This window comes from Ambystoma mexicanum, chromosome 3q, assembly GCF_040938575.1.
Source record: "Ambystoma mexicanum isolate Mex_15411 chromosome 3q, UKY_AmexF1_1, whole genome shotgun sequence".
NCBI classification, from domain to species: Eukaryota; Metazoa; Chordata; class Amphibia; order Caudata; family Ambystomatidae; genus Ambystoma; species Ambystoma mexicanum.
In genome coordinates this window covers 189,072,566-190,225,998 of record NC_090926.1, presented here as the reverse complement: position 1 = coordinate 190,225,998, position 1,153,433 = coordinate 189,072,566, and the positions used below count along the sequence as shown (strand labels likewise).

At 47.7% G+C, this 1,153,433-nt stretch overlaps 1 protein-coding gene across 3 annotated transcripts; it reads right to left on the bottom strand.

The window, feature by feature from the left end:
- Nucleotides 1-182,912: 182,912 nt before the first annotated feature.
- Nucleotides 182,913-1,135,158, bottom strand: CERS5 (ceramide synthase 5). 3 transcript variants are annotated; one of them, XM_069653465.1, is made up of 11 exons: nucleotides 1,134,942-1,135,158; nucleotides 924,998-925,103; nucleotides 760,056-760,186; nucleotides 644,893-644,950; nucleotides 644,466-644,516; nucleotides 643,884-643,976; nucleotides 539,903-540,031; nucleotides 379,144-379,250; nucleotides 324,775-324,931; nucleotides 263,548-263,577; nucleotides 185,052-185,338 (listed from the first exon to the last, which is right to left on the bottom strand). In XM_069653465.1, the coding sequence occupies exons 1-11, from the start codon at nucleotides 1,135,112-1,135,114 to the stop codon at nucleotides 185,189-185,191; spliced, it is 1,185 nt and encodes a 394-aa protein (XP_069509566.1). In that variant the 5' UTR covers nucleotides 1,135,115-1,135,158; the 3' UTR covers nucleotides 185,052-185,188. The 3 variants fall into 3 exon arrangements, with proteins under 3 accessions (XP_069509564.1, XP_069509566.1, XP_069509565.1); XM_069653463.1 differs by lacking the exon at nucleotides 263,548-263,577 and having other exon boundaries at nucleotides 182,913-185,338; nucleotides 1,134,942-1,135,157; XM_069653464.1 differs by lacking the exon at nucleotides 185,052-185,338 and having other exon boundaries at nucleotides 263,559-263,650.
- Nucleotides 1,135,159-1,153,433: the final 18,275 nt, after the last annotated feature.

Below are 1,153,433 nucleotides of genomic sequence, written 5' to 3'. Positions count from 1 at the left end.
TAATCTTTTGGGATGCGGTGCGCACCATACATTTGCCGGTCTCCCCATTATAGTTTCAAAGGGGGATAGCCCAGTTTTAGCCTGCACAGACGTGCGCATGCAGAATAGCGCTAGGGGTAATGCATCAACCCAACTCAACTTTCTCCCAGCACAGATTTTAGCTATCTTTGACTTTAAGATACCGTTATGTCTCTCAACAAGCCCGGCAGAACTGGGATGCCTGGAACTGTGAAATCGCTTCTCTATCTGCAGACCTGCACAGATCTGTAGCACTACTGCGCCCACAAAGTGTGGGCCATTGTCTGACCACAGGACACGGGGCAACCCGAACCGGGAGAAATACTCCTTCAACATTACTTTTGCCGTTGACATGGCAGTACAGTCTTTTAAAGGATATGCCTCCACCCACTTGCTGAATGCACAAATCACCACTAACACATATTTGTAGTTCTGGCACCTTTCCATTTCTATGAAATCAAAATGGATCACCTCAAATGGCATAGAGGGTGGGCCAAAACTACCTACTGGAGTCATGGTTCCTTTCCCTACATTGTGTTGCAGGCACGTAATACAATTCTGCACTAGCCTTTCTGCATTCTTTTTTATGTGCTCATTTTTCCATACTGTGGATAAATGCTGTACCATTTTCTTCGCGCAAATGTGGGTAGGGCTATGCGCCATTGTAACCATTGTGGTTACGTAACAATTTGGCAACATCCAGTTCTTGGTCTGTTTGTCCACCCAACATCCTTCCAAATCTAACTCAGCAGAGCCCTCAGCCCACCCCTGAATCTCTTCGGTCATGACCTCAGCCTGCATTTCTTTGACTGTGGCAACTCCATTCTCTATCATACAAGGTACTTCCTCAGTCTGTACTGTCATCATTTTATTTCCCAAATCTGTGGCTGTTTGCTTCGCAATCCTGTCTGCAAATGCGTTTCCCTCTCCCACTTTACATGTTACTTTTTTATGCGCCTCGCATTTCACTATAGCTAGGCGCTTTGGAAACGTGAGTGCAGACAACAATCGCGCAATCAAAGGGCCATGCTGAATCCTGGCCCCATGTGATGTCAAGAAACCCCTCTCAGCCCAAAGTCGGCCAAAGTTATGAACCACGCCAAAGGCGTACTGGCTGTTAGTATAAATATTCACGTTCAAATTCTCCGAGAGTTCACAGGCTCGGGTCAGTGCTATTATTTCTGCGGCTTGTGCCGAATTGTAGGGTATTCTTCTGCTTTCTACAACACTCTCTAGGGTAGTAATTGCATATGTGGCCGTTGATGTGCCATCAGGTAATTTAAAACAAGAGCCGTCACAAAATAACTCCCCATCTGGCTCTTTCTGTGGGATGTCGCTCAAGTCAATTCTTCCCTTTGTTTCTTCTTCAGTGACCATTAAACAATCATGGGGTGGTGATTCGTTGTCAACAATTTCTGCTATGGGCAGTGGCATTATTTCTGCAGGATTCAATGCGCTACACCTCATAATTTGGATGTGGGGTGCAAACAAGATGAGCTCATATCTTGTCAGTCTAGCTGAGGTGAGGTGTTGCGTCTGTGTCCTATTTAATAGAACGTCTATAGCATGTGGCACCATCAGAATTAAAGTGTGCCCCAATACCATTCCTTCCGTTTGTTTCACTGGCGCAGCAGCCGCTGCGACGGATCGCAAACATAGTGGTAGTGCGCGCGCTACAGGGTCCAGCGCGGAAGAATAATAGCCGCACGGCCTATTTCTTCCACCTTGTTCCTGTGTCAAAACCACCAATGCACATCCTTCACTCTCACTCACAAATAGTCTAAAGATCTTTTTATAGTTAGGAGTGCCTAAAACTGGCGCAACACACAATGCAGCTTTCAATTGCTCAAACGCTTTCTGACATTCCTCATCCCACTGTAAAGGCATCACTGCATCCTTTTTAGTTAACTTTATCATCGGCTTCACAATCAACGCAAAATTACTGATCCACTGCCGACAATAAGAGGCCATGCCTATTACAGCTCTCACTCCTTTTTGAGTTTTTGGAATAGGCATACTAGAAATACTTTCTATGCGTTCTGGTGTTAATCTTCTCCCTTCTTTCGAAAGTAGGTAACCCAAATAAGACACCTGCTTCTGATTATACTGAAATTTCTTCAAACTTGCCTTGTGACCATGAGTCGCTAAGTGTGTCAATGGTAATATAGTACTTTCTTTGCAGATCTCTTTCGTGTCAGCAGCTAATAAGAAGTCATCTATGTACTGCAAGAGTACGCAACCTTCGGTTAATTCTAGCATGTCTAGCTGCTCTTTTAGCGCTCTGCTGTAAATGCTCGGGCTTTCTGTGTATCCTTGTGGAATGCGTGTGAATGTGAATGATGGACCTCCTAGAGTGAACGCGAACAGATATCTACTGCTTTTATCCACTGGAATGCTGAAGAACGCGTTCTTCAGATCAACTACACTAAAGTATTCTGCAGTGGCCGGTATCATTGTCAGTATTGTTGTGACATCTGGGACCAAAGGGAATTGTGTGTCTACCACTTTGTTTAATGCGCGCAGATCAATTATGAAACGATAGGGTACTTCATTGCCTCCTTTCTTGTAAACTGGAAGAATCGGGCTGTTACACGTGCTACCTGCAATTTCTTCAACCACCCCCAATCTCACCAGGTCAGTAACAATACTTTTTAATCCCTTCTCACCTTCAACAGAAATTTTATACTGGGGAATTCGTGGTAGTGTAACACCTTCTTTCAAAGTTATTTTTGCTGGCTCTATTTTCAAGTATCCTACATCGTTATCATGCATTGCCCACAGACAGGTTGGTACTCTACTTAGCTCTTCTGGTAACGCTTTTGACATAAATTCCGTCACCGGTGCATCGTGAGGCCACATCGTGAGGAACACCCCATCTGCCGTACAATGTATGACTGCCCCCAATTTTCTCAACAAATTTAATCCTAGCCAGTTCTCTCCACAATTTTCTGTCAAAAGAAATGGACACTGTTTCGTAAATGGTCCTATTGTAATTGGGACAGCTTCGGACATGGGGTTAATTACTGGTGTGCCTGCGAACCCTACAGAAACATTCTTTTGCCCCGACAGTGGGATCTCCGGAACCAAGTGGTGGTCTATCGAACACTTCTGTGCCCCTGTATCTACAAGGAAACGGTTCTCCTTATTCCCGACTCTCATTTCTACGTAAGGTCCTCTCTGATTCACAGGAATAGACACTGGTTCCAACCCCTGCCGTGGGCTGTCCTATCGCGAAAATAACACATTGTCCAATGTGTAGTCACCGCTGCTGCTATAATACATGTTTGGCTGTGTGTCAAAAATATTCCCATTTCCCCCTTGGTGTCCTCCACTCTGATCATTTCTCTGTTGGCCCTGCCCGCCCTGATTTTGGTTCGAAACACTTTGGTTCAATGCCTGGTTCTGTTGCACTTGGTTTTGACCATAGGATTGGTTTTGAGTACCTCCATTGGTATATCCCTGCTGCTGCTGCTGCTGCTGCTGCATGCTATTTCAGCTTGGGCCGTTTGGCCCCTGATGTCCTCTATGAGGCCTTTTCTGACCAAACCCACCTCTATTCTGTAGGTGCGGGCATTGCGCTTGCCAGTGTCCTTCCTCCTTACAGTACGCACATTGATTTACTCCCAATGACACCCCATGCATATTATTCAAATTTCCTCTGCCTTGTGCATTTCCTCTACCTCTATTGTATCCAATGACCTGCTGCAGTGACACCCTCGTTTTTAAATTTATTCTATCCTTCACCTCTCTTTCTTTCGCCACATTTCCCCTGTTCCCGTAATATTGGGCTATGTGTAATATCTCACTCACCGGTTTTGCTGCCCAGGAACTTTCCGACGTCATTAACATATCTTGAATTGGTGATATTAGTCCCCTCACATATTTATCAACAAATAGCCTTTTCCCCGACTCTGTGCTCACATCCTGCCCACTGAAGTCTGTGAATACTCCTTCAAATCTATAGAAATAATCCGTTACTGGCTCATCCTTGCCCTGTACACATGTAGTTAATTTGTCCCACTGAATCCTTTTTTCTGGAATTTTTTCCCTAAATCTCTGCATTATCCGTCCTGGTAGATCTGCCATGCGGGTTCCCGGATTTTCCCCTACTTTTCTATTTTTGTCCTCCAATAGTAACTCCGCCCATGTGGCGCCAAAAGCCCCCACGTCATCTACCGTCCTCATCTGTTTCCATATATCTGCTGGCAAAATGACTGGGAAAATCAAATCTATATCGCTCATAGTAAGCACTGCTGATCGCAGGGTTGACTCTACTTCCTTGTAGAAACCTGCTGGATTCTTTCTTATATCGGGAATCGTCTGTTTTATAGTATTCACCTCTTGCCTGGAAAAGGGGACATGCACATACTGGGCGGTGAAATGGGCTGGTGTTACCTGCGCTCCTACTGTACCCGTCGCAGCGATCTCTACTTTTGGTACAAACGTGGGCGGAACCTCTCTCATTGGAAATGCCCCACTCACGATCCCTCCCCCTTCTCTTAAGTTCAATAGTATTCCTAAGTCCAGTGACAGGCCTGTTTCTCCTGTACTTCGCTCGAATGCTCTCTTGTATACCGCTAGTATCTCAGGTGGGCTGGCCTTATTATTTTTTATATCCTTCTCCATCAAATGTTCAGCCATCGATTGCAGTGCCTTTCTTTTCATTGGCATGGAATATTCGTCAAATATGTCATGTATGACCATTGTTGGGATACTAGGATTCAACACCCACTTTATCGCTTCTCGTATACACACTTTCAACTTGTCGCCCCTCTGTACAGATGACATTGAATGTCTCCGCTGTATGTATGATTCTACCGTCCCTCTCCCATCTCTTCTAATATCCCAACCCCTGTATCCAGGTGCAGCAAACATTTCGGCATATCCATTATCCAACTCATTTTTAGATCAAAAAGTCCATTCACATGTTCCTTTATTTCTTCATCTTTTATTCTACAACATGCTAATTGGTTCAAATCTAACAATCGTTGTGGCGGTAATTTGTCAAGTAACTTTTTCCATTCTCCCACCAAAAATGTCCCCATGCATTCCAACACTACCTGTCTCTCGTCGCTTCTTCGGTACCCATACAATGAGGCCAATGCTGCCGTCCCATTGTTTCCTTCTATGTACATTTCTGCCTCTTGCCGTAATTCAATCTATCTTTATTTGCTGATCGCGCTTCGAGTTACCCGTCCCAATCCTGTTCCTTCAGCCCCGCCTCTCGCCTCCCCGGTCTCAATTTCGACTTCGGGAGGGGCGGATGGTGCTGGATCTGTCTCTGGAGCGGGAGGTGCGGATGGGACAAGTGACACAGGTGGCATCTGTGAAGGGCCTTCCTGGGTGCTGGGAAATTGCATTACCGCGGTCTGCGCTTGTGGGAGGGCTCGAGCTGTGGGTGGGGCTTGGGTTAATGCTTGCGTGAGGGGTGGTCCTTGGGCTATGGGAGGTGGTACGAGAGCTACTGGTCAAACCTGCGCAGTCACTACTGGCATGTTTGGTTTCGATTCTGGTTTTGGTCCTCGACCCGTATTAGTTAACAAATGTTCCATTAATTCGTCTGCTATGTGTAGTTCCAGCTGCGGGTATACTCCTTCTATGTTCATTTGCTCACGTCTCCCTTCCCGTCTTAGAGTTGCCGTCCACTTCTCCTCCTCCTTTTCTTCTGCTACCTCAAGCTTCGTTTTGTGCCTACGCGCATGCTTCTCTCTACTCCTAAGTTGGAGCATTGCTTCCCTCCTCCAATCTTTAACAGTCTCAAAAGCTGCGGGTCGCGCTTTTTTCCTAATCAGCACCCTTTCTAGGTTATCTATCCCCGCAATCTCAAAGCTACCATTAATCGGCCACTGATGGTCGGGTTGCTTTCTAGTTTGCCTATGCCAAATTTCACAAAATATTATCGCACCCACAACATATTTTGCATACATGTCATAAGCCGGCGTTCCCCCAGGCGGTGCACTTTGGCCATATTCCAAGGACTGTCTACCGCAGCTGAAAAGCCCCGCTAAAGTGGACAGTACTCCAGGCATGTTTCTTTAACCTTCCCCTTTGGTTAGCTAACCTTTACCTGGATGTTTGAATTTGCAAAATCAACACTCTACCAAAAATCAGGTTTTTATTTGAATCGGGGAATGACTCACCTGATAAAACAAGTCGCATGTCCTAACGCAACCTCTCCCAACGTCGTGTCTGCGCTTCTCTGGCTTCTGCCTCGTCTCGGGACCCTCGCCTCCTTTGCCCTCTGGCCCGGTACGTCGATCAGGGATCAGATGTGTGCAGATCTGTGGAAGGAATCTCTCCTCACTTCTACAGGGCGCCCCGTACGCCCCGGCTTGATCCCGGCTCGATCGTCCCGTCCTCGCCGTTCTTCCGCCTTTACTCCGTTACAACGTATACGATGGGGCAAGTGGGGGAGGGTCCCTATTCGGGCGCCATCTTGAAAGGGGCCCCTAGGGGTCCCTCGTGATATGGAAACAAGGCAATAACCATACACGAAAAGATGCGCCAGACACGAGGTTCAAATTCCCAATGCTAGGGTTTATTGCAAGCAAAAATAGTCCCAATTGGCCAATTCTGGTCTCACGCCCCGCAACGTGAGTTTCCTAGACCTCGAGGGACGCAAGAGAGCGAATTACGTACATCAGTTACATATATACAAAATGCATATCATACAATCAGCTATGTCATGTTTAACACCCTCCTTTATTAAGTTTCTTTGAACTCGGGATGACGATGGACATTTCCGACGGGTGAAAGGAAGCGCCCCCAATTCAGCACGATCCTCCCCGCAATGAGAGACAATAAGGGACTCTCCCGTAGTGGGAATAAGACCAAGACAGAGTGCGGGTGAGCGTAAGTGGGAGTTTATCCAAGGATAAGGCATGCAAAGAACTCTGCAACCTACGAGAGCGCTCTGCCTGACAATAGCAAAGACAGGCGTATTTCTAATACAAAAAACGTCATCAACACCTAAACACTATAGGGGGCACAAGTCAATTGGGATTGGGTGGTGTCGACTAACTATAAGTGTTGCTGGCGCGGGGTTGGTCTTGGCGGGACGACGTCACTGGTCAGCCTCGTGGGTTGGGTTGGGCCTGGCAGGCCGGCTTGAGGTCATCCATGCGGTGTTGATGTGCTGGGGCAGCCTGTGACAATAACGAATACCTTTCCTGTCTCATTTGCCCTAGGCCATGCACACTACAGTTATTCAGAAAATGACATTTACGTTCATTAATAAATCGCTTCACTAGCTTATCTTATAAAATAAACACAACACATGAGGAATGCACCTCGTGAGAGGTCTGGTGGTTGTTGGTTGGGGTGAGATTTACCTGAGTCTTATTGACCGGTATTTTAGGTCACGGGACGGGGCTCTGGGACCTGGGCCGAGTGATACATGTCTGTCTGCTGCGTTAGAAGTTATTATATAGATGGGTCTCTGTGTCTTGTCCCAATGATGGGGGTCGTCCTTACACGGGGTCAGGATTCTTGGGGGGGTTCGTGGGGATTTATGAGAGGGTGCTGGTAGATCAGTGGGTTCATCCGTGGGTTTATTACCGTGCTGTAAATAACACAGGTGGCGGGCTGTGGCCTTGGTTGCGGCGCCGGGGCCTCTGACTCTCTGAAGTAACGCCAGCTTGGTTGGGGGAGGTGAGGGAGCGCAGCACAAGTCTTAGCTTTTTTATCTGGCAGGCTTGGTGGGGTGGGAGAGGGAATGACCTTGCATATACTCACAAAGGTATTTTCCTCGTGCGTTGCTGATCAGTGAATGCAGAAGTTTTATACTGTTCTGCCTCATTTTAACGTTATTCAGACACACATATATATATATATATATTTCATTTTCGTTACACATTTCTTTAATACAGTCGGTTCCAGTACCTTTTCATTACCTAACATTATGTTCACTACATTGTGTGCGTATTGTATGTACATTAGACGTTATACGAGGGATATCTAGGTTATGGCCTACAGAGATTGATGCTCGCCGCTTTGGGTGATTCAAAACATATATGAGTTCAAGTTTCTACATACTATTGAAAAACACTTTTACAAATAGAGGTTACACGTTTGGTCAACATCTTTCTCCGTGGTTATAGCAGCATTAGTCCAGACCTGGAGGGATATCATATAACGTTACATTTTTATGGTTCGTTCACATTTTAAACAGAGGTAGTTCATTAACACCAATACTTGAACTATTTTCTACCTTCTTCAGATAGTGATGCTTCAGCTTTTTTCCCCGTTGCCCCGGCCTTGCGGTCTGGGTCATACGGGGTGCAATATCACATTGTTACTAATATAATGTTGCCGTGTTGGCATCTCGGGTTTAGCTCATCTCCGACTTTCTCATGGGAACGCGCTCGCAGCGGATCTGCCAGGGCTGCTGAGGCGGCAGAGATGCATGAAAGGCCCTCCAAAGGTGGGGGCCTCGTTACAGTGTGCTGAACTCACACCATGTTTGCTGTGCACGATGGCGTCTAGGCCTAACTTAAGTTTCGGTAAATGCAAAGACAGGGTGCGTGTGGGCAATGTCGTCGGCGGGTGAACCCCCCTCCACCTGGGCCCGGGTGGCATGAGGGTGCTCCCACCGAGCCATGGTCCTCACCTGGGGAGGGAGCTGTAGGTGAGGAGGGCCTCGTGGCCATTCCTCCCCTACATTTCCCCCCTTTCGTTACTTAAAGTAACGAATTTCTTTAGCTCTTCTAATCTTCTACATTCTTGTTCTTCTAACACTGCACCATCCCATGCAGGGGTTCCTTTTATAGGCATCCATGCTCTGCACACCCCCCTTAAGCTCTCACCTCTCCTAGCATACTCGTCTGGTGTACATGTCAAATATATACAGTCGCCGGTCTCTTCCAGATCTACCCAGACCTCCTCATACCATTCCAGTTCTACGTCTCGTGGTTCTTTAATCGTGGTGTGCCATAGCTTATCTACTATGTACTTGTCACGGCACATAGGCACTAACTGGTACCTGGGGGTGTTGTCTGTTCCTGTCTGCACATGTACTTCTTGTGTTGCTTTAATTGTACCACCGGAGTTGCCCATTGTCACCATCATCATTGCACCGTTAGGGACTGCATTAGCACAACATCGGAGGCCCACCTGGCACAGGCAGAACATCACAAGGATGATCACCACTATTGGTATCAGGAACTTCATTGTCACTCCAAGCCATGAGGGAACCCAGGAGAAGATATTGTCGAACCACGAGCTATCCTCAGCTCCACCTTCCATTTTCATCTTCTCGCCCAGGTTATGTACTGCTTCAATAACGTGGGACGGGGACCCATTTTCTGCGTCTTCAGAAGGTACGAACGTGCAGCATGCACTTCCTATTTTTCGGCAAACACCTCCATCGATTGCTGTTAACAGGTCTAGGACATACCTGTTTTGCATGGTCATTAATCGCAGAGCTCGTAGTTCCACCTTTATTATGTTGAACCCTTCTTCAGTGTCATTGGCCAACTGGATCAGTTCCCACCGTGTGATCTGGAGCCATTTTGCATTTGCTCTTGCTTGGACACTTGATACTAGTGAAGCAAAGAATGTTTCCACGGAGCTGAACAGGCGATACTTGTCTGGGATCTGTGCCAATAAATCAGATGATGCTTGTGATATGTAGTTCGAGGCTCGCTTGTTCCTTGAGAGCTCTTCTCCTTTCCCTCCGGAGGACAGGACATAAAGGTGCGCTTGTGTAGTTGGAGACGCTGCATTCTGGTTCAAGCCTTCGTTCATCGTGTTACTTCTGTCAATATGGCTTTCAGGAATCACCATTAGTGTTGAATGCAAAGTGGCCATTGAGCAGCTACCACTCCATGATTGGGGAAGGTGCAGGTACGCCTTGTTCCCGCATACCCAGTAGGTGTCCATTAGTGCTGCTGTTCCTTTTTTCATATCTGGGATGGTGAGAGTTTTGTTACAGTTCTTGTTCGTTCCTATTGCCATTTTTCCTTCTCCCTTGAAACATAGTTTGTTTTGTATTTCACTTTGTAGCTTAAAGGGTTTTTCCATCGCTGTTACCCATGTTAATTTAGGGATGTGTTCTTTCCATATTGGCAAGCACGTTCTTTCCATCCACCGCAACTTTTCCGGTTGAACACCCTTCAGTGCTTCTGCCTTGCACAGCACTTCTTCGTCTTTCCATTTGCTTTCGGAAAACAGTGTCCCTTGTATTGCAAAGAAAGGTTCTTTAAGGCAGATCACTCCAGACGCTTGCGAATAGCACGTTTTGTTGTTCTGTACCATTCTGAAAGAGACATCGTGTGCTTGGAAAGTGTTCTTTATTCTACACAGCGTGAGATGAAGGAGACATTGGGCATCCACAATGGGCAATTCTCGTGGCAACAATACTTTAGGTGTGCCTGATGCATGGGGGATAAGTGAGCAGACATAACAGCTCTCATTGGTTGTTTGTTTAGCTGTTGTGCTCATATCTGCATACCATTTATTTGCTTGGTGAGGGTGTCGTGGGTCTTCCATTTTGTCTAACCCTAGCCCATAATACTCATCATACCCTTTTCCACCAGTCTCTCTTCTCCGCCTACTTTTCTCCCTTCTTCTGTACCTTCTCGTTATAGGAGGTGAAGAACCAGGCCCCCCTTCCTCCCTCCCACCCCCCTTTTCTAATTCTTCATATAGGGACGTGTGTTCTGTCATCATAATCACTTTTCCATCCTCATTAATAAACAAGAGATCGTTGTTTGAAATTGGGGCGGGAGGGATCGTGTGGTTGTTGTATGTTCCAGGTTGGGACATTGTGTCATTATCTACATTTTTGGTTCTCCAGTGTGAGAGGACAGCAGTGGGTGGTGTAGTATAGTATCCCCACACAAAGTGTGATCCATCCCAGATCAAGAAATCACCTTCTTTGATACCTACAGTCGGAATTGTTTTCGTTCCAGGAGCAAGGGTGGTGTTGTTCCCCCCTCCCCCCTCGTTCATCTCGGTAGAGATGAACGCTATAATCCAGTGTAACACCAGACAAAACATTGAGATGAAGAACACGATAGCACACATTGATAAACCACATTCAAATGAATATGTTAATCTAGCCACTAACATTTCTCTAAATCTAACATATCTATTAGTTGCAGGCTGCCCATTCGATGCCATGATAAATCCTGTTTGAGACACAAAAGTTCATTAAATACAAACATGTAAGCATTTCCACATTGTAACGTTTCGGTGATAAAATATAGGGTTGGGTGAGGAAGGGGGTTTGTTGACAGACAAGGTAGCTTTCAGTCAATATTATTCGTAACTTACTATATATATATAAATAATAAAAAAAACATGACATTTTTAAAAACAACAATAATAAAAAACATCTTAAATAGTACAGGAAGGAAAAAAAAAGAACCCCACGCAAAACTTTCAAAAATTGTAAAAAGAAAATTTACATATACATGTGTACATGTTTTAGTCCAGGACATTTGTTGCGCGCTAATTGTGTTCACTGTTCATCTCATGAAGCACACAAAATTCAAATCATTCATTCCGCACAACTTCATCGTCCGCTGTTGCCTGTGCCTCATCCTGCACCTCACTCTCCGCAGCGCTGTAAGCTTTACGTACATCTGTCAAATGCACCCAATATCGCAGGCCCTTAACCTTTACTGCTGTAGGCGTGCAAAACACTACCTCATAGGGGCCATGGAAGCGTGGTGCGTTCCACCTCCGCACAAAACTTCTAACATATATAAGGTCCCCAGGCATTAGCTGTAGTGGTTTTTCAGGCAAACCGTTTGGTTCAGTCGCGTTCCCCTCCTCTCTTGTCGAGGGGGGGGCTAGTTGCTTTGAAATTACGCGCGCTGCCCGTGTCAATTTTCGCAGGTATTCTGTGAACTCCTCCCCCAATATGGCTGCGCTTCTGTGTGCATCAGAACGCTCACGGAGAGGCGAATGCGCTGTGTGCATTCTTCTTCCCGTGACGATCTCGTGCGGGGACAAATGGTGATCCTTACTTGGCTGGTTTCGTAGCTCAAACAAGGCCAAAGGCAGGCAGTACATCCAAGTCTTTTTAAGGGAAAAACAAAGTTTTGATAATCTGCTTTTTAACAGGCCGTTTATCTTTTCTACGACGCCATTACTTTGAGGATGATAAATCGAACATAATTTGTGCTTTATTCCCAATAATGTAGTCACTTCTTTAAAGAGTTCATTAACAAAATGCGTCCCGTTATCTGAGCGAATAACGTCGCAAATTCCCCAGCGCGGAAACACTTCCCGCACTAGGAACTTCGTGGCGCCCTTCGCGTCAGGGCGGGCACAAGGGCCTGCCTCCACCCACCTCGAAAATGGACATACAACCACAATCATGTATCGAGCCCCGTTACACCTTTCTCCCATGTCTACATAATCAATGTGGAGCTCTCTGAATGGGCCACTTGGTTTTGGTATCGTACCCCTTAGTGTACGCAATGTCATACCTGAGTTGTAAATTTGACATGTCGTGCATTCTAGAGCTAACCTTGTGACGTGTTCCTGGAGGCAAGGTGTAAACCAATCTTCTTGTATCTCTGCCATTATGTGTTTCTTTGTGTTGTGTGCAGGAAAGTGTAGTTGTTGAAATGCTATTTCTAACAGCGTGATTGGCATTACCACTTTTCCTGAACTCTCTTGTCGCCACAATAAATCAGTCGGTGATTTGCTGCATCCTCTCTTAGTCCACAGCAATTTTTCCTCTGCACTAGCTCCCTCTTGCAGCTCTATTATCTCCTGTGTGGACATCATGTTGTATCCTGTGGGGACTTCTTGGCTTGCTGTGTGGTGCAACATGTACTCTCCTATTTCACCTTTTTGTAGATATGAAGCTGCTTTGGCAGCGGCGTCTGCTGCCGCGTTCCCCAAAGATACAAAATCTGTATTGGTGGTATGAGCTTGACATTTTACGATGGCCACTGCCGTGGGGTCTTGCAGGGCCTCAATCAGTTCTTTCAATAATTCTGCATGCTGGACTGGCGTTCCGTCTGCTCGTCGGAACCCTCTCCGCCCCCACCGGGCCAACCCGCCGTGAACTGTTGTTGTCATGTAAGCTGAGTCTGTATATATGGTCACTGCGCACCCCTTGGCGGCATGCAATGCTTCTATTAGCGCTATTAGTTCTGCTGCTTGCGCTGAATAGTGTGATGGGAGGCGGTGTTGTACTAGTATCTCATATTCATCTTCCTCTAATCGTACCACTGCCATACCCACATGCTTTTCTCCTGTCTCCATGTCTATTGATGCTGACCCGTCCACAAAATACACCTCACCCTCGGTCAGGGCATTTTCAAAAATCACTTGATCCTTACTTTCGTCACCTGTGTACGTGGCGCAGTTGTGGTTTTGCATGTCCTCTATGGTGCATGCCTCTGTGATGAATGTGGCTGGGTTCACTGTTTTACATCTTACTATATGGATGTTAGCGCTGGACAGTATTATCTCATATGCTGTGGCGCGTTGTGTTGTCAATGTGCTCTTTGTTCGCTCTAATATTGCAAAAAGTCAGTGTTCCACGAACAGTGTCACCGGGCAGCCCATTACTATCGTGGCACTTTTTTCAATTGCGAACGCGGCTGCAGCTAGGGATTGCTCGCACGCGAAATGACCTTGCATTACTGCGTCTAGGGTGCCGCTGTAGTAAGCTAGTGGTTTGTGCCCTAAGGATGTTTTCTGTGTCAGTACTGCTGTCATCAATGTTCCTTTGCAGTGTGAAAATAAGAAGAACTCGCGCCCATAATCTGGGTTTGCTAGTACTGGAGCGCTTGATATCAGCTCTTTTAGTGAGTTAAATGCTGTGTTCGTCACCTCTGTCCATTCTATGTGTTTGTGTTCTTGTTGTGCTTCTTTCAGTGCCTGTAGCAGGGGCCTTGTGTACGCCGCATAGTCCAATATCCATGCTCGGCAATAGTTACACATACCCAGAAATTTCTGCATCTCTTTTACTGTTTTGGGCTCCCCAATTGTTCTAATCGCCTGTGCCCTGTCTGGTATAATTCGCTTGCCATCCTTTGATATCAACTGACCCAAGTATAGGACCTCCGTCAGACAGTATTGTAACTTCCCCTTGTCCACCTTGTACCCCTTATTTGCCAATAATGTCAAGAGTGTTATCGAGTCCTGTCTGCATTCTTCCTCAGCCTGTGCACAAACCAATAAATCATCAACGTACTGAATCACTGTGCTTTCTACAGACAAATTCCCCAGATCTTCATGTAGTACCCTGTTAAATATGCTTGGGCTCTCGCAATATCCTTGTGGTAGTCTGCAGTGTTCGAACCTCCTTCCTCCCAATGTAAATGCTGTCAAGTACCTGCTCTCTTCTGCCAAGGGAATCGAAAAGAATGCATTTTTTAAGTCAATTACTGTGAAGTGTGATGCTATTTTTGGAATGTTGCACAGTATTGTCGCCGGGTTCGGGACTAAAGGGAACTCCTTCATTACCACATCGTTCAATGGGCGTAAATCTTGTATCATCCTCCATGAACCCCCCTTCGCTTTTTTGATTGGGTAAATGCATGTGTTGCATGGGGAGTTTGAGGGCACTATTATACCCTGTGCTAGCAGTGCTTCTATTGTCTCTCTGATCCCTTCTTCTGCTTCTCGCGACAGTGGATATTGTTTCACCCGGGGTAGTATTGCTCCTTGTTTTACTTTTATCACCACAGGCTGAACTTCATGTAGCAACCCTACATCGTGGGGGCCATTAGTCCATAAGTTAGCGGGTACTGAACTCATGTCTTCATCAAAAAATGTATGCGGTGCTCCTACTACCGCCATTAGTTCAACTTTAGTTTGTCTGGCTGTAACTACGATGTCGCAGGGCATTGCCAGTTCCATCACTACTTCACCATCTCCCTCAGTGTCAGAAAATAGCTCCTCGTCCGAGAGCTCTCTCAGGGGGATATTTGCATTTGTACACAATACTGTCCGCCACTCACACCCTTCCATGTCAATACCAATCACGCATATTCTGTTTGCTGATACATGTATTGCATGCAAATCCAATGATAGTACTTCCCCAAGAGCAGTGTCAGGGCTTGCTATGGGACGAAAAAGGAATTCTGCTGGTATTCTCCACTCCACCCTTTTTAGTTCTGGTACTATGAGAGCCAATGTTCTCATGCCTTCAACAAACATCTCCTCATTTCTTGGTACCCCTCTGATCTCTTTTATTGTTGTGTGGCCGTGTATTACTGCTAATATACGGAGGGGGCATATGCCTGGCGTTGAACATACGATGCCGCTCCCTGTGAATGATATGGTCATGTTTAGTTTGCTCAAGAGATCTCTCCCCAGTAAGTTGATGGGAGAGTTTTCATAGTACAGTAAGGGTGCTTTCACTGTTTTACCCCCCACTGTCACATCCAATACCTCTGTGTAAGGAACTTCAATTACAGCCCCAGAGAACCCCTGCGTCTCTAACGTTCTATTAGATAACGGGAACCGGCCCTCTCTAATGCATGATTTCTCCGCTCCCTAATCCACCATGAATATGAATTGCTTGTCTCCTATCTGCGCTCCTATCAATGGTTCCTCTGATGCATTGTGGGTCGTAGACAGTACTGGACACGCAAGTGCTCTCTGTGGGCTGTCCTATGCGGGGTGTCTCATTGCCCCCCCTTGATCGAAAATATTCCCCGAAACTACTGACACTCCACTGTAAGGTGCGGGGGCTGGTGCCCCATTAGCTCCTGTGGCGAAAGTATTACCAGGCGTGTAGTGCACATTGTCATTATTCTGTGGGCTGGTTTGTGTTCGGTATTGATGTCCGTGTAGTTGTGCGTTACTCCTTTGTACTACATTGTCTGGTTGCTGGTATTGTCCCATGGGGAGGCCGTAGGGGCTTCCTGGATGGGGGTGTCCGTACTGTTCTATCTCTTGGAAACCGTTGTTTTGTCTGCTCCTACATTCCCTTGAGTAATGCCCCCATCTCCCACAATTCCAACAGCTCCCCTGTGGACCTCTGGGACCCTGCCACCCATTTCCTCCCATTCCTCCATACCCTTGTCCTCCTCTTCGCCCCCTGTACCCACCTCTTCCTCCTCTTGGGGCCCACTCTTGCCACGTTGGACCTCCGTTCTGCTCCTGCTCTGTCCACTGTCGTTGCCCTTGTCCTGCCCAATTCGCTGCTATTCTTCCTTGTATTGCTATTTGCCCCTCCTCTCCTTCCTCTCCCTCCCGTATGAGTGGGAGTCCCGCTACCGCTGCTGCGACCTTCACCAATTTTGATTGCACCAACTTCGCCTCGTCCGCCAACCTTTTCTGTGCTACTTCCCTCTCTCTTTCTTTGATCCTTTTACAATGGTGTACTATTATGCTTTGGATCTCCGGCCAGCCTTTTGCCTCAACACCTGCTATTTTATCTAGTGCCTTTTGCACTTCCTTTGGGAGCCCTCTTTTAATGATGAAGTAAAATAGAGACGTGGATTGGTGCCAGGGCGTACCCGTTTCCGCTCTCCACATCTCCTGCACCCGGAGAATGTAATCCATAGCGTCCTCCCCATCATTCATGGTACATTGCATTACTGACTGCAGATCAGGGGTATCTGGGAAAGTTTCCCGCAGTGCGTCCCACACCCTTGCTCGCACGGTGTTAAAAGAAGCCCCATCATGGCGATCACACTCCAAAGTTACAGCTGGAAAACCCGCTTTAGCCCACACTCTGTCTGCCTGATCCCCTACTGAGGACACTAGTAGGCTTTTCACATCGCCTACTGCCAGCGGTATACCCGCGGTATGTTTTTCAAATGCATATATCCACTTGCTTGCCCCTCCTGACAGCTGTGGTAGTAATTTCATTAAGTTAGCCTTGTCCATCTGAGCCCACGGTATATAGTTCGGCCTCCCACCTCCCCTGTGGAGTAATGGTAGTTGTAATTTCCCTTTTGCCGTTGCAGCTTCCTTTTCCTTAGTCACTGCTGACTCTAATGACGCCATCTTCCCCACCCTATTTCTTAGTCGTCCTATCCATTCATCCTCTATAGTCCCCAGTGAACATGCCCCATCTAGCTCCTCGCCTTCTCCTCCTACTGCCATGCTCAATCTATCACTCTCATCCCCCCCTCCTCTGACATCACATAACAAATCCTCTCTGATCCCTCTCTCTCTCGAGACATCACCAATGCTTCCTTCTGCTGTCCCTACTTCTATTATCCTGGTCGGTTCTTCCTCAATTCTGAACAGTATTTCCCCCTTTTTCCATCCTTCCTCAATTTGTCTACTTTCGCTCGACGCTCTAGACGTGCATCCAGATTGTGTGGGGGCGCACGCTGTGCGTCCACATATGTCTTTTATTCTTGAGAGCTCATCTCGTGCCACTATAAGCCTCGACTCTAAGTCACTCGTTAACTTCTCTATGTCCACTCTCTGTGTGCCTCCCTGGGTGTGCTCTCTAGTGTTTTCGTATGGTGGGGGTGCAGTTGGTCTTTGTGGCGTGCTGGTTGAAGGGGGAGGCACATAAATCGGGTCGCTATATCCTGTTGCAGGGGCTGGTTTAGGTAATATTGGGTACAACATAACCACTTCCGCAGGCTGTTCTGTACTTAACTGTTCCTTTTCCTCTCGCGGGATCATTAGTGGATTGTCTGTGGTGGAGGGTAAATCAATATTTGGAGCTGGAGCTTTGGGTGGGGGTACTTCCTCAAACAATCTCCAAAGATCTAATATCTCCTTCCTGTTCTGCCATTTTTTTCCCTTATACTTAAGGCGAATACATGTACATACCATATCAAGAACGCTTTTGTCAAAAGACCCTCCTTCTGGCCAAATCTGGGGCAACCCCTCCCCTTTCAATTCTGTTAACCATTGATCATGATATTTATTTATGCGTTCAGCATATCCCGGCAAGCTCTTGCAAATGTGTGACAAGGGAGTTTCAGCCCCCATCCTTTAAATCGCTAGCGCTACCTTGTTCGCTTTCGTTACCTTTTATTAGCTGTAAATATGCGTATGTATTCCTTTATGGCACAGACAAGAGCGGACCTCTTAAAATTATCACCCACCGTTATTCACTGCACAAATCTCTTCTCACTCACCATATCTCATCTCCTTCCCATTCCCAGGCACTCTTATGTGATCTCACTTGTAATTGATCAAGTACTGGTTATGGCCACACTCTCTGACACCACCTCGCGGCCACCCGTTCGTCTCTCACACTCGTACGGTGCGCGCACCCTTCACAATGCTTTCCACTCACACTCTTTGTCTTTCTCCTCCCTTTCCTCCCTAACCAGCTGTCCCTGTTTTCCTGCTAAGGTTACTGTGTTCACGTCTGTACGTGCCACTACTGAGTCCCCGCTTTTTAAGATGTTCTAACTTCTTTATACCCTTCTCATTTTCGCCCCCTACCCCGTGGAAATGGAAAAACAAGAAATAGAGAGAGAGAGCACAATCACTAAAAAATATTCCCGGTGTCTCCTTTTGCTAGACACCAATAACTTATTTCTCACTTCTTCATATATTCCCAGTACTAGTCTAGATAGCACTATGCGGCGCCGCCTTCCACCCCCTCTCGGAGCTAGGTTTCCGTCACTTCTACCACGTCACTTATTTCTTACTCCTAATGGCCATATGCAAAAGAAAGAATAAAGAAAATTTCAAGACCCGTCTGTAGTAGACCCCCGATATTCTTCTCCTCTACCTGTCCCCGTTCTGTTATTCCCAATTCCCTTTCTTTTCCCCTTGACGATCACTCGCACTCGGTACTCACGTGCCCGTCTTGAACCGATACTCTCCGAAACTGGGTCCGTCCAGGCGGCGTCACCGGTAACTCAACGGTCAGCCCCTGGCTCCGGCGAGCGGCACTCAAAGGGGATTTTTTTCCAATCGGGATCCCGTACCCTTTCTCATTGAGTGCGCACTTCTTATTGTGCCGGTCGCCGTTGGCGGGCGGCCTCCCGGAGACGGCTCACCGTGCGTATCCCTTCTCGACCGGAGATTCTCGTGCCACAAGGGGGTCGTTTAAGAAGGAGTTAGGAAAAATAGTTTGGAGATATCACGCTATCGGGGTCACCACTGAAAGGAAGCGCCCCCAATTCAGCACGATCCTCCCCGCAATGAGAGACAATAAGGGACTCTCCCGTAGTGGGAATAAGACCAAGACAGAGTGCGGGTGAGCGTAAGTGGGAGTTTATCCAAGGATAAGGCATGCAAAGAACTCTGCAACCTACGAGAGCGCTCTGCCTGACAATAGCAAAGACAGGCGTATTTCTAATACAAAAAACGTCATCAACACCTAAACACTATAGGGGGCACAAGTCAATTGGGATTGGGTGGTGTCGACTAACTATAAGTGTTGCTGGCGCGGGGTTGGTCTTGGCGGGACGACGTCACTGGTCAGCCTCGTGGGTTGGGTTGGGCCTGGCAGGCCGGCTTGAGGTCATCCATGCGGTGTTGATGTGCTGGGGCAGCCTGTGACAATAACGAATACCTTTCCTGTCTCATTTGCCCTAGGCCATGCACACTACAGTTATTCAGAAAATGACATTTACGTTCATTAATAAATCGCTTCACTAGCTTATCTTATAAAATAAACACAACACATGAGGAATGCACCTCGTGAGAGGTCTGGTGGTTGTTGGTTGGGGTGAGATTTACCTGAGTCTTATTGACCGGTATTTTAGGTCACGGGACGGGGCTCTGGGACCTGGGCCGAGTGATACATGTCTGTCTGCTGCGTTAGAAGTTATTATATAGATGGGTCTCTGTGTCTTGTCCCAATGATGGGGGTCGTCCTTACACGGGGTCAGGATTCTTGGGGGGGTTCGTGGGGATTTATGAGAGGGTGCTGGTAGATCAGTGGGTTCATCCGTGGGTTTATTACCGTGCTGTAAATAACACAGGTGGCGGGCTGTGGCCTTGGTTGCGGCGCCGGGGCCTCTGACTCTCTGAAGTAACGCCAGCTTGGTTGGGGGAGGTGAGGGAGCGCAGCACAAGTCTTAGCTTTTTTATCTGGCAGGCTTGGTGGGGTGGGAGAGGGAATGACCTTGCATATACTCACAAAGGTATTTTCCTCGTGCGTTGCTGATCAGTGAATGCAGAAGTTTTATACTGTTCTGCCTCATTTTAACGTTATTCAGACACACATATATATATATATATATTTCATTTTCGTTACACATTTCTTTAATACAGTCGGTTCCAGTACCTTTTCATTACCTAACATTATGTTCACTACATTGTGTGCGTATTGTATGTACATTAGACGTTATACGAGGGATATCTAGGTTATGGCCTACAGAGATTGATGCTCGCCGCTTTGGGTGATTCAAAACATATATGAGTTCAAGTTTCTACATACTATTGAAAAACACTTTTACAAATAGAGGTTACACGTTTGGTCAACATCTTTCTCCGTGGTTATAGCAGCATTAGTCCAGACCTGGAGGGATATCATATAACGTTACATTTTTATGGTTCGTTCACATTTTAAACAGAGGTAGTTCATTAACACCAATACTTGAACTATTTTCTACCTTCTTCAGATAGTGATGCTTCAGCTTTTTTCCCCGTTGCCCCGGCCTTGCGGTCTGGGTCATACGGGGTGCAATATCACATTGTTACTAATATAATGTTGCCGTGTTGGCATCTCGGGTTTAGCTCATCTCCGACTTTCTCATGGGAACGCGCTCGCAGCGGATCTGCCAGGGCTGCTGAGGCGGCAGAGATGCATGAAAGGCCCTCCAAAGGTGGGGGCCTCGTTACAGTGTGCTGAACTCACACCATGTTTGCTGTGCACGATGGCGTCTAGGCCTAACTTAAGTTTCGGTAAATGCAAAGACAGGGTGCGTGTGGGCAATGTCGTCGGCGGGTGAACCCCCCTCCACCTGGGCCCGGGTGGCATGAGGGTGCTCCCACCGAGCCATGGTCCTCACCTGGGGAGGGAGCTGTAGGTGAGGAGGGCCTCGTGGCCATTCCTCCCCTACACGGGTATGACAATTATGACACTTTCGATGTCTATTCTAGTAACAATGTGCAATTTAGAAAGTGCGGAGGCATCTTTTAGCTGTTAAACAGAACACAGTGGTTCTGTTCTTGGAAGCAAGCTGCACACGGGGGAAGAGCCACATTCCATGCTTTGCTATCTATGAGGTACTATTCGTGTCCTGGGAGCCGACACGCTCTAAAGGGTCTTGTGAAGGGGGGCTGTGGAAAGAACATAATTCAAGCCTTTAGCTGTTTTATTCCAACATATTCTACCATCGTACGAGACTGGCTGGCAGCTGTGAAGTAATTAAATGCCCTGCAGCTCTCCCTCAAGGCTACGGAGAGGGAGCGTGGGCATTCCTTTCTGGGCTACTCATGAGGAGTTTTCAACAAACTCCTCAGTCCCGCGACCTTGCCCTTTCATATTCAGACAACAATGTTAACAGTTGAGCAGAGTAAGCAGAATCCGTAAGAATTGCAAGCTGCAAAGCAGTTTTAGACAGAAAGCAATGAGCAATGGTTAACAAGCAAAATGGCGATTCTTGCTATGTTTAAAATGGCCGCTTGTTGGTCAAGCATATCAGTCTATATTTCTATAATTCGGTGCATAAGACGGTTGGCCTACGGCCATCAAGTTACGTCTGTCATTCAAATGAAGGGTATTCACTTTTCCAGATTGACACTTGGTGTTGGCATTGTTCAGCACAGTACACCAATATGTCATAAGGATACACGATAACAGTGATATACAACAAATCGCTGAAATTTCTGTCCACAAAACTCTGAAACACAGCAGGAGCGTTAGCCAGGACAAACAGCATCACTCAGTATTGATATAGACCTAAACGGTTCCTGTAGGCCACCTTCCGCTCGACTCTGGTTTTTATCCGGATGAGATGTTAGGCACCACAGAGATCGAGTTTAGTGAAGACCTTGGCCCCTCTAACTGCTTCCAAGATGTCCTTAATTAGGGTTAATGGATACTTACCCTTCCTGGTTATCTAATTCAGACCTCTAAAGTCCAAAGATGGTCTCAGTTCTGACATATCCCCCTTGGGAGTGAAGAATAATGATGCTCCTCCAGGAGCTCTGTAAGGTGTTATCAAGCCATTCTTGAGGTTCTTATCCAGGTATTCCCATAGGGCTCTTTTCTTGTTTTCCGACAGAACTAATATTCTGCCAAAGGGAAAGACAGAATCTGGTAATAAATTGATACAGCAGTCTTCATTCCTATGAGGTGGAGGCTGAACATCAGAATCCTCAATGAAGACTGATGCATAGTCCTGGTATTCTAAGGGCATGGCTTTCAAGTTTTGCAAGGCTACCGTTCCTGAGGTATCAGAAGCATTGTCCTCGAGTTCGCAGAGACAGTTCTGGACAGTTCTGGACACACTCCTCAGAGTCCAAAGAAACAGCCCCAGCCTTCCTGTTGATAAAACGGTTATGTCTCTTCAACCAAGGTATACCCAGTATAACCGCATAGTGCACAGTCTTGATCAGGTTGAAGGATAGCATCTCAAGATGGTTTCAGATGTGACATGGAATGTCCTTGTTCTGAAACAATACCGGTCTCGAGCTCAGTGGAACACTGTCCAGTACTTCAACATGAACTTTTCTTAGCAATGGGCAAGACATTTTCTTTAGCCCAGGAAAGGTCCATAAATATCCCACCTGCTCCACAGTCAAGCAAGGCAGAATGGTCAATACCTGTCTGTTTTCATTTGCCAAATGGATTCTAAGAGCGAGAAGCATTGTGTCCTTCGAAGGTATGTCGTTCTTGGACATCTTGTAGGGAACATCAAAGATTCCCGCCCCCATGTCCCATCTAGGGGCGGGAACTGGTGTTTCCCGAACATCTGACTGGAGCAACAGGGCAATCCTTCACCAAATGTCCCTTATTGCTGCAATATATGCAAAGTCCCAAGGTTCTTCTTCTTTGTCTTTCTGCTTCCGAGAGGGGACCCCTGGCCGTACCTATCTGCATCGCTTCCGGTTCAGTTGTAGACAGGAGAGGAGATGACGGAAGGTTTTCTAAAGAGCGTCAAGGTGGCTTGTATCTTCTCTTCTCTAACTTACGTTCTTGTAAGCGATAGTCTAACTGTAAGACCAAAGTCACCAGATCAGAGAAACTTCCTGGTCGGGGAACACGAGCCAACTTGTCATTCAACTCCTCATGCAATTCTCTACGAAACAAAGTGGTACTGATTTCTTCTGGCCACCCTGATTCTTCTGCCAACTGCTTGAACCTTGTTACGTGAAGTCATTACATCCAAGGATCCCTGTACGAACTCTAATACATTTTCATGGGCTGTGAAAGCAGTCTCAGGCCTTTCAAACATTATTTTCAAAATGGCCCAAAAATTGTAAAAATTATCCAAGGCTGGATTCCTTGTTGTTACCAGTGGAGTAATCCAGACCAAGGCGATTCCTACCAGGTTAGTAACAACATAACCCACCCTAGCTCGGTCTGCTGAAAGGACATGTTGAGGCCTGAAAGTAAACTGGATGAAATAATGGTCTAAGAATTCCTTTAGTTTCCGAGGGGAACCATCGTAGGCCCATGACTGCTAGATGGAATGTGCAAGGGAACACCATCTCGGGCCACAAGTGCCTGTCGGAGAGTCCGATTTTCCAGACAGAGGAATTGAACCACAGCAGTTAGCCCTTGATCCGCATCCATAGCTTCCTTTAGTTGGGCCATTCCTCTTTATAAAGGTGGGCATCGCAAACTGTCAGAATCGCTGTCAGAATCTGATGTTGTGACCCTTCTTACCTCTTGTTTTCTGCGACTCTTGGTGTCGTAGAGGAAGGGTCTATCTGTTGAGGTGGCCAGACCAACACCCTGACTAATTCCACCAGGTCCTCAGTCAGGCCCCCTCCAAGGTAGATCCAAAAAGCAAGAGGGGTACCCTGCAGGGTAGAAAACCCTCTCTGGGAAGAGAGTGATTCACGTTCTGCCTTTTTAAAATTAAGTGAGCAGTATAGTAGTGTAAAATTAGTTCAAAGTCCTCCAAATAGGTCATCCAAAAGAATGGTTTATTCTCATTGGGTTGGTTCTTGTGGAACGGGTGACGCAGCCTGCCAAGAGGCATCATTTTAGTAGTAGTCAAAGCACACTTCTAAGGATACGACCCCATACGCTTAATTTTATTAGCCTCTCTGGGAAGAAGTTTGAGTCCAAGTAGTCCGGATATCAGGATCTGGATGAGTAGTAAAAGAGCAGTTCCTTCCAGCTTCTGGCGAAGGTTTGATTGATCCAACGGATGTTTAACAAGAGAAGGGTAGTACGAGAGGAGGTATCAGGAGCAAGCTGCATAGGAGTCCAAGAGACAGGAGAGCATGGAACCAAGCTAAGGCACAGAACAAAGCAGAAATGGAAAGGAGGTAAGAGCGATGAAAAGAAAGTTTCAGGAGAAAAACACCGCCACTGCAACTCATAGAACGGTTGCGACGCGAGGGCTCCGGTAAAATGCAGACATATGAAGCTTCCGGGTCTGCATCAAACCACGCACTGATTGACCAGCTGGTTTCCAGCCACGCAAGCGTTACCTCCGTCTTCCCCATAGAGCGTGACGGTACCAGAAGGCGTGTCTAAAATGCTGCACTCGGCAATTCATGACATTTATTCCCATTGGCCCCACTGTCTCTCTTCCACAGTGATTTCTGATCCTGAGTGCCCCATTTCACTATTGTTGCTGGGCATCCCACTATGATTCTGTTCCCATAAATCCCACTGTTTCTATTCCACTGTGATGATTTTTGCTCCTGGGCATCCTACTATGATTTTGTTCCTATAGGTCCCTCTGTTTCTGCTCCACTGTGATTTTTACTATGGGTATCCCATTTCACTGACATCTCTGGTTACCCAACTATGATTGTGATTTTCCTTAGGCCCCAGTATTTCTGCTCCACTGTAATTAATGTCCCTAGATGCCCCATTTCACTATGGTAGCCAGACAACCCACTACCATGTTCTTCCCATAGGTCCCACTGTTTCGTCCCCACTGTGGTTTTTGTTTGTGTGCATCCCGTTTCACTGTTGTTACTGGCTATCCAGTTATGATTTTGTTCTCATAGGTCCCACTGTTTCTGCTCCACTGTAATTAATGTTCCTGGTTTCCCATTTGACTATTGTTGCTGGACAACCCATTATGAGTATGTTGTTATAGTTCCTACTCCACTGTGATATTTGCTCCTGGGTGCCCCATTTCGCTGCTGTCGCTAGACATCCACCTATAATTATGTTCCCATAGGTCCCATTGTTTCTGCTCCACTGTGATTTTTACTCCTGGGTGTCCCATTTAACTATTGTTGTTGGGCATCCCACTATGACTGTGTTCACATAGGTCTGACTGTTTCTGCTGCTCCACTGTGATTTTTGCTCCTGGGTGTCCCATTTTACTACTGTTGCTGGGCATCCCACTATCATGGTGTTCCGATTGGTCCAACAGTTTATTCTCCATCGTAACTTTTGTTACTGGGTGTTCCATTTCACTATTGTTGCTGGGTATCCCATTATTATTTTGTTGCCATAGATCCCACTGTTTCTTCTCCACTCTGAATTTTGCTCCTAGTGTCCCATTTCACTATTGTTGCTGGGCATCCCACTATCATGCTGTTCTCATTGGTCCCACTGTTTCTACTCCACTGCGGTTTCTGCTCCTGGGTTGCCCCCTTTCACTATTGTTGTTGGGCTTCCCACTATGATTGTGTTACCATTTGCCTCACTGTTTTCCCTGCTGTGATTTCTGCTCCTGCATGTCCCATTTCTTTATTGTTTCTGGGCATCCCACTATGATTGTGTTCCCATAGGTCTGACTGTTTCTGCTGCTCCACTGTGATTTTTCCTCCTGGGTGTCCCATTTCACTATTCCCATTGGTCATACTGTTTATTCTCCATCGTAACTTTTGTTCCTCCATGTTCCATTTCACTATTGTTGCTGGATATCACACTACGATTTTATTCAAATAGATCCCACTGTTTCTTCTCCACTGTGATTTTTGATTTCTGCTCCTGGGTGTCCTGTTGCACTATAGTTTTTTTTATTTTGTATTTTTTGTTTTTATTTTATAGTGCCGGGTGCCCGCAGGCATCAGGGCCCTGCAATATTCACACAAGCAGACAAACATCAAATAGACAAGACAAAAGGGGCAAGAGCATCAGAGGAGTCTAAACTGAGTTACTCAAACAAGTCCTGAAAACCATAAGATCTGGTTCCTTTCTTAATGCTATGGGAAGTAAGTTCCAAAACCTAGCTGCCATTACTGGAAAAGACCTTCCCAGTCCGTTTGCGCGCCTGTACACAGGGCATTCGGTCTGCATATTGTTCGCTGAGCGCAGTGTTCTGATTGGATGGTATAATGGAGTTAGGAGTTTAAGATATGCAGGGGCGTCTCCATAGATGCATCTATGAATAAGAGTTCCTGGCTTGAATCAGAAGCCAGTGCAGTTTTTGGCTGTGAATTAATATGTTATTGTATCCTGGAATCTTTTTGATGATGCGTACTGTGTTTTGCAACACGTGGCATTTTTTTATGTTCGTGTATGAGTCACCGATCAGTAAAGTATTGCAATAATTCAACCTGCATAATATTGGGGCTTGGGCAATGATTGAGCTATTGTTCTTGGAAATGTAAGGTTGAATGTTTCTGAGAAGGTGGAGATGATCGGTACAGTTTTTGATCAACTGTTTAACGTAGGCACCCAAGTTCAAAGAGGCCTCCAACTAAATGCCTAGCGTTTTCACCTTTTTCTGGGGATGATGACAAAAATGCACGGCTCAAATCAGCACGGGCCTGTTTTGAGTGAAAGATAAGAAGCTCTGTTTTCTCGCCATTAAGGCAGAGCCAATTTAGGGACATCCAGGAATTGATGAGCTGGTAAGATTTTGAGAGAGTTGTGGAGTCCGATGCATGGTCCCTGGTGATGTATTTGACTAACTGGATGTGTTAGCATAGTTTGTAAAGAGGACACCCATGTCATGCAGCAGTAAGCATAGAGGTCTAATATAAATGTTAAACAAGACCGGGGATAAGCTTGCGCCCTGGGGTACTCCACACCAAATAGGGGCTGTCCGGGAGCATGACAATCCCCATTGGATTTTAGATTCCCGGTCAGATAGAAAGGAGTTGGACCAATTTATCACCCCATCCGAGCAATGGCCAAGGTAGCCTAGGGAGTGGAGGAGGTGCTTGTGATCCACCAAATCAAAGACCGCAAACAGATCCAGTAGGGCTAGTAGGCCCGTTTCTGCCCTCCTGCATGAGTTTCAGCATTTGAGATTAGTGCTGCCTCAGTGCCTCAGTGAGGTAGAAAGCCAGGCTGCCTGTGGTGGAGGATATTATTAGATTCCACATAAGTTTGGAATTGCAGGGAGGACAATTTATCCCGAATTTTAAGAAGGAAGTGACAATTAGCGATGGGGGTAAAGCTGTCCGCTCCTCTTGGGTCTAAATTAGGATTCTTCAATAGGGGGGTAACTGAAACAGTTTTAAAGTTTTAATAGAGCAAGGAATCTTGCCATCCCTAAAAGATGCGTTTACAAATCTGGTGAGAAATGGCGCAAAATGTTCGTTGTGTTCAAGAATTAGTTGGGGAGGCAATGTATTTTCAGGACAGGATGTAGGTCACATATCGGAGAGTACTTTCCGCATGTCCAACAACGATATCGGAGAAAAGGAGAAGAGGAGATTTTCTCCGGCTTCAGAGGCCATAGACTGATTGGTGCTCGAGTTAACGTGGTTTATCGCAGATTTTCTTAGTTTCTCACATGCATTTACTATTTTGGCTTCAAAATCTTGTTGGACTGTCATAACGTCCTTGGTCAGAAGTAGTGATCTGATCAACTACAAGGACGGCTCTGAGCAATGTCAACATTTCTGGACATGCCACTATGATTGTGTTCCCATAGGCCCCACTGTTTTTGTTCCACTGTGATTGTTGCTCCTAATTGCCCATTGCCATTTTGTTCATATGTGGCCCACTCTGACATGTCATACATACTGTGAATTCCGCTTGTGTGTCCCTGCTGTGTTTTTAGTTTTTTAACCAGAGTGATTTCACTCAATTGTTGACTTGGTACACACTTCTGCCTGCTTGCTGGTGGCACCCGGGTGACAGTGTGGCATAGTGGGCGAGTAGTTCCCTAGCGCTCCTGTAGGATTGGCCGAGATCTCACAAGGAAAACTTGTGGAGTCGCTGCCGTGAATGTTCGGTGTCTAATAGGGGCTTGCACGGCTGTGGTGCACGAAGCACATATTCTGCGTAAATGAAGCGTTCAATCTGCTGCCATGGAAGGCTTGCGTTTTGCATGTCTGTAGACCTTGGTTTTCTGCTGTCCTACGATAGAGGATGTGGTGTGATAGAAGCGTGCACTGTTGATGAAGGGTGTTAATGCACGGACACGTGCTGGTGAAACGTGCTCTTATTTTAGCGGTGCTGTATCCCTTCAGTGTCTGAGGGAAGATTGTGCTGCTCGCTATGCCAGTGTTGTAAGTGCTTTCTGTGTGACTGGGTGAAGCTTGAACGGCAGAGGCCACTCTTTCATCACTTCTGTGGGCACCCGATGCTTCCACTGCTGTTCAGTTTGCTGCCTCTGTTCTGATAATGAGTGTTGGCAGTGTCCAAGCACTGCCGTCCGTGAGCCCCCCACCCCCCGTGACACAGAGACACGGAGACAGAGATGTTTCTCGTGTGGGCTCCCCGGTGGTTGTGACGCCACCGGACACGCCCTGTTTATTTAACAGGGCACGCGACGGAGTGAACGTCACCCCGTTGCGTGCGCGCCCTTAAAGGACCAGCGCCACACTCCTCCTTTTCCATAACAACAAATTGGATAAAAGAGGATCTAACTATCAAACGTCTACATATCACACCAAATACACACACAGTGAACCCCCGTTTATTAGCAGCCACCCTGGAACCCCCGAGGGTACTTGCCACGGCCTGACCATGTCCCCAGGTCAGCCTCCCAGCTCAGTCTGTCACATAGTCCGTGAGATGGGCAGGTTTCCCACGCCCTGTTATCCGGGGGTACCTCCTGCCAACGTCTCTGACCGGTATGTTTTGCTCTGGCCCGCCCCGAACAGGAGAGTCCACAGCGGGGCCTTCACCTCCGCCTTCATCCAGCGCCTCCTCACCTCCTCGGTTGTCCGGGCTATACACTCTCGGCTCGCCGATTTTCTTGAAGAAGCAGGCATTTCTCGTCACAGATGACGTTCCATCAGAGGCAGTCACCATAGAGCCCTTCACCGCCACGACGTCCAGAGGGGCCGGTTCGTACGTGAGGGACAGCTTGCCTTCTGGGTGGCGATTCTTCACCAGCACCTCATCACCCAGAGCAATGTGTGGGGGTCTCAGCCCTCTTCTGATGTTTTCCATCTGCGTCCTCGTTCGTCTGTCCTCCTCGACCTGTTCATTGTCAATCACGGCGGGCTCCCTGTCGCTCAGCTCTGGTATCACGTCCCTCGGGCATCGTTGGAAGAGAGCCTCTGCCGGTGCCACCCCGTTGACGAGTGGGGTGTGGTTCGATATCCCCGCAGGAACACATATAATGCCCTCTGCAAGCACTCGCCCTTTCCTTGGGCGATCCTGAAGACTTTGTTAAGTGTGCGCATCATGCGCTCTGCCTCACCGTTGGCCCGGGGCCAGAGTGGGGTAAGTCTTCGGTGCTGGATACCATAATCCTTTATGAGCTCAGCGAAGCTCTCATCCTGGAAAGGTGCCCCATTGTCGGAGCACAGCACGGAGGGCAGGCCATGGGTGGCGAAAATCTTCTCCAGCGCCACCACCACGTTCTCAAATGCGACTGACTCTATGAACTCGACCTCCGGATACCGAGACCACTTGTCCACCACAACCAGGAAGTGAGTGCCTCTCGACGTGGACCCTGAGTCCGCATGCACGACTTCCCATGGCCTAGTCCCTCTTGGCATCGTTTCAATGGACGGTTCTCGCTGGGCCGGTGCCACGGCCTGGCACCATACGCACGATGCCACGAATGCCTCCACCTTCCGCTCTAGCTCTGGGAACCACACCTTCTGGCGGAGGTGAGCCTTTGTCTTGGGGGCCCCTTGGTGGCCCTGGTGCGCCAGGGCGATGACCTGCGTGACTTTGGCCTGGGGCACCACGATCCTCTCACCCCTTAGTAACAGCCCCGACTCCGAGAACGTCAGTTCTTCTCTCACTCGCCATAACTGCTCCAAGGCCACCCTGGCTTCACATGTTCGGCGTTCCACCGCCTCCAACACCGTCTTCCAGGCACCTCGCTGCATGGTCTCCCTCAGGATGGCAAAACACTTGTCGCTTTTTGACGCCAGCTCGAGCTCTTCCACCTGCATGGAGTATGGGGTGGCCTCGAGCAGTCCGAGCATCCAGCGCTCTATCCTCACTGGTGGTCGGGATGATGAGCCAGCCATGATCGGCAACAGCGGTTTGTGGTCCATGACGACGGTCACGGGGCGCCCCAGGATGTAGAGGCGAAAATGTCTGCAGCCCCAAAACACCGCCAAGGTTTCCCTCTCAATCTGAGAGTATCTTTGCTCGGTGTCAGAGAGCGCCTTGCTGGCATATGCTATGGGCCAAATCTCTTGGTCGCTCCCCACCTGAGTCAGCACTGCCCCCAGGCCATAGGGGCTGGCATCCACTACGATCTCCGTCTGCAGGCTCGGATCGAAAAACGCCATGGTATCATCCGCCGCCAAGGCACTCTTGATATCGTCGAATGCCGCTTGCTCATGTGGGCCCCACTGCCAGACGGTGTCTTTTTTTGTCAGAGATCTCAGCGGCTCTGAGCGGGACGCCAGGTTCCGGATGAAGCAGCCACAATAAGTGACCATGCCCAAAAAGCTCCTCACCTCCGCCACATTTTCTGGCGGACGCGCCTCTTTTATGTCTCTCACTTTGCGGGGGTCAGGCGACACTCCATCCGCCTTAAATACGAACCCGAAGAATTCGATGGTGGCCTTCAGGAACTCACACTTGTCTTCGTGTAGGGTAAGTCCCAGCGAGCGAAGGCGCTCAAAGCTCTTGGCCAGTCGTGCTAGATGCTCTGTTTCTGACTTGGCGTACACCAGGATGTCATCGCTGATGTTAAGAACTCCATACAGATCAGCCAGTGCTCCTCTTATGATGTTCTGGAACACCTCCGCCGCGGAAGACACCACAAAACTCAACCTCTTGTATCGGTACAGACCTCGATGAGTGGTGAACGTTGTGATGTAGCGGGACTCAGGATGCAGGACCACCTGATGATAGCCTGCTCTGAGATCCAGTTTGGAAAAGAATCTCGCCCCTTGCAGCTCCGCTATAATGTCATCGATGATAGGGGTCAAGTGCCATTCTCTCTTTATGGCTTTGTTGGGGAGTCGCATGTCCACGCAGATCTTCACTGCGTCGGGCTGTTTGGGCTTGCGTGCGATGACAATGGGAGACACCCAGGGGGTGGGGCCTTCAACCTTTTCAATGATGTCCAACCCCACTAGGTTGTCCAGCTCTTGATCCACCAGATCCCTGAGATGAAAAGGTACTCGACGGTGCTTCAGCGCCACCGGTTGGATGGACTCATCGATGTGTAGCCGAACCGGCTCACCCACCAACTGTCCAATGCCTTCGAACAGGGAGCTGTGTTTGGCCAGGAGCACCTGGATGTCGTCCAGATATACCGAGTACGCGAATGTCACAATCCCCAGAGCTTCAGCCGCAGCACAGCAGTGTGTTGTTACTCACCGGCGTGACATAGAATCTGGCCCGTATGGATGAGTCGCCATACTGAACCTCCACCACAAACACGCCGTCCAAAGGAATGGGCTGGTCGCCTCCAAATGCGAAGATACGTGCCCTTGGCGTCGCCAGCGTGGGCGGGATCTGCATCGTGTCATAGTGTTGTCTGGCCATCACATTCATGGAAGAACCGGTGTCCACTAGCATTGGAATAGAGTCCCCATTGACCAGCACGTCGCATCTGGGCTGTCTCTTGGAGCGAGTTCTCAGCATGCTCACACTGGACACAAAGAAAATGTTCTCATCATCCTCTTCATCTTCCTCCCCCTCCTGAGGGGCCCCTTCATCACCCTGGTCAACCTGGGCAATGTTTGACGCCCTCTGGGGGCGGAATGCACGGGCTCGAACAGGCCCCCTGGGCACTACCTTCGGAGCTGCAGTCCTGCAGATCCTGGCAAAATGATCTGCGCCTCCACACCTGCCACACTTCACCCCTGTCACAGGGCATTCAGTGGGGTGCGGGAGGTCGTACCCACATTTCGGGCACGATGAGGTCGTTCCTGGCGGGCGCAGGCCCTGGGTGTTCATGGGGCACCTCGCTCCGCGGCCTCTACCGACCGCGCAGACTTCCTCCACCTTGCCTGGGCGCACACTCGCTTCCATTCTAGTTGCCCGCAACTCAGAAACCTCGTGGCATCTTCCAATTTCGAGGATGCAAGGAATGGTGATGCCCGGCTCGCGCAGTATTTGGCGCTGCAGTTTCCCAGAGGCGCACACCTGAATGAGCTGATTGCGAATCATGACTTCCGGGTCGCTCCATACACATGGCGCCTCCAGTCTGCGCAGCCGCCCGTAGAACACGTCAAGAGTCTCGTCATCCTTCTGTCGAGCAGTCCCCATGAGAAAGCGTTCATAATCAGCATTAGCCATCGGCAGAAAATGATTATGGAGTGCATCCTTCGCCGCCGCAAACGCCCCATCCGCTGGTTGTAGGGACAGAAAAATCTCATGCACAGCCGGGCCAGCCAAATACAAGAGAGTAGCCAGCTTACTGTCATCACTCGTCTCCATCGTGGCCCTGAAGTACATCTCGAGCCTGTCTATCTACATCTTCCACCTCTGTCCTAGGCTTGATGGTGTGCCCGAGATATCAAACTCAGGCATTGGCTGTAGGGACCCAGGAGGCTTAAGCAGAGGTCTTGGCAAGAGGGCGGGCGGAGGCTGAACCGCAGGAGTAGCGGCAGCAGCCCGCAGCGGCAGCTTGGCTCATGGTGGATAGCGCACAAGCACCCCAGAGTATTTGAGTAATGGGGCCGCAACTCACCACCAGATGCCACCAGCACCCTCCTCAGCAGGGAGTCTCCTGATGCGGTCTCAAATGCCACCAATCTTCAGATGTGCCCCTCGAAGATGCACCGCTCCGGCCAGCAGGCAGGAAAATGAAGAGTCCAAAAATTGAGCAGGGCAGGCCTCCACGTGGATTTGGCAGGCTTCCTATGGAGTCTCACCCATTCACTCGGTGACAAACAGTGAAAATGTCAATGGATCCTTTGAAAATTGACACGTGCTGTTTCCAGTGGCTATCTGCCACTGGATGGTCCAAAAATTGTGGCCAGATGGCTCACAGAGGCTTCGTTACGAAGCAGTGAGCATCCGAGGCCTATTCATCAAAATGGCCGCCGGCCGCGTGTGCCTCTCCCCTGTCCGCGGTCAGATTTCGCTGCAGCGCTCACGTGAGATCATCTGCGCTGCACGCGATAATCTCCGCCTATTCCAGGGATTGGTCCGGTCCTCGATCGCCACTGTTGGCAGTGTCCAAGCACTGCCGTCCGTGAGCCCCCCACCCCCCGTGACACAGAGACACGGAGACAGAGATGTTTCTCGTGTGGGCTCCCCGGTGGTTGTGACGCCACCGGACACGCCCTGTTTATTTAACAGGGCACGCGACGGAGTGAACGTCACCCCGTTGCGTGCGCGCCCTTAAAGGGCCAGCGCCACAATGAGCCTTGGCTGGGCGAGGCTTGCACCACCTGTGCCCACTGCTTCAGTGAAAGTGCCTGTCATTGCCCCTCTCTCCTCGTTCTGAGATTATGTGCTTCTCGCCAGTCCATTTTCAGGCCTTTGTTTCAGTTTCTTTTCTGTAGCATAGTTGTCCTTGTTCTGGGGTCTCAATGGATGGCTGTGTTGCTGCTTTTCGTTTGAGGGGATGTACGTGCAGCTGCTCCGGTCACCCCTGGCTATTAGCCCCCTCCACCCCCCCATACAGGAGATCTCTGAATGGCTGTCATGGGGAGAGCGGGTGAAAGGTGCTTAGTGTCCACCGTGTGTGGAGATCCTGCCTGCTCAGGGGGAGAAGTACACATTGGGAGTTCAAAGTCTTTGTGCCTTTCCGATGCTAGCGTGTTTGCTTTGGCATTTTAGATAGCAGTGGCATGCTGACTTCTGACAGCCTTAACACACGGTTCATAGTCATTTTTTCGAATTCAAAAATGTCGAAAGTCATTTTTTTGAAAAAGTAATGTCGAAAAAAAAGTCTAATTTTTTTTTAATACGTTTTTTATTCGAAATGAGAGGTTCCCCCCAACCCCCCTTTTTTAAAAATGTTTTAATAATTTGAAAAAAAGGAATGTGACTTTTTTTCGACATTATTTTTTCGAAAGAATTGTCTTTTGACATTTTTTGACAGTCATTTTTCTCGAAAAAATGACTGACCACCGCCCAGCACTGCTATCATATGCTGTTACCATCTTATAGCTCAGTAGAGTCATCATGGTGGCCCTTGGCCAATTCCGATCCGATGTACTACACTGAAGCCAAAATGGTTGACTAAGGCAATGCTTGTTCATTTTAGAATGACGGAAACGGCGGGCTGATCTAATAAAATGCCAATGAGTCTTGGCATTGCCTCTTCTCATTTCAGACTATATGAATATTGGCTGCGTGACTGGGTCCATGCCTCCAATGAAAACATTCACATTATCAGAAATATCAAATATACAGCACACTGAAACCAATCAAAGCGCTTAGGATGCAAGAGTAAGGTAGCCACAGGAAACACAGGGCGACATTTGGCTTCTCTGCAATCGGCTCACGCTAAACGTTTTCATCATCATAACAACTTTATTCCTCAAAACAATTCCATAAAAGTTCTACAATACATAGTGTAATAAATCAGCCACACTAAAAAAAAAAGTGTTAAAGGGTTCAAATCGTCAACAAAATGAATACACAATTCTTCTTAACAGTCAATGAATTGTTGAACGCTTCTCAGAAGAAAGCCTCTCCACTTCCAAGCACTTCATAGTTAGGTGGAAACATCCACGGAAGTGGCATTTTGACATAGATGGTCGACAGCAATCATCGTTGTCATGTCGATGGTCGGCAGCAATCATCGTGTCGATGGACGGCAGCAATCATCGTTGCCATGTAGATGGTCGGCAGCAATCATCGTTGCCATGTAGATGGTCGGCAGCAATCATCATTGTCATGTAGATGGTCGGCAGCAATCATCGTGTCGATGGACGGCAGCAATCATCGTTGCCATGTAGATGGTCGGCAGCAATCATCGTTGCCATGTAGATGGTCGGCAGCAATCATCATTGTCATGTAGATGGTCGGCAGCAATCATTGTGTCGATGGACGGCAGCAATCATCGTTGCCATGTAGATGGTCGGCAGCAATCATCATTGTCATGTAGATGGTTGGTCGGCAGCAATCATCGTTCTCATGCCCCTGTTGTGCACTGATAGTTTTACATTTCTTCTCCTAACTAAGAGCATCATATTGTGGGCAGGTGAAAGGAAAGTGCTGTGCACAGTCCCTCGCAGAGGGGCAGAAGGGACACACAGGAGACCAACTGCTGCCTCACTTCACTTTGACTAAGGAGAAAAGCGAGGGTTTCCAAGGCGCATCCTTATAAATAGGGTGGCTTCACCGGATTGTCTACTACTCCTCCCTCATGCACGCGTCTTTGCACAATAGCTGCTCAGTTCCCATAGACAGGTTCAAGCACTCGCCCCAAATACACAGGGTTTAGTTGTCTCCAACTATTGCTTTATGAATAGTCTCGAATGGGTTTTGGCACAGATGTCTGGCGGGTAGCACCACTTCCCCAGTAATAGGAATCCCCTGCTTCATTAGAGCATTGCATTTAGAAGCGTTTTAGGATGTGTAACGTCACTCATTTTAATGAAGTTTAATCTATCCATTTGATTTGCACTGAATGAGAAATGAAATATTATGTAACCTTGTTTGCATTTGCCCGTAATACTGGTTTTAACGATTGTTAAACTGGAAATGAAATATGTTTTATTTGCTATATCCGAATGCAATATATTTGAAAGTTTTATTAGAGGCTGTGTTCTCTCAACCATAAAATAAATGAATACCTTCAGGACTGGCCCGGAGCTCTTCCAAACCCAACTTGTAAGCGAGCTCCTTTATATGGCGAAACCACCAATGAGAATACAGGTTCTTATGGGGCAGCACATCTTCCGGGGGATCTCTTATGTTCACATGACCGACCAGATGCGCACCCATAGTAAAATCACTATAAGGGCGATTGAATCTAAAATACAAAGGCGGTCTAGTTCCATCCGTGTGTAGCGGTATATTAGAACCACCTGGAGAGCCGCAGTAGCCTTTCAAAAGATTGTTCTCTGTAACGCTCCTCTATTCTCTCTCTCGCTTTCCCCGACACCGATGCACAAACACACACATACAATGGGCCTCATTATGAGGTTGGAGGTAGCCTTGCCAGTAAAACCGGCAAGGCTACCTCCAAACTCGCATCCGGTCCGGCACCCACGAATGGGCACTTACCGGGCTGTTTCGGCCCAGCCGGACCCGGTAATAGCCCTTTCGTGGGTGTTGGGCCCGGTACATCGCCATTCCCATTTAAGCTCCGTAGGGCTCAATGGGAATGGGGACGTCGGATACACCGGCACCGCTTACAACGGTGCCGGTGCATCCGACATGCTGTGCTCGCGGGTGCCGCACTGCCCGCCAGGTTTTGACAGGCACTCACGATCACAGCTATGGCGTACGGTAGCAATGGTGCCGGTAGCGGCATGGCGGTACGATAGCAACGGTGCCGGTAGCGCTACCGGCACCGTTGTTGCCTTACCGCCATACCTATAATGAGGTCCGGTGACTTGCAACTTCTTTATCCTTATTAGGAACCCCGGGGCAGATTCTCCAAATACAGTGCAAATAAAAAGGTGCAGAAGGTGCCCCTTCATTTGCACTTGTTTGTGAGATGCGCGGGTCACCTTATTCTCAAAGGTGACCTGCACATTTCAGGAGGGACTGGAGAGTGGCACAAAGATGCCCCCTTGCAAGCATTACTGTTGTTAGCGCCCTCCTGACACTAATGTATGACAGACTCCCAGAAACCTGCTTGGAGCACATTTCACAGAGACAGGCCCCTTTTGGGGGATGGAAACGTGAGTGTGAGAACCGCGGTTGCCAAAATAAATAAAAAAATCATGACAGGGTCAGAAATGACCCCATCAATTTGTGCCACCCCCTACGCCCGTTCCCAATAGGCACAGGGGTGTGACCCTCATTTCTGTGCATTTAAAGGGGCATCACGTTTGTGAATTCGGGCATTTAAATGTGCAGAAACACTCCTTATTTGTGCAAGTGCAAATGCACACAGGGGGAAACGATGAGCTCATTCAGATGCTCTTTGAGAATCGGGCAATTCGGAATTTAGCAAATCTCCCCACTTGCACTAAAAGGGTTTTTAGAATCCAGGCCATGGTGTTTATCTTACATGCCAAGGGCATTTGTTGTTTGTGAATTATGACATTCATTTATTTATTTATTTATTTATTTACTTGCTTGCTTGTTTATTTATTTATTGGTTATTTGTAAAGTGCCTATACATCAAATGGTGTTTCGAGGCACCACAAGACAAATAAGTGGGGTGGACAGGGAAGAAAACAACAATAATGGTCCTACTAGGCCTTGTGTCATTCAGATCGTGCAAGTGCAGTAACAAAAAGTGCAGGGGGGCAGGGAGTTGAGGGGTGGGGAAGTGCTGATTGGGAAGGGAGTAGTTTCTTACCTGTAACTCCATTTCTCCAGCGATGGCATCTTTCATGGATTCACATGCTGTGAATATTTCCCGTCGTCAGGCTGGGAAACCTTGTTAACCTTAACATAGCGCTTTCCTATGGAAAACATTGACACCGAGTGTCGTAATGACGTCCTTTTTGGGTGCTTTAGGCTGCACCAATAGGACATCTAGTATAAATAGCTCCGCAGCATCCCTTCAAATTTAAACTTCCCAAAGTAGAGGAAAACCGACGCCAAGGGTTGCCTGCAGGGGCAGCCGGTGGGCACCTGCGAATCCATGAGAGATACGAACGCTGGAGAAATGGAGTTACCGGTATGAAATTACTCCCTTCTCCAGCATTGGTTCTTTCATGGATTCACATGCTGTGAATAGATTACATAGCAGTATGATAACTTGGTGGTGCATGACAGGCAACCAAACCCTCATGCCCCCAGGTCACAGTAAGCAATATAATGGCACAATCCCACCAGAAGCTGGCGGGCTCACCTTATTGGAACAAGCGTTGGAGGACTGCACGTCCCACCTGAACATCCTCCACATGTTGCTGCCCCAGACAGTAGTGTCTGGTGAAAGTATGTGGCACCGCCCAAGATGCTGCTTGGCAAATGTCACTGAGTGGTATGCCCGCCCACAGCGCCGCAGACGACGCTGTGGATCTTGTAGAATGGGCCTTAGGACTGGCCTGCAAAGGCTTGCCAGCCTTCCTGAGGCAAAAGGAAATCATAGAGGAGACCCAACGAGAAAGGCCTTGTTTAGAAATAGACTGCCCCCTGTTGGAGGGGCCAAACGCCACAAACAGCTGCCTTGATTTCCTGAAGACTTGAGTCCGGTCGAGATAAAACTTCCACGCCCTCTTAACGTCCAAGGAATGCAATGCTTTCACTGCAGGAGTGGTAGCCTTAGCGAAAAAAACGGAAAAGGCAATTGTAGTGTTTTTGTGAAACTCTGACAGCACTGTTCTAAAAGCATTATTTGGATCATGGATTGAGAGTTTGCATAACAACTGAATCTTATTTTGAATAAACCATCTTTTTAAAAAAAAAATAACAATTATGAAGATCATGTAATTATGCAAAAAAAGAGAACTTAATTATGTAATTGGACAAAGTTTGTCATCACTGTATTGATGTCTACTATAAAAGAAGGTTATTGATAGATGTTCTGTTATTTGTATTCAAATTACCCTACACAGCTGATATGTTAGCGATCGATGTATTTTACAATTGACATTTTAATACAAAACATACCGAAATAGTAATGCTTCAACTCCTTTCACTCATTACACATAAAATAGTATCATATTGTGAAAGTGTGTTTTGTGCAAAGTAACTAAACAAAATAAATGTCGGACTGTATTAATGAGCGAGTGTCTTTCACACTTTGCATGCAGAATTGTGATATTATGGATGTGTACAGAAGATCCATAAGATGCAGAAAAGTGAGGACACATGTTCCCTCAAATATGTGTTTCCCCTCTCTCTCCCAACAGCTCATTCCTATGATCACCACTCATCGCCAACCACACCTCTCACCAGCACATCATGGACACTGTATCTCAGCAATCTCCCCCAAGTCACCATATCCACCCTCAACACTCCATTATCCACCACTACACGAAAACTGATGATTGCCAATGTCAGCTCAGCAAACAACCACAGAACGGTCATCGTCTCCCTCATCGCCACACGTGAGGTGGACACCATCTTCATTACTGAGACCTAAATGATATCCACCTCCATCTACATCCTAGTTGTCCATATTCCCAATGACTAAAGCATTCTATGAGACAGTCCAAACAAGATCGTCAGAGGCCTTGCCATCATTCACCAGGCATCATGGCCAAACACCCAACTGGATGACGCCATCATTGGCTCTTTTGAAAACCATTCCTACCACTTTCCACTCTCCCCAAGGGACACAGTTATTTTCCACCTCATTTATAGACCACCCAAGCACAACGCCTTCTTCATCGAAGATTTCACAGACTTGGTCACCAACATGTGTCTCATGCATGCCAACATCATCTTTCTCTGGAACTTCAATATCCGTGGCAACCCAGCAACCATGTCAATGAAGTTAGATCTCCACTGCCTACTCGACACTCTGAACCTCACACAGAAGACACATCTCACAGCAGAGGTAATATCCTAAAAAAAAAACAATAATAAATCAAACACAACCCTGGCCACCCTCTATCACAACTCTCCAATCCCTCTGAACTGGCTGAGCTATCTGACAATCCCTTTGACATTAACCACACCACCCCGCACAACAACACCCAATGGAAACCTAGTAAACAAGCCTTCAGATCATTTAATGACTTGCCAGTACCGTACCTCATGGAAGACCTTGCCAAACTCCACTTCACATAGGCTGATGTACCTCTGAGAACCAGGAGGGCGACTTGCTTCCCCAAGAACTGAACATCACCCTCACAACCAACATCAACCACCATGTGCCAGTGAAATAATGCACCCAACAAGCCTAAACGTTCTGTACCCAGGTATACTCAAGAACTCAACTTCAACAAACAAACCATCAAAAATAAGAAAAGCCTTGGTGAAAATCCTGCAGCACATCTGACCTCACACGGCTCGAGGAACACTGCGCTGCACGTAGACGACTGATCACCAGTGCCAAGGCTAACTACTACCAAAACACCATAACCAACGTCAATAATGGATACAGAGTCCTCTTCAAATCATAAGCACTGCATCAACCCTCTGCCTGACCCACCCGTACCGCACTCCATTGAAACATCCACCATAATCAACTCTTTCTTCATCAAGAGGATGTACGTTATAACAACGTAAATGAAAAGATAGTATCACAAAATCAAGGACACAACTAGTCTGCATTTTGTAATTCAAACTTTTTTTCTTTTGGTCACCCGCAACACATGTATTGTATTCGGGGGACACCCCTGCAACCCACGCAGACCATAATACTGAACTAGGGTAGCAGGTGACATCCCCGCAATCCCTGCTCTCCTAGTTTAGTATTTTGGTAATATGTATTTTATAGTAGATCAAATGCACACTATTTGTGCATTCAGTGTTTTATATATGATATTTTTGTCCAATCCCTCAACAGGATAGGCATGATCCACCAACAAATAGACACTAACGTCACAACATGCAGTACACTACACATACCATCTCGCAAAAGCACAACTACCTTGATAACTTTCAAGACACTCACTTTGGACGCCCTCACTGCCACCCTACCATTTTTTATTTATTTTTATGTATTTAATATTGATATTGCGCCGGTAGCTCGCGAGCCTCGGGGCGCAGAAACAAGGACATGAGAACGGACGGAACAGATAGTGATTAGACAGAGCAGACGGGACAGTCACATAGAATTAAGCTAACTGAGGTATATGCCGTGATGGCCGTTTATTTGAAGATATGGGTTTTTACCTGTTTGCGAAAACGCGAGTAGTTGGTTTCCAGTCTAAGGTTGTCTGGTAGGTTGTTCCAAAGGTCCCACCAAGGCCACATTGTACACGGATGACATCCACCATGCCTCCATATTCAAGACCCTTCCGAATAAAGCACTGCTCCCTTAACTGGAAATGATCACCAGCTCCCTAACTCAAGGCACGTTTCCCTCAACACTCAAGATCAGACAAATCCTTCAGCTTCTAACGAAAACATCACTGGACCCTTATCATCTCTGCAGCTACTGCCTCATCACCCATCATCCCTCCCCGGGTAAGATCCTTGAGAATGCAATAGCCATGCAACACCTCCAACACATCAAAGCCTCCTTCTGTCCTACCAATTTGGCTTCAGACCCAGATTCAGCACAGAAACAGCTACCATCAAGATGATCAACAATGCCCCTAAAATCCTCGATGATAGCTATCCTTACCTCCTGTTTCTCCTTGATCTCTCAGCAGATTCGACATGGACCACCAGACACTACTCACCGACATATTCTACATTTCTGCATGGCGATCAGTGAGATAGACCTCAGCTGGTTCAAATCCTACATTAAAGCCTCCTTCTGTCCTACCAATTTGGCTTCATTCCCAAATGCAGCACAGAAACAGCTACCATCAAGAAGATTAACAATACCCCTAAAATCCTCGATGACAGCTATCCTTACCTCCTGTTTCTCCTTGATCTCTCAGCAGATTCGACATGGACCACCAGACACTCACCGACATATTCTACATTGCTGTATGGCGATCAGTGAGATAGACCTCAGCTGGTTCAAATCCTACATTAAAGCCTCCTTCTGTCCTACCAATTTGGCTTCATGCCCAGATGCAGCACAGAAACAGCTACCATCAAGAAGATTAACAATGCCCCTAAAATCCTCGATGATAGCTATCCTTACCTCCTGTTTCTCCTTGATCTCTCAGCAGATTCGACATGGACCACCAGACACTCATCGACATATTCTACATTGCTGTATGGCGATCAGTGAGATAGTCCTTAGCTAGTTCAAATCCTACCTTGCTAATTGCCACCAGTTTGTACAAATGATTCTTCCAGATCACTTACTCTGCTAATCACCTGTGCAGCCCTGCAAGGATCCATCCTCTCTCCCGTGATATTCAATCTTTACATGGAACCGCTCAGAACCCTCCTGGCTCCACACAACGTCCACATTTACCAATATGCAGTTGACATGCAGCTCTACTTCAAGATATCCTCCATCAAAGATATCCACAGGATCAAGGCCTGCCTCACATTGATCCAGTCCTGGATGTCCAGTGCTTACCTGAAGCTCAACCCTTCCAAGAGTGAATTCCTATTGTTGGCCCAAACCACCAAATACCCTGACATCCAAACTTGTCTCTGCTATGAACAATATTGGGGTGGTCAGTAGAGGTACCAATGAGTAAGAGGGGTTCACGTTGGCCGTGCCATATTGGTGACTGGGGGGATGGCAAAGTTGGCACAATGTCGCAATTTTACATGTATACAGTGTAGTTATTGGGTCTGGGATATGTGTTACTTTTAGTGTTACTTTGTGTTTAAATTGATACATTTTAGATTGCATGTGTGCAGCAAGATAAAAGTCAAAACTGCAGATGAAACATAAATGTGAAATAGGTATGGTGTGCCACAAAGCACCTGAAACGTATGGTAAGTCCACCTGTAGAAACCTTTCTGGAGTATACTCTTGACCCCCTTCACTTTATATTGACTGTGCGGACGGAGCTCTCAGATTGCTTTTCTTGGGTAGTCGAAGTAGTGAAGGGAATCTTCCTGTAGTCAGGGAAAGACGGTATTGTAGTAGAAAATACCATACTATTGATGACAAGAGTTCGAGCAGCAGTGTTGTAGTGGAAAATGTTGCACTCCTTCAATGCTCGAGTGAAGGATATATCTCTGAGATTTTTGCTGCCGTGTGTTTTTTGATAAAGATGCTGTCTTTGGAGTAAGAGTGAGAAGTGTAATTAAAGTGAATAGCTAAGCGATGTGATTGGGGTGAAAGCAAACAAGGTGAGTGAGTGTGGGGAAAGATTAAGAAACCGGGAAGGGGAAAAAATGGGTTTCTTGGATTGGAATTTTTTGCCACAAGTTTGGTGTCAGTGTTTTAAGTCATATATTTTGAAGTAATATTGTTGAAGGTTGCCCTGGGTTTGGCATGTAGAGACTCCATTGAATCATTTGTGTCAGGTACTTCCTGTTTATAAGGTAAAGATTTTAAAGTACCATCGATAATTGATGCAGGAAACTAAGGGGAAATTGCTAAATTCTTGGCCTGGTGATTGGACCTATCATAAGGGAATGTTGGAAAAACCTGTATACTTCCTTAGTCACCAGGCATAAGGGTTAAAAGTTTGAGAATTGTTTAAATAGAGGTATTGCAGGATGTATGAGAAAGGCAGGAATGACTATAATGTTAAAATCTTAGAGGAAAGGCTGAGAAAGGAGGGTGCTTGAATTCCTTTCACACCGCCCCATATGTGTGTAATCCTTTCTCGCCTGCACAAGGGTACACCAGTCCTTAGTTTGAGCCTCCATTTTCGCCAGCGGCCACTTCAGTGGTTTCGAGACAGACACAGGTAACACCTCTGTAAGCTACGACTCCTAAAAAATGGGATACTGATGAAAGTGCAAGGGTAACTCCTTCAATGTTTAGGGCTGCACAACGGTTGAGCATGGAGGACGGAAAGGGAATAACTTCCTCAACTTCCAGGTTAGCAGAGAGATTAAGGGTGGCGGAGCGAGAGAGAGTGAGACTGGCAACCGGAAGACTAGATGAAGGGCTGAGAATGGGCAACAAAAGGGAGACTGTCTTTTTCCGCTAGGATAGGGAATAGGTTGCAAATGGCAGTGGAAAAGCAGAAGCAGGAAAAATTGGAAGCAGCATTAAGGCTAGCGGAGGAAGAGATAGTGCTGTTACGACAGCATAAAAGTGAAGAACGAGAAGAAGTGAAAAGGCAGGTAAAGGACATAGGTGGAGGCATGGACAAGTTCTTGTTAGATTGGATAAGTCTGTTATAAAGGAGGTCAATGTGGACCTTGAGGATGGAAGCGTCACTATGGCCACAGGATTTGAGCAAGGAGAATGGGAACCGGCACACTACGGTAGTGCCGAGTATGTTTCTATGCCCATAGAAACGCCAGGGGATGTGATAACAAGGGCAAGAGATGAGGATGAATGGGAATCGGATGTTGAGCAGGGAGATCAGGCTGCAGCAGCCCCACCTCCCACTTCAGTAGCAGTGACAGAGATCACACCACAGGGTCTTAGGACACTCCAGGGTACTTGTATGGGAGTAGGGAGCAGCAGGGGAGAAACGGGGAAAGCCACAGTGAAGGTGGATGTGACGCAATTTCCGTTGCTCCAAAAAGGTCAGGATGGGCGTATTCTATACCGTGCTCACACATGGACCGGATTAATTTGATGAAGACACTTCCTTCACTCAGTGCAGGGGTGGGAAGTGGATTTATGCATTAGAGAAGCACACTGCCAATGTCATGTTGGCCATAGGGGGCATGAAAAGCGTATTCACGGCTCTAGTGGGGGAACGATCAGATGAGCTTTGGAGACCAGCACGATATCCAGGAGTTCCGTTGGATACAAACACCCATGATGTAGCAGGATTTAATAATTACAGGGAACAGGTATGGGGGACCATGTGGTTCATGTATCCCATCATAACTGATATAAATTCTATTTTGGCCAAAACAATGAAGTTAGATGATGATCCTGCCGCTCATAACCAGTTTTATTCAGGAGATGTGGAGGGCTGAGATGGGAGAAGCGTGGGATAAGAATGTACATATTTTTTACTATATGCAAAAAAAGGGACTTTCAAAAGAAGCATGATCTAGGCAAAGTAGTAGGGATGGAGGCCAAGGGTTGGCCGGAAATTCAGGCACATATTGTGAATTTTTGTAAAAGGAGGCAAGAGAAGGAAAAGGAGAGCAAAGAGCAGGCACAAAAGGCAGAGGCCAAGCTTGTTCAGAAAAAGCTAGCAAAAATCTGTTTGGAAGGAGCGGTGATTACTAGCTCCATGGAATGACAGCAGGGACAATTAGGACAACAGGGATATTGTGAATCGGGTATGACACAAGGTTGGATGGACGGGTATGCTCCCGGTTCAAGGCAAATGAGAGGTAGGAGAGGATTTTCACAAGGAAATGGGTCATTCGGCTAGTTCGGAGGAATGGGGCCCCGGTTTAATGGGCCAATGGAAATAAATATGGAGGGTTGTATGGGATACAAAATCTACGAGGTCCCACAAATCAGCTTCCTTTCCTTTCTGCTTAGAGCGAGTATTCATAGATACATATGCATTATGTCATGATCACCCCCTAACCAAAAATAGGGCGAACAACCATGTGATTATCAAAAATATACATATTTCAATTTCTATCAAAAAACATTACACTTAACAATATCTTTCTTAAAAAGACTCAACATAATAGACAAAACACCATTTGAAATTCATTCCTATGTGTGTGTGTATATTGTCTACCTGGAGTAAAGGTTAACACTTCAAACCCTTTCTGTACCACACTGTAGGGTATGTATCTTAACCATCAGAGATGTTATTGATGCCCCTCCTAATTCATATGGGCAAGGAGACTGTGCCAACACTACATACATGTGTTTCTAGGACCAGCATAAATCTCAATTGCAAAAAATATATATACATGAAATCATCAACAATATATATTCTGCTGGTGCTGTCTTCAGGGCACTGTAACCTTTGTTGTATTTTCTCAAGTTGTCACGTATATCATCACGTGCTAACAGCCATAGTTCCAATATTTCTAAAAAATATAAAATAAACAAACATTTGATCTAAAACACATGGTTATATAACTTAAAGCATAACAAATTATACATTGCATCGTGATCTCTTTGTTCACCACTAACATTTGATTTCTCAACATGCGATTTTTCAACACTTAGCATGTCCCAGTCTTTCTCTGGATAATTTCATATACATTTCTTAAACACGACCATTGTCCCTGCAATGTCTCTCTTATCCAATATTGTTATCACATAAACAGTTCACAATATTCACCCTCTTTCCTTTCCCACTGTGAATAGATGCTATATACAAGGGGGTGTGTCTCACTAAAGTGACTCATTGCATGCAAAAAATGCGGGCACTTAGTAAGTGCTTACCTATTGATAGCCAAACATATCTTGGTCTGCCAAAAAACAGGGCGGCGCGTGTGCTGTATAGGCTGTGGACAACCACGTTTCCCTTAGTACTGACGGCAAAACGGCCCCTTCTGCCAATATGTTATCTCCAGCTGTTTTATTCTGTATGGAAAAACAATATCTGTATGTTTTACAAGAATTTGTCAATGCTCCGCGGCAATGCTACAATGTTACGTCCTATCTTATTTCCGGCTTACCAGTTCGGGAGACCCCGAAGTCTGTCTTATTTGGAATGCCGTGCGTGGAGTACTTCACTTCCAGCCTTAGTTCTAAATATTAGATCTCTATGTCCCACGGTGATCGCGCTAGCCTACTGGGGCGAAAGAAATTGGAAGATTCAAGTTTCAGATCGCGAGGATCTAAAGACTTTCGGCCTTCCATATCGCTACTCTTACCTCGTCAAGGCTAGGCGTCCTCGCGGTCTGATATTCATACAGCAAGCTTTCGTCAGTCGTCTCGATGCAGCCGAACAACCATACTCCGGTGTGGGCTGCATCTAAATAACAATCGGCATCTGATACTCGCTCTAAGCTGAAAGGAAAGGAAGCTGATTTGTGGGACCTCGTAGATTTTGTGTTTCACTGTCCTCACCCACACAGCCCCTAAAAAGAGGACTTCTTGTAGCTCAAGATTACTTAGGGTATAGGACAACCCTTTGGTTGGTAGAGCTAATTACCTTGTCACTATGGAAAATATGAATATAGTATCCTTTACGGATGAACAATTCAAGAAATTCTTTGAACTGCCGTCGATTCTGGGACAGCCCACTCCGGCAACAGCCAATCCCACACCGCCTAATCCCAATGATTTGGACCTTTTGACTCAAAAAGTGAAAAAACGTATTCGTACAGAATCCCACGGCCAGTTAATGGTGGAATATTTGAAGGCAGGGGTGATCCCGGAGGGTCTTCAAGTGAAGAATATACCTAGGGTCTTTTTAGACAATCCTAAATTTATGGCAAATTATAGCAGTGTAGGGAATAAATGTTCCTGTGATTGGATTATCTTGGTTATATCCACGGCAGAGGAAGAAGCAAAAAAACAGAAATCAGACCTAGCGGATTTAGAGAAAGAAATCCAAGAAGAGTCTATAATACCCGATGTAAAAGTATTGCTAGAGAAAATTGAAGAGGACATGGGGAAATTTAAGACCTTTACGATGGACAAAAAATTGTGGAAATTCAGAAAAGATGTCCAAAACTACAAAGAAGAGGTCACATATCCGTACCTGGTTCTCGGTTTCTTTGCGCAAAGCAACACGAACCAAGGTCAGAACCAGGTCTTCAACAACAGACGCCCTTATAGGAAGTTTGTTACCTTTTCTAATTCTTCAAACAGCATTGTCGCAGGGTCAAGCACAGGCCCTGCCAATACAGGGAACCCGCATTGAGAGAGGCCCTTTTCAGAATCGGGCCAGACGAGGGAGGAACCGTCAACCAGGCAACCATGGGATGCAAACCCGCCAGTGGCAGCCGTGACCACCGATATGGTGATCCCGATCTTCAATTTGAGTAACCACAATCTTACACCGGCAGAGATCCGGGTCTTAAGTAAAGGTCTTTCATTTGTACCAGTGAATCAAGCAGATCTCTTTACTACCGAAGTTGAAATGCGTAACTTCCTTCGAACTATCCGTTTGAAGTATTTCTTCAAAGACCATGATGACCAAAGACCACGAGAAAGCAGTGCCACAGGATTAAAACCTCCGTCCACATTCACCCCTCTATCTTCCATGGTCTCCTCAGAGATCATTAGTTTTGAGAACAAGATCATTAGGGAAATGAAAACACTGGTTAAGACGAAAAAAATGCACAAAGATAATTTGTCGAGAGAAGAAAGATTAGCGATGAAAAATCTAGCTGACAATAGCATGTTTGTGATAAAACCAGCAGATAAGGGTGGAGGTGTGGTGTTGTGGGGTATAGACAAGCACCGCGCTGAAGTTAAGAAACAACTTAATAGAGTGTTTTTTTACAAACCACTACCCAGTGAGCCTACTCCCAGAATCCGGGAGGAAATCGAAAGTCTCATGATTCATGCAGAAGGCGAAGGGTGGATAGATGCTGATGAGAAAGCTTTCTTGACACAGAAACACCCTATAACACCCGCTTTTTATTGTCTCCCCAAGATTCATAAGCACCTTGAAGATCCCCCGGGTCGCCCCATCGTGGCAGCGATTGGTTCAATTCTAGAACCACTTTCAGTATACACTGATTTTTTCTTAAGACCATTTGTGAAAACGAAGCGCTCTTATATCCAGGACACAACACAAAGATCAAGGTGCTAGATACCATCAACGTGGGAACAGATGACATTTTAGTCACTCTTGATGTCGAAGCACTATATACGAGTATTCCCCAAATGAAATGTGTGAATATTATGGGAAAGTATTTAGAAAAAAGAGAGGACAAGACAGTTCCATCGGCATTCATTTTAGAATGCATTAGACTTGCCCTCACAAACAATTTTTTCCTTGAACAGAACACATTTTACTTGCAACAACATGGTACCAGTATGGATTCAAGCTTTGCACCAAAACTGGCGAACCTTTTCATGGATGATCTAGAGACACATTCAGTCTATGCAGAAAATAACCCATTTAGACATTTGATGAAACTGTGGGTTTGCTACATCGATGATGTGTTTATGCTATGGGGAGGCAACTCCCTATAGCTTGAATCTTTCCTCACCTGGGTTAACGAGCAAGACCAGTGCATTAAGTTCACTATGAGCTCAGACAAAAACAAGATCTCATTTTTAGATCTCGAGATCTATAAAGATGCAAACAATAAGTTTGGTACTACCCTGTTCAGAAAAACTACAGATAAGAACACATTGTTATCGTTCGAGAGTTTTCATCCTCAGTCCTTGCGACAGAATTTACCATTCGGACAGTTTTTTCGTATTCAAATTAACTGTACTCACAGGGAGGATTTCGATGCTAATAGCAAAGATCTATCAGCTAAACTTCATGCAAGAGGCTATCCACCATTTATTGTACGCAGGTCTATGAAAAGAGCTAAGAATACTCAAAGACAGGATTGTCTGGTCCAACGAGCACGAGTTGAAGAAAATAAGATAACATGTGTCTCCACATATTCTCCTATTAGCAATGATTTGCGTAGATGTATACTCAAACATTGGAGTATCATCAACACTGACGATTTCTCCATCAACAAACCACGGTTCGCGTTTCATAGAATGCCCAATTTGAGAGACAAATCGTTACACACCTACAGGACGTCAAAAGCGGCCGGTCCCACGACCCAGTCGACACTGTGGCATTTGCCGCCAGTAGTGGGCCATTATGTATGTGGTAAATGTTCAATGTGTAAGCTAACATCTAATATGAAACACGTAGACCTAAAAGGGAGGAAATGGGAGCTTAAACATTTCACAAACTGCAATTCAAAGTGGGTAGTTTATGGTATAAGGTGCCCGTGTGGCTTACTGTACATCAGCAAAACCAAGAGGCCCATCCGACAGAGGATCTGTGAACACAGATCCTGTGTAAAAAATCAGGTACCGGAAAAACCTCTGGTGGCACACTTTAAGGGTGCTCACCATAATGCAGATGACATTCATTGGTTCATCATTGAAATGATACTCCCTAAACCAAGAGGAGGCGACAGAGACCTTAAACTTAGACAAACTGAACAGAAATTGATTTATTCATTAGACACCGTGAAGAATGGTCTGAACATTTCCATCGAATGGGCTCTATTTATCCATCACAAAAAATAATAGACCATATCCAGATGTGGGACACGTGAGGCCACGAAAGGCCGTTGAGGGTGAGCACCACAAATAATCTGAACATGCGACCCACTGAGTCTAGTCGCATTAGTTATTATGGGTCTTTGTTTTAGGGTAATGATCCCTTTTAAAATTCACCTCCTCTGAGTCGAATGCCAAATTAGACACACGATTTGTCAACATGATTTTCACGTATGTTCACTGAGGGCCACTGTACATGGGCCTCTATGTTGGAATGGCCCATTGGTTAGAACACGGCGGGCCTCTTAAAAATAAAGACGGGACATGGCGTTCGTGTATAGATATGCACGCGACACAGGAGCACTTCCCGTTTCAGGATGGCGTACGTAAACACCAGAGAGATGGTCATCGATCACGTGATATCGGCACGCACGCGTTCACGTACGTCGCACGTAATCAGATGCCGATTGTTATTTAGATGCAGCCCACACCGGAGTCTGGTAGTTCGGCTGCATCAAGACGACTGACGAAAGCTTGCTGTATGAATATCAGACCGCGAGGACACCTAGCCTTGACGAGGTAAGAGTAGCGATATGGAAGGCTGAAAGTCTTTAGATCCTCGCGATCGGAAACTTGAATCTTCCAATTTCTTTCACCCCATTAGGCTAGCGCGATCACCGTGGGACATAGAGATCTAATATTTAGAACTAAGGCTGGAAGTGAAGTACTCCGCGCACAGCATTCCAAATAAGACAGACTTCGGGGTCTCCCGAACTGGTAAACCAGCAATAAGATAGGACGTAACATTGTAGCATTGCCGCGGAGTATTGACAAATTCTTGTAAAACATACGGATATTGTTTTTCCATACAGAATAAAACAGCTGGAGATAACATATTGGCAGAAGGGGCAGTTTTGCCGTCAGAACTAAGGGAAACGTGGTTGTCCACAGCCTATACAGCACACGCGCCGCCCTGTTTTTTGGCAGACCAAGATATGTTTGGCTATCAATAGGTAAGCACTTACTAAGTGCCCGCATTTTTTGAATGCAATGAGTCGCTTTAGTGAGACACACCCCCCTTGTATATAGCATCTATTCACAGTGGGAAAGGAAAGAGGGTGAATATTGTGAACTGTTTATGTGATAACAATATTGGATAAGAGAGACATTGCAGGGACAATGGTCGTGTTTAAGAAATTTATATGAAATTATCCAGAGAAAGACTGGGACATGCTAAGTGTTGAAAAATCGCATGTTGAGAAATCAAATGTTAGTGGTGAATAAAGAGATCACGATGCAATATATTCCTCTGCTGATACTGGGAATAGAGATGAAGTTGATATCGATGCAATGTATGATTTGTTATGCTTTAAGTTATATAACCATGTGTTTTAGATCAAATGTTTGTTTATTTTATATTTTTTAGAAATATTGGAACTATGGCTGTTAGCACGTGATGATATACGTGACAACTTGAGAAAATACAACAAAGGTTACAGTGCCCTGAAGACAGCACCAGCAGAATATATATTGTTGATGATTTCATGTATATATTTTTTGCAATTGAGATTTATGCTGGTCCTAGAAACACATGTATGTAGTGTTGGCACAGTCTCCTTGCCCATATGAATTAGGAGGGGCATCAATAACATCTCTGATGGTTAAGATACATACCCTACAGGGTGGTACAGAAAGGGTTTGAAGTGTTAACCTTTACTCCAGGTAGACAATACACACACACACATAGGAATGAATTTCAAATGGTGTTTTGTCTATTATGTTGAGTCTTTTTAAGAAAGATATTGTTAAGTGTAATGTTTTTTGATAGAAATTAAAATATGTATATTTTTGATAATCACATGGTTGTTCGCCCTATTTTTGGTTAGGGGGGTGATCATGACATAATGCATATGTATCTATGAATACTCGCTCTAAGCAGAAAGGAAGGGAAGCTGATTTGTGGGACCTCGTAGATTTTGGGGCCGATTCATGGAACAAACGTGCGCCGAAAATCTACGCGCAAGCAGGCGCAAGCAGGCGCAAGCAGGCGCAAGCAGGCGCAAGCGGAAAAAAAGAGGCGCACGCGCACGCGTGCGATTCATGGAAGTCCCTGCGCGTGTCTTCCTCGGGATGTGCGCCAAACCCGTGCATGGCGCACACGTCACTGCAACATCGCGAAAGGCGTGCGCGACGCGCACAGTGAAAGCGCACAACCGCAGCGCACACACCAGAAAGTGGGCGGGACATGGGGCGTAACGCGCGGAATGGGGAACAACACGCGAAAATAAGGGCGTAACTGGGGATGTACTGCAGGGAAGCAGACGGAACGCCCACACGCACTCGAACCACACGTATTCATGGAATCGAATAGGGCAAAGCCACGCACAGCCAAAGACACGCACAAGCTGAAACACGGCCGCCACACGAAGGCAGGCGGTAGAGTCCCAGCGCATCAAAAAAGTGGCGCGCGGGAAGTTAAATACGTGATTGAGCGGGGTACGTGGATTTCAGGGGTGCGCGAGAAATTCTACACGCGATTGGCCTGGGTACGTGTATTACAGGGGTGCGCGAGAAAATCTACACGCGATTGGCCTGGGTACGTGGATTTCAGGGGTGCGCGAGAAAATCTACACGCGATTGGCCTGGGTACGTGGATTTCAGGGGTGCGCGAGAAATGCTACACGCGATTGGCCTGGGTACGTGTATTACAGGGGTGCGCGAGAAAATCTACACGCGATTGGCCTGGGTACGTGGATTTCAGGGGTGCGCGAGAAATGCTACACGCGATTGGCCTGGGTACGTGTATTACAGGGGTGCGCGAGAAAATCTACACGCGATTGGCCTGGGTACGTGTATTACAGGGGTGCGCGAGAAATGCTACACGCGATTGGCCTGGGTACGTGGATTTCAGGGGTGCGCGAGAAAATCTACACGCGATTGGCCTGGGTACGTGTATTACAGGGGTGCGCGAGAAAATCTACACGCGATTGGCCTGGGTACGTGTATTACAGGGGTGCGCAAGAAAATCTACACACGATTGGCCTGGGTACGTGGATTTCAGTGGTGCGCGAGAAATGCTACACGCGATTGGCCTGGGTACGTGGATTTCAGGGGTGCGCGAGAAAATCTACACGCGATTGGCCTGGGTACGTGTATTACAGGGGTGCGCGAGAAATCCTACACGCGATTGGGCCTGTGCGAGTGGGGCAGTGTATTACGTGGGTGTGTGGGAAGTTGAAGAGGTGAATTGCCAGTGTGGGTCCTCCCAGGTCTCCCCTCTACCCCCTCCACGACCTCTGCAGGCAGCCCACACCACAGGGGACTACCCTGCACCCCTGGTCATGTCCCGCAGGCAGCCCATCCACCATGGGCATGCCCCCCAGCCAAGCCACATGTCCCCTTGCACCCCCACCCCCCAGCACCGTGGGGCACCTGCCAGCAGGCCCCCAACCATGTCCCACTCATGTCCCCTTGCACCCCCACCCCCCAGTCACCAGGGGCAGCCTCCACCAGGCCCCCACCCATGTCTCACACCACCCCCACCCCTCCAGTCACCAGGGGCAGCCTCCACCAGGCCCCCACCCATGTCTCCCACCACCCCCACCCCCCAGTCACCAGGGGCAGCCTCCAAAAGGCCCCCACCCATGTCTCACACCACCCCCACCACCCAGTCACCAGGGGCAGCCTCCACCAGGCCCCCACCCATGTCTCACACCACCCCCACCCCTCCAGTCACCAGGGGCAGCCTCCACCAGGCCCCCACCCATGTCTCCCACCACCCCCACCCCTCCAGTCACCAGGGGCAGCCTCCACAAGGCCCCCACCCATGTCTCACACCACCCCCACCACCCAGTCACCAGGGGCAGCCTCCACAAGGCCCCCACCCATGTCTCCCACCACCCCCACCCCTCCAGTCACCAGGGGCAGCCTCCACCAGGCCCCCACCCATGTCTCCCACCACCCCCACCCCTCCAGTCACCAGGGGCAGCCTCCACCAGGCCCCCACCCATGTCTCACACCACCCCCACCCCTCCAGTCACCAGGGGCAGCCTCCACCAGGCCCCCACCCATGTCTCCCACCGACCCCACCCCCCAGTCACCAGGGGCAGCCTCCACAAGGCCCCACCCATGTCTCACACCACCCCCACCACCCAGTCACCAGGGGCAGCCTCCACCAGGCCCCCACCCATGTCTCCCACCACCCCCACCCCTCCAGTCACCAGGGGCAGCCTCCACCAGGCCCCCACCCATGTCTCCCACCACCCCCACCCCTCCAGTCACCAGGGGCAGCCTCCACCAGGCCCCCACCCATGTCTCCCACCACCCCCACCCCTCCAGTCACCAGGGGCAGCCTCCACAAGGCCCCCACCCATGTCTCCCACCACCCCCACCCCTCCAGTCACCAGGGGCAGCCTCCACCAGGCCCCCACCCATGTCTTACACCACCCCCACCCCTCCAGTCACCAGGGGCAGCCTCCACCAGGCCCCCACCCATGTCTCCCATCACCCCCACCCCCCAGTCACCAGGGGCAGCCTCCACAAGGCCCCCACCCATGTCTCACACCACCCCCACCACCCAGTCACCAGGGGCAGCCTCCACCAGGCCCCCACCCATGTCTCCCATCACCCCCACCCCTCCAGTCACCAGGGGCAGCCTCCACCAGGCCCCCACCCATGTCTCCCACCACCCCCACCCCTCCAGTCACCAGGGGCAGCCTCCACCAGGCCCCCAACCATGTCTCACACCACCCCCACCCCTCCAGTCACCAGGGGCAGCCTCCACCAGGCCCCCAACCATGTCTCCCACCACCCCCACCCCCCAGCAGGCCCCCACTCATGTCCCCCTGCACCCCCACCCCCCAGCACTGTGGGGCACCTGCCAGCAGGCCCCCAACCATGTCCCACTCATGTCCCCTTGCACCCCCACCCCCCAGCACTGTGGGGCACCTGCCAGCAGGCCCCCAACCATGTCCCCTTGCACCCCCACCCCCCAGCAGGCCCCCACTCATGTCCCCCTGCACCCCCACCCCCCAGCACTGTGGGGCACCTGCCAGCAGGCCCCCAACCATGTCTCCCACCACCCCCACCCCTCCAGTCACCAGGGGCAGCCTCCACCAGGCCCCCACCCATGTCTCCCCCCACCCCCACCCCTCCAGTCACCAGGGGCAGCCTCCACCAGGCCCCCACCCATGTCTCCCACCACCCCCACCCCTCCAGTCACCAGGGGCAGCCTCCACAAGGCCCCCACCCATGTCTCCCACCACCCCCACCCCTCCAGTCACCAGGGGCAGCCTCCACCAGGCCCCCACCCATGTGTTACACCACCCCCACCCCTCCAGTCACCAGGGGCAGCCTCCACCAGGCCCCCACCCATGTCTCCCATCACCCCCACCCCCCAGTCACCAGGGGCAGCCTCCACCAGGCCCCCACCCATGTCTCACACCACCCCCACCACCCAGTCACCAGGGGCAGCCTCCACCAGGCCCCCACCCATGTCTCCCACCACCCCCACCCCTCCAGTCACCAGGGGCAGCCTCCACCAGGCCCCCACCCATGTCTCCCACCACCCCCACCCCTCCAGTCACCAGGGGCAGCCTCCACCAGGCCCCCAACCATGTCTCACACCACCCCCACCCCTCCAGTCACCAGGGGCAGCCTCCACCAGGCCCCCAACCATGTCTCCCACCACCCCCACCCCCCAGCAGGCCCCCACTCATGTCCCCCTGCACCCCCACCCCCCAGCACTGTGGGGCACCTGCCAGCAGGCCCCCAACCATGTCCCACTCATGTCCCCTCGCACCCCCACCCGCCAGCAGGCCCCCAACCATGTCCCCTTGCACCCCCACCCCCCAGCAGGCCCCCACTCATGTCCCCCTGCACCCCCACCCCCCAGCACTGTGGGGCACCTGCCAGCAGGCCCCCAACCATGTCTCCCACCACCCCCACCCCTCCAGTCACCAGGGGCAGCCTCCACCAGGCCCCCACCCATGTCTCCCCCCACCCCCACCCCTCTAGTCACCAGGGGCAGCCTCCACCAGGCCCCCACCCATGTCTCCCACCACCCCCACCCCTCCAGTCACCAGGGGCAGCCTCCACAAGGCCCCCACCCATGTCTCCCACCACCCCCACCCCTCCAGTCACCAGGGGCAGCCTCCACCAGGCCCCCACCCATGTGTTACACCACCCCCACCCCTCCAGTCACCAGGGGCAGCCTCCACCAGGCCCCCACCCATGTCTCCCACCAGCCCCACCCCCCAGTCACCAGGGGCAGCCTCCACAAGGCCCCCACCCATGTCTCACACCACCCCCACCACCCAGTCACCAGGGGCAGCCTCCACCAGGCCCCCACCCATGTCTCCCACCACCCCCACCCCTCCAGTCACCAGGGGCAGCCTCCACCAGGCCCCCACCCATGTCTCCCACCACCCCCACCCCTCCAGTCACAGGGGCAGCCTCCACCAGGCCCCCAACCATGTCTCACACCACCCCCACCCCTCCAGTCACCAGGGGCAGCCACCACCAGGCCCCCAACCATGTCTCCCACCACCCCCACCCCCCAGCAGGCCCCCACTCATGTCCCCCTGCACCCCCACCCCCCAGCACTGTGGGGCACCTGCCAGCAGGCCCCCAACCATGTCTCCCACCACCCCCACCCCTCCAGTCACCAGGGGCAGCCTCCACAAGGCCCCCACCCATGTCTCCCACCACCCCCACCCCTCCAGTATACACACTGGATGACTGGAATGAGTGGCAGGTGAGGGGAGGAGGAATGACACATGAAACTAGGGAATGCACGCAAATTTACAACCTGCATGAACACATACACAATCCAAACAAACTTGGACATCATTGTCATGGCCTTCTGTAGTCCAGGCTCAGGAGTGGTACGAACCAACCACCCCCTCTAGGGTTTTGGCACCTGCAAGTTCGGGGCTTACACAGGCATCCGCAACCCCAGTGGGGAAAGAGGGTCAGGGAACGTTGCTTGGATAGGCACGGGAAACAGGAACACCGGGTAGAGGGTACAGGTTTCATAATTGCATAGGATCACGGGTGAATAGGGAAAAAAACATACCAAATAGGACCACACATACATCCATGCATCAGTACACTCCCCAGCAAGCCTATGCAGGGCAGTTTGTAAGGAAAACAACAAGACACTTAGCTCTGGTTTTGAGTGCTGGCCTCCTGCCTGCGCACTCTCAGGGCCGGTTACAGGAGCACTCCAATGCTGCAAAGAGAGACACAGTCAACAACCTGTATGTGCCAATTACACGAAAACACAACACAAAACATGCCCCATAGCAACTAACTACTCTACAAACAGACAATCAGTGCTCGATGCTTCGTACCCATATATAACATCACCCCTGTGACGGGTCATACACAGTCAATGCAGTAAGTCAGGCGCTGGTGGGTGCGTGGCAAATGGAACACCAATGTGTCACAATTCACACAACATGCAATGTTCCCTGGGTAAGCAGACAGACCCATATGGCAAGCCATGACTACAGAGCAAGTTGCGTACCACCACGACCAAAACAAAGTTGGCAGTGCATTTATCATGAAGTACGTGGAATAGACATGCACTGCACCCAAGTATGTCCCTTGCTGTATGTCCCTGTGAGCTGCCCCTTTCCATGTCTCGGAAGGCTACATGGTTGATACAAGTGCCTCAATGAACCTTGGTGTACCGCAGGGTATGTGCCACTGCCCCTGCATGTGTCCCAGACAACCCTACTATCAACAGCCATCAGTCCACAAACACATCTGAGCTGCATTGTGTGCTTCAACACCAATATTCGTCTAAGCTCACCCTCAGTGCTGTGACTAAGCCTGCATGTGCAACTCGCCTGGTGCAAGCTTTGCTGTGTCGTGGCCCCCCTGTGATGCTCACCTTGCCAGGAGTTCCTTGGAACATGTCAGCAGTTCTAGGATGTGGGTCTGCAATCACTGTGGCTCTGCTCGTGCACACATGTGCATGTGGGCACCAAGAAACGGGTCAGGAATTCCGTCGTCCAATGGGCCATGTCTGCTGCCAAAGGTGCTCTGGTGCCTCATCCCCCTGCAGAAAGTGCATGAAACAAATGATTAATGCATCAAAGTGATCTGTGTGTGTCTCATCAGGCATCTCATTACTTGACCATGTCAGAGAGTCACATCACAAATCACACCATCAGCCCGTCTTTGACTTCCAAAGTGTGGAACACTATCTACAGCATGAATTGCAACAGGCACGTGTACAGGAAAGATATGAGACATAATACACAATGCATAGCAATCAATGTCCACATTAATCATGACACACCCCATCTAGCAAAAGCTGAACAGTGGACAATTACACCCAAATCATCCCCACTAGGGGTGTCAACACAAGTCACAAAGCACCAGACATGCCACAGATATGACAGTCCAAAGCCCTTGTGTAAAATTCTGTAACACCGAACCATCCTTGCGAGCCCATGGATAAGGGAGGCAGGAGTGGCATATGTGAGTCAAGGAACCCAAGCAGCAAACACATACACAAGACAACCATGAAGGGCCCAGCTGGAACAGACAGTGGATGCCTTCAAAAACCACAAGGCACCGCACTGTCACATGAAAGCACAATAGACTACAAATTTTAAACTAACTCAACTATTAACTAATTACACTGACTATGGAAAACCTACATTACCTATTTAAACTAACTATCAAACAGAAACTTAACTAACTAAACTAAAAGAAAAATCAAAAATGGCCACATACGACCCGGGGGGGAGGGGAGGCACCCAGGAGGGGGGAGGTACAGGGTGCTGCTCAACATCCACATGCGATGATGCTGAGCCAAAAAAAAATACCTCCATGGGCTCAACGCCTGCACAGCACGACCTATGTGGGAGATAGTTGGTCGTCCGAGTCTGGCTCATCCTGTAAAGGAGGACGTGGCACAGTAGCCTGGCCACGCCTAGCCGCAGCTTGCCCCTCGTCGGCAGCAAGTCTGCCGGACAGGTGAGCCTGGTTCTGTGTGGCGATGTTACATAGGTCTGCATGCAGAACCTCACGTGATACACGTGCTTCCTCTTGCAAGGTAGCATGTGTAACACGGAGTTCCTCCTGCAAGGCCTGGCTGGACAACCGCTGCACCTCCCGGCAAGCCTGTAGCTCAGCCGAGATGGTGCGCTCAAGCTGTGCAAACCTCTCCTCTGCCTGCTGCCTCTGGGACATCATAAGGACACCCAGAGTGGATCTGAGGGAGGCATACTCCTCCCTCAGGGCATCCATGTGCGCCTCTGCGTGAGCAGCAATTGCTTGACGCAGAGACGACATTTCAGCCTGGCGTGCCCTGTCTGAGGCCGCCATGCCCAGCCTGAGCGAGCGGGCCGTGGACCGTGCCGCCTGCTGCTGGAGAAGCACCTGCCTAGCAGGGGGGAGCACAGATCGGGCCACACGCTCCATGCTGTCAGCGATGTTCTCCATTGCTGCCCCCTGCCGTTCGGAATTGGCAGTCATGTCTTGCTCCCACTCAGTATACAGCGGTTGCGCGCGGCGACCGCGTTGCCGGGCTTGACCCCTGCGGGACCCAAGGACCGGGGGTCCTTGCTGTGTTGGCACCGCCTGCGGCTGCACGTCTACATGCCCCCGTCGACGTGATGTCCCAGGCACATCAGTGACTGGTGTGGAGGGTGACCCTGCGTCCCGATCCACCACGGGCGGAGGAACCAAGACTGTCTGATCCTTCAGTGCAGGTGTCGCAGACAGAGGAGTGTCCACATCAGAATCACTCACCCCTGACACATGGACTTGATGCTCATCCAACTCAACATGGACGTCAGAGTCGTCATCAAGGCTGGACTCATAGGCAGCCAGAGACAGGATGGACTGCAGCACTTGGGGGTTTTCGTGGCCTACCACCCCACGACCCCCACTAGTGCCGGGTTGATGTGGTCTTACCAACCCTGTGTCTGGCATGACAACACCATCCTCTGCATCCATTGCGTCATCACCTGAAAAATAGAGAGGAAAAGGTCACTACACATGTCAGTAGCACACAACACACACACACACACTGACAGCAAAGGCATCCGGCAGACATGTGACACACAACATATGACCTGGCATGCATGCTGGGTCTACTTTGATTAGCTACTGTGATCAGACCTGTTGAAAGGTGGCAGTTTGCATCGAAGTGGGTCTATGCAATGCTGAAAATGTGTACGCCACTCACTACCTACATGTACAAGCACTCCATGGTGTGTGCCAGGAAATGTGAAGGCAGTGCAATGTCAAAATCAGACATCACGTGCATTGTGTATTCAATGTGTACCATGTCTAGCAGCCAAGCACCCCTCCACCCCAGTACCAAAGCAGGGATGCCTAGCATGGTATCAAAAGGCTGCCCATACACCTGTGTATTGACAAGCAGTGTTGACTGGCATCAACAGCTTAATGTGATTCAAATTACAACACTGCAAATGATGCTGGGACAGTGGGCAGGACACATGATGGAAGATCCGGAGGCCGGCCACGTGTGAAGAAGACACGACAAGAGTTGGACTGAGTCATTGGCCATTGAACAGGCTGAGGCCTGTGAGCCACACAGATTGTCAGAGCCTAAACATGTGTGCAACGCAGGACTGAGCCACAGTTGACATGGGGAGGCCGATAATATGGCAGGCAATGTATGTAACCAAGGACTCATATTACAGTGATCATCCAGTCAAGGATACATAGGGACATGCGTGCAATGCACATGGAGCATGAATGGGCACTCATGTCCCTGCGGGACATCTGACCCATGCACAGTACAAGTGGGATACCCTGCATCGAGTACTAAGGCTGTACCACACGGCATATGTCTGGCAGTTTCTGAGCTGCAAGTTAGCATCTACACAGGACACATGAACAAGAAACTACACATTGGCAAGAATGTAGCAGACCAGTGCAAAGGTGGAACTGGGGTGCAGAGTGGCAGAGGAGGGGCAAGGGAGCATGCCCACATGGAGTCCCGCATGCAGGCAGAGGAGACATGCATGATGGTAGCATTGCATTACTTACACATCAGAACCATGTACACGTCACATGTAGCAGCAATCATGCACAACACATCCCACAAGTGAAACACACACGTCCTCAACAACTACGCATCAACACTCACTGGACTGGGCATCAAAGTCCAGCATCTCTCCCACACCTTCGACCAATTCTGGTGGTATGAACTCCGCAACGAGAGCCTTCCTCCTCTAGTGCAGGCCCACCGCCAGTCACCAGAGTCAAGTTGTAATTTGAGGCACGCTTAGCCTTAGTGCTGCGCTTGATGTCATTCCAGCGCTTTTTGCACTCCTGCGCCGTGCGCACCTCATGGCCGAATGAACTGACATGTTCCGCAACATGCTTCCAGTGGGTGTCACGTTGGGCAGCCGTAGTCTGACTATTGGCACCCACTAGCATGTCACGGCTGTGTCCCCGCACGTAGTCCACGAGGAAGTCCAGTTCCTGCTTACAAAAAGGCTTCTTCCTCGACGTGCAGGAGGTCGTGGCTGTGTGTGGGGTCCCAGCCTGTGCTGCAGGTGCAACCTTCCTCCTCTTGGACAGTGGCGCAGACCCTGGCTGGCTAATGCCGCCCTGACCAGTATGGCCAGTGGGTTCGGTGGATTGAGCCGAGGGAGTGGTAGGTGGAGGGATGACCAAAGGCCTGACTTGTGTCAGTGGCAGCTGGGTGCCCACTAATGGACCCTGCGCTGCAACATCAGCTGTGGCAGGGTCATTGACCGCAACGGTCCTGGTTGGCAGACTCACAACCGGGGTGCTGTTGGGTGCATCTGCCCCTGCACTTGCCAACACCCGGCTGTTCGGGGCAGCAGATGACATGACTGCCCCAGGGACACGTGTCTTGGTCTGAGCAGCCCGGCGTGCCCCTATGGTTTCCCCCCTGGCCTGTTGGAGATCGTGTGTTCCGGGGTGCCGTGAACTTTCACACGCGATTGGTTGAAATCCACGTGGGTTCTGTCATCACGTGCAATGAGGGATACACCCTCGCACGTCACGTCACAGACGCGCTCACGCGCTGAGGGCCTTTGGTCCAATGAAAATGCGTATGCGTGCAGACGCGCTTACGCGCTAAGGGCCTTTCCTCGAATTACACGCTGACGTGCAGATTTTTCACGTGCCAAATCACTCCGTATCAAGCTGGCCACGCGAATACACACGGAAGACCACGCTCCTGCCCAGAAGGCCGAATCACTGCCCCCCAGTGCCCCGAGCAGCCTCCCACGTGCCATCTGCTGCTGCCTGCCTGCCTGCCTGCCTGCCTGCTGCCACCGTGCCCTGCCATTTGGTGCCTGCACATCAGCCATCTGCAGGGGTCCAGTTGCTGTGTCCACCCCTGCTGGGACAGTAGACTCCCGACTGGGATACCATCGCTCCACAGCCCAGCCCCAGGACCCAGTTGCCCACCCACGCCTGCCTCGGGGGTCGCCATGTCGGGGCAAGCACCATCTGAGACCAGTGGCGACCCCCAGCCAGAGAGGCAGAGGGCCACCAGCTTCAGTGAGAAGGAAGTTGGTGTCCTGGTGGAGCATGTCCTGGGGCATTATGATGCCCTCTTCGGAAGACCACGCGCCAACAAGGAAGGACGGGAGAGGATCTGGGACGATGTAGTGGTTGCCATCAACGCGGAGGGGGTGGCAACCCGCGACATCAAGCACATCAAGAAGCGCTGGGAGGACTTGAGGTCCAGGACCCTCAATAAGGCCCGGCGCCTCGCGGAGGGGGGCCGGGCACGCCTGAGTGACATCCAGATGAGGGTCCTGGAACGCGTAGACCCAGCGCTCCACGCCCAGATCCTTCGGAGGCAGACCCATCTGGAGTTGGCCGGTAAGTGGCCAAGCATTACTGTGTGAGACAGGGCATGTTGCAGTGTGCTGGTTGTCTGATACCTGCCTGTATGTGTGACATAGGCCATGTACGTATGTGTGTGTGCAGGGACATCATGGTCAGGCATGTGAGTACAGTGATGTGTTCTATTGCAACATGGGGGGCTCTGTGCGGAATGGACACATGGAAGCATGGCAGTCTCTGTTCCTGGACATGGGTGTGGGTGAGGGATGGGTGCTGGTCCCATGTACACGTATGGTGTCCATGTGTGTGTGTCTGACCTGCGTGTCTGTGACTTGTAAATGCCATGGATGCATGACACATGTCTGTGACAATGTTCAGATTCACTGATGCAGCCTAGTCATCCTTGTATCCACTGCGTCTGTGGTGTACGAGGCCAGATGGATGGAACTACGGTGAGGTGTGTGCATGTGATGGCAAGACCCATGATGCATGTGAGTTTAAAACCAACATTGTATGAATCATGAGTCCCTTGGTCATGTATGCCAATGTCCATGGCATGCGCCATGCCTGTTACTGTATGTGTTTTGCCTGCACTGACCCATGTGTTGTGGAGGGACATGATGGAAGTGATGTATGACAGTGCCACTCATCTGCTGTTGCTTCCTGTCTAGGGGACCATTGTACAGTACCCTGATGCTTGTGTTCTATGTCTCCCTCTACACAGTGGCAAGTGAAGAAGAGGGCGGAGAAGGCGCTGTGGAGCAGAGCGGCGGGGATGCCGCCACGGCTGCAGCGGAAGGGGTGGGTGAGCCCCCACAGGGGTTTGCACCGGCGGAAGACGGCGTGGAGACATCCAGGTTGGTGGTTTCCACAGAGGGGGAGGAGGCCGCTACTGAGCCACACATGGGGCCTGGTGGGGGCATCCCCGCTGGTGCAAGTGGTGCAGTCCAGGGGCAGGAGGCAGCACAGGTCGCCGTGGAGGTGCCTGTGCATGTCACTGTCCCTGACACTGTGACTGCACCACCATGCACCAGCAGGGATGCCCCATCCCAGGCCCGTCCGCAGGTAGGGGAGATGTCCATGTCATCTGACACTCCTCTACCTGCGGACGAGGGGACCCCTGGCCATGTGGAGAGGGTCCTGATTGGTGTCGCGTTGCGCACGGCTGGCATTCGTGATGAGGTGCATGCTTCCCGGGAGGAGCATGCACATCATCACGAAGAGCACCGTGCGTACGTGAACCATTTGGGAGCCGCCATGGTCGGGGGTTTCCTACATGTGTGTGGCCTTCTGGCGACCCTCTCCTCCTCTGTGGGGACTATGCGCCAGTCGTGCTCCATGCCGTCTTCCGGCCCAGATGCCACCAGGGCCCCCTGTGGACCTGCCCCGACCAACGCAGCCAGCTCGGTGGGGACCCCATCCCTGCCACAGTCGGGAGTCGAAGGTCCAGCAGGGGTGGACACACCAGCAACTGTCCCCCTGCAGATGGAGGATGTGCCGGCATCATCTGGCAGGGCACGTGCACGACGGCATCGGTGGATTCCATCAGCCTGGATGCCGTCGTGCTGGCAGAGGCAGTGGCGTCGGAGGCAGCAGCAGGCTCGACGTGGGAGGCATCATGGCTCGGGGCCATCAAGATCAGAGGGGCAGGCATCGGCCGGAGGGCAGGAGAACCCTGGGATGGCAGTGTCTTCCGTGTGGGAGCAGTTGGTCCAGCGGATAGGTGCGGAGCGGCAGTGGGTGGAAGAGGAGCGGCTCACCATGGTCAGGGCGGAGTTCTCCATGCGTCGGGCGTTGAGGCGGGCTGAGTGCCTCGAGGAAGCTCGCAGGGAGTTTGAGGTGGACACGGGGTTGACCCTGCGAGACCTCGGGGCCAGGACAGAGTCCCGCCTCCGGGACATCGACATGGAGTTCGATGATGCCCTGGCCGGCAACATCACAGAGTGAGCCGCAGGACTTGCCCGGTGCCATTGTATATAGTTATATAGTTAGTGGTAGGTTTCCTTTGAAATTTTTTTTTTTATTTGGTTGCGATTGGACAATGCGCCACTTTTTTGTATATAGTTCAGTTTTTAGTTAGTTGACATAGTTAGGTTTCATTTGGTTGGGCTCATGGACCCGGGATTGTCTTGTAAATGGTTCTTCTATGGGTTTTTGGATTTTTTGGATTTTTTTCATGGACATTCATCTTCTTTTTGTTGTTTTTCTTTGTGGTTTTTCTCATTTCATTTCCATTCTAGTTGATTTTCAATACATTTTTACTTTCATCCTTCAATGTGTCGTATCATCTCATTGCTTTCATGCATGTCATGTTGGGTGTTTTAACATTCACTTGCAGCCATTGTGTGTGACAGACATGTGTTCATTTGCATTATTTACATTGGGTGTGTAACATGTAATTGCCTTTGATATGTGGGTGGATGTGATAGTTGGTTGGGCCTTTTGGCAGGGGAGGATGGCCATTACGGACATGATTGGGGATTGTTGGGACCCAGGTGCAGGGGGGCATGGATGGGACATGGGCGAGGGCCTGGAGGAGGGTGCCCCGCAATGCTGGGGGGTGGGGGTGGTGGGGGACATGAGTTGGACATGGGTGGGGGCCTGCTGGCAGGTGTCCCACAGTGCTGGGGGGTGGGGGGGGTGGGGGACATGAGTTGGACATGGGTGGGGGCCTGCTGGCAGGTGCCCCACAGTGCTGGGGGGTGGGGGTGGTGGGGGACATGAGTTGGACATGGGTGGGGGCCTGCTGGCAGGTGCCCCACAGTGCTGGGGGGTGGGGGTGGCGGGGGACATGAGTTGGACATGGGTGGGGGGCTGCTGGCAGGTGCCCCACAGTGCTGGGGGGTGGGGGGGTGGGGGACATGAGTTGGACATGGGTGGGGGCCTGCTGGCAGGTGCCCCACAGTGCTGGGGGGTGGGGGTGGTGGGGGACATGAGTTGGACATGGGTGGGGGCCTGCTGGCAGGTGCCCCACAGTGCTGGGGGGTGGGGGGGGGTGGGGGACATGAGTTGGACATGGGTGGGGGCCTGCTGGCAGGTGCCCCACAGTGCTGGGGGGTGGGGGGGTGGGGGACATGAGTTGGACATGAGTGGGGGCCTGCTGGCAGGTGCCCCACAGTGCTGGGGGGTGGGGGTGGTGGGGGACATGAGTTGGACATGAGTGGGGGCCTGCTGGCAGGTGCCCCACAGTGCTGGGGGGTGGGGGTGCAAGGGGACATGAGTGGGGGCCTGCTGGGGGGTGGGGGTGCAAGGGGACATGAGTGGGACATGGTTGGGGGCCTGCTGGCAGGTGCCCCACAGTGCTGGGGGGTGGGGGTGCAGGGGGACATGAGTGGGACATGGTTGGGGGCCTGCTGGCAGGTGCCCCACAGTGCTGGGGGGTGGGGGTGCAGGGGGACATGAGTGGGGGCCTGCTGGGGGGTGGGGGTGCAAGGGGACATGAGTGGGGGCCTGCTGGGGAGTGGGGGTGCAAGGGGACATGTGGCTTGGCTGGGGGGCATGCCCATGGTGGATGTGCTGCCTGCGGGACATGACCAGGGGTGCAGGGTAGTCCCCTGTGGTGTGGGCTGCCTGCAGAGGTCGTGGAGGGGGTAGAGGGGAGACCTGGGAGGACCCACACTGGCAATTCACCTCTTCAACTTCCCGCACACCCACGTAATACACTGCCCCACTCGCACAGGCCCAATCGCGTGTAGAATTTCTCGCGCACCCCTGAAATCCACGTACCCAGGCCAATCGCGTGTAGAATTTCTCGCGCAGCCCTGAAATACAAGTACCCTGCTGAAATCGCGTGTAGAATTTCTTGCGCACCCCTGAAATCCACGTACCCAGGCCAATCGCGTGTAGAATTTCTCGCGCACCCCTGAAATACACGTACCCTGCTGAAATCGCGTGTAGAATTTCTTGCGCACCCCTGAAATACACATACCCTGCTGAAATCGCGTGTAGAATTTCTCGCGCACCCCTGAAATACACGTACCCAGGCCAATCGCGTGTAGAATTTCTCGCGCACCCCTGAAATACACGTACCCTGCTGAAATCGCGTGTAGAATTTCTCGCGCACCCCTGAAATACACGTACCCTGCTGAAATCGCGTGTAGAATTTCTCGCGCACCCCTGAAATACACGCGCCCAGGCTATTCGCGTGTAGAATTTCTCGCGCACCCCTGAAATACACGTGCCCAGGCTATTCGCGTGTAGAATTTCTCGCGCACCCCTGAAATACACGCGCCCAGGCTATTCGCGTGTGGAACTTCACGCGAACCCCTGAAATACACGTAGCACGCTCCCCCAGGCCCGATCGCGTGAATCAGTTCACGCGAACCCCTGAAATACACGTAGCCCGCTCCCCCAGGCCCGATCGCGTGAATAAGTTCACGCGAACCCCTGAAATACACGTAGCCCGCTCCCCCAGGCCCGATCGCGTGAGTGACTTCACGTGAACCCCTGGAATACACGTAGCCCGCTTGCCGTGCTGGTACAGGGTTAGCGCAGCCCTTTGCGCTGGATTGGGGATTTTGATGGCTTTTCCCTGCGCGGAAGGTGTTCTTGGGTGGCGTAACTGTCGCTGCTGCAAGGTCGCTGCGCCACTATGCGCCACGGCTGGTTTTGGTGGCTGGAATCCATGAATACGCTGTGCGCGGAAATGGGTTTTGGCGCACGCGGCTGGCGCAGGGATTCGCACGCGCACACTGTGCGCCAGCCGCGTGCGCCACTTGTGCGCCGAATTCTATGAATTGGCCCCTTTGTGTTTTACTGTCCTCACCCACACAGCCCCTAAAAAGAGGACTTCTTGTAGCTCAAGATTACTTAGGGTTGTGTGGGACTCAATGTTGGTCGTGTGGAACTACGGGACACATGGCGTGAGATTGTCAGTGCAGACCACAGCATTTCAATGTAGGTGCCCAGCAAATGCAACCCCCGGACATGTCATATGCCCTAGGTACTGTGCAATCATAGCAGGTACGGGTTGAACAGAACCTGGTGCCTGGTGCTGCACAGACCTATGCATTTCAACCAACTGTGCCAACACAGGTACGGGTACAAGCAAGGGAAGAAAATCCTTTACCCCAAGGAATGGTCACTCACTACACTGGAGCAAGTGTTTTTGGAGGGAATACTTTCCCACTCCTTGGTGCGAATATGTACCCAGAACCCAGAAGAGCAACCCTGGCTAGATTTACAGGTAGGTGATAGACCATTTTCATTGATGGTTGATACAGGGGCTATACAATCCTGCATCAAGGAAGGGGAGTTACCCTTGTCAAGCAAAAATAATTGACACACAGGGATTCACTTAGTCTATCCTGTCAGTTCTGTACACTGAGCATCTACGTATCAAGGTAGGTACACAAAATGTACCTGCTCCCTTGCATTGCACAGATACCCTGACAAATCTCTTGGGCAAAGATCTTTTAGCCAGCTTCACATGTTGATTTCCTTCACAGAGGAAGGTATAGCATGTTGGACTCCAGATTTGTATCCGGTAAGAGAAACAGTGCGTTTGCATGCCCATTGTAGTGATAGCACTATAATGGGGGGTACCTTTAAACTCAGCTTTGTTTCTTTATGAAGTAATGGTTGCATTGAGTTGGTACTGAGAATCAGAGATCCGACATGGCGGGGACTGATTGAATTTGTGTTTCAGCCTGCTGAGCCGTAGGAGGTAATACCAGGCACCATTGTCATGATTCACCTAGAAGCAGTGGTCGTCAAGAAGGCCAGGGTGGTTCTCTCAGGCAATGATGAGGAAAGTGGAGAGTGGCGCACAGTTTTGTGCATCAATCCAGCTTTTTCGCTAAGGGATCTGTCCGATGAGCTATTGTTCGAGGACATCGAAGACACAGGAGAGATGGTTTTTGAGCAAAACAAAGTACAACACACCATGCTCATCGTTCGAAATACATCGCCATATTAGAATGAAGATTTGGATAAAGTGCCAGACTATTTATGGACCAGCAGTCCTTATGAAGGCATGCTGTTAAAGAGTGTTGGAGCAGTGCAGATAACATTAAAACCCGGTGCGATACTAACACGGGTTAAGCATTACCCCATATCTAGAGAGGCTGAAGAAGGGATTTATGAGACCATTAGGGGGTTGTTGAAGCAAGACATAAATACAATCTTCTGTGTCACACGGCCATCTACCCTGTGAAGAAAGCGTAGAGATCCAGTTGGAGGATGGTCCAGGATTTGCACCCTCCTCTCAATAACATGGCGGAGTTCACGGTTATACCAAATCCTGCTACCATTCTCTGTAATATTCCTACTGGTTTGACCCACTTCACAGTGATTGATTTAAAGAATGCATTTTTCTTGGTCCCCTTAAAACCAGATTCTCAGTACCTCACAGCGTTCACGCATCGTGGTCAGAGATTCGAGCACACGAGGTTGCCCCAGGGGTAATGTAAATCGAAGAGTGTTTTCAATAGGGTGGTTCAAATGGATTTGGGGAATGTACAGGTGTCCAGTACAGTAATTCAGTGGATGACTTATTAGCCTGTAGCACTTTAGAAGAGCAGTGTCAAGGATATTCAAAAACGTTCCTCACTCGCTTGCAGAGAAGGGGTACAAAGTGGGCAAAGAAAAATTGCAATACTGACAGAAAGGGGTAGTATATTTGGGGCAAATGATATCACCTGCAGTAAGGAAGGTAATGCCAGAGAGAGACGCTGCAGTTCAGTACACGCCCACCCAGTCATGGTGAAACAAATGCAGCAATTGTTGGGACTCTGTAACTATTGTAGATCAATTTAATGCATCAAGATGTGTTTAAATAAAACATTGTAAGGACACCTGCATTGCACCATGAGTGTGAACCCCTCTCTTTAACCACTGCACCCCACCCATTCCCTATCTAGGGCATTGCAAGTAAAACCATTGTACTTCTGGGAATAAAACTACAGTAGGTGCGGGAGAGTTTTCAGTGCATTTATTCTATCTTTTGCCCTGACTTCAGTCACAATTGATATCGTCACAGTTGGCCTTAAGAATACCCAGACTTAACGAAACAGTTGAATGGATTTTAGAGTGTTTAATGTTAATATAGGTAGATTGCTCAGTGTTATGTACCAGAGTTGGGGAGGGGGTTGGTGCACTATGGGGTGTCCTCTCATCCTACAATGGGCTTCCCACCTCCCGAGCCCAGTCTTACCTTTTCCGTAGGTTTGCAACCAGAGAAAGGGAACACCTACTATCTCATGCTAGCTGTCAGTGATGGCCTAAAGGCAACAGCCTTATCTGACCCCCTCTAGGATTCCCTAAAATGCCCTAACCTAAGACTCCCCTAGACTTGTCAATATGGCTTGATAGTAAAAGTGCCGTTAGCAACTCCTCTGGTTCAACATCTTCCTCAGTAGCTCTCTTTGACTACTCTACCTGATCTTACTACGCCCCCTATTCCACTCTCTCTACCTCTCCCATCCTCTCTCACTCCCTCTGGTTGTCTTCTACACTCTTTCTCTTCTATTCTTCTGATGTCCACACTCTCTCCCTACTCATCCTTCTATCCTCTCCTCTCTCCTTTTTGGTGTCCGGTCAAATGTTCAAATGCATTTGATCAAATGACAAAATGCTCGAGTCAATTTGACCGAAAACAAAAAGGACGCATTTTTTAAAAAAAAGTATATATATTTTTTTGCTCTAGTATAGGTAAAAAAAGGTGTTTGGGGGGGGTTCAAAAAACAAAAACAAAAAAAGAAATTCGACCCTTTTTTTCGGTCAAATTGACTCGAGCATATTGTCATTTGATCAAATGCATTCGAGCATTTGACCTATATTTGACCTATAACCCTCCTTTTTATTGTAAAATGACAGTTTTGAGTTTTCATGCAGGAAATGTTATTTAAAAACAGACTTATTTAACAGCCAATATGTAAAACAGGACCTTTGTGCAGCATGTGCAGCACCTATATCATCTTGGCACCATTGCATCAAAAAACTTAACAGCAGAAAACTAAACCAGGACAATATCTCTACCAACAATGCCAACATTGCAAGCTTTACTGAGTGTTCATCACTTTTTGAATCAGGATTTGGTTGCACAATGTACTATGGCCTACCTCTGTCTCACCACTTTAACAATGTATCCAGATTCTGCTACTTCCACCTTAGGCTTCTGAAACACATCTTCCCTTACCTCACTTACCCCAATAGCCTGGCAGCAATTATGTCCACTGTCATGTCCAAACTTGACTATGCAAACTCCCTTTACCTGGGTGCATCGGTCTATCAACTAAACAAACTCCAAAGAGTCCAAAACACGGCCGTCAGATTGCTCCTTGCGCCTGGACAAAGGAACCACATCTCACCTGCCCTTCACAAACCTACACTGGCTCCCAATTGGATGAAGGGGCTCCTTCAAAATCCTTTGCATCACTCACCGTGCAGTGCACAAAGCCGGACCCAAATACCTACAAGAATATATTACGCCTTACCACCCAATCCGCAATCTAAGGTCAAGCAGTGTCATCCACCTGGTGGTCACCATCTCAGATTCAGCCAGGATTGGAGGGTCTGCCTACTCAACTGGTGCCAACATTATGGTACTCAATGCTTCCCCTCATCCGACACATCCAAGATGACATGGCATTCCATAAAGCAGTAAAAACCTTGCCCTTCCCCTAAAATGGTGCAAAGGTCCGATTGGTCTTCGATCCCCTATGAAATCAGCCCCCCCGACCAACCACCCGCAACCAAGAAATGGCTCAGAATCCCTCATTACAGGGAGGTAAGAATGACCGAGACTCGGAACCTGGTTGCCAGTAACAATTGTGTTTAAAGCTTTGAGCCTGCTGGCCCCTTACATGTTCGGCAGCGAATACCTAGTTGCACTCATGCGCCAACACGTTGATTGTGTTTACCCTAAACGTGCCTGGAAACTAAAGCCCAAGACTCCAAACCGGGGGGGGCTAGTAGCACTTATGTTCTTACGCTATGGCTAGGCTTGATCTTTTGTCTTCCAGCAGGTATGCACTACACTACCAGACCAGGTGAAGTTTATCTTTATTTGCCTGGAAATTCATGCGCAGAACTCCAAACCTGTGGCAAAGTGGCACTTATGCTGAACTTGGGCTTGATCCTCTGTCTTCCACCAGGTATGCACTATACTATCTAATCAGGTGATGTTTACCGCTTATTTGTCTGGTAATTAATGACCAGTACCCCAATGCGTGGGGCCTAGCCACACTTATGTCCTGAAGCTATGATTGGGCCTGCTCTCTACCTCTACTGGGTATCTACTACCCTCTCCGATCAGGTGAGGTCTCTAACACATTCAGCTCTCGCAAGAGACAATGTTGCAGTGCAACTACAACTCAAACCATAAAGTAGTAAGGGAACACCAAACCACTTGCTGTAAACAAATACCCAGGACCTGGAAAAATGGGCCCATTAGCAAATATGCTCTAGCATTAGAAATGGACTTTGTTTAGTTTCACCATCAATGTGCAATGCTTTTGAATCAGGTGAGGAATCTGCCAAGACAAGCTCCTGCAAATGACAACGATGTGCTGTCGCATGTTATCAATGCTCAAACCATACACTAGACCTGGAGCACCAACGACCGCTGCACGTAATAATGCCAGTCAGGCACAAGACCAACAACATGGCCTTCTTTGATGCTGGGCCTTCAAGTTCACTGAATAGCAGTCCTCGTATCTAAGATAAAATCTTAATTCCGATTGAAAAAAACTGTATACAACCACACATCGAGAAGGTATTAACCAATAAGTGATTGCAGGCTCAATTAGACACATGGATGACCATAGACCTGCAATTACTTGGCCCAGTAAAGGTTTGGAATCGGCCAACTCAACACTGATGATACTGTTAAGGCGGGAAAGATACGGGCAAGCTTGGTAAACTGAACTAACTTCACACTAGACCGAGAATGTTTTCTGGGAGAACTAAATCTCTGAACCTCTACAATAGGCAGAAATAGTAACCTCGGCTGGCACTGGAAGTTAATTCAGGAACAGGGGACCTCCTCCAATTACACAGATACTCACACATACCAATATGCTGACTCTCTCTACTGCACCAACAAACAATAGAATGCAGCTATACCCCTCAAATAATTTGGCCTAGCTGCACACATATAATTTATACACCACCACGAACACCTCAACAATCTCTAGAACGCAGCTAGAGATTGTCGCACACATACACACATACAGAGTGCACCCAAGCACTACTTACAACCTATGCTCTCCACTGACCTGGACTGTGGTCCCCAAGGGCATTCAACCCACAGCACTTTCGATCATACCAATGGTAAAAAAAAGGGCGCTATACAAATGCCTAAATGCCCAATAACATAATATGTGTGCCTCGTTGGCTCTATTTGAAAGCTATAATACCATGGCATGCCCTTCTGAAAATGCCACATAAAACAATCAGAAATACCCACCTCATCTTTTTCTCAATCAAAACACACTGTACAGTGCAATATGCCTGCAACCCCTGGTAGTGGGGATGGGGAGCAAGGTATGATGGCCAATTGGGGGGTACATCACTATGAACAGAACCCATTCTAGTATGCAAAAACATAATACAAGTCACAGATAAGAAAAGCTTGGTTATAAAGCCTTTCACTTAATGGAAAGGCCTATTGCATGCCACACAAAAGCTAAGTTGTCCGCTGTGTGTTGCAGTGTTGCTGTGCTGCTGGGAGCACTACTGGTTTTGCAGGACTTCCGAGGCCGGGTTACAGTCTTTCTTTACTTTTCACTAACTGCAACAGGAGACTGCCTTTAAAAACCCACACTGGTGCGATGCGCGCAGTGTGCGCTTTGTGTTCCAGTGTTGCTGTGCTTTTCGGAGCCCTACAGGTTTTGCAGGACTTCTGTGCCTGGGTTACAGTCTTTCTACACTTTTTACTCACTGCGACAGGAGACTGCCTTTAAAAACCCAAATCGGCGCATAGAGTGCAGTGTGCGCTGTGTGTTCCAGCGGGCCAGTTGGGTTGTGCCTCGCCTACTTGGATCCTGGGCTCCTCCTTTGAGATTGATGGCGGCCAGCGGCAAGCACAGCGAGTAGGATAGTGATTATCTGTTTAAAAAAATAGAATTTTTAGTATCTCTGAATCTGCCACAACCCAACCGAAATGAAAAAACAGAAACTGTCCAAAAATGGCCTGCATAGTGCCATGGCAAAGGCAACGAAACAGCTGCACAGTTCGTGATTGGGTCTTTGCCAATAATCATCAACGGGCACCCAGGAAATAGGTTTGAGCTAATAATGCAGCTGAAACTGTACAAATCACTTCAGCAACTAATAAGGTTGCTTTGGTCAGCAACATAGGTGAAAGCGCAAACATTACAGACTTTTTTTAAAACGCCTACTTTTGGCAGCTTACCTGGCAACCATAAAAACAAAATAGTAACTGCTTTGGAATCTCCTGTGAAACTGTTATCTGCCATGGGAGGAGAATCTGACGAGAGTTTTTTGGGCTCCCCTCCTATTGACACAATCATTCCTTGCTGAACCTTTGCTTGGGACTACAGGAGTCAGCGGACGGGTCTAGGCAAATAACGAACTCTGAATTCAAGTACAGCAATGTGACTGGCACGCAACTTTCGACTATGCCGGACATGGAATGTCTGTTATCGAGTTAATTGTGTTCTTTTTCAAGTGCTAGTGAGTGTGATTCTGCTTATTCTGTGTAGCCTCCACCTTCCAGTTCTATTCCTAAGGGTGCTACCTGCTCGCTTTCCACCTTGAACGCTCTGGCTTCGTCCATTGATGCTCTATTTTCCTTCTGCTCTAAGATAGCAAATGAACAGCGTGACCTGAAACATATTTTTGTGAAGTGCGTTGACATGATTCTTGCAAACTCTTGTGTTCCGCTGACCCTTAATGCTGACGTACCTACTTCTGATCTGCTGGCCACATGAAAGCATTCCACAACGAGAAGAATCTATCGTCGAATGCGACTCAACGCCTAATGTGCTGGACTGGGTTCCAAGGCTGTGCCCCCGCAGGTGGAGGAGGGGGGGAAGAGGCACAGACTTGCACTTTCACTCCGCTTCTGGCTAAGCCATTACTGGCAGTAAAAAACAAGGGAGGAGTCGCAAACTAAACCACATTAAAACACGTTCAATGTCAGCTAGCGCTGGCGGTTTTGAACCATCGGCAGTTATAGCTGGGTCTTCTGGTACCCAACATGCCGAACCCGACCCTGTGTTAGTGTCAAGAACAACGTTAGACGGCATCACCAGGCAGGCACTTCTACAGGGTCCTATGGACAAGTGGGTACAACCAGTTCTACAGGCAACCTCGATCGAATCATCTCGGAATGCTGCAGAGTGTATCATTGATATTAATAAGACCTTGCCCACCTCCCCACCAAGGGGTCCTGGCATTACTGGCAAAACAACGCAGCAAAAGCTACTTCCAATGTCCTCAGATGGGGGGATTCCAGGCCTCTTGGAAAGCGGGCTAAATTAGAAGAGCTGTAGCCCGCCAACAGCGGCCCTTTTCTGAATCGTCGTGGACTTCTCCACAAAATCTAGGCTCTGAAGATCATTTGTTCAGACGACATCAAATATATCAAACTACCCAAGGTTTATAGCCCTACCAACTGGGCTGTGATGGAATTGCCATCAGCTGCTGTGGTGGCTTTATTCAGTGCTCGCTATTCTGCAATCAGCAACCTAGGCTTCTAACCAACTCTTTGCCAGACATTCTTGACACTGGTATCCAATAAGAATGACCGATGTATGGTCGAGGAGCCTCCTGCTTTAACTAAACAAATGCTTGCTGGCCAGCTTGAAAAGAACATTTTAATGGCATCTGTCGTACCCTATGCAACACACAAGGAGGGACACACAGAGGAAGTTGCCAGCTGGGTTCCCTTTACATTTCAGTGTGAGCAGCATTGAAGGTGTGTCAAACTGACTTAATGAAAATGGCTAACCTGGAATACCTGTGGACATCATTCTTTTTTAACAAATCCTTTTGGGTATTTCTATCTTGTCAACTGACATCTTTCTTCTACAAGAGACTTCGTTGACTGAATCTATCAATATCAACGGGTATAATGTACTCTGTCGTTCCGTTAGCAATAATGGCAGAGGTGGCTCTTCAGGCGGCCTAGCTGTTGGATCCAACACGCATTTCAATATCAAACTGTATACGTGTGATTCTCCCTCACGTGTTTGCAGTATACATGACAAGTGGCAACCTGTCTAATCAGTGGTTTGCTGATTGTCAACGTATACGATCTTCTGAACGCGTAGGCTACTAAACTCATCCAGGAAAATGTAGATGCATTGGTGGTGGCTTGGTTCGATCAGTTTCCAGGTGGCAACGTGGTCATCGCTGGCAACGTTTATGCACATCTTTCTTTTGAAACCCATAGGAGCAGTGACACTGGTGTTGTTGACACACTCGTGTCCTACATGGAAAATAATGTTGAGTATGGATTGGGGAAACTGTGTAATTCAATTCATTTCATATGCCTTAATATGAAGTCACTGAGGGGCCAAACACTGAAACGGACATTGTCCAACAGGAAATATTCTTCCGTTGTTGACTATGTCTTTCTGGATCAATCATTATGTGCACGATCCAGCCCTGTCACAGTTGCAGAACGTAGAATTAGAAATCATTCCCATCTCATGGACGCAAACTCTAAGTAGCACGCATGTTTTCCCATTAGCTGATCAACATTGTAGGGTTAATTTACAATGGAACCGCAACATATGGTCTAATGGTTACGTCCTAAAAAAATTCTCCATTAATAAACCTTGATTCCCTACACCCTGGAATCGTGGCTTGATGGAAATAACTAGGACCTGGGAGCGATCGTCCGTTCTAGGTGAAAAGATCTTTTTCTAAAGATTTTTTCAACAACAAAAAAAATAATTTTGAAAGTCTGCTCCATAACGACACAGGACGGGGAGAAGGTTTAAGTGTGTGGGTGCGTGTGTTGTTGTGTGTATGTATGTGTTTTGGATAAGGGGAGTCATGGGTGGGGTCGGAAAGGAGGAGCAAAGAGGGTTCGGGGTGAAACCTCCCGTGAATTAAAAAAAAGAAAAAAGGGTGTTCTGCGTGAAAAGACCTCATTATTAAGGACTCGGAATCTACGATCAAAAGAAAAACGGCCAATAAAAATCGGTATTTTTCTCATGAGACCTTAATAATGAGGTATTTTCACATACAACCCCGTTCATCACCTTCCTTGGACGCCGACTCAATTTAAACCCGCTAAGAGGAAACTCTCAGCGTCGTAGAGAGGGTGTATTTGACACAGCCATACAGCATTGTCAAAGGCTGTATAACAAAGAAAGAACAAAGATCAGGGAAGACGCTACCTTGGCCGAAAATGTGAAAGATAAATCCCTTATCGCCCTTGGTAAGAAGTACAAAAATTGGCTTAGAAGGCATAGGCACAACAAGCATAATGGCAATTGGACGTTCATGTTTGGCCTCTTAAAATCCAATCACAATAAGAAATGGGGGGCATACTATAGACAACAGCTATCTAATGTAAGCGCCTTGGAAATAAATGCAGTTTCAGATGAGGCAGGGATGTCATTTAGGGGTCGCTGACCTCTAAGGTCCCCCTTGCGACCTCTGGTCTCCCCTGCGACCTCTGGGGTCTCCCTTGCGAGCTCTAAAATAAGGGTGGGGGGGTTTGGTAACGCAAGCTCCTGGGCTCTGGCCAGCACCATGTGCCTCTTTACTTCTGGAGTGGTTGGCTTTCTTGTTCAGGCCGCTTAAAAAAAAGAAGAAAAATAAGAACAGGAGTGCCACAAGTCTAACACTTTCAGCACTGACCCTAAATAAGAAAGAATAGGAATACCAAATAATGTGTCTTTCTGGAATTCTATACAATAATTGCTAGATTCATTAAAGGTTTATTTCATGCACACTTCAGGGGGTGAGTCAATGATTTAGTATGTTCCTAAACATCTCAACTCAGCCTTTCATCCTTCTGAGGTCGATAAATGAGTACCAACAAAGGTTGGGTGATATTGGGTGTATATTTTTCTATATAAAGCACTTAAGTGTATGTACTAGATAATAACACATCATTATCATTTGGTCATGGATGTCTGCTTGCATTCACAGTAATTTGGTAATATGGGCCTATACACACTAATCTTAACGATACATATGGCGATCCATTGTTGTATGAAATCTACATCACATTATAGTGATATTGTAACCATATTTTTCGTAGTGTACAATGCTATGTGATGCCACTTCCTGTTTTGTCAACGGGTGAAAGGTTGTGTTCCATTGCTTCGCGCGATATCACTTCGGGGTGGGGTCAAATGATATCATTTCCTGTGATGCCGTCAAGGGTCATGTGATGTCACTTCCGCTAACCCTGGCATTTTGGTGAAATGACGTCCCTGAGATGAGGCATGGCTGGAACATCTATCCCCCTTATATTGGGATGACACTCTACAACAAATTGATTTACCATCTAATGACTTCTTTGTGGAGTCCATCCCAAGCTTGGACACAGATGACATTCTTGTATTGATACATAAACCGAAGTCATCCAGGGCCCCAGGTCCCGATACTATTGCAAATGTGGTTTTGAAGGCTAGTCCCAAATTCTCGTCCCGCCAATTAGGACTGTTATTCCAATGAATCATGGTAAATGGAATTATCTTCATATATAAAGCTGAATGTATGTATGTGTGAATGTTTGTCCGGCTATACAAATCCACACTGTTGAGCCCACGTGTACCACATTTTGCATGGATTCCTCTTTTGTTTTGTCTGGGGCAAGATCATAGTCTATGTTTGGATGCAAAAATCCTATATGCAAACCAAATTTAGGATGTGTGTGTGTATGTTTGTCCAGTTGTACAAATCCACACCCTTGAACCCACTGCTACCAAATTTTGCATGGATTCCTCAGTTGCCTGGGGTATGATCGTAGTCTGTGTTTGGATGAAAAGAATTCACTCCATAGACACCCTCATTTACTGATGCTTGCCCCGATTCACTACAGTAGGAACTAGAAGGAGGCAACCTTTGGAAAAGTGTCTGAAGCAAAATGTTCGATGCGTTGGTTATTCCTTTGAAATGTATTACTCCTGTATAAAGTTCGAAAGTGTTTATAAAAGCATTTTAAAGGGAATTATAAAATAAAATAAAAAATGGATCACAACACTCCAAATATGGGAAATGGCAAGGTTACAGTTTACTTAAGTTCATTCACGAGAAGAGAGCACAATGAGTCTTTCGTGGACGTGTTCTCAAATGTGCTGAAGCCATTGAGTGCCTGAAACATGCCGCACAAAAAACAAACATCACTGGGAAAAGCTCCATCTGATGCAAAGCGAAAATCAATATCAAGAGCTTCTGAAGCACAACAACAAACAGCAGCACGAATTGCCAACCAGAGGAAAAGAGAAGCTTTAGATGCCAGAGCAAACTGAAGCAAGACTTGCTGGCTTTAGGAAGGGTTACAGCAGGATTAACAATGAATGCATTTTTCATTAACCGTTTGATGAAATTTCAAAGCAATTCAACTGGAAATTGTACATATGCTTCATAGACTTTTCAAAAGAGTTCGATTTATTAAGGCACAAACATAGAACTTGGGCCCTGGACACTACGCTTTTGTACCTCATTCAGTCCTTATACAGTGACACAAAGGTGACTGTTCGACTAAACCAAGAAGGAGTCCTTTCTAAGCAGATAACTACAGATCGGGGATTGGCACCCCTGCTGTTCAATCTCTATATATCAGACATGGATAGTGCCCTTGGCTTTGCGCAGCTTTCCTCCACATATAGGAAATGAAGCAGTGCCGTGGATATTATATGCCAACAACACCGTTTTAGTCTATCTACCCCCATTAGTTTAAATCGATCTGTTACCGCACCCTCTTCTTATTCCTAGATGAATCATTTGTCCATAAATGAAGCTCAAACCAAAATACTGATAATGGGCAAGAAACGAATTGCGTGATGCAAATTCGTTTGGAAATTAGATCAGCATCCTTTGGAAGTGGTCGATAGGTACATATATTTAGGTTTCCCTATAAAATCTTTTCCAGCTAAACCTTTTTTTTTATTTATTTTTTTAGGAAGACCACATTTCCACCAGAATTTGGAAGAAGTGAGCAGTAATTAAAAGATTAATTGCATTAAAAGGTGGTAACAAGGTTGAGGGGATGTTGTCCATTTATTGTACCAGCATAGTGCCTGGCCTCCTTTACGGTCTGGAGCTACTGTCAGAGAGAAAAGAAGAACGCGTGGAAGGAAACATTTTGCGCCCCGTGCTAGGTGTTCCTCAATCGGTCTCAGTAGAGGCGGCAAGAAGTGAGTTGGGCTTTTTATCGATCAGATCTTGCTGGTTAATCCAGCGTTCTAAGCTGTATATAGAGAACTCATTGCTCGCTTGCCTGGAGATCAAACCCCAATGGGGCTTCTAGGCCCACGCATCAGGGTGCCCTGTGTGAATGGATTTCTCAGTGCCTTGAGGGAAACTGGCACGTGTCATTTTGCTAACATCGCTTTTTCCACTGACCAAATGCTGTCCCTCCCTAATGCCAGGCTTGTTATGAAAAAAAGGTCGCTGTTTTGGGACAGTCTTGAGAACGTAAGTAAATTGCAGGGGAAGAAACGTTACAGCGAACATATCCCCCAGAGTCATCAGCTCGGAGTCTGATGTTCTTATCTTACTAAACTGTGCGACGGGAAACTGGGAAGGTTCACAATTTACTTACGACCTAACATCCTCCCGACTCGGGAGCAGCACACTGGTAGCTGGTTAAATAGTCTTGTTGAAGGGAGACGCTGTAGGCTTTGTAACACTGCCGTGGAAACTCCTTGCCATATCTTAACTGTGTGTCCTGTGCTACAGCCTCTCTAGGTCAAAGGATACCGAGACTTGTCAATCAATATTGCCTTTGTCATGTCAGATCAGGTTTGGAGTTCTATATACTCTGCTTAATCCTTAGTTATCACTGTTGCTGCATTCTGTGTTTGGCCCACATTGTATCTTTAGCGCAATGTATTGTGTCCTTTTCTTTCAGGTTTAATGATGGCATTTATTGCTGTTAGACACTATGGAAAAATGTGAATGGCACTTGGATCTAATATCGTTATTTTTTAATTTAGATCTTTGCTTTGTTTTAAGTATGTTGAATAATTATGAAGAGGTTTGAATTGTGTTCTTGTGTACGTGCCTAAGGTTATGATTAGCCAAGAGCACTCAATAAAAATGAAAAAAGCCAAAAGTGCTGCAAGGCTTGTTTTTAACAGGAATTGAATTCAAGGAACTAATGCAAGCACAAACATAGTAATTATATATCAAGAGGATGAAGGCACACTTGGTGAAGGCAGTTTTAGTACATCAGGAGCTTGTTCAGCTGGTGCAATTAAGCCATTACCTTTCAAAGGTCTGCTCAGAATGTACAGAAATAAACTGGGAGATCGTAAGGGGATGTGTTTTGGGCAGGCAGGAGCAGGTGGGTGGGAATGGCCATAGCCATGGTCTCGGGGGGATAGCTCAGAGGCAACGTGCTCGCCTTGGAAGCAAGACAACACGGAGCAATAAACCTCTGAGTATTAAGTGCGCTATAAATAACCTATCATATCATAGAGACTAGCCTTGCCCGGGGCAGTCCATTGGTGGGTAAATAACTAAACAGCCCCCACAGTCTTTGTCCCCCTCATCACAGCTCATCTCTCTGCTAGCTTTGCTTGCCTTCACAATAGTGACAGCCTGTGGGAAGTGCTTTCAGCGCGCCGAAGAGCCAACACTATACAGGGCCAGGGTCAGAGAGCCGCAGTAAACAGAACAGACATTCCTGCTCCACTCCGTCTGTGCTGGGACCCCTGAGAGGGCCCTGTTGCAAGCTCGAACTGGCCTTATTTATTTATTTTATTTGTAACGTGCTGGAACTAGGCCCTTAGGCATGGAAGCACTATTGCCTGCCAGGCAATAGGGCAGTAGCCAAAGTGCTAGCCCAACATTCCAGAGTGGGGCAGGTTTGATTTGACGAGTTACTTTTTAACCATTAATAAACAAATCTGCTTTAAAATTCACTGTTTGCAAACAAATTTGACAAACAAATTGACAAAATGCACCACCTGGGGTAATGCCGAGTCTGTGCTAAAAATGAACGAATTGCAAGTTGCAATTGTGGGCCACCTTTTCACTGGTTGCTGTGCTGATTTTATGTCCCAGCCTGACACTGCCCGAATGCACCGTGAATGCCCCCGAAATGCACAATATAGTAGGGGGGCCATGAACACACCTCCATGCGAGAATGGCCTTCAATGTGTGAGTTGCCAACTGGGTGAAGTGCCCCATCGTCCAGCAGCCCCTGCCACCCTGCCGGTATCCTTGCGTGGTTCAGTGGGGTAGGGGCCCCTCTAAAGTCAGTGGCAGGCTCCTCAGGGAATCATCTGCGTCTGCTACAGCCCCCCAAATGTGCTCCCGACACTTCCTTTTATTAAAAGAAGGGACTATGGTGAGCCCTAAATGTGTACACACAGATCCCAAATAGACTTGCTTTCTGGGGCTTCCGTCCATCCCATGCGCTGCCATTGCAAGCATAGGAGCCCTGTTGCGAGATCTGACACTGAACCCTTAAATGCATTGGGGCCGTGCCTAGAAGGGTTGGTCATTTCTACAAGTACTTGCCCACCAGTGCACCAAATTGCCACACCTTTAGCACCACCACATCTGCACCCTGAGGTCACCCAAAGGCTCGTCCAGCAGACAAATGAGGTCCATGGTGCTGGCATTAGGTCTCTGGAGACACAGGGCCTCATTACACGGAAGGTGATAAGGGTTAACGGTCACCGTTAATGGTACCGGTGACCGTTAACCCTTACCGCCTTACTACGAGGTCCCTTTGCGGGTTGGAGAATTTAACGCCTGCTTTTTGCAGGCGTTAAAAACCAACCCGCAAAGGGACCAGGGAGCTAATTACGGTACCGCAATTTGCGGTGCCGTAATTAGCACCTTCCCCATTCCCATTATGCCCTATGGGGCAAAAATGGGAATGGGGAAGGGCAATGGGGGAAGGGTGAATCCCCTCCCCACCAACCTTGGAATAGGGCGGTAATTCCCCTTTCCACCAAGGCGGTGCCGGAATTTTACAGGCATGGACCAAGCACGTTGGTCCACCGCCGTCCGTGTAATGAGGCCCACAGTCATGCAATGCAAAGAAACATTGACCCAACACACTCTCGAAAGTGCTCCATTTTGTCTGCACCCACATTCATCTTTTCCAGACCCATCGCAGTTTAAGCAGGGCTCAAGTCGAGGGTACAGAGTCCACCCACTTTATTCAGAGGGTGGACTCAGTCCCCCCAGCTAAAATGGAAAACCTTGATTGGCCTCTTTGAATTTATGAATTCAAGATGACCTTGGGGATCAAACCGCAGTCCTCAGGTTTGTAGGCCGGACACTTCACCACTGCACTCTATAACCTGATGAAAAATAGCCAATAACTAAAGGTGAAATGTCGCATTTCGGTTCTGCAAGTCCCAGGGAAAACATTTGTATTGATTCTTGGAGTTTAGAACATGTACACCTTTTAATGTTTTCAAAAACACTATTGAAGGAAAATATCCTCTCTTGGTTTTGCGTGTGTGTTGATTTTATAAAAGGCAAATTCCATTCGTCCTGTGCAATTTGGGTGGTTATGCAAAGCCCATTTAATGAAATGTGCATATTTCACCTTGATGTGCTAATTTCTGGCGACGTCGCATCCGATTGCGTTTGTTGATGAGTCCCCCCACTTTAATTTTTAGGACTTGACCCCTGCGTTTAAGACACTGCAGCTGCAAATACCTGCAGCAGAGGAAGTACAACCTGCACTGACATTGTGTGAACATGACTTTTGGATCGTTTGTCTGAGCCGGCGATTCTGTCTGCCGTTTTTGAACTTGATCTTCTGGATTTCCAAATTTGATTCCCTGCTGCAGTGCAAAAAACCGTCTGGGGTTGTGTTAAGTCAGCTTGAAAGTCACACAGAAATTGCAGGTTTTAATACCTGTTATTGGACTAACTGGAAATAACATGCAGAGAGCAACAGTGCATTAGCTTTCGGAGTCCCATACTCTTCATGGCATGGTGCAGAGTGATATTATTCAATTGATGCCAGGCTCTGGAACGGTGTGGGAAGATCCGCAAACTCCTCCCAAATTGCCACATGCGGGAAGCAAGGGCTCGTCACACTGTCACCTTACATGCTCCTGCACATTTAAAGGAATTGAGAAGCAGAAATCCTGCAGAGCCAGCTGTGCCAACAGGTAGCCAGTGATTTTAACGGATACAAAATAGAGAATGACTTTAATAACGAAACAATAATAACGAAAAAATATAACATTTATTTATTTTATTTGGATAAGGGGTTAAAATGGATGGGGAGAGGGTTGGGGTGGGTTGCATAGGGAAACAACAGGTTTGGGGGGTCCCCCAAATTAAAAAAAGATTGTTTATTTTTAATCCATATTTTTTCACCATAAAAGTTTAGTTGTGAAATCATTCTCTGCATAATTCGGGAGAATCACAGAGTCGTGCCAAGATGCTCAACTCCCAGCATGTTGGTAGAGAAACCCGGTATAAACCGCAACCATGAGGCAGAAATAGAGCAATCCACCAGTCACCGCACAAGGGCTCCACACTCATACAGCTACGATTGGTTAAGCTAAGGGAGTCCACTCCAAGGGTAGGGCCAGGGGGTGGTAGGCATAGAGAAGACAGCCCAAAGGGAGGGGGCGAGCCAAGCCTGAAGTCCAACATCAGGAATGTAAGCCATCCCCAGAGGGGGAGGGCAGGCATCACTCAGATCCCCATCCCAGAAACTGAAGGGACACACCTGAGGTTTCCAAACACTAGAGAGAGGCTGGAAGGAGTGGCCGATGTCCTATAAAAGGCAAGGCCTCTGGGAAGAGTCTGTGGGAGTTAGGAGGAAGGGCTCATTCAGAACCGGGTTGAGAGGTGAACCAAGGCAGTTGAAAAAAGGAGTTGGCGCAAGAGCCGGCGAATGGAGACTGGGAGAGAGAAGAAGACAGGAGTCTGGGGAGAAGCCCAGAAGACTATTGTAAGAAGGAGACTGCAGGGTGCAATGGGAAAAAAACTCTGGAGCTGGAGAGTTAAGAGACCTTGTGGGAGGGGAAAAAAGACCCAGGGGGCTGGGAGTTGAAATACGCAGAAGGCTGGAGGGAGGAGGAACAAGAAGACTGTAAAAATAAAGGCACAGTGGCTGGAAGAAGAAAAACAGATCTGGGGAGGAGAAAGACCCAAGGTGATCAAAGGATAAGGATGCAGCAGGCAGGGAAGGGGTATCAGACCAAGAGTGAAAAGAGAAGGTGATAGAGGAAAGAGATCAGGAGTTTGTCGAAGAATTGTTGAAAGAGGTGGAGGAGTGGAGAGGCATCTGGAAGGAAGAGGTGGGAGGGAACAGTAGTGAGGAGCACAAGGTGATGGACACCAGGTGAATGATCCACCAGCTGATGACCATTGTGCCTAGATATGAACTGTCCGTGTGCAAACAGAAACTACAATACCCAGAAAACCTACAGCTGTAACTACTTTATCCAGAATCCGTACCTGCAGGGCACCTGGGCAAGCAGAGCCCACTTAAGGTCGCACCTCCAGATGCTCTGGGACTTGCCTGGTGTTTGTTCCCGCACTCCTGCCTTCTGCTCCTTAAGCCGCTGCCTCAGCATGCAGAGACCTCTTCATTCTGGGCAGGTGGGAGCCTCTCTGGGTAGTCTGGATCTAGCAGCAATCCACATTACTCCTGGGAAGGGATGTAGCTTGCTGGTTACTGCACTGTATTAATATGAACATGGGTAAAAACTTGGTTTGAACGCTCTCTACATCCTCGAGAGGTACTTTCTTTGTCCCAAAACAGTACCTACATCCTGGAGAACCACCATCCTGCCAATTCTGGTTTAGGTAAAGCCTGTCTGCCTATTATTTGGACCCCAATGTGTGCCAGCTGCCTAATGCACCTTTATTTGACTCACCACTTTGGTGTCCGCCTTTGTGGATGCCCGTCACCCATGTGGCAGACCTTACAGGGCATCTTGGCAAGAAAAGCTCCTCAGATGAAGATGCACCAAAACGCCCCGCGCAGGAGTTCTCTGAAGGGGCAATCCTCTCCTTTCCTCCCTATGCTGCACAATTGTCCCAATGACAGAGGGCTTCTCATTTGGATCATTCCATCCCCTTCCGGAAGAATCCACTTGTCCTGCAGGCATTTCCATCACCTGTGCCTACAGTTCGCCGTTTGGTCTCCCTCACAGACTTGAATCAAAGCCCCAGTATGGAGGAAAACAAACACAATGGCAAACATGACTTGTTCCATTTTGTTTTTCCCCCTGATCTGTCAACTAAAACATTTACACACCATGGGCCTGATTCACAGAGCATGTTTCAATGGGATTGCGCCATTATAAAAGGGGTTTGTGAAGCAGGCCCTTTGTATCTTTGTATATGATAAAGTTTTGACGAACCATTTCTTCTGGCACACAATCACTATAATGAACGCAGGATATGATATATGGTAGGCTATTTATAACGTGCTTAATACCCAGAGGTTTCTAAGCGCGGACCCGTGGATGGCACCTGTGTTGCTCCATGTCGTCTTGTTTCCAAGGCGAGCACGTTGCCGCTGAGCTATCCTCCCGAGACAAGGCAGGCATGGGTAACGCAGGGCCCAAGGTGTGTCCACTTGCATTCCTCTCTGTATGGGTCACGGCCATTTCATTCACATGCTTTTCATGGATGGTCGCACAGAGGCCCCCCCACTTTCGCATTGTTACTGTCGCCTTTCGCTAATACGTGTCTAGGCGACCATGTACAATATCCTGCATGGGGTGTCACTGTATCCTCTTTAGTATCATTATCCTGGATAGTAAACTGCGGTGCTTAGCGCTTTCAGCAAGCCTTGTTATCTCTATCCATGCCTCTGGCGGTATCTTTAGGGGTCCCGTGTGATGCCACGCCTACTTACTGCCGAATTGGAAACATGATGCTCTGTGTATGACTGTTCAGGGCACCTATGGGATCCCCATCCCTGCTAGATCAGGAGGTCAGGGAAATCCTGACTGAAGTCATGTGAGTGATCGTCCATAGCGCCCGTCTGCCACTACTGGTGGCCTCGCTCGCTGCGCTTGGCTCCGTAAGAAAGAAAGAAAGGGGACAGGTATAGAGAGAAAACAAAAGAGGGCCCAGCACCAACCCTTGAGGGACACCATGATTTAGTGGGCAAGGGGAAGAGAAGATGCGAGCCCAGGAAACAGAATAGAAAAGACCAGAAAGATAGGATTTAAACCAGTGGATAACAGAGCCAGAGAAGCAGAGAGAGGAAAGGGAGCTGAGTACAAGAGAGTGGTCAACAGTGTTGAAAGCAGCCGACAGGCTGAGGAGAATTAAGAGTGCAGAGTGCTTAGCATAACACAGGCTCGCTGGCAGTCCGATATCCCTTCCCAGTGGCGTGGTTACGTTCAGTTGTAGCCACAAAGAAATGTAGCTACTTGCTGACCCCATCATCTCCTCTCTTCTGGATGCTGGCTGTCCAGCATATCTGGAAGGGTTTGCTGAAATCTATCTGCCTGAGCAGCTCCATGTGAGCGATAAGGCGATGCCCTTTATTTTTTTATTCCCACAAGTCTTGGGATCAGTTTCACCAACTGCAACTCAAAGCTGGACCTGTGATCTGAATGTGTGTGGGTTGGCCATTAACAGTGCACAAAATATTTCTCCCAAAGCATCTTGGCAACTGTTGATCCTGTTTGATCTTTCCTGGAGAAGGCTAGTGCCTACCTGATAAAAATGGGCTGTTACAAGCGGTTAAAGTTGATACAGGCCACATCTTGTGAGCCAGTGCTTTTGAAATGATATAGGTAAGCACTTGGATTCACAGGAGGTTTGTGAGCAATTACGGTGCTGGCAATATTGTTCAACAGCCCTGGTTTGGTGCTGCCAATGGCGTCTCCTCCTGACCATGTCCTTGCTCTTCTGCACCGCTGGATGGTCACTCTAGTCATGTAGAGTAGAACTCACTTGTGTCCAGTATATATTTGGCATTCCCAGACAGGTGAGTATGCATTGGCCAAGACATCTACTCTCCTTATGCAGAATGCTGGCTTTTATGTCAAGGGTTTTCCATTCCATCCTGTGGTACATCTGTGGGAAGCACTTTCATGGCATTGGCCTTCAGCATACCTGCCATCAGTCAATTGTGCACAGCAAGTTTTTTTTGCCCAGGTTTGGCATAGGAGTCTTCCAAACTAGTATAATTGCAGTATAGTGCTGGGAGGGCTTCTGCGGTCAGTCCCAGAGTCTCGACAGCTCAGGGAGATGACATGATAGGTCATTTATAACGCGCTTAATACCCTAAGCGCGGACCCGTGGATCGAACCTGTGGTGCTCCGTGTTGTCTTGCTTCCAAGGCGTGCACGTTGCCCCTGAGCTATCCTCTCAAAACATATATACTCCTGGCTTAGGATGTTGTACCATAGTTTTGCATGTAAGTGAATATTGTGGAAAAGGTGGCCCAAGAAATTGTGTGGATGCGCAACCTTGAGATATTCACAAATCGCGCTAAAATAAGTCAAAATAGAAACAGCTGCAGCCGTGTGGTTAGGCTGGTGATTTTCCACTGTCACCTTGAAAAACATGTAACTTAAAAAGTTGCTAGCCTCACAGACTGCGCTTGATCTTGCATTTGTCACACTCTTGTGGCATTAAATAGGTGGGTTTGTTCAATTTGTGAAAAATATTCATTGATTAGAGACACACCTGGTAAGTGTTGATAAGTAGGGTTCCAAGTTTTAATATCAATAGAGAAACAAATCACTTAGAACACATTACATTACATCAATCTGGCAATATCAATTATTCATTGCTGAGTGCACCCTAGTATTCCAGAGCACTTTACGCATTAGAACATATTACACCAAAAACACATTGCGCCAACACGTGTTTCAACCTTCCTAGGTCGTCTTCAGGGCGTCTAAATTACTAACAATTAATCCAACGTATAACTTCAATAGATAAATCCTAATGTGAAAGTCTTTTCGGGTGCTGAGGCCGTGTATTTTCCACTGACATCATTAACAAAGACTTATTGGTGATGAAACGTTGCTATTTTAGCAACGGTCAGATTTCTTTTTACCTGAAAATGCGAGCAAAGTTTTGAAGCGAGATATTTGTCGCACAAATAGTTTACGTTCGCCTGCTTTACGTTTTCTTGCCGCGTTCGGCTTAGCTGCAATGTACTGACTGATGTCTGACGCCTTCAGGCAGTGATGCATATTTTGTACGACCTGGTGCAGCCAACTAGGTACCTTCTGTACCATTTTGGGTGTCTGCGGCCATCTGGTTAGGCAACACACATCAATGTTGGTTCTTCACGACAGTACTTTAACTGCAATCCGGACAGTGCCAGTGCAGCAAACCACCTGTAACCTGTGGTGTCCATTTCGGGTGGTTTTAGAACATATGTAAGTGGATTGCTGCCTGTCATTAAAGTGAATTTGCCTCCATACATGTAGTCATGGAATGTTTCTCTCACAGCCCACTTCAAAGCTTGAAGTGCAAGTTCTTGACCAAGGTATTATCTTTCGGAAGCAGGCAGGCCTCTGCTGGCAAAGGCTACAGATCGAGCTTAGCTTTCACCACCACCACCGGATAATACCCAGATCCTCATCCCGTTGACAGGAGATTACAACAAGGATTTGGCCTTGGTGAACAGGGTGTACCTCATCATCCAGGCATGGATGGCCTCCCACAGTCTATGCCTGAATGATGACAAGACTGAACTCATCATCCTCGGATCCACCCCAAACCTAAACAAACTGGATCACAACTACACTAGCTTCATCATAGATGGCAACTCTATCAAGGTAGCCAAGGAAGTGAAAACCGTAGGAATCTACCTAGACTCTTCACTCTCCTTCCACAAACAGGTCAGCTCCATGGCCTCTTCTACTTCCTACACATGTAAGCTAATAAGAGCAGCCAAACCTTTCCTATCCACCCAGAGCTGCATTACCCTACCCAGAGCCCTTGTACTATCAAAACTGGACTATTGTAACGCCCTTTACGTAGGAGCCAACAAATATGTTACAAATAAAATCCAGACCCTACAAAACAATGCTCTCAGAGCAGCGCTTAGCATCCCCAAGAGTGAACACATTTCCAACTTCAGGAGAGTCCATAATTGGCTCACCACTACCGACAAAATCCTGCTCAAAGTAGCCTCCTTAACACACAAATGCCTCAACAATACAGCCCCCCGGTACTTAGCCAACAGAATAAAAAGATACACCCCTAACAGACCCACCAGAACCGCTAATGGCAACCTGCTCACAGTTCCCAGGTTCAAACGAACCAAAACAGGCAGCAATAGCTTGAAGGTGAAAGCAGCACAACACTGGAACTCTCTGCCACCTTCCTTAAGGACACCTCAAACCTACCCCCACTTTAGACGCAACTACATTCAGAGGATAAAGAACAATGACCGATAACTTACTTTGCCTTTGTAAATTATGTAAATATGTATATTTGTAAACTGTTCATCACTGCATCTATCGCAACTGCTTTAACCTATGTACACACTGTAAACTACTGTACAGCACTGTAACCAAGCTGAGAATAACATTGCTGCACCTGCGGCCTTATACCCGAGGGTCTGGCACGCAATACAAATGAATAAACATAAACAAAGAAACATAAACAGCCCTGATAGCTTCTAGGCTTGCATCTAAATCTAAGGGTGTACGACAGGCTAGGATTGGTGATGCCCAGTACTACTGCATCAGTTAATTTACCATTTAGCTGGGCGTAAACCTGCTGGCATGATCCAGTCCATCTGATACCATCCAACTCCTCAATCAAGTTTATTGGGGAAATAAATCCATAACACGTCCCCAGATAGATGTAAAGAATCTGTGCATTGAGCATGATACAATGGGCTTGGGTTGGAGATGCAGGTAGGATTAAAATACAAGTCAATTGGAATATCATCAAATAGTAGAAAGACATTACTAGCAGCCTTAATAAATTAATAAAAATGATCTGCCATTAGAATGTTTGCAGTAACCGAATGCTTCCACATGGTCACTAGGTTATACAGACTTCATCATCTTCCTCATAGAAGGATAGCCTCTGGTGAGCTCCGCCAGTGCCATGATGATTTGCCAAAACCTGGTACACATTTCCAGCAACAGTTGCTCGGTCCTAGGAAGCATTGCAATTTACTTAGGTTCACCAGGAAGTGCTTTGATTTTGGAAGGTTTCGCTTCATTACTGTCATCAGAAACTATATGGCAGATAAACTTTCTTACAGAAATATCGCTGGTCTTTGTGCCTTCACCCGGTCAAATACCTTCATGAGCTTGTCAATGTGCTCTAAATATACCAACCCTTCCAAAAGATTAATATTTCCACCGGTCTGCTCCATTACGTGTTGAAAAGTGGCTGGCGCACCACCAGAAATATCTTGGGGAATTGAATTGAGCTTGTAAAACCCCACTGGCAGATAAAGGCAGTCGACTCTTTGTTGGTTCAGCACCTCAGCTCCTTGAGGGGTGTTTATTGGTCTGGGATGGCCCTACTACAGAGCATTCTGTAATCAATGCATATGTTTATGTCATTGTTCAGTTCCTTAGCAACACGATAGGTGAAGCGCGCGGATTATAAGAATAATTCCGCCACAAAGGAGATCTTCTAGGTGCTGTTGCACATCCCACCCATCAGTGGGATTGCGCTCTGAAGGATATGCTATTCCACACCATGTGTTTCCAGTATGACGCAGTCACAAGTAGAGCATACGTGCGATTTGGTCTCCAGTTTAACTCGGTTTCTTTTTTCCATTTTGGCAGGGACTGTCAGTTTCTGGGAATCAAACGATGGGATCTTTCGAAAAACAGAGGTGGTTTTCACCACAGGAATGATGAAATGGCACCATTGTGGTTGCTCTGCCAAGAGTGATCTCACTCTCTGGTGTGAGATGAATCAGGACACAGATGTAAAATCAATACGAGTTTTCGAAACTAGTAAAGCCTATTTTACAAGCAGTCCTCATGGCAAAGAATCAAGGACTGGCACGGCCATGCCCAGGTTCAGTATCCATTGCTTTCACTGAAGTGTAGTCATCCCTGCAACACCAGGTTTGACCCTGCAGGAATGGTGACTCGGTCAGGGTTGGAGATGACTGCATCCCTCCCCGGTCCCTCCGGTGCCAACGCCTCTTTTAAGGTAAGTTTGTTAACACAAAGAATGCTTTGTTAAAGCCTGGCATAGAGTAGTCCTGACACACCTCGAAAACTTTGTCTAGCACACTGAATATGACAACACAGACTTTGGTCGGGCAGATAAGGGCATGGGTAAATAATTATATAAGTGCTGCCATCATTTCCTTTGTAAGGTGAATTTATTTGTAGCCTTTATACTATCAGTTAGCACCTTCCACTCCTACCAGGTGCAATCAAGCCAAGGTTTCCAAAGGCATTTGATGTAGAGGAGCTTGATAGCGTTGTCTGTATATTATGGTGATTTGTGAGCAGTTATCTAAGAGGGCTTTGCTGAATCTCCCCTGGATAGTCACTGACACTTCTATGCAGTGGATATAACCAGACCGCTGTGGTGTTGCAAGGTTTGTAAAAGATCCAGGGCTACACTAATATCGAGACTGTCAGGACGCGGGACTAGCCAGCCTTTTGGTTGTAGCCCCTGAGCTTCTATCCGGGGGTAAGCGGTCAAAACACGTTGGATGGTGAGATCTATCTGCGAGGCATGAAAGGGCTGGATCGCCTTTGGGCAGATGCTAGCACACTTTCAGAAATGCACTCCTTTTTCTCATCATCTGTTCTCTGAGTAATTGAAAGGCTTGGTGAATTCATACCTGGTATGCACCTTCTCCTTTGGCAGCAGCAAAGCTCAACCGCATGGAAGTCTTGTTTTTATTAGGGTTGAAATCACTTCTTTCATTCCATGGCAAAGCACGCCAGCTGCAGCTAGGACTGAAAGGCCCATCTCTCAAGAAATAAGAGACCCTGTGTTGGCAATAAATTGTGCAGCTTTAAGCAGAGATGTCATTTGGGGTCGCATCTGTGACCCATGTGTTCTCCCATGCTACCCCTGCAATCTCCCTTGCTTCTGTAACGCTTACCTGGACTCCTCAGGAGTGTATCACCTTCCCAGCCTGTGGACCTCATACGTTGGAGCATTTGGAACTTTTTTCTGTTCGAATAAACAAATGACAAGAATAGAAAATGGTAAGCATCTACTACTAAGATAAAACTACATGAGATGTGTATTCCCTTAAATCACTCCCTTCTCACCTGTGTTTTATTATTGTGGAGCTCTCCATCCTGCTTTTCTACAGGGGCACGTTGCGAAACAGTGTTTACTTTGTTTGCTGTTGAACTCTATGGTCTCTTGCTTAGAAATGCCTATTCATGGAGAATGAGTTTCTTGGCTAAGATACAGATGTATATACTGTAATCCTTCACAGCTTGATCGATTCCTACGCTGGAGAGATCTCTCTTTTTAATTATATTATCTTCTTTCTCTTTTTTTGCAGGTTCTATGAATTCGGGGAAGAATTTGGGCTGCGGATGGCTCCGGAGTAACTCAGGATGAGCAAACGTCTTTAAAGAAATTAAGTTCACCAATACGGAGTAACTGCAGCCTTCTAGATGAAGAGCGGTAACAATTGTGAGGTGAAAACTTGAAAATCCTTCAGGTAGGTAAATGCTTATAAAAAAACGTCTTTTCCTTAAACTATTAAATTTGTTATTTAACTTAAATACCTCTTGTGTTGTCTTGTCATGATGCCCACCCCCGGTCATCCAGACCAAGTCCATCAACCCCAGAAGCAGGCATCATGTTACCTGGAGAAAACCCAGCAACCCCTGTTAGGGGCTACTTGGGTACAGTCCTGGCGCCATAGGCGCCAGGCTCATATGGGACATCAGTCCTGGCGCCATAGGCGCCAGGCTCATAAGTTAATATGCTTAACTGATTTTACCGCAGGAGGTATTATCCACCAGCACGCCAAATCTTCCTACGCTGCACCTGCAAGAAAAGAGAAAGCAGCGAGTTAAACCTTGGCATCATTTACCGGACAGTGTTACGAAACACAGACTCTTACCTGACCACTTTCAGCTGACACAAGACGATCATCTTTTGGGTCTAAGCTGCAAAAGAAACAAGGAATTGGACAAGAGTGATTAATCAGACATTTTGAACTCATTAGAACTATATACTTACGGCCTTTCGCCCGGAGGTTTGGAGCCAAGATTTGTCCACAACTCTTCCAATATCCTCAAGCCAGTGAAGTAACTGGCCATCAACGCGCCCCTGCATTCTTCGCAGGATGGAGAGCTCATCATACAAAACTATAAGGTGAGCTTTGTGAAAGGGAATGTCAGAAGTGATAAATGGGGACGCAGTGAGGTGTTAATACTCAAATCCACAGGTGGCTAATTCCCTTTCCCCGTCATTAGGAGACTACTTCTACGGGTCAAGCAGACGAAGCTAGGTGGGCCAGTCCAGTCAGTCATCTCTGCACTACGCATCACGTTGGTGGAGACCGTGGCTGTCCAGTTCCGCTCGACACCCATGTGGGAGCCAGGTGAGCGTAACATGTCTGCAGGTTTTCAGAAAGCTGAGGAAAAAAACCCTTTTGGAAGATATGGTGACTGCAGAATAAACTTCTGACCGAGATGCAGCGGATGCGTGCGAAGAAACTGCTGACTGAAGATGCTGCAGCTGTGAGTGAAACTTCTGACGGAAGATGCTGACTGAACAAAAATGTTATTACCGAAGATAACTGCGTCTGAGATAAATTCAGATAGATAAGTTTATTCTATGAACGAAGGTATTCTGTAACTATTCGTAAAACTAATGTCTCTAATATCTTCTTTCTTTGACACGTTCTGTGAGGAGAGACGCCGGTAGTGTTACCCGCTGTCAGCAGAGAAGACGCGAAGTGCGCGTTCCAGCGGAGGCGGGGCTTAAGTAGCTCGCTCTGCAAATATGAATGGAAGAGTGCTGCTACGTGTAAATGGGTCTTGCAGCGGCCATGTTAAGTGTAGGATATTACTGCTGAACCTCATGGGAGTCTATGGAAGTGGATACTGTGAATGGTGTAAATGCCATCTGTGCCAGGCTGACACCCACCTTTGACCTGCTGACTGACCCAATGTTCTCTGCCTAGCCTGAATGCCCAAAAGAGGACCATGCTCACTGACTGGGATCATGACACTACCCATGTGTTAAAAAAAAAACTTTTTTTAAACTGAAGCTCCTGGAGTAGCAGGGCGCCTGAAGCCCCTGCGGTGCAGGGGCCCCAGCACAGGTCTGGGGGTGCCCTGGCATAGTCTTCACCCATCAGTGTGAAAAATAAGTGATCAGTAGCGGTTGGAGCTGACCGTGACATGTGGCACATGCCACATGCCATGTTCAGTTCCAACCCCTTCTCCGACTTCCTCGCAGCTCATATACAGGAACCAGGAAGCTCTCCCAACTTCCTGGTTCCTGTTTGTGAGCAGCACGGAGGAGCCGAGGGTGCCCTGGAGTGACGGACCAAAGCTGGAAAAACAGACAAGGCTTTTTTTTTTTTAAATGTGATGTCTATTACGCATGTATGAAGGGCATGTCAGATGTCTGTGTGTGTTAGAGGTCAGTGAGTGGTGGGTGAATGAGTTGGAATGTGTGATGAAGGTTCTGGGTAGGGTATTTGGGTGAGTCCCTGTGAAGAGAATGCAGTGAGAGTGGAAGAGAAAGTGTATGAGTGAGTGACTGGTGGGTGAATGAGTATGAAGCTAGTGTGCTTCAATGTTCTGGATGGGTACATGTCTGTGGGGAGAATGCAGTGTGAGTGGACGTAAGAGAAGGTTTATGGGTCAGTGAGTGATGGGTGAATGAGTAGGAATGCGGTAATGTAAATGTTCTGAGTGGGTGCGTTCCTGTGTGGAGAATGCAGTGCAAGTGGACATGAGAGGTTTATGGGTGAGTGAATGTGTAGGAATGTAAAATTGTGTGAATGTCCTGGGTGGGTGTGTATGTGTTTGTGTTTTTTTTTTTTTAAGCGCCGGGAGACTGGGGATCACTAGAGCATTTTGGACACATCCTTTATTGACTTTGCTTGTTTAACTGGTGTTTTCTGGCTCATGTGTGTCCTTACCTAGGTAGTCTGGCATTTTGGTACACCCAGTCTTGCCATTGCTTACTGTGGTATGACAGTGGCATGACATGTATTACTCGTCATCTTTGGTAAAGCCAGCATAATAAGTAGTATTACCTCGCTAGACTGACGTTTTGGTGTAGCAGCCTGCATATTTAGTACTGTAGCATAACGTTCTATTAACTGAGCATCAATGATGAAGCAAGGCTTTTGAAAAACGACAAATTGGCGCAGCTCAGTAGGTGTGAGGACGATTTGGAAATAGGCACGTCAAATGAGCGGCGAGTTAGACCGCGCCAAAAAAAAGGGCGTACAAAACTGCATGCAAGCCCACCTTTATTACTATAGCTATGCTGCCATCTTGTGGTTGAACTAGATATGCCAGCCATAGCGGCTTTGTATTTAAAAAAGAAATGTGCTGCGATTTTCTGGTTGATGATAGCATTCAAATTAAGCGCAGATCATGTTCTGTACATTAGGAAGATTAGAATTGAAGACGGATCTGGTGGCAATGCCGACCCCAGGTCTGCCAGCACACCGACAAAACTGTTCTCCCTGTCCCTCAACGGGCACTGCCCTTAAAAACACCACAAGAACGCCAGGGGGCACAGCAAGGGAGCCCCTGCTGTTCTGGTATTGGGTGTTTAGCGGCCACATCAAGCGCAGGTGATTCTTTATTAGGCGCTGGCCCCTCACCAATTGAACCAACAGCACATAAAGAGGGCTTTGCCACGAGCTCACAGTCATGCAAACTTAAGTATCGGTCCAATACTTAAATTTGCATGACAGTGAGCTGGAGACAAAGCGCCCTTCATCTGCGTCGCCGAGGAGGGGTGGGGGAGGCGCCCTTGTGCGGCCACACCCTCTGAGCGCACCTTGAGCCGTGCTACCTGATATTTACTATAGAAACGCGCGAGGGAAGGAGAAGTTTCTTTGAAACGTCCTACGAATTGCACGTGAGCCCTGTAAATGAACATCGCAGGAGGAACAGGAAAAGGAAAGCCACTAGCATTATTAGACACAAACCGGATGCTCGTGCGTGTCATGACATTCTGGCAACATTCCAAAGTAGAATGTCATCACGCGCATGAATTGTAAGTTGAATATCTGTGCCTGAGCTTTCCATATGCCCTTCCTTATGCCGTTGGGGTTCTTTATGGAAATAAACCAGTGGAACCTTACTTGGCGTCATACCTTCTTTACAACTTAAGTGGCAACACGAGCGGGGGCAGATAAGTAGGACCCCAGCTGCATACCTGCCTAACCTACGGGTTTTTCCTGGAGACTCCGGGTTTTTAACAATTTCTCCGGGTGTCCGGGGAAAACCCTGGAATCTCAGGGTTTTTGTTGTTGTTGCCTCCCTGTCCCGTCAGATACTCCATCCGATTGGCTGCAACAGACTGCAGCCGGTAGCCAATGGGGTGGCGGTGTGGACGGGGCCCGGAAACGGCGCAAATGTTCCCGACCTGCACACTACAAGAGCCCGTTTCTGGCAGGCAGCTTGTAGGATTGCGCGACAGGCCGTGTGTCAGCACAGTACCCCTCGATCCTTTAGCCTGCTGGAGTCCTGCTACGGCTGGTGACACAATTCTCTCCCTGATTTTGATGGGCCTTGTCTCCCCACTCGGTCGTGTGTGGATGGCGCTGACAGCTCTTTTGTTCTTTCTCAAATGCTGCCGTGCCTGCCGCTCAGCTGCGGCTGAAACCACTGCTCCGAGGGAGTGGGGGGCTGTCCTCCCTTCGTTCTCTGAAATTCTTGACAGCAGGCCTGCCGTGCCGCTCACTGTTCCAGAGGGTTGGGGTAGAATCACCTCTTGGCTGTCTTGGGCTGGGCCGTTCAAGGAGGAGGGAGTTGGTCAGGGACGTCATTTCACCAAAATGCCAGGGGTAGCAGAAGTGACATCACATGACCCCTGACCCCCTGATGACCTCACAGGAAGTGATGTGATTTGACCTTGCAGGGAAGTGATGGAACACGACCTTTCACCCATTGACAAAACAGGAAGTGGCATCACATAGCATTGTACACTACGAAAAATATGGTTACGATATCACTGTAATGTGATGTACATTACATACAAGAATGGATCGCCATATGTATCATTAAGATAAGTGTGTATAGGCCCATATTACCAAATTACTGTAAATGCAAGCAGACGTCCATGACCAAATGATAATGATGTGATATTATATAGCACTTAAGCTTAAGCGCTTTATATAGAAAAAATATATACCCAATATCACCCAACATGTGTTGGTACTCATTTATCGACCTCAGAAGGATGAAAGGCTGAGTTGAGGCGTTTAAGAACAGACTAAATCAGTGACTCACCCCCTGAAGTGTGCCTGAAACAAACCTTTAATGAGTCTGTTGGTTGTCTCCATGACCATCAGTCTGGCTTCAGAGATGCCAGAAGAAGGGAAATTACTCTCCTGAACATCTGTGAAGACCTTCTCCCCAACCTTGATTCCAACACCACCTGTGTCCTCATTTTACTTGATCTCTCTTCTGCCTTTGACAAGGTCAACCATGACATCCTGCTCAACTGTCTCCGTGATAACCTGGGTATCACTGATCAGGGTCTGGCTTTGCTGACTTCATTCCTCTCTGATCGACCCTCCCAGGTCCAACTTGGTTCCTTCCTCTCCTCTATCTCTACCTGTCGTGTTCCCCAGGGGTCTAATCTCCCTGGCTGTTCAACCAATACCTGGCACTTCTTGCCCACTGCATTGCAGCGCTCTCCCCCAACTTTCAGTGCTATGCGGATGACACTCAGCTCATTTCCAGGCTCCCTTCAGTTACCTCATCTCCTTCTCTCATCTCTGACTGTCTGTCTGCTATCCAGGAGTGTGTGCCGCCAAGGATCTCTGCCTTAATGCCAGTAAGACTGAGATTCTCCTCATCAGCACACCCGCTCCCTCCTTTCCTGTCACTGTCTGGCTGGCCTCTCTTGGCCCTCTTCCTGCTCCCACCTGTGAGGCCAAAAACCTTGAGGTCATCTTCGACTCCACACTCTCCTTCTCTCCTCACATCTCTGATGTCTCTAAGAAGTCACACTACCAGCTGCACCTCCTCAGAGGTATTCTTCCTTTCCTCTCCTTCCCCCAGAAGCTCACTGTCTCTAGAGCTTTGGTTCTCTCCAGGCTGGACTACTGCAACAGCCTCTTTCTTAATCTGCCTGCCTCTACTCTTCACCCTCTGCAATTCATCCAAAACAGGACTGCGAGACCTGTCCTTGGCCTCATTCCCAGGGATCGTATCTCTCCAGGACTGAAATCTCTGCACTGGCTCCCAGTGGCTGTGAGGATTAAGTGCCAAACCCTCTGCATTGTCATCAATACCTTCAGCTCTCTCTTCCTAAATATCTTCCTTCTCGATCTCGTCACTCATTCGCCTTCAACTCCTTCAGGGTCAGTCACTTCTCGAAGCAACAAGTTGGTAATAGATCTTTCTCTTCGGCTGGGGCCTCCCTCAGGAACAGCCTCCCTGCCGCTCTAAAAATTGAGGAAAACCATCTCCGGTTCCGGAAGCACCTCAAGACCTTTCTCTTTGCGTCTGCTTTCTCTCCTCCTCTCCCCTACTGAACTCCTGGCGGAAACTTTAACTGCACTGGTCACCTGGCTACCCTCTGTTCTCGGGCCCAGGTCCCCTCCCCACCAGTTGAACACCTGCACTGCCCCCCTGGCAACCCTTGCACTCTGGGGCTGTTTCTGTATCCCTATAGCCCCCTACCAGCACTTGACACCTGATGTCTGCACTTACCCTTGCACTTGCCACCAGCTGGCCGCACTTCTTATTTTTTGTTCTTCTTTGTTGTTTTTTTATCTATTTTGTGTTTATCCTATGTACTGCACTTCCCCTCCCCTAATCCCCTCCCCTGCACGATCTCAATGTCACCTGGCCCAGTAAGATCGCTGTCTTGGTCTTCCCTCTGTTCCCCTCCCTTGCCTTGTCGCGCCTTGAAACACTTGAGTATAGACGTGTTATAAATGCCATATCACATCAATAGGTGGGTAGTGGCAAGTAGGGTTATGGAGCAAGACATGGGCACAGGAAAAGGGGATATGGTATAAGTGTCATACTTACATATTTATAAATACAATTACATTTAGGCTTTGCACCATTCATTACATAGAATGAAAAAAGATAAATAGATTACAGTTGTATAGTTAAGGTTGGGGTACATGATGGGTGGGGAGGTATTTAACAACCCTTTGCTGGCGAGCCTATGGAGCTTGAAACTGACCTTAAATACTTGCTCTGATCGAATAGCTTTAATGTCAGGGTGAACAGTAGTGACTAATGTCTAATACTAGCAACTATATTTTCTTGCCATATTCTTAAACTGAAGCAATCTACATTTAAACATTCTATCCTCCCCACATTAAACGGCATAATACTACTTGAACCATCCCTTAGTCCTTACACAAGGGAGTTGTTTAAGAGATTGGTTGGTACTTGCAAATCATTCTAGACACTCAACTCTAATGGCTCTTATTTGGAACATCATCAGTCCGATAATCAACTCACTTGGGTAGTCATTGACTAGGTGAAACCACATTTAAATGCTTCCCCAGCTAATTTGAAGCTACATAACCTAGAGCAGTATTGGACACACATGCTGAACAGCCATGTGTCTGGGCTTAATAACAAAACTGAATGGCCCATGTTATTGCAGAATATAAAAATGTTAAGTTGTGTAGCTGAATGGAGACATACTGCGATGATGCACTATGCTGTGAGAGTGCGACCTTTGGTTCACTTTAGTGACAACGTGAATATAAGGGCTTTCTGTGCACCCGACAGGGACTGGGTGCAGCGCATGCAAGTCCACTTACAGGTTGCCTTGTATTTGGGTAGTCACATCCTGGGTAAGTGTAATTCTATTTTTGATTATTTTATGGTCTTGACTTAAGGAAAGATGACAGCTTAATCCACAGGAACATTTGTAGTTGCCTGCCTGGCATCCTGTTATTTTTTGGATTTGTAAAGCGCACTACAGCCCAAGGGCATTGGGGCGCTGTTGCAGGAAGATGTCTTAGTTACAGGTGGGAGGCTTTGCTCATGGTTACAGAGAGCGAAGGCCTAACAGGGTGCAGTGACGCACGTACATATGCGATTGTGTTTTCATAAATAAAACATTAGCGTAGAGGGTTACAGAGCATGGGAAAGGGTAGCTTACATTGTTCATGACAGCAGAGCAAGTTGGGTACAGATTATACAAACAAAAGTGTTTTGACAGCTTTACTAAAGGCTGTGTGCGAGTCAATGCTTCTCAAGTGCGGAGGGAAGGAGTTCCAGTTGTTTGCGGCAATGACCGGGAAGCTAGATCCCCGGCGCGAGTCCTGATGGTCTTAGTAATAGTGATACGGTTAGTGTATGCGGTTCTTGTTGGTCTGTCAGTGGAAGGTTTGGCAATTCGTTGAGAAAGATAAAGGGGGGGCGGTGTTATGGAAACATTTGCGGGTGAGGGCGATGGTTTTGAAAACGATACGTTCCTTGATGGGGTGCTATGTACCAATTTCCTGGCTGCTGAGATGTGGTCCCTTTTGGAAATGCCAGTGGCCGCCCCAAGTGCATTGTTTTGGACAGTCTGGAGTTTTCTGATGTTTCTTGCAGAAGTGCATGCCAGGAGGCGCTGCAGTAATCAAGCCCAGACCCTATTATTGCTCTGGCTATGGCGAGGCAGTTCTGTTGTGTCAGCAATGGTCTAGCTACAGTAAGCAATTTAAAATGGTAGGCTGCAGCAGACGCAATGGCGTTAACCTGTCTGACCATTGAAAGGTTAGAGTATATGTACACTCGCAAGGTTTTTGCCAGCTGTGAGACTGGGATGGAGGTGTTATCGATTGAAAACGATCTGTACTTCACATCAAGTTTCTTGAGGGTTCCTGGCGAGCAAATAAGTAGAAGTTCGTTTTTTTCACCATTAAGGCACAACCAGTTTTCAGCGATCCACGTTTGGATTGCGACGTAGATGGAGTTCAGAGTTTCCCTGTCGGCCTCATAGTCACCAGTTAGGGGGATGAGGACCTGCGTGTCATTAGCATAATTCGTATATGTGATGCCTAGTGCATCCAGGAAGTTGAAAAGGGGCCTCATAAGCAGGCTGCAGAGGGTGGGTGAAATGCAAGATCCTTGTGGGACTCCACATTTGATCAGATTAGGGCTGGCGCAAGTTTGATCAGAGAAAATCTTCATAAATCTTTCTTGGAGAAAGGATGTGATCCAGGCTGTAGCGTTAGGTGAAAAATTGGCAGGTTTTACAGAATTTCAAAAAACTCAGACATGGCTGAAAATAACATTTTTGGTCCTTAAGAAGGCTTAGTAACGAATTGAGAAACCCACTACCCGAAATCTGAAACAATCTGACTGGAAATTAATTTGCATTATAAGTAGATTTTCTAAAATTATATTGACAATTGGAGCTCTTGTTTCAAAAACTGGCTTCAGGCTGTACACAAGATTTATTTTAGTATTCTACACTACAGAGTTTTCCTGTTGAGAGAAAAAGGATTGTAATTTTGTTATCTGTATATTTTATACATTAGGATTTTTTTTACTGAAAAATCTGTTTTTATCCATCTTTTATGGCCACAGTCGAGGGGACCAATTACTGAAGTAATTGATTTTGTGCAGATTGTTGGCATTTTATAGTATGGCTTGTGAATTCACAAGATGATCTTTATATTGTTCTACATATTGTATAAATAGTGTCTGGTCATAGGTTTTGCATTTGGGAAATAAGTGATGTATATAAAGGTCTGGAAGCAGGAGTCAGCGTGAGGAGACAGCTTGTTGATGGTTGGAGGACACAGCTTGAACAAGGGAGTAGAGACATGGATTTGGGCAGGTAGTGGGAAGCTTTCCCATGGATAGATTGAAAGCCAAGGAGAAGAAACTTAACAAGGGAGCAAGTCTGCAGTGATAGCCATCTGGCATGGTGATGGTACGTTGAGGTGGGAGAAGAGCCAAGTAAGCTGTAGATTGTGTGTGTGGGTAAGTTGAGTAATTTCAAGGGGAGAGGTAAAGAGTAAAAATGAAGGCCCACAAGTAAACTGGAGCAGTATCCAAATGTACTGAAGACCAGGATGAAGATGGGTATGTTGGGCAGAGTGATGGGAGATGTGTGGGCAGATTTTCCTGATATTTAAGCAGCTGATCCTTGCCACAGTGGTAGTGATGTATTTGAATTTGTGGCCATAAAACAAGGTTGTAAACTTTCGGTGATGCAGCGAGAAGATGAGGGAAGCCTACAGTGGATGGAATCAGTGTGCTATCATTGGATCCCGAGACAACTTCAGTATTAGAGGTATTTAGAATCTGGCAAAATAGAGGTAGGAGATGACTTCGTTCAGTAAGAAGGGTTATATATAACAAAAAGGAGTGGGCCCAGGAACAATCAATGTAGGACCCCTACTGGAAGGGATGGGAAAGAAGGAGCGGTCAGAGAAATATGATATCACCAAGTGAGTGCAGTGACCTAGCAACCCAGGGAGGAGGGACATTGGAAGGAGGGAGAGGATAATCTCTTTACTGTCTTAGACACTGTTGATAAAGTAGAAGGATGGAGGGGAGATGGGAGAAGTGGTAAGAAAGTTAGAGACATGAACAAGAGCAGTTTCTATGGTGTATCTGCTGCAGAACCAGGATTGAAAGAGTGCACACAGAGCATTTAACTCAAGGCAGTCCACAATGCAGTTGTAGACAACTCACTCAAGGGTTTCAGAATAGCGAGGCAGAAGAGAGACACGTCTCTAGAAGGGGGCATTATTAAGTAAGAAATCAGCTTTTCAAGACAGGTATGACTGTGGCCAGTTTGTAGCAGGCTGGGAAGATGGCAGTTGACAGATGTTGAAGATGGGGGAGTAAGAGCAGGTGACTGATGCAAGCTATTTGTTTGGGGTACAAAGGCAGACATAGGAGTGCAGGGTGGGTTATCTGAGCAAAGTACATGTCAGCTCACCAGGAGACATAGGAGAGACATGAGGTAGAGTGGAACGAGTGGTTTGGAGTTAGGTTGGAGGAGGGATGAAGAAGGAACTCAAATAAGCACATGGGGTCTTGCATTTTAGAGATATAATTAGCAAATTCATCAGTGGATAGGGCAAAAGATATGGAGTCAAGTTTGGAGTGAGGGCAGAGGGTAAGCATTGACTGGAGGGCAATGGACCGAGTGCAAGTGCAGAACGGATATGATATTAATGTAGTAGGGAAATCTCGGAGAGTGAAGTGCAGTGGTAAGAATAAGTGGTGAGAGCAAGTGGTGAGAGCAAGGAGAGACTTCCTGTAAGCAGTGGGGAGATTTGCCATCAGCTGTTGGGTGGCTTGGGAGATCTAACATTGAGGGTGCAAGTGAAAAAAAGCGGGTTAGATAGTGATTGTAAAAGTGGATAGTCAAACTGTTGAACTTCAAGGCAAATTCGATATAGTGGTGAAGAGAGAGCTTGGAGGAAAGCCCCGACACGTTCCAGATACGGGACCACAGTCAGGATTTAATTTTCTATTGGTGTTAGAGAAGGGCAAAGAAAGTAAGAGTGGAAGGAAATCAGAGGATGAAGTAGCCAACATAATAGAATCAGGAGATAAAATGCAACAGGTTGTGATTTGGAAGGTTGCATAAGATAGCCAAGGAGTGGTTGGAGAGAGTAGTGGGTGGCACTTGATCATGTCAGTGAGGTGGCGGTAACCCACGATCATGGCAGGAACATTAGCAGGGTGGGTTCCATCTAGAGGTTTGAGGTCGTGAGAAGAGATTGAGGATGGAAGGTGAGGTTAGGGGTGGCAGGGTAGTAGGATAGTGAGTGAGGTAGAGCAAGAAGTTTGATGGAGATGTGTTCAAAGGAGGCGGAGTAAATGTCAGTGAGGGTTACAACGGTGTGTACTTGAGGATAATCAGACCAACACCCCACATTTTTAGTTACACAGGGTTAGTGCAAGAAGGTAGAAAAAGTCAATGGACAGGATAGCCAGTGTGGCAGCATCATGAGGGCATTTCAGTGACTACCACAGCATTTGGGTTGATGAAAGTTGAAGTGGGCACAGCTAAATGAAATTTTATTGCAGACACTGTTCATTTCAAAGGCATAGTGTGTGGAGTCAGAATGCAAGAGGGTGATGGGTGGGTAAGATTAGGTTAGATTGAGATGGGTGGGTCAGATTAATGACCAGGATGACGTTTGAAAGATCTACAGAGGATGGGGATAAAGGGAAGGGGGAGAGGAGGAGTAGAAGGACAGTTTATTGATTAAGATCAAGGATAATGTCCAGCTTCACCTGCTTTCCCAAAGAGAGCTACCAACAGGACACCAGTTTCCACCTGCTCTGGGATGGGTGCAGGGAGGTCCACAAAAGTGCATGACTTCCATCATCTGCTCTTCGAAGGGCTTCGCAGAGTGCAAAGCTTCATCTACAGAAGTGTCTAGGTCATCATCATTCATGTCAGAATGCGGAGAGTGGTCATATTGAGGCACTGGGACAGGTAAAACCATTTTTGCCAAAGAGGACATAGCAGGCACTGACACTGGCAAGGGTGGTCCTACAGGTAAAGCATGGAGAGGACATGAAAAAACCAAGGGAAAGAGGCCATGTTCACCAAACCAGCAGGGGGCACTACTTCAGCTATGATCTGCTTGAAATGGGGTTGTCATAATCTATTTACAATTTACAATTTATAAGTACCAGTCTTGATGCCTGGAAGACGGAATGTGGCCTGAGTGGAGTATGAATGTGGGCTAGATAGGTCCGCCTGTCAGTACAAATTCAAATAAGGTGTTGATGGAAAACCCACGCCAGCTGGAGATGGTTATGACCAACACACACGTGTGGGAGTTTAGGTTCTGTGAGGGCAAAATGAGCTAATGATTCATAAAGTTCTTTATCACAGTCGTCTTGTATTTCAATGCTTTAATTTTCTACTCCACTGTGTTATGTTTAAAGTAAATAATCATACACGTTGCTGTAAACCAAATTTCTTTAAAAACACTTTAATCTGAGTGTTTCAAGCCAATATAGCAATCAGCTCTTTAATGGCAGAACAGTTTCCCAAATCCAAAATTGTAGTTCGGAGGGTCACTCCATCTTCAGGGCTATATTTACACAAGAGCCACATTTATATAATACACAAATCATATGTATCAGCATTACAATATTATTATACATACCAATTTCAGCCATGTTTTTTTTATATATCCGAGAAAAAAAAGGAAAGAAAAAAGGGAAAAGAAAAGAAATATCACAGTAATTGTCATTATTCCCTCATAACTGTCTCTGTTTGAGCTATTCATTTCTTCTACCTTACTCTAAGAGACTTCACGGTGTAAGTTAAGAAAATACACACGCGTGTGAATTAGTATCTATCACATCTGCTTCAGTTTCCCCCATCCCCTCGATGCATTACCTTAGTAAAACTGTTCAGTCTCCTCTGAATTGTTCTGTGGGCTATGGGATAAAGTTAGTGAAATATTCCTGTGTGTGCGGATAACCCATTCTACACAGTTCCACGGTGCTTACCAACAACGGCTCCTGCTTTGTTTTCAGGGACGTCATTTCACCAAAATGCCAGGGGTAGCGGAAGTGACATCACACGACCCTTGACCCCGGGTGACATCACAGGAAGTGATGTCATTTGATCCCACCCCGAAGTGATATCGCGGGATGCGATGGAACGCGACCTTTCACCCGTTGACAAAACAGGAAGTGCTATCGCATAGCATTGTACACTACAAAAAATATGGTTACGATATCACTATAATGTGATGTACATTTCATACAAGAATGGATCGCCATATGTATCGTTAAGATCAGTGTGTATAGGCCCATATTACCAAATTACTGTGAATGCAAGCACCATGACCAAATGATGATGTGTTGTTATATAGCACTTACGCTTAAGAACAGACTAAATCAGTGACTCACCCCCTGAAGTGTGCCTGAAATAAACCTTTAATGAGTATCAATTATTGTATAGAATTCCAGAAAGACTTTATTTGGTATTCCTAATCTTTCTTATTTAGGGTCAGTGCTGAAAGTGTTAGACTTGTGTCAATCCTTTTCTTCTTTTTCTTCTTTTTTTAAGGGGCTTTAACAAGAAAGCCAGCCACTCCAAAACTAAAGAGCCACATGGTGCTGGCCACAGCCCATGAGCTTGCATTACAAAAAAAAAAACATTTTTTTTTCTAGAGGTCGCAAGGGTGACCACAGAGGTCGCAAGGGAGACCTCAGAGGTCGCAGTTGCGACCTCTGGCGACCCCCAAATGACGTCCCTGTTTGTTTTCACCGCCGATCCTACCCGCGAGGCTGCGCACTGCGGCGGAATGCTTATGCTTGTTGCTAGGAGACCCTGCGATGCGTCGCGTCAGCAAACATGCTGTTGTGACGGCGCCTCGCATCCCACCCTCCCATGGAAACGGGAGCACGGGATCTGGTCTCCTACGATGCTAGTTGTGTCCGTCCCCATGGTATCCACCCAACTTCCTGGCTGTACTGTCTACTGCGAAACTGAATAGTTAACCTGTTACAAGCCTCGCATACACAAGACTAAATTTGCATTGTTTCCACTGCCAATGGGAATGTAATGTGTATAGACGCACATACGCAAACAAAGGGGGTGTTACTCTATATCCGTGTCGCCATGTACAAAATCATCCGCTTGTAAACAAACCTTACTGTGGGTAAAAATTGGATGGTCCCTGGTATACATTTTTCAGTGTTCGCAAATTGCATATCTATGCTGACCTAATACTCAAGGCTCATTGGCTGTTAACTGCTTGTCGACCCTTAGAAAACTATAGGCGGGAGTGTGAACTCCCTCTATTTACCATGCGCCTAGGTCCCAAACTAGAGTACTATTAATTTTGAAATCTAAGAGGGGTATAAAGTTATGTAGATGCCACGCGTCGTGACATACTCAGATAGATAATTGGCATTTTACTTTACTGTTGCAGCTTCTAACAATTGCACCCATTGGTAACTCTTCCAATCGTGACACGCTCCCATGAGCCTATATTTCATCACATGATGCAGTATGCCTAACTGCATCATTCCAGGTGTATAATTTACTATTCACACATTGCATATCCAAATCAAACACAGGCAATGCATATCTTAAGGTGAAAATATTTTGTAGCCCTCAGTCCCAATAATTCTTACACATCAAAACCACTTCACAGACAGCATAGAAAATGTAACTCTTCATTCAGTCCCACAGGGGTCAATGTTCCCAATCAATCACAATGTCCAGCTGTATAATTTGGTGTTCTCACATTGCATATCCAAATATTACACTGTCAATACATATCTTATGGTGAAGAAAATATCAATCCAACATTGTATAGTAGAATTGAACGCATACAATGCATATCCTTTGGTGAAGAAAACATCCATCAATCTGCTACATAATTGTAGCCCTCAGTCCCAATAGCTTTCATATATCAAAACCACTTCACAGAAAGCATTGAAAATGTAACTCTTCATTCAATCCCCTAGGGGTCAGTGTTCCTAATCGATCAATCCAAAATGATTTATGCTGGTTAAGCCTCTTTTGGATGTTTTCATGCGTATCAGTCCTCAAGACAACCCCCGGTATTTGAAAAGGTATCTGTGCCAGATTGTGTTGTTTCTCATGCCAATGTCTGCCCACCGCTGAATTTAATTCCGGTTCCTTATACACGATCTATGCTCATTCCATCTGAGTTTTGCCACCCTTTTCGATTGGCCAATATAAAACAAACCACATGGGCACTTGATGGAATATATGATACTTTGTGTGTCACGTGCTCTCTCCTTTTTGTGTATAGCCGCAGTTGCTACAATGTAAACACAGGAATGTTCCCACTCCGTAATGTACCTACTCCTTGCTTAATTGACCTTGTTTTAACCAATCTGTCCCTGAAGTTCTTACTCCTCTGATATGCAAATATGGGGAGTTCTCTGAAGAGATGTTCCACTCGTTGGTCACATGTCAATGTCCACCCGTTTTTTTGATTATCATTTTAATCCTACCACTTTGCATAGAGTACTTGGAGACAAATATTAACAGAGACTCCACTCTTTCTTTTTCCTTGACGATCACCAGGTCCTCCCTTCTCTGGCCTTCTGTAATGCTTACCTCTGGTGCCCTGCAGGAGTGCCTGGTCCGGACTGTCTTTGTGCATTGCCTGACTTTATGCTGCTGGCTCCAACCACTCTCCCCTCACTGTTACACTGAAAAGGTTATTCGCCCAGCAGACAGTGTAGTTGAGGGTGATTGGATACGATTCCCCGGATCCCGGGGTAATGTGGACCCTCTGAGTGACCCAAGGACGATAATGAAGCGGGTAAGTGACTGTGCACCTGCTCTTCTCCCACCTCCCGTGTTGTTCCACAGGGCAGGATGAGCTGACTGGCAATGCTGGACTCCCTTATGCGGATGCTGAACAGGCTCTGATCTCCAGTTACTTCACTGGGTTTGATGGCCCAGACCTGCTGCGGCGCACCTGATGCCTGAATGTGAGTGGCTTAATGTTCTCTATGCATTGAGAGAAAATCCTCTTCTGCGCGTTGCAGTCTTTAATATCTTTTGTGCTTGTGTCCTTGATGTGTTGCAATAAATCTGAAACACTTGTGTACGAGCGCGATAGAAATAAAATATCAATCAATTAATCAAAATCCTCTTCTGCACTTTGCAGCCTTTCTTGTCTTTTGTGCTTATAATCGCTCAACACATTGTGCACGCTGTTTTTGTGGAGCGCACGTGTGTCTTGAACATGTCTGTCTGTATTCCAGCTCTGGTAGATCTGCAGCGTTGAGTGCTGATTGTTATCCCCAGATGTCGTTCCCGATGCATTACGGGCCTGCGTGCTGACGGTTGATCAGAAATCAGGTAACTAACCTTTCAGATGCACCATGTGTCACGCTCTGTTTCCCGTTTCAAACTTGTATGTCCTTTTTTCCCTGCAGGAGCTGGATGGATGCGAACCTCCGACGTTCTGGTGATGAGTATCAGCTGTTCCAGAGTTTCAGGAGGAACGTGTCAATGGATCGCTGACTTCAGGTAAGCTGGGTTGCTGGGATGAACAGCAGGCCGGTGCACGTGGAAACACTGACTGGAAGGGAAGCATTATACTGCCTGTTACTTGCAGCCGGAGAAAACGATAAGCGCTGGGTGTGGCTGAGGGCGGGTCTTATATAGCCCTGGGCTGCACCCAACACCACTAGACCACCAAGGTTGCTGTAGAGCAGGATTGCTGGGGGCCATCTTGGTTTTCAGAGGCATCCTGCTTTGGGGGCCATCTTGGAAGTGGCAGTTTGCCATGTAAGCAGGCTGCAGCCTATTTCTGCGCCAACCAGCAACCGTCAGTGACCAGGCATGGCCTACACTGCACGATTGTATCTTGGGGACCCTGCCAGGGATCATGACACCTTCTATCCTAGTGGCAGCCATCATGACCTCCTCTGTTCTGTATCTACATTTGATTAATTTATTTCCCATCTCTGTCAGTTCCTGTACATAATCTTCGGGGTCGCTAACGATGCGTTTTACCCGCAACAGTTGGCTATACGGCACATTTTTGATCAGACTAGGCTGATGAAAACCAAGCCTATGTTGGAGATGGTTCCTATCAGTCTCTTTCCGATAGATATTAGTTTTGTATCCATTCTCTGTCACTGTGATTTTCACATCCAAGAAATGGATATTCTCCTTAGAATATTCAATAATAAATTGTATTCGCTAGTCCACTGTGTTGAGATACGTAAAGAAATCGATAAGTTCATTCTCTGTGCCAGTCCATATGCCAAAAATAACGTCAGTGTACGGATCCTAAATCCCATATATTGTTGCAATACTGGATGTGTTAGCGCGTGGTCTGTCTCAAATTTATGCATAAAGGTGTTTACATAGGCAGGTGCCATGGTGGCACCTATGAAAGTTCCAGCTACCTGTAAGAAAAATTGGTTGTTATACATAAAATAGGAGTTATCTGCTATAAACTCAAGCAATGCCAGAATTAATTCTTTATGTGCCGCAGTGTCTCCTCCTTTTAGTAGAAGCCATTCAACTGCTTTGGTGCCCAAACCGTGAGGTATCGAGGTATAAACGCTTCTCACATCTATTGTAAACAAAATATTTTCTGTATTGTGCTGTATCCTGTTAAGATATTGCAAGACGTGCATTGTGTCTTTGATATGGGTGCTGGTTTTTTGAAAAAGCGGCTGGAGAAAAGATTCAATATATTTTCCCAATGGTTGTAGAAGGCTATTGATGCCCACCACTATCAGTCTCCCTCGTGGTTTGTGTGGGTCTTTGTGCGCTTTAGGCAAGGGCATAAACATTTGGTATCCGTGGATGATCATTCATAAGGAATCTAGGCGTGTTATGGTTGATCCACCCCATTTCTTCAGCTCTGCTTAGTAGTTCCTCCAAATTTTGTTTGATGGAGACCATTGGATCCATGTCCAGTGTCACAAATGTATTAATATCTCTCAATTGCCTGTTGCATTCTTCATCATAGTGTATTGTATCAAGAATCACTAATGCCCCACTATTATCAGCAGGTCTGATTGTTATGCTCTCATCGCTGTATAGGTCTTTTATGAGCATAAATTCATGAGGTTTCACGTTCTTACGTCCTGAATGTTTAAAACTGACTGATTCCAGATACTTTATGGCCTGTTTATGGAATATTTCAACAGAAGGAATGCTGGTCGGAGGTATGAAGTTGCTCTTATTCCTACATTCTTTGAACTGTGTGTCATCTATCTGTGATTGTGCTTGTTCTCCGATTTCATCGAAGAAGACTCTGTTTTAGCTTTCTCACAAAACGATACAGTTCCACCTTATTATCAAATAATATGCTACTATATGTAGGGACAAAACTCAATCCCTTCTGCAGGGTTTCCTTTTCTTTTTCAGTCAGGCTCCTAGAAGACAAGTTAATCACTAGGTTTTCTTCTGCAGCGGTTGTCTCGTCAATCGACCTTCTCGTGGTCTTCCTCTTCCCCCTTCTTGTTGTTTTTGTCCGCTCTGTAAAAAAGATACTCCTGCTAATGATGTTGCTGCTGTTGCTCCTCTTGGAGCTTTAGTGGTTGTTTCTCTGCTTGAACATCAGTTGGACCAACTGTTGTGTCTGATCCAGAGCTCGAGTTGTTACTTGGGTAATTCTGTCCTGGTTTCTCTATGGGTGGACCATATTTCTCCATCCAGGTATACACTTCATCATTGAGGTAATCATGATTGTCCCTTCTAAATTTTCAAATTTTCTTGGTTTAAAGTTTGCTCTTGTAACTGTCCAATTTGGTATCGATGTCATCCAATATTGCATCCACTTTATTGAGTGTTGCCATGAGTTCTTTCTCTATGTCTTGAATCTCAGTTGTGAGTGATTTTTAGATTTGCCGCCAGTTCTTCAATTGTTAATAGGATAAGATTCAGTCAACATTTATTAAGTATTGCCTCACAAATTCCTTACTCTCTTTGCAGAGTGGGTCGTAGTTGTATCCTAAGGCCCCTTGGGATGTGTTGATTCTTGCAGTACCTTCCCAGGGTAATGGTGTGAAGTTTACGGTTTATCTCTTTCCTGATCAGATATTCTAATTGTTTAATCCTTTTAGCTGGCTCTTGATTGGATGCATTCTTTGTATTAAATGTAGTATCACTAATCAGACCAAGGATAGTGTCTGCCTTGGCCACGGAAAATCCTAGTGTTTCCGCTTTCTTTGCTGTTAATGCTTCAATCTCCTCAAACAACATCCCTTTGTTATTTCTCTTCACGGACTATAATAATTAATTGATTAGCATATCAGTAAATCGATTGTGTGCCTTCCACCTCAATTGTGTAGAGACTACAAATATAGAGAAAAAGAAGAAGTGGGCACCACGATCAAATAAACTATATTTCTTCTAAATTCAAAAACCAAGAGTGGTTTTATTTAATTCCGTTCAGAGGCGATATTGGGCTTTCTGATGATCCCATGACACAAGAATCCAAAACAACTTGAAAAACACAAAAACCAGATGAGACCACCCAGTAGTGAACAATGCTCTCACAATGCTAAAAAAAATGAGCTAATGGTTCATAAAGTTCTTTATCAGTCTTCTTGTTCTTGTATTTCAATGCATTCATTTTCTACTCCACTGTGTTATCTTTAAAGTAAATAATCATACACTTTGCTGTAAACCAAATGTCTTACAAAACACTTTAATCTGAGTGTTTCAAGTCAATATAGCAATCAGCAATCTTTAATGGCAGAAGAGTTTCCCAAATCCAAAATTGTGACTCTTAAGCCTATGCATTTCAAAGGGTCACGCCATCTTCAGGGCTATATTTACACAAGAGCCACATTTATACAATACACAAATCATATGTTGTCAGCATTACCGTTGTTGGTAAGCACCACGGAACTGTGTAGAATGGGTTATCCCCACACACCCTTACAATGTCTAACGTAGATATATTTCACTAACTTATGATTTGTTTATTGCATAAATGCGGCTCATGTGTAAATATAGCCCTGAAGATGGAATGACCCTCAGAGATTATAGCAGTCCATTGTGGAGGACAATACCCTAGCTAGCAAAAGAACTCTGCAATACCTTGGGTTCTCCATTTCGGGTAATGACTCAAAAGACTTCTTTCGTAGCTGCTTAAAGATCAAGTCTTCCATAGTGGTGAGACAGATGAAGATTATAGAAGAAATTTGGGAAATATATCATGATCCTGTGCAGGGAATTTTATTGTATGAAGGTTGTCCCAAGATTGTGTTATAGGTTAGAATTTTCCACTCTTTAGATCCTTTCTCACTTGAAAATTGTGGAAGGCTATGTATGGCGTGGGGTCCTTTTTTACATACCCAAGTGTGTACCCATACAGGCAATACTAGGATTGATTATTGTAGCAGTCTGCTTGTGGGTCTATCTAAGTTTGACTCCTGTCGGCTTCAGGTTATACAGAACAACGCAGTAAGAGTTATCATGGAACTCAAAAGAAGGGACGATGTGTCAGAGGCTAAGAGGAGCTTGCACTGGCTTCCAATGGGATTGATTTTCGTCTTCTCTTAATAACACATTAAGTGCCTGATGGGATCCTCCCCAGTGTACCTGAGTGTAGTACTAGAAACGAAATAGAGTATGTAATCTCCGATCTATTAACACTAATCAGCTGAGAGTTCTGGTCACAAGCTAACTCAGGTGAAGAAAAGTGTGTTCTTTGTAGCTGCCCCCACTGTCTGGAATGCTATTCTGCCAGACATTAGGGACGAAAGATCAACGCCCTATTCAGGAAAAGACTAAAGACCATGTTCAGATAGACATTTTATGAATGATGAATGCATCGCTCCATGACTGATTTGTCTACTGGAAGGGTATCTGTATCGCCTTTTTATGTGTTGCTTTGTTCTTTCCTTCTCGGTTTGTCGGTTTTGTTTGCTGCCCATAAGCCTCCAGGTCAGTGGTGCGTGGTACAAATGTAATAAAGTAAATCCAGGGAATCTAAAGCTAGTGCCGTTTTCATTCTTCTACCCTCCAAGAAAATTGACTTCTCCAACAAACAGATTTACTGTCAATTTGTTGTCCACTAGGCTTCCTATAGGGCATGATTTGGAAATGTTAATCTTAATGTAAAAAGTATATTTGTACCACACACTATCACCACCTGAGTGGTCCCCTGGCGCTCTGACAGATCTAAAAGGAAAAGGGGGTAGGGGTAAAGTTAGTGGGAAACGAGCGGGATAAGTGCAAGCAAGCAGTGATGTGCTGTTGGCAGCTTCAGTTCTGTTAACACCGTTCGCTGAGCATGGGGGTGCTTTACCGGTCGGTAGCCGTTGTGTGTTGTTGCGCGAAGCTTTGTGTGGTTTGTTTTCTTCTTGTGCTGAAGTGAGGTTTGTGCGGTTTGTTGTGCTTTAAGGTTGGGTTTGGTTAGAGTTTGAGCGGTGTATGCAGAGGGGTGAGATTGTTAGTGGGTTGGTTATTGACCTTGCTATCTAGAGGTGATAAGTGCTAAATTTCCACGTTCTTTCTAGGCGCGGCACGTGAATATCTCAGCATTTCTATCTAGATCCGGCATTGGCCAATATTCACAATCCTGTCTGTATATTGACGCATGCCAATATTCAGTATTGTATCCAGATGTGGCACTGACCTAAGATTCACAATTCTATCTAAGTGTGGTACTTACTAACCTTCAGAGTCCTATATAAATGTGACGCAGGCTGATGTTCACAGTTCTCACTAAATGTTGTACTTGCTATCTTTCACACTTCTGTTTGGCTCTGGTGAAGGCTAATGTTCACAATTCTAACTAACTTCTGGTACTTGCCATCAATCACAATTCTGTTTGGGTCCAGCACTGGGTAACATTCACAATTCTATCTAATTGTGGTACTTGCTATCATTCAAAATTCTATAGGATCGCATTTGCTAATGTTCATGGAGTCGGTAAGTTTGTTGTATAGAGTTGGGCATGTGTGCTAATTTCTGTCCTCATGGGGTTGTCGCATGTGTTCTATTCCACCTAGCGTCATCTCTCTTGTTGTTGTAGGAGTTTCCCTGAGTCGGTTCTGGGTGTTGTCTGTGCCATCATAAATTCTGTCAATCTGTTCTTTAGGAAAATGTACAACACTGAACAAGAAGGACATCGCCTTTGACCCATACGGATGACAACATTGTCTCTGGAAATCTAGCACAAGCCTTGTGGTAATTCAACAGAATCTTCTCCAAGCCTGACAAACTTGAACTGTTCCAACATTCTTCCACCCAAGGATGCATACCCCCAAGGAGTATCAGTGGGGATAATCATCACTGAAAATCGTTTTGAGATCCTGTCAACTATTGATGAATTAGATTGACGTCATGCTAACATAGAAATAGCTCCACCTTTATAGTCACTTCACACATCCAGACGACTAATGAGTCTCAATATGGAATAAGTCACGTACCTGTAACTCCTATTCTCCAGCATTGGTATCTTTCATAGATTCACATGCTGCATGAATATTACCTGTCATCAGGCTGGGAATCCTCTGTAACAGCAGTTTAATTTGAAAACAAACCTTCAGTCACTTTTGAACTCTAGTTCAATCATTTTGGGTCATACTACCCACAGCCAGCAGACAAGACTCCCTTAGTTCCACTCCTGGGGGCCATATGCAGATTTTGGCACAGCACAGAGTAAAGTGGCAGTATGAGCTGTGAGAAACCTGAACCTAGTCGCCGGGGATCTGTCATCCAGGTGGCCAGGACACAGCCATCACTATTGGATCCAGTTCCTGGGGGTGGACCAGTGTGGGAGGATCACCTGGATGGGGGGTCCTGTGGGAATGGAAGTAGTACACAGACGGGTGAGACGCGGTACCCCCTTTCCCTAGAACACCTTTTCCCCCATCCTACACCGTAGGATATTCAGACGTTCTACTCCCCCCACCCCCTTTCCAATACAACCACTTTTCTACACTGTGATAGACAACAGACTAACACCAGATCCGTTTACCTGACATGCCCCAACAGAAGAGTCAGGCAATTGACAATAACTATGCACACTGGACAGCCCTTTCTCTTCCCCACAGGGATAAAAGGCGGAGCATGAGAACACACTTTGAGCAAGGCCAAATGCACGAGAAAACAGCTAGACCGGCCTGGCAGCTCAAACGGAGGAGAAAGGCGGCTAGACCTGTAGGAACGACAAAGGGGGAACTGCCCTTGCCCTTTTCAACTCAAACCTGCAAAGCCTCTGAAAAGGAAATCGTAGACCAGGAAGTCGAGCTGGCATGTGGTGTGACAGTTTATCAATGGCACACGGGGAACCCCGGTGCTGAGAGCCAAAGCGGGAGGAAATGCTTGCCGCTGTGGTGCCGTCCTGGACTCAAAAGACAAGAAAACTCAGACAGTTCAGCACAGCCGGTGAGTCGAAGAAGACCAATAATAAAACCGAACTGGGCTGGGCCCAAAGTTCCAGGTGGCAACAAAGAACATGTATGTAATTTAACATTAAAAAATCTCTAGCACAAGGTTCAGAAGCAGAGTGTTCAGGCATCACGGGACACTCATTCGAAGGACTCTGATTGAAACCTTTGTGGGTTGTGTCATTTGTTGAAACTACGAGAACCAAGAGGCCTTAGGAGAGGCCAGTGTGAAATTTCAAAGTGGCCCTACGGTGGCGAGCAAAACGCCCCTTACACTCGAAAGTCTGACACATTGGAGAAAAGGCATTGACTGTGAATGCGTGAAGACTAACTGGGGGTTGGAAAACCAAGGGAAGTGAATTCTGCATAGTGTGAAAACACCCATGAACATTGTGGTGACAAACGTGAACCTAGGTGAGGGATGCCTGCAAATTGAGGGTAAACAGGGAAATACCCATGAACATTGTGACAACAAATGTGAACCTGACAGAGGGATGAACACAATGGATAGTTGTGGAAAAAAAGGATAATGAGATTGAATGCTAGGATGTTGAGTGAAAGGCCATAGTGAACCTGATTGAGGGAGGCTAACTTTAAAAGAAGGATCAGAGCCCAGCCGAGTGGGATCCAAGGGGCGAAAAGCAATCGCTCAACGTGAAGGACTACCAAAGGAACTGTTTTTGATTATTGTTGATGGTTCAGCAGGCCTTCTAAGGCAAGAGACTTTGCAAGAAAGAGACTTGGCTCCAGAAGGTCCTGGAATCGTTGAAAGGAACTGTAACCTCATGCTGGCGAGGACCATGAGTGTGCTGTGCTCAAAGATCCTGCCTTGCCCGTGCTAAAAACATGGGGAAGGGAGACACCAGCCCTACCTCATGAATTCTCATTTGGTGAAAACTTCTTGCTTTTCTTGTGAACATTATCCGACACTACTTTGTAACTTAGTTGTAACGATTGGCAATAGTTTTTTTTAGTATAGCCCTTTTTACTTGACAAGACGCCACTAGGACTGCCTTATTATTTGATGGTCATAGCTTTCTCCCATCTTAGATTTAGGTTTGGATTAGGCATTATTCTCACCCATTATACGGTTTAATAAACACCCTGGAACTGTGATCACTTGTGTCTGTCTTTACTGTTGCCACGATGAGTTTCTTACAGAGCCCAGAAGATCCAGAAGTGTAGGGGCGACAGTAGCATGTGAATCTATTAAAGATACCAATGCTGGAGAAGAACAAGTTACTTACCAACTGGTAACTTTCTTTCGACTGGATATTCCTCCAACGTTTTCCTCATCTATGACATGTAATGTCCACACCTGTGCTGCTTCGGACATTCTTTCCCGGGCAGAGGGCGCCCTGCTTCGATGGCATCAGGTCGATGTCCCTCGATGGCCTCCATCAAGGGAGACGTCATCAGATGTTAGAAGTAGCACGCACAGCGCCCGTAGCCTCAGTTCATGTTTTATCCCCCCCTCACAACGTGTGGGACACGTGCCTTTAATACAGCATTGCACTTAGCCTTGTTGGACTGAAAGCTGTAATGGCATGGGAAATTCAAGAGGGGTAGGCTGGGAGGGCGATGAGGATTACGTTGGAGGAGCATCCAGTCGAAAGAACATTACCAGTTGGTAAGTAACTTGTTCTTCGAATGGATTGTGTCCTCTAACGTATTCCTCATCTATGACAGACTCCCAAAGCAGTATCCATGAGTGGAGGTAGGAGAAGAATTTAGACATACCCAATTAAATGGAAGAGTAAAGCACTGCCTTACCAAAGGTGACATCCGGAGCATGGGAAGTATCCAGGGAATAATGCTTAACAAACGTGTGTATGGAAGACCATGTTGCAGCATCACAGATGTTCTTTACTGGTACACCCCTCTGCAGGGCTGTCGATGTAGCCATGCCCCTGGTGGAATGAGCCTGCAAGCCCTCGGGAGGGTCCTTGCCAGCCAACCAGTAGCATTCTGAAATAGTGAGGATGAGCCATCTATACAAGGTCTGCTTAGAAACAGCCTTGCCCAATCGGTGTCCAGTATACCCTACAAAGAGCTGGTTGTCCACTGACCCTGGACATTCTAGAAAGATAAAAGCTCAATGCTCTCCTAGGATCCAACCTATGGAGTCTCTCCTCTTTGTTACTAGGATGCATAGGGGATAGAAGGCGGGGAACACCACCTTCTGACTTAAATAAAATTCTGACACTACCTTAGGTAGTAAGGACAGACGTACTCTCAATACAACCTTGTACTTGTGGAACATAGTAAAGGGTGGCTTAGAAGAAAGTGCCTGCAACCTGCTCACTCTACGAGTTGAGGTAACTGCAACCAAGAAAACATCATAAATGTCAACAATCTCAATGGACAAGAGTGCAAAGGTTCAAACGGAGGACCCATCAGAAACCTTAAGACCAAATTAAGGTCCGAGTCCGGCACCGGAAAAGGCAGCAGCGGGAACACATTTGTGAGCCCTTTCAGAAACTGAGTGATCAGTGGAATCTTAAAATAGGAGCATTCCTTGGACGAGCACTTTAAGATAAAAAGCGCTGCCAGGTAACCTTTAATGGTTCCCACCTGAAGACCCCTGTGGGCCAAAGAAAGTAAGACGGTGAGAACCTCTGGAATTGAGCACTGAAAATGATCAACATTCTTTCCTCTGCACCAGTCGCAAAACTTACGCCAATGGCAAAGGGACTTTGTTGCTGGCCGCCTGGCCGAAAGCAACACCTTCATCACGTCATCTGGGAGGTCCCAATCCTTATATCTCAACCGTTCAGAAACCATGCATGAAGGTTGAGAGTCTTGTCCTCTGGATGGGGAACCCGACCTTCCTCTCGCGAGAGAAGATCCTCTCTTTGGGGAAGACGTATTGGAGGACAGATGGACATGCCCAGAAGGTCCGGGTACCACGCTGTCCTGGCCCAATCCAGAGCAATGAGGATCATGTGGGACCCCAACCGTCGTAACCTCCTGAGAACGTGAGGATTGACGGGGATCGGAGGAAACGCGGTACAGAAGTGGGAACAACCAATCCACGAGTAATGTGTCTCCTAGAGCTCCTCTCGGAGGCAATTTCCTCGAGCAGTACCTTTCGCACTACCGGTTGGCACCGGTCACGAATAGGTCCACCTGCGAAGATCTCCTGAAGGACTTCCTGAACTAGTTCCCACTTGTGGGAGACTGCGCTCTGCATGAATGAATGGCAGAGCGTCCGCCGCCATGTTCTCCTCTCCAGCCAGATGAACCGCAGCTAGGGAGATTCCTTCTTGAATTAGCCAGAACCAGAACTGCATTGCCTCCCTGCACTGAGGGAGTGACCCTACACCTCCTCACTTGTTGAGAGGAACGCATAGCCACCATGTTGTCAGTCATTATCAGGACATTCTTTCCTTGTATAGACTAGCCTGATTGCTCTCAGCTCCAAAAAAGATGTGCAGTTTGGACTCCGATGGAGACCAACGACCGCTGATGGTCAGATCATTGGGATGAGCTCCCCACCCCATGAGCCCCCCAACCCATGAGAGAAGCGTCCGTCACTGCCATTACCTCCGCCCACGGTTGTCAAAAAGGCTCCCCTTTCATGAGATTTTCCTCGCTGACCCACCACAGAAGATCCTGGGAGACCTTGACGGGAATATGAAAGCGATCCGACATCTTGCCTGGGAACTGGGACCATTGAGTCCGGAGAGCCCACTGAAGGGATCGCATTCTCAGCCGGGCCCCTGGCACCAGAAAAATGCAGGATGCTATGAGGCTGAGCAACCTTAAGAATTCGAAAGCCGGAAGACTCTAGGCTTGTTGAAACTTGGAGACCATCTGAAGAATGTGTTGAGCCCTCACCTTGGGTGGCGAGTACATTCCCAAGGACGTGTCCAACACAGCCCCGATGTACTGGAGCTGTTGGGAAGGTGTCATATGCGACTTATTGAAATTGAGGGAGAAGCCCAGTTTGTGAAGGGAGTGGCAGGTGACGCTGAGATGATCCAAGGCTTGTTTGGGAGAATGCACCCGACCAGCCAATCGTCCAGGTAGGGGTAGACGTGAATCCCCTTCTCCTGAGATATGCTGCCACCACCACCATGAGCGTGGTGAAGACCCTCAGGGTGGAGGTCAACCCGAATGGCAGGATCTGAAAATGATAGTGCGAGCCGCCAACTGCAGACTTCAGGTATTTTCTGTGCTTGAGATGGATCGGCACATGAAAATAAGCATCCTGCAGGTCCAATGACACCAACCAATCCTGAAGTTGGAGGGCCTGAAGGATCTGAGAGTGACCATCTTGAACTTGTCCTTCCTGAGAAACTTGTTCAAGTATCTTAAGTCCAAGATGGGTCCCAGTCATCTGTCCTTTTTGGGAATAAAAAAATACGGGGAATACAAACCCCTGTTACTCTCTGCCACAGGCACTGGTTCTATAGTGCCTTTCTCTTGCAGGGTCAAAAGCTCCTGCACAAGGAGTGGATCCGGAACTCTCAAAGAGTGCTTCCCCGGTAGATTGTCGTGAGGCCATCGTAGAAGAGGAAGGCAGTAACCGTGGCTATTGTTTCCAGAGCCCACGCATCCGAAGTAATGACTTGCCACTCTTCTAGATGATGAGACAGCCTGCCCCCTACCAGTTGTAAGTGATTTCAATCTGGCACTTCACCTAAGTCAATGCCTAGCATGTAATGCACAACTGAAATCCTTATTTATTTGTGTCTAAAAGTTATTTTGTTCTGAACGATGTACCACTCATATCACACCCCGCTCTTGGAACCCACCCCCACCCCCGTCCACACTGAACCAGGAATCAGGCCGGTTTGCAAAGTAAAAATATTTATTTATGTATTCACAATATAATCACACTATGTTTAATGGGTATACAATAATCACCAATGGGCTGATGTCACACTAAGCAATCTCTTTAATCACAAGGAGTAATAATGAGCAAAACAATTCAGCACAGAAATAATACTTTTGTGAGTGTTAAAATCAAGTAGCAATGTGGTTACTATTTCCCCCTGCACACCCCTCAACCTCCAACAAGCAATGTAACGAGATAGGAGGAGAGAGAACATGTTTCAGGAATGCAGAATTCAACAAAATGTCAATCCCAATTTCCCCCCAGCAACACGAGAAACAGAATTGATTGGCAAACTGTCAAATTAGTTTTTACAATTGTCATTGAATGGAATGGGTAAAACACCAAATACGGCCTAAAATCGCTGAAATTGTTTAAATTATAATAAGAGCCGATTTATATAGTTGCAGACAAACACCAGCAATGATTTGACACTAGGAAGCAATGTGCAAACTTAAAATTGAGGTCGGGTGCAATCAAAAACTGTTTTACACGTGTAATGTTTTGCCCAAAACGAAAATGTGCGGCAAACTTTTCCGCATGCAGTAATCGCGATCGCGGGAGAACTATATGGATTTGGAATGGGGTTATTGATTCTCTGGAAAGCTGTCAATGTTAGCTACAAGCCGAAGTTGAAATTCTGTTTCTAGCATAGAATGTGAGGAAGTTATGGAAGTGTTAGTGGAGGTCGTTTTTTCTGAGATAGGCGCAAGAATGAGAAAACAGGGATGCACTTTCAAAAGACAAACAGGATTTCTTTACACTAGGGGATGACTATGAAGAAGCAAATACCACATGGAAGCACAGCCACTGGACCAGGGCGCCACTGGATCCGAGCGACTGCCTGCCGAGGAGCTTGCCTTCTTCAGATGAAATATATGAGCGCAAAGATATTTAACAATACTAGCACTGAAGGAGATAGTAGGGATAATATAGTGTTCAGGCAATTCAAAAAGATTTCTAACAATGGAGGTTCTGAAGACAAGATTGGATGGATTTAGAAAGGGATAGACTTTGGATAGTACATATGCTAGTGACACAGTCCTATACTATGGATACTCACTATATATGTTTTGAACAGAACCATCAGGAATTCTGGTCCGTCAAGATTTCTGGACAGGAATTCTGCTGGGCACACGGGACTGGACAGCGAGGCGCTCTGGTCTGCACGGCACAGCACGACTGGACTGGGTCTGCAATGGCTCTCTGGTCACAGCACAGCACGGCACAACTGGATTGGGTCTTTTCATTCTGGTAATAATTCTTTTAGCAGGAAAGCAGTTACAGCACAGCCTGGCTGTTTGTTTTGATCCCCTTAGATTTTGTGGGATTCTTTCTGGTTTTTGAAATTCAAGGCCTAGTTGAAAATGGTTCAACTAATGGAATGGGCCTTTCTGCTTGCCAAGTTTCTGGAGTCTGGAGCAAGGAGTATGGATGGTTCTGTTTCAGGGTGCTTCGCCAGGATGAGGATAGTGGATGAATCTGTGTGTCTTTCTATGTCCTCAGCTTTCTCTATTTATGCATATGTTAAAGGGGTGTGTGTGCTGGATTATCCTAAGCGTGCCCCCTATGCAGGCTATAGGTTAGAATCCCTTCTCCCCCTTGATTGGAGAAGAAAACCCCTCCCCATGTCCCTTTGAACATAAAATCTACTTTTAGTACAACACATATTTACAAATGTGCCACCTTTCTAACAATAACAAACATAGATCACATATTTTGTGGAGCAGATACTCTTCCAAGCCCCGTCGCTGTAAGATCTTGGGTCTGCTTTTGACAGAATTCCGCCCTTTTTGGCCAGAACACATGGTTCAATTTCCGAACAAATTTCCACAACTGGGCACATTGTATAGGGGCATAAGCGTGTGAAGTTTCATGCTTTTGACATAATTACATTTGGTGTAAAACCATAATTTCCAACATTACTTCCCAGAACATAGCACAGAGTTCTGGTACCTCTTAAAATGTGCAGCCGAAAATTAGGTTCAAGTCCGGGGTGTACATATTTTTCACAATTTTACACAGTAAATGATCAGTCTTTTTAAAAATGTTTTTTTTGTCCTTGTGAATCAACAAATGGTTGTCTGTACCCGCCTCTTTCTGGCAGCTCAGAAGCAATCTTCGCCCCCTTCCTTCTGGGAGAGGCCGTTTATGACTTCACACACTGCATATCCTTTCAGGCAGAGGCAGTCCATTGTCCTTTTTCTGCTGCAGCCCAAGTTTTCCTCCCCTGATCTAATCATCACAGAAGTGTGATTTCCTGGTGGAGTAGAGCAGGGGGGAAATGCCTGGCCTTTGTGAGGGAAAGCTGTGGAACTGGATTGAGACTTAATTTAAATGTCATTCTGTTACATTGTTTTACTTGGTTTAAAACAAACTTGCAATTTTCAAAACAAGCAGATAGAACACTTATTCCAGCTTCTAAACCATGGGATTTGAATAGTTACAACCTAGGTTACTCTTAATAACAGGTCACTTAGTTTTCAGACATTTGACTTCAGTTGCACAAGTTTAAATCTTCTGATGCAAGCTACTGACAGCTGTCCACAGGCGGCCGCTGGTACTGCGCCCAGATTTTGAAAGATTTCATAGCCAGGCACATTTTTATTTTTTTGTGAATGTTGTGGTGACAGATTCCGCTTTTCATGACATTGTGGGCCTCATTACACGTTAGGCGGTGGACCAAGGTGCTATTAGCACCTTGATCCATGTCGGTAAATTACCAGCACTGCCTTTGAAGAAAGGCGAATTACCGCCTAATTCCGAGGTTGTGAAGGCGGTAATTCCGCCTTCTTTCATTGCCCTTCCCCATTCCCATTTTTGCCCCATAGGGCTCTATGGGAATGGGGAAGGCACTAATTACGGTACCGCAAATTGCGGTACCGTAATTAGCACCTTGGTCCCTTTGTGGGTTGGTTTTTAACGCCTGCAAAAAGCAGGCGTTAAAGTCTCCAACCCGCAAAGGGACCTCGTAGTAAGGCGGTAAGGGTTTACCAGTACCAGTAAAATACTGGTACCGGTAAACCCTTACCGCCTACCGTGTAATGAGGCCCTGTATGTTCATAATGATTTCTTGAACTACGTGACTTGTAACTCCCAGCAAGAATATTGGATGTTTATGGTGTTTTGGACCGGCATTCCATAGTTTCAGCAACCAACAAAAAGGAATTAAAGGCAAGATTCTGGATTTCATTCAGCAAAGCACTGGTTTTCATGCAGTCTCCATTTTTACTTGTTGGGCAGCCCTGTGACATGTTTCAGGAGTACGCGCTGTGTTCCACCACTGACAATATGCATGGTAGATTTGGCAGCCATCTTTTCGTGTTGCAAAGCGTGATCTCCATAGGTTTTGGCGTGCACAGGGGTTTTGCGGCCATTTTGATAATTCTTGCACCATCAGCACACAGTGGTGCAGCAGGGCAGAGCATAAGTGGGTTAATACATCCCACAAAGCATGTCCTCACGACAGGTTCTCCTTGTTGGTTCCAGATGGGAGTATGCAGCGGTACTCCGGACCCCTTGGGTCTTTCCTCCTGGTCCCCGAGTGGTCCTGCTTGGTTCTTAGAATCCTTGGTTCTAGTGCTATGATGACAAAACAGAGCATGGGTATAGACATTTCCCCACCACTATTCATGAAGTGGGGCAGATGCATACATTTGACATACAATTGACAATCTTTCCCGCCTGTAATTACTACTAATTTTAACAGGTGGAATGGTTTTTACTAGTTGTACTTTTCTAGGGATTCGGGATGTCCCCCTCTGGGTTTCCAGATGACTCCTCTAGTTGCTGCAGAGTGTGCCTAGGATGGCAACACTTCAGCTGGTTGATGTGGACCCGCTTATCTTCCCCCTCTGCCAAACTGCCTTTGGGGATACAGATTTTGTAGGCGACTGGTGAGATTCTGTCTACAATTTCAAAAGGACCCCGCCAGCTAGGAAGAAATTTTCGCCGTTTGGCCTGGTTCCTTTGGAAATTGTACAAGTAGACCTGGTCTCCTACTTGGTATTCTTTTCTAGTTGTCTTAAGGTCATAGCGGGTCATCATACTGTCTGCAGATCTTTCTAGATTTAGCTGAGCATAGGCAAAATCATGTTGAAGGTGTTTTCTCAGATTCTCAACATACTCATGAGTTGTGGAGGCATTTATCAATGCCTGCTCTTGGGTTCTGTAGAGCAGATGCCGGGGAAGCACTATCCTTCGTCCAGTCATCAGCTCAAACAGACATTTTTGTTGCAGAAGAAGGGGTAGATCTGATGGCCATCAGGACAAGGGGTAATCGAATGTTCCAACTTGGCCCAGAATCTCCCAAAAACCTTTTTAATATGCTCACAATTGTCTTGTTGTATCTCTCAACTCCACCACTAGAGGCTTGCTGGTAGGCAATGTGTAATTTCCTTTTGCCCCAAGTATCTCCCACATCTTTGCCATCACTTCGCTAGTGAAGTGGCTACCTCGGTCTGACTCAATCCTTTGGGGTAGTCCAAAACGCAAGAAGATGTGGTTGATCATCAGGGCAGCTGCTGTTTCTGACTTGCAATTTGGGGCCGGGAGACATTCCACCCATTTAGTGAACAAGCACGTCACGGTCAACATGTACTTGTTCCCCCTAGAGGAGCGAATCACGGGCCGGATAAAATAGACTTGTAAACAGTGTTCCCTCTAAGCTGTGCGCATGTGCGCTTGCCCAGCTTCCTTCTGGGTGCCGCTCAGAAGATTTTTTAGCAGCCCACACAGACAATTCTCACCTAGTCAAAAAGATGTAATAAGGCACTAGCCACAGCAATTACCTGAAATTGTCTTTCACTTAAAATAAGCAACTTGTCTTGATATTCTGCTTATTTGCATTACACTACTATGCAAGGGTGGCCGTAAACACCGAAATTCCCTAAAAGCAGCAAAATACACACATAAGAGGTTAAAAACTAACATGAAAAACTGGCTCCATGAACAGAAGAATCTAACCAAGATATGCCTGCACACATTAACCAAATAATGTTCCCTCCCCACCCATGACTCCTAAAATTGATTCTACCACACATTTACCTTCTGACGTGGCTTTGCAAAAGGTTAGCAGACGTGTACCTAGATCCACTTCTTTTATGTTAGTTGTAATATGAATAATATGAATAACATGAATAACGTTCACGTGCCAGAATTTCTGTTACTCATTGTGCCTTACCAAAAGCGTCACCCACACAATACACTCGAACTACCAGCTCAAATATTGGATACTGACTGTAAGTAAGCAGGCTACCTGGATATGTAATCTTATCCTATGCTTCCTCTTCTTTGTACATATGTCACACAAGTGCTTTGAAGTGGCCCCCTTGCAAGTAAACGCATTATAAAACCAATATTAGTTTGCCCTGTAAGGATTTTGAGAAGACCAATGTGATGCTCAGTGTCTCCTACTGTTGCTTTACAGTGGAGAGCAACATTGCAATATCATTTACTTTGTCAACAGGGGATAATGGGTATGGACTATGCCTGGGATTACTCGTCCATAGTATCAAGGCACTGGATATTCAGACAGGAGAATGCTTTTCACACAAACCGCCTCGTTTTTAAGTGTTCAGAGTTCCTTTGGGCATAGACCTCCACACATTATATGGTAACTCGCTGCTATACAAAAAGGGTTTCACTGAGCACTTTGTAATCCTACACAATGATATACTGACGGGGTATGTTGCAAACAATCTTGTATGCACTGCAAAAGAATTGCGTACATTCAGAGTCATGACATTCTTCAAATGCACATATGTTGAAGCATTAAATATGCCTTGCTTGCAAAGTATTGTGGATCTGCAAATATCCCAGTGAGTGTTTACTGCTACAATCCCTCACTTTTTACAGTGCTCTATCAACTAGTACTGGAGGCTAGCACAGGGGTCGGGGGAAGGGTATGGGTGGAAGAGCATAGGTCATCACTGCTTGTGGGAGATTAACAAAGCATCACATTTCAAAAATCAAGTCAGACATTTTGGCAGTACACTGAAGGAAATGTGTTGCTTGTTTGCTAAAGGATAGGAAATTCTAGTACCCATCTAGACAACAGCACCTTCTTTTTCTTTCTATGCTCAGCTGCTGAAGGCTTTTCAATATAACCATGTGTTCTGTATGTATCGTCTCTAGCATCCCTCTGCCTCTTATTTAACAGATAACAAAAATACAGAAGAGGGATCCATAGTTAAAGAAGAAGGCACTCAATCAGTTGCATCTCTGATGAATTGATGCTATTAACTTAAAAGGCATACATATGTGATTTTCTTCAGCACAGCTCCATAATAAACCTCACTAAGGCACTTATTTAATTTTATCTAGGCTGCGGTGTGGAAGGGTGGGCAAAACTTTAGACTTTATTATGTGACATGTCATTTAACTTCCTATGTCAGGGGTATAAGCAGCACTCTAATCAGATGTTGCTTCCTACTTTAAGTCAAATGCATTTTTAGGGAGTAAATAAGTAATTGGCTTTGCCAAAAGGGATACTTTCTGCTTACTAAAAGATGTTCTTCCCCTTAAAATTCCTGTTAAGATCAGGCATTAATATTATTAGAGATCTACTTGTCACTAACAACATTTTCATTGTTTCTCGTTTTAGTTGGGCACATTTTCATTTTTTTAGGGAGTAAAAATGGATGGTGTATATGTCTCTTAGCTGTAAGGCTGGTTTTATCACTACCTACAGGACAACGTACTGTGGATAGTAAGAAGAGGTACAGGAATTTTTGATGATCATATTCTGAGGCGCAGTTTTTCTGAGGCAATTATCCTTACACAAATTATTAGAAGTATGGTATCCTGGCACTTGAATTACTTCTGTAAGGTGGCACTTGAACGTCTATCAGCATGTTGTTGACACATTGCTTTTAATTGCCATTAATCCATTGGCAAATGTTGAATTCGGTCTGAATTTCTTGACAGCCACATCAGTGTATGACAAAAGATATTTGTGTTTTGTAGTACGTATTACCAGTGGCATAAAATGTTTGAAAGGTACTGTGGCAGATGTTGAAGTCTTGGACTGCTTGATGAGTTTTCTGTTTAATCACATATGACATTTTATTTTAGCTTATGTGTTTGGAAAAGGTGTTGTAGGATTTGTCAAGAACTGCAGTGGCTCGGAATAGGACATTCCTTGCCAAACTCTCTTCTGCAACGGTAGTGCACTAAATACGCATGCTCACAAAGTGGCTTAAGTCATTAGTCAGTTGCGGACATGGAAAATAACGTGCTCACAACAGCAAACCTGTTGCGCACATGGAGAAAAATATTTAGAGGGAACATTGCTTGTAAATCTGACCAGGGCAGTGTCAGCACGGTGTGTGAGTGATGTTAGCTGAAATTGTGCACACACACGACACCTCTTCAAGTATTGGTCATTGACCTGCCCCATGTGTGGCCAGTATGCAACCTCTCGTAAGATTTCTAGTGTCGTATGAAACCCCCGATGACTGGCTGTGGCCGCATCATGGGCGTGACTTAGCATCAGGCTTCAGAATGAGGTAGGGACCACCCACTGGTCATGGCCAGCTAGGGATCTCCTTACCAACAAACCGTCTTGGATTCGGAACATTTTTGGACATTTTATCAACACTCTGAGATCCTCTTTCCCCATGTAATCGGTATCCATCAGGGGAAATTTCTCAGGGTCCTCAATGTGTTGATAAAACTTAACAATTATTGGATCCCCTTTTTGAGCTGTAATCAAATCAGCATCTGGAGTCTCCCTACTCCATTGTGCAGTTGAGAGTTCATTGTGAGCATTTGTCTGGGACCTAGTGATAGCAGTGACCTGGATTTCCCCCAACAGGGACTCGATCTGAAGTAGATCCGCTTGGATGGCTCCGTTTTGGCCAGCTGATCAGCTAGGTCATTTCCGGTTTTGTCTGGTCCCTCTACTTTAGAATGACCCTTGATCTTTTTCCAGTAGATGGTCATCCCATTCGAGGTGACCAGATCATCAATATTTTGGATTACTTTCCCGATGTTTCAATGGTTTATTAGCACATAGCATACCTCTGGTTTTCCAGTTAACCAGGTGCTCCACAAACCCGTTCCGTACATAATCTGAGACAGTGATTATGACCAGTTCGTGGAGTTGGTGTTGGACAGCAGTGAGGATGGCTTGATGCGCACCCATCAACTCTGCCACTTGACTACTTCGGGGACCGATTTTGTACCCAGCGGCGTGTTCTGCGGCATCATTCACCCATGCATTCCCTACGCCGGCCACAAGTTCTTTTTCCCCGTTGTCAACATGGTAGGAACATCCATCCACATAGACAGTGGGCATTCCCTCACACTGGTCTTCTTCATAGACTTTGTGTGGGGAATTAAGGTATGCCTCCATGTTGTCCTTGGTTTTAAGACTTTCGTCCTCGAGACAGTTTTCTCTGGCACAATCATGCAAGTCAGCCAAACCTTGCGTGAGGGGACTCTTCTTGTTTTGGCCATATCTGACCTCCACAGGAAAGCCTTGCATTGACAGAATCCAGGAAGTAATTCGGGAATTACTCACATTTCCGGCCCGGATTCTGTCACTTTGAAGATATTGCAAAGGTTGGTGTGGAGTCTCCACTATGTTGTGTTCCCCCTGGATAAACGGGCAATAATTCTTCAATGCCCACACCGTTGCCAGGAGTGCCTTCTCACAATCGTTGAATTTTTCCTCCACAGAGGATAAAGTTTTACTCGCATAGGAGATTACTTTATTGACCTTGTCATGCTTTTGATATAATACTGCAGTCAAGCATGTATTTGAAAACCCGGTCTCCAAGAAGACCTTGTTTTTGACAGGGTAAGCTAGGCACGGCGCTTGTGAGAGGCTTCTTTTGAGTTGTCTTACTGCCTTGGCTTGTTCTGGACCCCACTCCCACTTGACCCCCCCCTTCAAAAGATGGATCAGGGGTCTTGTGATCTCTGCCTAGTCCTCAATGAACTTTCTGCTGTAATTAGTTAGTCCAAGGAGGCTCCTTAGTTCTCGCACAGTTTGTGGGGTCTTTTAATTTCTGAAGTGCTTCCACTTTCTTTTCCCGGGGACAGAGACCATGAGGAGTAATCTCATGCCCCAAGAAATTTACACGGGTTCTGCACCACTGTGCCTTTTGAAAGGAGAGTTTTGCTCCGGCAGCCCTCAACGGTGTCAGAACATAACGGATCTCCACTATGTGTTCCTCCAAAGTTGAGCTTTTGACAAAATCATCATCTACATAGGATAGATTACCCCTCTCACCCAGGTCGGGCATGGCCTTGTGTAGAAAGATATTAAATTAATTGCCGGAGTGGATGTATCTGAAGGGAGTCCGGGTCCACGTGTACTGCTGCCTCCCAAAGGTAAAGGCCAGCTTGTATTGGTCCTCCCTACTGACAGGTACAGTCCAGTACCCATTGGTCAGGTCAATGGCAGTGAATACCTGTGACCCCTGGATCTGGGCCGCCCTTGGTCAATGTAGGGAAGAGGCCATCGGGAAGTATGGACCCGTTTGTTGAGCTCCCTTAGGTCGGCACAGAGTCTCCACTGGCAGTTTGGTTTCAAAATCCCCAGCACCGGATTATTGAAGGTGCTGTGGACTGGACAAATTATCCCACGGGACTCAAGGTTCTTAATTATTTCAGTATGGGACTCCATTGATGCGAGAGGCAAGCGATATTGCTTCACAAACACTGGAGTCATGCCATGATCCGTGGCCTCCCCTCTCCCGGATTGGACTGTCTGGGCCCAGGAAAGTGGGGAAAGAAGGATGGATTGTTTTGGGGGTTGAAATTTGGCGGGTAACTGGGAAATACATTTTGTTCAGTATTTTAGGGATTATTGCCCTCCTGGGGGAAGTTAGGAGGGAAGTTCCCTGGGTTTCCTGCTGTCTGGTTGGACTCCCCCCACCCCCAACCCCGGGCTGGAGGAGTCATCACATAACCCAGGATGGGTCTATTCCCCTTGTAGCATGGGCTGATGTAGTTAGGGGAGTTAGGGGCCCCATTTGTAGGGTTGCCTCCCTGGCTCCCTGTTTGTGATTGGCCCGAGGGCCTTCTGGGTTTGGGGTTGTTTTGATTCTGTGTGGGCAGGTTTTTAGGCCCCCCCCATCTCCAAATCTAAATTGGGGGCAACATTCACCTCCGCCACTTTAGCAGCAGCAGGGGTGTTAGTTGTTTTGGGGCTTTTGGGATAATTTTCCACCGGCTTCTGCACCTCATAGATGCACGTTGCTTGTTCGATGACCCAGTCTAGTGATCTTTTCTGCTCAAAGTCCCTCACTAGCTGGGTCATAATATACTTAGGGAGAGCATGAAAGAAAGTGTTTACAAATTCTTTGCTGTCAGTGTGCACCCTTCTAGTGGTCTGCGCAAAGGCGCGTTTCAACTCCTGAACGAATTCTTGTGGAGCCTGGTCTTCCCCACATTGTAAGTTATAGGCTGCCTTGTGAGCCTCTTGAGGATTCCTGTGAATGGAAAAATGTTTCCGGATGGCCGCCCTATAGGTGGACCATCTGGAATGATTCTGATTCTCCAGCCCCGCAAAGAAGCTGGAGTACTCAGGAGAAAATGTCCACTTCACATACTGAGTACAGCTTTGGCTGTCCTTCAGATTGAAAGTTTCCATCATCTGTTCAAATAGCTCAAGGTGCTCCCAAACCGAATATTTTGCATTCTTGTGATAGGCCGTGATGACGCTCCTAATGGCTTTTATTTGTTTCAGGGGATCCTTGAGCAAGGCCCTTTTGACTTTATTGGCTTTCTTAATTCGGGTCACCCTGGTCCACTCATCCTCTGACTCAGAGGCACTGCTACCAGAGGTGGCTGTCTGATCTTCTAGGCTCTCCCGGATTCTGCGAGCTTGGGAATGGCTGGCAGAATGTGTGGGCTTAGTTTCTTGGGTCCTGTGGCACTCAGAAGAGTCGTCTGACTCTTCCTTGCTCCCAGGATTGGCTGAGTACCCCCTCCCCCACCGTCCTAGCTGGCAAGAGGTTTTTAATATAGTATTAGTGGGCCTACCCTCATGGAATTCCCCACTAAATTTTACCGCCTGATCTCTGGACAAGTGGTATTTCTGAGGATCCATTTCTCTGATTCTCCCCTCATTGGAGTCTCCCTGATCAGAGAATATGGCCCTAGCATTTGGGAACCCATACACAGATGCCCGCCCAGCCATTTCTGGGAGTCGCTGACCTATTGGTCCCATATTCCTCATTGGGCTGAAGTTGCCATCCCTGTGGCCCTTGGCTTATGTGAGCCAGTGGACATGGGGAAGCCAGAGTCCATGGAGTTGAAGAGATAAAAGTCTCTGGGGCCAGGGTTCCTGAGGTTATGCTCAGGTGTTTCCCTCTCCCAGCGGACCTCATCTCTCTCAGCCCCTACTCCTTGTTGCCATGCAAGAACCTGACCCTTTTGTTCTTCAATCAAGGTCTAACTAGTCTCTATTAGTTGTTCCTGCATAGCTACCTGTATGTGGAGCCTGTCATTTTTCTCACAGAGAGCCTCATTGTCTCTCTGTGCTTCCTGTGTAATCTTGGAGTATTGGGCCAATTTTTGCTGCAGGAGGGTTACCTCGGAAGCCCTGTCCTTACTGGCCTGGTCATTCTTTGCTAGAGCATCTTCCACCCTCCTGGTGTGCCCTAACAGGTTTTTGTAGCATTTCTGGAGCTCACCCAGTCCCTGAAGGGCCAGGTGATTTCCTTCCATCTTGGTTTTTAAGTAACTGACCTCCTGGTCTAAGGTGTCCCTTTCCTGAATTATAGTACCCCTCTGTGCAGCCAGGTCGTCCCTTTGTTTTTTGAGTGCACCAGCTTTCTGGCGCTCTTCATCAAATTCTGTCTCGGTGTCAAGGTCTTTGAGAATGAATTTATTATTTTCTTCTTTTATCTCATCAATCTGATTTTCCAGGGCGATTATCTGCCCTGCGCAGGCCCTATTATAGTTCAATTGCTGTTCCAGCTTTTGTTGGCTCCGTAGGAGGGAGTCCAAACTTTCTTGGCACTCTTTTTGCAGCGCCAGTACTTTGGTATCCTGCTCTACCTTCTCTTGCTGCAGGATATCCAGATCTCCTTTTACTTTTATCAGCTACTGTCTGGTTTCATTTTCTGATTATTGGCTCTTTTGTAGCCTTTGCTCTGCAGAGTCCAAATCAGTTTGGGTTGTTTCTAATGATTGTAGTTGCCTGTTTGCCAAATCTAGGTTTTCGGCATATGTTTCCTGTATTGCTCCAATGTGGAGGTACAGATATGCCGCTATTTTGGCAATTTTACTTTGCTCTTCGTTTACCTTAGGGGCCATGTACAATTCACTAAGTGCCATGTGTAATGGACCCTGATCCTGCCATGTATCTATTTCTATAGCAGTGGCTTGTTCTTTGATATCCTGCACCAAACATTCTGATCCTGCTCTGTCCATTCACCCCTGACAAATAATTTGTGCAGTAGGTGTTCTTTTGCCATATTCATTTCAACTGGGGTCGCCATTCTGGAAATATTAATTTCCTTTATGACTTACAGGAGTTATTTCATTTTTGCAAAACAGGCCAACTCCTAGAGTGTTTCTGTTGAAGGGCGTTTTCACAGTATAGCACAGTGTGGTAGCCCAACAGGGTTTATGTACCCCATCAGTTAGCACAATGTATTACACTGCCACAAGTGGTATGTCTAATTCAGGATCTCGTGACGAGCCCCCAATCTGTAAGTGATTTCAATCCGGCACTTCATCTAAAACAATGCCTAGCATGTAATGCACAACTGAAATCCTTATTTATTTGTGTCTAAAAGTTATTTTATTCTGAACGATGTACCACTCATATCACGCCCCTTTCTTGGAATCCCCCCCCCCCTGTCCACACTGAACCAGGAATCAGGCTGGTTTGCAAAGTAAAAATATTTATTTATGTATTCACAATACAATCACACTATGTTTAATGGGTATACAATAATCACCAATGGGGTGATGTCACACTAAGCAATCTCTTTAATCACAAGGAGTAATAATGAGCAAAACAATTCAGCACAGAAATAATACTTTTGTGAGTGTTCAAATCAAGTAGCAATGTGGTTACTATTTCCCCCTGCACACCCCTCAACCCCCAACAAGCAATGTAACGAGATAGGAGGAGAGAGAACAGGTTTCAGGAATGCAGAATTCAACAAAATGTCAATCCCAATTTCCCCCCAGCAACACGAGAAACAGAATTGATTGGCAAACTGGCAAATTGGTTTTACAGTGGTCTTTGAATGGAATGGGTAAAACACTAAATATGGGCTAAATCGCAGAAATTGTTTAAATTCTAATGGGATCCACTTTATCTAGTTGCAGACAAACACTAGCAATGATTTGACACTAAGAAGCAATGTGCAAACTTAAAATTGAGGTTGGGTGCAATCAAAAACTGTTTTACACGTGTAATGTTTTGCCCAAAATGAACATTTGCGGCAAACTTTTCCGTGCGCGGTAATCGCGATCGCAGGAGAACTATATGGATTTGGAATGAGGAATTCTGCTGGGCACACCAGACTGGACAGTGAGGCACTCTGGTCTGCACAGCACAGCACAACGGCACGGCACAACAGGATTGGATCTTTTGATTCTGGTAATAATTCTTTTAGCAGGAAAGCAGTTACAGCACAGCCCCGCGGTTTCTTTTGTTCCCATTAGATTTTGTGGGATTCTTTCTGATTTTTCAAATTCAAGGCCTAGCTGAAAATGGTTCAACTAATGGAATGGGCCTTTCTGCTTGCCAAGTTTCTGGAGTCTGGAGCAAGGAATATGGATGGTTCTGTTTCAGGGTGCTTCGCCAGGATCAGGATAGTGGGTGAATCTGTGTGTCTTTCTATGTCCTCAGCTTTCTCTATTTATGTATATGGTAAAGGGGGGTGTGTGCTGGATTATCCTAAGCGCACCCCCTATGCAGGCTATAGGTCAGAATCTCTTCTCCCCCTTGATTGGAGAAGAAAACCCCCCCCCTTGTCCCTTTGGAGATAAAATCTACTTTTAGTACAATACATATTTACAAATGTGCAACCTTTCTAACAATAACATACATAGAGCACATATTTTGTGGAGCAGATACTCTTTCAAGCCCCATCGCTGTAGGATCTTGGGTCTGCTTTTGACAGAATTCCGCCCTTTTTGGCCGGAACACATGGTCCAATTTCGGAGCAAATTTCCATAAATGTGCACATTGTATAGGGGCATAAGCGTGTGAAGTTTCATGCCTTTGACATAATTACATTTGGTGTAAAACCATAATTTACACTGTTACTTCCCAGAACATAGCACAGAGTTCTGGCGCCTCTTAAAATGTGCAGCCGAAAATTAGGTTCACAAGTCCGGGGTGTACATATTTTTCACAATTTTACACAGTAATTTATCAGTCTTTTTAAAAATGTGCTTTTTGTCCTTGTGAATCAACAAATGGTTGTCTTTCCTCGCCTCCTTCTCCTTCTGGCAGCTCAGAAGCAATCTCCGCCCCCTTCCTTCTGGGAGAGGCCGTTTAGGACTCTTCACACTCTGCATATCCTTTCAGCCAGAGGCAGTCCATTGTCCTCTTCTGCCGCAGCCCAAGTTCTCCTCCCCTGATCAATCATAACAGAAGTGTGATTTCCTGGTGGAGTGGAGCAGGAGGGAAATGCCTGGCCTTTGTGAGCGAAAGCTGTGGAACTGGGTTGAGCCTTAATTTAAATGTCATTCTGTTACATTTTTTTACTTGGTTTAAAACAAACTTGCAATTTTCAAAACAAGCAGCTAAAACACTTATTCCAGCTTCTAAACCATGGGATTTGAATAGTTACAACCTAGGTTACTCTTAATAACAGGTCACTTCGTTTTCAGACATTTGACTTCATTTGCACAAGTTTAAATCTTCTGATGCAAGCTACTGACAGCTGTCCACAGGTGGCCGCTGGTACTGCGCCCAGATTTTGACAGATTTCACAGGCAGGCACATTTTTTTTTTGTGTGAATGTTGTGGTGATAGATTCCGCTTTTCATGACATTGTATGTTCATAATGATTTCTTGAACTACATGACTTGTAACACCCAGCAAGAATATTGGATGTTTTATGGTGTTTTGGACCTGCATTCTATAGTTTCAGCAATCAAGAAAAAGGATTTAAAGGCAAGATTCTGGATTTCATTCAGCAAAGCACTGCTTTTCATGCAGTCTCCATTTTTACTTGTTGGGCAGCCCAGTGACATGTTTCAGGAGTGCGCCCTCTGTTCCACCACTGACAACATGCATGGTAGATTTGGCAGCCATCTTTTTGTGTTCGCGTGATCTCCATAGGTATTGGCGCGCCTAGGGGTTTTGCAGCCATTTTGATAATTCTTGCACCATCAGCACACAGTGCTGCCGCAGGGCAGAGCATAAGTGGGTTAATACATCCCACAAAGCGAACAATGAGACAAGGCCTCAGAGCGGTTTTGAAGCGGCTGCGGCATCACCTGATGGTAAAGAGGCTACTGGTTGAGCGCCTTGGCACCTCTACCTCGTCCACCAAGAGGAAACATACATTGGCCCCTCTGACTGGCTATTCCTCTCACCCTACCAAATGAGCAGTAGTAGTGAAAGGAACCCCTCCATAGCTGTCCCCTAGGACGAAAAGGCGCAGGTTGTCGAACAGATTTGGCAGCTGCTTTGGAAGTCTGCAACCTCTCAAGGCTCTCGTCAGCCTTGCTGCCAAACAGATGCGACCCGTTTCAGGACATGTTGAGAAGACGAGCCTGCACATCTGGTGCAAACCACGAATTCTGCAACCACACATCTGCGCATCACCGTGCTTGTGGCCATGGACCTGCTGACGCTATCCGCAGTGTCCAACCCAGACTGAAGGGATTCACACATGACATCCTTGCCATCCTTCACAATTGCTAGAATGCCATCCCTTTCTTCCCCTTTGGGAATATGCTCAGCTGCTAAAAAGACGCAATTCCACATAGTGTGCGAAAACACTGCTAAGGCACAAGTGGAGTTGGCTGACTTCAGCGCCATACTCCCCGCAGAAAATACCTTGCGTGCCCATCCATCCATGCGCTTATCATCCCTATCAGGAGGGATGGTAGGGTACGCTGCCTGCTTAGAGGTGGCTGTAGCCACCTGAACCACCGAACTCTCCGGAGTGTGTGGATAGGTAGCTTGGGTCACTACAGGATGGGTAGTATTTCTTTTCAATGACTTGTTCACCGCCGGAATACTCTATGGGGTGTTCCAAGTAGGAACCACCCTCTTTTGCAATGCCAAATGAAATGGCAAGACTGGGTCCGTGGACAGACCCTGATCCAGAATATCTTTAAGATCATCTTGATCAAACTGCACCGGAGACCTAGCCCAGCCCAGGTACTCCACAACTCTAACATCAATCTGAAATAAGAGGAGTCGGCATGATCTCCCGGATCCGGCCTACCAAATTCCATCTCCAGGGAAGTGTCAAGGGCACTGGTGGCATGCAAGAACTGACACAGATCCTCCATCCGAGACTCTTCAGAAATGAGACTTCGGAACACCAGGAGTCCCATAGGGAAGACCAAAAGGCCCAACATCCTCTTCAGATCTTTCTTCGTCCTCATAAATGTCCTTGGGAGAGGAGTACACCTCTTCTCTGTATCAGCCTTCACAGACTTAGAAGTAGCTTTCCTCGGAGGGTCCACAGTTACAGGAACCTCCACCAGAAAATCCAGCCCAGATGGCGTCAATGGCGCCGACGGCTTCAAGGGCCTGACCGGGGGCAAAGACCTGACAGGCGCACCAAACGGGCATGGGGCTGATGGTATAGACACCTTGAAGTGTGTTGAGGACTTTACAGGTTTCTACGGTTTTGCTGGAGACAAAGACAGCGACCTGGAACGTCTCTGGTGAACACCCGATGACTTGTCTTAACGGGGCCTCGAAGGCTCCCAGTGTTTATCACGCGACCACCCGGGCCCGAAGGTGCACGAGTATCTGGTCGAGACCGTTCCCTACCGGCTTCGTCAGAAGGCACGGACGGAACAGTGCCTTGGGATTGAAAGATCTTCAACATCTGCCCCCAAAAGCATGCCACTCCTCCGGGGTCGAGGATTTGGTGGGGCAGGTCACCTTCTTCAAGGATGTGTCGTCCGAAGAGGACGAGGAAGGCAAACTGTGATGTCGCTTCCTGGACCGCCGCGACGAAGAGGACGAGTGGTACGAACCACTGCGGTACTTGGAGCGCTTGCACTTCTTCCTTCGAGGAGAGCCCCTCTTGACTTGTCCGTCGAAATACCAGCCGACTTGGATTTACGGGGCTGGGACACCCTTCCTACCTTCAACTTCCACTTACGTTCCTGCAAGTCCTTGGCAGTCAATGACTGGCACTTCGAGCAGTCATCCGTCGTGTGGCCCTCCCCCAGGCACCACAGAAATTCTATGCGGATCCGTAATCGACATCTTGGAGCCATAGACCTGATATTTATTGAAGCCAGACCGCGGGGTCGTCGGGGTGGAAGAAGACGACATAATACAGTAACTTAACAGTAACCACAAGGCACGCCGAGTTTTACGAAGCAAACGCGTTTGCGGAAAAAATTGAACTGCAGCTACGGGTGCCGTGTGTGCTACTTATAATATATTATGATGTCACTCTCGACAGAGGCCTTTGAGGGACATCGACCCGATGCAATCGACGCAGGGTGCCCTCTGCCGGGGAAAACATTTCCGAAGCAGCACAGCTGTGGACATTACATGTCGGATGAGGAATACGTTGGAGGACACAATCCATTCAAACAGGTGTTGCAGGTAAGTAACTTATTCCTTCTCCAGCATAGGCTCTTTTTATAGATTCACATGCTGTATGAATAGATTACAAAGCAGTACCACATAACCATATGGGCGGAGGCAAGGTACTTCTAATACCACAGGAGGAATGACCTTACGTAAACACACTGCCATGGAATCCATGTTCATGAAGAAATACCTTGTAATGGTGTGCAACAATCTCCAGGCTGTGGCCATGCAGATGTCCAACAGGGGAACTCGAGAGAAATGCTGTCTTGGAGGCAACCGCCCTTGTAGAATAAACCCTGGATTTACCAGGGAGACGCCAGCCAGCCGGCTGATGACAGAAGGAAATGCAGGAGGAAATCTACTTGTCAATTGACGCCTCCGAGATTTCGTTACCCATACTAGAGAGACTAAAAGTCACAAAGAGCTCAGAGGTCTTCCTGAATGACAGTGCGGGAGACACAATATTTCAATGACCGTACCATGTCTAGAAAATGCAAAGAGCGTTTTGCAGGCGAAAACAGGAGCGCCAAAGAAGAAAGGTAGCACAACTAGTGTTGCTGAGGTGGAACGTCATAGGTATCTTGGGCACAAAGGATGGGTTAGTGCGTAACACTACCTTGGACTTGTGGAAACGGAGGTAGAGTGCCTTGCAGGAGAACGCCTGAATCTCGCCCACAAGTTGAGCTGATGTGATGGCAACCAGGAACGCAGTCTTTCAGGATAGGAACCTGAGCATAACATGATGCATAGGTTCAAAAAGAAGCTGCATGAGTCTTGAAAGGACAACATTGAGCTTCCACGCCGTTGCAGGCTGCTCAGTTGGCAGAAAAGAATGGAAAGGCCCTTGATAAACTCCTTGACCAAACAGCTGGACCATAGCGAAGGTGCATCTAGAAATCACTGCGAGGTGCACCTTCATAGAGGAGTATGCTAGGCCTGACCGGGCCCAAGATAGCAGATATGGCAAGGTGTCCTTTGGCTGAACGGCAAAAGGGTCTAGATTCTGTGCTGCACATCAACTGGAAACACATGTCCATTTGCTTCTGTAACTGGCCAGCGTGGAGAAAGCGCATGCTCGAGTGAAAACGTTTTTGTAGTCTTGAGGCAACAGGATGGCGCTGAACCATATGAACACAGGAGCCTGGCCGTTGGGTTGAGAGAAGCCGGTTCATGGCAGAGCACCGCCCGGTGCTCCTGGCAAGCAGGTCGTCCAGAAGAGGAAGCATTAACGCGGGAGCAGAAGACAGAGGTGAGGAGGTCAGAGTACTAGAAAAGTCTCGGCCAAGCAGGGGCCACTAAGATCAGTTTGCACTGATATTGTCTGATGTAAGGAAGGCATGGTATCTAAGACAGACCTGTGATCACAGTTCAAGGGTGTTTACTGAACTTCAATTGGGTTTGAAAAACGCCTATCTAATCCTAAATCTAAAGATGGGAGCAAGCTACAGCCATCAAATAACAATAACGCAGTCCTAGTCGAGTCTATCAAAATGAAATCGCCTTTACTAATAAACCTATTGCCAATCCTTACTTATAAATACAAATAGTGTGGGAAACAATGTTGTGCAAAAGAAAAAAGTGTTCATGAAATGAAGTCAGGATGTTTAAGCTGCTGGCTTCCCGTCCCGACGTTTTCAGCACGGGACAAGGCGGGACACTCTAGCTTAGCACACTCTCTGGCTTCTCTAGCATAAGGATGCAGTTCAAGACTTCAACATCATGGCCTTCTGTACCAAAGTCTCTTTGCCATTCAAAATCTCTTATTTCAGAGGGCCTGATGCAACACGACAAAACACTGAAGTTTCCTCTCAGGATTTTCACTTATACAACTTCTTTGGTGATTTACTGTTGACCCCGGCTCCCCCTCCGCCGGCCTCAGACCCACTTTAACACAAAACCTTCAACTGGTCTCCCTCTGCCGGGCTCGGACTACATTCATGCACTTTTTCAAACTTTCTCTACTTCATCAAAATCAAAGACTTTCGATTGTGCGCAGGATTTAGCTTGACCCGTTGCAGGACCACTTACATTCACATATATTCCTTTCAATTGTTTTCCCTCCGCCGGGCTCAGACCAAATGTATCTACATTTGTCACTTCGCAGCTGGATACCTTAGAGAGACCTTCGATTGAGCACCCACGTGGTGCCAGACCACTCTGTCAATGGTATTGTTGCTTGCTTTAATGTTCAATCATTCATCAGCAGTTCAACTCCACTTGCATCTCTTATCACACGCTTTTTAACAATGTTCGTTCCAGCGCTCGCCATACAATGTTGCTGCTTGCAACCTTGGCTTCAACACACACTGGCCTTGTATCGGTCTCCCCAACCCACGGGCTGTGTTGATTTCACTGAAGAGGCTTTGATCTTGGAGCCAAGGATGGTAGCACGTCGGCTGAAGGTTCTCCCTGCCTTGATTATTGACGTGGGAGGGCCCTGGTTATCTCTGACACACAATGCAGGTTTCTTCAGCCTAGTTTCCTGGTCTTACACTTTCTATTCTCGAGGTCTGTGGAAAGTAACGGTACCTTGTTGAAAAGGTCTAGGGAATTTCCCTCCTTGCGATCCCCTTCGGTTTTGCAGTCTTTCCCTCTGCCGCTCAGCTGCTGTCTAGAAACTGGCGTTTCTTTGTGTGCTTTGCCTCGCTCTGAGTGTTCTCTCGTGCTCTGCCTTTTATCTGTGTGGGGAAGTGTAATGGAAGTCAGGTGTGTGTGGGTTGGTCAGCAAATGTCTGACCATTGTATTGGGACACGTCAGGTATACTGCTCAGGAGTTGTCTGTTTTCTCTCATTTCTGGCTGTCCGTGAGAAAGTGTTCATGTTGTAAAGGCTGGGGGGTAGATCTTAACTATCCTACCTGGTAGGTTGGGGTAAAGGTCTCACAGGGAAGGGGATACCCCGTCTCACCATCAAGTGTCCCATTCCTAGTCACCGAAGACCCCTCACCCAGATGATAAGCCCACACTGGTCCACCCCTAGAAACTGAATCCAAAAGCGATGGCCGTGTCCTGGCCACCTGAATCACAGGAACGAGTGGGTGGGACACCTTCTGGTTTCTCACAGTGAAGACATTTACTACCCAACCCACCAAAGGAATAGGAGGGAAGGCATACAGGAACTTCCCCTCCCAGCGTAACAATGTCATCTGCCAGGCTGTCCGATGAGGGAATTCGCTGGAACAGGCCATGCACCACTTTGTCATGGCGACAATGTCAATTTTCGGGATGCCCCAGAGACGGAAAATCTGGCAGAGTTGAGACTCCTGAAGTTCCCATTTATGACAGGAGCTGAGTTCCCTGCTGAGGAAATCCGCCATTGTTTTCTCTACACCTGGCAGGTGGAATGGAATGAAGAACATGTGTCGCTCCAGCACCCAGTGCGACAGCGCTTGTGCCTCTGCATACAGGGAGAGAGACCTGGCGCCACCCTGCTTTCGTATATAAAACATTGTGGCAGTGTTGTCTGTGAAGATTACAGGACGCCAAGCTGAGGAAGGAAGGACTTGAGAGCCCAAAGGAATGCGCGCAGCTTCAGATTGATTGATATGGAGAAGTTTGTCCATACACCCCTGGCATGCAGATCACCTTTATGTGCCACCCAGGGAGGCGTCCGTCGTGACTGTGACTTGGTGATGGGAAGGGCAAAAGGGAGCTCCCTGCACAAGGCGAGGTCAGAAGGAACACCAACAAAGTGCCTCCCTGAACTGCTGAGTCAGCAATATCTACTGTGATGAATCTAGGGTGCTTGTCCCTTCTCCCCAGGGGGAAGCCACCCCATTTGAGGCTGGGGAGGTGAGTCCACTTAGCAAGACCCTCCCTAGGGGTCTGGGCAAGTGGGACCTCTATGAGGACAAGCGCTCCCATTTACAAGTGGATCTCCTTATGCCAGCCCGACCATCTGCTTAAATGGGACTGCGCCCGAACATCATTCATTTGGATTCATATCTACTGACTTCAGATAATGCTGGACAGAAGACAAACCATGAATGGAAACACGCCCCTTTTCCCATGGGACAATATGTAAAAAGAAGCAACCGGGTATAGAAGGGAAGAGAGTGATACGCCTGGGAAACCTTCGGACGTATCCATGGCCTGGAGAGGGGGTGCGGAGCAGAACGCAGCCGATGATTCCACAGAGTTTGAAACACTGAGCGAAGACAGAGCCTGGCGGAGAGAGCAGTGGGGAAGCCGCTGCATACCTGAAGGCGAGCTGACACTCGCAAATGGTGGCGTCGCCACAGGACAATGGGACCCAGCAAAGAATGCCGAAACCTTAGCAGAAGCGAGTAATGAAACATACATTCAGCAAACCTGTGCCAAGCGCCCAGCAAGCACGGGACGCAGAAGCAAGCACATAATGAAAGCGAGGAAACTGATGTGAGGAGAAGCCGTAGCGGATACATCCCAAAGCTGAGCACAGTGAGTCAACCCATGCTGAACCAAAGTATCAGGGTTATTCTAAGAAGGGAGAGGCTACAGGGATCAGTTTAACGCCTTCACATTAACTGCCACGTTAAATATGAAAAGTTGAAAGCAAGAACCTGTATGTTGGTGGAACCCAGGAGGGTTGGAAAGGACAACTATTGCTAAACATTGGCAGTCTATGAGAAAACACTATGAGAAAAAACTAAGACTATTGTCAAGATCAGAGACATTTGAGAGGAGAATATAGTGAAAGGTCCCAAGAGTGGCGGCCTCAGATATCTAAAGAGGAAACTAATATTAAGAGAGTGAAATACCCTGCACTACAAGTGTTGAAACATAAAAGGAAAAAGGTAAGAGAAAATCACAGCAAGTATCCAAGGTTTACAGAGATGAAAGCCTTGACCATAAATCAAGTGCTGCAGGGACTCATTTGTGAAAACAGTGACAAGAGGAGAAACATATATTGACTTTGTGCCTAACAGAACTTCATACTTTGAAAAACACTGAAACAAAGCCTGGAGAAATACTGCTAAAAGGGAAGACGCCAGAGTTAGTTATAATTTCAGTGGTAGGGCCAGACAGGAATAGGTAACTGGACTGAGGACAGATAGTTTTGTGTACTTTGATTATATACTAGCACATTAGTTCGTTTGGATAGGAGGTGAATAGCCCCATAATGTTGGGGCCAGATAGGTATTCTTAATCTTTAAAAAATAAAGATAACTAAAAGGTCCTTGTTGCGAGTCCTCCTTCTGGTTCGCCACACCTCCCAGGAACGTGGGATTAACGCCAGCGTGCATGAAGGAATTTCTGCATCGGTCGCATGCAAAGTCTGCAGTGCTGGAGAAGAGGAATGCACAGAGACATCATCCCTAGCAGGGACTTCAGGAGACGAAGCGAGGCCGTTGGCAGCCGGTAGAGCAGAAGAACCTTTGCAAGAAGGAATAGAACCCCTTCTTCTGAGGGAGACGCGATGCAAGATTGCATGGCCAGTTGTGCTCCAAATTGAGAGTCAGCTGAGACAGGGTCAGACAAGATTTTTGAAAGTTGACAGAGAATGCCAATAACTGTAGACATTGTATAGTCTGCACGGTATGCTGGTCAGCCATGGGGAACGACGCCACCCACACCAGCCAGTCGAGGTAAGAGTAGACGTGTGTGCCTGGGCGATGAAGGTGAGCCACCACTAGGGCCAGGCATTTGGTGAAGACCTGAGAGGCCAATTGGAGTCCGAATGGCAGGCCCTTCACATGGTAATGGCAACCTTCAACTGTGAAGCACAAGTAGCAGTGTTGTTTGTGATGAATAGGGATGTGAAAGTATTCATCCTCTAGATCCAGGGATGCCAGAAAATCCCCTTTCTGCAGTTCAGACAACACCTGATGAAGGATAGCCATCCTGAAAGTCTGAGTCTGGAGGAATTTGTTGAGGACCCGAAGATCTAGCATCGGCCTGACTTTTTCACTAGAAAGTACCTGGAGTACATGCCTTGTAGCCGATTTGCTGATACTCTTTCGATGGCTCCTTTTGAGAGGAGCAATTGAACCTCCTGCAGCAGCAGATGCTTGCGTTTCTCCACCTTTTGTAATGGAGGAATAGTGGTTGGTTGCCTGATGGCCCCGGATAAGGGATACATTATAGTTTACTCACAGTAGTGAATAACATACTCTTAGTCCATAGCCCAATTTCCTCCATACTGTATGGGCTTCCCACGCTAAGGGCGGGAGACAACCTTTTTCACCAGAAAAATCATCTTCCCCATTGAATAAAGATGTGTGCCGGGGCGCAGCCCTGGTAGCATGCACTCCCCCGACTCCGTCCTCTGCCGCCACTCCTCAGTCCCCATTGACGCATCAAAAATATTAACATTGCCCAATGACACCAGTTCTGTTAGGGGGACGGACGGTGAGAAGTATGGAGGAAAGGGGACTATGGACTAGGAGTATGTTAGTCATTACGATGAGTAACTTATAATTACTCCTACGTCCCCTTTCCTCCATACTGTATGGGAAATTACAACTGAATGTAGCCCCATAGTGGAGAGTTGCCCCTCTTTAAGAAAACAAGTTCCTTAAGACTGCCTGACCAACTGCTGTGTCCAACCTGGTGCTGGCATCCAAGCAGTAGTACTTGCAGAAGGCCGGGGGAGTAGCCCACGTGGTCGCCTGGCTGATAACCTGCCACGGAACGTGTCTTTGGAAGGCTAGCACTGTGGCCTTAGCTCTGATGGCGTGGGCATGCACGTTTGCTGGTAATGGCTTGTACTGCCCTTCATGCGCCTCCTTGATGGCCATAACCAGCCATCTTGCTATGGAAGCCTTCGCGGCCCGACAGCCTGGTTTTGAACCCCTAAAGGCGACGAATAGGGTGTCTGATTTGCGGAAGCTCTTGGTTCTGTCCAGGTAGAATTTTAGAGTACGAATGAAATCTAGACAGTGCAGTACTCTCCGAGCTCCATCCTTGGGGTCTGCGAAGAACGTTGGTAACACTATCTCCTAATTTAAGTGAAAGGAGACAACCTTAAAAATGTGGGGTGTGTTCGAAGCACCACCTTGTCCTGAAATGTAGTATATAGTTCTGAAACCACTAGCGCCTGGATTTCACTGATTCGGCGTGCAGAGGTGAGGTCAACTAGGAGGGCCGTCTTAATGGTTACTAGCCTGATGTCCGCGGACGCCATCGGCTCAAATGGTTTATGGGCAATGAGGTCCCACACCGGTCTTTTGATAGGTGGATATAGCCTAGTCAGGCCCACTAAGTGCCTCAACCAAGGATTCGAGAAGATTACCTCCTCCACTCCTCCTGAGAGATCTTGTAAGCTCTGATGGCCGCCAGATAAGTGCGGCATGTGTATACTTGTACGCCTGAGGATCCATTTCCCTGGACTCTGCCCAGTGACAGAACATGGTCCACTTGCTCCTGTTGGCGTCACTCCTAGTGCCCTGTATAATGGCCAGGTTAGCCTGTGACAGGGTCAGATGTTTCAGGGAGACCTGTTCAGGAAGCACCCTGCGAGGGCTAATTTATGCAGGGAGGGGTGGCTTACTGTGCCCCCTTGCTGAGAGAGTAGGTGTGCTGGGCCCAGCGGGAGGTGTACAGGGGCCTGGTCCGACATGCTGAGCAGCTCCGAGAACCAGGGTAGTGCTGGCCACCAAGGGGCTATCAGGATGATCCGAAGATCTCTTGACTCCCTGATCCTGCAGATGACCCTGTGCACCAGGGGGTGAGGGAGGGAAGCGTAAGCGGGAATGTTGCTCCACTGGATCTGCATTGGTCATGCAGCAAACCCCTGCCAGGAGGAAACCTGGGGGCACCTCCTGTTGGCACTGGTGGCAACGCGCTCCTCCTGCGGATGCCCCCACCTGTTGAAGATCCCCTGAAGGACCTGCTCGTTCAACTGCCATTCGAAGTTGTCCACACCCAGCCTACTGAACCTGTCTGCCTCTAAGTTGGACTACCCCGGGAGGTGGACTGCTGACAGGTGTACGTTGTTCACCAGAACCCACTCCAAAATGTCAACCGTCAGTCTGCAGAGGGGAGGGGACCGGTGCCACCCTGCTTGTTGATGTAATACATGCAGGTGGAGCTGTCTGTTTGAATGAGAATCACCTTGCAGGTGATAATAGGTAGAACGGCTTTGAGAGCAAGCCAGATAGCTATCATCTCGAGCCAGTAATGTGCGCCAGCTGCTCCTGCCGGGACCATACTCCATGGACACTGACTGCCCAGGGTAGCTCCCCATCCCTCCAGGGATGAGGCTGTGGTAATGGTGACCTGAGGTGTTCATTGCCGGAAGGGCCTGCCTGTCCGCAGGTTGTTGGCCGTACCCCACCAGATGAGATCCTGGTGGAGCAGTTGTGGTGTGCTGACCTGCTCTGCTTGTGAACCCTTCTCCTGGTTCCAGGAGGCTGAGAAATGTAGCTGCAGCTGCCGCATTTTGCGCCTCGTATGTGGCACTGCAAGAAGACAAGCGGCCATAACTCCCAACAGGTGTTCGTACCACCACGCCGAGGTCACTGCTCTGCTGAGAAAATGCCCAGTGGCCCTCTTGATGGCTGTTATCTTGTCCTCCGAGGGGAAGATCCTCTCAGAGCTTGTGTCCCAGATAAATCCCAGAAAGGTCAAGCTCTGCGTGAGAGTGACAGAAAATCCCAGGTCATATAGTGTATTCATGAGGGTGGATGCCGTATGTTGGACCGCCTCCGGAGATCTCGCCCTGACTAGCCAGTCATCTAGATATGGGTAAATATGATGGTCTTGCGACTTGAGTAAGGCTGCCACTGCGTTCATTATCCGTGTAAAGACCATGGGGGCCGAATTGAGTCCAAAAGGTAGAACCCTGTATTGAAATTGAAAACCCATGATCCTGAACCTCAGGAAGGACCAATGGGGTTCCCAAATCGAGACATGTAGGTAGGCATTCTTCAGATCCAGGGAGCATTTCCAGTCTCCCAAACACAATGTCTCAGTTCTGAAGGCTGGGGTAACCATCTTAAACTTTTGGAGAAGGGAAAGGTTCAAGGTAGAAATGTCTAACAACTCTCAGGCCTGTCTGGTTCTTCTTATGTATGGTGAAAATGTGTGAATAGAACCCCATACCCCACTGTGAGGCTGGTACTCCCTCCACGGCCTAGCTCGCTAGCAAGCATATTTCCAGCAACAGAGTTGACGTACCAATCTGCGGGAGCGAATGGGAGGAAGGAAAAGGAGGAGGAATTGGGAGCCGGAAGCCCATGGATACTACTGAGGATCCATAGGTCCTTGAACCTTGTCCACCAGCAGAGTGTGTGTGTGTGTGTGAAGGGCAGCCTGCCCCCCCACCGGAGACTCGTGGATCTGGATGGTCCTGTCACAATTTCTTCCCCTCCGAGGATTGGGACTGGAAAAACCCCTTGTTAGCTGCCTTGTGCTGCATGTGCCTGTGCTGGCTAGGGGATATGTCCGGTTGTCTGGACAGTCTCTCCTAAAAGCATCTGAATCCTCCGAAGGACCGATCCTTGTCCCAGCGCTGGTGCGTCTGGCTGTAGGTCTTAGGGGTGGACTTGGTGAGGATGGAAAAAGATTTTGCCGTCTACGAGCTATTTATTTTCTTATCGAGTTCCTCGTCAGTTATCGAATGGAACAGGTCCCTTCCTTTGAAGGGCAGTTCTAGTATGCGTTCCTGCACATCTGGATTAAATTTTGTCACCCTTAGCCAAGCCATCCTTCTCATGTCAGTGGCAACGCAAAGGGCCCAACCTCAAGTGTCAATGTGGGCCACCGTGGACTCCATTATGTCTTGTGCCACTACTTTGGCCTCAGCAAGCCCAGCCTTGAAGCGAGCCTGGCTGTGGGTAGGGAGCTCGGGGAGGAAATTGGCGATCTCCTGCCATAGCTTCTGGTTGACAGCCACCAACATGGCATCTGTGTTGGCTTGGCGGCGATGGAAAGTGGCGTAGGAATATTTTTTCTTGCCGAACGCCTCCAATATATTTTCTTCCTTGCCCAGGAGTGCTGAGGCTGAAGAGGATTGTGGCTTGGTGTAGACTGATGCTGCCGCTATTACCGAGGAATGTGGTTGGGGGTGCGCCGACAATAAGAGGGGGTTCCCTTCCGTTTGCCTGTATTTGGCATTGAAATGCCTATTGGTAGGTTGAGTATAGTGTGGCTTGAGCCACCCCTTTTTGGCAAGCGCTACTACACCTTTCTGAAGTGGGATTCCCGTTCTAGCAGTAGGGAGAAGCATGCAAACTTCAGCCAGTACCCTCACCCCCTGTTCCACCTGTGGCTGTGGGATTTCTAGGTACTCACCCAGACCCGCCAGCAGTTCTTGAAAAGCTTTCAATAACGATGGAGTGTCCGGGTCCTCCTACTCATCTGTATCCACTGTTGTGTCCTGCGGGTCCGGGGGAGCCGGAGGAGTGCTGGGCGCAGGCAGCTGTGGCGTGCTGATTATCAATGCCGGAGGCTGCTGAGGTGGCATAGCCGGGGCTGCTGTGACTGGTACAGACATGGGGGCTGGGGCTGTCGAGACTGGTGCAGGCAAGGGAGCCGGGGGCTGAGCTAGACCCAGGGACTGTGTGGCCATGGGTGCTTGCGGCTGAGCAGGATGGAGCATGTCCCTGATCACGTCTCTGAGGATGGTACCCATTTGTGGTGATCTCATGAGTGTGAGAAACTTCTCGAAGAACTTGTCTTCACAGGCTAGAGTGCCTGATGGAATAGGCATGGGGGTTGGGCCCCGAGGCTGAAGAGTCCTGGGCGTGCCCCGACCCGCTGCATAGGGCGAAGTATGCCTGGCCTCAGAAGTGGACAGATAGGATGTGGACCAAGTGACAGGGGTTGACCAATCCCACCCGGAAGCTCTTTCCCTTGCCTTGTCTCCAAAGGGAAAAGGTGTTGGGGGTGTCGCCATTTTGTCTGATCCGGTGGCCATTTCGTTTTGCTCCGTGCCTCGTGCCTGCGTTGTGGAGCTTGCTGAGCTGGGACCGGCTTCCACCAGTATGCTGATCAGTGGTGGTGGAGGCCTACCCTGCACCTCAGGACAGGGCCTGGTAGGCGGAGTGCCCTCAGCAGTGGGGCCAGCAGTGCTGCGTGCAGGCGATGGGTCGGTGTTAGGGCATAACCCCTCTGATTGGGACCCGGTAATAGAGCCTTGCAGCTCCTCAGCGGCAGCACTGATAGGATCTTGCGACCCCTCGGCCTGGTGGCCAGTAGCTGGAGCAGCATCAGTGTTGTTGCTGGTCTTATTACTTGTTAGGTCCCTCCCGCTTGGGTGCTTCTTTGGGAAGGAGTCACCCCTGTGGGGTGCGGAGAAACAGGGCACCTACCATGGGCCTGGTCTTCTGCTTCACTAACACTTTGAGGTCCTCTGGAGGCAATCTCCCGAAGAGCTCCCGCCACCTGGCTAGTCGGTTCTTGAGCGCGCACAGAGTCAAGGCATCGCATGTGGTACAGCAGTCCAAGCCGTGATCTGGGCCAAGGCAGCGGAGGCAGAGGGCGTGGGGGTCGGATGTTGGGAAGGGACCCTTGCAGGCTGGACACCTGCTGAAGGGCATTGTCAAACTGCACCGGGGAGGAGCGTGGCGCCAGAGGACAAAGCAGTACCTGATAACTGAAAAGAAATACTTCTCCGGTGAAGAGTGCATGGAATTACTAGGCCCGAGGCCTAACCCAGGAGCGCTGGTGAAAGCAGTCCTTTCCAATCGACGTGGAAAAGAGGACTGAGGTGCGGCACCGGTGGGCGGAGTCAGGGGAGCGCATGCTCCCAAAGCCGAACCCCGCACGCATCTAAATTTAAAGGAGATGACAATGTTTCTGGTGAAAAGGGTTCCGTCTCCTGTCCCTAGCTAGCGACGCCCATACAGTATGAAGGAAAGGGGACGAGACGTAGGAGTACACCCATCCGTCTGTAGTGATGGATTTCACCATATTGGTGAATTGAGACAGCTTTCCTCCCACCAGGGAGTGAAAGTGATGGTGCTGGACCAATGATGGATCAGGTCTGCTTGGGCTGCTGGCTCCTGTTGAGCGAGGAGCCGCAGCAGTGTTGGTTGCCTCTGTAAGCTTGGGTCTACTTGTTGTACGTTCCTGTCGCCAAGTAGGATGGGGACCTGTACAATGGTGATTGGTAGGAAGATAGTCCTTTGCTGTCCTGGAGGAATGGGAGTTCCCTAATCGAAAGGACAGGTGGCATTGCTGTAGCGTGCCTAGTGAACAAGCCGTTTCGAAGCAGTCAGAAACCAGTGTCCACGATGCCCCCCTAAAATGAAGATCGCATGATCTGAAGCCACCTCTCCTTCGCGAAGAAGGGTGAAAACCTCATCCTTTTTATCATCAGACAAACTCTAGAATGTGGCCCATTTTGAAAAAGTTCCCTGGCGTATCTGGAGAGAACTGCCATTGCATTAGCTGCCTTGATGGTAGTGGTGGCTGTTGTGATGGCCCATTTTCCACAGACATCTAGATTCTTGCCTTCCTGGTCCAGGGGAAGAGAGCAAGCTGAGAAATGGTTGGAGGAACGTTTGTAGGCTGCTGCAGACACCACAGAGTCAGGGCGAGGTCTTGTCCCAAGACATTTCATTGCAGAATCTGTTACCCTATATTTTATTATCAAACCTCTCCTTTTTCGGAGGTGCAGAGGACAGGTTGGCCGTGGTAAACAGACCTCCTTTCCTTATATATTCCAGTAAACTTACAGCCACAATAGATTTACGGGGCTGCTCCCGTCACTGGCAGAGCAGGCTTTTCTTCTTTTGCTCCTTGGGGCACTAATCTGCACATTTTTGTTGCCCTTGACGTTAGAGCATGGAAGGATCCAATCTCATATGGAGGTGAATCCCGGAGAGGCACATCATCTGGTTCTCCATCTCCTTGAATGAGGTCTTTGAATTCATTGATGCCTGTGGTGTGTACTGAGGCATTGTCGCCTGAAAGGTCACCTTCCGATTCTGTGTACGTAAGCGTTTGCACTCGGACCGTTGGGCAGAGGTCTCTGGGAGGCTGAGCAGCTGGAGCACTCTGGCTTGATTGTGGCATGGATGGCCAAGGCGTGGACAGGTCAGGAATCATGAGTTGAAGCTCAGACACCAGGGATTGTAAAGTGGGGAGAATGTCTAAGGAGCCGTCACTTAGAGCGAGGGCTGGAGGAATAGCCAGAGAAGCAAGGAACTGCCTTCGGCAGGGACCTAGCAAATTTGGGACAGGAAGGTTGCACCTCCTCATCAGAAAAGACTCCAACAGGGCCTTCCAGATCTGTGTCGGGCTGAAGGATGTCTTCTGGTGGAATAGCCAGAGTGACCCCCAGAGCCAAATGGAAGTAGACAACGGTCTTGGTAAGGCTGCCAGGGCAGATGGTTAATCATCAGAGGTGTCCCAGCTGCAATGTAAGGAGACTTGGACGGTATTGTGGACATTGTTGATGGTATCATGGTCAACAGTTTGTGGCCACTCATCGATGGGGTCGTGGTCATTGAAGTCTGACAGTGTTGTGGTGGACAGTTTGCAGCCCCTCCTAGACGGGTCAGTCGATGGGGGTTGTGGGTGAAGGCATATGCTTCTGCATCACCAGGGACATTAATGGGGCTTTTCCTGTTGATGAACAAGACTTGCTCTGATCCGCTGATGTAAATGATTGGGCCGACGATAAGCATAGAGTCGTTGAAGCAGCATATCTGCTCCGAGTAGTGGAAGACGTTGACTGCTTCTTAAGCAAAGACATTGAGGTTGCAGAGTCCCCCATGGGCTGGGTCTTCCCAGACTACTTACTCCTAGATGTCTCCTCATGAGGCCATGACATCTTGCCAGAGGGGGTGTGTTGGGCTGGTCTGCTCTGTCTGAGCGAGGCATGACGGTATCAAGGCTGAGTCAGAGCCACCACCCCACCCCATCCCCCTCACCCCCCTGGCTTCATCAAGCTATGCCACTAACCTGTGGTGGTGGTCTCAGAGCGTCTAGTTTCCAAAATGACTGGCAGATGGAACACTGGATGGTGTGCGTAGGGTACAGTGCGTAGGGTGCAAGCAACAGAGGCCATTGTCGTGGAGGTCCTCCAAACATTTTTTAGGCCGCACCGGGCACAAGCTTTTCCTCATGTTTTTTGCCAAGGTGGATGTAGGCCTCACAGCTGAAGATGAGAATCCGCTTCATGGGGCACAGGAGAGGATCAATCCCCAGATGTCGCTGGAGTTAAGGATTCTGAAAATGTGTCCGAATTAAAGAACTCGAAGTAGAATTTGCAGACATCAAAAAATATCAGAATTCCCAACACATAACGTGCAGTAAAAGATCTGAAAATGGCCTCCAGGAGTGGTGCTAAGGGAGACTTGACTATTGGCTGTGGGCAGTATGAGCCAAAAATGACTGCACTGGAGCACAAAAGTGACTGAATTTTCAGTTTTAAAATTAAACTGGTAAATGTTACAGAGAATTCCCAGCCGAATGACAGGGAATATTCATACAGCAGGTGCATCCATGAAAGATCATACGCTGGAGAAAGTATAGTAAAGCTAGATAATCTCCCCACATCTTCGAATCAGGGAGAAAACATCACCTTATCTGCTTCTTTAACTCTACCATCATGGAATATCGCTGGTTGTTTTAACAAACTGGGCTCCCACACAATGAGAGATCGGTTCATCGCATCTGATGAGTATTTACTCCAGGAAACCTGGACGGATCAAGTCTCATTGTCAGATGGATTTGTTACGCACTATATTCCTGCGACAAAAACTAAGCAATTTGGCAGATTTTCAGGTGGCATTGACACTCTTCTAAAAACAGCCATTGGCTTTGATAGTGTGTATTCCATATGACTCACCCAATTCCTTGATTCTACAATTACAGAATGCTTCTAATGATACCTTATACTTAATCAACTTCTATAATAATTGTACGGTTAGCAAACATAAATCCTTTTTAGGACAGCTTAAGGAAGTATTCTCATATAGCAACATTGAATATTTATTCTATTAATTATTGGCTCATTGTTGGTGGGGATTTCAATGCTAAAATTGGTCACGGCCCAGATGAGAATTTTTATGACACTACCGAAGACTCTATTCTTAACATTAATTCTTCTGTTATGATTGACCCCAAAACAAATTAAGGGTTTGAGTTTGAGCACATTTAATTGAACAGGGTCTTCACTCGGTCAACGGTCAATATCATTCTGCCTCCCGAGGTCATCCTGGCTCTTCGACCATTCATTATTTTTGTGCATCAGTGAATAGATAGCATGCATTGCCGATTGTTATGTTAACTCTGAATTGTTTAGCGATCACCATGTAATCGTTCTAACAATCAAATTGCCCCCATCTATATCTGACATAAATATTCCCCAGTTAGGTTAGTGAACATTACTGAATCTTCATTCTATTATCATTGCTTGTGCGCTTTACAAAAAAGTGATTGGAAAGAGCAAGTCCGACCTGGAAACTGAGGCATGGATGTCCTCCTAGAAACTGCTAAAATACCAATTCTCGTAGCTTCTGGCAAATGGACAGTTGGGGCCCTAAGCACTCACGTTGAAATACATGGTTGAAAACTGTAGTGCAGGACTGAGTGGATTCAGTATTTCTATGCCCTACATAATACAACTGCAAGTGTTCTTCTGAAAAACTCCGAAAATAATGGAAAATAACAATAACCAAACAGTCCCTCAGGGCATACCGTCGGGGTTTGTCTTACCTGTGGCGGTCTCTGCCGGCGTCGAACTCCCATGAAGGAGTGGCACCTTCCATGGCCCTTGGTGCGCCAGGCCCGGTGGCTTGTAGTGCCCCGTCCAATCTGGCATCTATGTAGTGTGGTGCGCCTCCTGCGGTGCTGGCGTCCCGCACCGGTATAGCACAAAATGGAAAAGGCACTACATTTCCCAGAAGTAGACGAGGTTTATCATGTGGGGCGGACACAAGCACGTCGCATCATGCAACCCAGTAGAAACGGTTTTGGCCCTTGTACTGCTTTTGGATTTGTTATGGAATTTTGCTCAACTATTTGGATCTACTGCTCTATTGGATTTTTTTACCTTTTTGGAATTAGTCTCTCTTAGTTTCGTCACCGTTCCAGTCGGGTCAGGCCCCTCTGTCTGCTTCCCTGGCCGTTTTAAATCTGCTAGCATATGCGTTGGGTGGGCACCTCCAACCTCTAGACTTTCTACAAGCAGGAATACAGAAGGTTGTTTCAGCCACTTTGTCTTTGGAAACATCTAGGAGAACTACAAGGGGGAGGCAGAGATTTTTTTTCTTGCATTCTGGAGTCACAACTATTGTATTTGATTGTGTTCCCCTGTTCCTTCCATGTTCTTCAGCTCTTCCCGTTTCCTGAGATTTCCTGCCTTTTTCGTTTAAACCCATAGCCTTGCAATAACTGATCTTGTATTTTGAAGGCTGTGTTTTCAGAGGGAAAGTCTCCCCTAATTGGGGATCCTTGTCTTTGCTTTACTAGCATAGACAGGGGTGCATGTAGAGGGTTCCTCGGATCACAACACATACACACAATTATCTTTTAGATACAGGAGATTTTAACTGCAATACTGAAGCAACTCCTTAAGCCCCCAGGCCCAGAATGTATTCCAGACTTTTTGCAGTCTTGATGAATATTGGGAACCCCTCTTGACCAACGGGTTTAATTCCATAATCACCTGGGTATTTATCCAGATTCATGGAGTAAGGTGATCATATGTCCCATCCATAAGAAAGGCCTAACAAAGTCACCTGCATCATATAGGCCGGGAGCATTGCTTGATTCTACCGTCAAAATGTTTGGCAAAGCAGTTTTAGATCAGGTGGGAATTTGGACAGATTAAAATAACTTTTTAGCCGCCACCCAATTGGAATTTAGATAAGGCCTGGGGACTTGTGAGCAAACTCTTAACTTAGATCTCCTAATAGCCAATGCCATCTTCCAAAAAAAGGAACATTTGTATGTAGTCTTTCTGGGCTTTCGTGCTGTCTTTGATAGAGTCAATAGGTCCAAGATGAGGCATTTACTCAAAAAGATGCAATGCCCTGAGGACCTGGTGGCCCTACTCTCTCAGTTACATGAAAGTTTTAGTTACTTACCTGTAACTGTATCTCTCCAGCATTGGTATATTTCATAGATTCAGATGCTTGAATATACAAGTATATTGAATAATCAAGTATTTTTATGTTTGGAATTCTTTGCGTGGCTTGAGGGGGGGCCAAGGACTCGCCCTCTTTGGCTAGTAAGGAATTGTAATGTTCCACTAGAGTTAAATATTGTGGCGAGTAGGTGCCTGGGTGTTGAGCAACAGAAGACTGTCGCTGGTTAGATTGCGGTTGCTGCGTGCTAGAGTGGGGGGTAAAAGAGTTGGGGTGCTGAGGTTTCACTTTGGCATGGGGATGGTGAAGGTTACGCAATTGGGGTCGGTCCAGGGGCATGATATATTGGAGAGCATGGATATATTAACTGTGGTCCAGTAGCCAATCTAGTGTATGGCTTTGTAAATGTGCGGGGTTGAGAATCTGTTGGGTGCAGCCAGGGGCTGAGGTGGCTTTGGCAAGGTCTGAAGCATCAATGAATAGGGGGTCATTAAAGTCTCCTACGACAATGAGCCGAGTTGTGGGTTTGAGGTTAGGGGTCATGACTTGGATAAGGTCATCTTTGAATGTGGTGGGGGTTCTAGGGTCCGGTAGAGGTGGAGGAGTGAGATGGAGCAGCTAGGTGAGCAACTGAGTTTAGTGGTGATAGATACGCAGTGTGGGATGGGTGAAGAAGCAAATCAGTCGAAGTGGGATAGAGTTCTTGTACTTGAAGGGGACACTGCCTCCCTTGCTGGAGGTCCTGTCTTCTCCAAATATAGTGTAGCCAGGGGGAATTGAAATGGACAAGGCCGGACCCACAGATGGGTTGAGCCATGTTTCAGTGATAGCAAGGATGTCTATATTATTGCCGGTTAAAAGGTTGTGGACAGAGTGTGTGGGCAATGATGGATCTCGCATTAATCAAAGTGCAGATCGGTGAAGCCGGTGGTGAGGACTGCTCAGCTCAGTGTTGTGTGTGGTTGTTGGAACAGTGCAAGGAAGTATGGCCTTTTTTGGTGAGCGGAGGGCTTTGGAACAGTGATATAGGATGGAGTTACGTGGGAGGATGCTAGGGGAGGGGGTCCTGTGGGGTTTCTGGTGCCAGAGTAGGGGTTCTGAGGTGGCAAAGGCAGTTTGGCGCTAGGCGCAGCACAGCAGAGGGTGCGTTGCAGGCAGGGTGACCGGTCAATGGTGGCGCCGGTAGGATGAGGTCTGCTTAAGGTCCAGTAGGCTGTTAGGACTCACCGCCAAGGTACACACCCGTTGGAGGGAGAGCTGAACCAATGAAGCCTGAACAGTAGCCAGAGAAATCTTCCTCCTATTGTAACCCTCTGCTGGCGACACAAAACGGACAGAGGTGGAAGAGGAGACACAAAACAGAGATAGGTGGAAGAGGAGACACGCCCACGACACACCGGCTGTAGAAACAAGACACAGAAGGATGATTAACACAATTGGGTGTTATTCAGATGATTTCTCTTCAAGCACAGAAAAGAACCAACCTCAAGATGTAGAGAGTAGGCAGGTGGGTATACGTAGGTGGGCGGGAGATGTTGCAAGGTCCCCAGTATTATCCCAGTAATATTCTGAGGTGATAAGGCCCCACCAAGTCAGGGAATAATAGCAGAAACTAAATAGATACAAGAAAGCCAGAAAATGAGGACGCTGCTTACCAGGATATCAGGAATTCAATTCAAGGTGGCAGATCTGTGTTCAATGAAGTTCTGGAGGAGTCAAGTAGTCTCAATAGTCCAGAATTCCAAGAAAGCCTACCCGGACAGCACTAGGATGCCTATTGGGGGTTGGCACACACAGCAAGCATCTCTAGTTCTTATGCATCAGGGTTCCTGATGGTAATGAAGTTTCCAGGACAAGTAGTGATGTTCCAAGTAAGAAAGTCCTGTTGACAAACCAAGTCGGCAAAGTCAGGGCAGTAAAAATGAGTGAGTCGTGAGGCAGGGGCAATCCGTTAGGTAATCAGAGTTGTTTAATCGTGCGGGCAGCAGACAAGGTATGAGATGTGAGGCGGAGGCAGTCCATGAGGCAGTCCGAGTTAGTTAACGTGCGGGAAACAGATAAGGCATAAAAAGTGAGGCAGAAACAGGACAGTAACAAACCGTATCCAGACAGCTGACCTTTAGCGAAGTACCAAGGGCGAAGCAAAGCAAACCAGGAAACAAGCCGTAGTCAAAAACATCAGGCGCGGAACGTAATAACAGAACGCGGAAGTCCAAAAAACACTTCAATCAGAAGCACTGAGTAACGCATATGGGCGGGCTTTATCCCGTTGTTGTACGCACAGAGACGCTTCCACCGTTGCCATTGCAGTAAATACTGCATAAGGAACGGCGCTCGCCTGTGTAGCGAGGAAGACTGGGACAAAACCGTACGATGGGGGTGGATTACAGAGGAAGTGTTCAAGGTCGGAGCTCGAGTAGTGAGACTCGTAGGTGCATTAGCCAGCCCCCGCAGGCGGCAATTCCTGACAGCTTCCTCCCCCAAAGATCCATCCACCCCACGTGACGCAAAGAAACAAGCAAGAAGACGCTGAGCATGGATGTTCTTGATAGGCTCCCAAGTTCGATCCTCCGGACCATAGCCCTTCCAATCTATCAGGTAGGTTCAAACACCATCCTGTACTCTAGTGTCCAATATTGATTTTACCTCGTACTCCTCGGACCCCTGCACCGGGAGAGCTGAGGGACGAGCAGAAAGGCGAGTACCAGGACAATATGGTTTCACAAGAGACTCGTGGAATACAGGATGGATTTTCCACTCTCTAGGCAATGGCAATTTCAAAACAAGAGGATTAATGACCTGGACCACCTCATAAGGGCCCACAAAATGAGGAAGCAGCAGCCTACACCCTGGTATCCGTAGATTCTTTGTTGATAGCCATACCTTCATCCCCAGCTGATACGCCGGTGCCGGAGAGTGATGTAGATCAGCAAAAAGCCTTTGAGAAGACCAAAAATTTACAACAAAAGGATACACTGACCCCAAGAAAGAGTGAGCAAGACCAACAGAGGAAACTTATGTTTGTGACTCAATATAACAAAGACCACCATCAGATTAGAAAAACGTTACAAAAGCATTGGTATCTGTTACAATTGGATGAGCATTTGAATAAATTCCTTGACAATACCCCAACCATGATATTCAAGAAAGCTAATACTCTCAAATCAATGATCTGTCCATCTTTGCTACCAGAGCCATCGACTAACCATCAAACTACATGGCTCACTAAAATGGAGCCTGTATTTAGGAAATGTGGATATTGTTCCATGTGTAAATTTGCTGGAGATAAAATCACTCATGTAGAGGGCAATAATGGACGAAATTTTGTGATCAAACAGTCAATCAATTGCAGATCTAAATATGTGGTCTATGTAATCAGATGCGCCTGTAAGAAATTGTACATAGGGAGCACTATAAGGGAATTGCGCATTAGAATCAGGGAACACCTGGCAAAAATTGGAAGTTAGGATACCACCCTGCCACTAGCGGCACATTGGCAAAAGAACCACCAACTAGATGATAAATCTGATATACAGTTTATCGGCATAAAGCAGGTTACTATGAATAAGATGGGTGGTGACAGAATGAGGGATTTGCGCCAGGCGGAAGCGAGAATCATTTGTTTTTTCAATGCGACTATATGGGGTCTGAATTTGGATGCTGAAATGGCATCTTTTCTGTGAAGGCATCTATCACTATATGTTATAACGAAGGTGAACCTAACTGTTTAAATATGTTGTTTCATTTTATCAATGTATCATGAGAATCAACAGAAAGAACTTCTTACTGCTTCAGACAGAATAGCCATGAATTTAGGGTACTTAACTTGGGATATCTGGATCCGGTACCAGCTTAAGTGTATACCCCTTTAAGACTTTTCTGAAACAAATGAGTATTGGTTATCATATATTACTTAGGCATTTAGGCATTTGAGTGAATTTATAACTTAGTGCTAATTATACACTGTATTTAGTTTTGCAGTCGACAGAGAGAGATATTGAGTCTATGCATAAGCGCACAAGGTATGGAAACGTTACGGACATGTTGCCAAGCAACAACTTGAGGCGCTTGGTTACGGCGTCTAGTTTCCATGGGGACACATAAAGTAGTCCCAAGATGGTGCCGGCTCAGATCGAGAGGAGCCATCGCGAGAGACTGCTTTGCTACCTGGCGAGTAAGTACTGCTTACAGCACACATTCCCCAATTTAGTTGAGGACTTTCCTCGCAACATGACTCATATTAGAGTCCAGACATATTAGAATGTTGTAATTGGGTAATACTGTATGCTCGTGTTAGAAAAATACATGGCGTATTATCACGCGCACACAATTGTAGTGCATTGGAGCATTTAACCAAAGTATACACTTTCTTTTATGGTTACACTTACCTGTTTTGTCCGGATTATACAGAATGTTGCATTTGGGGTAATACCGAATGCTTGGATAGCTATATGGCGCAATTTTATTTACCCATAATTGTAGTACACTACATCATTTAACCAATAGGACCTTTCCGAACTGCGCCATTCAATAGATTTGTTGAAACATAACAAAATGGAACTTAAAAGGTGTATGGTATATACTGTTCCTTCCTTTTTCTTTTCGTATGCAACAGATCACAACGGGATCTAACCCTTTATAATTGTGAAGAGTAAGGACTTATTGAACACCCTAGTGGGTAAGTCTGGACCTATAAACTCCGTGGCCTATGTCTTTTAGTATATAATATTAGGTATTGTACCTTACTTACATCACATTTGTCTCTTTTTCTCTCATCCTGTTTGTTTCTCCTGCCTCCCCACCACCACTTGGGTAATTATGTATTTTACATTTTTTGATTTCGAATATGTATGATGTAATACATTGCTATGTTAATGCTTTTCAGTTTAATTTGAGTACTAATTTGACAAGCTCTATTTTGAGAAAGGACTTTGGTGGCCGAAACACGTATAAACAAGGGCGAGTGAGATCCTACAAAGGAAATTAATGCAAATAAATTCACTTGAAACAAGGCTCAATTTCCTGGACTCCTTTCCATGCGCTTGCATGCTGTTTGTTCATATATTAGACGGTTTTACCTGTGGCTTACCGTCGGTCCTGTGATCTGCGACAACAATATTGATAAGCTTGGAGAAGCGAGAATTTGTTACACCCTTACTAAAGTAACAAGAGTCGCCCAACAGACCAGCTGTAACCCTAAGCCCAGTCCACTTGTCTTCATAGATCAGCAAAGGGCTTGGCGCTTTTTTGGGCCTTATGTAAACAGCGCTCAACATTCCTGTGTACCTCAGTAAGTTCTCTGACACAGTCAAGGGCTGCAGGATATTCTGAGGAAATGATGGCTCAGGGGTAAAGCTCTTGGGTGTTGTCCGTAGAGTGCATAAAATGGTCTAGAACCAGTGGAGATATGAAGAGTATTATTGTACGCAAATTCAGCTGCGATCAACACCGACAACCATGATTCCTGGTGTTGCAGCAGGAGAAAGCGGAAGTACTGTTCCAGTGTGGCATTGAGCCTCTCCGTCTGGCCACCTGTCTGTGGATGATACGCACTGGAGAACCAGTCTTCAATACCAAACAAAGCCGTAAGTAATATCCAGAAGTGGGAAGTTAACTGCGTCTCATGATCTGACACAATGACAGAATGGAGGCCAAAAAACGAAAAACATGCTTCAGGAAAAGCTCAGCAAGAACAGGGGCCATCGGCAACCCCCGACAGGGAATTAACAATGCCATTTTTGTGAAGACATCCACTACGACCCATATGGTGTTATATTCCTGTACCGAGGGAAGCTCCACAATAAAGGCCAAGGATAACATCGACCATGGACGCTGTGTTACAGGTAGGGGCTGTAGTAACCCCATGGGTTTGGCTGGGAATGACCTACACTGTGCACATATTGCACATGTGGAGATGTACTCTTGTACATCACTTCGCATGGAAGGCCACCAGAACCACCTCTGCAAGAGATCGAAGGTCTTTCTCCTGCCAGGGTGTGCAGAGAACATATCCGTGACACCATTTTAACACGGTCCGACGGGTCTTGGGATCCAGCATGAAAAGCCGCCCCTGGATGTAGGGAAGGGAATTCACCACATCAAGGCTGTACTCCGAGATCTCGGGAGGTTTTCTCGAAACCCATTCTTGGAGGGATACCCAAAGCGAAGGTTGTGGTGTACATCCACATACGACCTGATGGGGTAAGAGCATAGAATTCTCATCCTTGTTTGCCAGGGAAGAGCCGTGCATGCAGGAGAGCGCATCAGCCTTTCAATGCAGATGCACTGGACGATAAGAAACTGTGAAATCGAACACAAAGAAGAACTCATGCCATCTGGCGTGTCGTGAGGTGGAGCATTTTAACAAAGTTACTCACCATAGTGACTACCTTATTCCTAGTCCATAGTCCCCCCTTTCCTCCATACTTTTGGGACATTCCATCCTGTGGGACGGGACCAGAGCACTTTTTGCAAAAAAGCATCAAATTGAAAATGTGTCCTCTTTTACGCGGGGTACCGCACGCGGCCGTAACCCCGCCCTGCTTAGCTCCACACATCGCCCTTCAGTCCTTTTCTATCGCCAGGTCTGAGACCATTTAAGCAATAATAGAGGATACTTATTAGAGTGGATGGCGGGCGTATGGAGGAAAGGGGACTATGGACTATAGGTGTAAGTTAGTCACTACAGTGAGTAACTTTGTTTATACTCCTACTTTCCGTCCCCTTTCCTCCATATCAAGCACTTCTTACAGGATAACGGGTGGATGGAACTCCTTTACTGAAAGAGGTTTTTGAGAACAGCTTGCCCGAACTAAGCATCAGCCCTAGAGCTCAGGTCTAATCAGTAATGTTTCACAAAAGCTGATGGGGAAGCCCACATAGCTGCTTTGGCAATGGTTTTCCAGGGAACATAATTTTGGAAGGCAATGGCAGCTGCCTTGCACCGCACCAGAACGGCATGAATTCCCTTCGGAGGCTGAAGGCCCTGAATGGTATACGCCTCAGAGATACAGGAAGCAATCCATCGGGAGATAGTTGCTTTCGAGGCTGGCTTTCCTTTTGGGTCACCGAAGGTCACCAAGAGCTGGGAAGAGCTCTTAAAATTAGATGTTCTGTCCAAATAAAATTTAAGAGCTCGCCTTACATCCAAATTTCAAAGGGTTTATGGCATAAAGCAGTAAGACCCACATTCAGATCCCACTTAGGATGCGGGTTACGCACAGGTGGATACAGATGCAATAAACCTGCAAAGTGCCTTTTAATGACAGGGTTTGTCAAAGAAAAAGAGCAAGAGTCCGAACACAGGTAAGCAATAGCCGAGAAATAAATCTTGCAAGACAAAACATGCATGCCTGAAGCTGCAAGATGTGAAATGAAGGACAGCACCGTGTCGCTGGCAGCTTCTCTGGGGTTCAGCTTTTTTGCTAAACAGCAGTGACAGAAACTGAGCCATTTGCTCCTATACTGAGAACTGGTCAAAGGTTTTCTAGTCGCCTGGATGATATGCATATTATCCGCGGGCAAATTGAATCTTTCTAAAGATTTGAACTCAGGCACCAGGCCACCAAGCTGAATGATTGTGGGGAGGGGTGCCACATCTGCTGATCGCTCTGGTGAAGCAGGTTGGGAATCAGCAAAAGCCTGATCGGTGAGCAGACAGATGCTGAAGCTCCGAAAACCAGAACCTGGCTGGCCACCACGGGGCTATGAACAGGAGAGTGCAATTCAACGTATTCCTGAGCTTGCATAGCGTCCAGTGAATCAGAGGAAGAGGCGGGAAGGCGTAGGACCTCATTATGCCACAGAATCTCGAGAGCATCCCAGGGAAGGAACTCCGAGCACGTTCCTGGAAGCATAAAGAGGAAGTTTCCTGTTCAATGACGTTGCAAAGAGGTCCACTTCTGGAGTGTCCCAATGGCGAAAAAGGTCAGAGAGGATCTCGGTGTTCGGGTGAGAGAGTTAGAGGCAGTTACATTCAGCTGGCCCGGAATATGTACCACCAAACGCCAAACACCATGCTGAATGGCCCATTCCCAAATCTGAATGGCTAGATCTACAAGGAGAGGTGACCTGGTTCCGCCCTGCTTTTTGACATAAAACATTGATACCGCATTGTCCGTGCGGACACGGATCACCTTGTTCACAATCCTTGGCTTGAAAGCTTTGAGCACCAGGAAAATTGCCAGGAGCTCCAGATAATTTATGTGAAATTGTCTGTCCTGCGGCGACCATAGGTCGAAAACCTGAAGATGATCCATCATCGCGCCCCACCCAATAAGGAGGAGTCCGTCATAATTGTCACCTGAGGTGCACACCCACCAACAGATTGCTGGAAGAAGACCACCATAGGAGATCTGTCATCATGCAGGGTGGAACCGGAACCATTTTGGTGTCTGGGTCCACTGCCTAAAGCCAGGAGCTCCGAAGAGCAAACTGCGCAAGTCGCATCTTGAGACGCGCAAGGGGAAGAGCAAGCTCGCACGAGGCCATGAGGCCCAGAAGCCTCTGGAACCACCAGGCGGACATGCTTTCCGACTGAATGAAGACATGACACGTGGATAATAGATCCGCCATCCTGTCCACCGTCATCGAGTACACTCTGCAGTCGATCGTGTTCCAACAGAAAACCAAGAATATCAGGTCCTGAGAGATCGTCATGGAGGATTTCCGCCAGTTCACCGACAGCCCAAGACTGAACAGGAGCTGAAGGAGAGAATGAAGATTGCTCGAGGCTTTCACCGGACAAGGACTGCGCAGAAGCCAGTCGTCCAAATGTAGATACACATGAATACCCTGTAGCCTTAAAACAGCAGCGATGACTGACATCTTTGTGAAGACACGCGGCGCCGAGCTGAGACCAAAAGGGTGCACTCGAAACTGGTAGTGCTCCTCTCCCAGGGAGAATCGCAGGTATATTTCCGATGTGGGCTCCAAATCAGGACATGCATATAAGCATCCTGAAGGTCCACAACGCTGAGCCAGTCGTCCTTCTGAAGAGGACTTTATTTGACAGGGTGTAATCATCTTGATTTCTCTAGGGGAAGAGAAAGGTTGAACTAGGAAAGGTCAAGAATGGTGCGCAGGCCAGCCTGGTTGGGTTTTGGCACCGTAAACGGACGAGAGTAGAAGTGCTCCCCTCGTTCCACTAGGGGAACGGGTTCTACAGCATTGAGATCTAGAAGCTTCTGGACCTCGGCTCTGAGGGAAGGTGTCCCCGACTGCTGAAAGGGAGGATCGAAGAGTCAGAGGGGGGCAAGCCGAAGCCCGCCCGAGCGATGGACAAAACCCACCGGTCATCGGTGATGGTTTGCCATGCCTCCAGATGAGACAAGATTCGTCCTCCCACCGGAGTCTCGCGCGAGCGGCAAAAAATATAATTTTGCAGACTTTTCGGCAGAGAGACTACCTGTCCCTGAAGAGGAGGCGGACGACCGAGAGAAAAACCGGCCACGTTGCTGCCTCCGGCGGGAGTTACCGGGCGGAGGATTCGTCCTGCCGTTTTGGAACCCTCTGAAGCCTGAGGATGATCGAGATGGGGACCGAGATCTCTGAGCTTTGACTTGGGCCTTCACGAGCAGTGACAGAGACTTGGCAGTTTGCGTGTTCGCCTTGGTCTTGGTGAGCTTGTCATCCGTTGAAGAATGAAACAACTCTTTGCCGTCAAAAGGCAGGTCCAGAACTTTATCTTGGACCTCCTTCGAAAACTTTGTTGCATGAAGCTAGGCCTGCCGAGAGGTGTCCAGCCCCAGCATGAGGCCACGAGCGGAGGTTTCAACATGGTGCGCAGCAGCCTGCAGCATATCCAGCACCAACACCCTGGCGTCAGACAAGCCGCATCCAAAGTCTTCTAACCTGTCAACAGGAATGAACTCCTGGAAGTCAGCCAAATCTCTCCACAGTTTCATATTTGCTGCCGCCAGGATGAGCTCTGCATTAGCCTGACACAATTGCAGCGCCGAATTGGCAAAAATCTTCTTGCCCAAGGAATTGAGCAATTTGTCCTACTTGGACAGAACTTGAGTCACAGCTGTGGAAGTCGCAGAAGCTGGCTTGGATTGCAGAGTGGCGGCCGCTACCACCGTCGAGGACGGGAGCGGGCATGACGCCAAGGCTACTTCCTCGGAGGTGTGAAGCCTGTAACGAGCGTCAATCCTTTTATTTATGTGCAGCACACTGTGGGGTTTATCCCAGACCTTGTGGGCCACGGCCAGGATGTCCCTCTGAAGGAACAGGCCGGTGCGCTCCTGTGGAGACAAGGTTAGTACCCCTTCCTGCGGAGCGGGTGCCTCAGGCACTGGTATGTCAAGGAGTGACATGTCCAATACCCAGTCGTGAAATGCTCGGACAGAGCGGGGCTGGTCCGCAATGTCCGGATCTGCCAAAGGGTCTTGTAGAGCATCCGGATCCCCGGCTGCAACGAGACCAGCGTCAGATTGACATAACGCTCTTCTGGAGTCTTGTCCACCGAAGACAAGGGAGGCGAAAGAGCCAGAGGAGGGCCGGGAGGCAGAGGAGGTGTTTTGCCGCCGGGGCGACAGGTGCCGTGACAGGAACTGTCTGGGCAGGCAACAGAGTCTGAGGGCAGATTTACCTAAAGATGCCCTTAACGTACTCCCTCATGGGATCAGAGTTCATTAGACTATGACATTTCCCAAAAAAGGCCCTCTGCCGAGACCTTAGGCTCTTGAGTGGGCAGAGGCTTCTCAGGAGGAGCATAACCCCCAAACGCAGAGAGGAGGGCCTCCAAGAGGGCCCGCCACCAACTGGGTCTGCATAGACCAATGGGGCAGATGTAGGAGGAAGCAAGATCGAATGTGGTTGTGGCATCCGAGCATGCCAGTCATAGGAAGGGCGGAACGAGTCACACTGTCGCGTGGAAAAGGTAGTCCACCGAAAAGAAGGTTCCCAGCACCCACCATCGATAGCGTGGGTGTGAGGGAAGAATCCAAAATGGCCGCCGTAGACCACGCGGGAAGGTCCGCCATTTTGTGAACATATGAGGACTGCATCACATATGTAGATGAGGCAGTTGACTCCACAGATTGGTCAGGGGACTTGACAGAGATTTTAGCCTTCACACAAGGATCCTCGGCAGAGCCGGTACTATGGGGCCTTGGATGTTTACTGGTCATCCTGTCCCTTGAATTAGCCTCCAAAAGGAGGATCATCAGCAATGCTGGTAACAGAGGAGTTACGGTCGACGACCTCTCTCTGGGCCCCCTCAACAGAACCGGTGATGCCGCGAGCGCAGGAAAGTTGAGGAATTCACCTCACAGACAAGACCTTAACAGGCCTCTCAGTTCTGTTGGTACACACCTAAGCCTCATTAAGAGGAACCTCGGAACAGAGTCCGGCCTTAATAGATCCCCCAAGAGGGGCCTCGAACCATGGTTTGCTACAGAAAGCCTCGGAGGCCTCAGGGCACACCCTGGTGTTTGTGTGGAAAGCTCCTGACAAGGAGACCTCAGAGGGAACTCCGTTGCTGGCTATTAGCACCTGATCAGTGAACCTCGGATCGTGATCCGGTATAGGCAGGCCACTCACGGAAACCCTCAGAGAAAACCCTGGTACGCCTATTAGGCCTGCGAGGCACCTCAGGGAGAACCCTGGGAGCAGAGCTTTTGAAGGCCCTCCCGGAAATGGAGGAAGTAAGGAACTTACCAGGCGTCTCTTCTTCCCGTTGATGGAATGCGATGGAAGAACCTTTTGGAAGATCTCTTCCCACAGACGAAGACGACGTTGAAGTGACGGACTGAAAGGAAGTCGCAGAAGAAACACGAGTCCCAACAGTGATCCAGTCGCAGACACTCCAAGCAGAGAGAATGGGGACCCACCCTAACAAAGCGACGCTTGCAAGAGGAACAAGTGGCAAATCCCAGGCGCTCCGGCATAGACGAGGACTACGCAACTGCATAATCGGAGCAGACGAGAAGGACAACGGTAAGAAAAAAGGTCTTCCCAGTGATGCTAGTGCGTCCAGCCCCGACCACTCAAAGAAAAGGACTGAAGGGTGATGCGCGGGGTGGAGCCAAGGAGGGCGGGGTTACAGCCACGTGCGGTACCCCGCGTAAAAGAGAAGACAGACATTCTAAATTTGATGCTTTTTTACAAAAAGTGCTCCAGTCCCGTCCCAGAGGACGGAATGTCCCAAAAGTATGGAGGAAAGCGGACGGGACGCAGGAGCAAACAGATTTCATGGCCAAGAGGTTCCGATGATCCATATACACCTGGATGGGATGTATAACCCCCAACAAGTGGTGTCTCCAATCTTTATAGGCTTCACCGATAGCCACCAGCTCGCGTTCCGTTGTAGTGTAGTTTCTTTCATAAGACGTAAGTTTCCGGGAAAAGAAGGCAACCGGGTGGAGAACCCCAGCGTCTCTGCAATGTTGATCCAATATGGCACCAATGGCTATTCCCGAAGCGTCAGCTTCCACATGGAAGGGCAATGCCGGATTATGGTGTAACACCGGAGCCGTAGTGAAAGTGGCCTTAAGTGTTTCAAAGGCCTGTTGTGCTTCAGGAGACTATACAAACGGGTTCTTACTACTGGTGAGTGCAGTTAAACGAGCCACCACCCCCAAAAAAGAGTGTATAAACCTCCTATAAAAATTAGCAAAACCTAGAAAGAATTGCAAGGTTTTCACATTAACAGGGATAGGCCAGTCAAGTACGGCTCTAACTTTGCCGTTATTCATTCGTACTCCATGGTTGGTCAGATCATACCCGAGGAATTCCACCTCCGTTACGTGAAGGAAAAAGAAATTCTGCTTTGGCGTATAAGTGGTTGCTGGAGCACAGATGTTACATGTGGGAGGTATTGTTGATATGAGGTTGAAAAGACCAAGATGTCACCGAGATACACCACTACGTATCTGTCCATCATGTCATTCATGTAGTACTGGAAAGTGGCCGGGGCGTTGCATAGACGGAAAAGCATGACAATATTCAAAAAGACGAAACCGCGTCTTGAAAGCAGTTTTCCTTTCGTCACCCTCACGTATTCTCACCAGATTGTATGCCCCCCTCACATCCAGTTTGGTGAATAGGACCAAAGAACCCAACGGGTCCAATAAGGTGGAAATCAAGGGTAAGGGGTACTGGTTCTGAATGGTAATGGCATGGAGGGCCCTGTAATCTATGCAGAGCCTCATATCCCCCTCTTTCTTGGGAACAAAAATAAGGGAGAGGCTGCGGACGAACGGAACAGGTGGATAAATCCTGTGCTTAGTGATTTGTCAATGTATTCTTTGAGGATTGCTGTCTCTTTTTGGGTAAATGAATAGATCCGTCCATTAGGTATGGTTGCCCCGGGGACCAGATCGATTGGGCAATCGTATGGTCTATGTGGCGGTAGTTGGTCAGCCATCCCTTTGTAAAAAACATCCTTATATGCCAAATACTCCACATGTATGGGTATGTTGGTAACTGCACTGACCACCAAAGCTGACAAAGAGCGACTTGGTTTAGAGGATAGGTGCTTATCATTGTCTAGACACTGACTCATAATAATCAGAGAGGAAACACACCTTGTGCTTATGGCAATCAATACAGGGATTGTGCAATGAAAGCCACAGAAGCCCCAGGATGACCTTGAATTGCGTAGCAGCAATCAGATCGAACGAAAGTGTTTCAGTATGCCCACTTTTGGTAGCCATGAGTAGATCAACAGTGCATTCAGTGACTAATCCAGAAACCAGCGAGGTCCCATCCACTGCATTGACCACTTATGGCCTGTCTTTAGGAACAACAGGGATCCCAGTCTCGCAGGCGTATTAGATGTCGACATAATTGCTAGTGGCACCAGAATCCAATATTGCTAGCGTGGTCCAAGGCCTTCCTGTCGGGAACAAGATATCTTGATAGCGAACGGGGAATGCCCACCACATGTACCGGGAACCGAAGTAAGAGGACTCGGCAGATGGATACCGTCTACTGTCGAGTCTTGACGTTTCCAGACTTCTTGGTCGGTTTCTTGGGACATAACCGTATCTAATGCTCTGGTGAACTGCAATAAAAACAGAGGCTGTTCAACCTTCGGTTTTCCTTTTCCCTGAGGGTTAAGGGACCCTGTACCGCCCCTATCTGCATGGGTTCAGTCTCGCTACTCGTTGGTAGCTCAGGACAGGACGGAACTGGGGCTATTGGTCTCTTTTCGCCCTTTCTTTCGGCCCTCCTAGCATCAATCTGGAGGACCAGATCCAGCAGTTCAGGAAAAGCCATTGGCACCACCGGAACCGTGGCTATAGTGTCTTTCAATGAGTCTGACAACCCTTGTAGAAGACCGCAGCTTTTTTGTCTTCTGGCCAACTTGTTTCTGCCACCAACTGGCTGAATCTAGCCACATAGGTGAGAAGTAAGTTGAGTAATTCGAGGTCGGTTGCTTGGGTCTCATGGCGGGTATCAAACACGAGACCCATAGCAGTAATTAAGGTGTCGCAGTCATAAAGCGGTTATCCTCCAGCAACGGGTTTGCCCAAGTGGCCGCTGTTCCTCCAAGATATGACAAAACAAACACAGCCTTTGTGGTGGGATCGGGGAAAGATGCTGGTCAACATAGAAAATTTAACCAGCACTGGTTAATTAAGTCCGATACTGTTTAGGATCCCCATGAAACCGCTCAGGAGCGGCTAGGAGAAACTGGGTTGACATAAGAACCAGTACCGAGTCCTGACAGGGCATGGGGAATGCAGAACCGGATGCCACCTGAGGAGCAGATGCCTCTGCTGCAACAGGGCATGTTGACACTTGTAGATCATCAATGCAGCGATGGGTAGCTTGATGTGCTGCCGCCATGTCTGTGCGTAGCTCAGAATAGGCAGGCCAGATTGTTGAGAGCATAAGCGGTCTCCATTTTTAAGGGCTTCTGATTATGTTAGGACTCACCGCCAAGGTAACACACCCGGAGGAAGAGCTGAACCAACGAAGCCAGTAGCTGCAGAATTCTTCCTATTGTAACACTCGGCTGTGGACACAAATCAGATGGAAGAGGAGACACACACACCCACGACACCCCGGCTGTAGAAACAAGACAAAGAAGGATTAAGCTAATTTGGTGTTATTCAGACGATTTCTCTTCAAGCACAGAACAGAACCAACCTCAAGATGTAGACTAGGCAGGTCAGTATATGTAGGTGGGCGGTATTATCCCAGTAATATTCTGAGGTGATAAATAACAACCGAGTCAGGGAACAATAGCAGAAACTGAATAGATGCAAGAAAGCCAGAAAATGAGGACACTTCTTACCGGGATATCAGGAATTCAAGGTGGCAGATCCGTGTCTATATAGTTCTGGAAACCCTACCCCAAGGACACCTGGAGGAGTCAAGTAGTCTCAATAGTCCAGCATCCCCGAGAAAGCCTACCCCAACGGCACAAGGACGCCTGTTGGGAGTTGGCACACACAGCAAGCGTCTCCAGTTCTTGTGCATCCGGGTTCCTGATGGAAATGAAGTTTCCAGGACAAGTAGTGATGTTCCCTGTAAGAAAGTCCTGTTGACAAACCAAGTAGCCGACGTGCGGGCAGTAACAATGAGTAAGTCGTGAGGCAGGGTCAATCTGTTAGGCAGTCCGAGTTAGTTAACGTGCAGGTAACAGATAAGGAATAAAACGTGAGGCAGAAACAGGCACAGTAACAAACCGGGTCCAGACGGCTGACTGTTAGAGAAGTACCAAGGGCGAAGCAAGGCAAACCAGGAAACAAGCCGTAGTCAAAAACCTCAGGAGCGGAACGTAGAACACGGAAGTCCAAAAAACGCTTCAATCAGAAGCACTGACCAACTCGTATGGGCGGGTTTTTTCCTGTTGTACGCATCCTGGTCTTGCGTGACTTAGAACTCGCACGCTTTCTACCTGCCGGATGATGTGCAGAGAGACGCTTCCACCGTTGCCATGGCAGTAAATACTGCATAAGGAACGGCATTCGCATGTGTAGCGAGGAAGACGGGGACAAAACCGTACGATGCGGGAGGATTATAGTGGACATGTTCAGGGTTGGAGCTCGAGTAGTGAGACTCGAAGGTGCATTAGCCAGCCCCAGCAGGTGACGATTCCTGACATAGGCACAAGGTTACCTATGCCCAGATGCAGCTGCGAAAGGGCCGATTGATGGTTGGCAAGATGGGAACCTGGGAATAAGTCTGGAGAGGTAGGGCTGTCTTCAGCTAGACATGGAGGCGAGGTTAGCGTGGGACTAAAAGGGTAGTTAGAAGCTGACACTGGTGGGTGTGCAAGAGGGGGTCTGGCAGTGGCTACAGGGTGGCCTACAGGTATTGGAGCAGGTGGGAAGAGGCTATGTGTGATGCTGGAAATGTATTGGAGGGACAGGGCCTCCCTGTCCTTGTCCTGTAGTCCTTTTTCATGTGTGTTCAGTTTTGTTTTCTGCCCAGGGGTCCATGTGGGACTTCTGGCAGTGCAGCTCTTCCTGTTTTTGGTTTGGTGTACAGACCCTTGGGATACCCTTATGGTACCCATGGGTGGGGGTGCAACCCTGTGCCCCTAGTGTATGTATTTGGGCACCTATGTGTGGCCCACAGAGCAGGGTATGGGCTGGTGGCAGATCCATGCTGAATTTGACAGGTGCTCTGAGTATCCTCCATTTTGGGATACCCAGGCCCTGCCATTGGAATCAGTTGATTCCTGATAGGAAACAAGATGGCCCTTGCGGCCTCTTGCTTTCTATTGTCGGTTACCTTGTTTTCCCAAAGTCATGGGAAGTCCTGACTCTGTCCCTTCCACCTGACTGGCTGTTGGGTGGAAGTTCCATATATGGTGTTGTTGTGAAGTCCAGGCCAGACTGGCTGGAGCCTTCCCAGTGACTGTATGTTGTGGGTACACCCTGTGGGTGGTACCTGGGTGAATGGAGTGTGACCAATATGCACTTCTGGTTTCTGGTATGAGAGACAAAGACTCAGACAGCCGTTCCCAAAACTGGCATGAATGCAGGGTGTAGTGTGGAATGGCTGGGTACTTGTCCCAATCCACATTCCTTGTTGTGAGTGTCTGAGAGGGAGGAGTATGGCCTGAATGCACTGTATGGCTGATTGGCTGACTGAATGAATGCCCTTCTGTATGACTGGCTGCTGAGTGTGACCCAGCAGTGTGGATGAGAGACAGAATAGTCTATCTGGGGACCTCTCACCACTGGAAAAGGTTAAGAAGCTGAGTTGACACTTGAAGAGTAACTGGAACTGCTTATCGTCGACGCCCAGCTAGAAGAAGACGACCTGCTGCTGCATTTGCTTCGACCCGATCCGAAAGCTGTCGCGTTCGTCGAGGACTGATCCTAGAGAGGACCTGGTTAGGCAACCTCTTCCCATGCTGTGAGGGACCATCGAGCACCGCCAACCTTCACTGAAGCTCCCTGGAAGTCAGACCCTCGAAAGGCTGCCGACCGGAGACGGGGACCGCCGAGGAGAACAAAGTAAAGCACCCGGACATCGACGCTGTCGAAGTCCATTGCTGTTGACCAGGGTTCGGAGTATTGTTGTAACCGCTGGAGGCCCGTCAAAGCCATGTTGCCCAGAAGAGGGGACCGCTTGACACCGTGCCGCCGACGACCGGAGCCGCCCGCTCCTTTGCCTAAGACTGTTGAATCGAAGGACTCACTTGTCTGCACCATCGACCGCTTTATCCCGCTGGAGAAAGTCGAGGACGCCGACGTTCCGATGAGAATCCGCCGGTGGGTTTCCCGCCACCCAAAGACCACAAGGACTTTAATGACTCGATGCCCTTGTCGGGCCACAGTTCTTCAGAAACTCTTTGCAGTCCTGAACTATCAATCGCCGAGGTGCCCCGCACATCTCATCCTCGCAGGACGTCGCCGAGGAGCACCGCCTGGATCGCCGCCGTGGTCTCAGCACCCTCGAACTTTTCCTCGACGCCAAGTTCACCTTCTTCGACGCCTCTCGACAATCCGTGCTCCTGCTTTAAAGGGAGTCACTCAAGAAGGATCCATCGACACCTCTTCGAATAACTCTGCTCCACCAGATACACTGGGGCGTGGGGGGAGAAACATTATAGAAAGAAATAAGACTTATAGAACAATATATGGAATGGGCTTGTGTTATATCTTTATTTTACAGGTTGCCAAGGTGGGGGGGGGAGGGATCTCCACACAGAACTGTGTCTAGTGGTAGGGGCCAGTATTCTGCCAATTGTTCCAACCAACTGCTTTCCTCCTATGTCTATTGTTGGTTGCCTTTATTAACTGATCTGTGTGACATTTGACCAGAGTATAGTTGATGCACTTTAATGAGATCTGATAATTGTGGTACCACTTTAGAACTGTATATATTTATCATTGTTGATTTACTGAGCACAAAGTGAGTTATTGTGGTAGTGTACATAACCTTGAATATTAATTATATAAAGACTGTGTTTTAACTAATACAGTGTGTGGACATTCCTTTGTGGGGGCTTGGGGACTACACTGTATTTAAGAACCAGCCTGCATCACCTCCTGAGAAGCTAGGCCTTGATTGCTCGACTACGTTACCAATAATAGAGCATCTTGGCTGGGGTCCTCTGTGCCTCTCCTCTACCATATAGAGAGCAGAAGTACAGTCCCCCTCCCCAGTCTTTACACTATGCAATGGCACTGTGCACGTCCAGTTGGCTTTACACTTGTGGGGCTGTGCAGGTGATAGGCGTACACCCTCATGAGCTTAAGCTTGGTTGTGAGCGTGGGGAGGCGTAGTTGCTGGATTTTGGAGGGCAAGGCCCCTTGCTACTGCCAGCCATGGTAGCTGCAGCTCTTTGCGCAATAGGTGACCAGAGCGTGCTGCCTTTGCTAGGTGCGGCGGGGCTAGGGGCATATTGCATACTTGGAGGTATGGGGGGGGGAAGGGCTGTGCTGCGGGCAGGTAATCTAGGAGCAGGTATGGATGTAGTAGGCTGCGGCGTAGGGTTTTGGCAGAGCGCAGATATGAGAGGAAAAGGGTATGGTAGACGGGCGGCAGTCAGCGTTATATTATTTAGAACATAGAGAGAGGAAGGCAAGGGGCAGGTGGGTGACTGGAAAGGCTTACCTTAGTGTAGGTGGTGGTTGTCTCCTACCACGATAACTCTGCAGTAGGGCAAACCAGGGTAGCTCCGGTGTCTAAATGCATCTCCGGCGAGACTGCAGCCATCTTGGAAAGGGTAGAGGAGGCAGATCCACTGCTTCTGGTAAAGGGTCTTGTGGCAACACAGAGGATAGAGTCCACTTAAGTTTGTGTGAGGAAGTGGGGAAGCCATGGCATTGGTACAGGGAGGGGTATTGGGGTTTGCCTGGTTGCCAGGACAGGCACAGACAGGCATTGGCCTTTCTTCTGGGCCTTCATTCAGGCACTCTACTGGCACAGCCTGACTGCTGTGTGCGCCATGCTGGGCTTAGCTGCAGGCCAGCTAATCCAATGCAAAAAAAGTCCTCGGGTGACCCATTGTGCTTTGGGTGATGTTGGTGGATGGCAGAGGCGATCTTTTCAGAGATCTCGGCTCTATGAATCCGGATGTAGGACCCACTGAGGCAGCCCTCGCTCGCAGTGTAGAGCGGGCAGTCAGTAGGGTGGATGGAGGCCTCATGGTAGATGTTCTGTGCTCCTCCACGCTGTAGTGGGTCTCACATTTTGTGCATTGTTTGATGTGTGATCTCGTTTGCAAAAGTATCCCAAATACCCTTTTGTTTAAAAAAAAAATATATGACAATGCATTACTTACCGTAAAAGCATTTCTGATGGTTGCATCTGCTTAGATTCACATGCTGTGCTTAGGTCCGACATCCAGTGGTCACTGCGGAGTATTGCATTTTGTTTTTCGTAGTCGAAAAGGGGACGTCGACAAGGCGTGTCTGTAACACTATCCCTATAGTGACGTGCGTTGTACCCACAATCCCTCACGCGTCGAGGTCCCTCTGTTTGTATTTTTCTGCCCTGAGGGAGCCTTCTAAACGTGAGTGAGTACAGAAAAGAGAGAAATATAGGAAAGGATGTCTATGTTCCTTCCATCCGAGCGGGGAGGAAGGGCGGGCGCATGTGAATCTAAGCAGATACAACCATCAGAAATGCTTTTACGGTAAGTAATGCATTGTCTTCTGATGTTTGTTAATCTGCTTAGAATCACATGCTGTGCATAGACTAGAGAGCAGTACCCGGAGTTGGCGGTGGGTTATGAGAAGGAACAGTAGAGAAAAGATGTCTTAATACTGCCTATCCCACCTGGGAATCAGATCTAGAGTGTGCATCTAGACAGTAGTGTTTTGTAAAGGTGTGCACAGAACTCCAGGTAGCCGCTTTGCAGATGGACTCAAGGGGAACATTTGCAATGAATGCTATGGAAGCCCCAGTGCCTCGAGTGGAATGTGCTCTTGGCTTGAAGGGTAGTTCTCTCTTAGCAAGAGTGTAACAGAGAGTGATGCATTGTACAATCCATCTAGATATAGTGGACTTAGAAACTGCATCTCCTTCTCTTCCTGCTGCCACCGAGACAAAGAACTGATTAGTCTTTCTCAGTGTTCTGGTTCTTTCCATGTAGAACATGACAGCTCTGCGTACATCTAGTGTATGCAGACTTTTTTCTCCCAAGCTGTAAGGGTTTTGAAAGAACGTTGGTAGTTCTATAGACTGGTTTACATGAAATTTCGAGATTAATTTTGGTGCAAACCTTGGGTGTGTGCGTAGAACCACCTTATCCTTGTGAACTGTTACGAAGGGGTCTAGTACAAAAAGAGCCTGTAGTTCACTTACTCTTCTAATGGAGGTGATAGCTATTAGGAAAGCAGTCTTAAGAGTGAGGTATTTAAGAGTTGCCTTGTGCATGGGTTCGAAAGGAGAGCCCATGAGTCTAGAAAGTACCACGTTTAAGTCCCATCCGGGAGCTGGGTTAGCTATCGGAGGGTGTATTCTCTTTACCCCCTCCATGAAGGCCTTGATAACTGGTATCTTCCACCACGACACTTTAAGTTGGGAAGTGGTGTATGCAGAAAGTGCCGCTAGGTGGACTTTAATGGAATTAAACACTAGACCTGAATCCAGTAAATGGGTCAAGTACAGAATAATGTTAGTGGCAGAGCAGTCAACCGGGTTGATGTTCTTACCTCTACACCAGATGACAAATCTTTTCCACTTGCTGGAATAGCAGTGGCGAGTATTAGGTTTTCTGGCTTCCCTGAGGATGTCCATACATCTCTGTGGGAGGTGTAAATGTCCAAATTCTATGATCTCAGGAGCCAGGCTGCTAAGTTCATGGTCTGAGGGCATGGATGCAGAGTCCTGCCCTTGTCTTGTGACAGCATGTTGTACGGGCAGGGAAGTTTCATTGGGGGAGATAGGGACATCTCCATCAAGTGAGCGAACCATGGCTGCCGGGCCCACATTGGGGCCACTAGTATCATGGTAACCTGCTCCTGGTGCATCTTGTGCACCACTTTGTTGAGAAGGGGAGTCGGGGGAAAGGCGTAAACAAATTTCCCTGACCATTGAATCGACAGACCGTTCCCCTTGGACTGGTTCTGGGGGTACCTGGAGGCGTAACTTTGGCATTGTGAGTTCTCCAGAGTTGCGAACAGGTCTATTTCCGGGAACCCCCATTGCGTGAAGACGTCTAAGACGATGTCTTCATGCAATTGCCATTCGTACTCTTCGGGCAGGGGGAAGTCTCTGCTGAGTTTGTCTGCTAGCAGATTGAGTTCCCCTGGTACATGTTGTGATAGTAGGAACATGTTGTGTTTGAGAGCCCACTTCCATATATTCTGGGACAGCTTGGACAGTCCTGGAGAGTGAGTGCCCCCTTGCTTGTTGAGGTAGTACATGGCTGTGGTGCTGTCTGTGAGGACCATCACTGTCTTTCCTTGTAAGTGTTCCTGAAAGGCTTTCAGTGCTTTGAACACCGCTAGTAGTTCCAGCAGGTTTATATGCTTGGATGCTAAGCTCGGAGTCCACACTCCGTGAGCAGTCTGATGGGATAGGTGAGCCCCCCATCCTGTAAGGGATGCGTCTGTGGTTAGAGTGGCTTCCACTGCGGGTGTGGCAAAAGTTTTCCCCAATAACAGGTTTTCCTTTGTCCACCACCGTAGCGAGAGAACCAAGGCCTGCGAGACCACCACTAGATCGTCCCATTGTCCGCTGGCCTGACACCACTGGCTGTAAAGCCACTCTTGCATTGGGCGCATGCGCAGGCGCGCGTGAGGTACCAAATAAATACATGACGCCATCATCCCTAGCAAGCGCATTGCTTTGCGTACCGTCACCTCTCGACCTGCCACATAACTGGGGATCTGAAACAGCATGTTTTGGACCCTCTCGTTGGAGGGGAAGACGAGGCCGTCCTTTGTTCGAATTAGAGCCCCTAGGAATCGTTTGATTTGGCTGGGGTCTAAGCTGGACTTCTTTTCGTTGATGGAGAAGCCCAGTTGGGACAAAAGGTCTACGGTCTTTTGGGTATTGGAGAAGCATGTTTCGTAAGAATCCCCTGTTATGAGCCAGTCGTCGAGGTAAGGGTATACCGGGATGGATAACCTGCGCAGGTGGGCCGCTGCCACTGCCAGTACTTTCGTGAATACCCTTGGTGCAGATGCTATCCCGAAGGGTAGTACTCTGAACTGGTAGTGTTTGTCCTCTATCTTGAACCTGAGGTATTTTCTGTGCGCTGGCAACATTAAAATATGAAAGTATGCATCTTTCATGTCTAGTGATGTCATGTAATCCCCCTGTGATAACAGTGGGATTACTTCCTGCAAGGTTACCATACGAAACTTTTGGGGTTTGACAAACTTGTTCGCTGGGCGCAGATCTAATACAGGGCGCATGGTTAAATCCTTTTTGGGTACAAGGAAGTACACTGAATAAATACCTTCTGTTACATGAGATAGGGGGACAGCCTCTATAGCTTCTTTTTTCAGTAGCTCTTCTACTTCTTGAAGAAGAATAGTGAGGTGTTCCGGTGTCATGCGTCGGTTCCGTGGGGGTCTGTATTTCGGGGAACCGTTGAATTCGATGCAGTATCCGTGGGCTATGGTGGATAATACCCAGCGGTCTGACGTTATTCCCTCCCATGCTGAAAGGAACGATGTTAGCCGGCCCCCGACCGGTGATGCATGGGAGGGGACCCGAATCTTCGGGTCATTTGTTGGTATTGGGCGTGGGGCCTTTGGGACTGGAGCCGCGACCTCTTCCTTTGCCACGACGTTGGCCTCTTTGACTGAACTGGGTGCTTTGGTTAGAGGGCCAGTTGGTAGCAGAGTAAAATTGCTGTTGGCTTTGCTGCTGGCGTTGGCCACGAAAGGAGCGTCTATTGCCATAGCTACGTCTGTTAGGTGGCCTAGAAATTTGGTCAAGTGTCTTGATGGTATCAAACTCTTTCTTCGCATGTTCTAGGGCTTCATCAACTGCTTTCCCAAACAGATGTGTTTGTTCTATGGGCTTATTTATCAGGGAAGCCTGGGTTTCCGGCTTAAATACCGAATTGCGCAACCAGACATGGCGTTTGAGAAGTATTCCCTGAACCAGGGAACGGCCAGCCGTCTCTGCGGCATCTAAGGAGTTCTTTACGATGCCCTGGTTTACAAGAGTTCCCTCTGAGATTATAGCCAGCAGGCGCGAACGCAGGGGTTCTGGTGCGTCCTCTGCTTCGCTGCGCAGCTTGCTCCACTGTGCATCTGCGTAGCTAGCTAGTAGGGAATTGTTATTTGCAATCCTAGTTGAGAAGGCGGCAGAGGTCGTGATTCTCTTCCCAAGTGCATAGAGCTTCTTGCCCTCTTTGTCAGGTGGTGCCTCACTAGTGGATAGTGGTACCCCCGCTCTTTTTCTTGTATTAGTAACTACAAGGGAGTCCGGAATAGAATGTCCCCTGATGTACAAAGGGTCAGAGGACGAAGGGCTGAAGAGCTTTTCTATCCGAGGGTTTACCCCTCTGACTAAGGCCGGATTGGAAAGGGAAGGAGTAATTCTTCTCCTTATAGAAGCCAGGAGCGGAATAGATTGACTAACCGGGGCTTTTTCTTTAATAACTTTTTCTACAAAGTCTATGTCCGGAAGAGTCTCCCCTGTGTCTATTTCAAAATGCGCTGCTGCCTTGCGCAATAGTGCATTAAGTGAAGGTTGGTCATCTATGGGGGAGGTGTTTCCAATAGGTGAGTCATTGGGAGGAGAAGGGTGAAAGACATCAGGGTCTGAGTGCACTGATGGGGATTGCCAAGGCTGCACTGATGGGGATTGCCAGGGCTGTGAGGTAGCTGTATCTTCTTCAAAAGCTCCTGCACTAGTGTAAGGGTCTTCTTCAAACCCCTCTTCCTCATGTACTTCCTCTCCACCCAAAAACTCCTCATCTTCCTGGAGGTATTGCTCCTCTTCAGTGAGGTCATATGCGTTTGTAGAAGGGGGTAACAGCCTAGGAATCTTGACCCTAGGGTCATCCTGGGTCCATTCTCTTGGTCTTTTGGGTGTGGGTGGGTTTTGGCTACCCAAAAACCTTTCCATTTTTTCCATACAAGAATGGAGTCTTTCAAGGGTCTCATGGGGAACCCCTGAATAGTCTACAGGGGGGAAATCAGTGTTTTCACCTTCAAAACGCTTCGAACGCTCCCACAACGTCGACGAAAGGTTTCCGTCGCCCCCAGAAAAGCCCTCCGGTAGTTCAGAAGTGCCCTTAGATGAAGGGGGCAGTTCCTGGCTACTCTTGTGCCTTTTCGGCGTTTCTATATCTTTTGGTGCGGTATTCGACGTCTGTTTCGTCGTCCGCTTACGCTTGTCTTCGGAAACAATTCTCGCCAGGCTCTCGACAACGAGTTCGTCAGTAGAGGGTTCTGGAGTCGACATTGCCTGCGTTTCGCGTTGTTTCTCGACGGCCGCTCTATGGAGCGTTACGTCGGATGTTTTTTAGGTAGCGCCCGTGTTAGATGAAAGCCCAATCGCTGGTCGCGGCTGCGTTTGCGCTTGGAGCTTGAGACCCTTACGGTCTGAGGTAGACGCCGGAGTGCCCTGCGTCCCCTTCGGCGCTGATGGATCCTTCGTCCTCGACGAAGAAGAGCCGTGGGTTGTGTGCTTAGGCCTATGGGGTCTGTGTGCGTCCTTGTCGCCTTGTTCATCCCCATAAGCAGGGCGTGAGCCGAGCCCGTCGGGGCCGGGGACGGACGTCGAGGAGCGCAAGCGCTCCTTCTGGAGGTTAATGACTTCAGTAACGGACGTCGAGTTATCACCCTCCTCGTCACTTTCTGTAACAGCGGCGGCGGGTGAGGAAACTGACTTCGACATAGCATAGTCCGCCCACCTCTTAACTTTTCGTTCTTTAAGAGTTCTTGGTTTCAAGAGCTTACAGGCCGCGCAGCTGTCCTCTTTATGATCGAGGGGCAAGCAACGATTACAGAGCTTGTGTTTGTCCTTCCAAGTGTATTTGCCCCTACAGCGTGGGCAAAACTTAAAAGGTGTCCTCTCCATAGCTGAGGCAATAAAAACTGGTGATAACAACCCCAAGGGAAAGATAGGGGAGAAAGAAAGACATTCTCGACGAGAAGATAAAAGTTCGAACCCCCACTCTCCCTACTGTATGTTGGCCGGCGAGGCCTGGCCACGTGTTCGGCAGCGCCGAAGGATCTCCTCTGTCTCTTCCCCTCCGTCGAAAACTTGCTCGGCGGAGAAACAGCTTCACAGCTAACGTCGAGGGGAGGGATCTTTAACATAAGTATAAATTAAGGACCGAGGTCCGTAGTAAGTGTTTTGCAATGTCTCTCTAGGAGCTCCGCGTAAGGCGACCATAAGCTGGGCGGAAAAAAACAATCTGAGGGACCTCGACGCGTGAGGGATTGTGGGTACAACGCACGTCACTATAGGGATAGTGTTACAGACACGCCTTGTCGACGTCCCCTTTTCGACTACGAAAAACAAAATGCAATACTCCGCAGTGACCACTGGATGTCGGACCTATGCACAGCATGTGATTCTAAGCAGATTAACAAACATCAGAAATATATATTTGATTGTTATTGTTGTTGATGCTAATACATTTATGAATATGTTTCATCTGAAATAAAGTAAACTGACTGTTCTGTGACATCGATCTTTAGAAGTTGGAGTCTTGCCCCCGACTACTGCTGGTGCCTCGTCTTCAAAGTGCTAACTGTGAAGGGAAGCAAGCATAATAACTTCAGAGTGGTGCCTTAAGCTCTAGGTTTGCGACTGATGGGTCCAGGTCCAAGTGGAGACGAAGGTGGCATGATGCCAGTGAGTACATGGGTAGGTGGAACCAGTATACATGAGTCATGCCCACACACACTAATTTAGTCACCTATGCTTTGAAATAGTCTATTCTCTGTGTCATGGGTGCACACATACTAGATATGAGAGGAAGGGTTACAAGATGGAGCAACAATGTGACACCACATAAATGCCTAAACGTTTAGCAGAAAACAAGGTGAATGTCATTTATGAAGGATTTAAAAAGCTTTGAATAAAAAACAAGAATGACATTCAGGAAAGCTTCAATTTCCAAATCTGTTTTTAATCACAGAGACAAGAGTAAACAGTATAAAATGGTAAAACGCAGACAGGCTCTGATTCCCCAGCATGATTTGGACATAGCATGGACCACCTACCTGCCCCACAGTACCTCAAAGTGACAGTGCAAAACCAACTCTGGGGTATAAACAATACCGTCATCTCCCAATTGCCGATGCACCTTTGAAGTGCCAGACGCTTTTTTGCTACTAGTTTCAATGCTACTCATGGGCCAAGATGGAGTCAAGGCTCTGTCAGTGGGCAGGATAAAGGATATTCTATTATGGTAACCATTTCAAAGAATAGCACTGAGTAAAGTCAAGTGCTCTGGGATATCCTGCACTGATGCAATATCTAGAGACAAGAGGATCGTGTTCAAAGATCAGCCAATGAAACAATGGACAGCTGCACAAACTACCCGAGACACCAAGCAGCTGTCCACCAGAGTCCAACTAGAGAGAATGAATACCCACTCTCTGGCCAGCCAGAGGGGTAACTGGAACACAGCATTAGCCAGGAGATTAAACGGTGCCAGATATTCATTCATGAAGTAATTTAAAAAGACTTCCAGCATTCTAAAATTCTGAGCAACATTGTAAGATGCAAACATGGAGCGCCTGGTAGTGTACACTGCACAGATAACTGGAATTGCGGCACCAGCGCTGGGACAGGGATAACAGTACTTTTACTACAATTTCTGCATCGGAAAACCCTCAAAGACTGTTCCTGATACACTTTTAAGCATTGCATGAGTAAAATGACATGAGTACCAACAGACATCAACTCACTGTTTGCAGCTGGTGCCAGGCAGTGAAACGTCAACCAAGTATGAATTGCCAATGTTCACACCAAGTTTAATAAATACCTGCAGACAACATCAGGCCCTGTTGCAGTCCACACCAGGTATAGTCCGCATCCTGCAGACAGCACCAGGTATCGAGAGACAGAAACCGGTAGGGGGGGGTCGCAATCACCAGACTGTACCCGGTAAGGGATGCAATCCACGGACTGCACCCGGTAAGGGATGCAATCCACGGACTGCACCCGGTAAGGGATGCAATCCACGGACTGTGCCCGGTCCTTTTGAAGTTTTAAGGCAGAATAAGTCCCAGATCAATTTGTAGACAGCAACAGATCCATTAGAATTCTGAAGATTGTTTTGGATTCAATAGAAGTCAGCAGACATTACCAACTCTGCTAACAATTCAGTCAGTACTAGGTCAGTCTACAGCCTTAGCAGAAGGTTTTGCCACAACAACAATCAGTAACAGCCTGCTCTTTAACTGTGTCTGTTGCTTTAGTGGTCAGGCAAATAGCAAGCTTGGTGCCAAAACATACTGGACTAAGTAGGTAATTCTACGCTTATTGCTTTGACATGTGTCTGTCATCAACAGTACCAGGCTGAGATTCTCAGCTATTACCATATCTCCATGTCACAGTTTTCAACTGGCTAAATAGTGTCATAACCTGGTGCTATTTCATTGCATGTTGGTAGTATACGAGCAGCCTTCACAGTCTGTACAAAGCCGATGCATGGCAGCCAGCCCGAGGTTGACTACAGGCAGCCATCAATCACTAGTAGAGAGTCATTCAAATCTTCTATTGCCCACTAACCTGCTGCTAGCACAGACAGAAATATATTAAGACCAGGCCTTCATCTACCAGTAGTCCATCAATGTGAGCCTGCTTTCATAGTGTGCACTAGTTGGCTACTCACAGTCAGCAATAGAGCAAAAATCAGGCAGCCCATCAGGTTGTACCAGCCAGACACGAGGCAGCTGTTATTTTCCATACTACAATCAGCAACATAAACATTAAGCCCCATCAGAGACAGAAAGTGCCAGACTCGTATCTGCCTTTTTTCCTTCATCACACTTGAGGGTCTCCTAATAAATACCAGTTCATCAAACACACGAAAAATCCTCATGTGACTAATATTAAAAAATGGGCTGACCGTTGAGGACTAGAAGTGGTACAGCAACACATTCTATAAGCATGTCTCCTGAGGCTTTGAATACTATAAAACACAACTTGACAGAGTAAAAAGCAAAAACGCTTTTCATCTTCTTTTGCTTTATGCAAGCAACCTAGTCAAATTCTTCCATTTGGACAGTAGATGACGCCCAGTAGAAGTTTTGGATGCTCTGGGTACCAGGTGCTGAGGGCGGCACACTAAGTTTGTTTGCTTGCAACAGTTTATCAGTTTTTAAGTGTTTGATTGTTCATCTTCCCTGAAGGTCCCAACCGGATATGCCTTCCTTACTCTTCTGCCCATTGGCCACTGATCACATGTCCGTTAATCCGGTTGGCGCCATTACTGGAAGCACTGCGCAATACTTTGGTGCTACCAGAAGTTGCATCTTCCTCTTCAGAGGTGCTCTCAACATCACTGCGATCATCTTTCAATACCTGAATGACAATTAAAAAAGGCAGAAAGATATGTTACTACAATGGTCTATTACATTTCTCATTTCACATGCTGAGAGTATAAGGACTCCATAAATATTGCAGTGAACCATCTATATAACATCCTCTGCTAAGCAAAAGCAATCCCACAAAGCATTGCTCAATGTGAAATGTTCCCAGAATATTTTGCACCAAAGAGGCACATATTTACATCATGAAGAGTGCGTAGAAAAGCCTCTGCCTGACATAGTCACTAAAAATGTAAATGTAAGGCATTTCAGCGACTATTTCCAACTGAGACCCATACTGAATTAGGCGGAATGTGATACACAGACATGGGATTATTAAGTCAAGTGGTACCTCATTTCATCCCTTCTATGTTGATAGAGAAATGTGGTGCAGTACACAATGCATTTTTACTGCATCTCTCCCCCCAACCCAGCCCCCACTCAAAATGTGGCCCTTTGGGTTAAAATTGCCACAAACCAAGATTTGTCAGTTTAGATATTGCACATCTATTCAAAGTAATAGAGAAATGACCGGCTACCAGCCAGGACTTTGTTGTTGGCCATCTGTTCACATGTCTTGCAAGGTAAAGTTGGACATTTCACTTACATTTTCCATGATCTAATACTATTCTGGCACAATAAAATCTCACACCCATGTTCAACAGTAAACTACTGGATTAAATCCAACCCAAACAGCATACAAGTAGGAAACAGTCTCTAGCAAACACTCATGCATAGCACCAAACCCAGGTATCAGCACATGCACATCACCAATCACGTACCTTTCTTCCAAGTCAAATCATGCACATGCACAGCAACAACTCTCCCTGGCCAAATATGCCCACACGGGAACAAACATTTTCCCTGATTTGACAAGAGTTTCATAAGAAAATAAGTCAACAGAATAATACTACACAGACAAACATGCTTGACTAGACTCAGAGTATGGCTTAACTATTTACAAGTGTCCTTTCCACAGAGCATACAACATGCACGGCTCCAGATAAGATTTTCAAGTGGGAGCATTTCAATCCCTATTTTATTTTTATGTGGGAGTAAAATGACTTTAAGGATTAAAGAGTAACTCCCATACTCAAAGGGGTGGTGATTGTTTAGGCTAACAAAAATAGGTCAACTCTAAATAGACACAATTTTGTAATCCATGCTTATTTGTGCTTAATAATGCATGCCAATTAAAAAATGCATGTTTACCTTAAATTCACCCTTCAGATCAGGCAGTAATATTAGAGCTCCATCCTCTAGCAAAGCTATGCTGGTACCAATGATCTGAATATACAATTGAAGCAACCTAATTTTTGTTTTGGGTATTTGCCTACTTTTAGGGAGTAAAGGGTAGCTGGTATGCTGCACATCTGTAAATACTTCTAGCTATAGTGCTCCAGCATTCGTAACTTTCATAGATTCACATATTCACATGCTATTGAATATTCCCTGTAGACAGTCAGTACATTTACAAAGCAGTTTTATATGTACATAACGAAAAACTGCAGACTCTTCAGTGATCTATCCACCTTACTTTGGGCATTTTACCACCAGGCCAATGAGGTGGACAGCCCTAAGCTCTTTAGATTCTGTTAAAGCACCAGAGTGCCATAGGTAATGTACCTCAGACTCGGTAAAGCTCCCCGCCCTCCCAACTCCCTGACCGTCGCCGGGAGAGGGGATGGAGGCGGTAGGAGCAGGGCAGGGATGTGGAAATTGGGGGAAGGTGGGACAGAATGTACCCTCTTCCCGGTAGGGAAAATGAGTACTCCCACTGCTTGCTCAGGGAACTTGGATTTTACCTCGAACAAACACCTGCAGTCCATACTCCCCGATGGGCCAGAGGACGGCTGGTCCTCCACGATTACCGGAGACGCTGACTGCCCTCTACCCCACCACCGGGTGCTAAGATATTAATGGTGACCTGAGAGAACTAGTTAGAGTAAAATAACATGCATTTCTCCCGCATTGGATCGTTCCTAGATTCACATGTTGACTAGATTACAAAGCATTTAGAGCACATTTAGGCCATACATTTCAAGTTACTAGATGAATGAGGCTCACCACAATTAAACAAGCTCTGAAGCAGCTGGACCCACCTCTGTCCTTAGTGTACATAAAGTGGTGCCTGGTAAGTGCATGCTCCACCTTCCAAGTTGCTGCTCTGCAGTGGTCTTCCAGGGCAACCCTGGCAAGTAACTCTTTTGCTGCCACCCATGCTGCGGTATAACAAACTCCGACTTTTCCCAGAAGAGGCCTTAGAGTGCTTGGGGGCCAATTTGGAAGCATGATGAAAATCAACTTGTTATGCGCGCTTTCAAAACGATCTTGCCAATGGAATTGGGGCCAATGAGGCAAAGAGTTAAGACGATAGACACATCCCAGGGTGTCATCAGTATAGTTCATTAGAGCTCCTTTAATATCCAGTGAGTAGAAACCTTGTGGCCGAGGAATTAGACTAGCCAAAGAGGTCCCAACCGGGTAATTAAAACTTTGTCTTTATGAAATTTGATGAAAAGCTCATAAATGAAAAGGCCTAGGTCTCACCCACTCTCCTTGCAGAAGTGATGAAAACTGTTTTCCAAGAGACTAAATTAAGGTATGCCTATATATATGCTTGAATGGAAGGCACATCAACTTCAAAAGAACCAAATAGAGTTTATGACTTTGCAATTGATTTAAGTAGAGTTTTAGAAAAGTAATTTTTATAATTATCCTTTTGAATATACACAGATCCCCTACGCATCTAGTATAGTTTGAAATTGCTGATGAATGCACCTTCAGAAGGACAGAAACTTTTACATTCTGTATTGGTTGTGTTAGTTGTCCTAACCCTTGGCGAAGAAAGCGTCTTCACAATCCTTAGGTAAGCCCTGCAGCCAGAATTCTATGAACTCAGGAACATGCTAAGAGGGGGTTTATTTTTAAGCCGGGTGCACTCTATTGTCCTCTGGCCAGGAGTTGGTGATCCGGGCAATTTACAAGGAGATTGTCAAGGGCGGCAGCAGACGATTCACTACCTAGCGCTGCAAGGCCCAAGAGTGCAGAGATATTATCCAGCCTGGCAGTTGTTGCAGCATGCACAGCACACTTGAGAAGCAAAAGGGAAAAAGGAGGCGGCAAAGGTTGTTCCCTAGGGTTGTCAACGACTGCCCTAGAGTATACAAGTTACTGCGGGTAAACGGACGGCATTTAGAGTTTTTTAGCATGCCGAACAGATCGTTTGAATGCCCATTTCATGAGCATGTGTACCTCAAGGGACTCTACAGGGGATGCTGGGCTGCCTTACTTAAAAATATCAAATATGGAGGTGTTGACTGTAACCACTGCCATCAATTTTCTCTACAGATATTTTTTTATAGACTGGAAAGCATCTACAGCTGCCATCAGTTCCAGAACATTTATGCAAATGCTGTTCTCTTTGCAGAGGCAAAGGACTTTGTTAGGGCATATTTTATGCTTCAGAATGTGGGCTGCTAATTTGATGGCTCCCGTAAACATCCCCTTCTTTCCCAGGATCTTTTACTTCTTTTTGTGATCAGTGGGCATTCGACTGAAGTTCTCTGAAGAATCCTCAAAGTCGTCCCTTCTCCCCTAGGGGGAGCCCCTTCCCATGAGGCCAGGGAGGTGAGGCCGTTACTCGATAGTCTCCCTGGGGGTGGTACTCAGAGGGAGGATCTCACAGGGAGGGATCCCCGCCCTATAACGCAGTATTCCAACACTCCATAACACCCTCGCTCGCCCTCCTATCCTCTCCATGTCACCCCTACACCCCACACTTACATGCGTGTGTGTGTAGAGTAGATAGTCCAACACTTGAAAGAACCAATGAGACGAGGAAGAGTAGACACTGCTTGTTTGAAGTATGCTGGAAGCTGAACACACACTACTTGCAAGTGCGGCTCTATTCGCCAATTAGGGGGACGGCAAGCGTTTTAAGGTTCTCTTGCCATTGAGCCTACAAAGAAACAGAGATCGTTACCATTTCCTAGATTCTAGTCCAATTTCAATCCTACTCTGGAGGACCCAGGAGCGCGAACTACCTTGTAGAAAATATCTCAAGAAGATTTCTCATAGGAAACTTCAATTCATCCAGTACAAAAATATGCCTGCTGCTGCCCAGAGTAGGGCATGCTGCTTTGAGTACAAGTTTAAGGGTCTTCGAGTAGGTCCTGAGGAATGAGGCTTGACGACTATCGTTGTTGTGGAAACCTGAAACAACTGGGGATTCAGCTCTCGTACTAGAATTCCCCAGACATCCTCTTGATGCCACACACACACGTTGGCCATCCCTATAAAGTGTTCCACAATTTTTGGAGTAAACAGATGGGGCCTCTATGGTGATTCCAAGAAAAAGTGACCACACAAGTACTAATCATTAATCAAATGAGTGACTAATTTGATGTATTACCGTTCTTTAATGTAAAAACGGTGTGATGTAAGGGACGATTTACGAGGTAACAACCACCTTGTACTCCATCAATTTTTGGTTCTGTCTCAACTTTCTCTTTTCGTACCCATTCAGATTCCTTCAGTCTCTATGAACCTATTCCAATCTCACAGCAAAACACACCATTCGGGTCTTCCGTTTTCTTTAACTCTTCTTCCCCCTTAACTTGCAATTTTCCAAGGGTCTGTCCCTTGGGTGGATATTATTTATTTCTATTTTTTACTCAATTGTTTTATTTTGCATTATTTCTGGATGGACTGCTGCCATTAAAATAAACATTTCTCTTGAATGTCATACCAGGACGGTGACAAGCAGGATAATTGAACGAAATTCACGATAACAAATTAGATTGAAACACAGATTAGTAACATTGCCCGGAGAAGCGTTCAGCAAACCCAATAAGGAGCGATCATACTTGTACTGGGAAGAAGATGATGTGCAGAGACATGAAGAGCACCCCGCGAAACCACAGCAAGCATTCCATTCTATATGGACATTGTGCAATTATACAAACAAGGAGGGGCTCATAACAGAGTCAAGCCCTCCCCTGGAGGAACCGCGAGAGCCAACACAGCCCAGGAAAGAGGAAGAAGGCAGACGGGGACGCCGAGGCGGGAGCAAGAAGATCCGGAGCCCGTCCAGAGCAGAAGGACTGCTCGGCAAACCAGGAAATGGAAGCTACTGGCGTTCCTGGGAACCGAGGAGCACAGGAAAGAAGAGCCGCGCTACCCGAACCAAGCAAGACCTGGAACCATCGAGGACCACGAGATAAGGTACGCAGATTGCCAGGAAGCTGCTGGGGCCCCGAGGAGATGGTGGAAAGCCCATAGGGGAGAGAGAAGCTGGGACTATAGGGCCTGGGGCCCCCGACATAGGAAAAGGAACTCTTGTTACACTTCTGAGATGCACAATAGTACTTGGCAGGTGAGTGAACCAAATCTACCAGCAGAACCACGCAAGAAAGGCGAATCTGGGCCAGCACTCATAAGAGAAATTATTTAAGAGTTTGTTGAGAAATATTAAGAGGGTCTGGGACCCAGAGAGAGAAAATAAGGTTCAAGTTACTTACCTGGATCTGTTGTTCTCCAGCATGGGTCTGTCATGGATTCACATACTCATGAATATTCCCCGTCAGGCTGGGAATATAGTTGAACAGTTTCACTTTAAAACTGTATTTCTCCTCTAAACCAATCACTGTCCCCTGGGTCATGCTGCCCACATCCAATGACAGTCCTCTACATAAGCCCCACCTCTGGCAGCCATCTTCAAATTTGGTAAGCATGTAAAGTGTCAGTATGACCAAGAAGAACCGCAGAGGGGCCGGAGGGAGGGTTTGATGTGAATCCATGCCATACCTATGCTGGAGAACAAGAATAACTTAAGCCTTCTCCAGCATGGGGTCTGGCATGGATTCACATGACCATGAATAACGAATACACAGTAGTACACATTACACAACCACGCGAGGTGGCAAGGCTCAACAGAAGCAACTAACACTTACCCCTGGAACAGACTCACCTCAAGCAAACAGGTTGCGGTGCACTGCCTGGCCGACTCTTGACTGCTCCCTGGAATCCCCGTCAACGCAGTAGAACTTTGCGAAGGTATGCATGGACCTCCATGTTGCAGCCCTGTAGATGTCGAGCAGAGGCACACCAGAAAGGAACGCCATTGACGCAGCGATCGCTCTGGTGGAGTGGACTCTCGGACGGCCTGGCAGAGGCCGGTTAACCAGCAGATGACGGTGCACAATGCAGCCAGAGAGCCATCTTGAGATGGCAGTCTTGGATAAGGCTTTCCCATGGTTCACAGGTCCAAAGTTCACAAACAATTGAGAAGTCTTTTCCGAAAACTCTTTGTGCATGTGGGGAAAGCCAGATACAGCTGCTTGCAAGATGGGGCCTGGATTTTACCCACACATCTGGCTGAGGTGATGGCCACAAGGAATGCCGTCTTCCACAAGAGAAACTTGAATGGGGCTTGATGCATAGATTCGAAAAGTTGCTCCCATGACTTGTCAGGACCACGCTGAGTTACCACACCGGGGCAGGTACCTTCACTTCACCTGAGGGAAAGATTGAAAAAGCCCCTTGACAAACTCCTTAACTAGTCTGTGGGACAACAGCAAGGATTGTTTCCGGGGATCTGGTGTAACCTGAGATGGCCGCCAGGTGTACCTTGATGGATGTGTGAGCCAGCCCAGCTTATGCCAAGTGAAAGACCAATGGGTGGCCCCTATTTTATGTTATTGCGGGACAGCCTTTTGTTTGGGGAAGAGATATGGATAAAGAGAACATAAAAGGCAGCTACCCAATTCGTAAAAAAGACTATGTAAAAGTTAGTGCACCAACATAAGCTTGAAAAACACTGGATCCCAGTTACAAGAAGAACTGGTCGTTCAGAATGAATGGACCAACAACATAATATATAGAAAAACACACATTACAAATTATTCTCCACAAATTATTAAAAAACATCTTAGAATGACTAATGTGTACAGATGTTGTATGGTTAATAAGGAACCAATGTCAAGAAAAAAAGAAAAAAAAACAGTGGGGTTAGTACGTGAATGGAGAAATCTCCAGATTCAACAGCTATATTCCAAAGATTGTCAATCATCGAGAACTATACTTCTTGATTTTCCTTCATCACAGGTTGGGTGGAAGCAGAGATGAACAAGTTACTTTCTTACCTGGTAGCGTTCTTTCGATGGGATGGTCCGACGACGTATTCCATAAATGCCCACAGCTGTGCTGCTTCGGAAAATCTTCGGCGTCTGCGTCCTGCGTCGATGAGCCGTCCCAGAGGACCTCCTCCGACGGCCGACGTCACCCGATGTGATAAGTAGGACGCACGACGCCCATAGCCTCAGTTGTAGTTTTTTCCCCCAGAACGTGTACCACCAGTTTTCTGCTAGTCAGACACACAAGGCCTTGCGGAACGCAAGCTGCAATCGCAAATGAAATTCTGCAGCGGGGAAGGTAGGTAGGGAGGGAGCGATATGGAATACGTCGTTGGACCATCCCATCGAAAGAATGTTACCAGGTAAGAAAGTAACTTGTTCTTCGAGGGGATTGGGTCCTCCGCCGTATTCCATATCTATGACAGACTCCCAAAGCAGTACCAAGCAAGGAGGTGGGAAAAGAATTTAGAACACAAATTTAGCATGCCCAATCAAATTGCGGAATAAAGGACTGCCTTGCCAAAGGCCAGATCCTGCCCTCGGATGGAATCGAGGGAGTAGTGCCGTACAAAAGTATGTACTGAAGCCCATGTGGCTGCATCAGAGATGTGACGAATAGGAACACCCCTCTGCAGGGCAGTAGACGCAGCCACTCCCCTGGTAGAAGGGGCCCGCAAGCCAGCTGGAGGGTCCTTACCCGCCAAGCGGTAACACTCGGAGATAGCTAAAATAAAGTCTGTTTCGTCACAGCTTGTCCCAAACGCTTTCCAGCGTAACCAATGAAAAGTTGATCGTCCACTCTGACCCGGGACATGCGTGAAAAATAAAAGCTCAACTCTCTCCTAGGATCAAGCCTATGGAGCCTCTCCTCTTCCTTACCAGGATGTGGAGGAGGATAGAACGCCGGAAGAACAACCTTCTGGCTCAAATGAAATTCTGAAACCACCTTCGGAAGAAAAGAAGGACGGACTCTAAGGACAACCCTGTCCTTATGAAACACAGCGAAGGGTGGCTTAACTGAAAGTGCCTGTAACTCACTCACTCTGCGAGCGGAAGTAACCGCAACCAAAAACACAGTTTTCAGAGTTAACAGCCTCAAAGGGCAAGAATGCAAAGGCTCAAACGGAGCACCCATAAGAAACTTAACAAGGTTCAAATCCCAACCGGGCACCAGAAAAGGTGACAGAGGGAACACATTAGTGAGCCCTTTCAAAAACGGAGAAATTAAAGGAATCTTAAAATACGAACATTCTTCAGACGAGCGCTTAAATATGGACAGTGCCGCCAGGTAACCTTTAACGGTCCCCACTTGCAAGCCCCTGTGGGCCAAGGAAAGCAAAAAAGACAACCATGGGAATGTCACATTCAAAAGGATCCACATTCTTAACTCCACCAGTCGCAGAACTTTCTTCAACGGCAACGGTACAGAGACTTTGTTGCCGGCCGCCTGGCCGAGAGCAACACCTCCATCACGTCTTCAGGGAGGTCCCAATCCTTATACCTCAACCTTTCAGAAGCCAAGCGTGAAGGTTGAGGGATCTGACCTCTGGACAGAGGACCTGATCCCCCCCTCCCGTGAGAGCAGATCGTCTCGGTAGGGAAGACGACGTGGAGGGCAGATGGACAAGTCGAGAAGGTCCAGGTACCAAGTCCTCCGGGCCCACGCCAGAGCAATGAGGATCATCCGGGAACCGAACCTCCGTAACCTCCGCAGTACTTGCGGGATGACGGGGACTGGAGGAAACGCGTGCAGCAGTGGGAATGACCATTCCACCACGAACGTGTCTCCTAAGGCTCCTTTTGGAGGAAATTCCCCCGAGCAGTACCTTTCGCACTTCCGGTTGACACTGGAGGCGAAGAGATCCACTTAAGGGGTCCCCCAAAGGGCAAAGATCTCCAGGAGAATCTCCTGAGCCAGCTCCCACTCGTGAGAGATCGTGCTCTGCCTGTCAGAGCGTCCGCCGTCTTGTTGTCGTCTCCTGCCAGATGAACGGGCAAGATCGAAACTTCCTGCTGGATGGCCCAGAACTTGAGCTGCATCGCCTCCCTGCACAGAGGAAGTGACCCTGCCCCCCTCCTTTTTGTTGAGGTAGTGCATGGCCACCGTGTTGTCCGTTAGAATCAGGACACTCTTCCCTCGCACAGTCGGCAGAAAAGCCTTCAGGGCAAGCCTGACGGCCCTCAGCTCCAACAGATTGATATGGAGTCTGGACTCCGACGGAGACCAACGACCACTGACTGTCAACTCGTTGGCATGAGCTCCCCATCCCGTGAGGGATGCGTCCGTCACGATCGTCACCTCCGGCCAGAGCAGCCAAAGTGGGGACCACTTCATCAGATTGCCTTCGACGGCCCACCACAGAAGGTCCTGGGCGACAAGAGGGCGGCACCTGAACAGGGTCCGACAGCCTGCCGGAGGACTGAGACCACTGGAGCTTGAGTGCCCACTGCAAAGATCTCATCCGCAGACGAGCCTCTGGCACCAGAAGAATGCAGGACGCCATGAGGCCGAGCAGTCTCAAGAACTCGGACGCTGGGAGATTCTGGGCAAGTTGAAACTTGTGCACCATCTGCTGAATGTGAAGAGCCCTCACCTGGGGATGAAAACACTGCCCCAGGGATGTGTCAAGCACTGCTCCGATGTACTGGAGCCGCTGCGTTGGTGTCAAATGGGACTTCTTTAAATTGAGGGAGAAGCCCAGCTTGTGAAGGGAGTGGCAGGTGACGGACAGATGATCCAGGACTTGCTCGGGAGAGCTCCCCCTGATCAACCAATCGTCCAGGTAAGGGTAGATGTGAATTTCCCCCCTTTCCTGAGATGCGCTACCACCACCACGAGCTTGGTGAAAACCCTCGGGGGAGGGGGATAGGGGGGGGGGGGGTGGAGGTCAATCCGAACGGCAGGACCCAAAACTGAAAGTGCTAGTCGCCAACCGCGAACCTCAGGTACTTCTTGTGCTTGGGATGGATCGGCACATGGAAGTAAGCGTCCTTGAGATCGAGAGACACCAACCAGTCCTGAAGTTGAAAGGCCTGGAGGACTTGAGAGAGAGTAACCATCTTGAACTTGTCCTTCCTGAGGAGTTTGTTCAAACCGGGCAAGTCCATGATGGGTCTCAATCCCCCGTCTTTCTTTGAAATCAAAAAATAAGGGGAATACCATCCCTTGTCCCTCTCCGCCACAGGCACCAGTTCTATGGCGCCTTTTTCCAGCAGGGCTTGAATTTCCTGCGTAGGGAGTGGATCCGGACTCTTCAAAGAGAGGTTCCCAGGTGGATTGTCGTGAGGCCTCTGCCGAAAGGGAAGACAGTAGCCGTGGGTTATGATCTCCAGAACCCACACATCTGAAGTAATAGCTCGCCACTCTACAAGATGCTTTGCCAGCCTTCCCCCAACCGGCGAACCATGGGACGTGGCCTCATGACTGAGTGGTAGCGGCTGCGGCGTTGCCTGAGGGCAAAGAGGCAACTGCCCGAGCGGCCTTGGCACCTCGAGTACCCTCGTTTCCACCTCTGGCACTCTTATGGTGGTCTCTTTGACTGCTAGCTCCTCTCGCTTTACTGAAGGACGAGTAATAGCGAAAGGAACCTCCCCTCCATTGCTGTCCCCTAGGACGAAAAGGCGGAGGTTGTCGAACTGCAGCGCCCAACAACTTCGCTGCAGCTTTGGAGGTCTGCAACCTCTCAAGGCTCTCGTCAGCCTTGCTGCCAAAAAGAGGTTCACCGTAAAAGGGCATGTTGAGGAGCCAGGAATGAACATCAGGAGCGAACCCAGACTTCCATCCCGTTCGTCCCCTTCGGGAATATGTTCAGCCACTAATGCAACACAGTTCCACAGAGTGTGTGTGAAACGAGACAAGGCACATATGGAGATGGCCGCCTGAAGCGCCATACCCCCTGAAGAAAACACTTTCTTCGCCCAGCCATCAAAACGTTTGTCGTCCCTATCCGGAGGGATGGTAGGATACAACGCCTGATTTGCCAGGGCCGTAGCCGCCTGCACCACCAAACTCTCTGGTGTGGGGTGCCTGGACAAGTAGCAGGGGTCGCTACTGACTGGACGGTATTTTCACGAAAAAAACTTTCCCACTGCCGGGAGACTCTCCGGAGCAGTCCAAGCCGCCGCCACTCTTCTCTGCAGAGCCATATGAAACGGCAATACCGGGTCAGTGGGGAGACCAAGATCAAGGATGTCCGTGAGATCATCCTGAACGAACTCCCCTGAGGGAGCTGACCAACCCAAGTACTCGGTGACCCGAGACATAAGGCGCTGATATGAAGAATCGGCATGAGTGCCAGGCTCCGGCCTACAAAACTCCACCTCCGGAGAGGTGTCCAGTCCACTGGCATCATGCAGTGACTGCCTCATGTCATCAAACTGGCTATGGCCCGAGATAAGCTCATATGGTACCGTAACCGGAACCAAGCCTTCATCAGAGCCTTCATCAGAGCCTTCATCACCCTCTGAAATGTACTCCAAGCAGTGAGAGGAAGACATCTGGGGACCAAAGCTGTGCCTTAGCCAGAGCCTTTCTAGGGACAAACCCCTTGCCACGGGGCCCCATCCGACACCACTGCCTCGAAAGGCGTTGAGGGCGCCGAACGAGTCGGCATCGACAGAAACGGCGTCAACGTCAGCTGCAGCGCCGCCAGCATCGACGGCGTCGACACAGGCCTCGAAGCCGGAGCTCCGAGTGTGTCTCTCGACGACCTAGGTGCCGACGAACCACTCGGAGCCGGAGCCTCGAGAGAAATAGTCGACGACCTCGGCGCCACAGGCGTCGACGTCTTCTTCGAAGACGGCACAGGATCACACGGTCTCAAGCGCATCGAGGACCGGGACCTGGAACGGGCATGGCGAGAACGGCTACCCTTGTCTGAGCAGGACCTCTCCCGCGAGCCGTGCCGATCACCCGAGCCCAAAGGCATACGAGCGGTGTCTCTCGACCAGTGCCGACCGACCCCACTCGGAGGCGCGGACGGACCGGTGCCCTGCGATTCAAGAATCGCTAGCATCTGATTCCCGAAGGAAGCCCATTCCTCCGGTGTCGCTTGCATGGTGGGATAAGCGACCCGCCGACGGGCGGAGTCCTCGGAAGAGGACGGGGAAGGCGACTGATGCGGGCGCTTCTGGGAATGCCTCGAAGAGGCGGAGGAGTGGCGAGACCGACTCCTGGAAGGAGACCCACTGTACTTCCGACGATGACGCGGAGAGTCGCCTCTCGAGTCATCCGTCGAAAGCCCCGCAGACCTTGACTTCCGGGGCTTAGACACCCGACCTACCGACAGCTTCTTCTTGCGTTCCCGCAAGGCCTTGACTGTGAGCGACTGGCAGTCGACACAGTCGTCCGTATCGTGGGCCTCCCTGAGGCACGAGAGGCAGGCGTCGTGCGAGTACGTGACAGACATCTTGGACCCACAGTCCCCGCATTTCTTGAAGACCGGACGCGGGATTGAAGACGAAGTAGACATCGCCACGAACAGGTCTTCACAAAAAACCGAACACGTTCAAAGAACCGAGAAGAAAACAGCAAACTCCAAATAGTCGAGGCGTACCGAGATTCACAAGCGAACACGTTCGCGGAAAAAACGGAACTGAGGCTATGGGAGTCGTGCGTCCTACTTATCACATCGGGTGACGTCGGCCGTCGGAGGAGGTCCTCGGGGACGGCGCATCAACGTCATCGACGCAGATGCCGAAGATATTCCGAAGCAGCACAGCTGTGGACATTACCCGTCATAGATATGGAATACGTCGGAGGACCCAATCCCCTCGAAATGATGTTTGCAATCTCTGTGATATAAGCTACAATGTCTAACTTATCAGATAGTCGACATATGTTTCGGCGTATTGCTTTCGGTAAGGTGATTACGTTATATCCAACACGTTACAACACACTTTTCCAACTGATCCCATCTAACTAATGATGAGTCCAAAACTCGAAATAGGAACAGATTTTGAATATTTATTATCATTCCAGTAAAGACAGAATTGAGTAAGGATAACAATTAATTTGGCTATATTTTGCCAGTAACCACTCAATATTTTATGTAATTGACAGAGCTTTAACCATCTCTAATAAAAACATGTTCTTGACTTTGCAATATAATAGCAGTCGTAGTTCACTCATTCAACATGGCAATCGCTCGAACAGTCTCATGTGCCTACGTATACAAACATGCGACACGGACTGTTGAAACCAAGTAAATCGAACGAACGGAACCACGCGCGGCAAGTAACGCTGTTCGCATCTCTCTGAATTCACTTTGAGACCGAGTAAGTACCTTTCCACTGGTTCCAAATAACTAACAATCACAACTACAATGTGGTCTTAAAATATATTCGCACAACTTGATGTATTTATAGAGTCTGCCTCATGCGATGCTGCAAATTCGAAAAAAATAATAAGAAAAAACCCTGACAGCACAGAATGTGTGCTTGAAAACAATGCATTTATGCCTACTTCTCATGCGGAGAATCAACTAGACCACAAGTTTATTTTCGTTTAAGAGCAAAGCAGGTAATAAACATTTGTTTTTCTAAAAAATGAATTGAGAAAGGATCTAAAACCTTTACATATAGTACGCAAACAATGAATGATGGCGGTTTGTGCAATTCTGCCCTTATTTTGCAGGGAGACATCTGTTTAGAGGCTTTTTAGCATCTTGCCACACATATTGCCTTCAAAGTTAAAACTAGGAGAAAGAAACTATCTCAAACGACAGACAAGTCCGTTCACAAGCCTCAGAAATAAATATATATATACACACACACACACACACTGACCGGCTCAAATCTCATGTTGTAGGCAGTACTGAATCCCTTGAATTTACTTCAAGAAATTAAAACACCTTGAATTCTTCAAGGATAATCATTCCGATTCGACTTGGTTAGAATATTAAAGTTGGTGGCCACTTTTGTCATTGCATTCAAATGGCTGTTCAATAAATATTTTAAATAGTATAGATTGAGTTTTCTAAAAACTCATGCATTTCTTTCCTCTCTGCAGTGGGCTTGAATAACTACTACATATGAAAGAAAGGGTAGTGTTTTCTGATATAACACCATAAATCATCATCATTGTACTGAAGACGACTAGACCAGCATAGAAAGACACTAGAGATAGTGCCTTTTCGAAAGCAGTACGCCGAAACATATGTTGGCTATCTGATAAGTTAAAGACATTGTAGCTTATATCACAGATTGCAAACATCATATCTCTGCTTCTACCCAACCTGTGATGAAGGAACATCAAGATGTATAGTTCTGAACGATTGACAATCTTTTGAATATAGCTGTTGAATCTGGAGATTACTCCATTCACGTACTAACTCCACTTTTTTTTTTCTTGACATTGGTTCTTTATTAACCATACATCATCTGCACAATTTAGTAATTGTAAGATGTTTTTAAAAATTTGTGGTGAATAATTTGTAATAAAATGTGTATTTTTCTATATATTTTTATGTTGTTGGTACAGTCATTCTGAACCACCAGTAGTTCTTGTAACTGGGATCCAGTGTTTTGCAAGCTTTTGGTGGTGCACTAACTTTTACATAGTCGTTTGTGAGAATGGGGTAACAGCTTATGCCAAGGATAGCAAATATGGAAGAAACTGTGGGGTCATGACCCTCAGAGGGGTAATCTTCTGCGACCGACACGACATAGCAAAATGATTCCACTTATGGCTGTAGCACTTTAGAGTTGCCGACGCCCTGGCCTTGTCGAGGAACTCCCTGCATTCCGCTAGCAATTCATAGCCTCCAAACTCTAATGCTGCAGGAGCCATGCCTTCAGGTTCAGAGATCCTGGGTCATGATGAAGGATTGCGCTTCCCTCCCTGGAGAGCAGATCCAGAAGTACCAGCAGCTTGACTGGAGGCGACACCGACAGGTTGAGTAGGTCCGGATACCAAGACTGCCCCAGCCACCGCGGGGCGATGAGTATCATCTTGCACCGACAGTGCACACGTAGCAGGAGTGGAAACGGGGGAAAGGCATACAGAAACAGACCTTGGGAAGGAGAAAGCATCCCCCATGCTCCTGGGTTGGTGGAACCTGCTGGCCAACTTCTGGCATTTTGAGTTTGCCGCCGTGGCAAACAGATCAACTGGAGGTCTGCCTCATTTGAATAACAGACAGTCCACTTGATCCTGGTGAAGTTCCCATTCGTGGCAGGAGAGCAGCTCCCAGCTGAGGGAGTCAACAATGGTGTTCTTGATGCCTGCCAGGTGGAAAGGGACGAGGAACATCCCCTGTCCGATGGCCCAATGCCACATGTCCTGAGCTTCCTTGGAGAGCGCCAGGGATCAAGTGTCACCTTGTTTCCTGATGTGAAACATGGTCTTGGTGTTGTCGATGAAGATCGTTGCCACCTTGATTCTCAAAGACGGTAAGAAAAACTTGAGGGCCCAGAACACGGTCCATAACTCCAGGATGTTGATGTGCAGATCCTTCTACTCCAGAAGCCATAGACCTCTGGCGTGTAGAAGTCCGGTGTGAGCCCCCCAAACCTTCCAGAGATGCGTCCGTGGTGACCGTCTCCTGGTATGGCAGGGTGTGAAATCCCACCCCTTGGGCAATGTGGGAGCGTTCCCCCCACCACCACTCTATCGCCCGTCGTTGAGGGGGATCTTGTCTGCTAAATTCCTGGATACTTGTATACAACTTGCATCCAAGAATTCCTGTAGGGTCACATCTGCAACCTGCAGAGATGGAAGAGGTAGATGCAGGACGACATAATGCGCAGCAAAGACTTGATGGCCCGAACCACGGCCGGCTTCGCTAACAGCCACTGTACCTTCCCTTGTATGACTGCTAGCCTCTTCTCTCAGGGGGACGCCAGGCAAGCCACTCTGTTGAGTCTGGTGCTAAGGAACAGCGCGTTCTGCGATGGCGTTAAGCAGCACTTCGGATATTTCACGGAGAACCCGAGCTACATCAGCAGCCGGATGGTCTCCTTCGTGTGCTCGTCGGCCAGTTCCCACCAATCGTCCGGGTATACATGTACGCCCTGCAGCCGCAGTTGGGCCACCACCGGAGCCAGGCATTTTGTGAACACCCTTGGGGCCGACTTTAGTTTAAAAGGTAAGGCCTTGAACTGATAGTGTTGGCCTTGTACCAGGAACCGAACATGTAAGTACACATCCTCTAGGTCCAATGAAGCCTAGAAATCCCCTTCCTCCAGCTGGCCAAGCACGTGTTGCAACTTGACCATCCTGAATTCTTGGGATTTCAAGTACTTGTTTAGAAGGTGCATGTCTCCGAACCCTTGTCTTCTTTCTTAACAGAAAGTATCTGGAATAGAGCCCCGGAGTCATTGGGGAACGGGCTCTAGTGCCCCCTTCCGTAACATGGCTTGCACTTCTTCCAGGAGCTGAGGGACGTGGAGCTCCTGATGGGGAACCAGTGGAATACTTGGGCATCTGCATTGTAACTCCAAGGTGTGTCCCTGGGCAAGAGGGTCCTGATTGTGCCGAGGACCAACTCTTGGCAGCAGAACCTGGCGAGCCTTTACCCCTTGGGGATGAAGAAGAGGACAAATTTGATACCCCTCCTGAGGACAGCCCGGTTGGGTCCCTGAGCCCCTTGGCTTGGGAGTCGGTAGCCTTGACGGCCTCAGGTCTGCCCATGGATCACACAGAAGAGCCTCAGGGCCCGTTGGCTTGGGGGCCGGCAACCTTAGAGACTTCGGCCTGTCAGAGCCTGAATCCAAGGAACCCTTGCTTGTGGGGACCCCTGGAAAGGAGTTGCTGCGCTGAGGAGCCGTACTAAACAAAGGACCTACCTTGTCTTGACGAGAGGTCCTGAAGACAAAGTCCTTAAGATGCACTGGAGGAGAAGTGTGGAAGATCTCCCTCGAACACGACAACCAAATCTTCAATGACCAAGAGTGTGCAAGCCACACACGCATCCCAGCCGTGGTCAGGCACCAGGCACTCAAGAGAGTGAATGGGGGTCCAAGGTCGGGAATGAGTGCTTGCATGAGGCACCTCTCGTGAATCCTCCTGCAGCCGAAATGCACCGGGGGAGGAGAGGCACGGAAGGGAGGTGAATAAGATTGAAAAAAACAAAATAAAGTTTACGAAGTCTCAGCGCCTAGCCACCAGGTCCAATACCGCCCGTGCTGAAAAAGGGATTGGGGTGAGGTGCCGGAGGGGCGCTCCCATGCCCGTGGCCGTGTGCTATCGTAAATTTAAAGAGGATGCTCAATTTTTTGCTGCCAATGGTTCCAAAACCGTCCCCATGTTGGGGGATGCCCGAAACAACGGAGGAAAGGGGACGGACGGATGAGTATAGTCTCAATCTGAGGGTGGACTATCTGTAAAGGTGTGGTTTAATATCCTGCTCCACGAGTTTTGCCCATTTTACTCCTCTTCTTGCATGCCCTTCTATATTTATAGCCTGGTTAAAATCCATCGCTTTGCATGCCAGGATCCGATCACGTGACACCACAATGGAGATTGATAGTGGCCTATGATCACTTTCTTATCCATCATGAATCTCAAACTTGATTATCCTATTGCAACCCGTAAGAGATATACAAATCTAATCAATAATGGAGGAGCCGTTAGCTTAAGCGCATATATAATGTGAGCTGTTTTGGCGGCCAAGAGGTGAGGCTTCTTTTGGTTGGGCAGCTGATAGGGGACAAACGTCCCATACTTCATCCTGGTAATCCGAAATCCCTTTGAGGTCGACTAGGGGTTCAATTTGCAGATTGAAATCTCCAGCTATCACTACATAAGTATTAGTCGGGACAGATTCATCCCAAGATTGGACCAACTCAAACTCTATCAATTGTTTTTTGTTTGTTCATTTATTTGAGCAGTTAAGCGCTCTAAACCCAGAGGCATCAAGGCTCTGGTTACAGAATTGTATCAGAAAAGTGAGACATTGAGTACAATAGATGGGCATCATTAGTGGGCTCCGGCAAGGGTTGAGCTCTTATTTAAACAGCAAAGTCTTAAGCAGCTTTCATAAGGTCCAATAGAATTGTTCTCATCTCAGAGACGAGGGAAAAGTGTTCCAATTCTTGCAGGAGATGACCGGGAAGCTCAACCCCCCAGATCTCTTTAGTCAGAAACGTGGGGCGATAAGTCTGTGCATATAAAAGGAGCGGGTTGGTCTTAATGATTTAGCGTTTTGAGAGAGTTACCTTGGGGTGGTATTGGAGAGGCATTTGTGATGGCTTAAGTTTTATAGATAATACACGGATTGGAAGCCAATGCGCACTTCTTCTAGCGGCAGAGATGTACTCAAGTCTCGGGGTGCTAATTGTGGCCCTCAGTGCATTGTTCTGGAGTTTGTTAATGATGCGAGTGAATGTGCCTGCAAATAGAGCATTACAATAATCCAGTCTTGATCCTATGAACGTGCGGGCAATGGTGAGACAGCTGGGAGAAGACAGAAAGGGTCTGTTGGCATTAATTAGCTTGGTGGTGTGTGCAGCAGAGGATGCAATGATGCTGGCCTGCCTTGTAAGGGATAGGGTGGCCTCTCGTTAAATGCCTAGGGTCTTAACCTTGCTGCATACTGGGATGGTAATGCCATCAATGGTGAAGTATTTGTAGTCTTGGTACAGTTAGCTGAGTAGAGTCTGTGAGCCGACCAAAAGAATTTCGGTCTGGTCACCATTCAGACAGAGCAGGTGTGAAGCCATCCAAGCCTGGATGGCTTGGTAGACTGAGTGGAAAGGGTTGGAGTCAGATTAGTTTCCAGTGAGAGAAGAGAGGATCTGTGCGTCATAGGCATAGTTTGTGTATGATATGCCCATGTCATCTAACAGGTCAGACAGGCATTTGGTAAATATGTTGTAGAGGGTGGGGCAGAGGTACAAGCCTTGGGGGACTCCATAGGTTATAGGGGCAGGGAGCGAGTCATTGATTGAGAAGACTCTCAAATCTATCATGCAGAAAGGAGGAGATCCAGGAAATAGCTTTGTGAGAGACAAGAGCTGCTGAGTCAAGGTGTTGACACAGAATTTAATGGTCTACGATGTCAAAGGCTGCAGACAGGTCAAGCAGTAGGAGGAGGGCTGAGTTGTTGGCTGTTAAGAAATTCGATCTATTATACACATTAAACAAAAGAGGATGCCCATTAGGAGTTAGAGCTACCAGTTACTGAGGTGCAGGTATACCGGTTACCCTTATGTCAATTTAAATTATGATCTGCCCAAATTAGTAAACCGCCACTTGGGCTGCCCCTCAAGCCTTTTTGTGCCAGGATCTGGAATGACAGATAGCCCTGGAATTTAATCAACTCGGTAGCCCACATATCCTGGAAAAAGATGAGCTGGTACACTCAAACAAATTTTTTTCAACTCGGGATCGACACATGCTTTAATAAGCCAGCTGTATTCCATGAACGTAGGCTACAGTATTGGGCTGGGACTTACACTCTGCTGCCCGGAGTACGTCAATCAACATTCTCAAGGCCCCCCTCCCTAATATGGAGTTGGACTCTCTCTTGGTCCCCTGAAATTGTCTGGGCAGCTGTTTTTGCTGCATCAATCCCATTGGGTTGATGACATCCATTGGGACCGGTTCTACTTGGGCTCATCAAATGTTCCCATAAAGCTGGTGAATACATTTGTATACTTATTGATGTTCCCTCTGGTGGATAGGCGCGGTAATCAATGGGCAAGAGTCCTTCTACCAGCCAATTATTGGTAAGGAAGATCTGGATACAATCATATGAGCTATTGGGTACCGGTCGCCACACACACCTCAAGTACACTCCTTGACATACCTAATCCAATGAGTACACTTATTTACCAGGGAGTTTACCATATCCCTTGATAGCCTAGGGATGTTGCACAAACACTGATAGGAGCTCTACGCTAGATGACCCTCTTCCCTTAATGAAGGCATCCCGGCCCTCTCCACCCCCACCTCCCTCGTATTATGCCCATGCAAGTGGACTGTTTGTGTATTGCCCTCATTTTTGTCTAAATGCTGGTTAATAACATCATTGGTTGGGGCCAGGTTGATTTCCTCTGATTTGTTGGAGTAGGTTCTTATTACCCAGATTAGTCAGACAGCCAGGAGCAACTAGGAGCACAGTGATTTAGGCCTGCCTTCTCATGGGTCCCAACTCCTTCTCAGATATCTCTAGGAGGTCTTGTGACATTACAATCAGTAGGTGGAGTTTTTTTTCTCCTTGATCTTAAATTCCTGGTCTCCTTGATCTTAAATTCCTGGTCAATTTTAGCTGCAAGCATTTGATACCCCCCTTTATTGTCTATTGCCATAGTATGTTTTTTGAGCTGGGTTCCCTTTTTACCCGTGTTCTACTTTGTTGGATAATACAGGTTTTCCCACCCTTGCTAGTTCCCCCGCCTGAATTTGGTCTCTGTTCACCCCCTCCCACTTTACCATGATCATCCTCCACACCCAGCTCACTTAATAGGGAATATCTGTTCAATAGGGAGGTAGCTGGTTCAACCACAATCATACCCTCACCCTGTTGATCAGGGCATGCCTCCTTCCTCAAGTCCAATTGGTGCTGCTGTTTGAGAACTTCCTTTAACACATTCTATAACAGCACATACATTAGCAGGTGATTTAGTTGCAACTTCAACAGGTTCAATTGTAACTATTGTGGTTTCAGCTACAGGGGTGACCTCTATCGCCCTTTGGACATAAATGTCAATGATGTTCGAAGGGATAACTCCTGTAGTGCACCACACCACTTTGCCTACTGGCAGAACAAAATTCCTCCCACCTGTCTGACCAGCTCTCATTCCTACCTCAAAAACTTCAAGAGGGCCCTTAGGTTGTTTTGTTATACAAGCAGGGCAGGATTCTCTTGTACTTATGGATGACTCTGTCATTCCTATCCTGCTCCATAAATTCACATCCACCTACCAGGACTACACAATTTGAACCTATACTTGCAGGGGTAACACTAAGTTTCGTCTTCATCCATCAGCTTCCCTCTCCTTTTCCCCTGTGGAATCTAAGCAATCAATATCCTTGATTAGATTATTTCTGAGATTAAAACATTAACCTAATGTATCGGTTCAAAGATCTTTAGACTTTTTTGGGTGGTCCTTATGTAAAATTGAAGTGGCAGCTTTCCTTTTGGACATAATGTGAGCAGTAGCCAGTAATCAGCAACTAACAACGTAAAAAATGACAGAGCGGCCACGAGAATACTCAAAAATACTCTAAAACCGGTTTCCAGAATAAATTTGAGAAAATAAATACATTATATTAAAACCAACCAAACTTAGCACCACTCAGGTAAAAATGATATTTTACTCACCGTAGTGACTTAACGTACTCCTTGTCCATAGGCCCCTTTCCTCCGTACTGTATGGGCGTCCCTCGCTAGGGACGGAAAACAGATCATTTTTCACCAGAAAAATTGTCTCCACTTCAAATTTCGATGCATGCAAGGGTGCGCCCCTGGGAGCATGCGCTTCTCTGGCTCCGCCCACCAGCACCACACCTCAGTCCCCTTTGACGCGTTGGCTATATTACAGTTGCCTAATGACACCGGTTTATTACGGGGGAGGATGGTGGGACGTATGGAGGAAAGGGGACTATGGACTAGGAGTACGTTAGTCACTACGATGAGTAAAATAATTACTCCTACCTCCCGTCCCCTTTCCTCCATACTGTATGGGCGACTACAACTGATTGCAGCCCTTGGGAGGAGAGTTGCCCCTTTAAGAAAACAAGTTCTTCAAAACTGCCTGGCCAAATGCAGCCTCAGATCTGGCGCTAGCATCCAAGCAGTAGTGTTTGCAAAAGGCTGATGGGGAAGCCCAAGTAGGCGCCTTGCTGATAGTCTGCCATGGAACGTGTCTTTGATGGCATGGGCATGGGCATGCATGTTTGCTGGCCAAGACCTGTGCTGCCCCTCATACATCTCATTGATGGCCATCAACATTCACCTAGCTAGGAGGCTTGACAGCTTGGTTTTGACCCACCAAAAGTGATGAACAAGGCATCTGATGGGGGCGTGGCCTGGCAGCCATGTAACAGGCTGCTCTTTCTCGGAGCTCCCAGATCCGTCCATCGATCCGTGGATTCGCACGACTCCAAGCAACTAACTTCGAAATGAAAGCAATCGAGAATCTATAAGAAGAAAAGCGGCGCTGAATGCAGCACCTTACGCCAGGATCAGGCGTTGGGAACTGAAGTTTTGTCACATTGTAGCCCCGCCAAGAAAGAAAAGACTGGCTACGAATGGCGGCAGAGGAGGAACAAAGAAATCTCCGGGAGCCCATATCGCGGCAATCATAACAAGTGTCAAAGCGGTAATGATGCGCGGCTGTCTATGAGGGAAGGAGGGCTCGCGTGTGCGAGAGGCTAGCGTGGTGTGGAGGGGCCCAAGCTGCCCTAAACGCAGAGGACGACATTACGGGCGCCGGCGGACCCGCCTTTGATATAAACGAGTGCGCAAAGCGGTCTGTGGCTCCGTGCTGGGAGCACACGGAGCGCCCGGAAGGTTTGCCAATGTGATTAGCGTGGACGCAGCTGCACAGGAATAGAACTGATACGTGCCACGGCAAAACAAATAAGTGTGCTCGTGGGGACACGGAAGAGCACACGGACATCCAAACAAAGAAAGAGACGTCAGGCATGCTGGAGGGCTGGTCGTGACCTCACTGCCCCTGAAAGTGCGGGAGCCAAACGATACGAGGAACAGAACCACCTGGCCCTGTATGGTAAAAATGCTTGAGGCAGCGCACAACAATATTAGCTTTGGATGGGATATAGTGTGAGCATGTGAGGCTGAAGCCCGAAGCGCCTGTGGCTGGGATACGGAGGAGGAGCACCCCACCCGGGGCACAGGAAGCAGCCAGGGCTGCGCCACGGCCCCTGAACCCCCCCACCCCTGGACACGGGTGCTGGGGGCCCAGAGGAGAGGTTGGCGGTACAACACCTTTGGGAACACTTGTAATAAAGGCTGGCTGAGGCACAGGACGGCCATCCCATGAGCCACAGCACATCAAGGCCACAGGGCGTCAGAGCGCAAATCATCCTGAATTAACCCTCCGCAGCTTGGCTTGAGAACTGTGGCGAAAGGCGGGGATGCCGAAATTAATGCAGATCGTAAGAGTGCAGTGGGGGAGGGGCAGACAAGTGGAGGATCGGCCGTACTGAGGCTGAAATACCGGAGCGTGATAGAGGGCTGGTCAATGCGCTGGGAAATACAGCTCACACGGCGGGGCACGTCCCCCCAAACAATGGTATAAAGGATTTGACTGGCCCTGCGTGGCCTGCACCCCCTCCACTGTGCTTATAATACTTGCTGCAGATGAACACTTAGAGGAAACACAGGCGCGAGAAGCGCTGAAGCGCCTGTAATGAGGCAATCAGGAGGGAGCACCCTGCAGATGTTAGTAGGCCCTCTCCTGGCAAAAGCTAGGGTTTGAACTGGGACACTCATTCCGGAGCCCCCCTGGACACATGCACCCGGGGTCCGGAGGCAAAACGGAAGCGTGCTGCCATGCCACCTAGCAAAAGAAGCAGCCACAGTGAAGGCGCAAGTGGTGTGGACACGGGACTGTGAGTTGGAAGACCTGAAGGCAGGTGGGCAACAGTGCGGGAATACAGACTGGAACGTGGCCTGTGCGCCAGACTTGAAATAAAGAAGAGAACAGAAATGTCGGCGAAAGGGGGCAAGGCTAAATGCAAACAGCCCATAATGGACATTTTCGCTAAACCACAGCAGTCGCCCAAAGCCCCAGCGCAAGGCGGCACTATTGCATCCATTGGTGCGGCGATGCCAAGCGACAATCACACGGTACTGGCAGTCATAACGTAACTGAAAGCTTCGTGGGAAGAAGACGATGGCAGAATTAAGGACTGCATTGGAAACGAAAATAGATGCAATGGGAGTGGAGGACAACCTACTAAGACAAGATGTAAGGACGCTGGCGGAAAGGACCAGTGGCCTGGAGAGTGCTGTGAAAATCAACAAACACACCAGCAAAGACAATTCCAAGGCAGTCCACATATTGAACCACAGGTAGCCAACCTGGAGAATCGAGCAGATGTGGCGGAAGGAAGAGCCCAACGTAATAACATATGCATGGTTGGCCTGTCGGAAGGGGAAGAGGGCCACGACCCCACAAACTATGTGGAAAACATGACCCTGCAGGAGATCGGTGCAAACAAGCTCACCCAAGGATTTGCGGTCGAATGCGCGCACAGGGCACTGATGAGAAAACCGCAACCTGGAACCCCTCCGAGAGCAATCAATGCGAAGATCCTGAATTATAGAGACAGGGAAAAGATCTTAGAGTTCTTCAGGAAGGGAGGGACGATAAAAAGAGCAGCTGCGACCATCACTGCATATCCTGATTATACCATGCTAGTCCAAAGACAACGCTACAGCTACGTGGCTATTAAGAGGAGACTGTGTACGGCTGGATTGAACTATATGCTGCTGTACCCAAGATTTTTTATAAAGACAAAGCGCACTTTTTTGACACCCCAGAGGATACAGCGACATGGCTAGACGCACATGGCTGTCCGGAGCAGGGCGAGGAGCAAGGTCCCGGAAGTATTGATAAGTGATCTGACAGCCATGCATATTGAGAATAAGACAGGGGGCGGGGGGTTGCTGCATTATGAGACATTTGAACTTGTTGGACTGGAATATAGAATGTGTAGCGACAGGAGGAGAGTGGAAGGTGTGATGAGCATGATTTTTGAAGTGGGAGCAATGAGACAGAAACAGTCTAACCCCCAGAGTTAGATTAGGAGGACCGCCACTAGGGCGATATCTCCCTGCTGAGCCGCAAGCAAGGCAGCTGCCAGAAAGGGCTAGATGCAGGGGTGCCTGAGATCCAGGGATGGAGCTGGGCAACAGTTTGGGAAGTTGGGGCAACAGTTGGGGAGGGTATTGTTGGGGCAGGGGAGGGAGGTGGGTGGGAGGGGAACTGGGGTGTTTGATGTGTTTTTAGTTAAGAGGAGTTTGAGTTGTGAACCGAGCCTATACAGACAGGGAAGGAACTTAGATATGGACTGCACTGGTGGGGGGAGGGGCAGGATTTTAATAGGCCATGGGGGACATTAGAATAATTACGTGGAATGTCAGGGGGCTTAATAGCTATTTAAAAAGGAACAAGGTTATGCTATACCTGCATAGACAAACGATACACATAGCCCTGTTGCAGGAGACTCACCTGACGCGGGATAAGATGGAGATGATTGTGAAGAAATTGAAGGGAGTCGTGGTGGGTTCAGCATACTGGCCCTATGCCAGGGGAGTACTCATTTGGGTGGCGCCACATGTCCCGTTTCAGTTGTTACAGACGATGGTTGAGATGGATGGGAGGATGGTCATAATGAAGGGATTGGTGGAAAATAAGGAGATAAGCATTGTAAATACGCATGCCCCGAATCAAAACACAGCGGCATATTTTATAACACTATGTAACAACCTCAGCACGTGTGTGGGGAGTGCAGTGATTTGGGGAGGGGACTTTAACGGTGTACTAAACCCTAACGTCGATAGATCGGATGGGAAAATGGACAGACCTACCCCAGCCGCTAACGCGTTGCAGACACTGCTGAATGACTTTGGGCTCGGAGATGTGTGGAGGACACAACACCCCCAAGAGAGGCAATACTCGCATTATTCTGCCCAGCAGCAGTTACATACGAGGTTGGACTATGTCTTTGCCACACCAGAGGTAATAACGGAGATCGCGCAGGCAGAATATAAAGCAAGGGTCCTTTCAGACCACTCTCCTTTGATCCTCGGATGGCAATACCGACCCCCGAGAGCGAGGATTCCGACATGGCGCCTCAGAGCAGAGGCGCTGAGAGACCCCCTTTTTAGGGAGGATATGCGGGAGGAGATTGTAAACTACTTTGAAACGAATACTGGCAGTGTGGACTCGGCGGGTACGTTGTCGGAAGCCTTTAAGGTAGTGATGAGAGGGGTAGCCATAGCAAAATCTAAAGGATTGCCAGGAGGGATACTGGCTGCCCTACGGGAAACAGAGGGAGAACTGGGCATTGAAGGGAGAAAATAATACCAAGGAAGACACTGAACTGATATCCAGGCTGCAGCAGAAATGTTTTGGGCACTGGGAAAGACTGTGTAACCTCAACTATAAAACATATATAGAGAGACAGCACGCGGGAGGGCATAAACCAGGAAGGCTCTTGGCATGGCTATACAAGAGTGAAACTCCCAGACCCACGATTAGAACAATAACGAGGGAAGACGGTAGTGTAGCGGATACCCAAGAGGGAGTGAACCAGGAATTTGCAGACTACTATAGGCTACTATATGAAGATGATGGGGAGAGCAATCGCACAACGATAATAGAAACGCTAGAGGACATAGGATTGCCGAAGGTAAGTGCTGAGGAAAGAGAGGAGCTGGATGCACCGATTACTTTGGAGGAGTTGGACGAGGTGGTCAGACAGTTGCCCACTAGTAAGACTCCGGGGGCTGATGGACTCCCAGGTGAATTCTATAAAGTATTTAAAGGAGAGGTGCTCCCCCCCACTGTTAGAAATGCTGAATGAGGCGTATGAGCTGGGTAGAGTGCCAGAGTCACTTAGAGAAGCGATCATAATACCGCTCCCCAAACCTAACAAGCCTGGGCATAGCTGCGGTTCATATAGACCCCTGTCAATGTTAAATCAAGACAGTAAGATATTGACGGCCGTTTTGGCAAACAGACTGAGGAGGGTTATTAGCAAACTAATACATCCCGACCAGACGGGCTATGTCCCGAATAGGAACATATCCAATTATCAGACTACTCCATCGAGTTATTGAATATGGGAACGAAGGAGAATCGGCAATTGTGTCATTGGACGCAATAAAGGCCTTCGACTTGGTCAAATGGCCATGGCTGCTGGAAGCCCTGGCTGGCTATGGGATGGGGCCTGGATATCTACAGTGGGCGAAAATGTTATATAGTGAACCGCTGGCCAGAGTTAAAACCGGAGCAGTAATATCGGAAAGATGGCAACTCCGTAGGGGTACCAGACAAGGCTGTCCCTGGTCTCCTATGCTCTTTATATTGGCCCTGGAACCCCTAGCAGATATACTTAAGACAACAATATGACATTGCCGTAGGAGGGGAACGAAATCTGATCTCCCTATATGCGGATGACATGCTGCTGTATTTGCGACACCCGGAGGAAAACCTCCAATACATTTTGGAGGTGATGGAAAGATATGCAGGGCTGTCTGGTATAGCGGTGAACCCTCAGAAATCCAGTATGTTCCTGTTGGGAGGATATAGAGGGACTCCACTGAAACAACTACCAGTGCTACAGATACCATGGGAGGTCAGCACATTTCGTTACTTGGGGATAGATATCTACCACACAGTGGAAGAGGAGCATAGGTGCAACACAGAGGTAGCCATTAAGAAAATTGAAAATTGCATGAGGTTCTGGGTGAAGCGGTCTTTAGCAATGATGGGACGTGGGGCAATGCTGAAGATGGTGGTCCTACCTAGGCTCCTGCATTATTTTGGGAATATACCGCACTTGATACACAAGACGTTCTTCACTAAATTGAACAGTATGTGCAGGGATTTCCTGTGGCATGGCACGCGGAACAGAGTGGCCCTCTGGAAGCTACAGAATTTCTATGAGAAAGGGGGTATAGAACTGCCTAATTATGAAGTCTATTATGTAGCAAGCCAACTGCAATATGTTGCTAAATGGCTCTCAGAGGAGGTGACCTCTGAACTCAGGTTGCTTGGACAGGACTGTGCCCCATTCTATTTAAAAGAGGTGATGTGGCTGCCCAAGGCAGAAATGGAAGGGCACCCTAAGATGATGGTACTTCGATGGAAGATGTGGCGTAGGGCATGCCAGATGATGGAGAACCCGGCCCTGTGTTCCCAGCAAATACCACTAGTTGCACTGGGGGGAGGATTTCTCCTGAGGATGATAATCAGAAACCACTGGGAACTGGTTGGGATAGCAAAAATGGGCGATATTTGGCAAGAGGGGACTATCATAGATTTTGAGGTGTTGGGCGAAGAAACCGGGCTACATACAGGCCAGTATATTACGTATCACAGAATGGTGCAGAGAATTAAGAGAACATGGCCTGAGGCAGTACTGGAGGAAGAACCAGATGCTACCAGAGAAATAGCGGAGGGGGGACATGAGATATCCAGAATATACAAGATGATGTCTAAAGTTGGAAAGGAGCTAGTACAATTGAGACAAGACTGGGAAGTGGGAGCCCCAATGGATGATGGGATGTGGGAACGAGCCCAAGGGCATCACAAGAAGGTGTTGAGGAATGCAAGATTAAAGCAGATACAATTGTATATTACTCATAGGGTGTATATGACACCCCAGAGGATATCTAGGTTTAAAAAATGCAGGACGGCAAGCATGCCCTAAGTGTGATGAAGAGAATGCGGGTATGGTGCATATGTTTGGTCATGCCCGGTTATTGAGCGCATCTGGGGCGACGTGGCACAAAAACTAGCAGAAAAAGGGGTCAAGATTGTGGTGGATACAGTATGGGCCTGTTTGTTGGGGGCGTTCCCTAGACCACAGAAACTCAAGCATGTGAGCAAACTAAAGGTCCTGGCATATGCGCTCGCAAAGAGGAGAATTGCTATGGGGTGGAAGAAATGCCACAGACCACGATTAGAGGTGTGGTGGAAAGACTTGCAGAAATGGGCGGAGGTAGAAACCATGGTATGGCAAGAAGCGAGCAGTGCTGGGGGGGAGGAGGAGACAGAGACCCTGATGGCCTGGAAATTATTAATAGCAGAGTTGTTTGGGTCAATACAAGACCCAACGGAACCCATGGAAAGAGAGACCCTACCACAAGATGCAGGAACAGAAAGTGAGAAGTAACAGGCTCGGAACAGGGTGAGGGATAAGGGAAGCAGTGAACATAATTGAGCGATGTAGAATTGAAAAGTTATATGCACTGCGAGTTTGGTTTGTATTGTTTGTTTGAATAAACTAATAAAAAAATGTTACAAAAACAAAAAAAAACAAAAAAAAATAACAAGGCATCTGATTTTTTACGGAAGCTCTTTGTCCTGCCCAGGTAAAATCTTGGAGCATGTCTGCCATCCAGACAGTGCAATACTTTCTGTGCCTCATCCTTTGGATCTGCAAAGAATGTTGGAAGTACTATCTCCTTATTAAAGTGAAACGATGACAAGACCCTTAGGGAGAAATGAAGGGTGCATCCTAAGCATGTGGTATATGACTCTGAAGCCACCAGTGCCTGTATCAAACTGATCCTGTGCCATGATGTAAGGCCAACCAGTAGAGCAGTCTTTATAGTAAGCAGCCTGATACCCGCTGACGCCATTGACTCGAAAGGTTTGTGGGCCAGGGCTTCCAGCACCACATTGAGGTCCCAGACCGGATGCAGGCGCTTGTCCGGGGATACAATCTGGTCAGGCTTGCCAAGTGCTTTTTGACCACCAGATTGGAGAAGGAGATGTTATCTCCAGAGTTCTTGTCGGCCCCTATGGCAGCCAGATAAGTATGACAGGTCGTGCACACCAGTGTGAGCCTGATGCCCACAGAAGGATAACACGTCGTTCAGTGAGCATGTCAAGAGGATCCAATTTTGTTTGCCCTGGCCCAGTGACAGAACCCTGTCCATTTGTTTCTGTAATGACTCCTGATGTAGTCGCTTCTTGGCTCCTGAATGATAGTCCGGCTTCCTGTGACAGGTGCAGATGTTTCAAGGTGATCTGTTCAGGATCCACGCTGCCAGGGCTAACTTCTGCAGAGTGGGGTGAACCACTCTGCCCCCCTGGTGGGATAGTAGGGGGCTAGACCTAACCGAAGTGGGATCAGAGGCTGATCTGACAGTCTGAGGAGCTCGGAGAACCAAGGTCTGGTTGGCCACCACAGCACTATCAAGATGAGCCGAAGCCTCTGCAACTCCTTTAACTTGCAGATGACCCTGTGAATCAACAGAGTGGGGGGAAAAGCATATGCACTCATGTTGTTCCACTGAATCTGCAACGCATCCCCCAGAGAGCTCCTTCCTTGCACAATCCAGGATGCAAACTGGTGGCATCTCCTGTTGCTCTTGGTGGAGATTAGGTCCACCTGAGGGAGGCCCACATGATGAATATCTCCCTCGTTAAACTGCCACTCGTAGTTGTTGACCCCCAGCCTGCTGAGTTTGTCCGCCTCCAAGTTGGATTCCCCGGGAGGTGGACTGACGATAAGATGTTGTTCGCCAGTGCCCACTCCCATAGGTCGATCGGCAGCCTGCAGAGGAGACCTGGTACCCCCCTGCTTGTTGATGTAATACATGCATGTGGAGCTGTCTGTCTGAATGCAAACAGACTTGTTGCTGACCATGGGGAGGAACACTTCAAGAGCATGCCAGGCCATCATCGAGCCAGTTCATTTGTTCCAGTTGTTAATGCTATGACGAGACTCCATGGACACTGTGGTTGTCCAGGGTAGCCCCACATCCCTCTAGGGACTAGTCTGTGGTAATGGTGATCTCTGGGGGAGGCTGCCTGAATGGCCTGCCCCCGAACAGGTTGGCATCTGCCCTCCACCACAAAAGGTCCTGGTAAAGGTGTTGTGGTACGCTGACTGGTGCCGCTTGGGAGCCAGTCTCCTGATTCCAAGAGGCAGAGAAATGCAGCTGCAGCCTCATATTAAGCCTTGTGTTTGGCACCACCAAAAGGCAAGCCGCCATTATTCAGAGCAGGTGTTGGTACCACCATGACAAGGTTACTGGTCTGCTGAGAAAGTGCCCTGTGGCCCTCTTGATGGCCATGATCTTCTCATCCAAGGGGAAGATCTTTTCCACCCTTGTATCCCAAATTAGCCCCACGAATGTTAAGGACTGCGTGGGAAGTAACTGCGACTTCCTGAGGTTGATGGAGAACCCCAAATCGTATTTCATGTGCATAAGTGTGGCAACTGTGCGCTGGACTCCCTCAGGCGACTCTGCTCGGACGAAGCAGTGGTCGAGGTATGGATAAATGTGGTGGCCCTGAGCAGAGCTGGTACTGCATTCATTAACCTTGTAAAGACCCTTGGAGCTGAATGGAGGCCAAAAGGGAGGACCTTGTATTGGAAATGAAAGCCCATGATCCTGAACCGGAGGAACAAACGATGGGGCTCCCAAATCGGGATGTGCATGTATGCATCTTTCAGATCCTGGGAGCACATTCAGTCTCCTCCACATAGTGTCTACGCAAGGAGTGCTGGAGAAACCATCTTGAACTTTTGGAGGGATCGGGAAAGGTTCAAGCATGAAAGATCTAGTACAACTCTCAGGCCCACCTATCTCTTTTTCTGTATGGTGAAGATATGGGAATAGAAACTCATGCCTCGCTGTGAGGCTGGAACCTCCTCCATTACCTGACTCGCCATGAGCGAGCGTATCTCCGCCAGAAGAGTTGCCGTCCAAATCTCTGGGAGAGAGGGTGGAGGGAAAGGAAACTGGGGTATCGGCAGGCAGAAGCCTAAGGAAACCACTGAGAGAATCCATGGGTCCACGAACCATGCCCGCCAACAATGAATGTGAAGGGCAAGCCTGCTCTCCACTGGAGAACTGTGGATCTGGATGGCACTGTCACTATTTCCTTCTGAGGCTGGTGCCTTGGAGGAGGACGGAAGAACCCCTTGTTAGATTTGTGCTGCTTGTGCCAGTGCTGGCTGGGTGACCTGCCCGGCACCCTGGAACGGTGCTCCTGAAAGCCCCCAAAGCCACTGAAGGTACGACCTCTGTAGGAGCGTGGGTGACTGGCTATAGGTCTTGGTGGCAGACTTAGTTAGAATTGACACAGACTTAGCTGTTTGGGAGCGGTTTTTCTTTTTATGAAGCTCCTCGTCCATTGTTGAATGAAAAAAGCCCCCCCGCCCCTCAAAGGGCAGGTCGAGGATGCGCTCCTGATTGTCGATGCTAAACTTAGTAGCTTTAAGCCAAGCTGCTGTCATGTTGGTAGCCACACAAATAGTCCTGCCTGCAGTGTATATGTGTGCCACTGTCGACTGCATGATATCCTGGGCCACTATCTTCGCCTCTGCCAGACCCACTTAGAATCTTGTCCGACTGTATGCCAGAAGCTCAGGGAAGAAGTCCGCTATTTCTTTTTTTTTTCAACATGGATATTTTATTTTCAACGAAAAAGACAGCAATTAAACGATAGACATCAGTATTGGCAAAGGCTTAAGATGGCACAATTCATTGCAGTGGTGAGAAAAAATCATAAGTTATCACATAGTTCATTCTATGCGTTGCTAGGCCGCGGGATCGGGAGACCAGCAGGGAGGGGCCTGGCTCAGGGAAGGTGCGTCAGCTTATAGTTCAGTCTAGCCAGCGGGCGGTCGGAGGCTTTTGCGTGAGAGCTGGATAGCATTCTGCATAGGCCATGAATGGGGCCCAGGTGTTCCGGAAGGGATTGAGATTGTCCATACGAAGTGCTGTAATCCTTTCCGCTATGACGTTGTCCCAACACTTGGCCCACCATAGTGGAATAGAGGGGCCCTCGGGGTGCTTCCAAAGACGGGCAAGGGCCATCTTGGCTGCTTTTAGCAATTGTGTACACAGATGGGCCATGTTCCCCGAAAGCGGCAGCTCCCCATGTCCCCCAGCAGGATGATTCCGGGGTCCCACGGGATGTTAAGGCCCGTGATTGCTTGGACGTGGTTCAGCACCCCTTTCCAGTAGTGTGCTGCTTTGGGGCAGTCCCTTAGGAGATGGAATAGCGATCCCTCTTGTAGGCAGCCCCTCCAGCAGTTCGGTGATGAGCCAACACCCGATTTGAACAGCTGAACTCGCATGATATAATACCTGTAGCACACCTTATATCCACCTTCCCTGTTGGTAACACACTGGGTGCTTTTGTGCAGCCTTGCCCATATTCTGCTCCACATTTCTGGCTCTAGGGGGCGCCCCAGGTCCCTCTCCCAGTTCAGCATGTATCGGAAATCCACTATTTCAAGCCAAAGCTTTTTATTAACCGTGGCAAGCATGGCGTCGGCATTGGCCTGTCGCAGGTACAGCATAGCATTGGTATAGATCTTCTCATATGCCTCCAGGAGCTTTTCTTCCTTTCCTCGGAGGGCTGATAGGGGCATATGTGGACGCTTGAGGCTTAGAATACATAGAGTCCGCTGCAATAACTGAGGAATGCGGCTGCGGGTGCACCGACAGAACGAGAGCATGCCCCTCAGCCTGCCTATACTTTGCATCCAGGTGCTTATTGGTATGTTGTGTGCAATGTGGCTTCACCCAGCCTTTCTTGGCTAAAGATTCGACATCCTTCTGCAAAGGGATGCCGGATCTTGTGGTTGAGCGGATGGATAGAACCTCTGCCAATACCCCCCGCCAACCTGCGGCTGTGGGATCCCCGGATACTCTGCGATGCCTACCAGCCTCTCATGGAAGGCCCTAGCTGAGGAGGAAGTGTCCTGGTCCTCATCATCGTCCGTGTCCCCCGCTCTGTCCTCCATGTCTGGTGCAGCTGGTGGAGTGCTGAGGGGTGCTGTGGTGTAGCTGTGGGGCACTGCAGGCTGCTGACAGGCAGTGCTGGTGGTTGTGGCGGGAACTGAGCAGGGGGCTGAGCAGCCATGACGATTATGCACCTGCAGCCATGATAGGAGGTTGAGGTGGTACTGGAGGAAGCATGTCATCCCCCCCACAAGTATGGTGCCCATTTGTAGCAATCTCATGAGGATGAGGAACCTTTCGAAAAACCAGTGCTCGCACACTGGGGTGGAGCCTACTGGCGAGGGAGAGGGTCTTTGGACCTGTACCTGTTGCTGTGCTCTCGCCGCACCTTGCCTGTCGTATCTAGGATCTGTGAATCACCCCTGTGCGGATGCAGTTGGGTATGAGGTGGACCAGGTAACTGGTGTAGACCAATCCCATCTCGACATGCACTCTGATGCCTGCGTGTTGGAATTGGAAGGCCCTGGAAGCGCCGCCGTTTTGTCTGGCTGGGCGGCCATTTAATCCTGTACTGTGCCACGTGCCTGCTACGTGACGACTGATGTAATGGGACCAGTCTCCACCTGGATTGCGCCTCAGGTAGGTATCTGGGAGGCAGAGTGCCCTCGACCATGGCGCTGGTAATGCGTATAGGCGCCCCCTAGGGATCGGGCCCGGTGTCAGAGCAGAGCCCCTCTAGGAGGTCCCCGATATAAGAGCCTTGCGCCCCCTCAGTGGTGTAACCGGGAGGGTCTGTGGACCCCTCAGACGGTTGCGCCTCGAGCCTCTGTCCCCTTGCTGGTCTTAGGACCTGGAAGGCCCCTCCCACTTGGACATTTCCCAGGGAAGGAGTCGCCTTTGCTTGGTGCAGAGGAGACCAGTGCACCTAACTAGGTTCCCCGTTGGTGATCTCGAGAACAGCTCCCTCCAGCTGGCCAAGCAGTTGTTCAACGAACACTGGGTGAGCGCGTTGCATGCCGAGCAGCTGTAGTCTGTACGAAGGCACCGGAGGCAGAGTGCATTTGGATCCAACGTGAGGAAGGAACCCTCGCAGGCCGGACACCTGCTGAATCCCGCCGTCGTCGACATGCGCCGGGGAGGAGCGTAGCACAAGAGTACCTTGAACTCTGAAGAATTGCCTATGGAACAAAAAAGGGAAAAAAATATCCCGGGGAAGTGTGTGTGGAATTACAAGGCCTGAGGCCTAACTCAGGAGCGCTGGTAAAATTGGTCTGCTCCCGTCGACACGGAAAAGAGGACTGGGCAGTGGGAGTCAGGGGAGCGCATGCTCCCAGGACCGCACCCCAGCGCGCATCTAAATTTAAAGGAGAAGACAATTATTCTGGTGAAAAAAGTTCCGTTGACCGTCCCTAGCAACGGATGCCAATACAATATGGAGGAAAGGGGACGGAACATATGAGTATGCAAGGACAACAATGAGAGTGAGGACAGGAGCAGGACAGGCCGGACTGGCTCAAACAGCAACCAGAGCCTGTCTCCCCCCCCCTGCCCGAGTCAATTTGCCCTCTTTGCAAACGCCATATGTGGGTGCACCCGGAAAATAAAATACTCTGACAAACAAGAAAAGTGTCCTGCTGCTCAAATGAATTGGTTTTGAATGCAGGGCAACTGTCTAAAATGTTCAGTGTATAATTGTTTGGCAAGGCGCCCACAACTACAGTAACAAGCAAGGCCAATATAATCTAATTTGCAGTGCTTCTAACAGTGAAAGGGTCTTGGTAGCCAAGGGAGAAGGCGATCATAACAGCTCCCATATGCCTCTTTTTTTATTCCTTATTGAAATCAGACACCTGATCACCAAGAGCTGGTAACCATAGTATGTCCATGTAAAGCTGTACTAAGAGACTATAGCCGTTTCCAATAAAGGCTGATGTTCTAATACTGGTGCAAGTTACAGGCTCCAGAACTATAAATTAAAAGCATCATGGAAGCATTTGAAACATTTACATCACATTTCCGAACAGTTTCTTCTAAACTAACCCTCTCGGCATCTCACCCTGTTGAATCAGCGATATTTCCTTCTCCAGCTCCAGCTTTCCCCCATGTAGCAGCTGTATGTGCCTGGGCCCCCAACACTCCTTGCAATACACCCAGCGGCTGCAAACAGCCACAGTGCCTTTCTACTAGTGAGCTTCCTCCACTATGGGTCGGGGGCCTGAAACTTATATGCAGGCTGCCTCCAGATCAGCGGCTGCAAACACCCACAGCGCTGTTCCACCAGCAGGCTTTGCCCTTACTATAAAGTCCCTGCCTTGATTGCTGTAGATGTTTGGGACCTGCAGTATTGATCCTTTCCCCCACCAAAACATTTATTTATTTATTAGCATTTAGAAAGCACGCATCAACCCTTGGGCATCGTGGCACCGTTACAGAAATATTTGCTGGTTACATAGGAACAGACATATCACTGATCGTTAGCAAGGTATGCAAAAGTAAAACCCTTAGAAGCATGCAAATGTTGTTTCACAGTTATGTCTAGACCGGACTTGGTTACAGTGGGGGCAAGGTGGAGGGGGGAGGATAGAGATGGGAGTGGTGAAGAGGGGTGGAGAGGGGCTAAATGAATAGTGTGGTTTTAAGGGTTTTGCAGAAGGAGGACAGTGCGGGTTCAGCTCTTAGTACATTGGGTAGGGCATTCCATAACTTGGGTGCTATGTGAGGGAAGCTGATGCTACCTGCGTTGGCTCTTTTTATGGGAGGTACTCCGAGTTGATTGGCGTGATTACTTCTTTTGGTGCGTGTGGAAAGGCCTTTGGTGATGGTGTCCGATAAGTAGGATGGGACAGTGTGATTGATGCATTTATGCTTTAGTGTATGTATCTTGAAATTGATTCTTTCCTTAACTGGGAGCCAGTGGGCGGCTTGGCTAGCTTTGGTGATGTGTTCCCTTTTAGGGATGCCGAGGGCTGCGCGAAGCGTGTTGTTTTCGTACTACCTGCCGTCTGTGGAGAATCTAGTTAGAGGTGCCTGCAAGGAGGGCATTACAATAGTCTAATTTGGCTCCTATCGTTGCCCAGGCGATGGAGAGGCAGTTTTGAGTGCTCAGGAACGATTTTATGGCATTTATGAGTTTGGTGGTGTGAGCAGATGCCAATGCAATGGCACTGTGATGATGTTCCATAGAGAGGGTTGAGTCAAGGTAGACTCCAAGGGTTTTTACCGTAGTGGAGACAGGTATAATGGAGTTGTCAATGGTGAAATAATTATACTTTTAATCAAGTTTGGGTAGTATCCCTTTGGGGCCAAGGATGATGATGATCTCGGTTTTATCCCCATTTAGGCAGAGTCCATTGTTTGCCATCCAGGTTTGTATGGAGGTGTATAATTGGAGGAGGGCTGCTGCATCCTGGTCGTAGGACCCAGTAAGAGGGAGTAGTTCTTGCCTATCAGCATAGTTTGTATAGGCTATGCCGAGTGCATCCAGTTTATCGAAGAGAGGCTTTGTGAATAGGTTGTAAAGGGTGGGAGCGGTACATGACTCCTGGGGTACTCCGCAGTGGATGGTGGTAGGAGGTGCATTGGCTTGGTCGGAGTAGACCTTCATGGCTCTGCCCTTAAGAAAGGACGTTATTTATGAGGTGGCTTTTGAAGTGGGCTGCATTGGATAAATGCGAAGTCAATATGTTGTGGTCAACCAGGTTAAACGCAGCGGGGAGATCCAGGAGTAGCAGAAGTGCTGGTTTGCCTGTGTCCATTATTTTGGTGATTTGGTTTTTAAAATCTAGAAGGGCGTTTTCTGTGCCATGTTCTTTGCGAAAACCTGACTGTCTTCTTCCTAGGATGGCATTGGATTCAAGGTAGTGTTGGATTTGGGAGTGTGCAGCTTTGTCAAGGATTTTAAGAAGGAAGGGGACTGTGGTAATGGGTCGGTAGTTGTTGGGGTAGGTGGGATCCAAGGATGGCTTTTTTAAAAGGGGACGGACCCATGCTTTTTAGACTAGATGGTACAGAGCCTGTGGAGAAGGATGCATTAACAAATGCAGTGATGATGGGGGTTAGTGCTTCGGTGCATTGTTTGATGATGGCAGGGGGGCATATGTCTCCTTTACATGTGGAAGGTTTGATGTGTTGTAGGAGGTCTCTTACTTCTTTTTCAGAGACTTCGCTGAAGGAGAAGGCAGGAGCGTAAGGGTGAGGCGTGGAGGTGGTAGAGGAGTGCATGTTAGCATGTTTTGGAAGAGCTTTGCGCTGTGATTAAATTTTATCTTGGAGTAGTTTAATTTTGTTGAGAAGGGCTGCCTGGATGTTGGAACACCAAACTTTGTCTTTTTTGATTTCGTCTGGGCTGGTGGAATGGGTGATGAGTTCTTTAAAGATCGAGAACATTTCTTTAGACTTGGAGTTGGCAGAGGAGATTCTGAGGTTCAGGGATTCGGATTTGGTTTTGAAGATTACTTTTTGTAGATTAGTGCAGTATCTTAGAATTCTGACTGGGTGGAGGGTTGGGGGTAGATTGCCAGTTTGCTAGGGGCCTGCGTTTGTTGGCACGTAGGGTTGAGAGTTAATCAGTGAACCAGCCGTTGGTGTGCATGGATTTTTTCTCCTTCTTGTCTTCAAGAGGGGCAATGGATTTGATGGCTTTAGTGAGGGTGCGTGAGTAGATGTTGGCGAGCGTAGAGGGGTTGTTCACAAATGGGGGTTTGAGTTCTGAGATGTCGAGAAGAGGGAGGAGATTGGCTTTAGTACGTTTTTTGAGCTTAGTACTTTGGCTGCAGAGGCGCAGGGTGTTGTTTTGGGGGTGGAGGGGGTCTGGAGGGAATGGTGAATTGGATCCAATGGTGATCTATCCACGGGAGAGGTGCTATGTTCGTGATGGAAGATGAGCAGGTGTGGTCTGCAATCCAGTCAACAGTGCGTCCTTTGTTGTGTGTTGTCTCAGTCACTCTGTGTGTGAACCCGTGGTGTGTGCCAGGTGGTCTGTATGTGATCATAATATTTATTGTGTAGGAGGGGGAAGAGTGTGAGTTTGGCATTGAGGAGGTCAGCATTGCTTTCCCATTGTTGGTTGCACAGTCTGATGGCAAGTGTCTCTTTAGCGATAAGAGCTACCCCCCTGCCTTTAGATGATTTGCGATCCTGTCTGAGGATAGTGTAGCCTTCGGGGAGGGCTAGTGAGATGGCTGGCCCCGAGGCATCAGGGAGCCATGTTTCCGTGACGGCCAGGAGGTCGAGGTCATGGTAAGTGATGAGATCATTAACTTTGAGTGCATGGGCGGAGAGAGAACGATTGTGGATGAGGGCAACCTTGAGGGTCGGGCAGTGGGAGGGATTTTTGTGTGACTGAGCAGGATGTGGGATTTTGGTATGTGTGAGGGTGGGGCTGAGGTGGGTTTGAGTGGAAGGGTGGGAGCGATGCTGGTGGAGGTGAGCTGGGGTGTGAGCTGTGTGGTGAGATAAGGGGGGGATGTTGTGGGACTGGCATCTGTTGAGGGTGGGAGCGTGGGGTTAGGTCAGTATCTGTATTGCAATATGGTCATTTTGGCATGTACGCTTTGTTCTGGATCTGTGAGACTGGTGTAGCCCCCGTTTCCTGGCCATAACCCAAGCCAGGGAGCATCCAATCCTGGCTGAGGTCAGGGACAGCTCCCACCGCTGGGTAGGGAGGTGTGCTGCACCTGCTCAAATAAAATCGCTGTTAACAGGAGATGGGCTACACCTAGAGTTTTTTGATCACTAAGAGACAGGCACACAGGAGTGAATTTTATAGGGATCCCAATGTGGACCCCTCTTTATTTAATAAAACTACATGTACCTTTTTCCTAGGATTCCCCTGGCGGCTCCATTTGACAGGGGACCTGCTAAATCAGCTCACTCTTCCTTGGAGGGGTCTCAGGGATCCTTAGGGTGAGTCTGGGGCAACAGACACACCCCCACCCTAAACTCACGGTCCACCCACAAGGAGTGTGAGGCCAGATGATGGCCTCTGTGGGTGGTCCCATCTTGCTAGGCGGCTCAGGCAATCCGCCAAACTATCGCACTACCTCACGCCAGAGTACCTCCCCTCTACCCCCCATTTTAAATAATGGCCATCTTTATATATTGTCCTTTCTCTACTTAGCATTCCGCCTAACACCCCAAACACTAGGCTCCCCCTACATACCAATTACCCTACATAGCAGTACTGAAATGTATACATATAATTACACATACACATTGTCTTACAAGATATATACTACATGAAACAATGGGGCGACTGCTGCAGTCAGTCACTGACTTTCAGTACCATGACGTCTTGTTTCTGGTGGCGCTAGCTCTGGATGAGCTGGTGCAGGGCTGCTCCGGGTGGCAAAGCTGGATGGTGGGCTGGCAGAAACTGGGCCTTGCCCCTGATACCATTCTTTAGGGTGGCCCCATCCAACACATGGGGCAATTCGCTGTCACGCCGCAATCTTTATAGTCCTGGGCGGTGCCCTGCTCAAGTGGTGGTACGCCCACATGTCACCTCTGCGCCACATGGCCCTTTTTTTAACTTCAGGGTGGGGCCAACCCGCGCCTACCACTGCACCACTGTTCATATGTGCGGGATGTGCCACGTCAGCTGGGGGCCCAACCGACAGGACCGCTGCGCTCACCACAGAATTTTGGTTCTGGCGGCATCCCCATGACAACAAGGCCGCCGCCGATTTCACTGTCACGCTCAGTGGCATTGCTGAGATGCACTGCCCCCTCTGCAATGCGTCCCGAGAAGCTGCCTTCGCTTCTCCGCCGCTCTTCACCTCTTTGGCTGCGCTTGACATACGCAGCACGGGAGGACTTTCTAGAAAGGCAGTTCCCTTGCCCATGAGGCGGGCCACCAGGGGCAAGACCGTGTAGCCTGGCCAGCGTCCCACAAGCTGCCCAGGCCACGCTTTTATTAGTTGACTCAGGCAGCACCTGGCACACTGCCTGTGCCATGCATCCCACTGAGCCTGTCCGGACTGGCTCCCAGGCGGGCCGCCAGGACTGGGAATCCAAGAGGCCGGGCTGACCCTTGCATAAGCAGCGCGGCCCCTTGGATTCCTCTTCTGTGGGGACTCCATATACGCCGCCCAGCACCATGAGCTGTATTGTTAAGCCCCGAGGGGCTGCTCTAAGCTTCAGCAACTCCCTCCCCAGGTTAAGTCTTTCTCCTTCGCTACTTTTTCTCTCACTCTCCACCTGTCTTTTTCTGTCTCTCTTTTAAATCCTCTTCGGATTCTTTTCTCTTCTGCCCAGCCTATTCTTGGGAATGGGAGTTCTGTCCTATTGTTCTTTTCTTTTCTTTTCTTTTTAACATTCCATTCAGACACATGGTGGGCTGTATGGTTTCATCCAAAAACACACTGCACTTTTAATAAAAATGTTTATTACCCTAGTGTCTGCATCTTTATTTCTAGCTGTTCCCTCAGGGGACAAGCATGCAGCCACACTAGCTGGGCCCTGTGGGGCCACAGGCTACATTAATAAGGCTAAGAAGATGCTTGGCTGTCCACCGAAGAGCCACGGGAGACACTAAAGGGATTTTATCAATTTCCTTAGTTTAATTTGACACAGGAATGGGCTGGGGTCTCAGGCCATCCTTTGCATTAAATGACATATGCAGAGGAGGTAATCTCGTGGTCACTGCACAGTTCCTGGCCATAGATGTGATGCCCCATGTTAACCTCTCACAGACAAGGCTCCCTTATGTGAGGGGTTGACTCACAGACCAGATTTCTCAGTGACAGGGCCTTAGGTTAGACCTCTCACTGGCAGATTCTTGTTTGCAAGGCCTCCATGAGGAGACTTCTCATACACAAAGCTGTCAGATTAGGCTTCTCGTAAACCAGGCCTGCAGATGGGTCCTTTTCTAGAAAAGACTTCTCTTGATGAAGTATACGGTAGATGAAGCTGTTGTAGTCAAGGCAAGACAAGGGCCCTTGCAGAACAGGCTTTGTCAGACTAGATTTCTTATGGAAAAGGGGGCACGCACTCAAATAGACATTGGGGCGTTCAAATGGACAAGGCAGAGGCTCCATTATTGACTAGACTTCCCATGGATGAGGCCTCCTGTATATAAGACCTCTCACAGATCAGCTTTCTCGTAGATCAGCTTTGTTATAGGCAAAGGGTGTTGTAGAAAAGACCACCCAATGGACAAGACCCCTCAGACTAGGTTCCGTCATAAACTTACAGTTCTCAAGGACGTGGCCGGTCAGCCTAGGATTCTTGTAGATTCCTCTTGTGGATTTGACATACTAGTTATCTTTTAGACTATGCTTCCCCCAGCTAGTGGACAGAGTTGCAGCGCAGAAGGCTCTTTGATCAATTGTGAAGGCTCACAGGCGGTCCTTGACCTAGCGCTACAGATCAGACACATCCAGGGATGTCCTCTACCAAGAATCAAAACAGGTACTCTAACATAATCTCATAGATCAGAAGGTTTGTTAAACTCCCTGCACAGAATAATTACAAATTAATTAAATAATGTGAGCACACAGGCATAAAAGAGGTTTCTTCTGAGAAAAGTTAAATTCTGAAGGACATTTACCAGGTCAGCTGTACCAATCTGAAAGAAAAAGGATTGTGGAAATAAGCAGTACGACACCTAACAGGAACAGGTTACTTGGAAAGTATCCCAGACAGGGTTTTCACTTCCCTGGGAAAGCAACCCCAGGGAATTAAAATCTCATGAGAGGAATTTCAGTCTGCCCATCTCATTGCTCAAGGGGATAAAACCTCCAAATTAGGTGGCTATATCACTAAAAGGAATGCATTTGTATGTACATGTAAATTTGCTGTGTAGATACACCAAGGATTGCCAGCCTGTTGAGAAATATTCGGCATCATGTGAATCAATTAACGATTCAATTCAGTCGAACCCCTCTTCTTCTAAAAGCATGGCTTCTAAAATGTACCTCTGTAGAAGATCTAAACTTCCCTTCCTGAGAGCAAAGCTCAACTATTTTCAGGTCTTTTCCCTTCATATTTCAGAAATCTGAGCAATGTTCTAAAAATGTGTTTTGGTTCCTAAAATTACACAATGACAAAACATCAGACATGGATCAACTACACCATCAGCTTCCTTCAACACTGCTTTTCGCTATGAGGCAGTCAGAGTCCTTAAGAGCCAACCCACTACTACAGTAGACTACACTGCATGCTTTCACTAAAACAGAGCCTCTGTGAGGGATGTGGACACAAACGAGACCATTCATAACAACCTAGGCAACATGTACAGAGAAAAAGCATAGATGCTATGAGGACAATGGATTCCCCCAAAGGTAATACTGCATCTAATCTGACCAGCAAGCTATAGTGTGGCATTTAATGCCAAGGGAAGAAAAACAGTCCTCAAACAAAAATTATTTTATCCAAACTATAACCCTACATTAATGAAGTGCCAGCTTCAGTACACCTCGACAAATGGGGCAACTTCTGGTTCAGAGGAACAACAATAAACACATTTCTCTCAATATACGGTCATTTAAGTCCAAACCAATTCTGGCCTCACAAGTAGATTTAACATTCCTCCTCCGAAGAGATGCAGCAAGAGGCAGCGCACATAACATTGTTCAAAAAGTAGCATGATTTAACCATGACTCTGAAGACAAATTACTTACCTTTGGTAACGTCCTCGCTGATGGATACAGTTTTCCACCAAGAGAATCTTCTTCTTTGAAATAGCTCCAGCTACAGAATTGATCTAGAACATTTTAAGATTGCCAACCCGGGAATTTTATTACCATTTCATGACGTGATGGGTAAAGATAATACCAGATGTGATGTAGGTGTTACATATATGAATCCCAATATGTTTTCACCCAATTTCTAAAGCTTAAGACGCTAAAAGAAACAGTGACACTGCTACAAAAAGATACCGACAGTGAACGAAGAAATCATGAGAGAACTAAGAATAGAGGATTAGGCAGTAGGCCAATGAGAAAAATCAGCTGAAAACCCTATGCATCTAAAAAGACATCACCTAAGTTAAGAAATGTGATCATCTAATAGATACTTTTCTCTTACAGGTTGCTAATAATTGAAACTCCCAAACTGAAACTCCCAAACAGGCCCAAATAACAGGATAGTGGGTGGGCAATTTAGTTTTTAGAAAAAGACTCCTAGAATAGGAACTGTGCTGGGGTCTACATATCCGGAATGACCGAAACAGGTCTGAGTTTTCCCTTCTGTATGATGTGACCTGAACCCAACATGGTTGAGATTGTTCTTCCTCCCACAATCTCATCTCTCGGGGAACCAAGATGCAGGCAAAGAACCAGGGGAAGATTTGCCAGTATGTGGAGGGTTGTAACAGTGTCCACCAACATCCTTTCCCAAGCTCTTCATGCAGTTAAGTGCCTCAAACTAAAATGCAAAAAACAAAGCGACTGCCGCAGTACCTCGACCCATGTGAAACAGGACACTATGGGCCTCATTACGACCCTGCCGGTCCGGAAAGGACGGTGGCGGTAAAACCGCTGCCACCGTTCTTTCCAGACCGGCTGATTCGGAGTTTTGCAGGCAGGAGGTGTCACACCCACCAGGTCAGACCTGGCGGGATTAACACCACCTGCCTGCAGGCGGACATGGAAACACTGGCTCTGTCATAGACGGAACCAGTGTTTCCATGGTCCCCATCCCCATGGAGTCCTATGGGAATCCATGGGAATGGGGATTTACAGATTTCCACCTCCGGAATGACTGGGTCACCGGGGTTGTAATGCCCCGGTGATTCCGGCAATCACGGAGGCGGAATGGTATTACGGGTCCGGTGGCAGCCTGCCGGTTTTTCCGGCACGGCTAGCGCCGGACTCATAATGAGGCCCTATGTTTTTTAGGACAGTGTGTGGCTCTGGAATTTGTATACCAAGCTCATCCCATAGAGGGAGGAGCCCCTAATGTTAAAGTGCCCAAGAAAGTGTGTGACATGAGACAGAACCTTCTGGCACATAACACTGCAACTTAAGGGGGGCTGGTGTGCACTTGGACATACCAGTCAGAAAAGAGACCGCTTCCAGTCCAGGCGTGCATACACTGCAGGAGTTCCAGGCACTGCTGCTGGAAGAACATGTGAGTGCAGGACTGTTGAGGAGAGTGCATCAGTCAGTGCCAAAATAATAAAATGAGGACAAGTTGACAGAGTAACACTGGGTTTCACTAAGGAAACTTAACGTGCCACTACAAAGTTCTGACATCACAGCTTTCACAACACAGAAGCTGTAGCACAAAGGTAGGCCTTAACTCAGAAGCACTAGCATAATGGTGCCTGGGATACTGCTGTAATGCCAGAGAGCTGTTTGCGTCGGTTATTGTCACTTAATAAGCAGATACTGCAAAAAAGTGTTCCTTACATACATGCTGTTTGTTAAAACAATTCATAAATTGACTGATATGTGATTTCACAACCACTACATTCTTCTAGTACCCAGTTTCTTGTGATCACTGAGGTGGCCAATTGTTTTTAGGGTCTTGTGTGTAGCATTGAATTGAATACCAGATGTATCCATGAAGCCGTCATGCCCAACATTTTCATAGCCGGTATGGCTCTGACATCTGGTAATGGGGAATTGCGTCTGTGAAGGCTTGTATCCTCTCTTCAAGGAAAGGCTATGAACAGCCTAGAATCTATCAGGCACCCAGGAAATTATTGCAACGGCTTGGTATTTGGCGATATTTCCCAACATCCACCATGAGCCATAGATGAACCAATTACTTACCTGTCAGTAATGTTCTTTCTGATGGTTGTTTCTCCCATGGATTCCACATCATTGATACCTCTTCTCCCATGCAGCTGCTCTACCAAAACCTTTCTGCGCCAGGGGACGCATCGCAGCTCCACCCAATGGTTCTACATTCCTGCGCCGGACAGGACGTTTAGGACAGTACATATGCATAACGGTAAAATAGCTCAGTGGGTTGAACAAGCGCTGCTACGGTCTGTGTGCGAGCTGCAGGTCACAGGTTTGATTCCAAGCAAGGCCAACCAAGCCTTTCATCCTTTCAACGTCAATAAGTGAGTAGCAACTTCGGTTGGGTGATAGTGAATGTATATATGTTCTACATAAAGCACTTAAGCGTAAACGCTATATAAACACATCATTATCATCATACAGAGGCTGTGCAGCCCCCTTGACCTTAGTGCCAACCTTTTTCCCTAACACTCCGACGATCAGGGACCGCAAAACCAAGGTGTAATAGCTATCCACTAAGGGAGGTAGGTTGGGAGAGCAATGAGGAATCTGTGGGGGGGAATAGCTATCAGAAAGAACATTACTGAGATGGATTCCTTCCTCACCTTTGACAAACGGCCATAGCAGTACATCGTTCTGGATGAGGGAGGAGAGCAAATACACCACCTAGATGAGAAAACTCTGAAGGACCGCTATACCAAAACTAGCATCCTGTCCTGGCTGAGAATTCAAGCAGTAATGCTTTGAAAAGGTGTGCATAGATGCCCACAAAGCAGTCTGGAAAATATCCAGAACAGGGACTTCACGGTGCAGAGTAGAGGTGGCGACCAGTCCCGCTAGTGGAATGAGCCCTGAGACATTCAGGAACATCCTTACCAGCCACATTGTAGCATTCAGAGATGCAGGGGATGATGCATCTTGAAAGAGTCTGTTTGGTCACAGCCCTGCCAGTACGGGCACCAACATAACAACAATAAGCTGGTGATCTTTCCTGGACTCCTTCATCAGAGGGATGTAGTAGGTGAGGGCCTGCACCAGCTCCAGGCGATGGGATCATTCCTCTGCCTTAAAAGCATAACAAAACCGACACTTAGATGGATCTTTTGAGATAGAAATCAGAGTCCACCTTCAGAAGCAAGGCCTAACTCTCAACGTCACTTGTTTTTATTTTATAGAGAAAACCAAATAAGGAGGATTAACTGATGATGCCTGGAGCTGACTCGCCAGTCTAGCTTAAGCAATGGCAACCGGAAAAATCACTTTAAGAGTGAGTAATCTTAAAGAACAAGAACGGAGGGGGTCCAATGGAGCACCTATAAGAAATGTTAACACTGCCGGAAACAACAAACTGGCGTGGGGGAAACTTGTTGCACAATCCTTCAGCTCCTTGGTGTAAAGCACTTTATAAATAAATCAATCAATCAAAAATTACATGACTGTGGGGATTGTGAAAAAACGAGCCTTGCTCCAGGATTCTTTTGAAAACCGAAACGGCCACAAGATATCCCTTCACAGTGTCGATCTGCAAGCCAGTCCAAGATAAACAAAGCAGAAAATCGAGCACAGAGGATGTGGAACTGGTAAAAGAGTCCAGGTCCCCTCCCTACACCAATCGGAAAACATGCCCCATCTGCATACATAAATAGGCACAGTGTTTCTTTTGTCTAGCAGACAAGAGCACACCCAGGACATCCTTCAATAAATCCCACTCATACCTCAACCTTTCAGCAGCCAGTCATGAAAGTTCAGGCTGTTGCGGGTCAGTTGGAGGATTTGTCCTTCTGACTGGGAGAGAAGGTCAGTTTCTCTATGGAAAGTGCCTGAGAGGGCAGATGGACATGTCCTGCAAATCCTGGTACAATGCTATCCAGCCCCAATGGAGGGAAATCAAAATCATTGGTGACCAGACAAGTGTAGTCTCCTGAGAAACAGATGTATAAAAGGGAATGCCGGAACTGAATAGTTTAGTTCGAAATCCCACTCTACTGTCAAAGCGTCCCACAAAGCTCCCTGAAGTGGAAATTCCCTGGAAAAGAAACACTTGCACTTTCTGTTCACACTGGAAGTGAAGACGTGCACATGAGGAGTTCCTCATGTCTGGAGCTTCCCAACACCTCCCACTCACGGGAGGCCAAAGTCTATCTGCTCAAGGAATCCGCAAGGACTTACTCCCTGTCAGCCAGATGAGCTGCCTTCAGAGACATTCCCCAGAGCTCAGAACCACAGTCGCATTGCTTCCCTGCAGAGTGGCAATGAGCCCACACCTACCCGATTGTTGAGGTACCGCATGGCAACTGGGTTGTCTGTTAGGACCAGCACAGCTTGGGACTTGAGGGAGCCGACAACCTGTGGGTGTCTACCACCTTGGCTATCAGGCGTTAAGTCGAAGGCTTACCTGGATTGAGTTCTGGGAGCATATCAATTTCTTGAGAAGCATCTAGACCACTTGCAAATCGGCAGCAAGATCCAGCAAGTTTCCCTCCTATCCATAAAATTCCTCCTCCGGGAAGTCCCAACTTCTCTAGGGTATAAGGGTCCCAGCAGCTTCTACAGCAACAGAGTTCAGACCTCGGAACTTCTTTAAGATGGCCGCCATCTTTTTCCCTCTACAAGCTGCCTGTGGTGCCTGGAAGCACCCTGCTTCATCCTGCAGCCCGATTGGCTACTGCCTCCAGCAAATGCCGAGGCCCGGCCGATCCGTGAGGCGAAGCCGGGCCCGACATCAAAGACATGACATTCAAGGCTTCCTGTCTTTGCCCTGTCCTTGCCCGGGAGTTGCCAGCGATCCTTATGGCTGCCTGTGGCCCATCCGACCCTTTTGTCCTCGGGTCGCCAGATAAAATCAGGTAAGATGGGAGTCATTTTCCTCGATCTGCGTTCTCTATTCCCCACCCTTATTCACCGCTACCCGCTTTCTGCCCTTCTTCATGAGGAGCGTCCTCTGCTTACCCATACACTCCTCCGTCGCCGAATCCCTCACTCCGACCGATGCACACGCACCAAGCGACTTTCCATTACTGATCCCGCCTGCAACAAATTGGCCAACTCCCCGTAAAAATCTGAATGTACCCCCTCCCTCTGGTTTTATGTGTGGCAGTGTATGTACCCCCTCCCCTTGGCCGTATGCGAATCCACCTCCCTCCGGTCGCTTGTGTTGTAGCATGTGTATCCCCCTCCCCTTGGTCGCATGTGTGGCAGTGTGTTCTCCCCTCCCCCTGGTAGTATGTGTGGCAGTGAATGTTCCCCCTCCCTTTGGCCATATGTGTGGCAGTATATGTACCCCTCCCTTTGGCTGTATATGTGGCAATGTGTGTATCCTCCCTCCCCTTGGTCGTATGTGTGGCAGTGTGTGTACCCCCTCCCACTGGTCGCATGCCTTGCAGTGAATGTACCCCACCCCCTTGGTCGTATGTGTGGCAGTGTGTGTGGCCCCCCATCCCCCTGGTCGCATGCCTTGCAGTGAATGTACCCTCTTGGTCATATTTGTGGCAGTGTCTACGTCCCTCCCTTTGGTCGAATGTGTGTAGTGTGCTTACCCTATTCCTATGGTCGTGCACGTTAAAGTTTGTATGCCCGTTTCCGGTCCCCAGTATTGCCTGCTACCACCCCCTGATCAACTGTATTGTAGTGCTTGTGCCCCCACCCACCTCCCACCAGCGCTAACATTTGCATTTAGCTGCCGCCCTGCATCATGGGGCAGGCACCATGTATCTGCATGCCTACCTTGACGCTGCATTTGTTTGTAGCTGCCACCCTGCAACATGGGGCAAACCATGTATCTGCATGCCTACCTTGACTCTGCATTTGTATGTAGCTGCCGCCTTGCAACATGGGGCAGGCACCATGTAACTGCTCGCCTATTTTGACTCTACATTTATAAATGACCAAATATGTACTATGATGTAGCTCCCTGTAACTAGAGGCGAGCGTTCCGTAGTATGTTTTTCTTGCACCTCCAGGCACTGTGTTGGCCTGTTTTGTAACTCTGTACTTACACACACTTTTGTAACCATGTCCTTAAGTGAAAGCGCCTTGGTACCTCTGGGTTTTGGGTGCTATACAAGAACAATAAATAAAATAAAAAGCCACAAACACACCACTAGAGAGCGGGATATACTCTTGAGGAATCTTAGAGCCAGCACCAAGGAGTGAGGAGCTGACGCCAGAAGAATGAGCGGTGCGGCATAGAGACGGGTCGTCGCCCGTTGGAGCAGAGCCTGGAGGCATACAGTTGTGGGCTCTTGCAGGATCTCGGACAGCTTGTCCGAGTACCCCGATGGCGCTGGGGCCTTCACAAAGACATTAAGCATCTTGAGCCAAAACACCACTCCATCAGCGAATTTCCCACACTATACTCCAGCATGGAGTATAGTGTGGGAAAAGGTACCTGTGATGCCTGTTCCACAAACGAGTAAACGAGTCTCTGGAGCAGAGACTTCTTTTCGAGGAGGAAAACGAATGGTGTTTTGAGGAAAAAGAACAGTGTTTGGAGGAGCGCCTGGGTGAATGAGACAGCTTGTTGCATTTCTTCTTGTCTTATGACTGGGGACCTTTCTTTCGTTTGGTGCTCTGCATCTGGCAACCTCTAACTGGTCAGTCTGTCACCTTCATCCCTACTGAGAAAAGTGAAGAGTTTTGCTGTGTTTTCTCAAAGTGCCTCGGGGTGCATTGCCTGATATGACCCGCAGTGCTGTGTGTTGTGCTACTCAGCACAGGCAAATCCTGTGGGGGGTGGGGGTGGTAGGAGAATGACATTTGAGGCGTGCAGTCGACGCAGGGTTTAAAACGAGAGGCCTTGGACAGATTCAGCATGGTACGAAATTACAGTTGAATACTTGTAATGAAGCAGTGTTCCTGAAGCGAGCATAGTGCGCAGAAAAAAGGAACAGAGGTCAAGGTGCCTCTAGATATACATTGGCTCAACGTTGTGTGCAGCACCGGGCACGTAGAGGCAGAATATGCACGGAGCTGCAGTGCACCCCCTGGCGGCTGAAAAGATCCTGAAGAGGAGCAGCAATGGGAAATGGATAATAAAGATGAGGATTCGGTGGGAGGAAGGAATCCATTTGAAAATCAAGTAGGTGCACGTGGTTGTGTGTGTCCCTCAGGTGTGTGGTGGACTGGTCGCTCTATCACCCAGTCTTAAAAGCACTCATCTTTCACATTGGTAGTCTCATGCCTAGACTATGGTCCCTCGCTTCTCATGAGTCGGCTTGCCTAAGCTCAGGCTCTTGCTCCCCTTCTGTCCATCTTTAATTCTGCTATTTGGCTTGCTCTGCTTGCTTTCTCCCTGTTCCTGGATCACCCAGTCTCTTGCCGCACTCCACAGGCTTTTTTTTCCTGTCGTTCTCCACATTCGTTTCCTCTGCATCGTATTTAAGCGTATCCATGGTCTTGCTCCCCTGAACTTTTGTTCTTTGTTGTCTGTTTAATGAAGAACTGCGACACTTCGCTTTTCACTATTTCTTTACACTGTTTGTCATCAGTCTTTTTATCCATCATTCATCTGGTTTGCCCCAAAACTCTGGAATGGTCTTTTTTATGTTTTAAATTCTTTTTGCTGACTTCCTTCAGTTCTTCTCTTAAAGCTCATTTTCTCATTTCTTGCTGAATTAAATTGTTCATGTTTGTTCCATTTTGTAAATGTTTCTAATTTCTTTAACTGCTTACTTACATTTTGAAGAGTACTTTGTGGAAAGCACTATAAATTCAAATCAATGGGCATAACTTAAGCACTACAGACCTGCATAAATGCGCAGCCACCACAGACAACATATTTATAAAATCTTTGGGAAAACTTTAAACTGATGATCACTGGCACCCACCTAAAAACAGTGCTATTTTCTTTACTTGGTATGAGTTGAAATAGAAAATCGACATCCTGAAAAATCAATGGTCGTAACATTCTCATTCTCATGAAAGAATGAAATGATATCTGGAAGTGTCACCTATAATTGCTGGGATTTTACATATTTGTTTGGTGGTCTTAAGTCTAAAAGGGGGTATTGACTTCAGTCTTTTTTTGGGGAATAAGGAAAAACGAGGAATAGATGCCTTTATTTCTTTCCCCCTTAGAACTTACTCGATGTACCATTTTCCAAGGATGCTTTGATTTCTTCCAACAGAAGGGGTAACTACTCTGGTCTCGTTTGTGACTTCATGTGTTGGTTTTGTCGTCCTTGTAAATTGTAGGTATTACCCAAAAATACTGAATATAATTAACCGAATGGGAAGTTTGGTCGAATTTCGGGCGTACAAAAATGTCAAACCGCCGAAAAGGTCAACCATATGCCCCATTCGCTGGCATTAAGTGAACGAGGGGAGCAGGGGCTGCAGTGGTGTCCACCACACCCTTGTTCACTATGTCAGCAGAGGTCACAGGGGCAGTCCCCCGTAACCATTCGCATAAAATTAAATAAATAAATATCACAGAAGTTAATGGGAACAGGGGTTGCAGGGACACGGCAAGTCAGCAGCACACATCGAAGTGTGCCGCCGACGGATAAGTAAGGAGGTGGTGGAATTGGGTTATCCGAAACGTCTGCAGGAGGAAAAAACAAATCTCATTTTCGAACCAATAACATTTGGTTCTTTCTTCCTCAGTCATTTCGGATACGAACAAAGCACAGTAATCCTTAATTCTACGCAATAACCATTGCAAAATGTCAAACGCCCATTGATCTGAAGTGCTCTGATACTACTAACCATCTACTGGTGTGCTGTTAGAAGACCAGCATAAGTTAGTGTTTGTGTTAAAGTTTTCCCCCCTTAGAGATGCTGCCTTTCCCTCGAGTTATTTACAAGGGGGTTCTGTTAGGGATTTGTGGCTGTTGTTGCCATACTGGGGATTGACCCTGTTTTCTGTGTTTAAATGCCCTTCTAATTGACAGACTTCCTGTTCTAATGCGGAGTGTAACAGTTAAAAGGTCCTATGACCAGCGTTTTCGTTCTCCTTTACCTACCCTTTAACCTATCATCCACTTGTTTTCCAAAATATGTTTGACAAATCAATGAGTACATGCGTTTCTGATCATAGATGCGTAGCTGTGAGGGTCTTTAAACGACCAAACTTGTTGCAGCTGGTTTTTGTGCAGTTTCCGCTGCATCAAGGCTAGTTTTTATCCTTGTGGTTGAAGCTATTTGGCCTTCGTGCCTGATAGGAGGTGCCTTTGCAAAACCACTTCGGCAAGCATATTTATAAACAGTTCTATTTCACCCCATTTAACTAGTCATATACCAAAAGCATGGAATACATCATTCCGATTTTGTATGCCTCACAGGTGGCCACTGCTATTCCATTAGCATTACCTCTTTTAATGTGTCAGATTGAGGACCCGATGTTGAAGGTGTGTTCAATATTTTTTCTTGCGCAGGCGACACTTATGGAATCCAGAATTGGATGCCCTTCAACAATACTGTAGTGCTGCTTTATGTTTCCTCTCTATTCGTGAATTAAATGGATTTGAGAAAGCCGGGTGAATCATTGTTTGTGTGAGCTGTTTTACTACTTGTGCCAGAGAAGGCAGGATTTGTGTTTAATTTTGTGGAGCGTTTAAAGTTGCAACTACACATTCTATCAGCTTCCAATGACTGCATGGTAAGTGTTCTTGGCATCTTCGGGCAAGGTAGACAGGTGGATTCCTTCGTTCAGACAAATCCACTGCACAGTCATCTAAAACTATTCCTCATCAAGCATAGCTTTCTCACCATCCAAGAACATACTCAACATGACCTTTTACACTGCGTCCTCAGTCATATTTAGTTAAATTGAGGACAGTAACTTACAAATACAATAATCATTATCATGAGTGTACTCCGACTTGTCTTGTACACCACCAGGAGCAAAACCCCTGGAGAAATCTTCTTCCTTGTCTTTCAGTGTAGTCATTTAAAATCATCTCCAACCTCTGCAAGGATGATCTTGTACTTGCAATGATGAAGTTTCAGGCCGTTAACCTTTAACAATCCCATTTCGGTGGGTACAGTGTTTTTGGTGCTATGTTTCGTTCCACCTAAACTTATGGCAGTAAACTATTTCAACATCATGTTCTCATATGAAGTATTAGTGCCGAAATCATCCCCTTGAGTTACCACAGATGGCCAATGCGATTTTGTGGATATGGATTTCTGGCCACATAGCACTGAGACACGTTCTGGGACAGAGGACACTTTTTATTTAGCCCGTAGAGTGGATAATCAGCTTGCTCTTTTGTGCGGGTGCACTCTAGCACCTGCATATTTTTCTGTGGCAGTGTCTTCAGTATCTGTTGAAGTTTGTCATGCTCGATGCGTCTTAAGATCAGTGGGATTCTTTGTGAATCTGAGGTGACCTCAGTCAAATGAACTTTGTGGGACCTAGTGGGCACAGGACCAGTGTTCTGCACCAACAGGGCACTGGGTGTATTCTCGATGCCAGTTTCAAGTAAGACACAATATGAAATATTTCCCCTCCAGAGTATTCTTCTGTGAACGAAAAGAAGTGGGAAAACAACAATCTGGAGAACTCTGCGCAAAGGAGCATTGTGGGTAGTGCATACAGATCTTAAAGGGATCCTATCACTGCTATGCTCATGTTGATGTCTTAGTGTTTATGGTTGTTGAAATGAGGCACCCCACGAGCAGTAAGTGGTTTATTGCGAAAGTGCGCTCTCAAGTATTACTCATTGCGACCCTCAGCACCAGTCACTCTCTACCAACTGCCCTTTCAAACCCAAACATTCTGTCTCCATTATTCTACACTCCAAACCAGAACATAACATCTCCCTTCCTTCCACATCGTCCTCTTCACCAAAGCCACTCTACACATATTCCACACTTGTCCACCTCTAACCCTCGTTGCTCCCTCCACCTGAACGGGATCAGAGTACAACACATCCCCCTTCCTTCTCACAAAACCATGTTTGATTCTCACCTAATCTCCCTTCTGAATTTCAGAAGCTCTCTGCCACCTTTTCTCATTTTCACTCTTCACCCACCCACTCTTCCTTCCTCCGATCCATCCTTTGTCACAACCTCCACCACACAGTTTCTCCAACCAGGGCAGCGCCACTCTGATATTTCCCTTCCTGCCCCTCATTTCAAAAGGGTCTGGCCCTGTGGCGGCAGGAGGAGACATCCTGAGGGCATACAGTCTTTCCCTTACAGTGACCTTCTTATCCGTCCCACACACACCAGCCAACCTTATGGCTTCCATGATGCACCTATTAATTCTCTCCACCAGAAGATTACACTCCGGGTGATACAGTGCCGTCCTTTCTGCACCTCTTCAAATACTCTTCAAAACATCAACCTATGAACTGCCTTCCATTATCGGTGAGGTCACAACTTGGCAACCCCTCTCTCAAATACTTCCTGCAGAAACTCTACAACCAATTCACCCTTCACTTCCCTCACCAATTTATATTCAGTTAATCTCAACATCAAGTCGACCAGCACCAAAATAAACTTGCCATAACCACTTCCCATTTCCACAGGACCCAATAGGGTCCATAGCAAGATCCTCCCACACTTTCCTGGGCAGTTTCAGCGTAAATCATAGGTTGGGCACGAGCCAGCTCACCCTTTACAGTTCTCCTGCACTCCTCACATTCGCCCAACCTTTTTTCAATTTCCCAGTCAAATCCTGGCCACTAATATTCTCCCTTAAAAACCACTTTGATTCTCAATATGCCTATATGCCCCTTATGTGCTATCGTAATGAGCTTCTCTCGCAAAGATTGCACAACAACGATACGACCTCACACACAACTCAACTCTGACTTCCCAAACAGGTCATTCCTTACCGGTAATCCTCCTTTTATCCAGCCACTCTGACTACACATAGCGCATAACACTTATTGTCTCTTCAGCCCTCATGGCCGCCATCCATTCCACCTTCCTGGGGATACCTTCATGCGTAACGTAAACCATCTCCATCTTCCCCTCCGCACCTTCCTCTTCTTGACCACCTAATCTCGTCAAATTATTGGCTAGCACATTTTATGGACCAGGTACCACTTTCATCTTGAACTTCTGCCCTTGCATCCTAGTCACCCAACTTGCTACTCGCCTAGAAACTCTTCAGCCCCTTTGATTAAAAATAGGGGGCTTATGGTTGGTCTGTATTACAAACACTGCTCCCCACACAAAGTTCCAAAATGTTTCCACAGCCCAATGGTAGGCCAACACCTCCTTCTCGAAAACCAAGTAAGTTCTCTCAGGACCCAGCAGGACCCTAGAGGCATGTGCAATTATGTGCTCAGTACATCTTCCATCTACCTGTAATAACCCTGGCCCTAAATCTCTCAATTGAATCCACAATAATAGAATTCCTTTTTGTATTAAATTGACAAAGCTTTCACCAAGTCAATTTCCTCCTTTATTGACGAGAATTCCCTTTCACACTATTCATTCCATGCAAAATCCACCTTGGCGACGGGATTACGAACACATTTCTAGTAAAATTCTATTGTCCCCAGATATTACCATAACTCACTCTTAATCTTGGGAACCTCCACTTTCTGAATCGCATCCACTATATCGCTCTTGGGCTTAACCACCAGCGCCGAAACCTTGTGCGCCAAATATTCCACACACTCCCTTCTGAACACACACTTCTCTCTCAATATTACTTCTCTCTCCACCAAAATCTTGAGCATATGGTTCTACACCCTATCATGTTCCTCTAGCATCTCTCCACATACCAATACATCACCTTGAAAGCAATGTACTCCTTTCGTGCCCTTAAATAACTTGTTCATGACCTTCTGGAAGACAGAGAATGTCGATATCTACAACTTACCTATCACAGCTAGCATTTCTGTCATGTTTGGGAGGGGATGTCTTTCCACCATCACGCACTTTTTAAATTCCCAAAGGTCAACACACAGATGAAGCTCACCAGAAGGCTTCTTCACCACCCCCAACAGGAATATCCATTGCACACCCTTTCAATCACTCCCAAGCTACCAGCTTCTCAAGTTCCACCCTCACATTTTCTCTAAGCACTAAAGGCACAGAACGCAACTTTGCTGCCACCAGTACACTACTATTCTTAAGAATAATTTGATATTTCACTTCAATCCCACTTTATTTTTGGCATTGGTAAACACCTTTCCATACCACTCACAGACTTTCTCCCGCCCACAGACACTGGTCCTCCATATTGGGATCAAGTCTAATCCCCTACTTCTGCTTAAGCCATCCGAGGCACATCGTTCCTTTTTTGTGACATAAACCTTTCCCTATTGCTCACCTTCCATTGAACGCCAGATTGGCCTGGAAATATCCTAACAACTCTTTCTTGTCTACATTGTACCCACCTCGACTTATGTGAGGAAGTTACAAGTCGCTCACAACTCCACCAACATCACGTTAATACACTTGCCTAGACATCAAGGAAATCTTGGCCCCTGAATCAGCCAATATATCTATCACCCTGCCATTCACACATATCGGGGGCCATCAGACTTTCACAATCTTCCTCAACTTGTTCTCGATGCACTATGTTCACAGTTATCATGTCAACATGCACTTCATCTTCCTCCTCTGATTAGAACTGTCCATCCTCAAACATAAAACACCTTCTTGGGCCCCATCAAGAAATGTTTACAGCAGATTGGGGAATGACCCCACTTCAGAGAAAATTACCTTCCTCCCAGGACAAGAAGGGGATGCCGCAAAGAACAAGTTACTTTCTTACCTGGTAACGTTCTTTCGATGGGATGGTCCGACGACGTATTCCATATCTATGACATTTAATCACCACAGCTGTGCTGCTTCGGAAACTTTTTTCGGCGTCTGCGTCCTGCGTCGATGACGCCGATGCGCCGTCGTCGAGGGCCTCCTCCGACGTCCGACGTCATCCGATGTGATAAGTAGGATGCACGAAGCCCGTAGCCTCAGTTGTAGTTTTTTCCCCCAGAACGTGTGACACTAGTCAACTGCCAGTCAGACACAAAGCCTTGCGGAACGTAAGCTGCAATCGCAAAAGAAATTCTGCAGCGGGGAAGGCAGGGCGGGAGCGATATGGAATACGTCGTCGGACCATCCCATCGAAAGAACGTTACCAGGTAAGAAAGTAACTTGTTCTTCGAGGGGATTGGGTCCTCCGACGTATTCCATATCTATGACAGACTCCCAACGCAGTACCAGAGCAAGGAGGAGGGAAAGAATTTAGAATCAAAATTTAGAATAGCCAATCAAATAGCAGAGCAAAGGACCGCCTTGCCAAAGGCCAGATCCTGTGCTCGGATGGAATCGAGGGAATAGTGACGTACAAATGCATGTACTGAAGCCCAGGTGGCTGCATCACAGATGTTGCGAATAGGAACACCCCTCTGCAGGGCAGTAGACGCAGCCATACCCCTGGTAGAATGGGCCCGCAAGCCAGCCGGTGGGTCCTTACCCGCCAAGCGGTAGCACTCCGAGACGGCCAAAATAATCCAGCGAGACAAAGACTGTTTCGTTACAGCTTGCCCCAAACGCTTTCCAGCGTAACCAATAAAGAATTGATCGTCCACTCTGACCCGGGACATGCGTGAAACATAAAAGCTTAAAGCTCTCCTAGGATCAAGCCTATGGAGCCTCTCCTCTTCCTTACCAGGATGCGGAGGAGGATAGAATGCCGGAAGAACAACCTTCTGGGCCAAATGAAATTCCGTCACTACCTTCGGAAGAAAAGAAGGACGAACTCGAAGGACAACCCTGTCCTTGTGAAATACAGTGAAGGGTGGCTTAACTGAAAGTGCCTGTAACTCACTCACTCTGCGAGCGGAAGTAACCGCAACTAAAAACACAGTTTTCAGAGTTAACAGCCTCAAAGGGCAAGAATGTAAAGGCTCAAACGGAGCACCCATAAGAAACTTAAGAACAAGGTTTAAATCCCAACCGGGCACCAGGAAAGGTGACGGAGGGAACACATTAGTGAGCCCTTTCAGAAACTGTGAAATTAAAGGGATTTTAAAGTAAGAACACTCTTCAGACGAGCGCTTAAAGATGGACAGCGCCGCCAGGTTACCTTTAATGGTACCCACTTGCAAGCCCCTGTGGGCCAAAGAAAGTAAAAAGGACAGAACCATGGGGATGTCACATGCAAAAGGATCCACATTCCGAACTCTGCACCAGTCGCAGAATTTACGCCAACGGCAACGGTACAGAGACTTTGTTGCTGGCCTTCGGGCCGAAAGCAACACCTCCATCACGTCTTCAGGGAGGTCCCAATCCCTATACCTCAACCTTTCAGAAGCCAAGCGTGAAGGTTGAGGGATCTGACCTCTGGATGGAGAACCTGACCCCCCTCCCGTGAGAGCAGATCGTCTCGGTAGGGAAGACGACGCGGAGGGCAGATGGACAAGTCGAGAAGGTCCGGGTACCACGTCCTCCGAGCCCACGCCGGAGCAATGAGGATCATCCGGGAACCGAACTTCCGTAACCTCCGCAGCACTTGCGGGATGACGGGGACTGGAGAAAACACGTACAGCAGCGGGAATGACCACTCCACCACCTTCCCGCGAGCAACACCTTTCGCACTTCCGGTTGACACTGGAGGTGAAGAGATCCACTTGAGGGGTCCCCCAAAGGGCGAAGATCTCCAGGAGAATCTCCTGAGACAACTCCCACTCATGAGAGATCGTGCTCTGCCTGCTCAGAGCGTCCGCCGTCACTTTTTCGTCTCCGGCCAGATGAACTGCCGAGATCGAAACTTCCTGCTGGATGGCCCAGAACTCGAGCTGCATTGCCTCCCTGCACAGAGGAAGTGACCCTGCCCCCCCCTTTTTGTTGAGGTAGTGCATGGCCACTGTGTTGTCCGTCAGGATCAGGACACTCTTTCCTCGCACAGTCGGCAGAAAAGCCTTCGGGGCTAGCCTGACGGCCCTCAGCTCCAACAGATTGATATGGAGTCTGGACTCCGACGGAGACCAACGACCGCTGACTGTCAGCCCGTTGGCATGAGCTCCCCAACCCGTGAGGGATGCATCCGTCACGATCGTCACCTCCGGCCAGGGAAGCCAAAATGGAGCCCCCTTCATCAAGTTGCCTTCGACGGCCCACCACAGAAGGTCCCGGGCGACCGAGGGCGGCACCTGAACCGGGTCCGACATCCTGCCGGAGGACTGCGACCATTGCGTCTTGAGCGCCCACTGCAAAGATCTCATCCGCAGGCGAGCCTCTGGCACCAGAAGAATGCAGGATGCCATGAGGCCGAGCAACCTCAAGAACTCGAACGCTGGGAGCGTCTGGGCATGCTGAAACTTGTGCACCATCTGCTGAATGTGAAGAGCCCTCACCTGGGGAGGAAAACACTGCCCCAGGGAAGTGTCGAGCACTGCTCCGATGTACTGGAGCCGCTGTGTTGGCGTCAAATGGGACTTCTTTAAATTGAGGGAGAAGCCCAGCCTGTGAAGGGAGTGGCAGGTGACGGACAGATGATCCAGGACTTGCTCGGGAGAGCTCCCCTGATCAACCAATCGTCCAGGTAGTGGTAGACATGAATCCCCCCTTGCCTGAGATGCGCTGCCACCACCACCATGAGCTTGGTGAAAACCCTCGGGGCGGAGGTCAATCCGAACGGCAGGACCCGAAATTGAAAGTGCGAGTCGCCAACCGCGAACCTCAGGTACTTCTTGTGCTTGGGATGGATCGGCACATGGAAGTAAGCATCCTTGAGGTCGAGTGACACCAACCAGTCCTGAAGCTGAAGGGCCTAGAGGACTTGAGAGAGAGTAACCATCTTGAACTTGTCCTTCCTGAGGAGTTTGTTCAAACCGCGCAAGTCCATGATGGGTCTCAATCCCCCGTCTTTCTTCGAAACCAAAAAATAAGGGGAATACCATCCCTTGTTCCTCTCCGCTACAGGCACCAGTTCTATGGCGCCTTACTCCAGCAGGGCTTGAAGTTCCTGCGCAAGGAGCGGATCCGGACTCTGCAAAGAGAGGTTCCCCGGTGGATTGTCGCGAGGCTTGTGCCGAAAGGGAAGACAGTAGCTGTGGGTTATGATCTCCAGAACCCACACATCTGAAGTAATGGCTTGCCACTCTACAAGATGCTGCGCCAGCCTTCCCCCAACCGGCGAACCATGGGACATGGCCTCATGACTGAATGGGAGCGGCTGCGGCGTTACCTGAGGGCAAAGAGGCAACTGCCCGAGCGACCTTGGCACCACGGGTACCCTGTCGTCCACCTCTGGTACCCCTGCGTTGGCCTCTTTGACTGCCAGCTCCTCTCGCTTTACTGAAGGAGTAATAGCGAAAGGAAACAACCCTCCACTGCTGTCCCCTAGGACGAAAAGGCGGAGGTTGGCGAACTGCAGCGCCCAACGACTTTGCTGCAGCTTTTGAGGTCTGCAACCTCTCAAGGCTCTCGTCAGCCTTGCTGCCAAAAAGGTGTTCACCATCAAAGGGCATGTTGAGGAGCCGGGACTGCACATCAGGAGCAAACCCCGACTTCCGCAACCAGGCAAACCTGCGTATTACGGTGCTCGCCGCCATGGACCTACTGACGCATTCAGCTAAGTCCAAACCCGACTGAACGGACTCACACATGGCATCCTTAGCATCCTGGACCATAGCAAGGAAACCATCCCGTTCGTCCCCTTCGGGAATATGTTCAGCCGCTAATGCAACACAGTTCCACAGAGTGTGTGTGAAACGAGACAAGGCACAAATGGAGTTGGCCGCCTGAAGCGCCATACCACCAGAAGAAAACACTTTCTTCGCCCAGCCATCAAAACGTTTGTCGTCCCTATCAGGAGGGATGGTAGGGTACGACGCCTGCTTTGCCGGGGCCGTGGCCGCCTGCACCACCAAACTCTCCAGAGTGGGGTGCCTGGTCAAGTAGCAGGGGTCGCTACTGGCTGGACGGTATTTTCGCCACAAGGATCTGCCCACCGCCGGGAGACTCTCCGGAGCAGTCCAAGCCACCGCCACCCTTCTCTGTAAAGCCATATGGAACGGCAGTACTGGATCAGTTGGGGGACCAACATCAAGAATGTCCGTCAGATCATCCTGCACAAACTCCCCTGGGGGAGCAGACCATCCCAAGTACTCAGAAACCCTAGCCATAAGGCGCCGGTAAGAGGAATCGGCATGAGAGCCAGGCTCAGGCCTACAAAACTCCACCTCCGGAGAGGTGTCCAGTCCACTGGCATCATGCAGTGACTGTCTCAAATCGTCAAACTGACTATGGCCCGAGACAATTTCATCTGGAACCTGACTAGGAACCAGGCCATCAGAATCCTCATCCGCCTCTGAAATATAGTCCAGGTGGCGAAAAGAAGGCACCCGAGAGTGCTTGCTCATAACCAGAGCCTTCCTAGGGGGTTCTCCCGTGCCACGGGGTACCTCCGACACGAAAGGCGTCGATGGCATCGAACGAATCGGCATCGGCGCCGAGAGGATCGGCGTCGAGGAAATCAGCGTCAACGTCAGATGCAGCGCCTCCAGCATCGGCGGCGTCGACACAGCCCTCGAAGCCGGAGCCCCGAGCGTGTCCCTCAACGACCTGAGCGTCGACGGCTTCGACAACTTCCTCGGAGCCGGAGCCTCGAGAAAGCCTGTCGACGCCCTCGACGCCTCAGACGTCGATGCCTTCCTCGAAGACCTCACAGGTGCATGCGGTCTCGAACGCATCGAGGACCGGGACCTGGAACGGGTACGTCGAGAACGAGTCTCCTTGTCTGAACGGGACCTCTCCCGTGACTCGTGCCGACCACTCTTGCGAGCGGTGTCTCTCGACCTCTCACGACCGACCCCACTCGGGGGCGCGGACGGCTTAGTACCCTGCGACTCAAGAATCGCCAGCATTTTCTTCCCGAAGGAAGCCCATACCTCTGGCGTCGCACGGCTGGTGGGGTAAGCGACGTGCCGGGCAGAGTCCTCCGAAGAGGACCTGGAAGACGACCGGTGTCGGCGCTTCCGAGAATGCCTCGAAGAGGCTGAGTGGCGAGACCGACTCCTAGAAGGAGACCCACGAGACTTCCGACGATGACGCGGAGATTCACCCCTCGAATCATCCGTCGAAAGCCCCGCAGACTTCGACTTCCTGGGCTTGGACACCCCGACCTACCGACAACTTCTTACGTTCGCGTAAGGCTTTGGACGTGAGCGACTGGCAGTCGATACAGTCATCCGTGTCGTGGGCCTCCCCGAGGCACCAGAGGCAGGCGTCGTGCGAGTCCGTCACCGACATCTTGGACCCACACTCCCCGCACTTCTTGAAATCCGGACGCGGGGTCGAAGACGAAGTAGAAGACATCTTCACACGAAGGATTTTCACAAAACGAACAGGTTCGAAGAACCGAGAAGAACAGAACTCCAAAGAGTCAAGGCGTTAACCGAGATTCACGAAGCAACACGTTCGCAGAAAAAACGGAACTGAGGCTACGGGCGTCGTGCTTCCTACTTATCACATCGGATGACGTCGGAGGAGGCCCTCGACGACAGTGCATCGACGTCATCGACGCAGGACGCAGACGCCGAAAAAAGTTTCCGAAGCAGCACAGCTGTGGTGATTACATGTCATAGATATGGAATACGTCGGAGGACCCAATCCCCTCGAAGTGCATATTACTGGCACAACAGAAACACAATTGGTCCTCTCCCCTCTGACCCCCAGGGGAGCCGCCCCCCGCCCCATCACATAATTTCCCATTTTCGTACAGAGTTCTGCTTTGGTTTCCTTTTAGCCTTCCCCTCAGAGGAAACTTTAAGCACTTCTGGGTTCAAGTCAATGCTCTCTGACTTCACTCATTTAACCACACATGCCATGGAGTGCTCCATTCTCTTCGATATTTCAATCACCTCATCCAAACTCAGATCGTCCTTGAGCCAAAGTTCATCCCTGATCCCATTATTATTACAATGGATCATGAATTGATTTGGATATGCCCAACAAAGGCATTACCAAACGTACAATTAAGGGCTAAATTGCGCCCCGTACCCAAAGTTATATCGTTCCAATATTGTGCTAGTTTTGGGGTTGAAGAGAGCATCTAATTTGACCAAAGCTACATCCAGCTCATTGATCAAAACAGAATCTGCAGACCCATTCAAATCAGGTAAAGTCTGAAAAATGTGGTGCCCTTCATGTCCTAGAAAGTGCATTAATAAAGACACTATCCTGTCAGTGGCAAAGGTATTCCCGCAGGCTGGCCTCAGGCAATGCAGGAATCCCTTTTTACATTGGACCCATTTTATCTTTACAGGGTTGGGTGACGCCATAAAAACAGGAGGGCCAGGCACACCAGGCATAGCCATCATAACACAAGGTGTGATCACACGGTTTCAAAAGTTCCTTGAGCCTTCCTCAGTACTTTATTTGCAGCAGCTGCCGCAGTGGATATTACGTTTGTGCATCCCTTCACCACAGAAAACACACGGTCCAACCACCAAGCCATCCTAATGAAGCAGCAGGCTGTGGGTGTCCTGCCACAGCACAGTCCCGAGGAGAGATACAGCCACTGAAGCGTTTCCTTGACAACGCATGAGGGTGCACGTTACATCACATTGTAGACCCCTTTCCTTTAATGATGGGTGATACGGAGGTCTTCCTCCGACATTCGCCACTTCAATATCCTTGGTGGGGCACAGGCACAGGAAACGACAGCTGTCCATCGCTGTGTCCTACTGGAGTCCACGGATCACATGGCCCACGTCCACGCTAGAGGCGCCAACATAGAGATGTTGCTGGATGACAACACCGGGGGTCTATCAAGAAACTTGCCACGCCACACAACCAGTAGGAGTGGTAAGTGGTTTATTACTAAAGTTTGCTCTCAAGTATTACTCATTGCCAACCCCAGCACCAGCCTTTCCCAGCTCACACCGTCCCAGAGCCACTCTCTTCCAACTCCCCTTTCAAACCCAAACATTCTGTCCCCATTATTCTACACTCCAAACCAGACCATCACAACATTTATGACACTAACAAGTAAGAATGCAGTAAATACTTGCACTCTACTTGGCTAGTAACTCCAAGCAGGCAAACCAATTAGTGCTTGCAGAAAAAAAACATTAGCGATAGACATAGTAGAACGACGCCTCTGAATTGTAGTCTACAGAAGTATTGTCCCTATGTATGTTACTAAAGTGCCATGTCAGCACACACTGTTTTCAAATTTTAAGGTAAGATAAGGTGGAATGCAGGAGAGAGAGTTAAGGTGGGAGGTAGTAGGAAGGGGTGACCATGGTAGACATGGATGAGCAAGGATTAGTGAGAGTAGGCAGAAGTGAGCTAGGGAAGGTGGACTGTTGGAGAAAAGCAGGGGCAGGGAATTGCATTGGTAGAAGTAGGGAAAGAGGGGTAGTGTGGGGATGAGTTAGGATGAGTCCGGTGAGGCAGAACTGAGCAAGAGCGTTTGGGTTGACGGTGATATGCAGGGGTTGGGTAGTGTATGGTAGGGCACGGAAGGAAATAGTGGGGTGGGTGGGAATAGAGAAGGGCATGGTATAGAACAGTGAAGTACGGTGGAGTGATGAAGGGCGAGGAAGGTGGGTGATGCTAGAGATAGGTGAGGAAGGTGTGTCTTTCTAGAGAGGACTGAGGAACGGTGGGTGTTACTAGAGCAGGGTGGGGAAGGTGTTTCTTGGTGAGGAAGGTGGGTGTTGCTAGAGAGGGGTGAGGAATGGTGGGTGTTGCTAGAGAGTGGTGAGGAATAGTGGGTTTTTCTAGAGGGGGTGAGGAGTGGTGGACGTTGCTAGAGGGGTGAGGAAGGGTGTATAGAAGTAGTGTCAAGTGGGGCAGGGGTGGACACACCAGGTGTTAAGTGGGTAAAGGGTAGAGTCATGGGAGAAAAGGTTATGGTGGTGATTGGATGATGTGAAAAAGCTGACATGGAGACAACCAAAAAAAAGCATAGTAGGCCATATGCCTCTGCCAGCATTGGACTGCTCTGCAGCATGCCTAGAGTGAGGGTGGGGCTTGCGGTCTAGTGAGGACTCAGCCAACCCCCCCAACCCCACTTTCCCACTGCACAACAGGTATTAATACACTTATTGGCCCCTTTCTTAAATTGTGCAGCAATGAGGGGCAGAGTGGTCAGGCTAGGATGGAAAAATCGAGAGGGGACTCCAACAAGAGGATGTGGCTGGAATTTTGATGGCCATGACCTAAAGTGGTCGTCACCCAAACAATATACCATGCAACCCAGCAAACATTTACTTTGGGTCAGTCAGCATGGCCTCAGATGAGATGGTATAGTTCTTATCCAGTCTGTTTATTGAAAATGTATTTCTCTAGGGTTCACTCAGTATATAAACAATTCATATCAGTTAGTAAAATAAATTACCCGCATTCTGTCAATAAAATTATGTATGACAGAGGAGGGGGTCAATGTGATTTAGCAGCGATCTGCATAAAATCAAAGAACATTTTCGGAACATTAGATTGACCACAGAATTTTATATATGAAATAGGTCCGATAGAGATTCATGCATGAAACCATTCTGAGCATGTAATCCACACTGGGCTCTCTATTCATTTAATTTATAAGAAAACCATACCCTAACAGTAAAATGTCTGCAAACCACATGCCATGAGCTATTAGATGTGAGGGTTGGGCTGTTCTGCTTACCACAAGCCTTCTGATGCAAGCTTCTAGTACAGTAAAAATCATGTGGGTTGCTTATGGGTGAGATGGGAAGGTATTATGTTCTAAGATTGCACGCAGTGATGACAGCAGCCTCATCTTCATGTAGGGCCGTTTATTAAATACAGCATAGCTTGCATAGTCATCTCACAGTAAAGAAGAACATGTTACTTCTTACCTGGTAACGTTCTTTCGATGGGATGTTCCAACAACGTATTCCACATCTATGACAGGTAATCACCACAGCTGTACTGCTTTGGAAAATTTTCAGCGTCTGCGTCCTGCGTCGATGACGTCGATACGCTGTCCTCTAGGGCCTCCGTCGAGCCGACGTCACCGGATGTTATAATTAGGACGCACGACGCCCGTAGCCTCAGTTGCAGTTTTTTCCCAGAACATGTGGCACCAATCTTCTGCCAGTATGACTACAGAAAGCCTTGCGGAAACGGAAGCTGCAATCGCATAAGAAATTCTGTAGAGGGGCAGGCTGGGAGGGTACGCTGTGGAACACGTCGTCGGAACATCCCATCGAAAGAACGTTACCAGGTAAGAAAGTAACTTGTTCTTCGAAGGGATTGGTTCTTCCGACGTATTCCACATCTATGACAGACTCCCAAAGCAGTGCCAACGTAAGGAGGTGGGAAAAGAATTTAGAATTTTCTTCGAATGCCCAATTAAATTGCAGAATAGAGGACCGCCTTGCCAAAGGCCAAATCTTGCCCAGGGATAGAATCCAGGGAGTAGTGTTTTACAAAAGTATGGACAGAGGCCCATATGGCTGCTTCACAAATGTTACGAATGGGAACATCCCTCTGCAGGGCAGTAGTGGCGGCCACACCCATAGTAGAATGGGCCCGTAAGCCTACCGGAGGGTCCTTACCCGCCAAGCGGTAACATTCAGAAATTGTCAAGATAATCCATCTAGACAAAGTCTGTTTAGTAACAGCTTGTCCCAAACGCCTTCCAGCATATCCTACAAAGAGCCGATTGTCCACTCTGACTCGAGACATGCGTGAGATGTAGAAACTTAAAGCTCTCTTAGGATCCAACCTATAGAGCCTCTCCTCTTCCTTACCAGGATGCGGAGGAGGATAGAACGCCGGAAGAATGACCTTCTGGCTTAAATGAAATACCGACACAACTTTCGGAAGAAAAGAAGGACGAACCCTAATGACAACCCTGTCCTTATGGAACACTGAAGGGTGGCTTAACGGAAAGAGCCTGCAACTCACTCACTCGGCGAGCGGAAGTGACCGCAACTAAAAATACAGTTTTCAAGGTCAACATTCTCAAAGGACAAGACTGTAAAGGCTCAAACGGAGCTCCCATTAGGAATTTTAGAACCAGGTTCAAATCCCAACCGGGCACCTGGAAAGGAGATGGTGGGAACACATTAGTGAGCCCTTTCAGAAACTGAGAAATCAAAGGAATTTTAAAATAAGAATACTCCTCAGACGAGCGCTTAAATATGGACAGCGCCGCCAGGTAACCTTTAATGGTACACACTTGCAGGCCCTTGTGGGCTAACGAAAGCAAAAAAGACAGAACCACAGGAATGGCACATGAAAAAGGATCCGCATTCTTCCAGGTATAGATATAGCACATGTACTACATTTCTGCACAGATATGCTACTACAACTTTTGTTAGCACTCATGAAAGGCCATACTTTGAATTGATAATGTTTGCGTTTGCCATCCACCTCGAAAGTAGGATTGTTTTGTGCTTTGGATGTGCTGATAAAAGAAAACGGGCATCATTGATCCCAATGATGCTCAGATAGTTGTGTGCTTTCAAAGGAATTATTCCCTGAAGCCTAGTTTTCTTGGATGTATGGTTTCCCATCCTTCGGTATAAGGTGGGACTGATCGCCCATAGACAACTGGCCTCGAGGAAGTGTAGATGTAAGTAAGCATCAAAGGAAGTAGAGATGGTGCTCATAGCAGAAGTAGCTTGTCAAATGGGGTAATGGAGTAAAGACCTAGTCCCGTGAGGAGGATGGAGCAGAAGCCTAGCCTGCGGCATACAAGAGGTGAGATACAGGATCCAGTGGAGCGAAAGGTGGAATTTTTCAGATGTTGGCACAGATAAACCTAGTGGTAGAGTTTATGAATTGTTGAAATTTCAGATCGCTAACAGAACCCACATATTCTAAGCCATGGGTTAAGGATTAAAGGGGGAAGGATAAAGGAGATAACCAGAAAATCAACAATGTATTCCTACCAAACGGTCTACTGCTCACCTTTCATGTGTTCCTCTTCACACTTCCTACTGTGCAGGAGTGGTAGGCTGAGAGTATGGTTCCACTTTTAGTTTCCTAAACGATATACATTAGTGTTCTGAAAGTGGTTATTTCTAGCTAGAAAAAATGTGCTGTGGCATTTACACTAGAATCAGCTGATCACTGGCCAACTTATTTTAAGGAATGTAGATACTTGAGTCTGCTGCGGGTGTTCATGTAAGAATGAACCCTCTGCATTAAGAGTCCTAAGTAACAGTACATTACATGTAAGCACAACCACACTGCACAAACAAGCAAGATATCATCAAAAAGCCGCTTTTGGTCTACAGAAAGTACAGTGTTTAATATACTGAGCACAGCTGACATGTGTTTCGACCTCTCAGTCTTTATCTAGGTTCCAAGGGATACTATAAGTCTCAACCGTCTATCGGAGACTATACAAAAAGTTGCAGAACACTCTAGTTAGCCCGGCAATCCGGTAAGCAGGAATTTCGAAAGGCTGTAGTGGTAGTCGATTCAAGCCTAGATAAAGACTGAGGTCGAAAACACAGGTTGGCTGTGCAGAGCATATTGAAGACTGTACTTTCTATAGACCAAAACGTCCATTTGATTATATCTCTCTTGTTCTTCACAGTGTGGTTGTTATTTCTAGTCCCTTGATATTGTTCTAGCCTTCACATTTTTATTTAGATTTTAAGAGTCTTCAAAGGTCATCTTTTCCCAAAAGTATGGTTTGCAGCATGCACCCAAATACTTAAATCCTCCAATAATGTGTGAGGAGCAAGTGTCATGCCACAATTGTTGGTTTTTTGGCGTCATGTAATTCTGAGAAAGGTATTTCAGCACTATGCCAGCTGGATCAATTATGCCCTGCACCTTGTATTGTTGATATTGTAACAGCAGATATTGATGGATTTAAGGCGATTCCATAGATTTGCGTTATGGTATCAATTGTTTCTTTTTCAGTGGAAACACTTTCTTTAGCAGTGTTTTCCTTTTATTTAATTGGGGAATTTTCTATCTGAAGAGGCATTAGATTCTTTTGAGATGGGATGTGCAGCGCCACAGAATGGTTCCCTTTTGGTAATCTCAGTGGTATCCTTGGATGTTAAAGTTATCAGGGATTTTGAAGTCTCCTTGAGATTTTAGTTCTGGGTACTCTGTCAAAATGAATCGCCATTTTTGCTTCTGGTTCCTCAACCTAAGCAGTCTGCTACAGACTACAGTGTACATTGCGTAACCAGCAAAAAGCTTTCCTTTCTAGTTTTCAAAAGTTCAGGTTTGATCCTCCAGCAAGCATTGTGATCCAGTGATGGGCACGGATTAGCTTATCAATGGATCACAGCTGCAATGGTATCCATTGATAATAGAGAAAATAATTACAGAGAATGATTTTTAGCAGAAAAAAAAACAGAAAAACATTTAACATTTTGTTTAAATAGATATTGGGAGTGGGCTGCGGAGATACAATTGGTGGGATTGGGGTTAGGGTTAGTTTAAGCACATAGAAAAAAGGGGGGGTTGGTAGGGACACCCTATACATTTTTATTTATACAGAAATCAATATTTTGTCACAGTTATTGTTTTTGCTGAAAAAGCATTCTCTGTTATGTATTCTCTGCATTCACACAGAACCCAGCAGTTAGCCACTCAGGTTTAACAGGTTAAACCTGAGAAAGAACTAGCTGGTTTGCACATGTCAAACTATGGTAACACAATAACCATCTATTTTGCAAAAACATTTACATTTCTTTTACAATATACCCAAATGTCAGATCCTGAAAAATGTTTGCCACATTTGCTTTCAATGCCTGATGAACCTCTGAGTTACGTGAGCCATGAAGGTTACGGAGACCTATTGAAGTTCACTATCCTCCACTTGTTTGCGATCGGAAATGGAAGAAAGAGCACCCTGAAGAAGACATCTACTTGGAGTAGCTTTGAGGTACATCGCAGTCCTGGGAAATAACTGGTTACCTGGGATGCCTATTTTTTTAAATCCTCTAATAAATAAAATCATATATTTTTGGACAAACCACTACGTGCCGACAAATGCACAGCATGCGACTATAAAACAGATTGATGTTGCAGAAATAACAATACCACAGTGTTTTAGGGAGCACCATTTCAATTCATTATCATCATTCATGACGTATTGAAAAGTGCTGAGAAGGTAAAGCAATAAAACCTAACAGATGTAGGCGATCACTGCTGTAATTCCAACTTGAATGCCTCGTATGCTAGCTGTACATGCTGTTCTTAAAAAGCAACCAAGTATTCCTTTAGAGAGGACAACTTTTCTGGCTAACTCATTTGTTGAAAGCTTGAGAGAACACAGGTCCCCAGAGGGAAGGGAAAACCATATTTGTTTGACCAGCAATGCATTCTCCGTACTCTGCATGCTAGATGGACAGCCTTATTAGAAGTTAAACAAGACATTTCCCATTTGTATGTTTAATTTTAATTTCTTTTCACATTATTTTCCAGACTTTGCCCACTAATCTTTATTCTACACAAGTATGGCAGAAAAGCAGCCAGAAATAGATCAAAGAAAAAAGTGAAACGATAATACAGACTATACAGCCTAGAAGAGGCAGCAAGCGACTGTGGTTGGGCAGTATTTGGAGGAGACATTTTAAGAGGAAAAGGGAGACATATGCGAATGGGAGGAGAGGAATGTTCTGGTAACAGATACACAAAAAAGTGTCACAAAAACAAACAAAAAAGATAGACCAACATTGATTCATTATTCGATGTTCAATTGTGTTTTTAGTGAGAAGAAAAGATTTGGGAGAAATATATTACGTTTCTAGTTCGGAAATAAATAGGGATTAAGGACTGTGGATGGAAAAATTAGACTTGAGCACAAGGTTAAGTGGGCGCAGTTGCAGAGGACTCAGATGCAAATAGTAGAGCGTTAAAGTCAGGTTGGGAGAACTGCTAGGAGGGTGTTTACCAGGAGAATAACCCTGAAAAAAATGTTTACAAATCTACATGTGCGTACAATTATATGTAGAAAAATCCATTTGCGATGGCTATTATGTGGAGTTGTGGCATGTGTGATTTGGCTCAAATGGATTTTTCCACTTTCACATTTTCAGGTGAATATTTTTTCAAGTCGACCATATCGTTGTTGGGGTTTTATAAACATGCCCCAATCACAAGGGTTGTCAAGACTGTGCTGCACTGATGATCCCTAATAAGGAAGAAATCAGGTATGTATGTGTCTGGCAGCCCAGTCATGCCAAGTGTCGGCCTAGGGTTGATAAGCGTAGCATTGTCCTGTAAGATAAAGACAATTTCCTGGAGCAAAATGCTTGCTTTTGGGCTCATTTGCATAACCACAATGCCCTTGCTGGTGTAGCTCTGAACTAGAGGAATTTCCAGCGATGGCACTGTGGCATGTGCGACTTGTCTCAAATGGATTTTCTACTTTCACATTTTAGGTGAATGGGTTTTATACAGCCTTTTTAAACCCAACATAACTGTGTGTGTATATATATGTATATATATATATATATATATATATATATATATATATATATATATATATATATATATATATATATATATATATATATATATATATATATGGGATACATTACTCACCGTAATCGTATTTCTGATGCTTGTATCTGCTTAGATTCACATGCTGTGCATAGGCCGACATCTAGTGGAAGCTGCGGAGTATTACAGTTTGTTTTTCGAAAATCGAAAAAGGGCGTCGACACAGGGCGTGCCAGTAATACTATCCCTAGTGTGACGTCCACTGTACCCATGATCCCTCACGCGTCTAGGATCCCCAGATTGTGTTTTTCCTGACATGAGGTAGCATGAGGAGTAGCGTGAGTACAGATAGTCCAAGCAGATAGACAGAAAGGTAAGACTACAAGCAACCATGCGCCTTCTCTCGGAGGGGAGGAAGGGTGGGTCGCATGTGAATCTAAGCAGATACAAGCATCAGAAATACGATTACGGTGAGTAATGTATCCCTTCTGAGGCTTGTGGAATCTGCTTAGATCACATGCTGTGCATAGATTAGCGAGCAGTACCAGAAGCAGGAGGTGGGATGTGAGAAGGGTCATGAGCAAACAGGTGTCTTAGAACCGCTTGTCCCACTTGTGTATCTGTCTTGGAATGAGTGTCAATGCAGTAATGCTGAGTAAAAGTGTGAATAGAGCTCCAAATAGCTGCTTTGCAAATGGTGTCGAGGGGAACATTTGCAATGAAAGCCAGAGTGGCCCCAATGCCTCTAGTAGAGTGGGCCCTTGGTGTAAACGGCAGAGTCTTTTTAGAAAGAGAGTAACACAGCTGTATACAGTTGATAATCCACTTAGAGATAGCGCCCTTAGAGACGCGATCCCCCTCTCTGCCTGTAGCTACGGAGACAAACAGTTGATCTGTTTTCCTTAGCGGTCTGGTTTTATTTACATAGTATAAGACCGCCCTACGCACATCTAGGGTGTGTAGTTTCACCTCAGCCGAGCTTTGTGGGTTTTGGAAGAAAGCCGGAAGCTCGATGGACTGGTTTACATGGAACTTGGATATGAATTTTGGTGAGAACCTAGGGTGTGTGCGTAAAACCAGTTTGTCCTTGTGGATAGTAAAGAAAGGATCTTGCACTGACAGAGCCTGAATTTCACTGACCCTTCTTATGGAGGTAATGGCTACTAAGAAGGCCGTTTTATAAGTCAGGTGTTTGAGACTACTTTTATGCATGGGTTCGAAGGGGGGCCCCATGAGCTTAGCTAGCACCACGTTGAGGTCCCATCCTGGCGGTGGGTTCGAAATAGGAGGGTGAAGTCTCTTTACTCCTTCCATGAAGGCATTAACCACTGGTACTTTCCACCACGAGACCCTGTTATGGGATGTGGTGTAAGCCGAGAGGGCTGCCAGGTGTACTTTGAGAGAGTTAAAAACCAACCCTGCATCCAGCAGGTGGAGCATGTATGTTACAACGTTGGAAGGAGTGCAATCAACCGGGTTGATTTGTTTATTCTGGCACCAGATAACGAATCTTTTCCACTTGTCAAAGTAACAGTGTCTTGTATTTGGTTTCCTGGACTCTTTTAGAATGTCCATACACCTCTGTGGTAATTTGAGATGTCCAAACTCTATGACTTCAGGAGCCATGCTGCTAGGTTCATAGAGTTGGGTTCCTGATGCAGTGTTTGACCTTGTTGCTGGGACAGAAGGTTGTACCAGGCTGGGAGTCTGATGGGCTCGCACACCGCCATCCTGCGTAGGTGTGGAAACCATGGTTGTCTCGCCCACATGGGAGCAACTAGGATGAGCGTCATTGATTCCTTGTTCATCTTGTACACCACCTTCCTGATGAGAGGAGTTGGTGGAAAAGCGTACGCAAACATCCCTGACCAGTTCATCCACAGGGCATTCCCCTGGGAGTCCGTTTGGGGGAACCTGGATGCAAATCCTGGGCATTGTTTGTTTTCGCTTGTGGCGAATAGGTCTATAGTGGGGAAACCCCACTGAGAGAAGAGATCTTCTACTACGTCTCTGTGAAGGACCCATTCGTGTTCTTCTGGGAGGGGGTCTCTGCTTAGAGCATCCGTTAGGGAATTGAGCTCCCCTGGAACATGTTGCGATGACAGGAAGATGTTCCGTCTGAGTGCCCATATCCATATTTTCTGGGCAAGCTTGGACAGATTTGGCGAACGAGTCCCTCCTTGCTTGTTCAGATAGAACATGGCTGTCGTGCTGTCCGTCCTGATCTGCACCGACAAGTTCAGTAGATGGGGCTCGAACGCCTGCAGCGCACGGAATACTGCCAGAAGCTCTAGCAGATTGATGTGGTTCTTGGCTACTGAGTGAGACCAGAGACCCTGAGCTGTGTGGTGGAGATGGTGAGCTCCCCACCCAGTCAGGCATGCATCTGTAGTAACCACTGCCTGTACTTCGGGATCGTAAAAGGGTTTCCCCTTTGCGATATTCTCTCTTGTCCACCAGTGTAGGCTCTGTACGAGTGTTGGCGAAACGACCACTAGATCGCCCCACTGACCACTTGCCTGAGACCACTGTTTCGCCAACCATTCCTGCATGGGACGCATGCGCAGACGCGCGTGGGGGACCAGGTAAATGCATGACGCCATCATGCCCAGTAACCGCATAGCTTTGCGTACTGTTATCTGTTGACCTGACTGATAATGCGGAATTTGCAGAAGTATATTCCGAATTCTTTCTTCCGAAGGGAAGGTCAATTCTCTCTGAGTATCTAGGATAGCTCCTAGAAACTGTTTTGAGGTGCTTGGCACCAGACTTGACTTCTTCTCGTTGATAGAGAAGCCTAATTCGTGGAGGAGGACGATAGTCCTCTGAATGTTTGATCTGCAGATTCCTGGGGTTTCCCCCGTTATGAGCCAGTCGTCTAGATAAGGGTACACTGGGATTGCCTCCCTGCGTAGGTGTGCAGCTGCCACCGCCAGTACCTTGGTGAATACCCTTGGTGCTGAAGCTATCCCGAAGGGCAGTACCTTGAATTGGTAGTGGCGACTGTCCACCTTGAAGCGCAAGTATTTTCTGTGCGCCGGGAGCATAGAAATATGAAAATAGGCATCTTTCATATCCAAGGTTGCCATGTAATCCCCCTTTTTTAGGAGTGGGATTACCTCTTGTAGCGTGGTCATACGGAATTTTTGGGGCTTGACATACTTGTTGGCAGGCCGTAAGTCCAATACTGGGCGCATTGTTAAATCTTTCTTTGGCACAAGGAAGTAAGTTGAATAGATACCCTTGTTTACCTGGTGTCCTGGGACGAGTTCTATCGCGTCCTTTAGGAGCAGATTGTAGACTTCCTCGAGGAGGATCTTTTGATGTTCTAAAGAGTGGACTTTTTGTCTTGGAGGGTGGTTTCGGGGACGTTGCAGTAGTTCTATACAGTACCCCTTGGATACTGTCGACAGCACCCATCTGTCGGATGTTATCCCTTCCCATGCCTGGGTGAAGCTGGATATTCGTCCCCCTACTGGGGTTGCATGGGAAGGGACCCTGAAATGAGCGTCACTGCTTTGGTGGAGGCGTGCCGCCTCCTTTACTGGGGCTGCCTCTGCCTCTACCACGTCCTCTTCTACTAGCCCTACCATACCCCTGGGTAGACTGTTGTGAGTTGGTGTTCCACTGTGTACCCTGGGTGTGGGAATAGCTATTTCCTCTATTGGAATTTTGGCCGCGGGGGCGACGAAAATTGCCGTTCCCTCTTTGGTTAGGTGGTTTTGTAGTTAACTGGCCAAGGGCTTTGAGGGTGTCGAATTCCTCCTTAGCGTTTTTTAGTGCGTCCTCGACTGCCTTTCCAAACAGGAGATCACTTTCCACTGGTTTGTCTAAGAGTGCAGCTTGTGTTTCTGCTCTGAATCCCGACTGCCTCAACCAAGCATGTCTTTTGATGACAATCCCCTCTGCTATAATTCTACCCGCATTGTCTGCGGCGTCTAAAGTTGCTTTTAAAATGCAGCCTGAGACGTTTCTTCCCTCTGCACAAATGCAAGATAGCTGGCTCTTAAGGGGTTCGGGAGCGGAATCTATTAGTGCTGCCACTTCTTCCCACTGATGGCAGTTGTAGCTGGCCAACAGTGTGGTGGAATTCGCGATTCTGGTTTGGTAGGCTGCCGTGGAAGCTACTTTTCTACCAAAACCATAGAGTTTCTTACTTTCTTTGTCGGGGGGAGCCTCCGAGGAAGATAATGGGGTTCCAGCTCTCTTGCGGGTGTTAGTTACGACTAGAGAGTCTGGCTTAAGTTGGCCTCTAATATATAGAGGGTCCGACTGGGCTGCTTTAAACAGCTTCTCTACTCTCGGGTTTACAGGTCTTGTCAAGTTTGGGTTGACAAGGGATGGTGCTATTCTGCGTTGAATAGATTTCAGGATGGGAATGGTCTGGGCTACTGTCTTCCTTTCCCCTATTAGTTCCTCCGCGAAGTCCCTCTCTTCTTGGACACCTTGTGTGTCTATGTGGAAGTGGTTAGCTGCCCGAGAGAGCAGTTCATTTAGGAGGGGCTGATTATCTATTGGGGAATCAGACACTGGGGCTTCCCTTTCGACTGGTGAGTCCATTCTGAAAATATCTGGGCTATTTTCTGGCTCATCCTCGTCTCCGTCCTCCCCGTAATAATCTGACACTGCGAGATCTTCTGGTGTTTCAAAATCCTGGCCCTCTATAAGGGAAGAGTCTCCTTGGCCTGTAGGGAAAAGGCAAGAATAGGGTTGGACCTCGAAGGGTTCTGAAGCCTTTACTGGTGTCTCGACCCGGGGCCTTTTATTTGAAGGGATAGGGTCCCTTGAACCTGAGGGAGAAGATTCCTGAGGGTTTAAAGCTAGTAGTTGGTCAGGGTGTCTTTCGAAGAAATTTGCTAAGGAGGACATCCTTGACATTACTCTGTCAATGTCCTCGCATGACCAGAGTTTTGAGCTTGGGGTGACCCTGCTGGAACTCTCTATGGACTGTCCCTGAGAAGACTTGGACGGGGAAGTCAGTTCTATTGTTGTGGGGGATTGCAAGGGTTGTTTCTTTTGTTGCTTACCCCCTTCCCCGTGGGTGGAAGTGTGTTTACCCTTTCCCTTATCTTTCGACGCCTGGCGTCGAGGATCGGAGGTGGAATCCCTGTGTTTCGAACTAGGCTTCGAAACTGGGCCCTCCTCACTCCCAAGTGATGTACCCTTTCCCTGGGGTGCAGGCTGGGGATGGAAGCCGTGTTCGTCTCCGGACGAGTGATCTTCCGTGATGTTAATGGGCGAGGCACTATGTGCAAGTGTGGAGGCTTGCCTGACGTCGTGCGGCGACCTCGACCGGGACCGCCCAGAGGACGTCCTTTCGGACCGCTCCTTTTGTGCCTCTTTCCGAGGTTTCGACGACGTCGAATCTCGGGTGGGTTTTTTGTGTTTAGCGTGTGTATGTGTAACGCTCTTGTCGCCGGGGGACTTCCCCATAGTCGCCGGGACGGACGACCTTCCGAGGCCGGGGACGTGCGTTAGGCTGTCTTTCGACGCCTTGGTGCCCTCGCCGTCCGAAAGTCCGGCGTCGCTGCCGTCGCTGAAGGTACCCTCCGCCTCCATAGCTGCTAGCTTGGCGTGGTGGGCCCAACGCTTGGTGGAGCGGTCCTTAAGAGTTTTTGTCTTAAACCTGCTACAGGCCCTGCAACCCGCCTCGGGGTGGTCTCTGGGCAGGCAAAGGTTGCACGTAGCGTGCTTATCTACCCAAGGGTATTTTTTATTACACTTGGGGCAAAACTGAAAGGGCGTACCCTCCATACGCGCCTGTGGGCAGCGGGCAAGTGTGTGTAGGTAAGAAGGTGTTTCTAACCGAGTGTGGAAGTGTACCACCCCCCACTCTCCCTACTGTAGGGCCGAGGCCAGTGGCCCAGGCCCGAGCCGAGGCGGAAGCCTCAAGGCCCAATCCGTCGGGTTTCGACGTTGATCTCCTCCCCGGTTCGGCGTCGAGATGCTGGTCGACGTAGGGGTGAGAAAATGGGGCAAATTAGAATTATTTTTAAGTGTAAATATGGCAAAGCCAGGGAACTCCGATGAAGTGCTTCCGACCAGAATGGCGGAAAAAAACAATCTGGGGATCCTAGACGCGTGAGGGATCATGGGTACAGTGGACGTCACACTAGGGATAGTATTACTGGCACGCCCTGTGTCGATGCCCTTTTTCGATTTTCGAAAAACAAACTGTAATACTCCGCAGCTTCCACTAGATGTCGGCCTATGCACAGCATGTGATCTAAGCAGATTCCACAAGCCTCAGAAATATATATATATATATATATATATATATATAGAGAGAGAGAGAGATTAATATTTCATGACCCAAGTCTTCCTAAATCAGTGGTTTTATGGAAGGATACATAAGAGAAGAGTTACTTGTGATAGAAGTAGCCTGAAAATACATGAGGTTTTCAACTGAGAAAGAAAAGCAATCTGAAAATCAGGTAAAGGGCAGAAAATACAGAAGAGATGGTGAGACAAAAGGAAGAAATGAGGCGGTAGTCAGAAATAGAGAACATAAAATAGAGAGCCTAAGAAATGGAAGACCTTAAAAAAAAGATGTTCTGAATAAGAGCAACAAAGCTAGATATTGAAAGACAGACATACAAAATAAGCAGATATGAGTAAGAGAGATAAAGATGAACTGTCTAGAAAGAGTGCAGAAAGAAACACCAGGATATGAACATCTCTACAGGTACAAGCACACACAAAAAGACTTACATGCAAAGGGTGAAACTTTCCAGATCCAACCTGGTACAGAGAAGGGGAGCGAGAAAAGAGTGGAGAGGACAAAGGCATCTAGTCCTTCCCCTGGCTAGGTCACCTGGTCAGGAGAGAAAAAGGAAGGCAAGAGCAAGATATATTGCTAGAGCAGGTGAAGGATGAGTTAATGGCTACAGAATGTAGCAGACAGTGGTGAGTCATGGCAGGTCCAACCTCTCTGTAGACAGCATGCCCCTTCTCAAAATATAAAAGCATAACCCTCTGAATGGCTGTCTGACCAGCTCCCTCTTAACCACATAGAATCACATGCCCTTCTTACACAACATACAACCATAACTTCTGAAATCAATGTGAAACCCGTTTTGCATAGAAAGCTGTTCTACGTTGTTATTTAGACTATCATAGTCTACAATTTGGTCCACCACATTTCAACCTTTCTTTTTTGTTATTGGGGATTCCCCCACCCCATTTTACACCATGCACTCACCCCCAATCGGGGGAGTGGGTGTGCGCGTCGGATGAACCAAATTGTTGATAATCAATTTGCATGGCATACCATGGAAAACAAATCCCTTCTCATCACATACTATCAAAACACTATGTAGAGAGCATTATCCTTACCGGTGCCCTCTGTACAATATATACCCATATGTCCGCATAGCTACTCTCTAATGTTCTTTTCTCAGCATGACTCTTCCTTTACCATATTAACCCATAACACATTGAACCCATGCTAGAGTAGGTCACTTTTAAAAGCAAGTCCTTTCTCCCACTTCAGCATAGTGTTGCCCTCAGAATCCCTGACACAGAAGGGCTTCCTGTAGAATGCACACCCCCAAATGTCTCTGCCTACAGCCTCCAGAATTACTGCCACTGGAGCCTATACCCAAATTTCACACAGGCTGCAAGACCAGACTGTATCTGGTCACATACAGAAAGAAAGCAAATGCCTACCAGAGGTCCATTCAGAGCTATGCCTTCTCACAGGTAAAACAGACAAGGTTGCAATTGCTAGTGGCCAATTTCGAAACAAATGCAGAGTGAGGTCCACCTGTAGTAAAGACACCTACTGTGGCGGCTACCATGGTTGGTTAAAGTGCAACACTATTAGAGATACCATCTGTGTTCACATGCACACTTAGTATCCACAAATTAACAACCATTCATATTTAGATACAAACCAAATGCTTAAAGATGTTATGACACCCCATTAAGCGAGACACTCAGTGCCTACCCATCAGATGAACCTCTAATAGAGACGTCATGTCTCAACAGTACAAAAGGACCACCCCTTTAGATACGCAAGACCTACACTTGAAATGACCCACTACAGACATGCACCTGACCCACACATTAGATGGGGGCCCTCATAAAAATATATTGAAACATTAGAAGGTGGTCCAAAAAAAGACATGCTAAATGCCTACATATACCAAATGTCTCACTTTCAAGACACGCTGCAACCCTACATAGTATGGGATGCTCTACTATAGAGATATATCTTATGTCTTCATATTATAAAATAGCTACTTGGTATTCCCAAATACCTTCAAGGATCACCATGGCTCATTTTAGAGAGATGTGCACCATCTGCAAAGTCCCAATTACAAAATGGTCTACACATAGAGGCAGGTCCAAAGTGCTAGACATTTGATGACGTTCACTAAAGGGACATTACCAAAGGCCTATATTTCATACCATACCCCAGTTCAAAGCAACTTAAAAGATTTAGAATAAAAATATATCCAATGCCGACTAATTACAATAGGCTTACTTGAGAAATATGCACGATGTCCAAACATTACAATAAATGTTCTAGAGGTACAGCTAATGCCTTTGTTACAGGACGGTCAAGGTCCACGACAATGCCAATAGCTAAACATTACATCATAGCCAGTTTCTGAGACATGAAAACAGCATGCACATTACACAATATTCTAACAAATACACATCAATTCTTACACAATAGAAGATGTCCATTACACACATGTGCCAATGCCTACATTTTATAACTTGGCTAATTTGCAAGACTTGTCTAATTATTGGACAATAAAAGATTCGCGTATATACAATGTCAACTACAGAAATAGTCCTATTTCATGAAGAACACAACTCAGTCCACTTACAAGAGGTGCTTAGCCCACATGTTACAATAAAGTTTACTGAAGCGACACCGAAATGTATTCTCATTACAAAATGGCACAATTTACAAACACAACCAATGCCTGCAGATTACTGGCTGGCAAACGGATATGCAAAGCCTACATGCAACGAAATAGCTAAGTTTAAAGACACCCAGTTTTTGCACATCACAAAGTTGACTGTATAGAACACACCCAATAACAGTAAGATGATGTCCCATTGCATAGATACAATGTGAAAAGGTGACTTACCTGTAACAAGTGTTCTCCATTGAAAGAATGTTCTATAAATTCATCACCATGGAAACCGAGTCTGTTGTCAAGGGAGGCTGAAAACACTGCTATAGAAACTAAATGTCCTAGAGAATCAACATCTTGTCTCTGACGGCTGAGATTTAACTGTCTTCTTTCCTGAAGCCGGAATAACCAGCATTACACTCCAAAAATGGAGGTAGCGTGTTCGACACATCGGTGGAGGATAAATTAATAAAAGATACTGCACAGGAAAAGGCTACTTATCTACAACTACTGTTCTCTAGCAATGGACTATTTCATAGATACCCAACTAGTGACCCTACTGCTTCAATTGGTCTTTTTAAAAGTAAACACCCTCTCCATGTACCCATACTGGCTCTAGTCCACTTTGTTTAAATGCCTTAATTGGTGCTTTTATTTACTTGTAGGTTCAGGACATCATTAATAAAAAATTGTTGCAGTTTCTTAAAGTTAGATATTAAAGATCTGCTTTGCATTTTGTCTAGGCATGAACATGCAGCCTCCCCACTCTGTAGACTTCCCACAAAGCATCTCTTCACTCTGACATCTTGAGATGCAGGCAGGCCTAAAAAAAACATGATGGCACAAAGCACTGAAGGGAACGATCTATGGACATTTTCAGGACTTGTGCAGCCTCTTATGCATCCTTTTTTCATTGATATTCTATGGGCGCAATTCAATCACATTTTCAAATGGAAAGCAATATTCTTGAAAAAAAAACAATCAGATTCAATTATATGAGTAATGGTCATAACAATGACAGTCTATATGGTCAAAACATTTAAAGGGGGCTTGCTTGTCCCATTCACAAGCCTACTTCACTGAGCCAAAGACAGGCCCCTACAAAATAAAAGATTGATTAGTAAGAAAATAATCCCTCAATGACTGTTGAATGAATGCTCCATGGGATCAAAAGGATATCATGTCTTAATCGTATTTCAGATCGTAAGTTTGAATTTTTTTCCTTAAATGTGGCTTTAAGAGGATCGCTCTCATATCTCATCACAAGTGGTGCAAGATAGATACCCGGTTATACTTGCATCATACTTCCAATAGAGAAGAGTGGGCTTACCATTGTATCCAAAAGTGCAAAAGTCTTATTAAAATAGACTCAGGGATCTAGATCAGAATATGAGTTAAAGAGTATTTTACCAGAAAGCTTGGGGAGTTGTGAATAAAATATTTTTTTTTAATAGAAGGAGTGAAAACTTAGTCCTTAGTCCTGAACGGTGTATTTGTAAGGAAACATTTTTATTTAGACATTTTATTTCAATCCAAAAAGTTTTTGCACCCATCAACTTCCTTAACTGAAAATCATTATCCTATGAGCAGTCTTCATAAGAGGCAGCACTACAGTAGGGGTCCACTTTGTGATAGGTGCTGCTCATGCCACTTGTGTCAAAACATCACCTGATCAGTGAAGGTGGCATAAAGAATAAAACCACATGGGTACCAGGTACCCTTTTTCCTTGGTCGGGAGCATTGGAATGAGATTAGGGGGGTAAAATAGGTAGGTATAACACTTATGAAGAAAGCCGGTAGCTCAATAGACTGGTTTACGTGGAATTTGGAGATTAATTTAGGTGAGAACCTAAGGTGAGTGCGTAAAATCAGTTTGTCCTTATGTATAGTAAAGAAAGGATCCTGCACTGACAGAGCTTGGATTTCACTGACCCTTCTTATGGAAGTGATGGCTACTAAGAAGGCAGTTTTATAAGTCAGGTGTTTGAGACTAGACTTGTGCATAGGCTCGAATGGGGGGTCCCATGAGCTTAGAGAGTACCACATTCAGGTCCCAACCTGGCGGTGGGTTAGAGATTGGTGGGTGGAGTCTCTTTGCCCCTTCCATAAATGCTTTGATGACCGGTACCTTCCACCAAGAGACCTTATTATGGCAAGTGGTGTAGGCTGACAAAGCTGCCATGTGGAATTTTAGGGAGTTGAACACTAACCCTGCATCTAGTAAGTGGAGCATATAGGTTAGAATGTTAGATGGAGTACAATCAATCAATAGGGTTGATTTGCTTATTCTGGCGCCAAATTACGAATTGTTTCCATTTATCATAGTAACAGTGCCTAGTGTTTGGTTTTCTTGATTCTTTCAAGATATCCATGCATCTCTGTGGTAGATTGAGATGTCCGAACTCTATGAGTTCAGGAGCCATGCTGCCAAGTTCATTGAGTGTGGCTGTGGGTGCACTGTTAGTCCCCCGTGCTGGGTGAGCAGGTTGTAAAGGCACGGGAGTTTGATGGGATCGCACATCGCCAGTTTGCACAGATGTGGATACAATGGTTGTCTTGCCCAGAAAGGAGCAACTAGGATAAGCGTCACTGGTTCCTTGTGTAACTTGTTCACCACCTTCCTCATGAGAGGAGTTGGGGGAAAAGCGTAGGCAAATTTTCCTGACCAGTTCATCCATAGGGCGTTCCCCTTGGAGCCTGGCTGGGGGAACCTGGATGCGAAGTTTGGGCATTGACAATTTTCGCTTGTGGCGAATAAGTCTATAGTTGGGAAACCCCATTGAGAGAAGAGGTGTTCTACGACTTCTTCATGTAGACACCACTCGTGTTCCTCTGGTAGGGGATCTCTGATCAGTGAGTCTGCTAGAGCGTTGAGTTGTATGTTAGGATGTGCACCGACAGGTTTGTTAAATGGGGTTGGAATGCCTGAAGGGCTTTGAATACTGCCATAAATTCCAGCACATTGATGCGGTCATGAGCTGCATTGAGAGACCACAGACCCTGAGTTGTGTGGCGAAGGTAGTGAACTCCCCACCCTGACAGTGAGATGTCCATTGTGACCACTGCCTGTATCTGTGGGTCGTAGAAGGGTTTCCCTCTCGTTAGGTTTTCTCTTGTCCACCAGCGAAGATCGCTTGCCTGAGACCATTGTTTCACCAACCACTCCTGTATGGGACGCAGGCGCGCGTGAGGAACCAGGTATATGCAAGATGCCATCATGCCTATTAAACGCCATGCTTTGCGCACCCTTATCTGGCGGCCTGCCCGATTATGTGGTATTTGCAGTAACACATTCTTTACTCTTTCCTCTGAGGGAAAGGCCAATCCATCCTCTGTGTTTAGGACAGCTCCTAGGAACTATTTGGAAGTGCATGGCACTAGGCTTGATTTTTTTTCTCGTTGATTGAGAAGCCCAATTGAAAGAGGAGGTTGATTGTTTGCATGTTTTGTCTGCAAATCAGAGGGGTTTCCCCTGTTATGAACCAGTCGTCCAGGTATGGGTACACTGGGATTGCTCCCCTGCGCAGGTGCACTGCCACTACCGCCAGTACCTTTGTGAATACCTTTGGAGCCGAGGCTATTCCAAAGGGCAGCACCTTGAATTGGTAGTGCTTGTTCGCTATCTTGAAACGCAAGAATTTTCTGTGCGCTGTGAACATTGAAATATGAAAACAGGCATCTTTCATATCCAGTGTTGCCATGTAATCCCCCTGTAGCGTAGTCATGCAGAACTTTTGTGGCTTGACATACTTGTTTGCAGGGCGCAAATCTAATACAGGGTGCATTGTTAGATCTTTTTTTTTGGCACAAGGAAGTAAGTTGAATAAATACCCCTGTTTACCTGGTTGGTTGGGATTACTTCTATGGTGTCCTTTAATAGAAGCCCTGTTATTTCTTCTAAAAGGATCCGCTGATGTTCCTCCGAGTGGACTTTCTGTCGTGGGGGGTGATTGTGAGGACGTTGGAGTAGTTCTATGCAGTAGCCCCCTGCTACCGTGGACAGCACCCATCTGTCCGAGGTGATACCCTCCCATGCGTGGGTGAAGTTGGAAATGCATTCTCCTACTGGAGATGCATGGGAGGATACCTGGAGCGGAATGTCACTTGCTCTGAGGTGGGGTGCCACCTCGAGCTGGGCCTCTGCCCCGACCACTATGACCTCTGCATTGTCCTCGTGGATAGCCTGGGAAGGCTTGTCCTTGATTGTTGCCATAGGAACCTTGGCCTTGATTGTAGCCGGATCCTCTGTGAATTTTGGCCCTGAAAACGGCGAAAATTACTGTTACCCCTTTGACCAGTAGGCTTGTGTCATGATGCCTGCCTCCAAGGAGCCAAACCAGGCCCGGCACCCTCAGAGACAGACACCATGCATTCAAAGGAAGTCCCAGCAGCCCCAGATGGGGGCCGTTTGGACTCAGTCCTGGCGCCGTTGGCGTCAGGCTCATAGGGGACATCAGTCCTGGCGCCATCGGGGCCAGGCTCATACAGAAGTAGGTTGGGAGTAGTGCTTGGTATAAACTTACCTGTGCAGACCATGCTGCAACTTCCAAGACTGGAAGGAACTATTTTTCTAAGGACTACTTGATCGCTAGGGTGTGACCGGTGGAGGAATACATATTTCTGGGGGAAGAATACATACCTGGAACTACTTGAAAGGCTATTTAAGCCACACCCAAGCAGCAGTCCACGCTTCGCGTTGTTCTGCACTTAGCAGCTGGACACTCACCATGCCTGCTCCTGCCTTGGTCCTCCATCACGGCCGCCAGCATCCTGGAAACACCTAAAGAAGAAAAGGGAAGAGAACAGGTGAAAACAAGAACCTTACCTGATACATCTGCACTCCGGATTCTGCACGGCGACGATCCTGCAAAGAAGGCAAACATTTTAAACGCGCATCGCGTCGCGCGCAGCACGCTGCATTTCACTCACCTGCACGTGGCGTTTTCGAGTCCTGCGACGTCCATCCGGAGCTTCGACCGCCATCCAGCACCTATTGGAAGGAAGGAGAAAGAGAGGTGAGAAGGGAAACACAAATCTAAGTAGAACTTACCTGCGGTTCAATTCCCTCTGCGCCTTCGGGTTTGTGCCATACCTTCGGCATCTCAGCACCCCGGCCCCTAAGGGGAAAAGAAACAGACATTGTATTAGTGAGAGCATGTGAGAACATTAGCAATACGCTCACTCAAGTCTTACCCATTTGCAAGAGAGACACAGCAGCTCTTTTCGGGTCGGCGCCTTACCTCCGGCATTGCCGTACCCCAGCCCCTATGGGGAAAAAGACATTGGACATTAAAGGAGATACTTAAAACTGCAAAGGAATCTCTCATCGGAATTCTTACCAGAATTTGGCTTCATCCAAATCGCCTGCAGCCCGGAATCTTCTCCAGCACCTGCGAAAGAAAAGAACAGATGAGTGAATATAAACCCAAACTTGCCATAAACATTTGCGGTACAACGGGAATGGACAAACTAGTTTAAACTCATCAATCCAGTGAAGTAACTGGAATCACAACGCGCCCCTGCATCAGAAGCAGGATGGAGAGCTCGTCATTTTGGTCCCTAAGGTGAGTCTTCGCAGGGAATCCCAAAAGGGTTTCACGGAGGGAGAGAAGGGAAGTGGGAGGTCGGAACATCACCCGCAGACTATTAACCCTTTCTTTTCACACACAGTGGGATATTCCTCCGAGCCAGAAAAGCCAGGTTGGGGAATCCAGTCCAGTCCATCTTCCGGGTCTTACGCATCTCTGCAGAAGAGGTCACAGCAGTCCCAGCCACGCCCGCGCCTCCGTGGGAGCCAGGTGAGCGTTACAGCTTGTTTGTGAGCTGACCTAAAGATTTTAGAGCGTCATACTCATCCTTTGCTGTCTTGAGTGAGTCTTCTACAGCCTTGCCGAAGAGCACATTAGGTTGCACTGGCATAGTTATTAGAGTGGCTTGTGTTTCTGGCCTAAAGCCTGACTGGCGAAGCCATGCATGCCTCTTTATAATAGTCCCCTCTGCAATGACTCTCCCGGCATTGTCAGCTGCATCAAAATTTTACTTGAGTAGACAAGTAGATACGGCTCTTCCGTTTGCTGCCACCTGAGCTAGTTGTGATTTAAGTGGCTCTGGGGTGGACGAAAGTAACGCAGAAACCTCCTCTCGCTTATGGCAGTTATAACTTGCCAAAAGTGTAGCGTTGTTGGCTATTCTTGTCTGGTAAGCAGCTGAGGCAACCTTTCTGCCCATTTCATACATCTTCTTGCTTTCCTTATCCGGTGGTGCCTTGGAGGAAGCAAGGGGTGTGCCTGCTCTTTTTCTTGCCGTGGTGACAATCAATGAACCTGGTTTCGATTGGCCTCTTATGTATAAGGGGTCTGATGGTGCAGGCCTGAATAGTTTTTCCACACGCGGGTTAACAGCCCGTGTGAGATTGGGTGCTTCTAAGGAAGGTTGTGTTCTGCGTTGTACTGATTTTAGCAATGGGATACACTGACCTACTGTCTTTTTGTCCCCCAATATTTGTTCAGCGAAGTCTCTATCCTCCTGTACCTCCTGTGTGCCAATTCGGAAGAGTTCTGCCACTTTGGCTAAGACTTCATTGGAGGAGGGGTTGATTTTCGACAGGGGAATCTACCACGGGCGGTCCTCTGGATCTATTTCAGGGTCATATAGATCTATAACTTTGCTTTGTACGGTGACATTAGAGCGAGATCTCTTAGAAGGGGGTTGAAGGGGAAAGGCAGAGGCTTGAGAGACAGAAGGGGCAGAGGTGGGAGGAGTGGATTGGAAACTCTGCAAGTAATATGGGTTTTTGTCAAAGAAATTGGTCATAAAGGTCATTCTTCGCATAATCCTATCAATGCCTTGCGAAGACCATTCCTTTGAACTTGGAATCACAATAGGTTGAGGGGAAATACAGATATCCTCATTAGTGGGAGGTATAATCTTTGGCCTAGAGTCTTTAGGTTTCTCTATGGGCTTGGACATTATACCCTTTCATGAAACTTGTCCCTAGTAGGACTATTGTCCCTATGAGGGGTCTCAGATTACTTTTTATGATGTTTTTCCCCACCATGGGGCCCAGATGAGTGTTTTACAGACTTCTTGGGGCCTGCCGTTTTATCAGACGAACATCAAACTCCCGGTCTGGGAGCCAAGGCTTTGTCCGCTTGACTTTTTCATGCTACCCCTTTGCCGTCTTTCGACGGTTGAACCCTGTTGTGTGGCGATCTTGAACGAGATTGCCCAGAGGACCGGGACACTGTGGACCTTTCATGGGGTGTCGAACGTTGTTGAGTATTCGACTCATCTGCCGAATGTCGACTGGGGCTTATGTGCTTGATGGCGTGTGCTTTTGAAGCGCTGCTGCTGCCGGGTGTAGTCCCCACAACATGGCCGCCAGCCTGTCCTCCGCGGTGGGGGGTCTGCGCTTGAGTAGCTGAAGCTACTCCGATGCCCTCGCTGTCCGAAAGTGCGGCGTTGCTGTCATCGCTAAAGGCTCCCTCTACTTCCATGGCCTCGAGTTGCCTGGCGTAGTGGGCCCAGCGTTTGGTGGAGCGGTCCTTCAACATCTTAGGCTTGAAGAGCCTGCACGCTCGACAAAACGTTTCGACGTGGTCTCTCGGGAGACACAAATTGCAAACTAAGTGTTTGTCGACCCAGGGGAATTTGCGATTACACTTTGGGCAACATTTAAATGGTGTATTTTCCATAATTATGGGTTATGGAAATGGCAGCTGAGCGAACAAAGTGTAGGAAGGGGAGAATATGCATTCTAAAATGGCCTGCTCAAATGGCCTCCCCGCTCTCTCCCTACTGTCTGGGCCGAGGCCCGGGGCGGCCTTCCAAGGCCGTACGGTCCGTCGCGATGGTCTCCGGCAGGCAGTTTTCTTTCTCTTTCCTCTGCGTGGTGTTACCGCAGTCGATGAAAGGGTAGAAAGAAAAACTATTGTAATTGTGTAAAGTCAATGGCTTATCACCGAAAGGACCTCCGCTATACGTGTCCGTCTAGCATGGCGGAAAAAAACGATCTGAGGGACCTAGACGTGTGAGGGATCATAGGTACAGTGGACGTTACACTAGGGATAGTATTACTGACACGCTCTGTCGACATCCCTTTTCGAGTTTCGAAAACAACAACTGTAATACTCTGCAGCTTCCACTAAATGTCGGCCTATGCACAGCATGTGATCTAAGCAGATTCCACAAGCCTCAGAAATATATATGATACATTACTCACCGTAATCGTATTTCTGATGCTTGTACCTGCTTACATTGCCTCCCTGAGCAGGTGTTGCCACCACCACCGCCAGTACCTTGGTGAATACCCTTGGAGCTGAAGCTATTTCGAAAGGTAGCACCTTGAATTGGTAGTGCTGGTTCGCTACTTTGTGCCGCAAGAGTTTTCTGTGCGCTGGAAGCATTGAAATATGAAACTAGGCATCTTTCGTATCTAATGTTGCCATGTAATCCCCCCCGTTTTAGCAGGGGAATTACCTCTTGTACCATGATCATGCAGAACTTTTGTCGCTTTACATAAGTGTTTGCAGAGCATAAGTCTAATACTGGGTGCATCGTTAGATTTTTTTTGGCACAAGAAAGTATGTTGAATAAATACCCTGTTTACCTCGTTTGGCGGCACAATCTTGATGGCGTCCTTGAGGAGCTGCACGTTGACTTCTACCAGGATGAGTTATTCTCTTCTTGTAGTCTTCCTTTGGCGTGGGAGCTCCACACAATAACCTCCCGCTACTGTAGATAACACCCACTTGTCCGTGGTTATTCCCTCCCATGCGTGGGTGAAGTGTGAAATCCGTCCCCCTACTTGGGAGGCATGGGAGGGGACCTGTAGCGGGCTGTCGCTGCTTGGGAGGCGTTCCTCCATCTCTAGACGTGGAGAATCTCTCCTGGCCTCGCGATCTGCGCTGGCCTCTTGGATAACCCTGGGACGCTTGACCCTGGTAGTTGTTCCATGAAGTATTTTGATTTTGTCTGTAGCCGGACCCTCTTTGGGAACTTTGGCCACAAAAATGGCGAAAATTGTTCCCAACCCTTTGGCCAGGTTATTCGTTAGTCAGTTGCCCAAGGGATTTGAGGGTATCATATTCCCCTTTGGCTGATTTCAGAGCGTCCTCTACTGCTTTGCTGAATAGTACGGTTGGTTCCACTGGCATGTTGGGTAACGTTGCCTGGGTCTCAAGCTTGAAGCCAGATAGGCGAAGCCAAGCGTGGTGCTTGAGAATGGTTCCTTCCGCAATAATACGGCCTGCATTATCTGCAGCGTCGAGGTTGTTCTTCAGCAAGCTGCTTGAAGTGGCTTTGTCGATGAGGGCCGTAATCTCGTCTCATTTATGGCAGTCATAGCTCGCTAACAGTGTGGAATTGTTGGCGATCCTAGTTTGAAACGCTGCCGAAGTCGCAACTTTTCTCCCCATAGTACAGAGCTTCTTGCTCTCCTTGTCTGGGGAGCCTCAGAACAGGCTAGTGATGTACCTGCCGTCTTTTGAGTAGTTGTGACAACTAGCGAATCCGGCTGAAGCTGTCCTCTGATATATAAAAGATCAGAAGGCGCCAGGCAGAAACGTTTTTCCATCTGCGGGTTTACTGCCCTTGTTTGATTGGATGTTTCCAGTGAAGGTTGGATTCTTCTCTGGACAGACTAAGATGTGTATGAACTGGGTGGCAGCTATTTTGACTCCAAGGATGTCTTTGACAAAATCGCTGTCTTGCTGAGTCTCCTGTGTATGAATACCGAAGTGCTCAGCTGCTTTGATTAGTAAGTCATTGAATATGATATTTGAATGATATTTTAGGGCTGATTATCTACTGGAGAATCAGGCACTGGGGAATCCTGTTGGATGACATAGTAATCGATGACATAGAAATACGATGACATAGTATGCACCTCTGCCTCCTCATCATCACCATCATAGTGTTGATATTCGTCCTGATCCCCTTCAGTGTCTGTATGGATGCCATACAGGTCTACAGAAATGCAAGACCTTTTTGCTGGTGGCAGTGATGAAGACAGTAGGAGGTGTAATTTGAAAATGTTCTAGTGCATGAGGGTTTTTGGACATCACCCTGTCTATGTCCCCTGCTGTCCACAGGGCTGAGCTGGGGATGATCCCACGGTAAGGTATGGCAGGGACTTGGGGTGTAGGTGTGGGTAGGCCTTTATTCTGCAAGGCCTCACTTAAGGGACCCTCACCCTCTTCTTGCGGGACAGTTACAGTTTCTTTAGAAGGGGTAGATTTATCCGTATGAGATTTGTCTTTGTCTTTCTGAGACTTGTCTATGATTAGAACTCTTGGAGGAAGACTTCTTGGAATGAGTAGCCTTCAGAAGACTTTCTTGGACATGTTTTTTAACCAGGTGTGATAACCTTGTATTCTTGGGACTTCCCAGCCGGTTTTGCCAAACTGTGTCCAGTTTCGGCATTGGAAAAGACCTCTGTCTCGTCCGTCGACGTTCGGTCGAAGGAGTATCATGGGCGGCGTCCTTTGTCTTACGCGGCCTGTCATGGGGCGACCGGGATTTTGAGTGCCCAGAGGACAGTGAATCTACTGATCTCCCCCTTGATGCTGAATCAGAGCGTTTGTTCGGCGGTGCCAACACGTTGCCGCGGGGTGTGTGCTTAGTGACGGAAGAGGAAGCGCTCTTGTCGCCGGGTGTAGTCCCCACAAAAGAGCCACCGGCTTGTCTTCTAGAGTTGGGGGCTTGCGCTTCAGTTCCCCTTCGCCCTGGCTGTCCGAAAAGACTGCGACGCTGCAGTCACTGGAGGCTCCCTCCACATCCATGGTGGGCTCGACCTGCATGGCGTGTTGGGCCCAGCGTTTTGTTCTGCGATCTTTAAAGGTCTTAGGTTTAAAGAGCTTACAAGCTCAACAGTGCCCTTCGTCGTGGTTGCGGTTCAAACACAGATTGCACACTCTGTTTGTCGGTCCACGGAAATGTTTTATTACATGTGGGGCAGAATGTACAGAGTGTCTTATCCATGTCTGCGAAAAGCAGCCGGGCAATAAAGGGAAAGGGTGGGAAAATGCATTGTACAATGACCGCCCCCCCACTCTCCCTACGGTATGGGCCTAGGCTTGGTGGGCCTTACAAGGCCGAAAGGGTCCGTGGAAACTTGACTTTGTCCAACAGCGTTGTCTTGTCTTTTGTCTCGTCTTTTCCACTGCGGCGATGAATATGGCGTTGTCAGAAGGAAAAGGACAGAAAGCGTAACTATATTTAAACTTTTCATAAGCAAATGGCGTCAGCTGAAATTGAACTCCGCGAGAAGCGACCGCTCACGGTGGCAGAAAAAAACAACATGCCTAGCATGTGATCTAAGCAGATTCCACAAGCCTCAAATTATATATATATATATATATATATATATATATATATATATATATATATATATATATATATATATATATATATATATATATTACATGGCCTGCGGTAGAGGCGCCATGTAGTTATGGTTAAGTTACCAAACCCATAGGAAGAGCACTTTTTGGGCAGCTTATAACTTTGCTCCCCCTGGACGAATCCTCACTAAACTTTGCAAAACACAGTATATGGCCCACTCTGAATTATTTTGGAATTCCACCAAATTTGCGACAGGACCGGCGGATTGGTCCCGAAAGCGTGCTTTTGTAAATTTGGTGGAAATCCGTCCAGTAGTTTTTTTTAAAACGACTAAAAAGTAGGTCCCAAAAAATGTGCGATATCTAGGACCGCTCCGCTGACACACTTCCCTGTTCGGTCCGCGTACAGGACTCCAATTGGCTTAGAAGGCAACGTGGTGTCCGGGGACATCGGACGTGCCCACTGATTGGATGGTGAAAAGCGTGAAGTGCGTCAGATTTTTGGAAACGCCCACCACCTTGGAGTCGCGGACATAGGCCAGTGTCCGCGGACATCGCAGTAAAACCATATTAAAAAACACAACATTGCACTTGCCAAACTTACAAAATAATCTCTGGGGAGGTGAGGGGTGATGAGGATGGGATGGGATATGGCAGCAAGAAGCAAAAAAACAGGTGTTTTTTTTTGCTGCGAAAGTCCGAACAGTCCCGAGAGGTTTGGGGCACTTCAGATGTTTGGTGGCAGTTTTTGGATGCCATATAACTTGGCACCACTCAATGAAACTGCATTTCTATTCCTGACCCGATTCCGAATGAGTTTGCAAAGTTTGGTGGGATTCTGTCAAGAGGGGGCAAATTTAGAGGTAGGGAAATCCCAAAATAATGTAAAGGCTTATAAATGTGGTGCCATTTGACAAATCTACACAAAGGTTTGCAAAAAGATTATAGATCTAGATCTAAATGTTGTCGTAAAGTATGAATGGATTTTGTCAAGTGGGGGCTAGGTGAAGATTGTATGTGCATACATTTGACACTTTTGAAAAAATAAAACATGGTTTGATTTCCAGCAAACTTGTGTAAGGAGCATTGGCAAGGACCTGAAAGCATGGTTTTGCAAATGTGCCCGTGTTTTATTTTTTGACAAGTGTCATAATGTAGGTACAAAAAATTGTGATATATCTTTGGTGACTGAGGTGTAGCCTGTGGCCATGGGCAGTGGCCAGATTGTCCGGGTCATGGAATAAGGTAATGATTCGGACAATCTGGCTACTGGCCATGACCACGAGGGACAACACATGGGGTTAAAGTGGCCATGTCCATCTGGGACTGGCTTTGTGGTAAAGTTATTCAAAATTGGGATAGATTTGAAAGGGAAGAAAAATGTGCTCGTGGTAATAAGGTCATAGGGTTCCCTGTTCGCCTTCTACAGGCTTTTTTGCAAAGCGAAGAGGGGCCCTGTATGGAACCCCGCCTTCCCTTTCCATGGTGGCTATCTTGCAAAATAATTTTCCTTCCTACACCGGGACGCTGAAGGTGTTCGGAATGCTTTTCCGAACTGTCTGCGAAGCACGGATCTTATCGTGAAGTGCGGACAGGTTCTCAGACACGTCATCATTCCCCTTCAACAAAGTTTTTTCAATGAATTTCACAGGTTTTTATTAGTGCAACTTAACCATAACGTCTACTTTACCAAGTTTTTTCATTAAATGAGATATATATATATATATAGGATACATTACTCACCGGACACGCTCTGCAGTTCGCTTCGGGGTGATCCCTCGGCAAGCAGAGATTGCACGTGGCGTGCCTGTCGACCCAAGGGTATTTGCGATTGCACTTGGGGCAGAATTGAAAAGGGGTACCCTCCATACGCACCTTAAGGCAGCGGGCTGCTAAGTGTAGGAATATATATAAATGTAACTATATATCAAGAGTGAAGAGTATGTACCACCCCCCACTCTCCCTACTTGTAAGGGCCGAGGCCAGCGGCCTACTAGGCCCGGGCCGAGGCCAGCGGCCTACCGAGGCCCAGATCCGTCGTGCAGCAGTCGACGGTCGATGACTTCTCCAGCCGTCGTCGAGGTTGAGGGTCGACGTTGGGGTGGGGAAGGGAATGAATAAGAATTAAAATTATAATAACAGCAAAAGTATGGCTAAGGCCAGGGAACTCCGCAAGATGCTTCCGACCAGTATGGCGGAAAAAAACAATCTGAGGATCCTACACGCGTGAGGGATCTTGGGTACAGTGGACGTCACACTAGGGATAGTATTACTGGCACGCCTGTGTCGACGCCCATTTTCGACTTTCGAAAAACAAACTGTAATACTCCGCAGCTTCCACTAGATGTCGGCCTATGCACAGCATGTGATCTAAGCAGATTCCACAAGCCTCAGAAATATAGGATACATTACTCACCGTAATCGTATTTCTGATGCTTGTATCTGCTTAGATTCACATGCTGTGCATAGGCCGAAATCTAGTGGAAGCTGCAGAGTATTACAGTTTGTTTTTTTCGAAACTCGAAAATGGGCGTCGACACAGGGCGTGCCAGTAACACTATCCCTAGTGTGACGTCCACTGTACCCATGATCCCTCACGCGTGTAGGACCCTCAGATTGTATTTTTTCTGACATGAGGTAGCATGTGAGGAGTAGCGCGAGTACAGATTATCCAAGCAGATAGATAGGAAGATAAGACTACAAGCATCCATGCGCCTTCTCTCAGAGGGGCGGAAGGGCAGGTCGCATGTGAATCTAAGCAGATACAAGCATCAGAAATACGATTACGGTGAGTAATGTATCCCTTCTGAGCTTGTGGAATCTGCTTAGATCGCATGCTGTGCATAGATTAACGAGCAGTGCTAGAAGAAGGAGGTGGGATGTGAGAAGGGTCCTGAGCATACATATGTCTTAGAACCGCTTGTCCCACTTGAGTATCTGTCTTGGAATGAGTGTCAATGCAGTAATGCTGAGTAAAAGTGTGAATAGAGCTCCAAGTAGCTGCTTTGCAAATGGTGTCAAGGGGTACATTTGCAATGAAAGCCAGAGTGGCCCCAATGCCTCTTGTAGAGTGGGCTCTTGGCGTAAAAGGCAGTCTCTTTTCAGAAAGGGAGTAACATAGTTGGATACAATTGACAATGCATTTGTAGATGACACCTTTAGAGACGCGATCTCCTTCTCTGCCTGTAGCTACGGAGACAAACAGTTGGTCTGTTTTCCTTAGCGGTCTGGTCTTGTCTACATAGTAGAGGACCGCTCTTCGCACATCTAGAGTGTGTAGTTTCACCTCAGCAGAGCTTTTGGGTTCTTGGAAGGCCGGAAGCTCGATGGACTGGTTAACGTGGAATTTAGAAATAAACTTAGGTGAGAACCTAGGGTGTGTTCGTAGAACCAGTTTATCCTTATTAACAGTAAAGAAAGGATCCTGCACTGACAGAGCCTGAATTTCACTTACCCTTCTTATGGATGTAATGGCTACTAAGAAGGCAGTTTTATAGGTCAGGTGTTTGAGACTGGCTTTATGCATGGGTTCAAATGGTGGGCCCATGAGCTTAGCAAGCACCACATTAAGGTCCCAACCAGGTGGTGGGTTTGAAATTGGAGGGTGGAGTCTCTTTACCCCTTCCATAAAGGCTTTAACCACTGGTACTTTCCACCACGAAACCTTGTTGTGGGAAGTGGTGTTGGCTTAAAGCGCTGCCAGATGTACCTTTAGTGAGTTAAATACCAGGCCTGCATCCAGCAGGTGGAGCATGTAAGTGACAATATTGGAAGGAGTGCAATCAACTGGGTTGATTTGCTTATTCTGGCACCAGATAATGAATCTTTTCCATTTATCAAAGTAACAGTGCCTCGTGTTAGGTTTCCTAGATTCCTTTAGGATGTCCATACATCTCTGTGGTAAGTTGAGATGTCCAAACTCTATGACTTCAGAAGCCATGCTGCCAAGTTCAGTGAGCTGGGTTGAGGATGCACTGTTTGACCTTGGTGCTGGGACAGTAGGTTGTACCAGCACGGGAGTCTGATGGGTTCGCACACTGCTAGTCTGCGTAGATGTGGGAACCACGGTTGCCTCGCCCACATGGGAGCAACTAGGATAAGCGTCATCGATTCCCTGTGCATCTTGTTGACCACCTTCCTCATGAGAGGGGTTGGTGGAAAAGCGTAGGCAAACATCCCTGACCAGTTCATCCACAGGGCGTTCCCCTTGGAGTCTGGCTGGGGGAACCTGGATGCGAATCCTGGGCATTGCCTGTTTTCGCTTGTGGCGAATAGGTCTGTAGTGAGGAAACCCCACTGTGAGAAGATGTCTTCTACGACTTCTCTGATTAGACACCATTCGTGTTCTCTTGGGAGGGGATCTCTGCTCAAAGCGTCCGCTAGCGAATTGAGATCCCCTGGAACATGTTGAGATGACAGGTAAATGTTCCATCTGAGTGCCCATTTCCAGATTTTCTGGGCAAGCTTGGACAGATTTGGCGAACAAGTCCCTCCCTGTTTGTTTAGGTAAAACATCACTGTTGTGCTGTCTGTCAGGATCTGCACTGACAGGTTCAACAGGTGGGGCTCGAACGCTTGAAGCGCTCTGAATACTGCCAGAAGCTCTAGCAGATATGGATTTGTTTCTTGGCCACTGTGTGGGACCAAAGACCCTGAGCTGTGTGGTGAAGGAGGTGTGCTCCCCTCCCTGACAGGGATGCGTCCGTAGTGACTACAGCCTGTACCTCTGGATCGTAAAAGGGTTTCCCCTTTGACAGGTTCTCTTGTCCACCAGTGAAGACTTTGTACAAGTGTTGGCGAAACGACCACTAGATCGTCCCACTGACCACTTGCCTGAGACCACTGTTTCGCCAACCATTCTTGCATGGGTCGCATGCACAGGCGCACGTGGGGGACCAGGTAAATACATGACGCCATCATGCCTAGCAAACGCATCGCTTTGCGCACCCTTATCTGGCGACCAGGCTGATATAGAGGAATTTGCAGTAGTAGATTCCGAATTCTTTCCTCGGATGGAAAAGCCAACCCCTCTTGAGTGTTTAGGACAGCTCCTAGGAACTGTTTGGAGGTGCTTGGCACCAGGCTTGATTTTTTTCTCGTTTATGGAGAAACCCAATTCGAAGAGGAGGTCGATCGTTCTTTGAATGTTTGATCTGCAAATTACTGGGGTCTCCCATGTGATGAGCCAGTCGTCAAGGTAAGGGTACACTGGGATTGCCTCCCTGCATAGGTGGGCCGCGGCCACCGCCAGTACCTTGGTGAATACCCTTGGAGCTGAGGCTATACCGAAGGGCAGTACCTTGAACTGGTAGTGCTGACTGTCCACCTTGAAGCGCAAGAATCTTCTGTGCGCTGGGAACATGGAAATATGAGAATAGGCAACTTTCATGTCCAATGTTGCCATGTAATCCCCATTTTTTAGGAGGGGGATTACCTCTAGGAGAGTAGTCATGCAAAACTTTTGGGGCTTGACATACTTGTTTGCAGCGCGTAAGTCTAATACTGGGCGCATTGTCAGATCTTTTTTTGGCACAAGGAAGTAAGTTGAATAAATACCCTTTTTTACCTGGTTGCCCGGGACTAGTTCTATCGCGTCCTTTGCTAGAAGATTGACGATCTCCGAGGAGGATCTTCTGGTGGTCTGAGGAATGTATTTTTTGACGTGGAGGGTGGTTTCGGGGACGCTCGAGTAGTTCTATGCAGTATCCTGTGGCAGCACCCATCTGTCTGATGTGATCCCTTCCCAAGCTTGGGTGAAGTTGGTAATGCGTCCCCCTACTGGGGATGCGCGAGAAGGGATCCTGAAAGCGGCGTCACTGTTTTGCGGGAGGCGTGCCGCCTCTGCTGGGGCTGCCTCTACCCTTACCACGGCCCCTCTTGTTTCCTCTGCTGTAACTCTGGGTAGACTGTTGGTTGTTACCCCATGAAGTACCCTGCCCCTGTGAATAGTTGGGGCCTTTGTGAATTTTGGCTGCGTGGGCGGCGAAAATTACTATTGCCTCTTTGATTAGGGGGCTTGTTGGTCAACTGTCCCAGGGATTTCAGAGTCTCATACTCATCTTTGGCATTCTTTAATGCGTCCTCTACCGCTTTGCCAAACAGTAGATTAGGCTCCACCGGCATGTCTTTTAGGGATGCATGTGTCTCGGGTTTAAACCCTGACTGTCTTAACCAAGCATGCCTCTTAATGACAGTGCTCTCTGCTATTAGCCTGCCGGCGTTATCTGCGGCATCAAAGGTTGCCTTAAGGATGCAACCGGACACGGCTCTCCCCTCCGATGCAACCTGGGCCAACTGGTCCTTTAAGGGTCTCCAGTGCGGAGTCGATGAGGGCAGCTACTTGCTCCCACTGGTGGCAGTTGTAACTAGCCAGCAGAGTGGTGGAGTTGGCAATCCTTGCCTGGTAAGCGGAAGTGGAGGCTACCTTCCTTCCCAACCCGTAAATTTTCTTGCTCTTCAGATGATGATAGAGGTGTCCCCACCCTCTTCCGGGTGTTAGTAACTACTAGGGAGTCAGGCTTCAGTTGACCCCTTATGTAAAGCGGGTCCGATTGGGCTGCCCTGAAAATTACTCTATTCTGGGGTTTACTGCCCTGGTGAGGTTAGGAGTGAGAATGGAAGGGTCAATTCTCTGTTGGATGGACTTGAGAATTGGAATGGCTTGGGCAATGGGTTTCTTTTCTCCCCTCTCCTCCTGTGCTCCCCGATTGTCTATGCGGAAGTGCTCTGCCGCTCCAGTCAAGACCTCATTTAGGAGGGGCTGGTTGTCGACTGGAGAGTCGGTAACTTGAGGTTCTTTGCTTACAGGGGAGTCTATTCTGTAGACTTCTGGGTCATCTTCGTCCTCATCTTGGTCCTCATCGTCCCCATAATAGTCCTCCCAGTTGGGTCGTCCAACGTTACCAAGTCTGGATCGTCATCCTGTCATGGATCCTCACTATACTGGGTGTAAGGCTGGATGTAAAAAGGGCCTGAAGACAGACCTTGCGTTGGGAGTCTCAAACCGAGGTTTCTTACCAGGGGACTGCAGGTCCCTAGATCCTGAGGGAGTAGCACCGTCAGGGGTATAAGTGAGAAAGGTTTCTGGGTTCTTGGAGTGGGAGTCAGCCAGGGAAGACATTCTCGTCATTACCCCGTCTATATCTTCACTGCTCCATTTTCTGGAGCTGGGAATGACAATTCCATGAGAGGGTTGTCCTTCTATTCCCATATCGTGAGGAGTAGGAGGAACCAGTTTGGACTTAGGGACAGAGGTCTTGGACTTTTGCTTATCTGAAGACTTTTGGCTGTCCTTAAGTGTCTGTGGTGCAGAAGTAGTGAGAGATGGCTTCTTCTGCCGTTTACCCCCTCCCCCCTGAGTAGAAGAGTGTTATCCTGGTGTTTTCACCTTCTCTGGACTATCCGACGCCTGGAGTCGAGATTTGGGGGTACTGTCTATTACTTTAGAGTGTGCACGTCGGGACTCGGAGGCAGACGCTGAATGGGCTGCCTGAGCAGACTTCTGGTGTGCCGGCTGGGGGTGGAGGTCGGATTTGTCTTCTGACGAGCGTACCTCCATGACTTTGGTGAGTGAGCCACCTTTGACAACTGTGGACAGTTGCCTGGTGTCGTGCGGCGATCTTGACCGAGAACGCCCAGAGGACACCGAATCGGTGGACCACTCTCTGCGTGCCTCTGTCCGAGAACTCGACACACGCGTTCGAGTCTCGGTTGGACTTTGAGTGTTTAGGTGTAGAAGTGGTGTGGGTATCGCTCGTGTCGCCGGGTGTGCTCCCCATAACTGCCCTGCCGGACAATCTTCTGAGGTCGGGGACTTGCACTTGGGCGTCTTCCAACACCTCTTTGCCCTTGCCGTCCGAAAGTACGGCGTCGCTACCATCACTCAAGGCGCCCTCCGCTTCCAGGGCCTCGCGTTGCCTGGCGTGGTGGGCCCAACGTTTGCTTCGAGCGGTCCTTTAGTGTTTTAGCCTTGAAACGGCTACACGCTCTGCAGTTCGCCTCTGGGTGGTCCCTCGGCAAGCAGAGGTTACAGGTGGTGTGTTTGTCAACCCAAGGATACTTGCAGTTGCACTTGGGGCAGAATTTGAAAGGGGTACCCTCCATACGCACCCTGTGGCAGCTGGCTAGTGTGTGTAGGAATATATATGAGTGTAGAGTATGTTACCACCCTCCACTCTCCCTACTTGCAGGGCCGAGGCCAGAGGCCTTCCAAGGCTCGCGCCGAGGCCCAAAGTCCGTCGTGCAGCTCTCGACGGTTGTTTCTTCTCCGGGACGGCGTCGCACTTTGAACCGCGATGATTCGACGTGGGAGTGGAGAAACGGGGAATAATTATTGATTTTCTTTAGCAAAATATGGCTGAAAGCCAGGGAACTCTGCGGAATGCTTCTGTCAAGTATGGCGGAAAACAACAATCTCAAGGTCATACACGCGTGAGGGATCATGGGTACAGTGGACGTCACACTAGGGATAGTATTACTGGCACTCCCTGTGTCGACGCAAGTTTCCGAGTTTCAAAAAACAAACTGTAATACTCTGCAGCTTCCACTAGATGTCGGCCTATGCACAGCATGTGATCTAAGCACATTCCACAAGCCTCAGAAATATATATATATCCATCCACAACACAAAGAAAGTTATGGTGGGTTTAAAAAGGTTTGAAAAAAAAAAACCTTTCACCTGAAAGCATGCTGTCTTGGGTTGATTAAGCTATGTATAAAGTCGCACTGCGCTCTTAGACAAAGAATTTCCTGGAGAAAAAGGTTTTCATTTGAGCTAATTCGCATACCCACAATGCCTTGCTGTAACTGCAGGTGAATTGCCAGCAATGGCTACTAGTTAGCGCTGTGGAATGTATGACTTGGTGGAACTTGCATTTTTTGCAAAACGGTGGCATGCTGCTCCAAATGGACATTCCTTGAATCCTTCTTTCTATTCATGTGTTGCTACGTCTTATACTCGATTGCTGACTGTTTCTGTAGAATCCTGTTTCTCTTGGTTATTGCATTAACTACATTTACTGCCTCAACATTTTGCTCTTCTGCCACCTCTCCTCTCCGTGATACGACCTTGCACACACTCCCTTTCTGCTGCACAATGTGGCTCTTACATATAGTATGCAACAAATGTAACTTCTAAACGAGACATGAGACGTGACCATAACTGTGTTCAGTGCATACAACAATTCATGTGCTACCTTTATTCTTATGGAGTTCTTAACCTGTTCCACAAGTCATACCGCAGCTCGAGTCAACGGCCCGAGCGGAGCGAAGTCGGTTAAAGAGGGAATCAGGACATTAACCCCCTGATATTTTGCCGTAGAACTGTCTAAAAACGCCATTAGCACCTCGGGTTACCAAAGCAAAGTTGGTTAAAGAGGGCAGCAGGACATTAAACCCCACCCCACTCCCTCCCCCCCCATATGGCCCATAGAACTGTCTAAAAACAAACACCATTAGCACCTCGGGTTACCGAAGCGGTAACCTAGGGTATTACATAAAAATAAAAAAAATAGCAATTTCATTCATTGAACGTGACGCCAAGCACATCCAGTTCAATTAATGGAAATACTTTGCCAAGATGGGCGCAATGGTAGTAAGTAGAAGGCATGGCTCTGTACGGAGTCTATTTTCCATTACCAATGGTGGCCGGAAAAGGAAGAGGCAGGGGAACTGCTGCGCCAGGGTCGGCACTGCAGCCACAATCGGGTAAGTGCGATTGGCATTATAAAAACGGGAACAGAGGTTGGGGGAAGTTGGCGGGCTACCGAGCCAGCAATCAGGCAGCTTGGAACGGCGGCTAGATCAGGATCATCAGTCTGTGTTTCCAGCCTCCTGGCTGGGCGGCTCACACCTACAGGGTGCTAAAGAGGTTTATTATTGCATCTTTTATGCACATTTCCAGACTCATAGTTCATGTCAGAGAAGTATATTGGCATGGCACCAATTGGCTTTGGAAGCCATAAGTGGCTTCCCGTAGCAGTTGCTGTCAAGCTAACCAGGCTAACCAGGAGCAAAATAGTCCCCAGCAATTTCAAACCCTGATGCGCAGGAATTTATCATGTACTTGAGACCAATATAAATAGCCCCTTTCGTTAGGGTGCAGTTCCTTACAGATGTCACATTATTGAAAACCCCTTCTTGTTTATATAGGCATTTTAGCTGCTAGAGGTCGCCCAGTGTCCTTAAACTGTCTAGGCATGTATCTAATATAAGATTAACTTTGCTGCCCCAAATTATCATACACAAAATGTTTATGAATAAAGCAGGATGTTTACATTAGGTGAATATGTGTTTAGTAGAAAAAACATAAACACCATTACCGTACCTCTGTAGGCTATACATCTACCTGTTTCACCCCAAAAAAACTGTCTTTCTAGCACAAATTGGACTTCAGGAGCCACGCTGCATATGGCTGAATATCCTACCACTTATTATGAATATAAAGGATTTACAGGTTGCTAAAATAAAAAGGTTTTCTTAAGCTTTATAAACAGGTGGAGTCGGTGGGGCTTTGGCCATAGGTCTGCAGGTCCAACCTACACAGTTTAAAAAGAAGGCTATTGTACGTTTCCGAATAAAACAATGCCATAGTGGAACAAAACATTACTTGGTCTGCCTTTCAATACATTTTAAGGGCCTGTATAAAAAAAAAAAAAAAAAAAAAAAAAAAAAAAGATCGCTTTACCTCAAAGTTAATCCTTGGACTTGCTGGGGGCAACAGGACAAAGTTACTCCCCGGCAATAATTTCTTCACCCTGTTGTTGCATGATTGCCTTTGCTTCTGTGTTGCTACACTGTAATCGAAATATTGTGAAGGGCTAGACCGGGTGATTATAAAATAGCCACGTTATTTTGCTACGGTTTAGGAGGAAGACCTCAAGGAATTTTTCAGGTCCACCTTTTTCCACACCAGTCAGATCCAAAAGGCGTACGCTATTGTGTCTGGAGTGATCTTCCAAATCCGTGGTTTTATATTGCAATTCAGCAAGGTTGTTTTGTAGCGATGAGACAGCATTTGATGTTGTGAGAAGTGAGTCCTCCACTGCTGACACATGATGATTTACCTCTGTCGCTCTTTCTCTCGATTTATTTTTGTCTTTGGGATAAGGCATACGCTGTTTGTGGAAATAGGTTTACTGCCTTTAATTATCAATTTTTCAAGTTCACTATTTGAAGGGTTATCAGCAGAGGTGGGCACAGGTCCAGCTGCACCGCTTGCTGTGTCAAGAAATTATTCCATGTCAGTATGGAATGCAGAGCTTTTAGCCACAATAGTTCGATGAAATGGATAGAGATTGCCGACTGAGTTCGTTTTTTTTTTTCCAAGACATCTGGCATTTCAGTTTCTTGTTAATATAGAGTCCAGTCTGACGTATCCTGCTCTTAAATAACAGAATTGTATCAGCAGTTACACCTCCAGAGTAGATTGATTGACAAAGGGTCCGAAAGGAATCTGCGTGAAATCTTGCAGAGAGTATTCTTAATGCTTTCTCCTGTTGAGAGCAATACAGCTCTATCTTGTACAGAACACATCACAGTCCAAACTATGTACAAACATTGAACGGTACAATATCAGCTTGAGCATGGCCACCAAGTTAGGCATGCAGTCCCCTTTCTATTCGATATTGTTGATCACTCAAGGCAATGGAGAGCAGTGTCCATCCAGCTGCGCCACACAACATTAATGGTGCAGGGGGAAAGAGCACAAAACCTATCTACTACCACTCCAGCGATGGAGCAGCCGCTCAGACTATAGTTCGGGTCTCAGAACTGAAACACCGGACAGCAGTGAGTCTAGCGGCCCCCAGAAGCCACAGGTGGTCCACGGACCACCTGTGGTAGTCACCAGGTGGACTTCAGCCGCAGTGCTTCACGCCCTTGGCTGTCCCCTGGAGTCGGCATGCCAACCAAACCACATTGACAAACTGACACCGGCATTAGCAGCTCCCTCACCTGTTTATAAAAAGATCTGCCGTTAAGAGTTTGTTCAGGATTCAGATTTGTGGTGAAAGAGCAGGGATCCTCAGCGGCTACGCCCACTGCCATCTCAGCTATGCCCCCCGACAGGGCTTTCTCTTTCCAGGTACAACTGGAAATCTACAGAACATTACTGAACTTTGAAAAATGCATTATAGGGCAAATGCTAAACAGCTAATCTCCCTTGTTGTTTCTAGATCTGGCTACTCCACCCGTCTCCTCTATGGCCTTCCCAGCTATGCTTTTACACCTCTGGGCAAAGTCCTCAACTTTGCGGTACACACACTTTTCAACCTTTCTCGCTTTACCTCTATGTCCTCTGCCAGTCGCCATATTGACTGCGTATCTATGAAATAAAGGGCAAATACAAACTTCTCATCTACAAAACTATCCATGGACTCACCCCACCCTACCTATCTGCTCATCTCACTTCTCTGCTCGTTAAGATCGTCCTCTGATCAGCTCCTTGCCACCACTCGAGCTCCCTGTGCTCTCTCTAGTTTCCGCTCTCTCCCTCGCCTCACTCTCCAACCCTGGAATGCTGTTTCTCCCCCTCTCTGTACTACTCCAACTCTACCACTACTTAAATACAACCTCATCTCCTCCTTTAAGAACCTGTTTCCTAGCACTTTACGCTATCGCATCACCCTATTTTCCTCTATCCTACCCTTCACGAACAACCCTACAGCATTTTTCTGCCACCCCTCCATCCTTAATTCAGCACTTTCTCCACCATCCTGTTCCTATGTCATTCCGTTCTGTCCTCGTCCCTGGTTTATGTTTCCACCTTCCCCTGGAACATCTGGTCTTCAGGTCACATTCTCTCACCCCACTGCAAAGGACCCAAGTCCTCCGCTCTCTTATCAATGGTAAATTCTGGAAATGTTTTTGTGCCAAAAATGCATTGCTTTCCCTGTGATTTTTTATAAATAAAAAAAATGTGTTCACTCAAAGTCACAAAAAGCTTGGTGTGTTTAAAAAATGTAATTCTTTTTATGCAAAAAGCACAAGGTAAAAGACAGCCCAAGCAACAAGCCTCTCTTCTAAATTGTCCTGTTTGAAAATTGTTTTTCCAAAACTAATCCTCTCTTTGCTTTGCTTAACGAGCAACTGACTTACAAACCAACGTAAACGATTATTTAGGATAACCCGCTAACCAAAAATGATTTGTTATGAATAACATTGTCATTGTATACCATTTGGCATAGGGACATCTTGTTCAAACATGCCAGGTCATATATAAGCGACTGATAAGTTGGTGTTAGGCAGAAACCTGTGCAGTTCCCTCTGGGACCACTGCAAAAGATTTAAGACTACAGGTGTTTGGCAGTAAACCCACTTGGTAGCAGTCTGTACCACACAGATTCACTTGGTAGCTGTGGCTGAGCAGTCAGACTTCCCTCAAGAAGAGTTAGGCAGTATACAGAGTATTCACAATAGGTCAAGAGCACACAATAGAACTGGGCTGGCCGCCTTGACCCTCTAACTGGTCCCTTTCTTTGGCCCAACTCCTTTTTGAACCAATACAAGACTTTGTGCACTGCAACCGTGTGACCTTGGACACATTTCGTTTCGATCCTCTTAAAGCGGATCCAGCCTGACTCTGAATTCCCGGTTTTACCTTGCCTTCCTCTCTTGTTATATTCTTGTAAAAGTGTTGGGATCTGTTTCAACTTGTTCTCTGCTTTTCTCTCCCCTTTTAAAACGAACTATTAGAGTGCCATCTACGTTAAGCGCTCACCGCTGTCTGAAAATAAGTGGGGCTTTACTTAAAGACTTGTCTAATATTCTTTTGAGGGAGTGTATATCTTTTAGTGACCGTGTTTTTGAATTGCTTACTATTAGTGCCTGTGTGTTTTTATAGATGTGGTTTTAAATAAATAATTATATCTCTTTTACACCAAGCCCTGGTCAGTGTTTACTTGTTCTATTGTGTGCTCTTGACCTATTGTGAATACTCTGTATACTGCCTAACTCTTCTTGAGGGAAGTCTGACTGCTCAGCCACAGCTACCAAGTGAATCTGTGTGGTACAGACTGCTACCAAGTGGGTTTACTGCCAAACACCTGTAGTCTTAAATCTTTTGCAGTGGTCCCAGAGGGAACTGCACAGGTTTCTGCCTAACACTGGTGTACAGCGGTGGGATTTGTATTGAGTAAACACTTTAGAGTGCTTGTTGAACACTTTAGGACAACTAACCACAGAGCTTAGCACTAAAAAGCTGATTTTCTAACTATGTCTGCTATGGAGAGTTATACCCTAGAATCATTGTCTGCCAAAACTGCTGATTGCTTAAAAGTATTGTGTAGACATAAGAATCTCTCTGAGAAGGGCAAGAAAATGGAACTTATAGAAAGATTGTTAGAAAACCAAAGTCTGGGTGGTACAGAGGAATCTACCCCCCCAGCAAATGTAGAAAACAGTGATGGTATTGATCTGAATCAAAGTCTTGAGAATGAGTCAGAAGAGGAAAGTGAACCTAATGAAGTTAGCCACTCTGAGCCTCTGTCTGCCTTACCTACTGTACCTACTTGGCCTATACCAGGTCCTACATGTAACCCTGCTTATTTTGAACTTGAAAAAATGAAGCTTGAATTAGAGTACAAACGTTTTATTGCTCAATCTGAAAGAAACCAAGAGCTAGAGTTCAGAAGAATGAATGCCCAGGCTGAGCAGAAGCAAGCTGAGTTAAGACTCAGAGAAATAGAGCTTAATCATGAATTAGAAATGAAAAAGTTGTCTGTGGAAAATGCTTCTCTCTCCTCTGGTTCTTCTAGGAGTTCCAGTCCCAAAAGACCCTGGATGCCTAAAGAATTAGTGGGTATGTATGAACCTAGATTGGATGTGTTGGATTGGTTGAAAATGTTTGAGTATAATCATGGGCTCCAGGACATCACAGGGAATGAGTTACTCCCCTGGTTGTTCTCTAGGCTTCCCCCTGTTGCAAACTGATGTGGTAATGGAGTTGGGGGAGGTGGATAAGAAGGATTATGAATGTGTGAAACTAGCTTTGATAGCTAGATTTGGGAAGACCCCTTCCCAGTACCTTAAGAGGTTTAGGTACCCTGGACTGAGTTACCTTGGTAACTCAAGTCGCACTCTTGTGTGATTGGCCCAAGTGGTGAGCCGGCCGGCTCACCACTTAGCATATTTGATTGACAGCTAGGCTGAGTGAATGGGGGTATGCTGCATAAAAGCAGGGCTTTGGGGACTGGAACTTCAGAAGTCGCCACAGGACCTGAGAATCCGATGAGGGAGAAGCTGAGCCGACCTACCACGACGACACCACCGGTGGAGCCCTGCAGAACCAACTCACCACTTCCCGACGACAGAGAAGATCTCCCGACTGGAGAGGCTTCTTCCCCTGACTGGTGGGCACAAGCAGTTTACCTTCTTTTCTTCGCACCCCAGACCGGTTTGTGGCCGAACTGCCTGTGCCAAGCACCCCGGCGGCCGGATAACCACTCGCCACTGAACCGCGAATCAACGGAACGCTCCTTGTACCTCAGAAACTCTGTGGCTTGTTTCTTCCCTGGCAGTGCAACGGACTCCTGTCTTCCTCCACGACGAGATCCTCTCTTCCCCCGGACGAAGCACCGACTTGCATCCGCTGCCAGGAACAACTGCCCCCGCTGGAGTATTCTCACCACTTTAAGGTACCGTGTCCGCCAGGCCTCCCTTTCTAAAGATTGCTACAAGGTAATAATAACTCCTTAACCTTCTGGACTGGGCTGGCCGCCTTAACCCTCTAACTGGTCCCTTTCTTTGGTCCAACTTCTTTTTGAACCATTACAAGACTTTTTGTGCACTGCAACCGTGTGACCTTGGACACATTTCGTTTCGATCCTCTTAAAGCGGATCCAGCCTACTGACTCTGAATTCACCGTTTTACCTTGCCTTCCTCTCGTTATGTTCTTGTAAAAGTGTTGGGATCTGTTTCAACTTGTTCTCTGCTTTTCTGTCCCTTTTTAAAATGAACTATTAGAGTGCCATCTACATTAAGCGCTCACCGCTGTCTGAAAATAAGTGGGGCTTTACTTAAAGACTTGTCTAATATTCTTTTAAGGGAGTGTATATCTTTTAGTGACCGTGTTTTTGAATTGCTTACTATTAGTGCATGTGTGTTTTTATAGATGTGGTTTTAAATAAATAATTATATCTCTTTTACACCAAGCCCTGGTCAGTGTTTACTTGTTCTATTGTGTGCTCTTGACCTATTGTGAATACTCTGTATACTGCCTAACTCTTCTTGAGGGAAGTCCGACTGCTCAGCCACAGCTACCAAGTGAATCTGTGTGGTAAAGACTGCTACCAAGTGGGTTTACTGCCAAACACCTGTAGTCCTAAATCTTTTGCAGTGGTCCCAGAGGGAACTGCACAGGTTTCTGCCTAACAGTTGGCAAACAAGATGGCAAGTTCTACTGTTTCTACTAATTACATGAATGATATTATCTGTTAGAATTAGATTCGATTGGCCAACAGAGAAACAGGATTGTGAAGTTGCCTTTATAAACCAGCTGTTCAGACAGGTGCTATGAACCCCCCAGTGTATGTATAATGCCATGTATAAAGCAATGACATTGCTTATACAGTCTTAGAGGGCTACATTATGCGTCCTATCTACCTCATTTTGGTACTTTTGCTCCCCCTAGCCAATGAGGAGGTAGGGCTTTTGCTCCACCCCAGGCAGACATGTTCAGATTTGAGCCTCAAGTCAAGTGGCTGCCTGCCTAACTGGAGCAGCCTCATAAGGGAGGCGGCAGAGCACATGTGAATCTATGAAAGATACCAACGCTGGAGAATTACAATTACAGGTATGCAACTAATACTTCTCCAGCAATGTTTTTTTCATAGATTTCATAGATTCACATGCTTGAATAGAATACTAAAAAGTATTAGCATGCAGCTGCAACCCCACCCTAACAGGGAGTTGCTAGTCAAGCACATGTTTGCATTGTTCACAACACCCTTATAAGTACCCCGATGTGAAAGAGTACTGCAATGTTATATCCACGCTTGCTTAAGCAATGAAGGGAAAGGAGGGCAAGGCTGCTCCTACCTTATGAGAATAGATGTCGGAACACTGCCTGGCCCAGGTGACTTCTGGTATTGCCTTCCAGGCAGTAACGCTAAGCGAACTTATGGAGTGTGCTCCATATGGCTGCCCTAGAGATGTCCTTCATGGATGCAATCGCATGGAACGGTGCCATTCCACTGGTTGAATGGGCAGTTGCTGGGCATGCAAGTGTGTCGCCCCTTGTTTTATGGCAATGTGCGATGGAACCAGAAACCCATCGAGCTAGAACTTGTTTGGAAATGGCTTGATTATTGTATGGGCCTTAAGATGTGTTTCATGTCCACGGAGTGGAGGGTGTGCTCTCCTGACATAGTAGGATTTCCAAAGAAAGTGAGTAGTATGATGTGCTCCGTTAGTGTAATCTCTGAAACCACCATGGGTAAGACCTTCGGGTGCAGCTCAAGCGTGACCCTATCTTTGTGAAAGCCAGCCCTGTTGCAGCCAGATGGAGTATGTAAGGTAGCAGCTGATCTGCTGTTACTTGTAACGGGTCTAGGCGTGCCTATCAGACCACACAGTGAATTGCCCCCACCTCTTGACGTATGTTGTGTGTGTGGAGGGAGCTCTTGCTCCCCGGATGATGACCCATCATTCATCGGATAAATTCAGATGGGTGTGTCTACACTTTTCAGCGACAAGGCCCTGAAGGATAGGTCAGCAGGGTTCTGGTGGTGTACATGGCCATTCTGCTGCATCAGCAGAGCTTGGTATGCCCTGAGGAACATGGGTACGTTGCAGGTCTTCCTCTAGTGAATCCAGTACCAGATTTGCCTGGCCCAAGGTGGAGCAATGCGTATCAGCCTAAACCAGCTGTTCCTGAACACCAGTCTGATTATTCTGGATAGCAACGGGATCGGGGGAAAGGCGTACAAGAACTTGCCATTAAAAGGTAGGGAAAAAAGCGTCCCACTGGGATCATGGCTCCACCTCCTGGTATCTTGTTGCAAAGAGGGCATTTGGTGTTGGCACTTGTGACGAAGAGGTTGATCTGTGGAGACCCCCATTTCCTGAAGGCTTGTTGGAACTCTTGTCCTGCCCAGCTCCCATTCGTGGGATGTCTAGTACTCCCTGCTTAGCCGGTCCATTAGGATGTTTTATACCCTCAGGTGATGCTCTGCTCTGATTTGTATCCCTTCCCTGAAGGCCCACCCCACAGCTCCTGTGCCTCTGCGGAGAGCTGTGTCGATCTTGTGCACCCCTGCTTGTTGGTACAGTGCATCGAAGTTGTGTTGTCCGTTTGCACCATTATGACCGTTAAGACCTGGCCCTGAGCCAACACCACCCATGACCATGCACCCTGCACCTGCAGGTTGTCCAGATGTGCGCCGCACCTCATCAGGAAGGCATTGTTCCAGAGAATATGGGTCGATGTCAGCAAACTGAAAGGGCATGCCTTTTTGGAGGTTGCATTCGCTGGGCCACCAGTGTAGCGCCCAGTAGAAACCACCGGCGCTAGGTACTTAAAAAAAAAACTCTCAGAGCTGATTTTAGGCCGCAGCAAAGCACTTTGAATTAGTAGTGTTGGACGCCTACCATAAACCTCAGGTTATGTCACTAAGCAGGGTGCATTGATGGTATCTGGTTATTGCATCGAATGCAAAAGCATTGAATGCCATACCATCTAAAAAAAGCATTAAATTAATTTTTCTTAAGGTAAAGGGTTTATTTTAATTGTAACAGGTTTTAAAGGTTACAAAAGGGGGGTTGGGGAGGGACTACATTTAAAAAAAAAAAAATGCATTCAATGGTTTTTTTTCTATGCTTTTTTTCTATGGTATGGCATTCGATGCTTTTGCATTCGATGCAATGACTATAAACCATACGTAAGAAGGTGTCTTCCAAGTCTATGGTCACCAGGAAGTCGCCCTTTCAAACCCACACAATGACCTGTTGGAGGGTTGTCATTTTGAACTTGATGCGCTTCACAAGCTTTTTGAGGCGGCACAGGTCCAGGATCGGGCACCATTCTCAGCTCATTTTCTTCATGAGGAAATGACGGGAATAAAACCCCTTTCTATTGCTGGTTTAACAGCTTGCATGCCTCCAACTTGAGTTGGTATATACGGTCTTGTGAGGCGGTCTTGTTCTTTGTGGTGGTGATGTTCATGGTCTCTGTGCACGATGTCCATCACCCATCTGTCTGATGTGATTTTCCACCAGTGATGTACATGGCGGCAGACCCTTTCTCCCACAGGGGTGCAGTGCGGGGGTCTGTCAGGCCTCTTTAGACACCTGGGGTCCTGACTGCCCTGAACCCAGTCTGCCCCTTTGTGTGCTGTATTTTGTGGAGGACTGCTGGTATCTCGATGACGGCGAGTGCTGTATTTGGACTTGTGCAAGGTGTACGGTCTAGCAGATGATGTGCAGCACTTACATGCAGTTTCCCCAAAAGGAGCTAATTGGTTTGCACTCCCAGTCAAGAGAGCCGATTTCTCTTGCTGTGTCTGTGTCAGTTTGTATTCCCTCCAGATAGTCCATCTTCTTTACAAACCGGCCCTGACCGTCAAGCGGCATGTCCAATATCTGCGCCTGGACATCTATGCAGAAACTGGTTGTTTTCATCCAAGCCCGAGGATGGCTACCTGCTTAAACTGCATCAACCGCAGAATCTATTGCATGGTCTGACGTGGTTTCTCCTTGCTTAAAATTTGGCACAAGCTTCATCCTGCAGGTCTGCGGGTAGATCAATCGAAGAATTTGTTCATTTTATGCCAGGGCTCTCCATCATTGCGAGCGGTCATGGCAAGGGCATTTGCTGCTCCAATTGACAGTGAAGCTAAAGCTGAAACATTTGATGATTGCTTCCAATTTTGCTGCCTTGTCTGGGGTGCTGTGAGCAGGGATTCTGGGTTAGCTAGTTTTATCCCGGCTGCCACACTAATAACCAAATCAGACTTACGGTGACCTCTGAAGCAAAGTGGTGAGCTGTCCGGGCCTTTGGATTTCTTTTCCAGCCAGGCTGTAGTGGCTGGTGCTGACAAACGTTTTTAAGTATCGCCTCACCAGCTTCCCATATGGTGTCCAAGATGGGTATAGGCGTGGCTGTTCTCAGTTTTTGATCTCTGTGCTCATACAGCACAGATTTCTTCTCTTTGGTCGACACTTGATCAACATCTTTCCCACCTTGCTGTCATCCAGACCCACCAGGGGGTCATATTTATTTTGCTTAGTGAGGACAGTCATCCCATTTATCCACATCCTCCAGAATGCTGCAGAATTTCCCACTCTTCTGGTTCATCCGCTGGCACCCAGTCATCTGAGAACCCATGATAATGGTGGCACTGTCTTAGGGTTCCAGCCATCATCAGTGGCATGCAGCTTTGTGGTAGTCTCGGTAAAGCTAAGTCTACGCCTGCTCTGGAACTCTGTCAAAATATTTTCAAGTGATTGCAGGAGGGCAAGTTGAAACGGATCATTGATATTCCCAGGCGGTTCAGAGTGTGGTTGCCAGGGGCGGGGGTATGCTCCTTGGTTGCTGCCCTAGTTATTCCAGGATGTTCCTCCACATCCGAAAACATCTCATGCAGGATGTCTGTCAGCTCTGTCATCTTCTTTTGGGGAGAAGTTGACTATACTAAACGTCAATGATTGTGGGATTGACAGGGACTATAGCTTGCCCCTTGTCAGACTAGTGGTGATCCGTCAACCAGCTATGCTGCTCCATTGATGAATGGGACAGTGACAAGAGTTTACTCGTGGATGGGGCCTTTTCAGCAAACAGTTTTCCCCGTCAATGAGGACTTTACAGTCGACTGTAATTATCTTTGTGGATGGCCCAGCTGTTCAATACATTCCGTGCTTGTGATGCTTCTTGGATCCATCGATGAAAGCTCCATTGACAATTTGTGCACCTTTGTGACCTTTGTATTTGTATTTTTGTATTTTATTTATTTATAACGCGCAAACCAACAGGCCCGGAGGCATCAGGGCGCAATTTGTACAAGGTTACAGATATGCAGGTATCACAGAGAAACATTAAACATTTACACATGGGATCCGATATGCAGGTATAACACAGAATCCTTATATACATTTACAAGAGGATCTTATATACATATGTACAGTAGTTTCAGTGCCGATAGGTGATAGTAGCGGTCGGCAAGTCAGGGTAGGTCAGGAGGAAGCGCGAAGCCGGCCTTAAAGCTGGTTGAAAAGCCAAGATCTAGTATTGGCTTTGAAGGTATTGAAAGAGTCTTCCGTCTTTGCATGGGCGATGTACCCGTCGTGGATGATCTCTTGTTCATAGTTTTAGTCATAGTTTTGCTTGTTGGCAGATGTGATTAGTTGGTGAGGAGGGCCGCCCTCCTGTCTATTTCGGCTGCTTTCAGCACTAGAGGAGTCCGTCTGGTCTGTATCCACTCTGCTCTTGGTATTAGGGGGTGGTGCCATACTGCTCTCCATTGAGGAAGCTCTTTACTGGTGCATGCTCTCAGGGGTTCTGCTCAGAAAAGCTGGGGCTGTCCTGATGGATTCCTCATCTGAGGAATGGCACTTTTAAGTAAAGAAGAAGCCTCCTGTGCCTGTCCTATAAGGTCTTTTAAGTAAACGTTTCACATATCTCACATCTTTGTGTCGTGTGGGTGCAGGAAATACATACATTCCTGATGAGGGTCTCTGGAAAATGTTTTCTTGCCACATCGTGTGCAATCAATGAAGAGACATTTCTTCATCTTTGAAGAGTTCCCCGATAACCTCATCCATGACGAGGAGCAGAAGAAAGTTGGAACAGTCGACAATTCCATAATCCTGGAGCTCTGCCAGCAGTTGAAAAACACAATAGCTGGTAGAGGAGGTTTAGTCCAGAAAATTGTTGAGAATTGATTCCTAATCTGTAGTTTTTGAACAAAAAAGCGGAGAGCTCTAAAGGATTCCCTAGTATATTAGACTGCAGTGAAAATCTGAAGATGGCTGCCGGGAGTGGAGCTAAACCCCAGTACCTCATTGGCTGGGGAGCAAAAGAGACACAATGAAGTGCATAGCCTGCACAATGAAGCCTTGTAAGGATGTATAAGCAATGCCATTGGGTTATATATAGCATTATATATACCCAGGATGAGGGAATAATTCAAGCAGGTCAGTCTATGAAAAATCCAATGCTGGAGTACTGTTGAGCATATTTCTAAAATAGATGGGATTTCTGAATGGAACCTTTTTAGGAATTTAAGGAATTTGATAATCAATGTTTTGTTATGTGTATTGCATGCATAAATGGTCTTGAAATGCAAAATAATTGTCATTGAAACTGAACATTACTTTAGAATTGTGTCTTAACGTGTAAACGTTGTACAAATCTATTTTAGAGTTATATTTCAGACATATGGCAGATGTTTATGGAAGATTTACTGTTGTATTATACATTGATTGTATATGCATGATCCAGTGCTGGGGACTTTTACATCTTATCACCTTTGAATTTAGTTACACATATTGACATTTTTTTGGGAGGGTTTGGCCATATTAGAGCGCATCAAGGCTCTGTAACAGGGTCAGTAACTTGTCCCTGTCAGGAGGGGTTAGAAACGAATCTCAGCCTGGGGTGGGACGCCCACCAGGGTGGGAATCAGAGTCAGACCAAGCCGAGGGTGTGGCAGTTATGGGGAGGCGGGGGATGAGGGGCTAATGGGTTCAGGGATTGTGACAGTTGGGGGGGGGAGCTGGAAGGAGTCCCAATTCCTGTCCCCTCCCCAGGTGGGTGCTGTACCTGGGCACTACCCATCTGCATTACCCTATGCCTTTGGTTACAAATGCTTGTCAGATTCTCTCTTTCTGTTTTAGACCCGAAGTCAACACACTGTTGGAAAGAGCGATCAGCAGAGACGGCACAACCTTCAGTGCCCCACAACATTTGTCTTTGAGCGCCGGACAGGCAAAGCAAGAGAGAAAGTGAAAGACTCAGTAGAGAGCGCCAGCGCTGGCAGGAACAGCAGAGTAACTGCTGAAAATACCCTAGGACACCACAGACTAAAACCAGTATTTCAACACCCAACACCGACTGTACTTACCATGGGGAGGCCATGCAAAGGCTCCATAACAAACTTGGATACTGTGCAACGTGGATCGCCATTGCTACCCCCGCAGTGCCCCTGGGGGGAGAAAACGGCTGGCGCTTAACATGCTATTTAAAATATGTTTAGTATGTAACACCTTCAAGGCGGGAAAGGCCAGGCAAGATTGGCCAGGGCCAGACAACCAGAGGACCAGGGGATGAGGAGATAATGACCCCCTAGGATACAGAAAATTGTGGGGGTTCTGGTGAAATCTAAGAAGGTTACAGACCAATAGACAGCCAGAGGAAAGGTGGTGGCCAAGAGTGTGAAGTTGAATTATAGAAAAGGTGAGGTACTGGCTGGCGAGTGCAAGTAGTACTGCGTTATGAGTGTGAGACTAGTGAGTGAAATTATTATGAGTGTAAAGAGTGAAAGTGAAGTGGTTCCGAGAGTGAAAGTTGTGTATTTGGTGAGAAAGTGGGGAGTAGTGTTAGCAGTAGTTGCATCTAAGCATGAAGGTAATATCTTGTAAGGGACAAAGGAGGAATATACAGGGAATACAAAGAGTGAAGGTGGGTGGAGTTGGGAGTAGAAAATAGGGATATCGCAAGTCCACCTGAATCTCCTAAGGGTATGACATGATGTATGGTATTTATAACGCACCTATACAAAAGTGTTTCAAAGCGCGACGAGGTGGGGGGGGGGGACTGAAGGAAGACAGAGTGATCCTACTAGGGCAGGTGACATTCAGATTGCGCAAGTGCAGAGGAGGGGGAAGGGGAAAAGTGCAGTACATAGGATAACAGTAAAATAAATAAAGGCAATAAATAAAAGTGCAGCCAGCTGGTGGCAAGTGCAAGGGTTAGTGCAGACATTCGGTGTCAAGTGCTCGAAGGGGCTGTAAGGATACAAAAACAGTCCCCGGGTGCAAGGGTCACCAGTGCAGGTATGCAATTGGGGAGGTGCGGGGGGTACCAGGGCCCAAGATCAGAGGGTAGCCAGGTAACCAGTGCAGTTTCAGATTCAGACAGGAGATCAGGAGGGGGGGAGAGGGAGAGAAAGCAGAAGCAAAGAGGAAGGTCTTGAGGTGCTTCCGGAACCGGAGATGTTCTCCTCAAGTTTCAGAGAGGCAGGGAGGCTGTTCCAGAGGGAGGCCCCAGCAGAAGAAAGATCTACCACCAACTCGCTGCTTGGAGAAGCGACTAACCCTGAGGGAGGTGGAGGCGGATGAGCGAAGAGCTCAAGAAGGAAGATATATAGGAAAGAGTTGAAGGTATTGAGGTGCCATACCCCAGAAGGCCTTGTGGACAATGCAGAGGGTTTTGAACTTAAACCTCGCTGCCACTGGGAGCTAGTGCAGAGATTTCAGTCATGGAGAGATACGATCCCTGGGCTTGAAGCCAAGGACAAGTCTCGCAGTCCTGTTTTGGATGAGTTGCCGAGGGCGGAGAGTAGAGGCAGGCAGATTTAGAAAGAGGCTGTTGCAGTGGTCCAGCCTGGAGAGAACCAGAGCTCTGGAGACAGTGAGCTTCTGTTGGAAGGAGAGGAAAGGAATACCACCACTGAGGAGGTGCAGCTGGTAGTGTGACTTCTTAGAGACGTGGGAGATATGAGGAGAGATGGAAAGTGTGGAGGCGAAGGTGACTGAGGTTTTTGGCCTCACCGGTGGGAGCAGGAAGAGGGCCAAGAGAGGCCGGCCAGAGAGTGACAGGCAAGGAGGGAGTAGGTGTACCGATGAGGAGCATCTCGATCTTTCTGGCATTAAGGCAGAGATAAATGGCATCACACCACTCCTGGATGGTGGACAGACAATCAGAGATGAGTGAAGGAGAAGAGGTGGCTGAAGGGAGCCTGAAAATGAGCTGAGTGTCATCCGCATAGCACTGAAAGTTGGGGCAGAGAGCGGCACTTGCAGTAAAAGTGGTGGATCACCCACAGTTAAACCCTCAGGAGGGTTTCAAGGTGGTAAAAAGGTCCAGGGAACATGCTACACCATCCAATAAGAAAATGTCCACAGAATAAATTACTCAAAATAATGTTCATCTGGTATGCTGTGCAAGAGAAAAGGAAATGTAGAGTTACGGCTATAACTTTTATAATGTTTAGTCCAAGTTAAATGGAAACCTCAGAACCATAATGGACTTCAGTTTCATTGCTCTTTTTCACCAGGAACTATCCTTGACTGCACTCAGAGTATAGCACTTGTTCAAAGGTGCTCTTTGAAACAAGGTGGCTTACCTCAAGAATCAGCTACCAGAGAAGATGTGGGACGTGTGACACAATGGTATGGCTGGTGGTTTCTTTAGAAAATCCAGTGTCTCCCAATACCGAAGCATCGTGTGTCCCAATACCGAAGCATTGTGTGTCCCAATACCGAAGCATCAGAAAACCCAGTTGAAAAAATTGTGCTACTGTTCATCCTCACCCCACCAGGGGCAGGTCTAGACAGAGAGGGTACACAAGTCAGAATTATCTTGTGGGCCAGCACCTGAATTGGCTTAAGGGGGCCCCAATAACCCTAAGGGAATAAGGGGATTTAAGAGCTGTAAACCCAGGATTTTGTGTCACTGATTATGCTTAATCAGAGAACAACGGTGTAAACGCAGGCAAGGAAAATCGAAAATACTCAAGTCTCTCAAGCTAGAAGTGGAACTTTGTCTCAACGAAAATGCAGTAAGTTAAAATGAAATGAGTCCAGCAGTGATCACCACCCTTACCATTACTTTTAAAATGGACGTACAACTGCTGCCATTACTATTGCAACATGTTCTCTTATCAGAAATATGTAGATGAGAGTAGGAAGTTTAAAAAAAAAAAATGTAAACTGGATTGCGATACAAAGAACCATCCATTACTGCCTGTCAGACGTGCAAGCAAGGGATACATTACAATGGAGTGTTACGGAAAGTCAAAGGGGCAGAGTTAATCATGAGTTAACCTCAGGGCTATCACAGGAGGGTGTCAGAGGGGCAAACTGCCCCAGGCCTCGCTGGGAAGGGGGTAACGCATGGTGGGGCTGCAATCTTTGTGCGGATTCATGTTGGCAGTGAAGTACAAAAATGAAATGGCTGCTTCTCCATATATGCACGATTTGCAGCACATACATTACAGGAGCGTGTGGGGATCAACGCGGTCACCATTATGCTGGTGTCCATTAGCACATCGCTTGAGCAGTAGGGTGCTGGTTGACTGCTAAAGGAATGAGATTTCATGCAGCTTCCATCTCATGTCTCTCAGCTGCGCTCTGCTCTGCTACTAGACTGCAGTTTCTACTACTTTTCTGTGCGTTAGAGAGCACATTGTATGTTTATTTGTATGCATGGACAGAAATGTTCCTTCCTGGGAGAGACCCCACCTGGCTTTCACATAGAAAGTTGTTGACCCTTTTTATTTTTTTAACAAGACTTAAGTCATAAGGTATTTTGTGCCGATGAGGCTATGGCAACTAAGTTTAATGTAGTCAATTGACACTGTAATGCATTCCATGTCCACTGTATTAAAGGGATAGTCCAGCAAAAAATGTTATTTAAAAAATAGATAGGCAACATTAAAAAAAAAAATACTAGCACTTTTTTTTTTAAACTTCCTATGTAAAATTTTGAGCTATTCAAGCTCAAAATTCGCAAAAGCAAGCACATGGGCGCATCCATTTTGTGAAATGGATGCCCGCCTCTGCTGACTTTTGCGGCACTAATGATGGAAAAGCCAGCCATCTGTACTAAACAAAAGCTACCGCTGGGTGGCATTTCCTTGATTGGTGCTGTACGCGGAGGACGGGGATCGGAGACCAGAGCAGGAAAGCTGCAGCTGAATCTCGGTAAGTGCTATTTATTTTTAAAAAAAAATAAGCACTAGCTGCGGTTTTTTTTCTACGTTTTCCGGGCTGGAGGAGCCCGGAAAATTTAGAAATAAAACCGCAGCTTTAAAGACGTTGTATTTATGTTTGCGGTCGCTTTTGAAGCGACCACAAAGATAAATACAATGTTGTGTTTGAAAACGCTGCGGTTTTTCTTTCCAAGTTTCTCAGGCTCCTCCTGCTCGGAGGAGCCTGAGAAAATCGGAAAGAAAAACCGCAGCGTTTTCAAACACAACCGCGTTGTGTTTCTGCCTGCTGTGGCTAGGGCAGGGGAGCACCGGAGACCCAAAGTGAAAGCCAAGGCAGGCAGAAACACAACGCGGTTGTGTTTCCATGCCGCAGTGTTTCTGCCTAAATCTGCTTTCCCATTTGGGGCTCTCGGCCCCCGCGTGGGAGCCCGAGAGCCCCAAATGGAAAAGCAGATTTAGGCAGAAACACAACCGCGTTGTGTTTCCACCTGCCTTGGCTTTCACTTTGGGTCTCCGGTTCTCCCCTGTTGGTTTAGAAGGGTATTTGAGCACTTGAGTCAACGCCACATCCACAAAACATGTCATAATATTACTTCATGGTCTTTAAACCTTCACAAATAACAATCTTGCTTTATGTCAAGAACTGGGAAATCACAGTCAAGGGCTAAAATTATAGACAGCTCTCAAATCACGGAACACTAGTGGGCGTGACCTTGGCAAACACATTTAATCTCAATGGGCCTCATTCCGGGTTTGGAGCTAACCATGGAGTAATTAGCTCCATGGTTGCCTCCGAAACCGTCCCAAATCCGGCATGGTGAATGGAGTAATTACCGGTCCATTCCAGGGTTAGAGGGACCGGTAATTCCCCATTCACCTTTTCCCCTTCCCCATTCCCATTTCTGCCCCATAGGGTTCAATGGGAATGGGGAAGGAGGTAATTACGGCACCGTAATTACCTCCAAGGTACCTTTGCGGGTCCCGTACTTAACTCCTGCTAAAAGCAGGAGGTAAGGAAGGACCCGCAAAGGGAACTCGGAATACGGAGGTAGGTAAGGGATTACCGCATCGGCACCCTTACCGGTGCCGGTAATCCCTTACCTCTAACCTCGTAATGACCCCCAATGTCTAATTTGTCAAAATCTTGTACCTAAACATTTCATAATGGTCAGTCATTTAGAGAGATTTAATTTATTTTCAAGGTAATCTCTTCAAAGAAGCCTAACTCATGGGTTAATTGACTGTAATGTTGCTTCATATATTACTTTAATGATAATTCTTATATTGCACATCGCAAAGTCATTTGTTTCTCATCTCGATCATGGCAACAGCACTTGAAAACCATGGACCTCTTCAAATCTCAGTATATGTTTGGATACATGCACCTTCCGGGCAATTTATAGCATATATCCACTACTGAGGATATAATGGGTGCAGCACCTTTCTCATTGCTTCAAATCTGCCTCCTGTATCCATGCTTCAGCAAGTGTACAACCTGTGAGACTGCTAATCTGAGTTCTGTATCTATGCTGGGGTTTATGTGCCCTCTGATATTGCAACCCATCTGTACATCTTCCTTGTGGCGGCTATTATTGAAATCAGTCCTGTACCTATGTTAGAACACAACTTCCGGTAGACTATTCATTTTGAACTTGAAATGGCACTTGTTTAAAAGGGATTTGAGGGACTTTAAAGGAGATCCCAGGCTTTTTTTGATGGCTAAGAAAACAAAAACACCAAGGTGCGCACTAGTAATAAATGGTCAAAGTACAGAGGTTAGAAGAATATTCAAGAATAAGTCGCAGTGTGCAGAGAAGATAGGTACAGTCCTGGCACATGGACTGAGAATACGATTTAAGAAAAATGTTCCCATTGACTGATTGGTAGATACTCTGTTGAATATATCAAGGTATTGTTCTGAACATCTTTGTATTTTTCTTTTTATCAAGTTACTTGTTGCAGTATGTCACTATATAGTGAGCTTTAACTATTGAGTTTTTTTAGAAATATGATTATAGTTTCATTGCTCTAGGAGATGTTCATAACAGATTGAAATTATTCCTTCAGGACTCATGTTTTTGGTAACTCATGAAAGGTAGGTTTCACTTTTTTTTTATTTGTACTCAAATTTAGGCGACCAGTGCTCTCATCCTCCCTATATATATTTATTTCCAGATTTTTCCTGGTCAGAGTTCTTTAAGGTTGGGTAGCAGCTTTCTGAAATATTGGTGACCAACTGCACATTACTAGGTGACTCAAACTGATAACTCTCTTATTTTTGAGATTGTAAGCTAAATGTAATTTACCTCTCACTAAAGCATTTTTATGTTGGTATTAATATTTTCCAGATTCAATACTGTTTGCTCCTGAAGAAGGGCTTTGTGCCTGAAACGCGTAGAGCTGTTTTGGGGTACCAGTCCCCATTTTGTGAACTGGATTTTGTCACAGTCTTTATTTAAACTGCTACTGTTATGTGTATCTGAAATGTGCAGTTTTCTAAAAATGTTCAACTGTTCAAAAGAATACAACTTCAGAATGATACAATTTTTAATTTTTGCAAATAATTTTGGCTCGTTAACTCTTGATGGTTTATCATCATATTGGTGTGGGAAGGGCGCGAGTGTCCTTTATTTTGATGGCTGCCAGTGGAGGATATCAAGCTACGAATTGTAATTAGGTTGAAGTTGTAGCGAGCAGAGATTCTTGGATGCCTTCATTCTTTTTTAGTTTGTGAGGAGCCCCAAATGTGCCTGCACCAGCAACCTTAAGATGAGGGAATTTTTGTATGCATCTTTTTGTCTGCATAAAGGATATTTGATGTCTCTGTTGGAGTGACTTGTGTGGTTCAAGGCCAGCAGATGGGGAAAACATAGAACGTTGGTGTAGAGGCCCTACATCCTTCTCATCACAACTTATCCTGTGTTGAGTGGAACATGGAAACAGTGGATGAAGAAATGTGACAACTCTGGATAGACACTTCTGCCCAGAACAATCATTGCTGTAATTTTTCAAAGATTTGTCATGAACATGGTGTTTTAATGTAAAGTTACATAAATAAGTCCCTTTCACATTTAAAGTGTGGGTGTATGTATATGACATGCATTACTTACCGTAATAGCATTTCTGATGATTGTATCTGCTTATATTCACATGCTGTTCAAATAGTCTGACATTTAGTGGTAATCGCAGAGTATTGCATCTTTCTTTCGAGGATCGAAAGGGGACGTCAACATGGCGTGCTTTTAACACTATACCTAACGTGACGTGTAGTGTACCCAAAATCCCTCACACGTCGAGGTCCCTCAGATTGTGTTTAATCTGCCGTGAGGGAGCCTTATGTCTATCGTGAGTGAGTACAGAGAGAGAAAGGTGTAAGATATCCATGTTCCTTCTACTCCACAAGGGGAAGGAAGGGGGGCGCATGTGAATCTAAGCAGATTCCATCATCGGAAATGCTATTACAGTAAGTAATGCATGCCTTCTGATGCTTGTTAATCTGCTTAGAATCATATGCTGTGCATAGAATAGTGAGCAGTACCCAGAGATGGTGGTGGGATGTGTGAAGGAACAGTAGAAAAGAGATGTCTTAGCACCACTTGTCAGACCTAGAGGGGACATCTATGCAGTAGTGTTGTGTAAAGGTGTGTACAGAACTCCAGGTTGCTCTAGGCTTGAAGAGCAGATCTCTCTTGGCAAGAGTGTAGCACAGTGTGATGCAGTTTACAATCCACTTTGAGATGGCTGATTTAGAGACAAGGTCCCCTTCTCTACCAGCTACCACTGAAATGAAAACTGGTTCGTTTTTCTTAGTGGTTTAGCCTTTTCCAGATAAAGTATCACCTCTCTCCTCACATCAAGTGTGTGGAGGCTTCTTTTTGACACGTTAGTGGGGTTCTGGAAAAAGGTGGGTAGTTCTATTGATTGGTTCACATGGAACTTCAAAATGAATTTAGGCGCAAACCGTGGGCGAGTGCGCAGAACCACCTTATCCTTGTGAATCGTAACAAAGGGGTCTTGAACTGAAAGGGCATGCAGTTCACTAAGACAATGCATTACTTACCGTAAAAGCATTTCTGATGGTTGTATCTGCTTAGATTCACATGCTGTGCATAGTCCGACATCCAGTGGTCACTGCAGAGTATTGCATTTTGTTTTTCGTAGTCGAAAAGGGGACGTTGACAAGGCGTGTCTGTAACACTATCCCTATAGTGACGTGCAGTGTACCCACAACCCCTCACGCGTCGAGGTCCCTCTGTTTGTATTTTTTCTGCTCTGAGGGAGCCTTCTATACGTGAGTGAGTACAGAAAAGAGAGAGAGAGATGTAGAAAGATGCCTATGTTCCTTCCATCCGAGCGGGGAGGAAGGGTGGGCGCATGTGAATCTAAGCAGATACAACCATCAGAAATGCTTTTACAGTAAGTAATGCATTGTCTTCTGATGTTTGTTAATCTGCTTAGAATCACATGCTATGCATAGACTAGCGAGCAGTACCCAGAGATGGTGGTGGGATGTGTGAAGGAACAGTAGAAAAGAGATGTCTTAGCACCACTTGTCAGACCTAGAGGGGACATCTATGCAGTAGTGTTGTGTAAAGGTGTGTACAGAACTCCAGGTTGCTCTAGGCTTGAAGAGCAGATCTCTCTTGGCAAGAGTGTAGCACAGTGTGATGCAGTTTACAATCCACTTTGAGATGGCTGATTTAGAGACAAGGTCCCCTTCTCTACCAGCTACCACTGAAATGAAAACTGGTTCGTTTTTCTTAGTGGTTTAGCCTTTTCCAGATAAAGTATCACCTCTCTCCTCACATCAAGTGTGTGGAGGCTTCTTTTTGACACGTTAGTGGGGTTCTGGAAAAAGGTGGGTAGTTCTATTGATTGGTTCACATGGAACTTCAAAATGAATTTAGGCGCAAACCGTGGGCGAGTGCGCAGAACCACCTTATCCTTGTGAATCGTAACAAAGGGGTCTTGAACTGAAAGGGCATGCAGTTCACTAAGACAATGCATTACTTACCGTAAAAGCATTTCTGATGGTTGTATCTGCTTAGATTCACATGCTGTGCATAGTCCGACATCCAGTGGTCACTGCAGAGTATTGCATTTTGTTTTTCGAAGTCGAAAAGGGGACGTTGACAAGGCGTGTCTGTAACACTATCCCTATAGTGACGTGCAGTGTACCCACAACCCCTCACGCGTCAAGGTCCCTCTGTTTGTATTTTTTCTGCTCTGAGGGAGCCTTCTATACGTGAGTGAGTACAGAAAAGAGAGAGAGAGAGAGAGATGTAGAAAGATGCCTATGTTCCTTCCATCCGAGCGGGGAGGAAGGGTGGGCGCATGTGTATCTAAGCAGATACAACCATCAGAAATGCTTTTACAGTAAGTAATGCATTGTCTTCTGATGTTTGTTAATCTGCTTAGAATCACATGCTGTGCATAGACTAGCGAGCAGTACCCGGAGTTGGAGGTGGGTTGTGAGAAGGAACAGTAGAGAAAATATGTCTTAATACTGCTTGTCCCACCTGGGAATCAGATCTAGAGTGAGCATCTAGACAGTAGTGTTTTGTAAAGGTGTGTACAGAACTCCAGGTTGCCGCTTTGCAAATGGACTCAAGGGGAACGTTTTCAATGAATGCTATGGATGCCCCAGTGCCTCGAGTAGAGTGTGCGCTTGGCTTGAAGGGTAGTTCTCTCTTAGCAAGAGTGTAACAGAGAGTGATGCATTGAACAATCCATCTAGATATAGTGGACCTTGAGACTGCATCCCCTTCTCTTCCTGCTGCCACCGAGACAAAGAACTGATTAGTCTTTCTCAGTGGCCTAGTTCTTTCCATATAAAACATGACAGGTCTGCGCACATCTAGTGTATGCAGGCTCTTTTCTCCCAAATTGGAAGGGTTTTGAAAGAACGTTGGTAGTTCTATTGACTGGTTGACATGGAATTTCAATATGAATTTTGGTGCAAACCTTGGGTGTGTGCGTAGAACCACCTTATCTTTGTGAACTGTTACGAAGGGGTCTAGAATAGAAAGAGCCTGTAGTTCACTTACTCTCCTAATGGAGGTGATAGCTATTAGGAAAGCAGTCTTAAGGGTGAGGTCCTGAAGAGTTGCCTTCTGCATGGGTTCAAAGGGTGAGCCCATGAGCCTGGTAAGTACCACATTAAGGTCCCAGCCGGGAGCTGGGTTTGCTATCGGAGGGTGTATTCTCTTTACCCCCTCCATGAAGGCTTTGATAACTGGGACTTTCCACCATGACACCTTAAGTTGAGAGGTGGTGTATGCAGAAAGTGCCGCTAGATGGACTTTAATAGAATTGAACACTAGACCTGAGTCCAGTAAATGGGTCAGGTAAAGGACAATTTGTGTGGGAGAGCAGTGGACTGGGTTGATGCTCTTACCTCTACACCAGATGACAAATCTCTTCCACTTGCTAGAATAGCAGTGGCGAGTGTTGGGTTTTCTAGCTTCTTTGAGAATGTCCATGCATCTCTGAGGGAGTTGTAAATGGCCAAATTCTATGACCTCAGGAGCCAGGCTGCTAAGTTCATGTTCTGTGGGCATGGGTGTAGTGTATTGCCCTTGTCCTGTGACAGCAAGTTGTATGGGCAGGGCAGTTTCACTAGTGGGGACAGGGACATCTCCATCAGGTGCGCAAACCATGGTTGGCGGGCCCACATCGGGGCTATCAGTATCATGGTGACTGGTTCCTGGTGCATCTTGTGCACTATCTTGTTCAGCAGAGGAGTCGGGGGGGGGGGAGCGTAAACAAATTTCCCTGACCATGGTATCCAGAGACTGTTTCCCTTGGAGCGGTTCTGTGGGTATTTGGAGGCGTAATCTAGGCATTGTGAGTTCTCCAGAGTTGCGAACAGGTCTATTTCTGGGAAGCCCCATTGGTTGAAGACGTCGAAGACGATGTCTTCGTGTAACCGCCATTTGTACTCTGAGGGCAGAGGGAAGTCTCTGCTGAGTTCGTCTGCTAGCAGATTGAGTTCCCCTGGTACATGTTGTGACAATAGGAACATGTTGTGTCTGAGAGCCCACTTCCAGATGTTCTGGGACAGCTTGGACAGTCCTGGAGAGTGAGTGCCCCCTTGCTTGTTGAGGTAGTACATGGCTGTGGTGCTGTCCGTGAGGACCATCACTGTCTTCCCTTGTAGGTGTGTCTGGAAGGCTTTTAGTGCCTTGAACACTGCAAGTAGCTCCAATAAGTTTATGTGCTTGGAAGCTACGCTCGGAGTCCAGACTCCGCGAGCAGTCTGATGGGATAGGTGAGCCCCCCATCCTGTGAGGGATGCGTCTGTGGTTAGAGTGGCTTCCACTGCGGGGGTGGCGAATGGTTTCCCTATTACTAGGTTTTCCTTCGACCACCACCGTAGCGAGACAACCAAGGCCTGCAAGACCACCACTAGATCGTCCCATTGTCCGCTGGCCTGACACCACTGGCTGTTGAGCCACTCTTGCATTGGGCGCATGCGCAGGCACGCGTGAGGTACCAAATAAATACATGACGCCATCATTCCTAGCAAGCGTATTGCTTTGCGTACCGTCACCTCTCGACCGGCCACATATTGAGGGATCTGAAACAGCATATTTTGGAACCTCTCGTTGGAGGGGAAGACGAGGCTGTCTTTTGTTCGAATTAGAGCCCCTAGGAATTGTTTGATTTGGCTGGGATCTAAGCTGGACTTCTTCTCGTTGATGGAGAAGCCCAGTTGGAACAAAAGGTCTACTGTCTTCTGGATGTTTGAGAAGCATGTCTCGTAGGACTCCCCTGTTATGAGCCAATCGTCGAGGTAAGGGTATACCAGTATGAACAACCTGCGCAGGTGGGCCGCTGCCACTTCCAGTACCTTCGTGAATACCCTCGGTGCAGACGCTATGCCGAAGGGTAGCACTCTAAACTGGTAGTGTTTGCCCTCTATCATGAACCTGAGGCATTTTCTGTGCGCTGGCAACATCAAAATATGAAAGTATGCATCTCTCATGTCTAGTGTTGTCATGTAGTCCCCCTGAGATAGCAGGGGAATTACTTCCTGTAATGTTACTATACGAAATTTTTGTGGTTTTACAAATTTGTTCGCTGGGCGCAGATCTAGTACAGGGCGCATGGTTAGGTCCTTTTTGGGTACAAGTAAGTACACTGAATAAATACCTTCCATTACCTGAGATAGGGGCACGACCTCTATTGCTCCTTTCTGTAGCAGCTGTTCTACTTCTTGCAGGAGGATGACGAGGTGTTCTGGTGACAGGCGTCGTCCCCTTGGAGGTCTGTAGGTGGGGGACCGATTGAACTCTATACAGTACCCGTGGGCTACGGTTGACAATACCCACCGGTCTGATGTTATTCCCTCCCATGCTGAAAGGAACGATGTTATCCGGCCCCCAACCGGAGACGCATGGGAGGGGACCCGAACCTTCGGGTCATTTGGTGTTACTTGCCGGGATGCCTCTGGGGCTGGAGCCCCTGCCTCTGCCCTTGCCACGGCGTTGTCCTCTTTAGTTATACTAGTTACTGGTACCCTGATTAGAGGGCCAGTTGCCCACAGTGTAATGCTGTTGCTGCTGTTGGCGTTGGCCACGAAAAAAGCGCTTGTTCCCAATTCCCCGCCTGTTTGGAGGCTTTGAGATTTGGTCTAAGGTCTTTATGGTTTCGAATTCTTTCTTCGCATTTTCCAGTGCATCGTCCACTGCCCTTCCAAAGAGATTTGACTCTTCTATTGGCTTATTAATGAGTGACGCCTGCGTTTCTGCCTTGAAACCGGAATTGCAAAGCCAGACGTGACGCTTCAGCAGAATTCCCTGCACCAAAGAACGGCCAGCAGTTTCTGCCGCATCAAGAGTGTTCTTAATGATGCTCTGGTTGACCAGAGCGCCTTCTGTAACTGTAGCCAATAAGCGAGTTGTTAGAGGTTCAGGTGCTTCTTCGATGTCCTGCTTAAGCTTTCCCCCATTGAGCATCAGCATAGCTTGCCAACAATGTATTATTATTGGCAATCCTAATTGAAAACGCTGCTGAGGCGGAAATTCTTTTGCCCAAGGCATAAAACGTTTTCCCTTCTTTATCTGGGGGTGCCTCGCTGGTTGACAGTGGAACCCCAGCCCTCTTCTTTGTGTTAGTCACCACTAAGGAGTCCAGGACTGAGTGACCCCCTGATATATAATGGGTCTGACTGAGAGGGTGAGAACAATTTCTCGATTCTTGGATTGACCCCTCTTACCAGCGCGGGGGTGGACAGCGATGGGGTGAGTCGTCTCTTAACCAAGGCGAGGATAGGAATAGTTTGACTAGTGGGAGGTTCTTCTTTAATAATCCTTTCAACAAAATCAGTATCTGGGGTGACCTCCCCAGTTTCAACTTCAAAATGCGCTGCTGCCTTCCTCAGTAGCGCATTGAAGGTGGGCTGATCGTCTACTGGAGATGGGTTCCTGACCGGTGTGGTCCGAGGAGAAGAAATGTCTATAATGTCGGGGTCTGTAGACTCTGATGGCGACTGCCAGGGCTGTAAGCCACCTTCACCTGGGTCCTCCTCGTAGAACCTCCTCACCTATGTTGGTGTCATCATGAAAACCTTCTCCCTCTTGTTCGTCTTCATTATTCACAAACTCATCCTCTTCCTGGAAGTGAGAGTCCTCTTCAGTGAGGTCGTAAGAGTTCATGTCTTCCTGTAGGGGGTTAAAGAGCTTCGGGTATTTAGCCCAAGGCCCCTCCTGGAGTACCGCCCTTGGCCTCTTGGGTGTCCATTTTCTGGGATGGCCATGAACCTGTCTAGCTTGTCCATACATGACTGGAACCTCTCTGCAGTCCAGTAAGGTAGGCCAGAGCGGTCTGGGAGTGAAAAGGGAGTTCCCTCTCCCTGTAGTTGCTTAGTTCTGTCCCATAGCGTCGAAGATAGAGTCCCTTCGCTTTCTGAGAAACCCTCTCGCTGGCTAGGGTCTTCTGTCGACGGTGGGAGCTGTCCCAGCCTACCCTCCAGCGTCCTCGGCGTTTCTTTGGCCTTGTGAGCGGTTTTCGACGTGTCACCCGTCGTCCGTCTCTGGCCGTCTTTAGAAGCTATACGCGCTAGGCTATCGGCGATCAGCTTCTCTGTCGAGGGATCGCTCGCCGCCACGCTAGGCGGTGCCGAGTCGATACTGGCAACGTACGCACTCTTGCGAGGCGCGTCGCCTGAGGATTTGGGGTTAGCGCCCTTATTTAGAGAAAGCCCAGTCGCCGGTCGCAGAAGCGGTGGCGGTGAGGGCTTGCGACCCTTACGGTCGGCGGAAGACGCCGGTGGGCCCGACGCCTCCGTTGACGCTATGGCTGCCTTCGTCTTCAACGAATGCATGCCGTGGGGTATGTGCTTATGTGTTTTCCTGTGTTCGTCCTTGTCGCCGGGGTGTTCATCCCCATAAGCGGGGCGTGAGCCGGGCTTGTCGGGGCCGGGGACGGACGACGAGGAACGGGAGCGCTCCTTCGAGAGGTCTACAACCTCTGTTGCGGAGGCCGTGTAATCACTGTCCTCGTCACATTCGGAAGCTGGCGAGGAGTCAGACCTAGACATCGCATAGGCTGCCCACCTTTTGACCCTGCGGTCCTTTAAAGTTTTGGGTTTAAGTAATTTACAGGCCGCACAGCCGTCCTCTTTGTGATCGAGGGGCAAGCAACGGTTACACCGTTTGTGCTTGTCCTTCCAGGTAAACTTGCCCTTGCAACGCGGACAAAACCTAAAGGGCGTCCTCTCCATAGCTGAGGGCATGAAATGTGATTACGACCTCGAAAGAGAGGGAGGGGAAAGAGAAAGGCATTCTCAGGGTGTTAAAGAAATGACCAACAACCCCACTCTCCCTACTGTGTTAGGCCCGCGAGGCCCGGCCACGTGTTCGGCAACGCCGAAGGATCTCCTCCGCTCGTCCCTCCGTCGAAGATCTTGCTCGGCGGAGAACAGCTTGGCAGCTACGTTGAGGGAGGGATCTATGTGTTATAGTTAATAATAAAAAACGACCAAGGGTCGAGGAAATGATTTCGCAATGTTTCTCGAGGAGCTCCGCATAAAGGCGACAAATAACTGGGCGGAAAAAATCAATCTGAGGGACCTTGACGCGCGAGGGGTTGTGGGTACACTGCACGTCACTATAGGGATAGTGTTACAGACACGCCTTGTCGACGTCCCCTTTTCGACTATGAAAAACAAAATGCAATATTCCGCAGTGACCACTGGATGTCGGACTATGCACAGCATGTGATTCTAAGCAGATTAACAAACATCAGAACTCTCCTTATTGATGCGATTGCCACCAGGAAGACGGTCTTGTAAGTGAGTGCTTTAAGGCTAGCCTTATGCATAGGCTCAAACGGAGGCCCCATTAGTCTACTGAGTACAACATTCAGGTCCCATGCGGGAGCTGGGTTGGAAAACCCTTCCATAAAAGCCTTGATCACTGGAATTTTCCACCGCAAGACCTTTTTCTGGGATGTGATGTAAGCTGAAAGTGCAGCTTAGTGGACCTTTAGGGAACTGAAAACCAGACCTGAATCTAGTAGGTGGGTCAGGTAGAGGACAATATGTGCTGGGGAGCAGCCAAGGGATTGATGCTCTTGCAATTGCACCAGCAGACGAAGCGTTTCCATTTGCTGGAGTAGCAATGTCTGGTGTTAGGCTTTCGAGCTTCTCTAAGTATGTCCATGCATTTTTGAGGAAGTTGGAGGTGTCCGAACTCTATGACCCATGCTGCTAAATTGAGAGTTTGCAGGCACGGGTGGAGTGTTTCCGCCCCTGTCCTGTGACAGTATGTTGTACGGGCATGCCAGCTTCCTCGTAGGTGAGACCGACATTGCCATCAGATGAGAGAACCCGGGTTGGCGGGCCCACATCGGGGCCACCAGAATCATCTTGACTTGTTACTGGTGCATCTTGTGCACAATCTTGTTGAGTAGGGGAGTTGGAGTAAAAGCATAGACATTTCCCTGACCATGTCATCCAGAGACCGTTCCCCTTGGAGCGGTTCTGTGGGTACCTGGAGGCGTAATCTGGGAAGCCCCAGTCTGCGAAGATGTTGAGAACTATGTCTTTGTGCAATCGCCACTCGTACTCTACAGGCAGCGGTATGTCTCTGCTGAGCACATCCGCCAGAAGATTGAGTTGCCCTGGAACATGTTGCGACAGGAGGAACATCTTGTGTTTGAGAGCCCATTTCCAGACGTTCTGTGAGAGTTTGGATAGCCCTGGAGAGTGCGTGCCTTCTTGTTTGTTCAGGTAATACATGGCTGCGGTGCTGTCCGTGAGGTCTAGTGCTGTCCGCGAGGACTAGTACTGTCTTCCCCCCCGTAGGTGCGTTTGAAAAGCCTTCAGTGCCTTGAACACTGCTAGCAATTCCAACATGGTTATGTGGTTGGATGCTACCGCTAGGGACCAAACGCTGTGCGCCGTCTGATGAAGGAGGTGAGCCCTCCTCACACCCCCAACCCAGTCAGAGATGCGTTCCGTGGTGAAAGTGGCTTCTACTGCGGGGGTGGTGAAGGTCTTCCCCTGCAAGAGGTTTTCCGTTGACCACCACTGCAGAGAGATAACAAGGGCTGCCGAGACAACCACTAGATCGTCCCATTGTCCGCTGGCCTGACACCATTGGCTCGAGAGCCACTCTTGCATGGGGCGCATGCCCAAAAGGTGCAGATGCCATCATCCTAACAGTCACATGGCTTTGCGTACAGTCACTCGAGATTGGCTACACAATAAGGGATCTGGAACATCATGTTTTGAACCCTCTGGTTGGAGGGAAAGACGAGCCTGTCTTTGGTCCGAATTAGAGCCCCCAGAAATTGCTCGACTTGACTGGGGTCTAGGCTGGACTTTTCTCATTGATAGAGAACCCCAGACTGAAGAGAAGATCTACCAGCTTTTGGGTATTTGATAGGCATGTTCCGTACGAATCCCCTGTTATTAGCCAGCCATCGAGGTAAGGATAAACTGGAATGGACTGCCTGCGCAGATGAGCCGCTAGTACCACCAGTACCTTCGTAAACACCCTTCGGGCTGCGGCAATGCCGAAGGGGAGGACCTTGAACTGGTAGTGATTGTTCTCCATCATGAACCTTGGGTACTTTCTGTGCGCTGGCAATATTGAAATATTAAAGTATGCATCTTTCATCTCCAATGTTGCCATGTAATCCCCCTGTGTTAACAGTTTGTTTATTTTATTTATAAACAGTGGGATTACCTCCTTCAATGTTGTCATTCTGATACTTTCGTGGCTCGCCAAACTTGTTCGCTGGGCGGAAGTCTAACACAGGGTGCCTGGTGAGATCCTTTTTGGGTACAATCAAGTACATTGAATAAATAGCCTTGTTTACCTGATAAATGGGGACAACTTCTATGGCGCCCTTTTCTTGGAGGATCTGCACCTCTTCCAGCATAATCTGCAGGTGTGCTGGCAATAGGCGTCTGGATGTTGGTGGACGGAATCAAGGTGGCTGTTGGAACTCGATACAATAAGCGTGGGCTATGGTCTTGAGCACCCATTGGTCTGAAGTGCGCCCCTCCCATACGTGAAGAAAAGAGGTTAAATGCCCCCCGACCGGGGAGGCATGGGAGGGAACCAGAACTGGCAAGTCATTTCAGAGCCTCTTGGGGTGGAGTACCTATCCCTGCCTTTGCCTCTACGCAGACCCCTCTGCTGGTATTGACTGGTGCCAGCTGCACCCTGTCCGGAGGACCATGGTGTACCCCCTGTTCCATACTGGTTTTTTGGGGAACGGGAAAAAGATTGCCCCCGAAAAGAGCGGCAAGAGTTACCTCCCCGCTGCTTATCAGGGCGAGCATCGATTTAATTTAGAGACTTGAGAGTCTTGTGCTCTTTTATCACCATCTCTAGGGTATCATCCACAGCTTTCCCAAACAAATTTGTGCCTTCCACCGGTTTATTAGGGGGGCCTGGGTTTCCGGCTTAAACACTGAATTCTTGAGCCAGGCGTAGTACCACGAGCCAGGGTCCGCCCCGCCATCTCACCTGCATCCAATGTGTTTTTTAGGATGTTATGGGTCACCTGTTTCCCTTCTGTGACAACCGCCATCAGGCGTGATCGTACCGGTTCCGGGACTAACTTGAGACCCTCTCCAAGTAAATTCCACTGCCCATCACTATAACTTGCAAGAAGTGTAGTGTTATTAGCAATTCTTTTGGAATATGCCACTGAAGTGGTGTTTGCGGAGGGCGTACAACAGTCTTTGTCGGCGGGCTGTTCTGAAGTAGACAATGGCACCCGGCCCTCTTCCTGGTAGTAGTAACTACTAGGGAATCTGGAGTCGCATGCCCCCAGATGTACAGTGGGTCAGAAGGGGAGGTGCGAAACAGTTTTTCGACCTGAGGGTTGACAGCCCTTGTAAGTGAAGGGAACAGCAAAGAAGGTGCAATGTGCTTCTTGATGGAATTTAGCAGTGGGATTGCCTGACCTGCAGGTTTTATTTCCTTCAGGATGTCCTCCACAAAGTCAGTATCCTGTACAGCTTCCAGCATAGCAATTTGGAAATGTTCTGCAGCCCTTTTCAAGACTGCATTAAAGGCCATTTGATCATCAATAGGGGGAAGCTTGCTTCTGTAGAGGAGAGGAGGGAGGATCAAGACAAATGGCATCTGGGTCAGGTGTTGGAGTGGGGGAAAGCCAAAGTGCTTCCTCTTCAGGCTGATTTTGGCCCCAATCTGGGAATGGGTCAGTTGTGTCCTGCCCAAAAGGATCGTCTTGTTGGTCATAGGGATCCGCATAGACCTTCAGATTCGGAGAACTCAAAAATCTCTTCCTGTGGAATTTGGCTGGAGAGTTTTTGTACTTTTGGAAAACTAAGGCAGGAATCCTCCTACCTAGGTCTCTTATGGGTGAAATATTTGTCAGAGAAGTCTACAAACGGAGACAATTTGTCCATACAGCTCTCAAAACTCACTCTGGTCCATGGGGATGAACCAGAGGGGTCAGGAGGAATGAAAGGCTCTTGAGGAGAAAAGGGGTCCTTAGAAGGAGGGGCTTTGTCAGACAAAGTTTTAGAGAGGTGCTGAGACCGTTCTGAATACTCCTCTCGATGAGAGGAAGTGCTTTTCGGCTTATTCGCCACCGAAATAATGTTTGCGACTCTTGCGTAGCTCCGACGGTTTAAGGAGCGATTTCCACGCGCCTGTAGGCATCGTCAAGGTTTCCATTTAACTGGAGGGTCAGCTCATAAACAAGTGGGAGGACTTAAGAGCTAATGATACTTGAAACAAGAGGGATGGCGTCCCTCTTGTGGGCCACCGCCTGATCGCCATCTACAAGCATCCTTCAAAGGGATTTTCCCAACTGTGCACAGCCAAGAATCTTCAAGTGGCTGCAAGACTGTGCCCACAGGTACTTTTATGCCATTTTTTCTAGTCCAGCACACCACTATACATTAGTGATTTTTACCATTTCTGGTTATACTCATTTGCCTATACATATATGTTTTTTATAATATTCCCCATACCTTAGTGCATCCAGCACACCAGCTACCTATCTGCAGGAACCTCCTCCTACAGTTTGAAGAGGTCCGCTACACATCACTCCCAGTTCCCTGCCAACACCGACTGGAAGAAAACACTACCCTCACTACCCTCTGACTTTTGCCATATTATGCATGCTGAATAACATAGCCTTTACTAAAATATATATGTAAAAAGACTTAAAGTAAGTGGCAGGACGCCATCCCTCTTGTTTCAAAAATCATCAAGGTTTCCGGCACCACCGAAACCTTTGGGGCTGATGCACTCTTAGACGGCACGTCAACGCTCTTCAGAGATGCCCTTATGAGTGGAGTGCCCAGACGCATGCCGAGACAACGGATGTGGGAGGGCGGCCGGTCGCGAGGGTCGGTAGGCGCAGTCTAAAGTTTCGGCGGGCCCGTTGGCGTCTGTTCCTTCCTCGACGTATCCGTCGAGGGAGACCGTGGGGTTGTGCGTTTATCATTCTGTGGTGCGGGTGTGCCCCTGTCGCCGGGATGTAGTCTACCCATAGCAGTACCGGTGGCCTGCCTGTTGCGGCTGGGCGACTGAACCGGATGGTACCACAGAAAGGTCTATGGCCTCCACATTGGAGCCATGGCTGCTGCTTGAATCCTCGTCACTCGATGCAACTGCTCCAATGGGGGGACCACTATCGGCCTGCATGGCGTAGGCCGCCCACCGTTTCATCCGCCGATCTATTAGCGTCTTCGGGCAGAAAAGTTGGCAAGACTTGCAAGATCGCTCGTCGTAATCACTAGGCAAACGCTTGTTACACTTTCCGTGAGTGTCTTTCCATGGGTACTTTCCGTTACAAGGCAGACAGAACTTAAAAGGAGTCCTCTCCATAGTAAAGGTAAAGGGCGGCAGCCAGACAAGAAGGGAAAAGAGGGGAAAAGGAAATAAATTCTCATAGAATCAAACCCTGGGGCCTCACTCTCCGTGCTATATAGGCCTGGCCGCAGGGCTGAGGCCATGCAGTCGACAGCATCAACCGAAGCACCAGTCGCCGAAGGTCGTAGACGTCTTTGGCATAGGGGTCCAGAGCAGCCGTCGAAGACCAAACGACCATCGGTCATGGGACAAAGAAGTTATAACCTTTGCAATATATCTCTTTCGAGCTCTGCATATGGCGATCAGCTAGCTGGGTGGAAGAAAATTAATACTTGACAAAAATGTATCCTTTTAAACTACATATTTACATCGTATTAGGGCAATTAAATTGATATCAAAACCAGTTATCAACAACCCTGGTTTATGCACGGGATACAAAACCTCACAGATAAGGGACTTTAGTCTTCCAAGATAGCATTACACACTTTTGAGCTTTCCTGACAAAATAGTGTCTAAGCTACATGAAGTTTGTGACAAGGATAGCGTTTAATACAAGGCCTGGTTCTTGTCCTAAAGGTCGAGAAATAATTCAATTAAAAGGGATAAGGTTGGTTGCTCATATGTCCCTCCAGATATTTTGGACTCCACCAGCAACTGTGCTTGCTACGGACCATGGCAGTTGTAGCCCAAAGCATCTGGCGAGCCACACAATGCTTTCTTTTTTTTTTTTTAAGTTTTTATTGGTTTTCCAAACAAACAATACAAACCAAACCTGCAGTGCATTTGTCAACAATCCAATTATACTTTATATAATTCTAAACACTGCTTCCCTTATCCCACCCCCCGTTCCGAGCCTATTACTTCCCGCCTTCCACTCCTGCATCTCGAGGTAGGGTCTCCCCTTCCATGGGTTCTGCCGGGTCTTGTATTGACTCAAACAATTCCGCTATTAATAGTTTCCAAGCCATCAAAGACTCTGTCTTCCCCTTCTCGCCTGCGATGTTCGCTTCTTGCCATACCGTAGTTTCTGCCTCCGCCCATTTCTGCAAGTCTTTCCACCACACCTCCACTCTAGGTTTGTGGCATGTCTTCCACCCCATAGCAATTCTCCTCTTTGCAAGCACGTATACTAGGTCTTTTAGCTTGTTCACATGCTTGAGTTTCTGCGATCTAGGGAACCCCCCCAACAAACAAGCCCATACCGTATCCACCAACCCTAACCCCCTTCTCCGCTAGTTTTTGTGCCACTTCGCTCCAGAAGCACTCAATAACCGGGCATGACCAGAACATGTGCACCATATCAGCTTCTTCCTCATCGCATTTAGAGCATGCTTGCCGTTCTGCATTTGCAAATCTAGATATCCTCGGGGGTCTCATATAAGCACTGTGTGTTATATACAGTTGTATTTGTTTTAATCTGGCATTTCTCGACACCTTCTTATGGTACCCTTGAGCTCGCTCCCACATCCTATCTTCCATCGGGGCTCCTACTTCCGCTTCCCAGTCCGGTCTCAATTGTGTTACCTCTTTCCCAACCTTAGACATGATCATCTCATAAATTCTGGATATCTCATGTCCTCCCCTCTGTTACATCGTATATTGCATCTATGGTGGCATCTGGTTCTTCTTCCAGCACACTTTCAAGCCAGGTTTTCTTACTTTTCCGCACCAGTCTATGATATGTAATATATTGGCCTGTATGCAGCCCCGTTTCCTCTCCCAGTACTTCAAAATCTAAGATGGAGCCCTCTCTCCAGATGTCGCCCATCGTTGCCACCCCAACCGGTTCCCAGTGATTTCTGATGATCATCCTTAGCTGCCTATCTCCCCCGTTTAGTGCAACTAATGGTATCTGGGGGGAACATGGGGATGGGCTCCCCATCATCTGGCATGCCCTACGGCACATCTTCCACCCAAGCACCATCATCTCGGAGCGCCCTTCCATTTCTGTCTTTGGCAACCACATCATCTCTTTCAAATAGAATGGGACGCAATCTCGTCCAAACAGTCTGGATTCGGTTGTCACCTCGTCCGAGAGCCATTTGGCGACATATTGCAGTTGGCTGGCTACATAATAAAAACCTCATAATTAGGCAATTTTATTCCCCCTTTCTCATAAAAGTTCTTCAGTTTCCATAGTGCCACTCTGTTTCGGGGGCTGTGCCACAGGAAATCGCTGCACATGCTGTTCAGTTTAACAAAAAACTTCTTAGGTATCCAATGTGGTATATTCCCAAAAAAGTGCAGGAGCCTGGGTAGGACCACCATTTTCAGCATCGCTCCTCGCCCCATCATTGCCAGGGGCAATTTCTCCCAGAATCTCATGCATCTTTCAATTCTTTTAACAGCCACCTCTGTATTGTGCCTATGTTCCTCTTCCGTTGTGTGGTATACATCTATTCCTAAGTAACGGAATGTGTTAATCGCCCATGGTACTTGTAACACCGGTAACTGTTCCTTCGGGATCCCTCTATATCCTTCCAGTGGAAACATTCTGGACTTCTGGGGGTTCACCGCTATGCCAGACAACCCTGCATCTCTCTCCATTACTTCTAGAATGTACTGAAGATTTTCTTCCGGATGCCGTAAGTACAACAGTATATCATCCGCATATAAGGAGATCAGATGTCGTTCCCTTCCTATCTCGATGCCTATGATGTCATATTGTTGCCTCAAGTATATTGCTAAGGGTTCGAGAGCCAATATATAGAGCATTGGAGACCACGGACATCCCTGTCTAGTACCTCTTTGAAGCGGCCATCCGCGAGCCACACAATGCTTAACCATTATGAACAGAGCTTATTAAAAAAAAAACAGACCCACCTAACATAGGCCACAAAATGTAGATTGAAATTAAACTGAAGATCCACACTTCTACTGAGGCAAGTGCCACCAAAATGCAAAACTGAAAGGGCAGACAGCTGCACATTTACAGTGTGGATTCGGAAAAAAACTATCACTAAACCTGAGGTCTTCATTTAATGAAGAACTAAACAATTAAAATTATTGTATATAATATCAGGGGAGTAACAAACTTTTAGTAGTTTTAAATCAGTAAAAATAAGAAAGGCGAAATTAAGAAAGTATAATGGCTTTTGTATTTTTTTCCAAAAATGAGAAATATTACCTGCATACAATTTGTTAACAATGTTTTGTTTCTCTTAATGCATTAAACATCTGGAGCAGGGAATATCATAACCCTTCCTACAACCCCTGTTCCAAACTCTCCCAACTGAACTAAGCACGCCTTAACTTGCCCTTAATCATTTCCATCCATGAAGGTATATATTCAACAAACACCCATCATAACACTTAGCCTTCCATCACCCATTCCCCTGGTGCGCTTATCCACATTGCTCCTGAGAGTTTTCTATGTTTGTTTTGATCACCTTGTTTATTTAAAATTGAAGTTGGTTTATCTTTGCAGTCTTATTTTCACTTTATTTGGAGTAAAGTTTGCCTCTACTTTGTATTCTTCATTTTTACAATTTTGTTGTGGTTGTGTACGATGAAAATCCTGAAAACGCTGTGCCTGCAACTATGACAGCCACTGCTGGAGGTCTACAACATGATTTAAGATTAAACACTGCACAGATCTAAGGGAAATATTTGAATACATCAATGATCAGGACATAGAAGCAATAATGTATATAGTTCCCGAACTGAGAGACTGTACAATAAACCATAGAGCAAATAAATCCAACACTGGTGGCAGCTGGTGAGTAGGCCAAACCGACAGTGCTGAATGAGTCACTGTATGTAACAAATAGATACAGCTGAATAAACCAATGGTCAGGGCCAGTGGGCACTATGGATTGAACCACTCAACAGAGCGCATGGACAATGCTTTAAAATAAAATATTCTACAACTTATCTCCTTTTGAACAATGCACGGGCGCTACTACAACACATACATAGGAAAGGGACACCGCCGATTTGGCCTGCTGAATGGTTTATTCAGCAATCAACTAATTGGGTCAAGTAATCACTGGGCAGGACAATCAGACTCTCCTGAAAGTCTGGCCAATGGTTTGGACAAAGGGACCCTGATAAATGAATAAATAAGTAGAGCAAAAACATTTATGGTGAAACCATCCAGCAAGACAAATATTAACTTGTTGAAAAATACCTGCTTTTCCTCGGTAACCATTTTGTAAGTGAATCAAAACCATTAACTGCCATTGATGCTATAAAGGCTGCAGCAGAGCTTAATTCCCAATAACAATGGGGTTGTGGGGCTTACTGGAAGAATCAAATTGAAAAAATGGCCTACATCCTAGAAAGACAACAGTTTATATTTAAAAAAAAAAAGAAAAAAACGTAGACAGTGAATAGTTTAGTGACACTATACAGTGAAATCATCATTGGAAGATAATCAAGTGGCCAGGCTTCATGCCTAACACTGGAATGAACAAACTGACAAAATGGCCTAAATACTAGAAAGACAAAAGTTTATATTTTAAAAAAAAAAAGTTTTGTGACACTATGTGGAAAAACGTGAAATCATCATCGGAAGTTTAATCAAAGGAATGCTGTCAAACCTACCTTTCCCCTAACCAGTGCTTTGTAGGCAACACGAATAATGAGGTAAGACCAAAGGATATGAAGGGCTTGTAAAACTAATAGAAGACCGTTGAAAAGCCACCATGAAGGATACGGACCAATAAGCTCCCAACTCTCGAAGAAGGTTGTATTTAAGATCCTGAAACAAAAAATATGCACATCACTCTGAAGTTAAATCAGCAGTTTGCAGAGAATTATTTTCAGCTAAGACAATTACTCAGTACCAAGAAGGTCTTGTCAGCCATATGAGTACAATGATGCTCTGTTCTATCATAGAAGTCCCAGGGTGTAGGGTAAAAGCTTACTCAAACTCGGAAGCATTTAAGTATGTAGACCATTGAATATTGGACTATGATACCGCGACGGCATATATACAAACGCCTCTTCAAATGTATGGATCAATCAATTATGGAAACAATTGATTCAATTCTCGGGGGCACTCCGTGAGAATGCATGTTGTATGCTGATGCATGTTTCAACCAAAGGTCTGCCCATTTTCAATGCCTTAGCCGAAACATGAGAGACTGGCTGCTTAGCCTGTGTATTCAAACTCATTGGCAGCACGGTATGTATGGAAATTGAATATTTGTACTGCTCAGTCTGTGTAAAAGGTCCCCGACTCAAAAGCATCCATGTCCACATTCCAGGGGTCATGTCTTACAAAATTGCCATACATCATGTGCAAAAAATGACTTATGACAGTTAGCAAGGTCAATACATAACAGAACTATCCTATCCCAAAGCAAATTAAATCATGGGCCTGTTAATCTTGCAGGAAGATCATATGTACATTCACAGCATGTAGTATATGTTTTGATAAAAATAATTGAGTACAAAACTCTCTAATCATCAAATACTACAAGTTTCTCACCATAATGTACTTGGGTTTATCTGTTCATGCATGATCATGGTCACAGCATTTTGTACACACTCATTTTGTTCCAAAAAAGCGAAGCCTGGCTCATCTGTGGCCCTATATGCACCTCTCTCAGAATGTGCATGCAGATAGCTACGTTTCTAGAGTGGTGAGCAAAATGATTGTGTGGATAAAAGGAGATTATGGACTGGGAGTACAATAGTCCCTTTTGTGAGCATCTTGAACATAACTGCTAAATACAATCCTATTTCCTCAATACTTCGCTATTTTAAAGTTCAGTCATCCAAACTGGAGGTTTGAATTAAACACTTAACTAGCAAAAAATGTTTTGGAGGACAGTTTAACCAAATTGTGCCCTGGAGCTGGCGTCTAGGCAATGTAACATGGTCACCTGTTTGTTGGCCAAAGAGGAGGGCGGGTAAAATCAGGCCGTCAGGGAAAGCCCAAACGATATAGGATGTGACCAGTGGAGATGGTATAAGGTGGATCCCCAGAGCTTCCACAGTACTTCCTGTTGGAGTCAGGGTTGCAGGTGGGTGAAAGAAATTCAGGTCGGTTAGCACAATATACGAGAAATGCAGGGTGGTAAGCACAATGCAGGATTTTTGGAGTGGGAAAAAAGGCTGTTCCAAAAATCACAGAACCTTGGTACCACCTTCCTAATGAGAGAACTTAGAGAAAGTATGATTCAAACTCAGTCATTTACATATGCCACAACAGCGAGAGATCTTTTTGATTGTTTCCCGGTTGCATTGTGGGGAGCAAAAAGCGGAGACAGGGAGGATGAAGCTCCAGGTCTAGCATTTTTCACACCACCCAATTTATTTCATTACTAAATGGCAGAAATGGTATTTGTAACTTGAGCCACGTGGGATGTGCCACAGGCTGATCCTCATTAAAACGAAATACACAATATGCCAGAGACCAATAACACCAGCAACAGATATAGGGAAGAGGTTAACACATTAAGCGAGGCCCAATCGGATTCCATGAAGCGAACAGGAAAACAGATCCATGAATCAGAGCACAAAATATGTCAAAACACTATTGGCTCATGTATAGAAAGGAGCATTTGATTGGACGGCTTCGTGCTATAAGCTTGAACCCAAGTCATGAGGTTACAATGTGCGAGAAACCAACAGGCTTGGTAGACACGCAAACACCAGTGCAGTCTGACATAGCTGACTGATTCTACAAACCATCACCAGCCTGGAGATACTGCATGCCAATTAATATGATGGGCATCTCCTTGAGGCCACACACTTTACACTATTCATACCGAAGCTTGGCTGTGTGCATCAGTGTTGGAGCACCTAATTGACATCCATGAAAGAGCCAAAAAGTTATCTTAGGTAGAAGCCAAAATAAATGTGACCCTAGAAATTATAACAAGACAAACAGAACAAATCATACTGTTGCCACATTTTGAATTATTGCTTTATTGTGCATTATGGAAAGCTAGTAAACAACATGTATCTGTTTGATAGACTATGGTTGTTCTTTCTACAAACAGAATATATCAACACATATCATGTCTAGCTAGGTTGCATGACCTATTTTGGTATGCCCCTGTGCTCTTGATTTGTTGTTCTTCCTGTCTATTTTCACAATAATTTCTTCAGATTACCATAATCCTTTAGAAAAATGTTTTGTACAAAATGTATCCAGTGAACTGCGCCAAATGATTTCTTAATTTTTTCAGTTCATAGTTGTACAACCTGACATTGCATCTTACAAATTTAGTGTCCTAAAAAAACGAGTTAAAATTGTTTATGATGTAACAAGGTGTCCTGTGCTACATGTGGGGTCTTTTTGTATTTGTTTAGAAAGGGGCAGTAGCCTCCTGAGCTGGTGTGTGGCAGGACATATATCTTGAGACAGAGAGTGAGCTACAAAGAGCACAAGCAAGCACATTTTAGTTAGAGGAGGAGACACAGTAGACCAGAACCTGTGCTGGCAAAGAAAAGAATGCTAAATTGTGAATGACGCAACAAGGAGGATAACTAGGAGAGCTGAATCTGTGTTGGCCAAGCTAAGAGGGACACCATAGACAGAGTGAGAAGGGGAGGTTCACTAAGCCAGTGGAGCCAAAGCCTAGGAGGAGCCATGTTGAGAGATTAGGCTTAGTAGCTAGGCCTGCTGACCTGGGCCCAGAGACTGGGACACCACAGCGCAAGATTTGTGAAGCACTAAGAAACCGCTACCGCAAGAGAGGTCCCATACAGGGAATGCCCCAGGTGCCGTTATGAGGCCCTGATTTCCAGTACCAAGACCCATTTGAAGGGTCAGACCCAAAAGAAAAAGTACACTCAGGAGAAAGATGCGAGCCACAACAAGGGCAGCACTAAATTGAAGGAAATGGGCTGGGACATTAAAACACTGAGTGACTTGCTGAACACTGGCCAGGCTAGATGTCTGAATTCTTGGATGAAATTAGTCTAGGGAAAGGCCTTTGGACCTGCACTCCTTAGACCAGGCCATTTCACTGAACATTTGCTTATTCATCTTCCTCTTGACTGTTTAGCATATATGTATCTCCTTTAAAGTTTCATACTCATCCTGTAGGGCATCCTTCAATCCCAACTGAGGTAAACACTGTCCTACGAGGACACCTAGGGCCTATTAGGTTCAAACTAGACCAGGACTTCGGCCTCCGGTCTTGCAGCTTGAGCCCTTTTTCACTTAACATGCGTTACCCCACTTTTTCTGCACTGTCCTGCCGAGGTCTACACCCATCGAGTTACAATCCCCTCCTAGGTAGGAAAACTTTGGAAAAGACCAAAGTCATTAGCAAGTGGGCTGAACTTTACTTCTGTCCTTCCTACTGAAATCTCCAGAATAAAACGTCCAAAATTCCACTAGAACTTGTCTGAGTGTTTTGTTTGTCCCCATTTGTGACAGGAGATAAAGTGGGTGGCCTATTCAGCTATGTTGAAAGTGACATCCAAAACATGCCCCTGAAAAGTGAAGGCCTATTCCACATTGCATTAATGTTTGGGCGTGGGAATACCCTTAAGAACATCTGGTATTCGTACATTCCACAAGGCTTTCGGGGTTTTGGTATCTTGTCCGACTAGGTTTGCGTCACTATAATTAAAAAACAACCTATTAGACGAGCAAATGCATTTTGAACATTCATGTTAGGACTTCAGAGCCTGGCTGCCATCCAGATTGAGCAACATGCCTTCTCATTCCGAAGGATTAGCGAAGAATGAATTGAGATAAATGTCCCGGTTAAAATTGATGTCCAAAAGAACTTAAGGTAGACTGGGAGGATGCTTGCACAGGGTCACCATGATGCTGTGGAAAACAACATAAAGCAGGCTGACAAGTCCTGTATCTTGCAAACCTTTAGAGGCAAGGAGACTGTCCCCAAGGAAGCCGTCATCCAAGTAACCAACCATAAATCTGCTGTAGCCATGGGTTTCAAATGATGTGTTTATCAACACAGAGAACAATATACATTCCAGTATGAATCTGGTCCCCACACTAGAAGAAGCAAAAGACATTCAAGATGCCTTGAAGCAACAGGTTTAACTAATGTGAAAAAATCTAACATGCAGTATGCTGCTTGATCTGCCAAATGGGTTATGCACGATTCAAATTGGTTTTCCTAGAAGCATGAATAATATTGATAGTCTAAAGCAGCATATTAAGATAGTACAAGGTTTGCCACTCAAGAACGAAGCTGAAGGCATGAGGTGATCTAGTCAGCCATACCGGCTGAACAGGTCCACTTGCAAGGAAAAATGCAGAGGGGGAGCGACTGCCTGCTCATTTATAATTTAAGAACTATGCTGGGAAGAATGGGAGGAAACCATACAAGGCGTTTCTCATTTATTTGTTTGCCTGTTAGGCGCTTCTACAGCAAGTAAAATACAATTTCAAAGCGCCCACAGGGCGAGGGGAGGGAACAAAGGAGTGAAATACATTACAAAACAATGTTTAATATGAGAAGCCCGACGTGGAGAAAACGGCGGAGTATCTGGACTGTTTGAGAGATTGTGGAGCTGTGTCTCTATCCTGCCGTCCAGTGCTTTGACTCCTGTGCCCCCGTGCTGACTTTGGAGCTAATCACCTAGCTGATCAGTGTTCGCCTTACCTGTTTGGGCTTAGTCCCATTGAATTTTTCGAATCCTTTGTTCGGCTCGTAGCGCGTCACGTGACACATCACGTGACCAGGAAGTGCGCTATTTAAGGAGCCGTACTGACCCCTTGCGGTGAGAAGCCCGGCGCGGAGAAAACGGCGGAGTATCTGGACTGTTTGAGAGACTGTGGAGCTGTGTCTCTATCCTGCTGTCCATTGCTTTGAGCCCCTGTGCTGACTTTGGAGCAAATCACCTAGCTGATCAGCGTTCGCCTTACCTGTTTGGGCTTAGTCCCATTGAATTGCTCGAATCCTTCGTTCGGCTCGTAGCGCGTCACGTGACACATCACGTGACCAGGAAGTGCGCCATTTAAGGAGCCGTAGTGACCCCTTGCGGCGAGAAGCCCGGCGCGGAGAAAAGGGCGGAGAATCTGGACTGTTTGAGAGACTGTTTGGAGCTGTGAGGAGCGGAGGAGTTCCGTCAGTGGCTACAAATGGCTGAAAGATCTGATCCAAAGAATGGCCAGGAACGTGCTTCTGGCCCCCTCCTGAGGAGCTCTGCTCTACGCTGCCCGGCCTCCCGTCCTGATCCTATCCACTCAACAGCCACGATGAAAAGCGGCCTCCCACTGTCTTTTGGCCAACTGCCTGTCACCTCAGATAAGAGAGCCTGATCCATCTCATGTACCACCACGCCGCCATACAGCCTACCCCCTCTACTCCTAGATTCTTTACACAAAAGAGGGGGTAGGACTGGTGACAAACTGCTATTGACTCAGTCTAAGGGCGAGACAGGATTTGTTCATACATCTACAAACCAAGTGGCTGCCATAAAATTGGCGGACGTACAAATCACAGACCTATTACCAAGTGAACATGCTTTTGTTGCGAGTTCTCAGACCCATGAGGTTCTGAACGTGACCTTCACCAATACAACTTTACAAGATTTACCTGATTCCAACGGCGAGAATTGCCCCCTTCCGATACTTGGAATCGACCCACTCTTGACCCCAGACCCGCACCTTCCCCGCGAAGAACTGGGAATGAGTCTGGTACCTGTAAATAAACTAACACTACAGGCTGAGGTCTATGCCCCCCCCCCCAGACAGCTGCACCACCTGAGCTGACGATCAGTGATAATATGTTAGGGCATCCTTCAGCCCTTCCCGAAGCCCTCATTGAGATCTCACAAGAAGAGACAGAGAATTCCACGAAATCTCAAAATTCAAACTCAACGATCCATTGGATCCTAAGTAACATAATAGACAAACTCGCCTTGGACTCCTATGAAACCGCAACTTCAGACTCGTCCGACTCAGACTCTGAGCCCTCAAAGCAACGGAAAAAATTCCCAGAGAGGATACAAGCGACACAAGCTCCCCTGAGTAAAAAATCAAATGCAAATAAGATGGGGAAATCAACCATACTCAGAAAAAGGCGAGTCATAAGAAGAGATGGTCCACACCCGTCTCGAAAAGGCGAAAGAATATCTTGCAAATCGGTCTTAAATTACTTTGAAATTTCTCCTGCTGGTTGCTCTCTTTTTCTAGACGCTGAAATCCTAGTGGGGCTGACTGACCCAGCAGCCTTAGGGGAACCATCAATTGTAGTAGTGGAGTCTACAAAAAAACCTTCAAACTCCTCGATAACAATAACTAAAAACATTCCGCCTCAAACTCTAAGATGGCACTACGGCAGCCCAAGGCCCGCCTTTACAACGCAAACTCCTCAAACAAAAAAAACAACCCGATTTACCAACGGCGGCTCTGAGATCTTCCCCACAAGATGACAGGAGTCTGGAAGAATCATTTCCCCCGTCAGGCTTAAAATCTACCAACAACTTTGGTCCCTTAAAGCCTAATGCTGATTTATATAACAGCTCCCCTGGCTTGGTGGAAAAGACACTCTGAATCTACGCTCCCCTTAGGGACTAAAGGGGGCTTATTGGACATTCCCCAAATCTCACCAGACGAACTCCGAAGCGAAAGCAGTTTCCACTTACGAGATAAGAGGGAGAATGCAAAAGCTAACCTTCATGAATTAACCCCTCGAAAAGACCGCACTTCGCTCTCTCCTTTGAGGAGAAGACGGTCTGACTTTCAAACACCCAAATCTACAGCTTCCCCGGAAAAAAGACTGACTTATTGACAATCATGTCCGCAATAACAATCGCTATAGCCCCCTTCTGCAAACTATATGAGGGAATAGCAGAAACTATGAAGGATCACACAAATATCATGTCAGCAATGAACTCAAAACTTTGCCTATTGGAAGCTTTATATTGGCAAAGAATATAGAAGTTCCAACAATGATGAACCAGACAAGTGAAATCTTACCTATAGATTTCCAATGTCTTCCCCTCAAAGCTAGCCAAGAAAAAGATAACTATGCAGGGGGGCAACGATTCAACATCCAGGGAACGCAAACGAATGAGTGCCCAACGGATCGCTTCATTCTAATCCCAGACTCAGAAACTGGTCCTATTGACCTGACTGAGGGCGGTGAAACCCGAAAAGCATTAAGACCAGAGAAGACGACAGCCTCAGCTAATCCACCCCCTGCCGGGGTGGGAACAAACAAAACTACGCAATAAAGGCTCCTCTCAACGGAGGCACACTTACAAACGGATGCATATCTCAGATAAACATCTCTGAAATAAGCTCCGAACCAACTACAGATAAACCTCACCTGTATGAAAGAGAGGCAAAGAAACAGCTGGATGAAGTGGCGTCTTTCGGTATATTCTCAAAAAAGGCCTCAACAATTGCGGACCTTGTGTGGCCCTCTAATTCAAAGTCAAAACCCATCACAGATAAACAACGTTTGGAAAAGCCACTCAAAAAAAACAGCCGCCGAGTGGTTTTGCTGAACATTCAAAAACCAAGCACTCCATATACATCGAAGACACAGTCAAAAGACTAACAAAATCAAGAAGTACTCAAGAAGTACTCAGCTTCCAGCTCACAACAAAATTCAAGACGACTCAGCAGAATTATTAAACATGAGTGTACATCTTGAAGATCTCCCGGACCAGAGCGATCCATCGACAGAAGGAAGAAAGAGGAAAGCAGTGGCGAGTATAAATGAAGAGGGTGATTTACCATCACAAGAAAAGAAGAAAACAACGAAAGATCCTCTTGCACCTAAATTCGTCACGCTTGAAGAGAAAAGAAAAATCTTATTGGTTAAAAAAATCGAAAAGAAAATTGATCCAGTCACTCAATTCCTCAAGCCAGTGCCTACAGATCCAAAGAGAGGCACGAAAATGGAAATAAAACGGTATACTGGAAAGAGGACATTACTGATCCAACTGTCTCCTTAAAAAAAACAAATTACAGAAATGAGGCGCCTGATAATCATAGAGAAAGAAGACCATTGCAACAAACAAAAAGGACTCCAACAGTAAATAATACAAAAACACCGGACCAAAAGTCAGATTGTACAACTTATCAGGAGAAAAAAACAGGATTGAAAAAGTCTTTCAACATAGGAAGAATTGCCCACAAAAGGGATAACCTGATATTGAACCGGCGGACACTGATGGAATTATTCTCAAGAATACCGAGCTTAAAACAACTGAGATCGAGGGATTTGAAAATAGTGGAGCCAGGATTGAACTGACGTGATGATTCAGCTTGTCCGTTTATCGAATCCCTTATGGTAAAAGATTGGATAAGAAATGCAACTGAGGACTTACAGCACTGGGGATACAGACTCGAAGATCTTAGCCAGATCACACATGAATATTATTCTGCCTATAACAACTCTGGTAGACCAATGAACAAATCGCATCAATCGTTTTATGAATCAAGACCTGAAGGGAGAAGAGGCTCGCGCTCTGAGGGATCCAGTTACCACTCAAATGCCTGGCATATTTCAGAATTGGAAGCTGCGGATAGATTGGCAAGGAAAAGTGACCATCTAATGAAATCTCGATCAGACCACCCAACTAAATCCTGATTAGACAAAGAAAGATCACAGTACAAACACCCCTCAATGGAAAAATCTTTAGATCTTGATCACTCCATTTCTAACGATCGTGATTCACGAACTGAATCCAGAGATCCTGATCGCTTTCCAAAGGGCCCAATACCAACAATGAAAATCACCTTTGACCAAAAACTACCAGTGAACGAAAGGAACAAGTTACTTACCTGTAATTGTTGTTCTCCAGCATGGGTCTGGCATGGATTCACAAGGTCGTGAATATTCCCCGTCGTCAGGCTGGGAATCCTCGGTAAAGAAAAATCAGTATCAGTTTCGTTTCTGATGATCTGTCTTTCGTAGTAGTAACGAATCACTGATCTCTGCGTCATACTGACCACAGCCAATGACTGCCATCTCCCTATGCCCCGCCTCTGGCAGCCATCTTCAGATTTGGTAGCATGTGAAGTGGCAGTATGACCAAGTGAAGAGCCGCAGAGGGGTAGGCGGAAGGGTTCGCATGTGAATCCATGCCAGACCCATGCTGGAGAACAACAGTTACAGGTAAGTAACTTGTTCCTTCTCCAGCATGGGGTCTGGAATGGATTCACATGCTCATGAATAAAAGAATACATAGCAGTACACACATGCACAACCACGGGAGGTGGCAAAGGCTCAACATTAAGCATTACATCCAAACTCAACATTAAGCATTCTTACCTCCTCACCAGGCTCACCTTAGGCGAACAGGTTGTGCAGCACTGCTTGGCCGACCCTGGACTCCTCCCTGGAATCCCGATCGACGCAGTAGAATTTCGTGAAGGTGTGTGTCGACCTCCACGTAGCAGCCCTGCAGATGTCCAGCAAGGGCACACCAGATAGGAACGCTGTGGTAGCTGCGATCGCTCTGGTGGAATGGGCTCTCGGACGGCCAGGCAGCGGTCGGTTTGCCAACCGATGACAGTACATGATACAGCCGGAGAGCCATCTGGAAATGGAAGCCTTCGAGAGAGCCTTCCCCTGATTGACAGGTCCAAAGTTCACAAAAAGTTGTGACGTCTTCCGAAAACTCTTCGTGCGGTCAACGTAGAACTTCAGCGCTCTAGCCACATCCAGCGAGTGCAAAGTCCTTTCAGCCGGCGACGAAGGCGACGGGAAGAAAACAGGTAACACCAAGGGTTCGTTGAGGTGGAAGTCCGACGGCACCTTGGGCATGAAGGAGGGGTGCGTCCTGAGCACTACCCTCGTGCCGTGAAAATTCAAGTACGGGGGCTTGCAGGAAAGTGCCTGGATCTCTCCCACCCGTCGTGTGGAGGTGATGGCCACAAGAAACGCTGTTTTCCACGACAAGAACTTCAACGGAGCTGAGTGCAGAGGCTCGAACGGTGGTCCCATGAGCTTGGTCAGCACCACGTTGAGCTCCCACGCCGGGGCCTTCAACGGCGGGAACGATCTGAACAGTCCCTTCATGAATTCTTTCACCAGACGATGAGACCACAAAGACGTCCGTCCTGTGGTTCTGGTGTATCGGGAGATCGCAGCAAGATGAATCTTGATGGAAGCGTGCGCCAGCCCAGCCTTGGCCAGCGTCAGCAGGTACGGCAGTACTTGAGGAGCCGTAATCCGTAGAGGGTTAATCTTCCGTGCGTGGCACCAGACAGAGAACCTCTTCCATTTGTGTCCGTAGCATTTAAGAGTTGAGGACGCCCTGACCTTTGCAAGAACCTCTCTGCAGTCGGCCGGTGTGTCATAACCTCCAAACTCTAACGCTGCAGGAGCCAGGCCTGCAAGTTCAGCGACTTCGGGTCATGGTGGAGGATGGCGCCTCCTTCCCTGGAGAGAAGATCCGCGTCCACTGGCAGCTTGATTGGCGGGGACGCTGACAAGTCCAGAAGGTCCGGGAACCATATCTGCCTCGGCCACGCAGGTGTGACGAGGATCATCCTGCACCGTGACCTCTTGAGCTGGATCAGCAGCGGCAATGGAGGGAACACATATAGGAACAGGCCCTCCCAGGGGAACGAGAAAGCATCGCCCATGCTCCTCGGCTGGGGAAACCTGCTGGCGAACCTCCGGCACTTGGAGTTTGTCCCCGTCGTGAACAGATCGATCTGGGGTGTGCCCCACCGTCGGAAGAGGCGGTCCACTAGATCCTGTCGCAGTTCCCACTCGTGGCACGAGCGCAGCTCCCTGCTGAGCGAGTCGGCGATGGTGTTTTTATCCCTGCCAGATGAAACGGCACCAGAAACATCCCTTGGGCGACGGCCCAATGCCACAGATCCTGAGCCTCCTTGGACAGGGCTGGGGATCTGGTACCGCCCTGCTTCCTGATGTAGAACATGGTGGTGGTGTTGTCGGTGAAGATCCACACCACCTTGCCCTTGAGGGACGGAAGAAAGGACCTGAGGGCCCAAAACACTGCACGGAGTTCCAGGACGTTGATATGGAGGGACTTCTCCGTCGGCAGCCAACGGCCCCTCGCGTGCAGATTTTCGGTGTGCGCTCCCCACCCTTCCAGGGAGGCATCCGTGGTCACTGTCTTCTGGTGGTCCGGGGTCTGGAAGTCCATGCCCGCCGTCAGATGCGCGCGGGTGCCCCACCACCGGATCGCTCGTCGGAAGCTCTCGTCGAGTGTGATCCTGTCCTCATAGCTGCCCGTCGTCTGGATCCAGCGAGCATCCAGGAACTCCTGTAACGGGCGCATCCAAAGCCTGCACAGGCGGATGAGATAAATGCAAGAAGACATTCCGAGGAGGGACTTGATGGACCTCACCCTGGCCGCGTCCGCAACCAGCATCCGCTGCACCTTGCCCAAGATGGCCCTCGTCCTTTCCTCCGACGGAGAGGCCAGAAGCGCCACTGTGTCGAGCTTCGCTCCCAGAAACAGTGCGTCTTGAGCGGGCACAAGGTGGGACTTGGCGTAGTTTATGGAGAATCCCAGGTCCGTGAGTAGTTGGACGGTCCTCGCCGTGTGCTCTGCGGCGAGCTCCTTTGTCTTTGCTCGGATGAGCCAGTCGTCCAGGTAGGGGTAGACGTGGATCCCCTCCAGGCGCAGCCACGCCGCCACCGGTGCGAGGCACTTGGTGAACACCCTGGGTGCCAACCTCAATCCTAAGGGAAGGGCTCCGACGCCCTTGGACCACGAATCTGAGAAACTTTCAGTGTCCCTTTAAGATGGGGATATGGAAGTAGGCATCCTCCAAATCCAACGACGACAGAAAATCGCCCTCCTCCAGTTGACCCAGGACGTGCTGGAGGGTGACCATCGGAACTTCTGTGCCTTGATGAATTTGTTCAGTCGTCGTAGGTCCAGGATGGGACGCCATCGCCCCGTCTTCTTCTTCACGAGGAAGTATCTTGAGTAAACTCCGGAGCCCCGAAGCCTCTTTGGGACGAGCTCGATGGCGCCTTTCTTGAACATCGCCTTTACCTCCAAGAGAAGTTGAGGGACGTGATGTTCCTTCCTGGCCACGGGGGGACGCGCGGGCACTTCTTTAGAAACTCGAGCGCGTGACCCTGGGCCAGGGCGTCCAGCACCCAACTGTCGGTGGAGATGGACTCCCACACGCTGACGAAGCTCGCCAGCCGGCCTCCCACCGGGGTGCTTCGGTGGGGGCCCGACCCCACGGCCGGTTCAGTCCTGCTTCGACGAGGCTTTGCCGCCTTGTCCTCCTTGGCGACGATGGCGGGGTCCGCCCGACTTGCCTCGTCCCCTGTAGGCTTCCTGTGACGACGAACGGGCCGCTTGACGATAGGTGGAAAATCCGCGCCGGAACCTTTGGAGGCACCCTGCTTGCCTCCGCCGCTCCGAAAGGGCGGCCGTCGTAACTGGAGGACACCAAGAGCCCGGGCAGTCTCTGTGTCCGTCTTGATGGCTTGTAGGGAATCGTCCACTGTTTTCCCAAACAGGTTGCTCCCGTCGAACGGCATGTCCAAGACTCTGGTCTGCACGTCCTGACGAAAGTCAGTTGCCTTGAGCCATCCACGCCATCTAAGGCACATGCCGCTGCCCAACTGGCGAAATCCAGTGTCAGCGAAGTCCGTCGCTACCGTAATGGCGTGGTCCGATGCCACTTCTCCTTCCTGCAAGATCTCTAGGGCCTCCGCCCTCTTGGCGTCTGGTAGGAAATCCAGCAGGGGGGCGATTTTGTACCACAACTCCCTGTCGTAGCGAGCTACGATAACCAAGAGGTTAGCAGCCTTAATCGTCGTCGCTGCCGATGAGATGACTCTGCGTCCCATCGTGTCCAACTTCTTTCCCTCGCCGTCCGGCGGGGAGGTTGACGTAGAGGCCGAGGCCCCCCCCCGCTTTCTTCCTGGCCGCCGCGGGGACGACCGAGTCCGGGGTCGGCTGTGCCCGAAGGCACAAGGGGGCCGCGTCCGGGACCCGGTACTTCTTCTCGTACCGATCCCTTCTCGCAGGCGTTGTGGATGGGTTCTTGAGGAGGGCGAGACCCTCATCCCAGATATCGTACAGTAGAGGTACAGCGAGGACTGTCTTCCTCTTGGTCTCGCGCCGTTGATAAAGGAAACCTTCCTTCTTCTTCTCTTCCGGGCAGAGCTGGAAAAGCTCAGATGCCCTGGCGATCATCGCATGAAACGATCCAATCTCGTTGGGCGGGGAAGCCCGGGGAGGAGGTGACGACGGGAGATCCTCATCGTAAACCTCGTCGTCTGTGCCCGCCGCGGCCATGTCAGTCCCCGTATCATCCCCACGGGTCGTGGACGGGGAGGAGGGCTGAGCAGGGCGCGATGGTTGAAAAGGAGGTGGAGGATGAATCCTTCTCTTAGGAGGAGGGCTCCCAGAAGGGCCTGGTTCCGGGTCCCCCGTCGGGAGAGGTTCCTCCGTTGGTGGTAACGGCAATCTTGTCCTTATCTCCGAGCATAAGGACTGTATAGCCAACAAAATGGCCGCCGAGTTGTCTTGCGGCACTGGTTGAGGGGAGTCCGACGGGCGGTCAGGAGCCCCGTCGGCACCCTCGACGTTCTCGTCGTCTCCTACGTCGGGGTCCCTCCCGACGGGCTGGTCTTCTTCCACGTCAACGCCGTGGCTTAAGACTTCGATCAGCTCCTCCTCAGAGGTTGAGGCCGAATCCACGACGTCCTCCTGCCCCCCCTTTTTCTTCTCCGTCGGCGGTTTCACGGGGGTCCTGTCGATGGGCATGAAAGAGGACTCCCTCCGCGGTGGCAGGGAGACCCTGGGCCCCGAGGTCGCCACCACTGGTGTAGCCTCCACAGGCTGAGCCAGGGCCGCCGCGACTGTCTCGATAGATCTTGGCCGGATGGATTAAGGCTTTCACCACCTTAGGTGTGCTCACCGCCTTCTCCTTGGGGGGAGGGTCACCGCCTCGCTCCCCCTCTGACGGGGCCTTTGAGCTCGACCGGGGTCTCTCCAGGAGCTTCGCCGGGTGCTCGGCCTTCCTCTTACCCAAGCCAGAGCGTTGGCTCGTGGTTGATGGCGCCGGGGAGGATGCGCCCTGCCTGGCGCCTGTAGAGCCCGACCGTTTGGCGCTCCCGGTGCCAGCGGACTCGCGGTGCTTGGCCTTCTGTTGGACCCCCGTCGCCGGGGCGTCCTCAAAGGTCTTAGAAGACCGCTCGGACTTCTTCTTCTTCTCGCCTGACGGGCTCTTCCATTCCAGCCAGTTGGCGAGACGCAGATGGCGGTCCTTCATGGTCCGCTCCGACATATTGCCGCAAAACGCACAGTCCTTCTCCACGTGCGTCTTGTCCTCATGCAAGCAGTAGAGACAAAGGGAGTGTTCGTCCTCCTTAAATACATTCTGAAGCTGGCATCCAGGGCAGACCCTGAACAGCTTTCCGGGCGTCGAGCTTCCCTTCTCCTGGGCCATGATCGAGATGGGCCTGAGAAACTTCTGGAGTCCTCCAAAAGCGTGGCTCGACGAAGTCTTCACCCTTGAGTGGGGTAGAAGAATCCGACACGGGTCCCCGTTGATCGGATAAAGAAACGGTGGAGCTTGAGGCTCTTTTGACCGAAAAAAAAGAACATTTTCCTAGGAAAAAACGCGAAAAAAGCACTAAAGCTCGAGAGCAATAGCACAAGGATCCCAACACTTGAACGTGCGGTAAAAATCTGAAGATGGCTGCCAGAGGCGGGGCTTAGGGAGATGGCAGTCATTGGCTGTGGTCAGTATGACGCAGAGATCAGTGATTGGTTACTACTACGAAAGACAGATCATCAGAAACGAAACTGATACTGATTTTTCTTTACCGAGGATTCCCAGCCTGACGACGGGGGAATATTCATGAGCATGTGAATCCATGCCAGACCCCATGCTGGATAAATAATGATACAATTGAACGCAAATCGTATGAAGATAAGAGCGTGGAAAAATGGGCCTGGATCGCGTCCACCTTAGCAAGTAAAGAAGCTTAGCAACCAGCAAAATTCATCAGAATACAACAACCAAGTGAAATACCCGATAAAGATCTACCAGACAATTTATCTATTATTTCGTGGAACACTAGATGTTTCTCTCATTTGACTAGGGAAACCGATATAAATTTGGGACTACACGATGTAATAATGTTACAAGAAACCTGGATGCTAAACAAACCTTCACTGGACGGCTTTGAAATCCACTTCTCCCCGGCATATAGAGGCATCAAAGGTCGTCCGATGTCCGGCCTATTAACAGCTTTCCATTCCAGTAGTCGGTTCCATTTGATGGCACCATTGACATCAACAAAATTCTTACAAGCTTCCCTGGTTCTATGGAAATCACATACCATAAAATCGGAAGTGATAAAAAGGAAGCTGATGTTCATAAACACTTATTGGAATCCAAACGCAACTTTGGATGAAGATTTCCTGAATGCTATGGAAAACGCCATCGAAACAGCGTCTGAGAAATTTGACATCGATCACATCCTGATCGGAGGTGACTTGAATACAACCTGCGAAGGGACTGACAATCAAAAAATTGTCTATCCGCAAAACACAGATATGGTAAGAAGAGCGCATCTATGGGACTCACTCATGAAGATCAATGACCTGCATAACCTCCATGTAATATTTGAAGCAACAACTGAAAAGATATCTACTTGGGAGAGAGAAAATCAATCAGGAACCATAGATCACATCTACGTCTCAAGAAATCTGCTCACGGAAATCAAATCCTTCAATGTAGTAAGAATAACTCATAGCGATCGTAACATGCTGCAAATGAAATGGACATCCCCAAAACCATCGACTCAGAAAATCCATATTGACTTACAAGCAGATTGCAGTGCAGCCCGCCTTAGAATAACGGAAGCAGGGATTGTGCAGCTAACAAAACGGTATTCTAACACTGGTATGATTAACAAAACAATAGATTATCGTCCACTTCTTTTGACATTCAGGCAACCAAATGGAAACCCAAAGAACCATACAAAACCTGAAAATCATACATACGACCAAGAATTAGTTGCAAAGTGCAAATGGATGCGCAAACTAAAGAGACGAGCAAAAAGAAGACCCTCACCCGACATTATAGCAGACGCCTGCAAAGCAGAAAAGGAATACAAAGCTTGGGTAAGAAATCATATAAGTAAAATGTATCAGACTGATTCTGAGGAGATGTTGAAAACTCTTTCTGGGAGAAAAACGAATACTTTTTGGACCTTAGTAAAAACCAGTACAAGATCAGCAAATGAGGCATTACAGAATAGCGTGGGAGAAGCGAAGTGGATTGACCATTTTGAACAACTGTACCAAGCGAGAAATACCTGCGCGCAATTAATATCGAATGAAGTTTCTGAGGCATGAACCATTCCGCATAATCCAGACCAAAAATGATCAAAATAAGAAACTAAACCAATCCAGAGCCCCATGACCAGACGGGGTGACCAATTTCGATCTGAAAAAACAGGCAGATACATGGGCTGTATTCATCAGTAAAGTATTCACAGAATGCCAGAGAACTAGATCGATCCCTGTGTCATGGAAATGTGCAAACATAGTACCACTATTTAAGAAGGGAGCAAGGGATAATCCCAAACATTACCGCCCTATTGCACTACTTGACACAATAGGAAAGATCTTTGCCTCTTTTGTATTGGATCAATTTCAAATCTGGACCAATACCAATAAAAACAATGACCCTCTACAAACCAGATTTGTCAGGGCTACAGCAACAATAGCAAATATTCTCTTGCTAAGTATACTTAAGAACAAAGTGCTGGAAGGCAAGCCGAGAGTATTTAGGGGATTCATTGACCTTGTACAGGCCTTTGACCAAGTCAACCGGTCAAAACTGTGAAAAAACTTGTCTCTTGCAAATGCCCACCTCAATTACTGGCGCAAATCAGAGCGCTATACTATGTAACCACAATCCAAGTACGCCTCAGCAGAGCGGGCCAATTAACAAAACCTATTGAAACAGCCCGAGGAGTAAAACAAGTCTGCCCTTTAGCACCGGTGTTATATAATGCTTACATCGCAGATTATAAGATCAGTGAATCTAAAATTCCAGCTTTCCCTCCAACCTTTGGGGGTGAACCACTACCGCGACTAATTTACGCAGATGACATCATCATCATTGACCAAACACAAGTAGGCCTCCAAAGAAAATTGAACAACTTGGTCTGCGTCATCAAAGAAAATGATTTGGAAATCAATAATGCCAAAACTAAGATGTTGTCTTTTGAATCTGCAAAAAGGAAAAATGAAAATCCGGAGTGGTTCATCGAGGTGAAAAAACTAGACACAGTTACCAGCTTCAAATAATTAGGTGTGACCCTCAGTTCAAGTGGAAGGGATCTTCCAATGCAAGAGGCATTACAGGAAAAATTGAAACTCCTGATTGTTCAGACTAAAGCCGTAAACAAAAAATATGGAAGATTCTCCCTCCTACCGGTTCTGAACTTTTATAAAGCCAAAATCATACCAAGTCTGGTCTACGGTGTAGAAGCGATGCCTAATCTCCCAGAATCTCTGTGGGACAAGGTACAAGGGAAGTTTTGGAGAAAGGTTCCGTCACTCTCGCAATCAACACCCATAGCATCGATCCGGAGAGAGCTAAGTATCCAATCAATTTCATCAACTGTAGCTCGAAACAGAATCATGCTATACAGGAATATAATTGATCCTGCAAGCCCGCATATATTTGGCTTAATTAAAAAAGAACTTCGGGAAAACAGCACCAAGATCATGACAAGATGGGTGATTGATATACAATGGAAACTTGATCAAATTGGCTGCTCAGAGAAGGATCTTTTGGAAAATCCGGTAAAAATAAAAAAAAAAAGATACTTATCCAGGATTGGATATTAACTCAAGACCGCGCTAACAGAAATAAATTGACAAAAGAGATTCCTGTAATACTAAACAAAATCAACCAGCCACCAAATTACCTTCAAAAATTTCCCAACAAAACTGTAAGAGAAAACTTCATGAGAATAAGACTACATTTATTAAAGACCAAAGAGGTGAAAGCCATAAGGAGTAAACAAAGTGAAAAATCCTGTCGGTTTTGCCAAAACAAGGAGTTAACTGAAAATTTAAGACATCTATTACTAAACTGTAAAGCATTAGAACAGCAGCGTAAAACTTATTTTGGACACATCCTTTTTGACCTCCACTCTTACGATGAAAATGAATGGTGGCTACGCCTGCTGAGTGGGGAAAGAACTACATGGGTGATTGCCGTCACCAAATTCTTTGAGAACTTGAAGCTCGAGACCACTGGGATGGACTGAAAGCCAGGATAGACGACTGCTTGAGAGGCTGGGGAGAAGAAGTCCTCAATCGACTAAGCGGAACTCTCACCCGGAGAAAGAAACAGGATTGGCCGGGTTTTACACCAACAGAGCATCCGCTTTTGTAACTTGAGAAGTGTTCCCTCGAACTATCCGTCTTGCCCTACCGTTCGTTCTAGAATCCCGAACTGTCTTGCCCTAGAATCCCGATTTTCTTTTTTAACAAAAAAGAAAAAAAGAAAAAGAAAAAAAGAAAGAAAATAGAAAAAGAAAAAAAGAAAAACTTCAATTCTTGTAAACATTGATTTTCAATTAAAACAAGTAACCAAAAAGAAAAAAAAAAAAGAACAGTGGAGGGAAAAGGAAGGGCGGACCTACTATGCCTTGCGAGTATTCAGAACGTGCAAGTGCAGCAAGAAAGAGAGCAGAGGATGCAAGTACAGTGCTGAGGAGTCCAGGGGGTCATGGGTGAGGCAAAAATGAAAGTGCATGTTTATTGAGTGCTATACGGCCAGTGGCCACATTAGGAGTAAGTGCGAACCTCCAGGGTGGAGGGAGTGCCAAGGCAAGTGCTGAGGGTAGACAGGAGCTGAGCCAATTGGGTGTGGGAGGACAGGGACCCGAGGATGCATAAGGGGCACGGACACCAATCATAGCAACTGTGGGATTAGCAGAGAAGACGGGAAGGAGGAGGTAAAGAAGAGTCTTGACGAGCTTCCGGAATTTAAGAAAGTCCTGCTCACGGCAAAGAGTCAGGGGAAGGCTGTTCCATAGGAGGAAGTCAGTTGGGGAAAGCAATCGACCACCTACCCTCTGTTTAGCAAATCGCTTTACACACAAAGAATTGGTGCCAGAGGAACATAGTGGTCTAGAGGGAGAGTATTTAGTAAGATAGAGTTGAAAGTAGTGTGGTCCCCCGGGCCCAGACAGCCTTATGGATGATGCAGATGGATTTGAATTTAATCCGTGCAGCAAACAGGAGCCAATGAAGACTTTTTAGGGCAGGAGAGATGCAGTCCCTGTGCTTAAGGCCAAGGATAAGTCTTGCTGCCCTATTCTGGATTAGCTGGAGGGCTTGCTAAGTGGAAGAAGGTAGATTCAGGAGTAGGCTATTGCAATAGACAAGCCTAGAGAGAACCAGGGCTATGGTAACCTTCAGCCTCTAGGGGAAAGGGAGAATGCCTTTGAGAAGGAAGAGCTGAAAGTGGGACTTCTTGGCAATGCCTTGATTGTGAGGGAGGAAGGAGAGAGGAGTCGAAGATGACTCCAAGGTTTTTGGCTTCAGAAGAAGGAGCAGGGGGAGAGCCCAAGGAGTAAGGCCAGAGTCAAGGGAAGGAGGAGGGAGCAGGGGTCCCGATGGGAAGGATCTCAGTTTTACAGGCGTTGAGGCAGAGATCGTTGGAGGTGCACCAGGACTGCATGGCAGATAGGCGGTCAGGGATGATGGATGGAGCAAGAGGGTCAACAGGAAGTTTGAAAAAGAGCTGTGTTTCATCTGCTTAACAAGGAGGAGATCAGGCGTGCACGCAGAGCAAGGCAGATGTTAAAGAGCCAAGGGGAGAGGATAGAACCCTGGGGGACACCACAGGTGGAGGAGGTAGGAGAGGAGAAGGTGCCTAGGATGACTTGGGAAGAGCGGTCAGTAAGGGAGGATGTCAGCCAGTCTAGTACCCGTTCCAAGATACCAAGGGTGTCGTGGAGCCTTTGTATGAGAATGGAATGGTTGACTGTGTCAAAGGCAGAGGAGAGATCGAGAAGGATGGGGACAGCAGGTGAGTTGGAGTCCAGAGATGCGAACAGTTCTTCACTGATGTTCTTTGCTTCTGCTTTTTCTTCTTCTCCTCGTCCTCCTCCTCGTCCTCCTCCTCCTCCTGCTCCTCCTCCTCCTCTCCCCTGCTGACCGCCTGGCTGAAACTGAACTAGTTACCTGGCCACCCTCTGATCTCAGGCCCAGGTCCCTTCCCAGTCAGTCACACACACACACACACACACACACACACAAACACACCTGCACTGCCTGGCAACCCTCACAAATGGGACTGTTTCTGTATCCCTACAGTCCCACCACCAGCCCTTGACACCTGATTTCTGCACTTACCTCTGCCCTTGCCACCTGCTGGCTGTTAGTTACTTTTGTGATTACTTTTCCCTGGTACTGCACTTTCCCTTCCCCCATCCCATGCACTTGCGCGATCTGAATGACACCTGGCCAAGTAGGATCGTTGTCTGTCCTTCCTTTGTTCCCCTTCACTTGCCTCGTTGCGCCTCAAAACACTTGTGTATAGGTGCATTATAAATGCCATATCATATCAGAAGATTTGTTTCCGTTCCTCTGGATGCTCTGAATCCAAATTGATGGTCGTAGAGACCATTAACAAGTTCAGTGCGTGAGTTGAGTTGGGGCAATGCTAACTTCTCCAGCAACTTCCCCAGGAAGGGGGTGATGGAAATAGGCAATAGTTGGCAGGGCAGCATAGCGTCTGCTGAAGGTTTTTTCAGGAGTGGGCGCACAAGGGAGGAGGGTAAAGATCCAGTGTCAAAAGAGCGATTGCAGAAATCAGCGAGTGTAGGGGCAAGAGAGCCAATGTTATCCTTCATGGTCCTGGATGATCAAGGGGAAACCTGTTTAGAAGAGACCTTCATGGAGCAGACAACTCCGGTAACCTCTTCAGGTGTGGCAGGGTGGAAGGAGAAGGAGGGGGTTAAGGGGCAAGGTGGGCAAGGGTGTGTGGGATGGGTAGGTAGAAAGGGTTTTCAGGATGTCCCGAGCTTTGGTAGCAAAGTCTGTGGCTAGTGCATTGCAGAGGGACAGAGAAGTGGAGAAGGAGACTGCGGAAGGGTTGGCTAGTTCCGTGCAGATCTTGAAAAGTTCACCAGTGTTGTTGGATGCACCGGAAACCCATGCCTTTATGTGGGCTCTTTTGTTGGCACGGATGGAGAGTCTGTATTGCCTTTGGAACAGGCAGCAGGCCAGTTTGTCAGAGGGTGAGCCTGAAGTTGGCCATTTCCGTTCTGCTGTCCTGCACTTTCGTTTCAGGGCTGCAAGTTCAGAGCTGTACCAGGTGTTACGCTTAGAGGCAGGTTTCAGGCGGCTCCTCATGACTGGGGCAAGAATGTCAAAAGTATTGGTGATGGAAAGGTGGAGGTTGCTGAGACGAGTCAGAAGTAGAATCAGAGGTAAGGGGGTGAGGGCGGATTAAGGTGGAAGCGAAGGCAGCAGCTGATACTCCTTTCATCGGGCAGATGTTAGTGAACTAGGTTGGCAGAGATTTCTGGGGGGCGGTCAGAGGGCCAAAGGGACCCAGGTGGGAGGAGAGGAGAGGAGAGAATGGTCTGACCAGGAGAGAGGGGTAACTAGTGGGTCTGTGGGAGAGAGAGGTCAAAGTGTATGAGGGCATCCCTAGTGTGTACAGCTGAGTGGGTTGGCCCAGAAGGGAGAATTGAGAGGGAAAAAGGTGCAGAGGTCAGTGAAGAGAGTGGATGCAGAGCCAGGGGAGTCCAGTTGGATGTTGAAATCACCAAGGAGGAGGAGGATGTAGGTGGATGAAAGTAAGGAAGAGCAGAAATCCGCGCATTTAGAGGGGAACAGGGTGGTGGAGGCTGATAAATTGCAGCAATGGCCAGGGTGGAGATGGGAGAGATGACCAACGTGCAAACCAGGCTTTCAAAGGAAGAGTAGAGCTGGGTTGGCAAGATGGAAGCAGTAACCTGCTCAGGGAAGATTAGGGCAACCCCCCCGCCAATGCGGTGAGGACGAGGCTTAGAGATGATTTTGAAGCCGTCAAGGAGGAGGAGTCAAAAGCAGTGACTGAGCTGGCTTTGAACCATGTCTCGGTAAGAGCGAAAATGTTGAGGTCAATGTCTTCAAGGAGGCAGATGTCAGCAGAGTTTTTGTTGGCTGAGCGGGCACCAGATGGAGGTGGTCTCCACCTTTGAAGATTTCCCTCCTCCAGTCAGGAGGAGGGAAATAGAGAGTAGTAGAGGGAGATGCAGGAGAAGGAAGGAAGTTAATGAGGCAAGGCAGGATCCGGTCAAAGAGAAGGAGGTTGGGTTGTGGGCCCTGAACCAGGATAGTGCGATTGTGATAGACATTAACAAAGCAATGTGAGGACGAGAAGCCAGCCAAGAGGACTTCCCACTTGGTGCCACCATTGATGGAAGAGGATGTGGAAGGAGAGAGAAAGGAGATGAGATGGGGGGTCCATAGATCTGGAGAGGGGACAGAAAAGAGGATATCAGTGAAAACCTCTCTGGAGGAAGCGCTGACATAGGTGTCCATGATGGGAAGTCCAGGGTTTGCACTCAAGATGTCATTTTTTGAGCTTTCTTCTACCAGACTTCATAATAGAGGGGGGATAGGTGATAGTGTAGCAGTTAGAGAAAATAGAAGAGATGGAGAGATCCATAGGGGCGGCAGAGGTTAGTCGAGAATGAAAGAAGAGTGGGGGCACAGTACAGTTCTAGGTAAACTCACGAGGTGGCCTAGTGGAAGTAGTCACAAGCCATAAATGCAATCCAGAAAGGAATAGAATATCAAGAGATAAGAGGTGCACAGATGTAAAAGTACACAACCTAAAGTCTATTTATTATTATTTATTTTATTGGAGGCACATGTGCAGTGAGAGGAGATGTAGATTAGTAACTAACTTCTAGTGATACAGGAAGCGTAGATGTCCAAGAATCAAGTCTGGAAGCCGAGGCATGGATTGTGGAGGTCCTCCAGGGCCTTCTCAGCACGAACAGGCACAGAAAGGGGCCTTAGGAGTGTGCTTTGGGAAGGGACCACTGTTCGCCTGCAGGCTACCCCGCTTGGCTCAAATTTGCTGGGCCAGGCCAATCATGATGGCCCCTCAGGAGTCACCCCACCTAAGCACTCCGGTGCTCGTATTGCGGCTATTTAGGAGCAGGCAAGGACGAACTGAGGAAAACAGTCACAGATGCCCAAACAAGCAGTTGCAGGCACTTGTTTCACTATTGCTGCAATTTAGAGGTGTTTTCAATAAATATGGATTATTTTCCTGCCCAGATTGCACCGTGTGAGTCCACCCAGTGGCCAGTCCAAATGGCTTACCTGCAGGTGAGCGTTTGCCTGCACCAACAAAATGACGCCTTATGGTGCGAATTGAGGACCCAGGCGTGCCGCTTCCTCTGTGCTGCTTAGATGGGCCTTGTTGTGCCTGATGCCAGGAAGGAGTGAGGTGAACAGAGCATCCCTCAGAGTGAGGGACCAGGCCCATCTAGGCAGCATAGGTGGAGAAGCACATGTTGAAATAGGAGTCCACCAGATTTTGAGAACAGTTTAATGTCTGATGGGGGTTTCATGTAAACATTGAATGGGGATATGAAGGAGCCATGGGTATTCCAAACGAAGGTGAAAATTATTCAATTAAAGTTTCCGCATTTTAAACCCTAGGGTGCAGTTGCCAAGTTAGTTGGGTATACACTCTCAGGATGTTCTATCTATTTTTGTGTGCGATAGTTTACTGTATCGCAGGCAGACGATGGCTGGAGAAGCATTATGGTTGTTGGTGTATTATTGTCATTTGCTTTCAGAATTTCCTGTTCCATGAAAAGAAGACTAGTTTCCATACTCCGGTTTGAGCGAAAACCAGATTAGTTTTCATGAAGCTGGAGGTTCTCTTTATTATGGAGGACTAGTTTGGCGATAGTTCTCTTTTCAAGGACTGTAGTTTTCCGATATCTCTGGGTCAGCACTTAACATTTTTAGGAGGCATGTTAGATTGACTGTCTTTACTGATGTTGAGATACTGCTTGATGTTACGACACATTACAAAATTCACAAAGTGGTTTCACCAGGTTGGCTATGTTTTCCGTGATCAGTATGTCTGAGCATGGGTCATATTGTTCAGCGGAGGGGTTTGGTTTCATAGTGACATTAATGAAGCGTTCAGTTGTAATTGAGTTCAATTCCATAGAAATAGGCAGGGTGGCTGCTCTATGTGTTTCTGGTGAAAAATGTTGCCTTGGATGTTGGCAATTGTACCCTGAAAGGCCGGAGTAAGAGAGTGGACCAGTTCCTCTCAGGGTGTTTCGGTGGTGATTAGTTTGTTGTGGGTTGGTTAGTTCATTGTACATTTTTAAAATGTCTTTTGTTTTACATTGTGCAGAAGAGATCTGGTTCTGTTCGTTCGTTCATTTCTTTCTTTCTTACAATGGTCCTATGGTAGCCATTGCTATGAATTTGCATGCTAGTCTGTCATTAGGTGATTGAGTGTTCCAGACTGAGGCCCAACCTTTTAAGAGAGGCCAGTTTGTCATCTAACCATTTGATGCTGATATTTGGCTATGACTTTTATTCCTTTCAGTTTCTTTGGTGCAATAACGTTCAGTGTCTTGGTGATTTCCATATTCAGTTTGTCTCACCAGATATTGGGAGGCGTTTCTGGCACTGTATGATTGGCCTTCTTTAGTGTTGTGACATTTTTCTTCAAAATTGTGTTTATGTGATGATTGTGGATTGAGTTGTGATCCAATCATGACAGTTCCCCAAGTATGATCTGTTTGAGGTCTAGTTACAATGCGTAATGTCAAGGGCATGGCCATCTTTATGTGTAAACTTGTTGATTGAGGGTTAGAAACCCAGATTTTTCATGGTTTGGGTGAATAGTTTTCCATTTGCATTATAAGGTTGGTCAGGTGGGTTAATATCCCCAATTGAAAGGATTTAAATTGAGATGGCGAGTATATTAGCCAGTAGAGCTGACGATTGCTGGATGTCGGAACCATAACTGTCAAGGAGAGGTTATTATTGATGTAGTACTTGTACACATTTTTCAAAACTATGAGGTGTTCTCCCCTCCCCCAGGATATCTTTGGTCTCTCTGGGTAGACAGGTGCAGCTGCTGCTCCTCATTCATTCGTTATATTTGAGACAATTATTTTTGACAGATTGTCGAATTCAAGGAGAGCCTTGTTAAGTAAGTGTGCGTCTGAAAGGCGACAGAATCGGAAGACGAACGCTTAGAAATTGTCCTCTTCTTTTTTCTCCTCCCTAGGATGTTGCTTGCTGCTGAGGACGAGCTCCGGAGAAGACTATGAAGCGGTTGAGGAGCTGGTTGCTGAGCAGGTAAGGAGGAATAATGGTGGTGGTGTTGTTCTCCCCTTGTAGATGCAGACCAAGGATGCTACGAGCAGGTCTCGGTGAACATCCTTTTCGCGCCTTGAAACACTTGTGTATAGGCGCGTTACAAATACCATATCATATCATATCATATCATCACGGTGCGAGTGCAGGACAACGCGAAGCGCGTGCCTCAGCTCGGGCGTGGCTTAAATAGCCAGCAGGTATCCCAGGTGCCTCCAGGGCAGACCACGCCCTAGATGCTAGACTGAATGGTGCAGTCCACACCGAACCTTGTGGGGGCAGCCATGTTGGTCCATTCCCCAATGGAAACTCCACCTGCCATATGAGGACTGGCTCCAGGACAGCCGAGAGGGGCATGATTCGGCCCTTGGGGCCTTGCAGGAACACTGACGAGGGCCAGAGACCCCGAGTTCCAAGGCCAGGGCTATGGTCGGGACAGCACTCCCCCCCCCCCCCAAGGCCCCTCTTAAGGTGGTCCTTCTGTCCGGTCCCGGCTTGGTGGGATACTCCTGATGGAAGCGTCATATCAGACGTGGGGCATGAATGTAGTCACTGGGCTCTCATGTTCTGTCCTGCGGGCCATATCCTTTCCAGTCTACTAGATAGTAAAGTTTTGTTCTAACATACTTTGAATCTAGGATGCCCTTTACTTCAAATTCTGGCTCTCTGTGAATTATTACAGGTCCTGGTGGGGTAGTTACTCGAGTTCCAGGCTGAACTGGTTTCAGAAGGGATACATGAAACACCGGGTGTATCCGCATGTTGGTTGGCAAGGTCAGCTTTACAGCGGCTGGATTTATGATGGACCCTACAAACCGTGGGCGAAATGTCCGGGTTCCCTTTAGAGGCACATGCTTAGATGCTAGACACACCTTGTCCCCTATTTGGTACCCGGGGGCCTTTTTTGCGAAGCGGGTCCGTGTATTTCTTCTGGCGAACTTTGGCTTGGCACAGATGTTCCACGGGTCTCGTGAAAGCCTGCGAAATGGTCGCCTGTAGGTTCTTGATGGCTGGCATTTCCAGAGTCATAGAAATGTCCAGTTCTGACATGCGTGGGTGCCTGCCATACACAGTAAACAATGGAGTCTGCCCGGTACTGCTGTGTAGTTAATTGTTATAGGCATACTCAGCAATCCACAATAAATCTTTCCAATTCCCTTCCACTTGGTGAAGCATGCAACGCAAGTATTGCTCGAGCGTCTGGTTAGTTCTCTCAGTTTGACCATCCGTTTGGGGGTGATAGCTAGTGGATAATCGAATGTCTATTTGGGCCATCAAGCAACACTTCCTCCAGAGGTTAGACACAAATTGGGTAGCCCTATACGAGATCAAGACTGATGGGAACCCGTGCAGCCGTACCACATGTTCAAGGAAGGTTTTAGCTAGACCGGAAGCGTTTGGTAAACCTTTAAACGGAAAGAAATGGGCCATCTTCGAGAACAGGTCTACGATCACCAGGATGGTGTTGTAACCTTGACAGGAGGGTAGATCGTTGATGAAGTCAAGCGACAACGTGTGCCACAGAGCCGGCGGGATGTCCAGTGGTTGCAGGAGCCCAGCAGGTCTTCGCTTTGACGATTTATTTTGAGCACAGATACTGCAAGAGGTGATGAATTGAATAACGTCTTTGAGCCACGTTGGCCACCAGTAATTTCGTTTCACCTTGACCAGGGTTTTAGCAATTCCCAGGTGGCCTTCCATGAGGGAGTCATGATACTCTGAGATAACCTGTTCTTGAAGTTCGTTTACAGGCACGAATAGCTGATTCCTGTAGTAAGGTAATTGGTCCTTAACGCTATAGTGTTCTCCTCTCCAATCCCATTCTTTTAGTTGCTCGTGAGTCGATACTTGTCGGACTTCATACAACAACTCATCTTGAGTCATGGTGGTTGTAATGCCTAAGAGTCTGTCACCCGGAATGATGGCCACGGGGTCAGGAGGTGTATACACCAACTAGTCGGTGCCCATGTGTGAAAGGGCATCAGCTTTGCCATTTTTGACTCCTGGCCGGTACGTGATCACATAGTCGTACTCCGCAAAGAAAAGGGCCAGCGTAGTTGTCGAGAGGATTGAGCCTTCGCACTCCTCAGGTATTGTAGATTTCGGTGGTCCGTTATCACAGTGATGGTGTGTCTGGCTCCCAACAGTGTTGCCAGGCCTTGAAGGCGGCTTTTATGGTCAGCTGCTCCTTATTAGTGATGGCATAGTTGAGCTCAGGTGGTGAGAATTTACGTGACCAGACGGCCACAGGATGTAGCTGGCAGGTGTGAGGGTCCCTTTGTGATAGTACAGCACCCATCGCCATACTGGAAGCGTCTGTCTCCACCACATACAGAAGGTATGGGCACGGATGTCGTAAGATTGGAGCGGTTGTGAATGTCGCCATGAGTTCTTGAAACGCTTTTTCGGCCACTTCTGTCCATTGGAATGTTTTGTTGCACTTCCTTAACAGCGAATTGATCGGGTGTACTATTTGCAAGAATCCTGGGATGAATCGGCGGTAAAAGTTTGCAAAACCTAGCATGCTCTGGACTCCCTTGAATGAACTTTGGGCTGGCCAATTGAGGACAGCATCGACCTTGTGCATATCCATTCGTATTCCTTTTGGAGTGAGGATAAAACCCAGGAACTCTACTTCTGTAGTGTGGAATGAGCATTTCTCAAGCTTGGCGTACAGATGTTGTTGACGGAGCTTTGTAAGGACGACTGTACATGCTTAACATGATCTTGCTCTGAGGCCGAATATACCAGGATGTCGTCTATGTAGACTAAGGCACAGACATCACTCGGCTCTCTCAGAACATCGTTCATGAAATATTGGAAGGCGGCCGGGGCGTTGCACAGGCCGAACGGCATCACTTGATATTCATATAAGCCATATTTGGTACGGAACGCCGTTTTCCACTCATCCTCCTTTTTAATGCACACAAGGTGGTAGGCATTCTAAGGTCCAATTTCGTGTAGGTCTGGGCATCTTTGACTTGGTCTAGCAATTCTGGGATATGGGGTAGGGGTAGCGATTCTTGACAGTGACTTGGTTCAATGCGCGGTAGTCGATGCAGGTCTTCAATTCTCCTTCCTTCTTCGGCACGAAGAATAAGGGAGACACTGCTGATGACTTTGAGGGACGGATGAAACCGTTGGCCAGATATTGTTTCAGATGTGTCTTCAAATGTTGGTTCTCGGGTTCAGTGAGTGTGTAGATATGGCCACAAGGAATTCGGGCACCCGATATCGGATCGATCTGGCAATCATAGGGCCTGTGGGGCGGCAAAGTATTTGCTTGTTCTTTTTGGAACATCTTGAAAGTCCTGGTATTGAGTTGGTAAGGTAGCAACCACACCTAAGACACTTATTGCACCTTCCTTAACGGATGTGCTGGCATGTTTACCCTTCCTTCCTTTGGGATAGCAGGTATGTGTGCAGTCATGGAAGACCACCAACTCTCGGGCTCGCCAGTTGATCCGTGGGTTATGTGCAACCAGCCACGGCATCCTTAAGATTAATCGGAACTGCAGTGCTTTGATGAGGTCAAAAGTGATGGATTCTCGATGACCATCTTGACATAAGAGTGAGTTCAGTGGTAAATTCGGACACAGGACCGAAGGCGATTTCGGTGCCATCTACAGTGGTTACAGTCTCTGTGGTGGGCTTAGAGCAGAGCGGGAGCCCCATCTTTGCTGCAAGATCCTGGTCCATGTAATTCCCCACGGCTACGCTATCAATGTAAGCTTCTAACAAATGCATCTTTGATGGGTGATCAGGATCACGGGTAAAGCAAAATGGGAGGGCTGTAATTGGATTTCTTCACTCAACAATTGGACCCCTACAATTGTCGGGCTTGGTAGTTTTCCAACTCCTCACTTGGTGTCTTCCTTGTCTGTGGCTCCTACGGTTCTTGGTGGTTTTACTGGACACTCCTTGAGGAAATGGCCTGCCTTCCGCAGTACAGGCATAACTACTGTTCTCTCCTCTTGTCCCGTTCTGCTTTGGTTAAAGGGGGTCTAACTCCTCCTAGTTGCATTGGTTCTACGGAACTTTCTGTTCCCCGCTGAGCATGATCTTTGGAGCGCACGAACATGAGGCGTGTATCCGGTTTACTTCGATCTGTTCTCCGATCTTGCAACCGATGGTCCAGTTGTACTACCAGGTTAATGAACTCGGCACTGTCCTTGGGTGGGTCCACTACTTGGGCCAGTACATCCTTTAACTCCCCTCGCAAGCCCCGGTGGAACAAGTTGGTTCTTTTGTCGTCTGGCCATCCTGCTTCAACCACCAGCCTATTAAAGGTGGCTATGTAAGTCAACAGATCTTGGTTTCCTTGACGGAGGGACAAAAGTTTGTTGTCCAAGGCCTGTCCATGAAAGCAACGGAGAAGAGTTTTTCCAGCTCCTGCTGAAAGCCCCCAAAATCGTGTAGCAGCAGATCATCCCGGCTAATGAATGGCATCGACCAGTCTGCTGCACTACCACTCAAGTAGGACAAAACGAAGTACACTCGAGACTGGTCATTGGGAAACGCACCAGGTCTGCACAAAAAATAGAGGCGACACTGATTCATAAAGGTCGCATATCTTCGAGGATCCCCCGAGAAATGCTCCGGTGGAGCTAGTGGAACTGCCTCGGGTAGGTTGATCTGCACCGGATTACTCGTGGGGGTTGGCATTGATGGGCTAATTCCAGGCAACGGGGCTTGTCTGGCCTGTGATTGAAGGAGTTGTCTGCCGAGGTCATCAGTTTGTTCTTGGCCACAATTAGTTCTCTCCGCAAAGCGTTGGTTTCTTGTCGGGCTGAATGCACCTCTGCGCGTAACTGCCCCAACAACTGAGCCAACTGGTCTGTTTCCGAAGTTTCCATACTAGGCGTCCAGGTGGATTATAATGTTTGGGCTTCGCGTTCTGTAACGCTCACCTTGTATCCACAGGGACGCCACCCGACTCGGCTGGATCGCTTCTGAGTTAGATTCACCTCCCCCGGGGACTTGCGTTGCCGTGGGTATATTCTGGAAGACAGGAGTTCAGTTTTAGCTACAATCACCTTCTCTAAGGGCCCGCCTCCCAAGTTCCCCCCTAGCGATCCCCTTAGAGCCTTCCTCACCTTGTATTTCGATAAGGTGCGCTCTCTGTCCTGCTGTTCTGTGCAGGGGCGCGTCGTGGCTGGGCACCTTACGGCCAAGTTACTTCACTGGCGTGGGTCCGGGAGTCCAGTCCTGCTGCGACTCCGTTCTTGAGGTAAGTCTTTAGTTCTTAGAGTATGTGTCCGTATTAGTAGTTGCCCTGGTAACCTTCTCCTTCTCTCGTAGATGCAGAAGGGATGATGAAGACGTCGAGATGATAGAGAGGGCAGTGTTCGAGAAGGTAAGGAATGCGCGAAGCACGGCGCTATGAGCGTCTTTTGAATCGGACTAACCTGTGCTATTCTTCCTTGCAGGTCGCCGAGCAGTTCCTGGAAGAAATGCGGCCAGATGGAAACGGGACGTAGCGTGGAAGATGTCCGGACCATTGTCGAATTCCAGGAGAGCCTTGTTAAGTAAGCGTTAGTCTGAAAGGCGACGGAATCGGAAGACAAACGCTTACCAATTGTCCTCTTCTTTTTTCTCCTCCTTAGGATGTTGCTTGCGGCTGAGGACAAGCTCCTGAGAAGACTCCGGAGTGGTTGAGGAGCTGGTTGCTGAACAGGTAAGGAGGAATAATGGTGTTGTTCTTCTCCCCTTGTAGATGCAGGCCAAGGATGCTGCAAGCAGGTCTCGTGGGTGAACATCACGCTGCGAGTGCAGAAAAATGCGAAGCGCGTGCCTCAGCTCGGGCGTGGCTTAAATAGCCAGAAGGTATCCCAGGTGCCTCCAGGGCGGACCACGCCCTAGATGCTAGACTGCATGGTGCAGTTCCACGCCGAACCTTGTGGGGACAGCCATGTTGGTCCATTCCCCAATGGAAACTCCACCTGCCATTTGAGCCTGGCGCCAAAGGCGCCACGGCTGACTCCAGGACAGCCGAGAGGGGCATGATTGGGCCCTTGCAGGAACACTGTGGCGAGGGCCTGAGACCCCGAGTTCCAATGCCAGGGGCTATGGTCGTGTCATGCGCCTTCTCTCCGAGGGGAGGAAGGGTGGGTCACGTGAATCTAAGCAGAGTGAGTAATGTATCCCTTCTGAGGCTTGTGGAATCTGCTTAGATCACATGCTGTGCATAGATTCGTGAGCAGTGGTAGAAGGAGGTGGGATGTGAGAAGGTTCATGAGCAAATAAGTGTCTTGGAACCGCTTGTCCCACTTGTGTATCTGTCTTGGAATGAGTGTCAATGCAGAAGTACTGAGTGAAAGTGTGTATAGTGCTCCATGTAGCTGCTTTTCAAATACTGTCTAAGGGGACATTTGCAATGAAAGCCAGAGTGGCTCTAGTGCCTCTTGTGGAGTGGGCCATTGGCGTAAAAGGCAGATTCTTATTTGATAGGGAATAGCACAGTTGGATACATCCGACTATCCACCTAGAGATGGCATTTTTAGAGCTACAATCTCCTTCTCTGCCTGGCGCTATGGAGACAAACAGTTGATCTGTTTTTCTTAGCGGTCTGGTCTTGTCTACATAGTAGAGGATCGCCCCCCTCACATCTAGTGTGTGAAGCTTTACCTCAGCAGAGCTTTTGGGTTCCCGGAAGAAAGCCGGTAGCTCAATAGACTGGCTAACATGGAATTTGGAAATTAACTTAGGTGGGAACCTAGAGTGAGTCTGTAAAACCAGTTTGTCCTCATGTATGGTAAAGAAAGGATCCTGCACTGGCAGAGCTTGGATTTCACTGACCCTGGCTACTAAGAAGGCAGTTTTATAAGTCAGGTGTTTGAGACTAGACTTGTGCATGGGCTCAAAGGGTGGTCCCATGAGCTTACCGAGTACCACATTAAGGTCCCAACCTGGCGGTGGGTTAGAAATTGGAGGGTGGAGTCTCTTTACCCCTTCCATAAATGCTTTGACGACTGGTACCTTCCACCATGAGACCTTGTTATGGGAAGTGGTGTAGGCTGACAAAGCCGCCAGGTGTACCTTTAGGGATTTAAAGACTAACCCTGCATCCAGTGGAGCATATAGGTTAGAATATTAGAAGGAGTACAATCAACGGGGTTGATTTGCTTATTCTGGTACCAAATTACGAATGGTTTCCATTTATCATAGTAACAGTGCCTCGTGTTTGGTTTTCTTGACTCTCAAGATATCCATGCATCTCTGCGGTAGATTAAGATGTCCGAACTCTGACTTCAGGAGCCATGCTGCCAAGTTCATAGAGTGTGGTTGTGGGTGCACTGTTAGTGCTCCGTGCTGGGAGAGTAGGTTGTACTGGCACAGGAGTTTGATGGGTTCACACATCGCCTGTATGCGCATATGTGGATACCACGGCTGTCTTGCCCACATAGGAGCAACAAGGATCAGCGTCATTGGTTCCTTGTGTAACTTGTTCACCACCTTCCCCATGAGAGGAGTCGGATGAGCGTAAGCAGACTTCCCTGACCAGTTCATCCCTAGGGCGTTCCCCTTGGAGCCTGGCTGGGGGAACCTGGATGCGAAGTCTGGGCATGGACTATTTTCGCTTGTGGCGAATAGGTCTATAGTTGGAAAATCCCATAGAGAGCAGAGGTTCTACGACTTCTTTGTGTAGACGCCACTCGTGTTCCTCTGGTAGGGGATCTCTGCTCAATGAGTCTGCTAGCGCGATGAGTTCCCCTGGAACATGTTGTGATGACGGAAACATTTTCTGTCTGAGTGCCATTTCCAGATGTTCTGTGCAAGTCTGAATAGATTTGGAGAGCATGTACCCACCTGCTTGTTGATATAAAACATCGCTGTGGTGCTGTTTGTCAGGATCTACACCGACAGGTTTGTTAAATGGGGTTTGAACGCCTGGAGGGCTTTCAATACTGCCAGAAGTTCCAGTACATTGATATGGTTCTGAGCTGCAGTGAGACCACAGACCCTGGGCTGTGTGGTGAAGGTAGTGAGCCCCTCACCCTGCCAGTGAGGGGTCCGTTGTGACCACTGCTTGTATCTGTGGGTCATAGAAGGGTTTCCCCTTAGTCAGGTTTTCTCTTGTCCACCAGCGAAGGTTTTGTACCAGTGTTGGCGAAACGACCACTTGATCATCCCACTGACCGCTTGCCTGAGACCATTGTTTCACCAACCACTGCTGTATGGGCATCTCTTGTGTGACGTGTAGTTTACCATGGTCCTTCACGCGTCAAGGTCCCTCAGACTGTCTTATTACTGACATGAGGGAGCATGAAGTGTTTGGTGAGTACAGGAAAGTCAAGGTAGAAAAACTAAAAGGTGAAAGAGGTATGCATCTTCAACTCCAAGAGAGGAGGAAGGATGGATGCATGTGAATTTAAGCATATACAAACATCAGAAGACATGCATTTTACTCACCATAATAGCATTTCTGATTGTATCTGCTTAGATTCACATGCTGTGCATATAGTCCGACATCCAGTGGTAAGTGCAGAGTATTGCATCTTGTCTTTCGAGAATCGAAAGGGCACGTCGACATGGGCCTGCCTGCAACACTATCCCTAACGTGACGTTTATGGTACCCAAAATCCCTCACGCATCGAGATCCCTGCGATTGTATTTTTTCTGCCATGAGGGAGCCTAATGACTATCCTGAGTGAGTACATAAAAGAGAGAAAGTAGTAAGACGCCTATGTACCTTCCACCCAAGTGGGCAGGAGGGGTGAGCGCATGTGAATCTAAGCAGATATAATCCTTAGAAATGCTATTATGGTGAGTAATGTGTGTCTTCCATTGCTGTTAATCTGCTTAGAATCACATGCTGTGCACAGACTAGTGAGCAGAACCCGGAGTTGGAGGTGGGTTTTGAGAAGGAACAGTAGTGAAAAGGAAACAGTCTTTATTCTATTAAATCTGTATGTAAAAATATATCTGACATACATTACTCACCGTAATCTTATTTCTGATGCTTGTATCTGCTTAGATTCACATGCTGTGCATATAGTCCGACATCTAGTGGTAATCATGCAGTATTACATATTTTTTTCGAAGATCGAAAAGGGACGCTGACATGGGCGTGACTGTAACACTATCCCTAAGGTGACGTATAGTGTACCCAAGATCTTTCGCGCGTCGAGGATCCCCCCGGTTGTTTTTGTTCTGCCATGAGGGAGCCTGATAGAATGCGTGAGTGAGTACAGAAGAAAAGATGGTGTAAGAGGTCTACGTTCCTTCAACTCCAAGAGGGGAGTAAAAGTGGACGCATGTGAATCTAAGCAGAGACCAGCCCCAGAAATAAGATTGCAGTGAGTAATATATGTCTTCTGATGCTTGTGAATCTGCTTAGAATCACATGCTGTGCATAGACTAGCGAGCAGAACCAGGAGATGATGGTGGGATGAGTGAAGGAACGGGAGCAAAGAGATGTTTTCACACCGCCTGACCCACCTGAGAATCCATTTTAGAGTGTTTATCTAAGCAGTAATGTTGAGTGAAAGTGTGAACAGAACTCCAGTGTAGCCGCGTTGCAAATAGAATCAAGAGGAACATTTGCAATAAAAGCTATAGTAGCTCCTGTGCCTCAAGTAGAATGCCTTCTAGGCTTAAAGGGTAAATATATTTTAGCGAGAGAGTATCACATTCAAATGCATTCAACAATCCATCTAGAGATTGTCGACTTTAGAGACAGGGTCCCGTTCTCGACCAGTGGCAATAGAGACAAAGAATTGGTCTGTTTTTCTTAGTGGTTTTGTCTTATCACAAGGTAATAGACTACTGCTCTCCTAACATCTATTGTATGGAGGCTTCTTTCAGCAAAGTTAGTGAGATTCTGATAGAGTAGGAAGTTTGATGAATTGGTTTACATGGAACTTGAAGATGAATTTGTGGGCAAAGCGTGGGTATGTGCGCAGCACCACTTTGTCCTTATGAATGGTAACAAACGGGCCTGGAACTGAGAGAGTCCACAGTTCATTAACTCTCTTAATAGAGGTAATGGCAACCAAAAAAGTAGGCTTATAGGTGAGAGCTTTAAGACTAGCTTTGTGCATTGGCTCAAAAGGAGGTCCCATTACTCTTATAAGAACAACATTCAAGTCCCACCGGGGAGTTGGATTCGAAATAGGAGTGTGAAGTCTTTGAACCCCTTCCATAAATACTTTAAACACTGGGATTTTCCACCAGGAAATGTTGCTCTAAGATGTAAAGTAAGCAGACATTGCAGCTAGGTGGACCTTTGTGAGTTGAAAACAAGTCCCGAGTCTAAAAGGTGTGTTAGATAAAGTACTATGGGTGTGGGTGAACAGTTAATAGGGTTGATGTTCCTAGCACTGCACCAAATGACAAAATGTTTCCATATACTGGAATAAAAGTGTCAAGTGTTAGGTTTGCGTGCCTTTTTTCAGAATGTCCATACACCTTTGAGGAAGCTGGAGATGTACAAACTCGGACATCGAGAGCCATGCTGCTAAATTGAGGTTTTAAGGGCATAGGTGTAGTGGCCTCCCGTGGGACAGCATGTTGTACAGGCAAGGCAGTTTCATTGGAGGAGAAAGACATTTTCATGAGATGCGAGAACCACAGCTGACGAGCCCACATTGGTGCCATCAGGATTAGTGTAACTTGATCCTGGTGCAGCTTGTGCACTATCCTGTTGAGCAAGGGAACTGGGGCAAAAGCGTAAGAAAACCTTCCTGACCATGTTATCCAGAGACCATTACCCTTGGACTTTCTCTGGGGGTATCTGGACGTGTAATCTGGTCATTGCACGTTCTCCAGTGTTGTAAAAAGGTCGATGTCCGGATGAACCCATTCTGCAAAGACGTTGTGTAAAATGTGTTCTTGCAAGCGCTGCTCGTGTTCTATGGCCAGCTGCAAGTCTCTGCTGAGCACATCTGCCAGAAGATTGTGTTCTCCCCTGGAACATGTTGTGACAGGAGGAACGGGTCATGTTTGAGTGCCTGCCCATTTCCAAGTGTTCTGTGACAGTTTGGACAGCCCTGCAGAGCATGTGCCCTCCCCCTGCTTGTTCAGGTAATACATGGCAATAGTGCAGTCTGTAAGAACCAGAACTGTCTTCCCTTGTAGGTGTGTCCGAAAGGCTTTTGGGGCTTTGAACACAGGAAGAAGTTCAAACAGATGGATAGGTTTGTTGAGCTCCCCAATTCTGAAAGGGATGTGTCCGTCGTGAGAGTGGTTTCTACTGCAGGGGTGGTGAAGGATTTTCCTTTCAGAAGGTTCCTTCAATCACCACTCCAAAGACTGAACGGGGGCTGTTTAGACAACCACTAGATCGCTCCACTGACCGCTTGTCTGACACCATTGGCTCGAGAGCCACTCCAGCATAGGATGCATGCGCAGAGGGGTGTGCGGAGCCAAGAAGAAGCACAACGCCATTATCCCTAATAACCGTATGGCTTTCCGTACAGTTACCTGGCAACTGCCCACATATTGAGAGATCTGGAACAACATGTTTTGAACCCTCTCGTTGGAGGGGAAGACAAGCCAGTGTTCGGCCTGAATTATGGCCACCAGAAAGAGTTTGACCTGACTGGGGACCAGAGTTTACTTTCTCGTTGATGGAGAACTCCAGGCTGAAAAGAAGATGGATTGTCTTTTTGGGTGTTCTCTAGACACGCCTGGTGCGAGTCTCCAGTTATGAGCCAGTCGTTGAGATAAGGCTATACCGGAATGGACTGCCTGTGCAGGTATGCTGCCACCACTGCCAGCACCCTGGTAAACACCCTCGGGGCTGAGGCAATGCCAAAGGGGGGTACTTTGAACTGATAATGAGTGTTCTCCATCTTGAACCAGAGGTACTTTCTGTGCGCTGGAAACATTGAAATATGAAAGTATGCATCTTCCATATCCAATGACGCCAGGTAATCCCCTCACTTTAGCAACAGGATTACTTCCTGTAGAGTTGGCATCCTGAACTTTTGTAGTCTGACATACTTGTACGCAGGACACAGGTCTAATACAGGGCGCATCGTTAGATCCTTTTTGGGTACAAGGAATGATCTTGAATAAATCCCCTTGTTTACCTGAAGATCTGGGATTACCTCGATCAATCCCTACTGCAGGAGGGTCTGTACTTCATCTAAGAGGATGTGGAGATGTTCTGGAGACGGTCTTCTACTGTTCGGCGGATGGTATCGGAGAGGATGGAGGAACTAGATACAATAGCGGCTGCTTACGGTCTTCAGCATCCACTGGTCCGTGCGGATACCCTGCTATGCGTGGGTGAAGGATGTTAATCTTCCCCCTTCTGTGGAAACATGGGAGGGCACCTGAATCATCGAGTCACTTGCTGGCAGGGGAGCCTCTGGCTGCTGCATTTCTCCCCCTTCCTTTGCCATGCCGAAATCCCAGTTTTCTGAGGAGTCTGAAAGCTGCCAGGAGTTCCCTGGCCAGAATACCAGGGAGATCCTCCAGTTCCATAGGAACCTTGGGCTGAGCAGGGAAAAGATTGCCCGCGAAAGGACTGTTTGGTATCGACGACCCCATGTTGTACAAATGGCTTGGCTGAGATCTGATTTAGAGACTTTAAAGTCTTGCGCTCCTCCTTCGCAGTTTTGAGGGCGTCATCCACCACCTTGCCGAAGAGGGCCGAGTCTTCAGTGAGTACCCTGCCCACAGTCTCTGCTGAGTCAAGGAGGTTTTTCAATATGTTCTGAGTCACTTGATGCCCCTAGTGCACTACTGCCAGAAGCTGTGATCTAGTAGGCTCTGGTACATTCTGCAGTCCTTCTTGCACTAGTGCCCACTGGACATCGCCATAGCTAGAAAGGAGTGTTGTATTGTTAGCTATGTGAGTACAGTAGGCAGCCAACAAAGTGATGGGCTTGCCAAGGACGTAGAGCTTCTTTCAGGCCTCATCATGGAGAGATTCAGACAAAGACAGTGGAAACCTGCGCATTTGCCAGACGTTCTAGTGACTAGGGAGTCCAGGATGGAATGTCCTCTGATGAAGAGTGCACCAGACGGCGCAGGGCCAAACATTTTCTCAACTCGTGGATTGACCGCCCCGACTGATTGGCCCACCTGACCATATCAGAAGCCTATCCGAAGCCAGGAGGCATAGCCGGCCTTCGCACCAAGGCCTGCACAAAGGCCTACTACCTGTCCCAGCCTGTCCTTGCCTTTCCGGCCACCTGCCCCCAGCTTCGCTGTGGATCCATTTGCAAACTCACTCATCAGGTATGCCTTACACGATACAAGAACTCCCCACGCATTCGCTGTGCTAACTTTATATTTGATGTGCCCCCCTCTTGCGTGCCACCACTAAGGTTTCCCGGATCGTCTCACCCTGCATTGACCACGACATGTCTAAACCTATGCTAACCTGCTTTCCACTGAAAAGGCATTCATACAGCAGAGTACCAGCACCTAATACTCCTCACCTACAGTTCTGCACTCCCCCCTCCCCCCAGGCAAATGAATATGCAAATACATGCATGCTATCAAGCAGAGTCTGATTGTGGAAAAGAAATGAACCCTTAACCGTTGAAACACACACATGACTGTCCTCACTCTGTACATGTGTCGACATTGTATCTCCGGCTTCTTGAATCTAGGGCTACCTCTTACTAGCAAACATGCCTACTGTCTCTTCAGCATGAATATTGCCTACTAGAATCCAGGTACTCATTGACTGTTCTAGGTACTCATTGATACTGCTGCATCTATATTGCTCTTTTAGCCTGCCTTGCATAATTTGAATCTAGGTGATCCACTGCCTGCATATCTTGAATCTAGGTGGTCCATTACCTATGCACACTGCTGCATTTATATTGCTCTTTTAGCCTGCCCTGCATATCTTGAATCTAGGTGGTCCATTACCTATGCATACTGCTGCATTTATATTGCTCTTTTAGCCTGCCCTGCATATCTTGAATCTAGGTGGTCCATTACCTATGCATACTACTGCATTTATATTGCTCTTTTAGCCTGCCCTGCATATTTTGAATCTAGGTGGTCCATTGCCTATGCATACTGCTGCATTTATATTGTTTTTTTAGCCTGCCTTACATATTTTGAACATAGGTGCTCCATTACAGGCGCACACTGCAGTATTCACATTGCTCTACAGTCTGCTCTGTAAATCGTGTATCTAGGAACTTTATGGATTGTGCATTCTACTTATGCTGTACACACTCATACATACTTATACACCGATGTCCATGTACTGCCACTCAACACGGACCACAAACCTCGAACTTGGGTGCCCCATTGACTGCGCATACTGCCTACTGCCGCCTTTTACACTACTCTCTAGTCTGCACTGCCTATCCTGAGTTTAGATGCACCATTCTAGTGAATTGGCTCTAGGTGAACTCTCTGACACCAAAGTTATTACCAGCAACATGTCCCCATTAGCTACCATCCACACCCCCCCACACGATAATCCTTGTTCTGAGCACTTTGTTCTTCACCATGGCACCTATCACTTCTGCCAACAGGGCACTGCCATGCAAGCCATGCCCAACCATGGACAGAAATGTACACCTTAGAGCAAGACTAGCCAAAATATACGAGCCCCTCGCTAGGTCATTAAACATATCCCCAGAATCTAGGACAGAGAGCATGCCCTCAGCCCCCCACTGCGGTTCCGTGCCTACAAAAACTAGCTCAACCAAGCACAGCAAAACGAAACTCCCACTAGCCCCCTTGCCAACCACACACACTACTAAGAGTCCACAAATAAAAGGAGCCTTAATAAACTCCAGATCCCTGGTAGCACATGCTACAGAAGTAGCCGATCTGATCCTGAAAGAAGATTTAGACTTTCTTGCCATCACTGAAACATGGCTACACTCTGCTGCAGGCCCCATGATCATGCTAGCAGTCCCTGATGGGTTCTCCATCCTGAGACACGACAGACCTAATTCTAGAGGAGGAGGTATCGCCTTTATCTACAAATGCAGCCTCGCCATGAGACTGGTCACCCAGAACATTATCCAGTCGTGCGAACTACTCTCAGTCAAAGTTCCTCTAAATAACGCCCAAACCCTAAACATCCACCTCATATACCGCCCGCAAGGTCCACACGGAACCTTCATGGATGACATCAACTCTATACTTAAAAGTGCTTCGCAAGTACTACTTCTTGGGGATCTGAACATGGGCTTCAATGACCAATCAGACCAGCTTGCTACAACCACAGCTAACACCCTATCAGAACACGAATTCACCCAAAGATGTAACAGTGCCACACATGAGAAAGGCAGAATACTTGACTGGGTGGCTGACAACAACTGCCAGGCCAACATCTTAGACATCTCTCCTCTAGCCTGGACGGACCACCACCTCGTGTCCTTCATGCGCTCTACCAATAAACCTCCACTGACTACGGCCCCTAGGGCTCCACCCACACTAACCAGAATTAAAAAGAGTATTACCGCAGACAGGCTTATGCCTTTAATACTCCCCACTTTCAACTCTCTCCATGACAACACTGACCCGGAGAATTTGGTTGAAGAATTTAACAAAATCATAACTTTGTCATTGGACCAGATTGCCCCCGCGAAACTAAGACCTAGTAAGCAGAAAACCCATTTGAATAAATGGTTCATGCCCTTCTTAAAAAACTTAAGACAAAAAAAAAAGCTGCGAGGCTACATGGGTGAAACATCCAACTGAAGCCAATAAACTCAAACTTACCAAATTGTCCTCCCTCTACAAAATAAAATATGCCTAGCCAAACGAACTTCCTTTGACACACGCATATCTAACGCAAAATCTAACACAAAGGAACTGTTCACCATTCTCAAAGAAATAGAGTCTCCGATCGTCCCACCCGACACATGCTTGAAAGATAAAAAATGGTGTGAAGATATCCAACATGCCCTAGCCAACAAAATAGCCACCCTACAAAATAAAATTTCATGTAAAAGAACTAGCCTAGATGATCCCCCTGGTTCCAACACATCCGGGAAGGCTAGCAGAGATGAATCTACGCAATTTAACTTCATCAAGGTCTCCATCACTGAAGTGGAAAAAATAATTCTGTCCCTTAAACCCTCGAATTGTCAGGGTGACCTTTGCCCTGGGCAGCTTATTAAGGATGCTGCCCGCAACCTATCTCCATTTATCACTAAACTCATCAATGCGTCCTTCTCACTGGCATTATTCATACCTTAAACAATCATGGGTACTCCCTCTCTTAAAAAAAAACCACCCTTGACCCATCCTCACCCACCAACTATAGACCTATTACTACTGTGCCTTTCCTTCTAAAAATCTTGGATAAGGTAGCATATACTCCAGTTCAAAAACATTTGGAACAACAACTACTAGGTGCTAGACAATCAGGCTTCCGTCCCCAGCACGGTACGGAAACTGCCCTTATTGACTTGAAGACCCAAATTGACGAGCTCAAGGACAGTGGGAAATCAGCACTACTACTCCTCCTAGATCTCTCAGCTGCGTTCGATCTAGTCGACCACGCTATCCTCTGCAACGATCTAAATACAGCAGCACACTTCTCGAATGAAGCTGTTACCTGGATCAGATCCTTCTAAAATGGCAGAACTATGAGGGTCTTCTCGCCATTAGCTGCCGCCGACCCCATACCCATTAACTGCGGTGTGCCCCAGGGTTCCTGCGTTTCACCCACACTCTACAATATTTTCACCAAGCCCCTTTTCGATGATCTTGACCATCTCGGTATCACCTGCACTAACTATGCAGATGATAGCCAGATCCTCCTCCCGCTTTCAGGGGATTATGGAAAGGATTTGGCCTTGGTGAACAGGGTGTATATTATCATTCAGGCATGGATGGCCACACACGGTCTATGCCTGAATGATGATAAAACCGAACTCTTCATCCTGGGCACCCCACCCAACCTAACAAAAATTAGGTCCCAATTATGCATCTTTCACTATTGATGGCAACAACATAAATGTAGAGCACGAGGTGAAAACACTTGACGTCTACCTTGACACCAATCTCTCATTCACAAAACAGGTTAACTCCTTAGCATCCTCCACAGCCTACACGTGCAAACTGATACGTACAGGTAAACCTTTCCTCTCTGACAGTAGTTGCATTACTTTAGCCAGAGCCCTCATTCTTTCACGTCTGGACTACTGCAACGCCCTCTACCTAGGATCGCCCAAAGCTACCATTAAAAGAATCCAAATCCTACAAAGCAATGCTCTTAGAGCGGCATTAGGTACGTCTAGAAGAGACCATATTTCAGAGACTAGTCGACAGAATAATTGGCTCTCCACCTATGACAAAGTCCTCCTAAAAACTATCACTGACACACAAATCTCTTAACAATGCCGCACCCATCTACTTGGCTGAGAGATTTCACAAGCAGACATCCATTAGACCAGTAAGACTTGCGAACAAAGATCGCCTCATCATACCTAGCTTCAAAATATCCACTATTGGAGGTAACAGCTTCCCGGTGCAAGCGTCCAAATTATGGAACACATTGCCTCCTAGCTTAAGAACAGACCAAACTTATCACAAGTTTACAGCCAACGCCATTACATGGCTAAAATCCAACAACCAACACTACTAATCCCATGCTCACTGCCTCAACATCTGCTCGCTATTCTTTGTATATATACTTACACTACACTACAGTACTTACTGTACATAGGCCTGTAAATATGTTTTCCCTGTATATAATTCTCACGTGTTTGTATCTATATATCCTGTATATGTCTATGTAACCCATGCATATTTCTATGTAACGAAGCTTCGCAGATACTTGTAAATGCTGCGCCCTGTTACCCCCGGGTATGATGCGCATTATAAATAATAAACAAGTAATGGAGGACGTGAGCAAGGAGGGGGCAATGCGCTTTTTAACAGAGTTCAGAAGTGGGATGGCTTTAATGACGGGGCCATTTTCCTTGAGGATATCCTCAATGAAATGTGAAATCGGGCACAGTCTCCTGCGTGAACATTTTAAGATGGTCCACTGCCTTCTTAAGGAGAGCGTTGAACACCATCTGATCATCTATTACGGAAGCCTCTCGGGGTTGAGGGACGGGAGGAGCACCCAAAAATATATTATCTGGCTCAGCTTTATGAGCAGAGTTAGTGGGTCTATTCTCTAGGTCATCTAGAGAGGTCCAAGCAACTGGATCCTGAGAAACAGTGTCCTGGGAGTCATCCCCCAGATACGGGACTTAGTAGATATCATCGTCTGGATCATACTTTATCATCTTGAAAAATATTTTCGGGTAGGGAGCAGGTCATCTCTGCCTAGGAGAAGAACGAGCCTCAGCAGAGTGAAGCCTAGGAGAGTGAAGTCTAGGAGACTTCAAGGGCCTAGGACAGTCATCAATGGGAAGGGGACTCTTATTGTCAAACTTACCAGAAAAGTCAATACGTTCTGACATTTTTTTCATGCAGGCTTCAAATCTTTACCTAGCCCAGGCAGAGGAAGAGGAGTCATCTGGACAAGGAAAAGCAAGGACAGAAGGAACAGGGCCCTTTTGTAAGGCCTGTGACAAGGAAGGGGAGGCTGGGGAATACCCTAAAGGCAAAGGTGAAACCTTCTGGGGCCCAGACCCAGGAAGAGGGGGCTGGGAATGCTTCTCTTTGAGTTTGGGGTGAGTTTTCACGAGGGAAATGCGTTTCGGCATGTCTTTCAACGCCTCTGAAACATGCATCGAAACAATAGGAATGGTGCCGTCTGATACCGAAGCGTTGGGACCCTGCACCAGCCGCAATGGCGGGGGGCAGCATGCCCAGAACCTGCAGGTTCAGTTGATCCTGCCAAAACATTTGACGGGCCTACGGGCAGCAATGGCTTTTTTAACGAATCTGTTGAAGGAGGCCGAGGGGTTGTGTTTGGGCTTAGAAATAGAATGTGTGCCTTTGTCTCCAGGGAGCGATTTCCCCATTGCACTGCCAACTACATGCTTAGACAGGCTGCACAATAACGTCTTCAGACTCCGAAAGAGAACTGTGGCTGCTTGAGGAATGCTCATCCGAGTCACTCGCAGGAGGACTCTTGGCCTGCATGCTGGATGGCACCCACTGCTCGATGTGCCTGTCCTTAAGCATTTCAGGCCTAAAGAGTTTACAGGCCTTGCAACGCCGTTCAGTGTCACGAGGGAGACAATGGATACACTCCTTTGTGAGCGTCTTCCCACGGAAATTTGCCATTACATGAAGGGCAAAACTTAAAAGGAATTCTCTCCATGATAGCAAGGAAAAGCAGCCAGACAAGAAAAGGAAGAGGAGGGAAAGAAAAGGCATTCTCAGAAGAGAAGTCTCTAGAGAAAACAGGTCCCCACTCTCTCTACTGTAAGGCCGAAGTTTGAAGGCCAAGGCCGACAACAGCCGTTGAGTTGCCGGAGGCAGCAAAGGCTTGCAGACGCAAACGGGAAACAGCCGTCAAACAGGTTTGTCTAACAGTAAGTCAGTTGATGGTGCGTCAAAGATGCAGGAAACAGCAATATTATCACGAAACACAAGCTCAGCATAAAGCAGTGATTAGAAAGGCAGGACCTCGACGCGTGAATAATCTTGGGTACACTATACATCACATTAGGAATAGTGTTACAGTCGACCCATGACAATGTCCTTTTTCAATCTTCAAGAAAATAAATGAAATACTGTGCGATTACTAGATGTCGGACTATATGCACAGCATGCGATTCTTAGCCGATTCAAAAGCATCAGAAGAACTAGTTACTCTTACCTTGTAACGTTCTTTCGATGGGATGTTCCTCCGACGTATTCCTTATCTTAGATAGAAATCCTTCAGCTTTGCTGGCCTCGGAAAATTTTTTCGCCAGAGGGCGCTGCGCGTCGATGATCGCCGAGTCGATGACCCTCGACGGCCTCCGTGCCGACGTCGACGTCATCCTGCCTATAAAGGCCGCGCGCAGCGTCCGTTGCTCAGTTCCGTTTTGTAGTCCCCAGTAATGTTTTTTGGATTAGACTAATCACCTTGAAGGAGCATAGGCTGCAAACCCACAGGAAGTCATACTGCGGGGATGGATGGGAGGGTCGATAAGGAATACGTCGGAGGAACATCCCATCGAAAGAACGTTACAAGGTAAGAGTAACTAGTTCTTCGAAGGGATTGTGTCCTCCGACGTATTCCTTATCTTAGATAGACTCCCATAGCAGTGGTATTGTGACTGGAGGCGGGAGTAATAAAAGTTATGTTACCCTTCCAGAATGGACAGAGTGTAACACAGCCTTGCCGAATCTAGTTTCTTGACTAGAGGAGGAATCCAGGCTATAGAATTTGGTAAATGTATGTGCGGACGACCATGTGGCAGCCGCACATATATCTCGAATTGGCACCCCTCTTTGAAGGGCTGAGGATGTTGCGATACCCCTGGTAGAATGAGCCCTTAGATTTTGAGGAGGCTCCTTTCCTGCCAATTTGTAGCACTCCAGAATGGCTAAAATAATCCATCTGGAGATGGTTTGTTTTGTTATTGGAAGGCCCAACTTATGTCCTGCATAACCTACAAAGAGTTGGTCTGCTTGTCTGATCTTAGCCAATCTGCTGATATAGAAGCTCAAGGCTCGCTTAGGGTCCAGCCTGTGCAGTCTCTCTTCCTCCTTCCCCGGATGAGGAGGAGGGTAGAAAGAAGGTAATATAATCTTCTGAGTGATGTGAAACTCCGAGACTACCTTCGGGAGGAAGTTAGGCTTCACCTGAAGAACAACTTTGTCCTTGTAAAAGATTGTATGTGGAGGTTTACACGATAAGGCTTGCAACTCGCTAACCCTTCTAGCAGATGTCAATGCTATTAGCAAAACAGTTTTGAGGGTGAGAAGCTTCAATGAACAAGAGTGTAGTGGTTCAAAAGGGGCACCCTTTAGGAAGTTTAAAATTAGGTTTAAATCCCATAAGGGAACTTGAAAAGGTTTCGGGGGATAAACATTAGTTAATCCTTTTAGGTATTGTATTACCAATGGAATTTTGAAGTATGAAGGCTCCTCTGCAGTGCGCTTAAAGATTGATAGCGCTGCGAGATAGCCCTTAATTGTGCCAACCTGTAGGCCTGAATTAGCCAGGTAAAGTAAGAATGACAACACCATAGGTGTACCACAAGAAAAGGGTTCAATATTCTTTTCTCTGCACCAGCTGCAAAATTTGTTCCAACGGCAGCGGTATAGAGTTTTAGTTGCCGGCCTTCTGGCCGAAAGCAACACCTCCATAACATCATCCGGAAGGTCCCAATCCTTGTACCTCAACCTTTCAGACACCAAGCGTGAAGGTTGAGGGTCTTGATGGCTGGATGGAGAACCTGACCTTCCTTCTGCGAGAGAAGATCCTCTCTGTATGGCAGTCGAATTGGAGGGCAGATGGACATGTCTAGAAGGTCCGGGTACCACGTTCTCCTGGCCCAATCCGGGGCAATTAGGATCATGGTCTTCCGAAACCTTCTCAACCTCCTGATCATTTGAGGAATGACAGGGACCGGAGGGAACGCGTACAGAAGTGGGAACTCCCAGTCCACTACGAACGCATCTCCTAGAGCTCCTCTCGGGGGAAATTCCCTTGAGCAAAATCTGTCGCACTTCCTGTTGATACTGGTGGCGAACAGATCCACTTGAGGGGTTCCCCAAAGGGCGAAGATCTCTTGAAGGACTTCCTGAGCTATCTCCCACTCGTGAGAGACTGTGCTCTGCCTGCTCAGAGCGTCCGCTGTCAAGTTCTTCTCTCCGGCTAGGTGAATTGCCGATAGAGAGATTCCTTCCTGAATTGCCCAAAACCAGAGCTGCATCGCCTCTCTGCACAGTGGTAGTGAGCCTACGCCTCCTCTTTTGTTGAGGTAGTGCATGGCCACTGTATTGTCCGTCATTATTAGGACGTTTCTTCCCCGTACAGACGGCAGAAAAGCCTTCAGCGCTAGTCTGATGGCTCTCAGCTCCAACAGGTTGATATGTAGTCTGGACTCCGATGGAGACCAACGACCGCTGATGGTCAAGTCGTTGGCGTGAGCTCCCCACCCCGTGAGTGAGGCATCCGTGACTACTGTTATCTCCGGCCATGGTTGCCAAAACATTTCTCCTTTCAGGATGTTCTCCCGACAGGCCCACCACTGAAGGTCTCGGGCTACTTTGACCGGGATCCGAAGGAGATCTGTCATCCTTCCTGAGAACTGTGACCACTGAGTTCTCAGTGCCCACTGGAGGGATCTCATTCTCAGGCGAGCCTCCGGCACGAGGAATATGCAGGATGCCATGAGGCCTAGCAACCTCAGAAAGTCGTAGGCTGGGAGATATTGGGCATTCTGAAATCTGATGACCATCTGCAGAATATCTCGAGCCCTCACCTCTGGTGGCAAGGCTTTTCCCAGGGAAGTGTCCAGGACTGCTCCAATGAATTGGAGTCTCTGTGATGGTATCATCTGTGACTTCTTTAAATTGAGGGAGAAGCCCAGCTTGTGAAGGAAGTGGCAAACATAATCTAGTTGTCTCTGAGCCTGTTCCGAAGATACAGCTCTGATCAACCAATCGTCTAGGTAAGGGTAGACATGAATCCCTTCCCTCCTTAGACTTGCAGCCACAACCGACATTAGCTTGGTAAAGACCCTCGGGGCGGAGGTTAGCCCAAATGGCAGAACTCGAAATTGATAATGAGAGCTGCCAATTGCGAACCTCAGGTATCTCCTGTGCCTGGGATGGATCGGCACATGGAAATAAGCGTCCTGGAGGTCTAGAGATACCAACCAGTCCTGAAGCTGGAGGGCCTGAAGGATCTGAGAGAGAGTCACCATCTTGAACTTGTCCTTTCGGAGGAATTTGTTCAATTCCCGTAAGTCTAAGATGGGTCTCAGTCCTCCGTCCTTCTTCGGTATTATGAAGTAGGGGGAGTACCAACCCTTGTTCCTTTCCGCTACAGGTACCAGTTCTATGGCACCTTTCTCTAGCAGGTCTAAAACCTCCTGCAAGAGGAGCGGATCTGGAAGCTTCAAAGGGTTGTTCCCCGGTGGATGACTCTGAGGGATATGTAGGAAGGGCAGGCAGTAACCTTGGGCCACTGTCTCCAGAGCCCAAGCATCTGACGTAATAGCCTGCCATTCCGTCAGATGGTGAGTTAACCTGCCCCCTACTGGTGTTCTGTGAGGGGAGACCTCAGAGTGGTTTTGAAGCGGCTGATGCAGTTGCCGAAGGTAAAGTGGCTCCTGCGGGTGCGGCTTTCTTTCCCCTACCCCGTCCACCACGGGTAAATCTTCCTTGGCCTCTTTGAGCCGGTCGTCCCCTGCCCCTTCCATATGAGGAATAGTAACGAAAGGACCGTCCTCTCCACGATGATCCCGAAGGACGAAAGGTATTCTGACGGATAGCAGCTCCCAATGACTTGGCTGCTGCCTTGGACGTTTGCAGTTTCTCCAAACTGTCATCCGCCTTCTTTCCAAAGAGGGTAGAACCGTCAAAGGGCATATTCAAAAGCCTGGTCTGCACGTCAGAGGCAAAACCAGACTTCCTCAACCACGCATGCCTGCGGATTGTGGTACTTGCCGCCATGGCCCTGCTGATACTGTCAGCAGAATCTAGGCCAGTTTGTAGGGTCTCGCACATCGCATCTTTACCATCCCTGATGATGTTTAAAAATGCGTCCCTTTCCTCTCCTTCTTGGAGGCAGTCAGCCGCTGATGAAGCGCACTCCCAAAGGGTGTGGCTGAACCTAGCGAGCGTACAGGTCGCGTTAATAGACTTTAACGCCATGCTACAGGCAGAAAAAACCTTCTTAGCCATGGCATCATACTTTTTGTCATCCCTATCCTGCGGAGCAGTGGGGTATGCAGATGTGCTGCCTGATGAGGTTGCAGCCTGTACAACCAAGCTCTCAGGAGTAGGGTGTTTTGACAAATATTCAGGGTCAGAACTAGCCACCCTGTATTTTGTTGACAGTTTTTTATTTACTGCCGGGATAATTTCTGGCGTTTCCCAGTTTGTCAAAATCCTTCTCTGTAGAGCAGAGTGAAATGGAACCACAGGATCCTCCTGTGGGCCCTTGTCCAGTATGTCAGTGAGGTCATCCTGCTGAAAGGCAGGAGAAGGTGCAGACCAACCCATAAATTCTATGATTCTAGACATCAGAGCTCTATATGGAGTCTCCGCATGTTCTCCTGGGTCTGGTTTGATAAATTCTGCTTCAGGAGAAGTGTCCAAGCCACTAGCTTCCTGAAGTGCATCCTGAAGATTTTTTAATCTTCCTTCCTCAGAGGCGAAAGTCTCTGGCTCTGGTGATGTGGTCCTCTGTAAATCAATATCTTGGTCTGAATCCTCCCTTTCCTCAAAAATCGAGGTTAAAGGGGGATACATTGGTTTTTGGAATGGTATAAACCCCATTTCCAATGCAGAAGGAGCCATCATCACAGGCCTTGAAAACGTCGATGTCGTCGACACCGACGTGAAAGTACTCGAAGGCGCCGTGAAAAGCGTCGAGAAATGTGTACTAGGCCTCGAAGAACTCGAAAGGATCGGAGTCCTGCTCGAGAACGACGTCGACGTTCTCGGCGTCGAGTCGGAGGTCTTTTGTCTAACCGTTGGCTGTGGAGTAGCCGTGGTTCTTTCCTTCACCGGCGTCGATATCGGCGTCGACGTCGGCGTCGACTCGATCGACTGATGCGCCGATGAATCCTTCGACAACGGCGTCGATGGCGCCGACCTCTGTTTCGAAGGAGTTTTCGACGATGGCGTCGATGATGCTTTATCTCCCGATGGCTCGAGGCGCTTTCGGGTTGACTTTTCCGCCGGGTACTGCGACTCGCGGCGTTTAGATTTTTTGGGTTTTTTACCCGGGGTATCACCCTCAGCTGTCTTCGAGGGGGACGAGGCCGCTTTCTCGAAGACGCTTAGCATCTTTTTCCTGAATTCCTCCCACTCAGCTTGCGAGCTGCGTTTTGTGGGGCAATGAACTCTCTCAGGAGAACTCGACGAAGATGACGAAGGGGATCTCCTACGTCTCTTCTTCGAGTGTCTCGATGTCGACGAGTGGTGGGAGCCACTTCGTGATCTAGATCGAGAGTGTTTTTTATGGTGAGGAGACGAACGTCTCGACTCTACCGAAGAAGCTTTCGAGGAAGTTAAAGTTGACCTACCTCTCTCGAGCTTCCCCCTACGCTCCTTCAAGGCTTTCGCCGTCATGGAAAGGCATTCCTCACACTCCGAACTCTGGTGCGTGATTCCCAGACACCACAAACAGACCCTGTGAGGGTCCGTCAACGACATTTTCTTCCCGCAGTCTCGGCACTTTTTGAAACCGGACCGAGGGGTCGTCGGGTCGGAGGAGGATGCCATCGATATCGAGGTAAATAGTAGTTATTATATACGTTATCTTGACGAGAACTGAGCAACGGTGTTCCGAGGCACAACGAAGCGCGGAAAAACGGAACTGAGCAACGGACGCTGCGCGCGGCCTTTATAGGCAGGATGACGTCGACGTCGGCACGGAGGCCGTCGAGGGTCATCGACTCGGCGATCATCGACGCGCAGCGCCCTCTGGCGAAAAAATTTTCCGAGGCCAGCAAAGCTGAAGGATTTCTATCTAAGATAAGGAATACGTCGGAGGACACAATCCCTTCGAAATACATATATATGTATCTATAAACTAATTTTACAAAACACATGTTCATTTCATTCACTGCATAACACTATCTAGCAAAAGGACACATTTTCTCCCTACACAAAATGAATTTAACACGTCAGTAGAATTTATATTTAAAGCACTGCATTAATATGAACCACTGTCGCAAATTTAAACAGGAAAATTCCTGTTAGTAGCCTTATTAATTAAGCTGCTTTTTATGTATTCATAATTACTGATTGTGTTTTTTTCTGTATGTTCAATTGTCTTTATACTAAGTTTGTGAACATTTGTTATTTGTATGTGAAGTATCAACAGATTTATCCATCTATTGGTTTTTTCATCTGTAGTTTTAACGGTCAGCAGCATAAGGACTGCATTTAATTAAACGTTTTGTATTAATGGACAAACAAGGGCAAATTGAATTCCCCCCCCCCCCCTCATGTGGTCTCCTGTAAGTAGTGAACTATAGCACCCGGTCTGTATTTTGTACTCTTTGATGACCACTCTGGACTGCTGTGGTGTCATTCGGATCTATAATGGTGAGATCCAGGTCCTCCTGGTCCTGTAGGTAGGTATCGCCGGGATCCTGATCAGGATCATCCTGATCGATGACCAAAATGTCCTGGTCTACTTCATCAGACAGTGTCTATCGAGAACCCCGAGAGGCCTTTCGGGGCGTGATGGTAGGGTTAGGAGTGGGTGACTGACACCACCACATTATGGTCTGCCCAGGGGGTTTCTATTGGACTTGCTTTAGGAAAGTCAGCCACAGGGCTACCCTTTGGGCTTTCCCTTGGACTCTTTTTGTAAGGGATAATGAGAAGTAAATGGCCTTCCCCATAGCCTTCAGAGACACCAGGAGTCTGCTTCCTATGAGGATACTTGTGAGGTTATTCTGATGGAGAATACGATTTGTGCCTCTTTGACGGCTGTTTCGGCGTCTCCGTCTGATCCGTCGAACAGAGTTATGCACGGCCGAGTACCTTTTTGACTCCTTTATGGTAAGCGCAGTAGAGAACCACAGCGGGCTTCATCAGCAGTGAATTGGTTGGTCGAGATACACCTACCACCGGCGTGCAGTCCCATCAGCGGTTCCGTCGATGAACGGCCTGACGTGTGTGGTTAGGGGTAGGCGTGTGTGTGCTGTCATCGCCAGAGGACTTCCTCTTAGCAGCGTGCTGCGACTGCCTTTCGAGGCTGGGGAAAGGCGCCAGAACCAGAGGATACTTCAGTTATGTCTTCAAGCTCTGAATCAGAGTCACAGCAGCCTGACCTTCATGATCCGATTCTAAGATTCCTGCTGCGGTCTCCGAATCCGCCATCATGGTGTGTGCCGCCCAATGCTTTATTCAGCGCTCCTTGAGGGTTTTCAGCTTAAAGAGCTTGCAAGATGCGCAGCGGTCTCTGGGTGAGCACGGGGAAGGCAGTGGTTACACACTATGTATCTCTTTCCACTGGAAATTCTGATTGTACTTGGGGCAACATATAAAAGAATACTTTCCATGATGAAATGTGGACAAAAAGGCAGCAAGACAAAGGCAGTAAGGGCTGGGGATGGGGGGAGGTCATTCTCGAGACAGAAAGGATCTGCCCCCCCCCGCTGTTGGTACTGGTAGGCCAAAGCCAGGTGTAGGCCAAAGCCCTTTGGTGTAATGAACGTCTGTCTCGCTGTCAAGAAATCAGGGGTTGAAATGGTTCCAAAGGTCAGCTATCAAGAAGGTGCGTCAATTGGTAATCAGTAGTTTCATTTAAATGGAATTGACTCCAAAGTAGCTTTTGCTATGGGACTCTGCGATACACACCTATCCACGATCGCACATTTTTTTTATCTGAAGGACCTATACGTGTGAAGGATCATGTGTACAGGGCGCATCACACTAGGGATAGTATTACACACACAGCTTGTCAACGTCCCTTTTTGAACTTCGAAAAACTTCAAGTGCAATAAACTGCAGCTTCCACTGGATGTAGGCCTATGCAAAGCATGTGATTCTAAGCTGATCCACAAGCCTTAGAAATATATATGTACAGATTTAATGGAATAAAGACTGTATTGATAAATAAGTGATTTCAGTGCATATGAGAAATAGAAACCTGCAGTGACATAGCTATACGAGGTTAAAGTTAGAAGCATGTAGGGGGTAGCACGGCTGCAGTGCAAAAGGGTCCACAGGAGAAGTTTGCTGATCTATGAATGCATACCAGTACAGTTGGGTGCTGTGGGAGTTTTAGAAGTAAGCGGGATATGGTGAGGATTAGTGGCTAAAATGAATGAACAAGTGGAAGAGAAAGGAAAGTGGATAGGGTATTCTACTTTACAGATTTGAAGAGGGGTCAGAGAACAGGATCGGTGGTCAAGCTTGGAATGAAGGGTTGATAGCTTGCAAGGATGGTGTATTAGGTAGACTTGGCAGAGTGTAGTGCAGCCAAAAGAGCAAGGAGAAATTATTTCTAAAACCAATAAGAGCCAGTGGAGGTGCATGGCAGTTCTCAGCAGTTGGATGGCTGGGGATTTGCAGGACTGAGGTTGCAGTGGGAGGGAATGAAGGAGCACAAAGAGAAACAGTATTCAAAGAAATTTTAAAGGAGAGCAGAGGCCAAAGAAATGCCTACTGTCAGAGTGTTGATGGGGTGACTTTGCTGTGGTGTTAAGAAACCAACCCACCACCATTTGTGGACATATGGGAAGAGGGTGGGGGCTTGGTGGTGAGGGGGTAGAAAGTAACCAGGTTGGTGTGTATGACTGCTAGAGTGCTTGGACATTGTGGGGAAATCTGGGTTTTGCTGACTTGTCAGTGGGAATCTAAGAGTTTGGTTACTGAGGAGTCGCATTGCAAAGCGATTATGAATTCTTGCGTCCCAGGGTGAGTTAAGGGGAAGGGAAGAGATGATGATCCAAGCAGTAGGTGAGAGGGATAGAAGAGGGTGGCAAGGGTGGGGCAAGAGAATGTGGGGGAGGTGGCAATGAGAGAGGGAATGGTAAAGGTATGATGGAACAGTGGGAGGGGATTGTGCAGGGGTGACTTGGGGTAAGGAGAGGGTGTGCTGGAGCAGGAGGATGTGTCAGACCATGGTGAGCAGGTCTTCACCTGTGCATATATAAAAATCAACAAATGTCATGTACTTACCAGACAGGGTAAATGACCAATCGGGTGGTGACAAAAACAAAGCCAAAGAAGCAGAATAAAGTATCACAAATACGCTGGTATTTCGCATAATTTGCCAGTTTTGCGGCCTGGAAGAAACAGGAAAACATTTCTGTTTAATTCAAAAGTAAATATAAATAAGAGCAGTGCAGAGGAGATAAAGTGGGTGCCAGAAAAAGAAAAACATTCCCTTTTTAAGCTCTCACCATAGCTCCTTCATGGTCCCCAAAAAGAAGCGTGCAAGGAACAAATTCAATTTTCACTAAACAACTTAATGGGCCACTAAATAAGCATATGGAAAAGATTTCCCTACATTCACATCTATAATTTGCTCAAATGGTAATCACATTATTGCAATGCTGCAATTATGGGCTGGATGTCACACCTTAGGGAGAAGGATGGCATAGCTAAGGGAGGGGGCAAGGTTAAATAAAGATAATGGAATAGTTAAGGGAGATGGGGCAAGATAAGGGAGCAGACAGGATTGGTGGGGTATAGGGAAACAGAGCACACTGTTTGGGAATGCATACCGTTGGCAGAAGAAGCAGAGCAGAATGGCTTGCCCGACTACCCCTTTGCCCATTCTGTGGGGTGAGTTCAGCGTGGCTCTAACAAGCCAATAATTGCAACCTATGACTTCAAACCTCTCCAGTATTCAACACTGTGTACACACCTTTTCAAAACACCCACCAACAGGAAGCTACCTTTCTGCTCTTCTTCAATTTCATCCCTCATAGTCCCCAGTCACGAGAAAGAACACACTGCCTTGACCCACAGTCTTCTCTAGAGGGCCCAAAATATTCCTGCTGGATTCTCATTCCCTTGCTTGGACAGACCCATTGTAATATCACCTTTGCCTCTGGCATCCCCCAGCTCTCCTAAAACCAATTGCTCTACTTAGGCCCAAGAAGAAACTCCCCAATAAAATAAACTTGCACTGAGCAGAAACATGTGTTGCCGTCCATCACATTCTTCCAGGTATCCCTACTCCTTACCTAATTTTCCTGTCCAAGCCAATGACGTAATAACCCCTCCTCTGCTCCTACGCTGGAAGATGACAACATTCTTTGTCGACACACTCTTGGTTATGCATATCTACAGGCCACAAGAAACAATGTTCCCCCTGGCAAGCCAATTCATCATGTCAGATAGAGATGAAGCCCGTCTCAAACAAGCATTAACAGATTTTAAATCAATCTCCTCAGCTAAGAACAAATTCCTTGTCAACTGCATCAGACTGCATCAGACATTAAGAAAGAAAAGTAATGAATTGCTGACTATCAAGCGCACCCTTAGAACTACTTGCATCACTAATAGTAATATAGATTTATTTCGGACATAAACCATAAAATAAGAACATTCTTTAAAATACATTTCATCTGTTTATATAAAGCATGTTACAGAAATATAAATTCATAAAAACAAATGAACAATTTCAAAATGAAAAATCACATTTACATCAAAATATGAATTGGTCATGATAATTCAATTCTATGCTTTATGGTCGGGTGGTACCACTTTAATCTTATATATTTCCCTCCTTATTCTCCATCAACAGCAGAATAGCATTAGGACATAGCCAATCGCACAGTATGAATGTTACAATTTCTAAAAAAAAATAAAAAATAAAAAAAAGGTAGGCGCCATCTCTACCATGGTGATGAATATAATGGACAAAACAATATAAAATTAATTACATCTTAACGAATTTCATAATACTGAATACACTTCTGGTTTGTGACAGAATGCCATGTTCTAATACAATTCTCCAATGGCAAAACCCACAAACGAAATTTCATATAGTTTAGCTTCTATGCATTTGGTTTTCTTAAATTAAGTTCAAAATCCAGTTAACACTTCCTTTCCAAATACCTCGCAACAAAACCAGTTTTGTTAACGTTGCAAATGTACACATAAAACCATCTTTCATAAGCCTGTTTTATGTGCAATTGCCCAGCAGTGACAGATGTAAGATCACACAGGTCTGCCAAATCAACGTTTTGGGCTAAATTCCAGACATACTTAATCCGTGGTAAATGAGCTGAACCCTATTTTGATAAGACATCACACAAGGTGTTTGGGTAGGAGGATCATTCTTTGTATTCTATGTACCAGAAGGTTCAGTTTTACCTCAAACAACCCAGTGTATCCCTACATCTAAATGTAAAGGTAGTGGAGAGGAGGAACTCAAAAGAAAATTGGTCTAAATTATTTTTCCCAATTTTGTACTGCAAAAACCTAGATGGTGAGTAGGGGTTAGGTATATAATGGGGTGGGGGGTGAGATGATGGGGGTTGAGGGGTTCTCCCTCCAAATATGGAGGTAAAATTCAGTAAAAAGAAAAAAATGTGATGTTCCAATATTGATCCAATCGGGAGGAAGTGGGAAGTGAAAAAGATTTCAAAATCGGATTCTTCAATTTACAGTGCTGCTTCAATAGAGTAACTCTGTGGCCGCCAATAGATTACTTGCAGACTATGCCCACCCAGATTTTCCCCAATTGCCTCCCTTGCCCCAGAAATTATGGTGCGTATTGCAAACTAAATCCATGCTTTGTTTTTATTGAACACGTCTTTTGTAGTACACCTTTTTCATGACGTAATTAAAAATACAAAATCACCAGTATTGTGGAGAGGTGTCACCCTGCGCTGCCGATGCTTCTAGATTTATCAGCAGAGTTTGAATTTGTGGACCACACCCTTCATTTGAGTAGGTTAAAGGAAATTGCCCACTGCTCAGGGGGTGTGGCTCAGTGGATTCAGCCTTTCCTGGGCCCATGGGTCCTCTAGAGCAGCAGTGGACAGCCCTAAAGCACTTCCCATGGTCATTGCTTGCGGAGTGCCCAGGGCTCTTGTTTCTCACTGACTCTGTTCAGCAATCATGTTAGACCATTGTTTGACCTTTTGGATAACTTAGATATGAGATAGAGCAACTACGCCCATGATACCCAAATTATCTTTGAATTATCGGATAAACCTACTCAGGATACTGAAGCTGTGAACAGTGTGTGTTTTGCGATCCAATAGTGGATGGCCTCCACTCCTTGGCCCCCAATGATGGTAAAACAGAGCTCCCGATTATTGCATCTGGGCCTTGTCTGAAAAAACCTGACCTGCAATACAGCCACTTTTGCATCTTGGACTGTACAATTCCCCTAGCAAAACAGGTGAGGACACTGGGAGTGTACTTTGATTCTGAACTTTCCATGAAATCCCATGTTTCGCCATTTTCAATCCTACTGCTCCTATGTAACGAGGCTGCTGAATCAAATAAAGCCCTACTTATCCGTGGAAAATCGATCCTTTCTGGCAGCCACCTTAGTCAATACAAGATTGGACTATTGCAATAGCTTCTTGCTAGGATCTTCCCAGGCCAATCTGCACTCTTTTCAGACTGTCTGCGGCTTAGCTAAACATGACCATGTCACAGCCTCGAGACGTGTCTTACACTGGTTCCTGGTTGAACACAGGATTAGTCATAAAATGCTATCATTGACATAAAATGTCAAAATTCCAAAGCACCACAATATCTGATGAACCGCCTGACAGCTGCACAATCAGTGAGAAGCCTGCGTTCTAGTGATGATCAAAAACTTAGACAACCATGCTTTAAACTTGAAAGATTTGGCAGGACTAGCTTTGAAGTTCGTGCTTCTAAGGAGTGGAATGGTCTCCCCCTCTCTCTGCAGGCATTTCAAAAGGGCCGTTAAGACTCCGCTCTAATCTGAACCCAGATAAACTACATTTTACTTTGTCTCAATTTTTTCTGATTTTGACCTGACTGTTTTGCTAGTCCTGTTATCAGTGCGCCCTGAGGCCTAGGGACATGCGGCGCCTAAGAAGAAATACTGATTCCAGTGACCAAGTCTGAAAAACTCTCCCATGCCGTTGTTTACAGCATTTACAGTGTTACTGGAAAACCGCCTCCCAATGTCATCGCCTTCTCTTTTCAATTCCTGCTCAAATCAGTGAGACCTTCGTGACTTATTTCAGGGGAGACTGCTGTGGCCCTCTTCCACCCCCCTCTTCTTGGTAGTCCCTTCCCTCACCCCTCACACTCTGCACACTTCTGTCATCATGCCCCCTCTCAACACACATCTACTCTTCTCTGCTCCTCCCTAATTCCACTATCCTGTCAGCCCCTTCTAAACCCCTTTTATGGTTCAGCTCTCCTTACTGACCCCTCATTGCCCCATTCATCCCCTCCCGCCACTACCCGCATGCTTGCTTCTCCATTCTCGGCTGCGATGGTCATCACACTGCACAGTCAGCATACTGCCTGCGAATGTGGCCCACGTTGACAGATGTAATTGCGTTATGACTGCCATCCACCCACCTCTGCAATGCCTCACCGCCTGCGTCTCCACTGCTCGATTACCACTCCTCCGGCCTGCATGCCTGCCTTCTTCCTACACTCTTCCCCTTTCAACTCCACCAACTGACACACCTAACCATGATCAATGCAAAAGGAAGGTGTACATTTAAAAGAAGAATTTCATGTTAACGCTTCAGGCCAAGATCCTAGGTCTACAGGATATAACCCACCGTGGGAATGATGAAAAGCAGCACTATACTTTAAAAAGAAAAAAAGAGACCTGCCAGTGTAAATGAATGTTATCAAAACAAGCCCTGGCTCATGCCCATCAGTGCTTTTATTCCAGCATCAGATTCACAAAAATCAATGGCATGCTTTCGCAACTAGAGACATCCAGCTCCCGATATTAGTGCCATTCTTTGCATAAATGTGTCCAAGATGGTACCTGCTTTGACCACACACAAATTATGTTGGTGCCATTATACACATGCAAAAGCACTCTTTAAACTAAAAGTGAGGATAGTGCCTTTTTTCAGTCCAGACACCGCAAGGATTTGTGTTACATAACTCACACTGCAGAATGTAGTTTGCTTATTCCCCTTATAATTCATGCTTTTCCACAGCCTTCTTTGAGGCCACTCGTGTATCATGCAGACTCTATCATGAAGTAATCACCCAGGTACGTTGTTATCCAGACCACATTACCACACTTGTGTTATCAGAGACCTTTACACACAGAGTTGTATTCTTCACATCTTTCAACACCTGCCACCACAGCTTTAGTAGAGCCACCACCTCATGCTTTAAAAGGTCTGGCACTCTCTACCATCCAGTTCACATAAGTAGGTATCTGTTTACTCTTAATACTGCATCAAGAATTATTGAACAGGACATAAGTCTTCTTGAGTGATCTCCCCAATTTCACAGAAAATGCCAAATTAACTACCTGAAGAAGTCCTTAAAAATATTAGCTGCAAAAAACAGGTCCCTCCTAGCCAAACATGCCAAATCTAATGGCTAAACATCTGCCAAAATGAGAATTATCTAACTGGGTGCTCACTCACCCATTTTTGTTTCTATAACTATTGTTTTTTTGTAGTCGATTTATAAAGGCACCCTCTGTTAAATTCAGTCACTTCGTAGGGCAACAAATGGGGAGGGGCAAAGGGGAGAACTGATTCTCACAGCCTTGTAACATTCAGATAAAATAGGCACATGGGGTAGGGGTGCGGCCAAGTACAAAAAAGGGTACAGACAGTGACTTACAGTACATTAACACAAGGAATCCAGGTGACGCATAGACCAGGATCCCATAAGGCAAAACATAACCAAAGACCATACAAAGATAGGTGGGGGGAGGGGGAGGCGCAGTTAAGTGCAAAAAAGATACACACAGGAAACCACAGTACAACACAGGGAACCAGAGAAGGGCATAGGCACAAATCCCATGGAACATGACAGCAGACCTTACAAGGAGAACACAGAGCCAGAGGCTCAACAATAGCAAGCGTTAGAGGTGCTGAGGAAACAAAGAATGACCAGTAAGTGCATGGCCTGAGGGAAAGATGAGGCCCAGCGGTGCCTATCCGTCCCCACAGAAACACCAAAACAAATCCCAGCAGCCACTGTAAGCCATTGCCAGCTACAAGGCACTCAAGGAGGCAGGACACATGTGCCATCGCTTTTGTATTTCTCCCTGCTGGGCCACTCCGACATCACCCTTGTGAATGATAAAGGCCAAAAGAGAATCAGCACCCCTTTCATTGTGCAGACCAGTATCACATACTCATTCAGATCTACTCACCTTGTAAATTGAAGGCAGTTATTGTTTTATCTTCACTGTAAAATGTTATACGAGTACTGTCTGTATATTTATGGTTCATGGTTTAATCAAGTCTACAGAACTGTATACATTATTGATAGAATGTCTTAAAATAAATCTTTCCTTGAAAACCTTATGTCCCTGTTGGCTCACTGGATTAAAAGACATTAATCAATTCTGTCCATTTTATCGGATCTCATTGTTTGCCCCAGGGAGCTTCTATTGGATAAGATACAAGGTGGGACAAGCGTCCACAGAGGAGCCAGATTTAGTTTGAAGTAACAATTTGAAGACTTCTTGATGTGTCAGAATAGTAAAGGAGCATAAATTATTACCAGAGCTACTGGGGATTGAATGGCGACAAGTCCATTTCAGGCTAACACATGATTCTGCAGACTAATGAGATATTAGTTGCAAAAGATAAAAGAAATATAAAGCTTTTTGTCGCGAATCAGACGATGCCCTTTACGTAATTTAGAGCAGAAAATCGTGAGTGCCATTTTCGCTCACATTTTTTAATGAGCTAGTTGAACAAGAAACTCTGGCTTAAACAAGCATACTCCTGGAAGGAGACCAAGAGGGTTGCTACTTTTAAGAGGCATGGTGTATATGTAAAGAAGAGTTTTGTGTACTAAGCAGATCAAGGGCAGCAAGTGGCTTTTAGAAAACACATACACAGAAGAACAAGTTACTTACCAACTGGTAACGTTCTTTCGATTGGATGTTCCTCCAACGTATTACTCATCTTAGATGTATTCCATCCAGCTTTAGCTGCTTCGTAAAAAAAATTCGGCAGAGGGCGCCGTGCGTCGATGGTCCCTCAAAGGCCTCCGTCGAGGGTGACGTCATCGGGGTTTATAAGTAGCACGCGCGGCGATCTTTGGCCTCAGTTCCGTTTTACCCCATTCATTATTGATTTTTCACTGTGTAGACTGTGCCGGCAGACATGTATTTGCCTTGCAAGAGTTGGAGTGGCAATAACCCGGAAAAATCTACAGAGGGGTAGGTTGGTGTTAGGCAGAATTCCATGCAGTGCCCTTAGGGACCACTACACACAATTAAGACTACAGGTGGCAATACAAATTTTACCTTTGGTACATGCCTGTACTACTAGGTTATAGTGGTAGCAGTAGCGGAGCAGCAAGGCTTATCTCAAGAGTATATGAGCAGTAGCAGAAATTACACAAAGGGACCACAATTACTGTGACTCAAGCAAACACTAACTCAAAGTTTCAGGTAAAAAAATATAAGTACATTTATTTTTAAACCATTTGTTATGAACACGACACTTCTATTAATTCAAAAACCACACGTAAAATATACTACAACTTACCAATTCACAGAGGGCGCTAGAGGGCCAACCAAGATGGCTGCTTATTAGTGAGCTCCCGCACGGCCTAATATCTATCTGACACAATCATCCTCAAATCATCCTCAAATCGGTGTAATTCCGCCCTGATCGTCGACCACCTGTTCCAGCCAGACTCTGCTCCACCATTCCGTGAAGTCTGGGTCCAAAACAGACGAGCGAAGACCCAAAACGCTGCCCCCCTCCGGCACTTGAGCCAGGCCTGCCGAGAGCCGGGACCTGGGGTGACAGGCTGGGCGCGGACCAGGGGGAGCTGCCTCCCACACGCGGCGTCATCAGGAGAAGAGATCGGGCCGCGCGCCTGCGGCCCACGACCGCTGCTCCAGGGGTACTTCATCGACATCGGCCCTCCTACCAGGACATACCCGGCACGGCCGGGGCGGGTGACTGGGGACCGCGGAGAGGCTGGGTGGACATCGGAACTTCCGCGTGGGATGGCCCACACCACCTCCGGGCGCGCCCTCCTCTCGGCGAACCCATCTGACGCAGCAGAGATCCAACGAGCAGCAACGGAGGCGAGGGATATTCCGGAAAAGCGTGCCCAGCAGTTAAACACCAGGTACGGAGTGCTTTATGGGGAACGCACATCTGACTTTTGAATGCGGAACGGGTCCACGGGGCCCTTCCATATCCTTGGTGGCAGACCGATCTCCTCCCCGGCAGTGGCCGCCGGTTTCTGGTCGCCCTCCCACCCCCACTCAGCGTCTTCGGCCTGCAGGAACATTTCACCCAGCGAAGCCCACCGCGCTGGACCCGTCTCTCCCCCCGGCCCCCCGAAGGGCACCCGCCATCAGTCGCGCATCCTCCAGAGGCCAAAAAAAGAGCAACCGCTCCCAGAACCAAGCGCCCAGATCGCTATTCGTGACCGACCAGCTATCATCATCACGCTCCACGAAGCGTAGCTCACTACACCAGCCCAATGGGAAAAACAGACAGATCCCAGAGGAAGCTAACCTTTGAATCCGGCACACTCCCCAAAACCCCCAGGCTCCAGGAGGATACAGATCCAACAACCCGCAGCACCCCCGGATGGAGGAAGATACCTCCCCCACAGATATCAAGAGCCTCCTATTGGACCTTAAGGTCAGCATAGGGAGCCTCAACAACAAAATGGACCGTCTCTCATCGAAGGTAGATCTCTTACAACACAGAATGGACACCCACTCAGAATGCCTCAATGAGGTGGAACAACGCTTTTCAAACTTAGATGACGGCACGTCAATCCTGGCAGCCAAAGTTAACCAACTGGAATCCCAAATGAAAGCAATCATTGCCAAATGTGAGGATTTGGAGGGTCGCTCCAGAAGGAATAACATTAGGATCATCGGGGTGAGGGAACAACATTTGCAGCAAAGAATGGAAGATTTTGTCGAGGAATTATGCACCACCCTTTTCGGTCACGAAGCCCTTTCCAATATATTTGTAGTGGAAAGGGCACACAGAATCCCTTCTTCCAAACCCATCCCAGGAGCACCCTCCAGGCCAATAATCGCCAGACTACTAAATTACAAAGATCGGGATAAGATTCGTCACCTAGCCAGAGAAAAGGGCGAGCTCCATCACGATGGAGACAAAATACACTTTTACCCAGATTTCTCCCCGGCGGTCCAGGCACAACGGAGATCCTTCACCTCCGTCAGACAAAGGCTTAAAGACAATCAACTCACTTACTCCATGCTCTTTCAGCGCGACTCAGAATTCAACATGAAGGGAAAGTCAATTTCTTCCAGTCGCCAGAGGAAGCCAACACCTTCCTAGATAGAGCAGGATGCCCTGGGCCGAACCCCAACCAAGCACGAACACAGCGGGAGAGAGCACACAGAAACCCACCTTGAACAGCAGGTGGTCGGCAAGCCGAAACCCGCATAAAAGAGACTCATTGACTTAACCGAAATATACACGGGAGCTATACGCCCCAAGGCCGTGCATCCTGGGAGGCCCACTGGTATCCCTTGCACAGCAAAGTTCTTAAAACAGTTCACTGTTAATGGGTGGGAAAGTAGGAGACGGACACGCACTGGTCCCCTTTCCGAGGGTATAAGCAAACGGGCCAGTTGGGGGTTGCCCGTGTAAGGAAGGAAGCCAGAGAATGGGATTGGGAAAGTGCCTCCAGCCCGCCACACCCTGCCGTACCCCCCGGCCTCCACGCCAAAATAGACCGCCTTTGCTGGACGCTGTTGGAATCTCCAAAGATCAGCAAATCATGCCTCTCAGAGAGCCCTATGTCCCTGCGGGACGAATATAACAATATCAGCTCAATCATCCACACCGGACGAACAATTCAAGGTTGCAACATGGAACATTAGAGGAGGCAACCTCCCCTCGAAAACAAGAAAGATCCTCCAATACCTAAAGAAGCACGAAGTAGACGTCGCCATGATTCAGGAAACCCACCTCCTCCCCGAGAGGGAGCACCAGTGGGCCAGAAACTGGGGGTGCCACAGGTACTTCTCCTCCTTCTCGTCATACACCAGAGGAGTAGCAATCCTGATCAATCGTCAGACAGGCTTTCGGATGATTGGCACCAAGAAAGACGCCGAAGGCAGAGCAGTGCTAGTGAGAGGGATCATTGCCGGCAAAGAAATCATCTTTGTTAACTCCTATGGCCCTAGCGTCGATGGGGCGAACAACTTTGACTGGGTGCTGGCGCACCTTTCGACACAATCCTCGGCAACGATCATCTGGGGAGGCGACCTAAACACCGTCCTTGACCCCGCGAAGGATACATCGAGAAGCCAGACACTTCTGGTCTCCAAAGCTAGCCTCTAAATACAAGAAATATGCAGAGCCTACAACCTAGTAGATACCTGGAGATACAGCAACTGGGACCAGCGTGACTACACGTTCCATTCGGCAGTCCACAACTCCAGATTGGACTACCTGATGGCATCCGCCAGCGGCCCTCTCTGCTGGGAACAGTGTCAAATCCTGCCTAAACCTTTTCCAATCACTCACCAGTAACTCTCATATGCAATCCCGCTACATCCAACTCCCGCCTGCTACAGTGGCGCTTTAAACCCGGATCCTTACAAGATCATGTGTTCTTTTCCGAACTACGAGACGAAATCTCAACCTTCCTAGACATAAACCCGGGCACAGTTACGTCTGCTGGCACGATCTGGGAAACTCTGAAGTGTTTCGTTAGAGGGGTCTGCCTTGCCAAAGAAAACGGAATCAAGCTGATCCAGCAGGAGCTCACTGCCAGTGAGGAACGATTGAAATAACGAACTTAAGCTCTCCACTGAGGACGATCCACGCACCCAAACACTACTCAAGGAGGAGCTACAAGCATTCAGGACCGTGGCAGAACACGAGCTGAAATTCTTAGGCCGTAACAATCAAATTCGTCAATACGACGAGGGCCGGAGACCGGGAGCCCTCCTTGCAAGGCTGATCAGAGCCGACCGGAAGCCGACAATGGTCGAGAGAATACACTCCAAACATGGCACGTTTGTGCATACAGACGACGAAATAGCCGAAGAATTCCAAACTTTCTATCAAGACCTATACACTTCCAAATATAACTAACACAGACGCCTTAAACAATTACTTCAAAGACACTGAACTCTACTGGGTGGAAGGAGAACTGCTTGAGCCCCTTAATGAAATCATCACTCCAGAGGAAGTTGTGGAAGCCATTAAAACCCTTCCAAACACCAAAACCCCTGGACCCGATGGTCTAACGGAGGAATTCCTTGCCCCCTTACTCGCAGAGGTATACTACGAAGCATTAGAAAAAGGCTCCCTCCCGCGGTCATTCCGCGAGGCCAACATTATCCTCTTACACAAGGCAGGTAAACCCCCAGAGGAGTGTGCATCATATAGACCCATTTCTCTACATAACCTTGACAATAAAATACTGGCGAAAATACTCACAAACAGGCTACTGCCGCTGATGCCGGGCCTCGCGATCACAGATCAGGCTGGATTTGTGCCCGGACGCAGCGCGACATTCGGCATCAGGAGGCTTTTTGCCATTATCGAGGCCCTCGACCCCACCAGCCAGGCTATAGCAGTACTGCTCGATGCCGAGAAGGCATTGGACTCGGTGGAATGGCCCTTCCTATTTGCTGTACTTACACAGATGGGGCTAGGGTCTCGCTTCATCAAATTCATGTCTCTACTATATAACGACCCACAGGCTATAATACTGGTGGGATCCCCCATCAAACTGCAGCGTGGCACCAGGCAGGGGTGTCCACTTTCAGCGTTAATATTCAAATTAATAATAGAACCTCTAGCATTGAACCTTCGAACCCAGCAACTCCACAGGGATCTCACCATTGGCCCACACCGGTTGATTATATCGTTATACGCAGATGTGGCGTTATTTGTATGTGATCCCATAGAAAATCTCAATCCAATCATGAGGGAGGTAATTAAATTCAGGGCAATTTCAGGATTAAAAATGAATCACACAAAATCGATTATATTCCCACTCACCCCAGTCACCAAATCGTTCACCGACGATTACAATTTTGTATGGGAGACCTCAGGGGTACACTACCTTGGGATACAAATGTCATTGAATTACCACGATGTATTTCAAGACAACTATTTCAAGACAACTATGAGACAGTAATAAAAATGCTACAGGAAAAAGTGTACCAGTGGAAATCCCTCCCACTAACTCTGTGGGGGGAGAGCCTCACTAGTAAAAATGGTTATACTTCCTAAATTACTTTACCTATTCTCCAACATCCCAATCCTAGTCCCACAATCCATTTTGAAGAAAATCAAAAGCCTTGTTCTTGACCTCCTATGGGAAGGAAAACCAGCCAGGGTCGCTCACTCGACGCTGATACTCCCAGTATCCAGCGGCGGACTAGCTCTCCCGATCTAGAAAGATACTTCTGGGCGGCCCAAGCGCAATTCCTTAGTTTCCGGTATGCCACGCACTCTATTAGACCACACGTGCAGATAGAACGGGCACTAGCGACCCCCAATCTATTAAGAGCCATCATAATTAGCCAGCTCTCTGTGCCTGTCAACACGATGAATGTAGTCCTCACTACATATGCGATATGGAAACAACTTGCACAAAAACACAATGTACAAGTGAGATACTCTCCCCTTCTCCCGATCAAATTCATTCCAGGACTCCCCCTCACATCCAAAGAGTCTTCCACCAATGGGTGGATAAACTACAGATAAATTCATTAGGGGACCTGTTTGACGAAGGTTCTTTACACCTCGACAAGCCACCGAAAGAGGAGGTAACACCATTGGACAAATTCATTTACTTTACGACCAGATATACCCTACAGGCTCTACTCCCCACGTTTCCGTAACCACCACCAACTTGGCAGCTGCTACACAATGTGTTCCAGGCCCAGGGCGAAGGCAGGCTAGTTTCACTACTCTATAAATCAGCGCCTTGGTGTAAAGCGCTCTATAAATCAATAAATCAAATAAATCAAATAAATCCTTTTTATCAGACACGGTATCCATGGACACTCATACGGAAATTAGATGGGAGAGGTCCCTTCAGCTAACAATCCCAGAAGAAGAATGGATATACATACTGAAACAAACCCAAAAAATAGCCGCTTCAAGCAAATACACTTTAATTTCCTACACCAGACATACTTCACCCCTGCAAAAAAGAATAAACACCACGCAGACCAGCCAGCAAAATGCAAAAGGTGCGGACACCAATCGGCAGACTTCTGTCACCTGGCATGGGACTGCCCCAAACTCACCTCATTCTGGTCCCAGATCATCCAGACCACAGCAGCAATAATAGCTGAAGAAGTGCAACCCATCCCAACGGCAGCACTGCTCGGGATGACGAAAAAACTCTCAACCGGAATAAGGAAACTGGCAGGGTTACTATTAACATTAGCTCGAAGGAGAGTTGCCATGTCATGGGGCAGAGGACCAATCCCGTCAGTGGCAAACTGGCGTAAAGACATCTTATACTGTCAGGGCGTTGAATCTGAGTTCATCAGAACACTTCCCCAGCACGCACGCCTGACATTTGGGGACCACTGGTGTCCTTCCTAATCAATAAGGCAGACGAGAACGCATCAGCATCAATCAGGGAGACACAGTCCTCAGAACGGAGACTCCTAAATCCTATTGAACACAGAAACTAGCTAATAGCCAGATGGCACACCAAGGAGATAACACAACAGCACCAGCTTTGGCGAACTGGCGGTGGGGGAATGGGGGGTGCGGGTGTGGAAGGCACTTGGGAACTCACCCCGCAATGGGGCGATTGTGTTGTAACTGTTTCTTTTGTGTTAAAATCACCAAAAATAAAGTTCTTAAAAAAAAAAAAATAACCAATTCACTTTGTACAGTATTTTTCGAGGTAAGTACCCTGTGTTTGAATGGACCGGTGTTATGAAACAGAACACGTTACCGTGAATACAATTACGATCACTTTTTGACAGTTAGGTCTACTAGATAAACGCGTATCCGTGGCAAGAAATGCTACCGGGATAAAAACACACTTAGCACCCGAAATACCCAGAGAGAGTTGGGGGCAAAAATCACAGGCAATATGTTGGTTAGGCAGACAGAATCTAAGAACACACATAGACAGGAGTTTAAGAGTCAACGGGCCGGAGCCAAAGTCAAGTGACACTGGGTGCCCTTTGTCGAAGATCACACACTCGAACAGTTCGAGATTCAATGTTGCCAAGAATACTTTGATATTGTCAATGTTCGGAAGCAAAAGTTATAAGAAGGAGGGAAAAGTAAGGACAAGCCTTAAAGTAGAGAAATAGGGATTTCACCCAAAATTCCTCAAATAGGACACAATACCTTTCTCATAGAACGAAGCTGGTGCCACAGCAGTTGTTCCTGTTGGTTTCCTGCAGACCTGTGCTTTCCTGCAGCTTCAGCACAAAGAAGGACGATGAGGGGGTCCGCACCACACAGGGATGAGGCCGCCAGCAGCGACAATGAATAAAAGGTGCGCTCCTTAAAAACTGGAGACGTTCTTCAGGTGGCTATCCAGACCACTACAGCAGTGTGCAGCGATTTCGACCACGAAGGCGACCTCTGGCTGAAGAAGATGAGCTAGTTATTCCCACCAGACTCAAGGGAAGAATACTCCGGACTGGATCTCCTCTTAGTCGTTGAAGGGTAGATAGCTCAGGACTGCAGCAGGGCTTCACTGGTACGGGGTAGTTGCAGCAGTCTACCTCTCCTCCGCTTCTCGTCGGTCCCTTGTAGTTCCGACCTCGCCTCCGCTTCTCGATGGTTCCTTGCAGTTCCAGTGGCGACTCTCTGACTTCCAGCCCAAGAGACCTGCCTTTTATGCGCAAAAACCCCCACTCACACAGCCTGGCTGTCAATCACACAGCAGGGGGGGTTGTCCAGCCCGGACAACCACCTCAGCCAATCATGAAAAAGTGCGACTTGGGTTTCCTAGGATACCCTGTGCAGGGGGTGACTACACCCCTCCCTCACATTCAGCCCACCTAGACACCCAGGCGCCCTGAGGAGGGCTTCTAGGTAGAAGCCCACCAAAAGACAGTGAACAAAGAAGGCAAACCTGGTTTGCCGCGCAAAGTAAAACACAAGAAGGGTTTTATCAAAAAGAAATGGCGAATAAACCGCACCGGAGCCAAAAGAAAAAGTATTTGGTCAAGCGGGTTTAAGTTTGAGGCTAACAAAATAGCCTACAATATTACCACGGTTATATAAGATAACCGCGGTAGAAAATTAGGGTAGATACCACTGCCACCAGCCATGTCTAAATGTTAAAAAGAGCAAAACAATTCTCTGAGGTACAGAAATAAAGAGTTAACCCTTCCAGCACTCCAAGTAAGATGGAGTGTACTGGATCTGTGGTTAAATTTGACTAAGTAAAGTTAATGGTTACTTTACCCTTTTCTGGGGGACGGAAGTCGCCTCAGAAATGGAGTCGGGGGGAGTCTGAACGACAACCCTGTGCCACTGCACAGTAGGTGCTGTGTGACACACACAAAGAGGGGGGCTACTGAAGTGGTGTACTCCAGAGCCCACAATCACAAAAACAGGTCAAAACACGCAACAAAATACCAGTAAGAGTAGGGAAAAAGCTCACACTCTTACCAAGTGGAACGAGACAACTCCAGAGATCGAGCAAAGCTGCAGAGGGACTCACTAGGTAAGGGAAATTAGCCATGAAATGAGAATTCTCCCTAACACTTGGGAGGGGGATGAGGAATACATTGGAGGAACATCCAATCGAAAGAGCGTTACCAGTTGGTAAGTAACTTGTTCTTCGAGTGGATTGTGTCCTCCAACGAGAGTTGCTGGTGGTACTCGCGTTCAGGTTGGAATTGCCATTGCATTTCGGTGCTGGACTGCCCCTGGGCAGGACAAAGACTGATATGCAAATGGATATTTCCCATCTGTGAAAGGCACAGGGAGTAAAAGCAGTGGCTGCGAACTCTCAAGTGGTTAATAACCACTGAACAGGTTATCAAGTCTGTTCTTTCGAGAGAGGGGCGCCCGCTACCTTTGCAAAACTATTCCTCATCTTAGATAGACATCCAAAGCAATATGGACAATTTCTCTGGAGGAGGGATTAGATATTTTTTTCGATACCCTTAGATGGCTGAATATAGTATTGCTTTACCAAAATTCAGCTCCTTAGACTGGGAAGCATCCAGGCTATAGAATTTTGAAAAAGTATGTAGCGAAGACCGAGTTGCTGCTTCACAAATGGACCCTATAGGAACACCTCTTTGTAGGGGTGTTGAAGAGGCGATGCCTCTGGTGGAATGAACCCTTAGACCTTCTGGTGGGTCTTTTTGTGCTAATCTGTAGCATTCTGAAATACAAAGCACAATCCAGCGTGATATTGTTTGCTTTGTCACTGACTGACCCAATTTCTTTCCTGTGTAGCCAATACACATTTGATTGTCCACTCTAAGCTTAGAAAGCCTAGAGATGTAAAAGCTTAAAGCTCTTTTCGGATCCAACCTGTGTAATCTTTCCTCCTCCTCCTTACTAGGATGAGGTGGAGGATAGAATTTGGGTAAAACAATCTTCTGACTTAAATGAAAATCAGATACCACTTTTGGTAAAAATGAGGGTTTAACCCTCAACACAACTCAGTCCTTATGGAACACAGTATAGGGTGGCCCAGAAGACAGTGCCTGCAATTCGCTCACTCTTCTTGCAGATGTTAAAGCAACTAGGAAAGCAGTTTTCCATGTCAGTAATCTTAATGGACAAGTGTGCAAAGGTTCAAAAGGAGCACACATTAAGAATTTTAGGACCAGATTGAGATCCCAAATTGGTACTTGAAATGGGAAAGGATGAAACACATTAGTGAGTCCTTTAAAAACTGCACTACCAAAGGAATTTTGAAATAGGAGCATTCTTCCGACGAGCGCTTGAAGATGGAAAGCGCTGCAAGACAACCTTGAATGGTTCCAACATTTAGATTTCTATGTGCTAGGTTCAGGAGGAAGGACAATACTTCCAGAATAGAACATAGAAAAGGATTGACATTCTATTCTCTGCACCAGTTGCAAAACCTTTTCCAACAGCAACGGTATAAAGATTTTCTTGCTGGCCTTCTTGCCGAAAGCAACACCTCCATGACATAATCTGGAAGGTTCCAATCCTTGTATCTCAGCCTTTCATATACCAAGCGTGAAGGTTGAGCGTTTTGACCTCTGGATGGAGAACCTGACCCTCCATTTGAGAGAGAAGGTTCTCTCTCTGAGGAAGACATACTGGGGGACAGATGGAAATGTCTAGAAGGTCCTGCTACCACATTCACCTGGCCCAATCCGGGGCAATTAGGATCATGCGGCTCCCAAAGTGTCTCAGTCTCTTGATGACCTGAGGAATGACGGTAATCGGAGGGAATGCATACAATAGTGGTAAATTCCACTCCACCATGAACGCGTCCCCCAGGGCGCCTCTCGGGGGAAATTCCCTTGAGCAATACCTTTCGCACTTCCGGTTGATTCCAGTCGCAAATAGGTCTACTTGAGGGGTTCCCCAAAGGACGAAGACCTCTTGAATGACTTCCTGAGCCAGTTCCCATTCGTGGGACACCGTGCTCTGCCTGCTCAGAGCATCTGCCGTCATATTCTCCTCCTCGGCTAGGTGAACTGCCGTTAAAGAGATTCCTTCTTGAATTGCCCAATACCAGAGCTGCATTGCCTCTCTGCACAGAGGTAGTGACCCCACACCACCTCTTTTGTTTAGATAATGCATGGCCACTTTGTTGTTCGTCATTATCAGGACATGTTTTCCCCTTACAGGTGGCAGGAAAGCTTTCAACGCTAGTCTGATTGCTCTCAGCTCCAGAAGGTTGATGTGTAGTTTGGACTCCGATGGAGACCAACGACTGCTGATTGTTAGATCGTTGGCATGAGCTCCCCACCCCCTGAGTGAGGCGTCGGTCACTACTGTGATCTCCGGCCATGGTTGCCAAAAAAGTTCTCCTTTCAGGATATTCTCTGAACAAGTCCACCATAGAAGATCTTGACAAACCTTGTTCGGAATCTGGAGAAGATCCGTCATTTGACCTGACAACTGGGACCATTGAGTCTTTAGAGCCCATTGAAGGAATCTCATTCTCAGACGTGCCTCCGGCATCAGGAAGATGCAGGATGCCATGAGGCCGAGTAACCCTAAGAAGTCGTAGGCCTGAAGATTTTGGGCATTTTGGAATTTGGAAACCATCTGAAGAATGTCTTGAGCCCTCGACCTGGGAGGCGAGCTCTTTCCCAGGGATGTGTCTAATACAGCTCCTATATATTGGAGCCGTTGAGAAGGTGTCATTTGTGACTTCTTGAAATTGAGGGAGAAGCCCAGTCTGTGGAGGAAGTGGCAGGTGACTTTCAGGTGATCCAGTGCCTGTTCGGCAGAACGTGCTCTGATCAGCCAATCGTCCAGGTAGGGGTAGACGTGAATCCCCCCTCTCCTGAGGAGCGCTGCCACCACTACCATCAATTTGGTGAAGACCCTCGTGGCGGAGATCAATCCGAATGGCAGGACTCCAAACTGATCGTGTGAGTCGCCAACTACGAACCTCAGGTATTTTCTGTGCTTGAGATGAATCGGCACATGAAAATAAGCATCCTGGAGGTCCAATGACACCAACCAATCCTGGAGTTGAAGGATCTGAAGGATCTGAGAAAGGGTGACCATCTTGAACTTGTCCTTCCTGAGGAACTTGTTCAAGTTTCTTAAATCCAGGAAGGGTCTCAATCCTCTGTCCTTTTTGGGGATCAAAAAATACGGGGAGTACCATCCCTTGTTCCTCTCCGCTGCAGGTACTGGTTCTATAGCACCTTTCTCCGGCAGGGTTAAAACTTCCTGCTGTAGGAGCGGGTCTGAAAACTTCAAAGGGTGTCTCCTTGGTGGATTGATTTGAGGTTGCGTTAGAAAAGTAAGGCAGTAACCTTGGGCTATTATTTCTAGAGCCCAAACATCTGAAGTAATGGTTCACCATTCTTGCAGATGCTGTGACAGCCGGCCTCCTACAGGAGTCTTGTGATGCAAGTACTCAAAGTGGTTTTGAGGCGGTTGCTGCAGCCGCCGATGGCAGAGAGGCTGTAGCTGGAGCTGGCTTTGCACGTTTTCCTCGTCCACCGCAAGTGGCCTTTCTCTGGCCCATTTGACTGGCCATTCCTCTCGCCTTTCCATATGAGGAGTAGTAACGATAGGATCATCCCCTCCAAGATTGACCTGGTGCACGAAAAGGCTGAGGTTGCCTAATGGCAGCTCCCAAAGACTTTACAGCTGCCTTTGAGGTCTGCAACCTCTCAAGGCTCTCGTCAGCTTTGCTGCCAAAAAGGTGAGACCCGTCAAAGGACATGTTCAGGAGACAGTTCTGCACGTCTGGTGCGAAGCCCGACTTCCATAACCACGCAAATCTGTGCATTGCCGTGCTAGTGCCCATGGACCTGCTCACACTATCTACAGTGTCCAATCCAGATTCAAGTGATTCCTGCATAGCCTCCTTTCCATCTCCAACGATGGCTAGGAATCCTTCCCTTTCGTCCCCTTCTGGTATGTGCTACGCCGCCATCGCAATGCACTCCCACAGAGTGTACGAAAACTTTGCCAAGGCACATGTGGAGTTGACTGATTTGAACGCCATACTCCCAGCTGAAAATACCTTCCGTGCCCAGCCATCCACACGCTTATCGTCCCTGTCCGGAGGGATAGAAGGGTACGCCAGTTTGTTAGAAGCTGTGGCTGCCTGTATCACCAAACTCTCGGGAGTGGGGTGTTTAGACAGATAGCCGGGGTCACTACTGGCAGGGCGGTATTTTGAAGTAAGGTATTTATTAACTGGCGGAATAGAATCCGGAGTCTCCCAATTTTTGGCCACCCTATTTTGCAAGGCCATGTGAAAAGGTAGTATTGGGTCTTCAGTAGGACCATGATCCAATATGTCTGTTAGATCGGTTAGATTGGATGAATTGGGCTGGAGGTCTGGCCCATCCTAAATAATCTATTACCTTTGTCATTAGATGACGGTATGAAGGACTGGCATGTTCTCCTGGTTCTGGCCTACCAAAGTCATTTTCAGGAGATGTATCAATGCCACTTGCATTGTGCAGTGATTCAACCAAATCCCTCATCCTGCTTTCTTCAGAAATCGGGCATTCTGGGACATTTGGGGTGCCATATTCCAGCCCAAAAGGTACATTCTCCTCATCAGATTTCTCCTGTTCCTCAAAAAATGGAGACCAGGGACTTGAAGAACTCCTTCCAAGGAAGAGGTTTGAAAACCTTTTCTGGGAGAGGTGGAGGAGGAGTATTAATGGGTCCTGAAGGCATTACAGGTCTTGTAGCCTTCTCTTTCCCTTTTTCTGGCTGATTTTGCCGAACTGGAGGTTTCGGTGCCGAGGGCTTTGAGGTCGACAAAGGCGTCGACGTAATACCCGTCTTTGACGGCGCCGGCTTTGAGGGCGTCGAGGCGCTCTTTGAAGACTTGCCCTTTGAGGTGTGTTCGGTCTCGGACGGCATCTGTGACCTCGAGCGGTCGACTCGACTGGCTTTTCTCGCTCAGCGTCCTAGAAGGTTCTCTATCCTTCCTCTTTCGATCACCCGGGCTCGAGGACACGCGAGTGTCGGAGCGATGACGCTCCCGGCCGGCTTCCGAGGAAGGCGCGGACTGAGGCTTCGCTTTCTCTAACACAGAGCACGGTGTCCCACGAATGGGAACTGGCTAAGGAGTCATTCAAGAGATCTTCGCCCTTTGGGGAACCCCTCAAGTGGACCTATTTGCGACTGGAATCAACCGGAAGTACGAAAGGTATTGCTCAAGGGAATTGTCCCCCCCCACCCCCCCGAGAGGAGCCCTGGGGGACGCGTTCATGGTGGAGTGGAATTTCCCACTATTGTACGCGTTCCCTCCGATTACCGTCATTCCTCAGGTCATCAGGAGACTGGGACGCTTCGGGAGCTACATGATCCTAATTGCCCCGGATTGGGCCAGGAGAACGTGGTACCCAGACCTTCTAGACATGTCCATCTGTCCCCCAGTACGTCGTCCTCAGAGAGAGAACCTTTTCTCTCAAATGGAGGGTCAGAATGCTTCCCATTCTTCAGATGATGAATGTTTAATGGGACATTTCATCCTTTTTGGGGATTCGTCCAAGGACGAGGTGGAGGGGGGACCTGTGGTTTGTTTCTTCAATTTTTTCGGAGAAGACGACAAGCGATGGGAATCGCTTCGGGACCTGGACTCAACGCTATAGGCTTTCCAGTCGGATTTGCGACCTACCTGTAGTTTTCCCCTCCTCTCTCGCAAGGCCTTCCCCGTCATCGCCTGACACTTCGTACAGGCCTCCATGTCATGGCCTTCTCCGAGGCACCACAAACACTCTCGGTGCGGGTCTGTGATCGACATTTTTGAACCGCACGACTTGCACTTTTTGAAACCCGATCTCGGGGTCGTGGTCGGCATCGATGACGAGGACATTTGCGCTATATTTGCTATTCTCACAGAACTCGAGGCGCGCCGAATCTCCGAAGCAACGTATACTGCGTAAAAACGGAACTGAGGCCAACGGGCGCCGTGCGTGCTACTTATACACCCGATGACGTCACCCTCGACGGAGGCCTTCGAGGGACCATCAACTCGGTGACATCGCACAGCACCCTCTGCCAAATATTTTTTCCGAAGCAGCTAAAGCTAGATGTAATACATCTAAAATGAGGAATACGTTGGAGGACACAATCCCCTCGAAATTAAGACTAACAATCCTTGACAGCTAATAGCATGGATCTAAATCATTGAATAAACCACAGAGAAAACAAATTGATTGATATTTCTGGTGATGGCACCAAGGTCAACGTTCATGCAACATCACTTCCTGTTACACAGTATGCCAAAGGTCATGCAATGTAATTTACTGTGATGTCATTTGTGGCATAATGTAATTTCTGCTACGCCTGGTAATCTGGTGAAACTACATTGCTGAGCTGGAGCAACGCTTCTGTCCGCTCTAGAATGGGAGTTGAGACAGTAGTCTATACAGAAGGTCTGTGGGGATAGATGAGGTAGCGGGCTTGAAAATATCACTGGAAGACCACAGAAGGTGTGTTAGCTCTGGCAACTTAGCAATGCATTTCCTTCAGAGGGAGATGCTTTTGTAATTTGTAGCAATCCAGAATGCAGGAGACTATCTCACAAGCAAATGAACATTTCGAAGCCTGCTTGCCAGGAGACATATGTCCAGATGTGACAGTCTATTGGAGGAACAAAACTATTTAGAGTTATCAATATCCGATTTCAGCACACTTTTCAAGTGGAGATTATGTAGCTTTTTTTCTGGTTTGCCAAAGAGCTAGAACAAAAATGCAACATTTATTCACGGATAGGTATGAAATTACATGACCATTGAGGCAAATCGACAAAACATTTCAGAAAAGAAGAGCCAATTGTTGAAGTCAGTTTCTTAGTTAGCTGGCAGTAGCCGAAGCACTGCAGACAAGACAATGGGAGGAAGGACAACCCGTTAAACAGAGGGCAGGTACCACGGAGGCAGCCACAGGCATGAAGTGCATCAGAATGCCTGGAAGAAGGGTAGAATGTTGAGTTAAGAGATAATGTTCAATTGGAAACCCTGGAGAAGAGTCACCAGAAGGTCATCATTCCAAAACTGTGAAAGAAAGAGGGAAATACCATTGAGGTGACGAAACCAAACAATAGGTGAGAACAAAAGGGTCCTAGTGTGACAATGTAATGAGAAGTCACTGGTGATGCACGTTGGAAGAATGAATTGCTTACCTGTAACTGCTGTTCTACAGCACTGGTATCTTACATAGATTCACATGCTTCAATTATTCCTTGTTGTCAGACTGGTAATCCCTGGTATATTCAATGTCAGAAATACAGCAATGGCATTGCTTCATAAGCCTTAAAGGCTTCAGCTTGTAGCCTATGTACCTCATTTTCTTTCTTTTGCTCCCCAACCAGTGAGGTGGCAAGTCTTTCGCTCCAGCCAGCTATCTTAAGATTTAAACTTCAAGTCAAGTGACTGACTGCCTAACTGAAGAAATCTGAACGGTGATGTGGGAAGGCGAATGTGAATCTAGGAACAATGCCAATGCTGGAGTACACCAGTTACAGGTAAGCAAATCATTCTTCAGCATCGGATATTTCATAGATTCACATGCTTTAATGGAATACCAAGCAGTAGGAGCATACTGTGGGACCCCCCATAATGAGCCTGAGGTAGCCAGTCCTACACATGCTTACAAATTTCATACGTACTCTGTTGTGCACAAGTACTGTAACCTTATACAAATTCATTCTTCAGGAGAAGAAGAGCAAGAAGTCCTAGGCTGATACTACCTTATGCAAATAGATGTCACAACACTGCCTGGCCGACCTCCGATTCTCTTCCGGCACGTCTTCCAGGCAGTCATGAGTGTGCTCCATGTGGCTGGCCTGTAGATGTATTTTATAGACATTCCTACATGGAAAACCCTAGTGGCTACCTTCCCTCTGGTGGAAAGAGCAGTCAATTTGCGAGTGAGAGGGTGGCCTCTTGTTTCATGGTAATGTGAAATGCACCTGGAGAACCAATGGGCTAGCCCTTGCTTAGAAATAGTGTGTCCCTTTATGCAGGTCCATAAAGGTGATAAACATTCTGGAAGATGCGCAAGCGGAACGTATGCGTTGAATTTAGATCTTAAGAAGCATCTGGCGTAGTATGAATTCCGAAGAAGGTCGGTAAAATGATAGAGCCATCTCTGAAACCACCATGGGTAAGAATCTAGGATGCAATTTGAAAAATAGTGAAGGGTGGGTTCACGCATAGGGCCTAGAGCTCACTAATGCACCTGGCTAAAGTCATAGCTACCAAGAATACCAACTTACATGAGAGGAACTTCAGAGCTTCCAGAACAGTGTGAGTCATCAGTTTGGCGGTGGTTGCGGAACTGGTGGGAAAGTCTGAAGTAGACCTTGAAGAAAAGTCTTGCCCAGTGTCCGTAAAAAAAGTTGGTGAATGTGGCCCCTTGCATAGGAGGTTATGGAGGAGAGGTGCACCTTTAAGGAGGCTTGCGAAAGACCTGTTTTAGCATCTAATGTAGCAGCTAATCTACTGACTGCAAAGGGTCTAGGGCAAGTCTGCTGCACCACACGATGAGGCGGCCCCACTTCTTGGCATACGCTCTATGTGTGGATGAAGCTCTTGCTACTAGGATTATGTCCAAGCATTCTTCTGGCAAATCCAAATGAGCGCGTCTTTGCTGTCCAGGAGCCAAGCCCTGAGGGAGAGGGCAGCTGGGTTGTGGTGCTGTGCCTGGCTCTTCTGCTGTGTCAGCAGTGCTTGAGGCATCCTGAGGTACATGGGGGTCCTGACTGCCATCTTCACTAGGAACAGCGTACCAGATCAGCATGCACTGCTGTTCCTGAACCTGCCGGATTAATATGGGTAGCAGTTGAATCTTAAGGAAGGCTTACATGAATTTATTGTTCCATGGAAAGGACGACACCTTCTGGGATCCTGGTGCTGGATATCTTGTTGCAAAGAGGGGGCAACTAGCGTTGGCCCTGGTGGCAAAAAGACAGATCTGCCATGACTCTCACCTCCTACCAGGTCTTGTGCCTGCAGGAGGGGAGTTTTCACATGTCCAGTTCTTATTCGTAGGATGTTGTGTTCCCCACTTAGCCGCTAGGGCGTTTTCTTTGCCCGCAAGGTGTTCTGCTCTGATGTGGTTCCCTTTCTTGAGAGCCCACCTCCACAGGTCTTGTGCTTCTGTCGACAGCAGTGCCGATCTTGTGCCCACCTGCTTGTTGGTATAGTGCATTGACGGTTACCAGACATTTCGTCGAAAACAAATGGTCGACAGGACATTTGGTCGAAACCATTTGGTCGAAAACCAAATGGTCGAATTTTTATTTTTTTGTATTTTTACTTTTTTTGTATTTTTTGGGGGGGTCCCCTCCCCCAACCCCCTTTTTTTCTAAAAAAAAAACCCTTTTTTTCCCTAAACTAAAACCAAAAATATATATATATAAATAAATAAAAAAATTCGACCATTTGGTTTTTGACCAAATTCCGTCGACCAAATGTCTATCGAGGAAATGTCCTTCGACGAAATGTCCTTCGACGAAATGTCCGGACACCTGCATTGACATGTTCTCCATCTGCACCATGAAAAGCTGACACCCCAAGGACTGGATGGAAGGGCTTAACGCCCACTGGATGGCTCTTTGTTCCAGAACATTTATATGCAGTGTGCCTAGATGGGTGCCCCAACCTGTACGGGAGAGGTCGGTCCCGATTGTTAAGGTACACTTAGGCGACTTAAGTAGCATCCCCCTTTAGAGGTTGCTTTTGTCCTGCCACCAACGCAACGCTTGGCAGAAACTGTGACTCAGGTGAATTACGTCTTCCCAGGACCCTGTGGCTTGTGTCCACTGGTGATTATTTCCTCTTGGATGGGGGCATCTTTAGTCTGCAGTTTGGAACTAGCAACATACAAGACTACATCATGCCCAGCAGGGACTTGTGTCATAGCATGTGGAGGTAATCGCTAACATGAAACAGCCCGCCAACTGTACGATATTTGCAATTCTATTGCGAGATGGCTTGGTCTGCCCCTAGGAACTTGACCGTCCGTGATGGTGCGTCTGGATTTTGAGGCACTGATTGAGAGCCCTAGCGTGATGATGGCGAGCACCGTTTGGTTGATGTTCTGAAGCACATGGTCCTCCGAGGCAGCCCTTATCAGCCACTCTACATACAGAAAGACCTCAACTCCATAGCTGCCTAAATGCAGCGCCACCAGTGCTAGGCACTTTGTAAAAAGTCTTAGGGCTGATTTGAGTCCTAAGCGTTGGTCGTCATCTGTAAATCTTAGATGGCGTGTGTGGGCTAGGTGTATTGGTATATGGAACTAGGAGTCTTCCAAGTCGATAGTTGTCAGGAAGTCTGCCTTTTGTATCCACAGAATTACATGTTGGAGGGTGATCATCTTGAACTTGGCACGTTTCACTTATTTGTTCAGGCAGCGTAGATCGGGCGTCATTCAACGGTCTTTTTCCTAATGAATAAGTATTGGGAATAGAATCCCTTTTCTCTCTGGTGGCGCGTGACCCTTTCAATAGCTGCTTTCTTTAACAGCTTGCGTGCCTCCAACTTCAGTTGATGCAGGCAAGGTGGCTTTATTTTCTGTGGTGGGTACCTTGGCGGAGGGATTGTGAATTCTAGCGTGCGGCCCCTATGTCCAGCACACATTGGTCTGATCTCTTCCGTCAGTGTTTTAATTGGTGGCTGATCATTCCTCCTACAGGGGTGCAGTGCAGAAGGGAGGTTGTTGGCGAGTCAGGCCTGCTTGGACATCTGGCATCAGAACTGCCCCTACCCCCATCTGCCTCATTGTGTGCTGTACTTGATGGAGGACTGTTGACACCTCATGGAGGGCGAATGCGCCGATGACAACATATGCATGGTATAACCTCTGCTAGACGAGGTGCAGAACTTTCCCGCACTTCCTCAAAAGGAGAAAAATGGTCCGAGATGCTGTCCACTAATCGCTCTGACTTTGTCAGTGTCAGTGTTTATTGCTTTAAGATGGTCATTATCTTTTTACCAAACAGTTAATGGCCATTGAAAGGCAAATCCAATATCTGCGCCTGAATTTCTGGGCGGAAATTGGTTGCCTTCATCCACGTCAGAGTACGGCCCTATGTGCCGTCTGCTAGAAGCCCACTGGCCGCCACCGTTATACCCTAATCTGGCTTAGGATGACCCAGGGCATACCGGTGAAATGGACATGGGCTTTTTCCAGCTCGGCCTTGGTAGCTGGAGTCAACAGTGTGCTCTTCAGCATAGTTTCACCAGCTTCCCATATGGTTTCAAAAATGGGTGTAGCCATGCTTGTTCAGCGTCTCTTATCCCTGTGCTCATAAAGCACCTTCTTCACCTCAGTAGACACCTTGAGGTCGAACATGTTTGAACCTTGTCTAGGTTTGTGTGGAACGAGGCAATGCCGTCCTTCGGAGAAGACCCTTCAGGGGTCACTCACCCCTTTTACTTTGTGATAACAGTTATGCCATTTGTCAAAATCTTCTTGTGGGATTTCCTCCTCCTCTGGCTCATCTGCTGGTGCCCTGTTGTCCAAGAACTCATAATATGGGTCTCTCATTGGGTCCTCCCATGCAGTGAGGTCTTCTGTCTCGTCGGATATAGAGGAGCATGTCCACGTTGATGCCAGGCGTGAAAGGCTCCTTTGCGCAGAACTGGTGGTGCTGATGAGAGGCTTATGGCTATCCATGGGGGCCTGGGGCTCCCTGGCAATCAGTTAAAGAAACACTTCACCTTCTCTGGAATTCCAATAGGATATTTAGGATCGAAAGCCTGAGGGCAGGCTGGAATGGTTCAGTCTCACCAAGGGGTTCAGAGGGTGGTTAAAAAGGGGGGCTGATCTCCTTGGGTACTACAATAGGCAATCCAGGATGTTCCTAAAGATCAGAGAACTCTTCTTGAAGGATATCTGCAGAGCTGTATTAATATGAGGAGGTTGATGAAGTTCAGCCCCGATGATGGTGGGATTGGACAGGGTATGATGCTTCCCCGTTGTTGTGGACAAGCAGTGGTCCCTTGACTACTTGTGCTGCTCTGTCGTTCAGTGGGACGATGATGAGCATTTGCTTGTCGACAGGGTATTCTCTGTAGAAAGTTTACAAAAAGAAGCAAATGATCAAAATAGAACTAACTATCTTCGATTGACCTTCCACTAGCATTTGACAAAGTCAATCCATATAAACTATGGAAAAAATGATAAGTTACTCACCGTAGTGACTAACATACTCTTAGTCCTTCCTCCATACTGCATGGACGTCCCTTCCAAGGGACGGGAGACTGAATCTTTTTCACCAGAAAAAACCTTCTTCCCTGTTCAATTTAGAGGCGCGCAGGGGTGCGGCCCAGGGAGCATGCGCTGCCCTGACACTGCCCTCCGGCGCCACACCTCAGTCCCCAGTGATGCGTCGTCAATAGATGTAACATTGCCTAATGACAACAGTATTATTAGGGGGGAGGTTGGTGGGACATATGGAGGAAAGGGGACTAAGGACTAAGAGTGTGTTAGTCACTACGGTGAGTAACTTATAATAACTCTCCGTCCCCTTTCCTCCATACTGCATGGGCGATTACAACTGAATGTAGCCCCAGGGTGTAGAGGAGACCCTCCTTAAGCAAATAGGTTCCTGTGAACCACCTGTCCAAAAGCTGCATCAGATCTAGAGCCGGCATCCAAAGTGTAATGCAGTGGCCGCCCTGCTTATGACTTGCCAAGGGACATGGCGCTAGAATGCGATGGCCGTTTCCTTGGCCCTGACTGAGTGGGCGTGCATGTTGGCCGGAAGCGAGGTGTGATGGCCCTCGTAAGCTTCCTTGATGGCCGAGACCATCCAGCGGGATATGGAGGCCTTGGAGGCCTCAGACTGGTCTCGAACCTCCGAAAGTGAGAAACGGGGCATCTAATTTGTGGAAGCACTTGGTCCTGTCCAAGTAAAACTTCGGGGCACGCCTGAAATCCAGGCAGTGCAGCACTCTCTGTGCTTCTTCCTTGGGATCGGCAAAGAACGTAGGAAGGACTATTTCCTCGTTCAAGTGGAAAGCAGACGGAAGAAATGCTGGGTGTGTCCGCAGGACTACCTTGTCCCTGTGAAAGGTAGTATATGGTTCCAAGGCAACCAGCGCCTGTATTTCGCTGACTCTACGAGCTGATGTGAGGCCGACTAGTAAGGCCGTCTTGATGATGAGCAGCCTGATGTCCGTGGATGCCATTGGCACACACGGTTTGTGCGCCAGTGCGCCCAAGACTATGTTGAGGTCCCACACGGGGTGCAGCCTCTTGACGGGCAGGTGGAGCCTTGCGAGCCCCGTTTTATGTTTCTTGACGATAGGGGTCGAGGAGGAGAAGATCCCCCCCTCTTCCAAGTTCCTGTAAACCCTGATGGCTGTGAGGTATGTGCGGCAGGTGTCCACCTGCACACCCGAGTGGGCGAGGTGCGCCGAGAAGTAGAGTACGTCTTCCAAAGTACATGCCAGGGGGTCAATTTCCTTGGAGTCTGTCCAGTGGCAGAATCTGGTAAATTTGCTTTTATACTGGGCCCTGGTATCCTTGCTCCTTGTGCCCTGTATGATTTCCAGTTCGGCCTGTGAGAGGCTGAGGTGCCACAGCGTTACCTGCTCATGTACCACCCTGTGAGGGCTAGTTTCTGTGGTGCAGGGTGGATGACCCTCTGAGAGGCTGCGAAGCTCCGAAAACCATGGCCTGGCCAGCCCCCATTGAGCTATTAGAATGATGTACAGTTGGCGAGACTCCTTGATCTTGCAAATCACTCTGTGAATCAGCAGAGTGGGTGGGAAGGTGTACGCCTTCATGCCTTTCCACTGTAGCCGAAATGCGTCGCCCAGGGAGCCGGGGCCCTGTCCCTGCCAGGAGGCGAACTGACAGCATTTCTTGTTGTGCCAGGTGGCCAAGAGAACAACCTGGGTATGACCCCACCTGATGATCTCCTGAATGACGAGGTCGTTTAGATGCCACTCGTAACTGTCCGCTCCCAACCTGTGAGCCTGTCCGTCTCCAGGCTGGCTTCCCCCTGGAGACGGACTGTTGTGAGGTAAATGTCGTTCTCCAGGGCCCACTCCCACATGCTGATTGCCAGTCTGCAAAGAGGAGGGGGATCTGGTGCCTCCCTGCTTGTTGACGTAGTACATGCTGGTCGAGTTGTCTATCTAGATGAGGACAACCTTGCCCTTGAGAAGTGGTAGGAAAGCTCTGAGTGCCAGCCAGATGGTGTTCAGCTCTAGCCAATTGATGTGGTATTCCTGCTCCTGTCGAGTCCAGGTGCCGTGGCCAGAGAGTTCGCCCAGGGTGGCTGATCAGCCCTCGAGCAACGAGTCTGTGGTGATGGTGGCCTGCAGGGAGGGCGGGCGAAAGGGCTTGCCCGTCCTTAGGTTGCAGTCCCTGGACCACCATGTTAAGTCTGGGTGGAGATATGGCGGAACATTTATCATCTCGGATTAAGCGCCCCGCTCCTGGTTCCATGAGCCGCGAGTGCAGCTGAATCCTCCTCAGTCTCGTGTGGGGGACAGCTAATAGGACAGCCGCCAAGAGACCCAGGAGATGCTGGTACCACCAAGCTGAGGCCACCTCTCTGCTGAGTAAGTTAGCGTGGCCCTCTTGAAGGCTGAGATCTGGTCTTCTGACGGAAAAACCTTCTCGGAGCACATGTCCCAGATGTGGCCCAAGAATGTCAGAGTCTGCGTGGGCTGCAGCTGCAACTTCTCGAGATTGAGCAAAAAGCACAGAATATGCAGTGTGTTCATAGGGCATGGTAAGAGTGGTGAACCGCTTCTGGAGATGTAGCCCTGACGAGCCAGTCGTCGAGGTATGGGTAAATGTTGTGGCCTTGCACTCTCAGGAGGGCAGCCACCATATTCTTTATTTATTTATTTTATTTTTGTTTTAATTGTGTTACAATTTTTACAAAAATATGGCATGAGTAGTCTTCATACATCATACATCAAGCGTCCAGATTCCTTTTAATAAGCTTAGTCTTGAGGAGATTCCTCCTGCTCGAGCTTCAAGGATTTAAGGAAGAGTGTTACTCCTATAACACATCTGATATTATTCCCGTTCGTCAGGAGTGTCCAGAGGTTTTCCTCGTCGAGGGTGAGGTGGTTTTCCAGTGGATCTGCAAGGTATTTGTCTCTTTTTGTTTTGAGCCCGGAGCATTCCATTGTGCTTTCTATGGCGTTTGTAGATTGACAGAAGCGACAGGAACTCGATGGTACTTGGTTGCGAATTGCCAAAATTTCGTTGGTTTTTATTTGGTTCAGCTTGAATCTTAGAAACAGACGACTTAGGTTCTTGTCTGGAAACCTCAGTAGGTAGCCGCGCGTAGCATTTAGCTTCATTGGAGCAGTTGGTAGTTGTGCTGTGATGGAATACGACCAAGCCACTTCTTGGGTGTGAATCCAGTCTGCTTCTAAAAGTTTTTGTGACACTCGATTTGGATTGTGTATGAGTGTCTCAACAGGAAGATCCAATTCTTCCAACATTTTCCGGTTGAATTGTTCCCAATTTACAAGCGTCCGATTTTTTCCCTCGGAAAGTTCTTTCCGTATGAGGTCCAGTACTCTGGCTTCTGGATTGTTTATTACCTTACGGTATAACATCAGGGTGGCTCTCAGTTTTATTGCCAACAGTGAGGAAATACATAGCTCTCGTCTTATTAGTGCAATTGGAGTGGATTGGGCTAAACCAAGGACCCTTCGCCAAAAGAAAGCTTCCAATTTCTCCCAGATGGTGTTCGGAGCTAGCAGCATTGCGTCCATCCCGTAGATTAGGGCCGGAACAACCTTGGCTTTGTAAAATCTCACGATAGGTACAATCGAAAAACGGCCGTGTTTCTTGTCCACGGCCTTAGCTTGGGCTGTGAGATTTTTTAGCTTTGCCCAGAGTGTTTCAAGCATAGTTTTTTCCTCTTTATCGTTACTGATTGTGATCCCAAGGTATTTAAAGGCTTCCACTCTTTCCAGCTTCCTTCCGTCACAATGCCAGGTAAACTTGGAATTCCACTTTAAGGATCTGCCCAGGATGAGCACTTTAGTCTTTGCAGTATTTAGGCGTAAGTTGTTTTCCGACATATATGTTACCATATTGTCCAATTGTCGTTGGAGGCCTATAGGAGTTAAATCCATCAGGATGATATCATCCGCGTACAGTAGTCGATCTATCTTCTCCCCTCCCATTGTCGGGGGAAAATGTCTGATCGTGAAGGTGGAATCTTCGTAATCGGCGATATAAGAGTTGTACAGCGATGGGGCCAAAGGACAGCCCTGCTTGACTCCTCGTGCTGTTTCGATTTCTTCCGAGAGTCGACCATCTGCACTCAAACGAACTCGGATTGATGTCCCTTGGTGTAGAGCCTTGATTGGGTTTAGGATTGACTCCGGACAACCTTTAGATTCCAATTTCACCCATAGGCGCTCCCTATCTACCTGGTCAAACGCTTGTACCAGGTCGATGAAAACGATATAGATTGGATTGCCACTTTGAAGAACCTTTCCCTTTAGGACACTCATGAGTAGAATGTTCGTTGAAGTTCCAGAGTTTCTGATGAAACCATTCTGGAATGGGTCCATTGCTTTTGACGAACGCGTCCACTCTTGGAACGCATCTAGGGCCAGGGACGCAAAAACTTTCCCCATTACGTCCAAGAGGGCGATGGGCCTGTATTGGTTCGGGTCGTCGGTCGCACCTCTCTTGTAGATAGGCACAATGTTGGCTTTTCGCCATGTTGGTGGTATTGCTCTTTTTCTGTTACAATTAGCGAAGAGCTCACTCATGATGTTGGCCCAGCACTCAGGATTTTTTTTCAGTTCCAGATTACTAATCCCGTCGGGTCCAGGAGCCCTCGAGTTGTTTAATTTCTTTAGTTTATCTAAGATAGACTCTTTATCATCAGGAATAGACCATGGGCTTGTCTTTTTGTGACGGTCGCTCTTAGAAATTTCAGTTACGTTCACTGCATTAATGGGTGCGAATAATTTTGAAAAATGGTCGATCCAGCGCGCCTCACCCACGTTGTTCTGGATACTCTCATTGGTGTTCTTTTGTGTTCCTTTGATCAAGTTCCAGAACTCTTTAGGCTTCTTGCCACAGATGGTTGACAGCATTTGCTGAGAATCATTCAGGTACAGCTGGTAACGGTGATTTTGAAGCCAGCTTCTGTAGTGCCGGGCCGATTTTAGCCACTTTTCGTAGTTCTCTGAGGATGGAGTTCTTTGTGCTAATCTTTTAAGTCTTCTGAGTTCCTTCCTTTTCACTACCAGATCTTTATTATAAGCATGGGGGTAAGATTGATCTTTTTTCACCGCCGATGCTTTTACTGGGTCCATTAGAAACCTGGTTAGTAGAGGTGTGTAGTCCAGGTCAAACTCTTTTCTTTTTGACGCTTTTGATCTTGGAATTTGAGAGCCAACAAATTGGGCTTCCAGTTCCCGTATACCCTTTGCAGATATTTTGACTCGCTTGCCTTTTTCTGTTGTCTCCAATGGCAGATTCTTCAGAGTCGTTTGGGGTTTGGCGGCCCATACTTCAGTCACCAAGAGATTATGGTCACTAAAAGTTGTTGGCCTTATTGTAAAGGAGCAGATCTCTGGCAAGATGTCTCTCGAGACGAATATATGGTCTATCGTTCCTTTTTGTTCGTCTCGTTGCCATGAGGGAGTTGCCAGATTTGCCTTATTTCGCTGCCAGTGCAGGTTGTGCATATCTCGTTCGGCCATGATCTTGTCAAGAAAAATGCCTCTCTCCCGCGCGGGAGACTTTAGGTTTGGCGATGTAGAACGGTTGCCAATTCCTTCACATATGGCATTGAAATCCCCGCCTATAATGGTACTATGGTCGTTCCATATCTTCTGTGCTTCCTCAAGAGCATTTTGAAGTTCATTAATGAAATCTTCGTTGGTTGTTACCTGAGGGTTCCAGTAGACGTTGACCAAAAGAATCAAACTTTCCTTTTGATTCAGTGTGTGGGGTTTTCTTGTAAGAAGCAAGGCTTGTATCCAGTAAGGAGTTTTTAGTATTTTAAAAATTTCCAGGCCTGATCCTGCTTTGATGGCGGTAATGAGGCCTGCTGATGGTCTTCCCGATTCACCTTTTCTAGCACGCGTGAATGCTATATCGTAGCCATCTAGTTGGGGTTTAGTAGTTAACCAGGTCTCCTGGAGGCAGAGTGCGTCAAAATTTCCCAGATTAACGTCGGTTTCTCTTGTTAAATGTGCAAAGCCTCTCGTATTCCAACTGCCAAATCTTAGTGGATGTGGCGATGGAGTTTGTGTCTTCCATACTTTTGGCTTTCCCAAGCACATAGAGATCTTCATTCCCCTCAATCGTTGCTAGTGGTTTTTTCGATTTGAAGCTTCAGCTCTGTGCCATGTCCAAGATTCCACTTCATTTGAACTAAGTCTACCATCATTGTTGGGAGACCGGTTATTACCATTAGATTGTAGGGGTCGTTTGTTTCGATGGGTGTTTTGTTCCCGGTGCGCGTCTTTTTGTGGAATTATCTCGGGTCTTTTTCTCTCTTTTTGGTTATCCACTCCAGTTCTTAGATTGGTTAGACTACGATTCATCCAACCTGGCTGTGCGTGAGGCATTTTGCTGATATATCTAGTGCTCATTTGCGGGGTGGCCTTTATATTTCTCTTGTCTCTTTCAGTTCGTGTAAATAAATCCTTTTTTACGTGAACCTCTTTGGGGTCAGATAGTTCAAATCCCATAGATAGTAGATTTTCGGATTCTCTCAGTATGTGTCGTTTAGTATTTTCCGAGTGGAGATGTATATAAGAATAATCAGTTCTCCCGATGGTACTTGGTTCTACTATCCACAGGTCTTTATTTTCAATCTGCTTTAGACTTGTGATTTGGGTCAAAATTTTTAAAATATTTGATCTGTTCATAGTTATATCCTCTTGCTTTGAGTTGATGTTTTTCAGTCTTAACATATGGGCGGTTAGGATTTGTTTTGCTGCTTTTTTCCGTTCTTGGTCTTGTTCTAATGTGCTTTCTCCTTTTTTTTTCTGGTTCACCTCAGTAATGTATTGGAGGTAAGAATCTGAGGTCTTTTTTTTGTTATCGTGGCTAAGTTTACGAGCCTTTTTCCGCTCTCCTTTATCCGCCTGACCTCGAGTGTGAGCCGGAGTAGACCAGATTTTGTTTTCCTTCCATATATTTGTAACGTGTCTACATCTCTCGTTTGATCTTTGTTCTTTCTGGATGTTAGGCCTTGAACTCGAAGTGGATGTGGAGTCAACTTTTTGCGGTCTTTGATTTTTCACTGTTACTTCTATTGGTGAATCAGGAATTTCGTACATAAAGACCTTGTGTGGTGGTTCATTTTTGGGAGAGTCCGTGATCGCTCTGTGTACCTTTCTCTTTGACGATTTTGTTGGGTAATTTTCGGATCCTGTCTCATCCACGGTCACAAGACTCCCATCCGACTGCTCCAAAACCATAAGAACTGGCTCTTTTTCCTTTGCACGGTTAGATCGCTTTTCGCTCTCATCAGTAGTTCGAGTAGCTGTTTTCTTCACTGCTTTCTTTGCAAGACCGTTTTTCCTAACGGCAACCTTTAGCTGCTTCTGAGGTATTTGAGAAACCAAAGAAGTAGTTGGTCTATTCCCTTCCTTCTTCGAAGTTTGACTAACAATTGATTTTTGTTGCAAGAATATTCCAAATGTAAAGTTCTTTGGCTTTGCAGTGGTGTCTTTACTGGGGTTCCCAACTTTGTCCCCAGTCTGGATGTAGGAAAAGGGATTAGCTGTTTCTTGGTTTGCCCCCATCGTGACTGCTTCGTTTTCCGTCACCATATGATTCTCTCCTTCGTCAAGAATAGCTATAATAGCGTCTAGTGGCTCACCGCCTTGTTCGATGTTGAAAGTGTTGGTGACTCTATCATCATGTGCCAATGACCCAGCCGTTTCGTCCTGTCTGATAGAGGGGGCTATCTGATCTGTGTTGGGATTTTGTGATTGTTTGTTCTCTGGTTCCTCAACTGGCGGATGGGATCCATAGACACTACCGCAGCGACAGGTTTCAACCTGTCCTTTTTTTTGCGTGCTTCTTTCCATTTCAGGGTTTTGGGCCCCCGTAATGTAGCCTTCCAAGTATTGCAATTTGGATTGCATTACGGAAAGCATAGACATCTGGTCCCGAAGCGTGTCATTTATAGTCTCGTACATCTTTGTGAATGGCGCCATTGCTATCGTTACTGACGACATTAATGTTGATTGGTCCATACTTTGCTGCACGAGGTTTAATGAATGTGACTGTAACTGTTGAGTTTCCTCGAGACTCCGCGTCACAGATCGTGCGCGATGTAGTAAAATTGTTTTTCCCCTGTTGTTCTCATGTTCCTTTGGGGAGACAATTAGGCCTCGCTCAGCTGGAGGCAGCACTGCTCCGGCGTCCATCGCTAGCTTCTCATCTGCCTGTGGTCTCTTGTTCTTAGCGCTTTTTGGGTCCGTATCTCGTGGTTCTTTGGTGAAGCTGCCTTCTATGATTGTGGTTTCATGTGAATGTGTATTAGACTCTTGGGTCAAGATCTCTTTTTCAATTCTCTCCTTTTCTGTCCTTAGTTCAGCCTCCAGTGAGGCTTGGGAGCTTGTTTCAATGGTCTTTCCCGTTGATTCACTCAATTCAGTCATCTTCTTGTGATTATTGGAGTAGTGCCATCTTAGAGGAGTAAAGAACCCTCCATGTGCTTTGGCTGATAGACTGATCGGTGGATCTGGACTTGCCGTGGCCTCTGCTGTAAGGCACTCAGGTCTTAGTATATTTGTTTCTGCTTCACCTAGGCTCTCAAGGATTTCACAGTCTGACAGCTCATGACCTTGATTTAGATTTGGCTCCAGTTTCGTTCTAAAAAGATCGTTCATGGCTGCCACTGTGCAGCCTTTGATGGGACCAACTTTTGGCCCCCGTTTCTTTTTTGGTAGAGCTTTCGGTCTTAGAGTCGTTCTACTTCTCACTTTGTTATAATTATGTCGGTGCGGTTTGCAGATCGTCGTTAGGGATATGATATCCAGGCTCTCGTTATCCGTTCCCGTTTTTTCTTGTTTCTTTTTCGATTGGGTTTTCATTTGGAAATAAGCAACGGTCGGTTTTACCAGGGTCTTAGATGCAGTACCCGATTCCGTGATGGTTTCAATATCCTCGGTATTTCCATCCACTGAATAATCGAAAACCGCCGGATTTCGGTGTGCAGTTTTACAATTGGATGCGTCTCTAGATTTTTCATTGGCCCCGGATTGCATCAGCCGGGGTTCCTTTAAATTTCACTCTTGATTTTCTGGTGCTGATGCAGTATGGATTTGCGCAGCACATAAAGTTTTCGTTGCAGGCCCCAACAGCTTAGACGTAGCATCTTGGTCATTGCCTCTAGTGTTTGGGTGTTCTGAAAACTCGTCGTCGATGACCGCTGCCGTCCTTGGACATTGTCCCACATTTGTCTCAGATTGATCTTTTTCTCCCTTGGGGCTATTGCGGTTCGCATCAGCAGCAGGCAATACATCGCAAGCTGTACGATTTCTAGCAAGCTGGTTCTCCTCCCCCTCTCGGCGCGCACGTGCGGATCGGGGGGGCGACATTGTTGGTACAATAATTCTTCTCCGCTGAGTCTCTGCTAGCGAGTTGCCTCTCAAGTCCATCAAAAGCGGAGGCCTGCCTTGTTCCATTTCCAGTGTGAGGCAGGGCGCTTCGTCGCAGGAGTTGGCCAGCAAGAGTCTCGCGGTCTTGGGTTTAGGTGTCACTGGAGGCTCGACTTGATCAGAAGAAATAGTGCGCTTCGGCACCCGCTTGAGAGCAGTGCTCTTCTCTCCACGCTTCCGAGGAGGTCCTCTTCCAGGACAGGTCTCCTTCAGAGGTCTAAGCACCCGATGGTTTGTTGCAGTCTCCACCTCCAGAGTCGAACTGGTAAGGGGAGGGGAAGGCGGTGGAAGGGTAAGGGAAGTGGATAGGGTAACGGAAAACAGGTTTCGTGAAGGGGAGACTTTTCCAACATGGGAAGCGGGGAGAGTGGGCGGGCATCGGGGAGGGCTAGAAAGTCACAGGCTGAAGGATCCTTTGCGGGACCCTCCGCTCCCCGCAAGTGATAGGTAGGGGGTGGCGTACCTGATTGAGGTGACTCCACCATTGTAGCTGGCTGGTCATTCACAATGGTCGTTGCGAGTGTAGTCCTCTCCGGCTCACCTGTACACGAATGTGTATCCATATCGATAGTTTTTCCCTTAGTCCACGCTCAGACCGCGGTCTGCCGCTGTCTGCAACCTCACTCTGCTGCTCACTCCGCGGCCGCTCCGCGGGTGGGAGGCCCCTTTGTAGACAGGTATGCTGGGAAAAGTGGAGAAACAGCAGAAAGACTCCGGTCTGCCGCTGTCTGCAACCTCACTCTGCTGCTCACTCCGCGGCCGCTCCGCGGGTGGGAGGCCCCTTTGTAGACAGGTATGCTGGGAAAAGTGGAGAAACAGCAGAAAGACTCCGGTCTGCCGCTGTCTGCAACCTCACTCTGCTGCTCACTCCGCCACCATATTCATTAGTCTGGTGAAGGCCCTGGTGGCCGATTTGAGGCCAAAAGGAAGGACCTTGCTTTGAAAATGGTAGCTCATGATCCTGAAATTGGTACGTGTAGGTACGCGTCCTTCAGATCCAGGGAGCACATCCAGTCTCCTTTGCACAATGTGTTACGCTCACCTGGCTCCCACAGGGGCGTCGGTCGGACCCGGACAGCTGCGGTCTCCACCCACGTGATGCGTAGTGCAGCGATGACTGACTGGCTCTGCCCTCCTAATCTTGTCTGCTTAACCCGTAGAAATATTCTTCTGCAAGTGGAGAGATGGATTTAGCCACTTATGGATTCAAGTGATGGCACCCCCACATTCCTCCCCAACTAATCACCTCCGAAATGCCCTCACAGCAATCTCACCTTATATTCTTTAAAGATGAGCTATCCATCCTGCGTGGATTTGCAGGGGCGCGTCGATTCCGGTTACTTCACAGGTTTGAAGGCTCGGGAGAGTTCCGGAGAGTATTGACTCTGAGGTTCCTGGTGAGGACCAGTAAGTATTAAGTTCATAGAGTTCAATATGTCCGATGTTCACTCTTGTTCCCCCCTTCCTTTCTTGTCTTGCAGCTGGCTCGTGAAAAGATGCTCTTGTGGCAGCTGGTGGCGCTCAGGTAAGAGTCTATATTACCCGGCGCTGTCCGGTAAATGTTGCACGAGGAAAATGTGTTGTTTTGTCTCTCTTTACAGATGCGGCATGTTAAAATATGGAGAGTCACAAAAGGATGCCTCTGGTGGTAAATCAGGTAAGTCTATGGTGGTAAGAATTATATTTGTTGGTTCCCTCGGCTCACCTTGTGGTTTTCTTTTGTCTCCTAGGTGCCGAAGTTCGGCGAAGAAATGATGGAGACAGCGCCGACCCGAAGGATGCTGTGAAGACTGGTGAGTATGGCGCGGCGCTGCAGCTGGAGGTGCGGTGCGTGCAGAAATGATGTTCTTTACAGGTCCGGAGACAAGATGGATCCAGAATCAGGTGTGGAATAGAAATAAGTTTGTTTTCTAACCTTGTCCCTTTCTTTCCTCTTTGTTTTAGGAGCTCCGGATTCGAGGCGGGCGTGGCAAAAGACTGGATGCAGGCTGCAGGCATGGTGAGCGTTACGCTGCTGGATGCAGAATAACACGAAGCGTGTGTTGCTGGTCGGGCGTGGTTTAAATAGCCTCAAAAGTAGTCCCAGGTAAGAAGTCCCTAGAACCACATCTGAGTAAAGAATAGTCCCTGTAGAAAAATAGTCCCTTTCAGGCTTCATGTTGGATTGGAGTCATTTGCAGCAAGGTCTGCCTGAGGTAAGTAATTACTATGAGCCTGGCGCCTTAGGCGCCAGGACTGATTCCTACTATGAGCCTGGCGCCTAAGGTGCCAGGACTGAACCCAGATAGCCCCTAGCCGGGGCTGCTGGGGTTTTACCAAATGTCTAGATGCCTGCTCCTGGGGCTGATGGGCTTGGTCAGGATGCCTGGGGGTAGGCATCATGACAGCACCCCCTCTCCCCCCAAGGCCCCTCCTAAAGTTGTTCTTCCCCTGGGCCCTGGTTTGTCTGGGAAGTTCCGATGGAATCTTTTCACCAACCGAGGTGCATGGACCTGGTCACTAGGTTCCCATGACCTTTCTTGTGGTCTGTAGCCCTTTCAATCGATTAAATAAAAAAGTTTTGATTTAACCATCTTGGAGTCCAGGATATTTTTTACCTCAAATTCAGGTTCTCCATCTATCAAGATGGGGTCGGGTGGTTTGGTTAATCTTGTTCCTGGTTGAACTGGTTTTAAAAGTGAAACATGAAAGACAGGATAAATGCGCATATTAGAGGGTAATTCCAATTTGACGGCCACTGGGTTGATAATGGCCTTCATAGTGTAAGGTCCCAAAGATCTTGGGTTAAAAGTCTGAGTTCCCTTCAGAGGTATGTGTTTTGTAGCCAGCCAAACTTGATCCCCAATCTGGTATTGTGGAGTTTCACTTCTATGTTGATCAGCATTTTTCTTATATTTCTCTTTTGCTTGTTTCAAATGTTCTGTTGCCTCTTTAAAGGCTTGTGTAATAGTAGAATGCAAATGACTAACTTCAGGCATTTCTAAATGCTGAGGCGAATCTAGTTCTGAGGTTCGAGGGTGATGTCCATATATGGTATAAAAGGGGTTTTGACCAGTTCCTGAATGTACAGAGTTATTGTATGCATACTCGGAAATCCATTAAATATCTTTCCAATTACTTTCGGTCTGGTGTAGCATGCAACGTAGGTACTGTTCAAGGGTCTGGTTGGTCCTCTCCGTCTGACCATCGGTCTGGGGATGGTGACTGGTTGATAACCTCACGTCGATTTGCGCCAGTTGACAACATTTCTTCCAAAAATGTGAAATGAATTGACTACCTCGGTCAGAGACCAATACGGAAGGAAATCTGTGTATTCGAACAATGTTTACGAGGAACTCCTTGGCCAGAATTGAAGCAGAAGGTAATCCCTTTAGAGGAATAAAGTGGGCCATCTTGGAAAAAAGATCCACAATAACTAGAATGGTGTTAAATCCATTACATGGAGGTAGATCTGTAATAAAGTCTAACGATAAGGTGTGCCATGGTGTAGGTGGAATATCCAAAGGTTGTAAGAGGCCAGCTGGTTTTTTCTTCTGACTTTTGTTTTGGGCGCAAATGCCACACGACATTACAAATGACTGTCTTTTCGCCAGGGGGGCCACCAGAATTGTCTCTTAATTTTAGCTTCAGTTTTTGCGATACCTAGGTGTCCTTCCATCAGGGTGTCATGATAATTGGAGATGACCAGTTCTTGTAGTTCCTTGTGTGGTAGAAATAGGCGCCCTTGATAATAAGGTAGGTCATTGATGACTGAGTAGTCCGGGCCTTTCTTCACCCAGTCCTGCAGGGCTGTTGGATCGAAGAGTTGTTGGATCTTTACTTAAATATCCTCTAGTGTCTGTAGAGTGGTTATGGCAAGAATTCTTTGTTCTGAAATTATAGGCACCGGTTCCGGGTTCGCATATGCTTCTCCCATCCCTATTCGGGATAAGGCATCTGCCTTGCCATTTTTACAACCTGGTCGATAAGTGATCACGAAATCGAACTCGGCAAAGAACAATGCCCATCGAAGTTGACGCGACGATTGGGCCTTGGCTGTCTTTAAATACTGCAAGTTCCGGTGATCAGTGATTACCGTAATGGTATGCCTGGCACCGAGAAGATAATGCCGCCAAGCCTTGAAGGCGGATTTGATGGCTAATAAATCTTTATTGGTAACCGCATAGTTTAACTCGGGTGCCGAGAACTTTCTGGACCAAAATGCTACTGGGTGAAGTTGACCAGTTTCAGGATCCTTCTGGGACAGGACAGCTCCCATGGCTAAACTGGATGCATCAGTTTCAACTATGTATGGAAGTTCGGGGCGTGGATGCTTTAAGACAGGTGCAGACGTGAATTTCGCTTTCAGCTCTTGGAAGGCCTTTTCAGCTTCTTCGGACCACAAGAAGCGTTCGTTTTTTCGCAAAAGTGCTGTGATAGGGTGTGCAACATGTGAGAAATCCGGAATGAATCTGCGGTAGAAATTAGCAAATCCGAGCATGCTTTGTACCCCTTTAACTGAACTGGGTGATGGCCACTTGAGGGTTGCGTCCACCTTTCGAGAGTCCATTCGGACTCCTTTTGGAGTCAAGATAAATCCAAGGAATTCAACTTCTGTAGCATGAAAAACGCATTTTTCCAATTTTGCATATAACTTGTGCTGGCGTAGTTTCTCAAGGACTGCACGAACGTGCTTCACATGGTCTGATTCTGAAGAGGAGTACACTAGAATATAGTCTATGTATACAGCAACACAGACGTCAATGAGTTCACGAAGGACATCGTTCATAAAATACTGGAAGGCTGCTGGTGCATTGCACAACCCGAAGGGCATCACCTGGTATTCGAATAACCCGTACTTAGTGCGAAAAGCAGTCTTCCATTCGTCGCCTTTCTTTACACGTACCAGATGATATGCCCCTCGGAGATCTAATTTAGTGTAGATGCAAGCGTCCTTTACTTGGTCTAGTAATTCGGGGATCAGAGGCAATGGGTATCGGTTCTTAACCGTGATCTGATTTAATGCGCGGTAGTCTATGCACGCTCTGAGGTCACCTTCCTTTTTAGGCACGAAGAACAAAGCTGAAGATGCAGGGAACTTGGATGGACGAATGAAGCCATTAGCAAGGTATTGGTCCAAGTATTGTCGTAGGTGAAGGTTTTCGGGTTCCGTAAGGGCGTACGTAGATCCTACTACATGGAGGTTGTGCACCGAGTATGAGATCGATTTGACAATCGTATGATCTGTGAGGTGGTAGGGTGTTTGCCTGTTTCTTTTGGAAAACATCCTGGAATTCTATATTCCTGAGGTAACTGCACGACTGGAGTAGCGACTGTGGCCAGGCCTTGGTTCAAGGCTTTTTTTGGGTAACAAGTATGTGCACAATCCGGGAAGGTTATTCTCTTCTCTTGACAATCAATACAAGGATTATGTGTTTCCAACCAAGGTATCCCCAGTATTATTTGGAACTGCGGGGCTTTGATTAAATCAAACACAATAGTCTCTCGATGCCCATCCTGACCCAATAGTGTCATCTCTGCGGTGGAATGAGTTACAGGCCCAGAGGCAATTTCAGTTCCATCGACTGTGGTGATGACATCCGAAGTGGTCTTTTTGCAGAGAGATAGATTCATCCTAGAAGCCAACTCGTGGTCCACATAGTTTCCTATGGCCCCGCTATCAATATATGCCCTCACTGCGTGCATACATGATGGCTGCCTTGGATCTATAAGGACCATTGGTATGAAGAAGTGTGAGGTCTGAATATCCTTCTTCAAGCTCGGCAAGCGGACCTCTACGCTTGTCAGGTGTGGTTGTTTCCCGAATCAGGCACTGTTTGATTTTTATCAGCAACTCCGACTACTTTTTTAGATGTTTTTATAGGGCAATCCCGTAGAAAACGTCCTGAGGCCCCACAGTACAGACACAATTGCATCTGCCGTCTTCTTTCTCTCTCCTTTCTTTTTTCTGCATCGGTTCTGATACATCTGTTCCTTTGAGGGTAACATTGGGTTTAACCAATACCCGATTCTCGAATTTAGCTCGATCAGCCTTTCTATTCTGAAGTTGGTGGTCTAACTGGACCACTAAGTCTATGTATTCTGCATAATCCTGTGGTGGGTTCACAACTTGGGCTAAAACATCTTTGAGTTCGCCCCGAAGTCCACGATGAAATAATGTAATTCGTTTTACCTCTGGCCATCTGGTTTCCACCACTAACCTATTGAAAGTGGCAATATAGGTTAGTAGATCCTGGTTACCTTGTTCGTTATCCTGGTTAAAAGTTCGTTATCCATGGACTGTCCCTGTGAATGTCTGGCAAATAGTCTTTCCATGCTCAATTGTAAACCTTGAAATTCCTGAAGAAGAGGGTCATCCTGGTTAACTAATGGAATTGACCAATCCGCTGCGCTGCCACCAAGATATGATAGTACAAAGGCTACTTTGGTTTGGTCGTTCGGAAAAGCTCCAGGTCTGCATAAAAAGTGCAAGCGGCATTGGTTCATAAACACGGCAAACTTTTTTGGGTCCCCAGCAAAACGTTCGGGTGGAGCTAAAGGAATGCTCCGTGGTAGAACCACTTGCACAGGATTTCTCGATGAAACAGGAGTTGGATTCCCCCCCACCCCCCCTGAGTCCAGGTAATGGTGTTTGCCCAGCTTGGTTTTGCAGTAATTGTCTAGCAAGATCATCAGTGCGCTCCTTTGACACAATCAGTTCTCTCCTGAGGGCATTAGTCTCTTGGCGCGCGGAGTGCACTTCTGCCCTAAGTTCCCCTAACAATAGGGCTAGTTGGTCGGTTTCTGAGGTTTCCATAACGCCCGGGTGGGGATTTGTAGATAGGCTTTGTGTTCTGTTACGCTCACCTGGCTCCCACCACAGGGGCGTCGGTCGGACCCGGACAGCTGCGGTCTCCACCCACGTGATGCGTAGTGCAGCGATGACTGACTGGATCTGCCCTCCTAATCCTGTCTGCTTAACCCGTAGAAATATTCTCCTGCAAGTGGAGAGATGGATTTAGCCACTTGTGGATTCAATTGATGGCACCCCCCCAGTCTTCCCCAACTAATCACCTCCGAAATGCCCTCACAGCAATCTCACCTTATATTCTTGAAAGATGAGCTCTCCATCCTGCGTGGATTTGCAGGGGCGCGTCGAATCCAGTTACTTCACTGGTTTGAAGGCTCGGGAGAGTTCCGGAGAGTATTGACTCTGAGATTCCTGGTGAGGATCAGTAAGTATTAAGTTCATAGAGTTGAATATGTCTGATGTCAACTCTTGTTCCCCCCTTCCTTTCTTGTCTTGCAGCTGGCTCGTGAAAAGATGCTCTTGTGGCAGCTGGTGGCGCTCAGGTAAGAGTCTGTATTACCCGGTGCTGTCCGGTAAATGTTGCACGAGGACAACGTGCTGTTTTGTCTCTCTTTACAGATGCGGCATGTGAAAATATGGAGAGTCACAAAAGGATGCCTCCGGTGGTAAATCAGGTAAGTCTATGGTATTAAGAATTATATTTGTTGGTTCCCTCGGCTCACCTTGTGGTTTTCTTTTGTCTCCTAGGTGCTGAAGTTCGGCAAAGAAATGATGGAGACAGCGCCGACCCGAAGGATGCTGTAAGACTGGTGAGTATGGCGCGGCGATGCAGCTGGAGGTGCGGCGCGTGCAGAAATGATGTTCTTTACAGGCCCGGAGACAAGATGGATCCAGAATCAGGTGTGGAATAGAAATAAGTTCGTTTTCTAACCTTGTCCCTTTCTTTCCTCTTTGTTTTAGGAGCTCCAGATTCGAGGCGGGCGTGGCAGAAGACTGGATGCAGGCTGCAGGCACGGTGAGTGTTACGCTGCTGGATGCAGAATAACACGAAGCTTGTGTTGCTGGTCGGGCGTGGTTTAAATAGCCTCAAAAGTAGTCCCAGGTAAGAAGTCCCTAGAACCACACCTGAGTAAAAAATAGTCCCTGTAGAACAATAGTCCCTTTCAGGCTTCATGTTGGATTGGAATCATTTGCAGCATGGTCTGCCTGAGGTAAGTAATGACTATGAGCCTGGCGCCTTAGGCGAAAGGACTGAACCCAGATAGCCCCTAGCCGGGGCTGCTGGGGTTTTACTAAATGTCTAGATGCCTGCTCCCGGGGCTGATGGGCTTGGTCCGGATGCCTGGGGGTAGGCATCATGACACAATGTCTCCGCTATAAAAGATGGCGTAAGCATCTTGAATTTTTGTAGGGGTAAGGAGAGGTTGAGGTGGAGGTGGCAAGGTCCAGCACAATTCCCAGGCCTGCCTGGTTCTTCTGAATGGCGAAAATCGTGGAGTAAAAGCACAAGCCTTGCTGGGAGGGTGGGTCTTCCTCCACTGCCTCACTCTATGAGCGACCGGATCTCCACCAAAAGAGTTGCTGTCCCAACCTGTGGGAGTGGAGGGGAGGAGGGAGAAGAGGATGGGCTAGGGAGACAGTACCCTGTGGATCGGAGAAGATCCAGGGGTCAGCGAAATTCTGATGCTAGCAATGTGCACGGAGAGCAAGCCTGCCGACCGCTGGAGACACATGGACCCGAAGGGGCGTGTCATGCCTTCTTTCCGTCTGAGGCTGTCGCGGAGGAGGGGGACTGGAAAAAGCCCTTACTCCCCCACCCACCCTTTTTTGTTGCTTGCGCCGGCTCTGAGGCGGCGAGCAGTCCGGGTGCCAGGATCTCCGTTCCTGGAAGCCGCAGAAACCTCTGTACGTACATTCCGTCGGAGCACTGCTGTGACTGGGTGTACGACTTGGGCGTGATTTTTGTCAAGATGGATAAAGACTTGGCCCTTTGTGAGCTGTTCTTCTTGACCAGCTCTTTGTCCGTGGTAGAGTGGTCCCCCCAAACGGTAGATCTAAAATGCGTTCCTGGACATCCGGGTTGAATTTTTTTGCCCAGAGCCAGGCTGTCCTTCTCATCTCCATGGCGATACAAATGGCACGGCCAGAGGTGTCAATATGGGCCACAGTGGATTCCATGAGGTCCTGCAGCACCAGCTTTGCCTCAGCCAGCCCGCCTTAAAACGTGATTGGCTCCGAGTAGGGAGTTCCAGGAGGAAGTCCGCAATTTCCAGCATAACATTTGGTTAGCAGCAGCCAGCATGGCATCGGTGTTGGCCTGACAAAGATGCAAGGACGCGTTGGAATAGAGCTTCTTCCCGTACGCCTCCAAGATCTTCTCCTTCTTGCCTACCAGCGCCGCAGAGGAGGTGGCTGAGGACAACTGAGCTTTGGAGTATAGTGATGCCCCAGCGATCACCAAGGAGTGTGGCTGAGGATGGGCAGAGATCAAGAGTGTATAACCCCTCCATCTGCGTGTACTTGGTGTTCAGGCGTCCATTGACCGGCTGGGCCGAGTGAGGCTTGAGCCAACCCTTCTTGGCCAGGGAGACTACATCGTTATGCAGTGGAATCCCCGTTTTGGCAGAGGGGCATCAGGTGAGGACTTCAGCCAGAACCCCTTCTGCCGGCTGCTCAACCTCGGGTTGGGGTATGCCCAGGTACTCCACCAGCCCTGCAAGATGTTCGTGGAAGGATGGCGTGTTAGGATCCTCCTCCTCGTCCATATTCTGTGGATCAAGAGGATCCGGCGGAGGTAGAGGAGTAGCTGGCGTCGGAGGCTGGGGTACAGTGACTGCGGCCGGAGGCTGAGGAGGAGGCTGGTACGGAATCGGCTGGGGAGCCTGAGGCAGCGGCTGGGTCGGGGGCGCCGGCGGAGGCGCTTGTGGTGCTGTTAGCATCGTAGGGAGGATTTCCCTGATGGCGTTGAGTATAAGCCCTCCATCCCAGGTACCTTCATGAGCCCAAGGAACCTCTCGAAGAACCCCTCTTCACTGGCCTTAGAGGAGGCATGGAGTTCTGATGGGGTAGACGGTAGCTGCTGGAGCAGCTGCATACCCTTCCAATATGGACGCAGTGGGAAGCTGCCCTGGGCATAAGAAGGATAGGCTGTAGGCCATGTACGAGCTACCTGTCACGTGCCTGCAATGTGATGCTCAGCTCGTTGGGCCCAGCCTCTTCCTAGACTCTTGCCTGTGGATCACAAGGCCTACCCTGCTCCTCGGGCCTAGGTGCGAAAGGTGCGACACCCTCGACCCGGCAGTCGGTAGAGCTGCGTTTAGGCACCTCCTCGGACACATTGCCGGTACTAGGGTGTAGCACTTCAGCCATATTGCTGTTACAAGGGCGGAGCCCCTCGGGTGACAATCCAGTACAAGAACCTTCCGGTCCCTCAACACTACCTCCTCTGGGATGATCCGAGAATCCCTCAGCCCGAAGGCCGGTAGCTGCAGTAGCTGCAGTGCACGTCCTGGTACAAGGACCTGAACGGGAAGGAGCCTTCATTGCGGGGTACGATGGAAAATAGTGGCCCTACCTTGGGCCTGGCATGATGTTTCAAAAAGTTCGAGGTCCTCATGGAGGAGACTTCTGCAAGAGCTCCCTCCACCTGGCTAGTCTGTTCTTCAGCGCTTTTGATGACAGCGAGCCACACGCTGTACAAGCTTGCCAACCGTGGTGTGGGCCAAGGCAACGTAGGCAGGGGGCGTGGGGGCCTGAAGTTGGGACTAGCCCATTGCAGGATGGACATCTGCTGAACCCTGTGGAAGTCGCCATGCGCCAGGGAGGAGCGTGACACCCGAGGACCGAGTACCTGACTGATAAAAAGACAAAAAAAGACAAAGAAGAAGTATCCGCGTGTGGAATTACATGGCCGAAGCCAATCCCAGGAGCGCTGGTGAATTCGGGCTGTCCCCGTCGACGAGGAAAAGGGGACCGAGTTGTAGCGCCGGAGGGCGGAGTCAGGGCAGCGCATGCTCCCTGGGCCGCACCCCTGCACGCCTCTGAATTTAAAGGGGAGGAAAGTTTTTTTCTGGTGAAAAAGGTTCAGTCTCCCATCCCTTGGAAGGGACGCACATGCAGTATGCAGGAAAGGGGACGGGACATAAGAGTAACTAGAGGTATTGGGCTGCAGTTTCCATCAGATTCACATCAATACATATTAACACTGATGCCCAAATAAAAGTGCGCCTAAATATGAAGGCAGAAAATCCAAGTCGGATCCCTACCTTTAAGGGACAGACGGATGATGTGTCCTTGTGCCAGCTCTCTTCAATATCTATACTTCAGATTTGGGAAGGAGGCTGGCGGAAGGACACGCCTTTTCTCCCAAACTTGGACAAACTACCATACAACATCTGGTATATTCAGACAATATCATTTTGTTGGATTCTGCCCTGTGAGACTGCTGTGAACATTAAACAATGTAATGTCTTACCTGAAAGAGTTGAGCCTGGAAGTGAACTACCAAAAAAACAAAACCATGATTTTGGAACCTAGGCGCAAGAAGTAAGCTTGCTTATAGAGATTACGTGCATCAACATCGAATCTCAGGTGCCATTTTCTCTCCAGGCCTCTACAAACTTGTCTCTGGGTTCCCAACTCTGGCGTATACCACCTCTCAGAAGGTTTGATTCTGCAAAAATGGGGAAGCCTCTGGACTACCTTATCGGCCACCCTTTCCAAGGCATTCAGTAGGGAAGGAAAAGGATCAACACCCATCTCCCTACAGAGCCGGTGTTCCACACATAATGACTATCATGCCCGACTGATCCACTTGGTGCCACTGCCTACGGAGTTGTATCCCATGAGAGGGTTTAGAGTGACATGAAGGGACCTGCACCAAAAAGGGGACCAAGAAATAGTCAGACCAGGTTACCGGGACTGGGGTGCCACTAGAGACCCTGCCAGCCTCTGCAAAAATTAGGTCAAGTAAATTGCCACTCTTATGAGTGGGAAGATGGTTACACAAGTCCAAGGCGAGATCCGACAGGCACATCACCAGGTTTTTAGCATAAAGATCTAAAGGATCATTAGGGTGGAGATTAAAATTCCCCAGTACCACCAAGTTGGTTACAACACTTGAGGTTTTCCTGTTCCTGGAACTCTGTCAGCAGTAATGTGGTTATTTATCTTAATAGTAGTTTTGTGAAGAAAAAAGCTCAGCGATTAGGAGGATTCCATATATAATAAAGTGCGGGGTGGAGCTAAAGACCTACCACCTCACCGGTTGGGGAGCAAAGGAAGCAAAATGGTTGATGGGCTACAAACCGAAGCTTTTAAGGCTTAAGAAGCAAAGTCATTGCTATTTCCGACATACATACACACTCCAGGGATTACCAGTCTGACGACAGACAATAATTCAAACATGGATCCAAAGCTGGACACATTGTGGTTCCAAATCCCTGCAATAGTCTAACAGAAATTAGAGGATGGGCAAGGGCTACGAGTTGCTTGCTGGGATGTGCTCTCCAAAGGTTTCACAAGAAGGACTGTACCTGTGAAGACCCACTTGAGTTGCACTCTTGAAAGTGTTGTCAAAATACACAGCAAGTCAAAACCAGTGAAAAAACATCTGAGTGTCGCACTGGGACATGTGGGTGAAATACCCAGTCAAAGTATAAGAAAGACTAGACAAGTAAAGAATAATTTAAGCTACACACAGTCAGATGTGATAAAGGCCAGGTGAAAGTGTAAGACAGACTAACCAAATAAAGAAATCTACAAATAAACAAATGAAGAGTATTCAAATTGTATTCTGGGAAAGGTGGCTCTAATGCCAAATGAAAGACCATGTTCTATTGAGTAAATGAAGACTCTCTCTGACATGTTTGCAAGTTTGGTTCAAAGACAATGACAGAGTGAGAAATCAATCTAAATGACACTCGTAGGATGAGTGTTCGTAAAACCACAACATTTTCCGAGCAATACTAAAAGAGTCTGCAAGTTAACTGAGTCAAGGATGAGAAAGAAACTTATTGCACTATCCAAAGAGAAATCAGTGAGACCACTGAAGATATGACCCATCTCTTGGTCTCGATAGCAAACTGTTTAAGACTGTGATACAAAAAGTGGTTTAATTCAGTAAGTTGTTACATCTTCAGAAGGAAAGATACCTCGTCTCTATGAAACCGAATGAAGCAGTCCCTTTGAGTACAAAGCACTAATCCGTCTGGTGGTCGTAACAGACATTTTCCAAGAAAACCTCTGAAAATCTGCTAATGCTATGAACTCAAATGGTTTGGGGGCCAGTGCAGTCAGAAGGTTCCTTCAAGGGTGTAATTTTAGGAGGAGACCAGTGTCTGCCACCCCTTGCTCCAGCAATTATCCAGAGCTGAGAATTTATAAATAAAGCATTATTCCAGTTGCAAATTGTAAATGGAATAATACTTCAGTCACTTAACCTAAAAGCAAACGTACCAGAACCTTCTAACGATTCAAAGTGTGTGCTATTTCCTTAACACTTTGGCCTGGAATGGTCTAAAAGAACAAGTTACTTTCTTACCTGGTAACGTTCTTTCGATGGGATGGTCCGACGACGTATTCCATATCTATGATAGGTAATGTCCACAGCTGTGCTGCTTCGGAAAACCTTTGGCGTCTGCGTCCTGCGTCGATGACGTTGATGCGCCGTCCCCGAGGACCTCCTCCGACGGCCGACGTCACCCGATGTGATAAGTAGGACGCACGACGCCCATAGCCTCAGTTATAGTTTTTTCCCAGAACGTGTGCCCCCAGTTTTCTGCCAGTCAGACACACGAGGCCTTGCGGAACGCAAGCTGCAATCGCAAAAGAAATTCTGCAGCGGGGAAGGCAGGGAGGGAGCGATATGGAATACGTCGTTGGACCATCCCATCGAAAGAACGTTACCAGGTAAGAAAGTAACTTGTTCTTCGAGGGGATTGGGTCCTCCGACGTATTCCATATCTATGACAGACTCCCAAAGCAGTACCAAGCAAGGAGGTGGGAAAGAATTTAGAATACAAATTTAGCATGCCCAATCAAATTGCGGAATAGAGAACTGCCTTGCCAAAGGCCAGATCTTGCCCCCTGATGGAATCGAGGGAATAGTATGTACTGAAGCCCAGGTGGCTGCATCACAGATGTGACGAGTAGGAACTCCCCTCTGCAGGGCAGTAGACGCAGCCACTCCTCTGGTAGAATGGGCCCACAAGCCAGCCGGAGGGTCCTTACCCGCCAAGCGGTAACACTCGGAGATGGCTAAAATGATCAGACGAGACAAAGTCTGTTTCGTCACAGCTTGTCCCAAACGCTTTCCAGCGTAACCAATGAAAAGTTGATCGTTCACTCCGACCCGGGACATGCGCGAGATATAAAAGCTCAACGCTCTCCTAGGATCAAGCCTATGGAGCCTCTCCTCTTCCTTACCAGGATGCGGAGGAGGATAGAACGCTGGAAGAACAACCTTCTGGCTCAAATGAAATTCCGAAACCACCTTCGGAAGAAAAGAAGGACGAACCCTAAGGACAACCCTGTCCTTGTGAAATACAGTGAAGGGTGGCTTAACTGAAAGTGCCTGTAACTCACTCACTCTGCGAGCGGAAGTAACCGCAACTAAAAACACAGTTTTCAGAGTTAACAGCCTCAAAGGGCAAGAATGGAACAAGTTACTTACCTGTAACTGTTGTTCTCCAGCATGGGTCTGGCATGGATTCACATGCTCATGAACATTCCCCGTCGTCAGGCTGGGAATCCTCGGTAAAGAAAAAATCAGTATCAGTTTCGTTTCTGATCTGTCTTTCGTAGTAGTAACCAATCACTGATCTCTGCGTCATACTGACCACAGCCAATGACTGCCCTCTACCTAAGCCCCGCCTCTGGCAGCCATCTTCAGATTTGGTAGCACATGAAGTGGCAGTATGACCAAGTGAAGAGCCGCAGAGGGGTAGGCGGGAGGGTTTGCATGTGAATCCATGCCAGACCCATGCTGGAGAACAACAGTTACAGGTAAGTAACTTGTTCCTTCCCCAGCATGGGGTCTGGCATGGATTCACATGCTCATGAATAAAGAATACATAGCAGTACACACATGCACAACCACGGGAGGTGGCAAAGGCTCAACATTAAGCATTACATCAAACTCAACATTAAGCAATTCTTACCTCCTCACCAGGCTCACCTTAGGCGAACAGATTGCGCAGCACTGCTTGGCCGACCCTGGACTCCTCCCTGGAATCCCGATCGACGCAGTAGAATTTCGTGAAGGTGTGCGTCGACCTCCACGTAGCAGCCCTGCAGATGTCCAGCAAGGGCACACCAGATAGGAACGCCCTGGTAGCTTCGATCGCTCTGGTGGAATGGGCTCTCGGACGGCCAGGCAGCGGTCAGTTTGCCAACCGATGACAGTACATGATACAGCCGGAGAGCCATCTGGAAATGGAGGCCTTTGAGAGAGCCTTCCCCTGATTGACAGGTCCAAAATTCACAAAATGTTGTGACGTCTTCCGAAAACACTTTGTGCAGTCCACGTAAAACTTCAGCGCTCTAGCCACATCCAGCGAGTGCAAAGTCCTTTCGGCCGGCGACGAAGGCGACGGGAAGAAAACAGGCAACACCAAGGGTTCGTTGAGGTGGAAGTCCGACAGCACCTTGGGCATGAAGGAGGGGTGCGCCCTGAGCACTACCCTCGTGTCGTGAAAAGTCAAGTACGGGGGCTTGCAGGAAAGGGCCTGGATCTCTCCCACTGCGGAGGTGATGGCCACAAGAAACACTGTTTTCCACGACAAGAACTTCAACGGAGCGGAGTGCAGAGGCTCGAACGGAGGTCCCATGAGCTTGGTCAGCATCACGTTGAGCTCTCACGCCGGGGCTGGAGCCTTCACCGGCGGGAACGATCTGAACAGTCCCTTCATGAATTCTTTCACCATACGATGAGACCACAAAGACGTCCGCCCCGTGGTTCTGATGTATCGGGAGATCGCAGCAAGATGAATCTTGATGGACGCGTGCGCCAGTCCAGCCTTGGCCAGCGTCAGAAGGTACCGCAGTACCTGGGGAGCCGTAATCCGTAGAGGGTTAATCTTCTGTGCGTGGCACCAGACAGAGAACCTCTTCCATTTGTGTCCATAGCATTTAAGAGTTGAGGACGCCCTGGCCTTTGCAAGAACCTCTCTGCAGTCGGCCGGTATGTCGTATCCTCCAAACTCTAACGCTGCAGGAGCCAGGCCTGCAAGTTCAGCGACTTCGGGTCATGATGGAGGATGGTGCCTCCTTCCCTGGAGAGAAGATCCGCGTCCACTGGCAGCTTGATTGACGGGGACGCTGACAAGTCCAGAAGGTCCGGGAACCATATCTGCCTCGGCCACACAGGTGCGACAAGGATCATCCTGCACCGTGACCTCTTGAGCTGGTTGATGAGCCGGATCAGCAATGGCAATGGAGGGATTGCATATAGAAACAGGCCCTCCCAGGGGAACGAGAAAGCATCGCCCATGCTCCTCGGCTGGGGAAACCTGCTGGCGAACCTCCGGCACTTGGAGTTCGTCGCCGTCGCGAACAGATCGATCTGGGGTGTGCCCCACAGTCGGAAGAGGCGGTCCACTAGATCCTGTCGTAGTTCCCACTCGTGGCACGAGCGCAGCTCTCTGCTGAGCGAGTCGGCGATGGTGTTTTTTATCCCTGCCAGATGAAACGGCACCAGAAACATCCCTTGGGTGACGGCCCAATGCCACAGATCCTGAGCCTCCTTGGACAGGGCTGGGGATCTGGTACCGCCCTGCTTCCTGATGTAGAACATGGTGGTGGTGTTGTCGGTGAAGATCCTCACCACCTTGCCCTTGAGGGACGAAAGAAAAGACCTGAGGGCCCAAAACACTGCACGGAGCTCCAGGACGTTGATATGGAGGGACTTCTCCGTCGGAAGCCAAAGGCCTCTCGCGTGCAGATTTTCGGTGTGCGCTCCCCACCCTTCCAGGGAGGCATCCGTGGTCACTGTCTCCTGGTGGCCGGGGTTCTGGAAGTCCATGCCCGCCGTCAGATGCGCGGGTGCCCCACCACCGGATCGCTCGGCGGAAACTCTCGTCGAGTGTGATCCTCTCCTCGAAGCTGCCCGTCGTCTGGATCCAGCGCGCGTCCAGGAACTCCTGCAACGGGCGCATCCAGAGCCTGCACAGGCGGATGAGATAAATGCAAGAAGACATCATTCCGAGGAGGGACTTGATGGACCTCAGCCTGGCCGCGTCCGCAACCAGCATCTGCTGCACCTTGCCCAAGATGGCCCTCGCCCTTTCCTCCGACGGAGAGGCCAGAAGCGACACTGTGTCGAGCTTCGCTCCCAGAAACAGTGCGTCTTGCGCAGGCACCAGGTGGAACTTGGCGTAGTTTATGGAGAATCCCAGGTCCGTGAGTAGTTGGACGGTCCTTGCTGCGTGCTCCACGGCGAGCTCCTTCGTCTTTGCTCGGATGAGCCAGTCGTCCAGGTAGGGGTAGACGTGGATCCCCTCTCGGCGCAGCTGCGTTGCCACCGGTGCGAGGCACTTGGTGAACACCCTGGGTGCCGACCTTAGTCCGAAGGGAAGGGCTCTGAACTGATGGTGACGCCCTTGGACCAGGAACCTGAGAAACTTTCGGTGTCCCTTTAGGATGGGAATATGGAAGTAGGCATCCTCCAAATCCAACGACGACAGGAAACCGCCCTCCTCCAGTTGACCCAGGACGTGTTGGAGGGTGACCATCCGGAACTTCTGTGCCTTGATGAATTTGTTCAGTCGTCGTAGGTCCAGGATGGGACGCCATCCTCCCGTCTTCTTCTTCACGAGGAAGTATCTTGAGTAAACTCCAGAGCCCCGAAGCCTCTTTGGGACGAGCTCGATGGCGCCCTTCTTGAGCATCGCCTTTACCTCCAAGAGAAGTTGAGGGACGTGATGTTCTTTCCTGGCCACAGGGGGGACGCGCGGGCACCTCTTTAGAAACTCGAGCGCGTGACCCTGAGCTAGGGCGTCCAGCACCCAACAGTCGGTGGAGATGGACTCCCACACGCTGACGAAGCTCGCCAGCCGGCCTCCCACCGGGGTGCTTCGGTGGGGGCCCGACCCCACGGCCGGTTCAGTCCTGCTTCGACGAGGCTTTGCCGCCTTGTCCTCCTTGGCGACGACGCCGGGGTCCGCCTGACTTGCCTCGTCCCCTGTAAGCTTCCTGTGACGATGAACGGGCCGCTTGACGGTAGGTGGAATATACGCCGCTGGAACCTTTGGAGGCACCCTGTTTGCCTCCGCCACTCCGAAAGGGCGGCCGCCGTTGCTGGAGAACCCCAAGAGCCAGGGCCGTCTCCGCCTTGATGGCTTGAAGGGAATCGTCCACTGTTTTCCCAAACAGGTTGTTTCCGTCGAAAGGCATGTCCAAGACTCTGGTCTGCATGTCCTGACGGAAGTCAGTAGCCTTGAGCCATCCACGCCGCCTAAGGCACACGCTGTTGCCCAACTGGTGAAATCCAGTGTCAGCGATGTCCGTCGCAATCGTAATGGCGTGGTCCGAAGCCACCTCTCCTTCCTGCAAGATCTCTAGGGCTTCCGCCCTCTTGTCGTCTGGTAGGAAGTCCAGCAGGGGGGCCAGTTTGTACCACAACTCCCTGTCGTAGCGGGCTACGATAGCCAAGGCGTTGGCCGCCTTAATCGTTGTCGCTGCCGACGAGATGACTTTGCGTCCCATCGCGTCTAATTTCTTTCCCTCGCCGTCCGGCGGGGAGGTTAATGTAGAGGCCGCGCCCCCCCCCCCCCGCTTTCTTCCTGGCCGCCGTGGAGACGACCGAGTCCGGGGTCGGCTGTGCCCGAAGGCACAAGGGGGCCGCGTCCGGGACCCGGTACTTCTTCTCGTACCGATCCCTTCTAGCCAGCGTCGTGGATGGGTTCTTGAGGAGGGCGAGGCCCTCATCCCAACTATCTTCTAGTAGAGGTACAGCGAGGACCGTCTTCCTCTTGGTCTTACGCCGTTGATAAAGGAAACCTTCCTTCTTCTCTTCCGGGCAGAGCTGGAAAAGCTTGGATGCCCTGGCGATCATGGAGTGAAACGATCGAATCTCGTCGGGCGGGGAAGCCCGGGTGGGAGGTGACGACGGGAGATCCTCGTCGTAAACCTCGTTGTCTGTACCCGTCGCGGCCGTGTCAGTCCCCGTATCATCCCCACGTGTCGTGGACGGGGAGGAGGGCTGAACAGGTCGTGATGGCTGAAAAGGAGGTGGAGGGTGAATCCTTCTTCTCTTAGGGGGAGGGCTCCCAGAAGGGCCTAGCTCCGGGTCCCCCGTCGCGAGCGGTTCCTCCGTTGGTGGTAACGGCAGTCTCGTCCTTATCTTCGAGCACAAGGACTGTATAGCCAACAAAATGGCCGCCGAGTTGTCTTGCGGCACTGGTTGAGGGAGATCCGACGGGCGATCATGAGCCCCGTCGGCATCCTCGACGCCCTCGTCGTCTTCCACGTCAGGGTCCCCCCCCCCGACAGGATGGCCTTCTTCCACGCCAGAGCCGTGGCCTAAGACTTCGATCAGCTCCTCCTCAGAGGCTGAGGCCGAGTCCACGACGACCTCCTGCCCCCCCCTTTTTCTTCTCCGGAGGTTTCACGGGGGTCCTGTCGATGGGCACGAAAGAGGACTCCCTCCGCGGTGGCAGGGAGATTCTGGGCCCCGGGGTCGCCACCACTGGTGTAGCCTCCACAGGCTGAGCCAGGGCCGCCGCGGCTGTCTCGATAGAGGCCTTGGCCAGATGGATCAAGGCTTTCACCACCTTAGGTGCGCTCACCGCCTTGGGGGGAGGGTCACCACCTCGCTCCCCCTCCAATGGGGCCTTAGGGCACGACCGGGGTCTCTCCAGGAGTTTTGCCGGGTGCTCGGCCTTCCTCTTACCCGAACCAGAGCGTTGGCTCGTGGTTGATGGCCCCGGGGAGGATGCGCCCGGTGCCAGCGGACTCGCGGTGCTTGGCCTTCTGTTGGACCCCCGTCGCCGGGGCGCCCTCAAAGGTCTTAGAAGACCGCTCGGACTTCTTCTTCTTCTTCTTCTCGCCTGACGGGCTCTTTCCTTCCAGCCAGTTGGCGAGACGTTGATGGCGGTCCTTCATGGTCCGCTCCGACATATTGCCGCAAAACGCACAGTCCTTCTCCACGTGCGTCTTGTCCTCATGTAGGCAGTAAAGGCAAAGGGAGTGTTCGTCCTCCTTGAAGACATTCTGAAGCTGGCCTCCAGGGCAGACCCTGAACAGCTTTCCGGGCGTCGAGCTTCCCTTCTCCTGGGCCATGTTCGAGATGGGCCTGAGAAACTTCTGGAGTCCTCCAAAAGCGTGGCTCGACGAAATCTTCACCCTTGAGGGGCGTAGACGAATCCGACATGGGTCCCCGTTGATCGGATGAAGGAACGGTGGAGCTTGAGGCTCTTTTGACCGAAAAAAGAGAAATGTTTGAGAAAAATCGTGAAAAATAGCACTAACGCTCGAGAGCAATAGCACGAGGATCACAACACTTGAATGTGCGGTAAAAATCTAAAGAAGGCTGCCAGAGGCGGGGCTTAGGTAGAGGGCAGTCATTGGCTGTGGTCAGTATGACGCAGAGATCAGTGATTGGTTACTACTACGAAAGACAGATCAGAAACGAAACTGATACTGATTTTTTCTTTACCGAGGATTCCCAGCCTGACGACGCGGAATATTCATGAGCATGTGAATCCATGCCAGACCCCATGCTGGAGAAGTAAAGGCTCAAACGGAGCACCCATAAGAAACTTAAGAACAAGGTTCAAATCCCAACCTGGCAACAAAAAAGGTGACGGAGGGAACACATTAGTGAGCCCTTTCAAAAACTGCGAAATTAAAGGAATCTTAAAATAGGAACACTCTTCAGACGAGCGCTTAAATATGGACAGCGCCGCCAGGTAACATTTAATGGTCCCCACTTGCAAGCCCCTGTGGGCCAAAGAAAGCAAAAAAGACAAAACCATGGGAATGTCGTAATCAAACGGATCCACATTCTGAACTCTGCACCAGTCGCAGAACTTTCTCCAACGGCACAGAGACTTAGTTGCCGGCCGCCTGGCCAAGAGCAACACCTCCATCAGGTCTTCAGGGAAGTCCCAATCCTTATACCTCAACCTTTCAGAAGCCAAGCGTGAAGATTGAGGGATCCGACCTCTGGATGGAGAACCTTACCCCCCCCTCCCGTGAGAGCAGATCGTCTCGGTAGGGAAGACGACGTGGAGGGCAGATGGACAAGTCTAGAAGGTCCGGGTACCACGTCCTCCGGGCCCACGCCGGAGCAATGAGGATCATCCGCGAACCGAACCTCTGTAACCTCCGCAACACTTGCGGGATGACGGGGACTGGAGGAAACGCGTACAGCAGTGGGAATGACCACTCCACCACAAACGCGTCTCCCAAGGCTCTTTTTGGAGGAAATTCCCGCGAGCAAATCCTTTCGCACTTCCGGTTGACACTGGAGGCGAAGAGATCCACTTGAGGGGTCCCCCAAAGGGCGAAGATCTCCAGGAGAATCTCCTGAGCCAGCTCCCACTCGTGAGAGATCGTGCTCTGCCTGCTCAGAGCGTCCGCCGTCTCGTCGTCGTCTCCGGCCAGATGAACTGCCGAGATCGAAACTTCCTGCTGGATGGCCCAGAACTCGAGCTGCATCGCCTCCCTGCACAGCGGAAGTGACCCTGCCCTCCCCCTTTTTGTTGAGGTAGTGCATGGCCACCGTGTTGTCCGTCAGAATCAGGACACTCTTCCCGCGCACAGTCGGCAGAAAAGCCTTCAGGGCTAGCACGACAGCCCTCAGCTCCAACAGATTGATACGGAGTCTGGACTCTGACGGAGACCAACGACCGCTGACTGTCAGCTCGTTGGCATGAGCTCCCCATCCTGTGCGGGATGCGTCCGTCACGATCGTCACCTCCGGCCAGGGAAGCCAAAATGGGGTACCCTTCATCAGATTGCCCTCGACGGCCCACCACAGAAGGTCCCGGGCTACCGAGGGCGGCACCTGAACAGGGTCAGACAGCCTGCCGGAGGACTGAGACCACTGAAGCTTGAGCGCCCACTGCAAAGATCTCATCCGCAGATGAGCCTCTGGCACCAGAAGAATGCAGGACGCCATGAGGCCGAGCAGTCTCAAGAACTCGGACGCTGGGAGAGTCTGGGCAAACTGGAACTTGTGCACCATGTGCTGAATGTGAAGAGCCCTCACCTGAGGAGGAAAACACTGCACCAGGGACGTGTCGAGCACTGATCCGATGTACTGGAGCCGCTGCGTTGGTGTCAAATGGGACTTCTTTAAATTGAGGGAGAAGCCCAGCCTGTGAAGGGAGTGGCAGGTGACGGACAGATGATCCAGGACTTGCTCGGGAGAGCTCCCCCTGATCAACCAATCGTCCAGGTAGGGGTAGACGTGAATCCCCCCTTTCCTGAGATGCGCTGCCACCACCACCATGAGCTTGGTGAAAACCCTCGGGGCGGAGGTCAATCCGAACGGCAGGACCCAAAACTGAAAGTGCGAGTCGCCAACCGCGAACCTCAGGTACTTCTTGTGCTTGGGATGGATCGGCACATGGAAGTAAGCATCCCTGAGGTCGAGAGACACCAATCACTCCTGAAGTTGAAGGGCCTGGAGGACTTGAGAAAGAGTCACCATCTTGAACTTGTCCTTCCTGAGGACTTTGTTCAAACCGCGCAAGTCCATGATGGGTCTCAATCCCCCGTTTTTCTTTGAAATCAAAAAATAAGGGGAATACCATCCCTTGTTCCTCTCTGCTACAGGCACCAGTTCTATGGCGCCTTTCTCCAGCAGGGCTTGAATTTCCTGCGCAAGGAGCGGATCCGGACTCTTCAAAGAGAGGTTCCCTGGTGGATTGTCGTGAGGCCTCTGCCGAAAAGGAAGACAGTAGCCGTGGGTTATGATCTCCAGAACCCACACACCTGAAGTAAGGAACAAGTTACTTACCTGTAACTGTTGTTCTCCAGCATGGGTCTGGCATGGATTCACATGCTCATGAATATTCTCCGTCGTCAGGCTGAGAATCCTCGGTAAAGAAAAATCAGTATCAGTTTCTGATCTGTCTTTCGTAGTAGTAACCAATCACTGATCTCTGCGTCATACTGACCACAGCCAATGACTGCCATCTCCCTAAGCCCCGCCTCTGGCAGCCATCTTCAGATTTGATAGCACGTGAAGTGGCAGTATGACCAAGTGAAGAGCCGCAGAGGGGTAGGCGGGAGGGTTCGCATGTGAATCCATGCCAGACCCATGCTGGAGAACAACAGTTACAGGTAAGTAACTTGATCCTTCTCCAGCATGGGGTCTGGCATGGATTCACATGCTCATGAATAAAAGAATACATAGCAGTACACACATGCACAACCACGGGAGGTGGCAAAGGCTCATTAAGCATTACATCCAAAACTCAACATTAAGCATTCTTACCTCCTCACCAGGCTAACCTTAGGCGAACAGGTTGCGCAGCACTGCTCGGCCGACCCTGGACTCCTCCCTGGAATCCCTATCGATGCAGTAGAATTTCGTGAAGGTGTGCGTCGACCTCCACGTAGCAGCCCTGCAGATGTCCAGCAAGGGCACACCAGATAGGAACGCTGTGGTAGCTGCGATCGCTCTGGTGGAATGGGCTCTCGGACGGCCAGGCAGCGGTCGGTTTGCCAACCGATGACAGTACATGATACAGCCGGAGAGCCATCTGGAAATGGAAGCCTTCGAGAGAGCCTTCCCCTGATTGACAGGTCCAAAGTTCACAAAAAGTTGTGACGTCTTCCGAAAACTCTTTGTGCGGTCCACGTAGAACTTCAGCGCTCTAGCCACATCCAGCGAGTGCAAAGTCATTTCAGCCGGCGACGAAGGCGACGGGAAGAAAACAGGTAACACCAAGGGTTCGTTGAGGTGGAAGTCCGACGGCACCTTGGGCATGAAGGAGGGGTGCGTCCTGAGCACTACCCTTGTGTCGTGAAAAGTCAAGTACGGGGGCTTGCAGGAAAGGGCCTGGATCTCTCCCACCCGTCGTGCGGAGGTGATGGCCACAAGAAACGCCGTTTTCCACGACAAGAACTTCAACGGAGCTGAGTGCAGAGGCTCGAACGAGGTCCCATGAGCTTGGTCAGCACCACGTTGAGCTCCCACGCCGGCGCCGGGGCCTTCACCGGCGGGAACGATCTGAACAGTCCCTTCATGAATTATTTCACAAGACGATGAGACCACAAAGACGTCCGTCCCGTGGTTCTGGTGTATTGGGAGATCGCAGCAAGATGAATCTTGATGGAAGCGTGCGCCAGCCCAGCCTTGGCCAGCGTCAGCAGATACGGCAGTAATCCGTAGAGGGTTAATCTTCTGTGCGTGGCACCAGACAGAACCTCTTCCATTTGTGTCCGTAGCATTTAAGAGTTGAGGACGCCCTGGCCTTTGCAAGAACCTCTCTGCAGTCGGCCGTTATGTCGTAACCTCCAAACTCTAACTCTGCAGGAGCCAGGCCTGCAAGTTCAGCGACTTCGGCAATCTTGTCCTTATCTCCGAGCATAAGGACTGTATAGCCAACAAAATGGCCGCCGAGTTGTCTTGCGGCACTGGTTGAGGGGAGTCCGACGGGCGGTCAGGAGCCCCGTCGGCACCCTCGACGTTCTCGTCGTCTCCTACGTCGGGGTCCCTCCCGACGGGCTGGTCTTCTTCCACGCCAACGCCGTGGCTTAAGACTTCGATCAGCTCCTCCTCAGAGGTTGAGGCCGAATCCAAGACGACCTCCTGCCCCCCCTTTTTCTTCTCAGTCGGAGGTTTCACGGGGGTCCTGTCGATGGGCATGAAAGAGGACTCCCTCCGCTTTGACAAGGAGACCCTGGGCCCCGAGGTCACCACCACTGGTGTAGCCTCCACAGGCTGAGCCAGGGCTGCCGCGACTGTCTCGATAGAGGCCTTGGCCAGATGGACTAAGGCTTTCACCACCTTGGGTGCGCTCACCGCCTTCTCCTTGGGGGGGAGGGTCACCGCCTCGCTCCCCCTCCGATGGGGCCTTCGAGCTCGACCGGGGTCTCTCCAGGAGCTTCGCCGGGTGCTCGGCCTTCCTCTTACCCGAGCCAGAGCGTTGGCTCGTGGTTGATGGCGCCGGGGAGGATGCGCCCTGCCTGGCGCCCCTAGAGCCCGACCGTTCGGCGCTCCCGGTGCCAGCGGACTCGCTGTGCTTGGCCTTCTGTTGGACCCCCGTCGCCGGGGCGCCCTCAAAGGTTTTAGAAGACCGCTCGAACTACTTCTTCTTCTCGCCTGCCGGGCTCTTCCCTTCCAGCCAGTCAGCGAGACGCAGATGGCGGTCCTTCATGGTCCGCTCCGACATATTGCCGCAAAACGCACAGTCCTTCTCCACGTGCGTCTTGTCCTATTGCAGGCAGTAGAGGCAAAGGGAGTGTTCGTCCTCAAAGACATTCTGAAGCTGGCATCCAGGGCAGACCCTGAACAGCTTTCCGGGCGTCGAGCTTCCCTTCTCCTGGGCCATGATCGAGATGGGCCTGAGAAACTTCTGGAGTCCTCCAAAAGCGTGGCTCGACGAAGTCTTCACCCCTGAGGGGCGTAGAAGAATCCGACACGAGTCCCCGTTGATCGGATAAAGCAACGGTGGAGCTTGAGGCTCTTTTGACCGAAAAAGAGAACATTTTCCTAGGAAAAAACGTGAAAAAAGCACTAAAGGTCGAGAGCAATAGCACGAGGATCCCAACACCTGAACGTGCGGTAAAAATCTGAAGATGGCTGCCAAGAGGCGGGGCTTAGGGAGATGGCAGTCATTGGCTGTGGTCAGTATGACGCAGAGATCAGTGATTGGTTACTACTATGAAAGACAGATCAGAAACGAAACGGATACTGATTTTTCTTTACCGAGGATTCCCAGCCTGACGACGGGGAATATTCATGAGCATGTGAATCCATGGCAGACCCCATGCTGGAGAATGGCTTGCCACTCTACAAGATGCTGCGCCAGCCTTCCCCCAACCGGCGAACCATGGGACCTGTCCTCATGACTGAGTGGTAGCGGCTGCGGCGTTGCCTGAGGGCAAAGAGGCAACTGCCCGAGCGGCCTTGGCACCTCGAGTACCTTTGTTTCCACCTCTGGCACTCTTACGATGGCCTCTTTGACTGCTAGCTCCTCTCGCTTTACTGAAGGACGAGTAATAGCGAAAGGAACCTCCCCTCCATTGCTGTCCCCTAAGACGAAAAGGCGGAGGTTGTCGAACTGCAGCGCTCAACGACTTCGCTGCAGCTTTGGAGGTCTGCAACCTCTCAAGGCTCTCGTCAGCCTTGCTGCCAAAAAGGTGTTCACCGTCAAAAGGCATGTTGAGGAGCCGGGACTGCACATCAGCGAACCCAGACTTCCGCAACCACGCAAACCTGCGCATTACGGTGCTCGCCGCCATGGACCGGCTGACACAATCCGCCAAGTCCAAACCCGACTGAACGGCCTCACACATGGCATCCTTGCCATCCTGAACCATAGCAAGGAAACCATCCCGTTCGTCCCCTTCGGGAATATGATCAGCCGCTAATGCAACACAGTTCCACAGAGTGTGCGTGAAACGAGACAAGGGACATATGGAGTTGGCTGCCTGAAGCGCCATACCCCCAGAAGAAAACACTTTCTTCGCCCAACCATCAAAACGCTTGTTCTCCCTATCCGGAGGGATGGTAGGATACGACGCCTGCTTTGCCGGGGCCGTAGCCGCCTGCACCACCAAACTCTCTGGGGTGGGGTGCCTAGACAAGTAGCAGGGGTCGCTACTGGCTGGATGGTATTTTCGCGACAAAGACTTGCCCACTGCCGGGAGACTCTCCGGAACAGTCCAAGCCGCCGCCACCCTTCTCTGCAAAGCCATATGAAAAGGCAAAACCGGGTCAGTGGATGGACCGAGATCAAGGATGTCCGTGAGATCATCCTGAACAAACTCCCCTGGGGGAGCCGACCAACCCAAGTACTCGGTAACCAGAGACATAAGGCACCGATATGACGAATCGGCATGAGTGGCAGGCTCCGGCCGACAAAACTCCACCTCCGGAGAGGTGTCCAATCCACTGGCATCATGCAGTGACTGCCTCAGGTCATCAAACTGACTATGGCCCGAGATAAGTTCATCCGGAACCGTAACCGGAACCAGACCGCCATCAGAGCCTTCATCACCCTCTGAAATGTACTCCAGGCGGGGAGAGGAAGACCTCTGCGGACCAAAGCAGTGCCGGACCTTAGCCATAGCCTTTTTAGGGGCAAACCCCGTGCCACGGGGCCCCTCCGACACCACCCCAAAAGGCGTCGAGGGCGCCGAGCGAGTCGGCGCCGACAGAAACGGCGTCGACGTCGAGCGAATCGGCGTCGACGTCAGCTGCAACGCCTCCAGCATCGGCGGCGTCGACACAGTCCTCGAAGCCGGAGCTCCGAGCGTGTCTCTCGACAGCCTGGGTGCCGACGGCGTCGACGACCCCCTCGAAGACGGAACCTCGAGAGTAACCGTCGACGACCTCGGCGCCACAGGCGTCGACGTCTTCTTCGAAGACGGCACAGGATCACGTGGTCTCGAGCGCGTCGAGGACCGGGACCTGGAACGGGCATGGCAAGAACGGCTACCCCTGTCCGAGCGGGACCTCTCCCGCGAGCCGTGCCGACCACCCGAGCCCGAAGGCGTACGGGCGGTGTCTCTCGACCGGTGCTGACCGACTCCACTCGGAGGCGCAGACGGACCAGTGCCCTGCGATTCCAGAATCGCTAGCATCTGCTTCCCGAAGGAAGCCCATTCCTCCGGTGTCGCTTGCATGGAGGGATAAGCGACCCGCCGACGGGCGGAGTCCTCGGAAGAGGACGGCGACCTATGCCGGCGCTTCCTGGAATGCCTAGAAGAGGCGGAGGAGTGGTGAGACCGACTCCTGGAAGGAGACCCACCGGGCTTCCGACGACGACGCGGAGAGTCACCCCTCGAGTCATCGGTCGAAAGCCCCGCAGACCTCGACTTCCGGGGCTTAGACACCCGACCTACCGACAGTTTCTTCTTGCGTTCTCGCAAGGACTTCGCAGTGAGCGACTGGCAGTCGACACAGTCGTCCGTATAGTGGGCCTCCCCGAGGCACCAAAGGCAGGCGTCGTGCGAGTCTGTGACCGACATCTTGGACCCACATTCCCCGCAGTTCTTGAAGCCCGGACGCGGGGTCGAAGATGAAAAAGACATTGCCACAAACAAACCGAACAGGTTCACCGAACCGAGAAAGAAAACAGCAACTCCAACGAGTCGATGCCTACCGAGATTCACGAAGCGAACACGTTCGCGGAAAAAACAGAACTGAGGCTATGGCCGTCGTGCGTCCTACTTATCACATCGGGTGACGTCGGCCGTCGAAGGAGGTCCTCGGGGACGGCGCATCGACGCAGGAGCCAAAGATTTTCCAAAGCAGCACAGCTGTGGACATTACCTGTCATAGATATGGGATACGTCGGAGGACCCAATCCCCTCGAAAGTAACTATATGATAAAACAAAAACCTGAGACCTATCTGATAAATTAACATCCTATCATTAGCCTACCTTTCATCTGGAAGATCATTGAGAAGGTAGTCGCCAATCAACTACTTTCTGAAATTGACCGACTATCTGCTTTGGGACTATCAATCCAGCATCCAGTCTAAATGCAACCTAGAGACTGCCATCAATTGTTGGTCAATGAAGCCTAGCAAATTATTGATAAAGGTGAAGCATGCCTATAGGCCCTTCTCAACCTCTTGGGCGCATTCAACACAGTCAACCATGACAAACTAATGTCCCCCACCGCTGTTACTCACAAAATGGCTTTTGCAGGTTCTCCCAATGCCTATCTGGAAGTCACCAGGCTGCCCAGATGTATTAAGAGGTCAGCAAACCACCACATGACCAGGAGTGACCCCCAGGGCTCCATCCTCTCTCCGGTCTTAATCTATATATAGAAACCCTTGGTGTGCTCCCAACCATCTCCGACATCTCAATACACAAAGATGCAGACCACCCATAGCTATATATAAATTGGGGGTCTCCAGGACATTGTTTGCCTCAGCGCAGACCTTGATACCATACAAACACGTCAAGCACCTACTTGAAACTTAACCCTACCAATGATGTGGCATTTTCTTTTACAAAGACAGAATTGGTATTCCTAGGCCCCCAAGCCAGGCAGGCTCTCACTCAAAGGTGTTTGGACAGTATGCACCTGAACTCCGCAAATCACCAACTCAGCGAAACCTGTGTGAATCATTGTGGACAGCAACCTATCCTTTTAAAAACACATAGCTAAAAAGGCCTAAACGGCCTGTCATCAAATCACCCTACTTTGCAAGATAAAATCCTTCCTGACACTCAGACATCTCGCCCACCCAATGTGAACTGCACTGCTTACCCGTAACCAGCTAGGATCCTGTTACAAAACACTTACATCACCTACAAGGTTACCTTAGCTAGCACACCACCTTACACAAGTTAAAGGCAATGGATTATGACGAACTCACAGTAGGACTATCGCCAGACTCGAGATTCGACAGGCCAGCTAGGAGAAAACTAGGAAACAGTAATTCTCCTGCGGCGCTCTAGTCCTATGGAATTCGATCCCAAAAGCAATCAGATTCCTCCCTCCAGCCCTTTAAAGAGCTGAAATCCTGGCTATTTCAGTCATACCTTCACATTACCTAGACTCTGAGGTTACTCACCAGCCATTACAAATTACTGTCTGACACTCGACGCTCTTACTGGTAATGTTACCCTAATCCTGCTGCACAGTGCTCTGCTGCTTCCAAGCTAGGTTCACGCTTTAGAAATATAATACGATGCCACTGCCTAGGCAAACAGATGAGCAGTCCTTGATTACCCAAGAGCAACCACCAGAGAGGAGAATGGAGAAGGGTGTGTTAAACAAAGTGTGAAAAGGATTTCCTACCAATGTGCTGGGATGGCGAGGGACTAAGTGTCACCCACATCCCCAGGTGTACTTGGTGCTATTAACGAAAAGGGGAAAGGCAAAGGCATACTTTATATAGTTCATTGGCGCCAACTCAGGCCTACAAATCAGGCACAACAGGGTAGAGAATAACAGTAGTCGTAGAGCTATAGCACCCACCAACCCGAAGGGAGTTCAGCTGGGGAGAGGATGTCAGTTGTAAGTGCTGTCTTGAAAGTGTTTTTCTTGAAACATCTTGTCAATTTAAGACTATCAATTGTCAGGAGGAATTATGCAGTGTCCAGAAGCAACAGCTTCTAATTCTTTCTACATTTCTTTTCTGACAGCAGAGTGAGGGCATTGTGCTTCTTGATCTTTCTGACTGCGGCCTGCAGGAGGGTGAAAGAACAAAGCAGTCTTATTTTTCTCAACACTCTCAGATGCATCATTCACAAAGCCAATGTATGCTTTACTATTGAAAATGGTGCATGGTCTTCAAGACAGAATTGCAAGGGAAGGTGACAAATTGGCCACCTAACACATCAAAACAGGAGGTTACAATATAGATTGTATCGAGATTGTAGGATATTTCAAAGTGAGTTTTGATTTAAAGGAAAGAATTTCAGAAAGATTTATGTAACGAATAAGGGTGCATCTCTTTTAGGGTTGAAAGAACAAAAACATTTACACATGACATTGTATCCTAATACTAAGGAACAAGTGTTACATGTGCAGACAAGTGAAGGGAATCCACTAGAAGGACTATAGGCATCAGTATTCTCTGAGAAAATTGGAAGACAGAGGGATGGAATATCGAATTGTTCTGAAAGAAGAAGGCGTTCCTGTGGTGTCCAAAATCCGACCAGTACCTTTGGCTTTTGAGAGGTAGTGCGAAAGCAGAATTTAAAAATATTCAGTGATGGATAAATAATAGAGAGCTGGTGTGGTAGAATGCGTGTCACCCATTGTTGTGGCAAAAAAATGAAAGAAAACATTTGGTTGCATGTAAACCTTAGGCAACTGAACAAGTGTTTGGTGGTGGAAAGGCATCCTCTTCCTAATACGTGCGAAATGATGAGCATGATTGGGGAAGGAAAGGTGTTTTCAAAATTAGACTTGTGATCAGAGTATCGCCAGACTGTTCTAGAGCCAGAGTCGCACATGTTCACAGCCTTCACAACACATTAAGGATTATTTCAATTTCGCTGAAAGCCATTTTGGCTTGTGCCTGCATGATTAGTTTTCCAAAAGGCAATGCATAGGTTATATGCGTGACATGCTATGCTTTCAGGATGATAATATATATATATAATTAGTGCTATGCGTTTTGGAGGATAGAGGTTTGATTAAGAAAATTAAACTGCCACAAAGTAAAGGAGAGCTGTGCTCCTTACTGGGAACGGTTGAATTTGATCAAAAGTTTGTGAAGAATTTTGCAGGAAAAGTGGTGGATATGAGGAGGTTATGTAAGGGGGTGAAATTTGTGTGGAACTGGAGGTATGAAAACTAATTCTGCAATATAAAAGGAGATACACTTGAGAATTTCTTTAGCTCATTTGAGAGACAGAAGAAATCTGTTATCACAGTAGATGTCAGAGATGTGGAACTAGTGGTGGTGTTGTCTCAGAAATGTGAGGATGGAGAAGAAAAGGTTATTGTACATGCATTACGTGTACTGAAAGGCCCTGAAAAGAGATTCTGCAGTTGAAAAGGACGCGTTAGCAAGTAATTTGTCAGTTGAGAAGTTTCAAACATTTCTATGGGGTTCCGATTTTATTTTACGCGCAAGTCATCATCCTTTAAAGGCATTTGTTTTGTCAAAGGGACTAGATAAGGTATCTAGAAGATTGTCAGGATAGGTAGAAAGAACGCAATATCATCCATTTAGTGTGGAGGTGATTGCAGAGAAAGGTAATGATGCTGCAGATTTTTAATCATGTTTGGAGGGAGGAAAGTGAGGAAATTCGTAACTCATGATGGAGTTTATATAGGTAAAAGAATGGATAGAAGCAGTAAAAAAGGTTGAAACCATTGACAGCGATGCAGAGGCTGCCATCTGAGTGGCCGCAATCTGAGTGGCCGCTTAATGCTAGGATGGCCGGAGATGTGAAGGTCGATTAGGAAGTTGGTGAAGAAATGTAGTATTGAGAAAGAAAAACTGAACCATTCTGGAAACGTAGTAGTTCTATTTGTATTTTGCGAAATGTTGGTGGATGAGGGGCATGTTGGTTGGAAGGCTGATTATTGTGGCCGGGCTTAGATAGGGTGGTGGAAGAAAATTGGATGTGTGTTTGTAGTGTTAGAAGAGTGTTAAGAGGCTTTGTGAGCGTGCAGTGGCCATATGTTCATCGGAATGTGTGGGAAGAGTAATTCGACTGAGGATTTCAATTGGAGCTCTTTGTTGCTCCACTTTATTAAGTTTCGCAACGCACGCTATTGGGTGTTCCACTCTTTTTTCCATCTTCAGCAATTCACCCAATGATGGGTTGCCTTTGAGCCATAGCTCTTCCATGGTGTGATTGTTGCAACAATGTATCATAAATTGGGCATGTATGTGTACATCCAGACTATTGCCAAAATTCCAAGTGATTGCTAAATATCTAAGAGCAGTCACATATTCCTATATGGTTAAGCCATCCACCTTTAAGCTGGTGCCAAAATGTTAACGCTCTAGAATGGTACTTGCCTTGGGAATGAAGTGAAAATCTAACTTTAATAAGGGGGGTCTCTAATTCATTCATGTCATCTACATTATATGCATCGTCTGATAGGTCTGGTAAGGTATCAAATTCACTGATCTTCTTATCGATGAAAAAGTTAATCAGTAGAGAAATCTTACTGCCAATGGCAAAGCCATTTCCACATGTGGCACTTATGTAATGCAAAAAGCTTTTCAACTGACCCCACTTAACTTTAGGGACACAAGGGTAATGCAAAGAAACGAAGGCCCGTTACATTGTGCATGGCCATTTTTGAAATTATCCACAAGTGTCACTTGTGCCTTCCTTTATTAATCTTCCTTTTCTTTACAAATCAGGTTCTTCCTTTTTGGTTCGTTCAGTTCGCTTAAGTAGCTACAGAAAGCCTGGGTTGCACTTAATTGCCAGGGATTGCTCATATTGTAGTGTTCACCACGAACAATGAAAGTGTGGGAGCAATCTGCATCTTTCAAAGCGTCTTTCATGTAGTGTTGCCAGGCAACACTCCCGTTCATCTGCCGGAAGGCAGGCACACACATGTACACAACATTGCACAGTCCTGTCCTCTAGCCTCTACTGGACGTGAGCGCTTGAACCGCGCCTCTCTCTACCCCAGACGTCCCGTTACCCCCCTTATACAGGGGACCGACTTCAGTATACGAAACAGTACAGTACGCAACACAGACCTTTTCGGAAGAGGCTGTCCCGCTAATACTTCGATGTCGTTGCTGCGTGGGGGCTGTAAGGATGGCATGGTATCAAACAGTAAAACAGACACAAATTATAACCGTTCAAGGGTGTTTTTTGAACTTCAATTGGGTTTTAAAAACACCTATCTAATCTTAAATCTAAAGATGGGAGCAAGCTACGACCATCTAGTAATAATAATGCAGTCCTAGGGGAGTCTGTCGAAATAAAAGGGTCTATAATAATAAACATATTAGCAAACCTTCCTTCTAAATACAAATTGTGTGGTAAACAATGGTGTGCAAATGAAGTGTTCACAAAATGATATGTCAGGATATTCAAGCCTCATGTTTTCAGCACGGGACAAAGCAGCACACTGTAGCTTAGCACACACTCTGGTTTCTCTAGCACGAGGATGCAGTTCAAAACTTAAACATCAGGGCCTTCTGTGCCAAAGTCTCTTTGTCATGCAAAGTCTCCTATTTCAGAGGGCCTGATGCAACACGACAAAACACTCAAGTTCCTTTCCTCTCAGGTTTTTCAGTTATACAACTTCTTGGGTGATTTACTGTTCACCCCGGGTCCTCCTCTGCCGGCTCAGACCCACTTTAACACAAAACCTTCAATTGATCTCCCTATGCCAGGCTCGGACCAAAATCATTGACTTTTCCAAACTTTCTCTACTTCATCAAAATCTAAGGCTTTTGTCGATTGTGCACAGGATTTTGCTTGACCTGTCGCAGGAACTCTTCGATTCATTTATTAGTTCTCTTTCAATTGGCCTCCCTCCACCGGGCTCGGAGAGACCTTCGATTGAGCACCTACGTGGTGCCGGACCACTCTGTCATAGGTATTGTAACTTGCTTTAAACATCAATCAGTCATCGCCAGATCAACTTCACTTGCTTTTCTTATCACACATGTTTTAACTTTTTTTCATTCAAGCGCTCGCCATAGAAAGTTGCTGCTTGCAACCTTGGCTTCAACACAGACCGGTCATGCATCTGTCTCACCGGCTGTGTTGATTTCACTGAAGCAGCTTTGTTCTTGGAGCCAAGGATGGTACCACGGAGGCTGGTGATTCTCTCAGCCTTGATTATTGACGCAGGCAGGCCCCGGATATCTCCAACACACAATGCAGGTTTTTTCAGCCTTGTTTCTTTACGCTTTTTGCAGTCTTTCCTCTGCCGCTCAGCTGCCATCTTGAAACTGCTCTGTGCTTTGCCCCACTCAGTGTGCTCCGCCTTATATCCGTGTAGGGAAGTGTAATGGAAGTCGGGGGTGTGTAATGGTTAGTAATTGCCCGACCTCACCTGACCATTGTATTGGGACACGTCAGGTATACTGCTCGGTTGATAGTCTGTTTTCTCTCATAGCGGGCTGTCTGTGAGAAGAACAAGTTACTTACCAAACTGATAACGTTCTTTCGATGGGATGTTCCTCCGACGTATTCGTTATCTTTGATATAATCCATTCCAGCTTGCTGGCCTTGGAATATTTTTTCCAGTGGAGGGTGCTGCGCGTCGACGTCCCTCGAGTCGGTGTCCCTTGACAGCCTCTGTATCGGCGCCGACGTCATCATGAGTATAAATAGACTCGCACAGCGTCTGTTGCTCAGTTCCATTTTGAAGTTTAGATTTGCTTTGCATGAATTGGTTAGTAACCTTGAAGAAGCGTAAGCTGCAACTACAAGTGAAGTTTTACTGCGGGGATGGATGGGAGGGGCGATAAGGAATACGTAGGAGGAACATCCCATCGAAAGAACGTTAACAGTTTGGTAAGTAACTTCGAAGGGATTGTGTCCTCCAACGTATTCCTCATCTTTGATAGACTCCCATAGCAGTAGTATAAAGAGGAGGCAGGAGTAAAAATGAAATCCCTCTCTTTAAAAATGTACAGAATGCAACACAGCTTTTCCAAATTTTGTCTCCTGGCTAGAGGAGGAATCAAGGCTGTAAAATTTGGTAAATGTGTGCGGACAACCATGTGGCAGCCGCACATATGTCCTTAATTGGAACTCCTCTTTGGAGAGCCGAAGTGGCTGCGATACCCCTGGTTGAATGAGCCCTAAGATGTTGAGGGGGCTCTTTTTCTGCCAATTTATAGCATTCTATAATAGTTAAAATAATCCATCTTGAAATGGTTTGTTTTGTAATTGGCAATCCTAATTTGTGCCCTGCATATCCCACAAACAATTGGTCTGCTTGTCTGATTCCTGCAAGCCTGCTAATATAAAAGCAGAAGGCACGTCTTGGATCCAGCCTGTGTAATCTCTCTTCCTCTTTCCCTGGATGGGGAGGAGGATAGAACGAGGGTAAAGTTATTTTCTGAGTAATGTGGAATTCAGAGACCACCTTTGGGAGAAAATTGGGCTTCACTTGTAAAACAACCTTGTCTTTATGAAAGATTGTATGAGGAGGTTTTCAAGATAGAGTTTGTAATTCGCTCACTCTTCTGGCAGAAGTTAGACCCACTAGAAAAACTGTATTAAGAGTGAGAAACCTTAATGAACAGGAATAAAGTGGTTCAAAAGGAGTACCCATCAGAAACTTTAAGACTAGATTTAGGTCCCACAATGGGACTTGAAAAGGTTTTGGGGGATAAACATTAGTTAATCCTTTCAGAAATTGGATTACTAAGGGTAATTTGAAATATGACGGCTCCTCAGCAGTACGCTTAAAGATTGACAGCGCTGCGAGGTAGCCCTTGATCGTACCAATTTGGAGACCTGAATTTGCTAAGTAAAGCAAGAAAGATAACACCAGTTTACTGTAGAGAAAAGGGTTCAATATTCTTTTCTCTACATTAGCTGCAAAATTTGTTCCAACGGTAGCGGTATAAAGTCTTTGTTGCTGGCCTTGTGGCTGAAAGCAACACCTCCATGACGTCACCCGGGAGATCCCAATCCTTGTACTTCCACCTTTCAGAAACCAGGCGTGAGGGTTGAGGGTTCTGATATCCGGATGGAGAACCTTACCTCCCTTCTGCGAGAGAAGATCCTCTCTTTGCAGAAGACGAATCGGAAGACAGATGGACATGTCTAGAAGATCCGGGTACCACGTTCTTCTGGCCCAATCTGGGGCAATTAGGATCATGGGTTTCGAGAATCTTCTCAACCTCCTGATCATTTGAGGAATGACTGGGACTGGAGGAAACGCGTATAGAAGTGGATAATCCCAGTCCACTACGAACGCGTCCCCTAGAGCTCCTCTCGGGGGAAATTCCCTTGAGCAATACTGATCGCATTTCCTGTTGATGCTGGTGGCGAACAGATCCACTTGAGGGGTTCCCCAAAGGGCAAAAATCTCTTGAAGGACTCCATGCTGTCATCGGCCTTCTTTCCAAATTGAGAAGTGCCGTCAAAGGGCATATTTAGAAGTCTGTCTTGCACATCTGGAGCAAACCCAGACTTCCGCAACCACGCAAACCTGCGGATTGTGGTACTTGCTGCCATGGCCCTGCTCATACTGTCAGCAGAGTCAATGCCTGTTTAAATGGACTCGCACATTGCATCCTTTCCATCCCCGATGATGTTTAAGAATACTTCCTGTTCTTCCCCTTCTGGGAGACAGTCAGCCGCAGATGAAGCACACTCCCAAAGTGTGTGGCTGAATCTTGCTAGTGTGCAAGTGGCATTGATAGATTTAAGCGCCATACTACATGCTGAAGAGACTTTGACATGGCGTCAAATCTTTTATCATCTCTGTCTTGTGGAATGGTGGGGTATGCCGACTTACTGTTTGATGAAGTCGCTGCCTGCACAACTAAACTCTCTGGAGTTGTATGTTTGCTTAGATATTTAGGATCTGAAGCTGATACTCTGTATTTAGCAGAGAGTTTTTTATTTACTGCAGGGATAACTCCAGGAGTTTCCCAACTTGCAGATATTTTTCTTTGCAGAGCAGCATGAAAAGGAACAACGAGATCCTCCTGGGGTCCTTTAATATATTAGTAAGGTCATCTTGCTGAAAAGATGGTGTAGGTGTAGTCCACCCCATAAATTCAATTATTCTAGCCATAAGAGCCCTATAAAGGTATCTCAGCATGTTCTCCAGGGTCTGGTCTAGCAAACGCTACTTCTGGAGATGTATCTATACCACTTGCCTCATTTAGAGACTCCTGAAGGTCTTTTAACCTATGTTCTTCAGAGATAAATTCCTCTGGAATGGGTATTGTAGTCCTTTGCAGACCGAAGGGTCTCTCATTGTCAGAGTCCTCCCCTTCCTCATATATGGAGGACAATGCTCTAAAGTAATCAGACCTAGGATATGGTGTAAACCCCATTTCTAGAGAAGGAGGAGCCAAATTTGTTGCTACTGCTTGAGAAAACGTGGTTGTCGACGTGGACGTCGTAGGCTTTGACAATCCTGAAAAGGACATCGAAAAAGTCAGAAAAGGCCTCGATGAACTCGAGAGGATCGGAATCCTACTCGGCGTTATCGAGATAGTCGATGGCACTCACAACGTCATGGTCGGGGCTTTCGACATCTCTGCCGCCTGTGACATAGTGGCAGTTTTAGGCTTGTCCATCGGTGTCGATGAGACAGATTCATGCGTCGAAGGTTCCTTCGACGACAGCGTTAATGACGCAGTCTTATTACCTTTACTCGAGGGTTCATGACGCTCGCGAGTATTTTTACTCGCCGGGTTCAATGACTCGCAGCGTTTTGATTTTTCGGGTCTTTCAGACAGGTTATCACCCTTAGACGTCTCAGAGGGGGTCGAGGCCGCTTTCTCGAAGACGCTAAGCATTTTTTTGCAGAATTCCTCCCACTTAGCCGGAGAGCTGTGTTTCGTGGGGCGGGTGACCCTTTCTGGTGAACCAGAGGAAGAGGAAGAGGGAGATCTATGACGCCTCTTCTTAGAGTGTTTTGATCTCGAAGAATGATGGGAACCGCTTCGAGATCTCAAATGGGAATGTTTCTTTTGACGATGAGGAGACGAATGCCTCGACTCAGCCGAAGAAACTTTTGAAGGGGTAGAAGTTTTAAAAGCCTTACCTCTTCCTAACTTCCCCTTACGCTCCTTCAAAGTTTTCACCGTCATGGACATACAGTCCACACACTCCTACAGTGATGCTCCAATCCCAGGCACCACAGACAGATCCTGTGAGGATCCGTTAAAGACATTTTCTTTTCACAGTCGTGACATTTTTTTAAACCAGACCGTGGAGTCGATGGCTCGAATGCAAAAGCCAGTGTGTTAAATTAAATATCTTCGAAGAATAAGAAGGTTTTTATGAAGAAAGGAACCAAGCGTTACGTTTCCGATGCACCCGAAGCGTGGAAAAACGGAACTGAGCAACAGACGCTGCGCGAGTCTATTTATACTCATGACGACGTTGGCGCCGATACGGAGGCCGTCGAGGGACACCGACTCGAGGGACGTCGATGCGCAGCGCCCTCTACTGGAAACAAATTTCAGAGGTCAGCAAGCTGGAATGGATTATATCAAAGATAAGGAATCCCTTTGAAAGTGTTCATGTTGTAAAGGAGTGGCAGTCGAGTTCCTAAATAAACTACCTGGTTGGATGAGGTAAAGGTGTTACGAGGAAGGGCAAACCGCGTCTCACCATCCGGTGTCCCACTCCCCGAAGACCCCTCACCCAGTGATCCTCCAGGATTGGTCCACCCCCAGAAACTGGATCCAAAAGCGATGGCTGTGTCCTGGCCACCTGGATGACAGTTCTTCGGGGACTAGTGGGTGAGACACCTCTGGTTTCTCACCTGGCGCTGACAGAGTCACTCATGGCCAGTGTAATCAGAATCCACAGACAAGCACTGTGCTTTCAGGTACCTTTACTCAGGTTCAATAATCCAGTTAAGATGCGTGGAGGGCACCCCCACCAGTTATATCTCTCCTTCCTCCACCCTTGCACAACTAATCCCTGAAACACTATTCACAGGAATACCAGACTCAGATCTAGACTAGCCAAACTATTTGAACCCCATGCCAGACTTGCACCCTCACCAAACAAATACTAACCACTCCACTAGCCAAATTACTACTAATTCTAAACACTGCAATATCCACCTTCCCCTCAACACCATTACTAAGTACTGTGCTCTTCATCCTAAAACCCCTGACCCCACACTCCCCACTGCTGACAAAGACTACCCAATGCCTTCACTTAAGGGAGCCCTATTTAACACCATGTCCCTGGTAGCACATGCCACAGAAATTGCTGACTTGCCCTATACTCATGCTAACAGTGCCCGATGGCTACTATATTCTCAGACAAGACAGTCATGAGGCCCGTGGCGGAGGTATCGCTGTCATCTTCAAATCCAGCCTCTCTATGAGACTTGCCCCATCCCAAAACTTCCAATCCTGTGAAACACTTGCAGTCAAACTTCCACTGATCAACTCCCAAACCCTAATCCTCCATCTAATTTATAGACTAAACGGTCCCACAGGAAGATATTTCCACCATACTCTCTACCAATCTTAAAAACACTTTGAAAGTTCTACTCCTTGGTGACTTCAATTTGGGTTTTAATGACCCGCTTGATATACCAGGTATGAATATTACCACTATTTTGACCGAACTTGGCCTACTCCAAAAAGTCTCCTCACCTACTCACAAAGGAAGAATATTAGACTGGGTGGCCGATTATAACTGCCATGCTAATATCTCCTCCATCTCCCCACAAACTTGGACAGACCACTCCCTTGTGTCATTTGCACTCACCACCATTAGACCTTTCCCCACTACGATCCCCCACCGCCCCGCCCACCTTAACCAGAAACAAAAAGAGAAGGATTCAATTGTTAAAAAAAAAAATAAAGCTTTCTTTGAACCAGCTTCTGCAGAGGTTTAGGTTTATCCTGCAGGTTCCTGGATCAAATTCTGAACAAATTCTGAACAGAGATGTTGCTGAGTTATTATGCCTGCTGCAGCACTGTGCATCACTGTTCCAAAAGGCAGCAGATTCAAATTGGCTTTACACTTTTAAACAGGTTTTAGCATGCAAAAAGTTCAGAGCTGGGCAACCTTACTTTTCATGGAAATTTTGTTTATAGGTTTACGGAGTGTTCAACAAAAACTCATGCCCACTGCAGAGTGGTGTAGGCCAATTCTCAGGAGAGTTACAACACATTTAATGTAGCAATACATACTCTTTCCAGTCTGTACTTTTTGTACCTGTGGTTCTCAGAATGGCATACTTTATAATGAAAAAGTACATGGCACTGCATTTCTACTTGTTGGCAGTCTCAAAAGACAGACCAATGATTGAATGGGTGTAGTGTCCGAGCACTGTGTTACACTCCGGAACATGTTCGATGCGCCCTGGTAGGCAGAATGGGAAGGTTAGATTATGAGCAATATGTTAGAAAGCCCCAACCCGATCAGGCATTCTTTAAAATTGCACCCACGTCCCCATCTGCAACACTAAGTAAACAACCTAAACTTCCTCAGTTCTATGCAGCCTTTTTTGAGGCACCAGACTGTTTGAGCTCATTGCTCAAGTCTGCATTATGCAGGACTTTGAGTCATGGTCCTGTTGTGAAATGTAGCCAATACGATTAATAAATACACTAATTGCTTTTCATATATTAGTAAAGCAAGCATTGCCATCATGCAAAATGAATGCAGATAAACACACACACAGATGTACATAATTTAACCCTTCCACATAAACCCAAATGTATAATATGTACTACTCTAAAAGGGTCACTACAATTAGATGAGCATTGTAAGGAATACTCAGAACCACTATCCCCACCGCTGACTATCCCTTGAATATACTCAGGAGCCTACCCAGGGCCCATGAAAGGGAGGGGGCATAATAAATAAAAGGAAGCCCACACATATCCCACCACACGATTTAGATTTATTAAAATACCTCCTGCAATAGGAGCACCCACCATTAATTGTGCAACTTCTATTCTATAGTTGAATATAAGGCAACAACTCCCTCCCCCACTAATTGAAAAATCGTTTTTTAGACTTCAGGTCCCTGGTTCAAGGAAAGGTGATACAGAGTGTTGCATTAATGTGCCTGAAGCAAACATGCGTGTAATTTTTAAGTCACATGATCGAATTCCAGCTTAACAGACTTGGCCTTCAACTTGTGAACAGGCTACAATACTTTCATTGGTGCACTACTCACTCCTCCCAGTAAACCTGCGATACTTTGATTGGGAATTTAGTTTGATTGTTTTTATGTTGCTCTGAATGCAGGTTTATGGACACTTTAAAAACACTACTTTTAGTCAGCATAAAAGCTGCAATTGCGCCATTCTCAGCAGTTCTGCCATGCTGCTAGTAGCATGGTATCGAATTTACAGCAGGGCGGCTACACTTCTAATGAGGCGGTAACACATTTTTCAGTTGGGCTGCTGTATACCAAATTGGACTGTGCATCAATTGACAGCAAGGCTGCTATTCTTCTGAAAGAATAGTACTCATAGTGGTCAGGGGACAGCTATAGGTTTGACATTACCTGGCCTTCCAAGCACAGCTGTTACAAGGATTAACGGTTGAGCAGCGCCACTCCTCTTCAGGGGTTCTTCTGCTACATCTTTACTGTTACAGTACCAGCATGTCTCAACAGGGCACTGCACTTTCAAACTGACAGTATCTGCACTTTTCTTCAGGACAGCAATACTTTCAAGGAGCACGTCCCAAAACATCAAAGCAGGGCTGCTTTACCTTAACTACTACATTATAAGTGATCAATTTCATTCTTAAAAGATGAAGCAATGACGGAATAAGCATGCAGTCTACACTACCAATCTAAGGTATAATAAACACTGGTATGCAGTACACACACCATTCACAACCTCACACCCCTCCACAGGGTTCGGAATTGCTGGGAGCTATTTGGCACCTAAATAAGGCATAGAAGAGTCAGTTTGGAAGGACAGCTCAGGGGCAAAGTGTTCATCTTAGAAGCAAGGCAACGTGGCTCAACAGGTTTGAAACCTGATCCTGCGCTTAGAAACCACTTGCTGGTATTAAGCGTGTGATAAATTAACAATAAAATAAATACCTATCTGACTTTAACTTGTTCGTATAATAAATGTACATTATTAAACCTCTAGGATACATGCAACTAATGAATCGTCATATGAACTAGACACAAAGTTAAGGTTGCTTCTCATTTGGAAGTTAGGTTTGCTGCAGGCTATGTATTAGTGCCTTATTCTGCAGCAGGTCAAATCACAGAAAAAGAGATATACGCAGAGATACAAATGTAGCGAGAAAAAGGAGGAAGTAACAGATTAATGAAGTAAAAGTTGCAGTGGCAGAGTTGAGATGGAGCGGCAACGATAGGTAAAAAATAAAAGAAAGATAGCAGGAAGACTGCCAAACTACCCAAACTATTGTAAACTAAATAAAAGGGAAATAAGTTTAAAGAGAATCTCAAAAGTGAAGACAAGTAAATCAACATGGCTACTGACCATTGGTTCAACAGCAACAATGAGCAAAAGCGTCCAAGACAGGGAAACACAGCAATGTAAATAGGGGTTTCAAGATGTGCGTTTTTGGGTGTATGCCAGAGTTTGGAAAAAAGCAAGTTTCCTCATCTTTCAGGCACTCCATTTGGCAGAATGGAATGTAATAACCCCTCGACCATGATGAATATCTTCTATTAGCGACGGCGCAATCAGAATGAAAGAACCATTCTGACGGGCCCTCGCCGAGGCATTACCCGGCCGGGAATCCCTCGGTCGGGATTCCACTGCCATTGATCCCCGGCGGGGCGTGGCAGCCCCTCAGCCAATGAGGAGGATCGAAGCGGGCCATCCCCGCTCTGAGCCTCCCCACGGCTGAGAGGCTGCCTTCGCTCCCTGCCAGGGACTCAGTTAAGGCTTTTTTGTTTTCCCTTCCACTTTCCTCCCTCCTCCCTGCCCTCCCCACCCCACTTACCTTACCTTCTTGCTCCTTTGTCCCCGGTGGGGGATGATGGCAGCCTCCAGCCTTGTGGAGACTAAGAGCGGGGCCATCCCCTCTCCACACCTCCACATGACTGGAGGCTTCCATAGTCTCCCGCCAGGGAACAAGGTAAGCTTTTTTTCTTTTGCCTTCTGCCCTCCCAACCCCACTTACCTTCTTCTCCGTCTTCTTCCGGGAATGGACGCACTGGGAACACTTCTGTTCCCAGCACGTCCGCTCCCGATGGCCGCCAAGGAAAGGGAAAACTGACTCAGTTTTCCCTTTCCCAGGGGGAATTTCTTGTATTTTTTTTCCCCTGTCCAGAAACACTGCAGCGTTTCGGGACAGAAAAAAATGCTTTTCGTTCCCCGGTCACGCAGATATGGCAGGCCGGGGTAGCAATAGCTATATGCCCCTCGCGACAGGGACATTACTGACTCTGGCAATGCCCTGGTGCCTTCAACTATGGGCCCCAGGGCATTACCCGAGTCAGTAATGCCCCCGCCGCTCAGGGCATATTGCTTAATTATGCATTCAAGCATACAAGCCCCGACTGTGCACAATTACTTATAATGGAAATGCAAACATCTTGGGAAAAACAGGGCACTAGAGCATCTTGGTCGTGTGTCAAACCAGGCAGGATTCCATCAATTCCTGAGGCCCATATTAGATTTGCCTGTGAAACAGATCCTTGTAAAATAATGAACCTCTTCCCTTGTGTGCTTGGGTGCATGTGCTTCCCTCCAACAAACGATTCAATGGAAACCTTTTTAACATATATGTGAATTCATGACGTTTTGATACATCATTATGGTACTTCAGTCACTCTTGTTTGTCTTGTAATAAATACGTCCGGACGGCATTTATGGGGTTACGACCTAAGAAGCCTCTGAAGCAGTCAGTGGTTGTTTCTAACGATTTCTCACCAGTGAGAGCTTTTTATGGAGAATGTGCTCATTACTATAAATGGCACCTACCATACCACAGTTCAATCACACATTTAGAAAAACGTGGTTTAACCCTTTCAGTACTACCTAATGTAATATTAAAAGACTTTCAGTGGATTGTATCAGTTTAGTGGCATATGGAACAAGTTACTTACCTGTAACTGTTGTTCTCCAGCATGGGTCTGGCATGGATTCACATGCTCATGAATATTCCCCGTCGTCAGGCTGGGAATCCTCGGTAAAGAAAAAACCAGTATCAGTTTCATTTCTGATCTGTCTTTCGTAGTAGTAACCAATCACTGATCTCTGCGTCATACTGACCACAGCCAATGACTGCCCTCTACCTAAGCCCCGCCTCTGGCAGCCATCTTCAGATTTGGTAGCACGTGAAGTGGCAGTATGACCAAGTGAAGAGCCGCAGAGGGGTAGGCGGGAGGGTTCGCATGTGAATCCATGCCAGACCCATGCTGGAGAACAACAGTTACAGGTAAGTAACTTGTTCCTTCTCCAGCATGGGGTCTGGCATGGATTCACATGCTCATGAATAAAGAATACATAGAGGAACACACATGCACAACCACGGGAGGTGGCAAAGGCTCAACATTAAGCATCACATCAAACTCAAAATTAAGCAAATCTTACCTCCTCACCAGGCTCACCTTAGGCCAACAGGTTGCGCAGCACTGCTTGGCCGACCCCGGACTCCTCCCTGGAATCCCGATCGACGCAGTAGAATTTCGTGAAGGTGTGCGTCGACCTCCACGTAGCAGCCCTGCAGATGTCCAGCAAGGGCACACCAGATAGGAACGCCGTGGTAGCTGTGATCGCTCTGGTGGAATGGGCTCTCGGACGGCCAGGCAGGGGTCAGTTTGCCAACCGATGACCGTACATGATACAGCCGGAGAGCCATCTAGAAATGGAAGCCTTCGAGAGAGCCTTAACTGATTGACAGGTCCAAAGTTCACAAAGAGTTGTGACGTCTTCCGAAAACCCTTCGTGCGGTCCACGTAGAACTTCAGCGCTCTAGCCACATCCAGCGAGTGCAAAGTTTTTTCAGCCGGCGACGAAGGCGACGGGAAGAAAACAGGCAACACCAAGGGTTCGTTGAGGTGGAAGTCAGACGGCACCTTGGGCATGAAGGAGGGGTGCGTCCTGAGCACTACCCTTGTGTCGTGAAAAGTCAAGTATGGGGCCTTGCAGGAAAGGGCCTGGATCTCTCCCACCCGTCGTGCGGAGGTGATGGCCACAAGAAACGCTGTTTTCCACGACAAGAACTTCAACGGAGCCGAGTGCAGAGGCTCGAACGGAGGTCCCATGAGCTTGGTCAGCACCACGTTGAGCTCCCACGCCGGGGCCGGAGCCTTCACCGGCGGGAACGATCTGAACAGTCCCTTCATGAACTCTTTCACCAGACGATGAGACCACAAAGACGTCCGCCCCGTGGTTCTGGTGTATCGGGAGATCACAGCAAGATGAATCTTGATGGACGCGTGCGCCAGTCCAGCTTTGGCCAGCGGCAGTACTTGGGGAGCCGTAATCCGCAGAGGGTTAATCTTCTGTGCGTGGCACCAGACAGAGAACCTCTTCCATTTGTGTCTGTAGCATTTAAGAGTTGAGGACGCCCTGGCCTTTGCAAGAACCTCTCTGCAGTCGGCCGGTATGTCGTATCCTCCAAACTCTAACGCTGCAGGAGCCAGGCCTGCAGGTTCAGCGACTTCGGGTCGTGATGGAGGATGGCGCCTCCTTCCCTGGAGAGCAGATCCGCGTCCACGGGCAGCTTGATTGACGGGGACGCTGACAAGTCCAGAAGGTCCGGGAACCATATCTGCCTCGGCCACGCAGGTGCGACGAGGATCATCCTGCACCGTGACCTCTTGAGCTGGTTGATGAGCCGGATCAGCAATGGCAATGGAGGGAACGCGTATAGAAACAGGTCCTCCCAGGGGAACGAGAAATCATCGCCCATGCTCCTCGGCTGGGGAAACCTGCTGGCGAACCTCCAGCACTTGGAATTCGTCGCCGTCGCGAACAGATCGATCTGGGGTGTGCCCCACCGTCGGAAGAGGCGGTCCACTAGATCCTGTCGCAGTTCCCACTCGTGGCACGAGCGCAGCTCCCTGCTGAGTGAGTCGGCAATGGTGTTTTTTATCCCTGCCAGATGAAACGGCACCAGAAACATCCTTTGGGCGACGGCCCAATGCCACAGATCCTGCGCCTCCGTGGACAGGGCTGGGGACCTGGTTCCGCCCTGTTTCCTGATGTAGAACATGGTGGTGGTGTTGTCGGTGAAGATCCTCACCACCTTGCCCTTGAGGGACGGAAGGAAGGACCTGAGGTCCCAAAACACTGCATGGAGCTCCAGGACGTTGATATGGAGGGACTTCTCCGTCGGGAGCCAAAGGCCTCTCGCGTGCAGATTTTCGGTGTGCGCTCCCCACCCTTCCAGGGAGGCATCCGTGGTCACTTGTCTCCTGGTGGCCGGGGGTCTGGAAGTCCATGCCCGCCGTCAGATGTGCGCGGGTGCCCCACCACCGGATCGCTCGTCGGAAACTCTCGTCGAGTGTGATCCTCTCCTCGAAGCTGCCTGTCGTCTGGAGCCAGCGCGCGTCCAGGAACTCCTGCAACGGGCGCATCCAGAGCCTGCACAGGGGGATGAGGTAAATGCAAGAAGACATCATTCCGAGGAGGGACTTGATGGACCTCACTCTGGCCGCGTCCGCAACCAGCATCCGCTGCACCTTGCCCAGAATGGCCCTCGTCCTTTCCTCCGACAGAGAGGCCAGAAGCGACACTGTGTCGAGCTTCGCTCCCAGAAACAGTGCGTCTTGCGCAGGCACCAGGTGGGACTTGGCGTAGTTTATGGAGAATCCCAAGTCCGTGAGAAGTTGGACGGTCCTTGCCGTGTGCTCCGCGGCGAGCTCCCTCGTCTTGGCTTGGATAAGCCAGTCGTCCAGGTAGGGGTAGACATGGATCCCCTCTCGGCGCAGCTGCGCCGCCACCGGTGCGAGGCACTTGGTGAACACCCTGGGTGCCGACCTTAGTCCGAAGGGAAGGGCTCTGAACTGATGGTGACGCCCTTGGACCACGAACCTGAGAAACTTTCGGTGTCCCTTTAGGATGGGAATATGGAAGTAGGCATCCTCCAAATCCAACGACGACAGGAAATCGCCCTCCTCCAGCTGACCCAGGACGTGTTGGAGGGTGACCATCCGGAACTTCTGTGCCTTGATGAATTTGTTCAGTCATCGTAGGTCCAGGATGGGACGCCATCCACACGTCGTCTTCTTCACGAGGAAGTATCTTGAGTAAACTCCGGAGCCCCGAAGCCTCTTTGGGACGAGCTCGATGGCGCCCTTCCTGAGCATCGCCTTTACCTCCAAGAGAAGTTGAGGGACGTGATGTTCTTTCCTGGCCACAGGGGGACGCGCGGGCACCTTTTTTGAAACTCGAGCGCGTGACCCTGGGCTAGGGCGTCCAGCACCCAAGGGTCGGTGGAGATGGACTCCCACACGCTGACGAAGCTCGCCAGCCGGCCTCCCACCGGGGTGCTTCGGTGGGGGCCCGACCCCACGGCCGGTTCAGTCCTGCTTCGACTAGGCTTTGCCGCCTTGACCTCCTTGGCGACGACGGCGGGGTCCGCCTGACTTGCCTCGTCCCCTGTAAGCTTCCTGCGACGACGAACCGGCTGCTTGACGGTAGGTGGAAAATCCGCCGCCGGAACCTTTGGAGGCACCCTGTTTGCCTCCGCCGCTCCGAAAGGGCAGCCGCCGTTGCTGGAGAACCCCAAGAGCCCGGGCTGTCTCCGTGTCTGCTTTGATGGCTTGAAGGGAATCGTCCACTGTTTTCCCAAACAGGTTGTTTCCATCGAACGGCATGTCCAAGACTATGGTCTGCACATCTTGACGGAAGTCAGTAGCCTTGAGCCATCCACGCCGCCTAAGGCACACGCCGTTGCCCAACTGGCGAAATCCAGTGTCAGCGATGTTCGTCGCAATCGTAATGGTGTGGTCCGACGCCACCTCTCCTTCCTGCAAGATCTCTAGGGCATCCGCCCTCTTGTCGTCCGGTAGGAAGTCCAGCAGGGGGGCCAGTTTGTACCACAGCTCCCTGTCGTAGCGGGCTACGATAGCCAAGGCGTTGGCCGCCTTAATCGTCGTCGCTGCAGACGAGATGACCCTGCGTCCCATAATATCCAATTTCTTTCCCTCGCCGTCCGGCGGGGAAGTCGACGTAGAGGCCACACCCCCCCCCCCTGCTTTCTTCCTGGCCGCCGCGGAAACGACGGAGTCCGGGGTCGGCTGTGCCCGGAGGCACAAGGGGGCCGCGTCCGGGACCCGGTACTTCTTCTCGTACCGATCCCTTCTAGCCTGCGTCGTGGATGGGTTCTTGAGGAGGGCGAGGCCCTCATCCCAAATATCGTCCAGTAGAGGCACGGAGAGGACCGTCTTCCTCTTGGCCTTGCGCCGTTGATAAAGGAAACCTTCCTTCTTCTCTTCCGGGCAGAGCTGGAAGAGCTCGGATGCCCTGGCGATCATGGAGTGAAACGATCCAATCTCGTCGGGCGGGGAAGCCCGGGTGGGAGGCGACGACGGCAGATCCTCGTCGTCCGTACCCGTCGCGGCCGTGTCAGTCCCCGTATCATCCCCACGAGTCGTGGAGGAGGGCTGAACAGGGCGCGATGACTGAAAAGGAGGTGGAGGATGAATCCTTCTTCTCTTAGGGGGAGGGCTCCCAGAAGGGCCTGGCTCCGGTTCCCACGTCGGGAGCGGTTCCTCCGCTGGTGGTAACGGCAGTCTCGTCCTTATCTCCGAGCATAAGGACTGTATAGCCAACAAAATGGCCGCCGAGTTGTCTTGCGGCGCTGGTTGAGGGGAGTCCGACGGGCGGTCAGGTGCCCATTCGGCACCCTCGACGTTATCGTCGTCTATGTCGGGATCCCTCCCGACGGGCTGGTCTTCTTCCACGCCAACGTCGTGGCTTAAGACCTCGATCAGCTCTTCCTCAGAGGTTGAGGCCGAATCCACGACGACCTCCTGCCCCCCCCTTTTTCTTCTCCGTCGGAGGTTTCACGGGGGTCCTGTCGATGGGCATAAAAGAGGACTCCCTCCGCGGTGGCAGGGAGACTCTGAGCCCCGAGGTCGCCACCACTGGTGTAGCCTCCAAAGGCTGAGCCAGGGCCGCCGCGACTGTCTCGATAGAGGCCTTGGCCGGATGGATTAAGGCTTTCACCACCTTAGGTGCGCTCACCGCCTTCTCCTTGGGGGGAGGGACACTGCCTCGCTCTCCCTCCGATGGGGCCTTCGAGCTCGACTGGGGCCTCTCCAGGAGCTTCGCCGGGTGCTCGGCCTTCCTCTTACCCGAACCAGAGCGTTGGCTCGTGGTTGATGGTGCCGGGGAGGATGCGCCCTGCCTGGCACCCGTAGAGCCCGACCGTTCGGCGCTCCCGGTGCCAGCGGACTCGCGGTGCTTGGCCTTGTGTTGGACCCCCGTCGCCGGGGCATCCTCAAAGGTCTTAGAAGACCGCTCGGATTTCTTCTTCTTCTTCTTCTCGCCTGACGGGCTTTTCCCTTTCAGCCAGTTGGCGAGACGTTGATGGCGGTCCTTCATGGTCCGCTCCGACATATTGCCGCAAAACGCACAGTCCTTCTCCACGTGCGTCTTGTCCTCATGTAGGCAGTAAAGACAAAAGGAGTGTTCATCCTCCTTAAAGACATTCTGAAGCCGGCATCCAGGGCAGACCCTGAACAGCTTTCCGGGCGTCGAGCTTCCCTTCTCCTGGGCCATGTCCGAGATGGGCCTGAGAAACTTCTGGAGTCCTCCAAAAGCGTGGCTGGACGAAATCTTCACCCTTGAGGGGCGTAGACGAATCCGACACGGGTCCCCGTTGATCGGATGAAGAACGGTGGAGCTTGAGGCTCTTTTTGACCGAAAAATCAAAGTTTTTGAGAAAAAACGTGAAAAAATAGCACTAACGCTCGAGAGCAATAGCACGAGGATCCCAACACTTGAACGTGCGGTAAAAATCTGAAGATGGCTGCCAGAGGCGGGGCTTAGGTAGAGGGCAGTCATTGGCTGTGGTCACTATGACGCAGAGATCAGTGATTGGTTACTACTACGAAAGACAGATCAGAAACGAAACTGATACTGGTTTTTTCTTTACCGAGGATTCCCAGCCTGACGACGGGGAATATTCATGAGCATGTGAATCCATGCCAGACCCCATGCTGGAGAAGCTTTTTATCCGCCATCTATTGGCTGGTAAAGCTAGCACAATTTCTTTACTTTCCAAGTAAATGGGTTGTTAACAGTGGTTTCACACTGTCATTACCCTACTCATGATCTCTCGTATGTCGTCCTCGTATTTTTTCCTTTTCTAACACAATGTGAACAGTGTAATGCGAGTAAGCATCTTTATATGTTCCTCAGCTCCAATGTAAGGAGGTTGGGTGGGCACATGGGACTAAACAGATGGAAGCCAGAGAAGATTTAGGTTACTTTCCTGTAACTATTGTTCTCCAGCATGGGTCTGGCATGGATTCACATGCTCATGAATATTCCCTGATGCCAGGCTCAAACTGTATTTCTCCTCTAAACCAATCACTGCCCTCTGGGTCATACTGTCCCCATCCAATAACAGTCCTCTCCCTGAGCCCCGCCTCTGGCAGCCATCTTCAGATTTGGTAAGCATATAAAGTGGCAGTATGACCAAGAGCCCCGCAGAGAGGGCGGAGGGTTTGTATGTTAATCCATGCCAAAGAACAATAGTTACAGTTAAGTAACTCAAAACCTTCTCCAGCATCGGGTCTGGCATGGATTCACATGCTCATGAATGACGCATACACAGCAGTACCCATTACACAACCACAGGAGGTGGCAAGACTCAACAGAAGCAATTAACACTTACCCCTGGACAAACTCGCCTCAAGAAACCAGGTTGCGTAGCACTGCCTGGTTGGCTCTGGACTCCTCCCAGAAAGCCCTGTCGACGCAGTAGAACCGTGTGAAGATATCTATGGACGTCCACATTGCAGCTCTGTGGATTTCGAGCACAGACACACCAGAAAGGAACGCAGTCGTTGCAGTGATTACCGTGGTGGAGTGGGCTCTCTGATAGCCCGGCAGAGGCCGGATCACCAGCCGATGACAGTGCATGATGCAGCTGGAGAGCCATCTTGTGATGGAAGCCTTGGACAAGGCCTTCCCATGATTCAAAGGTCCAAAGTTCACCAACAATTGAGAAGTCTTCCAAAAACTCTTTGTGCAAGCCACGTATGGGACTTCAAGGCACGAGCAATGTCCAGTAAATGCAAAGCCTTCTCCACCAGTGAGGAAGGGTTAGGGAAGAAAACAGGCAACACCAAAGACTCTGAGGTGGAATTCCGATGGAACCTGCTTCATGAAAGTGGGGTGCGTAGGCTTGATTCGTGGAAAGTCAGATACGGCAGCTTGCAGTATAGGGCCTGGATATCACCCACACGCTTGGCTGAGGTGATGGCCACAAGGAATGCAGTCTTCCACAAGAGTAATTTGAGTGGGGCTTGATGCATAGGTTCGAAAGGTGCCCCCACGAGCCTTGTCAGGACCACGTTGAATTCCCATGCCGAGGTAGGCACCTTTACCGGAGGGAAAGATCAAAGAGCCCCGTCAGAAACTCCTTGACAAGTCTGTGGGACCACAGCGAGGATCTTCTTGGGGATCTGGCGTAGAAGGATACCACCATGATAGTCTTCCTCTTGGACTCCCATCGCTTATATAGGAAGCACTCCTTGGTTTCCTCTGGCACCAGCTGGAACAGCTCAGAGGCCCTGGAGATCAAGTGGAATGATCCCACCTCATCTGGTGGATAGCCTCTGTGGGGCGTCCAGGTGCAGTGATTCGTTGTCTGCCGGGACGAAGTCCTCATCTTCGTCGGTCTCTGTGGCAGTCTCTGTACCAGTGTGTGTGTACATCTGGGTCCGCTGGTGGAGTCGGGTCCTGACGCAGTGGAGGAGGCTGATGCGGCAGAATCGGATGACTCTTCCTCTTCTTACGTGGAGGCCCAGCAGAGGCCTCCGGTACAACAGGTGTTGGCGCTGGAAGCAACCTCTGCTGGATCTCTGTCACTAGGGTGTGGAGAGTTGACAGGATGCTCATGGCTGTGGAGTGAATGATGGAGTGCTAGGCAGTCTTGGTTGTGGACTCTATGGACGGATGATAGGTTGTACCCCCTGGATGAGATATACATTGGCTGAACCTAAGCCTTGGAGGGCTGCTTTGGGGCCGCCCTTTTCCCTCCTGAGGTCCGTGCATCGGGCCCTGAGCCGGTGCTTCTCTCTCCCACTTCTCCCCGCCCACCCCTGGGGTGCCCGTAGCCTTCATCGCTGCCTCAGCGGTTGTGTCACACCTGGGAAGCAGGGATACTCTCGGCACTGTAGGGACCACCCTCGTCGGGTCGGTACCACCCGCCGTAGCGGACGCCCCACAGGATGTCAACAAAGACTTTGGCTGTGCCTGATGAGCCCTCTTGTGAGGCCTTCTCTTCCTCCGGCCTCTGTTTCTCTGATTTTTCCCATAACATGGCCAGGGCGGAGTACTTCCTCTTTGAGGAGGAACCCTATAGCAGGCGATTGCGATCTATCCAACCTAGGACCTGCATCAGAGGCGAACCCGGTAGAATCGGTCTTGCGGCTCTTGGCCTTCTCTTGGACCACCATGGATGGGGCATCCTTAAAGGAATTTGACCTTCTCCCAGAGGGAGACTGCTCCTCGGACCAACCGGTCCTAGGTGAGGCATGACCCTGATCGGAGCACGGGTCGGGGCCTTGATCGACTTAAACCATGCCGCAAGCCTGCTATATCAGTCTTTCTTTGAGAACCCCAGACGTATCTCACACTCATCCTCCCACCACCATGTTCTACATCAGGAAGCAAGGGGGCACTCGATCCCCAGCGGTCTCCAAGGAAGCCCAGGACTTGTGCTATTGTGCCATCAGACAGGGGATGTTCCTCCCGTTCCACTTGGCAGGTGTCCAGAACACCATTGCTGACTCCGTCAGCAGGGTGCTGCGCTCCTGCCACGAGCGAGAACTTCATCGGCATCAGGTGGACCGTTTGTTCCTCAAATGGGGCAGATCTCCGATCGATCTTTTTGCCATGGCAGCAAACTCAAAATGCCAGAATATGCCAGCACATTTCACCAACTGAGGAACATGGGGACGTGTTCTCCTTCCCGTGGGAAGGTCTGTTTCTGTACACCTTTCCCCAGTTTCCTCTCCTGCTACGTGTGACCAACACACTCAGACAGTGTCGGTGCAAGATGATACTCATCGTACCGTCATGACCGAGGCAGATTTGGTATCCGACCTTCTTCACCTGTCAGTGTCGCCTCCAGTCAAGTTGCTGGTACCTCTGGATCTGCTCATCAGGGAGGGAGGCCCAATCCATCACGACCCAGGATCTCTGAACCTGAAGGCATCGCTCCTGCAGCTTTAGAGTTTGGAGGTTATCAGCTGCCAGCCGACTGCAGAGAGGTCCTCGCCAAAGCCAGGGTGCCGTCGACTCTACAGCCATAAGAGGAAGCGTTTTGCTATGTGGTGCAGAGCGTAGATTACTCGTCTGAGGGTCACAGCCCCACAGATTCTTCCATACTCGCTTATCTTGTCAAAAGCTGGGCTGGCTCACGCATCCATCAAGGTGCACATGGCGGCGATCGCACGCTACACTAGATCCCCGGGAATAACCTTGCTGTGGTCCCACAGACTCATCAAGGAGTTTCTGAAGGGGCTCTTGGGATCTTTCCCTCTGGTAAAGGTGCCTGCCCTGGCATGGGAACAACGTGTTCCCGACAAGACTCATGGGGGCATCTTTCGAACCTATGCATCAAGCCCAACTGAAATTTCTCTTGTGAAAGACGGAATTCCTTGTGGCCATCACCTTACCCAGACAGGTGGGTGAGATCCACGCCCTATCCTGCAAGCAGCCATATCTGACTTTCCACGAATCAAGGGTGGTACTGCATATGCACCCCACTTTCATGACAAAGGTTCTGTCGGAATTCCACCTCAACGAGCCTTTGGTGATGCCTGTTTTCTTCCCTAACCCTTCCTCGCCGGCGCAGTGGGCCTTGCATTCACTGGACGTTGCTCGTGCCTTGAAGTTCTACACGTGGCTCGCACAGAGTTTTTGGAAGACTTCTCAATTGTTTGTGAAATTTGGACATATGAATCATGGGAAGGCCTTGTCCAAGGCTTCCATCTCAAGATGGCTCTCCTGCTGCATCATGCACCGTCATCGGCTGCCAATCCGGCCTCTGCTGGGGCATCAGAGAACCCACTCCACCACAGCAATCGCTGCAACGACGGCGTTCCTTTCTGGTGTGCCCATGCTCGACATCCCCAGAGCTGCAATATGGAGGTCCACAGATACCTTCACGAGTTTCTACTGCGTCAACAGGGATACCTGGGAGGAGTCCAGAGTTGACCAGGCAGTGTTACGCAACCTGGTTGCTTGAAGGGAGTTTGTCCAGGGGTAAGTGCTAATTGCTTCTGTTGAGCCTTGCCACCTCCCGTGGTTGTGTAATGTGTACTGCTGTATATTCATTATTCATGACCATGTGAATCCATGCCAGACCCCATGCTGGAGAAGGTTTTAAGTTACTTAACTGTAACTATTGTCCTCTGGCATGGTTTCACATGCAAACCCTCCCCTGGCCCCTCTGCGGCAGCTCTTGGTCATACTGCCACTTTACGTGCTTACCAAATCTGAAGGAGGCTGCCAGAGGCAGGGCTTATGGAGAGGACTGTCATTGGATGGGGGCAGAATGACCTAGAAGACAGTGATTGGTTTAGAGGAGAAATACAGTTTTAGAGTGAAAGTGAAACTGTTTTTTCTTTTACTCATAATTCCCAGCCTGACGTGGAACATTCATGAGTATACGAATCAATGCCAGACCCCATGCTGTAGAAAGATTATTAACTCTGAGGCCTGGGAACCTGATTAAATGCACATTCTTTGCAAAGATTAGCAAGCAGTGTTGAATGTGGGTTGCAGGGGAGCTTAAAGAACAATAGGAAAACAAGTACAGTCAGTCTGACCGAGTTTGATCTTGCTTGTCTCTACACAATCATAGTATTTGCAAGTGTGCACAGAAATCCAAGGATATTCGCAAAGATCGCTATTCTCGTTGAGTGAACTTTAGGGGTGAAGCGAAGAGGTTTGTGTGCCAATGTATAGAGGTGAATACAGCATACAATCCACCTTAAAAGAACAAGTTACTCTCTTACCTGGTAACGTTCTTTCGATAGGATGGTCCGACGACGTATTGCATATCTATGACAGTAATCACCACAGCTGTGCTGCTTCGGAAAATCTTTCGGCGTCTGCGTCCTGCGTTAATGACGTCGATACGCCGCCCTTGAGGACCTCCTCCGACGGCAGACGTCACTGGATCTTATAAGTAGGACGCACGACGCCCGTAGCCTCAATTGTTTTTTCCCCAGAACGTGTGGAACCAGTCTTCTGCCAGTCTGACCACACAAAGCCTTGCGGAAACCTAAGTTGCAATCGCATAAGAAATTCTGTAGCGGGGAAGGCAGGGAGGGAGCGATATGGAATACGTCGTCGGACGTATCCCATCGAAAGAACGTTACCAGGTAAGAGAGTAACTTGTTCTTCGAGGGGGATTGGGTCCTCCGACGTATTCCATATCTATGACAGACTCCCAAAGCAGTAACAATGCAAGGAGGTGGGAAAAGAATTTACAAAACAGAAATTTAGAATGCCTAATCAAATTGCGGAGTAAAGGACCGCCTTACCAAAGGCCAGATCCTGCTCCCGGATGGAATCGAGGGAGTAGTGACGTACAAAAGTACGTACCGAAGCCCAGGTGGCTGCATCACAGATGTTACGAATAGGAACACCCCTCTGTAGGGCAGTAGAGGCAGCCATACCCCTGGTAGAATGGGCCCGTAAGCCGACCGGTGGGTCCTTACCCGCCAAGCGGTAACACTCAAGAGATAGCCAAAATAATCCAGCGAGACAAAGTCTTTTTTGTCACAGCTTGTCCCAAACGCTTTCCAGCGTAACCAATGAAGAGTTGATCGTCCACTCTGACCCGGGACATGCGTGAAATATAAAAGCTTAACGCTCTCCTAGGATCAAGCCTATGGAGCCTCTCCTCTTCCTTACCAGGATGTGGAGGAGGATAAAACGCCGGAAGAACAACCTTCTGGCCTAAATGAAATTCCGACACCACCTTCGGAAGAAAGGAAGGACGAACTAAGGACAACCCTGTCCTAATGAAACACAGTGATGGGTGGCTTAACTGAAAGTGCCAGTAACTTACTCTGCGAGCGGAAGTGACCGCAACCAAAAATACAGTTTTAAGAGTTAACAGTCTCAAAGGGCATGAATGCAAAGGCTCAAATGGAACACCCATCAGAAACTTGAGAACAAGGTTCAAATCCCAACCGGGCACCTGGAAAGGTGACGGAGGGAACACATTAGTGAGCCCTTTCAGAAACTGAGAAATTAAAGGAATTTTAAAATAGGAACACTCTTCAGACGATCGCTTAAATATGGACAGCGCCGCCAGGTAACCTTTAATGGTACCCACTTTAAGGCCCCCTGTGGGCCAAAGAAAGCAAAAAAGACAGAACCATGGGAATGTCACATGCAAAAGGATCCACATTCTTAACCCTGCACCAGTCGCAGAACCTACGGCAACGGTACAGGGACTTTGTTGCGGGCTGTCTGGCCGAGAGCAACACCTCCATCATGTCTTCAGGGAGGTCCCAAATCCTTATACCTCAACCTTTCAGAAACCAAGCGTGAAGGTTGAGGGATCTGACCTCTGGATGGAGAACCTGACCCCCCCCCTCCCGTGAGAGCAGATCGTCTCGGTAGGGAAGACGACGTGGAGGGCAGATGGACAAGTCGAGAAGGTCCGGGTACCACGTCCTCCGGGCCCATGCCGGAGCAATGAGGATCATCCGGGAACCAAATCTCCGTAACCTCTGCAGTACTTGCGGGATGACGGGGACTGGAGGAAACGCTTACAGCAGTGGGCATGACCATTCCACCACGAACGCGTCTCCCAAGGCTCCTTTTGAAGGAAATTCCCGCGAGCAGAACCTCTCGCACTTCCGGTTGACACTGGAGGCGAAGAGATCCACTTGAGGGGTCCCCCAAAAGGCTAAGATATCCAGGAGAATCTCCTGAGCCAACTCCCACTCGTGAGAGAGCGCGCTCTGCCTGCTCAGAGCGTCCACCGTCTCGCTTTCGTCTCCGGCCAGATGAACTGCCGAGATCAAAACTTCCTGCTGGATTGCCCAGAACCAGAGCTGCATCGCCTCCCTGCACAGAGGAAGTGACCCTGCCCCCCTTTTTGTTGAGGTAGTGCATGGCCACCGTGTTGTTTGTCAGGATCAGGACATTCTTCCCTCGCACAGTCGGCAGAAAAACCTTCAGGGCTAGCCTGACGGCCCTCAGCTCCAACAGATTGATATGAGTCTGGACTCCAACAGAGACCAACGACCGCTGACAACTCGTTGCATGAGCTCCCCATCCCGTGAGGGATGCGTCCATCATGATCGTCACCTCCAGCCAGGGCAGCCAAAATGGAGCCCCCCTCATCAGATTGCCTTTGTCGGCCCACCACAGAAGGTCCTGGGCGACCGAGGACGGCACCTGAACAGGGTCCGACATCCTGCCGGAGGACAGACCACTGGAGCCCGAGTGCCCATTGCAAAGATCTCATCCGCAACCTGGACTCTGGCACCAGAAGAATGCAGGATGCCATGAGGCCGAGCAGTATCAGGAACTCGAATGCTGGGAGACTCTGGGCAAGTTGAAACTTGTGCACCATCTGCTGAATGTGATGAGCCCTCACCTGGGGAGGAAAACACTGCCCCAGGGACGTGTCGAGCACTGCTCTGATGTACTGGAGCCTCTGAGTTGGTGTCAAATGGGACTTCTTTAAATTGAGGGAGAAGACCAGCTTGTGGAGGGAGTGGCAGGTGACTGACAGATGATCCAGGACTTGCTCGGGAGAACGCGCCCTGATCAACCAATCGTCCAGGTAGGGGTAAACGTGAATCCCCCCTTTCTTGAGATGCGCTGCCACCACTACCATGAGCTTGGTGAAGACCCTCAGGGCGGAGGTCAATCCGAACGACAGGACCCGAAACTGAAAGTGCGAGTCGCCAACCGCGAACCTCAGGTACTTCCTGTGCTTTGGATGTATCGGCACATGAAAATGAGCGTCCTTGAGGTCGAGACACACCAACCAGTCCTGAAGTTGAAGGGCCTGGAGGACTTGAGAGAGTAACCATCTTGAACTTGTCCTTCCTGAGGAGTTTGTTCAAACCGCGCAAGTCCATGATGGGTCTCAATCCCCCCCGTCTTTCTAGGAAATCAAAAAATAAGGGGAATACCATCCCTTGTTCCTCTCCGCTACAGGCACCAGTTCTATGGCGCCTTTCTTCAGCAGGGATTGAATTTCCTGCGCAAGGAGCGGATCCGGACTCTTCAAAGAGAGATTCCCCGGTGGATTGTCTTGAGGCTTCTGCCGGAAAGGAAGACAGTAGCCGTGGGTTATGATCTCCAGAACCCAAACATCTGAAGTAATGGCGTGCCACTCTGCAAGATGCTGCGCCAGCCTTCCCCCAACCGGGGAACCATGGGACATGGCCTCATGACTGAGCTGAAGCGGCGTTGCCCGGAGGGCAAAGAGGCAACAGCCCGAGCGGCCTTGGCACCTCGAGTACCTTGTTTTCCAACACTGGCACTCCTACGGTGGCCCCTTTGACTGGCAGCTCCTCTTGCTTTACCAAAGGATGAGTAATAACGAAAGGAACCTCCCCTCCATTGCTGTCCCCTAGGACGAAAAGGCAGAGGTTGTCGAACTGCAGCGCCCAACGACTTCGCTGCAGCTTTTGAGGTCTGCAACCTCTCAAGGCTCTCGTCAGCCTTGCTGCCAAAAAGATGTTCCCCGTCAAAGGGCATGTTGAGGAGCCGGGCCTGCACATCAGGAGCAAACCCCGACTTCCGCAACCACGCAAACCTGCGTATCATGGTGCTCGCCGCCATGGACCGCTGACGCAATCTGCCATATCCAAACACGACTGAACGGCCTCACACATGGCATCCTTGCCATCCTGAACCATGGCAAGGAAACCATCCCATTCGTCCCCTTCGGGAATATGTTCAGCCGCTAAGGAAACAGTTCCACAGAGTGTGCGTGAAACATGACAAGGCACATACAGAGTTGGCCGCCTGAAGGGCCATACCCTCTGAAGAAGACACTTTCTTCGTCCAGCCGTCATAACGCTTGTCGTCCCCATCAGGAGGGGTGGTAGGATACGACGCCTGCTTTGCCGGGGCCGTAGCCGCCTGCACCACCAAACTCTCCGGAGTGGGGTGCTTGGACAAGTAGCAGGGGTCGCTACTGGCTCGGCGGTATTTTCACGGCAAAGACTTGCCCACTGCCAGGAGACTCTCCGGAGCAGTCCAAGCCGCCGCCACCCTCCTCTGTAGAGCCATATGAAACGGCAGTACCGGGCCAGTTGGTGGACCAAGGTCGAGGATATCCGTAAGGTCATCCTGCAGAAACTCCCCCGGGGGAGCAGACCATCCCAAGTACTCTGTGACCCTCGACATAAGGGCCGGTACGAGGAGTCAGCATGAGTGCCAGGCTCAGGCCTACAAAACTCCACCTCCGGAGAGGTGTCCAGCCCACTAGCATCATGCAGGGACTGCCTCAAGTCCTCAATCTGGCTATGGCCCGAGAGAATCTCATCTGGCACCGTATTAGGAACCATGCCATCATCAGAGCCCTCAACCACCTCTGAAATAAACTCAAGATGGCGGTAAGAAGGCACAGAATGTGAACCAAAGCCATGCTTGACCTTGGCCAGAGCCTTTCTAGGGGGTTCCACCGAGCCTCGGGTTACCCCCGTCGACACAGCCTCGAAAGGCGTTGAGGGCATCGAGTGAATCAGCGTTGACGCCGAACGCAGCGCCGACAGCATCGATGGTGTCGACACAGGCCTCGAGGCCGGAGCCCCGAGCGTGTCCTTCGACAGCCTGGGCGCCGATGGCGCCGACGACTTGTTCGGAGGCGGGGCCTCGAAAGAGTCAGTTGACTACCTCGGTGCCACCGGCGTCGACGTCTTCCTCGAAGATATCACAGGTTCACACGGTCTCGAACGCGTCGAGGACTGGGACCTGGACCGGGCATGACGAGAACGATTCCCCTTGTCCGAGCGGGACCTCTCCCGCAAATCGTGCTGACCACCTGAGCCCGAAGCCACGGGAGCAGTGTTTCTCGACCGATCACCACACTCTGAGGCGCGGACGGATCGGTGCCCTGCAATTCGAGAATCGCTAACATTTTCTTCCCGAAGGAAGCCCATTCCTCCGGCGTCGCCTGCTTGGAAGGGTAAGCTACCCGCCGACGGGCAGAGTCCTCGGAAGAGGACAGGGAAGGCGACCGATGACGGCGCTTCCGGGAGTGCCTCGAAGAGGCAGAGGAGTGGCGGGACAGACTCCGGGACCGAGACTCGCTGGACTTCCGATGACGACGCGGAGAGTCGCCTCTCAAATAGTCCGTCGAAAGCCCTGCAGACCTCGACTTCCGTGGCTTAAACACCTTACCTACCGATAACAACTTCTTGCGCTCCCGCAAGGCTTTAGACGTGAGCGACTGGCAGTCGACAGTCATCCATGTCATGGGCCTCCCCGAGGCACCAGAGGCAGGCGTCGTGCGAGTCCGTAACCGACATGTTGGGCCCACAGTCCCTGCACTTCTTAAAGCCCGGACGCGGTGTGGAAGACGAGGTAGACATCTTCACGAAGAAAGACTTCACAAAACAAAACAGGTTCGAAGAACCGAGAAAGAACTCCAAAGAACCGAGGCGCGCCGAGATCTCCGAAGCAAACACGTTCACGGAAAAAACGGAACGGAGGCTACGGGCGTCGTGCGTCCTACTTATAACATCCAGTGACGTCGGCCGTCAGAGGATGTCCTCGAGGGACATCGACGCAGGAGCCGAAAGATTTTCCGAAGCAGCACAGCTGTGGTGATTACTGTCCTAGATATGGAATACGTCAGAGGACCCAATCCCCTCGAAGGGTAGATTAAGTCACTGTACACCCTTGTGTTCCTGTTGTAAATGAAAGAACCGACTGCTTTTACACAGTGATTTTGTTCTGTCTGGAAGAATATTACAGTGAACATCAAGTGTGTGAAGTGCCCTTTTCTACACCGGTTTTGGGGTTTTGAAAGACAAGAGGTAATTCTGTTGATTAATATGACATTTGGAAATACAATATAGAGAAAAGAAGGCAAATTCTAAACATCACCTTATGTTTGTGAATTGTGACAGCCGGTCTACTGAGAGTGCTTGAGGTTTACGACAAGGAAAGTTGCCTTGTAGGTGAGATTCTTTATTGAAGATTTGGGCATAGGCTCAAAGGGGGACCCCATTAGTCTATGTAATATTGTATTAGATTCCAATTTGTCGGTGGGGATGCCAGCATAAGATCGATACATTTTACCCTTTCCATCAAAGGTTTGACTACTGGTAATTTCCACCAATACACCTTGTATTGTGAGGTAGTCAATGCTGTCAGCGATGCTAAATGTACCTTAATAGAATTTTCTAGTAAACCGAATCTAAAAAAGCCGAAAGAGGTAGCTAACAATTTCTGCTGGTGAACGATAAATTGCATTTATCTGTCTCTTTGAGCACCAGCTTGTGATTCTTTTCCATTTGTGCTTTCCTGGCCTCACATATGTCCATGAATTTTTTAGGCAGTTTCCAATGAATAAACTATGACCACAGGAGCCAGGCTGCGAGAAATCATAGTTTGTGGAATGGGGTGCATTATCTGCACATTTGTTTGGATGAACAGGTTGTGTACTGCATGCAATTGGATTGGTTGTTGAAATGACAACTGCAGATTAGGATTCTATTCTATAGAAATCTATAAAGTGGAAAACATTATCACAACACTAATGGATCAATAGACTAAAAAGCAGAAAAGCTAGCATCAAACTCTCCTGCATTATTTTGTGAATTACTTTACATCGGAGGGCTGCTTCGTAGGAAAAGCCTAAGCAAATCTCCCTGCCCAATTCATCCACAGTGTGTTACACAGAGACCCTGTGTCTGGACGCAAAGTCTGGACATTTTGAGTTTGTACTTGTCACAAATAAATATGTCTGGATGCTTCCACGTTGCATTTCCACTAGTGCTTCTGAAGCAACAGCCTACTTATGGTGTCTAGTGGATAATTGTGCACTCCCAATACATGTTGGGATTATATGAACACTTGGCATTATATCCATCGCCATATTTGCTGAGCTAGAACAGACCGTGTCGGTGTATGTGTTCCACCCGGTCTGTTTATGTAGCCTGGCAGTTGTATTGTCTGTGTTTATGAAGATGCTTTTGTTGGGGACGAGTGTTTGATGGCTGTATGACGCTTGTTTGATCATCACCAGTTCCAACATATTTACGTGAAAGGATGCCAGATTGATGTTTACATGCCCTGTGCTGTAAGATAATTACACTATGCTCCAAACCCCAACTTTGATGCATCTGTTGTCACTGTAACTTTCACTGGTGGATTTACAAAAGTTTCTACTTTTAACATGTTTGCTAGAGTTCACCGCCTTAAGGCCTTTACCTCCTCTTTTAGTTAACCACTAGATTGTACAATTTGCCCGTCACGTGTGACCACTGGCTTGATAGTCACTCCTGCAGAGAACACAGGTGTAGCTATGAAAACGGAGAGAGGAAAACACATAATGCCATCATTACTTACATTCTCATTACTATGTGCAACTGGTTGGCCTGTGACCCGAATACAGGGAATTCGTCCCTTCTCCCAAAGGGGAAGCCAACCCCTTTGGGACTAGGGAGGTGAGCCGGCCACGCAATATCCACTCTCTAGGTCAAGGCAAGCGGTATCCCATTTAGGGGTGCCCTGCCCATTCTTTGGGACAAGGAATGCCCAAGTAAGGATTCCATCGCGCCTTCCCTTCAAACTCTCCAATGTTTGTTGGTTTATGGGAATTGAACATGGCAATTAGGTACAGTATCTCTTTAGCGTGGATAGCTTGGTTTCTGGTCTGCATTTGTTGCAGCCTCTTGAAGACTAGGACCAATGATAACACAGCCGGATGCCAACTAAGAAGTGCAGACTCAGCCGGAGAGTGAGAAATGCCAGCTTGTGCAGACACGCAGAGATAGGAGGAGTTTACAGCCCTGGCTTAGAGCCTGGAGCAATGCAGTCGGTGTAGTGGGTGAAGACCCAGGACAGCCTGCAGAGCAATGCCACTCCAACGAAGGCAGAAACTCTGACAAGCTGTGGGCAGCTGAGAAAGGAAGCAGAACCGAAGGAAACCAGGCTTACCAGTGTCTTGCCCTGCCGAAAGCCCAGAAAAAGGGAGAAGCATTGCAAGAGAGGGGGAACAGCCGACCGACCTCGCTACCAGAGCAAACTCAAGGGCACAGATCTGTATGGAAAAGTGCGAACACTTCCATTACCATAGCAGCGCAGCTGTAGAGAAGGTACGCAGCAGCATCAGGAGCAGCTGTAGGGTGGTGAGGCCACAACACACGCTGGATTGAAAATACGAATACCCCAACGCGAGTTTGGGCGAGCAGAGAAACCAAAAGGGGCAGCACCGGCCCGTAGCCCACACAGGGCTAACGATCTGAATGGCGCAGGAGGTGGTGAGAGAAGCAATCGAACAAACAGGACTGATCAGGCCCGTAACCTACGTTGGGTTCAGAAGGAACAAGTTACTTACCTGTAACTGTTGTTCTCCAGCATGGGTCTGGCATGGATTCACATGCTCATGAATATTCCCCGTCGTCAGGCTGGGAATCCTCGGTAAAGAAAAAAACCAGTATCAGTTTTGTTTCTGATCTGTCTTTCGTAGTAATAACCAATCACTGGTCTCTGCGTCATACTGACCACAGCCAATGACTGCCCTCTACCTAAGCACCGCCTCTGGCAGCCATCTTCAGATTTGGAAGCACGTGAAGTGGCAGTATGACCAAGTGAAGAGCCGCAGAGGGGTAGGCGGGAGGGTTCGCATGTGAATCCATGCCAGACCCATGCTGGAGAACAACAGTTACAGGTAAGTAACTTGTTCCTTCTCCAGCATGGGGTCTGGCATGGATTCACATGCTCATGAATAAAGAATACATAGCAGTACACACATGCACAACCACGGGAGGTGGCAAAGGCTCAACATTAAGCATTACATCAAACTCAACATTAAGCATCTTACCTCCTCACCAGGCTCACCTCAGGCGAACAGGTTGCGCAGCACTGCTTGGCCGACCCTGGACTCCTCCCTGGAATCCCGATCGACGCAGTAGAATTTCGTGAAGGTGTGCGTCGACCTCCACGTAGCAGCCCTACATATGTCCAGCAGGGGCACACCAGAAAGGAACGCCGTGGTAGCTGCGATCGCTCTGGTGGAATGGGCTCTCGGACGGCCAGGCAGCGGTCGGTTTGCCAACCGATGACAGTACATGATACAGCCGGAGAGCCATCTGGAAATGGAAGCCTTCGAGAGAGCCTTCCCCTGATTGACAGGTCCAAAGTTCACAAAGAGTTGTGACGTCTTCCGAAAACACTTCGTGCGGTCCACGTAGAACTTCAGCGCTCTAGCCACATCCAGCGAGTGCAAAGTCCTCTCAGCCGGCGACGAAGGTGACGGGAAGAACACAGGCAACACCAAGGGTTCGTTGAGATGGAAGTCCGACGGTACCTTGGGCATGAAGGAGGGGTGCGTCCTGAGCACTACCCTCGTGTCGTGAAAAGTCAAGTACGGGGCCTTGCAGGAAAGGGCCTGGATCCCTCCCACCCGTCGTGCGGAGGTGATGGCCACAAGAAACGCTGTTTTCCACGACAGAAACTTCAACGGGGCCGAGTGCAGAGGCTCGAACGGAGGTCCCATGAGCTTGGTCAGCACCACGTTGAGCTCCCACGCCGGGGCCGAAGCCTTCACCGGCGGGAACGATCTGAACAGTCCCTTCATGAACTCTTTCACCAGACGATGAGACCACAAGGACGTCCGCCCCGTGGTTCTGGTGTATCGGGAGATCGCAGCAAGATGAATCTTGATGGACGCGTGTGCCAGTCCAGCTTTGGCCAGCGTCAGCAGGTACGGCAGTACCTGGGGAGCCGTAATCCGTAGAGGGTTAATCTTCTGTGCGTGGCACCAGACAGAGAACCTCTTCCATTTGTGTCCGTAGCATTTAAGAGTCGAGGACGCCCTGGCCTTTTCAAGAACCTCTCTGCAGTCGGCCGGTATGTCGTATCCTCCAAACTCTAGCGCTGCAGGAGCCAGGCCTGCAAGTTCAGCGATTTCGGGTCGTGGTGGAGGATGGCGCCTCCTTCCCTGGAGAGTAGATCCGCGTCCACCGGCAGCTTGATTGGCGGGGACGCTGACAAGTCCAGAAGGTCCGGGAACCATATCTGCCTCGGCCACGCAGGTGCGACGAGGATCATCCTGCACCGTGACCTCTTGAGCTGGTTGACGAGCCGGATTAGCAGTTGCAAAGGAGGGAACGCGTAGAGGAACAGGCCCTCCCAGGGGAACGAGAAAGCATCGCCCATGCTCCTCGCCTGGGGAAACCTACTGGCGAACCTCCGGCACTTGGAGTTCGTCGCCGTCGCGAACAGGTCGATCTGGGGTGTGCCCCACCGTCGGAAGAGGCAATCCACTAGATCCTGCCGTAGTTCCCACTCGTGGCACGAGCGCAGCTCCCTGCTGAGTGAGTCGGCGATGGTGTTTTTTATCCCTGCCAGATGAAACGGCACCAGAAACATCCTTTGGGCGACGGCCCAATGCCACAGGTCCTGCGCCTCCTTGGACAGTGCTGGGGACCTGGTTCCGCCCTGTTTCCTGATGTAAAACATGGTGGTGGTGTTGTCAGTGAAGATCCTCACCACCTTGCCCTTGAGGGACGAAAGGAAGGACCTGAGGGCCCAGAACACTGCACGGAGCTCCAGGACGTTGATATGGAGGGACTTCTCCGTCGGGAGCCAAAGGCCTCTCGCGTGCAGATTTTCGGTGTGCGCTCCCCACCCTTCCAGGGAGACATCCGTGGTCACTGTCTCCTGGTGGTCTGGGGTCTGGAAGTCCATGCCCGCCATCAGATGCGCGCGGGTGCCCCACCACCGGACCGCTCGGCGGAAACTCTCGTCGAGTGTGATCCTCTCCTCGAAGCCGCCCGTCGTTTGGATCCAGCGCGCGTCCAGGAACTCCTGCAACGGGCGCATCCGGAGCCTGCACATGGGAATGAGGTAGATGCAAGAAGACATCATTCCGAGGAGGGACTTGATGGACCTCACCTTGGCCGCGTCGGAAACCAACATCCGCTGTACCTTGCCCAGGATGGACATGGTCCTTTCCTCCGACGGGGAGGCCAGAAGGGACACTGTGTCGAGCTTCGCTCCCAGAAACAGTGCGTTTTGCGCGGGTACCAGGTGGGACTTGGCGTAGTTCACGGAGAATCCCAGGTCCGTGAGAAGTTGGACGGTCCTTGCCGTGTGCTCCACGGCGAGCTCCCTCGTCTTGGCTCGGATGAGCCAGTCGTCCAGGGAGGGGTAGACGTGGATCCCCTCGCGGCGCAGCTGCGCCGCCACCGGTGCAAGGCACTTGGTGAATACCCTGGGTGCCGACCGTAGTCCGAAGGGGAGGGCTTTGAACTGGTAGTGACACCCTTGGACCACAAACCTGAGGAATTTTCGGTGCCCCTTTAGGATGGGAATATGGAAGTAGGCATCCTCCAAATCCAACGACGACAGGAAGTCTCCTTCCTCCAGCTGACCCAGGACGTGCTGGAGGGTGACCATCCGGAACTTCTGCGCCTTGATGAACTTGTTCAGACGTCGCAGGTCTAGGATGGGGCGCCATCCTCCCGTCTTCTTCTTCACGAGGAAGTATCTCGAGTAAACTCCGGAGCCCCGAAGCCTCTTTGGGACGAGTTCCATGGCGCCCTTCCTGAGCATCGCCTTTACCTCCAGGAGAAGCTGAGGGACGTGAAGCTCTTTCCTGGCCACGGGGGGTGGACGCGCGGGCACCTTCTTTGAAACTCGAGCGCGTGGCCCTGGGCTAAGGCGTCCAGCACCCAACGGTCGGTGGAGATGGACTCCCACACGCTGACGAAGCTCGCCAGCCGGCCTCCCACCGGGGTGCTTCGGTGGGGGCCCGACCCCACGGCCGGTTCAATCCTGTTTCGGCGAGGCTTTGCCGCCTTGACCTCCTTGGCGACGACGCGGGGTCTGCCAGACTTGCCTCGTCCTCTGTAGGCCTCCTGAGACGACGAGCGGGCCGCTTGACGGTAGGTGGAGATACCGCCGCCGGAACCTTTGGAGGCGCCCTTGCCTCCGCTGCTCCGAAAGGGCGTCCGTCGTTGCTGCAGAACCCCAAGGGCCCGGGCCGTCTCAGTGTCCGCTTTAATGGCCTGAAGGGAATCGTCCACTGTTTTCCCAAACAGGTTGTTCCCATCGAACGGCATGTCCAGGACTCTGGTCTGTACGTCTTGACGGAAGTCCGTAGCCTCGAGCCATCTACGCCGCCTAAGGCACACGCCGTTGCCCAACTGGCGAAACCCAGTGTCGGCGATGTCCGTCGCAATAGTGATGGCGTGGTCCGACGCCACCTCACCTTCCTGTAGGATCTCCAGGGCATCCGCCCTCTTGTCGTCCGGTAGGAAGTCCAGCAGGGGAGCCAGTTTGTACCATAGCTCCCTGTCGTAGCGGGCCACGATAGCCAAGGCGTTGGCCGCTTTAATCGTCGTCGCTGCAGACGAGATGACCCTGCGTCCCCTAGCGTCCAATTTCTTTCCCTCACCGTCCGGTGGGGAAGTCGATGTGGAGGCCGCACCCCCCCCCCCACTTTCTTCCTGGCCGCCGCGGAGACGACGGAGTCCGGGGTAGGCTGCGCCCGGAGGCACAGGGGGGCCGCGTCCGGGACCCGGTACTTCTTCTCGTACCGGTCTCTTCTAGCTGGCGTCGTGGAAGGGTTCTTGAGGAGGGCGAGGCCCTCATCCCAAATGTTGTCCAGTAGAGGCACCGCGAGGACCGTCTTCCTCTTGGCCTCGCGCGGTTTGTAAAGGAATCCTTCCTTTTTCTTCTCCTCAGGGCAGAGTTGGAAAAGCTCGGATGCCCTGGCGATCATGGAGTGGAACGATCCAATCTCGTCGGGCGGAGAAGCCCTGGTGGGAGGTGACGACGGTAGATCCTCGTCGTATACCTCGTCGTCCGTACCCGTCGCTGCCGTGTCAGTCCCCGTATCATCCCCTCGGGTGGACGGGGAGGAGGGCTGGACGGGGCGCGACGGCTGAAAAGGAGGTGGAGGGTGAATCCTTCTTTTCTTGGGCGGGGGAACACCAGAAGGTCCCGGTTCAGGATCCCCCGACGGGAGAGGTTCCTCCGTCGGCAACGGTAGTCTCGTCCTTATCTCTGAGCATAAGGACTGTATAGCCAACAAAATGGCCGCCGAGTTGTCTTGCGGCGCTGGCAGAGGGGAATCCGACGGGCGATCAGGGGCCCCGTCGGCACCCTCGACGATGTCGTCGTCACCTGCGTCGGGATCCATCCCGACGGGCCGGTCTTCTTCCACGCCGAGGCCGTGGCTTAAGACCTCGATCAGCTCTTCCTCCGAGGTTGAAGCCGAATCTACGACGACGCCCTGCCCCCCCTTTTTCTTCCCCGCCGGGGATTTCACGGGGGTCCTATCGATGGGCACAAAAGAGGACTCCCTCCGAGGTGGCAGGGAGACTCTGAGCCCCGAGGTCGCCACCACTGGTGTAGCCTCCACAGGCTGAGCCAGGGCTGCCGCGACAGTTCCGATAGAGGGCTTGGCCGGATAGATTAAGGCCTTCACCACCTTAGGTGCGCTCACCGCCTTATCCTTGAGGGGGGGGGACACTGCCTCGCTCCCCCTCCGATGGGGCCTTCGAGCTCGACCGGGGCCTCTCCAGGAGCTTCGCCGGGTGCTCGCCCTTCCTCTTACCCGACCCAGAGCGTTGGCTCGTGGCTGAAGGTGCCGGGGAGGGTGCGCCCTGCCTGGCGCCCGTAGAGCCCGACCGTTCGGCGCTCCCGATGCCAGCGGACTCGCGGTGCTTGGCCTTGTGTTGGACCCCCGTCGCCGGGGCGTCCTCAAAGGTCTTAGAAGACCGCTCGGATTTCTTCCTCTTCTTCTCGCCTGACGGGCTCTTCCCTTCCAGCCAGTTGGCGAGACGTTGATGGCGGTAGTTCATGGTCCGCTCCGACATATTGCCGCAAAACGCACAGTCCTTCTCCACGTGCGTCTTGTCCTCATGTAAGCAGTAGAGACAAAAGGAGTGTTCGTCCTCCTTAAAGACGTTCTGCAGCTGGCATCCAGGGCAGACCCTGAACAGCTTTCCGGGCGTCGAGCTTCCCTTCTCCTGGGCCATGTCCGGGCCTGAGAAGCTTCTGGAGTCCTCCAATAGCGTAGCTCGACGAAATCTTCACCCTTGAGGGGCGCAGACGAATCCGACACGGGTCCCCGTTGATCGGATGGAGAGTCGGTGGAGCTTGAGGCTCTTTTGACCGAAAAAAACGAAGTTTTTGAGAAAAAACGTGAAAAAATAGCACTAACGCTCGAGAGCAATAGCACGAGGATCCCAACACATGAACGTGCGGTAAAAATCTGAAGATGGCTGCCAGAGGCGGTGCTTAGGTAGAGGGCAGTCATTGGCTGTGGACAGTATGACGCAGAGACCAGTGATTGGTTATTACTACCAAAGACAGATCAGAAACGAAACTGATACTGGTTTTTTTCTTTACCGAGGATTCCCAGCCTGACGACGGGGAATATTCATGAGCATGTGAATCCATGCCAGACCCCATGCTGGAGAATACGAATACCCAAGGAGGGGGGAGAGAAAAGCAGGAGCCACCAGTGGGCTGAGCAGTCCCCATAGCTCGTAGGCTGAGAAACATACTACCCCACAGGCGGGTCTGGGGGGGGGGGGGTGAGAGAACGGGGAAATCAAAAGATGCTGAACAGGCATGGAGTCTACAAGAGACTGAACAACCAAGGAGGGACTAGTGAACTTTTTGCGGTGAATACCGACCTGTCATGGTCAAGAGGACACATCCCAAGAGAAGGGCTAAACCAGAGATTGTTCGGACTACCTGACAAGCACATTGTCTGAACCAATATGCCAGTTCAACGTTTCTCACCGCAGTGACTACCTTGCTCCTAGTCCATAGTCCCCTTTCCTCCATACTTGTGGGACACTCCATCCTTTGAGGCGGGACCGGAGCACTTTTGTCAAAAAGCATCAAAAATGTAATTTTTGTCCTTATATTTTTACGCGGGGTCCTGCACGTGGCCGTAACCCCACCCTCCGGAGCTCCGCCCTGCACATCGCCCTTCAGTCCTTTTCTATCGGCAGGTCTGAGACCATTTAAGCAATAATAGAGGATACTTATTAGAGGGGACGGCAGGCGGGTGTATGGAGGAAAGGGGACTACAGACTAGGTGTAAGGTAGTCACTACGGTGAGTAACTGTCATACTCCTACGTCCCCTTTCCTCCATACTTGTTGGAGATTCCCAAGCACACACCATAGGTAGTACGGGTGGATGGAAAAACCCCTTTACAGGAATAAGTTCTTAAGAACAGCCTGGCCAAATTGGGTATCAGCCTAAGAGCTCAGGTAAAGCCGATAGAGCTCAGGTAAAGCCGATAGGGAGGCCCACAAAGCCGCCTTGGCGATGGACTCCTAAGGGACATACTTTGCAAGGCAACAGCAGCCGCTTTGCCATAGACTAGATGTGCATGGATACACTTCTATGGATGAAGTCCTTGAATGCTTTAGGCTACTGAAAAACATGAGGCAATCCAGCGGGGAATAGTTGCTTTGGAAGCTGGTTCCCCTTCAGGTCTCCGAATGTGACAGGAAAAGAGACAGACTGGTTCAAATGAAAATCAGCAACCACCTTAGGCAGGAAGAAAGGATGAGAGCAAAGCACAACCTCATCCCCGTGAAAAGTGAGTAACGGATGCTTCACGGAAAGAGCTTGAAGCTCACATACTCGCCTTGCGAATGTTATTGCGATCAGAAGGCAACCTTCCAAGAAATGTACTTAAGATCAATAGTGGCCATGGGTTCATATGGCTTATAGCATAACGCCCTGGCGGGAAGAGATGAAGAGACCCGCAAAATTACTTTGATGAATGGATTAATGAAAAGAAACAGCTGTCTGTGGACGGATAGGCTGCAATAGCGGATAAGTAAGTTCTGCGTAACGAACATGGATGCCAGAAATGGTCATATGAGAGACAAAAGATAGAACGGGTTCGACCAAAGCCTGCCTGGAGTTGAGCTGTTTAGCTAAACACCAATGGCAAAACCGGAGTCATTTGCTCCTGTAAAAAGCTCTCGTAGAGGGCTTCCTGGCCGCTTGGATAAAGTGCACATTGTCCTCAGACAGATCGAACAGTGTTAACGATCTGAACTCAGGCCCCAGGACCCCAAGCTGAACGATTGTAGGGAGGGCTGCCACATCTGGCGAATACTCGGGTGAAGCCGGTTAGGAATCTGCAGCAATCGGATCGGGAGGTACCGACAGATGTTGCAGCTCCGAAAACCAGAATCTGACTGGCCACCAAGGAACCTTGAACAGTAGAGTGCAGTTCGAAGTGCTCCTGAGCTTACAGAGCAACCGATGGATAAGAGGCAATTAAGAGAAAGTATAAGCTTACATGTAGTCCACGGGATCGCAAGGGCGACTCCCAGGGAGGACGCTCTAACCCCGTCCCTGGACACAAAGAGGCAGTTTCTTGTTTGAAGAAGTTGCAAAGAGGTCCACCTCTGCAGTGTCCCATTGATGGAAAATGGAGGACATTGCTGTTCATCTTCCACTCGTACAGATGTGTATCCCCTTATTCCCCTTTTGGGAATAACCACTCTTTTCAATCTTCCACTCGTAACAGATGCCTCACTGGCGACTGAGTGAATCTGCAGCCACCTTGAGGTGACCCAGGATGTGTACAGCCTGGAGCCACACAATGTGCTGGATGGGCCAGGCCAAATTAGTATGGCAAAATCTACAAGGAGAGGAGACTTGGTGCTGCCCTGCTTGTTGATGTAAAACATCGCCACCGAATTGTCTGTGCGAACATGAATTACCATGTTGCTGTTAGAGAGGTATTCAAAATAGCTGCTGTGGTCTGCAGAGGTTGGGCCACCATTTAGACAACACCTGGGGTGAACTGCGTCACAGGAGAAAGCAAGGCAATAGTCTCCTCGGGGGAGACTGGTGCCTTGCGTGCCATCTTAGCCTTGAAACAAGGAACCTCAGCAGAGCCGGTACTGGCAGAGCTAGGGTGTTTACTCGACACTTTAGAGACTTGTAACGCCCACCCGGTTCCCACGGGGGTGCTGATCTAGTCTGGATTACTGCGGCCTCTTCTAGCGTGATGCGCAGGACCCGGAACACCGATTGGACAGGACCTCCAAATCGTGCTTCCTTGGCCCGTAGGAATATCCTTCTGCAGATTAGAAAGGGGATTAACAGTCTGCAGAATGGTGTGCTAGCTCCCCCCTTCCCCCCTCCGTTCCTCTCTATTCCTCCAAACCCGGTTTAAGCTCACCTTATGGTTTGGAAGGTTGAACTCTCCATCCTGCTTCTGGTGCAGGGGCGCGCGTTCGTCCAGTTACTTCACTGGTTTTCAGAATGGCGCTGGCAAAATCCACTTGACTTTCCTGAGCGATGCGCCTTAAGTATGAAAGTTCAAAGTTCAAGTGAGGCCCCCTTTATGCTGTCTTTCTCACCTGTGATCTGTCCTTTATTTCAGGTGCAGAATGAAGGCGATGCGTCGAGGGGTTAACCTGCCGAGGTGAGTAGTAATGAGGGCGATCCCTCTAGATGTCCTTATCATTCCTCTGAAATGTCTCTAGCCCTTTCCCCATAGGGGCCGGGGTACGGTACCTGCTAACGGGGCGGCGCCGACCCGAAATGTGGAAGAAAAGCCGGTAAGTATTATGGCTGTTAATCAGGCTTTCCTTCTGTGTGTCCTTCTGCTCACCTTTTGTTTCTTCCTCTCTCCCCTAGGTGCAGAGATGTGGCGTCCGATGCTGACGGCCGCGATGGAGCCGGGAGATGTCTCGAGGACAGGACAGGTGAGTGAAGCGTGGCGCTGCAGCGAGCAACGCAATGCTTTTAAATTGAAGTCTTCCTTCAGGGATGCTGGCGAGAAGATTCCGGATGCAGGTAAGAAGCTTGAAATAATCCTTGGTTTTCACCTTTCTCTTCTCTTCCTTCCTTGCAGGTCTTCCAGGTTCAAGATGGGCGTGGCTGTAGTCCAGGAGCAGGAGCAGACAAGGTGAGCGTTAAGCTGCAGGAAGCAGAACAACGCGAAGCATGAGCTGCTGTCTGGGCGTGGCTTAAATAGCCTCCAAAGAAGTCCCAGGTATGTATCCTTCCCCAACTAGGTATGTATCCTTTCCCTGGCCAGCCCGAGTGAAAAAATAGTCCCTATGAAAAAATAGTCCCTTTCAGGTCTCAGGGAGGCCTGAAGCGTGCAGCATGGTCTGCATCAGGTAAGTGCACAAAACACCTCCCTTTATGAGCCTGGCGCCTATGGCACCAGGACTGATGTCCAACATGAGCCTGGCGCCAAAGGCGCCAGGACTGAGTCCAAAGAGTCCCTATAAGGGGCCGCTGGGCTTTTACCCGAGGGCATGATGCCTGCTTCCGGGGGTGCTGGGCCTGGCCTGATGCTCCGGGGGTAGGCATCATGACAGCACTCCCCCCGCCCCCCCAAGGCCCCTCCCAAGGTCGTTACTTCTGGAGGTTTCGGTTTGTTTGGGAAATTCTGATGGAACCTTTTTACCAGCCGAGGTGCATGTACGTGATCACTGGGTTCCCAAGACCTTTCCTGAGGCCCGTACCCTTTCCAATCAATTAGATAGAAAAGCTTTGATTTTAAGATTTTGGAATCCAAAATGTTCTTTACTTCGAATTCTGGCTCTCCATCTATCAGGATTGGGTCTGGTGGCTTTATTAATCTGGTTCCTGGTTGTACTGGTTTCAAAAGTGACACATGAAAAACGGGGTGAATCCACACGTTGGCTGGTAGATCGAGCTTGACTGCTACTGGGTTAATTATAGCTTTGATTGAGTAAGGGCCTAAATACCTTGGATTAAAAGTTCGAGGTCCCTTGAGCGATAAGTGTTTGGTAGCCAACCATACTTGATCCCCAATTTGGTACGGAGGCGCCTCCTTTCGATGTAGATCCGCATTCTTTTTGTATTTCTCTTTCGCATGTTGCAAATGTGCAGTTGCATCCTTGAAGGCTTGAGTTATCGTAGAATGCAAATGATCCACTGCGGGCATTTCAAGGCTCGAAGGTGAGTCCAAGTCTGAAGTACGAGGGTGATGTCCATATAGGGTAAAAAAGGGGCTTTGACCCGTTCCAGAGTGTATCGAGTTATTATAAGCATATTCAGCCACCCACAGAATATCCTTCCAATTACCCTCCGATTGGTGCAACATACATCGTAGAAATTGTTCAAGGGTCTGGTTAGTTCTCTCCGTCTGACCATCGGTCTGTGGGTGGTGGCTGGTCGAGAGTCTTACGTCGATTTGTGCCAGCTGACAACACTTTTTCCAAAAATGAGAAATAAACTGGCTTCCCCGATCAGAGACTAGTATGGACGGGAATCCATGCAAACGGATGATATTCTCGAGGAATTCCTTGGCAAGAACAAAGGCTGAAGGTAATCCTTTCAACGGAATAAAGTGGGCCATTTTGGAAAATAAATCCACCACGACCAGAATAGTATTGTAACCATTACAAGAGGGCAGGTCCGTGATAAAATCTAGTGACAGGGTGTGCCAAGGTGCTGGTGGAATGTCTAAGGGCTGAAGAAGACCGGCGGGTCTTGTCTTTTGACCTTTGTTTTGGGCACAAACTCCACAGGACATCATGAAAGATTTAATATCCTTTCGCCAGGAAGGCCACCAGAATTGTCGTCTAACCTTTTCCTCAGTTTTGGCAATGCCAGGATGTCCTTCCATCAGGGTGTCATGATGACGGGAAATAACCAGTTCTTGCAATTCCTTTTCTGGCAAAAATAAGCGTCCTTGGAAGTAAGGTAAGCCATCCTTGACTGAAAAGTGAGACCCCTTTTTGATCCAATCCTGCAAGGCTGAAGAATCCAGGACTTGTTTTACTCGTGCTTGAATGTCTTCAAGGGTTTGTAAAGTGGTTATTCCCAAAATTCTTTGTTCGGGAATTATCGGCACAGGTTCTGAGTTTGTGTCTATTTCTTCCATTCCAATTCGGGATAGAGCGTCCGCCTTACCATTCTTAGAACCGGGGCGGTAGGTGATTACAAAATCGAACTCAGCAAAGAACAAAGCCCATCGGAGCTGTCGAGACGATTGGGCCTTGGCAGTTTTTAAATATTGTAAATTTCGGTGATCAGTGATCACGGTGATGGTATGCCGGGCACCGAGGAGATAATGCCGCCAAGACTTAAAGGCGGACTTAATGGCTAATAGTTCCTTATCGGTAATTGCATAATTTATCTCCGGCGGTGAGAACTTTCTGGACCAAAATGCTACGGGGTGCAGTTGGTTGGTTTCAGGGTCTCTCTGAGACAGGACAGCTCCCATGGCTAAGCTGGACGCGTCGGTTTCGACTATATATGGGAGATCAGGACGCGGGTGCTTCAAAATAGGTGCGGACGTGAACTTAGCTTTCAACTCCTGAAAGGCCTGTTCGGCTTCCTCGGTCCATTCAAAACGTTTATTTTTTCGCAAGAGTGCAGTGATGGGTTGCACCACACGTGAAAACTCTGGGATAAACCTGCGATAAAAGTTGGCAAAACCAAGCATGCTTTGGACACCTTTCACTGAACTAGGTGATGGCCATTTGAGGATGGCATCCACTTTCCGTGAATCCATTCGGACCCCTTTAGGTGTCAGGATGAATCCGAGAAACTCAACCTTGGTGGTATGGAAAACACATTTTTCCAGCTCCGCAAACATTTTGTGCTGGCGCAGTTTCTCTAGGACGGCCCTGACATGTTTTCTGTGATCAGATTCCGAAGAGGAGTACACAAGAATGTCATCGATATACACGATAACACAGACATCGATGAGATCCCGAAGGACATAATTCATGAAGAATTGGAAGGCAGCAGGCGCGTTGCACAACCTGAAAGGCATCACCTGGTATTCGAATAGTCCATATTTTGTACGGAAGGCCGTTTTCCATTCGTCGCCTTCTTTTACTCGTACCAGATGATAAGCCCCCCCGGAGATCTAACTTGGTGTATATGCAAGTGTCCTTCACCTGGTCAAGGAGTTCAGGGATCAGAGGCAGAGGGTAACGATTTTTAACAGTTATCTGGTTCAATGCGCGGTAATCGATACAAGTCCTAAGGTCGCCCTCTTTTTTAGGCACGAGCTGAAGATGCTGGGGACTTTGACGGGCGAATGAAACCATTGGCGAGGTATTGATCTAAATATTGTCTCAAATGCAGATTCTCAGGTTCAGTAAGGGCATAAATCCTGCTACAAGGGGGTTGTGCACCGGGCACCAGATCGATTTGGCAATCGTACGATCTGTGGGGAGGTAACGTGTTAGCCTGTTCCTTTTGGAAGACGTCCTGAAAGCCTTGGTACTCTGGAGGTAGTTGCACGGGGACAGAGGTTACTGATGCTAGATTAATCTTTGGATTTTCTGGGTAGCAGGTTTGTGCACAATCCGGGAAGGTTATTCTCTTCGCTCGCCAATCAATTCGAGGATTATGTGTCTCTAACCAAGGGACTCCGAGAATAAGCTGAAACTGTGGAGCCTTGATCACATCAAACACAACTGCCTCCCGATGGCCATCCGGACCTACAAGTGTCACCTCAGCTGTGGAATGTGTTACCGGTCCAGAGGCAATTTCGGTTCCATCTACAGTGGTGATGACATCTTTTCTGGTTTTAGGACGCAGAGGGAGGTTTATCCTAGAGACCAATTCTCGATCCAAATAGTTTCCTATAGCCCCGCTATCGATGTATGCCTTTATAGCATGCAACCGTTTTGGCTGTTCCGGATCTATGAGGACCATTGGCACAATGAAATGCGAGGTCTGAGAGTTAGTTTTCAAGCTCGGCAAGCGGACCCCTACGCTTGCAGGGCGTGGTCGTTTCCCGATAAGAGTTTCCAGGATTTTATCAGCGGCTCCTACCACCTTCTTGGGCGGCTTAACCGGGCAATCTCGTAGAACGTGTCCTGAGGACCCACAATAAAGGCATAATTGCATCTGTCGTCTTCTTTCCCGTTCTTTTTGAGTTATGGGTCCTTTAACTATTCCGATTTGCATAGGCTCCGAGGCATCAGCCCCCTTGGGGTTAGCGTGGGTTTTGGCCCACACCCGGGTTTCAAACTTGGACCGATCTGCTTTTCTGTTTTGCAGCCTGTGATCCAACTGGACCACTAAGTCTATATATTCAGTGCATTCTTGGGGCGGATTTACAACTTGTGCCAGGACATCTTTAAGTTCTCCGCGTAGACCTCGATAGAATAACGTGATTCTTTTATCCTCTGGCCAACCAGTTTCCACAATTAGTCTATTGAAGGTTGCAATGTAGGATAGAAGGTCTTGATTGCCCTGTCGCAGAGATAGAAGTTTGTCATCCAGAGCCTGTCCCTGGGAATGTCGAGCAAATAACCTTTCCATGCTTGTTTGAAATCCTTGAAAATCACGAAGAATCGGGTCATCTTGAGTTACCAGTGGGACTGACCAATCGGCAGCACAGCCGCTGAGATATGACAACACAAAGGCTACCTTGGTCTGACCATTAGGGAAGGCCCCGGGTCTGCATAGGAAGTGCAAACGACACTGATTCATGAATACGGCGAATCGTTTGGGGTCCCCAGCAAAGCGTTCGGGTGGGGCCAGCGGCATGTTTGCAGGTAGATTAATCAGCACAGGGTTACTGGAAACCACAGTAGTGGGGTTCCCCCCGGAACCGGGTAAAGGAGTTTGTCCAGCTTCACCTTGCAAAAGCTGTCTAGCCAGGTCATCAGTCCTTTCCCTTGTTACAATCACTTCTCTTCTGAGGGCATTAGTCTCTTGACGAGCGGCGTGTACCTCGGCCCGTAATTCCCCCAGTAGTTGGGCCAGTTGGTCAGTCTCTGAAGTTTCCATAGCGCCTGGGTGGGAATTTGTAGGGAGGCTTTGCGTTCTGTAACGCCCACCTGGTTCCCACGGGGGCGCTGATCTAGTCTGGATTACTGCGGCCTCTTCTAGCGTGATGCGCAGGACCCGGAACACCGATTGGACAGGACCTCCAAATCGTGCTTCCTTGGCCCGTAGGAATATCCTTCTGCAGATGAGAAAGGGGATTAACAGTCTGCAGAATGGTGTGCTAGCTCCCCCCTTGCCCCCTCCGTTCCTCTCTATTCCTCCAAACACGGTTTAAGCTCACCTTATGGTTTGGAAGGTTGAACTCTCCATCCTGCTTCTGGTGCAGGGGCGCGCGTTCGTCCAGTTAATTCACTGGTTTTCAGAATGGCGCTGGCAAAATCCACTTGACTTTCCTGAGCGATGCGCCTTAAGTATGAAAGTTCAAAGTTCAAGTGAGGCCCCCTTTATGCTGTCTTTCTCACCTGTGATCTGTCCTTTATTTCAGGTGCAGAATGAAGGCGATGCGTCGAGGGGTTAACCTGCCGAGGTGAGTAGTAATGAGGGCGATCCCTCTAGATGTCCTTATCATTCCTCTGAAATGTCTCTAGTCCTTTCCCCATAGGGGCCGGGGTACGGTACCTGCCAACGGGGTGGCGCCGACCCGAAATGTGGAAGAAAAGCCAGTAAGTATTATGGCTGTTAATCAGGCTTTCCTTCTGTGTGTCCTTCTGCTCACCTTTTGTTTCTTCCTCTCTCCCCTAGGTGCAGAGATGTGGCGTCCGATGCTGACAGCCGCGATGGAGCCGGGAGATGTCTCGAGGACAGGACAGGTGAGTGAAGCGTGGCGCTGCAGCGAGCAACGCGATGCTTTTAAATTGAAGTCTTCCTTCAGGGATGCTGGCGAGAAGATTCCGGATGCAGGTAAGAAGCTTGAAATAATCCTTGGTTTTCACCTTTCTCTTCTCTTCCTTCCTTGCAGGTCTTCCAGGTTCAAGACGGGCGTGGCTGTAGTCCAGGAGCAGGAGCAGACAGTGAGCGTTAAGCTGCAGGAAGCAGAACGCGAAGCATGAGCTGCTGTCTGGGCGTGGCTTAAATAGCCTCCAACGAAGTCCCAGGTATGTATCCTTCCCCAACTAGGTATGTATCCTTCCCTGGCCACGCCCGAGTGAAAAAATAGTCCCTATGAAAAATTAGTCCCTTTCAGGTCTCAGGGAGGCCTGAAGCGTGCAGCATGGTCTGCATCAGGTAAGTACACAAAACACCTCCCTTTATGAGCCTGGCGCCAAAGGCGCCAGGACTGAGTCCAAAGAGTCCCTATAAGGGGCCGCTGGGCTTTTACCCGAGGGCATGATGCCTGTTTCCGGGGGTGCTGGGCCTGGCCTGATGCTCCGGGGGTAGGCATCATGACAGACTGTCCCAGAATTAGCCTCTAGCGGACGATCCTCGGCACGACCACCTTCTATTGCCCCCCTCAACAGAACTGGTATCACCACTGCCGTGCGTGTGGCAAGGCTGAGGGATATATCTTACAGCCAAGACCCTTGATGAGGGCCCTCAATCCGGGAGATGTCCGATTTAGCCCCAAGAAGGGGAACCTCAGGTTCAACCCCAGTCCATATAGCCACCTCGATAGGGGCCTCGAGTCAAGACTCGATACAGGTAGCTCCAGATGTAGAAGCCTCAGGGCGAACCCTGGTATCCAGAGCCACAGCAGAACTGGGCTCAACCTTAGCCCCAAACGGGGAACCTTGGAAGAAGATCCGGTTTTGGCAGACCCGATCTGGGGCCCTCAGTAGTATCCGGTGTGTCTCTCTGAGCTGAGACCAAAAGGAGTACTCTAATCTGAAAGTGTTTTGCTCCCATGGAGAACAGCAGCTATTTCCCATGGGGGTCAAAATAAGAATGTGCATGTACGCATCCTGGAGCCCCCCCCCCCATTAAGCCAAACGCCTTTCCGAACAGAGGACTTTGATTGGCAGGGCGTGATCATCTTGAATTTCTCATGGGGAAGAGATAGATTGAACTGGGAAAGATCAAGGATAGTGCGCAGGCCAGCATGGTTGGGTTTGGGCACTGTGAAACAGACAGGAGTAACAGCTCCCCCTTGCTCCCTGAGGGGAACAGGTTCCACCGCTCTGAGCTCTAGAAGTTCCTGTACCTCAGCTCTGGGGAAGGGCGTCCTGATCTGTTAGAAAGGAGGTTTGAAGGATGGGGTAGGGCGAAAAGGCAAGTGAAAGCCCACCTGAGCGATGGATAAAACCCACCGGTCTTCGGTGATGGTCTGCCAAGCCTCCAGATGCAACGAGATTCGTCCTCCCACCAGAGTCTTGTGTAACTGACAAAAAATATAATTTGGTTTATTTTTCGGCAGGGAGACTACCTGTGCCTGCAGAGGAGGCTGATGGCCGAGAGAAAAACCAACCACCTTGTTGCTGCTTCTTTCGGCGGGACTACCAACTGGAGCTTCAGACCGGCCCGCAGAGCAACCCTGAAACTCCCTGAATCCAGAGAGAGACTGGGTCTGGTGCCCTGACCACTGTGTATAAGGTCCTTAGCTGAAGCTTTCGTCAGGAACGATAAACATGTTTTTGTTGTCCACATAGCGTGGAAACGCTGCTCAGGCCCAAAAGAAAAGCTCCCAGCACCAGACATCATGAACGTTGGTGTAAGGGAGGTATCCAAAATTGCAGCCATGGACCAAGAATGTTGGGCCGCCATTTTGTCAACACCTGAGGAGAACTGCGTCATTGGAGAAAGTGAGGCAACTGTCTCTTCAGGGGAGTCAGGGGACTTAAGTAATACTTTAGCCTTGAAACAAGGATCCTCAGCCGAGCCGGTGATGGCAGATCTAGGATGTTTACTGGACATCCAACTGTCCCAGAATTAGCCTCCAGTGGAGGAACCTCGGCAGAGCCGGTACTGGAATGCCTGTTGCGCTCGACTGCCTTCTTTGCCCCCTCGACAGAACCGGTAAGACCACGAACCTGATCGTGGGACGGTCGAGGAACGTACCCTTCCGGCAGGACCCTCGGAGGAGCCCTTGACTGGATTTAGCCCCAAGAAGAGGAACCTCAGGTTTTAACCCAGGAGGAATAGCTCCCTCAAGAGAGGCCTCGAGTCTTGGCTTGGTGTGAAAAGTTCTAGAAACTGAGACCTCAGGGCAAACCCCGGTATACAGAGCCACAAACTGGGCTGAACCTTCGCACCCAAATGGTGAACCTCGGAAAGACGTCCGGTTTTGGCAGATCCTCTGGAGGAACCCTCGGAGAACACTGCACGTATTAGGACCTTGGGGCACCTCAGGGGAATCCCTGGTAACAGAGCTACACAAGCCCCTCCCGGTCGTGGAATGCACTCACGAGCGGCGATGCTCATTGCTGTCCTGATCTGCTTGAAGCTCATCCAACGAGGCGGGAACAGAAGACTGGTCCCCCACGACTAACCCTTCAGGTTTTAAAGTATGGTCCCAGGCCACTGGCCTTCTCTATAAGAGACAATGGGGCAGAGGAGGAAGAGATGGAGGAGGTCCAGAAGGAAGCGGCGCAGAGAGTGGCACCACTAGAACCTGAATGAAAACAGCCAGTGCTGGGGGTGGAACAGAACGCTCAGTGTGCATTTCCCTTAACAGATGCTTGAAATACGTCCGCATAGGGACAGAATGCATGAGCATCTGAAACTTACCAAAAAACTCATCCTCAGCCGAGTGCTTAGGTGCTGCAAGAGGAAGAGGACGCTCATAAGGGGCATACCCCACGAACACAGAAAGGATGGTTGCCAGGAGGGTCCACCACAGGCCGGGTCCACATAGATCAGTGGAGTGGAAGCAGGAGGGAGAGAGACAGTATCAGACAGCGGAGGCCGCACACGCCAGTCGAAAGAAGGGCGGAACAGGTTTTTGCTGTCCACGTGGCGTGGAAAAGGCTGCTGAGCCCAAAAGGAATACTCCCAGCACCAGACGTTGTGAAAGTAGGTGTAAGGGAGGTATCCAAAATGGCCACCATGGACCACAGAGGTTGGGCTGCCATTTTGTCCCCACGTGAAAAGAACTGCGTCACATGTGAAGATGAGGCAATTGTCTCGTCAGGGGACTTAAGTAACACTTTAGCCTTGCAATGATCCTCGGCAGAGCTGGTACTGGGTGCACTCGGATGATTACTGGACATCTTAGAACCAGCCCCAAACTTAGCCTCTGATGGAGGAACCTCAGCAGAGCCGGTAGTAGAGGAATAATGGTCTGTGACCACCCTCTTTGCCCCCTCGGCAGAACTGGTACCACCACGACCCTGAGCATGGAACGGTTGAGGAATATACCTCACCAACAAGACCTTCAAAGAGGGTCTATCGGATCTGTTGCTGCAGACCTTAGCCTCAACAAGAGGAACCTCAGGTTTTTACTCGGTACGTAAAGCTCCCTCAAGAGGGGCCTCGAGCCATGACTTGGTACAGAAAAGCTCCAGAAGAGGAGACCTCAGTTCGAACTCCAGTATCTGTGTGGAAAGCTACAGAAAGGAGACCACAGTGCGAACCCTGGTTGTTTTAGGTGTATTTCTCTTTTCTTAACATGTTTCAAAGTATATGTGAAACTTTTTTAACTTAAATTTGGGTACGTTCAGAAAAGACACAGATGAATGACATTTACGGGAATGCTATGTCCTGACGAAGATGGACATCACCTGCATGTCTTGTTAGATGTGTTATTTCCATCGAAACTACTCTTGTCTAATGGTGCCATGTTCTCTATATTACTTGTCTTTTTTTCCTATGACACCGAGTAGTCGACACACAGCATCCCATAGTTAGATTTTAGTGTGTGTGTTATACTGTTTTGTTTTGGAACTAATATCACTTTGTCTAGTTCTTTATCTGCTCTTCAACTGACTTTGGGAATCATTGATTGGTTTTTTAGATTACCAATATTGCTTAGTTTGTGCCATTGTTATACATTTTGCTATTTGCACATTTAGTCTGGTCAGAACGACCGGGGGTTCTCCACCTGAGTGATTCCCTTCACTCGTTTGGGGCACCACATACGGCATGCCCAGACTAATCTTAAGGATCAATGTGATTAATTCTTTTTGTGATCTTCTGCAGCAGTTTACAACTGAAACTAGCACTTTAAACAGTATGCACTTTTGTATACAGTTGTAGGATATATTTCTGTACACTGTCCCTGATCTTTTGATGATTTAATACTCTTTTTAAAGATTCTAATTGAATTAAATAAACACAATATTTTAAACTATTTTTTTGCTCGATATATGATGATCTGTGCGGTAGCTAAGGGGACCTTTCCCTCTCTATTAGGTTGGACGATGTCCATGGAGTGAACCTTTTCTTTTTTCCGCTGGCTTGACTCCTGTTTACTACTAACCCTGGTATCCAGAGCCACAGACAAGCTGGGCTTAACCTTAGCACCCAAATGGTGAACCTCCGAACGATGTCTGGTACTGGCAGGTCCGTCGCAGGAACCCTCAGAACACTCTGGTACATCTATTAGGCCCCTGGGGCACCTCAGGGGAACCCCTGGTGACAGAGCTACACGAGCCCCTGCCGGACTTAGAAGGCCCCGAGAAGGAGTCCCCTGGCCGGGGCGCTCTGAAAAGTAAAGAACTTACCGGGCGTTTCTTATGAAAAGCTGGAAATGAAGTGGAGGAACGCGCTGAAAAACTTCCTCCCAAAGAAGAAGACGGTTGGAATACCCGAACGAAGAGGGAGTCACAGTAGAAGCACAAATCTCAGCAATGCTCTTGGCGTAAACACTCGACAAAGAGTAGGATTCGCCGTCACAAAACGATGTTCGCATCAAGAACAGGACACGAATACCAGATGCTCCGGCATAGACGGAGGTCTAGATGACCGAGGAACCGGAGCTGGGAGGAAGGACAAAGGGAATAAATATAAAAACTCCCAGCGATGCTAGTGCGTCCAGCCCCAAGCGCAGAGAAAAGGACAGAAGGGTGCTGCACGGGGCAGAGCTCAGGAGGGCGGGGTTATAGCCATGTGCGGTACCCCACGTAAAATAAAAGGACAAAAATTACATTTTTTATGCTTTTTGACAAAAGTGATCCGGTCCCGTCCCGAATGACGGAATGTCCCACAAGTATGGAGGAAAGGGGACAGAACGTAGAAGTAAAGACATCTGGGATATTCTAAGCGTTCTAAGAAACCAAGAGCTGGAAGACCGCATAAGAGCTCTTTGGTGGGGATCAGAAAAGCAACCACAACAAAGGGAGAGTAATCCCACACTACTTCATTTCATAGTGGTAGTGCAGGAAGTTAGCATACACTTTGACGGAGGGGAGAATTTATTTGTGGGACATCTGGACAAGCACCAGATTGTTTTCTAGCATAGGGAATCAATCACAGGGTTAGGGTTTAGAGGAGGTTTTTTCTAATGTGTTAAATAAACCATCTGAGTCAAAGATATTCTCTTGTCCGTCTTTATATGAAGTGATATTTTGCCCAGTCTACCCAGTAGGGGTCAAGAGGGATTGGAAAACAATGGATTCATGCCTCGTTTTCGCTCATAATAGACCATTAGTTTAGTTTGAGCTTTAGAGGCCTAGATAGAATGATGCCACCTGAAATAGTAAGCAAAGCATTTCCGGTGTTTTGAGAGTAATATTCTGAGAAGACACGTTTATCATGTTGGTAGTGTAGGTAACAAATGTATCAACGCGTGATGTCATGTAGGGTACAGTGCTTAGAAGTGCATTGATGCACTCAAAAAGCTTTATTCATTTTCACAGTAATCTATTAGGCGTATAGTGGTAAACAGCATCTATAGAATGAGGCCATTCCGATGAAATGGAACACAACACTGAGACATGTTTCTGAGAAAGCTAGTATTCCACCAATCATTTCGCTCATAGATGTTAGTATAGTGAGGCGCTTTACAGATTCAGCCTGCAACACTGCAACATACATACATATATAATAGGATCTATGTGGAAATACCATATTGTTTACTGCTAGGTCGAAAACCTTGACTATAAAAACAAAATTTAGTTATTTTAAATGCAGGGGAGACCCCCCCCCCACCCCGCAGAATCCCACACATCCCCCTCATTTTAATAAAAACCACTACCCAACCCCCCCCCATAGATTCTTTGGGGAAAATTCAAAATTCATTGTTTTCCATACAAGGTTTTCTACCTCGCAGTAATGGAATTCGGTATTTTGGTATGATATATAATACATATAATTCTTTTTAGTGCGCAACAAGATGTATTACAGTCTACCACATATTCATATAGGGAATGGATTTGGGTAATGGCTTTGTGTAGAGAGCCAGTGCAACAGGCCTGGTGCAGACTAACAGCTGAATTACACCGCGTACAAAGATCCTTTGGTCTGGGTACGACTTAATAAGGAACAAGTTACTTACCTGTAACTGTTGTTCTCCAGCATGGGTCGGGCATGGATTCACATGCTCATGAATATTCCCTGTCATCAGGCTGGGAATCCTCAGAAAAAGAAAAAACGGTTTCACTTTCATTCATAAACTGTCTTTCTCCTATAAATCAATCACTGAGCTCTGGGTCATAATGCCCCCAGCCAATGACTGCCCACTCCCCAAGCCATCTTCAGATTTGGAAGCAAGTAAAATGGCAATATGACCAAGAAGAGCCGCAGAGGGGCAGGAGGGAGGGTTTGCATGTGAATCCATGCCAGATCCATGCTGGAGAACAACAGTTACAGGTAAGTAACTTGTTCCTTGTCCAGCATGACATCTGGCATGGATTCACATGATCATGAATAAAGAATACAGAGCAGCACATACATAAACAACCACGGCAGGTAGCAAGACTCAACAAAAGCAATTACTTTCACCTCCTCACCAGGCTCACCTTCAAGCGAGCAGGTTGCGTAGTACCTCTTGGACGACTCTGGAATCCCTGTCGATGCAGTAGAATTTCATGAAGGTGTGCCTAGACATCCACCCAACAGCCCTGCAGATGTCCATCAGGGACACAACAGACAGGAACGCCATCGTAGCAGCGATCGTTCTGGTAGAATAGGCTCTTGGATGGCCAGACAGCAGTCGGTTTGCCAACCGATGACAATGAGTGATGCAGCCGGAAAGCCACCTGGAGATGGAAGCCTTAGCCAAAGCCTTCCCATGGTTCAAAGGACCAAACTTCACAAAAAGCTGAGAAGTCTTCTGAAAACTCTTTGTGCGGGCCACATAAAACATCAGTGCTCAAGCCAAATCCAGCTAGTGCAAAGTCCTTTCATCCATCGACGAAGATGTCGGAAAAAACACAGGTAACACCAATGGTTCGTTGATATTAAATTCCGACAGAAACTTGGGCATGAAGGAGGGGTGCGTCCGAAGCACCACCCTCGTCTTGTGGAAAGTCAAGTAAGGTTGCTTCCAGGACAGAGCGTAGCAAACCCCGACTTCCGCAACCACGCAAACCTGCGTATCACGGTGCTCGCCGCAATGGACCGGCTGACGCAATCTGCCATGTCCAAACCCGACTGAACGGCCTCACACATGGCATCCTTGCCATCCTGAACCATGGCAAGGAAACCATCCCATTCATCCCCTTCGGGAATATGTTCAGCCGCTAAGGAAACAGTTCCACAGAGGGTGCATGAAACGTGACAAGGCATATACGGAGTTGGCCGCCTGAAGTGCCATACACCCTGAAGAAAACACTTTCTTCGCTCAGCCGTCAAAACGCTTGTCGTCCCTATCAGGAGGGATGGTAGGATACGACGCCTGCTTTGCGGGGACGTAGCCGCCTGCACCACCAAACTCTCCTGAGTGGGGTGCTTGGTCAAGTAGCAGGGGTCGCTACTGGCTAGGCGGTATTTTCGCAGCAAAGACTTGCCCACTGCCGGGAGACTCTCTGGAGCAGTCCAAGCCGCCGCCACCCTCCTCTGTAGAGCCATATGGAACAGCAGTACCGGGTCAGTTGGTGGACCTTGGTCGAGGATATCTGTAAGGTCATCCCGAAGAAAATCCCCTGGGGGAGCAGACCATCCCAAGTACTCGGTGACCCTAGACATAAGGCGCCGGTACGAGGAGTCGACATGAGTGCCAGGCCTACAAAACTCCACCTCCGGAGAGGTGTCCAGCCCACTGGCATCATGCAGGGACTGCTGCAGGTCCTCAATCTGGCTATAGCCCGAGAGAATCTTGTCTGGCACCGTATCAGGAACCATGCCATCATCAGAGCCCTCGTCCACCTTTGAAATAAACTCAAGATGGTGGTAAGAAGGCACAGAATGTGGAATAAAGCCATGCTTGACCTTGGCCAGAGCCTTTCTAAGGGGTTCCACCAAGCCCCAGGGTACCCCCGTCAAAGCCTCGAAAGGCGTTGAGGGCGTCTAGTGAATCGGCGTTGACGCCGAACGCGGCGCCGACAGCATCAATGGCGTAGACACAGGCCTCGAGGCCGGAGCCCTCAACGTGTCCCTCGACAGCCAGGGCGCCAATGGTGCCGATGACTTCTTCGGAGGCGGGGCCTCGAAAGAGTCCGTCGACGACCTCGGCGCCACCGGCGTCGAAGTCGTCCTCGAAGACACCACAGGTGCACACGGTCTCGAGTGCGTTGAGGATCGGGACCTGGACCGGGCATGACGAGAACGATTCCCCTTGTCCGAGCGGGACCTCTCCTGCGAATCGAGCCGACCACCCGAGCCCGAAGGCGTGCGTGCGGTGTCTCTCGACCGATCACGACCGACCCCACTCTGAGGCGCGGACGGACCAGTACCCTGGGATTCGAGAATCGCTAACATTTTCTTCCCGAAGGTAGCCCATTCATCCGGCGTCGCATGCTTGGTGGGATAAGCGACCCGCCGATGGGCGGAGTCCTCGGATGAGGAAGGCGACAGATGACGTTGCTTCCGGGAGTGCCTCGAAGAGGCAGAGGAGTGGCGGGACCGACTCCGGGACCGAGACCCACTGGACTGACGACGATGCGGAGAGTCGCCCCTTGAATCATCCGTCGAAAGCCCCGCAGACCTCAACTTCCGTGGCTCGGACACCTTACCTACCGACAACTTCTTCTTGCACTCCCGCAAGGCTTTGGACGTGAGCGACTGGCAGTCGAAACAGTCATCCGTGTCATGGGCCTCCCCGAGGCACCGGAGGCAGGCGTTGTGCGAGTCCGTCACCGACATCTTGGACCCACAGTCCCCGCACTTCTTAAAGCCCGGCCGCGGGGTGGAAGACGAGGTAGACATCTTCACGAAGAATATACTTCACAATACGAACAGGTTCAAAGAACCGAGAAAGAACAGAAACTCCAAAGAGTCGAGGCGCGCCGAGATCTCCGAAGCGAACACGTTTGAGGAAAAAAAACGGAGCTGAGGCTACGGGCGTCGTGCGTCCTACTTATAACATCCAGTGACGTCAGCTGTCGGATGTCCTCGAGGGTGGCGTATCGACGTCATCGACGCAGGACGCAGACGCTGAAGATTTTTCGAAGCAGCACAGCTGTGGTGATTACATGTCAGATATGGAATACGTCAGAGGACCCAATCCCCTCGAAAATGGACATACTTGCTCTATGATGTCACGTAGCAATTTATTGATTGCTACTAGGTTCCTAGGATCTCTCAGGAAAGGATGAATGTCAGTTTGTCTTCCAACAAGATGAGGACTTTCTTCAATCAAGAAATAAAAGACCACTCCAACTAGTCTATTAGCGTTGTCCTCAGATAGAGGCATTTGTGTTTTCCAAACAATACTCAGGAAGCTGAAGAACTTGCTCTATTGTGGCTGCAAGCAATCTCCTCACAATTGGGCCATTTATAGGATAATGCAGGAACAGATGAAAGCTAACAGTTCTCCCCCACAAGCGCAGGGAATGCACGATGAATCAATAGAAAAACAGTATGAATGATTCAGCGAACGTGGTCATCAGGCACTACCATGGCGAATGTGATCATCAGGCACTACCATGGGTGCATCAAAAAGAAACTCAGTGAGAAAGGAATCGGGGAACTGTTCTCTCTTCCAATCATCGAAGATGAACTCTAGGTCTGGCATATCCTCTTCAAACGTCAGTATGTCTCAGTTCAATGTTACCAAGCTCCTGTGGCTCAAAAACAATACCTTTGTCCCACTACTTGTTTAGCAATTTCAAAGAGTGTCCCGAAAGAACCACTGTCCAATGTACTCTTATCTGTCTATTGGACAGTCTCTGCGTCATCCTTCCTCGTCATCCATCTAGTCTGTACGTGCTGAACATCTTCTCAAATGCTTGCTTCCAAATGGGGTGGCGGTAAGGGGGACTCTCTGGTGTAGACTTTCACGTCGCTGAGGAATATCCAAGCTTGTCATCCCAAGAGTTTTACTGCCGATGGTGTGACATCTTCCACAATAAAGGGGCCATGAAAGTGTGGCTCGTGCCACTTGCAGACAAAATTCCTGATCAACACCTGATCTCCTGGAAAAATCTTAGGCAATAGTAGTTCTGTCTGTCTGGTTGCAGTACGGTCTTCATCTGTTTTCTGAGCCAGACAACCCGTTCACTCGCGCTGTTCTGAAATGACAGATACTTGTAGTCATACATGTTTTGTAGGCATGTAACTCATTTCCTAACAATTCTGCTGTCGTCTGGGCAACACTTCTAGTTCTCGATGGAGGAGTGAGGGGTGTATTCATTCACCTCCCTGTCACTATTTCATGGGGCATAAGATGATGGTCAGAGCCTGGCTGATTCCTCAGTGCATATAATGCAAGGGGCAGGCAATGTAACCATCCTTTTTTCAACGTAAGCTTCAATTTAGCTATCCTTTTCTTAAGCAGGTCGTTGACTCTCCCGCATTTCCCATTGGCCTGAGGGTGATAAGCCGAAGAGAACTAGTGCATTTTACTAGGAACAAGCTAATTATCTCAAAGACTGTTTACAAAACATGTGGGCCATTATATGATCTCAATACTTCACATGTACACCATCTAGGAAATACTTCTCGTACTAAAAGGTTTGCTGTGCAGGTGGAATCTGGATGTGTACAAGGACCAGCTTCAATCCACCTTAAACAGGGACATACTACCACTATCATATATCTGTATCCATTACATATCTGCAGCATATTGACATAGTCTATGTGTAAATGCTGAAACGGACCATTAGGTCTCGGAATAACTCCCCTAACTGTATGCAGTGTGTGCCCGGCAGTACACTTGACATATGATACAATTTACTACATAAAATGCATCTGTTCTAACAGGTTCGGTACAAACCAGTCCTCTGCAATAGCTGCTGCAAGGCTTTCTATAGCGACATGCGCCGGGTAGTGCAGCTGTTCCAACGCCACCCTTTCCAAGGCTACAGGCATCGGCGGTTTACAAGTGCTTTTCTGTAGCCATGATGCTTCGGAAGGGGTTAAAGAACACCCCTTCAGTGTCCACAAATCTTTCTCATCCTGTGGTGCTTCCCCGGAACCTCCATCAATTGAGTTTTAGACAAACTGTTAAAGCTGCCATTAACGCTCATCACCACCATTTTTTCATTCACATCAGGTTTATCAAAGCTCATTTCTACTGAACATGCAACTCGTTTTGCTTATTCGTCTGCGGCTTGATTTCCACATGAGATCAAGTCTGATCTCTTAGTGTGAACTGCGCACTTGACAACCGCAATGGCTACTGGGAGCTGTAGTGCTCTAATAAGTCTGTCCAATAATGTTGGACTGGGGTGCCATCCACTCGGAGATAATACCTCCTTTTCCAACGTACTAGCCCTGCGTGTACTATCACATCACGTAGGCGTAGTCACTGTACACTGTTACTTCCTGGTCTGAGTTTTTCTCGAATGCAACCATCAGTGCCACTAATTCTGCAGCTTGTGCTGAAAAATGAGACGGTAGTCATGCACTTATCAATACTTCAAACTCCCCATTTGCCCTGTGCTTTACCACAGCCGCACCTGTATATCTCAGCCCATCATTTTGATTGATTTACAAAGAACCATCAAAGAGAATTTACCCAGCAGCTAAAGCATTTTCCTTCACCCATGGGATTTCATCATAGAATTCTTAATAATTTGAGCAATCATGTGCATGCTCGTCTTCTGCCAGTGGTTCTGCTACAAAAATGGCAGGGTTCACTATTTTACATCTATTTTAATTGCTGGATTCGATAGGACACCTCGTAGGCAGAAGCTCTTTGAGACGTCAAAGTACCCTTCAGTTTTTCCACAATAGCAAGCAAAGCATGCTCAACAAATAACGTTATCTCACACCACATTACTATGCTGGCACCCTTCTCAATGGTGAACGCGGTGGCTGCCAAATATTGTTCACAAGGAAAGTGACCCTTCATTACTGGGTCCAGAATCCCAATGTAATATGCTAGAGGCTTGTGCCTCAACGTGGTTCTCTGCATGACTACTGCTGTCTTGACTGTGCCATGTGTGTGCGAAAAAGAAAATTCATCAGCGTAATTGGGAATCCCCAAGACTGGAGCTGTGCAAATTGCCTTTTTCCAATTCGTCCAACCCTTCCTCCGTTATCTTAGTCCAGACAATTATTTCCTGGATTGCCTGTGCATTTTTCAGAGCCTGTAACAAGGGTCTTACATATGAACTATAATCGAATACCCACGCTCTAACATAATTGCAGTTTTCAAAATGGCCTCAGCTTTTTCAGGTGTAACTTTCTTGCCTTCATGCAAAATTAATTGACCTATGTAGAACACCTCTTCCTGACAATATTGCAATTTCTCCTCGTCTACTTTATATCCTTTCTCTGCTAGAATAAGCATTAGCTGAACTGAGTCATCTGCACTCTTCCTCTGATGTACTGCAGACTAAAATGTCATCCACGTATTGCAACACAACACTTTGCAAATCAATATTGCTTAAGTCCATCTGCAGGACTCTATTGAAAATCCATGGGGACTCAAAGTACCCCTAGGGTAATCTTGTGGTTTTTAACTTAAGTCTGTCTAAACGTAAATGTTGTTAGATCTTGAGAATCTTAATGCAATGGGATTGAGAAAAAACACATTTTTCAAGTCAATCACAGTGATCTATCGTGCCTCAACAGGGATACTACATAAGATCGTCGCTGGATTAGGAACTAGAGGGAACTCAGCCTCTACAATCTATTTAATTGGGTGCATGTCCTGAATTAAACGCTACACCCCCCCTTAGATTTTTTTTTTTTATCAGATACACTGTGGTATTGCATGGCGACTGACGTCACTAAGATGCCTTGATCCATCATAGCGGATATCGTCTTAAAAATACCCTTGTCTGCCTCTCGAACCATGTGATACTGTTGTGCTCGAGGCAGAATTGCTCCTGGCTTCAGTTTGATCTCGACTTCTCCAGCCTCCTTTAATAGGCCTACGTCATAAGGGCCTGTGGTCCATAATGAAACTGGTACTTTCACCATGTCTTCATCAAAACATTCGGGACGCTGCCGTACTAACATTTTCTGGGGAACCTCGCGTTTTATTGCCCTAAACAATAATTGATACTCATTTCAAATACTACTTCGTCACCTGATGGGTGTTCTCTAAACATATCCTCATTAGTGACGTCAGTCAACCTGTAATCCTCTCCAATGGCAATCACTGTGCTCTATCGGCTGCCTTCATAATCAACCCCATCAAGCATAGCTAATTCTCCTCACACTATAGCTGCTTGTATGTAAGGGAAATACTTGTCCCCCCTCTTATCCTCGGCCTGAACAAAAACTCATCAGGTATTCTCATAGCCTTACCCACTAAACCAGATAGCCATGTTAACAAAATGCGTACCCCATAGTGAAAGACCTCTGGTTCCAACAGTACCATTCGTATGGCCATTTGTCCTGTAAATGCCATGATAAATTCACTCACGTTTAAATAATGCATTTCTGGTGTCGAACACACTATGCCTTCATCAGTAAACAAAATCGTCATGTTTAACTTGGTTATTAAATCTCGACCCAGTATGTTAACTGGTGTCTGCCATGAATACAATAATGGCACAGACATATCACAGACATATTGTAACGCTCACCTGGCTCCCACGGAGGCGCTGGTCTGGTCTGGACTGCTGTGGCCTCTTCAAGCGTGATGCGCAGAATTCGGACCACCGATTGAACAGGCCCCCTAAATTTTGCTTATCTGGGCCGTAGGAATATCCTTCTGTAGATGAGAAAGGGGTTTAACTGTTTGCTGAACAATGTGCTTGCGCCCCCTTTTCCCCCTTCGTTCTCCTCTGACTTCCTCCAAAACCACCGGCTTAAGCTCACCTTATGGTTTGGAAGGATGAACTCTCCATCCTGCTTCTGGTGCAGGGGCGCGCGTTCGTCCAGTTACTTCACTGGTTTTCAGAATGGCGCTGGCAAATCCACTTGACTTTACTGAGCGATACGCCGTAAGTATGAAGATGCAAAAGTTCAAGTGTGAGCCTCCTTTTATGTTGTCTTTTTCTGTCCTTTATTTCAGGTGCAGAACAAAGGCGATGCGTTGAGGGGTTAAATTGCCGGGGTAAAATCAGGTGAGTTAGTGATGAGGGCGACCCCTCTAAATGTCTTTATAATTCCCCAGTAATGTCTTTTGTCCTTTTCCCATAGGGGCTGGGGTGCGGTACCTGCCAGAGATGTGGCGCCGACCCGAGATGTGGAATGGTTCACCAAGAATAGCCGGTAAGTAATATGGCTGAAAATTCGGCTTTCCTCTTGTCTTCCCTTGCTCACCTTTTGTCTCTTCTTCTCTCCCTTAGGTGCGGTGCAGAGATGTGGCGACCGGCACTGAGAGCCGTGATGGAGCTGGGCGGCGTCTCGGGAACAGGTGAGTGAAGCGCGGCACTGCAGTGAACAACGCGGTGCTTTTAATGGGAGTCTTCCTTCAGGAATGCTGGCATGAAGATTCCGGATGCAGGTAAGAAGGTTGAAATAGTTCTTGGTTTTCACCTTTCTCTTCTCTTATTCTCTTACAGGTGTTCCAGGTTCGAGGCGGGCGTGGCTGGAGTCCAGGTGCAGGAGCAGACACGGTGAGCGTTCAGCTGCTGGGATGCAGAACAACGAGAAGCATGTGTGGCTGTCCGGGCGTGGCTTAAATAGCCTTGGAAGAAGTTCCACGTGAGTATTCTTCCACAGCCCCACCCAAGTAACAAAATAGTTCCTTCAGAAAAATAGTCCCTCTTAAGCCTCATTTGGCTTGGTTCTTCATGCAGCATGGTCTGCATCAGGTGAGTGTGCAGCATGGTCTGCTTCAGGTAAGTGCACCAAACACTTCCCCTTATGAGCCTGGCGCCTATGGCGCCAGGACTGATGTCCAACATGAGCCTGGCGCCAACGGCGCCAGGACAGAGTCCAAAGAGCCCCTATAAAGGGCCGCTGGGCTTTTACCCGGGGGCGTGATGCCTGCTCCCGGGGGTGCTGGGCCTGGCCTGGTGCTCCGGGGGTAGGCATGACACATATCGCATTCTCCTATAGAGACTGGCAATCTCTCAGTAAAAGGAAATCTACTTGGAGCTCCTGTGAAACCTTGAGCATTCATGGCATTTCCTGATAATGTCAATTTCGCCTCTCGTATACATGAGCGTGTTGTACCCGTGTACCAAAAAAGAAAAAGATTGGCCTCCTATAGTGACGTCAACCCTCGGTTTCTTGAGGATTGGGAGTCACAGATAGTACTGAACAAATCAAGTCACCCAGTGAGCTGTCCTATTGTGGGTACAATCTTATTCCTGTGTCAGTGAAAGGATTCCCTCCCTTGACGTTGCCACTCTCTATCCTAGGAGTCATTAACTGTCCCGTATTTGGACCCTGCTGTATTTGAATGGGTGCGTCCTGTGATTGCCCTTGTGGCGGATTCACTGGTGTCTACTATGGTTGCAATGCTTGCTGCATTCTCGGCTCTTGTGCTTGTTGCACTGTCTGATTTTGGGCAAACCCATCCCTACTTTGTTGGCTATATGCAGGCGGATAAGTGGTCCCCCCTCTTGAGAATTGCCCATTCTGCACAAACCATTGGCTCCCACATGTTCGTGCTAAGTGCCTGGTCATTCCACATGTCCAACATACAGGAGGAGGTCTCCTAATCTGCACTCCCTGCATGCCTTAGTTATTCTGCGTATCCTGAAACCCACCTCGATTATTCTGGAAATGTCCCTGATTATTCAGAAAGCCTTATTGATTAATCTCGAAGCCTCTTCCTCGGAAAACTCCCCTACCACGTGGTACGAATCCATTATTACCTTGATCAAACTGCCTTTTGTTATTCACCTGTGGCATGCCTGCTGCTTGCTGTGATCCTGGCCCTTCTTCACTGGTCAACATCGCCCCTTCTATGGACTATTTTGAAAATGTCTTCTGCACTAACTTTACTTCTTGAACTTTCCTTCGATTTTTCTCCTGCAGAAATCTGCAATAATTCGCAATGGTCAGGTGTATTTCTGACCATGATTTTGCCTCCATACCCACCAATTTCTTGAGCTGTTTTCTGCACTTAGTTTGGCAGCCTTTGACATAATACATGGTAGAATACAGGTATAGATTTCCCCCACGGTTCCCTCGTTTCCAAACTCCATTCCTCCTGAAAATTCTGAATGTAAACAAGAGGATCCTCCTCTTCCTGCATTTTTCGTGCCATTATAGCTCCCATATCCGACGTATCTGGATATTGCACTCTGGCTTTCCAGACTGCGGCTTTACAGTTATTAAACAGTGCTCCATCGTGAGCAGTATTCTGCGCGGCAACACTCGCATATCCGGCTCTCGACCAAATGTCATCAGCTCTCTCCCCAAGGATAGCGGCTAGAAGACCTTTAATGTCTCTTATAGATAACGTGTTTCCTCCTGTCATTTTGGCTAATTGATGCATACATTTCCCAGCGCCAGTAGTTAAGTTAAACTAGGGAGTTTACACCTTAAATCATTCTTATCCATCTGTGGGCATGGTATATACTGTGGTCTAGCTCCTCCCTTCTCTAACAAAGAAAACTGCGAGATCCCATAATCGCATTCATCCCCCATAGTCCATCTGTCCATAGCAGGGACAATGGTTCTGCACCGCCTTCTTCCTGGTAGTGATCTTAGCCTGCTCACATAAGGTGGTGAGTCCCCCCCCCTCACCATGGGATCGCCCTTTGGGTTGATCTAGCCACGCCAGAGATTCTGATGGCTGAGATTTAGGTAGTTCTAGATCCGACCATCTTACTTCTCTGTCCATCCGAGAAAACTCCTCAGGACCACATGCATTATCTCCCTCCTCTCCACGGAAGGTTTCTCTGTCCTCGTCTGATATATCCTGTCCCCAACTTGTGCGACTCCCTTCCTTCTCATCTCTATTCAGAGTTAGCCTGTCAAAAGACAAAGCACTAGATTGTACAAGCTTCCCTCCTTCCCTTGCGACTGCGTACTTTCAAGTCCATCATTTTTTCCCTTTTCTTTTGATTCCTTTTTGGTCCTCATATCATGATAGACCTTATCGATTTTGTCCCGGCTGCTTCTTATGTCAAACTCATCCTCTAGATGGACCTGGCATTGGCTCATGTGTCGGGAAGAATTCTTCTATGTCCTCCCATTCTACTGCTACATTAGGCTCCATTAACTCTTTCTCTATGCGATCAATGTTGCGTGCCCATTGCCTTCTCTTTCGTTCTATTTCTTCGTCAAGCTCACTTCGTTTACTTGCTTCTTCTCTTACTCTGTCCTCTTCCTGTCTTTAATCCGCTCTTCTCTCGTTTGCCCTATGCATCTCTTCATCCCTTTGTATCCTTTTATCTCTTAATTTCTGCACTTCCTCTTTTCATTTCTAGCTTGCCTCGTTCTTCGATTGCCGTATGTCTATTATCATACTTTCTATGCTCCTATGTCCTTTCCTGCTTTCTTAGCTGCTCATCTTGATACAGCTGCACCCGCCTTTGTCTAGCATTTCTCTTAGCCTCGTCTTGTAATCGTTTCTCTCATTGTCTTTTTTATCTTGCTCGTCCTGATCTTCCATTTACCTTACTTCCTCAATGCTCTTTCCATCAAGTTTGAGCAAAATCTAACCGCCCATTCATTCGTTCTGCATGAGTGCTACCTCATCAGACTCATCTTTCTCTCCTTTCCATCTTTTTACCTCTCGCCCTATGTCTAGGGACGAACTTGGTCGAACACTTCTCTCCTTGTCCCGTGTGACTTTAGAAAAGCCTCGATAAAGGGAGGTGATCTCTAGACTCTCGTCGCTGCTATATGCAGGCGACTCATATGCTGGATTGCTGCCTCAAGGTCTCTTAATGGGTACACTCCGTCATCCTTCGTACTATCGCCATTTATTTCAGGCGCGGTGGGGGGAGCAGAAGGCTCTTCAAACTTCTTTGCACTGGTTAAGCATTCAGTCTTTAGGAGGTGGGTCTTCCCTTTCCTCCTGGTACATTTTCCAGAGCTCTAAGCTCACTAGCCTCTTATCTAACTTCTTTCCCGTGTACGCTGCGTGCAAATATGTCATGTGTTGCAAAACTGCTTTTGCTAATGATCACCCGCCCTTGTGGTCATGGCATGAACATCTTATCTGCCCTGCCCTTAACCCATTCCGCATTGTACTGCTTAGGTTTGGGTGCTTGTTTTGGCAATTGCTTGCACATATGTTTAAGCAGAGTAATATCCTCCGTTTTGACTCGTCACTCTGGACTGTCAATACTCACCGTTGTGTTTACACTTAATAAATCCGATTGAGAAAAATAACACAATATGAGCATGCACCAATCGTCGCAGCTCAAAACCTCTTATGCCACATTTCTATTTCAATCTACTTATTCACTAAACATCATCAGTTCAAGTAAATTATACATTTTTCAAATCTCTATGCTTCCTTTCACGTTTCTTAAATGTTTAATAATTGTTCAACACATAAAACAAACAGACAAACTGACAGACTTGGCCAGGCCTACATATATCTCAGTCCACGTTCTTCAGGACTATCCTTGCCCCTAATAAAAGAACTCAACCGAGTGTGAGTCGTTCCCTTTAAACTAGCTTTAATTGTCTGTAGCCTACGTCATCCACTTTTGGGACTCTGGATACAACCCCTTCTGACATTCCTATGACGCAGGATTCTGGGCTTACTTAGGTCGCTCTTTGCCTATACATCTCAATTGCTTGACGATCCTCGTCTCAAGTCAATGACTTAACTCTATGCTCATCGTCTCAAGTTAATTGGCCGATCAAACCCTCTGTTACTTATTTCCACTTATCACTCTCTCCACTCAATACCCACTCATGTTTTGCCATTTCACTCAGTCTACTCGCCATTCCCGTTTTTGACTTCCGACCCTCAGGATCGTCGCCTCCACAATCAGCCAGCCGCTTCAGCCTTCAGTCCGCTCAGCTTCCTGTAGAAATCGGGAGGGGATACCGTTTGAAACCGAGGGACCCGTCCCACCTGCACTTGCAAGATTCTTTAAACGAACTGCCGCTATCTACAGGGAGCTTCACGTACTTTCAGCTAAATAGCAGAGGACGTCTGATATTTCCGAAACCCCAATGCTTATTAGGTCAACTGGTTTTTAACCATGCTCTCTTATCAACCCAGCCCTTTAAGACGAGGCAGCAATACGTTCAGATGGATGGGGATGCAGGAGTTACTCAAACATCAATAATCAGACTAACTCAGGAAGTTGGCAAATCAAAGCTGTTTTTTTTTCAATTGTCTAAAACAGGGAGTTACAACGAACATCGATAATTCTTTTGATCATCTCGCTCAACAAATTTAATAAAAAAGTATGTTATATAGCAAAGACTTGTCACAGTTGACGTCATCCTACGTGGCAAACTACAAAAGCCTATTGAAGAATGTGATAGGATTAGAAGGAACATCTAGGTACACATTCCATACTTGTCTAAGAGAGTGATAGGGTCTCTAACATCAGGTGGGGCAACTAAGCCCCTCCCTCATACAGGTCATTATGAACATCATCAAATACACAACGTCCCACTGGTTACACAAACTATAGGGCTCTTTACTACGTGGCCCTCTATAATTGGTTGGCACCCTTACATTCGTCAGTACTTTTCAAAATACGCCATCAGCATGCAGGCTGACATCCAGGTGCTGGTGGGTTGGTCTTGACCATAGCTTTCCACCAATTAGCAGGTCATCTATCATCACCTCTTGCAATCGGCACGTCAATTAAGGCTTTGGATTTGGAAATGTCCATTGCACTGGAGAATACGAGGGAGTATAGCATACTCTGTCTCCTTGCATTGGCGTAGCACATCATGGTTATCTGTTTTCACCCATTCACGTGACTGAAGATCATGTTTTAGAGCTCTGGTGCATTTAAAATACTATTTAATGAATCGCTGACCTCTTTAATGTCCTTGTGTCCCGTCACGGTACCTGCCCCAAGACATCAGGAACAGACCAACCAGCCCGGGGTATTGGCACCCATGGGGACCTTCAAGGACCCAAAGGATTCCCTAAGGGCTTCCTGGACTCGGTCCTGGCGCCGTTGGCACCAGGCTCATGCTGCCATCTCAAGTAAGGCAGGTTTCAAAGGGAGAGAACCACGTGCAGACCAGTCTGAGGCAGGCTGAAGGGACTACTTTACCAAGGGACTACTTGCTAGGGTGTGGTTGGAGGGACTAGTTTACTTGGGGACTACTTCTTGAAGGCTATATAAACCATGCCTTCAGTACAGAACACGCTTTGCCTTATTCTGCACTCCTGCAGCGTAACGCTCACCGTGTCTGCAAACTGCAGGCCTGTCTTCAGCCACGCCCGTCCCATCCTCTCGAGTTACCTGCAAGGAAGAAAGAGAGAGAAGAGAACAGAACAAGACTCTTACCTGATGCTACATCTCGGTCGCTCTGGAGTCACCGCTTCTGCTGAGCTGCAAAGGAAGAGACATCAGGTTAGCTGCGCAACGCTAATACTTCCTAGAAGGCTGCTCATTCCAGCGATCCATAGCAGCACCATCACTCGATCACCGCTCCATCATCCGATCACCGCTCCGGAGCTGCCGCATTTGTAGAATACAAAAGACGACATCAGGTTAGCTGCGCAGTGGGGGAAAGGCCTCATTCAGACTTTAAAATCTTGCGCAGCGCCGCTACTCACCTGAAGGCAGCCCTTCCTCGTGGTCCCGCAAGACATCACCACGCACTCTCTGTCTTGGATATACCGCACCTGCAGAATACAAGAGCAGCAGGTTGTGTGCAGAGAACCAATACCGTGTGGAAAGACTATTGGATAACGCTGCTGCCAGACCTACCTTGGAAGCCAGCTACCATTTCTGGAAGGGACCCCGCTCCATATTCTTTTAAAAAAATGTATTTTATTGTGTATGGTTTACAAAAGAAACCTTTACAAATTCATAGAATAAAAAGAAAAAGAGCATCAATATAGAAACAAAGAAAGAAGCAAAGAAAAAGAGCATTGAGAAAGAACAATTACATTACAAATAGATTTCTTTACAAATATGTTAAAAGATACAGCAAGACCCACATATCCAATTTCTATGAATGAGAAACAAAGCAAATCGATTTAAAAATTCAGTGCAAGTTAAAGTGCAACACAATGCTTAGCGGATAAAAAGGGGCAGCTTCCCTGTACGTATGAACACGTTTTAACAGAATTGTTAATTAAATTTCAGATTTTTATATACATATATGGTATAGTTGAAGGTATAGGACATTAAAATTAAATATGCATAATAATCAAAGGAAAGGGGCATACAAATCTAATGATTTGATAAAACCCGCCACAGCAAGCCCACCTTTGGTTTTAGAGATGGAAAGACACAGACCAAATAAGGTTTTCCGATCCCCAATAATCCCAGAGTGTTGAGTCTACCTAGATAGATATCCCTAAGACCTTTCAGAGCAATGCAATCTAAAAAAAAAATGGCGTATAGATTCAATTACACCAGGAGTATGGCAGAAACGGCATGAGAGCCCAAATCACTAATCATCTCCTTCCTTCTATGGAGGACTTCCCTAGTAGGGAGGAGATTCCATCTAAGTTTGAGGAGAAGTGAACGATAGTAGCGGTTAGGAAATTGAGTCAAAATAAAAGATAGGGAGCCTTCTCTTCTTATGGTCAAATTGGAGGTCACAGAGAGATGAGTAGGCATGCAATTTTTCCAGCGTGTTACTCCAATTGCAAATGAAAAGACATTCTTTAACTTTATTAGGGTTAGTTAACAGGGTGTCCCTGTCAGTGGAAAGATCTAATCTTGTCTTGTCGCAGAGGGCACTAAATCTTGAGAGCTATACATTTCGATCTAGGAATCCCTGCGAAAGGAGCGTCTTACCCACATCAACATACAGGATGTCCTGTTTAGGAGAAAGCAGGGCAGAAAATAGTGTGAGAACTCTCCACATAATTCTGGCACGCAAAGAAACTAAACCCAGTTCATACCTTATGGCCGCTATTGGAACACAGTTAGGAAGTTTCATAACTTTTCTCCAGTAGATATCCTCAAGGGTGTCCCAAAAGGTCAGGAGGGCTAAATAATGCAATTCCATTCCATATATTAGTTTTGGAATCCCCTTTCCCTTGAAGAAATCTATGGGGTGGAAGGAGAACATGCCATATTTATTGTCTAACTTAATAGATTGAGAAATAAGCGGGAGTATTTTATGTCTAAGGGAACGTCTTTATTCAATGGCTGATGGTTGGGCCATAATAAGCAATCCCAAATAGGCAATTTTATGTGCTCTGATGTTTTCACCACCGATTTTCAAAACTTTGTTACCTTTTCTCCCCCTAGAAAAGACCATTGTTCGGGTTTTACTCGGGTTGATTTTTAACCCATTAAGAATGGCATATTCTTCAAATTTGCAGATAAGCCTCTGCAAACCGACTTTGGTGTGATCAAAGAGAAGAAAATTGTCTGCATATGCCAGCCATGAGAGCCTAAGATCCCCTAATTTTGCATTCACCATGCCCGCGTTTCCAAGAAATTCCCCTACATCTGCCAAGTAAAGGATAAAAAGGCATGGAGCTAACGAACAGCCCTGTGTGACCCCAATACGAGTCCTTATCCTTCTAGTGAGCGTTCCTTCAAGATCGATCCTAATATGGACCCCCGAGTTCTCATACATTGCCATGATAAGAGTAAGAAGACCTGCCGGGATCCCCCACTTGGTTAGTTTTTCCCAGAGTCTCGACCTAATTACCAAATCAAATGCCTTTGACAGATCAATAAAAGCAACAAAGAGAACCACCATATTTTCCCCATGTTGAACTTTGTAAGGCAGTTAGAATAATGCCATTGAGATTGGTAGAATAGCCGACCCTGAAGCCAGTTTGTTGCTTTGGGAGAATATGATTTTCCATAATCCAGACATTAAGGTGGGAGAAAAGCATAGAGGCAAAAAGCTTACAGTCCGCATCAATGAGAGAGATAGGTCTATAATTCTTGACCAGAGTTTGTAAACCTCTCTTGATGGGAACAATATGGGCAGTCTGCCAACTGGTTGGGACTTTACCAGAATTAACTACATCTTGGAATAGCAGACACAAGAGTTTAGCCCAAATTTCTGGTTCCGCTTTCAATGTATTATTTGTTAAGCCATTAGGGCCAGGGGCCCTTGATTTCTTAGCTTTGGTAATAAGGCCTATTATTGTCTCAGTCAATGGTAGGCTCCCAAATATCATCTGGAGCATTCTCCCTCTTAGTACAAAGTTCTAACCCCTCTCCTCTTGTACCAAAGAGTTCAGTGTAGTGCTCAACCCATTGGACCTCGGGGATAGCATTCAACTGGTCGACCACCGCCCTGTCATCTTGGCTAGAAAAAATTACCCAAAATGCCCGAAGATCTCTTTTGACAAGGACTCTAAGCATAAGCTCTGCGTCGTTTTGTAGCAGACTAGATTTTCTTGATTTGCAGTAATTTTTTATATTTTTGACGGATGGCTTTGATTCTAGTTTTTTTGTTATACCAGTCAGTATCGAGAACTTGAACATCTCTAATAAGTTTCCGAATGTAGGCCTTTTCATTGGCCAACTCCTGATCAAACCTATGAGCATGGGATTTTTTTAGGGATACCCTTCCTAAGTGAGCCAGAGATACTGCTGTGGAGAGCTTTGAGAAAGCTATCGAAGTATAGGGTGTTAAATACTGCTTGTTTCCAGGAGAAAGAAGTATTATTGAATGAAGAGAAGTAGCAGGGGGAAGAGGCACTGCCACTTACTGGTTTGCGGTGTTGTCCTACCGGTCTCTGCGATCCTTAGGTAGGTGCTGAAACCCACAGAAAAGGTTCAACGGACCAGGCTCAGTCTTCTAAGAAGATGGTGGTGGTGGTTCTGGGCAGTCTTAACCATGTACACCAAAGATTTAACAGTCATGGGCCCTCATTACAACCTTGGCGGAGGACCATGGTGCTATTAGCACCATGGTCCATGCCGCTAAGGTTGCAATTCCGCCATGGTGGATGGCGGAATTACCGCCCCATTCCAAGGTGAGTGGGGCGGTAATTCCCCATTCACCAATGGCCCCTTCCCCATTCCCATTTTTGCCCCATAGGGCATAATGGGAATGGGGAAAGGCGATAATTACGGCACCGTAAATTACGGTGCCGTAATTATCGCCAAGGTCCCTTTGCGGCATGGCTTTTAACGGCTGCAAAAAGCAGGCGTTAAACAGCCATCCCGCAAAGGGAACCTTGTAATCGGGCGTTAAGGGTCGGCGCCATTTACGGCGCCGTAAACCCCTTAACGCCTGAGTCGGAATGAGGCCCATGGTGTCCGTCATCTGTTTAACAAAGGGAAAAAGTTCACGTTGCAAGATACTACTCCGGCACTAAAACTCCTCCCGCAATTCTCTAAATACACACAGCACATCATTTCCTCCTCGCCACACATCTGGGCATACCGGTAACAATTAGGGTAGCTGAAGAGTGATGGACAGTTTGCAATAATCAACCACTGGCTTTGCTCTCGGCAACATTGCAAAACCATTGTTTTTCAGCCTGCCATGCAATTTCCTCTTTTTTTATGAAAGGGCAGAACAGCTTAAAAACAAATGCCTAAGGAGTTGCCCTAAATGTAAAGGTTATGCCCAGACATGAGTGCCTCTCTTACTGTGGATAGTGGCCCAAGGTACCCTCTCACTGAAAATGTCCAACTAGACTGAAGTATTTCCGAGGTTGATTTTGGGATCGATTGTCCTTTTTGATGCAAGTCCAAGCCCAATTTGAATATAGCCTTTTCTCCTCCTGTAAATGGAATGGCAGGCTGCAAAATCCTAAGCAACGCTAGTGGTTTTGATTCATCGTTCTTCAGTTTGGTTTACAAACGTTTTTAACCATAGAATCATTTTTCACCACACTTTGTCCTGTGGAGTAGTTTGCTACGTGACAGGGTTTACTGTCCACAGTAAGGATCCTCACAGAGTAGAGTGTGGAACTCTTCAAAGCTTGGTTTAAACTTAATTGCCAAAGATGGGGCTAATCTCAATCCCTCCCCAACTCTCCCTTACCGACCCATTCCTTTCAGTACTGCGGAATAATATATGAATATTTTCACGATGTCCATCTTCAGTTTGAAACACTTGACGATACCACCATTATCTCTGCCCCCCCCCCCCCAGGCGGCTGCCTGGTGAAAGACCCTGGAGAGTTCCTCAAAATGGAGGTCTGTAGCTACTCTGACAGGCCTCGAAGAGCCCTAGACTGTTCGGCCGGTAAGTGGCTTTGTATAGCCCTCGACCCCGTGGGTCAGTATTAGCCTTTATGGTCTTGGGACGGTCCCCAGGATGCTGGTCGCATCCAAAGCTTCCTGACCAGATGAGGTCCGGACAAGCCAGTCTTCCAGGTATGGTAATACCTGGATCCCCCTGGCCCCGCAATGAGCTGGCCACAGTACTCAACAGCTTGATGACTACTCTCACCGCTGCATTGAGTTCAAAAGGCAGGGCCCAATAGTGATACTGGTGCCTGCCAATCGAGAACCAGAGACATCTGGTGTGGTTACCATAAAGGTGCATGCAGGTAGGCATCCTTTAGGTGTACAGCGCAGAACCAATTGTTACTCTAAACTGAGCTGAGAGTCTATCCTGGCGTAATCGTCTTGAACCTCTTGTCATGAAGATGGAGGTTGAAGGAGGAGGGATCCAGGATCGCCCGCAGGCAAGTCTGGTGCCTTCTTCGGAGACTACTGAACAAATCCAAAGATCCGGTGAGATGTTTAACTGCTCAGATGCAATTATAGCCTGCAGCCAACCGGCGTGCAGTGGACCCGATCCTGTTCATTATTGGTTCTTTTTATCAGTGAGTGCAGTTTGGGAGCGGCTAGCTAAGAACCCTCTGGAGGCGGGTCTTGACTGCTTCCTTCTATGGCCACTGGCGGAGCAGACCCAGGTTCTTACCTTACTATCTTGGAAACCCTAAAAGCCGCAAAGGGTTTCTGCCTAGTGTGTACGGCAAAGGAAGGCTGATGTAAGGTCGGCTGGTTAGTCTCCGTGAGGACTGGCAGCGATTTGGAAGTCTGCGTGGAAATCTTGCACTTATTGATTTCCTCATCCATGGGGGAGTTGAACAGATCTTGGCCGTCAAAGGGGAGATCAATGATGTGCTCCTGTACCTCCTATGTGAATTTGGAAGAGTGCATAGAAACAACTCTTTGCATGTTTGCACCCTCTGCCATTGCACAACTAGCTGTATCGATATTATGAAGGGATTAGCAGATCCTGAACCACCGACTTAGCTTCCGCCAGACCAGACTTGAAGACCTGTTGCTTGTCAAGTGGCAGTTATGGCAAAAATTCAGCTAGCTCTCCCCAGAACTTTTGATTACCCGCTGCTAGCAGGGCATCAGCTTTTGGCTTGTCCCCAGTGAAGTGAAGCATTAGAATAGACCACCTTCCCACGTGTCTTCAGCATCTGGACTTCCTTGCTCCTGAGGGGAGGACTTCTCCCACAACTTCAATCCATCAGTGAGGAGGTCTTTCTGCAACCCCGATCGGCTTGAGGAGCGGAGGGCTAAAACTTCGGACAGCAACCCCCCTACCTCTTTCTTGGCCAGGAAGATGGCTAAGCATATCCTTCGCTCATGGAAGGCCTTGATGGAGTGAGAGACCTCCTCAGCCAAGTTGGCATCAGAACTTGTGTTGAGTGTGTCCTGAACAACTGTGTCTGTAATAGCCAGTGCTCCCTCCTTGGCTTCTCACCGGGGACAACCACAGCTTTTAGGGCCTCCAATGTTGGTGGAGGTGAAAGCGGCATAGTCGGCACCACTGGCTGGTGAGGCGAGATCAGGCTCAATGTGGCAGAGTCGGGCCTATGAGCCTAAAGGGGACCGAGGCGGCAGCGGGGGGGAAGCGTTGCTGTCAGTGGTGCAGGAGCAAGAGGCGCTATAAGTTGAGGAATGAGCTCCTGTATACACCTCCTAAAATATTCCCCCATTGTCCCTGATCTCATGATAGTCAGAAACTTATCAACAAACCTGTCCTCTTAAGCAGCCATTGCAGAAAATAAGGTTATGGGTCCAAGTGTGGGTCACCAAGGGGGGTGCAGACATCCTATTGGTGGTTCAGCAGCGACCCAGAGCAGTTGCATTGGCTGACAATCCCACGAGGACAAAGGCGCAGTGGAGTAGGCTCGACAAACCATGCTCTGCTGTTCCGGATTCAGCGCGGTCCGCGGTACAAAAGACTTGCGTGAGACAGTAGGCAGTAAGACAATTGGCAATGCATGTCAGTTGGTGGTTGGCCTGTCTGCCAGCTCGCCCAGGGAGGAAGACATGTGGGACCGCCCTGTCGCCTCACTCAGTCTCTGCTGCGTGCCTGGAGCCATCAAGAGCAGTTCATGGCCTAGACTTATCCTGCCTAGAGTGTGCCATGTTCTTGGGGCCAGCGATTTTGGAGCTTGCAGATTGGTCATGGCACTCTGTCATCTTAGGGATGAACATGTGGCCTGCCTGGGTAGGGACACGAGGGATGTCCTGCAACGTGGTGCCCTGAGGCAAAAGTCTCTGACGGCTCTTAAGCTAGAGTCTGGTAATTGGAACTTCTCAAAACCCGGACCACCGTCCAGAAGGCACCACAGTACCCTCGGTTTTACCACTGGTAACTCTCCGTCAGGCAGTTGCCTGGTACCAGACCCTGAAGAGTCCTTGACATAGAGGTCAGTAGCTTTTACAATAGGCCCTGAAGAGCCCTCAGCTGGTCAGCCAGCAAAAGCCCTGAAGAGCCCTCCACCGGTGGGTCGGTTGTAGCCTTTACAGCCTTGGGAGTAACCCCAGCAATGTTAGGCCTCAGAGCCCTTGACCCCGTGGGTCGGTAGTAGCCTATATGGCTTAGGAGTAACCCCGGTAATGTTAGGCCTCAGAGCCCATGACCCGTGGGTCGGTAGTAGCCTTTATGGCTTCAGTGCGGAGGAGAACCTAGTCTCCGAAGAGATCCTACTACCGACACAGGCTGCATCACAAAGCCTGGGATCCCAATGCTGCGCAGGCCAAACAGAATTCCCCACTAGTGGGAAGGGCCCAAACCCCTCAGGCGGAGGCTATGGGCGTCCAAAGAAGGGAAATTCCTGCTGCAACATGAACAGAATCCAATTATCACCAGCAGACGTGGGTAGGATGGTGAGGTAGGATAGCGTGCAGCAAAAGAAAAATAATAATGGAAAGTAACATAAAACATTGCAGCAGTTGCAAGGCGTCTAGTCCCGTCGAGCGGTAAAAGGACTGGCGAGTCAGGTATATGGGCAGAGTTAGCTTGAGCAAGCACGCACGCTCTGCATGCATTCATTTAAAGGCAAGGTTTTATTGCGGTGCAAAAAAGACTTCAGTCCGTCCCCATGGGACGAGGTATCCCATCAGTAGGGAGGAAAGGGGAGGAGACGAAGGGAGTAAGAAAAATAATCCAATTGATCACAGCTAGGCCAGCAACAGTACACAGGAGCATTGTACAACATTTGGAGGGAGGAGCGACAGCGCAAAGGGGATTTGGAGGGAGGAGCGACAGCGCAAAGGGGATATGGGGGAGGAGCGACAGCGCATGTGGGGAGTACATCTGTTTGTATGTATAACTGCAGCCTGATCGTAGTTGTCCTATAGTGAACGTTTTGCTCTCAATGGGTCTCATTTTTGGCCCGGTGCAGATATCCTCAAAAGAAGGAACAAGTTACTTACCTTTAACTGTTCTCCAGCATGGGTCTGGCATGGATTCACATGCTTATGAATATTCCCAGTCAGGCTGAGAATCCTCGGTAAAGAAAAAATCAGTTTCAGTTTCGTTTCTGAACTGCATTTCTACTAGTAACCAATCACTGGTCTCTGGGTCATAGTGCCCCCAGCCAATGACTGCCCTCTACCTAAGACCCTCCTCTGGCAGCCATCTTCAGATTTGGTAGCACGTAAAGTGGTAGTAGGACCAAGTGAAGAGCCGCAGAGGGGTAAGAGGGAGGGTTTGCATGTGAATCCATGCCAGACCCATGCTGGAGAACAACAGTTACAGGTAAGTAACTTGTTCCTTCTCCAGCATGGGGTCTTGCATGGATTCACATGCTCATGAATATAAGAATACATAGCAGTAAACACATGCACAACCACGGGAGGTGGCAAGGCTCAACATTAAGCATCTCTTACCTCCTCACCAGGCTCACCTTAAGCGAACAGGTTGAGCAGCACTGCCTGGCCGACTCTGGACTCCTCCCTGGAATCCCGGTTGACACAGTAGAATCTCGTGAAGGTGTGCGTCGACCTCCACGTAGCAGCCTTGCAGATGTCGAGCAGGGGCACACCAGACAGGAACGCTGTGGTAGCAGCGATCGCTCTGGTTGAATGGGCTCTTGGATGGCCGGACAATGGTCGGTTTGCCAACCGGTGACCGCGCATGATGCATCCGGAGAGCCATCTGGAAATTGAAGCCTTCGAGAGGGCCTTCCCTTGGTTCACAGGTCCAAAGTTCACAAACAGCTGTGATGTCATCCGAGAACTCTTTGTGCGGTCCACGTACAACTTCAGCGCTCTAGCCACATCCAGCGAGTGCAAAGTCCTCTCAGCCGGCGAGGAAGGGGACGGGAAGGCAACAGGTAACATCAAGGGCTCGTTGAGATGGAAGTCCAACGGCACCTTGGGCATGAAGGAGGGGTGCGTCCTCAGCACCACCCTCGTATCGTGAAAAGTCAAGTATGGAGGTTTACAGGAGAGGGCCTGGATCTTTCCCACTCGTCGTGCCAAGGTGATGGCCACAAGAAACGCTGTCTTCCACGACAGGAATTTCAACGGTACCGAATGCAGAGGCTCGAATGGCGGCCCCATGAGCCTGGACAACACCACGTTGAGCTACCACGCCAGGGCCGGAGACTTCACTAGCGGGATTGACTGGAACAGTCCTTTCATACACTCCTTCGCCAGGTGATGGGACCAGAGAGATGATCGCCCCGGGGTCCTGGAGTAGCGGGAGATCGCCGCTAGATGGATCTTGATGGAGGCGTGCGCCAGCCCCGCCTTGGCCAGCGACAGTAGGTACGGCAGCACCTGAGGTCCAAGAGGGTTAATGATTAACTGCAGAGGGTTAATCCTCGGTGCACGGCACCAGACAGAGAACCTCTTCCATTTGTGTCCATAACACTTGGAGATCCGCGTCTGTCGGCAGTTTGACTGGAGGGGACGCTGACATGTACAGAAGGTCGGGGAACCAGATCTGCCTCGGCCACGCCAGTGCGACGAGGATCATCCTGCACCGTGACCGTTTGAGTTGGTTGATGAGTCGCAGCAGCAACGGCAACGGAGGGAACGCATACAGAACAGGCCGTCCCAGGAGAACGAGAAGGCATCGCCCATGCTCCTGGGCTGGGGAAACCTGCTGGCGAACTTCTGGCACTTGGTGTTCGCCGCCGTCGCGAACAGGTCAATCTGGGGATTGCCCCATTGTCGGAAGAGGAGGTCCACTTGATCCTGCCGCAGCTCCCACTCGTGGCACGAGCGCAGCTCCCTGCTGAGTGTGTCGGCAATGGTGTTTTTTATTCCTGCCAGGTGGAAGGGTACCAGAAACATCCCTTGGGCGACGGCCCAATGCCACAAGTCCTGGGCCTCCTTGGACAGGGCTGGGGATCTGGTGCCTCCCTGCTTCCAGATGTAAAACATTGTCGTGGTGTTGTTGGTGAAGATCCTCACCACCTTGCCCTTGAGGGACGGAAGGAACGACTAGAGGGCCCAGAACACGGCTCGTAGCTCCAGGACGTTGATGTGTAGTGACCTCTCCTCCGGTAGCCAAAGGCCTCTTGCGTGGAGATCTCCGGAGTGAGCCCCCCCCAACCATCCAGGGAGGTGTCAGTCATCACCGTCTCCTGATGGGCCGGGGTCTGGAAGTCCATACCCGCAGTCAGATGCACGCGGTGCCCCACCACTGGATCGCTTGTTGAAAGGTCTCATTGAGTGAGATCCTGTCTTCGAAGTTGCCAGTCGCTTCCATCCAACAGGCGTCGAGGAACTCCTGCAGTGGTTGCATGCGCAGTCTGCAAAGGTGCACAAGGTAAATGCAGGAGGACATCATGCCGAGCAGGGACTTGACGGACCTCACCTTGGCCACGTCCATGGTCGACAGCCGTTGCACCTTGCCTAGGATGGCCTTCGTCCTACGGAGATGCTAGTCGCGCCACTGTGTCGAACTTGGCTCCCAGGAACAGGGCGACTTGCGATGGTACCAGGTGGGATTTTGTGAAGTTGATCGAAAATCCCAGATCCGTGAGTAGTTGGATAGTCTTCCTTGTGTGTTCGACGGCGAGTTCCCTTGACTCTGCCCGGATGAGACAATCGTCCAGTTAAAGGTAGACGTGGATCCCCTGTAGGCGCAGCCGTGCCACCACCGGTGCTAGGCACTTGGTGAACACCCTGCGCACCGACTTCAGTCCGAAGGGAAGGGCCTTGAACTGGTAGTGCCGTCCTTGGACTACGAAGCGCAGAAACTTTCGATGTTTTTTCAAGATGGGGATGTGAAAGTAGGCGTCCTCCAAGTCCAGCGACGATAGGAAGTCGCCTTCCTCCAGTTGTCCCAGCACGTGCTGGAGGGTGACCATCCGGAACTTCTGGGACCTGATGTACTTGTTTAGACATCGAAGGTCCAGGATGGGTCGCCAACCGCCGGTCTTTTCCCTTACGAGGAAGTACCTCGAGTATACTCTGGAGCCCGAGGCCTCTTTGGAACGAGCTCGATGGCCCCCTTCTTTAACATTGCTTGTACATCCACGAGTAGTTGTGGGACGTGGTTTTCTTTTCTGGCCACAGGTCGAATATGGGGACACTTCCTTAGAGATTCCACTGTGTGCCCGCGCGCCAGGGCATCCAGCACCCAACGGTCGGTGGAGATGGACTCCCACACGCTAAGCGAAGTTCGCCAGCCGGACTCCCACCGGCGTGGTCAGGTGGGGGCCCGACGCTACGGCTGGTTCAATCCTGCTTGGCGGCGGCCTTGCCGCCCTGGCCTCCTTGGCGACGACGAGATCCTCCTTGCTTCCTGCGTCCCCTGTAGGCCTCCTGCGATGAGCAGTGGGCCGCTTGGCGGTACGTCGAGGAGCTGCCGCTGAATCCCTTGGAGGCACCTTGCTTGCCTCCGGAGCCCCGAAAGGGCGGCCGTCGTTGCTGAAGAACACTTAAGGCACGAGCCGTCTCCGTGTCGGCCTTGATGGCCTGCAGCGACTCGTCCACTGCCTTGCCAAACAGGTTGTTCCCGTCGAAGGGCATGTCCAGAACCCTGGTCTGCACGTCTTGACGGAAATCGGTTGCCTTGAGCCAACCGCGCCAGCGAAGGCAAACGCTGTTGCCCATCTGGCAGAAGCTGGTGTCGGCAATGTCCGTGGCCACAGTTATGGCATGGTCCAACGCCACCTCTCCCTCCTGTAGGATCTCTAGGGCCTGCGCCCTCTTGTCATCCTTGTCATCCGGGAGGAAGTCCAGTAGGGGAGCGATCTTAAACCACAGCTCACTGTCGTAGCGGGCCACAATCGCGAGGGCGTTGGCCGCTTTAATGGTAGTCCCTGCCGACGAGATGACCCGTCGTCCCATGGCGTCCAGCTCCTTCCCTTCACCGTCCGGCGGAGATGTCTAAGTTGACGCCGTTGCCCCGCCGCTTTCTTCTTGGCTGCCGCCGAGACAACCGAGTCAGGAGTAGGCTGCGCTGTAAGGCACATGGGGGCGGAATCCAGAAACCGGTACTTCTTCTCGTACCGGTCTCTCTTGGCAGGGGCCGTGGATGGGTTCTTCAGGAGCAACAGCCCCGCGTCCCAGATGTCGTTGAGTAACAGGACCGAGAGGACCGTCTTCCTTTTGGCCTCCCATCGTTGATAGAGGAAACCTTCCTTCTCTTCCACGGGGCAGAGCTGGAAGAGCTTGGATGCCCTGGCGATCATGGCGTGCAAGGAGCCAATTTTGTCGGGCGGGGAGGCCCGAGCAGGTGGTGTTGGAGGGTCATCCCGTCGTCACCACCGTTGTCATCCATCCCCGTCGTGGCTGTCTCTGTTCCTGTATCATCCCTCGGCTCAAGAGACGGCAAAGAAGGCTGAGCAGGCCGAGAAGGCTGGAAAGGAGGGGGTGGATGAATATTCCTCCGCTTGTTTGGAGGGCTTTCCGACGGTCCAGGCTCCGCTGGGTCGTCCGTTGGTGGTAAGGGCAACCTTGTCCTTATCTCTGTACACAAGGCCTGGATCGACATCAAGATCGCCCCCGAGTTGTCTTGTGGCCCCGGGACCGGCTGCGACGGGCGCAACGATTGGTGAGTGGAATCCTCCGCCTCCACGTATTCCTCGTCGCCACTGCCGTCGCTTTCCTCGTCCACCTCTTTGGCATCCTTCCCGTGGGATCGGACCTCCTCTAACTTCTTGGTCAGGGTTTTCACAACTCCAGCCAGTTCCTCCTCGGAGGCTGTATCCGTGTCCGTGATGGCCACCGGGACCCCCCCCCTCTTTTGCCACTGGGGTTCTCACAGGGGTCTTATCAATGGGCTGAAAAGAGGATTCCCTCTGCAGTGGCAGGGAAACTCTAGGCCCGAGGTCGCCTCCACTGGGGTAGCCTCCACAGGCTTCGCCAGGGCCGCCACGACTCCCTCAATAGAGGCCTTAGCCGGGTGAATCAAGGCCTTCACAACCTTGGATGCGCTTGAGGCCTTCACCTTGGGGGGAGGGTCACCGCCTCGCTACCCCTCGGCTAAAGTAGGGATCGACCGGGACTTCTCCCGAAGCTTATCGTGGTTCTCTGCTTTCCTCTTCCCCGAGCCAGAGCATTGGCTCGTGGTTGATGGCGTCTGTGAAATTGTGCCCTGCCTGGCACCCGAGGAACCCGACAATACGGCGCTCCCGGTGCCCGCGGACTCGCTGTGCTTAGCCTTTTGTTGGACCCCCCTCGCCGGAGCGCCCTCAAATGACTTAGACGGCCGCTCTGACTTCTTTTTCTCACCCGCTGCTGGGCTCTTCCCCTTCAGCCAGTTGGTGAGGCGGGTACGATGATCCCTCATCGTTCGCTCAGACATATTCTTGCAAAGCGCACAGGCCTCCTCCACGTGCGTTTTGTCTTCATGAAGGCAGTAGAGACATCGAGGATGTTCATCCTCCTTGAAAACATTCTGCAGTCCACATCCAGGGCAGCTCCTGAAGAGCTTGGATCCGGGCGTCGCGTTTCCTTTTTCCTGGGCCATGTCCACGCAGGGTAGGCCTCAAAGATCTTCCGGAAGCCTCCAAGAAGTGAAACTCGCCGAAAATTTCGCCCTTCAGGGGCGTAGAAAAAAATCTGAAATGGGTCCCCATTGATCGGAAGTAGAACGGTGGAGCTTGAGGCTCGATTGACCGAAAAACGAGATGATATCTCTTTGAAAATTTGCAAAACGCAGTAAAAGCTCGAGAGCTACAGCACGAGGACTCCCAACACTTAACCGTGCGGTAAAAATCTGAAGATGGCTGCCAGAGGAGGGGCTCAGGTAGAGGGCAGTCATTGGCGGGGGGCAGTATGACCCAGAGACCAGCGATTGGTTACTAGTAGAAAGACAGTTCAGAAACGAAACTGAAACTGATTTTTTCTTTACCGAGGATTCCCAGCCTGACGACGGGGAATATTCATGAGCATGTGAATCCATGCCAGACCCCATGCTGGAGAAGAACAAGTTACTTCTTACCTTGTAACGTTCTTTCGACGGGATGTTCCTCCGACGTATTCCTTATCTTAGATATCTCTTTCCAGCTTTGCTGGCCTCGGAAAATTTTTTCTCTAGAAGGCGCTGCGCGTCGACGTCCGCCGAGTCGATGTCCCTCGACAGCCGCCGTATCGACGTCATCCTGCCTATAAAGGCCGTGCGCAGCGTCCGTTGCTCAGTTCCGTTTTGTAGCCCACAATAATTCTTTCTGGACTAGACTAATCACCCTGAAGGAGTGTAAGCTGCAACAACAAGGGAAGTAGTACTGCGGGGATGGATGGGAGGGTCGATAAGGAATAGGTCGGAGGACCATCCCATCGAAAGAACGTTACAAGGTAAGAAGTAACTTGTTCTTCGAAGGGATTGTGTCCTCCGACGTATTCCTCATCTTAGATAGGCTCCCATAGCAGTATTCTGTTATTGGAGGTGGGAGTACCGACTTCATGCTTCCTCTTATTGATGAATAGAGTGCAATACTGCCCTTGCAAACCTAGTCTCTTGACTGGAGGAGGAATCCAAGTTGTAAAACCGTGTAAAGATATGGATGGACGACCATGTGGCAGCCGCACATATGTCTCTAACCGGCACTCCTCTTTTGAGGGCCGAAGAAGCTGCGATACCTCTGGTCGAATGAGCCCTAAGATTTTGAGGGGGCTCTTTTGCTGCCAGTTTATAACATTCCAAAATGGCTAGAATGATCCATCTGGAAATGGTCTGTTTAGTTATCGGTAACCCCAGCTTGTGACCTGCGTAGCCTACAAACAGCTGGTCTGCTTGTCTTATCCTAGCCAGTCTACTGATGTAAAAACTTAAAGCCCTTCTTGGGTCCAGCCTGTGTAACCTCTCTTCCTCTTTCCCCGGATGAGGAGGAGGATAGAAAGATGGAAGGGTAATCTTCTGATTGATATGAAATTCAGAAACCACCTTTGGGAGGAAATTAGGCTTCACTTGCATAACAACTTTGTCTTTGTGAAAGATTGTATGAGGGGGTTTACAAGAAAGAGCTTGTAACTCGCTCACCCTTCTAGCAGATGTAAGTGCTATTAATAAAACAGTCTTAAGGGTAAGAAATCTTAACGAACAATAGTGGAGTGGTTCGAAAGGTGTGCCCATCAGGAAAGTTAGGACTAAGTTTAAATCCCACAGGGGAACCTGGAATGGTCTTGGGGGATAAACGTTAGTTAACCCCTTTAGAAACTGTATTACCAAGCGTAACTTGAAATAGGATGGTTCTTCCGCAGTGCGCTTAAAGATTGATAGCGCTGCGAGATAGCCCTTGATGGTGCCAACTTGAAGACCTGAATTTGCTAAATAGAGTAGGAAGGACAAAACCATTGGTGTACCACATGAAAAGGGGGCGATATTCTTTTCTCTACACCAGCTGCAAAATCTGTTCCAACGGCAGCGGTATAAAGATTTTGTTGCTGGCCTTCTTGCCGAAAGCAACACCTCCATATCATCAGGGAGGTCCCAATCCTTGTACCTCAGCCTTTCAGAAGCCAAGCGTGAAGGTTGAGGGTTTTGATGTCTGGATGGAGAAACTGACCTCCCTTCTGTGAGAGCAGATTCTCTCTGAGTGGAAGTCGAATTGGAGGGCAGATGGACAAGTCTAGAAGGTCCGGGTACCACGTTCTCCTGGCCCAATCCGGGGCAATTAGGATCATGGTTTTCCGGAATCTTCTCAACCTCCTGATCATTTGAGGAATGACAGGGACCGGTGGAAACGCGTACAGAAGCGGAAACTCCCAGTCCACTATGAACGCGTCTCCCAGAGCTCCTCTCGGGGGAAATTCCCTTGAACAGAACAGATCGCACTTCCTGTTGGCACTGGTGGCGAACAGATCCACCTGAGGGGTTACCCAAAGGGCGAAGATCTCTTGAAGGACTTCCTGAGCTAGTTCCCACTCGTGGGAGACTGCCCTGCCTGCTCAGAGCATCCGCTGTCAAGTTCTTCTCTCCGGCTAGGTGAACTGCCGATAGAGATTCCTTCTTGGATTGCCCAAAACCAGAGCTGCATCGCCTCTCTGCACAGAGGTAGTGATCCTACGCCTCCTCTTTTGTTGAGGTAATGCATGGCCACTGTGTTGTCTGTCATTATCAGGACATTCTTTCCTGTACAGATGGCAGGAAAGCCTTCAGCGCAAGTCTGATGGCCCTCAGCTCTAACAGGTTGATATGTAGTCTGGACTCCGATGGAGACCAAAGACCGCTGATGGTCAAGTCGTTGGCCTGGGCTCCCCACCCTGTGAGTGAGGCATCCGTGACTACAGTTATCTCCGGCCAGGGTTGCCAAAACTGTTCTCCTTTCAGAATGTTCTCCTGACAGGCCCACCACTGAAGGTCTCGAGCCACCCTGTCGGGAACCTGAAGAAGATCTGTCATTCTCCCTGAGAATTGTGACCACTGAGTACTCAGTGCCCACTGGAGGGATCTCATTCTCAGGCGAGCCTCTGGCACTAGGAAAATGCAGGATGCCATGAGGCCTAGCAACCTCAAAAAGTCGAAGGCTGGGAGACGTTGGGCATTTTGGAACTTGGTAACCATCTGTAGAATATCTTGAGCCCTCACCTCTGGTGGCGAGGCTTTTCCCCAGGGAAGTGTCCAGGATCGCTCCGATGAACTGGAGTCTATGCGATGGTATCATTTGTGACTTCTTTAAATTGAGGGAGAAGCCCAGTCTGTGAAGGGAGTGGCAAACGTGATTTAGCTGGATCTGAGTTTGTTCCGAAGATACAGCCCTGATCAACCAATCGTCCAGGTAGGGGTAGACGTGAATCCCTTCCCTCCTTAGACTTGCGGCCACTACCAACATTAACTTGGTGAAGACCCTCGGGGCGGAGGTCAGCCCAAATGGCAGCACTCGAAATTGATAATGAGAGTTGCCAATTGCGAACCTCAGGTATTTCCTGTGTTTGAGATGGATAGGCACATGAAAATAAGCGTCCTGAAGGTCCAGAGATACCAACCAGTCCTGGAACTGAAGGGCCTGAAGGATCTGAGAAAGAGTTACCATCTTGAATTTGTCTTTCCTGAGGGATTTGTTCAATTCTCGCAAGTCCAAGATGGGTCTCAGTCCTCCGTCTTTCTTTGGAATGAGAAAGTAAGGGGAGTACCAGCCCTTGTTCCTCTCCGCTACAGGTACCGGTTCTATGGCACCTTTCTCTAGCAGGTCTAAAATTTCCTGCAAGAGGAGCGGATCTGGAGCTTTTTGAGAGCTGATCCCCGGTGGATGACTCTGAGGTATGCGTAGGAGAGGCAGGCAGTAACCTTGTGCAACTGTCTCCAATGCCCAAGCATCTGACGTGATAGCCTGCCATTCCGCCAGATGTTGAGTTAACCTGCCTCCTACAGGGGTCTTGTGAGGGAAGTCCTCAGAGTGGGTTTGGGGCGGCTGATGCAGATGCCGATGGTAAAGAGGCACCTGCTGTTGCTGCGGCTTTTGAAAATCTACCCCGTCCACCTCGGGTAGTTGTTCTTTGTCCCCTTTGAGCCGGTCGTCCTCTACCTCTTCCGAATGCGGAGTAGAAGCGAAAGAACTTGCCTCTTACAGAGGATCCTGTGGAATGAAAAGGTGTCTGACGGATTGCAGCGCCTATGGATTTTGCTGCTGCCTTTGATGTTTGCAGTTTTTCTAAACTGTCATCCGCCTTTTTCCCCAACAAAGAAGAGCCATCGAATGGCATGTTCAAGAGCCTGGCTTGCACATCTGGGGCAAAACCAGACATTCTCAACCAAGCGAATCTCCTGGTTGTTGTACTTGCCGCCATTGCTCTGCTGATACTGTCAGCCGAATCAATGCCCGTCTGGAGGGATTCGCACATAGCGTCTTTACCATCCTGTATGATATTTAGGAACGCCTCCCTTTCTTCTCCCTCCGGGATGCAGTCAGCCGCTGTAGAAGGACACTCCCAAAGTGTATTGCTGAATCTAGCAAGGGTGCAAGTAGCATTAATAGATTTTAACGCCATGCTACATGCCGAAAAAACTTTCTTAGCCATAGCATCATATTTTTTATCGTCCCTGTCCTGTGGGACGGTAGGGTAAGCAGTCTTGATGTCAGTAGAAGATGCTGCCTGTACCACCAGACTTTCTGGGGATGGGTGTTTGGACAAAAACTCTGGGTCTGTAGAAGATACTCTGTATTTAGTAGACAGTTTTTTATTTACTGCCGGGACGACATCTGGGGTTTCCCAGTTCGTCATGATTTTCCTTTGAAGAGCTTTATGAAAAGGCACTACAGGATCCTCCTGTGGACCTTTATCAAGAATATCCATGAGGTCATCTTGTTGGAAAGCCTGTGAAGGTGTTGACCACCCCATAAATTCTGGTATCCTGGCCATTAAGGCTCTATAGGGGGTTTCAGCATGCTCCCCTGGGTCTGGCTTAGCGAACTCCACTTCAGGGGAAGTGTCTAAGCCACTTGCCTCATGTGAGGAATCGTGGAGTTCCTTTAATCTGCGTTCCTCTGAGGATAACTCCTCTTGAACTGGGGTTGCAGATCCCTGCAACTCAAATGTCTCTTCTTGGCCAGATAGTTCTCCCTCTTCCATAATTGAGGACATAGTTCTCAATTGGTCTGAACTCACAAAGGGTGTGAAACCCATCTCCAAAGCAGAGGGCGCCAAACTTGTTGTAATCGGCCTCGAAAACGTCGATGTCGTCGATGCCGAAGGCTTCGAACGTGGCGTCGAAAACAAAGGCGGAGGCCTCGAGGTCCTCGATAGAATTGGGATTCTGCTTGAGGATGTCGACAATCTCGACGACATCGTCATCGAAGACCTGGGGATAGCCACTGGGTGCGCCGCAACGGTGACTTTCCTTGGCGTCGACGCCGGTGTCGAAGATGGCGTCGAGTCGACAGACCCGTGTGTCGAAGGTCCCTTGGACAACGGCGTCGAAGACACCGACCTCGGCGTCGACGGGACCTTCGAAGAAGGATTCTAGGTCTTAGCTTTACTCGAGGGTTCGTGACGCGCTCGTGAAGCTTCCTTCGCCGGGTACTGCGAGTCGCAGCCTTTTTGACCTTCAGGTCTTTCGACCAGAGCATCGCTCTCGGCAGTCTTCGAGGGGGTCGAGGCCGCTTTCTCGAAGACGCTTATCATATTTTTGCGGAATTCCTCCCATTCAGCCCGGGAACTATGTTTCGTGGGGCAAGGGATTCTCTTAGGTGAAACACAGGAAGAGGAGGACGAAGAAGGGGATCTTCGACGTCTCCTCTTCGAGTGCTTCGATCTCGAGGAGTGATGGGACCCGCTTCGAGACCTGGAGCGCGAATGGTGACGAGGAGACGAATGTCTCGACTTCGTCGAGGAAGAAGAAGCTTTAGAAATCTTACCTTTTTCCAGCTTCCCCCTACGCTCCTTCAGGGCCTTAGCTGTCATGGACATACAGTCCTCGAACTCCGAACAATGGTGTTCAGCTCCCAAACACCACAGACAAACTCTGTGAGGGTCAGTCAGCGACATCTTTTTCCCACAGTCTCAGCATTTTTTAAAGCCGGACCGAGGGGTCGTCGGTTCCGACGAGGAAGCCATCGAGTATGGATCGAATATCTCGAGGAAATTGGATTAATTCTCTACGAAAACTGAGCAACGATATTCCGAGGCACTGTTGTTGTTGCAGCTTACACTCCTTCAGGGTGATTAGTCTAGTCCAGAAAGAATTATTGTGGGCTACAAAACGGAACTGAGCAACGGACGCTGCGCGTGGCCTTTATAGGCAGGTTGACGTCGATACGGCGGCTGTCGAGGGACATCGACTCGGCGGACGTCGACGCGCAGCGCCCTCTAGAGAAAAATGCTTCCGAGGCCAGCAAAGCTGGAAAGAGATATCTAAGATAAGGAATACGTCGGAGGACACAATCCCTTCGAAATTGACATTTCTTCATAGTCATAGATTAATACATTCCGATACCCTTTTTCCCCGTGTTTTATGCAATTTCACAAAGCAGTAGGACAAAGAGCATTTCTACCCATTTCGAAGTGCATCCCAAATTCAGAAACAGGATGTTCTTTGAAATGCGCGTAGATCATGTTTCGATCGGAAGCAGGAACAATGCATATCCAGGTAATTCATTGTTAGGGAGAATTCTCTGTTAGGCTGAATTTCCTAACCTAGTGAGTCCCCCAGCAGCTTTGCTGGATTTTTTGGAGTTTATTTTTTTTCTCCTGCCAAGAGTGAGACTCTTTTACCCTCACTCTTGGACATGATTTGAGTGTGTTTCTTTGAATCTAGATGTGTTTAATGGGCTATGGAGTCTTTTACTCCATAGGGCTTCATGTGTTTTTGTGATGTGTGTTACACAGCACCCTCCGTGCAGTGACACAGGGGTGTCATAGTGACCCCCCAGTATAGACTCCATACCCTGGGACTGACTACTGTCTCCCAGGGCATGTAAAGTCACCATTGACTTTACTAGTCTTAAATTCTGAACAGAACCAGTACAAACCATCATATTGTGGACGTACTGGCTGGGGCAATTCAATTGCCCCGGGGTCTGTTAGTCGAGGGGGCACGTCTCCGTCCCCCCTGATCGAGTTTTGGCTGGTGGCAGTGGATACTACTTTTTATATTCAACCGCAAATATTTTCCTATGGGATTTCCCATTGTTTTAGGCTATCTTTATTTAATTATTTACGGTAGCCTCGAACATACCGCCAGTTTATTTAATTAATATTAATTCTCCGGTTGGTATTTTTTGCCAAAACTTGATTCTAAAATGGCGTTTGTGTTCTCTTCTGTGACTCCAACCCAAGTCGAGCCCTTTGTTCCACTTTTTGGCGGGCTTCTCCACAGAAGCCCTCCAAAGTGGTGCCACTCTGTCTGGGGTACTTAGGAGGGGTGGGGGGAGGGGATTTAGGCACCCTGGACTGAGTTGCCTAGGCAACTCAAGTCGCACTCCGTCCTGATTGGCCCAAGTGGTGAGCCGGCCGGACCACCACTTGGCATGTTTGAGTGACAGCTAGGCTGAGTGAATGGGGGTTTTCTGCATGAAAGCAGGGCTTTGGGGACTGGAACTTCAGAAGTCGCCACAGGACCTAAGAATCCGACGAGGGAGAAGCTGAGCCGACCTACCACGACACCACCACCGGTGGAGCCCTGCTGGACCGCCTCACCACTTTTCCCAACGACAGAGGAGATCTCCCGCCGGAGAGTCTTCTTCCTTTGACTGGTGGGGATAACCAGTTTCACCGTCTTTTCGTCTTCCCGACGTACCTCGTGGCCGCCTTGCCTGTGCCAAGCACCCCGGCAACCGGGATACCACGTTTTACCACGACCCCGAAACAAAGGTACCACCTTTAACCGGAAAACTCTGCGGCTGGTGTCTTCCTTGGTAGTGCAACGACCTTCATCTTTCCTCCAAGTCGAGATCTTCTCTTCCCCTGGACGACGACGCAACTTGCACCCACTGCCAGGAACAACTGCCACCGCTGGAGGATCCTTCCCACTTAAGGTACCGTGTCCCGCCTGGCTTCCCTTGCTACCGACTGTACGGGGTAGATTTAGCCCCCGGCTTTCGAACCTGGGTTAGCCTGGGACACCCTGGCTAAACTTTCCTAAGCCTCTCTAAACTCTTTTTGAACGCTCTGCAAGACTTTCTAAGCTTAGTGTAACTGTGTGATCTTGGGCGCATTTGTGCTCTGCTCTCTCTAAGAGTGGGCCCAGCCTTTGGACTTTGGCTCACCAGTGACTTTTGCTCTTCTGCCTTGCTAACAGTGTTCCTGAACCTTAGAGTGGCGTTCCTTTCCATATTCTGTCTTTTTCCCTCCCTTTCTCACAAACTTATTGGAGTGCCATCTAGTTAAGCGCTCACCTCTGTATGAAAATAAGTGGTGTTTTACTGTGACTTATCTGATAAGGAAAAAGGGGTGTACATATTACAATAGTAACTGTGTTTAGAATATTTTACAACAAGAGTGCTGGAGTGTTTCAAACCGTGTGTTTTTAAATAAATAATTATATACTTTGATACCAAAGCTCTGGTCAGCGTTTGCTTGTATTATTGTATCCGAGTGCCTATTGTGTATACTTTGCATACCGTCTAACTCTTCTTGAGGGAAGTCTGACTGCTCAGCCACAGCTACCAGGTAAATCTGGGTGGTACAGACTGCTACCAAGTGGGTTTACTGCCAACACCTGTAGTCTTAAATCTTTTGCAGTGTTCCCTAAGGGAACTGCACAGGTTTCTGCCTAACATTCATGACCCTGTGATGCTTTTTTGTCCATCCCTCCAATAGAGATAGAATGATTGAACGATGTACAAAACACACTCAAAAGCACACGTGTTTTTCCAACAATTAAAACGTAAGGCAGATATGAAAACCCTGGTATCTTAGCATTACATTGCATTACAAGCATTGTTTTTGGAGAGATGCAGTACCACATCTGGACGCAATTTATTGTAGAGGTGCAGTACCCCTGACCACATACAGAGGTCCTTTCAGATTTCTTATGAGGACCTCTGTATGTTGACATTGGTATTGCATCTCTACAAAAAATTATGCTTGTATTCCAACAGTACCCAGAAAAGGAAACCTATCCGTAGCCAATGGGGCCAGAAAAAAAGCCAAAATATAGCCCAACTCCCACCGACTCCAAAAAGAAAAAAATTCACTATGTGGCCCAAGCTTTGAAATTGACACGCACAATTGGCATGTTACAGTACTCCCGATTGGGAGAAAATAAGTTAAACAAGCCATTGTTGGATTACATTGCCATAAGGAAACAATAAATAACATTTAGGGCGTTGAAGGATTATGACACATTATTTCCAGTTGTCATGCCAACCAAAAAGTCAGCTTTCTGGCCACCTTTTTCTCTATCGCTCTTCTATGTAGCAATGGTGCTGGCGAAATTTTTGTGGCCACCAAAATGCACCAGCACCAAAGAGGACCTTATTTGTAGTAAAATGTAATTTGCACTTAGTGCATGAATTTCAGGAAAAGTACAACAATTTCAACATTAGCAGGCTATAAGAAACTGAGCTATACCGGTTCTTATAGCCCTTACATTGACCAATGGGGAAGGGTTATTCACCAGCCCAGGGTTCTAATACTTGTTATGGAAAGCAGATATACATTAATACAATCAAGTAAAGATACTGACATTTTGCAGCAATCTATAAGAAAAACAATGTGACAAAACATGCATTCTTCTCAAAGAAACTGCCTAGAAATAGTGTTTCAAAGGTGAAGAAAAATTAAAATGCTGCTGGGCGGTGAAACTTCCAAATGTTTAACTTCGCCATGATTTCAACTTGCTGGAAAGTAGGTAGACTAAACAGGTTTTTACTTCACAGTAATCAAAGGCATCTTTCTCAACAGTGTGTAAGCACATAAATGCTCTGAGGAACACCGTGACACTTTTCCAAAACAAACCACAACCAGCCTACTCACAACCACCCCACCCCATCAAACTCACCTCTAAAAAGCAGTCAGAGGCATCATGTAGGCACATTACCAGAGTGCCCACTCGCACCATGTTGTTCACATACGAAAAGGAGATGAGACCAATTGTAGCCAAATGATGTACAAACATAATTAGAAAATCCTACAGGGAGATCAAAAAAGTAATGCATGTAAACAATCATTCTAAACATTCCTCCCATGTACATTATGATAAGAGCAACAATCATATGTCCATGATTACCGACAGAGTGACATGAACAGAAAAGAATAGTGGCACTAACTCACAGCTATGCTACAGGGCTTCCCCCTTAAGATTCACCTGGCTCATTTATGGCATTTGTTTCAAAACAGTGTAAAACCTATAGCATTACAAAAGATAATGTCCACACAAGAATGTTAATACATCACTTTATCGTCCGTGAAGATAAATGATGCACAGAATGCATGTATGTAGACGTGCTCATGAATTCTTCAGAATTCAGGCCCCTTAACCTTATGACCAGTCTGCTGAGTGGCCCGCTTAACCTGCACTATGGCGCTAATGAAGGCTTTTCTTCGTGCAAAAGCATGCAGGTGTTAAGTAAAAAGCTAATCACACCCTATGCTCAAGTGTCTTCCTTTCAGCTTGGTCTGGTTCAAATGGCTTTGCTTTGCATAATCCATAAAGCCATGGCCATGGCTACCTCATAGGACATGCCACCAGCAACTACACTACAAGCATGATTTAACCAAAGATCCCAAGAGCAAGCAAAGACTATCTTCCATTTCCACAAATCGATGAAAGGAACAAGTTACTTACCTGTAACTATTGTTGTCTGGCATTCTGGCATGGATTTACATGCTCATGAATATTCCCTGTAAGGCTGGGAATCCCCGGTAAAAAAAAAAAAAAAACGGTTTCACTCTCACTTACAAGTTGTATTTCTCCTCTAAACCAATCACTGTACTCTGGGTCATACTGGCCCCAGCCAATGACTGGCCTCTCCCTAAGCCCCTCCTCTGGCAGCCATCTTCAGATTTGGTAAGCACGCAAAGAGGCAGTATGACCAAGAAGAGCTGCAGAGGGAGGGTTTGCATGTGAATCCATGCCAGACCCATGCAGAGAACTTGTTCCTTCTCCAGCATGGGGTCTGCAATGGATTCACATGCTCATCAATAACGAATACATAGCAGTACAACATTACACAACCACGGTAGGCGGCAAGGCTCAACAGAAGCAAATTACTCTTACCTATAGAACAGACTCGGCTCAAGCAAACCGGTTGCATAGCACTGCTTGGCCGACTCTGCACTCCTCTCTGCAGGGGCACACCAGACAGGAACTCCATCGTCGCAGAGATCGCTCTGGTGGGGTGGGCTCTCAGACGGCCGGGCATCGGTCGGTTCACCAACCGATTACAGTGTGTGATGCAGCCGGAGAGCCACCTTGAGATGGAAGCATTGGACAAGGCCTTCCCATGGTTCACAGGACCAAAGTTCACAAAGAGTTAAGATGTCTTTTGACAACACTTTGTGCATGCCACGTAGAACTTTAGAGCACAAGCAACATCCAGCGACTGCAAGGCCCTTTCTGCCGGTGAAGAAGGCTTCTGAAAAAAAACACAGGTAACACCAAAGGCTCGTTGAGGTCGAACTCTGATGAAACTTTGGCATGAAGGAGGGGTGCGTCCGGAGCACCACCCTCGATTCGTGGAAAGTCAGATATGGCTGCTTGCAGGATAGGGCCTGTATCTCACCCACCCTCCTGGCAGAGGTGATTTCCACAAGGAAAGCCAATTTCCACAAAAGGAACTTGAGAGGGGCCTGATGCATAGGCTTGAAGGGGGGACCCCATGAGCCTCATCAGCACCACGTTGAGTACCCACGCCGGGACAGGAGCCTTCACCGGCAGGAAAGAAACAGTCCTTCGAGGAGCTCCTTGACTAGACAGTGGGACCAAAGAGAAGATCTTCCTGGAGACCTGGTGTAGCGGGAGATAGCCGCCAGATGCACCTTGACAGAGGCGTGCGCCAGTCCCGGCCTTGGCCAAGGACAACAAGTATGGAAGAATTTGTGGGGCCGTGACCCTCAGAGGGGCGATCTTCTACGACCGGCACCACGTAGCAAAACGCGTTCACTTGTGACTGTAGCACTTAAGTGCTGACGCTACTCTGGCCTTGGCAAGGACCTCTCTGCAGTCTGCTGGAAACTCGTATCCTCCATACTCTAGGGCTGCGGGAGCCAATCCCTCTGGTTCAGCGATCCTGGGTCGTGGTGCAGGATTGCGCCGCCTCCTCCAGATCCACGACAACCGGCAACTTGACGGGAGGCGGTGCTGACAGGTTGAGCAGGGGCAGATACCAAATATGTCTCGCCCACACCAGGGCGATGAGTGTCATCCTGTATCTGGACTATTTTAGTTGATGACTCGTAGCAGGAGAGGCAACGGAGAGAACGCAGGCCTTGCCACAGGAAGGAGAAACTCCTCTGCCATGCTCCCCGGCTGGTGGAACCTGCTGGCAAACTTCTGGCATTTGGAGTTCGCCGCTGTCGCAAACAGATCGATCTGGGGCCTGCCCCCACTTTATGAAGAAGCGGTCCACCTGGTCCTGCCGAAGTTCCCACTCATGGCAGGAACAACTCCCTGCTGATGACTCGGCAATGGTGTTCTTGACTCCCGCCAGGTGAAAGGGGATGAGGAACATCTCTTGTCTGACGGCCTAGTGCCATAAGTTCTGCACCTCTTTGGATAGCCCTTGGGATCGAGTGCCCCCCCCTGCTTCCTGATCTAGAACATCCTGGTGGTGTTGTCCGTGAAGATCCTCACTTCAGGGCCCAGAACACAGCTCGTAGCTCCAGGATATTGATGTGGAGATCCTTCTCCTTTGACAGCCAGAGGTCTCTGGAGTATAGACGTCTGGTGTGGGCTCCCCAGCCCTCCAAGGAAGTGTCCATGGTGACCGTCTCCTGGTATAGGGGTTTTGAAAGCCTGTGCCCCGGGTGATGTTGGATTGTACACCCCACCACCTTATCGGCCAATGAAACTCCTCGTCGAGGGGGATCTTATCCACAAAGCTTCCGGACACTTGTATCCAGCGAGTGTCCAGGAACTCCTGAAGAGGTTGCATCCACAACCTGCAGAGCCGGATAAGGTAGATGCAGGAGACATCATGCCAAGCAGCGACTTGATGGTCCATGTTGAGCCTGGCTCCTAGAAACGGTGCGTTCTGCGATTGCATGAAGCAGGACTTTGGCTAATAGATGGAGAACCCCAGATCCGTCAAAGCTGGACGGTCATCTCCGTGTGTCCGACAGCTACTTCTCGTGAATTGGCCCGGATGAGTCAGTCGTCGAGGTACGGGTATACGTGTATCCCTCATAGGCGCAAATGGGCCACCACAGGAGACAGGCACTTTGTGAATACTCCAAGCGCCGATTTGAGGCTGAAAGGTAGGGCCCTGCACTGGTAGTGATACAATAGTTTGATATGATAATTCATATAGCACCTATACACAATGTGTTTAAAAGGGCTTAAAGGCAAGGGAGAGAACAAGGGAAAATACAATGACATTCTTACAGGCCATGAACAGTAAGGATGTGAAAAACTATCGTAGATGGCCTGATGACATTTCAGATAGTGGGAAGAGGGAGAATAGAGGGGGAAGAGTGGGAAGGAAATGGTAACACACAGGCGACTACCATACTAGGCCTGATTACCTTTCTGGTAGAGCCGGAGAAAACAAAAGTTGAGGGAGAGGGGTGCAGAAAAGTGAGTGGCGGGAAAGGGGGGTGGGAGACAGATGAGGTTGCTATCAGACTAGGTCCAAGGACAATTCTGATAGAGTAAGAAAGTAAGGGGAGGAGTGGAGGAGATAGGACTAGCTCTATCAACCCTTTTCTTAGCATGGCCCGTACTTCCTGCAGGAGTTGAGGGATATGCTGCTCTTGCCCAGCCACCAGATGGATCTGCGGACACTTGTGTTGGAACTCCAGGGTATGTCCATGGGCGAGCACATCCAACATCCATTTGTCGGTGGAGACCTTCTCCCACTCGCTAACTAATCCCGCCAGCCAGCCTCCCATCTTGGCCAGTTAATTCTTGCTTTGGCGCATGCATTTCGCCTCGGGAGCGACTGTGTTGACCACCTCCACCCAAGGCCTTGGAACGTGGACCAGGAGGGCTGACGGTACGACAAGGAGAAACCTTTCGTCGGTCGATCTGCTCGACTTTCCTCCGTAGGTGCAAAAGGAAGAGCGGTGCTCTTGGAGAGTGCCCAGGGCTCGAGCAGTCTCTGTATCCGTCTTGATGGCGTGCAAGAACTCTATGGCCTTCCCAAAGAGGCCATCCCCGTCGAAGGGCATGTCAAGTACCGTCTTCTGGACCTCCTGGCGTAAATTAGTGGCCTTCAGCCAGCCTCGCCGACAGAGGCAAACACTGTTTCGCATCTGCTGGAAACCTGTGTCGACGAATTTCAGGGCCACTGTGATGGCATGGTCCGAAGCCCCTTCACCTTCCTCGTCGGGCAGGAACTCCAGAATCGGGCCCAGCTTGTACCACAGTTCCATGTCGTACCTGGCCAGGATCGCCAACCCGTTGGCTGCCTTGACTGTCGACACCGGAGTAAATGACCTTCCTCCCCATTGCGTCCAACTTCTTCAGCTTGATGTCCGGATGGACTGAGGACGACCACGAGGGGTTAGATTACCTCTTCCTTGCAGCCGCCAACACCAAAGTGTCCGGCAATGGTTGCAACCGTTAGCACTATCGCGCTTGGCCAGGCAAGGATTCTTCAGGAGGGCTAGGCCTTCCTCCCACACGTCGTCCAGAAGGGGCATTGCCATGATTGTCTTCCTCTTGGCCTCACGCCTCCGGTATAGCAAGCCCTCCTTCTTGGTCTCCTCGCTCGTCAGCTGGAAAAGTTTGGAGGCTTTGGCGACCATGGCATGAAACTAACCCACCTCAACCGGTGGGAACGCCCTCGGTTGCAGCGATCCGCCCGCCATGACCATGTCATCCGTCGGCGGCGGATCATCATGTGGGTAGGGCACCGGGGGGTGTCGGATGGCGCTTCCTCTTTTTAGCCAGAGGTTGATCCGGAACCACAGGGGCTGGGGCCTGCAGCATCCTCTTCTGGATTTCCAACACCAACATGTGTCGGGTCGAAAGGATGTCTAGGAATACATCTCTCGGCTGAGCCGGCGTGATCACCACACTAGGCCCCTTGCCGTCATCCTAGAAGTCCCGTGGACCGTGTGCAGGGACACCTTGTTCTTGTCGTCCAATGACAAAACATCAATGTCTTTGGGTACGGCCTGTGGCTGGCCTGGGACTTCATCGCTCCCCCCCCTTTTTGCACCCTGAGGGGTCAGAGCCAGGCTCACCGACGGCATCCTCTTCTGTGTGCCAGCAGACTTCGCCACCGCCCTGGCTGAGGCCTCCAGCCTCAGGGGTAGGGTTACCCTGCACCCAATAGGGGCTACCTTCACAGGGTCAGCCCCTTTGGCCTTCGAGAGAGCAGCTGCAGCCAGCTCAATCGTTGAAGATTTCTCCTGTGCCGCCTGGGCCTTCTTGGGCAGGCCGGCAGTCTTTTCCTTCACCATAGCTGGGTTGGTCAGCTTCCTTTTTGAGGAGGAGCTCGATTGCTGGCTGGCGATGGAGGCAGATGGTGACGTTGATTGCGCCCTGCCCATCGAGGGACCCGCTTGCGCAGCGACCCCGGAATCAGACTGGCGGTACTTGGCCTTATCTTGGTCCCCCACGGATGGAGCGCACTCAAAGGACTTGGAGCACGCTCTTCGGACTGGCCGGTCATAGGTGAGACGTGACCCTGCTTGGGGCACAGGGCAGAGGCCTTGGTGCTTAGCCACGCCCCCAGTCTGTCAATCCTTCATCGTTCGCTTGGAGAAACTGAGGCAGATCTCCTAATCTCCTTCTTTGTGTTCCGTGTGAAGGCAGTAGAAGCAATGAAGGTGTTTGTTCTCCACAAACACGTTCCGCAGTCCGCATCTGGTGCATAGCTTGAACTTCCTTCCTTCTCCTCCGTCATGGTTGGAGGTGCTGAGTAGGCCTTCTTGTAACTTCGACGGGGCACTGAAATTCACAAACGGATCCCCGCTTCTCAGCAGGTGGAGAGAAGAGGACACAGGTTCTGTCTTGACGAAAATAGAACTTTTTCTCAAAAAGAGCACGAAAACTGTAGAATAGTTCACGAGCAAAACTCTAAGACTCCCAACACTTGAACGTGTGGTAAAAATCTGAAGATGGCTGCCAGAGGAGGGGCTTAGGGATAGGGCAGTCACTGGCTGGGGACACTTGAAGAAATACGGGTGCACAGTGATACGTGCCTTCGTGACCAAGCTGCAGATTCTCTCTGTGAGTCCAGGCTTTGCAATGCTCAGAAAAGTTCATAGGAGCTTATGGGAAGTAAGCACTTAGTTTATATTTCACTTGCGACTAATATTTAAATGTCTTTCTTTATCTAAAATACCTTGTCTTACAGGTTTTAACGGAGGTTGAAGGATCCACAGTGAAGCCAAAGCTGAAGAAGAAAGTAGCGGACTGCTGCGCCGAACTCAGAGGAAGGTTCCACCTACTGGAGGACTGCTGCTGTGGAAATTCTTGTCAGGTACATTGAATCTTTGGTCTGTGGATTTTCTGTTAACTCAATAAGTTCATAACATGACTTTTCTATTATCTATACAGGTCTGTGAGCAGAGCGCCGGTGGGTGTTACACCGCTGTCAGCTGAATTAACCTGAAGCGCGTGTTACAGCGCAGCCGGGGCTTATATAGTCATCCTTGCCCAACTACTAGTTCTCTATTGTTATTCAGACTGTGACGAGCAAGGCAGCCATCTTAAGGGAATTAATTAACCATTAGATCTCTATGGGAGAGCACTGTGAATCGGATGCTGAGGAGTGTGAAGAATGCCTGGTACGCCATGCTAGTAACCATCTAGCCCCCACAGATCTGCACAAAGAACCCTTGCTAGCCTTCATACCTGGTCCCAAACCTGCAACCCTGGAGGTGATCATGACAGTTCGCCCAAACCCCCAAACCAGGCCCCAAGGCCCCTCCTAAGGATGGGCCCTCCGGCTCTGGCTTAGTCGGATGATTCTGATTAAATCTTTTAAGTAGTTGAGGAGCATGGATATTATAACTGGGTTCCCAAGTTCTGTCCTGCAGGCCACACCCCTTCCAATCCACCCGGTAAAACAATTTCCTCCTGATCACTTTGGAATCTAAAATGTCCTTCACTTTGAACTCGGGCTCGCCCTCTACAACCACTGGGTCTGGGGACTCTTGTATTCTGGTTCCTGGACACATCGGCTTCAATAGGGAAACATGAAAGACAGTGTATTCGCATTTGAGATGGAAGAGTCAATTATAGCTACTGGGTTGATGACTGCTTCCACTGGAAATGGGCCAAAAAAAATAAAATAAAATAAAAGTCTGGCAGAGTCTGAGGAGTGACCAGTAACTCTTTGCTTTCCATTTGCTGTGGGAGTGACTTTTGCTTTTGCTTAAAAACTGCCTCTCCCCGCGGAGCGGGCGCGGAGTCTGGCAGAGTCTGAGGAGCGACCAGTAACTCTTTGCTTTCCATTTGCTGTGGGAGTGACTTTTGCTTTTGCTTAAAAACTGCCTCTCCCCGCGGAGCGGGCGCGGAGTCTGGCAGAGTCTGAGGAGTGACCAGTAACTCTTTGCTTTCCATTTGCTGTGGGAGTGACTTTTGCTTAAAAACTGCCTCTCCCCGCGGAGCGGGCGCGGAGTCTGGCAGAGTCTGAGGAGTCCGAGGAAGTCCGTGGAAACCGGGACTCTCCTCTGGACCCCCCTAGCCTCCTGCACACTGTGTTCACTTCTGCTTCAGTCGCAGCTGTAATGCGAACCAACGCTTACACGGCTCTGGTGAAAGGGAAGACTGCGAGTGATGCTATAAAAACTCGGGCTCAAAGGAAGTGTGTGCGCGAGCCAGTGTGCCTGGACTCCGAACACTCATGGACTTCGGCGGAGTCTCCGGTGGCACTTTATACACCTACCCTGGCTGTCGCGGCTGACCCCGACGGTGTGCAATTTAAGAACGAAGGTGAGCGTCTGATGCAGCTAACAGCGACACATACACACAACGACAACGATGGAGAAACAGTAAGTGTTTGTGTGGCTGCCACTTCACGTGCGGACCCGGACTCTCCTTCTCATTCCCGGCTAATGGGAGGAGCGGCAGAGGGCTTGGGGGCTAAGAGAGTGGCCGAGGCAACTGCTTTACAGCCTACTATTGACATCGTTATTGCCCAGCCCAGTCCAGTCAAAACGGCCACTCCCTATGCTTTTTCACCCCACTCCCACGTGTCCAAGTAAACGTGACGGGCCACTTGATAAGTGTGCTAGTGCCCATGAAACACAAGCTATTCCGATGGACATGTCTAATTCGGCCCTAACATTTGGCCCTTCGGAACTTCCAGCTAGTACCTCATCATATGACAGTAGCCCAATGCGAAACGATCTCGCTGTCATGCAAACGCCTCTTTGTCAACCCAATAGTGTGATGTCCGGTGTCCAGGTGCTCCAAATGAGCCCTGGTGATTGTGATGCAGTAGGTGTCTTAACACAGAAAGAACCAATTAATGGTTCTCCACACCCACGATTCTACAGTGCACATGAGAAGTTGCTACCTTCCCCGGCGTCGTCAATAAATACGCTGCACGAAGGTAGCTCTCCTGACGCAGCGTTCACATTTAATGAAGTGAGTAAACCGGTTCAAAACCCGGATTTACAATCCTTTACTCGTGATTCCCTTACAAATGCTGAGGGAGAGATGATGCCGACTCTGCATGAAAAAGACCCAATCAACCGCAGAAATTCTCTAGAAGTTGTTAACAAGCTCTTGATGGACCTTAAGCATTTGAATAAAAGCAGATCAAATATTATGGCCACAAAAAACTTCACGCCGGGTGATATAGCCCCAACGAGAGCGCCCACTAACTCTGCGGCTGGTGTGCCCCCATTGGAGTCGTTGGCCAAAAGTCCCCCGCTGAGCCTTCCTATGACCAACCTGATTGAAAGTAGAAGCGGACGTTCGAGTCTTTCACCTGGCATTTCATGTTCACAGAAGAAATCTGCTACGACCAATCTGAACGAAAGTAGAAGTGGACGCTCGAATCTCTCACTGAGCATTTTTAGCTCACAAAAAAAATCTGCTTTTGTGAAAGGGGCTGACCCCATCATACCGCAAAATGGTGCATCGTTTAACTCCCATCAACGTATGCATGGACCCTCAAGCGTGAGTTCCCAATCTGACGATAAGTCAGATTCATCTTCATCGGACTCATCTATAATGGAGCGCCCCTTTCCCAAGATTAGACGCCTTCCAGTGGGCAAAAGGCGATCTAAAGGTCATACTATGGACAGCATTGGCAACGCATGCCATACATCAAGTATGCAAGAGCTTCAAACTCTCATCATATCATCAACCACAATTGCTTTGGCTCCTTTTTTAAAAATGTATGAACACATAAATGACACCATGAAAGATTTAACAGCTTCAATTAGTGGTTTAAATGCAAAGATTGTTAAACTGGAGAACTCTCAAATGACTCTAATGAATACATCCTTACATACCAACAAACAGGTGGAAATGGCACTTGTTGCTCTAATAGACAGTAACAAAAATGCACTCTTAGACAGAAAATTACTGGCTGAAGTGGCTAAACAGGCATTACATCTCTTTCAACAAAAAGCTGACAATCCTGGCTAAATTGAGGCTCCTGAAGACAGATATGCACAGACCTCTCGAACACCAAATAACCATGTAGCATGTTCACCTCCTCGGATACCAACAGCCACGTGCGCTCAGATTGCAGAAGCCACTGCTCTTGAGTGCGAGAGAAGTACTGACAAGGTAGCTTGTACTGAAAAGGTGACACCCGAAGATGGTCAGGAACAATCCATGTTGATACTAAATCCATGTGCTACAGGCCCGCAAACGGTCGAGCCTGCCTCTGCCGCCACTGATCTGACTACACTTGTGCTGACCAACTTTCAGGCTATTTGCCTGGAAACTCAAGATGCAGAGAATTTGGCTCTTCATGATACTCAAGTGGCTGCCTCTTCAAACCTAAATCTTGGCCCTGTTTCTGTTAAAGAGGTGCCGGTCGATACACTAAAATCTGGAAATGATGCTGCTGTTGCAGTCTTCGACATATTTAAACACCCTATAAGAGGGCCCTTCACTGGTCTGAAAACCGGAAATCATAGAGGCAACGAATACAAAAAATCAAAAAATATGCCAATGAAAAAAAAGAACCGAGGTAATGATTCCAGGAAATTGTTGCGTAATTTAAAAACTCTGAATGTAATTGTCAACAAAACAACTCCAAAAGAGAAAAAAGATGTGTGTGCACCTCAGCCAAATGCTATTGCCACTGAGCTAGACCCGGCCACTGAGCCTATAATTGATTTATGTAGCATATCGGAGGAGCTGTTAAACATGTCGGTACATGACGACGAAGTAGCCGACATAGTGGATGGGTCTGCGGAGCACAATTTGTTGTCAGTTACCCCCCTGGACGTATCCAGGCAGAGTGATAACATCGATGTTCTCTCGAATGTAGCCTGCCCTCCAATAATTAACCGGCCCGACATTGGATTAAATTTGGCTGACAGTAATTCTTCTCCGTCAAAAGTGCCGGTCCGGAAAACTTCTAGAATCATATCTTTATGTGAAGCAACTGGGCCAAACATCACTTCCATAGATGATATGAACTTCTGTTCTAAATCCTTCATGACGCTCGAGGAGAAACGCCGTAAGATCTACAGCCAGTTTAATAAGGGCTCTTCTAAAACGAAAGATCCAGAAACTCAAGCTTCTTTAATCCCCTGTACTAATCGGCAACTACCCAAAGCCTTTAAGACTGATCCTTCAGGTTCTAAATTACAGGACCTGACTCAGACTAAACCACTGTATTCTAAGGACTTGGGAGTGCCGCAAGGAAATCTCACATTGAAAAAGCACATAACAAACGAACACCCTAAGAGTAAACATTGGAAGAGTGAGTCTTCTTACCATCAGGTACTCTTAGAACGGATTGATTCGGATGATGATTTGATACTGAATCGCCACAATGTTTTGTGGCTATGTCACCTGATCCCAAGCCTGCGGGCAATTGAATCAGGTGACCTGAAAATTGTAGAATTCCTTGAGGAAACTAAAAATGATGCAGTCATTTTACATGTTCAGTCAAAAATCATAGCTGACACTTTGCTCCAAGCCGGACCAGTGTTAATGTCGTTAGGGTTTGATATCTCACTAGCTTCAACAAGGGCCTCAATAGAGACCTTGAATGAAGCCGCGTTCCAGACGGAAGCTGGTAGAGATGACAAAATTCCTTCAATGTGCTCAAGTGAGCGGGTTACTGCGGCTTTCCATTCAAGACCCGTCTCCCTGGTACAGAAGCCTTGGAAGCCTACGAATGAGTTACCTAACCAAAACAACATCAAGATAACAATCCAAGGAGTTAGCCAAACACACCGAACTGAAGATCGGCCAGTGTCTGACATATCATCTATGACGCAAGGGAATGACTGGGCCTGGGTTGCTGAAACCCTAAACAATACCATGTCTTGTTAACGCCAGGCCCCCAAGAACCATAACAACAAAAAAACCCTCACCTTGGGCTCCTGGAACACAAGAGGCTTCAGTCACCTGTTCAACACCACCTGGGCCGATGACTTGGATATTATCTGCCTTCAGGAGACATGGCTCTGTGAAAAACCCATTTTGGAGGGATTTGAAATTGCCCATACACCGGCGCTCAAACAGACTAGGGGGAGACCGATGGCAGGTCTCCTTGTAGCTGCCAGGATCAACTCAGGTCTTCGGATTCTGAATTCAATTAACATCTCTCCATATATACAGGTGACTACGGTCGGGGTGGGAAGTACACCCGCGGGAGCTACAACTAACATCTGTATTTTTAATCTTTACTGGAATCATGCAGTGAGTGGAACCATAAACTTCATAGATGAAGTTACGAAGTCCTTGGACGAGTATATGGAAGCTGGCCCCCCATATGAGTTGATAGTCTGTGGAGACCTTAATATTGACTGCTTTGATCATTCGAATGAAGCAGGTTACAAGAAGACTGCAAATAACTTAGAATTTCTTCCGGTAACCCAATGGTGTCTGGAAATGAAGACACGGGACCTGATGATGCTGAATGGTCAAACGTTGGGTGATATTCCAGCTGCTCCTACTTGGCGTCGAGGCGATTTCAACTCAACCCTGGACTACATCTTTGTATCCAGTAGGATCCATATGAGAACGACTAGTCTGTCTGTCCAAACAATGCAGCACAGTGACCACGACATGGTGGTGTTGACCTTCATGGAAACAGTTGAAAATCCTCGAGATCTTTGGGCCTTTCCTATCAGAACAGGAACTGGTAGGATTCGCTTAAATCTAGATTGTACCGAGACAAGCAACATCCTGAGGGGCTTCCAGACCTCTGATTTCACGGAATATGATTATCTCTTAACTCAATACCGTGAAAACAGAACCCACATGGGCAACAGCCTGTTCTCATCGAAGCACAAATTTGATCTTGAGGTGCAAAAACGGAAACGCCTCTTACGCTGGCAGATAAGATCGGCCCGCAAACAAACACCCAGCGTTGCCAACGGAATTGTCAAAAAATTTAAACAACGCTATAAGAACTGGCTTAAGTCCCACAAAGGTATCATGTTGCAGAGCTAATGTTATCAAAAATGAAGAGCTCAAATGCCGCTGAATATTGGAGACTGATAAATGACAATCTTGCTCCTCAACATGCTCTCCAGGCTAACTTGGTCTCTGAGGCTGAGTGGGTATCCTTCTATGCAAACCTCTACTGCAATAATAATGAGGCTGTTGCTTGGAGGCCACCTGCACTGTCACATTGGGACTTGGTTTTCGACCATGAGGATATACTGAGAGTCATAAAGAACTTGCACAACTCAAGAGCCCCTGGCCCTGATGGCCTAACGAACTTTACGCTCAAGCTCCAACCTGAAATATGGACCACCTTCTGCGAGCTGTTGTTTAAAAGGATTGTCAATAACTGTAAGACTCCCATGTCCTGGAAATCGGCAGTGATTATACCCATTTTCAAAAAAGGCGACCGCCACAATCCAAAGAATTATAGACCAATTGCTCTACTTGATGTATTGGGCAAAGTCTATGCTACTCTCCTCCAACAAAAACTGACGGAATGGTCAACAAATTGCAACCAGATGGACCCTAGACAAACTGGGTTTGTCAAAGGTTTGGGCTGTGGTATCAACCTCTTAATACTAAACCTATTGAAAATGGAAGCCTTACGATCTAATTCCAAGATTTATCTCGCCCTCGTGGACCTGTCCCAGGCATTTGACACCATTAACAGAGAACTGCTTTGGTCTAAACTGATCAAATGGAATTGCCCCGCAAGTCTGTTAGCCGCTATTTATGAACTCCACACGGACACGACCATCAAAGTTCGACTAGATCAAAAGGGCAACCTTTCTTCACCAATTGACACCTTTCGAGGTGTCAAGCAAGGATGCCCCCTTGCGGCAATTCTATTTAACTTGTTCATATCCGACATCAAGAATGCATTCTGTGGTCTCCGCACTTTCCCGCCAAAACTCCATGGCTCCCATGTGGACTATTTAGTCTATGCAGATGACATCATTCTGATAGACTCAACTCCTATAGGTCTACAGCGGAAACTGAATGCCGTGGAAAAATATCTAACAGAGAACGGGCTGGTTATCAACAGAGGGAAATGCGAAGCTATGGTCCTTGAAAGACTCCAAGGATCTAACATGATTCGGCAGAAATTTAAATGGTATGTGAACAAAGAACCCATTGGGCGTGTGCTTAACACCAGATACCTAGGCATGCAGCTAAGTGCTAGCATAAATGATGCACCCTGGGTTGATTTAGCCAAGAAAAAATGCCGTCAATTGGCATGCCAAGCAGTCTTAATCAACAAAAAGTTTGGAAAATTTAGTTTAAGACCAACGTTAACTTTCTTCCAGCAGAAGGTGGTACCGTCTCTGATATACGCTGGCGAAAATGCCTTTGGGTGTGGGTTTGATGTGTGGAATTCCTTAGAAAACATCTTTTGGTCTAGGGTTCTCCATCTTCCCAAAGGCACCGCCACAGTGTGCATTAGATATGAATTGGGATACATATCTATGCAAGCGAGAGTTGCTTGGAACCTTCTAAGCATTTTCAGGAAATTAAATATGAAGAGCACATTGCCCCAGATGGATATTTTACACAACTTACAGTCTGCCAAGGCCCCTACAATTGTATTCCAATGGAACAAGCTATGCCATGATGTGCTTAACACGTACGATACCACGATGCAACTACTGCTTGAAAATCCAGATGCGGCAAAGCTAAAGATCTGGAGGAATGACTGGATTCAGACCTGTGATAAACTAGCCAAATCGAGGTCCATGCTCAAAGCGCCGGCCGAGGCAAGGGCATATGGATGTGTACCTCTGTATTTGGCTCGTTTTCCGGACCAGTGGGCTCGGGCCTTTTATCTCCACTTTAGACTGAATGTTATGACAACTAAAGAACGCCTTTGCTACTGGTCACAATCCCCGGACTTAGACCTTACCTGTCGTTTCTGCGCTTCCTCCAAAGAAACTCTGAAACATCTAATCCTAATGTGCCCTGTGTTTGAGTCTAAAAGAGTTAATATCTTTAGTCCAATAACAATGAACTTTCAGTTCCTCACCCGAGATGATTGGTGGAGAGCCCTGTTTGATGGTTCAAACAGAGCGATGCTATATGCACTGGTCTCTTTTCTCCGTATTATAAAAGATCATCTGCACGATGTCTCAGTGGATTCGATCGTGGGGTCGTTCTGAGATCTATACCAGAGTCCATGTTATGGGAAATAGATGGTGAGATGAGGGCTGGCACTGATTCGAGATGAATGTTAAGGCTTGTGTTTGTTCTTTTTTTAAAGGGTTGCAACATAACCCAATAAAAATAAAAAAAATAAAAAATATATATATATATATAAATCGAGGTTTAAATTTACATGGCCCCTTCAGAGTGATGTGTCTAGAAGCTAACCACACCTTGTCCCCCACTTGATAAACCGTAGTGTCTATTCGGTGCTTGTCAGAAAATTTATTCCAGCTCTCCTTCGCTGCAGTCAGATGTACCAAGGCTTCCTCTTTAGCACGAGAAATATTCTCATGTAAATTCTGCATTGCAGGCATCTCTAAGGGCTCTGGTGGATCAAAAATGGAGGTTCGTGGGTGGCAACCATTCACAATGTAAAAAGGAGTATGTCTGGAAGATGTGTGCTTAGAATTGTTATAGGCATACTCCGCAATCTAAAGCAAAGTCACCCAAGTGTAATCCGTTTGATGGAGGAGACATCGGAGATATTGCTCTAAGGTTTGGTTTGTTCGCTCCGTCTGTCCATCAGTCTATGGATGATGATTAGTGGACAAATGCACCTCAATATTGACCATCTCATAGCACCTCTTCCAAAACTGGGATACAAATTGGCTGCCTCTATCAGAGACCAAAACCGACAGACAACCATGTAGACGTACAATGTGTACCAAGAAGACCTTAGCCACGACTGATGCCGACGGAATTCCTTTTAGAGCTACAAAGTGGGACATCTTGTAAAACAAATCCACAACCACCAGGATCGTGTTGTAACCAGAACAGGGTGGCAACTCTGTAATGAAGTCCATTGAGATGGTGTGCAATGGGGTTGGTGGGACTGCTAAAGGTTGAATAAGTCCTGCAGGTTTTTGCTTAGAACCTTTATTTTGAGCGCAAATTCCACAAGTCCGAACAAAAGTGATAATATCCTTACACCATATGGGCCACCAGAATAATCGCTTGATTTTGGTTGTTGTCTTAGCAATACCCAGATGACCCTCCAACAGTGGATCATGATAGTCTGCTAAGGGCCCATGTAGGCAGATAAAGACGCCCCTGGAAGTATGGTAGGTTCTCCTGGATTGAACACCAAGGCCCTTTGGACCCCCAGGTATCCAACTCTGATGATGTCATACTAAGTCGGATCTTTGTCTGCAAGTCCTCTAAGGAGCAGCCAGTAACTCCCATGACTCCCAACATGTTTTCTTCAGGAAGGATGTTCACCGGACTTTGGGCAACATAGACATCTTCACCTTCCCCAATGCGCGATAAGGTGTCCGCCTTTTCGTTGCACACTCCAGGGTGGTACGTGATGACAAAATCATATTCGGCAAAAAACAGAGCCCAACGGAGCTGTTGCGATGACTGGGCCTTTGCAGATTGCAGGTATTGCAAGTTCTGATGGTCTGTGAGGACAGTGTGCCAAGCTCCTAACAAATGATGTCTCCATTCCTTGAATGCATTCTTGATAGCCAATAGCTCCTTGACTGTGATAGCATAATTCAATTCAGCTGCCGAAAACTTCTTAGAACAAAAGGCCACTGGGTGCAACTGTCCGGTGTCTGGGTCCTTTTGGGACAGTTACACTCCCATGACCGCACTAGAAGCATCGGTCTCCACCACAAACCTATTCTTCAAAGCCTGGAATGCTTCTTCTGCCTCAACTGTCCAATCAAATTTTCTGTGTTTCTGAAGTAAGGACATTATTGGATGGACGCGTTGAGAAAAATCCAGTACAAAGAGCAGATAAAATTTGGCGAATCCCAAGAAATATTGTACTCCTTTCACTGATGTGGGAGATGGGCAGGTTAGAACCGCTTCTACTTTTCTGTTGTCTATCTGAATGCCCTGTGATGGCAAAACAAATCCCAATAATTCCACAGAAGTCACATGAAAAGAGCATTTCTCCAGTTTGACATACAGTTGATGTTGCTGTAACTTAGTAAGTACTGCTCGAACATGGGCAATGTGTTCCTGGACTGAAGCGGAGTAGATCAAGATGTCGTCAATGTACACCACTGCGCACAAGTCTAACAATTCTCATAGCACGTCGTTCATGAAATTCTGAAAGGCTGCCGGCGCATTGCACAGGCCAAAGGGCATCACTTGCTACTCATATAATCCATACCGGGTGCGGAAAGCGGTCTTCCACTCATCACCTTTCTTGACATGCACTAGATGGTAGGCTCTTCGAAGGTCTAACTTAGTGAACATGTTAGCATGCTTGACTTGGTCCAACACCACCAGAATGAATGGAAGTGGGAATCTGTTCTTTACTGTGATCTGATTAAGTGCACGGTAATCTATGCAGGCGCGAAGGTGCCCCCTCCTTCTTAGCCACGAAGAATACGGGAGAAGCTGCGGGAGATTTCGAAGGTCGGATAAATCTGCGAGGTACTTATCAAGATACGCTTTCAGATTAGTATTTCCTTCCTCAGTCAAGACAGATTTGACTGCACGGGGCCTGGGATCAGATCGATCTGACAATCATAGGGCCGATGCAGCAGTAGCACAATAGCCTGTTCCTTTTCAAAAATGTTCTGGAAGTCTCGATATTCTGGGGGTAGGATTCCCAACAGCCCCAATGCAGGACCCACTCTACGTGCCGCCTGAACCGGATTTCCCGATTCTTCTTCGACTCTGTAACATGAGCTCTTGCACTCGTTGGCGAACGTCATGGTCTGGCACGCCAATCAATCTGCGGGTTGTGTTCTTCTAACCATAGGATACCTAAAATAACTGAACTGCGCAGCACTGATTAGGTCAAACAATATCTTTTCTCGATGTCCATCCTGGCAGAGCAAGGTGCAAACTTCAGTGCACTGTGCCACTGGTCCTAAGATTAACTGGGTACCGTCTACCGCCGTGACCTTCTCAACCACTGGCTTAGGGTACATAGCAATACCAATCTTGCTTGCGAGTTCATGGTCCATGTAGTTGCCTATCGCACCGCTGTCCACGTATGCTTCTAAAGCATGCAGTTTGGAGGGTTGATGGTGGCTAATCAGGATGATGGGATGAAATGAGAGATCTGAGATTCCTTCTTCTGGCTGGACAAGCCGACCTCTAAGCTGCCCGGCATTGGCGTATTCCGCCTGATGTTCCTTATTTTCCTCTTTTTCGGCCTTATCCAAGGCACCTACCGATTTCCAGGAGGTTTGACCAGACAGTTGCAAAGGAAATGTCCAAGCCGAACCACAACAGAGGCACAAATGCTGCTGTGTTCTCTTCTCCCTTTCCTCCTTTGAGATGAGGCCCCGAATTCCCCCCAATTGCATAGGCTCAGGATGGCTCTGAGATGCATGGCAGACCCCATTTTCTTTAGGACAGACATAGTATGATCAGTTATCTGAGCGATCCACTCGACGATCTTGCAAGTGGCGGTCCAGCTGAATGGTAAGATCAATGAATCCCGCACATCCAGCGGGAGGATACACAACCTGAGCAAGAATGTCCTTTAGTACCCCCTGCAGATCCTGATAAATGAGTGTTGTTCCCTTTTCTTCCAGCCAGTTAGTTTCTGCTACTAACCGAGTGAAGGAGGCTACATAAGCCATCAAATCTTGGCTGCCTTGTCGCAGGGAAAGTAACTCATTGTCCAAGGCCTGCCTTGTGTATGACGGGCAAAGAGTTTCTCTAGTCCCTGCTGAAACCCTGGGAAATTTCATAACAAATGATCGCCGTTCACAAGAGGAATGGAGCAGTCCCTAGCATGTCCACCCAAATAGGATAATACAAATGCCACTTTAGACTGGTCTGATGGATAATCCCCTGGTCTGCACAGGAAATGCAAATGGCACCGATTCATGCACTCTGCAGAACGCTTGTGATTCCCCCATAAACCGTTCTGGGGGTGCCAAAGGAATGTTTCCTGGTACAACCACCTGAACCGGGGGTACTGTGGAGGAATTTGCACTGGTTGAAGACCACCAGGAAGTGGGGCCTGACCTGCCTGTGTTTGTAGTAGCTGTCGGCCCAATTCATCTGTGCGATCCCTATTAACTACCAATTCCCGTCTCAAAGAATTGGTTTCAGACCGTGCTGCATGGACTTCAGCACGTAGTCCGTCCCCCCCTGCCCCAACAACTGGGACAAATTATCTATATCTGTGGTCTCATTACGCTTGGGCAGAGTAAGTTTAAGTAGCGGCTTCGCGTTCTATAACGCATACCTTATCTCCGGAAGGAGCGTAAAAAAGGCCTGGATACCCTTGTGATCTAAAAAAACTGGATAAACAGGAATACCACCTGTGCCTTTTAGTTAGGGAGCTCTCTGTCCTGCTTTCGTGCAGGGGTGCGTTGATATTGAGGCAAAAGAATACTCAGACTTGAAAGCGTTGTAAAGCCTCAAGGTTGTAAGTGTCTTGATGCTTGGGGCTTTTGCCAAAGTCAGTTAGGTGTTGAAGTCTCTGAAGGAAAATATTAACTGGAGAAATAGCTTCTCTTGATGAAAGTATAAAATGTCACTCTTTCATTTGCAGGTTCGATGAGGAAAGAAACACTTGAGGAAACACGGGCGAAGAAAAAACATGAAGTCTTCTCTATAGGTAAGCATGTGCACGTAATTAAAAAGGCACACAGTGATACGTACCTTCGGGACCAAGGTGCAGATTCTCTCTCCGAGGCCGGGCTTTGAAATGCTTGGAAAAGTTCATAGGAGCTTATGGGAAGTAAGCGCGTAGTTTATATTTCACTTGCGACTAATGTTTAAATGTCTTTCTTTAACTAAAATACCTTGTCTTGCAGGTTTTAACGGAGGTCGAAGGAACCACGGTGAAGGTGCGGCTGAAGAAGAAAGTAGCGGACTGCTGCGCAGAACTCAGAGGAAGGTTCCACCTACTGGAGGACTGCTTCTTCGGAAATTCTTGTCAGGTACGTTGAATCTTTGGTCTGTGGATTTTCTGTTAACTCGAAGTCCATAACATGACTTTTCTATTATCTTTACAGGTCTGTGAGCAGAGCGCCACTGAGTGTTACACTGCTGTCAGCGGAACTAACGCAAAGCACGTGTTACGGCACAGCCGGGTCTTATATAGTACTCCTTGCCCAACTACTAGTTCTCTATTGTTATTCAGTCTGCGACCCGCAAGGCAGCCATTTTAAGGGAATTAATTAACCATTAGATCTCTATGGGAGCCCATTGTGAATCTAGGATGAGGAATGTGAAGAATACCTGGTGCGCCGTGCTAGTAAAAATTTAGCCCCCACAGATTTGCACAAAGAACCTTTGCTAGCCTGCATACCTGGTCCCAAACCTGCAACCCTGGAGGTGATCATGACAGAAATACAGTTTGTAAGTGAAAACGAGTTTTAACAAGGATTCCCAGCCAGACAACTGGGAATATTCATGAGCATGTGAATCCATGCCAGACCCCATGCTGGAGAATGTCTGCATGTCTCTCTTCCCCCACTTGGGATAAGAGTCTCGCCATAGTACAAGATAGAAGGAGCTTAAAACCCTCCTCTTCATCCCCTACTTTCCTCCCCACTGAATAGCCACTCCTCACCCTCCAAACCTCAAACATCTGAGCAATGGTAACAGAGCCACCCAAAGTATGTTAAATGAAAAACAGAAACTAATGACAACAAATCTGGCCAAATCATAGAAAAGCAGGGAACGTTGGGGACATGATCTTAATTTCAAAGGCATTTCAAAGGAAATATTACTTAACAGTATTTGTAGTTCTCCATTATGGGTGTACTTGCTATATTAATAGTCATTAGGCTATTGCCACGGCCCAGGAGGGAACACTCTGCAACATTTTTTAAACTTGTATACTTAATAAAATTAACATTATTTGAAATTAAATGTCAATTCCTGCAGAAGCTCCAATGGTAATGTGGTGGTTCCACTTTAAAATCAGTAACGCACTGGGAAGCGCAATGCTCTATCCTTGAGTATCATTTGACGCTACAGTAAGGTCTCCAAGATATGGCAGGATGGTTGGACAGAAAGCCTTTGTGAATGATGAAGAATGACAATACCTATGATAGAAACTATAAATATAGGTAATGTTTCATCATGCAATAGTCCTCTTTACTCATAACCTCTAAGGCAGAGTACAAGCAGAGAGAGGGGAGGGAAAATGTGTTACATAGCTTAGGCCTAGCCATACTTGGGAATCAGCCTTGCCACAGTCATTGCAGACGTTCTTTAAAATGTAAGGAAGTGGTAAGCGACCAAGGCACTCCTGGGCATGACCTACTTGGGGTTAATATTCTACCTCATTAATCTCAAGAAGCAGAAGTAGTGTTGATATATAGGATATAGGTGTGGGTGCCTTGCAGCATGTACCTTTTGTGACTCTGCCCTTGTTACTCAGATCTACTTTTGATGTTTCCTGCAGTTTGTAGTCATTACCTAGGTTTTTCTGTTGACAGACTTTGCACTCTCGTCCTTCAGCAATGTTGGACCTACTGGACACAAGTCACTAGTGCCCTGGTACTACCTACCCTTGTTACTCTTACCCTTGTTACTCTTCCTGCTCCAGTCTGCAGGTGTCCTATTTCTCAGATGGCCGAGTAGGGGCCTGCAGTCCCAGATTCTTCCTGAACACTTCCAACATCTGTATCTCTCTCACCTTACCCTATGCCTGCAGTGTACCCATCATAGTTTTTCACACTCTGGCTGCATGGAGCTCATTGTTAGGGAGAATTCTCATCTTATGGCTAATTTCCCTTACCCATAGAGTCCCCGAACAGCTTTGCTGGATGTGAAGGTTTTTTTTTTCTCCTGCTAAGAGTGAGACTCTTTTTCCCACTCTTAGACATTTTTGCTATGTGTGTTCTAGGCTATTTTTTGTGTTTAATGTCTATGGGGTTTCTCTCACCTCCATAGGAACCATCTTTATTCACATGTGTTCCACAGCACCCTCCGTGCAGTGACACAGGGGTGTCATAGCGACCCCCAACATAGACTCCATACCCTGGGACTGACTACTGTCTCCCAGAGCATGTAAAGTCCCCATTGACTTTACTAGTCGATTTTTGTGAACTAAACCAGTACAACCCATCTTTCTATGGAGGTACTGGGAAGGGTTAATAGTTTTTCCATTATGTTCATTTTCGAGAAGGTACCGTACAGTCCCCCTCTCAAACGTTTCGGCTGGCGGCAGTGGTTACTACCATAAATATTCGACCGCAAATATTTTCCTCTGGGATTTTCCCATTGTTCGATGCTACCACATTTTCTGACAGCCTCTAACATACCCCCGGTGTATTTTAATATTAGCTTTACTCCAGTAGGTTTTATTTGCCAGAACTTTAATATAACTTCTTTCTCGCGTCTTTCTCTAAACTCCTAACCCAGGTTGGAGATCCTTTGTTCATCTTTTTGGCGGGCTTCTGCCGAGAAGCCCTCCTTTCGGCGCCACTCAGTCTGGGGTGGGTCCATTGTGTGGGAGGGGGAGTAGGACCCCTGTACAGGGTTGCCTCAGCAACCCATGTTGCACTCTATCCTGATAGGCTGGAGGGTCTCCCACCAAGATGACCACTCCACTGTGTGACAGACAGCTAGGCTGAATGAATGGGGATCTTTTTGCATAAAAGCAGGGTCCTGAGGACTGGAAGAGCAAGACGTTGCCACTGGAACTAAGAAGCTGAAGAGGAGAGAAGCCAAAGACATCTGCAACAACTGAACCACCAGTGAAGCCCTGCTGCAGCGTCTCATCACTTTTCTCCACACAACGAGAGAGAGAGCCAGGCACCAGTCCACCCGGACTGCAATTTAAAGGAGCGTACCTTTTATTCGTGGGGTAGCACCGCGGCTGGTTTCATCCCTGGGTAGTGCAGTAACTCAAACCTTCCTCCACAATGAGAGCCTCTCTTCCTCTGCTGGATCCCCCGAACTGCAGGAACTACAGGAATAACCGCCACCGCAGGAGCCACTTCTTCATTTTAAAGGTACATTGTTCCGCCAGGCCGCCCTTTCTTCGTGGTAGAGCTAAAGGTGTATTAAATCCTTTACCTACCTGCTGGGTTGGCCACAACTCTCTCAACATTGTCTTTTACCTTCTGCATCCACCTTTTCAAAACCAAAGACTTGAATGCAGCTACAAGAACATTTTGCTGCTGGGCCCTTGCCCTGTACCACTGACTCTGGCATAGGCCTATTGACTCTGCCTGAATTTGTTAGAACTGCCTTCTCTAGATTGCTTCTCAACTAGAACTGTGTTGGTGCACCAATTTCTTATAACCACCCTTTCCTCCCTACTTTCATATCCTGTGAAATGCAATTTTGCTCAGTTTTCATTTAAGTATTTACTATACTGATGCACTGCCTTGCTTAAACCGGTTCACAATCTTATGGGAAGTGTTGCTAGGGTGTATAAGAAGCTATTTCTGTATAACTTGTCCTTTCCCTCCCTTGTGAGAAATTGCTAGAGTGCCATTTGTGTTTGGTTTTCACTGTGCCGTTTTGCTCAGTTTTCACTCTTGCTCAAACTGGTCTACAATTTAAGTAGGGAGTGGTGTATGTTTCTTTGACCGAATTTAACTTGCTTAATAGTTGTGATAACTGTGCTTAACTAGAAGTGTGTAAAATAAATATATATTCCTTTTTAAAAACAAAGCTTTGGTCAGTATTTCCTTGTTCCAGAGTACTGAAGGCCTATTGTGTAAAACCAGAATACTGCTCCTCTCCCTCTTGAGATAAGTCTGACTGCTTAGCCACAGCTACCAAATACATCTTTGTGGTACAGACTGATACCAAAGGGGATGTATTGCTCTCAGCTGTAGTCCTAATCTTCGGTAGTGCTCCCTAAGGGAACTGCACAGGATTCTGCCTAACACTCCTGTTCCTTCCCACAGTTTACCCGCTGCACAGATCTTCGGTTATGCGTGTCCTTACTTCTGAAACCGCTAGGACAACACTGTGCTTCCTTCTGGACTGCCCAACCTGGTAAGCCACATACTTCAGAGAGCATGACAGGGGATGGTGATGGAAAGGTTAATGGATCTGATAGGGAAACAGAGACACCATTGTCAGCCTATCGTCCCACTGAACATTGAGCATTTAGGAAACCCATCCAGTACTTCAGGCCTCTGCAGATGGTAACCCAAACATTAATGAGACCAATTCATTGACCCACAATTCATGTCCGGCTAGTACTCAAATTATTTCCCTGGTGGTCCGGGCCCAATCGCACTCCGTACCGTTCCTTATGTCTGCAGAGTCTGTGTAGTCTGGGAAAGGGTCCCAAATTCATGGTTCCCGTGCAAAGTCCAGCAACTCTAATACTTAACAGTATGCAAAGCAAGTGCATGTATCCAAACTGATAGATTTAAGCACCACCTTACAGCAAATTAGGTATTCAGTTTGCAGCAGCTAAGATAGAGTGTTCTGAGAAATAGCTCCATTGTTTCTTCCAAAAAGAATTTTAAACCAAGAAAAGGGTCGTCCAGGGGCTTCTCCATTATTCAATTCTCCTAGTCAGTCACTGCCTGCTGATAGCGGAATTCAACCAAGAGCAAAATGCAGCATATAAGCTTTATTTTGCAATCTTACGTTACCAGAACATTTTACTGGTGATCCCAGTGAGTTATATTAACTTCCAAACCCAGTGCTTGCTGCCTTTCCTTAGGACGCCAAATTTCGAAAATAAGTCAAAAAGTGATATTCCTGGAGCAAAGGTTGAGGGAAGAGGTGCTACGGTGAGAAGAGCAACTCATCGGTTATTTTCACTCAGAGCCGCCTTAATTTTAGTACTGCATTTCAAATAGTGCTATGCAACCCATTCTCAGAGCACTGAGCTGCTTACAAACCGGGAATTAGTCACATTTGTATTGCCCATTTCTCGAAGATAGAGGTAGAAGTTGAGTGGTATTAAGAAACTCAAATTAAAAAAAAAAAAATTTAAAGAAAAGGACTCCATGAGGAACTCTAGGAAGTAAAAACTAAGGGAATTCTAATGAGTAAAAAGGTTTATAATAGTGGTCCAGTAGTGCTACTTATCTATTTTTTCATTGCTTAATTGCTTAGAGGGTGTTGAGGCCTAACAAATGTGTATTTTTATACTTCTTAATTTATTTTAAGTGCTGTGTGTCTCATTGTATCATTGAACCCCACCCCACATGGTACGACGTAATTTCATGGCCTGCAATTTTTTCGTGGTTTTTTTTGCCACAGATTTTTTTTAGAAAAAAAATCATCGCATTTTTTGGTGGGTTAAAAAAAAATCTTTTTTTTTTATTTAAAATGTTATAGTTTCATTTTTTTTAAACTTTTCATTTGTCTCCAGTATTCCAAGGTATAGTTTTAACTCATTACAGGTTTGCCAAGATTAAGAGATTCTTGTAGAAATTGGCATATTGTGAAAATGAGTTTGGGCCGATCTGCCGTTAAGCATCATTGTCCATCTCTCTTCTGTCTCCATCGTCTGTTCCCCAATCCTGTAGTAGGCGCCGATTCTGGTTCTTTGTTCAGAAAGTTTGTTACATTCCATTAGTAGGTGGAAAAGTGTTTCGGGTTGTTGAGTATTGGAGCAAAAGCGGCAGAAGTGTTCAGTTGCAGGAATTTGTCTGGTTTTGGCTAGATAGAAGCGGGTTGGTATTGTGTTCATACGAATTTTCAAGTATATTGCTCGCGTTTTGGCGTCGGGGAAGATGGTCAGGTAGGATGGTAGCTCGTTGATGGATCGAATATCTGTCTTGCATTGTAGATTGAGGGTGTATTTTGTTTTCTCTTCTAGGGTTTTTATCCAATCATTTTTCATTATTTTTGTTTTGGCATGTTGTGGGCGTAACGTGAGCATTTCGTGGGAAAAGTCTTCTGTTTTCATGTGTTGCTCGAGATTGTTTTTCCATTTGACAAGTATTGTATTGTTCATTGCTTCTTCATGGGTCTTGAGTATTTGAATTGCCGGTGTTTTTTCATCAGTGAGGATTTTGCGGTATAAATCTAGTTGTTTCCATAGTATGATTGAGCTAATGGACTGTACCTGCTACTTCATGCCTGATCCTGGGCATGGGGAAAGAGGGTGGCAACTGCAGGATCTTACGCCAGAAGGAAGCTTCTAGCTTTGTCCAGTCGTAGTCCATTGCGTTTATCATCGCTTCTGTTCCGTAGGCTATTGTTGGAATCACCTTTTGTTTGTAATATGTGGTTATGGGTTTAAAAGAAAAATTCCCAAATTTTTGCTGGATCACACAGCCTTGTCTAGCTAGAGATTGGATCCTTTGTTCTAGTTTCAAGGTCCACTCTTTTTCGGATTTGGATTGATTTATGTGGATTCCTAGGTATTTGAATGTTACTTCTTCAAGCTGATTGTGATTAGGATAGATTTTTAATTGCTTCACGTTGTTCTTGATCGATTTGGTCAGTTGCATGATTTTTGTCTTTTGTGTTGATGGTGAGTTTGTTAAGAGTCATGTAGTTGCTTAGTTGACTGAGACTGTTTTGCAGACCTGATGGTGTTTTATCCAGGAGAATGATGTCATCCGCATATGTCATTATTTTGATGAATTGATCTTGGGCGGATTGAGGATGTCCGATTGTGGGTGAATCTCGATGTCTGCAGTGAAAAGGTTGTAGAGTGTTGCTGCGAGGGGGCATCCTTGTTTGAGTCCATTTTCAGTTGATATTTTCGGAGTTATGTGGCCTTCTCGTGTGAGTCTTATTGTTATAGATGTATTTGAATAGAGTTGTCCGATTGGCCCCAAGATGTCATTTGGGCATTTCCACTTTTCAAGTTTGTTCCAGAGTTTTTGACGAGATATCCATTCAAATGCCATGTGTAAGTCTATGAAAGCTGTGTAGATTTTTGTTTTGTTGTATATTGCTTCGTGTTTTATCAGGTTTAGCAGGAGTAAATTGATGTTTGTCCCGACATTTGCGGTAAAGCCAGTTTGTCTTGCAGAGAAGCGATGTGTCTCGGTTGCCCACTGATTGAGTTTTTTTAGTAGGATCGACGCAAACAGCTTTCCTAGGGGGTCGAGTAGTGCAATTGGGCGAAAATTTGTCGGATCATCTCTCGGTCCTTATTTGTATATGGGTACGATGGTGGCAGTTTTCCATGATGTTGGTATCCGGTTGAGCTTGTTCATCAGTGTCATGATGTTCCTCATTAGGTTGGCCCATGATTGCGGATCTTTCTTTAACATTGCATTCGATGTCCCGTCAGGGCCTGGGGCGCGGGAGATGTTGAGTTTTTGTATAATTTCAGAGATGTCTTGATAGTTGAAGATTACTGTCCATTTTATGTCCTGTCTCTTTGCTTTGACTTCAATTTCTGATGGACAGGCTTTGTATATATTGGTGGAAAGTTCGATCCATTGTTTTTCTGTCACATTTCCTATCAGTTTGTGTTGGTGTGCTGAGTTGTTGTTCAGCAGGTTCCATAGGTCACGGAGGTTGTGCGTTTTGTAGGTTTGTAAATTTGCTTCTGCATCTGCTTGAAGTATCATCATGCGATGCGTTTGGATCCAATTGTTGTAGTTTTGTTTTGCCGAGCGATTCGTTGTCTTTTCCTTTCTTCAGTTGTCGCACAGTTTTCCTCAGTGCCCTTTTTCCTTTCGGTAACCTCCTTATTGTAGGAGTGCCAATGAGGTTGTGAGGTTTGTTGTATGGTTGGCTTGTAAAAAGGTTGTAGTAGCCATTGGTAGTTTAATTTCTGGTCTTCAGGTAATGCGGTTTGTATGAATTGACTTGTAAGTGAGGTTATTGCTTGTTGGGGTATGCATAGTTTTTTCCTAGCTGTGCAGGCTTCGAGCGGAGTAGGTCGATTTGGCTGTGATCGGTGCGGGATGTCTTGTCCATGTACGACTATTTGATTATGGTTGCTTCTTGTCGTTATCATTATGCTTGCTGTTTGTGCTGTGGCTCTCAGATTCTTCGAAAGATAGATATAGTCGATTATGGCAGATGTTTTGCCTCGGGACCAGGTAGGTAGAGGTCTATTTGTTTCATCTGTGGGATAATCGATCAGTAGAAGATTGCGTATGTTAATTTCTTTTGTCCATTTTTTTGCACGGATTGTTAGGTTTCCATCGGGAATAAATTGTCTGTCCCTTTGCCATTAGTGGAGATTTAGGTCTCTGCATATTATGAATTGGATTCCTGGATATTTGCAGGAGAGGTTGTCAATTGTTATGAAGACACCGTCCAAGAAAGCTTCGTCGGTAATGAGCGCTGGGTTCCAGTACAAGTTAATTATTGAAATTTTCCTTTCGTGGTGAATTGTAGACTGGTCGGAATCTGGACTTCTTCTTGTTATTTTTATGATTGTGTTTTGTATCCATGGGTTGATGTTTGAAGTTTCTAATATAGACCATGTGAGGTTGATCTTGATTAATGTTAGGAGACCTGAAGTCGGTCTACCTTTGATTCTTGGTGGAGCTGGGTTGAGAAAGGCTAGAAATCCGTCACATCATGGAGTGTTGGAGAGCCAAGTTTCTTGGAAGCAGATGATCTGGTATGAGTTAAATTCTGGTGATGGGTCACTGAACAAGTGGGAGTTTCCTCGTGTGTTCCATGAGCACAGGGACCAGGTGTTTATTGTGTCGGTTGGTGGTTATGAGATGTTGCTCAGTTCAGTGTCATCTGAGTAAGTTAGGCTGTCTACTGATTGATACCGACGTCTGATCGGACGGTCGTTGTTATAGCTCAGCCTGGTTTCATCTTGTTTGGTTGTTCCGTTCTCCCGGGTATGTTGGCGTCCAAGTTGGCGATCGTCGTCGTCGTGTGTTGCCTCAATTTGTTCTCGTTTGGAGGTGTAGTCCATGGTCTTCTTGAAGTAGTCGCGCATTGTTGCAAGGTCATTTTCTCTGTTTTTTGTTTGGTTGTTGGATGTGCAGCTAAAACCAAGTTTGTGTAGTACATCTCCTGATCTTAAGATTTGGTCCATGGTTGTTTTGTTGTATAATTTCAGCGATATTTTGTCGTTGGAGTTCTCATCGATAAAGGTGAGTAGGTCAATATCTCTGGAGCGAAGTTGATTCAAGTTTGGAATTGCTTGAAACAATCTTAAGATGTTTGCTCTGTTTAGAACCAGTTTGGTTGATCTGTTGGTGATATTTTCTATTTGCACCGTGTAATTCTCCGTTGACTGAAAAGGGTTCAGGAATATTGGCTGCGGTAGATCTGTGTGCACTCTCGGGTGTTCGGTTCCGGAATTTTCTTGCGTTGAATTGGTTGTAGAATGGATGGTTTCGGTGCTACGTCTTGTTTCATTGACTAGGGAGGTTGAGGAGATTTCGTCATATGCCGAGTGGTGGATTGAGATATAGGTTGAATTGCTCAGTGATCTATCTGAGATTTCTTCGCACGAGATTGCATGACTGGCAGAGTAGTTTGTTGATATTCATCAATGACTATAAGACTTCGGTTGTTCAGTTCTTTTTTCGTGTTCAGTTTTTCTTGTGTGGATAGCTCCTCGTGCGTCGTTAGGTTGAGTAGTTCGTCTATTCCCAAGTTTCGTTCCTTATATGTTATCGCAGTTGCAGCTGGTGGTTTTTTGCTTTGATTTTGTATTGGCGATTCCGGTTGTTTCAATGTAGTTTTCTTGGGTTGATTTTTTGATGTTTTTTTCTGTAGTTGAGTTTTTGGCTGTTTTTTCCGGGACCGGCTTTGGTATTGACAAGTTTCGGAGAAAGGCTTGTGAACCCGTTTGCTTTTGCGTTTGTTTAGTGGGTTTCCTTGTTTGTTCTTTGTCAGTTTTCTTCGTCGGGCCAAAGATCCCGAAGGTATCATTGCCGGTTGTAGTTATTAGGTCGTTTGTCGGTTTTAATTTCACTTTGCATGCGTTCAATGGGTTTGTATTGTGGGTCGGTGAGGATGTTGAAGGTTTATCTGGTGTTGATCTGTGTTGATCAAGGTTCAGTTTTTCTGGTATCATACAGGCTGGTACATTTTCTTTTTCTATATTCTGAGATGTGAGGATTTGTTGCTGTTGGTTTTTGAGCAGGGTCATGAGTTCTTTGGAAAGCTGAATCTTTTCTTATTTGTCGTTTCGTGCTATCACGAAAAGTCTTTGTTGCCAAATTCGCGATTGTTCTGCTTCAGAATCTAGGTGTTTTCCTATTGTGTTTACGAAATCTTCTGTGTGTATTTGTTTGGTATGAATCATTGCCAACAGAGTGGCTTGATCTCGTATATTGTCTTTTATTGCTTCATGTAATTTGAGAAAGGGTACCATGGATTGGGAGACCACTGCTAGCAGCATATTTTGCAGTTCTAGCATTGTCGTTGGGAGTCTCTGATTTTCGTTGTAGTCATTCTGTGGAGAGTGTCTTTCTCTGTTACCAGTTATGGTGGTTGGGTGATTTGTATCTGTCAGAAAACGCTCCAGGTCTTGTATCACCCCTGCGGTTCACGTGTCTCATCCTCACCAAAAGCTTCTGTCCCGTTATACCACCATACAGAAGGCGGGCTTGCGGTATCCACGCTCTACGCACGGAACACATTTGCGTCGGGAACTGCGTTCCCGACGCCTCACGTGGAAGTTGCCATGGAGACTACGTCAGTGGACGCAGCATCTTCCACGTGATAGAAAACGTGTTGGGTCACGTGACCATCTTGGTGCCGGTACTTCAAGTACTTAATGATCTGGCGCCCACTTCTCGCTGCTTCTGATCCAATAGTGACAGCGGTTTTTTCTTGCTCAGATTTAGTGGTTTTGTTTGATCTCGGATTACGTTTACTGGATTGCTCTTGGATTATCCTTACCTGTTCTTGTATCTTGACCTCGGATTGTTTATGGATTATTCTTGCCTAGTGATTTGGTTTTGTCGAAATCGGACCTCGAAGCTTGGGAGACCTCTTACCTTCGTTCTTTCCTTCCTTCCTTTTCCCTCTCCAATCCCTTCCCTGTCCTTCCCCAGGGTGCTGTAGGCGTCCTCGTGCCGGCGGGTACAGGCTTGGTGCTGGACTAGAGACTTCCTGAGCACCTTTTAGGCGTCCTCGTGCCGGCGGGAATAGGTGGTTGCTGGACTAGTGACTGCTTACACCTTGGATTGTTTGGTCCACCGAACAGAGGGCAGATACCATCACACTGTTCCTACAGGAAAGAAGAAGGACTTTGCCAGGGACGTTCACTTCCAGGGAAAAAAGGGTAAGAAACCTACCTTTCCTTACCATTATTTCTTCCACTCATTCTCTGGTACTGATTGTCTTTTCTCTTCTTCTGGTCTCCAGAGTACCCCAGTATAGAGGACATTCTTGCATGAAACACTTCTGGTTAAACCGTTTTCTGCAGGTTAGTCTGTTGAGATTTTGTTACGTGTTCTCTTGAAAGGGGTGTATTTGATTGTAATCAGTATAATATTCTGCAGTCGTTGGCTGGAACCTGGAACCATCATCTACCGGGAAGTTGCGGGCCGCTCAGCTCTACGATCCCAACGACTCTACACCATCTTCCGATCAATTGGATTCTTAGACTGTCCTTTCGTACTCCTGAGAATCACATTGGTAGGAAGAAATATATTCTTCACGACGGGTCAACGCGGAACCAGGTTCCCGGATTTCTGACAGAATCAGAAGCCTTATTATGGATGCCGCGAATGACCCGTTGGCCGTTTTGGTTCAGTTAGTGGCCGACCTACGTGCCGATATGACGGCCACCCAGGCTGACACCCACCGGCGCATTGATGAAATGCAAGCCGGTATCAGGGAAGTGGTTACAGGAATACCATCTTTGGCCTCCGCTTCCGCTTCAGGTCAGGCAGGGCCTTCGGTCAGACCTGATTCTACGCATGTGTACATGGCCGCTCAGTTCCCGCTTGCTCCCCCAGAAAGGTTTACTGGGGATCCAAAATCCTTTCGGACATTCATTAACCAATGCAGACTGCATTTCTTGTGTCGGCCTACCTCGTTTCCTGATGCGACTACTAAAGCAGCCTTTGTCTTATCTAACCTTGGAGGTATGGCCGCGGTTTGGGCGAATCCTTTGTTGGAACAAGGCAGTCCGCTGTTGTTCGACTGCGATGCATTGATCAGTGCTATGACGAGGGTGTTTGATACTCGCTACAAGACTCAGGCCACGGATCTGGAATTGCTGAATCTCCGTCAGGGGGACACTCCTTTATTATCGTATTTGGCTAAGTTCAATCAGTTGGTGGCTGAAACTGGTTGGCCGGAAGATAAGAAAGCCGCTCTGTTCTATAAAGGACTGTCGGATACGTTAAAGGATACCATAGCTACGGTTCCGGTGGTTCCTACGTCCTTTTCTGATTTCTTGGATCTAGTACTCCAGATTGATGCCCGACGTACCGAAAGAAAGGGGGAGAAGAGAATGATTACGGTCAATACCACTATATCCCCAATCCCTGTTTCTGGCGGTGACGAGCCTATGCAAATTGGGGCAGTTAGGGGCCCGCTAACGACAGAAGAACGAGAACATCGTAGACGGAACAATCTGTGCTTTTATTGTGGTTCCTCTACTCATCTGCTTAGTGCATGTCCAAAGAGACCCCGCAAGTCGGGAAACGCCAAGGCCCGGTCGTAGAAGGAACCCCTACGCCGAGCTCTTCCCTGCAGGGTTCCTCGTTGTCCACGCCTTTTTACATTGACGTCATGTTGAGTTACGATCAGGTCACTCCTTGGAGTTCTGCAGCTGTTCTTGACTCAGGGGCAACCGGTAACTACATTGATGCCCAATACGTTCGGAAATGGGGTATTCCCTTGTTGTCAAAAAGTGTTCCGGAGGTAGTCAATGCGGTTGACGGTTCAACCCTACTTTCGGGGCTTGTTACTGAACATACCATTCCGTTGTTGTTAACTATTGGCGCCGAGCATTCGGAAATCATCACATTTGACGTCATTATGGCACCGCAATACAAACTCATCCTGGGTTTACCGTGGCTCAAGCTTCATAACCCGGTCGTTAACTGGGAGACCGGGGTTATCGCTTTCAGTGCTCAGCAACGCCCTCGATCCTGCAGTTCCCTAGAGTCCATGTATGAAGTACCTGAAGCTCCTAGTCGGGCGTTGTTGAACTCTGTGGTTACAATCGGAGCTGTTGTTAACACCGTATTACCTGTCGAATACACAAGTTATAAGGACGTCTTTGACAAGGGGAAAGCAGAGATCCTGCCGCCTCATCGGCCCTATGATTGCCCCATTGTTCTCAAACCGGATGCCAAGACACCTTCGGGACGCATCTATTCCCTTACACAAAAGGAAGAAGTCGTCCTTAAAGAATATTTGGACAAAGCCCTCGAGTTAGGTTTTATTCGGCCTTCTCACTCTCCATTTGCTTCACCGCTCTTTTTTGTACCCAAGAAGGAGGGGGACTTAAGACCTTGTATTGATTATCGGGAACTCAATGCAGGTACTATCCGTAATCAATACCCGATCCCGTTGATTTCTGTCTTGCTGGATCAGTTAGGGTCTTCAGAATTCTTCACCAAATTAGATCTAAGGGGTGCGTACAATTTGGTCCGGATACGTCGAGGGGATGAGTGGAAAACAGCCTTTAAGACACGATATGGCCTATTCGAGTATTTGGTGATGCCATTCGGGCTTTGCAATGCCCCGGCCACATTCCAGAATTTCATCAACGACGTTCTACGCGACATGATCGACAGATTCGTTATTGTCTATTTAGATGATATACTCATCTATTCTCCATCCATGGAAGATCATGTACGTCATGTTTCACAAGTCTTACAACGCTTGCGGGAGCATCGTCTTTTTGTCAAACTGGAAAAATGTGTATTCCATGCGAGTGAGGTCGAGTTCCTTGGATATGACATCACCAATAAAGGAGTGCAGATGAGTAGCAATAAGGTGAAAGCTGTCTTAAACTGGCCTGTACCAACTTCAAGGAAGGAGTTACAATCATTTCTGGGGTTTTCGAACTTTTACAGGCGGTTCATTAGACAATTCTCTTCGATTGCTGCACCCCTCACCGAATTGACCAGTAACAAGAAACCTTATTTATGGAACGATAACGCCCAAATAGCGTTTGAGTCTTTAAAAGCCGCGTTCACTACAGCCCCGGTGTTGCTACACCCAAATGTCAAACGTCCATTCGTTGTCGAAGCTGATGCTTCGGATGTCGCGGTAGGGGCTGTCTTGTCCCAAACCTGCGCTGATACCAAGGAGTTGCATCCAGTCGCCTACCATTCGCGCAAATTAACGCCCTATGAACGTAACTACACCGTTACTGAACGGGAATTGTTGGCCGTAAGAGACGCATTTATGATCTGGCGTCATCATCTCCTTGGGACGGAATTACCGGTCCAGGTTTTTACTGACCACAGAAACCTGTTGGCGTTGCAGTCCCTGACGTGCACCACTGCGAGACATGCCCGTTGGCATGAATTCTTTTCCATGTACAACTTTAGTTTGACTTACCGCCCAGGTGTCTTGAATTCCAAGGCGGACGCGCTATCCAGAAGCCTGGGTAATGATGGTTCACGTCCACAGGATGGGTCTTTGTTATTACCTACACAAGTGGTCTGTAGTTGTGTTCTACAACCCACTTTGAAGTCAACGCTCCAGAACTGGGTTGATAAAGAGCCCACAGAACTGGCAGACTATAACATGGATATTCTGCATGGTCTTCCTTATGTCCAGGGTCGAGTTTATATGCCTGATCAGGATACCCGGTGTACAGCTATTTCTTTGTGTCATGACGCTGCTATCGCAGCGCATCCTGGTTCCCAGAAAACTCTTGAACTCCTCAAACGCTGGTGTTGGTGGCCTTCCATGCGAAGAGACGTCTCGCAATATATCTTGACCTGCGCCATCTGTGCCCAGTGTAAGTCCCATTCAGCGAAACCTATGGGGTTATTACAACCATTACCAGTGCCAGCCAGACCTTGGGCGATGATTACCATGGACTTTGTGGTGGAGTTGCCTTTGATTGATGGGTTTGATACCATATGGGTGGTGGTTGACAGCTTTTCTAAAATGTCTCTCTTTGTGCCTTGCCAAGGCCTGCCATCAGCTGCTAAGCTGGCAGAGTTGTTCTTGCGACATGTTTTCAGGTTTTTTGGGTTGCCTGAGATTGTGGTTTCTGACAGGGGGTCCCAGTTCACGTCGCGTTTTTGGAGGCATCTAATGTTCTCTTTGGGGGTAGATGAACGGTGTTCCACAGCGTTCCATCCCCAGACGGATGGTCAAACAGAGCGGGTTAACGCTACCATGGAGCAGTACCTCAGGTGTCTCATCCTTCAACATCAGGAATCCTGGCTAGCAGTTCTTCCTTTGGCGGAATTCGCGTATAATAATTCCAGCCATTCATCAACGGGAACATCGCCATTCTATGCCTTGTATGGGCAACACCCACGCACCCTTCCTCTTGATTGGAATCTACCTGAGGATTGTCCGGCAGTTCAATCTTGTATCAAAGATTTGTCTCTGGTCCGTGATAGGGTGCTGGAACATCTGAAACAAGCACAAGAACAGGCGAAGAAGTACGCGGATCGGAATCGCCGTCCTGCACCCGTCTACATTCCAGGTACACGGGTATGGTTGTCCACTAAGAACCTACGCATTCCAGGTCGACGATGCTTGTTGCCACGTTTTGTAGGTCCTTATGTTATAAAGGACGTCTTGAGTCCATTGGTGGTCAAATTAGAACTTCCGCACTCTTGGAAGATACATCCGGTTTTCCATGTGTCCATGGTTAAGCCTTGTGTAGACAGCACCAGGATACCGGCTTCTCCGTCTCCGATATTGGTTCAAGGGGTGGAGGAGTATGAGGTCAATTCCATTCTTGATACCAGGGTTTCTCGTGGTACCAGGTATTTCTTAGTGGACTGGAAGGGTTACGGTCCGGAAGAACGGACATGGGAACCGGAGCAGAATGTGCATGCCCCGTTGTTGGTTTCCCAATTTTTGGCCTCTCGGGGGCATGGGGGTCCTTTGGGGGAGGATACTGTCAGAAAACGCTCCAGGTCTTGTATCACCCCTGCGGTTCACGTGTCTCATCCTCACCAAAAGCTTCTGTCCCGTTATACCACCATACAGAAGGCGGGCTTGCGGTATCCACGCTCTACGCACGGAACACATTTGCGTCGGGAACTGCGTTCCCGACGCCTCACGTGGAAGTTGCCATGGAGACTACGTCAGTGGACGCAGCATCTTCCACGTGATAGAAAACGTGTTGGGTCACGTGACCATCTTGGTGCCGGTACTTCAAGTACTTAATGATCTGGCGCCCACTTCTCGCTGCTTCTGATCCAATAGTGACAGCGGTTTTTTCTTGCTCAGATTTAGTGGTTTTGTTTGATCTCGGATTACGTTTACTGGATTGCTCTTGGATTATCCTTACCTGTTCTTGTATCTTGACCTCGGATTGTTTATGGATTATTCTTGCCTAGTGATTTGGTTTTGTCGAAATCGGACCTCGAAGCTTGGGAGACCTCTTACCTTCGTTCTTTCCTTCCTTCCTTTTCCCTCTCCAATCCCTTCCCTGTCCTTCCCCAGGGTGCTGTAGGCGTCCTCGTGCCGGCGGGTACAGGCTTGGTGCTGGACTAGAGACTTCCTGAGCACCTTTTAGGCGTCCTCGTGCCGGCGGGAATAGGTGGTTGCTGGACTAGTGACTGCTTACACCTTGGATTGTTTGGTCCACCGAACAGAGGGCAGATACCATCACACTGTTCCTACAGGAAAGAAGAAGGACTTTGCCAGGGACGTTCACTTCCAGGGAAAAAAGGGTAAGAAACCTACCTTTCCTTACCATTATTTCTTCCACTCATTCTCTGGTACTGATTGTCTTTTCTCTTCTTCTGGTCTCCAGAGTACCCCAGTATAGAGGACATTCTTGCATGAAACACTTCTGGTTAAACCGTTTTCTGCAGGTTAGTCTGTTGAGATTTTGTTACGTGTTCTCTTGAAAGGGGTGTATTTGATTGTAATCAGTATAATATTCTGCAGTCGTTGGCTGGAACCTGGAACCATCATCTACCGGGAAGTTGCGGGCCGCTCAGCTCTACGATCCCAACGACTCTACACCATCTTCCGATCAATTGGATTCTTAGACTGTCCTTTCGTACTCCTGAGAATCACATTGGTAGGAAGAAATATATTCTTCACGACGGGTCAACGCGGAACCAGGTTCCCGGATTTCTGACAGTATCATTTCCTTGTGCTAGCGTATGAAAAGATTCTTCGACATCATACTCGAATTGCGTTCTTTTTTGTTCCTTTTTTATTCTGATATGTGGATGATGTGGTGGTTCTTTATGGGATATTTGTTTTTCGTGAGGTTCACAATTCCGCTGGTTCGGTTTGTTTGGTAGTGGTGTCAAAGTGCAGGGCGATATTGCTGTTTGTGTTGGATTGCCGAAAATGTCTTCTTTCTGCACTCTTCATGATTGATTCTATCTCAGTGATGTCTAGGGATAGACGGGCTGCTTTGCCTGATACTGTATTCAAGGCAGGGTTGAGAGGTTCTTTTAGCAGTTTTTGCGCAGCATGGGTTTGTAGCCACTGTAATTTTGCCTGTTTTGCTTTTTCTTTTTTGGTCATCCCAGCCATCACCGGTCCCGGGATTTTCGTTTGGGTTAGTTGTTTAGATAATTCCTCATTTTCTGTTTGGTGTTGGGTGTCCATCGATGTTGAGAGTTATATTTGATTGACTTTCTCTGGTCAGATTATGAGCGATGTTCATTGGTGTTTTGGGCTGGAATTCTTTGAGGGTTGGATCTGTAGCTATCTCACTCCGTTTGGTTAAGCCAGTCAAATCATGTTGCATTTCCAGTTGTATGTCGGCTTGGGCGTTCTCGTTTTCTTCAGCGTGCACCTCAGGGGTTGGTTGGTTGGTTTGGTCGTTTTTTTCTGTGATTTGTTGATTTTTTTTTTTTTTTTTTTTTGTTTTTTGTTTTTAATCTTTAAGATTTTTACAAAGGAAGGAATAATTCTTCGTTGCTAGCTTCATGTCCTGAGTCTCTCTGAGACTATCAGCGGAGACACTTTTATTTTAATATGGAGAAGACGTTTGTGGAGAACAGGACACCACTACGTTTGGAGGAGCCTGCAGGATTTCCTGTAAATTGCGTAAAATGTTGTAGGATGCTATCAACCATGAGGTCTTGTCGCCCGCTATTAGTCTTGACCAACAGAGTGCTTCATCCTGCAGCGCGAAGTCCGAGAAGATGTGTCTCAGATACAGGGCTCTTAACTTCGCGGTTTCGGGACAAGAAAGCAACAAGTGACGGATGGTTCTGTTTCTTTTGTTTGGCCACAAAATCTACAGGAGTTTGTAGTCGCGAGGCCCCGTATGAATAAGATCTCGTTTGTGTATAGCAAGTTCAGTCTAGCTCTTAGTAACAGAGACCTTGCTTGCTTAGACGGGAACTGTTTTACAAGTGGTTGTAGCTCGTTTAATTTTGATTTTCAGTTGGGTCCCAGCTAATTGGGATCTGTTGGTCTTGGATGGTTTGTTTCTCTTGATTTATTTCAGTTGGGCATATGGTTTGTGCAGGTTCCGGTTGTGGTGAGGGATCACCTAGATTTCCTGCAATGTTTAGTTCCAAATCTTCTGATTGTTTGATTGTTTCAAGGTCTGGTGTCGGTGTTTCAGGATTGCTATGGGGGGGAATCGATTTTCGGAAGAATGTTTGAGTTCTTCTTTTGGAATGCTTGTTCCATTGTTTGTGAGGCGTCTAGATGAAGCTTCCCTCTGAGCCTTGTGTTTGGCCGTACTGTCTGTTATTTTGCGATGAGGCAGACATATGGATTCTTGGCGTCTCTAGGGGTTTTGCAGCGTCTTGGGTAGGATCGGAGCGGTGCGGATCCCTGCAATCTCCTGTGTTCGAGTAGGTTCAAGATCAAAGTCAGCACTTTTGGTGTTACATTGCTGCACAATGTGCTGGGCAGTATCAAAGGGGGCGAGGCCCCTGCGGTGTCCTGTGTTGTGGACATTTCTTGGCGTAGGATCAAAGACAGGATCAAAGGGGAGCAAGCCCCTGCAGTCTCCTGTATTCCGGTTGTTTCAGATTTTCGCATTGGCCAGTACGGTGGAACAGAGTGTTCTGATCAGGATCAAAGGGGAGCAAGCCCCTGCAGTCTCCTGTGTTCCAGTTGTTTCGGGTGTTCACTTGTTGGAGCACCTGGCGCAGATCAAAGGGGAACAAGCGCCTGCAGTCTCCTGTGATTTGGTTGTTTGTGATTTTCGCTTTGAGCAATGCGGTGCAGCACAATGTTCTGGATAGGATTGAAATGGAGGAGATCTCTTTGGTCTCTTTTGTTTTGGTTGTGGTGTTCTTACAGAGGAGATGCTTTCGTTTGATCAGAATGGGGAAGTGCCAGTTGCTGTATAGGTTGCTGTATTGATGTAACTCTGCCTAAGTTACAATGGATCTTTCTTAGTGCAGGATACGATGTAGTTTCTATGGGCACAAAGGAAAATTTACACAGGGTCTGCAATGTTGACAGTGTTGCAGTGAAGGAGTCCAACCCACAAATGATTCCAGAGGGGGGTTGGTGTTCACACCGTTGGAGTCCTTCCGGGGGTTTAGATGCGGCCAGCTGCGCTTGGTATTACTTTCTATCCACTACAGTTGCTGTGCTTTACATACAAGTGCTTTAGACTACCAGAGCAGACGCGCACGGGGTGTCTGCCTGGGGCGCTCTGTAGCGTGTAGCATGCAGATGCGCGGACGGGCTCAGCAGCGGGTAGGCACGGGAGCGGCCGTGCGCAGACGAGGGAGGGAACCTCCGGGGACACTCCACAAGGCGGTCCTCTCAGCACGGTAGGAGCTGGTGGCCGGGCGCCGAAACGTGGGAGGGGCACACTAGCTGCGTCTGAAATTGGAAGGGAGACGCGGCGAGCGGGGGGAAAGGGTGCTATCACTGACTGGAAGTACGTAGGGGGTGGGAGGTAGAGGGGAAGGGAGGGGGGGGAAGGGTCACTCACCACAAGGATGTTTTGTTGATGTGCTGTTCGTAGGCAGTCCTAGGCAGTCGGCAAGGAAGTCTTTCCCGGGAGTCCCTCGGTCTTCTTAGGTGGATGAACGAGGCGGCGGCACGGAGCAGGCAGAGCCTAAGAGCCAAAGACCAAAAGACTCTGCAACAGAATCCGTGGCCGCTCCGCGGCTTCCTGGGTATTTTAAGAGCAAATTCAATGGTAATAGAAAGAGGACTGGAAAGCTCTTCAGGCACTGCACTGTCACTGGACCAAAAGACTCTGCAGCAGACTCCGGATATGGGTGTATGGGGATATAAAAATAATTACAGGGGATGGGGTTAGGGGGGGGTAACCCCCCCCCCAAAAAAAGAAAACATTCGATGATTTTTTCGAAAAGAAATATGCGGTTAAAAAACCCTGAGATGAAATCACATGGAACCCCCAACATATCTCCTGAAGTCTAAGCCTTACTCCTCTACCACCTACCTTGATTGAGCTTGGCTAGACCTACAGATCTCTTCCCTGCTCACTAAATAGGGTGGCCTCTCCGAACCCTCCATCAAGGCTGGTACAAGTACACCCACCACCAAACACCACTCAAGATGTATTTGAAGACACATTTTGCATTGATCCATAACGACAGGAAAGGAAAAGGGGGTTTGGGGGATGAAGAGTGTGTATGTTACCAACCAGTCAATCTCTTCAGATTTGAGTGAAACATGGTTTTCAATTCCCCACGTTCAGAACACAAGGCCTAATGTTCTCTGCACAGCCCTTTACAGGTAGGTCAATGTGAATAAAAGGCCAGGTTAACAACGTTCCTGTTCGATTTCAGAGCTTTTGGAAAATACATTATATGTATGCTTTGCAGAACAAGCCATTCCGTGTTCATTAAACAAAAAACAGAAGGAATCCACTCCTTGGAAGCCTCACCCATCATTAACAAAGCCACTGTTGCTTTACTAATGATTTAATAGATTTACTTCAGTTGAAAGTTATCCTGGGAATTCCCAGGTTAAATAGTCATAACCTAACAATGGACTGGCCTACTTGGGCGGTAACATCGCATTCAGATAATCGCCAAAGACGATGCTGGATAGAGAAATTATGGAGTACTCTTCCCAGGTCTTCTCCAGTAGCCATGCAGTTTGTGGCTGCCTACCAGAATATTTATTTTGTCCACAGAAGCAGAATAGCTACTGCCTCCCCAAAGGTATGATTGTCCTATCGATTTGGGAATGCATTATGGATTTAAAAAAACAAATCCTCAAAGCAGGTTTAACTTCATATATAGAAAAACCGACTAAAATCAGTTCAAAGACACAACCTCGTTCACAAACAGAAATCAAAGGATCATAGAATCTGGTATGTGTTCGGGCTTATTTTCTATACTCTGCGCTGGTGGACAGATGCATAGAATGCAAACCTAGTATAGTGAGAGGCACAACTCCCTCGATCCGCAAAAAAATCCACAATTACAGATTCCACAAAAAAGTTAATTTATTTTCAAAAAAGGTAGACAGGGAAGCACACGACGATGCGTTTCGCGGTAAACAAACCACTTGATCATATATGTGTGTAATCGCTGGAGTAGGTCAAAATACATATGAAACCTCTTAAAAGGAAGATACAGATCCATTCCTAGGTTCAGAAGTCCACCCCTAAAATGATGGGGCCTTGTGCTCAAAAGTACATCAAAGTTCCATACAGATTTCTGAAGCTGGAAAAAATGAATGTAGGGTCTCTGGGGTCCAAAGTACAGTTCCAAGTTATTCTAATTAACAAACGTGTCCCTAACTTCCGGGAGTACTTGTGCGAACAAACAATGGCAAAGCCAAACTATTAGAAACGTTTATAAAAGTTATACAAGCTTTTAAGAGGGAGTTAGGGGTTCAGGAAAGTATCAGTACAACTCACGCCCTTCGTAGGACCTGGCAGGTCCGCTGAAGAGGGTCAGAGGTCGCTTTTCCCACTGTCAGGCTCAGCCCTTCACCTCATAGCCTGCAGGTTCAAGCACTTCTCCAGTCGGCGCCAAAATTCTGGTGCAGGGTCTTTCAGTTGAAAAATGCAAAAGAAATCTGTGCAGGGCCCCTCACAGAACAGGACTGGACGCAGGTAAGCAGTTTTGGACGACAGCCACCAATGCACAGCAACGCAAAGGGATTCACTTGCCGTGGTCAGACTTTGCCTCCTATCTCGGGTCCCCTTGATGCTACGAGCACAACATTTTGCAGAGGTAAGCCTGATAGCACAAGCTGAAGATCCCCTAAGTTCCAGGCCTCAACTCAAAACACTGACCTCTGTAGCAGCACAGTAGCCCAAACTCTGAGCTGGTCAGCCAGTTGGCAGTCAAGGGGCACTTCCAAAGGCTCTTCTTCGTGGGACTCCGAGCCGATGTAGAGAATGGATGTTCCCCTCTACTTTAAAGGTCGCAGCTCCTTCGCAGGACTGCTGGAGAGCTTCCACAAGACAGGGCTCTACCAGGACAGCAGCAGAAGTTGGTCACCAGGACTTCTTCGAACGGGTCTCCAGTCTCCTCGCAGCTGGACAGGATTCGTGACTCCTTTGGTTTTTTCCAGGATCTCTTTAAGTGGGTGCAGGGATACTCTTCTTATACCAAAAGCCAGGTAAGCGCTTCCACTAGCCAATGACAGATCTGGCCCACACACACACACCTGGCCCCCACACACCCCAGCAGTCATACAATCAGGACCACTGGCGGCACAATTCATGCATACCACTCAGACACACCAAAACCAGTTTGCGGATTGGGACCAGACAGTCCTAACCCAATTCCTGGCAGCAAACACCAATGGTCCTCCAGTAGCCCGCCAAAATCCTCTGCTTTCCGGGGCACTGGAAGACCGTAAAAGATTAGATGGCCAAAGCACAAGCGAAAAACCTTGTGGCATGGCCATGTTTGACCACTAGCCACAGTTAATAGCCAAACGTGGTAAGGCTAAAGTAAATTACACCAATAATAGCAAAAAGTAACTGCTGCTAAAGTAACCAATAATCCTCTGAGTGCTAGTCTACGGCAGTGGTATTCAAACTGTAGGGTTTTAGATAGGAAGAAATGGGCAGAGGCGGCTCACATGGTCAGGATGAAGCATGAAACTGTCTGAGGCACCAATGAAAAAGTGGCCCACAGTTGTAAATGGATATTCATTCCTTTAGTCACAGACTGTTTCAATAGTACCCGAGGGGGTGTGTTGTGTTAAAATGTAAGTAAATTGTGATATTTAAATAATATCTATTCAGCAACAATGGTCAAAATTACTAACTGCATAGTGAAGTAACTCGAACTGGCCCACATTGGCCAAAAAGGTGGCCCATTTTGACTGGCCCATACTAGCATTTTGAATTTTTGGTACAGGCATTGACCTATTGCCCTATAGGCCAGTCCGAGCCTGGCAGCTCATCCATAATGGCGAGGGGCGCCTAACCAGTGGCCCCCTCACCCATTATGGAGGAGCCAAGGAGCCAGCCCAGTGAAACAGTGAGCACTCCCTCAGCTGCTTTTTCCAGCTGAGTGAGTGCTCCTGGGCTGGCTGAACTGTCAAAGGGAAAAACTATTTCCCTTTGACAATTCAGTTCCCCAGCCGCACATGCTCAATGAGCCATGCAAGGCTGGGGTGTTTTGCTTTGCCAGCATTGCATAGATCATTGGAAATGCTGGCTGAGGCACTGCATGGCTGTATGTGTGAGGGGGAGCTCCTGCGCCGCCTCGCACATACGGACAGAGCAGCTTGGAGCAGGGTGTTTCAGCACCCACACGCAGGCCAATGCAGAAGGTACGTTTGTGTTAATTTTTTATTTATTTAACATCTGTATGGCTGCGTTTATGCTTGTGTTATGAGTGAGTGTATGGTGATGGATTCTCGTGTGAATGATCATGATTGCTGTATGAATGTGCGTATGTGTGTTTGTTTTGGTCCGTTGAGCTGATTTTGGCAAGTGGTGGATAGAGGGGGGGAAGGAGGGTTGTACAACTAAGACATTTAGACATTTTAAAAATGCCTAAATGCCTTTGTTGCACAATCCCCTCTACCCATCTGCCAAAATCAGCTCTCGTTAGGAGGTGCTGTGGAGCCCAGTGGACAGGGGTTGTATTTTTTTTTTACTGGATTTCTATCATAGATGTCCAGTCAAAAATATGATTTCCCCCTTGGCACCCCCAGCGCCTTGCATATACACATAATCATGTTGATTGTGTTTGGCCCAGGGGACAGGGATGGTATCTTTTTATTGGACATTATCATAGATGTCCAGTAAAAAATGTCATGCATACCCACTGTGCCCCCCAGCACCAATTGCAAACTGTTTGGCCATTGACCCATCTTTTTTAAAGTATGCTCTACAATGCAACATTTTAACCCATTATTTTCAAATAAATTCGCCCCTCCGGACTTCTCCCTTCGTTGGTTCGGGCTCCCTCACTGCGCTCGGTCGCTATGGCATTTTTGGAGGGAATAATTATACCCCTCCACTTAAAAGATTCATCAGCCGCCACTGGCCCTCAGACTGTGTTAGGAACAGAATGGCAGAGCCCAGGGACTGTGGTGGGAGCAGGATTGGTGGGAACCATGGGATAGTGGAGGGAGCAGGGTGGAGAGAGCCCAGGGTGTGTGATAGGGTGGCGAGAGCCCAGGGACTGGGTAGGAGTGGGATGAGGGAGCCCAGCCACTGTGATGGGAGCAGGTGACAGCACGCAATACATACTGTCCATTTGGTATTTTTGGGGGGGGCCGGCCTGCCCAAATTTTGCTCAGGGGGACCAGGCCAAAAAAGTTTGAAGACATCTGGTCTAGGGTAACACAAAAAGTGTAACCTATTGTACTGCAATGTAAGATGCATTGTACAATGATACAATGTTACCAAAGTGTTAAGTTACCAAAAGCGGCATCAAAGTAACAAGACTAAGGGATGGAACAAGTTACTTACCTGTAGCTGTTGTTCTCCAGCATGGGTCTGGCATGGATTTACATGCTCGTGAATATTCCCTGTCGTCAGGGTGGGAATCCTCGGTAAAGAAAAACTCAGTTTCACTTCTGAACTGTCTTTCTCCTAGCAACCAAACACTGGGACTCTGGGCCATACTGCCCCCAGCCAATGACTGCCCTCTACCTAAGCCCCTCCTTTGGCAGCCATCTTCAGATTTGGTAGCACGTAAAGTGGCAGTAGGACCAAGAGAAGAGCTGCAGACGGGTAGGCGGGAGGGTTCGCTTGTGAATCCATGCCAGACCCATGCTGGAGAACAACAACAGTTACAGGTAAGTAACTTGTTCTTCTCCAACATGGGGTCTGGCATGGATTCACATGCCCATGAATAAAGAATACATAGTAGTACACACATGCACAACCACGGGAGGTGGCAAGGCTCAACATTAAGCATCTCTTACCTCCTCACCAGGCTCACCTTCAAGCGAACAGGTTGTGCAGCACTGCTTGGCCGACTCTGGACTCCTCCCTGGAATCCCTGTCGATGCAGAAGAAATTCGTGAAGGTGTGTGTCGACCTCCACGTAGCAGCCATGCAGATGTCAAGCATGGGCACACCAGACAGGAACGCCATAGTAGCATTGATCGCTCTGATCGAATGGGCTCTCGGACAGCCAGGCAACGGTCGGTTTGCCAACCAGTGACAATGGGTGATTCAGCCGGAGAGCCACCTGGAAATGGAAACCTTAGAGAGGGCCTTTCCATGATTCACAGGGCCAAAGTTCACAAAAAGTTGCGACATCTTCCGGAAACTCTTTGTGCGGTCCACAGACTTTCAGTGCTCTAGCCACAGCCAGCAAGTGCAAAGTCCTCTCAGCCAGCGACGAAGGCATCAGGAAGAACACAGGTAACACCAAGGGCTCATTTAGATGAAAGTCCGACGGCACCTTGGGCATGAAGGAGGGGTGCGGCTGTAGCACCACCCTTGTCTCGTGGAATGTCAAATAAGGTGGTTTACAAGAGAGGGCCTGGACCTCTCCCACTCGTCGTGCGGAGGTGATGGCCACAAGAAAAGCTGTTTTCAACGACAAATATTTCAGTGGCGCTGAATGCATAGGCTCGAAAGGCGGACCCATGAGCCTAGTAAGCACCACATTGAGCTCCCACACCGGAGTTGGCGGCTTCACCGGTAGGAACAAGCAAAATAGTCCTTTGACGAACTCCTTCACCAATCCATGCAACCATAAGGATGATCGTCCAGGAGATGTGGTGTAGTGGGAAATAGCCGCCAGATGAAAGTTGATGGAAGCATGGGCCAGTCCAGCCTTGGCCATTGACAACAAATACGGAAGCAGCTGCAGAGCAGTGACTCAGAGGGTCGATCTTCTGAGTACGGCACCAAACGGCGAACCTCTTCCACTTGTGCCCGTAGCATTTGAGAGTAGATGAAGCTCTGGCCTTGGCGAGCACCTCCTTACAATCCGCTGGGAGATCGTATCCCCCAAACTCTAGTGCTGCAGGAGCCAGGCCTTCAGGTTCAGCGATCCTGGGTCGTGGTGCAGAATCACGCCTCCTTCCCTGGCAAGAAGATCTGCGACCGCCGGAAGCTTGACTGGAGGGCCCACCGACATGTCCAAAAGGTCCGGGTACCATATCTGTCTCGGCCACGCCGGTGCGACGAGGATCATCCTGCACCGGGGCCGTCTGAGTTGATTGACTAGTCGAAGGAGCAACAGAGGAAACGCATAGAGAAACAGGCTGTCCCAAGAGAAAGAGAATGCGTCCCCCATGCTCCCCGGCTTGGGAAACCTGCTGGCAAACCTTCGGCACTAGGTGTTTGTTGCTGTCGCAAACAGATCGATCTGGGGATTGCTCCATCTGTGGAACAGGTGATCCACTTGGTCCTGCCGAAGTTCCCACTCGTGGCAAGAGCGCAGCTCCCTGCTGAGAGAGTCGGCAACAGTGTTCTTCACTCCTGCCAGATGAAACGGGATGAGGAACACCCCTTGGCTACGGCCCAGTGCCAAAGGTCCTGCCCCTCTTTAGAGAGTGCCGGGGATCTGGTTCCCCTCTGCTTCCGGATGTAGAACATTGTGGTGGTGTTGTCCGTGAATACCCGTACCACCTTGCCCTTGAGGGACGGAAGGAAGGACTTGAGGGCCCAAAACACTGCCGCAGATCCAACATGTTGATGTGAAATGTCTTCTTCTCCGGTAGCCACAGGCCTCTTGCATGAAGCCTTCCGGTGTGCGCTCCCCATCCTTAAAAAGAGGCGTCCGTTGTGGCTGTCTCCTGATGAGGTGGGGTCTGGAAGCCCGCGCCTGGGGACAGATTTGCGCACACTCTCCACCCTCGTATCTATCGACAAACTCTTGTCAAGTCTGATCTTGTCCTCAAAGCTTCCCGACACTTGTATACAACGGGTGTCGAAAAACTCCTGCAGTGGACGCATCCGTAGCGTGCACAGTCGAATGAGGTATATGCATGATGACATCATGCCGAGTAGGGACTTGATGGACCTTACCCATGCGATCTTCAGGGCCAACAGCCGCTGTACCTTGCCCAGGATGGCTGCTGACACTGTGTTGAGTCGGGTTCCCAGAAACAGCACGTCCTGCAATGGAGTCAAGCAGCACTTTGCATAGTTTATAGAGAACCCCAGATCAGTCAGGAGTTGGACGGTCCTCGCTGCATGGTCGACAGCAAGGTCTTTTGAGCTCGCCTGGATGAGCCAGTCATCCAGGTAAGGGTACTTGTGGATCCCTCGTAGATGCAGCTGCGCCGCCACTGGCGCCAGGCACTTGGTGAACACTTGTGGCGCCGACTTCAATCTGAAGGGAAGGGCCTTGAACTGGTAATGTTAACCTTGAACCACGAAGCGTAGGTACTTGCAGTGGCCCTTGTGTATGGGGATGTGAAAATAGGCATCTTCCAAGTCCAGCAGCGATATAAAATCCCCCTCTTCCAGCTGTCCTAGCACTTGCTGAAGAGTCACCATACAAAACTTTTGAGACTTGAACTTGTTTAGACGGCAGAGGTCCAGTATGGGCCTCCAACCGCCCGTCTTCTTTCTGACAAGGAAGTAACGAGAGTACGCTCCGGAGCTTCTTTGGGACGAGCTCTATCGCCCCCATTTTTAGCATGGCCCGCATCTCCAGCAGCAGCTGAGACACGTGGTTTTCCTGACGGGCCATTGGTGGTATATGGGGACACTTCCGTTGGAACTCTAGGGTGTGTCCGTGGGCGAGAGCGTCCAGCACCCAACGGTCAGTGGAGATGGTCTTCCACACACTGCTGAAGTTCGCCAGCCGGCCTGCCACCGGGGTGCATGGGTGGCGGCCCGACTCCATGGCAGGTTCAATCCTGTTTTGACATCGAACAGCTGCCTTAGGGGCCTTAGCGACGATGACATCCACCTCCAGACTTGGCCTGGCCCCTGTAAGTCTCAGGGTTGACGGTAGGACAAAGCACCTCCTCTGAATCCTTTAGAAGAACCTTGGAATTTTCCTCCAGAGGTCCAAAAGGACGGCTGTCGTTGCTGAAGCGTGCCTACGAGCCGTCTCAGTGTCCGCCTTGATTGCCTGAAGAGACTCGTCCACAGTCTTTCCGAACAAATTGTCCCCGAAGGGCATGGTCAACACATTCTATTGAAAATTTTGGATAAAGCGGCTTACCATCAAGTCCAAAAATTCCTCGAAGAGCACCGCCTTCTCAGCCTTCGGCAGTCTGGTTTCAGACCTCGTCATGGGACGGAAACAGCCCTACTTGACCTAAAAAAATCAAATGGATGACATTCGTGACGCAGGCAAACCAGCGCTCCTGCTCCTCCTCGATCTATCAGCAGCTTTCGATCTCGTTGATCACAACACACTCTGCCACCATCTCTCTATAGCAGCCAACTTCTCCCCAAAAGCATGCGCATGGATCACCTCATTCCTACAGGAAAGGGCCATGAAAGTCTTCTCGGACTCAGCATGCGCATCTCCTAGTCACATCAAATGTGGGGTGCCCCAGGGTTCCTGCATAGCACCCACCCTCTATAACCTGTTCACACGTCCTCTCTTCAATCTCCTCGATTCTATGTGCATCTCATACACAAATTATGCGGATGACACCCAAGTACTCATCCCGCTTACAGGTGACTATGAGTTGGACAAGAACACCCTCAACTCCATCTACGCCACCATCCAAGCCTGGATGGCTGACAATTGGCTTTGTCTCAATAGCGAGAAGACCGAGCTTTTACTTATTGGGTCACCAACCATTCTAGGCAACCTTGACAAACAATACACCTCCTTTACCATCGACAACATACCGATTGCGGTATCCCATTCAGTCAAGACTCTAGGAGTCTACCTCGACTCTAATCTCACCATGGACAAGCATGTTAATGCCATAGCCTCCTCAGCAGCATACTACTCCAAACTCATCTACGCAGCAAGGCCCTTCCTATCCTCACAAAATGGTCTCACTATTGCTAGGGCCATCATAGGATCTAGGTTGGACTACTGCAACGCTCTCCTTGGTGGGACCTCCGGAAAAAACATCGCTAAACTCCAGCTTGCCCAGAACAACGCCCTCAGGGCCGCTACAGGTTTTTCCAGGAAAGACCAAATTTCTGACCTTAGGAGGCAGGTCCACTGGCTGCCCAATAGGCAGAGGATCATCTTTAAAATCCTCTCCCTCACCCATAAATGCCTCCATGACCTTGCTCCCCCCTACCTTGCCCAGAGAATTTCACGACCTACCTCGGCCAGACCCACCAGATCTGCCTACACCAACCTGATTTCTACCCCCAAGACTTGTAGAGTACGTGCAGGCGGTTCGAGCTTCTCAGCCCTAGCAGCCTCACATTGGAACGCCCTACCTCCGCTCCTCAGGGGGACTGACTCTCACCTAGCCTTCTGCAAAGCCTTAAAAACCAGGCTGTTTGTCTAAACCTTCCTGCCTTTATATCTACAGGCATACGAACGTCATTTGTAACTATGCTCCGCTCCTCTCTTTGTAACTAACTACCTTTATGTTTCCTATGTTTACATAATCTTGCTGCTTACGCCTTCATGTAATAGCGCCTCGATGTCTATGGGCTGCAGTGCGCTCTACAAATGTAAAAAATAAATAAACAAACATCCTGGCGGAGATTAGTGGCCCTCAGCCAGCCTCGCCGACGAAGGCAAACGCGGTTGCCCATTTGGCGGAATCCCGTGTCGGCAATGTCCATGGCCACTGTAATGGCGTGATCCGAAGCTACCTAGCCTTCCCGTAGGGTCTCCAACACCTCAGCCCTCTTGTCATCGGGAAGGAAGTCCAGGAGGGGAGCCATCTTGAACCAAAGTTCCCTGTCGTAAAGGCACCACGATGGCGAGGGCATTAGCGGCCTTGATGGCCATTGCTGCCAAGGTGATAACTCTTCACCCCATGGCATCCAACTTCTTCCCCTCACTGTCCGGGGCCGCCGACGAGGAGGAGCCCGAAAACAACTTCATGGCCGCCGCCGAAACCAGAGTCCGGAGATGGCTGGGATCATAAGCACTTGGGCGCAGAGCCCGGCACCCTGCATTTCTTCTCATAAACAGTCCCTCATCGATGAAGTGTTCTTCATGAGGGACAACCCCTCGTCCCAAATGTCATCCAAGAACGGGATGGAAAGCACAGTCTTCCTCTTCGCCTCCCGGAACTAGTATGGGAAACCTCCTTTCTTCTCCTCAGGGACGAGCTGGAATAGCTCCGAGGCCCTGGAGATCATGGCGTGAAACAAGCCTATATTGTAAGGCAGCGAAGATCTGGCAGGCGGAGGCGGGAGATCCCCCCCAAGCCATATTGTCGTCGGTGCCAGTGCCTGTCGTTGCCGTGTCTGGATCCGTCTCATCCCTGGGGGAGGAGGGCGAAGGGTGGAAAGGAGGAGGCGGGTGAACTCTTCTCTTGGATGGGGGTTCCTCCGATGGTCCCGGCACTGTGGGTGGTGCCTTCAGCGCGAGAGGCATTCTTGTCCGGATCTCCGAGCACAGCGTTTGCAGAGCCGTGAGAATGTCCACCGAGATGTCCCCAGGTGGTTGCTGAGGTGGTGGTGGTGGTGGAGACAGAGACGAGGGTGTTTGCGGCTTAGGTTGGTCCTGTGAGCCCTCCACACCCTGTTGCTCCTCATCAGTCGCCTTGTCGTCACCTGCGTCATCGCCCTCATTGGGATCCCTCCCGTAAGGCCTGCTCTCGACGTATCATCTCCACTGGAGGATCGGAAGGTTGGGGTCTTGGCCTCCAGCCACTCGTGAGACGTGCGCCGGTCGGTCTATGTGCAGGGCACATCTCCCGACAAGCCGCACAGTCATCCTCCACATGCGCCGGGTCCGAGTGCAGGCAGTAAAGGCACAGGGAATGTCCATTGTCCGAAAAGACATCCGTAGGTTGCAGCCGGGGCAAACCTTGAAGAGAGGCGCAGAGTCCTCCTTCTAATCCACCATTTCCACGCAGCGTAGGCTTTGAAGAGGCTTCTGGGATCCTCCAAGAAGAAACCAGATGAAAATCGCTGTTGAGGGGCACTGAAGAATTAAAAAAACTGGTCCCCGTTAATCGGAAGATGGATCGATGGAGCTTGAGGACCGTTTGACCGAAAAAATAGAGCAAAACTCTTAGGAAAATGGCAATCGCAGTAAAAGCTTGAGCGCTACAACACAAGGACTCCCAACACTTGAACGTGTGGTAAAAATCTGAAGATGGCTGCCAGAGGCGAGGCTTAGGTAGAGGGCAGGCATTGGCTGGAGGCATTATGACCCAGAAACCAGTGATTGGCTGTTAGGAGAAAGACAGTTCAGAAGTGAAATTGATTTTTTCTTTACCGAGGATTCCCAGCCTGACGACGGGTAATATTCATGAGCATATGAATCCATGCCATACCCCGTGCTGGAGAAACAATGTTTGCCAGTACTGACAACCTGAAGGACATTTCAGTTTCCCCATGACAAAATGAGCAAAAGCCAGGGTAATGAAGCTAAAGGCCAATTCAAAAAATAAAAAGCAAAAAGTTTGGGGGTCCATAAAAATGGAAGGAAAGGTGCTGTAAAGAGACATCTTTCATAACAGTATGTATACTCCGAGATGAATGGAATATTTATTACTTGTATTTTATAGGGTAGTTTTGCACATTGCCAATTTGCCTGAATGCCAACAGGATTATACAGAGGAATCAAAAAAGGCAAGACTATGCAGCGGTAAAGGTTACATGCCATAGTCTTCACATATGATAAGGGTTAAAAGTGCCTACAATAGTTAGGCAAGCAAAAGGTTAGAAGACTATGATACAGGATTGTGTTACAGGGACAGATGGTCGCCAACACAATTACAGCTATTGGTGTTGTAATACGTTACAAATGAATGTGAAAGGTGGTAATAGACAGATCAGATAGCCTTTTGAAGAGTCGAGGGAGATAAATTCGAGATGATCAGTGTAGCATATGTGTAGACAGGCCAACTGGAAGTTCAGGTAATTGAGGGTCAAGAGCTAGAAGTTACTGAGCTACTAAGTTAGTAAGTTACTATGTTCACAGTGGCACTGGAGAAATAAAATGCTACTTTGGGACTGTCTTTGGAAGGAGTTCTCCAAGCAGTTAGGTACTCTGTGCGACAAAATGTCATGCGTCTCTTGTATATCCTGAAGCTGGGTTTAGTTTTCACTTTGGTGGGCTGGTTTTACAGTGTATAGCTCCTAGTGCAGCTAGAGGCCTTCTTCCATGTATTTATTTGGATTTTGAACCGCGGTCGTTATGGAGGATTTCAGCGTTTTCTTTGGTTCACGTTTGGCAATATAGGTGCTAGGACTGAATCTAGCTAAGATTTGAAAATGTGTCATATGCATGATCCAAATCGCAACTAGGAGCCATTTAAGTACTTTTAATCCTGGGATAATGTGGTCCCATGCTTTGGGACAAGGACACGTCTGGTTACCTTATTTTGGATTAGTTGGAGTTGTTCTAGTTGGTGTTCATTAAGTCCTTGGTATAGGCTGTTGCAATAAATGGCTATACCAAAATGCCAGACTCGACTAGACTGACATTTTGGTGCAGCCAGTCAAGCCATTTCTTGCTGTGGTATGACATTTTTTACTGGGCATTGGCTGACCCTGTAACTGCTAATATTGCCCTTGTATTATGTGATATTTTAACTGAAACTAGTATAGAGTGATTAATGGAAGATTACGGCTGGGAACTACACTTCTGACAATGGGAGGTTATGAAGCATAATCAATTAGATCTGGATTCCCATGAGGTGGTGGGCTGTATTCATGGTTTTGAGATCTTAAGGAGGTGTGAGTGACAACAACCTCCTTTCCTTTATATAGAGGTGGGGAGGGAGGGTGATGGATACTTGGTTTGTCTATGAATCACTTTTGTTAAGGGGAAAAAATGGAAGACTGCTGCACTGGAGAGCAGGCAGGAAGACCTGTTAGTTGTTGCAAATGGAGAAGTTCTGATGACGTGTCTAAATATTAATAGTCCATCTATGGATATTGTAGTGCATTTGCCCTCTTTATAGCCAATTAGCACTTGGACGGGAGAGCCAACCAATGGGATTACTTGGATTGCAAGCTCCACCGCCCTGCCATCTTCCCCCATCCTCCTCTTCCCTTGGTCACCGATCCCTCCCCTCTCCACCCCCCCTACCCTCCTCACCTTATTGTTTTGGAGGCAGCTCAACCGCCGCACCAGCCTCTCAGGCGAGAGGGGCTCCACTTCGAGCCCCGTCTTCCAGCTCCATGGCAGCCATCTTAGTTAAGCGCCCGATTCATTCATACAAAATATATTGCTGTCAGCACCACAGGTTTGAGGAGTGCAAACCTGGGGTGCTAATAACAATAATACCTGATCTGGCGGGATCGAATTGACCAGAAGAAAGGCATAGATTGCCACGGAAAATTGAGAAGCCTTGTGCGAGGCAGCAATTTCCTTTGAAACTAAATCATTTTGGAAGCTCATATCTAGGAATTCAAAAGGGCATGACTCCCAAAAGCCCACTTATCAACAGACTGGCAGTAGCTTTCTTATACTGTAAACAACAAGTGATAAGATTATGGAGCTGAGTTATGGCTGTAGGGATGTTCCGTTGGGCAACAGAAAATAAATGACACTCCCAGATAGGGATTTGGAGTACGTGATAGGCGAAAAACATTTAGAGCCCTAGAATTGACATGGTCCCGAAATACATTTTTCTCATCTACAGTGAAATATGGCCACCTTTAAAGGATCAAGTTTTTAACTCAATTATCCTCACTGGATAGATCCCATAGAGTTGGAACATTGGGATTAGAATACACATTTGTGAAAAAAGGAACAAATCCCTTCTGGCACATCTAAACTCTTCTCTGGGATTTTATTGGAGACTAGGGGAACACAGTATCTTGTCTGAAACCAGTGCCTAAATCTATATTTGAAATTTCCAAATATGCTCTTGGGCGGGGGTCTCTTGTCTACGCGGCTTTTATGACTCCAAGTTCGACTTGACTACGCAGTCATGAGACTCTTTTTGAAAACCCTCAATATATATGTTGTAAGACCTCCATATTGATTCACAGGCCCGTGTTCGATGTGGTAAAGTGGACAAACTAAGTGAACCTATTGAAGTGGGGAAGGAGAGAGAGAGAGAGAGAGAGAGAGAGAATATATATATATATATCCACAAAGTCTCAAAAACAGTATTCCATACGGAGAGTTCTTACGGGTAAAAAGAAACTGTAGTGAGAATGAAACATGGGAAAAAAATGCCAGAAAAACTGCGGCTAGATTCTTAAATCGAGGCTATAAGAAAACAGTTATTAACAAAGCCTACGATCAAACCTGCAAGAAAACCCGAGAGATGATTCTAGCCAAAAGAAATACAATCAAAAATTCAATAAAGGATCTATCACATGAAGATTGCGCACTCAGATTCATTACCACTTTCAATTCTGGAGCAAAAGAAATCAAACAAATCTTAAAGAAACACTGGCATCTCTTGAAAAGAGACCAGGACATTACTCCATACTTGCCAACACATGCCACTATGACCTACAGAAAACCACCTTCGATACAAAGTAAACTATCACCGAGTATGTTCCGATCGCCCAGACAAAGTACTAACACCTGGCTACCCACCGAAATATCGGTTTTTTTTACTTGTGCTAAATGTAAAGCATGTCGTCATGGAATAAACATGAAAATATTCCTACATCCTCGGACCAAGAAAGAAGTTAAAATCAAACAAGATCTGAGATGTTTTACACAATTTGCCATCTATGTGATTATTTGTTCCTGCAATTTATGGTATCTAGGTAGCACCAAGCTAGGCTAAGAATATTGCAACATCTACGTGCAATCAAAAATCATGATATGTCTTACCCACTTGCTAAACATTTTAAAGAAGTACATCAAAATGACACCAGTTCTTTCAAGTATTTCATTATTGACTCAGCCACAATTCACCCAAAAGGAGGGGACAGACTACGAACACTCAGACAAATGGAATCCAGATATATAGTAGATTTTAACACCAAGTATCCAGGAGGTCACAATCGTGACGAAGAACTATATGCATTTTTGGGATCCTAAACATTTAAAGACTTCAAATCTCAATCATTTATAGACCTGAGCCCTTCCGAATTTTTCCAATTTTTCCAATGTTTCTGCATTTCTGAAAATTCTATATATATTATTTGCATTTTTTGTATATCTTGTCTATTTGGTGGATATGTACAATGAAATAAGGTTTTTAGAAAATTGAGTCCAATTTGGACGCCTATGCATCCCTACACGGTTTTTCATGCAAGCAGTTTTTCACTTTGATTGTGTGTTGTTTTATATCACCAATCATTTTAAATTAGCAACTTAGTTCAGGGAGAGGATGTTTTATCTTTAGCTCTATCTAGTGCTGTTTTTATCAATATGTAAAGTGCATTTATCATTTAGTTGTCAAATGTATTGCAAGTTCCCTCAAAACAATGTGCATTAATCGCAGAATTGTTTTAAATGTAATCGATGGATTTGAAGTATGGGAGAAGGCAATAATTTAAATGTTAAAAATATTATGCCTCATGCCCCATATCCACTATAAAAACTTTCTAGCATAAAACACCAACACATGAATGTGACATCCAGCACTATGCACCTTAAATCGTTTGCACTTGAATTATAAGGAGTAATGTTAACATGCAACATCAAGCAACTTAACTCTTTTTTAAAAAATGTTTCAAAACTTTTTTCAAAATATGTCCGTACAACAATTTTAGAAGGCAATATTTATTCTTGCATTTGCATTAATTACTTTTTACTACCTTGCTAAATATACAGGTTGGTACAGTCACAACATATAGGCGCCCGCAAGGGTAACACACTGCCCATGTGTACATATTAGACCACCTATACGTTTCATTATGAACATTCATAATATATATCATGGATTGTATGTCTCTTCTAATGTATAGTTATGCATAGTGGAATCGACCAATATGTGAGGCACCCGCAAGGGTTATACACAGCCTCATGTCACAGCATCTGGGCGCCCGCGAGGGTAACACACTGCCCATTAATATCAACATTTTTGAAACTTATGATATACAGAGATTTGAGTGGGATAGAATACATATTAGAGGCGCCCGCAAGGGTTAAGTACCGCCTCTAGATTTAATTCCCAATCACTTGCGATTTTGCAATATGCACTTTATACTATGCACTTTATTGATAGCACTCAGCACTTTATCAAACAACCGTTTTTCAATGTTTACAAAGCATGCAGCACTTTATTACCTATAAAACACCTGCATATCTCAATTTTGATATCTGCAACATATATGTTGTAAAACAATTTTTTGAGAGCACACTTCAATCCATGTTGGGACAATGTGTCAGCCCACTTGGGCCGAATTCAACATACCCAGCACAATAGAAAATGGTGTACGATTGTCTTACCTAATTTTATTGACATTGGCAAATACCAAGATGAAACCACATGATTTAATATCAGTGATTCAATATCAGCAATCTCAGGCTTTCTGTCCATCCCTTAGCCACTTGGGACATTTGGTTTGATTAAACAAACATGTTTCAAACCGCTACACTGTCTATGAAAATGCCGTGTCTCTTTTAAATGCACTGAACTGTGTTGTTATGCAGGTTCCAACATGGCTGCATTTTTGCCTACCACTTGTTACCTTATCTTAGTGCAAAACATTGAAAAAGGACTCATACACTTGTCTATATAATACTACAGTCCTCTCTCTATGTCACTTACCTGACGAAGCCCGAGTAGGGTGAAACGCGTCGTTCCTTCTTGCACCTAAGACCGTTGCTGCCTCCTTTGTCCATGTATCTTAAACAATAAAGGACACTTTGACTGCACGGAATACAAGTCTGTGTGTGGATTTATTGAAGACATCCAGCCTTTCGCTTCGATCACAGCCGGAGTGCCGATGTAATCCGGATTGGTTTCCAGTCCTTTTTTCTATATATATATATATATATATATATATATATATATATATATATATATATATATATATATATATATATATATATATATATATATATATATATATATATATATATATATATATATATATATATATATATATATATATATATATATATATATATTTATATTTATATTCAGGGGCTTATGTACCCCACTGCAGAAATAAAAAGTTCCCAACACAGAGTTGTGTTGGTGATGCAGTGATATTGGTTAGAATCCCTAAATCTCTAGTTATTGGTCAATAAATACGGAAAATACATGTCACACCAAAATCTCAAGATAAATGTGTTATGTGCTTTTCTAGTACAAAAAGGGGGTCTCAGAATATTTCTGGATGGTCCCAGGCTAATGACATGTGATCATTTTGGTATAAGATTTAATTAACGTCGTCCAACATAGAACACTAGTACTGACAAATAGGAGACTTCGATAAGACATGTCATATGGGGCCTTTTTAGATTTGATTTGCCAGTACCTTGCAACAGCACTCAGTAGGGCATATGCTGACGATTTACAGGGGTAAGCAAATTGAAGCTGGGGATTAGGGGAGCGAGTAGTGTGGTTCTGAGAATCTGGAAACTTTACAGGGAGTTGAGAAATATTTCCTCACACATCTCTTGGGTGTCCCTTCTTCCACATCTACCTATGGCACACATTTGGAGATTGGCTCAATTTATTTTATCGATTTATTATGCTTAAGGATCATCCTGCTGTGGTCCAGAGAAGAAGAGGAACCGACAAAGAGTTTAGTAATGAATTTGCTGTCGATGAGAAGTTGCTGCAAAATATGGTGGTTAATGTACATTAAGAAGCCATTACAGAAAGTGAGTTTGGGTACCTGCTTTGAAAACCCTGCGAGACTCCCCAACCATGTACTTAAAATTGAACACATGACCATTTAGGAGCAAATCAGGGAAGTAGCCAATCTTGAAAAAAAACCTCTGTCAGGTTCTGTTTACCTCTCAGCTTTAACGGGAGCAGCTGGGCAGCTTTCTGTGGTTACCAATATCTAGCATCAGATTATTTTGACAAAAGCATGGCTAAATGCTCTTCCTCTTAAATGTAGAACATGTAAGTGGTCAGGAAATCTAACTGAAGCAGACGAATGCTGTTTCTGCAGTGAGAGCGAAACGCTGTCATTTCGTATTGTTCTTTTTAAGGATTTCAATCAAGCGACGCACACCTTAGTCTCGGCCTAGTATGCAGCAAGCAATTGAAATGCTTATGTTTTCTGTTTGATTCAATATTGAGATGGTACACCACTCATATCACACCCCCTTTTCAAATACCCCGGGTCACAATGGACCATGAACCAGACTGGTTGATAAAATGTAATATTTATTTATTTTAAAATTCAAAAGAAATCATACAATTTTTAATATGGGGCAGCAATCGCGAATGGGGTGATCAGAACAATAGGATTGTAAGCAATGCACTTAGTTTAACCTTCTATTGACACAGATACAAAACACCATGTAATAGGAGCACTTTTTGATTTTAGGTAAGGTAGCACTTGAGTTAGAATTTCCCCCTGCAATGTTCCCTCAACCCACAAATAATCAATTCTAAGTGGATAAACAGAAGCAGCAGGTAATCAGGAATGACAAATGGACAACAGAATTGAAATTCGACCTTCCCTCCCCAAACAAGAGAGAAAAACGGATTTTAAACCCTGGCAATGCTAAAAATGACACTCGGAAATGGATGAATAAAACCATGAATGTGTGTAAAGCTCTTGAAACAAAAACAATTCCTTACTGGAGCAACACTGTAAAGATACTAGCAATCACAAGCAATGGATTGAGCAAAAGCATACAATTCGAAATTGAATGGAGGATTTAAAACAGTTTATAATCAAAATGACACGTTGGAAATTTAGCAAACTTTTGTAATTCCTGCCTAAATTTACCAAAACGGTTTTTAATAAAAACGGGTGACATATTGTAATGCGGTTTTTGTGTTGGGGCGTAGCTATGGATCATAGGTAAAATATGGAAGTGAAATTAGGTCTCTAGCTGGTAAATTGAGTGAGTTATGCAAGATCTGGTGAGGTGCGTTTTGTGAAAATGAAGGCGCGGAACAGGAAAAAAAAAATCGGTTTTGACAAGAACAGTTTTACTCTACACTAGAGTATTCAGGCTAGGATACCAAATTGAGACACAGTAAGCTCCAGGGTTGACTCGCGAATTCAACCCTAGCACCACCGCGCCAGCCCTGGCGGAACCAGTCCGATCACTCGAAAGAGGACTAAGGGCTTAGGATTTCACGAGACAAAATTATTAAAGATGTTGGCGCAAGTACAAGAAATCAAAGGCAGGGTTTCAAGAATGATTTTTGACAATATTACATACATAGGATAATGATAGGATGCCTTGGAGAGTGGAACTAAGGACAAGGCAATGCAAGGTATATTATGGTTTCTATGGTTCCTATTGATACTCACAGTCCACTTTAGTTAGGATTTTGGACAGTCAGCGGTTCTGGTCACCACACGGATCTGGTCTAACAAAGGACAGCGGGACAGGATCAGCTGGGCAGTGACTGGATTCCAAAGGATAGTTCTTCTGGACTGGCAATTCTGGTTACTGGATACTATAGGTCATCAGGGTAGCAGGATAGCAGTAGCATGCAGTGAGTGGCAGCATGCCAACCTGGATTAGGATGCCAAAAGTACCACAGTTTCTCCTTGTTATTGGGAGATTACTGCGTTTTAATTTTGTAGGATAGGCCTTGCTGGAGCAGGATCAGCAATGCTTGGGTTTTGCAGTGGGCCCTGGAAAAGTATCAGCAATGCTTGGCCTTGTTTGTTGGAGTCTGGCGTCTGAGAGATGAATCGGGAATAGGAACGCAGCGCAGGAAATCAGGAAGAGTATCTGTCTAGCGTCTTGCCAGGAACCCTATGAGGTGAAGTTTACAATGTCCAAACAATCCCATATTTACTTTACTTAAAATCCGATTTTGCCCAAAACATACATTTCTTCACTTGAAATCTCTTGGCAAATTGTACACAAGCAGGTTACATATTATGTACAGCCCAGATCAGTCCAATCCTCCGGTCTGTGCAACCTTGTTTCGCCTTTCTGATACATTGGTGTAATTTTACACATTAAAGATTTGGCCTAAAAGTCCACAATTTTATACACAAATGCGAACTGACGCTAGGGATGTGTGGTTTGCCACATTAATACTTTCCTTGGAATCTGTCACATTTCTTAACTTCTGTTCCCCATGTGGCAATGAGTTCTACCAAGATTTAAAAGATAGTCCACAAAATTAGATTTAAAACTGCAAACCTTTTACATTTTTGCTCATTCTTGCTACAGAAATAAAAGTCTTTAAAGTTTCTTTAGACCAGTCTGTGGCACCAAAAGGCAGTCCCTTTGTTACTAGATCCTTTTTTTTTTCTTCCTCCAACTGCAAGCAGCTGCCATTTCCTTCCAGGCAAGTGGGCTTCGAGTCTTAATTGAAGGTTTTATTGCCCTTTCACACTTGACAGGCGAGTGTCCCACGACTGCTATTGTCCCAGCCTGCAGCACAGTCGAATGTCTGACAAGCGTGTGAACTTCCATTGTCCTGTCCCATTGAAAGTTTTTCAAGCTGGCAATTCGCAACTACGTGTCCTGGATTTATGGTGCCTCTCCCTTCCTTTGGGGAGTTTCATGGCTGGCAGCTGGAATGACTGGTTTTTCTGAGGGTTTGCAAATTCATCCCATGTGTTTTAAAATGTTTAATTTCTTATTTTGGGTCTTGAATTAAACACACCTGTGAAAGAAGATAGCCTATGTGTGTATGATCACCACTAACATGATCCCTTTATATTACTAAGTAAACAGGCTTTCATTAACAATTGAGTTTTAAACAGACAATGTTTTTCTCTTCAGTCAGCACAGCCCATTGTTCCACATGTGTTAAAAACTGCTAGCATTTCTTTCTTTAATTTGGTTTGCAGCTCCTCAGATGGCCCACACGGTCTTTGCAGCTGTAGTCATTTCCTTGCAGCAGGAGTTTTATCCAAAGTATAGATACATTTGCACTTGACCTGGTTCAAAGAGTTAAAAATCTCTTTGAACTGCTGCGCCTGGATACATTTTGGCAAGAAATAAACGTGTGTTCCCGTGCAAGTGAAAAGAAAGTTGCTTGTTGATTTCTTTCAAATCTACTTTGACAGGTCCGGCCATTCAAGAATTATGCCCGGTTTTTCTGAGGCACAATGACTTATCCTGGACCTGGCAGGGCCGTTTCATCACAATGGTTTCAGAATGCACAGATGGCAATTGCACAGCATTTTGAAAGGGTGAAAAAATGTTTAATTTTGAAGGAGAATTTTTGGCTTTTTGTTGCAACGCAGTGCTGCCTTTCGACTTGATTCCATATATATCTCAGAACACACTGGTATACTTTTTCAGTGCATCCCCTTGTTCCATCTTGACTGAAGTGTACTAGGCAGGATGGTGCAGCCATCTTTTGTTGCAGCCAAAACACAGTTTTGAGGTCCTGGTGCGCACAGGAGCAAGCACCGCCAAGTTGCTGTTTCTTGCATAATGCAGCTTGGTGATGTGGTGCAATGCCGTTGGGTGGGTCAATATATCCCACATTCTGCACTTTATATAGCGATATTAGAAAACGCTATTTATTGAGTTATTAAAGGGGAAGTGACCTGCGGCAATAGTTTTCATACTGCAATTGACCCTTCCAAATGCCGAGGTGGCCTTTGCTTTTGCCAGTTACGAAAAGAGGGCCTGGCAATGCAGATCAAAGATGATGGCAGAGTACGAAGTAATTGGCCAGGTGCTCTATGGGGGATTGATGATACTTCATCTTAATTTTAGGTTTGTTTTTCGGTTTATATGTACTGCGGGTTATGATTTTTACTTTTTACAGATCTCTATAGACCTTAAGGTATTTAAAGTGTATCTTTTAGGAATCATTTACTGTATTGTTTAATTGCAAATTTTATGGATTATGTAATCCAAAATAAACTGACTGAGAAAACCATTATAGAGCCCAATTAACATTCATCACAGAAAAAATTAAACCCATACAGCCCTTGTTACTTTGGCAGAGAACCCTGTGATAAAAAAGAAACCCCACTTTAAAGTCCCAGCTCTGTTCTCCAAGACTCACATTCCAACAAGCAATGCAATGCTGCCAGTTTATCAAGAATTACCAGCAGCATTTCCACTCACAAATGATACAATCTAACCAATCACTATGTACTGTATTCTGATAGAAATCTTAGTTTTAAAACATTATGGGGCTTAGAGTTCTACTTGAGCTGGATATAATGTCCACAAAAGGAGGCCCTCTATATAAGATTTAGGTTTAACCCTTTGCCTCTTGCTAGTGTGGCAGCCAAATGGAAAATATCAGCAACGGATAATTATCCTTTCTGTATCTCACTGTCTGAAACAACCCTACATTTTCTTCTTTTTTGTCTCTTCCTCAAAAACAAATGAGCAAAGCTGATGCTACCATTTATAAATGAGAACAGCATTTTTGTCATGATGCCTACCCCCGGGCATCAGGATCGAGTCCATCAGCCCCGGAAGCAGGCATCCAGATACTTATTAAAACCCTAACAGCCCCAGCTGGGGGCTGTTTGGATTCAGTCCTGGCGCCTTGGGTGCCAGGCTCATCATAGAAATCAGTCCTGGCGCCATAGGCCGAGGCTCATAGACTTTACTTACCTTATGCAGACCATGCTGCAAATGAGTCCAAGCCAACATGAGGCCTGGATGGGACTATTTTATTACAGGGACTATTTTTCACTTGGGTGTGGTTCTGGGGAACTTCTTACCTGGGACTACTTTGCAGGCTATTTAAACCATGCCCGAACAGCAGCCCATGCTTCGTGTTATTCTGCATCCAGCAGCATAACGCTCACCATATCTGCAAGTCAGCATCCAGTCTTCTGCCACGCCCGCCTCGAATCCCGAGCTCCTAGACAAAAGGAAAAGAAAGGAGAAGAGGTTAGATCACGGACATTGATTCCTTACCTGATTCCGGACCTAGCACATTTCCGAGCCTGGAAAGGACATTGTTTCAGCACGCGTCGCTTCGCCAGCAGCAACGCCACGTTATACTCACCAGTCCACCGCATCTTTCGACTTGGCGCTGCCTCCATCATTTTCTTCGTCGAAACCCAGCACCTGGGGGGAAAACAAAAGGAATAACAAGGTGAGCCGAGAAAACCGACAAAGACAATCTCTTGCCACCATAGGCTTACCTGCTTTACCACCGGAGGTATTATCCTTTAATTTGCCGCATCTTCCTATGCCGCACCTATAAAGGGAGAGAAAACAGCAAGTTAAACTCATGCAACTTTTACCGGACAGTGTTTGGTAATACAGCCTCTTACCTGAACGCCATCAGCTGCCTCCAGGCAATATTCTTTTGGACCCAGCTGCAACCTAACGAGGGAATGGAACAAGAGTGAACATCGGACATATTGAACTCTTTGAACTTTATAGACACTGGAGTCAATATTCCTCCGGAACTCCTCCAGTACCTTCAAACTAGTGAAGAAACTGGTATCTACGCGCCCCTGCATGCCATGCAGAATGGAGAGCTCATCATTTAAAAACATAAGGTGAGGTTACCAAGAGGGGATATCGGAGGTGATTAGTGGGGAGAACGAGAACAGTTGGGGGGCCATCACTAAAGTCCACGGGTGGCTAAATCCCTTTCTCCACTTGCAGGAGAATACTACGAGTCCAGCAGACAAGAATAGGCGGGCCAGTCCAAACTGTCATCTCTGCACTACGCATCACGTTGGTGGAGACTGCAGCTGTCTAGGTCCGATCGACGCCCCTATGGGAACCAGGTGAGCATAACAATTTTAGGTTTTAGGGAGGTACTCCCATTCTGCGGCATTGTTATCTTTCATGGATTCACATGCTCATGAATATTTCCGGTCAGGCTGGGAATCCTCGGTAATATAAAAGCAGTTAGCAATTTAGCCCATTAATGTCACTTTGGGGTCATAGTGCCCCACCCAATGAAATCAGTCCTCCTTAGCACCACCCCTGGTGGCAATCTTCATATTTGGAAGCGCACATAATGTGGCAGTAGGAACAAAGAAGAGTCAGAGATGGGTAGGAGGGAGAGTCGCATATGAATCCATGAAAGATACCAATGCTGGCGAACAGGAGTTACAGGTAAGTAACGTGTTGCTACTTCAGCATTGGATCTTTCATTGATTCACATACTCATTAATATGATTACACAGCAGTACATATATACAACAATGGGAGGCTGCATAGCTCTACAGAAGCAATGAACTTGCTTCTGGAACACTCACCTCAAGCAAAAAGTTTGCGAAGCACAGTTTGGCTGACACAGAACCCCTCCCTGGAATCCCTGTCAATGCAGTAGAATCTCGTGAAGGTGTGGACAGACCTCCACGTAGCATTCCTGCAAATGTCTAGCCGGGGAAAACCAGACAGGAACACTGTGGTAGAAGCTATGGCTCTGGTGGAATGCACCCTTGGCCTTCATGGCAGGGGCCTGTTAGCAAGCTGTTGGCAATGCGAGATACAGCCAGAGAGCCACTTGGAAATAGAAGACTTTGCCAGGGCATTGCTTTTGCCCACAGGTGCAAATGAAGAAAACAGTTGTGATGTCTTTCGAAACTCTTTTGTGCATGCAATATAAAACTTCAAAGCACACACCACATTCAGCGAGTGTAAGGCCCTCCATGCTTGAGTAGTGGGAGCACCAGAAAAAACTGGTAGACGCAAAGGTTTATTCCGGTGGAAAGCAGAGGAAACTTTCGGCATGAAGGATTTGTGCGGAGCACTACTTTGGACTGGTGAAAAGGCATGGGACAGCGTTTTACAGGAGAGAGCTTGCAGTTCTCCTACATGCCTGGCAGACGTAATGGCCCTCAAGCAAGCAGTCATCCATGATAGAAACTTCAGAGCGGGCCCAGTGAAGCGGTTGAAACTGAGGGCCAATTAACTTGGAATTAACATTGAGTTCCCAGGCTAGAACTGGAGCATTCATAAGAGGAAGCCTGGAAAAGTCCCTTGAGGGATTCTTTAATCAGCCTGTGGGACCCCAGAGAAGGTTGGCCTGTAGTGCAAGTGTAGCAAGAAATGGCTGCTAAATGAACTTTAATGGATGGGTGTGGTAACCCCGCTTTTGCCTGGGACAGGAGATATGGCTAGACTTGCGCAGCTTTGATCCGAAGAGGGTGTAGCTGTTGCGTTTGACTCCATAAGGTCATAATTTTCCATTTGTGTTTGTAGCACGATAATGTAGAGGGTGCCCAAGCATTTTCTGCATTCTAGAAGTAATGCGAAGTGTCTGAATTCTTAGCCTGCAGTAGCCAAGCAGTCAGCGTTGGGGATATTGGATCGTGGTGCAGTACTGATCCTCTGTCTCTGGAGAGGAGGTCCGACACAGGGGGCTGCTTGAAGCAAGGAGCGACCGACCAGTAAAGTAGGTTAGAGTACCAAATTTGGCATGGCCATGCCGGGGTGATCAAGATCATCTTGCAGCGGCTCAGTTTGTGAGTGTTTAGCATTCGCAGTAGAAGTGAATGCATCAAGGAACCAACCTTCCCATGGGATGGAGAAGGTGTCCGCCAGACTCCCTTCTTACGGATGCATTCGGTGCTGTGGCGAAAAAGTCGATTTTGGGATGACCCCACAGGGAGAAGATGTGATTAACTTGGATCTGGTGGAGCTCCCATTCATGGCATGATCGTAGCTCCCTGCTGTGAGAATCTGCAATGGTGTTGTGGATTACCGGTAGATGAAAAAGAAGGAAATGCATGTTCTGGGATAACACCCAGTACCAGATCGATTGACCTTCCGTGGACAGTATCGGTGAGCTGGTACCGCCTTGTTTCCAGATATAAAATATGGTGGTTGTATGGTCAGTGTAGTTGCAAACTAACGTGCTCTGGAGTTGCGATTTTAAAGTCCAAAACACTGCTCTGAGTGCCAAGATATTTATGTGATGTCTTTGGGTTGCCACAGGCATCTGGCGCGGTGGTGTTGGCCCGTATGGGCTCCCCATCCCTCTAGAGAAGCATTAGCGGTGACTGTGGCCTGATGAACTGGGAGGCGAAAAGGAGCACCCTGTGTGAGGTGCTCATGATAATTCCACCTGTGGAGAGTTCGGCATAATGACGACGTGAGGGCAATGTTGGCGTTCCAACAACCTGACACTTGCTGCCATCGAACATCTAAGAACTCCTGGAGAGGCTGCATGTGAAGGTTGCAGTGTGGAACCAATGGGATGCAAGAGGACATCATTCGTAGCAGAGATTTGATGGAGCGGACTGTGGTCACCTGTAATGTGAACAGTTGTTCAATCTTCTGAAGTATGGCTTTGGCCCTCTCCTCATAGGGGGGTAGCAAAGACATGTTAGGGTGTTGAGCCTTGAACCCAGGGACAGAGCATTCAGAGATGGCAATACACATGACTTCGAAAAGTTGATGGAGAACTCCAGAGAAGTCAGGCACCGGATGGTCTCCTTGGTGTGTTGCAAGGCCAGTGACCGGGAGGGTCCAGGTAGAAGTAAATGCCTGCTTGGCGGAGATGGGCAACCACTGGAGCTAGGCATTTGGTGAAGACACTTGGAGCTGATCTGCGGCTGAAATACGTAGCCTTGAATTGATAAAGTTTTCCTTGTACTATGAATGAAAGGAAGCATATGTGCTTGCGATGTATGGGAATGTGGAAATAAACATCCTACAAGTCCAGACAGGAGAGGAAGCCTCTTTGTTCTAGTTGGTCGAGAACGTGCTGAAGTGTAACCATGTGAAACATCTGTGGTTTTAGGAACTTGTGGAGCTGCCTCAGGTGCAGGATGGCTCTCCACACCAACAACATTCCACACCAGGAGTACACTCCGGAGCCCCGGGGGTGTGATGGTACGGCTTCTATAGCTTCCTTTTGCAGAAGGGACTTTACTTCTCGTAGGAGAAATGGTAGCTGTAGTCCTCTCTCTTTACAGGAAGGCTGGAGGGGCATTTGCCCAGAAAATCAAGGGTGTGACCCTGTCGAGTGATGTTGAGCAACCATCTGTCGATGGAGATGTTTTCCCACTGATTGACAAATTGTGACAAACAGCCTCCCAGTGGGTTAATACAATGGGGACACGGGTCCAGACACTGCTCAGGCATGCTTGTGGCTTTGCGGTGCGGACGAAGATCTGTGCCATTAGGGCCTGTAATTTCTGGAGGTCCTGTAGAAAGAGCAGTCTTCACTGCTGCAGAGTAACTGCAGGATGGTGTCTTCAATCTTGGTTCAACACGGACCATGAGAGGCTTCAGGTATGCAGAGGCCAGCCAGAGGGAAAAGTACACCACATCCCAGAGAGAACCGCACTTGCAGAAGGCTTGCAGCACAGGAAGCATGCAGGAGCAAAGGAAAGCTGCTTGCTGTTAACCGGAGCTCTGAGTGCAGGGAGAAATTCTGCTGTTTCGGCGTCAAAGCACGCAGAAGGTCAGCAAGGATGTTGGAAAGCCAAGGAAGCCGCTGAAACCCGTGTAAGAACCGCAAGCAATCAGAGAGGGGACAGCCTAGACCCTACAGGTACCAGGGTGGCTGATCCCAAGGTTGGGGACACCCAGAGGGGGCAGGAGGGTGGAGGCAAGTTGTATGAGAGACTAACCAGGTAGCATAATTAGACAAAGGGTGTCAGGGACACCGAACAGTGAGAAATATGAACTTTGCATATTTAAGCAACACCCACAGACCTTGGCAGGAGCGTAAACCAATGTTGTGGTTTATATAAAAAAAAGAACTGTAAAAACATACAAGTGAAGGTGGTATGGGACCCACGCTGGGGAAATAACCCCCAACCAATAACAAAGAGGAATATTAACTTTACACATGCAAGAGAGATTCACAGACCTTGGCAGGAGAGTGAACCAAGGCTTTGGCAGGAAGAAAGAGCGCTAGGAAGCCAACTAAGTAAAGGGGGTCTGGAACCCATACAGGGGAAAAATACCCCAAACCATCATACCGACAAATACAAAGCTTGCATATTTCAAGGAACACACTGAGACTTTGGCAGGAGAGTAAACCAAGGCTGTGGGTGAAAGAGAAGGTTGTGTACTCTACTTTGCAGGAGAGTAGACCAAGGAGGGGGTACTGAGAAAAGGAGCCACTCCCTTGAACCCTGTGTAACTTTTGCTTAATTTAACTACACCTTTTGGAACTTTCCTGTTTGATCTACAAGATCAGGCTTGCAGGTCAGCAGCCAAAAGACATTTATGCTTGCACATTGTATTGAGTTTAGCTTGTGAGGGATAGGTTAGGATTTGGACACAGGACGGCAAAATTCACTTTGGACATTCTGACACAGTTTCATTAGCTAGCTTGGTTGAGATGGGGTTGAATAGCTTAACACCACCAAAAATGGGAGCAATTTCCCCCCATTTCTATTTGTAAATAAAGGTCTTTGCCAATCAACATGCCACCTTTGTGTCCATCTCTCACTCAGACGCTCATAGCCCTTATGAACAACACAGGTGACACTATGTCATATCACGGCAAGATGGCGGGTGTGGAATCGTTGGCGTTATAGTCCGCCATAGCGTTTCCCGGCACGTCTTCAGTCCCTTCCGCACCGTTCTAGTTGTTGCACACGTACGTAACCGGAAGTATTTAGCTCCGTACTTCCTGGTTGCGGACGCGTTGCAACGTTTCCGGGTTTCTCCCTGAGTTGCTGTCGCTCCCTCTGAGAACTTGTGCTCCTATCCCTCCGGCTTGCCCTTTTCTCTCGTCTAGTTATTTTTTGGTATTTTTTAGCACTCTATTGCTCCTCACGGATTTCTGCCTTCTTCTTTTCCCTACTTTTGCTCCTCCCCTCTCTCTTCTTCCTTATTTCTTCGGTTCCCTTTTTTTCCAGCCTGCTTTCTTCCTTTGCTCCAGCTTACCTTCTCCCTTTCTGTTTACTCCTGGATCTGCCGTGTACCCGACCTCAGCCTGTCTTTTGGATTGCTCTTGCCTTGCCCTTGAGTCTACTGGATCTGCTGTGTACCCGACTACTGCCCGTTTCCTGGATTGACTTTTGCCCAGTCCTTGTGCCTACCAGACCAGCCGTGTGGCAGTATCTTGCCTGTTTAAACAGATTATTGTTGCTCCATATTTTTCAAGTACTTCAGATTGCATTTGAACTTCTGTGCGGGCAATTACCATACTCCACCGTAACCAGCCACTCTAACCTCATTTCCCTGAAGGAAGTCTCTTAGGGGTTTTTTGTGCTTCCAGCTTTTTCCCCTTACTTGGCGCTCCCGGAGGGGTTACCCCCGTTACACCTTTTTAGGTGACACGGTGGCATCCTACCGAGGACGTCCTTATCTTCATTAAAAAAAAGAGAGACATACAAGCCACAAGGAAGGAAAATCAAAGAAGAAAGTAGAAGGTGAGGAGTCGGGGGAAGGGGGAGAAACTGTTGTCGTCTGAAGAAGAGGACATTACCGACGTTTGTGACACACTACCAGCTACCCTGCTTCCCAACACACAGGTTGTAAGTAGGTCACTCCCCAAGTGACAACAAAAAGCCATCAACAAACTTATATAGCCAAAAACCAGGTATACTAGAACAACATATTTTAATTGGTATACATATTAATATCACATTTAAAAAAAAAACAAATAAACCATTTGCAGAAGGTTATTCAGAAATGAGACTGCAGATAAACCCTTGGTGGCACATTTTAAAGAAGCAAAACACACACAATGATATCTACTGGTTTGTCCTTCAAACTATGAGAGCCCACCCTCGGGGTGGCGACAGAGAGCTAGCCCTTAAAAAGCTGGAACAAAAATGGATTTATGACTTAGACACTGAGAACGGGACTCAATATTTCTATTGAGGGGAATGTATTCATCCACTAATGAGGCTAACCTCACACATGACTCAATTAACAGCTGAATCTTTGTGTATATGGACGATGTGTCAACATATTATCTTTGCTCTTCAGAACACAACTGAATAACATGTTCTGCAAATTGTTTTTTTAAAAAAATTCAATATGAATATGTATACCAATTAAAATATGTTCTATTATACCTGGTTTTTATATATATATGTTTGTTGATAGCCTTTTAGTGTCACTTGGGGAGTGACCTACTTACAACCTGTGTGTTGGGAATCAGGGTAGCTGGTAGTGGAACCTGTGTTGTTCATATACTTCTTTCCTCATCCACTACAGCCCCGTATCAAAAAAGAGGAAACACCCTTGCTCAAATCTTTTTGAACCTCATACAACTTATACTTCTTTTCTCCAGGTGATATTTATTTGGAGAAGCCGTGAAAGGTTATTTTTGCAGGAGCTGAGAAAAGATTTTTCATCACCAAAAGGCCATCTTCCCAGATGTCTAGAAAAGGGATTGCGACTACTGACTTCCTAAAGGCTTCACGCCTTTGAAACAGGAAATACTCTATCCGTTGTTCCTCAGGAATCAAGTCAAATAGCTTAACAGCATGTGTTAAGAGTGCATAGAAGGAGCCCATTTCATATGGAGGCGAGTCACACGAGGGCAGGTCTGGTGTCTCATTATCGCCTGGGATTAAGTCGTCCTAATCATCTGTTTGAGTGTCCATAGCCGTGTGTCTCGCTAGGACCAGTATCCGTATCAGGTAGGGTAGCTACTGGAATGGGGAACTGAGGAACCGGCTGAGGTGGAACTAAATCCCCTCTTGAAGGTAAATCCTGAGGGCTCCTACTATGGGCTCCTTGAGGGGCCAAAGGAGGAAGCCAATATTGTTACGTGACCAACATATGCAAGGTCAGTAAATTATCGAACAAAAGGTCTCTGGGTGCAGCCGGTGTGCCCAAAGGGCAAGCAGGCATTTCAGTGGGTGGAACTGCAGGCATTGGAGGAGGCTGCATTGGCACACAAGGCATATGCAGGATAGGATCAGACTGCTCACGGATTTCATCCTGGTCTGAGAATAAGGCTTCCAGAGGCTCTTCATTAGAGACCTCTCCCCTTTAAAGTAATGTGGCAGGTGGCACTGTAGCCGTCTAGACTGAAGGCCCCAGGATGAAGAGTGGCTTGGCTTGTGTGGGCACTGGCAGAAAAGACAATGCTGGAGTCATTTCCTGTCCACACTAGCCCCTCTGGCAAACGTGGCCGACGGACGTTGCTTCTCTGACGAGTGCAAAGACTGCACATAGCCTTGCGGAAACGTAAGCAGCAATTGCATTAGGAAATTCTCCCGAGGGGCAGGTTTGGAGGGCGATGTGGAATACGTTGGAGGAACATCCAATCGAAAGAAGGTTACCAGTTGGTAAGTAACTTGTTCTTCGAATGGATGGTGTCCTCGAACGTATTCCACATCTTTGACAGACTGCCAAAGCAGTACCAGTAATTGGAAGAGGGAAAAGAATTTATAGTACACAATCAGATTGTGGAATAAAGAACCACCTTCCGAAAGGCCATATCCTGACCATGGATCGTATCCAGGGAGTAATGTTTAATAAAGGTGTGGAGCGAAGCCCATGTAGCGGCATCACAAATATTCCTAATAGGAACACCCCCCGCTGGAGAGCGGTGGAAGTAGCCACGCCCCTAGTAGAATGAGTTTGCAGCCCTAAAGGAGGGTCCTTACCCGCTAATCGTTAACACTCCGTAATGGTGAGGATAATCCACCTGGACAAGGTCTGTTTGGTAACAGCCTGGCCCAAACAGTGTCCAGCATATCCTACAAAGAGTTGATCATCCACTCTGACTCTGGACATACTTGAAATGTAAAAGCTCGGAGCTCTCCTAGAATCCAACCGTTGGAGTCGCTATTCTTCCTTACCAGGATGAGGGGGATGTTAGAAAGATGGGAGAACCACCTTCTGACTCAAATGAAATTCAGATACTACCTTTGGCAGAAAGGAAGGACGTACATGCAGTACAACACTGTCCCTGTGAAACACAGTAAAGGGTGGCTTAGAGGAAAGTGCCTGCAATTCACACACTCTGCAAGCGGAAGTAACCACAACCAAGAACACAGTCTTGAAGGACGATAATCTCAAAGGACAAGAGTGCAAAGGTTCAAACAGAGCACCCATGAGAAATTTCAAAACCAAATTTAAATCCCAAACCGGCACCTGGAAAGGGGATGGCGGGAACACATTAGTCAGTCCTTTATGAAATTGAGAAATCAAAGGAATCTTAAAGTAAGAACATTTTTCAGGCGAGCACTTAAAGATAGACAGCGCCGCCAGGTAACCCTTAATGGTACCCACTTGAAGGATCCTTTGGGCAAATGAAAGAAAGAAAGAAAACCACCGGAATGGAGCACTGAAAAGGATCAACATCGTGCCCTCTGCACCAGTCGTAGAACTTACGGCAACGGTACAGGGAAAGCAACACCTCTATCACGTCATCCGGAAGCTGAGAGTGAGTGTGTGAGAGAGTGAGTGTGTGAGAGAGTGAGTGTGTGAGAGAGTGAGTGTGTGAGAGAGTGAGTGTGTGAGAGAGTGAGTGTGTGAGAGAGTGAGTGTGTGAGGGAGTGAGTGTGTGAGAGAGTGAGTGTGTGAGAGAGTGAGTGAGAGTGAGAGTGAGTGAGAGTGAGAGTCAGTGAGTGTGAGAGTCAGTGAGTGTGAGAGAGTGTGAGAGTCAGTGAGTGTGAGAGAGTGTGTGAGAGTGTGTGAGAGTGGGTGTGTGAGAGTGAGTGTGTGAGAGAGTGTGTGAGAGAGAGAGTGTGTGTGAGAGTGTGTGAGAGTGAGAGAGTGTGTGAGAGAGTGAGAGAGTGAGTGAGAGAGTGTGTGAGAGTGTGAGAGTGTGTGAGAGTGTGTGAGAGTGTGTGAGAGTGTGTGAGAGTGTGAGAGTGTGTGAGAGAGTGTGTGAGAGAGAGTGTGTGAGAGAGTGTGTGAGAGAGTGTGTGAGAGTGAGAGAGTGTGTGAGAGAGTGTGTGAGAGAGTGAGTGTGTGAGTGAGTGTGTGAGAGAGTGAGTGTGTGAGTGGGTGTGTGAGAGTGAGTGTGTGAGAGAGTGAGTGTGTGAGAGTGTGTGAGAGTGAGAGAGTGTGTGAGAGAGTGAGAGAGTGAGTGAGAGAGTGAGTGTGTGAGAGAGTGAGAGAGTGAGTGTGTGAGAGTGAGAGAGTGAGTGAGTGAGAGTGTGTGTGTGTGAGAGTGTGTGTGTGTGAGAGAGTGTGTGAGAGTGTGAGAGAGTGTGTGTGTGTGAGAGAGTGTGTGTGAGAGAGTGTGTGTGAGAGAGTGTGTGTGAGAGAGTGTGTGTGAGAGAGAGCTCTCAGTAGGGAAGACGGCGTGGAGGGCAGATGGACATTTCTAGAAGGTCTGGGTACCACGCTCTCCCGGCTCTCCCAATCCGGAGCAATGAGGATCATGTGAGAACCAAACCTCTGCAACACTTGAGGAATGACGGGGACTGGAGGAAACACATACAGCAGCAGGAATTAATAATCCACTACGAATGCATCTCCTAAGGCTCCTCTCGGAGGAAATTCCCTTGAGCAGAATCTCTTGCACTTCCGGTTGACACTGGTGGTGAAGAGATCAACTTGTGGGGTTCCCCAAAGGCCGAAGTTCTCCTGAAGGACTTCCTGAGCAAACTCCCACTCGGGAGATCGTGCTTTGCCTGCTCACAGCATCCACCACCGCATTTTCGTCTCCAGCCAGGTGAACTGCCAAGATTGGTATTCCCTGCTAGATGGCCCAGAACCAGAGCTGCATTGCCTCTATGCACAACAGGAGTGACCCTACCCCTCACACCCCTTTTTTGTTGAGGTAATGCATGGCCACTGTGTTGTCCATCATGATCAGGACACTTTTCCCCCTCACCGACGGCAGGAAAGCCTCCAGGGCTAGCCTGATAGCCCTCAGCTCTAACAGATTGATGTGGAGTTTGGACTCCGACGGAGACAAACGACCGCTGGCGGTCAAGTCGTTGGCATGAGCACCCCATCTTGTGAGGGAAGCATCCGTCACTACAGTCACCTCCGGCCATGGTTGCCAAAACGGCTCCCCATTCATCAGGTTCCCCTCATTGGCCCACCACAGAAGAGCTTGGGAGACCGAGAGTGGAATTAGAACGGGATCCGACATCTTGCCTGAGAACTGCGACCACTGCATCTTGAGGACCCATTGCAGGGATCTCATTCTCATCCGGGCCTCTGGCACCAGAAAAATGCAGGATGCCATGAGGCCGAGCAACCTTAAGAATTCGAAAGCCGGAAGACTCTGGGCATGTTGAAACTTGTCCACCATCTGCACAATGTGATGAGCCCTCACCTTGGGAGGCGAGCACTTCCCCCGAAGACGTGTCTAACAGAGCCCCGATGTACTGGAGCTGTTGGGAAGGTGTCAGATGCGACTTCTTGAAATTGAGGGAGAAGTCCAGCCTGTGGAGGGAGCAGCAGGTGAGACTGAGGTGATCCAATGCTTGCTCAGCAGAGCGCGCCCAGATCAGCCAGTCGTCCAGGTAAGGGTAGACGTGAATCCCCCCCCTCGCCTGAGGTACGCTACCACCACCATTAGCTTGGTGAAGACCCTCGGGCGGAGGTCAATCCGAACAGCAGGACCGGAAACTGAAAGTGCGAGTCTCCAGCCACAAACCTCAGGTACTTTCTGTGCTTGGGATGAATCGGCACATGAAAATAAGCATCCAGTAGGTCCGGAGACACCAACCAATCCTGAAGTTGAAGGGCATGGGGGACTTGAGAAAGAGTAACCATATTGAACTTGTCCTTCCTGAGAAGTTTGGTCAACCAACGCAAGTCCAGGATGGGTCTCAATCCCCAGTCTTTCTTTGGGATAAAAAAATAAGGGTAATCCCATCCCTTGTTCCTCTCCGCTACATGCACCAGTTCTATAGCGCCTTTCTCCAGCAGGGTTAAAATTTCCTGCACAAGCAGCGGATCTGGAAGCTTCAAAGAGTTTCCCTGGTGGATTGTCGTGAAGCCTCTTTAGGAAGGGAAGGCTGTAGCAGTGGGCTATGGTATACAGAACCCACATATCTGAAGTAATGGCTCATCATTCTTTGAAATGCTGAGACAGTCTGCCCCCAACCGGCGAACCATGGGACATGGCCTCGTGACTGTTCGGAAGCGGCTCCGGCAGTGCCTGAAGGTAAAGAGGCATCTGCCTGAGCGGCTTTGGCACCTCTATTTCCCCGACCACCATGTGTGCTTTTTTTTCGCTGGCCCCTTTGACTGGCGGCCCCTCTCGTTCTACCAAAGGAGGAGTAGTAACGAAAAGAACCTCCCCTCCACTGCTGTCCCCTAGGACAAAAAGGCAGAGGTTGACGCACAGCTGCGCGTAAAGATTTTGCTGCAGCTTTCGAGGTCTGCAACCTCTCAAGGCTCTCGTCAGCCTTGTTGCCAAACAAATGTGCACCATCAAAGGGCATGTTCAGAAGAGGGCTTTGCAAATCCGGAGCAAAAACCGACTTCTGCAACCACGCAAATCTGCTCGCAGCCATGGACCGGCTAACACAGTCTGCCGTATCCAAACCCGACTGAAGGGATTCGCAAATAGCATCCTTGCCGGTTACCAGTCATTTGGTCGAAAAAAATAGGTCGACTGGACAAATGGTCGAACCAATTTGGTTGAAAACCAAATGGTCGAATTTTTTTATTTTTTATTTTCACCCCCCCTTTTTTTGGGGGGGGGGAGGGATCCTCCCCCCTCCCCCTTTCTTTTCTAAAAAACCCTTTTTTTTAAAAAACGAAAACCCGAAAAAATAAATATATAATTAAAAAAAAAATTCGACCATTTGGTTTTCGACCAAATTGCATCGACCAAATGTCATTCGACCAGTTTTCAGTCGACCAAATGACTGGACACCATCCTTGCCGTCTTGCACGAGAGCCAGGAAGTCATCCCTTTCTTCCCCCTCTGTAATATGCTCAGCCACTAAAGAAACAGTTCCACACAGTGTGTAAGAACCTTGCTAAGACACAAGTGGAGTTGGTCAATTTCAATGCCATGCTCCCGGCAGAAAATACCTTCCGAGCCCAACCGTCGAAGAGTTTGTCGTCCTTATCAGGAGGGATAGTAGGGTACGCCGCCTGCCTCGAGGTGGCCGTGGCCGCCTGAACCATCAAACTCTCGGGAGCGGGGTGAGTGGATAAATAGCTGGGGTCGCTAACGGAAGGGCAGTACTTTTTTGTCAAAGATTTATTAACAGCCGGAAGAGATTCCGGTGACTGCCAAGCAACTGCCACCCTTTTCTGTAAGGTGAGATGAAACGTTAACACCGGGTCAGAGGACTGACCTTGATCCAAGATGTCTGTTAGATCATCCTGCACAAAGTCTTCAGGAGGACTGGACCAGCCCAGATACTTCGAGACTCATGCCTACCAAATTCCACTTCCGGAAAAGTGTCCAACCCACTGGCATCATGAAGGGTTTACCTCAACTCCTCCAACTAACTGTCTCCAGAAAAAATTGGAGCCACATCAAGTTCACCAGGGTCCTCAAAATCAGACCTTTCTTCCTCTTCATATATGTCATTCAGAGTGAGTTGAAACCCTGGCCTGGGGACAGAAGAGGGCCTGGAGTCCAATACAGGCCTCACAGACTTCACAAGAGCCTTCCTAAGAGGATCCGCCACATCGGGGTACTGCAATGGCAAATTTCGGGCAACAATTCCCAAAGGCGTCGAGGGAGCAGAAGGCTTCGACGCCGAGAGTGTCAACAACCTCGATGTCGTGAGCGCCGAAGGCTTCAGCGTCGACATGGGTGCCAACGGCGCCATGAGCTGATAAGACGGCAAAGCGTCGACATCCGAGTCGGGCTGACACGGCGATGATCAAGTCGACATCGGCTTCCAGCCCTTAGTAGGTTGCAGCGGTCTTGCTGGGGACAAGGACCGAGACCTAGAAGGAACAAGTTACTTACCTGTAACTGTTGTTCTCCAGCATGGGTCTGGCATGGATTCACATGCTCATGAATATTCCCCGTCAAGCTGGGAATCCTCGGTAAAGAAAAAAATCAGTATCAGTTTCGTTTCTGATCTGTCTTTCTTACTAGCAACCAATCACTGATCTCTGGGTCGTACTACCCCCAGCCAATGACTGCCCTCTCCCTGAACCCCGCCTCTGACAGCCATCCTCAGATTTGGTAGCATGCAAAGTGGCAGTATGACCAAGTGAAGAGCCGCAGAGGGGTAGGCGGGAGGGTTCGCATGTGAATCCATGCCAGACCCATGCTGGAGAACAACAGTTACAGGTAAGTAACTTGTTCCTTCTACAGCATGGGGTCTGGCATGGATTCACATGCTCATGAATAAAAGAATACATAGCAGTACACACATGCACAACCACGGGAGATGGCAAAGGCTCAACATTAAGCATTACATCCAAACTCAACATTAAGCACTTCTTACCTCCTCACCAGGCTCACCTTAGGCGAACAGGTTGCGCAGCACTGCTTGGCCGACCCTGGACTCCTCCCTGGAGTCCCGATCGGTGCAGCAGAATCTTGTGAAGGTGTGCGTCGACCTCCACGTAGCAGCCTTGCAGATGTCCAGCAAGGGCACACCAGACAGGAACGCCGTGGTAGCAGCGATCGCTCTGGTCGAATGGGCTCTCGGACGGCCGGGCAGCGGAAGGTTTGCCAACCGGTGACAGTGCATGATGCAGCCAGAGAGCCATCTGGAAATGGAAGTCTTCGCTCTAGCTACATCCAGCGAGTGCAAAGTCCTCTCGGCCGGCGTCGAAGGCGACGGGAAGAAAACTGGTAACACCAAGGGCTCGTTGAGGTGGAAGTCCGACGGCACCTTGGGCATGAAGGAGGGGTGCATCCTCAGCACCACCCTCGTGTCGTGAAAAGTCAAGTATGGAGGCTTGCAAGATAGGGCCTGGATCTCTCCCACTCGTCGTGCGGAGGCGATGGCCACTAGGAACGCTGTCTTCCATGACAGGAACTTCAAAGGCGCCGAATACATAGGCTTGAATGGGGCCCCCATGAGCTTGGTCAGCACCACATTAAGCTCCCACACCGGGGCAGGAGCCTTCACCGGCGGGAACGATCAGAATAGTCCCTTCATAAATTTCTTCACCAGACGAGACCACAAGGACGCCCGTCCCGCAGTCCTGGTATATCGGGAGATGGCAGCCAGATGTATTTTGATGGAGACGTGAGCCAGTCCAGATTTGGCCAGCGACAGTAGGTACGGCAGTACTTGAGGGGCCGTAATCCGCAGAGGGTTAATCTTCTGTGCACGGCACCAGACAGAGAACCTCTTCCACTTATGACCGTAACACTTGAGAGTTAAGGACGCCCTGGCTTTTGCAAGAAACTCTCTGCAGTCAGCCGGGATATCGTACCCTCCAAACTCTAGTGCTGCAGGAGCCAGGTCTGCAAGTTCAGCGACTCCGGGTCGTGGTGAAGAATGGCGCCTCCTTCTCTGGAGAGAAGGTCCGCGTCCGCTGGCAGCTTGACTGGTGGGGACGTTAAGTCCAGAAGGTCCGGGAACCAGATCTGCCTCGGCCACGCCGGTGCGACGAGGATCATTCTGCACCTGGACTTCTTGAGCTGGTTGATGAGGCGGAGCAGAAACGGCAACGGAGGGAACGCATATAGAAACAGGCCATCCCAAGGGAACGAGAAAGCATCACCCATGCTCCTCGGCTGCGGGAACCTGCTGGCGAACCTCTGGCACTTGGAGTTCGTCGCCGTCACGAAAAGGTCGATCCGGGGTTTGCCCCATCGTCGAAAGAGCCGATCCACCTGGTCCTGACTTAGTTCCCACTCGTGGCACGAGCGCAGCTCCCTGCTGATTGAGTCGGCAATGGCATTTTTTATTCCTGCCAAGTGGAAGGGAACCAGAAACATCCCCTGGTCGATGGCCCAATGCCACAGATCCTGGGCCTCCTTGGATAGGGCTGGGGATCTGGTGCCTCCCTGCTTCCATATGTAGAACATTGTGGTGGTGTTGTCGGTGAAGATCCTCACCACTTTGTCCTTGAGGGACGGAAGGAACGACTTGAGCGCCCAGAACACTGCTCGGAGCTCCAGAATGTTGATGTGGAGAAACCTCTCCTCCGGGAGCCAAAGGCCTCTTGCGTGGAGATCTCCGGTGTGGGACCCCCAACCCTCCAGAGAGGCGTCCGTCGTCACCGTCTCCTGAAACGCTGGGGTCTCAAAGTCCGTGCCTGTAGTGAGGTACGCACGGGTACCCCACCATAGGATCGCCCGACGGAACTCTTCGTCGAGAGGGATCCTGTCTTTGAAGCAGCCCGTCGCCTGAAACCAGCGGGCGTCGAGGAACTCCTGTAGCGGGCGCATCCGAAGTCTGCAAAGGGGTACAAGGTAGATGCATGAGAACATCATCCCAAGGAGGGACTTGATGGATCTCACCCTGGCCATGGCTGTGGCTAGCAGGCGCCGCACCTTGCCCAGAATGGCCTTCGTCCTCTCCTCTGACGGGGAGGCCAACTGCCCCACTGTATCGAGCTTCGCTCCCAGAAACAGTGCTACTTGCGACGGAACCAGGTGGGATTTGGGGTAGTTGATGGCGAATCCCAGTTCTGTGAGCAGCCGGACGGTCCTCGCTGTGTGTTTGACGGCGAGTTCTCTTGTCCTTGCCTGGATTAGCCAGTCGTCCAGGTAGGGGTAGACGTGGATCCCCTGCAGGCGCAGCCGCGCCGCCACTGGTGCCAGCCACTTGGTGAATACCCTGGGTGCCGACTTTAATCCGAACGGCAGGGCTCTGAATTGGTAGTGGTGTCCCTGAACCACGAACCTGAGAAACTTTGTGTCCTTTTAGAATGGGGATGTGGAAGTAAGCATCCTCCAGGTCCAACGACGATAGGAAGTCGCCCTCCTCCAGCTGTCCCAGCACGTGCTGGAGGGTGACCATCCTGAATTTCTGCGCCTTGATGTACTTGTTTAACCGACACAGGTCCAGGATGGGGCACCAACCGCCTGTCTTCTTTCTGACGAGGAAGTACCTTGAGTACACTCCGGAGCCGCGGAGCCTCCTGGGGACGAGCTCGATGGCACCTTTCTTGAGCATCGCCCTTACCTCCAGCACCCAACGGTCGGTGGAGATGGACTCCCACACACTGACGAACTTCGTCAGCCGGCCTCCCACCAGGGTGCTTCGGTGGGGGCCCGACGCCACTGCCGGTTCAGTCTTGCTTGGAGGAGGCCTTGCCGCCTTGGCCTCCTTGACGACGGCGGCGGGATCCGCCTTGCTTGCCGCGGAGCCTGGCGGTATGTACAGGAGCCACCGCTAGATCGCTTGGAGGCACCCTGTCTGCCTCCAGAGCTCCGTAGCACTGCTTGGCCGACTCTGGACTCCTCCGTGGAAACCCTGTTGACGCAGTAGAATCTCGTGAAGGTGTGCGTGTACCTCCACGTAGCCACCCTACAGATCTCCAGCAGGGGCACACCCGACAGGAACGCCAGGAACGCCATTGCAGCGATCGCTTTGGTGGAGTGGGCTCTCGGCGAACCGACTGCTGCCCGGCCGACCAACAGATGACCGTGCATGATGCAGCCGGAGAGGCACCTTGAGATGGAAGCCTTGGACAGGGCCTTCCCATGGTTCAAAGGACCAAAGTTCACAAAAAGTTGCGATGTCTTCCGAAAACTTTGTGCGCGTCAGGGAGAATTCTCTTCTAGGGCTAATTTCCCTTACCGATGGAGTCCCCCAGCAGGTTTGCTGGATTTGAAGGGTTTATTTTTTTCTCCTGCTAAGAGTGAGACCTTCCCCCCCCCCCCACTCTTAGACAGATTGCTAGTGTGTGTTTTAGGCTATCTTGTGTGCTTATGGTCTATGGTTTTTTTTCTCCCTCATAGGAATCATCTTTTTAACATGTGTGTAACACAGCAACCTCAGCAACATGAACTAAACCAGTACAACCCATCTTACTATGGAAGTACTGGAAACGGTTATTAGTTTTTCCCTAGTGTTCATTTTCGAGGGGGTACCGTACAGTCCCTCTCTCCAAAGTTTCTGGCTGCTGGCAGTGGTTATTACCATAAATATTCAACCGCAAATATTTCCCTATGGGATTTTCCCATTGTTCGAGGCTACCACTTTTACTGACAGCCTCCAACATACCGCCGGTTTATTTTAATAACTTTAATCCAGTATTTTTTTTTTGCCAGAACATTAATAATATTTCTTTCTCGTGTCTTTCTCTGAAATCCTAAACCGGGTCGGGGATCCTTTGTTCGTCCTTTTGGCGGGCTTCTGCACAGAAGTCTGAGTCTGGGGTAGACAGGATATGTGGGAGGGGGAATAGGCACACTGGACAGGGTTGCCTACACAACCCAAGTCACACTCTGCCATGATAGGCCAGGGGGGGTTCTCCTGCCAGGAGAGCCACCCCACTTTGTGAGTGACAGCTAGGCTGTATGAATGGGTGTCTTGCTGCATAAAAGCAGGGTCCTCAGGACTGGAGGACAAGACGTCGCCACTGGAACTAGAAACCCGAAGAGGAGAGAAGCTGAATATATCTGAAACGACTGCACCACCCGTGAAGCCCTGCTTCAGGTCCTCACCACTTTCCTCCAACGACTCGAGAAGATTTTCGCCTGCAAGAGTCTTCTTCCCTTGAGCTGGTGGGGCCAACCAGTTCACCAATCTCCTTCCAGGACCTGCCTTTGTCGAATCGCCAGTGCCCTGCACTCGGAGACCGGATAGCCAGGCACCCGTCCACCACGACCGCCATTTAAAGGAGCGTACCTTTTATTCGTTTTGGCAACACCACGGCTGGCTTCATCCCTGGTCAGTGCAGTAACTCGAACCTTCCTCCACGACGAGAGCCTCTCTTTCTCTGCTGGATCTCCCGAACTGCAGGAACTGCCAGGAACCACCGCCACCGCAGGAGCCTCTTCCACTTTTAAGGTACATTGTCCCGCCAGGCCTCCCATTTCGTTGGGCATCACTAAAGGGGTTTTAAATCCTTTACTTACCTACTGGGTTGGCCGCCCCTATCACCTAACATTGTCTTTTACCTTCTTCAACCGCCTTTTCAAATCGTTAAACAAAGACTTGACTGCAGCTACTAGAACAGTTTGTTCCTGGGCACATTGCCTTGTACACTGACTCTGGCACATGCCTATTGACTCTGGCTAAATCTGTTACAACTGCCTTCTCTAGATTGCTTTTCACCTAGAAATGTGTTGGTGCACCTAATTTACCACCTTCTTCCTTCCCCTTTTTAATATTGTGAAGTGCCATTTTGCTCGGTTTTCACCTCAGTATTGCATATGCTAAAATACTGCCTTGCCTAACTTGTTCACAATCTACTTGGGAAGTGTTGCTGGTGTGTTGAAGAGTCTAACCCTGTATAACTTGTCCTTTCCCTCCCTTCTGACAAATTGTTAGAGTGCCATTTTTGCTTGGTTTACACTGTGCCGTTTTGCTCCATTTTCACTTTTCCTCAAACTTGTCTACAATTTAAATAGGGAGTTGTGTATACTTTGACTGTTTTAACTTACTTTAATAATAGTGATTTGTGTATGAACATCAGAGTGTGTAAAATGAATATATATATATATTCTTTTAAATACACAGCTTTGTTCAGTGTTTCCTTGTTCCATAGTACTGAAGCCCTAATGTGTAAACCCTGAATACTGCTCATCTCCCTCTTGAGATAAGTCTGACTGCTTAGCTACAGCTACCAACTAAATCTTTGTGGTACAGACTGATACCAAAGGGGATTTATTGCATATCCCTGTAGTCTTAATCTTCTGTAGTGCTCTCTAAGGGAACTGCACATGATTCTGCCTAACATTCGTCATGTAGAACTACAGGGCATGAGCAACGTTCAGCGAGTGCAAGGCCCTTTCAGCCGGTGACGAAGGCTTCAGAAAAAAACAGGTACACCATAGGCTTGTTGAGGTAGAATTCCGACTGAACCTTCATCATGAAAGTGGGTGCGTCTGAAGCACCACCCTCGAGTCGTGGAAAGTCAGGTATGGCTGTTTGCAGGATAGGGCCTAGGGCCTGGATCTCACCTACCTTCATGTCAGAGGTGATGGCCACAAGGAAAGCCATTTTAGACGAGAGAAACTTGAGAGGCCTGATGCATAGGCTAGAAGGGGGACCCCATGAGCCTCGTCAACACCACATTGAGTTCCCACACCGGGGAAGGAGCCTTCACCGGCGGCAAAGATAAAAAAAAGTCCTCTGAGGAACTCCTTGACGAGTCGATGGATTTTGGAGAGTGGATGGAGAATCCCAGATTAGTCAGATTAGTCAGTAGCAGGACCGTCGCATCTGTGTTCGACGGCCAACTCTCGTGAGCGACGCAGATGAGCCAGTCGTCGAGGTGCAGGTTTCTTGTGAATGGGGACATGGAAATAGGCGTCCTCCAGGTCGTGACATCAAGAAGTCTCCTTCCGCCAGTTGGCCCAGCACGTGCTGCAACGTGAGCATCCTGAACTTTTGGGACTAAGACGTTGCAGGTCTAGGATGGGTCTCCAGCCCATGGTCTCCTTTCTGACCAGAAAGTATCTGGAACAGACTCCGGAGCCCTAGTGGAACTTGCTCTATCGCCCCTTTCCGCAGGATAGCCCGTACTGCTTTCAGGAGCTGAGAAATGTGCTTCTCTCGGGTAACCGGAGGGATCTGCGGACACCTGCGTTGAAACTCCAGGATGTGTCCCTAGTTGAGAGCGTCCAGCGCCCTTCTGTCGGTGATGATCTTCTATTCACTGACAAACCATAATCAGCCAACTGCCCACTGGGGTGCATGCGTGGGGGCCAGACGTCCCGGCCAGTTCAGGCCTGCTTCAGTGCCGGTGTCCTGCCCTGCAGGCGACAGCGATGCTGTCCTCCACTATCGTAGGCCTGGGAACGACCTCTGTAGGCTTCCTGGTTCATGGATCTGGAAGGCTGACAGTACGAATAGGAGAAATCTTTGGAAGACCTGCTCGACGTTCCCCTGGAGGAGCGAAAAGAAGAGCGCTGCTGGAGAGTGCCTAAGGAACGGGCCGTTTCTGTATCCGCCTTGATGGCCTTGAGGGACTAGTTGACGACCTTCCCAAACAAGTTCTCTCTGTCGAAGGATCCAACACCTTCGCCTGGACTTCCTGCTGGTAATTCATGGCCTTCATCCAGCCTTGTCGACATAGGCAGATACCTTTCCCTAGCTGCCAGAACCCTGTGTCTGCAACATCCAACGCCACTAATGCATAATCAGATGCAACTTCCTCCTCCTGGAAAAAGATTGCCTCCATCCTCATCATCTGGGAGGAACTCCAGAATAGGGCCCAGCTTGTACACCACAGCTCCCAGTCGTACCTGGCTAGGATCACCAGGGCGCTGGCCGCCTTGATTGTGGACGCCGCAGTGTAAATCACATGATTGTCTTCCTCCTTAACTTACCTCTGGTACAAGAAACCCTCCTTCCTGGTTTCTTTAGGCACAAGCTGAAAAAGCTCAGAGGTTCTGGTGATCATGGAATGGAACAACCCCACCTCGTCCGGTGGGGACACCCTAGATGAAAGATCCAAATGCGGAGACTTGCAGCCCGCTGCGACGATATTGTCTTTGTCTGTGGTCCGATCCGGGCCGTATCCATCCCCTTACCAATGTCTGGGTATACTGGCGGACAGGGGGCCCGATGCAAATGGAATGACATTTCCTCTTAGTTGGAGGCTGAAGGTGGCCTGGGGGCACCACAGGAAACGGGCACAGTGGCATCCTCTTCTGGATCTCTGACACCAAGGTGTGAAGGGTCGACAAAATGTCCAGAGACAACCCATCGGCTGAGCTGGCGGGATTGGAAAACTAGGCCGCCGCCGTCCTCTTCCACGTCCTTGTGGACCGTGTGCAAGGACTCCTGGTCCTCGTCATCTGTGGACGAGACCCCCCATTGCTTGTGCCACAGCCTGGGAGGGCTGTTTCGGGGCATCCTTGCCCCACCCGCTTTTTTCCTCCCCTGTGGGGCGTGCCAGCAAACTTTGCCAAAGTCACTGTGGTGGTGTCGCACCTAGGGGGCAAGGATACTTTGTGGTGCGGGTGCTACCTTCACAGGGTCAGCTCCCTTAGCCGTTGAGAGCATCTGCCACCACCTCCATCGTCGACGAAGTCTTAGCCTGTGCCGATTGGGCACGATTGGGCAGTTCGGCCTTGTTCTCCTCTGTCCACGGCCTCTCAGATTTCTTCCGCAGTTTAGTCGGGGTAGACCATTTCCTTTTTGAGCAGCTAGATTGCCGGCTGGCAATGGAGGCGGAGGGTGATGTCAATCGTGCCCTATCCACCTTGGGACTGGCTTCCACGACGACCCCGGTGGACTCTGACTTGCGGTTCTTGGTCTGGTCTTGGCCCCCCCACGGACGAGGTGCCCTCAAAGGACTTAGAAGATCGCTCCACGGACCGGCCGGTCCTGGGTGAGGTATGACCCTGCTCGGGGCACAGGGCAGAAGCCTTAGCATTAAGCCACACCACCAGTCTACTGGGCCTGTCCTTCATAGTCTTCTTGGAGAACCCAAGGTATATCTCGCACTCCACCTCCTTATTGTCCGGGTGCAGGCAGTAGAGGCATTGTAGGTGCTCGTCTTCCACAAGAACATTGCATAGCCTGCATTTGGAGCAGGGCTTGAAGAGGGACCTTCCCTCCTTCTCCATAATGGTAGGAGGGCACGAAGTAGGCCTGATGGCCTTCTGGAAACTTTGTCGATCTTTGCTCTTGAGGAGTGCTGAAATTCACAGACAATGGATCCCTGCTGTCGGCAAATGGGAAAAAGAGCACAGACTATTTTGGAACAAAAATTGAACCTTTTTCCATCGAAAACTTGAAAAAAACTTAGAAGTAGCTTGCAGAGCAAACTCAAGTACTCCCAACACTGAAGCGTGCTGTAAAAGTCTGATGATGGCTGCCAGAGGAGGGGCTTAGGGAGAGGACTGTCATTGGATGAGGATAGTATGACACAGAGGACAGTGATTGGTTTAAAGGAGAAATACAGTTTATAAGTGAAAGTTAAACTGGTTTTTCTTTTACTGACGACGGGGAATATTCATGAGCATGTGAATCTATACCAGACCCCATGCTGTAGAAAACGAAGGTGTTGGCAGAACCGTTGACTTGTTTGTCGTAGACAAGACAGTCGTCGGCGGGCCTTTCGACAAAGGGGACAGTGTTAGAAGAGTCGATGGAGTCCTCGACGGTGGAACAGTTGAAGTGTGCAGCTTGTGTCCCCTTTTAAGTTTCTTCCCCAGGAAAGGTTCTTAGTGTGATCTCGGCCTCTTAGATGAGGGATTACGGTTGACGGGTTCCAGCCCAAGTCACCAATCTGCATTGACGTCCTTACGAATCTTCAAAGAAAAAACTGGCAGATGGAGAAATGGTCCATGTCATGGACCAGGTGCAGACAAGTACTTGTCGTGGTGGTCCTCCGCATAGACATTCTTGAGTCAACACTTCCTACAAGCCTTGAAAAGGCTCTTCTTCACGTCTGTTATCATGGCGAATGAGAAAGGCCTCAAACATGGTGAAGATCCGTCAATGGTCGTGATCTTTACCGGCAACGGGCCCCCGTAGCCGGTACTCACTAAAGTGACCGACGTTGAATTAAATCATTGAAAAACCTCTCAAAAATAAGACAAACACAGCTATTTCGAGGAGTAAAATGAGAACTCCCAACACGTAAATGTGCTGTAATAATCTGAAGATGGCCAGCAGGGGTGGAAGTAAGAAGGACTAATGTCATTGGTCGGGGCAGTATGGCCCGAAGTGATAGCAATATGTTATATAAGTGACAGGCAGTTTTAAGCTTTAAAGCTAAACTGCTTGAATATTACTGATGATTCTCAGCCTGACGATGGGCAATATTCATGAGCATGTGAATCCATGAAAGATCCAATGCTAGAGAAACGTGTAATTAATGACGAAAATTACTTACCCCTGCTAAGGTTCTTTCGACTGGATGTTCTCCCACGTATTCCTCATCTTTGATACTCAAGTCTGCTTGCAGCTTGCATCATAAATCTTTTTTATAGTATCGGGTGCCATGCGATGAGTCGTGGCCCTCAACAGCCTCCTCGGCCTTGACGTCGATACCAGTATAAGTAGCACACACAGCGACCATTGCCTCAGTTCCAGTTTTTTCTCTGTGTGCTCCGTCGATGTTACTGACGAACCCGGCGTTGAACAAGAGGAAGGTATAATAAAACGGAAATTCTTTGCAGGTATGAGGGGAAGGATGGTAGGGCGATGAGCAATACGTGGGAGGAACATCCAGTCGAAAGAACATTACCAAGGGTAAGTAATTGGTTATTCGAATTAATTGTGTCCTCCCATGTATTCCTCATCTTTGATACACTCCGAAGCAGTTAGTATAAGGAGGTGGCTGCTGAGAATTTGTATTGACTGATGCTGTGAAGTACAGCTTTGCCAATTTTGTCCGCCTGACCTGACAGTCTAGGCAATAATATTTACTGAAGGTGTGTAAAGACAACCAAGTAGCCGCACTACAGATATCCTGCACAGGTACCACTCTTTCAATTGCCCGCTAGAGAAGAGAATCCTGAAATGCGCAAGATTATCCATTGTGAAATAGTCTGTTTTGTGAACACTAACCCTAATTTATAGCCTGAGTAGCCTATAAAAAGTTGGTCATCTTGCCAGAGTTTTGCTATTCTTGAGATGTAAAAACGTAAGACCCTTCTTGGGGCTAACCATTGCAATCTTTCCTCCTCATTAAAGGGGTGAGGAGGTGGACAGAAGGCAGGCAACAGTCTTTTTGTTTTAGATGGTATACGGATCCCACCTTTGGTAATAATGATGGGCGCACTCTCAATATCACCTTGTCTTTAAAGAAAATTATGAAAGGCGGCTTTGCATAAATAGCCTGCAGCCCACTCACCCTAAGGGCAGATGGCAGATGCTATCACCTTTAAGAAAGTTTTAGGAGTCAGCATTCAGAGAGGACAAGAATGCAGAGGTTCGAATGGCATCCACATTAAATGTCTTAATACCATATTCAAATCCCAAACCGGTACAATAAAAGGGACCAGGGGGGAAAAAGATGTGTCAATCCATTCAAGAATGGTATTACAATAGGGATCTTGAAATAGGAACCTTCATCCAGCGAACAATTGAAAATAGAAAGCGCCACCTAGTATCATTTAACCGTGACAACCTGTAGCCCAAGATGGGCTAGATGGAGTAAAAAAAGATAATACAGTGGAGGTGTTACAATTGAAAGGATCAACATTCTTCTCCCAGCACCAGCTGCGCAACTTGTTCCAATGGCAGCGGTACAGGGATTTTGTCACTGGCCTTCTGACCGAAAGCAACCCCTCCATCACTTCTTCCGGAAAGTCCCAATCTTTTTTAGCTTACCATTTCAGAAACCAGGCGTGAAGATTCAGGGTACTGATTTCTGGATGAAGGAGACCACCCCACCCGTCTTGCGAGGGAAAGTCCTCTCTTTGGGGAAGACTAATTGGGGGGCAGATGGCCATCTCTAGAAGGTCCAAGTACCAGGTTCTCCTGGCCCTGTCCGGAGCAACGAGGATCATGGATTACCCAAACGTCCTCAACCGCCTGATGACAAGAGAAATTACAGGGACTGGCAGCAACGTGTACAGCAGTGAAAATTCCCAGTCCACTACGTACACGTCCCCTGCAGCTCCTCTGAGGAAATTCCCTGGAGTAGAATAGGTTGCATTTCCTGTTGACACTGGTTGCGAACAGATCCACTTGAGAGGTTCCCCAAAGGGCGAAGATCTCCAGAAGGACTTCCCGAGCCAACTCCCATTCGTGGTAGATGGTGCTCTGCCTGCTCAGAGTGTCCGCCACCATGTATTCTTCTCCGGCCAAATGAACCGCCAGATTCCTTCTCTTAGTGCCCAGAACCAGAGCTGCATTGCCTCTCTGCAGAGTAAGCAACCCTACACCCCCAACTCTTATTGAAGTAGTACATGGCCACTGTATTGTCCATCATTATCAGTACATTCTTCTTCCATACTGAGGGCAGAAAGGCCATCAGCACTAGTCTGATTGCCCTCAGCTCTAACAGGTTGATGTTAAGTCTTGACTCTGACCATTGACAGCTGATTGAAAGATCTTTCATGTGGGCCCCTCATACTGTAAGGGAGGCATATGTCACAATTGTCATCTGCGGCCATGGTTGCCAAAAAAGGTTCACCTGACTATATTCTCTCGGCAGACCCACCACAGGAGATCCTGGGCGGCCTTGTTCGGGACCTGAAGCAGGTGTCTTTATGTCAGAGAATTGAGACCACTGGGATCTGAGAGCCCACTGAAGGGATCTCATCCCGAGACGGGCTTCTGGCACCAGAAAAATGCAGGATGCCATGAGGCCGAGCAACCTTAGGAAGTCAAAGGCCGGATGATGTTGGGCACTCTAGACATTTTTGGACCATCTGCAAGAGATGCTGAGGCCTCAACTCGGGTGGCAATGCTTTTCCAGAGATTTAATCCAGGAGTGCTCCAATAAATTTGAGCATTCTATGATGGTGTCAAATGGGACTTCTTGACATTCAGGGAGAAGCCCAGCTCATGGAGAAAGTGGCAAGTGTGACTGAGGTGATTCTGAGCCTGTTCCGGAGAACGGGTTCTGATAAACCAGTCATCCAGGTAGGGGTAAATGCAAATTCCCTCCCTCCTTAGACTTGCTGCCACCACCGCCATAAGCTTGGTGAAGATCCTCAGGGCAGAGGTGAACCGAAATGGCAGAACCCAAAGCTGATGATGTAAAAGTCAACTGCCAAACTTTCGTACTTTGTGTTTTTGATGAATGGGCAAATGAAAGTAAGCATCCTGAAGGTCCAATGACACCAACCAATCCTTGAGTCATAGAGCCTAAAGGATCTGTGAAAGAGTTGGCCTCTTGAACTTGTCCTTCCTGAGGAACTTGTTCAAGCTTCTCAAATCCAAGATGGTTCGCACTCCTTCACCCTCCTTGGGCATTAGAAGGGAGAGTACCAACCTTGATTCCTCTACGCTGTAGGTACTAAATCGATCGCACCTTTATCCAATAGGGCAAACATTCCCTGTAAGAGGAGCAGATCTGCATTCAAAACAGAATGGCCTCTCGGGGGAGAATCTGGGGGGCTTGTCAGGAATGGGAGGCAGTAGCCATGGGCCAATGTCTGCAGTGCCCAAGCATCCGAGGTTATGCTCCGCCAACTCTCCAAATGCAAAGACAACCTGCCTCACAACACAGTCCTCTGGGCGAACAATTCAGAGTGGTTTTGAAGGTGCTGCTGCGGCTGAAGGCAAAGCAGTGAATGCTGAGAGGGAAGCATTACCTTGTTGGCCTCTGGAACCATGAGGAGCTCTGGTTTGGCCTCTCTGTGAATATTGGCCCCTTATCCTTTTGTTGGACTAGTAAAACCGACCTTTACAACCCTGAGAGGGCCCTTGGTTTTGTTTTGGCTGACTAACAGCTGCTCCAAGCGATTTTGCTGCAGTTTGAGAAGCTTGTAGCTTTTCTTAGCATTCCTCAGCTTGTGATACAAAGAGCTGACAACCATTAAAATGCATGTCCATCAAACGAGCCAGAAACTCTGGTGCAAAACCCAACTTTCTAAGCCATGCAAACTTTCTGGCCACAGTACTGGCTGCCATTGCCCTGTTAACCGAATATGCAGAGTCTTAACCTGAACACATCCTCTCGGATGTGTTCCACTGCTAAAGCGATTACATCCCACAATGTGTGGTATACTTGGCCAGGGTACAAGTAGCATTTATCGACTTCAGGGCCATACTACCTACACTCAAAACTCTTTTTCCCCCAAAGGTATCAATTCTCTTGTCATACCTACCTGGTGGGATGGAAGGGTAGGCCGTAGCCTTTGGAGCCAAGGTTGCTGCATGCACCACCAGGCTCTCTGGTGTAGGATGCCTGGTTAAGAATTCCGGGTCAATAGAGGGAGCTCTATATTTTTTTTAGTGAAATTCTTATTTACTGCAGACGTGGAGTCTGGCTTAAGACAGTTCTCTAGTACTCTTGTCCTCAAAGCCGTATGGAAGGGCAATACAATGTCTCTTGCAGGGCCACTATCAAGGATGTCAGTGAGGTTGTCCTTTTCAACTATAGCTACTATCTTTCCCCAACCTCGGTGCTCATGACTTTACTCATCACTGCCCTATAAGAAGGATCAGAATGACCAGACACCTCTAGGTTGGCAAAATCAGTTTCCAGGGAAGTGTCCAGTCCACTTGCCTCCTTCAAAGTCTCCACCAGATTCTTGATTCTTCAGGAAGATTAGGTGTACTGTACTTGTAACCAAAAGGCACATCTTGGTCCTCCTCTTCAAAGAGAGAACCCCATGGTTCTGAAGAAATCAGATTTGGGAATAGGTTTAAAAGTCTTCGAAGCCTTGAGCACGGGCTACAAAGGCACCAACAGCGTTGAAAGCGTCTAAGTCAGTAACAGTGTTGATGGCTTCACAGACTTCGATAAATGCTTCGACTGGTGCTTCGAGGGACTAGGTACATGTACGCACTCAGTAGATGAGCAGAGAGACTTGGACTTCTGCCTGTGCTTTGAAGAAGATTCCATCGACACATGTCGAGGAGGCTTACCTCCCGGCTTAATGACGCACGAGAGGAGGATTTAACCGGCGTCCTGCCGGTCTTGAAAGATGCAGTGGACTTAGAAGATTTCTTTGGCTCTTTCGCAGGTGCCTTTTCAAACGAACACGTTCCCAGTCAGCGGGTGACACCAACGTACTAGGGAAAGTGACTGTTCTGTCAGGAGAGGAAAAAGATGACAGTGATCTGTGGTGTTGCTTTTATGATTTTTTTATGGGGTGTGGAGACCTCGAGTGCTTTTGGCATTTAATGCGCTTCTTCTCCAGGGAAACATCCCTAGAGCCATCCGAAGACTTCCTTTTTGAGTGGTTAACAGAAGGGGATTTTGAAGAGGGCCAACCTGCCACGAGTTTCCTCTTCCTGTCTCTCAAGGCCTTTACCGCCATTGACTGACAGGAACCGCCGTCATCAACTCTGTAGTCCACACCCAGGCACCACAAACCGATTCAGTGCGGGTCCGTGATGGACATTGTCACTCCACAGTCAAAGCATTGCTTGAATCCTGTCTTCGGTGTTGGCATCATTCGATCTTTGATAGGATAAACACAGTTCGATTTATTTGATGCAAAGAACCGTCCAAAGCTTGCTAGCATGCATAAAAACAGACTGAAGCAACGGTTGCCGCGCATGCTTCTTATACTGGCATCAACATCACTGCCAAGGACAGGACGGAGCCGTTGAGGGCCACGACTAAACAATGCACAGCACCAGATACTATGAAAACATGTTCTGAAGCAAAAAGCAAGCAGACTTGAGTATCACAGATGAGGAATACACAGGAGGACTCAATCCATTTGAAATAGGTTTCTGTTTTAAATGATATTTTTAATTAGGATTTATATTGATGATGATGTGTATTGTAGCGTTTACGGATACATATTATCTGAACAAGTATACATTGATCAACATAATCTAACCTTGGAATTTTTTACCAGCAGATTTTCCACTCACATGTGATACAAAGTCAAGACAAGCATTCCGATATCACACAGAAGGATTAAGCAGACTATTAAAGGATTTGCTAGAAGTGGATGGAACAGATGGAGTGGAAGCAACGGATGGAATGGCTAGAAAGGAAGGATATGGATAGAAAGGATGGAATGGATAGAAAGGATGGAGTGTACGGAGTGGATGGAAAGGATCGAGGGGATGGAAAGGATCGAGGGGATGGAAAGGATCGGGTCGAGGGGATGGAAAGGATGGAGTAGATTGGAATTGATTGGAATGGATTGGATGGGGTCGAGTGATGTTTCAGATAGAGTGGATGGAACTGACAGAGTAGGTAGAATGAATGGAGTACATGGAACCGATGGACTACACGAGACAAACAGAATAGATGGAGTGGATGGAACGTACAGAAGAGATGGAACGGCCTCAATGAAAACTACCATATCACACTACCACGCTTACTCTCTCCTATACACCACCAATCAACTAGAACACAGCGATACTATGGCACATTCGGTGTAGCTGTTCTCATACTAACCCGTGCCTCTTACTCCTCAACATCCTAATTAAACAGAGCTAGCTAAGCACACACCGCTAGCCTAGGCGTCTCCTCAGGCCTAACGCAGCCAAAATCAGTCTGGGTGTCAACCCTCCACAATGAAAACATATTCCTGACCTCCCAAACACATCACCTACCGCTTAGAAGCAGCTATTATGCAAATGCCTCACCAGCTGCACACATATCCTGTGCACCCACGCACCTTACGACGCTCTCTCTCTCTATAACTGACTTGAACTAAGGTTCCCGAGGGCGTTGAACCTACCAGCGCTTTGAGATCAAACCAATGATACATAAGGCGCTATATAAATGCAAAATAACATAACAAAATCAGTTTCACGCCCTGAAGAAGTGGTGTACTTGAAGTAACAGGATAGTGGACATGAATTCAAATATAGCACCCAGACCAAATAAAGGTCTATCCCAGCCCCTAAACCACAGAGCAAGCTTTTACAGGGAGGTGCAGAATCTGACAGACAAGGTCAGGGGGAAACAAGGAGCTATAAAAGCCCACAGGCTCAATCTGGCAGTGTATCCATTTGGAGAAAGAAGAGTCTGGCGTGGGGTGGCTAGCATGGAGACCACACAGAGTTGGTTACAAAGAGGTAGAAGATTGGAGGAAAAAAGGCGCTATTTAAAGACCAAAGGGGAAACAGAAGGCTGTTAGTGACTGTGTGAGCTTGGAGGAGATTGAGAAAGAGCAGGTGGTTGTGGTTGAAGCGCATGAGGAGGAAGTTAGTGACAGCAAAGAGTAGGTTGGTGGAAGACATCAGGAAGAGGTTGATGATCGTATGTAGTTGGTTGGAGAGAGTGTGAATAAGAAGACGGGAGAAAATCCAGAGGTGGTAGAAGGGTGAGGAGGAGGTTGAAAACCATCATGAGGGTAGGTGGATACGTACAGAAAGAAAGAGCAGGACAGTTTGAGAGGGGACGGTAGCTGTTCGAGGCAGAAGGGGGAAGGAGCACACAACAGGTAGATTACGTGAGAATCAGAGCAGCAAAGAGGGGACCAAGCAAAACCTTGTGAGCAAGGGATAACCAGGTCTGGAGAAACCAGCCTCTAGAACGAAGGGGAGACGCTCCTCTGTGGCTCTGCTCAACTTCTCCTGATCACAACCTCCAGGATCCTGAAACACACAAAGGGGGGGGGGAGAAGAGGAGTCCGCAAGCGAGGAGAGATTGCTAAGTGGGTGGGAAACAGTCCAAACAAGTGGATAGTGAGAAGGATGCAGGAATCCTTAAAACCCAGAAAGGCAAATGATGCAGGAACACTTAACCCCGGGACTGGGCAGACCAAACCCAAAGATCTACAACAGGGAGACCTTGGAGACTCAAAATAGGCCCTCTGAAGTGGAGAGAAGTATTACGATCACCAACCTCTTCCTTCCAAGAACGGTTTAGCCTCAGGTGTGGAGAAAACTGCAATTTTCCATCATTTACTCCCAAATTATTACTTTGGTCAATCCGGTGCACGTTTATTCAGAATACAAATATATATATATGATAAAATACTCACCGTAATCATATTTCTGATGCTTGTATCTGCTTAAGATTCACATGCTTTGCACAGGCATACATCTAGTGGAAGCTGCGGAGTATTACAGTTTTTGTTTTCGAAACTCGAAAAGGGACGTCGACAGGGCGTGGCAGTAATACTATCCCTAGTGTGACATCCACTGTACCCATGATCCCTCACGAATCGAGGTACGTCAGATTGTTATTTTTCTGACATGAGGTAGCATGAGGTGTAGCAGGAGTACAGTTGTAACCAAGCAGATTAGACAAGCTCATAAGCATCCATGCGCCTTCGTTCCGAGGGGAGGAAGGGTGGGTTGCATGCAAACCTAAGCAGATACAAGCATCAGAAATACGATTACGGTGACTAATGTATCCCTTCTGAGGAATGTGGAATCTGCTTAGATCAAATGCTGTGCATAGATTAGCAAGCAGTGTTAGAAGAAGGTGGTGGGATGTGAGAAGGTTCATGGGCGAAGAGATGTCTTAGAACCACTTGTCCCATCTGTGTATGTATCTTGGAATGCGTGTCAATGAAGTAATGTTGAGTGAACGTGTGTATTGAGCTCCATGTAGCTGCTTTTCAAATGCTGTCCAGAGGGACATTTGCAATAAAAGCTGAGTGGCTCCTTTACTTCTTGTGGAGTAAGCCCTGGGCGTAAAAGGCAGTGTCTTGTTTGATAGAGAATAGCACAATTGTATACATCTGACTATCCACCTGGAGATGGCATTTTTTGAAATGCAATCACCTTCTCTGCCTGGCGCTATATAGACAAACAGTTGATTTGTTTTTCTTAGCGGTCTGGTCTCGTCTACATAGTAGAGGACCGCTCTCCTCACATCTAGTGTGTCGAGTTTTACCTCGGCTGAGCTGGTGGGTTCCAGAAAGAAAGCCGGTAGCTCAATGGACAGGTTTAAATGAAATTTAGAAATGAATTTAGGGGAGAATCTAGGGTGAGTACGTAATAACAGTGTCTTTGTGTACAACAAAAAAAGGGTCCTGCACTGACAATGCTTGTATTTCACTAACTTCTTATGGCAGTTATAGCCACTAAGAAGGCAGTTTTGTAAGTCAGGTGTTTGAGACTAGACTTATGCATTGGCTCGAAAGGGGGCCCCATGAGCTTAGCAAGTACAACTTTGAGATCCCAACCTGGCTGCGGATTTGAAATTGGAGGGTGAGTCCCTTTACTCTTTCCATGAATGCCTTGATGACGGGTACCTTCTACAAAGAGACTTTATTGTGGGAAGTGGTATAGGTTGACAAAGCCGCCAGGTGGGCCTTTAAGGAGTTGAATACTAAACCTGAATCTAGTAAGTGGAGCATTTAAATTAGAATGTGGGTAGGAGTACATTCTATGTGGTTAATCTGTTCAGACTAGCACCAAATTACAAATCCCCTCCACTTGTCAGAGTAACAGTGCCTAGTGTTAGGCTGTCTTGATTCTTTTAAGATAGCCATATATCTCTGTGGCAGATTAAGATGTTCGAACTCTAGGACTTCAGGAGCCATGCTGCCAAGTTCAAAGAGTGAGGGTGCACTGTTAGCCCCACGTGCTGAGTGAGCAGATTGTGCGGGCACAGGAGTTTGATGGGATCGCACATCATCGCCAGCTTGCGCAGATGTGGGTGCCATGGTCGTCTTGCCCGCATAGGAGCAACTAGGATGAGTGTCATCTGTTCCTTGTGGATTTTGTTCACCACCTTCCTCATTAGAGGTGTTGGGGGGGGGGGGGGGAAGCGTAAGCAAATTTCCCTGACCAGTTCATCCATAGGGCGTTCCCCTTGGAGCCTGGCTGAAGGAACCTGGACGCGAAGTCTGGGCATTGCTTGTTTTCGTTTGTAGCGAACAAGTCTATCGTGGGGAAACCCCATTGAAAGAAGAGGTGTTCTACGACTTCTGCGTGAAGTTGCCACTCGTGTTCTTCCGGGAGGAGATATCTGCTCAATGACTCTGCGAGAGAGTTTAGTTCCCCTGGAACAGGCTGACACGACAGGAATATTTTCCCTTTGAGTGCCCATTTCCAAATTTGTTGCGCAAGCCTGGACAGGTTTGGAGAGTGTGTGCCCCCCCTGCTTGTTGATGCAAAACATCGCTGTAGTGCTGTCTTTCAGGACTTGCACAGATGTGTTCACTAGGTGAGACTCGAACGCCTGAAGGGCTTTGAATATTGCCAGAAGTTCGAGTAGATTGATGTGGTTTTGTGCTGCCGCATGATACCACAGACCCTGTGCAGTGTGCTGAAGGTAGTGAGGCCCCCCACCCAGCAAGAGAGGCGTCCGTCGTGACAATCGTTTGTACTCCCAGATCGTTGAAGGGTTTCCCCTTCAACAGAATTTGTCTTGTCTACGAGCGAAGACTCTGTACTAGTTTTGGCGAAACAACCACTAGAACGTCCCACTGACCACTTGCCTGAGACCACTGTTTTGCCAACCGCTCCTGCATGGGTCGCAGGTGCGTGTGAGGTACCAGGTAAATGCAAGATGCCATCTGCCTAGCAAACGCATAGCTTGGCGCACCCTTATCTGGCGGCCGGCCTGATAATGTGGTATTTGCAGTAACAGGTTTTGGACTCTTTCCTCTGACGGAAAGACCAACCCCTTTTGAGTGTTTAGAACAGCTCATAGGAACTGTTTGGTTGTGCTTGGCACTAGGCTTGATTTTTTCTCGTTGATGGAGAAGCCCAATTGAAAGAGAAGGTTGATAGTTCTTTGAATGTTTTTTTCTGCAAATTAAGGGAGACTCCCCTGTAATCAGCCAGTCGTTCAAGTAAGGGTACACTGGGATTGCCTCCCTGCGCAAGTGTGCTGCCACCACTGCCAGTACCTTTGTCAATACCCTTGGAGCAGATGCTATTCCGAAAGGCAGCACTTTGAATTGGTAGTGCTGGTTCGCTATTTTGAAACGCAAGAATCTTCTGTGCACTGGGACCATCGAAATACGAAAATAGGCATCTTTCATGTCCAGTGTTGCCATGTAGTCCCCTTTCTTAGTAGGGGAATTACCTCTTGTAGCGTAGTTATGCAGAGCTTTTGTGGCTTGACATATTTGTTTGCAGGGCGCAAATCTAATACTGGGCGCATTGTTAGAACTTTCTTTGGCACAAGGAAGTAAGTTGCATAAATACCCTTGTTTTCCTGGTTGGCCGGGACAACCTCAATGGCGTCCTTTAAAAGAAGAGTGGCGATCTCCTCGAGGAGGATGCGCTGGTGTTCCTTGGAATGGGTCTTTTGTCATGGTGGGTGGTTTTGTGGGCGTTCAAGGAGTTCTATGCATTATCCACCTGCTACTGTGGACAGCACCCATCTATCTGTGGTGATTTCCTCCCATGCATGGGTGAAGTTAGATATGCGTTCTACTGGAGAGGCATGGGAGGGCACCTGGAGCGGATAGTCACTGCATTTGAGGTGGAGTGCCTTCTCTGGAGGAGTTGCCTCTACCGCGTCTACGGGATCTGCACGCTCCTCTTGGATAATACTGGGAGGACTGACCCTGATTGTTTCGCCAGGCAGTTCCCCGGCTTTGGTTGTAAGTGGAACCCCTTTAAGAATTTTGGCCGCGAAAGTGATGAAAATTCCCGTTTCCCCTCTGTCCAGTAGGTTTATTGGTGATTTGGCCTAGAGACTCGAGTCTCGTACTCTTCTTTGGCCATCTTCGACAGCTTTGCCAAAGAGCACACTGGGCTCAATGGGCATGTTGATCAGGGTAGTTTGCGTCTCTGGTTTGAAACCCAAATGGTGCAACCTAGCATGACGCTTGATAATAGTACCCTCTGCTATTATTCTGCCTGCGCTGTCCTTGGCGTTAAGATTCGTTTTTAATAAGCAGCTTGACACTGCTCTGCCTTCTGCAGCTACCTGGGCAAGCTGAGACTTGAGTGGTTCCGGGGCCGATGATAGTAAGGCCGAGACCTTATCCCTCTTGTGGCAGTTGTAACTGGCCAAGAGGGTAGAATAGTTAGCAATTCTAGTCTGGAAAGCCGCGGAGGAGGCGACCTTCCTGCTCCTAGTGTAAATTATCTTGCTTTCCTTGTCAGGCGGGGCTTCAGAGGAAGCTAGGGGGGTACCAGCCCTTTTTCTTGTTGTAGTTGCAACTAATGAATCAGGCCTTAGTTACCCTCTGATATACAGCGGGTCAGAAGAGGCAGGTCTAAAGAGTTTTTCTATGCACGGGTTCCCTGCCCGCGTAAGATTAGGGGTCTCCAGCGATGGCTGTATTTTTTGCTGGATGGACTTAAGGAATGGGATAAACTGCATAACAGATTTCTTTTATCGCCAAGGATTTCCTCTAAAACATCCTTATCTTGCTGTACCTCCCGAGTAATTTGAAAATGCTCAGCCGCCTTGACTCATTTAGAAGGGGTTGGTTGTCAACTGGTGAGTCCATGACCGGCGCATCCCGATCAACAGGTGAGCTGGCCGCACTTCTTGTTATTGTTTTGATCCCATGTAGAGCATTGCCCCCCCTTTCCCCTGGCACTTTTCCTCTACCCCCCGCCGTCCCCTGCACTTGCACGGTCTCAATGTTAATTGGACCAGTAAGATGGTTGTCTCTGTCCTCCCTCTGTTCCCCCTTCCTTGCCACGCCTTGGAACACTTGTGTATAGGCCAGTTACAAATGCCATGTCATAAATAGACCGGGATCATACAGGACATTCGGAAATTCCCAGAATCACCACTCCCGAGCCTGTGTCGGGTCATTTTGTTTAATTTCGACGTCACAACATGAGCCCTTCCCCAAAAAACCTAAGAGTTTGCCTGGTTGGGCGATTGGGGTGCTATCACTTATTGACTGCACCTACAGCTATTGTGTTATTGGTCCTCACATGTCAGGTGGCTGGCCTGTCCCTTCCCCATGAAACAAACTATTGCAGGGATGCAGGATTACCATTGGCCCTTGCCCTCTTCCAACCACCCCGGGATTTCTGTTCCCCGATTGGCTGGAGCTGATCTCCCCAGGCCTGGGACCCAGCTCTGTTCTCAGCACTCTGTGCACCTTCCCAAGGTGATGAGAAGGACCATGTGTACCCAATGTAACTGTTAGTACTACCACTTTTGCCTGTGAGCGTGCCCTCAGCACTGCAACGTTAACGATTCCATGTTTCACTTCATGTCAGTGTTGCTGAGAACCGTTCGTCTTTCCACCATGGGTGAATGACCATTGTCTAGCTCGGCTGCATCACGTGGTTGGGGACCATGAAATTGAGCTCTCGGTATGCAATTTGAGAATTAATCCTGTTTTTTTCTACAGATGGCTGCTTGTCGTTTTAGGGTTGGAATGTGCCGCTCATCTTCGACCTGAGCTGCGAGCCCTGGCCTGCTGTTGTGTGCAGCCTGGTTCTGCTTTCCCTCGTCGTGTCCTGTGGCCTCATGTAATCCTCATTATAAATATAGAATATGATTTCTAAGTATCTATACTGTGCGATGTTTTCCATAGTTTAGTCGTATTTGGTCCTTCCAGGCTCCTTCCATGATCCTGTAGTTCCATATGGTTAGTTGTGAAGAGTGGGTGCAAGCTTGCTCTGCATCTCTTCATCTGCGTTGCGTTCAGCTTTTCTGCACTTGGTTAATGAGAATAATAATAAAAGCTTTTAGCAGTATGTATATGTATCTGTTCTCCAACTACAGAACTGTGTAAACATGTTCTTTGTGTGTGTACGTTTGTGTAATTTTGTGCATGGCTGCGAGTTCACTTCGATACGAACGTTGCTATGTCGTGGTGTCGCTAATGATATCAGCACACTGGTTTCTCGGCATTCGTCAATGTCGTGCATTGAGGCACCTGGTTCCATAACCAGTGTTGAGGCACCAGTGTCTCAACACTGAAAAACACATTCACTGAATAAGGTCTGAATGGTTGTCTAAGAGGGTATCTGTCCGCATAAGTGGATGTCACAAGCCCTCCTGGGGGCTGTCCGAATAGTGAGTTGCTTTGTGCGTTCATAACTCTTCGGCTGTCATGTTCCTGGGGGTAAGGAGGTGCATTCCAGGGACCATCTTCCAAAGTATAGTTCTGATGCTTTAAATCTATAATGATGGAAACATTTTCAATATTAGTTTGTTTCTCCTGTGTCTCGTTTGTAATCCTTATCTGCATGCCCATCCTGCCACTGTTATGTATCTCACTAACTGCATTTCTATTCATAATGTCATGTTATCTAACCAATGGTTATTTATTTTTTGTTATCATTTTGACTGATTGTCAGCCTTGAAAAAGACGCTGTGTCCAAACTCGTGTTGGCTGTTTGCACTGCAATGTCAGGCTGAATGTTCTTCAACATTAAACCACATAACAGAAGTCTAATTTTAGAATGTACTAATGATTTATTATAGTTGTTAATACAATAATCACTGCAGTTCATTGGAAAACCTGGCATTATGGTACCCACTTGTGGTTGTGTTTGAGACATTTATACAGCGCAACAACTGCCCAGCAGTGAATGGGTAAACGGCAGGGAAAACACAAGAAAAAAGACAGGCGCATTAAGACAGGTGGGTTTTTAAGGAGCGCCTAGAAGACAGTTAACCGTGGAACAGAGTGACAGGGGAAGACTATTGCAAAGCACTGCTGCTGCAATGCAAAAAGCTCTGCAACCAATACGAATGTGTTTGTCACAGGAAATGCAATGAAATGGGCATTAGCAGAGAAGTGAGACCAAGTAGGGACATACGGGCGAAAATTAGCCTGAAGGTATTCTGCCCCCATGCACCAGACAGTGATTTAAAATGAACATGCTTGGCCACAGGGAGCCAATGCAGATTGTGCAAAACAGGAGTAATATGAGCACGCCAAGAAAGCCCTGTGACTACTCTTGCTGCCGAATTCTCAAGACACTGAATCAGGTAAGCAGGTTGTGCCAGATAGAGAGTTGTAGTAATCCAGTGAAAATAAGGTATGGTTACATTGTTGATCCACATTCTCTAAAGGTAAACTAGGACCTATCCAGTCCCAGTACTTCATTCCTTAAAGCATTTACTGTTTATGTTTTCTATTTTTTTTCCATCTTGTTCTTCCCTCCTTTTAGAACTTCTATAGACTGAATGCTCACATCAAGTTAGACTGCCCCACCCCTTTACTGTTTTCTTATATACTACTGCATTGTGGTATGTGTCCCGAATAAATTGTACAAGGTATTGTGTGGTGTATTTTATTGAGTGACTAACTGTACTTTGTTACCAGCTCATCCACTCACAATCCTCCAAAAAGCAAGCCTGACTGCTCTGCTATGTTACTCATTGAGAAAAGCTGTGTTCTGGCTTGGTCTACACCCAATTCTTCCACTCAAAATAGGTCTCTTCACAACTACCAGAGGGCTGTGGAAAAGCCTCAAACATCATTCTAGCCCTCAAATGGTAGGGCTACTGCCAAGGTGCACCCTGGGTCAGTAATCGGACGCAGAGAGTTGCACTGTTTCAGAATAGTAGCTGCGCAGGTTTTAGCCACTAGGCACTTTAAGCTCATCAGAGGCCTTTTTCTCCATGGCGACTATCAAAAATGAGTCTCTAGTTGGTTTGAAATCGAGTAGCCATACAATTGTAGTTGGTTGCCATTGTGTGATTGGGTGGAGACCAGAAATGACCAAGCAGCATCTCTGCCTGATGCACACTCTACCCAGGAGCTCAAAAAGTATTTTGTGAACAGGATGGCTGTGTGGGATTCTTTTGGAATCCACATCTCACAGTTTGCCCAGGAAGATGCATTCAAAACTGGTGGGCTGCATCGACTGGCTTACTGCCAAATGTTTGAATGGTAAACAGCATGAGTATGTGAATGGGAGTTAGGGTCACCCTATAACCCTCCGTTTGGGCACAAGCTGACACTGCCAACTGCTGGAATTAGAGCCTGAGAAAGAAACTCAGCCTCTCTGACAATCAAAACAAAACTTTTACAGTGATAATTGGCCTCGGTTCAGGTGGATCTCAATCAGTTTTCCTGAACAGGTTTTCATATTAATACAACTTCTAGGGCACAGTATCCCAAATCCTTCTGGTGGCTTCGAGAGGTTTCTACATTTGCAAGACATTTTTGTTTTCTGCTTTGACTGCATAGTGGGATCCTAGTACCATCCTACCGGCGTGGAGACAGAAACTGCAACCTATGATCTTGTCTAGGTTCTCTATTGCTTCATCTCAGATCAGAAGTCACTCACCTGCAGTTCTTCATCTGTGCTTCTTCAGGGTATCCCTTAGACTTTAGCAGGGTTAGCAGGGCAATGGCATTTGTTTGCAGACCGTACCCATCTGGGCAACATCTAAAAACGTTCCTGCTGCTCCAATACCACCTCTTTCTGGAGGCTCTTTAAAGGTGTGGCTTTGACTGCATATCTTAATTGGGTCCAACGCTGCTCCAACCCATCCGACTGACAAACATGACCACTTCTGCTGCTCCTGAGGTCCCATCTGTTGTCTTCAAACCTTTGCTTTTCTGAGCTGAACTATTGGTGTGGATCTCCTGTTGGGGTCCCCTTACCTTTGGGCTCCACTTAATTCTTCCATGGCTTTAGGGCTCATATGCTGAACCCAAGCTGAACATCCAGAACTGAACGCCTGTAGTTCTCTGCAGGGGTTGCCATACCCATGTCTAGAATCTATAATCCTTGGGAGTGGCGGGTTGAACTTTGTTTGGGTCATTTCATACCTCTGGAGGTATTATTCTGGGCTCTTCCTGCTTGTGCGGCCCTGTGTGCAGACCCCTTACTTACTTCAATTGGATACATCTGCCAATGAATTTCTATGGGCCCACAGAGTAAAACTGTGACAGCTTCACTAAAACTCCAGTCAGACTTCATGGACTTGTGTAGAAATGTCATGATGCTGTGAGATCACCATTCTGCTTTTTTTGTATTGCTGAAGGATTCGTTTTATTTTGCACAACTTTAATATAAAGAATTTGCTTTTACAGATATTTTGTGTGGTAATTTCCTCAGTGTATACTTATCAATATACCTTTAAAATCAACCTTCTCCTACTGAGTCTTGAATGCTCAGGACACACTACTCCTTGGAGAGTCAGGATAACTCACAGTCAACACCATAGCACGCAACCTTTTCTGTCTTCACAGAGGGTGAAAACATAAGATTTCCTTTAGGCGGGTGAGCGCCCATTGAACTGTATGGGTTGGTTTAGGGGCTTGGTGGGTGAGTGAACGGATCCATGGTGAGTGACACCCGCCAAACAAGTCTGGTAACCACCCAGTAAATCAAGTAGGATTGACATATCAGGCCATAGAAACAAGACATAAATAACCTCTCCCTAATACACTGAGCAGCTTGGAAAAAGAAATCACATATTTAAATACTGCATCAGGAAGTTAATTGTGGCAGTTAAAGGCAAATGGGCATGCCCATCAGCAAATTTGAATATGCTCATCTTACCTTTCGTTTGATATCTGTAAACTGTGAGAACATAAGAGACCAGTAGAAGCCCAGCTCCATCATGTAGTAGTAATATAGGTCAGGCATGAGGGCCTGCAAAGGAAATACTGATCAATACACAAGTACAACCTCTAGGGATTTTCATACAACCACTAATGTAAGCAGCTTACAACACCTTCTTCATGCCAAAGCTACATCTCATGAAGCATCAGATCAGCAGATGTATTCCTCACATATGCAATTAAATACCTGGACATCTTGGGTGTTGCTTCATGAAACACCTAACATAGTTATACTGTCACTCATAACATGTGCTAAGTGAGCATTATCATAATCTACCTGGTTTGTGGTTCCCTCAGTAATTATACAATGATGAGATTTCCTTCATAGAAGCATTACAAATAGGATAGTTATCCTTCCATCAATGATAAAGTCTGCTGCTACATTCCAATACCCAATCAACACACAAGTAAAAAAATAAAAAATAAAAAATAAAAACGAATATGAAATAAAACGAACTCGTTATGCCAAGAATAAAATATAGATAAGATGATCAGTGTGAAGAACAACAAGGTTTCGCACCTGATAGGGGTAGTTGTACCAACACTGTCGGGTGTCCCAAAACCAAGGCGTCTGTAGAAACGGAAAAAGAAACAGTGGTATCAACACATTTTAAACCTAGCCCAGCATGACTGTCTACAGCTCACAGTAACATTGTTTCAATCCACTGTCAAATGTACAAATCCCTGTAAGGGCAGGATGGGATTTTAACTTTTCAAATTCACTGACCCTTTATATTGCCAATTTCTAATGCAAACCGAGCACTAAACCTGTTCACTAAACACACTTGTTTACCACTCATCCAACTCTATTCTGCAAATGGGTTCCAAGTTAACATTGCTTTGCTGCTCTCCCACCAGTTTACTGTAGTTATATAGACACAGTATCAGTGCCACAATGCATGTGTAGCCCACCCAAAGTAATTAGTGCAAAATCGATTCCAACTCACCGACCACAGAAACCGTAATCCGTAGGAAAATATATACAAGTAAAATGTAAACCTCCACCTAGAAGGAGAAAATAAAAGGCAAAACAATTTAAGAAAATGATGTTCAAATTAAATGCCCAGTCATCAGGGCTTGAAAATGCTCATCTCAAATGATGGTGATATACTGTGCTGAAAAATCAGACAGTGTCTCAGTTTTGGGTCAGCATAAGAGGTGTACTGAGATTAGGATGCCTTTTTTTCAATCACTGTTTTACAAGGCTTATAAGTGGCATGCATGGATGGAAAGTCACAATGAACAGATATGAGAGTGTGATAAGGGTGGAGTCCCACAATGTACCAGAAAGTAAGTATGTTTATTTGTATTGCGCTCCAGACGCGTGGGTATCAGGGCGCATTGCATAAAACAATTTACAGCTTAGTTACACATCAGAACAATCACATACAAATGAGTTATTAAGGGGAGGAGCAATGTACATCTTGAGGATACAGATAAATCAAGTCGTAGCAGAATAGCATATACAATATATATAAAATGTACAAAGTTCGCCTAAAAAATAGCTTTGAGGGGTTCATAAATCGCGGGCAGGTAACGTGGGTTGCTGGGGTCACTCTGTCTGAATATATTTATAAAGTGGAAGGTTTATTAGTGGTATAATGGCGAAGGCCGGGGCATTACTTATCAGAGTCTTTGAACCAACTTATGAGGTTCTTGCGGAAGTTTAGATAAGGTTGATCAACACGCAGTGGGAGTCGTAGGGAGTTCCAAAGTTGAGCTGCCTTGACTGGGAAGCTACGACCCCCGACTCTGGAGAGATTGAATCTTGGAACCGATAGGCAGTTGGTACTAGATAGTCTGGTGGGTCTTGTGGAGCATTTTCCTGTCAGTCTCTGTCAGATAGCAAGGTGCAGCGTTGTTCAAACATTTATATGTGAGTGAAGCAATGTTTAATTGGATTTTGTCGTGTGTTGAAAGCCAATTATTTAGTCTTCTGGTCTCTGATATGTGTTCTCTCCTAGCAATTCCGAGTGCTGCTCTAAGGGCATTATTCTGGAGGGATTGGATTTTTTTGATGATTTCCTTATTAGACCCTATGTAAAGAGCATTACAATAGTCCAGCTTCGAGAGAATAAGCGCTCTGGCCAAGGTAATGCAGCAATCAGACAGGAAGGGTTTACCTGCTTGGATCAATCTGCAAGTATAAGCGGTGACAGATGCCATAGCATTGACCTGCTTATTGAAAGAAAGGGTGGAGTCCAGGTAGAAACACAAGGTTTTCACTGCTTTGGCAACAGTGATGGTGTTATTGTCAATGTTGAAGGCAGAATATGTGGGTCCCAGTTTGAGGGTTGAGGTAGTGCCCAGGATGATGATGATCTCTGTCTTAACATCATTCAGGCATAGTCCATGGGTGGCCATCCATGCCGGGATGAGATATAAACTGTTCACCCAGGCCAAATCCTTGTCATAATCCCCAGTAAGTGGTAGGAAGATCTGAGTATCATCTGCATAGTTAGTGTAGGCGAAACCAAGATGCTCCAGATCATCGAAAAGGGGCTTCGTGAAGATGTTATATGTGATCAAATCAGTCCCAAAGAGATGAAGGGCAGATAATCCAGCGGGCCGGTGCCACACTGGGATGATTTCACTCATGACATGAAAACTTCATATTGTAGAAAAATAAATTAAGTGTAGATCACAACATGACAATCCCTGCTCACCCTGCTTTACACATAGGTTGTAAACCCTACGGCATGCCAGTAAGTGACCAAAACAATTCTAAAATAGTTCATGATATTCCTTGACCACAACGGGCCTCTGCTACTACGACCACACTGCCTCATCAGCCACGATATTAGTTTTAGTCGCAACTGCAAAACAACGGTCTGTTCAGAGGCATAGAAAGGGTAGGGCCTGAGCTGGCAAGGCCCACCCAAAATCTGAATGCCCATTCACCAGCGCTGGGTGGGCACTTACAGATGTTAAGGCCATTGCGGTGGGCCCCACCACATTAGCTTCAGGCCCCACTTGGTAGACAATCCTGGCTATGCCTCTGTTCCCGTCGTACTAGGGGAAAGGGACTGATGTTTGTGCGGGGTACGCAGAGGTGGATCCAATCAGGGCACTTCCAAAAGCGCCCTTCGTGAGAAGTACTAGAAACTCTGTTCACTGCTGCTTCCAAACAGGCTCCTGGCCTGTCCCCGTTCTTCAGGACATCCCATAAATATGTAGGAAAGGGGTTAGGACATAAGAGTACATGAATATCAATCGCATCACTAACTAGTCAGTGTGTTAAATCCAGAAGAAGGCAATTTAAATCTTGAACTGTACCCTCTTGGTCGAGGGGTATGCTATTGCAATCCGAGAGGACAAGTTACCTAACAAGACAGGGGAAGGGAACAATTCCCACTGGTCTGAACTGGAACTTTTTGTTGGAACCGACATTCAGGGGATGGGATTAATTTCCCCTGGATCGAGCTTGAACATTACCGGAGAAGCCAGGTGAAGGGAGTCATTCCTCCAGACTATAGCTGGAACTGGGAGTAAACCAAGAGCAAGGGAAGGGAGTCATTCCCCTACTGTTGATTGGAGTCCAAAGGGACTTTCTTTTAAGACGCCAGGAGAAGGGAGTCATTCTCCTGGTGAGAGAACTTTACTTTTGATTATGACTATTTAGTTGTAGTGTAAGCGACAGTGTTCAAGTTTTGACTTGGGACATTGCTTTGCAGTTACGGGCTTTCCAACAGACAGTTTAGCTTTTAGTTTGAAGCAGGGAATCCCCTCAGAGTTAGGACTAGCTAGAGTTTTTAATTCAATCAAAGTCTTTGCCAACCACCATGACATCTCCTGGTCAGTTGCCTTCTTCTACACCCTTACATAATATGTGGCACGGATGTTCCAGCCGTGGCGGTGGGATGTGCTGTGAGAACGCCAGGCACCTTGGCATTGGCTGAATAGTCTGGTCTTCAGTTCATTTACATGGTTAGGATTGCCACAAGTATGGTGTTCCAATAGGAGACTAGCAAGAGAAAGTCAGTTTCCTTTGTATCCCCCCTGAGTTACAGCTAGCTGGTGTGGTAAATCAGAAATGGGCGACAGACAAGAAAACATGTTTCAACGACTTCACGTTTATTAAAGAAATGCCTATCCTAGCCCGACTTCTAGTGATGGCGGTTCACCTATTCTACAGCATACCACAATGGTGCTGATCAGGATGTCCTTTAAACATAAGATTCGTTTTTCGTCCCAAAACATGTTCAATCCTATTGCCTGTCCTACCCCTAACAGCAAAGGAACACACAGTGGCTTATGGAAATATTCTACTCTATGGGATGACTGCCCCTTAATCCCACCCACTTGTCTCAGTTATTTCCCCTTCTTGGTTCAGGCCTCACTCAGCCTTTAGATAGTTAAAAAAAAAAAAACTGTTCTGCATTTCACACGACCCTTTGTAGAAGGGGACTCTTGACCTCCCCCTCAGCATTATTCTGCTAAATTCACAAAGTTCGGTCTCCAAGTGTAAAATATGTTGCTGTAAAATCAGTCAGTTAGGTGTTGAACCTCTGCGATTTTTCTTTCTTCTCCTTCTACAATATTTCAGCCTTTCTTGTCTCCGTTAGCCCTGTGTGGGCTATCCAGCCTAATTGGTAGTAGGCGCATTATAATTTCCTCACCTCCTCCAGGGGTCCTGGCTCTCAGTCCCTCCTGGAGTACTCTGCCTCATTGGCGGTGTACAATGGGCTAGTCGGCCGTGCATTTGATACAATGGTCTCACGCCCTCGAGGGGTTCTGTGGTTCCCACTCCTCTCGTGGGCTATTCGGCCTTGTTAACCGTTTGTTTTCACCCCTTACTGGAGTTCTTCAGAGTGTCACCGCCCTTCTCCCCTTTCTCCATACCGGCCGCATGCCTATGGTCCAATACTTCACACTTCAAAAACACTCCCATGATGATATCAGATGGTGGGTGTTGGACACGGTGAAGTGCGCAAATAATGTGGACCAGCTATTACTCCAAAAAAGAATTCCGGTGGATCCACAGCACAGTGTAAAGAATCCTATGGCTCCTAAACTGAAGCCATGCCTAAAGTCTCCTCCCAAGTGGCCAGGGAAAGGCAGACACTTCCCGATTCTAACCTTGAGAGTGGTGTATTGCGGGAGGATCACCTGGGAGGAGACAGGGCCCAGGGTGGTGAGGATATCCCGTGGGATGAGACGCAGTATTTGTCCTCTGAAAGGAAGTGCCTTTCTGGGTTGCCAAAACAGGTAATGGCATATTGTCATTGTAATGTCTCTGACCCTCATACGATCTGTGACCCGGGGTACAAGTTGTGTTAAACCTGAGCAAACCTTGTTAACAGAAATATCTTTAATCGTTTCAGGAGGAACACCCTCCTTACTCCCAAAGGTATAAGGTAAAATGATTGGGCAAAAATTCCTTAAATCAAATGCCTTCCTCTATAACCACAAGTTCCAAGTGTCCATTTTTGAATAAGACATCTACCCTTAACATCAATTCAATTATTAAAAGAATTAATTTTGTTGAAGGGGATTACATGTCCCATAATCCCATGAGTACTGGGATGAGGAAGAGGGCTGAAGAGGCATACAGTTGCAGTAGTCGGGCAATGCAGACTAACAGCCCACACCTGAAGGAATACGAGACGCATAAAAGGGCCCTTCCGTCCAATTGTCTGAGCTGGAACTGAGACTGGAGTGCGAGTCGTAGCAGTAGTAGCAGAAAGAAGGCAGCACGAAGCTGGCAATCCAAGCAGAAGTAGGAGAATAAGAGGGACACCAGAGTGTGGAGACGGCAGACTTCACCTGCTTGTTCTGAGAGGGTCCTGTTCCCCCAAACTCTGAAGTTGTTAGTTGAAGATATAGTACATGAACAATGGAAAAGTAGCACTTGCGTATATTAGGAAAATCCTTTTATTTGCGTAGAGTGCAAACGCTGCTTAAACTAATTAAGTAGAGTGAACACTGCGAAGGACATCTCCAAATATCCAACTGTGAGAAAACCCTTGTTGAAGTCTTTGACTTGTGAACACTATATCAAAGAGTGGTCGTGTGTGCTTACTTGTGATTCCTAAAGAAAGACTGAACTCTATTCTTTACTTTGAACGCAGCATACGTTTTCATATATAAGAAGCTAAAGTGTATCTACTAATGAAGAGACCACCAAGCCTTGCCCAAGCCAAGAGACTCCCTATATTAAAAGTGAAACCAGCCTTTCTCAGAGTCAAAAAGGAATCTAAATATTACTGTGAAGTTACTAAAAGTTTAATTGGCTTACGATACATGTGTGCAAACATTACCTGGAGCTGAGAGAGTGGCACCAAGGCTTCTGAGTAATTACTTGGGCTGATAGCTGGCAGAAAGGTGAAGGCAAAGCTGGGGAAGGGAAACTGGCTGCTTGTAAAGACTATGTTTACGTTGACACAACCTGTAGTGCCATATGCTGTGTAAGAGAGAGATGCGAGTCTTAAAGGCAAACTCATGTCATTGTGGCAGATGGACAAGAGAGACAAAAAGGCTGCTCCTTTTTAAGAGATATTCAGAGGAAGAGTGCCTTGCCTACTTGAAGGTGTTGAAGTACTTATGTATATCTTGTCGAAGACTAGTAGTAGTACTAGTTCAAAGTACAGAAACTGTGGTGGTATATCTGGTTGTCAGTAGATGCAACATTTTAGTAGCCTAAACAAAGTGGAGTACTGTGAGACAAAGGTGATAGTTCTCATGGTGAATCAATTATAGGTTTCTCACCGTAGTGAATAACGTACTCCTAGTCCATAGTCCCCTTTCCTCCATACTGTATGGGGGCATCCCTAACTATGGACGGGAAACAGAACCTTTTTCACCAGAACAAATCATCTTCCCCTTTAAATTGATATGCGCGTGGGTGCACTAATTCGGTGCACCTTTACCACGGGCTGTACTCACAGTTGCAGTAAAGGCCCCCAATGGTGTTAATTTTATCAAAATGGCCCAGGTGTTATTTTTCACCATTTTATTGTTTCTTGTCCTTCCTTCTTCCTTCCCCCGAAATCTAGGGTGGGAAGTTCCTTTGAGTGAATTTTATCTTCGGCGGGAGTCCCCTGGACTCCCCGCCCAGGCTCCAGTCTGTCTGTAAAGGCAGGAAACGAGGGAGGAGTACACAAGTCCACAGCCCTTTTTCTTCCTCCTTGCCTGAATGGGGACAGATCCCAGTGGGGGGCTGGCTGTCCTGAATGGAAAACCATACCGCCCCTTGTTGTAAAATGCAGAGAGAGAATGCAGAAGTTGTACTGTAATTCCTGTTAAATACTCCGAACCTTGAAGCTGAAGACAAGTCGACCACTGGAACCAAAACCAAAGAGAATGATGAAGGGAAAGCAGCTGAGACTATTTCCAGTGACCAGAGAGTCTGCTGTGCCCTTCCTTCCAATCGACCAGGGGACTCCGAAAACGATGACCCCGACCCAGAGCCTTGTGGGACCCACTAGACTTAAGGAGACCTGCATTGTGAGCCATCCCACATCATTGCTCGACCTTGCGGGGCTGCAATACCCTATTTACCATGGCACCATGAGCCATTGAGCAGTGCATGGTCTTCTGAATCGCGCTGAAACTTCGTGGGCATCCTGCTGGATCTCCAGAGACACAAATCAAGCCTGAAAAGTCCCCTCACCAGAGTGCTGGACCTTTGTAACAACGAGAGTCCGACCCGCGATATTGTGTCTTCTTCTAAAATACTCACCTGTCTGAACATTCTTCCTTAGGGACTCTGACTTTTGCTACTTAAGATCCTACCCTTACACTGCCCGTTGGGACCCCCCCCCCCTCTTCTGCCACTGAGAACACTCCTGTTACAAGAATAAGGGAAAGACTTTGTGCTTTTGAACCCCTCCCACCCCCCCCGTGAGTGTGCCTGTGCCCCCACCCACCCCCATGTACCCCGGTGAGTGGGCCTAAGACCCCCACCCACCCCATCCCCCTGAGAGTGTGCTTTTGACCTCCACCGACCCCCATGCCCCCTATGCTTGTGCCCTCACCCACCCCCATGCCATGCCCCCTCCCACCTCCATGCCCACTGTGATTGTCTTGGTTGCCCCCCACTTCCCCTCACCTTCCCTCCTCCTGTTAATTTCAGACACTACCTCAATTGCCATCAGGCATAGTAATCGTAGCCGCCTGTCTTTCGCAGCCACCTGCCCTCTCCCCTCTTCTCCTTCCTCTCTCTGCCTGTCTTTGCAGCAACCTTCCCCTCTCCTCCTCCCCCCTTTTATGTCCATTATCACTTACTCTCATTTGTCCCATGACCTCGGATAGCAGCTTGTTTGCCCCCCCACTTCCCTCCTTGTCTTCTCCTCCCATTCCACCCCTAGCACTATCCTGAATCGTCGTCTGACCTATTATGATAGTCGCTTGGTTGTTACTCAACTCCTCTCTCTCTTCACACCCTCCCTCCTCCCCCTCCCCATCCTCTTGTTATTCATGCACTACATCAATTGTCGCCAGGCATAGTAATGTTACTGCTGGTTTTGTCTCATTCTTCCCTCCTCTTCTCCTTCATTGTTCCTTGCACTATCTGAAATGTCGCCAGGCTGATTATGATAGTTATTTTTCACATTCTGAATTGTTTCAAGGACTTGTAAGAATGTAATTGTATTCTCCCATGTTCCCTTTCTCCTTGAAGCACTTTGAAACACATTGTGTGTAGGCGCTATACAAATAAACACTCACTCAAAGGATTGGGCCTTTTGCCTAGAAAAGAGAAAAAGCAAATTAAAAGTTACTTACTGAAAAAAAAGTTGGTTGGTAACTAACTCTGAGAGTGAACAGTTACGAAAGTTCTTACTTACCTTGAATGTGTGTTGCACTATTCTGAAAAGTATATGTAACATCTTTCTTTCCTTAGAAACTGTTGCGCCATTAAAAAAGAAAGAAAGTAGATGTAAGGGTATATTACTCACCTGTGATTTGGTTGTGCCTCTTCCCAAAAGTAATGCTGTTGGTTTCACTTTATTATTCCTGTTAGGATAATTGTACGAGTGTTCCCCAACTGGGTCTTGCTTCCCCTGACTTGCTGTTAGCGTGTCCAGAATACGTCTGCATTAGTTTTAACCTACCTAGAATACCTTTTGAGTCATTCATAAAGTGTAACATTGGGCTTTGCTTTCCATAGACTGTTTTAGACAGACACAAAGAGAGTCTTAGGTTTACACCTGCCTTTAGGTTGCTTGTTGCTCCTGTAAAAAAGTGTATAGGTTTTACTTACCTCGAGTATAACTGTGTTATCCTAAAATAAGTTAGAGTTATTGCTTCCTTTAGTCTGTGAACTGAAAAGCAATTGTAATTGAATATTACACCCAAAGGTCCAACTCCCCTATAATAACTGTTATCCTGAATCAGAGTTATAGGTTTATACTGTTGCTAGTATCTGTGTTTCACTAGATCAGAAAAGTGTATTTGTTAATAAGGTGTTTTTGGTGGCGACTCGTCAAATTTTACGCCTCTGGAAGACGAGAAAGAAACCAAGTATTGATGAATGGTTATCGCAGGTGCAGTTGCTGTCAAGATTTGAGAGGATTAAGTATTATGCTTTACATAAAGAAGAATTTTATAAGGAACAGTGGGAGGCTTTTAATGAACTCTATGTGTGAATTAAGTGCTGATGGGCGATGGTTTTTGTTTCAGAGTGGTTAATTTACTATTGTGTTCTTTTTATTGTGTTTGTCTTGTGTTGTGTGGTTGTGTATTTTTTTTTTCTCTCTTGTTTTCCTCTGATTTTTTGCTAGTTATCATTTCAAATTAGGTTTGTTGCAATTAGTAGAGATAATTGATAGGTTTTTCTTATTTATTCTGTACTATTTGTATCAACTTGTATAATGCTTTTTTCGTTTTATTTGTCGTTTTCTTGTTATCATCATGCCGGTCCACTAAGTGAAATGTGTCGCCCAGCGAGCTAGGGCCCTGCCCTTGCCAGGATGCGAACTGTGGGCACTTCTTGTTGTGCCACTTGGCAAAGAGATCTACGTGGGGGTGACCCCACCTGCTGAAGATCTGAGCAACAAGGTTGTTTAGCTGCCACTCGCAATCGTCTGCTCCCAGCCTGCCCACCTCCAGGTTGGAGTCCCCCGGGAGGTGGACTGCCGAGAGGTACATTTCGTTTTCCAGGGCCCATTCCCACATGCTGATCGCCAGTCTGCACAGAGGAGGGGGATCTGGTGCTCCCTGCTTGTTGACGTAGTACATGCTGGTCCAGTTGTCTGTCTGGATGAGGACAACCTTGCCACTGAAGAGTGGGAGGAATTCTCAGAGCGCTAGCCAGATGGCGTTCAACTCCAACCAATTGATGTGGTATTCCTGCTCCTGTCGAGTCTAGGTGCCGTCGACCAAGAGATTGTCCAGGGTGGCTCCCCAGCTCTCGAGTGAGGAGTCAGTGGTGATGGTGGCCTGCGGAGAAGGCGGCCGAAAGGGCTTGCCCGTCTGTAGGTTGCAGTCCATGGCCCACCAAGTTAGGTCCGGGTGGAGAGAGGGAGGAACGTTGATCATCTTGGATTGTGAGCCCCGCTACTGATTCCATGAGGCCGCAAAGTGCAGCTGAATCCTTCTCATGCTTAGTCATGTGTGCAAGACGACTAACAGAACCACCGCTAGTAGATCCAGGAGGTGTTGGTACCACCATGCCGAGGTAACTTCTCTGCTGAGGAAGTGGGCGGTGGCCCTCTTGATGGCTGAGATCTTGTCTTCCGAAGGGAAAACCCTCTCGGAGCACGTGTCCCAAATGAGTCCCAGGAATGTAAGAGTCTGCGTAGGGAGCAGCTGTGACTTGAGGTTGTGGTTGAGTGAGAAGCCCAGGTCGTGCAGTGTGTTCATAAGGGCATGGGACGAGTAGTTAACCACCTGCGGAGATGTAGCCCTGGCGAGCCAGTCGTTGAAGTTTGGGTAGATGTGGAGGCCATGCGCTCTGAGGAGGGCTGCTACAGCATTCATGAGCCTGGTAAAGACCCTGGGGGTCGAGTTGAGGCCAAACGGAAGGACCTTGTATTGTAAATGGTAGCCCATGATTCTGAACCATAGGAAAGAACGATGGGGCTGCCATATTGGGACTTGTAAGTACACGTCCTTCAGGTCTAGGGACCACATCCAGTCTCCCTTGTCCAATGTCTGCGCTATAAAAGCTGGCGTAACCATCTTGAATTTTTGCAGGGTTGAGGAGAGGTTGAGGGTGGAAGGTCCAGCACAACTCTCAGGCCTGCCTGGTGGTTCTTCTGAATGGGGAAAATCCTGGAGTAAAAGCCAAAGCCTCACTGGGAGGCTGGAACTTCCTCCACTGCCTGGCTCTCTACGAGCGCCCGGATCTCCGCCAAAAGAGTTGCTTTCCCAACCTGTGGGTGTGGAGGGGAGGCGGGAGGAGAAGCTGGGATGGTTAGGTGGTACCCTGTGGCTACTACAGAGAAGATCCAGGGGGCCGCGAAATTCTGGCACCAGAAATGTGCATGGAGAGCAAGCCTGCCCCCCACGGGAGACACGTGGACCCGAAGGGGCGTGTCATGCCCTCTTTCCCTCAGAGGCTGAGGCTGAGGAGGGGGACTGGAAAAAGCCCTTACTTCCCCTCCCCCCACCTTTTTGTTGTTTGCGCCGGCTCGGAGATGGCGAGCGGTCCGGCTGCCTGGATCTGCGTTCCTGGAAGCCGCGGAATCCTCCATATGTACGACCCTTCTCTGAGCGCTGCTGAGATTGGGTGTAAGATTTGAGCGTGGTCTTTGTAAGAATGGACAAGGACTTTGCCATTTGTGAGCTGTTCTTCTTGTCAAGCTCTTCGTCTATAGAGGATTGGAAGAGGCCCCCCCTGCCCCCTCGAACGGTAGATCTAGGATGCACTCCTGGACGTCCGGGTTGAATTTCGTCACCCGGAGCCAGGCTGTGCACCTCTAGTCTGTGGCAATGCAGATGGCATGGCCCGGGGTATCGATATGCACTACTGTGGATTCCACGGGGACGTGCGCCATGAGCTTGGCCTCTGCAAGCCCCTCCTTAAAGCATGATTGGCATTGGGAGGGGAATTCCGGGAAGAGGTCCACAATTTCCCGCCATTGGTTGGCGGCAGCCAGCATGGCATCTGCGTTGGCCTGACGCAGGTGCAAAGAGGCGTTGGAGTAGATCTTCTTGCCGTAAGCCTCCAAGATCTTCTCCTCCTTGCCTAGCAGCGCCGCAGAGGAGGATGCTGAGGACGACTGAGGCTTGGAGTAAAGTGATGCTGCAGCGATCACCGAGGAGTGTGGCTGAGGATGGGTCGAGAGCAAAAGTGTGTCCCCCTCCATCTGCCTGTACTTGTAGTCCAGGCGTCAGTTGACCGGCTGGACTGAGTGGGGCTTGAGCCAACCCTTCTTGGCCAGGGAGACTACATCGGTTTGCAGTGGAATCCCCGGGTTGGTAGAGGGGTGTCTTGTGAGGACGTTCATGGAAGGCCCTTGCTGAGGATGGCGTGTCCGGATTCTCCTCCTCATCCGTGTCCTGCGGATCTGGAGGATCTTGTGGAGGAGGGGTAGATGGAGCCAGAGGCTGGGGTACAGAGACTGCAGCCGGAGGCTGAGGAGGCGGCTGAGGTTGCAGAGTTGGCTGTGAAGCCGGAGGAGGTGGCTGCACCGGGGTCAGCAAGCCCGATGGAGGTATCTGTGGTGCCGTTAGCATGGCAGGGAGGACTTCCCTGACTGCGTCCTTGATGATAGGCCCCATCTGCGGAGACCTCATGAGGTCGAGGGATTTTTTGAAGAGCACCTCCTGACTGGCCGAAGATGTGGTAGGGGGTACCGACGTGGTAGCAGGGGACTGCTGGAGCCGCTACGTACCCAGTCTGTATGGCCACATGGGAAAGGTCCCCTGCGCATATGAAGGGTAGACTGTAGGCCACGTACCTGGTTGCAACCAGTCCCACCTTGACACTCGTTCTTCGCCGAATTCGTAGAATGACGTCGGACGGGTGTTCCCGTTTAGCGCGGCAGCCATTTTGTCAAGCTGCGTGCCTGCAATGTGATGTCCAGCCCGCTGGGTCCGGCCTCCTCCAAGACTCTCGCGTGTGGATCACTGGGTCTCTTCAGGTCTCGGCTAGGTAGGTGCGAAACCCTCGACCCGGGGGTCGGTAGAGCTACATTTAGGCGCCCCCTCTGACATATTGCCGGTATTAGGGCGTAGCCACTCGGACGTATTGCCGGTGTTAGGGCGTTGCTCCTCGGCCATTGTGCCAGTAAAAGGGCAGAGCCCCCCGGGTGTAAGCCCGGTAAAAAGACCTTCCGGCCCCTCAACACTGCGTCCAGGAGGATCCAAGGACCCCTCGACCCGAGGGCCGGTAGCTGTAGCAGCCTCGGTGCACGTGCCGGTGGAAGGACCCGACGGATCCCTCCCGCGTGGGAGAGTCCCTGGTAAGGAGTCTACCTTGCGGGCTGCGTTGGAAAATATTGGCCCTACCTTGGACCTGGGACGCTTCACGAAGTTCTTGAGATCCTCTGGAGGCGACTTCTGGAAGAGCTCCCTCCACCTAGCTAGTCTGTTCTTCAGTGCCTTGGAGGACAGCAAGTCACATGCCGAACATGATTGCCAACCGTGGTCTGGGCCAAGGCAACGTAGGCATAGGGCGTGGGGGTCTGAAGTTGGGAAGAGCCCGTTGCAGGATGGACACCTGCTGAACCCTGCATAAGTCTCCATGCGCCGGGGGGGTGCGTGACGCCTGAGGACTGAGTACCTGAATGATAGAAAAGACAAAAAAGAGAAGAAAATATCCGCACATGGAATTACATGGCCGAAGCCAAACCCAGGAGCGCTGGTGAATTCGGCCCGTTCTTGTCGACGCAGAAAAGGGGACCGAGGTGTGGCGCCGGAAGGCAGAGTCTGGGCAGCACATGCTTCCTGGGCCGCACCCCTTTGCGCCTCTAAATTTAAAGGGGAAGAAGGTTTTTTCTGGTGAAAAAGGTTCCGTCTCCCGTCCCTTGGAAGGGACACCCATACAGTATGGAGGAAAGGGGACGGGACGCAAGAGGTTTGTTCAATTTTCGATCTATGCCAAGGTGATGAGGACTGTAATGTCACTGAGCAATGACTCCATTCCCGTTAGGAGGGCAGTAGACTAAATCAAATGTGGCACTCTGTTTATGTGATAGTGGAGGGTGGCAGGAGAGAAGCTCCAAGGAGCTCATGGCTGGTTGACTGAGCATGGTACAGATCCAGTCTGATTCGTGGATAACTGCCACACCTCTTTTCAACTTCCTGTGGCTGTACTCGGGTGGGATGAGGGTGTCGGACATGGACAGATATGGGGGAGAGCCAAGTTTCGATGAAAAAAAAAGGCATCGATTTTGTGTGGCGAGTACTTGGACAATGCTGGCAGGATCGCAGACAGCAGCGTGCACATTAATGGCATTAATTGCTAATTAATGGCACCCCCACTGGTCACCGGTGATGTGTGTGCCACCACCCACTGGTCGCCTTTGATGATGCGAGCGCCCCCCCCAACTTCTTTCCAGGTCACCCGTGAAGTTGTGTGCCCCTGCCGCGGTCGCCTGTGATGTTGTGTGCACCTCCTTTCCCCCGGTCGCCCGTGATGTGTGGGCCCCAACTCCCCCAACCCCCACTGGTCACCCGTTTGTTTATTTGGTATAGCGCAAAACCAAACCCGAAGGGGTAGCTGGGCGCAGACAATACAAGGATACTTGAGAACTTGGTTACAGGAAAAATACGGTTATACAGTTCATATTACTAACAAAGTTGCATGTACAAGAAAATGCAAAACTACAGTTCATATTGGTTAACCAGATATCAGTTCATGTAGTTACAGTCATCTAGGGTCTCTAGAGCAGGTGGCAATGGGACGGTCAACCTAAGTGTCATTGGAACGTATCCAGGTGAGGACTTTCCGCCTGAAGCTAGGGTAAGGTTGGTCCATTCTGAGATCCAGAGGGAGTTTGTTCCAAGTTTGCGCAGCTATGACTGGGACACTGGAGCCGCCAGCTGTACACTTTTTATATCTAGGCACCACCAAGGTATAGGCGTTAGTCATTCTAGTAGGACGGTTTGAAGTTCTCTTGTTGACTCTGCTTACCAGGTAAGGGGGAGCTATATTGTTAAGACATTTGGAGGTGAGGGAGAGTGTTTTGAGGGCAATCCTGTCTTTGATTTTTAGCCAGTGGATATTTTTCCTTGAGGTGGAGATATGAGCTCTATTAGGAATATTTAAAGCTACTCTAATAGCGTTGTTTTGGAGAGTTTGGAGTTAATCAAGGATATACTTGTTAGATCCTACATATAGAGCATTACAGTAATCCAACTTGGATATGATGAGTGCATTAGCTAATGTAATGCAGCTAGTCTCAGTTAGAAATGGTCTACATGGGGGGCGCTGTTGCGCACGACTGGAAATGGCCGCTCGTGTGTAAGCTCCGGCGAGGACGAGGGCCGTAATGCCGAGATATCCGTCGATATAGTCCGGTTCTTCACGACAAACCCCAGAGACGTGTGGCAGGGTATACAGAACCGCCCGGCGGGGTTTCAGGACCCGGGCTGGTGTAGGGCCGAAGCGGCGGCCACACCACCGACACACGCGCCGAAGGACGGAGCAGCCTGAGGCGCGGCCCGGAAAGGTGGGAGGAGCCTGGCCCCAATCTACGCGAGCAGCGGCCGGGAAACAACCGACAGAGCCGCGCGGCAGACGCGCCGCGTATGATCCGAAAGACGAGGAGTAGTGGAGAACTCCTCCTGATGCCACCGGCTGCGTCCATACGAGAAGAGGACCGCGGGCGCTGCAGCGGGGCTGACATACTAGCACCCGCACTGGGAAACAGCGAACCCCGAGCAAGGTGCACACGCTCCCACGGAGGGGGTTCGAGGACGTTCTCGAGCCTGTTGGAACCAGGCGGACATCTCAGAGCCCTGCAGCGGCTGCCTGGGGAACTTGCAAGGTAGGCGGACAATTGTAGGAAGCCGGGCCCCCCCTGGCGGGTACCCCATTGGGCGACAGCCACTCCGGTGAGCGCACCGAGGCGCTGGGAGGTGGTGATAGTCACGGCCCTGTGGCTGGTCCCTGGGCCCCGCGCTGGACTGGGTCCTCCCAAACTACGCATTAAGCTGGGCAAGGCCATATGGGCAGGAACTGAAGGAACACTGAACTGTGCCCTGATCCCGGGACATGGGAATAGCAGCCTTGGCGAACAGACAGGAGGGGGCTTAGGAAAACACATTGAAACGGCGGAGGTCTCATGATATAAAACATTTCCTGATTCACCCCATGTGCGAGGCCTACGGCAATTTCGCCCGCGAAGAACTGTATAGTTAATGCATTGATTAAGCGATACCACCGTCAGTAAAGGGCCCCCGAAATACTGAGTACTGTGCCGAGGAAAGATTAGACATTGCTCACGCCAACCCCTCGGGAAACATAGGGCACCCTCTGACCACAGTGCAAATCCCAAGGCGATTATTTGTTGGAGTTCGCTGACCCGGGGCTTCTGACAGGGAGGAAATAAGAACGATGCCCAAAGGTTTTGGACCAAAGAAGGGAACAGGAGCCATTGACAGATATACAACGACAATGCGGAAGGAGTCCGAGCGGACGTTAACAGAGGAGGTTTCCCCCTTGGAACAAATGGCTCCACCACCACCGATGATGGACCCCCAGGCGGTCTTTTTAGCTATGCAACAGGGCTTCTCCTCCCTAAACGAAAAACTCGATGGAATAACAGCGAACGTTGCCACTATCAGATCACAGCTGGATAAAACTACATCACGAATGACCGAAGCAGAGACGAGGATATCTGGCGCGGAAGATGCACTTGAGACCTTGAAGACCACAGTTTCCACGATGGCAATCGAACTGGGAACAGTAAAAGCTAAATGCGAGGATTTGGAGGCTAGATCCCGGCGAAATAATATCCGCATTATCGGAATACCGGAGGAAGCAATAAAAGGATCCATGGAAAAGGCAGTGGAGGACCTTCTTCGCAATCTTCTGGGGGACCCTGGATGGTCGGCAATGTTCATTGTAGAACGTGCACATAGATCGCTCGCCCCAAAACCGAAACCGGGTGCATACCCTAGGCCTATAATAGCGAGACTGATAAATTATCGTGACAGAGACTTAATCCTGAAGGCTGCTAGAGAAAAGCAAGAGTTGAGATGGGAAACCAGCGTCATCCGCATCTTCCCAGACTTCACGCTGGCGGTTCAGCAAGAGAGAAAGCAGTTCATAGAGGTCAAGAAACTACTCCGGGCCCGTCAGGTACAATATGCAATGCTCTACCCGGCAAGATTGAAAATCCAGCATCAAAACAAAACATATTTCTTCACGTTCCCAGATGAGGCGGCAAATTTCATTGAAACTCATATACCCGAGCCAACCGCACAAAAGACGAATGGAAATGTCCCCTGAACTAGAGGGTTATCCGACAACAAGCACGTCAATGGAGAACATTAGACTCATGTAATAGCAGGGCCCCCTCCAAGGGAGCCGGAAGTAATAGGGAAGAAATATCGACCATTGCAAATCACGAAGATCGGAGAAAGTCCCGCATGTGTCATCATCAGTGAGAGCAACATGAAGAACCTGGACTGAGTTAACGAAACGAAAAGGCATGGGCACTTGCACTCGCCACAGTTCCCCCTGTAGCAGGTGCACAATACGTGGGATGGGAGGGGGTGGGGAAACATTGAAGTACATAGTTGGAGTTCGGGGAACTATGAGGGAGGGGGGAGGGTGTGGAAAGGTTTTGCGGGAATTGGTTCTGCATTGGGAAGTTTAAGAACAAAAAGCACGTTGGTTCATGGCACTTTGGTTCTAGAGCACGCACTACACATACACCATCAAACACATGGCCACACCTGTGTTATAGATAATGGCTGAACACGACACAGGCACTATTAAAATGCTGAGCTGGAATGTTAGAGGTTTGGGGGCTCGAGTCAAGAGGAGGAAAATATTTGCCTATGTCAACAGACAGAACCCTAAAATCATCTTCCTGCAGGAAACACACATAGGGCCTGAGTACGCGGGTCCATTGGTTGCACATTGGGGGACGCATCAGTACTACACCAAATATTCCAAAAGGGCTAGAGGGGTGGCCATTTTAATTCACAAAGCCCTCCCGTTTACTTGCAGCACCGCCGATTGTGACCCTGAAGGGAGATACATACTACTTCATGGCACCCTAGGTGACAAAGAGGTGGTCCTATTAAATGTATATGGCCCCAATATAGACGATGCAGAGTTCTATACAACATTATTTGGAAAACTTGCATCTTATCCCACGGCCAGATTGTTAATCGGGGGGGATTTTAACACGATTCTTGACACACATCTAGACCGTACCTCAACACAACAGAGGGCATTGTCGAGAGCGGCGCAGAATATACTCACCCACATGGTTGACCTGAATGTGAAGGATGTATGGAGGGTGTTAAACCCGCTGAAAAGGGAATATACATATTATTCCACTGTACATGACATGCATTCTCGAATTGATCTATGGCTGGTAGATGATGAGGTGTTAACATGGACTGAGAACGTACACATCTATCCCAGAACATATTCCGATCACTCCCCGATACAGATAACGCTGTGCATGCCAGATGCTAAAGTGAGGAGAGCACCATGGAAATTCAAACCGGCGGCCCTACAAGACCTGGTGTACAAAACTGCACTGACAAGATACATACAGGATTATTTTGACATAAATGAGAATTCAGTAGCTAGCCAGGCCATATTGTGGCAGGCGTTTAAAGTCTGTATTCGTGGTAACTCAATCTCCACAGGGGCGGGAGTCCTCAAAGACATCAGGGGTAGATTGGCGCGCCTGGAAACACACATAGCCTCTCTTCAATCGTTATATGCACACACATCATCCGCACAACTGAGCTTAGAGATTAAGCTAAAATTAGACGAATACAAGGAAGAGGCGGACCGTGAGATCCGATATTTCGACAGGCCAAGAGCTGCCCGCAGATACGGGGAAAGTGAGCGCCCAGGTAGACTATTAGCCAGAACAATAAGGGGTGAGGGGGGCCATGCAACAATACCATGCATAACGCTAAAGGACGGCACAGTTACCACCGACAATGCTAGAGTACAGGAGGTGTTCTATGAATACTATAAGGCATTGTACTCCCCTCAATGTAATGCAACGGAAGAGGAGATTGATGAATATCTCTCCCGCATACCAACAACATTATTAGCAGATGTTACTAGAGAATCACTTGAGAATCCGATAACGGAGGCAGAGATAGCAGAAGCTATAAAAGCCTTGCCTAACGGGAAGGCCCCAGGGACGGATGACCTCGGAGCAGAATTTTATAAGGAATTCAGTTTTATCTTGGTTCCTAGGCTACACGCCGTCTGGGTAGAGGCCTTAGACAAAGGGGAATTACCTGAGACCACCAGGGAGGCGGTGATTACACTATTACTCAAACCAGGTAAACCACCAGAGGAATGCGGCTCGTATAGACCCCTATCATTAATTAATACGGATGCGAAGATTTTTGCGAAAATACTGGCAACCCGATTATCATCACTTATGCCCCATATGGTCCACCAAGACCAAGCGGGGTTTATCCTGGGCAGATCCACGGCAACGAATATTAGGAGATGTTACAATATATTGTCCAAATTAGCCCCCGAAACACAGGGAGTGGCAGTGTCTCTTGATATGCATAAAGCATTCGATACAGTTTATTGGCCCTTTCTATTCGGGGTTATTAGAAATTATGGGTTTGGCCCTTATATCATGAAGTGGATACGGGTACTATATGCGCATCCCTACGCCAAGATTAGAGTCAACGGCACTCTGACGGAGATATTAGAATTATTCGGTGGAACCAGGCAGGGATGCCCTCTATCGCCACTGCTGTTTGCCCTGGTGATAGAGCCACTAGCGGATATACTGCGGTCACGCTACAGCACATTTGGTCTGAGGGTAGAGGGTAGACTCCATATCATCAATCTTTATGCTGACGACATCTTGTTGTACTTCCGGGATCCAGATCGTACGCTAGCCAAAATTCTCGCTGAAGTTAATAAATTTGGAGACTTCTCGGGCCTGCGTCTTAACCGATCCAAATCGGAGATCTTCCCGCTTACAAAAAATACCGTGGTACCTAATGATCTACATGGCCTCATTTGGAGCCCTGTGCATATCAAATACCTGGGGGCACACATAGCCAGAACAGCACAATTGACACGGGCCTTGAACTATAGCGCGCTGGCGGACGCATTATGTATTAAGATAAAGCGTTGGGACGCCCTACCAATCTCGATGATGGGAAGAATAGCCCTTATTAAGATGATAGTGTTACCAAAACTGTTTTATTTGTTTAGCACTGTGCCGGTTTGGCCGGGCCGAGCCCTGTTTACAAGGATGAGTGGTGCGTGTATCTCCTTTGTGTGGGGGGGGCACCCCAGGCTGAGCTGGAGGTTGTTAACAAACACATACACCAGAGGGGGGCTAACAGCACCTGACCTAGAGTTATATTACTTATCAGCACAGGCGCACTACGCAGCGCAATGGGCCGCTGTCTTCATCGATCCAGGTACCCCATCGCTAGGCACAACTGAACAAGAGGCAATTACCGCACTACACCAAATGACCACAACATCACACACACATCATAACTCCATAGACCCCACTAAGGTGACGGTTACGGCCTGGGTCAAGCTGGCAGACATATATGGTAAAGACAGGCTATATCATCCGAGTATGCCGATTTGGGGAGATCCTCGGACACCATTTACTCTAGACGGGGAAGTGGCCACACACTGGTCTTCCAAAGGTATATCCCAGTGGGGACAACTATTCTCAGGAAAGCTCTTTGTAAAATGGGAAGACATCCAGGAAACGGTGGGAAGGTCCAACTGTTATAAAAAACAATATATGAGGGTGAAAGCAACGATGGGAAAATTACTCCCCACCTTTCCCAATGAACCGGAGATTAATATGGGATTAGGGTATATGTTCACAGGGGGGACACAGAAAATCACAGCCTCAGCACTGTACAAAGTTATAATGCAAACACGCCCGATACCTGAAAGCGCATCCAAAGCCAAATGGGAACAGGATCTCGAACAGCAAATCGATGATCACGAGTGGGCTAAGATCTGTGAACTCACTAAACATATATCCTGCAACGCCAGGTATAGGCTAATACACTACAAAATAGTACACCGCACCCACTACACCCCAGCTAAGCTCAGATTAATTTACCCCGCTCTGTCGGGGGAATGCCCAAGATGCGGGGCTGATGCGCGAACATTCATCATATGCTATGGGCATGTATAAAATTAGGCGAATACTGGAAGGAGGTGTGTGCAGCTCTAGACGAAATGGCAGATCAACCAGTAGAATGGTTACCACGGTTATGTTTGTTGGGCGTGACAGGGAAAATGGACCCAACCTGGCGAAAGCTGCTAAACCTTGGCTTATTGATTGCAAAAAGAGTGATACTTATGAGGTGGAAAAGTGCAACCCCCCCGACGAAGGCAGATTGGGACAACGACATGCTATGGACTAAAGATACAGAAGAACTGTATATTGATTCGGTGCTGCCCTCCTCAAAACCGAGAAATATATGGGCCAGGTATAAGCAATATTTAACAGACAAGGTGGAGAGTGAAAATACCGAAATTATGGTACCATGATATGTATGCATGTAATGTGCTAAATATGCTGTATGATTTGTATGTGCTTACCTCGTGCAACGTTAAATAAAGTTGTTAAAAAAAAGAAATGGTCTACATGCTTGGATCAATTTGCAAGTATATGCAGTGGAAGATGCTAGTGAGTTTGTTTGTTTCTTGAAGGTGAGCGCTGAGTCGAGATAGACCCCGAGGGTTTTGACTGCAGGCATCACTTTCATGACATTATTGTCGATGTTGAATGAGTAATAGTTTGAGTCAAGTTTTTTGATGGCCAGCTCTGAGCCGAGGATCAGTAACTCAGTCTTGTCATTCAGGCAGAGGCCGTGAGATGCCATCCATGCCTGAATGAGGAGATATATCTTATTTACTAAGGCCGTGTCTTCCAAGAAGTTGCCCGAAAGGGGGATAAGGATCTGGGTGTCATCTGCGTAATTAGTGTAGATGATACCCAGTCTGTCCAAGTTGTCAAACAGGGGCTTAGTAAAGATGTTATACATCGTCGGAGATACACATGATCCTTGAGGGACACCGCATGAAACTTGTGTGGGATCAGCGGCTGCTAGGGGGGAGAAGACTCTCATTGTCCGGTTTGCAAGGAAGGATTGTACCCAGGTTATGGCATCAGTTGAAAAATGAGCGGCGGAACTGAGGTGATTGCATAAGACTGCGTGATCTACCAAGTCGAAGACCGCGGATAAGTCAAGGAGGAGTAGCATAGCTGATTTGCCATTGTCCTTCAACTCGTCAATTTGGGTCTATCAGGGCTGTTTCAGTACCATGAAGGGGACGGAAGCCAGATTGCCGTGAGCCTAGTAGATGAACAAGTTACTTCTTACCTTGTAACGTTCTTTCGACGGGATGTTCCTCCGACGTATTCCTCATCTTAGATATCTCCTTCCAGCTCTGCTGGCCTCGGAAATTTTTTTCTCTCTAGAGGGCGCTGCGTGTCGACGTCCTCCGAGTTGATGTCCCTCGACAGCCGCCGTATCGACGTCGACGTCATCCTGCCTATAAAGGCCGCGCGCAGCGTCCGTTGCTCAGTTCTGTTTTGTAGCCCACAATAATACTTTCTGGACTAAACTAATCACCCTGAAGGAGCGTAAGCTGCAACAACAAGGGAAGTAGAACTGCGGGGATGGATGGGAGGGTCGATGAGGAATACGTCGGAGGAACATCCCGTCGAAAGAACGTTACAAGGTAAGAAGTAACTTGTTCTTCGAAGGGATTGTGTCCTCCGACGTATTCCTCATCTTAGATAGGCTCCCATAGCAGTATTCTATTATTGGAGGAGGGAGTACTGACTTCACGCTGTCTTCTATTGATGAATAGAATGCAGTACAGCCCTTCCAAACCTAGTCTCTTGACTGGAGGAGGAATCCAAATTGTAAAAACGTGTAAAGGTATGGACAGACGACCATGTAGCGGCCGCACAGATGTCTTTAACCGGCACGCCTCTATTTGAGGGCCGATGAAGCTGCAATACCTCTGGTCGAATGAGCCCTAAGGTTTTGAGGGGGCTCTTTGCCTGCCAGTTTATAACATTCCAGAATGGTTAGAATGATCCATCTGGAAATGGTCTGCTTAGTTATTGGTAACCCCAGCTTGTGACCTGCGTAACCTACAAACAGCTGGTCTGCCTGTCTTATCCTGGCTAGTCTACTGATGTAAAAACTTAAAGCCCTCCTAGGGTCTAGCCTGTGTAACCTCTCTTCCTCTTTCCCCGGGTGAGGAGGAGGATAGAAAGATGGTAGGGTAATCTTCTGAGTGATATGGAATTCAGAAACCACCTTTGGGAGGAAATTAGGCTTCACTTGCAGGACAACTTTGTCTTTGTGAAATATTGTGTGAGGGGGTTTACAAGAAAGAGCTTGTAATTCGCTCACCCTTCTAGCAGATGTAAGTGCTATTAATAAAACAGTTTTAAGGGTAAGGAATCTTAACGAACAAGAATGGAGCGGTTCGAAAGGTGTGCCCATCAGGAAAGTTAGTACTAAGTTTAAATCCCATAGGGGAACTTGGAATGGTCTTGGGGGATAAACATTGGTTAACCCCTTTAGAAACTGTATAACCAAGGGTAATTTGAAATAGGATGGTTCTTCCGCAGTGGGCTTAAAGATGGATAGCGCTGTGAGATAGCCCTTAATGGTGCCAACTTGAAGGCCTGAATTTGCCAAATATAGTAGGAAGGACAAAACCATTGGTGTACCACATGAAAAAGGGTCGATATTCTGTTCTCTACACCAGCTGCAAAATCTGTTCCAACGGCAGCGGTATAAAAACTTTGTTGCAGGACTCCTTGCCGAAAGCAACACCTCCATAACATCATCAGGGAGGTCCCAATCCTTGTACCTCAGCCTTTCAGAAGCCAAGCGTGAAGGTTGAGGGTTTTGACGTCTGGATGGAGAACCTGACCTCCCTTCTGTGAGAGTAGGTTCTCTCTGAGTGGAAGTCGAATTGGAGGGTAGATGGACAAGTCTAGAAGGTCCAGGTAGCACGTTCTCCTGGCCCAATCCGGGGCAATTAGGATCATGGTTCTCCGGAATCTTCTCAACCTCCTGATCATTTGAGGAATGACAGGGACCGGTGGGAACGCGTACAGAAGCGGAAACTCCCAGTCCACTATGAACGCGTCTCCCAGAGCTCCTCTCGGGGGAAATTCCCTTGAGCAGAACAGGTTGCATTTCCTGTTTAGGCTGGTGGCGAACAGATCTACCTGAGGGGTTCCCCAAAGGGCGAAGATCTCTTGAAGGACTTCCTGAGCTAGTTCCCACTCGTGGGAGACTGTGCTCTGCCTGCTCGGAGCGTTCGCTGTCAAGTTCTTCTCTCCGGCTAGGTGAACTGCCGATAGAGAGATTCCTTCTTGGATTGCCCAAAACCAGAGTTGCATCGCCTCTCTGCACAGGGGCAGTGATCCTACGCCTCCTCTTTTGTTGAGGTAATGCATGGCCACCGTGTTGTCCGTCATTATCAGGACGTTCTTCCCTTGTACAGCTGGCAGGAACGCCTTCAGCGCAAGTCTGATGGCTCTCAGCTCTAACAGGTTGATATGTAGTCTGGACTCCGATGGAGACCAACGACCGCTGATGGTCAAGTCGTTGGCGTGGGCTCCCCACCCCGTGAGTGAGGCATCTGTGACTACTGTTATCTCCGGCCAGGGTTGCCAAAACTGTTCTCCTTTCAGAATGTTCTCCTGACAGGCCCACCACTGAAGGTCGCGAGCCACCCTGTCGGGAACCTGAAGAAGATCTGTCATTCTCCCTGAGAATTGTGACCACTGAGTCCTCAGTGCCCACTGGAGGGATCTCATTCTCAAGCGAGCCTCTGGCACTAGGAAAATGCAGGATGCCATGAGGCCTAGCAACCTCAAAAAGTCGAAGGCTGGGAGACGTTGGGCATGTTGGAACTTGGTAACCATCTGTAGAATATCTTGAGCCCTCACCTCTGGTGGCGAGGCTTTTCCCAGGGAAGTGTCCAGGATCGCTCCTATGAACTGGAGTCTCTGCGATGGTATCATTTGTGACTTCTTTAAATTGAGGGAGAAGCCCAGTCTGTGAAGGAAGTGGCACACGTGATTTAGCTGGATCTGAGCTTGTTCCGAAGAAACAGCCCTGATCAACCAATCGTCCAGGTAGGGGTAGACGTGAATCCCTTCCCTCCTTAGACTTGCAGCCACTACCGACATTAACTTGGTGAAGACCCTCGGGGCGGAGGTCAGCCCAAATGGCAGCACTCGAAATTGATAGTGAGAGTTGCCAATTGCGAACCTCAGGTATTTCCTGTGTTTGAGATGGATAGGCACATGGAAATAAGCGTCCTGAAGGTCCAGAGATACCAACCAGTCCTGGAACTGAAGGGCCTGGAGGATCTGAGAAAGAGTGACCATCTTGAATTTGTCTTTTCTGAGGAATTTGTTCAATTCTCGCAAGTCCAAGATGGGTCTCAGTCCTCTGTCTTTCTTTGGAATGAGAAAATAAGGGGAGTACCAGCCCTTGTTCCTCTCCGCTACAGGTACCGGTTCTATGGCACCTTTCTCTAGCAGGTCCAAAATTTCCTGCAAGAGGAGCGGATCTGGAGCTTTCTGAGAGCTGATCCCCGGTGGATGACTGAGGTATACGTAGGAAAGGCAGGCAGTAACCTTGGGCAACTGTTTCCAATGCCCAAGCATCTGACGTGATAGCCTGCCATACCGCCAGATGTTGAGTCAACCTGCCTCCTACAGGTGTCCTGTGAGGGAAGTCCTCAGAGTGGTTTTGGGGCGGCTGATGCAGATGCCGATGGTAAAGAGGCACCTGCTGTTGCTGCGGCTTTTGAATATCTACCCCGTCCACCTCGGGTAGTTCTTCTTTGTCCCCTTTGAACCGGTCGTCCTCTACCTCTTCCGAATGCGGAGTAGAAGCGAAAGGACTTGCCCCTCGCAGAGGTTCCTGTGGGACGAAAAGGAGTCTGACGGATTGCAGCTCCTAGGGATTAAGCTGCTGCTTTTGAAGTTTGCAGTTTCTCTAAACTTTCATCCGCCTTTTTCCCGAACAAAGAAGAGCCATCGAATGGCATGTTCAAGAGCCTGGCTTGCTCATCTGGGGCAAAACCAGACTTTCTCAACCAAGCGAATCTCCTGGTTGATGTACTTGCCGCCATTGCTCTGCTGATACTGTCAGCCGAATCAATGCCCGTCTGGAGGGATTCGCACATAGCGTCTTTACCGTCCTGTATAATATTCAGGAACGCATCCCTTTCTTCTCCCTCCGGGATGCAGTCAGCCGCTGTAGAAGCACACTCCCAAAGTGTATGGCTGAACCTAGCAAGGGTGCAAGTAGCATTAACAGATTTTAACGCCATGCTACATGCTGAAAAGACTTTCTTTGCCATAGCATCATATTTTTTATCGTCCCTGTCCTGTGGGACGGTAGGATAAGCCGTCTTGACATCGGTAGAGGATGCTGCCTGTACCACCAGACTTTCTGGGGATGGGTGTTTAGACAAAAACTCCATGTCTGTAGAAGATACCCTGTACTTTGTAGACAGTTTTTTATTTACTGCTGGTACAACATCTGGGGTTTCCCAGTTTGTCATGGTCTTCCTCTGAAGAGCTTTATGAAAAGGCACCACAGGATCCTCCTGTGGGCCTTTGTCAAGAATATCCGTGAGGTCATCTTGTTGGAAAGATTGTGAAGGTGCAGACCACCCCATGAACTCTGTGATCCTGGCCATTAAGGCTCTATAGGGGGTTTCAGCATGCTCCCCCGGGTCTGGCCTAGCAAACTCCACCTCAGGGGAAGTGTCTAACCCACTTGCCTCATGTAAGGAATCATGAAGATCCTTTAACCTGCGTTCTTCAGAGGAAAATTCCTCTCTAATTGGGGTTACAGGTCCCTGCAACTCAAATGTGTCTTCCTGTTCAGACAATTCACCCTCTTCCAAAATTGAGGACATAGTTCTCAATTGTTCTGAACTCATAAAGGGAGTAAATCCCATTTCCAAGGAAGAGGGTGCCGAACTTGTCATTATCGGCCTCGAAAACGTCGATGTCGTCGACTCCGACGTCGAAGGCTTCGAGCGTGGCGTCGAAAACAAAGGCGGAGGCCTCGAAGACCTCAACAGAATTGGAATTCTACTCGACAATCTCGAAGCCATCGACGTCGAGGACCTGGGGATAGTCACTGGGTGTGTCGTAACCGTGACTTTTCTTGGCATAGTCCACAAGGCATTCTCGGGCCTGGGCTCACTATCTGCAACTCTCTCTTCCTAAATACTCTACTTACCGAGCCTGCCGCTCGTCTTCCTCCAAATCTCTGCAGATGAGCCGCTTCTCCAAGGAGAGACTCGGGGCGGGGAGGAGATCTCTATCCACTGCAGGTGCCTCCTTCTGGAATAGCCTCCCTGCCTCTCTCCGTCTTGAACCGGATCTCCTTAAGTTCCAGAAACTTCTCAAGCCTTTCCTCTTCGCCAACTCTTCCTCTCTCCCTCTCCTTTGCTACCCACCTCTTTCTGCTCTCTCTCTCTCTCTCCTCTACTTCTGCTCAGTTTCGCTGACTGGTGTACCTTCAGAGCCTCACAGGTTCCAAGCTTTCCTCGCCAGTCTCCTGCACTTGCCCCCAGGCCTTGCACTTACTGCAACACTACTGCACTTCGGTTACGACCCATGAGAGTGGTATCTCTCTGCACTTAACCCATGTTCTGATGAGACTGGGCGCACTTGGTCTCTATTGATCCCCACCACACACTTCCTTTTCTGTTCACCTGCATGATCTGAATGTACCATGCCTACTAAGATCGTTTGTCTTGTCTTCCATAGGTCTTCCCCTCCAATGCATGGTTGCACTTTAAAACACTTGTGTATAAGCGCATAATAAATAAACAATCAATCGTTACCTGTTGCGAGCGCCAGACAAGACGTCAGTCTCGACGTCACCACCCACCTAGCCTGTGGCAGCTGCGGTCCTAACGCTTGCTGGAGCGTGACCGCCGTGGAACAATAAAAAACTCAATAAAACAGTTTCCGAGAGAGAGCAGGACCAAATGCCCAACGTGTGCGCGTTCACCGACTGCTCCAGTCCCTTTGCGCGGGAGCTCTGTAGTCCTTCACTACGCTCGCATGTTTTCGAAAGGGGAGGCAAGGCAACCACTTGATTGAAGTAACGCGGTTAATGTAATAAAGTATGCCGTAGATAATGGCCCGCATGCACAATACCAACACTTTCTACCTAATTATGTTAAAACATGCATCATAATACATTAGAGGAATCCAAACCCCCCTCTTATCTGTGAGTGAGCAGCAAAAAGAAAGAGGAAGGGACCCAGACAGGATGTGGCTCATAGGAGATCCTGGGAGCTGATCCCCCCACAACAATTGTTCTTTTTACAGACTGGTTTCTTTTCTAGCCCACTATTCCACAATCCTCAGTGGGTTCTCAACTCATAGTTTGCTATCTCCTGGTACACTGACTCTGAGCTCCCCTCCAATGTGGTTTCTGATTCAACAATCCACAGACACTGCTCTTGTCTACACCTCCAACTTCTTAACCACTACCCACCACTCACTGCTCCATTCATGCTACTTGAATACTCTGCTGTTGATCATCCCAACATCATCTACTCTTCCAAAACAGACTCAACTGTCAAATATTCCTAAAACGTCACAAAGATAAAAACTTCAGAATATGGAGCAAATACAGACCATTATCAACCAAAACCAGGCAATATTTACACACATCTACAAAGTTCAAATCTATTTTTTGTGAGGCTCACAGGCCTCAGATTCACACATCGAACCACCCCCACACCCCCTGAAAGTACCAATGTCACGTTTACATAGTAATCAAGGGACCAATTTTATCCCTTGAACGGGAGGTCTGAACACAAAGTCTAGAAGCGGTTTTGACTTAAAGACTACCTCCTGAAGAATAAGCGTACCAACCCCAGGCAGTACAAGTGTTTCACTAATCACTCTGCAGAAATGAAGACTGAAGAGGTCTGTAGTGACGTCAACAAAAGGGCCATGATGCCCTTCTCAAGTGCCCTTGGTGCAGTTCAGAGGAAGTAGAACTGCTCCAAATGTTTTGGGACTGCCCAAAGTCACAATGCTTTTGGGACAAGATAGAATTGGCCTGCAGGAAGGCGGCCGTGGCGAGATATGAGTGGACATCAAAGGAATGCCTTCTGGGGTCCTACCCGAGGGTTGGCAAGTATAGACACAATCAAGCTTATGGACATGGCATGTATATTGGCAAAGAGGTCCATCGGAATGGCGTGGAAATCAGCGGGAGGGCCACAGTATGAAAAGTGGTACAACAAATTGGAGCACTGGACCAATGTCGAGACTAGAGTGTGGGGTGAAGGGGTCTCCAAAGCTCTCGCAGTAAACACTATCTGGAGGAACAACATGTGAAGACTTGCTGATAAAACGTTGTATGTTTAAGTTTGTATGCAGCACTGTGTGCGAAAAATATTATTGAGGCAACGTGCCACTTGCTGCTATGTTAGTTATAAATGCTAAAAAACATTTAAAAATAAATGATACACTTTTCAATGAGCTAGCTCTGCAAGGAGCCATGGAAGAATAAAAACCATCACAGACGAGTAAGGGGAACCCACAACAAGAGTCTAACAAAGTAGGTAAGGCAGTCGCTCCAGTGAAGACGCTTCAAAGCGGAACCCTTGGAGCAGAAGCAAAGAAGGTTGCGGTTGTCACCAGAACAGCAAAGTCAGCAAATGAAGACGCTGACAATGGAGCAAAGTTGGGCTCAAGTTATGCAGGTGAAAGAACAGTGACTCCCACTTGAGAGGCAAGATTCAGTAATCGGGAACCTAGTCAGAAGTCACAGATCGCACTTTGAAGAAATAACGGCAAGACACCACTGAAAGTCGCCACATCCGGAGAACAGGACCCGGATCCAGCTATATAGAAGAATCATCCAACCGAGGATCATGCAGAAGCAGGAACCACACTGGGACGAAAAGAGGATGCAGTATGCAGAGTTCAAGTAGCACTGGTGAGTCATGAAAGTTGTCAAAGTCACAAAACCATTTCCTGAAGAACAGATTCGGCTGTCCCCACTGCATCAAAGTAAAGGAGCACTGAACATGGTTTCTTCTGGTCATGATGGAGGCATAGCTTCACCATTGGGGTTTCAAAAATCCCAAAGAGGCTGCAGCACAGCTTTGGTGATCGTCCTCGGGACAGTAGTCTGTCTGGATGCCTCATGCATTGCTGTGGTGAACCACGTTTCTGGTGCAGAATGTCAGCTTTTAAAGCACTATGGAGAGCACAGAGTAACCCCAAGCATCATTCATGCATGCATGCTTGCTCCATTAAAACAGTTAGGTGTCAGCCAATCAGTGCTCAGCAATACACAATGATTTGCAGGCCTTCCTCTGGGCAAACTCAGGTGATGTGGATTAGGAGAAATCCCAGATATACACCTACCCCTCATGAACTCCCAGGGAACCCCAAACATTCCTTTGTGAGTCCTAACTCACGCCAGAACGTTCTAGTCTCTGCCCAATCACTCACTATGGCAACAAAGCACAGCTGCCTGGATACTGGATTTCACAACAAAGACTCCAATTTGGGAGCCTTCCAGAAGATCAAGCATCAGGAGAGCCAAAATGGCTATAACTACACTATACAGTATAATGCCAACAACCAGAAGCAGTACAACTGTATTCATGGAAGTAGCAGGATGTCTATTCATCAATCAATGACATACACAGAAGCATAGCAAAAAAGCGCAAAGGGAGTCCATGGGTAGAGTGCCTTTACAATAAGCTTTATTGGACAGAATGAGATGTAGCGGTAGAATGGAACACGGCAGGCATACAAAACCAATATTCCAACATAGAAGCACCTAGTACCAGCAATGATATAGTGACAACATACATCTGCGGCAAGGCAGAAAAAGTGGGTTAGTTTGTCAATCAGAGTGTGATGGTGAGGGGCAGAGGATGGCTAGTGAGTGCTCATTTGGAGGCTGGTAAGTGGAGTTTAAGCTTTGTTTTGAAGAATCCCCCAAAGGAAAGTTTTGATCTCAAGGGGGAGGGCATTTCAGTGGAGTGAGGCTGGCAAATTAAGGAAGCAAAAGCACGAGGCAGCACAGAAAAGCAGGTAATAGCTGCATAGAGTCAGGGAACGAAGATTGCATGTGGGGGGGGGGGTAAAGCGATGTAGCGGCAAGGTGCTGTGGGATACAGGCCATTAATGGATTTAACAAGGAAGAGCAGAAATTAGAGCGATTTTGCGTGAGTGTCATCCAGCAAGGTGTCATTATGGTGGGAGGGGTTCTGGGTAGGCCAAATGTTTTTGTGGCGCAAAGTGGAGAAGGGAGTAGTTTACCTGTAACTCCATTTCTGCAGTGTTGGTATCTTTCATGGATTCACATGCTGTGAATATTCCCGGTTACTTTGATTTAGTAATTTTCCTATGGAAAAACGTTGACACTTTGAGAGTCCCATCGAAGTCGTTGTGGGTGCTTTTGGTCCCCACCAATAGGACGTCGAGTGTATAGCTCCACCCCAGCAGCTTCCCCTCAGATTTTAACCACTCCAGCTGGAGGATAACCCCCCCTGTAGAGGCTGTTTGCCTGGAGAGGGAAGGCTTTAAGGCACATGTGAATCCATGAAAGATACCAACGCTAGAGAAGAACAAGTTACTTCTTACCTTGTAACGTTCTTTCGATGGGATGTTCCTCCAACGTATTCCTTATCTTTGATAGATCATCTCCCAGCTTGCTGGGCTCGGATTTATTTTTCAGTAGAGGGCGCTGCGCGTCGACGTCCCTCGAGCCGATGTCCCTCGACGGCCTCTGTATCGGCGCCGATGTCATCACGTGTATAAATAGACTTGCGCAGTGTCCATTGCTCAGTTCCGTTTTGACGTTAACAGTTGTTTTACATGAATTGGTTATTGACCTTGAAGGAGCGTAAGCTGCAACCACAAGGGAAGTATTACTGCGGGGATGGATGGGAGGGGGCGAAAAGGAATACGTCGGAGGAACATCCCATCGAAAGAACGTTACAAGGTAAGAAGTAACTTGTTCTTCGAAGGGATTGTGTCCTCCGACGTATTCCTTATCTTTGATAGACTCCCATAGCAGTGGTGTGTAATTGGAGGTGGGAGTAAAACGCCATGTTTCCTTTTAGGAATGAACCGAATGTAATACGGCTTTGCCAAACCTAGTCTCTTGACTAGAGGAGGAATCCAGGTTGTAAAATCTTGTGAAAGTATGTGCGGACGACCATGTGGCAGCTGCACATATGTCTCGAACCGGAACCCCTCTTTGGAGGGCCGAGGAGGCTGCGATACCCCTAGTTGAATGAGCCCTAAGATTTTGAGGAGGCTCTTTCCCTGCTAGTTTCTAACATTCCAGGATGGCCAAAATAATCCATCTGGAAATGGTTTGTTTTGTTATCGGTAGTCCCAATTTGTGCCCTGAGTAACCTATGAACAGTTGGTCTGCTTGCCTAATCCTAGCAAGTCTACTGATGTAAAAGCTTAAAGCCCGCTTTGGGTCCAGCCTATGTAGCCTTTCCCCGGATGGGGAGGTGGATAGAATGAAGGTAAGGTAATTTTCTGAGTGATGTGGAATTCAGAAACCACCTTTGGGAGGAAATTAGGCTTCACCTGTAGGACAACTTTGTCTTTATGAAAAATTGTATGAGGGGATTTACAAGATAGAGCTTGTAATTCGCTCACCCTTCTAGCAGATGTTAAAGCCACTAATAAGATTTCTCACCCTTAAAACTGTCTTAGCGAACAAGAGTGGAGTGGTTCGAAAGGAGTACCCATCAGGAAATTTAAGAGTACATTTAAGTCCCATAAAGGAACCTTGAAAGGTCTTGGAGGGTAGACATTAGTTAATCCCTTTAGAAATTGTATTACTAAGGGTAATTTGAAATACGTATTACTAAGGGTAATTTGAAATACGAAGGCTCCCATGCAGTGCGCTTGAAGATTGATTACGCTGCGAGATAGCCCTTGATAGTGCCAACTTGAAGGCCTGAATTTGCCAAGTAGAGTTGAAAGGATAACACCGTTGGTGTACCACATGAAAAGGGGTCGATATTCTCTTCTCTACACCAGCTGCAAAATTTGTTCCAACGGCAGCGGTATAAAGACTTTGTTGCAGGCCTTCTGGCCGAAAGAAACACTTCCATGACGTCATCAGGGAGGTCCCAATCCTTGTATCTCAACCTTTCAGAAGCCAGGCGTGAAGGTTGAGGGTTCCGATGTCTGGATGGAGAACCAGACCACCCTTCTGTGAGAGAAGATTCTCCTTGAGTGGAAGACGAATTGGAGGGCAGATGGACATGTCCAGAAGGTCCGGCTACCACGTTCTCCTGGCCCAGTCTGGGGCAATTAGGATCATGGTTCTCCGGAATCTTCTCAACCTCCTGATCATTTGAAAAATGACAGGGACTAGTGGAAACACTTACAGGAGTGGAAACTCCCAGTCCACTACGAACGCGTCCCCTAGAGCTCCTCTCGGGGGAAATTCCCTTGAACAAAACAGATTGCACTCTGTTGGTACTGGTGGCAAACAGATCCACTTGAGGGGTTCCCCAAAGGGCGAAGATCTCCTCAAGGACTTCCTGAGCTAGTTCCCACTCGTGGGAGACTGTGCCCTGCCTGCTCAGAGCGTCCGCCGTCAAGTTCTTCTCTCCGGCTAGGTGAACTGCCGGTAGAGAGATTCCTTCTTGAATTGCCCAAAACCAGAGCTGCATTGCCTCTCTGCACAGTGGCAGTGATCCTACACCTCCTCTTTTGTTGAGGTAGTGCATGGCCACTGTGTTGTCCGTCATCATCAGGACATTTTTCCCCTGTACAGATGGCAGAAAAACTTTCAGCGCTAGTCTGATTGCTCTCAGCTCTAACAGGTTGATATGTAGTCTGGACTCCGATGGAGACCAACAACCGCTAATGGTCAAGTCGTTGGTATGGGCTCCCCACCCCGTGAGTGAGGCATCTTTGACTACTGTTATCTCCGGCCATGGTTGCCAAAACAGTTCCCCCTTCAAGATATTTTTCTGGCAGGCCCACCACTGAAGGTCTCGAGCCACCTTTTCCGGAAACTGAAGGAGGTCTGTCATTCTCCCTGAGAATTGCGACCACTGAGTTCTCAGTGCCCACTGAAGAGATCTCATTCTCAGGCGAGCCTCTGGCACAAGGAAGATGCAGGATGCCATGAGGCCTAGCAACCTCAAAAAGTCGAAGGCTGGGGGACATTGGGCATTTTGAAACTTGGTGACCATCTGCAAAATATCTTGAGCCCTCACCTCTGGTGGCGAGGCTTTTCCCAGGGAAGTGTCCAGGACCGCTCCAACAAACTGGAGTCTCTGTGATGGTATCATCTATGACTTCTTTAAATTGAGGGAGGAGCCCAGTTTGTGAAGGAAGTGGCAGACATAATCTAGCTGGATCTGAGCTTGTTCCGAAGATACAGCTCTGATCAGCCAATCGTCCAGGGAGGGGTAGACGTGGATCCCTTCCCTCCTTAGACTTGCAGCCACTACCGACATTAGCTTGGTGAAGACCCTCGGGGCGGAGGTCAGCCCAAATGGCAGAACTCGAAATTGATAATGAGAGCCGCCAATTGCGAACCTCAGGTATTTCCTGTGTTTGAGATGGATTGGCACATGGAAATAAGCCTCCCGGAGGTCCAGACATACCAGCCAGTCCTGGAGCTGGAGGGCCTGAAGGCTCTGAGAGAGAGTTACCATCTTGAACTTGTCCTTCTTGAGGAACTTGTTCAATTCTCATACGTCCAAGATAGGTCTCAGTCCTCCGTCTTTCTTCAGTATGAGAAAGTAGGGGGGAGTACCAGCCCTTGTTCCTCTCCGCTACAGGTTCTATGGCACCTTTCTCTAGCAGGTCTACAATTTCCTGCAAGAGGAGCGGATCTGGAACTTTCAGAGAGCTGTTCCCCGGTGGATGACTGAGGGATGCGTAGAAAAGGCAGGCAGTAACCTTGGGCAACTGTCTCCAATGCCCAAGCATCTGACATAATAGCCTGCCATTCCGTCAGATGTTGAGTTAACCTGCCCCCTACTGGTGTTTTTGTGAAGAGAGTCCTCAGAGCGGTTTGGAGTCGGCTGATGCAGATGCCGAGGGTAAAGAGACACCTGCTGCTGCTGCAGCTTTTGTATTTTTACCCCGTCCACCTCGGGAGAATTTTTTCTGACCCCTTTGAACCGGCTGTCCTCTGCCTTTTCCGAATGCGGAATAGAAGCGAAAGGACTTACCTCTCCAAGAGGTTCCTGAGGGGCGATATGGTGTCTGACGGATTGCAGCTCCTAGGGATTTTGCTGCTGCCTTTGATGTTTGTAGTTTTTCTAAACTGTCATCCGCTTTCTTACCAAACAAAGAAGAGCCGTCAAAGGGCATATTCAAGAGTCTGCTTTACACATCTGGAGCAAAACCAGACTTTCGCAACCAAGCAAAACTCCGGGTTGTTGTACTTGCCGCCATGGCTCTGCTGATGCTGTCAGCAGAATCGATGCCAGTTTGAAGGGATTCGCACATAGCGTCTTTACCATCCTTGATGATGTTTAGGAACGCTTCTCTTTCTTCTCCCTCCGGGAGGCAGTCAGCCGCTGATGAAGCACACTCCCAAAGTGTGTGGCTGATCCTTGCAAGCGTACAAGTAGCATTAATGGATTTCAACGCCATGCTACATGCGGAAAATACTTTTTTGGCCATAGAGTCATATCTCTCATCATCCCCTATCCTGTGGAACAGTAGGGTAAGCCGATTTACTACCTGCTGAAGTAGCTGCCTGAACAATCAGACTCTCCGGAGTTGGGTGTTTGGATAAATATTCAGGGTCAGCAGAAGGCACCCTATATTTAGCCGATACATTTTTGTTAACCGCCGGGATTACCTCAGGTGTTTCCCAGTTTGCCAATATTCTCCTTTGTAATGCCGCATGAAATGGCACCACAGGATCCTCCTGTGGACCTTTGACCAAGATGTCTGTGAGGTCGTCTTGCTGAAAAGCAGGTGAGGGTGTGGACCACCCCATAAACTCTATTATCCTTGCCATCAAGGTTCTATAAGGGGTTTCAGCATGTTCCCGTGGGTCTGGTGTGGCAAATTCCACTTCTGGGGAAGTGTCCAACCCACTTGCTTCCTGTAGGGATTCATGGAGGTGTTTCAACCTACCTTCCTCAGAGGTAAATTCCTCTGGTGCAAGAGTTGCAGATCCCTGCAACTCAAAAGGTCTTTCCTGATCCGAATCCTCCCCTTCTTCATAAATAGAAGATAAGACTCTGGCGTGATCAGGTCTTGAAAATGGTATAAATCCCATTTCCAGAGCAGAAGGAGCCAAATTGGTCATGATTGGCTGAGAAAACGTTGATGTCGTCGACGTGGACGTTAAAGGCTTTGAAGCCTTGAAAAAGGCGTCGAGAAAGGAGGTAGAGGCCTCGATGAACTCGAGAGTATCGGGATTCTACTCGAGGTTGTCTACGACATCCTCATGCTCGAGGCTCTGGCCACTGGCTGTGAGGTGGCCGTGGGTTTATCCTTTCTTGGCGTCGAAGACGGTGTCGACTCGACTGACCTGTGCGTCGAAGATCCCTTCTATAACGGCGTCGACGGCGCCGATCTATGTGTCGAAGGGACCTTCGACGACTGCGTCGAAGATGCAACTTTGCCTTTACTCGAGGGTTTGTGACGCTCTCGAGTGGCTTCTTTCGCTGGGTACTGCGACTCGCGGCTTTTTGATTTTTCGGGTCTTTCACCCAGGGTATCACCCTCAGCAGTCTTCGAGGGGGTCGCGGCCGCTTTCTCGAAGACGCTTAGCATCTTTTTCCTGAATTCCTCCCACTAAGCCTGAGAGCTGTGTTTTGTGGGGCGGGAGACCCTTTTTGGGGAAACGGAAGACGAAGAAGGGGATCTTCGACGTCTCTTTTTTGAATGCTTAGATCTCGAAGAGTGATGGGAACTGCTTCGAGACCTAGACCGAGAATGTCTTTTGTGATGGCGAGGAGACAAATGTCTCGACTCCGCCGAGGAAACTTTCGAAGAAGGTTTAACTGCCTTATCTCTCTCGAGCTTCCCCTTACGCTTTCAAGGCTTTCGCCGTCATGGACATGCAGTCCTCGCATTCCGAATAATGGTACTCGATTCCCAGGCACCATAAATAGATCCTGTGAGGATCCGTCAACGACATTTTCTTTCCACAGTCTCGACATTTTTTTAAGCCGGACCGTGGAGTCCTCGGTTCGGGTGAGGAAGCCATCGGGTACGAGTCGGAATTCACGAGGAATAATGATATATTTGACTGAAGAACTGATCATCAATATTCCAAGTCCCACGAAGCGCGGAAAAACGGAACTGAGCAACAGACGCTGCGCAAGTCTATTTATACGGGTGATGACGTTGACGCCGATACAGAGGCCGTCGAGGGACATCGGCTCGAGGGACGTCGACGCGCAGCGCCCTCTACTGAAAAATCTTTTCCGAGGCCAGCAAGCTGGGAGATGATCTATCAAAGATAAGGAATACGTCAGAGGACACAATCCCTTCGAAATGGAGTTACAGGTAAGAAACTACTCCCTTCTCGAGCATTGGATCTTGCATGGATTCACATTCTGTGAATAGATTTTATAGCAGTATAGATGTTAGAAGGAGATAAACCAGGCAAACAAAGATTAGAAAAGTTTGCATTTTTCTGCGCTTATGCGAGATGTATACATATGCAAGTATAAGAAAAACACCCCAGAAGCTGCAGGACTTATCTTACTGGAACAGCCGTTGAAGGACTGCCCGTCCCATGTGCACGTCTTCCGCGTGCTGCTGTTGTAGGCAGTAGTGCCTGGTAAATGTCTGAGACACTGCCCATGTTGCCACCTGGCAAATGTCTTTGATGGACACTCCCGACCAGGGCCACTGAGGCAATGTGTCCCTTGTAGAATGTGCCATAGCTGCAGTCTGCAGTGGCCTGTTGGCCTTTGCGTGGCAGACGGAAATCGCAGAGGATATCCACCTTGCAATGCATTGTTCTATGATGGCCTTCCCCTTGTTTCAGGGGCCAAAGGCAACAAAGAGCCTTTTTGTTGCGCTCTAAATGATTTTGTGCGGACCAGATAATATTGCAAAGCCCTTTTTACATCCAGGGAGTGTAAATTTCGCTCCGCTGGGGATGTGGCGTTTTGAAAGACTGTAGGAGGGATGATGGTCGCATTCTTGTGAAATTCTGATGGTACTTTTGGGGTGAAGTGAGTATTGGTGCAAAGGATTACCTTGTCCTTTGTGAATCGGAAATATGGAGGGTCCACCATTAAAGCTTGCAGTTCCGAGACTTGTCTGGAGGATGTAATGACGATTAAGAATGTCACTTTCGGGGCGTGGCCTGGCTGGGACCTAATGGAGTCTTAATACTTCGAGGCTTTGCAGCCCTAAGCAGTCACCCGGCCTGGAGGACGCAGAGAAAATGAACGTCGAGCTTTTGTATTACTAAAATCAGCTGTCGGATGATCTGCAGCAGCAACGGGAGCGGTCTCCTGCCTGAAACGGCCCAAACTCGCCTGATATCCGTGGCAAAACAAAAAGGTGTCAGTCCCGACGTGCAGGGGAAAAGATGGCCATGCCAAAACGAAGTGCCATCCACCTAGGAAGCCGGATGAACTGAGAGGAGCTACGAGAACCCTTTGAAGAGGGTCGTTGGAGGCGCATCGGATCGCCTTTCCTATTCCTCCACCCCACCCCTGCAGCAGTGTGGTGGACGAGACCCTGTGGGCGCTGACAGGCAGACCGACGCCGAAGGGGTTGCCAGCTCCCTTGCATCCGACCGGCCGCAGCGCCACCTGGGAACCGTGCCTGTGTTTGGCAGAGGGAGCCCCAGCCTAGAGGAGGAGCCCAGTGGAGCTCCGCGAGCTAGATGGGAGGCCGGGCGCCTGGAGGAAGAACCGGGACGAGAACCAGGAGGTAGGTGGCAGAGGCGCGCCTGCAACGCCACTTTCTCTCATGCCCGCCTGACTGGAAGTTGTTCACAGCTCAAGCCAGCAGCCACGCGTGTAGGGGGAAGGAGCACACCAGCAGAAGCAGCGCATAAGACCCATAGTGAGCGTGTAGCTTGCCTCGCGCTCAGGATAAAGGGGGGAGCTTTAACCATCTGAATGGGGAGGAGGATTGACGAGCAAACTACTGCAGGAGGCAGAAGGCACCAATGAACTGGGAAGCACCCAGGATCTAGGGCAATAACTAAAGGGCAAGAGAACAGCCACACAGGTAACTGGTCCCGGCTACAGTGTGGATGACTGCTTCCCAGTAAGGGAGGAGAGAGCAAGGATCCCACCAACAGAGTAAGAGGGCGAGGTAGGCTCCCACTAATCATAGCCAACAGGCAGGGGGAGACATTTATAGAACATTTATACAACCACCAACCCCAAAAGAAAAGGGGTAAGGGTATTAATCGAACCCCTGACTCAACGTGGGGAAAAAGGCAGCAGAAGAGCTTGGGAATAACTCTGTGGGCGAACGCTCTCAACACACGCTGCCCCAACTGGGAGGACCCCTGTTATCCGGATCAGAAAACCCACATATGGGCAGGATGAAATCCAGCAAACCTAAGGAAAAAAATCAGGGGCAACAATAAAGGACATGCTTCAGCACCCTAAGCCATCATCAGAGGTGCCCCCGCCACTTGAGGAGGAGGCTCAACCTGCCACAAAAGGACACATTGTACGCCTGTTTCAATCACCGCAGAAAGAAATGGCGTCCTCTGCCAAAGAGTTCAAAAGCACTTTCCAGGATTTGACACGCAGAGTGCAACAAAATGAATCCAAGCTGGATGAATTGGAGACCGCTTTCTGCGAGCAAACACAGTTTTATGATCCGCTTGAGCAGAGGGTAGGGGCACTAGAATCCTACAAGCGCACAGCAGAAGAAAAGCTTGAATACACCAAAAATCGTTCCAGCAGGAACAATATACGCATAAGGGGGGTGCCAAGGGAAGTCTTGGATCGGGACCTGGAGGGGTATGTTCCAGACCTCTTCCAAGAGCTGCTGGGGGAGGAGGCGTCAGACCTTACGTTGGATCACACTCACCGGGTATTCTCCAACTTTCAGACCAGACAGAACCTAGTCTCGGGCATCTTGGTAAGGGTTCACTTTTTCAAAACCAAGGATCTTATTTTCCAAAAAGCCAGATCGAAGGCAGACATTCTGTTTCCCGAAGCAACGCTGCAGCTATTCCATGATCTCTACCAGGGGAAGACACGTCGCAGGCAGATGAGGCCAATGACAGCATGGTTGACAGAAAAGGGGATCCGCTATAAATGGGGATAACCTTTCCAAATCCTGTTCCAAATAGATGCCTCTCAACACCAGTACACCTCACTAAGGGCAGCGGTGGAAGCGCTGAAGATCCCAGAAGTAGAGATTCATTTTCCGGAGGACCAGACGCCTGAAGCATCGATCCCTCAATGGTCACAATCAAATCAAGGAAGAACACTCACCGGGATCGCAGAAGACCATCAATGGACCAAAGGGAAAGAAGCACAGAAAGAGAAGCACCAGGCTGATAGGCAAGAGACGGTTCACCCTATCAACAGACACCCAGCTGAGAACCAAGTGTCTGACAGTTCGGATCAGGCGACATCTAAACTGGGATATTAAAGTGCTATGATCCAAAGATGTTAATTTGGGACGGCACTGATAGGTCGGTTCTTACTATAGCAAACTGTTCATAGGTCAGAGGGCATTAGGACCACGAGCCCTTCTCCAAGGAAAGTGCTTGAAGTTGAACTCACAGGAGGTTACACTTTAGTTGCGTTTTTCATGGTTTCTACAGTTTTTTTAAATGTTCTTATTTATTTTTTGCCTTGAAAGTGGGTTCTCTTGCTGTAACAGGAAGGGTAAAAGCATGGTGCAAGAGTGCTGGGAAACGGGAGGCTATGCTTAAGATGAAGGGGCAGGCGAGGCCGTGTGTTACATGGCACAGTATTGCAAGGGGATTCAATGGGTGGCATGGTACGAAGAGGTTCTATCACCAGACTGCAAATGATGGCGGAGCTAAACATAGTGTCCTTGAATGTACAGGGACTAAATTCACCTAGGAAGCATAAGAGCGTTTTGTCAAAATTGGTCGACCTCAAAGCAGATATTGACCTCCTCCAAGAGACTCACTTGTTGGTCCGGGATGAAGCGAGAATGCGGTCTAGATGGTTCCCGCATCAGTATTACGCTTCATCAGCCAGCAAAACATCGGGAGTGGCAACATTAATAGTGAAGTCGCTGAGATATGAGCGTATAAAAGGTGGTGAAGGATGCCAGAGAGAGATACATAGGGGTGGTGATGCGGGGAAAGACCAGACGGTGTCAATATATGGCCCCAACCAACAGCAAATGCAGTTCTACACGGACCTATTCCCCCCAATAGCACACTTTCAACAAGGGGATTTAGTGCTTGGAGGGGGCTTTAATGTGGCACTGGACAGGGGAATGGACAGATCTGGCCCGCAGTCCCCGGCTGAATTAGCAAAGGCGGCTCCCATCAAGACAGCTATGTGACTTACAACTGGTGGATGTATGGCGGAAACTTTATCCTCAGAACAGGGATTAATTTAACACCGAAATTTGGAGATCTATATGCGGCCAACTTAGTTCCCTCGTTTAATAAATCTAAACGGGAACTTATCATACGGGAAGGGGCAGAAATATCCTGGTTTGGGAAGATGACCGCAGTTAAGATGACCTTCTTACCGCGCCTATTGTAGGTCTTTCAGGCTTTACCAGTCCCAATACCGAAAGCCCCTCTGAAAGACCCACAATCAAGGATATTAAACTTTATATGGTCCCGCAGGAGGCCAAGAGTGGTCAGACGCACACCGATGGCAACCAAAAATGGAAGGTCGATTAACGGTACCAGATTTAGAAAGTTATCTATATACGGCCCAGATATCACCGACCCTAACAAGTTATGAGGTATCCCGAACTTAAGAAATAAAGCACTGGGTACGCATAGAGCAGGAGGCAACAGGGACCCCCTTACATGAGATGTGTTGGAGTTCGCCCAAGGTTCGAAAGGTAGGTGAGCGGGTTCTCCCATCCTAGAAGATCACATCAGAGTACTTGGATAAAACAGTGCGTAAATATAGGGTGACCACTTATCCCTCTCCCAGGACAGTACTGTGGGGCAATAAAGAATTTCCCCAGGGCTAGAGAAAGGGAGATTTGCCCGCTGGAAAGGAGGAAGCCTACACACACTGGGTCAACTGTTCCAGAACAATAATCCTCTCACATTCGAGGAATGTAAGCAGGTCTTTAGGGTGCGGGAAGCGGGTAGATTTGAACACTTGCAGCTACTTCATTGGGCCACTCATCCAAGGATAGCACCACAGGGAAAAAGAGAAAACCACCATATTTGAAGACCTGTTCATTGTTCACCCCCCCCAAAGCTAAATTGGCAACCATCTATACGGTCCTCAATAAGACTAGGTACAAGTCCCCACACAAGTACATGGCCGGATGGGAAAAAGACATAGGCAGGCCCATAGATGAAATCACTTGCTTTAATATATGGTCGAGAGCTAACAAAACTTCTCAGGCGGTTCACCTACGGGAGATTGGTTACAAATTGATTATCCGCTGGTAGATCACACCAGAGCGATTACACAAAACTTCCCCAACTGTTGGAGGTGCAATGCTTCTAGGGGCTTTTTTTCACATGTGGTGGGAATGTCCCCAGGTGCAGTCATTTTGGCAGATTGTAGTCACCCAGACAAAAGATATATGTGGATTCAAACTAGAAATGGATCCGCTGGTCCTACTCATGGGGAATGAAGACACGCAAGGGCATACTGGCGAAGGGTTCCAAGTTGATCACCACCTTTTTGGTGGCCGCTCGGCTGGTTATCGCACAACATTGGAAGTCTCAAGACATGTTGGGGATAAAAGAATGGTGGGCCAAGATGTGGTACGTGGCAGCAATGTCAAAAATTGAATCAGCCATGAAAGGTACATCAGCAAAGTTCTTGACAGACTGGGCTTCAGTCATTACATTTGTGAACACATTTGACAACCCAAGCATCCATCATAGGCCTCACGAGATGTCCTCCTTTTCGCTAATATAGAGCAAGAAAATGCCTGTTAAAACCCTCAAGCAATGGTTTACATCGAGGAGAATGTTACCTACAGACCAGAAGCTATAATTGTGTATAGACCCACTTGAAAGGTTTAACTGTATTATTTATGTTGAGTATCATATGATTTGTTAGACTCTTATGTGTTTGATTTCCTCTACGAGAATTCTCTAACATTTAATTTTTTTGACCTAATGGGGAGCCCTCGACATGTACATGAGATAACCAATAACGGAATGCATAGTAAGGAAATTATTTCCTGACTAGACATTGAAGGTGCACATCGTCGCATAAAATTGCACAATTCAACAAAGAACTGAATGATTAGATTGTTGATGCTGTACTCGCAAGTTGATCGACTCAAAGTTTAAATTGCAACAAAAAAAAATGCCACATTCAGGTCACAAGGTTGAAGTGTGCCGTCGATAGAGGTTCGAAAGGTGTTTTCATGAGGTCGAACAGGACCAGATCTACGCTCCATGCAGGCGGAATTCTTTTCTTTGGAGGAAAACTATGAAAAAGTCCCTTTAGGAAGTGTTTGAGCAGCCTGTCGCTGTAGATAGGGGGGCGGGGGGCAATTCTCTTTTCCTTGTGAATCTAGAGATTGCAGCCAAGTGTACTTTTATAGAGGAAATTGCTGCACCTTCTTTTGCCAGTTTTAGAGTAGGTAGGGGAGAACCTGTTGAGGTTTTATGGCTAGTGGTTGAAGGTTGGGGTGCTGCGCACACCATTTACAGTACCTTTCCATTTGTGGTTGTAGGAGGAAAGGTTTGTGGATGGAGCCCTAGATGCAGCGAGTACGCGCTAGCAGACTTGCGGCCGAATTCAGCATGATCAGGAGCCATGCTGTTAGTTTGAGGGAGCCTGGGTCATGATGTAGAATCACCCCATGGTTCTGCGATAGGAGATCGGCGTGAGATACCAGATGGATTGGAATGTCCGCTGCCAGTTGAAGGAGGTGCAAGAACCAGGTTTGTCTGGGCCAGTACAGCGCCACCAGAATTATTTTGCAATATGATATTTGCATATCATCTGGATTGTTTTCCTGATGAGAGGGAATGGAGGAAACGCATATGCGAATATCCCGGTCCACAGGAAAGATAATGTGTCCCCTTGAGAGCTGGGATGTGGAATCTTGCTTGCACATTTCTTGCACTGCTAGTTGCCTTGTGTTACGAAGAGGTCTGCAGGAGGATGACCCCATGCCAAGAAGATTCTGGATACTTGTTTGTTGTGCAGTTGCCAGTCACAGGACTGTGACGAGTACCTGCTGAGGGTGTCCGCTTGCTTGTTGTGTATCCCTGGGAGGTGGAAGACTTGCAACAGAATGAAGTGCCAAATGCTCTGCGCTTCTTGAGACAGGATGTTTGACTGTGTTCTGCCTTGTTTGCGCAGATAAAACATTGTGGTGGTATTGTCAGTGAGTATTTGCACTACTGAATTCCTGATTAGAGGGAGGAAAGACTTTAGGGCCCAATGTACTGCCCTTGCTCCAGGACATTTATGTGGAAGATGGATTCTTCGGGATTCCACAGGCCTTTGACTTGGTGCTCGTCTAGGTGAGCTCCCCATCCCGTCAACGAAGCGTTGGTTATGATTGTGAGATGATAATTGGGTTCTGCAAGGGGCATCCCTTTCAAGATGTCGACGACTGTCCACCATTGTAGTGAGTTTGAAAGAGTCTGAGTGATTGTAATTTTGTCTGACCAGGACTTGTGTGTTTGGGACCATCTGGTAGCTAGAAATCTTTGTATTGGCCATGTTTAGCCTGCAATTGGGTATTAGTGGAATGCAGGATTGCATGGTCCCTAGTAGAGCCATGTATTTGCGCACCGTGATTTGTTTGTTTGGAGTGAAGGAGTTTGTCAGGGTTACACATTTTTTCACTGTCAAATGAGGGTTTGACAAGGCTTTGGTCCGTGAGAAATTGAGCGCCCAGGAACACCAAACTTATTGATGGAATTGTGCAAGATTTGGCATAAATGATTGCAAATCCCGATTGCTGGAGAAGAGCTTATGTTTGTCTCACGTAGTTTGTTATGTTGGGTTGACAACATGGGTAGACGTGGTGCCCAGTTTTCTGAGAAAAGCTGCCAATGGTGCTAGGCATTTTGTGAACATCCTGGGGTCTGATTTGAGGCCGAACCTAAGTACTCGAAATTGGTAATTACTTTCGCTGACCTTGAAAGTGAGATACTTTCGGTGTCTTGGATGTATCGGGATGTGGACGTAGGCATCTTTGAGGTCCAACGCCATTAGATATTCGTGGGGTTGTACTGACGTCTTTAGTATGATCATCTTGAACTTTTGCTTTTTGATGTTGGTTTAACTTTCGGAAATCCAGGATTGGATGCCACTTCCCATCTGATTTCATGACAAAGTATCTGGAGTATACTCCTTTTCCCTTTGCAGAATGAGAAACTCTTTCGATTGCTCGTTTCTTTAAACTTTTATGCACTTCGTGTTGTACAATTGGAAGGTGGGGTGTGATACCTTTATGGGAAGGTAACGGTTTCCGTGCATGCTTGAATTCCAACAAGTGGGCGTGCTGGATGGCATCTAGCAAACATCTGTCTTTTGTAATTGCGTGCCACTTGTGGAGATGAAAAGCCACATTTCTTTTCCAGCTGTGTGCCACTGAGGCAGTAAATGTTGGGCCTGGTTCGGTCTACCTCTTAGAGGTGGTTGATCTATGTTTGCGCTGTTCCTGGTGATGCTCTCTCCTGCGCTGTGGCCTGGTAGTTTCTCTTGTATCCCTGAGAGTAGTATCTGCCGTAGTTTTTGTTGTCCCTCAAGGACGAGAACCTAGAATGACCCGAGGCACCTCGAAAGGAACAAAAAGACCTTCCCTGTAAGGTTGTTAGTGATCTTGCAGTATTGGAGTCTGCTTTAATTGTTTTGAGGGCCTAATCGATCTCGTTGCCAAAAAGGTTTTCTCCCTCAAACGGCATGTCATCCACCTTATGTTGTACCTGCTGTCGAAAGTCGATGCAACCAAGCCATCCTTGCCTTCCGAGGACGACCCCATTACCAATTTGTTTGAATCCTGTTTCTGCGAGATGCATTGTGATCTTAATACTGTCATTTGAGGCCTCCTCACCTTCACGCACAAGTGTCATGGCTTCTTACCGCTGTTGTCTGGCAAGTGCTCTAATAAAGGCGCCAAACGATGCCCCATGTCTCGATCGTAGCAAGCAACTATTGCAAGGGCATTGGCCGCTTTGACAGTTGTTGCTCTGATAGTGAAAACTTTTTTTACCGAAGGCATACATTTTTCTGCCTTCATTGTCTGGGGGAGCGGCGCATTTATGCTGCGTACGAGCCTTGCGACCCGCTGCCGGTGACACAACAGACTTTGGAGAGGGTTGTGAGGTGGGACATTTTGGTGTTGTATCATGTGCCTTACATTTTTTGTCTAGTCACCCTCTTTAAGTGCCGGTTAAGAGAATTGATGTTTTTGAGAACATGGGCCTTCTTGCCAAATATGATCTAGGTTGGGTATAGAAAAAAACTGCCTTTCTGAGCTTACCCATGTGGTCAAAAAGAAAGCAGTCTTGCTTTTCTTCTCCAGGCGTTAATACCAAATTCCTGGCATGCCTTAGATACCATGGAGTGGAAAGCCCCAATGTCATCTTGAGGAGAGGGTTGAGCTGCACTACCTTGAGCGCAGATCCGGGTCATTTGGGTCCCACGTATCGTCTCTGCAAGGCGATGTTAGAGGCGGTAGAGTTTGTGTCTCAAGGAACTGTGTTTTGGTCTGTATCTACTAGTTCCCCCTGACTATCCCTTCATGGAGATGGAGGTCTAGGAGATTGGGCTTTGGGACGCTTGTCGTGGCCCTTGGTTGCATGCCCTTTATCCCTTTGTTCCTTCCGACCTGGTATACCCTGGTCCTTCCTGCATAGATGAACCCATTCTGGCAAAGGAGGTGGAAGCCCGGCATTGAGTTAGCCCAGAAGTGTTTGTAGAGTGGAAAGCAAGTGCTTAAGAATTGTGGGTTTAAAGGGGGATATTGTTGAGTCATACCTCCTGTTCCCAAAGGTGGTGATGGTAGAGCAGATGGTATATTATGCATTCTCAGAGGCGTTTCTTTTCCTCTTGAAGGGAGGCAACCAAAAGGCTTGTCTTGAATATGAGGTTGGATCTGCCTTCCTCAGAAATCTGAGTCTGTGACCCCTGGGCACTCCTCTCTTGGAGGCTCAAAATCTGATGTTATTTCAGGAGGTAAGATTTCATCTGGCATGATGTCGGAGTAGGTTATAGGAGACACTCAGAGGAAGATGTCTGTGCTCCAAGAGCCCTTGTCTGGGTTTTTAGTATTACTTTACTGCCGGATAGTATACTGTCCTGTTGTAGTTGTTGGACAGGTAATTCCATGGCTTAAGACATGGTAATGGTTGACAGGGTTGATGGCGGTGCAGCCTCACTACCGGAAGATTTGTGTTTTTTGGTAGTCGACGAGAGGATTGTCGACGAGTGATGTCCCGATTTCGTGTGTGATTTTGTCAATGAAGAGAGTAGCGACGTCAGAGGATGCTTCGTAGACGACTCTTGTCCAGAAGAGGAACTTTGGCCTTCTTTAGAAGTGCAAGACTCCAAGGACGAATGGAGTTTCTTTGAGGACGAAGATGGGGTCTTTGTGGACGACTTGGATTTGTGTTTGTCCTACGTCAGAGGAGAAGTTCGACGAGTGGGACGTGGTTTTAGATGACGGGCGTGAACCTTTGTACGTCGGTTTTGCCGATGGTGTTTTTGTCGACGGGACATTGGACAATTGCTTAGACACAGAATGGGAACCCTCACTGCTTGCTGGTGTTTTTTCTTTAACCGGAGACTAGAGTATGTGGCCTTATCGTGGATTGTCGATTTTGGCTCACCCGTTTGTTTCTTCGCCGAAGGTTCTTCACACTTGGACCTGTGGCTTGATGGCCACCTCTTGTCAGAAGGGGTAGGAGCTCTCCCACTCCTTGACGAACCTGCTTCCGACGCCGGGTATGCTTCATTAATCCAACAATTGAGGCAACGGTTTCGGTCTTAAAGGGTTTTCCGTTAAAAACCCTGATAGATTTCACATTCCTCCGGTGAATTGTTAGGGTAGAGGCAGTATAAACAATCTGCATGCCGGTCACCTTTGTACACATTCTTCAGGCCACAGGTGTCACAAGTATCACATGGCCTGAACAAGGGTTCTTTCGGTACAACGGTCTCCATATTCGTAAAAGGGACCGTGGATGAGTTGATTACTCCAGTTGTAGTATAATTTGAAAAAATATCTATTTTGTGTGGAAAGATATTTTCTTTGAGAGAAAAACTCGAGGAATCCCACCAGCAAGAAAGAAGGTTGATTTCTGAGGGGAAGCTGCTGGAGCAGAGCTATACACTCGATGTCTTATTGGTGGGGACCAAAAGCACCCACAACGACGTTGATGGGTCACTCAAGGTGTCAATGTTTTTCCATAGGAAAATTACGAAAACAAAATAACCAAGGATTCCCAGCCTGATGATAGGGAATATTCACAGCATGTGAATCCATGAAAGATCCAATGCTGGAGAAGTACGTAGAGGGGAGAGAAAGAATACAGGAGAAGACCTTGGAACAGGCAGGCATAGTAGTCAAATTTGCTGAGCATTAGATTACTGTTTTAGCAGAGTGGTGAGCAAGGTGCTAGCATATTTTGCTAATGCTTAGGAGGTTGGGCCTGGTTGTCATGGCAATGCCCATTAAGAATTGGAAGTGTTTCATGTTGCCAGTAAAGAGAGCCCCAATGTTGCAATGTATGTGTTAATGGGTAAGGAACGCAGGGCCCTGGAAAGAGAAGGGAGAAGGGGGTTGGTGTTAGAGACAGGGAGATCGGACTTCCATCTTTGAGGAGTGGAGCATGATGCTACAATGACCATCCAGTGGCGGATGGCAGATGGGCAGCTGGTTATACGTTCTGCTGTTGCAGCAGTGACGAAGAAGAAAGAGAAGAATCTGGGCTTAATCAGTATAAAGGGGACAGTTAAAGCCCCAGGACGAAATGTGTTCACCCTGTGAGGGTATATAAAGTGTGGAGCAAAGAGGCACTAGGACTAATTCATAGGGGAAGGGGTGTGGGAGGAGGTGCTAGAGTTCTGTAGGGTGTGGTAGGAGAGGCCGGAGAGATGGGCAACACAGTTCAGTGCAGTGTTTTTTGAAGACACAGGAAGTAACAGTTTAGATGGTGGTGGTATGATCAACAGCAGAGTATTCAAGTAGCATGAGTGGAGCAGCGCGTGGTGCGTAGTGGTTAAGAAATTGGATGTGTAGGCACGAGCAGCGTCTGTGGATTGTTTGAATCAGAAATTCAGATTGGAGGGGAGCGCAGAGTGAGTGTAACACGAGAACGCAAACTATGAGTGAAGAGAACCCACTTGATGGGACATTGGGCTAGGAGAGAGACAAGTCTGTAGAAGAAACAATTGTTGTGGGGGTGGGGGGGTCAGCACCCAGGATCCCCTATGAGTCACATCCTGTCTGGGTCCCTTCCTCTTTCTTTTTGCTGCTCACTCACAGATAAGTGCGGGGTTTTGATTTCTCGGTTGTATTATCATGCATGTTTTAACATAATTAGGTAGAAAGTGTTATTGTGCATGCAGGGCATTATCTACGGTGTACTCGCCGTTAGAGTGTATTTAGCATTAACTGTGTTACTTCAATCAAGTGGGTGGCTCGCCTCAGTTTTCGAAACGCGGGAGCTTGCACAGCATAGTGAAGGACTACACAGCTCCCGCAGAGCTGGACTGGGGCTGTGGGCGAACGCACACACACTGGGCAGCCGGTCCCGCTCTCGCAGGGAAGCTGTTTTATTGAAGTTTTCATTGTTGCATGGCGGTCAAGCTCCAGCAAGCCTTAGGACCACAAAGCTGCCACTGGCTAGGCAGGCAGTGACGTCGATATAGACTGCATGACCGGCGATCCTGACAGGTAAACTAGCACCAGAACATACAATACGCTCCCCGTGCAAGGAACACAAAGGCTGCTTCGCCAACCCGATCGGACCTTTCCTGGAGAGAAATTTAGTAACGGTGACGCCTCACATTCTATCAGCTAACAAGATACAGGCTTCAATAGCCAGAGATAGCTCAACAACAAGTCGGACCTGGTGGGTCCGTTGGCTAAAATTATGGACCTAGCAGAAAGGGCCAAGGATACAGGGGAGCCCATAGATACATGCACACTTGGAAACTGGGCACAGCGCACAGTCTGTCTATTAGGAAATGCCAACTGTGTGCTCTCATCAGAGCGGAGAAGGGGTCTCCTGCTGAAGTTAGGCAGCAAGCTCAGCAATCTAGCCTCTTACGAAGCAGGGGAATGAGCAAAGGCATGTTGTTTGGGGACACCGTCGCCAAATAGAGGTCTCTGTTTGTCTGAACTTCTACAGCCCTCGAAAAGGCCCAAATTTCAATATGAAAAATCTTCCCGTGCGAGTTTTTGCAGGGACCGGACCGGCCGACATCGGGGGTCGATCGTCTGGTCGTTTTCAGTATGCAGAAAAGGCCCCAAGGCGCAGAAGCCCAATACTCGGAAGGTAGATAACAACGCCTTCTTCCCGACGAGATCCACACAAGGCAGATGTCGCAGAGGCAGAGGTGTCTATAGACAGCAAAATGCCTCAGGCAATAAGAGCACAGATGTTTTTGAGTGAATGGAGAGAATTATCAAGCGATGCCTGAGTGTTACAAGGATCTGCGTCTAGAGTGTGTGGACGTACCCATGCAGAAGGAAGAACCACAATCCATTCTGATAGCGCAGGAAGAGATGCTTTTGTTACATGCAGAATTGTGCAGTTTAGCAGGCAAGAGGGCGATAGAGCACAGCACAGGGGGAGAGCCGAGTTTCTACAGCAATATGTTTCTGGTGCACAGGAAAGCGAAAGTGAGACCGGTGATCAACCTGAAGGAGTTGAACGGGTGGCTAGTTTACAGACATTTCAAGATGAAGGGGATTCATCTCCTCCGAGATCTTTGCCACCAAGGAGACTTGCTGGCAAGGGTGGATCTCAAAGACGCCTACCTTACTATTTCTATGGCATCTGAGCACCAGAAGTTCCTTCGGTTCCGATGCAGCAGGGTGAAAGCAGGCAATTCAAGTGTCCCCCGTTTTAACTGGCTTAAGCCCCATGGGCATTTTACGAAGATTCTGAGACCAGTGGCAGCAGTCATCAAAGAGAGAGGGATTATTGTATACCTCGACGATATTCTCATTGAAGCGCAGGACAGCGTAGTGTTCAAGAAGAAGGTAAGCTGGGTTTGCACCCCCATCAACTCTGTGGGGTTTTTAATGAATAGGGAGAAGTCAGAGCTAGAACCCAGCTAAATAATGGACACCAGGAAAGCTACCCTCGAACTGCCCACAGAGAAACTGAAGGCCATCAAGAAGGAGCTGCGGGCAGTTATCCAAGAAAGCAGTATCGCACTGCGCAGTCTAGCCAGAGTAGTGGGGCTGCTAGCAGCATCGATTTAGGCGATATTTTGCAGCCCTCTACATTAAAGGGCCCTGCAAAGGCTAGACCAGACACCTGCAAGTGGTTCAGCTAGGTGAGGAGGTCCGCTCGGAACTCAAATGGTGGCTGCAGAAAAAGGAAGCAAGGAACGGATGGCGATTTTCGGTGACGTTCCAAAGCTAGCATTAGAATCGGACGCGAGCAGAGCAGGTGGGGGCGCCACATGCGGTAGTCTTCAGACAGGTGGAAAGTGGTCAGAGCAGGAATTACAGTGCCACGTACATTTTCTGGAGTTGATAGCAGGGCCTTTTGCTGTGCGTACCTTTGCCAAAGACAGTCAAATGGTCCATTCTGCTCAAAATTGACATCTCGGCAGTTCGATACATAAATCGACTGGGAGGTACGAGGTCCAGGATGCCAGCCGAGCTAGCTAAAGACTTCTGGCATCACTGCCTAGAGAAAAATTTGGTAGCGACAGCAGAATATCTCCCAGGAAAACAGAATGTAGTGACCGACTGGAACTCGCGTTACCTAGTAGACTCCAGCGACTGGAAGCTACATCCAGCGGTCTTTTCGCAGCTGCAAGAGCTATGGTGGCCACTTGACATCTATCTTTTTGCGTCCAGATTAAAAGCTCAGACTCCAAGTATTTCAGTTGTAGGATGGGGTCGGGGGCTCTGGGAACAGACGCCTTTCTCCATGTTTGGACAGGAGCAGTACATTACACCTCTTCTAGCCGTTTATCATGTTGGTGACGTTGATAGAGAAGTTTCGGAGGGAGGAGGCAGTTAGTGGTACCATTGTGGAAATCCCGATTGTGGTTTTCAGTAGTGATGGAACTTTCCTCGGATTTTCCAAGGATGATTCTGTTCAAGCAGGATCGTCTGCGGAACACGACAGGCCAGACATACACTCTAATTGACAAGGAGAGCGTACTGCTATTAGCGTGCAGGGTTTCAGGAAACAGTGGGAACTGCCAAGTATTTCACAAATCGCTGCACAATTCAGAGATTCTTCGGCCCCTTCCACCCTGCAGAGCAATGGGACAAATGGGAGATCTGGTGTAGCCAACACAGTGTTCATACTGTTTCTGCACTGGTAGCGCAAGTTCTCCATTTTCTGGCCAACCAAGCACAGGACGGCCGAGCCCAGCGATATCAGGCAGACACGAGAAAATGAAGGGCAAGCAGGTGGGGGAACAACCAGCAGTAGTTAGGCTATTCAAAGGTGCCAAGTCGCGCAGGCCTCCTGCCCCCAAATATGCAGTCTTGTGGGATGTCAGGAAGGTTTTCCGTTTGTTTCCTAATTGGCCAGACAACTGTAAATACAGAGATTATCCGGTAGTCAGCTATGTTGCTCTGTTTAGTAGCCTTTAGGAGAGTGTCGGACTCGAAAGCGTTAGAGATAGACAGGAAAGTATTCTATCCAGAGGGCGTAGCATTCAGTATTGCCAAGAATACTAAATGTGATTCCAGGATGATCTCGTATCCGTATTTGCTGGATAATCCCAAACTGTGTGTAGGGCAATGCAGCAAAGATTATGAATTTGCGACAGCAGCGATTAGCCCTCAAGCGGTGACTCAGTTTCTTATAGCACGCAGGAAGCCTTATCGCGCGGTGGCCACCGCCACAAAAGCCACATGGGTCAGAGTATTTATGCAATGGGCTGGCATAGATTTAAGCGTTTTTGGGGAGCATTCAGCTAGGGGCACTTTGGCATCCAGAGCTTTTACAGCAGGAGTGAGAGTGTCAGGATATGAAGTCCGCAGACTGGTCCTCCGATTCTACTTTCAAGACTTTAATTCATGCCAGTGTCTGAAATTGCAGCAACGGTAATTAACAGCTTCGAAAAAGAATAATGCTCTCCTCCAGTCTTGACATAGAATGAAGATTACCCAGGCTAACAGCTCCGGGGAGTCTTGATTCTATTAAAGGCACAGAGGCAAGCATTATTCCCGGCCAGGATATGCTGCAGGGAATATTGTGCTTGTCTATATGACTTGTTTCATATATGACACGTAGATAGCATATCCCAACCTGATATGCTTTCATCTTGCCTTCTAGTAGATGACCAGAAGACGGTGTGAGTTGGCCTATGAAGGAAAGTCACCAGAGTTCATCTTCCATGCAGATTAGCCTTAACAGGCAGTTGATGTGTTTGAGTTGGTCCTGATGGTGTCGGATTGACCAGTTTAGTTTGACTAATGGAGGACTGTTCACTGCCAAGAGGAAGGGACCCAGGCAGGATGTGGGTCATAGGAGATCCTGGGTGGCGATAGGTGCACGTGACAACATTGGACTACAATAACAAGTGACTTGTGGGGAATTTTAGTCTATTCCCACGGACATTTATTTTATTTAGTTTGAAAAAAAATTGAAAAATAAATGTTTAAAGTTTGAGGTTTTAAAACGCTGTGAGGAGTAGAATTAAATAAAGCTCGCCTCTGTGTCTTTAATAGAATCAAGGCTCCCCATAGCTGTAAAACTGGGTAATCTTCATTGGAGCTGATGCGCCGTAGTCTTTTTGAAGAGGTTAAGGTCACAAATTAAAACGGCAGAGACATTCATCTGGGAGCATTTCAAGTAAGAGGACAATTTCAGAGAAAAGTCTTAGAGTGCGAGATGAGCAGCCATGGAGGATAGTAAGAGGGGTAGGAGCGAGGCTTTGGACAGAGGTATGCTTGAACGAATATGCAATGAAGTCAGAAGTAGGAGGGGAAGATGGTGTGCCCTTGCTAATCATTAACACAATACTGTCATTTTTGGAGAGATGAGGGGAGTGAGAAAATTAAGCAAAGTCCGTGTAAAGGGCTGCCAGCGAGGTGGTCTACCCAGAAAGACTTGCAGCAACCTTTGTGATAGCCCCTCGCTTTGAGAGCCATAAGGGTCCCAAAGGGGCATTAACAGATTAACATCCCCAGTGAGATCCATCCAAAAATGGTCAAGGCATCCAAAAAAGGGGATGGACTAACAAAAGTAAGCAAAATAGTACTGGCAATGGGTACAGCATAAATACCCAATGCAGTTTTCCCAGGAATAATCCGGAGGAGACAAAGGACGATTCCAACGTTGTGCGCTGGGTGTGCAGGTAGGCCACTGAAATCGAAATTCTACACCATTTCCTCGTCGGAAATTCTCATACTCTGCATTACGCAAGGATAGAACCAATCTTCATTCTCCTCTTCTACCTGCAAAAAGGGAGGAATCTCAAACTATTCTATTTCCAACAAAGGGTATTTTGGTGGTTGGACAGCAATGTCATATTAGTTTGGGGTCTTTATCCCTGCCCGTTGGGAGCCACCCCTAAAAAGACCATTTTTTTTAGGTTGCCTTGGGCCTCCAATATGCGTGATTCTCGTGTGATCAGGGAGTGCGAGGGGGTTCACCCCCCCCCCCAAAGCACCAGACTATACCTCAGCTTGCACCCCATCCCCTTCCCTGCCTCTCCCGCTACATACTGACCTCCCATTTAGGCTCCATCTGGGAGTTTGATCCCCCAAATGCTGCCTCCTCACCCGAAGCATACATGGCTCCCAATCCATCCAACCCCTCCTAGTCCCCTGCCACATACACCTCTTGCCCAAGCCACGCCACTGCAGCCCTATGACACACCACTTCCTGCATCTGACTCTTTCTAGCTCAGTGAAACCACTGGGAACACTGGAGGTGAAAGGGCCACTTTCCTCTCCTCCCGTTTTTCTCTCGTCTTTGCAGCAAAGGATTGTATCACACCCCTCAGCTTCGATTCTACACAGCATGCCTTGCGGGCTCTCACTCTCCCCTTATTCAGGCCGAGAACCCTTGACAAATCTCAAAGGCAGGGACATTATCAGACAATACAAACATTCCTTGTGTGGATCCTCTACTGAAATGTGGCCTTTGCCAACATATTAGAAAGGCCTAAACCAGCTCTACTTCCAAATGCATGCCATCTTCGTTCCCTTTCTCCTGTGTCAACTGATTCATCAGTTGTGTTTACACACAGAAGTTGCAGTAAATAAAATCTGGTGAAAGCATCAGAGCCTAACTCTAAAGGGGGTGAAATCCCAATACTTACCTGTGCAAAAGAACCCAAAGTTTTGAGCTGTTAGAGGTGGAGTTACTTTGTCAGCAAATATGGTGGTAGCTCAGATAAAAACGAGCCTTGGTGAGATTAGAAAAAAAGACTTTTTGTAGAGCATATAGATATTACCATCTATGTGTTGCTAGAGAAAATTGCACTGAAAAGCTTACGAGGGGATTCCCACTTTCAGTTTGAACATTCAATCAGCATTTGAATCTAAAAATGATCTAATGCTGGAGAACCCGTTCATATCCCCCTCCCATCCGTCCTCTTCCTGCAATACATTGTACATTTGCTAAGCACACAAATGCATGGGCAGATAGCTGGGGATAAATACACAAATACAGAAGCTCCTTAGCCCTAAATATTGCACATCACCACCTGACTGACCTGTAAATCTGTCTGGAGTTGCAGTCCATCGTGGGATGTTTGCAGAAAGCATACATAACGTTCCATATAACGGATTTGCAAACATTCTCTAAGGTGGCATGTCTCTGGAAGGTCCACAGTGAAGATTTTGCCCTGGCGAAATGTGGCAGGTGACCCACAAGGTGGGGGTAACTTTTCCCTGAGAGAAAAGCAATGAAGAATGCGGTTCTCAATACGAGAGATTTAATTATTTACAGGTTTTGAGCAAGGTGTAGTGTCCTGGTAAATCACAACAGCAGAGGGGAAGACCTGTTTTCCCTGGCGCACTCAAGATAGAACATTAGCACCCTTCTCGTGTCAAGGTCATGCAAAGGCATGCCAGCCCCATATCGGAGTTCTGGAAGGTCAGAATTGTAATCTATTTGTCCGGTAGAAGTCTGTAACAATCTTGGAGGAACAACTGTCTAGGGATTAGGAACATAGGGCCTCAAGCTAACTAATCCACTTTCAGAGGATTTGCCAACCAGAATGGGTAACCAATTTCGTTTCTGTGGAGGCCATGGGCCCCAAGGACCAGAGTTGGCATGACGCTATTGAGAGATAAGGGCAGGTGAGGAGCTCCGACTCGTGAAAAACATATAAAATCCATTGAAGTGTCTTTTCGTCACCAGATTGGACAGGGAGAGTTTTGTAGCTTCCATGGTATGGGAAGTGCTCAGCACAAATAATTACACTGTGCACAATGCCAGCTTGATACCAGATCGAGCCAGGCATCAATTAATGGTGAGAACCTCATCCAGAATAGCCTGGAGAGTTTATCCATGACCATACACTAGCAGCAAAAAGGGAACCAAAGGCTGGCACTTGGTTCCTGGTAGACTACTTCCTAGCTGTCTTAATTATTTGTAGGCTATCCCAGACCAAGGCCACGAAGGTTAAGTACTCCGGGAAAAGGCCGCTAAAATCACTGAGGGGATAAGGAGAGGGCCTGCCTTATATGCCATAACAGAAAAGCACTGCATGGTTGGAGTAAAGAGGGGGTTTCTGGGAGAGGTCTTGGCTTTCCACATCCAAAATACATAGAAGGGGTAGTCTGTTAACAAGTCGGGAGGGGAGCGGACAACCTGTAGAAAATAGATGCATGTTGAGGAAGATTCTCCACTCCTGCTGTGTTCGGGAAAGGCTGCTCAATCAGCTTTCATGTTCAGAGATCCAGCCAAGTGAGTCACAATCGGAATCTTTTCTGAATGTCCTTGTTCCAGAGCTGAAAAACTAGAGTAGAGAGTTGGAGACCATTGAACCCAAACCTCCACCTCCCTTGCCCAGTTTGTTGAGCCAAACATGGCCCTTATGTTATCTGTGAAAATCAATTTGAGCAAGGAAATCTTGATGGTAGGAAAGCGTTGAGGGCCACAAAAAGGCCTCGACTTCCTCTGCATCGCTATGACTGCCTCCATCCTGCAGGCTCCACAGATCATGCATTTCAAGATTGGCCAAGGTTGCTCACCAACCAAACAGAGAAGAATCCATCGTTCTGGCGATGTGATGGTCCAACACATGAAAAGTCATGCCTCCCTAACAGTTCAATGTTGTTTTACCATTTCAAAATCTTTTTCGCTTCTTGGACTGTATATTGGTAGGACAGTGGCCGAGTTTCCTGACCAGCTGTTAAGCAGAGCTCTCAGTGGAATTTGGGAAACCTTACCAACAGGACAAAAGATGAAAACACAGCTAGGATTCCCCAATAAGTGAACACCATCATGGCTGGGGCTTTCAATTTATTCTAGCATTAATTGTAGAGCCTGAACCATGTCTGCTGGAGGACAGGGGGGCTCTACCAAGGGAGGTGTCCTGAAAGGTCCAGAGAAACCTGGAGTGGAGATATTGAGCTTGCAACCCAGTTCAGCCAGTCTAAGTAGCTGTAAACATGAATCCCTCCTTGCCTGAAACGAGAGGTCAATGCCGGTACAAACCTCACCACCAGGACCCTTAGGACCAAACAACTGCACAGAAAAGGCCCTTTTGGCTGCCTAGGATCCCATATTACACGATAGTCTTCATAAATGGTCTTCCATTCTGCTTGTCAGACCCAAGTAGTGTATTTAGCATGATTGATCATTCTACTCTGCTTCCCTTGGAATAGGTTCTATTCTTCTATGGGTTTTTTTGTACTCCAAATGTTATTAGAGTTTTAACAAGTTACACACAGGCTATATAATTGCTTTCTAACAATATGTAAGTGTTTTCACCCTTGCCCCAACCCCCTCAATATGTCGCTTGTTTCATCTCATATTGAGCCTGTGCAATTCCTTTAAACACGATAAGGCCATTAAGAATGCTGTCAACATTTATGTCATACCAAACCCTCAAAGCCAAACAATAGGATTTTCTCATGCATACTCTACCATCCATTCTTACAGTTAGTGCATCTATTCATGGCTTTCAATGTCTATTTACTACTAACATCCTCCTCTTAGAACCTTGAGTTCATTATTTCGAAAATTGGTCAGAGTTTCCCCCTTCTAGCGTATAGGTCACTGTTGATTGACAGACTGGTTAAGCCAACTCGTCTCCCAAACGTGTAACATCGGACCCCATTCCTCGAGAAAGGAGTCCATATGATCATTAACAAGTGCTGAACATAGCTTCTCACATACTCAGGAATCTATATTCCTCTCTGGGTACTGGGGGGATTTCCAACAGTATCTAGAGCGGGTCCAGTGAGTTGTTCCCCTATTAGATCTTGAATCCAACTCCACGATATATGAGAGGAGGATGCTATCTGGTCACAATATCTGGTGCATAGGAGAGAGGCTCCATTGTACATTTTAGAAATCTCCAATGGGTCCCTATGCCATACACGAAGAACCTTGAAGTTGTGCTGCAATGTTGATGTAAAATGATTCCAATGCAATGTAACTTTGTAAATGTTCCCGCATACCACCTCAGATATCCCCCACCAGGTCCCGCCAATACTTCTTAAGCATTTGTCTACCACTTATTTCCGACGTGATAAGAAGGATCCCCTTCCTAACAACTGCAGTTTCTAAGGCTTTCCCAGAGGGAGTTAATTCTCACCAAAAAGCATTATTCCATTTCTGGATCATGAAGATGCCTTTCAGTCGCAGATAATCAAATGTAGTGATCGGTTCCAGACCGAGAACCTCTCCAATCAAGTCACAGTCTAAAAAGGCTCCCTCCTTCAACAATTGCCCTGGTCTCTCTAATCCCCTATTCGACCACGGTTGTGAGTTCCTAAATCCCTGACTATGGAGGTCTATGGGGGTCTACACACCGAAGTAATCGGAGAAGGCCAAGTAGTAAGCTTATAATTTCTCTTGTTCCTCTTCGAGAGCCCATAGAACTCCTAGGGTAGGGTGATCCCACAGTCTCTCTGGAATCTGTTTAATAGGAGCCCATATAAGCTCTCTAACTTTTCTAGGGTGTGTTTCCATGTCCTCTAGGTAGGGCCAGAACTTTCTCAGATCGTCCCTCGTGTGTTCCCATATCACACTCAGTTGAGGGGCCTGGTAATATAGGTAGAAGCAGTGCTCCAGATAAGATTTTGAAGTGGCAGTATTTTACTCCCAATATTATAAAGTTGAGAGCAAAAGCATTGTTTAGCGAGTAAAAATGTACGTAAACCCAATTCCCAATGGAAGTATTTTATAAGCGAGTAAAGATATGTTTTAACTGGGAAATGGAAATTATTTCTGTACACTTATGGCCTCATCACGAGTTTGGCAGTAACCCTTAATTGCGGCGGTAACGCTATTGCCGCTGCATTTAAGGGTCCGCCAAATCACGGCCTTGGAAGATTTCCCCCCAGCTCTGAGCCGGGGGCAAATCCGCTGCAATTGTGCTGATTTTTAGCGCTATTACCACCGGCGGCAGTAATAGTGTGAAAATTCCCCATTGGGTCCAATGGAGATTGGGGAATTCCCGCATGGGCCCAATGGGGAATGGGAATTTAATGTTCTGCCAAACCCGTGATCCGGCACTAATAGCGCCGGGGGGTTTGGCAGTAGGGCTAATAGGGTAATACCGTCGGGGTTAGCACCCAACTCATGAGGCCCTTAGTCATTCATACACTTAAAAGATACATGTTTACGTCTTACGATTAGGCAGTTATAATAGCAATTTCTTCATGTGGTACTACATGCAGTGCTGGTCCAAAAATCCATGGAGCTGTGTGAGTGGAAGCAGCGGCACATGGTCATGTGTGTCTGTTTCCCATTTTTTGTTGGGAATATTTTTACTCCCCATTTTCATTTTTTGAGAGCATTTGGCTATTTTTAGGGTGTAAAAGTGGCCGATACACCCCTTATCTGTGGGGCTGCGGAGAGGTCTCGGAACCAAAACCTCCAATGTCTATAGGGAGTGTAAGCCTGGACCTTTTTATTCTCCGACATGTGTTGAGCGGCGATCCATATAGAAGGATTGTGGAGAATCAAAGGTAAGGCTCTAAATAGATAAAGGAATCATGGAAGAACATTCATTTTAATCTTGACCATACGCCCATACCAGGAAAGCACCAAAGGATCGCATCGCTTCAAGTTCGTCTTCACTGTTTCCAATAGTGTGTCAACATTTCTTTGCACCATGGCCCCAAGATCTCTTGGGAGTTAATGCTGAGATACGCAATCACAGCCATTTTAACTCTCTTGCCCTGAATCCTGTCCCTATAATCCAAACAGGAGGACCCGCCACAATACAGGCTTTCTTTACATTTATTTTCAAACCCCAAAAAATACCTAAAGATCAGTCTTAATTTCGGGAGAGAAGCATGGACCTTGGTCACATGACCAAGAATAACCTGGTTACTCACCGTAGTGACCAACTTAGTCCTAGTCCATAGTCCCCTTTCCTCCATACTTATGGGACATCCCTCCGTCCTGTGGGACGGGACCGGAGCGCTTTGTAAAAGCATCCAAAAATGTAAAAAAAAATGTTGTCCTTCCTCTCCTTCAACGCGAGGCCAGGCACGCGGCCGTAACCCCGCTCCGCGCTTTGCCCCACAGTCCTTTTCTATCGCCAGGCCAGAGACCTTTTAGCAATAACAGAGGAACCTTATTAGAGGGGACGGCGGGAGGGCGTATGGAGGAAAGGGGAATATGGACTAGGGGTAAGGTGGTCACTACGGTGAGTAACCTGGTTATACTTCTACGTCCCGTCCCCTTTCCTCCATACTTATGGGAGATTCACAAGCACTCTTCACAGGAACTATGGGTGGATAGAAAAAAAACCTTACTGGAACAGGTTCTTCAGCAACCACGGGGCAATGAGCAGAAGAGAACAGTTCACCGAGCTCTTCAATTTGCAAATCGTCCGATGGACTAGAGGCAGAGGCGGGCAGGCATAAGCCCTCATGTTGTGCCATGAAATTTCAAGAGCATCCCCCAGAGAGGAGGCTCGCAGCCCGTTTCTGGAGGCATACAGAGGAAACTTCTTGTTTGCCGCCATAGCAAAGAGGTTCACTTCCGGAGTGCCCGAAATGCCTGAGGGGAACTCCGCCTTCAGTTCCCACTCGTAGCCGACTATCGTCTGCCGACTGAGGGCATATGCCGTGGCATTCAGCTGGCCCGGAATGTGTACTGCAAGTAGCCATTGCATGCTGAACAGCCCACTCCCAAATCTGGATGGACAGTTCCACGAGCGGGGGAGACTTGGCGCCCCCTTGCTTGTTGATGTAAAACATTGACACCGCATTGTCCGTGCGAATCCTGACCACCTTGTTGGCTATGATCGGTCTGAACGCCTTGATGATTTATGTGGAGGAGCTTGTCCTGAGGCAACCAAAGATCCAAGACCTGAAGAAGATCCAACGTCGCACCCCACCCCAGAAGGGAGTCCGTTGTGACCGTTACTGTCGGAGCTGGGTCCTGAAACCCCACCCCCACTGACAGGTTGCTGAGAGATTACCACCAGTCCAGGTCGAGTCTCATGGAAGCCGGAATCGTTATCAACTTGGAGTCCGGATCCACAACCTGAAGCCAAGAACTCCAAAGAGCCATCCGAGTCCGCCTCATCTTGAGGCACGCAAGAGGAAGCGCCAAAACGCACGAGGCCATGAGACCCAGAAGCCTCTGGAACCACCAGGCCGACATGCTCTCCGACTGCGCAAACATCTGACACGTGGCCAACAGATCCGGCATTCTGTCCCCGATCAGGTACACTCTGCAGTCGATCGTGTTCCAGCGAAAACCCAGGAAGATCAAGTCCTGAGAGACCGTCATATAAGATTTCTGCCAATTCACAGACAGCCCGAGGTGGAACAGGAGTTGGAGGTGAGACTGAAGATTGCAGGCAGCTTTCAGCGGACAAGGGCTGCGCAAGAGCCAGTCGTCCAAATACGAATATACATGGATACCCTGCAGACGAAGATAGGCTGCGATCACCGACATAATCTTCGTAAAGACACGCGGTGCCGAACTTAGGCCAAAAGGAAACACTCGAAACTGGAAATGCTCCTCTCCTACAGTGTGGACCCCAGATCAGGATATGCATGTAGGCATCCTGAAGATCCACCACGCTGAGACAATCGCCCATCTGCAGGGCCGACCGTATCTGGCCAGGCGTGATGATCTTGAATTTCTCTTGGGGTAGGAAAAGATTGAACTGGGAAAGGTCTAGGATGGTGCGCAGGCCAGCGTGCTTGGGTTTGGGCACTGTAAACAGCCGGGAGTAGAAGCACTGCCCTCGCTCCCCAAGAGGAACGGGTTCCACAGCTCACAGATCCTACAGTTTCTGCACCTCAGCTTTTAGGGAAGGCGATCCCGACTGCTGGAAGGAGGGTTAAAAGGTGGGGTAGGGGTAAGCGGAAGCCCGCCCGAGCAACTGACAAGACCCACCTGTCGGTGATGGTCTGCCACGCCACCCAATGAGATGCAATGTGTCCTTCCACCGGGGTCTCGTGCGAGCGAGAAAAACCCTCATTTGGCAGGCTTTTCAGTGGTGTTACCACCTGAACCTAGGGAAGAAAGCTGAGGAGCGGGAGAAATACTGAGTCCGTTGCTGCTTCCGGCAGTTATCGCCCGAAGGAGTATCCACGCTGCGGGATTTCCAGTCTAGGAAGCCCCTGAAACCAGAGGAGGGCTGTCTCTGCGACAGCAGTCTCTGGGTCCTGAAAGGGGTTTTAACCAGGACTGACAAGGACTTAGCTGTCTGGGTGCTGTCCTTCGTTTTGGTGAGCTCCATTTCCGTTGTGGAATGAAAAAGCTCCTTACCATCAAACGGCAGGTCCAACACCTTGTCCGGTACCACCTTCGAGAACTTGGTGGCATGCAACCACGCCTGTCGAGAGGTGTCAACACCCAGCATAAGGCCCCGAGCCGACGTGTCGACGTGTTGAGCTGCAGCCTCCAGCAGATCCTGGGCCAAGACTCTGGCGTCAGATAAAACTGCCTTAAAGTCTTCCAGCTTCTCTACCGGAATGAACTCCTCGAACTCTGACAGACCTTTACACATCTTCATGTTCGCCCCCGCTAACACCAGTTCCGCATTGGCCTGTTGGAGCGGTATGGCCGAATTAGCGAAAATCTTCCTCCCAAGGGAGTCCAGGAGTTTGTCCTCTTTCCCCAGAACCTGAGTCGCCGTCGTAGAAGAGGACGCTGCAGGCCTGGACTGCAAAGTGGCCGCAGCAACCATTGTTGAGGAGGGGGGCGGACAAGATGACAGGGCCACCTCTTCTGAAGAATGCAGCCTGTAACGCGCGTCAATTTTCTTATTGACGAACAGTCCAGAGTGTGGCTTTTCCCAGACCCTGCGGACCTCAGCCAAAACGACCTTCTGCAAGAACAGGCCGATACACTCCGAAGGAGACAATGTGAACGCCCCCGAAAGTACCCCCTCCTGTGGAGCGGGTGCCTCAGGCACTGGAACATCCAACAGGCACATCATGTCCAGTACCCGGTTGTGAAAAGCTCTAATCGAGTGGGGCTGGTCTTTGCTGTCCTGCTCGCCCTGCGCATCATCCGACAGGTCAGGATCCTGCTGAACCTTGTCAGGCACGGTCTTGTCCACGGGGGACAATAGGGGCAAGGGAGGATGGACGCACCGTGGGAAAGGGCGGCGCCGGTGGAACCACTGGTGGAACAGGTGGAGCCGGAGGTGCAGGCGGCCATATTTCCCTAAAAAGACCCTTGAAATACTCTCTCATGGAGTCGGTACACATGAACGTCTGAAATTTGCCGAAAAAGGCATCCTCCGGAGACGGTTTTGGAATTGCCAGAGAAGGCCTCTCATGAGGAGGATAATTCCAGGGACGCAGAGGAGAGAGTTGCCACACATGCCCATCCTTCGAAGTATCCACAAAAATCGAAGGTGCCGAACCCACAGGCAACGAGACATTGTGCGGAAGGAGCATCCGGGCGTTCTAATCGTAAACTGGACAAAACGGATGCGCACGAGGAATTATGTTCACCCGCGGAACCAACTCCTAAACCTGAGGCCGATGGTGTAGTTGTAGGATGAGCACCCAAAATGGCTGCCGCGGTCGTGTCGGGAACGGCTGCCATTTTGCCATCACCTGAGGGGAACTGCGGCACGTGTGAAAGTGAGGCAGAGGTCCCTGTCGGTGCGTCAGGGGTCTTCATTTTAGCCTTTACATAAGGAACCTCGGCCGAGCCGGTACTCTGTGGCCTGGAATGTTTCTGCGACATACCAGTGGCCAAACTAGCCTCCACAGGAAGGACCTCGGCACTGCCGGTAAAGAAGGAACTTCCACTCCTTGCCCCCTCAACAGTTCTGGCATCGCCACAAGAGCAGGAGCGGTGAGGAACAACTTTCACCGATAAGGCCTGGGCATGCCTCTCAGAAATGTTGGTCGCTTTAGCCTCTGGACGAGGGACCTCGGGCCCAGGCCCGGTAACAGTCTTACTAGCGCAGGCCTCGAACATCCGCTCGGTAACACGAAGCCCAGCAGAGGCCACAGGGCGCACCCCGGTACTTTTGAGGGAAGACGATAAGGCCTCAGAGCGAGCTCTGGTACCCCACGACTCAGTAGAACGGGGTCTACAGGCAGCCCCCACAGGAGGGGCCTTGGAGCGTGCTCCGGTATCCACAGGCCCCTTAGGGAGACCCTCGGAGAAAACACTGGTACAAGGAACAAGTTACTTACCTGTAACTGTTGTTCTCCAGCGTGGGTCTGGCATGGATTCACATGCTCATGAATAATCCCTGTCGTCAGGCTGGGAATCCGCGGTAAAGAAAAATGAGTATCAGTTTCGTTTCTGATCTGTCTTTCGTAGTAGTAACCAATCACTGATCTCTGCGTCATACTGTCCACAGCCAATGACTGCCATCTCCCTAAGCCCCGCCTCTGGCAGCCATCTTCAGATTTGGTAGCACGTGAAGTGGCAGTATGACCAAGTGAAGAGCCGCAGAGGGGTAGATGGGAGGGTTCGCATGTGAATCCATGCCAGACCCACGCTGGAGAACAACAGTTACAGGTAAGTAACTTGTTCCTTCTCCAGCATGGGGTCTGGCATGGATTCACATGCTCATGAATAAAAGAATACATAGCAGTACACACATGCACAACCACGGGAGCTGGCAACAGGCTCAACATTAAGCAATACAACAACTCAACATTAAGCATCTCTTACCTTCTCACCAGGCTCACCTTAGGCGAACAGGTAGCGCAGCACTGCTTGGCCGACCCTGGACTCCTCCCTGGAATCCCGGTCGACGCAGTAGAATTTCGTGAAGGTGTGCGTCGACCTCCTCGTAGCAGCCCTGCAGATGTCCAGCAGGGGCACACCAGATACGAACGCCGTGGTAGCTGCGATTGCTCTGGTGGAATGGGCTCTTGGACAGCCGGGCAGCGGTCGGTTTGCCAACCGATGACAGTACATGATACAGCCGGAGAGCCATCTGGAAATGGAAGCCTTTGTGAGAGCCTTCCCCTGATTGACAGGTCCAAAGTTCACAAAAAGTTGTGACTTCTTCCAAAAACTCTTTGTGCGGTCCACGTAGAACTTCAGCGCTCCAGCCACATCCAGCGAGTGCAAAGTCCTTTCAGCCGGCGACGAAGGCGACAGGAAGAAAACAGGCAACACCAAGGGTTCGTTGAGGTGGAAGTCCGACGGCACCTGGGGCATGAAGGAGGGGTGCGTCCTGAGCACTACCCTTGTGTCGTGAAAAGTCAAGTACGGGGGCTTGCAGGAAAGGGCCTGGATCTCTCCCACCCGTCGTGCGGAGGTGATGGCCACAAGAAACGCTGTTTTCCACGACAAGAACTTCAACGGAGCTGAGTGCACAGGCTCGAACGGAGGTCCCATGAGCTTGGTCAGCACCACGTTGAGCTCCCACGCCGCGGCCGGAGCCTTCACCGGCGGGAACGATCTGAACAGTCCCTTCATGAATTCTTTCACCAGACGATGAGACCACAAAGACGTCCGTCCCGTGGTTCTGGTGTATCGGGAGATCGCGGCAAGATGAATCTTGATGGAAGCGTGCGCCAGTCCAGCCTTGGCCAGCGTCAGTAGGTACGGCAGTACTTGAGGAGCCGTAATCCGTAGAGGGTTAATCTTCTGTGCGTGGCACCAGACAGAGAACCTCTTCCATTTGTGTCCGTAGCATTTAAGAGTTGAGGACGCCCTGGCCTTTGCAAGAACCTCTCTGCAGTCGGCCGGTATGTCGTATCCTCCAAACTCCAACGCTGCAGGAGCCAGGCCTGCAAGTTCAGCGACTTCGGGTCGTGATGGAGGATGGCGCCTCCTTCCCTGGAGAGAACATCCGCGTCCACTGGCACCTTGATTGACGGGGTAGCTGACAAGTCCAGGAACCATATCTGCCTCGGCCACGCAGGAGCGACGAGGATCATCCTGCACCGTGACCTCTTGAGCTGGTTGATGAGCCGGATCAGCAACGGCAATGGGAGGGAACGCGTATAGAAACAGGCCCTCCCAGGGGAACGAGAAAGCATCGCCCATGCTCCTCGGCTGGGGAAACCTGCTGGCGAACCTCCGGCACTTGGAGTTCGTCGCCGTCGCGAACAGATCGATCTGGGGTGTGCCGCACCGTCGGAAGAGGCGGTCCACTAGATCCTGTCGTAGTTCCCACTCGTGGAACGAGCGCAGCTCTCTGCTGAGCGAGTCGGCGATGGTGTTGGTGTTTTTTATTCCTGCCAGATGAAACGGCACCAGAAACATCCCTTGGGCGACGGCCCAATGCCACAGATCCTGTGCCTCCTTGGACAGGGCTGGGGATCTGGTACCGCCCTGCTTCCTGATGTAGAACATGGTGGTGGTGTTATCGGTGAAGATCCTCACCACCTTGCCCTTGAGAGACGGAAGAAAGGACCTGAGGGCCCAAAACACTGCCCGGAGCTCCAGGACGTTGATATGGAGGGACTTCTCCTTCGGAAGGCAAAGGCCTCTCGCATGCAGATTTTTGGTGTGCGCTCCCCACCCTTCCAGGGAGGCATCCGTGGTCACTGTCTTCTGGTGGCCCGGGGTCTGGAAGTCCATGCCCGCCGTCAGATGCGCGCGGGTGCCCCACCACCGGATCGCTCGTCGGAAGCTCTCGTCGAGTGTGATCCTGTCCTCGAAGCTGCCCGTCGTCTGAATCCAGCGAGCGTCCAGGGTAACGGGCGCATCCGAAGCCTGCACAGGCGGATGAGATAAATGCAAGAAGACATCATTCCGAGGAGGGATTTCATGGACCTCACCCTGGCCGCTTCCGCAACCAGCATCCACTGCACCTTGCCCAAGATGGCCCTCGTCCTTCCCTCCGACGGAGAGGCCACAAGCGCCACTGTGTCGAGTTTCACTCCCAGAAACAGTGCGTCTTGCGCGGCCACCAGGTGGGACTTGGCGTAGTTTATGGAGAATCCCAGGTCCGTGAGTAATTGGACGGTCCTCGCCGTGTGCTCCGCGGCGAGTTCCCTTGTCTTTGCTCGGATGAGCCAGTCGTCCAGGTAGGGGTAGACGTAGATCCCCCTCCTGGCGCAGCCGCGCCGCCACCGGTGCGAGGCACTTGGTGAAACACCCTGGGTGCCGACCTCAATCCGAAGGGAAGGGCTCTGAACTGGTAGTGACGCCCTTGGACCACGAATCTGAGAAACTTTCGGTGTCCCTTTAGGATGGGGATATGGAAGTAAGCATCCTCCAAATCCAACAACGACAGGAAATCGCCCTCCTCCAGCTGACCCAGGACGTGCTGGAGGGTGACCATCCGGAACTTCTGTGCCTTGATGAATTTGTTCAGTCGTCGTAGGTCCAGGATGGGACGCCATCCTCCTGTCTTCTTCTTCACGAGGAAGTATCTTGAGTAAACTCCGGAGCCCCGAAGCCTCTTTGGGACGAGCTCGATGGCGCCTTTCTTGAGCATCGCCTTTACCTCCAAGAGAAGTTGAGGGACGTGATGTTCCTTCCTGGCCACGGGGGGGGACGCGCGGGCACTTCTTTAGAAACTCGAGCGCGTGACCCTGGGCCAGGGCGTCCAGCACCCAACGGTCGGTGGAGATGGACTCCCACACACTGACGAAGTTCGCCAGCTGGCCTCCCACCGGGATGCTTCGGTGGGGGCCCGACCCCACGGCCGGTTCAGTCCTGCTTCGACGAGGCTTTGTCGCCTTGTCCTCCCTGGCGATGACGGCGGGGTCCGCCCGACTTGCCTCGTCCCCTGTAGGCTTCCTGTGACGACGAACGGGCCGCTTGACGATAGGTGGAATATCCGCCGCCGGAACCTTTGGAGGCACCCTGCTTGCCTCCGGCGCTCCGAAAGGGAGGCCGTCGTTGCTGGAGAACACCAAGAGCCCGGGCCGTCTCTGTGTCCGTCTTGATGGCTTATAGGGAATCGTCCACTGTTTTCCCAAACAGGTTGCTCCCGTCGAACGGCATGTCCAAAACTCTGGTCTGCACGTCCTGCCGGAAGTGCGTTGTATTGAGCCAGGCACACGCTGTTGCCCAACTGGCGAAACCCAGTGTCAGCGATGTCCGTCGCTATCGTAATAGCGTGGTCTGATGGCACTTCTCCTTCCTGCAAGATCTCTAGGGCCTCCGCCCTCTTGTCTGGTAGGAAGTCTAGCAGGGGGGCGATTTTGTACCACAACTCCCTGTCGTAGCGGGCTACGATAGCCAAGGCGTTGGTAGCCTTTGGCTATCGAGGTTGACGTAGAGGCCGAAGCGCCCCCCCCCCCCGCTTTCTTCCTGGCTGCCGCGGAGACGACCGAGTCCGGGGTCGGCTGTGCCCGAAGGCACAAGGGGGCCGCGTCCGGGACCCGGTACTTCTTCTCGTACCGATCCCTTCTCGCAGGCGTTGTGGATGGGTTCTTGAGGAGGGCGAGACCCTCATCCCAGATATCGTCCAGTAGAGGTACAGCGAGGACCGTCTTCCTCTTGGTCTTGCGCCGTTGATAAAGGAAACCTTCCTTCTTCTCTTCCGGGCAGAGCTGGAAAAGCTTGGATGCCCTGGCGATCATGGCATGAAACGATCCAACCTCGTCGGGCGGGGAAGCCCGGGGAGGAGGTGACGACGGGAGATCCTCGCCATAAACCTCGTCGTCTGTACCCGTGGCGGCCGTGTCCGTCCCCGTATCATCCCCACGGGTCGTGGACGGGGAAGAGGGCTGAGCAGGGCGCGATGGTTGAAAAGGAGGTGGAGGATGAATCCTTCTTCTCTTATGAGGACTCCCCCCAGAAGGGCCTGGCTCCGGGTCCCCCGTCAGGAGCGGTTCCTCCGTTGGTGGTAACGGCAATCTCGTCCTTATCTCCGAGCATAAGGACTGTATAGCCAACAAAATGGCCACCGAGTTGTCTTGCGGCACTGGTTGAGGGGATTCCGACGGGCGGTCAGGAGCCTCGTCGGCACCCTCGATGTTATCGTCGTCTCCGACGTCGGGGTCCCTCCCGACGGGCTGGTCTTCTTCCACGCCAACGCTGTGGCTTAAGACTTCGATCAGCTCCTCTTCAGAGGTTGAGGCCGAATCCACAACCTCCTGCCCCCCTTTTTCTTCTCCGTCGGAGGTTTCACGGGGGTCCTGTCGATGGGCATGAAAGAGGACTCCCTCTGCGGTGGAAGGGAGACTCTGGGCCACGAGGACGCCTCCACTGGTGTAGCCTCCACAGGCCTTGGCAGGGTGGATCAAGGCTTTCACCACCTTAGGTGCGCTCACCGCCTTCTCCTTGGGGGGAGGGTCACCGCCTCGCTCCCCCTCCGATGGGGCCTTCGAGCTCGACCGGGGTCTCGCCAGGAGCTTCGCCGAGTGCTCGGCCTTCCTCTTACCCGAGCGTTGGCTCGTGGTTGATGGCGCCGGGGAGGATGCGCCCTGCCTGGCAACCGTAGAGCCTGACCGTTCGGCGTTCCCGGTGCCAGCGGACTCGCGGTGCTTGGCCTTCTGTTGGGCCCCCGTCGCCGGGGCGCCCTCAAAGGTCTTAGAAGACCGCTCGGACTTCTTCTTTTTCTCGCCTGACGGGCTCGTCCCTTCCAGCCAGTTGGCGAGACGCAGATGGCGGTCCTTCATGGTCCGCTCCGACATATTGCCGCAAAACGCACAGTCTTTCTCCACGTGCGTCTTGTCCTCATGCAGGCAGTAGAGGAAAAGGGAGTGTTCGTCCTCCTTAAAGACATTCTGAATCTGGCATCCAGGGCAGACCCTGAACATCTTTCCGGGCGTCGAGCTTCCCTTCTCCTGGGCCATGTCCGAGATGGGCCTGAGAAACTTCTGGAGTCCTCAAAAAGCGTGGCTCGACGAAATCTTCACCCTTGAGGGGCGTAGAAGAATCCGACACTGGTCCCCGTTGATCGGATAAAGAAACGGTGGAGCTTGAGGCTCTTTTGACCGAAAAAAGAGAACATTTTCCTATGAAAAAGCGCAAAAAAACACACTAAAGCTCGAGAGCAATAGCACGAGGATCCCAACACTTGAACGTGCGGTAAAAATCTGAAGATGGCTGCCAGAGGCGGGGCTTAGGGAGATGGCAGTCATTGGCTGTGGTCAGTATGACGCAGAGATCAGTGATTGGTTACTACTACGAAAGACAGATCAGAAACGAAACTGATACTGATTTTTCTTTACCGAGGATTCCCAGCCTGACGACGGGGAATATTCATGAGCATGTGAATCCATGCCAGACCCCATGCTGGAGAATTATTAGGCCCCAAAGTCACCTCGGGGCAATCCCCGGTGACAGAGCGATCAACGCTCCTCCCGGCACGGGAAGAGACCGGAAAGGTATCTCCCGGCCGGGGTGCTCTGAAAAGTAAAGAACTTACTGAGCATTTCTTCTTTTCGTCGATAAACGCCTGAAAATGCGAAGGAGGAGTACATCGAAACACCTCCTCCCACTACTCCAACCGACGAAGTGCCCGGACCGAAAGGGAGTCACAATAAAAACAGGAGTCCCAACGGTGATCCAGACACAAACACTCTAAACAAAGAGGATGGGGGTCCGCCCTCGCGAAGCGTCAGTGACACGAACAATCTCGAAATTCTAGTTTGAACGACAGACTAGTAAACGATCGCTAGCGAGAGCCAGAGAGGAGGAAAAAGGAATATCTTCCGAGGATGCAAGCGAGTCCAGTCCCGATCGAGCGGAGAAAAGGACTGTTGGACGATGCACGGGGCGGAGCCAAGATGGGCTGGGGGGACGGCCGAGTGCTGGGCCCCGCGTAGAAAGCGAGGAAGGACTAAAAAATGTTTTGACATTTTTGGATGCTTTTAGAAAGCGCTCCGGTCCCGTCCCACAGGACGGAGGGATGTCCCATAAGTATGGCGGAAAGGGGACGGGACGTGGGAGTATGACGCTTTAAAATCCATATATCCACAACTAAAACTTATTCCCTGGTTCGTTCTAATGGATATGGCCAGGGGTTCCATTGTTAGAGCATACAAAAGTGGTGAAAGAGGGCATCCCAGCCGCATTCCCATAGACAAACTAAATGAGCCTGTCAATTTCCCATTTACCTGTACTCAAACCTTTGGTGAGTTATATAGTGCAGCGACACATTTGCATAAGTGTGGGCCTAAACCCCCTCTTAAATAATAGAGACATATAGAGCCCCTCCACCCTATCCAAGGCCTTTTCAGAGTTGAGGGCAATAACACAGGCATTCAGTTCTTGCATAATGCATCAAATCAATAGTTTTCTGAATATTGTCAGAGCCAGGTCTCCCTTAAAAAAAAAAAAAATACTTGATCTCCATGAAATAGTGATGGTAATACTGCCTTCGAGTCTGTTATAAATATTTTAGCTAATATCTTGTCATCCGTGTTTAATAGGGAAATGGGTCTATAGGAGGAGCAAGAGGTTGCGTCTATCATTGAACTAGGAAGGCTACTCCACACCTATATTGCGCTGAACACCTTAACTAAGTTCCGGGGCTAGTGCCGACCAATACATTTTATTAAATTTCACTGCAAAGCCATCTTCTCCTGGCATAGTACCACTTTCATTTTCTTTATCGTTTAAATTATCTCCTACGGGGTCACAGGAGATTCCAACGTCTTAGCAGTTTCCCCGATAAATTCCCGGAATGGGTAATTGATAAAGAAAACTATTTATATTAGAACCATCACCTTTGTATTTCGCTGTGTACAAACGCTCATAATATTTCCAAAACTCCTCTCCTATTTTGTCATCGTCATAGATCGACAGGCCCTCGACAGATTTTAAAGTCCACAACATTTTGTTTTTGCGCCTCTCCCCAGGTTTACACACCAAAATCCTGTAGGCTTTGTCCCCCTTTTTGTGATCTTTCTGCTTTAGGAGAATCAATTTTCTTTCAGTGTCTTGCACCAGTAGGGATTTAAGTTGCGACTGAAGATTTTTTAGCGTTTTAAGCTGTCGAGCGTGTAACATGTCTATTTGCACCACTGTCCGGTTGAAAAATCACTATTTTACCACTAAGGATTCTCCTCCCATCTCATTATCCCTTTCTTCTTCTGAGATCCCATTCTAATAAGCACCCCCGTATAATAGCCTTGAACCCTTCACACAGTGATTGAACCCCTAGTTCTCCGTTATCATTAAACTCAAAGTATTCCTTTATTTCGGTATGGGAGTTTTCTTTGTCTTTCAACAAAAAGTAAATAAACATAAATTTCCCCAGTTTCACGACCCCACCCAGTCACCTATCACTGTTCGGACCAAATCATGTTCGGATCACGGGACAGGGAACACCTTAGATTCTGAGATGCAACCCTTAAAGGGATAGGGAATGTATTTTTTTAGCATATTTCGATCGATCCGAAAAAGAATCCTATGCATCTTACCTTTGATTTTCCCACATTTACACATGCAAAACTCACACTTTGGACACCGCCATCTTGTGCTAATCTTATCTGTTGATCTACCCTGCTGACTGAAGCTAAGTAGGATCAGCTTGGTTGGTTTCTGGATGGGAGACTGCTGTGGAAATACCAAGCTTAGTGGTTGCTGCACATGGATTGCGTTTATAAGTTTTAATTTAATTTGATTACGGCTAGTTCGGGAGACCCACTAGCTGACTGGTTAGAGCCTGGGAAGGAGCAGGGTGCAGGTTTCAGTAAGTTCAAACATTTTATGATTAAAAAATGTTGGCCTTAATTAAAAATATATATTGACATGTCTCCCATCCGCAAACCAATCGAGGGTGATGCTGCTTAGCTTCACAGCAAATGATTAGCAGCATTCAGGATGCTAGGATGAAGCACCGATTGTTTTCGCCTTTGCAGCCTGGACGGGCTCGACCCTGCCACCCGTGAAGCTAAGCAGGATCAACCTTGCTTGGTTTGCGGATGAAGGAAATATGACATGTACTGGTATTGTGACAAGGGGCGTAACCTTCCAATTATGTAAGTTTTAGGGGCGGGTTTTATGATTCTGTCGCAAGGGCACTTGAACATAGGGCGATAGAGCAACGGATAATATTAGCACAAGATGGAAACTATCAATGCATGAGTTTTGCATGTTTAATCACATGTGAGAAAATCGAAGGTAAGACACATGGGAAAATACTGTTGGATCGAAGTATGCTAAACATTACATGCCCTATCCATTGGGCCATTACAATTTCTGAGAGAACTTCCCCCTTAAAGAAAACCGTCCACCAAAATGTCAATTCTAGAAAAAGTGGGCCCCCATTCCACCGTCCATCAAAGAATCTGAGAGCCCCAATTCCCTGTAGATTATTCGAAATCTACAAGAGTCCCTCTCCTCTGGTTAAGAGAGGGTGTCCGTCCACACCATCTTTCTGTCCCTTCAAGGGTTAAAGAGCATATTGAAGTCACGCACCCACCACCATTGGACCTCCACGGGACCTTCCACAAACATTTGAACCTTACATTTCACCTTGTCCCAAAAGGTTGTCGCACATTGGGACAATAAATTGAACCCACTGATTATCTTCCCCTTTAATAAAAACATAACACCCTTCGGGGTCCACAAGTTACTCGTCCTTCACTAACCCCAATCTATTCGAAACCACAATAGCTATCCCTCTTTTCTTCGTAGAGGTCGAGGCGCTATAGACATCGCCTGCCGCTTTAGATCTAAGAGCTGGTTCTTTCCACTGCAACCAATAATTTCCTGTAAGAAGAGGATATCCAGTTTGGCCTGATGGAATTCCCTAAGTATCAATGATCTCTTCGTAGGGGAGTCAACTCCTCTCGCCTTCAAGGAGCCTCTTACCAATTGTAACAGATCCTGGCATAATGTAATCACGTGAGCTCCCCCACTAGATATCTCCTCAGCCCTCTTCCTCGTGTTTCAAACTTTACTCTCCAAGTCGGCAAGGTTACAATAAAATTGTTACCCAAAAAAAAGAAACATTGCAACATCTGAACATGTGTCTTCACAAGACCCACAACCCGAACTGCAAACTTCTAATCCACCCCCACCACTCCCCAAGTGTCCAGTCCTGACTGTAAGCCATGGTCAGCTTCGGATTGCACCACCAGTGCCGTGACCACTGAGTCTCTCCTCAGAGTCCTCTTCCAGCCCGCTTACTCCCAAACCTCACTCAAAAATTAAGACATCGTCTCATCCAATGCAACCACACCAGCGGAAATCTTTTCAAAGGGTTTAGAAAACCCTGACCACCACGATCTATATCCCTAATAGTTTGCTGCTCCATATCAAGTCCATCCCCACCGCCACCCATCAACCCCCTCTCCCATCCTTGTGAAAATTCCACCCTTTCCATCAAACTGATTTAATGTCACTGCATAGCATTGCAGCTTAACACTCAGCTTGAGAACCTTGGCCAGAACTCAAAGTCATTTTTCCCTCACCAGAGGGGTGCTCAATTTCATTAACATTTGTGAACCAGGAATGCATCACCTTTCTCCGACTCGCTTCTTATCAGGGCTCCCAAGCAGTTGTCCCCCTTGTCCTGTTTCGGATCTATAACTTCAACCATCAGCTCCCCTCTCTGGATATCATCCTCTGTCACCAGTTTGTACTTCCATCTATCATATTCGAATGAAATGGAGAAGGGGAATCCCCCTCGATAGCGCACCCCATTATCTTTAAGCCATTGCTTGGGGGTGGGACATCCTCCTTGCCAAAGTAAATGCTGAGAGGTCTTGAAATATCGGGATCCGTACATTACACTAATTCGTCAGGCCTTTTTTTCCCTCTCCTTCTCCAAGATTTTTGCTTTCTTGGCACAGTAGTGAAAGTGGGCAAGCACTGATAGAGGACCCCTGCCTCCCCCCCGCCTGCCCTATGAGCTCTATCTATGGTGGGCTTGTTTGTGATATCTTCACCAAACAATGCCTTGACCACTTCATTAATGGCTCTTATGATCTCTCTTTCCGTCAGCCCCTCCTTTTAAAAAAATCTTCTGTTGTACCGTCTCTATTTTCAAAATCATACATTTTTAAGGCCAGCTCATCTTCTCTTTGCTCCACCACCAAAAGGCTCATGTCTATTTGAGTCTCCAGAACGGCCACCGAAGACGGATTGGTTTCGAGACCTTGAATTCTGTCGTCCATTCTGTCCACTCGTTGATCTAATCAATGGCCAATGTCCGAGCGAATGCCTCTCCAAAAAAGCCATGTCTTTCGTTTTGGACACAGCATCCTCTGCCATGCTTGCCGTGAGGGAGATCCTTGAGACGTTGTATGAAGGGGCGAAGCAGGAATACCAATATTTCTGCATAGATTCCCTCGAGGACATCCACGTGCAATCGCCCTGGACCCTATGCGTTCAGGGTTTCTCCCACTGAGGTACAGCCCTAGATTAGCATCTGATAGGTAGTCCGGGTGTGAGACTGGAGGATATGTCAATTGCAGCCCATAGGTATGACAGTTTGGCAACTGAAAGTTTGCGGCCTTGCTGTGATTGATGGACCTCGGGCTGGGACTGATGGATGTCCGTGTCCCTTTGGATCTGTGAAGGTCACGCTATGGGCCAGAAAACCGACGCCTCCTCGACTCAGCATTGCGCCTCCAAGGTTCCACAGATGTTATTTGCCTCCAGATAGGGCCAGTCCTGGAGACCAATCGCTGACTAATCCCCCTTCCCCCACCGATGTAAGGCTTGCCCTGCAACAGCGGTAGGGCTCCTGACCCCTGCACCTCACTTGTATCCATTACTGTAGGGTCCCAGACTGTGTCCTGTGCCGTGCTCCCGAGCAGCCCTGCTCTCCGTGTGACCGCTCCCACTACAGCTCCTTCAAGTGATGTGGCAGCAGTTGCATTATAGCTGCATTGGAATTTACAACCTGGCACGAATCGCATGTTTCTCATGGGTGCCCACGTTTCAGGATTTCGGGGGAAGGGGTGGGCAGAGGATCTGCGACCACAATGTCACTTCACGCAGGGCTCTCCCCTCCTGATTTCAAGGTGGCCGATCAAGTCGCAGCAGACCTCCACCTATACCTCTAACACTGTGGTTGGTAAATGGCTCCTGAGGGTGTGGCGCTGCTCACTTATTCCTCCTTCGCTCTGAACTAGTGAACTCCCTCAGGTGTCCCCCCCGCATGTGTCTGCATCAAACCGCCTCGGCCTCAGCTGAAACGTGGAAACTATTGCCTGCACGTCTACTTCGGCAAGCGATATCTCAGCCCCTGAGAGGTCGTTTCTGCCCAGATTTCATCTAAGGGTGCCCTGGTTTCTCAGATGGTGGCAGCTTTCATCAGAATGTGGTCTTCGGGGGAAGAAACGTGGGGGGGGTGGGATTCTGATCCCCCCCTATCATCCAGTGATGCTCTAGCTACACGGTATTGGAAACTGCATGTGTGCGCCCCCTGGTGGCCATCCTTCTATGGTTTTTCTAAATTCTCATTGTGGTGTCATGGAAAGAACACAATTCCTCTTCCAGATCACTTGCATTGTGTGTTCTTCAGGGCTCAGTGCTGGGCCCTCACCCTCTTTGCAGCACTCCCCGTGCTTCCTTAATTTCAGATTTTAGTTCTTCAGCACATTTTAACACTGCTGGTCACAAATGTTCTTTTCTTTTCCTACTTTCATTCTTGAGCTTCATCAACGTCTAACTGCCTATCAGAGATTAGCTCTTAGGCGTCTTTACATGTTTTGTCTATTAAAGCCCAATAAAAACAGACATTCTATTTTTTTCCCCATGTATGCATTTTCTCCATTGTTGATTTCTTTTACTCTAACTCATTTAAAAAAAAATTCAGAATTCTGCTGATTTTATATGCTACTTGTTCTTGTCAGGATCATACCGTAGTGGTAATGTATGCTGTTGGAGAATTCATGGTTTCCTTTAGTTTTCTGCAACCAAGGCATTGACGCAAATGCTTGTTCTTTCTCAACTAAATTATAGTTTTTGTTTTTATGTTGGACCACATAATGCACATAAGACTCTTAGATATATTTTATACTATGCTTGTTGCATTCCTTTCGGTTTCATTACGGCCTCTTCAGTTTCTCATTTTTATGCATCTTTTTTAAACTACCTCATGCATTGGCTCTGGGGAATCTGAGATCTTATTTCTCCTTCTTATCCAAATCATCCTCTTCGCACAGCTTCTCAATTTCTTCTCCCCTCTTAACGTCCTCCATGCGGTTCTCCTTTCACGGCATTTAAACATTTAGCTTCTAAAACATGGAACACTCTTCCACTTTAGATTCAGTCCTTTCCTACTTTATCTTTATTTAAGAAGCATCTAAGATTATTCATTACTATTTATTTCTTTATTTGCATTTTTAAAGCGCTCACACAGCCCAGGGACATCGAAGCGCTGTTAAAGAATTTTTTTTTTGTGTTGTCTTAGTTGCATATTTATAACGTGCTTAAATACCAGAGGTTTCTAAGCGCGGACCCGGGGATTGAACCTGTGTTGCTTCGTGTCGTCTTGCTTCCAAGGCGAGCACGTTGCCACTGAACTATCCTCCTGGGATAGCCACTGGAGTTTAATCCCAGTTATGCTGTGATTTAGGAATGTGCACGCAATTAATTTTTATTTGTGTTGTGTTAGGGGTCTTTGGTTCAAGACCTTTTTCTCATGATTAGTCTACTGTTTGCTTTGTATTTGGAAAACACAAGGTGCTTTGCAAGAAACTTAATAAAATAATTGCCTTGCTGCAACATGGTCAAAAATTGTCAGTCAGTATTTACTTTATTTGTGTTTATAACCAAAAAAGTATAGAACAGTAAAAAATATTTTAAAAAAAGATTTGATACAGCTTATCAAAGTCAACCTTTCAAATGTTATATTTTACAAACAATTTAAAAAGGTAAGACCCAGAAGAAAAAAAAAGAAAAAAAAAAAACACAATTACATATTTTTAGACATTTCTACAAAATCCCATGTACGTGATTAAATGAATTTTTCCTTTTTCTAAAGTAACTAAAAAGGACAAAAGTTAATCATCATGCAAAATCATAAAAACAACAAGTAATCAATTAATACATTTCTGAAATAACATCCTAACCTTTATTAAGAATCATTCCAATGTGAGGGAATTAGGTTATTTATGTATGCACGTTCTAAAGGTATATTGAAAGAGGAATCATTATTTAGCCATACTGAGTAAACATATTTCAAAAGGTCCTTTAGGCATTGATCCATGATGCACGGCACAGATACATTTGGAAAGGAGTATTTTCTCTACAATCTCTATGTTGGACATTTGAAGAGCGCTTTCCATAATGATTCAGGCGTTAGGTTGCGATATTGAGACAAGAGTTGGTAAAAATATTTCTCTCTCACATTAAGCAACTGAGGGCAGATGGTTAATAAGTTTCATGGTTTCTGCTTGGTCTACTTTAAAAAGAAATCTGCAATAGTTATCTTTCGTGCCTATCAGGTTACGGGTAGCAAGTACATCATTTGTATGCCACAGATTAAGTCTGAATCTCGTATATTGGTTCCTTAGACCTGGCGCCGGAAATTTCACTAAATATGGTTCTGGAATAATTCATTATTTTGCAAGAAAGCGTGTTCTTTAAATGCATGTGTCTCTTCTTACGATCCAGTGATGTAGCCAAAGCTTTATCTTGGCTCTAGTGGGGTTCGGTATAAGTAAGGATTGAGACACGCAACTAAGTTTGATGGATTCCTAGACCTTCAATATCCAAGTTTTCATTTTTGTTTGATTTGTAGTGATCACATAAGCCGAAATTGCACTCATCAGTGAACCTTCTTTTGCTGGTAAAAGATACTCTCTATCAATACCATTAAAATATAAAAATTGTACATTATTTCCCTAAATAAATTCAATTGTCCAAAGTTATTACCATAAAAACAATTGAGAAGAACAATTTACTTACCCATGGTAATGTTCTTTCGACTGGATGTTCCTCGCACGTATTCCTTATCTTTTGAAATTTCCTAATAACCAACTTGCTGCGTCCAAAAACATTTTTTCCCAGTAGAGGGCGCTGTGCTTCGATGCCTATCAAGTCGATGTCCCTCGAAAGCCTCCATCTTGATGCGGACGTCATCAAAGGTATAAGTAGCGCACACAGGGTCCCTTTCTCAGTTCCGCTTTGAAGAGCAAAGCACTGTCCTGAGTTAGATGGTTACTACCCTTGAGGACGCGCAGACTAACCACAAGGGAAGTTTTACTGCGGGGAAGGATGGGAGGGGCGATAAGGAATACGTGGGAGGAACAGCCAGTCGAAAGAACGTTACCATGGGTATGTAACTTTCTTCGAATGGATTGTGTCTTCCCATGTATTCCTTATCTTTTGATACTCCCTCCTCCTGATTATATTACTGCTTTGGGAGTGTAACATTTAAGTCATTAAGTATGCACAGAGTGCAGTACTGCCTTTCCAAATTTAGATTCTTGGCTAGTGGAGGAATCCAGGCTATAGTATCTTGTAAAGGTGTGTGCAGACAACCATGTGGCAGCTGCCCAAAAATCCTTTATTGGAACTCCCCTTTGAAGAGCTGACAAAGCTGCGACACCCCTGGTCGAATGAGCCCTTATATGTTCTGGCAGGTCTTTACCAGCCAATTTGTAACATTCTGCAATTGTTAAAATAATCCACCTAGAGATGGTTTGTTTGGTGATGGATAGGCCCAATTTATGAACCGCGTAACCCACAAACAATTGGTCAGTTTGTCTCAATTTAGCAAATCTGCTAATGTAAATACTCAAAGCACGCTTCGGGTCGAGTCTGTGCAGCCTTTCTTCCCCTTTCCCCGAATTGAGTGATGTGAAATTCAGAAACAACCTCGGGGAGGAAGCTAGGTTTCACCTTCAATACCACTCTGTCCTTGTGAAAAGACAGTGTGAAGAGGCTTGCAGGATAAAGCCTGTAGCTCACTCACCCTTCGGGAAGATGTTATTGCCACAAAAACAGTTTTGAGGGTAAGAAGTCTTAATGGTCACGAATGAAGAGGCTCAAAGCGAGTACCCATTAATAAGTTTAAGACTAAATTTAGATCCCACAGGGGACTTAAAAAGGAATTGGGGGATAAACATTAGTTAACCCCTTCAAGAATTGTATTACCAGATGTATTTTAAAATGGGAGACTTCCTCCGCAGTGCGCTTGAAGATGGAAAGCGCTGCTAGGTAACCTTTAATCATACCACTCTGGAGCCCCAGATTTGCGAAATGCAACAGAAAAGATAACACCATCGGTGTATTACATGAAAAAGGGTCAACATTCTTATCTCTGCGCCAGCTGCGGAATTTATTCCAACGGCAGCGATATAAAAAAAGCAAAAAACCTCCTGGACGACGTAATGGAGGTGCCAATCTTTGTATCTCAGCCTCTCAGAAACCATGCGTGAAGGCTGAGAGTCCTGATATCCGGATGGAGAATCCAACCCTCCTCTCGCGAGAGAACATCCTCTCTGTGGCAGATGAATTGGAGTGCAGATGGACATGTCCAGAAGGTACCACATTCTCCTGGCCCAATCTGGGGCAATCAGGATCATGGTTTTCCTGAGCCTCCTCAACCTCATTATTACGTGAGGAATGACGGTGACTGGAGGAAACGCGTAGAGGAGTGGAAATTCCCAGTCCACCACGAATGAGTGTCCTAGAGCTACTCTCGGGGGAAATTCCCTTGAGCAGTATAGTTTGCACTTCCGGTTGACATTGGTCGCGAACAGATCCACTTGAGGGGTTACCCAAAGGGTGAAGAACTCTTGAAGAACTTCCTGAGCTAGTTCCTACTCGTGGGAGACTGTTCTGCCTGCTCGGAGCGTCCGCCGTCATGTTTGTCTCTCCGGCTAAGTGAACTGCCAATAGAGAGATTCCTTCTTGTATTACTCAGAACCAGATCTGCATTGCCTCTCTACACAGTGGTAGTGACCCAACACCTCCTCGCTTGTTGAGGTAGTACATGGCTACTGTGTTGTCCGTCATTATCAGGACATTCTCTCCCTGTACAGATGGCAGGAAGGCCTTCAGCGCTAGTCTGATTGCCCTCAACTCTAAAAGGTTGATATGTAGTTTGGTCTCAGATGGAGACCAACGACTGCCGATGGTCAAAACGTTGGTATGGGCTCCCCACCCCGTGAATGAGGCATCCGTCACTACTGTTATCTCTGGCCATGGTTGCCAAAAAGTTTCTCCTTTCAAGATGTTTTCCCGACAGGCCCACCACTTAAGGTCCAGTGAGACTCTGTTTGGGATTTGTAGGAGATCTGACATCCTTCCCAAGAACTATGACCACTGGGTCCTGAGATGAAAGGGGCCCCTAGGGGTCCCTCACGTCTATGGGAACAAGGCAGGTCACACACACGACAGATACGCCAGACACGAGGTTGTATTCCCAAAGCTAGGGAATATTGCAAAGCAAATAGTCTCAGTTGGCCAACTCGGTCTCACGCCCCGCGACGTGCATCTCTAGACCTCAAGGGACGCAAGAGAGCGAATTACGTAATCAGTTACATATATACAAAATGCATATCATACAATCAGCTGTGACATGTTTAACACCCCCCTTTATTGGGTTTCTTTGAACTCGGTTTGATGATGGACACTTTCGACAAATATGACACCTTCAAATGTCTATTCTAGTAACAATATGAAACTTTGCAAGTGCAGAGACATCTTTTCTTTGTTGAACAGAACACAGTGCTTTTGTTCTTGGAAGCAAGCTACATACGGGGGAAGAGTCACATTCCAGACCTTGCTATCTATGAGGTGCTATTCGTGTCCTGGGAGCCGACACGCTCTACAGGGCTTGGAAAAGGGGGGCCGTAAGAAGAGTATAATTCAAGCCTTTAGCTGCTTTATTCTAACATATTCTACCATATAACGAGACTGGCTTGCAGCTGTGAAATGATTAAATGCCCTGCAGCTCTGCTTCAAGGCTACATTCGGAAGGGAGCCGGGCATTCCTCCTCGGAGCTGCCTATGTTGTGTTTCAACAAACTCTTATTAGCCTCGCGGCCCTGCGGCCTTGTCCTTTCACGTTCAGACAACAATTTTAACAGTCAAGCAGTGTAAGCAGAAACTGTGCTGCGAAGCAATGTGAACAGAAAGCAATGAGCAATTGAAAGAAAACAAAATGGCGATCCTTTTTGCATCAAAATGGCCGTTCATTGGTACACTCGGAAACCTGTATTTCTATCGTTTCGTACATGAGACGTTTGCCGTCAATCATGAGAGGTATCTATTTTTCTAGACTGACAGAGACCATTGGAGAGATCTCATTCTCAGGCGAGCCTTTGAGACCAGAAAAATGCAGGTTGCCATCAGGCCAAGCAACCTCAGAAAATCGAATTTTGTCACTATCTGCAGAATGTCTTGAGCCCTCACCTCTGGTGAGGCGGCTTTTCCCAGGGATGCAGCCAGGAATGCACCTATAAATTGGAGACTTTGTGATGGTATCATGTGGGACTTCTTGAAGTTGAGGGAGAAGCCCAGCTTGTGGAGGGAGTGGCAAGCATAACTTAGATGATCTAGGGCTTGTTCTGGGGAATTGGCCCTGGTGAAACCAATTGTCAAGGTAGGGGTAGACATGAACCCCCCCTCTCCTGAGACTCGACGCCACAAACATCATTAACTTGGTGAAAACTCTTGCGGCGGAGGTTAGCCCAAATGGCAGAACCCGAAACTGATAGTGAGAGTTGCCAATGGCGAACCTCAGGTACTCTGTGCTTTTGGTGGATTGGCACATAAAAGTAAGCATCCTGAAGGTCCAATGATACCAACCAATCCTGAAGCTGGAGGGCCGGAAGGATCTGAGAAAGGGTTACCATCTTGAACTTGTCCTTCCTGAAGAACTTGTTCAAGTCTTTTAAGTCCAAGATGGGTCTCAATCCTCCATCCTTTTTCGGAATTAGAAAATATGGGGAGTATCAACACTTGTTCCTCTCCGCTACAGTTAATGGTTCTATAGCACCTTTCGGTAGTAGGGTTAAAATCTGCTGCATAAGGAACGGATCCGGAACCTTCAAAGAGTTGTCCCCCAGTGGATGACTGAGTTATTTGTAGGAAAGGCAGGCAGTAACCTTAGGCAACTGTCTCCAATGCCCAAGCATCTGAAGTAATTGCCATTCTTTCAGATGCTGTGTTAATCTGCCTCCTACTGCTGTTTAGTGATGTAAGACCTCAGAGAGGTTTTGGGGCAGCTGACGCAGAGGCTGAGGTTAAAGCAGCACCTGCTGTTGCGGTCTTAGTACCTCTACCCCGTCCACCACGGGAGAATCGTCTTTGACCTCTTTGAGCTGGTTGCCCTCTGCCTCTTCCTAATGCGGAATAGCAGCGAAAGGACCTGCCCCTCCAGGGCGTACCTGTGGAGTGGTTTGGAGTTTGCCTTATTGCAGCTCTAAGGCATTTGGCTGCCGCCTTGGAAGTTTCCAACTTCTCCAAACTCTCATCAGCTTTACTCCCAAATAGATGTCTGCCGTCAAAGGGCATGTTGAGAAGTCTGGACTGTACTTCTGGGGCAAATCCTGACTTCCGCAACCACGCAAACCTGCGGATTACCGTACTAGCCGCCATGGCTCTACTGATGCGGTCCACAGAGTCGAGACCGGTCTGGAGCGATTCGCACATAGCATCCTTTCCATCCTTGATAAGGTTCAAGAAACCGTCCAGTTTTTCCACTTCGGGGATGTGGCCAGCCGTCATCGAAATGCATTCCCAAAATCGTGTGGGTAAATCTCACCAGCGTGCATGTGGCATAGCAGACTTTAACGCCATACTACCGGCCGAGATAACCTTCTTGGCAATGGGATCATATTTTTTGTCATCTCTATCTTGTGGGATTGTGGGATAAGCATTTTGTTTACCAGAAGAGGATGCAGCCTGTATCACTAGGCTCTCTCGTGTTGGATGCTTCGAAAGGTATAGAGGGTCCGAAGCTGATGCTCTATATTTAGCTGTTAACCGTTAGTTAACTGCTGGGACAACCTCAGGTGATTCCCAGTTGGAAGATACCCTCTTGTATAGTGCTTTGTGAAAATATGGTCTTCCTGTGGTCCTTTGTCGAGTACGTCTGTTAAATCATCCTGCTTGAAAATGGCCGTGGGTCTAGACCATCCCATGTACTACACCACTCTAGCCATAAGCTGGCTATAATTGCCTTCAGCATGATGATCTGATCAGCTCTACCGAATTCAACTTCAGGGGAAGTGTCAACTTGCCTCATGCAGAGTCCTGCAGTTTTTTAATCCAGGATTCTTCCGACACACGTTCTTCTGGAACAGAATTTGTATCATATTCAAGTCCAAAAGGTCTCGTCAGATGAATGTTCTGCATCCTCATAGATTGAGGAGAGGGTTTTGAAAAAGTCTGAACAAGGTTAAGCTGTATAAGTCTTCTCAAAGGTGGAAGAAGGGGCTATAGACGTCACAATTGGAGCCGAAATTGTCGAAATTGTCGATGATGACGTCAACGGATTTGACAAAATTGTCGACGGCTTCGACTTCTCCGAAGTAGTCGATGGCAAGGTACTGTTGTGAACGGCATCGAGAAGGTCGACACACGAGGCGTCGATAGCTTCTTTCGATGAAGGTGCCAAGTGACTTCTTGTGCGTCACAGAGGCTCTCTCTCTCGACTCGAGGGATTAGCACGCTCTCGAGGAGTTTCCACAGCCAAGGTCGAGGACTCAATGCTCCTATGCTTCCCAGGTGTTTTATCTGGGATATCGGTTCTAGGTGTCTTTGAGGAGGGGCAAGGCCGCGTTCTCGAACACCTTTAACATGCTCTTTCTGAATTCCTCCCACTGTGCCGGGGTACTGCGTTTCAAGGGGCAAACAACCCTCTTGGTTGAACTAGATGAAGAAGTGGACAGCAACCTATGGCGCCTTTTCTCGTCATGACTCGAAGATGAGGAATGATGTGATCCACTGTGAGAACGTGATCACGAGTGCTTGGGTTTCTTATGACAAGGAGAGGACAGTCTCAACTGATTTGCGTTTGGACGGGGTAATGGATTTCTGAGGCTTCGCTTCTTCCAACTTCCCTCTGCGGTTCCTCAAGACCTTGGACGTCATCAACATGCATTTGTCTCATTCGGAACATGGATGCTCTACCCCTAGGCACATCAGACGGTTCTACGTTATTTTGCCGCGGGATTTTTCGTCGTGGGGCTTTTCATCGCCGTTTTTTTATTTTTAAAAAAAACAGGTTTTTTGGTGGGGGGGTACCCCCCCAAACTCCCCTTTCTTTTTTTGTTTAATTATTCCTTTTCACCCACAAATATTTATTTAATTTTTAAACCACCCCCAAAAAAACACGGCGATGAAAAGTCCCGCAACGAAAAATCCCGCGGCAAAAGAACGGTATACCCTACAGACAGACCCCTCTGTGGGACCGTCATGGACATCTTAGCCCTGCATTCGCAGCATTTTTTTAAAACCGGATCGGGGAGTAGATGGTGCCGATGAGGCCACCTCGTTGAGTATTTGAAGAAATTTCACAGAAAATTTGAAGAAATTCGATGAATACATGGAACCAAGCGTTATGTTACCAAAGCTGTGAATAGCGGAACAACTGAAATGAGCAACGGAGGCTGCGTGCGCTACTTATACCTGTGATGACGTCAACGTTAAGATGGAGGCCTTCGAGGGACATCGACTCGGCAGGCATCGATGCAGAACGCCCTCTAATGGGGAAAAAAAATTCTGACGCAGCAAGCTGGATATTAGGAAATATCAAAAGATAAGGAATACGTGGGAGGACACAATCCATTCGAAGTGGTCATTTACTTTTGGAAGGTCACATAACAGCAGGTGCATGTAGGTGTTGTGTAGGTCCAGAGCACAAAGCCACTCCCCTTATTGCGCTGTTCCAATGCCAATGGTATGTGAGCCGGAGTGACCATCCTGAATTTTCCTTTGACAGGAAGGAATTGAAATGCAAAAGATCTAGGATTGCTGAAATAAAAGCCTCCTGGGACCTCTGAAGGAGGCACCCTCTCTATTGTCCCCAACTGAAGGAATTTAAAAAACACCAAAGCAAGGTTCAATGAAAGTTGTTGTATGAAGAGAAGAAAATGTAAAGTAAATTAAGGGGGAAACTGAAGCCCTTGGAAATGTATGGAAATCACAAGCAGTTCCCTTTAGTAGCATGCTTTTTGGCCTAGGGACTCACATTTCACAGAGAAGAGAAACAACTTTGTGGTGCCCCGACTATTCCTCAGTTATGACAACAAAGATGAAAAATCCTTTCTAGATCGATCTAGGTTCCTTGCCTGGAAATCACTAATACTTTGAAAAATAGCTGCCATGTCTCCTTTCTGGGTCAGAGGAAAGAATTATGATTTTGGGATCTTAGTGGTTTTTGCTAAAAGTGATATGGCCCTAAGGATGTTGGCTTTTTCCTTCATTAAATCATGGTCGGTAGACAAATGGAACGTCCAAGTGAAGGACTTTCAGGACCAGTTTCATTCTCTTTCACCAGGCAATGTGGTGCACACACACAGGTCAATACATACGCCCCCTGAATGAAGTGTCAATATGCTTTGCAGCAGACCAACATATCCAAGGCAATTTGTTATGCATCTGAAATGCCAGCTAATAAGTCTTAGCAGAATGAAGCCCCTGGAAAGGTTCTGCTACGTCTCCCCAGAGGTTGAGATTTCAGACCACCAGGATGACATCAGACTATGCTGGCAGAACATGGAGATACACAAATAGCATCAAGAGCATTGCCCTTCTTAACAGACCACAGCAGATGCAGGAATATGGTATGCTCATTTGTAACCCTCAATGGAGAGACTGGCAGCTCACATGGCAAGTCTTTAATCGGACAGCATGGTCTCAAGTCCTACAAATCTGCAGGGCGCTGCATGCACCGTTACACACATACCCTATGACATATATGGAAGGTCCCAACTATAGGAAGAAATGCCGCCAGAGAACCTCACTCAACAACTGACTGATGAATACTATTCCACAGTTACATTGATTTCTGCGTTTCCAACCTTAGTTTTATTAGTGATCCACTCTTCCTGTTATTGCTATCGCATGCATGCTACTGATCCTCTGGATTTCCTTGCCCTATTCCCAGCTAACTTTCTATCGCCCACAGATTGACCAGACCGCCTGCTTTCTTCTCAGTTTTGTCTGGGGTCATCTGCATGTACCATTTGTTACCCCAAGGTGCATCAGGACCTCTGCTTGTTATCTTGGACTGTTTCAGTCTTACAGCACATTCTCCTGTTTCTGCCATCGTTTATTCTGTGGTCTTGCATTGACTAAGTTTAACTACTCGTCATCTAATTCCCTGTCTGCATGCCGTCGGAACAGGGTAGCCTACATAATTGTTCTGATGATTTGTAGGCTAAAAGGAATGCCTTTCCTCCTGATAAGTAGGGACAAACCATACCGACAGATACAACAGCAGGTCCTGTAGCATGACCAAGGGTTTCTGTCCAGCCCCTTGTGGTCCCTACCCCTGCCCCATCACGGCCCTCAGTGAAGCTCAAGTCCCAGGCCACGTACAATGAATTTCTTAAGACAGCACAGGCTGACTGGATGGAATACAGAGCCATTTTTAATCAGCTGTGTGCCAAAAAAATAATGGCCCGAGAAGGAGGCAAGCGTTTTCTATAAGATTTTGAGGCAAGCTAAAAGATGCCCTGGAGGTGAGGAGAGGCAAAGACTGGGCAACCTATTTACTTATGGTGTATGGGAGTAAAGAAGGCCAGCCTCTATAGCAGCTCTTTATTTGGGGGTAATTTTCAGCATGTCCTGGTGGTATTGCACCAACATGTGGTTAACTCCAGAATATTTTCTTTTTACTTTATAGTGCAGTTTCCCCCAAGGACACTATATCCCTTAAGTAGGGTTCGAAATTAAGATTGGATAAGCAGCAGCTCCTAGATATTTCGCATTAACCAGTAACCAGGAGCTACCATTGGGGAGCTAGTACATAGCATTTCGCCAATCTAACTTCCACATAAGATGCAACTATATTATTTTGCCCATTATGTATTACCCTTTAAGCTTTAAATGTTGTATACATGTGTCCTAATGTTAAATTCACATAGGTGTGTTTGTTTGGCATCAGTTGGACTGGGAAGTCAAAAGTAGCTCCTAGTAGCTGTGGCTGTCAAGCTCACCAGGCTCTTCTAGACTACAAGCAGGAGCTAAATAGCTCCCAGCACACCTCAATTTCGAACCCTGTTAAGTATGGAAGCAAAGGGGACAACTATTCAAAGCCCAATTGTACAATAGCAGTATAATGGAGAGGATGGGAATCAGTGAAAGGATTAACTTTGCAAACCAAGCTTTTTTTTTACAAGGTTTAAAAAGCCTGAGTAACCAGAGTCCACCCATGGTAATGTAAACAATCCTGCCTACCGAGAATCCACATGCACTACTAGAATTTCAGAAAGACTAAGATTGAGAAAGGCAAATCAGTATTACTTGCAATGTAAAATATAAAGCTGCCATTTCAAAGCCTGCCATGAACACATTAAGCATACTTATGAAGAGCTGGAACTAGTGGAAAGACAAGCAGAAGAACTAGAACTTTAAGAGGTATCTGTGAAGACTGCAGATTAGCCAACCAGTATTCTTTGCCTTAACAGCAGGTCAGAGTTCCTACAGAGACATCAACAAGAGGTTCCATTATTCAGAGACATGGGAAATGTTGGTTGAAAACCATGTTGAGGCTTTTAAAGAACTTGTGCAACCTTTTACTAATTCCAACAGACTATGCTATAAGCACCCATTATGTGCTTAAGCTGAATGATGAAAGGCTGCCATGGTAAATGTGGTGATCCAAATTGGGTGGAAGAACCAGTTTGATTGGCTGTCTCTTGATCAAATGAGCACGACAGTACTGGTATGGCTTTTGTCAGTAAAAATCAATATCAGGATTGTCCTAGGGCACTGTTTCCAATTGATTATCTGCCTGATCACAAGATTTGACATTTAAAGATATCTGATGTAAAAAACAAACCTATAAAAATCTCGATATATTTTACTGACCTTGTTAAACATTTTAATGTTAAGAAAAGCACTGGTCTTGTTTCCAGAACATGGACACCTGAGCATTCCCTACATATGAATGGCTAGATGCTGTCACCAAATGTGTTTACACCCAACAGATTGCCCAATTCAGCCCTTGAGTGTGAGCCAGATTACAAAATTAACCCCTTAATTGCCACCGACGAGCCAGCTCGTCAGTGGAAACCGCTCCAGGTTGCCACCGACGAGCCGGCTCGTCGGTTTTGGCACTCTGCTTTGCTCGCAGAGCAAAACTGTAATCCAACCCCCGGACTATGTGAGGGGGAGGTCCCCCCTCACTGCCAGGGGGCTGGATTACCTTAATTTTCACGTCGGTGTGCGTATGAACAGAAGGTGAGTGTTCACCTTTCTCCGCCTTTATCTCTGGCTGTATTTCAAGCCGGAGATCGAGGCGGGTATCATTGGAAAGGGGAGATTCTCCCCTTTACAACGATACCAATTGTGTGGCATTGCTGCCCGCGGATCGGGCGCAGGGCGCGCGATCCATGGGCAGCAGTGTCACCGGATCAATACAGATCTGTTTGTGACGTGGGGGGAGGAGGGGCTGCTTACTAGGTAAGCGGCCCCCTTCCCCCGTGACCCCAAAGCATGGGGCCACAGCGTCAGAGACCCCTGGGGGCAGATGATCACTGCCCCCAGGGGTGAAAATGAAAAAAAAATGAAAAAAGAAAATCGAGGGGAGGGGGGAGGGGTAAGGAGGGAGGGGGTTTGGGGCCCTGGGGCCCACTAGGCCACCAGGAGGGATAGAGGAAAAAGTGGTGTCCCTGGAAAGGGGAGGTTCTCCCCTTTCCAAGGACACCACATATATGAGGCATTGCTGGTCAAGGATCAGCGCAGAGCGCTCAATCCGTGACGAGCAACCCACTGGACCACCATGGATCCGTTTGTGACTTTGGGGGGGGGGGGCTGCTTCAAGTAAGCAGCCCTCTCCCCCCCCGGCCCCCAAAGCATGGGGGCACATATGTGCACAACCCTGGGGGCAGATGGCTGATCATCTGCCCCCAGGGAAGGGAACAAAAAAAGAAATTTAAAAAAAAAAAACGTGATGGGAAGGGGGGAGGAAATAGTGTCCTTGGAAAGGGGAGATTCTCCCCTTCCCAAGGACACCCTGTGTGACAGCATTGCGGACCGGGCGCAGGGCACTCGATGCACGAGCAGCAATGCACACTGGACACAGGGATGTTTTTGAATGGGGGGGAGGTGGGGGCTGCTTACAGTAAGCAGCCCTCGCCCCCCTGGCCCTCAAAGCATGGGGGCACATATGTGTACAACCCTGGGGGCAGATGGCTGATCATCTGCCGCCAGGGAAGGGGCAAAATAAAAAACGAAAAGCACCAACAAAAAAAAAGGAATTTTGAGTGGGAGTGGGGGGCCACTAGCCACCAGGGATATATTTTACAGAAAAGGGGGGGTGGCCCTCTCTCTCTCCCCCTCACCCCAAGGGAAAATGGGGGCACCGTGGGAATGCGCAGAGGTTTGACTTGTGCGAAGCGGCCCAGAATTTATTACCCAGAACCCCAGACAAAGTTAACATTGTGTTTTTTCCCCACCAAATATCACACTTTGTCAGGGATTGTGGCAAATAAAAACTGGGGCAATTTGCGCAAGGCAGACCTCTGTGGATTCCCACCGGTGTCCTCTTTTGGGAAATGCATGGGGTTCCCCGTTTTCCTTGCTGGCTTCGACACCCTAGGCCCAAATCTGTAGGTTGCCCACATGAACCAGTGGGTTACCCTTTTCCTTTTGCGCCCCCGGTAGGTGCATGTGAGGTACCGTTTTCATCGGGACACCTGTGGGAATGCGGGACGGTAGGCCATGTGTTGTTGGGGGCGTGTTTCGATGGGTGAGCCGAGTGAAATGTGCGGAAAATGCGTTTTTTCCCCCACATTTCAGACTTTGTGGGGGTGTCTGGGTGATAAATTCTGGGGCGATTTGCGCAAATCATACCTCTGCGGATTCCCACGGGTGTCCTCTTTTCGGAAATGCATGGGGTTCCCCGTTTTCCTTGGTGGCTTCGACACCCGAGGCCCATATCTGTATGCTGTGCCGGTCGACAAAGTCTGAAATTCCGGTCTGAAAACAGACTTGGGGTTACTTGTGTTTTAGGCTTTCCCTTTGGAACCCAGGTAGGTGCACCCACACATGTGAGGTACCGTTTTCATCGGGGCACCTGTGGGAACGCGGGAAGGTATAACATTTGTTGTGTTTGTGTGGTTTTCATAACGTTTTGACCCATTTGCTGGTGCCCTTTGTCACACAACCCTTTCATTTCCCAAATGTGACCTACATTTAGTCGCTGCTTTAGGCACCATACACTTTTGTAACCTGCACAAGTCACCTACCCTTGAAAAGGTCTGCATGTGCTCTTTCAAAAAATGTATGCTTGCCGTTCCTCACCACATAGTTTCTCCCGATTTACACATGCTAAGTGCGTCTGTTCAGGCTGTGAGCGTAAAACTCCTGTGTACCATGGCTCAGTGTTTGGCTTGTGGTATTGCTTGTTTTGTAAAACACTACAAAAAATGTGTGCTCTCCTAACTGCAAGAGTCGGGGGAACGTAGCGGAGCATTGCTTTTCTCAAAATTCATAGAAGCCATTGCCGTACCAAGCCAACCATGTCCAAAAGATACCTTTTTTTCGGTCATTTTCCTGCTTTGCTCCCAATCTATGGCTGTTTCCCCTACCTAGTTGTTGCCTGACCTACGCAAATCACCCCTTCCTGAACTTGGAATTTTGTCTACTTTTCAGAAATATATGCCTTTCTGTCCTCCAATTCAGCTTTCCTACCCTTTTTTCTTCCATTCCGTCCATGCATGTCCAATTGGCAAAAATGCCCAAAATAGCCTACCTCTCAGAAAACAGTTGATAACCACATCAACATTTTTTTTTTTCGTTTCCACTCAACCTGTTCTTGAAAACCAGGAAATTGGGCAATTCAGCACAGCAAACCATTTGTTCCTAGCTCTTACAAGGAAAAACCACAGGCTTCTTTGAACATCATTTTATTGGCATTTTTTGAAAAAACCCAAAATGTTGGCCCTTTTTGCTTATTTTCTCTCACCCCCCTACAGCAACCTCGGATAGGGTGCTGTTACGACCGCCTACATGTGGGGAAAAAAGTAGCCACATTTGGCCGAGATAGCTCATGTAACAAAAAAGTTACAAGCCATTGAATGGCCACATACCGAAATCACCAAAAAAGGCCCTGACACTGGGCAGAAATACCCATGGCACTTAAAGTGTTAATGAAACCAGTAAGCAGGTCAGAGTTGGTCTGCATAAGCCAGAAGAACATGCGAAGCAAAGACAGAGAAGACAGTCTGCAGTAGCGAGGAAACGAGGCATAATTATCTATGCTATTTACTTTATTGTTAATTTATATAGTGCCAGGCACATTATGCTGAATGCTTTATGGCGTTTAATTGTGAATATTTGTGAAAGTAAATGTTAAACAACGCAAACCTAAAGAGACAGCCACCTTATGCACGTTTTGGGAAAGCCATGCTTTCAGAAGCAAGGGGAGAAACTTGCCACCCAACTGTCTCTGCGTCCTTCATTTTTAACATTGACAGTGACCAGGGTCTCATAGGATCCTAAAGCAAAGCCGTCGACGCTGTGGATCAGAGGTGTTCAACTGCCAGAATGCTGTATTGGCTGGTTGTCTCCAACTAATAGTAACACGATCTATTTTTTATATAGCGCTACACACCTCTCAGAGTGCTGAAATAACAGATGACATTATCCTCCCACATAGTGGTGCACAATGTATCGACCTCAGAAGGATGAAAGGCTGAGTTGACTAGGACTACAGAACAAGGACGATTATGGTGTGCATCTTTGTATATTGTGCACAAAGCGTGGGTGGATGAGCAATAAAGCCAGAAATGCTATAATTCTTGGGACAGTGACGCCTTTACGTCGGATCACATTTACTGCAATAAAATAAAGCACACCAAAGCGAGTGCGGTAGGACTTGCCTCCTGGTCAATCAGTTTTGACGCTAACAGAGCATGTTGTAAGTGAGCTCTCTACTTTGGCTTATTTCACTTAGAGGACGTGCTGGCATTTAGGTGCCTGGCAGTGTGATCCATCAAAAGTAAAACCACATGTCTTTCATAAAACCAGATTCTAGTTTCAACATGTCCTCTGCATAAAGTAAAATGTTACATTTTATAGCCATGTTTATTCAGACTGTACACTTTTAATAAACACTCATTGTATACATAAATATGGTATTATTGAATGATGCATGCTTATGTGACCAAATCAAGATGCAAGGCCCCAGTAGGAAGACAATGACCTTGACAAAACCTTTTTTTGCACCAGGATTATTCAATAAGATCGCTGTGCAAGAGCAGCCAGAGCATTCTGTTCCATTTCCAATTGCTAATCGGAATGGAGTGGAGTCAAAGTAGCACACGTTTATCTCTAACTAGACCTAATACATCCCTATCTCACACTGACTTTGTTTTCAGTTAGTGGATCAAGCATTAAGTGCTTGTGATGTGCCCAGAACATTGCAGTTGTTTCTCGATTGAAGCAAGAGCTTTGCACACACAGTGTACACTCATACGTAAAGGATGCCTAACGGAAGGGAGACCAAGAGGAGCAGTGGAGGAGTTTAACTGCATTTCTGTAGTATTCAGTACACACATTATCTTTAAAATGACTGTCCCTAGGGTCTTATGGGTGGAATGTTAGAGGTGTAATGGAACCTAGTGATGTGCAGGGTTCCCCCAGGGACAGTTGAAGGGACTTGCAGTATGGGAGCCAACTAGAATGGAGATTAACCCACTGCCCTCCTGTTTCCCTTTTTATACTTAACTGTAAGTTAATAAAAAAAGTTTCCTTTTGTACCCTTCGTAGTGCCCTTCGTCTCCCGCCTCATCATTACCTGATGTCCAACTTACCTGATGAGGTCACTTCATTTTGGCGACAAGGTCCAAGTGTCCACAGTGTGGAAGAAGAAGAATCTGAAAGTGATAAGGGCCACTGGAGTAAAGTGAAAGCGATGGGCAAGCTGTGATTCTGTAATTCCACAGAGCAGCCCCCTCAGCTCCACTGAGAGGGAGTAGACAGGTACAATGTCATCCACAAGTGTCCAGTGGGGGAATGTGAGCATGCCGCTAGAATGTTAGATCCTGATCCACCTCAAAAGACAGCTAGACAGATGCACATGCTGGTAGTGCCGATGAATAAAGTGATTGTAGAAGTTATGGAGGTCGCTGCTGCATCGAGAGCTCGCGTGGTCCGAAAACAAAGTAAATCATGGGACGTGTAGTGCATTCTCAGAGCCGGCAAACCTCTTCATGGTAATGTTCTGGGCAACATGAGTTTGGAGTAACGTTGGGGCCTAGTGAGGGCCTAAAAGGCTGTTGGCTGCGCATGCAACAAGCTGTGCCCTGCGTTCCAGCCTTGCTAATAGGAGTGCAAGGAAAAAGACCTGGTGCCATGATCTCGGTCTTCGAATGCGGAGAAGGCGAAGTTAGAAGAAGGTCCCTGTGCACAGACACGAACGTGATATCGCATAAGGAAGTTGAGTGCGTTTTGTGCACCCAGCTCGAACGCGTAATTGTTTTCAAACCGCACCGGCCCCAGACCATGGCAATCTATGTGCGTGGTTAAAAGGAGCACATTATGCAATAGTGAGAAGCGCCAATTGCGAACGTTGTAATGAGGAGTGTACCAAACTTCGTCTTCGAGTATTCTGCCGAATTCTGGCTGAAAAAAAGCAATTCGGCTCCAGCCAAATAGTTTCTTGCTATTCGGCTCTTGCCGAATACTTTCTCATTTTTATTTCAAAACAATGCAACAAGAACTCAGAAAGGCAAATATAGACTTCAGTTTGAAAAACTGAATAGAATTAGACCAGACAAATTGCTATCACGCAGCTGTAAAATATCTTATATTGTAATCTGCTCTTTAGGGCATGTTTTGTTACAGATTCTTAAAAAAGTGCTCATCTTTTATACTTCGCTAGCAACAATAGAGAAAAATCTTTTCTTTTGGCGAATGTTTATATGCAATGTGCACTTTCTTCAGTTGGAAAAGACAAGCTGAAGAAAATATGCATATTACACTTTAGGATACATTCAGTTCCAGTCATGTCACTGCCCATTGAGTCTGTCATAGTCCCCCTCTTTAATTTTTTTAAGGTCTTGAGTCCTGAGTTTAACATTATCTGATATTTTATCAGGAATGATAAGGTGCATATGTTTGTGTATTGGTGAGAAGGAGTGGCAAGGATAAATGAAAGGTTAGCATGTGTTCCTATGGGCCATGCCCATGGAGAAACAAAGAATTCACAAAAGGTAGTGGAGACTAGTAGGGATCGGTTATGTCAGGCAGAGTAATATGCCCCCACCCAACAGGCCTCTCAGAGGAATTTATGTTGAGTAATCTCTCCAGTTCCAACATGTGACAGTGGGTAAAGACAGATGTGAGGATTCTGTATGAGTCAGAGAGCTATGCTCCATTGGTGGAATTTGTAGGATGTAGAGTTGGGGGAGCCAGAGAATTCCTGGGATAGGACAAGACAGGGCAGAGTCTTAGAGTCTGGCTTGGCTCCAAGTGGCAAACATGGGCTGAACCAGCAAAATGAGCATTTAAGTCTTGGAACCAAACACACAATTGCTGAAACTCTGCTGGCATACAGTGCAAGCACTCATTACTGGTATCCTGCCTCCCAAACAACCCCACAAACTTCCTACTCGGGGCCTGCCACCCTCTAACACAAATACCATACATGGTATTCCACCTCCCACACCAGCAACACAAATCCCCTACCTGGAATTCTGCTTGGCCATCCCTACTAAACATAAATACCTACATGGCCTTCCACCTCCACAGACCACGCAGAGAGACAACACCCTACACCTACTTGGAGCAATCAGACAATGAAGGCAATCAGAGCCAGGAAATGATTCTGCTTTAACAAGAAATTAAACAAAATAAACTATTATTAAATTGTCTTTTAGTTCTGCAAAACATATGACTATTCCTCAGAAATGTTTCCTTTAAAGCGTTTTTAATTTGGTTTTGCTAGTGGCAGTGGGTTCAACTCTGACATAAAGCTATATTCTAATGAGATGTGCAGTTAGGGCCTTTCGGTCTAGTTAATAAATGAAAAGTATTTGGATATGCGCTTTGGCTCTCCTAAATGTTACGCCACTTCACAAGCTTGTTTCTCAAAATGAGCATCGTGCTCTTTTGACAAACATTAACAGCTGGTCTCGGTACGGCCAAGGTGACAAAAAAAAAAAAAAAAAAAGAGACCAGAAGCTGACAAACAACACCTTTCCATCAGCACAAGCGATTGCGGACCATTGTTTACTCAGAAATGGGGGCAGGTCATAATTGCAGTTTAATCACTTCTAGCAGCATTTGAATGCAAGGGCAAGGGGGCTACCAGCAGCGCTCAGAAGAAGGGGCCAGGTCATACTAGCCTTTTTTAAAGAAATGGCTGTAAACTCTACAAGGGAGCCTTCAGCATGAACTACTGGACAAGGGAGAAAAGGATTAAGAACCACGTGTTATGTTAAACATCAAAGTGAGGCTTGCATGCAAAATTATATCCGTTTAAAGTTATGCATTACTGGTAGTAGCACACCCCAACAGTGCGTTTATATAGGTGCGTTTATATAAAACCGCATCTCACCTGATTTATTCAATGGTGTGTTGTGGTGGTGTGGATAATGAATGGAACTTCTGACACAAATGTGCAGGAATAAGTTAGTGTGGTAAAAGTCCTGGCACCTCCAGTGTAGGATGGCAGTTGGTATTATATTCTTCTTGATGCGTTGTGGTGTGCACATCTTTACATGCCATTGTGAAATGTCAGTATGACAAGGCTTCCATTGATATTACAGTACAAAAATGGTAGTATTGTGCATTACAATACTGAACTTTTCACCTCACACTCGCATGGAGTTATTTGGTTCTACCATTGTTGATGTGTCTTCCTGTGCTGCTTCTTTGCAGGCGCATGTGTGAAGTCTACTTCTTGGTCTTGTAAGCATCACTCCTTTTGTTTGTACTATATGGAGAGGACTGTGTGTGTGCGATCCCATGGATGCATTTCATGCTGTGTTGACAGTGTGACCCAGACGTGTGCTGTTTATTGGTTCATTTGAATGTTAGTACGGATAAGTAAAGAACAGTGAACTCAAGCATAAAGGTTTGTGCTTGGGGGTGGTAGTCCCATGACTTGGATGTGGCAGGTCTGAATAAAAGGATTTTAAGTGTACCAGCCGTTCCAGGTGGTAGAATTGAGTGCTCATTAGCAGGTTTGTGTGCGAGGGTGGCAGCCTCATAGTCCACAGTGTGGCCGACTGGGACGGAAGGTGTTTCGTAATTGTCGTGAAGGTAGAGTAAGCGGTAAAGTGTCTTGAGATTGTTGTAGTAGGTTTCTGTGTACGCCTGGAGCGTATTAGAAGGTTATCAGTGTATGTGTGTGGCGAGAGGATGAGCATTGAACTTTTAGCAGATGTTTAATTTCAGTCATTTTGTTTCTCTTCGATGGAAAGGTAGATATGTAGTATTCAGTACACATTATCTTTACAATGACTGTCCCTATGATCTTATGGGTGGACTTTTAGAGGTGTAATGGAGCCTAGTTATGTGCAGGGTTCCATCAGGGACAGTTGAAGGGACTTGCAGGATGGGCGACAACTAGAACGGATGTTAACCCACTGCTCTCCCGTTTCCCTCTTTATACTTAACTGTAACTTAATAAGTTTCCCTTTGAACCCTTTGTCTCCCGCCTCATCATTACCTGATGTGGGACTTACCTGATGAAAGAGGTCACTTCAATTTCTTTAATACCTGAGAGTGCCGCACAGAGAGTCAGCAAAGTATATAATGGGGGGTTGAGGGGGTCATGAAAAGTTTGCAGGAGTTGGGCCAGGGGATAGAGGGGGGGGGGGAGAGATCTAGAGCCCTGTGAATTGGAAATCAGACTCTTTAGGTTCCTTAGAGCCAGAGCCCCAACCCATGTTGCACACTACAGAACTGGGAATGTTCCCACTACACAGGAAAAAAGCCAACCGCAGGCAGACTAACCCCGTCAGGCTGCATCAATAAAGTGCAACCTAATTCCCCGTGAAAAGTGAAGAAGGCATCCGTGTCTGAGCAAAGCAATGCCAAAACAAGTCTAAGGTTCCTTCCTTGCTCTCAAACCCAGCCTACGGTTGCTTGTGCAGAGAGACTTTTAGACGATAGTGCTTCGTCTGGGGGTAGGGTGAACAGTGGTTCACTTTCACAACTGCGACTAGCTAAATAAGATGGAATGGAAAACTATCAAAGCAGTGGGAGTGGCCAACCGAGGACGCCGTTAGATGCCTCCTTGGTGAGCTCTGGGTTCCCTGTCCGTTGTCGAACCTTCCGTACTCCTTAAAATATGCGTCTGGAACAGCGAGTCCCAGCAACAGGTGTCGGAAGCTCAGGGGAATAAAAGATGAGCCGTAAGTGACTCCAGAAGCAACGATAATGCAGTTTCATGGACTTCTCTACTTTGGTCCCCTCGCACTCAAAATGGCGGACGGGGCCGGGCACCTACCCTGAAGGACTCGCGACCGGTTGACATCTGAGGAGAGATGACCTGGTGAGGCACCGAACTAGGTTGGAACATCACCCATATGTTTCATGAATGGAATAGTTTGCCTCGGAGGGAACGTCTCAGGCGAAATGGTGAGCTTTGGAAGCGGTGCTGGGATTGCCTTCCCCGCCCCCACTGGCACCTCGAGGTCCCACTGGAGCATAGCGCAACACCCGCGGACCTGACGTGGATTTCTCGACCTGCAGGGGCTGTGTGAAGCAGCGAGACACCGTAGCCCGAACAGACCGCTGCAGCGACCTCGGCTCCAGCCCGCGGCTTGGAGCGGAGGAGAGGAGGGGCCACGGCGGGGGAGGCTGCGCATCTATTTGCACCACTGGGACCCACGCGGGCACCGAAGCGCAGTTGGAGGAGACCTCCAGGACACCAGCACCCAGTAGCGGCGTTACCTCACGTGCACACAGCAGGGTCCCAATGGTGACGGAGGGCTGGCGCATTGGCAAACCTGCGCTGGGGTGGACGTCTGACCTCTCCCCACACGGCGCGGTCCCGGTCTGATGCTGCTAAATCTCTGGCGTGCTTGGAGGTGCGATTCCGGCCCGGGGTGAAGCAGTCAGGCTGGGGAGTGCACCAGATGCCTGGGGTAGCGCGGCTGGTGCGGGGGCAGCGTCCCTGAGCGCCCTTGGCTGGAGCTACGGGCGGGAGGGCTGTGCCATGGCGGCTGGCTGCCGAGACTCGCGCACCCCCCAGCATAGATGTATGGAAGTCACCGGCCCGTGAGGAGGTAAGGAGACGGGGGATGATGATGGACTGCAGATGTGATCAGGGACGCTATCTACAGATAAGTGCTGTGACAAGCCCATCCATTTTACACACACATCTGTCCTGTAACATGAACCTTTACTGATTCACTGGATTGTGTTGCAGCCCACGAATGATAGCAGCGGTGTGAAAAGGCGGAGCCTGGATACAATGGTCCCATTTCACCACTTAATGACTGGGTTGTGACAGGCGGTGAACCCACAAAGAGGCACATACGGATACAAGCGGCCACTTATGCACGGAGTTAGGAAGCATAAGCACCCAGTCACAACACAGCGCTTTGAAGCACAACCCAGAGTATAAATGTAATGTAGCAGATTGGCTATACTGGGCTTCATAAGACCTCCCAAAGTGGTTGGTATAGGAAGGCTCACCCACGGTCCTGGGGAGGGGAATACCGCCGACCTTGGCTCGCGAGACCTGTTCTAAAGTGACGAATCTACGGTATACCACCCACGATGTCCAAACAAACAACGAAAACCAAAGGCCAAAGGTCCCGCAACATCAAAACCCTGTTGCAATCTGCAGACATACAGAAACGCAACCAGATACAAGCGTTAGCCCAGGTACATAACCCTACTGCGGAGGGAGCTGAAACTCTGGACGACCCACCTATCAGAAAGTCTGATCTCTTGGAAATGCTACAGGAGCTCAAGAAGGATATTAAAGAGAGTACAAATGACCTGGCTAAATTCATCTCGGATCTTAATAAAGGAATCCTGGCAGCAGAAAAGAGGCTCGACGAGGTCGAAACGGTAGTAACTGAGCAGAGCCACGAGCATGATATCCTGGCGAATAGAGTTTATGAACTGGAGCAGCAAATGGAATGAGTGCAAAATAGACAAGAGGATGCTGAAAACAGGTCCAGGCGCAATAATATTCGGATTCGTGGAATTCCGGAATCCGTAATGGACTCAGACTTGCAGCAATATGTGACGGACCTGTTCTGACACATCCTGAATGTGGAAGAGAACAAAGAAATTATGTTAGACCGAACGCACAGAACTTACTCCACATATCAAATCAACAAAAATCTGATTGCAGACGTCCTGACCCGGGTTAATCTGTACTAACAGAACGAGGACATAATGCGAGCCGCTCGCAAGAAAGAGCCTAATCAACTTTCGCTCTACGTCCATTCAACTGTTCCAAGACTTAGCCCCAGCTACACTTGCCAGGAGGAAAAAACTGAGGGTGGTCACAGACTGGCTAAGAACTAGAAAGGTGCGTTACCGTTGGGGACATCCAACATGCCTCCGCTTCGAGTGGAAGGGCCAGAGATACTCGGTTGCCAAGGAAGAAGAAATGGCGGATCTTATGCAGGAAGGTGAAGGAGACAGCCTCACTGACAGAGAGGGATCCCCATCTCGGAGCAACGACCTAGAGGGGAAGCCAGGGGAAGGCCAGCGGAGACCAGGGCAAGCACGTCCACAGAGGCGTAACAAAGAATCGCAGCTCACTGATCTGTCCTGAAAGGCCATAGAACATCTAAAACTTAGGATAGTCTCTTCGAGGCAAGAACATGGCGTCACCAATGGGGGAGGGGAAATGAGAAAGGAAAATCCTGCGCTTGGGACAGAATCCCAAGTCAAATCAGAACATAAGTGGTAATCACGCAAGCTGTCATGCGGCAAGAATGGGGTTAAAAAATGGAGGCTGGGGGAGAGGAGGTGGGGGGGGGGGGAGGAGGAGACTGGATCCCAATTTCCCAGGGGAACAAAAATACCTGGTGATACATTATAAACGTATTCTGTTGGTTATGCAACATGGAAGTTACAATCCAAAAGTGTGGGGGGTGGGGAGGGAGTTATGTTTTGATTGTTCTGGGTGGAAGGGTACAATATATAAACATAATACCTAATAATACACATGAGTTGGAACACAATGAAGGGGACAAATGGCTACAAGTACGGGAATGGCTGATCTAACTTTTATCTCACTGAATGTTCAGGGGCCGATTTCCCCAGTTAAGCGGAAATCTATATTAAATAGATTGAGGGATATGCATGCCTCAGTAGTATGGTTACAAGAGACACCTGCTCCAAGTAGATGAACTGAGGCTGAAACGCAGGGTCTTCCCAATACAATAACTGGCCTCTAGTGGAACTAAAAAAAGGGGAGTGGGCATTTTGCTGGCAAAAGGTATCAACGTTTTATTAAAAAGGACCCGGAAGGTCGTTCTATAATGTTAGGGGGGAAACTGATGGGACAATTGGTTACGTTGATCTCTATTTATGCCCCTAACGTAAGACAAGACCACTTCCTGTTGAGCCTACTGCCCAGGATAGCACAATGGGGAATATTCTAATCGGGGGCGATTTTAACAGGGTGATGGATGCATCCATGGATAAAACCCTCCCGGCTACCTCCCATGACCACACATTCAGACAAGCCTTAGCCAAATTTTTAAGGGAATTACACCTGCTGGAAACATGGCGATTCTTTAATCCACAAGACAGAACTTACACCCACTACTCTGCCGTACACAGGGGCCATTCCCGTATTGATATGGTACTTATCTCAGAAACACTGGTCCCACAGGTTACAAGCCTCGAAATAGGAGTGTGAGGTTTATCAGATCACGCCCCGGTACTTTTAAAGATGGAACCAAACCACCCGCAGTCCCACAAACCCTGGCGCCTAAACGAAAATTTTGAAAGACTTAACGGTTCGAACAGACATAGAACAAACCTTACGAAATTATTTTCAGGAAAATATAACACCTGGGATGCAAGCAAAGCGTTAGTACGGGGGAAGTTTATCGCGCAAACATCTAATTATATCAAGACTCGGGCGAGGGCAAAAATCAACATGGAGGCCAACATACACATAGCAGAGGTGGAATATCAAAATAGGGGCTCACAAAAGGAATGGCGGGAACTTAAAAAGGCGAGAGCGATCTTAGAAACCCACCTAACAGATGACGCAGCACGTCTTTGGGTGCAAACAAAACAGTTTTATTATATACACAGGGGTAAAGACAATCGATTCCTTGCCACCAAACTGAGACACCAGAAACTCCGGAACCGTATAGCTCAACTTCGTAATGAGAATGGAGACATAATGAGGGGAGAAAAGGAAATAGAAGAGGCAATGTTCTCATACCACTCCAATAATATGGGAAAAGAAAATCTAGAGGAGGGAGCACAGGCTACCTTCTTGAATTAATTGGATTTACCACAAATTAAGGAGGCAGACAGGTGACAGCTGGAAGCTCCCATAACGGAGAAAGAAGTGGGGGAAGCAATAGGGGCATGAAAAGGTCACAAAACCCCGGGTCCAGACGGGTTAAGCAATGTATATTATAAAACATTTAGAACCATCCTAACAAGCCCCCTAACACAACTATTTAATTCCATCAGGGAGAAAGGACAGGTCTCCCGAGATATGTCCCCAGCAACCACAATATTACTGCTGAAACCAGGCAGGGACCAAGCCGATTGTGCAAGCTACCACCCGATCTCCTTACTAAACGGGGATGCAAAAATGTACTCCATGGTCCTAGCGAGAAGATTGGCAGCGATACTCCCAGACATAATACACTCAGACCAAGCCGGGTTTGTGAAAGGGCGACACACATACGACAATATTCATAGAGCCATGGACACGATTGATTGGGAGCGGAGGACAGGTCAAACATTTTCAATAGCGGCTCTGGACGCTTCCAGAGCCTTTGATAGCCTACACTGGGGATTCCTTCGACTAACTCTAGAAAAATGTGAATGCGGGCCAATCTTCACTCGCATGGTAATTGCTAATTTTGCATACCCCTCCACTAAACTAATGATCAATGGGAAGTTCACAAAAGACATCCCCATCCAGAAAGGCACAAGACAGGGATGTCCGCTATGGCTATGGAGCCGTTTGCATGCAAGGTCCGTGGTCATCCGGGGGGTTGAGGTGGGCGGTGTGGGTCAGCAGAGGGTGGCACTTTAAAATATCCTTTTACTCCTAAGGGACACAGCAAGCTCCCTACCAGTGGCCATACAATTACTGGAGGAATTCACACAAGTCTCAGGCTTCCATATCAACTACCCGAAATCTAAAGCCCTTCATATTTCTGAAGAGATGACCCGAATTCCGGAATGGGAGAGCCTATACCCCTTGAAGTGGGAACGTAAGTCAGTAAAATACCTTGGGGTGCAACTAACCCCAGATACGACAGGTTATATGGGGCCAATATCCCAGATCTCCTCAAAACTCTGATCTGAAACGGTGGGAATTGCAAGAGTTGTCCTGGCTGGCACGCATCACAGCGGTCAAAATGACTCTACTTCCAAAATTTGTATATGTGGTAGGCCCTCTCCCAATAAAAATCCCCGGGCCCAGCTATTCAAACACTGCAGAAAGAAGTGATGTCCTTCATCTGGGGAGGGAAGAGACCGAGAGTCCCTAGAAAGGTACTTTTCAGACCACAAGTGCTTGGAGGGCTGGGGGTCCCGGAATTTCGCAGGTACCTGTGGGCAACACAAGTAGCCCCAATGCTACAATGGTCATCTGAAGAAGACAGCAATCAATGGGTGACAATAGAGAGAGCAGCGACAAAGATACCTCGGGGGAATCTCTGTTTTCTTGCCACACGTCACAGGGAAACAAGGGGTATGCCACTGGAATCAACTAAGACTACCCTATGGTATTGGGATAGGGTATTGAGAAATAGGAAGATTAAAGTGGGAGAAGGCCCGCTAGCACCAATCGCCTATAACCCAGACTTTACTCCAGGAATGGAGGCCAACTTTTGGATACACTGGGGGGAGGGAGGGGCAGGGAGAACAATTTGACTCTAAAAGATCTCTACACAGAAGGGTCACCCCTGATGTTCGAGGACTACAAGGCCAGGTTCCACATACCAGAGCAGGAACGATACCATTATGTTCAGCGCAGGCATTGGGTCTCTAACGCAAAAGTAAAAGAAAAGGCAACCAGAAACCCAAAAGGGATAGAGCTAACCATACAGGAAGGGCAGCCAGACAAAGGCATAACCAGACTATACCGTCTAATGGGAGGGGCAGACCCTGAAGAAAAACTCCCATATATGCAAAAGTGGGAGACAGAGCTAGGGAAGCCAATTTCGGAAGAATCTTGGGGTCGCATTTGGCATAGAACTGCTAAAAGTTCCAAATGCACCTCCATTAAGGAGACAGCATATAAACTTTGCCTCCGGTGGTATATGCCACCCGCACGTATACACCCCATTAACCCAGAATATCCCGCAACATGCTGGAGGAACTGTGGTCAATCCGGGGACCTTATTCATATGTGGTGGACTTGCCCACTAGCAGAGACTTATTGGAAGGAGAACTTAAGCCATATTAAAGATATCACTGGTATGGGATTACCCTTTGACCCGCTTGTGGAACTACTGGGGGAGGCGGTTGAGGGGTGCTATGCGAACTCAGGGCCTACAGCCACACTCATAACCCACATGCTGAGTGCGGCCAGGAGTACATTGGCACAGGCATGGAAGACAAAGGAAGGCCCAATAATAGCCATGTGGTGGGTAAGACTATGGGGAGTGATGGCCATGGAGAAAGTGACAGCATTGGCCTGCGGTTCTTACTCCAGGTACCTGAACAGTTGGTTACCACTACATGAATTTATGGACAACAAGGAACAGATGTTTTTTAAACCAAGGTTGCTCCTATCTATCATTTGATAACCCCGAACTTTAAGCTGGGAACGTGACTTAACCTGTTGATCGATACAGATGCCCCTTCATCCATGGTTATTTGAAGCGACATACCATTAGACGAACTTGAACTTTACATTGGAAGTGATCCAATCTGTTGAACTTACAAATCAGAATGATGTACCTTTGACCCATCAATTGGGGAAATGTTGGGGGGGGGGGTATCTGCTTTGACGTTCATTTTTTTTTTTCTTTTGTTTGCTTTCACTTTTCTCTGTTATCGCCTTTTCTTATATGAGCGAAGCAGTTTCATTCTTTGTGTTGAACCCCAATAGGGGATATTATGAGTTGTTAAGCATAGGAACAATACACACCTGGCATTAAGTGTTTCGATATATTCATGTCTGTGATGCTCTAAAATTAAATAAAGTTGGTAAAAAAAAAAGAAAACTATCAAAGGAATTACCAGTGCGTTTTTTGGTGTAAAGAACAGGTTACAACATACAGAGGTTAGTAATGTTGTTAAAGACACCTGCGGCAGGTTAGACATAACCAAACGCTAGTAAACAAAGGGAAACATTTGGACTTTGCTGGGCAGACCAATAAACTATAGCTAATTAGCAAACACATCACACTTACTTATAAGAACGTGAACTACCTCCCTTTTCAACTGCAGTCCTAGGAAATAGAACATACAACATAACTTTCTTCCAAAACGACTCAAGTGTTTTAGAATGTAAAAGACAGACTTGTTGACCGTCGGTGCTCGTTACAAATGAGGTGGCATTATCAAGTTTGTTAACGGGAGTCTGAATGTCTGGCAGCGAACATGTATCTTTACATTAATGAAATTAAATAGCTAAATACACCAGTGTAACCAATTTTGAGAATAGTGATCAGCAGATATTGTCACCTAATCAACATCAGATTGATCATCACAAGATGACTAAGTAATTGATGAAAATAAATTAGGAAATCGGTGCAAACAGTGGCAATGTCGTTTAACCTAAAAACTGCATGTTTTGTGTGGTTTTAATAAGTAAACAATATGTTACCACTTGAAGTTCAGAAATTGCCAGTTTACTTTGGCTTGTCTGACAACCAGAGGATAGCCACTGCCTGATGCGTAATTATATGATATAGTATATTGTCTTTGTATCGCGCTCATACACAAGTGTTTCTGAGCGCGACAAGGCAAGGGAGGGGAACAGGGGAGAACAAATCAACAATCTTACTAGGCCCAGTGACATTGAGAACGTGCAAGTGCATGGGAAAATGAAAGGGGAGAAAGTGCATTGAAGGGGGAGAGAGGAGAGTGTGGAGCAGAGGAGAACAGAATAATAAATACAAATAGATAATAGAGGCAATAAACAGTGGTAGTGCAGCCAGCAAGTGACAAGTGCAGTGTTTACGGCAGCAGACTGGGTAGGTCTGAAATAGTGCAGAAAAGGAAGAAAATGAGGCGTGGGGGTCTGTATGGGTACTGATACAGTCCCCATTTCAAGGGGCGGCCAGGTGGCAGTGCAAGAGTGTGGCAGGGTGAGCAGGTACATGGGCCCAGGGGACAGAGGGTGGCCAGGTGCACAGTTCCAAGAGAGAGCAGATCAGCAGGGGAGAGGGGGCGGGAAGGAAGAAGCAAAGCGGAAGATCTTGAGGTGCTTCAAGAACCGGAGATGGTTCTTCTCATGTTTTAGAGTGGCAGGGAGGCTATTCCAGAGGGAGGCTCCAGCCGAAGACCAATCTACTCCCAACTCGTTTCTTTGAAAAACGACTGACCCTGAGGGAGTTAGAGGTAGAGGAACAAATAGCTTTAGAAGGGAGGTATTTACAGAGGGATAGCTGAAGGTATTTTGGAGCCAGGCCACTGAAAGCCTTGTGCACAATGCAGAGGGTTTTGAATTTAATCCTTGCACCCACTGGGAGCCAATGGAGAGATTTCAAAGCTGGAGAGATACGATCACAGGGCTTGAGGCCAAGGACAAGTCTCGCAGTCCTGTTCTGGATTAGTTGCAGAGGGCAGAGAGTAGAGGCAGGTAGATTTAGGAAGAGGCTGTTAGAGATGTTGGAGGAGAAGAAAGTGATGAGTCAAAGATGACCCCAAGGTTCTTTGCCTCGCAGGTGGGGGTAGGAGGAGGGCCAAGAGAGGCCGGCCAGAGAGTGAGGGGAAAGAATGGTGGAGGTTTGCCGATGAGGAGGATCTTTGTCTTGCTGGCATTCAGACAGAGGTCATTTGCGGCACACCAAACTTGAATGGCAGTAAGACACTCAGAAATGAGAGAAGAAGAGGAGGTGGCCGAAGGCAGCCTGAAAATGAGTTTGTCACAATGGAGATATGAGTTACCATACAATTTTTAAAAAATCAAGGCGTGCACATGCAAGTGCAATTACGTGCAGTCGACACTCTGCTCCTGGTCGTTTACTCCAAAGCGTTTTACATTGGATTACAATACAATTGTGGAAAAAGGGAGAACCTTTCTTCTATTTTTACTTCATCTCCGTGAGACTTGGCTGGCTCTGCCCCCTTTTCTCCCACCTCCTATAAAAACACTGGCCCACATGCATCTTTGTGCGCACATCAAGGAGTGCACCTGTGGGTGCAGTTATACAGTTGGGCAGGGTGGCAGTGAGCAGCTGAGTATTTAGATTTTAATTTATCACAAATAAATGGTCACGCTCATCTAATTTGTACTTTCCTCTATTTTATCATCCTTTCATTTGTTTTTCTAAAAAGTCATTTTAAGTTCTGCCTGTCACATTTATACACCTTGAAAACAGACAATGCTCAAGGCATCAAGCCAGCGAAATTAACCTGTACACCCAAGGTTATGCATTTTAGGAAAGCAGTTACTGAGCCGCTCAATCGTAAAAGAGCCCAGAGCGCGACTGCTGACATCAGGGGTTTTTGTAACTTCAAAGTGAATTCAGGGACAAGTGGGATTGCACCCTTAGATACACTGAAACCAGTGCAAGACTGTATAATAATCGAAACCATGACAGACAGCATTGAAATAATCAGATTCACAAATGATTTTAAATTCCCATTAAATATTGCCTTGAGCATCGACTCCAAGTCACTTACCAACAAAGTGCCGCAATTGCAGCAAACTTACCTGATACAGCTTCACTCCAATACTGGCTCCACTTTACATACGCCAGATACTCAAACAATAAATCTCATGCAAGACAGTACTGAAATACTACATATTAAAGCTCCCCTACTCAAAACAGCTTGCAGTGCTCACCTCTCTGAAAAGAGCAGACCTTCCTCACACTCTTTAGATAAAACTGCATGTAACACTGCATGTACACCCTCTCCCTTGAGGCAAGGCATAGAGCGGACACTTGTGTCTGCTATGAAACCCATAATTCTCGAGGCCATGCGTTGGCGGTCTCTCGCATTCCGAGTGATGTACCATGGGTTGCTGATACCCAATCTCTGCATGCAAAGAATCCTTCAATTCGAAATCTGCCACATTCTCCGATACTATACCCTGCCTCAGACACGTCATCACCATGCACATCTGTTTGCTTTGTTCATCCAACACCACGCAGGGCTACATCAAAATCGCAAGAGACACCCCTATGCTCAATCTAACACTAGCGGCCATGAACACCGCTCCAATGTCATTAGCAAAGCTTTATGAGACTTGATACCAGACTTGCACACCAAACAGAGCTATTAACCACATGATTAACCAAACCATTGCGTCTGCATGAATTCAAACAGCACAGCTCCTCATGATTTGGGGACAAACCATCCATCGTCGAACTTAAGGATTCAATAGCTTCCAATTCAGGTGCTCAAGCACCTTCGCCGTGTCGACTGTCGCAATCTTCCAAAATGGTGAGAAAAGAACCTTTGCAACCAATAGTATCAAATCTACCGGTTCCGACTCCTGAGACATTCAAAGCCCCAGATGTATCAACAAAACGGAAAAGCGGAAAACAAGGATAATAAGGATCGTAGACTCTGATACTGAAGAATCCTCTTCATCCCAATGGGAACCCTTGGATGATCTCCTACAAGCCGCACATCTCCTAAACACCACAACTGATCAGGAAGAAAATCAGGTTAATCCTTTGGAGCAGAACAATGCGCCAAAATGCAATGGCAGCAAACATATTGATATCTTGGCTTGTGGTATGGACAAGGTATCATGCTCAACTTCCCACCCTAAAGAGGGCAACTTTCTTACATTAGAACAACAGTGGCACGAAAATCAAAGAAACCCTTAGGCTAACGAATGGTCTTGCAAGACCTCTGACTTCAAAGCCCAGGATGCAAGCCCCATTGCAACAAATGGCTGCCAAGAACTCCAAACTCGCAACGAGATGCTTACACGAGACCTGCCCCCAAGTCCCAACACAAAGCCACATGACTTTGCTGAGCTAGTTGACAAGCAAGGCCGTTCTTTCCCTAGCCAGTACAACTTAATGTTACAATGTAGAGGAGAGCCTTATCACACATGTCCTTAATAGGACTAGTGTCCTTAACCTTTTTTCTGAGACATACCCGCGTTAGAAGATCTACAATCATCTGACATAAACTGGGTCGAATTTACCAACATTTACCTGGGTGCAATCTGGGCTGGTGTTAAACGCTCTGTGGAAAGCCAGAGCTGATTTGTTCAACATAGGCTTTATTCTAAACCAACAAGAAAGCACTTTGCAACCAATTAGAAATTAAATGACATCTATTAACCCCCATCATACTGTAGAGTATAAGGGCAATTCTTCTCTAACAATTACCTGTGATAGACGTGACCAGAATGCAGGCAGATCGGCAAATGTTTGGAATGATAGACTACCAGCCCAAGCCCATATGTCCAGAGGTTCAAGTGGGATTGACTTACAAATCGCAATTAGCTATCCTTCCCCAACTCCATCACCCTTAAGTAGGCCTCTTGGAACACAAGGGGTTTCAAGTACCTTTTAACTCTCGTAAATATTCCTCTGGTGTACATGGACATTGTGATGCTCCAAGAGACGGGGCTCACTGAACCCCCGTTTTGGGAGACCAATTCTTTGATTCTGTCGCCAGCAGTTAAAGCCGGCCAAGGTCACCCGTCAGCTGGCCTAATTGTTACCATAAAAAAAAATCTTGGGATCAGGCTAGAACCTTGGGACGCTCCTAATAGATTTGTCCAGCTTGTTATACCTCTGCTGGGGACCTTGCCCTCCTAAATTTATATTGTAACCATAACAGCATTACTGATAAGTCCTTTATAGCAGCAGTTACACTTATGCTAGACTTCATATCAGATGACAGTACTATGCTTTTGGCCATCATACACTGTAATGTAAATATTTCTGGACTACCCACTTCTACAAAGCCTTCACCTCCTCTCGAAAAGCAATGGCTCGCTCTCATGGCCAAGAGGCAGTACTTTATGCTAAATGGCGCTATAAAGGGAGACATCCCTGCAAAACCGACTTGGTACAGAGATAATCTCTCATCTACTATGGACTAGGTCTTCATTCATCAAAACATCTTCATGAATGTACAAAGTTTCTCTGTACTAGCAAAAGTACATAACAATCATAGCCTACTACACTTCACATGGACTTGGCCTGACACGAAAACGCCCTTCTACGCAGGCCGGTTGACTAACAGGGGGAAGAAATCGTTTCAGATGGACTGAGAGGATGGTAGTCAACCTAGCCATGTCCCTAAGCAAACCATCCACTTATCCTCCATCAAACTTAGCTGCACTAGAGGGCCGGTATATATATATATATATATATATATATATATATATATATATATCGTTAATTAACAGTTTTAAGCAAGGCATGCCTCATGCGCAGAAACCATATTATAAGCATGCATTTGATTCACCAATTAAGCAAAAGAAATCTGAATTACTAAGAGCTCTCAGAATAGTGGCCCGTACAAACTCAACCACCAAGCTCAGCGGCTCACGCAAGCTGAAGGTGCCATACAAGAATTGGCTGTAGACGCACCAAGCTTACACCATCCAGCAAGATGGAGAGTTGATGCTGGCCACCTTAACAAGTACAAATAGCGCCCAAATATGGAGCATTTTGAATGCAGATTCCAAGAATCTCGGCAGCCCTATCAAATTAACGCAGTACCTGAAAAAGACTGTTACAATTATTATAAGAATCTGTATGCAATGCAAACCTTGCACAAAGTTGACAATGATTATTTATGGGACGCTTCAGACACTATTCTCTTCGACAAAGAAGACATTTTGATCCAGATCAAACGATTCAGCAAGTCGAGAACACCAAGCCCTGATGGTCTACCAATCGCATGTTAAAAGAACATCCCGAGGTATGGGCAGCAGTATTAACAGTACTATTCAGGCAAGTCCTACAGTCCAGGCAAATACCTGCATCCTGGAAGAAATCTGTTGTAATTCAAATATACAAGAAAGGCAATTGTGAAAACCCTGAAAACTACCGACCCATTGCCCTCTTAGATGTTCTGGGCAAAATGTTTGCCCGGCTTTTATTAAGAGACTTCAATCACTGGATAAAATCACAAACACTATCTGACGGATTCCAAACAGGTTTTGTACCAGGCTTGTGCACCTCAATGACCTATTCGCTCTCTCATTTATAAAACAAAGGAGCAAACAAACAGGCCAAGCAATCTATGTAACCTTTGTCGATTTCAAAACTGCTTTACAATCTGTGCCACGTGAATTGTTTGCAAAAATGGGCACGGCAGCATGTCCGGCGTATATTCTCATCTTGGTCTCTCAGTTCTATAGAATTTTAACCCAGTCCATCCCCACATTCAGGGGACTAAAGGATATATTTTGGATTCTGCGCTATTTAACTTCTTTATAGCTGATATAGGAAAGAATTTGAAAAAAGTAACATCTGATCCGCACATGATAGGCACTTGTGTTGTCCCTTAGCTTCTATACGCTGACAACTTGGTGCTTATGTCTAAAACTCAGAGAGGACTGCAACATTTGTTATCTGCCTTAGAACTCTACGCAGCCCAAAATCAGCTCCTAATAAATCAGAAGAAGACTAACGTACTCATCTTTACTGCAAAATCATCCTGCACATGCGCTCTTCCAAGTGCCACCTGAATGGCTTTCCACTTTGTCTAGCTACCGAATAACGGTATCTCGGACTCAATACGAACAATAGTCCTCGAGATCTACTTATCGACTAGAGCTCAGAAAAAAGATTCTTCCTGCAGTGCGCCAAGCCTGTATGACACATAGAAAATATGGGAAGTTCTCATATGAACTACTAATAATATTTTAGAAACAAAAAGTTGTTCCCATTATAACATACGGAGCACAGACCAAGCAATATGAATCTGTGCTAGTCTAGGATAGACTTGAAGGTCTGTTCTAGAAAAGAGTGCTCACTTTTCCAGCAAGCGAATCATCATACGATATGAATTGGGCCTGTTATCATAAATGCAATGTATATGTGGAAACTGCTCAGTCTGTATGGAAATGCCTCATGCCTACTATTCCAAACACACTGCTATCTGCCATAGCCACGTTCTTAGCATCTGGTTCTGACAGACTTTCTTCTTCTTGGAAAGCGAAGTCCACAGCTGTGATGGTTGAGGCTGATATCTAACTCGACTTATTAATACCAAACCCCACACGGGCAAAACTGAAACTGTGGCTCTATGATTGGTGCCTAACCTGGGATACTTGTACTAAATATAAATATGCAAAGACTGGACAATTTAAAATAAAATCTTTCAATCAACAAAAAAGTATTTAATCAGGTTCCCAGCACCTAAATACAGAACCCTATTTCTTTGCTTTCGATTAAACTTGTGGGCGACAAGGTAAGTTTGTGGTAGTAGAGCCAAACTCATCGGCCAGAGAGGAACTGTGGATATTGTAATGACAGCTCTAAACCCTAAAGCACCCGTTTGTCTATTGTCAAGCCTTGTTGCCCAGAAGAAAGCGTTTTTGTATCATCTCTTCAAAGATTACTGAATGTCAACACCAGAAACAATGTGGTTGATGATTCTAGGAGGGCATCGCATTTCTGTCATTCTTGCAGCCATTAAAATATCTTGAGTCCTTGCAGTTGGATTGATTAACACAAATTCACATTGAACAATATCATACATTGTTAGTTTCTACCACTTGCTTTCTGTCATGCACGAATGTATTATATGTTTTGAAAACTCTGGTGCATTAATTTTGACATGTGAATCATTGTATGTTATATATCAATTGTAATAAGGTTTGATTGAAAAGTTGATTTTTTTCTCAACTATATCAAATAATAAAAATTTAAAAGACAATTAAGAAAATATTTAAATTCAGACAAAACACATTTTGGCTGAAGGGACGTTATGGTGCATTGCTTTAATAAAAATCTGAGTTATCAGCAAAAGAAACTTTGTTAAAGGGACAGTTGAAGTGCAAAAAAACAAAAACCCCCAAACCTTGCCAGTTATGATTCCAAAGCTCTGCCACCACGCTGCACTGTGAGGTCACTATACCACAAATTCTTTCATCCACCATATCACATCATCAATTGGGATAAGGTTGCATTTGACAATACAGCATAACCAAAACTGTGTTCTATTAGGGTTTAAGGGGCATACATAAGGGGTAAGGGTAGAGCTAGGAAGCCAAGGTACAATGAAGTGGAGTCTAAAATAAAAAAGATGTACAGTGGTGTTGATGTTAGACTGGAGGTGGACCAGCAACCCAAGGAGGAAGAACAACAAGGCAAAATATTACTGTGTAAATAAAAGGGTTTTAGAGGCATGAAAGGAAAGTAGGGGTTTCACAAATGTTAATGAGTTAAAATGAGGTGCGAGCAACAGATAAGCACAGACGAGAAGCATCAATACTACTCTTAAATTATCTACAAAGGTTAACAGAGGAAGGTAGGGCAGAATAAGAAAATGGGGCATAGACGGATGGAGTAGGAAAAAGCCATATAAGAACTCCATTTTTTTTAAAATATTCAATCCAGCAATCAATGCTTAACCAGTTTCTTTGATCCGAAAAGTAAGGAACATATAAGTTGTTTCACAAGAGTGACAGGAGAGACCAAAGGAGGAGATGGAAAAGGGTTGTAGTGCATACAGAGAACAGGAGAGAATCAAGAACAGAACCTCTAATGCACATCTGGAAGTTGGTACAAAGCTGGTGGCAATGGCTGTAGAGCTCAATGCATGTTCAAGATCGCATGCACAATTCTAATGTAAAATGATACAAGCAGTATGTATATTATGTGAAGTTTGGATACTGCAATCCTGGAGGTAGTCTGATATATTAGATCATATTCAGGACCTCATTTGTGAAAGAGGCCAGAAAGAAATTAGAAAGCATCTGCGATCATAGATTTGTGATGCTTCTGGACATGATTGGAACCAGAAAAACAATGTGTGCCTAAATATATGCATTCTTGGCTTCTTTGAAGTCTTTATGATTTGTTAGAATCACAGAAGAATGACAGTATGAGAAACTAGCAACTTTGAAATAATTGGTACTAGCCTTTGCCTCACTAAAGACTGCTTTTTTCAATGCTTGCAGAGGTGCAGATGGCATTTAGAACATGTAGTGAACCTGTATGTGTAAATTGATGTTTTGAGGACTAAATATACTATGTGAATGACCATAATGATGTACAAGTACCAGCACTTTCAATGAACAAAGGCAGATACTTTAATTATTAAAAGGGATTTCACTAAAGTGTATGCCTTCTTGTGAAATTTGGATTGAGCTGGGTTATTCTCAGAAACCCCTTACATTTTTGGATTTGGCACCAAAGACCAAGGTGACCGCTTAGAATAACCAGGTTAACTTTTGAGATAAGGTTCCGATATGCAAGAGTACTGCACCCTGAAGTTAAGCATTTTTCAAGTGTTCAATTCCCATGGGTGGCTGACATCAAGAAAGTCTGAAATCTGTGTAAATGGGGATTAAACGACCCTCTCACCAGTACTGTTCATTATGCCTTTGGTGAAGTGAAAGGCAAAATGCAGGCTATATTTTTTCAGGAAAGCAAAAGGATCAAGTGAGTTCTAACATAACTCTGAGCCATTCCAACAAATGCCACATACATTCACCACTTGACTGTTATCAAAGCATGACAAGCCCAGATGTAGGTCAGCTATGGAGCAGTGACCAGCATTTAACACATGCATTCAAATTATGTGCTCTGCTGCCACCACCCAAAGATTTATATATATGCCAACAATTGACTGATCAGGTGAAAATAAACATTACGATGAGAACAGCGAACACAGAGACCTGCACACCTACATGCTTTCACAAAACTTTGTGAGTGTACTAGGCTTATCTTGATTCCTTCGATCTCTAAACCATCTCTGGATTTTTCTGGTATCCCAGTCCAGCTGCTTCGATAAACCTTCTAACCTTTTCCCATCTGGACTCTGTGGAAGACAAAAAACGTCAATCAGTACTTTTGTGCAATTTCTTATTAGGCACAACATCAATTCACACGATCAACTTTACAGGACCAAATGAGACCCTAACCTTCCTAAAAGCACATGTAAACAGCACACCATTTGAGGGGTCCCACCCAGGGCCCGTATGAGTGTTGCAAAATACATACAATTTACAGCACGTGACAGTTATTACAAAGCAAGGACCCAAACTCCAGCGTGATTTTAACACACATTTTATTGTGCAATGGAAATGTAAGAAGGTAAACAATAAAAGAGGAAAATGTAAATAGGTAAAATATGTTCAATGTACATATAAAATGGAGTGTTTTAGAGTGTTAGTGTTGCTGTAGTTAGCAAGTGCTTACTGTACTACATTACTTGTTTTACCATTGTGAAAACTAACCTGGGGAAATAAAACACTGGACACTGAAAAGCTTATTGCTTGTCCTGACATGGCTGCCCTTTGATGTGTCCGAGCAGGGGAACACTGGACCTCCCTTGGGGGAAATGAAAAATTCGACCAGTAACCTCTCTAAGGGGACTTTACATGGCGCGGGCATCTGGCAGTCCAATCAGACCCCCCCAAACCCTCCCTAATAACTGTCTGCCGTAGGCCTGTTTCGCGGGTGCCCATCTGTTTCCCTTTCCCACACCAAAGGACAAAGCCCAGCTTTCAGACACGACACTGACAATACGTAAAGAAAAACAGAGCAGTAAAATCCCACTGAGGTCCAGGGATTCTCCCTGTTTGGTCAGTCCAAGTGAAGAGAGTGCTGCCACCTTGGCCGCAAAGGAAGGAGCCAATACCCACTGCTCTCTCCCGAGTGCCTGTTCAGGAGAAGGACCTGTACATACACCAAAGCTCACCTTTGCACCTTTTACCTTCACTCTGGAATAGATGCGGTGTAAACCACTGCACCCTGATACACAGGTGCTCTGGTTGGTACCCTAGAGCACAGTCTGCCAAGTCCACACGACAGCCAAAGTATGGGGATGGAAAGTGTGTTGCACTGAGGCACTCAGTAGCAGTGAGGGGAGCCCAACAAGAGTAAAGGCTGTCTTTTCCACTGTGGGCCCTAATTGTCTGAGCCTCAGATGAGTCACTGTGCAGTTGCACACTGTACCCCTGCACCATGTAGGCCCTATCCTAGCCTCTGTGAAACAACAAGAAATAGAAAATCAATATGATTTGCCCTACAACTACAGCACCCATCGCCGCCCAGCCCCCAATTCCCCCAAATAGTTCAGCAATGCTCTATGGGATGTGTAACATGCCTCTTACCATCACATGTGTTGTGATGCATTTTTTATGTCCCAACAGGTAGAGGTTCACGTTGCGCATGTCATATTAGAACAACGGTGCGGCACGTTAGACGCAATACAGACGCGATGTTCAAATTGAACATGTGTTCAGTGTAGGTAAATGGATTGGGATACATGTTACTATAAGTGTTACTTTGTGTTTAGTTTGGATACATTTCAGATTTGCATCACGTAGCAACAGAATAGAAGTTGTGGGGACACAATGTAATTCTGAAAAGTACAACGTGTAGTGCTTAGAGTGGGAAGCAAAGAGCTTTATGCATACAATAAAGGTGTTTGTAAGGGGAAAGCCACTGTGAGGGGTGCAGTAGTTCTAAACAATGTACATGTGGGATTCGATAATGGTTTAGATGTGAGACATGTTCTGGGATATTGGGGAAATATGGGGTTCGTTGGAGTACACGGAAATATTGCAGATCACTGTTTCCCCATAGCAGAGTTTCATGAAGATCACAGAAGATGTGGCTTGCACTCTGCATGGCCTGAAGGGTTGAATGAGCAGGTCAAGGAAGGAGGAATGAAGCAAACCACATTTGGGCAGCTGGCGATAGATTAAATGAAGTGCCATTGGTTGTGGGTTTACGATTAGATGGGTTTGTGGATATGGGGAACAAATCTCCCTGGGAGCACAAAGTCTTTTTGTTAAGTCCGGCCAAATGTTGAGTCAAATTGGGATTAGTTGTTAAAAAACATGGAAGGGATGATGGAGAGCAGTTTTTGCTGGAGTTTTATAGGTTTAGTTTGGGCTCTTAGGAAGATAAGCCGGATGTGTGCTGGAGGTTGTGTGATCTGAGATGGCAGTCGCAAATAAGACGTGAAGTATTGCAGAAGGAGTAAAGATGGGACACCAGCGCCTCTTGGGTGATAAGATGTTCAGTGCTTGATCAAAAACATGCGTGTTTGTTTCTCTCCCTCCTCGTGTTTGAAGTGTTCTTGTAAAAGCCTTGCACATCACGTACTGGGTTAAAGGTTTCCCATCAAATGCAACATGTCATACATTTTATTTTTTTTAGATAATAAGGAGATTATGTTTAGAATGTCATGACTGATTATGGAAAGAAAGCATGTGGGAAAGGGGACTGTGTTTAGTCAATGTGTCCAATGGGGTTTGAGAATGTAGAGGGATTAGATTTCCTTGTACAGGGTTAGCCAATGGTATTTTGAGGGATGACCTTGTAAAGGTATATGTACGATTATGTAAATTGTACAAATGTGTGTAAAAACTGCAACTTTGTTGAGCACTGGAAGGAACTGCTAGTTCTCAGCTTCGCGAGGCCGACTAACCCCTTGCGGCCGACAGCATGCAATAAACTTGCATTTCTGACAAAGTGCATTTACTTCCTACATTTGGTGACCCCGTGATGTGATTTTCAGGTCCTCCGCTGGGGTTTTTCCTGGCCACACACACTCGGCTGCGGCTCCTATCTGTAAGTGATCAATTTACATACACATCAAAGAATGGCCTACAGGTGCGGTATTGATTGAAGACCTGCCTGTTCACTCAGCCGAGGTGCCGTGGTCCAGCTGTGCAGGCACGTCTTTGGAGAGCTTTGAAGGACATGTATTTATGCAAGTGCACTTTGCGAGAAATCCGAGGGAGTAGAGGGGGAAAATCTATGTTTTAATTTCTTGATTTGTGCAAGAGGTGTATGGAGTCACAGTGGTTGAAACCGAATGAAAGTGAGATATTTGACGTAGGAGTGTGATGTATGGTGAATTGTTATACATTGTAAGTCCTTTTTTTCCATTTTATACTTTATTTTTGGTAGTCAAAGTAGTGAGAGGAGAGCTTCCTGTAGTCAGGGAAAAGCAGTGTTGTAGTAAAACGTGTTGTATTAGTGAAGAGAGAGAGAGAGAGAGAGAGAGAGAGAGAGAGAGAGAGAGAGAGAGAGAGAGAGAGAGAGAGAGAGAGAGAGAGAGAGAGAGAGAGAGAGAGAGAGAGATGCTGTAGTGGAAAACATTGCACTCCTTTGTGCTCGAGGGAATGAGATATATTGAGGAACCATGGTAATTGTGTTTTAATGATAGGTGCAAGCGTGTTTATGTGGATTTGTTTTGAGTATGGTGATTGTGGTGTGCGAGAAAAAGGCGAGTATTTATTGAGAAGTTTAAAAGAATTTTGGGGAAAAGCATTGACATTTGTTCTGGAATTTTAGTAATTATTGGAGGGCCGCAGATAGTTTTGTTAAAGAATTGGGTTTTTGGTTATTGTTAGATGAAGAACTTGCTTACCCCTGGTAACGTTCTTTCAACTGGATGTTCGTCCCTCGTGTTCCTCAACGTTGGATATATTCCCTTCCAGCTTTAGCAACTTTGGAAAACAAATTAAGGCAGAAGGAATTGTGCGTTGATGCGGTCGACTATGTCCCTTGCAGGGTTCCATCTCAGGTTCGACGATGTCAGTATATATAGCATGCGCAGCGCCTGCTGGCTTCTGTTCTGTTTTTATGCCCTTTCGCAGAAATACCAGCATCACCGAGTCCTAGACAGTACCAGAATTTGAAAGAGTAAAGTGGAGGCCACCAGGGGGTGAGCTGATGGCAGCAGCTTGAGCACATCTGTCCAGACCAACAGGCCGAAATAGGGAAGGAGCCACCCTTTCCTGCCCCCCCCCCCCCTTACGGCAAGCACCTGGATTTTCGAAAACCCTAGGTCTGGGGTGCATGTGGTATGATTTTTGGGCAATTTTGTTGCAGTGGCTCTGAGATTCCAGACCTTAAATGAGCCACGGGAAAGTGAAAGTACTTTCCCTGCTGCAGAGCTCCATTGCAGGACTACGACAGCAGGCTGCAGGAGCGGCCTGGGGCCTGTTGAGAGATCTGGAGGCACTGCCCGAACCGGGGAATATTGATCCAAAGGACCCAGTGCGTGCAAGGTACTAAATGAGCAGCGGCCTCTATGGACCAAGTATAGGAGGTGCAAAGGCGATTGTGAAACACTGTTCCTCCCGGCGCGACCCCCCGCCCACTCTCCCACAGTGGAGCACCATATCCATTGGCAGGGACGACGGGCCAGGGAGAAGCACACTGGGGGGGGTGCATGTGAGTGGTGTAAAATAGCCTGCTTCCATCTCGTCTGAGGTAGGAGGGGCGCTTGGGCTGGGAGACAGCAACCCTTGACAGTGACTCCAATTGGGGGCACTTGAGCAGGCTCCTGTGCAGTAAAGGACACAGCCGATAGCCCTTGCCCCCGGGCTCTGCTGGCAAGGTGTGGGCCCCCCTTCTGGTAATAAGGGGTGTGTGCCCTCCTTGATGACCTAGCTAAGATTACAAACCCGGGTGGATTGTTGGGCCTCATGTTACAGACACAACGGAAAAGGATCTGGGGGACTCTTTATAACAGCGTGCCCCGAGTAATTTTGGGTACCCCATGAAGAATTAAATGGGTGGCACTGAGCCCCTAGCAGGAGGCATCCGAGTGAATGTTTAGTCCCTCAGATAGGGGAAGCCAAACGCAAGCAATAGCGGGTGTTATAAGTTGAATGGCAGGGTCTCAACCCTACGCCGGGGTTCTGTTGGGAGGGAGTGGTGCACAGAGGGCAGCGTAGTGACCAAGACCAGCTGAACTGATTGTGCCCCAACCAGGGGCAGATGAAATTTCTCGGGGAGACCTTGGTATAAGTGCTTTGTAATTGTGAGGGGTATCTCATTTTGGGTGGGGACTTCAACATGTGGGCAGACTTCACACTGGATAGGCACACAAGGGGATCAGAAGAACAGGAAACAGGGCGGGTGCACTGTTGCACAGTTGTAATATGGCTGCCTGACCGAGGGTCTTTGCAGCCTGCGGACGTTGCATCGAGACAAAACAATTCCTGTGCACTGAAGAACATCTAACTTGCTGGCGAATGCACGGACTACTATATCTCGCACCTCACCAAATCCTGGGACTGTAGGTGCAATTAATCTGCAGCTATCAGCCCTTTGTTACAGGCACTACCGGTGCATCCAGGTATATATCCTGGATGCACCGGCGTGCATCCAGGATACACGCCGGTGCGCGTAGTCGAGCCCAGCGCCGCTGTTCACTGCGGCGGCACCCTGTCCGCTTCCCCGTCTGAGGACTGTTTGTGCCTCTGGGCTGGGGGGCACCACCACAGACGGGTGGTTGTGAGGCCTTCTGATGGCTGATCGGGGCGCCCAATCCCTACTGCGGGGCATATACTGAGGATCGTTATCACACAAAAGACAGCAGCAACCCGTCAAAGGGATTTTTTGTGGGAGCCACCCCCAAGGCCTGCACCATCTTATGTTTACACCGGGGTGTTGAAGCCCTGAAGCCCTCTGGGGGTCCGGCATCCATCCAGATCGCGGTGTGCCCTGCTGCAGGGAGGGGACACAGCGACTGACACAGACTGGTGGATTCCAACAACCAGTGCGCTCTGGTTGAGAGGGAGCCCATTTTCGAAGACGTCCAACACCCAGACATATTGCACACGGACGTTGAGCACAGATAAAACAGCAATACCGTTTTGAGTTAAAACACTGGTGCCTTGTCCCTACACCTCTTGCATGACTACACCTGCTGTGCCCATGGATGATACCTCCCTCCAGCACCATTAACAGTATGGTGAGTGCCTGCATGGTCCGGCGTACTAGCTTCTCCTCAACTCCAAAGACCCCCTGCTGGGGAGCCCACGTGCTCCTTTCTTTGCATAAAGACTGCCGCCCTTTAGGCGGAGCTTGCCACATTGATTAGGGCGTTCCAGCTATATATATATAGTCACATGTGATGTCCCTGCAGAGGGCCCACTGCTCCCTGGTCTGACCGCTCAACGGTGGGGAGAGGCTGTCTGCGACCTGTAGTGTAGACAGATACTACTGGATAATCGCCTATTACCTCCCATAAAGTACGCAATCGAACAGACGCCGGTTTGGCATCATTGCTGCGGCACGCTCACCCGGCCTCCGGGGGTGGGGGGGTTGTGGGGAGGGGTTTATGGTTTGATCACCATCACTACTATGCCTGCAGACCCCCTGAACCCCTATCCGGCTGACGTTATCCTGTCCTGCTAATACACCCAATATCCCTTGGACAACGCAAGCATGGCCAAGGGAGGCGGCAAAAAACAAAGCTCTATAAACATGTTTACGAAACCTACCACCAAGACACCTGCGGAGGAGGACATGGCTGCTGCGTGCCCCTCAGCCTACTAACGGAGGCAACACTGAGATGCAACAGATGATGGACTTCACTACTCTTAATACGAAATTAGATGATATGAGCGGCACAATAGGCGCCATAAAGGCTTGAATGGAGAAACCGACACTCGTGTCACAGAGGTCGAAACCAGAGTGGGGCTGGCTGAGGACAATGTCAGCGTACTCCGAGCAGACCTGATTGCGCTCACCAAGCAGGTACAATCTTTTAGTAAGAAGAATGAGGATTTGGAGTCCCAATTGCGTCGTAACATACGCATAATTGGCGTTTCGGAGGATAACATTACTGGTTCAATGGAGGATTTTGTGGAATGCACTCTTCTTTCACTACTAGATAGCTCCAAACTCTCACCGCAATTCGCCATAGAACGCGCCCATCGAGCGCTCACCACAAAGCCAAAGCATGGTGCGCCTCTGCGCCCAATCTATGCCAGGGTCCTAAACTACCGTGAGAGAGACGCATTGTTACGGGCGGCCAGGGCCAAGGGGGAGCTCCAGCAGAATCCATCTGTATCCAAATTTTTTCACTGCGGTACAGCAGGAGTGGAAAACCTTCATGGCTGTTAGAAGACTGCGTGACCTTGGTGTCAGTTACGCAATTTTGTTCCCTGCCAAATTAAGAGTAGAACACTTGGATAGAGTGTATTTCTTCACAATCCCAGGGGAGGCAATTAAGTTCCTCAACCAGCACTTCGCCGGATAAACCTGACTCATACGGCACAAATTGCCAACAATAAATGACATGGAGGAGATACCGACATGGGACATATCATTTCCTATTGTGGTTGTACCCGGATGCCAGCGGTCGCTCCCATCCTACTATGGCACGTATAGCACTCCAATGTACACTTTACGCTGGTTATTCATCACACCTCTGGGTTACGTCCCCCGTCAGACCGGCCATGTCTCTACTCCTGCTGGTTAATGATGTTATTTGCTATTACACAGCATTGCTTGTCGCAGGTTATTACCTTCCGTACTTGTCATGGGTGCTAGTTGCCACTCTCTTCTAGAGATGATACTACAAGCAAGCTATATTGCACTTAAGGCTTGTTATAGTCTGCCCCGATAAGCGGCAGACTGGGCTGTCTGGTGCGAACAGCCCCCCCATGCGAAGTTGCTTATATTCTAGGTTCTGCAGTTCTGGGGAATTCACCCCTCTGATTGGGAGGGGATGGGGCTATGAGGAGGTGGGGAGTGCGGGGGTTGAAATGAAATTGCCCGACAGGGCTACTCCTGGGCACGCAACCAACAAAGTACACCTTACAGGGAACTCGCAGGCCACCTACAAAGGGTGCACTACTTACCACTAGCAATGACCTGATGGCAGATAATACACTAAGGTGCATGAGCTGTAACATCAGGGGGCTGGGACACCACGTCAAAATGTGAAGGTTGCACGCAGAAAACCATAAGGCTTGCATTTTCTTTTTGCAGAAAACGCGTGTACTTACGGCCAGTTTTAACAGGTTTGCCAAGAGTTGGGGATCACAGCGATATTACACACAATACTCCACAAAAAGCCGAGGCGTCATGATCCTAATTCACAAATCATTATTGACGCACTGGGAAGGTATGTGCTAAAGCATGGAGCGCTCACTGGATTAGAGGTTGTTTTGCTTAACATCTATGGGCCTAATGTTGATGACCCTGAATTTTACACCCAGATGGCTGACCTGTAGGCACTGTACCCAGATTCCCATTCTGTGGGGCGGAGATTTTAACACCATTCTAGATATTGACATGAACATATCTGGGAGCAGGGCCAGGCAGTTGACCAGGTCTGCCTGGACTATACTTGATAGACAATCCGACCTTGGAGTTGAGGACATTTGAAGACGACTCCACCCTCGGACTTGCAGATGCACGTTTTACTCTACAGTCCACGACTCGCACTCCAGAATCGATCAGTGGCAGGTTTCTGGTACTCTAATAGGCCCTGTAACAGATGCAGATATACTCCTAGAACGTACTCTGATTATTCCCCGATTACCCTAGAAATCACTTGGGGCGATATGCAATCCCCCAGGCGCTTGTGTAGGCTTAAACCTCAAGCACTTACAGACACTATGTTTAAAACCCAGATTGGGACGAGTGTTAGCGATTACTTTAAGATAAATACTGGCACAGTAGATTCTCTTGCCACCCTCTGGGAGGCCTTCAAAGCATATATTCGTGGCATGGCCCTTGCTAAGGAGTCAGGAATTCTCAGGGCAATCCGCCGAAACATACGGGAATGCGAGGTCTCCCTTAAGCAACTCGAGGAGCAGCATGCTGCTTGTTCCGACCCAACCACACTGGCAAAATCAAAAGCCTTTTGGACGACTTTAGAGAACACTCTGACAGGGAACACAGGTTCCTTGATGCCCCCGGCTTGGCCAGGCAATATGGTGAGGGGGAGTGTCCCGGCAGGTTGCTGTCCAGACTGGTGCGAAGAGTAGAGGGGGGTGACACATCTCAGTTATTGAGGACCCAGTGGGGATCTTAGTTCCTACCGAGAAAGGGATTAACAAAGTGTTCCACTCTTTCTACACGACACTTTATGCCAGAGGAGTTGAGGCGCCTAATCTGGAAGTGGCTGAGTTCTTGGATGGACTGCCGCTTTCGATTCTTTCAGATAATTCAAGTCCCCCTCGTCCTGCCGATTGACGCAGTGGAAATAGAACGCCCCATCGACGCCTTGCCCTCTGGCATGGCTCCCGGTCCCGGACAGCCTGTCCATGGACTTCTAGAAATGCTATAAATCCCTCCTCATACCCAATCTGTCTGCCCTATGGGCTGAGGCATGTGCGAATGGTGTGCTACCCCCACACTCCAAGAAGCTGTCATTACAGTACTCCTCAAGCCCAGTAAGCCTCCAATGCAATGTGGCTCATGCTGCCCTCTTTCCCTTATCAATAGTGACGTCAAAATAGTTGCTTAAGTACTAGCCCTTAGGCTCGCCCCCTGTATGCCTCACCTTGTGCACCCGGACCAGTCTGGGTTCGTCCAGGGTTGCTCCACTGCTCTCAACCTGCAGCGGCTTTTTAATATCCTTGCCCTAATTGACCGGGAGGTCAGAGCAGTCGCAGCGTTATTAGACGTCCAAAAGGCCTTTGACTCAGTACCCTGGCAGTTTCTCTGGGCAGTCCTTGATAAATGCAATTTTGGCCCTGGTTTCATCTCATGGATACGATTGCTCCAGCCAGTGGCTAGGGTTAGCACTAACGGGAGTCTCCGCCGTATTCGACATATGCAGGGGGGACCAGTCAGGGCTGCCCGCTTTCCCCACTTATATTTGCACTAGTTATTGAGCCATTAGCTGATTTGCTGCGATCGAAACATGCACACAGATGTGTACGACTCACTGCCCCGAGATTATTTCCCTTTACGCAAACAACTCGTTAATATATGTTAGGGACTATGAACAGAATTTTGCGCCTATTTTAGTGCACCGGCTTGGACTGCTCTCTGGGCTACGGGTTAACTGTACTAAGTCCGAGCTTTTTACTCTCACCGACTTTACTATAGCTTCTTCTGATGTCATGGGATTCACTTGGTCCCCTACCGAGGGTAAGGACCTGGGAATTATAATCTCGAGGCAACAGGGTTTGCTATTCGCTCAAAATTATGGTTCCTATTTATACCAGCTTAAGACTAAGTTACGTACCTTGGCGAAGCTTCCCATCAGTCTTATGGGCAGGGTGTCCCTTCTGAAAATGAGAACACTCCCACAATTACTTTACAGGTTTTCGAACGTGCCAATATGGCCCGGTACTGCATGGATTGATGAACTGGGATTCCTGGCATGCCGGAGCGGTGAGACTGAAATGGTCCACACTCACGAGGCCATACAATCAGGCAGGCCTTTTGGCCCCTGACTTTGTAAAATATTGGTTGGAGTCCCAAGCTCAATATGCGTGTATTGGTTTGCCAATGACCCCTCGCTCCCGCATGTCAAAATTGAACGATTTGCAACCGGGACCCGAGACCTTCCCTCTCTCGTGTTACCCCGTCTGTGAAGGACCCTGGGGCACCCAGTCTGGCAGCTGTTGCAGCGCTGGCGTGGGATAAAATAGGGAAATCGATTGGCAAACTTTATCCATTTCATAGAGACCTACTCCTTCGGAACTTTATTCCTGGAACCCCTAAAATAAGTGGTGCAGTGGCCGCAGCCTGGGGCGGTGGACGGCTACTCCACACTAAGCGACATGCATGACATGGGCTCCTTATCGTGGCCTGACCTATCCAACCCCTCCAGTGTGCAGACATCCCGGTGGCTACACTATGCTGGGCTCCGTCGTGCAGTCAAAAAGATGTGGAGGGAGTTCCCCTCACTCCTCCTGGACGAGCCCCTCTTGGCGTTGGTAATAGGTAGCGCGGTCCCGGACAGTGTTGTATCCAAGCTGTACAAGTTATTACATGACAAAGCGGATAAACCGCTCACTAAACTACGGGAGACATGGTGGCAGGGAACTGGGAATTAATATCACTGACGAAGACTGGGAGACTATGTGCACCCGTACCCGTGAGGTCTCCCTCAATGCCAGGTTTCGACTAATTCAATTCAAGGTGCTGCACAGATTCCACTATACCCCAGCCAAGCTGCATTCTATGTTTCATGACTACGCGCCCCGCTGCCCTAGATGCTGCATGGACGGAGCAGGTTACCTTTGTATGCTGTGGGATTGTCCCAGACTCTCTAGGTATTGGGTGGGGGTTTGTTCTGCTGTGTCCAAAACGGTAGAATGCCCACTCCAAGACCTGCTTATTCCATGGTTTCTCTGCTCTTAGGGGTGTGTAATGATCTGTGTTTATTCCATTAATGGTATTTGTTTACATTTGCTCCGCGTTTGAGTTTCATGAGCTATGTTGTAGGTTCTATGAAGCTCCTGAAACCCGAACACGGCATTCAGGCAGTTGACGGTTTGCCAGCTGGTCGATGGTGAGCCCGCTTGTTTAATAAAGAACTTGGATCAAACTTACCTGTCTACAGCCAACCTTTACATTTGCGACGAGGAGCCCAGGCGGGCCCGCCACATCTTGGTTCCTGCCATCAGAGCCACGGAGTCGGTGGCTGCAGGGAACAGGAAAGAAGCCTCACGAAGAAGGGGCCGCTCTGCCTTTCCCTGAGAAGATGCAGCGGCCGGCTGCAAATTATGCTAGCAGGAAGGTCCTGCATCTGGATCCTAATAAACGTTACAAGCGGCGTGTAGAGGAGCCGTTATACAGTGCATCTGCTCACTGCCCGGAACACATTAGCTGTTCCGCCCTTCCCCCTGGGCGTTGCAGCGAGCAACAAAATCAGGGTAAGAGAACTGCCCATCATTCCTGGACTTCCGTGGGCTGGTCTAGTCACGTAACCAGTATCTTCATTTCAGAGCATTTAGCCTCTCCAGAACTGCAACAATATTGAGGCAAGAAAGGCCAAAAGCGAGGAGAACATTTATAGAGGTTAGTAGATTTATAACAGAAAACATAACAAAAGACACCAAAAGCAGACAGACTGCATCTGTGCAGCAACAACCTGTTTGATTGCAAGTTAAACCAAGGATTCAAAGGTTAAACATAAGTTGTTCAACAGGCAATAATGGCAGCAGCTAATATGTCTCCTCCGCCACCCTTTCTAACAGAACCTGGTACACCACTCATCAGATGGGACCAATGGAAGAAATTGTTTGACACTTATTTGATTGCTATTGGGGGGGATAAGTTTGCTCCAGCCAGGAAGGAGGCAATATTATCGCACAATTTGGGGACTGAAGGACACACAGTCTTTGATGGTTTGTCAGAACCTACGGAGATAGGACAAGGGGGACAAAGATCAGTTCTCAGTGGCGATCAGGAAATTGCAGTTGCACTTTGAGCCAAGGAAAAATGTCACTTTCGAGAGACATAAGTTCTTTGAGAGGCCAAGAGTTGCAAGAACCAGTTGAAACATTCATAGCCGCATTACGAACCCTGAGTCACTCCTGTGAGTTTGGACCTTTGACAGATTCGCTTATTCGTGATCAACTTGTGCGATGCACCACCAACACTACGGTACAAGAAAAGCTACTATCAAAGGAGTCAACTCTGGAACACGCAGTAGAAGTGGCAAGGGGAATGGAAGAAACGTCCATGTATATGGCAAGTATGAAGCCAGACAAACATGTCAATGAAGTTGCAGCCGTCAGGAGCGGCAAGAAGTTCAAGACTGGGAAAAATTGCCTTAAGTGCAAGAGGAAAGGGAATTTTGCCAGAGTTTGCAGGGAAAACTCTTCAGTAGAAAACAGAGACAAATGTAAGATGTCCAGAACAAGAAGAGTGTGGTAGAGATTCAACAAGTTAAACATGTTCTGGAAACTGGAGACGTGTCAAGTGGAGAGAAAGGGCCTGTTGACGTCTTTATGGTAAATGGCAGAGTTGTCACCATGAAAGTGGACAGTTGTTCCCCGGGGACAATAATGTCTAGGCAGACATTCGAAAACTGTGCGAATGGCAAGATGGAGCATCTGAAGCAACCTGATATTGAACCCTATGCATACGGCAGCATCAAGATAGATATACTAGAAAAGTGCCCTCCCACTATCAAGTTTAAGGGAAGAAGTTGCAAAGCTGAAATATTCGTTACCAGAGAAGGGTCATCGCTGTTAGGATGGAGTGAGCAGAAGAAGCTGGGGATACGAATACAGGCTAATGCGGAGTTCCCGGTCACGATTGCAGAAGTGAGAGATCAGTGGGAAAAGGCGTTCCCGAACGTGTTTACAGAAGATCTAGGGAGCTGAAAGGCTATGTGCATGAAATCAAGTTAAAGAAGGGTGCTATCCCAAAAGTACATAAAGTCAGACTTGTTCCACAGAACCTTAAAGACAAAGCGAAAGCAGAGATTGAAGCTTTACTCCAGAGAGGAATTATAGAAACAGTAGAAGGATCAGAATGGTTGTCGCCAGTTGTCGTAGCTACTAAAGCCTGTGACTAAAGACTATGCATGGACTTAAGAGACCTCAATAAGAACATATTGGTAGATTGTCATCCTCTGCCCATAATCGGTGAAAAACTGGCTACTTTAAGCAAGGCGAATATCTTTTCAGTAATTGACTTGTCACAAGCATACCACCATGTTCCACATTCAGAAGGATGTCAACATCTGACTTAGCATCAGCGTCTGTGGTCTTTCAGAGAGTGATGGAAATGGTGATAGATGGTGTTCCGAATGTGATCATCTTCCAAGATGATATTTTGGTATTTTCTAAGTCTAGTGAGGGACATGACAATCTATTGAGAGTTGTACTGTCAAGGTTGAGTGAAGCTGGACTGACAGTAAGGAGGAACAAATGTAAACTGTCTGTGGACAGTGTTGAGTACCTAGGCCATGCTGTGTTAAGTAAAGGTATCAAGCCTAAATTGAGTCTCGTCTCGTGGATGCTGTTGAGAGCGCACCATGTCCTTCTGATAAAGACCGAGTTAGGTCGTTCCTTGGCTTGGGTTGGCAGAGTATTATCATAAATTTGTGAGGGATTTTGCTAGCATTTCTACTCCTATAAGGGCTTTATTAAAAAAAAGGGGTGAAGTTTCAGTGGTCCACGCAATGTGAAGAAGCATTTGATAAAATTAAACAAGGAATTGTACAAGCTCCCTCCATTGGGAAATTTGATGCCAAGGACCGAACGGTACTAGTAGTTGACGCCAGCATGCTGTGGTTAGGAGTCACGTTAATACAGTATGATGCTAATAAGGTCGAGAGAGTTATAGCATTTGCCTCCAGGACTCTCAAAGGAGCTGAGGAAAATTATTCAGTTATAGAGCGAGAAGCGTTAGCTACGTTTTGGGCCGTCAATCATTTTAAATACTTTCTGTGGAGAAGAAGGTTCATTGTGCGGTCAGACCACAAACCCTTAGCACAGTTGTTTGATAGTGGTAGATGGGCTGTGGGATCGCCAAGGATAAGCAGGTGGGGTCTCGGTCTTCAGTTGTATAACTTTGATGTTACCTATTTGCCGGGAAAAAAAGAACTTAGTGGCAGATTGTCTGTCAAGATTGCCTGTGGAACAGAGTCAACCAGCGCAAGCTCAGGATTGTGAAGAGTGTGTTGTTGCTGAGCTAGTAAGTGTGAACCGTAAGTAATGGGAACAGGCACAGCTTGTAGATCAAGACCTTGAATTTATCAAGCAGTGGACTGTGGATGGGTGGCCTGACAAGGAGATTCTTGAAGAGGTTTGAGATCTGGTGGGAAATAAGAGATGACTTGAGTATGGTGGGAAACAGGTTAAGAAGGGGGAGCTGCATTGTTCCACCAGAAGGAGTGAAGAAGTTTGTTGGAGTTGGGACATCTGGGTGAGGGAGCTACCAAGAGGAGAGTGAGACATAGTTACTGGTGGCCCAGGATGGATAGAATGGCTGAAGATTTTGTAAAACTTTGTAATGCATGTCAATTGAGTGAGAAGAATAAGGTTGTGCGAGAAGTACCTTTGACTCCTAATTCGGTGCCAGTTCAACCGTGGCAGAAATTAGCTGTGGATATTTTGGGACCTGTGGCGGGTTTAGGAGACGGATTCAAATACATTTTTGTTCTTGTTGATTTTCATTCCAAATTGGTGGAGTGGGAAGCATCCAGGGAAATGGGCGCTATGGATTTGGTTTCTATCTTGGAAAGGGTTTTCCTCAGGGAGGGTTGTCCTTCCGAATTGGTTTCTGACAATGGTGTGCAATTTGTATCTCTGTTTATGAGGACGTTTTTGGAGGGATACAGCATTAAACACATTAGAACAGCACTGTATCATCCAAGGGCACATGGATTGGTTGAGAGGGTCAGCAGGTATATCAAGGGAGGTATTCAGATTGCGAGGAGTACGGATCAGTCCTGGAGAGATGTATTAAACCACATGATGTGGAGTTAACTAACCACTCCCCATTCCATTACTAAAGTGTCTCCCTTTGTGTCACTCAAAGGTAGGGAGCCAGGAACTAAGTTTTGTCCTGGTTGGTTGGGATTGGCAAGAGCAGTTGTGGTGGATAGAAACGCTATTGTGAGATTTATAGAACAGGGACAGAGAATCAATAAAGAGTCGTTTGATAGGAGAGAGTGTGTGAAGAGTAGAGTGCAAAGTTGGAAACTGGGTGTTAGTGAAGAACCCCATGTCTTCGCAGAAGTGTATGGACAGTAGATTTATTGGACCAAAGAGGATTGCTGCGGTGCGAGGAAGAGTTATAATTTTGGATGGAGGTGAAGTGTGGTCTCAGGGGAGGTTGGCAAGAGCTGAGACTGAGGGGTGAAGATTGTGAGTAAGCTCAGGGTGTGAGTAATGAGCAAATAACATGTGATGAAGGGGAAAGGGATAACGCAAGTACATGTTCTAGAGTGACCAACAGTAGTGATGTAAAGAGACTTGCATGTAAACCAAGTTGGTTGAAGGATTTTGTTCAGTGAAAACTTCATGTATGTAATTCATTTAGTTCTTGTTATTCGTACATGTTACATTTTGTTATTCTTCTTGTTGGGTTTTAGCTTTCTGTTCTGGGGAGGGAGATATGTAATGATCTGTGTTTAGTCCATTAATGGTGTTTGTTTACATTTGCTCTGCATTCGAGTTTCACAAGCTACGTTGTAGGTTCTATGAAGATCGTGAAACTCGAACACGGCATTCAGGCACTTGACAGTTTCCCAGCTGGTCGATGGTGGGTCCGCTTGTTTAATAAAGAACTTGGATCAAACTTACCTGTCTCCAGCCAATCTTTACAGGGTGCTAGCCACAAACTTGCCAGCCTCTGCATGATCCTCGCTGTGCGCCGCATTTTGTTGTTATGGCTCAGGCCTGCCATCCCTGCTGTTGAACATTGGCTTTGTGATGTCATTTGGACATCTGAGGTGGAGCAGCGCTGAATCTCGCTACAACCAACCAGCTGCGTGCCACCAGATATCTCGCCCCCCTTCCTTTCTTACTTGCAAACACTCGCTGCCGATGGGCAAAGAGGCACAGTATCCCCTCAACCCATCCTGAACTTGACTTACAGCATGTCGCAATCAAAAAACTACCACTCTCCGTCTGGATACCGTTTCATTGTTGCTTTGTAGAGTAACCCGGAAATGATTGATCACCATTCATTATGCCTTGTATTGCTATTGAAGTGTGTGCTTTTTTACCCTGTCGAGCACCTATTAAATAAAGATGTTTAAAAAAGAAACAGGAATTCCAAGATGGCGGCCGAGCCGAGCAGACGTGCGTGAGCGTAGCTCCGTCCCCCGGCCCGGGCCGCAACAAAAAAGCACCTCAATTTGAGCACCCACCGAGCCGCTGAGAAGCGTCTCCCCCCAGACTGGGAGGAAAAAGGAACAATCTCCCTCGAAGAGCGCCGGAGGCAGAACGAGAGCGAGCACAGGACCAGACCCGCCCCTCCACACTACGGAGCCGGGAATCGCGCTGCCACCCCGGGCCCGACGCCAGCAGTGAGCAGCAGATCGGGCAGATCGAGGGAACCCCAAGCCGGAGGAAAGAAGCCGCAAGAAGAACGGGACCAGACGGAGAGAGCCGCCCCCGCTCAGCACGCGAAGCGATCCCCGGAAAGAAAACGGAAGCCAGAAGCGGGAAAAAGACGGTCGGCAAGCCCGCAGAAGCAACAACGGATGAAAGGTACGAGGCGGGGGGAAGAACGGAGGGCAAGCGGGAAGGAGACATCCCCACAGTAGATTTTGGCGGCGAGGACCCCCCCCCCTCCCCCACCCGACAACCTGAGCGGAAGAAAACGAAAGAACGCACCCCCCCTCAAACAGGAAGCGGACATTTAACCCTGCGCCACAACAGGTCCGAGGGGCCGGGGGCTGGGGGTCTCCAGAACAATAGCGGCAGACCCATACCCTCCGAACACAAAAACAGGAAACGGCCTGGGCAACGACAAACAGCACAAAGAGGACCATATAGTAAGAGGAGGGCAACTCAGCAAGGAATTTAAAACTGGGGATCGAAGCAGGACTCTCGAGGGAAACACGCAAAAGCCCTCAGGATACCACTAACACGGATCCCCAATAAACGAACAGGAGATAAGGGAACCAAAAGGAGAACCGAAACCCCCAGAAGAGAACCGTAAGCCCAATAAAGATCCTCAAAAGAGCCAACGCACCAACCCAAAATTGAAAAACCACAGAAGCTAGCCAAAATCCCGCTAAATCCGAAGAGAGAACATCGAGAAGAAACCCAAGCGAAAAGGCCCAAACACATGTCAAAAATCAAAACGAAGGGTGGGCCACAATCTACGGGGGCGGAGAAAGCCGGGCCCAGGCAAGACCAAGACCTGACCCAAATCTGGGGAATAGGGAACAAGATCCCCAAGAGCTCGAACAAACAGAAAAACAAAGCAGGCGACCCTCCAGAACAGATAGAAAAGGCAGATATGGCCTCGAGGGACGATATGAAATCCTGGTTCAAGGAACTTCAGGACCAGTTCATCGCATCTACCCAGGCGCAATTTGACAATATGAAAGGCGAAATGAAACAAGCAATTCAAGAATTAAAAAAGGACATAAAAGACCTCGGAGAGAGAACAGACAATTTAGAAAGGACGGTCCAGAACATAGACGAGGAAGCACTACAACAAGCGGAAGCACAAGACAGACTCGCACGCTTGGCGCTGGAACTGGAATCCCAATGCGAGGATCTGGAGAACAGATCGAGAAGATCGAACATCAGAATTAAAAATATGGCGGAAACAGTAGAAGATAAAGACCTCCGTACGGCAGCACAACAAGTGTTCCAAGAAATCCTACAGGAGGGAACCGAGGAAGACATCCAAATCGACAGAATACACAGAGTAGGTCCCCGCAGAACAGGAGAGCCCGGATCCCGCCCAAGAGACGTACTAGTGGCCATGACCAGATATACTCAAAAAGAACAAATCCTAAGGAGGGCCAGAACTACGGGGCAAATAAGAATGAACGGAAAGGAAATTCAGCTATACCAAGACCTCGCCCAATCAACGCTAAGAAAAAGAAGAGAAATGAGCCAGATAACGAAAATCCTCTCCGAAAAACAAATTCGATATAAATGGACTTTCCCATTCGGCCTCCTATTCTCATGGGAAGAAAGACAACACCGAATAACAACCTGCGAAGAAGGCCTTAAAATACTGGGAGACCAGGAATCAGAGAAGCCGAATGATAGCGAACCCCGAAGACAAAGGAGACAACCGAAGGGGTGGCAAATGGAGAAAAGGAAAACGAGACTTCAATCCCGGAAACCAGATGATCGCTAAGCCTCCAGAAACAATCTACACGAGACAGGGCGCACCTAGAGGGAAGGCAATAACCATAAGGACGAGAGGCTCAGGACAGAGGGTGGTCTTGAGCGCGGCCGAGCCGGGGGCAGGCCATGGAATCCACAACACAAGCAGGGTTTAGGACCCCCTGCGAACCGTTACCCCTGAGAAGTTAGAGGGCATGGAGCAAAGGCACCACGCCGGAGCAACCATAGGGCCCAGTGCCCTCCTCAGGGACAAAGTTGGGGGGAAGAGGGAGGGAGAGGGGAGGAGGGATGGGGGGAAAGGGGAAGGGAAAGTTCGAAGGGGGAGAAACTCCAACACCGGTATTAACACACATAACACAGTCCCACGAGGCGGAAACAAAATGGAAATACAGATTGACCTAAAGGAATGGGGCTGAAAATCTTAACGTACAATGTTAGAGGGCTGAATTCACCAGTGAAACGCAAGAAAATAGAACACTTTCTGCACAAAGACAAATACGACATAATCTCGCTCCAAGAAACGCACATACAAAAAAAAAAAGGAGAGGGCAGTTCAAGATAAAAGGCTACAACTTAATCCTACAATCAAACGATGAAGAGAAAAAGAAAGGAGTACTTCTTGCTTTCGCAAACCACCTACAAGTTAAAATCAAAGAGACGCAAACAGACAAGGAAGGGCGATATGTATTCGCAAAGGCCCAGATCGACAACCGTCAACTAACAATAGCCACCTTGTATGCGCCTAACACAGGCCAGGAGGGATTCATCAAAGACACAATAAACAAATTAGAATCCTTCGCGGAGGGGGATATAGTCCTGACCGGAGACTTTAACCTGGCATGGAACAACACGGAAGACCGATCAAACCCTAAGGGCAACCAGCAGGGGACCCCATCGCCGGCGCTGAAGAAAGCAATGCACAACTTAGCCCTGGAGGACGTCTGGAGAAGACTCAAGGGAACGACTAAAGGATACACCTACCACTCGCATGTACACAACTCAAGCTCCAGAATAGACTACATATGGGCAACGGGGACCCTAGTGGGGGAAATACAGGACATCGAAAAAGGCCATATCTCACTCTCAGACCACGCCCCGGTGTGGATCACAATCCCAAAATTCACGAAAAAATCGAACCTATGGAGATGGACCCTCCCCAGAGAGGTGATACAAGATCCAGTGGCAAAAGAATCCATCAGAGAAAAAATTGAGGAATACTTCGAGGACAATAACTCCCCGGAAATCTCCCCAAGTACAACATGGGAAGCCTTCAAAGCGGTGACGAGGGGCCACTTTATAGCGCTAAAAGCGCAAAGAGATAGGATCACACACAAATGGGAAGAAGAACTGGAAACAAAACTGGAAGAGACAAGAGAACAAATGACAAAAAACTCCTCCAGGAAGATCAAGAGAGCATACAGACACATACAGAGTCAGTTAGACCTGATAAGAACAAAAAGAGCAGAAACACAGCTGCTGCACACGAAACACTGGTACGCAATGAAATCGAACAAAGCAGACAAATTGCTGGCGAGACAACTGAAGGGCAGAAAACAGGAACAGACGATACAATCCATTAAAGATGAACAAGGAATAATGAAAACCCAGACAAAAGACATTAAAGAAATTTTCAGAAACTACTACCAGCACCTATATTCCTCTCAACACCCGAAGGAGCAAGATCAGGAGGCCTTCCTCAGAGGCATCACCCTACCAACAGTCTCCCCCTCAGAAAAAGAGGCCCTGGAGGCGCCAATAACGCCAGAAGAAGTGAGGAAGGCAATTAGAGATCTGCCAAAAAATAAAGCCCCGGGCCCGGACGGATTCACCGCAACCTTCTACAAAACATACGCGGAAACCCTGATTCCACATTTGACCACGCTATTTAACACCTTCAGGACACAGAATAACATCACCCCATCGATGAACGAAGCAAAGATTCTAGTCTTCCATAAAAAGGGGAAAGACCCAGAAAACCCGAGCTCATACCGCCCAATAGCCCTAATTAACGTAGACGCCAAACTTTATACGAAAGCCCTAGCGAACCGACTGGCGCCACTACTCCCCAAACTAATCCACCAGGAACAAGCGGGATTCATCCCCACCAGAAAAACCCACGATAACATAAGAAGAATAATACACCTCATCGAAAAGGCAGGCATCGTGAAACTCCCATCAGCAATAATATCGTTAGATGCCGAGAAAGCATTCGATCGAGTCGAATGGACAATGCTCTTTGCGACACTCAAAAAAATGGGAATGGGGAACGACTTCATCAACATGATCAAAGCCATCTACAACGCACCGACAGCCAGGATTGCAGTCAACCGAGAACTATCGAATCCTATCAGAATAGGAAGGGGCACCAAACAGGGATGCCCCTTGTCGCCCCTACTCTATGCACTCTTTCTCGAACCCCTATTGGAAAAGATCAGAGCGACGCCAGAAATAAAGGGGATAGAAATGGGCGGACATACACACAAAACAGCCGCCTACGCCGACGACATGCTGATGACCATCACGGACCCGAGCAGATCGCTTCCACACCTGATCCAGCTGATAGATGAATACGGGGAAATATCGGGCCTGAAAATCAACAAGCAGAAGTCGTCGGTAATGACATTGGCCGGTAACAAGGATGAGATCCACAGGATAACGAAAGACCTACGTCTCCAGACGTCAGAGGAAGGAGTAAGATACTTAGGAGTGACCCTCACACCAAAAATAAGAGATCTATACACAGGGAACTACATAAAGCTTATGGAACAAGTCACCGCAGACCTGAGCGGATGGAACCCCCTGAAGGTGTCCTGGTGGGGCAGGTTAACGGTCATTAAGATGACGATCTTACCTAGATTGCTCTACTACTTCCAAGCACTCCCCATAAAAGTCCCAACATCCTTCTTTAAATCACTCACAAAAGCAATTACCAAATATATTTGGCAAAACAAGACACCGAGAATTTCACACCAGGCACTTACCGCACAAAAATCAGACGGGGGGATGGCACTTCCCCATTTCAGGAAGTACTATGAAGCGGCACAACTGTGGGTACTACATGAATGGATCACGGATACTTCAGATAAGTGGTGGATGGCACAGGATCGAGCGGTGGCGAGGTCTAACCTGCAGCACCTGTTGTGGAAGAGACCAGCACACAGACATCATAACATCGACTTAAGTGAAGTTATGAGCACCACTATGGAAATCTGGGACAGAGCCACCAAAAGAGAAACCCTAACAATAGACCCGGCCCCGTTCATCCCAATCTTAGACAATCCAGACTTCCCCCCAGGGGTAGAAAAAGGCGCATTCCAGAAATGGAGGGACTCAGAGTGTACAAAAGTGGGCGACATGTTTGAAAAAGGGCAGATAAGATCATTTACAGACTGCCAGGATCTATTAGCCCTCACGGAGAAGGACAGGTTTCACTACGAGCAAATTCATCACTGGCTCACAACCCCCAGAATTATGAAGGCGCTGACAAGAGACCTAACCCCCTTTGAGACCTATATACTAACCCAAACGGGAGAAAAGAAATTCGTCTCCTCTCTTTACAAATTCATCAATGTCCAAGATGAAAACATCACATGGCACTACATGAAAAAATGGGAAATCACGTTAGGGAAACAAATCCCGAGCACGCAATGGACGCACCTATGGTACATAATCCCCAAATGGACGCGAGCAATCCAAACAAAAGAAGCATGGATCAAGGTGATGATCCAATGGCACCACACGCCGGAAAGGCTACACAAAATGTTCCCGACAACTCAAGATAGCTGCTGGAGGGGATGTGACACAGTGGGCACCTGGAGACATATCTGGTGGGACTGTCCGGAACTACAACAATACTGGACGGAAGTCAAAGACAAGATGCAGGAAATGTTCAAGGGAACGGACAACCTAGAGGAAGAAGTTTGGATGTGCGGAATGTGGGATCCCAAAGATAGAACTCTAAATAAGATACAGAAACGAAACTTTATGGGGTTCCTCATAGCGGCCTGGTTGGCAATAGCACAGAAATGGAAACAAAAGACCCCCCCAACGACGCAAGAATGGCTCCACAGGATATGGACATATGTAACAATGGAAAAAATAACGTATAATCTACAAGGGAACAGACAGCGATTCGCTACAGACTGGGGTCACACCATAGAATACCTGCAAAGCGATTACATGCTCCAATGGTGCCCTCATAACATTCGTATCTTAGATATGTTCACAAACTAAGCTCGAAGCAAATATGGGACATTAGGAACGGCAGAGAAACTAATACCGGTGGGGAGGGAGGGGGGTGGGAAAGGGAAGTTGGGGACAATGTTGAGTCCCGATGTTAATGCCTAAGAAATGACAATAAAAATATTTTAAAAAAAAAAAAAGAAACAGGAAACTACAAGGGTCGGGCGGGAGGACCTACAGGACAGTTTGAACTTGCATTGGTTGCGGGATGTTTGGCGCTTTGTTCATCCCCAGAAAAGGGGCTTTATCTTCTACTCCGCCCCTCATGGGACTTTTACCCATACGGACTACATTTGCATTTCGAGAGATTTGTGGGAGGTGGCGCAAGGTTCAGAGATTCATCCAATTAGTTGGTCAGACCATGATCTGGTCTCCCTGGACTTGACGTGGTGGGGGCTAAGTCCTAGAAGTTCCAGATGGCAATGTAATTAATCTCTTTGGAAGGAGAGGAGTTGGAGAGGGAAATCTGTGCATTTTTTGGTATTAATGCAGGGGATGTTGAATGTGGTATGGTCTGGGATGCTTCTAAGGCAACCTGGAGGGGCTTACTGATTAGAGAAGGGGCGCGAAAAAAAGAGGGAGAGAACTCTGCTGAAAAATAGGTTGCGAGCAGAGATTGTATCCTTGGAAAGCGTATACGGACGTCTTTAGAGGTGAGGGAAGGGTGGTTAGACAACGTGAGAGAAAAAAGGGCAGAATTGAGACTGTTGGAGGTGGTCAACATAATCCACAATCCCCAGTTTTGAAAACAAATACCACGAGAAGGGTGATGAGGCAGACTCTTATGCTGGTGGCCCAGTTTAGGGGACAAAGAGCAGACTGGTGGGTCCCAGAAATGTGTGATCAGAGTAATGTGGAAGTAACAGCCGAGGGGATTCGGGAAACCTTCGCCTCCTTTTATAAAAAGTTATATAAAGGGAGGGGGTGGGATAGACATCAAAGATATTGAAGGCTACTTAGGCGAAATCCGTCTACCTAGGCTAACCCAAGAGGTGACGAGGGGATTGCATGAACACATTACAGGGGAGGAAGTCCCGAACGCAATTCGTCAACTGCAACTCCGTAAGGCCCCAGGGGAAGATGGCTGCACCTCTGGCTTTTATAAAACATTTGCGAGTCAACTAGTACCTTTTTTTAATCTAACTGTTCAATAACATACTTTACATGGGTAGGACTCCCGGGTCGTTTGTGCCAGCTCTTATTACGGTAATATCCAAAGAGGGCAGGGACCCCCGAACCTGTGGCTCGTACCGCCCGATTTCACTTCTTAATGTCGACTCCAAAATATTTACCAGGGTCCTCAATGCAAGATTGGAAGGGCATATGCCTCACCTGGTCCATGCGGAACAGATGGGTTTCATAAAAGGGTGCCAAGGGGCTGATACCATGAGGACGTTGTTGCATTAATTAATGGTGCCCTAAAGGGTGGAGGAGACCCGGCTCTCCTGTCGGTAGACGCAGAGAAGGCCTTTGATAGGGTGTAATGGAGTTTCCTTAGGGACGTCTTCCTCAAATACGGAGTGGAAGGTACATTTTTGCAAGGGATCATGGCAATACATTCATCACCAAAGGGCTGTGGGGCTATGAACAGGGATATCTCCCGCTGGTTTGACCTAGAAAGGGGAACAAGACAGGGTTGTTCTCTTCCCCCGATTTTGTTTGCCCTCTCTCTGGAACCCTTGGCCCATAAGATAAGGGAGGATAGTGGAGTTGAGGGGATATCTATTGGAGGTGTGGAATACAAATTAGGTTTATATGCGGACGATATCTTACAAATACGGAACCCGCTAACGTCGATGCCGGGGGCAGTTGATTCGATCGAATAGTACGGGAGGCTATCGGGATTCAAAATCAATAGGACCAAGTCCATTTTGTTCCCTTTGAATCAAGCAGAGGACAGTGAAGTTGGGAGATTCGCCACGCTGGAAATGAAGATTAGCTTAAGTACCCTGCGTTATCTGGGAATTAATGTTACAAAGGACATACAAGGTTTGTACGATACAAACTTTCACTGATTGCGGTCTAAATTGTTTGGGGACTTGGACAAATTGAGTATGTTGACTGTTTCGTGGCTCAGTCGGCTTAACGCCATAAAAACTGTCTTCTTACACAAGATTCTGTACTTGTTCCAGATGTTACCCATCTAGATTCCTGATCCATTGTTTCGAGAAGTGAAAGGGTGTCTTTTGCATTTTTTGTGGCAGCAGAAGGCGGCTAGGGTGGCCTATGATATTCTTGTGCTCCCCAAGGATAGAGGGGGAGTAGGCTTCCCTGACCTCCACCTATATTACAAAGCCACCTAGCTTAGAATTTTAATTCCACTCCTGTGGGGACAGGGAGACCTTCAGTGGATAGATCTGGACAATTTCCACCTTAGACCTGCCATGGTTGGAGAATGGATTTGGGTCCCAAAGGGGAGGCTCCCAAGAAGGATTAGGCAGCACCCTATTTTGGGGACTATTTGGGATATTTGGCGTCTGGGCCCGCCATATGAGAGGAGTGACAAAATGCCTTCACCGCTGAGCCATTTGTGGGCACCTGGCGTGAGGGATGCCATTCCAAATCCTGAGCTGTTTCAGAGCTGGTTTCAGGCTGGTTTGGAGAGAGTGTGTCAACTTTGGAAGGACTGCCGGTTCATTTCTATAGTGGGGCTTGAGGAAGCATGGGGGATTGGTCAGCTATCAGTGTTCTCATACTTACAGTTGAAAGGGGTGATCGAGCTGAGGCCTGGAAAGACAGAATTAAGAGGGTCCTCATGGCCACAGAGAGAATTCTTGATACTATAAGGGAAATTAAGTGGTTTATCTCCCCCCATACGGGACGATGGTGGAGGCGGGAAAGGGGGATACGAAGAGACTTTGTGCACAATGCCAAAGGGATATGGGCATGGAAATTGAAGACCCAACGTGACTTAAATTATGTCAGAGGGCCTTTAAGGTGTCTATTTCGTGTCAATATAAGCTCCACGCAATTAAATTGTTACATAGATGGCAATAGGACCCAGTCAGGTTGTCTAAAATGTATGTGGGCTACAGGCCTGAATGCAGGCGCGAATGTGGTGCCAGAGCATCCGACTAGCATATGTGATGGGGATATGCAAAAGTGCAGTTTGATTGGGACGAAGTCCTGGGGTGGATAAAAAATTAGATGGGGTCATCCGTAGTAAGACCCCACTGTTGATATTGTTTGGGCTGGAGGAGATAGAGGGGGAATGTTACACACTTCCACATTTGGTGCATTGTCTGTTACTGGCAGGGAGGGCATGTTTGACGATGCATTGGAAAAGGCGCAGCTCCCAGGGAGGAGGGAATGGTCTTGCACTGCAAGGAATAAATATTTAATGGAACGAGTGACATGGGCAATTCATGGTGGTGCTGTGAGCCTGGAGACGGAATGGGGTGAATTTTGGAAAAGATATATGCCGTCTGAAGCAGAAGTTGAAATTGGGGGATCAAGTTATTAATTAAGAACACTGGTGCAGGTGGATAAAAGACCTTGGAGAGAAGCCCAGCGAGGATTTGGTTGTTACTGCAAACTATTTGAGTCTAGTTGATCTGTTTACCTCTACCAGGGTTAGGAAGGGGGAGGGATAAGAATGTTTAATGTGCTTGTGGCCTTTGTGTAGTATTGTTGGCCATGTACTATGCTGTATTGCTTAAACATTCAATAAAAGTATAATTTTTTTAAAATAGCGTTAAGTGCAATAACTGGAAATACTACATTAGGGTAGGCTGGAAGGGGCAATGATCAACATCCAGTCAAAAGAAAGTTACCAGTGGTAAGTTACTTGTTCTTTGAATGGACAGTGTCCTCCCACGTATTCGTCATCTTTGGATAGACTCCCAAAGCAGTGTTAGGTCTTGGAGGAGGGACTAAGAACTTTCAGATTTAAGGTATGTCATGGACTGAATGTAGTGGACAGCTTTCCCAAATCCTCCTTCCTGGACACAGGATGAGTCCATACAGTAATGCTTTGTAAATGGATGAGTGGTAGACCAAGTGGCTGCCACACAAATGTCCTTTATAGGCACCCCTCCTTGTAGAGCAGAAGATGTTGCCATGCCCCTTGTGGAATGAGCTCTCAGTAGTTCTGGGGGATCTTTCCCAGCCAATCTGTAGCATTCCGTAATGGGCAGAATTATCCATCTGGACAATGTTGGTTTTGTAACAGGAAGTTTGTGTCCAGTATAACCTATGAAAAGTTGGTCATGTTGACGTATCTTCTCCATCCGTAAAATGTAAACGCTCAGAGCCCTTCTGGGATCAACCCTATGTAGCCTTTCCTCTTCCTTGCCAGGATGAGGGGCGGATAAAAAGTTGGTAGTACAATTTTCTGGGATAAGTGAAAATCTTATACGATTTTTGGAAAAAAAGAAGGTTTAACCTGAAGGACAACCTTGTCCTTGTAGAAAATAGTAAATGGAGGCTTATTAGATAAGGCCTGCAACCCAGTCACCCTGCAGACTGATGTCAAGACAAAAAGAATGTTAAGTGTTAGTAGTCTCAGTGAACATGAATGTAAAGGCTCAAAAGGAGCACAAATTGCACATTTTAAGACAAGATTCAGGTCCCAAATAGGGACTTGAAAAGGTGTAGGAGGTAACATGTTAGTGAGCCCTTTAAAATAAATTGTATAATTAACGGCATCTTAAAATTTTATACCTCCTCTGATGAGCGCTTGAAGATTGAAAGTGCTGCAAAAAAGCCTTTAATAGTTCCAATCTGTAGCCCCAGATTTCCTAAATGCCACAAGAAAGCTCGCACCATAGGTGTATTGCACTGAAAAGGGTCCACATCCTTTTCCCTACACCAGCTGCAGAGTGTATTCCAACGGCAGCGGAACAAGGATTTTGTTGCTGGCCTTCTGGCTGAAAGCAAAATCTCCATGACGTCACCCCGGAGGTCCCAATCCTTATATCTCAACCTCTCAGAAACCATGTTGAAGGTGGAATATCTTGACCTCTGGATGGAGAAGCCGACCCTCCTCTCATAAGAGAAAGTCCTCTCTTTGTGGAAGACTTATTGGAGGGCAGATAGACATGTTCAGAAGGCCCGAGTACCACGTTGTCCTGGCCCAATGCAGAGAAATTAGGATTATGGGTTTCCTGAACTTTCTCAAACTCCTGATCGGGTGAGGAATGACTGGGACTGGAAGAAACGCATATAGGAGTGGAAACTCCAAGTCCACTACAAACGCATCCCTCAATAGCTTCTCTTGGGGGAAATTTCCTAGAGCAGAACAGTTTAAACTTACGGTTGACGCTGGTCGCGAATAGACCGACTTGGAGTTCCCCAAAGGGTGAAGACTTCTTGAAAGACTTTGAGCTAGTGGGAGCCTGGACTCTGCCTGCTCAGAGCGTCCGCCGCCGTGTTCTCCTCTCCATGGGAGATTCCTTCTTGTATTGCCGAGAACCAGAGCTGCATTGTCTCTCTGCACAGTGGTAGTGCCCATGCACCACCTCTTGTTGAGGTAGTACACGTCCACAGTGTTGTATGTCATTATCAGGACATTCTTTCCCCGCACAGAGGGCAAAAAGGACTTCAGTGCTAGTCTGACTGCCCTCATCTCCAAAAGTGTAGTTTGGACTTCTATAGAGACCAACAACCGCTTACTGTCAGATCATTGGCATGGGCTCCCAAAAGAGTGAGTGAAGCCTCCATAACTACTATTATCTCCGGCCATGGTTGCCAAAAGGGTTCCCCTTTCAGGATGTTGTCCTGGCAGGCCCACCACAGGAGATCCTGTGCAACTCTACCCGGAACCTGGATTAAATTTTACATCTTGTCCGAGAACTGTGACCACTGTGTCCTGAGGGCCCATTGAAGGAACCTAGTCAATCAACTGCCCCGATAGACCCGAGTGGAAGTTCTGATGTATGTGTTAATTCGTGGAATTCTAGAGGCTATTCCCACGTATTCACTAATCCAGATTGTTTGTTGCAATTGAGAGAGGCCAATATTGTAGGTCTACAAGAGACCTGGATGACTTCTACCCCATATCTAGATGGTTACCAGGTCTATGACCAGTTGGCCAGACAGTTTGGTGGGGCAGGGGGGGGGGGCTTCTGATGGATCAATGCTTAGGCCTCAGGGGTACTGCTCTCCTGGGCCTACCCTTTGGGGCCTTGGGGGTAGATCTTTCTACCGGGAATGGCGCCCTGAAGCTTCTAATTATAAATATCTATTGGCATAGTGGCATGTCACCGGTTGATGCCGTTGTTACTTCCATCTCCCAGGCTATATCTGACTGGTCCTCTACTAATAACAATGGGCATGTCCTTGTTGCGGGTGATCTAAATTGTAAATGCAAATTTGACTTAGCTGCCTGGGAAACTTGTAAGATAAATATGGAGGCTCCGGGCTCTTCCAGGAAAAAACAAGTGGGTTTTGCTTGGTATGTGGGGCTGGTAATGTAGGGCTACAGCCCTTGGTTGGGCATCCTAAAGCCCAAATTGGAGATACTACTTGGCGACGTGGAGACTCTACCTCCATACTTGATTACATCTTTCTGGATGATTATCTGAGTAAAAGATGTACATAGTTTAAAATCAATATGAACAATTGGAGTGATCATGGTGTACTAAGTTAAATCTCCTCAATGGGAAATTCCAGACTCATCTACAGGTTGTACTTAGTCCATTTGCATATGCTGTTAGATGGACACCAAAAAATATTGAGAGCTTAAATCAAAACTTAAGGGCCCAACTCAATCAAACTACTTTTGATTGGAAACTGGATACCTTTAATATATCAGGTATTATGTCGCTTGTGAAGGCAGCTGTAAGTGAGCTGAGCCAATGGCCTTTTAGAGCTGGCCCTCTCTATCCGCACTCTTTGTTACAACCATGATTTGGCACTGGCTAAGACTACCAATGCGAAAAGAGATTAGAAGACTTGTTGACTGAACCTGGATGGGGAACTATTATTTAGGGGCATTAGAAAGATCAAACAATCCTATAAAAACCTGTGCAAAACCCATAAACATCGTCTTCTCCAACAAGACGCTGAACTTATGCTCCAGATCCTCATCAGTTCTAATGTAGGGGGACTTTTAGGGCTATTGTGAATGGACAAGACTCCCATCTGGCCACTTCCCAATTAATCCCGATTTTGAAACAAGCATAGTTTTGAACCTTTATGGCAACAGATTTGCCTTTAAACCATCTCGGGGGGGGGGGAGGGGGGAACCCAAAAGACAATATACCATCTGGGAGCCCCCCCACCCCTTGAGATCCGATACTGTTCTGGGTCTAATCTCAAAATGTAAAAGATTCCAGAGCACCCGGACCAAACGGGTTAACTAATAACACATTTAAGTCAGACCCAAATCTATGGGCCAACCTGTTGTACTACGAATTTAATGATATCCTACAATGTGGGGTTTGCCCAATATCCTGGTCATTAGCACATGTTATACCAATCTTCAAGTGTGGTAGTAGGTCAGACCCAAAGAACTATCGGCCTATTGCCTTGATTGACGCAGACTGCAAAATCTTCTTTGCCTTAACTCTCTCACCTTGAAGATTGGGAAAAAAGCTGCCACCCGCTAAGCCCCCTTCAGACAGGTTTCCACAAATTACACTCTACTAACATCAATGGCATTGTGGTCAAATGTCTTCAGGACCTGGCTTGGAGAAGAGACAAGGGCCATATTTTTATGGCCTCAGTCGACCTCTCTGCAGCCTTCGACTGTGTTGATCGCCAAAGGCTGTGGCGCAAGCTTGCATTGTGGGATCTACCGAGGGGCTTATTGAGTTTGCTGGAAGGGGTCTATAAAAACTGCGGTATCAGAATTCGCCTGAATCAAAAGGGAGAAATGTCAACTATTGTCCACACACACTGTGGGGTCAGACAGGGGCGTGTTCTGGCGTCTTGGGTTTTTAATCAATATGTGTCTGATGCAGCTGAACACCTGTATCAAGAGGGATTGCTGGCCCCAAGAGTGGCCCGCAGTAAGGTTGTCTGGCTGGCCTATGCGACTTCCTGCTGTTCGACTACCAATGTGGGCCTCCAACGCCTCTTGGATACTTTTGCCAACTATGCCAAGATTAATGGCTTGATTATTAACCCCTGCAAGACAAAAATTCTCGCATTTGCCAAAGAAGCCCATAAGAATCCAAAATATTCTTTGAATTTGGAGGGGGTGAGGGTGGGCATCTCTAGCAGCCTAACCTATCTAGGCTATTATGTTGGCGCATATAGGGGTTCGAGAGGGCAGCTTGATGTGCTTCTCAATAAAGCTAAATTATTGGAAAATCAGATCTTAAAAAAAATAATCGATCACAAATATGGGCAATTTTCCATAAAACCAGCCCTCCTTTTCTCTGAAGGGAAATTAGCTCCCAAACTGACCTATGGCCTGGAATTATGCACAGAGTTAACTGTCTAAATTGAATGCTATTGAAGGTGAAATTTGGAGACGGATCCTTGGTCTACCGAACGCGGTTCCCCTCCCTGCAATTCGATATGAATTGGGATAAGTCTCGTGTGCATTGGAGGATGCTCACGTTATATGCTAAAATCAAGGCTCCATCACCCAATACTTTATATGAGTTAGTTGGAACCAATATGGAGTTCTCAGGTTTCTTAACCAAATTCTGCAATTTGTGTGAAACGATTCTCCAAAGTGTTGATTCTGATTTGGGGCAACCAAACACCAACCAAAGGAAAACCAAAAAGCTGTTGCTGGACTATGATTGGTCTCTTACTGTAGATCGCTTTCACCCATAAATCAATGAACCACTTATCACACGAACATAAGAAAAGAGGCTCCCTTTCTTTTTTTTAAAACCTTTATTTAATGTTGGCAAGGCATTTGGCAAAAAAAAGACATCATTTCAAACATTTGGGAGAAACGCATTCTCATCCAATTTGAACATTTAAACCATATAATATTTCACGTTGCACACAGTTTATCATTAATCGTCTCCGCCTAACCCTCCTCTTCATCCGAACTGTCCGTCAAAGCGTGTAGGTAAGCTCTGAGTGGGGCCAAAATGTCCATGGGTCTAGAATGGGTTTATATGTCCTGTATGTACATCTCCTCGTTGTCCTGCGTGAGAGCCAGGTTTCGAATGTCATGTTTGGACTTTAGGGGGAGATCTAGACTTCCATTTCAGAAGTAGATGCCACTTGGCTACTGCTCCCGCCACAGCGAACAGTCTACGGACCTTTATCAAGGCCTTTCCAATATCTCCTAGTAAGTATTTTAGCGCGGTCGCCGAGATATGGGTGTCCAGTATGTCACTCATCGTCTCTGCCACATCTTCCCAAAATTGGCGGCTTGGTGGGCAGTACCAGTACATATGGATCGCGTCCGCAGCAATTGTTCCGCATTTGGGACAGGCTGCTTGTTTGGATGGGTCGAATTTTGCTGTCTTTTTTGGAGTAATATGTAGCTGATTTAGAATTTTGAATTGAATGAGGCGGAAGTTGGCATTGAGGGAGATGGTTTTATTCTATCTACAGTAGTGTGCCCATTGTTGCTCGTCGATTTGTATGCTAAGATCTTTTTCCCATTTGAATCGCATCGTGTTGGCAGAGGGGGTATGTGCTTGTACTTTCTTGTATATTTCGGAGATACCGCTCGAGCCCCGTCGGTGTTAGGATATCAACAAGAAACTTGTGTAGGTTGCTCAGGGAACGACGGGCAAATCGCACTACAGGCCGCCTTTAGGCGGTGGTACTGTAGTGTCGGGGTTAGGCCGGTGCCTATGCTTTCCTGATTTTCGGTAATCATGATGAAACGGCCCTCAGGAAAAAGGACTCCCAATTTGGCTCTGCGTTTGGGTCCCAACGGTTCTGCAGAGTACGATCGAAGGTTGGTTCAAGGTCCGGGTATGCCCATAGCAGGGCATGTGGCCAATAAGGTAGATCGCATTGGACTCTTCAGGATCTGCATCCATGCGCAAACCGTGGACGACACTGGGTTCGCCCCCATCCTCTTTTCCTTTACTTTAGTGAACTTCATACCCCGAAGGTCCTTCAGGGCCGCTGCGAACTCTTCGGCATGTATGTGCGCATATTGTTCCGTGTCCTGGGACCAATATCTGGCAAACCTGGCTTGGGCCACATAATAGGATAACAGGTAATCCGGGGCAGCCAGGCCCCCTGTGTCATATTGTTAGGACATCTTGGCCCAGCTGATCCTGGGTGTACTTCCTCCCCACACAAAATGTACACTACGCCTCTGTAAAGCCTCGAAGAATTTTCGACCCGGCCAAATGGGGATGCCACTGAAGAGGTATAATAATTTGGGGGCGATCACCATTTTTAGTAGGGATATTCAGCTAGACATGGATAGCGGTAGTTTCACCCAGAGGTTGAGCTTGGTTTCCAGTTGTATTAGGAACGGACCACAATTGTTGGAGTACAGCGTGTTGTTGTTAGTTGCCAGAATGATCCCCAGGTACCGGGCAGTAGTAAGTGACCAGCGAGACTGGGTAATTGCCTCCGATTGTGAGGCAGATTTGGTTAGAGGTATTATTTCGGATTTGAGTTGGTTGATCTTATATCCGGAATACTTTGTAAATTCTGATGTCTTGCATTATCGGGGGGAGATGTATATCTGGGTCTCTGATGTACAACATAGTGTCATTGGCGTAGAGTGACATGAATTGAGGCCTTCCCATGATGCGTATCCCCCTCCATGCGTGTTCGGTCCGCAAGAATGCTGCCATTCCCTCTATGGTGAGCGCAAATATCAGCCGAGAGAGGGGCAGCCTGCCTCGTACCTCTTTGTAGTCCAAAGCTGGCTGAGTGGGTTGTGTTAGTCCTAACTGTGGCTGTAGGGTTACGGTATAATATCTGTATACTCCGGATGAATCCCAGGCAGAATCCCATATTCTGGAGGATGGAGTACATGAATCTCCAAGAGATGGAGTCGAACGCCTTTTCGGCGTCTAGTGTCACTGCAACAGTCTTCTCAGGATCCATTTGAGATGAGATTGCAAAAAATATGTGGCGGTTTAGGGCTGTGGAACGGGAAGGTATAAAGCCGGATTGATCCGGGTGGATCAGTTGATTCATGCGTGGATTCAGTTTGGTGGCAATGGCTTTGGCTATGATTTTCACATCTACACTGATGAGATAGGGGCCTGTAAGAGGAGAGGTCGTGAGGAGGTTTATGAAGTTTCAACAGGAACAGTGATTATGTCCTCGTATAGAGACGGTGGTAGGGTTCCTCTCTCCAGGGACTCCTCCCATGCTCTCAGAAGACGAGGGGCCAGCTCTGCGACAAATGCTTTGAATAGGTCTGTCATAATGCCGTCAGCTCCTGGTGCTTTGCTCATCTTTAGGTCTTTGATTGCTTGGTTATGTCCTCCAACGACAACGGAGTCTCCCAAATCACCCTGTCCTCATCTGTGAGCTTTGGAACTGAGTAAGAATCTAAGTGTTGCTGAAGATCTTCGGGTGACTTCTGGTCCCCGTTTTCATATAACTTGGAGTAAAATTGTAGGAATACCTCATTAATCCCTCTCTGATTCGTGAGAGTTATTTCGTGTTCATCTGTGATGCTGGTGATTTGCCTATAGCCCAGTTCCGACCTGACAAGGTTGGCCAGGAGCCTGCCAGATTTATTTCCCCTCTCCATACCTCTTGGCTCTCGTGGGTCGTATTGTGTAGTGAACTTCCTGGTCAGCGAGTGTGCTAAATGTTTCGGTGGCTTCCTGTAGGGGGGACAGGGTATTTTGCCCAGGTGATCTGGTATACGCTTCTTCCGCCGCTTTTATGCAGGCTTCGGTCTGGGTCAAGGTCGAGCGGATCTCCAAGTCTACCATGCACTGTGGCGATCAGATGCCCTCTCAACCACACCTTGAAGGTTTCCCATATTGTGGTGAGCGATGACACGGAGACCTTGTTGCGTTAAAAAAAGTCGGTCACTTCTATGCAGAGTAACTCCACCAGCGCCTCATCACGTAGGAGTTGTGGTGGCATCCTCCACATTCAGGGGCTTCGGGGTGTAGAACCAAATTGGATGTCTAGAATGATCGGGGAGTGGTCTGAGAGGGTGCGGGGTAATATGGTACATTCCTTAGTCTCCTGGATACATTCCGTAGAACAAAGCCAGTAGTCGATCCGGGAGCTCGAACCATGAACGTATGAGTGAAATGTAAACTTCTTGCGATGCGGGTGAAGCTCCGTCCATGCATCAGCCAACGGTATTAGTCGCATGGCATGTTTAATGGTTGATGCCGCCTTCGTCTCCTTTCTACCGCTTGTTGTTCTGTCCATCTAGGGGCCTAGGATGGTATAAAAGTCCCCACCCCTTATCAACTTCGCCTCTCCTGTTGGCAGTATCTGGCGTTAGAACTCTGGGGTATCAACGTTAGGGCCATACCTTTTGAGGACTATTGTATCCTGTCCTCAAAGCGTTCCCCATATGATTATGTATCTGCCTTCGGGATCACAGTTGGTTTTGGTTATGACGAAGCCTGTTCTTCGATGGATAATTATTGCCACCCCTCTAGATTGTGTTGGGTAGTCGGTAGTGATCCCTTGTTGACCCCAGGTGCGGCTTAGCAATGCCACCGTCTTTTCAGTTGCATGAGTCTCTTGCAAAAGCAGTATGTGGATTTGGTGTCTTGCCGGATAAGTCATGACTTTTAGCTTTGATTGGATTAGACAGGCCTCTTATGTTCCAGGATAAAAACCTAGTGTTCACCATCCTATCTTGCGTTGCCATACTTTCCACCTTGTAAAATGTGTGCTACGACTGTGATATCCAAATAAATGTCTCCCTGGTTTTGCCATGCCAGGTTTTCTATATAACTTAACATAGTCCAACCTTCCCCCCCCTCCCCAACATGGGGTAGATTCCCCGTCCTCCCTCCTCCTCCTCCTCCTCCTCCCTTCCCCTCTTCCCCCCCCCCTCCCCAATCGGGTGGTGCATTCCTCATAACTACTTGCAGTACTGCAATAATGGCAGGTGTCCTGCTCTGTCACCGAATCTGGTGCCACAGCCTTCAAGAATGTCGTCTCCTCCATGGCGTAGCCCCTCCTGTGAAGTATTTGTGAAGGATCATCTAGGAGGCTTGTTCTGCTTCATATAGGTGTAACGCTCACCTGGTTCCCACGGAGGCGCAGCGTCGAAGGCGCAGAACTCTGAAGATTGACAGGAAGGGCCCCTCTATTCTGGCTTCCCTGGCTCGTTGGATACCCGCCTTAGGGTTTGGAAGGATGAGCTCTCCATCCTGCTTCTGATGCAGGGGCGCGTTGAAACCCAGTTACTTCACTGGATTGAGGATTGATGGGAGTTCAGGTAGGCTTGACTGTTCAGGTAAGGCGCTGTAAAAGTTCTCTTCAAAAGTTCAAGCTTAATAATAATGTTTGTTGTCGAATTGCAGCAAGCGCTAATGCTTATGTCTTTTTCCCCTTAGGGGCCGGGGTTCGGAGTGCCGGAGATATGGCGCCGACCCGAAGTGAAACAGTTCTGGATGAGCGCTCAGGTAATGTCTTTGCATTCACTCAATGTCTTTGTCTTTTTTCCCCATAGGGGCCGGGGTCCGGAGATGCCAGGAAGCGGCAGGACCCGAAATGCAGTGGGAATAATCCAACAGGTAAGACTTAAAAGGAAACTGAGCTTTCCTTATTCCTTTTCTCCCTCTCACCTTTGTTCTTGTCTTTTTTCCTCTAGGCGCCGGGGCGTAGCTGAATCCGGAAGATCGCTGTTGAAGAAGGAAGCGCCTTGCAAAGGTGAGTAAAATGCAGCGCTGCAGCGATCGAAACGAAATGCCTTTAAAATGATGTCTTCCTTTTCAGGGCCGTTGGAGAAATGACTCCGGGATGCAGATTTAGCAGGTAAGGGCTTTTCTTCTCCTATTCTCTTCCTTTCTCCCCTTGCAGGTGTTCCAGGGTGCTGGCAGGCGTGGCAGAAGTCAGGATGCAGGAGCTGACACGGTGAGCGTCCAGCTGCTAGGTGCAGAACAACGCGAAGCATGTGTGGCTGTTCGGGTGGGGTTTAAATAGCCTTGGAAGAAGTTCCTGGTATGTATCCTTCCACCAATCAGGTATGTATCCTTCCCCGACCACACCCGGGTGGTGAAGTAGTCCTACAGGTTAAGTAGTCCCATTCAGGACTCAAGAGGGCCTGGATGAAGCAGCAAGGTCTGCATCAGGTAAGTGTGCACCCAAGCACTTAAACACATATCCTCTTCTATGAGCCTGGCGCCTAAGGCGCCAGGACTGGGGTCCGCTATGAGCCTGGCGCCTAAGGCGCCAGGACTGAGTCCAAAGGGCCCCGACTTGGGCCCACTGAGACTTCCCTGGGGAAAATGATGTCTGCCTCTGGGGTTGCTGGGTCCGGCCTGGCTCCTTAGAGGTAGGCATCATGACAGTACCCCCCCTCAAGGCCCCTCCCAAGGTCTTTTCCTCCGGGGGTTTTGGTTTGTGCGGGAATCTTCGATGGAATCTTTGAATTAATCGTGGTGCGTGAACATAGTTACTGGGTTCCCAAGATCTTTCCTGAGGTCCATATCCTTTCCAATCAACAAGATAGAAGAGTTTCGACTTAACTATCTTGGAATCTAAAATGTCTTTCACTTCGAATTCTAATTCTCCATCAATTTGGACAGGGCCTGGGGGCTCAGACAGTCTGGTTCCAGGTTGTACTGGTTTTAGAAGAGATGCGTGAAAAACGGGATGAATCCGCATGTTGGATGGTAAATCGAGTTTAAAGGCCACTTGGTTGATAATAGCTTTGATGGGGTATGGCCCAATGAATCTGGGATTAAAAGTTCGCTGACCCTTGAGGGGTAGATGTTTAGTTGCTAGCCATACCTGATCTCCTACTTGGTAAGGAGGAGTTTTACTTCGGTGCAAATCAGCGTTTTCTTTATACTTTTTCTTGGCTTGCTGTAAGTGGGTTGTAGCTTCTTTGAAGGCTTGGGTTATTGTGGAATGTAGGTGATTTACTGCAGGCATCTCCAGGGTCAGAGGTGGATCTAGGTCAGAGGTCCGAGGATGGTGACCATACAGGGTATAAAAAGGAGTCTGTCCGGTTCCAGAATGCACTGAATTGTTGTATGCATATTCTGCAATCCAAAGGATGTCCTTCCAATTCAACTCGGATTGGTGTAACATGCACCGCAGATATTGCTCGAGAGTCTGATTCGTTCTCTCGGTTTGTCCGTCGGTCTGGGGGTGGTGGCTGGTGGATAACCGCACATCTATTTGTGCTAGTTGGCAACATTTCTTCCAAAAGTGGGAGATAAATTGACTTCCACGGTCTGAGATTAATATGGAAGGGAAACCATGTAACCGCACTATATTTTCCATAAATTCCTTGGCCAAGGTGGAAGCTGACGGCAATCCTTTTAAAGGGATAAAATGGGCCATTTTGGAGAATAGATCCACTATTACGAGAATCGTGTTGTAAACACCACAAGGAGGCAGGTCAGTTATAAAGTCCATTGACAAGGTGTGCCAAGGTGCTGGTGGAATGTCCAAAGGTTGAAGTAGGCCGGCTGGCCTTTTCTTTTGACTCTTATTTTGGGCACAGATTCCGCAAGACAACACAAATGACTTTATGTCTTTTCTCCAAGAAGGCCACCAGAAGTGGCGTTTGATCTTTTCTTCTGTTTTCGCGATACCAGGGTGTCCTTCCATTAATGATTCATGATGACGGGTAATGACAAGTTCCTGCAATTCTTTACTTGGCAGAAATAACCGCTCTTGGAAGTAGGGTAAATCATCCTTAACGGTGTAGTGAGGACCCTTTTGACTCCATTCCAGTAAGGCAGAAGAGTCAAAAAGCTGTTTTACTTGAGCTTGGATGTCCTCAATGGTTTGCAATGAAGTCAAGCCCAGAATTCTTTGTTACGGTATGATTGGCACAGGTTCTAAACTCGAATTGGGTTCTTCCATGCCTATCCGGGATAAGGCATCTGCCTTACCATTCTTGCAGCCAGGGCGATTGGTAATTACAAAATCAAATTCCGCAAAGAATAAAGCCCATCGGAGTTGTCGCGAAGATTGAGCTTTGGCCGTCTTTAAATACTGCAAATTTCTGTGGTCCGTAATTACGGTGATGGTGTGTCTTGCACCGAGAAGATAGTGACGCCAAGCCTTGAAAGCTGATTTAATAGCCAGTAGTTCTTTGTCGGTAATTGCGTAATTGAGTTCAGGTGGAGAGAATTTTCTGGACCAAAAGGCTACAGGGTGTAGTTGGTTAGTTTCTGGGTCTCTTTGCGACAGGACAGCTCCCATGGCCGAACTGGATGCATCGGTTTCCACGATGTAAGGGAGATCTGGGCGCGGGTGCTTCAATACAGGTGCAGAGGTGAATTTGGTTTTCAGGTCCTGAAAGGCTTGTTCAGCCTCAAGAGTCCATTCAAAGCGTTTATTTTTCTTTAGGAGAGCTGTGATGGGTTGAACAGTTCGAGAAAATTCCGGGATGAACCTTCGATAGAAATTGGCAAAGCCAAGCATGCTTTGCACTCCCTTCACAGAGCTAGGAGATGGCCATTTGAGAATGGCGTCCACTTTCCGCGAGTCCATTCGGATTCCTTGAGGTGTCAGGATGAATCCGAGAAACTCCACTTCTGTGGTATGAAAAACGCATTTTTCGAGCTTGGCAAATAATTTGTGCTGGCGCAATTTCTCAAGAACTGCCCTAACATGGTTTCTGTGATCAGATTCTGAGGAGGAATACACCAGGATGTCGTCAATATAAACGATGACACAAACATCGATAAGTTCCCGAAGAACATCATTCATGAAGTACTGAAAGGCGGCAGGTGCGTTGCACAAACCGAAGGGCATTACTTGATATTCGAAGAGCCCAAATTTGGTGCGGAATGCAGTCTTCCACTCGTCGCCCTCTTTTATACGTACCAGGTGGTAAGCTCCTCGGAGATCTAGCTTGGTGTACACACGAGCATCTTTTACTTGGTCGATAAGCTCAGGTATCAGGGGCAAAGGGTAACGATTCTTAATCGTTATCTGATTTAGGGCGCGGTAGTCAATACAGGCCCTAAGGTCTCCTTCCTTTTTAGGTACGAAGAACAAAGCGGAAGAGACTGGTGACTTTGATGGACGAATGAAACCATTGGCCAGGTATTGATCCAAATACTGGCGCAAATGCAGGTTCTCAGGTTCAGTAAGAGCATAAATCCTACTACAAGGTAGTTGTGCATTGGGTACCAAGTCAATTTGGCAATCGTAAGATCGATGGGGAGGTAAGGTGTTAGCCTGCTCTTTCTGAAAAACGTCTTGGAATTCAGATGGTAGCTGTACAGGGGTGGAAGTTACAGAGGCTAGACCCATAGCTGGATTCCTTGGGTAACAGGTTGGTTCACAATCAGGAAAAGTTATCTTCTTTGCTCGCCAGTCTATTCTCGGATTATGTGTTTCTAACCAAGGGATTCCAAGAAGTACTTGAAATTGTGGGGCCTTGATCACATCAAACACGATTGCTTCCCGATGTCCGTCCTGACCCACCAGAGTGATTTCAACTGTGGAATGCGTTACAGGCCCTGAGGCTATTTCGGTTCCATCAACTGTAGTAATTACATCTTGGGTTACTTTCGGGCGGAGAGGAAGCTTAATCCTGGAAGCCAATTCACGGTCTATGTAATTTCCAATAGCTCCACTGTCTATGTATGCTTTTATAGCATGCAACTGCTGAGGCTGTTTTGGGTTCACAAGCACCATTGGCATGACAAAATGTGAGGTCAAAGAGTTTGTTTTCAAGCTCGGCAAGCGGACCCCTACGCTTGTCGGGCTAGGTCGTTTCCCGAACCAGGTGTCAATAACTCGTTATCAGTGGTTCCAACCCAACCACCTTCTTGGGTGGTTTAACTGGACAACTTTGAAGAAAGTGATCGGAAGTTCCGCAATACAGACAAAGTTGCATTTGTCGCCTTCTCTCTCGTTCCTTCTGCGTTAATGGTCCTTTAACACTGCCAATTTGCATAGGTTCGGAAACGTCAGTACTCTTGGAGTTAACGTGGGTCTTGATAGGTACTCTGGTTTCATACTTGAGCCGATCTGCTTTTCTATTTTGAAGTCTGTGATCAAGTTGAACCACTAAGTCTATGTAGTCTGCGCAGGCCTGGGGTGGATCTACTATCTGAGCTATAACATCTTTAAGCTCTCCGCGCAGGCCTCGATGAAACAATGTGATCCTTTTATTTTCAGGCCATCCGGTTTCCACAACTAGTCTATTAAAGGTGGCGATATAGGACAAAAGATCCCGATTACCTTGTCGTAAGGATAGCAGTTCGTTGTCAAGGGCCTGTCCCTGCGAGTGTCGAGCTAACAATCTTTCCATGCTGGCCAGGAAGCCCTGGAAATCCCGGAGAATGGGATCATCCTGATTTACCAATGGAATAGACCAATCGGCAGCACAGCCACTGAGGTAAGATAGTACAAAGGCTACTTTGGTCTGGTCGTTGGGGAAGGCCCCGGGCCTGCATAAAAAGTGTAAACGGCATTGGTTCATAAAAACGTCATATTTCTTGGGATCCCCCACAAAACGTTCCGGCGGGGCCAAAGGCATGTGTCCAGGTAGATTGATTTGTACCGGGTTATTCGAACCCATTGTTGTAGAAATATCTCCGGAAACAGGTAAAGAAGTGTGCTCTGCCTGGCCCTGCAATAACCTTTTGGCCAGATCATCAGTTCTTTCCTTGGATAGGATTAGTTCCCTTCTGAGAGCATTAGTCTCCTGGCGGGCTGAGTGCACTTCTGCCCGTAATTCCCCTAAAAGATGGGCCAGCTGATCTGTCTCGGAAGTCTCCATAGCGCCCAGGTGGGAAATTGTGGTAAGGCTTTGCGTTCTGTAACGCTCACCTGGTTCCCACGGAGGCGCGGCGTCGAAGGCGCAGAACTCTGAAGATGGACAGGGAGGGCCCCTCTATTCTGGCTTCCCTGGCTCGTTGGATACCCGCCTTAGGGTTTGGAAGGATGAGCTCTCCATCCTGCTTCTGATGCAGGGGCGCGTTGAAACCCAGTTACTTCACTGGATTGAGGATTGATGGGAGTTCAGGTAGGCTTGACTGTTCAGGTAAGGCGCTGTAAAAGTTCTCTTCAAAAGTTCAAGCTTAATAATAATGTTCGTTGTCTAATTGCAGCAAGCGCTAATGCTTATGTCTTTTTCCCCTTAGGGGCCGGGGTTCGGAGTGCCGGAGATATGGCGCCGACCCGAAGTGAAACAGTTCTGGATGAGCGCTCAGGTAATGTCTTTGCATTCGCTCATTCAATGTCTTTGTCTTTTTTCCCCATAGGGGCCGGGGTCCGGAGATGCCAGGAAGCGGCAGGACCCGAAATGCAGTGGGAATAATCCAACAGGTAAGACTTAAAAGGAAACTGAGCTTTCCTTATTCCTTTTCTCCCTCTCACCTTAGTTCTTGTCTTTTTTCCTCTAGGCGCCGGGGCGTAGCTGAATCCGGAAGATCGCTGTTGAAGATGGAAGCGCCTTGCAAAGGTGAGTAAAATGCAGCGCTGCAGCGATCGAAACGAAATGCCTTTAAAATGATGTCTTCCTTTTCAGGGCCGTTGGAGAAATGACTCCGGGATGCAGATTTAGCAGGTAAGGGCTTTTCTTCTCCTATTCTCTTCCTTTCTCCCCTTGCAGGTGTTCCAGGGTGCTGGCAGGCGTGGCTGAAGTCAGGATGCAGGAGCTGACACGGTGAGCGTCCAGCTGCTAGGTGCAGAACAACGCGAAGCATGTGTGGCTGTTCGGGTGGGGTTTAAATAGCCTTGGAAGAAGTTCCTGGTATGTATCCTTCCACCAATCAGGTATGTATCCTTCCCCGACCACACCCGGGTGGTGAAGTAGTCCTACAGGTTAAGTAGTCCCATTCAGGCCTCAAGAGGGCCTGGATGAAGCAGCAAGGTCTGCATCAGGTAAGTGTGCACCCAAGCACTTAAACACATATCCTTTTCTATGAGCCTGGTGCCTAAGGCGCCAGGACTGGGGTCCGCTATGAGCCTGGCGCCTAAGGCGCCAGGACTGAGTCCAAATGGCCCCGACTTGGGCCCGCTGAGACTTCCCTGGGGAAAATGATGTCTGCCTCTGGGGTTGCTGGGCCCGGCCTGGCTCCTTAGAGGTAGGCATCATGACAGTAGGATGGCGTTCAGCTGTTCTTAGTCGCATTGGGGACATTCGATTCGATATATCTCAGGGCTTCATCTGGTGTCTCAAAAAAGTGGGATCTGCTCGCATGTTGGATGCAAAGTTTAACTGGATACATCATGGCATAAATAATCTTCCTTTCTCTTAACACCTACTTTACGCCATCATAGGTATGTCTGGCAGATTGCACTGCTGTCGAGAAGTCCAGGTATATGTGCACAGGACTAGAGTCGTACAGCAGCAGGGCTTTTTCTCATGCTAGTTTCAGGATCAAGTCCCGGTCTCTGTAATTCAGTAAGCGTGCTATAATGGTTCGCGGTGGGGCTCCAGATTTCGGGGGGGTGGGGGACAGCATCCTGTGAGCCCTTTCCACCAGGAATTGACTGGAGAACTGGTTATCCGGGAACAATGTGCGGAGCAGCTCCTCAAGGAAATGTTCCATGGGTACGTTGAGTCTCATTTCGGCTACACCGACCACTCGTATGTTATTACGCTGTGACCGCGATTCTAAGTCGTCACATTTTGCCTGCAGGGTCTTGATTTCTTTATGGATGTTCTCTATGTCTTTGTTGTGTGAGGTGGTCACATATTCTAGGGTACTCGCTCTCCCTCAGAGACTCTGGCATTGACCTTTTGTATATATCCAACCGTATGGAAGCTATACTCTCACCGATGTCGTCCAGCTTGTTGATCGCTGCAAACCCCTTCTCCATCGCCGCCATGTAGGGGGCCATGCATTGCTTGGGTGGTTCCGTCGGGGGGTTCTCTGGGGGTAAAGACTGAGTTGGATCCGGGGCGAGGGTAGATGTAAATGTATTGGAATTGTTACCTTTCACAATGTGTGATGTTCTTCCAACAGGTGACGACCGTGCCTACCGATACGATTGTTACCCCATATACACTGGCTTTTTTGAGTTTAGATGACTCCACATCATTAGGCACTATTGGCCTATTGAAACACACTCACCATCAGTGGCTATATGAAGGTAGCAGCACATATAGGACGGGCAATATTAAATATTGGCTGAAGCATAAACTAAGTGAATGTTCATTTGCGCTCAATATTCTCCATCTCGAACAATTGCCCTCTGCCACAGAATACTGTAAATATAGAAGGGATCACAAACATATCCCACAATATATTCAGGCCTATCTGAATCCCAAAACGTTCAGAGCTTATCTACTGCTCAAATTCAACATATCGGTAGCACCATCGTCGTCAAGTTGGAAGAACAAAAATGTTTATAATCACAAATATTGTAGACTATGCGGTAACCTGCCGGAAGAAACCTTGTACCATCTGATCGTCACATGTGAAAGTACGAGCTATCTTCGAATGAAATACTTCAAATCATACAATAATACTGTTACGATGTTTGAGATTCCCGGACTATGGTCAACATTTTTACAAGGCAATGACATTAATTTAATCTATTTTATTGTCCGATTTTATACGCATCTATCTGAGATTTTTAACTGTTTAGAATAATGTCCATTGTTCAAAGTGCGGAAAAGCTTTCATAGTGTTTGTTACAATGTTTTATGATTACTAGCTTGTATCTTGAATGAATTATTTTTTTAATGTTTTATATGAAATGTTATACAAAGCTTTTGCTGTAAGTATTTCAAATAAACTTATCAAACTTAAATGTATCCATGGGTCCTCTTTTTGTTTTTGGATCCTCCGCCCATCAAGGGGGTTCCCCAGCTAGACGCCCAGCGGTGTCTCCAAATCTGATATGTAGTTGTGCTATCTACTTGCTGTCGTGGTGCTGAACTGTCTAGCGGTGGCTGAGTGCTATATGCACTGCCCCACGTTTAGAGTTCTGAGCAGAGGGTAAACGTTTTTTATCGATCGTAGGGCTCTTGTTGCTTACAGATTCCCCCACAGGAGATGCCTCTGTATGGTAGGGTGGACAGATGGAGCGTGGTCCCCAATCCACGGTGAGGGGCCAAGGCAGCGTGTTATTGAAGTGCCGTGAAGCTGACTGAATGTTGCCTCTTTGCCCGGCACAGAACAGGTGGTGCCCCCACTTTCACAGTAGCAGTCCGGGACTGGGGGTTTGAGTTTATTGGTGCCTGTGTGGCCGTGTGATGGCAGGGTAGCGTTCAGCAGGCCCAGTGGAACAGGCTATGGGCTTGCGTTGTTTTGGCTGTCTGCCCAGATAGGGCCCGAGGGCCCCGCACCAGCGTGTACCTTCTGGGAGCAACCGGCGTGTCTCGCTGGAGGAATGTTGCCGTTGAGCTGCTTGCTTAGTTTGCCTCTGGGGAGCTCCGCTGCTCTGATGTTGCCGGGGAGCGGGCTCGCACGGATGCTCTCTCCGCCCCTCGGTCCATGCTCACTTGGTTCCCCGCTTCTACCGGCTCAGGGCTTGGCAGCCTCAGGGACGGAGGCGCACCAAATCCGCCGGCGCCTGCTCTGGTGTTCCGGTCTGAAGAGCCGCAGGGGGGGGCGATGCGGCCACCGCAGGCAGTGTTTCCTTGCCGTACGACCCGGGCAGTAGGTGGAGCAGCTAGAGGCCGCACAAGCACCGGCATAGCCCGCCACCAGCACGGGGGTCCATACTCACAGGACGGGGCCACGTTATCCACAGAAAGTCAGCCCAGTTGTGCCCCCAGGTCTCCGCTCCTCGTATCTGTGGAGAACCGAACAATTGGCAAAGGTAGACCATAGGATTCTACATACAGAGAGTTTGCAGGCTGCGGAGCACTCAGATCAGGCTGCCATTTTCGATGGCGTGCAACAGCACCCCCCCCCCCAGATCCCTGAGGCTCCCTTTCTAAGGTTCTCACCATGTTTCCAAATAGAATACATCGATCTCTACGGTGGAATATTCTTCCTACTTTGGATATTATGTTGAGATTAAATCAAATTAAAGTGGAGGATGGCCTATGTAGATTTTGTCATCTTGTACCTGAAATGGCCAAACATCTTACCCTACACTGTACTCAAATGAATACCCTAAGAGATTCCTGCTTAAACTTATTGAAGGATTTGTACTCTGGCCAACCGACTGACCTTGTGTGGCAACGGTGTCTATGTGTACAAAATACGCGAGAAGGATTGGCGCTTTCTACATTTGGATCGTCCTAGATAACTGTGGGGTAAAAATTACCTGTTGCCTCCTGTACTGACTGGTCTGTGTGTCCACTTTGTTTTCTCTTAACAATATAGGTGGACATTTTTTTTTCTTTTAAAGAGATTTTAAGGATGGGACTTTCTTGGTTATTACTTTTTTTTAAAGGAATTGTTTTATTCTGTGAATGCCATGTGGATATTTCTTTCCTTTGTTGATTATTTTATTCTGAATTACTATGGTAAATCTTTGAGGTGGCTGAGGCTGCAGCCGACAGTAAGATAGTTGCTTGGGCGGACTTGGCACCCCTCCCTCGTCCACCACGAGGGAATCTTCTTTGTTTGTAACTGTCTGATAGTGGAAACCAGGGATTTGGCTACCGCCTTGGAGGTCTGCAGCTTCTCTAGGCTTTTGTCAGCCTTGCTGCCAAACAGCTGTGTGCCATTAAAAGGTATGTTGAGGAGACTAGACTGCACTTCCGGTGCAAATCCCGACTTCAACCACGCAAACTGGCTCATCACAGTGCTCGTCACCATGGGTCTACTGATGTGGTCAGCATAGTCCAGTCCTGACTGAAGAGACTCACACATAGCCTCCTTTCTGTGTCTTAGAATATTCAGGAAGCAGACTCTTTCTTCCCCTTTGGGAATATGCTCTCACAGGGTGAACGTAAATTAGGCAAAAGAGCAAGTGGCATTTGAAGACTTCAGAGCCATGCAACTGGCAGAAAAACACTTTCCTAGCCCAAGCAAGCACTTTTCATCCCTATCTGACGGAATGGTTGGATAAGCCGCTTGTTTAGAGGTAGATGTTGCTATCTGAATCACCAGGCTCTCTAGCGTAGGAAGTTTTGACAAATATTCAGGATCGGCACTAGAAGGTCCGTATTTTTTGGTGAGGTTTTTTCTTCAACGCTGGACTAGTTTCGGGGGCCTCCCAGTTTGCCTTTACCCTTTTCTGTAGGGCAATATGGAAAGGAAATACAGGATTCTTCTAAGGACCTTTATCTAATATATCTGTCAAGTCATCTTGTTCGAATGGGAGTGAGGGTCTGCCCCAGCCTAAAAGGAACAAGTTACTTACCTGTAATTGTTGTTCTCCAGCATGGGTCTGGCATGGATTCACATGCTCATGAATATTCCCCGTCAGGTTGGGAATCCTCGGTAAAGAAAAATCAGTATCAGTTTCGTTTCTGATCTGTCTTTCGTAGTAGTAACCAATCACTGATCTCTGCGTCATACTGACCACAGCCAATGACTGCCATCTCCCTAAGCCCCGCCTCTGGCAGCCATCTTCAGATTTGGTAGCACGTGAAGTGGCAGTATGACCAAGTGAAGAGCCGCAGAGGGGTAGGCGGGAGGGTTCGCATGTGAATCCATGCCAGAGCCATGCTGGAGAACAACAGTTACAGGTAAGTAACTTGTACCTTCTCCAGCATGGGGTCTGGCATGGATTCACATGCTCATGAATAAAAGAATACATAGCAGTACACACATGCACAACCACGGGAGGTGGCAACAGGCTCAACATTAAGCAATACAACAACTCAACATTAAGCATCTCTTACCTTCTCACCAGGCTCACCTTAGGCGAACAGGTTGCGCAGCACTGCTTGGCCGACCCTGGACTCCTCCCTGGAATCCCGGTCGACGCAGTAGAATTTCGTGAAGGTGTGCGTCGACCTCCACGTAGCAGCCCTGCAGATGTCCAGCAGGGGCACACCAGATAGGAACGCCGTGGTAGCTGTGATCACTCTGGTGGAATGTGCTCTCGGACGGCCGGGCAGCGGTCGGTTTGCCAACCGATGACAGCACATGATACAGCCGTCCACGTGCCACGTGCGGTCCACGTAGAACTTCAGTGCTCTAGCCACATCCAGCGAGTGCAAAGTCCTTTCAGCCGGCGACGAAGGCGACGGGAAGAAAACAGGCAACACCAAGGGTTCGTTGAGGTGGAAGTCCGACGGTACCTTGGGCATGAAGGAGGGGTGCGTCCTGAGCACTACCCTCGTGTCGTGAAAAGTCAAGTACGGGGGCTTGCAGGAAAGGGCCTGGATCTCTCCCACCCATCGTGCGGAGGTGATGGCCACAAGAAACGCTGTTTTCCACGACAAGAACTTCAACGGAGCTGAGTGCAGAGGCTCGAATGGAGGTCCCATGAGCTTGGTCAGCACCACGTTGAGCTCCCACGCCGGGGCCGGAGCCTTCACCGGCGGGAACGATCTGAACAGTCCCTTCATGAATTCTTTCACCAGACGATGAGACCACAAAGACGTCCGTCCCGTGGTTCTGGTGTATCGGAAGATTGCGGCAAGATGAATCTTGATGGAAGCGTGCGCCAGTCCAGCCTTGGCTAGCGTCAGTAGGTACGGCAGTACTTGAGGAGCCGTAATCCGTAGAGGGTTAATCTTCTGTGCGTGGCACCAGACAGAGAACCTCTTCCATTTGTGTCCGTAGCATGTAAGAGTTGAGGACGCCCTTTGCAAGAACCTCTCTGCAGTCGGCCGGTATGTCGTAACCTCCAAACTCTCACGTTGCAGGAGCCAGGCCTGCAAGTTCAGCGACTTCGGGTCGTGATGGAGGATGGCGCCTCCTTCCCTGGAGAGAAGATCCGCGTCCACTGGTAGCTTGATTGACGGGGACGCTGACAAGTCCAGAAGGTCCGGGAACCATATCTGCCTCGGCCACGCAGGTGCGATGAGGATCATCCTGCACCGTGACCTCTTGAGCTGGATCAGCAACGGCAATGGAGGGAACGCGTATAGAAACAGGCCCTCCCAGGGGAACAAGAAAGCATCGCCCATGCTCCTCGGCTGGGGAGACCTGCTGGCGAACATCCGGCACTTGGAGTTCGTCGCCGTCGCGAACAGATCGATCTGGGGTGTGCCCCACCGTCGGAAGAGGCGGTCCACTAGATCCTGTCAGTTCCCACTCGTGGCACAAGCGCAGCTCTCTGCTGAGCGAGTCGGCAATGGTGTTTTTTATTCCTGCCAGATGAAACGGCAACCAGAAACATCCCTTGGGCGACGGCCCAATGCCACAGATCCTGCGCCTCCTTGGACAGGGCTGGGGATCTGGTACCACCCTGCTTCCTGATGTAGAACATGGTGGTGGTGTTGTCGGTGAAGATCCTCACCACCTTGCCCTTGAGGGACGGAAGAAAGGACCTGAGGGCCCAAAACATTGCCCGGAGCTCCAGGACGTTGATATGGAGGGACTTCTCCGTCGGAAGCCAAAGGCCTCTCGCATGCAGATTTTCTGTGTGCGCTCCCCACCCTTCCAGGGATCCGTGGTCACTGTCTTCTGGTGGCCCGGGGTCTGGAAGTCCATGCCCGCCGTCAGATGCGCGCGGGTGCCCCACCACCGGATCGCTCGTCGGAAGCTCTCGTCGAGTGTGATCCTGTCCTCGAAGCTGCCCGTCGGCTGAATCCAGCGAGCGTCCAGGAACTCCTGTAACGGGCGCATCCGAAGCCTGCACAGGCAGATGAGATAAATGCAAGAAGACATCATTCCGTCGAGGGATTTGATGGACCTCACCCTGGCCGCGTCCACAACCAGCATCCGCTGCACCTTGCCCAAGATAGCCCTCGTCCTTTCCTCCGACGGAGAGGCCAGAAGCGCCACTGTGTCGAGTTTCGCTCCCAGAAACAGTGCGTCTTGCGCGGGCACCAGGTGGGACTTGGCGTAGTTTATGGAGAATCCCAGGTCTGTGAGTAGTTGGACGGTCCTCGCCATGTGCTCCGCGGCGAGTTCCCTTGTCTTTGCTCGGATGAGCCAGTCGTCCAGGTAGGGGTAGACGTGGATCCCCTCCAGGCGCAGCCGCGCCGCCACCGGTGCGAGGCACTTGGTGAACACCCTGGGTGCCGACCTCAATCCGAAGGGAAGGGCTCTGAACTGGTAGTGACGCCCTTGGACCACGAATCTGAGAAACTTTCGGTGTCCCTTTAGGATGGGGTTATGGAAGTAAGCATCCTCCAAATCCAACGACGACAGGAAATCGCCCGCCTCCAGCTGACCCAGGACGTGCTGGAGGGTGACCATCCGGAACTTCTGTGCCTTGATGAATTTGTTCAGTCGTCGTAGGTCCAGGATGGGACGCCATCCTCCTGTCTTCTTCTTCACGAGGAAGTATCTTGAGTAAACTCCAGAGCCCCGAAGCCTCTTTGGGACGAGCTCGATGGCGCCTTTCTTGAGCATTGCCTTTACCTCCAAGAGAAGTTGAGGGACGTGATGTTCCTTCCTGGCCACGGGGGGGACGCGCGGGCACTTCTTTAGAAACTCGAGCGCGTGACCCTGGGCCAGGGCGTCCAGCACCCAACGGTCGGTGGAGATGGACTCCCACACGCTGACGTAGTTCGCCAGCTGGCCTCCCACCGGGATGCTTCGGTGGGGGCCCGACCCCACAGCCGTTTCAGTCCTTTTTCGACCAGGCTTTGCCGCCTTGTCCTCCCTGGCGACGACGGCAGGGTCCGCCCGACTTGCCTCGTCCCCTATAGGCTTCCTGTGACGAAGAACGGGCCGCTTGACGATAGGTGGAATATCCGCCGCCGGAACCTTTGGAGGCACCCTGCTTGCCTCCGGCGCTCCGAAAGGGCGGCCGTCGTTGCTGGAGAACACTAAGAGCCCGGGCCGTCTCCGTCTTGATGGCTTGTAGGGAATCGTCCACTGTTTTCCCAAACAGGTTGCTCCCGTCGAACGGCATGTCCAAAACTCTGGTCTGCACGTCCTGCCGGAAGTCCTTTGCCTTGAGCCATCCACGCCGTCTAAGGCACACGCCGTTGCCCAACTGGTGAAATCCAGTGTCAGCGATGTCCGTCGCTATCGTAATGGCGTGGTCCGACGCCACTTCTCCTTCCTGCAAGATCTCTAGGGCCTCCGCCCTCTTGTCTGGTAGGAAGTCCAGCAGGGGGGCGATTTTGTACCACAACTCCCTGTCGTAGCGGGCTACGATAGCCAAGGCGTTGGCAGCCTTAATCGTCGTCGCTGCCGATGAGATGACTCTGCGTCCCATCGTGTCCAATTTCTTTCCCTCGCCGTCCGGGGGGGAGGTTGACGTAGAGGCCGAAGCCCCCCCCCGCTTTCTTCCTGGCCGCCGCGGAGACAAAGGCACAAGGGGGCCGCGTCCGGGACCCGGTACTTCTTCTCGTACCGATCCCTTCTCGCAGGCGTTGTGGATGGGTTCTTGAGGAGGGCGAGACCCTCATCCCAGATATCGTCCAGTAGAGGTACAGCGAGGACCGTCTTCCTCTTGGTCTCGCGCCGTTGATAAAGAAAACCTTCCTTCTTCTCTTCCGGGCAGAGCTGGAAAAGCTCGGATGCCCTGGCGATCATGGCATGAAACGATCCAATCTCGTCGTAAACCTCGTCGTCTGTACCCGTCCCCGTATCATCCCCACGGGTCGTGGACGGGGAGGAGGGCTGAGCAGGGCATGATGGTTGAAAAGGAGGTGGAGGATGAATCCTTCTTCTCTTAGGAGGAGGGCTCCCAGAAGGGCCTGGCTCCGGGTCCCCCGTCGGGAGCGGTTCCTCCGTTGGTGGTAACGGCAATCTCGTCCTTATCTCCGAGCATAAGGACTGTATAGCCAACAAAATGGCCGCCGAGTTGTCTTGCGGCACTGGTTGAGGGGATTCCGACGGGCGGTCAGGAGCCTTGTCGGCACCCTCGACGTTATCGTCGTCTCCGACGTCGGGGTCCCTCCCAACGGGCTGGTCTTCTTCCATGCCAACGCCGTGGCTTAAGACTTCGATCATCTCCTCTTCAGAGGTTGAGGCCGAATCCACAACGACCTCCTGCCCCCCCTTTTTCTTCTCCGTCAGAGGTTTCACGGGGGTCCTGTCGATGGGCATGAAAGAGGACTCCCTCCGCGGTGGCAGGGAGACTCTGGGCCCCGAGGTCGCCTCCACTGGTGTAGCCTCCACAGGCTGAGCCAGGGCCGCCGCAACTGTCTCGATAGAGTCCTTGGCCAGATGGATCAAGGCTTTCACCACCTTAGGTGCGCTCACCGCCTTGGGGGGAGGGTCACAACCTCGCTCCCCCTCCAATGGGGCCTTCGAGCTCGACCGGGGTCTCTCCAGGAGCTTTTGATGGCGCCGGGGAGGATGCGCCCTGCCTGGCAACCGTAGAGCCCGACCGTTCGGCGCTCCCGGTGCCAGCGGACCCGCAGTGCTTGGCCTTCTGTTGGGCCCCCGTCACCGGGCGCCCTCAAAGGTCTTAGAAGACCGCTCGTACTTCTTCTCGCCTGACGGGCTCTTCCCTTCCAGCCAGTTGGCGAGACGCAGATGGCGGTCCTTCATGGTCCACTCCGACATATTGCCGCAAAACGCACAGTCCTTCTCCACGTGCGTCTTGTCCTCATGCAGGCAGTAGAGGCAAAGGGAGTGTTCGTCTTCCTTAAAGACATTCTGAAGCTGGCATCCAGGGCAGACCCTGAACAGCTTTCGGGCGTCGAGCTTCCCTTCTCCTGGGCCATGTCCGAGATGGGCCTGAGAAACTTCTGGAGTCCTCCAAAAGCGTGGCTCGACGAAATCTTCACCCTTGAGGGGCGTAGAAGAATCCGACACGGGTCCCAGTTGATCGGATAAAGAAACTGTGTAGCTTGAGGCTCTTTTGCCCAAAAAAGAGAACTTTTTCCTATGAAAAAGCACGAAAAAACGCACTAAAGCTCGAGAGCAATACCACGAGGATCCCAACACTTGAACGTGCAGTATAAATCTGAAGATGGCTGCCAGAGGCGGGGCTTAGGGAGATGGCAGTCATTGGCTGTGGTCAGTATGACGCAGAGATCAGTGATTGGTTACTACTACGAAAGACAGATCAGAAAGGAAACATACTGATTTTTCTTTACCGAGGATTCCCAGCCTGACGACGGGGAATATTCATGAGCATGTGAATCCATGCCAGACCCCATGCTGGAGAAAGTCTATTACCTTTGTCATAAACTGCCTATAAGAGGGTTCTGCGTGGTCTGCCGGGTCCGGTTTGCCAAATTCAAGTTCAGGCAATGTGTAAATGCCACTCGCAGATTGAAGATTTTCATACAGGTTCTTTAACCTGGACTCCTCAGAGCCAAGTGCTTCTGGGACATTAGGTGTACTAAATTGTAATCCAAAAGGGAAGAGTATCTGGGTCTAAAGGCTTGTGCTCGTCATAAATAGAGGACAAAGAATTGAAAAAATCCTTTCTAGGTAAAGGTTTATATGATTGTTCAACCACCTTAGAGGCTAATGAAGAGTTCATGGGAAAAGGCGTTGATGCCTTCGACCCTGATGACGTCAAAGGTTTTGGCACTAGTTGTGTCGATGTTGTTAATGACTTTAGAGTCGACAGAATCCTCGAGGGGCTCGAACCCCGGCTCGATAGAGTCTTCAACGCCTTTTTGTCGATTCTGTACCTTCATGGTTCTCGTGGAGTTTCTGGCTCATGTCCCGGTCTCCTGCAGGATTGTGCCTCAGCCCTTTCCTTGTCTGCTTTTACAAGCGCAACAGGAGCATGGCTTTTATTTTTCTCTTTCAAAGATTTTTTACATTTCCTGTCTGAATGACTCCCACTCAGGAGGAGTTGATTTGGTTGGGCATGCAATACTCCTCCGAGGAGATGAATCGGATGAGGAGGTGGAAGGTGATCTATGTTGGCTTTTCTTCATCTTCTTAAACGAAGATGAAGAGCGAGGGGATCCACGCCTGGATCTAGAGCGCTTTTATTTTTTCTTTGAGGTGAGTTGCCTCTCGACTTGTCGGACGAGCGCTTTTTCAACAGTGTCGTCGAGGGGAATTTAGTAGGGGGCCTACCCACAGCCAAAATCCCTTTTCGCTCTTTCAAAGCTTTACCCGTCAGACTGATAGGACCCACAGTCTGCTGTCAGACACTCCAAGCCAAGGCCCCACAGAGAGAGTCATTTTAGAGCCCCAATCATGGCATTTCTTTAACACTGTCGTCAGAGTCGATGGTGTCGAAGACGAGGCCATCGTTTATTTGTATATGTCGCAGTTTTCACTGGAACCGAAGCGCGGCGTAATTTCTTGAAGCATCCGCTATCACGGAAAAATGGAACTGAAGCTAACGGGTGCTGCGCGTGCTATACGCAACAGTAATAATGTCAAACTCGAGAAGGAGGCCCTAGAGGGACATCAAATAAACTGCATCGACCCACAGCGCCCTCTACCGAAAAATACATTCTGAAGAAAGCCGCTAATCTGGAGATAAAGCTATGTAAAGATGAGGAATACATGGGAAGACACAATCCATTTGAAAAATATGTCTGGAAGTTACTGATGGAGACCACATGCCATACGCTCTCTGTTCTAGGAGGTGTGCTCCCCATCCCGACAGGGATGAGTGTGGTGAGAGTGGCTTCTACTGCAGAGGTGGCACATTATGCCCCATTAAGAAGGTTTTCCTTTGACCACCACTCCAGAGACTGAACGAGGGCTGGCGAGACAACCACTAGGTCATCTCACTGACCAATTGCCTGACACCATTGGCTTGAGAGCCATTTCTCCATGGGACTCATGCACAGACAGGCATGTGGAACTAGGAAGATGCAGGATGCTATCACCCCCAGTAGCCGCATGGCTTTGCATACAGTTATCCAGCGAATGGCTACACAGTGAGAGATCTGGAACAACATGTTTTGAACCCTCTCGTTGGAGGTGAAGACAATGCCGTCGTCCAATTGGCGCCCCCAGAAACTGTTTGACTTGACTGAGGACCAGACTTCACTTTCTCATTGATTGAGAATCCCAGACTGAAAAGGAGAGCTACTGTCTTGAGTGTTCTCCAGACACGTTCTGTACGAGTCTCTAGTTATGAGCCAGTCTTCGAGATAAGGATACACCGGGATGGACTGCCTGCATGTCAGGAATCAACACATTCACCCACAAGGTCTGGATAACGTCCCTGCAGGCTTATTCTCTCTATTCACAGCATCACAGAAATCCATTAAAGCATCTCCCTCTTCCTCGCTCCAAAGAAGGTCGCTGTTTCACAGTACATGTTGCCATGGCGACTATGGCAGTGTTCCCGTGCGCGTCACCTAGAAGGAAGTAGGCATACATCTACTCACGTTACTCACGTTTCCCAAGGACGCGTACGCCAAGCAGATTAAACCCGTCCATTCGATGCTTCCAATTATAGTTGCTAGGACTTCCTTGTTCTGCTGTTACGTTTTGGCATTGTAGCCTGGACTCCTGCTTTGTTTTCCAGAATTCCTCGCTCAGCCCTTGGTACCTTGTTCTTGGTGTTACTCGGCCAGTTTCAGGACTACCTTTGTCTCACGTTTCGGTCCCGGTTTACTGCCTGCACGTTGCCGACTCAGCCCCCATAACAGACTGCTTTTGCCTCACGTTTGGTCCCCGTTTGCTGCCCGCATGTTCTCGACCCAGATTGTTTAAGGACTACCTCCTACCGGATTATGCTCTGCTCCTTGCCGTGGAATAGCTCTTTTGGCACCCTCGTTCAGGAACTTCTACGCACCAGGACTAGAGACGCTTGCTGTCTGTGCCACCTAGGAGTCCTCATGCCGTCGGTGTAGGGTTCTTGGATCCTGGACATTGTGACCTTGCGGAACATCTCCTGCCGTCCTCATGCCTTCGGGCCAAAAGTTAAAACTACATGACCAGAACATCAGCCTTTGACAAGACTGTATCCCGGTAAGAGTATTCCGTTAGCCGACTTTCTATGTTGCTTTATTCTTCTATCCTGTCTGGGCAACCAGCTGCTCTATTGTTACCTTAGATATCAGTTTTGGGATCTTGGGGACATAACATCACCGTCCGACGGGTGACCGGCCTGCCTACCTTGTTACATCCTAAGGTTGGTTATTTCTGTCCTGGAGGCGGGGGATCCCAGATCACGTATCAGCGGTATTGATATTGTTTGTTTGGTCTTTCTACAGCCGGTGTATCGTGGGTGCGTGTCTCCTCTTTCGACTGCTAGATCCCTCTGTCTGTTCACATCAAACAGCAGAGGGTTACACCGCCCTCCTGAGCTCCACCCCGCGCATCCCCCTTCAGTCCATTTCTATCGCAAGTTCTGAGACCATTCAAGCAATAATAGAGGATAGTTTTTAGAGGGGATGGCATGGAGGCTTATGGATGAAAGGGGACTATGCGCTAGGAGTAAGGTAGTCACCATGGTGAGTAACTATTATACTTCTACGTCCCGTCCCCTGTCCTCCATACTTGTGGGAGATTCCCAAGTACATGCCACAGTAATACTGGGTGGATGGAAAACCCCTTTATTGAAATAGGCTCTTAAGGACAGCCTGACCCAACTGGGCATCCACCCTGGAGCTCAGGTCCAAACAATGTTTACAAAAAGCTGATGGGGAAGCTCACGTAGCTGCCTTGGCGATGGTTTAGTGAGGAACATACCTTTGGAAGGCAACATCATCCGCTTTACAAGATGAGCATGAATGCCTTTCGGGGGCTGAAAACCCTGGATGGTATAGGCTTCTGAAAAGCAGGATGCAATCCACCTGGATATGGTTGCCTTGGAAGGCAGTTTCCCTTTAGGGTCTCCGAAAGGGACAGTTGTGAGGAGTCCCCAAGTTCACTCGTTCTGTCGAGATACAACTTCAGGGCTCTTCTGACGTCCAGGTTGTATAATACACTCTCGGCATCCGATGCCGGGTTTGGAAAAAAGACAGGTAAGGAAATCGATTGGTTCAGATGAAAATCGATAACCACCTTAGGCAGGAAGGAAGGATGAGTGTGGAGCACAACCTTGTCCTTGTGTAAGGTGAGGAATGGATGTTCCACTGAAAGAACTCGAAGCTCACTTACTCGCCTTGCCGATGCCACTGCAATCAAAAAGGTGACTTTCAAGAAAGATATCCGAGATCGGTGGTGGCCATAAGGTCAAATGGTTTATGGCATAACGCAAGGACCACATTCAAATCCCATTTGGGATGACGTGTGCGAATAGGCAGGAATAAATTAAGAAGATCCGAAAAATGCCTTTTAATGACTGGATTAGTCAAAGAAAGGGAACAGCTGTCAGTGGACACAGAGGCCGCAGTGGCAGATAGTTAAGTCCTGCAAGACAAGACATGAATGCCTGAAGCAGCAAGGTGAGACACAAAAGATAGGACAGTGTCAACCGTAGCATGTCTGGGGTCAAGCTGTTTAGCTAAGCACCAGTGACAAAAACGGAGCCATTTGCTCCTATATTGAGCCCTCGTAGGTTTCCTGGCTGCTTGAATGAAGCGCATATTGAGCTGCGCTAAGGATTTGAATTCAGGCACCATGCAGCCAAGCTGAACGATTGTGGGGAGGGGTGCCACATCTGGTGATCGCACTGGTGAAGCCGGTCAGGAATAAACAGCGATCTGATCGGAGGACGAATCAACAGATGCTAAAGTTCTGAAAACCAGAATCTGGCTGGCCAACAAGGAGCTATGAGGAGAAGCGTGCAATTATATGCTTTCCTGAGCCTGCAGAGTGATCGATGGATCAGGGGCAGTGGAGGAAAAGCATAAGCCTTCATGTTGTGCCACATAATCTCTAGAGCGTCTCCCAGAGTGGACACTCCGAGACCTTGTCGGGATGCATACAGAGGAAGTTACTTGTTTGTAAAGGTCGCAAAGAGGTCTACCTCTGGGGTGCCCCATTGGTGAAAAATGGTGGAGAGAAAATCTATATTCAATTCCCACTCGTAACTGGCTGCTGACTGGCAGCTGAGTGAGTCTGCAGTTACCTTGATGTGACCCGGAATGTGTACAGCCAGGAGCCAAAACTTGGGCTGGATGGCCCATTCCCAAATCTGTATAGCTAGGTCCTCAAGGAGTGATGACTTGGTGCCACCCTGCTTGTTGATGTAAAACATAGTCACAGAGGTGTACGTACGAATCCGAATTACCTTGTTCGCAATGGACGGCTGAAAAGACTTGAGTGCCAGAAAAACAGCAAGAAGTTCCAGATAATTGATATGAAACTGCTTTTCCTGAAGTGTCCAAAGGTCGAATACTTGGAGCTGGGCCAGTGTCGCATCCCAGCCCAATAGGGCGGAGTCTGTTGTAACCGTCACTTCCCGGCAGGGCTCCTGGAAGGAGGCTCCCACTGAAAGGTTGTTGGTCGAGGACCACCAATGTAGATCTGCCGTCATGTAGGATGGAACTGGGATTATCTTGGAATCCGGGTCCAAAGCCCAAGACGAAGCGCTCCGAAGAGCCAGCCGAGTACGCCTCATCTTTAGACGTGCAAGAGGAAGGCCTAGCATGCAAGAAACCATGAGGCCTAGAAATCTCTGGAACCACCAAGCCGTCATATGCGGAGACTGGAGGAAGAGCCGACACGTGGCTGATAAATCCGTAATCCAGTATGCCATTAGGAACACCTTGGTACTGACTGTATTCCAACAGAAACCCAGGAAGATCAGGTCTTGAGAGACAGTCATGGAAGATTTCTGCCAGTTTACCGACAGCCCAAGACGAAACAGGAGCTGGAGGAGAGACTGGAGATTGAATAAAGCGGTCTGTGGTCAGGGACTGTGCAGGAGCCAATCGTCGAAATATGGATATACATGAATTCCCTGCAACCTGAGGAAAGCTGCGATGACCGACATTGTTAGGCAGAATTGCATGCAGTACCTTCTGGGACCACCACATACAATTAGGACTACAAGTGTAAGCAAAACCAACTTTTGTGATAAGTCTGTAATGCACAGTTTTGTGGTAGCGAGCTGAACAGCCAGGCTTATCTCAAGAGGGAATGTGAGCAGTAAACAAAATTACACAGAGGTCTTACAATCACAGTGGTTCAAGTAGACACTTTCACTCAAGGCTTCTTGGTAAAACACTTATACATTTATTACACAATCATTTAGATAACATTCACTAGAAGGAGGCAACTTAATATTATACACAAATCTACTTCAACACAAAACCAATACGTTTCTGAACAAATTAGGCTCCCTGAAATAGGAGCAAAGCAGCATTTCAGTCACTTTGAATGGGAATACAAAAGGCACAAGTTAATAGAATAGATCACAAATACTTTCTTAGGCAGTGCAAATAGTTTCAGTTAGTTAGAGAACTCTATTCAGTTCAACAGGGGTGTACCACAAGGATTGTGTGTTTCCCCTACACTCTACAATGTGTTTACGAAACCACTGTTTGATATTTTGGACTATCTGGGTGTCTCCTACATTAATTATGCGGACAACACCCAGATACTCATCCCCATCACCAGCGATCACACAGCCGACACGCTAGCCTTTTCTATCTAGTCACCCAAGCCTGGATGGCTCAACACGAACTCTGTCTCAAGGACGAAAAAACCAGAGCTTCTTATCCTGGGCTCCCATCAGAGCTTAAATTAGACTCTGCCTTCAAATCATTCGTCATTGATGGTAACATCATTGAAGTTTCAAACGACACCAAAAAATTAGGTATATCTCTCGATTCCACGCTATCCCTCTCGAGACAAACTAACGCAGTATCCTCGGCCGCAGCCTACACCTGCAAGCTTATCACTGCCTGCAGACCCTTCCTCACACCAGCCAATTGCAGTACTCTTGCCAGGACCCTGGTTATGTCCAAAATCGATTACTGCAACGCCCTCTACCTAGGCACAAACTGATGCAATCTCAACAAATTACATCCCCAGGAACCAGCACATTTCAGACCCCAGGCGGAGCCTTCACTGGCTTCCTGTATCACTCAAAACACTTGCCCTGACGCACAAATGCCTTGACAACTATGCATCTACCTATATGACCTGCAGAATTTCTCACCATACGTCCAACAGACCCCTCAGGTCTGCCCAAGCCAATTGCCTGCCCATACCTCGTTTCAAGCTACAAAGATCAGGTGGGATGAGCTTCCCAGTCCTCGCTGCAAAACTCTGGAATTCACTCCCTAACCTTCTCAGAGCTGAACCTTCATTCCCTGCCTTCAAAAGCAAGGCCAAAGTATGGATTTTTGCTCAAGACCTTGCCCAGCACTAGCATGCCTTAGCTACCACCTGTGCTTTCTGCCTCACTGTTTAAAGCTGTGTATATATCCTGTAAATACTTTGCCTACATCTTTACCTGCACAAACTTGTGATTGGTCCTGCTTATCACACTGTTATGATTGTAAATGATGCTTCTTTCTCCCTACTGTATATTACCTTGTATTTTATTTTATGCTGTCAATCTGCCATTTAACCTGTATATTATGTCTATGTCAAACTTATATGTAACCTAAGCTACGCGCCCGGATGCCCTTGGGCCTGGTGCGCTATATAAATAAATAAAATACAAATAGGCCTAGGCCAAAGTCAATAGGCTAGTGTCTTGGATAGGAAAGAGCAGTTCTTGAAGCAAACGGTAAAGTCTTTGCCAAAGTTCTCAGAAGTAGTTTGTACGTGTTGGGTCACAAGCTGATTACGCCTGTAAGTTGGGAAAGTTCCGCAAACTTTCACTGCAAGAGAAGTTCTCTCAATTGGGTTGGCACCGTACCTTAATATGAAGAACAAGATGCAGCTGAAGACGTTGGTTCCTGGCAGTTCCTGCAGATCTCACTGTTCCTGAGCCTCAGTCATGGGGACAAGAGGGAGGACATCGGGGGGACTCCTGCACTGCACGGGATCGTCAGAAAAACGCTGACAAAATGGAGTCACTTCAGTTCGAGTAGCTGTAATTCAAGCGCACAAGCTGGTGTCCCTCTCCCTGGTTAATCCTAACCAGCTTCGAGAATGGTATCCAGATGGCTTACGAGTTGATTGGTCCCACCAACTCAAAGGAAGAAGTCGTCCTTGAAGAGGCTTCTCTGTCGAGATGAACTTGGCAATTCAGACCTGCAGCAGAGCTTCACCGGGCAAACCAACGGTCCAGGAGTTGCAGCAGCCATCCGCTTTCAACTCGTCTTCTGTTCTTTCGTTCCAGTGGTCGACTCTGCCTTCCAAGTCCAGAGACTCGCCTTTTAAACAGTTTTTTCGCTTTCATTCCAGCCTAGCTGCCACTCACCCAGCAGGGTGGCTGTCCTTGCCGGACAGTCAGCCAGCCGATCACACCAGAGTGCATTTGGGTCTCCTAGGAGACTAAGCACATGGAGTTTCGGGCACCTCCCTCACTTCCTGCCCACCCCAGACACTCAGGCGCCAAAGGCGGTCTTCAGTCCTGAAGCCCACCAAAGGCATACGAACAAAGGGACCAAACCTAGTTTGGCGGGCAGAGAGAAACACTAGAAGGACCTTTCCAAAAAGAAATGGCGAAAAAAGACTGGAACCTGTTTAAACAAAGGGGCTTAAGGCGCAATCTTGACAAACATGGCTCCCACGATTTTTAGCTACCAGTGTTCACGGTCAGGAAAAATAATCGTAGTTTGTTGTAAAACCACTGCCACCAGCCATTTCGAGAGGAAAGGGTAGCATTTGACTGCTAGGTAGCGAAAGCCCGCCTGAGCGATGGACAAAACCCACCAGTCTTCGTGATGGTCTGCCACGGCTCCAGATGAGACGGGATTCGTCCTCCCACCGGAGTCTCGTGCGACCGACTCGACATATCATTTGGATGACTTGTTGGCAGTGAGACTACCTGTCCCTGGAGAGGAGGCTGATGGCCGAGAGAAAAAACAAAACCACCTTGCTGTTTCGACGAGGCCCACCAACCGAAGGTTCAGTACGGCAATCCTGAAACCCTCTGACTCCAGAGAAGGACCAAGTTTGGGATCCTGACCTCTGTGTAGAAGGGGCCTTGGCTGAAGCTTTCGCCAGGACAGATAGAGATTTGGCTGTTTGGGTATTCGCCTTTGTGAGTTCCTCGTCAGTAGAAGAATGGAACAATTCCTTGCCATCAAAAGGAAGGTCCAATACTTTGTTTTGTACCTCCTTTGAAAACTTTGTTGCGTGGAGCCACGCCTGACAGGAGATGTCAACCCCGACCATCAGGCCTCAAGCCGAGGTATCTGCATGGTGTGCTGCAGCTTCAAGTAGATCCTGACCCAACACTTTGGTGTCCGAAAAAAACGTTTTTGAAATTGTCTAGCCTCTACGTACTAATACACTCCTGGAAATCAGCCAACTCTTTCCACAGCCTCAGATTGGCTGCTGCCAGGATGAGCTCTGTTGGCTTGATGAAGTTGGAGCGTCGAATTGGCGAAGACTTTCTTACCCAAGGCATCCAGAAGATTATCCTCTTTAGAAAGGATGTGATACACATCCATCGAGGATGCAGAAGCCGGTTTTGACTGGAGGGTGGCTGCTGCCACCACTGTTGAGGAAGGGAGCGGGCATGCCGATAAGGCTATCTCCTCAGACGCGTGAAGCATGTATTGATCATCGATCCTCTTGTTGAGGTGCAGCCCGGTATGAGGTTTGTCCCAGACCTTACGGACCTCAGCCAAGATGTCCTTCTGGAGGAACAGGACCGTGAGCTCCAGAGTTGACAGGGTAAAGGCTCCAGAAAGCACCCCTTCCAGTGGAGCAGGGCCCTCAGGTACTGGAATATCAAGGAGAGCCATCATATCCAGCACCCGGTCATGGAATGCTCTAACAGAGCGGGGCTGCTCATTGCCTTTCTGATCCGTTTGAGGCTCATCAAATGAATAGAAGGAAGAAGACTTGTCTGCCATGCATACCGCCTCACGTTTTAAAGGTGGTGTCTTTCTCTGCCGGTGTCGTCTTAATAGGCGACAGCGGAGGGAGCTGTGGCGGGGGCCCACTAGGAAGCGGTGGAGGAAGTAGCCCCATCAGGACCTGTGTAGGACCAGCCGGAACCACAGGTGGAACAGGAGGTTCAGGGAACACTTCCTTGAAAGACGCTTGAAATACGCCTTCATGGGGTCAGAGTGCATGAGTGTCTGAAACTTCACAAAAAATCTTCAGCTGACGATTTTGCCACTGGAATAGGCAGGGCCGCTCTTGAGGGGCATACCCCCATGAGCGCAAGGGGGCTGGTTGCCAGGAAGGTCCACCACTGGCAGGGTCCTTGTTCTGCTGTTACGTTTTGGCATTGTATTGACTCCTGCTTTGTTTTCTGGAATTCCTCGCTCAGCCCTTGGTACCTTGTTCTTGGTGTTACTCGACCAGTTTCAGGACTACCTTTGTCTCACGTCTCGGTCCCCATTTACTGTACGCACGTTGCTGACTCAACCCCCATAACGGATGGCTTTTGCCTCACTTTTGGTTCCTGTTTGCTCTTGGTACGTTGCCAACTCGGCCCATAAACACAGACTGCCTTTGCCTCAATTTGGTCCCCGTTTGCTGCCCCGCACGTGATCGACCCTGATTGTTTAGGGACTACTTCCACCCGGCTTATGTTCTGCTCCTTGCCGCGGAATAGCTGTTTTGGCACCCTCGCTCAGGAACTTCTACGCACCAGGTAGAGACGCTTGCTGTCGGTGCCACCTAGGCGTCTTTGTGCCGTCAGGGTCGGGTTCTTGGATCTGGCACATTCTGATCTTGCGGAACATCTCCTGGTGTCCTTGTGACTTCGGGCCAAAAGTTGGAATTGCATGACCAGAACATCAGCCTTTGACAAGACTGTATCCCAGTAAGAGTATTCCGTTATCCGACTTACTACGTTGCTTTATTCTTCTATCCTGTCTGGGTAACCAGCTGCTCTATCGTTACCTTAGATATCAGTACTGGGAACTTGGGGACATAACATCACCGCCCTATGGGTGACCGTCCTCCCTACCTTCTTACATCTTAAGGTTGGTTATTTCTGCTCTGGAGGCGGGTTACCCCAGATCACATATCAGTGGTATTTATATTGTTTGTTTGTTTTGTCTTTCTACAGCCGTTGCATCGTGGCTGTGTGTCTCCTCTTTCGACTGGTAGATCCCTCTGTTCACATCACACAGCAGAGGGTTACAACAGTAGAAATACTTCGACTACTGCGCATCCTTGGGTCAACTCCTCCTCCAAGCAGTGCACGTCTTGGAGGTGAGTCCCAACACTGTGCAGGTGAGTAGCCGATACCGTTAGTACCTTCGTAAACACCCTTGGGGCAGAGGCAATGCTGAAGGGGAGCACCTGGAACTGATAGTGAGCGTTCTCTATCTTGAACCAGACGTACTTTCTGTGTGCTGGCCACACTGAAATATGAAAGCATGCATCTTTCATATCCAAGGTGACCATGTAATCCCCCTGTTATAAAAGTGGGATTACTTCATGAAGACTTATCCGGAACTTTTGAGGCTTGACATATTTGTTTTCAGGAAGTAGATGTAAAACAGGATGCATAGTTATATCGTTTTTAGGCACAAAGGAAGCAGATTTTATAAATACCCTTATTTACCTGAAGATGAGGGACAACCTCCATCGCTCCCATTTCAAGAAAAACCTGCAACTCTTCCAGCAGGATCTGCAGATGCTCTGCCGACAGTCTTCTGCTCTTGGGTGGATGGTAGCAGGGTGGTTGTAGGAAGTCTATGCAGTATGCATGGGCGACGGTCTTGAGCACTGTGAGAAAGGCATGGTGCTCAGAGGTAGACACAAGGATACAAGTTTTGAAAACCTTAATTCATAAAAATGAGGTTTGAAGAATGCCTAACTTGCCCCATTTCTAAATGGGAGTAGTCTCGATCATTAAAATACAGAAGAAAGAACAATCCAAAAGTCTGTCAAAAGCAAAATAATCTGTGCCAAACCTATGCTTGCCCTCACATTCTAACTTAACAATGTGTAGGGTATTGGATGAAATATGTAAGTGTCTCAAATGAATATCAGGATGGTCATGTAGTTCCTTCTCAACTCCCTTTCCCAAACTTAAGTCAGTGTCTCCAAAAGTTCAGTTTGTTCCAAAACAGTTAACAAAAAGGCAGATCAATAGTTTTATTATCCGGCACAGTTCATGTACTTCTCTCAGGCTTCCCTCACCAGATTCAATGCTCTCTAGTATGACAGTTCTGTAGCAAAACTGTTCTCTTTCTCGGTTTACCTTTCCTGGTCCAATGCTCTCTAGCATAACACAGTTCCACTTCAACAATGTTCCTGGATGGATCTTTCCGGCTTTCCTTACTGAAGCTTATACCCTCTTTACAAATTACTTTGAACCGTACCATCGGGATCTTGCATATTCTCTTCCGTAGCTTTTCATATCGGCGTTCACTTTCATTAACTATATTCAACTCGCTTTTCGCCTCAGTGATACTTTGTTTAACTTTCACATTTCACAGAGACTTGACACAATGTGGTACTCCACAGGACCACTCTCTTACTTTGTTTCACCACAGTCCATAAAAATGTAAGCTTTCCATCGATGGGTCTCGCTTCTTACACAGAACCTTGCTTGCAACTTGGTATTCATTCGCATCATTACAAACCGGGCTCTCTCATCACTTTGAACTCAACAGCTGTACTTTAACAACGTGTCTCTCAAGTTTCTTTTATCTGAGATCAGGGTCTCTCCCCCTCCTGCCCCTCAGACCTTCCTGGGTGGATTCGCTGTCCTAGAGAAACGAGCAATCTCTGTTCACAACATTTGTAGAGATTAACCAGCTTTTCGGCTTCCTTTGACAAACCCGTTTGGCTTCTTTGAGACATTGCTCCCTTGCCATGCTTTCTCCTGCTTCAAACTACAGCCTTGTAGCATCTCGGCATTCTGTTCTCTCAAGCCTGGTTCTCAACAGCCTCTACTCAGCTGCTCACATTCTCGCCTGCTCTCCTTCTCAAACTCGCTTTTGCCTTCCTGGGTTTCCGTTCTCCCTTTGTGAATGTGGGTTCCGCCTTTTATACTTAATTTGGTTCTCAATTGGATTCAGATGTTTGATTGTAGCTAAGTGCCTGACTTTGCCTGTCCTCAGAGTGACATTGATAGAAAGAGAAAAGTCCTTTCAAGTGTAGGTGTTCCGTCGTAATGTTATTAAGACAGGAGAAGCATCGAGGTTTCTGCGGAAACCAGGGATCTGGCCAACAGGCTGAGGGGATGTCGGGTAGGGTTTTTTTCCTTAGGGGGATACCATGTCTCATCCTCAAGTAATCCCTCCCCAATCCCAAAGGTCCCTTCACCCAGGTGATCCTCCTCCTAGTCCACCCCCAAGGTCGGGATCCAAAAGCGATGGCCCCTCCCCAGACCACCTGTTTGGAAGATTCCCTGGCAGTGGGAAGGAAAAACCCTTGGTTTTTCACAGTACCCACTGATCTGAAGTGAACCCCTCCCATGCATGGGTAAAAGATGTCAGGTGCCCCCCCCCCCGACTGGGGAGACATGGGAGGGAACCCGTACTGCAGAGTAATTTGCTGGTTGGAATTGGGGAGCCTCTGGTTGCAGAGTTTCTCCCTCTACCCTTCACGCGTCAATATTCCTGCTGTTGTAGGGACTAGAAGCCGCTGGAGGTACCTTGACCGGAAAACCAAGTTTCTCCTCCTGACCCATAATATCCCTGGGAGGAATAGGAGTAAGACTGCCCGCAAAAGGGCCGGCGGCTATTAAATGCCCCTCACTGGACAAAGGGTTTGGCCAAGATTTGATTAAGTGATTTTAGAGTCTTGTGCTCTTTTTTAGAAGTTTCCAAGGCCTCATCGCTTCAAAGAGTATCTTGTGCAAGAATGCGACCTGCTGTCTCAGCCGAATCCAGAGTGTTCTTCATGATATTTTGTGTTACCTGGCGTCCTTCAGCAACCACAGGAAAGAGGTGGGTGCAATGAGATTCCGGAACATTCTGAAGGCCCCCCTGTACGAGACCCCATTGTACATCACTGTAGCTCACAAGAAAGGTGTTATTGACGATTCGAGTGCAGAAAGCAGCCGAGGTGGTGACACATTTGCAGAGAGCGTAGAGCTTCTTACAATCCTTGTCTGAAAGAGTCTGACGAGGATAGTGGCACTCCTGCTAATTTCCTGGTGGTTATAACGACCATGGAGTCCGAAACAGCGTGCCTCTTGTATACAGAGGGTCGGAGGGTCCCAGGCGGAACATCTTCTTACTCACTCGGGCAGTCAACTCTTGAGTGGGGGTTGTCAGCAAAGAGGGAGCCAGATGTTTCTTTACCGAGTTCAGGAGGGGAATAGCCTTCTGAACAGCACCTTCTCCTTAAGGATATCCTCGACGTAGTCTGAATCAGGTACGACTTCTTGGGTGACTATTTTAAAAACGGTCAGCCACCGTCTTGGGAAGGTTAAAAAGCATTTGGTCGTCAATGAGCGACGAATCCCTGGTTTGAACAACAGAAGGAGTGCCCAAGAAGATGTTGTCTGGGCCAGGGTCATGGGTAGGGTTAGTGTGCCAAGTGTCCCGATTATCAGGACGGGGTCTTGAGAGACGGGGTCCTGAGAGGTCTGACCTGAGTCAGGAACATGGTAGAGGTGCTGGTCAGGGTCTCCCTGGTCATCCAGGAACACATCTACAGGAGCTTCCTGTGGACTTGGCTCATCCGAGGATGCGAATAGTGCACCTGGGGAAAGGGTTCTTGGGGACTTCAGAGGAATAGGACAAGTATCTGCAGGCCTATGTCTCTTGAGAATATCTTCAAACTGGTCCGGAAAATTGATCAACTCAAACTAGGAAATTTTCTCCATACATGCCTCAAATTTCTCTCTAGTCCACCTACAGGAGTTGGACTCATCAGTGGGAGGGAAGGGCTGGGCAGCTGAACAGGATCCTGCTGCAGGGCCTTAGAGGGGGAGAGGCTGGAGAATACTATTCAGGTAAAGGGGAGGGAATGCTTAGGTTCAGAACCACGTAAGCAGGCTTTAGAAAGTTTCTCCCGAAGCTTCGGGAGCATTTTGGATGGATGGGCCTGTTTCGGTATGCCTTTCGATGCTACCGCACCAAGGGCCAAAGATTTAATGGGAGTGCCTGCCAAAGATTAAGTCTTAACACCATGTGCAGGACGCGATGGGGGATGTGCAGAACCTCGAGTAGGCCCCGTGAGGGGCCGTAGGAGTCAATGGCTTTCTCAGCGGATCAGTTGAAGAAAGCTTAGGGGTTATGTGTTTATGTGTAGGTGTAGCGTGTGTGCCCTTGTCGCCGGGGTGTGAGCGCCCCATCGCACAGCCGGTGGCATGCGTGTCGGGAACGGACAAGCGGGAACCCGTAGGTTCTACCGTTAGGTCTACGGCTTCCAAATCAGAGCCCCGGCAACGTTGGGGGAGTAACTCTCGTCCTGCAAATCGTAGGCTGCCCACCGCTTGATGCGCCTGTCAAAGTTTTGGGACAAATTCTTTTTACAGGCCTTGCAGTGCCACTCGTCGTGGCTGCACTGCTGATGGGTATCTTTCGATGGAAATTTGCTGTTGCAAGACAGGCAGAACTTATACGGTGTTCCCTCCGTAACAGAGAAACTGCAGGCAGACTGAAGGAAAAAAAAAAGAACAGGAAGGGCAAAGAAGAGGCATCCTCAAAAGAAAGTCAGCAATAATCAAGGCCCCACTCTCTCTACTCTGAGGCCTGGCCTGAGGGCCAAGGCTGCGAGGAAATCATTTGCAGATGCATCGGTAGGATGACTGTCGGCAAGGCAGGATCAGTCGGCGAGTAGCCGTCGAGGCAGCCATCGAGGAAAGTAAGCGAGAACCGCTTCAAGTAAGACAACGCAACATAAACTCTATACGATCTCCACATGCGCGACCGACTAGATGGGTGGAGAAAAACAATCTGGTTGGATCTCGAAGGGTGAAGGATTTTGGGTACACGCCACGTTAGGGATAGTGTTCCAGTCACACCCAGGTCAATGTCCTTTTTCGATCTTCGAAAGAAAGATGCAATACTTTGCAATTACCACTAGATGTCGGGACTATATGCACAGCTTGTGAATCTAAGCAGATTCACAAGCATCAAAAACTGATTTACAAGTGAAAGCTTCTTGAGAGCCTGAGAAATACAAAGTGTAAGCCTTTGGAGAGGCCACAAGAGTTGTATTAATCGATTAACAGGGGTCCAGAACGCCCCATCAGAGAAAGAGTGACGCAGAAAGCAGACAAGGATTTAAAGTGAGGAAGAGAAGACTAAAAGACTGCTGCCAAAGGGGGTATAATAATGATACCTTACTGCAACCAAATCCATAAATCTATATCAAGAACTACAGTCTACTGTAATCTGTGTTCTGTAATCCAAGGGGAGCCCTTGTAAAGGGAAAAATCAAAGCTATTTTGAACACTGACAGTCCTGCAATTTTAAATGTTATATCTGACCAACAACTGGCTAGCTCAGCCACAACTCACATGCCAACTTTTCAGTCCATCCCAATACATCCTACGGTTAGTCCATTTACTACTGAAAGATGAGCTCAGATCTCCACTTTTGTTGCCATCTCAGGCACGTTTAAAGGGCTCCCGAATTTGATAGCCATCATCGGTTCTGGTGCATTCCCACTTAGACACCTTAAAGAGGTGGTGATACCATAGTTCATGATCAAAATTAAGATTGTATAAGCAGGAGCTAAAAGCAGCTACTGGGCATCCAGCATTAACCAGTGGCCAAGAGCTACCACAGAGGGACAAGGAGCTTGTACATAGCAATCTGTAAATCTATCTTCAAAAATATCATTTTGCCCATTATTTATAAGCACATATACTTTAAATGTTGAATAGATATGTACGAATGTTTATTTATAGATTGTCCCAAACGCACAGAGTTAAATTCAAATAATGTGCGTTTGTTCTGCATGAGCTGGTCTGGGGATACAAAAGTAGCACCTGGTAGCTATTGGTGTCAAGCTAACCAGGCTCTTCTAGGCTACAAGCAGGAGCTAAATATCTTCCAGCTCCCCTCAATTTTGAACCCTGCTAGTTACTGTACATGCAGCATGAAGTGCTACTGATTTCCAAAGATATGAGAAGATCCCATTAAATTGAAGGAGGAACTCCAGGTCATCATAGATTTCCATCACCCCACTTGTGTTGATTTGAATCAGATGTTGCGAGCAGTGCTACCCACAGATACATTTACCTTGCTTAAAGTGCGCGCCAATTGGCCAGCTAAAGAACCTGCTACTGCTAGGATTTTTAAAAAATGTACTGATGGACCGGTGCATACCATTATCGAAATTGGTCCTCGAAAAACAGATTGGTCCAAGACAAATGCATGCAAGTAAGCGAAGGAAGAAAATCCTGCAGAATATCTTGAGCGTTTGAAACAATACTTTGAACAATATTCTGTTGATAAAGCGCTTATAGCACCTCAAGCCATGGTGGCTCAGTTTGTTATGGGTTTACAACCCAAGGTATCTGAAGGAATTAAGGCAGCATTTATTGGATGGGAAGGAAAGGGTTTGGTTGAAGTTTTATTAACTGCACAGCACTTCCATGAAAAGTGCTGAGAGACAAAAAAACTACTGAAGCTAAATATATGGCATTCCAGATGCAGAGTTTCTAACCTCCTCTGGGAAGGGGAGGTGGCCAAGGAGGGGGAAGAGGGAGAGGGAGAAGGAGAGGAGCACCCCCATCATTTGAGCAAGGGCAAACTGCTGAAGATATTAAATACATATAGTAACCAATGCAATTACAAAAGGTTTGGACACTGGAAAGCCAGATCTCCAGATCAGCCTCAGTAGAACGGTCGAGACAGATGGCCAACTGCACCAAGCGGAAAGACTAGGTCCTTGCCTCCACTGCCACCACTTCAGACCGATGGTTAGGACTACCAAGGGGTCTGTGAGCTTGTTGCACCACTTATATTGATTGGCCCTACTGCTCTGTATGTTGATTGTGATGTTGCTGGTCAAAAGATTTCATGTTTGGTTGACACTAGAACATCACGCTCCACACAAAGCCTCTATGTAAATGCTCTAGTTAGAGGGTACCCCAATATCTCTTCCTGTATCCACTCTCTGACCAATATGCATTCTTGCCAAGTCCTTCGCCTGTGAATATATACATTTGGATTAGATTTATTGTGCACGTTCAGTTGTTCCATGTACTGTTGCCCTGATGGTGTACACCTTGATATTCCTGCTCACAGAGCACAGGGTGCTGAGAGCATTACAGAAAGTCAGCCATTCGAACACTGGGGACCGGACCGACACTGCCTGTTCACGGCAGGAACTGTTGGACCGAGTCCCAGTAAAATCATGGTCAACCTTTTGCAAAGGACACTGGCAAGATGGTTAATGCCAACCCAGTCAATATTCGGCCAAACACCTGCCATATGAACCTCAGTATCAGATTTCCAGACAGGCCAATTCACCAATCCAGCTACTATTTTGTCACGTATTCCCTATTCAACTAAGTACTTCACTGTTGAAGATTTGTGTTCAGCATTTCTCTCCATAACCATACATCCTGACAGTCGGTACCTGTTCACATTTGCCCATAAATCCACTCAATATATGTTCACTCTGCTTCCAATGGGACAAGTGTAAAGCCGTACTCTTTCCCCCAAATTTTAAAGGAAGACCTTGATTTGGTTCAGTTACCAGGGGGTCAACACTGGTGCATTATTTAGAGGATATGCTCCTAGCCAACCCCCACCCCACTCCTTGGAAGCGTGAGACAGACTCATGTATTCCTGTTGAAAGAGCTCGCTAAAAAGGGTCACAAGGCATCTGAAGACAAATTACAGTTGTGTCTGCCCTGCATGCAATACCTCAGGCATGAGATTTCTGCTGCGGAAAGGCATTTCTCCCAGGATGGGATTGCAGCGATCAAGAAAGCTGCTAAGCCCCAGACAAAGAAGTAGATGAAGGGGTTCCTTGTGATGGTATGTTACTGCAAGATGTCTCCTCCCATTGTTTGAACAAAGGAAATTACTTTGTGGTAATATTTGTTGCAAACACTTCAAAATGTGTTCATGTTTTTAAGGCTTAAGGGGTCGAACAGGGAGTTTGGGGCCGGGCTGGAAGAGGGAGGACTTCCCCCAATTGAAAAGAAAAGAAACAAAACAAAAAATCTAATCAAAGTGATTGCAACAAAGTAAATTACGTTGTGGTAATTTATTTTGTTATAATAATTTAGAATACTGTAGGCAATGGGTCCCTGGGTATATATGCCTAGTTAAGTCCCGTCAGAACCTCACGCATGTTTTGACCCCATAGACCCTGCCATGGTCCCAAGAAGCATATTATGCCTTTGTCACCTTTAAGCAAGCACTCAGTGGCTCCGGCTTTTGGTGTGCCGGATTACAGTAAACCCTTTAGGCGGTTTGCGAGGAGCGCAATGGGTTTGCTCAAGGTGTGTTGCCTCAGTTATAAAGTGATGATCAATGGCCCGTATAAGATCCAGTAGCCGCAGGACTTCCAGCTTGTCTGCGAGCTGACGCCACTGTGGCCCTATTCATAGAGAAAACAGACTCTCTGGTACAAGGGCATCCTGTCACGATTGCTGTTCCCCATGCTGTATTGTCATTATTGCTTGAAGGGAAGCCCCAACATATGTCAAATTTCCATCTCACCCGATATGAAAATGTGCTTATTTCTGCTGACAATGTAACAGAGTCGTCCATTTCTCACACTTCTCTCCTCTACGCCCCTGGGTCCTACTCCCTCCGTGAGTAGAACCGAACCAAAGGCAAAAAGAAAAGCACCAAAGATCTGTGGATCACTTTGCCTGTCGAGGCCGCAAATGATACTGATTTACTCCTGGTATTGTATGATCCGTGAAAAGTGCCGTTGCATTTCCAGTATCAGGCTCAGTGTCAGCCTGTGGCACAATGATGGGCAGCGATGAGCGTCGTGGCAATGATGTAGTTTCTTTCTTTGGCTTTGGTGCATTTGCGGGAACTGGTGGGCGCCAAAGGGGCACACGCGTTGTTTCTGCTTGTGTTTGCAATGCAGGGTTTGTGTCGCTCAGCAGTGATGTTGTTTCCGCTAAGCAACGTTGGGGCACTTTTTGCCCTTTCCCCTTACTGGCAGCCTCCTCGGGCTCTGTTTCGAGTTTCACTTCTCGTTTTCCCTTTGTTTCAACTTTCACTTCTCGCTCAGGCTGATGCTGTGGCACTGGACTGGCAGCAGTTTCTTTCGTTACCGAGACCGCTTCCTTTCTCTGGTCGTCGGAAGTTGTCAGCAGTCCTGGGAATCTTTTGGCATGTGTCACATGGATCCATGCCTTCCGTCCGTCCACTCGGATGGTCGTCTGTGTTGCCAAAAGTACTTGATAGGGGCCGCGCCACCTGGGTGCTAATGCTGTCTTCCGTTCAAAGTTTTTGATTAACACCCAGCCTCCAGGCTCCAGTGAGTGCCCCGGTCCGGTATATCGCATTGGCAACGCCTCCTGCACCTGCTGATGAATCAAACGCAACTTTTGTATTAAAAGTCCACAATAAGTGCTTAACATAGGATGCTCGACCTCACAATCTTTTGGGCTGCGGTGCGCACCATACATTTGCTGGTCTCCCCATTATAATCTCATAGGGGGAGAGCCCAGTCTTAGCCTGCACAGACGTGCGCATACACAACAGCGCTAGGGTAATGCATCCACCCAACTCAACTTGCTCCCAGCGCAAATTTTTGCTATCTTTGACTTCAAGATTCCGTTGTGTCTCTCCACAAGCCCGGCAGAACTGCGGTGTTTGGAACTGTGGCATCGCTTCTCTATTTGCAGACCTGCACAGATCTGTAGCACTACTGCGCCCAAAAAGTGGAGGCCGTTGTCTGACCACAGGACACAGGGCAACCCAAACCGGGAGAAATACTCCTTTAGCATTACTTTTGCTGTGGACATGGCAGTACAGTCTTTTAAAGGATATGCCTCCACCCACTTGCTGAATGCACAGATTACCACTAACACATACTTGTAGTTCTGGCACCTTTCCATTTCGTTGAAATCAAAATGGACCACCTCAAACGGCATAGAGGGCGGGCCGAAACTACCTGCTGGTGTCACGGTTCCCTTCCCTACATTGTGTTGCAGGCACGTAATACAATTCTGCACTAGCCTTTCTGCATTCTTTTTTATGTGCTCATTCTTCCATACTGTGGATAAATGCTGTACCATCTTCTTCGCGCAAATGTGGGTAGGGCTATGCGCCATTATAACCATTGCAGTTACGTAACAATTTGGCAACATCCAGTTCTTTGTTTCCTTGTCCACCCAACATCCTTCAAAATCTAACTCAGCAGAGCCCTCAGCCCACCCCTGAATCTCTTCGGTCGTGGCCTCAGCCTGCATTTCTTTGACTGTGGCAACTCCATTCTCTATCATACAAGGTACTTCCTCAGTCTGTACTGTCATCATTTTATTCCCCAAATCTGTGGCTGTTTGCTTCGCAATCCTGTCTGCAAACGCGTTTCCCTCTCCCACTCTACATGTTACTTTCTTATGCGCCTCGCACTTCACTATAGCTAGGCGCTTTGGAAACGTGAGCGCAGACAACAATCGCACAATCAAAGGGCCATGCTGAATCCTGGCTCCATGTGATGTCAAGAAACCCCTCTCAGCCCAAAGTCGGCCAAAGTTGTGAACCACGCCAAAGGCGTACTGGCTGTCAGTATAAATATTTACGTTCAAATTCTCAGAGAGTTCACAGGCTCGGGTCAGTGCTATTATTTCTGCGGCTTGCGTCGAATTGTAGGGGATTCTTCCGCTTTCTACAACTCTCTTTAGGGTAGTAATTTGCGTATGCGGCCGTTGATGTGCCATCAGATAGTTTAAAACAAGAACCATCACAAAATAACTCCCCATCTGGCTCTTTTTGTGGGATATCGCTCAAATCAATCCTTCCCTTTGTTTCTTCTTCAGTGATCATTAAACAATCATGAGGTGGTGATTTGTTGTCACCAATTTCTGCTATGGGCAGTGGCATTAATTCTGCAGGATTCAATGCGCTACACCTCATAATTTGGATGTGGGGTGCAAACAAGATGAGCTCATATCTTGTCAGTCTAGCTGAGGTGAGGTGTTGCGTCTGTGTCCTATTTAATAGAACGTCTATAGCATGTGGCACCATCAGAATTAAAGTGTGCCCCAATACCATTCCTTCCGTTTGTTTCACTGACGCAGCAGCCACTGCGACGGATCGCAAACATCGTGGTAGTGCGCGCGCTACAGGGTCCAGCGCAGAAGAATAATAGCCGCACAGCCTATTTCTTTCACCTTGTTCCTGTGTCAAAACCGCCAATGCACATCCTTCACTCTCACTCACAAATAGTCTAAAGATCTTTTTATAGTTAGGAGTGCCTAAAACTGGCGCAGCACACAATGCAGCTTTCAATTGCTCAAACGCTTTCTGACATTCCTCATCCCACTGTAAAGGCATCACTGCATCCTTTTTAGTCAACTTTATCATCAGCTTCACAATCAACGCAAAATTACTGATCCACTGCCGACAATAAGAGGCCATGCCTATTACAGCTCTCACTCCTTTTTGAGTTTTTGGAATAGGCATACTAGAAATACTTTCTATGCGTTCTGGTGTTAATCTTCTCCATTCTTTCGAAAGTAGGTATCCCAAATAAGACACCTCCTTTTGATTATACTGGTATTTCTTCAAACGTGCCTTGTGACCATGGGTCGCTAAATGTGTCAAGAGTAATATAGTACTTTCTTTGCAGATCTCTTTTGTGTCAGCAGCTAGTAATAAGTCATCTATGTACTGCAAGAGTACACAACCTTCGGGTAATTCTAGCATGTCTAGCTGCTCTTTTAGCGCACTGCTGTAAATGCTCGGGCTTTCTGTATATCCTTGTGGAATGCATGTGAATGATCGACCTCCTAGAGTGAACGCAAACAGATATCTACTGCTTTTATCCACTGGAATGCTTAAGAATGCGTTCTTCAAATCGACTACACTAAAGTATTCTGCAGTGGCCGGTATCATTGTCAGTATTGTTGTGACATCTGGGACCAAAGGGAATTGTGGGTCTACCACTTTGTTTAATGCGCGCTGATCAATTATGAAACAATAGGGTACCTCATTGCCTCCTTTCTTGTAAACTGGAAGAATCGGGCTGTTGCACGTGCTACCTGCAATTTCCTCAATCACCCCCCAATCTCACTAGGTCAGTAACAATGCTTTTCAATCCCTTCTCACCTTCAACAGAAATTTTATACTGGGGAATTCGTGGTAGTGTTACACCTTATTTCAGAGTTATTTTTGCTGGCTCTATTTTCAAGCATCCTACATCGTTATCATGCATTGCCCACAGACAGGTTGGTACTCTACTTGGCTCTTCTGGCAATTCTTTTGACATAAATTCCGTCACCGGTGCATCGTGAGGCCACATCGTGAGGAACACCCCGTCTGCCATACAATGTATGACTGCCCCCAATTTTCTCAACAAATTTAATCCTAGCAAGTTCTCTCCACAATTTTCTGTCAAAAGAAATGGACACTGTTCCGTAAATGGTCCTATTGTAATTGGGACAGCTTCGGACATGGGGTTAATTATTGGTGTACCTGCGAACCCTACAGAAACATTCTTCTGCCCTGACAGTGGTATCTCCGGAACCAAGTGGTGGTCTATCTAGCACTTCTGTGCCCCTGTATCTACAAGGAAACGGTGCTCCTTATTCCCTACTCTCATTACTACGTAGGGTCCTCTCTGATTCACGGGAATAGACACTGGTTCCGACCTCTGTCGTGGGCTGTCCTATCGCAAAAATAACACATCGTCCGATGTGTAGTCACCGCTACTGCTATAATACGTGTTTGGTTGTGTATCAAAAATATTCCCATTTCCCCCTCGATGTCCTCCACTCTGAGCATTTCTCTGTTGGCCCTGCCCGCCCCGATTTTGGTTCGAAACACTTTGGTTCAATGTCTGGTTCTGTTGTGCTTGGTTTTGACCATATGATTGGGTTTGAGTACCTCCATTGGTATATCCCTGCTGCTGCTGCATGTTACTTCTGCTTGGGCCGTTTGACCCCTGATGTCCTCTAAGAGGCCTTCTCTGACCAAACCCACCTCTATTCTGTAGGTGCGGGCATTGCGCTCGCCAGTGTCCTTCCTCCTTACAGTACGCACATTGATTTAATCCCAATGACACCCCATGCATATTATTCAAATGTCCCCGGCCTTGTGCGTTTCCTCTACCTCTATTGTATCCAATGACCTGCTGCAGTAACACCCCTACTATCGTTTGCATCGCTTCTTTTCTCATCTCCAATGGGTACCCATTACATATCTCACTTACTTCCTTTACTGACGTTCTTTTGTTCGACATCCATCGCATTGTTTCCCCAACCCATACCTGCAATCTTTGTTTATCGCCTATTTGTCCCCGTACCGGCAAATGCTTTGTACCACCTGGAAAAACTCTCGGCCATGATTTTTTCATATTCAACCTTGACGCCTCTTTCCTACCGTTCTTAATAAACTCTCTACTATACTCAGGTGTAGCAAACATTTCAGCATATCTGTCTTCCATTTCATTTTTTACTTCAATCAGTTTGTGCACATGTTTTCTTACATCCTCATCTCTTTGCTCACTGCGTGCTAACTTATTCAAATCTAACAACCGCTGTGGTGGTAAATTCCCAAGTATCTTTTTCCATTCTCCCACCAAAATTTCCCCCATGCATTCCAACACTACCTGTCTCTCATTCCTTTTTTCGGTACCCATACAATGAGGCCAATGCTGCCATCTCATCATTTCCTACTATGTACATTTCTGCCTCTTGCCGTAATTCAATCTTTCTCTCTTTGCTGATCGCGCTTCGAGTTACCTGTCAAAATCCTGTTCCTTCAGCCCCGCCTCTCGCCTCCCCAGTCTCAATTTCGACTTCTGGAGGGGCGGATGGTGCTGAATCTGTCCCTAGAGCGGGAGGTGCGGATGGGACAAGTGACACAGGTGGCATCTGTGAAGGGCCTTGCTGGGTGCTGGGAAATTGTGTGTCCGCAGTCTGCGCTTGTCTGAGTGCTCGCGCTGTGGGCGGGGCTTGGGTTAACGCTTGCTTATGGGGAAGTGCTTCGGCTGCGGGAGGGGGTATGAGAGCTACTGGTTGGGCCTGCGTAGTCACTGCTGGCGTGTTTGGTTTCGATTCTGGTTTTGGGCCTCGACCCGTGTTAGTTAACAAAAGTTCCATTAATTCATCTGCTATGTGTAGTTCCCGCTGCAGGTATATTCTGTCTATGTTCAACTGGTCCCGTCTCCCTTCCCGTCTTAGACTCTCAGTCCTCTCCTCCTCTTCCTTCTCTTCTGCTATCTCAAGCTTCGTTTTGTGCCTATGCGCATGCTTCTCTCTACTCCTTAGTCGGAGCATTGCTTCCCTCCTCCAATCTTTGACGGTCTCAAAAGCTGCAGGTCGCGCTTTCTTTCTAATCAGCACCCTTTCTAGGTTATCTATCCTCCCAATCTCAAAACTACCTTTTATCGGCCACTGATGGTCGGGTTGCTTTCTAGTTTGCCTATGCCAAATTTCACAAAATATCGCACCCACACCATATTTTGCATACATATCATAAGCCGGCGTTCCCCCTGGCGGTGCACTTTGGCCATATTCCAAGGACTGTCTACCGCAGCTGAAAAGCCCCGCTAAAGTGGACAGTACTCCAGGCATGTTTCTTTAACCTTCCCCTTTGGTTAGCCACTTTTACCTGGATGTTTGAGTTTGCAAAATCAAACATTCTAGCCAAAATTCGGGTTTCACTTTGATTCGGGGATTGACTCACATGATAAAACAAGTCGCCTGTTCTAACGCAACCTCTCCCCACGTCGTGTCTGCGCTTCTCTGGCTTCTGCCTCGTCTCGGGACCCTCGCCTCCTCTGCCCTCTGGCCCGGTATGTCGATCAGGGATCAGATGTGTGCAGATCTGCGGAAGGAATCTCTCCTCTCTTCTACAGGGCGCCCCGTACACTTCTCGATTCCCGGCTCGACTGTCCCGTCCTCGCCGTTCTTCCGCCTTTACTCCGTTACAATGTATACGATGGGGCAAGTGGGGGAGGGTCCCTATTCGGGTGCCATCTTGAAAGGGGCCCCTAGGTGTCCCTCGTGCTATGGAAACAAGGCAATAACCATACACGAAAAGATGCGCTTGACACGAGGTTCAAATTCCCAATGCTAGGGTTTATTGCAAGCAAAATATAGTAACAATTGGCCAATTCTGATCTCACGCCCAGCGACGTGAGTTTCCTAGACCTCAAGGGACGCAAGAGAGCGAATTTCGTACATCAGTTACATATATACAAAATGCATATCATACAATCAGCAAAGTCATGTTCAATACCCCTCTTTATTTAGTTCCTTTGAACTCGGGATGACGATGGACATATCCGACGAGTATGACGATTATAATGCTTTCGATGTCTATTCTAGTAACAATGTGCAGTTAGAAAGTGCGGAGGCATCTTTTAGAACACGGTGGTTCTGTTCTTGGAAGCAAGCGGCACAAGGGGGAAGAGCCACATTCCAAGCTTTGCTATCTATGAGGTACTATTTGTGTCCTGGGAGCCGACACTTTCTAAAGGGTTTTGCGAAGGGGGGCAGTAAGAAAAGCATAATTCAAGCCTTTAACTGTATTATTCTAACATATTCTATCATCGTACAAGACTGGCTGGCAGCTGTGAAGTGATTAAATGCCCTGCAGCTTCCTCCCAAGGCTACAGAGAGGGAGCGTGGGCATTCCTCTCTGGGCTACTCATGAGGAGTTTCAGCAAACTCTTCAGTCCCGCAACCTTGTCCTTTCATATTCAGGCAACAATGTTAACAGTTGCGCAGAGTAAGCAGAATCCGCAAGAATTGTAAGCTGCAAAGCAGTTTTTAGACAGAAAGCAATGAGCAATGGTTAACAAGCAAAATGGCGATTCTTGGTACATTTAAAATGGCCGCTCGTCGGTCAAGCATAGCAGTTTATATTTCTATAATTCGGTGCATAAGACGGTTGGCCCACGGCCATCAAGTTACGTCTATCATTCAAATGAAGGGTATTCATTTTTCCAGATTGACACCTTAAGTTAAGGCTGTCTGGACTGTGTAAAGAGAAAGGGCTGAAATGGCCTCTGCCCCTGGTTCTGTTCACCATGCAAAATAATGCTCAGCGTAAAACCAAACTGTCTGCTCAGGAATTCCTTACTGGTAGTACTATCAGAATGGGAACTGCACCCCAGCAGTTCTCCATATTCAAAGTCTATCATTAAATATTGTTGCATGTGGATTAAAACTGGTATGCAGTGAACGACTTAAATAATAAAGAAATCATTTTCAGTGAATTATAAAAAAACACATTTTTAGTGAACAAACAATGAAATATTTTGAACATTTTATTTCATTATATCTTCTATTAAGCTTTCAAATAAGATATATATGACAACGTGTTACTTACCGTAAAAGCATTTCTGATGGTTGTATCTGCTTAGATTCACATGCTGTGCATAGTCCGACATCCAGTGGTCACTGCAGAGTATTGCATTTTGTTTTTCATAGTCGTAAAAGGGACGTCGACAAGGCGTGTCTGTAACACTATCCCTATAGTGACGTGCAGTGTACCCACAATCCCTCACGCGTCGAGGTCCCTCTGTTTGTATTGTTTCTGCCCTGAGGGAGCCTATTAGACGTGAGTGAGTACAGAATAGAGAGATATAGAAGAAAGTCTTTGTTCCTTCCATCCGAGCGGGGAGGAAGGGTGGGCGTATGTGAATCTAAGCAGAAACAACCATCAGAAATGCTTTTACGGTAAGTAATGCATTGTCTTCTGATGTTTGTTAATCTGCTTAGAATCACATGCTGTGCCTAGACTAGCAAGCAGTACCCGGAGTTGGAGGTGGGTTGTGAGAAGGAACAATAGAAAAAAGATGTCTTAATACTGCTTGTCCCACCTGGGAATCAGATCTAGAGTGGGCATCTAGACAATAGTGTTTTGTAAAAGTGTGAACAGAACTCCAGGTTGCCGCTTTGCAAATGGACTCAAGAGGGACATTTGCAATGAAAGCTATGGAAGCCCCCCGTGCCTCGAGTGGAGTGTGCTCTTGGCTTGAAGGGTAGTTCTCTCGGAGCCAGGCTGCTAAGTTCGTGGTCTGAGGGCATGGATGTAGTGTCCTGCCCTTGTCCTGTGACAGCATGTTGTACGGGCAGGGAAGTTTCACCTGGAGGAGATAGGGACATCTCCATCAAGTGAGCGAACCAAGGCTGTCTGGCCCACATAGGGGCCACCAGTATCATGGTAACTTGTTCCTGGTGCATCTTGTGCACTATCTTGTTGAGAAGGGGAGTCGGGGGGGGAAAGCGTAAAAAAATTTCTCTGACCATGGTATCGATGGACCGTTCCCCTTGGATTGGTTCTGTGGGTACCTGGAGGCGTAATATTGGCATTGGGAGTTCTCCAGAGTTGCGAACAGACCTATTTCTGGGAATCCCCATTGTGTGAAGACATCTAAGACGATGTCTTCGTGTAACCGCCATTCGTACTCTGAGGGCAGAGGGAAGTCTCTGCTGAGTTTGTCTGCTAGCAGATTGAGTTCCCCTGGTACATGTTGTGACAGTAGGAACATGTGTTTGAGAGCCCACTTGCAGATGTTCTGGGACAGCTTGGACAGTCCTGGAGAGTGAGTGCCCCCTTGCTCATTGAGGTAGTGCATGGCTGTGGTGCTGTCCGTGAGGACCATCACTGTCTTCACTTGCAGGTGTGCCTGGAAGGCTTTCAGTGCCTTGAACACACCTAGTAGCTCCAGTAAGTTTATGTGCTTGGATGCTACGCTCTGAGTCCAAACTCCGTGAGCAGTCTGATGGGATAGGTGAGCCCCCCATCCTGTGAGGGATGCGTCTGTGGTTAGAGTGGCTTCCACTGCGAGGGTGGCGAATGGTTTCCCTATTACCAGGGTTTCCTTCGACCACCACCGTAGCGAGAGAACCAAGGCCTACGAGACCACCACTAGATCGTCCCATTGTCCGCTGGCCTGACACCACTGGCTGTTGAGCCACTCTTGCATTGGGCGCATGCGCAGGCGCACGTGAGGTACCAAATAAATACACGACGCCATCATTCCTAGTAAGCGCATTGCTTTGCGTACCGTCACCTCTCGACCGGCAACATATTTTTGTAACAGCATGTTTTGGACCCTCTCGTTGGAGGGGAAGACGAGGCCGTCCTTTGTTCGAATTAGAGCCCCTAGGAATTGTTTGATCTGGCTGGAGTCTAAACTGGACTTCTTCTTGTTGATGGAGAAGCCCAGTTGAAACAAAAGGTCTACAGTCTTTCGGGTATTTGAGAAGCAGGTTTCGTAAGAATCCCCTGTTATGAACCAATCGTCGAGGTAAGGGTATACTGGGATGGACAACCTGCGCAGGTGGGCCGCTGCCACTGCCAGTACCTTCGTGAATATTCTCGGCGCTGATGCTATGCCGAAGGGTAGCACTCTGAACTGGTAGTGTTTGCCCTCTATCATGAACCTGAGGTATTTCCTGTGCGCTGGCAACATTAAAATATGAAAGTATGCATCTTTCATGTCCAGTGTTGTCATGTAATCTCCCTGTGAAAGCAGGGGGATTACCTCCTGTAAAGTCACCATACAAAACTTTTGAGGTTTGACAAATTTGTTCGCTGGGCGCAGATCTAGTACAGGGCACATGGTTAAGTCCTTTTTGGGTACAAGGAAGTACACTGGATAAATACCTTCCGTTACCTGTGATAGAGGCACAACCTCCATAGCTCCTTTTTCTAGTAGTTGGTCCACTTCTTGAAGAAGGATGGCGAGGTGTTGTGGCGACATGCGTCGTCCAATTGGGGGTCTGTACGTAGGGGAACTGTTGAATTCTATACAATAACCGCGGGCTATGGTTGATAGTACCCAGCGGTCTGATGTTATACCCTCCCATGCTGGAAGAAAGGACGTTAACCAGCTCCCGACCGGCGATGCATGGGAGGGGACCCGAATCTTTGAGTCATTTGGTGTTGGTGGCTTGGGAACCTCTAGGGATGGGACCCAGACCTCTTCCCTTGCCACGACGTTGTCCTCTTTGGTTGTATTGTCCACTGGTGCCTTGGTTAGAGGACCAGTTACCTGCAGAGTATTGCTGCTTCTGTGGTTGCTGCTGGCGTTGGCCTCGAAAAAAGCGTTTGTTGCCATAACCACGTTTGTTGGGAGGCCTTGAAATTTGGTCTAGGGTTTTGATGGTGTCAAATTCCTTCTTTGCGGTCTCTAGTGCCTAATCCACCGCCATAGCAAAGAGGTTTGCATCTTCTATAGGTTTGTTAATTAGAGATGCTTGTGTTTCAGGTTTAAAGCCTGAATTACGAAGCCATACATGGCGTTTGAGGAGGATTCCTTGGACTAGGGAACGGCCAGCCGTTTTTGCAGCATCCAGAGTATTTTTAATGATGCTTTGGTTGACTAAGGTCCCTTCAGTCACCGTGGCTAGAAGCAGAGTACGTAGGGGTTCCGGCACCTCCTCAATGTCCTTACGTAGTTTGATCCATTGTGCATCTGCGTAACTTGCCAGCAGAGAGGAGTTGTTGGCAATTCTTGCGGAAAAGGCAGCTGAGGCTGTAATCCTCTTTCCTAGGGCATACCATTTTTTACCCTCTATCGGGTGGTGGCTCGCTAGTTGACAGCAGGACCCATGCTCTCTTCCTAGTATTTGTCACCACTAAGGAGTCTGGTACAGAGTGGCCCCTGATGTATAACGGGTCCGATAGAGAAGGACTACATTTTTCTATCCTCGGGTTGACCCCTCTGATCAACGCGGGAGTGGATAGTGAAGGAATAATTTGTCTCTTTACTGAGGCGAGAAGGGGAATTGTTTGGCTGACAGGGGGTTTCTCCTTAATGATATTTTCTACAAAGTCGATGTCAGGAGAAGTTTCCCCGGTCTCGATCTCGAAATGCGCTGCTGCCTTGCGTAGTAGTGCATTAAAGGTAGGTTGATCGTCTATAGGTGACGTATTCCTAATAGGTGAGTCTTTGGGTGGGGACAGGTTTATGGCGTCGGGGTCTGAAAACGCTGATGGGGACTGCCAGGGCTGTGAAGCGCCTTCTTCTGGGTCTTCTCCGAAGCCCCCATCACCCATATCCGGGTTGTCTTCAAAACCCTTGCTCCTCTAGGTTTTGTTCCCCTTCATTGCCTAAGAATTCATCCTCCTCCTGAAAGTGGGGGTCCTCAACAGTGAGGTCATGTAAATCTACATCCTCTTGGGGGGGGGGATCAAACAGCCTAGGGTACTTGGCCCTGGGATCCTCCTGAGGTCCCTCTCTTGATCTCTTGGGTGTTGGAAGGTTCTGAGTCTCCATAAACCTCTCCATTTTGTCCATACATAATTTGAGTCTCTCTAGGGTCTCGTGAGGTACCCCAGAGCGGTCAGGGGGGGGAAAAGGGAGGGCCTTCCGTTAGAAAACGCTTCGACCTATCCCATAACGTCGAAGAAAGGTTCCCCTCGCCTTCTGAAAAGCCTTCTGGTAGGCTAGGAGTCCCTCTCGACGGAGGGGGCGGTTCCTGCCTTCCTTCTGACCTTTTCGGCGTCTCCCGGGCCTTATGAGCGGTGATCGACGTTTCTTTCGCCGTCCGTCTCTGGCCATCGGTGGAAATAATCTGCGCCAGGCTCTCGACAACTAAACTGTCTGTCGAGGGTACCTCAGGTGTCGACGTTACAGACGTTGCTTGCTCTACGCCGACGGGCGCTCTCTGACGGTGCGCATTGTCTGGCGGTTTAGTGATAGCGCCCTTATCTGGGGGTAGCCCAGTCGCTAGTCGGTTGCAAGGGGGGCTTAAGACTCTTACGGTCTGAGGAGGCCACGGGTATGACCTGCGTCTCCATTGGCTCTGATGCTCTCTTCATCTTCGACGAGGAAGAGCTGTGGGTCGTGTGTTTATGGGAGTGTTTTCTGTGTGCATCCTTGTCGCCGGGGTGTTCATCCCCATAAGCAGGGCGTGAGCCGAGCTTGCTGGGGACAGACGAGGAGCATGTACGCTCCTTATAGAGGTCTACGACTTCCGAAACGGACGTCGGGTTGTTACATTCCTCGTCACTTTCGGCGGCGGCGGGTGATGAATCAGACCTAGACATGGCGTAGGATGCCCACCTTTTGACCCTGCGGTCTTTTAAAGTCTTCAGCTTAAGGAGCTGACAACCCGCACAGCCGTCTTCCTTGTGGTCGAGGGGCAAGCAACGGTTACACCGTTTATGCTTGTCTTTCCAGGTAAACTTGCCTTTGCAACGCGGGTGTCCTCTCCATAGCTGAGAAACCGATTGCATGTGACAACAACCCCGAAGGAAAGGGAGGGGAAAGGGAAAGGCATTCTCAAAGAAACAATAAATGTCCCACGACCCCACTCTCCCTACTGTATTTGGACGTCGAGACCAGGCCACGTGTTCGGCGAACGTCGAACAACCTCCTCCGTCGAAGGCACCGCCGTCGGAGATCTTGATCGGCGGTGAACAGCTTCGCAGCTACGACGCCGAAGGTGGGATGTAAATAATAATAAGTTAAGAACGACCAAAGGTCGAATAAAGTTTTTGCAATGTCTCTGGAGGAGCTCTGCATAAAGGCGACCAATATCTGGGTGGAAAAAAACAATCTGAGGGACCTCGACGCGTGAGGGATTGTGGGTACACTGCACGTCACTATAGGGATAGTGTTACAGACACGCCTTGTCGACATCCCCTTTTCGACTACGAAAAACAAAATGCAATACTCTGCAGTGACCACTGGATGTCGGACTATGCACAGCATGGGATTCTAAGCAGATTAACAAACATCAGAAATAAACATCTTGTTAACATGGTTTAGGCTATAACACATCCATTATACAAGGCAAATTTGCCACCTACAAAATGGCCGCCGTGTTTTTCTCTCCATTCACTGAAGCTATACATATAGCCGGTACTAGAAAGCGACAAAGGACAAATGGCACAAAGAACCATTGAGACTGGTTAATTGTTTGTAAACCTATATTAACACAGTTGGTTGTGGGTTTCACTTGTACGTGAACAAGCTGCGAGTAGGCGGCGAAACGCGTTGTACCGTGCACTTTTAAATCTGGCAGATGCCTAATAAAACTGGATAATGAACTTAACCCTACACTGCATTGGTTTTTGATTCGAGGAAGTAACTGACACCAGCGTTTTGTGTGTTGCCGCGAGTGCCGTGCCTCCCTGGGAGAACTGGAAATTCTTTTTCCCGGCTTTGCAAATAAATAAATTATATATATATATATATATATATATATATATATATATATATATATAAAACAATGTTGTGTTTGTGGTTTATATATGGTATTAGTCTTGCAGACATAACTCCTCATGAACAGTGATGTCTGGCGTCATGAATTTTTGATGGAATATTCTTTATTCCATTCCCGAATGAATGGAACTATTTCTAGCTCAATGGTTTGTCCATTTCTTGAGAATTAACTTTTTTTTGGTTTTTCGTCATTACATTTTGTGGTATTCCGCGCACCATCTACAGCTCATTTGTAGAAAGTGCTCATCATTGCGCTGTCTGTGCTAAACTGGTCATGCATTTTTTTGGTTTTCGATTTTATTTTTAGAGAGTTAGTGTGTTTTTCTTTACATTGATTTTTTTTTCAATAAACTCAATACACATTAATTTCACTAATTAATTGAACAACCACATTTTTATTTACCTCCGATTGAAATGCTCACATCAATATCATATTTGTATGCTTACTCTGATTGTTAGCAGTGCGTTTAGCAGCGAAAATGGCCACCACTGCTAACACTGCAAATAATCAGAGTAAGCATATAAATATGATATTCATGGAGAATTGAAATCGGAGATCAATTTTATTTATTCTGATTTTTAAAGCGCGCAATCATCCAGAGGGCATCGTGGCACTGTTACAGTTCAAAAAGACAATTGTCTGGTTACAGAGAGGAAAGGTTGATTATGGCATTTTGCTTTACAGTCTATGCATATAAGGTATTATATACAAGGCATTATATATAGAGTAGTGTTACTTTGTTACATTTGTATTTAGTTACATTTCAGACAACAGAACATTTGCGGTACAGCTTAGGTAAGGGTGGGGGTGGGGGTGGAGAGCACAGGTTAGGTAAAGAGCTTGGTTTTGAGGGATTTACGAAAGGAAAGCAGGGATGGTTCGGCTCTAAGAGAGATAGGGAGGTCATTCCAGAGCTTGGGGGCTATGTGTGGGAAGCCAATGCCTCCAGCTTTGGCTCTTCTTATGGTGGGCACTTGAAGTTGGTTGTCATATTGGCTTCTTGTTGGACGGAGCAAGGATTTCCTGTTTATGGTTTCTGATAAGTATGACGGAGGAGTATGATTGATACATTTGTGAGTGAGGGTGAGTATTTTGAAATGGATTCTTTCCTTGACTGGGAGCAAGTGTGCCTCTCTACAGGCCTGAGATACATGGTCGGATTTCGGGATGTGCAGGGCAGCGTGGAGCACATTGTTTTGTACTATTTGGAGCTTTTTTAGATTTTTTGCAGATGTGCCGGTTAGGAGGGCGTTGCAATAGTCTAATGTGGCTCCTATGGTTGCTCTAGTGATGGCGAGGCAGTTGGGTGTGGTGAGGTAGGGTTTTATGGCAAGGATGAGTTTGGTGGTCAATGCGGATGAAGAGGAGATGGCGCTGACTTGTCTTGACATGGATAGTGTGGTGTCCAAGTAGACTCCTAGGGTCTTGACGGCAGTGGAGACCGGTATGTTGATGTTATCAATGGTCATGTGTGAATAGTCTTGGCTGAGTCTGGAGAGGGTTTTGCTGGGTGCCAGGATGATGATCTCAGTTTTGTCACTGTTAAGGCAAAGACCATTGATCGCCATCCAGGTCTGGATTGTGGAGTAGATGTTTAGGAGAGCTTCTGTGTCTTTGGCATAGTCTCCAGTAAGTGGGAGTAGGACTTGAGTGTCATCGGCATAGTTGGTGTAGGCTATGCCGAGAGCGTCCAGTAAGTCAAAGAGAGGTTTAGTGAAGAGGTTGTAGAGGGTCGGTGCAGTGAAGGAGCCTTGTGGGACTCCACAGCTAATGGTGGTGGGGGGAGCGTTGGCGTGGTCAGAGTAGACTTTCATGGCCCTGCCTTCAAGGAATGAGGTGATCCAGGTGGTTGCTTTGTGAGAGAAGTGGGCTGCATTGGAGAGGTGAGATGTGAGGATGTTATGGTCGAATGCTGCGGAGAGATCGAGCAGAAGGAGGAGAGCAGGTTTACCTGTGTCCATTATTTTTGTGATTTGATTTTTCAGATCTAGAAGGGCAGTTTCAGTTCCATGTCCTTTGCGGAACCCCGACTGCATTTTGCCGAGGATGGCGTAGGTTTCAAGGTACTGCTGTATTTGGCTGTGTGCGGCTTTATCTAGGATTTTGAGGAGGAAGGGGACGGTGGTGATGGGTGATAGTTGTTAGGGGAGGTTGGGTCTAGGGATGGTTTTTTTTTAAGAGTTGCCGGACCCCGGCCTCTTTTAGGCCTTGGGGTACTGTGCCTGAGGAGAAGGAGGCATTGATGAGTGCTGTGATGATAGGGGTGAGGGCTTCAGAGCACTCTTTAATGATGGTGGGCGGGCAGATGTCACCTTTGCATGTTGAGGGTTTGATGTTTTTGAGTAGGGTGGAGACTTCTGGCTCTGTGACTTCCCTGAAGGCAAAGAGGGGTATTTCTGGGTGTGGGGACCGTGTTGAGTGCTTTACGTTGGGATGCAATTTTGTCTTGGAGCGTTTTGACTGTGCTAAGGAGTGCTGTCTGGATGCCTGTGCACCAAGCTTCATCCTTAATGATTTTGTCGGGACTGGACTCAGGGGTGGCGAGTTCTTTGAATATAGAGAATATTTCTCTAGATTTGGAGCTAGCTTTGGATATTCTTTGATTAGAAGATTCGGCTTTGAAGATGGCGTTTTTGTAGGAAAGTGCAATTTCTTTGAACTCGTCTAAGGAGGATTGGTTGGGAGTTGATTGCCAGTTGGATAGGGCTTTCCATTTTTTGATTCGCATGGCAGCTAGTTCTTCTGAGAACCAAGAGTTGGAATGCATGGATTTTTTGGTTTTTTTTGCTTCCAGTGGGGCAATAGAGTCAATGGTTCGGGCGAGGGCATTGTTCTAGGCGTTAGCTATAGAAGTGGGGTCTTGATTGAACGGATGCTTGAGTTCAGGGATGTCAAGGAGCGGGGCGAGGTTGGTGGCGGTACGTTTTTTGGAACTTCTGACTTTAGCGGGGGGGGCACACGTGGTGATTTTACGAGTGGGTGTGGTGGGGATGTAGAACTGAATGGGATAGTGATCTGTCCATGGAACGGGTGCAATGGAGGTGATGGTCGATGAGCAGTTATGATCTGCTATCCAATCGATGGTCCGTCCTTTGCAGCGAGTCGGGCTGGTGATTTTATGTTCGAACCCCATGTGGGAGAGATCCTTTGCCAGGAGTGCTGCAGTCTTATCCTTGGGATCATCTAGGCCAAGGTTGAGGTCACCAAGTAAAATGGTTTTGGTGGAGTGTTTCAGGTTACTACCTATGATTTGGAGGATTTGCTTTTGGTAGTCTGGGGGAGAGGCTCGTGGTCTATATGTGACTAGAAGGTTAATGGTGCAGTTAGGGGAGATAGCTAATTTGGCGTAGAGAAGGTCGGCGTTGCTGTTCCATTGTTGGTCACACAACCTGATGGAGAGGGAGTTTTTATAGATGAGGGCAACGCCCCCACTTTTGGAGGTTTTGTGGTCCTGTCTAAGGATGGTGTAGTCCTGGGGGAGTGCGAGATGCAAGGATGGGTTGGAGGCTTCATGGAGCCAAGTTTCAGATATGGCTAGTATGTCAAGTTTGTGACAAGTAATGAGGTCATTGATCTCAATAGCATGGGCATGAATAGAGCGTGCATTAATGAGTGCACATTTTAGGGTGGGTTTGGCTGGTGGTGGATGATGAACGCTGGTGTTTATGATAGGCGATGTGATGGCGGCCTGAGAAGGGTGAGGAGGGTTGTGTTATGAGTTTGGGAGAGGGGAGATGTGGGATATGTGTGTGGACAGGTGGGTGTGAGCGTGGGAAGGTAGTATGGGTGCGATGGCTGAGCTTTGAATTCCTGTTGAGAGTGGATGGTGGTGAGTTGCGGAAAGAGAGGGATGACTTGGTGCAAGTTCTTAGTCTGTGCCTCCTAAGGAGGAGTCCAGGTGGGTTAGAGTCACTGTGAGGAGGTGGGTTATGGTGTGTTGTAGAAGAGGTGGAGTGCATGATGAGAGGTGATGGTCTTGTGTCTGGGTGGATGGGGGCAGGCTGAAAGTGGTGCAGAGTGCGAGAGCGCAGAGGAATGGGTAGGAGCGGAGGAAGAAGGGGGAGGTGCTGGTATGTAGAGGGCTGAGGAATGCATTAGAGGTAGCGTGTTGTTAGATGCTTGTGGGGGTTGGTCCGCTGTGTCCACAGGCAGTACAGGCAATCAGGGGCTCTGTGGCGAGCGATACAAGTACAATCAATGTGCCGCTGAGTCAGGCAGTACCAGCACAATCAAGGAGGCGCTATGGAGGGCAGTGCACTACAAATGCAGTCAGAGGCGCTGTGGTAGTCAGTGCACGGTCGCTGGTATACACAATGGCAATGGAGGTGGTTTGGGAGGTAGATGGGCAAGATAGTTCTAGGAGGTTGGCGTACTCACGGCTGGGTTCGGTGGATGAGATGTAAGTGTCCCGGCCGATGGCTCATACGGCATGCATAGGACAGGCCCTTTTACTCAGCCCTTCTGCGAGGAGCTTCTGTGCTCCGGCTTCCGCCTATCGGTGGCGGTGGTGGGCAGAAATAGTGCGCCGCAGCCAATCCGAATCTAGGAAAGCAGGTCAGGCAAATGCACATGAGGATGCTACAAAGGACGTGGCGGCCATTGAACGCATTGATGGCAATGGCGGCGCAGGGCAGAATCCGTTGGGTCAAGGATATAAAGGTATTCATATACCTAGATATTGCACAGCTGCCTTGCAGGGTGTAAATGAGGAATTTAGAGCAGGGTGGATGTCGACGGCAAGACTCACTGTTGCATTTCGGATGGATTCCTGCAGATCCCCATATGCTGGGCAAGTCTTGTGACGCTGGAGAGGAGGAAATTTGGTGTTCATTTAGTGAAATTAACATGTATTGCATTTTTCCTTTGAGGCAAACAACAATATTTGTTCATCTTTTTCGGTGGAATCTGAAAGAAAATCTGAGAATGGACATCCTGGAAAAAGCCCCTTAGCCAAGTTAAATGTATAAAACTATTTCAGTATTCATTATTTTTTTCAACTGCAATATTGTGTTACACCAGTAGGTGTCACTCTTTCTATGACTTGTTTTCAATGTATTTTGACGGGAAACCCTCCAACAGCATTTTTTGGTTCCGAGTCTTTATGTGTTTGATCAGCTTTCTCTGGCGTTACCTTTTACATTGTATTTTTGTCTTTGTTCCTAGTTTTTGTTGGTCATTTGGATGGATTTCATCACATTGCAGTTGCTGGGTTTGGATTTAGGCTGGTTCTTTGGGTTCCTGCGATTAATTCTACCTCACTAGACGTTTGGTTTTCGGTTGTATTTCTTCAATTTTCTTGAATTTTTTCTTCACATTTTTGCTGGTTTTCTTCATCACTTGGTTCCTTGATGTCAATTTTTTTTCTGGGTTCCCGATTCCCTCTTGATTTTGATTTCTATGGCACTTGGATAGATTTGCTTACTGGGCTCCTCTTGGTAAGTCTTTTTTTCAATATTTATTATTTTAAATGAAATGCCACGCTTTGAAAATATGTGAATTTCTGAACACATTCTTTTAAACGGGTTTGTGCATCTCTACATTTTTTTCCACTTTACTCCCGTTTTTTCTCTTGAGATTTACTGTGCTACTTGCATGTCTTGGAATGCTTGTTCTTTCTTCAAATGCTTCAGAAAACTCCATAGTATTGTCTGATTTGGCTGTTTCCTCTGTACTTGCTTGGTACCAATTCCATATTTGTTTGGGGAAACGTGCTCTTCTTTTGCCACTTCCTGTTAGTTGACCTATCCAGTTTGTGTCAAAATAGTCCTGAATAGGCTCAATAAACTGTTAGTTTTGTTAAAAAATATATCTGTTTGCGTACGTTTTTCATAGTATTCTTCTACATTTTCTTCTGGCACAAATGCCAAAGCAAAAAGAAGTTTTATGTTGAACCGGAATGCATTGTCCTCTGAATAACCATTAGCTTTGAATTTTCTTCATATTGACTGGGTAAAGTGAAAAAACAGCCTTGAATTTTGGTTTCAGGAAAGTTCTCACTAATTGCTTTAATTTGTTACATTTCAAAGTCCAAAAGTATTATTTCTGGTTGTTTTGGTGAAATTGCATGTTTAACGTAGCCATAGAATTCATTGTATGCCTCATAAACTGTCATTTATTTGTTTGTGAACACTGTAAAATTGGCAGAACGATTTTGGACAGGCTTTAAATGTTCCGTATACTTGCCATCTTGTTGCATCTCTCGTATAATCTACTCCCTGTTTTGTTCCAAAAATGTAAAGTCTCAGTTCCTTCTTTTGATTGTCATATAAATGAAATGTCTAATTTTTGTCTGCTATCAGTAACTCATTTGGGATTTTGACCTCTTTAAAAGCTTTGTGGTGGTCGGGGAAGTGTCTCCTTTTTTGTCTTCGTTTGCATAAGTGTCTCTGCAATAACTTAACGTTAGGCATCTGTCCAGCCACATGGAAAGTTATTTGTTGACATATAGACTATCACAGACCCACTGGCTTCATAATTTTCTACATCAACTCATGCCTTAGTTTCGGCCAATTTTTAATTTCTACTTTAGTCCCATCCGGCATATAATTGTACTCTCATTCATTAATCAGTTTTCTCCATTAGTTATTCCTATCCCACAACAATTCTGTATGTAGTATCTTGAACATTTCTAATATACACGTTCATCATATGCGTTATAGCGTACCCAAAGGAAAAAAAAAAAAAACGACTACTTTTTAATCAAAAACCCAATTTTTCATTTACTTTCAACCCAATTCTTCTGCTCTCACTTTTAAATGTTCACTTATTTGCGCTTAAATCTTCACACTATTTCTCACTGTTTTTTGTAATCTTCTCACACGTGAATTGTCAAATATTTCCTCTGTTTAATTGATGAAATCTGTTTACCCTCCATAGCTTACTGCCAGTAACAGTTTTAGAACACTCAGATCTTTTCAGTGTTTGACTTCCGCATGCAGGTCCTTTTTTCAGGCAGCACGCTACGGTTTTGTTATATACATTTGTCGTTTATTTTTTGGTGTAAGTACACTTTACATTGGACCCTATTCATTTTGTCATGTATGTGTTCATTATTATATTTGTTACATGAAAATGTAGTTTTCGTTATTAACACATGGACCCTTGAAATGGTCAGATCTCTCCATGCACAGGTCAGTGAGGCACTGCCTGAACCAGCTACTGAACCTTGCCACCCTCTACAGCCAAGACACTGGGTCTTACTGACGGTCCACCAGCGGACGTCCGCTTCAGCCTAGGTGGCGTGATCCATTTCAGGTTCTTCCAACAACTAATTCTGATGTTAAGTGCTCGGGATCCCGGCCAGCATCCATGCAGCACATTGCCACAAAGTCGCCAACCAAGCTGACATCTTCCTTGGCGTGGCTCCAGTTCCACCGCAACCACCAACCATGACGTCTCCAATTGTACGCCAATGTCGGACTCTTCCAGTGTTGTTGGAATGAAGTGGGCATTAACAGAGGGCGAGGGAACAACCCTCAGTCAGTCAATATGTTCACGTGCTGAAACTGGATCTGCAGCTTCTGAATCTCTTTCACACAGTGAGGTCGCTGCAGGAGCTATTAGACAGTCCAAGTACCGGAAAAGAAAAACTGATCTCAGAACTCACTGTTGGCGTACCATGTTCAGTGTCTGGTCTCTTTAGACCTCACAGGTATGCTTTGCGATCCCGTGGACGAGTATCCGAGAGTCGGTAGCTCTGAACAAAGTAGCAACTGGTCAGGTCACTCGCCCCAGAATTTGCCCCCTCTACAATGATGAAACCCCTGAGGTGGAGATGATGGTGCACTGGGGCAGAGAGCAGCATTAGCAGACAGAAGTCATATTACAAGCAATCTCGCCTGCCTCAGTGTGTATGAATCTTTGGGGATTATATTCACCTACACTAAATGTATATGCTGTCCTCCCTGATAACCCTCACTAACATGAAACAACATAGCTGTTATCAAAGGCTTCTATAGTGAAATTGTTCCTTTGAGTATAAGAGAATGGCCCAAAGAGGGAGGGGATTCTCACTTGCACTGAAGTCTAGTGCTGCAGTTAGTTTTGTTCTTGTTATTGATTTTTACTAATGCATTGTTCACCAATCCACTGAAATTGTGAGTGGCCATTTTCTCCACCACAACAGGGATGTCAAATTCGAACAGAAATGACAGAGGAGGCATTCCGAGGAAGGGTGCCTGTACAATATCACAAAGTTGAGAACAAGTGGAGAGCCAGTTTACGACGGTGTAAAAAAGTGGCACAATACAAACAGGAAAAAAAGTATGTACGAAAACCGGTGATTTACAAAAGTAGCATTAACTTAAGGGGTCAAGTGCTTCAGACTAAAGAGTACCACCAAATGTACAAAATTATATTAAGCTTCACAGGAGGCAGTTGTGGGTCAAGTAGGGAAGTAAGTGAAGTTTAAGCAGAGCTTTGAAGACATCCACAGTTGGGCTGCCTTTGATTGTTATGGGCAGTGGGTTCCAGTGCCCCTGTGTGACTCACAGTACAACTAGTTAGTATGTGCCGTTACCCCATCATTGAGCCTTAAATTGCTAGCCTTATCGTCATAGTCGCAACTGGGTGTTTATGTATATGTTATCTGTTAGCGTTAACTATGGCCGTAACTAAGGCTGCAATTATAGTATCGTTTCTGAAACGCTCAATTTCATCCTTTTTTACAAATAGTATTTGCTACGCTAGGCAACCTATTTAAAGAGTTGTATTCCATTGCTTGAGCTGTACTCCTACTCCTTTTTTGATTCCTCATCACAAGGCTTTCCTAGTACTACTGCATGGTCTATACAATGCTGAGCTACTACCATGCATAACCAGGATATGTAACCCCCGAGATCTCAACCTAGGATTTGATTGTAAATACCTTTGTCAACAACAATTGCATTAGCTCACTCATAAGGTCATCAATATATGTCTACTTGATAGGACTTACGTACCCTTGCATTTGAGAGGCGGCCAATAGCCACTATTAGGAAAAACTACGGACTAGGTACCGATACGCCTTTGAAATAGTGACCGACCCTGTTAACAATGGTAGTCCCTTTCTGAAATGCTGACACTAGCAATGATTGCCCCTCACCGAAAGTTACTACACAATATGTAACACTTACTATGCCCTCCTCACCACTACAATCATGGTCCATAATGCCTATCAATTTCCTCCCTGCACTCAAGCCTGCTACAACTACAACCAAATTGACACTAGAATCAAAACTAAATACCTCATGCCGGCTCACCCCTATCCAATGGATCTCACTATATGCCTTTAGGTCCACGCACAATAAACCTTGTCATGTTCACCTGAGAGACGGCAGACTAAGATAACGTCTTATAATGACACCACGGCTACTGACACTGCCCCAAAAGCATTAAGGCACAGAATAACTTAACAGGCCCTAAAGGGGTTACCTACAACTCTACCAGAGTCTGTATTAAGAACATTATTAAGCAAAAGTCCAAACTTGATCGTTCCATTTTATACAATCTCTGCAGACCTACCATACCAAAGGACAACCCCCTTACTAACCTTGCTAAAGATACCTTGTGCATGACCTCGACCTCTCAACCTATTGCACACAACTTAATTCTTAAGACACACCTGCTCCAAACGTACACACATACTGATACAAGCAATAAAAGGCCAATAGTTGCACTGAACTCGGTTGCCCCCCCTCAATCAAGGTGGCCCTCATCAACGCCAGATCACTCCTGGCTCATGCGCTTGATATCACAGACCTTATTGCAACTAATGACCTGGATTTCCTAGCAATTTCAAAACCTGGCTCCATGCAGTAGCAGGTCCACTTCTCTCACTGGCCAACCCTGACAACTATACCATTTTCAGAATGGACAGAAATGCCTCCAGAGGTGGAGGAGTTGCCTTTATTGCAACAAAAAAAACAGTTAGGCTTAAGAGAACTCACTAACCAGCGATTCCCATCTGGAGAACTTTATCTCCATTAAACTACAATTTACGGCTGCGCATACATTGACTATACACCTCATCTATAGACCTCCAGGACCCATCTCCTCCTTTGAGGAAGATCACACACAGCTCCTCACTTGGAATTCCAAACCAAGTCCCCAAATCGTGTTGCTAGTTGACTTCAATTTAGGCTTCAACGATGCCAAAGATGATAATGCCCTAACACTAGCTAATAACAGGACTGGGCTTCACACATAGAATAACTACCCCTACACACAAAGAAAGAACATTGGGCTGGTTAGTAGACATTAACGGATATAAAAATTCTGTCTAACACCATGCGCTTGGTCTGACCATCATGTTATATCCTTTACCATTGAGGACATACCGAGTCCAGACTCGTGCTTGAACCTAGCTCCACCAGCACATACAAGAAATAAATTCAACATTACCACTGAAAGATTATTACCCCTTTCACACCCTATTACTAATTACTCTAACTATGCCAAGAAGGACCCTTCACCCTTGGTAGAGCTCTACAACGATACCCTACGTCAGGCCTTAGACAAAATAGCCCCCTTGAAAATGCTTAAAGCTAAAGCATGGGCGCACATAAACACGTGGTATACCACCAACCTTAAAACTTTGTGCAGCAAAAAAAGAACTGTGAAGGAAATTGGAGAAAAAAAAAGAAAACACAACTTCTTCCAACAAAGGTATCTTCACCACTGCCTCAAACCCTTATAAAACTGCCATCATGAAACTAAAAGTACTACCTACAATGAAAGAATTGCTAATGCGAACTCCAGATCTATATAACTATTTACTATCCTCTGAGAATTAGAATCTTCAGTGCCACAGCAAGAATCTTGCACCAAAGACTCTACCTGGTGCACTAACATCCAGCAAGCCCTACTGGATAGAATTACACTACTTCAAACTAAAAGAGGAAAAAATAAAACTTAGCCTGCCACGAGATACCCAATTCACAGAGCCTAGTGATAATCCGCTGAAAAATCGTATACAGTTTGAGTTTGCTCCTGTATCGGTAGTCGAAGAAAATAATTGCCAGCCATAAACCATTGAGATGTCAAGGAGACATCTGCCCAGCTACAGTCATTAAAGACGCTGTGGAGGATTTCGCTCCTTTCATCACGTCAGTTATGAATGCTTCCTTTGAATCAAGCACCGTCCCAACTAACCTAAAAGAAGCATGGGTCCTTCCCTTACTGAAAAATCCCACTCGAGACCCAAGTATCCCAACTAATTATCAGTCAATAACCACTGTACCCTTTCTACTCAAAATACTGGATAGAGCAGTGTACCTGCAAATTCAAAGTCACCTAGAATTGAACAACCTCTTGGGCCTTTGCCAATCAGGCTTCAAACCAGGTCATGGTACTGAATCGACACTGATGGACTTAAAAATCCAAATGGATGAGATAAAAGATAATGGCAACCTAGCACTCCTCCTACTACTACTACTTGACCTTTCTGCGGCCTTTGATTTGGTAAACCATAAAGTCCTCGGTAATCACTTCTATGGCAGCCCATTTCTCCTCTAAGGCAGTACCAAGGATAAAGACCTTCCTATCTAATAAGACAATGAGGGTATTCGCTCCGACTGCATCCACCTAACCAGCCCCAGTATCTTGTGGTGCTCTGCAGGGTTCCTGCGTCTCCCCCACTTTGTATAACATTTAGTAAACTGCTTTTCGACCGCATGGAAAAATTGGGTGTCTCCTACACAAACTATGCAAGACGACACCCAAATCCTCATCCCTATCACAGGCTCCTATGGCACAGACCTGAAACTACTCAACAAAATATACCATACCATACTTGGATCGACAGCCAAGCTTGGCTGGCGATCCATGGCCTAGTTCTCAATGACGACAAAACCGAGTTACTCCTCATCGGTTCTCAAAACAGACTAAACAAACTAGACAATCAATATAAATAATTTAATATTGACAACAGTACTATCAAGTGGCCAAGGAAGTGAAAACATTAGGAATCTACTTGGACTCATCCCTTACCTTGACAAGACAGGTTAATGCCACAGCCTCAGCAGCTGCCTACAGCTCAAAACTAATTAACGCATGCAGACCATTTCTATCAGTAGACAGCTGCATTACCTTAGCCTGATCTCTGATACTGTCGAGGCTCAACTATTGCAATGCCTTGTACCTAGGTACAAGTAGTCGCAATATAAAATAACTACAAGTTCTTCAAAACAATGCCTTGAGAGCGGCTCTTAATATACAGAGAACCAATCATATCACGCCTGCTAGGCGATCTACCCACTGGCTACCAAAACAAGACATAATTGCCTTCAAAACTCTTTTTACGACACATAAATGCCTTTCTAATACAGGTCCTAAATACTTAGTGAACAAATTTACTAAAAATAAAACTAATAGACTGACACGTTCAACCCAGGCGCACCCAGAAAGCAGGGGGCAATAGTTTCCCAGTACTGGCTGCCAAACTCTGGAACTCTATGCCCCTTGCACTCAGAGCGGAACCCTCCCTCTGGACCCTTAGAAGAAATGTGAAAACATGGCTCTTCATGGCGTTAACTATTGCAATACTACCGGTTATGTTCTATATTTACAGAATGAATGTCTCTTTCCACGCTTAATGTTTTGTATGTAATTAATAGAATCGACTATATGTATTGCAACAAAATGTAACAAATAGAAATTGAATGTCAATGCAATGTAACGTATACCAAGTAATGCGCCCAGATACCTTCGGGTAAGGCACGCTATACAAAAGAATAAATAAATCCCCACCGTTATTCATTTGTTCTTCGCAAGTCAGCTTTAAAAACATTAAAAAGTTTGGCTGCGACATGCAGCGCAGTGCAGTGTCCTATAATGAACAGTAAAATAACAGAACCTGTAAAATAACACAAACCTCAAAATCATAACAGACATGAGTGCAACTTTTAAAACACTGAATTAGTTAACTAAACTTTTATAATGCGCTTAATAGGAGCGTCCAGTCTCTAAGTGTGGAGCAGGGATTCAAACCTGTGTTGCTCTGCGTTGTCTTGCTTTCAAGCGCGTTAGCCGCCACCCCCCCTTTCTGTCCCCCACGAGCTATCCTCCCTGCTGAATTAATTCCCATTTCACAAGGTGTCATGCAGTAACAAACTAGTACAAACTTTTCATGCTCCATGCACAGATCAACTCATTGAGCCTTCCAATATGACAACGAAACAATGGAAATATTGTTCCAGGTGTATAAGTACACACAAGTAATTACGGCATTATCATTGTCAGGAGAGAGAAAACCTATAAATTGTATACATTACACCAAGCATTTCAAGTATTTCTAAAGGAGCATAACAAATGTCACATAGGACACTATCAAAGTCAAACGTAATGAAGAATAAGCGTATACATGGAGAATGAATAAACATGTTTAATTCATATTCCAGATGTTCCATTTAAAGAACTTCTAAACAAGCAAAAAAGAAAATTGTCTAAAGTATGGCAATGAATCAAAACAATCAAGTAACGTTATAGTGATTATCTAATTCTCATGTTCTTGAGATACAGAGATCCAAACAAGAAAAATGCATACATTAATACGCATGTATTCACGTATCCATCTGAGGGATGAATTATAATAGACATAAAATAGTTTATCATGTTCGATCAATAACAAGTGGACAATATGTTGCATAAATTCAGAACAAAATCAATTTTGTTGTATGAATGTAATGATCACATTATAAACTCCTCAAAGACACCTACATAACACTACTAAAAAGAGCATTATCAACATAAACAAACTAAAAGAAAACATGCACAAAAGTTTGCTTTTCGCATGGATAAATTGGGTTTGCTCAAAATCAAACATCAACCCAAAGACCGAGTTAGGAAGAAAAATGTAAAACAAATTAGAAAGACTATAAAACAGTACAGGACTGTTCGGGGTGATCTCCTGTGGGTTACCCTAAACACCAAATAACCACACAGGTTCATCATTTCTATAATTTAAGGTGCACCAAAATGTATTGCCCTAGTCTATGCTTGCCCTTAAAAACATTCTGCTAAGCCCTCGTCAGAGGCGACGGGATATGCAGAGAGAGAACTTGCCCTATCACTAGTCTACATACAGACTACCATGTCTGATGATAGAAAAATGATGCTAAAAGCACATGCCAAACCAGGGATCAAGCATGTGTCGTCTGCTATTCAAATGAATTATTTAGAAATTTATTTGGATTCTTTGTCTAGCAAAAGTAGTTTAAAATAAAAAACAAAAATAGTTGGACATTTTGTTTTTTTAAATCATCCTCTTGTCTGGTGCTATGTGTGTGTTCTGGGCACACCGTTGGGGAGGACACACTGCTGCATGACTTGCGTGCAGGTTTGTAGTTTTACTTTAGAGAGTAGAGTGAAACCCCACATATCTAAAAGTGACTCCTTCAGGTCGTTGGTTCCCTCTGTGTTGTGTTTTACACAAGTTTGTGGTATCTCTCTTTCCTTGTTTAAAAGAGAGAAAATGTTGCAACCTTTTTCTGCAAGATTATTTGAATCTCACTTGACTGGGTCGCATAAACGAATTAGAAACCCTAAAAATAAACCACCATGTACAAAATCCCTTTATAAAAAACACATGCTTTCCCCTGCAATCACATACTATCTTATCACATAGTAGACCTGCACATAATATAGCTTTAAAGACCTAGCCCGAGGTCCGTACCAGGAGTTGTGGGCTCTGAAGACTGAGTTAAAGGCCTGACAACAGCAAGGGCCTTTAACGAAGTCTGAGGGCCTATAGCGATGTTACTGCCCGAGGGCAAAGTCTATAAAGCTATTAAAACCCATGGCCAAACATAAATGTAAACAAAGCTTTTTTTTTAAAAATTATATTGTGTTTCTTTGGGACTTCAATATTCCATATATTTTTTTTTTTTTACTATTTTTTTATTTCCAAACACACACAAGCACAATGCAAACAACTGCGGTACTTGCGACCAGCAATATTCACCCAGACAAACTCAGTACAATACTGAAAAAACATGAAGACAATATGGTACAATTCCCAAACAGGGCTAGACCAACCCAACCCAAAAACAATGAAAAAGGAAACTTGCATTAACACCTGCTCGTATAGTCTCAGTCCACAATTACAGCAAATAAAGGGGACCCCAATATGTTGCATATAAATCATAGGAGGGGCATATGGGTGCAGCATTGTATGCCGTGACAATATAATCAGAGACAAACCCTCTATGAGGGCATTTCCAGAGGGCGCAAACATCACCTGCATCAAGGCATTCCAGTCCCTCACATCCACTTCTTTCATCCCTCTGTATACCGCTCTGTACCAGACACAGGTCTGTGCGACGGCCCATCTTTGCAAATCACATGACCACGTGTCCACGCTGGGTCCCCGTTCGCCTTCCAGGCCATTGCAATACTGTGTTTGGCAAGCACACAGATCAAATGTTTCATCCTGGTGAGGTGTGCAGTACGTTTTTTATTCCTCAGTAACATTAAAAGGCAGGACGGCCTCTGGGAGCCACTAATGCATCTCAATGCCACTGTGCACAACTTTATCTGCAATTGCTGCCCAAAATCTGTAAACCACCAGACAACTCCAGAACATATGCCGCATGTCGGCCCACTCCTCAGCACATCTGGGACACACCTGCGGCACCGCCCCCATGAAAATGGATTTTAGGTGGGGTCAGATACGCTCGGTTTGTCACATACAGTTGTGACAATTTGAATCAGCCGTTTCTAGAGACCTTCTTAGTGGGTCCGTCCCCACTCCGTGTCCGTGAAGGACCTACCCAGATCAGCCTCCCATTGCATCCGCACCTTCAAGGCAGCCTCACTCAGTCTATTCCTAACCAGTTCGTACACTCTGGAGACCACATGTCCCCCGTCCGACATATTGTACATTGCCTCCAGGAGCAGGTGAGGTTCCATACCATCGGGAAGATCGGGCCATCTACTACGAATCTCCTTCCATAGGCTTGAGTGCAACAGTAATTAGCCCTTATGTATTGCAGTACTCTAGGTCACAGACTCAAAGTCCATAACCTTTCCCTCCAGCACCAGGACCTCTACCCTGGCCACCCCATTGACCTCCCAGTATCTCTGAACCTCTGGGACCACCCTGCGGTGCATGCTGGACAACACCGCCAAGGGAATATTAAGACAATTTGGATCCGGAGTGCGCAGAAGCTCCCATGCACCCACAATACTGCCTTCAGAAAATATTGTTTAAGGGAGGGCTGCAGTAGGCCTGTGTCTAAGGAGGCTCATCCGCCAGCCCATTACAAACTGCAGCTACCCAGCCAGGAAAGATCATTCAAAATGTGGGAGACTGCCCCCCATCCCCCGCCAACATAATCCATTTGTAATGTACTCAAGGCAATCCTATTTCTCTGGCCCTTCCAAATGAAATCCATAATGATGAGTACAATTTGCTAAGGAAATGTTTGGGGATAAGAAAAGGGACGGAAAGTGGTATAACAAGCAGGGGAGCACTACCTTAAGTCAAAAGCGCTACTCTGCCCACCATTGACAAGGTGAGCCTACTCCAGTACACCATGGACTTACTTATGCCTTGCAGGGCCTTCAGCGTATTGTGTAGGTGTGAAGCCTAAAAGTCATATCTAACATTTAGGTATCTGAAAGTGTTTGTCTCCCACGTCAAGCCTAAGACCGGCAGCGGACCTCTGCGGAGGCCCCGCAGTCGTGCCTAGGGGAACTAACAGGATTTCGTCCTACTGATATGTAGGTGATAGATGAAATTCCTAAATCACCTTCAGCAGAAAAGTAGGTTGCTCTTAATACAACCTTTTCATTGTAAACAGTGGCTGTGTGCAGAGGTTATAGCCGTTAAAAAAGATAGTTTGAGGAGTCACCAGGGGGCACAGAGAGGTTCTAACGCATCTCCGTCGAGCTCCTCCAATGGAATTCGGTTTCGGGACCTGAGCCCCTTCCGACCCCCGATCTCCCCAGGGGTGAAGACTTGACCCCCCCCTCCTCCCCCCCCTGGGAGTTGCCTGATCCCTCAGAGCACCTAGGGAGCCGAGTCAGGGGTCGCAGAACGGCGTAATTCGGGAGTTCCCACCCAGGAAGCCTGAAGTCTTCCCGCCTTCTGCTAGTAGCAATGGGAGTGCGGCTGTCCTGGAGCCGCGATGTGGTGTGTGGGGCTCTGCTTCGCCGGGGCATGTATGGCCCAGTTGAGTTGTTGGCCCACGGAGCACTGCAGTGTGCCGGCTGGAGAGCGGAGAGTGTCAGCGCCGGGAGTGAGGGGGGCACGGGCTGCACCGTTGGCTTTGGTGTGTCCGGAGCCTTTCCTCGCTGCTGACCTGCTGGAGGCCCTGAAGACTTTGTCGGGAGACCAGCGCTGGGCTCCCCCCACTCGTGGGTGCCTGTGGACTGCTGTTCTCTGCTTGAGCAGGGGGGAGCTGTGCTGGGCCCGCAGAGGTCTGCCCAGCCCCCCCGGCGGTGGGCCCTGTAGAGGTTTCCCGGGATCGGAGGGAGAACAAGCTGAGCTGCTGGCACCGGTGTGTCCTGTGGCCCCCCCCTGCCGCGAGCCTGTTTGGGACCTGTGGACTGCCGTTCTGTGCCTTAGCAGTGGGCTCCAGGAGTGAGGGCCTTCTCTGGAGCAACTGGTGGACTTTGTGGCGGGGCCCTGCGTTGCCCTACCCCTTTTGGTGCTCACAGCTCCCGCAGTCCCATCTTTTTGGGGGCCCCTCTTCTGGACCTCAGGGGGTCAGTGCCCCTATTCTGGACTCTGAAGGGGCTGGCTTCAGGGCCGGTGGATTCTGGGGGCAGCACCTGGTGCGGAGTTGTGGTACACCGTAGGCACCTTTCTCTCATCTGAGAGGTGGTGTGTAAACTGCCTCAGCCTCTCTGACCCGTCTGCCTATATTAGGTACAGTGTTGGGTAATCTGGGTGGGGGGGGAGGCTGGACCCCCGCCAGCACAGAAGGAGGGGGGGGAGTCATGCTTGGAGGGGTGAATAGCCCCGGTGTTTCTTCTCTTCATCCAGTAGCAGACCCTGGCTTTTACGCCTATGCTCTCGCGCCCCTGCCCCATGGAACCCTGGCGGCCTCTGGGGTGTGGGTGTGGCTGAGGGGAGTGGAGTTGAAGTCGCCGCTGAGCAGGGCGGGGGGGGGAACCCGTGGGTCATCATATTATTTTACAATGGTACCTCTCTCCTGGGGGTCTCCAATCCTTGAGGCCGCTGTGCAATCAAGCTCCTGCCCCGGCCTCCTGTACTGTTTGACCTGCTCCCCTCTCTGGGTTTGGCCTTTTGGATCCTTGGTGGGGCGCCCGCCCACCCCAGGTGCCCATGAGCTGGGCCCAGTCATTCTAAAAGTTCTGACACTCTTTCGGACAGCGTTATGGAGGCAAGCAGTGCATCTGACCCTATGCAACCGGAAAGAATAGATGCCCAGACTTAATAAAAACATGGCGGCTCTCTTGGAGGATATTAGGGGTTTCAGGGAGGATATTGGTAAGAGGCTGGACACCCTTGACAAGAAAGTGGACTTGCTGGATGATCGGGTCCAAGCACTAAAGACAAATCAGTCATCTGTTGACATCCTGGAAACCCAGATGGACAAGAGCGTGTCAGAGTTGGAAAGAAGAGAAGTGCATGTTAAAGCTTGACGACTTGGAAAATGTCGTAGCAACGCAAGGTTCTTGGGGATTACGGATCTGGAAGGCGAAACGCAACCTGACATTCTCAGAACAGTCAACGAGATTGTTAGCAAACTGTTCAATGACTCCAACACCACAGAGCCAACTATCTACAGAGCCCACAGGGTGGGTGCCCCTGCCAGGGGTCCCAGGTCAATTCTTGTGCGCTTCCACTATTATGCAGAGAAGTGTAAGATCCTTGAGCTGGCGCGCAAGGAGGGGCCTGTGGAGGGGGGGGGCGAAAATTTCAATCTACCAAGGCCTTTGGGGGCTCACTCTTGCTAGGAGACGCCTTCTCGCCCATCTAACGAGATGGCTTCAAACCAAGGGTGTTCGATACAGGTGGGGTTCCCTCTACTTCGAGTATGAGGGCTATACATTTTCCCTGGTGACGGAGGATGACATTCGCAGAGTGACCCAGGAACTCCTCGGGGTCTCCGCCCCTGAGGGCAACCAGGAGGCTAGAGGTGCTGAAGCAGGGCCTCCACAGGTCTCAAATGGGCACCCGAGTGGACTTCCGGAGAGGAGATGGGTCCGGGGGAAAAGAACATTTCGGCGAGTGGCCCCGCCTTCCCCAGAGTCTGGTGTTAAATGAGGGTGTTGTTTGTGATCACTGTGGGGTTTGGGGGTACCTTGACCAAATGTTTGCTTGGGCTTCTTGCGTTTGTCTTGCTTGGAGAGGTCCCCCAGTCTCTTTGATCGGTGGTCTCGGGAGTCGACCTGGGGGTAGGTGGCAATGAGAGAAATTAGGGGAATATGTTAAATGATTGATCTTAATGCTGTGGGGGCCCAGGGTTATGGGCAGAATTGGCGGGCTCACTCTTTGGTTATATTTGGATTGGGGTGGGGGGCTCTTGATAGTTTTTGTTGAATTGGGGAGTCCAGTGGGGGAGGATGTTGGTGGTCTGGTGACGATGTCCTCGTCGCTCGGTGTCCAGGCGCTCAGGGTTGAAAGGGGGTTCGGGGTCTGATTTCTAGTGGAGATAGTTCTTTGGGGTTGTTTGTTATGTTCGCCAAGCTTTGAGAGTTGTTTCCGTTGTATGGGTATTTCAAGGGCCAATTTTCGGTGCACATGAGTAGCAGGGGACATGGGGCAGTGAAGGGTCCCCCGGGGGGACTGTGAGGGAAGTTATTTTTTACGATGGTTGATGCATCCCATTCACCAACAGTGGGGTCCTTAAATGTGCAGGGGTTAAATTCACCTACTAAGAGGTCAATGGTGGTGAGGGAATTGAATAGGCTCCAGCTCCACTTTCTATTTTTACAGGAAACCCACTGGGTCAGGGGGAAAGAACCGAAGCTCAGAGCTCGGACCATACAGCACATGTTTTCTTCACCTTATAGTGCAAAAAAGCGAGGCGCTGTGATTCTGGTGTCTCCCAAGGCCCACTGTTCTCCCAGAGCTCATTGTTCCAACCCCGAGGGCTGCTATATTATGGCTAAGGGGGAGGTGAAGGGTATGATGGTGACGGTGTGCATTTATGCTCCGAATGAGGCTCAGGATATCTTCTGGGACGGGATGAGGGAGAAGAGCATGGGTTTCTCAGAGGGGGTTCTCTTGGTAAGGGGGGTTTTAGCATGGTTCTCTGCCCGGCGAGTAATAGGAAATCAATCAATCTAGTTTCTGATTTGCGCCTCCAAAGTAAACTGGCAGCCACCTTCCGTAGGGTTAATGGGGAACTGGGGTTGGTGGACTCGCACACGTTGGAACAGGGCCACGACCCACTTTTTACTTTCTTCTCTAAGCCTCATGCAACCTTCTCCAGGATAGACTTTATCCTAATAAGATTCCTCGCTCCGGGAGCACATATCGGAATTTGGTGTAGAAACCATCCCGTGGTCCGACCACGACTTATTCGGAGTCTGCTGGGGTGTCCCCTCCCCTCCCTCTTCTGGGTCCCGATGGTCGTGTAATGATTCCCAATTGCAAGAATAAGTATTGTATCAGTCCCTCTTGGCCACCATCAAAGAGTATTTCGCCATCAACGACAATGGGGTCATGGGGGTGTGAGGCGTTCAAGGCTACCATCAGGGGCACCCTAATGGAGATTGTCTCTAGGAGGAAGAGGGAAAGGGTCAGCGATGACAAGAAATTAAGGGCGAAGAGTACCGCTATTCAACCAGGGGGGAAATTGAGGTCGCAGATGTTCCCAGGTAAATGGGCAAAGCTACAGCTGCTTATGTCAAAGCTTGCAGCTCTCCTAGTAGGTCAAACGGAAAGGAAGCTAGCCTTTTTGAAGCAGAAGTACATGGAGAAGGGGGAAAAAGCCGACAGGATTCTTGCTTGGAGGTTGAGGGAACTCAAACAGGAGAGTGGATACCATCTGGTCCCATGAGGAAGAGAAGGTTACTAGGGATGGTGCGATAGCGGAACAATTTCGGCAATACTATGAGCATCTTTATTCCTCGGTTTACACAGGAGATTCCTTGCCCATCCTCAGCCTCCCCCCTGAGAAAGCTGATCCTCTGGAATTCCCCATCATGCCGGAGGAAATAATAGATACCATCTCTTCGCTGAAAGGGGGCACTACGCCTGGGGACGACTGATTCACGGTTTGCTTTTACAAATCATTCCGCTAGGTCCAGTTCATGGCTAAAATGTTTAATTCTGCCCTTGACACGGGAGCTCTTACCCTCTTCTATGATGTCTGCCTTAGTCGTGGTTCTCCCCAAGGAAGGGAAAGACCCTGCCCACTGTCAATCCTACCACCCAATATCTCTTAATACAGATATTAAAATCCTGGCCAAACTCCTTGCCAACAAGTCGTCTAAGCATCTTCCATCCTTGGTGCATGGGGACCAAGTCGGTTTCATTTCCGGTAGGCAAGGAGCAGACAACGTGAGAAAGACTTTGGACCTCATGCACAAAGTTTCTAGGCGGGATTTGGAGGCCTACCTTCTTTCTTTGGACTCAGAAAAGGCCTTTGACCGCGTCGAATGGCCCTATATGCTTAAGGTGCTGCAGAAAATGGGCCTGGGGAAACGGTTCTGTGGTGGGTTTCAGCTCTACATAATGGCCCCATGGCAAGGGTTCCATCTCAGCGTCTCTGCCCCTCTCCAGAGGCACCCGCCAGGGGTGCCCCTTATCTCTCCTTCTATATGCCCTGGCAATGGAGCCTCTGGCCATTGTGGTAAGGGCGGACCAAGGGATCGCGGGGGTTCGATGTGGCAAATGTGATTTCAAACTTTCCCAATTCGCCGACGATATCCTGGCCCTACTTGACTAACCTTCAGGATTCCCTTCCCCGTCTTTGATCTCAGAGTTTACGGCTCCTTCTTGGGGCTCAAGTTCAATATTTCTAAATCTAGCATAATGCCCATGCATGGGCGCTGGGGACTCAAATCAGGGGGAAATCTGAGGTGCAGGGTATGAGAATAGAATGGGTGTCTACCACATATTTAGGTGTTTCTATCCCTTGGGACATTTGTACGGTATTTGAAGCTAATTTTCCTCCTCTCCTTTCGAGAATATCTAAGGATTTGGCACGCTGGGTCCCTCTCACTCTCATGGTTTGGACGCATGGTCGTAATTAAAATGAATGTCCTACCCCGGCTTTTATACATCTTCTCTGCACTCCCTATTGTTATCCCGGAAGCTGCCTTCAAGGTGTTGCAAGCTTGGGTTCTTTGTTTTATTTGGAACAGCAAAAGGGCCAGAGTTAAGATCTCAACCTTAACGCTACCAAAAGCATGTGGCGGTTTTGGTCTTCCCGACTTTTGTTTATATTATAATGCAGCCCAGCTGCAAGTGATGCTTGAACACATGAGGGATGATATGAGAACTTATTGGGCTTATATTGAGGACGTCCACACTCACCCGAAAAAAGTTAGAGATCTTTTGTGGGCTCCCCCTAAATCCCTTCCCCTGCATCTTAAGAACCATCCAACCCTGGCCGTCTTGTTGGCGTCGTGAAAACCAGAAAGGTCAATGAACAGCTTTCCTCATGGCCCTCCCCCGGGACATCCCTCTGGGGTCCTCTTTTGGACCTTGGTTCTAGTGGTTTTCATAATACTCGGGCTTGGTCAGACAGGGGGTTGGAGCGGGTGGCTCAGCTCTTTTGCCAGGGTGTCTTCATTGAGCATGACCAGCTGTCCGAGGCAAGGGGGGACAGCCTGATTTCTGTTTTTGAATATTTACACCTTAAGGGGATTCTCACCCATCCCAGATGGCCGACAGGCTTGTCTCGCCCCCTTATCCCATTCGAGAGAGGCATTGTGGAGTCCACGTCTAGGAAGGGTTCCTTCTCTAGGATTTATAACGCCCTAATCACAGCTAATTTGGAGGGCAGACAGCCATTTATGTGGATATGGGAGGAAAGGTTGGGGATGATTCTCAAGGAGCCTACTTGGAGGGCGATTCTTAGGTCTATTTTGTCGGGGTCACTGTAGACTTCGGCCATGGAGCATGGCTTCAAGTTACTCCATTCTTGGCACCATCCCCCCTGCCACCTTGTCTAGGATGTTTCCCCGTTGTGCCCCAGGAGGTGCTCGCAGCGCAGTACCTGGTATCATTTGTGGTGGGATTTCCCGGCTGACAAGGTGTATTGGGCTGAGCTGCTTAGCTGGATCAAGGATATTGTAGGCACGTCTCGTTCCCTTGTCCCCTTGGAGATTCTTTTGGGTACACCTATGCCCGACTCTGAAGTGTTTGCTTTTCCAAGGGTGGTTGGGGCGATGTTGAGGGCGTGGAGACTTGCTCTCGCTCAAAAATGGAAGTGCTCCTCCACCCCCTCCAAGACTGAATGGCTTGCCAAGCTTTGGTCCATCTTCACATATGAAAAACGCTCAGCTATAACCAACAATGCAATGTTCTTGTTTGTGCAAGACTGGTCAGTTCTCCTAAACAATGATTGTGCTGCCATGAGACTAACTCCAATGTTTTGCTGGAATCCTGTATTTCCTCTGGAGTTCCTTACTACCGGTTTGCTTGTTTATCCGGTAACTTTGGTGGTTGCCTTGACCCCACTATGTCAGTCTGCACATCTGGTGCAAAGTCAGACTTCCTCAACCACGCAAACCCGCACATCATTGTGTTCACTGCCATGGCTCTGCTAACACTATCTGCAGAGTCCAAACATGACTGGAGAGACTTGCACATAGCGTCCTTTCCATCCCTCACAATGTTCACAAACCCTTCTCACTCCTCTCCTTCAGGGATATGCTCAGCTGCCATAGAAATGCAATGCCATAAATTTTGCTAGAGCACACGTGGCATTGAGATTTTAAAGCCAAACTACTGACTGAAAAAACTTTAGCATGTGCGTCGAAACGCTTCTCCCTGTCTGGAAGTATGGTAAGGTAAGCTGCCAGTCTTGATGTAGAAGTTGCAGCCTGTACAAGGCTTTCTGAGGTATGGTGCCTTGAAAGATATTCCAGATCAATGCTTGTGGGTCTGTATTTTTTAGTTTGATTTTTTACTGACGGCCGGGTTTGTGTCAGGGGCCTCCCAGTTAGCCTTGACCCTCTATTGTAGAGCCGAATTAAATGGTAAAACAGGGTCTTTTTGTGGACCCTTATCTAGAATGTCCGTCAGGTCATCCTGTTCAAAGGTTATAGCTGGTCTCCCCCAAACCAGGTATTCAGTAACCTTTACCTTATTCATGAGCTCTCTCTAAGACACCTCAGCGTGCGCAGACGCCGTCAAGTCACTTGCACTCTGAAGATTTTCATAGAAGACTTGCATTCTCGACTTCTCAAAGATTAAAGCTTCAGGAACATTGGGTGTTCCGTACTCCAAGCCAAAAGATGGAGTTTCCTGGTCTGAAGGTTCAGGTGCCTGAACATTTATTTATTATTTATTTAAGATTCCTTTTTTGGTAAAGGCTTCAAGATTATGAATTTCCTTCGAGGGCATCGAAGGCTTCAGTTTTTTTTTTTTACGTCAACAGCATTGGCCTAGATGTGTCATGCCTGCGCCATGGGCGCATACATTGGCGATCAATATGGATGAATTGTTATTCATTTATCTACAGAAAACTCTTGGATCAACCGCTATTCACTTTTTGGACCTTATTTCCCATTTGCGAGACTTTGGTGCTTTTTTATTTTTCCCAAAAAACTACACTTACCACAATGCACTTGGCTATAACCATCTATTCCTGGCTATTCCTATTTTTCATTCATCAGAACCACAATCCCCAGAATTCCTAGGGATTTGCTCTGCTTCCACCAGCTCAGGAACAGAGAGGGAGGTGGCCGATTGTCTACAGGTGTGCTGAGCCAGGTGCAACCAATTAGCCTGCCTCTGTGCTGGGCTGGGCGGTATAAAAGCTGCTGCCTGCAGGAGCTCAGTCTCTTGCATTGAGAGTCCTTCCGGCACCTTTTTGCTTCGAGCTACAAACTTTGTATGCTGTTTCTTGCTTACACCTGCTTTTTTTCCAGTGCCCTGGCGGGCTCCAGCCTTGCAGCCGATCACGCTCTGCTGCCTTCTACCTTCCGCCCTGGGCTTTTTGGGCTCCACGCCTCAGCCCTGCTCCTCTGGGCGTCCTGCCTTGCAGTCTGCTACACCCTGCTGCCTACAACCCTAGCCTTTTTGGGCTCCCTGCCTCAGCCCTGCTCCTCTGGGCGTCCTGCCTTGCAGCCTGCTACACCCTGCTGCCTACAGCCCTAGCCTTTTGGGCTCCCTGCCTCAGCCCTGCTCTTCCAGGCTCCTGCCTTGCAGCCGATCACGCTTCGCTGCTACCTTCCGCCATTGCCTCCCAGGCTTCTGCCTTACAGCAGATGACGCTCCACTGCCTTCAACCTATAGTCTTCGTCCGCTGGGTTTCCAGTATAGCAGCCTTCTACAGTCCTCCTGCACCCTTCTACAGTCAGCGGCCCTACTCCTTTGGGCTCACTCCTTGCTGCCCGGCCCTTCTGGGCTCCTTGCCGTGTAGCCTGCTTCATTCCGCTGCCCTAAGCCCTATCCCCCGGGGCTTCCTTCCTTACTGCCCTGCACCTTTTGGAATTGCCCATTGCTTCCCTGCTTTCCTGAGCTTTTTACCTTGTACCCTACCGTCCTCTGCTATCCACATCAGTTTACCTTCATTATTTACTTTGTTATTACAGTTCCTCTGTTTCCTGACTGCTGCTCCCTTGCTTTCTTCCTTGTTTTCAACCTTCAGTTCTTTCTCCCTATCCAATCTTGTTATACGGCTTTCCCTTCATTTCCTTCTGCTAGTTTGCTATTCAACTTCCTTTTCCCTGGATTTATCTGTTAGTGTCTTCTCTTGTACTGTTTGTAAACCCCTTGTACAGAGCTTGTCTGTTGGTTTCCATCAGGCAACCTCTGCCCCTTCCCTTGTATCGTTTCTGCGTTACAGACACCCTTAGCTGTTGTTCCAAGCTATGAGCAAACAGCGTGGGCCTCTGTTATAGCAAACTGTGCAGAAGGCTAGAGTTTTCCTAAGGTTCGTGGAATACTCTTTTCCTATATCTGCATACACCCCAAGAGGGTATTCATTCTGTACCTTTTTCCTTGTTACTCTTGCCTACTCTTCGTTCTCTTTCCTTTCAGCTGTGTGTGTACTTATCTGTCCACTTTTCTTTGGCACAACCACTCAAACCCTTCCTGGGTGTCCTGTGCCACTCTTAATAGAGTGCCATCCCTGACAAGATGGTCTCGACCAACGACTCAGTCTTCAAGAGTTGAGGACTGGGCCTCTCCTCTAGTCGAGGTCTCGAGTGTTCTCGATGAGTCAGCAGCTTTTAAGCCGGGCTCGAGGCCATGTGAGTTTTTGCCTTTTTTGCATCTTTATCAGTCCTGGTAGGCACGACAGTCTTCATCTTTTCTTTCGAGGGGGTCGGGCCGCCTTGTCAAAGAGTTTCATCATTTGAAGCCTAACTGCCTCCCATTCAGCTTTTGAAGCAGACTTACCAGGGCAGGCTACACTATGTTCATATGAGGAATCGGAGGAAGAGGAATGAGAGCCAAGTCGTTGTTTCTTCAATTTTTTCAATGACTAAGAGGAATTGCGAGATCCGCTTTGAGAACGTGAATGTTTTCTGGAGCATTCTCTCAGCGGCTACTCACCCCTCAATTTGTCCGAATAACATCTCGTGGAAGGGGATTTCTGAGAGGAGCTGTCACACAGCAAGCTTTCCCTTTCGTTCCTTGAGCGCCTTCCCCGTCACGGATTGACAGGATCCACAGTCAGCCGTCCTGTGGTTGGTGCCAAGGCACCACAAACAAATGCAATGAGGGTCGGTAATGGACATGTGCAAAACAGTCGACACATTTTTTAAACGTGGTCTTCGCGTTAGAAGAAGTAGACCTTTTCAACAAATGTCCTACATTCAACGGAAACAACAGCGCTGTATCCGGAGCGTTAGTTTTAGCGGAAAAACAGAACTTAAGTAATGGGTGCAGTGCATGCTATTTTCGATGACATCAACCTCGAGAGGGGACAGAGGCCTTTGAGAGACATTGAGATGACAATACACAGCATCCTCTACCGCAAAACAAAAGATTTTTCCGAAGCAGCCCACGCTGGAAAGAGATAGAAGATGAGGAATAAGTGGGCGCACGCAATTCATTCAAAGTGTCTTTTCCACACATCTAAGGGGTGGGGTCCTATGGTACTCGTACTGTCTCCTTTCGCCTTTTCTCTCAGTGGCTCTCTAATCCATTCATATTAGCAAGGAAATATAGGCCGAAAGAGTGTTGTGGGGAGGATTCTACCACCTGACTGAAGGAGTCTTTCAGTTCTTCTTTCAAGCCTTTGTAGAAGATGCTGATCTGCGCATCTCCCGGCCAAGCAGTTTGAGTGACCAATCCCTTAAATTGTGACATTTTAATTTGAATGATTTACTTGTTTTAAAAGTTTTAAATATGTACTGATCTTATGAATTGTAATGTGAAGAAATTTTTCTTTGCAAAGATTTGGATTAACCAAAATGCAAATAAATTAAAAAAGTGTGAAAAGTATATATGTAAAGTAATCATGAAAACCCTGATTAACCTCTAATAGTTTGTTACGGACAGCTTGGACTGGATATTGTCGAATGAATTTAAGTTGAAAGGCTTCAAGGAACCTATCATACTGATTCAAGAGAACACTGTTCTCGTCTACACAAGGAGTTGCCCAGCCCTGAACAGTCTTTTCTAGATTCAACAACAAAGGAGACTTTAGCCTGATCGAAGGCATACAGCTGCGGCCGATTGTTAAAATTAACCCAACGTAGCGTTAGAAAGGACTTTAATTCTTTGGGAACCCCACCCATATTTAGGAGGCATCGGAGGAGAAGGAACACTGTTAATACCCCTTTGGTGTGGGCAAAGTAAAGGGGGCTAAAATGGGTCTAGTATCTGATCAGGTAGATGTTCCAGAGCAGATACCACAAAGTGTTCCTTGAAAGGCAGATTTTTTTGCCATCTGATCTACAGTATTTTGTATAGTAGTCATGGATTGAAAGAGAACCATGTTCACTTGACAGGAGGTGGTGACCTCAACTTGCAGTTTCTGCACAGCTGCGGTCAGTTCCTTTAACACAGCGTCCATGTCCTAGGAGAGGGTCAGGTCTTGCAATCTGTCAGGACCTATGTGGCAATGACCGGTCCAGGACGCTGCGCTCCACCTACCTAAAGGAACAAGCCCAACAGAACAATAAACAGCTGTGTGACCAGGTCCCCAGGCAGGAGTGCCACTGGACATACACCCTATGGAACTAGGTGATCCGGTATATACAGGACCTACATTGATGACAAGGAAGAAAACATGTAATGGAACGTTACATTCATTAAACAACTATTTCCAATGGTGCTTACCCTATTCAGAAAGCTTCCTGCTGTCAATGGTGTGAGGAACTCATGGTGACAACAAGTAAGATATAGACACAAGCGATCACAGTTCAAGAAAATTTATTGAACAATGAATGCTGTGTATGGAAAAAATGCCTTATCTGAACCTCTAAAATGGGAGCAAGCGTCACCCACCAAATGAAAAACAAGGCAGTCCTAGTGGCGTTGTGTCAAAATAAAAGGGCCTATCCTAAGACAACTATTTCCCAAACCTCACAACTAATATAAAAAGGGGTGTGGGATACTTCTCAGGAAAAGAAAGAAGTGTTCTTAAATAATATGTCAGGATGCGGTCGCCTGGGTCTTCCTTCCCCACGTTTCGAGCATGGGGTAAAATAGGAGCTTTGAGCACAGTACAGTTTCGGGCTTCTCCGGCACGAGACAACAGTTCTTATGGCAGTTCTCAGAGAAACACACTCTGGCTTTTCTAGCACAAGATGATAGTTCAGCTTTTAACCCTCGAGTGGTCAGTTATCAGGGGCAACGATGACCAAGTCTCGTTTCACTTGAAAGTCTCTTGCCTTCGAGGACCTGACGTGTTCAAACCATAAAACAAAAGTTCCTTTAACAAATGAAAAGCCCTTTTCCAAGGTTCACTGGGTGATGGGTTCACCTCTGGGTCCCCCTCTTCTGGGCACTAACCCTTCTCAATTGTATTCTAAAATTTATCAGAGTTCCTTTTTAATTCAGTTTTGGGTGGTAGCCTCACCCCTGGATCTCCCTCTGTACGGCTACGACCCCTGTCTCTTTGTCTTATTGGATGACAACTTCAACCCTGGATCTCCCCCAGTCGGGCTCGGACCCCTCTTGACTTTAACGGGAGTCAACTCCCTTGGTTTTTCAATGTTCACTTTCGCTGTGGGAATCACTTCCCTTTTTCTCACACTGCTTGCAGATCAAAGTCTTTCGATTGTACAGGGATTTTGCTTGAACCTCTGTATGACCACTTTGACCTATTTCGCCATTCCTCCTACGGCCTTCTGGTACTTGTAGTTTCTCTCATATGGGCCTCAACCAGAGTCTCTAGAGTTAGCCATGTGGTGCTGCTTTCCCGTTGCAGTTGGTCTCCCCTTCACACTTAACAGTTCCTTCAAAGTTCATTAGCTTTGGTTCATAACTTCACTTTGCGATTCTCACTCATCATAGCCCGGTTCTTATCGGTTCTCCCCTCGACTCACCGGCTGTGATGAACTGCTAGGCTTTTGGCTTCTCTGGAGTCAATGCCGGTAACACAGGCGCAGGAGCTTCCCTCATGTACCATTGACATCTGCTGCAGGACACTTGTGCTATTGTTTGCGGTCTTAGGCTCTCCTCCACAAAGGTTCTGCGGGTCTGGGACGAAAAGGGCAAGGTCACTTCGCTCCTTGCCACCCTCTCAATTCCTGCCACCTTTCTCCTTCTCTTGAACTGTCGCATCTTAACCGTGCTGTCTGTTGTACTCGCCTTGCTCGTACTGTGCCCACTGGATGCACCTTTTTCCCTGTGGGGAAAGGAAAGGGCCATCAGGTGTGTGTGTGTGTGTGCGATCCTGATCATTTGCCTGACTTTACCTGACCCTTGTATTGGGACATGTCAGGTAAACAGCTTTGGTGTTAGTCCTTTGTGTTGGGGCGAAAGCGTTAGAAATGAGTGCGGGAGGGACAGAGGTTTGGAGTGTCCTAGGTGATAGGATGGGGAAAAGCTGTTCAATGAAGGGGAATACCGCGTTTCACCATCAGTGTCCCACTCCCCGAGGACCCCCATCCAGGTGATCCTCCCTCACTGGTCCACCCCCAGGAATTGGTTCCAATAGCGATGGCCGTGTCCTGGCCACCTGGATGACAGATCCTAGAGGTTTATACAGGGAGACACCTTCGGCTTCTCACAGTGGACTTCAGTGAATGATCCTAAAGTCTTACCTAAATACCCATCATATAACAAAGAAAATCAGGCAGCAGGATGCACAGGTCTGTGGCAACGTGATAATGTACTGTTGCAAGACGCCGAGCTCTGGCGCAGTCAAGCTAAAATGCATGAATACAAGAAAGGCGAAGCGTGCGAAGGCTACAGATAGAGGAACAGGCCTTGCGTGCTGTGACATCATACGCCACGTACAAAACATTACACAGAAGCCAGGGCTATCACAGCATTGGGGATCCCCCAAACGCCACAGCAGCCCATCGGTCTGGTGTGGACCAAGAATCCCCAGAGCCCATTGAAGGCACCAGACCTTCACCAGTCAGTGCGGCGGTATGCACAAACAGTGCCAACACAGAAATATGGGGACAAACATTGCTCGATTATGTATTTACAGTATTGTATTATATTCCATAGCAGGTGGATTTCCACCTTGCCTGCGCTCTGTAACTGCAGCTGTGCTTGCAATACAGAATTTTGAAAATAGTGCTAGGATCACCTCTTGTTGACCAGTACTGCACTCAGTTACAGCACTGGTACTCGAAACGAAAACCAGCATTTGTCGACTTACAAAATATGAATTAACACTGTTGAATTCAGCCAATGTCACCTTCCCACATGGCCCGGTGCTAAATCCAACCTCACTGCCATGCCATATGGATGGGGAACTGCCGTTCTAGCAACAGTAGTGCTAATTATAGTGCTAATTATACAGCTTAAATCCAGACTATGGATACTATGTAGATGGTTATTGTTTAAGGAATGAATAAGGGGAGTGGACATCTGCTTATGCAGTGTACAGCACACTAGCAATGAGTTGGGGCAGTTGCCAGTACACAACTGTCCACACTCACTGCTGTCTGGGCAGTTGTCTTTTCAGTGCAGGTGTATGATCTAGTTTATTTATGTATTTATTTTTTACATTTGTAAAGCGCGCTAAGCCCAGGGGCATCAGGGTCCTGTTGCCTGACCAGTTACAAAGACAATACAGAAATTGTATAAAGGCGAACAGACAGTTTCATACATTGGTCTCAAGTAGGAACAGGGAGGAAATTACTTGCCTCAGTTAGACAAACAATGTTTTGAACGCTTTTCGGAATGTTCAGCACGCAGGGTAGGCGGGAGTAGGTTCCAGTGTTTGGATGCAGTGGCCGGGACGCTAGAACCTCCAGCTTTGGAATGTTTATATGTAGGCGTTGAGATGCAGTGGGCCTATGCAGCCTTAGTGATTTTGTTTAGAAAAGTATAGCGGGGCATCCTTGGACAGACATCTGGGTGATGGAAGGAGTTTTGAAGATCATCCTTTTACACAAGCATGTACTATATGGCAATGGACACGCAGGTGAATAACTTTACAGATTCCTGATACATATTTGGGATAGTACCCGATTATGGGATTCCATGGAAGGAGAGAGCGGTCCTAACAGCAGCAGGGACGCCTTTAATGGGTAAACACCCATTTTGTAAAATCACTCTGAGAATAAATAATGCTGCCCAAAGCAATAGCTATCCTAGAATGTGCTACAAACCAAATCCCCATGGATGATGTCAGTGAAGGGAATGCTCTTGCAGGTGAATTGGTGAGCAAGACTGCCCTTCTCCCCCCAAACCCCCCCAAAACCTTGGCAGAGAGAATTATGCTTTGGAGGAATGCTTTGGAGGAAGTACAGTCTGCAAGAACCAACAAAAAGAAAAGAAAAAAATCATAAGTTTCCTTCCCTATAAAAGTTAAGCATGTAACATGTACATATGTTAACTTTAAGCTTTGATTATCATTAAAGAATAAAGACCACAGAAAAGAGACATCCAGAAATATATAGAAAACCCAATTTTCAGCTATCCTGTAGAGATGAATGCAATTATAATTCATAATAAAGGTTCAAGATTTAACCACCAAAACACAATTTTAGATTTAATCACAAGGCACCCTTCTTTAAGCGTGGTGGCAGAGTGACCCTAACATGTTTCAGTTCCCTGGATAAGTGTGGGACATTCTTTAGGGGGTGTAGGCAGAGGAGGGGAAGGTATAGGAGAAAAAGGAGAGGAAAAAAGTAGGGGATGAAAAGTAGCACTATTAATAAAAGCAAGAATTGCTTGCAGCAACAAAATAATAACTGACAATATTTTATTTTTAGACCAAAATAAGGTTCCTGCTGACCCTAAATAAAAATGAAGGTCAGGATCTGGGAAGCAATAATATTGAATTATTGCACTGTTACAATTCTCTTACCCACACCGGCTGCAATGAGAACTGGGTATTACCAAAATGCTCATTGAAGAAACCACAAACTATTCAGAAGATGGAGTTTTAGGGTACTGTAGAAAAATAATGTTAAAACATTAAAATACTGCATATATTTCATTGGGAAAATCCAAAGGATGCATACAAAAATAATGCATTAAAAAAACCTACCAAAGCTCTAGTGTACATGGATGTTTCTGCAAAAGCCGAAACCTGGATTAATAAGCTGAAGATCAGTGGCATTCCAATTGCCAAGCTTCAGGTAGAGGTGGAGAGCTGGAGAGCAGTATAAGAATCTTGCATGCGTAAAGAGGACTGCTGATGTGTGGAAAACTCGCAGTTAATGTGCCACAGTGGACAAAACCACGGCCATGTCGGAGGACAAAATGGCAGGTGCAGAAGTCATGTAAATAATAAACCAAACTCGAAAAAAATATGATTACAAAAAATATCAGCGAGGAATAAATAAAAATATAAAATCCATGTTGTAATTAAAAATATGAAATGAAGGTGGCCAGTTCATTTAGTGTTTTTGAGCTATATCCTATGAGACTAAACCGCTAATCATGGTAAATAAGGAGTAAGCCCTTGCAATGTTGAAAAGGAGTGGAGTAACCAAAACCGAACATAAGGTCATGTTCGCAACCACACTTAAATGACTGACAAAATGGAACAAACATGGGTAAAAGGAATTGCATATTATTCAATGAGTATCTTGTAATTGCAGGAATAAAAGTTACAAAAAGACATTTTTGTTCGTGTCCAACTGATGTCTTCTTTTAGTCCTGTAACCAAACTGTTAGTTCAGAAAATTAAACTTTGCATTCTATATCAATATCCGCATTAATGGGAGGTGAGAAAGGTCCAGCATTAATCATTGGCGGTATAGTTACTAGCCAAAAAAATGATTATCAAAAGGTACCGTTTTATTTTCATTCGGAATACAGCTTCAGTGCTCACTTATATACGTCTTAATTGATCCCATGGTCATGCAAATATATTTACGATTACAAGGCCAACTAATCAGATAAGTACAGAGAAATGCAATTTATAAATGTCTGTTGTCACTGGAGTTTTTGCAGGCCAAGATCAATTTCTGTGATTTGATGGGTAAATTTGCACACAGAAAAATTACCACATGGTTACCACCCTGTAACGTGTGAAGTCCCTAAAATTCTATAATGGTGGATTGCAATGGATTGGGAGGTTTTCTCATGTCTGTAGCCACTCATCTTGTAAATTAGAAATTCTTTTGCAAGGAAAAAATGGCTCGGGAAAATGCGACGTAACATGTTCTAAAATGCTCCAAAGTTTTAAAATGAAGATAATGTTTTTCTATGTAGACATCTGCACAATCATCTATACGGTAATCGTATAATTCAATTTTGCAATAACTCGCTAATGCACACTGTTTAGTGAGTAACAGGTAACTGGTTTTAATTCAGTTATTTACACTGTTTTCACATCAGTGACGATTTTATTAAACTTGTACCAACATAACTCCGCTAGGAGGCACGTGCGTGTGTTTCACCCTTTCTAGGTCTTTGTCAAGCCACTAATTCATTGGTTTAGCACATCCCGTGCGATTCAAAAATACATTCCATTCATTAGCATAATAAAAGACATTTTTTCATCAATAATCCATGAACAGTTTTTTGGTTTGTCTTTGGTTGTAGTTCATGAATGAACACATTTCCGTCGTCTTGAGGAGTTAGAAGAAAGAAGATAGGAATCGGCTTAGTCTGAACTGCTGGTGTATCGGAAGGGATCAACAACCTTACTCCGGTGAGTGTCTTCCACTGTCCTGGGCTCCTGTTTATTTGTCACGATACGGCACCATTACGCAGTCCATCTTCTGTTTTTAAATTCCTGGGCTGTGATTGCATATATCATTCCTTAAAATTGAGAAGTGTTACGTACATTTCTGTACATAGAAAGTTTCCTTGAGACAATTTACTAAATAATTTCTATGCATACACAAAACCTGTCTTTTCCTTTAGAGCCAGATACATTGTTTACCGGGTTTCATTTGACTCTTATTGCCCTGGTTAGGTTGGATTTTAATAGAAGTCCTGAGTGCTCTGCTGCACTGTGCGTTTAGTCAACTCAAGGGGTTATTCTTTTCAGAACATGCAGTTGCAAGGCATAACATAAGCAGTGTCGTGGAGCAATTTGCTATGCAATTGTGTAGGTTTGCTAATTAAATTGGCACTTGTGTAGCAAAGCTAGCGATTTAAGTTACTGTGTTCAATGAAAGCACAGCTCATCCTGCATTCCTCTTGCCTTCAGAGCTCTCGCCACCCTCTTTTCTCTGTTCACTGCAAGTTCAAAGGGGGCTAATGGAGATGGGGCTAATGGAGATGGAGTACAACAGTAATCCTCCCCTTCACTCAAGTGCCAAAAGGCCTTTGTGGGAGTCCTACGCATATTTTTTTTTCTTTTTCAAATAATTGCAAACCAGAAATAATCGGGATAAAACGGTTAAGCTAACTGTACCCTGTCTGCCAAAGACCAATATGTGTTAATTACTTTTTTTTTTAAAGCTTTCAATTCCTTTTCTAAAAATGTAATTGGTTACATAATTACAGCATTTCTACTGTAAAACACTGCATTGTCTCCATGCTTTACATTTAAGTGTATCTAAATCTCAGTGGTGTCAACTAGATTTCATTTTCTTGGGGAAGATGCATCGTATTGACGAGTGGACATTTGAAAATGCCCGGCCATGCGGCCAAATGCTTTCATGGCATATCTAGTTCTGTGGCCTGCTGGTTACATACAGCTTGCAACTGGTGCTCAATCCACGAGCTGATCCCATACTCCTTGACATTCTATCTTACCATGTTACTTTATACCGGCTACCCTTAAAGTGAGATGGCTGCAAACTACAATATTCTGCCTAGTTTGCCCAGTTCTCTGCCTGATACGCCATCCACTCTGCTTAGTCTTTTATATAATGAATACACAAAGCTAACTTGATATTTACTTAAAGTAGCGATCAATAGTTACATCCAGTCTGTACATCTACAGACCTACTGAAAAACTGTACACTGTGGTTAGCCTCCAGAGCTCACTTTGCTATAGGTTTATGATTTCATTATATATATTTGCACCTGCAGTAGAGAGCTGGCCAAACAGTTTTCAGGGTGTTTCAGAGTGTTTTTAATCAGATCTATCTATTTGTGCCCATTCACGCAGCTAACCTTTTTACTGACACTCATGCAGGGCTTGCAAAATATTTTTGCCCACTGGCATAGTCTAGTAGATTTTAAGAAGGACCAGACCAGTACCATTTGCAGGGGACTTTGGAAACTTATTTAAACTTTACTTTGTTTGCAGTAAATGTCGAATAAACTGTGCATGGCTGGCCTCTGGGTGGCAGCAGTGCCAAACTAAAGTGGGTTTGTGGTGACCTGCACCATTTTACAGAACGCGCATTTAAATTTGTTGTAATCCGTTGCCATGGGTCTAGAGCATTCCTCTTCAGTTGAGTGGGTAAACCGAGTTACTGAACCTGCGGGTCTAGTGGAATATTAAAGAATTTGCAAGGCCCGACTCATCTCACTAATGTCTTACTTCAGCGATACACAAACCTGCTGTATTATTACTCATCTTATATCTTGGGTACAAGTATCTTCTGGTGGCATTAAACACATTAGTACACAATTGCTAATCAAATGGGTTTGTTTGCTAATCAAGAAAAATCTAATTAGCAAACTGCTAATCCATTTATGCCTTGCAGTTCATTGCGCATGATTTTGCAAAAATTAATGTCCATATGTCTGGTTGCCCCGATTTATCTTGGACGCACTCGGTACATTCTTGTGAACCCGAACCCAATCGTTCCATTCTGTTCCGTGGGTTTCCTTATAGAATGTTGGCAAATACATCTTTAAGTCATAACGTTAAAGACCCTAGTTGAATACGTTAAATAAAAACAGGGAATACCAACAAGTAGACATTATGAGATGAGCTAAATACCGCCTACGGATATAAATAGAAAATTGTACTAAAATAATTTTTTATAAAGGTAGAACCCCCTTTTATTAAATCTAAAACAGACTAGATTTTCACCAGACGTAATGACCATAAGTGATACATTTAAAACAACAGCATACAAGTTGCTGTGTGAGAAATAGCTATAAACATCAGACCCAGTAGAACAACAGGCACGCTTTGGACTAGGAACCATGTTAAATATATAAAAATGACAAGTTGGAACATACAATGTCGATCAATGGATCAGTGACAAAAACATAAATAAAAGCTTTAATAATTCCAATCCGTAAATATAACTTCCATTCACAAAAACGGGCCCTGTAAACAGAACAAATAACATGCTGAATAGTTTTAACAAATGGGACGCCAAGAGAAGCCCCGTCACGTGACTAGTATACCCTGAACACGCGACCATTCAGTAACGTCACAGATTGCGACTATTTCATCTAGCACCGAAACACTTGATTAGAAACATCCAAGAGAAGCGGACGGCAGCTCGAAATATTGAGCAGTGGGATTTTCCCAATAGGTAAGAGTTAGCTTAAAATGCTTTAAACAAGACCACTTCGCAGAAGTAGTAATGTACCAATCCACAAAGTTTTAAACACCCACACTACGGATTTCTGAGGCAATTCTGTATAATTGAACCTGTATTTCAAATTAGCATACTGTTGTATCGTACCTGTGTGTTTGTGTTGAGTATCGGTAAAGGAAGGAGATGTGTTGTATCGTGACTGCCTGTGGATGCTGTGAGCTGGTGATGTCATGTGAAGTTTTGCCTTGTGAATGTTAGAATGTTTACCCAAGGGTTCCACACCTAAGCAGTTCGATCCAAACAGAAATTCAGGAAACCAAGTTACCAAAGTCTTCCACTTTATCAAAAGCCACACACATTGTGGTTCTCCCAAAGTGCCTGGCGCATCCTAGATGGGTTTAACGCGTTTCGCGGGTTTCCGTCCGCTTGTTCACAACAAGTGACCCAAACATTCCTGTGAGTTAAAATACCCCATGTGACTTACTAACAACAACCGAAATAGGACTGCTTAATGTGTCTATGTCACAACGGTGTCGGCCATTTTGGAACGGGTTTGTATACTTAAACGTAATATTAGATCTGTGCTCCCACATGGTATATGGTGTCAGTACCAAAATGTATCCTCATCAGTAGATTACTGCTAATAGTGTATACTGACAGCATCAACACTGTTGTCGTCTATAAATATAGAGTTTTATGTATTATTTTCACATAATGCTTGCCGCCATTATATACATGTAGATATAACGTGCTGGATATGCTAATGCATATAACTATTTGTAGAGCACAGTTAGGAGATATAAACATCATTAAAGTGCATAGTGCTACTCATATTCCAATGCTGTTTTTCAGGTCTAAAGTGCGTAATTATTTAGCAGTCTGTTGATGAGAATGCATTACTTACCGTAAAAGCATTTCTGATGATTGTATCTGCTTAGATTCACATGCTGTGCATAGGTCCGACATCCAGTGGTCACTGCGGAGTATTGCATTTTGTTTTTCGTAGTCGAAAAGGGGACGTCGACAAGGCGTGTCTGAAACACTATCCCTATAGTGACGTGCGTTGTACCCACAATCCCTCACGCGTCGAGGTCCCTCTGTTTGTATTTTTCTGCCCTGAGGGAGCCTTCTAGACGTGAGTGAGTACAGAAAAGAGAGAGATATAAAAAGGAAGTCTATGTTCCTTCCATCCGAGCGGGGAGGAAGGGCGGGCGCATGTGAATCTAAGCAGATACAATCATCAGAAATGCTTTTACGGTAAGTAATGCATTCTCTTCTGATGTTTGTTAATCTGCTTAGAATCACATGCTGTGCATAGACTAGCGAGCAGTACCCGGAGTTGGCGGTGGGTTATGAGAAGGAACAGTAGAGAAAAGGTGTCGTAATACTGCCTGTCCCACCTGGGAGTCAGATCTAGAGTGTGTATCTAGACAGTAGTGTTTTGTAAAGGTGTGCACAGAACTCCAGGTAGCCGCTTTGCAGATGGACTCAAGGGGAACATTTGCAATGAATGCTATGGATGCCCCCGTGCCTCGAGTAGAGTGTGCTCTTGGCCTAAAGGGCAGTTCTCTCTTAGCAAGAGTATAGCAGAGAGTGATGCATTGAACAATCCATCTAGAAATAGTGGATTTTGAAACTGCATCTCCTTCTCTTCCTGCTGCCACCGAGACGAAGAACTGATTAGTCTTCCTCAGTGGTTTGGTTCTTTCCATGTAGAACATGACCGCTCTGCGTACATCTAGTGTGTGCAGAGTCCTTTCTCCCAAATTGGAAGGATTTTGAAAGAACGTTGGTAGTTCTATAGATTGGTTTACGTGGAATTTAGAAATAAATTTCGGAGCAAACCTAGGGTGAGTGCGTAGAACCACTTTATCTTTGTGAACTGTAACGAAGGGGTCTAGAATAGAAAGAGCCTGAAGTTCACTTACTCTCCTGATGGAGGTGATAGCTATTAAAAAAGCAGTCTTAAGCGTGAGGTGTTTAAGAGATGCTTTGTGCATGGGTTCGAATGGAGAGCCCATGAGTCTGGTAAGTACCACATTAAGGTCCCATCCGGGAGCTGGGTCAGCTATCGGGGGGTGTATTCTCTTTACTCCCTCCATGAAGGCCTTTATAACAGGGATCCTCCACCACGACACTTTGAGTTGGGAAGTGGTGTATGCAGAAAGTGCAGCTAGGTGGACTTTAATGGAGTTAAACACTAGACCTGAATCCAATAGGTGGGTCAGGTATAGGACCACATGTGTGGGAGAGCAGTCAATAGGGTTGATGCTTTTACTCCTGCACCAGATGACAAATCTTTTCCACTTGCTAGAATAGCAGTGGCGAGTGTTCGGTTTTCGGGCTTCCCTGAGGATGTCCATGCATCTTTGCGGGAGTTGTAGATGTCCGAACTCTATGATCTCAGGAGCCAAGCTGCTAAGTTCATGTTCTGGGGGCATGGATGCAGAGTCCTGCCTTTGTCCTGAGACAGCATGTTGTACGGGCAGGGGAGTTTTACTGGGGGGGATAGAGACATCTCCATCAAGTGAGCGAACCATGGTTGTCGTGCCCACATTGGGGCCACTAGTATCATGGTCACTTGTTCCTGGTGCATCTTGTGCACCACTTTGTTGAGAAGGGGAGTCGGGGGAAAAGCGTAAACAAATTTCCCTGACCATTGCATCGACAGACCGTTCCCCTTGGATTGGTTCTGGGGGTACCTGGAGGCGTAACTTAGGCATTGTGAGTTTTCCAGGGTTGCGAACAGGTCTATTTCTGGGAATCCCCATTGTGTGAAGACGTCGAAGACGATGTCTTCGTGCAGGCGCCATTCGTACTCTTTGGGCAGGGGGAAATCTCTGCTGAGACTGTCTGCTAGCAGATTGAGTTCCCCGGGTACATGTAGTGATAGTAGGAACATGTCCTGTTTGAGAGCCCACTTCCATATATTCTGGGCCAGCTTGGACAGGCCTGGAGAGTGGGTGCCCCCTTGCTTGTTGATGTAGTACATGGCTGTGGTGCTGTCTGTAAGGACCATTACTGTTTTGCCTTGTAGGTGTTCCTGGAAGGCTCTTAGCGCCTTGAACACAGCTAGTAGCTCCAGTAGATTTATGTGTTTGGATGCTACGTTCGGAGTCCACACTCCGTGAGCAGTCTGATGGGATAGGTGCGCCCCCCATCCTGTGAGGGATGCGTCTGTGGTTAGAGTGGCTTCCGCCGCGGGTGTGGCAAAGGGTTTCCCTTTTTCCATGTTTTCCTTTGTCCACCACCGTAGCGAGAGAACTAAGGCCTGCGAGACCACAACTAGATCCTCCCATAGTCCGCTGGCCTGACACCACTGGCTGTTGAGCCACTCTTGCATTGGGCGCATGCGCAGGCGCGCGTGAGGTAGCAAATAAATACACGACGCCATCATTCCTAGCAAGCGCATTGCTTTGCGTACCGTCACCTCTCGACCGGTTACATATTGAGGGATTTGAAACAGCATGTTTTGGACCCTCTCTTTGGAGGGGAAGACGAGGCCGTCCTTTGTTTGAATTAGAGCCCCTAGGAATTGTTTGATTTGACTGGGGTCTAAACTGGACTTCTTTTCGTTGATGGAGAAGCCCAACTGGAACAAAAGGTCTACTGTCTTTTGGGTATTGGAGAAGCATGTTTCGTAAGAATCCCCTGTTATGAGCCAGTCGTCGAGGTAAGGGTAAACTGGGATGGACAACCTGCGCAGGTGGGCCGCTGCCACTGCCAGCACCTTCGTGAATACCCTTGGTGCTGATGCTATGCCGAAGGGTAGCACTTTGAACTGGTAGTGTTTGCCCTCTATCATGAACCTGAGGTATTTTCTGTGCGCTGGCAACATTAAAATATGAAAGTATGCATCTTTCATGTCCAATGTTGTCATGTAATCTCCCTGAGAAAGCAGTGGGATTACTTCCTGTAAGGTTACCATACGAAACTTTTGGGGTTTGATAAAGTTGTTCGCTGGGCGCAGATCTAATACAGGGCGCATGGTTAGATCCTTTTTGGGTACAAGGAAGTACACTGAATAAATACCTTCAGTTACCTGAGATAGAGGCACGACCTCTATGGCTCCTTTTTCCAGTAGTTGTTGTACTTCTTGGAGAAGGATGGCAAGATGTTCCGGTGTCATGCGACGTCCCCTCGGGGGTCTGTAGGATGGGGAACTGTTGAATTCGATATAGTATCCGTGGGCTACGGTGGACAGTACCCAACGGTCTGACGTTATCTCCTCCCATGCAGGAAGAAAGGATGTTATCCGGCCCCCGACCGGTGTTGCATGGGAGGGGACGCGAATCTTCGCGTCACTTGGAGTTGTTGGGGGCTTGGGAGCCTCTGGGGGTGGATCCCCGACCCCTCCCTTTGCCCCGGCGTTGTCCTCTTTGGCTGTACTGCCCACTATTGGTTTGGTAATTGGTGGCAGGGTATTGCTGATGTTGATTTTGTTGTTGGTGTTGGCGTTGGCCACGAAAAAAGCGTTTGTTGCCATAGCCGCGCCTGGTAGTGGGCTTAGAGATCTGGTCGAGAGTCTTGATAGTGTCGAACTCTTTTTTAGCCATCTCTAGGGCTTCATCTACCGCTTTTCCGAAGAGGTTAGCGTCCTCGACAGGTTTATTTATCAAAGACGCCTGTGTCTCTGGTTTAAAGCCTGAGTTGCGCAGCCATACATGGCGCTTTAGGAGTATTCCTTGTACCAAGGAACGTCCTGCTGTTTCTGCCGCGTCCAGAGAGTTTTTAACAATGCTCTGGTTCACTTGGGTTCCTTCGCCAATAGTTGACAGTAGGCGCGTACGTAAAGGCTCCGGTGCTTCCTCGGCGTCTTTTCGCAGTTTGGCCCACTGCGCGTCTGCGTAGCTTGCAAGCAAGGAATTGTTGTTGGCAATTCTTGCTGAGAAGGCAGCCGAGGAAGTAACCCTTTTTGCAAGGGCATATAGCCTCTTGCCCTCCTTGTCAGGGGGTGCCTCACTCGTGGAAAGTGGTACCCCTGCCCTCTTTCTAGTATTAGAAACCACTAGGGAATCAGGAATGGAATGTCCCCTAATGTAGAGGGGGTCTGAGGGTGAAGGAGTGAAAAGTTTTTCAATCCGTGGATTGACCCCTCTGATCATAGCGGGAGTGGACAGCGAAGGTATGATCCTTCTCTTCACTGAAGCGAGGAGTGGAATGGTCTGGCTGACCGGGGGTTTTTCCTTAATCACTCTTTCCACAAAGTCCAATTCTGGAGAGAGTTCCCCGGTGTCGAGTTCGAAATGCGCTGCTGCTCTGCGCAACAGTGCATTGAACGTTGGCTGATCGTCAATTGGAGACGTGTTCCTAACTGGAGAATTGTCCGGAGGAGTTAGGTTTATGACATCAGTGTCGGAATACACTGATGGTGATTGCCAGGGGTGTGAAGGTCCCTCTTCTGGGTTAATCCCGAAGCCTTCTTCTATAATGTCTGTTCTGTCTTCCAGACATTCCTCCTGGTTCTGTTCTTCATTGTCCATGAAATCATCTTCTTCCTCGAAGTCTTGCTCCTCCCCAGTGAGGTCATATACATCTTGGAAGTCTGAGGCTGTGTCCTGCTGGGGATCGACTAGCCTCGGATTTTTGGCCCTGGGGTCTTCCTGAGGCCCTTCTCTGGTCCTCTTGTGTGTTTGAGAGGCCTGGGTGCTCATGAACTTTTCCATCCTCTCCATACAGAGGTGGAGTCTTTCCATAGTTTCATGGGGTACCCCAGAGCGGTCTGGCGGGGGAAACATAGGGTTATCTAACTCGAAATGGCTCGACCTCTCCCAAAGCGTCGAGGAAAGTGTCCCATCGCCCTCCGAAAAACCTTCTGGTGTGTCGGGAGACTCCCTGCCTGAAGGGGGTAGTCCCTGCTTCCCTTCGGGCTTTTTCGGCGTATCCTTTAATTTATGCGTAACGCTCGACGAAATCTTCGGCGTACGCTTTTGGGCGTCGGCTACAACGATCCTTGCTAAGCTATCGGCGACTCGCTTGTCGGCGACTCGTTTGTCGGCGGAAGCTTGAGTTTTCGACGCTATGGGTATCGAACGCTCTACGGCGGTCTGCGCTTTCTGTTGATGCGCACCGGCCGATGGTTTGGTGGCAGCGCCCTTGTTTGCCGAAAGCCCAGTCGCAGGTCGCGGCTGCGGTTGCGAGAGGGGCTTCGAACCCGAACGGTCCGAGGAGGCCGCCGGTGGAACCTGCGTCTCCTTGGGCGCCGAAGGTCTTTTCGACTTTGTCGACGAAGAGCCGTGGGTTGTGTGTTTATGTGGATCTTTGTGTGCGTCTGTGTCGCCGGGGTGTTCATCCCCATAAGCAGGGCGTGAGCCGAGCCCGTCGGGGCCGGGGACAGACGACGAAGCGCGTAAGCGCTCCTTAGAGGGGGTTTCGACTTCCGTAGCGGAGGTCGTGGTATCGCGTTCCTCGTCACTGTCGGTGGTAGCAGCGGCGGGTGAACTTTCGGCCTTCGACATCGCGAAGGCCGCCCACCTTTTAACCCTTCGGTCTTTTAGAGTTTTAGGCTTAAGAAGCCGACACGCCGCGCACCTTTCCTCCTTGTGATCGAGGGGCAAGCAGCGGTTACACCGTGAGTGCTTGTCCTTCCAAGTGAATTTGCCTTTACAAAGTGGGCAAAACCTAAACGGTGTCCTCTCCATAGCTGAGGCAATAAATCGCGATACACACCCCAAGGGAAAGGAAAGGGAAAGGCATTCTCAGAAAAGACCCAGAGATGTCCCACGACCCCACTCTCCCTACTGTATATGGCCTGCGAGGCCAGGCCACGTGTTCGGCAGCGCCGAAGGATTTCTTCCGCTCGACCCTCCGTCGAAGATTCTTTTCGGCGGAGAACAGCTTACAACTGCGTCGAGGGAGGGATTATAAATATTAGAGAAAATACGACCAGGGGTCGAGGAGTTGCAATGTCTCTCGAGGAGCTCCGCGTGAAGGCGACCAGAAGCTGGGCGGAAAAAAACAATCTGAGGGACCTCGACGCGTGAGGGATTGTGGGTACAACGCACGTCACTATAGGGATAGTGTTTCAGACACGCCTTGTCGACGTCCCCTTTTCGACTACGAAAAACAAAATGCAATACTCCGCAGTGACCACTGGATGTCGGACCTATGCACAGCATGTGATTCTAAGCAGATTAACAAACATCAGAAATATATATTCTTGTAACAGTGACTTAAGTAGTTCTAATAAACCTTATAAAAAGGAGAACATGCGTGCAAGTAATTGAAGAAGACTGAAGAAGCCTGCTGTGGGGGGTGCAGTAAAAAGGACAAGGACAACACTGCCCCCAAGACAAGTAGGACCCATCCCCCAGGGCACCAAGGGGGGAGGAAGAAAGCCCCTAAATAGGAGGGATCCGCTGCCCATAAGGTGGAGGGAGTGCTGGGTCCAGGGGCTGAAGAAAGAAGCAAGGCCATGAAGGGAAGCTCAAGAAAGGAACTAGGCCCTTAAATTGAAGTATGCTTCAGGAGAGAAGTCAAGCCTGTTAAGAGTAAAAAGGGAAGTGATGCCTTTTAAGCGAAGATGAAGTGAAGCTCAATAAGGGAGCTGGCCTCTTAAACTGAAGAAGGGATACCGTTCCATTAGTTGAAGATGAGGAATATTATCCCATAAACTGAAGGAAGTAGAAAATCAAATCGAAGCGAAGTGAAGTGAAGCTTCTTGGGTGAAGAGAAGCCCCATAAACTGAGAGAGGTAGGAGCCGTGGACAAGAGAAGATAGCCGAGTCCGTGAGCAGCAGGGACTCTTTTTGGAAGAAATGTATCCCTGGGCATGGCGTGCGGGGCGAAGTATGTCGCCAGTTAGAGACTGCTTTGCAATTTTGAAGTACTTAAGTTTTGTGGTTTTAAAGTATCTGAAGCCTGTCTCTTTGAAAATAAAGTACGGTGTTAGTGTTCGTTGTTCATGTCTGGGCACATATTGACCGTTGGTCTGCAGGAGCTCTCCTATGCTCCGCTGCGGCTGTGTAACTGGTGATGTCATATAATGAACTGGGGGAGATGGGGAAGGCACTGAGTGCAGAGTTCCCAACATTCCCTGAATGTTTGAAGGCATTATGAAAACGAAAGCCGTACTACGATGAAGCTGAAATAGTGGAAGAATGGGAATTGGAACATATCGCAACTCATTTTGTCCTGCAAGCTTAGTTCCAAGTATTGGACTGCCGGTGTTACGGAGCTGATGTAATGGGTTTGAAGAAATGACCCTGGCGTGCAGTGCGCATGACGTGAATGCCATGCAAATAAAAACCGAAGCAAAGCGGACCGTCAGAAGTGGGTAAACGGTCCCGAGAATGAGGAAGTAGAGGGTTGTGGCAGCCATCCATAGAATCTATATATAACAAGTGAAGTTATATATAAAAAAAATCAGTGACTAAAAATTTGGAAATGAGGACTCATGGAGTCAGGGCTTTGCCAAGCATTGGACTGTTCCCAACAGATGCGGATCTACGTTGTGGGTGTCCTAGCTGCATGAGGTTTAGTGTATGTTTTCTCCTACTTTGCATAAGTGGGGAATGGATTGTTACAAGCTGCAACGGCGGTAGATGGCTTGAAGAAACATGGAGCATAGATGAAGAACATGACAGGCTGTATATGTATCCTTTTATAAGGAATGGAGTGGGGATACGGAAATGGGACTTCTGATGCAGTGCAGTGAAATGCATTGCACTGCCGTTTTAAATGCGCAAGAGTGCGTGTTTTGAAGAGTATGGTGATATTGTTAAGGGTGAGGATGAAATAAGCAAAGAAGTTAGATAGTGCATATATTTTGAACAAGGTATAAACTGTTTGAGGATTTGCAGGTTAATGGTGCAGCGCACCCATGGACTTTGAGCAAATAACAGTTATAGGACATTAGAGATGTATGGTTAATGTTAAATATAACTATGTTTAGCTAAAAAGTAACAAGTGAAGTGATTGAAGCGGGCCTGCAATGGCATGAAGGAAGAGCCTATGTATGAATGGGCTAGAATAACCTTTTAAGGATTTTTAAACATGGACTTTTAGGTTCAGCGCAAGTTTAAGGGTCATAAAATGACCATGGACTTTTAGGGTTATAGTTATGAATAACAACTAAGAAAACGTTGCATGTGACAAATATTGTGGAATTTGAGTTACCTTAAAGGAATTTTGTCATACTGTTTTCATTATACTATGAAGTGAGTGTGGGTGAAGGCCACAAAGGTTATTGGGAGATAGCGCCTCCGGCAGAAGTATGAAGGGCGTGTGGGTGAAGGCCACAAGAGAGGTAGCGCATCCGCAGAAGTATGAAGTCAAATGAGAGGTGGTGTCTCAAAGCGTAAAATTTAGATTTTACGCGAGTTGGCATTCCTCTATAAAAAAGATGCACACGTTTCTCCTCGTACTAATGTGAATTTTGGTGTGTGCAGAGTGGGGATCTATTTAAAATATTAGTTCCCACTAAAAGGGAGGTTTGTGATTTTAGCATCACTTGATGTGCATTGAAGGAGTGTTAAGTGGTGGAAGGTGTTTTCTCCCTGTGTGTGAGGATGAGAGCATATGGCCTCCACTTGGTCTTGTTCTTTGCAGAGAAGTTTTTGCTGCCCTTGTTCTTTGCAGAGAAGTTTGTGCTGCCCTATCTCCGTATGCGAATCGTCAGTGTGCAATGGAGATCAGTTGTAGTGTGAAGGAGCAGGGTGTATGTGACGGTGTGTGTGTGTTGACATTGGTAAAGAAGGGAGATGTGTTTTGTTGTTCTTCTTGATGTTTCTGTGTGAGTGCAGTGTGAATCAGTGAGGGAAGGCAATGTGTTCTATCGTACCTGTGTATGCGTCGAGTATCGGTAAAGGAAGGAGATGTGTTATTTCGTGACGGCCTGTGGATGCTGTGAGCTGGTGATGTCATGTGGAGTGCTGCCTTGTTAATGTTAGAATGTTTACCTACAGGGGCTCCACACCTAGGCAGTTAGAGCTCCCCAGCCTGGGTGATGGGAGCCAGTGTTCTGTCCTGTCCACTTATGTATATATCTTCTTGTAACTGTGACTTGAGTACTTATAATAAACCTTATAAGTTACCCTAAGAAGCCTGGCAGTCACTTTGTAACACATACTCGTAGCGTTTAAAGTTTGATTACAATGAAGTCACTTCGGGCCCAATTCACAGAAGCATTTTATAATGGCAAAAATCAATTGGAATAAGCTCTGTGATAAAGGGCCTAAATACCTAACATACTGCGGACATCGCAGCAATGTCAAATAAGAGCTAAACAAACGCCTGTTAGAACACTTGCACAGGATCTTAAACAAGAGGAGGTTACAGCACACCAACCGAGACACTGTTCACTTAGGCACGGATGCATTAAAGGGAAAAATGACCAGGTTACTCACCGTAGTGACCACCTTACTCCTAGTCCATAGTCCCCTTTCCTCCATACTTATGGGACATCTCTCCGTCCTGTGGGACGGGACCGGAGCACTTTCTAAAAAGCATCCAAATTTTTCCAAAAATGTGTCCTTCCGCTCTTTCTTGCGCAGGGCCTGGCACGCGGCCAAACCCCACCCACCTTGGCTCCGCCCCGCGCATCGCCCATCAGTCCTTTTCTATCGCCGGGTCAAAGACCCATTAGCAATAACAGAGGTAACGGCGAGCGGGCGTATGGAGGAAAGGGGACTAGGAGTAAGGTGGTCACTACGGTGAGTAACCTAGTAATACTCCTACGTCCCGTCTCCTTTCCTCCATACTTATGGGAGATTCCCAAGCACTCCTTACAGGCACTATGGGTGGATGGAAATACTCCTTACAGGCACTATGGGTGGATGGAAATACCCCTTACTGAAACAGGTTCTTCAGTACAGCCTGACCAAACTGAGCGTCAGCTCTTGAGCTCATGTCGAGACAATAATGCTTACAGAAAACAGATGGGGAGGCCCAAGTAGCTGCCCTAGCAATGGACTCCCAGGGGACATATTTCTGAAAAGCAACCGCGGCTGCCTTACCCCGCATCAGGTGTGCATGAATACCCTTAGGAGGTTTCAGTCTTTGGACCGTGAAAGACTCTGAGATGCAGGCGGCGATCCACCTACAAATAGTTGCCTTAGACGCCTGCCTGCCCTGAGGGTTACCGAAGGTCACAAAAAGTTGAGAAGAACTCCTAAGCTCGGAAGTCCTGTCCAGGTAGAACTTAAGAGCTCTTCGGACATCAAGACATTGTAGAACCCTCTCAGCCTCAGAGGCAGGGTTCGGAAAAACGACCAGTAGGGAGATCGACTGATTCAGATGGAATTCGGTCACTACCTTCAGTAGAAAGGCCGGGTTTGTCAGAAGGACTACCTTGTCCTTGTGAAAGACTAAGAAAGGATGCTCCACCGACAATGCCTGGAGCTCATTCACTCTCCTTGCTGACGTTAAGGGCGACCAAAAAGGACACTTTCCAAGACAAGTACTTGAGGTCCACCGTAGCCATTGGTTCAAAGGGTTTATGGCGGGGGCGTGGCCAACTGGCCATGGAATACGACGTGCTGCGCGAGGAGCTCCTGATGATCCGACTCTATTTTTGCCAAAGTTACCCGTTGAAACTGTAACGAGCGCCTAGAACTTTGGGGATCAGGTATCGGAAGCCGCACGCCAAGTGAAGTTCGCTGGAGAAGTTCATAGTCCCCGGGAATCGTGAAATATACACATTTTTGTTGGCGCGACTTTGCGGCCGCTTTGGCACCAAGATGGCGGCTAACAAAAGAGAGGCCTCCGTGGAGAAACTACACTGATTCCCCGGAACTGCGGGACACGGCTGCGGTAAATTGCCTGGAGGAATAGTACGACAGGGAGATATGTCGGAGTGTTCGAATTAACACCATGAGAGCGCCCGGCCTGGCATACGCTAATGGAGCCTCGGCAAGCGGACCGCAGGCGGAGATAACATTGGATGCTTGGGCGACGAGGCCTACGGAACTTGAATGGGGAGTGTGAGGCCATAGCCCATTCGTAAGACAATTCGAAGTGCCCTCTCGAATGTGAGTTAGGAGACTTGGGAGCCAGACCTTTGTCGGACCGAGGACAGTGCAATAGCTGCACTAAGGCGGAGGCGTACAAGAGTGGAGGGCAGCGCCATGTCGGCGAAAGGGTTGAGAACCAAGACTAAGCAACCCACGATGGAGACTTTCACGAAAACGCAACAGACCCCCTCAACATCGGTGCAGAGCATGGTCGTGACCCCTGCTGAAGACGCCCCCGAAGGGGACAAGCACCAGATCCTGGAGGCTATAACGGGCCTGAGCGCAAAATGGGACTTGGCAATGGCGGACCTGCGCACAGCTCTAGAGAATAAGATCGATGCTGTAGGTAAGGAACTCACCCTGCTGCGTCAAGATGTTAGAGCACTTGCAGAAAGGACCAGCGGTCTGGAAAGTGGGGTGAAGATTAATACCGATGTTAGCACGAGCAATGCGAAGGAGATTCATGCCTTAAAACAACAGGTCGCCAACCTGGAAAATCGTGTGGAAGTGGCGGAAGGAAGAGTGAGGAGGAACAACATTCGCGTGGTAGGCCTTCCGGAGGGGGAAGAAGGCCAAGACCCCACAATTTATGTCGAAAACATGATCCTACAAGGGATCGGAGCCGAGAATCTTTCGCAGGGATTTACGGTAGAGAGGGCGCACCACACCCTAATGAGGAAACCCCGCCCGGGGGCCCCGCCAAGACCGATCATAGCGAGGATCCTGAATTACAAGGATAGAGAAAAGATCCTCGAATATTTTCGGAAGGGCGGCACGATAGAGAGAGCATCCACCAACATCACAGCATACCCGGACTATACGATACTGGTGCAAAGGCAGAGGTACAGTTACGTCGCCGTCAAAAGAAGGCTGAGGGCTGCGGGAGTCAAATATATGCTGTTGTATCCGGCACGATTGAAAGTGCTACACAAGAACAAAGCGCTATTTTTTGATAACCCTGAGGATGTTGCCACATGGCTGGACCTGCAGGGCTGCCCGGAACAAGACGCGGATCGTGACCGGCAGGATCATACCGAATGAAGATTTCGTAAGGAGGAAGACCCTGATGGTACAGAGAAACTGTAACTAGCTGAACTTTGTACGCAATCTGAGCCCGGTGCTCGATTTGGACTGGAATATAGTGAGTGTAACTGTAACTGGTAACGGTTTGGCAACTGTATACGTAATGTTTTTTGAAAGGAGCAACAGAACGTGGACGACATACCCCAATAGATTACTAGTTTCAGCGGCCATTAGGGCGGCTTAACCCTACTGAGCCCTGAGTAGAAGCTTGTGCTAGGCAGGGCTAGATGTGGGGGTGCCTGAGATCCAGGAATGGAGCTGGGCAACGGTTGGGGAGGGTATTGTTGGGAGAGGGGTGGGTGGGAGGAAGGTGGGGGTTGGGAAGTTGAGTGTGTGTGTGTGTGGTTATGGGGAGTTTAAGTTTTGTTTTGAGCCTATTTGGGAGAATCAGCATGGTGTACTTGCGGTGCATGAAGGGGCGTAATCGCGGAGGATCGGGAGGGTGCTTATTAATGACCTATGGGCGACCTCAGGATAATAACGTGGAACGTCAGGGGCCTTAACAGCTCTCTGAAAAGAAACAAAATCATGATGTATCTGAAAAGGCAGAAAATAGATATCGCGCTACTACAGGAGACGTACTTGACGCGAGAGAAGTTGGACCTGGTTAAGAGAAAGTGGAGAGGGACTGTAGTGGGCTCGCCATACTCTGCATATGCCCGGGGGGTGTTAATCTGGGTGGCACTGCATGTCCCATTCAAATCGACACAATAGGTAGTTGAAACTGATGGAAGGATGGCTATATTGCGAGGGCAGGTGGAGAGCAGGGAGGTATGCATAGTAAACACGTATGCCCCCAACCAAAACACAGCAGCATATTTCAGAGCCTTGTGTACCAATCTTAGTACGTGTATAGGGAGCGCGGTGATCTGGGGTGGGGACTTTAATTGTGTGTTGGATCCTGTGGTGGACAGATCCGATGGCAGGGCGGGTAAGCCTAGCCCAGCGTCGAGAGCGTTGCAGATGCTGTTAACTGATTTTGGCTTCACAGATGCGTGGAGGATGAAACGCCCCACTGAGAGGCAATATTCGCACTATTCAGCCCCGCACCAACTGCATACTAGGCTCGATTACGTCTTTGCCACAGCTGATGTGATGTCTGAGATCACCCAAATTGAATATAAGGCCAGGGTCCTCTCGGATCATTCGCCCCTGATCCTCGGATGGCAATATTGCCCCCCCGAGGGCGAAGATCCCTACATGGCGCCTCCGAGCGGAGGCGCTCAAAGATCCAGTCTTTAGAGAAGATATAAGGGAAGAGATTACTAACTTCTTAGAAGAGAATACTGGGAGAGTTGATTCTGCGGGCACATTATGGGAAGATTTTAAGGTGGTGATGCGGGGGGCTGCCATTGCTAAGTCAAGAGGGTTACAAGGTGGGGTCTTGGCTGACCTGCAGAGGGTGGAAACTGAGCTAGAAATAGCATTGAAGAGCGGTGATGTAGACACAGAGCTGGTACTCCAACTACAGCAACAATGTGCAGGGCATTGGGAAAGACTCTGCAATTTCAATTATAAGAAATATGTTGAGAGGCAGCACGCGGGGGGAGACAAGACAGGCCACCTTTTGGCCTGGCTATACAAAAGCGAGACCCCTAGGCCTCCGATCAGGACTATTATTAGGGAGGACGGAGATGAGGTGGCCACACAAGAGGGGGTCAACAAAGAATTTGTGGAATATTACAAAGTGCTGTACGGAGACGATGAGATGGGTGACCAGCGCAAGATAATCGAAACGTTAGAAGACATAGGGCTGCCCAAGATAAGTGAAGAAGAGAGAGGAGTTAGATGAGCCAATCACGTTGGAGGAGTTAGAAGAGGTTGTGAAGCAGCTGCCTACCTGTAAAACCCCAGGAGCAGATGGGTTCCCCAGCAAATTTTATAAAGTATACAGAGAGGAAATCCTCCCCCCAATGTTAGACATGCTTAATGAAGCGTTTGAGATAGGACAGTTGCCTGAGTCACTCAGAGAGGTGATCATAATACAGCTGCCCAACCCCAATAAACCGGAGCACAGATGTGGTTCCTACAGGCCTCTGTCGATGCTGAATCAGGACAGCAAGATTCTCACGGCTGTCCTAGCAAATCGATTGCAGAAAGTGATTGGTAGACTCATACATCCTGACCAAACGGGTTATGACCCGAGCAGAAACATAACACACAATCATAGGCGGCTTCACCGGGTGGTCGAATGGGGTAGTAAGAACGAGGGTGAGATGGCGATAGTGTCTCTAGATGCAGTTAAAGCTTTTGACTCGGTCAAGTGGTCATGGCTATTGGCTGCTTTGGAAGAGTATGGAATGGGGCCGGGCTATATCAGGTGGGCCAAGATGTTGTATAGCGAGCCGCTTGCCAGGGTCCGAACTGGAGCGGTGATATCCGAGAGATGGCAACTTAGCAGGGGCACCAGACAAGGGTGCCCCTGGTCCCCGATGCTTTATATCTTGGCCCTGGAGCCTCTGGCAATATGCCTTAGGGCACAGTATGATGCGATTGGCATTGAGGTAGGAGGGGAACGACACTTGATATCCTTGTACGCGGATGATCTGTTACTGTACCTGCAATACCCAGAGGAAAATCTCTTATACATACTTGAAGTGATGGAACGGTACGCAGAGTTGTCTGGCATCTCAGTGAGCCCCCAAAAGTCTGTCATATTCCCGCTAGGTAGCTATAAGGGGATCCCTGTAGAAGGACTACCGGTGCTACAGTTACCATGGGCAACTAGCTCTTTTCGCTATTTGGGCGTAGATGTATATCACACGGTGCAAGAAGAACACAGACATAATACGGAAGTAGCCTTCGAGAAAATTAGAAACAGCATGCAGTTCTGGGCAAGATTGCCCTTGGCGATGATGGGGCGGGGGGCCATGCTTAAGATGGTAGTTCTGCCCAGGCTCCTGCACTACTTCAGTAATATCCCATACATAATAACCAAGAAGTTTTTCAGCAAATTGAATAGCATGTGTAGGGACTTCCTGTGGCACGGTACCCGAAATAGAGTGGCGTTTTGGAAACTGCAGAACTTTTATGAAAAAGGAGGTATCAGACCGCCTCATTTTGAGGTTTATTACTTGGCGGGACAGCTACAGTATGTGGCCAAGTGGCTTTCTGATGAAGTGACCCCTGAGCATAGGGTGCTTGGACAGGACTGCGCCCCGTTTTATTTGAAAGAAATTTGGTTGTCTGAAACTGAAATGAGGGGGCGTCCTGCGATGTTGAGGTTTGGATGGAAAATTTGGCGTAGGGCTTGTCATTTGATGGAAGTCCCATGCCCGTGCCTCCCGCAGATACCGCTGGTTGCTCTGACAGGAGGGGATGATCAGTTGAGGGCGATTGTTAGGACGTACTGGGAATCAGTGGGGCTGGCAACGCTAGGCGATGTTTGCAAGAGGGATCCATTAAGGATTTTATAGAACTCAACGAAGAAGCGGGGCTACACACGGGCCAATATGTCACGTACATTAGATTGGTACGGATGATTAAGAATACCTGGCCAGAAACAGTTTTGATAGAAGAACCAGATGCAGTTTTGGAAACACTATATATGTCATGTCCGAAGGGGGTCATGAGATCTCGAGACTGTATGAGATGGTGATGGCTAAGGCGGGGAAAGATTTAACACATCTGAGGCTGGACTGGGAGGTGGAAGTGGGGGCCCCGATAGAGGACGGGGTATGGGAGCGTGCCCTGGGTTACCACAAAAAAGTGTCTAGAAATGCCAGATTAAAACAAATACAGCTGTATGTAACGCATAGGGCATACATGACCCCCTTGAGGATATCCAAGTTTCGAAACGCTGGAATACAAGTGTGTCCTAAATGTAACCTAGAAAACGCTGACATGACATATGTTTTGGTCGTGCCCAACTATCAGGTGCTACTGGGGAGAAGTGGCACAGAAACTGGCTGATAAAGGGGTTACTCTTGTCACAGACACGGCCTGGGCCTGCTTACTGGGCGGGTTTCCTAGGCCACAGAAGCTCAAGCATATTGAGAAACTGAGAAATCTGGCAAAACGCAGGATTGCAATGGGGTGGAAGAAATGCCACAAACCTAAGGTGGATGTATGGTGGAAGGACTTGCAGAAATGGGCGGAGGCTGAAACGGTGGCATGGCAAGAAGCTAGTAGCCGGGCTGATGAAGGGGAGGCGGGTACCCTGTTGGCTTGGAAAACGCTAATAACAGAATTGTTTGGAGTAATACCAGATCCAACAGACTCCGAAGAGAACGAAACCCGGCCGCACGTGCCAAACATTGAAAGGGATTGACAAATAAGCTCACGGGGGGAGGGAGGGATAATGGGAGCAGTGCTTACGATAACTTGATGTGTAACTGGACTATCAGGATTATGCTGCTTGTTTGGTTTTTGTTGTTTTGTTTGCATAAAATCAATAAATGAAATAAAAAAAAAAAAAAAAGGTTTATGGCACAGCGCCGTCAGGACTACATTTAGGTCTCACGGCGGGTGCGGACTACGAACCGGAGGGTAGAGGCGTGTCAACCCTGCGAAATGCCTCTTAACCACTGGGTTACTCAGAGAATAAGAGCACTGGTCTGTAGAAAGATACGCGGAAAACGCTGAAAGGTAAGTTCTGCATGACAGAACGTGAACCCCTGACTCTGCTAGGGAGGACATGAAGGACAGCACCGTGTCAATCGTGGCCACCCTTGGATTCAACTTCTTTGCCAAACACCAATGACAGAACCTGAGCGATTTACTTTTGTTCTGATATCTGGTCGAGGGTTTTCTGGCTGCATGGAAAATGTGCATGTTATCCGTAGACAAATCTAGATGCTCTAAAGACTTGAACTCAGGCACCACACCGCCAAGCTGAGCGATTGTGGGGCGGGGTGCCACATCTGCTGTTCCCCTTGGTGAAGAAGATCGGGAGTTACTAGTAACCTGATCGGCGGATACACCGACAGGTGTTGAAGCTCTGAGAACCAAAACATGGCAAGCCACCACAGAGCTATGAGTAGAAGGGAACAGTTTACTGAGTTCTTCAACTTCCAAATTGCACGGTGAACTAGAGGCAGAGGCGGGAAGGCGTAAGCTCTCATGTTGTGCCATGGAATCTCAAGAGAATCCCCCAGAGAGGAGGCTCCCAGCCCCCCTCTGGAGGCATACTGAGGAAGCTTCTTGTTCACCGCCGTAGCGAAGAGGTCCACCTCCGGTGTGCCCCAACGCAAGAAAATTCATGAGAGGACCTCCGCCTTCAATTCCCACTCGTAGCTGACCACTGTCCGCCGGCTGAGGGCATCCGCTGTGACATTCAGCTGGCCCGGGATGTGCACTGCAAGCAGCCAGACACCATAAAGCACGGCCCACTCCCAAATCTGGATAGACAGGTCCACGAGGAGGCGGAGACTTCGTTCCCCCTTGCTTGTTCATGTAATACATTGACACCACATTGTCCGTTCTTATGCGGACCACCTTGTTGACAATGGGCGGTCTGAACGCCCTGAGCGCTAGGAAGATCGCCAGAAGCTCCAGATTTATGTGGAGGAACCTGTCCTGGGGCGACCAGAGGTCCGAGAGCTGAAGAAGATCTAATGTTGCACCCCACCCCAGAAGGGAGGAGTCAGGCGTGATCGTCACCGTGGTGACCGGGTCCTGAAACCCTGCGCCCCCAGACAGGTTGCTGAGAGATTACCACCAATCCAGGTCCACTCTCATGGAATCCGGAATCATTATCTGCTTGGAATCTGAATCCACTGCCTGACGTCATGAACTCCGAAGAGCCATCTGGGTCCGTCTCATTTTGAGACGAGCAAGAGGAAGAGCCAGTACAAACGAGGCCATGAGGCCCAGAAGCCTCTGGAACCACCAGGCCGGCATGCTCTCCGACTGCGCAAACATCTGACATGTGGCCAACAGATCTGCCATTCTGTCCCCGGTCAGATACACTCTGCAGTCGATCGTGTTCCAACGAAAACCCAGGAAAATCAGGTCCTGTGACACCGTCATGGAGGATTTCCGCCAGTTCACCGACAGCTCAAGATGGAACAGGAGCTGAAGGAGAGACTGGAGGTTGCCCGCTGCTGCCAACGGACAAGGGCTGCGTAAGAACCAGTCGTCCAAATAAGGATACACATAGATACCCTGGAGACGAAGATAGGCCGCAATCACCGACATCATCTTCGTGAAGACACGCGGCGCCGAGCTGAGGCCAAAAGGAAGCAGCCGAAACTGGAAGTGCTCCTCTCCCAAAGAGAAGCGGAGGTATCTCCTGTGTGGATTCCAAATCAGGATATGCATGTACGCATCCTGAAGATCCACAACGCTGAGCCAATCACCCATCTGCAAAGAAGAGCGTATCTGGCTGGGCGTGATCATCTTGAATTTCTCTTGGGGTAGGAAAAGATTGAACTGGGAAAGGTCTAGGATGGTGCGCATGCCAGCCTGGTTGGGTTTGGGCACCGTAAACAGCCGGGAGTAGAAGCCCTTCCCTCGCTCCCAAAGGGGAACGGGTTCCACAGCTCTGAGGTACAGAAGTTTCTGAACCCCGGCATTGAGGAAGGGTGAGCCCGACAGCTGAAAAGGAGGGTTGAGCGGTGGGGTAGGGGGTAAAGGTAAGCGGAAGCCCGCTCGAGTGACTGACAAGACCCATCTGTCTTCTGTGATGGTCTGCCACGCATCCCAATGAGACGCAATGCGTCCTCCCACCGGGGTCTCGTGCGAGCGCGGAAAAGCCTCATTTGGCAGGCTTATCGGTGGCGGTGCCACCTGAACCTGATGAGGAGGCTGAGGAGCGGGAGAAAAACCGTGTGCGCTGTTGTCTACGGCGGTTATTCCCCGCAGGAGTAACCACTCTGCGAGATTTGCGGTCGAGGAAGCCCCTAAAACAAGAGGAAGGTCGACTTTGCGACAACGGTCTCTGGGCTTTGAAAGGAGCTTTGACCAGAACAGAATGATTTAGCCGTCTGAGTGCTATCCTTGGTTTTGGTGAGCTCTACATCAGTAGAAGAATGAAAAAGCTCCTTACCATCAAATGGAAGGTCCAACACCTTGTCTTGCACTTCCTTAGAAAATTTAGTGGCATGCAGTCACGCCTGCCGTGAGGTATCAACCCCAAGCATCAGGCCCCGAGCCGAGGTGTCTACGTGATGAGCTGCAGCCTCCAGGAGATCCTGGACCAAGACCCTGGCATCGGAAAGGCGTCCTTTGAAGTCTTCCAACTTCTCGACCCGGATGTGCTCCTCAAACTCCGACAGACCTTTCCACATCCGCATGTTAGCTCCCGCCAATATCAATTCGGCGTTGGCCTGCCTGAGCTGCAAGGCCGAGTTGGCGAAGATTTTCCTCCCGAGGGAGTCAAGGAGCTTGTCCTCCTTTCCCAGAACCTGAGTAGCCGTTGTGGAAGAGGATGCTGCAGGCCTGGATTGCAAAGTGGCCGCAGCCACCACTGTGGAGGAGGGAGGCGGACAAGACGACAGGGCCACCTCTTCCGAAGAATGCAGCCTGTACCTCGCGTCAATCTTTTTATTGACAAAATGTCCAGAGTGTGGCTATTGCCAGACTCTTCGGACCTTGGCCAGAAAGTCCTTCTGCAGGAACAGGCCGGTACGCTCCAAGGGAGACAGGGTGAACGCCCCAGAAAGCACGCCCTCCTGTGGAGCGGGTGCCTCGGGCACCGGAACATCTAAGAAACTCATCATGTCCAGTACCCGGTCATGAAAGGCTCTGATAGAGCGGGGAAGGTCCTCGTTGTCCTGATCGCCTTGAGGATCATCTGACAGGTCAGGATCCTGCTGAGCCGTGTCAGGCACTGTCTTGTTCACTGGGGACAATGGAGGCAAAGGCAGAAGAGCAGGGGGGCACCATGGGCAAGGGAGGCGCCGGTGGAACCACCGGAGGAACGGGTGGAGCCGGAGGTGGACATATCTCCTTGAAAAGCCCTTTGAAATATTCCCTCATGGGGTCGGTGCGCATAAGCGCTTGAAATTTACTGAAAAAGGCATCCTCCGGAGATTGTTTCGGGACCTGAGGAGGCCTATCATGAGGTGGACAAATCCAGGGACGTAACGGGGAAGGGTGCCACACCGGCCCCTCCACCGTATCCACATAAATCAAAGGAGCTGCCCCCCCCGGGCAACGAAACATTGTGCGAAAGAGTAATCTGGGCGTTCCAAACATAAACCGGCCGGTAAGGATGCGCACAAGGGACCTTTGGTTCACCCAAGAGACCGAGCCCTACACCAGAAGCCGATGGCGTAGTTGTAGGGGTAGCACCTAAAATGGCCGCTGTGGTCGTGGCGGGAATGGGCGCCATTTTGTCCTCATCTGAGGGGAACTGCGGCACGTGAGGAAGTGAGGCAGTGGTCCCCGTCGATGGATCAGGGGTCTTAACCTTAGCCATAACATAAGGAACATCGGCCAAACCGGTACTATGAGGCCTAGAATGTTTTTGTGACATACCAACTGCCAACTGAGCCTTCGAAGGAAGGACCTCGGCACTGCCGGTAAAAGAAGAACTTTGCTTCATTGCCCCCTCAACAGATCTGGTGTCACCACAAGAGCGGGAATGGTGAGCAACCGCTTTCACCGACAAAGCCTTGTCTGGCCTTTCAGAACTGTTGGTAGTTTTAGCCTCTGTACGAGGGACCTCGGACCCAGGCCCGGTAACAGCCTTATCTGCGCAGGCCTCGAACATCCGTTCGGTAACTACAAGCCCAGCCAAGGCCTCGGGGCGCACCCCGGTTTTGTTTTTGAGGGAAGCCGACAGAGGCCTCAGAGCGAACTCCGGTACCCCACGACTCAGTAGAACTGGGTCTACAAACAGCCCCCACAGGAGGGGCCTCGGAGCGTACTCAGGTGTTCACAGGCCCCTTACGGAGACCCTCGGAGAAAACTCAGGTAGAATTATTCGGCCCAAAGGGCACCTCATGGCGAACCCCGGTAACAGAGCGATCAACGCCCCTCCCGGACCGAGAGGAACCCGGGAAGGTATCCCCCGGCGGGGTGCTCTGAAAAGTAAAGAACTTACCAGGCATTTTTTCTTCTCGTCGATGAACACCTGAAAATGCGAAGGAGGAGTTTGTCGGAACACCTCCTCCCACCGCTCCAACCGACGTTGAAGTGCCCGGACCGAAAGGGAGTCACAGAAAAAACAGGAGTCCCAACAGTGTTCCGGACCCCAACACTCTAAACAAAGAGGATGGGGATCCGCCCTCGCGAAGCGACGGTCACACGATGAACAATCTGGAAAGTCTCATTTGAAAGACAGACACACTAGTAAACGAACGCTAGCGAGAGCCAGAGAGGAAAAAAGGGAAGAAAATCCTCCGAGGATGCAAGTGCGTCCGGCCCCGATCGAGCGAAGAAAAGGACTGATGGGCGATGCGCGGGGCGGAGCCAAGGTGGGCGGGGTTACGGCCGCATGCCGGGCCCCGCGCAGGAAAGAGAGGAGGGACACATTTTTGGAAAAAATTCAGATGCTTTTTACAAAGTGCTCCGGTCCCGTCCCACACGACATAAGTATGGAGGACAGGGGACGGGACGTAGGAGTACTACTAGTATTAGGGTCTGGGAGCTAGGCTAGGTATTGGTGGAGAGGAGTGGTGGTACATCTTCCTCAAATGACGAGACGGGACCTGGATGTCTGTAGATTAGGTGGACGTTCAGCGTGGTGGTTGGTGATGTGGTCATTTTGATAGATAGTAGTTCTGCTTGGAAGGTGGGGTGGTGAGATTCACAGATATTCAGGTCGCTTTTAGTTATAATTGCTACTCCCTCCCCCAACCCCCATTTGGTTGTAGGTCTATCAGTCCCGTAGATAGAATAGTTGTCTGGAACGGCCAGGAGGCACGCTGGGCCTGCCGCAGCATGGAGCCAGGTTTCAGTAATGGCCAGGAAGTCTAGTGCATTGGCGGTGATCAGGTCAGCAATATCTAATGCATGTGCAGGGAGTGATCTGGCATTGATGAGTGCACCCTGGATTGGGTGGCAATTGCCTTTGTATGAGGGTTAGCAGTCTGGGTATTGTCAGTGTAATGCAATTGGGATGAGGTTTGGGGTCTACTGGGATTCGTCTTGGAGGGCTCTCCAACAGGAGTCTGGTGGGCTGTGATCCGTGGGCGGGTGTTTACCGAGCTAGGAATGGTGTGTTTGGCAAGGGCAAAGGTATGGGGAAGGATTCTAGAATTCAGGTGTGTGTTCCTCCAAAGCGTGGAGGGGATGGTTGGGGACAAGGACCCCTAGGATCTTGTCAGTGCAGGTTGCCACAGCTGATTAATATCTGTTGTCTGCTGTGGTGACTCTCGGAGTCCCCTTGCTGTTGGGTTGGGCTGAAAAGGAGTGTGACGGCAGAAGGTAAGAAGAGGGTCAGTGGGATGCCATGGAAATCCGGAAGGTTGCGAGACATAGTAAGGGGATTAATGCATGTGAGATGAGCCAGAGTGGTGAGAGGTCTGGGCTTGGGTATGGAGGTAGTAGTCATCAGGAGGCTTCTCTAATAGTTAGAGGTCTGAAGGCTGGTAGGTGTGCATTACTGTGCTACACTGTTTGCTTGGTTTGAGGCGGTGGGTGGCTTGGCATGGGATCGATCGATTTTGTTCATACTGGCAGGATCAGCGGCAGCGTGTAGGGACTTGGCCAAGATAAACAAGTGGTATGTGCGGTCCAGCAAATCACATTGAGTAGTAAATAAGAGTGCTAGGCAAGGTTAAACCAGCAGAGTGTGCGTGGTGCAGCCAGACGTTGATAGCAATTCACAGGGTGAGCAATAATAGACAAATAGATCGGTACATGGTGCCTTCTGTCACAGTAAATTACAAATCACAGCTAGGCACAGTAAATTAGGTAGCTAATGCAGGGTGCTGCGTAAAACATCAAGTCACAGGCTAGACATGGTAAATTCAGCCATGAGTACAGGATGCAGAGTTGAATAGCAAATCACGGGCTAGACACTGTAAATTAAATTAAGCCTAGAATACAGGGTGCACGTTGAGTAGTAAATCACAGGCTAGTCAAGGCAAAATAAGCAGCGCATACAGGGTGCTGCATAAAAAACAGCAAGTCACCGGCTAGGCACGGTAAAATAAGCTGTGAATACAGGGTGCAGCGAGCCACGTTAACTTGTTTCCACAATGTAGCATAGACAATGTGGTTTTAGGCCGTGTAGTCATGGCCCATCCGCGTGCGTCGGGTGAGCAATGTTCGGTACAAAAGGGGAAAATGAGACTGAAGTTTACTTTCATTGATAGTCGCTGAACTGCTATTCAGCTCGGGTAGGTTGGGGAAATTGTTCAGTCAGCTGCTTGCTCGTATGCAAGAGAACTTACCGAAATCAGCAAGGGGGAATAGGATGTATGCGGTGCTTGTAAGCCACTGTGGTGCTTAGAAGTGGAGGTGGCACTGCATAGAGCTCTTCCGTGTTGTGGGGTGCACGTGTGGCGCAGCGGGGTAGTGAGATTCGGAGGCCCAGGGCCGGTGCTGCAATGGCAGCGTTGGAGGGGCAACAGTCAGGAGTGCGGTGGGGAGAGTTGCTGAAAACACGGATAAATGCTGGACAGGGTGATGAGCTCAGGGGCTCCGGAAGGCCCGGACAGGCACAGACAGGTCCTTAGAATATGGGCCTTTGAAAACAAGGGCCGGCTCCCACCTACCGGCCGATGCAATTGGCCCTTAGTAGGAGAGAGGCCAATCAGACGATGCAGCAATATGGTCGGGTGCCTCTCATGCAGCCACGAAAAATGCGGCCATTTTTTAAAGGAGATTTGCTTCTTGTAAAGGCATTAGGGAGTTGGAATAAGGCACACTTCTCTTGGATTTCAAGCCTCGTTGTAGGCTTGGAGGCAGGGATACTGTGTGCTCTGTGCAAGGTAAGGTAATAGCCCTACAGTTGCACTCAGCGCAAGGTTTGGAAAAATCTAACAAAGGATGGATGGAATGGCTCCGCATCCCCGGAACGCACCAGAATTGTAGAGAATGGCTGGTGCCTCGCTGCTCCTGCGGCCCGTGATACGACCCTGATGGTGAGGGCTCCTGCCCTCACGGAGTGGCTGTTGAACTTGATGTGGGGAAAGCAGGCACACTTACATATACACAGGCAGATCTTGAGGCAACCAGAGATTGTGCTATCTAATCAGGAGAACCTCTCATATCACCAAAGGAGTCTGTGGACTTATTAAAGCAACTTAAGGGTACATCCTTAGGGGATGAACGCTATACATGTTCCAGTCATTTCCTGAAATAGCTCAAAAAAAGTTTGCCCTCAATCGAAAACCGAATTGTTTCTCTTTGGAACAACTTAAAGGCCTCCCCTAAAAATCTGATGAAATGTAATATCAAGGAATCCATCCTCACATAGGGTTGGCATCCAAACTGGGCCACATTCTTACAATATTCCAAGACATTGATTAATTAACTTTATAGAACAAGTTACTTACCCCTGGTAACGATGTTTCGTTTGGATGTTCCTCCCACATAGTCATCATCTTTGATAATTATCTTCCAGCTTCAGAAAAATACTTTCGACTGAGGGCGCTGTGCGGTAGCGCCGATGACTCGATGTCCCTTGAAGACATCCATCCGATGGTCGACGTCATCCGCAGTATATGTAGAACACGCAGCATCCATTGGCTTCAGTTCTTGTTTTTCCATATTTAGAGGAATTACTAATGTCTCTTTAGACTTAGACTTCTGAGAGCGTGCAGAGTGTAAAACGCGTAAATTCTGCAGTGGGGTAGGTTGGGAGGGACTATGAGGAATGCGTGGGAGGAACATCCAGTGGGAGGAACATCCAATCGAAAGAACGTTACCAGGGGTAAGTAACTTGTTCTTCGAATGGATTGGGTCCTCCCAAGTAGTCCTCATCTTTACTAGCCTTCCAAAGCAGTAATAGTCTTGAAGGTGGGAAAGGATTAGCTCTGTCTTCAACAGTTATCGTGGACAGAGTGCAAGACAGCTTTACGGAAAGCACCCGCTTGAGTAGAAGAACTGTCCAGGGAGTAATGTTTCACAAAGGTGTGTATGGTAGACCAAGTGGCTGCTGCACAAATGTCTTTAATTGGTACTCCTCTCTGAAGAGCGGAAGTAGCATCCATGCCACTGGTTGAGTGAGCCCTTAGACCTTCTGTCCAGCCAGTCTAACATTCTTGAATAGCCAGAATAATCCATCTGGATAGAGTCTGTTTTGTTATTGATAACCCCACTCTATGACCTGTATATCCGATGAATAATTGGTCGCCTTAGTGAATTTTTGACATTTGCAAGATATAAAAACTGAGAGCCCACCTAGGGTCCAGTCTATGTAACCTCTCCTCTGCCTTTCCAGGATGAGGAGGGGGGATAGAAAGTTGGTAAAACTATCTTTTGGGACAAATGGAAGTCAGACTATTTTAAGCAGAAACAAAGGTCTTAATTTAAGAATAACCTTATTGTTATGGAAGACCGGAAATGGAGGTCTAAAAGACAGTGCTTGCAATTCACTCACCCTGCGGGCAGATGTGATTGCGACTAGCAAAACAGTTTTTAGTGTCAATAGACTCAATGGACATAAATGCATGGGTTCAAAATGAATACATGTTATGAATTTGAATACAATATTTAATCCCAAACAGGTATCTGAAAGGGAGTAGGAGGAAACACATTAGTGGATCCTTTAAGAAACAATGATTAAAAGGGATCTTAAAGTTTGAGGTTTCCTCTGATGAGCACTTGAAAATCGAAAGCGCTGCTAGATGACATGCTTTACTCACCGTGATAGCATTTCGGATGATTGTAGCTGCTTAGATTCACATGCTGTGCATATGGTCCGACATCCAGTGGTAACCGTGGAGTATTGCATCTCGTCTTTCGGGGACCGAAACGAGACGTTGGCATAGGCGTGTCTGTAACACTATCCTTATCGTGACGTGCAGTGTACCCAAAATCCCTCAAGCGCCGAGGTCCCTCCGATTGAATATTTTCTGACATGAGGGAGCCCAAGGCTATTGTGAGCGTGTACATGAAGAGAGAATGTAGAAAGATATATCTGTTCCTTCCACCCCGAGCGGGGAGGCAGGGAAGGCACATGTGAATCTAAGCAGATACAATCATCAGAAATGCTATTACGGTGAGTAATGCATGTCTTCCGATGCTTGTTAAATTGCTTAGAATCACATGCTGTGCATAAACTAGCGAGCAGTACCTGGAGTTTGAGGTGGGTTGTGAGAAGGAACAGTAGAGAAAAGATGTCTTAATACTGCTTGTCCCACCTGAGAGTCAGATCTAGAATGTGTGTGTAGGCAATAGTGTTTTTTAAAGGTGTGTACAGAACTCCAGGTTGCCGCTTTGCAAATGGACTCTAGGGGAACATTTGCAATGAATGCTATGGAAGCCCCAGTGCCCCGAGTAGAGTGTGCTCTAGGCTTGAAGGGCAGTTCTCTCTTAGCAAGAGTGTAACACAGTGTGATGCATTTGACAATCCACCTTGATTTAGAGACAGGATCCCCTTCTCTACCAGCTGCCACTGAGAAGAAAATGTGTTTTGTTTTTCTCAGTGGTTTCGCTCTTTCCAGGTAGAACATGACTGCCATGCGCACATCTAGTGTGTGTAGGCTTCTTTCGGACATGCTAGTGGGATTCTGGAAGACCGTGGGTAGTTCGATCGATTGGTTCACATGGAACTTTGAGACGAATTTAGACGCAAATCTGGGATGAGTGCGCAGAACTACCTTATCCCTGTGGACTGTAACAAAAGGGCCTAGAACAGAAAGGGAATGAGTTTGCTAACCCTTCTAATAGAAGTAATAGCCACTAAGAAGGCCGTCTTGTAAGTAAGGTCTTTCAGACTTGCTTTATGCATTGGCTCAAAGGGAGACCCCATGAGTCTGGTTAAAACCACATTTAGATACCCATCCAGAAGCTGGGTGAGAAATGGGGGGATGGATTCTCTTAACCCTTTACATAAAGGCTTTAAATCACCGGTATTTTCCACCATGACACTTTCTGTTATGACGTGGTGTAGGCTGAGAGAGCAGCAAGAGGAACCTTAGGGAATTGAAGACCAGTCCTGCGTCTAACAAATGGGTTAGGTACAGCACAATGTGTTTGGGTGAGCAATCGATGGGATTGACGCCCTTGGTATTACACCAGATTTCCATTTACTGGAATAGCAATAGCGAGTGCTAGGTTTCCTAGCTTCCCTAAGAATGTCCATGCATCCCTAAGGGAGCTGAAGGTATCCAAACTCTATGACCTCAGGAGCCAGACTGCTAAATTCAGAGTTTGTGGGCATTGGTGTAGGGTCTCCCCCCTGTCACGAGACATGTTGTAAGGGCAGGGTAGTTTTACTGGTGGGGATACCCTTACAATACAATACCCTTCTTGAGTGTCCTCCCTTTAAGGCAGGAGTCACGAGTCGAACGTCTGACGGAGAACAGGGTGGGGAGAGGGACATTTCCATTAGATGAGCGACCCAGGGTTGGCAGGCCCACAAGGGGGCTACCAATATCATGGTGACTGTGTGAGGGACCGGGGGGGAGGGGGAAGGAGGGACTCTGTACTTCTGCTCTCCATTTGGTAGAGGAGAGGCACAGAGGACCCCTGCCAAGATTCTCAATATTGGTAAGTGGTCGAGCAATCAAGGCCTAGCTTCTCAGGAGGTGATGCAGGCTGGTTCTTAAGTACAGTGTAGTCCCCAAGCACCCACAAAGGAATGTCCGCACACTGTATCGGTTAAAACACAGTATTTATATAATCAATATTCAAGGTTATGTACAATATCACGATAACTCACTTTTTACTTGGTTATCTATACTGGCAAATATAAATTTCTATGTGGCACTATAATTAGTATTAGATCTCTTTAAAGTGCATCAACTGTACGGTTAAATGGCACACAAATCAGTTTGTAAAGGCAACCAACAATAGAGGTAAGAGGAAAGCAGTTGGTAAGAACAATTGGCAGAAATACTGGTCACTACCGTTAAACAGTTCTGTGTGGAGATACCCCCCCACCTGGGCAACCTGTAGAATAAAGATACAAGCCCAGTCCATATATTGTTCACAAGAGACTTCCCAATAGTTCTGCAACCCCAAAGTACCTGGCATTGTAGCGTTCCTCGTCAGGGAATCTACGGCTCTTCTTGAGTGTCCTCCCTTTAAGGCAGGAGTCACGAGTCGAACGTCTGACGGAGAACAGGGTGAGCTACGACGGTGAAGTTGCTGCTTCGTTCCTAGTGGTGCTCGTTGACAGGGAAGTGTAAACGTCCTGCAAAGAAGAGGCGTGCGGGGCACCTCGGTGTCGATAGTTCTGGACCGCAAAGAGTTTGAAGAACTGTGGCCCAGCAAGGGCGTCGCGTTGTCAGCGTCTGTGGTCTTTGGGTGGCAGGAAACCCACCGGTGGATGCTCCTCAGCGCATCGATGGTCAGGCCTTCTCCAACGGGATAAGACGGCGGTGATGCGGACGAGAGCGTCCTTGGATTCGAAAGTTCATAGGCAAACGGGAGCACGGCGGTTCCAGTTGGCGACGACGGTCGTCGACAGTGGCGGACAACAGTCCCGGCACTTCTCTCTGGGATTCCGCGGCAGTCCCCGTCTCGGGTCGGCAGCTTGTCGAAGGTCTGTCTACCAGGGAGCTTTGGCAAAGATCAGCTGGTGCACGATGGTCCCTCGTAGCTCGGGAAGAGGGCGCCTTACCATGTCCTCTCTGGGTCAGTCCTTGGAGACACAGCAGCTTTCAGATTGTGAAGGAGAGCAACAGCAATTCTTCTCGTCCAGCAGGGCTTCAAGGTCAAGCTTCAGTTTCACTCCAGTTACTCGTCGTAGTTGACTTCAGCTTCTGAACATGTTTCCTAGCAGTGAGAGGTCCCCAGATATCCTGTTGATCTCCCATTCATTCCGCTGGGTCATACTCAAGCATCCAATCATGGCGAAGGGCATTCATGCAGGCAGCCAGCCAATTAGGCACACTGTGCATTCAGGCCATTCACTTCTCTCCAGACACACACAACAAGTAATGTGTATTGGGACAAGTACCCAGCCATTTAACACTCCACAATGCATTCATAGCAGTTTCGGGCAAGGCTGTCTCAGTCATTGTGTCAAACACCAGATACTAGACATCCATAACATAGAATGCGTATTCGTCACACACTCCATTCACCCAGGTCCCACCCACAGGCGTACCCACAACCTACAGTCGTTGGGAAGGCTCCAGCCAGTGTGGTCAACACTTCCCAACACTACCATACATGGAACTTCCACCCAACAGCCAGTCAGGGGGAAGGGGCAGTGTCCTGGCTTCCCGGGATTTCGGGAAGATCAAGGTAACAGGCGATGGAGGGCAAGAGGCCACGGGGGCCATCTTGTCTCCATCAGGAACCTACCGATTCCAATGACAGGACCTGGGCATCCCAAAATGGAGGACACTCAGGGCACCAGTCAATTCAGCACAGAGCTGCCACCAGCCCATACCCTGCTCTGTGGGCCACCCACAGGTGCCCAAAAACATACACTAGGGGCACAGGGTTGTACCCCTTCCCATGGGTGACATAAGGGTATCCCATGGGTCTGTTCACCAAAACCATAGGAGAGAGATGCACCGCCAGGAGTCCCACATGAACTCCTGCACGGAAAACACATCAGAACACACAATAAAAGGCAGTAAAGGACAAGGCCCTGTCCCTCCGATGCATTTCCAGCATCACAGACCGGTTCCTGATGCATCTTGTTCACTATCTTGGGGGGAATAGCGTAAACAAATTTCCCCGACCATGTTATCCAGCGTCCGTTCCCCTTGGAGTGGTTCTGGTGGTACCTGGAGGCGTAGTCTTGGCATTGGGCGTTCTCCTGAGTTGCGAACAGGTCGATCTCTGGGAAGCCCCATTCTGCGAAAACGTTGGAGACTATGTCTTCGTGCAGACGCCATTCGTATTCTATGGGCAGTGGGAAATCTCTGCTGAGCACATCTGCCAGAAGATTGAGTTCCCCTGGAACGTGTTGGGACAACAGAAACATTGTGTGTTTGAGAGCCCACATCCAAATGTTTTGGGACAGCTTGGATAGCCCTGGAGAGTGTGTGCCCCCTTGTTTGTTCAGGTAATACATGGCTGTGGTGCTGTCTATCAGAACCAGAACTGTCTCCCCTTGTAGTTGCGTCTGAAAGGCTTTCAGTGCCTTGAACACCTCTTATAGCTCTAGCAGATTTATATGGTTGGATGCTACCTGTAGGGACCACACTCCATGCGCTCTCTGCTTAAGCAGGTGAGCCCCCCCCCACCCCGTGAGAGATGCGTCTGTCGTGAGAGTGGCTTCCACTGCGGGGGTGGTGAAGGACTTCCCCTTCAAGAGGTTTTCCCTCGACCACCACTGCAGAGAGAACGAGGGCTGGTGAGACAACTACCAGATCTTCACATTGTCCGCTGGCCTGACACCACTGGCTGTTGAGCCACTCTTGCATGTGACGCATGCGCAGGCGCGCCTGGGGAACCAAGCATATGCATGACGCCATCATACCTAGCAAGCGCATGGCCTTGCGTACCGTCATCTCTCGACTAGCTACATATTGAGGGATCTGAAAAAGCATGTTCTGAACCCTCTCGTTGGAGGGGAAGACGAGGCCGTCCTTCGTCTGGATTAGAGCCCCCAGAAATTGTTTTACTTGACTGGGTCTAGACTGGACTTTTTCTCGTTGATAGATAATCCCAGACTGAACAGAAGGTCCACGGTCTTCTGGGTGTTCAAAAAGCATGTGTCATAAGAGTCCCCTGTTATGAGCCAGTCATCGAGGTAAGGGTAAACCGGGACGGATAGTCTGCGCAGATGTCCCGCACTACTGCCAGGACCTTTGTAAACACCATTGGCGCCGAGGCAATGCCGAAGGGGAGCACCTTGAATTGGTAATGTCTGTCCTCTATCATGAACCTTAGATACTTCCTGTGCGCTGGCAACATTGAAATATGAACGTATGCATCTTTCAAGTCTAATGTTGCCGTGAGAGTCAACAGTGGGATCAATTCCTGTAGGGGTACCATACAAAACTTTTGAGGTTTTATAAATTTGTTCGCTGGGCGCAGGTCTAGAACAGGGCGCATGGTGAGGTTCTTTTTGGGTACAAGGAAGTACACTGAATAAATACCCTTGTTTACCTGAAGAATAGGGACGGCTTCTATGGCGTCCTCTCCCAGCAGCGCTTCCACCTCTTGATTCAGGATCTGCAGATGGTCTGGCGAGAGGGGTCGTGAACGTGGCGGTCTGAACTGTGGTGGTCGGGCAAATTCCACATACTACCTATGGGCGACTGTCTTTACAACCCACTGGTCTGAAGTTATCCCCTCCCATGCCGGGAGGAAAGATGTTAAACGCCCCCCGACAAGGGTGACATGGGAGGGGACCTGGATCGTTGGTCATTTCTGACCAGAGGCTGCGGTTCCTCTGGGGTTGGGGCCTCTGCTGCATCGTTGACTCCTAGGTGGGTAGTTGGCAGGGCTTCTGGATGTTTGTCCAGAGTTCCAGTTTCCTATGTTGTAGTTTTGACATGCACGGGATTGCCCCCAAAAAGGACCGACAAGAACCACCTCCCCTTTGGGGGGGAAGGCTTCTGAGTTTGTTGTAATGATTTAAGAGTCTCCTGCTCTTACTTCACCGTCTCCAGAGCCTCGTCGACCGCTTTCCCGAAGAGACGAACAAGTTACTTACCAACTGTAACGTTCTTTCGATTGGATGTTCTTCCCACGTATTCCTCATCTTAGATATATCCTTACCTTCAGCTTGCTGCTTTGGAAAAAAAAGTCTTCTCTCCAACAGAGGGCGCTCCTCTCGAGGCCGCAGCATTGATGTCCCTCGGTGGCATCCGTCGAGCACCAACGTCATCCACTGTATAAGAGCCTCGAGCACGGCCGTTGGCTTCAGTTCTGTTTTTTCGTATATTGTAGCCCATGGATTTTAATTAAAGGTGTTCCTCTTTTGACCCAAGCCTTAAAAGAATTTAGAGTGTAATTCACGTAAACTGTACTGTGGGGTTGGTTGGGAGGGTCGATGAGGAATACGTGGGAGGAACATCCAATCGAAAGAACGTTACAGTTGGTAAGTAACTTGTTCTTCGAATGGATTGTGTCCTCCCACGTATTCCTCATCTTAGATAGACTCCCAAAGCAGTTTTGTCTCGGAGGTGGAGTACAGAATTTTTCTAACCGTGCACAGAATGGAGTACAGACTTAGCAAACAGACTTCCTTGAGAAGAAGTCGAGTCCAGAGCATAATGTTTTATAAAAGGTATGCATGGATGACTATGTGGCTGCTGCACAAATATCTTGTACAGGGACACACCTTTTTAGTGCTGTTGAAGTTGCCATGCCCCTGGTTGAATGAGCTCTCAGTCCATCAGGTGGTTCTTTCCCAGCCAATTTATAACATTCTGTTATAGCCAAAATTATCCATCTAGATAATGTTTGTTTAGTTACCTCAAGTCCCAGTTTGCGTCCAGTGTACCCCACAAAAAGTTGATCACACCGACGTACTTTTGCCAATCTTGAAATGTAGAAACTAAGAGCTCTTCAGAGATCTAGTTTATGTAGCCGCTCCTCCTCTTTGCTTGCATGAGGAGGAGGGTAAAAAGTAGGTAAAGTTATTTTCTGTGACAGATGAAAATCCGAAACGATTTTTGGCAAAAAAGATGGTTTAACTCTAATCCTACATAGTGTGAGGAGTGTAAGATAGTGTGAGGAGGACCGCTAGAAAGCGCTTGCAACTCACTTAACCTGCGGGTTGATGTCAATGCTACAAGAAGCATTGTTTTCCAAGTAAGGACCCTTAGCGGACAAGAGTGCAAAGGCTCAAATGGAATGCATGTGAGGAATTTTAGAACTAAGTTCAAATCCCACACTGGAACCTGGAAAGGTATTGGTGGAAATACATTATTTAAACCTTTTAAGAATTGAATTATTAAAAAGGTATCTTGAAGGCAGATGGGCAGCAGGTGCAAGTGGATCTAGGTCACCTGGCCTAAGAACCGCCCACCTGGTACCTTCCTGCCTGCTGCTCTTTTTCAAAACTTAGCAAGCCCCGCCCACCTGGTTCCTTCCTGTTTGTGCTCTTTTTTCACCACTTAGCAAACCCCACCCACCTGGTGCCTTCCTGTTTGCTGCTCTTTTTCCCTACTTAGGGAGCCCTCCAGCCTCTTTTCCTTTGCAGATGGGGAGCAGGTGCAAGTGGATCTAGCTCACCTGGCCTAAGCCCCGCCCACCTGGTGCCTTCCTGTTTGCTGCTCTTTCACCACTTAGCAAGCCCCGCCCACCTGGTGCCTTCCTGTTTGCCGCTCTTTTTCACCACTTAGCAAGCCCCGCCCACCTGGTGCCTTCCTGTTTGCCGCTGTTTTTCCCTAATTAAGGAGCCCTCCAGCCTCTTTTCCTTTGCAGATGGGGAGCAGGTGCAAGTGGATCTAGATCACCTGGCCTAAGCCCCGCCCACCTGGTGCCTTCCTGTTTGCCGCTTTCACCACTTAGCAAGCCCCGCCCACCTGGTGCCTTCCTGTTTGCCGCTCTTTTTCAGCACTTAGCAAGCCCCGCCCATCTGGTGCCTTCCTACCTGCCGCTCTTTTTCACCACTTAGCAAGCCCCACCCACCTGGTGCCTTCCTGTTTGCCGCTCCCTTTTCCTACTTAAGGAGCCCTCCAGCCTCTTTTCCTTTGCAGATGGGGAGCAGGTGCAAGTGGATCTAGGTCACCTGGCCTAAGCCCCGCCCACCTGGTGCCTTCCTGTTTGCCACTCTTTCACCACTTAGCAAGCCCCGCCCACCTGGTGCCTTCCTGTTTGCCGCTCTTTTTCACCACTTAGCAAGCCCCACCCACCTGGTGCCTTCCTGTTTGCCGCTCCTTTTTCCTACTTAAGGAGCCCTCCAGCCTCTTTTCCTTTGCAGATGGGGAGCAGGTGCAAGTGGATCTAGGTCACCTGGCCTAAGCCCCGCCCACCTGGATCCTTCCTGTTTGCTGCTCTTTTTCACCACTTAACAAACACCACCCACCTTCTTAGCCCTGCCTCTTCCTTCCTGCTCCTAACTATTAGATCAAGGGTGTCTCTCGCCCGGGCGTCCTAAGCGAAGGGCAAACGAAGAAAAGAGGAATTCCTGTTGGGACCTGTTCGGACCAGGAGGATCCAGGGCCCGACCCCCTGCTCAGACAGAAGGTAGGCATGCACCAACATGTGTTACTCCCTCTGGTCCCCCCTTTATGTTCCCTTGTGCCCCCCCATTCTCACACACAGGTGTTGCCTGTTTTGCTTGATTCTTCTACCCGCTCTCCCCTCACCCCACTCAAGCCTACTTCTGCAGGAGTCTGCCCTGATACATTCTGGTTTCACATCCGGTGCAAAACCAGACTTTCTTAGCCATGCAAATTTACGTAGCACCGTGCTAGGTGCCATGGACCTACTGGTACTGTCAGCTGTGTCCAAACCTGATTGAAGGCATTCTCCCGAAGCTTCCTTTCCATCCCTTATAATGGCTAGAAAGCCATCACACTCTTCACGTTCTGGAATGTGTTCAGCTGCCACTGACATGCAGTCCCACAGGGTATATGTGAACCTTGCCAAGGTACAGGTTACATTAGTAGACTTCAAAGCCATACTCCCTGATGTAAAAATCTTCCTAGACCATGCATCCACTTTTTTATCGTCCCTATCTGGAGGGATTGTAGGATATGCAGCATTTCTTGTGGAAGTGGCTGCTTGTACTACCAGACTTTCTGGAGTTGGGCGTTTGCTCAGGTATTCTGGATCAGAATTGCAGGGTCCACATTTAGACACATTTTTTATTTACTGCCGGGATTGCTTCAGGGTGTTCCCATGCAGAATTAACCCTTCTCTGCAAGGCAATGTGAAATGGAAGAATGGGGTCTTGCTGAGGTGTTCCTGATAGAATATCAGTCATGTCATCACCTTGACAGACTGGTGAACTTCTACCCCACCCCATAAATTCGTTAACTCTATTCATAAGTTTTCTGTAACCCGCATCAGCCTGCTCCAATGGGTCTGGCTTATCAAATTCGTACTCTGGAGAAGTGTCCAGACCACTTGCTGTTTACAGACATTCTTGTAAATCTTGAATTTTTGACTGAGGATTAATTAATTCCTCTGGAACAGGTCTTGTGCCAAATTTAACACCTGCATAGGTGACTTCTTCCTCTTCTGATGATTCTCACTCATAGATAGATGACATGGTCCTAAAGAAATCATGTCTACTCTCAGGTTGAAAAACCTTTTCTGGTAATGTAGGTTTTTCCCTTGGGCTTGGGCGTCGACGAAAACGTTGATGGCGCTGATGCCATAACCACAGCCTTCGATGTCGTCGAGGGAACCTTCGACAGCCTCGATGTAATCGTCGAGGGATTTGTGGAAAACTGTCAAAGGAGCTTTTCAAGTTATCGATCGTGAACTCGACTTAACTTCCTTCGAAAGAGTTGTCGACTCGAGAGCCTTCGAAGTCTTCGATGGCATTGATGTCGACTTTGATGGCATATGATGTTTCGACGCCATTATGTTTCCCTCTACCTTCGATTTATGCACCGGAAGGTCTTTTTCACGAGGTGATCAGGAAGAGTCCCTAGATGACACCCTCGATGACTTTTTGTCAGCTTTTCTTGTTTTGGATCTTCCTCGGTCACGTTTGTCGTGAGCAGGGGCATGGTCTTCTTTAGCCTTTTTTGAGGGGGTCTGAGGCGCGTTCTCAAAAATCTTTAGCATGGAAACTCGAAAGGCTTCCCATTTACTCGGGGAGTCATGCTTTGATGGGCATGCTATCACCTCCTCCGAAGAAGTCGAGGAAGAAGAGGGAGATCGATGCCGTCTTTTCTTTGTCTTCGTGGATGACGCAGAAGACTTTCTCGATCTACTCCTCGACCTATGTCTTTTACGGTATTTTTTCGAAGACTCGGCCAGTCTTTCCCCTTCGAAGTAGACTTCGATGAACCCTCCCCCATCGCCAGTTTACCTCTGCGTTTTTTAAGGCCTTATGGGTCATCGACTGGCACGAACCACAGTCTTCAATTTGGTTGTCGGAACCAAAGCACCAAAGACAATTCTTGTGTGGATCAGTCAAAGACATTTTCTTTCCACATTTTAGACACTTTTTAAATCCCGTCTTCGGTGTGGAAGGGTTCGACTAAGACGACATAGCTTTTCTTCATGAAAGACTGAAGCACCGTTTGAAACGATCCGGAAGCTAACGGAAAAACGGAACTGAAGCCAACGGGCGCGCTCGAGGCTCTTATACAGTGGATGACGTCGTTGCTCGACAGATGGCGCTGAGGGACATCGACGCTGCAGCCTTTTTCCGAAGGAGCAAGCTGAAGGTAAGGATATATCTAAGATGAGGAATACGTGGGAGGACACAATCCTTTCGAATGGTCTCTTCTATGGGTTTATTAATAAGAGTGGCCTGTGTGTCAGGCTTGAACCACGAGTTGCGGAGCCAAGCATGCCGCTTGAGTAGTGTGCCCTAGGCCAGGGATCTGCCCGTTGTCTGAGCAGTGTCCAGTGTGTTTTTGATTATATTCTGATTTACTTGCCTGCCCTCGGTCATGATGGTGAGAAGTCTGGTCCTAGCGGGTTCAGGAATCCATTTTGTACGAAGTTTCATTGTGCGTCTGCATTACTGGTAAGCAGCGTGGTGTTATTCGCTATGCATATGATGTATGCAGCTGCCGAGTGAAACGCTTACCTAAGGCGTACAACCGCTTAGATTCCTTATCCGGTGGTGCCTCCCCCGTAGCAAGGGGTACCCTTGCTTGTTTCCGAGTGGTAGTGACAACCAAGGAGTCGGGGGTGGCATTGCCTTTAATATATTGAGGATCTGTAGGAGCTGGCCGAAATAGCTTTTCCACTCTTCGATTCACTGCCCGGGTCTGAGCTGGCTTGACTAGGGAGGGGGCCAACCTTCTCTTAAATTCAGGAGGGGAATGGCTTGGCTTGAGGGGGGTTTCTCTTTGTAAACTGGGAGAAGGCAGTTGGGTATTTGAGGCAAGTGTGGTAGAAGCCTTTGCTTTCTCTATGGAAAATTCAATTGACTTGCTGTTAATGCACGTGCGGCTAAGCTTCCCCAATAAAAGGAAGCACCGTCTGCACTTAAAAAGGGATAAAACAAATGTTTTAGGCCTACAATAAACATTATAAAAATATACTTTGCTGATGGATTCTAAAAAATGTCTTCACCAATAGCCTCAGCTAAGTACAAGGGGAAACGCGTATTTTATTCAGTTGCAAAATTCACTTCTCGGGTTGGTAAAACTGATAAGGATGCCAGATATCTGTTCCTCTCAGATTGTCAGAAGGGTGATCTGGTCACTGTAGCAACATATTACGGCTCTTGTACCCTTGGAAAAATCGTTCTCCAAACCTGTCATCAGGAAGTTGATTTTCACCAATTGCCATTGTGTTCATATTGGTCAATTCAATCTTTTTATTGATGTGGTGTGGTCTGCCTGAGCATCCTCTGGCGGCAGAGCTGCTTACTCGAGGAGCCGCTTACTCGAGTCGTCCACACGACTATGTCATCCGGCGTCTTCTCTCAAATTCCCCTCGTCAGTGCAGGAATTTGTGGGTTACTCGTTCAGACACACTCTCAGTCCACCCAAGGTACTCCATACTCGTTCTTGCTGCCACACCGCACGGCTCCGGTGGTTCACCTGCCGGGCCTCGTCTCACTCGCCAGTGTGGATCTCTGGGTGCCAAATCTGGCATTCTATCTCTCAAAGTGTCCCCAAGCCAACTGTGCGCTGGGACACTATTGAACTCTATAGGCTGTGCAGATATTTCTTTCTGATCATTTCTTGTTCTGACGTACCTCCAGGAGGCTGGTGGTTTCTGCTGTTCGGCTGTTTTCCAGAAGGACTGAATTAAGTTGGGGTCAGAAGCTGTGCTAGGCATTAAAAGGCCCTTCGGTTCGTCATTCCCCTACATACCACACATATTCTTATTCATTTTTCTTTTAACGCGCCACATGCCCCTGGGCCTTAGGGCACACACAAAACAGAAACAGACAAAATCAGGAGAAGAAAAGGTGGGGCTGATGCAGTTAAGCCGGACTCATGTTAAAGAGCATTGTTTTAACAGATCTCTTAAAAGAAAGCAAAAACAGCAGCATATGCAGAGAAAGAGGCAGGGAATTCCAAGCCCTAAAGGCGCAAACATCGAAGCTCCTACATTCCCAAATGTGTTGAGCTTTTAGCGTGGCTGCAAAGGTTTTTGGTCTACGTTGGAGCGCAGACATCTCATAGGTTGAACTGCCGCCAGGCGATTCATCAGGTATGTGGAGTCTTGGCAAATTGCCATTTGTACGTCAATGAAAGCAATTTGTGTGAGATCCTATGTTCGAACAGAAGACAATGCAGGGAGCAGCTAAAGGATGTTACATGGTCATGTTCAGCTAGACCAGGAACTGCTTGAATATTGGCTCGAGAGGTTCCGATTAAGAGACTGTTGAGGTAATCCAGTCTTGCATTAACTAAAGCAGTGGTGAGGAAGGCTCTATTTTTCAGAGACGGGTATGCCTTAATTTGATTGAGCAGCCTTGTAACATAGGAGGAGGATGGGCCACATAAGGTTTCATAGAAAGCGCTGCGTCAAGATGCACTCTCAATGTCTTTACCTGTTTTGCCACAGGTATAACAGTCCATGATAGAAAAGTGACTGGGTTGAGGATCCAGTTTTTTTGTCGAGGCCCAGAAGCGAAGACAAAAAGCTCTGTTTTATCATCATTAAGGGCCAGGGAATTAAACACCATCCATAATTGGATTGCAGAGAAGACTCTGTTCATGACTTTGGAGTCTAGTGTGTTTAAGTGTCTGGGTAGGATGGATGGTGATTTAATTCCCACTTTGAGGGTTTCTTGTGCCCTAAGTGGTAGTTCCCCTCCGGAGGGGTCCCTCTTACCCTGTCCCCTAGGGGGCGTTGAGTGTATCTGGCTCACCTCCCTTATCTAAAAGAGGCTGGCTTCCCCATGGGGAGAGGTGACAAACTCCTTGGAGCCATCACAATAACTCAGCAGTGGCAGCGCTGTGAGGGTGCAGGCAAAAAAAAAATGCACTGAACATGACATCTGGCCCATGAAACTGATGTACCTGAAAGGTAGATTTAACCAAGGTGAAAGGATAGTCTGATCTGGAAAGTTAAAGTCATTAAAACATGGTGTTTCCAAAACAGAAAGGGTATTCGAACAAGTTGGTGTGTCACTATTCTGTACAGCCAGAGCTTAAAAAAAAAAGTGAAGGAAAACTAAATGTTCCCTCACAAATAGTTAAATGCAGATTTAACACTCCGTAAGCAGCAGCAATACTGCAGAGTTTTCTCTTATCAGAAGAAATTGATGTATTCTCCCCTCAGGGGTCGAAACTGGAATTCATGGAGCAAGTGTTATACGTAGCTACTCATTGTGGCCTTGGAGCTGTTCATTTCTCATGAATGAGTTCCCTGAATGTTCAACGTTTAATTAATGGATAATTTAAAGAAATAAGCGTAATGGAAGACAAAAAAAGTGCATGCACTGTATACCCCCCTTACTGTTGATATGTTGCTCTGTCATTCACGCTATAGCTGACGGTTTGTCGATTCTTCTGCCTCTTGCCATTTCTTATTGGATTTGTTTCTGTTTTATTTCCTTTTACATTTCTTTCCTGTCAGTTCTTTTGCTGTTCTGCTACCTTTTGTTTAGTCATTAGCTATAATTGCTGGTACATCCATAACTCGTGCCACTATATTGGTTTCTGTTTCTGGATCAATCTCTGTTGCAGTGTCTTTATGTACACAACATCTTTTAGCTTTGTGGCCATCTCTTTTCTGTGAGGTGATCTTGCTCATTCATCTCAATGTTTCTCTGCTCCACCTGCAGAATGAGGAGCTAATACACCAATCTAACTTTAATATGAGATGTAAACTGTTATCCATCATGCTTTGAAGGTCTTTCTAGAAGTTTTCTACAACTCCTTTTACACAAATGGAGATGCAGATAGGTATGTTTGAAGGGCGCCAGGCGCCAGTCACTAGCAGCCATGAGCACCTCATGGTAGCTAGTGGTGTCACGCTAACTACGAACTCCTAGTCTGTAGCCAGGAGCTAAATAGCTCCCAGTTACCAGCAATTTCGAATTCTGTTGTCTGCAGAGAGAGATATTTTACACCCAACATATCACTGCATCAGTGAAAATTCTTTTTTTAGAGCTACACAAATAAATAATGCTATTGCAAAACAAATCTTAAGAATCCTCACCTTGATGAGGGATATTTAAAAATGAATAAAATCCCTTACTGCACAATTTATTTTAGTTTGTACATCATATGTTTAATAGAAACAAGAGAATAGGGTTTGGACAGGAGCTTCCACAAATGATCAACTGTAATCGCAGAGGAAGGTTTGTGTAACAAAATAAGGCACTATGGATATATTCCATATGGCTAGAAGATGAAAGTTTTCAAGAGTTTAAGAAAAACTGAAATGAGTGGCAGATTTAAAGGTCATTGTGATAGTATCCAAGAAGGGCAATCCTGAGTAACGGAGGTAAGGTGCCAACAAGAATTCTCCACGTGATGGCTATGATTATCTGAGAAAAGATTTCATTACAGACTTTTGTGATTGTTCAAGTGAGGTGTCCTTGGGCCATAGATATAAGGACTCGTGGGAGGCATCCCTGTGTGAAATTTAAGAATCTTGCAATTCAAAATGTAGGGCATGGTCTCAGGAAACTTTAACATGATCCAAGGTATACATATTTATAACAAAGATAACAGATGTTTTTACCTTAGTGATCGATGTAAACACTTTTTCAAGAATTGCATTTGGTTGCGATCTTCGTGGTCCACCAGTCTGAATCCCAAGGTGAATTGCACATGGTTTTGCGATAAATCTGTGAATAAAAAAAATATAAGAAAAGACTGAAGAATAATAACCAATCAGAAGGAAATAGAATCCACTATAGAAACCAACAACTCTCAGCAAAATCACTGTCCCTGCAACCATTCCTTTATAATCACAAACTCAATGCAGCGCAAACAATTATCCAGTCAGTAGTTGCCTGAAAAGTGACAACCCTTCACAATCAGAGGCAATGCCAATTGACTGGGCCCTTGATTCAGAAGGTGTAAGGTAGTCATATTCTGTATTTGTCTTAGCTGTGTCGGGTGGCCATATTCTGCATTTGGCCTATTTGTGTGGTGTAGCCTTATTGTGCATTTTGGCCTAATTGTGTAAGGTAGCCATATTTGCATAATGTGTCATCTAAAATCACTCACTGTGTCCACGCATTTTAGGCCCTGCTCCCTTTTAAATCTAGGTGTTTTCCCAATTCTGTTCTCATTTAGTCTTCCTATACATTTTAGTCCCTGCTCTTCCTTTGAATCTAGGTGATCCGTAGCACTATTCTTGTGCATAGACTGAACCATTGTTGTTTGTACAGAGTACCCATTTCTCCCCTCGCACACTGCACCTTTGCATTTTGGCAGAAGGCACATGGTCATTCCACACACCCTTCACTCACATATAACAAACACTATTGCACAATACCTCTGCCATAAGAATGAAGCTACATTTAACGGCAAAAATTAGAACTGTAGCTTCCCGCATAATTCTCCTTAAACATAATCCAACCTGTTTAGTTAATAGTCCACCTCTGCTGCGCCCATCCACACGCCATTCAGACATGGGTGACGAACAGGGTCTTCACATAACTTTAATGGCTGAAACGCACACAAGCATAAGGGTACCTTCCAATTCTCCACAATTTGAACTCCAGTCCCTGCGAGGGCGTTCAACCAACAATCGCTTTGGAATCATAATTATGGTGAAAGGCGCAATACAAATGTCAAAATGAATGAATGAAGAATGCCTGTGGAAGTCAATTGCTTTACATTTAATTTATTAGACTTATCTGTAGCTCAAGCAAGAGCCCAAAGCTTCTAAGGGTGGAGGCCTTAAATAAAAGACGGACAATATTGAAATCGGTTTACCATCACAGAACAGCAGAGCAGCAGAAAAATAACTCTGTAAACAGTCAAAAAGACATTTTGTAGGTAGAGCATGCAACTTTGAAAAAGATCCCAATCTCAAGAGCAAGGAAGCCAGTGCAGTTGCTCCAAGACGAGTGTTCCTGCCCAAGTAACAAATTGTCCAGCAGCTTGGATAATGCCTCCACAGGAGCAAAAGTGGCCTTCAACCATACATAATTACTGTAATGGTGCAGAAGAACAAGTTACTTACCAACTGTAACGTTCTTTCGACTGGATGTTCCTCCCACGTATTCCTCATCTTATGATAATTCGTTATCTCCAGCTTCGCTGCTTCGGAAAAAACATTTCTCGGCAGAGGGCGTTGTGCTCGAGGTCGTGGCGTCGATTGTCCCTCGACGGTCTCCATACCGTGTCGACGTCACTGATGGTATAAGTAGCTCGAGCCGCGCCCGTTGCTCCAGTTCTGTTTTTTCGATGAAAACATATAGGAGGAACACCCAGGCGTGCCCCATGACTGATATACACTTCGTGAGAGGAAAGTGTAAGAAAACCTAAACTGTACTGCGGGGTAGGATGGGAGGGTCGATGAGGAATACGTGGGAGGAACATCCAGTCGAAAGAACGTTACAGTTGGTAAGTAACTTGTTCTTCGAATGGATTGTGTCCTCCCACGTATTCCTCATCTTATGATAGACTCCCATAGCAGTAGTAATTTTGGAGGTGGGAGTATTAGTTTTCAGTTTTCATGGACAGAATGCAGAACTGCCTTGGCAAATAAACCCTCATTTAAGGAGGCAGTATCCGAATGGTAATGTTTTACAAAAGTGTGTATTGTTTTCCAAGTAGCAGCTGAACAATATCTGCTGCCGGGACTCCCCTCTTTAGAGCCGTAGAAGTAGCCATACCCCTTGTAGAATGGGCACAAAGCCCATCTGGTGGGTTTTTTCCTGCTAACCTGTAGCATTCAGTTATGGCTAAGATGATCCAGTGGGCTATGGTCCGTTTTGTTACAGATAATCCTAGTTTATGACCAGTATAACCCACAAATAGTTGGTCATCTTGCCTCAATTTAGCCATTCTTGAGATATAGAAAGAGCCCTCTTGGGATCTAGTCTCTGCAATCTCTCCTCTTCCTTTCCCAAATGAGGAGGAGGATAAAAAGTTGGTAATATTATCTTTTGCGACAAATGGAAGTCTGAAACTACCTTTGGCAAAAGGAAGGTTTAACTTTCCTTATAAAAAGTAGTAAATGGCGGTTTGCATGAGAGAGCCTGAAGTTCGCCAACCCTGTGGGCTGATGACAAGGCCACCAGAAGTACAGTTTTTAATGTTAAGAGCCTCAATGGGCAGGAGTGCATAGTCTCAAAAGGTATACAAGTCAAGAATTTTAGTACTAGATTTAAGTCCTAAATTGGGACATGAAAAGGTACTGGGGGGTATACATTAGTAAGCCCCTTTAAGAATTGAATGATCAATGGAATTTTGAAATATGAAACCTCTTCTGAGGTGCGCTTGAAAATGGACAGCGCAGCAAGGTATCCTTTAATTGTCCCTATCTGGAGCCCCAGATTGGCTAGATGCAGTAGGAAAGAAAGCACCATTGGGGTGCCACATTGAAAAGGGTCCACATTCTTATCTTTGCACCAGTTACTGAACTTGTTCCAGCGACATCGGTATAAAGATTTTGTTGCTGGCCTTCTGGCCGAAAGCAAGATCTCCATTACGTCATCCGGAAGATCCCAATCCTTGTATCTCAACCTCTCAGAAACCATGCGTGAAGGTTGAGTGTCTTGACCTCTGGATGGAGAACCCGACCTTCCTCTTGCGAGAGAAGATCCTCTCTTTGCGGAAGACGTATTGGAGGGCAGATGGACATGTCTAGAAGGTCCGGGTACCACGTCTTCCTGGCCCAATCCGGGGCAATTAGGATCATGGTTTTCCTGAACTTTCTCAACCTCCTGAATACTTGAGGAATTACGGGTACTGGGGGAAACGCGTACAGCAGTGGAAACTTCAACTCCACTACGAATGCGTCTCCCAGAGCTCCTCTTTGAAGAAATTCCCTTGAGCAGTACTACTCCCACTTCCGATTGATCACAGTGGCGAACAGATCCACTTGAGGGGTTCCGCAAAGGGCAAATATCTCTTGAAGGACTTCCTGAGCCAGCTCCCACTCGTGGGAGACTGTGCTCTGCCTGCTCAGAGCGTCTGCCGCCGTGTTTTGCTCTCCGGCTAGGTGAATTGCCGATAGAGAGATTCCTTCTCGTATTGCCCAGAACCAGAGCTGCATTGCCTCTCTGCACAGTGGTAGTGACCCCACTCCTCCTCTCTTGTTGAGGTAGTACATGGCCACTGTGTTGTCCGTCATTATCAGAACATTCTTTCCCTGTACAGATGGCAGAAAGGCATTCAGCGCTAGTCTGATTGCCCTCAGCTCCAATAGGTTGATGTGTAGTTTGGACTCCGATGGAGACCAACGACCGCTGATTGTCAGATCGTTGGTGTGTGCTCCCCACCCCGTGAGTGAGGCGTCCGTCACTACTGTTATCTCCGGCTATGGTTGCCAAAAGGATTCTCCCTTGAGAATGTTGTCGTTGCAAGCCCACCATAGTAGATCCTGAGCAACTGCGCTCGGGACTTGCAGAAGATCCGACATATTCCCTGAGAACTGGGACCACTGAGTTCTGAGTGCCCATTGAAGGGATCTCATTCTCAGTCTGGCCTCTGGTACTAGGAAAATGCAGGATGCCATGAGGCCTAGCAACCTGATAAAATCGAAGGCCGGTAGACATTGGGCATTCTGGAATGTTGTTACCATCTGCAGAATGTGGAGAGCTCTCACCTCGGGAGGCGAGGCTTTTCCAGAGGAAGTATCCAAGACTGCTCCGATAAACTGGAGCTTTTGGGATGGTATCATGTGGGACTTCTTGAAATTGAGGGAGAAGCCCAGTTTGTGAAGGAAGTGGCAGGTGATCGAAAGATGTTCCTGAGTCTGTTCCGGAGAACGTGCTCTGATCAACCAATCGTCCAGGTAGGGGTAGATGTGAATCCCCCCCTCTCCTGAGACTCGCTGCCACAACCGCCATTAGTTTGGTGAAAACCCTCGGGGCGGAGGTCAACCCGAATGGCAGAACTCGAAACTGATAATGAGAATTGCCAATCGTGAACCTCAGGTACTTTCTGTGCCCTGTATGGATTGGCACATGAAAGTAAGCATCCTGAAGGTCCAATGATACCAACCAGTCTTGGAGTTGTAGAGCCTGAAGGATCTGAGAAAGGGTCACCATCTTGAACTTGTCCTTCCTGAGGAACTTGTTCAAGTTTCTTAAGTCCAAGATGGGTCTCAATCATCCGTCCTTTTTTCGGATGAGAAAGTATGGGGAGTACCAACCCCTGTTCCTCTCCACTACAGGTACCTATTCTATGGCACCTTTCTCTAGCAGAGTTAAAATTTCCTGCAACAGGAGCAGGTCTGAAATTTTTACGGAGTTGGCTCCCGGTGGATGATTCTGAGGCCTTTTTAGAAAGGGGAGACAGTAACCTTGAGCTACTGTTTCCAGTGCCCAAATATCTGAGGTAATGCCTCGCCATTCCTTCAGATGTTGAGATCCTGCCTCCAACTGGTGTCTTGTGGAGCAGGGTCTCAGAGATTTGGAGGCGGCTGCAGGAGTGGCTGAGGGCAAAGTTGACGCTCCTGAGGCTGATTTCACACCTCTACCTCGTCCACCACAAGGGAAATTTTTTCTACCTCTTTGAGAAGCCTGTCCTCTTCCTCTACCAAATGAGGAGTAGTAGCGAAAAGAACGACCTCTCCAGGAAGATGATCCTGAATAGGTTTTCTGAGGCTGGCGCATAGAGGCACTAAGAGATTTAGCTGCCGCTTTCGAGGTCTGGAGTTTTTCTAGGCTTTCGTCAGCCTTACTGCCAAATAGCCTCGAGCCATCAAAGGGCATGTTAAGGAGTCTGGATTGCACATCCTGTGCAAACCCCGACTTCCTCAACCACGCAAATCTGCGCAACACATTGCTTGTAGCCATGGATCTGCTGATGCTATCAGCAGTATCCAGTCCAGACTGGAGACATTCCCCCATTGCCTCCTTTCCGTCTTTGACTATATTCAGGAAGCCTTCCCTTTCCTCGCCTTCCGGAATATGCTCAGCCGCCACCGAAATACAGTCCCACAGGGTATGGGTAAACCTGGCCAGGACATTTGTCAATTTCAGGGCCATGCTACCTGAGGTGAAAACTTTACGGGCCCAGGCATCAACCTTCTTGTCCTCTCTATCCCGAGGGATAGTGGGATATGCAGTTTGTTTTGCTATGGATGCAGCCTGAATAACCAGACTTTCTGGAGTCGGATGCCTGTTTAAATATTCAGGATCCGTACCAGCTGGTCTGTATTTCTTTGGGAAATTACTATTTCTAGCAGCAATGCTATCAGGATTTTCCCAATTTTTTTCTACTGTTCTCTGAAGAGCCCTATGAAAGGGGAGAACTGGGTCTTTTTGGGGACCTTTGACAATTATATCTGTCATGTCGTCCTGTTCAAACACGGGTGAAGTGTTACCCCCAACCCATGTATTCTACTACCCTGTTCATAAGACCTCTGTACCCTAAGTCTGCATGTTCTGCAGGGTCAGGTTTGGCAAATTCTAACTCTGGGGAGGTGTCAATTCCATTAGCAGAGTGTAGAGTATCACTCAGGTCTCTCATTCTAGATTCCTGATCGTTGAGTTCCTCAGGAACTTGTCTTGTGCCATATGAAACTCCAAAGGGAGTGACTTTGTCTTCCTCCGAGCCAGATTCCTCATAAATTGAGGACATAGCTTTAAAAAAATCTGTTCTGGGCAACGGAGTAAATCTCCTTTCTTCCTCAACAATTTCCTTCGAAGGAATAGAAAAATCCTTCGAGGTTGTCGACGGGAACTTCGAAGACTTCGAAGAAGGCTTCGATACAGGTGTCGAAGACGCTCTTGGCTTCGATGCCGAAGCAGTCGACGCCGATGGCGTCGATGAAGCCGTCAAAGCCTTCGATGACTTGAGCTTTTTATGAGGCACCGGAGATGTGCTCGACTCTCGAGGCGTCTTCGAGAGTCGAAGACTCCCCGAGAGTCGAGGAGTCTTCGACTCTCGAGGAGCCTTTGACGACTTAGCGTCGACTCGAGTATCTTCGATACTACTGGCTTTTATCAAGGTAGTTCTCGACTTCTTTGTCCTCCAATGGAGCGACCTTAGAGGAATGGCTCTTCCGAGGTTCTTTCGAGGGGGTCGGGCCGCATTCTCGAAAACCTCCATCATCTTTTTACAGAATTCCTCCCATTTTCTGGGGGAATCCTATTTTGTCGGACATCGAATTTCTTCGGTCGACTCAGAAGATGATGACGATGAGGGAGATCTATGTCTCCTCTTCAGTTTTTTTTGACAAGGAAGAAGAGTGTCTCGATCTACTCCTAGATCGAGATCTCTTGGAGTGCCTATGTCGATCCGATTCTTTCGAATCGGTCGCTTTCTTATGTTTTTGGACACAGCCTTCTTAGAGGCTTCCCTCCCCACCGACAGTTTACCTCTCCTCTCACGAAGGGCCTTCTCGGTCATGGACCGGCAGGAACCACAGTCGTCGGTTCGGTGACTAGAACCGAGACACCAGAGACAAACTCAGTGAGGATCCGTGATCAACATTTTCAATCAACAATCGATACACTTCTTGAACCCAGTCTTCGGTGTCGAAGGAGTCGAAGATGACATTTCCACGAAGAAAATCTCGGAGCGCGCCGTTCACGATAGCAAAGCGATCGGAAAAACGGAACTGGAGCAACGGGCGCGGCTCGATCTACTTATACCATCAGTGACGTCGACATGGTACGGAGACCGCCGAGGGACAATCAACGCCACGACCTCGAGCACAACGCCCTCTGCCGAGAATTTATTTTTCCGAAGCAGCGAAGCTGGAGATAACGAATTATTATAAGATGAGGAATATGTGGGAGGACACAATCCATTCGAAGTAAGACTCAGACACAATAGTGGCATATTTTTGGGTACAGAGCTTTATTAATCAAGAAAGGGTTAGAAAAATGCCTCTCTATCCCTAAAGCCAAGAGGGGGTTCCCTGCCTCAAAGAAAACTTGTGAAATTGTCAGCATATTCCAAAACCAAAAAGTCAGCCACTGTCATGTCTAAAAAATAAATGCCTACCTCTGTCCCCAACATTAATAACAAACCAACTGTGCAAGATTGATCTCTTCTCAAAGTACAGTGTGCATGGTGGTTCCAACCAACAGAGAAGTTCCCAGTCTCTCTGGTAATAAAAAGTGGTGAAATAAACAATTTTCACAAATATAGGGTTCCAAGGCTAGGGTTGCGATCCTTTCCCCTAGACTTCTTCTTAAGCTACTTTCCTTCCTTCTGGGCTTCAGAGCCCTGTATCCTTTTTAGGTAATTGTCACATGGCAATTCACAAGGATAGACTTCTCAGTTTCACAGTTCTTTATCCCATCAACTTGGCACACTTCCCTAGCAAGCATAGGATATGGCATCCAGTGATAACGAAAAGATAAAAACATATATATATGGGGCTGGGGTAAGGGCTTAAAAACGGTGGTGTGAGGGTTGATGTAGGGTTAAAAACAAACAAAAATGGGGAATTTGGGCCCCAACCCCATATTTAAAAACAAAATCAGCATTTTTTTCAGTAAACATGTTTTGTTAAAAAATGTTGTAGTTATTTATTCGTTAATATCACAGTGAACGGATTACTTTCTTCTAATTAGTTATTTACAGTCCCAGGGTTCTTGACTGACTTCCCAAAATCTCATGTGGGTGTGCGTCCCAGACTCACAATATTCTGAACAGCTTGCTTTACTATCCTGCCAAGCAATTGTCCTCTCATGGACTGTTTCTTACATGATCCCAGACCCTCTTATTCCTTTTTACTTAATGCTTTTGCCTTTCACATGGATGCAGGCCCGAAACTCGCAATGCAGCGTTGTATCCGCTTGGTTTACTCCCCTGCCAAGCATACTATTCTTCCTTGTTTGCTACTTTATCAATCAGGTCCCAGACCCTTTTATTCTTGGCTTTTCATGTGGGCACGGGTCCCAGACTTACAACCCATGATCGCATCGATTTGGTACACTTTCCTGCCAAACATATAATTCCTCTTCCCCGATCCTGCCTGTTCTCTGGGTCCCAGGCACTCTAATACTTTGCCTTTCATATGGGTGCCTGCCCAGACCTGCAATCTCATGCCATGGTCCCAGACCATCTTGTTAAAGCTTCTGCTTTCACCGCCTTGCTTCCCCGGACCACTAACGCCTCTCGTAACCTGTGTAACCATTTGTTGGTTTGTTTCTCGCAGGTACCAGCGTTTCCCAAGCAGCTGTGTTGCTTCTCGAAGCTCCGGTAGCGTTCAGGTTGTCGGCAGGGTCCGCAGCGGCCCTGCAAACATTTGACTGTGCTCAGGTGCATGTCCTCTTGCTCGGATGCTTTGTCGGGGTATGCTGTTCCCAGGGCTACGTCACGGTAGCGGCCCGAGTAGACCTTCAGTCTTGGACCACATTCAGGATCTCCTCCGTTCACAGGTTCCCTTTTGGCTCTAGTGTGCTCAGCCGGTGCACAACTCCTGTAGTTCCCCCTCAAAGGACAGTTCTCCACTAGCATCCGAGCCGAGTTCCTTTTGAACTCCTGCGCTGATTGTTGTATTCATTTGAGCCAGCCAGCTTCTTTGAGAAGCTAGACCACTCACTCTAGTTCACGAGAGAGAGATCCTCTGTCCGTCTTCACAGTACATATTTTAAAACCAGATACAACATGCTTAGTATTCTTTGGTATTTTCGTCTTGTCAAGTATATTAGGTTGACTGACTTGACAACAGAACATATTGGTTCCAGATAAGGGGGAGGAGGATTGGTATTGGAGAAGGGGTTGGCTGCACTGAAGAGAGGGCATACCGCTTTCACAGTTTTGCTACGTTAAGGCATTTCTTAAGCACATCATACGCCAAATAGGGCATTCTTGGTGCTATGGGAACCAGCTGGAAAGGAAGGAAAAGGAAAAGAAAAAGACACAAAGGATTTAAGAGCACAACGTAAAGGCAGATGATCTTGCCTCTCCCAGAGTGATGGAGGCAGGGCGTTCCAAAGGCATGCAGTGGAAACGGAGAAGTAAGGGCCACCAATGCAGGACCGGTTGAAGTGGATGACAAGATATACGGCTAGCCGCCGAAGAGCGAAGGCAGCATGTAGGGACATAAGGGCAGAATTTAGCCTGCAAGTACTCAGGAATGGACTTGTAAAAAGCCAGATAGACAATACATAGGGCGTTGAAGTTTACCCGCTTGGCCACGGAGAGCCAATGAAGCGAATCTAGGAGAATGGTAGCTGAGGTGAAACGGGAGGCTACCCTGGCTGCCACGTTCTGCAGAATGTGCAGCCATTGAAGATATGCCGGTTGAGCCAAGTAAAGGGTGTTGCAGTAGTCCAGCGAGCCAGACGTAAGGGCTGAGACTACAATGGGCAAAGGTGGGGAGGTAGGTAAGGCAAAACTTGGCTTAAAGTCTGAAGTTTAAAAATGTACAGACTAGCAAACTGCCCTCACTTGTGCCTCCATAAAGAGGGAGGCAGAAAGCTTCACCCCCAAATCCTTGACAACCAAGCTGGGGGTAGGCAAAAGGACCAAGCTCAGGGGCCCAAAAATCGGCAGACCACAGATGGGCATCCCTTGCCTACCCCATCAAAAGCACCTCTGTTTTGTCGCCGTTAAGGCAAACTAGTTGCTGGACATCCAAATGTGGATAGCAAGCAGACATGAGGTACAAGAGAAAGATAGATCGAGCCGAACCAGGATCCAAGTGTCATCTCCCTACACTTGCGCGATCTAAATGACACCTGGCCTAGTAGGATTGTTGTCCGTCTTCCTCTTGTTCCCCCTCCCTGCCTCGTCGCGCCTTGAAACACTTGTGTATAGGCGCGTTACAAATGCCATATCATATCCGTATAAGAGTAACACTGAAACCCAAAAGAGTGAATCAGTTTAATGTGTACATACAGCCTTTAGTTAAAGAGGAGAGGAGAAAGAGCAGAGCCCGGGAGGTTCACGCCTTGAAACACTTGTGTATAGGCGCGTTATAAATGCCATATCATATCCGTATAAGAGTAACACTGAAACCCAAAAGAGTGAATCAGTTTAATGTGTACATACAGCCTTTAGTTAAAGAGGAGAGGAGAAAGAGCAGAGCCCGGGAGGTTCACGCCTTGAAACACTTGTGTATAGGCGCGTTATAAATGCCATAGCATATCATACCATACACCACAGGTGATAGGAATATCAGATGATGTGAAAGGAGAGAGAAAGAGGGACTGAACTGTCAGAGAGAAAAGGGCGGAACCAGTTGAGGACAGAGCCCGCAATACCAGCCGAGGCGAGCCCGTCTACAGGGATGGTATGGGCCCAGATCGGCAATCTGGGCCAGGTCGTCCATGACAAAGACAAGCACAAACTCGGTACCAGGGCTGGGCCGGAAACAGACTTAAAAACAAGTGAAAAGTCACCCCCAATCCCAAAGGGGGCTTCATTACCCATGTAATCCTCCCTCAGTGCACCACCCCCAGTGTGATTATTGTACTGTGGACACACCGCACTGGCCCCGTGCGAAAGGCCTCCCCCTAGGGGAGAAGGGGCAACATCGTCAGATTCAACACATTACCTATATTTAGAACGCTGTAGTGACAACTGTACTGCTACGTCCAGAATATCATATCCTCCATGCTTGTGGGACATTCAGTTTTTGACACACTAAGAAAGAGTCCTTTAATTTTTACAGGAGGGCGGCAGATGCAGAGTCACTGCTCCACCAGCCCAGGCCATAGCCCTCAGATCTTTTCTATCCACTGAGGTCAATACCAGACTGATAACCAAGTTGTGTAAGAGGAGGGAGCGCAGACATATGGAGCAAAGGGGTCTCTAGAGTAGGATTACAGTAGTCACTACAGTGAGCAACATTTCCATACTCCTACATCCCGTTATCTTCCATTAATATTGAAGATTTACCAAGTACCAACACAATGTGGCAGAACAGCCCTACTAACCACTTGGCTAAAAAGGTTTTTGAACTCACACTGTCCAAATGGAGCATCTGCTCTGGAGCAGCATTTAAAACAATGCAACCAGAAGGCAGGCAGCGTTCCAGTCGTGACTGCCTTAGCAATAAAGTCCCAATTAACATGCTCTTGCAAAGCAACCAAAGCCCTTACCATGTGGCCATGGATGGATCCCTTTTTGGAGGGTGGGGGGTTTGGGTTGGAGCAGTATCCACTGCACAGAGTAGCTCTCAGTGATGCAGTAAACTATCCGCTTACCAATGGTAACCTGGATGGCTGGAAAGCCCATATTGCACCCTAAATAGTCTCTAAGAAGTCCTAAAGTCTTTGGTCCTGATCAGAAAGAATTTGCAAGCCCTTCCCTCATCTAGGCAATGGAGATGTCTTTCTGCCTTGGGAGAAATGTTCAGAAAGAACACAGGGAGAGTGATCCCTTGATTCAAGTGAAAAATCAGAAACCTTTGGTAGGAAGAAAGGGTGAGTCCACAAGACCTCTTTCAACTAATGCAACACCCTTAATGGCTCCCCAACCGAAAGGACAAGGATTTCTCCAATTCACCTTGGAGATGCTATGGCTACCATGAAATCAACCTTCCAGGAAACTATTCCTATATTTCAGATTGCCATCGGCTATGAGGTCTTAAGGCAGATGGCCGTACGCACCACATGTCATGTAGGATAAACCCGCCATTTAGGTGTGAAAAGAGGGAACAGGTAGAAGAGCTGTTTACCCACGTGTTTGGTATCGGAAAACACTTTTGGTCTGAAATGAGGTAGGTACCCATTTCCGAAAGACTGATCCTACAGGACATGATCCAGGAAAGCCAAAAGCAGAAACTGACCAATTTGGACTTGAAACCTACGGGCATGTCCCAAAATATGTGCATTACTCTGTGCCAAAATAATTTCCACCAGCTCCCAGTATGGCAGAACACTGCTCTGGTACCACACTGGTAAGCCCATAGATTGAGGAAGGGTGTTCTTCCCATCTGCAACAGAAGGTCTCATCTGTCTGGTAGATGCACCAAAGTGGAGCCCGATAGGAACATGAGGTAGAAAAACTCTCATCTGGCCAGCCACCAGAGAGCAAGTAGGATCAAGGAACAGCTACTTGCATCCTGAAACTTCAGGAGTGTCCGATAATTAAGCAGAAGGGGGGAAAGCCGGTGTGCATCCCTTCTCAGGGCATCGCCAGAGAGTCACCAAAGAACCCAGTCCCAGGGCTTTCCATGATGGGTACAGAGCATTTCCTGTTCTGATGCACACTAAAAAGAGAACCATGTGGAAAGGTCAAGTGAGAAAACAAATCCTGTAACACTTCAGATTCAGTTCCCACTCGTGATCGCTGAAGCAAGGGTCTGTGAGTTGACTTTGTGGTTTTCTAGGCCAGTGAACCTTATCGCCTGGAGGAAGATTACCCGTCAAAGTGACCACTCCCACATTTCTCGTACCTCCCCATTTGCTCAAATAAAGCATTCCTAGTTAAATTGCCGGTTTGCATTTGGACAGATTCGTTCTTGATGTTGGGCAGGAGGGCTTCAAGGGTTAGGAAGATTGCCCTTAGCTGAAGATGTCGCTGATGAGCTCCCCATCATAGAAAGGAAGTGTGTCCATTGTGATGGAAACCTGCGGGATGGGATCTGAAAATGGCACCTCTCCCAAAAGGTTCCCCTGTCTGGACCACGAGACCAGACTTCTGGCATTCCTTCTGGAATTGCCAAGGCCACTGATCGAGGATCCGAGGCCTGGAACCACAAGCTGCTCACAGAGAGCCGGGTACTGATCTTCTTTGGGCATGCTAAAGAGACTGCCAGAAAGAAGGAGGCCATGAGTCCCAGCAGTCACTGAGACCACCAGGTTGAAAGCAGTCTCTGGATGAGGAACGAGCATGTGGCAGCGAAGGGGAATTACCACCAAATAAAAAATTTTAAAAAATCACATGTGTTCTAGCCAAATGGCAACATGCAAGCAAGCATCCTTAAAGTCCACTGTACAGATTCATATCACCGATGAAGGGCAGACTGGATCTGGGAAAATGTCATCATCTTGAACTTCTCTTTGGGCAAGTACATGTTGAAACCAATATGGTGCACAGGCTGGCCTGATTGTACAGTACAGTGGGCTGCCCAACAAAAAATTACAAAAGTAATCCAAAAAAAGAGCATACACCAAGCAAGAAACACAATTTATTCTGGATCTAGTTACAGCTGGGAAAGCAAAATTCATACAGAATGCGCAACAGAACTGCATGAAAGGCGCCGTCAAAGATATGCACCTAAAACGTTTATAAATCATACAAACTAAGTAGCATCAAAACGTATTGCAACATTAGGTTAGTTGGCCAAATGAGGCTAATTGGTAGAGCTATGTCATTCGCCTGTATTGGGACATACAGAACACTGAAATGATTGGGTCCTGCAAATCTTGCCACACCACCCTAGACCACCTCTGTGACATCACAGTCCAAGCCACGATTCCCACATCATTGTGCCAAAAGATTGAGACATTTTAGATGACCAGCAGATCTTTATTCATCTGCTGCTGGTCATCGCCATCCATTTTGCATGGGAGTATAACCGATCATGACACTACATGAGCGACTTGAACCATTGACAAGTTACCGTTTTAATGTTGCATCTTTGGAACTCTTCTAACCTCTTCCCAGGCTGAGATGTGCTAAGGGGCAATTTGAAACCGCCATGGGACATTTTGAAACAGTCAGTAGACCAGTTTCATAAACTAATATGGCGAATTATAAAAACGATTGTGTGTGCGCATTCACTGCCTTTGCCCGGCACTCAAAGTATCAAAGGCTGCTCAGTTCTTACCATATGATCCTGGGAACGTGTAATTTGCAGTGTGCTGCCAGCCTCTGTGGCTACTAAGCAAGTTAATAAAATGTGAATTTGTTTCTCATGAAAAAGCATATTCCGAGGCCTGTTTACAGAGCCTCGGTCTAATGTTAAGCCCTGTATACTTACCTGTAACCCAAATTTATTGCCTATATGTTGTTTGCTTGAAGCCCAATTATTTAGGGTATTATCCAGCCTAGTGCATAGAACTGAGTGGCCATCAACAAAGCACCCTCCCCTTTTAGTGGGCTAATCCCGCAGCCGATTAATTGGCGCCTTTTTACTGCAATGAACTTGCATTTTTACCACACTGCTTTAGCGACATGAAAAGGCGAGAGTAGTATCCCTCCCCATCAGGGGAACAGTTCTATTGCACACATCCGTATGAGTTTCTTAATCTACTTTATCAAGGAGGGTGATCAAACCTGTGCTGAGGGTGATAGAAAGGAAGAAGAGGGGCAAGTGGAAGGACAATGCCTGGCTCATCACCTATAGTACTCCTGAGTCAAGGCACTACATAGGGAGACAGCTGCCCCCCTATCAGAGGTCTGCAGGACCTGGTAAGCCTGTCACAGTGAGTTTTCTCCTTTGTACATGGAATTCTTTCCACCGTTCCCTTTGATTCAAATGGGATTGTATTATCTTTTGCCTTTGATGTATTTGATCCGACCTGGGTCGGTTGACATTTGTTAACTAAGCTTGTACTTTCTTGCTTTCGATGTGACTGTTCCTATATGACAAAACTCAATTACATTTCTAGCACTCCTATTTTATTCATGAATTTATAACAACCTTAGACTATGGAAAGCGACACACAGTTTCAGAGACACAACATGCTGATATTCTTTCAGGTCCTTCATTTTTTGTAGATCTACCAGACAACATAACTGTTCAACCTAAGAGCACTGCTGAAAATTTACTAAAATTAAATTTAAAAAAAGTTTTGAACTGAACTTCAGTGGGTTTACAAGTCCCCCATGTTTTACAGTACTTTTCCTGAACTATCAGGAATGCAAGGTTGGATTTAGTCAAATTGCAACTAAATGCAGCTGTGATCTTATGTTACAAGACTGCTCATAACTACTGCTACCAGAATAGCCTCCAAGATTGGCGAGGATATTGAACAGGCCACCAGGCATTCTCTTGATAGTCTATTGATTAACTATGCCAAAAATAAAGTGGATGCTATCTCAAGGAGGTAGAGGAATTCGCAAAATGTAACTCTGCCAAAAAAGTGATTTTTTTTTTTTAATACATTGCAGCCTTTTCAAAAGAATGCATGCATCATCCTTACCTAGCTACAGATTATATTTTCAACCCACAAAGTTTTGTGCCAAGAAACTATCAGGGTCCTCCCAACAATAAACATTGGGTCACATTTTAGGAGTTTAGCTCGGCCAGTAATTGCAGTGAAGAAAACATTGCCTCCACTTCCCACAACCACCCACCTTTTTTAGGAGAGGTCAAGGCGGTGGTCGCAGACTGCCAGTTCCGAAACCACCTCAGACCCCGGGCTCTTCGGGGCTGTTCAACACAAGGAGGAAAGTATATCCGAGATAAGCTCATCTATTTTCAACATTTCCAATTGTACTTTGGACAACCACACTATGCGCCTACTATGGAAAGGCTTGCCTTTTGTTCCAACCCAGTGAGTCACTCAAGGTAAAACTGAATTAGAAATTCGAGAATTATTTCTCCATGTTAGACTCTAGGTTTATTTAGAAAATAAGGACATCGCCGAACCAGGGACCTTCACGGATTTCTGCGTCAAATCTACCTTTATTCCATCAGATGCGAACATGCCTCCTAAGGTAATCTTGAGAAATCTATCTTGTGAGACATTCACAAAATCTTCACGGGTAGCAATATTTACACGTGACAAGTTGTCAAATGATGAGGGAGCATAGTTGGCCTCACTTCAGAAGACCAAACCACTGGTTAGGGAGGTGGGAATGTTGTGCAATCTGGAGACCAATACTTATCAATGACTAACGCCTTGTTGTCTAATGATATTCAGATTATCAGACGAGGATCCCACGGATATTATGATACATCTTCAAGAAATTTGTGAAGAGGCGACAAAGTATTTCTATCCGAAAGAGAAGCCAGAATCTTGACTCTAAGAAATGGGAGAACCCTGATATTTTATGCACTAGCTAAGGTACATAAGAACATAAATCTTCCAGCAAGTAGACCCATAGTTTCTCTCTGTGGTTCAATATTACAGCCTATTGGCCAATATGTTGACCATTTCCTGAAACCGCTTATTTTCCAGACCGTTCTTATATTTTAAAGATAAAACAGATGCCATATAGATGGTAGAGCCTTGCGAATGCCATTCAGGGAAAGATCTTTTAGTGACGTTGGACATTTCGGCACGTTACACCAGCATTCCTCAAGTTCCCACCGATTTTCACATTCGGCTTCTTAAAATTGCCTTTAACAGGAGTTTTTCCATGTTTGGGAATACAAGATATCTCCAAATTGAGGAAACTGCGATGGGGGCAGCCTTTGCTCCCAGTATCACCAATACATACATGGCCCAGTTTGAGGACAAATTCATCTTAACACCACGCTTTCAGCAATAACATCTGTTGCTGTAAACAGTTTATAGATCATATTGTTTTGATTTGGGGGGATTACGAGTCATTGCAACAATTCATGTGATGGCTCAATGGTCGGAACTTCAATTCGACATTTACTGCGAATTGGCATACCAATGAAATTGCCTTTTTAGATTTAACTATAAGGCAGACAAACAATTTATCAACTTCTTTGTTTCCCAAACCCACAAATAGAAACACGTTATTGGAGTACGCAATTCAGCATTAAAGACATCTGTGGGATCTGTATAGCCAATTTCCCAGGCTTCACCGCAATTGTACATTCAAAGAGGATTATCAAAACCAGGCTGATACGATGATCAGAACATTTCAAGAACAGGGTTATTCACAGCGATAGTTGAAAAGAAAAAAAGAATAGCCAAACGGTTTAGCATATTAATCAAGACACTCTTTGAGGGTCCCAACAAAAACAATAATGCAACTAAACTCATAAGTGCATGCATGACTAGATTCTCACGATTCACTCCCCTATTGAAACAACTAATACTTAATATTAGACAGCATTAGATCAGTCGACCTTGACTGCATCTAAACTATTATTTTCACAGAAAAGAGATCAGAATCTTCAAGACAAGCTAGTGCATGCCTCATTCAAGCATCTAGCACTGCATCCACTACCGTTGGTTGGGACTGAGTACCACCATTCAAATTGGGACATTTTATTTGTGGACATTGTACATCAGGTCCTTACACCAGAAAGAGAGCTGAATGTACCTACCATTAAGTCCAATGGACAATGAATTTTCCATGTCAGTCCAAAATACTATGTATGTAACCATTTGTCCTTGTGACATAGCAATGACCACAAGTAACAGCACAGTGCATATTACAGAACACAGATCCAGGATAAGGAACGGATCAGCGCAAGTACCTCTAGTTAGGCACTTAGTTGAATTTGAAAACACAGGCAATGATTTAGAGTGATACATCATAGAAACTCAATCCAGACGAAAGTCATTTTTCAATCTCAAATAAACTTTAGAAGCTAGAACAACACTGAATACATTGATTAGGCTCCCATACCGGTTTGAATGAACAGTTAGACTGGGGGCTGTTTTATTGCCAAGGTGACCCTATATAGTCAGTTCATTCTTCAATACGTCCCTACAGTCCCAGAAACAACCCATGTTAATTCTGCAAAATCTGTATCGTACATAACATGAGCCATGACTTTCTCTGTGCAGTAATCCAGGCATGGGTCTATCACGGCTTTAATTTTAATACCAATGTGCACGCGTCTTCAACCTGACACTTTTGTACATTTGGTGAACCATTTACATAAGGCAGCATATCTCCGGCCATGGTTGCCAAAAAGACTACAACAAAAAGACAAGGGGAATTTTACAAAATACGGGTTCGGCACCTGAGAATGACCATGGACAATCAACTACAGAACCCTTCTGTCTCTGTGTTTTCTCCTGCCAATGTGGACGCAAGGCTGACAGTTCATCAAACAAATACAGAACTGTAAAACCTCACCAATTCTTAAATGTAAAACATTAAATGTTATTAAACACAATGTGCACAAGTAAAACACGTAAGAATTCATTGTGCATATTCAAATCATAATAACACTTCTAAAATGCAATACAAAATATCACAAATTACAAACAAATATTATACCTTCTACTTGGCTACAACCAAAAAAGTACAAAATTCATGAACTGTGCTGGATAGCAGTTAAGTACAAGTACCACTTATGGTTACTTCATCTTCTTGTTTATAGAAAGAAGTGAGTCAATCCTTTTAAGCAACAAAAAGTTCTTTAACAACTATCTTATTAAGCACACTGTTAAACAATACAGTGTGACTCAAACCCAACATGTTTCATTTTGTATCTTGTTACACAGATGCCAAAAAGACTCTCCCTTGAGAATATTGTCTTTGCAAGCCCACCAAACTAGGTCTTCAACAACCCTGCTCGGAACTTGCAGGTGATCCGACATATTCCCTGAAAATTGGGACCATTGAGTCCCGAGAGCCCTGAAGGGATCTCATTCTCAATCGGGCGTCTGGCACCAGGAAAATACAGGATGCCATGAGGCCGAGAAACCTCAAAAAAAAATCTTAGGCCAGAAGATGCATGGCATTCTGGAATTTTGTTACCATCTGCTGGATGTGTTGAGCTCTCATCTCGGGAGAGCGAGGCTTTCCCCGAGGAAGTATCCAAGACCGCTCTAATGAAATTGAGTCTTTGGAATGGTATCATATGGGACTTCTTGTAATTGAGGGAGAGGCCCTGTCTGTGTAGGGAGCTCTAGGTGATACCGAGATGTTCCTGGACTTGCTCGGGTAAACAAGCCCTGATCAGCCAATTGTCCAGGTAGAGGTAGACGTGAATCCCCCATCTCCTGAGACTCGTTGCCACTACTGCCATCAGCTTGGTGAAAACACTCGGAGGTCAGCCCGAATGGCAGAACTGGAAACTGATGGTGAGAACCGCCAACCGCAAACCTCAGGTACTTCCTGTGCTTGAGATGGATTGGCACATGAAAGTAGGCATCCTGAAGGTCCAATGATACCAACCAGTCTTGGAGTTGGAGAGCCAACTTGTCCTTCCTGAGGAATTTGTTCAAATGTCTTAAGTCCAAGATGGGTCTCAATCCTCTGTCCTTGGGAATGAGAAAGTAGGGGGAATACCAACCCTTGTTCCTCTCCGCTACTGGTACATGTTCTATTTCACCTTTCTCTAGCAGGAGTTAAAATTTCCTGCAACAGGAGCGGATCCAGAATTTTGACACAGTTGTACCCCGGTGGATGGTGCGGCTGTCTTTTCTGAAAAGGAATGCAGTAACCTTGGGCTACTGTTTCCAGTGCTCAAGCATCTGCAGTAATGCCCCGCCATTTGTTGAGATACTGCAAGCTCCTGCCTCCCATCGGGTCTTGTAGGTAAAGGCCTTAGAGTGGCTTAGAGGCGGCTGCAGTAGCGGCTGAGGGGACAGTTGCCGCTGCTGGGGCTGATCTAGCACCCCTTCCTCGTCCACCACGAGGGAATCCCTTTTGTCCTCTTCGACTAGCCTGTCCTCTTCCTCTGCCAAATGACGAATAGAAACGAAAAGGACGACCCCTCCAGGAAGATGAGCCTGAGGTATGGAGGCGCCAAGTGATTTAGCCGTGACCTTAGAGGTCTACAGCTTCTCTAGACTCTCATCCGCCTTGCTGCCAAACAACCTCAAGCCGTCAAAGGGCATATTGAGTAGCCTGGACTGCACATCCGGTGCAAAGCCCAACTTTCTCAGCCACGAAAACCTGCGTAGCACGGTGCTAGAAGCCATGGACCCGCTGATGCTGTCAGCAGTGACCAGTCCCGACTGGAGACATTCCCCCCATTGCCTCCTTTCCATCCTTTAAGATAGCCAGGAAGACATCTCTTTCCTCGCCTTCCAGAATGTGTTGAGCTGCCATGCTAACAGTCCCACAGGGTGTATGTGAACCTCGAAAGGGTACAAGTAACATTGGTTGATTTTAAAGCCATACTGCTCGCAGAGAAAATCTTGCGAGCCCAGGCATCAATCCTCTTGTCATCCCTATCCGAGGGAATAGAAGGGTAAGCAGACTGTCTTGTGGATGTAGCTGCTTGGACTACTAAGCTTTCAGGTGTAGGGTGCTTAGTCAAATTATCTGGATCAATGGATGAAGGTCTATATTTCCTGGTAGAATTCTGGTTTATCGCAGGTCCATATTCTGGAGTTTCCCAGTTTGACATGACCTTCCTTTGAAGGGCTGCATGAAAAGGCAGTACTGGATTCTTCTGAGGACCCTGTCATGTCGTCCTGTTCGTAGGTAGGTGAATTTCTGCTCCAGCCCATGAACTCCACAATTCTATTCATAATATTCCTGTATGCTGAATCAGCATGTTCAGTTGGATCAGGTTTATCAAACTCCAGTTCAGGCGAAGTATCTATGCCACTAGCTGACTGAAGGCATTCATAGAGATCAGACATCTTCGATTCTGGATCAATCAGCTCCTCAGGAGCGTCCTTTGTTCGATATTTCAACCCAAATGGGGAAGATTACTCCTCAGAGTCTTGGTCTTCCTCATAAATAGATGCCATAGACATGAAGAAGTCTTTCCTTGGCAACTGGGTATAAATCTTACCCGTGGGTTGAGGCCATGATGGTATTGTCATTGGTTTCACCAATGGCGTCGATGACGCTAAAGGAATCGACGCGGTCTTCGACAGAGGCATCAATGTCGATGCTGGCTTCGATACTGGTGTCGAAGGTTTGGACCCCAATGCCATTTTGTCTGGCATTGCCTTCAATTTATGCATCGATAGGCTTGTCGATTTGCTATTTTCTTTTTAATGGTATCGGAGAAGGTTCTCTAGACGATACCCTCTACGATTTCTCAGACTTAGAGCGTTTGGTAGTCTTTGACTTTCCTCTGTCATCTGAAGCATGAGCTGGTGCATGGTCATCGCGCAACTTCTTCGAGGCAGTGCTGACCGCATTCTCGAAGATTCGCATCATTGAGGCTTTGAAAGCCTCCCATTTTCTGGGGGAATCATTCTTAGTTGGACATGTGATAACCCCTGTAGAGGTATCAGAGGAAGAACAAGAGGGAAATCGGTGACGTCTCTTCTTCACCATCTTTGATGAAAACGAAGATTCGTGACCGACTCCTCTATCTAGACTTCTTCGGCTTGCGCCGGAACGAGTCCCTAGACTCACCGGAGTCTTTATCCCTTTTCAAAGAAGCCTTCGAAGCTTCCCTCCCCACTGCCAATTTGCCTAGTCGTTCCTGGAGAACCTTTCCTGTCATGGCCTGGCAGAACCCACAGTCATCGGTCCGATGTTCGGAACCCAGGCACCACAGGCAGACGCGATGGAGATCAGTAATGGCCATTTTCTTCCCGCAATCCTGGCATTTTTTTAAGCCAGTTTTTGGGGTCGAAGGATTAGAAGATGAAGACATCTTTGACGAAAACTGAAGCACCGTTTCAAACACACGAAGCAAAAGCTTTCGGAAAACTGAACTGAAGCCAACGGTCGCGGCTCAAGCTATTTATACTACGGATGACATTGACGCTCTATGGCAGCCCTCGAGGGACATTGATGCCACAACATCGAGCACAGCGCTCTCTGGTGTGGACATTCTTTTATCCGAAGCAGCAAAGCGCATATGAATATATCAAAGATGAGGAATACGTAGGAAGACACAATCCATTCGAATGGACACAATTTAAGGGGAGCATTTTCCATCATCTAAATCGGTAGACAGGGAGACCACTATAATTAAGGGGGAAATTGAATAATACATTCCACAATAATGTAGTCTAATATGCAATTTATTTTCCCCACTGTCCCTACTGCAATGCCTTAGAGGCCTGGAATAGTCATTGAGCGTCAATCCTCTGAATTTTGGATAGGAGTCAGATATTTTACTGCGTTTTGAGTCTTTGTCGAACACCTATCAGTGTCAAGGTCAAGTAGTAATACTGCTCGACGGAGCGCAGAGTTAATACCTTTATTAGAACTCTGCATATAGTGCCCAACCTGATGTAGGAAGACACAATCTGGGGATGCCGATGCTTCATGGATCATGGGTAATGTACACGCAACAGTACGGATTGTATTACAGAAACACCCTGCAAACGCCCTTTTTTTTAACTTAAACAAGTAATGTAATACTCGGCAACAACCACTAGATGTCGGCCTACGCAAAGCATGAAATTCTAAGCAGACCCACAATCCTCAGCAATATATACACACACACATCAAAGTTATGGAGGGTTTAAAAAAAACGTTCACCTGAAATGTGAAAGTAGAATAATCCATTTGAGCCCAAGTCACATACCTTGTGCCACCTAGTAACCAGAAAATGGCCTTGGTAAGGGTATTGCCCTGTACCAAAAGGCATGCATTTCAGCTAATGTGCATACCCACAATACCTTGCAGATGCGGCTCTGCACTGGCAGTAACCTTCCAGTGATGGTTACTATGTGGCAATGTGGCATATGTGACTTTGCTCAAATGGATTATTCTACACACACACTAGATAAACACCACCAAAGAGAACATTACAACCCCCATAATCACGGCGGGCAAAGTGAACTCTTGAAGAAAAAAACATGGTTACTCGTTCCGTAATAGTGATGTTTTCTTTAAAGTTTATTGAATTAAAGTTACCATACCAGTCGGAGTAATGACCAATACATATGGCTTTAACAATGAGATAAAATAACCTGCGATGGATTTAACCTATATATCTTTATATCAAAAAGAAATCGACAACTGCATAAGCTGTTCACGTGTATGTATGTGTATATTATATATTACCTAGTTTAGCCAATCGCCACAAGGGAGTACCCCAAGGGGGTCACCGATCCCCTTACACAGATATTCAAGTGACAGATGTGTTGACATAGTGTTGATAAACAGCATTTCACTGGATTAATTTAAATACATAATGTGGGTCGTCGTCATTGAAAATTAGTGCACCCACAACTTCTGCATGTGACATGATTATAGGGTCAAAAAGTACTCGATAAAGGGTAGTGGGGCCCTCTAGATAGGACTGAAATGTTTTCCCAAATACACAATCAAGCAGATGCTTTTTTTTATCATTCTTTCTCTCAGCAGATCACTCAGGCTGTTACCATCCTTCATAGTATTGCGTATCTAAGCATGATTAACATTTGCCAATGATTACTGAAGCTTTCGAATTGCAGTTACACGTTTTCGCCCCTCATGCACTAGGTTATAAAACAATAAATGCAACCTTTGTTTCTGAAGGTTAAGCATCAAAGTCCACCTTATTCTGTGCTCTTGCTCTCCTCACCATTACTTCACTGGAATATCGTCCTTCCAAATCCCAACGCCACTCCCCACCAACGCACACAACTTTGCATTCGAAAATGTGCCTTCCCTGCCATTCCGACTAGTTAGTATTTTACTCCTGTAGTACATAAATATAATTTTTTGCTGCTGTACAAGATTGGCCTGAGAGCATTCAGCGTTTTCAGGTTTTGGCGACGCAACCACACATTACACAATAAAATTGTCCTGCAAGACTTAACATGCATGTCTTTTTATTTATTCATTCCACAGTTCATTTGGGGCTCCTCCGCTGTACTGATGAAGACAAAAACAGACAAAACCAATAGGTTTGGAGTTTGTATACTTAACGTGTTTTCCGTGCACAAAGGTGAATACACACATGCGCCGTAGCATAGGGGATAAGTGAAAGAGCAGGGGAAGAAAGTTGCAGAAGCCGGCATAAAGGCACTGAAGCAGAGTTGATAAATTGGAGGTGGGCAATACGAGTGAATCTAGGCAAGATGGCATTTTTGCTTAATATTTGTATGTGGGTATTTCATTACACGCAGCTACCATTAGAAGGCTGAGCTAGGCGTAGAGGTAGTCCTGTGTCAGACGGGCATTGCTTAGCCATTTTATCACTCTGAGGGCAGTCAAACGAGAATAATGTATGGCAGAATGTAATATTGCAAGTTCGTAACTCCAACTCTGGTAGGTCTTGACAAGGCTCGAATTGAAGGCTATATTAAGAACTACTGCACGTCTCATTTTTGTTGCTGTTGAAGTCTGCCAACACCTGTGACTTGGGATTCATGGGACCAAATCTCCTCTGTAGCCTAACACCCCCAAACTGCCACTGCAGATTGTGAATGAGACAGTGTTCATCCTTCTCTGGTCAATTAAAGGAATACCACAGTTGGAGACTAAATGGGGATGAAAAACCGATATCGGTCCCAGTGGCTGGGCCAATCGATCCAGCGACATGTCTAATGTGCCCCAACTGCACAATTTTTTAGGGGGGGGGGGAGAAGCGTGCTAAGTGCAATCGAAATCAACCTTCTGAGGGTCTGTTCCACTCCCACCCATTATGAGACCAGAGGGTGGGGCCTAAAAAAAAAAGAAACTCTTGCTCATAGGTCCCCAGGAGTTGGGTGGGACTACTGCCACCCACCATAAAATTAGATTTATACCATGTTTAGGTCACCTATACCTCATAGAATGGGCACTGCAAAGGTTAACATGTGGAGCCGTATAATAGGCAACACTGAGAAAGGCCGACGGATGGATAGTCAGCTGTGCCTTGCTCAGCCTCTCATTCATCTGGGGGTTAGGGAGGGAATAACAGGAGTACAACTAATCTGAATGTTATAACACGAGAAGTTTAATACTGTGTGCTAAGAAGAGTGAGGCAAAAGGAGGGGAGAATAAACCTCATTTCCGTGTTGCATGACGCCCATTGATCCTTCTGTGAACGAACCGAGTACAGTTGTACTAGATATTATAAACGGGAGATTTCGTGCAACTGGTAACTGAAAGGAAAATAATGTTGGACTCCGTTATTCATGTTATGAAAAGCACACGTGTTTATTAGAGCTGCGGAAGATGAATCTATCGGAATTTAAAAGTAGCAAGGGGGGGGGGTTCCATAGACAAGGAGCCAGGCCTGAGAAAGATCTGCCACTCTCCTGCCCACTTTGAAATGGAGGTACATTTAGGAGTAGTTAACCAACTTAGAAGAGAGGACAGGTTGTAAGACAGTGGGTGAGGCGGGAGGAAAGCTAGTTCGGGCCTCTGACATGAGAGCAGGATGGACGTGCAAAGAACCTTAATGTGTACATAGGTAATCAGTGTGTAACCAATCTAGTGTACGAACAACAGTGGTCCTGTGTAAGAAAAGATTAGCATTAACTAGCAGGGCTACTGTCCTGAATAAATTGAAGCAGCCTAAGACTGCAGTAAGGAGATCCAAAGTAAACATAGCAACGCCATAGTCTAACCCAGACGAAACAGTGGCAGTCATTGCCAACAGACGGCAGGAATGAGTTAGGAAAAGAACATATGTTAACACAAAAAGGTAAAAGTTGTAATTGATTTTTAAACTATTGGTTGTTATTCCATCCAAAATGGCTCTCAAGAGTGCTGGTATTTCTGAAATACACCGTCCAGCTAGCCTTTCCGAAGGGCTGAGGAGTTGGGTGCCAATAACATAAGTATAAAAAATACATTTAAAATGAAGGTCTGTACAAGCTTGGCCACTGGGCAAACGTGAAGGTCGAAAATAAATGAGGAGTACGAAGGCAAAAGGAGACGATCAGGAGGCAACGCAACTGAAAAGAAGATAACATTCAGATGTGAAGGGGGCAGCTGAGAGGAACATACTGTGCTTTCGTACTGCCTAACAAAATAGTGATCAAACGCATTGTTGCAGTTTCCAATCATCTAAGGTTGTTAGTGAGAACGGCATGGCCGACTATACTTATTTATTTATTTATTGCATTTATTAATCGCCCAAACCCTTGGGTACCACGGCGATGTTACAGACAGCTTGGTTAAAACATTTCTTAGAGATTGCCAATCGGGCGCAGTGCATGTGAATACAAGATAATCATACATGAAGACATTTAATGCAGGGCTTCAGTACAGTGATATTTCCTGAAGCATGGAAAGGGATATTAGTAGTGACTTCTCTGCAAAACTGCAGGTGAATGGGAACGTAAGCCATGAACATCGTAGCAGGAGCCGTGAGGCGAGAGGTCAAAGAATTGTCTGAAATTGAAGGATTCAAACTTTTTTTTTCAGAAGGGTAGTCAATATAAGATTTAAGAGAGACTGGAATTACACTAATTGCGAAAGGTGTTAAGTATTTGGAGTAGTAATGGCAAATGGGGACTGCACTTGCATGTCTCGAGGTCAAAGCATGTACTCTACTGTGTTGTAGTAACCTTTCTATTTGTATGGAGGTGCTGGCAGTAAAAAGGGTTAGCTCCCAAGTCCTTTACTATAAAACACAACATATATGTCGAGGCATACTCTGTACAGAACCCTGCCTGCACACTCGCCATAAGTGTGGACCTATCGTCCTACTTCACTTTAATAATGGTGTACACAATATTCAGAAAAAACGAATACTAGTCACATTTTAATGATAACACCCCCTTCTCGTGTTTTATACAGAGATCATAACCAATCAATACATTTATATTTCAAAAAGAAACAAAAACACAGAAATTATTATTCCCGTCAACTCACCTTCTGTTCCAACGCTCCCAGAACAGACATCAAGTCTTGTGGATTTACAGATCTTCACAAATAACCTAACTCAAAATATTTAATTTAATAATTCTAGTCCATACGTGAGAGTCCATGGTGACAAATCCTACGCGTTTCTGGACATGTCCCATCATCAGGGAAGATGTTGGATTAGGCCACGACTCAAATTCGGGACGTGGTTTAAGCATTGAAGGGGGCATATGTCTACAGGTAAGCCAGATTTCCTAGAGCAAAATGGTCTGGACATTTGATGAAGGAGTAAAGGAGACAGGACAAGAGTGACGCAAGATCTCCATTTCCTTAGCCTTTGGAAGGGATGTGGCCATTGCAAAATACAGACTAAACGATTTATTTTTGGAAGCTCCAATGTCAAAAAAGTGTTGTTAAAGTACTGAGTGAAGAGCAGATAGATCTGAACCTAAAGGCATGGACAAAGGCTGTAGAGTCTGTAGAGTTATTTTTTCCAGAGCCTATTTTGGTTGCATGAGCAGTTGACTGTAGCTCAGGTGTATCTGCACCAGCCTGCTAGTATGGTTCCTTGCCCACGAGGCCAGTGAAAGACCATTGCAACCACCCTTCGACCCTCTCAGACCAGCTGGAAAGGAAGCAGTGTGATAAGCAACTGTGAACTAAAAGCGGGATTACCAAACAGGAGATGGGCTACGTCTTGAGTTCCTCTTACCATACCCTCATTGAGGTTGTCGCTATCTACTAAAAAAGAAGCCAGACAGCAGGGGTGGATTTTTCAGGGATCCAAATGTGACCTGTAGTTATTGCTAAAGGGATACAAGGTAGCTAGCCCCTGTGGGTGGCAATCCTTTGCCCCCAATAGATTTTCGTGGAAAATGCCACTAGTGTCCTCACCCCACTACCAGGCTACCCATTCCATCCTCCTTATTTGCCCATTTCTCATGCCCCCTATCATTTCATCCGTCTAAATCCCAATTACAAACAAAAACTAATGAATAAACAATTATATATATTTTTTTAAATCAGACAAACTGTACCAACATGCCTGCTGTAGAGGACCATGTAACATAGGGCCCATTTTCTTTTAGGAACCATAGAGAATTGAGGAAAATTGCACTATTTCCTGTTGGGGACCCCTCGGACAGACCACGAGTCACCCGCACACTGTCACGCATGTCTGGGGTTAGGGCTGCACCAGCTTGCACTCTTCACTAGCTGTCATAACCGAAGCGGCCTAGGAATGGTGTTTTATGTACGCAGGGCTCCATTTCCGGGGGCACCGCCATTACCGCTGGGCCCAGGGGAATTGCTTCTCCTGTACAGCGCCCAGTGCCACGGTGGGGAGCCAAAGTAACCCTGTGTCCTGGGCTTTCACTGTTCTTTGCAGCACCCCTTTGCCTAACTCAGATGCTACACACTCCCTCACTGGTGCGACGCAGGCACATCTTTCTTTGCTGCCTACTGGGAGCAGGAGCAGGACCCAACCGCTGCCTACACTGCACTTTTGCCTCACCAGGTGCAGGCCCATCCCATTCTTCACGTGTGCTTCAGTGCAAATGAGTCTTCAGGCGTGCTGGGGCTGAGGAGACACCAGCATGGTCGCTCAGGCCACACAACACACGCTGCCCAGGACTTGGGCTGCTCTGTGAAAGGACCATCTGACCACGGGGCAGACCAGTATGCCCTCAGGATGCAATCTTCTGCGACTTCCCAGACCAGGGCGGGCCATCTGCTGCCCAGGCCACATCTTTCTACTTCCCTGGGCCGCCTCACTAACACTTCTGTCGTCACTCAGACCTCACCTCTCTGGCCAGAGCCCATCGTTCCCGGGTGGGGAGGGTGCACTGTAACTTTTTCAAACCCACCACGAAATTGCCCCAAACTGGGTTGGCACTCACCTTCAGCCACATTTGTTTGCCCGTGCTGCACCGGACAAACAGCTAAGAGCATATAGACCATAACAGGCCACTCCCACCTATACACAGCCCGGCTCTGTCGCACAAGCCCCATCCCACAATGCCTCTGCTCCTTTCTTCTGGCTCTATTCAACCATTATCCTAACAGTCTTTTTCCAACTGTCTTTCTTGCTTTGTAACCCTGAGGCCACTCCACTTTCCCATGGGCAGAGAGTTGGCTTGTCCATTGTCCTCGGCCCAACACTCTAATACCTACCCTTTTGAAATGGGGACCTTGGTTTCTCCAGCAGAAAGGTAAGTGTAGCAAAAACAGACACACATAGTTACATTCTAAATAACTTAAGTTTACAACAGTCCCTTGGTATCAGTATATACTCCCGCGGAGCATGTAACCACACCTGACCTGGCTCTAGTTGGGTCAGGGATTACATATCACAAAACAATGACAGTGTTTGGGAAGTGGTTATACTAGAAAAGACGTTAAGAGGAGAGAGTGATTTAAGAGCCAGATTGGAAAATATGCAGCATACCCAACCAAATCTATAGGGCCAGGCACAGTTTAATGTAAGTCAAGCACTTACATATTTGTTTTAAAAAACAGTCTTGATAGGGGTGGGTCTCTCAGGGAGTTCCAGGAATATGTTAAAATCATCCAGAATTATAAAAAATAGAGTGGTGAGGGCAATGGACGAGTCAGAAAAAGCATTGCAGAAGGAGCTGTGCGTTTAAGAGGGCTTGTCCAATAATCAGAAGTATGACCAAAATCGATTTGCAATGCTCAGGGTAGATGCGCAAGACAATGCCATTAATCCTTTTTAGGATTGAGCAGGAGTACAATTAAAAGGCGAATATTAACATGTGCAGATTGTAAGACCAAGTAGAGCAAACAAAGGGTCAGCCACAAGGCAGGTGTGACTAGCGCCTCCTTTTATCCACCTCCGGGTGATACAATGAGTATGTTTGGAGGTGGACCTCATTAAATGGTGACGTTTATGGTAGGCTGAACAGCACCCTCTGAAAGGTCGGTATGACTGAGGAAGATCCCCAGTATATCTCTCAAGTTTCCAACTTTATGAGACTAACAAAATGTACCAATGAGTTGGTATTAACAACTTTCCTTAAAAGCACCAAAGGAAAATGGCTTGTGTTGTGCACCCTATCTTTTCACCAAGGACCAATTAACACATCACCCATATAATGAAGTTAAAGAAAAACAGCATTCAATTTTAAAAGCAATAAAAGTAGTGATAATAGAAATAAGTTTACATTCAAGTAAATGAAAGGAGCCAAACTCGCCCTCGCCCCTGATAGACATTTTATGATTGGACAACTGACAGATATTTCTTTCATCCGGCGAGTGTTAATTAGAGGTCTGCCAGCATCATTAGACCTCCAGAAAAGAGGCACAGAAATGCACGTGGATAAGAGGATCTCATCTAGGTGCCAACAGGTTGGTGGAAAGAAATATACAATATCCAGGATGCAACAGGCCCCCCAAAACAGACAGTAGCAATAAGGTGGTGGTATCCAAATAAATTAGAAAATTCTTAATCTTTGAGCACACGACAGTTTGTTACAGTCAGCATTAAGTTACTGGTCTCCACTTCTTCAGAAAAGAAGAGTAGTCCAAGGTAAGAAAAGACGAGACCTGCTCCAGCAGTTGCCATATATGTTATGTTACAGAGATGTATACTGTACACCGCTGCCATATTCATGATCTCCAGATGCTTAAATGTATATGAAGGAGAGGTGGATTGGTTTAAGTTAGTGGTGAGAAAAGTAAAATGCAAGATAGTGTGATGAATCTGATGATGGCAAGCCCCGAGTGGTTGCGGGGGGGGGAGGGGGAGAGGAGGGTATCTCCCCATGCTGCCAGGGAATGGCAGCTGCTAACTGATCCTGAACTGGCTATATGAGGGGAGGTTCACATGGGGGGAGGTGACCCTGAGAGGGGCGCTGCATATCATCGGATGTAGTAGTAATACTTTATTTCGGCTTACGCCATTTACAAACAAAAGCTTTCAATACAGACATTACCATAATTAAAACAGATTAAAAACAGGTAACATTTAAATTGTATTACTTAAAATAATGTAGGGGCGCCTATATACAATCTTATTAATAGGGCTAGATTCAAAAGTGTGAGGACTCTAAAAATGAAACAAATTAAAAAAAGAATGCAATTGTTGGTTACGCAACTGGAAATTTTCTACTTTATACTCACAGTGGCAACATATGTTTTTGGTGCTCTGTACGGGTGAACCTAGAAGAATACGGGCAGAATTATCTAAGGCCAGAGGTGGTCCTAGAGTCAAAAGTTTGAATCCCATCCAAGAAGATAGGTGGATGGATTACATGAGAGAGAGAGGGGGGGGCACAAGTAGACGATTGCCCACCTAGTTACCTATCGATGGGGTGGTGCCTGTATAATCGGAGAACAAGATCTCGAAAACTCAAGAGCACCCGGGCCGAATGGGCTGGATAACGTGGTCCTGTAAGAAAACCCAGGTAGATGGGCACGCATACTTACATTTCTATTTGATAAAGTTTGTAGTTCACAAACTATCCCCCAATCATGACAGCAGTCGATACTTGTCCCAGTTTATAAGAAAGGGTATCAGGTAATATCCCCATAAATAATGTCGCCATACATATAGTTGACGGGAAACGGAATAGGCGACATTTATGGGGACAATATATGGGGTAAATGGGAGCGAGGGTTCCAGGGGTGTCCTCCGCAGGTTCCATATGGTAATATCGACGCAGAAAGACAGCGCCATTCTTGTATGTGCGGAGATATTATCACATGAAACCTAAGAAAGGGGATCAACTTATGCCAGATATCCATCGTCTGCTATCACTCCTTGATGTTACTGGGAAAAAATATTCTATCTTCACCTTGAGGGCTCTTGAAAGCTGGGCGGCAAGTATTGACCTTCTGCACTTCACCCAAACAGGGTTTTGGCCCGGTTGTAGTACGGTGCATAACTTTAGGTTCTTGGACGTGCTTATTCGGGGAGCTTCGGGGGGGCTACCCTTTGTTATTTTTGTAGATTTCTGTGCACCTTTTATCAGAGTTAATCGTGGAAAGTTATGGGCTAAAATGAAAAACTGGGGGTGCCCGGAAAGGCTTGTGAATCTACTCGGGGGCTTGCACCTAAATACTCAAGCCTGTATTCGATTAGATGAACAGAACACTATGTCACATCTGGTGCAGATACACAGGGGAGTCAAGCAGGGGCGCCCCTTAACTCCTTTTCTGTAGAACATATATGGCAGATCTACCTAAACAGTTGGGGTTGGGAGTTGGGTGCTTCCCAAGGACTGGGAATTGCCCTATCCTGTGTATGCTGAACGCACCCTCCAAGGCGCACGTGTTATGTTCAAGACCTTGGTAGGGTTTTCCAGAGAGAACGATTTAACAATTAACCTTGGGAATCCAAGGTCATGACCATCTCGACTAAAAGAATAAAGCACATGAGCTTTGATACCAGTCTGGGTAGGATCGACTATGTGGATACATACCCATACTTGGGGCTCAAGGTAAGTGCCAATAGGGCCTACAAGGAAATTAAAGAGGCTAGAGTATAAAGGCCCGGCACTGCAACTGAATGCTTTAATAGGAACCTTTTCGGCTAAAACTGCAGACTATACCCTTGACTGAATCATAGTGCTTTATTTGCAATGTTTTTGCCCAATGATACTGTATGGTTTGGGGTGGCTTTGAATGGGCGATTATAGGTGGCTGGATGTTCTTGAAGGCCACTTTTGGAAACGATTATTAAAACTGAGTCCCTCCACCCCGATGGAGTATCTCCGACTGGAGCTGGGTTGTTCTGTGAGAGGACAATTAATCATGAGACAGGGTTTTACTGCACATTAAAAGTTAACTCTCGCCCACATTGTAAACTACTTGCCACTTTTAGGGAGACAGTAGGTTGCCTTAGTAGACAGTGTAAAATTGAATACGGCTCCTTAATGACTCTGATTTATGTGTGGAAAGTATGGTGTCCCGATTTCAAATGAGGGGTGAGGGTCCACACTTTGAACCAATTGTTCAAGAACAAAGTGAGTAAGTGGAATTGGATAAATAATTATTTGCATTTGTCCACCCTTAAGAATTATAAGAACGTAGTAAATGTGAGACACACATATTTCCAAACTCAAAGATATTTGAGGCAATGTCCATGCCCAGCAATGCAGTCCCTTTACCTGAAACTACGTACAAACCAACTACCCCTTTTTATATCTACTGGAGCCAGATATAAAATCCCAGAAGCGGATAGGATATGCCGTATTTGTAATGTATCTGGGGCGCTTGAAACTCCGACATGTTTATACCCAATGAAAAAAACAAAGTTGTAAATATGACTGCCCTGGGGAGCTTCGTACATAGATATGCGATAAAAGAAGAAGATTTCTGGAACCATTGCTTAAACGCAGAATCCGAAAGAATTTAGTTTGCCCTGTTTCGTGTATAGTGCCTGGTGCTCAAGATTCTGGCTGATGCAAGCAGTGAAGAGTCAGTTAACGAAACTCAGGCTTAGGGACAGGTCTGTAGTGCCCTGAGTGGGATACACTGACCTATTAAATTTTATTTCCAAACCTTTCCTTTAATTATTTTGGTGTGATACTGCGCACGCCACCCCGTATTAGTTTAATATTTATTTATTGAGGGTACACGTGGTGGTACTCTCGCCGTTTTTAACCAAATCTCAATTAGGAATAGAGATTTTATTTAGGTTTCAAGTACGCTCTGGTGGCCAACTCGGTACACATATTTCTCCCTCCTGGGTTGGCCTTTAGGGTAACACTTGTTGTGCAGTGGTATTGGTATTAGATTGGTAGGCGTATTTTGTTCCCTCTATCTGGATTTGTTCTTGTAGTCAATTAATTGTGTGTTATGTCATGTGTATGAATTGTTTTAATGTTAGGTTGTAAAAGTTCTTTGAACTATATACAAATAAATAAAATAATAAATAAAATTCCTTTCCAAACATTTGAAGGAGGCAAAGTGTACTCTCATATATCGTTTACAAAATATACGGATCTAATATTACTCAAAAGATACCTTCTCAGCTACTGCCTTCTTAAATCTAATAATTTTGTGCACAAATGTGGTAGATCCTCGATAGCATCGCTACCACAGGTACAATACTTACCTTAAATTGCCATTTATTTGTTTATAAGGGCGTTGGAAGCCCGCAGGCATCAGAGCGGCATGGAAAAAACACAACTTACAACATGAAATACAAACAAACACACCTTCAACACAATGGGTATAACATACTAAAAATCATCTTAATGCAGATCTTCTCAACAGGAGGTTTAAAGCCCTCAGGCTAGTCCACTGAGTTTCAAGTTTGATGAGCATCTGGGCACATACTTGCAGTTACTAAGGTACTTTGGTAAGTTACTTGTCCCACATCCAATCAACACACAATCCCTGTTTTTCTGGGTACACCATTCAGCAATTTCCAGCCTATGTAAAATGTTCAGGTCTATGCATCTAACCACCCCTGGCCCAGTTCGCTGACTGAGCCAGGCCAAAACGGTGTTCTTTAAATGCACCTCTGGGTTCTTTCCCACTGGCTTCTCAAAGTTGGTGATGATGAAGTCCCTATAATCCAGGAGAAAGTCTCGTAAATTCTTGTCCCTAAACCCTGGCATTGAATACTTCCACACTCGAAAGTTTAGGGATGGATGAAAAATTGCTGCCTATAATAGGACGACCCACGCCAACGGGTCCTGGCATGGTCTTCCTAGGGTCCACCAATAGTAGGGAGTGTAGACCTCATCTACTCGAGAGGGAGGAGTGAAAAGCCCAGCTACAGGATCAGAAGAACAAGTTACTTTCTTACCTGGTAACGTTCTTTCGATGGGATGATTCGACGACGTATTCCATATCTATGACATGTAATCACCACAGCTGTGCTGCTTCGGAAACTTTTTTCGGCGTCTGCGTCCTGCGTCGATGACGTCGATGCGCCGTCGTCGAGGACCTCGTCCGACGTCATCCGATGTGATAAGTAAGACGCACGACGCCCGTAGCCTCAGTTGTAGTTTTTTCCCCCAGACCGTGTGACATTAGTCAACTGCCAGTCAGACACAAAGCCTTGCGGAACGTAAGCTGCAATCGCAAAAGAAATTCTGCAGCGGGGAAGGCAGGGCGGGAGCGATATGGAATACGTCGTCGGACCATCCCATCGAAAGAACGTTACCAGGTAAGAAAGTAACTTGTTCTTTGAGGGGATTGGGTCCTCCGACGTATTCCATATCTATGACAGACTCCCAAAGCAGTACCAGAGCAAGGAGGAGGGAAAGAATTTAGAATCAAAATTTAGAATAGCCAATCAAATAGCAGAGCAAAGGACCGCCTTGCCAAAGGCCAGATCCTGTCCTCGGATGGAATCGAGGGAATAGTGACGTACAAATGTATGTACTGAAGCCCAGGTGGCTGCATCACAGATGTTGCAAATAGGAACACCCCTCTGCAGGGCAGTAGATGCAGCCATACCCCTGGTAGAATGGGCCCGCAAGCCAGCCGGTGGGTCCTTACCCGCCAAGCGGTAACACTCCGAGATGGCCAAAATAATCCAACGAGACAAAGTCTGTTTCGTCACAGCTTGCCCCAAACGCTTTCCAGCGTAACCAATAAAGAGTTGATCGTCCACTCTGACCCGGGACATGCGTGAAACATAAAAGCTTAAAGCTCTCCTAGGATCAAGCCTATGGAGCCTCTCCTCTTCCTTACCAGGATGCGGAGGAGGATAAAATGCCGGAAGAACAACCTTCTGGGCCAAATGAAATTCCGTCACTACCTTCGGAAGAAAAGAAGGACGAACTCTAAGGACAACCCTGTCCTTGTGAAATACAGTGAAGGGTGGCTTAACTGAAAGTGCCTGTAACTCGCTCACTCTGCGAGCGTAAGTAACCGCAACTAAAAACACAGTTTTCAGAGTTAACAGCCTCAAAGGGCAAGAATATAAAGGCTCAAACGGAGCACCTATAAGAAACTTAAGAAAAAGATTCAAATCCCAACCGGGCACCAGAAAAGGTGACGGAGGGAACACATTAGTGAGCCCTTTCAGAAACTGTGAAATTAAAGGGATTTTAAAGTGAGAACACTCTTCAGACGAGCGCTTAAAGATGGACAGCGCCGCCAGGTAACCTTTAATGGTACCCACTTGCAAGCCCCTGTGGGCCAAAGAAAGAAAAAAGGACAGAACCCTGGGGATGTCACATGCAAAAGGATCCACATTCTGAACTCTGCACCAGTCGCAGAATTTACGCCAACGGCAACGGTACAGAGACTTTGTTGCTGGCCTTCGGGCCGAAAGCAACACCTCCATCACGTCTTCAGGGAGGTCCCAATCCTTATACCTCAACCTTTCCGAAGCCAAGCGTGAAGGTTGAGGGATCTGACCTCTGGATGGAGATCCTGACCCCCCTCCCGTGAGAGCAGATCGTCTTGGTAGGGAAGACGACGTGGAGGGCAGATGGACAAATCGAGAAGGTCCGGGTACCACGTCCTCCGAGCCCACAGCGGGGCAATGAGGATCATCCGGGAACCGAACTTCCGTAACCTACGCAGCACTTGCGGGATGACGGGGACTGGAGGAAACGCGTACAGCAGCGGGAATGACCACTCCACCACGAACGTGTCTCCTAAGGCTCCTTTTGGAGGAAATCCTGCGAGCAAAACCTTTCGCACTTCCAGTTGACGCTGGAGGCGAAGAGATCCACTTGAGGGGTCCCCCAAAGGTCGAAGATCTCCAGGAGAATCTCCTGAGCCAACTCCAACTCGTGAGAGATCGCGCTCTGCCTGCTCAGAGTGTCCGCCGTCACGTTTTCGTCTCCGGCCAGATGAACTGCCGAGATCGAAACTTCCTGCTGGATGGCCCAGAACTCGAGCTGCATCGCCTCCCTGCACAAAAGGAAGTGACCCTGCCCCCCCCTTTTTGTTGAGGTAGTGCATGGCCACTGTGTTGTCCGTCAGGATCAGGACACTCTTTCCTCGCACAGTCAGCAGAAAAGCCTTCAGGGCTAGCCTGACGACCCTCAGCACCAACAGATTGATATGGAGTCTGGACTCCGACGGAGACCAACGACCACTGACTGTCAGCCCGTTGGCATGAGCTCCCCATCCCGTGAGGGATGCATCCGTCACGATCGTCACCTCCGGCCAGGGAAGCCAAAATGGAGCCCCCTTCATCAAGTTGCCTTCGACGGCCCACCACAGAAGGTCCCGGGCGACCGAGGACCGCACCTGAACCGGGTCCGACATCCTGCCGGAGGACTGCGACCATTGCGTCTTGAGTGCCCACTGCAAAGATCTCATCCGCAGGCGAGCCTCTGGCACCAGAAGAATGCAGGATGCCATGAGGCCGAGCAACCTCAAGAACTCGAACGCTGGGAGCGTCTGGGCATGCTGAAACTTGTGCACCATCTGCTGAATGTGAAGAGCCCTCACCTGGGGAGGAAAACACTGCCCCAGGGAAGTGTCGAGCACTGCTCCGATGTACTGGAGCCGCTGTGTTGGCATCAAATGGGACTTCTTTAAATTGAGGGAGAAGCCCAGCCTGTGAAGGGAGTGGCAGGTGATGGACAGATGATCCAGGACTTGCTCGGGAGAGCTCCCCCTGATCAACCAATCGTCCAGGTAGGGGTAGACGTGAATCCCCCCTTGCCTGAGATGTGCTGCCACCACCACCATGAGCTTGGTGAAAACCTTCGGGGCGGAGGTCAATCCGAACGGCAGGACCCGAAACTGAAAGTGCGAGTCGCCAACCGCGAACCTCAGGTACTTCTTGTGCTTGGGATGGATCGGCACATGAAAGTAAGCATCCTTGAAGTCGAGTGACACCAACCAGTCCTGAAGCTGAAGGGCCTGGAGGACTTGAGAGAGAGTAACCATCTTAAACTTGTCCTTCCTGAGGAGTTTGTTCAAACCGCGCAAGTCCATGATGGGTCTCAATCCCCCGTCTTTCTTCAAAATCAAAAAATAAGGGGAATACCATCCCTTGTTCCTCTCTGCTACAGGCACCAGTTCTATGGCGCCTTTCTCCAGCAGGGCTTGAATTTCCTGCGCAAGGAGCGGATCCGGACTCTGCAAAGGGAGGTTCCCCGCTGGATTGTCGCGAGGCCTGTGCCGAAAGGGAAGACAGTAGCCGTGGGTTATGATCTCCAGAACCCACACATCTGAAGTAATGGCTTGCCACTCTACAAGATGCTGCGTCAGCCTTCCCCCAACCGGCGAACCATGGGACATGGCCTCATGACTGAGTGGGAGCGGCTGCAGCGTTACCTGAGGGCAAAGAGGCAACTGCCCGAGCGGCCTTGGCACCACGGGTACCCTGTCGTCCACCTCTGGTACCCCTGCTTTGGCCTCTTTGACTGCCAGCGCCTCTCGCTTTACTGAAGGAGTAATAACGAAAAGGAACCACCCCTCCACTGCTGTCCCCTAGGACGAAAAGGCGGAGGTTGGCGAACTGCAGCGCCCAACGACTTCGCTGCAGCTTTTGAGGTCTGCAACCTCTCAAGGCTCTCGTCAGCCTTGCTTCCAAAAAGGTGTCCACCGTCAAAGGGCATGTTGAGGAGCCGGGACTGCACATCAGGAGCAAACCCCGACTTCCGCAACCGCGCAAACCTGCGTATCACGGTGCTCGCCGCCATGGACCTACTGACGCATTCAGCTAAGTCCAAGCCTGACTGAACGGACTCACACATGGCATCCTTACCATCCTGGACCATAGCAAGGAAACCATCCCGTTCGTCCCCTTCGGGAATATGTTCAGCCGCTAACGCAACACAGTTCCACAGAGTGTGTGTGAAACGAGACAAGGCACAAATGGAGTTGGCCGCCTGAAGCGCCATACCACCAGAAGAAAACACTTTCTTCGCCCAGCCATCAAAACGTTTATCGTCCCTATCAGGAGGGATGGTAGGGTACGACGCCTGCTTTGCCGGGGCCGTGGCCGCCTGCACCACCAAACTCTCCGTAGTGGGGTGCCTGGTCAAGTAGCAGGGGTCGCCACTGGCTGGACGGTATTTTCGCGACAAGGATCTGCCCACCGCCGGGAGACTCTCCGGAGCAGTCCAAGCCGCTGCCACCCTTCTCTGTAAAGCCATATGGAACGGCAGTACCGGGTCAGTTGGGGGACCAATATCAAGGATGTCCGTTAGATCATCCTGCACAAACTCCCCTGGGGGAGCAGACCATCCCAAGTACTCGGAGACCCTAGCCATAAGGCGCCGGTACGAGGAATCGGCATGAGAGCCAGGCTCAGGCCTACAAAACTCCACCTCCGGAGAGGTGTCCAGTCCACTGGCATCATGCAGTGACTGCCTCAAATCGTCAAATTGACTATGGCCCGAGACAATTTCATCTGGAACCTGACTAGGAACCAGGCCATCAGAATCCTCATCCGCCTCTGAAATATATTCCAGGTGGCGAAAAGAAGGCACCCGAGAGTGCTTGCTCTTAACCAGAGCCTTCCTAGGGGGTTCCCCCGTGCCACGGGGTACCTCCGACACGAAAGGCGTCGAGCGAATCGGCGCCGGCGTCGAGCGAATCGGCGCCGGCGTCGAGCGAATCGGCGCCGGCGTCGAGAGAACAGGCATCGGCGCCGAGAGGATCGGCGTCGAGTAAATCGGCGTCGGATGCAACGCCGCCAGCATCGGCGGCGTCGACACAGCCCTCGAAGCCGGAGCCTCGAGCGTGTCCTTCGACGACCTGAGCGTCGACGGCCTCGACGACTTCCTCGGAGCCAGAGCCTCGAGAAAGCCTGTCGACGCCCTCGACGCCTCAGACGTCGATGTCTTCCTGGAAGACCTCACAGGTGCACACGGTCTCGAACGCGTCGAGGACCGGGCCTGGAACGGGTACGTCGAGAACGAGTCTCCTTGTCCGAACGGGACCTCTCCCGTGACTCGTGCCGACCACTCTTGCGAGCGGTGTCTCTCAACCTCTCACGACCGACCCGACTCGGGGGGGCGGACGGCTTAGTACCCTGCGACTCAAGAATCGCCAGCATTTTCTTCCCGAAGGAAGCCCATTCGTCCGGGATCGCACGGCTGGTGGGGTAAGCGACGTGCCGGGCAGAGTCCTCCGAAGAGGACCTGGAAGACGACCGGGGTCGGCGCTTCCGAGAATGCCTCGAAGAGGCTGATGAGTGGCGAGACCGACTCCTAGAAGGAGACCCACGAGACTTCCGACGATGATGCGGAGAGTCATCCCTCGAATCATCCGTCGAAAGCCCCGCAGACTTTGACTTCCGGGGCTTGGACACCCGACCTACCGACAACTTCTTCTTACGTTCGCGTAAGGCTTTGGACATGAGCGACTGGCAGTCGATACAGTCATCCGTGTTGTGGGCCTCCCTGAGGCACCAGAGGCAGGCGTCGTGCGAGTCCGTCACCGACATCTTGGACCCACACTCCCCGCACTTCTTGAACCCCGGAAGCAGGGTCGAAGACGAAGTAGAAGACATCTCCACACGAAGGATTTTCACAAAAACGAACAGGTTCGAAGAACCGAGAAGAACAGAACTCCAAAGAGTCGAGGCGTTAACCGAGATTCACGAAGCAACACGTTCGCGGAAAAAAACAGAACTGAGGCTACGGGCGTCGTGCGTCCTACTTATCACATTGGATGACGTCGGAGGAGGTCCTCGACGACGGCGCATCGACCTCATTGACGCAGGACGCAGAAAAAAGTTTCCGAAGCAGCACAGCTGTGGTGATTACATGTCATAGAAATGGAATACGTCAGAGGACCCAATCCCCTCGAACCGATGATTGGACTCAAATCATCAAATCATTGGGTGTTAGCTGTGTAATTAGAGGAGCTGATAATTCCCCACAAAGTTGTCCAAGTAGTTCAACCAAATACAAAAATCGTCAAAGTTTTGACACAAGTTTAATTGTTTAATTATGTTAACTTTTACCAGCACCCATTGTTCAGGGGCGGTCTGCTTCTAGGAATTATCATCCGGGTTGGCCACTGCTAAAACTGAAGAGGTAATTTGAAACTGTGGGTTGATCTCAAACCCCTTTCTGTGTCGGAGATGGCTATTATGGACAGGGGAGGCAAAAGTGTCTCCCCTGTATTAGTTAATGAATGAACAAAGTTGGCGACCTCGTCTGTTGTCCGGTTAACCATGCCACAGGACGGCTCATTTTTATCATTATTCCAGGCACTAGTAAAACTGGTATCCGGGGACAAAGCCGCCCTCTCCGAGCACAGCCTTTGCCCCCTGCTTAGGCTTGGTGCCCGAACCTCTGATAGGCGACGCCCCCCCTTCAAAATCATGGAAGAGGCCCCGAGAGTGGCCAGCTATAGTCTCCATAGCCCCAACCCCATTCGCAACTGACAAAGTAGAGGGGATAATGGGAATAGTGGTTGGTGATGGGTTTCCCAAGACTTGCCTAGGAGGGTCATAGTGTGTGTATACCATTAATCAGGGAGGCCGCTGGCTTTTTGGCAATGCCCCATTTGTCTTCCCCCATGCATGCTATATTGAAGGGAAAGGAAACGCTTTGATGTAAGCGTTCTGCTACTTACAAAAGGACCGCCTTATCGGCGGGAGAACAGGCAGCAGAACGTTGGCACGCCGTCCGAGACAGAATCCCCTTCTGGACCCAGCACTCAGCTCTGGCTGGTCCACGAGGCCCCCCAGACACGACACCTAGGGTGAGCCGCACAACACTGTCTCCAGCCCAGCAGCCACACCTGTTGCCGCCATGCTCACCATGGATTAGAGGAAGGAACCCAAACAATGGGAGAAGTGAAGCATGTAAGGCCGCACTGGCACCTAAAGCATCAGCCGCCTCTGACGCATCAAAACACACAACTGTATGCACTCAGCCCCACTGACATCCAACCCCTCAATGGTAAAGCATTTAGTCTTCCCATAGCCAGAATGCGTCCGAGTTGGTGCTGCGTGCCACCATTAAATGCCTCAGTGAGCGCAAATATATCATACTGTTCATGGGTGGGTCGAATTCCAGCTTTCTTGCTTTCATTTATAACTGTCGCTTGAGTCGTTATGTGTCCATGCCCCATTTTCTCCATAACAAGAAGCATTTCTTATGCCATGGAGAAATGTCAGACATTTATTGCTAATTCTTCCATTACATTCCTAATATTCAGATTTTCAGAGGGGCTTCAATGTAATTACCGAAAATATTCTAAAAATATTAATATTAATTCGCCCCCTACCCCAATACTCGAGACCCCAACTTCAATGCTTAGGACTAGGTCTGGGGCACTCCGATCTACACCCAGCAGCTTCCTCAAATAAATGTGCAAAATGCGGTCCATTACCGAGCAATTCACGATGCTCCAATTTTCGCTACTATACAAAACAGACTAGTATACTTTGGCCTCAAGAACCTGAATGCATTTATCGAGGCAGTAACCACCTTACTTATAATAGAATCGCCTCAAGCTACCCAGGACAGAGCGTATCCGATTTTCAAGCGACTGTGCACAGACCACGTACAATTACTTGAAAACAACACCCCTAGGTAGCAATTCAAGTCATGTACATTAATATTGTTTATGGACCAGGTGCATTTCCTTTTATTGGTGCCAAAAGTCAAATTTTTATCTTATTCAGATTCAGGCTTAGACCATTGACTTCAAAATAGCAGGATGCATCTCTCAGGCTATGTCCTAAACCCTTTGGTGTCAGAACAAGTGAAATGGTATCATCGGCATAGAGAAGGGTGAGATACATAACTCTGTAAAAAAAAAAAAGACTGAGTTAGCCCTGGCTGCAGCAAGCATGACACAATCAGAAAGAGAAATAATAAAAAGCAAAGGGGCCAATGGACAGCCCTGACAAACACCTTTATTAGTAGCAAATTCCTTGGTAGCATGGCTGATAACAGAGGCCCTAGTATTAGAATAAAGACAGATGATTATCCACAAAAATGAAGTCGGCACAGCGTTTTTGGAGTTTGCTCCACAAGCGGGACCGATCCAGGGAGTCGAAGGCCTTCGCTAAATCCAAAAGGCCTGCGTATACTACACACCCCCTCTTAGTCTTCCATATTTGTCTATAATAGTTGAGAGGGCAAATACATGATTGTTGTAAAGCCTTTTCTTAAGCCCGCTTGATAAGGGGGTGGGGATATATTGTTTTCCACCACCCACAACACAAGCCTAGTAGCCAAACAACTGGCGAAGATCTTGGAGGCCCTAGTCCAGTAATGATATGGGGAGGTAACAATAGGGATCAGCATGTGAGCCCTTCTTAAAAATCGGTTTAATGAGGCTCTTATCCCAAGAAGACAAGCAAGAGCCTATACCATTGAACACTCCACGACCCTGTCCCCAGGGAACCACTTATAGATTTCTGGACTAACACAATCCAGGCCTGGGGCCTTACATGGCTTAGAAACATTGATGGCAAAGAGGACTTCCTGAATAAAAAAAAATAGCGTTGACGCTGGGGCCACAGGGTTTGCATAGTGAAAACGAGGGCACTCCATCGGCTTTAAACAGAATCGCACTATAGTGCGACACCACTCAGGTGGAAATATTGTGCGAACGACATCCTGTGCGCCATCAAGAAAACTAAGGAACAAGGTTCCAAAAGCCTTTGACATGCTTGTCCCAGATTGCTTCTTCCAGCCGCTCCCACTGCAGTTCGATACATTATTTTTGCTATGCATTTATAATCGTGCTTAAGATTGTGCAAGTAGCCAGCGGTCATAGATTTATTCTTAGTGGCAGACTACAGATTGAATTTGGCTCTGTGACATTCACCAACAAACCAAGAGGCATTGTTACGCACTCTTTTCTGGCGCCCAGGAGAATAAATATGGGAACATAAAGTGGGGTTTGGGGGGACGACCCTCTGAGGTGATACATCGGATGAGACATGTTATCCCCCTTTCCCTTCCATTTCCCATGCCTTAATGGCATATTGTGCCGATTCCCTTCAACGATCCACAAGACCTACTGGTAACACCTTCCAGTAGTCTACACATAAAACACCAAGCATTGCCTACAACTCCCCTAAATCTAGAAATACTGGGATGAGGAGGATGTAGAAAGTAATGCAGATCACCAGGGACAAGAAGCACCAGATACGCTTTAGTGGTTTTGAGCGAATTATAGGTGCCTGGACATTTCAAAGCTTTACCCAGAATGAAGTGTGAGAACGCTCCTTGGGAAAGCTGACCAAGGGACTGTGAGAATGCCAAGACAACAGTGGAGCCGGCAAGCTCCAATGAAGGCAGGAGACAGAGGACTGAAGAGGCTGGTTCACTGTGCGGCAAATGCGAGAGGGAAGGAAGAAAAAACTTCCTAGCGGCCACGGGAACCTGGAAGCAGCCTCACCACCATCCAATCTTGGTGCAAGAGCCTAGAAGAACTCGGGACCCGTGAAGAATGTGGAAGCTGTTCGGTGCAGCCGGGGTACTGCAAAGTGGAGGCAGTCCAGAGTGCTGCCTCCCGGCTACTGTGAGGGAACCGAAGGACGCCACAAGAAACCGGTGAGTCCTAGAGAGAATGGGACATCAGGGCGCTTTGGCAACGCTGCCAAAGAAAGACAAAAGTTTATGAAGCGAACAAGAAGGAATATGAGAGCCATCGGCAGCTCACTTCTCGAGCACCGCCATCACATGGATTCAGTCGTCCTCAACAATCGGACCATGCGTGTCTTCTCACCCTTGGCAGCGGCCGATCCTATACCTATCACCTGAGGCATGCCACAAGGATCATGCGTCTCGCCCACTTTGTAGAATATCTTTACAAAGACTCTGTTTTATAAACTAGACCTTCTGGGTGTCACCTACACCAACTATGCAGATGACACCCAGATACTCCTCCCCTTGTCAGGCATCTATGGACAAAGATGTTTCTCAGATAAATGAAATCTACACCATCATTCAGTCATGGATGGCCCTCCACGGCCTCTGCCTGAATGATGACAAGACTGAAATCCTCCTGGTAGGCTCACCAACTAACCTAAAGAAACTTAGCCCCAACTACACAAGCATAAGCATAGATGGAAACAACATACCCATTGCCAAAGATGTAAAAACACTAGGTTTTTACCTCAATGCTAACACCAACCTAACCAAACAAGTGAACATGACTGCCTCAGCTACCGCCTACACGGGCAAGCTGATCCGGGCGTGCAGACCACTATTGTCATCCAACTGCTGCCTTATACTAGCCAGAGCACTCATACAGTCCAAACTGGACTACTGTAATGGTGTCTACGTAGGCGCTAATAAGTCCATACTCAACAAACTGCAGATACTGCAGAACAATGCGCTAAGAGCGGCCCTAAACATACCCTGAAGAGGGCACATTTCAGTAACTGGAAAACTCTGCAAATGGCTCTCCATACAAGAAAAGATGGACCTAAAAACTCTATGCCTTACCTACAAAGCGCTAAACCACTTAGCCCCACTTTATCTCACTGACAAATTCACGCTGAGAGCCTCCACTCGCATTACAAGGTCCACAAACATCTCTTGCCTATCGGTACCTAGATACAACCTCAAAAGAGCAGGTGGTTCTAGCTTCCCGGTCATTGCATCCCAACTATGGAATACACTCCCACCAGACATCAAATCCATCCAAGTATTCGAAAAATTCAGGAGTAGTGTCATCACCTGGCTACTTAAGATCTAACTAATCTTTTCTCCCAGCTATGCACCTCTGTACACTCTGAATTACACCTTCCCGTCCGTATATGCATGTATCCACCTTCTTGTACATGACTGAACTCATGCTTATTCTTTATGCATAATATGAACTCTTGTCCTGTACCATTTGTTATATGTACTATTCGTGTTTGTACTGTAACATGTAACCGTCTTCCTATTTACCAGCGCCCAGATACCCCTGGGTCAGGTGCGCTATACAAGTAAATAAACAAACATTATTACCTGAACATGTTTACAAATGAATGTAAGAGAAAAGCAAGTTTTGCAATTGTATAAAGCAAATCAGATGAAAAGCCCCGACGGGGGAAGTACACCAGACCAAAGTCAAAGTTGCAAGTGTGCAAAACCAAATCACAAAGAAGTCCTGACTGCGGAATGCACCAGACAAAGTCAAGTCTGAAAGTTAAACTAAGTGGAAAATAACCTGGCAGGGGAATACACCAGTTATCGTACAAGGTTGGAACTAGCATCCAAGGTTGTCTTTCTATACAAGTATTTTGTTAAACTAACAGCCCAAGGAAGATTCATGCCCTTAGGAATTTGAAGCGTCTTGAAGAGAAACCTGGGGAAAATGAGTTGTCCCCTGAAACTGTGAACTTTAGCCATTGTGAACTTTGTTATTGGAGTTATGTATTTCTTTTGAACTTTAACGTTTGGGTACTAACAAGGCCATGGACATTACCCTTCAGATATAAAGAGTTGTTTTGTAGAATGTGAGGGCAAGGATAGGATTGTGGACACAGGACATTTTACTTTGGACATCTCGACACTGGACACACTTTAGTTTTGGTTGAGGTAGGGAAATACCTCCTAGAGTAGGGCTAGTGAAGGCTCTTCTGGGGGAGGGGGGGCGTTTGACTTCGGGCTGTGGTTTGCTTCACTGCTCCCATGGGGCTAAGCCGAGAGTGGGAGGGGGTGTGCGCCAAGGCGGGTGCTCGAGGGAGACGCATTGATGTGGTGATCGCCGCCCCCATGCAAGGCCATGCTGCAACGGTGATCCGCCTGGCATGACGACTGCTTGGAGCTTCTGGAGCGTGGAAAAGAGGATCCCCCTTTGTTGGCTGCCTCATACCATTGCTGGTGAAGCGTGATGGTGCTGGACAGTGGGCCATTATACTAGTGGAGAGCCTTCCAGGCTGTTGAGCTGGTCTGGCCTGCTGGACTAATATATTGCTGGGTGCCAGGGGCCCGATGTGCTGTGGAAATGTACTGTGGGCCTAGATGACTGTCAGCTAAGCTGTGGTGAGGTGAAGAGGGTCATTTGGTGGACTATTTCCTCCAAGGCAGTGTGAAGCTGAGCCGAGCAGCATATTACCATAGTGGTGGTGGGAGCACCAGTCTACGAAGCTTGGCAGGCCTACTGGCGGCTGCATTGACATATTGCTGGGTGCCAGGAGTCTTGCGCAGATTGGACCCTTGTTGTGAACCTAGATCCATGTCCGTTGTGCAGGAGTGAGGGTTGTGAATGTCAGTGCTGTGTGGCGGCAGCGGTTGTTGAACACCTGAACTCTTACCTACTCGAATGGACTGCGGCATGACCAATGGAGTGGCTGGACTCCTTGGATGGCCTGACTGCATCAATGGTGAGAAGGGCCAAGAAGCAGGCAAAGCTCTCCTTTTCACACATGGAGGGGCATGGAAAACAGAAACCCAGGTCCCCAAGAGCCCCCCCCCCCAACCTTCCATGAAGACCAAAGTGGCGGGGTGGCCGTAAATGCAGCGGCAGGCGCAAATTGTGATCCCCGCAGACCCACATAGTTATGGCAATGCTCATGGAACACATGAAGTCAGGATTTTAATTTACGACTGGGAAGTTGGACAACCTGGTTTTTAAGGTTGATCGGATGCAGCAACGGTTTGAAAAGGAAACTCGCAGAATTTCTGAGCAGAGGATCAGGACACTTGAAGACGCAAGCATGGCGACGGGGGCGAGTTATTCACCGGGCCAAGAATGAAGATTTGAAAGCCTGATCACATCTGAACAATGTGCACATATTGAGGATCCCAGAATCTGAGGCTACAGAATATGGAGGAATTTGTTGAAACCCTTCCAAGGAGGTTTTAGCGGGCCAGCGCCTTCCTCAGCCGTTCCTAGTGGAGAGAGCACATCCTGTGTTATCGCAGGCCCCGAAGCCTGGCCAGGTACCTAGACCTGTGATAGTCCGGCTCTTAAAATACAAGGATAGAGACACCATCTTGAGGAAAGCGAGAGAGTTGCCATATCAGGCGTCCAGGTTTTCGATCTACCCTGACTTTACCCCTTGTGTCCAGAAAACTCACATTAATTGTATTGCAGTGAAATGCCAGCTGCGCGAACGAGGCTGCAGTACTCCATGTTGAATACATCTTATCGGCGGGTTATCCATGACAAGACTCCATTTTTTAACGGTTCCTGTAGAGGTGCAGTCCTTTTTAGACTCTTTTCCCAAATGCTGAGGGAGGGGGGGGGGGGAAATCACGCACAGCTCTGCGCTTATGTTACTGATACCCCATTACCGGCACTTGATGAAGCAAGGTTGAACCCTGAGGCTCCGATTACGCTTGAGGAGATTATGGCTGCCATTAATACATTTGCTTTACTCTAAAGCACTTCGTTCAAATGGGATCACAGGCAAATTCTATAAGGAGTTTGGTTCTAATGTTGCTCCGTGTTTTCTTCAGGTGTGGCAGGATGTGTTGCAGATGGGCAAACTCCCTTCCACTATGAGGTAGGGTAGAATATCCCAGGTTTTCAACCCAGATAAGGATGCCTGAGTGTGCTTCTTACAGGTCAATTTCTTTTAAAAAAAAAAGTGAAACACTATTACATTTTGTAAAACCTATTACCAGCATTACAGACCCACCAACACATTACAAAAACTGGGTATGCACATCAACTGTCCAAACTTAACCTCCCCCAACCCATATCCAGCGCCAACTCGGAAGAAGCTGGTGGAGGAAACAACGTCCCAGCAGTTCATATTGTCAGTGTTTTATGCTCTACCCAGTCAGGACCCGAATGGTGGGCCTTATGGGTGCAGTGACAGTAGTACCGTTAAAGTATCATGGGGTTATTTGCCATTATATATGGTTGGGCAGGAATGGGCTATCTGGTAGAACGCAATGTTTTGCCATCCACCACCTTTAAAGAGAATTGTAATGAGGGATTCCGTTTGTTGGTGTAGTTCTATCGAGCCAGTTCCTGGTTCAACGGGGGGAACACCCCAACAGAGGTATAATTTGGAAAAAAGGGGGGTCTAGTCAAGAAAACCGAAATTAAACGATGAATGTGTCCGCCAGAACTCTCAAGTGGTCCGCCTGTGTGCCTCTACCTCGCCTTCTTAGGACCGAGCCTTCCAGTGAGCAGATTTTAGAAATCAGCGTTATGCATGCTTGTTTGGTCAGGATTTGGACTTTTTTCCAGTGCATGATCAACAGTTTACGTGTAGGGAAGAGGATGTGTGTTAGCCTCCTCACAGTAGGTTGGAGTGCCACTCTGTATCCTCTAAGCCAAAAAGCATTCGGCCAGGGGTCAGGTCAATTGCTACGTTGGGGATCTGAGTGATCATTTTGTGGACCCTTTTCCAATACACTTTCACCAGGGGGCAGGACCACATAATATGGCCCATTGTACCAAGTTCACCACATTGTCGTCAGCAAAAAGGTGAGCGGATAAGACCCAAACGATAGAGTTTACATGGTGTGTGTAATAAAGTCTTTGGATTATTTTATATTGAATCTCTGCATTGCTGGTGTTCTGCAACATTGAGGGGACACTTTTGAAATAATCATATATATCGCCCATGTCTACTGGGGTGTGTAGGTCGCTGGACCATTGTGTCGCAAGGTATATTGTGTATGGTGTTATTTGGGATGCATATAGTGTAGAATGAGCGTAGGTGTGGGAACTCCGTCGGGTTACGTTCCATTTCCAATTCACCCGAAGATGGGGTACTCCATAATGTCAGGCTTTTTCTATTGGACCTAATCACCTCCTGTATGGTATAATAATGTAACCACTCTGTGTCGTAGTTGGAGCACTTGGCTAGCTTCTTGGAGCCCCAGTGGAGTGTCTCTGTCTTATAGGTCTAACACTCTAATCATTGATCAAAGGGAGTTCTGATGTTTGTGCAGGGTACGATCTAGGTAAGTTTTTAGGATAGCCTGTATGCTAATCCAGGCCGGAACCCTCTGTATATCAGCACCCAGCTGTTCTCATTTTGTGCCATTGCGTCAATGAGGGGCCTAATAGTCGGTGTTGCCTGATGCATATAGGGAGTTTATTTAGGGGAATGGCCAAGAATTCTGCCAGCGTAAACAGTAAGATTAAAGAATTCCCTCGATCTCCAGCTAGATTTATCAGTTGTGTCCAACCACCTCTTGGCACAGCATATTTAGGCTGATTGATAGTGATAGTGTTTATTTTTTTTTATTTTTTTGCATTAGTAGCGCGCGCTACAGCCTAGAGGCATCGAGGTGCTATTGCATGAGATTGTAAGAAGGCTTGGTTCAAGGTTACATTGAACGGGCAGCCCAACAGTAAGATTTTCTTAGTTACAATTACATGTGGTTCAAGAGGAAGGCATAGCTCATTACAGTGTACTTTTAACCTGACAGTGAATGAGGTAGAATAGATATATAGGTGGTTACATCTTTAGAGTAAATACAGTACATGAAGGTTTCATAATAGATGGTGCTAACTTACAGCCTGAATAGGGCCATAAGTAAGGAAGCAACACAAGAAGTACTATGTCATAAATAGCATTGTTTTTATCGCTTTGCGGAAGGCTATGTGCGAATGTCTGCCATATTGGCACTGCCAACCCACCATCGTTTTTGGGGGCCTGTGGAATTTCCAGCCGAATTCTCGCCCCCCCAAAAGAACTTGGCCAACTGTGTGTCTAGGACTTTATTCATTTGTTTTGATGGAGTACATGGTAGCATCATGGCTAAGTATATACGTTTTGGGAGGGAATTCATTTTAAAAGGCGCTAATGCGACCCATCAGGTAGAGTGGAAGCTTATTCAATCTAGCAAGGTCTGATTTTATTTTAGCGAGGGTAGGTGGGTAGTTCAGGTCTGCAATTTCCTGTATGGATGGGGTAATATGGAGCCCTAGATACTTAATAAAGTGCAGCTCGAGGCGAAAAGGGGCAACCCGACTGGGTATGTCTGGTCCGAGTGGTAGGTCCTCTGACTTAAACTAGTTAACTATGTATCCAGTGATTGGGCCGAATTAGAGGAGTAGTTGGTGTAGGCGGGGGAGCGAGATTGCTGGATTGCTAATACACACCAGGAGGTCGTCAGCATATAGGGAAATCCGATGTTCTTCGAGCCCTCTCAGCAAGCCGTACCAGTGTGGGTTTGTGCATAGTTTTTCAGCTTATGGCCCAATGGAAAGTGCGTTAAGGAGGGGGGAAAGGGGACATCCTTGCCTTGTGCCACAGAAGAGATTGAACATATTTGAGGAACTCCTGTTGGTCACTGAGCCTTGGGAGTTCGGATATAGTAACCTTGTCAGTCCCAGGAGGGGTGGCGGGAATCCGTACACTGCGAGTGCCTTAAACATGTAATCCCACCGGACTTTGAACACCTTTTCAGCATTCACCGTCAATAACAATTTGTCCGGATCCTCTCGCTTGGCGAGTACATGTAGCAGGCGTTTAACATTGTCAGCAGATGATAAAACCTGCCTGGTCTTTGTGTATTAAATGAGGGAGGGTTTTCTCGATTCGGCATGCAAGGCACTTTGCCAGAATTTTCGCGTCCGCGTTTATTAATAAGATTGGTCGGTATGAACCGCATTCTTCTGGGTCCCTGCCCAGTTTATGGAAAATTACTTTATTGGCAGCCAACAATAAACTTGTTAGATGGCCCAGGGGCAGTGCCTCGGCAAACACTGTCTCAAGCAATGGGGCGAGGCAGTCCGACAGTGCTTTGTATAAATCTATGGGAATACCATCCAGTCCGGCCTCTTTTCCCGCTGTCAACAAGGATATGCCTTGGGTTATTTCCGCTGCGGGGATCGGTATCTCGAGTTCTGACTTTTTTGAATCACTGATTGGCTTTAATCAGAGAGTGGAGAGAAAATAGTCAATAAAATCAGCTGCAATCGGCTTTGGGCTATCATATAGTTTCCTGTAATAATCTGCAAAACACTTATTAATCTCGTTCTTGCTAGTTAAAAGGGTCCCGGTCTGGTCCCGGATACCTGCTATATGTTGGGAGGCTTGTCTGGTGCGAAGCGCAAGCACCATAAGGTGGAGTGGTTTGTCAGCATCTTAATAGTAGGTCTGCTACCAGCTATTAAAAGATTTATGCACCCTAAGGGTAGATAGTTGCTTGAGCTCCGATCTTAGTTTATTGAGTCGAATGTAGATGCTAGAGTCGCGTGTCCATTTATGTTGAGATTCTAGCAGTCTAAAATCAGCTATAATCTAGTTTTCGCATTCTTTCCATCCCTTGAGTTTGTGAGCCCATCTTGAGATGCATTGCCCCTTGAGGAATGCTTTATACGTGTCCCAGCAGGTGGTCCGACGGGTGGGGTAATGGGACGTTCTACAAGGAGAGATACTGGTGCATGGTCCAATAAGGTCATGGAAAGTATCGTGCACTGTTGAACTTGTGAAAGGATGCTCACTGGAGCAACCCAATAGTCTAGTCTGGAATAGGATTTATGGGGGTTGGAGTAGAATGTGAAGTCATGGCATTGAGGATGAAGGGTTCAACAGATATTGATTACCCCTAGGTCAGACATGAGGGTTAGTAAGGTTGTGTGCTTACGTGGGGTCGGAGGTTGTGTCAAAGGTGTGCCCTGGTGGTCCTTTGAGACTGCCAGGATTGTGTTCAAGTCACCTCCTATAAGTGTAGGATTCCCCATATGTTGCGCAGATTTTGCAAATACCTGCATGAAGAAAGTAGGTGTCGTTGGTTGGGGCATATATGTTTAGGAGGGTAAGGGGATGTTGGCAAAATAGGCACTGAACAAGGATGTATCTTCCATCTCTGAGATGGTGTGTAGAGCTTGGAACTGAACGCGCTTATGAATAAGGATCAATACCCCTCTTTGACCTCTATGTGGAGAGTGAGCGGCTGCCCCTACCCATCCTCGTTTCAGTTTCCCCGATTTGGAGTTCGTCTAGGTGCGTCTCTTGAAGGAAAGTGATATCGCTCTGAATGTCTCGTAGATAGTACTCGTCTCCTTTTAATAGGGTGGCCCAGGCCTGGTACGTTGAGTGTTACTTACCGTAGGCTAATCAGTATCTCGGAGCTCTGGTTGGACATTGAATGGGAAATTGTATGCAAGAGTACTCTTGTGTCGCAAGGGGCTTACTTGGACAAATCTTGTGATGGTGAGTGTAATAAAAAGGACCAACAAAACCAACATGACCCGGAACCAATAGGCCATAAACTTAACATTGGGACATGCCAACAGTGTCCCAACACTGCTTCTTGAAAGCCCATGCCCGGGAAGGGGAAGAGGAGAGAGCAAAGATCTCGTCCACTTTTGTTGAATGCGGTGGATTCCGCGGGGGGCATCCAAAGATACTGGGAGCCCATGGCTCAATGTGGAAGGTGAGTTCATTTTGTCATGGTCCACTTGATGATTTGGCATTTATAACGCGCCTATACACAAGTGTTTCAAGGCGCGACGAGGCAAGGAAGGGGAAACAGAGGGTAGGCAGACAACAATCCAACTAGGCCAGGTGACTGAGATCGCGCAAGTGCAGGGGAGTGGGGAAGGGGAAAAGTGCAGGGGGGAAAGGGAAGAGGGTAGTGCAGTACATAGGACAAAAGTAAAATAAATAAAGACAATAAATAAAAGTGTGGCCAGCTGATGGCAAGTGGAAGGTAAGTGCAGACATCAGGTGTCAAGTGCTAGTAGGGGCTGTAGGGATACAGAAACAGTCCCTGAGTGCAAGGAATGCCAGGGGGGGGCAGTGCAGGTGCAACTGGCAGTGAGGAGACCTGGGCCCAAGATCAGAGGGTAGCCAGGTAACCAGTGCAGTTTCAGATTCAGCCAGGAGATCAGCAGGGGAGAGGAGGAGAGAAAGCAGAAGCAAAGAGGAAGGTCTTGAGGTGCATCCGGAAACCGGAGATGGTTCTCCTCAAGTTTCAGAGAGACAGGGAGGCTGTCCCAGAGGGAGGCCCCAGCAGAAGAAAGATCTACCACCAACTCGCTGCTTGGAGAAGCGACTAACCCTGAGGGAGTTGGAGGCGGATGAGCGAAGAGCTCGAAAAGGAAGATATTTAGGAAGAGAGAGTTGAAGGTATTGAGGTCCGAGGAACCAGAAGTCCTTGTGGACAATGCAGAGGGTTTTGAACTTAATCCTCGCAGCCACTGGGAGCCAGTGCAGAGATTTCAGTCCTGGAGAGATACGATTCCTGGGCTTGAGGCCAAGGACCAGTCTCACAGTCCTGTTTTGGATGAGTTGCAGAGGGCGGCGAGTAGAGGCAGGCAGATTTAGAAAGAGGATGTTGCAGTAGTCTAGCCTAGAGAGAACCAGTGCTCTGGAGACAGTGAGCTTCTAGGGGAAGGAGAGGAAAGGAAGAATGTCTCAGGGGAGGTGCAGCTGGTAGTGTGACTTCTTAGAGACATCAGCGATGTGAGGAGAGAAGGAAAGAACTAACTTACGTTAGTATGATTAGTGTGTTTAGGCATGCAGATGTTAGTTTTGTGACAATTACAGTGGGCCTTGTATGATGCTAATGAAGGGAGTGGGCAAAAGGTGGTAAAGAGCCCATACAGGAAAATCAAGACGGGGGACCAGAAACATTGCGGTCAGGGCCATTTGGGAGTCGCCCAGAGCGTTGTCGCCCGTCTCGTGGGCGTTGCTGACGTTGTGAATGCCATCGCATTGATTCCGGCTGATGGATTGGTCTCTCGTCCTCGGTGTTGGTAGGGAAGTCACTGGAGACCAGATTCTGCTGACGCAGGAGGCGCTAGGAGTCTTCTGTGTCATCAGAGGAGTGCAATTTTTTGTCTATTTGGATACACGAAATAGCGGGGAATTTCAGATAGAATTTGTGGCTTGTGCCATGTAATGCCGTGAAGAGAGGGTTCAATCTCTTTCTTCATCGAGATACCACGGCAGAGTAGTCATTGAAGATGCAGACGTCTTTCCCTTCGGTGCGATTTGTGCCGGTTGATCTGTAGGCACGTAAGAGGGCAACTTTATGCTGGAAATTAAGAAGCCACAGTGTAAGTCTTGGGCGCTCCCCTGTCACTAGACAAGGGTCCTGTGAATCCGCTCAATCGTACATGATCTAGGGTCTTGGATGTGGAAGTGGTCTTTAAACAGGCGATCAGCATATGCCCCGAGGTCTGCCCCCTCTACCTGTTAGGAGGGGTCGATAATACAGAGGTTATTGAGCCTTGAGCGATTTTCCTGATCTTAGACTTTCGCTCCGAGTCACAGAACCTCCTTGATGAGGCCGTCGAAATCGGTGGTGGCCACAGCACTGTTATCCTCAAGGGCACTTATACGTTGCTTGTTGTCCTTTGTACGGTCTGCTTGGGCATTCAAACAAGTCTGCATCTCCTAGATGTCCCGTTTGAGCTCCAGAACCGTGCCATTGGTCTCTTGGGTGCTGTGGCCGATTTCCTGCATTTCTGTAAGAAGAGTCTGGACTTTATTTTGCACATCCATCTTGGTGTTTTGACATGAGGAGCGATGCAGGGGCATGTCTTTTAGGTGTGTTTCGCTGTCTTTGCTGACATAGGTGCTGGGCAAGATCTTCGCCATGCCACTGGGGCCTTCAGGATTCTGAGCGGTGGGGCACGCAGAGTCCCTTGTGTGGTCACAGAAACAAGGTGCTGCTTGTTGTTTGGTGATGTAGGCGGGAAACCCATCTTTCAGCCTAGGGACCGGCCCGATAGTACCCACCGCCAATATCTGCTGCAAAGGCGAGTGCAATTGTAAGTGCCGACTATCCGATTGGTCGCCCGGATATACAGGCACGGAGGTCGGTGCGTTAGTTAGACAAAGCAATTATCAAAATCTCTTGGGTGTGTTTGGCCTGTTCTGTCCAGCTGTGCAGCCTGCTTGGCTGGGGGGGGTGGATCTTCTGAGAGCGATGTTCCCAGGCTGCCGAGGCGTTTTGCTAAAGGCATGCTCGTTGCACAGGGTTAGCATTGGTCTGATCCGCTTGCTCGAATCATGCCATTGCACAAACTCTGTTTATTAATTTGTAGGGCGCACCGAACCCTTAGGTAACTGGGCGCAACCGAGTACAAAAGGATACTTAAAGCTTAGTTACATGATAGGGGGGTAGGCTAAAGTACATACATACATTACATATTGGAAGATCAGATCGGGTTCATACATACATAATCAGGGTACAATAAAGTAGGGGGCAGAGTACAGAGGTACAGGTGAATGCAGGAGAAGGTTCAGAAGCTAGTGCATATTGGTTAGTCATACTGGTCGTTGGATCATAGCCAGTTAAGAGTATTGCGTCTAAAGCTGTAGTAGGACTGGTCTGTTCTAAGTTCAAGTGGGAGTGCATTCCAGTACTGGGCAGCTTTTACCGGGAAACTGTTTCCGCCTGTTTTTTTTAACCTAAATCTAGGTATCTGTAGGCCAGTGGTCTTCAAACTTTTTTGGGCTGGGCCCCCCCTGAGCAAAGTTTGGGCAGGCCGGGCCCCCCCTGAGCAAAGTTTGGGCAGGCCGGGCCCCCCCAAAAGTGCCAGATGGACAGTATGTAGAAGTCGCTATGAACTTTTGCACTCCGTCACCGCACCCTATTCCCAGTACAGACCCTGGGCTCTCCCCACCCTACTCCCACCACTATCCAAGTGCTGCCGCCCATCCTGCTCCCACCACAGTCCCATTACACAAGCATAAACACATCCATACACATTTAAATAAAAAATAAATCACCATAAACGTACCTTCTGCAGTGGCCTGCGTGTGGTTGCTAAAATGCCCCGCTCCAGGTTGCTCTGCCCGTATGTGCGAGGAGGCGCAAGAGCCCCCCTCGCACATACATACATGCAGTGCCCCAGACAGCATTTCCAATGAGCTATGCAAGGCTGGCGAAGCAAAACACCCCCAGCGTTGCATAGCTCAGTGATCATGTGCGGCTGGGGAAATGAACAGTCAAAGGCAAACAGTGTTTCCCTTTGACAGATCAGCCAGCCCAGGAGCACTCACTCAGTGGAAAAAGCAGCTGAGGGTTGTGCTCAGTATTTCACTGGGCTTGTTCCTCGGCTCCTCCATAATGGGTGAGGTGGCCAGTGGATGGACGCCCCCTCACCCATTATGGATGAGCCGGCAGGCTTGGACTGGCCCATAGGGCGATGACCGTACCCAAAATGCTAGTGTAGGCCAGTCAAAATGTGCCACTTTTTTGGCTAATGTGGGCCAGTTTGAGGAGTTACTTCACTATGCAGCTAGTAGTTTTGACCATTGTTGATGAATAAATATTCTTTAAACATCACAATTTGTTTACATTTGAACAAGAAACAACCCCTTGGGTACTATTCAAACAGTCTGTGACTGAAGGACTGAATATCCATTTGCAACTGCTGGACATTTTTTCATTGGTGCCTAAGACCGTTTCATGGTCCAGTCTGACCATGTGAGCTGTCCTTTCACTTTTCCTCCAATCTAAAAAAAAAAAAAAAAAAACAAACAAACAAACATGTAAATTCAGGGCCGTTCTGAGGGTGTTATTTTGCAGTGTCTGGATTTTGTTAGTGATGTATTTGTTGCCTCCAAATACAGGGCATTGCAATAATCTCGTTTTGATAATATTAGGGCATTGGCGAGGATAATGCAACTGGTTTGTGTTAGAAATGGTCTGCATGATCTAATAGGTTTACAGGTATAGGCGGTAGATGATGCCACAGAGTTGACCTGTTTTCTCAAAGTTAGGGTAGAGTCAAGGTAAAAACCAAACGTTTTCACTTTTTTGGCTACTGTGATTATATTGCCATCGATATTGAAAGCAGAGTAGTTGGTGTCGAGTTTTTTTTAGATTAGTAGCGGAGCCAAGAATCAGAATCTCCGTTTTATCGTCTTTCAACCAGAGGCCATGGGTAGCCATCCATGCCTGAATGAGGTATATTTCATTTACCAAGGCCGTATCAGAGACAAAGTTGCCTGAAAGGGGAATGAGGATCTGGGTGTCATCTGCATAATTTGTGTAGGCGACACCTAGTCTGTCCAATTTGTCAAATATATTATACATAGTTGGCGAGACGCAAGAGCCTTGTGGAACACTGCATGCTGTCTGGATTGGGTCCACCGATGTGGAGAAAACGCTCATTGTTCTATTGTCTAGGAATAACTGGACCCAAGCTATGGCTTCACTCGAGAAGTGGGCAGCCGATGGTAGGTGTTTGCATAAAGCTGCATGGTCCACCAGGTCAAAGGTCGAGAAGGAGCAGCATGGCAGTGTTACCTTTTTATTTATTTTGGATTTGTAGAGCGCACTGCAGCCCAGGGGCATCAAGGCGCTATAAGGAAATTTAAGAAGGCTTGCTTGAGGGTTACAGGAAGCAGCCCGAATATGGATACTTGATACAGAATGCTTGGTTACAGTAGGTTTGGTTACAGTGCAAAGTACAGTAGCATAGGCAAGAATTGAGGTAACATAAGAAGCAAAGCCTATAGGAAAGTCCATTCATGATATCGTAGTTAGGCTAGGGAAAAGTTACACGCATGGTAACTAGCACGATGTGGGCTGGGATTTTAGACAGCCTAGTTTTTATGGCTTTGCAGAAGGCTGCATGTGAGTCAATGGTCCTGATCTGGACTGGGAGTGTGTTCCAGAAGGTTGTGGCCATGGTTGGGAAACTCGACCCTCCAGCACGCACTCTGCTTGTGTGGGGAACAGTAATCCAGTTAACGTAGGCTGTCCTCGACGGTCTGGATAGAGTGTTTGGGGATCCTTTGAGCAAGGTACAAGGGTGCCAGGCCGTTAGGCATGTGTGTGTGAGGGCAAGTGTTTTAAAGACAATCCTTTCCTTCACGGGAAGCCAGTGTACCTGTCTTCTGATTGCAGAAATTTGATCCCTCCGTGGGAGGCCTGTAGCAGCCCTTAAGACATTGTTCTGAGCAATCTTTAGTTTCCCCAGGCTCTGTTGTGAGGTCCCAACAAAGAGGGCATTGCAATAGTCCACCCTAGACCCAATGATGGCCCTGGCGAGGGTGATGCAGTTCTGTTGGGAAAGAAATGGCCTAACTGCATTGATCAGCTTAGAGTGGTATGTTGCCAAGGACGCAACAGCGTGGACCTGCCTATCCATGGTAAGGCTAGGTTCAAGATACACACCCAGTGTCTTGATTACTTGTGACACTGATGGGAATGGTTGTCGATGGTGAATGAGCGGTACTCCTTGTCGAGTTTACCCAATGTGGAGGGGGAACCAATCAACAGAAGTTCTGTTTTTTCGCTGTTTAGGCATATCCAGTTTTCCACCATCCAAGCTTGAATTGTGGAATAGATGAAATGGAGGGTGTTCAGGTCAGTTGAGTAGTCACCCGAGAGTGGGATAAGCACCTGTGTGTCATCTGCATAATTGGTATACGAGATCCCCAGAGCATCCAGGGTGCTGAACAGTGGTCTAGTGAATAAGTTGTAGAGGGTAGGGGCTATGCAAGATCCCTGTGGGACCCCACATTTGATTGGACTGGGGATGGCACTCGAGGAGTCACAGAAAACCTTCACAACTCTCTCCTGGAGGAAGGAAGTTAGCCATTCACATGCGTTTGGGGAGAAGTTGGCTGCGGATGAAAGATGGTGACAAAGGGTTTTATGGTCGACCAAATAAAAGGCCGCCGAAAGGTCAAGGAGCAGGAGGAGCGCAGGTTTCCCTGCGTCTCTGAGGCCATCAATTTGATTTATTAGGTCAAGAGGTGCCGTTTCAGTACCACGTCGTGGCCGGAAGCCAGATTGTCGTAGTCCCAGGTGGTGATTATCCTCAAGCTATTTTTGAACTTGCAGGTAGGCTGCTTTGTCGTTGAGCTTGTCAATTTGTGTTTTGAGGTCAATTGGCCGTCTCTGTACCATGTTGTGGTCTAAATACAGATTGGCGGAAGCCCAGGAACTGGTTGGCTTCAAGATAGTTCTGAATTTGAAGATAGGCTACTCTATTATCTTGAGAAGGAAGGGCACCGTAGTAATGGGCCTGTAGTTGGTAGGGGTGGACGGGTCTAGAGTTTGTTTCTTATGAAAAGGTAAAAACCATGACTCTTAAGTTACTTGGGACAGTATTGGTTGAGAAGGAGGCATTAATTCATTTTGAAATGAAGAGGGCTAAATCTCTTGCAGCATCCTTAATTAGTTGGGCTGGGCAAATGTCGCCCTTACAATTAGAGGGCTTCAGAGATGCGATCATTTTTTTAGTTTCCTGGATGGATACTTTGGTGAATTTGAACGGTGCTGGACCGGGCGTGTCTTTAGTAGGGCTAGTAAGTGGCATCTCGGTAGGGGGCAGGAAGGCTTTTTTTTGGCAATTTTAGTTTGAAGTGTTATTTTGTTGGCTAGGGCATTCTGGATGCTAGTGCACCATTGTTCGTCTCTAGGAACATTGTCAGGTGGAGGTAGAGGGGATTCTAATTCTGGAAGGATCACAAATAGTTCCTTGGTGTTGGAGCTTGCGTTAATGATTCTTTCATTGAAAAAATCTTTTTTAGTACACATAATTTCTTTTTTGTAGTTATTTGCAAAGTGATTAAGTTGCAATTTGTTTTCATCAGTACGGAGGTGTCGCCATAGGGTTTCTAATTTTCTCTTTTGCAATCTTAATGCTTTAAGGTGAGGGGTAAACCAGGCATTGTGGTGTGCCTGCCCTTTACTCTTGCGTACCTTGAGGGGCGCAATAGTGTCAAGGGCCTTAGTCATTGTGTTATAGAGATCCACCAGGAGGTCGGGATCTGAGTTACTTGGGAGAGCATTGATGGAGTTTGTCGGGTGTGATTTTTTTTTAGATCTAGTAGGGAGACGATAACTTTATCTTTGGCTATTTGTTTATCTATAGTTATGGAGAGGTTGATTAAATGGTGGTCCGTCCATAGTTGAGATCAACCAGGGTGGTCAAGCGGTTCTTTTGTGCAGCGTATTAACCGCCTTCCACAGAGCTTCATCCCCTGGCACTCAAGCGCCCCCTCCACACGTCGATCTCTGATCAATTTGGATACCAGGATCTTTTCCAAACTTTTTTTTTTAAAACTTTCTTTATTGACATTTTGCATTAACCACAACAACCCACCACAACAAGTCCGCCCCCCCGCTCAGCCCTCCCCAATACCCACTCACATACGTCAGATTGTTCCACCGCAAGGCGATTAATGGTCAAGGACCAAATCTAGTTCAAGAAACACTAATGAAAAGCCATATGCATCAGCAGCGACAAGTCCAAGGATTCTTCACAGGCAGGCCCAGATACTCTATGGTCAGTTCCACACGTTGCTACACGTACAGGACCCCCGCTCCACCCAGCATCCAATGACAAGTGGCCTCTCCTTATGGCGAGAGCGGGTGTAGGGAGTTCCACCGGGAGCAAGGTACTGAGTCCTCCCTGCTTGGCTGCTTGAGGAGATACACAGTATATGCATCCCACATCTGCCTATTCCCCCCACTTGACCCTCTGCATTGCCCCCCCCCATCTAGCCTCCATATCATTGCAATACAGAATGTCCTCAGACCATTGGCCCACCGTCGGCCCACATTTCTTACCCCACCCCATAGCCACTCTGCGTTTAGCCAGGATTAACAGAAGACTTATCAACTTCCGAGTGCCCTTAAATACCTGTTTAGTGTACCCCAGCAGGGCCATTATAGGGTCCGGTTCAAAACGCTGCCCTGTAAGTTCCCCAATCACCTCAAACACACGCTCCCAGTACTGCCAGATCTCCTCACACTCCCAAGCTACAAGGGGAAATCCTGCATCCTCCCGCCCACACCTAATACAATTTCCTGACCTTAGGGGGAAGCACTTCTTCAGATGGGCCGGTGAGTAGTAGTAGCGGTGCAAAAATTTAAAGTGGATAAGCTCAAAGTTGGTGTTGATTGCACCCTTCCTAATCATCTCACAATATTCCCATGTGGCCCCTGGTTTCTCCCTACCCAATTCCTTTTCCCACTCCTCTCTCGGGGACGCTGTGATTGGTGGTCTATTTTGCAACGCCTTACCATACAGCTCAGACTGCTCTCCGCCCTAGATGTCCCCCTACTGCCATGTCCAGAGTTTCAGCTGACTGGGGCCGCTCAGGGAAGGCCGGGAAGAGCCGCTGCAGCGCAGCCCGCAGTCTACAATACAGAAATACATCCAACACCGATAGGGCCCCTCTCTCCCTCAGTTGAGCTGAAGATATGAATCTCCCACCCGGAAACAGGTCCCCAAACTTGGTTACACCCAACTGTTTCATCAAAGCTATGTAGCCCACCCCGCTAGTTAGAGAAATCTCTGGTATGAATATGACCGGGAGTTCTGACTAGTATAGTACGTTTCCCTTAGGTTTACGTTCCAAGCGGGCCCAGGCCCTACACGTCAGCTCCACCAGGTTCCGAGGAGGTCGAGGACTGACCGAAGCAGTGAGGATGACCGACCTTAACAGTGCTGGGGAAGCGCTTGACACCTCCATTTCCACATGCCTTCGTTCAGCCGTCGGTCCATACCAATACCGGAGGTAGCTAGCTTGCACTACAATATAGTATAGCTCAAAATCCGACAGGGCCAAACCCCCCCACCCCCTCCCGAACGGGCGCAGTGAGCTTATCCCAGGAGACCCGTGCCCGCTTGCCAGCCCAGATGAATCTCGTCACCGATGAACAAAGGTCCCGGAAATATTTCTTGGGTACTTTTATGGTCACATTAAGAAACACAAAGAAACCTGGGAAGAACAGACCACTTGACCACTGAAATTCTGCCATACAAATTGATCGGGAGCGAATTCCACCTCTGCATCGCCAGTTTGGCAGACTCTAGCGCCGCCCCATAGTTACTACGAAATACCACCTCCTTGTCTCTGGCTATCGTAATTACCAGGTACTGAGTACTGGTCAGATCCCATTGAAACCCCCAGCCACTAGCAGTACATGTCATTACAGTCACTATTGATGTACTAACCCACCCATGTGCACAATCATTGCATAAACTTGTGTAAAAAAGGTTTTTCTGTGCCAAGGATGGCATATTTCGTCTTTTCAATATTTACTCTTGAAAATTTAATAAATCTCAACCTTTTATGTTTGAAAAAAAGAATCTAACTTCTTTGTGTTCATGTTAAGAGCTAATAGATATGTGCTAATTTAGCTCCACTGCCTCCCATAAAGAATCCTACCAAAGCGTCAATGACCAGGGTAGCTGCTGACTCCACTCTTTCCTCAAAACCATGGATCTCCTTCCAATTGTATTGCAACTTTGGGCAAGACCATCATGTGTGTATTGCAACGTCCCTTTCAACACAGCCCCTCCAACATATGTCTGTAGTCCGTGAAAACACCTTTTTCAGGCACACTAGAGTTCAGTGCCGGTTGAACAACTTGAAAGCCAGCTTATCTGATCTCAATTGGCCCAATGAACCGAGTCAAACCTTGCACTGCTCAGAGCTTTCTCCAATTCCTCCTCATACCTCGATTCAGAGTGCCTTTGTCTCTTCAATGGTTTTTTACAGGACTTTGATCAATTGTCTAGAGCTTGAGTGGGTGACTTAAGTTCTCAGACTGTATAGACTTCCTGCACACAGCTTGTCAGCACGCAGGTTGAAAACGTAAAGTCTAATCTACATGTATGTGAATGTATCAAGTGCCATGGCCAGAAACCAATCTTTGTAACATTGAAAGCATTTATAGTCCACCCTGAATAGCCGCTATGTCACAACAGTTTCCATCTGCTAGATGAGGAAGCCTGCATTCAGAACTAAAAACACCTGGTCACTCACTCGAGCAGCCATTTTGGAAGCAGGCAGCTCACTCGCTGGCCAACTCATCCGGTGTTCCACCTATTAAATGCTTGTCCAGGTGTCCTGCCAATTGGCTCCAGAGCAAAAGGCTGTACTTTCAAGTAAAACATTGTTTAGGCCCACTTAGGGTTTGGTAGATCCTATGTCCACCCATGTTGCCCTATTAACCGCACAATACATTTTCCTATCTATGCAGAATTATGATGCATGTGATTTCCTAACTTCACAAATACTGACGAATGTCCACCAATGCATGCATCAACTGCACCTTGTGAATTGCATTTTCTGGTTGCATAGGACTATGTGGGTCCCCCTCCAACTCCTCATAACTCCTTAAATAATATATGTCATCAATCCTGCCCTTTCCCTCTCTGTACATGGCCTCCACCCACCCTCTTCTCTCTACTCCTCGACTTCTTTTCCACCATTTCCCCACCCTCATTACCTGACCCTTTGCACCCTCCCATTCCAGTTTCAACCCTAGATGTCACCCGCCACTCAGCTGCTGAGGACACAATTTGTTGTGGCTTACGCTCTTGGTATAAAGCACAATCTCCCACTCTTCTCCATGCCTACAAGGACACACTAACAGCCCCGACCACAGTTCTAGACAGCCAAATCCTCTCATTACACTAATCGTGTTTCCTTGCTCTGTTGATTGCCTCGCAAACTATCCATGACTATCCAGGCAACCCACTCTACTAACAACCCCACCCCACCCCACCCCAATCCCCCCCACCCGCCAAGAACTTTTTGCCTGTAAGAAATGGTGTGATGTGTGCACTGCAGGGGCAAGTGACTTTCCTGGCAAGTAGCTCCCAACTCAAACGTTTCACTGCTGATAACATTATGTTCTTATATAGTGCTTCATGCCAGACTCATTCACCTTGTAAGCACCTATTTTAAATAGTATTTGCTTTATCGACCTCAGAAGATTGAATAGCTAAGTCGCCCTGCTACGGGACTAACAATAGCAAAGAGTGGGTTGCCCCCAAGACAGAGACCATCACTTTATTAGCATAGTAGCAGCTATGATATGCAGTTGTGCAGCATGGTAGATTGCTCTAAAGCCTGTCAAAGCTAAAACTCTTACTTCTGGGGGCCTTTAATAATGACATCAATATGCACAGTGGTGCTTTGCCGTTAAATGAAGAATGGCATTGTTTTTTGTAAATGCATAAAAAGGTTTGTATAACATAACTGGAAGGGATTGAAAGAGGCGTAAGAATTTGCAAAGTATGTTCATCTTCAGTGTTGCAATACAACCAAGTCAGGTGAGAAACAGGCCATCTCCCAGCTTAATCTCCACAAAGAATCTGTTGGTTGTCTTCATGATCATCAGTCTGGCTTCAGAGCTGCCAGAAGCACGGAAACTGCTTCCTGAACATCCGTGAAGAACTGCTCTCCAACCTTGACTCTAACACCCCCTGTGTCCTCATCTTGCTTGATCTCTCTTCAGCCTTTGACACTGTTAACCATGCCATCCTGCTTAATTGTCTCAGTGATAACCTAGGTATCACTTGTCAGGCTCTGGCGTGGCTGACTTCCTTCCTCTCTGACCAACCCTCCCAGGTACAACTTGGATCCTTCCTCTCTGCTATCTTTTTCTCTACCTGTGGCGTTCCCCAGGGGGTCTAACCTATCTCCCTGGCTGTTCAACCAATACCTGGCACTCCTTGCCCACCGCATTGCCACTCTCTGCCCCAACTTTCAGTGTTATGCGCATGCATAACACTCCGCTCATTTTCAGGCTACCTTCGGCCACCTCTTCTCCGTCCCTCATCTCTGACTGTATGCTATCCAGGAGTGGTGTGCCACCAATGACCTCTGCCTTAATGCCAGTAAGTCTGAGATTCTCCTCATCGGCACACCCACTCCCTCCTTTCCTGTAGCTCTCTGGCCGGCCTCTCTTGGCCCTCTTCCTGCTCCCACCTGCAAGGCCAAAAACCTCAGGGTAATCTTCGACGCCACACTCTTTCTCTCCTCACATCTCTGACATCTCCAAGAAGTCACACTACCAGCTGCACCTCCTCAAAAGGTATTCTTCCCTTCCTCTCCTTCCCCCAGAAGCTCAGTCTCCAGAGCTCTGGTTCTCTCTAGGCTAGACTACTGCAACAGCCTCTTTCCAAATCTGCCTGCTTCTACTCTACGCTCTCTGCAACTCATCCAGAACAGGACTGCAAGACTTGTCCTTGGTCTCAAGCCCAGGGATCGTATCTCTCCAGGACTGAAATCCCTGCACTGGCTCCCAGTGGCTGCGAGGATTAAGTTCAAAACCCTATGCATCGTCCACAAGGCCTTCTGGGGTCTGGGGCCTGGATACCTTCAACTCTCTCTTCCTAAAGATCTTCCCTCTCTAGCTCTCCACTCATCCGCCTCCAACTCCCTCAGGGTCAGTCGTTTCTCCTAGCAACAAGTTGGTGGTAGATCTCTCTCTTCTGCTGGGGCCTCCCTCTGGAACAGCCTCCCTGCCTCCCTGAAATTTGAGGAGAACCATCTTCGGTTCCAGAAGCACCTTAAAACCTTCCTCTTTGTTTCTGCTTTTTCTCCCCCTCTCCCATGCTGAAGTCCTGACTGATACTGCACTGGTTACCTGGCCACCCATCTGACCTCGGACCCTAGCCCTGCCAGTTGCACGCCTGAAATGCCTCCCTCGCAACCCCTGCACCTGGGGACTGTGTTCTGTATCCCTACAGTCCCTCCACCAGCACTTATGTCTGCACTCACCCTGCACTTGCCACCAGATGGCTGTTCTTTTATTTATCTTGTTATTTTATTATTCCATGTACTGCACTTTCCCCTCCCCCCAGACCCGCACTCCCCCCCCCCCCCTTACACGATCTGAATGACACTTGGCCTCATAAGATTGTTTTCTGTCTTCCCTCTGTTCCCCCTCCCTTGCTTCGTCGTGCATTGAAACACTTGTGTATAGGCACCTTATAAATGCCATATCATATCATAAACTACTACATTTGCCCAGGCCTAGATTTACTTGCATGAGCAATTTGGAGTAATTTGCATGTAGGTAATTTGAGCTGCATCTCCATCTGCGGAGGCCTTGCTCTCTATCCGCTTTGTAATATACATGCAAAGATATGACATGCTCTTCATTTGGTTCGATTGTGTGTCAGCATTAGTTTCAATATTTAGACATTAAATACATTTTGAAGCCAACCATCAAATTATATAACTCCGGTTTGGGCAGCAACGCGCAGGGTTTGGAGAGGAATCTCAGGATATTATTCGCAAACATGCGCCGAATATTATTGAATCTGCAAATGCCCTTTTATAATACCAAATTGGTATGCATCCACCAGGCAGGTCTTAAAATGTTCCAGTGTTGTGGTCAATATGGAAGGATACTCACCATAGTGACTGCTGTAGTCCTAGTCCAGACTCTACTTTCCTCCATACTTATGAGACATTTCATCCTTCGAGATGGGCCCAAGTGTTTTTTTGTAGCACCACAAAAAAATGTGTCCCTTTATTTTTGCGCTAGGCCATGCACATGCACAGCAATAGGCCCCGCCACCCCAACCCCCAGCACAGGGGCCTCGACCTTTAGTCCTTTTCCACCCACGGAGGTCAGACTGCCTTGAAGCAAAGGTACTTTTTAGGGGAATGGTGGGTGGGCGTATGGCAGAAAGTGGACTCTGAACAACGATTACAACATTCACTACCGTGAGTAACTGCTTACTCCTACGTCTAGTCCCTTATCCTACATACTTATTCACAAACATGCATTCACTTGTGGGAGTAGTCCAAACCTCAATCTTTAAATGAAAAGCTTCCTCATCCGCCCTTCCAACTCCGGTCTAAACAATAGTGGTGCAGAAAGCAGCTGTAGAGGTCGACGTAGCAGCCTTTGTGGTCAAATCCCAGGGGACATGCTTTTGAAAGGCAAAAGACGGCATCTTTGCCCTCACCAAATGAGCATGCAGGCCTTTAGGTCGAGGCATCTTTTCAATGGCATATAAGTCAAGAATACAAGATAGTCATTTGGCAATCAACGCTTTGGATGCTGGAGAGCCTTTATTGGATCCTCCAAAGGTTAGCAAGAGCTGTGTAGATTTTCTGAAATATTTGGTTTGTCCAAGTAGAATTGTAAGGCTCTTATTACACTAGGGAGTGAAGACCCCTTTCTGCCAGGTTGGGGAAGAAAACCAGCAGAGAGCCCTTATGACTGATGTGGAACTCTGACAGCACCAGAGTAAAAAGGAAGGGAGAGTTTGGCGAACCACTTCATCTCTATGGCAGGCCATGAATTGTTTTTCATCTGAAAAGGCCTGAATTTCACTCTTGTCTGGCTGACAAGATCACCATTAGAAAAGCAACCTTCCAGAGATAGATTTGAAAGCCTTGTGGCAAATAGCTGAGATCCCATTTGGCATGAAGAGGCATAACAGAAGAAAACAGGTGACAGTCAGTCAAAACACTGTTTCACCACATGACTGCAGATTGATAGGCACTGCTCCTTAGAGTTCAGCTACACACCCAAAGCAGACCAGCAAGTCCTGCACGTCTCCACTTTATTGCCTGAAGCCACTAGAGTTGAAGTAAACGACAACACATCATCCAAAGGGGACCCCAATGATGTTATTCTTTCTCTAAACACCATCAGCAAAACCTGCACCATTTGCTCTTATATTGCGATCTTGTGGAGTCCTTCCGTGCAGCTTGAACGATGCGCACATATCCTCAGAGAGGCCATGCAATAATGACCCGATTCCAGGTACCATACTGACGAGTTCAGCCATAGTGGTGCAGGGTGATGAATCTGACCTCTCTTCCTGGCTCAGTAAGTTTGGGACACTAGGAAGGAAGAGAGGGTTCTTGGGACAGGTTCACATGATCTGAACACCAGAACCTGACTGGCCATCATGGTACCATGAAGATTAGCAAGCATTATGCAGCTTCCAAAGACCTGCGCAGAGGCCAGTGGATCAGAGGAACGGGGGGGAGGGGGAATCCTATGCAGTCATGCCCTCCCACAATATCCCCAGAGCAATCCCCAGTGAGTGTGGACCCGGAACCTCCCGGGAGCAAAGGTAGAGAGATGTCTTGTTTGACTTTGTGGCAAACAAGTCCACTTTCAGAATCACCCAAGTTGAGAAGGGGGACTGGGTCACTCGTGGATGCAGTTCCCATTCGGAATAGGCTTGCGTCGGGCTACTAAAGCAGTCCATCTCTGTATTGTATACTCCCAGTACATGGATGGCATGGAGCCAAATGTTGTACTGTATGGCTCACACTCCCAAATTTAAGTAAGCAGTTTCGATTTTGTGCAGCCATGTTTTATATCAAACAATTAGACTTTTTGGGTTTTTATTGAGACTGTCCTGTTCTGAATATTTGGCAAGCAGGCCTTTAGAGGCAGTATCATCGCTTTGATTCCGTGAAAATTGATATGCTGATTTCGGTCCTCCAAAGACCAATGGTCGGGCACTTGGAGGGACCCATGGCCACTCCCCAACCTAGGAGGGAAGAATCTGTTGGAATGCTGATCTGAGGAGCGAGATCCGCAAAAGACACGCCCGGTAGTAGATTTTGAGGATTGAACCACCAAATCAGGTGCTGCACCATTTCCTCTGGAATCGTAATGTGTTTGTTCTGCGGATCAGAAGCTCAAATCCAGGAATCTGTGAGCTAAGGGGCACAGTCTGTATGCACAAGCCCATGAGACCCAGTAGCCTCTGAAACCACCACATGCTCCTAGTGGGAGAGTTCAGGAACAATAAGCATGTATTCTGAATGTCCTAGAGTCGCTCCATCGTCGGGAATATCCTTGCTAGGAGAGTATCCAAGGACATCTTCCCCAGTTTCACAACAAGCTCAGATCGAATAGCAGGTCATGTAGGTAATTTGAAGGCTGCAATGGCGGACATCATGTTGGTCAACACATTGGGAGCATAATTCAGCCCGAAAGGAAGCATTCAATACGGAAAGCGAGGTCTGCCTACACAGAAATGCAGAAAACTGCTGTGAGGGGGCAAAAACAGAGCATGAGGTACACATCCTTCAGATCCACTGCACAGAAATTGCAGGTTGAAGTCTGCAAAATCGAAACTAGTGTGCAGGCACACAGGGTTCGCTTTTAACACTGTAAAAAGCCAGGAGTAAAACCCTTGGCTTCTTCCTGGGAATCGCACTTCCTCTGTGGCTTATATCTCAATTAGTTCGAGATTTCTTCCCTCAAGGAAGGAGATCCATCTGCATTGGGCGAGGACAGGAAGGCAGGACAACGGAAAGGGGCAGTCTGTACTCATGCTGGCCACTAAAACAACCCATGGATCATAGGAAATGGTCTGCCAGGACTTAATGTAAAGGGAAATTCTCCTCCCCTCATTGGAGTGCCATGGGATCGACCTGCACCGTCACTTATTGAGCTTCTCAGTTGTGGAGGATGAAGCTCCTTTTGATGGGACTGAGAGGGAGACAAACTCTGGAGCTGGTATCTTCGTCTATCCGGTTGCCCATCTTTACCCTCTTGAAAATCACAGAAACCTGCAGAAGAGTGTGATCGGGGATCCACTCTAGAGTTAGTGGCTTGTTTTGTTGCAGATGGTTTAGTCAGCACCAACAGGGATTTTGCCCTAAGGGGGTAGGAGGGTGTCTTATTTTTGATATCAGTTGCTCATCTGTGGTATGATTGTGCAAATCGACCCCATTGAAGGGAAGTTTGAGGACCTTGTCCTGAACCTTGGTCGTATATTTATTAACATGTAGCCACAACTGACTTCACAAGTGTCAGCACCTATGGTGGCAACTCCTCTCAATGAAATGTCTACACGATGGAGGAGGTTTAACAAGATCCTGCACGATCACCAAAGCATCTGACAGACCTTTGAATTGTTCTATGCAAGATTCCTTCCGAGTCTTTGGTTCATAGCTGCTAAAAGGGCAGTGACATTAGGGTGGTGCAAATGGAGCACCTAATTAGCATAAACCCTTTAGAAGAGGGCTTCAAGTGTTTGGTCCCCTTTACTCAGGATATTTGAGGTTGAAACAGATGAAGATGTCTGGAATATAAAGTGGCAGCAGCCACTACCAAAGGTGACAGTTATGGGCAAGAACCAAGAGTGACCTCCTCAATCTGCATTAATAGGTACCCCAAATCGATCTTATTTGTATATATCCTATATGGAAATTGAATGAGGCTTTGACCAGGTCTCCCTTGCTTCAGTGCCAACGTCCTTCTGAAGACCCATTCCTGACCTTGCCATTGCCCTTATGGAGGCTGCCCATCCAAGGACTCTGCTTCTGTTGTTGGATATTCTGGGATGGGAATTTCTAAGAATGCCATCAAGTCCACGTGCAAACTGTAGAACACTTGCAGAGGATGCATTTCCTCTTCCTGTTCTATATCGTCCTTTTCTGTGGGGTCAGTAGAAGAACCCTTAGAATCAAGTGCTGGTTCTGGGGAAGAAGGAAGTGGGGTCACGGAAGTGTCCATTATTTTGACTCTGTGGAGGTTCTGGTACCTTTTCAGTGACTTTAGCCAGTATAAGAGTCTGGAATGTGTATCTTCGGATCACTGGCTTCTCCTACCTCGTGATTGCGATGTAGTCCTCTTGGGCACCGTGGGTGGCCTTGACCAGGGTTCTCTAAATTGACAGCCATGGATCCAAATAATATAGTGGAGAAGACGTGGAAGCCAAAGACAAGGTTGCCAGGAGTGATATACGTATTGCATCGACCACTCCACTCTTGCCATGAAAGGCTATCCATAGAGATGCAGAAGGGTTAGACCGGTGTCAGAATCCAAAGAGAAAGTCACATTTCCAGAGTATTCGGTGCTTGTTGTCCTTGATTTCAGCAATTTACAAGACATGGTGACAGGCTGGAATGATTCAAACTGCGTCACAAAAGGCTCATGTGTCGAAGTAGGTCTGACTTGATGCAGCGCTTTCAGAAAGTCCAGTCTTCAAGGTTGAGGTTCTGAGGCATTAGCCCTTGGCAAGGGCTCCTCGGCTTCCCCATCAAGCATCCTCACTGATGGAACCTCGGAGCAAACTAGTGTATTGTTAGCCACCAATAGGGGACCCTCAGTCTTGCGGGTCAAGACATTAGCCCTTAAGCAGGGATCCTTTGTGTACGCCCTGGTATCCTGGTATCCAGATTAGCTCCTGAATGGGGAACCTCAGGCAAGCCTTGGCAACGCTAGAGCCTGAGCAGGCAACAAAAGCTGTATGTCCCGCATAAGCAGGAGGAGAAATGGACCAGGACTCCCTGGAAAGGAAAGAAAAGGTGTGAAGGGGAAATAAATGGCAGTAAAAAGCTGCCTAGTGCCAAGCGCATCCGATCCCGAATGCACAAACTGAAGGGCGACAGCAGGGGGAGGGGAGGGGTCTTGACACAGGCATAGGGACATGTGTAAAAATAAAAAGATACCATTGTGGTGCTACAAAAAACCCTTCAGACTTCTGGAACATTCCATCCTTCAGGACAAGACCAGAGGAAAGCGGACAGGATGTAATAACCATTTTCGTATAGACTTCAGCAGCAATGTTTTGGTGTAGACTTCAGCATCAATCTTCATCAGTGCTAGTGGTTGATAGGATACACTCTCCATGTACCTCAATTACTATAGTCATGAATTCAAACATTGTATCTGTAATTGTGCCATTAGAAATTAAGGAGTTAAAGAGGGGTGTCCAAATCAAGGCTAGCCAAAGCATGAAGGCTTCTAAAATATACCTGACAGGCAGTCAGGACCTGGGGGCTTTGCTGGGCTTAAGAGCTATCATTGTTTCCTGGGCTCCTCATTCAGCAAGGTCGGCTTCTAAAGCCTTTCTCGGAGTCAGAGTAAATGGCTGAAACTTTCAAATACATCATTCAAATATTTTTTCTGTCCTTGTGAGGTTTCTGCAGAGCACAATGTTTCGCAAACATTTTTTAGCATAATCAGTTTCTGTTCATCAGGCGTGCATGCAGGATCTTGAGAATCTTTACCACCACCTATGTAGTGAGACGCCTACAAGCAGCTCCGTCTCACGTAGAGATTGTTCTACCCTTTGGCTATATATTAGATTGCAAAAGGTGAAAGTTGTTTGAGACTGTTCAGTTTCACAAGTGTCTGATTTATGTGAGGTTTCAAAATCAATAAATTCGTTCAGGAATGGATGGGACCAATTACATTGTTTACCACCCACCCCTTCAAATAAGGGCTTATGAAAATATTAACAAACCACAAATAAGTATGCTGAACATGACAAAAGGGAAGGTGTTCAAATCATCCCCATGTAAATCCCTTCATAAATCGGGATGATGGGGTGAGGGGTCAACAACAGTAAATCTATTTTACCTTCCATTAAGGTATGATGAATTATGGTTCACCAAACCAAATCAAAGTCCACCACAGAAAATGTTTAACTGGCAACTGTGGCAATTGTTGTCAATTCATTCAGGAAACAGGTAAGGACTCTTGACAGATGTTCGAGGCGTAGACCCTGGCCATGGAGATTCTTTCGCTCTCCCATGTGTCCTTTAATCATGCACGCATTCCTCCGCAGGTATCCGAGAGATAGGGAATTCTTGGGGAGGTTCAATTATTTGAGGTTACTTTTGTATGTCTGAACCGGCCATGGTTTTGTCTCAACAAAGGAATATCCTTTAAGCAGACCACTTCAGAACTTTGCTCCAGTATACTATGCAAGCCCATATTTTCACTCTTAGTGGGTGTAAGAAGAAGAGAAGAAAAACAATAAATAGAAATGACTCTTAACCACTACATATGGCCGTTGAGTACCATTGCGACAATATAGAGCCGCAACCCAGACTCCAGTTAGAGTAAAGCTAAGGGAGTTTGCACAGTTTTAGTACATACAATATAGGACTGTTCGTATTTTGTTACTACCAACACAATCAGATAATGGTCACCTCATTGTTATTTCTTCTTATGTCTCCCTTAGACATCTTCCATCTCCAGAAGCCTGTGCTCTTGTTTGAGCTGGGATCTTTTCTTGATCCCAGCCCCCCCTGGGCTTTCATGGGGCCAGAACCACTGCCTTGCGCAATCTGCGCACAAGGAAAAAAACAGAAAGGAAAAAAAGATTTTATTTCAAGCAAAGACAAAAAGAAAATCTCTAATTGTGTGTGCTTCCAAGATTGCTGGCGCCGTGTTTTTAGGGCACTTTGTGGCCGGTATAGTTTTTGCAGCATTGTCTGCCTTTACAAGATGGCTCTCCCCTTTGTCTAGGCACTGGAATGCCTGGCCCTGCGGGTGGAAAGCAGTGATTGGGCCTAAGCAGGAGAGGGGCCCAATCAACAAGTGGGCAGGCTAATACCGGCCTGCCTCCCAAGGCCCCACTCCTAAGGCTCCTGTCTGTACCTGTCATGATGCCTACCCTCGGGGAACCAGACCAGGTCCAGCAACCCCGGAAGCAGGCATCAAGGTATTTTGAGCAAGCCCAAAAACCCCTGCTAGGGGCTGTTTGGGTGCGGTCCTGGCGCCTATGGCGCCAGGCCCCTATGGAGAGTCAGTCCTGGCGCCAGGCTCATAGAGTAGAATTTACCCGATGCAGACCATGCTGCAGAGCTCCAAGCCAAATGAGGCTTAGAAGGGACTATTTTACCTAGGGACTATTTTTTACTTGGGTGGTGCTGGGGAGGAATACCTACCTGGGACTACTTTGGAGGCTATTTAAACCACGCCCGAAGAGCAGCACACGCTTCGCGTTATTCTGCATCCAGCAGCTTAACGCTCACCGTGTCTGCAAGCCTGCATCCAGTCTTCTGCCACGCCCGCCTCGATTCTGCAGCTCCTAGAAATAGGGAGGAACAGAAGAATAAGAGGTTAGAATAACAGCAAAACCTTCGATCCTTACCTGAATTCCGGAACCACCGCGCCTTCGAGCTGGAAGAAAAAAGCATTTTACACGCACCGCCTCGCCTGCTGCAGCGCTGAACTCACCGGCCTTCGCAGCATTCTCACGATCCACCGCATCCTTCTGCACGTTCCCGCCGCACTCTGGCACCTAAGGGGAACACAAGAACAGCAAAGGTGAGCCAAGGGAATAAACAGAGGCAATGGTAACTACCCCCATAGACCTACCTGATTACCGCCGGGGCTACTATTCCTCTTCACGGGTCGGCGCAGTCTCCATTGCATCCTCGCCGTACCCCGGCCCCTAAGGGGAACAACAGGACAACAAGGTGAGACAAAGGGACAAACAAGGGGAGCTCTTCTCACCACAATAGACTTACCTAATTTTACCGCCAGAGGCATTATTCCCCGAACTTCATATTTTCTCTCCACACCTGAATAAGGGAGCAAGCACATGTTACATTCTGGCCTTATTTTATTGAACTGTGTAGGATAAGCCAAATCCTTACCTGAACTTCATCAGCTACCACGAGGAACTCTTCGCTGGGGTCAAGCTGCAAACTGCAAGGAATCGGACAAGAGTGAAAGTCAGACATGTGAACTCTTACGAAATAACTACTTTTCGGAGTCAATATTGTTCTGGAACTCACCAATTCCTTCGAGCCAGTGAAGCAACTGGTTATCAACGCACCCCTGCGCTCAATGCACGGGTGGTTAATCCCCTTTCTCCATTTGCAGAAGAATATTCCTACGGGCCAAGCAAACGAAGCTAGGTGGCCAGTCCAGTCCGTCATCTCAGCCCTATGCGTCACATTGGTGGAGACCGCAGCTGTCCAGTTCGGATCGGCGCTTCTGTGGGAGCCAGGTGAGCGTAACAGTACCTGTCCGGGCCTGGCTGGGCGTTGTGGGCCCCTCTACATTTCTCCATCAATATGCATCCTGAGACCAAGTACCTCATCCAGGCGGCCTTGGGCTATGGGATCCCCTCCAGTGTGGACTGTTGTACTATTGCCTGAAGCATCTTCTGAACTCTGTGCCCCTCCAGATAATCTCTCTTATCTAATGAAATAAGAGCTCTAAGAGGGCTATCAACGAATCAGTGCCGCCTATGCAAGAACAGTCAGGAAATCGAAACAGTAAGACACCTCCTGATGTCCTGCCCAGAAACAGCCCATTTTAGGAAAGCATATTTAACCCCAGTACTGGAAGCAGTCGCCCTGCGAGAGGAGGATACCTGGTGGTGCCGTCTCATAAGTGGAAAAAAACCAGTTGGACAATTGCAACCACAAAAATCCTGGAAGCCGCATTGGCAGACTGCTTGCAAAATACAATCTCACCATCCTAAGAACAGAACCAGATACACGGAAACAGAAAGCAAAGAACCAAAGAAACCAAGCAAAATCAAATAGATAAATGAAGAAAGAAACCAAGAAAGAAAGAATGACAAACAATCTTTGTAAAATCAATTATCTTTGATAATAAACAAAGTATAAAAAAATAAATAAAAAAAAGTACCAGGCCATAACACTTTCCTTCCTTCCTGGGCCTACACTGCCAACACCCCTGTACTTCTGTGCTGCTATACCTGTTGAGCCGAAAATTTTTATTTAGCTGTGTTCACATCCTGCATGTTTTTGCTGCGGTTTCTAAAATCGAATTTAACTGTGCTCACATCCTGCATGTTTTTGCTGCCATTTCTAAAATCGAATTTAGCTATGTTCACATCCTGCTTTTCATGGGAATGTGCTGACTGGTTACCCCCTCGCCCTCTGTTCTGTTTTTTTTTAAATTTTATTTGAGTTAATAGAATTAACAATCTTTTCAAAAAATAAATAGAACACTGCATTTCTTCTCAGTTTGTTTTCTGCTTTTTTGTCAATCCTTCTACGTGTGCGTTAAAAAGAGAGGAGGGATCTGAAACTCGAGCTATTGAACAAATAGATTTCCTTCTGTAAGGGCGATTCTCATTCCAGTTTCGGAATTATGGTTTTCATCATAGACGCCATGGATAATACCATCGCCGTCTTTTCACCACTCATCAAGGTCCTCCAACAATCTTCAATATCCAAAGTTTTACAGTTTTACATCACCGGAGTCAAGTATTTTTCTCTTTTCTCTTTCCAGCCAGTACAGAATATCATTAGGTGCTTGATGGTTTCAACTTGCTTTTTCGGCTGACAAAAACGACAGGTTCCGCAGTCTGATTATCCATGAATTTGGTTTATCTCGTTTGTTTTCAGGAGATTCAACCTCATTCTTAAAAAAATGTCTCTGTACGATCTATCTGGAAATTTTGTTAAGTAGCCTCTACGATGGTTAAGTTTGATATCAGTAGGTGGTAAATCTTTGATAGTTTGCTTTTTTCTGCTGCGTCTAGTGCGTCTATCCAGTCCTTTTCTATGAGCTTATTTTTTACTCTTATGGGGTGCACAACGAGGTCCTGTTCGGAACAACCAATGTCAGTGTTTTTTGTATCGTGGCATCTGCTCCATATGTTCAAGTTGGAACTACCTTACTTCTATAGAAGTTGATCACTGCAACCATGGAGAATCGACCAAATCTCTTATCCATCAGTCTTGCTTGTGTTGCCATTGATTGTGTCGTGGCCATCAGAGTCTCTTGAGCAGGTGCTTCCATGGGCCGATTATTTTAAGTGTCTCCTAGGTATTTGAATGTGTCCACCTCTTCAACCATCTTCAGGCTCAGGTACCACTTGGGCGCGTTTTCTTTTTTATTTTTTACTTTTTGAAGGTAGATGATCTTTGTTTTGTCTTTGTTAATCTCCAAAGAGTTTAGACATAAATATTGTTGGAGACTGTCCAACTGCTGTTGCAACCCAATTGCTGTCTGGTCAATCACAATCAGATCATCGGCATACAACAATCTGGTCACTTACCTTCCCGATTGTTGGTGGAAATGCTCCGATCGATGGTTCAAAGTCGACGATGTATGAAACGTAAAAGTTGTAAATTGCGGGAGCTAGGGGACATCCTTGTTTTACCCCTCTTGAAGTTGGAATTGGGGGGTTAGTAGGCCTTCTCTGTTCAGACGAACTCTTACTTAGGTGTCAGAATTCAGAATGAAGCTGAACTAAAGACTCCAATATGTCCTCTGGGCAGCTTCTGGTCTGTCATCTGTTCCCTCACCCGCTTCATTTCCCATTGTTTATTCCCTATCCTGTTGGCGTCTCCCTTGCCTACCTCCTCCCACAGACCTCAACTGCTCTTCCTGGTTAAGTGTACCACACTGTGCCCCTTACTATGGCGCTTTCTATCTCCACCATCTTCTCTAACTGCTTCTCCATCTCCCATCCTTCACATCTCACTATGTCAGGCAGGAAGAAATTCTAGGACGACATACTGACCTCCAACCCAGGCATTCCTAGCGCCGACAGCTACGTCAGTGCCTCCGCTAGAGAGACTCACAGACCTCCTTTTTGTTGTTCCTTCTACCGACCTATGGACACTCCATATGGCCGCTCTGCTCTCTCCTTACTCTTCCTCACACATAAATGGTGGCACCCGCTGAGAGGCCCTTCTTGCCTCCATTTCCATCTCCAGGGCCATCCTAAATGTCGAAATGGTACCATCCTGGTACAAGGGCCTCAACCCAAACTCGTACTTTTTGATAGGCTCCTTCCTCACCTTAACTTTCCTCTTTCCTCCTCACAGGCTCCCTTGCCAACTATTCCCACCTTTGCTACCTTGCACCCTACCAACCACACCACTTTCCTCAACACCCCCTTGCCGCTTTCAACTGTACAAGCTCCCTTGCCTACTTGCACTGCACTCACAACCTTGTCAGCCTCTTCTAGCCTGCTGAAGTGCCACCCACTGCCGCCACACCTGGAGTTTCCTTGCCTCCTGCGGCCCCTCCCACACTGGCTCCCTTGCCATCTTCCACTATCCTGGCTCCCTTGCCTGCACCCTCCTCACTGACTCCCTTGTGATACTTGCCTCCTCTGCCTCCATCTCTTAGGCACTCTTGCTGCTTATGGGGGGGGGGGCCTCTGTCCCTTGCAACCCCCCCACAAGATCCTCTCTGTGCCCAGACCCAACAGGCCAGGAGGTGGAGTAGCCTTGATCTTTCCTGAGTGGATCCCCATTTCCATTTTTCCCACTCAGGTCTACTCTTTTGAATGCCAGGTCTGCACGCTCGCTCTCTCACATGTCGCCTCTCTTACTCTGGCCACCTTCTATCGGCCGCCAGGCCAGTCCACCCGTTTCCTCTCAGAATGGGCAGACCTGGCCTCTTCTCTCCTGCTCTTCGCAACTCCTCCTGCTGGGGGATCTGAAAATCAATCTGGACTCTCTGGCCTCTTCAGGAACCTTCTGCAACCTGTGCGATTCCCTTTCTCTTTCCATTCTACCCTCTGGTCCAACGTACACTGCTGGCCACACCTTGGATGCTCTTATCTCCACTCACATCCCACTCTCTATTCCTTTCACTACACAACTCTCATAGACTGATAACTCTTCTAACTTAAAGCTCTCTTCTGCTTCAGCATTAGCGCAACCTACATCACCTTCTACCTTCAAGGTCATGCGGCCGACTCCCACCCTGATACAGCCCTCTCTAACTTTCACTGTTCCATCTCCAACACTCCTTCTTGCCCTCGTCATGGGGGTCTAACTGAAGCCTGCCAAAAAGTGCAACTCTTTACGACTACGATCTGGCTGCCCTTAAACGCAAGTGCATAGCAGCGGAACGGAAATGGATCTGCAGGTGCACCCTCTGACCAACTGGCCTGCCGCCTTCTTCAAAGGCAATATAGACTACATCTGCTCCAAGAAAAGAGTCTACATTCAAGCCTGCATCTCCGTGACATCCAACACCATGGCTGAACTTTTAAAAAAGTCTGCAAGGAACTGGCGAACCCTACTGCAGCCACATCCTCTACTGCACCCACCCAGGTTCAGCCCTGGGTGCACATTTTACCACCAAAACACAAGACATCCTGTCCTCGCTCTATTCTGCTCCCCCTCCTGCACCAACATCTCTTGGGCCCCCTTCAGCTACCCCACCCCCTCTTCTCTCCTCCCTGTCACTCCGGAAGAGGTCTGTAGACAAGTCTGGTCTATGAATGCCTCTTCCAAACAGGTGGACTCCTGCCCCTCCAAAACAATCTAGGACAATAGTGGCACTCTCGCTCCAGCCTTGGCCGACTTCTGCAACCTCTCTTTCACCACTGGAGTTTTCCCCTCTCCTCTCAAGCACTCTCCTGTACACTCTGCTAAAAAAAACCTCTGCCGACCAGTCTATTCCGGCAAAGTATCGTCCGATCTCCATCACCTCTTTCCTGGGAAAACTCCTGGAGAAGCTGGCTTTCACTTTCACTCAACCTCCCCTCCACACTGAATCTGTTAGTCGTCTTTGTGACCATCAGTCTGGCTTTCGAGCATCTAGAGGCACGAAAACTGCTCTACTGAACACCTGTGAAGACCTGCTCTCAAATCCTGTCCAACTCTCCCTCTGGCCTCATTCTTATTGACCTCTCTTCTGCTTTCAATACGGTAAACCATCACCCAACTCGTGATATCCTGGGCATCACAGATCAGGCCCTGGCGAGGCTCGCCTCCTTTCTCTCTGACCGGCCCTCCAAGGTGGAACTTGGGTCCTTTCTCTCCTCTGTCACTCTCTCTACTTGTGGTGTCCCCTAGGAATCCAACCTATACCCTGTTTTTTTCCAATATCTACAAAGCCCCTTTGGCCCACAGGATTTCTACCTTTACCTCTAATTTTGTGTTATGCGGGTGACCCGCAGCTCTCTTTCAGGCTACCCTCAGCTTCCTCCTAGCTCATCCCTGACCGGCTATCCGCAATTCAGTCTTGGTGTGCTGCCAACGATCTCTGCCTGAATGCCAGTAAGACAGAGATCGTCCTCATTGGGACCCCTGCTCACGCTTTCCCACTTTCATACTGGCCGGTCTCCCTTGGCCCTACGCCCTCACCTACCAATTAAGCAAAATAATCTGGGGGTCATCTTCGACTTCACTCTCTCCTTCTCTTCTCACATCTCGGACATCTCCGAAAAGTCCCACTACCAACTGCACCTCCTCAAAGGTATTCTACCTTTTCTCACTTTTCCCCCAGAGGCTCAACACCTCGAGAGCCCTGGCTGGACTATTGCAACATCCTCTTTCTCAATCTTCCTAATCCTACTCTCCGTCCTCTTCAACTCATCCAGAACAGAACCGCACGACTTATCCTTGGCCTCAAGCCAAGGGACCGCATCTCACTGGCGCTGAAATCCCTCCACCGGCTCCCCGTGGCTGCAAGGATCAAGTTCAAGACACTCTGCATAATCCACAAGGCTTGCCAGGGCCCACACTATCTACAAAGCTCCCTTCCTAAATACACTCCCTCTAGAGCCCTCCGCTCCTCCCCCAACTCTCTGCAGGTGAGCCGCTTTCACAAACAGATTTGAGGGTAGATCTTTATCCTCTGCAGATGCCTCCCTCTGGAACAGCCTCCCTGCCTCACTCGGTCTTGAGCCTAAGCACCAAGTTCTGGAATCTCCTCAAGACCTTCCTCTTCTCTTCCTCCGCTCTCCCTCTCCCCTGCTAACCTCCTTTTTCTCTCCACCCTCCCTCTCCTCCCCAACTCTTCAGTTTTAGGTGACTGGCTGCCTGGTTCACCTCCAGAACCTTACAGGTCCCAGGCTCCCTCGCCAGTCTTTTGCACTTGCCTCCGGGCCGCTGCACTATGTTCAGCATTACTGCACTTTCAGCTTACACTCCATGAGCGGGGCAACCTCTCTGCACTTAACCCAGGGCCCTGATGGAATGGACGAGTTTGTTCGCCCGCCCCTCCCCCAACCCACGCTTCCTTGCACCAGCGTCTGTACGCATACATGACCTAAATGTACTGGTAAGTTCATCTATCCTGTCCTATCCTACCCCTCCCCCTCCACTCCCCATTTTTTCTCCCCTGCCTAGCTTGGGCACAACTAACACTTCATGCACTTGCACCAAGAGAAATGCCATCAGTCCTAGTATGCTAGTTTTTTTCTGTTTAGTTCATTCAGAAACTTCAAGGCCTAAGAATGATTACTGTATTCCCTTGTTCCCTTCCCGCTTTGAAGCACTCCACCTGTGTAGAAGTGTTGTATAAATAAACCATTATAATTTATTGGTTTTGTGATTACACCAATTCAGAGGAGGCTTACTGAATTTCATCTCTTTTGCCAAATGTACTCTGTGTTGCTATACTAGCGTGGCACCGGTGAGCTTGATACCCGGTTTCTTTTAGATTTTCTTTAAAAGGCAATGATGTAAGATTTACAACAATGAAACTAGGTGTAACATCGACTTCCAGTTTCAAGATGTCCCACACTGTGGTTTCCTTTAAAGCATATCTTTTAGTTCACAGAGACCACAAAATGTCCCCTTGAATGCACCAGAGGATGTTTGAGCCCTCTTGTTTCCTTAAAGTATTTATACAAACATGGTCCCTAAGGGAGCGGTTTTCAAGGTTTTGAAATTTCAGCACGAGATCTTGTAAAATGCATTCCATTGACCGTTTTCTTGGTGGATTCCTTACTTAAAAATCTCCCAGTTTCTGCAATGCAGTTTCTTTTGTGTTTACACATTCTCCAACGGCTTGCACATACACCCTCATATATGCCGTTGTTTTCATGAGTTTGTCAGCCAAATATCAAAACTGGGCTTTGGAAATGTGTCACACTGCAGCAGCGAGGCCTCCAAAGAACTGGTCCCGGCATCCATCTTGGCTTCTTCTCACAATGTCCAATGCCCATTGCAACAGGTCACTAAGCTATAAATCTTCACGCAATGGAGCCACTAACATAGAAATCATAACCAGAAGAGTCACCAGACAGTATTTTTTTCAAGTGCGCCAGACATCCATGACAGCACAGCAAAAAGCAAGGGTATGATCAGCAGATGTTTGATAATTGAAGGACATGCTTAAGGAATGTTTGCAAATATAAAAGACTGAATGGTTGAGAATCCATAAGTGTAAATTTGGTTATCAGAATCAATTAATAATTAATTCATATTTGAAATTGATCAGATGGACTTCGACAAATATAAAGAGCTCATAAAGGAATACTGGTTACTATAAGAATCAAGCAAGAATTCATTCACATTTGGACATTGAATAAGAAGGACGCTTAAAATATATGAAATAAAAGAACCGAGTCATCTATGAAGGACCATTTGATTCATGAAATAAAAAACTGTTCTCTTTAATTCTTATTAAACAAATACATTTTACAATACTGAAAATCAATATGTTTTTTTATTTAGTTATTGCGCACGAGCATCCATAATTTTTTCTTTTTAAATTTAAAAATGACAATGATTCAGAGGTTTTACACTGGTCGAAACAAACAGCCCTTTAGACCTTTTTTCTGGAACAGAAAACGATAGCTGAAAAAATTACAAGGACTTGGACACCTCTCTTGCCTTTTTACCAATCTCCAAAGGGATTTGGCTCCCATTAACCAGAGTGGCTCGAGGCAACAATTGCGGAAGGATATTGACTACTTATATGCGATAACCCCCAACCATATCTTCCAGGATCTTTGGACACCAATAACCAGTTTGAGAAAAAAATGGTGAATCCGCCTCCTATTGGGTGGGGGGGTGAAGGGAGGGACAAAGAAAAGGGAAGCCAAAACATACTCCAGCCAGAATCACATCTGGCTCCCCTGCCCCACTGACCACTGAGGACAAAATGTGGCCTTGGCTCTTGGCTGAAAGCCCTATGGGTACCGGCAGGATAGCTGTGGGGGGTCTATAATTGTCAGGTCTACGGGCTTGGGCCTGGGTGGCAGAACCAAATGTTCAATGGATTTTGGCATTCTGCTCTAGTCTTTCTTCTGGAGCTACTGCAGAAAGAATTGCACCAATCTTGACACATGCAGAACAGCATACAATTCTGTTGAGTAACCTTGTGTCATGCCAAAGAGGTTAAACATGGGATCCCGTATACAGGTTGTTGGGTCTGCCTCAGTTAGGTCCAACCAATCTCCTGCCAGAGGGATGTCTGGATAACCCATTAGGGGAGAAGAATCGGTACCACCCATAACCAGATTCCACTCATCTCCCCCAGATGAGCATAGAGCCGATAACCTTGCTCGCTTCAGTGGAGATTGGTCCCCCCCCTTCCATAAGGGTGGCCATAAGGTGAACCCAAGTCACCTGCCGTAGACGTTGCCGACAGCAATATATTATTGGGGATGCTGGATTGAAAGGATGTACTTGTATCCAGATTATCATTTAAGTGCACATGGTGTCATTTTTGAGTGATGCTTGGTGCCACGGCCATTCCCCTCCCCCCCCCCCCCGTCAAAGGCATCCTCTCTATTATCTATGGACTCCTCAAGTGGCTCTGCAAGACCTTGTTTGGCAGGCACAGCAACAGACTTCAAGCTCAAAGCTTTTGGGCTCCTTGATTTCTGAATCCACATTTGCATCAATTATGCCTGGGAAAGTGTCACTGAGAAAAGTTGCCAGTTTAGCTTGCCACTCTGCAGAACCAAGAGGTTCAGATTGGAGTGGCTTTAAACATTTATCTTTCCCAGCCATTTTCCACGAAAAAAGAGAAGAAAATCTCTTATACTCCTACATCCTGTCCCCTTGTGGGACATTCCGTCCTTCGGAACTGGTTCAAAGCTTTTTGCAGCACCATACAAAAATGTGCATCTTGATTGTTTTGACATGTGCTCGGCACATGAGTGGCCAAAGGCTCCGCCTCCCCAAGCCCTGCCTCCAGGCGTTAACCCTCAGTCCTTTCCTCCACGGGGGTAGGGCTGGACAGATTATTCCCAACCTTTTTCCATTCTGTCAAGAATTTCCTTCCCTTGGTCTTGTGGTCTTTTACATCTGCTTATGCCGGGACTAAAGACCTTTGCCTCTTTACTCAGTGCTGGATCCTCACACGCTCAGTTTAGAGTGTCTCAATCCGGATCACAGGTGTGACGAATGCTTCGCCTGTGACGCACTTTTGGCTCCGGCCCTCACTCGACACCTTCCACGTTGGGAAGAAGTCTCCAGGCCACTGGTTCCTCTTCGGAGGTCCCCAGTCACAGGAGGGGTTGTTTGCACCCTAGCGCTACCGGAACTTGTTCAAAGGTCCACAGGCCTAGCATGGATACCAGAGTTTGCTCCAAGATTACCCTACTCAGGACTAAGTCTAGCACCAGCAAGACTGATGCCCCCCCCCTTTGGGGGCCAAGTCTACCGGGGACAGATGTGTGCAGGTAGGCATGGCTTCACATCACCAAATTCATGAGAGGCACAGAAGTGCAGGACCTCCCCTTCGATGGGACAGTAATGTTTCGTAACTCCACAGATGAGGGGCTAGCTATTAAAGGTACTGCAAAATCCCTGTCCATGCTCACAAAACAGGCAGCAGCCAAAACATCTGCAACCTTTAGAGCGGATTCACGCTCCAGATCCTTCTCTGGTTTTCAGGAGCGAAGTAAAGGCGAGGCTGCAGGACAGATCGCCCAGCACCCAAAGAGAAATACAGTAAACGACCTCCGCTAGGGGTTTTTTCTCCCACCAGGCCTCCTCAGTTGGTACTTCGGCCTCGCCAACGATATTCGAAATGATGGTCCTTCTTAGTCCCATGGGACTCAGGCAAGGGCAGAATTTCCCTACATATGGATTCCTGGAGGACCATAACATCGGACACCTGGGTGTTATCAGTAGCCAGAAAAGGGGTTTGGGCTTCCACTGCACCCTCTTCCCCCTTCCCGCCCACTCTAAACCAGATTGGGTCCGCTCTCTAAAGCTGGAGATCAAGACTTCGCTCGTCTGTTCATGGTGCCAAAGTCAAACCAGGCAGGCCTATGCACCATCCTGGACTTAGCTGATTTCAATCTCTTCCTTTACCTTCAGATGTTCAAGATGATTTCCCCTGCAGAGATCCGGCCTGCCTTACACCAGGGAGATTGGATATGTAGAGTGGTTCTGAAGGATGCGTCCCTTCACATCCCTATATGGCCGAAGTTTGAGATTTAGGTGGGGCAGTCTCATTTTCAGTACCGAGTCCTTGCCTTTGGCATCCATTCGGCACCCATAGTCCTTCCGAAGATGATGGAAGCAGTAGCTTTGCTTCTCTGTCTCCAGGGAGTCCATGTCTATCCGTACCTGGACGACTGGCAGGTAAGGGGTCAGTCCCCATAGAAAGAGGCGCAGCTCCACCATCTCCTTGATTTGCTCTTCGACCTAGGTCTCAGTGATCTGAAAGAAGTCAAGCTGGCCAGCATCTCAGCGTCAGATTTTCATAGGCTTCTGGCCAAGGTCTTTTCGACCATGGAGATTATAGTGGAACATACAGAACAACAGTTTCCTGTTACTCTCCTCGAATAGCACCACTCTGGTGGTTCCAGAGACTACTGGGCTTGATGGCATCTTGCATTCAAGTGGTCCCCCTGGCCAGGTACGAAGGACCAAGTTGAACCAGAGACTCTTGGTCACAGGGATCAGACCCTTAACCCCAATTAATTCTGATTCCGCGATCCTCAACCCAGGATTTATTTTGGCAGTCCAATCTTCAGAATCGGGTACAAAGGGTTTCTTTCCGTGACCTCCCCCAATACAAACCCCTCCACCCCCCAACCCCTCCTCACCCCCAGGTGGTGATCACAATGGTTTCTTCTCTTCTGTTCTGGGGTGCCAAATTGAACAATCTTCAAGTCTTCGACCTTTGTGATTGGGCTGTCCGCCAGGGTAAATGGCTTCAAGCAGTTCACCTACCTGGAGTGACAAACACGGAAGTAGATCAACTGAGCCATCTAGCGGAAGCCAACCACGAGTTGCAACTTCACCCAAAAGTGGCAGGGGATTACCTCAAGTGGATCTTATTGCCTCCAATCTGAACCACCACTGTCCTATGTATGCGTCCCGGGGAGGACAGAGTGAGGGTTCTCTCAGAGATGCTCTGGAAATTCCATAGGATGGAATGACAGCTTATGCCTTCCCTCCTGTGCCGCTGGTATATCGGGCTCTGCAAAAGTTCCAGAAAGCAGCTTGCTGTTCACTCATCAGTTGCGCTATGGTGGCCAGCCAGGTTCTGGTTCTCGGACCCGTTAAAGCCTATCCAAGGAGACCACAATATTCAACAGGACTTACTATCTGTGGAGGAGGGCAAGATACATCACCTCTCCCCCAAAATCGCTGAACTTGACAGCCTGTTGTCTAAGATCAGATCTCTAAGCCATCTGGGCCTCTCGGAAGAGAAAATGCCAGTTCTGCAAGCGGTTCAGAAGGATTCCACTAGGTCACAGAAGGTGCTCCACAGTAGAAGAGCAAGTGGCCTAGGTTGTCACTGGTGCCTTGAGAAACACAAAAGTCCTATATAGCTGCTTCAGTGGATGATGTCCTCTGTCATTCACCATCTGGCCGCTTCAGGAAATAATCCAGAAATGTGTAGAACTTATTTGTTAACGCTTGATGCTTATTGTAATTCAGACAATCAATGTTTTTCAATCGCAAACCTAGTTGTAAAATGGCACTTTGATGGTCTTCGCCACCTTTTTTCAGCAGTCAAGCCTCCATATCCCACATGGAATATAAACGTGGTACTGGCAGCGTTGTGCCACAAACCATTTAAGCCAATGATCTCTGCAGACATGAGGCAGATATCATGGAAAACTGAGTTCCTGGTTGTGATCACCTCGGCCAGAAGAATAAGCGAGATACAGACTAACTGCGACAAGCCATTTACAGTCTTCCATCGCAACAAATTAGTGCCATGCACTCACCAATCATTCTTTCCTAAAAATGTGTCGGAGTTCCATATCAACAAGGAGATTCGTCTACTAATATGTTTTCCAAATCCAACTTTGGAACCAGAGAGAATCCTGCATACCTTCAATATCAGGAGTGCTCCAAAGCTTTACCTGTACAGGACCAAAGAGTTCAGGAAATCACTCAAAAGTTTCTAACAATTGGGGGCACAAACAAGGGCTCTTCAGACTCAAAGACAACCATTGCTCGATGGGTAGTGGCGGCAGTTCTAGAAACCTACACTCTACAGAAACACCCTCAGGGGCTTAATGCTCACCTGTTCAGAGGCAAAGCAACATCAGTTGCATTTCAAAGACATTTCCCCTGAGATACCAATGCAAAAGCAGCGATTATCTTCCTTCTGCGAACACTGTCTATACATGTGCTCATGGGAAGACGCTCAATTCGGTCAGACAGTACTGAAGAACCACTTCAGCTAGAGTTGGAGATATAAGCTTCCACCCTCAAGTGCTAGTAAATCTCCCACAAGTATGGAGGAAAGGGGACAGGATGAAGGACTATATTAAAGTTACTCACCGTAGGGACTACTGTACTCCTAGCCCATAGTCCCCTTTCCTCCAAAAGCCCTCTCTCCATCCCCCTAAAATGCCTTAGCTTATCAGTTGGGATCAGGCAAAGGCTAACCAAAAAGGGCTGAGGAGTGAGGGCCTAAAGTGTGGCTTGGGTAGGCGAAGCCAGTGGCCATGCATGCACCAGGCCTGCGTCATAAAAATAAGACTGAAAAATATTTTGTATGCTGATACAAAAAGCTCTGTCCCCGTCCCGAAGAACGGAATGTCCAACAAATATGGAGGAAAGGGGACTATGGACCAGGAGTACAGTAGTCACTATCAGTAACTTTTCCTTTTTTTCACAGAAAAAGAAGAACTATAACAGCAAACAGCCAGGGTATCAGGACTTGTTGGCTCCTTCCACCCTGGGGAGCGTTCTCCCAGTTTCTACCCCCTTTGCCAAACCGCTCCAATGACATGGGCCCTTTGCTGTAAACCGACAATAGCCTTTTGCCAATGGTGCACTCGTAACGTGCAGCAAAATTGTCCAGGTCTGCCGATTTAGTGCAGCTTCAGGCTAGGGAAGAAAGGGAACATTAAAAACCAGGGGCAAATGATCAGCGAGGGACCCCAGGATTATGTACCGCAACTCACACCCACGCCCCTTGGCAGTACTTTTTCCTGCTGACAACTGAACGGCTATAACCTGCTTTATACACGTCACAGCAACCCAAGCAAATGTAAGTACACTCGTTTTACCACGATTCTTTAGTAATCTTAGTAGATCTGGTAGCTGTTGAAACGGTAAATACAAATAAATTGAAAAATGGCATATATGCCACAGAAAGTGATATTGAACAGACTGATCTAAGATTGGAGAATACAGAAAGGGAAGGTCACAGAGTAGGGCTTGTGGAACAGTAGTTTTCCCATGTAAAACTTTCTTGCTGCTATTGAACAAACAAGAAAAGAGAAGTGCATTATAGGAGCCTTCGTGCCATGCCTTAGAATTGCCTGGCTTGCAACAAGGGTAGCAGGCAACTGCCTGGCTAAGGTGCGATGACCATTTCAACAGACTGTATACCGCCATTCAAATGACTTGTGTGGAAGGCAGGGGTGTGAATGAGGATGAATTTCATGCTACTGTTGCTGTGAGATCAGGCAGAGGACCCTGTGAGCTTTTGACTGCCGCTACCTGGTTTGCCCAACTTTCTCTATGGTAAGCCCTCATTGGAGGCATCAGAGAGATGAATACCATTTGCGCCCACTAAAAGACCCAATGCAGTGAACACCATGTGTGTTTCACTGTGCAATTCTCCTTGCAAAGCACTTTGAATCCCATCATGCCAAACTTTAATCCCTGAACCAACATGGAATTGAGGAACAAAGAAATACTTCAGCAAGCGTGCCTGACACAAATGTGCTAAAGAGGGTAGGGCTGTTGGAGCTGCCCATTCCTTCCTTAAATGTGCGTTTTAGCATCCTGCACATTTCATAAAATTTGGCATCTAAAAGAATTTCAAATTCTTTGCAATCTGGGTATTTTTTGTCTTAAGAGTCTGTAAAAGTAAACTCATGATATACAAATAAATTACAGGCAGCACTACAGATCAGGGGTGTATCAACTACTTTCACTCACTAATACTTGTCAAATACTACAAAAAAAATGGAGAGTAAAAATACTCCCAACAAAAAAAATAGGAGAGAGACACGTATACTCTTGCGCCCCTGCATTCACCCTCACAGCTCCATGGCTATGTTTGGACACATAGTACACGAAGTACCACAGGAAGAAACTACTATTTTAACTGCCCGATTGGAAGAAGCATGTATCTTTTAATGTGCATGAATAGGTGCAAAGAAATGTTGCTGACTTATAAAATACTCATTGGGAATTGGACTTACATTTTTACTCCCTAAAAAATAATTTTACTCCCAACTTTACAAAAAAATAGGGAGTAAAATACTCCCACTTCCAAGTCCTACCTGGAGCATTGATTATAGTATTACTTAAAATGCAACTCATCTTAATCTAGACTGCTCTCATCAACAATCAAATACATAATGTTCTGTTTTTGGAGCTCATTGGTCTTATATGGTTGATTTCTTGAGAAAGGCTAAAGACGAAAGACTATTGAAAACAGTTTATAGACACAAAACATATCAATGGCACAGTAGAACTCTGGCATGAAATAAACTAAGTATACAAAATCTTTGTAACCTGAATAGACCAGCTGCGCAATAAGCGGTGGGATTCAGTAGCAGCTGGTAAATGTTGTAAGTGGAGGGGCAAAAATGTTAAAATTTAAATTAGATTTTAAAAAAAGGCCATAGATTTTACATACAGGTTCTGTAAATAAATAACCAGGTTACCCACCGTAGTGACCACCTTACTCCTAGTCCATAGTCCCCTTTCCACCATACTTATGGGACATCTCTCCATCCTGTGGGACGGGACCGGAGCACTTTGTAAAAAGCACCCAAGCATTTTGCAAAAATGTGTCCTTCCTCTCTTTCATGCACGGGGCCCGGCACGCGGCCGTAACCCTGCCCACCTTGGCTCCGCCCCGCGCATTGCCCATCAGTCCTTTTCTATCGCCAGGTCTAGGACCTATTAGCAATAACAGAGGAACCTTATTAGAGGGGACGGCAGGCGGGCGTATGGAGGAAAGGGGACTCTGGACTAGGAGTAAGGTGGTCAAAACGGTGAGTAACCTAGTTATACTCCTACGTCCCGTCCCCTTTCCGCCATACTTATGGGAGATTCCCAAGCACTCCTAATAGGAACTGCGGGTGGATGGAAATACCCCTTATTGAAAAAGGTTCTTCAGCACAGCCTGGCCAAACTGAGCATCAGCTCTTGAGCTCATGTCAAGACAATAATGCTTTAAAAAAAGCAGATGGGGAGGCCCATGTAGCTGCCCTAGCGATGGACTCCCAGGGGACATATTTCTGAAAAGCAACCGCAGCTGCCTTGCCCCGCACTAGGTGTGCATGAATACCCTTAGGAGGCTTCAGCCCTTGGACGGTGAAAGACTCTGTAATGCAGGCGGCGATCCATCGAGAAATAGTCACCTTAGATGCCCGTTTACCCTGAGGGTTACCAAACGTTACAAACGAGAAGAACTCCTAAGCTCAGCTGTTCTGTCCAGATAGAACTTAAGAGCGCTTCTGACATCGAGACAATGCAGGTAGGGTTCGGAAAAAAGACCGGCAGGAAGATCGACTGGTTCAGATGGAACTCCGATACCACCTTCTGCAGGAAAGCATGATTTGTCCGTAGGACTACCTTGTCCTTGTGAAAGACCAAAAAGGGATGCTCCACCGACAAAGCCTGGAGCTCACTCACCAGCCTTGCTGATGTAACGGCAACCAAAAAGGACAACTTCCAGGATAGGTACTTGAGGTCCACCATGGCCATTGGTTCGCAAGGCTTATGGCACAGCGCCGTCAGGACTACGTTTAGATCCCACGACGGGTGCGGACTACGAATTGGAGGATAGAGGCGTGTCAAGCCTGCAAAATGCCTCTTACCCACTGGGTTACACAGAGAATAAGAGCATTGGTCTGTAGAAAGGTAAGCGGAAACCGCTGAAAGGTAAGTTCTGCATGACAGAACGTGGACACCCGATTCTGCTAAGAAGAATACAAAGGACAGCACCATGTCAATTGTAGCCCCCCCGCTTGGGTCCAACTGCTTGTCTAAACACCAATGACAAAAACTGAGCCATTTGCTTCTGTACTGGGACCTAGTCGAGGGTTTCCTGGCTGCCTGGATAATATGCATGTTATCCTCAGACAGGTTAATATGTTCTAAAGACTTGAACTCAGGCACCATACCGCCAAGCTGAGCGATTGTGGGGTGCCATAGTTGCTGTTCCCCCTGAAGAAGAAGATCGGGGGTCACGGATAACCTGATCGGCAGATACAACGACAGGTGTTGAAGTTCTGAGAACCAAAACCTGGCCGGTCACCAGAGGGCTATGAGTAGAAGTGAACAGTTCGCAGAGTTCTTCAACTTGCAAATTGCTTGATGAACTAGAGGCAGATGCAGGAAGGCGTAAGCTCTCATGTTGTGCCATGGAATCTCGAGAGCATCCCCCAGAGAGGAGCCTCCCAGCCCTCCTCTGGAGGCATACTGAGGAAGCTTCTTGTTTACCGCCGTAGCGAAGAGGTCCACATCCGGTGTGTCCCCAACGCAGGAAAATACATGAGAGGACCTCCCACTCATAGCTGACCACTGTCCGCCGGCTGAGGGCATCCGCTGTGACATTCAGCTGGCCTGGGATGTGCACTGCAAGCAACCAAACACCATGAAGTATAGCCCACTCCCAAATCTGGATGGACAGGTCCAATGAGGGGATGGGGGGGGACTTGGTTCCCCCTGTTTGTTGATGTAATACATGGACACCAAATTGTCCGTGCGTATACGGACCACTTTGTTGGCAATGAGTGCCAGGAAGATTGCCAGAAGCTCGAGATGATTTATGTGGAGGAGCTTGTCCTAAGGCGACCAGAGATCCGAAACCTGAAGAAGATCTAACTTTGCGCCCCACGCCAGAAGGGAGGAGTCCGTCGTGATCGTCACCATAGGGGCTGGGTCCTGGAAACCCGCACCCACCGACAGGTTGCTGAGAGATGACCACCACTCCAGGTCCACTCATGGAAGCCCGACGCCAAGAACTTCGAAGAGCCATCTGAGTCTGCCTCATCTTGAGAAGAGGAAGAGCCAGCACGCACAAGGCCATGAGGCCCAGAAGCCTCTGGAACCACCAGGCCGACATGCTCTCCGACTACGCAAACATCTGACACGTGGCTAAAAGATCCGCCATTCTGTCCCCGGTCAGGTACACTCTGCAGTCGATCGTGTTCCAGCAAAAACCCAGGAAAATCAAGTCCTGCGAGACGTCATGGAAGATTCCCGCTAGTTAACCGACAGCCCGAGGTGGTACAGGAGCTGAAGGAGAGACTGATGATTGCACACTGCTTTGAACGGGCAAGGACTGCGTAAGAGCCAGTCGTCCAAATACGGATACACATGGATACCATACAGACGAAGATAGGCCGCAATCGCCAACATCATCTTCGTGAAGACGCGCAGAGCTGAGGCCAAAAGGAAGCACTCTAAACTGGAAGTGCTCCTCTCCCAAAGAGAAACGGAGATACCTTCTGTGCGGATTTCAAATCAGGATATGCATGTACGCATCCTGAAGATCCACCACGCTGAGCCAATCGCCCATCTGTAAGGAGGACCGTATCTGGCCGTGCGTGATCATCTTGAATTTCTCTTGGGGTAGGAAAAGATTGAACTGGGAAAGGTCTAGGATGGTGCGCAGGCCAGCCTGGTTGGGTTTGGGCACCGTAAACAGCCGGGAGTAGAAGCCCTCCCCTCACTCCCCAAGGGGAACGGGTTCTACAGCTCTGAGGTCCAGAAGCTTCTGAACCTCGGCTCTGAGGGAGGGCGAACACAACAGTTGAAAAGGAGGGTTGAAGGGTGGGATAGGGGGTAGGGGTAAGCGGAAGCCCACCCGAGCGTCTGACAAGACCCATATGTTTTCGGTTATGGTCTGCCACGCCTCCCAATGAGACGCAATGTGTCCTCCCACCGTGGTCTTGTGCGAGCGCGGAGAACCCTCATTTTGTAGGTTTTTCCGTGGTGTTGCCACCTGAACCCGAGGAGGCGGCTGAGGAGCGGGAGAAAAAAAATGGGGTCTGTTGTTGCCTCCGGCGGTTGTTCCCCAAAGGGGTACCCAGTCTGCGATATTTCAGGTCTAGGAAGCCCCTAAAGCCAGAGGAGGGCTGACTCTGCGACAACGGCTGCTGGGTCTTAAAAGGAGTTTTAACAAGGACCGACAAGGATTTAGCTGTCTGAGTGCTATCCTTCGTCTTGGTTAGCTCTACATCTGTTGTAGAATGAAAGAGCTCTTTACCATCAAACGGAAGGTCCAACACCTTGTCCTGTACTTCCTTTGAGAATTTGGTGGCATGCAGCCACGCCTGCCGTGAGGTATCAACCCCAAGCATAAGGCCCCGAGCCGAGGTATCTACGTGATGAGCCGCAGCCTCCAGGAGATCCTGGGCCAAGACCCTGGCGACGGATAATCCCGCTCTAAAGTCTTCCAGCCTCTCGACCGGGATGAACTCCTCAAACTCCGACAGACCTTTCCACATCCGCATATTTGCCCCCGCTAACACCAGTTCGGCATTGGCCTGGCGGAGCTGGAAGGCCGAGTTGGCAAAAATCTTCCTTCCAAGGGAGTCGAGGAGTTTATCCTCCTTTCCCAGAACCTGAGTAGCCGTCGTAGAAGAGGATGCTGCAGGCCTGGATTGTAAAGTGGCCGCAGCCACCACAGTGGAGGAGGGGAGCCGACAAGACGACAGGGCCACCTCTTCCGAAGAGTGCAGCCTGTATCGCGCATCAATTTTCTCATTGACAACCACCAGAGTGTGGCTTTTCCCAGACCCTGCAGACCTCGGCCAGAATGTCCTTCTGCAAGAACAGACCGGTACGCTCCAAAACACGCCCTCCTGCGGAGCGGGTGCCTCGGGCACCAGAACATTCAAGAAGCACATCATGTCCAGTACCCGGTAATGAAAGCCTCTAATAGAGCGGGGCAGGTCCTCATTGCCCTGGTCGCCCTGCGCGTCATCCGACAGGTCAGGATCCTGCTGAACCGTGTGAGGCGCTGCCTTGTCCACAGGGGACAATGGAGGCAAAGGCGGAAGAGTAGGAGAAGGCACTGTAGGTAAAGGGGGCGTCGACGGAACCACCGGAGGAATGGGTGGAGCCGAAGGCACAGGTGGACATATTTCTCTAAAAAGCTCTTTGAAATATTCCCTCGTGGGTTCGGTACGTATAAGCGTCTGAAAGTTGCCGAAAAAAGCTTCCTCCGAGGACTGTCTCGGAACCGGAGGAGGCCTTTCATGAGGAGGATAATTCCAGGGACGTAACAGGGAAGTTTGCCACACCAGCCCATCTCCAAAAGTATACACAAAAATCAAAGGCGCCGACCCCGAGGCAACAAAACATTGTGCGGACGGGGGCATCTGAGCATTCCAGTCAGACTGTCCGAAAAGGATGCGCACAAGGAACCCTAGGTTCACCCCCAGAGCCAAGTCCTACACCTGAGGCCGATGGCGTAGTTGTAGGAGTAGCACCCAAAATGGCCCCAGCGGTCGTGGCGGGAACGGCCGCCATTTTGTCATCACCTGAGGGGAACTGCGGCACGTGAGGAAGTTAGGCAGGGGTCCACGTCGATGGATCAGGGGTCTTAAGTTTAGCCTTAACGAAAGGAACCTCGGCAGAGCCGGTACTATGAGGCCTGGAATGTTTCTGTGACATAACAACCGCCAAAGCAGCCTTCTCAGGAAGGACCTTGGCACTGCCGGTAAAAGAAGAATTTACCTTCTTTGCCCCCTCAACAGATCTGGTATCGCCGCAAGAGGGGAACGGTGAGAAACAACCTTCACCGACAAGGCCTTGCCAGGCCTCTCAGAAATGTTGCTAACTTTAGCCTCTGTAAGAGGGACCTCGGACCCAGGTCCGGTAACAGCCTTACTAGCGCGGGCCTCGAACATCTGTTCGGTAACGCCAAGCCCAACCAAGGCCTCGGGGTGCACCCCGGTCTTATTTTTGAGGGAAGCCGACAGAGGCCTCCGAGCGAGCTCCGGTAACCCACAACTCAGTAGAACTGGGTCTACAAGCAGCACCCACAGGAGGGGCCTTGGAGCATACTCCAGTATTCACAGTCCCCTTTCGGAGACCCTCAGAGAAAACTCTGGTAGAATTATTAGGCCCCACGGGCACCTCAGGGCAATCCCCGGTGACAGAGTGATCAACGCCCCTCCCGGCTCGGGAATAACCCGGAAAGGTGTCTCGCGGCCAGGGTGCTCTGAAAAGTAAAGAACTTACTGGGCGCTTCTTTTCGTCGATAAACTCTTAAAAAGGCAAAGGGGGTGTTAGTCGGAACACCTCCTCCCACCGCTCCAACCGACGTTGAAGAACCCGGACCGAAAGGGAGTCACAGAAAAACAGAAGTCCCAACAGTGATCCGGACCCAAACACTCTAAATAATGAGGATGGGGATCTGCCCTCGCGAAGCTTTGGTGACACGATGAACAATAAGGAAAGTCTAGTTTGAACGACATACAGACAGACTAGTACACGATCGATAGCGAGAGCCAGAGAGGAGGAAAAAAGGGAAGAAAATCTTCCACGGATGCAAGTGCGTCCAGTCCAGAACGACCAGAGAAAAGGACTGATGGGCGATGCGGAGCCAAGGTGGGCAGGGTTACGGCCGCGTGCCGGGCCCCGCGCAAGAAAGAGGAATGACACATTTTTGCAAAGTTTTTGGATGCTTTTTACAAAGTGCTCCGGTCCAGTCCCACAGGACGGAGAGATGTCCCATAAGTATGGAGGAAAGGGGACGGGACATAGGAGTACTGCCCTATACCCCGCCAGATCAGTCATCGCCCCAAAGTTCTGCCCATGCCATTTTCACCACCCACAGACGACACATGTCACGTTCATTGCTGTAGTTGCGATACATATCACGGTCACAGTTACAGTTAGGCCCTACTTTCCCTGACAACTACAGTTTTGCCTCAGTGCTACTTGTTACCCTGGTCCTGATCTTTTTAACTCACTACATCCACCATATCAAACGTGTTGCCCCAGTTCTGCCACCATGTCATTCGCTCTGCTCCATGCCAGTGTCCTAACCATATCTGAGCTGAATATCAGATGCCACGTGGAAATCCGAAACCAGTGCTTCCCCCAGTACTAACCTCGGGCCCGAAGGGACAGCAGCATTGTGACTCCTATAGGTTTGGCTTGGCAAGCTTTGTGCGCCACCACAAATGCATACCTACATGGACGCTGACCCTATAGTAACCCTCTCTGCCCCTCCATAAAGCATGTTGGGGCAGTGGCCAATCATCCATTATGGCTAGGTTGCCCCTGGTTGGAGTGTGGGAGGTTACACAAACTTCTCTACAATGAGAAAGAATGAGATTTAGGGGATTAAATTAGGGTTCAAAGAATGTTGCGGCAGTAAGCAGATTAACTGTACATTCCACGTGAAGAAAAAAGGTTAAGTATCACATTTTGGGTTGTCTCTGTTCTATTTAGAATACCAATACCTGCATTTTCTTGTATTGTACCACTTCTGTGATTGCAATGTCAGTGGTTGTGATTAATGAGTCAAAAAGCTAACGTTAAGGTAAGTGCTCAATCCCAACACACTAGTTAAGGCCGGCCTTGGGAGAGATCCTTGACCCAGGTTCCACCACCAAAGGTCTGTTATTATATTATGACACTAGAACCCTTCCTGGCAGGCAAAACATTCAAAGTAGCCATCAGATTTAAACAAAATTGCATTCTATTGCAAAGCTTCTTCATATTAGGAGAGAATCTACAGTACTGCCGAGGGTCAGCAGCCCAAAGAAAATGTTTATGTATTCCTGTGCCAACAATTGACTGACTACAGATGTCGTGGTTTCCTCATTCTGCCTAATTCCTTAGACTTTTTTTATTTCTTCCATTTGGGGTTCAATTCAGAGGTTCAGGTAAGAGGGAGTCATGGTCAGGACATTACACCCTTGTGACCCTATATGAGACAGGGGCAAGCACCCCCTCCCCGACCCCCAACCCTCTGGGTCAAAGTTTTCCAGAGACCATTTGCGAAGGGTCCAGAATGTGTTGCAGGTTCGTTCTTCAAACTTTTGATTGTAGGATTTCGTTTTGATGGGTCGTAGAGCTTAGGAATTGCTTCCATACAGCTTCCAGTAGAACACCCACACGAGGAAAGATGAAGAACAGACAGCCACAGGACACCTCTAGGACACAAGGATGAAAAGTTCCAACAGAGATATCCACGGTCAGGTGGCAACAGGCGATCTTTCGGCGGCAAAAAGAGGAGCACACCCAGCACAGTTAACCTTGGTGTGAGACAGCTGAAGATGCAGTAGTAGGAAACTTGAGGAAGCAGAAAATCTGCCAAGTTCCAAGGCTCTGCTCGAAGCAGCGACAGCTGCAGTGAGGTAGCCCAGGAGAGAGCTGGTCTGTCCACTTGTTGCTCCAGGACACTTCGAAAGGCTCAGCAAGCACAGGTCCTTGAATAGGGGGGGGGGTTGAGGGGGTTCAACGCACCAACAAAGGCCTTCTAGTGATCAGGACAGAGGAGCAGAGATTCACCGGGATAGCACTGGAGTTGATGCTGGTCAGATGATGGGGTGGTCCTCGGGTCATCAGAGGGCTGCACTTCTTCATAGAAGTTTTGGCTACAACGATGATCTGATGAAAATTTGCAGGCGCCACAAGATTCAGGCTGGGAGCAAGTCCACCAATGTTAAGAATCTACAACATTCAAACAGGCAGTGGCTATCCAATGATGGATAGCCACTGTCCACAACATCTGCCCAGCAACAGACATTCGGGCACCAAGGATGTGGATTGGGACTAGACCGTCCCAGCCCTTCCTCTGGCCACACACAGCAACTGCCCCTCAGCCCGTGAATGCCACAGCTTTCCTCAGGGAAACGATTTACATACAAGGCATATCCTGACTTGAGAAGGCAGGAAGAAGACCATAGAACAAGGGAACAACCTTGTGGTGCTAGCCACCTTTAGTAGCCATTCGCAGCAAATGCAAAAGTGTACGAGTAAAATGTCACAAAAATGGTAAAAATAGCAAAGCTGCAACCAGCTTGTCCTAGGTACATTGTATAATTAAGAAAAACCATTTATATAAAAATATATAAAGATACAAACTATTCTGCCTGCTCTTCACTTTAAGGTGATGTGTGCAATTCTAACAATACAAGCATTCAAAAAGAGAGCTATTCTCTCAGTACTGATGACTAGTCCATTTCCGCATAAGAATGAGAAAAACAGGCAAGGGAAGTAAAGCAGAATGCTTTGCTTACTTCCAAAAAAGTGAAGACTGGGTTCAAAAAAACCCTTCCTTGGTGAGAGAATGCTTTTACTAAACACAATAGTGAAGGATTGCACTGGCCCCAGCGACCCCCGATACTCCGATGGCCTCACTCAGATATCAACATCTCATCTCAGAACAGGGCTCCTGTGATTGTCGGAGCTCTACAGAGACGTGTATCGATTTACTCCTTTCCACCAGATGCCAAAATGGCAGATTGGGCATTTGAACTCTGGATCACTACCACCACCAACAAAGGAAGATAGTTGGGAAATCACAATGGAGGTGTCGGGGTTAGGGAGGTAAGAAAGGGTCAGCACCTGAGTATCCCAAGGAGGAAAAAGAAATACATGAATGGGATAAATGCCAATCTCACAACCTACAGTGAATGTGGGAGAAAAATCTATCGCAAGTAACACTGAATACTCACTGTAATTCCAGGCCTCATGTGTAAATTAGGGTGGTTTTGTAAAGTGCATCTGTGTCATTTTGGCATCCTCGCTGTGCGTGTTGAACTGCAAGACACTTGGGTGTGTGTTTCATACAAAGGGGCAAGCCCAAAATAAATCAGACTTGAGAACTGGCATTGCTCTTTTAAGGCAGGAGGATTGTTGCCATATTGAAGGGTTGATAGAGGGAGAGATGTAAGGTGGAGAGATTAAGCTATTTAGTGGGGAGGGAGATGGAAATGTTTTAGCAAGAGAACCCTTAGATTCAAGATTATTGACCTGGTGCCACTGGAATTGTGCTTCTTGTCTGATGAAGGGTTCTTGCCACAAAGAGCACAAGGAGGCAGACCCAAATGAAGCTGTTCTCCCATGTTCCTTAGCTAATGATTTGCGTGCATGCATGTGGCATATAAAAGCTGAAGTGAGGGTAGTGGATAAGCCAATCAGAGCAGTGATCTCAGAGGAAGAAAGAGTGGCCAGAGAGGGATCCACACGCCTGCCGAGTGTGATAACTGATAATGGAAAAGACCACGATCCAAGGACAAAGAAAAAGCAGAAGCCTCCCGAGGACCATCTCTCGCATACTGGCAAAGCGCAGGAAAGAAAAGCTGCTACAATCCATCCAATACTAGATCTCAGACTCTGGCAGAAGAAATACAAGAAAGGAGATCCCAGGGCCTGCAGAAGCATCTAGCCAAGGAAGGGGACCACCAAGCTGGCAGGTGGCAATTACCGTGTCAAAGACCCTGCCAAAAGGGAAGAAATACTGGTTGGTAAACTGAACATAATACCCAGGTAAGGTGGGTGGCAAAGAGAAATTCTTGCTGGTAGAAGTGTGCTGTTGCATCAATAAGTCTAGAAAGGTAATACGTGGCCAGAGGATGAGAATCTGTGCCAAGGTGACTCTTACAACCAAGAGGAAAACTGGGTGCTATGTCCCTGGGACTTTGACTTGAAGGAATAAGCGTGCTGGGCACAACAACCCTCTGAGCAATGGATCCTTACACTCACTTTTTGCTATCCACCATGGACATTAAGAGCAGGAGAAGGCTTGGATAAATCTTTAAAATCCTGCAGGTCGAGTAAATTAGCTTATCTACTTGACCTAAGAGAAATCAACGCGGCCCATGAACTAGATGCAATAATATGTTTTACATTGAAAAAAACATGGTGACGCATGAAAAAAACATTACCAGCAATATGAGTGCTTTTCCAAAATTCTTCCCCAGGACATGTTTGAACACAATTTCCTATGAACTGCAAAGAGTACAAGATTGATCCCCTACATTTGAAATACCATTAGCCACCACTAATAGGAGTGTTATATAATATATTTGAGTCACCGGCTTAGTGTTTGTAAGAGCTTGCTGGTTCAAGTTGAGGTTAGAATAAGTCTAAAAGTTAGTATTTGAGTTAGGGTTAGGATAAACTTTCTCATGCAAAAATGACCATTAGCTGAAGTGCAGGACAGGTGTAGAATGCAAGCTAGTACTTGGACTTCTCAAACAAAAAGTGCATGAAATAGTACAGTATATTACCAGAAAGAATATGGTTGGCAGCAAACTGATGCAGAATAATATCACTATAAGACATCGAGCAAACTAAAGAGTCAATCATTTATTCCTCACAATGCAGCCGCAAACTAATAATCTGTGCCTTATTGTACAACAATGGTGGCAGAGGCATGCAGAAGGGGCTACATGCTGCTGCCTACTGTTGGGTCAAAATACTCTAATGAAAATGGATGAGCAGGGCAATTCATGAATATTAACAGCCCAACCATGTCCAAGCTAACTATACTTGAAGGGCAAGAATTCACCTATATATTTTAAGTCTCCACATTGGGCAACTAGTCTGCCCTCTCCCCCACAGGGAGGGTGTGGGAGGAAGAGGGTTGGTTGCATTGTGGCAGCAACAACCAGGGATACCAAAGGCACTGGCCACCAATGCAGCTGCCCTCCTCCCCAGTCGCTCACTTTATATCTGTCATGAATATACAAAAAAGAGCAAATATGTCCAAAGTATGTGGCAATGTTGCATTGTCCCCATCACTAACCAAGATTGCTTATATTGTCTCAATGGCACATTACGTTCAGGAAGAAGCCCAGTTAACCTCCGCTTTGGGTCTGAGCTCCCCGTAGTGAACTTGTACTGGTATGCCTGCTGCTGAAGGCATCGAGCTTCGAGCCCAGCGAGCAGAGATTGCAACTCTCAGATCACTCGGGGTCTGGGAGATGGCACCCACCATGCTTCTAGCATCTGTCCAGAAAGCCTTTTTTCTCAATGGACACATCCGGCCTCCCCACCCAGCCCTATTCTGAGTTTTGCCTCTCCCAGCTCAGTACCCCACCACCGCGAAGCCAGCAAACAACCCTATTATGCACAATTTTTTTTATCTGGATGACTAATTCATTATAAATGTTATAAGAAAATAACCAGGTTACTCACCGTAGTGACCACCTTGCTCCTAGTCCATAGTCCCCTTTCCTCCATACTTATGGGACATTCCTCCGTCCTGTGGGACGGGACCGGAGCACTTTGTAAAAGCATCCAAAATTTTGCAAACATTTTAGTCCTTCCTCTCTTTCTGCGCGGGGTACAACACGTGGCCGTAACCCCGCCCATCTTGGCTCCGCCCACGCATCGCCCATCAGTCCTTTTCTATCGCCAGGTCAGAGACCTTTAAGCAATAACAGAGGAACCTTATTAAAGGGGACGGCGGGCGTATGGAGGAAAGGAGACTATGGACTAGGAGTAAGGTGGTCACTACGGTGAGTAACCTGGTTATACTCCTACGTCCCGTCCCCTTTCCTCCATACTTCTGGGAGATTCCTAAGCACTCCTTACAGGAACTACGGGTGGATGGAAAAAACCCCTACTGAAACAGGTTCTTCCACACAGCCTGGCCGAACTGAGCATTAGATCAGAAGCTCAGGTCTAGACAATGTTTACAAAAGGCCGATGGGGAGGCCCAAGTAGCCGCCTTTGCGATGCTCTCCCAGGGGACATATTCCTCATTGTACAGAACAAAGGATCAAGCTGACCCTCAGGCTGCCAGACTCCTTGGTTCTCAGTATACATCCACCTCAGACCTGATCCAGAGTCCACCGCCCCAGACCCCCTTCACCAATAGGCTTGAATGTGCTGACTGTCAACTAGGGGGCAAATCAGGACAGTGCAATTAGTGCATGCAAACCTTTCAGAAGGGATGAGGACTAGGTTGTGTACACAAAAAGTGGTAATCAACCCTTCCAAAACATACTCTTGGCTAGTTGAGTGAATTTTAGGAGGTCTGAGTAGTCCCCATAACATCATAGTTGAGTCCCTAGACCCTTTAGGAGTTCATTCCCTTCCTACCCCAATAGATTAGAACCAGAACTGAAGATTACCCGCGTGGAGAGTTGGGGGGTTTACACCGTCTGGACTCTTACAGATTATAGTTCAATTCCTTCCTATACACTTGTTTTTATCAGCCAGAGCACCCATCCTTTTTTGTTTCTAAGAGACATCCCTTTCTCAGACGTTCTCCCAACCCAAACTGTCTGATTAAAGCTGTTGAATTTACATTCTTGTCTAACACATTCTGTTGGCTCTACCTCATCACAAAGTCAAGGTGAAGGGTGGCGAGTATGTGGTAGGTTGCACGCTGCTGGCTAGGCATTTGCAGACTTACTAAAACCTGTAAAATGGAGAGGAAGCTGGCTGGGGATTAGGATAGTAGGTGGAAGGCTAGTAATCCAAGACCACATCCATGGGTACCACATGTTAGATGTCAGTATTAAAACAGCCCTTCTTGCCTTCCAACGACACAATTCAATTACCTGAGCCCCTCTCAAATGTCTAATGAAAAATAAACAAACTATAACAAACACTTTACAATAGATTAAGAAAATGCATTAGGCCTGCTCAGAAAAGGGACACTGACTGGAGTTAACACAAAAACGTCACCTTAATTATGCCATCAGTGACTAAGCATAAAAGCTCAACAAATCAATTATTTAACATAAAGCAACTTAAGGAGCATGCCTTTCTGAGCACATATTGACAAAACTATTTACGTCAGTGATAAGATTGCACTAAAGCTAAATACCAGTCCAGCCAATATGCACATACTACACCACATTTGAAAATGCTGACAGTGCTTATTGAAAAAACCTTTAGTGTCAACTTATTCCATTCTAGACCATTTGATGTCTGTTTTGGAAGTTATCCTAAAAAGGAAGATTACGATTTATATGCATTTTTAACTATGACAAAGTCATATTGTCGGACCATTCTCTTTCGATATAGGAGCACTTTTGGGCACCGGATATCCATCAACTTTGCGTGGAGCTACCCGAAGTTGAAATGGAAGGAATTCCCTAGTGCCTCTTCCTTAAAACTTCAGTATCTAACCTTTGAGATCAGGAATGCGTGATTGACCAAGTCTTAGCTGCAGTCACGAGATTGGAGTGGGAGAGGAGGAGGAGGTGGTGTCCAAATACCAAATAAGGCAAAAGTACAGCAACCCTTCAAGATCTCATTTGTTGCCATGAGGGCCAGTGAAATCCCCAACACATTGTTCAAAATAAATGTCAGAGGGGCAACCGTTCCACAGCGAGAGGGGGGTTTATGCTGCATGATCAGCAGGCACTCATTCCAAGTTTCTGTACCAAGCAACATTCGCTCATTGCCCCAGCTTCCTCCTCATGAGGAAAACGGACTGGCAGCATCTCCAACAGTTTGCCGTATGCTCACAAAGGCTAATATACTGCCAGCTTCCAACATGGAGCATGTGGCTTATCAGGCATAGAGCCATAGTCCAGGCTAGCAACCAGGAGATTGTATGAAGGAGCCAAAGATGACAGTTTGCGCCTGTGAAAGAATGTCAGAAGCGTGAAGAGTGCTGTATTTCACACATTGTCCAAGATCCGACAAGTTGGGAGAAAGAAGCTGGAAAGCCGGTCATGGGTTGCATTTCAGATGCAGGTGGTGACCAGAACAAGAAAGGGAAGTAGCTACAAGTTTGCTTAGGGCTAGATGTCCGACACAGGCATTGGGCAGACCCAGAGAAGGAGAGGAAGTTGGGAGTCTGAAGGGCTGTACCACAGAACTAGGAGAGTGCGAAGATTGAAAGATGCTACAGACTTTGATCCAAGAGGGCAGCCCAGGGCTGATCAGTGAGAACAGCACAACATGATCCTAAGCAAGGGGGAAGTAACACTTAGTGGTGTACTAAGCAGTGTCATCATTGGGTTGGGGGTAACCCATGGCTACAGGGTGGCATCTATGCCAAATGTTGTATCCTGGGACTGAGTATTTAAGTAGCAAACTGGAATCTATAACACTTGGACTATGAAGACAAAAAGCATAGTGGCCACTACATATCTTGAGATTGTGTTAGACTAGGGAGGTGTGGACAGACTAAATGTCCTTTAGACGCAAGTTTACAACACTCAGTTTACCTATTCGGACACCCGGAACAGGTTTAAGTTATTAGGAGAGGAATCGAAGGTTGGCTAATCGCCAGGGGAAGATCCAAACAGATAGGTTCATGTCATCCTCACACATTCATTACAGTAGTCCCAGTTGAGTTTGGTTGATCAACCCTAAAGAATATAGGCATATATCCAACCACAACCTATTGGTCAATAAATGTGATGAAATTACTTGGGACCCTTGTGCTGCGCCAGTCCTACGTTATAAAACCCAGTCAGTGAACCAACAAACTGAGGACAGAGAATATGCCTAAAAAATACAGACCATTGTGAACATTGGATTGCGACAGGCTTGCTTAAATACTTGATTTCTAATAACAATTCCATAAGTTTTCTTCTTTTCGCCTCGTTAGGCAAAGCACATAGTTTCTGCCTTTCATATGCATTTTAATTTTAACCCTTTCAGTTTTGAGATATCAAGATTCATTTTTCAATGTAAATTTCAATCTTCATAAGAGAAGCCTTAAACACTATCAATGGAAGGCACTTTGTTAAGCTAACTTTGAGCGATTTTCTTGTAACCAAGCTGATAAAAATCTAAAGCTGCCTGTGGATACTGAGCATTGCGTATTGTATGCCTTAGTGCCATACACGCTAGCTCTACTGACTGAGAAAAGTCTGGTGGTTGGTTTATCCACACATGACTATTCGTACACTAACTGCCAGCAGAAACATATGAGGAAGAATAATACGGGACAGCCTTTCCATTCTCATATGACCTTAGCTTACATTTTAAATAACAAGAGAGGAAACGAAATTGCTTCTCATCAGTAGATCCATTCAATGGTGAAAACACATACTAAAGCCCATTTAACACCTTCAGCCAAAGGCCATATGGTCTATTCTTCCTTTATAACGCTTTAGCTGCATGCCCGTTGTGGCTGAGAATAGGTTACAAGGAGTTCCTTGTGATATGTGAAACAGGAGTAAAGTCACAAGACACCATCAGAGCCTTGCTAACATGTTGGGTCTGCTACAAGTCTCCTGGAACATTAAGAGGATCAATGTCCTTTCCCCAAAGTTCCATCTTTCTTCATATTTTGAAATTATAGGGATCTGGCCTCCATGACCATTCTTACAACCTTTCAAATCTACCCAGCAAGGATCTAAGGAAATGAGAAATATCCTCAGATGCATTTCTATGCTTATGCAACGAGCAAGGCAGTCAAACGCAACTATATAAAAATTGGTGTACAAAAATCCACAAGGATCTTGTACCTACAAGACCAACGTAATCCTCCAACAAAACGGATCCCCCTCACTAATGGAGGACACCTCAATTACCAGCACAAGGGTTACAAACCCAACACAACAGACTATATGAGCCCGTTTTTCACACAATATGGCATTCAGAAGCCTAAAATGGAACAAAATACATCTGCAGTCAAAGGTTTGACCGTAAAATGTTAATTCCCGTTTGAATTACCTCACAGCACGTTTTAAATTACAGATTAGGAAACCGTCAGAGGTCTCGCTTAAGGTTTAACAGGGTTAGTGCGAGTGTTGACTGAACAGACTATGCTCTGAAGTTCTCAAAAGCAGTAAGTTGTGAGAGTTGCCAACAACAAATCAAATATTTAGGGACCTGTAACATAACCAGAGAAACTGTTCATAAGCTGTTGCAGGTCTTAATAGGAACCTGAGAAAATAGGTCAGTTAAAAAAACTCTCATAAATAATCTAGTGCTCCCAGCTGCATGGTCTATCACTTTCAGAGCCAGTTTTACAGGAAAGGATTTCATTAGAAGCGATCATTTCCATCTGTCAGGGAAAGCAAACACTTGGTGGAAGGGAGGGAAATACAGCTTTTCTGAGCAGGGGCTAAAAGAAGCTTCTTAGCATCAGACAACCCTCATTAAGCAGACACTACATATGGTGTTGCACAAGTTACTACATATAGTGCAGAACCTCTACATGAGAAGCAAACAATATTTTTGTGTTCATTATATGAGACCTAGTAGGCTTCAAATGTCTTTTACACAAATTCCCAAACAATAAATGTCACGTTTTCTTTACTGGCTCCAGATGGCTTGAGGATTCAAGAGTAGCTTCGGTTAGAGGCTGGTGTCAAACTAATCAGGTTTTTATAAGCTACAAACAGGAGTTACAGCACCAAGAAATTCCCAACTCAGATGGGGGTAGGTGTGTAAAGGTGCAGGTATTTTGTTGTGGGGTATTTTGGTGCGTGTGCTTGTAGGTGGGTGAGTGTGGGCAGGCCTGTAGTTATGTGAAGGTGGGTGGGCATGCATGCTTGAGTGCTCAGAGGAGCACATCTGCACATGGGTGAACACATGGCAATAGTGTGCACAGGTGTAGGTCTGCGCATTGGTGTTCATAACAAGCAAACAACCAGGTAAGGGTAGCTTGAGGAAACATTTTAAACTAGAGTAAGGGACATCCTTTGAGTTTAGAAGTTAGTCTTCAAGGGGCCTGCAAGACTCAATCCGCACACCTTTTGCAGAGAAAAATACATTTTACTCTACAGCCAGATAGATACAGGTTTCATTCTCATCAAGCCGATTATGGCCTTTTCCAATCCGAACATCTTAATGTAGTTGATCTACTGTGGAACATTTCTTAGCCGTAATCGAAAACTTTGAGCACATTCTCTTACCATTGCCTTAACTGGTAGACACTTCTGGTCAGAAATGGTCCTCGTCTTCGTGTCATAAACAAAGCCTCGGCCCCACATTTCTGTGTCTTAGTTAGTTGCGTATTAGTCTCATACTAATTTAATGTACGTTTGGGCTCACTTTCCGTTCAACCCTCGAAATATATAACTTGTCACTAAATTATTTTCCTTTACTCAGGTGTTCTACTGCAAGCAACAAGGACTTGAATTAATAGGTTTGTCTACAGGAAGCAAGCACGGGGCTAGCTCAGTTAGGTTTTAGAAACTGGACAATTATCAGAGATGCTGCCACATACGAGTCAAGAGCAAAGTCGGCACATTTGCTGTAGAAAGACTAACACATGTCAGGGTTGTATAAATAAGGAGCACTTACATGCATGGATAATGGAGGACTGTAGCACGATTCCAAAACAGCAGAGGGTTAGCATACATTCTCAGGAAAGCAGTCACTAAGCTGTCAGAGTGGCTGCACCACAGATGAAAGAGGGGGGCTTTAGGCAGCAGGCTTGCAGCGATAGCCGGGTTACTGGGAGGAGGCTGGCATAAAATGGCTAGAAGTAGTCCCTAAAATGGACAGACAGTAATCATATTTTGGACTTGCATTACAGGCAAATCTAGCAGCAAAAGACCATGCATATGGCTGACATGAGTTGAGGATGCAGGCCTGGTATGGTATTATTAGCAACCAGGAGCGAAACCTTGCACAGAGGACAAAGAGGAGGAAAAATCTGAGCTGGTATACCATAGGCTTCAGGTTGGCATAGACAGGGGAAAAAAAGGATAGTATTGTATTTGTTATTTGTATAGCCCCAATTTTACCATTGTTGTAGTTTCAATGCACCGTTTGCGGAAACGCCCTTAAAGGACGGAGTGTGTGGAGGTCATGGAGCCCAATTATGATGCGTGTGTGCATTTGGACGAAAAACGTTTAGCAGAGCTGGCCAGGTTCCGGTAGAGAAGCAACCCATGCAGTCGTTAGTGCTAGAGACTCGATATGTGTTCAGTGAGCCCGAATTCATCGTAGGTCTGCGCTGCATTCTGCTCACAGAGGTGTTGAGGCGTAGCATGGTGTAGGTAAGCAGAGAGTTTATGTTAACAGCACCACCAAATTCTTGTCCGTTTATCCGAGCGTGGAATTACATGGCTGAAGCCAAACCCAGGAGCACTTTGTGAATTCGGCCTGTTCCCGTTGACGCGGAAAAAGGGGACTGAGGTGGGGCGCCGGAGGGCGGAGTCAGGGCAGCGCATGCTCCCTGGCCCGCACCCCCATGTGCCTTTAAATTTAAAGGGGAGGAAGGTTTTTTCTGGTGAAAAAGGTTCCGTCTCCCGTCCCTTGGAAGGGATGCCCATACAGTATGAAGGAAAGGATACGAGACGTAAGAGTATGATGTGTGTGGATAGCCATGCCTGCGGCCAGTGGAGTGGTGTATTATACGTAACTTGCCACCATTGATGGCGCTTTGTTAAGACGCTCAATTAGGTATTTGGCTTCTTTTGTCGGTTCTTGCGGCTGTGATCAGCAGTGACAGACTATGCTCCAACTAATCTCCATAGGAGGTGCATGGGTTAGGGAGCGATATGCTCCACTGCCCGAGTGGTCCTTACGGCAGGGACACGTCAGCTGCGTGGCGGACCGTTGAAAGAAAGGGGGGGTTGGGGCGTTGAAAAGGGGCATGGGATGGCTGGGTGAGGTATGTCCTGGGCCGATGTGGCCTGGTGGGGAAAGAAGGTAGCGTGCCCAAGAATATGCTACCGCGCTGCACTTGGCAACAGTAACAGAAACCCCTCAGAATGGACTTTGGCTCATCAATGGACACACTTTTAATTCAACCATGGCACTACAGTGGTAACACCTGGATTTAACTGTGGCAGTGCAAGGGGCAGCTACTGTGTAATCACATGGATTTGACTAATTCAGCTAGAGGGAAAGGCCTATATCCAACCTTGGCAGCAGTGACGTAGATGCTCAGAATTTGCTATATGACACAGCAATGGACAACTTGGAAATCAACTTTGACACTGGGGGCATGGCTTGGGCAGCCATGGAGTAGGACGTGCTTCCTGAGCAGCTCCGGAGGATCCGACATATGATCCGTGAAAACTACCTTCAAAAACGCGCTACTGGTTCCAGGATTGACTATACATGCATGGGAACGTGTGTTCTGCTCACGGTATAAAGACCGAGTGAATCGTGTGTGGAATTCTGGAGGAATTGCTCGGCGAACAACGGCGGCTGCTCGGTCCATTGTCACAAAAGATGGCCGACAACAAACGAAACGAAACTGGAGCACCCGGAGCGGCAGAATAGAGACGGCAGCGGCAGGGAAAGAATGATGATGGCGAAGTGGAGACGGAGCGAAACCCCTGTGGCGTTAAGCCTTGTGTCGCGATGGCTTGCGTGCTGACCCGGAAGGCAAGAGCCCGGGGGCAGCGGGGGTGCAAACAGATATGGCGCGCCATGACAGACATAGGAAGCGCTCGCTCGGCATCGATGAGCAGTAAGCTGCGGCGAGAGGCGGCGGACGGTGCGACTGCTTGAAGAGTACTACAACAGCTGATAAGGGTGGAAAAGACGGTTGGGGAGGCACGTGGATGCTGAATCATGATAGTGAGGCCCAACGGAGGCCGCAGAATGTCGGCGCGAGGGGCCGTGCAAGAACAAGAATAAACAATCCACAATGGATATTTTTGCCAAAACGCAACATTCTCCCGCGGCCATCGCGCCCAAAGGCTCGATGGTACCAGCGGAGGGCACCACAGTGGCTGATAACCATCAGATTTTAGAGGCCATCACAGAGCTGAAAGACTCTTGGGGGGTTGCACTGTTAGACCTGCGCACTTCCCTGGAGGCTAAAATAGACGCAGTGGGCATAGAAGTCTCCCTGCTGAGGCAAGATGTCAGGGGGCTGGCGGAACGAACAAGCAGCCAGGAAGGTGCGGTGAAAACTAACACGGACACCAGCACTAACAACGCAAAGGAGTACTCAAACAACAGGTGGCTAACTTGGAGTCTCGAGCAGAGGAAGCAGAAGGGAGAGCGAGGAGAAACAATATTCACGTGGTGGGCTTGCCGGAGGGTGAGGAGGGACAGAACCCGACAGACTACGTCGAGAACCTACTCCTACAAGGAATTGGGGCTGGCAAACTCTCGCAGGGATTCGCAGTGGAGCGTCCACATAGAGCCCTTATGAGGAAGCCGAGACCAGAGGCCCCTCCCCGGGCGATAATCGCCAAAATATTGAACTACAAAGACCGCGAGAAAATACTGGAGTACTTCCGAAAAGGTGGAACAATCGAAAGGGCCTCGAGCACCATCACAGCGTATCCGGACTACACTATCTTGGTCCAGAGGCAACGGTACAGCTATGTGGCAATCAAAAGGAGGCTGAGTGCGGCTGGGATAAAATATATGCTTCTGTACCCCACCATCACAGCGTATCCGGACTACACTATGTTGGTCCAGAGGCAACGGTACAGCTATGTGGCAATCAAAAGGAGGATGCGTGCGGCTGGGATAAAATATATGCTTCTGTACCCCGCAAAATTGAAGGTGGAGCACAAGAGCAAAATGTATTTTTTTGACACTCCGGAAGAAGCAACGACGTGGCTGGATCTGCAGGGCTGCGCGGAACAAGACACGGAAGAGACCCAAGAGGGACGCGATAAGTGACTGGGATACGGTATGCATACTGTTAAGGCGTCAAGTGAGCACCCCAGGGGTGCCTAGATGAAGATTAAGAACAATGGGCACGGCTGTAGGAGGCTGATATTTTGATAAAATACCGCTGATTGTAACGGACTTGAAGGACTGGAATATAGTAGCGTGTACATATATTGAAATTGTATAGCAATGTGTAGTCAATCCGATGTGTCATAGGAGCAGCAGGGCGAAAGCACCCTACCCCCCGAATTATAGTTGTTGTAGTAGTAGGTTGGCCACTAGGGCGGCCTCATCCAGTGGAGCTTCCGAGTACAGGCGAGAGCCAGAAAGAGCTAGATGCGGGGGAGCCTGAGATCCAGGGATGGAGCTGGGCAACAGTTGGGGGGTGTGATGTTGGGGAAGGGACGGGAAGCGGGAGGGAGGGGGAACGGGAAGTTTGGTGTGTTTTTGGTTAAAGGGAATTTAGAATGGGATGCGAGCCTATACAGATTGGATTGGAATTCAAAGTCAGACTGCACCTGGGGGAGGGGAAACTGAACTAGTACAGGCCATGGCGGACCTCAAGATACTTACATGGAACGTGCGGGAGCTCAACAGCTACTTAAAAAGGAACAAAGTTATGTTGTACCTGCGCAGGCAGAAAATAGATATTGCATTGCTGCAGGAAACCCACCTTACACGAGAGAGGATGGACACGATCGTGGGAAGTGGAAAGGGGTGTTGGTGGGCTCATCGTACTCTGCTTATGCAAGAGGAGCGGTTATTTGGGTGGCGCCACATGTCCTTTTTCAGCGATTGCAAGTGGTGGCTGAGACAGACGGGAGGATGGTTATGCTGAGGGGACTGGTGGAGAACAGGGAGATGAGCATTGTTAACACGTATGCCCCGAACCAGAACACAGCGGCGTACATTAGAACATTGAGTGCGAATTTGAGCGTATGCGTAGGAAGCGCGATGATCTGGGGAGGGGACTTCAACTGCGTATTGAACCCGAGGGTGGACAGATCGGATGGGAAGATGGATAGACCGGCCCCTGCAACCAGGGCATTACAGACATTGCTGGATGACTTTGGGTTGGAGGATGCATGGAGAGTGAGGCACCCCCAGGAAAGGCAATATTCACATTATTCTGCCCCACAGCAGTTATCAACGAGGCTGGATTATGTCTTCACATCACCTGAAATGATAGCGGAGATTGCACAAATAGAGTACAAGGCCAGGGTCCTTTCGGACCACTCGCCCATGATTCTCGCATGGCAATACTGCCCCCCCGAGAGCGAGGATCCTGACATGGCGACTATGAGCGGAGGCGTTGCGAGACCCCTTTTTTAGGGAGGACTTGAGGGAGGAGATTGTAAATTATTTTGAAACAAATACTGGGAGCGTGGATTCCGCGGGAACACTATGGGAGGCCTTTAAAGTTGTCATGAGGGGGGTAGCCATAGCGAAATCCAAGGGCCTACAAGGTGGGGCTTTGGCTGAACTGCAGGAGACGGAAGGAAAATTAGAAGAGGCCTTAAGGGGTGGAGACCATACAGCAGAGAAGCTAGAATTGACGGCTACAGCAAAAATGTGCGGAATATTGGGAGAGATTGTGTAACCTTAATTATAAAAAATACGCAGAGAGACAGCATGCGGGAGGTGATAAACCGGGGAGACTTTTGGCGTGGTTATATAAGAGTGAGACCCCAGAGTCACAATCAGGACTATAGAGAGAGAAGACGGTAGCATAGAGGACACCCAGGAGGGAGTTAATCAAGCGTTTGTGGATTATTATAAGGTATTATACGGAGATGACGGGGAAAGTAGTTGCGCTATGATGGAAGAAACTCTTGAGGATATGGGGTTGCCCAAGATAAGCAAGGAGAGAGAGGAACTAGATACCCCGATCACCTTGGAAGAATTAGGGGAGGTGGTCAGGCAGCTGCCTACTAGTAAAACCCCAGGGACAGATGGACTCCCAAGTGAGTTTTACTAAGTATACATGGAAGAGGTCCTCCCCCTACTGTTAGAGATGTTAAACGAAGCGTTCGAGACGGGATGCTTACCGGAGTCACAGAGAGGCTGTCATAATACCTCTCCCCAAACCTAATAAACCTGGGCACGGCTGTGGTTCCTATAGACCCTTGTCAATGCTGAATCAAGACGGCAAGATATTAACTGCTGTCTTAGCAAATAGACTGAAGAAGGTTATTGGCAAATTAATACACCTGGATCAAACGGGCTATGTCCCTCATAGAAACATTACCAATAATCATAGGCGACTCCAGAGAATCACTGAGTTTGGCAGAGAAAGAGATGAGGAAATGGCAATTGTGTCTTTGGATGCGATCAAGGCCTTTGACTCCGTTAAACGGCCATGGCTGCTTGTGGCCCTGGGTTAGGGCCTGGATATGTAAGGTGGGGGGAAATTTTATATAGCGAACCGCTGGCTAGAGTTAGGACAGGATCTGTGATATCGGAAAGGTGGCAGCTCAGCAGGGGTACTAGACAGGGATGCCCGTGGTCTCCAATGCTCTACATACTGGCCCTGGAACCTCTAGCAATATATCTGAGGCAGCAATATGACACCATAGGCATCGAGGTGAAAGGAGAGTGGCATCTGATCTCCCTATATGCAGATGACATGCTGCTGTACTTGCGATTCCCAGAAGAAAATCTCCAGTACATCCTAGAAGTGCTGGAGAGATATGCTGTGCTGTCCGGCATAGCAGTGAACCCCCAGAAGTCCAGCTTTTTTCCATTAGGGGGGTACATGGGGATTCCAGCGGAGCGGTTACCTGTATTGCAAGTGCCGCGGGCGGTTAACACATTTCGGTACCTGTGGATATATATATACCACACCCTGGAGGAAGAGCATATGTGCAATACAGAAGTAGCCACTAATAAAATTGAGAAGTGCATGCAGTTTTGGGCAAAGCTTCCCTTGGCGATGATGGGGCGGGGAGCAATGCTAAAGATGGTGGTCCTGCCAAGGCTCCTACACTACTTCGGGAACATACCGTACCCGATTCCTAAGAAGTTCTTCACCAAATTGAATAGCATGTGTAGGGACTTTTTTGTGGCATGGCACGCGAAATAGAGTGGCGTTATGGAAGCTACAGAACTTCCATGACAAAGGAGGGATAAAGCTGCCCAACTATGAGGCGTACTATGTGGCAAGCCAGTTACAGTACGTTGCCAAATGGCTCTCTGACGAAGAATTTAGGCTGTTTGGGCGTGATCGTTCACCTTTTTATTTAAAAGAGATTATGTGGGTACCCAGGGCGGAAATGGTGGGGCGCCCTAAAATGATGCTACTGGGGTGGAAGGTGTGGCGCAGGGCATGTCAAATGATGAAGGACCCGTCCCCATGCTCACCGCAGATACCACTGGTTGTATTGACGGGGGCAGACGCGCAGCTACGAATGATACTCAGGAACCACTGGTAACCGGCTGGGGTGGCAACAATGGGTGATATTTGGCGGGAGGGCTCTAGTATTACTTTTGAGGGGCTGCGGGAAGAAACTAGGTTGCCCGAGGGCCAGTATATTACGTATCATAGAGTGGTACAGAGGATTAAGAGAACATGGCCTGAAACATTGTTGGAGGAAGAATCAGATGCCACCATAGACGTGATATATGACATAGCTGAGGGGGGTCATGAGATTTCCAGATTGTATGAAATGCTGATGTCTAAAGTGGGGAAGGAGATCTCGCACTTGAGACTTGACTAGGAAATGGAGGTTGGGGCCCCGATGGGAGACGGGATGTGGGAATGGGAGCCGGGGTATCAGAAGGTGTCTAGAAACATGAGGCTGAAACAGTTTCAGCTGTACATAACGCACAGGGCATATATGACGCCTTGGAGGATATCGAGGTTTGAAAATGCAGGGCGGCAAGCATGCCCCAAGTGTGATGAGGAGAATGCGTGCATGGTGCATATGTTCTGGTCATGCCCGATCATAGAGTGATTCTGGAGGGGAGTGAAAGAGAAATTGGAAGAAAAAGGGGTCAAGATGGTAGTGGATACAGTGTGGGCCTGTCTGCTGGGGGGGGTTCCCCAGACCACAGAAGCTCCGGCACGTAAGTAAGCTGAGGGATCTGGCTTATGTGCTTGCAAAAAGGAGGATTGCCATGGGATGGAAGTCATGCCATGTGCCAAAGGTAGAGGTGTGGTGGAGAGATTTGCAAAAATGGGCGGAAGCCGAAACCATGGCATGGCAAGAAGCGAGTAGCACGGGGGCGAGGAGGAGAATGAGTCCCTGATGGCCTGGAAATCACTGATGTTGTTTGGGTCATTAGCTGACCCGGCGGAGCCTGTAGAAGAGGAGACCGAACCACAGGTTGCGGAAAATGAAGGTTTAATGCAATAGACTCGTAAAGGGGGGTGGGTTAAGGGAAGTAGTGGTTAGAAGTTAAGAAAGTGTAATGAAACTGTTGGAACATGCACTGGTTGTTCGGTTTGTATTGTTTGGTTGTTTGTATAACTCAATAAAACGTTTAAAAAAAAAGTGACTGCTGTAGGAACACCTAGATTACTACTAAGATGTAGTAGAGACCAGGTGGCAGGCAGCTGGTAAGAAAAAGACATTAGGCAAAAACAAATTCAGATGAAGGATGCAGGCATCGAGCTCACAGAGTAGAGGAAGAAGCAAGATGAAGAGAATGTAGATGTTAGGCTGGCATAACAAAAAACGAGGCATCAATTTGGCACATACAGCAGGTAAGAGGACTGAGCGATGGCAAGCACAATCATTGGTGAAGAGTAAACCTCAGGCTTTCAATGCACAACTCCAAAAAAGAAACAGTATTCCGATCTGCACCAATAAAGTGGTCTAATGCCAAGACTATACCAGTAATCCACTTAGTCCTCTCTTTTTCCTCGTTTTCTAACCTGCACACAGAGGCTCCCTGCCTTGCCCACAGATTCTAACAAAACCACTCCTCGATGTTCTTTAACCACACCCTCTCCTATAAAGGAGACGTACCAAACTATTCCGACATTCCACTGTGTGGAAGAAACGCGTCCCGCATCAGAAGGGAGTGCATAAGTACCAGTAATCTTCATTATTCCTAGCCCTACTCTTCCACATCCCAGTCCTTAACACATGAAGCATACCAAAGAGGAAAATCCATTTGAGACTTCAAACACAGAACCACCAACTGCACACCAGCTAAACTTTAATCAAATCATGAACCTTACAGTTCTGCAGCACCAAACACTGCATGCACAAATCACCCCTCCCCCTGACCAGGTAGATGCAGTAGTGGTGAGCAAAAGACAATGGAGAAGTCAATGTGGCCGCCCAACAGATTTCCGTGACGGATGCAGCCATAGCCTCCGCCCAAGTCATGGTCATCCCTCTGGTAGAACAATCCTGCACCCTGGGTGGGAGATCACGCAGAGTGTACACCACAGAAAGTGGGTCTTTCAGCGAACAGCTGATGGTCAGGGAAGAAGCATGAGGCCCCAAAAGTCATGAATAATCGGTTCCGTCAAGGTATTTGAGCAAAATCACTGTAAAGACCAAGTGAGCCAAAGCAAGGGCATCCTCCCCAGAGGATGTAAGAGATGTGAAAGCAAGAGACCAACTAAGCGAAACACAGCAGAGCAAGATTGCCTCTGGAAACACAACCAAATAGAGAGATGTGGGCATGTAAACCAAGAAAGTCCTTAAGCTTATTCAGATGTTTTGACGAGTTAACGGCGATCAAGAAGGAAGTTTTCCAGGACAAGACCTTCAGGTCAAAGGAATCTAGAGACACAATGATGTAGCACAGAGTGGAGCTCTTAAGAGATGCTTGCAATGTCAGAGTGACATTACTATTCAGGCCCGGCTGTCTAAGCTTTCCAGCACAAGAGCTTGCTGGCACATTCATAGTTTTTTCACAGTCGAAAGCAGGCCAGGGAGAGAATCCTCGGTGGAGGGGTCCATGGAGGCTGGGGAGTTGCAAAATCCAATTCTAACAGATGGGGGAAGCACCTCCTGCGGAACAAACCAAGGTGTGATAAGGATTTTCCCAGCCGTCTTTGTACCCAAGCCTCTAAATTACACAGGGAATGAAGGAAATGGGAGGAAAGGTATAGAGATCCCTTGCTTTGGGAGAGACACTGCATCCATCCTCAGCAACTCCCCACGTTGGTCAGGGAACAAAAGAAGGGCATAGGGGAGAGGTCCCAGCAGACACCAGCCTATCCTGGTTAGACCCTAGGACGGGGGGGAAGCGGAGGGGGTCAGCAATATCTCAAGATGACAACAACCAATCCGCTGAGGATGAAAACAATCAACTCTGTCCACAAAAGAGTTACCCAGCCTCCCTGGGATGATTGACCACTGAGTGAGACCAGATGGGCCTCCTGCCCACAGGCCCATTACCCAGGAAACAAGCTGCAACTGCCTGGGTCTCATGTCAACTTGCTTGTTCACATAAGCCATTGCGGTTAAGTTGTCCGAGCGTACTAGGACCATCTGGATCTGCAGCTCATGCTGGAAAGCACAAAGAGCTCGAAAGATTGCCTCCAGCTCCTGAGGTGACCAAACACCCAAGGCAGGACCCAAGGCAGTGGTGGCTTCAATGGGAATCCATTCAGAAGGTTCTCTGGGGCCAAACACCATTGAAGGTAATGTTTAAGCTACAGCAAGATCGGGATAGTTTTCTTGAAATCCTGATAACTGGTTCAGCACATCCAATGCAGGTGCTACAACAGGTTCATAAATAAAAGCGTGCCCATGGTGCGACAAACACTGTTGGGTATTCAGGCGCAGGTTCCTGAGACAAACCCTGGCTGGAGCATAAAAGAGCCGACACAGGAAAAGAATCTCCTTCCACAAAGATGCAGCTCTGTCCCCCAATCCTGAGCACTCCGCTGTCTGTGAGAAAGACAGCGCTGATTAACTAACTTCCGAGTCAGAGTTATATGGGATTTGGTGACATTGATCATAAGGCTTTGACGCTAGAGAAGGTTGCAGGTTTGAGAGACATCCTCTTCCAATTGTGCCAGCAATGATCCCAGAATTAATCATCCGGGTAGGGGTATATCCTCACCACTCCTTTGTGCAGAAGTCCCTGCAATGGAGCAAGAGTCTTCATAAAAACCCATGGGGCAAATCTCAGGCCAGAGGGAAGAACCATGAATTGATAGTATTCTGTGCCCAATGCAAATCACAGGAAAATATAAGCAGGAAGGATCGGATGTGGAAATATGCATCTATGTCCAGGAATGCAAGCCAACCCCCCAGACTCCGAGAATGATTACTATTATCCTCGGCCATGTCTTCATTTTGAAAGGGATCTTCTCTACGAAGGTGATTTCTTTTTGATTGTGATTCCTCTTTTTCGTGCCTTCGCCTGACCTATGGACCCTTCATATGGTCTCTGTGCTCTCTCCTTTCTCCTCTTCTCCCATTAATGGTGGCACCCGTGGGGATGTCCTCTTGGCACCCTTCTGCTCCTCTAAGGCCATCATTAATGTCTACACTAATGGGACCGTCTTGGTCCAAGGCCCTCAGGCCAACTTTCACCTCTTTGATAGACGCTTCCCACGCCTCATCAACTTCCTTTCCTCTCCTGCTGTCCCCCCTCCTCTGTCCTCGCCTACCTTGCCTCTACCCTCCCTCCCTGCCCCCTCTTGTGCTCCTTCTTCACCTCCTTCTACACCTCCGCAGGGCGTACCACTGATCTGTACCCCTCCCCGGAAGTCCTTCAAAGATGGCAACCTTCTCCACATTGCCACTCTTAACTCTCGCTCTGCCATCAAGCATTCCTCTGATATCTGTCGCCTTCTTGAGGAACTGGACCTTGACGTCCTCGGTCTCACTGAGACATGGTTCACGGCCAGCTCTGTCACCAGCTTTGACACACTCCTTCTTGACGGTTACAAGATCCTCTCCGTGCCCAGGCCCAACCGTGCAGGGGGGGGTGTTGCCCTTATCTTCCCTGAGTGGATTCCTGCCACTGTCACTCCTACGCAGACCTACTCCTCTTTTGAATGTCTTGTCTGCCGACTCTCTCTCTCTCCCAGCTGTTCCCTTACCGTGGCTACTATCTATCGGCCACCTGGTCAAATTTCCTCCTTCCTCTCTGAGTGGGCTGACCTCTCCTCCTCACTCCTGTCCTCAACCACTCAACTCCTCTTTCTTGGTGACTTCAACATCCACCTGGATGCCTCCTGTCCCCCCACTGGACTCTTTCATGACCTCTGCGACTCTCTCTCACCCTCTATTCTCCCGTCTGGGCCTACTCATTCTGCAGGGCACACTCCTGATGCTCTGATCTCTTCTGACCTTCCCCTCTCTGTCCCTCTCTCCACTCTTCTCTCCTGGAGTGATCACTTTCTCCTATCCTCCCACCTCACCCTCCCTCCCCCACAGGCAAAGCCACCCTCATCACTGCCACCCACCTTCTCGGTCATCCGACCCATGAAGCGCGTGTCAGTTGAGGCTTTCGCTGCCACCTTCTCGCCCCCCCTTCGGCTGACTCCCACCCTGACACAGCCCTCTCCGTGCTCCACTCTGCTATATCTGATACTCTTGATATCCTTGCCCCTGTCATGAGAATCCGCCTGAAGCCCAAAGCCAAATGTAACTCCTGGTATGACTCGGATTTTGTCACCCTAAAACTCAAGTGCAGGGTGGCAGAGAGGAAATGGCGTGCTTCATGTTCATCCTCTGACAAACTGGCCTGCCGCCTGCTCCAAAGGCAATACCGTCTCTCCGTTCTCACCAAGAAGAGAGCCCTTATCCAAGCCCGCATCTCTGCGGCATCTAACAACTCGCTGAACTCTTTAAAATCTGCAAGGAGCTTGCCAACCCTGCTGCAGTCTCTACCTCTCCTGTCCCCTGCCAGGCCCTCTGCACTGCACTGGCCTCTCACTTCATCTCTAAAACTCAAGACATCCTGTTCTCACTCTCCTCCTATTACCTCCCCCCCTCTCTTCACGGCTCTTCCTCTGGCCCTTCTGCAGCCTCCCCTCCTCCCTCCTTCTCTGCCTTTCCCCTTTTTTCTGCTGACGAGGTTTCCAGACAAGTCCGATCTATGAAAGTCTCGTCTAAACAGGTTCACCCCTGTTCCTCCAAAACTATCAAGGACCACATCGACTCCCTGGCTCCTGCCCTGGCTGACTTTTGCAACCACTCCTTCGCCTCTGGAGTCTTCCCATCACCCTTGTACTCCCTCTTCTTAAGAAACCCTCTTCCGACCCTTCCTGCCCAGCTAACTATCACCCAATCTCCATCACTCCCTTCCTGGGCAAGCTCCTGGAGAAACTGGCCATCTCCCAGTTTAACCTTCATGCTGAATCTGTTGGTAGTCTTCATGACCATCAATCTGGCTTCAGAGCTGCCAGAAGCACGGAAACTGCTCTCCTGAACATCCGTGAGGACCTGCTCTTGAACCTCGACTCCAACACTCCGTGTGTTCTCATTCTGCTCAATCTCTCTTATGCCTTTGACACTGTCAACCATGCCATCCTGCTCAACCGTCTCCATGACAACCTGGGTATCACTGGTCAGGCTCTGGCGTGGCTGACCTCTTTCCTTTCCAATCGACCCTCCCAGGTCCAACTTGGGTCCTTCCTCTCTGACATCTTTTTCTCCACCTGTGGTGTTCCCCAGGGATCTAATCTCTCTCCCTGGCTGTTTAACCAGTATCTGGCACTCCTTGCCCACCGCATCGCCGCTCTCTGCCCCAACTTTCAGTGCTATGCGGACGATACCCAGCTCATTTTCAGGCTACCCTCGGCCTCCTCCTCTCCTTCCCTCATCTGTGACTGTGTCTGCTATCCAGGAATGGTGTGCCGCCAATGACCTCTGCCTTAATGCCAGTAAGACTGAGATTCTACTCATCGGCACACCCACTCCCTCCTTCCCTGCAGCTCTCTGGCCAGCCTCTCTTGGCCCTCTTCCTGCTCCTACCTGCAAGGCAAAAAACCTCGGGGTCATCTTCGATTCCACACTCTCCTTCTCTCCTCATATATCTGACGTCTCTAAGAAGCCACACTACCAGCTGCACCTCCTCAGAGGTATTCTTCCCTTCCTGTCCTTCCCCCAGAAGCTCACTGTCTCCCGAGCCCTGGTTCTCTCGATGCTGGACTACTGTAACAGCCTCTATCTTAATCTGCCTGCCTCCACTCTCCGCCCTCTGCAACTCATCCAGAACAGAACTGCGAGACTTGTCCTTGGCCTCAAGCCCAGGGACCGTATCTCTCCAGGACTGAAATCTATACACTGGCTCCCAGTGACTGCAAGGATTAAGTTCAAAACCCTCTGCATTGTCCACAAGGCCTTCTGGGGCCTGGGGCCTAAATACCTTCAACTCTCTCTTCCTAAATATCTTCCTTCCCGAGCCCTTCGCTCATCCGTCTCCAACTTCCTCAGGGTCAGCCGCTTCTCGAAGCAACGAGCTGGGGGTAGATCTCTCTCCGCGGCAGGGGCCTCCCTCTGGAACAGCCTTCCTGCCTCCCTGAAACTTGAGGAGAACCATCTCCGGTTCCGGAAGCACCTCAAAACCTTCCTCTTTGCTTCTGCTTTCTCTCTCCCTCTCCCCTGCTAAATTCTTCACTGAAACTGCACTGAATCTGCAACTGGGCCACTCTCACCGACCTCGGTCCTGGGCCCAGCCACTCTCCACTTGCACTGCCTCCCTGGCAACCCCTGCACTGCGGGACTGTCTCTGTATCCCTACAGCCCCCCCCTTCCCAGCACTTGTCTGCACTTACCTTGCACTTGCCACCATCTGGCCCTATTTATTTATTTTTATTCTACTTACTTTGTACTGCACTTCCCCCCTCCCCTTCCCCTTGCACTTTTTCCCTTCCCCCCTACCCCTGCACTTGCGCGGTCTGAATGACACCTGGCCTAGTAGGATCGTTGTCTGTCTTCGCCTTGTTCCCCCCTCCCTGCCTCGTCGCGCCTTGAAACACTTGTGTATAGGCGCGTTACAAATGCCATATCATATCATTTCGGTCAAGCGGATTACCAGTTTCAAACTCCATAAGCCATTCGGGGCAACAAAAAAACACAACCACGTAGCACACACTCCGCCTTCTCCAGCAGCAGAAACAACTCAATGGCACACTTCCAGCAATAAGTCATCAGCTATTCCTGCTGTGCTGCTATTTCCTAGTAAATAGAAAGGGGCAGACTAGATTTCGAACTACCCCTTTATAAGAATTTGGCAAGAAAGCCACCCACTCAGTCTCCAACTGTAACACTGGAAAATGCAAACATGTTTTCCTTTTTTTGGTCCTTGTCCATAAAAGTTAACCACATTTGGAATGCAACTGATTTGTCCAGATCCAAACACTCATACCCAAAATCATGATTGATAAAAAAACAATTTTTAAAAATGTTCATCAAGATTGCCTATAGCCTGAAAAACCCTCTTGGCCGTTGCATTTCTGGAACTTGCCACATCCATTTTTGGCACTCAATCCTTATCGAGAAGCGTTATGCATGCACAAAAAAGTGTATTTATTCTGCCAAACTGATATTAACTTTTTATGAAAATATTTTGTATTTATATATCTGTACATGCACAGCAAAGTATAAGGGTCAAAAAGAAATAGATATATCATGAAACACGAACGGCCATATAAAACACAAACGTAGGGCCTAAGGGACAACACAAAATGAAAAATACATAGATTACGGAGTACACAAGATAATTGACTGCACCCAACGACCTGCCCAAATACGAACTCAATTGAAACCATACACTCATCAAAAGACCCTTGAAAGAACATGTACAGAATACAATTCTGCACAGAAGTAATTCACAACAGCCACTGCATACAAGCCCACATCACGACCAGCAATACACTGGTACAATTTTTTTTTTATTTAAAATGATTTAGTTTAAACAAACTTTACATTTGGGTTCTACAATGTACAAATTTATGAATTTGGTTCTTTTGGGTAGTCAAGAATGTCCGCAAGAAATTGGACAACTGTATAGATCAATTTCTTGTCTTGGCCTCTTAAGATCTTCAGCCATCTGGAGACTCCTTCTTGCTGTTCGGAAATCTTAAATAAATTGCCAAATAGAATTCTCTTATCGGCAAGGGTTGGGCAGATCATAATGAGAGGTTTCAAGGTTTCAGGTGTGTTTTTGTCCAAGCAGAAGAAGCAGAATTGGTCCTTCATGGGTATTTGTCGAATATTAGCTAGTCTTTGTCTGGTTGGATTGGTATTCAGACGGATTTTCATGAAGGCAGTACGGACAATTGGGTCTGGGAAAAGTGCCAAGTATTGCGGGAGTTCGTGAATTGCGCAAATGTCAATCAAGCATTGTAGGTTCCTGGAGTATCTTTGTTTTTCTGAAGATGTTTTAGCCCAATCGTTCTGCTGCATTCTTATACCACGCAATGAGGGCGGTTGGTAAGCATTTCTATTGTAATGTCTTCTTTCTCCATTTGCTGGACTAAGGCGGCTTTCCACGTTTTCAACATTGTTTTATTCATGGCATGCGGGGTCTCTTGTAGAATATTAAGTGCTGGGATTGGATTTTCATTTTCATTTATCAGCTTACGCTGGAGGTCCATCTGCTTCCACCATACAATCGAGGCGAGGGATTGTAGGGCCAGTTCAAACTGTATTCTGCCCATGGGGAAACTTTTGGAAGGTTCAGAATCTTTCCCCAGAAAGCTGCTTCTAAGGTTTGCCAGTTTACCTCTGTTGCTATAATCATGGCATCACTTCCGTAGGTAATGATGGGAATGACCCTTTGACGGTAGAACGCCAGGATGGGTTTTAAGGAGAATTTGCAATAGTGTCTTTGTAACATCACTCCTCGTCTGGCTAACCTTTGGATCTTACCTTCCATTGAAGTTGCCCAAGCCGTTTCAGCCTTCTGCTGATTAAGTAGTACACCAAGGTATTTGAAAGTTTTAACTACTTCAAGTGGTTTATTTTCCATGATGAAATTTGTGAGTCTAGGGTGGGTATTTGTAGTTTGATGTTTAGTTAATGTCATTATTTTGTTTTTTACATTGATCTGCAACTTTTTGGCGTTCATGTATGTTTCTGTCATAAGCAGGTTCTCTTGTAAGCCTGATGGAATTTTATCCAGCAGTACAATGTCATCATCATACATGAGGTATGCAATCGGAAAGGAATTGTTTTTTGGCGGGTTAAGTGAGTCAGATTTGATGTGGGTGAAATAATCAGCAGTGTATAAATTGTACAAAGTTGCAGCGAGGCGGCATCCCTGCTTTAGGCCATTGTGTGTTCTTATTTCGCCTGTAGTGAGTTCTTGTTTTGTTAATCTGACGGTGACAGATGTATTGGAGTAGAGTAGCTTGATGGGTTCGCTGATTTCTAGTGGACATTTCCATTTTGCAAGTTTTTGCCAGAGTTTATTCCTATTTATGGCGTGAAATGCCATTTGAAGATCTATGAAGGCGGCATACACCTGAGAGTTGTTTCTTAGGGCTTCACGCTTTATTAAATTTAGAATCAGAAGATTCACATTTGTGCCCACATTTGGCGTAAAGCCTGTTTGTCGAGCATCGAGGCTGTGTGTTTCTTTGGCCCATGCAGTCAGTTTTTGAAGGAGGTATGTCTCAAACAATTTTCCCAGTGGGTCTAGGAGAGCAATCGGTCTAAAGTTAGATGGATTATCTCTGTCGCCTTGTTTATAGATCGGGATCAGCACTGCTCTGTGGCTGGTATCGATTTTAGTTTGTTGATTAAAGTCAGAATAAGGTCCATTAGGTTTGCCCAAATCTCCAGAGCCTGTTTCAGAATGGCATTAGACAGACCATCGGTGCCCTGGGGCGCGAGAGGCATTACGTTTTTTGATCATCTGTTGGAAATGGTGTTTATCCGAAAGAATGGACCAGTGATTCGAGATGGTTAGTTCTGCCGAAGTTTCTTCTTGGCGTCGGAGTTTATACAGATTAGTGAAGTGTGAGATCCATTTTTGTTCCGAGACATTGGAGACCATCAGGTGTTGGTGATTGGGGTCATGATTTAGCAAATTCCACCGATTACTCAAGTTCTTATTTTTGAGTGTTAGAAGCATAGCTTCGGCATCGGTTTGTTGCAAGGACATCTCGTGTTTTTGTTTCCAATTTCCGAAACCTTGTTTTGCTTTTTTCATATTTTGCAGATTTTAAGACGTGAGATTCTTTCTCCATTTACGGAGGTGTTGATGGAGGATTTTCTTTCCATTTGCTAGCTCCGGATTATAATGTCGATGAACAGATTTTTCTGCTGGAGTGGCATTGATCTGGAAGGGGATCAGCATCCAATCAATTTTGCTTTTCTTCATCTGGCATGTTGGTTTGGCAGAAAGTCTGCGGCAAGAAGACGATGTTTTAAACTAAATCTTAGTCTGGTGGTTGTTCCTGTAAATTCTAGAGGTGGGGCTGGAAGTATCGTGTTCTGATCAGATATTCCGATGCCACGCAGGATGAGCATAGAATGGTCGCTCTTAGCAGATGGTTGGATTGTATATTCCAGTATCACGTTATGCAAAGTTGATGAAAGATAAATGTAGTCGATGATTGCCGTGGTGTTTCTGCAAGACCAGGTGGGAATCAGCAACTTGTCTTCATCGCAATGGTGGGTCATTAGAATCAGGTTTCTCGTGGTAATTTCTTTGGACCATCGGAGGGCTCCGATTGTCAAATCATCAGGTCGTCTGAGGAGACCAGTAGAAGTAAAGAGATGGATGTTAAGGTCCCCACAGATGATGAAGTCGATGTTGGGGATTCTCACAATGAGTCTATCAATGGTCAGAAAGACACCATCCAGGAAGTTGTCGTCATTTATTGCCGCTGGATTCCAATACACATTTATAATTGCAATCAAACTAACAGTAGGACTAAACTGTTGACTTTGATAGGCCAAGTTGATTGGTTTAGAAATCTTGATCAAAGTGAATTGGGTCCATGGGTTGATGTTCTCCGTTTCAAGAAAGGTCCAGGCTGGAGTTATCTTAATCAGTGTCAATAGGCCAGAGGAGGCACGTCCCCGGGCACCTTGCAGGGCCGGGTTAAGCACAGTTATATAGCCATCACAAGTTGGCGGTTTGGTAAGCCAAGTTTCTTGGAGACAGATTACTTGACATGGTTCAAGTTCCGGGACAGATGAGTCAAACAAATGGGGATGTCCTCTCGTGTTCCATGAGCACAGTATCCAGCCAAAGGTTTGTGATGAGTTAGTGGTTATGAGTGGTAGGCTGGTTCGTTGGATTGTAATGGAGAGTCAACTTCGTACTCTCGCCAGAAGGGAGACTAAGTAAGTCTGGCTCTCGAAATGATGGACATCTGGTATGGGGATTATTCAGTCTCTGTCTAAAAGGGTCCTGTTGTTCTTATTTCTCGGCGATCTGTCATGATGTTTCCATCTATGATCGTCAGGTGCTGCTGCAGATTGTATAGTTGGGCAATTGCAGTCCCAATCGTCTTCTGTTGATCCCAGTATTTGTGAACATCAAATCCTAGGGAATCTTGTCTAAAAGTTAATCGTCAACAAAGAGTACGGTCTTGATTTCATGTGATTGTATTGAATTTAGTTGCGGTATGGCGTGTAACAGTCTTAAGAGGTTTGTCCTGTTGAAGGTGATAGGATCACTTCTACGGTCAACACAGGTCATCTGAAGTGAGCAGGTCTGTTTTTTCTGCCATGGGTCCACAAACTGAGGTAATTGGTATACATCAGAAGAGCGAGATTTCCATGTATCTTTGCAAGGTTGCCCATGGTGGATCTGTTATTGTAATCTCAGGGACTGAGGTCCTGTCAGGCTCTTCAGACGATCTTGTTGTATCGCTTGAGTAGTTTGACGGAGCTTCTGAGATACAAGTGATGTCGCCTGAATAAGAAGAGGGCGAATCCGATATAGTTTCACACGAAATGTTTGGGCCATTGTTCTCCTTCGATGAATCGATTGCATATTCATCCAGTATTATTAGTACTGAATCATTGGGGGAAGTGATCTCAGGGCTCTCCGCAGGATCCATGTGTGTTGCAAGATTGAGGAGATCCTCTGTTTGGATTTCTGGTTCGGTTAGACAGCTTTGGGTGGGGCATAGTGGCTGAAGGAGGGTGGTACTGGACACAATTTTCAAAGCTCTTACTTTTTTCCCCGTTTGTAGTATAGGGATTAGAAGGCTTAGTTGGGTCAATATCTGTGGGCATCATTATGTTTCTTAAGAAGGCTCGCGAGCCGGTTTGGTGCCCGTTTTTCTTTTGTTTTTAGGTTTAGAGATCTCTTTAGCAGACAAGATTTCGTTGTGTGATTTTTTTTATTTGAGAAGATATGAAAAGTGTCAGAAGGTTTCATGAAGGGTATAGTTTCTGCAGGTATCGCAGGGAAAGATTGTGGTTGAGCAGGGAGGGAAATTGTACTATTGTCATGATGCCTACCCCCGGGCAGCTGGACCAAGCCCATTCGCCCCGGAAGCAGGCATCCGGGCATCTGTTTAAACCTCAGAGGCCCCGGCTAGGGGCTATCTGGGTTCAGTCCTGGCGCCTTAGGCGCCAGGCTTTTAGTCATCACTCACCTCAGGCAGACCATGCTGCACATGCATCCAGGCCAACGTGAGACCTGGAGGCACTATTTTTCCTCAAGGACTACTTTCGACTCGGGTGTGGTTCTAGGGACTTCTTACCTGGGACTACTTTCAAAGCTACTTAAACCACGCCCGATCTTCAAGACACGGTTCGCGTTATTCTGCATTTAGCAGCGTAATGCTCACCGTGTTCACAAACCTACATCCAGCCTTCTGCCACACCCGCCTCGAACACGGAGCCCCTAGGAGAGAAAGGAAAATACAAGAAGAGGTTAGATTACAGACTTTAATCCGATTCCTCACCTGATTTCGGATCCTGTATCACTCCGAGCCTGAAGGGACATTTTTCCGGCACGCGTCGCATTCCAGCTACAGCGCCGCTCCTTTTTCATCAGCCCACAGCATCTCCGACTCGGCGCTGCCTCCGTCACTTTTTCGGTGATTTTCTACACCTAGGAAAAAGACAAGAAAAAGCAAGGTGAGCCTAAAGAGACTAAAAAGACAATCACTTATATTACAAGACTTACCTGATTATCACCGAAGGCTTTATCCTTCAATACGCCGCATCTAGGAAAAAAAGGAAAAGACAGTGAGCAATTCTCACGCACCTTTACAAGACAGTTTGGGTAATACAGACTCTTACCTGAACGCTGCCAGCAACCTCCACACAGAATTTGCCGCCGCAAATCAACAGGGGAGTGCAAGAGTGAACTTTGGACATTTTGAACTCTTTAAAAACTTGGTAAACTCAGGACTCATAAATCGTCCAGAACCCCAACACCTAAAACCAGTGAAGTAACTGGTATCTAGGCGCCCCTGCATGCCACGCAGGATGGAGAGCTCACCAATCAAAAATATAAGGTGAGAACATTGACCAGGAATTTTGGAGGTGGCAAGTGGGGGAGAACGGGAGCAGGGAGGGGGGTCTGCATTCACACCCACGGGGCCAAATACCTTTCTCCATCTACAGGAGAATATTTCTACGAGTCAAGCTTACAAGACTGAGGTGGTCCGTTCAGACGGTCATCTTTGCCCTACGCTTCACGCTGGTGGAGGCCGCAGCTGTCCGGGTTCGATCTACGCTCCTGTGGGAACCAGGTGAGCGTAACAGAACGCGAAGCCTACCTAAAAAAACCCACTCGGGCGTTATGGAAACTTCTGAAACCGACCAACTAGCCCAACTGTTAGGGGAACTTAGAGCAGAGGTGCACTCTGCACATCAAGAGACTAATACCCTCAGGAGAGAACTTATTTTGTCAAAGGAACGCACTGATGATCTTGCTAGACAACTGCTGCAAAGCCAAGCCGGCCAAACACCACTACCTGGACTCGGAGGGAATCCAACTCCTGTCTCTTCGAGCAATCCTGTGCAAGTGGTTCTCCCAGGGAGCATTCCTTTAGCTCCACCCGAACGTTTTGCTGGGGACCCGAAAAGGTTCGCCGTGTTCATGAACCAGTGCCTCTTGCACTTCCTATGCAGACCAGGAGCCTTCCCAAATGACCAAGCCAAAGTAGCCTTTGTACTGTTGTACCTTAGTGGCAGCGCAGCAGATTGGTCAATCCTGCTGGTCAACCAGGATGACCCTCTTCTTCAGGATTTTCAAGGTTTTCAATTGAGTATGGAAAAGCTATTTGCCAGGCATTCGCAGGGTCAGGCCCTGGATAACAAACTTTTATCCCTACGACAAGGCACTCAGGATCTGTTAACCTATATTGCAACCTTCAACAGGTTAGTGGTAGAAAACGGCTGGCCAGAGGAGAAAAGAATTACTTTATTTCATCGTGGGCTTCGGGGTGAACTCAAAGATGTTTTGGCCCAAGTGGTGAACCCACCCCAGGATTGCACAGAACATATAGACTTAGTAGTCCAGTTAGACCACCGACTCCGAATTGAAAGGCTGATCGAGCTAAATTCGAGAATCGAGTTCTGGTCAAATCACACGTTACCTCCAAAGGAACTGACACATCAGAACCCATGCAGATCGGGGGGGGGGGGGGTTAAGGGACCCTTAACGCAAAAAGAAAGAGAAAGAAGACGACAAATGCAATTGTGCCTTTATTGTGGGGCTTCAGGACATTTTCTAAGAGATTGCCCAATTAAACCATCCAAGAAGGTAGCCGGAGTAGCTGTTAGAAATCAAACCGAGCCTGAATCGGGAAACGACCACGCCCGACAAGTGTAGAGGTCCGCTTGCCGAGCTTGAAGGAGGACACTCAGACCTCGCATCTAATCATACCAATGGTCCTCATTGATCCTAGACTCCCATCACGTATGCACGCAGCAAGGGCATATATCGATAGCGGGGCCGTAGGAAACTATATGGACCATAAATTGGCTTCTAGGATGAATCTATCTCTCTGCAAAAAGACTGCTCCGGATGCCATCACCACAGTCGATGGAACTGAAATTGCCTCAGAGCCTGTAACTCATTCCACTACAGAGATGACATTGCTGGGTCAGGAAGGGCATCGAGAGACTATTGTGTTTGACTTAATCAAAGCCCCACAGTTCCAAATAATACTGGGGATACCTTGGTTAGAAACACATAATCCTTGTATTGATTGGCGAGAGAAGAGAATAACCTTCCCGGATTGTGCACACACCTGCTACTCGGAAAAACCCTTGAACAAAGGCCTGGCCACAGTCACTACTCCAGTCGTGCAGTTACCTCAGGAATACCAAGAATTCCAGGATGTTTTTCAAAAAGAACAGGCAAATACCTTACCGCCACACAGATCATACGATTGTCAAATCGACCTCATCCCCGGTGCACAACCCCCATGCAGCAGAATCTACACCCTCACGGAACCCGAAAATCTGCACCTATGAAAATATCTAGACCAATACCTTGCTAATGGTTTCATTCGTCCATCCAAGTCCCCCGTTTCCTCAGCTTTGTTCTTCGTACCGAAAAAGGAAGGTGACCTTAGAACATGTATAGACTACCGCGCATTAAACCAGATTACTGTAAAGAACCGATACCCATTACCTTTGACCCCCGAGTTACTAGACCAGGTAAAGGCTGCTTGCATTTACACTAAATTAGATCTCAGAGGGGCATATCATTTGGTACGTGTAAAGAAGGGCGACGAAAGGAAAACTGCCTTCTGCACCAAATACGGATTGTTCGAATATCAGGTGATGCCCTTCGGGTTGTGCAATGCACCAGCAGCCTTCCAGTATTTTATGAACGATGTCCTTCGTGAACTCATCGACGTTTGTGTTGTCGTTTACATTGACGGCATTCTAGTGTACTCTTCATCAGAGTCAGATCATGTTGAGCACGTTCGAGCAGTCCTTCAGAAACTACGTCAGCACAAGTTATTTGCAAAACTGGAGAAATGCGTTTTTCATACCACGGAAGTAGAGTTCCTGGGATTTATCTTGACTCCAAAAGGAGTCCGAATGGACTCTCGAAAAGTGGATGCAATCCTCAAATGGCCATCACCCAATTCAGTTAAAGGAGTACAAAGCATGCTCGGATTTGCTAATTTCTACCGCAGATTTATTCCAGACTTCTCAGAGGTTGTACACCCCATCACAGCACTTTTGCGAAAAAACAAACGCTTCTTGTGGACCGAAGAGGCTGAAAGAGCCTTCCAGGAGTTGAAGTCGAAATTCACATCAGCACCTGTCTTGAAGCATCCACGTCCCGAACTTCCATACATAGTCGAAACGGATGCGTCCAGTTTAGCCATGGGGGCTGCCCTGTCCCAGAAGGATCCCGAAACCTGTCAACTTCATCCTGTAGCCTTTTGGTCCAGAAAGTTTTCGGCCCCCGAATTAAACTATGCGGTTACCGATAAAGAATTGTTAGCCATCAAATTCCGCCTTCAAAGCTTGGAGACATTACCTTCTCGGTGCTAGGCACACCATCACAGTAATCACTGACCACAGGAACCTGCAGTATTTAAAAACAGCCAAGGCCCAATCATCCCGTCAACTCCGATGGGCACTATTCTTCGCCGAATTCGATTTCGTGATTACTTATCGACCTGGTTGCAAGAATGGTAAGGCAGATGCCTTATCCCGAATAGGAATGGGAGAAGCATTTTCGAACCCAGAACCAGTACCCATAATTCCAGGACAAAGAATCCTCGGCGTAACTACTTTACAGACTTTGGAAGATGAAGATTCAACAACTTTTCGATTCAACAGCCCTGCAGGACTGGAACAAAAGAGGCCCAGATTATTCAGTCATTAATGAGTTACCCTACTATCAACGGCGTCTGTTTTTACCACACAAGGAACTGCAAGAACTGGTAATCTCCAATTACCATGATGCTTTGATGGAAGGACACCCAGGTATTGCCAAGACAGAAGCTAAAATTAAAAGACAATTCTGGTGGCCCACCTGGCGAAAGGACAAAGTCATTTGTGTTGTCTTGTGGGATCTGCGCCCAAAACAAAAGCCAGAAAAAGAAATCAGCCGGTCTTTTGCAGCCTTTGGATATTCCGCCAACACCTTGGCACATTTTGTCCCTAGACTTTATTACAGCTCTACCTCCATGTAATGGGTTTAACACAATTCTAGTAGTTGTTGACCTTTTTTCCAAGATGTCTCACTTTATTCCTTTAAAGGGATTACCGTCCGCTTCAGTTTTGTCCAAGGAATTCCTTGAAAACATCGTTCGAGTACATGGTTTTTCTTCTGTATTGGTGTCAGATCGAGGTAGTCCATTCATTTCGCAATTCTGGAAGAAATGTTGCCAACTAGCGCAAATCAACGTGAGGTTATCTACTAGTCACCATCCCCAGACCGATGGTCAGACGGAAAGGACCAACCAGACTCTGGAACAATACCTACGTTGCATGTTACATCAGACCGAAGGCAATTGGAAGGATATATTATGGATTGCCGAATACGCATACAATAACTCAGTACATTCTGGAACCGGACAATGCCCCTTTTATACCATTTATGGTCATCATCCTCGAACCCCAACACTTGGAAATGCCAGCAGTGACCCATCTGCATTCTACTATTACTCAAGCCTTTAAGGAAGCAACTGAACATTTGAAAAAAGCAAAGGAGAAATACAAGAAGAATGCCGATCAGCATAGGAGTGACACTCCCCATTATCAGATTGGACATCAAGTTTGGCTGGCAACCAGACACATACCCCTAAAATCGACTCGAACCATTAATCCTACATATTTCGGGCCTTACACCATTAAAAAAATTATCAACCCGGTAGCAGTTAAATTAGAATTGCCCTCTAGTATGCGGATCCATCCCGTCTTCCATGTTTCACTTCAAAAACCAGCTTAACCCAGAACAAGATTAGCCAAGCCACCTGACCCCATCCTAATAGATGGAGAACCTGAATTCGAGGTAAAAGATATTCTGGACTCTAAGATGGTTAAATCTAAACTTTTTTATTTAATCAATTGGAAAGGTTACGGACCACAGGAAAGGTCATGGGAACCCTGTGACCACGTCCATGCACCTCGAGTAGTGAAGAAATTCCATCGGAACTTCCCAGACAAACCAGGGCCCAGAGGAAGAACAACCTTAGGGGGGGCCATAGGGGTGGGGGAGTGCTGTCATGATGCCTACCCCCGGGCAGCTGGACCAAGCCATATTCGCCCCGGAAGCAGGCATCCGGACATCTGTTTAAACCTCAGAAGCCCCGGCTAGGGGCTATCTGGGTTCAGTCCTGGCGCCTTAGGCGCCAGGCTCATAGTCATCACTTACCTCAGGCAGACCATGCTGCACATGCATCCAGGCCAACGTGAGACCTGGAGGAACTATTTTTCCTCAAGTACTACTTTTCACTCGGGTGTGGTTCTAGGAACTTCTTACCTGGAACTACTTTCAAAACTATTTAAACCATGCCCTATCTTCAACAAACGCTTCAAGTTATTCTGCATTTAGCAGCGTAACGCTCACGTGTCAGCAAACCTGCATCCAGTCTTCTGACACGCCCGCCTCGAACACGGAGCCCCTAGTAGAGAAAGGAAAATACAAGAAGAGGTTAGATTACAGACTTTAATCTGATTCCTCACCTGATTTCGGATCCTGCATCACTCCGAGCCTAAAGGGACATTTTTCCGGCACGCGTCGCATCCCAGCTACAGCGCCGCTCCTTTTTCATCAGCCCACAGCATCTCCGACTCGGCGCTGCCTCCGTCACTTTTTCGGTGATTTTCTACACCTAGGAAAAAGACAAGAAAAAGCAGGGTGAGCCTAAAGAGACTAAAAAGACAATCACTTATATTACCAGACTTACCTGATTATCACCGGAGGCTTTATCCTTCAATACGCTGCATCTAAGAAAAAAGGAAAAGACAGTGAGCAATTCTCACGCACCTTTACAGGACAGTTTGGGTAATACAGACTCTTACCTGAACGCCGCCAGCAACCTCCAGACAGAATTTGCTGCCACAAATCAACAGGGGAGTGCAAGAGTGAACTTTGGACATTTTGAACTCTTTAAAAACTTGGCAAACTCAGGACTCAAATCGTCCAGAACCCCAACACCTAAAACCAGTGAAGTAACTGGTATCTACGCGCCCCTGCATGCCACACAGGATGGAGAGCTCACCAATCAAAAATATAAGGTGAGAACACTGACCGGGAATTTCAGAGGTGGCAAGTGGGGAGAACGGGAGCAGGGAGGGAGGTCTGCATTCACACCCATGGGGCTAAATACCTTTCTCCATCTACAGGAGAATATTTCTACGAGTCAAGCTTACAAGACTGAGGGGGTCCATCCAGACGGTCATCTTTGCCCTACGCTTCACGCTGGTGGAGGCCGCAGCTGTCTGGGTTCGATCTACGCCCCTGTGGGAACCAGGTGAGCCTAACAAATATCATTAGAGTTCTGTACTTCCGGTGCAGTTGGCATTTCAATCGTCTTCAGGTTTGCTGGGATCGTTATCGTGGGAGACTTGGATAATGGTGGAGGATGTGTCTTCAGAGACATAATAGTAGAGGTAAGTAGGGCTTTATCTGCTCTATCTGCCGCTGCCATATCCAGTAGTCTTGTATGCCACTGATGAGAGTTCTGCTTCGCAGTCCAAATGTTTTATATTGTGGCAATGAAATGCTCCAGATGGATCTGTTTGGTGTGAATTAATGCTAAGAGGGTTGCTTGATCTTTGATGCTCTCATTGGACACTTCATATAACTTGCAGAATGAAATCATGGTTTGTGTGGTGATTGCTATAAGAATATTTTGGAGCTCGCCCATAGTGGTTGGGATCCTTTGGAGGGGTGCCTCTTCAGGGGTTTCACATTGACATTTATTGCTAATGAGTTGATCCTCTGTGTGGTTCGTGAGTAGTGGCTTTCTCTTGTTGCTCTCAAGGTAAGTGGGGCACGAGGGGTCATCATCTTCCTGTTCGAACTTGAATTTCTTTATTATTGGCTCTCTCTTACTGAATGGTGGATGTGCATTCTGAGCTTTATTTGGAGAGTTCTTGTCGGGGAAGTGTGAATTTCTTAAGGCCGGCGTGGATGTAGATGGAAGCTCGATTAGTCGGTTGAAGTGTAAATCCCCGAAAACTTCTTTCCTTTTTTTCAATGTTGGTCATGAGTGACTCAATTTCAGTGATGTTAAGTGATATCCGTGCTGCCCTAGTGTTTGGTTGGTGTGCGGCTCTTTGCTTCATAGATTTTTGCGGACTTCTCAGAGTAAGACTTAAGCCATCTCAGTTTGGCCCGTTTGGCTTTTTCTTTTTTGGACGAATCTGAGCGTTGGTACTCATCTGTTTTAGAAGTGGTCTCTTTTGGGAATCTGCCAGCTATTGTCTTAGATAGAAGAGCCAGGTTAGATTAAATAGCCTGCTCTGTTTGTTGGGAGCCTTGTGCGGACTTGAGCGGCATCTCTGTCACAGAGTCTCCTCGTATTATGTCTTTCAGCTGTTTTTTTGGCGACGCCGCAGGATGGGGGTTGATAGGTGAGGGTCTCCGCTCAATGACAATATTCGGGGAAGGGGGGGGGGGGATCAGGAGAAATAATATTCACAGAATTACTCCGGGCATCTAGAGAATTTGTTGCGCTGGAAGAAGGGGGAAACCATTCTGTTCGGATAATTATTTCCAGGGTGGGAGATCGTTTGACTCATCCCTTCAGAGACATCAGGTACACTATTCAAGGGTTCAGGATCTTTGGGACAGGGTGAGCCATAATATCTGCCATTTCTTGGATGAGGTCCGGTATCTGTGGGGATGATGTTGGTAAAGTTATGGGGAGTTGTTGTGCGGGCTTATGTATGCTCGCTTGATGATCTTTTTTGCGCAATGACATAAGAAGGGATTGCTCTATAGTCGGTTGAAATGCAGAGTCAGAGGCGATAGGTTTTTTTTTCTGGTCGTGTTTCCCTCAGTGTCTGGCTCTAGGAGCAGATTTATGTGTAGGGGTAGATTCTTGTTCTAGGGAGGGCGAATTTGCTCGGGAGGTCATCTGGTAATTTCTTTCAAAGCAGGAAGTTTAGTAGAAAGACACTGGTGTGTTGTATCAGAAAGTGGCACAGATTTGGAAGAATTGCAGCGCATAGGATGGAGGAGCAGACGGGCCTCCACAGTCTCCCAAGCGGGCTGTTAAGAGTCATCAATGAAAGAGAGTTATGCGAGCATTGATGTCCAGAGGGAACCCTCATCTGTGCATCCCTGTGAAACTTGGTACAATACACTAAAACTGAAAGGAACATGGTGTACAACAAGCCCACACACTGAAAACACCAAGACCAACACGAATACACATCATAATGCACTTAAAACAATACAATTCAGCACACTAGTCAAGCAGGCGCCATGAGAACACCACTGCAAACAAAACATTTGGAACAACATACTTGGAAGAACAAGCATCTAACCGTTCAGTTCATTATCCATACACCCAAAACAATGAAGAGGAAATCGATGGGGGTAAAAACAAAAAAAGAAAAGGCGTTAAAGTTATGGTTATATAAAAGGGTAAAGTCTACAAATGTAAGGATTGCCAAAGGTGCAAACGCTCAATACAAAAGAAGCATTCCAGTAATAAACACAATGTCCACCACACTACAAATTAAACCTGAACTCACTTGAACTTATAACATGGACGTGAGTAACCTCATATGTAAAGCAAGTGCTGTGAAGAAGAGGTTTATTGCAAATTAAGGTTTGATTCGGAGCATGACGGACTTTGCTTGAGGGGACTGTTTATTAGTAAGACTTGAACTTTTTTTTTTTATAGGTAGTATCCCAAACTCATGTTTTTAAAACAGTGCATGGGGTGTCTATGCCCAAGTAACACCTTCCTTCTCGGTGGTGGTGGGGCTTCCCAAAGATTTTATGTGACCTATCTAGTTCGTTAAATCCTTATTGCGAAGGTTAAAACCATCAAAGGAATACAGAACAGAAAAACACAGAAATGCACAAACATAACAGTACAAACCATATACAGTAATTTTAAATAACTATTTGTTTCTCCTCCTCTGACCTTCGTTTAATAATAATGCCCCTTCTATAAATAAACAGTGTGAGCCTCTTTGTTCGGCACTAAGCATTAAATATTTAATTGCTACGTTAATTGTTCTGCATTTGTTTCTTAAGTAATGGTATTAAAAAGTAAATAAATAAAAAAACTTGACCTGATGTGTGAGAACAGGCATAAAAATAGAAAATGTGTGAGGTTACCCAGAATTGTATTATTGCAGGGACAGAAAGCACTCCGATAATGACCATTGTCAATGCAACCGCTCAACACAGTAGCTATTGGTAGGCAACTAGTCCATAAACTGAAGACGACACTCCTCTTGCACGGGCACAAGAACCAGCATACATAATTTGCTTTTAACTCATGGCAACCATGTGCAAAATAACGGGAGACCGAGTGCTTCCTTATCTCGCACTGTGGCGCAGATACCTTCTCTGTTCCATAAATCTCGATCAGACCAGCGATACGTCCGGTTTCGATACATTCGGAAAAAAAAAAGCTTAATAATTTCAGAAGGCCAAGCGAACTAAATTCCTTTTTCAATCGATATAGCCATGACATTTTCGTACATATATCAGACACCAATAGTTCTTGAATGATACAATTTAAGTGTGGTTACGTATTTGACCATGGTCTTATCCAGAGTACTAACGGTTTAAGACCAATTAGAGCGCTTATTTACTCCAGACCTACTTTCTGATGTAACAGATATGTCGGGGCACTTTTTGCAACTCCAAAAAGAAGTCGCAAAAAAGTTATTTTCCTTAATCTGAATGAATGGCACGCGGGAAAAGAAAACCCTACACACCTCGGCCCCATACACACAGATTGCAATGGGCCTTGCCTGATCAATAGGGAGGGCAGAATCCATAGCCTCCAATGTCTCTGCCAAAATTAAAAATGGCACCATTAGCCTGTGCGAACTTAATGGTAATATGATCACTCCAGTTTAATCCACTATTAAACACCAAGATAAATTAATTTGAAACCCACTCCAATTTTCGTCCCGATGCAAAAATACATGGCAGATTACTACTGGACTTGCCCACAAACAAGTTAAGATTTGTCAGCATTCAGGGGCAGGTCTCTCGAATCCATATATCTGACATAACCAGCAATACGTTTCTGAAGGGCTTTAGGAGTGAGAACCAATAGAACTACATCATCTGCATAAGCAATAACACATATGTTAGCCTGCTATTCTTGGCGTGCCCTTTGAATGCTCATTTAGCTCTAGAGAGTCTGCTGACGTAAAGATTGAATAGTAATGGTGCAGCACACACCCTTGTCAACTCCACTAGACACAATGAATGATGGGGTAATTTTGCCCCGTGCTATTTAATCTCACCACAGCGGTGGTGACCGGTATATAAACTGAATTTGTTGACATACAGGCCAATCAACCTGGAGCAAACAGTTATTTTTTCTTATTGCAAAAATACTTATTTTCCTAACAGTAAAACTATTCAAACACGTTTAAATAAGGTGCTTCATCTCCTATAGGACTCCCTAGATGAGGTCACTGCTAAACGGAACGTTTTCAGGAAAGGGTTGAGAGGATGGAAGAACAACAAAAATAAAAGGCTCACGCTCCTCGCATAGCAAACCAGCCAACCGGCTTGATTAACAACTCGTCTGCAAAGAGAGGACCCACAAACAATTGTTCTCTTGTTATACACCCGCCCTCTAAGCTTGATCCCAGCTCAGCTCGAAACGACCCGACAATTCTCCAATTTCACAAATCTCTCAAAACATGGTTTTGTCAACACCTGACAAAGGACTAATTCCAATGAACACACATACCAGCGCACAGATCTAAACTCACAGGCTGCGCTACTATTAAAAAGATGCCAGCCCAAATGGTGGCTACCCACACTCTGTATAGTGTTCTGCAGCTCTTGAGCTAGGGCAGTGCTTTAAACAATAAAATAAAACTTGATAATGTCAGGGCGGATTAGCCCCAGCTATTGCCGTTTATCGGAATTGTGTTGTTGAGAAAGTCTTTGTTGATGAACACAGAAAAATAAAAAAGGTGCTTATTCGCTCTCCAAAGTGATGATGTAGCTGGAACCAGGGATAGCTCCCTGTAGTACTTGGATTGCGGGGGCTAAATTAAATATGGAAACAGCGATTGTCATGTAAACAGAAGTTTAAAGGATGACCATTAACTGGAGGAAAAGCATGATCAGCACAGTAAAAGGTCGGAGGGGCAAATTGAAAAGACAAAGGCCCCAAAAGGACACCACCTAATGCCTAGGCTGGGCTAGATCTCCTGCTAATGGTTTAAAGGAAAAGGACCTACAAACGGTACCATTGACATTCTAAATGTGAAAACGTCAGTGAATGAAAACATCAATTAATAATATACTGATACTCATGAAATATTTGTGGGATCAGAAACAAATGGGGGTTGGGTGGGTGATGAATGGTGAGAGTCGATTAGGAGGGCAGACATTGCATTACAATAAACCTGGCATGCGAATGAGCTAATTGTGCATCACTTCGTGGTTTTTGAGAAGTTTGCGTGTAAAAATGAAGGGATGCTAGGCATCAGGGGGGATTAACAATACGAGTGTCATTAATGTTACCATAGCTTTGGGTAGATTCATGTAACATTGTATGTGTAAATGGTAAGGCACCAAAACTGCCGGATGTCACTAATGTTTGTATATGCACCAGAACCTAAGGCTAATAGTATCCAGAGAAACAATCTTAATGATCTGCGGCTACCACTAGAATATCCTCAATTATGCTCTAGGAAAAAATGCTACAATTTTAGTTATGGGGCATATGAGCGCCAAACTGGGATCTCCATATATGGAAAATTAAGAATCAACTAGCGAAGAACAATGCTGGGGCATAAAGAAAATAACTCTGAAGGCACTTACGGACAGGGCAGGTGACCAGCTATTTAATCGTTTGTATAAATGTAGGCTTAGAGCTTAAATGGCAGGTTGAAATAGGATTACCAGCATGCACATTCTCTGTAAAGGAAATGTAAATGAAAATATCAGCAGTGTCACAGGGCAGGATATAGAACCGAATCCACCGACGGCTCTGCTCGGCTACCCATAACTGATCCCCAAATACATACAAAAACTAGTCTGACTGCTCTTGATATTGGCCAAGCGACGGTAGCGATGCTGTGGGGAGGGAAGCAAAACCCAAAGATAGCTCAATGGAGGGCAGGTTTTTTTTATTGTAATGACATGGAAAGTGATTGGGGCGCCATGACCCATAACCAGTACGGCGACAGACGCATCTGCGACCCTTACACGCAAACACTCAACCAATGCCAAGTACCGAGAAAGTAGAGTCCAGCGGGGCAGCACTTGATGTATGCACAGTCCATGGAGTAACACGTAAAATGTATCATGTAAAATGCTGGGCCGTACAGAGGGGCGGGGAAGGGGATGTGATTTTTTGGCACACTGGTGCCTGTTGTGTTTCAAATACCAATAAAAAAATGTTTTAAAAAAAAATTGAAAGTAGTCAAAGTTGGCTATGATCGGTCTGAACGCCTTGAGCGCTAGTAGGATCGCCAGGAGCTCCAGATGATTTATGTGGAGGAGCTTGTCCTGAGGCAACCAAAGATCCAAGACCTGAAGAAGATCCAACGTCGCACCCCACCCCACAAGGGAGGAGTCCGTTGTGACCGTTACCGTCGGAGCTCGGTCCTGAAACCACGCCCCACCGACAGGTTGCTGAAGACGACCACCAGTACAGGTCCGCTCTCATGGAAGCCGGTATCGTTATCAACTTGGAGTCCGGATCCACAGCCTGACGCCAAGAACTCCGAAGAGCCATCTGAGTCCGCCTCATCTTGAGGCGTGCAAGAGGAAGTGCCAAAACGCATGAGGCCATGAGGCCCAGAAGCCTATGGAACCACCAGGCCGACATGCTCTCCGACATACATCTGACACGTGGCCAACAGATCTACCATTCTGTCTCCGGTCAGGTACACTCTGCAGTCGATCGTGTTCCAGCGAAAACCCAGGAAGATCAAGTCCTGAGAGACCGTCATGGAAGATTTCCGACAGTTCACCGACAGCCCGAGGTGGAACAGGAGCTGGAGGAGAGACTGAAGAATGCAGGCAGCTTTCAGCGGACAAGGGCTGCGCAAGAGCCAGTCGTCCAAATACAGATATACATGGATACCCTGCAGACGAAGATAGGTCGCGATCACCGACATCTTCGTAAAGACACGCAGTGCCGAACTTAGGCCAAAAGGAAGCACTCAAAACTGGAAATGCGCCTCTCCCACAGAGAAACTGAGATATCTCCTGTGTGGACCCCAAATCAGGATATGCATGTAGGCATCCTGAAGATCCACCACGCTGAGCCAATCGCCCATCTGTAGGGAAGACCGTATCTGGCCGGGTGTGATCATCTTGAATTTCTCTTGGGGTAGGAAAAGATTGAACTGGGAAAGGTCTAGGATGGTGCGCAGGCCAGCCTGCTTGGGTTTGGGCACCGTAAACAGCCGGGAGTAGAAGCCCTCCCCTCGCTCCCCAAAAGGAACGGGTTCCACAGCTCTGAGGTCCTGCAGTTTCTGCACCTCGGCTTTTAGGGAGGGTGATCCCGACTGCTGGAAAGGGGGGTTGAAGGGTGGGGTAGGGGGTAGGGGTGAGCGGAAGCCCGCCCGAACGACTGACAAGACCCACCTGTCCTCGGTGATGGTCTGCCATGCCTCCCAATGAGACGAAATGCGTCCTCCCATCGGGGTCCCGTGCGAGCGAGGAAAACCCTCATTTTGCAGCCTTTTCAGTGGCGTTACCACCTGAACTGATGAGGAGGCTGAGGAGCAGGAGAAAAACCGAGTCCGTTGCTGCCTCCGGCGGTTACTACCCAAAGGAGTATCCACTCTGCGGGACTTCCGGTCTAGGAAGCCCCTAAAACCAGAGGAGGGCCAGCTCCATGACAGCGGTCTCTGGGTCCTGAAAGGAGTTTTAACCAGGACAGACAAGGACTTGGCTGTCTGGATGCTGTCCTTCGTTTTGGTGAGCTCCACATCCTTTGTGGAATGAAAAAGCTCTTTACCGTCAAACGGCAGGTCTAACACCTTGTCCTGTACCTCCTTCGAGAACTTGGTGGCATGTAACCACGCCTGTCGAGAAGTGTCAACATCCTGCATAAGGCCCCGACGTGATGAGCTGGGCCTCAAGCAGATCCTGAGCCAAGACTCTGGCGTCAGATAAACCCGCCCTAAAGTCTTCCAGCTTCTCGACCGGAATGAACTCCTCCAACTCTGACAGACCTTTCCACATCTTCATGGGTGCCCCCGCTAACACCAGCTCTGCGTTGGCCTGCCGGAGCTGCAAGGCCGAGTTAGCGAAAATCTTCCTCCCAAGGGAGTTCAGGAGTTTGTCCTCTTTCCCCAGAACCTGAGTCGCTGTCATAGAAGAGGACACTGTAGGCCTGAATTGCAAAGTGGCCGCGGCCACCACTGTGGAGGAGGGGGGCAGACCAGATGACAGGGCCACCACTTCCGAAGAATGCAGCCTGTAAGGCGTGTCAATTTTCTTATTGACGAAAAGTCCAGAGTGTGGCTTTTCCCAGACCCTGCAGACCTCGGCCAGAACGTCCTTCTGCAAGAACAGGCTGGTACGCTCCGAAGGAGACAAGGTGAACGCCTCCGAAAGCACATCCTCCCACGGAGCGGGTGCCTCGCGCACCGGGACATCCAATAAGCACATCATGTCCAGTACCCGGTCGTGAAAAGCTCTAATAGAGCGCGGCTGGTCTTCGCTGTCCTGCTCGACCTGCGCATCATCCGACAGGTCAGGATCCTGCTGAACCGTGTCAGGCACTGTCTTGTCTACGGGGGACAATGGGGGCAAGGGCAGAAGCGTTGGTAGAGGCACCGTAGGCAAGGGCGGCGCCGGAACCACTGGTGAAGCGGGTGGAGCCAGAGACGCGGGCGGTCAAATCTCCCGAAAAAGACCCTTAAAATACTCTCATGGGGACCGTATGCATGAGCGTCTGAAATTTGCTGAAAAAGGCGTCCTCCGGAGGCGGTTTAGGAGCCGCCAGAGAAGGCCTCATGAGGAGGATAATTCCAGGGACACAGCGGGGATGGTTGCCACACAGGTCCATCCCCCGAAGTGTCCACAAAAATCAAAAGGTGCCGAACCAACAGGCAAAGAGACATTGTGCGGGAGAGGCATCCGGGTGTTCCTATCAAACTGGACGAAACAGATGCTTACAAGGAACTTTGTGTTCACCCGCGGAACCAACTCCTACACCTGAGGCCGATGGCGTAGTTGTAGGGTGAGCACCCAAAATAGCCGCCGTGGTCGTGGCGGGAACGGCCGCCATTTTGCCATCACCTGAGGGGAACTGCGGCACGTGTGGAAGTGAGGCAGGGGTCCCCGTCGGTGGATCAGGGGTCTTAATCTTAGCCTTTACATAAGGAACCTTGGCCGAGCCGGTACTATGAGGCCTGCAATGTTTCTGCGACATACCAATAGCCGAACTAGCCTTCGCACTTTCACTCCCTGCCCCCTCAACAGTTCTGGCGTCGCCACAAGAGCAGGAACGGTGAGGAAGTACCTTCACCAATAAGGCCTTGACAGGCCTCTCAGAAATGTTGGAGTCTTTAACCTCTGCACGAGGGACCTCGGACCCAGGTCCGGTAACAGCCTTACTAGCGCGGGCCTCGAACATCCTTTCGATAACACCAAGCCCAGCCGAGGCCTCGGGGCACGCCCCGGTCGGTACTTTTGAGGGAAGCCGATAACGAGGCCTCAGAACGAGCTCCGGTACCCCACGATTCAGTAGAACAGGGTCTACAGGCAGCTCCCACAGGAAGGGCCCCGGAGCATGCTCCAGTATCCACAGGCCCCTTACGGAGACCCTCGGAGAAAACTCTGGTACAATGATTAGGCCCAGAAGGCACCTCAGGGCAATCCCCGGTGACAGAGCGATCAACGCTCCTCCCGGCGCGGGAAGAGCTCGGATAAGTATCTCCCGGCCGGAGTGCTCTGAAAAGTAAAGAACTCACTGGGCGTTTCTTCTTTTCGTCGATAAATGCCTGAAAATGCGAAGGAGGATTATGCCGAAACATCTCCTCCCACCGCTCTAACCGACATTGAAGTGCCCAGACCAAAAGGGAGTCACAATAAAAACAGGAGTCCCAACGGTGATCCGGACCCAAACACTCTAAGCAAAGACGATGGGGGGGGTCCGCCCTCACGAAGCGTCGGTGACACGATGAACAATCTGGAAAGTCTAGTTTGAACGACATAGACAGACTAGTAAATGATCGCTAGTGAAAGCCCGAGAGGAGGAAAAAAGGAAGAAGATCTTCCGAGGATGCAAGTGCGTCCAGTCCCGATCGAGCAGAGAAAAGGACTGATGGGCGATGCGCAGGGCAGAGCCGACATGGGTGGGGTTACGGGCGCGTGCCGGGCCCCGCGTAGAAAAAGAGGAAGGACAAAAGAAAAAAATAATTATTTTTGAAATTTTGGATGCTTTTACAAAGCGCTCTGGTCCCGTCCCACAGGGCGGAGAGATGTCCCCATAAGTATGGAGGAAAGGGGACGGGACGTAGGAGTATCTGTTACTCATTGTGCCTTCCCAAAATCGTCACCCACACTATATAATCGATCTACCAGCTCAAATATCGGTTACTGACTGTAAGTAAGCAAGCTACTTCGATGTGTAACCAAATCTCATACTTCCTCTTCTTTGTACATATGTCACGAAAGTGCTTTGAAGTGGCCCCCTTGTAAATTAACACATTATAAAACTCAATATGAATTTTCCCACTAAAGATTTTGAAAAGACAAATGTGATGTTCAGTTTCTCCTACTTTAGCATTACTAACATTACCCTATAAGTGGAGCGTGACATTGCAATATCATTTACTTAGCCTACACAGGATAATGGGTATGGATATGCCTGGGATTACTCGTCCATAGTATCAGTGTACCAGATATTCAGACAGAAGAATGCTTTTCACTCAATGTGCATCGTTTCCAAGTGTTCAGAGTTCCTTTGGGCATAGACCTTCACACATTATATGGTAACTTGCTTCTATACAAAAACAGTTTCACAGAGCACTTGTGTAATCCTACGTTATGATATAAGGGTGGGGTATGTTGCAAACAATCTTTTATGTACTGCAAAAGAATTGTGTAAATGCAGATTCTTGACATTCTTAAAAGGCACATGATATGTTGAGGCATTAAAATATGCCTTGCTTGCAAAGTATGGTAGGTCTGCAAATATCCCAGTGAGTGTTTACTGCTACAATCCCTCACCTTTTACAGTGCTCTATCAACTAGTGTTGGAGGCAAGCACAGGGACCGGCGAAGGGTATGGGTGGAAGCATCACTCCTTGTGGGTGATGAACAAAGCAGCAAATTTCAAAGACCAAGTCAGACATTTCAGCAGTACACTGAAGGAAATGTGTTGCGTATTTGCTAAAGGATAGGAAATTCTAGTACCCATCTAGACAACAGCATCGTCTTGTTATTTCTATGCTCAACTGCGGAGGGCTTTTAAATATAACCATGTGTTCTGTGTGCGCAGGCTCTAGCATCTCCCTGCATCTTATTTAACTGATCACAAAGAATTACAGAAGAGGGATCCATAGTTACAGAAAAAGGCACTCAATCAGTTGTATCTCTGATGAATTGATGCAAGTAACTTAAAGGCATATCTGTATGATTTTTTTTTAATTTTTTAATAAGGCTCCATAATAAACCTCAGTAAGGCTCTTGTTTAATGAATAAGGCTCCATAATAAACCTCAGTAAGGATCTTGTTTAATTTTACCTAGGAAGGGTGGGCAAACCTATACACTTTATTATGCACCCCATCATTTCACTCCCTATGTCAGGGGTACAAGCAGGGATCTAATCAAATGTTACTCCCTACTTGGAGTCAAATGATTTTTCAGGGACTAAAAAAAGTAATTAGCTTTGACAATAGGGATACTTTCTGCTTTTTAAAAGAGGTTCTTTCCCCATAAAATTCCTTTTGAGATTGGGCATTAATATTATTAGACTTCCTTCCATCCTATGTCACTGCTCTACTGGTCACCAATTCTAAAAAATATCAGTGGAGCTTTGTGGGTTGAAGCAATGATATGTTCATTGTTTCTCGTTTTTGTTATGCACATTTTTTCTTTTTTAGAGAGTAAAAAAAATGCATGGAGCATATGTCTCATAGCTCTAAGGCTGGTGTTATCACTACCCACAGGAGAACAGAATGTGGATACTAAGCAGAGGAACAGCAATTCAGGATCAACACATTCTAACATTCAGTTATTCTAATGCAATTATCATCCTTACACAAACTATTGGAAGCATGTTCTCCTGGACCTTGAATTACTTCATTAAAGTGGCGCTTGAACTCCTTTCAGCATGTTTTTGACACATTAATCCATCAGCAAATGTATTCTGTCTGAGTTTCCCCGACAGTCACATCAGTTACGACAAAAGATATTTGTGTTTTGTAATACAAATGAGTGATTTTCCAGTGGCATAACATGGGCCTCATTACAACTTGGGGCGGTATCCCGGCCTAAATCTGCCAGATACCGCCCAAACGAATTACTGTTACCGCCACTTGGTCCAGAGGAATGTTTGCCGGCTTACAACTGGTGGTGGCAGTGTAATCCCCATTCATACTGAGTCCATATTGAGTCCATTAGACTCAATGTGGCTTTTTTGGCAGAATTACTGCAGTGGGAATTCTGATGATTTCGGGAGTTGGAGGCAAATCCTCCACTCAAGGGCCGAAAACGTAATTTGGCGTAGTGGTAAAGTTGGCAGTAATGGTCAATTACCGCCAACTTTACCACTTACTGCCAAACTCGTAATGAGGCCGACATTTTTCTCTGCGCAAAAGTAAAATACTGTTGCAGATATGGAAGGCTTGGACTGGTTGATGAGTTTTCTGTATAATCACATATAACATTTTATTTTAGCCTATATGTTTGGAAAAAGTGTTGTAAGATTTTTAAAGAATTGCAGTGGCTGGGAAAAGGAAATTCCTTTCCAAACTCTCTTCTGCGACGGTAGCTCAAAGTGGCTTTCCTCATTAGTCAGTTGCGCACATGGAAAATGATGTGCGCGCAATAGCCAACCGGTTCTGCACACAGAGAAAAATAATTAGAGGGAACATTGCTCCAAACCACTGAAACACCATTTTTAGTATTGCCTAGTTGTCTGGTTATTTACCAAACACCTACAAGCTTTGCCATTTTTCTCTAGCTGTACTCGAGCAACACCTATACGCCAACACTGTTGCATGAAAGCTTTATTATACTTGGTGTCATAAAAATGTCTTAACTAGGTCTGCCTTCAGCCACTCTATTTATAAGCATTATGCATGTTCTTCCCTGAAGTCCTTTTCAAAAGAAGCATTGGCAAAGCCAACAGTTTTGGCTTGTGTATAAGCATTAGACATTTGCCAGGCACTGCTATTATATGTCCAGGCACTTGCACCATTTTGCAGCTGCTACCATCAATGGGCAGTTATTACCACTATGGCAGTGCCTGGCAAATGCCTTTCCCATTCCTACACAAAAGGCCCAAACTGTTGGCATTGCCAATGGTGGTTTAACATTAATAAAAAATAAATGTTATATAAACCAAAGGTAATCAATCATACAAGGATTGGTTGAAAAGAAAGAAAACACTTACATGTGATACAGCATCATACAAATGAGCAGGCGCAGCACAATACTGTGTGTATGTAAACTAAAGAGGGATGGGGAAGCCTACAACCCCTACCCGTCCTACTAAATTCATGACGAGGAAGAAGGCCAGAAAACACTGCAATCACCCATTCTATTTCGGTCGAACTCCCACCGGACCCATGATTGACAAGTAAGTCGAGAGGTATCTACTCAGCCAGCCATACTGACCTGGGGCGGTGCAAACCTATCCCTGTGTGGATGAAAAGCCACATGCCATGATCAGGGACACCTCGATTGACAGCCTGGACTAAGCACCAAGGAGCCATGTTGCTGACGACGATAGAGACACCACAACATAGCAGCGTTAGACGTGAAGCACACGTGCCATCCACACTTCGGGACACACACATTCGAGTACATGAAGAACGCGAGCCTACAGTTCTATAATTAGTGGACAGATACATATACATACGGTCATTGCTTTTAGTATTATTGCCATTAGCCAAATGCAGCAACGCAGAAACCGCAAGAGACAAGAGATCCTGAGCAAAGCTTGCAGATGCTTTCATGCGAATAACCCAATGGAACTGCAGGAGCACCTATGGGACCTGACAGGGCCAAGTGTGACTAACCTATGAAAATGTAGTATAGCATGTACACTGTAGAAACCGCATTATAAAGTTTAGGAAAATTACAGCAGGCCTACAGCCTCAAAGCAAGAGATGAGCTGAGCTGATTCAGGCAGGACACAGACCAAGATGTGTGAAACCGACCCGTAGTCAAGGCCAAGAGATACGGATTACATTCCAATCCCCAGATGACAAAGGGACAAGCTGCAGAAAAGACCAATAAAATCTCATAATTCAGAGCTGCACAGCTCAAATTCGTGGTCTGAAGACGTGACGCGGCTGAAGCAGACAATGGACAGCGAGCAGCAGTGGGAAAGAAGCACTGGTCCCAGGCCGACAGACACAAACAGCAACAAGCATGCAACAATATGCAACAAGTGTTGTGCCGATAAGGAGAGCACTCTCATAAGCAAAAGGTGGTACACACAGGTTACAATGTAGACACATAGCCATTCTCATTACCTTGGAGAGGTACACATTGAGCTGAGAATCTTTTCAGATCCCAGGCCTGGTGACGTCCGCTCTAGCCAGCAGTTTAGTACCCTAGGGGTGGTTAGCAACAGGCAAGCACCAATGTTAAGTCCACCACACTGCAACAATGTTATAGCTAGTGAATTGGGGATGGACCAGGCCAGCCACCTGACATGCAAGGGCCAGTAGAGTAACATCTATATAGTCCCAGTGTTAGATCACTCAATACCCAATCCCACTGCCCGATAGGTTTTCTGGAGAAGGGCCCAAGTTGTGACATCATGCCGACGACATATTGCATTAAAACCGGCCTGCGAGCCGAGGAAGAGCGAGATGTGCATGGATTTTCTCTGTTCCTGTGCTGATCCCTATTGGTTTTGTGTGTAATAAACCACAGTTTAAACTTGCCGTTGTCCGAGTCCTCCGTATAGCATTGGGGGGTGGTGGGTGGTCCTCCAAGTCTGCGGACTTCGTGTCCCTCTGGTACACCTGGGGGTCCTCCCCAACAAAACATTGATCGTAATTTTACCAAATAACATACACAACAATGCAACAAGGACACACAGGGCATACACTGGAGTGCCGTGTCAGTTCCTAGCATGCCAAACTGCGGTTACCAAGTATACTCGCAAGCGAGTCCAAATGTCTTTAGGCCTACACAAGGACTATGGTGGATACATACAGTTCTTCCCTGTCAAAAGCATAGAGATCCAGCATCCACTCTGCATGTGCCGGAGAACTCTTCGATTTCCAATAATGAAGCACACACTGTTTGGGAACTACACACACTACATTAAAGAATCACCTAACAACAACTGACACCTTGACTATATCCCCCAAAGGATACTTGACAGGGGCCAGCGTGGGAGGGATATCCAGCATGTCATGCAGGGTAGCCGCAACTTCCTCCCAAAAGCCGTTAACACTCAGGCACTGCCAAAACATATGTATAGTGTCAGCTGGGGAAATGGCCTCATTTCAGACATTCATCAGATGTGGCCTGGGAAAATTTTGCGAGTTTACTGGCATGTAGTGCAGTTGTTTTAAAATCTTGAACTGGATGAGCACAGACACCTCCTTAGTGAGCATACAACATTTCTGCCACTGAACATCAAGAGAATTGGACACCTAAAGGGTGTTACCATTTCTGCCTTATGATATTCTTAGTGGGTTAGGCATTCAGAACTAAACCATATAGTCTAGATACTAATCGTCTGTGTTCTCTACAAGTGAATATTCCGTCTATGAGCGGGTGAGTTTCAGGTTCATGTGGAAACATGCTTCTCATACATTCTAACCTGTTTGTGATATGCCCTGGTGGCAGCGGTGTGCTCACTGAATACCACACAGCTTGATGGACCAAAGGCTGTAATCTGCCGTGTGGATTGGCAACCTCTGATGGGTTCAGAGCACAAGATTTTATTTATTTGTTATTTGCATTTGTATAGCACACAAAAGCCCTTGGGCATCATGACGCTGTTAAGGATACTTGCTTAAGATAACATGACTTGTAAAATTGCATAAGCAATTGAAAAGATGATGGCATTATCAAGGTGGCAGTAGAGGAGAGTGAGCTCATCAGCCCGCTGTCCTTTCATAGCTGCCGGAAGGCAGGAGTGGTGGCGGGCTGGGGCGTATTCAGCCTACAGCAGCAAAGACCCTGGTGATGTTGCAACGCACTGGGGTGTTGAGTGCGCTGTAGTGGGAAACTGCTTGTCTTGTGAGTCATGCTGGGGACAGCGTCTGTGTATGCAGTGAAGCTTTTTTTGCTAGGAGATGATGTAAGCCTAGAGCAATAGGTGTAGGAGGATGTGAATCTTTAAATTAATATCATCTATTGTTCAGCAATCTGACCTACAGTAGCTGCCAGCAGGCAAGCCCGTCAGTGTCATCTGAATGGCAGTGATGTACTGTTGGTATTCTGTTAGGAGGTTCGTTTTTCTATCAAGTTTATTTTTTTGTTTGTTCTGTGGCCACATCCTGCTTTGTTAGAGGACCCTGTGCACCATCCGATTGTCCTGCCTGCAAAACGAAGCTCCCTAGGCCTACAGCACGTAGGACTTTGCCTGCAATTGTGGAAGCCATCTGGAACACTGCAATTGGATCTGGAGTGGACATGCGACACACTGCATCCCTATTCAGTCTCCTGTGGGCGTCCAGTCGGGGCAGCTCCCCGTTTGAGCCTGGTTGGGCTGGGCAGGGTCTAAGGCCAGAAGCCCTGCTCAATCCAGGACTTCACAAGCTCACCCTTGACCCAACTTCTAATTCCACACAGAGATCCTTCCACCCACTCACTATCCATCTATTCACCATGATGGTTCTGTTCCTTCACAGGACAAAAAAAAAAACAATGCTGCCTTTGGTCTGTAAACTGTCATTTGGTTATATATAGCCACATCCTAGCCCAACTCTGAACGTACACCTGCCTCTTCTCAGTCAGCCAGTCATTGCATACCTACCTGTTCACCCACCTACCCCTCCCTCCATCCCTCCCTCCCTCCCTCGCTCGCTCCCTCCCCATTGGGCTGCACCCTTTCTTTATTGTCTTCATTTGCCCATTTCTCCTACCCTCCATCATGCATCTTGATTTATCCTTCTACTCCCTCTTCTCCTTCCCTTCAGCCTCAACTTGGTATAACTGCTGCATCCGCCTCTGGCCTCCCCATCTTCCTCCTTCTCCCTGGCACGATAACCCTCCAATACGACTGTCACGACCTCCCAGGATCTCCAACCTCGTCCATCCTCTGCGCCTACCACACATCACTTGTTCGTCTCTCCCACCTCCCATAACTCTTTCACTTGCCCTCTACAATGAACAATCCCTCAGCAACACAGCATCCTACATCACTGACCACTTCAACTCCATCACTCTCAACTTCTATCACAGAAACCTGGATCTCCCCTCAGGACCCTGCTACACTAAGCAGCTCTCAGCACTGACTGCTACCTTCTCCCACTCTCCGTCCTTATCAATAAGCCCCTTGACATTGCCCCTCTGCCACCCCTACACCCCCAGCCTTAGACCACCTCGGAAATCCAGACCCTTAAAACAAATATGTGATGTCACCTATGACGAGAGGGCAAATTACAGACGCCTAGTCTAGCAATTTCTGTGCTGCCCTAACCTCTGCCAAATCTTCCCATTTTACAAACGTAATCTCCTCCCTTCGCAATCACACCTGTAAACCTATCTACCATCCAATCTCTGTTCACCCCTCCCAAGCCAATATCCACCCCCTCCTCCATTTCTGCTAACGGTTTTGGCCACTATTTTTCCTCTGAAATCTCTAGAATTCATGTCACTCTCACAGCCCTCCTCCCTCTCCCTCTCCCTCTCTAACCTGCCATCTGGTCTACTACCTCGCCTATGCTCGACGACTACTCCCCTACCTCTCCTATTGAATTAGCACCCATTCTTCACAATGCCAACCATATTGTACTCCTATTGACCCGACTCCCCAAATGGTAAAACACTTAGTCTCTCTCTCTCTGAGCGCTTTAACCTCTATCCCACCCCTCCCCCCACTGGATTCTTTCCTGCCTCCTTCATATCTACAACTGTCTTACCCCTATTGAAGAAACCCTCTTCTGACCCAAACACCCCAGCAAGCTATTGCCAAGTTTCTCTCCTTCCCCATTTTAAAGCCCATGAGTGGGTGGATCTTCTACTGGATCACTAAGTACCTTGTGGAAAATGGCCTTGGAGATTCACAATCTGGGACACTCCAAGACAGCACTCACGCATGTCTCAAACTTTCTCTCTAATGCTCACCACTCTAATCTCTTCTATACTCCTGCTTTCTGACCTTCATGCCACTTTTGACACTGTCGAGCACTCCTCTCTACTAGTCACTCTCCAAGACCTTGGGTTTCACAAATCTACACTTGCCTACATAGCCTCCTAGCTGGAAGGTTGATCCTTTAAAATCTCTTGGAACTCACAAACCTCTGACCACCTCCCAGTCAGAATCCCTCCCGACCCCCACCCATCCCCCCTCCACCCCAAGGATCAGTAGTTGGACCCTCTATACCTCTGCCCTAGGAAGACTTATCTTCTGGCTTTTGTTGGGAAGCAGGGCGATCGTCCCACGCCTCCAAGAGGTTACAAATGCGGCAGAGGCCTAACAGTGCTGTGTAGGGGCACAGGAAGGTTGCAGGGGGATGGGGGTTTCCATAGAAGCTGTGTTGTAGTAGATTGTACTAGAAAATGAAACGCCATATTAGGAGACCAGCAGCCATCTTTGAGTTGAGGCCTGGCGTTGCAGCCCAAGCACAAAACAATGGTTACAGCTCTTGCAGCAGTGGGAAAGGCCAATTCCACAGGTATTCATAAACCTCTCACCGTCTCATACGAACAGCACATGTAACTCAGAAGGAATGACCTTACAAGGCCATGAAGTGGCCGATAGCTTCCAGTGAGCAACTATCCAATGAGAAGCAGGGCACAAGCCTCTGACCTACCCCAGCCCAAATTCTAAGTATTAGTGTCCAGATGCCCCTGTGCCAAGATCCCAACATTCCAGAGTACAGGTCAGTCCCAGACCACAGACCATAAAGCAATTATAGGGTCAATCTATCCAAAAGATCATAGCAGAAGACCCTAGGCCCCTGTGAGTTGTGCTGCGAGGTGCAAGGGGGGAGGGGGAGGAGTGACATTTAAGTCTGGGGTAGGAACAACTGGAACAGCGCCAACGTGTCTGGAATCAAGCTGGTGTTTGTAAGAAGTGTGACCTCGAAAGTAGCCTCCACGCCCATGGCTACAGTATCAGGTGCACATTAGGCCAGCAGATCTGGCATGCTATGATTTGTAACGTAATTGCTAATTAGGTGCTGTGGACCTGATGACGTGCTGAGAAGACCCCACGTGGAAGAAGATGGACAGGAGGAGCTGGGACCAATGGCATGGTATCACATAAGGTCTTCCAGCTACGTAGATGTGTATCTTATGGGACGTATGTCAAATGTGATGAGTCTCCCTTTCAAATGTAAAGCTTGTACTCATTTTGCCAGAGCGCGCCATGGCAGCGGAGTTCTTTGCTATTGCGTACTTGTTTTTTTCTTAGAATAAACCTTGTTCTCCTTGCAAGAGGCATGCTGGGCCTTTTTCCCCTAGTGGGTTGTATTTTTTCTGGTGTGCGCGTTGAGAGGCTTCTCTACATTTTTGGAGACCCAGAAGTAATCCCAGATTTTCTGCGAAAGACTGAGGCTTCCAGGCCGCATCTCTGGAGGGGCCGCGCCCATCTGCAGTGACCAGTCCCAAGTGTGCAACCCACAATGGTTTACAGGAGCCATTTTTACAGAATTCCCGTCTGCTCTTTTGAGCGAAGCGTAGCCTCTGGGAAGGTGCAGGCCGTTATTAGGACCCCCTGATGGAGGAGCTTGGGTGAACAAGCAGATGTAAGTACACCTATTGTGGGCGAAAACAAGGGGGGCTGTTAAGGGGGAAGTGGGAGAATGGGGAGGTCGATGTGTGGGGAATGGTGAATGTGGAGGGGAAGAAGTGAGAGCGTGTGATAGATTGGTGCGGAGTGCAGCAGAGCGGTGTGTTAGGACCATGTGGCAATTTTATTATTCTTATTATTGTTATACTTATATGAGAGAAACAAAGAAGTATGGGAACCTTTCCGAGACAAGTGAGAAGATGGCGTCATATGCGATAAGAGAACAAAAGTAGTAGGGACTCTGTATAATTAGAGAGCTTGGATTCCTGTGCCCAATATATTTTGGGTGGGGGGAATGAGAAGAAGTAGTGGTTGTTAAGTTGTTAGCTTATTGTTTTAGTGTTTTACTATTTTTTGTGTATTCGTTGGGGGTAGGGGGGGGGCCTGCGTGAAAAATAGTGCAGGTCTAAGGCATGAAGGAGAGAGAGAACACTTACGTACAGAGGGAGTGCGAGTAGGGGGCGACAAGGAGGATGAAGAGTGAGGGTCTGGTAGAATATATACGACGACTTGCATTTTTTGTATATGGTCTAGTATTTGTGAAACTATAAGGGTCAGCAATATGGGAGTGGTCACTCCATTTCAGTGCATGTGCAGCACACTGCCGTTGTATAGGAGTAAGGTTGAAAAATATCACGATAGTGTGAGGCGGAGACGCAGGGGGATATGCCCCTGCCAGAGCAGAGCATGAACGATAGGGGGATATTGAACACATGTCCAGGTTCTTAGCGGCTAAATAGAAAGGTAAAAAGCTTAAAAAGAGAAAAGAGATGTTAGTTGTGGAGACTGGTAGAGGACGTAGGAGACAACGATGAACGCACATCTGAGTGTGGCGACAGCCCCGCCCAGAGCGTAGGTCTACCAACTTCCCCAGAAAGTACACAATCGCCCTCACGCGGTGGAGGGTTTTATCTGCTCACCACCCTCCCTGCCACAGGATACACAAACCTATCCTATGTACCTTCACCTGCCACAGCATCACCCCCATATCAAACACCTAACACTACAAGGTCACGGGATAGCAAGACACTGAAAGAATTAGGAGGAATTGGAAGCCGCACAAGTGTAATTGGCACGGTTGAGAGCTCTTAGGGAAGGGGAGCAAACACGGGTGTGGCTTGGACGAGTGGAGGGCCGGAGCTATTTTGTTCAGATTGGACATCACTGCGATAAAGGACATGCACATTGAGAAAGGGAAGGGTAGTGACAGGAACAGAGCGTGTAGGTTACGGGACAGTGAGGTCGAGCGGGGATGTAGACCGAGAGTTGCAGAAAGAAGAATGGACACCATGGATGAGTTGGAAGATTAAGAGGTGCAGGAGGCCCCAGAAACGACCCCAAGGGTGGAGAGTCTGTGGCCTCCACAGTTAAGGAACAGATTCGGGTGGGTGGCAGTGGCCAGGAAAAAGGGAAGTGATGGACAGAAAGCAAGGCGTGGAGTGGGCACGCAGTTGCCGTTATTACATAAAGGCCCCAGGAGGACGCAGCATGTACCCTGGGACCAGATGAATAAGAACAACTTGATTAAGGAGTTCCAGCCCCTTACGGCATGGGCTGAGAAGTGGAAAATACGCGTTTGAGAAACAGACCACTGGGATTCCTATAACTGTGGGAGATCTAAAAATCTTGCTTGTAGCGACGGTGGGAGAACAGGCTGGATATGTGTGGGTTAAGGCGAGATACCCAGGAGTTAAGCTAGATGATACACATGACAGGGCACTCTTTAATAATATCAGAGCACAGGTGTGGGACGCCTTGCAGCGAGCATACCCTCCGATATACCAGATTTGCAGTCCATAATGCATTACACAATGGGAGATGACGAAGAACCCTCTCAGTACATTTTAGAAGTGCAGCAAATGTGGAGAGCGGAGATGGGAGATCAGTGTGACAATCAGTTCCTCTTTTCTATTTTGTTATTAAGCGAGGATTGCCCAAGGAGGTACAAACATCACTTGAGAAGATTTTGGGCATTGAGGTGAAGGTTTGGGACGACATACAGGACGACATACAGACTATTATACACCATTGTAAACAAATTAAAGAGCGGGAGAAGGAAACGGTGCAAAGGGTGCAGGCGGAGGAAGCGAAACTGGTACAGATGAAGCAAGTTACAATAGCACTTGAAGGGGCGGTAACAGTAGTATTACAACGTTGGCAGCACAGACATCAGAATAGCAGCATATTGGCCAGTTGGAGTGCAGGGACAGTGAAGGGTGGACCGCAACAGCAGTATCCTGAGTGGTATCAAGGAGGCCAGCAGCGCAGGCGAGGAGAGCCCAGAGGAAGATTTAAAGGAGTTGGACCGAGAGGGGAGTGGGCCCAGCTCAGTGTTGGAGGTACAGGAAGTAGGGTCACTTTGTGAGGGAATGCAGAAGCAGGATAGGAACGGGATATAATCCATATATCCTGACTGGCCCGGCACAACAACAGCAACACTTTGCCTCCACCCCCTATGGCCAGGTCCATACCATATGACATACACCAGGCATACACACAGTTACCCCCCCACGGCCCCCGCTGGCGCAGATGCTTGCCCCAGAAAATGGCAAAATGCAAGTAGCCCTGCAAACCGAATAATATGAAGGGCTCCCACTTACAAATAACGCCGTCCCAAATTGAACAGTGGCACCGTATAGGCGGAGTGTCGTGGGGGGTGGGGGAATTCTTTCACATTCCTTGGTACCAATACATATCCAGATTAGGACAGCCCACGGAAAGCCCTTATGTGCCAAGTCCTGTCCATGACTACCCACCCTACGAGGAACCCCTGGTGGGCGCGGAGATAGATAAAAAGCTATTCATCATTATGGTTGACACGGGTGCCACTAAATCATGCATCAGTGAGGGAAACTTCCCACTATCAGGTGAAACTCGACACGCAAGGCTTCTCTGGGGCCATCGCCACGGTTCCATACATACAGAAATAGTATCAATCAAAATAGGAGGAAAAGTGGTGCATGCACCCTTACTATATTCAGAAACCTCCCCAGTAAATTTGCTTGGGCATGATATCCTGAGAAAATTGACCAGGACCATCTCCTTTACAGATCGGGAGATGGTGTGTGTGCCCCCCCCAGGGATGTGTGCAATGAGAGCAATGATGATCATTCAGGTCAGGAGAGGAGAGGTGGTGGTCCGCAGCATCCCTGTTGACCCCGATATGTTTGTTTACATGATCATGGTTTTAATTGATGCAGTGCCCCAAATTAAAACATGTTGGAGAATACCATCTGATTTTATATATAGGCCTGTTGTGACCCCTGAACTTGTGGCAGGGAACTATATTCTCGTTGGATTTACAGGGCCTGGTGATGTTGATAAAGAATTGTTGTGGGGGGGTGGGGGGGGGGGGGGGGTGACAGGTTCAAATGGGTAACAGATACAGAGTTGTTTGAGGATCGAGTTGACGATGGGGAAATAGTATTGGCTAGCTGCATCCCCTGTGAGTTTATGGTGCAATAACGTAAGGTGCGATGTTCCCTGATGGCTCTTATTGCCCCACCCTCCTTCACGGACCAATCTAGAGCAGGTCCCTGAGTGACTACGGACAACCAACGCCCATGATGTAGGGTTTTTGCAGGGAGTTATTCCTGTGAGAATAACACTCAAACCACTGCCTCGGGTAAAGCAATATCCCTTGTCCAAAAAAGCAGAGGAAGGAATACGGGATACCATCAGCGCACTCCTTAACCAAGGAATCATTTTACCCTCCACTTCCCCATGTAACACGGCGATATACCTGATAAAAAAGGCAAAGGGGGTTAGAGGGAGTTGCAGAATGATCCAGGATCTCTGCCACCTAACTGACATTGTCCAGGCAGAACTTCTGATGGTTCCTAACCCTGTAACCATTTCGTGCAGCAAACCCAAGCAACAAATTTCAATGTGGTGGATCTGAAAAATGCCTTCTTTTCCATACCCCTGCATCCGGACAATATATCACTATGTTTACACAAAGCAGAATGTGGTTCGAACATAAAAGACTGCTCCAAGGGTATTGGGAATCCCCCAGCATCTTTAATAAAAGATTACATGCTGATCCCTGGATCCCAACATCCAAGTGAAAAGTACCATCTTTCAATATGTGGACGATCTGCTGGTGTGCAGTGACGGTCACTCTCTTGCAACTGTTAACATACAAGGACTTCAAGGTAGCCAAAGCAAAACTACAGTACTGTCTCCAGGAAGTACTCTATCTGGGACAACTGATATATGTTCAAGGGAAGAAATTCATACCAGAGCATGCTTCATCCGAGTGCAGTGCCCCTCAGGGCCGTGCAACTATTGCAGGGCATGTATTTTAGATTATGCTGTACACACCAGACCCCTGTTGCAGGGCTTCAAGGAGGTGCAAAAGACAGACAAAAAGATTGTGTGGACAGAGGACATGCTTACCAGTTTCAATGACCTAAACAATGTTATCTGTATCAGTCTTCCCATTCCAACTGTGAAATGATGACTGCAGTACTCACGCAGAAAAGCACTATGGGCCACAAGCCATTGGCCTATTACAGCAGAGTGCTCGATTCAGTGATGCAAAACCAGTTCCCTTGCAAACAGGCGCTTGCGGCTGCAGCTGCAGCATTTGCAATTGAGAAAAGCTCCATGATTGCCATGGGATGCACAGTAACACTGTGCATGGAGCATGCTATATTTGCCATCCTCGAACAATCAAAATCAACTGAGGTCTAGGCCACACATACACATAGTATGATGCAAAACCATAAAACATGCAACCTTTCTTTCTTTCTTACAGAGCTGTGTACTGACGAGGACCCGGTAAAGCAGGACTGTGACATTCGAAGGGAAAGGGGGACATAGCAAAAAGGCAAAAGACAGCCCACTCGAGGGGGTGGGGGAGTTTCTTTTTGTTGACTTGTCAGCAACTATTGACCAGGGGACTGGTTTGAGGCACACTGGTGCAGCGGTTGTCTGCCTAGTGCACCGAGAATATGAAGTGATTGTGCAAAAGACTACCCATGCACTATCGGGCCCAAGGGGATGATCGAGGAGATTCTAGCGTCCCTGTGGTGTTGCGTGACTGTTTACTCTGACTCAGCATACGTCACCACTACAGTGGATTCTGGGCTGGCACGATGGAAGAGGAGAGGGTTTAGTAAAGCTGATGGGTCCCCCGTACAACATGCAGCGTTGTTAGACAAACTAATAGTTGCACTTTCCCAAACCCTACATGACGGCGGTGGTGAAATGCACCGCCCATACAAAGGAGACAGACGAGGTCTCACTCAGTAACACTGGCGCGGACACAACGGCCAAACAAGCACCATATCTCTTTGTGCCCAGAATACCCAGTGATAGCACAAGGAAGAGTACAACAATCTGACTAACAACTTGTTACCCATATCACTGAATTGCAAGTCTGTGCTCCACAAGAAGAGAAGGACCTGTGGCAAAAGAGGGGATGTAAACAGTCACCGACAGATTTATCTTGGTGACAGGAAATAACAGACAAGGCGGTCATGCCACAGGAGCTGCTACGGATCGATTTCGACCAGATGCATCATCCATCCCACGTGTCGAAACACCATATTGCTGCAGGTGTACAGGAGGACTATGCGGATATGGGAGAAAGAAGTTATGGATACCACTACATGAGCATGATCGTTGGTCTCTTCTCCCAATGGGTGGAGACAGGTACCTTGTGCACATCCTGATGACAAATGGGCAGCCACATTTTGATCAAAGAGGGTTTCCCTCTTTGGGGGGTATGCAACGTATTGAGATCTGACAATGGCACCCACTTCTTCCATTAGCTGTTCAAGGAAATAACAGCATTACTGGGCCTCAGGCATCGGATGTGTACAATTTACCACCCCCAGCCAAAGGGGTTGTGGAAAGGATCAACAGTCTGTTAAAAAGCAGATGGTCCAAGCTTTGCACCACGTTAAAGAAAAACTGCGGGGGGGGGGGAGCGGCCAGCAGCGCCACCAATGTGGCAGCTCTGCTGATGGCCTCCATGCAAAGCCCGCAGAATTGAGTGATAAATAATGTTCCTGCCTGATGCCGATTGCTAAAAGACCAGCCTTTCCCTTTGGAAGATGCTGAGCATCTGCCGTGGCCTGATACGTTTTATTAGGGATAATATGCAGCATGAAACCCGAAATGCCTGAAGGACGGAGGTGGCGGGGGACCCGAGGCTGCGCTCCAAAATGGTGCTGAAGTGCAATCAACAGGGCAGGCGAACGCGCCAGCTACAGAGTAGCAGCCGGGAGACAGGATAGCTACTCTCCACCCCGCCAAATCGGCGGACAGCAACCCAACAACTTTGGTGAGGGGCTATTATCTGAGGAAGAATAAACACTGCAGAGCCCACGAGGACACCAGCGCACTTCCTTGGAGAAGCGGCCGGCTCCTCCCTCTTAGCCGGGTGTCCGCCTGCAGTCCCACGGGTCTTGCAGCGGACCTCCTTGTCTCAGTCCATGAAGACATTGGAGCCCTAGCCTGCAGATCCCCGGATCACGTAGATCGGATCCCCTTCATCCTGGCCCGTGGAAACGCCGGCGCTCCATCACAGACAGGAGGGTGGCCCCTCCCCTGCCAAAAAAAACTCACAAGTCCTGCAAAGCAGACCCCTCCTTCTCGGCATTGCCTGTGGTAGTTCCCGCGAGGCGAACCACCGGTCCTCGAGTGGGGGACAGATCTACTCTTCAGCGCCTGAGGCACACGACTCCCACCACGTGGAAGAGAAGGTTCTGGCTCAACACTGGGAAAACACAGGCACACCACTTCCCCGTCCGCATCCAGCAGATCACAGCCATTAATCGAAGCAACACACGCAGAAAGCAAGGAAGCATCGACAGACCGACAATCACATGTGGCAGGCTGATGGACTGAGGCACCTCGGCACCTCAGGAGGTAGGAAGGCTGTCTTATTTGGTTCCCCCTGCTCCATGGTGGACAGTTACTCAGACCCTTGGCCGTTAGAGCTTCCAATCCATAGAATCCTCCGGTAGTGGAGAGGCAGAGACATCTTTGGCAGCCTAATCCTCCCAGGGAGGAAAATAAATAAATCAGACTATGTATGTGAGTCAAGGGATCGTCTGTCATCAACGAGCCAGCTCCTGCTGCTGCATACGTCTGGTCTTGGGCCCGCCTGGTGACAACAAGACCCCCCCGAAGCCCTCCCCCACCCTGAGTCGCCCAAATCGGAGCCTTCTCACTCTGGGCACTTTCTACAGGAGCCATTAGACGCGGGGACAGACATCCACGTGTGCAGGGGTTGTGACTCACCGTCTCCCCCTTGAGAACAAAAGGGCCTCTACACACAGCTCCTAAGGGGCCGCCAGCATGTCCAAACACCCCAAAACTCAAAAGAGTATGGACATTGCCACCGTGCTGCATCCGGTGGAGAGGGGGGTGGTGGGGGACGGGGGACGGATACACGAAAGTCCCCACCACAAGTCTCACCTGGCCCCTCTGGACAATTAGCTACCAAGGAAGACATCCAGGCATTTATGCTGGATATTAAAACCGAATTCCGCAGCTGCATGACAGAGCTCTCCACTAAACTGGAATACACGGACCAAAGAGTGACAGAACTAGAACAGAGAATGGGGTATGTGGAATCCCTAACTCAGGAGCATGCAACCGCACTTCTTGAGATACAACAGAAGATCCAGGCCCTAACAGACAGGAACGAGATCCTGGAGTATAAACAGGAAGACTTGGAGAACAGGGCCCGAGGAAATCTCCAAATTAGAGGGGTGCTCTCCTCGGTTCAAGACCAAGACTTAGCGGAGTACGTAGGGGATCTGTTTCAATCCCTCCTGCCACACCTCGAGAAAACCCAGCTCCTTCCAGATCGCACCCACAGATTGAGCACTCGTAGGGGGCTGGAGTCTGAATACCCCCACAGATGTAATCGCCCGAGTCCACTTCTAAACAACGAAGCAAGAAATATTGGTGATAGGCCGCACCCGAGACAAGTTGACGTTTCAAGGGTCGCCCTTGCAGATCTTTCAAGACTTAGCATCTGCGACAATACAAAAACGAAGAGCTCTCCGACCCATGATGCTTTTCTTGCGGGATCAGAAGATCAGGTACCGCTGGCTGTTTCCTACTGCCGTCCAGTTCTCCTATAAAGGGGTCTCCCGGTCAATCTAATGCTTGAAGATGTGGAAGGTATCCTGAACACCCCCTCACCGAACAAGGGGGGGATTTTGACCCCCCTCCCGAGAACAGAAGTCCTCGTACCCAAAGCCAGGCGGGAGGCCTGGTCAAGAGTCCAGAGGGGCTCTAACATGAGTAAGCTGCCCTCGCACACCTGACCCTCGACCATGACATTACAGCCTAATTTCAGCACCCCAAACTGCTGAAACTGCTGGCTTATGACAGGCTTCGCATGATCCAAGCCTAACTTTAAGGAAGATGTCATCGGAAGGTCCTTGGGGTGTTCTGCTGACGGTTTTTGGCAGTCAGAAAGTTTCGGACTCGGTTTGATGTTATTTAGATTTTCTTTGGTTAAAAGTTCCGTTGGAGCACTAGTGCAGGAATTCTCACACACCGAATGGCAACTTCTGTGCACCTGACTCCACTGAACCTCCCTGTCCCCCCCACACCAGCGACAGAAGAGAACCCAGGGATACTGCACCAGACTGTGAACTTTGTCTCTTTGAACGTTAAAGGCCTCAATTCTCCAGTGAAACATAAATCTGTCTGAAACGACTGAATGATCTGGAGGGCACAGTGACGTTTCTTCAGGAGACATCTTCTCCCAGAGTACTTTAGCCACCTCCGAAATAGAGACTTCCAAAAAACAGTTTCTGGCTTCCAGGGGCTCAAAAAAGGGGGGAAACAATCACGGTGGCAAGGGATACTGAATTTGAAGAGCTGGACACTATCGAAGACCCGGGTGGCCGGTTCATAGGAGTGAAAGGGATGCTCTTTGGTCAACTATACTCACTGATCTCGATCTACGCCCCTAGTGAGACCCAGGAACGCTTCCTGGCAGATCTTGAAACAGCCATCCTCCCTTTTCTAGAGGGCCGATTGTCATTGGGGGAGATTTCAATGGCGTCCCGGACAAGGATAAAACACGTGCTCCATCCTCCAGAGATTACAAAAAAGCTCTGGGTATCCTTCAGCTGTGCAGATCACTGGAAGTGGTGAATACTTGGAGAGAACTTCCCCCTGAGGAAAGAGACTTTACCTTTTTCTCACAAGTTCACTCTTCTTCCTCACGTATAGAGCTACTCCTGGCTTCGCCCCAGCTTTCGTCATTCACGAACAAAGTGTGTATTGCCCCGAAGGTTCTCACAGACCATGCTCCAGAGCAGCTAGAAGTGAGGGAACCCATCCAATGGCATCTATATGACCCAATCTTGAATGATCTGGCCTTAAGGGACAGGGTAGCAAAAGCAATTAGAGACTATTTCTGAGAGAACCCTACAGAGTTAACCTCCCCAGCTAGAACATGGGATGCCATGAAGGAGGTCATCAGGGGGATCTTAATAGCACACACATCAGCATAGCACAAACAGAAAAAGCAAAACCAGGTCCCTCTTGGAACAGGAAATTCTAGAACTTGAAGGCAAATACAAAAAGGGGTGGTCCCCTAAAGTCCACTAGCCCTCTGTATAGCCCGAAATAAACTAGAAATAAGCTAGAGTCCCTATATGCTGAGGAGACGGCACAAACCCTGCTGTTTAAACTGGGTTACTATGCCAAAAGCAATAAGGTCAACCAACTCCTGGTGAGGAAATTGGTGAAGACCAGAAAACCAAACTTTATCATAGGCCTTTAAGACCAACATGGGGTAACCCAATATGGGGAGCAGGACAAACTGCGGTTAGTGCAGGCCCACTTACTGGAGACCATGCCTAGCTCAGGTAGATCGGTCGCGGCTCAGAAACAATACATTGCGGAGGCATCCCTGCCTTACTTAGCCCGGGAAGATATGGAGGCTTTAGAAGCCCCAATTCGGCGGTAATTAAGTCTTTGAAATCCAGAGCCCCAGGCCGAGATGGTTTCTCCCCCAAATTTTAGTGGTCAGCTACTTTCTCCCTTAACGGCTCTTTAACTCTTTCCGAGAAGTGGGAAGCGTGACTCCCTCTATGCAAACTTCTACTACGATACTACTGTTGAAGCCCGGCAAGGATCCTAGAGAGTGTGCCTCTTATAGGCCGATCTCGCTCTTGAACATCGATGCCAACATCTACTCAAAGGTGTTGGCAAACCGCCTAGCACCGCTCCTTTCCGCACTGATTGATGCCAATCAAACCGGCTTTATCCAGGGCAGGAAAACGGGGGACGTCAGGCAGGCAGTGAATTTAATGGAGTCCACCACTAAGAGCAATGAGAAATTGTCCCCTCCTAGCTCTGGATGCAACAATGGCATTTGATAAGGTGGACTGGTCTTATTTCTTTCCGAACACCTCACTCCAGGTTAACCAGAGTGTTCACCAGCCCAAGCCCCTTACATATGGTTCACGACAGGGATGCCCCCTTTCTCCCCTTCAGTTTGCCCTAATAATGGAACAAATGGCCCAGCACATACGTAAGAATAACGCGATTCAGGAGCCTGAGGGTTATGACTCCCCTCACAATGTATCTCCATACACTGATGACTTACTTCTATCCATCACCAACATCCGGCCTTCCCTGCAGGCGGCCCTACAGGAACTCCGAGTCAGGTAGCCAGATGCGAAATACATTTTGGAAAATCAGTGGGGCTAGGGTTGGGGCCATCACCTCGGGATATCACTTGCCTCCAAACACACTGTTCAATCCACTGGGATACCACCTCCATTGAATACTTAGGAGTCCAGCTTACAGCGTCCCAAAGAACCTCTATGGGGCCAATCCCCCCCCCCTGTTAGGGGTTTAGAACAGGATCTAAAAAGATAGGCGGGGCAGGGTGGGATGGATCACGGTAGTAAAAATCAATCTCCTACCTCGTTTATTATACTGTTTGTCCCTCCCAGTGGATGTCCTGAATCCTATATTAGATTGGCTCCAACGTAAACTCCTGGGATTCATATGGCAGGGTAAAATATCTAGAGTCCCCAAGAGGGTGATGATGGGGGGGAGGAGTGCAGGCTGGGGGCCTTGGGGGTTCCAAATCTACTGAGGTATGCATAGGCGGCCAAGCTTTCCCACTTATTTACATGGACGGCCGATGCTCCCGCACCGAGGTGAATGAAAACTTTGCAAGTTCTCTCCCCCTCTGCTTTCTACCTTTCATTCCCCATTTGACACGTAAGCAATGGCTGCACTTGCTCTCAGACGAAAAGACTACCTTAAAAGGTATGGGACGAGTTATTGAGGAGGAAAAAGATCATTTAGGGGTATGGGCCCACTCTGTCCGGTCCTCGGTAACCCCGCCTTCACACCGGGCATGCATCCGGGGGAGTTTAGGCGATGGAAAGAGGGGGGGGGGCTTACTCACACTGGGCCCGATGTTTGCGGAGGGCCAACCACGCTCATTTGAGGACTGTAAAAAGGCGTTTCACCTTTCAGAGTTAGATAGGTTCCCATACACTCAATTATGCCATTGGATTACTCGCCCCGAAATAAGACAAAAGGTTACTCAGACCTTGAGCCCACTTGAACTGACCGTCTGGGAGGGTCTAGACCAGGGTGGGATTTCAAAGTTGTATAGACTTCTAAGGGCTCTCCTAACCCCTGCTGCCCGGACTAAATGACCCGATGGGAAACAGATTTAGGCCACCAGTTGAAAGATGCAGCATGGTCAGAGATTTGGGCCAGGGGCTGCCTCATCCAGATGCGCGACAATGAATGCGCGTTAAAATTGTTGTTTCGCTGGCGTTAGCCTCTGGCACAGATTCACCACGTCCATGCTCTGATTCCCCCTGATTTGCTGGCAGAACTGTGGAGCTCATGGCTCTTATTTTCATATGTGGTGGGATTGTCACAATTCAATCCTTTTGGGAGACCATTGTGCAGACCATAGACGCTATCACGGGTAGTAAACTCCCAATGTGTCTGAAAACTTTGCTCTTGGGGGCCCAGGCAAAGCTGTTAACACATTTGCTGCTGGCAGCCCGTATTACCATCGCCCAGCACTGGAAAACAGCAGAAGGGCCGGATATGGGACTATGGTGGATCAAGGTCTGGGATGTGTTGGTGGCGGAGAAGGTGACTGCTGTGAAGGAGGGAAAGCTCAACCAATTTCATTCGATCTGGTCCCCACTACTGGATTATGATCTTAAATTCCCGGCCTTGACATTCAAACACTGGCGAAACTGTATCTGGGCCCGGGCGAGAGTGGGTGATGGGGGTGGGCCTGTCTGCTTGACATGTGAGAAAAACATGGGGTTCAGACGGAGACCACAGGGTTTGGAAACTACCAAACAAGTAAGTGGGAGCCAAAGGACTCTAAATGTCTATTTTGCTGTACAAGTAAAGAAGAAGAAAAACAAAAACAAGATTGTGTTGTCTTGTCAATGGCAAATATTGTTGCTCCAATCTTTTAATTAATAAAAATATATTTTTTTTAAAAAGAAAAACTGGGCGCACCGTTAGCCCATGGCATTGTTTAGCATGCGTGGGCAGCCCTGCAATGATCACAATTTACCACAAGAGGTGGTAACGGGGCAGCAAATGCATACGCCCCTATCTCCCATCAGGAGGGCTTCAGATGCTCACAGGCTGCGTCCGTGCAGGGGGACGAGTTTCGAGATTACCTTTCTGCCTTAACAAAAGCAATAACATTTATTCGCAAATGATAGCACCACCACGATCTGAAGATCCAACCAGCGCTGCATTTAACCTCAGTGACGTCACCACTACTTCAGCTATTCCCCAGTGATTTGCGTCAAGCATCTTGTCCGCCGGTGGAGTGAGCCTTAGTACAACAGTCCTTTCACCGTGGTCTGTGCCACTGGTGGTAAAGGTTAGGGAACAGCGGCACTGGATATAACTTTCCAACGTCCGGAAAGCACCCCATGCCACCCCCCGCACAGACTATTATTAAATGTAAGAAAACTAACAATATAGACTAAATATTCATGTTCTGTTTTTGCACATAAATTGCAACTCCCCAATGATGATGCGGCTATTCACAATTTGCACTTTTGTTTTGTTATTTTGAGTTGTCTCTGTATCTTCTCTCTGGGTTTGGAGCACACCCCAACCAATATTGTACCTATTCTACAGTGACTACGTTCTCCTCTACGTATATGTGTGTTATGCAGTGTGTAGCTGGACTATTTACATTCACTGTTTATTTTAGGGATATATTTAGGATGCAGTTTTAGATGAAGGGGTCATATAAAGGGGGGCAGGGGAATGTTACCAATATTGAGGGTAATGTTACTAATATTGCCAATTTTTCCTTGTTACATGTAACAGTGCCAATATCTTTACATCATATGGGGAAAATGGGAAAAACAATACAGCTTTTAAATCACACAAATGGTACCCAGGAGCAAATGGGCAAGTTTACTGAACTGGTTATGTCATTATTCTTCCCAAGTGTTTTCTAACATTACTGCAAGTGCGAATTTCCCCCACATGACTGCAACCAAACGTCTCAAAAGACAAGTGAAAAAAGCAAAGTTTGAGGACTATAGAGGCCGAGTTGTTATAGAAGATGTGCATCACCCAGAATGGAGTAATAGTGGGTATGCAGACATGAGCTCGGTGGGGAAAAAGAGGGTTAATGGGAGTGATCACATTCGTTCCTCGATACCATACGCATGTTCCCCCGAGCCCCCCGCACCCTCGAGGTATTAATGCCACAAGAGATTCCACTCTTAGAGGCTCAATGTTTAGTCCATCTAACATTATGCAGGTTGCCAAGGTACTTTCCAGGCACAGAGCATACAACTTGCGTTGATGGACACGGACAAACTGCAGTGTGCTCGCAATCCCAGAAGCCTGCAGTGTATACAAAAATACCTTATCTAACGTTGGAGGGTGTAAGATATAGCAAACAGGTGGCAAGAGACTACAATGAGCTGCACGGCGGGAGGCTTCGTGGGAATTCAGAGAAGTGATCCAGAAGGTGAATGCCTTGTGCCAAGAACACTGTAATGATCATGTGGAGAAACTCATGTGGATCGAGGCGATGGAGAAACCAGTAAGTGCAGGAGCAAGGAGAATATGAACTGGGTTTTTATAATGAAGAAAGCGTTTTGTGGGGGCCAACAGCAAGTGCAACAAGACATACATCCCAGACCTAAAAAAAGGGACCGCAACAGTGATGGACAATTATTGGATCTGTGGCAAGCAGGCGTTCCTGCACCTCTGCCACTACGGAGGGGCACCTGCTCTCTGGCCACATTGTACTCAGCTCTCCTCGTGGTCCCTGAAGAGCACTTGGTAGTGGGACCAGGTGGCTTATCGGCCCAACATCAGCACCAGTGCCGGATGTCCCCACCACAGTTCTGCCGCAGCGGCCCATATTCCATATCTTGCCAGAATAAGAGAAGAAAGAGACACTACTTGTCCCAAGATTAATCACAGTTGCTCAAAGAATACCAGATCAATACAGACTGTATATTAAAGAGGAGACATGTTTTGCTTTGTTGCTATTGGCGAGGGTGCAAGCAGCTGCAAACGCCAAGTGGCTCCAGATAGTACGCTGAGAAGTGATACAGCACGCAGATGATACAGAACAAAGCCTCAACGCCATAAAGATGGAGATCCGAGCAATCAGGTTGTTGACGTTGCAGAACCGCTATGTGCTGGACTTGCTTACAGCGATGGAAGGCGGGGTCTGCAAAACGATTGGCAATTCTAGTTGTACATATGTGCCTGCAAACTATGCTGACAATGGGTCCCTCACCCACACAATAGAGGCCCTGCACACCCTTGGCACCTACATGCAAACAGAGTCTGGCAGCCAAAGAAGCAACTTGTTTGTCAACCTTTTTTCCTGGGCACCATCATGGATGGGGGCAATCGTAAAGATACTTATACCAGTGTTCGTAGCTGGTAATCTTCTGCACCTGCCAACTGGGACTTCGATGCTATGCTAAAGCGATGCCTAGCAGTACAAGGACGATGGGTTTGATGGAGTACATGAGGTACCTCATGGTACAAAAGACAGTGCAGTACAAATAGATGACCCCGACATGTCCTGCATGGTTAGACTATAACAACCCCTCCACCCCCAGGTACAATCACAACTCCTCCACCAGACCCGGAAAACTATGTAGAACACTGGGTCAAGCTAGCAGGGGATGGGGGTGTATATGCACGGCATGCACCGCAGTGCACACAAGCAGGGGAAAGCTTGCAGTCTGTGTGCAAATCATGGGTCCCCAAGGAAGGAACCCCACAATACTTGGAAGCGGAGAAGTTGGAGGGCAAAAATAGGAGGACGACAGGAAAAAGCTTACATGGCAGTTAATATTGGATTAACGAAAGGGGGGAATGTTGGGAAGCAGGGGGGGGGGATCATCCCAGGCCCCCAAGAGGTTGTGAATGCGGCAGAGGCACAACAATGCAGTGTAGGGGCTCAGGAAGGTTGCAGGGGGATGGGGTGTCAATAGAAGCAGTGTTGTAGTAGATCATTATGTAACTGGGAGTAGATTGTACTAGAAAATGAAACGTCACTTAAGAGACCAGCAGCCATCTTGGAATTGAGGCCTAGCGTTACGTTGCAGCCAGAGTAGTAGGCCCAAGTGCGAAACAGAAATGTGTGTGTGAACACTGGAGTTGGTTACAGCTTGGGCAGCAGGGGGAAAAGGCCAAATCCACGGCGATTCATAAACCTCTCATTGTCTCATACTAACAGCCCACGTAACTCAGAACGAATGCGCCATACAAGGCCATGAGGGGCAGAGAGCTCACAGCGAGCGGCTATCCCACGAGGAAGGCAAAAGCCTCTGACCTACCCCATTCTAAATTACAGTGTCCAAATGCCCCTGTCCCAAGACCCCAACATTCCAGAGTTTAGGTCAGTTCCAGACCACCGACCTTAAAGCTGTTAAGATTGTTAATCTATCCAAAGGATCATAGCAGAAGACCCTAGGCCCCTGTCAGTTGTGCTGCGAGGTGCAAGGGAGGGAAAGTAAAAACTTTAAGTCTGGGTGGGAAAAACTGGAACAGCGCTGACGCGTCTAGGATCAAGCTGGGGTTTGTAAGATAGTTTGACCTCGAAAGTAGCCTGCGTGCCCATGTCTGCAGTACCAAGTGCACATTAGACAGTAGAAGGTTACCAAGCAAGCTACCTATAGATGTCTACATCTAAGTTGGAGATTCAGGGTAGTGTGAGGTAGCTATGAGTCAAAATCTTGTGTGCAACATATATCACAAGATATGAGCAAGGATGGTATTACAAAAAAAATATTGAGTTTTATTTTCTGGTACATCATAAAAGGAAGGACATATCATAGTCCATTCTTAATTAAAAAAAAAAAGTTTACACATATAAGACAACATGGAACAAAAATGCATGAAACAATTTCCAAAAGTACAAGTATCAATTCGCATATATCAAAACTCAATCAAGCTCATTGTTAACTTAAGGTGGTGTTAGTACAAAAAGGTGACTTCCAAACATATATATTATAGTCGATTTGTCAAGGAGAACCCCTTAGGAAATGTGCCGACAGAGGTAACTCTGTTTCCAGCCTTAGATGTCTAAACTCTCCGAGATGAAAGAGTGTGAACTGATGTAACCGGACAGTTGGTAGTCCGACTAAGGCTTTCATCAGGACACAAGCAGGACACCAGAAGATGGATGTCTTGTTTTCAGAAAAGATGTTGTTTTGTTTTTGACCATATATCTACGAAAAACACAATATACAACTATTATTACCCAGCTAGTACATTTCTTTCAACAAAAGCATACCCTCAAATTTTCCTGATATTTCCAAACATTCAGATAATTTTCTGATGTGCATCACCGATATATCATTGTCTAGTAATGTATATACCACTTTGTTACTTTCGGATTTTAATTAATCATCCATCTGATATATTTATTATATCCATATAAACAAATTGCTTTGTTTATTTTGAACAAGTTTTTTTTTTTTTATCTATGCTCGAATTGCATCAGCATTTTATTGATTATTTGAGTACAAACCATATTAGCTGTTGTGAAGGGAAAGGAGGGGAAGGAAAGGGAAAAGGTGGATGACAAGGACAGGCATAAATACCCACTGGATTTTGAGCCTATCAGTCTGAATACCTTGTTAAATTATTTCAAACAGATCCTGAAGGATTAGGACGATCGATGTCATCAATACATGTATTGCTCTCGTCTGAATGAGTCACCCCAACGTATACATGTTATGTCCGTGGGGTTCCTATGATAAGGAGGTTGACACAAAAAAGATTCACATATGTGTTGTCTGCTGCTACGATTATTTTGAACTACATGATATGGCTCTAATCATACCTGATGTTAGTATAAACAACGCTTGCATGCGCAGCCACTGCTGTTTATTGACAGTGTGGACGGACTGAATAGTGTCTCCAGCCGTCGCAGGGATGGTCGGATGTAATAAACAATTATGTCTCGAGCGCTCCGTTATGGGTAAATTCAAAAAAGGGGGATAATTAGAAAAGGGGGCAGTATACCACAATAGGTGGTCGGAACTCAAGTCTAATTCAAGTATAATAACTGTTAGAGACTTACTTGGGTCGCGTAAGCAGTGCAGAGTGTCGGGATCCGTGTGAAGATACGAAAGTTTCGTGTCGGGTCACGTGATCCAGCTAAAATAGCTGACGTGTGACGTGATCGTGTCTTTGCGTAGTCGGGTGGCAACATAGTCGGGTGGCGTCTAGTGGTATCTAGGAAGTCTCGATCTAAGTCTCTGCGGCGGCCATGTTGGAATATCCAGCGGCGCACCTCGTACTATGGGGATCTACTTGCATACGCAGACTGGGCTAATACAATGTATTTATTAAAACAGTCTCGGATGCTGGTACACTATTCATGACGCCATGGTATTGAATCTCGCACGGAGATTTGAATTACTCATAGTTAAGATTAAGGATGGAGATGGTGGAATATACAGCCACGTATCTAGCCTACCACAAGAGAGGAAAGATGGTGTGCACAGCTATTCCAAACATCAACTAACAGAACAGTTGTGTCGATATGAGTGCTGGTACCTAACATAGTTGTGTGTCCTGCTCATTTATGCACGAATAAATTCCACTCAATATAAAGGTTTAATCCACATTTCACCGAGTGCAATTTGTGGATCCATTTTTCTTCAAGTTTACATAGTTTCAAATCTCTGTTCCCCCCCCCCCCCTGGTGACTCCCCCCTCCCCGAGGGTGAGGATCAACAGTTTGTAGAACACACCATGATATCTCATTATGTGAGTTTCATTTTCTGGTAATGTTCGACCAGTGGTTTGTCCTTGGTACCATTTTTTATGCAGGAGCGATGTTGCCCTTTACGGGTACGGACTGTTTTTTTAGTTTTCCCAATGTAAAAAAGCCCGCAAGGGCAGTTTATACAATAGATAGCCCACTTGGTAGCGCAGTTTGTAAATGATCTGAATTTCCACACAACAGTTTTTAGGTCAATGGATTTTTGATTTTTAGTAAAATTGCACATCAGACATGTACCACACTTGTAGTGACCTAAAACGGGAGGTAAGTGCCAGAGTGTGGATTGTTTAGGCAAATCAGCAGACTGTCTAGGATATGTATGCACCAGTTTGTCTCCTAAGTTTTGAAGCCGTTTGAAAGCAAAACGGGGAGGCAAAATGGAGAAAGATTCAGTATTGATCATCTTCCAATTTTTGAGGTTGGTCTTTCTCAAATCATTGCTTGTGGGAATGAAAGTCGTCACACAAGTGATTTTATCTAGTGCAATGCTCTTTTGTTTAAACTATCAGTCCTTTAAACATTGGCCACCCTTTTATATGATCTTCTGATGGTGTGTGAGGGGTAGCCTCTGGCTTTTAAGTTCATCTTTAATACCTCACTAGGGGCCACAAAGTCTTGTTTGTCTGAACAATTTCGTCCGATACGTAAAAACTGTCCAAAAGGTAAGTTTTTGCTCAGTGATTGCGGATGAAAACTAGTGAAATGAAGCAGGGTATTTTTTTGGGTCGGTTACATTAGGCCAGCAGATAGAGCATGCTATGATTTGTAACATTTTATTGCTCATTAGGAGCTGTGAACCTCAGGACGTGCCGAGAAGGCCCCGCGTGGAAGAAGACTGACAGGAGGACCTGGGACCAATTGCCTGGCATCCCCTATGGAGCAGGCCGCTATGTATACGGTCGTATCAACCAGCTACGTGGATTTGTACCTTGTGCGATGTACGTCAACTTCTTTAAAATGTAACGCTTGTGCAGAAGCAGAGTTCTTTGCTATCGCATACTTGTTTTTATGAGAATAAACCTTGTTCTCCTTGCAAGAGGTGTGCTAGGCCTTTTTCCCTAGCAGGTTGTATTTTTTGTGGAGTGAGCACTCAGGGGCGTCTCTACACTTACACTATCACCTTTCCTTCCTTCACCCTGGCCATCCCTGAAGCGATTATGAACTGTCTCACTGCAATTCATCACTGGATAGTTCTCTGGTGCCTCATGCTGTTCTCTTCAAAAACAGAAGTCGTAAATCTACCAGCTTCCAATGTGATCCCTCCCCCCGCCTCTCCCATCTCCTTCCCCCTGACTTTCTTGCTCCCTCGCCCAAGGGTCACAATCTTGGAGTCCTCTGATAGTGACCTAGGACTGCAACAACAATACCACTGCCTCTGCTGCTCATATTAACTGCCTCGACATTCAGAAAATGTGTTTTTTTTCTTAGTATTTAACTTTGCTACCCACACTGTACAACCTACCCAGACACTCTTTCCCCCACATCCCCCCACCACTTTTAACTACCGACAACATGCTGGTTGGCTCTCTGTACACAACTGCTCTCTTTACAAGTTCCTTATTCTAGTCTACAAAGCTATCAAATGTCTTGCTCCTCAGTACCCATCTGATTATATATCAGTTTACTTATGTATTTACATTTGGAGAATTCAAACCTTTGCAAAATGACATATTGGTTAATGCATTTTTCACATATTACAATCCATAATCAAACCATAATCAATACAGTTCTAAACCTTTAAAAACTTTTAAAATACACAACATCCAATTTTTCACTTCATACAAATTTCTATCCGGTCAAATCGTCCAGTATTTCCTATCGTTTCCTCCAAAGCAACTTACAGACATTTTAGGATTGACACATCTAAAGATGGTTTGTGGCGGTTCAATATCTTTCCCCAGAACCACTCAGTATTAAAGCTGTATCAGGGACAAAGCGGAGAAAGAGTTTACAGCGAATTTCAGTAAAGACAAGGCATTCTAGCAAGAGATGTCGACTGGTTTAGATGTGTTGAAAACAGTGCCTATTTACCGTTAGTGTAAGCTCAATACCCTCTCTCGAGCCAGTGACTTCCCCTAATTACATTCAGTTTGAACCGTAACATGTTGCAACAGTGTTTTCTTGACGGTTGTTTTTTCAAATAGAGCGGCATATCATTCAAATGCTCTAGTTCCATATTTTAAATTATAAAACAAATGATAGCCCAAAGCTAATTCGCTACTCTTTACCCAGTCAAGCTCAAACATTATTTTCTTTTTGTCTATATGCACTGCTACCAATTTTCAAGGTTCAAATCGTAATCACCCAACAATTTCATACTCGAGTGAAACCACTGTTAAAACTCTCAAGGAGTTATAAAAAAAGCACTGAGCGCAATTCCGCTAATATACTATTCGCAGGAGGGAATAGAAGAGATCTTAACAATTGCAAATACTTCCAGTCCAGCCATGCTTGTAGAGAAATTAGGCCCAGTCCAGCCGTGCTTGTAGTGAAATTAGGCCCACCTCACGTCTGATAACTGATATGGGCGTCCAATTAGGGAGAGAGGGTGATCTTTTTCATGTCAATGACTATTCTACTCCAGCTGTCCAAGAGTAAGCACGATTCCACTCCATACAAGAGATCATATGTTGATGGTAATATTTGAAAAAGTTGACCATTTCCAAACTTTCTTTGCTATGGCCCACTTACATTTTGGCTTATTTTTCTTGCCAGAATTTAAAACACCACAATTTTCGATTTTAACATTTAACTACAGGTCCAGTGCAGCAAAATTTAATTTGTCGATTTGAAAGCCCTTTGAAGGCCTATGGGTGTCAGATCGAACAAAACTATGTCATCGGCATATGCCAAATAGTCTATTGCTAGCCTCCCTAACTTGTGAGGAACATTTCTGATGATTTCAAAGACTTTTTCCAGATCGCAAGTATACAAAATATACAAAAAGGGAGCCAGCACACACCCCTGGCGTAGCCCACAAAAGCTGGGCACACACTTAGTGTAATTTCCTTGTTGATCTAGACGCACCCTAACCTTAGTATGTGTGTGTAAAGCCATCAAGATATCCACCAGAGCTACCAGACATTCCATCTGCATGAGCTTTTCCCACAGGCGATGCCGATTTACTCGATCAAAAGTGTCCAGGAAGGCAAAGTAGATTGGCCTTTTTTCATATTTGGCCTGTGTTTGGAGAAGGTTAATTACGAGACAGTTATGGGCAGTGCTTGTCGAAATCCCGGTTGAAACTTATCACATTCTTTTTGTTAGTTGCCCATTTCTGCAAGTGCTCCAAAATGATGACCCCAAAGATTTTACTTGAAGAATCTAGAAGGGAGATAGGGTGATGATTAGATGTAATGGCTCTATCTCCTTTCTTGTGAATTACAACAATATTGGCCTGTCTCCACGATAGAGGCAACGTCTTTGTACCAACGATTTCAGTGAATAGGACGTACAAAAAAAGAGACCCAACGGTTAGGGTTGGACTCAAATATACCGTCTGCCAAGCCATCAGGGCCTGGGGCATTTTAGAGGTTACTTTTCTTTATGGCCTTCATTATTTCCTGTAGATCCATTTTTACCTGATCAACCAGTTACTAGTTAGGAACAGGCGTTCCCTCTATCACCTCATTTGAGCGATTCAGAGTGCGAAAGTGGGTTTCCCACACAGCTGATATGGGTTGACTTGCAGGGAGCACTGGTTCATTGGGTCTTTAAATCAGTCTCCAGAAAGAGGCAGAATTTTTAGTGCTAATTGAGTACAGCACTACCTCCTATTCATTTATATAAAGTAGGAACCAGTGGCCCCTAACCCAGGATTTACACCCAGCCTCAAAAAAGTCTAGCTCTATCTTTATAGTCAGAGGAGGTTTTTCTTAGCTGTCTCACGCTTTATTAAGTTCCCTCTTGCATTAAATCAACATTTTGTCATATTTGTTTGTATACCCTGCTTCTTTTTAACATTCTTCTCGTTTGGTCGATATAAGTTCCCCTAAACCCGTTGGATCGCTTTGCCGTAAGTGGTTGGGTTATACAAATCACCTTCCTCGTTTGAACCCATACGGACAAGATGCTCAATAAACCGCTGCGATAGTGCTGGCTTCCACACTAATGCATTTTTTCCTTTGGTAGCCTCCACTACCATTGTACGGATATTACTTACAGTATAATTCGCCATTTCCTGCATAGTTTGCACTAACATGTGATGATCACTAGATTTTAGTGGCTTTACTCTAAGGCCATCACATATCTGAAACAAGGATTCTGACAAGAATACATAGTCCAAAGTGGATCTCAAGGGGCCATTCTCCCATGTACATTTCGGGGGGGGGGGGATTATCTTCCCTTAAGTTTCCGTTTGCTACGGGCGACCCTGTGCTCCCTGAATATATCAGTTTACTCACCATCTCATTCCCTCCAATCCTCCTCTCTATTCAACCCCACCGCCCCATACCATCCCTGTGACTGTCACTACCTCACTTTCTCCCTTGATGCTCCGTTCCACTGGAACCCACTGCCCATAACAATTAAAGCCAGCCCAACTAGGTTCTAAGGTTACCCTTGTAAGTGGCCCGTTTAACAATCATTTGGCTTCGGTTTCTTTCATTTTGTCCCTGGTATATTTTCTAATTTTGTACACCATCATAAACTGGTTCACTACTTCATACTATTTTACAGCCACCCTTTGTGGGAATGCTTCTGACATTTGTACATGTTTATATACAGGGAAGAACAATGCTTTTGAGTGCAATAGAACGTACAATAGATGAGATATCAGATGTGATGGGAAGCAGTGAGCTACTTACAATGGGGTGTGTTTGAGTGACATTCTGACCAGGTTGTGGTGGGGAGTAAATGGAACAGTCACCGCGGACAATAAATGGGTGGACACAGATCAAGGACAATAAACAGACACTTAAGTGCAGATAGGTGGTACAGCCAGCTATGTTAGGGATGTGACCATGATGGAAGAAGTGTGAGAGTGAAGGCAGAGAAAGTGAGGGACAGAGGCAGGTTAGCAGTGAGAAATTTGTTTAGCACGAATGCAGATGAGAGGTAGGTTAAAAGGATAACTCAAAGGCGAGGAGGACGGCTTTCAATTTGGCTTTGAACAAATCGGTGTGCAGAGTTACTCGGATGCCGTGGAGAAGGGGAGCCCATGCAAGTGGAGCAAGAAGTGAACATACAGAAGAGGGAGAACAGGGAGGACGAGGTGCCACAAGGGTAGTCGAGGAGGCAGAGCAGAGATTACAAGCAGCCTTGTCGAGTTGGAGAGAGGAGGATAGATACGGTTGTATCTTACCATGAATAGATTTGTCAACCAGGAGAAGAAATGTAAATGGGGAAGTTCAAAGAGTCCTGGTAGCGAAGTTAATGACCTTGACAAAAGGAGGGAAAACAGAGTTAAGGAGACCCAAGAGGATGCTGGAACAGTAGTCCTGTTTCGACAAGAAAGTTAAAGAGATGGTTGGCAGTGTTGAAATGAAGGAGGTGTCTGATTTTCCTAATATGTCAGAGGTTGAAGCGAGCCGTTGTTGCAGTTTTGGAGATGAAAGAAGTATAGAAGGTGTGAGAAGATCCATAGATGATGCTGAGGTTTATAGCTAAAGAGGAGTAGAGGAATATCGCAGATGGGAAATCGATAGGCAGCGGAGGAGATGAGAATGTATTTGGCAGGGAAGAATAACTTCCAAAACAAAGTTGCTCATCAGAGAGTGTGAAGCGATCCAATATTTAATGGCAGAGAGACAGTTTGACATTTTGATAGAGAGATCAGAGGAGCGTTCAGGAAAAGAGAAGAAATGGGTGTCGTTCGCTAGAGTTGGCACGAGAACCCAAAGGAGGGCTAGTGCCCCAAGAGCAGAGGTGTAGAGTGTAAAAAGGAGGGGGACACAAGACCGAGCTCTGTAGAACACCAACAGTTAGGAGTGAGTTGAGAGCTGTTCCAAGAGACAGAATTGGCGAGGTGATCGGTAGGATTCAATCCAGACCAGGACTCCCATCGCAAATCCTGAGGAGAGATTATTAAGGAGATCAGAGTGATCGACAGTGTCAAAGGCAGCGAACAGGTCAAGGAGAATTAGGATAGTTAGGTTGGAATGTTTAGCAGGAGGTGATGAAGTCAGGAGAGATTCATGAGAGCAGTTTCTGTTTAGCAGAAACCTGCTTGTAGGGAGCCGGGGGGAAGGGGGACGGGAGGGGGTGTCGAAGTTTGTGGATGTCTAACAAATTGGTAAGATAGATGCACACAAGTCTTTGCAGCACTAGTAGTGCGGAGACGCACACAGGGCAAAAGTTTACCGGCAGGTTCGGGTTAGCCTGCTGCTTTTTTAGGAGAGGGATGACTGTGGCAGCTTTGAAAATGGAGGGTACGCAAGCAGAGTCAAAGGACAGGTTGAAGAGTTCAGTGAGGTGAGAGGCCACTAAAGACTATCTGAGGAGAACGAGGGTCTGATGGTGCACAAGAGGCGTTAGCCTTCATCAGTAAAAATAGGACTTCTTCAGTATTAGTGTGACTAAAGTGGGAGATGGAGACAGAGGATGGTAGAGTAGGCAGAGTTTAGAATGAAGGAAGTGGGAGTGTGTGCAAGCTCAGGATAGTCTCTTTCATTTCAGAAATGTTTGTAGCAAAGTATACAATTCGGTTATTAGCTGTGAGAGAAAAGTTGCTAGTCATAGGTTTAGGAGGAGCAAGTTATTTCTAAATGACATTCCTATTCTTCAAATAAATACATGTAGTGGCTAGTTGAAACCCCTCACATACAGCACGCTTGATTTAGCTAGACATTATATTGAGCCGTCAGGTGAGCGCAGACTCCGAGGTTCTACTCTTGTGAGCCTGGTAAACTTCATTTGGTCCCCTGTGTTGTGCTTGCTGCACCACCGGCTGGGTTCCAAGGAATGTCTAAATCCAGAAAGTCTGGATACAAAGCAAGAACAAGGTTGCAATCATTGTGCACATTCTCTGCCTAAGATATGGATGCAAAGACTGTGGTGGAAGGCGAAGGCATGCTATGGGAGAATGTGGCAGAATTGAAAAATAGCCATGCTAAGCTCTCCTCTTAAATTGATGGCATTGCTTTTAAGGTGGATTATATGCAAACTAGGATGGTTGAGTTGACTGTATAAACCCGAGACACAGAAAATGCATCAGTAGCATTCAGTGATATCACCAAAGTGTCTAGGGTTGTGGATCAGGATATAAAACAATTGCAGGAGCAGGTTGAGAAATCAGAGGGATGCTCCCACAGGAACAATGTACAAATACTGGGCTGGGGGGGGGCGTGGAAGGTGGCGAGGGGCCAAAGCTGGACAAATGGAATCATTCCTTGGAAGGGTTCCTCCACACCTCCTTTCCAGGACCCAGGTATCCATGTTTTTCATCAATGAAAGGGCACTTCAATCTCTTAAGTGTGTTTGCTAAACTACAGGGTTCGAGACCAAATAGTGAAAACTGCCAGAGAAATGGGTTGTGTCCGCTTCGAAAATGCAAAGATCCACTTTTTCATAATTTCAGTCCCTGGGTGCAGAGAGCATGCCATAAATGTGATGAGGCAATGAGACTGCTCCGAGAAAAGCAAGTTACGTACTCTATGGTCTTCCCATTCAAATCGTGCATCATCCTTTAAGGGAAAACCTCCATCTCCTACCCGAATCAGCTGCTGTATTTGCTGAGGAATTGCCAAGACCTGGGCCTTTTAACAAGGATACTTGATATAACTATGTTATTGTTGGTATGGATGCCAATTAATAGTGTTCCACAGTCCCCTCCTGAAGCAAGATATGGGCAGATGGACACATTGATGTTGCCCGAGAGTTACAGATGTGTTCCTTATACAATTCCACCAATCTGCACCAAATTTTAAACAGTTACCCCGTTAGGACCCTCCAGACATTACTGTCTACATGACATTTGGACACCCCACGCTTTCCCTGGATTTCAGCCCCTTCACACATGAGACGGTTGCCTGAAATCAGCGAAACATCAACCTAGTATTAGGAGGACCGGCCAGAGCTCATCTTAAGCATTTCAATGTGAGGAACAAAACTCAAATGTGCCTATGGGACATCGAAAATCACGATTCAAGGTCCTACGATGCACCGTTTTAGATATTTGCACAGCAACGCGCCAGGGTGAGGCGACAGGTGGGGCGAGTGCACAGAGGTTCCCACTATGCTGCAGCAGGCCAACTCTCGCCTCCCCTCCACATCTGCTCTGGGGTGTGACAGCCAGCCACACATGGCCATTCTCTGTGCAGTTCACTTCAGAGTGCAAAGCACATTAAGCGAAAAGCGACTCGGAAAACCGCGAACTAAAGGATCATTGATTTTCAACAATTGACGTGTGCCAGCATGTCCGTCTACAGAACCTGTGCGGGTACCTTTTGCTAGTTATTACTAAGTTACAGCAGACTAGCATGATAGTGAGTTATCACTTATTGGGCTATTACGGAGGTGAGCCGAGCTGAAGCAAACACATGGATTATGAAAGTTTCACCAAAGGTTGGGTGTGGTTGATTTAGAGGCTTGGAATCGCTGATATTGGGGAGCCATCAGTGCGGGGGCAGCTGTTGTCCCAAATGCATACTTTCAATAAGTTAATACAGCAATCTCAATGTGAATATCTGCCTCCATGTTAAATAATACCAGATAATATTCATCCTAATCATTTTATTCAAGAACGGTTGCTGTTCTCGTACACAAGTCATAGAGAGTTTCGTTGTGCTGAAGCCATTGCATACCAACTGGGTCGTTATTTATGCCTATGGGGCATGATTTCAAATTCTAAATACTTACGGACCAGAGACGGACAATCCCCTATCTTTTCAAAGATATAGGTAGAGTGATCAATAAATGGCTGGTTTCAATTGTAATCTGGGTATTAAAAAAAAAAAAAAAAAAAAATTGGTATGGGTCCCAATTATTGAGGTGCAAATAAACCTATTTCATGACCAGCTCATGCTCATAATCAGCATATTATAACCTTGATGTCTGGAGGCACTTTAACACGGGGCTGCAAAGGAATCCACTCATTCATCCAATATCCCCCTGGAAGCCAGTATTGATTATGCGTTTATTCCTGAAAGTGCTTTGGAATGTGTGCTGTGCAGCTAAGTTCTTGCCTGAGCCGTTTTGGATCGCAGCCATGTAAAAGTGATATCCTGCAAACAAGTTGGGCACCTGTAAACTTAAATCACATGTGCCACAAGACATGATGTTCTGGTAGAGTATTTACACAGCTATTGTTATTTTATGTTAATACAGGTTCGATTGGGAAAATAGAACAATGTAAGAGCCATTCAAGGTGTTAATTCTTGGGAGTGCGCATTTTGGGAGTAGGCTTCCCTGTTTGGAAACAAACGTTTCTAGGTTAGCATCACACATTTCTTTTTATACTGCCCCAACTCATCGTAGAAGTCTCAAAGTGAATAAACCTTGTTAAAGTGCATTAAGTCCTGCCCAAGGGAAGCAGGCGCTTAGACTGTATAGAATGGACCAGAAAGTGGTGCGGTAAAAAGAAATGCGTGTTGATGTAAAATCCGGAGCATGAGGTGGTGTGTATGCAGTTGAAAGATAGGTGGAGATTGATGTTTTGTGAATACATGTGAAGTCTGGGCCCACACGAGGCTGCCATACTAGCATGATTACATGAACTATTGGAGCAATTTCAAAAGGTGCATATAAACCTTGTTACTTTTGGTCATGTTAGTGACCCCTGTTCATCAATCTTATTTGTGGTATCTCTTACCCTGTTTGAATGCAAGTTCTGCTGCCTTCGCGTGTGCGCGTCTGTCCGTCGGTCTCCCTAGCCCCCCTCCATACCTCTCTCTCTACCCACACATGCCTGACAGGAATCTCAAGCCATCCTCCACCAATTCCCAGGCTGGCATGACACGGAGTAGGCTTTTTTTCCCACAGGTACCTACAAAAGCAATTCCCTCAATTACACGCTGGAAGGTGTTGGGGAGTGCCTGCGAGTGCCTGAAACTCTGCCAGGACCAACAACTAGAATATACCATGACTAGCACCCTAGCTAGGATTCCTCAGCTGACCCATCATTCAGACCAACAGCCCCTGCCTAGCACACCTCAAGCAGACAAAAAAGGGAGCAGATACTATCGGCATGCCTTACACCACCAGGCAGGAACCACAAAGATGCACCGTCTCATCAAAGTGGAACGGAAAGTGCTGGGGAGGGGGGCGCAATGAGGCTTCTGACCCCTACACAGGTACCACCCAGTTACCTACACTCCGATATACACCATGACTGGCCTCCATAACACGGAAATTAAGCAATCACATTAGAAGATAATCAGCAGCACATGGTTGCAGGTATGGCAGAGGTGGCCTAGACAAATACTACACACCAGAGCATAACTAAACAGTACCGGTAGCATGCAGTTTTTTCTTTCCACTGTGGGGCCATAAACAGCAATGTTAGTCAGCTCCTTTGTTGTTGGGAAGGAGACAGTGAAGTTGTGCCCCTCACCTCTGACACAACGTCTTGGTGAATTACATATGTAGAGATCTGTGGTAGCTTTGGTCAGATGTAGTTCCAACTCGACTCCAGTAGCAGGGCACCCAGGTTTCACCTGTAAGTAGTTTAAATAAACAGACCGTTTCCTTGTACAGCCTGCTTGGCTGCTAGTTGAAGATAGAAGACTGTTCAAAAGGTCTCAATTCTCTGACAGGGTTAGAAATTAGGTTTGATAAACATATACACAGCTCCTGGATATCTACTACCACTGAGGAACGATGAGCTAGTAGTTACTGTTATTTAAATCTAACTTTCACATAAAATGCAAACATAGAATTGTATCCATTATTTATGACCCCTTATGCTTTAAATGTTATTTAGAAGTATCAATGTGTATTTACAGATTGTTTAAAAAAATTTTTTAAAAACTATGTGCATTTGGGACAATGGGCCTCATTCCGAGTATGGCGGTAAGGGATAGCGGCCACCGGTAACGAGACCGGTGGCGGTAATCCCTTACCGCCATACTCCGAGTTCCCTTTGCGCCCTCGCCCTTAACGCCTGCTTTAAGCAGGTGTTAAAGTCGAGGGCGCAAAGGGGCCTCCAAGCCAATAACGGTGACCGTAATGAACGGTCACCGTTATTTGCATCTTCCCCATTCCCATTAAGCCCTATGGGGGCTCATTTGGGAATGGGGAAGAGCCTTGGTGAATGGGGAATTACCGCCCCGCCAACCTTGGAATGGGGCGGTAATTCCGCCATCCACCAAGGCGCTGCCGGTCCGGGTACGGCGTCAACCAAGGCGTTAATAGCGCCATTGGTTAGCGCCGTACTCGGAATGAGGCCCAATGTCTTTATTTTGGTCTCCGGTTCATTATATCATGTACCAGATACACATTTACTTATCATAGATTCATAAAGCACACGAAGCTAGTCAATGCTCCCTCCCCAATCCAACAATGCCTCAACAACCTAACTGAGCCGCTCACCATGGGTATGTCATTTTTTAATTATCCTCTAGCCTGCACTCAAGTGCGCCCCTAAAGTTCATGGATGACTGATCTCCGACTGTGCCGACTCTATGGCGAAAAGATAATTTGCGTAAAGGCATTCCACAAGGTGTAATTTTCGCTAACCTCTCTCATGCCCCGATGTACAGCACAGTGCCATACAACTGTTTCAGCAGTAGACCACCGAGTTTCCTCTCTCCCCCTTCCTTCTACCTCACAGTTGGGATTGATCCCAGTTATTACATCTTTAGTAATGGTCACAAGAAACATCATTGGGTAAGAAATCCTTCACCTTATTGCACATTTAGCACAAGATTGATTCATCACAACCACTCACTAATTTTTCATTTTCTTGTGTATTTTTGCTTTTTCTACACCATTTATCCTTCCCTTATCCCCCTCCCTCGTTCTGTCTTTTTTCAACTAATAATTTAAATGTACATGGGTAATACGTCAATTGTAATAGGTTTCTTTTTTATGTTATGGCCAACTGAATTTCTCTTTTTATAATGCATCATGGAATATGGTGATTTAATTGTATACTTATTACCTTCACTCATGATTTGTTGCACCTAGATATGCCCTGATTTGAGAAAGGCACCTTGCCGAAACACGTGTAATCTATAGGGCAAATTAATTAAACTCACCTACCACATAACCTCCTTTGGATTCAGCCTCATTTTTTCTGGCGCAGTAATAAGGTGAGGTCACAGCAGCCTGTTTTTCAGGTTTTAAGGCACCCTATAGCAAACATTTTCACACAATCTACAATCAGCAATATTGGTTCTTATTATTTTGGGCGGCTCACAGTGCCATTGCCCATTTTGAGACAATAACTTGTGGCAAAGATCCAGTCGCAAAACCTGAACTCTATCCCAACACAGACGGCTGAGAAAGGGCCACAGGCAGCATATAGAGATCAATGGACACAAGACCGAGCTAAGGGCTTATCCAGATTTCTGCAGTGTGAAAGCTGCACAAGAAATGGGAAGAATGTTCGGAAAGTCTGAGTTAAAGGCCACTGCAACCAGTGCAACTAGACTGCCAGATATCCTGGATACATGGAGCCAAATGGGGGAAACGTGATTTGTCTGCGGTAATAAGTAGAGACAGGTCAAGAAAAGGACCTTGCAGCCACTAATCTTGAGAATAGTCTAGAATTCCGGGAATAGATGGCCATTTGGATGAAATCTCACATGCTTTTTTGATAGTCCATTTTCTAACAATGGACTATTCAGAGGTTCTGGTTTTTCGTCGCTTCCATACTGATGATACAAGTCTTGCCATTAATAAAGTGCAGGTTGGCTTTCGAAACCCCACAATTTTAGTGGAGTATGCAAAACGTGTTCTATACAGCTAGACACACAACAGAGCACATACAAACACTCCCTTGTACTCTGTTCAGGTTTCTTAAGGGGATGCTGGATAGTAAAATACATCATCAGCAGACGTGTTGCTCGGGGGGCGCTATAGGGATAGTTAGCCTTGTGGTTGTAGCCCCTGAGCTTCTGTCCGGGGCTACAACCACAAGGCTAACTATACCAGAGTTCCGACGTTAGCGTAGCCCGGGATCTTTTACAAACCTAGCAACACCCTTGATCATCAGTTCACTTTGCAAAAACCATTCAATTGCCAGCTATCAGAATTGCTCCCATACACAAACTTAGCAACCCGTTTCGATTAACCCCAACAGATACACAATTATCCATCTTAAAATCTAAATAAGGTAGGAGCACCAGGAGAATAGCAGTATGAGGGCAATGTTTAATTAAGACTTGGATTAACTAAGGGGAAAGGGGAAGAGGACCACTGATTGTGATCACGCAACTCTGGGTATCCCTTCCAAGGCCAATACACTTTAATGTTACTTGTGAAACCACACTCAGAAGTATCTACAGGTGATAATCAAGTAGGGTCTGTGACGTCAGTGTCCTCTACTTTTTCTAAACAAGGATGAGTAACAGTATTGGCTTTTGTATAGGCAGGGAATAGGAATTTGTCATGCACTGCCATAATGGTATAAATGGCAACAGCTGGAAAATGATGCGAATAACTGGGCATGGGATGACAGTAACCGGCAAATGTCATCATGTACTTAACCACCAATTCCAAGGCCTAGATCGGGTGGTAACTGCCCAAGCAAAGCAAAGGCTTTTAACGAGGGCCACGGGAAGGTACAACCCTTTAAAACCCTTTCCAGCCCTTGGAACGGATAGTTAACACTATTAGCACCCATGCCAAGGGCTGAGACTGGACTAATGCAAAGTTTTTTCGTCCTGTTCACAGGTGGGAAAACACTGTTCAAAGAAGGCCACCAAGGGAAGGGAAGGCGACGCTCCGTACAGAGCCCCTTTTCCCTTTCCATGGCGGCCATCCGGAGCAGAGGGAAAGGAGAGGCAGCAGCGGCAGCCCTCGCCGAAATGAGGTAAGTGGTTAGGTGGGGTGGGGAGTGGTGACGTTAAAAAAATTATTAAAAGTAACAAATTGACGGGCGGGTGTTCAAACAAGCCATACGGCGGCTTTGAACGCGGGTCGAGATTGGCAGTTTTAGCCGCCCGCAGGGTGCGAATATAATATCTACATGCAGGGCAAACTGGTGACCTTGCCAATACTTACTTTAACAGCATTTCAGTGAAAGGAACAGATGCAAGGAGGCACATTTTGCTTATAAACCAAGTGGATGAAGACACACTTGGTAAAGACAGGGCCTCAATTACAGCTACAATTAATTAACACTCAGAAGTCTGCTTACAAATAACAATGACAGGTCTTCCATAGTGCAAGGTTTGACCTTCCTGTGTGAGAGAGCTAGATATAGCTAGATCAAACATGTCTCAGGAAGGTGTGGTTTGGGCTTGGAGGGCCAGATAGTGGGTAGTGTAACAGGGTTAGCATAGCTATGGGGTGCCGGGGTAAACAACCAAACAACACACACAGCCTCTGTGTCCCTCTTCACATCCAACCCCATATCTGTTAACCGATAAAATATCGTCAGCTCTTAAGTGGTGCCACACCACCACTGAATAGCCAAAACTAAAAATTAACCTTGTCAGAGTAAACCAGGAGGCTTCTGTCTTTATCAATTAATTGATGCTAAGGGAATTTAGATGCAGACTTCTTGAGGACAATGCAGTACTCTAGTACCTGTTGGCATTTGTTCATTTGGCAGACCTCGGAGGGTGAAAGTTCCTCATCCCTTGATCACTCCACACCACTTCCCTACAACTCAGTATTCCAATATGAGGCAAACCATTTAAATCTGCCCTGTAATCAGACCACAATATTGAATTACTCCTCCAAGCATTTTGGCCTCCTCTTTCAGGGGGAGGAATATTTAACCACCACCATACTTGAAGGGCTTTCTTGAATGATCAAATAAAGTAGCGTAGGGAGAACTGGTTAAAGAATACTGCAGATTGAGTGATCCCCACGTAATTCCCTTTGATCTTTACTACCGCAGGAATATTTCCCTTTACTTGCCTCTGGCCTCTCCCACAAGGAATTACCAACCATCTCCAATAAGACTCTGCATTCAAATTTCTTTGGAACCACTGTATATGGGCAGGGCTCAAGTCCTAAAATATAAAAGTGGGGGGGGGGAAGGGGGAAGGGGACTCTTGACGAGCATTGGGAAGAGACGTCACAGGATGTCAACTTTAAATATGCACATTTCATCCAAGCTGGTCTTTGCCATGGGACCAGATTTTCATATTACCTCGCTGCTTAAGTATAAAACGTATGCACCTTTTAAACCTGTAACAAAACATGCAAGTATAGAAAGATTTCAATATGGACACATTTTCCAGCGCTTGCAGCGATTGTCGTGGCCTTGAGATGTGTCCAGCCAACGTTCGAAACCCGGCTGTTGCACTGCAACCAGTTATTATTCTTTATTTTCTTAAAAACACACAGGGGGGACGGCATCCACCCACGTGATCCCTCACCTTGAGCCCTGTATGTGGGGTACTGCTCAGAGCCCTGTATGTGGGGGCATTGCTCTAAGTTCTCCAACACCGTCAATGCCCACCCATTCATTCATACATACATTTCCACAAAGAGTACAAATTGCATTATGCTACCAGCTAAGCAGAAAAGGTCACTTGCTCACTCAATTCTGCACATACACAGTCTCTTGACAAGTTAGAAATTATGTGCTATTATCACGAGCCAACAGCTAGCAACAAGTGCACATTTTGAGGTACGAGTTCTCCCATCGCTTATGTGATGTCGGTGCAGACAATTTTTTATGTTCTCATGAGTAGAGTGTGCAGCTCTACTAAGCAGAACCAACCATAAATAAGGTTAGTAATTGGATACAGACAAATTGCAAGGTGCCACGATTGGTTAACAAGAAATGGAAAAACCAGAAGGCTGTAGAGGTTTGTGTAGTTGGTATCTGCTCCGGACATATGCATGCCTAGTGACAGCAACCAAGCAACATATCACACATGAAGGCGAGGATTGCTCTTTTCAGAGAACCTGAATAAAAGGGCATGTGGCAGTAACTCATGACATAGGATGGTGTGTTCTGCTGCAGGCGCAGTCAGTAACAAACGGAAGGGAGGGGTGCCATACTCGAACAGGAGAAAACCTATCTTTAAAACCTAAAGACATTCCTGTAGGAAATGTTTTCAAAAAAGTCAATTAGCACTTATTCACAAAACAGACAAATGTGGAATTTACTGGCAATCAATATCCTTATATATTTCATTGTAGGGATGTGCGTTATAAGAGAAATGAAAACAATTCTCATATGATTCACTTTTGCACCAAATCCAAACATTTACAAAGTGCAACAAAGTAAGAAGACCTTTTTTGGAAGAGTATTTTGTGAAAAGAAGATCGCGCTAATAATTCAAGAAGCAACACTTCACAGAAAACTATCAATGAAGTTACAGAAATGTTAATTACATTACAAACTAAATGTTAGAATACATAATTGACCTTCAGAAATGTATTGGTAATCATATGTAATCAAATCACGTGTTGCAACAGCTCTATAATGTAATACTCCGATGGCTGAATGCTGGAAAGTTGTAAATTAATCATAGCCTCCGATATTGCTCTTGGCAACCCCTCCAGACCATTTTTTTTACAGCCTCCCATTCCATTATATAAAACGGGGGAAACTATATGCAAAATCAGGCTTGAAATGGCATGGCAGACAAACAAAAACAATGGTCCGGAGCATTGTTATTCATTATGTGGCACTCTGGGTGATTTGAACTACAACGCCAATAGATCTTCCCCACTGACTACAATAGCTACAGATGATGGAAGTTGCAGTCCAAACGATGTGGAGGGTCACATTAGGAATACCTCTGGTGAAGGGTTGCCCAGAGCATTGCCAGCAATTATGCTTAATGTTCATCTCAGGCCACAGTGTATAACTGCACTACACCGTAGGCAATATAACACTGTCTCAATAAAGAGAGGGCTAGGGTGTGGGAGGAAGATGCCACAGTTGGATATTTCAGGTTCATTCATATTTCATCACTGCACTACAAATTAAGACAATGTGGTTTGATGTTGAAGACAGGGTGACCAATGACAGGCCTCCAGTTATCTATTGCTGTTTATTCTTAATAGTTGCTGTAGTGTTGACTAGATTCACTCTAAATGGTTGTGCACAGCTCCCAAATAGGAGTCTATTTTAGAGCTCATTTTGGGGGCTGACTTGATAGTTACACAGCCAATTGAAGCTCTCCAAGTGGCAACTAACAATTAGCTGTGTTTTGGGCGAGAAAAGATGCACGTTACCACTCCTTGAAGAATGTTGCCTGTCCCCAGAAAAAGCTCAGGTTCACTCTAGCGCCATTCAGAATGAACAAGTGCCAAGAACGACCTCATACATTTGAACTATAGATCTTATTTACTATAAACAGTCATCTTAGGTCTGAATAATACTTGTACATACTGTTGGTTTCCAACCATTTTTGGCTTTCAGGAATAATCCTACAGGTACCCCCGTTTGTTGCTCCACTAGTTTCCCCCCCCCCACCCCCATCACCTTACCACCCCAAGACAGCTGATGATACAATTTCTCTGCAAGTGGAAAAAAATATATTTTCTCCTTTGGGTGCCATTGTTGATGGCTTTCGGAGGGGACCCTAGCAAAACCTGAAAGTCCTGGTGACGGTAAATTCCAGGCACTACAGGCAGCAGCTCACAGTTGGGCACACTGCCGCCATATTTCTCCGACTGCATTAAATAGCTCCAGCAAATCATAGCTGCAGCCCACCTTTCAAAATCCTTTACTCACGCCCTTCGTCTAAATGTTGGTCAATACAGCCTTGTTTGTATTTTTACAATCATTATTTGAGAGCCAGCAAGCTGGCTCCGTTGAGATTGCCTCTGCGACAGAAATAAAGAGTGCCAGCTCCAGGTTCCCGGTTCAACGGATCCCTTCAGTCTACCAAGCATCAATAAAAGGAGTACCACTTCAAAGGACAACAGCAACACAGACATATACAGTGCTAGAGGATAGCAAAATTGCTGTAGGAATCACTATTAAAAACGTACTGATGGCACGTCCCCAGTGCACGGCTTTACAATTGCAAACAATTTCTAACTATGTATAGTAATTATCTAGAACGCCTGCGGCTTGCACAGCACCCCGCACTTTGAAGGCAAACCCTGCAAACGCAAGTACAGTTTTGTTAAAAATTGTGTTTACCATTCAAGTACCGTTCTGCCACCCCGTTCAGTTCTATCCAAGAGTAGCTTTTGAAATTCCTGGACAGATCAGTGGTATAGGTTAGGTTGCTTATTTACCTGCTTCAACCTGCACAGGAAGATTTTTTAAGCATCATCGGTGTTGCTGGGATGGAGGGTAGATGGGGCTTAAGAGAGGGCTAGACTCCCCAACTTCAAAGTAATATGGATGAAAGGAGAACGGTAGGTAGGTGGGCTAGGAGTACGAAAGCAAAAAGGTCAGGTTGGAGGGTGAAATTGGACTAGTTCACACATGTCCACCAGGGCTCATGAGCACATGAGCCCTGGTGGACAAAGAGAAGCTATACAAGGCTCCATTAATAGACAGGAAAGGATAGAAATCCCCTCCCATACTCCAAGTGCCACAACGACGGGGGGGCGGGTGGGGGGGCCTCTAAACGATAAACTGGAATGAATTAGGAAAGCATTGCTAGGGGTTCAATTACCTGAGCATAGATCCTGCCAAACTGTGCTAGAAATCTGCTGGAGGATTGGTGTTGGGCCATTAGGAACCAGCCAGGGGTGCATTGGAAACAAGTCACTGGCCTTTGTACAATGAATTGAAAATAAGCCGAGTTTTCTGGAGGAGTCCCTTGGGAGAACCAAAGCCCTAGGATAGTTTACCCCCTTGATCACCCTCCCTAGTCTGCCATGTAGAACTGTGGTTATCAAACCTACTGGAGATATAACATGGGTATAGGTTTCAGGCTGTATCCCACCTGCATGTATAGAACGGTTAAACAGAAGCACATTTTACAAACAGCTGTAAAGCACTCAGATTTTGGGCTGTGAAAAAAAATTCTGTGGAAACATACTCCCATTGTGACACTTTCAGCGTCAGATTAATGACAATCTCCAGCATTATGTGAACATTCCAGTTCATATCTTCTGTAATTACTTGTCATAGTACGCTGTAAAACTCCCCAAAAAGGTACAATTCACATTCACATGCAGGTACTATTACTCTTCTTCCAAGCCTGAAACGTATGCCAACCACAATTGCACCCCAACATGCTTTACTATGTCGGAAAGGGAGACACAAAGACAACGCAGAGCATCACGGGTTCCAAATCTGGTCCCGTGCTTAGAGGCTGGTCTCCAGCCTTAAGAACATTATAAAAGCTCTGTTTATGTCACCAGCCATAGCCACTTCATCATGAATTACACGGTTTGCTGGGCATTACATGTTTAGGTCGTTAAGGCCCTACCCTGCATCTTTCTCAATCTTTGCTTCAATTCTCTAAATGTTTCAATTATTTCCTGTGGTCAGTCCTCTCTATGCACTTGTCACCTATGGGCCATAGTTCCTCTAAACACCACTATTTTTATATTTGTGAAATGTGCATCAAGCCATGAAAAGTTGTTCAAGAGCACAACAAAAATGAGAGGTAGGAAGGTACGGGGAGTATATGTAACATGAATCAACATAGGTGGCTGGCATAACAGTAAGAAAGGGATCTACCCCCAAAACGGGTGCACCTGTCCCGATGGACCATCATCCACTTATGGCAGCCAACTATAGACTTCTTGCCATCTTGCAATTCTCTCTGAACAAGAGTACCAACAGCAACTCCAGACAAGTGTTTCAGCCTTAAACGATGGTTTAAGGGACTTGGGTTTAGTCGGTTTCCTAGGGTTATCCAGACGTGGATCTCTTGCTCACTGTGCTCAGAGAGGCACAGCTCCACCTCACTGATGAGGACCAACAAGGCTGAAACACAGGTCTGGGGTTGCTGTTGGCACTCTTGTTCAGAAGAGAATTGCCATAGCATTTTGGTGCTGGACAGCCCATGTGGGCGGGACAAAGACTGATGTGCAAATGGATATTTCCCCTTCTGTGAAGGGTACAGTGAGCTAAAGTGTGCCTGCGCACTCTTGAGTGGATACCTCCCCAAAGAACAGGTCATTTAGCCGTGTTCGTTCTCGCATAGGGGCGCCTCTGACTATTTTGTGATGGCACTGAAAGTTTTGTAGGACCAGTAGCAGTTCTAACATTGATCAGGTCAGAGAAATTCCAAACACTGGGTGTGGAGCCGTTGCATGAATCTGCCAGTCTCAAATGAAGTAGTAACAGAATCTGGATCACCTGGCATAAGCGGATGGATCGAGAGCCAGTGCGACACCAAGCAACGGTGGGAAAAAAGAAAAAGCGTGAGGAAAAAGGAAACATTGCGTAATTGAGAGGTGACGACATTATATTATCTAAGGGTCATATTCTTTTCATTAAGAACTTTTCAAATACTATGACTATGTTTTGCTGAGTGGGGAGGTGTATACTGGACAGGTTAAAATTTACATAAAAATCTTCAATAACTGAATAGTCAGCTAGTTTGCTTATTTTGCCCTTGTTATTGCGACCTTGTAATCTCTAATAGACTTGGCAAGAAACCTCATCAGCCGGGTAGTTGGATTTTCTTCAGCTTCTCCCATAGTGCTGTACCTCAGAATTAGAGCTGTTGGAGATCTTTAACAAACCACGTGTTTGCTCCAAGTTTGGTAGGGATAACCTTTGCACTTTTTGTAGGGGACTCCATGTCAAGGGCCAAAGAGATATTGCTTACCAGAAATTTCTAGAAAGTTTAAAGTGAAGCTCTCATTGGTTGTTCGGTGAAGTGTCAAGCATGCTCAGAATGCCTACCCCCAATTAGAGGGTGAGGAGGGACAGAAACAAATCCAATTTGAGCTCAGCTCATATCTCGTAAAAAGGTCAGGCCCAACGCACAAATAATTTGAAAACAAAGAAGCACCCAAAACAAGGCATGATACTATTTCTAAATTTACGTTTCCTAAACAAATCTTTGAGAGAAAAAAATACTGTCACAAGGATATACCTACTACAACTTGTTAATAACCCGACACTGCCTTTAGGATGTCTTACAAATCTTCACGATAGCCACTGGAAGTCCCAAAGAACCACAGCTGCAGGTTCACCAAAAGGTACCCTATAGTCATTCCCAAACCCTGGCAGCAACTTGCCCCGCTCAGCTCCTTGTGTAGCTCCCTGGCTGGCGTCAACATTTTGTATTATTTCTTATTTTAGAATGCTGCACGCTGCTGCAGCCATTTTGTGATCAGGAAAACAAACACTTCTTCCCTGAAGGTCCCCATTAAAAACGCAGCACAGGGTAAGAGGTCCAGGGAGAGACTACGGTTAGGCTTGGTTTACCTGGCAAACATGAAAACAAGTGTGTGGTTTATATGGTCATTAGACTCCAGGTTAGGAGCTCAGGATAGCCATAAACAGTTCACAATCATCATACAATTGGTTGTCCCTGATTTCCTGCAGAACCAACATCCCAAGTGTTTGCCTGAAGTTTGAAATTGTTGGCCACCTAATCTCGGATGGTTGCCAAAGGATTAGTGCGGGGTGCCTGAATGGTGGTTGGATGAACACCAGTCCCTCCCAAGAAATATATACGAATAGGGGTATCAGCACCATGCCTTTGTCTTTCGAGCGGACTTGAAGAGGAACATTTTTAAGACGAAGGCTCTACTCCTGAACACTACAATGTTAGGCTGGGGGACTGATGGACACTGTGCACTCCAGACCTCTCACCACACCACCAGAGGGTACCACACTGTTGCACTCTACACTTAACATGTCAGGGACCTACCTCCAATACGCTGGCTTCCTATGAATGGCACTTGCTAGTCACTGTAGAGCTTCCTTCTTGTCTGGGACCAGACTATCCTACAAGGAACTGGCAGCAAGCTGTGCCCAGGACGTGTGACCGCCCAGGCAAAATGATCATCTTTGAACCACTGGGTCGCCCTCTGCACTGCTTTGACCACCAATGCTGCAATAGTAGCTGAACCGATCACCAGTTCCTGGTTCTTGGTCCCAGCATTGTTATCCAAGGTGCTTCTGTTTCCCGCCTTTGCCTGAACACTCCACAAAATCAGAGCTGGGTTGCGACTATATCAGCTACTTTTCTTTCCAAGCAAAGACTTTATTGCACTAAACAACATTAGATCATAGAAAAGCTTTGCTTTGGGTGAAAGTTAGGCACCGCACGACTTGTGCTAACTCTGCCCCCAGTTTGAAAGAGGAGCTTTATTATAACCACAGTGTTTTACTATTGACCATAAACACATGGATTTTCTCAAGTTCTAAAAACCCTATCCAAAGCACTGCATTCTAAACTCTGAAACTGTTATCCTGAACAAGAAGTGACTTCTGCATAAGTCTCTAATCCCAAACAAAAGAACTAAAAAACACGACTATCCGAAATCGCTACTGACCAAAGTTTTATCTCTGCTAAAGCTATATGGAGAGTATATTTTGACATATATGCACATGCTACGGTCATTCCCTTAAAGTATATTATGTTAACCTGTACCCTTTTACCACCCCACTTCCCGCAAAGGTATAGCATTGACTGTATATAGTTCTTAATATTCTGGCCCAGAGGGTAGGATCTTCCTTCAAAACAGCATCTGATAACCCATCTGGAGCAGGAGCTTGAGAGTTCTTACTGCAAGCTATTATATATTCATATCATCTTCATCATAGTTCAAATGCCAAAGTTCAACTCCTATTTCCGCTGTTGTCAACCCATCACTCCCTTCACCCCTATATACATTAGTGAAGTGCTCAATGAAGGCATAAAATAAGCAGTGTCGCATAGCAATATGCTACACAATTCTCTAGGTTTTCTAATTAAATTGGCACTTCAGTAGCACAGCTAGATATTTAAATTACCCTGTTCAATGAAACAGCAACTCACCCTGCATTCCTCTCCTGCCCTCAGGGCTCTCTCCGCCCTCTTTTCTCCATCCACTGAAAGATCAAAAAGGGGCAAATAGAGTGGAGATAGAGTACAGCAGTAATCCTCAAATCCTCTCCTCCACTCTCCAAAGTGCCAAAGGCCTGTGTGGAAGTGCTAGGCAAGAAACACTCTTTCAAATAATTGCAAGCCAGAAGTGAAATCGGGAAGATACTTGTATTAAGCTATGCCCTGTTTGACAAAGACCAGTAGATGTTAATTTTTTTTAAAAGACAATCCTGCAAGTTTACATAATGCAGAATTACAGCATTGCTACAGTAAAACATTGCATTTTCAGTTTTTTAGTAAATTTTAGGTTAGTGTATCTAAATCTCAGTGTCAACTATATTTCATTTTGTTGCGGAAGGTGCATCATATTGACAAGTGAACACTTTTAAAAATGTGCATGATCACAAGGCCAAATGAGTTTGATGGAAATCCTATTTCTGGGACCTGCTGGTTGCATACATCTGTCCAATAGGTGCTCAACCCATGAGCCGATGCCAAACTCCTTGACATTCTATTTTATCACCTTGTTGCCTTATACCAGCTACCCTGAAAGCGAGATGGCTGCAACCTACAATATTCCACATCGTTTACCCAGTTCTCTGCCTGCTGCACCACCCAATCTGCTAAGTGTCCATTTCCTCTTGTATAATGAAAACAAAGAACCATCAATCCATTTTCCATCCAGTCTGTACATCTACAGATCTACTGCAACATCCATACACTACAATTAGCCTCCAGAGCTCGTTTTGTTCTACGATTATGTTGAGGCCGGGAACACAAGCGGAATCTGTAAGTAGCCACCCACATTTCATGCTGGGCAACTGCACTTCTGCGCAGGCTTGTCCGTGGAGATGACGCCCCAGGACAAGGCTCCACGGGAGTGCCACTTTTGTGGGTGTGCCGGGCTGGAATGGTACGCTTGGGCCTACGGACTGGTCTCAACCAAAAGGGGCATTTAACACTATATTGAAAACAGTTTATATCAATGACAGGCAAGGGCCATTTTGTCTACCTGAAGTTTGAAATTACCCTGCTTGCCGAAAAACCATACCACGTCCTTAGTCTCAGACTATGAGTTTCCTTTAACACTGATCTTTTTGATTTATGAAACTTCTAAACTTCTCCTTGTACAACAAACGATGGGCCAAGCATAAAATATACAAAACACTGACTGCACCCAGCTGCACAAAGCCTTGCACTGAAAACTGTTTACATAGCCTTTTCACAGCTCAACTTTACATTTTACAGGCAGGCCTCTCACCAATGTCTACAGCTGTACACAAATATGGTGTATTTTTGGTCATTTCATGTCTCGAGTACAAATAACTTCTGGTGACATTACAATAATAAGTACACAATTGCTAATCAAGAAAGTTTTCATTAGCAAACTCAATTTATGAAAACTAATGTATGCCTTGTCAATCCATCCCACTTCTGAAATCGATTTCAGTTGTGCATAAGGTATGGGTGTTGTATGATTAATCATTCTCCAAAATTGTCGAGTCTCCTGCCACAATCTGAACCAACATCTTAAAGGGAATCTCTCTGCAACATTGCATAACGATGAATTTTTAACCAGAAACAATACCCCTGTTTAATTGCTTTAGATTCACCCTCACTATCTCCTTATGGGTACATGGTTGTCTCCTCATTTCCCTCTATTTTATTTGCACCTCGTGCTCATACTCATAATTTCGCAGTACCCAATTTCTCTTGGTTTGCTTTGGCATCAATACGCATATACGCTCAAGGATAAATTGATACAGCATCCTGTTTAGAGCTTCAACAAGCTCATCGTGATGGCATAGTTTTCCCAAGGTGCAATAGAATGATCAAGTATCCCTTATTCCAACACACTCCGTCCCCCCACCGTCCATTCACTTCCAAATCAGCAGGAAAAGATAACCCCTTTGGCACGGAACGCTCTACTCTCCAGTTTTGTATAATAGGAGAGTGATGACTCGTATCTCAGGAAAGTACTGCCATGGAAACTACATCCTGGAAGATTTCCCCCCCCCCGACACAAAGAAATAGTGCAAAATACTTTTGGATTCTTCTCGTTGCCAAGCATAATTTGGAGAAGAAAAAAAAAATCACCCAGGACGAAACCATTGAGAAGGTTGAGTCCCCACGCTTCCATTAACGCTAACCAAGCTCTACACCTCAATATAAAGTCCTTATTATGGATACTGCTGGGGTGTCTTATCGAATGCGGAACGCAAGCTGTATTGAGCTCCCCACAAATTATCACAGAGTTACTTTTTCCTCCTAGTCTGACAAGTAAACAGTAGATCCTCAATTCAAAGTAGGAGGATTGAACCACCACACTTGGGTTCCAATATAGGTTTAAAATTAGGGTAAAACTCTTAAGATATGTCAATCTGACCCATTCCATTTCAACTGCCTGCACAAAGGGGTTCTCAGTGGCCAAAGCTGCTACAGTTATTCCAATATCATTTCGGACGCCTAGTAATAAGTCTGCAGCCGGCCTACCCTCCCCCCCACCCCCCTGTAAGCAGGAGATAACAGACACATGTAACCATCTATGTCAGGTAGATCAGAAAGTCAAGTTTCCTGGAAACAAAATATCTAGTTTCAGAAATACTGAGCTGGGTTCCGAGGATATATGCTTAAAACCCAACGTGTTCCATGAGATTGTCTTCAAAGACTTACAGCCATTCCCCGAACACATCAATAGGGGCTATCAAGGCAGATGCCAACCAACTCCAATTCTCGTCCCGGCTACTTACAATGCCCTCTGTCGTGAGATCCATGATTTGCCTCCTACCTGATCCATCTCCTACGCACTTACTAAGGTCAGCTGTTGTCATGACCCTCCCTCCTCGACTAGTTGGTCATGTGCTTCTGATAACGGGGTGACCCGTTGACAATTTAAGTCCCCAAGGTATACAGAAAAACCACATGAATTCAAGAGAGCAGCTGCCTGATGAACTTGTTCCTTCACTAGACTAGAGTTAAAGTGGAGTATTACCTTGTTGAATCCTGCGTTATTCCAAAATTCCACCCGATTAATATCAGAGGAAGTTATGTGTCAAGAAGGATACTTTTTTCAGCAGGTTAAGTACACATGATCACGTTAAGATCATTCGCCCACGATCTTCTGAAAAACACTAATAGGAGACACAAGCTTGAATCAGTAACCTTCGACGTCCCTAACAACACAGTTTGCTCCACTTGTTTCCTATAATGTTAAAAATGACGTTTCTCCCGGAACCTCCAGCCATGCTTACTCCGTCAATTTGGTGGACACACTCCACTTGGGGCACAGTTACAGTCCTGGACAGCAGTAGTTCAGCCTCAACATCTACTTATCTTGCCGACACTACTTCTCTTCCATAACCACCCCCTACATAAGCAACCACCTGGAGAGAAGTTGGAAAGATGCACTCATCGCTGGATGACTTGCAGTCCATTACCCTCGTCATCAGTGCAGAGCCCATCTAAGCAACCTCCCTCATCATCGTCATACTCTTCTCAGGTTGCTGCACATTACTATTCTTAACCCCCTGCCCTCCCCCAAACACCTCTTCGAACAGCATTTTTTGTTTGTTACCAGGGCAGTGGGGTGGGAGGGGAGAGTTAGGGGGGATATGAGGTTGCGTAGAATTTCTTAGACCCCTTCAATGCATTTTGTTTCAGCACGATTATAATATTTTGGGGTGGGTGTGGTTCTTGCATGGTTGTGGAGTATTGGCTTGGCTCTTTTTTTCTGCTCTGGTTGGAATATAAATTGGGAAAGTACCCATTTCCACCAAGGTAGGAGCTAACCAGTTCCACACATGAGCCATCACCCCCACCATCTGCTAGAAACTCTTCTGCCACCAGAATTGGATGGATTGGAGATTCATCCTCCCCCACTTCACCTTGGAAGCCATCAAAGATGTCTGCCGCACCCCTCAGGGGCTGTAAATTACAGCCCCCCCCACCGCAACCAGCAACGGTTCAGTTCTCAATGACACTCCCACAAGACCACACATTTAGGACCAAAGGCCGTTGCAAATCTGTTGTACATTTCCCTGGGTCAACAAGCTGTTTAAAGTACAGGCCCTTCAAAAACCCCTCCACAAATTACATCTTTTCATTTAGCGCATTTAAGATTGTCATATTAGCCATAACCGCACATGACACCAGTTCTTGTTGGTTGTATAGAGCCGTTAGTTCTTGTTCAATGTCTTGGAATACCTTAGGAGCATTGAAGCCACCGTGATCACTGTGTTCTTGCACGTAAATCACCCCCCTACACAATAAACAAAGCAACACACATTGTTCCGTCAAACAAATTAGTCCCTAAATTCGCAACTGAGAGAGGAGGGTCAGACGTCTGCAAACAAGCTTCCTCTAGTTTCTACATGGAACGTTGGACCATTTTTCAAACTTTCACACATTGCCCTATTTAAAAGAGGATTAATGTTTGTGCTTGGATTATCCCTACCAGGGGACACCCCTGTGTTACCTAAGCTCCATCCTCCAAACACAGGCGACACCCGGACTTGGGACATTGCAAGTTGAGCTGATTTTCCAGCCTCCTCGGTCACCATGCGTTGTCGTGCCGTTGTAAAGGTGTAACAAGTTTCAACGCAGCCTGAGAATTCTGCACTCGATCTGACTTTTGGAAAGCACCCTCAGTTTCACAGCAAGAGACAAGCTTCAAGTCTGAAATTTCCCTTACAATCTCTTTGCTTTCTGCCAGGAGAATCAAAAAGAAATCATTGGGTCTTGCTCTGCTAAACAAGTTGCGCAAGAGGAGGGCTCCTTACCCTCCACTGCCATTTCTTTAGAATGGAGGGCAAGCTTAGCGGATAATTTACTTCCCAATTCCCCAACAACCCCGTCTTTAAAATTGAAAGAATGGCATTGATGGTGACCAAATGAAAAAATACCAGCATCCGTTTGCTTGTTCAAAAACCCTGGTGGAAGGGGGGGGGGTAGATGTCGACAGGGATGCATGAAAGCAAACTTGTTTAAGGACCCGTGAGGTTTTCTGGTCCGAGAGCATATTACAGAGCGTTATGGTTGGTAGAAACCACAAAGGAGGTTCTCCCTTTATTACTGATGTCAAGCAGCAGAATATTACATGTTATCCGCTCCCCGACCTCACCTAGTTTGTTGCAACCAGACCATCACTTCACTTGATCGTCCCTCCTCTCCCATGAGGATTAAACAGGACACAAAAAGTTCAAATCCTAAAACGGGAGACCCCCCATAATTGAAGAAAGGGGTGTAGGGCATTCCTTAGTTTGTATTGGGACAGTACACTTTATAGTGTACAAACACGCCACACAGGAAAGGTCAAATACAGTAAAAGCAATGAGTGCAGTCTTCCTCTTTACAACAGCCAAAACAGTGGCTCAACTCCTCAAATCCAACCCTAGCAAGATTTTAGGAGAGCAGTCCGACAGCCACAGAGCACCACAGAACACACTCGCCTCGCACTCCATGCCGGATCTGCAATTCTATTCCTTTCGGTAAAGAGCTCTTCCTGCTCCAGCAATAGACAACGTAGAAAGACTGCCAAAGTTGTTTTCCTGTGGAATAGGGAGCCACAGCCATCACAGACCACACTCGCCTCGCACCTTAGCCCCTGAAAGCCAAAAACAAATATTTCTACCAAGTAGAGCTCAGAAGGTTAAAATCCCTGCTTTCCTATTTAAACAAAGTGTGTAATCGCACTGTGACTTAACTGCAGTGTCCTTACAGTGTCCTTACAAGTTCACACCATTTAAAAAATAAAAACTCTTACAGATGGGGCAGATTTCATAATTTCCCCCCTAAAAATCATATCTCCTTGTGCTCTTGCATTAGTGACCACAATTTAGGATTGCGTTATTGCTGCAGTGAGCATCCCTCAGTTCATATATCATTTAATTGATAGACAGAAATATAGTCTCACCACCCGGTCACTGCACCAGAGATTATAGTATAGGAGAAGGACATGAAGTGGCCTAGCCCGTTCAGCTTAATAACAGAAAGAAGTTCCCAATTAAGGAACTCCCGTCCCCTGCACACTTTCAATAGCTCAATATGTGAGCCCAACAGTTTAGTGAAATACTTAATGTTTTTGCATAATTCCTTATTCACAAAATTCAGTTTTTCATAGTCAAGTTAGTTATACAAAATAGACAATGGCTTTCATTTTTCAATTTAAACATAAAACTTTAATATTCATGTGGCCCAACGCGTTTCAAGATAATTCTCTTCTTATGGGGAAAGTTTATACATTCAAATTATATCTTGGTTCTCTCTAAATGCAGGATAGGTTTAAATACTTCCAATGAAGGAGTGGGTCTTCTATTATTATGGCCGCTTCAGATCCTGAGGAACCATTAAAACTCTACCCATGATGGGTCAATGGCATTCAGAGCTACAAAATCGGAGCCGATTTTCGGTTGATTGTCAATTCCCGTTTAAAACTCATGTTAATAATTTTCAGGAGTGGGTCCCAAGTGTAAAATTTAACAGCCCGCTAGGCTGATTGTAGGGTAGAGGTTGAGATTGTATGTTATTACGCGTTGTGTATTCGGAATGTTATCCATACACCAGCCTTAAACGTGTACTTCCTTCAAGAGTGTTTGGGATCTTTGATAACAAATGACTTTGGGGCCTCCTTATTAGTTGAAACGGCTTCGAGCATAAAGAACGACTTCTAGAATAAAGAGCTCAAGTGGACTGATTGGTTTGGACTATTAAGTGGCGCTGAAAGCACTACCTTTAAGCCAAAACTATTATAATTGTTATTTTATAACGCACATAATACCAAGTTTAAAAGTGCGAGATCAGGATTCAAGCCTGTTTTGCGCTGCATTGACTTGCTTCCAAGACAAATGCGTTGCCCTCGATCTATCCTTCCTGATCAACTAAAATAAGAGCTTCAAATATGGGCTTTAAATGAGGGTCTGTAATGCTTTTCCAATGGAGATGACATTTGAGGAGGGATACAGAGTTGTTAGGTTATTGAAGCCCTCCCGTTCCCTGCCCCTAGCCATGCTAATCCCACCCATTCTTGCCCATCTCGGAACTCTCAGCTTTTTCATGGAGGCAGCCATCTTGGATGACTGTCTCTAAGGAAGCTCTCTGGAAACAAGCCCGAAAATAGCGGCCATCTTTGAATGGGAAAGATACCATGCATCTTCCAAAAAAAAAAAAAAAGAGATACATTGAATCATGCGAGTATAATCTTTTTTTCGAAATAGCTAAAGTGATTGACAATACTTTTGAGAACAGTAATTATTTCTGCACTTTCTGCGTTTTATTTCCTTTTTTAAAAATATACCTAGTGCTATTGCTCGTCCTTTTTAAATCAGTTTTAATATGTATCAATGCCTTACAGCACATGCAGATGCTTGCCCCGCATGGTCCCGCAATCTGACTGGTTGTGCTCGGCTTCACATATAAATAGTCTGGCTCGCCCAACCTCTATTTTTGTCCGTCGATGCATTCCCTTTCCATTGTTTTCCTTCCCTGCCACTTTAACACCAACTGTAAAGTGTTCAAATAGGAAACTTGCAATAAGACATGAAACCCCACAGTGCTCACGTCAAAGAGTATCTCAGGGTCTTTAGCCCAGAGATCCACTCAAACGCGAGCGATGTCTGTGTTTTTGCAGGATTTTGACTACATTCAGGGTTTCTACCTCCCCGCTGCAGGCAAAATCCTGCAAACACATAGGACAGTGCTCACGCGAGCAGTAAGCAATGGCTTCTATGTGTTCATAGGATTTTGCTTGCACTAAGGATTTCTAGCTCGCCGCTGCTGGCAACGTGGCGCATGCCGGCAGCGGGAGCTAGAAATCCAAAGTGCAAGCAAAACGCCACAAACACACAGGACAGTGCTCGCGGATTTGGAGCACTGTCCTCTGTGTGTTCGCAGGATTTTGTACACACAAATCACATTGTGAACTGAAATGACAAATATATAAATGTGTGACAGTATTGCGTTTTCCCTATTTGGAACGGAAGAATACAAGTATATGAATGCAAGATGATGTCAAATCAAAAAAAAAAAATCTATGCGTTATGCAGCTTTTCAGTCAAGTCATAAAGACACACAAAAACAAAACTCTGTGGCAACTTTGTTACTAAACATTATGGGGCTGATTTGAAAAAGTGTTGCAGGGAGGCTGTTCGAGAGGGAGGCACCTGCTGAGGAAAGGGATCGTCCTCCAAATCTCTGCTTGGAGAACCGGCTCACTTGCAGAAGGTTGGCGGTAGATGAGCGGAGGGCACGAGAGGGACAGTATTTAGGAAGGCAACGTTGAAGGTAAGTAGTTCCCAGGCCAGAGAAAGCTTTGTGGACAATGCATAGGGTCTTGAATTGGATCCTTGCAGCCATGGGGAGCCACTGAAGGGATTTCAGCACCGGAAAGATGTGGTCCTTGGGCTTGAGGCCAAGGAGAAGTCTCACGGTTCTGTTCTGGATGGGTTGCAGAGGGCGCAGGGCGGAAGCAAGGAGGTTGAGGAAGAGGCTGTTGCAGTAGTCCAGCCTGTAGAGAACCAGTGCACCGCTGGGGGAAAGTGAGAAAAGGTAGAGTGCCTCTGAGGAGGTGTAGTTGATAGACTTTTTTGCGATGTCAGAAATGTGAGAGGAGAAGGAGAGAGTGGAGTCAAAGATGACCCCATGGTTTTTGGCCTCACAGGCGAAGGAAGGCGGGCCAGAGTGAGAGGGTGAAAGCGGGAGCAGGGGTCCCAATGCAAACAATCTCAGTTTTACTGGCATTGAGACAAAGGTCGTTTGCAGCATGCCATGGCTGAATAGCGGACAGTCGGGTAGGAGTGAGGAGGCGGCGGCTGAGGGTAGCCTGAAGGATAGTTGCGTGTCATAAGCATAACACTGGACATTAGAGGTGAAAGTGGCAATCACACATGCCAGGGTAGCCATGTAGATGTTGAAGAACCAGGGGCATAGGTTAGAACCCTGGGGAACGCCACAGGCTGAGAGGGTGACAGTCAAGAGAAAGGCACCAAGTTCGATCTGGAATGGGCGGTCGGAAAGAAAAAAAAGAGGTTAACCAAGCCAAAGCCTGACCTGTGATTCCCAAGGTGTCACGAAGCCGTGAGATCAGGATGTTGTGGTTAACTGTGTCAAAGGTGGAGGCGAGATCAAGGAGAATGGGGACAGAGGGAGTGTTAGTGTCATGATTTGAGAGCAGGTCTCCAGAGGTGTTCAGAAGAGCAGTTTCCATGCATCTGGGTGCTCTAAAGCCAGACTGATGGTCGTGTAAACAACTGGTTTATTCCGTGTGGAGGTTTAGCTGAGAGACATTCATCTTCTCCAGGAGTTTGCCCTGGAAAGGAGTGATGGAGATCGGGCGGTAGTTTGACGGAATGGAAGGGTCAGCAGAGGGTTTCTTGAGAAGAGGGTGCACAAGGGAGTGCTTGAGAACAGTTGGGAAAACTCCAGTAGAAAAGGAGAGGTTGCAAAGGCCGGGCAAGGCTGGTGCGAGGGAGTCAATGGCGTCCTTGATGGTTTTTTAAGGGAAAGGGTCACCTTACTTGGATAAAGCCTTCATAGACCGGATTTGCCTGGCGACCTCATCAGGTGCGACGGGAGAGAAAGAGGAGAGTGGAGGTGGGGCCAAGAGAGGCACAGGTGCTGGTGTGTGCTGTGGGGGTGGGGTGGAGGGAGGGACGAGAGGATGTCTTAAGGATTTGTGGTGAAGTGTGCTGCCAGGGCTGAGAAGAGGTCCTGGGTGGAAGTGACAGAGGAGGAGGCTGCTGCAGGATCGGCCAGTTCCTTGCAGACTTTGAAAAGTTTGGCCATGTTGTTTGATGCCGCAGAGATGCAGGCTTGAACAAAGACTTTTCTTGGAGCGGATTCAGAGTCCATACTGCCATTGAAGGAGGCTGCAGGTCAGTTTGTCAGATGGTCCACCAGACGAATTCCATTTCCGCTCAGCTGCCCTGCACTTGCGTTTAAGGGCAGCCAGGTTGCAGTCGTACCAAGAGTTGCACTTTTTTGGAAGGCTTCAGTCGGACCCTCAAGACAGGGGCAAGGATATCAAGGGTGTTGTAAATAGAGATATTAAGGATAGTGAGGGCTGTGTCAGGGTGGGAGTCAGCCACAAGAATGGGAGGAGAGTAGGTGGAGGCAAAGGCAGCCACTGTCACTTTTTTCATGGGTCTGGTGACCTTGAAGCCGACTGGCTGTGCCGGGTGAGTTGCTGCCAGGGGAGAGGAGAGCGATCGCTCCACGAGAGAGGTAGTAAGGGGGATAGAGAGTGGGATGTCAGTGAAGATGAGAGCATCCGTGTGGCCCGCCGTGTGAGTGGAGCCAGAGGGTAGAATAGAGAGGGAGAGATAGTCACATAGGTTGCTGAAAGGTCCTGACAAGTAAAGAGAGTCAAGGTGGATGTTGAGGTCACCAAGCAAGAGGAGAGGAGGAGGAGAGCAGAGAAGAGGCTCGGTCGGCCCATTCTGAAAGGAAGAGAGTGACCCGTCAGAGCACAGTGAGGCAATTGTGTCATATGTGGTGTACTCGTTGGCAAAGAAAGCCACTGTTCCAGTTATCCAGAGTGTACATGTTCTTTGTTTGCCGCAACATAATTGGCGACGAGGATTCACGGATCACCTGCAATCACCAGGATGCAGGGAGCAACGCCACCCCCGGCCTTCTTGCAGTCCAAGCCAATCATTCCATGGCTTCAGTGGTTACCCTGCTGTGCGGAAGAAGGCCATGCTGCTCAATGCACTGGGTGTCGAACAGCCAGAGAACCTTTGCAGGTCTTAAACCCGAAGCTGCGGAGGGGAACGATGATGATGATGTGCATAAAGAAGCAGTGAGGATAGCAAAGAGGTTTGCATCCAAATAGAACGTAGTCCTGCGTAAAATCAGGTTTAATGCTGAAAGCACGAGCCGGCTGAACCAGATGAGTATATAGTTAAACTGAGAGAATTGGCAATGATGTGTGCATTCTGCGACACGTCTGAAGACAGAATTTGCGACATGCTCATTGTGCACACCAACAATCACAAGGTCCAGAACAAGTTCATCTTAGAAAAGGAACTTCAACTGGACAAAGCCGTTCAGATTGCAAGAGCTGTGAAGGAAAAAACCTGCAGGCGCAAGGAGTAGGCTGGTAGGGTTTTCATACCAGATGTGCAAGTAGTACAGTACAAAGGGCAGCAGGAAGCTGAGGAGGAAACGGCAGGAAGACGCGAGACACTCAAGTGCCACAGATGCGCCAGCACCACTCACTTGGCAAATAGCAGAGATTGTCACGCAACGAACAAGGAGTGTTCCAAATGCAGGTTTGGACATGCTGCCTCGGTTTGCATGTGGAGAGGTAAGAAAGCAGTGATGTTGGTGCAGAATGACGTGGTCAGAGACTAAGTCTCACCCGAAGAAGAGGAGTTTCCCACAGTAATCATGGTCAACAGTGTCACAGCTTGCAAAGAAAAGCCCCAGTGTATCATCAAGGTGGACGGACACAAGGCGAAAGTGATAGATTCTGGCTCAGACCCCACCCTGTTGCCGTTAGACACATACAAAGGTATGGTCGGCAAAGAAAGTGGAAGTCTGCACGACAAAGCAAAACCCCACAGTCTTTGGCGGTGCCACCGTGAATTTACTGGGATAAATCAGAGCTACACTGGAGTTCAAAGGAAGAGTGACGAAGACCATGGTATACTTTTCAGAGAGTGGCTGGCTGCATTGGGACAGGACGAACAAGCCAAGTTGCAGATCAGATTGGATACCAGCGTGGAGGGGCAGGTCTTGTCCATAGCCAGAGGAGGAGCGTTCGTCACTAGAGAACAATTTCCAGAACTGTTCTCCGACACACCTGGGAAAATCAGGAACTATGTGCACAAGATCAAACTGAAATAAAGCGCCGTCCCAATGAAGCACGAGGTGAGAGCTGCACCTGCGACCGCAAGAGGTGCGCTACAGGCCAAACACGAGAAGATGTTGAAGGATGGGACAATTGAAACCGTAGAGTCGTCTGAACAGCTTAGCCCAGTAGTCTTCATAAATAAAACAAACACAGGTGATCTATGAGTTTGCATCGATCTACGTAGCTTAAATCTTGAAGTAGTATTGGACAGCTACCCTTTACCCGGCATCAACAAACTAATTATGTTAACGAAAGAGGCCAAAGTGTTCTCGAAGCTCGACATGAGAGACGATTATCCCCAGATCAGTTTGCATCACGAGTCAATACCTCTTACAGCCTTCATAACTCCATTTGGCACCTACCAGTTAATGCAAATGCCGTTTGGCCTGTCCTCGGCCGCGTCTGAACACATGATGGATTCCCTGTGGAAAAAAAATAGGAAACGTGTCGTACTTTCAGGACGACATCTTGATATAAGCCGAGGATCAGGAAACTCACAAAAGGGTGCTTTACTAGGTGTAATCCAAATTGCAAGAGGTAGGAGTTAGGCTACGCTACAATAAGTGCATATTGCAGGCCACGGAAGAGAGTGCCTGGGCTACAAGGTTGTTTCTAGGCCTGTCCGAGTACTATGCAAAGTGTGTGCCTAACTTCTCAGAAACTACAGCCTCTGCGAGGGAACTACTCAAGAAAGGAGCAGAATACAAGTAGAGCGAAGAGCAGGCAAAAGCATTTGAGGAGGTCCAGGACTGCATCACGCATGCTCCTGCCTGCAGCGATTTAACCCACAGTGAAAAATGGGGATCATCACTGACACCAGTTCATATGGATTAGGGGCAACGTTAACCCAGAAGAAGGGCGATGAGGAGCACACAGTGCCCTTCGCATCAAAAACACTTTCACAGGTGGAAAGGAACTACTCTACCATAGAGAAGGAAAGGCTTGCATGTGCCTGGGCGGTGGACTACTTTCGAACATGTGCGGGCACAGCATTTCAGTTAGTAACGGACCACAAGCCCCTGCTGCACATGCTGAGTCCAGGAGGTACCCGAACATCCACTCCCTGCCCAGCCCAAATCGCAACAAAATTGCAAGAATACACATGAGAGCATATCGCGGGTTGGAAAAACGCCCAGGCGGACTACATGTCCAGGATGCCCGAACAAAGAGATACAGCGACCAAGTTCGTGAAAGCTGAGTGTGTGGTAGAGACGTTGGGTGATCTCAGGAGTAAGGAGTTCCTCGAGATGAGTGAGAAGCATTGGAAGGAAAAGGCTGCTAAAGATACCACAACGAAACATGTCACAGAATGGGTCAGGAAGGGCTGGCTGGATGAAAAGGCGATCCCTGAAGGCCTGCGTCCATACTGGAAGGTAGCTGACGAGATCTTTGAATACAATGGCATGCTAATGAGGGGTGATCAAGCCACCCCACCGGTGACACTGCGGAGAACCATCATGAGCAGTCAGGGCCGGCCTTAGGGGCAGCAGTGCCCTGGGCGGATTGGCGCCCCCCCTTTCCCCGCACGCCCTTGGTCAACAGGGGGCGTGGCCATGAAGTGTCGCTTTTTCTTTTTTTTTCTCCAAAAACCTCCTTGCTCTGGCGAGGAGGTAATTCTATGAATAGGGTGCATTAGCACCCTATTGTTCCTAAATGCGCTCCGATGCCGCGGGCGCATTGACTAACAATGAGGCGCCTGCCACGCCTTCTGCCACCTCAGGGGAGCCCTTGAAAGACTCCCCCGAGCTGGTGTGGTGGGGGGCTAACGGTACCTTTTGTTGGTGAAGGTGCCTGCAGCGGAGGGGCACATTTGGTGACAATGAGGTGCTGAGCACCTGATTGACAATGAATGCGCCTGCCTGCTGCGCCTTCTCCCACTACGCCAGCTCAGGGGAGCCCTTGAAAGACTCCCCCGAGCGGGTGTGGCAGGGGCTAATGGCACCCTGGGGGGCATGGCACCCCGGCCGGTTGCCCGGCTCACCTTCCCTGAGGCCAGGCCTGTGAGCAGTGCTCACGCAGGACACCTGGGGAGCAGAGAATCCTATTGGTGGCCTGGCATGGACCCCAATGACAGAAAGGTATCATGAATGCTTCAACAGCGATAAAAGACTAAAAGGTCAGACAAGCTCCATTGCACCTAACAGAGGGGTGTGGCGAAAACCTAAGCTGAATTTCATAGGCCCATTAGACTTAATGAAACCAGAACACAAACACAGGATTGTGCTGGTAGACTACTTATCGAAGTGGTAGGCACTGCTATTGGATGTCCAAGTACTCACACTATTCTGCACATCCTTTCATCAATGGCCAGTTTAGACCGCTATGGCAGTGCCTGCCATGCCCATACTGAAGACCAAACTGTTGGCATTGCCAATGCTTGTTTTTTTTTTACGTGACAGCTGTTACAATGGGATTCAGCGCCGAAAACGAAATGTAGAAATCGGGTAGCATAAGCGGAAGAAAAAAAGCTAAAGAGATGGTGGTTATGTTGTGTGGCTTTTAGGGAGATTGGCTCATAACGTTTCAACCAAAAGCCGGTAATGACATGTTGAAAAGGTCAATCGGTAGTCCGGTGGTGATTTAAGTGGGGGTTGCGAAATGATGCACGAGGAGGGGTTGCTAGAAACTGAAAGTATAAAGAGGAATGCGGGGCGTAAACGGTGCTCCTGACCTGTGTATCAAAAAGTTAGCCAACAGTCAGAATTGTGTGATAAATTGGCAAGGAAGAAATGTGTAGCATTGTAAAGGTCCTGAATTAAGTTCCCCTGGGGGAAAGATCGGAGTTTCCGAGCAGTATGATCTGGCTTGATCGATAGAGGCGGAGATGAAAGGGGGGCTCGATCTAAAGGTTCCGGCTCGTTGTGGGGAGCGAGAACTTTGGTGTGGGAGGGGGAATTAGTAACTCTTTCGGTGTCTCACTGCTCACGTCACAAACGCACCGTATACACTATTTCCTCACATCATTACCCATCATCCTAGCCCCCAACTATTACACAAAACAGTTAACCTCCCACTACAACCATCGACACCTATAACACTTGCCACAATCCGTGTGTCAGGACATTATTAACCGTTTACCGATGCGATGCCCGTGGACGACTGAGATGTTTAAGCCCCACTCCCATCCTGTCAGTCACTCCCATTAGTGATCCATCCTCTCTGTGCCCCACCTCTACCTCACCTCTCGAAGAGCAGCCTCACTGCAAATAGTCCAAGTGCCAGCGGGAGCACTGAGAGGACATGTCCAGCTCGAGGGTACTGCGGTCCGCCCTCCACCTCAGCCAAGTCCGCCCATGTCACATTTTGGGGCAGCCAAAAGCGCTCGTTCCAAAACCAAGCCGATATCGCCGCCATGTTCCGTCAACGAACCCCAAGGAAGCGGCGCACGCATCGCAGGGGGCGGGGCAAAGAGAGGCAAGGCAGCGAGCTCGGAAGGGGCGGGTCAGCTGGATGCGGCCGCGAGCTACAGGCTACAGGCAACAGGCAGCGCGTGAAGCGAAGGGATTCAGCAACAAGTTGTAGATGGAGCAACGAAGGCAAAGACGCGCAGATATTGGCCGAACAAAACGACAATAAGCTGTGAAGAAATAGACAGAGGAAACCGGCCAGTCTGCGGCAGATAGGTGGTTGGGCGCAAGCAACTTTTGTACCATGGACCGTTGCCACAGAGGCAGTGTCTTTGCGGCGGGGTGGGGCCGGCACGAGTTTCATGGGCTTGAATTTTACGCAAGGAGTGTCAGAAGGCAATATAGGTTAATGGAACTAAAAAACGGAAATCCAAGTGTTTCAAAATCCCCGAAATATGGTAACTCTGGACCCACCAGCTGAGACATAGCGGGCGAGCCTCCACTCTACGGACCCCACCCCTCCTCTAGTCAGTTTGATAAAACAATGGGACCAGGGTCTAATCCATAATATAATAATCTAAGAGACAGTTCCAAAGTTTGGAAACAAAAAGATAGCAATTTATTGGAGCACAGAAATCTGGGCAGTCCCAGCCACATAGGTAAACAAGATTATCATAAGAGGGGTCTTCCCCGTGCCACTCCCCATTTGCCATTAGCAAAAAGCGGCCATCCGCTGCTGGTTTTCAGGACTGCCGGTCAATCTTCCTCAGCACCACTGACTGCAGGTGACAGCTGTCCTTAAGGGGAGTCAGTGCTTGTCAACCGGCTTTGGCTCGAATGCGGCAATTTCGGATCCGCTCGTGGCCAAAACCACAGCGTCGAAGTTCTGTCGGGCTAGGACCGCCCCACCACTCTGCCTGCAACAGAAAAAACAAGTTAGTACGTACATATACCATCATAATAGTCAAAACAATTGCACCCCTTTGACATGGACACCATTAACAATCACATTCTACCACCGGACCAAAAAAAAGAAAGTTATTCGTTAATGGTTTTCACAAGCTATACTACAGGACCAGTAATGGAAAAGTTATTCATATATTCGCCCACTTTAACCATTGAGGGATCCCAATCTTAAACTATCAATGGAACCAATCCAGTACTCACAGCAGATGTTACCAAGGGAGAGGGGGGTGGGACTTCAAGCGGCTGGGGCAGCAGGAACAAAGTGAATGGCCCCCGCCTTATGAGCGTTTTTTCTGCATCCCCAGGTCTAGAGACTGGATGTGTCAGCCCCGGAGACGCCCACTTGCTCTCACACAAGGTGGGTGATGTGAGGTGATGGCTGACCCCAGGAGGGATGGCCAGAGGTGCCACCCGCTATGTAGGCTGTCCCTCTAGCTCCCTTTGCGGGGCAGGCATGCCTCTTAGCGGAGCGTTCCCCCACTCTACCCCCCTCCTCTAGTCAGTATGATAAAACAGTGGGACTAAGGTCTAATACATAATATAATCATCAACACAGAGACAGTTGTAAAGTTTGGAAACAAAAAGATCGCAATTTATTGGAGCACAGAAATTGGAGTGGTCCCAGCCACATAGGTAAACAAGTTTATCATGAGAGGGGAGTGACCTGTGCCACTCCCCATTTGCCATTAGTAAAAAGCGGCCGTCCGCTTCTGGTTTTTAGGACTGCCAGTCAGTCGTCCTCGGAACAACTGACTGCAGGTGACAGAAAGTCTCAGCTGTCCCTAAGGGGAATCGTGACCGGCTTTGTCCCAAGCGCAGCTGTTTCGGAGCCGCTTGTGGCCAAGACCACAGCGTCAAAGTTCTCTCAAGCTAGGAACACCCCACCACTCCGCCACGCTTTCGGGGTGCCCCCCCAGCTGCCTCCAATGCCCCCACAGTCTTAGGACATACTCACCACATAATTAACTGCCACCGGCCCTTTTCAATGCCACCTGAATCGCAGTGATAAAGACATCTGTTCCTTTGTCAGATAAATGCACCTAATCTGCTGCAAAATGGGACGGGAGTGAATTTAGGCAACAATGTCCTATGAATCCAAGACCTTCTGCCCTAGTGAATTTCTCTAGGGTTCTGTTCAGCCGCCGCCTAGATTTTTCCATCCCCTCAGGAGAGGAGTCTCCATGCCAGAGCTGCCTAGGCTTGATTTAGGAGAAAAACATTTCAGTGCCAGGCAACTCCTGCGCTAAGATCCTTAATGCCACCTGCATCTGGGCCAGTAAGCGACTCCTGCCCAATGTGGCAAGGTCATTCCCTCCTAAGTGTATGACCAAAAATCTTGGGGCAGCCCTCCATTGCAGCTGCCAGTGTACCGCGGGCAGGGTCGGATTGGCCCCTCGGTCGTGGATGGGCCGAAATCGTCCCTGGGGAATGGCGGCCGGTTTCTGCCCACGCCTGGGCCAGTTTGGAAAAAAAAAGAATAATTTTTTGGAGAAAAAAAAACACATGCAATGGTATAATTCATCAAAGCAAGGTAACAAATGTTACCTTGCTTTGATGATTGATTTGCACGCATGATCTCTGCATCATAAATTATGATGCATGCATCATTCACATGCTGCTGCAGCATGCAAAGTGGAGGGGTTGGGGCCACTGCCAGGCCGGCGGCTGTCACCGTGCTGCCACTCCAGGGGGCACGACGCCCCCTGGAGTTGCTGTGCTGTTGTATTAGTGAAATTGGTGATGAATGACCAATTTTAGAGTAGAATAAGCATCAATTTCGGACTATGTATTTTGCCTTTCGCAAGTTGCAGTAATAGCATGTTTTTTTTCCTGCCGTTGTCTCTGTTACGATCATCACAAGACATTCCATCTCGGTGTCCTCGGTGACTTGACTAAATACTTGTGTCTAAAAACTTCTGTACAGTGTAGAAATATTTTACCATAGCACATCAAGTGGCCATTGACTTCATTGTGCCACAATGAATGCTTTGTTGTAATGTGTCTATCTTTCCCATATCCCTGGCATGCTGTTCAGGATGTTTGTTTGCATGTATGAAGTAACAAGTGCACAGAGTATGGGATGTCCTGTGAGTGCGCTGCTTTCCCTATTTTGCCAACCTCTGAAGCCTGAAAGTAGATGCATGCAGGCTTGACATGCGGCCCACTTTCCACCAGACCTGTAGATGAACTGGTCTGCTGGTAAATCTCAGTTACCAGTTTAACGGTAGCCACTACAGGATAATTGCTCATTTTACTATAGCCGATATGATAGCTCAGTGGGTTGAGCGCTCGCTGCTGCGATGCGTGTGTGATCTGCAGGTTCGAATCCCATCAAGACCATCTCAGCCTTTCATCCTTCTTAGGTCGATAAATGAGTACCAACACAGGTTGGGTGATATTGTATGCATATTTGTTCTATAAAAAAAGAGCTTACGCGTAAGTGCTGTTCAATAACAAATTATCATTTGGCCTTGGACAATACGGATCTAAACACACATGTATTAATGATACATATGGTGATCCATTTTTGTATGTAATGTATCACATTAGTGAAATCATAACCATATTTTTCGTAGTGTACTTAGGAACAATGCTATTTGCTGCCACTTCCGGTTTTGTCAAGGGGTGAAAGGTCGTGTTTCATCGCTTCCCGGGATGTCACTTTGCGGTGGGGTCAAATTACATCACTTCCGGTGATGTCATCAGGGGTCAAGGGTCATGTGGCGAGGGTTGGGCCACTTTTTTGAGGCGAGGGGAGGGCCACTTTTTTTTGGGTGTCTGGGCCTATTTCTTGTCCCAGTCCGACCCTGACAGCGGGCACCAAAGAGTGCCACCTCATCCCAGATGATGTTTTGTATTTTCCCCTGTTCCCTCCCTTGTCGTGAAGCGCTTTGAAACACATGTGTATAGGCGCTATATCATATCACCTTTGTCTCCCAAAATCCTAAATTGGATCCTACCACCCACTGGTATGCCTTCTTCTCGGCCCGCACTATAAATGAATGACCAATTATCCACACTGCGTCATCTGTTGAATGCAAAAGAAACTGGTCAAATCATAATCACAGCCCCGGTGTGCCTGGTCCGCAGCCGGGGGCAAACTGTCGCGTCCATGCCAGACGCTCCCAAATCAATCACCCTTAAAATTGTGCTGCCTCTGCCTTTTGCAGGTCAGCCGGGTCCCCCTGGGGCCTGACATAAAGCAAGTAGCGGCCGGACTCCCATCTGCCAACCCTCATAATGGCTGGGGCAGACATCCCCTGCATGAAGGCCATGGTGGCCGCCCCAAGTCTGAAACTGTGTGGGACCAACCCCTGCCGTGAATACCCACTGCTCCGAAATGGTCAAGGGTGCTGCATCCCCATGCATTAGTAGAGGCCTCCCCAATCTGGGGCCTGTTGGCCAAGAATAGTTTCAAAAGATGGACCGGGCAGCTCTCTCTGTACGGAGATCCATACAATTTGACCCATTTCCCTCTACCCTGCTGCTCCGTTTTATATTTCCTCAAATTGATCCTTAATCCCTCACCCAAGCCTTTTGTGAAAATGGAAACGTCACCGACTGCGAGGGCCCTACCTGACCTGTCGTTCTTGCCAGGGGAAACCAATACACTAACCCTGAAGGCACCAAACAATGCTAATGCATATGCCACCCGAAATAATGAGAGCTCAAAGGGATTGAAGCATACTCCTCCTAAGGCTAAAAGCAATTTTCCTAATAAGTCGAAATCCATAGGTTTGTTGGGTATCATGCTTAGGGCCCTCTGTACAACCCCATCCTTTCAAAGCTGCGTGCACTAAGAAACCCCTAATAGGGTCTCCCTTGCCCAACAGTTTGCTGTAAAATGCTACCACTGCAAGGTAGCTTGTCGCCCAGCACCTGCTCTTCTGTTCCTCTTGTGCCCACACCACAAAGGCCTGCACCTGCTCTTCCAATGCACCTCAGTGAGGTTCAAATACTGGGAAACACTCAGATACGTACCGTAGCCTCGCTGGTACCTGGACCTCACGCCCCGAGTGAGCAATCACTCCCCCAAGTCCCAAAATGCCATGTCCACGACACCAGCTGCCACCATTCGATCTGGAACATGCCTCTTCCTCCTTGGCTGCAGGATGGGCCCTCTGAAATTTGCGCCACTGAAAACGAGAAAAACCGTCAGCAGCAACATTAACAATCCCTTGCACATGCCGGGCCCTAAACTCAATATTACTGCGCAGGCAAATCACCAGTTTCCCCAACAAGCTTAGCACCGCCAGGCAGGATGCCGATTGTAAGTTAATGGCATGCCCCACGGCTTTATTGTCAAACCAGAAACTGACCTGCTTGTTTCCCAGTTCTTTCGGCCATAACACGAGAGCCACCACGATGGGGAAAACGTTAAAGTGCCATAATATTCATGGTCCTACCCTTCTTGTGCCATTGGCGTGGCCAATGCTGCGCACACAACTCCTGACCTAGAATGACCCCAAAACCTTTGCCCCCTGATGCGTCCGAGTACAACTGTAGCTCACCACTTGTTTCCCAAGGGGTTCTCCACAACTGTACCCCATTGAAATCCCTTAGGGAAGAAAGCCACATTCACAGGTCCTCTTTTAAAGCGGAACTGAGCCGAATGTGGCGGTGCCTCTGCTAAACGCCTGCCGTTGCCCTAGCCAACCTGCGTGCAGCGACCCTGCCCGTGGGGATGACTTTTGAAGCAAAATTCAGGTTGCCTAACAGCTGCTGGATTTTCTCCAAATTGGTCCTTTCCTTTGATAGGTTGTCCTCTAGCTCAGCAACTAACCCTTGTATTTTCTCCCGGGGCAGCCTGCAAGTGCCCTCCCTTGAATCTATTTCTATACCTAGGAAAGTCTTCACTTCTGAGGGGCCCTGCGTTTTTTCGGGTGTCAGAGGGATGCCCATCCTGTCCATAAGACACTCAAAGGATGACAGTGCATGGTCACAGTCTGCTGACCCTTCCTTGCCCATGAACAGGAGGTCCTCCCCGTTGTTCATCCCTGCGCACCGCCCATTCCAAAAAAGTGCTAAAAGCCTCAAATAGCGCGCATGACACTGAGCAACCCATGGGCATACATTTGTCCACATAGAACATGGCCTCCCACTGAAAACCTAACAGGTGGAAACTATCTGGGTGTACAGGCAGGAGGCAGAATGCAGACTTATTGTCTACTTTGGCAAGGAGCGCCCCTTTGCCCATACCGGCAACCAAGACCATGGCTTGATCAAAGGAAGCATAGTGCACCGAGCAGTGCTAAGTGTCAAGCCAGTCATTCACTGAGTCCCCTTTTGGGTAGGATAAAGGATGAATCATTCTGAACTTTCCTGGTTCTTTTTTGCGAACAATCCCTAGTGGTGACATTATGAAGGTGGACATGGGGTGGTAAGAAAAGGGCCCCGCCACCGTGCCGAACTCCAACTCTTTTATCAGTTTCTCTTTTACCACCAGGGGCTGCTCGAGGGCAGAGGTAAGTTCTTGGCCATGCGGGCAGTCGGGACCCTCGTACAGAACCTGAAAACCTTCCTTAAAACCCCCAAAATAGTAGGTCCCTCTCCCTCACTCTCAGTTAATCATTCAAATACTCTTGCAGCACTTGTAGATCGACCAGTGAGGTTCCTTTGGCCTATGCAAGACTACTGAGCTTCCTTACTCTGGCCTCTGCCCCTGCCACCTTCTGATTTGTATCATTTTGAGACGGAGGGTGTATCGCCGCATCTGGGGCATTTGTGCGAATACTTGCACCTTGGTCCCCAACTGCAAGAACCCTTGTTAAAGGAACAGAAGGGAAATGCCCCTGGTTTTGACACCTCTGATCCTCTAGACCCATGTCCTGCACCCGTGATCCTGTGCCCTTGCTCATGTACCCACTGTGTGGAGGGGCCCTGGTGAAAGGGCCGCCCGCCAGCCTTGTGGGTGTGCTTGTTCTTACCATAACAGGGTTTGCGTGCCGTCTTCGCACCTTGGCCCACAACCCGACTTGCCCTCTCTCTGCCACCCATGAAGATAACCCAACCCTCCATGTCTTTTTGGTCCCACGTCATATCTTGCACCGAAGCCATCTTAGACCTAAAATCCCAGTCATAATCGATCCAACCCGTAGAGCCACACTTTTTCTGCTAGTTAACAATGGTGTCCCTATACTTCCAAAAGGCAGGGCCCTGCTCAGGAAACCTTTCCATCCATACCACTGCCAACAATGAATATGCCTTATTCCAGTTTTACATTTGCTATCAGTAATGTCTGGGCCTGCTGTATCGACAGATAGGAAAGAGAAAATATCAACACATTCCCTGGCCCAGATACGTTCTTTTACGTGCCTGGGGATATGCCATGCTTGAGAGGTCCTCCCTGACAGTAGGGGTGCGATGGTGACTGGGGGGTGCTGGGAGTGGTGCAGCCCCCCTCTCCAAGCATCTTCTGCACATGCCCCCATCCCCAAATCCAGCTGTTCTTCCGGGGGCTGCCGTGCCACCGACTACAGACTCCTTTTGCTGTTTATGTCTTGCTTTGTATGTTCCGTTGTTTAGTGTGAGGGCCAGTTTTTTATATGCTAGGAGATTTTCCCATAGATCCTAGACTAGGTAGGGAATTCCCTGATAGTGTAGGCTTAATTAGGTTTTCTTTGGAATTTTTGTTTAAAATAAAATGTCAAATACTAAGAAAACTACAAGCAGTTGCCCGCCTTCCATAATTGACCCTTCACATTAGTAATGCTTGGCGGTTCTACACCTATGTTTGTTTGTTTATTCATTTGGTAATGCGCACCAAACCCTTGGGTAGCTGGGCGCAACAGTACAAGTAGTCTTAAAGCTTAGTTACAGTGCATATCACATATGCATACATATACATACATACTTAATACAGTGCATATCATTTGCATATGCTTTCATGTGCATACAGGCAAAATATAGTAATAACGCCAGCGGTTACAGCATGGTGGCGGCAGGTGCTTCATATTAAGTGATGCCTGGACAGATGCAATAGGTGCGGTAGTCATGTCAGGTAGGGGAGAGTAGCAATTAGGGATAAGGAGGATCTGGTTATGAGTCATTAGTGCAAAGCCATTTGAGTACATTATGTCTAAATTTAGGGTAAGGTTGTTCCAGTCTGTGGTCAAGTGGGAGCATATTCCAAGATTGCGCAACTTTGACTGGGAAACTGGTTCCTCCAGCCGTGGAGCGTTTAAATCTTGGAATCTCCAGCATTGTATTGGCAGATCTCGTGGGGCGGGTGGCTGTTCTCCTAGTGATTTTTTCTGAAAGGTAGGAGGGTGCTAAGTTGTTCAGGCACTTGGAGGTGAGAGAAACAGTTTTGAGGAAGATACTGTCTTTTATTTTTAGCCAGTGAGCCTCTTTTCTGAATTTAGTAATGTGCTCTCTGTGAGGGATATTCAACGCTGCTCTCAAGGCGTTATTTTGCAGTCTTTGTATTTTATCTGTGACATACTTGTTGGCTCCCGAATACAGGGCGTTACAGTAGTCGAGTCTGGACATTATGAGAGTGTTGGCCAGGGTAATGCAGCTAGCACTAGAGACAAACGATCTAGAGGCTCGGATACGTTTGCAGGTGTAGGCTGTTGAAGAGCAAGGGAATTGACTTGCTTCTTAAGGGTGAGAGAGGAATCCAAATAGAATCCTAAGGTTTTAACCACGGGCATCACCTTGATAATATTGTTATCAATGTTGAAGGACACATCCTTCAAGTTAGGGCTTCGTTTTTTTTAGATTGGCTTCAGAGCCTAGGATCAGTATCTCAGTTTTGTCGTCATTCAGACAGAGGCCATGGGATGCCATCCATGCCTGAATACCTATACGGTGCCATACATATGCCAAACGGGAAGGTGGGTCAAGGGGGTGTTACCAGAGGCCAAAGAAATTGGGAAATGTCTGTTTTGACCCAGCGAGTTTACTTTGCCTCCCTGACGGTTGTCTTCAGGCTGCTTCTGCCTTTCCCTGGCCACACCGGGGAAGATTTTCCATGGTGAAGTAGTGACAACCTCGCTAGGTTTGTCACATTATTCTCCGTCTTCTCTTACAGCAGTGAGTCATGCTGTTTTTGATTAAGGGGGTTTTAGTTTAATTAAAGTCTCCTGTTTTATAGAACCTTGGTTTCACATTCCTTTTGTTTTCGCACCATAGTACTACTGTTAGTGGACTGCTTCCACATTACCAAAAGAGGACAAGGAGGTATATACCTTTAAGGCTGTCCATGTTTCACCGTTATAATTGGGATTACTGTTTTTTTTAGTAGTAATGTGGGCCTCAGCAGGAGTTGTATCCACTACTCATCCCAGTACTCATGCAGGGCAGTAGTCTTTTTCATCACACCTGCAAGCTATCTGAGCAGCTACCCGAGGATGGTATAAAGAGGATTTGCCAGAACCCCCCCCTTAAAACCCCAGTGAACTTGTCTCATGAAATTAGGAAGACATGTTCGAATCTGAACCCATGCCCACAAGGCCAAGAGGAGAAAGGAGAAGATCCCTTTGGACCTCTGTGAAGATCCTCGGGGCATCCTCACTTCTTCTTCAGCATCCTCCTCCCAGGAAAGGCCATCGGACTTGGATCCTGACCCTGGGGGTGGTGTTTCGCGGGAGGATCACCCAAGGCCCACGAGGTTGGGGAGAGTCCACAGGGTGAGACACGTTATGACATTGGGAAGCCGAAACATTCATCAGTACAGGTCATGGCGTTTTGAAGCCTGATTTGGCTGATTCGCAGTGTAAAATAGCTCACAGAGGTAGAAAGATTGTCTTGTAACCTTGTAATATGAAAAGACACTATAATCCTCAAAGAGGTGGGGAAAAAGAGTGTTTTTTTTCTCAAAGGGCGAGTAAAAGTCCTAACCAATGGTGTATAAATCCTGATACTACTAGCTTTAGAATATTACAAATGAAATCTAAAGTTAAAAACTGAAAGCTGTTAGAAAGACCTAATTCTGCGGTTCAGAACATCAAGTACCAGAATCCCTTTGTACTGTGTCGAGGAAGAGGGATGTAGAGCAATGTCTATGTAGGAGTCAACCAATTATGGTTAATGGCTCATACGTGGGACAGGTAGGGAGGTATAAAAGGCAGTGGCGTCACCAGGAAACAAATTTAGGAGGGGCACAGAGGGGGCCAAAGACAAAAGTAAGGGGGCACAGACAAAAGTAGGGGGAGAACATGGTCACTGCTCGTCTTGGGTAGGGAGGGTACAAGGGGGGGCACAGGGATTCACAGCTCTCCTCCCCCCCACCCCCCAGCGACGCCACTGATAAAAGGCCCTCCCATGTACAAGTAAAGAGGGCAGAGGAACCCGCAGAAGAATGCGGGGCAGGAAGCCGCAGCAGTGGGGGCAGAGGAAAACCAAGCTGAAGAATCGAATGTGCTGATGCGAAGCACGTTGCTGGCAGTCTGTCTGCATTGAGTGCGCAGCATAAGACTTGTGGAGAACTGTGGCTGGGATGGAGACGATGCCCCAGAGCCAGGGTCGGACTGGGACAAGAAATAGGCCTGGACGTCCGAAAAAAAGTGGCCCACCCCTCACCTCAAAAAAGTGGCCCACCCCTCGCCTCAAAAAAGTGGCCCACCCATCGCCTCAAAAAAGTGGCCCTCAACCATAATTCCTGAATCGCATCAATTCACGACTTTACAGAAAATGCTATGCCAAAAACTCACACCTGGATAAATTGCCCTTTGCAATAGGGTGGCCAACTTTTCAAAATGGCTTTGCTGGACACTTGGTTTGTAACACGCAAGATTTTATAAAGCGCCTGGGCAGGTGGGCAACTGTTGTCTTGTGGTAGTCAACCTCATTCATCCTCTAGTTTGGAGGGAAGAGCAACTGCCTTCGCAAAACACTTTAGACATGTCCCAGGGCACAATATTTCACATCAATCACTGGTTTTAATATGATATTAATATGCTACCGATGGATACGCTTATCATACATGTGTAGATCTTGTGGACTACTGATGTTGAGTCTGGGTGTGGGGAAAGGGTGGAGGGGGTGGCAGATATTGGGTTGTTAGATTAGAGGTAGGGATTAGAGGAATCTGCTGTTACTCAGTCAAACTCTGTATTGCTTTGGAACATTGTATGTCAATTATCTGTCTGCCTTGTGGTAATAAATAAAGCTGTCGAGGAAAAATAAATATAGGTGTGGGTGTAGATCCCCCTAACATCAACTCAATTTCTTTGGGAAAAAACTCCTGCCCCAGCCCGCCTGCTTCCCAACCACCTAAGATTACAAAGAGACCTAAACACCTGCCAGTGCTCCTCGGTCTATTTAAATAAGGACATTGGAAATCTACAAGTGAAGCCTCCCTTCCTGAGGAGATCTTCTGCATTTAGTTTCTTTCACCCCTTTCCCTTTTCCCTTTCGTGCTCTGAAGCGGGAAATGATGGCGTGATACAAACATGTTTCTATTAAAAACAAAATGCCTGCTATGCTCCTCTCTTCCACTGTGGATCCACTGACCTTGGTAATGGAATCACAGATCCCCTGGGCAAACATGGCAACTGCTTTTCAAAGCTGTTCCCCTTTGCGGATGGCCATCACAGACCACCTCTTTACTGTTAAATGATGCCAGGTTTATGCCCTGTGCATGGTGGTTTGAGATCGTGGCATCTTTTGGTGGAAAAGAACCACCACACCTTTTAAGACCACATGCATGGAGTCTAGCACGTGCTGTAATATTGTGTCATATTGAGGTGAAATGTCATCTATTGGCCCATCCTTTCAGCCTAAGCAAACCAATCTTAAATGCCTTTAAAATGTCCCAGATGGTTTCTTGCCATATACTAATGACATTCTCTTCTCGTCCTCAATTATTTATTTTTTATTGCACTAAACTGGGAACCAACTTTACTAATGTGTTTCACACAGTGACTGACGATTACACTGTCTGTCATCAAATCCCCTTAAGTAACGCATACACCCGTGCCTCTCCTGTGGATTTAAAACCGGGAATCAATGGAGAACATTAAATCATTGGGTTTAACCTCACCCTTACGGGGAGGGGGATCCCTCTGTCTGATGAGACACTAATTCCATCTGACCATAAAATACTGTCTCGGCTTTGCCATAAATCATCGCAACATCCCTCTGCAGACAGGCGGGATCTCTCCGGAACTCATTCAGGGCCATGATGTCATTCAAATCATGAATTATCGTGTGGTCACCGGTACCATCCCCAGGGAGACTGGCGTCTGACTTTTATGCCTCCTTGGAAACTATGCCACTGACTTTGGCTGCGAACCCAACCATGCTAGGAAAAATGTGTGCCTTTGAAAATGTTCTAAGCAAAATGTTTTGCTGAAAGCACTGCAGAATTCTAGAAACTCTGTCGAGAAGATGTGAAATAGTGGGCAAGCCCGGGTTCTAATCCCGGTGCCTGCAATAAAAAATGTGTGATTCTGAGCATATCGATCTACCTCAAATTATAAATATGAATACTGGAAAAAGAGGTCCTGCATAGTTGGTCATCCAGTGCTGTCCCTGCTGCATGCATTCCCCCACCCCTCGCAACACACACACGCATTACACCTTTTCTAAAATCACAAAATCCACAGTGGTTTATCCATAAAGAAAACGCCTAAAGTGCTTGAGGGTGGCAGAGACAGGCACCCCAGGCGTCCTGTCCAAGGAAGGGACTTAGGCAAGGAATCTATATTGCAAACATCCTCATTTTTGTTCCCCGCAAGCTGCATTACAGCGCTATCATCTCCCTGCCCATCCATGCATACCCAGTATCATCCTGCTTCACACACAGCATAGTGAAAAGGGCGATGCGTATATCTCTCAAGGAAACCTTTCGAAATGATGCTTATATTGGCCTGCCTGAAACAGAGTCTCACAGCAGCGACACTAATGCAAGATGGTGACATTATTCAACACTTAGGCATTTATCATAAGAATAATCTGTTCTTTTCATAGCACTCTCACCGAGGCGCTTTAAATATAACACTTTTATAAACAATCAACATTAGCCAACTGCAATTAGTGTGCATTTGGCGACCTCAGAAGGATGAAAGGCTGAGTGGACCCTGGCAGGATTGGAACCGGCAGAACACACCCATCTCAGCAGCAAGCACTGAAACCTGCTGTGCTGTCTTACCAGCCATTTATCGAGCCGGCTGTTGGTAATGCCTTGATTCTGAGGGTTAGATTTCATGATAATGTAACGCCTATTATTACAGCGCTTAGGAGCAGGAAGGGTGTGTCATGGCACACTTCTGATAAACGTGATAATATTACTGTTGTATTTTGCATTTGAAAAGCAGTGTAGGGCACAGAGGACAGGAGAGGCGGAAAGTTCACAATCATCGAAATGGTTACACACCCCAGTCATCTGTGCAGAGGGCTATCGAGGCACACAATCTCACAGACTGCGTGTGGACACTCACACATCCGAACACAAGGGCACCTGGGGCAGCAACAGATCTCGCCCCCTGTCAGCGTACCTTCACTCCCCTAGCACCGAGTCAGGGCCTTCATGTTCCCTTGCAATCTATGCAAAGCTTCCTGCATAGCCAGCCCCGCATGCGCACATTAAGGGACTTCACTGTTGACACCCTGATTGGAGAGTGCCACGTTCACGCGACTCTTCATGCAGACCCTACTCCCTGAACTCGCATAGCTGCCAAGTTGCCCACATACATGTCTGAGCCAGTCCTGTTTCTGTTCCCCACTGCATGCTGGGACTTGTAGGCTATTCCTTACAATGGGAAAAAACAAACAACAAGTTCCAGCATGCAATTGGAAATACAGAGTAGGACTAGGCAGGGGTGCATCTACACTAACATTTCGTCGGGAGAGCTGGGGCTAACCTTTCAAACGTTGGGAGGGGCGCTAACATCACAGAATGTGTGGGGGGGGACACTTCCTTGTGTGGGGGAAGCTAACTTCTTTACACATTCAAAAGAGACTATTCTAGTGCACTCGCAACGTTACAAGCAATTAACTCTCCCCTTCATATCTGAAACCACACACACCTAATAACTGCAGTGAGAATGAGCGGTCTGAACCCCCTAATCTTCCAATTCCTCCACTGACATGCAAGTAGTAACTCCCCGACCCACCCCCCCACCCCTCCACCTATCCCGATTTCAATTGTCTACAAACGTATGTATAAGAACGCAAGTACTAACAGTGAAACGTGTTACATTAGTAATTGCCGGGCTTGTGTTAATTGTGCGGCCGAGGGCACTATTTATTTTCTGTGTCCTGTCCTGTCCTGCCATGACTCTGGGTCAGCCGGGCCACGCCAAATAGGCCATAAGAAATAGTCGGTCACATTTTGGAAATCCTCATGACGATTCCCTCTGATCACAAACACGTAATGGAGGACTACTCTGTGCGCACCAGCGTTACGTATTAACACTGCATGATTGGCGTTTTGGAAATCACACCAGCCAGTAAAAAAAAAAAAAAAAAAGAAATGTGTAACTTACGTCCGCCGACTGCGGGCCCAGGCGTGGCCTTCAGCAACCGGCCCCAGGCCCAGTGCCTCATCCATGATTTCGGTCCAGCAGCCACGGGCTGAATGGCCGTCAGGTCAATCAGGCTCAGCCCTCTCAGCACCAGGAAGACTTCAGGAACTCACATGACCGGCCCAGCCCCCAACAACCTGCCATTGCAAATGCAATCAATCGCAACAAAAGGAGCGGCTCCTGGCCCAGGAGCCGCTCCCCTTGCCGTGACCCACTGCATTTGCAACAACTGGCGCCACACTGTCGGCGGATCGGCCCAGAGCCCAGGGCACCACTAGGCCAGTGCATTCACCAAAGAAAGGCAACACTCGCGTGTTACCTCTCTTTAATGAATGCACACGCTGTGCGCCGTGCAAGCCAGCCAGCACACCGGCCCACACACAGCAAACCGGCCCCCAGGGCCTCGGAACGTATCGGCCACGGGCCGATTGGCCGACGGGCCAGTCCAGCCCTGCCCAGAGCCCCTGGAGCCAGGAGAGCTCAATTTTACCCTGTTGATTTATGAAAGGCAGAGCGGCCGAGCAGCGAGTGAGTGAACTTGTTGGTTAGTGCCCCATGCGCTGTAATCTCTCACGCGAAGGCAACTATCAGCCTGATTCATGGAATTATTTGTGTGAAAAACGCAGCGCGCATTTCTGCCCGAAAACCCCTGTTTGAAGTATGGTGATTTTCAGGCAGAAAGGCGCGCAAATATGCGTTTTTCACTCAAATAATTCCACGAATAAGGCTATATATCTTAATAACAGCGTTTGTGTGTTTGCGCGATTAAGCGAAGCTGTCTTAAGCCCTTTCGACAAAGGCTGTCTACAATTGAAGTGTCTCAGTGTTCGCAATATGGAGGCTAAAACAAGCATAGCCAATAGACATTAATAACGTTGTTGTGGATAATCAAAAGCGGGTTAAGGCTAACTGCCTAAATGAGATACTGACTGGTTCGTGTTGTTACCTAGTGGGTAAGGCTGGCTTAAAGGACACGTGCTACCAAAGCCAGTAGGCAAGAAGGAGATGACGTTGTCTAATATTGTGTAAAGTAGACAGTGGACATTCGAGGGGCTGAGAGGCGGCCTACTATGTATGAACTGTGTTGGTAGAGGAAGTGTGCCTAGCCTGCTTGTGAAGACGTATTGGACTCTAGTCTTGTGGCTCTGTCAGAAGTCGCAGAATAAAGTAAAAGTTGCAGCAATCTGCTTGTTACAAAATACTGTGAAAGCTGCTGAAGTATACTTAACTGCCTTTTGTTCTCAAGAAATATAAGTCTCCTAGAAACATTGTGGCTGACCTTACACCACTAACGGGCAGGCGGGTATACCCAGGTGGTAGCAGTGGAGGAACACACCCTTGGAAGGAGTAACCCAAGAAGGCTAAATGTTGTGGAGCTATTCTGACAAGTTGAACTGTTGTGGCTAACATTCTGTGGAGAAGAAATCAAGTGGAAATATTTTCTTTGTTGATTCAAAAGGAACAGACTTTGGCCTTTGACAGATGCCAAGAACAGTTGTTGCACCTTTTCAACTTTCTAGGATTTCCTTGTGAACCTTTGCTGAACATTAAGATTGAGACCCTGGGGAAGTGGTGTTCAACCCAGGCTATTCAAGAAAAACTATTGAATACGATTGTGAATGTCATTGCTAAAATTGCCATATGTTGACTTAAGTTGTTTTGTAAGTGTGAGAGCCAAAGCGTTTCCTGTTTTAGTTTTCTGTTAGGCAGGGAAATGCCTTTGGTTCGGATAGTGAAGTGTTTTGATGCTGATCTTTGGTTAATAAAATGGTAAATGTAAAGAAAACAAGCATCTTGTGTCCGCCTCACATTCCTGACCCCTCACAGACTGTAAGGAAGGCATGTATCAAAGGAAGACAGACACAAGTGACCACAGTTCAATGGTGTTTATTGAACTTTTTCAAGGGTGTGATAAATGCCTATCTAAACCTAAATCTAAAGATGGGAGCAAGCTACGACCATCAAATAATAATAAGGCAGTCCTAATGGAGTCTCGTCAAAATAAAAGGGCCTACACTAAAAAAAAAACTATTGCCAATCCTTACTGCTACTATACAAATAGTGTGGGGAAATGTTCATGAAAAAGAAAGAAGTGTTCACAAAATGATAAGTCAGGATATTCAGGCCATTGGCCTCCCTTCCCCACGTTTTCAGTATGGGACAAGGCGGTTCAATCGAGCATAGCACACTCTTGGGCTTCTTCGGCACAAGGACATGGTTCTATTACAAGCATTAGGGCCTTATATGCCCTAGTCTCGTAAGTTATTAAAAGTCTCTTGATCCAGAGGGCCTGATGTATCAAACGAAAAACTTCCTTTCCAAGTATTCAAGTAGGGCGATTCACTCTTTACCCATGATCTCCCTCAGCCGGTCTCATATCCCCTTTTGTACCATATTCTTTTCTCAGGTGACTCGTGGTTCACCCCGGATCCCCCTCAGTTGAGGTCAGATCCCCTTTTCACAATTAGTCTCCCTCAGCCGGGCTTGGACCAATTACAGTTCGTATGTCTGTTCTCGGGTGACTCATGGATCACCCTGGATCTCCTCAGTTGGGTTCAGATCCCCTTTTCACAATAAGTCTCCCTCAGCCGGGCTCGTACCAATTACAGTTTTTATTTGCCATCAAAGACTTTCAAATGTGCACAGGGTTTGGCTTGACCCGTTGCAGGACCACTTCGATTTCACAGTTCACAATTTTACAGTCTCATTATAAAGCGGGGGAGGGCTTCACTTCCTCTCACTCTTTCTCTGCATCCCTTTGTCGGGTTCACACTTGCCTTTGTAATCATAGTTCCCAATTTTACACTCAGTTGGATACCTAACAGAGACCTTTCGAATGAGCACCCATGTGGCACTGGACCACTCTGTATATGGCATCCATTTTAGTTTCAAAAGTTCACTCACTCCTTGGATATTCAATTATATTCATGTCGCTCATCACATACGCTTTGAACCCTGTTCTTTTCAGATTTCTTCATACAATGTTGCCGTTTGTAACCTTGGTTCTAACACAGACCGGTCTGATATCAGTCTCCCCGATTCACCAGCTGTGCTGACTTCACTGGAGCAGCTTTTTTGTCGGAGCCAAGGACAGTTCCACAGCAGCAATCGCTCCTCCCCGCCTCACCATCGATGCAGGAAAGCCCCGGGTACCTTTGACACACAATGCACCTTTCTTCAGCTTTAATTCCCAGTCTTATGTTTCTTATCCTCAAGGGTTTGTGAAAGTAACAGTTTTCTTCCTTGGAAAAGGCCATGGGCAATTCCCTCCTTGCAACCCTTTCTGGTCTCGCTGACTTTCCCCTCATATTAAACTGCTATCTCGGATCTAATCCTTCCTCTGGTGTTTTGCCTCACTCCCAGTGTGCTTTCGTGCTCCGTCTTTTATCCCTGTGGGGGAGTGTGATGGAAGTCAGGTGTGTGTAATTATCAGTAATTGCCTGACTCTGCCGGACCCTTGTGTTGGGACATGTCCGGTATACGGCTCTGGTGTTAGTCTGGTGTGGCTCATAATGAACTGTCTGTGAGAATATGTTTGTGTCGAGAAAGGGGGCCGGGGGTTGAGTTCCTAGGCATCCTACCTGGTAGCATGGGGAAAAGGTGTTACAAGGAAGGGGATACAACGTCACACCCTCCGGTGTCTCTCTTCCACACCCGAGGACCCCTTATCCAGGTGATCCTCTCGCATAGGTCCACCCCGAGGAACTGGATCCAAAAGTGATGGTCGTGTCATAGCCACCTGAATGACAGATCCCCGGGGACCGGCGATTGAAACACCTTCAGGTTTCTCACATACCCTTCCCCTATGCGAGGTGGATGTGCCTGCTCTTTGTCCAGGTTTTTCGTTGTTAAGACCTGTGAGAGAACATGGATGAGATATGTCGAAGA

What these genes read in the sequence shown, in the direction of transcription:
- CERS5 (XM_069653465.1), bottom strand. Translation starts at nt 1,135,114, where the DNA reads ATGGCGGCGATATCGGCTTGGTTTTGGAACGAGCGCTTTTGGCTGCCC. An exon ending in TGTTTACATCGATCACTAAG is followed by an intron (nt 760,187 to 924,997) that starts GTAAAAACATCT and finishes TGTCTTCCACAG; the next exon opens with AGTCCAGATGGGAAAAGGTT. An exon ending in ACAAAGTTTTGTGAAAGCAT is followed by an intron (nt 644,951 to 760,055) that starts GTAGGTGTGCAG and finishes TTCTCCTTCTAG; the next exon opens with GTGGAGGTTTACATTTTACT.